Here is a 1153433-nt window from a genome sequence, read left to right on the forward strand (position 1 = left end):
CTGAAAATAGAGAAAAATGTTTCCTTTTCTTTACTGTGCGCCTGTGACAGCACTGCATGCATAGTCAGTTTCCCTTCTTATGTGGGTGGGTCATTCACACAAACCTGAGGAACAAAAACATTGCTTGTTTTAAATAGGAAGTATGTGACTGGTAAAACCACAAACATTGAAACGGGGACTCAGAAAGGTGTGGTACCTGAAACAGTTGTGAAAAGGATATGGTCTACTTGAAATCCCTTCAGGTTAAAAAAAGAAAGTTAAAAGTAGTTTAACTTTCTACACCTGCCACTGAATAGCCCTGACAATGTGCAGAAGATTCTACCACCTTGATTTAGAAAGTGTTTTCTTTTTTCTCCATCAAAGGGATCAACCTTTCATGTGCTTCTGGACCACTGCCTTATGGGTTTGACCCTCAGTTTTCACTGTGTGAGTAATTACTTTGGTATGCCCTGGGACATTAGTAAAGGAGCACCTGAATTATTGTAACAGATACAGAGCCCCGTGCTATACATAGGTCAATTTATTCTGGTCTGAATTCCCAGGGATTCTCACATCTAATTCTCTTGCAGCATCCCCTGGCATAGTTGCATACGCCATAAAAATAATCTTCCCAACCTCCTTGGGATTCATTCTATCTTTTTAATAAGTTTGCATAATATTTTCACCCTTATTTATCAGGTATAAAAATTACATAATGTAAATGTCCTGTATGCTTCATTACTTTATATGGTCTCTGCCAGTTTACCTCACCTTATTTTTGCTACTGGGAAGCTCTTGGCTTGCACTTAATTTCCCTGGTGTCCTATCCTGCAATACCACACCTCCTGGTTTCTCTGGGCTAGTGTTAGATCTTCTTTGCCAACTCAATAAGCTGAACAAGTTTCTAATATCCAGAATATACATTTTTACTGTGAGGCTCTGGCTCTGCTAGTATCGCACTTATCAATTTTTTTCTTAATAATATCTAAGGAATCTCATGGGGTGACAGCAATATAATAATTCAAAAAAGGTGAATACGTGCATGCCTGAGCTACTGTTGAATATTGAAAAAAAGAAAGGTTGAGTGATTTGTCTAAGGTCACATGTAACGTAATTGGGAGTGCTAGCAATAAAACCCATTCTGACGACTCTTGTGCAAACTTTTATAACAAGAGTTCAAAAACAAGTGACACTTAATTTCATTACAATCTACAGTAATCATGCCTGTCTTCTTAGACTGCTGACCAAAATCCTGATTCTAAACCTTCTGAAATCAAAAGGAAGATTTCCATTAGCCTCAGATGACTAGGGATCAGAACTCAAGATTCCCAAACTTTTCTGGAAACCTGCACCGAGCTCTGAGTAAACTTTGGCTGATTTATTATTTTGGTTATAGATGAGACAAGACAGGATGATTTCTGCTGAGTTTTGCTTTGAGGTTTTTGAGTTCATTCAAATGCAAGGCAGAAATCAGGAAGTTGCAAACCTCCACTGACCAAAGTGAATTTTTTGCATTTATTCCAATAAATCAAAACCATAGAGATTTGCACATTTCTTACAAGGTCTAACCACTACCCGGTAAAGTCAATGCTATCTTTCCATCAACCTCTGTGGGATTTGGATCTGGGTCCCTCCTGATTTTCAATCACCTGCTGTAGCATCTAGCATATAGGAAGCAAGACCTATTTTTTTAAATTTAAGCACAGACTTTATATATATCACATCAATCTATAAATTTTGATCCAAATTCTTTGTTTATTTTTATTTTTATAAATAGGGACAAGAATTCTCATTTGGATTTATTACTCTGTTATCTGGAGAGTTTTATAGACAGAATGAATCTTATTAAAGAACATAAGTGCAGTGACATTATAGGAGAACAAAAAAAGCAGGTAATGTAGGATAAGATACCCTCAGAGGATTTTTATTTTAAAGTATTAGTTTGTTAGTAGTAACATATAGTTATTTGAAATTACATGATTTTTGACCGGTAAATTTCACAAATTTAAACGTTTTGAAGCTTGTGTGTCCCTTCAATACATTAATAAGACATAAAATAATAGAGTTGTAGGACTAGAAGGGACCGTGAGAGGTCTTCTAGTCCAGTCCCTGCACTCAAGGCAGGACCAAGCATTATCTAGACCATCCCTGACCAGTGTCTCTTGTCCTATCCTCAGAGGTTAAATAAACAATTTTTCTCCCTCATCCTTGTAATAACCTTTTATGTACTTGAAAATTGTCATCATGTCTCCTCTGTCTTCTCTTCTCCAAACTAAACAAACCCAAGTTTTTCAATCTTCCATCAGAGGTCATGTTTTCTAGACCTTTAATAATTTTTGTTGCTCTTCTCTGGACTGTCTCCAATTTGTCCACATCTTTCCTGAAACTAGACAACTAGAACTGGACACAAAACTCCAGTTGAGGCCTGATCAGCGTGGAGTAGAGCAGAAGAATTATTTCTCATGTCTTGCTTACAACACTCCTTCTAATACATCCCACAATGAGGTTTGCTTTTTTTGCACCAGTTACACTGTGTTAGACTGTTGACAGATATTTAGCTTGTGATCCACCATGACTGCCCAGATCCCTTTCTGCAATACTTCTTCCTAGGCAGTCATTTCCCATTTTGTATGTGTGCAACTACTTGTTCCTTCCTAGATGAAGTAGTTTGCATTTGTCCATATTAAATTTCATCCTATTTACTTCAGACCATTTCTCCAGTTTGTCCAGATCATGAATTTTAATCCTATCTTCCAAAGCACTCGCAATCCCTCCCAGCTTGGTATTACCTGCAAACTTTACAAGTCTGTTCTCTATGCCATTATCCAAATCATTGATGAAGATATTGAACAGAACCAGACCAGAACTGATCCTTGCAGGACCCCCACTCAATATGGCCTTTCAACTTGACTGTGAATCACAGATGACTACTCTCTGGGAATGCTTTTCAAACCAGTTATGCAGCCACCTTACAGTAGCTCCACCTAAGTTGTATCTCCTTGGTTGGTTTATAAGAAGGTCATGTGAGATTATATCAAAGCCTTGCTAAAGTCAAGATATACTACATCTACTGCTTTCCCCTATCCACAAAGCTTGTTACTCTATCAAAGAAAGCTATTAGATTGGTTTGATGTGTTTTATTCTTGAAAAATCCATGATGTCTGTTACTGGTCACCTTATTATCTTCTAGGTGTTTGCAAAATTATTGTTTAATTATTTGATCCATTATCTTTCCTGATACTGAAATTAAGCCAACTGGTCTGTAATTGCCCGGGTTGTCTTTATTCCCTTTGTGACCCGTCCATGCCTAGGGTAGACCACCTGAAAAAGCCAAGGTCAGGAAAGGCTGCAAAAGGAGAGCAGATTCTCCCAGCACTGGTGCGTGACACTGAAGTCAGACTTTCCAACCAACCACAAACAATGCTTTTGATTTCCCACACTGCTTATTAAGGAGCTAAAGCAAAATATACACAGATCGCTTTACTGCATTTCAGTCTCTGGCTTCCAATCAGCTACTAGGTCCAGTAAAGAGATAAGTTATTTAAAACTCTATGCTCTTTACCAAAACGGTTCTCCTGACCCCAAAGGGGTCAGCCACAGTACCAGATCAATATAAGTTTGGATCTTACTCAAAATACCATGCTGCCAGCCAACCCTTTAGTAACTAAAACTAAAGGTTTATTATAAAAGGAAAGAAACAAACTATAAGAGAAGTGTTAAATGAATACAAATGATTTGAAAGTCCATAAGTATCAGGTTTCCAGGAGAATTGTGGAGTTTGCAGGTTTGTACAGTCCCTTTGGTGTACATCCACTACCTGGATGGGTCTCAGTCCTTTGTTTCACAGCATCAGTTGTAGATGAGTTGATCCAGAGGTAGATGATGGCTGAAGACTTAAGCCTGACTGAAGACAAAATGGATGTGGTGGTGCAGGTACCTTTTATGTTCCTTTTCCATGCTGTTTGTGGAAATTTACAGAAATAAGATGGAGTCCGGGGTCACATGAATAAGTCCTGGTCGCTCATCAGGGGTAGCTCTGGCTTCTCCCCCTGGGCCCATTGTACCTGTGAGTTTCCTTAATGGGCCATTAAGGAGGCTATTGCTGCAGTCATTCTGCCTGGGGTGTTGACTAGAAATATAGCACAAGTGGAAATACAGATATGTCTTACATATTTATAACCTATATTACAAATATGACATATACACATAAACAATATCATCATACTTAGCAAATTATAACCTTTCTAATGAAACCTGACATGGCATATCTCATATCAATTATTGTAATTATGAAATATTGATGTTGAATAATATCATAAATGGTCACCCTAATCCAGCCAGCGTCACATGCCTTTTTATAGATTGGCACTATATTTGCTCTTTTCCAAACCTCTGTAATCTCTCCTTGTCATAAAATGTTTGGCAATTTGTTATTACAGTAAGCCATATGACAAGGATTATGCAAGCCTGCTAGGTTTTGCTGAGCACAACTTTTACTGCCCAATACCCAAAAATTTAGTTTATCCACATATTGGTAACATTTTATTAGCATTCTGGGGATTCCAATCAAGAGGCAGAAGTATGCAAAATGCTAATGAGTAGACTAAAAGTGTAATATTTTATTATTTTTCACTTGTTTACTTAGTTTGGTTACTTTTTCTTTGTGGAAGAAAGTAGGTGGACAGAGTTATAAAGAGCTCAGCAAACATGCACTGATTAATGCCTTTTGTCTAGTTGCTCATCTACTTCCACTTCCATCAGCCGACATTCTCAATTCCATACTCCTAGTCTCCTGCCTTTAGTTGAGGTGAAGTGTTTCACACGGCTCTATGTGTGATGGAGTGTTTTGCTTTGTTTCCTCAGTATTGTTACTGGAATAAAACAATAGAAAACATTCTGCATCAGAACCGTACACAAACAACTGAATTACCTACAGAAATATCATGCCAGGCTGTTGTCTTGTTTGATTTTTGTTTTTGTTTGTTTGTTTATAAACTAAGCAGGGTTTGACATAGTCAGTGGTGGCATAAGAGTCCTCCAGGGAAAACCCAGGTGCTCTGAATTAGGAGAGGAGGATTACTTAGGTGTCACTCTGGCAGTCAGTTCCCCACTGAAAATATGCCCCAGCTTTTTGCTAGGGAACACTGTACTTCTGAAAGTCACTGTCTTTTAGTTGACAAGATACAAAGGATAAGCATGTGGTTAATACACTACACTGGGACTCAGGAGATCTTGATTCAGTTCCTGAATCTGCAACAGATTTCACAGATTTGTGAGTTGGACAAATTACTCAGCCTCTCTTCCCCATTTCAGTTTCTCATATGAACAGTGAAGATAATGCTCCTTTTCTCCCAACCGTTGTCTCATCTATATGAGGTCTTGAACACAGTGACTGTCACTTATCATGTGCATGAACAGGATATGGAACACTCTTAGTTGGGTGAAGCTACTATAATACAAATAATTTTTTAAAATGTAAAGCTGAGACCCTTAACTCTTAGAATCAAAACCTAATGACATTCTTAGTAAGCATGGGATTGTTACTCTTGCTATCTTGCCTATCTCCAACTTGGGTATTGACAGTTTCTTGGCATGAATTCTTCCTTCAGTTTCATATGGATAAATTTTTTTTTGTTTCTTCTAAAATTGACTGTTGGTGTCACACTCGAGTATTTTTAAGGATAAGGACACTATGGGCTAGATTCTGCAACCCAGTAGCATCCGTGGGAAAAGAAGGAGAAATGAAGAATAATGTATACAGATGAAACTGCATGAATAATTTTGGCAGATCAAATGCAATTACTCAGATTTGAATTTGACCAGGATACCAGATCTGGAGTATGAAGTGGTGGTGTTTATATACTTGTTCCATTTACATTTGGGCTTGAGTTTCTAACATTGTCTGACTTTCTGATTACTATTTATTCTCAATCAGGGCTTCATGTAAACATTTTCTCAACATCTTGGAAGGTGCATTTTTTCCCTTTGCAGACTGGAAAACTGAACTGGAATTATTATTTTTATTTGAATTGTATTTTTTCTTGTTTTGGGGATAAGGCTATGATTCTCATAAGCAGAAGAATTTGAAGAGATTCATATTTCCACATCCCAAACAATCCTGCCAAATGAGGAACTAAGTGAGGCTAAATTTTGATTTATGAGCTGCCATTCTCCGTCTTCACCTTGATTGGTTCTCTCACATATTTGTTTCTTTCGCCTCTACACTGTCCCCACTCTGTTCTTTCATCTTACCTTTTCCCTTCCTCCTCCTCTTTTCTCTGTAAGAGCAACTTGATAGTCACAATTTGGAAAATCAGTCATGTGATGCTGATTGATTTAATGAAGCACTAAAGAGTGGGATAGTGGCTCTTCTTATGTTTCATTCATGTTTCCTTTAGATCATAGTTATAAGGAGGAGGGAAGTTAGAACAAGAGCTTTGTCAACATTTTCACCAAAACATGCCAGCTTCCACACAGCATGTCAGGAAGGTTTTGGGATCAGATAGATTTATTGTATAATGGGGTGGTTAGGGTGCCAGCCTGTGATGTGGGAGACTAGGATTCAATATCTTGCTCTGTCTAACATGGCATGGAAAAACTCTGCCCTGAATCAGGCAGAGCAGGACTTGAACCTGTGTCTCCAACACTTGCTTTTCATAAGAAAAAGGTTTTGTTTCTGTTCCAAACTGGATGAAAGCAAACTTTGTAACCTTGAAAGTTGCAACAAAACATAATTGTCCTCTGTTCTAGTTAGAACCTTTCATCCACTATAGTTAACTCCATTACAAATGTCCCTAAATAATACTACAAATGAATCTGGGAGGTGGAAGCCGTACACTACAAATATCAAAGGTGAACACAGAGTGCGAATTTGAACTAGAATTGATTAGGGGCTACATAAATTTACAAGTTGAAACAACATGTTCGTACCCATCTCATACACAAATGGAGAACAGTACAAAATAGATAAATCATTTGTCATCTTAAATATCATTTTCAGGAGCTGTTACTACTTTATTTAGATCTTTTTGCACAGAGATTTACACTAAAACTGCTACAAATCATAGAAATGTAGGGTTGGAAAGGGACATCAAAGTTATGTAGTCCAGCCCCTTGAGCTGAGGCAGGACCAAGTGAACCTAGTCACCCCTGAACGATGCTTGCGCAACCTGTTCTTAAACTTCCAATGATGGGGATTCCTTTGGAAGTGTATTGCATATTTTAAACACCCTGATAGTTAGATTTTCCTAATATCTAACCTAAATCTCCCTTGCTGCAGATTAAGCCCATTACTTCTTATCATACCTTCAGTGGACATAGAGAACAATTGATCCCCATCGTTTTTATAACAGCCCTTAACGTATGTGAATACTGTTATCAGGTCCCTCTTCTGTCATCTTTTCTCAAGACTAAACATGCCCAGTTCTTTTAACCTTTCCTCATAGGTTAGGTTTTCTAAACATTTATGATTTTTGTTGCTTTTCTCTGGACTCTCTCCAAATTGTCCATCTTTCCTAAAGCGTGTCTGGAGTTGGACATAGTACTCCAGCTGAGGCCTCACCAGTGCCTAGTAGACTGGGACATTTACATCCTCTGCTGTTAATATACTCTCAGAATGATATTAGCTTTTTTTGCAACCGCACAGAGTCATTTCAGTAATGTAGTCTCATATTAAAGATTAAATTAATCTCTATGTATAGGGAATGCTCTGCAGCAATTTTTAGGTAATCGTCCTTGTTCAAATAAATGACTTAATGTACAGAGCATAGTTGGCATGTTTAAAGGTTTGCTTACGCTTCCTGAAAGTTGGCTGAAAACCACAAAAGTCAAACTACTGTAGAAAATACCTCTACAAGCTGTGAACCACAAGGGAATATGCTTTAAGAAGTTTGGATTGTATCACTACACTTTTATCTGTGAAATCATATTATGTCTTCTACAAATCATTTTCCTTTTTTATTTGAACCCAGTGACAAACGTTTTCATTGTCATGTTCATTAAACATTTAGCACATATAAAGTGGCTTCAAAGGGGTGGAAAAACTACTAAAGTTGATGTTCTATCTTGAGTTGTATGGTAAACTTGCTATTATGAATTGTAGACATGATAAAGAATGCTAACATCAAGGTGTCTACTGGATAAGAGACCATTCTAGATTTAAAAGAATATATACCTGAGGTGTAATGACAGATGAATTTACACAATCCAGTGATTGAGGATTTTATGAGAGTTATTGGTTTTAATGAGTCTTCACTAGACTCTCTTGTATTTTTACCATTCTCTAAGCAAGAGAAATTTTCCTTTTCATTGTTTCCATCCACTGTAGTTATAATACTTTAATCATGTAGCCTAACCTTAAAATATTTTTTTAAAATATGTAACTACTAGTAATAAAATGGTACAGAGCTAAAATGCAGCACTGTCCACTCAGAAACTGAGATTAGGGACTAAGGATAGATCACATCAGTGGTGGTGAATAAGTATCTGACCTGTACTGCAGGTGGGGTGGAGAGGAGCAGTGTTTGAGACATTTTCTCCATACTTACGTAAGGAAAATAGCTTTGTCTCCTCCTCCAACCACTACTCATATAATAATTTATTTATCCTTTTCAGTCAGGGCTGCTTTGGCCACAGTAGAGAGTTCACTCTTCTTCAAGTTGCTAATAGCCTCCTCCTTTCTTCTGTTCAAATCTTTCTCCTTCCTCATTTTCCCTGACCTCGGTGCAGGGTAAGCATGAAAGAGGGTAATTTTTTTTTTTTTTTTTTTTTTTTTAAACAAATTTTCCAAGGTCCCAATTAGATTTTTAAGCTGAAATCTAACAACTAGGATTGCCAATTGGATAAATGTTAAATTCCATTCTATACAGGTTCTAATTAAGGCTATGATTCTCTCATGGAGGTGACAGATTCCGTGATTTGAAGAGATGTCCACCTGGTCAGGCTTCAATCCTGAGTGGCAGCACTCAGGCTTGGGCTTCGGCGGGCCACCCAGCTGGTGGGTCAGTGTCAACACTGGAATATTTTATTGTTGCGCTGTTACACATTTTTTGTTGCTGTGACCGTTCCCTAATTTTGTATGTTTTTACCATGACTGTTCTGTGAATTTTGCCTAATTTTACTGTGACAGAATCAAATCCATAATGATTAGGGTTGAACCTCAGCAGTTACACCAAGAAGAAATGCAAATCACCAAGATTTCTCATTACATTTACTTATCAATTCTTTAGTACCTACCCATTTATCACTCTTCTGCTATTTCTTCAAGGAGATAGGAGGTACTTGTGTTTAAGGCACTTTTGAGTATTTGAATGGATTGATCCAAAAGAAACAAGTTTAGAATATCAAAAAGCAATTGTTTAAACTTATGGTTGAAATAATAGGTCAATTTGCTTGGACCTATAAAGGAGTTAAAATCTAAAATGTGGTTACTTGATGTCTCACTAGAGAGTGTAGACTTAGTGAGAGAACCTTATATTTATTTTTATTCTTTCCACATGACTGGTCCAGGCAACAGATGCATTGGGTTCAATATCTTGTTGGGATTCCACATTGTGTATCAGTTCTTGTTGGGTATCAGTATCCGTTCTTATTGGGATCCCACATTGTGACCTCAGTTTCATATACCCTGATTTCAGGGCTCATTGGAGGGTAACATTTCCTGATTTTTATTGGACATGTGAACTGAGTGCTCAGATTTCAGCTCCCTGTTTCACTGCTGCTTCCATCTGTCTCCACAAGTGGATGACATTGGTAAATAACAAATGTATACAATGCTTTTCGTATTGGAGTCTTGTTTGTTTGTTTGTTTGATCCATTTCAAGAACTGTATTTCAATATTACCCCACATTATTAATTGGATTTTTCCCCCTTTTAAGCAAATTATTTTAAAAATCCAAAATTATACCATGATTTATACCTTTCAACATTCCATCTTCCTTGTGTCATACAATCCTATTGCTCTTTTGAGTTCACAATTAGTTCCAAATAAAACCAAAATCCCTCATTTTCCAGATTTGATGGATATAGTTCACACTGTTTTTTATTCTACGTAGGTATTTCCTGTTATTTAGGCTTACAACAAAACAAGAGATGCTATCCACAACGAGAGAGAGAACTGACTGACCAGGCAAGCAAATATGCAGCTTCTAATTTGGGGTGAAAGACTTACTGACAGGTCAAAATAGACTATCCATGATATATTGATTTACAAGGAAAACAAACGTGTTGTTTGTAAGTTAGGATGAAAACATGTGGCTTGGATATCTTGGGGGGGGGAAGGGAGAGCGGTAACAGGCAATTTGCCCTATTTGACTTTCAATTTCACAGCAAGTTATTTCTAGTTTGGTTAATTCACAGCTTTCCCCTCCCAGCCCTTGATGCAGTCAATGTGCAGTGGGCAACTTTGCATAGGAAAGCAGGGTATTATTCTTCTTGGTAACGGCTTGGAGTTCTTTCTAGTTAAGTTTGGAGGGAGAAAAGTTTTAACCATACGCAGAGATTCTTGCCTAGCTGATTAACAATAAACAGGTGAATAGCTTTTCTAATTTTTGAAGGCCAGGAAGAATTTATAGTTATTAATCATTCAAGGCATATCTGTCTTTCTAAACCCTATATAGCAGCCTTTTGCACCGTGGACTTCTCTCTCCATCTCCTGATAGCTATCTAGGAATCTCATTTCCTCCAGTTTTGGTTCCTTTTTTGACTATCAACCTGTTCTTACTATGTCTATGCTTCCATCTCTATATCAAGTTCCTTCCAAGATCGCTGGAGTCACTCAAGGTTTAAGATATGAAATGGTAATCAACCTACATACAGGGCTCAAGCCTCAACGTTTGGAAATAGTTCTGAACTTTCTCCGAATTGTGTCAGATTTCAAGGCTTGTTTTCAGACCGTTAGGGATAAGGTCTGTGCATGCACTAAATGCAGATCTAGATTAAAACAATATCCAACATTCAGGGATTGAGACTTTCAGAAACAACTAGAGGATTTAGCTGTGCAAATCCCATTGAAATTAATGTAAATCATGTCACTAAATCACCAAGTTGGTTTTGACAATCTCAGCTAGAGTGTTCCAATCAATCTTTTTGCTGTCATATGATTAATTTCTGTCCAATCTCTGCTGGTCTTGATTTGCTAAATTGTAACTTCGATTCAGATTTAATCAGTTAAATGTCTCAGAGACAGAAGTGGTTCTCTTGAGCAAGAGGAACATGCTCAGACACAAACTCCTCCTATTTCTCTTCAGGACTCAGGCCTTTACTGTCTACTACTTTGGTATTATCCTTGAACTTATTTTTTCTTGCCTCCTCTGTCCTATTCTGATAGTTTTGAGTCACCATCTACAGCTCTGCTGTGTATATCACTGCCCCATTTCATATCTTCTGAGCCATTTCTCTTCTTTTGACTATTGCAATTGCGATACTCCTCTATGTAGCCATACCCTGCTCTCCTGATTCCAGCAGAATTCTACTGCTTGCCTTGTTATACACATGGTCGCCTGACTTCTTCCTATATATTGTTCTCAGCAGTTCCACATTGACTTTAGGATCTTGACTAATTTTTAAAGTCTTTCATAGTATCCTTCCATCTGCAGCACCTCACAGACTTTCTCTTTCTCTACTCCTTTCCCTGCTTTTTTCTACTCATGTAGTACTGGTCTCTTTCCTTTCCTCTACCCTTTACAGTCTTGCAGTTTGCAGTATAAGAGACTTCTTCTCTGCATCTCTTGGCACATGGAACAACCTCCTTGTATCTCTCTACCTCATCAAATCTCCTCCTGTTTTCAAAGCTTATCTGAAAAGCTGTATCTCTTGAAGGGTTCTCTTTTTCTGACTCCAATGGTTATTTTAACATTGCAACTATATGATTTATTCCAAAGCATTTTGGGCTAGAGTTTGTAGGTTGTAAAAAAAAATAGTTTTACTGTACTTTATTAAGTGGTCACAGTTCTTTCACAGGTAACCATTATAAATGAAATCATAAGTAAGTTAGATTTAGCCTTCAAAGTGTCACTGCTCTGGTAATTGACAAAGTAAAGAATAGATAAATGTAAAAGAAAATTAATGACGGATTATTTAACTAAACCTTTCTCTATGATTTGAATGTCTATCATCTCGGATGCCTTGTTTGATTTTTAACTGCTATAAAATTATCCCCTTCTGCTTTTGGATCTGATATGGAATCAAAGCCGACAGTTAGGCCCTGGTTTACACTAGAGAGCTAGGTCAATACAAGGCAGCTTACATCAACCTAACGGTGTACGTATCTACACTAAAATGTCACTCCCACTTGCCCACTAAGTCAATTTAATAACTCCACCTCGGTGAAGGGCGTTTCGCTTAAGATGATGCAGTGTCAGTGTACACACTGCATTACTTACACTGACGTTAGTGGCCCCCAGGAGGTGTCCCACAATGTTCCATCGTGACCATTATGGTCACCATTTTGCACTCAGCTGCCCAGCAGCCAGATGCAGACCCCTCCCCTTTTAAAGCTACCTGAATTTTTGAAATTCTATTTCTTGGTTACTTGGTGTGGAGAGTTCAGCTAGCAACTCCCCAGCTGACCATGCCAGCTCTATGCTGCAGATGCGCTCTTGCCTGGAGTACACAGAAGATGATGGATCTCCTGGGTCTGCGGGAAGAAGAGGCTGTGCAGGCACAGCTCAGATACAGCCGTAGAAATGTTGATATCTATGAGCCGATTGCTTGGGTACTGGGGAGAAGACTACATGAGGGGCCTGCAGCAGTGCCACATGAATGTTAAGGAGCTGTGGCAGATGTACCAGAAGGCAAGAGAGGCTAATAGTCACTCTAATGTGGAGCCACAGACATGCCGCTTTTACAAAGAGCTGCATGTCATCGTCAGCAGCAACATCACTACCCCACCTATGGGCCCGTGGATACTTCAGAGGAGTCAGAGTCAATGGGCCCCAGAATGAACCCAGAGAATGAGATGTTGGATGAGGAAGAGAGGAGGAGGAGAATGGGGGACAGGCTGGGGGATCCAGTGGTGCAGCGAGCCAGGAGCTCTTTTTGATGACTGAGCAGCTGAGCCAGTCCCTACGGTCCAGCACGAGTGAGCCTGATGCATGGAAAGGAACCTCTGGAAGGTATGCAGTTTGCTCTGATATTGCAGGGACACGTGTTCATATGCTCTTTTTTAATTATGCTAGAAGAGATAGTGAAAAACAATAGAGGTAGAGTCTCTATCTGCTTTTCATTCTCCTGTACAGTTAGGCAAAGGAGGCCCTGCAGAACAGTTTGTTTATGAGCAATGGGATGTCCTGTGAATCCTCCATAGAGATCTTGAGGAAGCTTTCCTGAAAGTAGTCTGCAAACCACTGCTGAAGGTTTCTGGGGAAGGCTGCCTTGGAGGATCATCCTCTCAGACAGAATGGACAGGGATAGTGCAAAGAGAAGAAAAACATGGGAAAAAGAGAGTGATGTGCAGCAGGAGATGATAGAGCTTCTCACACAGCAAACAGATACACTGGAAGCTCTTGTTCATCTTTAGGTTCAACAGACCCATGCTCACCTCCCTCTGCAGCCCATAGAGAACTGTGTTCCAGGACCTCCCTACACCCCGCTCCCCCCACATTCCATGTGGTGTCTGGGGCCACTGCCCTATCCCTACTACTCTACCACAGAGAAGAGTACAGACAATCATAGCTGAGTATACACTGACCTGTGAGAGACACGGTTGGTGTATGTGTTTGTGAAATGAAAATAACTGTTCTTTCCCCTTCAAGGTTTCTTTTCCTTGTATTTACAAAGTTTCATTCAGTTAGAAATATGTCTGTTTGTATGGGTTTGGAATAAAATTCTATATATTGTGATAAAGTCAGGCCAGAGGGCCTCAAAAGAGCATATCAGGGCCAGTATGTAAGCCCAAGAATGCCAAAAGCCCTTTTTCCTGTAAGCAGAGGAGAGATGATTGCAGGGCAATTAGAGACACCTGGACCCAATGAAGGGCTAGTCCTGGTGTACTTAAACCCTGCCTTCCCTAAAGGAAGGTGGGGAAGCACAGGAGAAGAAATTTGCCAGAAGGTTTATGGCAGCTGGAAAAGCTTCCCCCAGGCTAGGAGACAGTGCCCCTCTGCAGCCAGAGGGGCAGAGAAGAAGACAACCCTTGGCCCCAGCTGGCAGGAAGGAGCCACAGTAAGGTACGTCCCCTGGCCCTGGGGGCACACTGAGGGGAAAGGACAAAAGATTTGTTCAACCTGGGAAGACGGGGTAACCGGTGACTCCCTGGCCCACTACAAGGGGTAGAAGTGTGAGACCCACGAGGGTGAAGCTGGCTATATGCCACAATATGGAAACTTAATCCATCTTTATTAGTTCACAGCATATGATGGTTGGGGCTGACCTCATTCACAGATAATAGCAATAGGTGCATTTGCAATGTTATACCACCACACACAGTACTCATTGCAAGGTTCATAACGGGATGCAAAAATACAGTGCCAGGCACACCACATTACAGCAATACACATTACTATGGCTCATTATTAAAATGGTCTTTCAAGCCTTCCTAAGCCATAGAGCTCCGCGTTGAGTTCTTCTTATAGCCCTGGTATCTGCCTACTCAAAATCAGCAGACACCCATTCCACCCCCACCATAGTGAAAACTTCTCCGCCTTGGTTTTACAGATATTATGAAGCACACAGCAGGCGGCTATAATCATAGGGATATTTTTTTCCATTGAGGTCGAATCTGTCATTCTACACCTGCTTAGCCTGTGGTTGATGTGCTCCTTGCTGCAGTTGAGGTGGCCAGTGTATGGCTTAATGAGCCACGGGAGTAAGGGGAACGCTGAGTCTCCCAGGATCACCATTGGCATTTTAGCAGTCCAGTGGTAATCCTCTGGTCTGGAAAGAAAGTCCCTGCTTGCAGCTTTCTGAACAGGCCTGTGTTCTTAATGATGTGTGCATCAGGCACCTTCACTGACCATCTCGCATTAAGTCAGTAAAATGTTCCCGGTAATCCACCAGCATTTGCAATACAATAGAAAAGTAACCCTTTCTGTTGATGTACTCTGTGTGTGGCAAGCTGGTCTGGTGCCAAAGTAGGATATGCATGCCATCTATTGGAGAAAACTGCATCCTAGAAGGTCGAAACCAAAGACCCCAGTCAACCCTGTGCAACTCATCGGTGCCCATGAGGCATTGCAACTCTTCTCAAAATACCCGGTGCTAGATGGTGGCAACTTGCACAGTGAGAGAGCTACCCACAGTGCACTGCTCTCTACGTCGATGCAAGCCCCACTAGTGAGGATGTGCACTGCTGACAGAAGGAGTGTAATGTGTGGACATGCAAAAGCAATTGAATTACTGTGGTGGCTGTATGTCAATGTAGCTTTGGTCAACTGAATTTTCTAGCGTAGACAGCCCCTAGAATTTATCCATCCAACTTTATACAAAAAGGTGTGGTAACCTCTAGCAGTTATTCTTTACAAAACATACTGGTTGGAGACTGCCACTGAACAGAGGGGCTAGGGTAGGAGTATATAATATTTGTTTACTAAGTATGTTTGTATATCTAAAAAAAAGCTTACACATTCTGCATAACTCAGACAATTTCTGTTGCTTAAGCTCACAAAAACCTCCATATAACTGTAGATTGAACAAATGCTCAAAGGATTTCCTAGTGCAAAGTGTGCAATGTAATCGGCATGTTCATTTTTACTTATGCACTGCCTTCCATTAGATGGAATGCCACCTCTGCTCACGCATGTAAGACTGAGTAGCCCACGTGAGACATTTTTATGTTGCTAATAGATCTTTTCCTTTAGCTCAGATAGTAGGCAAGAAAAGCATCTGTTTATGTTGACGTGCTATTAAAAAAAAACAAAAAAAAAACCTTGTCTCAAACAGATAAAGGAATGGGGCTGTGCGTGGGTGCATATCTTCTCACTGGGACAGTTTTCCTACATTTCAGCTAACTAGCTGCCATAACCCTCCCTATTTCTGTGACTAACTGTTATTTGAACCTATGTCATATAACTCTCTGGGGAGGAAAAGCTCACTGCAGTCCCTTGCACAACATAATCCTTGTAAACGTCCCGTCGGCTTCTGAGGATATTTTAAAAGCTGGTTATGTTTTTCAGTTTTTTATCAAAAGTAAGGTTTTGTCCAGCTTCTAAACTTTTATCTGTTGAACCATCTGTATCAATATCATGGTGGGGGAGGAACAAGAATGAAAATGTCATGATCAAACTGTTGTCCATCTCTCCACTACCGCCTCCTGAATTCTGGTTGGATAGATACAGTCAAATTGTACCGTAAGCTTAAATCCTAGATCAATCATTTTAAAAAGCTGTAGAATATGCATCTGCTTCAACTCATTCAGGATTTCATGATGTTTCTTTTTGATTCAAGTATCTGATCGAATTTTATCTGGTTCAGGAATGTTAAAGGCTAAACTAAATTACTTCTAATATTTTTTAAAGTAACTTAAAATAACTCAGTAGATAAGTTTATTTGTAATGACAATACCAAATTAAATTAAATTTTAGCCATGGAACCTCAGCAGGATTTAACTCATGGTGACACCTTTTGTTCGTGTGAGTCCAGTTTTAAATCAGAATAAATTACTATATTATCCTCTAATAAAACAAGCATTAAAAGGCCAAAATCTTCCATAATTTAGACCTTTGGCACATTGTTTTCAATGTCTGCTGTCTGTTACTGGGGGAAGAATTTGGTCCCTTGTACTAACAAGGCCCTCTAGATGCATTCTTATCATGCATTAGATAGAGGGCCAATCCTGCAAGGTGCTGAGCACCCTCAACACTTACTGAAGTCACTGGGACAGATCTTTGTCTGAGATTAATTGGAATAGCGCCTTTCATTTTAGTGGAACTATGTCAATTTATTCCATTTGAGGAACTGACTCAGTCAGAGGATAGAGAGCTCAGCATCTTACAGGATAAGGTCCAAAATGCAATTTATATCAATGTTGTCATATACATTATTTCCACATTCATGTCTCTTTCAAAGAATGAACCATAAAGAGAAAATTGGTAAATATGAACACACACTTATTGGGTTACAGAATTAACTGTACAGTAGATAGAAAACATTTTGCTGTTAAAGCGTACCATATTATATGATATAAATATCAAATTATGTTTTAGACAATATAGTGTCTAGCATTCAAAGCAACAAAAGCAAAGACTAGCATATTTAAGGATGACACTGCATCTCCTACCTTCGGCATAGAGTGATTATTATAGAACATAAAGTATGTAAAATCATTCACTCTTTGGAATCCTATTTTGTATCTATTTTCTGGTATTTGGGTTTCTTCACTTCAATATAATCTCTCCTAGACTGTTGAGAGAACCTCTTGTTCACCTCCTAAATATGTACTGTATTTAAGGCTACTAAAAACGTATTAAGGATTGGCTAAATGTGTAGTGAAGGATTTTAAAGGCATATAGCCAATTAAGCATATGTTTAGGTATGTGGTATTTTCACAATAGGCTGCAATGGCCTAAAAAGCTGCTCGGTTAATAATCCATACACTAGGAACTATTTCATTTGGAGACATTGCTTGTGCCGTTTATACACTTTTTCTGACCAAAATTTCAGAAAGGCATGTAAAAATAGCCTCTCTGAAGTATTGGAATGAGGTCTCATGATCTACAGTTCATGGCAGTGCTTATATAGTGGAAGGAAGCTTTACTTGGGGTGCCTTGGTATTAATGTTTACATGCAAGCTTAGGACTTGTGTACGCTGATCTCTCTCTCATGTAACATGTCAGGCTTGCAGGAAATCTGAGTCTTTTTGCAAGGAAATTCAAAAAGATTTTTTTAAATTATTGAAACACCAACTTGGGGGTAATCTTCCTGGACCAATGTATTGCAGTATCTAAAAGCCCTGAATAGACTAAATCCTAACATGCAGAAAATAGATTGTAAAAGCTTAAATATAAATGTCCTGACTGGGTATGCTGACAAAGAGAAGGATACTTCTGAATATGGGGGACACAATTCCATGTGATTAAGGCAGATGGAAATATTTTAATTATATATAGTGGGACCTACATATTTTTGATGTTCCTTCCTGAAGTGGTACCATGTGCAAAAGATAGTAATTTCAGAGATGGCGTGACAAATAAGCAGTTGGCTGATTATTAATATGACAAATCTTAGCTGCTCTGATCATAATGAGTAATAATCACTTGTCCTTACCTCTTTCCAAAAATCTGTCTCTGGCAATACGTTTTATTTTGATTCTTTGGCTTTCTATGTTTCTTTCACTAACTCAGAAGTTCTCACTCCAAGATGCAGAGCTCCATATGGAGTACCAAACTAGGTCAGGTGGGATGTAGGACAATGAGGAGCCACAAGGATATAGGATGGAGGAGAGGAACATTGGGTTGAGGGAGGATGGCTGTAGAATGCTTCAAGATGCTGAATCCACTCTGACTCCCTCCTGCAAATGTGTTGCTATAGGTGAATGATGGATACCTCTTCCACACTGCTAGGAGGGATCCCCATGTCCCTGATCCTAGTTTAAGCACATGAGTAAAGCTATGTATATGAGTGTGTATGTGTAGGATTGCAGCCTAATACAGTTGGCCACAGTTACAGCTCTGGCATAGGGGGCTTTAAGGCTCAGGAAGCAACTTTCTGGCCTAAGCTTTTTGTGCCTCTGCTCTAATATTCAATTCACTGCTTTCTAGTCTCTTTGGGAGAGTCTATAGGAGAGATGCTTTTCTTTATTTCCTTTCAAATAATCACATTCCCATCACAAATTGGACTTTTGTACACGAATGGAACAAAGGTGCTCTGTCACATTTTCCCTTTCTGCTGCCCTGTATTATTTACACCAACTTCTACGTTAGGGGAAAATCCATTTCCTACTCTTAGTCCTGAGAGTAACTTGACTAAATGCTTTGTGTTTCTGTGCTAAGGAATCCTCCCTACCAAGCAATGTTGTAGAAGCTGAGGTGCTAGTCAGGGGTAGCTCACCCCTAATGGACGGAGTAGCCTCTGTCTTTACACCTTCCCAGTGTGGTGGGGAAAGGCCAGAAGAATTCATGTAGTAATAAATCATCTGGTCCCAACACCAATCTATTCTCAACCTCCCCTCATATACTGTAGTACAGGGAAGACCCCAGAGTAGGGACTTTGCCTCACTGAGGGCATGCAGGTCTTTCTTTCTCTCCTCCATTGTACAGGGGAGCATCACTGATGCCACTTCCGAATCATCCTACAAACACCAAGGAAGAAGGAACAGGATTTTTTACTTAATGTAAGGCCTTCTAAGGTATGGCTCACAGCATCCTAAAATATGATCAGTGACTGCTCTGTTCTATCAATATAAGGATAAAGAATGTTTTTATTGCTGATAAACTTAAATAGCGAGTAATTTATCTTTATCTGTCATGGTAGATACAAGTAGAAGCCAGTATAATGGCTGTGTCCATCCATTTTTTAAAATGGATGGAAGTATATAAATATTGATGCCAATATAAGATATAGCCTCAGACATGTGACCTGGTGTCATCACAGCCCTCTTTGTTGTAAAGTCTGGACACCCATGTTTTAGTGACTCTCCCCTCATTTTCCTTTCCCTTTGATTCTTCTCTTCCCTGTAATACTTTGATTCAGTCTTTTGCTTATGCTATATTCTAAGAAAGTAGACAATGGTTGAACATGAAACATAGTAAGTGAGTAAGCCAGAAACTTACTGTGTTTCATGTTCAACCTCTTAATTTGTTGTCCCTTATGTTACAAGTGAAACAATAATAGTGGGAGACAGTTAACCACGATGGGGTGAACAGAGATGGGGTGAAATCCTTGGCCCACTGAAATCAATGGCAGAAATCTCAAAGGCCACGATGATAATAAATTTAAATAATAAAATTACACCAGCAGAGAACCTGGCCTAAAAACACCAACTTTGGAAAGAGAAAATAGACAAACAGCCTTTTGCTAATTTGGTTTAGTGCTTTTGGTTCATGTTGGGCTAAGTAAAAGCTCCTTGTCCATGTTGCAGTTAAGGAGATAAGCAGGTGAATTATACAGAACAACACTTTTTAAAGCAAAAATTCTCAAGAACTGCATTAAACCAAATAATTTTGTTTGCCTTTGGTGCCCAAAGTGGCTGAATTTTAGACTCAAAAATAAATTTAATTAGCTGTGATTCTCCACGGAGGGAATCAAAGGAATTTTGGATAGCGCATAAGGATATTAAGGTCTCATTCTTCAAAACCTTACTTCATTTTTATGCTGGTGCAAGTGCATCAAAATCAATGGGTCACATTCTCAGTTGATATAAATCAGTATAATTCCATTCATTTCTGTAGAGCTGTACCAATTCACCTATTCTAGTATTTAACCCAGAAGAGTTATTCTGTGCAACGCAGTAGAGAAATTGGACTGTCTGGAGAGAAATCATGGCCTTTGAGATTTCTGCCACTGATTTCAGTGGGGCAAGGATTTCACCCCATTTCTGTTCACCCCATCGTGGTTAACTGTTTCCCACTGTTATTGTTTCAGTTGTTGTATTTGTAGCTAAAGAAAGATTAATGAGGTGACTCAGGGATGAGGGAAGCTAACACTTCTAATAAAAATTTCATATATTCCCTGATGTATCCAGAGCTACACAAATCTCCAAGGGGAAAAAGTTATTGCTTCTGCAAGCCAAGTTTGACACTCTGGGTTTCTCCATCCATCATGTTCCTAGCAAAACTAGGAACATATGTTCTACATTATTCTATTACAGTGATCTTTTAGCTTTCCCAGACTTCCAGTAAAGGATCTTTGTCATAGAAGTGTAATGTATTCAGATGATGATCTATTTATTTCAGTGTTTGCAATAAGCTTGTTCTCTTTTCTTTTCTTTTTTTATTTCTACAAGGTATTTGAATGACTGCCCTTAATTGTACAGTAGAACCTCAGAGTTGCGAGCACTGAGGAATGGAGGTTGTTCATAATTCTGAAATGTTCGTAACTCTGAACAAAACATTATGGTTTGTTCTTCCAAAAGTTTGTAACTGAACATTGATTTAATGCAGCTTTGAAACTTTGCTATGAAGAAGAAAAATGCTGCTTTTAACCATCTTAATTTAAATGAAACAAGCACAGAAACAGTTTCCTTATCTTGTCAAGTCATTTTTTAAACTTTCCCTTTTTTAGCAGTTTGTTTAATACAGTATTGAACAGAGTCTGCTTCTTTTTTTGGTCTCTGCTGTCTGACTGTGTACTTCCAGTTCCAGATGGGGTGTGTGGTTGATCTGAGGTAACTCTGAGGTTCTACAGTACTATTAGAGTAATATTCATATTTAGGTTCACATAGAAATCTTTCTGTTTGTGTAGAAGCTCAACACTGGTGTGTGTACAGATAAATTTTGTAGGATATATTGAAGCCTCTTCATTGTATGATTAGCATTTGATTGCTGGGATGGTTATATAAGCATTTGCTGTCTTGTAGCATTGCTGCACTGACTTTTTTCCCAATGTTTAATAAAATGTGTGTTTGGAGGGGGATTGAAAATAACCAAAGACATTCCCTACATTTTCAGTTGAACTAATGGAGTGCAAATCTGCATTTCTAATAATTGAAATAGGATGCTCTAAATCACTCCACTTACTCCCTATTTTTCTGCTCAATGAATCTCCTAAAACATACAGTTGTTCTACCTTTAGAGTGAGTAGTGCTTTACTACATAAGTAGTCCCATTAGAAATCAGTGGGAATATGTATGTAGCAAAATACCATGTATTCAATGGGAGTAAAGTTCCAAAATTGTACCTCTAAATGGCCGGAGAGAATAATCAAACAATATCTCAGCATTTATGGATACAGCAATCAAATCACTTTCCAAAATATATGGTAGGCATGCAATACGTCTGGGTTTTCCCAGACATGATGGCTTTTTTAGTTCTCCACTCTCCTTCTGGGTGGATTTTTTTTTTAAATAAGAAGAGTTCAAGTACAGGAATTTTGCAGAGCAGAAGTTGCAGCTCAGAAAGAGCCTCAACTGGTGTACTTCTCAATTAGTCCCTCCCCTGCATCTGCATCTGATTGGTCCATTCCCCTTCAGCCCTGGCTCCCACCCATGGGAGGGGTCCTGCAGGGAGATGCTGACTGATGACTGGTGCTGGGTCCTAAGCTTGCACTAGCCACCCTATCACTAGGAGAGGGAGTGACACTGCTCCCCACCTCAAGTGAGTACCCCCACCACAGGTATCCCCTTCAGCATCCCCCAGGTACCCCTCCAGAACACCCCAAATACCCCCTGAAGCCTCCCCTACTGTACCTTCTCCATCTCCACCCTCATCTCCCCCCCATTCTCCTCCCTGGAGTCCTCTTTTTGGGACCCTGAAATAGCAGAACCCTATGGGTGAAATGAGTAACAATGCTGGTTAAGGATTGCTAATTTACTAGTAATCTTGCATATTTCATCTGTGATTTACAAATTTAACACGTTGGATTATATACTGTATATGGATCAGCCATCCCACCGCTGAACTCTGTCAGGAAGCATGTTAGTTAACAGATCACAGCAGCCCTACACAATAACTTACAACAGGAAATGAAGAACATACCTGAAATTGAAACAGAAGAGAGGATTTTGGTAGGCAAAATCTGATTTACTAAATCAGAAATTATAAAGGACACTAAAGCTAACACTTATTCTACTAAGAAAAATGACTTGAAATCGTTACAGTTGGGCTAGTAGCAACACCTATTAAGATTGCCCAACAATTTCTTTTATAAGCCCCTCTTTTCAATTGCTTATAGCTTTTGCAAAACTTTAACCATTTGGGCTGAAATTTTCCATGCCATGTGCCTGCTTCATGCTGATATTTTTGGAAATGTTCAGCTATTTGCAAGGACATGGCTAGAAGAAGAAAAAAACTTTTTTGTCCATGTTAAAAAAAATGCTTGTGATTTGCTGTAGTACCACTATGCTTTGGAACAGGGGCTTGAAATTTGACAAAGAAAGGAGTGGCTATTGTGTCAGATGTACGACTTGCCATCCCTGTGAAAATCCATCCAGATTTGACCAAGTTATAAGCCTGTGAAAAATCACCATTGGCACATGCTCAATAAAGACTTCCTCAATTTTAGCATCTAAAATCTCAAGGTCTGGCTGAAAAACCAGAGTGGGTCTAGGAACCAGTGACGGGGGGGCAGTGGGTGGGGGAGAAGAGATCTGGCTAGGAGCTGAGAGGAGGTGGAGGGAAGGGTTTGAACAAGGAACCAGGAAAGGAGGTGAGGGGGGGAGATGCCATTTGGATGAGGAGCCCAAGGAGGGAGACATTGAGGGTGCAGCTGGTGAGAGAGATGGATTGGATGAGGTGCTAGAAGGTAGAAATGGGACTGGCTGGACAAAGAAATAAAACATTGGTGTGGCAGGGTGAGACTGGGATTCGGTTTTGGGAGTGGCAGAGACTAGCAATCAGGGACAAGGTTGGGAAACAGACAGCAAGCCTGAAGGGGAAGACTAGGACTGGCTGGCCAAAGGGACTGGAATGAGAAGCCTGATGCGTAAAGACAGGGACTGGGGAGGCAAGGAGAATGTGATGGGATATGTGGCTGGGAGTGGAGGGGAAAAAAGGACGGGGGTAAGCTCAGTTGGGAAAGGATGGGGCACCAGGAGGCAAGCTTGGAGAAAGTGGGTAGAAGAGTCTGTGCCACTCAGTCATGTTTCCTTCCAGAACCTGGAATGAAATCCAGCTTTCTTGAGTCTCACCATTCCTCTGATGTTGTCAAATATGAGGTAAAACCAGCTGGAAAAGTATGTGTCCCTTTTAGTATTGCTTCATGTAGAGGATAACCACCAACTATTGCTATCAATCACTCCATTAGCTGAAGTGACCGAGGTCTGTTTGGTGGATCTAAAGGTTCCAACTTTGCTGGTCAACAAGAATTTTTTTTAATGTTTTTAAAGAACTTGGGACATATCTTTCAGTGCAGGAGTGTCAGAGACCTCCTATAGCCTAAATAAGGACAAATTCACCACCACAGATGCAGTGCGGTACTTTGAGTGTATTCTCAGGAGCTAGCAGGTTAGTACTGCCCACAAATAAGGAATCAGTCATTTATTTTCCAGGAATATTTTGGTCTTCATGTTTGTGCCCTTAATGAAAAAATGAGTCAGAGAATAAATATTTTTCAGAAACTGACTCTGATGTTTCCTTTAATAAAAAGTGTAGGTAAACAGATATTAGGACAATGACAGGTTTCATGTAGCTCTGATAAAACTGGGCTCAGAGCTGCTTCTTCATATGTGGTATGAGATAAAGTAAATGAAGGAAAACACATTGTGAATGGGTTGTGCCATCTTATGCTGTACCTTTAGCTAAGTGAAATGACACATCTGCAACTAGATGTAGCTAATTCAGTGACTATCCATCTTCCATAGTTAGATGGGAAGATAAGGGTTAAGCTCAGCTATACTAAGATCCTGTCTACACTTACCTCTGGGATTCGGCGGCAGTCCATGGGAGTTACGCAAGCTACACAAAAAACTTGCGTAACTCCCATCGACTTCTGGGCTCCTCTTCGGCGCGCCATCTTCACTGCATTGACTCAACGCAGCGCTACACCACTTGCAAAGGTGGTCTTTGTACGTCAATTTCTGGATTTCTGCACTCACCACTCAGTTGATCCAGAGAAATCGATCTGACGGCGGCGACTTTGCCGCCGTCAGTGTAGCCGTAGCCTCAGACAAAAGCCAGGAAGTTTCAATGAAGTGACAGAACTCAGTAAGTGGGAGTCATTATGCCTGAACACATTAAGAAAAGAAGATTTTAATAAACATCAACACAAGGAACTCTTTCATTTCTTCTCTTTGTTGGACCCAGCACCAATTCTTTAGGCCAAATTCCGTGAAAGGGTGAAAATGCTGTTGGCTTCAGTGGGAGTAATACCTGCTTACACCAGAGCTGAATTTCATCCCTGTACCTTTCACATAGAATCTTTATCTGTATGTTACGGAAGGCTGGGTGGGAATTTTAAAGGGAACTTAGGTGTCTGACTTCCATTGTAAATTAATGGGATTTGGGCACCTATCTCTAAAGGCCCCTTTGAATGTACTAGCCTAAGTGAACAGGATATTAAACACATGTATTATTTAATGAGTGCTTCCTTTGTGCTCAGTATTGCTGTAAAATATGTAGTCCCTGCCCCTAAGGCTTTATAGTTGGCTACACAGACAGTACAGGTAAAGGAGTCATCACTCTAATTATTCCAATTTAATATTGCTATGTTACTGTGTATTAATGTATAATAGGTTATATGTATAATAAGATAAAAGAGTATATGGCACGCTGGGAAGTCCTTGGGCTGAAACCTTCATTAGTTGATCTCTAAAAATATTGAGGCTGGTGCAATCTTCCTGAAATTTTTCATATTTGAGCTTAATTTGGTATACTTAGAGGTACATAGTGAAGTGCAATTACATCTGCTTGTAGATTCTGTGACACTAGACTCTGCCATTAGTCTCTCGCTTTCATAAATTATTTGCAACTGCATTTAAACTGCCATTAAGTTGCTTCTCTATTATGGCCCAATCCTGCTCCCATTGTAGTTAATAGCAAAATTACCATTTGATACTAATATTTCAGCCCATTTAATGCATTTCAGCCCATTTGAAAAAGAGGGGAGATTTCAAAGGAAGAGAGGAATTATGTATTCAATACCATTTCTAAATATAGCTCAGGATTTTCTAATTCTGAATGAACAATAAGATACACAATCCTTCTAAACTATTAGGAGTTGAAGGTCTTGCTGTATGCCCTTGGTAATATAATGTTCCTTATATTTCCAATTATAGATTTCACCTTACACCTTAATGTTGCATTAATTTGGGTGTTTTGAATGCATGGTCAGTCAGACTAGAACTGCTTAGATTATATGGGTATGTCTATACTAGAAATGTAAATTGATCTATATTAGGTCAGCCTATAGCTACTATAGTAATTACTTCAATAGTTCATGTCCACACTACTCTCCTCCTTGGATTGGTGGTGTGCATCCTCAGACAGGCAGTGTGGGAACCCAGCTGCCCCATGAACTATCAGGCTACTGGAAGTCTGCCCTCCCCCCTGGTTCTCCACGGGAGGTGGAGGAAATCACCAGGGCTTCTCCTCTCCCCTTTCTCCACTAGAAGCCAGAGGAAGCTGCCCATGATACTTTTTGCCCCCTGGCGAGCAGGGGCGTAGCTATGGATGGGCCTGGGTGGGCAATAGCAGGAATAGCAGGCAATAGCCCACCCACTTTGAAAGCAGGCCATCCCAAGCTCCACCTAAACTACCTTGTTCTCAGCTGCTGGCTTCCTGAATTTCCTGCTTCCGATCACGTGGCAAAAGAAGGAAGTTCAGGAAACCCTTGTTTTTCAGCAGGCCCACCCATGTCAGTAACAGGCCCTGCCAGAAAATCACTTCTGGCTATGCCCGTGCCGGAGAGCAGGGTCCAGCTGCCCAGGCTTCTCTCCCCCTCCCCTCCCCCTCCACTTACATTCAACAGCCAATGTAAGGGACTCTGTCTGTGTTGTCCTAACTACACTGACATAGTCTTTACGCCTCTCATTGAGGTGAAGTTATTATGTACATCAGTGGGAGGACGGCTGTAGTGTAGACACTGACATAATTAGGTCAACATAAGCTGCTTTATGTCAATCTAACTGTGTAGACCAGACCAGACCGAAGAATTGAAGGTCATGTGCATAGCAAAAGTAACTTCCTCTAGTTTTTCACTAAGGTCTCAGATTTGAAAGATGAACTTGCAGTCATAATCATTCAGACATTTTTAACATACTTGTTCCTCAGAGGGTTTCCTCCAGGGGTCTGTCATATGTGGAAAATACACCTAAATGTTAATCAAATATTTCAAACCTTAAAGTTACATTTCAGGTTTTAGACAAAGGTTCAGGTCAATTTTAAGTTCCTGCGCCTAGATACAGTAGAACCTCAGAGTTATGAACTGACCGGTCAACCACACACCTCATTTGGAATAGGAAGTATGCAATCAGGCATTAGAAACCAAAGAAAAACCGCAAATACTATACAACACAGAACTGTGTTAAATGTAAATTACTAAAAAATAAAGGGAAAGTTTTAAAATAAAAAAAGATTTGGCAAGGTAAGGAAACTTTCTGTGCTTGCTTCTTTTAAATTAAGATGGTTACAAACACCATTTTTCTTCTGCTTAGTAAAGTTTCAAAGCTGTATTATGTCAATATTCAGTTGTAAACTTTTGAAAGAACAACCACAACATTTTCTTCAGCGTTACAAACATTTCAGAGTTACAAATCTCCACTCCCAAGGAGTTTGTAAACTCTGAGGTTCTACTGTATTATGTTGATAACATTTGAAATATCTAAGACAGATAGGTAGGTAATTTGGGCCACATTCTCAGTGGTGTAAATTGGTATAGCTTCATTGAAGCCTACAGAGCTATCTTGAGTATCTGGCCCTTTGATCCAAGCCATTTCACCAATCCCTAGATTAAAATATCAGTTTTCCCACACTAATACTATACAAAAATTGTTATTCACACCTAGCCCCATCTAATAATGACTGTTTTCTGGATGGCGTGTTTAAGAATACAGAAGTAAAACACAACAATGTTGTACAAGAAAGTTATATTAATTTGGGTTTGCTATCAATTTTGTCTTAATTATGAACATTCTGAAAAGTTAGTATCACATATGGATCCATTTCTCAAAAAGGTCTGGGTGTATATTTCTTTGTCTCTTATATAATTGCCTTTGTCCAAGGTAGGGAACTAGCCTAGCACGGTATTTCAATCAAACTCTGAGAATACTCTAGAGAATACTTTCTCCTTTTACATACAACTCCATTCCGTTTTTGGTGAAGCCTGCCCAACTTTATAATGGTTCTGGGATGTACAACAAGATAGACTAAGAACCAAGCTAAGATTTGGTGCATCTCGGTGCATTTTAGATTACATCACAAACCATCTGTTCAGAAAGGTTTTCATCTGTCAATGAAAGGTACAGAAATCAAGAGAGGATTTTAATAGCCAGATGTTAAGCAGAACAGTGAAACCTTCAACTACTTTATTTCATAAATGACTGTATTAAACAGTCTATTATGTTTCTGGCAACTTATCCCCATTTCTTTTTTCTGGGGTAAATTGCTTTAATATGACAGGTGTGTGTTATGAATTCACTAACCTGGCTCTAAAGAAAATCTGGTCTGACTAGGTCATGGGGCAGTAAAATATATTGATTCTAATTTGCCAAAACTGTCTGTACTATTTTAAGCACCTGGCTTACTTGTCACTGGACTTCAATGTTGGTGTTTAACAAAGCATCTGTCAGTACCAGAGCTCTGGATTTTCTTTAAACCAATTACACAATGCCATTCCTGGAACTTAATACACAATGTTGCATCCATGAAGGCTCTACTATGTAAGCAAACAGGATTGATATGGAATAAATTATCCATAACAATATCTCTACAGACGGGCACACAAGCTTTTGATTTTTTTTCCAACCAATGCATAACACAGCACACTTCAAAGTGTGTGAGTGCTTTTCCCAACCAAATTCTCAGGAAGCAATCTTTCACATCTTAAATGTGGTTTACAAAACAATGGTCCAAATGTAGGATTATTAGAATTTAATGAGGCAGCATATAATTGCTATGTAATATTGAACATATTGTACTGCAGCTCTTAAGAACAAACAAGGAAGTAATAGATACAAATCTATTTCACCATTATTTAACCTCAGATATTCAGCTGGCCTAGATGTAACAAGCTATATACCCTTTTAAATTCAAAATTCTACTAAAGTGATGCATACTTGTTGCACATTCTGATCTGTGATATTCAGTTGCATATATCATTGCATATTTTGCTTAATCAGCTAATAATATATGTGTGTGCATGCGCAGCAGTGGCTTTTGAATATATGAGGGGTATACACCTAAAGATGTCCAAGAGTGCAAGTGGGAGGGAGAATTCAGAGGAATGCTCTCACACACCTTGGTGTTAACTTTATAGACACATTTATATTTTTAAAAATATGTTGGTGCATCTTCTTTTCTTGGTGCAGCAGGTTTGCTAAACTTCCCATCTCTGGTTGTGCTTTCTTGTCATCTACTGTGGGTTTGTCTCCTTCAGCTATGCTGGGAAGAATTTTCTTCTGGGCAGCAGGGCTGTATTTAGATTTATAAGGGAGGGAGACATGCCATTCCTTTGCTAATGTCACTCAAACATCCCTTCCCTTATTAGGAAGGTGGAAATTGTATTGCAATGTGGGATAAAAATCCTATCTATCCAATCAAGTCCATTCTGTAATATGCTGTATAAATATCTATTGGTAAGTAAAACTGTATTAACTTATGTATTTAAATTGAGGGTGTGTAAGAGCTTCACACCACCTATATTTAGATTGCGTAATACTTTCTGCTACAAAAGATTCTTGCACCTTGGCATATTGTTTTTTTTATTTTTGTATCTTTTGATGGAGGGTTAGAAGCTCTCACCTCCATTGTTTGCACAAGGCCTTTGAAATATAGCAGGAAAACTGCCCTTGGACTCAGGAACTGCCTTTCCTTTATCACATGAAATTCCATTCAGGTTTAGCTGAGATATAAAACATTTAAAAATTGCAACTTCCCTTCTTCCATTTGTATGTCTCAGAAAAAAATATGGCTTCCTGCATGTAAACATTCTTATACAGTCTTTTATTACATAACGTTATTTTTTCCACAGAACTACTGCTTTATTCAGAGCACAAATTGGACACAAGATATAAATGATAAATCTAGACTTTCTTAATATTTGGGTGTTTGACTTTACAAGCCAAATAAATTTCTTCAATGTTTGCAATATTTTAAAATCTATATAACTATATACACCATCTCTCTTTATTGTACAATTGATCCATGCAAGATGTATGAATAGAATGGGCATTAACATACTCATTTTAATTAGCTTTTTCGAAGACATTGTCAGTCATTATATTTTGGAGACCTTTACTTAAAAGTATTAGCAAAACATTGCAGGAAATGGCAGAAACAAGTTTATTTTTAATATCAAGGATTTCCTTCCACTTTGTTGGCATATCACTTGCTAAAATGACAGAACAGAACGTTTTCTGCTAGCTAACAACAGGTTTTTGAAGCTTGTTGCCATTCTCAGTGCAGTGCATGAATTGGTCCCTTTCTCCAGCTGTCAGTTTTTATTAGCAGTTTCAATTCACTTTGCTTGCTCTGGGTCTTTTTATTCCCCATTTTAGTTTTGATGCTGATCTGATGCTATTTTAAAATCACACCAAACTGTGAACTGTAGTTGCCAGTAACACGAGAAAGAAAAGATGTTAACTGTTCAGTGTGTGATACTGATTTATTACTTCAAAGGATTACAAATGGATGTATGTGGTTTTTCAAAACATGCCTTCTATTTTATGATGCACAGGCTTTCAGAAAAAGTTCTCTTAGCATTAATTTTACAATAAATTCCAGCTCACCTAAAATTAAAAAAAATAAAAGGCTATATCTACAGTAACGGTGGCGAATTTGCGAATCAAATCAATTTTTCCGGTTCAACTGAGAAGCAGTAAAGACATGCTCAGTTGATCCAGAAGTCGTTTTAATAAAACCACCTGCCCAAAAAGCATAGTGCTGCATAAATGGGTACGCATTTCCTGTTGGCACAGTGCAGTGGGGACAGCACGCTAAACAGCGGTTACAAAACCGACGGGAGTCGCACAAGCTATTCTGTGTAGCTTGTGTAGTTCCCGTTGACTGCCACTGAATTTCACCAGCAGTGTAGACCAGGCCAAAGGGAAGCAAATCACAAGGAAATATGTAATAGGTATAATAATGCTGGCAGGCAGCACTACAAAAAACAACTTTATTAGTGTTCTTTTAAATGTAGTAATAGGTGTCAGTTACACCTGTTTTAGGGGAAAATTGTTAACACTTGTTAATATAAACTTTTTCCAAATTCAAAAGCAGAAGGAATCTCTGATGGCAGAGGTTTCCTGTGTTTCATTTTTGCATTAGCAGCTATACTGAATAAGGCACGTGGTTTGACATATGTAACTAAAGTCTAACTAGGTACATCATTTAATTAAGTCTATCTCCCTTTTCTTACCTCTCTCCTAGAGGCAGCAACTTGCAACAGATCCCTGGATGCATAGATTTTCACAGCCATACCTATATTGCATGCTATAACCTCTCAGACTTCACACTCAGCAATGATAGAACTCCTGATGTTTCAGCTCCAAAATCACAGGCCCATACTGTGTTATAGTCTATTTCACACAGCTGAGGGGTTCTTATTCCAGCTAGAAGAGAGTAATCTGGTTTTGGCAGTAAGGCATTGGACTAGGACTTGAGAGAGTGGATTTCAGTTCTCAGAACTGCCACACACTTCCCATTGTCCTTGAGATAGTCAGTAAATCTCTCTGTGCCTCAGTTTCCCTTCTGTAAAATAAAAATTAAATGTTTCCTATCATCCACAGTTAGTTTGCCTTGTTTATTTAGATTGTAAATTCTTTAGGGCAGAGTTTGTCTCTTACTATGTATGTGTACAGCACCTTAGCATAATGGAACTTTGTTCTTGGTTGAGGCACTACTGTAATACAAATACTAATAATGCACACATTGGCCAGTACAGTAGAAGCTGATTCAGAAATCTTCAATGGCTTCTTCATTTGGAATCCGCTATTCATCTCCCTGCTAGTCTCCTACCTTGGATCATGCCCATACTTGTCATTTTGTTGCCTGTCTTATAACTGATGCTTTTCTTAAAGCTCCTGGAGATGTGATTATGAGAGAATCTCCACATTCATTTTAAAAAGTACGATTCTAGCCCTCATGGTTGTGAAGAAAAGGTTGAAAATAGGGCTGAGTGCACCCAAAAGGCTCAAACGCAAATGAAAATAAAAAGCACCCATAATGTATTTATTTTTTTAATATCTCATCATTTTCAAATAGCTTTCATGATTTGGGGGAGCAGGGCGGCGGTAGAACATTGTCATAACTTTTTTAAATGCTCAGGGTTAGCAACTGCTGACTTACCACTCCTGTATGATCAGATCTCTACTCCAGTGTGATCACTTGCTTTCTTTTAGTTACCCATCCCATCATTCTGAAGTATTGCCATAGAACAGCCACATTTGAAACATCTTTCTTGAATCTCTGCATTTGAATCCATGTTACAAGACCCATCTCCTTTCCCTGACCTGTAATTCTTAATTCACTCCTTAGTAAGACAATCAAAATGTACTCCTTAGGCTGCCCTGTTTCCAGGGGTTCAATTATTTTTTTCCAGATGTCTTCCTTAAACTTTACTTTTGTGTGACCATTTTACAGGGGCAGATCCAGTGTGGCAAATGTATGCACAACATGAAGTCCTCTGTGTGGAAGGGAAGATCTGAAAGGCAAATGGGAACTAGGTAAATAATGGAGCATAACCTTGATAGCTGGAAAGGCAAGGCAGCTGAAACAGGTGAGAAACTGCAACCCTTCTTGCATGCTGCAATCAGGCCAGAAAGTCTCCTCTTCACCTTTGTAGTGAGGGGGTGAGGCCTCCCTCCCAGACTGCCAGGGAGAACCAGACCGGGCTGGTGGGGGCGGAGCTAGAGCCTGCCTATCTACCAACACATAAGCGAGGAGGCGGGGCAGGAAGTACAAAGGAGAGGTCCAGGAGCTCAGTTGGGAGCTGGCTCCCGGAGGGGAAGGACATCCCTCTTGGCCCTCCAGGGCTGCTGGCGGCCTGGTACCCAGGTGAGCCGACCGAGACCAGATATCCAGGGAATCGGACCAGGGCCGGCGTCCAGGAGCAGGCGAAGGAGCAGCGCGAGGCCTGGGGCCCCGCGGTACCCCCGGATCCTCCCACCCTGGCGGACCAGGGGATTGTGAAGAGCGAGGACCTGGAGGAGTTGCCCGATGCTGAGATGGAGGAGGTGGCTCTACGGGGGCCAGACCTGGAGGAGCTGCCCCTGGAAGGGCAAGAGGCAATGGCGAGGCATAGGCCCTGCCTGGGCCCGACCTGGAGGAGCTACCCCCTGCTGACGTCCCCGAAGAGCTGCCCGACCTGCCACCCCCCAACGAGATCGAGGGGTTCTACAATCTGCCTCTGGGCACCAACCCCGACGAGGGTGACTGGACACCGGAACCCCAGGTACCTGAGGGACGGGGGGAAGGAAGTAGCCCAGGGGAGGAGCTACACGGTCTGGGAACCGGGGAGCTGGACGGCGACTCAGCGTGTTGCGGTTGGGACCCTGCTGACCCCGCGGCATACCCCGTGGAATACCCCTCCGCTACAGCTAGGGACCTGTGCTGGGATGCAGTGGAGTCAGGTGGGCCTGTGTCCCCCTCCCCCGACCACACCGGTGACCCTTACACTATTTTGCTGCCCCACCTGGGGCCTTTCAACAGTGTACTACCCTGCCTGGCGAGCCAGACTGCTTGCTGCCCCACTGGGGCCTTTGAACTGTGTGCTACCCGACCTGGGGAGCTAGACTGCTTGCCGCCTTGCCGGGGGCCTATAGACGGCTTACTGCCCCGCCAAGGGGCCTTGAACTTAGAAAAGACTTTTCCCCCAGCCCTCTGAGCTGGGACTACCCCTGCTGAGGAAGGGTAGTGAGGGGGTGAGGTCTCCCTCCCAGACTGCCAGGGAGAACCAGACCAGGCCAACCAAACCCTTTACAACTTTCATTGAAGGAGGACTTAAAGGACTCCTCGCACAGACACAGTCTAGGTCTGGATGCACATATAACCTGAAAACATTATTCTTTTCACCCAAAGTGGTTCCAGGGGAGGAGAGGAGATAAGCAAAGAAGGAAGCTGCTGTAACTAACTTCCAAACCACACAGTCCTCCTGCAGGCAGGAGGAGGATTTGCAGAAGCAACATGTCCTCCTCTTTAGCAGTCAGAAGCAAGGGGATTTGGCAGTGGCCCATGGGACAAAGGGAACTGGAGAGGTTTGGGAGTAGGGAGGAGTAGCATCAGCAACACAGCTTCAGAGAGGGAGGTGCTTTACATTCAAGAGACTAGCTTTGAAAGAATGCTCAACTTTATTTTACCCAGAGGCAGCGGATCTGGCTGGCAAATGCCAACCTCGTTACTTGTTCGACCTGCCAGAAAGGGGGAACAGCTGAGTAACTCAGAGGTGCTGGTGAAAATTATAACATCCCGGAATGGTGGTAGCTACAACTGGGAATCACTATATACAAACCTGCTAAGAACTTTTCAGGGCTTTTTGAAACTATCTTGTTTCTCTGAGGAGATGTTGGAACAAGAGATGCACATGCTCCCACTCATCCAGATATATGCTGTAGACTCCTACTCACCCAGGAACCTGCACTGAAAGTGTGACACACAGGAGTGCTGGGAAGAAATTTGTCTTTATGTCCAGGTTCCAGTCACTTAACATGGGCCAGTGTTACAAAATGATAAATCCCTGCCACACTGACCCAAGTGACAGTTCAGAATCCACATAAACACCTGTTTGTGTGCACACAGTACCTAACACACTGGGGTCCTGATCAATGACTGGGAGTCCCAGCCACTACCCAGCCACCCACGCATACTCGCTGTGTGTACCCATCCACCTAAACAGTCTTAAATTTTACTGACAATAAACAGGAAGAATATTGCACAACTTATCTATATATAAATGTAATAAATATAAATAAAATAGCAAATGGAGCAGTACAAGTCATGCCAATAACTTTTTGCTTTTTCATCAGAGGATGGATTCAACTTTCTTTCTTTTTAAGGAAAATACAGTGGCCAGGCTAGTGTAACCATACACATAACACAATGATCTGCTCAGTTATTTACATCTTTGTTTTAGATTTCTGCACTCTGACTAGATAATGGTCTGCCTAACCACTTTCTACCTTGTTCACTCTCTAAAGGGGTGAAAAGACAAGGAAAAACAGAACTCTTGTTGTGGTTAGAACAAGGTTCTGAAGTTTATTTTCATTTATAGTTTCCAAACCAATAAAACTAGTACTGGAGACTACTGAGTCAAGAGCTTTCAAGAGCAAAGAAATTAGTGCCTATTTCTTTCAAGAGTGAAACAACCAAAGAAATGCTGATTAGGCATGTTTCTGTGATGTATAGCAACAGTAGCACACAGTGACTGGTTATAGTGGTTCATTTATACATACAGGATATGTTCCCTAGGGGGTTCTGTTTCATAATGTGACCTTTTTCATAGTGAATTCGTTTCTGTGAACTGCAACTTCACAAGATTTAAATAAACTGAAGAGTAGCAATCACAGCCCTGTTAAGTAGCTATGTACGTAAGTGTGCTCAGGTTTCCACTTAAAATCTATTGCTATGCTTTAGCTGTGGAATGCAATGGAAAATTGTAATTAGTCATTCATGAGATGCAGACGCTTCAAGGTTTCTGGATAAACATTCGATAACTTTTGCATGTGTCCAACTCTTCTAAAATTGTGCAAATGGCTTTGGTTTGCACAACTGCAGTGCAAACCTCACAACAAACTTTTGAAACACTTTCAGTTCTATTTGGACCAAGAATACTGTTACAGTATAATGCCCTTCCTTGCTGTAGATTATCTCTTTCACTTCTATTTCCTGCCACAACCAGACAGTTCAGAGGTTTGTGAAAATGAAGGAAAAGGATAATCAAATCTTTTAGGAATCTTTTGGCAAAGGTCTCGCTACGTATTTTCTTTATCCAAATAGATTCTCCGATGCTAACTATGATGACAGTCCAGTCATATGTTATTTAATTCCCAATTCTAACCTCTGTTAGAAGTTGACATAATATATTCTTTAGGATTAGAAGGAATCCCAACTGAGTTCTTTCCCTGCTTTGGGTTAGAAGTTGTAGCCCACAATATTGTTCTCTAAATAATCATTTAACTATCTTAAAAACTATCCAGTTTTTATTTCCTTACTGCTGTAAAGGGGAAATCCTATATTCCTTATTTAGCCATTCCTTAGATCCCTTGTTGTTAATATTTGGTATTTGTATTATGTTACATGTTTGAGGCCTGATTGTGCTAGTTGTTTTAGAACTAACAGATTTAAAGACGTAAATACTTTTCCTGGAAAGTTGCAGTGTAACATTTTTTTATTTCTTAGAATTCACAATACACATGAACCCAAAGGGAGAGAGAAAAAACAGGCTGTTCCCTAAAAAAGAGGCACAACTTACCCCATCTTACTCTGTCTGGTTGTGCAGACTGACTCTGGGACTGACTATGCTTGATGCCAAATTTGGCAGCAGTCAACGGGAGATATGCAAGCTATGTAAAGTAGCTTGCGTATCTCCCATTGACTTCCTAACTTCTACTTACCTCAGTATCCTTAGTTCACTGCGCTAATGGGAAATACCCTCACGTCAACGCAGCATTACTCCACCTGGTGGAGGTGGATTAATAGCGTCGATTTCCGGGTCAATTGAGCGTGTCTCCACTTCCGCTCAATCAACCTGGATAAATCGATCTGACGGCAGTCAGTCTAGACATAGCCTTAGTCTGCTTGCAAGCTTTGCTACACAGCTTCCTACCCTGCAGGCAAACCCGTGAACCCACCACCTTTACAGCAATGGCTTGCAATTCTAATACAATCCTCAATAAACCACACTAGACCTATATGCATATAGTTTAAGGGTGATTTGATCAATTGGTGTAAGTACCTAATTAGGGAACAAATATTTAATAATGGGCTTGAAAAAGGTATAACATGATTCAATGAATGTAAGATTAAGGTAGATAAACTCATACTGAAAATACGGTATACATTTTTGAGAGGGTAATTAACCACTGGAACAATTAACCAATGATTATGATGGATTCAATGACCATTTTTAAATCAAGATTGGATATTTTTCTAAAAGGGAAAGTTCTATGGCCTGTGTTACAAAGGAGAGCAGGCTAAATGATCACAGTGGTCCTTTCTGGCCTTGGACTCTATGATTATAGGGTATATCTACCTGCAATGAAAGTTATGACTGCAGCATCTGTAGACTTATCTGAGCTAGCTTTGATCTAGCTACCTCAAATAACAAAGAAGCCACAACAGCACAGACTCTGCTACCCCACACAAGACTTTGAGTATGCACTTGAGAGGCTAGCGCATGCTGCCCCAGCTTCACTGCTATCATCTGAGCAAGATAGAGCTAAGCTAGCATGGGTACATCTCCACATGCTGCAGTCACACCTTTCATTACAGCGAGACAGTCCCTTCCCCAAAGAGCTTACAATCTAAATAGACAAGACAGACAAGGAATAGGAAGGGAAACAGAAGCACAGAGTGATGAAACAACTTGCCCATGGCCTTCTAGCAGATTAGTGAAAGAACTATTACCAGAATCCATGAATTCTGACTCCCCATCCAGCAGTGCATCCTTGCACCAGACCCCCTACTGCCTTCCCTAATGCTGCATCAGAAAAAGGCACCTTTCATGAGGAGGGAAGAATTGGGTCACCTTAGGAGACAGGTACACACTGAGAAGGGAAAATGAATCACCACAGTGAGGGGCAGCTGAGTAAGGATTGCAAGACTGTCTGTCACAGCCAGAGTTTCCAGTCTAAGGAAACGTTACTAGCATTGTGTCAAGGGCAAACCATGCTATCTTCAGGGCTCTGAATGGCTCCTTGGCAGTGGAGATTATACCATGCTATTCATATTAATTTTGTTGATTTCTTTTTTGTACAGTGCTGTCTGAATGCTTCTCAAAAAGATCAAGTAAATCAAGGTCACTGCTTTCCCCCATCAATTCTTTTTATTAGTTCCTCAAAAAAGTCCTTAAACACTTGTTAAATTACACTTTTGATCCTTCGTGTAACTTAACTTTCAAGCTTTTCCTCACATTTCATTGGATTTTCCCTATAAGCCTTCTTAAATAGATGTCACATCAGCTTTCTTTTAGTCCATCATTTATTTTGTTGTTTCCAGTAAGTTTTTAAACTTTAAAATGAGAGACAAAGATGTAATGCTAACCGGCAATTATTGCTTCAAACCACACTGACAAATGGTAATTCCATTTCTTATTCAACACAGCATGTTCGTGTTATTGGGGATATTTCCTTATTTTAATGAGGGGAGTTTTAACCATGTATCTCATTAGTGTTACGGTATGTGAGATATTTGTGCCGGAACTTCAACCCATCAAGTTGAGAATAAATGGGTGTCTGTTGTTGGGAAAACTGTAACAGTGAGTCTTTAAAATCTGAATCATTACATTGCTTTCACATTCCTATTTTCACTTAGTATTATTTGATTACTTTGTTTCAGATACAGAGATGTGCCAACTTAAAAAATACAACTCCTCCTTCAACACTGAATAATCAAATTCATGGTGAAGTCAAACATTGTTCCTCTCTCAGATTTCTCATAAAGTGAAAAGATCCCACACGGACAGTAGATAATCATTTCACCATGAAAACAGTGAAAATTCCCTGTGACATTCCCTGTAAATGCATGGAAATACACGCCTTTGCTCAGGAGGTGGAATTTCGCAACTCTTGCAGTGAATAACTGCTTTCTCTGACAGAAATGGCAAATGTTTCACCCTGGAGCAAATACACAAATGCCCATGAAAATAGCAGTTTTCACACTTGAATACTCTCAAAGTAAAAACTGGCAGATTAGCTTCAGAGAGTGCTAGTCCAATGATGAACTAAACTGAAGACATATATGGAAACTTAGTATGTTTTTTTATTGGGGGGGAGGAATCTTTTAAACCACATTATGTTTCCAACTCTCTGAACTGTAGATCAAGCATTGACTTAGAGTGAATAACATAATTTATCTGCAAGAGTCTTTGAATAATTCAGTACCTAGAGTGAATGATGCTAATTGTTTCCACTGTGCCTTGGCTAAAAGTACAGCTTTACATCTAAAGTTCCATTGTTGTTAAACATGCAGTTCAATTGCAGAAATGAAATCCCTGTGTTTCACTGACAGTCTGCACCTTTATACTGAACAATCAAAAGGGGAAAGGGGGAAAAAGAGAGAGCAATCTTTTTCTGTACGAAGTATTGTGCTGCAATGTTTCAATCTGGAAAATGTCTTCACCAAACCAGGAAAAAGATCTAGGAGTGAAATCCTGTCCTAACTGAAGTCACTAGGAGTTATGTTCAGTAGGCTAAGATTTTACATTGGGACCTTAGCCTATACCTATTGCTGAATGAAGAAAGGTAATTCCATTTAATGGAGAATTTAAGTATTTCAAAATTGGGTTTTATTCTGATTTGGAACAAAACCTAAACATTTTGACATCCTCTGCAAAAGGGAATGGAGACCTGGCTCTCCAGGGCAATTCACCTGGTGCGCTGCCCTGGAACTGCAGACTCTCAAAACCTGACTCCCTGCTCCAATGCAGTCTGCATGGCAAGCTGGCAGGAAACCATGCAGATTTCTGATGGAACCCTGGCTGGGTTCCATCTGAACTTGATTGAAATCGAACCATCTCTGCCAAATATTTGGAATTTTTTAAAAATCTTGTGTGACTGGAAACCATTTGATCAAGCAAGTCTTGTTCAGCTGGATGTTTTCTTTTACTCCGAAAACAAATATTCTCTAAAGAGTTTCATTTACTCTGATGTGCACAACCTTTCTGACTGATTCAATCACATGCACATGGACATCTACATGCATATAGCTGGCAAGATCAAGAGTGACAGTAGCTTCCTTAAAGGTTTTTTTCTGAGAGATGGATTAGCATTTTTAAAAAGCTATCTGGCTACTCAGAGGGCTATGTAGAGATGTACCAGTCCATGCCTACTATAGATTTAAACGTGTTTCTCTGTATTCCTTCTATTTTGTATTGACTTTCCCCTCTAAGAATCACAAGTGCTCTCCTTTCTTTCCTTGCATTGCTCACTGTAGATCAGATTCTTTTCTGAGAGCTTTTGTATAGATATATTACTCTGCTGGCCAAGGTTTTCTCTTCCCCAAAATGCCAATACCTAATTACCCACCACTATTCTCATGTGCTTCAAGTGTCTTTTTTTTTACATAAAGCATTTTAAAACCTTACTGTGCCTGTCCTCAACAGCAGTCATGTCATCAAGCAAAAGCTGTTGATTAAAAGTATCTTCAGAGCCCAATCCTACTGAAATTATTTTAAAATTACATTCACTACATTGTATAGGGTTGGTCTGAAAAATAAAATTGTGCATGTTTTTAGACTATCACAGTTTAGACTATCACAGGCTGAGAAAGCAAGTGCAGTTTTTATGAGGCTCCCAGTTACCAAGTCAAGATTTATTAAAGTATGATACTAGGGGGGAAAAAACATAGCAAGGGTAAAAATTATGGCTTTAACTTTGGTTTTCCAAAAGACTGGGCAAAAAACTATTGGATCGGATTCTCCTCTCGTTATTCTTATACTAGTGTGATTCCTTTGACTTCAGTAGAATTGCTCTTGATTTACATCAGTATTACTGAGTCAAGAACTCTACTTCCTGTCTGACAATACTGATACAGTACATGTTGTTATAATTATTGTTTATATTATGGTTGTGCCTTGAAGCTCCAGCCAAGATGGGTTCTGCTAGACATTGTATTTAATACAATCCTCACACTTGATAAATTTATAATCCAAATAGACAAGATTAAAATAAGAAAAAAGGGGGGGGGAGAATTATTACTATCCCCCTTTTTGCAGCTGTGGATCTGAGGCACAGAGATTAAGAGTTGGGCTCAAGATCACACAGCAACTGTGTGGCAGAGCTGAAAATGGAACTCAGATTTCCTAAATCTTTGTCCAGTGCCTCATCCATAATTCATCTTCCAACCATAATGTGTTCTCCTCCTGCAGAAAAGTATGTGGAGGGAGAGTGGGGAAAATCAGGAAACTCTGGGACAGTCCATAAGATTTCCTTGTAGGGGGAGGAGATGTTTACCTGATTGTAAGGGCAGCAGTAAGTCTGTTTCTGAAAATGCTAGAGAACAGACAAAAGCAACACCATCCCCCAGTTCCAATGTCTAGATGGTGCTTTCCCTAGGAAAGCCGCTGACTTCATTGCCTGGTACTCTGCATTGCCTTTCCAAGCGGGCAGCAGCTGAAGAGGGGGAATTGGTACAGCTTCTAGTAGCATTAGCTCAAGTATCTGGATTTTCACTGTAAATCTGCTACTGTTTATTTTATTTGAAGGGAGTATGTCTTGCAAAGCAGTTATTTCCTGACACCATCACCAAAAGCCCAGCCCATCTTCCCCCAAGCACACAAAGGCCTGTACAACCATTAAGAACAGGACACTCCTATGGAGTTGGGAGAAAGAGAAAGCATGCCAGTGACCTGCAAATCCCCTCCTCTTCTGTGGATTTCCAGGGATTCCTATCTATTCCTTACTCTTGACATTACATTCATGTCTGGTTTTGGGGTTTTTTTTTTTTTTTTTTTGGCCCCATAACATTCTCCATACAGTATCTAATGGAGATGCGATATCAGATGAACATAAAGCTGAAACAAAGTAGCTGATTTAAACTCAAGAGCCATTCCTAAGATGAAATCTAAAATCAAAGCTTCACTACTGATGGCTTATTTTGCCCCTTGAGCTCCTCATGTATATCTCTAATTTATTTTTATCAGAAAACATACTTAGGTCCAAGTAAATAAAGCCTTGTGTCCAAATACAATGCTTCTTGGTTCCTTTATATCGTTTGAATCCACTTTCTTCAAAGCCCTAACTTGGCCTGAACACTATCAGTTGGATTTTCTAAAGCACTCAGTATTGGCCTACGTTTGCTCAATGGTTAAACTCCCAGTGACTTCAGTGCTTCTGTGGGAGTAAAATTAGGCTAATACTCAATGTTTTAAAAAAAACCTCTCCCTGCTACACCATTCTAAAGGTAAAGCAAATCCTTATCTGGTGTCTTTATACTATAAGCACTGTGCTGATTTACACCTGCTGAAGAACTAGCCCTAAACCCTCCTGAAATCCATCTGTGAGATTCATAATAGAAAGGGTGACTTCTTTCCATTCCCATGTAAAAATGGTTTTTTTATGTTCATGAAAGGGATATGAAAGTTACACTTCCTATGCACATAAAGTGCAAAGTTTCTGGAAAAGAAGACATTGTTTGGCCAAGATGAAGGAATATGTACCATAATTACACTCTTTCCCTAGATTTTTTATTGTAAATCTAGTCAAAATGTAGGTGTTGTAGAAAAGCTAAAGAGATGAACAGGAGATCTGTATATAAAGCCCCACACAGATGTCAGGGCAAAGGTTACAAAACAAATAGTGATGGAAAACTTCAAATGGGCGCTATCTAGAGCAAGGGTGTCAATCACAGTCTGTGAAAAGGGCCACCTTATGATTCAACTCCCTCACCTGAGTTAAATCCTTTGAACTCGATTGGATTCAGTGAACCTATACATCAGCTGAGTATCTGGCTCAGTATTTTAAATTAGTGTATGCAGTGTTTGTGTTTGATCCCAGGATATTAGACTAGGTGGTGAGGTAATATCTTTTATTGAACTTTTGCTGGTTAGAGAATCAAGCTTTTGCACTCATACAGGTCTGAAGAAGAACTCTGTGTAAGCTCGAAAGCTTGTCCCTCTCACCAACAGAAGTCGGGCCAATAAAAATATATTATCTCACCCACCTTATGTGAGTGTCTCTCTCTTTTAAATTAGGGTATGTGGGCTAAATCTAGAAAGTTAGGACCACAGATGTCCTTCAAAACACAGTGGTATTTACACTAATAATCATGGGAGGCTAGCACAAAGGTGGATTGAGGGTAGAATATGACAGTTCTGTGTTTCTAAACTACATAGAGTAGGGAAGGCAGGAAAGCAGCCTGACATGTCTAATACAAATGTTATTTCTGGTCACTTGTGCATTGTTACTCTGTTTTTCACATAGATACAGTAATCTTATGCACAAATGAGGCATACAGTTGCACTCCAAAAGATATAGAAAAATCTGGTTCCTTAAACCTATGATCAATTATGACAGTTGTGATATATGAAGGGCAGAGGGCGACAGGAGAGTATGTATATTTGCGAACTAGGAAGGTGGGCGGGCGTCAGCCTGCCCACTGCTCAAGGCCCCTCCCCCAGCCTAAGGGGAGGAGCCACCGGACCTAGAAGCAACTGATTCCCTGGGACAACAAATGTAAAAACAGGAAAGGGCGTGAGGGTCAAAGGTATAAACGAAGGGAACCGGAAGGGGACACCGAGCAGAGAGCCCTGGACAGCGCCCACCGCTCCCGGAAGGTGTCAGGGTGCAGGGCCCCCCAAGAAGAAGGAGCAGGAGCTCCCCAACCACAGGAGAGTCAGCAAAGGGAGGTATATCAGCCCCCGGATGATCAGGGCTTTATTCCCTGCAGCCTAACTGGAGTCATGAGGGGGCAATTAGGAGCCAGCTGAGGCCAATTAGGGATCAGCCAGGTGCTCCATAAAAGGGCTCCACCCCAAACACACAGGGCACAAGTTGGAGAAAGCAGAGGTGTTCTGCTGTGTGGAGTAGCAGACTGAAGTAGTAAAGTGTGGGAGAGCGGGGGAACCCTGAAAGGAGGTACTGAGCCCAGCAAGGGGCAGCAAGAACATAGGGCCTGAGAGGCCAGCAGGACTGAGCGGGGAAAGTAGCCCAGGGGAAGAGGTTGCGGCTCCAAAATACAGAGCCAGCAGTCTGCAGCTGCTGTTCATAGGGCCCCTGGGCTGGGACCCGGAGGAGCGGGTGGGCCCGGGTCCCTCCCCCAGGGAAGACTGGGTGACGGGCACCTTCCTGGCCCCCAATAGGAGCTAAGCACAAGATCCACTAGAGGGAAGCCGGCCATCGGCCACACAGTTTAAACATCAGTTGAGATGGAATGGAAGGCAAGTCTCACCTCAGAGAGCAACTGTTTGTCTGCACGCTCCAGAAAGATGGTTCACCTTTGGAACGTTCTCTCTCTAACCCAAAAGACTTAAAATAAATAAATAACCTGTGCATGCTGCAGTCTGAAGGGTGGTCTACACAGTGTCTTAGTCCACACTAATTGCAAACTAACTGGCATGTGTGCCATCCTAGGGTGACCAGATAGTTAGTGTGAAAAATTGGGAGGGGGTGGGAGGATAATAGGCACTTATATCAGACAAAGCCACAAAATCCTATAAAATTGGGACATCTGGTCACACTAGTAGACCCTGCTGACACACACTAAGTTTCCTGTTGTCAGCTCTACCCACACATCGTCTCTAATGACATCATCACTGGTCCTAACCACATCAATCACACCATAAGAGGCTCATTCACCTGCATATCCACTAACGTTATATATACCATCATGTGCCAGCAATGCCATTCTGCCATGTACATTGGCCAAACTGGACTATCACTACGCACAAGGATAAATGGACACAAATCAGACATAAAAAATAACATCCATAAACCAATGGGAGAACACTTTAATTCCCCAGGGCATTCTGTCTCTGACCTGAAAGTTGCTGTACTTCTTCAAAAAAACTCCAAAAACAGACTTCAAATAGAAACTGCTGAGTTAGAAATGATCTGCAAACTTGACACATTCAAACTGGATTTAAACAGAGACTTGGAGTGGCTATCTCACTACAGAAGGTAAATTACTTTGCTCACCCATTCTCACCTCCTACTCAATGGTCCTCATTAGGTCTTAAGAACCGGACTCCATCTCCCCCATTGTTCTCAATGTACCTGGATATCTATAAGATGCCTCTGTGTTACCTATTTTCTGTATTACTGCATCTGAAGAAGAGAGCTGAAGTCTCTCGAAAGCTTATGTCTGCAAATATTGAATTTGTTAGTCTCTAAAGTGCCACAGAACTCTCGCTGTTTTTAAGTTTCCTAATGCATATTAATATAGTCCCGTTTGAAACAGTACAACATTAACATGGGCTAGGGAACATTTTAGTGGGTATTAGCAGAGTCCACCCAAGTCAATTAGAACTTACACTCCAGCTAGTATGAGCTAAAGCACCAAGTGGACAAGCCCTGAAGCTGTGCCAAATTAATACTTTAAGCTTTCCAGGTATGTGCTAATACCACCCTTAACACCTAGAGAGTATGTCTCTCTACATGGCAAGAACTTGAGTTGGCAACCTTTAGGAGTAACAGTTCAGATTCCATAAGTGTGCTACAAAAATTCCAGAAAAATGTATCAATACGCTTCACGTCAATATGATGGAATATTTTAAAAAATCCTCTCTTAGAATGGAGGAAAAACAACCTGGACAAATACAGGAGAAATGTACTTGGCATCATCCCTTAAAAAAGCACACCTCACTGAAGACCCAAATGGGGAAATAGTCCGTTAATCACTATCAAATGTGTGATGGAACTTTCCCGAATATTACATGTTTCGTCTTCATTCTGGTACGTGTGAGTGCATGGTTAAGCATGGTGACAGCTGGAGGGATTCTGAATAGGCCTAAGTGATTGCAACATCATTGTGCTCTCAGCTCATTATTCTGGCTTGTTTTGTTAGAATTATAGTGTTGGACAAAGGAATCACGAGCCTGTGTGCTGATGAAATAAATGTTTGTCATAAATCTGTAGAGAGATAGAAGGCACTATCTAGACATAAAATTGTTAGCCATAATGCCATATACATATCTGGCTTATTACAAGGATATTTATCTTTACAATTTAGCAGCTTGATTACAATTACAATTAAATCCTGTTTTGCTGGTTCACAGGGAGAAACAAGGTTGTGCACAAATGTTGTGCACAACCTTTTCTTCTCCCTCTGGATCAGCAGCACAGATTTTTGTGCAAGTGTGTAACAGAATATCTGAGCTATTGGTATACTGATGGAATCATGTCAGGGCTCTCAAGATTGATAGAAGATTAGGGTTGGAAGAGACCTCAGGAGGTCATCTAGTCTAACCCCCTGATGTGTTGGCAGACTTGTCTGTTTGATTTGCTAGGTTGTGTTAGGTGACCACAATGGGTTGACAGTAAAAGGGTATAGTGGGTCAAAGAAATGGCAAGCCTGTATTCTGCTTCAGTTGCAAGCCAGCACAATAGCAGCAAACATGTGGAAAAGAGAAGCAAATTCTGTAGTACTTTTCATTATGTAGCACTCTGTCCAGTGATGGCAGGATTTAGATCTTTTTTACCATCTACATGCTGTAGCATATGTGGGCACTGAATTGCTATTGCATTGATGTGCACAGTGTGCTAACATTTAGGTGTACAGGTCCCAGCTCAGCAAACGAGTCATATGCAGAACTTTAGGCACATAAGTCTATCCCTAATCAGGAAAGTACTCACACATGAGTTTAACTTTAAGCATAGGACTACAGGACTAGTGCTATTGAAGTCAATAGAACTAGTTACATTGAGGTCACTAGCAGGATTTGACCCCTGGAATACAAATAATTGTATTTGTCAGTAATACAGCTTGGAGTACTATGGTGGTTTTGACTTAGTGCATTGACCATTCAAGACTGTATCTATTGATTTGCTTGGTTTGCATTTACAGCTCCGTTTTATAAGTACCTTGACAGAAAGGAAATTATATTTTATAACAGAGAGGGAAAATACTGTCACAGTATTTAGACAAAGTCATCAGCTAAGGGGCGAGGCTGTGGGCCCATTCACTCAGTCCCACAGTTTTCTAACCATGTAGCAAGCATCATGTAATATATTATATATATTAATATATATATTAAAGAGACCAGAGTTAAAATTGAAGGAGACTGATTTAAATATACATAGCTAGATTTATGCTCTTCTCCTCTGGAAAAAGTGTGAAACAATGTAACTTATTTTTTGGTAAATTGACACTTGGAAGCAAGGAATGGCTGGGAATTCATTTAACTTCTGCTTTGAAACCACATATCTACAAAATAAGAAACCTGAAAAAAATCACTAATCAATGTTTCTGTAACTATAGTATAGTTAAAGTCTAAAAATTACTTTTTCTAACACACAGAGCTGCAATTTTTCATCCTGTTGACAATAAATCTGATAACTTTTTGTGTTGTAAATCATGTCAATTTTTTTAACATGAATGTAAGGTGTATGTTATACTCCATTTTGAACATACCATCTTAGGGAGTTTTCCTGATAGATACACTTAACTGTTTCTAACTTCAGTGGGAGAGAGAGATACATTCCCTATTCATGCAATTAATTTATTCAGGGTATATTTTACAACATATACATCTTATTAGCATTCCTTTGAGAGAGAGACTTCTTTTCAGCATTGAGCATTCCTTTGAGAGATTCTGTAAAAATAAATAATAGTTTTAATAGATTGGAGCACACAGTTTGTGGCCCTTTGCAAATTTATTCTTTGGGAATTAATTTAATTAATTAATTTAAATGGATTTTGCTATGGAGTTGGGTTTTTTCCTGCTCAGTCACTGCTTTATACATAATTTCTTCATAGTTTTTAGCTTCTGAATCCTTCTGCAGTAAGAATCATGATATGGGTAGTTAATGGGCTAAATATTTAGAAATTTTGATCAGATTTATATACGTTTAGCAAAAGAACTAAACTAGATGTATGCATGCTGGGAGTAATGGTATGATGTAGGTGTCTACTCAACTAGACCTAACAGGCTGTAAGTAATGGCACCATGTGGGTCTCCTCCCAACCCAGCACCCTGTAATCACCACTCTAATTGCAATGTTTGTCATACCATTAATGTACTTTGTGGTTTGTTCTGAATTTGAAAGGAAAAGCAAGCAAACAAATAGCCAAATAAAAGTGTAAGTTCAGAAGATTGCTTATCTTTTAGGCTCCCATAATGCCCTCCTATGCCCCCCATCTCCCTGTTTTCCCTCCTTTCCACCAACTCCAATATTTTTCATAATATTCCACATTTAAATACCATTTGAAAATCAAAATAGTTTCCCTCATAGATTTTAAGGCAAGACAGGATCATTCTAATCATCTAGTCTGACTTTCTGCATATCATACGTCACAATATTTCATCTAACTCATCCTTTTAATTTGAGTCTGCTCACTTTATTCTATAATGTCCAATGAATGTTTATGTAAGATTGATTGTGATTGGTTTTGAATTGCTGGTCCAGCATTCCAGGTAACTTGGTAGGAGGCAGGTGGGCAACTTTATAAATACAAATTCTGGGTGAGTACTCAGCACTTTCTGAAATTCAAGCCTTTTCCAGGCATCTGAAAATGGACACTTAAAAACTGAGGCTCCCAAAATCACTATTCATTTTCTGAAAATGTAGGACAATGTGGCCACTTGTAATCTAGCGTGCTACTCAAGATAAGTAAAAAACTTCAGATGCAGTATTGTTGAAGTCTCTCGAAAGCTTATGTCTGCAAATATTAAATTTGTTAGTCTTTGAAGTGCCACAGAACTCTCGTTGTTTTTGCTGTATACAGACTAACACGGCTACCCCTCTGGAACTATTCAAGATAAGTAAGGCTGTCAAAATCTGGTACATAAAAGAAGCCTGTCTTGTATTCTTTTGAATGTCTTAAAAACATTGTAAACTTTATGGAATCAATTTAAAATGTTTAATTTTCAATAGGAAGTCTCTAAATATAAATGACTGCTGTCTCCTACATGACATGTATCCTATATTTAAGCATCAGAGTCTCATAAAATTATTAAGGATTGTTTATGTTTATCCTAAACTTGGAATATTCATTGGGATGTGAGGTTGTTTTGTTTTTATTTTTTTAATCGCAAAGAAGACCCAGTGGCAAAGGCAAACATCTGTTGCAGAGCTCACTCTCAAAGGTGGCTTCCAGGCCAAAAATCTTACTATAACAAGTAATTTTGACAGCACAAGAGGGATATGTTTTATTTAATGATGATTCACCTCATGTTAATGACTTTTTTATGAAGAAAATGACTTCCAATTAAAAACCACTTTGATTTGATAAATATTGGTATGGCATATTGTTGAGAAGGAAATGTGCTACCACTCAAAGAAACATCCACTGTATGTAGGGGATACTTTCTGTATTGTATATTGGGCTAGACTGAGATTTGGACAACGTGCACCTTCAAGAAAATAAGAGGGAGAAACCTTATACCCTTTTTATCTCAACATCTTTATCTGGATTTTGAATACAGATATGTAGTGGCAAGTGATGCTACTCTGCAGCTTATGCCTTCCTTGGATCAAGTGGATGGATGATGAGTGGTGAAAGAATCCAGCTTTCCATAGTAACTGGTCAGAGTACTGGAGTAAATGTGTGGTGAGCCATATTTCACTGCTGGTAAGAGTCTAGCAGTAGATTACTTTCCTTCAAGAGCAAGGAAGAAGCAAAGGAAGGCATTTTTACTCAAAGGGGTGTCTCTGAAGATTTGTCTACTTGGCAGGGTTTAGTTTGTGCTAATTTAAGTTAGTGCACATTGAAAATGCCTGTACGTTCACATTGCAAACAATTAAAGTGGCTGACTCTCTATTTGCTGAGAATTCTGTATTCTATTTTCAACATGGATAAAATCACTTAAAATTGGGTTAGTGCAGATTCTTGTTCATGCACATGCAATGTTTCTGCATATTACTTTGGCAGTCCTCCAACTGCTATCCCATGCTGCTTTGAGAGTGTCTGTGACTGAACTGTTTACTGTGTGCCTGCCACTGTTCTGGGGTCAAATTGGCCAAATGTCCCCTCCCTGCACTTAAAAAAAAGGCATAGGGCCAGGATCGGTCTGTTTGTTCCTGAATTTGATATATCAGCATTACAGTGATGTTATTGCAGCAGCATTAGTTCATGCCTCATGCAGCTGCTTGGAGCTCTGCAGAGATCCTTGATCTCCTTACCATCGGGGGAGATGCAACAGTACAGCAATCTCTTGCAACCAGCCGCTGTGATAAGAAACATTTTGAGGACATTGCTGAGCAGGTTGCTGAGAAGGGTCACAGCCAAGACACAGTCCCATGTTGCATAAAGAGATCAGGTGAATTTACAAGAAAACCAGGGAAAGAAGAAACAAATCTGGTGGTGCCCATTTGTCCTGTCCACTCTACGAGAAACTGAACAGGATTTTTTGTGGCACATCACTACAGAACCCAACACCTTTGCAGAGAGTGCTTCTTCTGTTGCCACCAAGGAGACTGTGGTGATGTCCCAGTGATGTCCATAACTCATTGGAGTAGTAGGACAGTAAAGAGATCTTTGGGGAACTCAAGGTCCTGAAGGTTGTCATGTAAGGAGCCAACTTAATTAATGTAAGAATCTTAATAATTTTCTTATGCTTTACTGCTATGCTGACTTTTGTCTCAGGTGCCCAATGTCCATTCTATTTGGGAGGATGTGAGCCTTTCCAAGTCTCCAGACCCTGCTTGCCTCCCTCTCTTACTGAGTGCTGTCTGCCTTTGTTCCAACCTCTTGGACATGTTTTCAAAATGGTGACCAGGCTGAATAATCAGCCTCTGTCTTGTGCTCTGACCGCTGACTATGTACAAACCCATGCCACAGGGGGCACATATCCATCTACTTATTTCCTTTTCTACATCTCTCTTGCCTGCTGAACGCTGCCCCCCCACCCCTCCTTCCTGTTTTCGTGGTCAAAATGGCACCTGCGCGGCGCAGCCTTAGCCTCACCCTCCCACCCTTCATGCAGCAGATTCAAATAATGGAACTATTGTTGTTATGCAAAATTCATAAGTTTACTGAGGGAGTCATTACTGTGAAAGAAAAGTTGTGGTTTGTTTTCACGTTTTACCTGAGAAATATGTAGACATAAGCATGGCATACCTATGTATATAATAAGGGTAATGCTCCCAGCTGAAGCATATATACCTTGTAATAGTGTTGCAAACAGGGTTTCATACAGGAAAAGAAGATAAGGTTAGGGATTGCATAGTGGCAGAGATTTAAATTACTCGGTTTATGCATATCAACTATCATTTCATCATATTGCAGTCAGGTAGACAAAGGTGGCAGAATGCCTTTTCACAGTCTTACATATTTCACAGAAAAAGACTGGCAACCATTAAGGCTTCAAACAATCAGTGCAGACCCAATATATTTTTCTAGTCACTTTCTGCATGTCTGCAGGGCAGTTAAAGCAGAATCTAAGGCTCAGAAATTGCTCCATTTTGGTATGGACATTCAGTGGCCTGGCAGCATGCTAATTTCTTCTGGCATAGTTCATGGCTCCTTTCTATTCCTGCAGCACTTCTGAAGGGGAGAGAGGACACATTGGTGAATAACATCACAGCATATATTGCTAGTATGGCCTTTGCCCTTTTGAATAAGCCCCTTCTCAGACTTTGTCACCCATCTCAGTGTAACGTAATCAAGCTTCGAGACAGCCTAAAGGGGATGCTGAAGCCATTACTTTTCAGCCCCTAGGTAACCACCTGACTCATCTCAGCCCACCCCCACTTCCCAGTCAAGAACACCCTGCACCCATACAAGCACAGGGAAGGCACAGCATAAACTGCAACCCCCAGAGACCCCAGCATCCCAATCTAGCCCCCACGTGCACACCATGTACTATCTCTGAGATCTCCCAAGACTGGGGTGATTCTCAGGGGATGAAATTCAGAAATAGAGGATTAAAAATGCTATCATTGCTTCTATGGACACAGTGCTAATATGAACAATAACTCCTAGTTTTTTTTTTCTCTCCTCCCACAGTCACTGCACTTGTATTAGTCAGATCCTCAAGGAGGCAGCCTTTATCAGTGGTAGAATGGCTGGCCAACCTGCAGGGGAAGAAACAGAGATCCAAGGAAGGGATGTTTCAACCCCTGCTTACAGACTCACCCAAAAAAATGACAAACTGCAAAGCAAAAAAGGATGTTTTTGAAGTCCGAGTGGGGGAAAGATAAGCAGCTATGCAGAGACTGCATTGAACTGCTCCAGTACAATATTGCCATGACCAAAGACATGATGAAGAAAGACCGGAACTTGCAGAAGCAGCTCCTGGAGGCAATGAACAAGCAGAACTCTCTTCTGGAGTGCATGCTGCTGTTAGACCGGTAGTCAATGCAGCATGCTCAACCAGGATCCAACTATATTCCGCAGCCTCTGGATAATACAGGGAACTGAGGATACCCACAGATGCTCCCTGCTGTAACCCCACAGTTTTGCTCCCAGAGGCATTCCCCTCCGCAGCCCCAGCACAGGCATTGAGAACAATAGCACATGGGAACTGAGCATATTTGAACCCTCCAATGCACTTGGCAACTTTGAGCCCTGACTCCATTCCAGAAGGCAGACAGACAAGAAGCAGAGGCAAGATCTATACCCACCTGTGAACTGGAGACCTATCCCTCTCCTTTTTGAGTGCTGTCCTCTCCATCTCAATGTATGTGGATGTCTCACTTTTTCACTTTAAAGCTGTTTCATGTTTGTCACTTTAAGCAAAGTTTGTAATAGTTTCTAAGGGGTTTTTTTGGTTGTATAATTTGTGCAATAAAAATTGTCAATAAGCATCTGCAATGCATGGTACACACAAACCCTACTAATTTTCAACTTAACAGTAGTCTCACAGATTTTTATAAAGTTATACAATCACACGCAACATAACATAACAAGTACCCACAATACGTTATTCTAACATGCATAACATCAACTCCTGCATTCAAAAACCAATGTGCTCCATGGGATAGCAGCTTTATGTACAGCTGTACATTTTCAGGCAACAGCCTCAAAGTAAGAATAAAACCATGCCTGACAGTATTGCCCTGACAGTTTATGCATTGCAGTGGACACCTTGCTGACTGTTCATGTCACTGATCAAGTCCCTGCATCTTACCTCCTGTCTCCCAGTCATAGTTAAGACTTACTCCCTTACTAGGCTGCCCCAAGCTTTGAGGGAAAGGATGATAAATTGTAGGTGAGACCCTTTTTCTTTGATTGTTATGTACCTATGGTTGAATAAACAAGACATTTGTTTTGAAGAAGCTGTTTAGAAGCCTGTCAAGTTAATAATATCGAAGAATGGTTGAACCACAGAGTCCCATCTTGAGAGATAAAGATATCAAAATTTGTCATGGGACGGGTGTATTTGAGAGAGACTGAAAAGGGGTCCAAGATGCAGCTCTCCCTGTAACTGTGACACAGAACATATCATACATATTACTAACATATTTACATTGTTAAACAAATAAAAAGTCAGGAAATATGAAAATTAAGGTCAACTTTTATAGACCTGGGTTCCTAAAGTGAGACAATTAGAGTCATGTTCAGTCTACACAATTGACCATTCACTTCAATGGGAGCTGAAGGTGTTCAGGACCTCTGAAACCAGGTTATTTAAGTGCCTCGCTTCAGGCACACAAATTTTGAAAAATTCAGATTCAGGGTCCAACAGCAAATTGGCTGAATTGTACACTCTATCTTTTATTTATGTATATTTACAACATAATGTATGTGCCAGAAAAATAGCAACTGAAGAGATGACAACAGAATCTCAATTATCCAAAAGTCTTGTGGGACACTCAGACTCTTCAAATGATCAGAGGTTTGGATGCTCAGGGAAGCCAGCTCAGCAAACTTTGAAGTCTGCACTTCAGCTCTTCTGGTTCTGAATACAGATTTCAATCCTTCGCTGAGCCAGCTTCCCTGATTATAGACAGCTTGACAGGAGAGGTTCCCTTTAAAAATAGGTTCAGTTCCCTAAAGGAGATGATGGGAAAATATGGGTGGTGAACCAGCTTAACAAAAGTTAGCCACTTCAACAGGATTTCAGAGCTGATTGAATGGGGAAAAATTAAACCTGCTTTTAAAAAGAAGCCTCTATTTTGCTCAAGCAAGGGATGGAAAAACCCAGATCACGCCCAGTGTTAGGGTAGCTTGCTTTAACTTGCTAACACGCTTCCTTAAAGCTATCTTGTCTGAGGATGCTTCTAACATAGGGGAACCTTTAATGGCACAGTGGTTCCTGCACCCGCATTTCCATCATAGCTGATTTAGCCAGTGGATTGGCCAGGGTTCCTTTACAGCCTCATGATTCCTGGCTGCCAGAATAGCTCTTTCAGCCATGGGCAACCAATATAAATGGGCACAACTCTTAAGATTATAATTATATTTAATGGGGTTTGTTTATTTCATTATTTGCTTTGCTATTTTGGGAGGGGGAAATTGAGGAATTTTTGTGTGTATATACTTAGATTTAGCATAACAGAACATTTTTATTTGATACAAGGTGTTTCCAAGTGAATTTAGTTTGGTTTTCATCAGAAATGTAACATCTGATCTTCTGGTTGTACTGCAGACAGGACATCTGCTAGGCCAAATTTTGCTCTCAATCATAAATACAGCGTAGCTGCATTGACTGGAGTTACTGATCGTGTATTCCTGTGCTGCTGAGACCAAAATTTGACTCTGTTAATGCTTGCTCTTTACTTTGCATTGGGATTTCTATCATATTAATGTTATTTTTTTCTGTAACTACATTATACATATAGAGACAGAGAGAGCCTGTAGTGGTTATTTACAGTGGAGAACTGTACAGTGGGGAAAAAAAGACCCATGCTAGAAGCCAGGAGCATGTGAATCTTTGCTATCCTTGCACTTTGAAATATAGCATTGAAATTACATCTTTATCCACAGTGTCTAACATTCACAGCCATATACTTTATCTTCCCTCCTGTCTTTGTGGTGAAGATTAATATAAAAGATTACACGGACTTTAAGAAATTAGAAATAGTTACTTTTTAAAAATAAATTATTTCAAGAAGTATGACCTGCTTTTATTTGCTAGATTCTGAAGTGAAGGTTATATATTTTCCCTGAAAGAGTTGGTGCAAATATATTAGAAAAATACAAATATGTATGTATATATTTTCCTTTTTCTAAAGCAGAAATTTTAAAAAACTTGCTTGCAAACTATAGATCATTAAGAAGAAAAAAAGGAAGGATGGTATTGTGATTAAAGGCACTGGACTGTGACGCATGAGACTTGAGTTCAATTCTCAGCAGCGTGTCAGACTTCGTGGATGAGTAATTTAATCTTTTTGTTGCTCAGTTCCAATAATGAAAAATGAAGATGATGGCTATCCCTTTGTTCCATCCTTTATCTGTTGTGTCTGTTTAGATTGTAAACTCCTTGGGGTAGATTCTGTCTGTTGAATGCATGTGTGTATACAATGCCTAGCACAATGAGGTCCCAATCACTACAATAGTTGCTACTATAATACCAATACCAATGATAACTTTGTAGTTGGTTATTGTTGCTGTGCAATGCCACAGCAATTCCATGCAGCTTTGCCAAATGTGTTAAGATGATTTACTGCATAATTGAAGTTGAATGTATGATATAGCATGGGATGCTTTGGTAGATGCTCTTGACCAAAATCGAATGATTTTTGTTTCAAAATCTAAATGTATTTGAATTTATAAAAATCTACATTTTAGATTGCTTATGTGAGAATTTAAGAAATTATTTTTAAAGATTTGCTGTTCACCTTTTAAGCCTATTGGTGATATTATATAGTCACAACTGCAAGGTATGTATGGTTTATTTAGGCCATATCTACACCACCTCTTTTATCGGTATAACTTATGTCACTCAGGGGGTGTGAAAAAACAGATAAATTACACTGACAGAAGTGCTGGTGTGAACAGCACTATGTCAGTGGGAGAAACATAGCTACTGCCACTCGTGGAGGTGGTTTTATTACGCTGTCGTGAGAACTCTCCCATCAGCATAGAGCGGCTACATGACTGATTTTACAGTGGCTCAGATGCATCACTACAGCTATGCCATTGTAAGCTCTCTTGTAGACATGGCCTTAATGCTAAAATCCTTGCCCATTGCACATAAGTTATATCCATGGGGAATTACCACCAGAATGTGTGCTGATGTATTCAGAATAGATGCAGTTAGCGGAAACTGACATTATGCTGTGGGAAGATCCTCTCTGGATTCCTGATTAGGATTTTAGAATAACTGAAACATAGGCTGTCCACAAAGAATTCATCCCTACTTTTACAGTGGATTCATACTGTTGTAGCTGTGTTGGTTCCATGTCACGTGAGAGACCAGATGAGTGAAGGGAATATATTTTATTGGACCAACTTTTGTTTGCAAAAGAGACAAGCTTTTGAGCTACACAGAACTCTTCTTCAGATCTGGACAGGGTAATTAGAGTGTTACAGCTAAATACAAGATGGAACAGATTGTTAAGCATAAGGAGTTTATGTACATTGCAAGAAACTAATCAAAATGAAGTGGGCAATTAAAACCTCTGAAGTCAAAGGATAGTAAGTTGGTTTCAGATTGTTGTAATGAGACATGAAAATCAGTCTATATTGAGTCCATGATATTTGATGTCTAGTAGAGTTATGAACTTAAGTTCCCAGACTCATCTTTTGAAGGTGGTGTGCAAGTTTTCTTTGAGGGTGAGGACTGAGAGGCTGGATATGGAACAATGGTTTTGTGAAAAGGCTTTGCCTACAGGTGATAGGGTGTTTTTGTCTTTAATCATTTTTCTGCATGTGTTAATTTGAGAGCACAGTGATTATCTGGTTTCACCCACATAGATGTTTTTGGGCCACTTGGATGAGGTACACCATATGTTGTGATAGGCATCTAAAGGACCTTGAAAGGTGTGTTGAGTGGTATTGATCATGGTAGCTGTGGAGATATGGCTGTAAGTTTTGCATCTGTTGTTCTGGCAGTGTCTGGTGCCACTTGAGTAAGTGTGTCCTGATCTTTGAGGAGCTTCCTTCTGATGGTGAGCTTGGTGAGGTCTGGAGTTGTTTGAAGGCCAGAAGAGGGGGTTCATGAAAGCTTTATTTCAGGATGTAGTGGCCATTGAGTATAAATTCGAAGATAATGTGTATGGCTTCCAGCATGGGGTGGCAGGCAATAACTATACAGACAGTGTTTTCTATTTCTCTACTGAAGCAGATTCTCTTGGGGAATTAGGATGGCCTGTTCCATGATGTGATCTCCTTTTCTGGTGGAGTGTCCTTGTTTGGTGAAGGTGGTTTTAAATCTGTTTAAGGTGTGTATCCTGGACTTTGTCTTCAGAGCATATTCTATGGTATTTGAGAACCTGGCTGTAGATTACAGATTTCTTGGTGTGTCTGGAGTAGATACTGGATCTGTGGAGGTAACGGTGGTGATCCATGTGTTTCTTGTATAGTTGGCTGTAGGGTTCCATTGTTGAAGATGATCATGGTGTCTAGGAAGTTGATGCTGGTTTGGAAGTATTCTAGAGAGAGTTTGATGGATGTGTGAAAGTTTCTGAAGTTCATCTGTTCAGAGGATGAAAATACCTTCTCCAGAATATAATCAGTTTCATGTCCAGAAACTTTTCCTTGAGGTGGTCTATGAAGTGTTTGGCATATTGAGGAACCAGTCTAGCTGATAAATGTTGATTAAGGAGCAACAAAAGTGTTTAGGGGTATGGAACAGTTTCCATATGAGGAGAGATTAAAAGATTGGGACTGTTCACCTTGGAAAAGAGATGACTGAGGGAGGATGTGATAGAGTTCTATAAAAGCATGAATAGTACGGAGAAAGTAAATAAGGAAGTGTTATTTTACTCCTTCACATAACACAAGAACCAGTAGTCACCCAATGAAATTAATAGGTGACAGCTTTAAAACTGACATAAGAAAGTACTTCTTCACATAGCGCACAGTCAACCTGTGAAATCCAGAATATGCTGAAAAGGTCAAAAGTGTAACTGGCTTCAAAAAAGAATTAGATAGATTCAGGGAGGATAGGTTCCATCAATGACTATTAGCCAAGATGGTCAGATCACCCCATGCTCTGGGTGTCCCTAAACCTCTGACTGCTAGAAGCTGGACCTGGACAACAGGGTTGGATCACTTGATAAATTGCCCTGTTCTGGTCATTCCCTCTGAAATGTCTGGTACCGGACACTGTCAGAAGACAGGATACGGGGCAAGATGGATCATAGGTCTGACCCAGTGTGGCTATTCTTATGAATTTACCCATGGTTGTTCCCAAGGTTTGGGCAAATGTTGTTGTTGAATGTAAACCTGTTATGGAGTCAGGATGAGTTTGGTGATGTGTTTGAGGTGAATATCTAAGTGTTGTCCATTACCTTTTAGATATTTGAGGCAGGCAGTCCTGCAGTTACTGAGGGGAATTGATGTATAGGGAGGTCACCTCTATGGTGGTACGTATAGTGTTTTGATGGAGGTTGTTGATGTTATAGAGTTTCTGGAGAAAGTTGTTTGTGACCTGGAAAAACTTGCCCTTAGTGTGGAGAGTGGTTTGAGGATGGTTTCTATGAGTCCTAATATTTCTTCAGTAAGATTGCTGTAGCCAGCTATAATGGGCCTGCTGTGTGCCCTTGTTTGTGTAGCTTCAGATGCATGTAGGTTTCTGGGGTTAGGATTAGGGATGAGGTTGTAGAGAAATGCAAACAATAGGACTGACATTTGCTTACTGTAATATTGAATCTTAATTAAAATATCTCAGATATCTAGGGCATTATTCCATCTTCAAATCTTTGGGGTGGGGAAGCAGATGTGCAGATTGACTTCAAATTGTTTTACACTGGCTGAGGAATCTGCCCCTGAAGTTTTTAATGGAAACGCTTATAAATATTGTTGTCCTCTTCCTCCTTCCCACCACAGGTTTTAATATGTATTATTTGTATTGCAGTAGTACCTTAAAGGCCCCAATGAAGTATCAGGGACCCCAATGGGGGTGTATAGACAAATAACAGGAAGGAAATCCCTACCCCCAAAGACTTTGCAGCTTAGTTTTATGAAAGGATGCAGTAAGTGGCTGAGCTAGACATTTCTGGGTGAAGGAGAGTAAGGTGACAGTAAAATATAAGCACTTTTTCATAGTAGGTGGTATAGAGATAGGAGGAGATTTACACAGGCCAGTTAGTTAATCAACTCCCTTCAAAACTCAGTTAAAGTTGGTCACTTTTGTAAATCTCCCCTATAGACATTAGGTGGGTAGCCATCTAACTGAAATCTTGCCAGAACCCTTCCTGTCAACAGCCCCTCAACATTCTTTGTGACCTAGCAAGTACTTTTGAATATCACAAAGAGGCCTCTCTTGGTGTCTGTAAATTGAGGTTTTAACTGTGTGTTTCATATCCCATGTCACCCTAGGAGGTTTAAGAACCCATTGGATTTGTAGGACTCTAGAACTACTAATATTTGGGTTTATTTTTCACAGAGTCACATAAATTGATAAGTAATAAGTTCCCTTGCATGCTAGCTCGATTAAGCTTCTATTGCTTCATATGCCTACAGATATGAAAAGATACACTTCCTCATGTGATAGGCAGAGAGAAGCTAAAATTCCTGTCAGCTGTGTCACGCATTCATTGTTGAATGATAGTGATTTCTGTGGCAAAGAAAACTGTTGGAATCTGTTCCTGTGATGGCTCAGGGACAAGTGACACTGTGATCTGTCCTTCAGTCTCTCCCATGGGCATTCTTTCCATGCAATAGACCTCTGCCTGCACTTACCCCAGGGTGGATCTCCATGCTTCAACCCACTTTAGACTGGATCACCAGGTACAACATTATCCATTCCTGCCACAGTTACATGATGATGAATATTTTGTACCATTTGCAATGCCTCAGGAGTGCACCCCTCAGGTGTCAGATTTTGCTATCTCCACCTTTTTCTGGGTAAAATGCCATGATTCTGTTGCTCTTAGACTGAATCCCAGGGTGGCAGCTTTTCTGTTTCACTCTGTGTTTACTCAACAGGACCAAATGTAATTGGAATCTGTAAGATGCTCCTCTCTGGAAGGGGCTGATCTCTCATAGATATATTGTTCATTCACACAAAAGTACACAGCAAGCAGAGAAAGGGTTAAGGTCACAAAAGTTTGCCTCCCTGTGTCTTGCCTAAAACTTACCACCTCTCTCAAAGTTTAAGCAAGCCCAGCGGCCTCAGATACATCCTGCAGAGCTTCTACTTCAGCTCCACAGCTCTGCAACATTCTCTGACAGCATCTCCCCCTTGAACAGCTGCTGTCCACCCACTTCCCCTTCCTCTCTCAGGCAGAGATTTTTCAAAAATCACTCTCTGTTTGATCTGTGCTCCCCCCACCCTCCTGGCTCCCTCATTGGTCTGTCTGCCCTGACAAGCAGGCTGACCTGAGTTGGCCTCTCTCCACTGGCCCTGGGGCTGTGTCTGTTTCAGGGTCCTGTTTCCCCCAGAGATGGCCAACCAAAAAGACCCACTAAGTTTCAGTAAGGGGCTATTTGACCCCTTACACATGCATCATTTCAAATATAGGTAAATTAAGGCAAAACACGTTGCCCACAGCCACATTGTAAATCAGTGGCTGAGCTGGCTTGATTTCTCACAAATTCTTGGCTTCTAATCTGTAGTTCACTGGAATACACTGGTAAAATAAAATTATTGAATTAATGGTAAGAAAAAATCAATACCATTTAAGATTTCTGCAGGGGCCTAGGCAAAATGAACTGATTATATCAATCCTGTTATTATTGAATTGTTATCTACATGACAAAAATCAGCAGCACAGTTTGGTGTGAACTGACACTTCTGCTGTCATTTTCTGCAAAGGAGCCAGTTCCTTCCTGAACAAGGATTAAGTTTAATTAGTGGAGCTGATGAGGATGTTTACACTCTGCCTCTACTGTTGTCAACCTGGAACTTTTCAAGAGCACTAAATACATTCTTAAATACTATTTCAGATTACACCATTGCTGCTCTCTCCCTCTCTATAATTTAGGGGTTTTTTTTCAACATATAAGATTATTTCTATTGGCTTCCTTTGTCACTGGTTTCTCTGTTGACTTGTAAGAAAGGTGGTGCTTAAGGTGGTGCTTCGAATGACCACCTAGCTATTTTTTGGGTGTGTGCATATCTCTCCTTTTCAATGGAACTTGCCAACCAAAATTGGTGAAAACGGTAGAGAAATTTTTCAGTTTTTGCACCTATTTGTGGGAAATGTTCCAGTTTGGGGGAATGAACCTAATTTAAAGTCAAATCCTAGGTTCTGTAGACTATGCAGTACAAAGCCTTCTAAAGTGGCACATCCTGCCCTGTATTTATATTGTGCTCATCACTGTACTAAGTAGCTGTGTACCATGAAGGTTCCCTCCTTGTAGAACCTGTTCCAACTCCTACTGCCATTTTGGACCTGATCTAACTCCAGCTGAAGTTTATATAATGAATTCCATTAACTTCAAACTGACATTTGGACTTGATCTAACTCCAACTGAAGTTCATGCAGTGAATTCCATTAATTTCAGTGGAAGTTGGGTTGAGGATCCTAATGATTACCTGACTGCTCAACTCTTAGAAATTCTGACATACTCATATGCTTTTGGGTGATTTCCTGGAGGAACTGAGCATGGAAAGTTCCCCTTGCTGAATTCCACAAGCCATTGACAAGAGGGATCTCCAGGCTGACATCTCTGAAATGGAGCTGTTGGCACAGAGCAAGACTCTGGGGCCCATTGGCATAAAAAAAATTCCTCCCATAGCAGTCTGGATAGGGGAGGTCACAGACCCACAACAAACCTACCCATCTACCTTCCAGCACGGGATGCTTTTAGATTTATTTTAATTGTGATAGTTGATCTCTGAATTACTGGAAAATCAATAACTTCTTCAGCTCTGCCAGAGAGACCAAGATCACCAGCACGTCACAGAAATGATCTTTCAAGCCTTCTCACATCTACGTAACTTGTTCCCATGTAGTAAGTGCAGATCCCCTCTGCTCTCTTTTTGCACGAGACGCAACTATCCCCAGAACCTTCTGTCCTCATGTTAAACCTGTTTTGTCAGCAGCATAGCATTCATGCATCCCTTACAGTTACACAAACAGGACCCAGGATTTTGCCCATAATGTGTAACAAGTTTTCTTTTAGACAATTTTATGCTTTAAAATTCTAAATTAGTCTATAATGGCATGGCCAACAGAAATCTGCTGAACATTTTGACAAATTCATGTGAGATTTTTTGCCCATACTCATTGGACTTCCTTAGGTCATTAACTTCACATCGCCTCTAGCTTTAAGACCACTGCTCTTTTCAAAGCTATGTTTCAGAGGTACAGAGCACGCAAATGACAGTAGGTGTAAAACACTGCAGATTTGTTGATCCATCTGTACTTAAACTAAATATTTCTGCAGTAACTCAAAGAATGCAACAATGTGCAGCCAGCAGAACTGGAAAAATTTAAATCTAGCCTCAGATTTCTTCTTGCCAGACTTGGAAGGGGTCTAGGCATACTCAAGGTGTATCTGTTGTGTCTTCAGGCCTTATCACGGCACTGTATCCTATGCCAGGTCATTTGTATAGTAACAAAAGACAGGAAACACTTATTCACGCTCAGTACTAGATATAAAACATCATACAGAAATTACTACAGGGGAGGGGAGATTAAGTAATAAAAAGAAATGACAAGGACTAAAAGAATGGGACAACCACAATTTCTGTTGAGTCTTGGAAGTATAGGAAGAGAGCATTGTTCTGGAAAACAGACTTCCTGGAAAAACTGGATGCAAAGTGACTCATAATACTAAATAATTTAAAATGTCTTGGCTCCAAATGAGTGGTTATTTCATAGACCTCCTTGCTTAGGGCCATCATCAAAATTCTCAATGCTTGGAAATATTTGAATTTTGGCTTAGGGCCTAATCCAAAACAAATTGCAGTCAATAGAAAGACTTACTTCCATTGATTGCATTGTGCTTTGGATCATCCCTTTTTGGGTGAGATTTTCAACAGTTGCTTTATGTCCGTCCCCTCACCCTAAGGAGTGTATTCATACTTCTGACAGAGAGTTCAGAACTCATAATGCTTTGGTTAGAGTTTGCATTTTAGTATGTGTTTTTGTGCTAGCTGTAGTACCCACCAAAGGAATAGTTGAGCATTCACTATTGACCCCACCCTGAAATCCTTATTGAGTTTTTTGGTAGGGCCAATCCTGCACCACCAAAATCAGTATCAAACATCTCTTTGACTTTGATGTTGCAGGACAGGGGCTTTAGTTCTTATCAAGGCACAACTCCCATTGATATAACTGAGGATTGTTATTGAGTAGACGTGTAGGATTTAGCCCAGAGAAGTTACTGGGAATTCTGTTTGGATAAAAACTGAGCAAGGCTACAAGATTTGACCCATATATAGTACTACATCTCTCTGATAGCAAATATTTTGCTTTGTTTTTTTCCATGAGAGCATCTTCTTTTGTAATTGTTAATATAGTTCTTGCTTGTTTGGGGGTTTTTTGCTAACATTATGATGCATTCCAATTAGCCATTATGAAGTATTCCAAGATAGACATTTGAACAGTATATGTGCATTGGCATGGCTTCAGTTGTGATTATAAATATTTAGTGGCAGCCCTGGCATTTACAAATAGACCTTGAATGAATTGAAATAAATGATGGCATGCTGGTTATCTAGGGACAATCAGCATATTTGCATGCTATAAAAGGATGGGTATATTTTACCCCATCAATTTAGCCATAGGATTGTTATTCAGTGTTTATTTCGTAGTGTGAGATAGCAGACATCTCTCCTACCTCTGAAATGAACTGTCACTCATTTTGCACCTGTACTAAACTGACATAATGCTAACTGGCAGTGTGCTAACATTCCAAATTGCCACCAAACTAGTTAGCTCAGCGGTGGAATTCTGACTCAGATTCTACTTGCAACGCTCACCAGCTGCTGCCTGGGAGCCTGACAATACAGCACAAGGTTATAATACTGAACAAGCTAGGATTTATAGTATGTTGGGGTATACAGTGCAAGCCACTTAGAAAAAAATAATTGGGCAAAGCTTAGTTTGTCTCCCATAACCCATGTCCAGTTGAAACACCCAGGATGGAGAGGGAAGTGGCAGCTGGGAGCTCTGAGGAATGGGATCAGTGGGGAACTAAGAATAAATGTCACATTGGAAAGGAATAGAATTATTCATACAAATTTGGATGTGGGGGTAAGTGGCATCTAAGAACAGAGAGATCAATTCAGGTTCTGAGGAATGCATTAACTGTAGCTAGGAGTGGGCCGTTAGGGAGCCATGTATATTACTGAGGTGGAGAGGAAAGTGGTGGCTAAGGGCGGACAAGGGACAGGAATATTGAGGAACCACTAAAATGTAATGTTCATGTTATTGATAGCACTAGTCAATTCAGTTGCAATGCTTTTTGTTTGTGAAACTAGCTTTTGTTTACAATAGCACATTGTCCACACTGTCAGAATCCAGTATGAAAGGAACTCATATAGTACATGTTTCCAAGAGATTCTTTCATGATAACTCAGAGTGATAGAACCATAAAGCTAAAACACTCTAGATTTCTGGGAACTGCTCACATCATCAGGTACTGTTGATTGTCATTGATTAAAAATAATTTCAATTGTAATTGAAGAGTTGGGCCAAAAGTGGAAATACAAATTTGAATCTCTTATAATTGTGTGTTTGTTGGATCTGAATCCTTGTATATGAAATTACCAGCGTTTGCTTCTGGGTTGGCTCTGCTAGTGAAGGGGATTATTGGGGAATCTATTAATCTGTTTACCAATTTTGGGTCAGATACGGTTCAATTTTGTTGATTATTATTGTTTTATTGTGTAATTAGGTGTATAATTGTCACACCCAACATGGAGACCATTTACAATCAACAGAGAGAAGACAAACAGCAACAGACAACCAAAATGCCTGAGGTAGGTTTCCTTTTCTTAAACATCAGCCTATTTAAAATAAATAAACAAACACTCTCCCCTTTTTATTTATCCCCTCTCCCATGGATGTTATCCTCTCCCTCTTTCTTCAAACCAAAATTTTGCCTATCCAGATTTTTTCCCCCAGGGGCCCATCCTCCACATTCCAGAGTCCATACACCACTTTCATAGTAAAAACATTCTAAGTGATGAAATCACAGGATTCTGAGCAATCCAAACCTGTGAAGATGTGCTGCCCTTGCTGTTGCCATGATTTTAGAGGTTTTTTGGTTCCCTTTGCAGAGGAACTTTAGGGCCTTTTTAAAGCTATTTCCCAGGAAGGTCCTGGGGTGGAGACAGGTCTTCTGCCCCCATAGTTGAAGGCATGGGGAAATCCTGCTGAGAAATACCTCAGGACAACTGGAGTCAAGGTCTCAGCCTTTATCTGATTACCTAAAAGATTCCTTAAATCTCCACAATGAAGATGGGTTGACAGTTCCCCTCTCAGGCACAATGGAATGTTTTACCATAAGGATGAAGTTCATCTGTGCAGGAGACAGAACTTTCTCAGGGACTGCTATGAGACTTTATGAACTCCCATGGCAATTAAGGGTCATCACAAACCTCCATAGTACAAACCCAACCTGCAGGTGCTAACACAGTGAAGATGCCCTGTTGTAATTGTCTTTAGTGTGTGCAATGTCACAGGCACAAACAGCTAATGACCTTAATTGATGAGGAAATGAATTCCTTACAAAGCGGTGTAGCCCCACAAGTGTGTACCAATGTTCCCTTTTGCATTTCCATCAGCTTTACAGGATGTGAAGATGTCATGCTTTGTCTGCCTGCTGTGCCAAGATATTTGCACATATGGGATCCTTGATTTCCCTTGCCTGCTGGGAACCAGGACCAGTGTGAATGTGGGTGGGATCTGGCTGCCTGTATAGAATTTATAAAACAAACATGTCCTGAGCCTACCTGGTCTGGAAACAGCTTCCTTTACCCTTACAGATGTTTTGCAGTGCAGCAGCTAATGATTACATGAACAACATTTGCCACACTAGCATCCAGATGTGTGTATAGGCAACACCAACAAGCTTTCAGCCTACCAAATGCTCACACCATAACATTCTGCAGCTACTTAGCTTGCAACTGAATTCCCTTTTTCCAGGGTCATTGATGATGTGGTATGTTTTCATGATTCAAGGCAAGAACAGGTATGTGTAGTTTCCCAGAATAACAGTGGGCACAGACACCATACAGAACCATAGAATTTCTGGGAAATAAAGTCCCTTTTTCCTACTTCAAGTACAATCCTGATCTCCTCACTGCCCTGGTATCTTGAATTTTCCCGTGTTTTCCCATCTTAGCATTCATAAATCTGCATCTGTGTTCCACTAATCCTTGCAGAATAAGTGAATAGTAACCTTTTCAGCTCTGTTACTCATCTTCCCTTTGGTGTGGGCAAAGTGATGGGTATAAGTGCCATCCAAGAGCCCCCATACAGTTTGGAAACCTGATGCCTCACAAACCTGCACAACCACCACCTTGACCACCACAGGGGTTTGCAATGTACCTATAGCTGTCTGGTGTAGCCATAGGCAATAGGACCCGATTTCTAAACCAATAAAGCTTCCCTGAATCAAGTATTCTGGCAGCAGAGGATTGGTGCAAGCTCATCAGACAGCTCCATGAAGGTCTGTTTTCTCACTAAGAAATTCTGAAGCCACTGCTGGTCTTCCCAGGTTTCCAAAATGATGTGATTTTACCATACTGAGCTGGTTCTCCTGCCCCAGAAGTGACAAAACATTAGTGTGCATACCATGGCAACACTGGCATTCACCATATCTCTCTCACGCAAGCTGAGTGAATTGTCATTGCCGCTCAAGGTCAGCCATCTTTGACAACTTACGTCCAAATTCCATTCACCATCTTGCCAAGAAGGCTAATAACATATTGGGCTGCATTAGTAGGAGCATTGCCAGCAGCTCGAGGGAAGTGATTATTCCCTTCTATTCGGCATTGGTGAGGCTGTGTTTGGAGTATTGTGTCTAGTTTGGGGTCCCCCACTACAAAAAGGATGTGGACAAGTTGGAGAGAGTCCAGCGGAGGGCAATAAAAAGGATTAGGGGCTTGGAGCACAAGACTTATGAGGAGAGGCTAAGGGAACTAGGCTTGTTTAGTTTGCAGAAGAGAAGACTGAGGGGGGGATTTGATAGCAGGTTTGAAGAAGGTTCCAGGGAGGATGGGGCTAGGTTGTTCTCAATGGTAGCAGATAACAGAACAAGGAGCAATGGTCTCTAGTTGCAGTGGGGAGGTCTAGATTGGATATTAGGAAAACGTTTTTCACTAGAAGGGTGGTGAAGCACTGGAATGGGTTACCTAGGGAGGTGGTGGAATCTCCATTTTTAGGGGTTTTTAAGCTGTGGCTTGACAAAGCCCTGGCTGGGATGATTTAGCTGAGGTTAGTCCTGCATTGAGCAGGGGGTTGGACTAGATGACCTCCTAAGGTCCCTTCCAAATCTGATTCTATCTTGCCATTTGCCTACTCCACTACATAAACAAGTGTCCTGTGATCTGGAGCAGAACCAGATGATCATCCAGTTGCTCCTTGTCTTCCACTCAGTTTTACAGGAACAGCAGTGAGGGACAGTGTGATCAGGACCTCCCATTGGCAAATGTGTAAAAGTGGCGGACAGTACCAACACAACACAAGTAAATGGTTCCTACTTTGTCTCACTTTGATGCACAGAACCCTGGTATGATAGCATTAATGTCACATACCTACAGTGGCAATGTGACCATAGGTATATGTGTGTGCACAGTGTTTACATGTATCCAGCGTAGCATATGTGGACTCTCAGGTACTGGTATGAGAAGCAGGAAAAAGCAGGAGCTTTTTCATGATCCAGTACTTGGGTATATGCACATGGGCAATATGAATTAATACAAAGTCAAGAGAAATAAATTATACTGTACCTAGCACAATGGCCACAACTCCAGGAGACAGGCGAACAGGTAGACCCAGCTACCAAATGAGTAGGAAGAAAGTACAAAACAAAACCCCACAGGTTCACATAATATCTATGAAAAGTTTGAATTTAAGGGATCCAATTTAACAAGCCTGGACTGGTTTTTATAAACTGATTTTAATGGTAATATTAATTATTTCAAAAGATAGGTAATTGAGAAGAATGTAGAGTTTGTAGTCATTTCACATCCTTAGACAAAACATTAACTTTCTACATATAGGGGCCTAATCTTCCCCCTGCTTAATGTCAATGGCAAAACCTTCATTGACTTCCCAGGAGACGGATCAAGCTCATATTGCTTGAAAAGCATACATTGTAAAAATTATGGGTGAAATCTTGGACCCAGTAAAGTCTATGACAAAACTCCCATTGATCTGCAGGATTTCACCCTAAATAATTTCTTTTACTGGAGATCCAGTGCCCATTGCTCAAATGCCTAATGTATACACTTTTATTCATGGACTAATGATTTCTTCTCATTTTCTTTCTAAATGCTTTCTCTTCATCATTATTTCCTACTTAACAATTGGCTAGGAATGTGAATATTCAGATTTCGCCAAGGCCAGAGTTAGCTCCACTCCACAGTGCTTTCTTACTAGGAAATAATTAAAAAGCACATCTTCATGATGTATCGTTTTTGCAACTTTCCTGAACTGTTATCAACCTAGGAATACCTATGCCAAGGCAGGTGTTAAACCTCAGTTGCCCTACATGAGTATAACAGACTACCAGACCTGTTAAATCTAATCTTAATATTTTATTTTAAACACTACTAAAATATACCATAGTGGAAAACAATCAAGCAAGACACTGCACAGTTGTGATGTTTCTTCTTATTTCCTATATTTATATACTGCATATAGATGAATAACAAATGTTACATATTTTATTTCTATTATGTCTGCCAGATTAACTTCTTGTATACATTTTATACACACAATCTAATAAATGGCTAAGGAAATTTTAGTGATGCATCAACACTAACAAACGAATGGGAGAAATAAAGTAAAAGATGGTATTCAAAGCAATATTTTAAAGAGAATTTTCTTGAAAATCTGGAATTAGTGATCGAGTGAAATAAATTTATCCTTTTGTCATTAACTCTTTAACTAGCTATGGCTACTTTAATCTATTCCTCGTGAGTGGATGTAAAGGACACATTGGTCTCAGCACTGGGCTAAACACTCTTCTGAAAGAGTAGATCAAAGAGCTGCATTAGTTTAAAGACAGAAACTTGACAGGCAGCATCTTGATAGACAGACCTTCACTTTGTTGTCTGGCTACCCTGTCTTCTGTCCATTTGTTGCAATTCTCTATTAATTTCATTTTCCTTTAGGGAAATCCTCTTAAATAACTACAACCCATCGTTACTAAAAATCAGAAATTAACAGTGTCAGAAAAATATTCTTTGCAGAACTCGGTTTATGGTCTTTCTATAGAATCCTCTATACAGGCGTCTCCACCTCCCTCATACACACAGAGACCCCTGCTCTCCCCCCCACACGTTTCTTCTAACATGCAGCAATACACCATGATCCTATTGGATTAATACACATGCAAGATAGTTTCAGGATCTGATTGGGAAAAAAATAGCTTGCCATACACCTCCCGAGGGGTTTGCCTGGATCATTTATTTATCTTGTGCGCATTAAGAAACCACCATTAGGCTGTGGTGGGAGGTGCTTTACTTTCTGAGTGCCAGCCTGCCTCTTTCGCACTGCAATAGGAATACACAATCGAACTGAAGCTGCATGCTTGGCAGGAACTGCCTGGTGCGTCCGAGTGTGTTTGCTGGATCTGTCTATCGATCTAGTCCTCTCGTGTTTTATATTATTTATTTATTCTTTGCTGGGGTTTTAGTTTATTTTTAATGACTATTTTATTTTTGAAATCCTTGCTTGAGTTTGATTGCAGCTTGGACTTAAGTGGTGCTGGGCTGCTGCTTGGAGAAGAAAGAGCGAACGAGGAAGCTCGGTCTCCTTTCCCACAGCCCTGCCTTCGGATTGGTCTCTCTCTTAAAGTGCTGTCCAAGGGTTGGCTGCAGGGCTGCTGAATAACAGGTGCGTTTTGCTGCTCCGTCGCCTCTCAAAGAAGCAGCCGAGGAATGCTGGTGCATCTGATCTGTGGATAAGAAGGAGCAAAGGGGGGGTGGGGTGGGAAGTCCTAACCCGACCCAGAAAGAGGAGAGGAGAGGAGAGGAGACAACCAGCCGTGTGTAGGAATGTGGCTCGTCGTTGCTGGATCCCGATGCTTGGTATAAAAAATGACAGGAAGCTGATTCTTGTGACTTGTTAAAAACAAAGGGGGATCTGAAGAAGAAGAAGAAAGGAAGGAAGGAAGGAAGTGGGGGAACAAAAGAGAGAAGGATGCTCCAACTGCTGCTGCTCCAGGCTGGAGCGAGCCGGGTGATTTAGCTGATTCAGCAGCCGCTTGAGGAGGTCGCCTGAGGAGCCGTGTGGGGCGGGGGGGGAGGGGCTGGGGACATGTCCCCTGACTGACTGACTGACAGAGCGGGAGACTGATCGCTTTCCCTTCCCCTCTCTCACCTGCCCCGCGGCATGCTGCGCTCCCCGGCAGCCGCTTCTCCCTGATGCCCGCTCTTCCCCCCGGGGGTGTGAAAGGCACCTAGGATGAGCGAAGGGGCTGCCTGCGCCTCCCCACCTGCTGCTGCTGCTGCTGAGGAGGGGGCGGCGGCGGCGGCTGGGGGCCCGGCCGGGGATGGGGCCCCCGACCCCCCCCGGGAGCTGCGATGTAGCGACTGCATCGTCTGGAACCGGCAGCAGACGTGGCTGTGCGTGGTGCCTCTCTTCATCGGCTTCATCGGCTTGGGGCTCAGCCTCATGCTGCTCAAGTGGATCGTGGTGGGCTCCGTCAAGGACTACGTCCCCACCGAGCTGATGGACTCCAAAGGGATGGGGCAGGACCCCTTCTTCCTCTCCAAGCCCACCAGCCCTCCCAAGAGCCTGGAGACCACCACCGCCACCGCCACGTCGCGGACGCCCAACCGGATAAGCACCCGCTTAACCACCATGACCCGGGCACCCACGCGCTTCCCGGGAACCCGGGGCCCCATCCGGGCGAGCCCCAGATCCACCACTGTGCGCCAAACAGCTGCTCCCCCCACCAGCCTCTCCGCCACTGCCCCCTTCAGCACCGCCATCCTGACCTCCCGCCCGCTGCCCGGCACCCCCGGGGCCCAGCCGGTGCCCATCTGGCCCACTGCGGCATACGCTACCTCCTCCTATAAGATCTATGTCCACGACTCGGCTCCGTCCTGGACCTTATCTCCCTTCCAGGAGTCCACCACCACCACACCAGAAACTAGCACTAGCCCCAAATTCTGTAAGTAAAGCTAACGCTTCCTTGCCTTTCGGCAGCCCCTTTCCACCGTCCCCCACACCTGGGTTATTCCTTGCATGGCTTTGAGAGCTAAGCCGCGGCTGGTCCTAGTTTGGATGCTAATGTCTGGTACCGTAGGCAGACGTGGGTTACATGTACTGAGATTACTGCCACCGCAGAAATGTTGGAAAGCAAGTTGCTGCCTCCCCACCACCTTTTAAGACCCCCCCCCCCCCCAGCAAGTTCCCTCTTTGTGTGATGGATGTTCACACAGAAGCAGCCATTTGAGGTGGGAGGAAAGCAGCAGTCTCTCTTTCCCCACACACACTGGTCCAGGGAAGGGATGTTGAGAAATCAGTGGTCAGGAGGAAGAAGTGATGAGCCAGAATTTGGTAGTGGCTCTCGAGAAAGGCGCTGATATTGAGTCTGTGGCTACTGGGCTGAAGTTAAAGGAGAGAATGCTGTTTGGAGCGCCTCACATAGGTTGTGCTAAGGTGTGGATGACAATGAGTGAGTTTCCTCCAGCCTGGCAGGCAATCGTTTTCATTTAAAAAAAAAATCTTTCAATATAAAATGTGATCCCAAACTCTCTGCCTTTCCCTGGGCTCCTGGCTGTTGAAAAATAACGTTAGCCAGTGCTATCTGACAGGGAAGTGAGACCACACCATGAATATGCATAAACACTCAAATATTATCCAGCCTCATCTGTTCCTACTATGCCATCCACCACCTCAGCAAATTCCTGCCATCAGTGCCTAGCTTTAGAAAGGGAGCTGTTTAATTTCCCTGAATGATGTTTGGTGGCTGACACTTCCCAGCCTCCAGGTCGCAAATCTAAGGATTCTGGTTTAATCTGAATTCATTTGGATCGGGTACCTCTCCCTGCCTCTTGTGAAGGTTATCTAGGACGAACGCAATCGCTGCCAACAGAACTTCTGTGCAAGGCCATTTAGTAAACCGATTAATTTACTGTATTATAGTCTTGTGTGTTTTCTTGGGTACAGTATAGGAAACGAGGAGCTGTGTGTGTGTGTCCCATTAGTGGCTTCTGCTAGGAGCGTCAATTCAATTGAATGGTACCATCTGAATCGCTTTTACAGCCTATGGCTCCCCTTTTTGCATGCTAATGTGTGGTAGTTCCGCTGGAGGATTTGGTTAGTTAGTCATTTAAACTTTTTTTTCATTACATCTATTTGCTGATAAGCCCCGGGATAAAGAATCCATATGCACAGCAAACTGATGCCGTGCATTGGCGAAACAGAAGAACGGGAAATGTGAAGGGAGGAGGGAGGGCGAACACAGCTGTCACTAAATCAGGATGGCAAACAAGGCAATAACTCGCTTCTCCAGCCTTTGGCCAAGGTAGTCGAGAGAGAACCTTCCCTTAAAGGTGCATCTGGCGAAAGGAAGAGCTCCAGAGCTGTTACTCGGTTTCTCATTTCTGTGTATGGAGCTGTATCTGAAATATACACATCTTTTTTTTTTTTTTTTTCTTCCAAGCGCCTGATTTTCATCCCATGCGCTGGTGTTCAAACCTTGTATAACGCAACAACGTTATGTGGCTTTTCAAACTGCATTGACTCCCGTGGGTCTGAAATGCTGCACGTTGGCTCAGGACTTGTTGGAAGGGATTCTGCCAATATTTAAATGCTATTGTGCCATCTTGCCGTCCATCTCCAGTCCCGTCTTTCAGTCTCATCTTTTTTGGGTCCTTAAAGACAAATTCACTGCAATTTTCCGCCCCTCCACACTGTCTCCCTTGTTTGTGCTAAAGAGAACACAAGCCTTTTTAATAAATCATGATCAGCTGGCAGGACCAGTCCAAATCAAGACAAAAAATAAACAACAAAAAAATCTTGAGATGGTATGAGCAATCACATCAATTTATAAGTAATATTTGTTTCCATAAATTGCTAATGCCAGATAGATCAGCGTGTTTCCCCTTATTAAATACCATTTCCATATAGGATGAAATGGAAGAAGTGCAAATCCAGCAGATATTGACCCTATTTGAGTACATTGATAGCAGAGATTATCATTAACAGAAGATTAAATAGATTACATAAAAAGGATTTGAATTTATAGGGCATGTGGATATTTTTAAGCCCTCAACTTCATATAATCTTTCTCTGAGGTTGCAATATCAACTGGAGAGACGGACATGTAATCTCTCCTTCATGAACTTTTGACATGGCATGACCTAATGACCCAATATTTGCATCTTCCACTTGCTTTGATTCTGATTAACAGGTCTTGAGAGAAAAGGAACTTTTTCTTTTTTTAAATTCAGTTTCTGTGTCCAGGTTGAGCTGCCTGTTCTTTTTCTGCCCATTGCCTCAGCTGCTATTAAAATGAAAGTCATAGGTCCTGTTGTATCATGAGAATGCAAATATGATATGACAGAGCTGGTGCGCGGCTTTCAAGACAAGTGCAGACCTTTGTTTGATCCTCTGCCTCGAAAAGGTACATGTATAGGTATGGGGGTCATAGATCATTTTGTATTTCACAGTTTATAAAACGTGCTTTATTCAAATTGCTCTATGTTGCATTTTATTAAATCATTTCAACATGTGATAACACTGGGCTTGAAATGTGACTGGAAAACAGAAGGCAAGTCTGGACTGGAGTTATTTGTTCAGAAAGCTGGATTTATATCCCTTTCATGTAAGTGTTGAGAGGATCTTTGGTGGAGGGGGGGGGCTGGGCGGTTCCTCTGCATATATATCAGGAAATCTCTCTGTTTTTGTGGTGTGTAAGATGAAAATCATTCTTGGTTGAGTTTTGCTCACAGACAAGTCATCTATTTGCTGTTCTGAAAGTTCTTGATGGAGCTCCTTCAGGTTCTGACCAAGCAAAAACTAGTTAATCAGTTAACAAAAAATAGCACTTTATTCAGTGTTCAAAATAAAATTCAGTCATTAATCTGGAATGGCCATCTAATTTGTGGATTAGAGGAACCTGCCTACAAACTGAAACATCTGTGAGGCTTCGTTTGTATTAAACTATTGGTTTCCCATCTAAAATATCATTCCCTGATTTTTTTTTCAACATGCATTTTTCTTGGTATTCTGGGTCCTTCAGTAATGTTATTACATAGAAATTAAGATGTTGTACTTGTAATTATTCATGCATGAATTCAGCTATGCAGTGACATGGTTCTTCATCTTGTAGTTATACATCAAGAACTCAGGTGAGGAAGCCCTGGCTCACATAATGAATAATAGCCAAGAAGAGAGATGTTACAGAACTCTTAATCAATACCTTTTGTGAAATCCAATTGAGAGCTTTTTTTTTTAATCAGTGCAGACTGAAACACAAGTATATTTTGATTTCCATAGATCTTAGTATAGGATTATAAGACTTTTTGCTTTAATCAGTTATATAAACGTTGTCTTTTATCTGCACAAAATGAGTTCAAGAAATAAGGCTGGCACCTCAACTACTCATATCACCTTTGGTTTTATTACACAATATATCAAATCTTTTTTCACATTAAGGATGGTATTTAATTAATGGCATGGGAGGGGTTTTACCAAACAAATGCCACATGAAAATCCTTTCAATGATATGTGTAGGAGGAGCCAAGCCCTCGTAAAATGTGATCAGCTCTTTCCAAGGCTCAGAAATCTTCTACCAACACATGACCTGATCCTGCAAACATCTGTGCACTTAACTTTATTACCATTGGTACCCCCTGAAATCAATTGGACTACCCATGATAGTAAAGTTAAGCAGGCTCACAAGAGTTTGCAGGATCAGGATCTTTAGTTTATTACCCAGTCTGCAATGCATTGAGAGCTGATGCACCATAAGGAGAAAAGAAAACAATCTGGAGCCTGAAATGCAGTTGCTTTCTCTATCTGTTTTACACACACACACACCAAACTTTTGTTTTCCCCCATCTGAAACAATCAGTAGAAAAAGGGTTACTGGGGAAATAAAATAATACTTTAAAAAATACTTAGCCACTAACTAATAAATGGAAGTAATTAAAATTTAATTTGATTTTTCACAAATTTATGAGGCTTTCTTGCTTTTTGTGTTTCAATCAACTTGGACACTGGTATTAGACTTGTTAATTTTGTTTTCTGTTTTAAGGCTATTTTCATTTCTGGTACTTATGAACTAGCACATTGTCACTGTGTTTGAGGTTCATTACTCTGCAGTGGAATGTTTAAATAAAAATATACACATACAAACGTATTCACTGATTTAAAAAAAAACTTTTAAAATTTTGATTTTAATGATACTCAAATTATGGTTTTACATTTAAACAAACACTTCAATTGAGAAGCTATATAGAACATTTGGTGTTAAAAATAAATATAAAACGGTTATCAATTAGAAAGCTTTTTTGGTTTTGCCATTGAATATCATCAGAACATACATTTATAATAACTTTCTTAAGTTTTACCCAATCAAATCTAATTTAACTGTGTATCATGGATAGTAAGTGAACATGCAGTTGTGTCCAAGTGGAGTAGTTTTAAATGGTTGTGAATTATACATATTTTCTACTATACTATACTATACATCCTTTTAGTTAAGCCTTTAACAAGGGTTGTTGGAATACCGAGATAGAGGAAGGATGCAATAACTATTGAGCAGTACATACATAATGGAAAACAGATGACTTATTTCCTGTAGAAATTGTGTAGATTCATAAGTCAAACTAAATGTTGATTCATTTGTTTTGTTCTGAATGAGTACAGTATATTTCAACCAGTTACCCTAATTATCGAAGGAAAGGGACCCTAATGTTTCAAATTATTATGCTGCCTTTTCATCTTGAAGGATGTTTTCTTTGGCTGCAAGGCTATTCATTACGGTGATCTACTCTGTAATCTTAAGTGAAGGTGAAGATTTCCTTGAGCATGTCTTCTCATTAGCAACTATACAAGGACTATATTTGATATATGGTGACAACAATATATTGTTATTAAAGTATTGACATATCACAGAATATTACCCTAAAATAATGAGAATAGTCTGTCCTAAATCCACAGAAAATACAAATTCAAAATTAAGGCCACCTTATTTCTACCCACCTTATTGTGCCTTGCTGTTGCAGCATGTATGTGAATATGAAGCATGTGACCCATGGTTCAGGGACCTACTGAAATATCGAGGGATTGTTATGATTTGGATTTAGTTTTACCTCTGAATTCTTTAGTATTTGTTGCTTTCAAGAAGTATTTAATGTTACTTTGACAGTTATGTGTTGTTTAATTTTGTTTGTTCATTTTACCGTTTATTTGGAAATATAATAAAGAATAAGAAAACATGTCAATGAAATTACATGAGACTATTAACAATCTGGAGACTCTTATGAATCACTCACATGAAAGATTTCACTGATTGCCCAATATAGGGCTGCTGAGTGAGCGCAGTGGCTGAATATATGGACAAGTATCTGCACTCTGTATGCCTCCTGCCATATTTTTTTTTTTAACTTTTCTTTTACCATAGTTTGAATATAGACTTTTAAGACATGATCTGTCTCACTCCAACTTACCCGCAACCACATACACCCAGATATACATAAATACACATTACATATCAGCAAAGGGTCTTCAGGGTTGTTCTGAATTCAGGGTCAGTCTATGTTAAGCAAGAAAACTGTTGCAAAAACATTGATTGTATGACATTGTTAGTTGTGTTGCTTGTCCTTATAATACAGCTGATGACAATCACCTGTGCTCTCCTGCTTACTAAAATAATCTGTGGTAGGTTTGCTGTAGCTGCAACTGCAATTGGAGGCCAAAATCATTTTACATCAAGACCCACTTTTACAGTTTGACAATGTATGTTTTGTCTCCATGTAAGGGATGTGTAAAGAAATTGCCCAGACACTGTTACTTTAGGTGTGCTGGTTAGTATAAAAATCAATATTTCATTACAAAGGACATGGCATATAGTCAGTAAGTGGGAAGTAGAAAACCAAACCAAGCGGTCTTATTATGCTAGTAAAACTGATCCTTTGAACAATCATGTGAGAGTGACAGATATCAAACTGCCTCCCTTAGTAGGAAGGCTAGTCTCTACAATGCTTTCTTGTTTAGAACTACATTTCCCAGAATGCTCTTCACCCAAGCCTTTCATACTTTTTCCAACCCCACCCACCCATTCCTAATACCCAGCCACTGAGTGGAGTGTCTGTTTCCTCAGAAGAGGAGTTCTCTTCCAGGATAAGCCCACCAAAGCAGTGAGTATGTTCACATCTAGAAATGAGAATGAACATGTAAATAGAATTCAAGGTAACAAATGCAGGAGTGCAAACACAAGTGGTAGGGCAATTGTTTTTGCACTGCTTGTTTACCAAACAGGCTCCTACTTTCCCCTGGTAAATTCTCAGGAAAAAGAGATAGGTAGCCCTCAAAGAAAAGGGATGGGAAAATGGTAAGGGGAAGCCTTTATTTATCATTCCTGCAAGACCATGCTTGACAAATGCTTAGTTGTATCATGTTTTTCCAGCCTAAGCTGGGCCTGGCAGGGAAGAATGCTTTTATTCATGTCATGTGTAGACATGTTCTCAGCTCCTCTACAAAGGCAGGGAGAGATTTAGCTACACTCTATGCCTACCTGTTTCCTGTGATTTCATCTGTTGCAAACCTAAGTCTGGCCCCCACAGATATGCAATCAAAATTGTGCTTAAATTAAAATTATATAAAGTCTAATAAACATGGAAATATTTGACCAAAGCTTTTTTTTTTTTTTTTTTTTTTTTTTTTTTTTTTAAAGAAAGCCTTCTGCCCTGAAAAGCCTAGTATTATGTATACTTTTAACAAGATATTTGGCAGCCACCATGACGATTTGAAATATTATCTTTATCATTTTTGTTTTAATGATTTTTGCTTCTGATTTTCTTTACAGTTTTTGTTTTTAAGTGCTAATTCATTGACTAGTTAGATCTTGCTCAAACTGTCCAAACCCAAATTGAGCATAATTTACCTGGTTGCACATTTCATAACACATGGAAACTCAGACAAACTAAAACTACAGTTTACAAAGCTTAAAATACCTGAGTTGATTTTGTGGTTCTTCATCAAAGTAACTAAAGTTTCTTATTTTGCATGAAAATAAAATTTAAACTTCAAAACAGAGATTAGACAGGATTGGGCACTGCAATGATGGGTGAAGAATGTGAACCTAAATAAATGAGAGACTAGGTAGATGGAGGTGAAGTCTAGTGTTGAAATAGATAGTCCCATGTAAATCCAGCAAGTTACCCACTTCTCTACTTCTGGCTTTGCTGATATTTTTGATGGTTCTTTGCTCCTTTACTTAATTTAAACTGCCTATCTTTGTAATGTGATCCTACCTACCTGCAGTTTGTATTTTGCACTGCACGATTGGTGCAGAAAATACATGAGTTGCACTTGAACCTTGATAATATGTGTGAAAAGGTAAGTGTTCCTAGTCTATAGAAAAATGAATTGACATTTAAAGCTCTTTTGAACAGACCTCTCATAGAAGCATTTTGTAACTTTGCAAACAATCGAGCTGGAAAAAATATATGCAGCCTATGATCTATGGAAATGTTGTGCTTATCTGGCAAAACTATGCTTAAAAGGACTTCAATATGCTGTCTTTAACACTGAGAGTAATATAGACCCCAAACCTGCAAACGTGTTTAATTTTAAGTATGTGAATAGTACCATACATTTTAAAGTTATGAATGTGTGTTTTCAGAATCATAATTTGTGTGTGCTTGTGTGATTGCCCATATCTGTGTGTATAGAGTATAGATACACATACACTTCAACTTACATATTGTGTGTGTGTATACACATTATAATGTTTGCATAAACACATTCCATTTTAAATGTGGGTTTTCTTACTTTGGTTGTTTTTATACAGTTGACAGCATTACTTAAATGTGGTTATTAGTATTCAGTTTTCATTTGCTGTTGTCTTCTTTTGTTCAGTACTATAATGAAAAAAAGACACCTACTCTTCACACAATCCCTCAAAAAAGTTTATAGTAAACTTTCATCTTTGTGTGGTGTAATTGTAGACCACCAAGAGTTGTCTCAATTGTGGATTTTTTTGCATATTGTTTTTAAATGATACCCTCAATTCCAAGCTTGGTTCTGTATTACAATGGTAAAATACAGGGTGCATGCTTTGGGTGTGTTCTTTATGTCTTTGTTATGTTTGCAGGCAGAAATATGTTAACACTGACTCCTTCCGAAAGCATTACACACATGAAATGTCTTTTGAAACTTTCAAGATGACTCATTCCCTCTATGTATTTTCAGATTTAAGTATTTGTTACAACAATATCATTAAACTAAATTCATGTTTGTTATTTCACAATATTTCGTTATTGTTATAAACCTCAGGATTTTAGTTCATTATGAGCTGAGACTTGATTGCTGGTTTTTACCAGATAGAGGGGCTGTAGCACTGTGTAACAGCAAACCATTAAATTAGTATTAATAGCAAAGAGCATTTCTTGTTCTGATCATTCTCACTGATGTCAGAATTTGTAAACCAAGCCATTGACATAAGATAGAGTTATTCTGTTGGAGTGTCTTCGTCAGTCTGTTTTAAAGGAAGACCAAGGTTATTTCTTATTATTTGGTTTGCAACTGATTAATGAAACATGCAAGGAAGCTTGGAACTGCTGTTTCTAAATATAATCAGGACCTTAATTAAATCAATTGTCATAATTTGTATCCAACAGCGTTATTAAGTTGCAAAATTACCTTGTGTTGTGCAACACTAACATTTTACTTTCCCATATATTCATGCAATAAAAAACAGCCGTGTGCATTTTATGATAAATAATGAAATGCTATTTCCTATAATGTACTGGAAATGGCTGACTGTTGTAAAGTGTGAGTATCTCCATTACGTCTGAGTGACTAGATAACACTCAAAATGTTACCCATAAATAAATAAATAAAATGAAACATCAGATGTGGTAGTATATAAATGGGCATAGAACTATAACTAAAATAGCAGTAAATTATTCCATTATTCCAGGTAATAGCTACTAAATCAATAGCTTCCAATGGATTTCTCAAACATTGCTTTTTTTCTCAGAGATTTTAGGGGTGTGTGGGTGTCTGTGGGAGAATTAATGCTCTCTTTAAATCTGTCAATGAGTGCAATAGAGAAACAGAATTTTTGTTTGAACCTCGTGGAGATAAGCTGCACCAAAATGGTATGGTAATTTTTTCTTCATTTAATAGTATCAGAGATAAAGACTTGGCAATGGCGGGGTTCAATAGGGCAAGAAACTTAACTGAGTGGATTATCCTGATGAAATTTCAGTGCTACTGATTTAGGCTGGAGGTGGTTTTATAATTATTCCTCTGAGTGGCTATTTCTCCAGGTTTCAGTTCTGAATAGCTTATTGCTTTTACAGAATACATTTACAAAGGGTTTAGTGAGTTTTAAAAGACCAATTGTTTGTTCATAAGTCTATAAATCTAAATAAATTATCCATCAATCAAAAAGACAGAAAAATGCATGCTCAAAACTCGTAGAAATTTGTAAATTTGCAGTGTTCTTTGACTTGGCAAGTTATTAAACTTGAAAGATGCACCTGAGTTTATAGTGTAACCTTTATAAGGTACATACTTTTATAATGATTTTTGTAGAAGAAAACAATCAGAGGGATGCAGCACTGACAGTGTTTTTTGTTGTTAAACACTGATGATGTGCTTTCATAATTTTTGCATAGTGTGTGTTGTCTCCCTCTAGTGGCCATATAGACATATTAGCCTACTGCTGCTATCAGATAAAGATGTTACACTTTGTAGCTCAAACAGTAACGTTCTGAGGTATAGAGGTAAGACCATGGATTCAGTCCTTCCCAGTGATTCATATTGGGGGTCATTATTTACCACATATGACATACATACAAAATACAGAGGACGTTCCATGTGTTTTCAATCTGAGGACTCATTCCATATTGGTTAAGATAGAAGTGCACTGCCCGAATAACCTGTCGTATCTGGTATCAATATGCGTTAGAAAAGGAATGATGACTCCTAGGTAATGGAAGTGAGTGGAAAGGCTGTGAAACATCTCTTAGTATTAATGAATAGTTGGAGCTTCTTATCCATAGGTCTGAAAGTACTTTACCATGGAGGTAAGTATCACTATCACCATTTTGCAGATAGGAAAACTGAATATTGTAGTGGTATTGCCAGAATATCCTCAGCACAGCTCCTGGAGGATGTTGTGGAGACATGGCTTCTGCCTGGCCCACCCAGCAACATTGTGTCCAACTTTCCCCCTTGTTTATGTAGGTACAAAGGAGGGGAAGGGTTCCTGGAACCTTCACCTCTAAAGCACCTCATAAAGGGAGACATGATTGAACTCTAAATTAATATAATTGCCTCATATGCACTAAAATAAACAATTTAAAAAAAAATTTTTAAGTGTGGTTCATTCTAAGAGCTTGCGATATTCTAAAGGGTTTAAGTTCTTTGCGTAGCTAGATTTAGGCCAAATATACAAGAGTGAGATTTAAGATCAGTTTATATTTAAAAAAGAAAATAAAAATATTATGATGGCATAATGATCATTACTCTTTCATAATTTTTTTTTTTCCAAATTAGAATCATCATGTTGTCATCCCCACTTTAACACTGCCTGTCATGAACTGTAAGCACTCATTGGTCACTTGCTAAAAGATTGCCTGTGTCTACTGAAATTTTAGTTACGGATATGCTATTGTTGCACGATAAACTTGGTGTTTATAAACCGTTTGTGAGCTATTATCCCTCACCTTGACTTATGTAAGGTTTTGGAGCCAGCTGCACCACAGTCATTGAGAAGTGCATATATAAATGTGAGAGTAATCCAGTTCCAGGAACTGTAGAGTAAAGGTTCCTGTACTCTCATTTCTGGCTTACTTACAATGTATGATTTGGAAGGATGAACAGAAATATATTCATTTCTGATGGTAGTTAAAATACACCTGCCTTGATTTTAGCAATGTTCTTGGCTGCTGAGTTGTTTTTTTAAATGATGTACTTGTAGGTAGGGGCCAAGGTCCAACAGCCTTATAATAAAGAGATTATTATAGGAGAGAGCCTTGCAATGAGGATAAAATGTACTGGATTACAAAAAGAATCAAATCCCTCTTGTGAAGTATTTAATTTACATGCTGTGAGGTTTTTGTCAGTGTAAAAGCAGTTGTGGATTTATTAGGGTGCTTATTTGTTTTTGTTTTTTAATGACAATCCCATAAAGAAGATACTGAAAGATTATATCTAGTTAATTAAAAACAAATTACATTTGAACTATTTAAGTAGAAATTATTTAATAACAATCTCTTAACAGTCTAGTGAACCCTTATTCTTTTTTCTGGTTTTTTTTTTTTCCTGGCATACAATCTTAGCCATTTTTTCTTCTGTTAAAAAATAGTCCAGTTTTATAATATTTTAGGTACGGTATCCTCTGAGATCTGTAGAATTAACATTATTTTAAAATGTCTTGGTATAGCAACTTAAATTTACCCAGCACTTTACACATCTAGAGACTAAGTTTCTGCCCCCAAAAGTTCACACTCTAAAGCAGACTAGATATACAACAGAGCAATGCACTGAAGGATGCATTAGGAGAATTTTTTGGCAAAGAGAATGAGGATCAGGATCCTTGAAAGAAGTTGGCTTAGAGAGAGGACAGGAAAGAGGGAAGACAGGAACTGCGGGGTTGCCATAAATACAGCAGGCTCCTGGAAAAATGTAAACATGTTTAACTTTACACACCATTTGAAGTTAAGCATGTGGGTACGTCTCTGCAGGATTGTGTCTGTGGAGGAGTGGGAAGAAGTACAAAGTGGGGAATGTGAGAGAGATCCTGTGTGTGTGATCTTGTGATATTCAGAACCTCTCCTGTCAAGTGTGCAGCAACATTCTGCTTTCAATGGGAGTTGCAGGATGCCTTGCAGGATTCCCTTAAGGAAGCAGTAGATCATAGTGTGTACTGAGAGTCTGTAGTGTGAGCAGAGAGATGCCAGACTCTGAGTGCTTTAGCAGAAAGTTAGAGAATGGCTTCCTACTCAGGAGTCCTCACAGAGTCCAGGACGTGATTAAGTTCCTCCTACAATGTATGGTAAATGGAGGGCCAAGGTCTTCACAAGTTCAAGCCAGCTCCACACAGAGTAAGAAGATTGTGATGAGCATAGGCAGAGAGTGGGATAAATAGAAAGAAACAAGATCAGAGGTGTTGTAGGTGTGCTCAGATAAAGCAGTTTCAGTAAATATAAGGACAGAGTGATGTGGCCAGTGCAGTGAGGATGGATAATGAATTGGTATAGAAGAAAGAGTTGAGAAGAAGGGGGAGAGACACATGATGACAAAACACAACTTGCTTCTCTTTCACTGTTGTTTCTTGTATATTCACAGTTTTCTGTAACATGAGCAAAAAAAAAAAAAAAAGTAGCACTCTCTAACCTACTGAAGATGTATGGGTTATGCATAGAACCGATAGAACTCTGTTGGGACAATGTAATCCTCAAACTTGAAAATGCTATAAATTGTGGTTTTACCTTTGGCCCCAAATCCTCTGCTGGTGTAAATGGGTGCAGCTCCACTGGCTTCAGTGTGATTTCTCCACCAGCAGAGGACGAATCATCCCTGAGGCTGCAGTGCTGTCATGAACGATTGTTAATCACCATCAAATAAACTTCACTTTATAAAAGGTTTTTAAAATGAAGCATGTATAGAAGAGTCTGGCTCCCAATAAGCCACTGCCGTGTGTTTTCAGTAAAAGAATTGATTTGTCTTTGCTGATATTCATTTAGGGAAAACAAAAAATGAAGGAAATGCAGTTTATGGTGCTGATTTTTAAACCATAAAGTATTTGAGGCTAAACATCTAATGTACAGTATAGTTAAATTTATATAATTGATTGTACTTTATCTTGTACTATTTCCTAATGGCCAGATCTATTAGACTGGGGAATAGCATCCCAAGGGAAGAGGGAAGCCCCATTGTTTGGCCCATTTAAAACTGGACTAGAAAAATCACTTGCAAATTCTGCTTTTGCACAGTGGTATGAACAAGACAACCCAGTAACCCTTTTTCTTCTAATTCCTGTGATACTTTGGTACCTTTGTAAAATTCTCCTGCAGTCAGTTAGATCAGGTTACAAGTGAGGGGCCAGACCATGGCAGCAGCTGCATGGATGCAAATCCAGTTGAAATCTCTCTTATCTTTATTTGGCATTCCATTGCCGATGGCAATGTAATAATTATTACCCTTAATATTGCCACCTTATATTTTGGAGCTACAATGTTAATATAGTCATACTTTGTTTTAACTAAGGAAAAAAACCCTTTGAGTAGTCTCCTTGTTTCCAAGGGGGCAGTAATGTAGGCAGTCATACAACAATTTATGGGCCTGATCCAAAGCCATTGGGATCAGTGAGAATCTATCCATTGAGCTTTGCGTCAGGCCCTACATGCATTAACTAATATTTTTAGTGGTGTTTACAATAATCAAACAGTTTGCTTGTACGTATTAATGAAGGGATTAACCCTGCTTGCCTTACTCCCATATGCTGGATTTGCCACAGTTATTTTTAATATGTCAAAGCTGTGTATTCCATGCCATAGCAAGTCTCTAAGAAAATTTCATTATGTATTCCAATAATAATAGAAAGCAATCCCATATGGCAGGAAGATGGAATAGATAATAAAACTGATCTCCTCTGCACTCTCCCATATACCTATCAGTTCTCTATGATTCCCTGGTTCCAAAGGCATTAAAAAGATGGTTACCAAAATGTCTTTTGAAACTGCAGGTATAAATGATTCAATGTATGGTTTAAAATGAATGAACCTGCAAAGATGGGAAAACTGTGTATTTTTTTTCAGAAATTGTAAGTAGGAGTAGGCAAACTGGTTTGGATTAAAAGTAGTATGGAACCTAACCTTCATTCAGAATTTCAAGTGACCCCTAGTTAATCTTTAAGGTTTTAAAAGAGTTTGATAACTATTGTCATTTTTGTTTATGTATGTATTTTACTTATTGCTTGTCTCCACTTCCTAATTGCATCTGAAATCAGAAATGTCCAATGTTCCAAAGAATACTGTGTTTCACCCAGCTAGAAATTAGAATTATTGAGTCTCCCTAGACTGTTCTCATGAAATATCCAAACCAATTTTGAATTCAAAGGGTTTTAATAATTCGGAAAAGATATAGTTGTTAGCTGTTCACATTGCAGTAGCATCTAGAGACCTGAGCCCCAAACCAAATTTTCCTATCTTGGAGGTTCACTCATCATTAATTAATTAATTTTTGAATCATTTCAGTTTCAAAAGATATTTCAGTAATCATATTTTTAACACCTTTATGCCAATATTTAATGATCTTTAAATGACATAATCTACAATTTGGAATGGAGAGCCAAGATTATTCTTGTTACAGATAGAATAATGAAATGAATTACAAACAAGAAGAAATAATAAATGAATGGAATTGTAGTTAACATTTTATTTTATTGCTGTTTAAGCATGATTGTGCTGAGCATTCAACAAAAGATAGAGGAAGATATAGGCATTCTCTGATGTGCTTGACATCTTTTACCAGTGAAGATCAAGAAATTGACCACAAATAGTAGGCCGTCTAGGGTCTGATCTAGCTCCCATTGAAGTCCGTGGCAAAACTCCCATCGACTGTAATGACAAATGATCAAGCCCCTACTCTTCCCAAGGCCCTCATCAGCTCCTAATGAAGTCAGTGGATGTTTGGCACTTGACTCCATTGAGAACATGATCAGGATGTAACACAGGTTTTTTCATATTCCAGACTCAGAACACAATCTAGCAAAATGTGATGCAAGACTGGAGTAGTACTGAATTATAGGCCCATGTGTATTAATACAGCTCTATGGAAAGTGTTCCCAGTGCTTTTATGTTATGCTTGACTCCAGGCAGTGCTATAAATCCTTTATTTTTACAAGTTGCATCATTAGCGTGTCACTTCAAAATAAAACTGCTAAAAATCAATGCAAAATTACAGAGGTAGGGAGTTTTATCTTCAAATACAGTACAACACTTAAATTCACCTCTGCTATATTTTCCCCTTTGGAACTCTATCAGTTGTATAATGATGTAATATAATACATTGCATTACATGCCTTTTGGGTTAGTGACATACACAGTACATGCATGCATTGTTTAATGTGTTGTTATTTACAAGATGACCAATTTATGCATCTTTCACACATTCTGTAAAGAAATAAAATCATGGATTTAATCAAATGGAAAAAATAATGTATTGAATATTTTAAATCAATGATTCATATGTACTATCTAGTGTCTCTGCTTTACTATTTAAATTTTAGTCCAAAATGATCATCAAGAATGATGGGCATATAAAACTAAAGTTTATTTTATTGTCTTCTCAGTCTACTGCCAAATACTCCAAAGATCTAGAGTAGAAAAACTCAGAAATCTGTATGCTGAAGAGTTAACACCCTCCTCGTCCCTGCCCCCCCAGAAGGATGATTCATAAGCAGAATTTTAAATGAACTTGTAAAGTTCGTAAGCTTTGCTAATGTAAGACTGAAAATAGTGCATTGATAAATTCCATAGTATAAACTGTGGTTATATGAAATTCCTCATAATTTTACTGTAGATATTTTCAGCATTTCATTAATAGAGTATGTAATATAAGTATATTGTGTATAATGTGTCTACTTGATTTATATGCCTTGATGTAAGATTTAGGAGTAAATTTGTCTCCTGCATGCATTCACTGCTCTGACTGATATAATTGGAAGTCCTATGTATCCAATGAAGGAGAAATTTAGCTTTTAGTAAACTAACAAAATTATGAAGTGTGTTAGACTAAATAGCTTAAATATCCAATACACTATTCCATGGGCCATATTCTGCAAAGTGCTTAATGATGATCATGGTATAAGAAACTAGTCACATTGTTCTGTATGTAAAATGCTGAAGTTGTAGTCTACGATTAGAATCTTTGTTAATAAAAGCTAATCTCCACAATACTGCTTCAATTCACTCTTTTTCCCTATAATTACAATTTGAGAGTAAAAATAATCAGTTAAAATTATAGAGTTCCCGGCAAACACGTTTACCCTTAGAGTATGGTAGGCCCTGTGCAGATTATAAATTCAAAACACATACAGTTCCATTGGTTCAAGCCTTATTTTCCAGAAAGTAAACAAGGATACAGAACCATCAATGTTCTTCCACTTATTAGTTTCTTTTTATTTATTATTTTGATTATTGTAGCACCAGAAGGGTTTTTAATATATAGTAAGGTGCAGCTCTTTCATTTTATGTACAGTCTTGGCCTCTGTGTCTTGAATCATCCAATTCTTCCATTTTCCAAACTTTGCAGTTCCAGAGTCCTCTTCAAACCCTGGATGTGTTTTCTTGATGTAAAAGGATTTGTTTCATAAAGCAAAGCTCCTTTATGGTATCATCTAACCACAGTGAGAGGGTCACAGAAACTTCACGGTCATTGTTGCAAAGTCAATGGGAGTTTTGCATAAAAAGTCATGCCAGAAAATGACCCCCTATATTATGTATTAAACTGTTCACAGAGAAAAATTTGCAGGTTTCTCTAAAGGCCCCATTGTTGCTTCCCAACACAAGATGAAAACTGTATCACAAGCCAGGCTTATCATAGGTTAGGACCGTAAATTGATAGAGTTTACTGATGTCCTCATCTCTTAATATATTTTAGAAATACTGCCTTATTTGCATAAGTTTGCAAACATGTCCAAGATGTGGGTGCAGGTCACTTACTAGGGGTATATCTTTCTTAATCATTTCCTTGCCATTTTGGGACGCCTCAGGCACTGGTGCACTGTGGTCCCTCCTATTGTCTGCCAGTGATATATAATAGTCTAGTCTTCTGTGGGCTGCAATACTCTGGTCTAACTTCAGCTGTTGAGTTCAGTGTGCAGGTGCTGGGTAACGTTGGTGGCCTATGATAAAGAGGTCAGAGAAGATCATCTGATGGTTCTTTCTGGCCTTAACTCTGATTCTAGGAATCCATGGATTTTTAAATAGGAAATCCATAAAATATCTGTAGTATTAACGTATGGATGTAGTGTATTATTGAGCAGGAAAACCCTTTCAACTAAGAGCGCATATTCTATAAATAGATTAATATTTATTGTAATGAGTTTTGGCTTAATTTTGTATTGTAATAAAAATAAAAATGTATTAAGTTAAACTTCTTTATTAGCTATGAACTCTGGTCCTCAGAATACACACTGCATCCTAATAATAACTGCAAAACTACAGTTCTCGCTTTCCTCTGCAGCATGGGGCACGGCTCACTTGCTGATGGATTTTCTGTACCTTAAAATCTTTAAACCATGATTTGAAGACTTTAAATAACTCAGTCATAGGTTAGGGGTCTATTACAGGAGTGGATGGGTGAGTTTCTGTGGCCTGCATTGTGCAGGAGGTCAGACTAAATGATCATATTGGTACCTTTTGACCTTAGAGTCTATAACTGCCAGGCGTCCATTTTCTAGCTGCCCCAGGTTTTACAATTCCACTCAAGCCACAATCCCGAGAACTGTGGCAGCATCAGTTTTTAAGGGCTGCAATTCTGGCCTTCCATCACTATAGCCTGGAGGCTGCTGCTCCCTCTTTCTCCCTCACTGTGCCATGGTGCTAGTTGGGGGAATGAAATTTCAGTGAGCTGGGAGACAAAGAACAGACCATCTCAATCCTCCACTACTTAGGGAGGAGAGGAAATGATGGGAGCTGCTTTGAGGTACTAGTGGAGAGGAAGAAGGATTACGCAGCACAGTCCTTGAGGCGAGAAGCTCCGGAAGATTCTAGAAGCAGAGCAGAATATTGCCCTCAAACAGCTGTGTGTAGGGGGATCCTATCAAGGAATGGTTTGGAGATGGTCGATAATTCTGTTATGACTTGGAGCCCGAACCTATAAGGTGCTGAGCACTTCCTGTAATATGCAATGCACTTTAAACTTCAAGTCAGTCTATTAGTGGGTTATAGTCTATGGGAATGAAGGCTAATCATCAGCACAAGGAAACACTCAGATCTTTCAGTGCTGGGTCTTTAACCAGTAATTCCTAGTTGTTTACATCTTAAGACTGCAATTGCATAGAAACAAACATATGAGTTCCAGGGAGGTAGCTGTGTTAGTCTGTTTTTAGCAAAACAGAGAGAGTCCTGTGGCACCCTAAAGACTAACATTTATTTGGCCATAAGCTTTCGTGGGCAGAAAACCACTTCGTCGGATGCATCTGACGAAGTAGTTTTCTGCCCATGAAAGCTTATGCCCAAACATTATATGGTCATCCAGTATTAGACATATTTCCTCTCATAATTAAAAAACCTTCCTACAGACAAAAGAGACTCAATTTCTTTGCAAACATCAGATGGAAGATTTACTTATTCTGTATTCTATTTAATTGGAGGAATCTATAAAGTCTGCTGGGTAAGTATGCAAATCATTTAATTTTACTCATGACAAGGGCATCTTAGGGTTTATTCCAGGTGACATACTACTTAGAATATGTGTAAACGATACCATCTAACAAAATCTTCATTTTCTCATTCTGTTTACATCCGCAATATCATTTTTGTTCTTATTGTAATTTATTTGGAAAGTTGTTAGACTAGAATAACAATGAGCAATCTATTCATACCATTCTATAATGAACATTGTTCCCAGTGCTCTGTGCTACTGCTTCCATTGTTATTGCTCAGTTATAAGTATCAATGGAAACAAGAATATAGACTTCTGGGTTCTTCTGTGTCTGTGAAAATGCCAGCTGAGAGGGAAATATCCTCAAAACCCCTCAGTTAATACTTTTTGTGGAAGAGTGGTCTGTCCCCTTTTAGTGCCCCTGGGGACTGGAGCCAACCAAACCTGTTTGAAAGCATGGCCCCTTTAAGTACAGGTAATTTAGGGAATGATCACCTGTCTGAGTCACGTGGTCACCTGTTGAGGATTAAAAAGGAATGAGAGGGGTCTTAGAGCTTGTCAGCATAGGAAATTGACCAGAATAGCTCTTGCCGAATAAACTGTTCAGCAGTAGCTATTCCTGAATAAAAATCAATTTATTCTGGAATAATTAGTGCAGGAGAAATTGTTGTGGAATAAAATAATTTATTCCAGAATAGTGTCCATGGTAGGTGTGAGGGAGGGGGGCATATCTACTGCTTTATAGCTCATCTCACAATATCTACTCTGGCCAATTTCCTCATGTAGACAAGCCCTTACAGTCAAGGGATACCAGAAGAAAGCTCTCCTGTATTGAATCAGGATGATGATGGGTTGGGGAAGCTTGCCTTGATTTAAGCACAGCCACAAAAGGAGGGATCTGGAGACCCTGCCTCAAGGGAAGAAAAAGAGTGAGTCCAACATCTGGGGTCTAAGAGGAGACTTGGGGGAAGGTCTCTACAGAAAGACCCCAGGGCTGGAGTGGGACTGGCAGACCTCCTTTGTTCAAAGGGAACTGGAGAGTCCTGAACCAAGAGAAATGGGAAACCCTAAGGAAGTAAAGTTATATGAAGAGTACCTGTATGTTCATGGATTTCTAGTCCAGTGGAATTAGCATACAAGCTTAATAGTGGCTTTACTTGACTGTTTTTCACCTCTGCCACTTTTTTCCCCCCAGTTTCCATATCGCTGCTCCTCTCTTATTGCACGTTCAAATTAAATGTATGGGCGATGGAAATTACAAAACCATTTCTCTGTGTGTGGTCACTACACAGATTTTAGGGAGCGGGTCAGGATGAGTGCTGATATTTTGGTTGTGAGGGAGGAGGATATAGTTTGGGGGCTCAATCTTCTGGTTTGTTGGTGAGGAGTTGCTTCTAGCTTTTTTCTATTTTTTTAAATTAGATTAATTAACTTTTGACAAAGACCCTTATAATTCAGAATAGCTTTTTCTGCATATATTTATTATAAATCAGATAACCTTAAATAATATTGTTCTAGCTCCTCCTTTTTTGACACCTCTATTTCTGAGAGTGCTTCATTACCTGGAAGAAGCAGGTCTGAAACAGATATCTCTCTAACTAACTCTGTCATGAAGAGCACCACAGAAACCATTTAGTTTCTTTGCAATATCCTTAATCAATTCTTTACTGCCTGATAGTCCAACAGACTGTCTGATTCTCTCAGTGTCTTCCTGCTTCTAATGCATTTAAATATGTTTTGTGTATTGTCGGTGGCTAATTGCTTTTTAAATTCTCTCTTAGAATCCTAATTTCCATTATGTATTTTACCTATGTAGGATGGGTGGCCGTCCCTCCCTGTCAGTTTCAGAGGGAAGCCACACCCACTCCCTACCCTGCTCCGGCAAGGGTTGGCCCAGCCCGGGGTAGGGAAACAGTCTCCGGGCTCGGGCCGGGCAGCCCAAAGGCACTAGCCCAAGTCCCAACGGGCAGCAAAATAGTCCAGCTCCCCAGGTGGGGCAGCAAAATAGTTCAGAGGCCCCACACTGTTCAGAGGCCCCAGGCGGGGTGGTCAGGGAAGGGGGAGGGGGACGCAGGCCCGCCTGACTCCACTGCATCCCAGTCCAGGTCTCTAGCCGTGGCAGAGGGGTATGCCATGGAGTCAGCGGGGTTCCAACATCAACACGCTGACTCACTGTCCAGTTCCCCAGTCCCCGGACTGGGTGGACCCTCCCCTGGGCTACTTCTGGCCCCCTTTCCCTTGCGTACCTGGTGTGCCACCGTCCAGTCGACCTTGTTGGCGTAGGCGCCTGGGGGCAGGTTGCAGAACCCCTCGATGTTGTTGGGAGGTGGTAGGTCGGGCAGCTCATTGGGAGGGTCGGCGGGGGCAATTCCTCCAGGTCCAGCCCTGTCAGAGCCCGTGACTCATCATCATCCTCTGGCAACTCCAAGGGCAACTTCTCCAAGTCTGGCCCCAGGATGGCTACCTCCTCCTCGTCTGCATCCGGCAGCTCCTCCAGGTCTTGGCCCCTCTGGATCACCGCTGCTCATTCTCTCGTGCCTGGACACAGGCCCTGGTCTGCTTATCTGGGTACCAGGCCCGGTCTTCTCGCCCGGGTACCTGGCCACAGGCAGTTCTGGAGGGTGGGGAGGGATATTCTTCCTGTCCGGGAGCTGGCCGCTGACTGAGTTCTCGACTGGACCTCTCTTTTATACTTCCTGTCCCGCCTCCTCACTTCCGGGAGGGTGGACAGGCAGTCTCTGGCTCCGCCCCCACAGGCCTGGCCTGTTTCTCCCGGTCAGTTTCAGAGGGAGGCCACACCCACTCACTACAACCTGCCATAATGCATGCTTCTTCCTATCTGATTTGCTTGGATATGAAAAGATACTAATTTGGCTCAAATAACTTCTTGTATTTAACCATTGTCATTTAACCTTGTCATTTAACCATATTCCTATCTCCCCCTTGTCATCTTGAGGATGCACGTATTTTCTGAGATTCAGTTACAATATCCTTAAATAGTTTATATTTAATTTAGTTTTTTTAATTTCCTAAATTTTCACTTGTCTTCTTTACTAGCTTCTTTCCCCTCCCTCCCTCCGCCCCCCACTTTTTATCTCCTTTTCTAAATTTCCATGTCATAATGATAGTTTCAGGCACAGTTCATTCTCTGAGGATGTTAACCTTAACTGTGTGTGGTCACTATACTACTTGACCCTACAGCCTTGTTGTAGTTAGGACTAAGTGAACACTGATCTCCCTTCTTGTGTGCTCTAGAACTAGGTATTCCAAGAAGCAATTGGTTAAGGATTGAAAAATTGCTGCTCCAAATCTTGGCCCAACATGACAAGGCAGTTTAGTTTTCCCATTATCATTAATGCTTTATTATGTTTTGTTGCCTCTTTGATCTCTCTTAGATTTGTGTAATCAATGGGCCAGGTTCTCTACTTTATCTGTATGCAGCCAACAAAGGATGCTGTTGGGGAGCTGGTCCCCGCCCCCCTGATTTTTTTGCCTGGCCCCAGCATATTAGAGAAGCCTGAAGGCTGCTCTTATCTACATCAGTGCTCTGACCACTCTTCCTTTCCTGAGATATCCCATGTGCTGCAGGAAGCGAGGCAGGAACAGGACCCAATGAGACTGAGAAGTCATGATCTGATGACTGGTAGTCTAGATTGCTTATATTCTTATGTTGTGGGATTTGTATCCAGACAGTGTCTAACCTATGTCTAGACTTGGCAGAATGCAATTTTTATTATTGTATAATTTTGACAGATAATATTGATTATTTAATTTTTAGGCATTCTTTAAATTTTTATTGATTTTAAATTTTCACAGTTACTGGCAATTATGGGGAGGGTCAGACAATTCAGTGACACATTAAGAATCAAAGTTGAAGCATTAAACTGTTAAAACGCAAGTTGTCTATACATCAAAATATACAAGGTAAACACTAAGCAACATTTTTCTTACCTTGCCTATCTGTAAATTTCAGTTGTTATAGGTGGAAATATTTTTGGTCAGTTTGTGTGTGGTGAAATTGACATTTACCAATTAAACAGCTAACCCTTCAATTCTACTATGTGTCTCTATTTAGAATTTTTATCTCTTTAGCGTCAATGGAAGCTTTTATTAACAGTGGTTTTCCCTAGCCTGTCTCTCCCTTCAGCTAATCTGTCCCTCCTGTTGTACAGTTTATACCTACTACTACAGTATTCCACTGGTTCTTATTATTTTTTTGTCACTGCCCTGTGTTTCAGAAATACTTATTATATCAAGGTGCTTTTCCTTTGACAGGAATCACAGGTGACCTATTCTTGATAGTATGCTTTCTTCCATTGGTATGTATTCATTGGTATGTATTCCATTTATAATTCTCTTATGTTTATTTAACTCTTTTGTTTGCATCACACACTGGCTCACGCCCCCAGTTCATCTTGATTACCACTTGGTTACATGGCAAGTATTCATACACTCTACACAGCCTAGTTTACTCCACAGCTTCCATCTTGAACAATGTGTTGCTCATCTTCTCCTTCCTTTGTGTATACTGGATTTTTTTACTTTGGAAATGAATACTAGTTGGACCCAAGTTTTCGCCTTAATTTGGAATGTAAAGTTTGTATATGTTACCTAATTAATTTATTGAATGGATTTTCTTTTTTTAGACCATTAGCAAGTAATTGAACCAAAACAATGTGAATTTCAAGTGGAGATGCAGTGAGTTACAAATGACAGCCTCATCCAAAACATTGTTTCCATTTCCTCCATGCTTTATATGTACACATTTACCACTTAGAGAAAATGGATTCTCTTCATTGTCTTGTCTTTTTTCCTTTTAGAGACTTAATGCTCTGTTTTCAAAGCATCTCCTTTCCTGTTTACTATCTTTCTGCAGCTTGTCTCTTGCTCTCCACTTCTGCTCTTATTTTTTCCCTGCTTTGTGGCAATAGGGTTTAAGCAAATGCTGCAATGATCTAATTCTCACTACTAATTCTCAGCTTTGGGATAAACATTGTGTGATACTTATTTGTAAGCATTTGGACAAATCAGAAACTTTGCTCTGTAAGTTTGCTAAAGCTGCAGTTTCTTTCTAAGCAGGTAGTTTTACTTTAATAATAGAAAATAGCATAATTGTAAAATTAAATACTATTTCTGTGCTATTTTAGTACCTGCAAAATTCAGGAGAAGTTAAAATGATATTAACCTATTTAAAGAGCATTGAAGAATTTCAAAGAATAAAGTATTTTTATTGACATCGACCTTGTCTTATTCCACTTAATGTGACACACAAGCTTTTTAATTGTTTTGCATAAGCGAACTTATAAAATGATATAATTAAATATATGCAATATATACAGTAAAACCTGCTAAGAGCGACCACTCATGGGAGTTAGCAAAAGTGGTCTTTTGTAAGAGGTGATCTCTCTTCAAAAGTTTGCTGCCTACAGAGCTGGGTGGCCAGAGAGCAGTGGCTGCTTGCCGGGCACCCAGCTCTGAAGGTCGTGTTGCTGCCAGCAGCAGCGGAGAAGTACAGTTACTATCACAGAGTAGCATCAAGATTCAACAATAGTCTTGCAAAATAAATTGCATGAAAGTTAGACTTCTAAAAGTGTCATCTCCTATTTGATTTAAGTACTAAGGCCATGTAGGATTAAAACCAATAAGCTTATAAATCCATATGTAGGCACCTTGGGGTATGTCTATGCTGAAGTTGTAGGTGTGGTTACAGCATAGGTATGTAGGCATCCGAAAGTTAGCTTTACTCTAGCTAGTTCAGGTTACTGGTAATAGAGAAACCTGGAAGCATAATTAAGCACCCAGGCTGCCGGCCAGACTACTACAACCTGTATTAAAGCCCATGCTGCCACAGCTTTATGCTATTGGTACCTGTTTAGCTAGCTTGGGTATGCTACGTGTGCTGCAGTCACCTGATTTGTAGTGTACACACACCCTTAGGCTTAGGGTCTGATTCTGATGCACTGCTGTAAAGCTAATGTAAATGAAACTCAATTACTTTTAGTGAAGTTACATCTAATTTACACCAGTGAAAGTGAGAGAAGCCCTTAGGTCATAGCAAGATAATGAAAATGCTTTACCAAATAATACTTTTCATCTGAGGCACTCAAAGCATTTACTGAATAATAATCAAACCACTGCCGCCTCTCATTCTATTCTGAACCTATTTACAGAGATGGCACATTGAGGAAATGTTGGAGTATGAACTGGAATGCTGGTGCTTGGGTTCCTGTTCCTTTCCCCCAAAGCACTCCCTTTTCTCTATTGTAATTAGTCTCTCCCTCTGTTCCTTACATTATACGATTGGTTGGTTGGTTTGTTTGTGGAAGTGCGGGGGAGAAGGATATGAAATTAGAAAATTAAGTTTGAATTTAAACTTCTTGGGGAAATGACAGATACCATTTGCTAGTTTCTGTCCTACCAACATGAAAATAAATAATAGTCTTAGGAGAAACTCAGATAATGTACATGTAAATCCTGCAAATATAATATGTTTTCATGCCACAGAGGAGGGGGGGAAAGGTCAGGCTTCATAATGTTGGATAGTGAAGGCATGGAAGTGATTTTTTTCATTTGTATAAAAGTTTTTATTCATATCCTTTGGTTACATGGGTGTTTGGCTGGAGAAAACTATAAAGGACAGAAAGGTTGAAATGGCTTGAGATATGCACTGCTCCAGATTCCCAGAAATACAAACCAGCCTTTTTTGTGTGTATGTAGGTCATCGCTAATTTTACAATGGGTCATTTTTGGACAGTTATCGTTTTGATGGCATATGAAGAAGATGTGGGTAGTAAATCTGCAAATGAAATTTTGGTGAATTTCCTGTATTAACAGGATTTTAAAGTTTTAGTTCCTTGTACGAGCTGCAATGGGTTATAGCTTGAATGTCTTTGAGATGTATTAAAGACCTCCGTTGATGGCTAGTTTAATGCTGTTTCCAACAGTAATTTGCACAGATTAGGATTTAAACTGAGATATCATTGGAGGATTAGCGATTGCTTTTTAAGACGTTCTGAGTTGACAGCTAATGGATGGCCTAAATTGATAGCTCTTTTGTAGTTGAGTGTAGCTGGATAAATCAATGAGAAAGTGAACTTAACTTTATCCATTAATTATGACTTTAACAGATGTGTCTGGATACCATAGTAACCTGCTTAATTTGTTGTCCCTGGTTATCATGATCTTGGTAACCTCAATTAACACATCAATTAGTACTTTAATTCTTTTCCAGTAGTTTTCCTTATAACTACACAACATGAATGACTCTCTTCATGGCATGCCCGAGAAGATTGAATCCATCTTCACATATCATCAGATAAACAGAATTTAATTGTAGAATGCTTACCCCTACCCCCCATTGTTCAAACTAGCCCAAACATTTACTACTTTTTACTAATGAGTAGAGTAATAAGCGATACTTCAAACTTTAATCGAACCTGCAGATTATAAAGCACTTTGCAAACATCTATACATTAATCCTCTCAAGTGACATGTGGTGTAAGTATTATTATCCCCATTTTTACAGATTGGTAAATTGAGGAACAAGCAGATTATATGATTTACTCAGAGTCACACAGCCACTAGTGGGGCAGAGCCTCTAATGAATCCTGGGATTTCAGCCTCCATATCATCAGTTCTAACCATTTGACAACACACTTTCTATTTCTTTATTTATTGTCCATCATAGCCATCAACTATTAATTGGGTCGCATTTTTCACAATAAAAGTAGTTACCAAAAAAAAATAAATAGTTCAATTAATTTATGGAAAATTTTCACCATTTCACAGTTTGTATCTTCATTCACATATTCAAAGTCAAAGCTTGTTCTGACATCTTGTAGGAGTATGCTGGCTTCCAATGGCAGGTGACAGCTCAGTTAGAATCATTCATTTTTCATCACCATCTTCTCTACCTCCTGCTGTTCTCTGGCAGAAATTGCTTTTATTCATCTTATTCCTTCCCTCCCTAGCAGCCAAGATTAAGGAGAATATGAATGGGAGGGAGGAGAGGAGTTGGGAGGGAAGTTCGTAAAGCTTCTAAACAGAAAGCCTTTAGAAGAGCAGTAATCAAAACTAGCATTCTAGAAAACAGTAATTGATACGTAAGGTAAATAGCATTTCAAAAGAGAGAACTCTGGAGAAAGTGATATAGACACCAATTTTATAAACTAGACAAATTAATGCACATGATAGTATCCAAAACTATGAAATAAACTATTTTACACTAAATAATAATCCATTTTACATTTTTTAGATTTTTACTTTAAGTAATAATGATGAACAGTCTTATTTTCTAACCCACCAAAAGCCTCCAGGCTGCTCCAGGAAACATTTTTCCTCTTATCATGCATGAGAATGAGCTACAGCATTTTATTAGTAATAATGTGTCACATGCTACATTTTGTTGGGGAGGGGAGAGAATAGTTGCTATTTGCCATTAATTTGATAGGTTTTCATTGAGTAGTTTCACTTGTACTTTAAGATTCCTTTATTCATACCACAGTGTACATACCATTTCTGTAGAGAATGCATGATGGTAAACTTGAACCAGTATTCATAAGATCTGCATAATACAGTGAAATTAATTTAAATCTACCTATTCTATTAGAATGTGTTGTCTTCCTTCTTGCTTATCAATAATTTTCCCTTCTAGTGCTAGTTTAGATTCTCACATGCTAGTACATATGTTCACTTCCAATTTTATTGGACGTTAGTTGTCTTAAACTGGTTATTGCTAAATGACAATTAGCTTAAACTTTTACTTATTTCTCAAAGTGAACTCAAATCATTCATGAGATTTGGTAATCTTTCCCTATCTATCACCACCTCATTGATATTACGACAGATAGCAGGCACTCTTTAAGTACTTGTTGACAGTAAGACACTTCATATCAGTTTTTCAGCCGTGGTGCTGGTGAACTACTGCTACAGTGATGCAAGCAATTCTAGAATAGGGTGATCCCCAATATAGGCTAAGTTTCATTGGTAGGCACAGCCTAGGAGGCAGAGTGGCTCTCTACAAGTTCACTGGCAGCAGAAGAATTTAGGCTGGGGTCCTCTTGCAGCAGTTTTCTTCAGATTTAGCAACACTCTGACCATCTCAAAGAACCAGAATCTCAGAGTGCATTATGCAGATATTCCTCACAGCACATCACAAGTGTTGTAGAAACCCCAGCTTACATCCAAGTAAAGGATGAGATGCTATGGTAAGGCCACTGCTGAGAAACTACTTGAGCTTACCAAGGAGCTGGAGTGGAGAGGTGGGGTGCAGGTTGAATAACTTCCTTTTGTAGGCCTCGATGTATTATTTAAAAGAGATGTATGATAGAGAGGATGAAAGGTAATGACTGTTGCTGCGTGTTGTAGGCTAGCTTCCAAGGTTGAGAGGAGTTTTGAATAAGCACCCAAATATAACCATACAATCAAGCGCACCCATCACTACTTAACAGCTCCCTAACTTTTGCAGTTATTGAAACACCTTGGCTGTACTCTGTCCTCGCAGCGAGCTCTAACAGAGCCACTATTATTTACATTCCTAAATAACTATGATCAGGCCCGACAGTTTGAACCCATCTTAATATTTCAAGGATCATTCAGATTTTGATAGTGTGCTTGTGTTCTGTAAGCCTACCCTTCACAGCATTAAAGTGTTCCCAAATAATTTTCAGGCCCTATGAAATGTTATGATTTTTACAATGTTGTGACATACCAGCATAAATCAAGTTTCCCCTAGTGGAAAACATTCAGAGATGACGCCTCTACATGTGACCATTTCAGAAAGCTCATATGAAGACCCATAGAGTTTAAGGCCGGAAGGGACCACTAGATCATCCATTCTGACTTGCTGTGTATTGCACCACCCAGCACGCACAAAAAATCCCAAACAATCAAAATGAGACCAAAGTATTACAACCCATTGGAAACTAGATTATTATATGCTACAGATTGAGAATAGGAGGCAATGAAGTGCACCAATGGCTGAGGCCCCCACAATGGCAAGGAAAAGATTAAATGAGAAATTCACTCTCTCACACGGCAGAGGAAGGCAAAAACTTACTCAGGTCACTGCCAATCTGATCAGGAAGAAAATTCCTTCCCGACCTCACATATTGAGATCAGTTAGACTCTGAGCACATGAGCAAGAACCAGCCAGCCAAGCACCTGAGAGAGAGAGAGAGAGAGAGAGGACACTTGGTGCCACCTCAGAGCTCTGGCCCTCCCCATCCAATGTCTTGTCTCCAAGCACGGCCATTCTCGATGCTTCAGAGGATGGAGATTAAAAAACCCCTCCTGCCAGAACATGTTGGGGAGAGAAAAAATTCATTCCTGACCTTTGCAGGTGGCCAGCTGCAACCTTGAAGCACAAGAACATAAGACATTAAGTAGAAGCGAGCCTTAGGGTTGCTGAGCCCTGCTTGCCTCTCACCCGCCTATGAGTGCAAGTGGTCCCACCAGATAGTTACCTCACAAATGAAGTTCACAAGCAAGATGATTTATTAATATTAGTGGGAAATGATATAAACACACAGAGAATTCCATCAACAAGAGGCCTGGTTTCTGTTTCATCGAATTCATGCCTTTTAACTTCCAACAATAGAGGGCCAGCAAGTTTTGAGTCTGACTTTCATATCCTTACCCAACTGCAGAAACCTGTTATAAGGTATATTTAAACAAACAGTCCGAAAATGTATATGATACAAAGTTTAAAGAAATGCACAATGCTGGTAAAGTGAACGTACACTCCTTTGCTGCAAGGAATTTACATAAGAATGGCCATAGTGCATCAGATCAATGGTCCATGTAGCCCAGTATCTTGTCTTCTGACAGTGGCTGGTGCCAGATGCTTCAATGGGAATTAACAGAATAAGGCTATTTATTAAGTGATCCATCCTCGGTTGCCCAGTCCCAGCTTCTGGCAGTCAGAGGTTTAGGGTTACCCAGAGCATGAGGTTGTGTCTCTGACTCTCCTGGCCTAATAGCCATTGATAGACCTATCCTCCATGAATATGTAGTTCTTTTTTGAACCCAGTTATACTTCTGGCCTTCACAGTTTTTCCCTGGCAATGAGTTCCACAGATTGACTGTGCATTGTGTGAAGAAGTAATTCTTTGTTAGTATTAAACCTTCTGCTTATTAATTTCATTGGGTGACCCCTGGTTTTTCTCTTACGTGAGTGGAGGGGTAAATAACACTAGCTTATTCACTTTCTCTGCACCACTGATGATTTTATAGGTTTCTATCATATCCCCCCCCTCAGTTGTCTCTTTTCTAAACTGAACAGTTCCAGTCTTTTTAATTTTTCCTCATATGAAAACTGTTCATACCCCTAATTGTTTTTTGTTGACCTTCTCTGTAATTTTTCCAATTCTACATTTTATTATTATTTTTAGATGGGGAGACCAGAACTGCATGCAGCATTCAAGGTGTGGGCATATAATGGATTTATATAGTGTCTGTGATGAGGTGCCCACCCCACCCAAGGCGGAGAAGGTTAAACCTGATAGTCTGCACCTGGGAGAGAGTCAGGGATTGAAAGGCTGATTGATGACAGAGCTCAGCTGAAAAGGAACAGGCAGGGCTTATATAAAGCCAGGAGGTTGGCAGCAGAAAGAGGTTTGAGGGGAAGTAGTCTGTAATCGCTCCCTGGGAGAAGGGAGGTGTGTTTAGGACTATGGAGTTAAGTAGTCCCTAATTATTCCCTGGAAAGAGGGTGAAGCCAGAAGATGTGGAAACGAGTCCTGGTAAGTAGCAACAGGGTCTGGGAGCAAGTAGGCCACAGTTGCCAGTCATAGGTTCCCTGGACAGGAACTCAGAGTACAGGATGGGTCTAAGTCCCCTTACCAGCCACTGGGGAAGTGACACAGTCTGGGCAGTGAAGGGAATCCTGCCATTTTGTATACAGACCTTGATACTCTCAAGGGGAAGACTATAGTGACCTGGCTGGAAGGCCAAGCCATGAAGAAGAGCATACCCTGAGCCACACACAGAGATAGAGAGAGAGGTGCCAGGGTGTGTGAACGAGCACCAAAAGAGAGTGTTGGACCTGGGAGGAGCTAATTCACAGAGCAACTAGTGGGAGGAGCCCTAACAGTGATCATAGCCACTACAGTGGCATTATTATATTTTTTGTCTTATTATCTATTGCTTTCCTAATGGTTCCTAACATTGTTAGCTTTTTTGGACTGCTGCTGTACTGTAGAGTGTATTACATTGTATAGCACCTGTTAGGTTTTTTTTCTACCTTCTGTACTATAATGGGTGACTTTTTTCTTTTTTTGCTTTGGTGTAATTCCATTGATTTAGCGTCTGTTTCTCAATCTGTTGTTTAATTTTGTAAATAAGTGCTCACTGCTAATAAATATTCTATCAGTCAATTACACATAAATATAAAATTCAGAAAGTGATCTTGAGCTTAATGTTTTTACTTTAAATTTACTTCATGAGCTCAATCTATTTTGCTCTCTCAGTTCCTGGGATCATTGGATGTTTGTATGAGTTTGTCCCAGTATAGTAATATGCTTCATGGTGAAATTCAAGACTGAGGAAGTTCAGTGGTGTATTAGATTTTGGTTTAAATCATCTCTAAGAAAAATATTTTTAACCAGACTTGAAGTTGTTAGAGTGAGGGGGGATTGCATTGTACATCAAAAATTTATACATTTATTCTGAGGTCCAGAAAAAGGTGAGAGGCAGACAAGTAGAAGGTCTCTGAGTGAAGATAAAAGGGGGGTGGGGAACAAAGTGATATCCTGGTATAGGGTCTATGATAAACCACAAAATCAGAAGAAGGTGGAGGATGAGGAATTTCTAGAACAGTTAACAGAAATATCCAAAACACAAGGCATGGCATTAATAAGCAACTTTAACTACCCAAATATCTGTTAGAAAAGTAATACAACAAGACACAAAATGTTTAATATGTTACTGGAATATGGTGGAAACAACTTCCTGTTTCAGAAGGTGGAGAAGGTAATTGGGAGGGCAGTCATTTTAAACTTGATTCTGACTAACAGGAAGAAATTGTTTGCACATCTGGAGATAGAAAGCAATTTTGGGTGAAAGTGATCATGAAATAATAGACTTCACGATTCTAAGGAAAGGGAGGAGTGAGAACAGCAGAATAAGGTCAATTAACTTAAAAAACAAAAAAACCCAGTCTTTAACAAACTCAGAGAACTGGTAGGTAAGATCCCTCTGGTAGGGAAGAAAACCTAAGGGAAAAGAGTTCATGATAGCTGGCAGTTTCTCAGAGACAATAGTAAAGTAACAGTAAACTATCCCAATGAAAAGGGACGATAGGAAGAACAGTAATAGGCCAATATGGGTGCATGAGGAGATGTTTAATGACCTAGGAATCCTACAAAATGGAAATATGGACAAATTGCTAAGGAAGAGTGCAAAAGTATAGACAAGCATTAAGGATAAAATCAGAAAGGCTATGGGACAAAATGTTACACCTAGAAAAGGTTCTATAAATGAATTGGGAGCAATAGAAAGATGAAGGAAAGTGTAGGTTCTCACTTAGCAGGGAAGGAGAGTGAAAAATGGAGAAAAACAAGATGGCTGAAGTGTTTAATGCCTATTTTGCTTCAGTCTTCTCTAAAAAAGTTAATTGTTGCTGGATGCTCAACAATTCCTAGTAACAAGAGGGAAGCCAGACTAGGGCAAGAACATGTTAAAAATTAGTTACGTGTAAGGTCTGATAAAATGCATCCTTCTTAAGAAGTAGCTGAATCACTCTCGGAACCATTAGTGATTATCTTTGATAATTCTTGGAAGATAGTGAGATCTCAGATTGGAAAAGGGCAAACATAGTACCTAAGGGAAACAGGCTATGTGTGGAATTAGAACAGTCAGCCTAACTTTCATACCTGGAAAGATACTGGAACAAATTGTTGAACCTACACAATAATAGGATGATAAATAATAGCCAATATAGATTTGTCAAAAATAAATCAAGCCAAACTAACCCAATTTCCTTCTTTGCTGGGGTTACTGGCCCAGTAGGTAGGAGGGAAGCTATAGATGTGATATCATGATTTTTGACACGGTCCCATGTGACATTCTCATAAGCCACCTAGGGAAATGTGGCCTAGATGAAATTAATATAAGGTGGGTGCACAACTGGCCAAAAAATCATACTCAAAGTAGTTTTCAGTGATTTGCTGTCAAACTGAGAGGCTCTGTCCTGGGTCCAGTTCTTTACATTAATGACTTGGATAATGGAATGGAAAGTAGTTTACAAAATTTTTGGATGTCTCCAAGCTGGGAGAGGATGCAAGCACTTTGGAGGACAAGATTAGCATTCAAGAGGAGCTTGTTAAATTGCAGAATTGGTCTGAGAGCAAAAAGATGAAATTCAATGAAGAAAAGTGCGAAGTACAATGCTTAAAAGGAAAAATTAAATGCACAAATACAAAATGTGGAATAACTGGCTAGGCAGTAGTATTGCTGAAAAGGATCTGGTGGTTATAATGGATCATCTGTTGAACTGAGCAACAATGTGGTGCCGTTGGGGGGGGGGAAACATCCATGGTGATGAAACCTGAGAGAGAATTGTCCCACTCCTCCTGGTACTTCAGCTGGAGTAAGATGTCCCATTTTGGGCACCACACCACAAATTGGAGTGAGTCCAGAGGAGAGCAACAGCCTGACCTATGAGGAAAGGTTTAAAAATCTGGGTATTTTAGTCTTCAGAAAAGAAGTCCAGGGGTGAAGGGAGAGGTCCCAATAAGTCTTCAAATATATGAAGGGCTGCTATAAAGAGGACTGTGATTAATTGTTCTCCATGTCCACCGATGGTAGGACAATTAGTGAGCAGCTTAATCTGTAACCAGGAAGATTTAGATTAGATATTAGGAAAAAAATTTAACTATGATGTTAAGGACTGGAATAGGCTACCAAGGGAAGCTGTGGAATCTCTGTCTTTGAAAGTTAAGAACAGATTGGACGAACAGCTGTCAGGGATAGTCTAGGTATATTGATCCTGTCTCAGCTCAGGAGGATGGACTATATGATGTCTCTGCATCTCTTCCAGCCCTACTTTTCTATGATTCTATGCAAAGTATTATCCATTGTGGTGCTGAATATTAGTAATCTACATTTCTAGTTTATCTTTTTTAGAACTGCATTATTATTCACAACACCGATCTATGTAACAGTAAGATTACATTAATTGACATAATCAGTATATCACAAAGTTATTTCTACACATAAGGGCTAGAGCTGTAAATTAATTGCTTACTTGTGTTACATTAGGTAATATTGGTTCTGTCTTTGGAAGTGAAGCTTAGGAGGTGCTCCCTGTAAACATTTGCAAAGCTGCCATGTTATCTTCCTTCAAAGCCCTGTTTAAAACTCTCCCCTGCCATGATGCCTACAAAAACTTGATAATGGTTAGGCTACTGGCGTGACGAGACCAGAAACGATCATGTTTTCCACTATTTGTCTCACTGTTTCCTTGTACACCTTGGTTGTTTATATCCAGCTGTTGTCTTGTGTTATACTTGGATTGTAAATTTTTTTTTGGACCATGGATTGTATTTTTGTTCTATTTGTACAGTACCTAGCATAGTGGCATCCTGGTCCTTGACTGCGACTCCTACATGCTATAGCAAGACACAGCAATCACACATATAGTTTCCTGGAATGTACAAGAAAGGAAATGGATTTATTCTCTGCTGCCTTGTACATTGCATGGTGTTTTACACCAGTGCAGAATGTGTGTAAATCACTATCAAGTCAAAATGGAAGTGGTTTACTTACTTTGCAGATGTAAATGACTACACAAAGGGGAAAGCAGTGGAGGATTAGACCCAGAATATTACTTTAGAAGAGTCAGTTTTCAAGTCACTGATATTCTTTGTATTTAATTAAAGGGTTTGTGCCACCTACCTGTCAAAGCTGTACAATTTTCCCCTTCCTATGGTGCACAATCTTCTCCATTTTCATGGAAGTCCATAATTTGGTGAGCCACTTACCATTATTAGAAATTGGATTTTCTCTTTCTCTGTGCCTTTGGTAATATAGCTAGCTAGGATCAATAAAGTAAAGGCTTACATCCTCCCCTCTCTTTCTTCCCTTCCCCTTCCCCCCCCCCCCTTTTTTTTTTTTTGGATAAATGCTTGTTTCTAATATTCTAATGCCACTTGTGGACATAGTTATTTAACATTTACATATTAATTAATATGTGAGAGTGCATTAAAGTATTTATTTTTCAAGTTTGCATTTAAACAAAACAGTCGTGTGGGACGATGCCATCGGATACAAGGAAACAAGCATCAAAAGTGATGCTGGTTAGTCCATTTTAAAATCATAATGATGCTGGAATAAATATTATCTATTATCTATCCGTGATGGAACTTTTAGAATGTTTTTCTTTCAGTAGCATTTATTTTGGATCTAGGCCATAATTCTCAGATGTTCCTCAGTTCAAGGGATGTCACTCAATTTAGTCTCAAATTATCAACATTCCAGACAAAGTCGATACCCACTTTTTTTTCCTGACAATTGTTTACATCAGAAGTAAATCATGAGCCTGAGATTATAGAGGTGGAAGTTATTTTCCATATAGGAAAGCCCATAACACTTTGAGTGTCTTATATGAATGATATTTTAGTTTGTTTCCCTTGTTTTGGGTGTGGTAACATGTTGTTTTGTACCATTTTGGGGCCTTGGCAGGTATGCTCTAGCCACTTCTGGAAACACTAAAAATGTACCGAATGCTCAGTATCCATAAATGAAAGTCTGATCTAATTTCTTTCAAATTGGTACCATATCTAAAAATTTAAGTCATCATCCAATTAGTCACAACAACACATAACAAAACCATCACATCTCCCTCAATCCTCTCCTTCAGAAAACCTAGAGAAAAAAATGAACCTTTAGGCCCAGGTTTGGTAGGCTTGATAATACTATTTTTGGAAACTGGTGGGGCAGAGGATGCTTAAAACCATTGTCCCAGCAGATACTTGTATGACAGCCCATGACTAATGATCCTAATTTTTGTTCCTCTTGATGCCATTTTCCTTTAGGTTGCTCAGTTTTAGCATTGATGATATAAATTCCAATGGGTGAAAGTTTTTGTTTACATACTGAAGTCCCTCAGTGTTGGTTATTCAGATCATTACCAGAAAGATAGTCAAACACCCACCACTGCTCCTCAAGTTTTCCATCACCTTGGCAAGATGAAAGACCCGGCTTGTCTTCTGCAGAATGGTATTTCTTGTGATCATGAATTTCTCCTTTTCCTCCGTCCTTGGCTACTGAATTGCCAACATTTCTCATGATTTATCTATCCACTTTGTCAGGCCTACATTATGGATTTTCAAGACAGATACAATTGTTTATATAAAAATATCTCACTTAGTATAAATATTTCATGCTACTATTTATATACTATTTATTTTATAATATCCATGTGTAAGTCAGACATTACCATGAAATGGTTTAAGTTGAATTTTTAATAGTGTGTGTCCTTTTAGACACATGATCCTGCAATTCATTACATATGTCAATATTTTAACTGTATTCTTTCAAGATCAGTGAGGTTATTCATATGACTAAAAAGTTACTCATATATACATGTGTTTGCAGGTTTAAAGCCTAACTCACTCTTCGTATGGTTTGTTTGTTTTGGGCGTGGGGAGACATAACTTCCTGTCATTTATTTTTCTACAGTAAAAGTTTCAAAAGTGCACAAATCCATTTTAAAAAATGATTTAATACATCCCATTTATTTTTTCAGTGTAAAGCCTTAAATTACCCATAATCTTTTTCCACAAAATAAATTTTTAAAATCAATTAGTAAAATCTAAAAAAAGTCTATATACATCAATCAGTTCATCCACCATGGAAATGCAGCCATTGCTGTTGGGAAATACAGCAACTGTTTAATTGTCACAATTGTTGATATTAAATAAACATAATTCTGAGATAGTTTTGTGATAATGAAGTTGGATTTTGGTGGACTACTGCTATATATGTGATCTGTGCATGTTCCTGTGGGAATCAGAGGTGACTTTTTAAGATGAACAAATCAACTCTCCTAGCATCAGAAGGACTGAGCAGGCAAAACCTTTGGAAGCCATATTGCTTTAAACAGCCTGATTTTTCCAAAAGGCAGTGCCCTTCCTCTCTTAACTGCTTTTGTCATCTTAGGTGCGGGGAGGTTAGATGGCCTGCAGAATGCCCGTTGTGTTTTCCATTCTGGAGTTTTCAGGAGGTATCTACCTCATCTCTCTTTGAAGGGGATGAGAAATGGTGCAAGGATCTCTCTTCTGCAGATGAAGGAGGAGATCTCATGCTATCACTATTAATATCCATGGAGTTCATTAGACACATAAAATAGAAAGAGAAATAATTTTCTAACACAACAAGTATTACAATCAGCTCAGGGTAATTCTGTCTTCAACCTCATTCTGACAGATAAAGTTAAATTGATCACTGAACAAAAAACTGATGGCTCTAGGCACAATTGGTCATGACATAATCTTATTTGTTATGTGAAAACAGAATATAATCCCAACCAGTAACACATTACTTTTACACTTATTCTCTCTTTCTCTTACTTGATGCATTAATAAGTCATGGTGGGGGAAAAATATCATCCCGGTTAAGGGGGAAGTAAAAAGCATCAATAAAAATAATTAAAAAAAGCAATTGGAGAAGCTGATTGATGATGAGTACAAATATGCAGTTAGGAAATGCAGACAATTGATAATAGGGGAAGTTAAAGATATGAGTGAAAAGATTGTGACCCATAGAGTTATGGACAAAAAGAAAGAATTGTTTAAATATATTGGGGACAAACTAAATTCTAGCAAAGATATTGGTCCAATGCTGCGTACGTATGTGACAGATCAGGAGGTGGGAGAGGAAATTTTTGGATGAATATTTATATTTGTGAGTCAAAAATGTTTTCCAAGTACCTGTAAATATGAGTACCATTGCATGTGAATTCTAATATCTTTACACATCTCTGGTGCTGATCCAGATCAACCTGCTTAGCTAATAGGATATGATAAAATCATAGTCTGCAACATGTAAGAATTTACAGTAATATTAGCTTTGACTTGAGCGGAAATAGGTTTGCAAGATTCCCAAAATACGCCTTTCTTCATAATTGGTGTTCTAAATGTATTACAATTATATGTATCTTGCTCACTGTATTCAATTGTCTTGTCACTATGTGATGAATCAGAAAGATGAGTAAAGTGTTAAGAGACACTTTTTGTATAATTCAACTAATACTTTATCATGCAGCTCCCTAATTTCCTACTTGATGATAATATTTTGCAATAGAATTATGAATTAAGACTATAATGACTATTAGTATTAAAATGGACAATTTAATGGCAATCTATTAATCTGACATTTTAAATGTGTGTAAGAGAGTGTTAAGTGATGTCAAAAGAATCTGGGTCAAATTTTTTAAATTGATTTAGGAGCATACATAGCATTGAAATTCAATAGGACTTATGAGCCTAAATCACACTGATACCTTTTTAAAATCCTGCCCTCTGGTAATAAAAGTAAAATAAAGATCCACATATGAAGCACTGTATTTTCTTTTGTTTAACTTGCGTAATAATTCACTAAGCATCTCTTTGCTTATTCCTTTCATCATAACGTACATTCTCCTTTTCCATTTAAATCACATTTTTATATATATACCATTTATATCTAAATTTTTGGATTTTCCGCTTAGTCATACTGCTGACCAAGTGGACTGAATTCAATCAATACCCCTACAAGTGAAAAGAGTTCAGTAATATCTCTAACACTTGCATCTTTTATTTTGCTTCATGTTGTAACTCTAAACTTGTTGCACTGTATCTGAATAAACACGTTATGCTTGTTGAACTCAGCTAAGAAAAGCTTTTTTCCCTGTGTAGATTGTTTTAACAGTGATACGTTGATAATGGGACAAGGGAGTGGTTGCTGTGTTTGACAGCTGGAAGCGTGGTCTGTGTACGTTAGATATGTCAGTCCCTTTCAGTTGTTACCATAGGAATACAAGATAAGACGATAATGCTACTTTATTGAACAAGGCCCCATTCAAATTGCTTCTGTAACTAAGTGATTAGTTCGACTTAAGGAAACATAAGATGTTCTCCCATGCTAACGTTTCCCTCTTGCATGCACCTTGCAGCTTAATTAAATCTTATTTTATTTTTATTTTTCCTTGAGTATATGACTGTTGAAACTTGAGAGCTTGCTAATCATTCCCTTTGAAATATAAAACTCCATATATAAAACAAGAAATTATGTAAACCAGTAATATTTTAAAATAATGCAATTGGTCCATTTGATCACAGGTACAGTGGGACCTTCCAGAAGGGACCAGCCCACAAGAATACCTAAAACTCTTTGTTATAGAAACATTATGCCTCTGTTAACCAGCTAGCTTTGAGCATGCCTCTGTCAGCTTTGCAATATAACTATATTTCTGACATTCCAGTAAAATTTCATAGTTGTTTTCTTGAATTGTACTGACAACTTTGAGTTCTTCCCGTCTCAATGAAGAAGCAGGATATGTCGGTTTCTAAGAAAACGATTCCCATTTATTAGATAGCTGAAAACTTAAGGAACTGGGGGGTTACAGTGGATAAGAAGCTGGATATGAGTCAGCAGTCTTGCCAAGAAGGCTAATAACATATTGGGCTGCATTAGTAGGAGTATTGCCAGCAGATCAAGGGAAATGATTATTCCCCTCTTTTCGGCATTGGTGAGGTTGCATTTGGAGTATTGTGTCCACTTTTGGGCCCCCCCACTACAAAAAGGATGTGGACAAGTTGGAGAGAGTCCAGTGAAGGGCAACAAAAATTATTAGGGGGCTGGAGCACAAGACTTATGAGGAGACGCTGAGGCTTGTTTAGTCTGCAAAAGAGAAGACGGGGGGGATTTGATAGCAGCCTTTAACTACCTGAAAGGGGGTTCCAGGAAGGACGGAGCTAGACTGTTCTCAATAGTAGTAGATAACAGAACAAGGAGCAATGGGCTCAAGTTGCAGTGTGGGAGATCTAGGTTGGATATTAGGAAAAAGTTTTTCCCTAGGAGGGTGGTGACGCACTGGAATGAGTTAGCTAGGGAGATGGTGGAATCTCCATCTTTAGAGGTTTTTAAGCTGTGACTTGACAAAGCCCTGGCTGGGATGATTTAGCTGAGTTTGGTCCTGCTTTGAGCAGGGGGTTGGACTAGATGACCTCATGAGGTCCCTTCCAACTCTATGATTCTATGAACTCTATAGGAATGCTAACAGATGGTTACTAGATTTGTTTTTCAAGTATTTAAAGAATAGAAGCTGCTGCAAAAAGTTGTCATCTGCTCCTTGATGTAATGAAAGGTATTCCACATTACATTGCCTCTCTCAGGAGGGGAAATTTGGCTCAGTATGTCAAACACCAACATATTTTTAAACCAGGAGCTGAATTCACAATCGTGTTACATCAATTTTACACCATGTATTTCCACTGATGTCAACAGAGTTACACTAGTGTAAAACTGGAGTAATGTGGTGATGAATCTGCCTCTATACTTGTATTTTATTCAATCCAGAAGTGTAATTTAGTCCCTGTATGTTGGGTATTCCACACATAAGGAAGAGTGTGTGGTTGGGTGTTTGTATGAGTAGATATACTGAGCATCTTTTATCTCTCTCTCTGCCATCACAATGTGTGTTACACTATATTTAATGAGATCAGTATTTTCATTGAGGCAGCATCCTAGGAAGAGTTTTTAAAATTCATGAAATTCATAGTAATGTCATGGGTCAAACTCAGCCCTTAAAATCTGTGGTGAACAGTGACATTACTTTGCACTGTCCTGACTGGATTCTGTTCCCCATCCTGATCAGGCACTGTGTATGGTCAGTAAGGGCAGGAAGCTCTGTGAAGCCAACACATCCAGCCTATGCAGAGGTGTGATGGAACAAAGATCAGGTAATTAGCACTGATGAGATCTAAAGGGAACCACTTTCATTCCTCTGCCAGAATAACAATGTATAACATTTGGGGTATTGAAGTTAAGGGTTTAAGTTAAAGATGGGGGCATTTGACTGATGCCTCAGCACCAGTAAATATGTGGGGGAACCGCTGAGGTTTATTTTTTTGTGTTCTAAGTATATACTGGCTACCTAGCATGTGACTTCTGAAGCCATATGATAGGCACTATAAAACGATTGGGCATCACATGTACACCTTTTTCTTATACTTTCCTTCACACAGTCTGCTATACCTCAGGAGGCTCAGAGAAATAAGATACAGTCCTAGTCTTCAAATCAACACTACTGATCTATCCTTAAGAGATTCTCTCTTCTTCTCTCACTTCTGAGCTCCAAATATTCAATTTTTATTATTCCTATTAACAACTGCAGTATTCCATCTGAGTTCTGTGAGTTACTTATACCCATTTCACAGATAAGTAAACTGAGCCATGGTTGAGTGCCTTTGTGAAAGGCCACACAGCTCATCAGTGGCATAGGTAAATTTGGAACCTAAAAGATCAGATACCAAGTTGTCTCTTTTATATGGTAGCCACAATATTGCCTCTGCACTCACCAAGCACCCAGACACACTAACCAAATTGCATATATGACAACAGTAACTTCCTGTTTACAGGTAATGAGTTCTGACTATTTCTTGTATTTATCTTTGTAGATTTTGTACTCCTCCCCTCCCCTCCAAAAAATCTGATTGTCCCATCTTCTTGGTTGTATGTTGCATTGTACTGTATTTGAAAGATTCAGGCCTTCATATCTGGCCAGCTTGCTTCAGACATATGACCTCAAAGTTGAGCAGGGATTAAAGATCAGTTGGATATCACTACTCCTTTGAGGAGCTGCCTCTACAAAAGAGTGAAGGATACACTGCAGTAACAATTACACTGGGGCATTCTTCAGGTTCAATATGTTTCAATAACCTAAATCAACTTTAGAAGCAACCTGGGAATAAATTAACAAAACTAGAGTGCTAGTTCTCAAAGTATCCAGTGTAATTTACAAAAGAGTCCTTGTAAGCAGTGAGCCCTAAACTTAGTTGCATTTCAAAAGTACCATTTAAGGAGCAGGAAGCTGGCTGAATATATTTTTTCAGCCAAATTTTATAGACTGAAGAACTTAGATAAACATCTAGGGTAAAATTCTGTTTCCATTGAAGTCAATTGTAAAACTTCCATTGACTTCAATGGAACCAGGATTTCACTCCTGAACCCTTAGATGCTTAATGTTACATTTGAACTTTCAGTTTCATCCATTGCTAATTACCACCCTGATTCAATACAAGAACCGTGTATGTTAACTATGTAAAATCAGTGGCTAAATCTGCAAGTATTGTAAAGCAGTATGTTCACTGATCAGGTATTGCAATTATGGCTGTTTCAATATATAACACAACTATCATCTTAATACAATCAGTCCAATAAACGCTTTGTTATAGAATGAAAATGGAAATATGTCTTGAACAATTTTGCAGAAAAAGAAAAGTTGTTCACAAATCACTTAATTCAGAGGGTCACAAACAGATAATCTGGGGTCCCAGCCTTTCAGATTCAGTTGGCAGGAGAGAGAAGGGGCAGCTACCTTCTGTGGCTAATACAAGAGGAGCTTGAACTGTGAGGGCCTATCCTTGGGCTACAGATGGCAAGTCAGGACAAGCTGTTCCTGTGTGGCTGGTCTCAGAGAATCCACACTGTGCACCCATTTCCAGAGTATGGATGGCAGTAGAGGACAGAAAGGGTTTTTGAGGGCCTTTTGATTCCCTGCAGCCAAATTAGAATACCCCATCTCCGGAGAGAGAAGACTGCGGTTTAGGTTCTGCACAATTGCTTGGATGTAGTCATTGGCAGACCCTGAACCAGCACATTGGTGCATTTTCTTGTTGCCAGCTCTAGTAATGCCTGCTATTCTTCTTAAAGCCCCAACTGCTAAAATTGAGAAATTGTATGAGATATTTGGCTTTCATTAAACAAAGTTTAGTAAGTTTCAGGAATGTGAAATGAGTGAACCCTATGGGTTCAGGTACCAAAAGGCAAATAAAAAGGACCTACAATTTATTATTTATTATTTATTATGTTTATTTTTTTAAAAATCTTGATTTTTAAATAGTTGGGGTTGGCACTGCTCCTCCTGGTAAGTCACATTGCATGTTTTCACATTCTCTGGATAATGTTGGCACTGGCCAAGGTCACTACAGTTGAGGTATTAAAAGGAGAAATTGAAGGATGCTTTATATTTCAAATTCAACAAATTTAATTAAAATATAAAATTTGTCAGTTTCAATTACCAACACATTAAAAGATCATGAGGAAGGAATGCTGTATTTGCAAATTGTATAAGATCCTGTCTATCAGAAGATGGGGGAGAATGTTTTTCACTAAATCTAGTCTGAAACTCTAAGTGGTTCTTAACTTTGTAATATTTTGGGTTGATTTACTGAAACTGTTACTTTTATTCATGAAACAATCTTTTTAATACTTCCAAGATATACCTTTTCACTTATACTTAATGGATTTTTTATTTACATGATCAAAATAAATTTCAGTAGATGTAGTAGCTGATAGATATCTTCACCAAATAGTCACTAAACTACCAATAGGTGATGCCATTTTAGATTTAGTGTTGATAAATAGTGAGATCATAGACGAACTAGTTGTAGAGGAGAGCTTTGGTTTGAGTGATTATAACCTTATTTGATTTAAACTAAATGGAAGGATAAACAAAAATAGGGTCCTTGATTTCAAAACGGCAAACTGTATTTAAAAAAAAAAATTAAGGAGATTAGTTAAGGACATGGACTGGACTGAAGAACTCAAGTATCTGAATGTAGCGGGGGCTTGGAATTAGCTTCTGCAATTTAGATTTAATGTATCTGAAGCTTGTATCCCAACTAAGGGGAAAAATTGTAGGGAAGGGTTGAACACCAAACTAGATAAGCAAGCATCTCAAACATGTTATTAAGAGAGAGCCTACAAGGAATAGAAGAGGGGATGTATCAGCAGGGAAAGCTGCTACTTGGTCAGAAAGTGTTGGAGGAAAAAGTGAGAACTGTGAAAAAGTCAAGAGGAGTTGTACCATGCAAAGGAAATTTAAACCAATAGTGAAAGATTCTATAACCATATAAACAAAAAGAAAACAAGGAAAGAAGTAGGGCTGCTAAATGCTGAGGATGGCATAGAGATTAATGATGATCTAGGCATGACCCAATACCTAAACAAATACTTTGCCTCAGTTTTTAATAAGGATAATGAGGAGTTTAGGGATAGTAGCAGGATGGCTAATGGAAATGAGGATATGGAAGTAGAAATTTCCACATCATTACCAGAGGTGGAAGTCAAAATAGAACATATTAATGAGACCAAATTGGTGGGGCCCAGATAATCTCTATTGAGAATATTAAAGGAACTGGCACATGAAATTGCAAGCCCAAATATAAAGATTTTTAATGAATCTGTAAACTCGGGGGTCATAGTATCCTATTACTGGAGAATTGCTAATACAGTTCCTATTTCTAAGAAAGGAGGTGGGAATGATTCAGAAAACCAGAGGCCTATTAGTTTGACCTCAATTGTCTGAATGGTCTTGGAACAAATTTTGAAAGACACAGTAGTTAAGGACATAGAGGTAAATGGTAATTGGGATTAAAATACATCATGGCTTTACAAAAAGTCGATCATGCCAGACCAACTTAATCGCCTTCTTTGACAAGATAACTGATTTTTTTTTTCAGACAAAATCAATCTCATCTACCTGGATTTAAGCAAGGCATTTGATACATTTCCAAATGAGAAATTACTAGTTAAATTGGAGAAGATGCGGGGATTAATACAAGAATTTAAAGGTTGATAAGAAACTGGTTAAAGGGGAGAGTATAACGGGTCATACTGAAAGGTGAACTGTCAGGCTGGAAAGAGTTCCTCAAGGATTGGTCTTGGGACCAATCTTATTTAACATTTTCTTTCATGACCTTGGCACAAAAAGTGGGGGTGTGCTAATAACATTTGTGGAGGACACCAAGTTGTGAGATATTGCCAATACATAAAAGGGCCAAAATATCATACAAGAACATCTGGAGGACTTTGAAAACTGGAGTAATAAAATGGGATGAAATTTAATAGGGCAAGGTCATGCATGTAGGGACTAACCACAAGAATTTTTGCCTTAAGGTGGTGAGGTATCAATTGGAAGTGACCAAATAGGAGAAAGACCTAGATGTATTGGTTGATCACAGGATGACGAAGCCATGAATGTAATGTGACTGTGAAAAGACTAACACAGTCAGGAGGCATCAGGTGAGGTATTTCCAGTAGAGATAGGAAAGTGTTATTACTATTGTACAAGGCACCAGTGATACCTGATCTGGAATACTGTGTGCAGTTCTGATCTCCGATGTTTAAGAAAGATGAATTCAAATTGGAACAGTTGCAGAGAAGGGCTATGAGGATGATCAGGGGAATGGGAAACTTACTTCACGAGAGGATACTTGAGGAGCTTGGCTTGTTGAGCCTAACAAAATGAAGACTGAGGAGAGATATGAATGCTCTCTATGAATACATCAGAGGGATAAAAACCAGGGAGGGAGAGGAGTTATTTAAGTTAAATGCCAACGATGGCACAAGAATAAATGAATATAAATGCCATCAAAAAGTTTAGGCTTGAAATTAGATGAAGGTTTCTAACCATCAGAGGAGTGAAGTTCTGAATCGGCTGTCCATGGGGAAAAGTGGCAGCAAAAAAACTGATTGGTTTCAAGGCTGAACTTGATAAGTGTATGGAGGAGATGGTATGATGAGATTGCCTACAATGATGAGATGGCCCAACTATGACTTTAGTAGCAAATATCCCCTTCTTCAGACAATCCCACACACTTTAATTGTTCTTACATGGAACATACCTTCTATCATTAAACACTAGAAATAATATATTGCATTATATAAGCATATTGAATTTCAGTGTCAGAAAGAACTGTACTACTGAAAAGTGGTTTGGATTCTACATCATATGTCAGAAAGAGGTGAGAATTTTAAGGAAACACTGAGAATGATGATAAAAAAAGATGTTGAATAATAAGATAAGCTCTATTGTAACAATGTTATCCTGGAAGACAAATGTATAGCTGTTACATCTGTAAACAAAATTGCCCTAGCCTTGCATTATTTCTCATATAGGAAAAACTAAAAGTAAAGTAGTTGGAATGCAATTAAAATTGTTTAGCTGATTTCAAGTTTTAATTAGGTACTGGGTTACTGTGATACTAATTAAATTTGATACTGGATGACAATACCTACATTAAATTGAAAAATGCATCATACAATTGGATTTAGGCATTATTTTACACAAGTATAAATGAAAGTAACAACATAATTGATCTCCTGGCTAAATCATAACTGATTTCCTGGCTAAAAGGTAATTTTGGCTTTACTTTTGTCTTTTCTGCAAAGGTCTTCAATAGACACATTAAAATGATTGGAGATGCTATTGGAAAGCTTCTCTCTCACCTAGCCTACAAAATCTTTGAGGCAGGATAACTCCATTATATATTTGTGCAGTATCTGGCGTAATGGGGCTCTGATCCTTAATTTGGGTTGCTAGGTGCTATAGTTATAAAAATTATAGTTTCAAAACAGAGAACAAGTATAGCATAGCCATGAAGACTGAAAATACCCTTTTTCCCCTTACCAGTGCTTAATTTGTACCAGGGCTGAGCCCAGCACCTGTGGGCTTGGCAGTTCATAACCCCGGCAAGTCTGGGCTTGCTGCAACAGTTATGAATGTAAAAGTATTGCTTGAGCCCCAACACCTCTTTTATTACAAATTAAGCACTGCCCCTTACAGTTGGTCCATCTAGACACGTTGACTGGACATTATTGTGAAGCTTGGGCTGTTGTTGCATGTCAAATAGTTATTCAATGGATAAACAAGGACTTCAGTTCCCTGATTTGCTAACCTGGCACCTTTCATAAACACTAATATTTTTCACTAGGAAAAGACTCACATTTTTAAACAAGCTTTAATAAACAAATAATTTGCATATGATTATTAACTTTGATATTCTAAAAATGATTCATTCAAATACCTAACTCTTCCAATTAATTTCATTTCGCTCATGTAGAAAAATACATTGGAATTAAAGATTAAATACACAGATAAATGACAGTGGACAGTGCAGTGTAAAAGCTATGATTGGCAGCTACACGGTCATTTTATGACCATCTGCCTTTCATGGGTTATACGTTTATTTCTTCAACACTCAAAAATAGAAAATGTATGTTACTTAAAGATGACAGTGGAGAGTGTATGTGTTTTTCACACATCAGACTTCTAGAAGTCTTTCCTTTTTTTCCTCCTTTTGGTCAAATCCAAATTACATTTAGTTATTTTTCATTTATCTATACAAAGCAGTTGGACAAAAAGATGTGTCTGGGAGCATTGCTTGATAGCCATAGTGTCTTTATGAAAGGCCAAAGATAATGAGAAATCCAGTCCTAAGCTTTTAACTGCAGGTGTCAACAGAACATGACACCTTAGGTACTGCTTTCAGATGTGTAATATGTGTATTGACTTTTATAGAGCTGTCGTTCTCCTGTTGGGTGAGGTTACACATTTCATTCTGTCTTCTCTGAAACTGGGCCCCAAAGTATATGAATTGCATTGTGTCAGTTATTCTCTAGCCTCAGCAAAGACTCATTCTTTCATAGGAACAAAACTGAAATCTTTTATCTGGTAGACTGCTGATCAACCCACACTGATTATTTTCAACATCTTTTTTTTAAGGCATAAATGGTCCACAAATTTTGAAGATCTCTCCAAAGCATGTGGTGTATTTGGAGATAAGAAAGAGTTATAATATTAAGAATACAAGTAATAGCATTCTCAACATAGTTATTGGTGGACAAATGCACATTTAAAAAAAACAGAGTAAGATATATAATTCTGTGTATGACACAAGAAATCAGGGGTCCACACTCAATACTTTTCTATCATTAGAACAATGAGTCTGGCCTCAGTTAAAAATAGCCCTCCATAGATTTGTAGATGTATTACAGATAAAATATTAAGTCTACAGAGCAGCAACATAAATAAGCATGGTCACAGAAGATTAGAAGTTAAGAAGGGAATGTTGTTGTGTAAGTAAATCTCCCTCCTCTAAAAGGTAGCACAAAATTCAGCTTTTTGTTTTGCCTGTGTGCCTCTGAATTTCCAGGGGATTTTGAGTTTTTGTGTTTTTTTAAATTCAAAACAGAAGCTATAAAGGAATGAAATTATTGTGCTCAATGTTGACAACTCTTGATTTTATCTTGGTTCTTGTGATATTTGATGCTTTTCTCAAAGTACCAGCTCCTGGAGTCTCTTACAGTGAGACTGTAAACTTTGTATGATTTTAAAGTAAGTTTCTAGCCCTCATGGCTGTGGAGAAAAGTTTGAAAATGTCCCCCTAAAAGCTCAAAAACTAGAAGGCAAATTAAAAGAACACAGAATATTTTGGTTTTTAAATGATGAGTTTGAAGTCAGTCTCACTTTTTTTTTTTTTTTTTTTTTTTTGCGAGGGCAGGGAACAGGTCTGACCCATGATTTTTGCATGCATGGAGTTGGCAATATTGTAAACTGCTCTCCTGATATTTCTGGCCCAACCAAAACCAGGAGCTATCTGAAAATTCATGAGAAAACATGATTGTCCTCACAGTATTTTTTACACAAAAGAGAGAAATTCAGAGAAGCATTGCATTACACACATTTGCTTCTCCAAATATCTGAGGCGATGGTCTCTTGTCACAAATAATCCCTGGGTGAACAAGCATTTCTCTAGATTGAGAGCTTTGGAAAACTATTAGTGAATAATGACTTTTTCGTTTTTCAGAATTTGTCCAATGTTGTAAATAAATTTAAATCTTATTCTCATCTGGTTTTACTTTGGTTTATCCAATTACCTAGGATTGCTTCACACACACTATCCCATTCTCTTCCTTAAAAAAGAATAGGAGGAGCAGCTATGTTTTTTCTGCTACTGAGCAAGAGAAAACGTTAATACTTTCCCCAGATGAGGTATATGCACCATAGCGTATTACTAATGTAACTATTACACTTTAGTAACAAGTAATGGTGCTGTTGTATAGGACCATCCTGCTTGAATTAGGGATGGACTAAATACTATTCCTAATAATGTCATGTACAAAATGGTGGTGGTGGGGAGGTATAGACCCTTCCCGGCATTGGCAGGGAGAATGGTCTCACCTAACTAAGTATTAGAAGGACAACCATTGCAGGTAGCCCCAGCATGGCAAGGGGGCAACTTTAGTGAAATAATTAATCTGACACATTCTTCCTTGCTGAGGCCAGAAATGTGCTTGTAAGTGTGTGTAAATTACAGATTGATAGATTTCAATTCACAAGGGACCAGTAGGATGTTCTAGCCTGACCTTCTGCTTAAAATGGGCCTGAAAAATTCACCCAGTCATTCCTGCATCAATCCTAAATTTTCTTGTTGGACCACAGTATATCTTTTTAGAAAGACATACAGGATGGGATTTGCAAAAGCTCTTAAATTGCTTCGGTGCACGAGCCCTGTTAACTTTCAGAGGAACTTTTGCTCTGGGAGGTATTTTTGAAAATCCCACCTAGTCTTTAAAGCAAGATTTTTTAAATGATGGAGAATCCATCATATCCCTTGGCGAGGTTGTGCCACTGAAAAAAATTTGCAGCTTGTGGCTTGTGACCTATAAAAGCCCTGTCTTTGATAATCTTAAACTTTGCTGCCTAAAGCAATTTTTTATTGTTTTTGTTTAACTGAAGTGAGAAGGAAGACTTTTTGAACTCTTAATGACCCTTACTATATTTTATTTCTATTTTGTTTTACCCAGGCTTTGAAAAAGCCCAATTATTATTTAAAAAAATGGTTATAAGTGAAGTTTTACTTGCACATTGCCCCATTTTAATTACATGAGAAAATGGATTGACCTTGTTTTGTGATAGCATATTAGAAATATTGCCAGTTGTTGCACTCTTGAGAATAGTGTTGTATTTTCAGATGGTATGCCTCAGACGTTTCTAAAACGATTTAAAATATTGAATCATCATTTTAAACTAATGATTTCCAAGCTCTAGTTTAGATTTTAATGTTTGTCTCTACATTTCATCTTACTGCCAGGCTACCCTGCTCCCACAGTATCTTCCATGTGTCACAGAAATATAAGAAACATTTGGTTTCATAAATATGGCAAAATCTCTTGAGTTATTATCCTAAGGTCGGGTTTATAGATTGGTTCCTTACACTGTGGATAGTTGCTTTAGATCAGTATTTCTCAACCTTTTAAGTAGCAGGTACCCCAACACCCAATTTTTCACTGGATTTTACATTTACAGACTAATGTGAGCCATATGTTGGAAGAAGGGCTGTGTATAGAAGGCCGTGATAGGACAGATGTCCGATCTAGTGTGGGTAGGGTTACCACCTTTACTTCAAGGGTGCACAACTCAAGTATGTACCTGGGCTAGAGGTGACGTTAACCAAAGCTAGGAGACTTTGAGCGGTATGCCAATGCTGGGGGATATAAAGCACCACGCCAAATTTTTTGCCATAGATTTGAGAGGAGGAAGGGGTGAGAGAGAGACAGGGAAGGAGGGCAATTGGTGAAATCTGGGGCTGTCATAGATGTCAATTTCACTGCTCAGCTACAGCAAAATTGTGATAGCAATTTAATGTGAAGTGTATAGACTTCGATTTAATCATTTTTAAATAGTGACTAGAACCAAACATTTTACAAGTAGTATCTTAACAGAGAAAATTAATATCTGCTCTCAAAACAAGTCTTTGTTTTCAAGGATAGCTTCCCCTCTCTGATGTTTGGGGAGCAGCAGGAAAGAAATCAATAAACCAAATCTGTTGCTTTTTTTCTCACAGATGCTTTTATTTTATTTATTTATTTTTTTTAATCCTCAATTTAGATATTGCCTGAACCTACAGTGAAGAAAACAGTGGGCCACATTGTTCCCTCATACATCAATGTATGAGTCCCTCTGGAGCCAGTGGGAGCTGCATATGTGTAGCAAAATCCATGCATATGTGTTTGTTTTATTTCCTGTAATGAGCATTTACACCTTAAACTCAGCTGCCATAGCAACTTGAGAGGGGTTTATTCAGCCAACCATCAAAATGATTGTGATCAGTTTAGCCACATCATTTTTCTTTTCTCTTGAGCTGAATCATTGCTACTCAGTCTTGTGTCTTCTAATGACCTGTGATGACCAAACCATTTAAATACAAGCTTCAGAGATGCAGCCTTTTAGAAACTCAAGGCTTGTTGCCTCTTCCTCTTCACATTTCAAACACACTTTTAGTCTAGGCAGTTTCTCCCCTCCCCTCTCCAAATTGTAGCTGGAGTGACTCTTCTTTGCCCTACTATCTCAGACAACACTGATTAAACCTCTGTCCCTCAAACTATGACTCTCATGCAGGCCCTGGTTCTGTCTCATCTTGATTACAGCAACTTTCCACTGTTTCTCTGTCAACTGAATTACTCACAGCCACCAAAACAAAATACTGCCAGTAATGTTGTCCGTCTTGCCCATTGATCTGACCATGTTGTTCTCACTTGGAAATTGCTACACACGCGCTCTCCTTCCTTGTTTGCATTTTACTTGTTTTAAAAAGTTTAAAAGTGACATCAGGTGTAAACAGGGTTGATAGGTTTTGCTTTAACTTCCTCTTCTGGACTGTTTCTCTCCATATGTTTTAGTGATCACCTAGTAGCAACTTCCACAGTTACTATTAGAATATATTGGGACTTTCATGACAACATTCACTTTTTCACTGTCATAACTTTTGTCAATAGTTTTTGTATAGAATATGATCAATAACCATGTATCTGTATTTGTGTGTGTATATGTATTATATTTGTATTGGGGTGCCTTGGAGCTCAAGTCAGGACCAGGACCCCAATGTGCTAGGCATTGTACAAAAACAGAACAAAGGGATGGTCCCTGCTCCAGAGAGCTTGCTGTGTGTGTTCACAAATAATGGCTCTTGACAAAAACTGACATTTTAATTATAGTCTCAGAAGTGAGGGTTTTAAAGTGCATATCACTAACATTTCAGCACCATTAAATACTTTAGTCACTTTTTAAAAATAACTCCACCAATGGTTTGCCCATCCTCCTGTGTAAGAAAAATCTGTCATCTATCACACTTTTGTTGATGGCTTTATAATTTAATATGCCACAAAGAGCTAGCAAGTTTCTATTCAAGAGCACCTGGGGGAGCCACCCCAGAAGCATGTAAAGCAAATCATATTTTAATACGAGGTTGTTGTCTAGCAATAAATTAAAAGAAGACCTATACTTTCCAGGCATTATTGTTCAACAGCTACGTTCCCATTTTGCATCTGAAAAACTGTTCTAAAAATCTATTTAAAAGAGATTAAGGGAATTATATGGGTACTTGGTGAAAACCCAGAATACTCTTGAAATACAATGCCTCATCACGTCAATTAAGGCCGCAATGCACTTTTTGACAGTTACAAGCTTGAACAATTCCCCTATGAGCTTACAGCCATTTGCTTAGCTCACTTTTGGTATCATGCAGACTTTTTTTATCCTCAATGAATAGCAGACCAAAAAGGATGAATGTAGAGGTAATGCTGAGCTGGAATCATGATTCAATGGAGTTTCTGAAAAGAAGGCAAAACATTCCAAATACGTTGGCATTGTGATTGGCATAATGCATTGGCATTGAGAATTGTATGTGTCATATCTTCAAATGTGTAATATCTGAGGATCAACACAAACCTTTCTTCACTCCCCCTTTCCTAAAAGCTGTAAAAAAGATTTGGAGAGAGAGAAAATGTAAATGGAGTGATAAATGTCGGTGCTAATGATGACCACATTTGGATGTTTCTGATTTGTCTTGCATTATTTTAACATTGACCTTAATTAAGCTCACACCAGGCTGTTCACGCCAGGCTCACACAATATAGCTGTTCAAAAACACCAGAATATTTGGGTGAAAATATTCTTGAAAAACTCATCTGTTTTTGTCAAATTTCATATTTTGAATATTTTCAACCAGGTCTACTCACAAATCAAGTGTACTTAAAGAATATGTTGGCTTCATTTTCCATCAGAGCTTTTTCCATCAGAGAATCGGATGGATAGAATAGTCAACCATTCTACAACAAGAACTCCACAGTCACTAGTTGAGATTGACCTTGCTGTGAGGATGTTCAGTTGTAATATTCAGTACAGAGGGTATTTTTTCCCCTTTCTAGCACCTCCTTCTCTAAGCACAAATCTCTCTCTTACTGTCACTCTTCCATCAATTCTTTCCTTGACCAAGTGCTGGAACATTCACTCCCACAATAGGCAGGTAAACTTGTGCTCCCTTTCCCTTCTTCCATCTGTTTTAATGACACTTCTGGTTTGGACTGAGCTCCCAAAATAATCCATCTCTTCTAGGTAGAAGGACTGATGATGAGCTATAGAGGGGGGAGTTTGGGCCTGGAAAACAGGAAAGGTTTTCTGCAGCTGGCTTCCAGGTTTGTGCTGGATTCTTAGGTTTGTTGGGACAAGACACCCATTAGAGACTGTCAATCCTTTTTCTTTTCTGAGCCTCTAAAGGCCCTAGTAATGACCCCATTCCATGATCTAATCCACTTGAAAATGATCTAGATTTTTAAAAAAGAGAGCTATAGCAAGCCAAACTGTGTAATGACCCATTTAATGGCTAGTGAGGACAACAGATATGGGCTAAATAGGGTGAAATGTGTCTGTAAGTAGAAATTTTGGCAGTGAAAAGAGAAGTGTTATGACTGAAGCACCTATCAATAAAGGGGAAACAAATATCACAGGCATTATTACAGAATTTGTTCAAGTCTAAACGGTCTTCCTATCATTTCTTCAAGTTGAGAAGGGGTGCTAAAGGAAAACTGGAAGTTTGACTTAGTCACAAGGCTGTTAAAATGGAAACATATTGTTAGGGACGTATAAAGGGACAGAAAATTTATTTTAGTTTTCCTATTTCATTTTGAACTGCAGACTACTAACATTGCGTGCCTTTGTTTGATTTTGTTATTTGGAGGGAGGTATTATTCCCCCTCCCCCCCAAAGTTAATAACACATTACCAGTTGATTTATTTCTGAGGGGTCCAGTCCCATCAATATCATCTCCCATGATGTGAAATTTGTGTCAAGGCAGATTTTGACAACCATTCAGGTTCTCATGGCTGTACTTGCTGGCCTGTGTAGATGGGCCAAACTCTGTTTAAAATGGGTTTTGGAGCAGATTTCTGATGTTTGATAGAATAACTATGCTAAAATGTGCACCAGTCCTATGTACATTAAAATGCTATATAGTATGGTCTTTTTCCCCCAGAAGTTAAGGAACCCAAAGCTTCTGTTGAAGTCAATGGTATTGCTGATGCTAAGCATTTCTTAGAATTAGATTCTTTTTGAACTTTACTAATGAAGTTACACATGGGTGTCCAATGTTTTAGTTAGCATTTTTCTTGTGATTATATGAAATACATTGCAACACACTTCTTTACAGATCTTTTTCCTTATATGAATATTGAGAGCACTGTGATTTGAACTGGTGAAACAGATTAGATTATTTTAAAATAAGAAATCTAGACTCCATTTTATTCCATATATTTATGGATATCCTGCATTGCCTGGTGTTCTTGTTTTATCTGGAGGTTGTTTTCTTTTATTCCTCAATATGCTCATACTGTGTTAACTGACAAGAGACTATTACTAAATGTTGTTCATATACTAATCTTCTGACAAAACTATAACATGAAATGTGCACCAAGAATTATTCATTCAGAAATCAGCACTGATCTTGTATTAATATAAGAGTAAAGTAGCCTTTTTTGTATGAAATTTATTGATGGGTGACTTTCAACAAATGACTGTCTTCACATCTCATTCCATATCAAAGTTCTGCTGGTTGTTTCAGGAAGAGGTTGGATGAAAAGCCAGGGAAGCAGCAATTTCAGTTATGATTAAAATGATTAAGACAGAGGGATTAAAATAGTTTAAATATTTATTAGTTTCATTATTGTCACGGTAGTTATTCATGATGATGAAAGCATTCTATTTATTGCTAAATATTTAAAGTACTGAGCAGAATTCTTTGATAAAGCACTTCAATGTTTTGAAATTATAATTGGAAGGGTTCTGGGACAGTTCAGGTAATATAAAGATCTTCAAATCTAGGTCATTGATTTGAATCCAGAAGATCAAGCGATGACTGATCCCAAGGGCACAAAGCCCATTGAAGACAATGCAAGTCTTTCTAGTGGGATTTAGATCAGCCATCCATTACATGCTTTGTCTCTTTGGATGTGTTGGTGATACCAGTCTGAATTCTAGTGGGAATGTGTCTGAATCACATTTGGCATTAGTTGATACAGAGAATAGAAACAAGGAATGCCAGGTGCTAAGGACTACACTACACACTCATCCAACACAAGTTCAAGATTAAGATATGTTAACAGGCCACTTTGGGGGAAGCAAGCATTGATCCTGTCTGTTCTAAATAAGCAGGCTTCATTCTCCACTGCTGCCAATACAGCAGCTTTCAGGGGCACTATATTCAATTTTTAAAAAGAGATGTTTTGTGGTTTGTTTGTTTGTTTTTTGGTTTTTTTGTTTTTTTTAAAGAAAAAAAGCATGTGTGCCAGAAATTAAATATCAACTGCTTGAGTTAACAAAAATTCCTCAGCCAGAAGTGTTATGTCTAATCTGGTATTACCTGCCAGAAATGTAGGTGGTAAACAGACGATCAATTCTTTCAATGGATATTTGTTATAAGGTGGTATGTGTGCTCATGTGCATGCATTTGCACACTTCTAGACTCTTTTTAGAAGTGTGGTTTTTTTAATTGAAAACCATTAATTTTACTGTACCTGGACTAACATATCCTCTTAAAGGCCCTGATTCAGGAAGCCTTAACTTCAATGGGACTTAAAATACTTTTATGAATAAAGTCTTAAGCATACGCTTAAGTTCTTTCCTGAATTGGGGACAAAAATCTCTTGATGGCTAAACACAGAGTTCCATATTCTCAACCGATGTGATGGATAATTGACTTTTTAAGGAGCTGTGCTGAATTACACTAGGTATCTATGGTTGAAGAGGATTCATCTCTCCAAAGATTTTCTAATTTTGTACAAAGATTCTTTGACATGCCGTGAAGAACACTGAAATCTAAAGTTTGCAACAAAGAAGGGTTATGTGTGTGTGATTCTTCCCTCCCCCTCTCAGCCCCCTCCCTCCCGCCCCATTCCTGGGAAAAAATAACAGTCAGAAGAATAAACTAAGAATGTGCTATGTTAAAACTGTATCACGATGTTGCACAAGAAAGTAACATTATCATTTGTGTCTGATGTATTCTGTGGGAGAACGTAATCTTTTAAAAAAAAAAAAAAAAAACAAAAAAAACGTATTTACTGTAGGGCTAAATATTGTCCTTGAGCTTCTCCTTAATATGGCTTCTTATGAAACATATGCTATTAAATGGATATGTGCATATAGTTTTTTCAAGACTTATAAAAATGCACAGTCATATACATTACTGGAGAATTAAAATGAATGCATAAACTTGAATCTTGTGGTTTTTTTAATTGTATTTTGACTGGCTATTCCACCTCTTTTTTGCAGATTGTAAACAGGAGAGACTAGGGATTGCCAACAAATCACTGAAAAGTCATAGCTGTAGTATTCATAACCCTCATTTGCAGAATATTAGTTATTAAAATTCTGATATTGGCTCAATGTGACAGTTTGTAACAAGAATGAAACAAGACATGGTTGTACTTATTTTTTGAGTAGTTTAGTACAAAAGGCATCAAATTTTGTTTGGTGGAACTTTGAGTAAAAATATTTGTAACTTTGTCATGCATTCTATCACTATTCCTAACCCTGTCAAACTTGCTTTATTTGCAGTATCAATGAAACCATTATTTTTGCATAGAAAAACATGAACATGTACATTTTAATATTTTCTTTGGTTCAAAACTGGGGCCCTTTTACTGTGGAGGCTGGTTAAACACCCATTTCCACACAAAGCCCAGGCATTTTCAGCATCTGACAAGAAGAAGAGTCAATTCATGCCAATTGTGACAGTGGTTTTATTTATTTTTAAGACTGTTTTCTTGGGAATGGACTGACATCAGCAACAAATTTCAGGTAGATTACCCAACATATCTCTTTAGCAACAAGATTTGGTTAGTAAAAGTGCGCCACAAAACTTTTTCAGAGGTCCCAAATCCAAGTGACCTTCATCTGGCTTTGTGTTCCTTTACAAACCTGACACTCCAGCAGGTTCAACAAAAGTTGAACCTGGGCAGAATTTCCAGTGAGGCTGGAATTATTTTTATGGCTTTGCTGAATGCTTTTACAAGATTCAGGGCCTGATTATCAACTGACTTTTTTGCACGTGTAAATGGCTACTACTGGTATGGAACAGGGTTGCACTCACTGCTCTTGTGCCTCCTGCTGGCTAGTCTGGGGAAATCAGCTCTGCAGGTCCAGCACCCCCACGTGGTTGTATCTGGGCCTCCATTACGTCTCTGCCTTAGGACCTATGTCTCTCCAAAGCCTGTGTCATTCATGTCCACTCAGTTCTTCTACTTCTCCAGCCAATTGCGAAATCAAACATTTGTTTACATTTATGGGAGATAATTCTGGAATGGTTGTCAAAGCATGAAGGGGCATACGAAAGTTTACCATATCTGGCACAAAAATACTTGCAACACTGGCTACAACAGTGGCTTGTGAACACCTCTTCTCACCTTCAAGTGACGTAAATAAGAAGTGGGCAGCGCTATCTGCCGTAAATGTAAAACAAACTTGTTTGACATAGCGATTGGCTGAACAAGAAGTAGAACTGAATGGACTTATAGGCTCTAAAGATTTACATTGTTCTGTTTCTGAGTGCAGTTATGTAACAAAAAAATAATAGTTCTACGTTTGTAAATTGCACTTTCATGATAGAGATTGCATGATAGTGTTTGTATGAGGTGAATTAGAAAAATACTGTTTCTTTTGTTTATCTTTTTACAGTGTAAATATTTGTAATAAATATAATATAAAGTGAGCACTGTACACCTCGTATTCTGTTGTAGTTGAAATTAATATATTAAAGTGTAGAAAACACCCAAAATATTGTTTTAATGATTTAACAGTGCAGTTAAAACTGTGATTAATCACAATTTTTTAATCTCTGGATTAACTGCGATTAATTTTTTTAATCTGACAACCCTAGAAAAACAGGTTAAAGAATGTTTAGATAAATGTAAGTTGGCAGGGCCCAATGAAATTCATCCTTGGGTACTTAAGGAAGTAGCTGAAGCAATCTTGGAACCATTACCAATTGCTGAAAACATATATCTCAATTCTCTCAGTAATGTTACTGATAAGAGAGTCACTTAAAATATATTTGTACATCATTAAACTAAACTTGAAACTAGTAAAATAAAATAATCGAGCAAGTACCTTGAAGAGTAGGCCAGCGGGTTAATGCAAATGTTAAAAGAAAGGTATCACTCTTCGTGATTCCTACATCCATAGTGAACAATTACTGGTTAGTGAAAAAGTCAGGTAAGTGGTATTCTACCCTACCTCTCTGTATGAATGAGTACTTCTTTAGATATAATGAGTGTTAAAGGTCGTGAAGGGCAAAATAATTATAGCCACAACAAGGTCTGCAATGCATTTCAACTAGAGAAGTGAATCAGGACCTCCGTGAAGCTTGGAAAAAAAAGAGGGGTTTTGTTTTTTTTACTTATTTCTATTATTTAATGAATCATGTCACCATAACCGGATGTATCAGCCCTCTAACTCTAATAATGTTTTCATTTCCATCCCAAGACCACAAGAATTTTTTTCCCTTTCTTTCTAACATGGTCTCTACCAACCGTGAACATTATTGCCTCATATGTACACCTAATTTTAAATAGTGCTTTGCTTTAAAATATCCAAAACTTAAATGAAGAGAATTTCTTTCTCAAGCAATGTATGTGCTGTGGAAAATGAAATGAGCTGTAGTTTGACTACTTGTCCTAATTTGTATTTGTAAATAGACATGCTGAACACAGTTGTTGAAATGAAACATCATTCTGAACAGGGAATGGCATGGTAGCATTCTCTGGTAGCCTCTGAAAAACTACTGACCTCTCCAAAGAGATGACTAATAACACTGCAATGACATTTAGCAACTTTGTGAAGGGACAATATTTCCTTGTTTTCCACCCCCAAGGTACTGAGGGAAATATTTTTTAAAAATTATTTAATTAGTGAAAAGAAACAATGATTGGTTGGGCTACTTATATTTGTATTGCATAACCGGAACCTAAGGGCAAATGTACAGCCTTGTTTATGCAGGCTAGTAGAAGAAAAAAGATCTAGCAAAGCTCTACAGTGTTTGCACAAATACAACAGAGAACAGGTGTATCAGAAACAAAATAAGTAGACATGAGACATGGGTCTATTTATCCTCACACTTCTGTAAATCTTGAGAAACTTTGTTGAAATCAATAAAGCCAGGTCAGTGCAAAAATGGTGTAAAAATCAGGCCAGTATGCGTAAGATATTCCTCCATTTGTATTGCCATGGATCTCTTGAGGTCTGTGCAGATAGCTATGCTAGCTTGTGTTTGTAAATTTGTTCCTAGCTGGTTCCTATAACTTTGAATCCAGGAACTACAATTGCCAGGATGCACCTGAGAGGTGGAGGGGAGAGAGGAGAAGGAAAGAAAGTATGTGAGCTCTGTGAGAAGAGTGAGAAGGAAAGAGAGAATGTGAGCCTCCAGAATCTTCCTGAAAGGGGTTTACAAAACAAACATGGCAACAAACATGAAAGAAACATAGCGATACTGAAACCAACAAATCTAACTTATCCAACTGCCTCATGATTCCTGATGCTGTTGCTTCACTGCTGCTGCTCCCAGGGAAACTCCACAAGGCCTGATGCATGGTGCTCTTTGCAACTGTAGTTTGCTGAGAAAAATTTAAAGGTGCAATTCCTGTTTTTTCATAATGCTTCTTTTTCCCAGCCAACACGTTCCTCTGCAGTTCTGAGTACTCCAGCTTGCTTCCACACTCATTATCATGACACAAGTTCTGCCTTTACCATTATTCATGTACATCCTAGGAGTCCCTTCACTCTTATGGGAATAATACTTGCTATAGAAACTTCTGTTCTCACTCCAGAAAAGCATGAAGCTTCACTGCTTCATTGCTTTGGTCCTGAAGGGCAACGATTCTTCAAGCATCTTCCTTCTGTTACTAATTTACCGCCAGATGCGACACCATATGATGTTGCTCTCTGAGTCCTTAATAATCATTTTTAATCCTCCCCTTAATGTTGTTGCTGAATGCTTCAAGTTCTGTTCCCATATACAGATGCTTCACGAGCCCATCAACCATAACATGAATTGAGTGCTACTTTTGAAAATGGCAAATTTACAGATGAAATGATCAGAGAGAAAATTGTCATGAAGATGACCAGTTCCAAGATTGGTGAACGACTCCTCATGATAAAGGCCTTACCTTGGAGAAAACCTTTGAAACTGCCCAACAAGTAGAAAGTGCCATTCGTTGTGCTGAGTCACTTTCCATAACACCAGATGTCTGCAGAGGTTAACACAGTCTGATACAAGACTGCAACCCACAAAGATCCTAAATCCACATCCTTTACCCGCCCATGCCACATTGCTACCAACACAACAGATGCAGTGACCCAGGCCACAAGCAGACTTTCAAGAGTGTCTTGCCAAGAAAATCTGCATGCAAGATGAGTAACAAAAAAGGTCCTTTTTGCTAAATTTGTAAGTCTGCCATAAATAGTGTATCTGGAGCTCTCCCAGATGGGAATGATGGCAAACGGAATCCCTATGGTCAGGGTGACAGGAGATGACCATGCCACTTCACACTGCCAAGTGTGACTCAATGGCCAGGAGATGAGGATGCTAGTAGATTCTGGTTTACCTTCAATTATAATTCCCAACCCCTTGATGCTGTGCTATTTGCCAGCTCCCAACTTGAGTTACCCACCAGGATATATGACTGGAGGATGCATGGTGGATCTCCCATCTCATTAATGGTTATTTTACAGCTGCCTTCAAGTACAAAGGTTCTAATGCCCTGGGGCGGGGGAATCTATGTATCCTGAAGGGCTGTTTCTATTTTAGGATGGAATCACCAAAGGGATCTTCAGATGATATTAGATCTGAATAGTACAGTTCCTGTCCTGCAAACTGAGGATACAAGTAGGATTTGTTTCTAACTTTTCAGAAGTTTTCATCAGTACTTCAGGTCTTGCACAAAAAAAAAAAAAAAAAAAAGTTCAAGCACAAGATCCAGCTAAAAACAATGTGTTACCTGTACAGCATAAAGCGTAAAATGTACCATAAAGCGTAAAATTGCACTGAGATAACTGCTTGAGGAGATTCTGAAACTATGCAAAGCAGAACGGGTTTCTTCTTTTGTTCTCACTGGGAAGCCTACTGGTGCTATCTGTATGTGTGTGGACTTGAGAGATCTAAACTCCAACATTGTTGTGGATTGTCATCCTCTACCTAACATCAATGAAATGCTACTCCTCTTGAAAGAGACAAGAGTCTTTTTATGACCCTTGATTTATTCTCCACTTCCCATCAGGAATAATTCTGCAAGTACATAGCTTTTATCAGTCCAGAAGGTCTGTTCCAAAATAAATGGATGCTGTTTGTGTTAGCCTCTTCAGCATCTGTATTACAGAGAATGAAGCATGGTATCTTTGGAGAGACAAGGTGTGTTTATGTATTTTCAAGATAAAATTCTAGTATATGGTAAAGATGAACATGTCATGCTAAAAAACATTCTAGAAAAACTTTGACATCATATATTTACCATCAGCAAGAAGAAATGTCAATTCTATACCGACTCAGTGACATATTTAGGGCATCGACCTCTCAAAAGAGCATACAACCAAAACCAGACACAATGAAAAGCATTGTTGACACACCAGAGCATGACAACAATAACAAACTTGAATCCTTCTTGGGATTGTGTGAACACTATTGAAAGTTTGTACAGCAATGTGCTATGAAAGTGTAGTTCCATTGTATGATCTCCTAAAAAGGATGCAAGGTTTGAATGGGATGAAGTTTGCAAGAACAAATACGTAAATTTGTAATTTCTACCAGCCTGGCTTTTAGCCCTTTTGATTCTGGGAAGCAAACAATTATCGCAATAGATTATTTTGTGTATGGTCTTGGTGCTGTCTTTACTCAGCTAAAAGTGAACTAGAAGTTGCTATTACATTTGTCTCCAGAGCCCTTAATCCAGAAAAAATCTTATTCTATCACTGAAAAAAGCTCTGGAATGTTGCTAGGCAATAAAACACTTGTGTGGTAAGAGATTTATTTTAAAATCTGACTGCAAACCTCTCTCATTTTTATTTGCCCTATGAGGTTTTGCACGAGAAACACCAAGAATTGCCAGATGTCATCAAACTAATGGATTCTGATTTTCCAGACTCTGTATCTTCCAGGTGCCAAGAACACCACCGCAGATTGTCTGTCTGTCTTCCTTGACTGCCCATACCATATCATGAGGGTGCAATAAAGAAGGTTGATGATGAGATTGTTGTTGCACAAATCTCGCTGCAATTCAGGGAATGATCAGTCTCACAGTGGGCAACAGCCATGAAAGAAGAAAAAGTACTTCAGGACTTAATGACTTACTTAGCCAATGGATGGCCTTACGAGCCGACAACAACACAACACATCAAATGAGTTATCCCTTGTAAATGAATGGATTTTGAGAAGTGACTGTCTTGTTGTACCTGCACTTCTGAGAGAATAATTATTCTGACCTGGCACATTAAGGACTTCTTGGGCTGAGTCTAACCAAAAGACTCTGAAAAGACTTCGGGTGGCTTGGGGTGGACAAACAGGTTGAGGAAATAATTAAGAATTGCATGGCTTGTACTAGTAGTTACAAGTCACAAAAAACCTTCACCAGTTGACTCATCCAAATGTCCATGGGCGAAACTGGCTTTTGATTTAATGGGACCATATAAATAATAGAATCATAGAAATGTAGGAGTGGAAGGGACCTTGATAGGCATCTAGTCCAGTTCCCCTGAACTGAGGCAGTACTAAATATTATTTAGACCATCCCTGACAGGTTTTTGTCTAACCTGTTCTTAAAAGCCTCCAATAACAGATTCCACAACTTTACCAGGTAATTTGTTCCAGTGCTTACCTACCTTTTCAGTTAGGAAGTTTTTCTTAATGTCTAACCTAAATCTCCCAGGCTGTAATTTAAACCCATTACTACTTGTCTTGTCCTCAGTGGTTAAGGAGAATAGTTTATCTGCCTCCTCTTTATAATAACCTTTTATATACTTGAAGACTGTTTATCACGTCCTCTCCCCTTCTCCCCAACCTGGTCGTCTTCTCCGACTAAACAAACCAATTTTTTCAATCTTTCCTTGTAAGTCATATTTTCTAGGCCTTCAATCATTTCTGTTGCTCTCCCTGGAGTTTCTTCAATTTGTCTGCATCTTTTCTGAAGTGTGGGACCCAGAACTGGACACACTACTCTAGCTGAGACCTTAGCAGTGCTGTGTAGAGTGGAAGAATTACTTCCTGTGTCTTGCTTACAGAGCTCCTGCTATTACATCCCTGAGTTATGTTTGCTTTTTTGCAACAGTTTTACATTCTCATATTTAGCTTGTAATCTACTATAACCCCCAGATCCTTTCCTGCAGTCATTTCCCATTTTGTATTTGTGCAATTAATTATTCCTTCCTAAATGTAGTACTTTGCAATTGACCTTATTGAATTTTATCCTTTTTAATTTGGTCCATTTCTCCAGTTGGTCAAGATGGCTTTGAATTTTAATCCTGTCCTCCAAAATGCTTACAACCTCATAGTTTGGTATTATCTGCAGACTTTATAGATGTACTCTCTCTATGTACTCCTGTCAGCTTTGGGGGTACATGGCTTCTCCTTCTCCACCTTTTGAGGAGATTCCTTATCTTGTTGCCAGGGCAGCATACTCTTTTTTAATCTCTATAGATTGGGGGGGGGGGGGAGCAGGGTTATATCTGCATGAAATAACCAGCAGCTATTTTCCTCCTCTCCTGGTGGTGCTACTGCAGTCCTCCTGGAGTTGGATTTCTTCCTTAGACTTGGAGGTCTGCATATACATATTTTAATTGAATTATTCATGTGCCTGGATGCTCCTCAGCCTAGCCGCCACCTTCTGTAGCTCTCCCACCTGCCTCCTGAGAGAGATTCTATCGGTAGGCACATCTTACACTGCAGGGTCCCATTCACCTCCCCTCCCAGCCTGGTTTTCTGTGATTGGGAACTGCAGGCCACAGTCCCTCTGCAAATCCACACCAGGATCTGGGGAGAGGCATTCATGGTCAGGTTCTTCTGTCTGGACACATGTGGAAGAGACAGGAGCAATGTTGGCATTGGCAACATGGCTTTTCTGAACCATGCTGATTTTTATTCTTTCTCCCTCCTACAGTCTCCCGCTCAAACTCCCCTGTTCACTAGTTCCCCTCAGTCTCTTCACATCTCCCTTTTAAGCCCTTCTCTCCTAAGTCAGCCCTGCCCATTGTTAACAGCATGCAAAGGTTTGCTAAAGCAATTGTAAACTATCATTTAAAGTGGACAGAAGTTACATTCACCAGAAAGGTTACCACTGAAATAGTGATTACATTCATATAATTTGTCTTCACTTAAAAAGGATTTTCCAAGGAATTGGTAACAGACAATGAAATGCAACTGGCCTATGCTGAAATGCTCAGTAGCAATGGCATCACACACAGAATGGTTTCTTTATAGCATCAGAGAGTTAATGGTCTAGTCGAGAGAATGAATAGACTAATGAAAGTTTGCAACTTACTAGTTTGCAAGTGAGGCCATGGAAAGAAGCCTTACGTGAAACATTGTTTACTTACAGGACCACTCCACACTTAACAGGAGTTGTTTGAACTACTAACAGGACACCAGGCCAATACACAACTTACTATCTGCCAAGGGCTTACACATTCTCCTTTTTCAACCAAAACTTCTGATGAAACTATTAGTGAATGTGTTAAAAACAAACTGAAGAAATACACACCATATGTAGATTGTAAGAAAGGTGCTAAATTGCACAAGTTTCAAATTGGAGATATTGTGCATGTCAAGCTGCTATAAAGAGTCAAAAAGGGATGGTCAAGATATTCAGATGCTATGCAGATAACAGAAATCTAAGGAGATTTTGCTGTATTAGTAGAGGGAAAGAAACGGAACATTTCAAGATTGACTGTAGCTCATCAGCCAGTAGCTGTAGAAGAGAGTGCTGATTTCCAAGTTGGATCAGAGTACATTGATGCCACTTATAGTGATGGACAGTGTATAGTAGAAGGAATTTTCACATTGCCTAGTCTCATTCCTGACTCTCTAGGTATTAGGAAATATGTGAGACGAAGGAGCCTAAATGATTGAAAGACTTCATTACCAGACTCAAGATGATTTGGAAGTGACTGTTTAAAGTTTTACAATGGATATTCTAAAGGGAAAGGATCTGTTGTGTCTAGTTAGGTGCAAATAGCTACCCCAGTTTGTGATTTAAGTTTGTTCCTAGGTGTTTCCTGTAGCTTTGAGTCCAGGTACTACAATTTCCCAGAATGCACTGGGGAGGCTGAGAGGGAAGAGAAGAAATAGGAGAAAGAAGGTAGAATGTGAGCTCTGTGAAAGAGTGGGGAGAATAAGCCTCACCTTCGCTGTTATCAAGCTCCTGAGTCTTCCTCAAAGAGATTCCTGTAGAAAACAGTCTTGGGGGATATGTATGTGTAATGGTCCAAGATTCCTGTCCCTAATGCAGAGGGTCTTTTTTGTATATTGTGATAGCTCATAGAAGACCAAATCACAAACCAACACCCCACTGTGTTACATATACAAACACAGAACTAAAAGACAGTCACCTTTTTGTCATATATACCTTTACAGAAATGCAGTAATACCACAGACATCCATACAGGGAAAAATAAGCTACAGTTTGTGAAATGTTTCCATGAAGCTTATCATTTTAATTCACTGCTGGAATTATCTAGATTCACTCAGACACTTTGTATTTGTATTCCTATGCCAGTTTCCAGTTCTTAATTCAAAAAAACTGCACAAGCTCTTTTCTTTTTTGAATACAAGGCATGAAATTTGAAACTCTCTTCCTCTCTAACCAATGGAAGGGGGAGGAAGGGGGAAGTGTTTTGCATTGTAGCAGCATCAGGGAAGCTTTAGTTCCTTTCCAAGCTGTATTTTGTAATCCAAATAGATAACAAATTTTGCCACTGATTATACCAATCAGCCATCAGTTGGTGCTCCCCATTTCCTACTGCTAATTAACATGTCAGGATTTGAAGAGTTTTTGAATGCTTGTTTTCACATTTTCTTTCTCCTCTTTCCATGGCATTGATTTGATTTTTTTTTGTTTGTTTGTATTAAACATATACCAAAATCTGTCCCAACATATTGAGAAACGTGTTAATTATTAAACAAGGTAATTGAAAATCAATCAATTAGCTTAATTATGGATTGCACCACTAAGGAACTTGACTGGACAATTTTGGAGCACTGTGTGTATATTGGACCAAATCATCCTGGGCATAACATCACTGAAGTCAGCTAAATTATATCAGGGTAAAGTTGACACGCTCTGTCTGAAGGAAACGTACCTATTTCATAATAAATATTAGCAGAAAATAGATTGAAAGGAAAAAATGAAAGGATAAATGGGATCCAGTTGGAAAGTAAAACATGTTTTCTAGACATTGAATCTGTCTATAGCATCTCAATCACAATCTGTTAGTAGTGGGTTAATCCTGCCAAATTCTACTGAATTATATGCGATGGTCCTCTGATATCATTTTTCAGCCTAATAAGAACAAGTCCTTCATTTTTTTTCTATTTGCAATTGAAGTTAGGCTTCAATTGTGATAGATCACTGACATTTCACTTCTGCTATCTGCTCTCCTTAAGTTTTCTGTGAAATGTTTCTTTAACATATTTTTGCTATTTATTGTTCTCTGAGCCTTTAAATTATATTCCAGTTAGTCAATGATTAAAGTTAAGCAGCCTTCTGTTAGTTCTTTTCTAGGAACAACACCATATTGTAAGAACATTGACATTCAAGTCATCCTAATTTCCCAAAATTCCAAACCTTCTAGGTCAGTATACATTATCTTCTTGAAATGAATCTTTCCCAGGAAAGTTCTTCCATTTTCACATTTGACTTCGAAGGGGCAAAACTCAGAATACCCTGGATATATTTTCATCATTGATTACCTTGGTTAATATGCCTGCTGTCCTCTCTGACCATGTTTGTCAAAGTATCTGACTTTCATATTCTAAAGTGAGTCTTGTGATGCCTTTTTTAAGCTTTCATTATTCGCTAAAACACAAAAGGAAATGCTTTAGATGAATAAAAGCTGGGCTCTTTTTGGGAAGCCTTGAAGGATATTTGTGGCTTGTAAATTTCTAAAAGTCCCCAAAGGGTTTAAAATGCTATCTTTACTTGTACAAATAAAGCAAGCCTCCAGCGCTTTTCAAAAGTTGAATTCCAGCTGAAATGAAAGAAAAGAGAGAGCTGCAGCTCTCTTTATTTTTTCCCTTTTATTTTTTTCCTTATGTCTGTATGACACAAACTGGCCATGAACAAGTTTTAGGCTTGAAATTCATTTAAGGTTTCTAGCCATCAGAGAAGTGAAGTTCTGGAATAGCCTTCCAAGGGGAGCAGTGGCTTGAAATTTGAGCTTGATACGTTTATGGAGGGGATGGTATGACGAGACTGCCTTTAATGGCATGTAGCTGTAAATAGTAGTAAATATCCCCAACAGCTGGTAATGGGATACTCCATGGAGAGGGCTCTGAGTTACTACAAAGAATTATTTCCCAAGTGTCTGGCTGTTGGGTCTTGCCAAAAGGCTCAGGGTCCAACTGACTGCCAAATTTGGGTTTGGGAAGGAATTTTCCCACAGGTTAGAGACTGTGGGGCTTTTTTGCCTTCCACTGCAGCATGGGGCATGGATCACGTGCAGATTTAAACTAGTGTAAATGGTGAATTGTTTGTTTGTAACTTGAAGCCTACATCATGATTTGAGGACTTCATTAACTCAGCCAGAGGTTATGGGTCTGTTACAGGAGTTAGTGGGCAAGGTTCTATGCCCTGCAATGTGCAGGAGGTCAGACTTGATGACTTTGATGGTCCTTTCTGGCCTTAAAGTCTGAGTCTATATAAACTCAGATGGGTGTTGCATGTAAAAGGAAATTAGGATCACATTTCATTACAATCCTGCAGGAAAATCTGATATTCTTTGTGCTGGAATTTTGGATTTCTGTGGTTTTATTCCTAATCTCCAATTTCAATTAGGATTAGACAAAATACCTATATTCCAGATAGGCTAGATCTTGCAGAAAAGAGAAAGCTTTGTGATATTCAAAGATGAGTCTCTGTGTCATATCTGATGTACAGTTGAAGACATTATTAATGTTTAAAGATTGCATCTGTAATACTGTCAAGGTTAGAGTGAGTTTGAGTTATCAGTCACATAAGTAAAAATTGTTCACTTTCAAGATGATGCTCAGGACGTCTGATTTTTTTTTAAAGTAAATTTTTTAATTCAAAGTATCGTGTTCATTTGATCTTAATCTCCCTTTTCTAATCTTTTTTTTTTTTTTTTTTTTTTTGCTGGCATTTTTTACTTGTGCAGCCACCTCTGTGTAGAGTAACATTCATGTGGTAATATTTTTACAGGCAAATTTTCCTTTCAAATCTGCAACTGTGGAATTCTGACATTTGTAATAGTATGTTTTAGAGGGTACATGTCTGGATTACTAAACTTTTCAGATCCAGTACTCAACTGTATTCCGAAAATTCCGGATCTCCATGCTCTCTGTTTTTTTGCTTATGGGTCTCCAAAAATATGGTGTAAAGTGAAAAAAACCACAGATTACTTATATTCTGGATCCTGAAGTCATCTGAGTATCAGAATAATTTACGTTCCTTCTGAAAAAGGAATGACATGCTTGTGGTCATGATTAAAATGTCCAGTAGGAAGCTGCCTGGTTACATGACTGTTTAGTCATATTTCAGTTAAAGTAAAGATCTGAATAGCGTTCATGCAGGGACCTCATGAGGATTTTTGACACATCCTGAAGTTTTTATTCATGTATCAGTGAAAGAATTACATTCACACATACACATTTCCAACAGCTTTTTTGGTTTTGTTTTTTTCCCTTCCCTTATGACAAAGTGAAAAAAATTGATGCTCATGTCTGAGGCTTAACTGAATAAATCTTGGCACAATGCAATGAATATGATCTGAATTGCTAACACTGAGATCACTTCCAAATCAAATGGTTCTGTGAGTGATTGTGGAGAGGGGAAACATTTGCCAGACTTAAAACTGAAACTTACTTTCTCAGGCAAGCCAGATTCCAGCCTCCCAGGAGTATGCATTTGGTTCTATTTAGGTCCTATTTAGGTTCTCAACAGCTGTTGTGGATTTTAGAAGGTTTGCAGCTGGGAGGCATGGAACAGAAGTTACCTTTTTAGAATATAGCTTAACAACTCTGCAAGATATCTTGTTCCCTGCCTCTCAATGAATAGAGAGTGGGGACAAATAAAATGAAATTCTATAGAAATTCTGAGACAAAATATATAATGGATTTTAAGGCTAGAAGGGATTATTATGATCTTCTAGTCTGACTACCTAGAAGTACAGAAAAGCACAATAAAAGTTCTCCAAACATTCTAATTCTGCCCCTAGAGTAATGTAATAGGGAACAAAACTCTGGAAACTTCAGGCAAATTAATGCAATTGTAACTTATTTAATCAGTAAACAAAAATCCTACCAGGCATTCCTCTTAGCTATACAGTGGTGATACTAGCTGTAGTCATCTTTATGGCCATAAGCAGGGCACAGATTATTATGTACTTTTATAAAATCCTGATTAGGCAAATAGAATACCAATAGCACTCATTTCCCTGGTTTTAATGGCCTGGTTTTACACCCTCACTCTATGGTACCTTACTTCATACCATGAAATCAATGAGTCTACTGTAGAGCAAGGTCTTAGTCATTGTAAATAAGGGGGGCAGAATCATATCCTAAGTATGCCATCAATCATACAAGAGTTATTAGCTAACATATCTGCATATGCCAGAGCTAGCATATCTACATATACAAATATCATAGGACCAGATGTCATGCACATGACAATTGAAAAGGATTGTATGATGAAAAGGATTGTATGATGTTGGATGATATTCTTATGAAATATATGTATATCAAACCTGAACACTATATTATAAATCTTTGATAATCCACCTCCAAACTGTACAATTACAATGTCTTTTTTCCATTTTTTCTGCATTCACAGCCATAGATTGTGAACTTCATAAACCCAAAACATAATGCATCTTACAAAGCACATATGAAGGGAAGAGAGAGAGCTGGCATTGCTACAGTGAGGATATTAAGCATGCATTTCCCCACTTTCAAATGTTTGGGTTTCTTTTAAGGTTCAATACAACTCTGAATTTCTTGGCTTTTAATGCTATTTTTTGTTAACTACAACATTCTTTTAAGCTTTTTACCCTGAAGTGACTGATGTCTATTCTCAACATGAATCACAGAAATGTAGGGCTGGAGGTCATCAAGTCCACCTAAAGCAAATATATCTACATCTTCCTGACAGGTGTGTCTCACCTGTTCTTAAACCACAATAACTTGGATTCTGCTGCCTCCCTTAACTATCCTTATACTTAGAAAGTTTTCCCTAGTATCTAAGCTAAATCTCCTTTGCTGCAGATCACTTTTTATCCAGCCTAGGGTTGACATGGAAAACAATTGATCACTGTCTTTTTTGTTACAACCCTTAACGTATTTGAAGACTTATCTAGTTCTCCCTCATTTTTCTTTCCTCAAGATTACATGGAACCAGTTTTTAAAACTTTCCTCATAGATCAGGTTTTCCTAACCTTTTATCTGTTTTTGCTGCTCTCCTCTGGACTCTCTCCATTTTATACACATCTTTCCTAATGTGTGATGCCCACAACTGGACACACTACTTTGCACCAGTGAGGCCTCAATTGGAGTAGAGTGGGACAATTACTTTCCATGTCTGACATATGAAACGCCAGCTAATATACCCCAGAATATTAGCCTTTTTTGCAAGTGCATGACATTGTTGACTCTATTCAGTTTGTGATCATTCTAACCCCCAGATCTTTTTCAGCAGTCCTACAATCTAGTCATTTATTCCCCATTTTGTAGTTGTCCATTTGATTTTTTTCCTTCCTTCCTTTCCTTCCTGTATTATTTTATACTTGTCTTTATTGAATTTAATTTTGTTGAATTCGGACACCAGTTCTCTAATTTGTTAAGGTCCTGTTGATTTTTAATCTTGTCCCCCAAAGTGCTTGCAACCCCTTCAGCTTGATGTTATCCACAAATTTTGTCAGCATACTCTCTACTCCTTTATCCAACTCATCAATGAAAATATAAATTACTATTGGGCCCAGGACAGACCTCTGCAGGACCCCACTAGATACATTCCCATAGCTGGTTAGTGAACCATAGTTGACTATAGTTTCAGTATGGTCTTTCAATCAGCTGAGAACCCACCTTCTAGTAAGTCTATCCAGACCACATTTCCCTAGTTTTTTGAGAATTTCATGTGGGACTGCATCTAAAGATTTACTAAAATCAAGATACATTTTACTGCTCCCTCCCCTACCCACCCTTATACTTGGTGCCAGTAACTCTGTCAAGAAGGAAATTAGGTTGGGACAACCTGAGTTGTTCTTGGCAATTCCATGTTAGTTATTACTTATCACTTTATTATTTTCCAGATGCTTACAAATTGTTTAATAATTTGTTCCAGTATCTTTGCAGGTATCAAAGTTAAACTGACTGTCCTCTATGTGTTCTCAAAGATAATCACTAATGGATCTGATATTGCTTCAGCTAGTTCCTTAAGTACCCTAAAGTGAATTTTGTCAGGCCCTGACAATTTGAATACATCTAATTTACTATAATAATGTTCTGCAATTAACAATATTTTTGTTAGAATGGATTATAGAATTCCAAAACACTTGTTTGATAATGTATACTACTTTTTTCATGAGTGACTGCTAATGTTCCCATAGTTTAGTGTTTTATTCTGCTCAGAAAGTTTGTGTCCATTCTTTGATTCCATATTCACCAAAGATCAGTTGTAAAGTATACATTTAATATTTCAGCAAAAATCTCTTTGTGGTATGTCCCACAGTTTATCTGGTATGGGTTTGTTTTTCTGTACTGCACTGTAGTCAGTAAATTCTATATACTCAGTAGGGGTAGCTGCCAGTTGACTCTGAGTACAGGACAATTTAATTACAGTGTAGACTTTTGGGCTCAAGTTGCAGCCCGGCCTCTGCAACCCGCCCACCACACAGGGACCTAGAGCCCAGGCTGCAGCCCAAGTCCAGAAGTCTACACTGAGTTAAATTGCTCTGCTCTGTCACTGTGAGCTCAAGAGTAGTAAAAAGGGAGCACTCCCAGTGCTTAGCCAAGCATAGGAGGCCTGATTGATCATTGTGGGGCACTTGCTGTAGCCACAGGAATTGCTGTCAGACCAGTGGTCCAACTATCCTGTCTGACAGTGACTGGCTACTTTAGAGGAAGAAAACTCTACCGTGGGCAGTTGTGGAATAACCTGCTCTGATACTTCTCGAGGATATCCAGGGTTATGAGGCACCTCGCTACCACCTGCCCTTAGCGAAGGGAAGCCTTGTCTGAGCCTGTTGTAGGTCAGTTCCCCAACACCACTAAACTCAGGCAACACAAGCACTGTCTTTCAGGCCTCCGCAGGCCTTACTCTTTCTTCACAGGTTAATGATAGATGCGCACCAACCCCCAAGTCCCCTGAGCATCCCCCTGGAGTGCCCAGCCCCTGGTCCGGGACCCTGGAGACACACAGGATTCCCACATCCTCTGCTCCCAGAGGTACAGTACACCACAGCTTACCAGTTACATCGCAGAACACAGCTCCACTTAATGGAAAACACTTAGATTGGCTTAAAGAGAAAGCAAGTATATGTTTATTTAACAAAGGACAGAGATTCTAATGCTAGCAAGCTGAAATATTGGAAATAAAGGATTATGTATAAAATAAAATCATAACATGTATATTAGAGCTTATACTTAACTATGTCGTGGAAAAGATCATGCAGCTTCTCCTTTAGGGTTGGATTGAGCAGAACTTTAATTGTGACAAACACACAGGAAGCTATAGCTATAGGGAAGCCCAGACAGCACGTCCCTGTGCTGATCTCTGGAACTTCACCTTGGTACAAAATACAGATGGCTTATATAGGTTTTTAAGATTCCTTTTTACATATAGATCATATAGTGGAGTTTCTGATACTTAACAGGTCATTTACTGCAAGTCACAGACCTTCAGAACATAATTGTCAAGTTGTGTGTCTATATACATAACTCTGTACATATTATCTATCCAGGCATTGTGCAATGATTATGAGGACTAGTCTGACACAAGCTTTCATTAGAGACCTTACATGACACTCTTTGGTGAACTGGTATGTAGCTAACAGACCTGGGGGACCCCTGTAACCTTCATGCATCCCTTCTCTTCTGCCAGTTGGCACCAAGACTCCCTGGGTCACACCAGGAATAGTTTCCTACTGATCCTCAATAGTTCGAGATTGGCTTATGCCTTGAAATAAGATGATCTACAATCCTGAAATTCCAAAAAGCATTTAAAAAAAATATTTGCTCTTATAATTCTGAATGTTGTTGCCATCTGTAAAAATGTCCACTCCTTTTCACAATACTGCTGCACTCTTGCTGTCAATGACATCTTGTGGCTAATTGTTCCACAGGCTAATTGTGGGCTGAGGAGAGTTTTAAAAAAATTGAAACACATTGGATTTGCCACCTTTCAATTTAATTCAATCAACACAGCTGCATTTTTTGCACATTGTGCATTTGCTTTGCTCGGATTTATAATGACTGCACAAGATGCAAAGTATCAGAATTGGGCCCAGGGTCTGCAATTTTGCCAGATCCTTAAGTGACCTATGAAATGAGGGTAGAGGCTCCTTTCACTCTGTCCTTTCCGTCCTATATGAACCAGGCAGAATTAGATAGATTAATATACCTAGGCTGTTTGTTTGGAGCTCTATATGCTTATGCAATGTGAGTGATTTTATGCATACTTTATTTTGAGTTCCTGTTACACAACCCAAACGCTATCTTTACTATATTTTGAAAAAAGAAATGGGTAGGCAGCAGTCACAAGAAATACTTAGCTGTCACTGTGAATCAGCCCTTAATGTAATGTAAGCATTTTTGCTGGGCTGCTTATAATTTAACATCTATCTTATTTATTGTTGAAAAGACTTGTACTCAGAGATGCCATGTTAGTTTAAAGTTGGAGGTGCAAGAACTCAAATTATTCATAGTTGGAGTGAGGACCTGCGTGACAGGTGACTTTGTCTATTTTTAAAATAGCCCAGCTTCAGCAGACAATAACTACACCCCTAGCAAAATCTAATCCTGGGACTTTGCCTGTGTCAATATGTATGCATGTCTTGAAGGACATCTTTAATGCTGCTATGTGGGTTGTATTCCCCGGTTACTAATATTTTGGCTGAAACTAAAACCAGACAAAGTTGATGCAATTGTGGCCTTAACACCATCCCATTGCAAGAGGGCAAGGTGCTCACTCATATCTGGCAGTGAATTTCAGCCAGCCTGACCAGTTTAGTGTACCCCAATTCACTAATATCATAAACTATATCTGATATCTGCCATGTAAGGTATCATTAGAAACTAACACACTGATCATTAATATTCTTTTGAGGTGTGTGTACGGTAAATGCCGAAGGGATCATACAAAAGTGAAGGAAATGTGAAACTGAAATGTGTTTACCAGACAAATCTGCAGAGCGGGTAAACAAGTATCTTCCAGACAAAGGACAAGCCAGTGCCTCCAGTCAGTTGTCTTCAGAGTCAATTGGCCACCTGACGTGATTGCCATTCATTTGCATTGGAGGGGCAGGAACAAATCAACTTGCATTTTAGTAAACACCAGCAGAGAAAGAAACCAGCAGAAAGAAAGAAAGAGAAACTTTCTTCACCACCAGACTCCTGTCTCCTTCCTCACAGCTTGAATTAACTTTACTTTTGAGGGATAATCTTTAGAAATATCCATTTAAAAAAATCACTGGACTATAAAAGAGGGGCAATGAACCCAAAGTTACCTTTCACCGAAGAAGACAAAGGAACTGAGCATTTTGGACTACATAGAAGATTCTGACAAAGATCAATCTTGCCGGAAACAAATGTGATAAGAATCTTACCTTGGACCAAGACTATAGTTTTGTTACTTTTAGTTGAAAGTAAATTAATATGAAACTAGTCTTTCTAATGACAATTTCAGACTTTACCTCTTACACTTGAACTCACTTAAAATTCTATCTCCTTTTTTTAATAAACTTGTTTTACTTTTAATCTAAACCAACACCATGCTGTGTTTGAATTGCAGGGATTTTTCATGCCAGTTAATCTGGCAAGCTGCTAGGTACTGACTATTTAAAGGAGCAAACAAACCGTATTATTCCTCTGAATGGTCCAGGAAAGGGCTGGGCATTGCAGAGCACATGATTTTGGGAAAATTCATAATTGTGTGTGTGTTAGGTCACTTGGCCTAGGTCATTAACCAAGGCTGACTGGGGTGTAACAAGCAGGCTGCTGGAATCTGAGTTGCCGAACCAGACCTGCTTAACACAGAGACAATAAGTTCATACTTGTCTGCTGGCTGCTGGTGCCCAGGCTGTGCGCCACAGCAGCAGAGCATAAAGGTACCCAGAGTTACAGGTCAGGTAGTGACATAACTCCTCACTGGTCTGGATTGGACAACAGAATGTGACAGTGATATTGGTGGGAATTGAAATACATTCTGAAAAACTGACTGGCACAGCGTTTCCCTGAACTAAGAATTCTATCCTGTACTCATCAGTCTGAGAATCGTCATGGACTTTTCCCTACTTCTGGATTCCCAAACAGCATTAGTATCTAGAAATGCTTTGTAACATGGGTGGTGGATTCTAAGACCCTGCTCATCGATGGAGAATCCTTCTGTTTACTTATGGAAATATCAGGTGCTAGGATGCTGCACTCCTGAGTGGTGTTTCTGCTGGCTCACCCTGACAGCCTGAACAAGGGCTTGTCTTCTGATGTTGGTGCCTCAGTTTTCTCATCTCAAAAACGTTTCCAGCTATGCAACTTGAGATGCTTTAGATAGCTGAGATTTTTTTTTTTTAAATATGAAAACACCTATTAAAGAATCTGCAAATTCTCATTCCCTAAACAGTCAAACAAACACAAAGAAAAGGCTTTATGCTGGGTCTCTGTGCCCCTTCAGCTGCTCAGCAAAGAAGGTCTGTAGGATAGGAAAGTAGGCTTTTTGAAACAGCACAGTGGTGGTTTGATGTGAAGAAGAGGTGGTATGCAAAATCAGTTTGCTGGTGCTCTGCATATGAAATTAAGGGTCATAAGAGGAAAAGAGAGCATTTGCAGTTGGGTAAAGTTGTATGCATTCCCTCTTCATACGCCATGGCTGAACATCGGTTATAGATATACACTGCCTTGCATGGCCTCAACTTTTAATGTTGTACCATAACATGTGACTTTATTTTCTTCGCAGCTTTTTGCCATGGCCAGGAAATTAATCCATATTGGTCAGTCAGTCTTACTTGCCTGCTGCTTCACTGGCTGCTCATCGTTGATAGGCCAGACCCCTGACATTTTCTGATCCACTCAAATTATCCAACGTCACTTTTTTTCTGCATTACAAATTGCACATTTCCCGCATAGCTTTTCAAACCTCTATATTTTCCTTATTGTATTGAATATGTAGGTATTGATGAATAATTATAATCAGTATGATTGCATGAAGTTGATGTTGACAATTAAAATTTCTAACTATTTGGTGTAGTTTACATGAATTTGTTGAGGACTATAGTTTTAGGCCTAAGGTTTTATGAAGGAGAGACAAACTTTATGCTTCACAACCATTTGATTTCAGGAGAAAAAAACCCTGACAATTCAGAACACAATATTTTGATTTTTCATTTTAAAACAACTTTTTGTTATGACTCTTTAAAAAATATTGTCATATTTTATATTAGAAAATAAAAAGTCAAAATCAAAATATTTTGACGTGAAACAAACAAACAACAAAAAAAGACTTTTCCTTCACTGAGAATTTTGAGATTTTCAAGTGTTTGTGTGGATTGAAAACAAAGCCAGAGTTTAAAATCTCGAAGCATTTGTGAAATGGAATTTGTCCTCTGCATCACTCTACTAGTTTCATTATTTACTTTAGAAGAGAATTTCAATTAAAGTTTTTTGTTTGTTTGTTTGTTTGTTTTTTGGAGGGGGGGAAATGGAGAGGGGGGGAGAGGAGGGGACTGTGAACATTTCCCTGTGTTGTAACCCCAAATGCAGCAGCAATGTACAATCCATGAAAGTCAGAAAGTAAAAATAAAAGTAATTATTAAACAAAACTGATGCAGATCAACCTGGTTTCACAATTCAAACTGAGATTAAATAATGAAAGTTAATAACAACATAGGGAAGGGACTATCTTTCCTGTCTCGGTATATGTATATTTACCAAGATCTTGGAGTTGATCGGGTATTTCATATGTAACTTGCATCCCTTTTATAATAATAAATAATAATACCTGTCTCTTATCGTGCTTTCCACTGTAAATCTCAAAGTACTTTACAGAGAATCATTAGCCCCATTTTCCAAATAGTGAAACAATCACAGCGATGTGAAATGACTTGCTTGATATCACACATTGGGACAGTGGCCGGAAGCAGAACCCTAGGCACCTGACTTACAGTTCACTACCCTATCAACTGGAGCCTACTGCAATAGCATCATTGCTTTTAACACAGTCAGAAGTAATACAGCTAGATAAACACTGTAGTTCCATGTACATCACTTTTTAAATGACATTCAGAATGTAGGCACAGTCCTTGCAACCTTCACTGCCAAATGCTGCCTTCTGCAAAGGTTTTGTGATCAAAAGAATATGCAGAACCAGAATAATTAAATATTTTATAATGCCCGAGAACAAAATATTCATTGAGCTTTTCATTTATTCATTAGTAAAAGAAACTTAACTTCATATATCCTTCAGAACATTTATTAAACAGTTATAATTTTAAAGATCAATACAATATAGATACTCAAAAAATGTAAAAAGGAGATTGCTTTTCAGCTTTCTGGGAGATTACCCTGGAATCAGGCAAAGGATCTATTTAACACACAACATTTCAAATCCTGAACGCAGTAGAACATGTCATAGCAGTTTAGGATTTCATTACGAGTTTCACAGTCAGCCCAGTAATTTGCGCTTTTTTAATTAAAACTCAGAGCCAGACAGTCAAACGGAAAAATAAACAAATGAGTTAATATACAGAACAAGAGCAGATAAATTAAAATAAAATAAGAATAGACACGTTCTGCAAGAAAAATATCTGATTATGCCTGAATAGATTACTAAACTTTGAGGAGTGGAAAAAGGGGAATTTATTTCCAAAGATTATTTTGATTGCTAAAGAAATTTTAACTGCTGGACTTTGGATCACACAGTATATTCATTTGATTAAAATATCCTCAAACATTGAAGTCTGGTTCTGGATCCAGCCTTTTTTTTGTCTTTCCCCTTTCTCTATGATGGGTAAACCAACACAACACATCTGACTACACTAAATCTCAGGTGTGGTTTTGGTATTTTTGATCCAGATCTGAATTATAAGGTTCAATTTATAATGGGGGGTAGAGATTAGAGCTGGATGGTAATTTATATATTTCAGTGGGTCTTTCTTCCTCCATAATTATTCTTTCCTATAAGCTATATCTATATATAAGACAATGGTTTCTCAGACTATCTGGAGTTCTGTGGACATAGAGGCGCCCTGGTTTGTTAAATAGAGACTAACACTGAGAATTCCTGAATAGGGTTACTTATTGGTCAAAGACCAGTGTTCTGGCCTTTAAATTCAACATACCTTTTGTTAAGTTTGAGGGGGTTTTGGTCTCTCTGCTACTTATGGGGTTTGGATCAACCCTTGGAAGTGGTGGAAGGTTTGTCTGTTTTGGGGAAATGTGACATGAGTGGCTCCTTCCTGTTTGTGTATAGATGGGTAGAATGAGCTCAGACTATCTCCATAGTCACATCCTACCCTGCTGCTGCCCCGGCTGCAAAAATTCTTTCATAATATATTTTTGAATGTATTCATGTATATGTGCGTTCAGGGATCACCAAGGCTCCTATATTCAGAGCCATATTGGGGGTGAGAAGAAAGTGACCCTCCCTATGGTGGCTGGAGGGAGAGATGAGTCATGCACAGGGCAGGAGCAGAGATACTGCCTCTGGGAATCTGTTGGGGAGGGGGTATGTGCTAACCAGCAACTGGTACTACACATTTAAGAAAGATGGATCTTGTGTGGCCATCAGTGCTCGTCTCTGAAGCTTTCTGTGAACATAGGACCATAGTCATGTCTCCATCTACCTATGTGCTTATGCTCCGGGGTGTTCAGCATTACTTGCAGTGCCTCACTTTTGCCCACATGTGGCACTGGCTGAAGAGTTTTGGCTGCCTCCTGCCTGCAAATGTTGTTACCCAGCCACCATGGAAGCAAGGTTAGAGGCAATGGATGTGGTTTCATTAGGCTGCAACTTCACTCATTTAAAATATCTAAGAGTACCCAGTGACATATTGCACAATGCAGATCATCATGCTTTCCTTAATCATTTCCCAATAATCCCCAACCAGCTGCCAGCTATCCCATTTCTGGCACGTCCCCTCATATGAGGTAAAAAGGGGCTATAAAAGGAAGGGGTCCAAACAGAGCCCCAAATCCCCTTCCTGTGCTCCCTTGGGGGGCCTACGAGAAGAAAGGGGATAAGCTCCCCTTGCATAAGGGATGCTTTCCTTAAAATCCTTTTCCAGTCTATTTTATCTGATAACCATATCCCTTCTATACAAAGTACCTGCACTGGACATTCATGACAAGGAGGCACTAGCAAAATGTTTGCCTGCCTGCCACCCCAACCTGCAGGACTGGATCAGGACACACTTGCCCAGAGAAGAAATTAACATGGCTCAATACATTTATTTTATAGTTTTATATACTTTCTATTGGGTATCATATAGGAGGTGAGACTTTAGGAAGCATATTAATAAAGGGTTCACTTGATAGATTGGAGTTAGGAGGGTATTCGGTGTGCACTGGATAGTATGCGGGGAAAAAAGCATTGAGATGGTTGTATGAAAAGAAGTGATGGATTGAAGTATTGAGGCTGATGACATTGTCAGAAAGGTGGGGGGAGATGTGATAGAAAACAAGGTCTGAACTGTAGGTAAGGGTGATTGTTAGAACTGAATGGGTAGGGCAAGACAGGGTGAGCTAAGACACGACATTTAATGAGGGAAGTGACGTGGTCAGATCAGCAGTGAAGAAGATCAAATTAGCTGCAGTTTGGATGAACTTGAAGAATTTTCGTAAGGCCAGAGTCCAGTGATAACATTTATATTTTTCTTAGGACTTTGCAAGTGCCTTTGTGTAATATAGTTATGAGTAAATAATCTTTACAACCAAATGGGAAGTGATAGTCCCTTGGAAAGGTGTGTTCTAGTAATTGATATTCACCACAGACTTCAGTCAAAGAACAAAGCTGAGTATTTGACAAGTTTATCTCTTTTGTTTCTGCTCAGTTTCAAAGCACAGAAAATTCTTGGTCTGTAGGGAGCAAAAGATAATATTACAGTGCAGACATTTCCTGTAAGTACTCTTTACACGGTAATTTTAATCATTTAATTACATGGCAAGTATAATGTAAAAAAGAAATGTATAGTAAATACCATATAAATTGGTGCCAGAATATACAAGAGACTTGTGCAGCCTTAGAAGAGGCTATATCTCAGACAATGTTTGTTTTTTTGTTTTCTTTATCTGCCGTGACTGCTGCTATTTTGAACATTTCTGGGCATTTTGCAGACAATAAAAAGGAGAAAGGTGGTTGTTTTCTGTAGAATGTGCAGTTCTGATGCTGTTTGTGAAGGCTTCTTAATGGGAAGAGATGTCTATTTTCAATGTACAAAGTGAGATGTTAATTTGCATAGAGTTTAAGGCCAGGAGGGGCTATCAGATCATCTACTCTAAACTCCAGTATTTCACAGACCATTACATTTCACCTAGCTACTCCTGTATTGTACCAAATAACTTGTTTCACTAAAGTATACCTTGCAGACTTTAACATAAGGCATCCAGAGTATATTTCAAGACATCAAGTGATGGAGAATCTACCACTTCCCAGAAGTTATCCAGCCAGCTCTCTTTCTGTACTGAAAATAAGGAGCAGAGAAATATGCTTATGAGTAAGTTTTAAAAAATATAGGTACATACAATTTATTTAGAAAATAACATTACAAGAGCCTGCTCGAAAATCTATTGAAGTCAATGGGGGTCTTTCCTTTGAGTTCTATGAGCATTGGGTCAGGCCTTAGGTAAACTGCAATGAGATGCAAAGGGTTTGGTAAAAGGAAATATAGGCTATATATCAGGAATATGTCCATCACGATAGTCTGTATTCTGTCATCAGTTTTTTACAGAGCTTCCCATTGATTTTTTTGAAGGTTTTGATGCAAAGGGGTAGCATGGCCCAGTGAGCTCTATTAGGCTGGGGAATGTTTTCCCAAGGGAAACTGTGAAAACTCCATTGCTTTACCCATTTAAAACCTAGACTGAACAAAGCACTTGAAAAATATGCTGTTGGGAACTATGTCCCATTCACACTTAGGTGAACAGGATGTATTAACAGATCTTTTTCCATTGTTAATTACTGTATACAAGTGCATGAATTATACTAGCTTTGGTTCATGGTTTTTTTACTATATTATTGGAAAGCAAATAAATATGTGTGTATTTATTTGGGGCTCCCTACCTTCCATGTTCTCTCATAATGCTTTTTATGCTATCAAAATACAATTTACAAAAACTTAATACTGTTCTCCATCTTATCAATATAAACCTGTTATAGAATAAGCAATGATAACTTACATTCTCTAATAGCTTTACAGGATGAATTTGAGGTGGAATCTGTTTCTAGATATATTGGCAATAATCTTAGTAACTATAGATACAGAGAGGTGAATTTTCCATATCTCATTTGGTGGGTTTAAGATGTGCATCTAATGGCCTGTGCACTGGATTATCAAGATATGCTTGGTGTGCTTTAGAGATCCATTTAGAAGTTTGTCTAGATGCAAGACCCTGTTACTTTATGCTCATGCTATATGAGGAACATAAAATTCCATAGCACTAGATTATGCTCAGCCTCTGTGTTCATAGGCAAGGAACAAGGCAAAACATTGCTTAGTCAAGAATGGCCATGACTGCAGCCATTGCGGACCTCTGAGTGTAAAGTTCTGCTGACTACCATGCCTGGTTGGAAAGAGGAGATGCCGTGCCTATTCTTCACCACTAGATTGACTGGGGAACAGACCAGCCATGGCAGAAGTGTTTGTTGTAACCACTCAAGCAGTGACACAGTGGCCACCTAAATGCTTAGAAACTCTGGGAGTCATTGTCTGCTTTAGATACAATGTGTCCGATACTGAGCTGTGATTCAATGACACACTTTAATCCCATGATGCATATTGCTGCATAAAGCTTGGTCTGCATTTTGAGTGTATTCATCCCTTTAGAACCTGGACACAGGACAAAGCTCCAGTGAAATCAATGGATCTTAGCAGAGCAGTCTTTGTTGTAGCCTAGAGATGGAGGTAACTGGGCCAAAGGGAACTACTAAAGCTTAGAAGGAAAGTTTACGCTGTAGGTAAGACCTATACTTAGTGACTTTGTATTGTTTTAACCATTGGCTCCACGTGCTATATACCTTTGGGTGAATGAGGAATGCTTTATTTTCAAGAAGCTATTTCACTTTAGTCAGTCCCGTCACAGGCTTCTGGAGGAAAAAGGCTTGCAGGTGCAAAACACACTTGGGATTCCAAGAGAGATACCAGCCCAGAGATCTAGTCTGAGGCCCTACGTAGAGATCTAGTCTGAGGCCCTCTAGTCTGAGGGCCTACACAGGTCTATGCTTACCTGGTGATTCAGCGGCAGTCAACGGGAGCCTGCGTAACTCCCGTTGACTGCTGTGCTTCTCTTCTGTGCAGTATCTTCACTACACTGCGCTGCAACGCAGTGCTATACCACTTGAGGGGGGGTGGTTTTACTGCATCGACTTCTGGATCGATTTGAGTGGGTCTTCACTGACCGCTCAATTGATCCAGATAGGTCGAAAGTCACCGCCGTCAGTGTAGATGTACGCTGAATGGTAGGTGTATGTGGTTCCACCCAGAGAGTGGTGAAGGTAGAAAATCCTGTCCACAAGGGTGCACTCAGAAAGACTAAAAGGGTCTAAAAATTCTGTTTGCTCTGTAACTGTGGCAAATGCTGTGAAATAGTCTGTCCTCAGCAGGGAGCCTGAACCATATGAAGGATTTTCCATTTGATTGGAGCAATTGGAATAGGATATCTCAGAAGCAGCACACACTGTTCTGTACCCTCTTGTTGGTGTCTTAAAAATTGTATAATTATAAGTGTAAAATTATAAGGCTAAAAAGAAATAATTTACATACCAGAATTTATATAGCAGTGAGACCTACCCCATATTTCAAAGATGAGTTCTTATAATGACTAAAAATCCCATAAACTTGTGATATTTAGAGGCAAACAAACCTATGACTTAAAGATCACTGAGTTCAAATTTTATATTCTAAAACAGAAATGAATGTAAGCACATATGCTATGTTGTTCTACAATAACTTGTCACATAGCTCAAATGACAGAGCATTGTAATACATTATTCTTTAAATATGAGAGAGACCTGAGACACAACGTTCAGGGATGGGAATATTTAGACCCAGAGTTCCAATTTGAGACCCATCTGTGTTTTAGATTATACAACATGAGACTATTCCTTTAGAGTATTGCAGGTAGCTTGGCAAATACTTTGTTGATTTTGTGGTGGTAGTGAACAGTGACCAATGTATTCCAGAAAAGGGAAATAAACGTCAACTTAGAGAAGTGGAAATGCACTGTATTAATACAATTTGAACCCTGTTTATTCAGCCCCTGATAATTGAAACTCCCTTCTGAAAAAAAAAATTGCATTGTTTGAAGCTGATGTCAGGTAGCTCATTCTTCTGTAATCTTTTCTTTATAATATTTGTGAAACTGCTGTTTTCCTTCTAATTCACCTCCGTCCCACTAGAGTAAAGGCAATATTTTGCACCAGTCACGTATAATTACATATTTAGCACATACAGTCATGCTCGCTCACTCACATATTCTGTGCAAATACAGTGACAATATACAAAAGAGAATCAGTAATAGATAATTCTATTTTAACAACAGAATTATGTTTACAAATCTGTGTTCAGTTTTTCCTTAAATCTAGGGGAAAATGATGACTAAAATAATGTAACAATAGCATTAAAAATGCCTTTTCCAATGTGCTGATGGACCTAGCTACTCTTATATTGTTCCATTTAATGGTTTTACTGAAGGAAAGAATGCAAAATACATTACATAAATACATTTATTTTTCATTGTTTTCTGGTTCTACTATTTTTGTCATTTTATATTTCAATGCTTTGTAATCAAATTAGGTGGTGCCCGGTATATGCATTATGTAGGCAATTCTTGATTTAGTCCTCAGTGGAACTCAGGATTTGTTCCAGGAGGTATAGCTGAACCATTCAGTAATAGCAACCATAAGGTAATTAAATTTAGCATTCTTGTAGGGGGAAAAATGCCAAGGAAACCCACCACTGTTGCCCTTTTTGAAGTTAAATGTTATTACACAAAAGTGAGGAAGCTGATTAAATGGAAATTGAAAGGAATAGTCACAAGAGTGAAATGCCGCAAGCTGAATGGAGATTATTTAAAAACGCCATAATAGAGGCTCGAACAATGGGTACACCCCAACTAAGTAAGAGGTAAGAGGACCAAAAATATGTCACCATGGCTAAACAGCAGAGTGAAAGAGGCAGTTACAGACAAAAAGACATCCTTCAAAAATTTGAAGTCAAATCCTACTGAGGAAAATAGCAAGGATCAGAAACTCTGGCAAGTCATGTGTTAAAGTATAATAAGGCAGGCCCAGAAACAAGTTGAAGAGCAACTAGCAAAAAGAGACAAAAACTAACAGCAATTTTTTTTTCAATACAGCACAGGCAGGAACTATGCTAAACAGTCAGTGGCTCTCCTGGACAATCAAAGTTTCTAAAGGATTTCCAGTAAGACAAGTCCATTCAGTGAAGCTAAGCGAATTCTTTGCATTGGTCTTCATTGTAGAAGATATGGGGGAGATCCCCACACTTGAGTCATACTTTAAGTGACAAATCTGTTCCAGACTGAGATCTCACTGAAGATGGTTTTGGAGCATATTGATATATTAAACAGTAATAAGTCTCCAGGATCAGATAGTATTCACCCAAGAGTTCTGAAGGAACTCAAATATGAAATTGCAGAGCTACTGAATATGGTATGTAACCTATCACTTAAATCAGCCTCTATACCAGGTGACTGAAGAGTAGCTAATATAACATCTTATTATGAGATGCATAGATAAACACAATCTGCTGGAGAAGAGTTAACAGAGCTTTTGTAAAGGGAAATCATGCCTCACCAATCTATTAGAATTGTTTGAGGGAGTCAACAAGCATGTGGAGAAAGGTGATCCACTGGATATTGTGTACTTGGACTTTCAGAAAGCCTTTCACAAGGTACTTAACCAAAGGTTTTTAAGCAAAGTAAGCAGTCCTGGTATAAGAGGGAAGGTCCTGTCATGGATCAGTAATGGTTAAAAGACAGAAAACAAAGGGTAGGAATAAATGGTCCATTTTCAGAATGGAGAAGGGGTATATAGTGGGGTTCCCCAAGGATCTGCCCTGGGACCTGAACTGTTCAACATTTTCATAAGTGATCTGGAAAAAGGGGTAAACAGGGAACTTGCAAAATTTGCAGATGATACACAACTCAAGATAGTTCAATCCAAAGCTGTCTGTAAAGAACTACAAGGAGAGCTCACTAAACTTGGTGACAAAATGGCAAATGAAATTCAATACTGATAAATGCAAAGTAATGCACATTGAAAAACATAATCCCAATTCTACACACAAAATGATTGAGTCTAAATTAGCTCTTACCACTCAAGAAAGAGATCTTGGAGTCATCGTAGATATTTCTCTGAAAACATCTGCTCTATGTTCAGCAGCAGCCAAAAAAGCTAACAAATGTTAGGAAACATTAAGAAAGGGACAGATAATATGATAGAAAATATAATTACACTATATAAATCCATGTTTTTGCTCACACCTTGCATAATGAGTGAAATTCTGGTCATCCATCTTAAAAAAGATATAAGAAAGGAGTTGGAAAAGGTGTGGAGAAGAGCAATAAAAATGATTGGCGTATGGAACAACTTCTATATGGCAGAGATTAAAAAGACTAGGACTGTTCCGTTTGGCAAAGTGATGACTAAGGGAAGATATGATAGCGGCCTATAAAATCATGCATGTTGCAGATAAAGTGAATAGGGAAAGGTTTTACCCCTTCACATAATACAAGAAACACGGATCACCTGATGAAATTAATAGGCAGCAAATTTAAAAGAAACACAAGGAAGTATTTCTTCATACAATGCACAACCTGTGGAACTCATTGTCATGGGATGTTGTGACAGCCAAAAGTGTAACTGGGTTCAAAGAGAATTTAGATAAGTTCATGGAGGATAGGCCCATCAATGGCTATTAGCCAAGATGGTCAGGGATGCAACCTCATGCTCTGGGTGTTTCTAAACCTTTAACTGTCCAAAGCTGGAACTGGACGACAAGGGATGGATCACTCAGAAGTTCTGTTCATCCTTCTGAAGCTTCTGGCTTTGGCCACTGTCAGAAACAGAATACTGGGCTAGATGGACAATTGATTGATCCAGTATGGTTGCTCTTATGTTTTAGGGTATCTCATTCACTTTGAGAGAGCTTGGCTTTATAGTCCAATAGCTCAGAACCAGAACTGCCTATCAGACAGACTGTGAAAAAATAAAAACCAAACCCAAAAGAGGTGCCACTTGGGGTTCCTTGATCACATATTATATTGCATTTAATCATTTTTCACTATAACAAATACATGCTAATCAACGTGTAAATTTTTGCTATTAATGAGACTCTCAGAGGGCCCAAATTTTCTTCTCATTCCCATAAAATACAGTGTAAAAGCCAAATCCTGTTATTTTTACAGGACTAATCCTGTTGCTTTCAGTGTGAATTCTTGCTTGAGTAAGACCAGCAGGATTTGATTCCGAAAGCAACATCACAGTTAGCACATAAGTATAATCTAATAGTAAATGTACTCCATTCAAATCACATTCTTTTGCTTTCAAGTGGTCCTCAAGCATGTCTTCCTTGGCTTCACCTTGTCACATAGGGCAAAAAAGACAGCTTTAAAATGAGTAGGAGGATTACTTGATCAGTATTGATCAGGGATATTTGTGTGTTGGGACACAGCCCCCTCTTTCTCTGCTTGAGAAATGCCCCTCATTTGCCAGGCTATAATGAAGTATGTGTACTATGCTTGAGTGAAATGTTGGCACAATATCTAATATTCAGCATTTGGGGCCATTTCCTGGCCATTGCTCTGTCCACTTTGCATATCTCCAGTGACACAAGAGAGTACTAAATCCGTCAAATCCATCCGCTGAAGATTCACGCTCTAGAGAAAGTTTTAGGTGGCTTAGAGCTTTTGCAAGCATTTCCTAGTCCATCTCTTCTACTGGCAGTATACGCGGCAATAGAAGAGTCTTGCTGGGGAAAAGGAAACTCCTAGCACCCCAGCAATCACTATTTAAGAGGGAGACTATTCCCTTACAGGTAGTAAGGACTAGTGGTTAATCAACACCGGTTCAGTGGTATCTTCCTTAAGTCGTGGGACCTTTGGAGCAGATGAAGACCTAGGGAAGGCAAAGCTAGGTGTTCAGAGAGAGGAAGATGGTCACAGAGGAATAGTTTAGGCTTGGGGGGGGACCAGGCTATTTTTTTAAGGGCCTGGGCCCATGAGCCTTATAAAGTGTGTGAGACATGACTGCCTTCCCTCGCAGCCAATTGGGACAAGCTCTGAGGAGAGGCTGTATATATTTTTGTCTCCCTCTCTGTTCTGATGGAAGAGACACATCAGGGTAAGTTTAGCTACCTGTGAACTTCTGTCAGCCCAGAGGGGTAAGGCAAAGAATAATAGAAATCTACTCAAAGAGTTCCTGAAAGAAGCTGATGAGAACCCAGAAAGAGAGGCCCAAGAAGGAGGGCTGTACAACACCCTGAAATCAAAGGAAGATAGTGTAGGCCAAAGAGACTTTATTTCAAGTCTGTTTGCACAGAGTAAAGTAGAACCCAGCAGGGACATTTTTTTAAACCTTTGTACAATGTGCTGTTATCAAGGGGTCCTGCATGAAAGGAAACTGAGATGAGGAGGTGAAGAGACCCATGGTTGGTCAGCAGGAGGGACTACAGCCTGGCTTCCCCAGAGGTCCCTTGATGTTAGACATCAGTTAAAGCAACCCTGAAGCTGGAATCAGGTAGTAATCATGCACCCTGGAACTTCCCTCTCTAGAAAGTCAGTCCCATCTCCCTCATATGTATGTGGAGCTATGACTGACTTACTCTCTGCATTAACAGAACCCAATTAACATTTCCAGCAAGGTCAGTTCCTGAGGCCAGGGTGAGGTGTTCAGACTGTCTCTGATAGGCTATAGCAGTTTGTGCAATTTAACAACCACAACATACTAAAGTATATTGAGAATGAAGTGCAATAAGCATTCATGGTTTCTACAGATTCTTTTGCATGTCACTGAACTAGGTATTGTCTAAATTGGCATTTTTATATATTACATATATTTTAATAAACTTCATCACAGTATTTGAAAGTATGTTCATTCATGAGATAGCTGAACTTCATTCCTTACTTGTATGTTCTAACACTTATGTTAGTCCTCAACAGTTGTAGCATCTATCCTATTTCTAATATCTATAGATTAGATATATTGTATCTATTTCTAATATCTATAAGGTAGATAAGCTCAACAAACCATGTTGAAACTCTTAGGGCATAAGAGGGAAGGTGCACACATCTTGCAAATATGAAAAATCTGAAGAGAGCCTTTTATTTTAGTTGTATACATTTCATCCTCTTAAAAAACCCTAACTACAATGCCATGATTTATAGTAATTTTTCAGCATCATACGGACCATAACAAATGTTTCTAAATTTTTAAAGACCTATCTGGAGTAAACCTTGAGAAATTCTCAAATGCATCTGAAATACATTTTACAGTGGTTTGGGATGGGGGGCATCCCTTAGGAACCACACCTCAAAGCTTTTAATGTATTTTAGTGCTGAAAGCTTTCAGAAGAGATGTGGGATTCCCAGATAATGGATTAGTTCCATCCACAGTAATAATACATAATGGGTTAAAAGGTCAGCTATTTTTGTTACTTGATATTTGTGGTTTTTACCTTATTATGCAACTCCCCCAAAGAAAGTGGTTGAGAAAATTGCATTAGAAATATAATTTTTGGGGAAAAATTAACAGGGTTCCTTTAGGGAAGAAGAGAACACTTTTTTTAATTTATTCCTAGTGTATACTGAGATATTTTGGCGATTGAAATTAACATTAAACATAATTGTATTTACAGTATATGCATTCTATCCAATATGATGGATTAGATAATGCTGAGATCGCTAATGATTATTTTCAGAAACCTTTTGATAAACAATTATGTCAGAGTGCAATGTGTGTTCAGAATTGGTGACAGGACTTCAGGGGAGATGGGCTTCCGCTCTCCATCGGCTGTGTAAAACTCCCATGATAGGAGGGACTCTGAGAAGGTCTCCTAGTGAAATTCCCCCAAGTCATTCTATGGAACAAACGGGTTCATTCTCTCTCTCCCCCCCCCTCATCCTCCCAAAAAAAAACCCCAAAAAACCAAAAACCTGCCTACACCAACATCTGTAGGAAGCCCGAGTGGGGAAGGCCTGTGTCTCTGCCCTCATTTGTAATTCTCTTCTGTACCATACCCCCAGCTCCTTAAGCACTGTCTAGGTAGTAATAACAACCATGTCCAAGTATATTCTCACACTGTTGTATATCAGGAGTAAATCTATTAAAGTCAGTGGAGCTATACCAGTGTATTTGAAAAGAGACTTGGATCTTCAGTTTCTGTGCACTGTTTCTTTTATATATACTGCTTTATCTATAACAATAATTTGGAGTAGGTCCTTGAGCAATGTTTTCCTTGTGCCATGCTTTTCCTCAACTATTTTATTCTAACCAAGATACTGCTAATGAGAAGATTTCCCTTTCTGTCATTGCCTTTATCCTCTGAAGTATTTAGTAAGCACGGTTTGGGAATGGTTGACACAGACATGTTTGCACTATCCACCAGAATTGCTCTTCATCTTAATATTAGTCACATATGCTGGGGGTTGGGAGCAAGTGGAAAAACACAAATTGTTTGTGCTGCATGGAAGACATCTGTCTGGTTTTGGTTTTTGTCTGTAGCTTTTTTTTGTACTGGTGGCATGTAGGCTTTGTGTAAGAAGAGTATATCAAATCGTGTCTTGCACTAACTGGTATTTTTAGTCTCACTACACAATGTTATTCAAGTTTTGTCTGCTATCATTTCTTGGTCAATCTCCTACATGGTTTTCACTTTGAGTTTACTGTCTTTTACAGCTCTGATAAATTCAGCATACATACTGGTTATCATATCATCTACTCCTCTGTTCCTTTCTAAACTTTGTTCTTAGGAAAAGCTTGTTGAGCTGTGAGGTCAAAAACCACTTGAAATGTTTTGAAGATCAGAAAACTGGTTTGAGTTTGGAAAATTCATTTACAGTAATTTATATCCCACAGTATTTTCCTTCCCATGAGTTTAAATTTTTGTAAGAAAAAAAAAATCTAGCTTTGCTACATGTTAGGGATAGGGAAAAAGTTTGGGGTGGAGTGGGGGATTGCCTAATGTGTACTGTAATGTATCTCCTTTTTTCATTATAATTTTTCTTTCCTCTGCTCCTTGTGTTCAAACTCATCGTATTTTTTGCACTATGATTACTATTTCATTTTTTTCAACTGTATTTTTCATTGTTTTTCCTTTTCTCTTACACATTTTCCCCTATGTGACTGTGCAACCAGTTTAATTTCAAACTTGCTATGTTCAAGTGGGTTTGAAATACAGCTGGTCAAAAAACAGAAATTCCATTCCAGGTGAAATTCCAAAATTCAGTGGGGGGAGGAGGGGAAGTCTTTTGTTTCAAAACAAAAAGTAGAAATTTCAAAATTTCCGACACGACGGAAAATCTTAAAAAAAAAAAAAAAAAAAATTGAAATCATCAAAACATTTTATTTTGAAACTTTTGAAACAAACTTTTAGGCTACTTGCTTAACCATGGCTCCCAGTCAGCCTTAGCCTGGAAACCCTGGGGTCCCGGAACTTGGGCAGTCTACACAGTGGGGCGTCTATAAAACCACAGATCTTAGAATCCCAGGTTCCTTTGCATCCTACCAGGTGAACTGGCAAGAAAGTAGCAGGGTTCCAGAATCCTCTCTGTTTCGTGGGAAGTGCATCGAATCTGGGACATTTTTGCCAAACATTTGTCTTGATGAATCAGCGTTTTCCAGTGGAAACCTGTTTTGTTGTAAAATTCCCAATTAACTCTAATTTGCAATTAGGCAAAAGTAACACCACCACATAACATTTTATATACTTGCAACACTTCCAGTTTTTCCATCTTGGTTACTAGTCCTAATGGAAGTAGCTTAAAAAACTGGTTCTACATCAGCCAGTAACTTGTATTGCATTTGCAGGGTTGGCCTGATGGTGCTGTCTTTATATAGGTTCATATTCTAATTTCTTTGAATGCTCTGTTTAACTTGAGTCCTTGGAAGGACTCAATACTCAATTGTGTATTTCAACACAATTTGCTTTATTGTCTGGGTGACTTTTTGTTTGAGGGAAGTTTCTACAGCAACTATTTGGTCATATATTTTACATCCATCTACTTCTACTATATTTGCGTTTGTCCAAAGGCAACAAATGGGTGGGAGCCAGGACACTTAGGTATGTCAAACCACAGCTAGGAGCGTGCCTCCTAGCCCAGCTAGACACTCATCCAAATTTGCTAAAAATAATAGTGTGGATGTTGTGGTATGGGTGGCAGTCTACCTAGCCATCTTGGACATAGGGGTTAGTTGGCTATCCCAAACCACCACCCAGGCTGCAATGTCCACACTGCTATTTTTAGCACACTAGCTTGAGCAGACCAAGTGTCAGTCTGTCAACCCCAGTTGAGAGGTATGCTCCCAGCTGCAGTGTAGACATACCCTTGGGGTGAAATTCAGGCCCCACTGAAGTCAATGTTAAAACTTCCATTAATTTCAGCGAAGCCAGGATTCCCTCCCTCTTTTTCTGTCCACCCCACCCCCATATACTATTCCATGGTATACTATGAATGTTTTAAAATTAGGACAATTTGCCATTAGTCCATATTGCACATGTGGAAGCATAAACACAGATACATTTATCCAATTAGTGTTTCCTCCCCAAAATGAAGTATTTGTAATTGTGTTAATTAACGATAATGGAATCCAGCATATATGTGATTATCCAGCTTATTTCTCGAACAAAGAGCCTTACGGAAACTTTGGAGAGTATCTTAACTGAAGTGAATCTTATTGTTAGTTCATACATAGGCCAGGGAAGTGATGAATAGAAGTTGTTTTAGAACTGGGTTGAGCTTTTCAAAACTGACTTAGGAGTTTTGACATATCCAGCTCCCATAGAAATGTAGAAATGTCCAAAATTCGAACAGGTCAGGAATTTTTCAAAGAACTTTTTGTGGGATCCCATCTTTTTGTGGGATCATATGTTTCTATGAAAGTTTTGTCAAGAAAGGCTTCTCAGAGCCAGGATGGAATTTCTTATCAAAACAAGAGAGAAAGGGAGAGATCTCATTTCAGAATAGCCAGTAGCACAGTGGATAGGGCACTCACCTGGGATGTGAGACCAAGGTTCATGTTCTGTATCTTTCTGATTCAGAGCAGGGACTGGAACTTGGTGTGTGCTCTCGCTTGCTTGCTTGCTCTCGTATTGTGTGCATGCACACACACACACAGCTAAATGTCTGAGCTCCATCCTGGTGTAGAACAGGAAAATATTTGAGAAAACAAACATTTTCATGAGATGACAAACCAGTTTCTGCTCAGCCCTAGTTGAGTTGGCTTTGGAAAGCTCAACCCTGGTGATTATTTAACAGAGAGCTCTCGCTCGTATTGACCATATTTTATCTCTTCTTTTCATATTGATAAGCTCAGGCACTATATCTTCTATACTACTGCTTAAGTTTTCAGAAATGACAAGTGATTTTGGGTGCCCCCCATTTTTCAATATCCAGCTTGAGATGTCTTAAACGGGCATTTTTTTCATTGTTGTGCACTCTCTTCTGAAAGTGAAGTCCCTTTAAAGTGTCTCAAGATGGGTATCAAAACTTGAAGAATCCAAAATCACTATTCACTTTTGAAAATATAGACATAGTTTAATACTTTATGATATAGTGTAGCACTTAATTGAGCTTATTTGTGGTGTGATATCAGGCCCTAAATACTTCAGAACAGCCATACTGGGTAAGACCAATGATACATCCAGCCCAGCTTCCTGTCTTTCGAAAGCGGCCAGTGCCAAGTGCTTCAGAAGGAATGAACAGAACAGATAATCATCAAGTGATCCATCCCCTGTTGCCCATTCTGAAGAATGGGCTGGTGTTTTATGCAGTGTTTATTGCAATGCATTAATTTCTTGTACAAAGTTGTGGTAATTTAAATATTTTTATAAACTTTTGGTTCTTTTCATTTTACTTATTTGCCCATACTTACTGGAATGCACTAAAGACTGAAGTGACAAAATCACGTTATTTTATGAATTAAAAAATACTCTTTTAAGTAGGCATCCATTTAAAGACATAATGTTGTGGGTGGCACTGAAGTCTTGGAGTGCCAGGAGTCAATAACAATGCATTATCACTAAAACCTTATCTTCCTTCCTGCTTGTGTGTGTGTGTGTGTGTGTGTGTGTGTGTGTGTGTGTGTGTGTGTGTGTGTGTGTGTGTGTGTGTGTGTGTGTGTGTGTGTGTGTGTGTGTGTGTGTAATAGCACACACATTATATGTACCAAAAATACAAAGTGCTTTTATATAGTGTCCTTTGCAAAAGCATTCTAATGTATTTATATACCATTTCAAATGTTATTAGAATCAACATTAAACAAGTGTATTCATTATGGATTTTATAATAGGAAATGATCCAGTGTTTCAAATTTTTATCAAGAGCTGGCTACAGAGTTTTGGAGAGCCATGTTCTTAAAAAGTTCTGGTTCTGAGGGATTTAAACATGTCCTTATGTCAAAAATCAAGAATATATGATAACTACATGCTCTAAAAATGTAAGGTGCCCACGCAGGTGAGTAAAATCTTGCTTATGTGGGCTACCTAGCCATTGGGTCCTGAGGGTGCTGTGTACCTGCTTGTTTTCTACCCTAAAGTAGGTGGTCAGGAAACCCATTTGCATAATATTTGAATCTCTTGGCTTCAGTGAGACAACTTATCCGAGTGAGGGCAACATGGGTGAGGAAGAGTTACAATAACAGGCCCACCTGAATTCAAATCAGATGCTCAAGTTTGAAATTTAGCTGCCTTTATGTATTGTATATGTGTACATTCAAAACAGCACACATGGTGAAGTTGAGCATCAGTTTTTAAAAAAAGTTTATCGGACAAGTCATCATTATGATATAAACTAATCTTGGATCCTTAGAATTGAAAAACATCTATGCAATTAAAGCTTTACATGGTTTATCTGTCTGTGGCTTGTAATGTAGGCAGAATATGTAGACTAGAATTTGATAATGAAGACATTCATGCATATGCTAGTCTTTATAGTACCATAATGCCTGCAGCAAGCAACAATATATGAAGCTTTGTCTAAGTTATTTATTTCTTTACTATCACTGCAAGAAGTTCTTTCCCTACTTTCACAATAAAAAAAAAACCTCTAATAAAAATCAACGTTTCACTGCTAACTTCTAGATGATCATAAGAGATGAAAGATCATTTTTCTCGAAGTCATCCTTAGGCTGTAATGATGAACCATTTTCTAGCTCAAAAAGTAGGTGCCATTCTTTTTTCCAATGAAAAAGGGTTTTCACTGTGTTAAAACTGATCTAGAGCCATAACTCTCTTTATACCTCTTCCTATGAAGTAATTTACCAATGTATCTTTGTCAAGCATGAATGAAATGTGCAAAAGTAAAGCAGAGACAGTTACAGATTAGTGTATCTGGACAAACAGTGGACTTCAACTATTGTTGCTAATGGTAGCACAATATAGTTGAAGATATCAAATATAATATTTTCTAGGATCTGTTCTCGCATCAGAGTCTAATGATAACTTCCATTTACATTCATGTTTTAGGCACACATCAAAAGAACACATTCCTTGGGGTCTTATTGTTTTCTCAGTCTACTATATGCATAGCATTCCATTGACATCATATGAAAAGTTCTGGCAAAATACCCTGATCAAAATAAGACAAATAGAAAAGACAAATGTTGGATATTAACCCTGCACAAACTGAAGTGTTGCTTTTGGCAAGGCAGTAATTTAGAGACTAATTTGAAATCTGTAGATATTTTGTTCATGGATTGCAGTTATTGGTGTAAAATCACAGTAAAGATAAGTAAAACTATCAGGAATGATGTAACCCAGTGTGAATTCAGAGAAGCATATCTATTGCCACTGAGGGGAGCGTGATCACTGTGTCAGCCTTTGCTACACTTGAAGGTGTAGACACCTAGTGTGAGTTCCTCCAGTATAGCCCTCCTGGTGCTGGCTGGCAAGATGGCCAAAACACTGCGGATTGAACCAGGGACCTCCCAGATATAAAAGCAGGAGCTGGTACTGCTTGAGCTAAATCTCTATAGCTGGAAAAGAAACAATTGAATCTGCTGCTTGTTGGACAAGGGGGGAAACCTGTAATGCACCCTCAAAATTTGGTTAGACTACTCTATAGGAGGGTACGGGGAGAAACTGTGACCCATTCCACTCACACATCCGCCATGTGGTAGTATGTGCTGCTGTCCCCAACCTTGAGTATGGGGAGTGCAGGCACCCTCCTATGTATGTATGTTTACTGGTTGAGAGAAGAGCATAACAGTTATGGACAGCTATACATTAATTTGTCCCAGAGTCTCCACTCTGCAATTTTACATTGAGCTTTACTACTTTCTCCTCTGGATAATTTCCTACACTTCATGATCCTGACTGGAAATGAATAGAGTTCTAAGTCTTTATTTATCATAGCACACGCTATCTTCTAATGCTGTCTTTAGGTGTCAACAATAACTGACCTTTTCTTACTGGAGAGACATGTCAAGAATTTGGTCCCTGGACAGCTGTGTGTTGCTGATACCACAAAGTTGAACCATCCACTTAAAAATGTGTACAGCATACAGATGGGAGAGCTGTCAGTGTATACTTAAGAGCTGGGGAATATATATACGAAAAGTAATGTTAGCTTTATATGTCTTCCTTATAACAGTGACATTCAGTAGAAAAGGTGAAACACAATGACACATATTGTGTTACATTATTTAATATTTTTCTCTCTGTTCACATGCATTACAATACTATTTGTGTTTTGTTTTAATGTGCTCACTAATGTGTGATGTGAATGTTCTGCTTTTACTATCTTAATGCAAAACATGTAATGTTAAATTATGTCTCACCTTAGGGCCAGATTCTGCCATCCTTACTCACCCTGAGCAGTACCTTACTTTAGATAGTTCCATTCACTCCAAGGTATTTCTCAATATAAGTAAAGGTGGCAAAATCTGGTTTTAGTTCCCATCGTGATAAGTAGGACAGTTCTTTCATTTCTGCCATTGTAACTAATCAAAGGATTTGGTCCATTTTGTTAACTGTCAGATGAATTATGCATTTGAAGAAGTATCTGTAGCAGCTGTCCTACTTAATATACAAGCTTCATAATATCATCATAGTTCTCTTGGTCTCATAAAGAAAGGGAATGATTCTGATTGTTGAATCTACTTTAGAACTCCATGTAGCAGCAATATTGGTGGTCAGCTGTATGCAGTGAATAAATTGAATGTATAAGGTTGATATTGAGTGTAGTAAGTTTTGGTTTTCATAAAAAATAAGCTCAATGATAGAAATTTCTTGACTTGCTTGTAAATGTTGAATTTAAAGATACTGAAAGCTTTCCTTTGAATTATAGTGAGCCGTCAGTCAACACACCTTTTCTGACTTTGTAAAAATACTGATTTGAACAAGAAATGTCAGTGCACCTTACATTACATACTTACTGACTGAACAAAGAAAACCTGCTATGGTCCATAATTAATTGCTCTAAGGTCCCACTCCTGCAAACAAGTAACACACATATGTAACCATGCTCATGTGAATTAACACACTGGGTGAAAACCTGGAGTCTTTTCGCTGGTTTTGGTGCAGCTAATATTTCATCCAGTGATTTAAAAGGGACTCCTCATATGCCTAAAGTTAGACATGTACATAATTAGTTGTTGAACAGAATCTAATCCTGAAGGTTTTTCCATGAGTGATTCTCTGAGCCTCGTTGAAATCTGGGGGATGAAGGGAAGGGACGCAGGCACGGGGGTCTACCTGCATAAGGATCAGGGCCCTAGTGTAGAGGCTTTAGTTTATAAAGCAAGGTTTTGAGCATCCTGAACTCTCATTAAAGTTCACATGAGAGCTCAGCACATTGCCGAAGTGAGAGCCAACTGAATGGGTCGGTCAAAATAGCCTATTTCTCCTCCTTACAGGACAGTTTTCAAGTCTCTTGAATGAACAGCAAAATGTACAATCAAGCATTAAACATTCCTTATTCTCAAAATAGATATACTAAATTGCTATTATAAATTTGACTAAAGCACAATAACCAAGTATTTTTGAATTTATTAAAGAAATCTTGAACATGAGCAAAATATATTATTGGCTTCTCTAGATAACTTAAAGCAGTTTCACCTCAAAGGGTTAAAAAGGGGAAGCTGTGTAACCAAAACGATTATCATTGATTTATGCTTGTTTCCTTCATCTAAATATTACCTTTCACTAAAATGTTAATAACATACATATACAGTATTCCTAGATACAGATCTCTGTCACTGACAGAGCATAGCTGTACTTAGACAGCAAGGTTTTTATGGAATTTACTCTTCTACTCAACCCAACTTCTTTGTTTTCTGAATCCAATAGATTATTATTCAAAATCATCCTCAAATTTGTACAGAAAAGCCATCTTTTTCACATATGCTGCTTTACTTGGAGCAGGCCTATATTTTTAAATTTGTCAATTACTTTATTGGAATCATTCTCCACCTTTCCCCACATAATAACTGTAGGAGCTGTAACTTGCTAATCAGCATTAAATCTGTCAGAAAATTAGGGCTGAATCCTGCCCTGAGTATATGGTACAACATTTTTGAAGTTATCCATTCATCATGCTAGGAAGACTACCTAGTAAAACATACCAAGACACACACATCACAAAGAGGGCACCCAATTCATCACGTGGGAGTTGCGCATAATTCTATCTGGAGGGGAAGCTAAGTTTACCCCAAAGCGCCACCTTGTAGGAAACCTGTCAATAAGATTCCTTTGGAAGAAGATGCACCAGAAAGCAACTATGTTCCCCTTTGCTCAAACTAGAGCTAGAATTTACCTATATTTAGGTTTGCATGCCTTAAAACCCAGGGGTGAAATATTGGTTTCGTAGACATCAATGCAAAACTCCTGTTGAATTCAGTGGGGCCAGAGTTTCACCCTCGGCATTCATACTCATCCCCATGTTCAGGGAATTATTATTTACGCAAGTCTCACAAGAAGACCATCCCTTTATGTTTGATCTTTGAGTGTAGAATCCGGTCATGTGTGTACTGGCCTAGTGAAATCTTAACCCTGTTGAAGTCAATAGGAATTTTGCCACTGACTTCAATAAGGCCATCATTTCATTCCAAATGTTTATATATACTAGGAAAACGATCATAATTAAACTTCATTTTGATATACAAGTGATTTCAATAGAATTTGAGCAGATGTACAGTACACAGTGCATATGCTCTTTCTATGTAGCCAAAGAACATGTTTATTTTACTGATTCTCCTTTTTTGTCTCGAATACTCCTTTGGGACTGTGTACTCTCTGAGCCTTTATTCTTTACATTTTCATTGGTTTAGTTATAACATTGAATTCCCACTTAAATTTGAATTCCTCCATCAAGCTGCGCAAAACAAAATCAAAACTCCAACACTTTATCTCCCTCAAAGGCTCAAAATTGAGCGCTCACATTAGACAGTCCATGTGTTTAGTTCCTCAGAAAACAAGTGAATGGATTTTATTCCACAAAACTGCTTATAATAAAGCTGGTTATGGTAAATGTTACAGTTAGGGCTCAGTAATGCCAAACCTAAATGTTCAAAAATCATGCAACTGGTTTAAATGCCATGAGATTTAAAATCAAATAATGTTGGGCTCCTTTTATTTGTCTTCTGATTTTTTTAACCTTTCTTTGTAACAAAGAGGGCTAGGAACAAAAAAAACAAACAAAAATAGCAGTTGATATTCTCACATAGTTACATGATTCTGTATACACCGGCTTAGTTGTGGTGGCTGATATACTCAGGGAATAGAGTCTCATCTATCACTGCCCATTCCCTGACTTATGGACAGGGGAATAAATGACCGAACAGCATGTTTTACCATTGCATGGCTGGACCTAGGTTTCAGGTGGCCCATGCAGCTGTTCCACTGCACTACACAGGCATGCAAATTGTGTCTACCCCTTATTCTCTGTGCAGTCCCAAACACATTGCAGCAATCAAATAATAATTTGTATTTTGCCATCTATGTTCTTTCATTTTACTTTTGGCATTTCAACCAGCTGGGAAGATGACACTCGACTGGTCAGTTTCAGTTCACTGGAGTTTCTAATTAATTTCAGTCTCTTCCTGTGACATGCTACTGACCCAGTGCTATTTAAATGATAAAAGACAAGTTTATCATTAACTTTAACTGGGAAAGCATTTCCATGCATAGTTCCCCCATTATAATTATTATGCAGTAATAGAACCGATAATGGATTAAGCGATCTGATCAGCAGTTTAAGGGACACTAGGAAGGAATCTGGCCAGCTTTTTCAATGTGCTGCTTCTGTCTATTCTGTTACTATTAAATAATTACTGTCTCTTGCATTAAACCTCCAATTAACTGGAAAATTTTAAATACCTCTAATATGATTTGAGTAGCTAAGAATAGTTTTACTCCATTACCCTGAGAATGAATGAATGTATATCTAATATAATAATTTGTTGATGTTGACTTACATTTTTTAAGCAAATAAGTGTGTCTATTTCATAGTTCTCATACCTGTAACATTTTGGCCCTGACTGCACTGGATTTTAAACCGAGTCTCGAATTCTGTTTACACTTGATTCTAGATAATACTGTTTATTTATTTATTAGATTAATGCCCAAAGGGTACCACTGAGATCAAGGGCAATTGTATTAGCACTGTACATACACATAGTAAATTGAACTGGTGGACATTGTTCTAATTATTTTTTATGAAAAATTAAAAAATGGAAAAGCCTGAAACATTCTGACAAAAAAATCATAGATTTTTTTTATTTTTTCAACCAGCTATAGTTTCTCAAAATTTTTTGAGTTTTGAAAAATCATTGACACTTTTGAAAATGCAAACAAATAAAAAAAATTGCAATTCTTTTTAACAGGGTTGGGGTTTTTTTGGTCTCTTTTTCTATCAGTTCTAATAGTTTACAATTTTAAATAGGCCAGACAGGTGAATGGTGGGAGAAAGGAGTTATTTTCATTTTATAGATGGGGGGAACTGAGGCACTAGGTACAGAGGTAATCAATTACTTGTCTAAGGTTACACAGGAAGTGTGTGGCAGAGCTTTCTTGGAGCCATAGGCAGCTACTCCTGGCTGTGGTTCCTGATAAAAATTAATAAATCCCAGGTTGTAATGAATTCCTTGAAGATTCTCGATAGTTGGGTGACACAGGTCCATTAAGTACGGAACCCTATTCCCATTCCATTGTCTCTGAACATCTATTCCACCAGTCCTTCTCTCCCTTCAATTTAGTGTCATGATTCTTCTTCTTTTCAACTTTACCCTCAGAATCATCCACTGCTTCTCTGTCTTCAGCTGGCATTGTTTAATAATCAAAACATCTACATGTAAGCACAGTATGATCAGTCCTTCTGTCAGTTTCTCAAATATCAATAACTAAAAATAAATAAATTTGGGATAATATATGCTGGCTATAACCAGCTATTACATTCTTTTTATAGTGCCAACATATTTCAATCTGAACTTTTACCCTCCTTTTTTAATTTAAAACCAATAATATCCATAAGACCATTCATTTCATATAGTATTTGACTCGTTCTTGCTTTCATTCTGGGATGACAGTTACACTAAAAAAATAGACAAGAATAGGTCCCAACTCATCCTAATTCTATCCGCACACTATTTTTATCCATGTTGTCATTTATAGCAGTTGGCAGTACAATATGGTCTCTACTCTTCTAAAAATGGATCTTCTATCTGGGTAATAGTCATTCCATTGTCTCTTTTTCATTAACTAATTTAAAAGGTCATAGACGTGTGGGAGTATTAACACATGTGCGGATCATTTGTATTTCATAACCCAAAGGATGAATTTGTTATAATCTCATTACTTTCCAGAACCTCATTTTCAAACCAGTGATTCCAGTAAATCACTTTACTTGCTGTCTGTTCTGTGAGTTATTTCATAATGGAGCAATTCTGGGGGAGGGAATAAATAATGAATATCTTCTTTCTTTCTGAAAATATACATAATTTATCCAAGAATTGTTTAGACTTTTTCAGAGAAAACACATAATTGAGCATACCCTTCCCACCGCTAACACTCCCAAAAGACCACCTATTCTCCTAAGCAGGTCTCTAAAAGCATAAATGCATTCTTAACACTATGCTAAAATAAAGACACTATGATATGTTTATCAAAATCTGGGATTGTCCACTGTGTCTTTAGTACATTTACCAATGGCAGGACCCTAATCCAAAACCCACTGATGTCAATTGATTTCAGTGAGCTTTGGATCTGACTTCAAGTTGTTTTTCCTAAATAAAAGTAGAAATTGCTTTAATTAAATAGGCAAGGCACCAAGGCATATACATACACAAATGACTTTTGTATAACTAGCTTACTGATTCTAATGCTTACCAAACCACAAACACAATTCTTCATTGTGGAGAAAATTATTTTAAAACACGTCTTCAAGTGACTTGTGTGTAAATGTAACAATCTTTACTAAATACTTGGAAAAATACGTATATATTTAAGCCGTGGATGCTTTCATTTCTTTCTTTTACTAAAAAGAGCCCCTGGTGCCTTTCATCGACCTTTTACTGTAACAAAACATCCTTTTTTTGAAGGGAACACACATTACAGTTGTCTTTGGCTACAGCAATGAGGTGTATATCAACACATGGTCATTGCACTTATAAAGATTCTTTCAAGAATTCAGTTCAGTAAATGACTTCTTGAATTTCTGAAACTTTTATAAATTAATCCTGGCCCTGGACAATCTCGGTTACATCTGAAAATTAGGTAAAACAGCACAGCAATTTCTGCTCCTTTTCTGGAGTCTAACGTATTGATGATAGTAAATGTGACTTGAAAAAATGGACAGCACCTGAGTTTACATGACCTTTAGCCTTTCTGTAAATTGTGACATTTCTGGAAACTATCTGGGATAATACATCATACAACAATCTTTCCGATTTTCTGTTGTGATGCTGCTCTTCCAGCATATAGATGACGATAAAGCAATTCCCAGCTGGGATGATATCCACATCCATTCAAATTAAAGAGGAACAAAGCATGTGAACCATCCTAAAAAGTTCTGGCAGTAAATGTTGTTATACAATGAATACTGGCCATATGTTTGAACAGGCCCATCTGGAAGCTGGATCTTCACAAGGAGATCAGGGTGGATTTAGATGGATGATTTCCACAGCCTCATTTGGAGGTTAAAGAGACCCAGACAATTGGGAGGACTACCCATGTCTTTCACAAGTAGTAGAATTTAGCTGTTATAGTTGCAATTGAATGGACATTGTAACATAAAGAAATAATTTCTGTTAGTCTGACAGTGCAATTATAGATGTAGATCATAAAAAGTAGGGTGATAAAATAACTTACCACAGTAATGTGAGTCTGTACACACATTGCATTGCATGCAAGATTAATTCTGTGCCATCAAATAAGGGCTCTCATCTAAGCAGCTTTAGTTAGTTTTGTGTTCCAAAAGAATTGACTACAAATCCTCACACATGTCCAATCATTATGTCAGAGATTGGGTAATCAAGATCTGCAAGCTCTGAAACAATTAAATCCTTTTAAAAAAATAAGTAACAGCTTTTTTCCTCCTGACTAGTATAAATAAATAAATTTGCATTTGTATGGATACCCAGTTCCACTAGTTCCAATGAGAATTATGTAAACTAATGATGGGGTTTTTCATAATGTGCAATGTTTACTCAGGAAAGAGGGCATTTATTCACATGAGCACAATTGGGCTAAAGCTGTCTATAAGAAAGATGTTTAAAAAAGTTGCTAAAGAAGGTTTGATTATGCAGCCATTTTGCACAATGGAGTTCCTTTTGAAATCGGTGGTAACTTTCTACATAGATTATGGCAAGTTTAGTCTGATTTCCAGAGCACCTTTAATACTATATGGTACTGATAGAACTGAACTGAAGAAATACACTACACATGAAAAAATATTTTAGAATAAAACTGTTTGATTTATTTTCTTTTAGAAGCTTATATCATAGCTGTCCTTGTAAATACCAATATTATAAAGAGGGTTTTGATACAAATTATTTTGTTGAAATGATGGCTGCGGTAAAATCCCAAGCAACACTTTGAAAATAGACCATAAGGGCTGTATTGTTCTACACTGGCCCCAACTTAAACCCATCTCCATATTACTCAATATGGCCCACAGTAAATATTCTGAATAGCACCATGTGTTCCTGTGCAGTGGGAGATCCAGATTTTGGAGCTAAGGTCAGCCTTATCCACAAGATCAGTAGGGCTTCAGGCAATGCCTGTATCTTCTGTTGAAGGTGAGGCAATTTACAGCATTCCTCAGAAAGAATGAACATTACTATGATGTCAAGCACTACTTATGGGGTAAGTCAAATGAATAAGCAGTGGAAGTCTTGGGGCTCCCTTGGGGGCTAGGAAGACTCAAAATTATGAGAGAAATTGGGGCCTGTTTTTAAAGCCCGATGTAATTAATGGAAAGGCTCCCATTGACTTGGGATCAGGCTCCACATTCCACTTAAGAGTACACCTGACAAGTGATGTAGGAAAAAAAAAAAAAAGGTACCCTACCAAAATGCGTATCTCAGAAAGGGCCCTCTTAAGTAAATATACCTGGCTGAGACTGGGCATTTTAGGAAATTTCTGCCACCTTAATGCTCTGGGTTTTCTTGACAAATCTAATGTTATTGGTGATATCATTTGCTGTCAATCAAGATTCATTCCTTCTACTGAATATTTTACTATCACTGAAATCTAATGATGTCCGATAAATATCTTGCTCCTCATTTTGACATTTAACCCACATAGAGGTGGTTGAAAAAATTTGAATTTTTTTAGTAAAACAAGGGACACATTTGTCATGCAAAACTTTCATTTTTTTCCAACCATGGAAATGGTTGCATGGAAATGGAGCATGTTCCTACATCAACATACAGTGCTACTAGATATCTCCTTTCAAATGTAAATGTAATGTGAATGCAGGCTAGTGTGTTGTACACTATCAGATAATTGTATAGTTTTATTACATATATGTTTTTATTCCTTTTAAAATCAGGTAAAGTTGTATAGTCCAATTCACCAGTAATACTTCTGAAAATATTTTGGCAGATTTGTGCATGGTTTTATACATTAGTCATAATTTCATGATGCTAAAATAGAAATTGTTGGGGTAAAAATGCTGTGCATAGACCCTGTATCACTGTATTTCTACTTCTGGAAAGACAGAAGTGAATACAGCCCATGAAAGCACAGGATCCGTGAGATAGTGTTACAAATTTACTTATTTTTAAAGGATTGTATTGATTAAGTTTTACTTCTGTCAAGTCAAATGTCACTTTCCAGCTTTGGTAATTAAACATTTCACTTAAAGATGATCATTGTTCTTAAAAGGACATTACTGATTTCAGAAACATATTTCTGTCTGAAATGTTTATTCCTTTTTAGCCATTATGGTTGCAAGTAACACCTGAAGATAATTATTACCAAAAGAGAATGGGAGGATAATAATAAATAAATAAATAAATAAATAAATATATATATATATATATATATATATATATATATATATATTTATTTCAGTTTATCTTTATCCATTTGACAACAATTTATGTCCAGTAATTGTCAGTGTGTTCCCTTAGATAATTAGTCAGTTTCCCCTTTTTATGTGAGTCTCCCATGGAGCAAAGGTGAGAGAAATATTTAACTAGTAAAATGTGGTTTTTAAAATAAAAAACTGCATTTTTAATATGCAGTTCTGAACATGTTTTCATGTGTGGTTTTTTTTTGGGTGAGAGGTCAAATTCCCCCACCCCCAAATGAAACAACTGACTGTAAGAATGACCTACACACTGAAAAATAACGTTGGGCGTGACACATTATGGTTCCTGTTTTTACATGTTTATCATTATACTGTAAACTATCTGAATGTATTAATATAGTGTGAGATATGAAAAGTTAGTCATTCTATGCTGAATATATAAGGAAAAATGTTATTTTCATGCTTCATTATTATTGTGCATTTGAAATATTGAAAAATAACACAAAGTGTAAGCTTAAAAACAAAACAAAAACCCATCATCCCTACTGGTTTATAGAACCCATCATCCCTACTGGTTCTTTTCATTATGCTAACGTCCATCTATTAAAAAAGAATTTCCTTCAAAGTTCAGATGTGGTTAATTAACCTCTTCTCTTGAAATCTTCCATTACCTCTTATTTCATTCCAATGATTTTGTCAGCAAATAATGATAATGTATTACCATTGCAGGAATGTATGTGAATGCAAATCAACAACTCTTATTGATTTAAATACTTTTTGCTATACTGCCATAGATGATGAATGTCTTTCTACTAGTTTGACAGTGTATATATTTTAAATTATGGGAGGAATAAAAATACTCACTGCTGCATAAACTTGTGATGCCAATTTTTGTCAGACTTCAGGTCATATTCTCTGATATTCTTTGGTGAGAGAATAATTCTCATTTTTGGATGGCAGAGAAAGCCACTGTAAATGCTGTTCTAAATTTTTTCAGAACTAGGTTTCCCACTGTTTGAAATGCAGTGCTTTATTAGTGTCCTGCCACATGTTGCTTTTTGTGCGGGCACTTCAAGTGCCTTGAAGGCAGACACTGAAGAAGCTGGTAGAGTTTTGAAAGTGAAAGGGGAGGGAACAAGGTGGTAGTGAGAGAATTCCACCAAGTGGAGGAGGGGAGAAGGCTAATAGGGAAATTGTCAGCTAACTGTATTTTAGACTTTAGCTCAATAACAAAATTTTGCTTAAAAAAATATCCTAGGGTCGTCATTAGACCATTATTAACAGAATGCAATTACGAAGTAAAGGCTTAAGAACATAAAGGACTTAGACATTAATATCAGATCAAAGATTAGTTTTCCCGTCTGTGTTTTAAATGGCTTTTCCAACTATAGACAAGAAAAGTGTTGGAGGCACAAAGACGGTCCAGAAATTACTTTTGATCCATATTTTGGTCCATATTACATTTAACTCAAATTTGAATTAAAGAGCTCTTTAATTTGCAAAGAAGATAGCTTTTATTGGTATGTCCATGACTCTGGACTTCAGGATTATCTGAACCTCGGTAAGGAACCATGCAGTAATATTACTATTCCTGTTAGAAGATTAACATCTGCAGTTTTATAGGCAATGGTCTGGCAAGATTTTGGGCCTTTCTTCAGCAAGGTTCTTAAGCACATTTCTAATGTCCAGCATGGGTGTAATTCCACTGACATCTCAAAAACCATGGGACTACTCTCATATTTAAGTACCTTGAGGCCTTAATGATTAAACCATGGAGCTGTATTTGTCTTTCATCTACAGGCAATATAGGTTTATCATGTGCTTGCTCTCGGAAATCTCACTAGTGGTCTCTAGTATCTTGATTATGTGATCAGGAAGTTCCTTCCTTGGTGAAGGATAGTTGCCTGGTTAGAAGGTTGCAGGTGATTTCATATATACTGAGGCAGGTGGGGAGATCTTGTGTGTTCATTTCTTATGAATGGATGGGCACTGCTCCTGTTGTGTAGAGGCAGGAATGCTCCGGTGTCAGTCACTTGAATACAATTACTATTCTCCTCATTATATTTTTAATTCTAGTCCGGCTGATCCTTCTGTGTGTGTGTGTGGGTTTTGCTTGGCCGTGTTTTGTTTGCATCACGTTTTTTTCTTTGGCTTTGTTGCTAAGGGATAAACATTTTTTTAAGATAACTTGAAATAAAGTATTGCCAAAATCAGCACTATTTTCCCTGATATTATTTTGGTACAAAGATATTAACTATTTAATGCCTGTGTGTAAAAAGCCATTGCTATTACCACACAGTGGTGGTGTGAAACTGAACTGACATTACATTAAGTAAGGTAGATTGGCATCATGCTACGTAACTCCCAAAGCTAAAAATAATTACATTATAATTTATGGGACAAATTGTGGTTCTCTTAGTACAGGCAGCATCAAGTTATAAGGGAATGCATGGAGCCCTATAACACCTTTGTGCCAGCCACCTGTATTGTGGATAGCAGTGCATAAGTGGATGCAGGCTCCACAGACATGCAACTTCACCCTGGTGCAGGTAGCAGTGAGAGCATGGGGCATGGCCAGAGCTCTTCCTCTCCCACAAGCACATAGCAATAATGCAGCAGTATAGACCCAGTGCAATTTATTCCTTCTCTGGAGCAGTTAGGGAGCTGGGAAGGAGATTGTGACTTTCCCTCCCAGGCCGACCCTTTATTTAGGGCAGACTATTGCTTCACAATCTAGTCTGATGTGAATTCATTGCACTTGTAAATTGTTTTTAAAATGACTGTTGCTACAATAGCCAAGAATCACAATAAACATTGACCTCTAGGCCAGAATTCCATCCTAGACCTGTATAATGAATGGACTTTTTTTTGCTAAGAGTAGTAAATTAGGGGCTCTTCATTCCGCAAAACATTTGAAAAGAGGATGAGCTTCTTTTTGCCCTTATTGTTTGTCAGTTAATTCTCTAGACCACAGCTGATTCAGTCTACAATATGAGAACAGTTGAGGTGAGGGGTGATTTGTCATTGGGAATATAGTTTTTCAGATTAGATTTAAATCCAAGACTCTGACTACATTGTGATCCATTGAAGGCCTGATTCTACAAGATACTAATCACCTTTGATTCCTCTGAGGCCCTGACTCTGAAGCTATACCATCACTTCCAAAAAAGTTTGTGTTTAACATAAGATAAGCAGTGTGAGTTAGCTTTCTGGCTATAAATTCTTAGTTGAGACAGGATACAGGTAGCTTTTATCGTCAAGTAATTAGGCAAGGTCAACTGTGGGTGGGGGTATTAAGTTCACCTCACCTAGATATATTACCATAAAAACTACCTTTGCCTTGTCTTCATTAGGATTCTATGGCAAGACAGAGAACTCACATTGGTTATCTTGCTGTTTAAAAAAAAAAAACACACACACACACAGTTTTGGCAGTGAATACACCCTGAGAAATGCTGAGCAACTGTCATTCCCATTACTTTATTAGGAATGGCAGGTTACCAATGCCTTCCTACAATATATAGGTCCAGTGACACTTGGCTATGATTTTAGAAGGTATTTCCTATTCTGTTTGTTCATATACTTCTATTTTTATCAATAACACTGAATCAGTAACACCATAACACACAATTGATGTCATCTCATTAAAGTGAACAGATGTAACTAGCTCAGTAACAAGTGTTTCAATTACTTAAATAATTTAGAAAAATATCTGAGAGTTGACTATTCTATTTGCATGTTAAAAAATTGAAGGCTTATTCCTGTGCAATGTCATTTCAAATTAGTTGCATTATCTAAGACTGATGGTGTCAGTTACTGAAATCAGCAGTGAAAAGGTTAAGGTAATTTAACACATGATAATTGTGTTTCAGTGTTAATAACCTATTGAAATGAATGGAGTAGGACTGGGTGGGAAACAGTTTTTTCCCATCTACAAGAATTTTGAAATATCAAAAAATTTTCTTGACCCAAATCTGGATGAAAAGTCAAAATCTCAAAAGTGTATGCAAACTGATGGGTGGGGTGGGAACTAATTGGGTCAATCCAAAACATTTTGTTTCAATAGCTTGAAATGTTTCATTTAGATTTTGATCTTTTTTTTTTAATTTAGTTTACATTTTTATTATACATTAATTTCATTTATAAATGAAAAGTAATTTTGAATTAAAAGCCCTCAATTCTTCATTTTGAAAATGTCAAAACATCGTCTCATCTTCAAAACGGGTCATTTATCTAAACCAACCCTTTGCCAACAATTTTGGTATCAATGAATTGGCTTTTTCTGACCACCCCCACCGTACCCCAACCAAAAACTGAAAAATTCCCAACCAGTTCTAGAGTGGGGGAACGTCACATTTTTCTCAGAATTCGTTATCACTCTTTGTTGGTGGATGTTGTTTTATTCCCAACGAAAAGGCCAGTCAGGATCCCAAAGTGGTTTACAAATGTTGATGAATTAAGCATTGCAACATTGCTGTGATACAAGGAGCTCTCACTATCCTCATTTTACAGATGAGGAAACTGAAGCTTAGATAGGGTAAGACATTCTCAATGCCAAAACAAGAAGTGTGTGACAAAGTCAAGAATGCTCTTTCCAAGTAATTTTTCAGTTTGGTCCAGTCAGAGCAAACAGGTCTTCCACAGACCTGCGCTGTGATACAACTGTCAAATTCTCAATTAGTGCAAGCTAGGATTTTTCCTGTATATTTCCAAGCGTCTCATTTTGGTACACACTGCAAATTTGATCATGAGTGAATCATCAGAACCAAAGAAACAACTGGAACAGAAAAATATGAAGTAATGAAGTTTTTTTTTTCTTCCATCTATGAAAAAAATGAGGAAACTAAAGGAATCCTAAACTGGACTACAACTTGCAGAAAATTTAAATCTGGGAGAATGGATGTTTCACCGTTGTGATAGATGCAGCTTTGTGGACCACCTCATAACACTGCACAGGGGCCTCAGTTTGAGAACCACTACAGTGAATTAAGAATGTGAAGCCACCTGTGTGTTCAACGTGTCTTATGTTTTATTTATTGAATTTTTTGATATAGTGTAACAAGCATAAAAAAGTGAAAGTGTCCTCACCAGACCAAATCCGGTATACATTGCTACCTCAATAGTGTGCAATTTCTTACACACTTGTATCCCAGTAGACTGGGAGCTTCTTCCATGATAGTCTTTCATCTCTACTGCTTCTGATTTAGGTTTTTCTGGGTGAACCTTAACAAAACTAAGGATAAAAAATGAATGCTAGGATTGAGTCAATGCTAGGGATTTATGATGATTTTTTTGCAGTAATCTTATGTACGTCAGGTTTCTGCAACCCAAATGCTTTTGTCAGACTCTCTTGCGACTTTCTTGAGTTACTTAGCTGATCTACTACTTACAGAACACCAAGCACCGTAGTATTATCGTTACCCTTAAAGAAATATATTTTGTTTGCCTTTGATATAACTAGATGATGTTACCTCAGTATTTACAACATTCCCTAAATATTCCTTGTTCCAAGTACAGGTACTGCAGATACTAAGATTAATTATCTGAGGCAAAATTATAATGCAGCTACTTTGAGGCTCTAAAGTACCCAAATCATATGTATCAAGTAGAACTAAGCCATCGTGTGGTAAAGGAGGAGCAAGTCAATGCCCAGGCTTGCTAATAGAACTAGTGTAGACTTGTGATATCACTCTCAGAGACGGTGTATGTATCCAACATTCATTTACTTCATCGATTATCCTACACAATGTACAGATCATTACTGGTGTGTATTCACTGTGGTTTTTCCTCCTACCCGGGAGCAGTTTCCTGACATATGAGAAGGCAATCAATATTCCTTTTCCTTCCTCCCCTAACACACTTGAAAAGCAGCAGTAGCCATATTAATTGTGGTAACCCAGCATTTCAAGGCCATGTCTGTGGATATTCTTCAGTAGTTTTAGAATTTCATGTCTTCTCCATTTTTAGTGGAGAAAATGGAGGTGTGTGATGTGGCCAAAAATAGTTGTATTTTTCCAGAAATTTAAATTGTTTCCTATGGCTTCTACGGTGCTCCCTAACTGTGCAATGTATTGAGGAGAAAAGCATGAAAAACAGATGTAGAGTAAATAGGTGGCTGTATAGAGAACTCCCCCTTTCTGTATAGTTGCTTTCATTCTCTCTGCAAATATTCTGAGCTGTCAGATATTAGTATGGATTATGCAAGTGAGGTGAGGGATGAGGAAACTGAGATGCTTTGTCTGGCATGGTCTTTCTCCTGTGTGGAGGTAACGGTCGTATGCCCGCATACACAAATTAAAAAGTAATCCATGCTACTCAAAGTAGTATTCATTATCATGGTGCATTCTTTTAGCCCCATCAGAGGCATTGTAATAGGCAGCTGCTGACTGCCAACTGACTTGCTGAGGGTAGATTTAAAACCCTTCTACAAAGCCAAGTGTTGGAGCCAAGGATCCCCAGGTATGTCTGTCATTTACTGACTTTCCCCTATGCATAATGTTACCACCATTAGTCCTTCATGGAGAAGGACATGCTGGACTCCTCCAAACTAGCGCATCATTGGAGTATGTGCTCCCTTCCTCTGCTGATTTTATATTCATTAGAGATCTGATGACAAGTCCATTGAAGTAAATAGGAAAATTCCCTTTGACTTCACTGGGCTCTGGATTGGGTTCTAGGAGAATATAGGTACATATGCTATTTTTTTTGAGGAAAACCCAAAAAGATGAATGTGAAACCAATTTATATAGTCACCCAAATAGTGCTCACATGAACACATTTCTGTTGGCAATGTGAAAACATTTGTTTAGGTCAGGGCAAATTTGCACCAGATCATGTGTAGTACATTTGCTTCCTTTGTGGAAAGATATAATCCAGCCCATAAGTCTCTCAGATGTGTAGGCTATGTGCTCTATGTTGCCAATAAGAGCTTTTACTCATCTCTTTGTTAAATCTGAGATCTAAATGCAAAAATCCATCACTGAAGGACACGTGGATTTGTAACACTCTGCAGAGGACTTCAGGTACAGAAATCAATGAAAGGATTACACTTCATAAATGCAGGTTTTTTTCATCTCTGACAAATATTATATTGATCTTCTTACTTAACTTTGAGAGAATACAAATTACTTCCACAATATGAGAGTGAGGAGTGCACCATTTCATGGCACAATGAAAGTATCAGCTTGCTATATACCTGAATTTCACTAACAAGCATACCCCAGAAGCATCACTGCAAAACATTGCAATAGTTGTATTGGTGTGTTTTAGATCAGCATTGGGGTTTGTCAGAGTCGAGCTAAAACTATAAATGGAAGTGGTTTTTATGCATTATATGCTGTCTATTGGTCACACATATATTGTCTGAATTCATTTTTTTATCTGAGGATTGTTTAATTTTATCACATTAAACCAATTCCAGTTACTATCAGGTGTGGTAATGATCTTTTGGAATGATCATGTGGAAGAGGTAAAAAAAAATATACACAGGTGACTAAAAGAGGGAAGTTATGCTCGGTTACATCCATGAAGCTTTATTGGCTTCATTGTGATTCTACAGCTGAAAATGAGAACATTTTTTCCCCCAAGGTACATAAGTACTGTACAGGCAAATAAATGGGTTGATTTCTGACCATATTTTACAAAAGCATAGAAACCCCACCCACAGCCAGAGCCACAAACACAGATCCATGAAAATTAAAGACTGAGGCCCAATCATGTAAAGACTGTTCCTGTTCCTTTGTTTAATATGAGTAATCATGTAAGTAAAGCTAAGCACATGTGTAAGTTTCTGTACTATTGAAGCCTAACATATCTTATAAATGCTACTGCCCTGGATATGTGAAAAGAGACATGGAAATCTGCTTTAAAAATAAAAATATTGGTCTGTAGTAAGCATTAATTTATTATTAATAATTATCAAGTTCATTTGATTTAATTCATTTAACTGGTAATAATTATCAACACGTTTGCTACTGTGTAATCTAGTAGTACCTGTAAATAAAATTGCTAATTGTTCCTGTGTTTGTGCATATGCAACTTCAGATCTTGTTCACAATTATTTTCAACCTATTATGCATTGAACAAGCAATCAATTTCAGTGCACAGAGCAGAGTCAGTACTTCATCTATTTTATCTCTTTTGGTTTTTAGCATCTTAGAACACAGATCTATTGGCCTTTGAAGTCTTGAGCCATTTTCAACATTTAAAGGTGACCTTCTGAAGAATTTTATAGGAGCGTATCCATGCTTGTTATCATTAATTGAAGCTGTATACTTTTAAACTGCACAACACTATGAAAAGGTGGAAGTTAGTGTTAACAAATAAATTTGATAAATACTTTGCCATCCTCTAGACAATTCAAGGGTATTTGCTTGGGTTGCTTCAGGAAGGTTACAGAAATCCAATACAACTGGCAGGAACAATGCAGATTATTTGCAATCATCTATTGAAAGACACAAATTGGCATTTTCTAAATGACCATATTACTTCCTGTAGTGAAGGATGTAAGGACATTAATGAAATCGCCTTTGTATTTGCACAATCTAATCTGAACTTTTGGTCGTATAGTTTTCTAATCAATTTTGGTGTGCAGTGTGTGGAACAAAAACTCTGATTAAGTTTCACAGTATGATAAGCAAAAACGCCTTTTGGCTGAAGCTAAATGCAGTTGTTTTTTATCATTGTCATTATTTACAAAGAGATTCAAAACTGGTGCTGGAGTTTTATGTGTTTGTTGCCAACAAACAAGCTGCTGTATGAAAACAGCCCCAAGACATGAAGAAAAAGTTGAATTGAATTTTCTATAGTAAATGTATTCATTTCTTCTCAGGAAAAGAAAACAGCTAATGATAGTGCAGCATTCAATTTAGCTATATAATTCTGAAAACTAAAAAGAAGCTACCATCAGAAAGACCCATGTTTCTGTATATGCCTTGATCACCTCAAAACAAAGGGGAAAAAGAAAAAAACCAAACAAACATACACACCAAATCATTAACTCATAAACATGAGACAGACCATTCAAAACCCTGAAGTGGGGCTTGGTCATAGTTTCTCCACAGCACAGTTTCTTGACAGAATGATGGAACATCTTTGTGGGGAGGCAGAAGGAGCAAAGAGTTCCCTCAGGAATTCAATGGAAGCAAGCAGGATAATCATACCCAGTTTCCCAACAGCCTATATAAAAAGTACAGTGTTTTTGGAAGAGGGCTGCTGCTCTGAGGAGAAAATTGGTCTCCTCTCCCTGGTAGAGATTTCTAGATGTGACAGTGATGAGGGCCATGTAAGAACCTGAATATAATAGAATGGATGTAGGTATCCTACTCTGCTGATTTTATGTTGAGAACTTACTTTTGATAAGCACCTTGAGGACCTTAGGGATACTGAAAAGCTTTTTTGGAATTCAAACAAAAAAACAAAATACCCACATTACTGGGTTTGTCAAATCAGAAACTAATTTTGGGTTCATATTTTTAAGATCAAGATCATTATCCATTTATTTCCATATCCTAATATTATATAAAAGACTAAAATGTTTCATGGACAGTCATGAAAGTTTCACTGTGATTTGGGGTTTCGTAATTTTGGAATAGTTACAAATAACCCATTAACACAAACTCTGTGTGTTGTGTTTGGGACTGAGGTGTATTTGATGAAATTTTTATATTGATTCTAATGTTAACAGTCATTTTAAAAACAAACAATGTCTTATCTTCTATCCAGGTTGCCTTTACCTTCTGGCTTTTCCCATAGTTGTTCACTATTTCATTTTTCTCCAGTATTAAATCTGAAATCATTGCTCAGCGTAGCAATTTCCACTTCATATTGTTTGTTGTGTGATTCATGCTGATATAATTATAGAGGAGGGAAAAGGCCCTCTAATGATTTAAAGTAGTACCTTCCTTCAGCTGTGCTGCTGAAATCACAGCATGAAGACAATAGGGACAAATGGATGTATTCCTGTTATTTCTGTGGGGAACTCGGAGGCATTGCATTAGAAAACAATATTGTTCTTGTGAAACCTGGACATCTTGTTACATCCTAATAAATCAGGTCTTATTTCATTTATCTACTAACCAGACTAAAAGCTCCTATCTGAATGCTATTCAAAGAAACAACAAATTATTCTATTTCAGATTTGACCTCTCTGCAATAATTAAGAAATGTAATGATTAGGTCTGTTTCCCTGGGTATGTTTACAACAGGCTTGGCAATTCCCAATTTGCAAGCAGCTCTAAATCTGTGAAAGTATGTTGATTGCTGAGCTGTTTCCTGGGATATATACAATCTCCAACAGTTCCTATAAGATTTCCTTCCTGGTAGTTAAAGGTGACCTACAAAGAATTTCCCCTCCTAACAATGTGTGTGTGTAGATTTCTGACATAATCTAGTCTTAATTCTCTCAGTAGTTTTACAGTCAGATAGCAATATCACTAGGAAATGTAATAGTTTATTTATAATCAGAGCTCCTACTATCTTCATAAATCCCTCAACTCCTCTCTTCATTGTGCTGAAGGTTGGGGAACAAATAAACAAAGTAGAAAAGAGAGAAACCCAGCCATACTCCCCAGTTGAGCTTCACTACCCTCTTCACCTGCTACGCTTTGTGGAAAGAAGGCACATCAGCCCAAGAGAGGGTCTGAACTCTTATCTAGATCCCTAATGGGTGGCTCTTACCCACTCTCCCTAGAGTCACTCCTTAATGGTCCCTGAGCCTTGTTGGCCCAACTCTTCTGCTGTTGTGAATTGTAAAGAAGGGATTGAGAAGCTTCCCCAACTCCCCGACAGGCGGAGTCATTGCTGCTGCTGTCTGCATCCAGGCAGGGAGAGAGACACACACACAAACCAAAATACTGATACCTCCTCCACTCTTGTTTCCCAGAACATCTGCTCCCCTAAATTGATACGTTTCAATGTGCAATGCACCTGTAGTGATTGATGCATGGTTCCCCCTCCCCCATCTGTGCTCCTGTAATTGGAGATATGAACATTTGTCTCTAGTCTCTGATTTGCCTCCTCTGACAATTCCAGTGTTCTCCTATACAAGGGAGCTTGATTGTCCCTGGAGACTCTTATAAGTCTATACATGTATGAGAACACATAATGGGTTCAGAGTATCATCAACAGACAACCACCTCAGCACTAGCCCAAATAACAGATCAACAAGTACAGCACAGCTGTAGACTTGCGCCCCAGCTGTGGCTTACCATCTTCACTGCTGTTAAAATCAGTGTAATTTAAGTGAGACCAGTGAGATTGGGAAATGCTAGAGCTGATGATGGATTCCTGGGAAGTGCTGTTCTAGTGATGATTTGTTTTGAAGCATTTTCTGCTGATGCTGCTCATGTTCGCTCACGGTCTGTTTCTGTTTAAGCCAGTTCAGTGTTTTTCCACTTCCCTACCGACTCAGCACTTCTGCATAAGAACATAAGAATGGCCCCAATGGGTCAAACCAGTGGACTCATTTAGCTCAGGATCCTGTCTTCGGCAGTGGCCAGTGGCAGATGCTTCAGGGGGAATGAATGGAACAGGGCAATTATTGAATGATCCACCCCATGTTGTCCAGCCCCAGCTTCTGGCAATTGGAGGTTTTAGGGACACCCGGAGTGTGGGATTGCATAGCTCACCTTTACAAGAGTTACTATCATGCCTAGGGAACCACTGATTGCAAGGTTCACTTCTTCAAAAAGATCCATGTCCTTAGAAAGTTGGAAGTTTTACACGATAGGTTAATGTGGGTTTGCTGTCATGTGGGGTTGAGGCTGTCAGATTCCTGAGCTAAGATTCAATGTACATAACACACCCATTTGCCTGTGTAGCTGCTTGCCCTTTGAACTTTGAACAAAGTTGTAGTGGTTTTGTGGCAGATGGGGCATGACTCTGTGAAGTGGAGAACATTATATTTACTATGAAGAGCTCCCTTTTAGCACATCAACCTTTGGATTTTCTGTAACCCGTACATTATGTATGCACAAGCTTCAATTACCCAGCTTCTGTGTTTTTCCTGCTGGTTTTGCAGTTTATGGACCATGTTGTTTTTGTGTCACCCTGCCCTGGGTTTTCCTAGAAAAAGGTTTTTGATTTTTTTAATCATTATGTGTCTGTGTATCTTCTGCTTACATTTTCCAGCACAACATTACCACTGTTCTGTCAGCAATAATATTTTAAGCAGTTTAGCAATTCTATATAAAAGAAGAATTGATGAAACCACACACAGAGCAGCAAAGACTTAGGCTAAGTATTACCTCATCTGCACTCATTCACTATACATAATTAAAAATACAGCTTCAAAGCTCTTAATTGTATCATTTAGCAATCCTTCATTTTATATTTCAATGTTATAAGTCGAAATACATTGTTCTCTACTATTCCCTATTTAAAAGGGGAGGGGGAGTTATGGGAAACATGATGGTTCTTTAATGTCAGCATTACTTATCTTCTTTAAACATCTTTTTTTCATTCAAAGCCCAGTTTTATTTTTTAATCATTACAAAGAAACGTCATTACAGATTTTCTTATTAATTCATTTTGAGGGTTGTCTCAATTTTAGGGCCTTGATATTTCGTTGTTTTAGATGGTACTCCAACAATATGACTTTGTGTGAAATTGCTAATAGATTATGCATTTCAAAATCCAGTAACTTTGCTTTCAAACTAGTTTAATAAACATTTAAAATAAACTGATTGTTCTAGAGCCAGTGTTTCATTATGGAAAAACAAAGGATTACGGGGTCCTACATACATGGAACTTGCTATATGGATGACATGCTCACAGCCACCTTTCTTGTCTGTGTATTTATGTCACAATCTTAGAGCCTGATCTGCAAAGCAATCTCGGCTCAATTTGCCAGGAAAGGGGACATTTACTTGACAGTAATGAGGATGCGTAAATGCATCAAGTCTCAAAACACAGAATGGTGACCTAAAAGTTTAGCTGGCCCTGTCCTATTCATCGTAAGCATTCTGGGAGGTGGAAAAGGCTGCCCAGTTATCAAGGGGTCATCCTTTAAAAGAATATGCTATACCAAGTATGGGGTAAGTTTAAGTCCAATTGTATCATTTCTTTTGGATCAAGATATTAATCAGTCTCGGTAAAGATATAGGCAAAATACATATTTCCATTTTATTTCATTTTTGTATCTTATTTCACTTTTGTGGTTTTTTTCTGTAATTTTCATCATATTGTCCAAATGCCATAATCTTCTACAGGGATTTCATAAAGCACAGAGATGCAGAAACAAAAGAATCACTTGATAAAGCTATACAATAACTTTAAAATGAAAAGACATTCACTCTCATAAATGATTAACAAAATTTATGGCAATGAATGCATACTCCAAATATTGTAGCCTGCTGTTGAAGATTGCAGCTATGGATATATCGTATCAAATATCTTTTTTTGTTTTTTCATTATGTTGAGGCTTGTAGTAAATTATCTAATATTTGGGAGTGCATAAATGAGTTTTACAGGAACCAACTTTTCCTTGTAACCAATTAGTTGCAGTAGAGTCATTGTTGGGGACAGGACTTTGTGCTTTTCAATAATAAATGAATGCATCCATTCTTAAAATTAATTAATTTGTAACAATGACCTGGGTTGTCTTTTCAGTATCCTCTCTGATTATCGACCCAAGTGAGTGAACTTTAGTAGGTATATAGAAATAAAGAGATTCTATTGTTCTGTACACCTCTTAAATGTACTGCTTCACTTTGGTTGTTAAGGACTTGTGTGGTGCTACTGCTATGGAGGTTTTGATTCAGGTAATGAGATGGCCTACTCTTTCATCTAGTAAAAGAAAAATCCCATCAATGCAATAGGTGTTTTGTTGAGATTAGCTTTATGAGTCAGAGTTGATCATTGTGGAGAATAGGCCTTTCACTTTATGCCTTAAAATGTCAAAAGAAGAGGCTCATAGTGGGATGGAAACCTGTATTTGAAAATAAGCACATTTGGTATCATTTGCATGAATGGGACAATGAGTATTGTCAACAGGCTCAAATCAATATGACGACTGAATTAAACCATCTCATCAAGAGGCAAAACTCCTTTAACACTGCACTGAGGCAGTTTATGAACTAAGTGATCTGAGACACTAATGTGAGGTGTAGTATAATAAGTAATAGGACACAGTCCTTTGGACAAACATCTTAGCTAAACACTATTAATTTGGAATAATGTTACTTTTTCCCCCCTCCAAATTTAAGGTTTTTTTTTTTTTTTTTTTTAAGTGATAGTACATTGATTATGAAAATGGAGGATCTCTTTCTTCCCCCAACACAGTCAGAGGAGAATAGGATTGCTTTTATTGCTCTCAACATGCTTTTTGACACTGCATTAAGACAATAATATATAATCAAATCTCATGCCTCATGCCTTTAGCTGGTCACTTCAAGTGTCAGGAAGGAATTTTGTTCCTCAATGCACAATTGGCCAGATGTATTTTGATGTGTTTCTTTTCTTTTTGTTTTTTTTTTTTTATTCCCCTTCCTCTGAAGTGTCAGAGATTGGCCATAGCAGTAGACAGGACATCAGACATGGTTGACCAGTTCTCTAAGGTGGTGCGGAGACTCCCGCTTTGTTTGCCAGGCATGCTCGGGGACAAACTGATTACTAGATTTGGGGTCAGGAAGGAATTTTCCCTCAGGTCAGAATGGCAGGGACCTTTCACCTTCCTCTTCCATGTAGGGCATTGTCACAGCTGGCTTCAGCTTTGCCTGTGACTTAGCAGCAATCCCTCAGCAACTTAGTGATAAATAGCGAGCTCAGATGAATGTGATAGAGACTTAATTATGTTGTCCTACTCCAGCCGTGGGGAATCAGAAAGAGAGGACTAGTTAAGTAGAAGTATGAATTCAGCTTGTTCTCTGTCTGAGGCACACAACACTTGGGTTCCCTCTCTGGGAAAGGCCTGGAGAAGTCAAGCTGGAAGAGACCCTCAGCAAGCAGGTTAGGATCCTGTGGGGGAAGCCTTGAGACAGGGCTTGTAAGGGGCACCGAGATCCCTGATGTAAACTACCAGTGTTTTGGAGATGGAGGACAATGAGGAAATCCTGCCAAGGAAAAAAACAGCATGGGAGGAGGAGGGGCAAAAGCAGGAGCCCTTACAGTAGCCCAAGGGGGCCAATTAGAGACATATTTGCACTTATAGTTGGATGTCTAGCACCTCTGATGTGGCCAGAGGGCTAGACCATAGAACACCGAGTCAGAGACTCAGGAGAAGGCATTGGCTGGGAAAGGCCATTCTAGGGCTCAGGAAGAGGCCACCAGAGATGAGGATCCCTTGCAATGCCACCTCTAGTCACAAGTCACTATAACAGTAAGAGCAAACTTACAGGCATGGACTGATGGTGGTATGTCTCACTTAATCAATTTCCTGCCATTATGGGGGCCAATGCATTGGTGGCACCTCATACTCCCCTGTTTTCTACCTTTGGCACAGAACAGTTTAGTCTATTGAGGACTGAAATGTTTTAGTGTAACTAAAGTCCTTGGGCTCAATATAGGGATATTTGGATGAAATCTAATGGCCTGTAATATGAAGGAGGCCAGACTAGATGATCTGATGGTTCCTTCTGGCCTTAAACTCTATGAAATCATTGGCATTTTTAACCTCATGATTTAAAGGCACTTTAAAAATGAAATATGATTATATTTTCAATGAATAAACCCCCAGTATATCAGCACAAGACCTCTCTTCTTAGCTATGTCACAGGCCCCTATCACTGTTGTATTTAAGCACTGACTATAAGATACACGGGGGTTACTTATGTGAGCAAATGCTCACTGACTCTGCTATTGGCTCCATTAACTCTTCAGTTCAGGGAAGGGCCATCTATTCTAATGCTGCTAGTGGCTAATTGTACCACCAACACATTTTTGTGATAATTTCCCTCTCCTGCAGGCCCCGTTTATCCTCTGTTCCCACTGCTTTACTGTAGCTTCTGTCTTACCTCTTACTAGCTCCTTGCTGCTTTCACCTTTTTCTATGCTGTCCCAGTCATGTAATCTTTCTGTCATTCTTTCGTTGCCCCTAGCACATTTCCAGCATTAGCTGTGTCTTTACTTCAGCCTTGTATGTTTCCTTTAGTCACTAAAGTGGCTAGAATCTGGCATTTTTTAACCATTTACAAACAAAACTGATTGTTAAACTAGCATTTTTTTAGAGAAAAATATTATTTTACACATTTTTTTATATTTTAACATTTTAAGCTTAATATTTCATAATTATTTTGATTTTGTTTTTGGCAAATTGTTAGTCATGCACAATTTTCAGCACTGACTTATGTGTGAACTATTCAAAATCAAAATGCAATACTGTTGTCATATGGTGGTAACACTCACTCCATTCCACTAGTTTCTCTGGAGAATGTCAAACAGAAGCTACTAAAATTCGACATTTTAAAATCAGCAGTCCATATACCTTGCATCCAAGAGTTTTGAAGAGCTGGCTGAGGAGCTTGTTGGATCATTAATGTTGGTTTTTAATTAGTCTTGGAGCACTGGGGGGAAGCTCCAGAAGGCTGGAAGAAAGCTAATATTGTGCCACTGTTTAAAAGGGCAAAGGGGATAACCCAGGTAATTACAGGCCTGTCAGCCTGATATAAATCCTGGGCAAGATAAAGGGAGGCTGTTACAGGACTCTCTTAATAATGAACTAAAAGACACTTAGGTAATTAATGAAAATCAACTTGCGTTTATGGGAAATAGATCCTGTCAAGCTAACAAGATATCTTTTTTTGATGAGATTACAAGTTTAGCTGATAAAGGGTAATAGTGTTGACTAAATAGACCTATGCAAGGTGTTTGAATTGATACTGCATAACACTGAACAATATAAAATATAGAACAATATCAAATTAATATGGCACACATTAAATGGAGTATAAAGTGGTTAACTTAGGTCTCAAAATATAACTGTAAAAGGGGAATCGTTATCGAGAGGTTCTGTTCTGATGGGATCCTGCAGGTATTGTTTTTTGGTTTTATACTATTTAACATATTTATCAATGACCTGGAAGAAAACACAAAATCATCACTGATAAAGTTTCCAGATGACACACAAATTGGGGGAGTGATAAATAATGAAGATAAATAAATCAGGCCATGGAGTCAGAGCAATCTAGATTGCTTGTACCCAGTTTACCAAGCAAACAAAATATGTGGTTTTAATATGGCTAAATCTATACATTTATATCTAAGCGCAAAGAATATAGGCCATACTTACAGAATGGGGGAAGCAGTGACTCTGAAAAATATTTTGCCAGGGGGGATGGATAATCAACTGAACGTGAGCTCCCAAAGAACTAATGTGATCCTGGAATGCATCAACAGGGGAATCTTAAGTAGGAGTAGAGAGGTTATTTTACTGCTACATTTGGCACTGGTGTGACATCTACTGGAATACTGTGTCTAGTTCTGGTGCCTACAATTCAAGAAGGATGTTGATAAATTGGAAAGGGGTTCACAGAGAGCCACAAGAATTGTTAAAGGATTAGAAAACATGTCTTCTAGTGATATACTCAAGGAACTCAATCAATTTAGCTTACAAAGAGAAGGTTAAGGGGTGATTCTGTAAGTATCTACACATGGAACAAATATTTCATCATGGGTTCTTCAATCTAGCAGAGGAAGGTATAACATGATCCAGTGGCTGGAATTTGAAGCTAGACACATTCAGATTTCAAATAAGGTGTAAATTATTAACAGTGAGAGTAATTAATCATTGGAACAGCTCACTAAGGGTCATGGCGGATTCTTCATCATTGGCAATTTTTAAATCAAGATAGGATGTTTTTCTAAAATATCTGCTTTAGGAATTATTTTGGGGGAGTTCTATGGACTGTGTTATATGATGGTCTAGACTAGATAATCACAGTGGTCCCTTCTGGCTGGAGGGATTCATAGTTTTGTAGATTCTGTTCCTTAAAGGGCACCTTTTCAGAATAAATGGCTAAGGCCCTAATCCTGAAGTGATCAGTTCTCTAAATCACAGGTGACTATCTGTCTGATATGGCCATCCATTGTCACAAGGGGAAAGAGTGAGTATGCACATTTTCCTTGTGCATACTGTGTAAAGATTTTTTAATTAGAAGCCCCTGTGCTCAAGAAATGCACGGACTGCTGTTGAACTGCTCCCATCAGGGATCTATGAGGAACGATAGTTTGACCTTACCACGCCCGGGGCAGCTGGGAGTGTGCAGCTGGAGGGGGGCAGGAACAGAATATGCAGCAATCATTAAAGGGCTGTCCCTTCCCTCTACACAACAGGAGATCTCTGGAGGCATTGTGTTTCTTTGATGCTGAATGTGTTTGAGGATCTGCTGTGGCAATGAAACTGAGGCCAATGCCGCCATTTAGCCACCTATGGTTAATCGTGAGAAGGATTTAAGGTATTTTCACTCTGTCCTAGAAAGTTTCAATCCCCAGGGAGTGAATAGTAAAATATCACAATATCCCCATCAGCCCATCTTGTTGCAGATAAACTCTGTGGATTGAGAAGCTGCTTGTAATGTCACCCTGTGAAAAGTATTTCTTCTTATGTAAATGAATACTGTAATCATTCTGTATTGCTTAATAACAAACAGCTTAAAATAACCAGCATTTGACTGTATTGTTAGTGAAATAGCCAGATATGATGAAAGAGAAAATAATATTTCTACTTCCCTTTGCTGTGTTAGTGAATAGTCAGCAAAAAAACCCAAACAACATAACAAGGTGGGAGGAATCAATTGAAGGTTATTAATCTTAGCAGCAAACTTTGTAAAAGGGTAATTTATTACAGGAGTTCCTTGATTAATTTATTTTTCCATAAATTATACATTAAAAATCACTGTTATGTCTTGTAACTGTTGGGTAATGGGAACTGGTCTACTCATTCACAGAATGATTGTTGTTCCCTGTAAGACAATACTAATCAAAAGAGCTGTACCATGCTGACTAGTGTCCTTTCTTGGTTTCGTGAATGTCCAATCAATAACTTCAAATTTAATATACCACGCAGACAAATGCTGTCTCAATAATATACCAGTGAAAATCCTGGTTATTTTTAAAACTTATGTCATAACAAATGCATTCTGCAATCCCCGTCATCTGCCAAAAATCTATATCCTAAAAGGTACATTATAAACACTTTTTTTACTGACCTTTTAGAGAGGTAATATAAACTATAAACATTGTCCAGCTCAAATCTGAAGGGTATTTCTTATGCGCTCTATAGTAAATTGCCTTATAGCAAGCCAGTCTATTCATTTGTTCTGTAAATTGCAATTTTCTATTGAATATGGGCTCCCATGAAATGACCAATCTCTATTAAACCATATATTAGCTTCCCCAATCAATCCATCCCCAATCAATATCTTGTTCTATTTATAGAACATTATAATTATGTGTTTGAATGAAGGCTGCCAAGGTAACCAAATTATGCATCCCAAGCAGTCTGAACAAAGGGAAGTTCAGACATTGGACCAGATGCTCTCCTCGGTTAACACTAGGATGGCCAGATGTCCTGATTTTATAAGGACAACCCCAATATTTGGGGCTTTGACTTAGATAGGTGCCTATTACCCCCCACACTCTGTCCTGATTTTTCACACTGGTCACCCTAATTAACACAAATGGTAGAAAGCACACATCACGGACTTCGCCCAAAAAGGCCCTGCCAGTGTGGAGACTACCAGTACTGAGACACGATCCTTCTGACAGCACAGAGGTTCCCCTTTGTGGACTCTGTCATTAGGGAGGGAGACATACTGAGCATACTGTGCTGCATTCTACCATTTCTCAGACCCAAGGGTCCCATCAGTGTGGCTAATGATGACTGCATGGATAGGGCTGTCAACTGGTTAACAGTGTGAAATCCTGAATTCAAATTCAAATTTAATCGCCATTAAAATAAAAGTAGTAACCAAGAGCGTTTACTATAAATTACTGTGTCCTTCCTGAGAGCACAGGGACAGTATCTAGCAATGAACGAGTGATGTTTTGTCCTATACCAACACCTTCATGTGTCATAAGTCCTGCCATTCTGTAGTAGCTCAGTCACCGTGAAAATACTTTAAGATGCTAGGGATATGTCTGATTCAGCAGTCCTGGTTAGCAAACCACTCAGATTAACAGTAGTCCTAGTAACGATAGCAAGGGAAGAAACTGATTTTCTCTAGTGTTACTAAAGCTGGCATTTCTGCACAACTGTTCTACAGCACATTATTTTAAATATAGCTTTCTCACTCCAGTGCGCACCTTTATTAGTGTTAAATCATATAGGAGAAGGAAGCATAGTTGTTCTCCACCCAGTGTTAGATGGACAGGAAATTTTAATTGAATATCTGTATGACTGTATAGCGGGTACTCTCCCGAAAGCACTTATCAAGGTTAATATTGTACAACTTGGCCTTGCTTCTGTCAACTCTTAATTATTCTCACATTACAAAGCATTAGAAACTTCTCAGTTGCTGCTGTTTGGCAATAGACTGTACTAAAAAGAATTGTCTTTTTTGGCCAGCTATTTTAATCTATCTCTGCTTCTCAGGCTAAAATGAAATTTTGACATAGTAGTATTTTTCTTTACCATTTCCATTTGCTTATCTAAATGAAAGAGTACATTTCAATCAAGATAATTCTTTATTAAGCATTCATTTACCTGGTTTGGATAGATGTTTATGTGATTAGTATGGCTGTACATGTTTTTGTTAAGAATGTGTTCTAATTTCATGTGTGTATTAATTTCAAACTTATCTAGGGAATTTAGCAATAGGTATTGTATATATATATTGAGTAATGTATAATGGATTGCTATCAGACTGTCAAACATTAGATACAAGGTATTTGAGAAAGAAATGTTGTTAGAGAACTGTTAAATTTTTTCCATGTTCTTCTGCACCATCAGCTTGTGCTTCATATGTGTGATCTATTGTAGTGTGATTATGTGGGTGTTATTAAAGGGGGTACAAGTGGTACAGTTCATTAGATTTTACATAGGCCCCAATCTAGGAAAGCATTTAAGCACATGTTCAACTTTAAGCATGTGAACAATGCCATAAATTTCAAGTTAAGCATGTGCTTGTGTTTTGCTGGATGAGAGGCAAGTGAGAGAGCTACTTTACAGACATTTAAGAAAAGTTCATGGGAATTAGAGCTACTTACAGAAAGTACCAGTATCTTATGGATGAGACTTGCAGGACACCTAGGTTATTTGCACATTGAATTCCCATTAATTTCAGGGAACTAGGTGTCCAAATCTCATAGGCAAGACTAGATGTTTAATGATCTGCATGTTCTGATGATATTGTTATTGCCTTCGGTTTAGGTAGCTAGACATCTATATTCTATGGACTGTGCTTGTACAAACTATGGGAAAAAATCTTTGGTTCTCTACCCTTAATCAAGTCAATCGCTCCGTCACCTCATCCTTCCTGGATAAATTTAATATCCATTAAAGTGAATGGGAGTTTTGCTTGCATATTCAATGATGGCATATGATTTCTCCTCCTATCTAGGCCTCTTTGCTAGTTATATTATCTCTTGAATCCTCTAATGCTGTGTGATCCTAAGTTTTTTTTTTTTTAAAGATAATTTATTTTCCAAAACTAAAGCCTATTGGATCTGAAGAGCAGACCCAAATCATGCAATTTAATACTTGTGGAAAAGTTCTAACTATTTTTACATGCATAACAATATTCCGGCGCAAGTGCTGTTGATACAAGAGAGATAATTAGTGTGCCAAAACAGCAGTGACAAGTGAGAGGGTGCAGTGAAACGTTCCAACTTCCATTACAAAATAATGACCTTCTTGGCTGAGTAAAATTTTTTTAATTAAATACCAACAATTCTTAGTAATCAGTGAACCTATTAGCCATGAAATTTGATTCCCTTATCATGGACTGTTCACTTATCAAATGCAGGCAGAAATGAATGTGCATATCGTTTGCAGTCTAATGTTGTGTACAGTTTTAAAATACTATTGCAGTATTTGTGTAGCTCGGAGAAAGTGTAGCATTTATTTTTTTACAAGAGTTGCTAAATTACTAATAAGAAGAGGTAGCTAATACTTCTGTTCCTTTTTGCCAACATTCAGATGCTTCAATGAAAAAAAGGATTGACACTGGACTTCATTACAAGTCATGTCAGCTGATCATCACTAGCAATGTACTTTCTTTCCCTGCAGTAGGATTCCTTTAATCTCCTACTGATGTTGTTAACAACAGGAAAACTAAAGATTCAGAGAATGCAGTCTAGAAAAATATTTCCAAATGCAGACATCATTTGCTGAATTGCAGTAAAATCTTGTTAACAATACTTTGAAAGCCATTCATAATCGGTTGTTCTGCTTTATTAGCAAATGGAAATACAGTAATATGGCTTTTCATTGAGCCAGAATGGTAATAAGAAAATACGTTGTTGGTTTATACAATTGCAGCTTACATACTAATATTTCTATTTTATTTTTTTCTTTCTGCAAATCCAACAGGGCTATTAGTAAGGGAAGCATATCTTCTAGTCATCCTCAGAATCATACAAGATTTAATTGATAGACAACTCTCATGGCAAAGTTAAACTCATTCAAACCACAAGATTCCATTTTAAATCTCTGAATTTCTGCTGTGATGTTTTTACATGATTCTTAAGCGTTTCAGACATGAAACAGAGGAGTCTAGTGCATTAGTTGGTTGTCATAAAGCCCTTCCACTGGTTAGTAAAGAAGTATGGCCTGAGGCACATCTATGGTTGAGCAACTTTGGACCTAATCCTATTCCCATTCCAGTCAATGGAAAATTTGACATTCACATAGATGAGAGAAAGATGAGGTCCTTTGGACATGGAGCATATGAATTATTTCGCTTGCCTCTACAGTCATAGGGCAGGTATCAGGCGAAGCTGCAAGTGTATCCTGTACCTATATCGGTGATGTCACTCCAGCTTCTGGTATTGGAACCTTCAATTTGTAGTGACCCTCTCCCCCATCTGACTAACCTCTTTGTCCGTATGTTTTCTTACTGCTTGTTGTTCTGCACAAGAGACTTGTTTTATCACTTCCTTGGTTTTCTTCATAATTAATTTTGCTAGCTGTTTGGTTCTCACTTGGATTTGTTCTAGCCAGGCAGAGAATTTACTCCTTATTTAATTTGCTGTTCTGAACTATTTATTAACTCTATGCTTTTCTTACCCCCTTGTCTAGCCACTATGCAAACCATGCTTATCCTCTGCTTTCTTTTATTCTACCTCCATGCATTATTTCCGTTTACTTTCTCTTCTCCTTCCTCCACTTCATCATCTCTTCCCCCTCTTACTCTTCTTGATCCGGTCCACACCCTGCCTCCACATTCTTCTTTGCCATCTCCTCCAGGCCTCTGGTGACATTTCTCTCAATCCTGGCAGTCCTTCACATTCTTCGTCAGCACCAACCACACCTTTCCCTCCCACCAATCCCATCCCTTTCATTCCAGAAATTGAGATTGAGTTCAAATTTGACTCTCCTCTCAGGACAATTCTGCTTGTCCTGCTTCTTCTGTTGTGCCCATACTATTTTGATAAAGCCCATCACTGTCCCAATATGTTCAACTCCTTTTCCTGGCACTCTTAGAACCCTGAATCTCCCTGTCTCACACAGCCTCTGCAACTGTGCAATATTGTGGTGGCTTTTCATTATTACACATGCCACACCTTAAGAGACCATGGTGAGACACTGAACTCTTTCTCTCTCATTACTTACTCCCAGACACCCTATTCTCCAAAAAGCTTCCTTTCCACCGTAAACTTTCCCTTGACCTCTGCAACTATTGCCCCACTCTGCTGTTCTCTTTAACTCTAAACTCAGTAAATGTGACAATTAACTGTTGCCTCAAGTACTCTCCTCCAAAATGGTTTCCACACTCTCTCCAGACCACTGAACCACTTTTGCTAATGCTTCTGTTGACCTTTTCTTGGCCATATCCTAATGATGTACTCCTTATCTCTACAGTATCTGTTTCTCTTTAGATGATGAACTCCTTAAGATGAGTATATAGCTCCTTTTCTCATTAGAAAACACCCGAGCACATTGTGGGCACAACTGGAAATAAATAATAATTTTCTCATTTATTTGGTTGCAGTGTATTCTGCAATGCAGAGCAGAGTCATGTATATTTATAATAAGATATTTTTTTGCAGAAAACTACAGCATGCAACAAAAACCAACCAACCAACAAACAAAAAAGTATCTCTCCAATCATCCCATACCAAGCACTACTCCTGGCATAGGGGATGAGCTGTATACTGTACTCCCATTTTTTCCAGCCATTTTAGCCAGAACATGAGTTAGAGCCTCAAAACTGCTCTAACTTTTCCCAAAGTCCAGGCAGCCTGAAAATATTAGAAAGCCAAAGGTGCTTAAATCTACACATTGTGAGCTCTGTGGTGGAATCCAACTTTTCTCCTTGCTTCTTTTTGTTAAAGAGCTTTTGGGTTGGGCAAATTCCTCTAGCCTCACGATTTTCACATTCTTCTTTGAATTGCCCCTGGCTTCAGAGACTCCTACGTGATTTGTAGCACTTGCATCACATGTAGCACCTGCTTGCTTAGAGAAAGGGGGCTTGATCTAGAGATGCAGCACCATTAGTTCAAACATGGTAGTATGCTGTTCTGGCTGGCAAAGAAAAAAAAACATACTACAACTTGGTATCTAAGTGCAAGACAAGAATTTCTTAACTAGAGCACTGTTTGCATGGGGAATGTAGCCTCCCTTCTTCTGGGTGAATGACTTTAATTTTGTTTTTCATGGCTAGCTTATTAGAGTAATTAAGGAGGGGCCTTGAGAACTAGACATCTCTTCTGATTTTTCATCTTTGCTTTGTTTTGAGTATCAAGGGAGAAAGGATTCTAGGTCAAAACAATATGCTGAATAAAATTACAGACAAGAAAAAAACATCTTGTATGGTAATTACTTTAATGAATGCCCACTGATGCCTAATGGCAGCCAATGAAAAACATTCTATTTGGAGTCAGTTCTGCAGTATATAAGGTATATGTTATGTGATCCTTTCTTACCTTCTGACTGTTTTATTATTCTATATTAAATTTAATTAACAAGATCTTTAAGAATGCAGCTATTCCCTTGGTCCTTAGCTTTGTTCATTATGGATTAAATTAACCTGCTGTGAAGTCACAATATGAGATTATACTCACTATATAAGACCCATATAGGGACTATGTGACGGTGATGTCCAATAGCTATGCTGCTTCCTGGGGTGTTTGTACTACAGAAAAAGTCTTTGTGTTATCATCTTTTTGGCACTAGCTCTTGGTTGAGCTAGATGATGCATCTGAGGTTCATGTTAATACAGTTCTAGAGACCCCATCACTCTGTGCAATGGCCATGGGGGGCCATGCAGCAGTCCCAGCCCTGAGTTGGATTTCATCTCTACACCAGTTTTGTGTGTGCACTTCACTCCATATGGCCTGATCCAAAGCCCATTGAAGGCAATGGTTGTCTTTCCATTGAATTAAGTGAGCTTTTGGTCGCATCCAGAAAGCCTAAATACATGAGCTTTCTGGGGGTGGAGTGGATTTCACATGCCAGAATCCCTAATTGGACCAAAGTATCCATTGGACTGGGTAGAGGAATCACTGATCACTGCAAAAGATGCCTATCATGCGGAGAAAGGCGAGGGGACTCTATCGAACCAACAGGATACTTGAAATTGTACCTTGCTCCATTCCATGGACTAACTACTCAGAGAAGAAATGAAGAAGAATGATGACATTGAGTAAGCCAAGCCTAAGGTGTAACTGAAAGAGAGGTATAGATCAAAGCCCGATTGCACACCAAAGCACAGATCACATCTTACCGACAAAGATACCAGTAAATATCAACTATGACTCTAAGACAGGACATGAGTTAGAGACTTTAAAGAGAAGGTGTGAAGACCCTTCTGTAGAACAATCTGAAGATGTGTGAACCATTCCAACATCCACTAGGAAATGAGTGTGTGTGTGTCTGTCTGTCTCTCTCTCTCTCTCTTTCTCTTTGTGTTACTAACTGTTCCCCAAAATAAACACTAAACCCTTAAGTCTGTTATTGAAACGGTGAGCAATCCCTGGATTAAATCAATGTTCTGAAGCTGTTTTAAGTCTGGAATTTTAGAAATCATTTTGTTTATTTGTCGGAAAACTATAGGTATTATTTAACATGGGGAGGGAAATATATTAGACAAACCAAGCTTAGTATCATCTTTGTGAACAATGAAGCTTAATGGGAGAAGCTACCAGGAAATCAAGCTTACTGCCGAAAGGAAGCTACCAGGAAATCATTTTGAGAGTACTACTTGCTTACAATCAAGATGAAGTAAAACCTGCTGCTTTCAGCAGACTTTGAATTAAATTAATCAAGTTAAAGGAAAATCGATTCAATCTGTCTGTAAAACCATAAGAAGGATTGTTTTTCTTAACTTACTCAGTATGATTTAATTACTAATTGTAGTAAGTGGCTAGCCAGATAAATCAAACCATTGACTTACTCATTGTATTCCAGCTATAATATCAATTTGACCATTATAATGTATTTCCTGTAAATAAAGTCAGGAGAACTAAATTCACCTAGCTGGTGGCATAATTCATTTAAACTTATTTGTTGTATATCTACCCACTTAATCTTTTTAATACATGTATAAAAAAAACCCACATGGAACTGGTTTGTTTTCCAAATCTTTAAAACAAAGTAATCTACATACAAGAAAAAGGTAAAATCCTTAACAGTAATTTCTGGTCCTAGTCTATATTTCAATAATTTACAGGTTCGCCCTATTATTCCTAAAAATCCATTCAGCACAAGAAAAGACTGCAGAGTACTAGAGATATTAGAAACATTGTCTAACTTAACAAAATGAGAGTCAACTTTAAAAATTGCAAACTGAGACATCTGGGGGAATATAATCTGAAACATACATACTCCATGACGGGGGAAACACAGGAAGCTGTATAGTTGAATGATACAATTGGAGAGCATATTAAACATGAGTCTGCAGTGCAAAAAGGCAGCATAAAAAGGCCAATATAATTTGGGTCTGCACCATTCCAGAGCAAGGAGATTATAGTCCTGCTGCATGCAACTCCGTTAACTACACCTGGAACTTTGTGTTATTGTCCGGGCACTACACCAACAGGAAGATGTTGATAATTTGGAAGGCATTAAGAGAAAAGTAACAGAAGTACAGAAGGACTGGCTTATGATGACAACCAAAAACAAATCTATATAATATGAGAGAAGTTTTAAACTGTTTGGGGCAGGACATATCTATTTGTTGTGTGTTTAAACAAAATTTAACATAACAAGCTCCTGGTCCTAGACTAGGGTTGCTAGATTCTATTGCAGTTTAAATAATGAGAGCATAATGACAAAGAAACAACTAAGGTATGAGATTTTTAGAGGAAGGATCGAGCACCATAACATTCTACGAACAGTGGAAGGGTTTAATGCCAAGTGAGTATTTTATATGGAGGTGTAACTAAGAGTAATGTGACGAAGTTAAGAGAGGAAGAATCTAGGCTAAATATCAAGAAATGCTTCCAGAGACGAAGGTGTGGTAGGTTGTTGGATATTCTCCCGAGGACAGTGATGTATTTCCCATGATCTCTTAAAACACTTAAGATACAAAACATTTTGTATAGGGGATAATCATGCATATATATACAGAGATGGCCTGTATTATTTAATGACTTTTCCTGCCCAAACATTTATGATGATATGATAAGCAAAATCATTACCGCTATTTGTCCTCCTATACCATATGTCCTGTCTTCCTCTCCTCCATCATGTGTGGTAGTAGAGAAAAATGGTACCTGTACTGATTTCATAGTGCTCTGAGACACCTACCACTGTGCTATCTCCAATACACGTTTCACCTAATTCATTAAGAAAAATGTTAATTATAGGTGAATACTGACATCTGAAAAGATTTTAGGAGAGCACAGTTAGAAAACCCAAGATCAAAGAAGCAGTTATTGCATTCTCAGCTTTCAGAAATGCTGTACACATGTGTGTGAAAGTGACAAAATGACATGACACAAAACAGAATAGTAAAATATTCGTGTTCTCCTTTTTATTTAGTACAATATATATTTTTTAAAGTATAACCAAGAAAAACAGAAGAACTATAACACTTGTCTGTAAAATAAGTCTTCCAGATTTGGGGAGGAGGGAGAGGGGGGAATCACCTTATTGTCTGGATAGAACGATAATTACCTTTCAACATTCAGCCCGACCCTTTAAGGCCGCAAACATCATCCTGAGAGGCAATTCATCAATGGGAGAATTGATTTAAACTTTTTGGATTTTTTTTAAAAGGATTTTCTGACGTGTCTCTTCTTTCATGTTGCTTGAAAATATTCCAAAGAGGGATCTGGTGTTCAGCCAGCAAATCACTTGAGGTCTCTGCTTTAAACCAAGGACATACTGTTGGTGGCAATAGATCAGAACTGTTGGAATTGAATTAAAATTTCATTTAATACAATGTGATGCAGAGGACTATTAGAAAGTTAGATTTCTTATTTTAAGTCTGCCAACATTCAATGCTTGTGATTTTCTTTGACTATCACTTTGTGAATTTTTCTTGACATATGGCAAGGGGTTTAGGGAGCTAGGTTTACTACAAACAGGCAGTATTGATATGCAAAATAAAAGGAAAATCAAATTTCCATTCGAGATCATTGTAGTGAATTTGTTTAACATTAACTTTATCACAGCAGGCAAGTAAGTCAATTCCCCTTTAATGTCTGTTTCACTTTTCTGACAGATGACTTGAAGCACATTGACATGGTTAAAAAGAGCATTAATTTTATTTTGTGTGTTATGCCTTTTGGGGATGGCATAAAGAGTCCAAACCATGTTGCATGTCCCTACCTGTCTAGTATAGTCTGCATTAATTGGATCAATACACAAATCCATCCTTTGGGGTTTGCTTTTTTCTAAATAATTGAATATACAAAACACTTGATTTTATTTTTTAATTTGCACATCCTTTTACTGTGATTTTTTTCCATCAGTCATTTTATAGGACACATGATTTCTATCTTTACAAACCATAACAGGCCAAATCCAGCTCTCATTTGTGTACCAACATTGATCCAGATCCACTGAAGTCTAAAGAGAAGCAGTCTAACTGGGAGCAAAATTAGTCCCTCTACCAACTGAGATACAATAATAATATACAGAAAATTCTGGATACATTTATTTTTCCAAAAATGTCACTTTTTTCTTAAAACTCACCACTGGATTGACAGTCTGTTAAAGGGAACATGCCATTGACTTCTTAGTTCCCTATCTTTGAAGTGTATGGTAATTCTGAGCTCTGTATGAGTAAAAAATCCATTCTGATTATTTTTTTTAAATTTTGAACTTAAAACAAAAGAGGTGTAGAACTGAGGTGTGTGTCACAAGGTTTAGACTGGAGTATACTGCAAAGTGTTATACTTGTAAAAAAACAAAACAAAAAAAAAACCCAGGAGGTTCATAATAGCAGCTTTTCACCGCCTCAGTCAAGCAGCACAAATAGACCACTATCTAAAGGATATTATTGTACCACCCCTCTAATTATATTAAATATTATTGTAATTACCCTCACTGAAACGCCCCCAGATCTGATCCTTCTCTTCTTTACACCAGTTTTGCACTGTTTTAGCTCCTCTGACTTCAGGTGCGGTTACTCTAGACTTGTAGTGTTGTAAGTGAGAGGTGATTCAAGTCTTGTCTCTTTCTAACATAGAAAATGCTTGAGCCTGATTCTGGTTTCATTGCAATCCATAGAAATTTAGCTTCCAAAGAACTTAGAGGCTGCAGCAATTTACAGGGTATAATTGACCTAGTTATTTAGACTCTTCTTAGTTGTTGGGAATAATGCAACATTTTAGCTTTCCATTTGACCACCCCAGGCCGTCTACAGTGAGTGTGCAGAAGTCACATCCCCCCATGAGAAATCTGCTTTCAACTATTTTTTTTGGAGGGAAAGGTGAGAAAGGAGGAGAATGGTGGAGAAGGATCCCCACATTTTTCTTTTCATTCTGCAGCTTGAGTAAAATGTTGAGTTAATCTGTTGTTTCTTCTGAGGAAAGTCAGAAGCAGATTTCTTCATATTGTGAAGGCCCCTCCTCCTCACTCTGACCAAATAGATCAATTCTGTTCCAAGCCCCAGGAACCTAGACTGACCACTAGCTGATTGAACTATACTTAAAACTGTCACTTAGTACAGATTTTGACATGAGTCTTCAGCATTGTATTTCAAAAGAGAGGAAAGTGAGTGACAGAGTAACAACTAAAGGTTCCTTGTATCACTTATGTGCTCTAATTAGAAAGCCAGGATCCAAAATTAAAGGCTGATTTGCTGTTCCTGACAATCTGATCAAAGCCCAGCCTTTTTGTTTGAATAGAGTAAGTCCTCTATCTAGAGCTGTCTCTGTCTTGCAACCTGATGAATTCTGTGTTCAGACTATTACATCTGTAAGCCTTTCAGTGTCTGAATATCATCCATTTTGGATGGAGGCAGTCTTGTGTGATGGATCAAATTGAGCTTTGGATGAATCAGCCTGTCTGTCTGAACAGGCCCATATGGAGCATTCCCCTCAAAAGTTAATTTCCAGCTCTATGCTTGGGGGTCGCCAATACTGGAAATTTCTAGAAATACAAATAGAAAAAGAATCCTTCCAAGAAATAAATGGTAGTTTAAGGTAATATTTCTCATACACTGCAAACCATAAATTGTAAAGGGAAATAACCAGGTGAACCCTACCTGGAAAACAAGAAGGAACTTGCACGACTTATCATACAATATTTGATATTATGGAAAAAAAGCAGCTTTTATATTCATAAATTTGTCAATATTCTGAAAAATGAGCTGGTAGTTGGGAAGCTTTTTTTCATTAGTCAAGTGCATATTTTTGATTAAGTGACCACCTGGTTAGATCCTCATTATCAGCATAAACACTGAATCTTGAATTTTGCATATTTTGTGTATGTGCCAAGTAAAATGTTGATAAAATTTGTGACTGGGAAAACCCAGTGAACAGTAATTGGGCCTTAGACCTTTCAAGTCTACTACACGGAACTTGAACATTTTTTTCCTCTCATAGCGGTGTAGCTCAGGCGTAATTCCATCCGAAGTCCAGAGTTGCACGTGTACAATTGGCATAAATGAAGTAGGACTGTATTTGGATCGGTGGATATATTAGAGATACATTGATTTCTGCCAACACAGATCATCACGGTGGTTTCTGCTGTGGCTCTACGCTGTGTCATTTCAATGGCCTCAAAGATATTTTAAGAGTGTGGTATTGTTCTGCAAGCATGGTGAAAGCATAGCAATGTGAGAACTTTATATATATATATATATATATATATATATATATATATATATATATATATATATATATATATGAGACCTCTTTATATATATATATATATATAAGAAACTGGATTTCCTTTTGTCTCAATCCTTAAGTTAGGGTGACCAGATATTGGGGTGGGTGGGTGGAATAGGCACCTATATAAGGAAAAGCCTGGAATATTATTCTGGACTGTCCCTGTAAAATTGGGACATCTGGTTATCCTACCCGGAGTAAACTGGACACAGCTGTGGAGGAGGTAAGAAGCAGCTTTCCAATTCTGGAGCAAGCTGGGGACTGATTTGAGCCCTGTCATTATTTAGAGCAGTTTTAAGGCTGTTCTAAAATATGTCCCACTGGCTATAGCCTTCTTGAAAGTGTACATCAGCTAGAGATTGCTGAAGTATTGTAGTGCTGCAATCATGCTGCCTTGCTCCGAGGACATATTTCTTATATCAGTGGAATGGGAATTGGCTATGCTGGCTGCATGCAACCCACCAAGAAAATCCCCAGCTAGAGAGAGTGGCCAGTTTTCTGGATAGCTTCAGGGCTCAACATCGAGCCCCTTGTATTTTGTATCCAGATTAGATTTCTTAAATTCAAGTAATGTACCTCTCCTGTGATGACAATTCCTATGCATAGGGCCTGCAGCTGTAACATTCCCTCTAATGTAACTTTCTTCCTTTCATCCTCTGGACCGGATCTGTACATGCCACACAGGTATCTGTCTTATTAATATAAGCCGAACCTTGTGTGTGCTCTTTGATCACTCATTTTAAAAGGCAAAAAGAAGTCTTAACAAGTGAGCAGTTATGACTTACATATAAATGTTTAGTGCAATGTGCATTTAACCTCTATAGCTTTGACTAGTCAGGAAGCCAGTTATCTGAGAAACCACCTCTCATTATCTACTGCATAGATAGACAGCCTTGTAAAATTGTTGTCATGAAAATTTACCAGCTGAGTCATAATGCCTATTCGCTGCCCATTACCATGATTGATGTAGGGCATTCTCAGTAGAGAGAGCCTTAATTTACTGCAGGGCTAGATTCCCATGGGCCTAAGAGCAATCACTAGATACTGACATAACATGAGCAGGTACTCTGAAAGTTTCTCCTCATAGCTCTGCTATATCAACTCAGTTCTGGCCTGAACTAGTCTTACATTGCCACAGCAGACATAACCAACTGCATGCTGAGTTGTTGTATAAAAGTGTGTGTTGATTTGAGGATATGGACCGGTGCCTATCAAGACATAGATGCAGTCACAATACTTATTTTTACTTGTGACCACCAATCAGGACTGAACAAGACTACCAAAAATGAAAACTTACCTATTAGTAGAATAGATACTCTTCTAAATCAAGTAATTGTAGTGCCACTTTTTCTATTCACCATATATCACATCCTTCTCTGTACCTTAATTTTGCATGCCCTAGGAGTGAGTGATAAAGTGCTGGGTACTTTATAACTCCATCTTCTTTTCCATGACATTAAGTATGGCTGGTACAGCAACTCTTATTTGACGGTTATGGAGGAAAAACTCAGTAAGGAGAAATCTGTTTTTTGTTTTGTTTTTAATACAGAAAACATCGGTGTACTGAATATGAAATAACCCGAAGAGGAAAGTGCAAATTCTTAATTATTCCTCTTTTAAATTATAACAAAGCTAAAGTTTCATGGTGTTGATATTCCTTAGTAAATACTGTGCAGTGGAGACTATATTTTGATGAAATATGCTGGAAAGAGTTTTTTACAGCTGTTTTAATACCTAGCCCCCATTTAAAATGAAAAGAGAAGATGCTGTCATGTGACGTCTCTTAACAAATATTTTAACCTCTCTGAGAAAGGGCATAGAAATAATACATTCTTTATATTTATCATTGTTGGAAATCCTGTTGATGTTGTCATATAGGGTAGCTTCACCGGTTTATAAGCTCTATCATCTTTCAAAGTAGAAGCCAAAGGTGAGTTTTCCTGACGTTTTTTAATTTAATTTTATTTCATTGTAGTTCTTGTACTATAATTTTATTTTAAGTGTATGGAATCCTTCATGGGTTTAATTCAACATAGCTCTATTGACTTCTGTGAAGCTATGCTTGTTTACATGCTCTGAGGATCTGGCCTGTTCTATTTTTGCCTTGATCCCTTATAGAAATTTTGCTGCATTGAAAACACCACAGAATCTACATGCCAAAGTGTATTGTTTGGTGTAATCAGACAGACAACAACGAAAGTATCTAACAGGAAGTTTGGTACGCTTCTAGTGCAGTGCATGCACGCATAGTGAATGTACAGTTACAGGTTGGTTTGAGTACACTTTATTCATAATGAAGAACACTGTATTCATAATGCAGAGCACTCTATTCAGCAATGCGTGCAAATTCAGCATTGAAGTGTTGATGGCACTTTTTTACACATGGTGTCTCAAAAAAAATTATGACATGCACATCTGTATCAATATCTATGTATAGATATATGTATGTTCACTAATTTAGTACAGGGAAAAAACTTTTTAAAGCTGTCATCTGACCTATAGCATGGGGAGTCATGACAAGAGTGGTGAGGTGATGGTATGTGTTAAAGGAACAGCAGGAGGCACCAATCAGTCTGCCAGTCTCAGGCCATTATTTTCCAGTTGAGACATTTCACCCCATTTGACCCAAAGGACCACTTCAGTTGGTTATTTGGCTTGTGGACAACTACCTTCTTACTAGAGCTGTTTGGGAAACTTCCATTACAATAATTATCTGATGGAAAATGCAGTTTCTGCCAAATCAATTTTTTTTTTGTGGGAAAACATCAGTTTTTCCATTTTTGTGGAAATCAAAATTAAATATTTTGCCTTGAGTCCCTTCAATCTGGATCACAATATTTTGTTTTATTAAATTGACCTGAAATATTCAGTTTCAAATCAGTTAAAAAAACCCATTAAACTCAATTTTTTTAGTCCATTGCTTTATGGGAGTTGTCATTCAGGCCTCTGCTATATTGTGTAGGCCAGGATCTCTTGATACACCATGCAGCTTGGGTTTACATTGCATTGTGGGTGTTATAAAGGAATAATGAAATCCGTTGGTTGGAATATTAAGCTAGACAAATTCAGATGAGGAATAAGGGGCAATTTTTTCAGTGAAGTAGTGCCATCGCTTTCAATTTCTAAAATTAAGACTAGCTATTGCTCTAAGAGATGTGCAGTTCCTCAAGTGGAGGCTCTGGGTATGAGGCAGAGATTGCTAGGTGAAATTCTTTGGTCTGTGGTATGCTGTGGTATGTAGGTCAGACTAGATGATCATAATAATCCCTTCTGGCCTTAAAATCTATGAACCAGTCAAATAAATAAATAATGAGAGTGAGGGATACCTCCACGATCTAGCAACGGACACTATGTACTTAACATTTCTTTTAAAAAATCCATTTTGAAAATGTTAGTGCTTATGAATAGAATATTTAGATTTCAAAAGCTCATAAAGTGGCAAGGCAATCTGGCTGGTGAAGAGGCTTTTCAGTCCAAATGCATACAGTTTTTGAGATAATTGCATAGGTGGAAAATCACTTCATCTCCATTCATCCAAGCAGTTTTATAAACATAAAACTGTTTTCCCCAAACAGTGTAACATTCAGAAAATATTCCCATAGAGTTGGATACCACAAATATTTGTAACTGAGATGGGGAGGTTTATCCATTCTTCATTCAGCTGAGAATAAGTTAGAAGTGGCATTACATAGTCAAGATGAGTAATGCAGTAAAGTACAGTTCATGTAATAAATCATTACCCACATATGCAATATAGGATGGGTGAATTATGTTACAAACAATTCACAATGCATCAAATTGTAAGAGAATGAAAACTACTGATGGTAAAGTTCTTTTACTTTAATAAGATTCAAGATCTATTCATAAATATCATTCAGAGAATTTAATGTCAATAACATTTCAATTAAAAATGGTGTAATGATTGAAGGTGCATTCTCATTTTTGTTAGGATTGGCAATTCTAAGTACTGGCAATCAAATCCAGATGATGATTATTTGTATTTAAGAGTTTATTTAATTTATGAAAATAGCACATAATACAATAACGTTTGATTGCCTAAGTATGCATCATAAATCAGTGTAAAGATACAAAGATAAAATATAAAGTAGTCACCGAAATAAATATCAATTAAAATAATAGTTTATATGCACCAACATTCAATTAAAGCAGAAAAGTCAGATCACACTAAGTGAAAATTTTAAATTAATTTTTGTTACACATTTGTTGTGCACAGCAATAGTATGTATACCTAGAAGAAGACAGGACACAATCATACAGAAAATGGTGTAAAAAAAAAAACAACCCAAAAAAACCCAAAACTCAGCAACAAAAAAGCACACAAATTCTGCCGGTTTATTTTAAAAAGTTAGGTAACTCGCTGATGATTGTGAATGAAGTTTTACAACCAGAGGAATTTATGATCTCTCATTTGACCAAGAAGGAAGAAAGGCTTTAACCTAACTAAACTGGAAACTGGCAACCCAAGATCCCCTGTGCAGTATTAGGAGCATAGGCCGTCTATTCCAGGTGCTGTTCTATCTCCATGAAGAGTTAGCACTAAACCGCAGGCACACTCTACCAGTGTGTTTCAAAACATCTCATGGCTTGGGATATTATTCCTCACTTCCCAGTAAGGCTGGTTGGGAAACCTAGAACACTTCTTTTAAGTCATCCACAAAATAAGTGCAATAATTTTGTTATCCGCTTAAATCTACCACTTAACCCTTCATTGAAATAAACAAGCTGTGACAAAAGGTTCATGCACATGACAAGAACCAGATCCAGAAAGAAATATTTTACCTCTGACAATATGATGATCAGTCATTCCTATAACTGAAAAACAGAATGGTTAATGCAACAATATGCAATATAGGTGTCAATAGTGCAAACACAGCAGCAAACTGTATTTTCCTCATTAACACTGCACCGTTGTCTATTTTGGCTGAGGGAGTGAGAAGGCTTCCTAACAAGGAGGCAGATAAGATGACCCTGTCTCATGCAATTCTGTCTATGTAAGGAGTTAGAGCTAAGCTAAATTTGGAATTTCTGCCCAAAATTTGGATATTTTAACATTGGTTTTCCTTCCAAAACAGGACCAAAATTTGAAATTAAACAAACAAACAAAAACAAAAAATCAATAAAAATTCCTAAAAATTTCAATCCTGAAATGTTTAAACATTTTTATTTCCACATTATCCATCAAAACATTTAGACATTCCTGAAATTGAAATGTTTAGTTTTGTTTGACCTGAACTATTTTCTTAGTCACATCAATAGTAAACTGCATTTTCTTTTGCCTTATGGGAGCTTTGGTTTATTATTTCCTGTGGACCGAGTTCCCTGGAGGACTACCTCTTCCACAGTGCAATGCAGACCTAGTGAATGAACTGTGTGATGTGTCAGAAAAGTCATTATCACTGACGATATGAATATATTAACTTGCTTCTTCCGAGATATAGAACAGAATAGTTCTTGATGACTGCTCCCTTTTCTATTGTCTGATTGATCATTTTACCGGTTGGTGATCCTTTACCCATTTGAGAGCCTGCATATCATGTTCTATAGATGTTGACCTTTCTTCTTCAAATTCCTAGTAAATAAAAACAAGTTTATGTAATTAGAAAACAACTGCATCAAAGTAGATCTATTTTTTTCCCTGCAGCTCTTTTTAGGAACAGAAAAGTGTGATGATAATTTCCCTAGGAGAAAACAAACAAACACACACATCTTTAATATATGTGTAAATATAACCATTTAAGGTTACATATTTCATTTAAGAAATGTGTATGACACGATTCTGCATAGATCCACAATTTTAAGCATATAAGTACTACATAGATACTTAAATTAAGCATACATGTACGTCTTTTTATAGGGTCCAGGCTGTATGATCAGATTCTTCATTGCACTGCATCTTGTGTACAGTGGGCATAGAATATTTCCAAATCAGAATGATGATCTTTGTAGCAGTCATCCTGAAAAAACATTTTTTTTCTCAAGAAGTTTTCACAATAATGAGAAATGTAATTTCCTTAAAATTGTTCTGGTTTCTATTAAGAAAACAAACAAAAACACAACAACAAAATGGCATTTTTGGAGGGCTTTCATGAACATTTTTGAGGAAAGTGAACATTTTCTGTTAATTTTCGCTTTTATGAAAGAAAACTTTCAAATCGTTTTAGTGTTTTGCATCTGCTCTGCATAGGTGTACATGACTACACAAGATGCATGGCAAGGAAGAATTGCACCCTTAATTTGTTGAGGAGTTAAACCATTTTCCCACCCCAGTAGGTATCCTTGAAGACACCGGAGTCCATTGAAATTCTGTCATGCTGAGGGTAGTGATCAGAGTGGATACTCTCCAGGCATTTCATTGTATTTATTTATTCATTCATTCATTCATTCATTTTTGAGGCACCACATGCACCCGTCAACACATTACATTCTTTTATGAACTCTGAGAAGCAATCTGATAACACATTCAATCAAACTGAATCTTGTATCAACTTCCCCGCTAATCCCCATTCAGCACTGTGCAAAGGGTATACAATTGCAATACTTTAGCATTATGCCTCAATTCCCCTCTTACAAGGGTGAGGGGAGGAAAAGACTTGTGGAGTCCTGCTGCTGCATCAGTTAGGCCAAATTCCAATGACGAGGTGATTGGATGATGTAATCCCTGGCCTAATTCTGAGCTGCTTATGTCATGTCCAGATCTGTAGAAATTAGTGAGATTGCATGGGTGTCAGAGAGGAGAGAATCATTGTGCTGTACAAGATCTCCCTGGGATTCCCCTGGGTCACAAGTACATTATGAATATAAACTATGCTACAAAGATATTAGACTAAAAATATAGTAGTATAAATAATATACTTTGTGAGAGAAGGGACTGCATAACTGACCTGGGGCTTCCTGGGTCACAAGTTGTGGTCTTTCAACTCACCGAAGAAATACAACTTATGTGCTTGTCTCCACTGGAATGCTTTGGCAGTGAATGTACCTTTTAGCCATCCTTCATGAAAAGGCTTTTTTTTTTTTCTTTTTTCCTAAACATAGTGTATTCTGTTTGTGCCAGATAATATATTTTTTATCTCGTACAGTTCTTTAAAATTCAGTTTTATTACCAGGCTTTCTAACAGTAGGTCTGTGAAAAAACTCATCAGTGTAATGATTAGAGAGTGGGAAAATATCAGCTGCAGTTGCCTTCAATAAACAATGCTCACATACAAGGAGCTTTGAATTTAGCTTGTTATAACAATCAACGGAATGTTAAAAATAACGAAGTCGGAGATGAGTGGGGTTTCCAAGGGAAAGGTCTCCGAATGTGAATACTTTCCAGCAAATATTTTCTTTGGCTTCCTGTAGGCAGTTAAAGTTGAATACTTTTTTATGATTCTTCAAACACAGATTCTGAAGTGGAGACAAGCTAACCTTTTTTTTATAAATATCAAATCTCTAGATAGTTGATGTTTGAAATGACAAAAATAAGAGCCCAATTCAATAAAAAGATGTCCAATCTTCCTCACTGCAAAGCCCATGTAAGAAAGGAAAAGGAAATTGATTTCTTGTATATGTGGCTGCTTTACCTAGGTTTCTCAAGCATGGAAGCAGGACATACTTTTTTATTGATTTGGCTCTGAACTTCTCTAATCCTTGATAAACACCAAATTGAAAGAGCCACCAGAATAGTGGTTCTAAAGATAGAAAGGAAACTGCATGGTACAGTTGCATTTATGAGACTCTTTTTTGTTCCCTGATACTATGAGTTATCCATTAGATCACAAACACAGTAATTAGAACAAGATTCAGATATTCCTGCATGACGTACAGTGAAAGGGTTGTGTCTTGGGTGGCTGATCTCTGCAGTATAGTGAAAATAGAGGAAGAAGGGGTTAATCATTTAATTGCAGAGCAAGGTTGACAGGAGTGAAGCCTTTAACAGTATTGGCAGTGTATCCAGGGAATGTGGTGTTACTGTAGAAGAATATATGGAAAAAAACTTCAGAGGGTGGGAGAGGGAACAAACCTTTTGGCATCATTTGGTTTTCATTTTAAGTCACATTAAGTTAGATTTACAAAGGAACTCTGTACACAGCAACTCTTGTTCTGAATGGGAGCAGTTTGGGCGTTGAGGGCTTTTGAAAATTGGGACACTTCCCTGAGCTGCTTATATGGGAGCTGAGCGCTTCTAGTGCTGATTGGTTGATATTCCAGGTTTGGAACTTCAGCTCGAGGAGGTGCTAAGACCCTCATTTCACAGTTCTCATTGACACTAGCAGGCACTGAGGGTGCACCACACCTTGCAGCAGTAGAAGTTAAATCTTTTGTAGGAAATTATTATAATTTTCTGCTTGCATTTTCACAGTCAAATAAACATAGGGCCCACTTCTCTCAGTTGTATCAGCTGCACACCAGTCTCATTCATTTGGATTCAGTGGAGTTGCTCCTGATTTACCTTGGTGTGTAAGTGAGAGAATAGGGCCCATCAGATATGTTTTCCAACTTTTTTGCTTAGAGGAGGAGGATGCTACGGTATGTTTTTCAATAAAGATAATATCTGAAATAAGATGCCGTGTCATTCCCCAAACCACATTCTCCAGGAACACTACTATTCTCTTTGCATACGCTAGCAGATAAGTTGGACTTATTATTTCAACTTTATCATAAACTGGATTTACTCGTTGGTTGGAAGCAGATCTAAATCACATTGTCAGCATGCTGTTTTGTACTATTGTACTTACAAAATCTTTATAGCTTTGCTGTACCCAGCCGAAGGCAGAGGTAACATTGAGCCATTTCTAGAATCTGTGTCATTTAAAAATCAGCAGAGAATATTTCCTGTGCAGGAATCAATAAAGTATGAATATAAACCTGTCAGGTGATGAGAATATGATGGATCAGTGAGTTGTCCTTTTATTATGAGGGACCTGGGTTCAAACCCAGACACAACAGCTCAGAAATATTATTATGCTCCAGAGGCTTCAGTAGTCTCAAGGGAAATAAGATAATATTGATAAAAGACCTGTCCAGCTGGGTAACGTTAAATATTGCACTAATTTCTTGTTTTTCTTTGGTAAAATAATCTTTGTGAGAGAGAAGCTCAGCATTCTAAAAGGCAAAGCCCTGCTTGTTGATCCACTTACACACACTCCGTCCTGTCAAAGTGAAGACCACTCTATAGTAAAGCTAATATCATTTTAGCAATTTCAAAATTTTGCTCTCTTTGCATGTGCTCACAATGTAGTGTTTTACTATTCGATTCAGTGCCAGGCAGGATTTAGTCATATGCGTTAGTAATGAAGTGAACAAGGTCAGAGCAACCATTTGCTGGAAATGAGGAGGGGGAAATAGTGTGACTGATTCCCATTTATTAGGAAAGGAGATCAACCAACACCTTTCTCTTCAGTCTATGCCAGAGCTGGTTGCTATGGGAACCCTCCTGGAAGTGACCTCCTTTAGTGCTTAAATAAACAAGCTGAAAATCTGTGCTTTAAAAAAAATGTATACTTGTCTTTAAGATGAACTGGCTACAAATTAATACAATATTTTATCAATTCAACTTTCAGAAAAGATATTAAATAATAAAAATAAATGCTGGGTGCATTTAAATATGCCATTTTACCACTTTAAAGAGGTGCATCAGAGGATAGGGCAAGGCCTTGGTATCCTAGCTACCTCACAGTTTTAATTACATCTCTGAAAAGTTATGGATTAGTTTATGAAACATCAGTTAATATCTTAAATGTTAGCTTTAATAAATACAAGTGAATTGGAAACTCTTAAGGAGTTGTTGTGTTTCACCTGAAAGATTTCTGCATTTCACTGGTGGGTAAAATGATTCTCATGCATAAATTGTACGTGTGTTTGGGAATATATCCAATCTATCATATTTCTACAATACATGGGTGCCATGATAGTCTTTGTGGAGGACAATGTAAGATCAATGTTGCCAGGACAGTATTTAAAAGAGAAATTAAAACAATACCAGATTTACAATTTGTATCTCTGAAAGTATGGTTTCTCTTTGGTAGCCGTAAAAAATGAAGCATCGCTACTGCTTGTCAATCAAAACTGACTTACTCCTATATATATTTTTCTCAGTTCCACCTTATGTCATGACAAAACTTCACTTCACTTGCTCACAGTTAGAGCTAGAGGTCTTCGGGGAGAAGGATCAGAAAATATTCTTACTCCAGAAGTAGGTCTGCAACTCCCAGCTTGGTCAGCTTGGGAAATCCTGGTGAAAGGGAGCGGGGGAAGGGAAGCCTGCTTGGGGTTGGGGGGGAAGCATTGTTTGTGTGTAAGCCCATCTCTGCCAAAGTCTCTCTTAGTAGCCTCTGTCTTGACAGATAAGGACATTTAAGAACTTCACTGAGTATTTTAGTGCTTGAGAATATAACATCAGCCTTAGGCGTGAGGCTGATCACTAGCTGAGGTCAAGAAGAAATCCCTCTCCCTCCTGGTATAGTGTTGGACATAATGGGGAGGAGGGGTTATTTCTGACATCCTCTGCAGTATCTATTATCAGCCCCTATTGAAGGCAGTATAAGTGGCTAGGGCCATCGGTGTGTTCCGGAATAGTAAGCCCTGTGTCTTTGTATGAAAATTCTGACATGAGGTCAGAATGAGGCAGTGTCTACAACATTCCAAGTCTTAATAAAGCAATTCTGGCCATGATAGACATTTCATGTCCAGTCGAGTTTTTTTGTTTTTGAGATTTACACACAAAAGAAATAGGAATCCAGTAAAACTTCAGTAATGCTGACATTGACATAAGGATGAACACTTAGTACAGCAAAGTGACTGAGAATGCATAATTTCTCCCCCAAACAACTGAGCTGAAATAGCCATTTTTTATGAAAAACTGAGCATTTTCTCTGTGCTTTTTAATATTGCAATTTTGATGTATGATGCTCATCTAGTACCATTCAGTACCAAAGATAATGTAGGAGAAGCAATTTATGCTGTAACAGGCTAATTCCAAAATATAATTTTATACCAGTAATAAGCTATTGAACAAAATGTGTAAGGGACAAAATATTTCCAAAATGTAGTTGACATGATAGTTTTACATCACATTCTCTTCCCATAGTTAAGTAACTTGTCAGAGCTTTTCAAAAATATTGAAAATTCTGTGTCTGTTTTCAAAAGATCTACAAATTGGAATCTTGGGATTAGAAAGGATGATGTGCTTTTTATAAGATTTGTGATGTTTCTGTTATACTTAATTATTTGCTTCTTTCTCCACCTGAAAGGGAAGCGTGTATTGAATGTTCATAATTCTTTTACCCAAAAAGCTGCCATAGCTCTATGTCTGAAACCAGGGGAAACAATTATTCTACCTACATCACAGTTGAAGCATTTGTTCTAGTTTTGTTCATTAGTAAATTTAAAAATGTAATGAAAAGCATGCACTGTTAAATCAAGCCTCCAGGCAGCTCTGTAGTTGTGGTCCCACTACAGAAGACAGATACAGGATGTTGGATTCTTGCTCACAGAGTTCATGCTCAGGGATGCTGGGGAGGATAGGAAAATAGGAAATGCCATACTGGATTGGACCCAAAGTCTGCCTAGTCCAGTATCTTATCTCCAATAATGAGTGCAGCAGAGCAAGGTGAAATAAATGCCACAATAAGCAATGGTAGATAATCTACCTCCCCCAGGCTCCTTCTGATGGTCTCTAATTCATAATAGGTAGAGATTGATTTAAGATCTGATGTGTGAGATTTTATATGCCTTGCAAAACTCTTTTGTTTTAATAGGCGCTGATATGAAGCTATGTGCCACAGGGACCTATTCGAACCTGGTACATGATGGTCCATTATTGGACGAGATATCATACTTGCTCTGTATTCAGTTATAACTTCCTTGCTGTCTGGTGGCAAGTGTGACATATTGGAAAGAAAACTTGTCTTACCCGGTTTCATGTTTTGTTACAAAATCCAAATTCAAAGGGGGTTAATCTTTACACATGTAGAACTACACAGCTGACCAGTACCCTGTATTGAGTGAACCAAGGCTGTTTTATGGATTTGCATTGAAACCATGAGAAATTGCATCATACTTCTATTGGCAGCAACAGCCTGAGCAGGAATTAGAGAACAATTTCAGTCACAAAGATGTTTGTAGGATGAAGTCCTGATGCTGATGATCAACTAGGTGGAGCAGGTCTAATAGCAGGTTGTGATAAGAAACTCTTGTCACGTCATTACCAGAGTGGGGAGGAAGAGGAAAAAGAGCAGAAGAAGGACTGACCAAAGGAGAAATTGGATTGAGACCTTTTAATTTTTGGAAACTGTCCCTTGCTCCATCATTGTGAAGAAAGATCATGCCAGCTGCTTGCCTTTTTAAGGCTGTTTGGGAATTGGAAAAATGAAATCAGATCAGAATATATTGTAACTTTTACATAAATATTGTTCAACAAGTGATGGTCTGAACTGGTGTACCGACCTGCTTGGTGTAGAAGCTTTATATTTATCCTACCATATAGCTACATAAAGTAGTTGAAAGCCTGTCTGGCCCATCAGATCACATCTTGTATCCAAATCCAATTAACGCCCTGTGTTGTAGTGTTTCGTTTTGTTTCATTACTGGGGTTTTCCTCCTGATACCCTGACTCCTGTCTGTGAAAGTGGTGGCAGTTCCTTTTAGGTTTGGGGATAATTTTGGATTTTCTGTGCTCTAAATAAATTGTATATGCAATATAAATATTTGTTTATATTCATTTCCTCTACCCACTACACCACACACACCTTTTATTCATATCAAGTAGCAATGTATTCTGCTATTAGTTACTTGGACTTCAAATCATTATTCAACCTGTCTAAGGGTGAAAAATCTGACCTATAGCTTGCATAACTCGCTAGGATGTTTTGCAGTTGGATAAAATAAGAATTTATTCATCTAATTCTGTTCTTCCGTTCTTTAACTTAACTGCACCAAGTGGAAACACCATAACTGTATTATGGTTAAACAATTAAATAGGCCTCTATCTTTCTGATTTGATAGGCTTTCTTATGTTTTCTTTTGAATTTTATGGGAAAAGTTGTTCTCTCCCTTCTCTCTCTCTTCTCTCTCTCTCTCTCTCTCTGAAAAACCAGGAGCTCCAAAAGGATATATAATATAAGTGTCAGTATTTGGGCTTCCAAGTTTTATAGGGTTATATGTTTATATGTAGTCGATAATTTAGTTAAATTCCACAGGAGCATGTTTAAACTACAAACTTAAAGTAATTTAGTGAAAATGGTTAGGAACTATTCACATTGTGTTTGCCAGTTGATAATTTGCTGATTCCATTTCTGGAAGCTCTGCTTAATTTAGAAAAGTAACAGAATTTGCAGCCACCTGCTTCTGAGTAATTGCTACCTATGCCAACTTGGTCAGATGATTCTGACTATAAGCTTGAAGGGCAGAGTCTCTCTTTTTTTATTCTTAGCATGTAAAAGGAGCCGCATCTTATAAGGTCTGTTTTTGCTTTGTGGAACAAGGTATCTCATTAGATGTAGACAAGAACTGGAGCAAGTACTTGATAGGTCAAAATGTAAAAATATTAACCCTCACATCTCGCAAAATAATATAAGGAATGTGTATTAGAGGGAGGGAAATAAAAAAGATTTAAGTAACCTCAATGACCGATGCATTAATCTAATTTGAATTAAAAATGAGAAATTAAGGGCCAGGTTTTCAAAGTGAAGCATGTACAATTGTGCACATCTTTTTGTGTGCACCTAAAATTTATATGTATGAATACCAAATTAGGTACTGGTGTATATTTGTGCATGACTGTGGGTGTCTGCATGCATAAATTGTACGTGTGATTTTCAGTGCTTAATGTTAGGAAAAAACATATCTCATGCTTTTTTTTTTCTTCTTTGCAGAAGAATGAGTTAATGGTTATACTTGGGTCTAGATTTTCAAAACAGTTACTTTTTGTTTTCAAAGCAATCTAGCGCCATCCGATAGGCCAAGTTATGAAAATGATGCAACACTTACAAAAGGGAGTAGTGCCCAAGCAGGAACATTGTGAGGAGTTCTGCCTTGGGCAGGCAGAAAACCTTCTGAAGCTTCTAGGTGCACAGCTTTGTTTGTCTGCTAGTATAACCTCCAGCGGTATGCAGCTGTCTCCTTCCCTCATAGCTGTCTGATTTCACTGGCCAGTACATAGAGATGGGAGTCATGGTCCCGCCTCTTCTTTCCTTTAATATGCCATGATTCCTAGGGGAAGAAGGACAGTCCCTAGGCTTCATGGGAAACAGGGACTAAAATTCTATCCAGCTGCTTCTTGTGAGAAGGTCCTTCGGCTGTCCCTTTATTAAGCACTCATATGAGGGCCAGACATGTTCTGGGCCATGATGAATACTTAGTTAAAAGTTGCTTTGCAGTTATAATTGTATTGTTTTGCTAGTTTTTTGTATGGCTTTATTGAATTTTGGTGGTGTTGAAAAATGGAAAATGATGCCGCTGGGTATGTGTGCCTTGCTGACAGGGGTGAGGTCTTTAGAAAGAGGATTGGAAGGTAAGAGAGGGGAATGAAATCCAGGAGAGAATAGAAGTATCAGACACATTAATTCCTGGTTTACTGCTGTTCCCCAAGACACCCTCTGGTATTTTGGAAGAAGTTAAATGGCTGTGCTGCTACTCTTCTTATCGGTGAACCAGTAGGTGATGACTATAGATTTGGAAACTGATTTATTACCTTGTGAAATGAACATGCTTTTCCATTTCCAGCTGAGTACCTGCCATATATAGACTTTATAAATATTGATGTTCCATACAACCAGCTGGAGATTTTAACAGGGGCATGTTTCTGTTGCAATAAGGCCAGTGTGCAAAGTTTTCAGGTCTTTCACATACAGCACCAACCTCTTGCAGAGCTTGAACACCATATTCTATTATTTTTCTTCGTTGTTTTGGCACACAAAGTGGCCAATTATATTAAATATGTTGTTTTTACAGTGCAACAGAACCTTGTTTGGGGTCTTTAGGCACTTCTGCTGTTGAAATAATAAAGTACATGGTGAATCCATAAGTGGTGAGTATCTCCCAGGGATTCAGCCTGACTTATCAATTAACTTTACTTGTAATATCAATGGATCTCTTATTGGAGCAGCTGAGAATCTACCCATCCCACGCAGACAAATAATAATTTATATATTTAAAAAAAAAAAACCAGAGTGAAACTAAAGAAAATGACCCCTGCCTCATCTAAAATTCTAATTGCTGCTGATTTGTAAAGTCAGCCAGAGTTGAACTGTCAATTATTTTCTTGATTACTTTGTGTTTCATATCCCCTTATCTTCCTGGTTACTTTCCTGGAAGCACTGAAACACTGGAAGAAGACTTGTTCTTATTGTATTTCTGGGCTGACTACAATCAGAAATACTAATTCATGTGTCAAAAGAGCCTGTCTTCATGACATTATCAGCCCAATATTAGTCCCAGGTAACTAAGACAAGAACTGCATAAACATCCCAAAGGAACCGGGAGCTCTTGTCATCACTGATGCAGTCATCACTGATAAACACCCACTTTGCTGTCCATAGATACCCCTTGGATTCCAAGGAGATGTCTGAAAGGCAGAAGTGCTATGTCTTCGCTTGCTGCTTTAACTATCAGAAAGAAAGAAAAATTGCACTGAGCAACAATAAGATAACAAGTATTGTAAGCATTATCATCAGGCAGAACTCGCTTCCCCCTTCAACAAGATGTGCACAACAAATGCTGTCAATATTCCAGAAAAATCCATGTGCTCTATCCAAAATAATGTACAAGTTGGCATGAAAAGACCAGCCTGCTAAGACTGAAACATGGCAAGGCAGGAAACCAAGAAAACCATAGATTATGGATAATTTTCCTTTGTGGAGGACCAGACTTTGTTCTTATAATAATACCTATGCCTTTTTTTAAATCGTATTTATAACCTACAAAAATGGTTGAAAAGCAATTGAGACTATTGCCTCTTTTCAAGGTTTACTCTTTATTTGGAAGTCAAGTTATATATATATATATATATATATAATGTGTGTATATATATACAATCTTTTTCTCCCCACTACCTCAACATGTGAGAATGTTCAAGTTTCAGAAAACCTCCATATCTTCAGATTCTTCCTATTGTCCAGTCATAGCTTTTTTTCTTTGGACTTGAAGCTTTTCTGAAACCCTTTTACTCAAGTGTAAAATCTATTGAAGCAAGACTCATGCTTTAACTTTACATCCATTCCTCAGAGGAGAAGAGAGTAAGGGAGATATGTAATAAACCCAGTTAGAAATAAAACCATAAATAGCCATTTCCAGCTGTGGGTTCAAAGTTGAATTAACCCATGTGTGGAGTCAGGTTTTAATTCAGCTGCGCTAAGGTCTTGAAGTTTCCTTTTCCACTTTCTTGAATTCCTAGTGGACACCACTAATAATAAACAGCCTGAGCCCAATTTAGCATTGCCCTGTTGATCTTTTGCACCAGCTAATTGTAGCTAAACTGTTCTGTAACCCAGATTTTTCCAAGGGTGTGGGGACCTTTGGGGTGAGCACAAAAGATTAGTTGAGGAGTTGGCGGGAGGGTTTGGAGGAGTATGGATGTGCGTCCTAGTTCTTGTGTCAGCTTTTGTTTAAAAACATACATGGTTGTGAAGAAAAAATATGAAAACATAACCAAACATAACTAATGTAGCAGCGTCTTCCTACGTTTGCAGAGAGCATGTGAAACCAGAACTTGGAGGTGTGATCTGCTCCGTTCACTTCATTAAATGCTAACCATTGAAAAACCTGACAATTTTCAGTGGTTTTGGCTGAAAATTCTATTAAGAAAAGTCCAAATTGTTCACCTAGCTCTGATGCCAACTCACATGATGTCAGTGATGATACTTTAAATTGACTTTTACCTATTTCACTTATTACACATCTATTACATTATTCTATTACATCAGTCTTTAAGGGAGGAATCTTTTTTTTTTTCTCCGAAGGGGGAGTGCTGGTTTATCCCATTTTGTGGATAAATAGAAGACTCCTTCAACATTGTCATCAGACACTTCTCAAGAATATTTAAATACATAGACACACTTGCCTCTACTATATGCTGATTACTTCACAAATGCACAATTATTTCTTTAAATCTGTTTTAATCTGATGTAATGAAGCTGGAAATCATCTCCAGCATAAAGTTTGAGTTTTTAAAGCTTTTGGGCTGGGGGGGGGGGGGGGCCTAGACAGGGAAGAATACATTTTATTTTATTTTGATTGTGAAAAATAAGAGCTTTCTTTGTAAAGTTTTCAAAGTCTTCCAGATGTCATAAATTTTGTTCCAGGCTGAAACCCAGCATGGTTTTCAGTCCAGGCCTCATCTTTTTGCTTTTGGGGTTTTGTTTTGGTTTTTTCGCACTGGGGGAGAGGGGGCAGAGGTAATCAGATTTTGGAAGAAAGTCTTTTTTTTGTCACTTAAAAGTTATATACCTTTAAACTGACAAAGTTTCACCATGCATAAAGACATATTTGCATGAGATTAAATAACATGCATGCTTATCCAGAATAGGTGGTAGAGATTAATAGATTCCAAGGCCAGAACAGACCATTGGCTTTTGATGCAGTGTCTCATGATTTTCTCATAAACAAACTAGGGAAATATTGCCTAAATGGAGCTACTATAAGGTGAGTGCACAACTGATTGGAAACCATTCCAAGAGAGTAGTTCTCAGTGATTCACATTCAAGCTGGAAGGGCATATTGAGTGGGGTCCCTCAAAGATCAGTCCTGGGTCCAGTTCTGTTCAATATCTTCATCAGTGATTTAGGGCTGGTTCACACTGTGGACTTATGTCGATTTAAAGTCCCCTATATCGATTTCAGTACTCCAACGTTCACACTGTCACCACTGTTAAGCCGACTTAAGGTGGCAGTAAAATCAATTTAATAAGACCACCTCTGCAAGTGGTATAGCGCCTAAATCGACTTTGTAAATTTGAATTAGTGTTTGTGTGAATGTAATGGAGCTTAATTCGAATTAATTAACCTCTGGAATGTATCCCATTATGCTCCATTTTCACCTCTCTGGCCAATCAATCTGTGGTGCTCTGTGGTCACAATAGCAGGTAAAGTCCCCTCCCCTCAAGCCCCGGGAAGATTTGATTTTCCTGTTTGTTTGGGAGGGGGAAAGGCATGCTGGGGAAGGGACATCTGGTGAGTTCTCTTTCTTCAGTTCCATTCTCTGTGTGTGTGTTGAATGCAACCAGAGAAAGCAGCCCCCCCACACACCCCACCCAGATCCTGTCAGTGTGTGTGTGTGTGTGTGTGTTGAATGCAAACAGAGAAAGCAACCCCCCCACACACTCCTCCCATCCTGATCCTATATGTGTGTGTTGAATGCAAGAAGACAAATCCAACTCCCCCACAACCCCCATTTTTCCTATCTGTGTGTGTTTGGAATACAAGCTGAGAAATCAACCCCCCTTCCCCCACCCTAATCAGTTCCCAATAGCTCTCTGTTTTTCTTTGGACTGATCTGGTCTCTGTGTGTTTGTGATGGCAGCCGATAACCCCCCAGCCCTCCACGCGGTCTGCAATAGAAAGTCACTTGCTACATTGTATAAAATCATAATTATGACAACTGAAACATATGTCTCTTCTTACTCTTCAATACACAAACTAGAGGCAACATTGTGTCACACCATCATTGCTGAAATTGATCAATAGATACATTCTTTCTAACTTTAAAAACGGTGTCTACGTTGTATCCAAGCATCATTAGTTCAAAATCTTACATATGTATATTGTTCTTCACTAATTCGGCTGTGGCTATCTTGGTTTTTTTTTTCATTCTGAAGACACCTCGCCAGTGGCCCAACCACACAGGCTGTCCCAGATTAGGAAAAGGAAGAAACTAAACACCCTATCCTACCCCTGGAGAGAGTGAAGGAACCCTTTGCCCCACCCCTTCACCCAAGACATAACTGTCAAAAAATAAAATGTTGCATCTTTTCAAAACGATTCTTTATTAAAGAAAATCTTGTTCATGAGGGATTTGCCAGGCACAGATCTGGCAAGCAACAAATGGGGGGAGAGGAAGGTGCTGGGTGGATGAGAACAGGCAAGCAATATATGGGGTGGTGCTGGGTGGATGAGAAAAGGCAAGCAACGGGGGGGGGGTGCATGAAAAAAGGCAAGCAACACATGGGGGAGTGCTGGGTGGATGAGAAAAGGCAAGCAAAATACAGAGGGGATGCATGAGAAAAGGCTAGCAACATACAGGAACAGAAATCACGAATGCATCACTCATTCATTGCCTGCAGCAACTGGGAATTGTTCTGCTGGATGTCTTGAAGCAGGGCAGCCACGGCTGCTTCACCTTCTTACTCTTTTTCTCAAGTACCACATGCTAAGCCGCAAAAAACAATGGCAAAATCAGGGAGCAAAAAAACCAGCTCAAAAATCCTTTTCCTGTTTGTTTGGGAGGGGGAAAGGGTGGGGGAAGCAGCGATGCATCCTGGGACAATGCCACAGCCTCTGTCTGTAGTTGCACTGTGGGATAGCTACCCAGATTGCACTGCTTTCTAATTCAAATTAAGGCTGGAATGTGTGAATGCAAGAGACCAGCTCAAATAGCATAGTGAGAACAGTCTGCTGCTATTTCTTTAAATCGGCTGCTGAAAGTCGATTTAAGCTCATTCGAATTAGCGCTTCACTGTGAACATAGCCTTAGATAATGGCAAAGAGAGTACACTTTTAAAGTTTGTGGATGATACTGACCTGGGAGGGGTTGCAAGTGTTTTGGAGGATAAGGTTAAAATCCAAATGATCTGGACAAACTGGAGAAATGGTCTGAAGTAAATCAGATGAAATTCAATAAGGACAAATGCAAGTACTCCACTTAGGAAGTAACAATCAATTACACCCATAAAAAAATAGGAAAATGACTGTGTACAAAGGAGTACCGCACAAGGGATCTAAGGTTTATAGTGGATCTCCAGCCAAATATGAGTCAACAGTGTAACTCCGTTGCAAAAAAAAAAAAAAAAAAAAAAGCAAACTTCATTCTGGGATATATTAGCAGGAGTGTTGTAAGCAAGACACAAGAAATAATTCTTCCACTCTACTCAGCACTGAACCAGTCCTTATTGTGTCCAAGTCTGGGCACCACATTTCAAGAAAGATGTGGACAAATTGGAGAAAGTCCAAAGGAGAGCAACAAAAACGATTAAAGATCTAGGACTTATAAGGAAAGATTGAAAAACTTGGATTTGTTTAGTCTGGAGAAGAGAAGACTGAGGTGTGAATGATAAATTTTCAAGTACATAAAAGGTTGTTACAGGGAGGAGGGTGAAAAATTGTTCTTCTTAATGTTTGAGGATAGTACAAGAAGCAATGGTCTTAAAGTTCAGCAAAGTAGATTTAGGTTGAACATTAGGAAAAACTTCAAGTATCTTCATTCATATTGAAGTAACTTCATTATCAAGTATTTGTTCACTATATAGAGAATAATATAAACATCTGTTAATATTTTTGAGAGACAAGGTGTATAAGGTAGTATCTTTCATTGGACCAACTTCTGTTGGTGAGAAAGACAAGCTTTCAAGCTTATACTGTATATAGCAATATATTTAACACTGTCCACTTTCAAAACACTTTGCAACCATTAGGTAACTAATCTTCACAAAAGAAACTTTGCAAATAATGGATTTTGATTTGCTAGCAGTTCCAACCAAAAAAAAAAAAAAAAAAAAAAAAAAAAAAAGTTTTCATGTCAACCCAAAAAGCAAAACTTGAAGAATTTTTGGCAAATCAAAAAGTTAAAATAATTTGCTTAGATTTTGAATATTATTTTGTTTTCATTTGTAATTAAATTGAATGGCATTTCTAAACAATGTAATTTCAACCCCAAAAAATCAGAACATTTCATTTTGAAAATATTGAAGCAAAATATTTCAACTTCTTCAGATTGGGAGAGGGGTGAGGAGGGGTTGGCTGAAACAATTCAGCAAAACTCATACAGATTTGCAAAACATTTTGATGTTGCTAAATCTGCAATTTTGCTGGAAAAATATCATCCAACTCTATTCACAGCCCCCTCCCCACTCCAATCCTGCATTTATTGTGTACCCAAATCTTCCACTGAGCTCCCATTGTATAGATGAGGCAACTGCAATGAAAAATTAGAGTCGAGATTAGAATTTAGGCGTCCGTGGCTCTTAGTTCTGCCCATTGAAGACAATGGAAAGACTTCCATAAACTTCCCTGGACATTGGTTCAGGCCTTTTCCTATTTTCATTAGCTATTTGTTTGGTTTTTTAAACTCAGAAGACTTTCAAAAAGTATGAGCCATTCTGGGTCCCAATTTGAGACTTTTCAGAAATTATCAGAAATTGCTGATCTACCAGCCCTCTGAAAATCAGGACCTTTCAAGGTGTCCCCAGTTGGGCACCCAAAATCGCTAATCAGCTTAGAAAATATTGGCTGATGTATAATATTTATTGATTGAAAACGTGTCTGATCTGGAATATATATTGACATTTATGTGCTCTTCTGGTTTACTAGATAAATAATCTGTGCTGTATATCCTTCAATGAGAGGTTTTTACTTTTATGTGTTTTTTAAACAATGTTACATCCAGGAAAACTTTCTACTAGATTTACTATTTTAAGTAAAATATGGTTGGTTACCTGCAGTAATCACCCACAGATAATAAAAATGGTTGTCAATTTGAATGCCAGGTAATTGTATAGAATAACTACCAACATTATCCAGGTATTATAGATGAGTTACTATGAGTCATAAAATTTGAATAATCACTAGCCACTTGTCCTAATATCAAACTTGATGTCTGAATTATCACTAACTAACCACCCTCTAGACTTCTAATTTCAAGCTAAAAGCTGTTCAGGCTGTTTTCCTTTTTAGGTAAAATTTTTTAGTCGCACACAATTTCAACAGTTATAGCTGTCTCTTTTCTTTAGGAAACAGTACTTTTTTGCTTTTAAAATGTGTGACAGGTAACAATACCTGTTGCCATGATCAATGCTTATTTTTTACAAGTATCTGAGCATTTATTTTCTCCAAATAATAAGCAATTATTACACAACAAAACAGCTATTTACAAATATCTTTATTCCATTAACTAAATTGAAAGTATTTACTCCTTTTGTTTCTCACAGGATTGACACATTTGGTACCCAAGAATTATTTTGAAGTAATCCCAAGATTTTAACAGTTTACAATCAGCAAGTTTGTCTCTCTGTCACTAGATTTTATTACCCATCTCTGGTTATTTCAGAAAAGGTAATTGCAGATCATTCTGCAATGAATTGACATGTGAATTCCCTTATTATTTCCAAATAATCCCTCAGTGTTGTTCCAAAATGATAGGCACTGACTTTAAAAGTGAATTCTGTGAGTTTGGAAAATTTGATATGAGGAAGGACTCCTTTTTTCCCCAAAAAAAGAATGAACAATAACAAATTTTAATTATTGTATTTATTTTTGTGGCAATCTGTTTCAAAGCCTGGATTCAAAAGTTGTCCCAAAGCATCACAAGAGTGTTTATTTACAAGCCTGTCGGTAAGTTTTACAAAGTCCTCGAACTGAATTGTTCACTTGGCCATTACCACTAAAATGGCATATACTCTTGAGATTTTTTTTGTTAGATGTACAAACTAAATCATCAACACAATACCATCTTGATCTTCCTGGCCTCCCAATTCCGATCTCTTTCTTTCTTCCATCTCCAGGTGGTTGCTGACAGTATTCACAACCTCCACAGTGTTGGAACATACTGTGTCATCATTCCACTCTGCTCTGTAGCACACAGTGTTGCTTTCTGTTCTCATATCAGCCACACTCAGAGAACTCCTAATTTTGCTCAGTACTCCTCTCAGATAATTAAATTCCTTTCCTAGTGGTTTAGCACCTTCTAGCCAGGTTTTGCCATGGCATTTTAATGTATTCCATCCTTTTTACCCTCTATCACTCAGATCTTAAAGGAGAAATGGTAGGGTGCACTCCCCATTTCCTCAGTCAATGTCAATTCTTCCTTTATATTTAGAGTCCAATCCAGATCTTCTGCTCCTACAGTCCTATCTCTGTTCACAGAATAGGTTCAGTACAGGTCAATCAGCTGTGAATATAAAGACAAATCAAGCTTTCCCAGACTGTGTTGCGAGTTCTGTTTTGGACAGTTTAATGCTAGGTCTGAAAAGATAATTCAGTTTCCATGTTTATTCAGTGCTTGATCGCTCTGCTAAGATTGCCAACGAGGATGTCTTCCACAGGCAATTGTAATAGCTTTCAATAAATAAAATCGGTAATGTTATGACCCAAAGTGCAAGTAGCCAGCTTTTTGAAAAGTAAGACTGACAGATTGTTATTTTCATACAACACAGTTTAGGGATGACGTGCCAGCTTTAACTTCAAATATGTGGCCTTTTATTGATTTTTGTTACCATCTTCACACTATAGTTAAGTGTTTTTCCCCCACATGAATTAGTTTGGTTTACTTGCTCAAAATGAAAGAACACATTTGCCTTCCTCCTTCAAGCCATTTAAGTCTCCCCATTAAATTTCTTCTCTCGGAGTTATGTTGGGGGTTAGTCCAGAAGTAAATATATCTTTTTAAAAAGTGATATTTCTTTCCTTCTTTAACTATAACAGTTGCTGGAATTCAAATTGATTGAGGAAACAGTTAAAGAGTTGGGCGTGATTCTTTGTTTATAGAATTAGATTGTGTATATTTTGCATATTTTCTATTCAGCTAACAATTCAGAAAATAACATGACATTTTGAATTGCACCTTTGTTTTTTGGCTTAGCATCATAACTGATATCAGCCCAGCACTTGAAGTAGTACATTACTTAACAGGTACTGCACATGAGCAAAATGCCATTGATGGAGGAAACAAAGAAAAGATTTTTTAAGCCATTGTTTTGTGTAGATGCCACACAAACACTTGCTGTTTAATAACAATTACTATTTGAGGCATTTATTCACTTTTTAAAGATAGATATTTAGAATGTACATTAGGTTATAACAATTTTGAGACAGATTATTTGTTGTGGCTGTATTGCTTGACAAACAAGCATGCTTTGAGATCATGAGGTTAAAGGCACTCTGAGTGCAGAAATATTATAAAGTAGTTAGTGCATTGTCCAGTAAATAATAATAACCTAAGTGTCAAAGGCAGTAGATACTAAATCAGTCTTTATTGGGTAATAGACTTAGTACACAGTTATTGTTCCCAAGACAAGTGATATTGTTTGCTTTCATACCTGGTGGTAGGAAGGCTATGTACTTGTCCAACTGCCAAACATCATAATAGTCAACAAAGGACTGAATTACCGTGTTCAATAGGCGAATCAGTGATCCAATTTAAATGTGTACTTGGGTAAGTGTATGAACAGCTATGACAAGTGGGTTATACGCTTAAGCAGGGTGTACTGTAAGTGGCCACAAACCAAAACATCTTCTTTGTTGCTTTGAACGCAGTTGGTTTTATAGACACCATTTTACTCTGAGCATTCACATTATGCTCGTTAGTTCATCACTTCACAGCTTAATGGCCTTTTTTGTTTATTAAACAATTTGACATGATGGAATATAAAAATACTGGGAACTTAAAAGAAATGCTTTGTCCTTTTGTATGAGAAGTATGGCTTCCTAATACATGTTATATATTGTTCCATGAGGCGGCTTTTTGTCATTGCAAGGGTGAGCCCTGTGTATTCTGATTGCTTTTTAAAAAAATTCTTGGAAGTCACTCCAACACTGCAATGATGGGGGCCCTGTAATTAGCTAGCTAGTTAGATATAGGAGAGTTAATGTAAAGGCTGGATTTCCATTAATATTTCTGTTGTATCCTTCAGTAACAGTAGTTCGGACTTGAAAAATATGCTTGATGTTTAAAGGGCCTGATTCTGCCAGCCTTACTCAACATGAGTAGTACTTTACTCAAGTGAGCATTCCCATGAACTGCAATCGGGGCTACTTATGTGAGAAAGGTACTCCTCATCATTGCCAATGGCTCTAAATTGGGACCCAATTACTAGCTGTACTTCTACAGGGCTAGATCATCACAAGCCGGTGTGGCCAGGCAAGAGAGTAAGCGGGGGGTAAGACACCCATTAACACTCTTGAGCAGGCTACCTATACCCCAGGTTACAGAATGTGATGGGAGACAGAACTGCTACTTCCCCCTTGTGCAGGCTGAGCAGAGCCTTGGTGCCACCTACTCCCGTGTGCTGGCAAGCCTGTGATTCATTGGGTATAAACCGGGTGCAAATTACCTTGTCTCCAGACCAGGCAGGAGACTAGTAGGCAGATTGCAACTCTCCAATGTGCATTCTTCTTTTTGGGCTGTTCCTAGAGCAGCACAACAACATGCTGCCCCTTGCTCAGGACTGATCATGAATGATCTAGCTTCCATTGGGGTGCCTGCTCAGCAAAGCATTGAGGCACGTGCTTACCCTTAAGCATATGAGTAATTCATCTTGTTCAGTGAAGCCTTTAATGCTTAATGAAGTATCACCCTCTTTTTGACATCACCATGCACATTCTCCTTGCTCCGTCTCACAGGCAGAGGGTATGTTTACACTGCAAAGAAAACCCTGCGCCAGCGAGTCTCAGAGCCCAGGTCAACTGACTTGAGCTTGTGAGGCTCACACAATGGGGCTAAAAATAGTACTGTGGACGTTCCCATTCAGCCTTGAGCTGGGGCTCTGAGACCTGTCGAAAGGGGAGGGTCTTAGTAGCGTGAACCCCCACAAGGCAGAGTCAGTTGACCCAGGATCTGAGGCTTGTTCCCACAAGGTTGTGCTGCTTTTTAAGCATAAACATTCCCTCGGAATCTACAGCTTGGCAGTTGCTAATAGGATAAATTGCATGAAATGATTGTAAATGGTTCATTAAAACACACATGGTACGTTCCTCCAGAAATGGCTGCCCTAGCATTAGCAAAAGGAGTAAACTTTGCTTGTGGAAAAACTGCAAGTCACACTTTTTTAGTGTTCTTGCCTGTTATTTTGCTATTATGTAGCAATATTTCACAGATTTTGACCTTTTTTGTTTCTTATAAACTTACATTTTTAAACGTATTGTTTTGTTTTTTATTGACTATTATGATTATTACGTCTTATCTTACTTTTGTTTCTGGATGACTCCCTTGGAGGATTAAAGAATTGGAGTGGGTGTTTTCTTAGCCCTTTTGTGAAAGGGCAGGGATGTCTGAAGTGGTTTCCATTATATGCAGCGTTTACAGCTTGGTTCAATGGCTCTCAGCACCCTTACTACTATACACATTGTTCCAGCACGTCTGCATACAGGATCTCACCTTTTGGTACTCTATTTTTGAAGGACCATTTGGTGCACCTCAAATCTCAGCAAGTACTTTATATTATAATAATAATAATAAGTAATAGTCAGATCCACCTTCCAATTACTAAAAAGATTCACTTTCTGGAATCTTGAAAATGTTCCTGTGACACAATTAGAAAACTTTCTTTTAAAGTCAGGCTAGTTATTGGCTTGTTAAGTGCAATGTTTTCACTTCCTTGAAGTTTTCTATGATAGGCAGCTGACCTTTTAAACTTTTTTCTTCTTTTTAGTTAATACATTGTCACCTCTCCAGCATTTATACCTCATAATACTTTAATTGGCCTAAACCGAGGAAGAATTCTGAGTGGGCAGAAGATTCCAGAAATAAAATGTTTTCTGTTCCTGAGAGATGTGCAAAATTTCCTACAGAGTGCTTGCTTGCTAGTTGCTAGACATAGGCCTAGTCTCAAACTGTGGATCTGGACAGCCCAAACTTTGAGGCTTTTCAAAATCTTGATCTGAATTTTCTTTAAGGGCTGAATCCTAATTAAAAGCTCTAAATTTTAGGATATGAATAATCTAAATTTTGTTCCTTGACTATCTCTCTATTGGCAATTTGGTGGAGGAACTGCTCGCTCTTAGAAAAAATCAAGAACTAAACCAAACCTTTTGTGTGCAAAAGACAGCTCCAGAATTTCCTTAGATCATTCTTATGGAAGTGGGAGGGATTGTCGATTTGGAATGAACAAGTGTTTAGACTCTCAGAACTAGCAGATCTTCCAGAATTTGCCAGAAGCCAAGACTATGTATACGGAGAGACCCTTTAGACCAACACTGTTTTTTAACAGCATGGCTCCATTGGCACCATCTCCTGTTGGTGGCTTTCTGTGGTATCTCTCCCAAAGGGGGTTTATGAAGTGGAGAGAGAAGGAATTCAAGATACACAATCACTTGAATTATTTTCTATTAACTAATGTATATAATTTTAAATAAGGGTTTTTTTGATACAGCCTTCTTACTTCCCCTACCAGTTACCTATACTGTAGGTAGCAACATGGAGGGGAGAGGAGCCTCTCTGGGGCTGCTGCATGCCTCTGTCCCATGCGTGTGTAGGTGGGGAGTGAATGGGAAAGGGCAGGGGGTGAGTTGGGACTTGGCTATACCCTGGCAACATGCCAGCCAGCATTGCTGTATTGGTGCACTGGGGAACACAAACTGCATCAGGGGTGATGCAGGGTATGCCCCCTCCTGGAACAGGGGGAATCTAGGAGGCAGATTATGGGGTTAAATCACAATCTGCTTCCTAGGATTCTCCGTGGGCTATGCAGCAATACACAGGGCTTGAGGCAAAGTCACAAATGACTTACACATGAATAATGCATTTTAAGGTCCTATTGGACGTTTATACGCTTTCACTGCTTCAGAGATCCTTTTCTGCTGTATCTTGAATTCTTGAGTGTGGATACTTATATTGCTGCTGTTTCCTGGAGCTAATGATTTACCATGGAAACCTAGATTTTATCTTCATCTTATCATGAGTTTTGAAATTTTAATGATGCTACAAATGACTCATCTTCAAGAAACAATTGTAAAAATTAATTGATTATAGGGGAATTAAAAAGGAGAATGCACTAGTTTCTCTGACGGAGAGTGCCCATTGTGCACAAGGGACTATGATAGCCACACTATTCTTTTTGAGCTTTGCTTGTTCTCTTGTTTCCTAAAGGGCTAACTGTTCCCCAAATGTGCAGCTCAGATAAACAAAGGGGCTGAGGAAGTGGGGTAAGGAATCCTCCCCAAGGACATATAGTGACACTAAGTCTAATCCACAGCTGCTGAAGCCATCCTGAGATTCCTGTAGTTTCCTTGATTCCTGTGGCCTCCTCTTCAGAGGGAGATTTTCTGGTGGAACCATGTAGTGAGTTATCATGGATCAGGGTTCCAAGGCATACAGATCCTTTTCCCCTTACAGGCTTTAACTCAAACTGCTAAGCACATTGCTGTTTCTGCACTACTATTCTAACCCGAGTTAGCTAATGTGGGTTAGCTCACCTGATTAAGAACACACTTTTTTGCAACATTTTGCAGCATACCCTAGGAACCTCCATCCTACGTGGAGTAGGAGCTGAGAAATTTCATAGTGGAGACAGTCCTTATTCATATAGCATGACGACAAACTGACATATGTCTATATAGTGGTATCCAGACATTAAAAAAATGCTAGTTTTCTAAGGGAGCTCTGTTGTTTCATTGCTGGTTTTGAACACAGTTATAAGCTTTCATTTTACACAGGACTGTTTATATGTGATAGTTATTTGCAGACACAAAGATGATAAAAACATTAGATACAAGTAAGTCATGTTACTGAGCCTGTTTTCCTAGTGTTTACAAATAGAGACTGTCAAGAACATTTTAAAATTAAAATGCAGATGTGAAGTTCTTCAGCTTTCACCTTTTAAATGAAATTTCATATTCTGACACTAAAAATTTGATTCACATGCTCCTAATCAAATCCACATAATTCATGATATGGCGTTGGGTTTATTGGCAGCTGGGGAGATTAAGAATCTCTCCAGTAATGTTAAAGAAAGTGGTGAAATGACTGTCCAGACTTCCTTTGTGTCTTTTGGTAGAATATGGAATGAAGAAAAGAACCCAATCCCATGGAAGAGAAGCCTCATTGTAAAATTGCCAAAGAAGTGTGACCTTACCATATAACTGGTGAGGAATCACATTACTCTCAATGCCTGGGAAAATTGTGTGCAACATCATCCTGGAAAGTATCAAGAAACAAATAGACCTTCAACTTAAAGAGAAACAAGCAGGATTTTAGACCACTGAGATCATGTGCTGACCATCTTGTTGTCCGGCTATGCTGGAAGAAGGACAGGAGACACTGGATGTGGCTTAATTAGACCGCAATTTTTTTTCTTAAATGTCTGGGAGTACCACTCTATGACCCTCATGAAAGTACAAAAATGACCATGTGAACCTCACCCGGATTAGAGATATTGGGACCCACCCCTGGAGCCAGACTTGGGGGCAATGTTAGGCAAGTGTCTGGTGGCTGGGCTACCCATGTAATCTGGCCAGGCTCAGCCCAAAAAGGTGACATGGACCTACTTCATGGGCCCATCACCTGTGAGGTGAAGAGTGAGGGCTAGGTGTGATGCCAGAATGGCAGCAGGGGAGGGATGAGTCAGGAAGGACTGGCCTTCTTCAATGGAAACTGGCTCTAGTGACATGGAACATCACTTCGTTGGCGGGGAAAGAGCCAGAGCTGGTGGAAGAGGTGGAAAGATACTGGCTAGATATAGTTGGCCTCACCTCCACATGTACCCAGGGGTCTGGAAACAAATTTATTTACAGAGGGTGGCCTTTTTTCTACTCTGTAGTGGCCCCATATAAGAGGCCCCAGGTGGATGTAGGGATACTCACAAGTCCCAGGCTGGGTGCTGCACAGTTGGAGTTTGTCCCGGTAGATGAGAGGGAGGAAAACCCAAACTACTGTGTTTACACACCTAACAGCAGTTCAGAGTACTTGGCCTTTTTGGACACTGGGATTGATGCTCGATAGAGCGCCACCTACCAATGTTGTTGTTCTACTGGGAGACTTCAATAGCCACATGGGGAATGATGAAGATTCCTGGAGGGGAGTGATTGGGAGGAACAACCTTCCTGATCTGGATCCAAAAGGTGAGCTGTTATTGGACTTCTGTGCTAGTCATGGATTGTCCATAACAAACACCATGTTCAAACACAAAGTTGTTCATAAAGTTGTACCAGAGCACCTTGGGCCAAAGATCGATGATTCACTTTATAGTCGTTTCATTGGACCTGTATATTCTGTACACCCAGGTTAAGAGAGGAGTAGAGCTGTGAACTGATTACCACTTGATGGTGAGTTGCATCTGAAGCATAGGATGCTGGCTGGATAGACACGGGAGGCCCAAATTATCAATGCAGGTCACCTGGGTACATCTGGTGGAGGACCCTGTTAGGAAAGACTTCAATTCTCAGTTCTGGAAGAATTTCTCCTGCATTCCAGGTGAGGTTGTGGGCATTGAGTCCAAGTGGGCCATGTTTGGGGCCTCAATCATTAAGGCAGCCAGGAAAAGCTGTGGCCTGAAGGCAATTGGTGCCTGACATGGTGGCAACCCTATGACCCACTGGTGGACACCAGTTGTGAGGGAAGCTGTCAAGCCTTTTAGGAAATGCTTGTTAATTGGACACCTGATATGACTGAGAGGTACTGGTGAGCTAGGAGGGCTGTGGCTGTGGTCATTGAAGCGAAAACCCAGGCCTGGGAAGAGTTTGGAAAGACCATGGAGAATGACTATTGGAGAGCTCAAAAGTGTTCAGGCAAACCATTCATTGGCTTAGGAGAGTTTGACGGGATGTTGCCCAGGCTGTTCTCACCAAGGGTGATGAATCTCTGACCCAGACTGAGAAGATTGTTGAGAGGTGAAAGGAGAGCTTTGAGGAAAATACTTTAATTCCTATGACTTCAAAATGTTTGACTGTATTTGTGAGTATGCTGACCATAACCCTTAATCTGCCTCAGAATATCAATTGAAAGCATTAACTGTGTTTACATAAATGTCACTGGAGAATGTATGGCACACAGAATCAAAATGTAAATGAGAGATGGATATTATTAACCTGCAAGTCATTTTCCTCCATTTACTGTTGGCAAGGATTTCCTTGCATCATTTATTTTGTGTTTTCTTGTGTGCCTTAATAACGTGCTAGTAAATGTGGTTAATTCCTTTTAAACAGCAGTGTATCCATACATAACTAAGATGAACTTTTCCTTACTTTGCTTTTTCAAATAGTGTCAATTTTATGTAAATAGTTTTATTTATTTTTTCCTCAGATCAGAGATATTCTGACCTCAAATTTGGAAATATATCTGTGATTTTCTTTCCAGGTTATTAATACAGTTGGAATCAATAAAAAAGCATTTAGACCAGCAGGTATATGAGATAATGATATTTTTCATATATTTGAAAAAGAAAATATGGTGGCTCAACAATTGAGTTTATAAATAATTATATTGAGTTTTAAATGGTGCTTTCTTTGTTTTAGAAAAGGGCCTACTGCTTCATTTTGGGGGACAGAAGTGTGGGTAAAAAAACTAGCTCATGCTGAAGTACAGCATAAGCTACTTGGTTGTTTTTCCCCTTATGTTCTATATAGAGATTATATGCATATCATTACTGTATGAGTCAAATACAGCTTTAGCTTTAGTATTTTTATGGAAATATTGACAAATATGTTTTGAGATGCCTAGTTGTGTTTACAGTATCCAAAACAATGAAAATACATTGGCTGAAGTCCCCCCAATCAGTAGACTTAAAATTTGATTTCTCAGGAAACAAAACATCCATTTCATGTATTATTGCATTTTCAGCAGGACCTTTTTGTATCCAAATATTAATTTACATTTTAAATTGCTCAGAAGTCATTAATTTACTGAACTAAAATGAGAAAGTATAGTTGAAAAGAGCTGTTTGGTTTATAAGTGATGCTATCAAGTTTCTGTGTAGTGCTGTTTAATGGCATTATAATATACCGAAGACTAATTTCCTTGCATGCTTTGTAACTGATTATATTAGAAATGTTAAGTCTGTAGGACTTTTTGGAGCATTAATTATAGTATACTTGATAAATGTGGATTGGCAGTGTAAATAATAATGATCATGAACCACATCAACCCAGTTCAAAATTATTCACCCAGGATTATCTGACAATACAGTGAACCAACCCAATGTTAATACAGCTAGCTCATTATGATGTATATAGTTATAGATATAAACTAATTGTAAATATCATATATATATATAAACTGTTTGCAAAAGTGAAATTAATAAAGCCCGTATTTGTTGTGTCATTACGTCTATGATTCCTAATGTAAAGACGTTAGATGCATTTTTTAAATTTAATTTTCTGGAACTCTATTGCGACTTCATTAAATTAGGATATTCAAATAAGTTAACCCCCAAATAATAATCATAACCTGCCCATCTAGTCATATTTTCTATGACTTGAATAGTCATTCGTTCCTTCTTGTTTTACATACCTCTCTCCAACCTCTGTGCTTAGTGTGTATAATAAGAATTTAATTACTTGTGGTTGGGCCAAATAACTTGTTCGATGGGTGAGCAGAGTATCAATGATAGTATATTTTTAATTATTATGGTAAAGAGCAGAAGAGTAGAGGTGAAATCCTGGTCCCATTGCAGCCCATGACAGAATTTCCATGGGGCCAGGATTTCACCCTAAATATTTTTGCCTGAGTTTATAGGTCTTTGAGAGTTTACCAAATCTACTAAGTACTTTGACCACTAAAGCCACCAAGTTCATTGCATCTTCACTTATCACTAATCTAGTTCTCAGACTATCCTTTAACCTTTTGTAGGGAGTGAGTATGGTCTGCTGATCAAAATGGGATCAGGAGTTCTAAGTTCTGCCCCTGGCTATCCCACAAACATCCTCTGTGACCTTGGGCAAATAACATAACCTCTCAGTCTCTTCACAGTTCTCCACATCATCGGGAAGTTGTGAGGATTAATTCATTAGCATTTGTAATACTTTAAGATCCTTGGATGAAAAGTCAAAGGCAAAGTATTGGTATTATTTTAAATAACAAGTGACAATAACAGTGTTGCATTAATTTATTAGAATAAATGTTTCCTTTAATAATTTCTCATTATTTATTTATTTATTTATTTATTTGTATTATCATAGCACCTTAGGAGCTCAGGTCATGGACCAGGACTATGCGGGGTGTTGTTCAAACACAGAACAAAAAAGACAGTTCTTGCCCTAGGGAGCTTACAATCTATGGCTATGTACAGCTACATCTTATGTCGGTATAAGTTACATCACTTGGGAGTGTGAATAAGCCACTCCCTGAGACACATAAGTTACACCAAGCTAAACACCAGAGTGGACTATGCTTTGTTTGCGGGAGAGCTACCATTGCTTGTGGGGGCTGGAGTATTTAAACAGACTGCATCAATGCAGCTGTGACACTGAAAGCTCTGTAGGGTAGTCATAGCTCATATATAACATAAGAGACCACAGATGAATTCAGACTGAGGGGTACAAGGAAACAATGAACTAATATTATTTAAACAGACAATTGAGACACGAGGTGAGAAAAGGGATGTAACACACAAGCGGAGTGAACAATGTGATGGTGGCAAACATCATGTTAGTTCCACCATTATTTTGGCTGGTGGAGGGGAAGTGGTGATTAGGTTTACTTAGTAGGTGATCAGCTAAAGGGAAAGAATGGAGAGGACGGGGTTAACAATATTATTCCCTTTTATTTCTAATGTGGTTTCAAGTCTCTCTTGTGGCTCTTGATAATGGGGTAAAATGGCTAGAAATCTTCCAGTGACTGTTTCCTAAATTCTTTGTTTAGTTTCAGGTATTGTTTATATAAAGTTGTTGAATAGAAGTGCTAATCTAATCCACATGCACATTCAAGAGACAAACTCAGGAGATATACAAGCTAAAACATAAATGTAAGGATCCTCATTACCCTAAAGTTATTGTTACTGTTACTAGTTTTGCAGGAAACCATTGTGTAGGTAATTTCTTATTTAGTTGAAGATTTAATTTGTTTTGTGTAATGGGAAGAATGTCTGTGCATGTCTCAAAAGATGTCTGAACGGTGGGGGAAAGATCTCATAGCAGCAGACAGCACATAAAATAAAGAGAAAGCATTCAGTATTGATAATGCTTCCTGCACGACTAATTAAAAGCGCTGAGATCACATATAGAGCTTACAAATGCTAAATGTTTTAGGGACATTGTATTTGATTCACATTCTTTTGAGGCTTCATAAATAGATTTATTCTCCCAAATCACATTATTAAGAAATTTGTTTCAAGTTAAAATTGTCTGTCATTTCTATATTTTTGTGCCAAAGATGGAAAGTCAGACATCTGATGTCCATTAAGTCCATGAAGACATATATTTTAATGAGTGTATTCCTGGCAATATGTAGAGTATTGGCATATCTCATTTCTGTCACACAGATTCACTATGATTTCCCTAGATATGTATGTATGCATAGCACTTCAGAAGTTAGAAATAGGGATTCTGATTTTGAAGATGTGGAATGATGTTAGGATTTTGTTACAATGCTAAAGGCAATTGGGAATACAATCTGTATTTTAAATGATATATCTATGAATTTTTATGTATATCTATCAATTTTAGATGTTTTTCTAGATATATTTGAAGGAAATATTGCTTCTTCGATCAGCCAAAGAACTAACACTCAGGCTCAAGGAATTCTTTCATCACTATTGCTTGTCACCTAAAAGTAGAACAAAAAAGTATGGCTTTTTGTCTGAAGCTTTAGTATCACTGAGACATAGAAAACAAAAAGAGAACATTTTATTCTTCGGATCCATACTCATCATGAGAGAGTTTGAAGGATAAAATGAGTGAGTGATTTTTGTTCGTGAATAGTCCAAGGATTCCCCCAACTGAGCACTATTCTCACCTTACCTTGCCAAATCTGTGCCCAGACATTAAGGAAATGTCTGCGGGAAGTGGAAGTGAATCTTGTAAGATGCCCTGAAGATGGCTGTCTTCACCATATTAGGGTATATGTGTAAAAGTCATATTGAGTTTTTTCTGCCCCTTTTTTTCCTGACTGCTTTTTGCACTGGTTGGGGCCATGTGATTGATGGAATACTATACTGTTTACTAAAATATTTTTAAAACCCATTCACTTTTACCACTTCTTTTTAAGTTTGTTACAATGTAAGAGCCTTTTAATTATTCTTCCTGCGTGTTTCTGATTGGCAGCCATATGAGCATCGCCAAATCTATCTGTTCGAGAAAGTTGATAACTGAATATGGGCACAAGGCTAATTCTTTAATCAGCTATCAAAGTGCACATCAGAGCAACATAGCAAGTTTGGTGTCTGTCTATATGCTTTACCTTTGGAATGTACGATTGCCCCATTGACTTATATAGAGTTTGTCACATGATTAAAGTTAAGCATGCACGTCAGTGCTTGGCAGGATTGGGGGTCTATGTAGGCCTGTGGATTTGGATCTCAAGCTGGTTGTACACACTTGTGTCTGAATGCACCATTAAGATGACCTCATTGCTGCATCATTGTGACTTTTACAAATTAACAATGTGTTTGACTACTTGAGTCTCTGCCATAATAGAACATCTATCTAGATTGTCAGTTTATCATCTCTAATTATTAGAAACAAAGATAGTAGCATGGTAAAAAGTGCCTTATTCCCCTTACATAGGTTAAGCATCCTGACCATAATCAGTGTGTTCCTACTGGCTAGGAAGGAACACTATGACATATCCCCCTACAATGAAGCCTCTGTATTATTCACCCACAGGTATGAGAAACCTATAAGGTAATCTAGAGAAGTTTTCTCTGGATCTTTGTTTCATGTAGCACACCTTTGGTTTGGATAGCTCCTTCTCTTTGAGGAGTTATTTGTATGGCTGCTAAAAAATTTAACAATATTCCTATAAGCCTCTGAAATCAGCCACAATCAGTGATGAACAACAAGTTCTCTTATGGCTCCATACCCAATGAGAGAAGACCAGATAACAATGTTTTCATATAAACAACTGTTTCTTTATTTTTCAATTAATGAGGATAAGTAGAACTGAGCAGAACAATATACACCTACCTCATACACACTGTCTTTCCTACCTAGCTCTTTATCATGGGACTGTCAGGCCCAGGTATGTTCTAAAGATCTACAAATGGGGAGAGACGCTGATGTCTCATTTTCTTCAGTTAAAGCTCTAATATGTAGATTTCTTTGGTCAAACAGTATCTGCATCTTGTAAATTCTGAAGGATCATCTTAGCTTGTCAGAATTAAGGTACTTAAGGTACTTCACAATGAAAGCATTTTTCCCCCTAGAGAGAGATTATTTCCATGGTGGATAGATTACTCTTCATAGCATCCAGCTGTTCCACCAGCCTGTTAAAAAGTTTGAACATGTGTATATAGGGCTTACATCATGTTTCACAGCTTTCATTTTACATAAATGAGGTTTATATCTTTATTATTGTCACCTTATGTGCTTTATACCACCAGTCTTCTCCAACAGGCTAATGCCACATTAGGATCTTTTCAAAATTCTGGAGATCTCAGCTGTGAAGTTCTAAGGACCAGCAGCTGCTAAGGAGAAACACTTTTCAATACAGTACTTGTGGTTGTTGCTGGGTGCAATGAAGGCTATCACTGGCTTTGCCAACTGTGTTGTCAGTATAATGAAGGAAAAAAATTGCAGGTAATGTTCTGAATACAGACAGGGAGCAGATCTATTGAGTTAAGATGGTGCCATTTTTACAAAGGCCTTTCTATGGCCGTAACCATACTTTCCTTAAAACGTTTTTTGAAGGAATAATGTAAACAATTTTAGGAGGGTGGTAAGAGAATTTACAGTAGCAGTGAGTTTAATGGGTAATCCTAGAATTCAGTGAACCCATGGAGTGAATAAACGTTTTAGACGTGTTTTATGAGACTTGTAAAGCCAAATCACTGTATATTACTGTTTTTTTCTGTTTAGTCCCATTCTTTACACACAAATGGTCTCGTAAAAGTTAATGAAACTGTTCATATTTGAAAAGGCTATGGAATCAAATCTATAACTTAAGGTCTAGCTTGACTTAAAGTACGGCCTGGAGCAGGGTGCTATGCGAACATCACCAACCCAGTAGTAGACCTGTAAAGAATTCTGACTACGAAATACTCTTTCCCTGCTTCCTTTATGCCATGCGTGGGGTGGAGGGGTGGGTAGGGAAAGAGAGGGATATGGTAATTTGCTGGTGGACTAGACTCACAACAAATTATCTCCTGCCAGCTCAATTATGCTGACCCAGAAGTAAGAAAGCCAAAGCTGTGCCCATTCCCCACCCACATATTATAAAGGTGAATGAGTAGGCAGACAGGTAGAGCCTGATTACTCCTTCCTACATACTTGGACTCAAGATCTGGGTAATCCTGCACAGAGGTGTAAGAAGTGTTCTTCCTACTTCAATATATAATCCAAGTCACAGGTTAGTTTATTAAATGCAGTGTTCTCCAGTTCAAGACCCCTAAGGTTGGAACATGGAGTCTCAAGGATCAAACAAGGACACACTGCATGAATTGAAAAATGTGGATTATTTATCTAAAATTTAGAGTTCTTAAGCAATTTAAGCTTGCAAAATGCAATCACTGGATGAATTTAATCTTTCTGTCAGTTTCTATGAATCCTCAAAACCAGTTAATATTTTTGCATATTTTTAAGCAATGCACAAAAATAAAATCCCTCCTGGAGAGTGAAGATAATATCCTAATAAATGTCTCTAATATCCTGCTTTGTTCACAATATATCACTGTAATTATTAAATAGACAGAAGTGAATGCCATAAGAAACCATCTACCATGCCCCACGCTTCACTACATCTCATAAGCCTGTCTTGTAAACTCTAATTAAAAATATATTGCAATAAAGAGAGACATGACTCAGTGCTAATATGTACCTGTTAATTTTACTTCTTGTTTATGATGGAACTGCTTGAATCAGAATCTAATGTAATGTCTCAATTGTTAAACATATCCAGCAGGAGGCATCCATGATTTTTAGTGGTTCCCAATCTTTTTGCGTGAAAACCCCACTAATTAACACTAGGTAAAACATGCGACCCCCGCCCCAAGTCCTCGGCTCACCGGCCACGAACACATGTAACCTCTATAAACACATAATGATAATAATAACACCACTAAATTACTTAAATAATAATAATAGTAAATTACTCTTACTTGAGTAAGAAGCTAAGCCTTTCCTGGCGCAGCCGCTCCTGCTCGCCCTTTGTGGCCCTGCCTCTTCCCGTCCATAATGGACTGAGTGTAATGGAGGTGGATCCTGGTGGGTTGGCTGGGGCTGCTCCAGGCCCTCACTGGAGTGGGACTGCTCCTCGCTGGCTGGGCACCCCACCGGGGCAGGTCTAGGGGGGTTGCTCTTCCATTCCGGCTGGAGTCGAACTCGGGGCTGCTGCTCCCTCAAGGGGGGCTGCTCCAGCCGGCATGGAGCTTGGGGGGCTGCACACTGTGTGGAGCTCATGGGGCTAAATGACCTCAATATTACTGAAGCCTCATGAATCCCCTGTAATCTTTGGCACCCCTCCAAGGGGGTCCCACGCCCCAGGTTGGGAGCCATTGGATTAGAGGTCTGAGAAATAAGCAGTTAACTCACATATTTGCATATGCAGTGTTATTGAGAATGGATAGCAGACAAGTTGATTTTCTTCTTTTCACGCAATATGAATGGGTACATGTAGATCCAAACATGGAGGACTGAATTATCAACACTGATATATTTTGGTGCCTGAGATGTTTATTTTGAAGTGTTCATGTACTGAGTCTATTCTAAGGTGGTGATTCAGGTTAAAGAGAAACCTTGAGATTATTTACTCATATGAGTGAAAATTGGGTGAACCGCTTTGGTGACATATTTGAGACTCAGGGATATGGAGTCTGTTGGTCATACCAACTATTTAGTTTTTCTCAAATCAAATTTGGCTAAATTTGGTTAGTTATAATGAAACTGCACCTTCAAATGCTATAAAAATGAGATTAGCATTTCTGGTACTGGATATTCAGTGGTCTTTGGGCAATTGTAATCCATAGAACTTCTGAGTAGAGAGAGTCAACATTTGCACACTAAAAAAGGACCCCTACCTTTTTTCATCAAAACCTTTTGAAACTTACATTTTGTGACCAGCTCTACTTCTAAGTACACATTTTTATGTTGTTTCCCAGGTTTTACATATGCTATCACGTTTTGTATTCCTTTCTGCTTCCTGTGGGGCTTCTGATTTTTTCCTTGATGGGGCTGTGTATTTTTTCTTTTGAATGTTAGCTGAGTCCCTCCTGTTTCCTTCATTTGGTCCATTACGACAGCTGATTTTTAAAAGAAATGCTGCCCAGTTATTTATTTGTCTCCAGCAAATGCTCTCTTTTTTCTTGATATCCTTTCAGAGTAGCCTCCAGAATTGTCATGTCAGGACTAGAGATGGGTGAACTAGCTGTTAAAAAAAACCAAACCAGTCCAAATCTCAGCACGTTATGTGAATCAAAGTGAACCTGAAACTTTTATAATGTTCAAATCAGTTCAACTTCACACTCTCACAGCTCCATTTCATTGACCTTCAAAAATCCCTCTCTAACCTCCAGCATGATTCTCACCTCCCTTTCTCCTATTGACTGTCTTGAACTTTGTTCTCTATGACCTGCCTGAATAACTGGTACTGTCCCAGTTGAAACCCTTGACATAAAATGGCTAGCCCATTGTGGTCGGTGCTGTACATATGCATACAAAGATGCAGTTTCTGTCTCAAAGAGCTTATGAGCTAAGAAAAATAGTTTTCTCTTTATCCATTTCTCCTGTGTCTATAGATCTGTAGTTGTAATGTTTTTGCCTTTTGTATTTACTTATTTATGAGAAAACTTCAAAACCCTGAATCTTCATTGGGCAACTGATTAAAAGACACCAATTAAAATAATAATTGTCATAGTGTATTCTATATACTAAAATATGACAGTATTATTTCCTCCAAAATTGAGAAATATTTAAAGTGAAATCATGGAATAGTTCCACATACAGAGCCATTTGAAAAATGTAAATACGTTTGATATGAATAATGTCTTATTTATGCTCTATACTATCATTTTCAATGCACTGTGTTCAGAAAAAATATACTTATAACTGAACAATTTGTACCTTCATGATGAAAAATCCTCCCACAGCCTCATTCAAAAACTCTGACATAATTAGTTTTTTGCAATCTTCCTGTACCTACATCCTGTTTGCTACTGTATTGTTTTATTTTGATTTAATTGAATCTCCACATTGGAATCTGCACATTTGAATCTGTTTGCACCATCAGGACCAGAGTTTGTAAGCTCATCCATGCATATTTTGTCCAAGCATACAGAGATGGAGGTTATATGAATAATTATGGTGTTAAGAAATTGTTTATATATTTTAAAATGTTAATGTATCAAATATAGAGACAAATGCTTATAACATAGACTAACAAAAATCGTGGTGACAAAAGAGGAAGGATGATCTTGCCTTGATATAGGCTCTGTCTCTCACTTTGAGCAAGTTCTTTAAACTCTGTGATCCTGTTTCTTCCCTTTGTGTAGAATAGGGATAACAATATCTACCTGATTTGGGGGAAGGGGGTATTCTGCTGTTTAATTTATTAATGACTGTACAATTTTTTGAGATTCACTGTTGAAGTTCAAAGTTAATATTTTTTCATGGATTACAGTCATGTAATTATACATATTTTGAAGTTATTGCATGGTAGAAATGGGACAGCACCAAAATTTTGGCTCTGAACACCACTGTGCAGTTCAGTCTGCACACCGATACAGATTGCGACCATTTCTATTAAATAGCAAAGGTGAAATCTTGGCTCCATTCAAATCAACAAGAGTGTTTCCATTGGCTTCATTAGATTGTAAGCTCTTTGGTGGAGGGGCTGTCTTTTGTTCTGGGTTTGTACATAGCACGATGGGGCTCTTGTCTGTGACTCTGGTTCCTAGCTACTACTGTAATACAAACAAACAAAAATAATCATAATAATCATAGAAATCATATAGGGCCAGGATTTCATCATAAATATTTAAAATGGGAATTTGTTGGAGTATCCTGTTGTTGCTAGCAATATTCTTTCATTAGCTATTGCAGTCATAGTTGAAATGCCAGCAGAATCAAGCTGTGTTGTGTTTCCATGACTTTCTGTGAGAGCTCCAGTGATGACAAAGATAATTACAGGGACTGCAGCGGACTACTCAACAGTGTTTGTTACATTTATATTCCATTACATTTCAGTCTACGTCTACCCTACAAGCCTGGGGTGTGATCCCCTGTTTGTGTACACATATCCACATTAACTCTCATCGAGGGAGCATGAGCATAAATAGCAGTGCAGCCACAGTATCATGGGTAGTGGCAGTGGCAGTATGGCTCAGCCATGCTGAGTGCAAACCCACCCAAAACTAGTGGGTATATACTTGGCACTACCCATGGTTACACTTATATTCGTGTTAGCTCGATGAATGCTATTGCGAGTATATGTACACAGATAGGGGAGTCACACACCTGGCTTGTAGTGTAGACATAGCCTTAGATGAAAAGGTGGCAAGGATCTAGCTTCAGAAGTTAAGTAAATGCTGCAAACACTGTACTTCTGCTTACGACTTGAATCAAGGTCATTAGCATTCTGCATGGGGAATGTATTCTGAACTTCGAAGTGCAGCTGCCTAGCATATCCAGGTAGCCATGGCAACAGTTGAAATCTATCCTTCTTGAAATGTTTCTTTAATTTTGTTTTTTGGTCACTATAACTGTAGTAATTGTTGCCTGAGATCTTTGATGATCTGCAGTTCATTTTGTGACAGTCCAGTGTTTTTCTGGAAAATACATTAACTTATTATTAGTCTATTCAGTTAATTCCCAATAAGCATTTTTAGAATTAGCAGATAAAAGCATATATGGAATAAGAAATTTTCTTATTCCTGTATGCCACATGATAATGTACTGATGGTGAGTTGTCAAAAGCTGAGGTCAAATGTAACCCATGAGCCATCTGATTAATAGCCATATTGAGCTAGGACTAAGCACATTGTTTTTGGATAGAAGAGCCTAATTTAATAGAAGTTAGAGTTTTCTAAGTGAAAGTCAGAAATTGCTGACTTGTTAAGAAATATAAACGAATTGTATTTCATCCACATTTCACTTGTCTTTCCACCAAGTTTACACCAAAAGGCAAAGTATTATGTTAAATGTAGATACATTCTGACTTTGTGTGTTTCTTGAATGTTATTCAGGATTATATAAGAGGAACATCTAAGACCTTTATGTCTACTTATATACATTTATACTTTGGCTGACATTCTTTTTAGAAAGCTAAATAAGGGAGAACTGTGCCAAACAAGTTCTTTGTCCATAAAAACTTGTTATTTTAGACCCAATCCCATGTCTAATTTTATGCAGCACTAAGTGTGTGAAGTCAGGGAGATGACTCACAGTGGGCAAAGTTATGAAGGTGTTAAAAAAACAAGCATTTGCGCAATTGAGGCTTTAGTCCACAATCTAATATGGTATAGGACAGTATACATTTGAGATGGAGAGGAGGTTGGAATGTGTCCTGGAAAAGAGATGCTTTAAATAGTTTTTGAAGAGGAGAGGTTGGAGTCTGGGGGGCGGGGGAGGAGGCTGTTCCATCAATAGGGGGCAGCATGGTAGAAGTTTATGTAGAAGTAGAGAAAAAGTCGGTGTGGGGATTCAAGAAAGAGGTGAAATCTGGCTAGACTGATGGGAGAGTAGGATGATGCCATACATTTGAATGGATTGGAGGGATCAGAGTAACAACAGAAGGAGGATGGTGGGTAGGAGACTGCCATAGGATAACTACGGAATGGATTAATGTTTTTAGCAATAAAGATTGAGAAGGAGAGATGAATTTGGAGATACTGTAAAAGAGGGGACCGCAAGGTCTGGTGAATACTAGGATGCGTGCAGGAAAGAAAACAGAAGCTGATCTTTAGGTGATGAGAGGACGGAAGCTTACAAGCCTGGGTAATGAAGGGATGAAACTGACAGTAAAGGAGGAGCAGGAATAGATGAGAGGATAAGAAGCTTGTATTTAGAAAGTGTTGACTTTAGACATGAAGGGCTAATTTTTGTGTTAACTTGCACCCTATAAAAAAGTAAATCAAAGGGGTTGCAGGAGGGTAAGTGAGCACAGAATATCCCTTGTTGAGTATGAAATGATGACAAAACATCAAAAAGAAATTATGAGAGATGAAAACAAAAATGTGGTACTGGACAGAAGGTGAGAGGCTGGGAACATGGAGAAAGGTTTGGAAGTCATTAGCAAAGAGGTGGAATACTCGTGGCCCTTACAAACTTGCCAATTTTATCTAAGAAGAATAGATACAGTTACCCCAGTGCTTTCAGTATTCTCCATGAGTGATGCAGATACTGATGCTGTCTAACATCAAATACAAATTTAGTTCTCTAAGGCAATTGGCAAGCGTTTAGGAGCCCTGCTGCAGCAGAAGGCATGAGAATGAATGAGCACACATAACAAGTGATAAGGCTGACCCCTGCTGGCATGCTCATCTGTTGGGATAGTGTTAGATTACAGCCAGTATTAGGAAATAGACCACACCTATCAGGAGGAAAACAAAGCCTGATGACCGTTTTAAAAACACATATCTTTTCTTCATATATTTGTTAGAATTCTTGTTTCGTATCATGTTCGTAAGCAGAGAGGCCAAAGGATTGGAGGGATTGCAAAGATACCTTTGCATCCCTGCAATTCCTCCCTCCCGATTCCTTCCAGAGATGCCAGGATCTCGCACTTTCTTTATAATGTGGTTCATTTAATGTGGTATTAGTGCTGACACAGATTGTGAGGAAGTCATTGATATATAAAAGTAAATCAATCTGTACTTTATAAAGGTCACGTAGGTAAGTAAGCATAAAATTCTGCCTCGTCTTTATGTGAGGAGGGTCTCCCCTCTCTTTCCTGATCTCCATAAGGGTCTGGTAGAATTGTAGTCCTATGTTCTGGGGACTGCTAGAAACTGCTCCTTCCCTATTCCTTTGTGCACCAGAACTGCTCTACCACCTGGGGCTGTGAATAGAAGAGGGGGTGGGAAAAGACTCTAATGCACTGCCTGTGCTTGGTTGTTCCCATTTGGGGGTGTCAGAAGCTTGTGAGAGTAACAGTCTTTGAGCTCCAGAGAAAAAAGAGACCACCATTGTGGCCTACTGCTGGATTTGGTGTAAGGGTGTCTCTGTGTGAGGGTAAGGGTTTTCTTGTCCTTCCCACTTTGGGCAGAACTGCTGGGTATGAGCTGACTTTGAGTGACCATCTTTCTTTTTTCTGTCTCTTCTCTATGTTCAGGTATTACTATCATTAAATAAGATAGAGTACGTATTTTTAGGATATTCCTCTTCTGAAGGACTCAGGTTCCAAAAAGCCTGCTGCCACAACTGTGATGCTTCTGCATTGAAAACATATGGAAGGAACATATATACAGTTGTTGTGAACGTAAAAACTGCCACTTTCTGGCGAATATGTAGAATTTAAAATGGTAGTTGCTATTTCTTTAAAATCAAACCATGGCATGAACATAAATAATTATTGTTTACTATTAAAATTAGTTTGTTCAGGGTTTAAATTTGTGATTTTTATATTTGGGTTCTCTATTTTTCCTGTATTTTTAAATGCATGTGTTAATGTTAAGATTAGTCATTACTACATGCAAAGCACTAGGTAAATATGTGGTGGCTGAATGTGTGTTCTAACAGGATGATACTCATTAGCATTAAGCTCAATAATCTTGAGGGGTTGTTTGAAATACTAAAATAGAGTGGATCTATATTGGTACTATGCGTTTTGGAAGACACTTAGAATTAGTAGCTTCAGAAATGCATTGAGTGGCTGTACAGACTTATTGATTACCATTTGCTTCAACACAGAAAAAGAAGGAAGTTCAAGCATAACACTAATTCTCTGGAATTCTAGAAAGGATTTATGAGTTTCAGAGAGCTGCTTGTGTACTTTATGACAACGGTTAGTGTTGGTAAACTAGATAAGTACTTTGAACACAGAATTGCTGATTGTGAGTCCCAATATCCCACACTGTGCAACATACATTAGAGATAAATAATAGATGAGAAACCTAGAGAGAAGATATGTGGTACATAAGATGAAACATTGAGTAGCAGACAGCAGAAGGTTTACAATAGACAGAAGGAAGAGAGAAGAAAGATATGGTCATATATACTAGTGTTGACAAGGAAAACAATCATCTGAGTTGTGAGAATTTGCTCTGTAGATAGAATAAGACTGGTGGATGAAATTATATCTACTTTATTGTAACCTGGGGCATATTAATAGAAATAAAGAAATTAAGCAGCACATTGGCTTACAGCTGGTCAGAGACATCTCAAGTTCCTGCAGCCTGGTTCTTAGGGACTCAACAATGAAATCAGGCCTAAAGTAGATAAGGTTTCCATGACCTCATGAGGGTGCAAGAATTTTTGTTTGATGTATGCATGGGGACCTGTATGACCTCGGGTCAGCTTTTATTTTTCTTGCATTTTTTAATATATCGCCTTAAAAAAAAAAAAAAAAAAATCAGGAAGGAATTAATTTTGTTTCATTTCTAAAACCATCTCTCTATCTTAGTAACTTATATTGCCCCCATTGCCATAGTATCTGAGCGCCTCCCAATTTTAATGTATTTATCATTTGATGTAGGAAAGTGCTCTTAGCTTCGTTTTAGAGATGAGAAAATGAGGTGAAGGGAAATAGTGACTTGTCAATGGTCACACAGGAAGCCTGTGTCAGAGCAAGCTACTGAACTTGGGTCTTGTGAGTCCACAGCTAGCACCTTGACATCTGGACCATGATTGAAGAGATGAGGCAGTTGACTATAGTGTAGTTTAATTTTCAATTAGAATTAAAATGAGACCAGAAACTATGTTTAGGAAAGCCTTTACAAATATCCTTACTTCTGTGGGGATCTGATTGTTTTTATTTTATAGCAGCAAAACTATATTGTCCCAAGACCTTTCTCTAGGAATAACAAAAATCTAGGGTTAATGGCAATGTGCTAATATCTTGGGTCATCAACTCCCTCATCCAGTCATTAATCACCAACGAAGGCCCAGTGTCTCCATAATTATTGCTTAATGAGTGTATACCCAAGAATTATGCATGTAACCTAACAATAAGCACACTGGAAGCTATACAATCCAAGGCTTGGTAACTAAGGAAGTACAAAATGTTGGGTTTAAAAAAAAAAAAAATGAAATGCCAACAAGATGAAAGAATAGCTAAAAATCCATAACAGAGAATGAAAGGGAGGACTGCAGAAATTAAATTAAAGACACCAAATGTAAAATTTGAGTACCATTCTATTTAGTAATAGGTTTTTCTTCTTCCCGTATTCTGTGCTGGAACCGGTTGAATAATGAACAAACAGATGTGTAGATAAATTACTTAATTCAATTTGCCTTTGTGGTGGGATCTTAATATTTATTATTTTTGAATTATTATAATGCAGTTCTCTCTCTCGTCTATACTCACTATCTCTGAGTGGTGGAAGAAAAGGAACGTAATTAAACACTACAGTTACAATTTAGTGTCACAAAAATATAGACATCCAAACAGTGGCCAATCAAACAGCTAAAAGCAACAAATTACAAATCTCTGGCTGTGTGATGGACCCAACACTGGTTCAAATGGGTTAAAAGGCAATACTGGGCCCAAGTAGCCTTGCCCCTCTGGGCCTGCTGAGTATGCTTCCTCTATTGGGAATTTGGGGATGCGCCCACCCACATCTGAAGGTCTTGCACATTTAGACTTTCTGTGAAGCTATTGATTGTTGAACTACAGGGACCATACCCCAAGCTGTAGGTGCACAGAGGTACAAAGTAGCCCAGGGCGGAAGACTTAGCCTTCTATGAGCAGGAATCTGCTGGTGTTACTTACCACAGCACCTGATCTGGGACCTGATGGAGAGGGAGGGCCTGGGTGGGGGGACCAGATCCCCTGTAAGGGCCAAGGCCCAGATGAGAGGGAAGGCCAAAACACTCCCCACCTGGGGTCAGGAACAAGACACTTCTACTACACCCCGACATAGAGGTGAGGGGCCAGAGGTCAGTGTGCTAATCACTAGGCTACCTGGCCCTCCAAACACCCTATCACAGCATGTTTTGGCTTCTGCTTTCTTTAATTGATTAAAAACACCTTACTTGCTATGACACTGAAGGATCTGAAACTGTTTTTCAAAGAACAGCACTTACCCATGTAGTGGTAATTGGAACATGGGGAAGTATTCTCAGTGTTCAGTCCATCATACAACAATGGGCCATAACCTATCTTACTCATAAGATTAGCACCAGTGATTTCCTGAGACTACCCTATGGGCAAGGCAACAGGATATGTTTCAGTATAAACAGAAATTCTCTTTTTATCAAATAGTTTAGGTCTTGATGCTATTTCAATAGAGGAAATTTTAATTATCCAATTGACTGTGGTCGCTGCTCTTTTGCAATGTTTGGCCATTGGTTGATTTGCTTTTTCAATAATTATAGCTGACTTTGAACTTGTGTATGGAAAGTATCTATTCGAGCTTTAAGATTCTGTAGGCAAGAATGTGCCAATCACAGCTGATCAGTACGGTTAATACTGGATTACAAATTATTTAGGAATGAAGAGTACATCTAACACTTGCTTAAAATGCTAGGTGTTATTTTTTTAACTGAAAAATTATATTTATTCTAACTAATATGGAATGTTGAAGATAAAAAGCATTGATTTGTGTTACACAGATCAATCCTCACTTCAGCTGACTTCTGAAATTATTTGTTAGCTTAAAGTTTGGAACAAATAAACAAGACTGGTTCAGTAGCTAGAATATTATACATAATGCAACAGTACTTGTAAATTTACACTGAAAGCAAAGGAAATCTGAAATTTTCCATTTTCCCTATATGATTATTGTATATTTAATAAGGTCATATATTTTATTCTCAAGTGTTCTTAATAATTATAACTGATTAATGCCTACCTCCTTTAATGTACTTCTTTATTAAGAGGATGTAGAAAGCAGGCAGTTTAATCATTTTGATTCATAAATTCCCATTGCTCTGCAATTGCAAGAGAGTTACTTCCCATAAATTATGACTATTTGGGACGATGGTAGAAGGAAGTGAACTGAAAGGACACGCTGTGTTCTTATGGCACTGCCTTATTACCGATACCCCTCTGGTGCCTTCTACTCAAGGTTTTGGTAGCATTACATGCTGTGGTAGAGAGGAAGTCAGGAAAAGCTGGAAAAGAGACACTATACAAGGTTTGTGCTCATTTGAAATAAATGAATGTTATGTGGCTCACTGCTGCATAAATTAATGCTTCTACCTGTGGTGTTAATTCTGCTTTCTGTGATCTAACAACAATCACAGAATTAAAGGGGCCTCTCCTGCTGAAGGAACCAATAGCAGCATTAAAGTTGATCCAGATATACCTTTGTAGCTGGCCTGGGGGTACAGGTAAGGAATGTGCTATGATCTAATGTGCTGAGGTTAGTTAAATTTGACCTAGATACTTCTCTCCCGACTCCCCATGTATTCTGAGACAGTCTCCCTCCCATTACATAATGACATCAACCTTTAACTTTTGAGAGTAAAAAGTGACTCAGTGTGGACTACCTGGCAATTGCACCATTTTTGAGTCAAGATGCTCACCTTCTGTGGCTTTTGGTGATACATATTTTAAAAAGATATAATGAACTGACTAGTTTTGTGCACCACTGCTCCCTATTGGTCAGAATCTGAAGTGTGCAACTGTGTCATAAATTCTCCTTTAACTCAAGTGGTAGAGTCTTGTTTTTTTGGAGCAGAAAGATTTCAGTCCACACAACAATGCAAACACTAAAACACAACAATGCACTTGAACTTCCATAACTTTAAGTTAACAGAGTTTTTGTGAAGGATTTGCCCATGGGAAGCAAACAGTAATTCATGTATGTGAACATGGGGGCTAAGGATGCAGGGTTAAAGATGGGCTGAGGGACTGCAAAGTGGGACTACAAAGAAATAACCATAGCTTCTCTATTTAATACTTTGCACACCTGGTGGAGAAAAAGGAAGCTGGAGCATTGGAAGCTATCTGTTGCTCAAAGCTTATCACATGAAGAGGCTGGCAGTCTAAAAAAAAAAACAGTGCTGGACCGAGGAAGCTTGGGTTTTAATTATATTTCCTCCTAATACACAAAGCTTTAACTTTCACTGGCTCCCCAGTTTTCTTTGCCCTGTACCGTGGCCAGCTGCACTAAGGAAACCTTGAGGCAGTATTCACCTCCTGCATCTTTTGCCTCCAATTCACTGTGCCTGGACCATTGCCCTTTCTAGTTTTCTTCCTGCAACTACAAATGCTTAATTCACAACCATTTCTGAAGACTTGCAATATTTTGACTCCCCAACTGTGTTTTACTGTTTTTATTCACTCAGATTAAATGAAACAATTCTGAGGTGATAACTTATTATTATTATTTCAGAGAAGTGGAAAACTTGTGTCTGTAACTTGATTTGTTTACCTGATCCTTCATTGTTTACTTGGGCAAAGAGTGCAGGGTTGGGTTGATATGTTGTAATGGGGAAAAAAATTCTAGTTGAAACTAATCTGATATAGCCTGTAAAATTGTGGGTTGCTGCATTAACATTTTAAAACCATTTTGTAGATTAATATTAGTTACAGCAGTGAACCCACTGACTCTGCAGTTTTGAAAGAGTAATATGATGTGTAACACCATCACAAGCATCATCCAGGTACACAGATGCAGAGTTTCCCTGAAGTATCTCATTATTGACCTCTGAAACCAAAGAAATCTGTAGTTGTCTCTTGCCATGTCCACCTCCCATAACAGACCTTTTGAAAGGCACTAAACAGGAATTGGAGGATTGTGATTAACCCCTCATTTCATGGGCAGGATGCAAAGCTGCAAAACGGTCTCTCTGCACCAGTCATGGCAGCCCGTGGAGTAAAACAGCAGTCATTGTAACTCTGCATGTTTTACATGAAATGTTAGGGTCACTGAATCAATATAGTAACAGTTCCTAAGGATTCTCCCTCCTGCCCACCTTTGTCTACTTGACAATCTTCTATTTGGGGCTGGTGCAGAAACCCATTCTCCAGAATGTAAGGGTGAAAAGTTCTCCTGGCATGACTTGTGGCTCCCATATGCTACTTCACTATAGAACTTAAATGGTTTGAAAGGCCTTGTTGAATTCCTTTGTAGCACAGGAGAATTTCATCCATAATCATTTATGTAAGAACAGATTAAAGACTATTTAGGTAATTTAGACATATTCTAGTTGGCAGACCTGATTAAATTTACTCTAGGTACTTAAGGAACAAGTTGAAGCCATCTTGGAACCATTACATCTTTGAGAACTCATGAAGGATGAGTGAGCTCCCAGAGGCCTGAAGAAGGGCAAACATAGTACCCATCTTTAAAAAGGGAAACAAAGCAGACCCTGGGAATTATAGATCAGTGAGCCTAACTTTAACTGGAAAGTCTGGAACAAAGTATCAAACGCTCAGTTTTAAGCATCTAGAGGATAATAGGGCTATAAGGAATAGAGAACATAGATTTGTCAAGAACGATTCTTGCCAAACAATCTTAAGTTCCTTGCTTGACAGGGTTACTGGTCTAGTGGAGGGGGGAAGCTGTAGACATGATATATCTTGATTTTAATAAGACTTTTGGCACAGTTTTATGCAACATTTTCATAAGCAAACTAAGGATATGTGGTCTAGATGAAATTGCTATAAGGTGGGTGCACAACTGCTTGAAAGACCATATTAAGAGTAATTATCTCTAGTTCACTGTCAAATTGTGGGGATGTATCTAGTAGGGTCCCACTGGGATCTGTCATAGACCCAGTAATAGTCAATATTTTAATTATTGACATGGATAGTAGAATGAAGAGTGTGCTTAAAAATTTGCGACAGGCATCAAGTTAGAAGAGGTTGCTAGCACTTTGGAAGACAGGACTAGAGTTCAAAATGACCTTGACAAATTGGAGAATTGGTCTGAATTCAACAAGATGAAAATCAACAAAGACAGATGCAAAGTACTACACTTAAGAAGGAAAAATAAAATGGATAACTGCAAAATGAGGAATAATTGGCTAGGCGGTAGTACTGCTGAAAAAGATATGTGGGTTATAGCAGATCACACACTGAATATGAGTGTACAATATGATGCAGTTGTGAAAAAGGCTAATATTATTCTAGGGTGTATTAACTGGAATATCATATGCAAGACATGGGATGTAATTGTTCCACTCTACTTGCATTGGTTAGGCCTCAGATGGAGTATTGTGTCCAGTTCTGGGTGCCATACTTTAAGAAAGATGTAAACAAATTGAAGAGAGTCCAGAGGAGAACAGCAAAAATGATAAACCTCGCCTATGAGTTATGGTTTAGTAAACTAGGCATCCACAGTCGTGAGAAAAGAAGACTGAGGAAGGAACTGCAATCTTCAAATACGTTCTGGGCTGTTATAACGTATGGTGATGGTGATGATTTCTCCATGTCCACCAAGGGCAGGACAAGAAGTAATCACCTTAATCTGGCAGCATAGGAGATTTAGGTTAGATATTAGGAAAAGCTTTCTAACTATAAGGATAGTTAAACACTGAAACGGGCTTCCAAGAGTTGTGGAATCCCCATCAGTGGAGATTTTGTAAGAACCAGTGAGTCAAACACCTCTCAGGGATGGTCTAGGTATACTTGGTCCTGCCTCAACACAGGGCTGGACTAAATAACCTCTCAATGGACTTTCCAGTCCATCATATCTATGAATCTGTATAAGGATGAAAGGCAATATCTTTGTAAACCTATTGCAGCAAAAATGTCTTTAAATAAATATTACAATCCTTTCAAAATACTATTTTTGTTTTTATGAGGTAGAAACAAGTGCAAATTATAGCTACAGCCCAAGGTTGCCAATACATTTCAAACCTGCTCAGTGGATTGAGCTGCTGTTCCAATATGGAATCTTCCAAAACAAAGATTAGTTGTGCCAAAAAACTAGTTACTGGTGGAACTTGTTGGTTTTCATCTGAATAAATGTTAGAGTACATATTGGAATATCCCCACTGTTTTAGTGTTTGTTCCAAATGTTGTTGTTTTCAAAGTTTTGTTCCACAATGAGTTTCTGCAGTCTGATTAAGCCTGGTGGTTGATAGGAATCACAGACTGAAACTGGAGAGATTATGTAAGGTAACAGGAAGTTTCTCTCTCAAACACATGTAAACTCTCACTTTGCTTCCACATTATCTTAATGAGAAATAGTCCATATGTCCTTTATGACTTAGACTATGACAAGGATGCAGGTTATTCTGACCAAAATATGTCATGCAGCCTTAGTGCTGTAGTGAATGTCTTGAGTAAGCTATAGTGAGGTGATGCTAGAGTAATCCACATCTGGAACCCTTTCCAGAAAGCCTAAACTTCACAAGCCTAGAGATGCATACTACGATCAAAGCGTGTCTCAGTGGTGCTACTGCTGCAGCACGAGGATACACTCTACTGCTTAGGCAAAATAATAATTTTTCTGTTTAAAAGTATCCCTTCAAATTATGCTTTTAACAAGAGAGGAAGGATGGTCTTGTGGTTCAGGTGCAGGACTGCGACTCAGGCAGACTTTCCATCTGACCCTGGGCATGTCATTTAATTTCTTTGCACCTCAATTACCAACTGTAAAATGGGGATAATGAAATGTCTTTCCTCCCACCTTTTGTCCATAGTATCATATTTAGACACTACCTTCCCTGAAGAGATTACAAGCCATTATATATATATATATATTTATATATATATATACATGTTTAAAGCCTGGTGTAATGAGCCCCTGATTTTGGCTATGGCCTATTGGCATTATTATCAGACAATCGGCCAGACTTGTTTGAAGAAGTTGGCTGGTTAAGGTCAGCTGTGTTCTGGAGCCTGGTGAACGTCTGCTTCATGTGTATAGAAAATTATCAGCCAAATGACTGCTTATATTCTTTTTATTTGTTTAACTTATTTGAGGGAAGAAATAATAAGTCATTATATACTATTCTATTATGATCCCAATAACCCAGGCTGAACTGTCACATTTTTCACTTTTCTACTCAAGTGATCATTAAAGTGTGTACAGTAAGCGGAACAAGTACATTTTAATTCCTACTTGGTCCCTCCAACTCACCCTTGCTCTGTTAAACTTCTTACTAAACATAGGTGTCTTTCCTTCTATCTGACCACCACTAACAGGACTTAAACTTGCAGGCTTTTGAATAACAGGATTCATATATTGTAGTTCTGGTTTACTGAGACATCTTACAGCCATGAACCCTTCAGCATTTAATGTTTCTGCTGTTAACAGTCTGATAGCATCAGCACTATATGGTTAGAACTTGAGTACTGTTGCTGATCACATTATATGTGCTTACAGCCTAGACAAAGAAAAAAATGTAAAGCCCTGTAGGAGAAATGTTAAACCTGGGACTGTCTACAGACATCTGAAAATCAGTGGGACTATACAAGATAGACAAGCTCTTACTAGACAGAAAGTGTTGTTTTGTGATCCTCAGATTAATTTCTCTTTGACAGTCAGTACTTTTTCCTGTACCCTTAAATATAATTTAACCACCACAGATGGATGTATACTCTGGTAGAAAAGCCCAAAGAATGGATTGACTCACAAAACAGTGGAACACGTTTCTGAAAGCAGACACATCTGGCCACAACTTCTCGCTCTTACCATTGTTTGTACTATCTACATAAAGAGCTAAATCTGCCTCTGATAAATATGCCCATTCCCAAGTGAGCATGAAGGGCCAAACTTTGGCCTGACAAAGGCAACAAATTGGTAGTAGTCACTACCAACTTATTTTCAAGAGTGATGGGAAGGAAGGAGAAAAAAATGTTTTGATGATTTTTTTCAGTCTATTGCACTTTTCTGAAACTTGTTCATATATCAGGCTTTGTTGATGGAGAGAAGATTGTTATACTTCCAAAAAAAAATATGGAGGAAAACTGGCATAATTCCACTGTGTGAGAGCTGCACTATAGACAGCTGAATGCAGGGACCTAGTACTTTATTAGGACTATTAAATTAAAGTATTAAACAGGCTTTAGCCCTACTAGCATTTGGGCTTATCTCTCTCCCAGTCTCACAAACAATTTATATCATTGCCTAGTATGTCAAGCACCACTAAACTTTTATTGCTTCACAAACCCAATGATTAGTGAATATATAGCAGAAATAAGACCCCTGAAGATTCTACACACCATTTTTAATACCACAGTATATAACTGAGAATTCACTTTGCACTCAAGTTGTAAAGCATGTGATTCTTTTTGCTTAAAATGGAGCTTACTTTTGTCTGATGCTGAATCCAAGAGCTTAAAAATCCCAAGACACCTGAAAAAATCAAAGATACTAAAAAAGCTAATGTACGTGAAGCTTATACCTAGACGCTCAGATAATACATATATATTTTTAAAATGATTTTGTTAAACAGGAAAAAAGCATTATCTAGTGATAAATCTGTTTAGCATATTTTTCTCTTCATTCAAGGTGTTAGTAAAAAGATAGCTGGATCTTGTCTGCATCATAGTTAGGTCATACAGTCTTTGTGCTTTTGTTAAGATGTGTGTGCATATAATGGCACATTTTCGATGAACAGTAATAAAATGCAATCCCTTTTGGAAAGTTGGATGAAATAGGGGTTGATGGCACTTAGTGCCCAGCTCTCTTGCAGACTCAGCCTCATGTGATTGATAGAACTCAATGAGGGTCAATAAAATTATTACTTATGCTTGCTCTTTTGGATCCTAATTTTAGTGGGTAATCTGCAGCAATTCATATTTACTTCTTTTGTCCTTTAAAAGTTTATTCCCAGCTAAATCCCACAACTTTCTATTAATTTTCACTCAGTTTTACCACCTTCCTTGGCGTCTTCTCTTTTTTCTTGGTGGGGAAACAAACAAAAAAACCCTAGTTTGTTCAGGTTGAATCGTAAATTCAAATGCAGACATAGTTATAGCCAAAAAGCACATCACATAGACCCTATAGTGCTTGAAATATGACAGTTACCTGGGGTGAAATCCTGGCTTCATCAGAGTCAATGGCAAAGTCCCATTTACTTCATTGGGGCCAGGATTTCACCCTTAGTTAGATAAAATGGCATACTATTCCAGAGGACATGCTAAGAGTTATTTTGTATTCTGAATCAAAATAGTGCAATTCAATGCATTAATTATTTTATAATCAGACAGTACAGTTATTTCTGACATTTGGTTGCTTACTCTGTAAGAGAGAACTTTATATAGAAAAGTATAGTTTGCCAGTCAGCATGACTCAGGCATACTAGAAACCTAAAGAAATAAACTTAGCTATCTCATGTTCCAGGTGCCTTTCACACATTCAAAAGCACAGGATTTAACTACATTAAATCTGCTTTGGACAAGCCTACAGACCTTCTCGGACCCAGCACCATGTCTCAGATTATAGCAACATCCCTGGTATGACACAAGGAGAGGTAGTCTGGGACCAAACCACCTTTATGTATTGCTTTATAATTCTACATCCTGAATTTCACTGTTGGGGGAAATGTTACTTAATGGGTACACCTTTGTATCTCATAGTATCTGCAATTTGCAAAGAGTTTCAATGTGTAAACCAACATAGCAGAGACAGGCTAGATGTCTATATCGCAATGTAAAGGATGGAACCTTCTTGCTAAAAGCCGATAAGGACAGCACTTAATAGCCTCTGAGCTTCTGGAAGCAGACAAGAATTTAGCAGGGCTTGTAGATCATAAACCTTAGACACTAACAAGCCAACCCCATCAGTCAGGGCTATGGATAGAATTCTGACATTTTTCTCTGGTTGTCTTCCCTCTGTATGCATTATCTTGATCTCTTTCGGATTGAGTCTCAGCCAGCTAGCTCATAGAATCATAGAATATTAGAGTTGGAAGGGACCTCAGGAGGTCATCTAGTCCAACCCCCTGCTCAAAGCAGGACTAACCTCAACTATATCATCCCAACCAGGGCTTTGTCAAGCCTCAGCTTAAAAACCTCTAAGGACGGAGATTCTACCACCTCCCTAGGTAACCCATTCCAGTGCTTCACCACCCTCCTAGTAAAAAACTTTTTCCTAATGTCCAACCTAGACCTCCCGCCCTGCAACTTGAGACCATTGCTCCTTGTTCTGTCATCTTCCACCACCGAGAACAGCCTAGCCCCATCCTCTGTGGAACCCCCTTTCAGTTAGTTAAAGGCTGCTATCAAATCCCCCCTCACTCTTCTCTTTTGCAGACTAAACAAGCCCAGTTCCCTCAGCCTCTCCTCATAAGTCCTGTGCTCCAGCCCCCTAATCATTTTTGTTGCCCTCCGCTGGACTCTCTCCAATTTGTCCACATCCTTTTTGTAGTGGGGGGCCCAAAACTGGACACAATATTCTAAATGCGGCCTCACCAACGCCGAAAAGAGGGGAATAATCACTTCCCGTGACCTGCTGGCAATGCCCCTCCTAATGCAGCCCAATATGCTATTAGCCTTCTTGACAACCAGGGCACACTGCTGACTCATATCCAGCTTTTTATCCACTGTTACCCCCAGGTCCTTTTCTGCAGAGCTGCTGCCAGCTTGTCGGTCCCCAGTCTATAGCTGTGCATGGGATTCTTCCTTCCTAAGTGGAAGACTCTGCACTTTTCTCACTCATCCCCTAACCTCTGGTAAATACTGGATAAGTTGCACAGTGGCAACAGTTGGAAAACATTGGACCAAGGATTATTTTAGTTAAAAAAATAATCTTAATGAACTGGCAAATGATCCTAAAACAAGAAAGACAATGAAAGGACTACTGTATATATACATATACGTTATAAAATGGTTTAACGAGAGCCATGGTTTCTAGTCCCAGATCCTCCAGTGACCTGCTGTGTAACCTTTAGTAAGTCACGTCGCCTCTCTGTGCCTCTGTTTCACTTTCTACCTTTTTTCTGCCTTGTCTATTTAGATTGTAAATTCTTTGGGGCAGGGCCTGTCTCATACTGTTGTGTTTACAATAAGTAGCATAAAACAGAATCAATCATAGTTGGGGCCTCTAGGTGGTCCCATAATATACATAAATAGTAACAATAATAGCTGTATTCAAATAGTGGGAAACATGGACTCTGGAGTCATCGGTGTACAGAGTAACTGCAAGATGGTGGATTTCAAACCCAGTTCCAGAATATGGCTATGTTTGTAGAGTGAAAGAGACTCCTTCTGGAATCTGGTTTTATTAACAAAGAGGTAATTATAAAATAATACTAGCCGAACTCCAGCATCAACCTTTTTCTCCCTGTGCTTGATAGTGGCAGGGTTTCTTCCCTTGGAAGACGTTTCTTTGTCCCAGGGGATGTTTGAGAAGAACAGTGATTAATGTTTCTCAGTGTCTTGCAGAATAAGAGATGAGCCATGCCACAGAGAGAGGTAGCTCCACCTGTGCTGCTCCCTCACAGCATGCTGACCCTCACTCTTGTGACTTAAGATAGAGAAGCTGTGGCAAGTTCAGGTTGAGTTGGGAACGTGTAGCAGAGCCACTTCTCCATCTTTCCATTCCTAGCCTATTTTTCTAGCTCTCTGATCCTCTACTTACTCTACTGAAGGGGACAAGATTGGCCTATATTAAGATGCACATAAATATTTCTCTACCAACACTGAGTTATTTTTACTTCCTAAATACTAGTAGCATTATCTGCCTTTTAAAAATCCTTTCAATCCATCCTCATCCTAACTGCTAGGATATGTGAATTTTTTAAAAGATACATTGAAGTCACTTTATTCCCCCTCCTCCATCCATTAATTATTTTAGGGCGCAGCATTCAGACTGGCAATGTTTATTATGGAATATACGATCTAAGATCCCATGAAATCTTCCTTTAAGAGCAGTTAATGAAATTAAACTCTTTGAACTAGTATTGTCAAAGTAAATAAACCTAAATACTTTCAATTAGTCTCTTTTGAAGTTTGTCAAGGAATGTTTGATGTGAATGAATCACAAGTAAAATGATTTGATTGATATTGAGTCAGAGGGAGCAGCAAAATTCTTGTGTTTGGTGTTGGAGTGCAATAGTGGAGCTAGCTAGCAACTGGCATAGCCTGAAATTGAGGGACACTACAAAGGGAACTGGATAAGAGTTTGACATTGAGGGAAGTAGGTTGCTATCTTATTAGTTTTTGGAATGAAATGTCAGAAATGCAAAATTTCCCATTGAATGAAAATTTTTGAAAAATTATATTTTGGGAGAACCAAAGTGAAATGTCTGGAAAATGTCCAGGCTGGCAAGCTAGCCAGCCCTGGTCAGACAGACTGGGGGAGTCTGGGAAACTTGGAGGGTTCAGAGGCCTGTTCTATTAATTAGATGGACTATATGGGCCAAAGCTTTTAACATATCATGATCACTGTCTGACATGAAACAGTGTTAAAGTCTGGGGTTTGGCATACAGAAACCTCAGCCTGCTTAATATCTTGGTAAGCACACCCTTTATTAAAGATATAGAAAAGAAGGAAAAACAGTTAATGCATTTGAAATGTAAAGTATTAAATACAGCTTTCACTTTAAGAACATTGCTTGTTCCCTTTCCCTTTATCTGCAGAGAGATTTTAGAAGGAAAGAAAAACCTTGTTTGACAGTCTCTTCAATGGTAACTGTTTATCCTTTTGGGAAAAGAGAAGTTAGTTGAGATGGGCCGGAGTTGTTATTGTTAAAGTTCAATCTTGTTTCATCTCAGATGGTAATCAGGTTTCAGCAAGAACCAGTAGAGGTCACTTCATCTGGTCCCTCTCTCTGGCCAAGTCTTGTCAGGACATCTCTCAAGATCAGGATAGCAAAGGTCCCAGGAGATGGTGTGAGGGGCAGCCATGATGGGAAAGCATACTGCGGTGGCTATTTTTTTTTCACAAAGACTCTTTCTTTAAAAACCCACAAAGATTTCTTTAAAAACTCACAAAGGTAAGAGGAATTATATAAGAAAAAGCCCCCAATATCGGGACTGTCCCTATAAAATAGGGACATCTGGTCACCCTAAGCGGAATACCCCTACCTCTCATTATTTTGTTCACCAATTAGGCCTCATTTCTGACACAACAATTTTGGTTCCCTGATTTCTGGTTCCATACTTTTCTTATTTACTAAGCATAATCTTAACACCACCTTTGAGTTATATCATTAGGCCTTTTTTGTTTGGATCTAATTCAGGCTTTCTGTCTCCCTTTCATATCTTTTCTCATCAACATTTGTTATTATAAGTTACTGTGACATCTTATGAACTTACACTTAATTTTTACAGTTGACCTCACAGTTAGGGTACAGTTGTAGGCCCAATTATAACAGCTGGCCTGTTTTCCTGGTTTCCATCAAGATCATTTTGATTCCACTGAATCAGCATTTTCAGATGGAAAACTGTTGGAAAATTTTCAACCAGCTCTACCAGTAACAAGTCGCACAGGAAAGTTCTAGTTGAGTGTTTAATTAGGGTCAGAGCAACAGCAGATGAATCAAATTGGGAACAACCAGTTTACTACAGAATGTTTGAGTACTGGCCATGTAATGTATGTTTGCATCCAGAACAAGTAGTTCAGGGCTGCAGGAGCCCATTTTCAGCATCTTAAGACCAGTGTTCCTAACTCCAGGAGCAGAGAGACACAGAATTATTTACAGAGGCAGCAAATAGGAACATTTTAGAGCCGGTCCACTGCCTATACCAGATTTGCCATCCAAGAAGCTGGTTTCATAATGGGGGTGAACCAGGATATCGATTTTGGGGTTTCCATGTTCTTTACATTTTCCTTCAAAATGCTGCTTGCATTAATGTATTTTGTCAAAATAAATAAATCTGATTGTAAGTCTCTGCAGCACCTGCTAAGACAAAATAAGTGTGAATAATTCTCTGCTGGAAGATATATCTTTACTTTTCCTAAAAGCATTTTGTAACTGAGAATTTGTAGAATTGGTTTAGTGAAGTCATTTAAAAAATAAAAACGAAGATGGCTGTGGGGCTGGCAAAATTGTTTTTAGGTGGAGTTTTTTCTGATTGACTATTGATAATATTCAACAGAAGGGAAACATATCAATTTTCCTTAATACCATGTACACAGCATGTGCTAGACTGATGAAACAAACACATGTCAGAGTAATTCTTTTCTAACAATGTTATGAAATATACATATTTAAAAAAGAGAGAGAGAGATCAGGGAAACAATAGACCTGTAGGGTCTGGCACTAGTTCTTTCACGTTTCTTTTACATACAGACATGGATTTTCTCCTAATATACTTTAACTGCTGACAGCAAAATGCATGCTGCTGGATTTGCTTCTCCATGGAACTTTCTAGTTCTTCATGCTTTGTGTCTGTGTAACTCATGCTAAAAAAATGCGGGGCTTTGTCTCCCTCTAGTTAATGAGTTAATAAGACTGCGGCACCTAACAGCTGAAGCAATAGGGTCAATAGTTGTTCTTTTTCTGCTTCAAAGGTGGCAGGTTCAAAGCTTACTATTGACTGGTGGATTGTTATATATAGTAGACCCATGTGGTCATGAAGAGCAGCTAATTTATATATGTACGTAGAAGAATGGTTTTCATATGTGCACCAAAAATATGCAACACAACAATTGCAAACAGAAAAAGTAGGAAAGTTGTAGCTTTTCGTTTTCTTACCTTGATAGGTATTATCTTGTGGAAATTTGAACTTGTGGTTTGGTGTTTGCTGTTTTTTATCAAAGACCATTCTTTTTCCTTTTCATAAATGGTGTACCAATAATTATTCTATGCATACTTACAGCAGAGGATTCCAATAGCATTTTTGCTTAGAAGTTTTAGCAGCATTTGGCTCTGTGTCTTGGAGTTGAATACAAAGTAGTAGATGTTTACTGTGAGTGTACTCTGTAAACTGGTTTATTATTGTACATCTACTTAACTCCACATTTAAAATTTGATTCTAGGCTGTGATGCAGCCTTGCTACTGACCATTTAACATATCTGTACTTCAATTTCCTCATCTGTGTAAAAAAAAAAAAAAGGGGGGGGGGGGGAAATAAATAAATTTATGTATTTCCCAAAGATCTTTATAGTCCAAATTCAATAATGTGTATAAAATAAAATGAGATCCTATGGTGAGAGATATGAACATGTAAATTACTATATTGTTATCAGCAGTTCCTGAGAAGAATGACTGTGCCTTTGGGCATAAAAGCAAAACTTGTACAACAGAACATGCGTAATGCTGCTGCCCCTGAGAGGGTAGGTCTCCCTATTAATGAGGCTCTTCTAGAACCAACAAAGAGCTTCTGGCATATGCCGGCTTCTCTTGCCCCTACAGCTAAGTGCATGGACATACATTATCATGTACCTATGCAAGTCTTTGAGTGTTTTTATTCTCATCTCACCCCAAACACTTTAATAGTGATAACTGCCAAAGCTATAGAGATCATATCAGGGGAGATTTAAATCAACTCTCAATGAAAAAGAGCCTAGGAGACTTGATTTGTTGGGGAGAAAATGTATTCCATGTCTTTTCTTCAAATGTGCTTAGTGAACCAGCCGATGCTGTTAACTAAATGTGACAGTAAACCTGGATGCAGTGTCCAAATTTAATGATGATGCACTCCAACAAGATGAAAGGGAAAAGTTTAGGGCTTTCCTGGCAGACGCTCTCTTGGTGGCCAAGAAGTCGCTTCAGTATGCATTTGATTCAGCAAACATAGAATGATGGCCTGTGCAACAAGAGTGAGGAGACCTTCATAGGGAATTCATGATGTAACTCAAGGACTGTTAAGATCATGCTTAGTAAACAAGAAAAGTGTGGAAACAGAAATTGGTGAACCAAAATTGGTGTGTCAGAAACTAGGCTTCACTGGTGACAAAATAATAGAAGCATGGTCTATTCTGCCCAACATTCCCTTTGTGCGTCCTTAAAGGCCTGGGAAGAAAAATTGACTATTGGAGTGAGATCTTAACCATCATGGGTACCATGTCCACCATCTTGTAGGACACTGAGCCTCCATAATTCTGTTCCTGAGATGTCCTGAATCCACCAGGCCAGAGAGAGGGACCCAGATGACATCACCACCTCTCCTGGCTCAAGTTGAATCCCAAAGAGCACCTGGCTTGAAAAGGGATAAGACTTTAACAACAGCAGCAGTAACAACAATAGCTGCAGCCCATCTCAGCTAACTACTACTTCTCCTTCCCCAAACGGACGGTTATTGCCATCTTGATACCATCAAAGAGACTGTCCCACAAGGGGTTTTGTCCTTCTAAAACCTCTTTCGAGCTAAAGGGAAAGGGAAAAAGGGAAGTTGTTAAAAATGAAAGCCTTTTTCATATTTTAACTGTTTTTCTTTCCTGTATCTTTAATAAAAGATTTTAATTGGTTTGTTTGCCATGGTACTAAGCATGCTCAGGTCTCTGTATTCCAAATCCCAAACCATGTTTCCAACTTTTTAAAGTTGGACAGTGACTGGGTTATATTAACACTTTTGGCCAATATATTCCCTTTAAATTAATACAACAGCATTCCACTTATTTCATTCATCTCACAGGTTATTCTCAAATTGAAGCAAGATTATGCCAAGATAACTCTTATTGTGCCAGTGCTGGTTTTCAGATCTTCACATTCTCTCTATTCAGCTCTGTGGCCTCTGCCTTCTTGTCTAGTGTCTGATGTCCAAGCAGCATGGATGAATATGTCACTCAGATCCTAAGAGTCTACACCTCACGTCCTAGCTGTTGAGTAGTTAGATCATGTGAAGATGGGCTGCTCACTGGTTCAAAAATATTATTTAATAGTAGAAAGTAGACCTAGTGGACTGTTTAATTAGCAAAGGAGAAGCATTTTTCAATCTGGTCCACTAATCAGAGAATGCAGCCAGCAGAGGCTGAGATTCAGGATACTTTAGTGCACTTGTTGCACATTAAATCCTCAGGTCTTTTTCTATGTTCCCTAAAAGTCCACCTAGCAGTGATCTCAGCTATCCATCCTTCCATCCAAAGGATGCTGGGATTTTTTTTGTTCCCTTCCCTTCTCCCCAAGACCCATGGTTGCTAGACTTTTTTTAAAAAAGTATTGTTTAGCTTTTTCCTCCTGTTAAAGCTATGGTACCAGTTTGAGACTTTAACATTGTATTAGCAGCTTTGGTAAGTCCTTCATTTGACCTTTTGACAACTTTGTCTTGGCCTCCCCTCTGTCAAAAAGACATGGTTTTTCATCCCCCTTGCATCAGCCCAGAAGTTGGGAGGAGCTTCAGCTTCTGATGACAGGACAGCGGTATATGTTGCTTTCAGAGATAAAATTGCCTGGAGGCCACATTCAATATGTGTAGAAGGTGACGCTGGATTTTCAATTTTAGCAACTTTATTGAGAAGTACTACATCTTCAGTAGATAACACATCCCTAGATATCAATGTAGTCCATGGTGGGAGAGAGCTAAAAAAATATTTTTAAAGAGTTCATCAGATCAAAACGTAATAATATTTACCATATAAGTACACACTCTTTTTAAGAAATGTAATGCATGAAACCATCAGCCATGATACTTCCTGCAAGGTTTAGGCATATTTATAACAATTTGATCTCTATACAGCTATAACCCTTTGATGCAGAGAAAAGTGAAAGACACAGAGCCTTATTCGGCTCTCACACTAGTTTCCAGCTGGAGGTAATGTCATTGATTTCTATAGAGTTTCTTCTGATTTACATACATTTGAGTGCAGCGACAAACTGACAGTGTTCATGGACAGCTTAAGTTGAAAACAATATTCTGATATAGAATTAACATCTCCAAGTTGCCTGCACTATATTTCATTTTGATTGCTTGCTACTGTATGTGCTGTACTCAGCAGTTCAGCTCAGACTAGTAAGAAAAGTCTCTTTCTGAGCTCTTTTTGTTAAACTGTCTGCCAGATATGTCAATATATGCTGGCTTTATTCACTAGCGTAAATTTGGCTGCAAGCAAAAAATTGATTTTCTTCCAGACCACCATTCCTTGAAGCATAGCAGTAGGTGTAACCTGAAGAGGTGATCTGTACAGAACTTTAATGTAATATGCCAAATAAAAGCAGCACTAAATATTTTAAGTCTTAAAATTATAGACCAGAAGCTGATAAAGAGGATTTCCTGTGTTCTGTTGCATCTAAAGTTGGAGGAATGTTTAATCACCTACTGAGGGGCATGATTTACTAAGACACATTTTTTTCTGTGCATGTGATGTCTTCTTTTTGTTGTTGCTGTTGCTTCCTTTTGAGGTGAATCCACCTCACTCCTCTTGCAGGAAAAAAGAATCCTGGATAATTTTAGGTTAAATTACATAAAAACAGCATGGTGGTAGTGGTGCAGGAACAATTTTTATATTGGGGGTGCTGAGAGCCATTGAACCAAATTGTAAGCCCAATATATGATGGAAACCACTTCAAGCCAGGGAATGCAGCAGCACCCTCGTACCCAGCACACACCTATGCACAGTGGTGGTTTTAAGAAACCAGATGGATTCTAAAGTAGAACTTAAATAAAGACCATGGGCCAGATATTTTGGAGCAGTGCCATTGCTTTGTGCCACTCTGCTGCCGTAAACTAGCCCAAAGGAGATCACCCTGAGATATCATGGGTGATGAAGAAGTTGTGTCTGTTCATTATGGATTTTGATTTGCAACTGTAATTCACTGCTTTTATCACCTCCAGATTATACTATAACAGTGTGGTCTATATGGGGCTGCATTTTAAATCTATTCCAAAACTGAAGATGGTGTGGAATTGAGTGTGATAGGGTATATCCTGGTGTGAGCATATTATATCAGTGCTATTGGATCTTTACTGGCTACCTATTAACTACCAGGTAGAATTTAAGGTGTTGGTTTTGATGTATACATTTCTAAATGGCCTGGGATGTTTTTACCTTAGAGACCAAGGGTGAAATCCTGCCCCTGCTGAAGTCAGTGGAGTTAGGCCATTGACTTCAGTGAGTTAAGGATTTTATCCCAACTCTCTCATACCATTTTGCTTCTCATGAACAGAGGGGCACCTGAACTGGAGCTGCATATAAGAGTGGGACCAGCTGGCAGGGTGTTCTCAGTGGTCTCCTTAGGTTTGGAATTCACCCTTCCCACTTTCCAAACAATACTAGTACTAGTCTATTGATATTCTTCACAGCATGTTATAAGGCCCACTGGCTTTCCCTAGCTTCCAAGGAATAGGAAGATTCTGGCAGGAGAGACTTAAGTTCTTTCTTTGTTGTTGTTGCTGGGTTATTGTTATAGATGAATTGAATAGTGGTTGTAGGGCTGTTACAGGAATATTCAGTTTCATGGTTGTGTATTTAAGAGTTGTCAAGTAGCATCTAGAGCAAGGGAAGGTACTTTTAATTCATGTGTATATAATTCTAAATAGTCTCTAGCCTCTTTCCTCAGCCTGCTGCAGCCTCTGTACAGGACTGAGTTAAAGACTGGATACAGAAAAATAAAACAGAAAAACGGTACCTCCTTTAACTCAGAAATTTGGACATAGGCAACCCAGCAGTGTGGAATTGTATCCATGACAAACCAATGAGTTAATGTGTGTCTCTGTGAGCCAAATGCCAAGCTGATCTATTAAACCTCACTCTAAAAATAAGAAAAAAGGAATAGCAAATGGTTCAAAGTAACAATATTCCCACTAGCTTGAACTAGTTAGATATAGGCAAATTTGAGAAAAAAAAACTAATTCCAATAAAATGATCACTTGTGCTCCATTATTTCTCTATGAAATGGGAGATAAATGTGAGCTAGGTGGTCCAAGTGGAATAGGACTTTATTCAAAGCCCACTGAAGTTAATGTGAATCTTTCTGTTGATTTTTGCTAGGCTTTGGCTCTGGATTGTAAAGCTTGAGCATCCAGCTCAAACACCCATTGACTTCAGTGGGGCCAAGAATTCACTGCCTTACTTCACATTACCATTTAAAGGCATTATTGCTCCTATTGCTTATTGATCTGATTTTGTGAAAACCAGGCTTTTTTTCCTGTTAACATATATTATTTGTTTGTATTCCAGTAGTATGTACTGTGTTTAGATATTCTTCAAACATTTATGAAGAGACAGGCTCTGCCCCCAAAGAACTTCCGTTGTATGAAAGAATTTGCCATCTTAAAAGGAGTTTTACTGAATGCATCTTTTTTCATAACTGGCTTGGAACTCATAAAGTAAAAATAAAATTACCAGGCTGCTTTATTCTAATCCAGGTACAGCAGCAAAAAGTACTTGACACCAATTTTTTTTTTTTTTTTTTTTTTTTTTGCCTGTCCCAGCGGAAAGGCCAAAGAACTGAAGAGTTCTGTGTATTTTTATTGTGACTTCCATTTTTTAAAACACAGCTATAGAGCTGGGCAGCCATCCTTATGTGAAAATCCTCTCAAACCTGAAGGCAGCTTCGCAGTTAGGGTTAATAGGACAGTGTAATGAGAACAGTGGTGTGGATTTAGGAAGAAACAAATGAGAACCTTCCATATTATATGGTTGTCAACCAAGCACAAAACACAAGCACTAAAAATTACATTGAAATTAAAAAAAAAAAAATAGCTGGGGACTCTGTACTCAAAACAAAACAAAACATTAAACATAACATAAACCTTTGTATACATATTTTCCACCCTTCTCACCAGTTCTATTTCTATACTACTTGCCTGAGTTGGTTAGTCACTTTCTTATACTCAAAAGGGAAATACAGTGCTGCAAAAAAAAAAAAAAAAAAAGAGACATTCCATGATTTAGTAATAACTGCCCTAATCTCTTCCAGGTTGGATTACATAGCAACTCTATCACCACAGAATGAAAAATTAATCTGATGTATTAGTCATCTTGTTGAATAATTAATAAGATTAATTTGTTTAAATGCCTTCTCAATGCACAGAACAATGGAATACCCTGAGACAGAAAATCAGCTGTAAAAATATACATGGAATTTGCCTTTAAAGTGGATAGTAAGATTCTCCTAATTCTCATTTTTCATTGATGTTGCCTTTAAGACTGTAATTTATCATCTAGGCATAGCATAGTTTTATGACTGAAGGCTGAAAACAAATCAGTTAATCTCAGCAGATAAATGAAAAAGTAGCAGCATTGTTAACAAGGATTATTTATATTACAGTAGGGCCACTGGCCCTAATCAGACTAGGGATTTGTTGTGCTAGCCATTCTACAAGCATAGAAGTAGACATGATTCTTGCCCCAAGGAGATGACTGTCTGAGGCCTGATCTTTAGTTAAATGGGACTGTTCATGATTTTAACGGAATGCATGCGCATACATCTTTGTGGGGTCGGGACCGAAGGAAATAGTTCATGATTTATAATTAATGCCCCAAGTAAAGTGAGTGTAAGTTTTGAATTCTATTTCTAACGGAATTAGAAAAAATGATGGGAATTAATACTAAAACAGTGCATTAAACTGGCAAAATAGGTAGGTTGTAGGTAGAGCTATTCAAATAGTTTTGAATTATGACATTAAACATTTGGGAAAAAATGACATATGAACATTTTCCTTTATTTTTTGACCAATTCTGCATGTGGGTTTTTCTGTCATCCCTAATTAAAGTTCTTATCACTCTGGTACCAACCACCATGATATGTCATGGGGGGTACCTTCTGCTATTATGTTCCAATAGTATGAACTATGTCACTGCTTATGGTATATTTGTGATGCTCATAAGGCCTGATGTCAGTCTCATTTACAGTTACTCCATTGGGTTCTGTGGAGATACTCCTGATTTACATAGCTGTAAGGGTCTGAGACTACAAAGTGCAAAATACCTTCTGTGAGGTTCTCATGACTTCACACATAGTTGGAGTGTAGGGTGGTCTGGGTGCAGAGCCAATTTAGTTGGCCATAGGAATAGAGTGACCTTTTCAAAATTAAAAAATGGGATATATGCAGGAGCCCTGTCCTACTCTGTGGCCCTGCTGCCTGGCCAGGCTGGAAACCAGAGCCAGGCAGTGATAAGTTCAGCCCAAGGGGCCTGGGCTGCTGTGGAGAGCCCCAGAACCTCCACCTGCCCTGGGCAGGGGGTGGGATGACCAAAAGCAGCCCCTGGTCTGTGTCCCTGGCCCCCAGGGCACGCCGTCCAAGGCAAATGGAGGGTCTGGTGCTCCACACAGTGGTCTGGGCTCTCTGGATAGTTCTTACTACTTACTACTTCTGGCTTCTGGCCTGGCCAGGGGTGGGACTGCGGGGGAAAGAGGAGGATCAGGGAGCGGGGCCTCATCATGAGGGAGGACTAATGCCCCCCCCACCGGGAAGAGGCTGGCACCACCACTGAGCCTCGGGCAGGTGCAGAGCGGGAATCCACAGGGAATCCTGGACAAATGTTGTTCCAGAGTCATTCAGCCCTTGTACATTTTAGGACTGTCCTGCCTAGGTGGGGATGGGTAGTCACCCTACATAGGAAGATCTCACAGTGTGGATTATCTGGTAGTATAAGGATTGCATAATTTATCCTACACTACCACCTCCGTGGAAAATGGAGGCGTAAGCTAGGATGGCCCTGCAGCCCACTGATCTGTACTGATATGTTGGTAGATAGAGTACTTCAGATATGTCTGCACTGCAGTCAGGGTATTTAGCTTTAATCTAATGATCTCACCTACTGATAGTATTGAAGCTGCAGCAGCAGAGACTTCAGTAGAGGTCCGGGGAAGGTTTGTACGGTCTGTGCTAGTGCGACTTCACTGCTCTCAGTATGTGAAATTGCTCGAGCTAGCTCCAGTATGTCTAGAAGTGCAGGAGGTGTGTGCACGCACACACACATGAAGTGAAGTGGAGATATACCCTTAGTGCAGCTGTGTTTTCAGCTTTCCGTGCTCTTCGTGACCCAGGATGGAGAAGGTACAAGGGAAAGCATTATGCCACTGATCCTCAAGTGGGCTACATAGTCCTTCATTTTAGCTGAGGATCGGCCACTTGCTATCTAAATCTAAGGATCTGTGAACCCCCATGGGGAGAAGAAAAGACTTAATGAACCTAAAAAACCCCCTCTTTGTTTTTCTTTTCAAATGCACATGTCTCAGGGTATGTCTACAATGACCGCAGCAGATTTGCTGATGTCAGACTGATCTATCCAGATCGATTGAGCAGAAGTGAAGATCCGCTCAATCGATCCGGATGTCAACCTATTAAAACCACCTCCAAAAAAAGCATAGTGCTGCGTCGACAGACACACATTTCCTGTCGGCGTAGCGCCATAGAGACGGCGCACTAAAGGGGAGTTGTGAAGTTGATGGGAGTTACAGAAGCTACTCTGTGTAGCTTGGGTAACTTTAGTTGACTGCGGCCGAATTTCACCGGCAGTATAGACCATGCCTCAGATATCCTTGTCCTTCAAGAAATGCATAATACTTATGAATAGAGCAGATCAGAATACACCAGTTTGAGCATAACTCTTGGTTTTGATTGATGGTACCATACATTTTGCTTAAACAATTCTGCAAACACTGCAGGATATCTCAAGCTTTTGCAGTTAGTGTATTTTGAGATAATGGGTTGGATTTTAATATACAAGTCATGCAAGGGTTATATATCTCAGAATAGTTGAGGCATAATAGCAAATGTTAATTATGGAGGAAAAAATAATCCCTTTTAGTCTTTGTAATGCAAGCCTAGAGCTTTTTAAAAAAAAATAGTGGAGGATTAGTTACCTATAACTTGATAATTGATAGGTAATCTTTTAAAGAAAACAATGTAAAAATAACTTTCTGCAACAAAAGGAGAATTAGGTTATGTTTTGTTTTGTTTTGTTTTGTTTTGTTTTAAAGATGTGATATGGAAAGAAAGGAGATTTATAACCACTGATGTGTTGTCAAAATGAGGAACAGGAATGCTATGACAGGATACGGTTATCTTGACCAAAGCCATGAGAAAAAACAGTGATGAATTACAATTTCAAAAGAGCTTGTAAGATAATTAATTCAGTGTTCACAGTCATTAATAGGAGAACTGAGAAATTCAGTACAAGTAAAATATTAAGGACCTAAGTTTTAGCCATCTTATGAGGTCAGTTTCTGATTTGGAGCTCAGTGCAATTAGTGATGAATGATAATTCTACTAAGTCAAAGTCTTTTTTTATGTTTTTTCTTCTATGTGGCCATCCTTCTACACAAATGTATCTACATCCCAGTTGCACAAGGTTCCAGTGTCCTGATAGATGCTGATCAGCTGTAGCTCCCAATAGTTTCATTATGAACTATGGGTGTGCTTGACACCTCTCAAGATCAAACACTTAACCTCACAACTCAGGCTATCTTTAGAAGGCATTGTATGGCTGGCTACCTCCCGTTCAGGTTCAGTATTTTGTAAATATAGATGCACTTTTATTAAGATCTTCTAATTCTTTTGTTCAGAACTCAAATGGCTTGTCTTTCTTACAGCAGTAGAGACCTAATACTGAGTTGTTAGCACATGGTAATGGCAGAGGGCCAGCACAATGACTATACCCACTTAAATCGTGCTTAAGCCTTATTGTAAGGATTTAAAAGGCACTTAATTAGCGCATAGGTCTTCTGCATAGGCCTGAATTTCATCAACTCTTAGGAGGAGGGGGGAAATTCAGCATATACCCTAATTTCATAAGGCTCATTCTACAGCCATTCACATTATTCACATCAGAAGCACTGATCCCAGGAATTAAAATGGTCAATAGAGCACATAGGGCAAGTGATTTAGAGATAATTTGATCCAAAGTCTTGTAGCTGCAGCTCCATGGATTGAAAAGGACAAAATAACTTCTCATAACAAACACTTGAATTGGTTTATAAATGCTTTTTTTTTTTTAAGTTATTTTCTTGATCAGTTGATAATAGTAAGTTAAGCCTGGGTGTCAACAGGAATAAAACTTATTTCCCTGCCTCACAGGAAGTGTGTAAGAATTAATTTTCAATTTATAAACAAGTATGAAGATAAAAAGTGCGAAGCATTATTATTGTGGAAGTATTGTTTCTACTTAAAAGATGGATTGTCAAATTATTTTCTTTGTATTTGTTAAAGTGTATCTGGTATTTACACTTTAGCATCACTGAAATATTTATGTAATCCTCTATATACTGTAATTACATTTCAAAGAAACAGGTTCTAGTAGACTGAATGGAAGTCATTGTGTCCATCTCATTGAGTTCAATATTTCTCAGTTAAATTTTAATGCAGTAACTAGAAAGAGAATGATTTTGAAAAAAGGTTTTGAAATTTGTTCCCATTTCACACTAGGACAAAAATGAGACCTTTATGGGGGAGGAAAGAGAGTGATTCCATCACCAATAGCTCAGCGTTTAAGGGCACTCACCTGTGATGTGCGAGATCCAGGTTTCAAGCTCTGGATCTGTCTGATTCAGAACAGGGGCTTGAATCTGGGTCTTCCAAATGACTACCCTCATCTGCGGGTTAGAGACTTCACAATATATGGGCGTATTGGTTAGTTCATTCCAATAATCAGTCACAGAGAAAAGGGCTCAAAATTTGAAGAATCAGATTAGTATGGAAAAATAGATATAGATAATGTTTAGTTTGAATTTGACTTCATTAAACAGACATTATAAATATTAAGATAAAATAAGCTGTTTTGCCAACTGACACAGATGTCAAATTAATATTAGCTGAATTGTCATAGACTCCTAGACAAACAAATCCACCTCACAGATCTCCCTGTCACTGCTGGATTGTTTTCTGTTGTACATTATTGAGGGCCATGTTTAGTCTACTTTTGAATACAATTTGATAAATTTGTGTCTATTACAGTATTTTAAAACCAGAGTACTAGAACTGAGTTAGTCCAGATTTATAATAGTGTTACAGAAATTAGAATTTGCTCTAATGACTCCAGGGACAGAATTTCCAACATTTCTGTTGGATGACTACTGAATAGTCAAATCAGACATTTAGTTGACATTTTTCTCTCCCCACACACCATTAGAATAGCCAGTAAGACAATTGTTATCAAATTTTGACTTTTAACAGCTTGAACTCTGTTATGCAAGAGGTCAAACTAGATTATCATAATTCTCCCTTCTGGCCTTAAAAACAGTGGAACTAGATTCAGAATTTACGCTTCTTAAAAAGTCAATGTAAGGCATTTTCTATTGTTAGAATGTTCTTGTGTTTCATGTTAAATAATGCTATAGAAGTTGAATTTCAGACATTTTGCACACACAAAAGAAATGATCTGTAACAAGACATTTGCATAGAATAGCTAAACCATCTAACCTTTCACTCCTTGTTCGAGGGAAAGAAAAAGCCACGGCACGTCATGCCTCATAACAATTTAATAAATATCACTAAAATGTGGCAGTTGCCACAATGGCTCATTAGCAATCTGCCAGTGTAATTTAAGGAAATCTGAAATTGTTTTGGGGTATCAGCTGGTAGATATAACACACAATAATCTCTGAAGAAGGCAAGAAACATATGGTGTGCTCTCATCAGCTAACCCCAGGGGACTGCACCAAAATCTCTTGTCTTACAGCTACATGACATTGAAAGGAGAGATGGGAGGAAAGATTTTTGTGATCACAAAAAACAAGCAAGGAATAGATGGAACAGCAAGGTGAAGACCGCGAAGTTAAAATGGTTAGAGAAGGTGTACATTACAGTCTGACCTACTAAAAGACCACTAGTACAATTTCTTCCCCTGCGTATGTAACCCATTAACTTTCTAAGGTGCTTGTAAATATTTGTAGTTCTCCTTGCTGATTTCCCAAAACAAATGTCCTACACTTATAAAAAATCAAACACAATTGACACTCTTTTAGTATCAATAAAATACAGCCGTCCACAATTTTCATTAATTTTTTCGGAAGATTCCCACTGTATTTTGATTTCTTATTAAAACCAGTTAAACCATTTACTCACATTAGTTCATTATTTAACCCTCATCAAGTGTTGTCTTTGGATAAATCCTGGAGCATTTGAGCAGATGCATAGCTATAGTGTCTGCACGTATACAACATAATCTCTCCAATATTGCATTAATAATTTCTTGTGTCCTGAGGACAAATCTATCTATCTATCTATCTATGTATATAGTGCAATCTGTGCATACATTCTTCAGTTTCCCAACTGATGGGCCAAAGTAAATAAACCAATATAAATTAAAATAAGTAATAAAAACAAATCATTCCATTGGTACAGAAAGAAAGAAATCTGTAGTAACGTAGTGCAGAATACTTATGTGTTGCCTTCTCTAAACATGAGGTGACTTGTATCTCAAGTGTTTGAATTTAATGAGCACAAGCATCATTTTGAAATGTAAACAAGTGAGTTAATCAGCCTTTTATTCCAGGTTCAATCAATGTTTGATCATGTGAATCAAGTGCAGTTGTTTCTAGGGTTAGTCTTCGGTATTGCATTGACTATTTGAGTGGTACATTTCCTATGAAAATTAGTGGGCATTGTGTATTGAACAGTCCATGTATTTCAACAGAGCGGTGCAGGACTTCACAGCTGAACCCTAAATAAGTGAAGCTTACCTAGTTTAGGGGATTGTAACAAAGCTGAAATGTGAACTAGATACGTCAAACTTGAGATACGTCAAACACTAGATACGTCAAACACTGATTTCAGTCTTTTGCACAAGTGTAAGTGAGAGGAGAATCAGGGTCTGTAATTTTGGACCAAAGGTGGCATGATGCTCACTTTGCATTTTACCCTCCTGAACTGGCTCTGTGGTGGTCCAGCCTGCTGGAATAAGTTAAAGTAAAATGAAGGCTTTGAGCAGGGGGTTGGACTAGATGACCTCCTGAGGTCCCTTCCAACTCTAATATTCTATGATTCTATAAGTTACCTTGCTTACCAACAGCTCCAAGGGGCTAATAAAACCTGTGGAAATTGGCAGAGTATATGGAGACAGTATATATATGGAGAGTATATGCCCCATACATTGGCAGCAGGGAGAATGATAATGTAGGAGCCACTATGCCAGTTTTGCCCCACATATAAATCTTGCTTGGCTCAGTGTGACCTCTGTATAGCCAAATTTCACCAGCTGTTGGGGCAAGGAGCTGCACTATGCCCAACTCATAGTTCCTTATTATTGTGTTTCCTTTGACACTAAAAAAATAAAAATAAAATCCTTCTTGGGGCTTCACGAAATTAGTTTAATTTTTTTATAATTTATTTTTCAGGAATTTTGTATTTCATTTTATCCATGCAGAGGGGAGGGTGGAGAGTCAGGTCCTGTCCCCAGAGGAGGGAAGGAAAAGACTCTGGGGTGTGTATCAGGTCTTGCCTTGTGGGGGGGGGACCAATGGGAAAAGGGCAGGTTGCAGAGAGCCCGCACTGGTGATCCTGTGGTGCTGGGCCCAGCTTCCTGCTCTTGGCATAATGACAGTGTGGCATAATGACATAATATGTGTGTGTGAGTGGTGCTGTGACCCCATGCACCAGGTCTCAATTCCTGAAGCAAGGTACTTGTGTTCAGCCCCGCAGGACAGGAGAGGCAGGAGCCAATATACTGGGGTAAATTTTTTGTTTTATTTTCTGTTAATTGTATTTGCAAAAAAGACAGGACTCTAACTACGTTCTGTGAGGTAAGGGTATTTGTGATAAATAGGTACTCCATATAAAAGTAACCAGAGTGATCAATAATATTTAGAGAGGTACTGATGCTGCTTGGAAATCTTAAAAAACCAGCTCATTTAGAAACAATTTGCTTTCTACATCATATTTCCTTTGTTTTCTCTTCCCTTATTGATTTGCTTGAAACACGATCCTTATTTCTTTAAAAGTTAATCTGCTCCTGTGTTTTTGTTCCCTTGTAGAAATCCTAAACCCATGTATGTGAGTTTAAAATCCTTTCTGACACTGAATTTTATGCAGCACAGCTGGTGATGGGGTAACCTCAGATGGTTTGGCTAAGCAGTCAAAAGTTGGGATATTTTGATCTGAATCTCCCAGGTGCCCACCATGGCTCTCTGGTTCCTATCTCCTTTTATACTCTCCCTGGTGCAGAGTGAGGATAGGGGGAGGTAGAAGTTGGCAGTTTATAAGCTTGTTCTCATGCTCTTTTTATAAGGTGGCTTGCCAGCCCTGATTGCAGTAGGAGTCACACCTGGGTTAAATCAAGTGATCCCAATATAAAAAGCAGCAGACAAGTGGGTGTAGGGTTGCGACTGAGAGAGGAGCGGAGATTGCTAGAGATAGGAAGCCTGGTGGTAAGCTGCAGAAGCCCAGGAAATGGCAGCTAGGTCTGTAGACGCTACAGGGAGCAAGAAGGTTCCTGCAGGGCCATGAGTCTGCAGGGGAAAAGTGCAAGCAGTATTAGTGAGTGAATGAAGAGAGCTTGTTCAGGCAGGGAGGCCTGGGGGAGACCCTGCCCAAGTAATGGGAGACACCACAAAGGCCTATGTGGAAAGGCCTGTAGAGAAGGATAAACTCCATTATGCCAGGTACTGGGGAGCAGACAGACCTTCAGGGAGGGGAGGGGGCTGTGCCCATCTGAAACTGGGGTGAGGATGGTGATAGTTTGTGTTCTGTTTTGCAATACTGTTTTTTTGGACTGCTGGGGAAGAGAGAGACTGAACTGGGGTTTGGAGCCCACATGGCCAGTGTGTACCTAGAGGACTACATGAATGGGATGCCTGGTGGGGGTCTTTTGAACTCCCCTTGAACTGAGAGTTCTTCAAAGTGGGGAGGGTTGACACAAAGGTAGGGTGCTGCATAGTGACCTCTAGCCATGAGGGGTGCTCAGACAGTGGCTGTATGGTTTTGCAATTCTGTATAATTGAATGGCTCATTCACAAATTCAGGAGTCCCATTGTCTCTTCAAGGCCTGCTCCCAGTGATATAGAGGGGAAGATTCATGTTATGGAAGCAGTTAGGTAGCCCAATTCCCCAGTCTGATACAGTGGAACCTTCTAGCCTCTACTACTCCTACTACTGAATTCCCACTTGAAAATTTAAGCCAATCTGGAGTTTGTGGCCCATATTCCACTGCCAAGTTGTGAGACGGCTTGTGAGATTAATAGCTCTTGTGGAGCGTGAGGTGAGCATATATGTATGTCAGGATATTGTAGCACAGCCATCCACACCTGGAGGAAAATTCCAGACTGCCTTTCAAATTTTAATGTGGTAGTACATAGACCCAAAAGAGGGAATATCTGAAGTCTATTGCATTGTAGAGCAGGAGCAGACTGTTCATCTGCCTGCAAAGATTTTTCTTGATTTGATAGCAGGAGAGGTTCATTTGGCCCTTGAAGGAGACAGAAAATGTAAATCAAAATTTTGAACTGAGAAGAATGCTTAGAGGTAAGAGTTAGAGATATATTGTGACTTGATGTTTCATATGGGAAGAGAGTTACAGACTGAATGGGAGTGTGTGGATATAAGAACAGAGAGGATATAGCAGGTCCATGCAGGAGTCTGGAAATCAAGGGCTTGATCCTCAGCTCCTTAATGTCAATGGCAGAACTACCACTGAATTCAGTGGTGCAGGATCAGGCCCCAGGAGAGCAATTTTGAATTGAGAGGAAGGAAATAAATCTTTTACCATAAAGAGCATTGAAAAATTGATCATGAACTTAATTTACAGAAAGGGACTTGTTTCTTAATAAACTTGTCAAGACAAAAACAGGTTCCCAGTCTGGTGCAAATTGCATTCTCACAATGTACACATGCATGTTTGCATCTGCGTTCAATTGTAAATTAGCATCATTAATTCAGTTTTGTGTACACAAAGTCATGGACCCATTTTACAGGCAGGGATGCTGGGCCCCTCAAAAAAACCCAAAGGAAAAATCTAGTTCTTAGTTTTGAAAACATCTGTTGCCTCTAGGAAATTACTAAAAGACACTTAATTTAGAAGCTATTCTCTGTTCATAATTAATTTATCCAGTTAAGCAAGTGGGCGTTGCTAGTCCTGTAAAAACATGTAGCCAATCAGATGGCATGATACCAGCATGCTGTGTTACCACATGGGGAATGTAGGATATTGTAGAAGGGAATGTATTCAGCCTTGTGGTATGGAAGACTGTGTACTGCATCACTAGGTGATATCTGATTCAATAATTCATGATGCAGGACTAATTCTGACTCTAGAGGAAATTGCTTTCTCACAGTGCCCATAATTGAAGTGTGAGACACCATCAGAGAATAAACTTAAAGAAGGGAGGTGGGGGAGATGCAATTAGACTGACAAGCACATTTAAAATATTATGCAACCAAATAAATACTGAATTAGGAGTTGATTATTCTGTAAGATATCACCTAGCCATTTAGCCTGTTTAAAGTATGGTCACTTATAGTCTTGCTGGGTTATGATATCTTTCATTATAATAGTGCAAACTAGGCTTGCTACAACTCTTCTCATTTTCAACAGTTTTATTATGCAATGTCACACATATATATGGACACCAAATGTACATCTGTTTCAGTGATCTGCTTACACTACAAGAATCTTTCCTGAATTGTTATGAAAAATGAAACCTAGAATTCCCAATCACGCGTATCAGGGATCAGAACATCACTTACAATCAGTGATTGGGAAACCTTTGGGTATCAAAAGATATGTAACGAGTACTATCTGCAGGCAAACTGTGACAATAGTGCAATAATACACAATGGCACTGAGACACGAACTAAACCATAAGGATGCAACTCAAATTCCCAGGAACAAACTGTGTACTAAGGGTTTGTCTACGTGGTGCTGTAGTCCACATGAAAGGAGTGTAAATTTTAGTCCACCTTAGCAGGTTGCACACTAAGTGGCCCATGTGGACACTTCTGGTGTGCATTAAAAGTTCACTAGTGCACATTAACATGGTACTATTCAGTGCTGTTAACCTCAAAGCTTGAGTTTTTTTGCCGATCACATGTGAAAAGTAGCCTCAAAATTGCCAAGATTGGAAACAGTGCAACTGCAGCAACCACCAGGCTTGGCTCCTCTGTAGGCCCTGAACACACAATGGGCTCTCAGCACAGCAGAGCACACCCCTCTCACCCCATATTGGCTGCTCAGCCTCTACCCTCACCATCCCTGCGCTTGTTCTCCACATAGGTTAGGTCTACACTTGGAGCTACGGAAGAGATTCCTCACTTATAGAGATGTATGTGTGCTAGCTGTCAAGCACACGAAACAGCATGGAGCTCTGGCAGTGCTAACCGCCCTGAATATGTACTGTCAGAGACCCTAGGTATGTACTCACGGCAGCTAGCTCATCCTGTAGCTTGTGTGGCCATGGCTACATTCTGTTTTTAGTGTATAAGCATATTTCCTCAAGGTGGGAATCACACCCCAGCTCCAAGTGTAGGGATACACAGGATCTTGGGATCTTGCCCAAGTTAGCTGCTGCCATTGCAAGACACCTAGGTAGGAGATCAGTGCTTAATGTGTGCCAAAATTTGCCAGGCCTACGTCCTGGCACCTCTAGGCTTGGCAGGTCATAGCCCTGGCACCTTTGGGCTGGCTGCATCAGATATGAATGTAAAAAAAAATAGCTTGACCTCTGGCACCTCTTTCATTACAAATGAAGCACTACAGGAGAGGAAGGAGGCATAAGGTATTCCCCTCCTCCTACTGTGTGGGCTATATGCCCTGTGTTCAAAGCTAAGAGAGAGCAACCTCCTCAGGGCCATTGCAGCTGGGCAGGAGTTGGAGAAGCCTCAACTCTGTCCCTTCCTTATAACCTGCCAGCCAGCACAGCATGGAGGGGGAAGTAGATTTCTACTTGTATAAGCCAGTGAAAGGTTACTTTCCCTCTGGAGTAAAGAGCAAACCAATAAATAAATTGAGATGCTCCCAGCTAGTGCCCTGACAAGAAGTGCCACAGCTTTCCTGAATAAACCCCTGCTCTTGTAGGCTTTAGAGGCTAGTTCTGCAATGTGGAGAGATTGGACTAAAAAAACCAAATCTTTGAGTGGTTGTGGAATCCAAAATCAACCTCCAAACCTCTCGAGCTTTGTCCATAACGATTATAAACTGCTTCACTTGTAAGTTCTCTTTGAAGATGCTCAAGTGAATTGTTTTGGCCTTTGAGAGAAAATTAGTTTTGGTTTTGATTATAAATCATAAGATAGTCCTTTTCTCTTGATTAATGAGTTGAGCTGCATGAACGACCATCTAATTTAGAGTGATCTATTTTTAAGATTTAGAGAACTGCTTTCCAAGCATTGGTGAGTAAATTTGTTCCCAGTATGAGGTATTTATAATTACAGGAATATGCTCTAGAGCTGCTGCACTGTGGTTAAGTACCATTGCTAACTTTAAATTACAATCTCAGAGCAATTCTACCTATAGTTTTCCAAGGTCACAGACTATTCATAACTATTATGAAGAAAGACTTTTGAAATTACTGGGGTGTCAACCATGTATACTAGAAATAATAGCTATATCAAGTATTTATTCTTCTATACCAAAAAAATTTGAGTTTTGGACTGAAAATTTGCAGTATACATTGTCTGTCCCCTTTGCTCCACTAGCCAATGTGAATGATTGCAGATTCTGTTCCCAAATTAGCAAGTTAATTGCTGTAAAGATGAATGACAAAAAATAAAGCATAGTATATGTATTTGGGCACCCAATATAGAGAAAGTGGAGGGAATGGGATTTTAGTATATGAATATATTCAATATTCTTGAATGGTGTGAAAACCCCATACATATTAGAGTAGATGTGGAAAAAGGGAAACTGAATAATAGTTGTCAAATGTACAAAGATATTAATATTCCTATTTTAACTTGCTGAAGAGTTTTATGGTATGATAATTAGCAGTTAGTTGCAGTAGTAGATTCATGAGGGTCATGTCAAATATATTAAACTTTCATATATTTAAATTGTTGTATTTTGTCCTGTTCCGGGGCCAGATCTTGGGCCCAGCAGATCTGCACAGAACAGTTAGGGTTGAAGGAAGGTGCATAAGTGCCATAAAGCTCATCTGTGTGTGGTCTGGGCCATTCCCTAGTGTCCTGTGTCCATGACAAAACTTGGAGCAACCTAAAAACTGCTGTAGCTAAGCCTGGCTACTCATGGCACCGAAGGACTGGAAACCAGTTAAGGATTGGCATAATTTCCCACTGCTCATGATTCCTCTGTGGACAGCAGGGGCTTGCGATGGTCATTGGAACCTCGACACCATCAGAGGAAACCCCTTTAATCCTTTCCAGGTCCAGTTCCACTGGCGCCATATGCAGGTTTGGTTGTTGGTGTGGCACAAGGCATCTGCACTCTTCTGTAGCATCTAGGCTCTCATCTCCCTGTTCTTTTTCCTTTTAAAATAAGTCCAGCCTAAACTCTGTTCTGGGATATCAGATCACAGATTGTCACACTGTCACAGATTGGTAAGGGGAATTTGGTTCAGCCTTGCCTGTGACCTACCAGTTAACTCACAGCTGATCCTGACTCAGTTACAATTAGTGATCCCAGCTGTGGAAGGGTCAGTGAAAATTACATGGAGAGGGAAGAGAACTCAGTGAGTGGGGAAACCCTCTCTCTGGTAAGGACAAACTGGAGAAAACCACAGGGTTTAGCTTAGCATCCTGTGGGGTGCCCTGAGATTCAGCCTATTAGACCAGGGCACAGCCAGAATTTTCCTAAGGAGGGGGCCCAGATTACCTGCCAACTTGGCCCCTGCTATCAAGCTGTGGCCTCCATCTCTCTGTCCCTTCATACTATAGATACAAGAGCCTTCTCCTCCTCAGCTCCTTTGGGGATGGGGCTTCAGTTAACTCTCCATCTCTCACCTGAGAGCAGCTCCCCAGCCCTGCTTCACTGCAGGCCACTCTCTCTCCCCTCGGAAGGTCTCTCACTGAGGAGTGCTCAGAGGGTGTGCTCTGCAGGCACAATGGGACAGAGCCCTACTGCACAGGACACCTCACTCCCACCATGAACTTCACGCATACCCTGGGACCAAGGTTGGTCCCTTCCTCAGTGCCCCCCTGATGGGGGGTAGGGGTGTGAGGGGTATCATTGCTACACAGGACTGAGAACCTGCCTCCGCATCCCACTATGGAGCATTGGGAATGGTGTGAGCCCTGGCCAGACAGATTGGCAATCAGGGCCTTTCTATGGGACAATGGCCTCCTTCCCCCAGCTCCATACTATGCACCCCCACACAATCTAACAGCAGAGCCCTAGGCCCCTACAGCCTCAGCCTATAAGATGCCCCCTGACTTTTGATGTTCTGGGCCCCTGCCCTGTGGAGATAGAGCCAGGACACATGCTGTCCCTGAGGATAGTGATCTTGGCACGTGTGAATTTGTAGTAGCATCAAAAAAGGATGCTGGGCCTCCTGTTTCCTTCCTCCCCCTCCACTTTCATTGTGCCACTGCCATAAGAAGCAGGGAGGTTCCTGAAAGAAGCTGCCAGAATCTCTGGAGAGGCAGAAACTAGGAAGGAAGGACATGGGAGAAAGTCTTGGGAGGCAGTGCTCTGCTGAAGGAGCAAAGAAAGGACTCTGCAATTCCCAGAAGGAATAATGGAGAGCAGGAAATTTCAGCATAGTACAAGGAGGGGCAGAAGGATTTTTTGTTTTGATGTTGGTGTCCAGTCTTTAGTTGGACTTTTGTTACCTTGGAAGATGACAGAACTGGAAAAAGGTGACTGTCAGGCCACAGAAGATGTAGACAGACAGGTCATCGCAGTGCCAAATAAGTGGTTGTCAGGAGATGCTGGAGATGAAGACCCCTACAACACCACACTCTGTCACCAGAGGATGCCATGTTGTTGTATGGAGCTACTTGCACTTACCTAATTACCTCTCCCAATCTGAATAACTGTACCAATAAGTGATCTGCAGCTCTCATCTCTCTGTGTGAGAGATGGGCCATGGTGATTTATGGGATAATAGATGATAGAGACTTACTAGATCTCCTTGTGCAAACTTTTGCCAGTGCCAGAATATCCCTTCTAATGTACCTCATCCTGCTCCATTTGAAGCAAATGGGAGATATATCATCAACTTCAATGGGTGCAGGATCACACACTGTATCTCAAGTGCTTTTTTCCAATCCCATTTTATATTACTCGAATTATGAAATTTCCACTGTTTTTATGTGAAATAAACCACATTCTTAGCCCATGTATCTAATATCCACTTTAAGTTTTGCTTTGCTTAATTTAATTTAATTATTTCTATTTACACCTCATAGTGCCTGTTCCTCTTAAGCATTACTATGTGTTCTTGGAGATGGCTATCATAGTCTTTGTCATTTGGCCAAATGATGTGTGTGTTCTTTTAATATCCCCCCACCCAATAAATATTTTGTCTGAATTCCTTGTGGTTTGCTGACCTTTCTGTTGAGGTGTCTGTAAATGGATGCCATGGTCTAGGTCCAGTCCTAAATTTAGTACAAAGAGCTTCCCTGATCTATGGTATGTTGTGGCCAGTTTGCACAGCCTAAAATCATACTGAATTTTTTTGCTCCCTAATTACATTCCATAGCTCATATTCAATTTACTGTTTTGTACTAATATATATATATATATATATATATATATATATTTTTTTTTTTTTGCCAACGCTATCTGAATAACTTTACCTTCCTCTCTTCAGATATTTTTCCCCCTGATGTTTCTCATTTTCTTTTTTTCCCTCCCTGAGGCTTAAACTTTTGTTTCCTGCCTCCATTTCTTACCTCTGTAAGTTATGTCTCTGTTCATCTCTGTTACAGGCATTTGTTTTTGTGCAGGTAAATATGTAATTGGAAAGATATTGTCAATTCTATTTTCTTTTTATCGTACCTCTAAAAGTCTGAGAATGTCTTTACTTGTTTACTGGGAGCAGCTCCTGGCTATTGTGTCTCACAAAATGCAGGTTGTTTACATAACATCTTCAATGGGACTACTCACACACATTCAAGAAAGATGATGAATTCAGATTGGAACAGGTGCAGAAAAGAGCTGCTCAGATGATTGGGGAATGAAGGAATTAAGAGAGGACACCAGATGAGCGTGGCTTTTGTAGCCTGACAAAATGATTGCTGAGAGGGGTTATGACTGCTCTCTGTAAATACAACAGGGGCTCAACACTGGAGTGGGTAAAAAGCTCTTTAGGCTGAAGAACAATGTTGGAAGAAGAACAAATGGATATAAATTGGCTATGAACAAATTCAGGCTGGAAGTTTGAAAACTTCTAATCATTAGGGGGTGATCAACAGGAGTTTTGAGGTAAAACAATTTAAATAGTTTAAAAGAGAGAGCTAGACAAACTTATGAGTGGGATTGTATGACGGTTGTTTGTGACATTGGGGGAGCAGGGCTCAGCAGCCTTGGGGGTCTCTTCCATTTTCTCTTACGTTCCTAAAATCTCATGCTTCAGGGCTTCAGCTAGTCACCTGTGGGGGTCAGGAAGGGATTTCTCTACCCTCCTCCCCCCCCCAGAGTGGACATTCCATCTTGAGCTGGAACATGGCTCTCGAGCCCAAGAGGTCATGTAGGCTTGAGAGACTGATCCAGAATGTCCACACTTTTATTTTTAGCATGCTAGCTTGAGCCCTACTAACTCCCATCTGTCCACCTAGGCTGGGAGGCTTGAAAATTTTGGCCAATATTTTTAATATGCTCTTTGTTTCTAGGCTTTATTCTTAACTTCACATTTAGGATAATACATGGATTGGTGAGGGCCCTGAATCACTTTGAATGCCCTAAACTTTGAAAAGAAATCTGCTGCCTTTTAATGACATCAGAAATGTCATGGAAGTTGCCAGTCTTTGTTGCCCATATTTGGATAGTTATGACCTTGTAAGGCTGCACGTCTGGGAGTGATGCCAGCCAAGATGCTGGCATCCATCGTCTTGATAACAGGCTGTGTAGGCAGAAGACACGTTATGTCAGATCTTCTAATATTACCACGGGCACAGAGATCCCATTCAAGCAGGAATTAATTTTGCTCATGTCTCCTCCACATTTTAGCCTCTCATGAGCTATTGGGGCTAAGTAATATTTAGATTAATATTCAATCTGACTTAATATTTGTACACTGGACAAATCATCGGGTAATCATTGCTTTCAGTTTATAAGTCAGTTGGGTTTTTTAGTTGGCATTTAATTTGATTGAAATTACTCTACTACCATTGCCAAAAAAATCTTGGCAGAAAGTAGGGGGTGGGGAGAAATAATTAGATCTTTAAATGTAAGAGTCAAAATACTGCAGCTCCATCGATGCATTCCATGTATTTTTGTTGGTGTTTGCCTCCCTTCTCTTTGTCATTCAACAAATTGCAATGGCTGTATCATCAATGTTGTTTACACCTCAAAAATAATCAGTAAAATGCAGCTGTCTTGCTTCTCCTAATGCATCATTTGAATTCAAATGTCCTTTAATTATATGTTCCCACCCCTGCAGAGCAACAGCCAGGCACACTAATAAGAAAAATTCACTATGTGAACAGAGCAGTAAGTGCTTGGAGTTGCCCACCTGGTGAGCAAGCACACTATTTTATTTAATACGAAACCTCAAAAGCCCAGAATGTGCTTAATTAAAGTCTATGGAGGAATAAAAGTGAGATAAAAATTAGAATGAAAAGGGAAAGTTTAAAAAAAAAAAAAAAAAGAGAGAGAGGGAAAAAAAAAGAAAAGCCACCAGAGAAAAGAGATGTAAGGAAAGCAGTGAAAAGTGTGTGTTGTGGACTCTTTTTGAACAGACTCACTTTTTAAAAAAATATGCCATGTGACACATTTTGTGTGTGTGGGAGCATGTCAGCAGCTAAGCAAATATCACCTTTCTTGTGCCTGATTCTCTTGCTCAGCAGATCTATTTGCATAAACTCTTTCTTTATTTACACCTGAATAAAATATGTTTCTGTGTTCTGCATTTTCAAACCTGGGTGTCTAAAGTTTGCCTCCTAAATTCAGAGGGAGGCACTTCAGAAAAATCCGACTGCTTTTATTTAAGTGCAGTATACCTGCAAATCTGAAGTCAATGGGAGGTCAGTGTTTTTGAAAATCAGTTCACTTTATATTTCGATGCCCCAAGTTGGGTGAACTACTGGGATAATATGGAACCCCACTGAAGTCCATAAAGCTCTGTGTAAGTGCAGCAGTCTTCCAATGAGCAATGAATTGTGGGATTTGGGCTTAAATATGGATTTAGGAGGGAAGGAGACAAAACCATACCACACAGGAAAACGAGAGCCAGTACAATGGGCCAAAAAAAAAACAAAAAAAAAAAACCCCAAACAAACAAAAAAAACCCCCAACCAAAATATAGAGGCTTGTTTAAAGATAAAATATGTATCTAGCTGTCATACCAAGAAATATACTAGTGATGATGCCTATCTTTTTCTAATAATCTGAGGATGCAAAGTGTTGATTTTCAATTTTTTGCTGTGTTAAATTTTTAAATTGGTTCAATATGCTGGAATTGCTCCTTGACTCCCTTTTAAACTGAAGTAGCTATGAAAAAATATGAAACTTCTCAGTTATTTTAAATTATTCTACACTGCCCACAGCATTTGTAAAATGATTGGAGTGCTTCATGTTTTTATAAATTCTTGACTTGTAAGTGATTGGTGTTATGGATATCTGCAGTGGTAAAGTGACTTAAGTTATTGGAGCACTCCTAGATTTTATAGGTGCTGCTTGGATTTGATGCTTAGAGTTCTGAACTGAATGGAGAAGAGGATGAGTAGTAACGGAAAGCTTTTACGCAGTGAGAGGGACTGGATTACAGAACAGGTTTGAGGAGTTAAATGAATCTGGAAGGCTTTGGACACCAGTTAGTCCTCAATCATGCTCAGAAACACTGAAGTGGTCTGCTAGAAATATTTTGCCAAACCTAAGGTTTGGATGGTCTGTGTTCTCTGCCAATGACGATCCCCTTTTTGTTTGGTGTTTTTTTTTCCCTTCTTGGAGGAATGTTTATGAGAAAGAGAGAGGCCAAAGTGTGAATTTATATTTGTTCTCTGAATTTTGCTGAAGTATTTTACAATATTCTCATTAAAAGCAATCAAAATGGCTGAATTTCTTCGCCCTATGAAGCTCCCTGTTGGAGTTTAACCACTCTGTTTCATGTTTATTCCATAAACAAGGAATAATACGCCCCTGGGAGGCTGTTGAGCAAAATAATTTACTACTATTAGTACAGTGCTTTGAAGATCAACATTATTATTCGGCCAAATCCTGAAATCAGTGCATGGAATAGATGTTTTTACTTGAATATAGAGTGAATTAGAGGCTCAAGATTTAGCCTATTTGATTATATTTGTCACAATTGAAAGACTCATCCACTGGATGTATGGTTAGGTAGTGGTCATTTCTCATTTCATTGACTTGGAAACCTCCAGACTGAAATGGATCCACTCAATACCTTTGAGTGATGGTACATGTCAGTCACCTCTTTTGGAGATGTGTGCGGGAGGGGGATTCAAGCAGAGGTATGTGGTGTGCAGCTATCTGCAGACATCTTTGGGAGCATAAAAGTATTCTCGCACAATCAACATTGCGGGAAATCCTGTGATACTACAGACAAAACTCCCATTGAAGTTATCAAGGGCTTCGGGGTTCATTAAGCTCTAAGTAAAACTAGCAGGATTTAACTATGTGAGTAGAGGCCATTGCTATCTTCACAAAAAACATATGTGGTGTTGATGGGGTGGGGGTGGTGATTGTTTTGGTTCATCTGAGGCCTTGTGGAACTCAGGTCAAAAATGACCTATCAATGAGGACAAAAAAAGACTGATTGCAGCATCAATTTAATATGAAAAAAGTACATATCAAGTTGTGGGGAGGAAGGATTGGGGCACTGGCCTGGAACCTGAGACCCAGGTTCAATTCCTTGCTCTGCCACAGACTGCCTCAGCAGTCACTTAAGTTTAGTCTACACTTACCCGGCAATTCAGCGGCAGTCAACGGGAGTTACGCAAGCTACTCCCGTCAACTGCTGTACTTCTGTTCTGTGGCTGTCTTCACTGTGTTCCTGTCGACGCAGCACTACGCCACTTGAGGAGGTGGTTTTAGTACGTCGACTTCCTTGTTCATTGAGCGGGTCTACACTGACTGCTAAGTCTATCCCTCAGTCTCTGTGCCGCAGTTCCCCATCTGTAAAATGGAGAAAATGGTTCCCTACCTCACAGCGGTCCCAGAGAGGAGACAAGCATCCCATGTGAAAAAGGATCCCAATGAAACAACATGGAATGACATCCCTATGTCCAAGTTAGTCATGGGATACATAGACATATTATATTGTGAGGTTTCTTTGGTGTTTGGTCATCAATCTGAATCCCTGACCACACAGACTCACAGACCCAGAAATGCTAAAAGGGGAAAATCTCGCTCATTCAGGCCATTCATACTAGGTACAGCGCATCCTACTAGGGATGGAAAAACTCACTTTATCTTTCATGGGGGACCTACCTCAACTTTGTAAGTTTGAAAATGTGACTCAAGTTTTAACATCAGTAGGCATCTTGTTTGGAAGACACAGACGGGGGAAGAGGAGGGACAAATTAAAAGTACAATGGAAAATCAGGATTAAAAAGTTAATTTTTTCCACTTTCTATCTTCTAAGGTAATCTAGAGTATTAAAATAATTCCAGAGAAATATGTGTGTGTTTAGGAGTGGGGTGGCTGGACAAGAGTGGGAAGAGAGACACAGCTCTAATGGAAGGAGAAAATATAGCATATATACCAGATTGGGGCGCACACTCATGCCAGCCTAATCTTTGATCAGCCATCCCTAATGCCTATTACTACAGGCTTCCCTTTGGCTTGGACAAAGTTTATTTTAAACTGAATTAACTTTAATGGTCAAATATGGGATTAGATTAGAGAAGGGAAAGTGTATCTATTTGAATTCATTTTGCAACCACTTGCAATACAAAATGGTACTAAATTGCAAAATTCCCAAAACATCAAACTCTGAGATTCATCCATTCATGCGCACATGTGTGTGTAAAGTGCTTCATTAAGTCTAGTAAGAGTTACCTGGTAAAAAACAGATCCTGAAGAACCTGAAGTTTGCGAACAAACTGCATTATATAGAGAGATCTACTTTGCAGACATTTTTTAGGGCTGCTGCATTGCAGAGGTATTAAAAGCCCATATCTGACTTGTGTATATCCTTGAAATTTGTAGTGGATAAATATAAATTCTTTAAAGAGCCTTTAACGAATTTCTTTAATGCGTTGTCTGGTATTATCTATACTAAAATCTCAAAGTAGTGTAATCTTTATTTCCTCAGCATTAAGTAGAAATGTGTTGTGACATATTCTATTAATTTCATTGCCTGGTAAGACTCAAACACCAACCTTCCTTCTGCATCATTTTGTGCATTTGCAGTTGTTTTTGTAAATTTACATATGACTAGGGGCCATTCGGGTGAACATAATTAAAGATCTAAGCCAAAATTTCCCAACTTGGTGGTCAAAAATTAGACCTCTAACTCTATTTTAGACTTAATGAGAGATCTAATTTTTTAAGTGCTGAGCACCTGCAACTCCCATTGAAGTCAATGAGAGGTAATGGTGTTCAACCTTCAGAAAGCAGTCTTTCTTTTGTATTTGGATACTGAAATATAGGCTTAGGTGCTTATCTTTAGGATCTTGTGTTTGAAAAATCACAAGCCTGGGGACATGGATTTGAAATATGTAGGTTGTCTTTTGACTTCCACAGGGTAAAATCCTGGCTCCACTAAAGGGAATAGCGAAGATTTCACCCATGGAGTAAAATAATTATTTCTTCCTCAGACTCGTCGTTTCTTTTGCCCATGATGTTGTAAGCAGAGCTGTGGTAATAATGGATTGTTCTGGCTCACTGGCAAATCTGAAAAATGGAATTGAACCAAAACAATTTTGCAGAAAATTTCATCAAATCAAAAAGTTGCAAAAGAAGAAAATAATTTTGGGTGCAATGGAATATTCCATTTCCACAAAATTGAAACTTTGTTTTGCTTTTGACAACTTTTGATTTTTAAAATAAAATTAAAAGTAGTCATTTTGAATGTTTGTATTTTGAAATGCTGAACTGAAATGTTTTGATTTTTCTAGGGGATTTTAATGCTGCATACCCTGCTGCTTTATACTGCAATATCCGCAGCAAACCAGTTTACCTAATAGCTAGCACCAGTGCATTGCTTTCTCTTCCAGGCAATGAACAGTGTATTGCCAGCAGTTACTAGTAACTGCACAGCTCTCTCAGCAGTATGTTTATTAGACTTAAACCATTACATGGAAAAAACCCACATATAAAATCTGAGAGAGATTCTACTTGCTTACTTACAGCTTTTCAGAGATCACCCCAACTCCAAAATAGGGCTCTGGTAGGTGTCAATCATTCCAACTCTTAAGTGGGGCAGGGGTGGAGGGGGGTGACCTGGCACTCAAGGTCCTGTCAGTTTGTTGAATCAAAAGGAAGGCCACAGATCAATTAAAACTCAGGTTTTTAATATGAAAAGTCCTTTCTTGTTTCTTAGTCTCTGCGGAAAAAATCAGCCTGAATGAATGTATGCAAACCACCCAAGGAGATGGTGGTCTTCAGTGGTGTTTATAATCTCTAGGGTAATCAACCCCTAGTGTTATAGGTCCTGTAGGAGCTGTGTTACCCCTCCCCCATGGAGTAGAACACAGTCATACATAAACCATTCATAAATTTAATATAATGCTTCCCCCCACCCTCAAAGATACTACGTGGGGTGGCAATATCTGCCACAAGTCTAGTCTGAAAAATTTTGCTCAGCTGTAGTTGTAAATTCAATCACAATCTAGCCATATGAGGCTTGCAGTTACATTAATTGCATTAACAGTCAGATTCTGTTACATTGAGTACCACCTCACCCAGCAGAATCTGCTGCAAATAAGGAGAGATGTCTATCTAAGAGATGAAGATACACAAAGACAATGATATTGAAATAGTTTGGTTTTACAGACAGTTACTTGATTTTTTTTTAAGTTTTTTATTTTACTTATTGGCTGAGACTGTGTCTCTTAGTAAACTGCTTGCTATGATGCCAGTGATTATTTACAGTTGTTCTTGCAATCTTTGCTCAGTCTGTAGTGCTAGCTAACTACATTAAGTAACTATCATTATTTAAGATAAATAGTTGACACTAATCTCCTCTAGTCCCTTTAAGAAAATGAGGTGTATATTTCTATTGGTACTAAAAAATAGTGTTATGTACTGAAAGGTTTCTAGAAACATCTGTGGAAAATATCTGAATTGCAAGTAAGTTTACTTTCATCATGCAAAGGTTTGAAATAAATATTAAAAGTTAGAAAGGATTCTAGAGAAGATAAAGAACTTTTCTAGGTTATCTAAGGTATTTCTCCAATAATGTTATTTCTTAGAGTACATATAATAGTATTTGGTTCAGTCGAGATTTAAATGTATCATTCAATGGAGTTTCCACCTCTACCACTGGCTAGTAGCCAAAGTTGTCAGAAGATGTTTCTGATATTCTGGTTAAATGTTCCCATTTTTAATTCCATCCCCTATTTGTATACCATCTCTTCCAATAACAATCCCCTCTGTCTTTGGTTGCTATTACATACCTTTTTAGCTAAACATACTTCTGAAGCTTTCTTTGGAAGTTACCCTGCACCGCTTAATTGTTATAGTAAGCTCCCTCTGGTTTGTTTTGTCAATACCTTTCTATGTTTAGATGTCCAGACTAGAATGGAATATTCCTGAAGCAAACTACACTAGGAACCACATACTTCCCTCTACTAGGAAGATAGGTCTTTACCTATGTAGCTGAAAATTGTACTGGCCTTTTTCATTGCTATATCACATGACAAACATATCTACTATATGCCCTAGCCTTACCAATAGGTCTCTTCAGGATTCCTTCTTCCTAGATTTCTATCTCCCATTGAGTATACCTGTTTTGATTTACTTTCTCCAGATACATTAACTTAAATTTTTTGCCAAGATAAATCTCATTGTACTCTCTGTTTCTAGTCGCTAAATATATTTTCTATTTGCTTCACCTCACTAATGTTGGCAACTCTTTTCAATTAGGGCAGGCTGGAAATTTTTCAGCTAAACTTTTTTTGGTCAGAAAATGCGATTTGTCAAAAACCCCAAAACTTTGAAAGGGTTGGTTTTGACAAAAATTGCAATGGGAAGATTTCTGGTCAAAGCAGTGGGTGGTTGGGACACTCATGGGATGTGAGAGATCAAAGTACACGTTCCTGTTTTGCTTGATTCACGGACTTGAACTGAGGTGTGTGTGTGGGGAGGGTGTTGAGTCTTGAAAATTAATGGGATAGAAGAACAGTTTCCCATTGAGCTCTACTCCCAATTTTGTATCGTCTGTGAAATTCATTAACAGTTTATGACTCTTCTAGATCACTAATGAAGATAGGTTTGGACCTAATACAGTCCCCAATCCCTTATACTCCTATGAAGTGGTGTGGCATAATTGCTGCCTCTAAACTATCTGCAGTACAGTGATTATTTCCCCATGCACCCACAGGCAGGGTGACAGGGAGACGGCTGAATTTACCCACCATTGGCCTCTTGGCAAAAATACTTCTATTAACCGATCCACATCCGGTTCCCACTGCATGGATGTTCCTTAGTTATCCTTTTCTATCCAGGTCAGTTAATGACTGCTTCTGGTGCACGTACACTACCCTATTAACCCCTTTGTGTCTGCCGCTCTGGGCTCTCCACAGCCCCTCTTTTGGCTGGTTTTCCTCCATCTGGGCACTCACTGCATCGCCCCCAAACTTGTAGTACGTCTTAAGGTGGTTGCTGAGCAAGCCCTGTAGGCAGAGCAGAAGGGGGGACACAGGATATTGGAAGTGGAGCAAGGCTGGGCAGGCCCCCCAGATATACCTTGATGCAGGAGCTAGCTCCACAGCAGCAGTGAGGAGGAGCAGTGCTGGCTTGTTATGACAGAGTGGAGGCAGGGCAAAATCTGAATGACTTGGTGTGACTCCCCCCCCCCCCCAAAAAAAAAAAAAAAAGCTGGGGGGCCGGGGCCTGTCACTTAAAGGGGTGTGTTGGGGAACTGGGAAAGGTTCTCAGAAGAGGCAGCCTACCCAGGGACCATGACAATGGGCACTACCAGAATACAAATAATAAATACTACAAACCTATTCTAAGTAATAGTACAGTAAGGCTAATATATTTCTATAGCAATAAGAGGAGTGATGCAGAGAAACTTACTGTGAATTGACAGTCACAGATTCACACCTGAGAATTCTTGTGAATAAGTTTGTAGAGAATACGTGTTCTAAACTGACTGCAGGGGTTACAAATATCCACTGGTTAGTTACTGAAATGAATTGTTCTATATCTGTTTTTCCAGCACTCATCCCATTCTAGTGGGCATGCACTTTATTAGTGGTTTGATCAATATATTTTTTACTGTAGTTGCAAACTTAACCCAAGGTAAAGTTTGTTACCCACTGTGATCAAACCGTGTGTGTGTGTGTGTGGTGGGGGGGGAGAGGGAGGATAGCCCAAATCAGAGTGTGTTTTTTTGATTTGAGTGGTTTTGGAGTATTGATAAAGTTAATTGTGTAGATAGTTTTCCACTATGAAATGTCAAGTTTTGTCAACATCCCAGGTTTAGGGGTTTTTTTTGTTTGTTTTTTGTTGGCTGTTAATATGCAATTTTCCCCATTATGTGCGTGTAAACAACAAAAATGAGCCACCCCCAAAATGTGCTGATAAACCTTTTATATCACACACCTGCTATTGTGTTCTGTAGATGCCACATATTCTGAAGGGAACAAATACAAAATATTTTTCATTATCAGAAACAGTGATGTGATGTAACATAGTAGAAGTGAAGTGTGAAATATATGATGGTGTGTTGTGATGTAGAGCATGATGGTGTTGTAGCCCAAGGTCCAGTGTGCTGCTGCAGCAGCTGTTGGGGCCATGATGTGTTATAGTATAAAGGTTTAATTGGCACAGGTTTGGAGACAAAAGTGAGTTGGGTACATCCTCCTAAATGAATACTGATAAAATCTGATATAAGTGTTACGGAAGTGCAAAGTGATTATTGGTCATCACTTCTTACTCATTTTAAAGCTCTTGAACATTTTTCCATCACATTTATTGTTTAAAATTAGATCATTTAGAAGTAACAAACATACAGACTATTGAAGGCTAACTGAAAACTCCAGCAGGGAAAAACCATAAACAGATGGAGAGGAAGAAATTGGATTGAATTAAAGGATAAGTATAATGTTTAAATCAAGGTAGGGATATTTCAAATGGAAAGAGCTAGTCAATATGTCTAATTTCTGGAAAGAAAACATGAGACAGATATATTTTATATTCTGTATGTACTTTGAAATTAATACAAAATGAAAATAAATGTAAAATAAAAAGGAAAAGATAACAGTCAAAACCTCAGTCAAAAATGAGCTGACAAAGCAAATTGAAGATTTATGTTAACTTCTTAAATTCAGTTCTTGATTTACAGGCAGAGTGCAAGATGTCCTAATGTTGATGGGCTACATGTGAAGTAAAATAGTACACATCATGGGTTAGGGTATCTGAATTAGATTCACAGAGACATTATGTACCTGGAACCATGGTCTAGAAGCTACAGAACCCTTAAATCTCTTAAGCACTGGTGAAATGTGGCTGAAAATATTTCAGCTTGGTTTTGCGATAGTTGCTGTTGCTACTACTTATAGACACCTAACACACAGCCCTTCTTAAGCTCACATATTATTATTGAAGGATCTTATAATTATTATTTTTGGGGATTCAAAAATAACCAAACCCAAACTGAAATGAACCCCTGTGTAAACAGAGCTTGGAAAATGATAAATCATGTGAGATCATGTTTTCAAACAACTGAGATGGTGGAAGAGTAAATAGACCCTGCCAGCAAGACTAGCATTTATCAAATTGGGGAAAAGTTTGAGATGGAGGAAGTCATGAGTCCACTAGAAAACTAGTTGTTTGACAAGATAGGGTATAAACCAACTGAACAGATATCTATGTATAGCAGTGAATTTATTGGAGTGTTGGAGCCAGATTACAACTGGCAGGATATGCAAGAGAGAAGGACCTCAGTAGGCTTTCCTCTCTCTCTCTCTCTCTCTCTCTCTCTCTCTCTCTCTCTCTCTCTCTCTATATATATATATATATTGTGATATGGTGAAGGCAGAAGGCAGTAGAAGAGTGCTGGATGGGAGATATGTGAGCCCCAGAATGCTCCGGGCTTTGTTCCCTGCTGACTCACTCAGAACCACTGGGGGCAATTAGGAGCAGCTGAGGCTGATTAGTGATCAGCCAGGTGCTCCATAAAAGGGCTCCGCCCCAAACACACAGTGCACGAGCTGGAGGAAGTAGGAGTGCTGTGGTGAGGTGAGAGGAGTGCTGTGCTGTGGTGAGGTGAGAGGAGTGCTGAGCGGTGGTGATAGGAGTACGGAGCTGTGCCGAGGAACGAGCTGGTGAGCAGAGCGCTGTGGTGGAGCAGTGAGGAGGAAGGTACCAGCTCCAGAAGCCAGAAAGACTGAAGGAGGGGGAAAATTAGCCCAGGGGAAGAGTGTGCCGTCTGGAAAGCAGTACCAGCAGCACATAGCTGCTTCTTATAGGGCCCCTGGGCTGGGACCCGGAGGAGCGGGTGGGCCCGGGTCCCTACCCCCTCCCTGTGGGAAGACGGGGTGACGGGCAACTTCCTGGCCCACTACAAGCAGGAAGGTGCGAGACCCACTGAGAAAAGCCGGCCATCAGCCACAATATATATATGAAGTATTATAAATGTGCATAAGAGAAACTAATAATTTAAAGACTCAAGAAGCACCATGGTCCCTTAAAAACTTTTAATTTGCCTGAGGTACCTATAACACTGTTCTCTCATTTATTATTACAGTAGCGTCTAGAAGCCCCAGTCAGTTCCCATTATGCTGGGTATTTGCACAGACACATGATAAAAGACACAGGTTGCCCCCAAAAGCTTACAATCTAAGCCCTGATCCTGCAACTGACTACATGTTGGAAATACCCCTGCACCCATGTGGCTCCCCATTGACTCGAATGAAGGTGTGAGCATATAGTGATCTGCCTGTGTGGCTCACTTTGCAGAATCATAGCCCAACTCAATATTTGAAGGTTTACCCTAAACAAAGTGTAGAGGCGTGGCACTGTCAATACTTAGTTAATCTAAGGCATACCTGGAAATTTTAAAGGCTCACCACTGTAGTTAATATGATAAAGCAGTTGTAATGGGGAAAAAAACTGCTGATCAATGTAAATATTACCTAAGTCATAGTGAACCACAGCTAAATCAAAAGAAGTAATTCTCAAGAGATTTTTCCTTGAACAATAAGGCTTCCCTGTGTGCTTTAGATTATGGATAATGATGAGTTGAGCAATAAAAAAGATAGTTGAAGAAAGATGATTGACATAAGAATGAAAGCTGATGTGTACACCTCAACAAGGTATAAAATATTATGAAGTGCCTGATAGGTATGAAAAGGAAGATAGTCAATTGATGTGCTCATCTAGATAGTTATAAAACAGAAAATGATGCAGGTTAAATTAATGTACTCATCTGGTGATGGTGCAGAGGAGCATAGGCAAGAGGGTTGACTTAGCAGATGATAAGAGTGGGAGGGAGGACGATGGAAGCATCCTGAGTGCAATGCCAGTATGGATTTAGTGACATCATTCAGATCAAAATGGCCTTTTTGTAAAGAAGAGTTTCCTTATACTGAGGGCAGGGGGGATGTAAGAGATTTTGTTAAAGGACTGGGCTGGTGACACAAATTGCACAGATATAGGCTTTCACTCAAAGAAGTAAAAGATTAATTCTAATTAATTATCTAGTTGTAGATAGTATTAGTTTAAGAGTAAATGCTGTCCAGATTTCCAGGGCCCTGGAATTGAAGTGGTTCTGATAGACAGTGGTGGGGCCTGGGTATGGGTGAATGTAATGTCTAGTCCTGCTATGGAAAAGTGCAGGGGTGGGCGAAGATAGTAAATGGATAATGGAGGGACATGGTCACAGAACTTGTGGCTATATTGGTCTTCCTGTGCTTTCGCTGCAGACAGCCATAAGGAACCCAAAATGTAAGAGCAACACTCTCTTCAAATCCTCTGAGGTGTTATGTTGATAATTCTTTAAAATGTATATGAAGGTTATGTGTAAAGATAAGCACCCGAATAAAGGTTTGCAGGGCTGGGGCTAGTAATTTTTTTTCTTGAAAAATATAATCAGCTGTTAGTAATTATCAGTTGGCTGGCAAATTTCTTTTGTTAATGGTTAATGCCTTTGCAATAAAAGTGTGATTGTCTTTTTTTTTTTTTTTTTTTTTTTTTTAAGTCCTTATGGACCAAACCCCAAAGTGCATACATAGGCAAGACTGTCCTGGAACCTAATGAGCAAGGGAAGCCACATCTGACCTTTTGCTGGTTAGACTTTGCTCAAAAGACATTGGTGAAAGACTTGGGGCAAAATATCAGCCTTGCTGCCAATTTTAAGCGCTATGAAGTAATGCTAAACTATCAAGGTTAAAAATAAGGGACCAGACGCTCAGCTGGTGCAAATTGACAACATTTTATTGACTTGGATTTACACTAGCTGATTTTCCTTTGTTCTTTGTATGTTTTTGTTTTGTATTGTGAAGTGGGTGGCATTGTTTCACTCATTATATAGCTGCACTAAAGCCTTCTTTTATTTGTTTTTTTTTTTTCTCCCCAGATTTCTGAATCATAGAGCCTCAGTTTTATTTCACCTTGTAGAGCCAACAGAGTAGTGTCACAGTAAACATGATTTACTTAGTTAATATATTGGAAGCATAATGCAAATAATCAGTGCTCTTTAAAGGTTTATGATTTTATTTAAATAGTCTTATTTTAAAGCCAAACTGTTACCAAGAGGGTACAACAATTTCATAAGCAAATGGGCATTAATATTTACAAATAGTTAGATTATTTCCAAATTAAAAGTCACAAAAAGTCACAAAAGCCACCCAACTGTAGCTACCTGCTTTATCTGTCCAGTTGCAGGTGTAATAGAAGTACAGATATTTTCCTCATGTGATCATTGTACCCACTTTGACAATAGGGTTTGTCACTGGGTAGTTGGTTCCTGTGGACAGACTAAGCCCAGTGCACCTGGGCCAGAGCAGATGAGCCCAATCAAGCCAGTTAAAGAGGACAGGAATACACCTGGACCTATAAAGGGCTGCCAGTAGGCAGCTGGGAAAAAGGCTGAGGAAGGAAAGCCACACTAGAGTGGAGAGGAACTAGCTCCTGTGGTGGGTCCCTGAAGCAAGGGGCCAGAGGCTCAGGGAAGCAGCTGGGCCTGGTGCTCCAGGAAGAGAGCAGAATTGGCTGAAACTGGAAGCTGCCAGGAACAGGAGTGTCAGATACCCCTGGGTGGCCTCAGACTAAGGAATGAGTTAAGACTGGTTTTCTGTTTGGAAATAAACCTCCTTGCAAAAACTGGAGGTATTTGGAGCTGGGATGATGCTCGGCCCAGAGACAGGCTTTTATGCCTTTCTCTTTTGCAAATTATTGTGCACTGGTTAACTGTCTTTCCTTTGCACTATACTAATGTCACCATAGTTTCTGTCAATATATTTTACACTGGTATGATAACTTCCATACAGCATAGCATGCCTGAAACATTTTAAAATCCGTATTCTTGCATACACATGCAATTAATTAGCTGGAGGATACACATGATTTGTTGCAAATTCCTCTGCATAAATAGCATAAATACTTTGAATTTTTTTTCTCTTTTCCTACTCATAAATAGTAAGAGATGTCCAAGTCTGAAATCTGGAGCACATTACTGTGTTTAACTCAGACCATTCTTAAGCAAGCTTCCATTGAATTCTTTGGGAGTTTGTGAGTAAATCATAAGACCTTATGTGCGTGTGATGCATAGGGGCCTGCCTCCTTCAAGCCAGGCTTCAGAGTGCAGGAGCACATATGTTGTATGCCTGTGAATGAAGTAGCTCCAGGGCCCCTGTGCCAGAACAGGTGCTCCTATTTAAAAGAGTGGGGCAGCACATAGGGGCTTTAAAGAGTCAAGGAGAGACCTGGTGAGAATGGAGTCATAGTGAGTGAGAGCAGACTGGTTTCCTGAGCAGGAAGGGTAGGTGAGAGCTGCCTGGGACCACGGGACTGGAGAAGTCCTGGAAGAAAGCAGAAAGTATTGGTTGCGTGAGGGCTGAAGGCAGAAGGAGCAGCAACAGGAGTTGCCTGACTGTAAGCTGATGGAAAGCTGGATCTGAGGGGGCTGAAAGTAGGGGAAGGATTTTAACTGCTGATATCTGTAGGGACTGAAAGCTGGACTAAAAGGAAACGTGAGTGAGAGATGCTCCCCTGGCAAGGATGCTCCCAGCAAAAAGACTCTGGGGGCTCATGCTGGGAAGAGCAGGGTAATACTCCAGTTGGAAGGGCTGGGGTGGCTGTCCTGGTATAAAGACAAAAGAGGACTGACAGAGTCCAGGCATGGCTGAAGGCACTGGTGTGTGGTATGTGGGACACTGAGGGATAAGGTGTCTTGAATTTTAATGACTACTTGCCCTGGAGTGGGGCACGGCCTATGGTTGGTCCATTTTGTTATGGACTGATTTGCACTTTAGTTTTAATAACAAATTGCCCCCAAGGCTAGGGAGCTGTAACGAAATTACTGGGTTACCTGAGAGGGGAAACTAAGACAGGGTCATACCATGGCTTACCACACGGGGCTTGCTGTGACAGGACTACCCTATGACGCTGTATCCTGCATGAAGTCATGTACAGGGGCACATGCCTGCTACTACATCAGGTAGTTCAGGGCTAAATTCCTTCTAGCGCTCCTTCAGCACTCAGTTCAGCCACTCTGACCTCAAGAACTTGTACGTGATGAGCTGCTTTCATGAAATGCACGTGTGCCACCTGCCTCCACACACCTGCTCACAAGGCAGGTTGTCGTACATGATGAATTCAGTCCAATAAACTGGATAACCCTCCACCCTGCTGATGGACTTCTGCCTACAATCCTTTTACTCTTGTAACATTTTGGTTTTTGTGGGACGGAAGCAGGAGGGTGTCTGGCCTAAGTTTTTGGAGAATATTAGGTCTTTCTGACACTCTTGCTCCATCTCTAAACTCCCCGGTTTGGTGCTCTTCTTTCCTAGCCCCTTTTAGGAGCAGGAATTTTTAAACCCCTGTTCTCCTTGAGTAGCCCCGCACCCTGGTTAAGGGCTCCTAAAGTGATTAGGCATCAGTAAGAATCTCTCAGCTTGCCTAGCAGGCCTCTAGACTCAGCACACTGCCCCCCCCTCAAACAGACCATTCTAAAAAAGTCAAACAGGCACTCAGCAAGCACACAACAAATTCACTCACCCCAAGGGTCACGTAGTCGCTTCGCCTTCACCTGGAGAACTCCCTTGCAAAATTCCTGCTCTGTAAAGACTCAAAAACCTGAAGGCAAATAAAAAGAATCCAAATTATTATTTTTAAATGATTTTGGGGGCCTCACTCTTGACTGAATGTTTGGGTTTGGCCATCCTAATGTATGCAGGAATTGCGCTGAGAGGATGGTTCTAGAAAAGGAACTTCTTCATAATACAGAGTAGTGTCTTTAAACACAAAAAGCTTACATGTTTTCATTAAAAGTTTGTTATATATGTGATTGTTGCAGCTTAGTCCATCATTGTATGTATGCAACAACAGGAAAAACTTTTGTGGTTACATTTTACACTCGGTTTTACTACTCTATAGATTTCTGGATTGTTCAGGAATAGTAGTTTAATGATGTTATCAGATTTTAATAATGGTTTATGTTAGCACATGCTTAAATTCAAAAATAATCACTTGAAGTATCAGCGTTCATTCTCTTCACACAGTTACTGCGATTTCTTTAATTAAACTTTCAAAGCTTTCATTGGCAATTAGGCCTGAATTCACATATGATTACTCATTGTGGAAAATAGCATCTCCCATGTTGGCAATCCCAAGAGCTATCCAAATGAAGAGAGGATTTCTTTTTTGGGGGTTTTAAAATTGTTTGCTTCTTCTACAATTATTTTAAAATATCTTGGTTTAAATATGTAAAGATCAGAGCTCGTTGTATTGCATCATGTTTACTGTGATTGAAAACAATTTTACTGTATTGCATCTCAGTAGTACAGAAATAGCAACAAAGTCACGGCAGTTCTTTAGATGGAGGATATGATTTGCTAAAAATCTTTTTATGAACGCCCTTGATGAATCAATCTGCCTGTCTACCATGCTATCTGAAATTACGAAATGTCATTTGATATCTCAAGTTAAATCCTAATATGCAGTGGTCAGAAGCTATGAAAAGGTCTCTACATTGCAACTGCCACTCTACTTCAGTCCTGATCAGCCTTCAGTTTTAGCAGAAGGAGCTTCTTGCACAGAATGCCAGTCCTGCCATATTTTGTATTGTGAACAGATGTCCACTGGGGATTATGTTTGCAGTGCTAAACTCATTTCATTTGTCACCTGCAGCATGCCACACTTCATTCCAGGTCACCAAATGCCAACTGCTAATGTGCTAAAGCCCTGCCTCACCACATCTCTGTGCATGGGTCTGCCTGTGCGGCTGCTTTAACATCACCTTTTTCAGACATATTTTATGTGCTGTGCTTAGAAGTTGGACTCAATAAGGTGACCACTGTGAATCCAAACGACACCAGAAGCAAAATATAAAGACAGAAGAAGTGGGGTGTGGGAAACCTGTGTTGCCCTTCCTGAAATTGAAAGGTAACAGAGAGAAACATGGATGCACAGTCTAAGCACAGTACCCCAAATATCTGACAGCATGAAATACACAGTGTGTTGCCTCGTCAGTATTCAACATAACTGCCATGGCTTGAAGATTTAAAAAGAAAAAAAGAAAAAATAAACCAGCAACAACAAAAAACAAACTGCTCGCTCTACATGGCCAGAAATAAGCATGAGATGAAGTTAAGAACACAATGAATGGGGAAATACACTAACTTGTAGGGGATGCTTAGCCATGTCTGATATAGTTCAGGATACTTCAGGGCTTTTATTATAATCACCAGCTTTCATTTGCATTTTTTTCATCTTTATTTTTTTAATCCCTTGGAGATGAAATTTTGAAGCCTTCGGCAAAGAGCATTTCGAAGCACAGTGGTGGTTTTTCTTTCTCTTTGGGTGTGGGATGTGAGAGGGAAGAGTAGATGAGGTAGAGAAATTTGAACAATTTTGTAGCTATTACTGAGTTATGCCATTTCGAGATAGTTTGTGCTCACAAAACTGAAATAAGTGAAATTGCGAAGAACGGCATTTAAGTATAGACGCATTGCTTATTTGTAAAAAACAAATGAATAACTGAGGTCTAGGCATGTAGAAACTGAATTTTCATACATGCACCATTAGGAACCAGAGTTGGTGAACTGTTTGTGACAAATATGTATTTGGTATCTTTGTTTTTCTGTGCACAAACTTTGTTTTTTTCCTGTATGCATTATGTCATTTGTTATGGTTCTTTAAAGGGGCTATACAGATATATTTCTGCCTATGGGGTGTACATGAACTGTTCATTTCACTATTGCTTTCTAACTGTGTGACCAATCATTTTAGTCATATGGTATTCTTTCTGATTGGATGAGCATAACTGTAACAAATGGGGGAGGGGGTAATAATCAGCTTACTGCATCTTTGTTTCTGCCAGTCCCAGGAGACAATGAGCAGTTTGTGGAGTTAGAGCAGTGGTTCCCAACCTTTTTGGAGTAAGGGCCACAGTTATAATTTTTACAGACCGCCAGTCTCTGCCAGTCTCTACCCTTTTTCACATGTAGGAATTGATTCTCCCTGAAAGTAGTTTGACATAAGTGCAGGCAACATCACACTCACTGCAAGTACTTGAATTCTTATTACATTGCAGTTACTTTCCTTTTTCATGAAACAAACAGCTATGAGAGCAAAATAGGATGTCTTTGGGGTGGCTTATTGGATTTGCCATATTACATCCCACTTTGATATCAGGTAGTCTTTAGGAATTTAAGAAAGTAGGTTTTTGCTTAGGTTTGTTTTGAGGGTTTTTTTTTTTTGCATTTGCTTGTTTGACACTTTTTTGATCGAGAAGATGGAAGTTGCTCAAGGAAAAGCAATAGAATGCATTTCAAATAAACCAGATGAAATTATGACTTTAAATCACTGTAAAAACAATTATGAAGTTGATGCTGTTCTCTTTTTAAACATGTCTGTGCATTTAAAGAAAACACCAGTTAACTAGCTTGCACTTAAATCTGCCATTCATCAGGAATCTTTAAGTGTTTTACAAAAAATCCCTATGCTCCTTGTCTGACTAGAAGTACAATGTATACAACATGTATAAGCTCAGATTCTGCAAGGTGACTTATGCATGTTCATAACTTTAAATAGGTTTGTCCATCTAAAAATGCTTTAGGTGATTGTTCCTTCTGTGACCCTCTGCAGTTGTTTTCATCTACTTATACAAGATGTCATTCCAATCAAAATGAATACTGTAGTCTAATTTAACTAAAATTATAGTTATTCGATAACCTGTAATTTCATTTCTAAGAGTATTGACATTGAGTCTGTGTTATCCTGCCACCCAATCTAGGCTAGAGTGAGAACTTTCTAACAAACAGCCTTTCATTTGATTTCTTTTACTGGAAATCTGTCCATGCAATCTATCTGAGTTCAAAGCAATCACATACGGTGCAATACATGGGCATCCTATTTTCTTTTCAATTAATTTTTCTGGCATGAAAATCACTGAGTATCATAAATTTGTACCAATTCTAGTTTTCTTAATTATGGCTATTTTTCTCAGTGATCAAAATTTATAATCATTAATAATTTATTATGTATCTAATGCCAGCAGTCTGCTAGACACTGAATAGCGTGGTAAGAAGGCACAACAGGAAGAAAAATAAACCAGCAAAACAGAATCAAATAGAGATATGTAAAGAAATACAGATGTAGGGCCCCATCCAGTTAGCTCTCCATCAATGGAACTCTCCCTTTTGAATCATTGGGGGTCTTACACATAGTGAATTTTGGAGGGTGAAATCCTGGCCCCATTGAAGTCAGTGGCAAAACTCCCATAGATGTTGATAAAGCTAGTGCTTCACTTATAAAATTGGGCCAAAAAACAGGTGAATGAAACAAGGCAAATAAAAAATAAAAGAAGAGAGAGCAGGTCCCCATTTCACCTTGAGTTCATTGAGACTCAGTAGGGAAAGTGCTTACAGATAGGTATGTGCTTAAGCACAATACTGAACTGGAACCACAAAGAACATCCCATATACAAAGAAAATGGTAAATATCCCTAGAAAATTCATTCATTTATTTCAAATGTATAATCAACTTAAACAAAAAGGGAAGGCAACCAATTATTCATAATATTGAATTACAATAATTGCAACAACCGCACCCAGAATACTGGACAATAGTACTCAGTTCAAACAATGCTATGTTTCTTAATCCCACATGTTGCCATGTTAGAAACAGTCAAGGTAGAATCATATTTACTACATGTATAGATTCATGAAGGCACAAAAGAAAATACTATAACATTAAAATAGCATTCTGCATTAAATTCTCCTCTGACTCTATTAAATCATTCACATCTTCTCCACCTAACTTTTCCAGTTCTTTCCTGCAGGCATTCAAAAATTGCTTTGCATCACCGTAACCATAAAATAAAAAAATGTAGACTTTTTGGAGAGAATATGAAGTTTTCCCAGAAGCAATACAGATATTCAGTTTAAAATCTACATAATCTATTTTGGAAGAAATAAATCTCTTCTTATGAGTTTGGGTGGCTGTAGCAGTGTCTGGATTGCTAAACGCATGGCTAGGCTGTTGCAAAAGCCTTTCGTTTTCATTTCCACAACCTAAGGTTTTATTTCTTTCTAATATCAATCAAACTAATTATTGCTTATCAAAACATGTCTGTAGAATGATCCAATTTAGGTGAGATGGGTTTGAACAAAGCCGTAAATTTTGTTTAGGACTTTGATATCAATTTGCACCTAGAACAGTTTTATGTTGGGTTGATTTTGATCACTCTAAACTAGCATAAACTCCCATGGAGTTATACTAGTTTAAAACCAATAAGAGTGAGGAGAATGCAGCCTTCCTGCATCTTAGTTCAGAGTGTGTTGCAGATTTTGAACCGGCAAGTGTGGATGGGATTATTCAGATCTGTGATTTTGGTTCTGCCTGTTCTAAATTTATGGGGGCAAATTCTGTTGTAAATTACACAGGTGTAAATCACTTTCTTGTAATTACCTTAGACAAGGTCAGCAGAACTAATCTCATGAAAGTTTGGATCTGAAATTGAGATCTCAAATTTGGGTTTGGGGACCTTTCTAATTCAGACTACTGAACTGGAAGTGGCTCTTCTTTTCACCATCTTTCCATATCTACCTTTTCCTCCAGTTTAAATATGCGAGGAGAGTTGGGATCCATGTTTGCCTTTAGTGCCTGAGTGCATGTAAAATATTCAGAAGAAGCTTCAACATCCCTAGAATTCATTAATTAATTAATGCATTTCCCGTGATTCATAGGCATTTACAGTTGCTGCCATGTTGTCATAAATACTAAGCTTCTGGCATTATGAGGTGAGATGCAGATTTAGGCCCCGAACCTGCAGACACTTAGACTTAAGTTTAATGTAACTCACATGAATGGTTCCATTGCCTTGGGATTATCCATATCAGTTAAATTAAGCATGTGCCTGAGAAGCGTTTGCAGGATCAGAGCCTTAGTCTCCTCTTCCCATTTTCCAATCTTTACAGGCTGCAATTACAGAGATTTAAATAAGATTAAATACAGCGAAAATTAATTTTATTCTTATCTCTAGGGTAGTTTTTGGAAACATTTGGTTTTCAGTAGAGAAGAAAGGAGAAAAAAAGACCCTTACAAGTGACATTGTAAGCAGTTAGCCTAATTTTATTTTGAATTTCATCTTCCTACTTTATTATTGTGATAAACCATTGTCATGACAGAGACAGCCCTATAACACAAAGCCAATAGACAAAAATTGTTCAGAATGCATGCTGCCAGAACCTCACAGGTATACGGCTTCTGCTGATGTTTGTGATTTTACTCTTCTTCCATCTTCTGCCTTGGAGCTGAGGAACAGGTGGCTCCAGGAAAAGAAGCAGCTCAGGGAATGTGGACTTTAAGCACCTGTAAGCAGTATTAGGGGCCGGATCGCAAGTTGCTCCAGCAGAAACTGCAGCAACAAACTAAGCTCACTTTTATATTTAAAATCTCTGGGGACTGCTGATTCATTCATTTTTCCATAAGCTCTATGAGTATTTTCTCTGTACCAAGTAGTGTTCTTCAATTCAGGTTTCCTTATTTTGTCTGAGAATCACTAAAATCTCTCAGGGATTTTGGCTTTTTGACAGTCCCCACAGCAATTATCGTTAGTGTCAAGAAAAAATTCTCTAATAGTCCCAATACTCCATCATTTAATTGTTACTCAGGCCAAGCTGCCAAGGAGGTCAGTGCGATTTGCCTCATGCATTTAAAACTAATCATATGCTTAAATATCTCAAAATGGGATCCACCATGCAAATTGCGGCTTTCCCTCAGGTCCCATGGCTACCTCACCTCTGGCAGAGTTGGGCCCTCAAGGACTGAGCACATGGTTACAAATTCAGATCTTTATTTTAAAAGATTCAGATACTGTACTTGTCTACATATTATCCAAATTTGTTAGACTAAGAAATCAGACTGAAAATGTTGCAAAAAGCAGATTTCTGTCTGGATTTCTAGTAGTTTCTTGCTTCACTTAGGTTGGAAATTCAGATAGTAGGTTAGTTCATAGTATTCATGGTTTTGGTTGTGGCCCAAGCCGATTTCAAAAGTAAATATACTCTAAAACTTGTTTGGGGAGTCCTCTCTCTTACACCCCTCTCCCGGCCCACACTTCCCCCCCCAAAATACTGAATTCAGCTCAAGTGTTAGGTGAAAGCAGCTTGGGGTTGGTTTTTGTTTTTTCTGTAGTGGTTCCCTCTTTATTAGTTGTCATTCTTAAAACACTAGTAAATCAGTGTACCCTTCTGAGATTTGTTCCATAGAGAGCCTCTTTCTTTTTCAAAACTTGGGTTAATTTGACCTTTAAACCCTCCCTCTGTGTACATAACAGTGAATGTCTGAATTGTTCTCATTCAGTTAACTGTTATCTAGCTGCGCAAATTAAAATCGCTTCAAAATTGCTATTGATATCCAACTCCTTAAACATCATAGTAAGCTTCAGTTCAGGAAGACAGAGTACTATGTATGGTACATATAAATAATGAGCTTCATTCAAATCCCATACATACTGATCTGACATTCAGGTATTATTCACTATTAATTTGAGAGGGATATTTCTTAAGTATTTTGGAATAAATTGCTGTGAACACTTGAGGTTAGATTATTGCACCTAGTGTGTATGAACAGTAGTTAATTTTTTAGTAGATTGGGATATGCTAGAATCATACTTGTAGTGTTGTATTAATGGTTCATTATACACTCTATTAGTGTTATACCCAGAGAGAGAAGATATTGAAGAGGAGATTTCACAGTTATTGTACATATTAAATTTATGCCTTCTGCTTGAATCATTTAGTCAATTACAGCAGTATATAATACTGCATAATCTGTATAAAAAATTCTGTGTGCTCAAAGTAATACATCAAATTTTAGTTGTTGGGATACTGTTTAAAGTAAATGGGGAGTCATGAACCAATAACCTTCATTCAGATATGAAAATCTGGGGGTGAAGTTCCTTGCTGCTTATTATAAATTTATTAAAGAAGAGTATCATTCATTATACAGAATAAAAAGGTAAGATTATGTAGAAAAGCATCTAAATATTCCAAGAGAAAAATAGTTTGTTTGGAATTAGGTAAACTGGTTGTGGCACTTCTAGTTGATATGATTTAAGATCGGAGAAGCGACTGGCTTGAAGGAATGAAGACCTCATCTCAAACCTCTGCATAGTCTTGTGTTATGGATGTTTTCTGGAAAGGCTATATGAAAACAGGACTTGTAGGAAGTGTCTTATGACAACACATGAATGTCCAGTGTATTAATATAAGAGTGAAAATGTGGAATCAGGGTTATTGTGAAGAGGATTTCAAGGATTTAATTTCCCTTTCCCTTACTTCAAAGCACAGCACACCTTCAATTCTACATCCAGAGAAGTGGAATATTGTAAAAAATGTGTCTATACAGCTTATTTAAAATAGTATTTCTTATTTATTATTACTTATTTCTGGAGACACGACAATTGTGTGTCTAATGACAAAAGATGCAGTGGCTCCATCCAAGTCTGCTATTTTATGGATTATTCTGATGGGCAATTTTTGCAGATTATGGCTTGAAGTCACCAAAGCACTTGAATTTGTGCTTAATTTGCATTCACTTCTGCTGGATGAAGCACATGCTTAAAATTTGCTGAATCATTGTCCTTACTTCTCTGTACATATAGCTCTTCAGTGTAACTTAATTAAATCAAAAGATACAAGTATGCCTCCGGTAAAAAAAAAAAAAAAAATATATATATATATATATATATGGATCAACTGTTAACATGGAGGAGTTGTTAATAACTTGTTTTCTGGAGTTCCTTAATCTGAGTAGCATACATAATTGTATGTATTTTATGATTTGAATACATTAATTGTTCTATGAGCAAATGATTATACAATCTGTGTCTAACTTTTATTTTAATTCTTTCTGTCTAGCACAGAAATCATGTCTGATAATGTGCTGCTTTCAAAAGAGGATTGTTCATAACATATTTTTGAAAAAAACATAACTGAACAGTTTGCTTTTCTTAAATTGTTTATATTAATTATTTAAACTAGGGTTAGAATTATACCAACCAAGATGGTTGATAGATTCATTTTGGTAATTTGGATTACACTTCTAAAGTACAATCATTACCAAAGACGAGGTGGTCAAATCATGACACTCTGCTTATTCTATAGTACCTATCCATCTAGCATAATATCCAGTTGGTAATGTTACCTTCGTTCTTTTTAAAAAAAAAAAACAAACTTTCTTGGAGAAAATTTGAAAGATTATTTCAGCAGACAGTATATTTTGCTGACACTGAATGCCGCTGCCTGTCTGGGCAATCTATATAAAAGCTAGTGCCCAGGCCACAAAACTAAATTTCTGTATAGTTTGACCTGTCACTTAAACCAGAGATGGAACCAAAGGGGGAGAGAGTGATTTCCCCAAGCTCCAACAAAAATGATGAATTTCTGCTAACTTACTGGGGAGAGCTACATTTTGTCCAGAATCGAACAAAAATGTTTGTGGAAAATATTGTTCCCACTGTATGAAGAAAAAAATGGTAGTTCTTGATTGGCTCTAGCCTTGTCTTGCCACTGTGAAGCCCTAACAAGACACTTAAGCACAAAACTAATTTTACGCACATGAGTAGTCTGATGGGATTATTAACTGCTTAGAGGTTAAGCATGTGCATGAAGTGCTTTGCTGGATAAGAATCCATTAGCCTGTGTGCTCAGGTGCCTATCCAGTTAGAGAAAACATCACTCAGAATGGACAAGTAGGGGACATGCACTCTGCAGCATACTTGGGAAAAGGGAAATACTGCAGCAAATGTTGCTGCTTGGGCTATTGGAATGCCTTCTACTTCAGACCTGAGAATTTATAAACTTCAGTTTTTATCTGATTATACAAGTTGCATGTAATTTATGGGCCTGGCAATATTAAAGACATCTATTTTTCATATTTAGTTTTTATCAAAACTGATAGGGTTATGCATTTTTTAAAAAGCTAATTAAACATTTTTTATAATTTGTCTAGAAAAATGCATTATGCTACGTGTCATAGCTTTTATATGTGTGTATGTATATATTATACAATATAAAATATGGCACAGCATTCACCCTGTTGTATTGGGCTACGTTATTGGTTGGCTGGCCCCTTTTAAGTGAATTGGGTCCAGCTAACCTTATGAGAAGGTAGGTGCGCCCAAATTGGGCCTAATGAGGGGTGAGACGACACCTGAGTTAGAATGTAGAACGAGAGCTGTAGAGAAGCATCTCACTGGGAAGGAAGCTGCAGAAGAGTTGGGAGAGGAACCTCAGGGAAGGCCCTGAGGAGAGCTGAAGTAGGGGAGTGAGCTAATGTAGTGATTGCTCTGGGATGGAGGCCAGAAATAGTGTCTGGGAAGCAGCTTCAAGCCCTTTGGAAAGAAGGTAGGCCCACGGAGGGCAGATGTGGAATATGAAATGACTGTGATTAATTTGGGACAGGAGGGGCGTATCGTTTTGACTGTTTTATTTATGAAAGAATGATGAGGGCTTGTGTGTAGGAAAAGGGCACTGAGTACCTGAAGAACCTGACACAGAGAAGAAAGGATTGACTGAGGACTTTAAAATGGGACATTGTCTGTTGTAAGAGACAGACAGAGTTATTGGGCAGAGTTATATGAAATATTAGAAAATATACCAACAACAGGGATGCTTTCTAGCTTGAAAGGGTTTGGTGAAATAATTGCTGAGACCGGCAAAGAGAGGGCTAATTGTGGCCATCGCCTACTGGCCCACACTCGGGCAGCCCAGGGCACTTGGAGACACATATATATATATATATATATAATGATTGTAGTATATAATGTACACACACTTGTCACTTCTGATGTTAAATAGCATGTAGATACCAAGTTTATAGCTGAGGAAATAGAAAAATGAGCAGGCACACTGAAACACTTCACAGTACAGTATTATGTCTGCATCAATGAGAGCTCAAGTTAACCTGAGTCCTCGCAGCTCTACTATGACCAAAGGCAATTAGCTCCAAGGAAATTTATATGTTTGGCTTCTCAGTGTCAAATGTATAATTTGTAGACAAAGAATACTTACATACATTAATGAAAAATAATACAAGCCATTTAACATCACTTGAGGAATATAGTTTATCTGAAAATTATGGCTGTGATGACTGATAATTATTCAACAGGAGGTTTTTACTAAGGAAAAAGTATATTTAAGATATAAGTAGATTAGGCAACACATACCGGTTAATTTCTTTCTTTGAGTTAAGTTGTATTACACAATATTAACCCAGAAAACAGGCCCAAGGGTCAATCCACTAACCCCTACTTGAAGATAAGACTACTTAGTGTGAATATACTTGTGAGAGAGTGTTGCATGATCAGACCATATCTTGATAAGTAGTTGTAGTTGTACGTCTATGGTACTTTGATATGTATTATATAAACACGCATTCTTGGCTAGTGTTTGTTTTTTAATCTGTATAGAAATGTAGACACCAAATCTTAAAAACATCCAGAAGTCATTGAACTTTACAACCTGTGAGTTATTCCATTGAAGTCAATGAGGCCACCCACAATATGTAAAGTTGCATGACTTTACTTGTATGCATAGTCTCGTTGAAAGTCAATGAAATTACTCACATGAGTGAAATTCTGCACAAGATTAAAGTTACACATATATTTAAGTGTTTATGGGATCAAAACCTTAGATTATAAACTCTTTAGGGTGAAACTGGCATTTATAATGCAATTTTACTAGCACAACAGCGTCCCCATTCTGAGTGAATCCTCCAGACAGTACAATGGTTCAAATAATTATTGGTATACCTTGAGTTTTTTGTCTGAAATCTTAAATTCTGTCTTTTTCAAAAGAATACTGATGTATTTTATCCTAGACTCTTTGAAAAACTAAGATGTTCAAATTTTTGTCATTGTTTCCCTTAATTAGACTATTAAAAAAACAAAGTTACTAAACTCTTGCATTCCATGGTTTTCATCTCCGGTCATTTTTCACATGCATAACTATACTCTATTTTTTATTGAAATAAGTTATGCATAACACAAAGATTTGATCCAGTACTTCCAATGTTCTTCAAAACTTGACTTGTGTTTTCTTTTCCCTACACAATCAGACTTCCTCATGGAAGGAAAATGACTATGGTGATGTTAACCTTTCAATTTTGTGATGCAGGGATTTTTTGTTTGTTTGTTTGTTTTAAAGAATGGGACTTTAACAATCTGATTTACTCCAGTTTCTCAAGTTCCCTTTTTTTCTCTGTACACACTGTAAGTCATCACCCTTCATTTCACATTGTCATTCACTCCCCAGGGGTGCAATTCCAAAAGGTTGAACTCAGCTGTAATATAATGGAACCATTTGTTTCATATGTATTCAGTGGAGGGGGACAACTTGGAAAAAGAGAATCAGTGTTTTACTATAGACTAGACTAACAATTCCATATTTGTACTTGCTGTTGACTTATACTAAGTTTACCTACCCATTTTCTCAAGCTTTAACTGAAAATATATTATAACAGTTGCACCACAGTAGCTGCAAGTAAGTCAATATTTACTAACAAATTCCCTTACATTGGTATCAATTAAAGAAAGTTGTTTTTGTAGTTAATGTTTCCTGTGCCACTTTTTGGAAACGGATATATTTAATGGTAATCACTTTATATACTTCACTTTTTGCTGGGGTTGATGTTTTGGATACTGCCTTATAGCTGCATTTGCTACATCATGACAATGTCTGCAGGAGGGACACAGGTGAACAGACCGCTTCACATATTTGAAGAATGAAAATGAGAAGCATTTTTGTGGGATTGTCAGCAAAAGTGCTGAGAGCTGCCATCTTAGTGAAATCCATAAAGATGTAAAGCACTATTGTTGATCTAGAATTTCAAAGGTTGCAGAAAATGCCTGTGTGCGCTTTCACATTCTCAATGTGTTTCATGAGGCAGAAACAAAAACATATGTTTAAATCTAGCACATAAAAATCCATTTGAATATTTGGGGGGTGAGGAAGGGCCGAATTCATTATTTCAGAAATATCATCAAGGTTGAGTTTGTACCTGTACTGTAGGGGTACATTCACTGTAAACAAATCAAGTTAACCATCTAAAATAGATTGTTTTAATGGATTCACTGCTGTCTCATTTGCTCTAATTACTGTAATTTCAGTGATGATTGGAGGGGATTAATAATTAACTACTGCAGAAATTCATGTTTCATTTTATTTCTCAGATTAAAGATTTATATAGTTAGCAACGTGCAATCTGTAGATTACCATAAATTAATTAACCCTTACATGATTATTAAAATAGACTTTTATATGTTATATACAATTCTCTGTATTTGTTCCTTAGATTGAGAGAAATCATGGAAACCAGTTACATAGAGGTGGGCAGAGAGTGTGATAGAGAGTGAGCGAGTGCTGTTAATCGGCCCATAGGTTTATTCTTTGCCAATACTGGCAATTTCTGGCCAAGATTTTAAAATAAACAAACACCACCACACTCTATTAATCCATCATAGATTTTATACTGGGCCCAGAGCATGCTGAGAGAGAGAGCTTTAGAGTCCATTTACTTATTCATTTAAATACATGTTAAAGAACACCAGTCCCTGGCTGTAGGCACCCTCACAATCAATACAGTGCTATCAATACAAAAATATTTTTCAAAAACCCTAATAGCCAAACATTTTTCTCTTCTCCAGCACTTATGACAGGAGAGCATCTCTTTATATCACCTTTTCCAGTAGCACACCTTTCCTAACAGAAGTGTGTAATCTGTCTGTGTTTTTTCAGTAGAGTCTTTCACATAGAGATCAAGTTTGAACTAGTGGTTAAACTTCAGTTTAGGATAATCTTTTCAATTTTTGTAAGATGAGTTTTAAACTCAGGCTTTCTTAATACAATATACTTCATTGTATACTTTATATAACAGCCTTCCTGTACAGTCTTACAAATAAGACTTTAATGAAAAAAATTGCTCATAAACTAAGAGAAAACTAAGGTTTGCAGTGAGATTGAAACAGGGATGCAGGGAAGAGTGGAGCCCTAGTAAGTGTGGCCATTCAGCTCTGGAGAGTTGTAAGGCAAGGGCAGAGAGAAGGCTAGCATTGATGGAGTGGAGTTGAATGAGTGGAGCAATAGCGGTCTAAAAGGGCAGAGAGTTGACATCAAGCTAGCCCATATATGGCAACACTAATAACATGAGAAGCTGTTTCTTGGAACAGAAAGGTGGTTTTGTAGTTCAGGTCCTAGTCTGTGCCTCAGAACCTCAATTCTTGGCTCTGCCACAAACTTGGGGTTGTTTGCATAGGACAGCAAAGTATGCGTCAGAGGGGTATGATTTATAAGGGGCACTAATGTGTTGTGCTCTAACTGCCCTGCTGGCATGCTCAGAAAGGTCCCTAGTTTGCATTGCTGTAGTCCCATTTCCAACAGGGCTATGTTAATGCATACTAGGTATGTTTGAGTGTGCCAGCAGTGTCTACATGGGGCAGTTAGGCTATGTCTACAATTACAAGCTTACAGCCGCACAGCTATACTGATACAATTATGCCACTATAAGAGTGCTCATGTAGCTGCGTTACCCGTCAACACAATAAAACTAGCTCAACGAGCAGCGGTAGCTATGTCGACAAGAAAGCGACTTAGCACTGTGCACATGAGTACTTATGCCAACAAAATTTACATCACTCGGGTGTGTTTTTTCACATCTCTGAATGACAAAAGATTTGCAGACATAAGTGCTAATGTAGACATGGCCTTAGAGTGTAACACATTAGAGCACTCTACAAATCACACGACTCCATGTGTTCCCCCCCCCCCCCCTTAAATGCATGGTTGTGGACTTTTTAGATACTGAGAAGCAGCTATTTATTTGACATTGAACTATGCATATAATAGTTTATAAAACAATAATTGAAAGAGCAAGCATATTTGGGGAATAATAATTCTCTGTTGATATTTACCCTCTAAAATGTGAAATTGTTACTAAAGGACACCCATTATGGCATGAAATCTATGTTGGGTACAGCTGCTAAGGAATACTGAAACTCAAATTTATAAACTTTGGTTGCATTTAGAAAATGTGAACCATAAGTCAGCACCTGAGGTAGTTCCATTGGATTAATACAAATTTATGCTATCCAACAGCGTGGCTCTTAAATGTAATGCAAAGTAAGTGAAATGGTGTAAAATAGAGTATGATGTTCCAATTAGAATTTAATCTGTGTGTGTGCTGTTACAACATACTTAACTGGTCAAGAGGAGCACAATTTGTCCTATGGTTTCAATTTCTAAGGGATAGTCTCTAATTTTGCAATCTATGCTTTATAAATTGAGGTAACTGTCCCACTCTAGGAGCAGAATGGGTCAAAATTTATTCTACAGAGGTACAATTGTTCTCTGTTGGCTCTGTAAATTGTTTCACACCTTCTAAATGAGCAGTTAATTCTGTTCTGTGTGCCTAGCCACCTAGTCTTGCCATTAAATGGGGGCAATGGACTAGAGCTCCTTCCATTCTTTTCCCATCTCTCCATGCCCCTCTCTGTCCATTTCTCATAGCGAGTATTGGGTGAGAAGCTCCAGCTATTTTCATCACAGCTGGAGTTGGAATCTAAACAAGGCCAATCAGGGAAGCCTTACTTCATCTTACTTTTACTATTACTGCTATTGATTGTTATATATTCATCTTACAGTAGTGTCTGGATGTGTCTCATTGTGCTAGATGCTGTATAAAAAAAAGTGAGTGATGTCCCATTGTGCTAGGTGCTGTATAAAAAAAAGTGAGTGATTGTCAGGGGCTGACAATCTCATTAAATTACCTAGATGAGGGAGAAGGGGGAGCAGAGGAGTCCACATCCCTTAGATGGCTTTGAAAATACTAGCCTTGATTTTTAAGGAGATCTGTTTTAGAGGAAACCCCTTTATTTCAGTAAGGCCTGAGCCCCCAGTGAGGAATTTCTGTCTGTTGTTTTCAGGTTTAAAAATCCACCCAGCCATGTTCGTAATCCATGTAATTGGTATGTTTTCCAATGGAAAATTATTTCTTTTACCTCTACAAATTGAGAAGTGGCATAATAGATTTTGACTAACTTAAAAAAAAAAAAAAAAAAAAAAAAGTATGCACACAAATCACTTTTTGGGCAGAGACAAAGCCAAAAAAATTCTGCCCAGAAGGCAATTTTCAGAACCATTTAAACCATGTGATCATAGCTTTATAAATGAAACAGCTTTGCCACCTTGTTGATATGATTGTTCAAATCTAACTATGTAATTATTTTTAAATGTTGTCACAGTGGTCATCTACAGTTGTGCACACATGCTGTGAACATGGATAAGTTGAATATGAGGGTGAGAAGTGGAGGAATCTTGTTTGGGGAAGTGAAAACTAGGGTTGAACAAATGTTGTCTTAAATGTTTTTTAATTTGAACAAATGTCCAGTCATTTGGCGATTTTATTCAAAAGCCATGGAAGCCAATTGAAAGGCATTCATTTATTTGAACCTTATTTAAATCTTTCATGTGAACATAATTATGTAAACCCCAAATATGGGGCATAGTGTTTACTTTCTTGTGTAAGTATGTGTCAAGTGAGCCATTTATCTGGAAATCTCATGCTTCTCGTTCATGCTGAAAATGAAAAATAATCGATCATTTCAGAATATCATTAAGATTTGGTTCTAAAAATTGTTGACAGTTTAGCGTGGCAGGAGAAGGAGATGAGTTCTTATTTTACCTATAGATTTGAACATCCCTAATGAAAACCAACATTTAATTTCAATATATAAATGTATGCTTATCAGAATCACAAAATAACATACTTCAACACACTGAGAAACCACAAAAATCCATTTGTGCTTGAAAGGGATAGTCTATTGATTCCAGTGAGGGAAATCCTTAGTATACAAAATCAGACCAACCTTGGGTTCTCTAATCGTTCCACAATGAACGTATTTCACTGAGATTTTCAGATTGATTGAGAATAGTTTTGCAACATCATTTTTGGCTTCCTCTCCACACAAGTTATGAGAGACATGGATGGAAATCAGCCTTTCTGGAAGTTAAAAAAATAAATAACGAAAAAGTCTCAGATGTAAACCTAAACCTATGCTATCCGTTCTGATGTCAGTAAAAGAAAGGGTGATGTGGATTTGTTTCTCATATACTTTCACATTGCAATAATTGGAACAGGCATATCATACAAATGCTTGTATGGATTAAAGATGAAGGCAAAGATAGACACTTAACGTTTTAAAGCCACAAACTCCTTGTGTTTTCCCTCATCTCACTGGCATTATCTTATTTTTATGCTTATTCTTGACCTTAAAATCAAGGCCAGTCTGCCAGTTTTACTATCTTTTCCAGTAGTCTACTCCCCCTCTCCCCCATCTTTTTGGGGGAAACTAAATCAAAATACTGACCTTTATTTTTCAGGTGTCAGGCTGTGGCTCAATAAAGGGAGACTTCAAGAGAAATTAGATTAATTTCAAGAAATAAGTGCAGCACTAAAATCTTCTCAGAAATAATCTTTTGTTGCTAACTTCTCATAATTCAGATTCTTTAGATGCTTTTTGAAGACACAAGTCTAATGCTTCTCATTGCCTGTCTAAATTTAACAGTTTATGCATAGTTACATTCTACTACCTTTTTGGTCAGAGGATTTTATCAAGCATATAAATTGCACCGTATTTGCAAAATATTTTTCTACAATTTGATGGTATTTTCTTTATTTCCTATAGGACCCACTCAATTGTGTGTCATTTACCATTGTTCTTCTTCCTCTTCATCTGTGAAAGGCTTCCAATGGTTTTAATCTAATTGTAATCAGGGTCTGAATGGACTCTCTTGCCAAGCTAGTAGTTGCATGAGCACACCCTCCTTACTTAGGCGCTCAGCATGATGGGACTTCTTTGCCCAAATGATCCCTTTCGACTGGGATTGAGTTACAAATCACTTTAGTGTTAAATACAGGGGTAACAAAACTGTTGTTCCCCTTATTGTATAAGCAAAGGGCAGCAGAACTGTGCTTAGCCTGTTCTGATTGAAGGGTCACTATCAACAGAACCAAACTGGCTAAACAAGGGGCTCGGATGCCAGAACCCTGTGAAGGTTGATAGGGGTGGGGACAGGTATTCCAGTGTGAAAGTGTGGGCTCTGCCTAACAACCCCAGGCATGGTTTAACCTTCCCCTCCCAAGATCAAAGATAGAGCTAGTTAAGATTCCATTACAAGTCTTTTGTTCGTTAATTACTCGCTAAAGCTGAATTCATCTACTGTGGGACAGCCCTCCTGCCCAGCTTCAGCACTGAAGTTCACCCACTAAGAGCTGACAGTCACTAAGAATTGAAATCACTGAGAGCTGAGAATCAAAGAGCTCGGTGCAATCTAAAGAGACCAACCCCTAGACTTCATGTGGAGAAGCAGGTGGTAGCAGAAGGTGATGGTGTGCTGCAGAATGGCTGGCAGATCAGCTAGCGTGGGACTGGCAGAGTGGCCTGGGGGAGCAATGAGCAGCTGGCAGGGTGGCTGGTGGGGGGGCCGTTAGGGAGGCTAGAACATAGTGGCCTGATAACAGAGCAAGCAAGGTGTCTTCTTTCCCCCTTCCCCCAACCAGCATGGGAGATTATCTCCATAGCTGCACCTCTAGACTCTGGGTCTGCCCTGACTAAGGACCACATCTATGAGTGAGGTGCTGTGAAGGTAGGGGCACATGAAAGCAACTTCTTGTTGCTGGACTTAAGAACCTGAGGCAAAAGGAAACTGCCCAAAGTATTCCGGGATGGGTGTTTTGTTCACAGTTTTGTGTGTGTGAATCCTGCTTGCGGCATTTTCCCAAGTTAATGCCGGGTTACTTTTTCCCTTTTTATTAAAAGTCTCTCTTCTACGCTCAGTCTCTGAGCTTGCGAGAGGGGAAGTATTGCCTCCAGGTGTGCCCAAGGGGTGGTGTGCAATTGTCCCAGGTTACTCGGTGAGGGCTTGAGCCCGTTGTGTGTTGTATTGTTGAAAGGAATCCCTAGATATTGAACCCTTCCCTTGATGCTGCCGACTTCGAGTGGCAGAAGGGTTACGTAATGTTGATATCTCCTAATGTTGTGTCCTTTTCTTTGCTCCAGATGGAAGGTGGCAAGATATTCTCAATAAACAGAAATTTACAATTTCTAGTCCTACCACACAGATAGAAAGTAATCAAGTTCCCTTCTGGAAGAGGAAAACAAATCACAACTTATTTTCTGTAGCACAGTGGGTCTAATTCTTCTCTTACTTACACCAGCTTTATACCTGTACAACTCCATTCGTTGCCTTTAGGCTGTTTTTTTTTTTTTTTTTTTTTAAAGGTTGTTTTTGTTAGCAATGAGTTTTTATTGCATAGATAATTTAACAAAGCTCTATGGCTTCATGAATGACAAATAATTTAGTTCCAATCGATGGAAAATACAATAAAATATTAGAGTAGTACTGATCATTCAACAATAAGGTTACATGTATTCCTGTTACTTTGTAATGAAACTGCAGTCAAAAACACAACAGCAAGACTGGAGATTTCTATGAAGGCTCATAAACCCAATTGTATTAATGTAGCAGAACACACCAGTTATTACTCAACAGCAGAAGTGAAGAGCTTGGGGCTAAGTAGAACTCATATAATTATTTTTAGATTTTTATGGGCTTAAAGTTTATATATAGCTTTTTGGTTTCCTGATGTGCACAGATTCTGTCCTTGGTGTCACATGTATGCAGCTCCTGTTGGGCTTCCATGAGAGTTGAACATGCCTAGGTAAAGACAAGATTTTACTCAGTTTTCATAAATTCATTTGTCCAGATAGTTATATCGCTATTATTTTATTTTATAGCTATATTTCTGGAAAATACACCAAAGAGAGGTCCCTATCCTAAAGACCCTACTGTTTGATTGGTGGATGTAATAAGTGAGAATATTCCTTTCACCAGGAAGGAGAGAGATGAGGCAGACTGTTGCTTATAAATTTAGCCATGCAGTTATCGAGTTTAGAATTTTGGAGGCTCAGTTTTTTTATTCCGGAAGTGTACAGTGTCCTCAGTTTTCTAGGTGATGCTGAAGAAGTGAGTTCTTGGCAAATGGAAATGGAGACTTGAATACATTTTGTAATGTTCCAAGCTTAAGGGGAACACAGAAGGAAATAGTGAGAGAAAGAGATGAATAGGATATAGAGGCTGTTGAAACAGTAAGAGGGGAAATGTGGAAGGAGGCCTGGTCAAAACTATACTCGGGGTCTGTATAGTACAGAGCCATGAAAGCAAGAAGAAGAAATTTGAATTTTTGAATCTCAGCATAATGTGAATTTGGTAAAACAGTGTAGCCCCCAACTCAGCAAGGTAGGCAAACATAGGCAACTTTAAAGACATTGAGTAATCCAATTGAAGCGAAGGTGTCACAATCTCCTTGAGCCTTAAGAGGGGAAAGTGACAGAGGTTGATTTTATGCAGCAGTATTTTGGATTAATTGGTGGGTGATGGAAGTTAGTATGTTGCAGACAGTTTGCCATAATCAAGGGGGAAGATGAGATGTGAAATGTAAAATTTCACTAAAACACAGAATGCCCCATACATAGAAATAATCACCATAAAATATTTCATTTAATCCCAAGGAACCATGGAGGGACAATCATGTTTGCTGTGAAACTGGGTCTACTTCCATAAGAAAATGTATGTCCTAATTCAGGACAATATCACTATTCAAGAAAGATACTTCAACACATCCTCAAGTGCTTTCCTGAAACTAAACATATATGCTCAGTAGCAACAATGATAAAGGAAATATGCTTTATAAAAGCCAAATTCTGAGACATGCTGAACACCTGCAACTCTAATTGATATTAATGGAAGTAACAGGCTTTCAGTACTTCTCAGGATTGACCACTGGGGTATGTCAGTAAAGACCTGCTCAATCGATCAGGAAGTCGAACCTACTAAAACCACCTCTTCAAGTGGCGTAGCACTGCGTTGACGGGAACACAGTTCCCGTCAGCACAGTGTAGTGAACACACCATGCAGAACGGAAGTACAGCAGTTGACAGGAGTTATGCAAGATACTCTGCTATGTTGTACTCTACACTATTTTGTATTGAGAGTATCGGAGGCCTATAACCAAATTATAGATTTGGTTATGTAGTTAATATATTGAATGGGAATTCTAAATACAAAAGGACCATAAACTCAAGTGTAATTTCACATAGCATACAATATGGAACTTTGAAATTCAGCAGAAGGCTTGCGGGGTGAAAGATTGAGATCCTACATTGTCCAGCTAAATTGAAAGTACAGGAGACACTTGATATGGATTTAATCAGGCTGCACCTTTGTTATTAGAAGTCTGGGACTGCCTGGCAGATAAGTGTACAATACAGGGAACTCTATGTTCATTCAAATAACTACCCAAGGCTTCCATCAGCCCCCTTTCATTTTCCATCCAGGTCCCCTAGCTAACCCATGGCTTGGACTTTATCATCCCACCCCCTTCATAGAAGGGTTAAGGGGGGGGGGGATTGCCTCCCAGCTGTACCAATCATAGAAGCCCTGAACCTCTGCTCCGTGTTCTGTTCCTTTAACCAGCACCTCCTTTTCAAGTCTTTTACCAGGCCATTTATCTGATCCCTGGATGCCTCCCCTGTGGAGTACCTGCAGTAGACATCCACCCCACACATACAAAATAAGTTGCAACATATAGACTAACTCCTTTTCCTTCTCACTATAATAGGTCCTCCCGATACCTGTGGGGAAGGTAAAAAAAAAACCCACTCCACCACAGCCAATCTGGTGCTGAAGGAAAAATTCCTTCCCAGCTCCCCTGAAAAAGGAGCGACTAGCACAGTGCCCATGGCAGGTCCTAACCCAACCTGATATTTGCACCTGGAGGGGAAGGAGGGTGGGTGCTGCCTTGCCTGCTGTGTGGAGAAAGGGCTTCTAACATCAGGGCTTGCACCTTACAAAGACTTCCGCCCTTACGTTCCCAGAGGATCAGTTGGTGTTGCCAAGCTGACCACCACCCACTTTTTTGCAGCAGTTTCTGACCTCCTTTTCCCCCTCCCCACCATAAAGCATTGCTACCTTCCTCCGGCAAGCCTGGACAACGTTCCCCATGCTTTCAATGTGGTGCAGTCTTTTATATACACTGGAGAATTTACAGAATCCACTTCCCCTCCTCTCCCACCCCCAATAATGCCTTTTGCCCTAGTATCTAAGCTCTGAGCAGGACTTGATCTCTGCAAAGTTGTGCCAAAGGATATTTCAAAAAAGCAGTATTGTATTGTACTGCAAAGCATATGCTTCTTAGAACATGGCTAGACATGAGGGGATGGGCTGAGGATGTGGCTTCAGCGTTTACATTAATATCCTTGATATCCTTTTTCCTGGATTGAAGTCGGAACCATATTTTTATTTGAGGACCGATGTATTTTGCCTCCCCTGTGTCTCCTCCTAGTTGTTATTGCAGAACTTGGTTGCTTCTGATTTTGAGTCCCTTGTACCAGTAGCACTGTGGTGCATACAAGTTTGGATGCATCATATAGCCTGTGTCAATATGGTAAAGAGAGAAGGTGAATTGAGAAAATAGCTTTCATAGCTATAATAAAAAGATCTGGCTTTTTGTTTAAAAAAAAAACAAAAAACATTTCCTTAAATTTTAGTGTTCACAGCATCAGGTTCTGTGCTTGTACACAATTCATATTTCCTTAGATAGGTGAAATTGGTAGGAGGAAATTGCTTTTACAACCTAGAATGGTTTGGGGACTTACAGAATTTTTCTGACAGCTCAAAACTCTTTGAATACCAATGGAAGTAGAGTAGTACTTCCCCTCCCCCCCCCCCTTTAAAAGGGTTTTCTTTTCTTTCTCACGTAAGCACTATTTTCCAAAACTACATGCATATTTAAATATGGTTTTTAAAAGAATCCATATTATATTATGGTGTGTATATATATCTCTTTAGAGAGGTGATTAAAGACTGTGAACAGGTGCACTGGTCATGCATCTCTAAAAATCATGATTGTGTTTTTTTTTTTAAATTCCTCCTACTTTTCATTTAAATTAAATATCACTTTTTTGAGATTTGCACATGCAGTTTTAAAAGAATGTGTTAAATATTTTTAGATTAGAAGCCTACATGGTAAATGATGTATGTCTCTAGGCCAGTTGAGGTTCCTCTTTGCATTCCGGCAGCAGTCTTCCAGTACTTTACTTATAGTGCTTTAAGATCCATATCAAGTGTTATGGAGCCCAGAAGAGGAACTTTCATGGTATAAGAGCCTCCATTTGTACAAGTGCTAATGGCATCATAATGGCTGAATCAAAAGCGCACAAGCAAATGAGAGAAAATAAGCTTTTGTTGTTTGTCAATGTATGAATGTTTAAAGAAAATAGCTGAGTATTGAAGCATATGACTGAATCTATCCTGTGCAATTGAGGGGTTCACAAAAAAAGACAAAAGGACATGATCTCTCAAAAAACCTGTAAGGATCTAATTCTGAAAGATGCCGTGTGTCTGTAAGATACACTCAGTGCCATTAACTCCTATTATTAACACTGTAATGGCCACCTGTTGGAAGCATTCAGCAGTACACCTTGAAGGATCATGCTGTAAGCAACCAGTGGTGAGGTCTGCTCACCAGGGAATACTAGATTTACTGTTCCAGCTCAGGGAATGTCCCACTTGCCTCCCTCAGGGAATACTTGTATGACAAGTAGATGTTCTATGATGCCTAATCCAAAGACAGTGGAAGTACTTTACCTGACGTATGTGGGGGTTTAGATCAGGCTTTATATGGATCTGATTCCCCTTCTATGCTGGTTAAGTCAGGAATTCTGGAAAATAGAAGCTCCTCAAATCTTAAATTTTAGGAAATTCAATTAGATTAAATTTTACTGTGTGAAAGGGACAGAAAACAAAATTGCCATTTTAAATCTTAGATATCTTAAATTAGTCATGTCCTGAGAACCACCTTAAACAACTATTTCTGCCATCTCGTTATAGTTTCTGGGAGAAATAATTGAGTAGTGGTTAGAGCAGTGACTAAGTGCCGTAACTCAAACTCATGGGAGTTAGGCACCTACCATGCACAGACTTTCAGAGGCAACTGGACACCTAAATTCCATACGTTCCTTTGAAAATCTACCTCTGCCTTTGTTTAATCATCTGTACCATGAGTGTACCTATCTATTTACCCCATATAAGATGTTGTTGTTTGAGATTCTGTGTTTACAATATATGATTTGTGTGTGACATGAACGCTGTGTATTTTTACCAAGCTGAAAATCTTTCCTTTGAAAATCTACCTCTGCCTTTGTTTAATCATCTGTACCATGAGTGTACCTATCTATTTACCCCATATAAAATGTTGTTATTTGAGATTCTGTGTTTACAATATATGATTTCTGTGTGACATGAACTCTATGTATTTTTACCAAGCTGAAAACTCCATTTCGAATGTGGAGGCTAGCTGCCTTCTCTGTGATCTCTTTACCTCGATGGTGGGCTGAAATTCCAAGGTATAGCAATAAAGGTATGACAATAGAGGCTTATTGGCTTAAGTGATCTCCCATTGAAATGAAATTCGCTTTAAATGAAAGGAGAATTGTTTTATCAGGGAGAGATTGCCTACTAGTAATGAAGACACCTGATAAGGATCTAGGACTACTTGAGGAAGCAATCCAGGAGTCTTCTGATGAAGCGACTTAGAAGGTTATAAAAGGACTCGCAGGGGAAAGACTAAGGGGGAGAGACAGGACATTTGGGCAAGAGGAAAGAAGGGAATGGTCTGGGCAAAACCAGAGTAGGTAAGGTGGGCAGAAGGCTACATGTTTCAGCACAATCAGCACTGCAACAAGAAGGATGCTGGATAGCCCCAGTCCTGATCCCAGTCTTAACAATGCTCCGTTGAGGAAACTGAAGCAGAGATGTGGGTGAGTAGGGTTTATTTTTATATAGATCGGTGTATTTCTCTTGTGATTAAAAAAAGAGTAATTGTTAGAATTCTGTGCAGTGTCTGTTATAATAAGCGCATGCCCTGCAGTATCCTAGAAGGCTCACACCTTTGGTGGGATTATGGGAGAGGGTGTGTTTAAACTATGGGGGGAAGGGAAGTCTGCAGGATCAGCACTGGTTCTAGGGACCCCAAAACCATGAAATTACCTGGGCTGTGTTCAGAACCCAGAGACTTAAAACACATGGGAATCCAGCAATTGGCAGTCTGGGTGGCCAAGATTGGATGCTTGACTGGACCTGTGAAACCACGCTGTTGTGAAAATCAAGTATCACTGTGTATAGTTTAGGTGACAAGTGCAATGTGTGCACGTGTGGAGGGTTTGTTTAAATTTTAAATATTCCTCTGCAGTATTTGCAACCCAAACATTGCACTGTTGTGCAACGGCACAAAACCTGCAAGAAGAAGCTGACTAGAAATAACAATTTAGTGGTAATGGCTAGTCAGTTCTCAGTATCCAAGTGGCTGAAGTGCAGAAAGTAAACAAACAGTGTAAATGGTGTATGTCCATTTTAGTGTGTGTAAATCTCTTTTAGGTCCTTAAGTAGCAGCTGAACATTAATACAGATTTTACTGTGTATTTGTCTTTTTAAAAAGGTCTATTTTTCAGTTAAAACTGTAAAAGTTCATGTGAAGAAAACTTCTGATATTTGTTTGAACACTGTGCTAGGAAAACGAAGGTATTCTCACTGCAAGAGATCACTGAGGCCAAAAGCTTAGTAGGATTCAAAATGGAACACGCCATTTATATGCATAAGGACATTCATGTTTACATTACATACATCTTACCTATACTGCAATATTTGGGGCCTTGCATGGTTGTTCCATTAGAAAGAGAGATTGATGATAGGAGTTGGATGTTTCTTTCCTGTAGTCCTGTTTGTTTACAAAGAATGCACTCTGAACACAATAGAAACAAACAAATAGGAGTCAGTTTCCTTGTTCAGAAATCCAAGTCTGCCTTTTCAGCAAATACTCTGACCAAAAGGAAGCTTGGCCTCTTGGTTTCTTCCCAGGGTGATGTACACTGCTTCCCTCTCTCTCTGCTGGCTTTCTTCTGGCTTTCTGGTTCCCTTCTCTCATGCACACAGACATCCATGACTGCTTCCAGTCAATGCCTCAGCTCCTGCATTTGCAATCAGTCTCCAAAGAAATCCCTTTGGCCACATTGCTTAGTTTCTGCAAGGGCCTCTTCATACTGGACCACATGCCTTGGGTGATGGCATCTATTTTTTCAGCTATAACTAAACAAAGGTATATTTAATTGCTCCCTCATTTCACCTTAATTAAAGGTGTTTAGTAAATCCATTCACTTTTACCAGGTCTGTGGTTGATGGCTGCTATTAACACACTGTTTCAGTATAACAATATAAGAGTTTATGTCTGGTCTAAAATAATCTATGTAATGGAGGCATTAAATTTTAGTCAAGATATGAACCCTTATGCTTAATGGGAATAAGCCAACCGCTAATTAAAGGGAATAAGGAAAAAGCTTCCTGTAAATGTTAGCTGTTCCATAATTATCCACTAGAGGATTTATTTATTATGCTTTCATCTGAAACATTTAGGAATGTCCAATGTCTGAAACAGGATCCTGAATTAATAGGATCACTGATGTGATGTAATATGGCAATTCCTGTTTCTATATTTTTGTGTACTCAGTGAGCATTGGAGAGGTTGCAGTATGTTATGAATCTTGCGTGTGTGTGTGTGTGTGAGTGTGTGTGAGAGAGAGAATATGGAGTACACATGTTCAAACCCTAAACTTATGCTATAACTGCAGTTTTCTGTTTGGTAATCTCTGTGCTTGCTTACGTGTATAAATACTTGTTTTATCTGAAGGCACTTTCTTGTCTATCTACTGCAGTACCTATGGTGTACCGTTTTTGTGGATAAATAGAGGACTTCAATTACTCTGCCCTGAAATCTGTCACCTTTCAACAGCACTAAAATTTTCTAAAATAAGAGACAAGTAACCTTGTTTTCTGCAGTGTATTGCCATAGTTTTCTCATCACAGCAATAACAGTAGATTTAAGATTTCTGCCCCATAAAAATGAAGGTCATATATTGCTGGAGGTTTTGTTTTTGTTTTTTTAGCTACATTCCAAGCATGTTGGCAGGATATTGATGCAGTATGATGACTACTTCTATTATCGACTTCTGTAGATCTGTATATCAGGTTGTTATAAATTCCACTATTTCACAGTATCGATTTGATTTTTAAAGTAATTTGCCTTCAGAAAAGCACAGTGCATATTTTTGCTGTTACGATGCAGACAACTGGGATTGATGACAACCAGATTTGATGCAACTCTAACTCTCAATTTATGGAGATTAAGTAGTCGTCGGAGAAATACCACCGGAGGCTTAAGGAATATTTTTCTGGAAGCAATGTGACGAGAAGACTAATAGACAGTTCTCGTTGTAGTTCCTTTAATGGTACACACTACCATATTAAATGAATATGAACTTCGCAACAGTCCAGATTGTTTTTATGCCGTACAATGATGTTGTTTAGCAGATGTTTTTAAGTGGCATATTGTTTCTCTGGATAATGTTAAGGTGATAACCTCGATTAGCAAACTGATTGGTTTGTTCTCCAATTGCATTCCTGTACTTTTCCATCCATCTTTTGAAACTGATGAATTCTAATTTCTACATCTTGACCTCTCTAAATAAGAAATAAGAAATATGAAAGTATTTTCATTGTTAATACCAGTATTCTATGCTCTAGGGAATGCTGGTAAAATACTGTAGAAATAGAGGAAGAAGGGTTCAGTGCTTAGAGCATTAGCTTGGACTTTGGAGATCTGTATTAAAGCCCTTGCTCTACCACAGACTTCATGTGAGACCTTTGGCAAGTCACTTAGCCTCTCTGTGTCTGTTCCCCATCTGTACAATGGGGATAATACCACTTGCCTATCCGACAGGTTTGCTGTGAGGATAAATACATTAAAAGACTGTGAGGCTCTCATTTATTATGGAGAAGAGGGTGTGATGCTAGCAAAGCAGGTGCCAACTCATGCCAAGGCCCGGGGCCTTGCTGAACACTGACAAATGCATAGCTGGAAATCCATCTGGCTTGCCTGTGCGTTAGTGTTCTTAAAATATATATTAGTGTTATACGAATGACTTTAGTGTTTAGACTTTATGGAATGCTTCTAGGATGCTGCATGTATTAATCCTACATATAATATCTGTATCCCACGGTATAAAGTTACATTGAGTGTTTACATTGTAAACCTTTGTACCTGTGTGACTCACCAGAAAGGAAAAGCATTAATTAAAAGCGCTCATCCTGCACACAACATGGCCCACTGAAGGCAAATGAAGCATTGTGTATCATGAAAAGACAGATATCTTGTTAATTGCGTTCCTCACTTCTTCCAGCAAGGGGAGGCCGGAGCATAAACTCATCCGATCAGCTTGGCTTCTGAGGTGAAGGGGATGAAAAAATCACCCACAAGGAGAAACTTGGTCTTTTCATGTTTTCTGGACTCTGAAGGACAACAAATCCTAAACATAAGCAAGAGATCTCCATGTTGCTTGGCATGGATCGGCCCTAATGGTGCTGCTTATTATAGAAGCTTATATTATCGTTTTACATCTAGAACTGTAACTCACATGTGTGCGTTTCCTGATTGGACCTTGTAAATAACTCTTTTTTCTTTCCTTAGTCAATCTTTAGCTGGCTTATTACAGGACTGGCTACAGTGTTGTCTTTGGTTTGAGATCCTAAGTAAAATTGACTTCGGATTTGGGACTGGGAATAACCTGAATATTACTGTGATTTTTTTTTTTTTTGGGGTGTGTGTAAATGACTGTGTTGCATGGATAGCAAGATAGACTGAAACACCCAAGTGGACTATGACTCCATGAGAAGACTGTTGTAATGCATTAGGAGTTCAGACTTGTTACTGGGTGGGTGAAATCTAATTCTAGAATGTATAACTAGTTTGGGGATTTCTGCCCTGATTTTTTGACAGTCTACCATGAGGTTAACACTAAGGGTCGTGAGCCCCTCCAGACAGCCTGACGGGGCCATAAAAATACTCAAGATAAGTTGAAATATAATGTATTTGCATTTTCAGACTCTCGGGGTTTGGTTAATGTATAATTTTCAGTAAACTGGCATATAGATTGAGTTTGATTCCATAGAGCTCTCTTTTAATATTCCTTCTAGCTAAGACTTGACTGGGGGAAATTGCTACATATTGTGATTTTTACAGTACTTAACACCGTGGGCATTGTGCTTTTGTTGTGGAGATTGACTGCACAGTAGCGGACATTAGGAGTGTGATAGGAGGTAGAGGATGTGAAGTGCTTCTTCCTAGGTCAAGGTTTGAAAGATCACAGAACCAGGAAGTTCAGCTGCTTCTGCTGAGTTTGTTCTGGGCGGAGCAGGAGTGGTCCCACTTTACTTTCTGCTGGAATGGAGACAGTTACTTTGTCGGTCACTTACTTCTCATTGGTTGAAGCAGATTATCTGGCTTTTAAAGTGTTGTAGTCATTTATGAAGTCATCTGTTTGTGGAAGCTGCTTCTGTAGAGAGGAGTAGAGAAATGACAATGCAAAGCAGCCCTGTAGGCTCTCATTCAGGTGTGATTTGCCATTCTGTTGCTGCAAGTAAGGAAGGAAGAGAGAAATGATCCTTGTTTATTGGTTAAAGTACAGGACTGCAAGTTGGAAGATATGGGTATCATTCACATCTTTGACGCAGCCTTGTTATAGGCAACTGTGAAGATAATATATTTTCTCCCTAACTCAGTTATCCCATCCCTAGGATGAAGATAATAATAATACACTATCTCACAAGGTTAGTTAGTTCATTGATGTTTGTAAAATATTTTGCACTTCTTTAACACCTTTCTATTGAAGGGATCTCATACTATCATTATTTCTAAATCAGGAGGGAGAATATCCATGTCAGTATGTCCAATTATTCTTTAGACTCTAAATAGCACTCTCAGCAGGCCTCTGGCATCATACAATTTACCTGCTATTGCAGAGCTACAAAGGCATCTGCAAGAAACGCACACTAATCAATATCAAGTAAAATGCTGCCAGTTTCACTACACTGTAACTGAGCAATATATTATTTGTTACATTAAACAGACCCATATATATGATATGATATACGAAGTCCCCACTTTAAAGTTCTATTCAGATTATCTTGGTTTTGAACAGCCAAGGGAGATGGGGTAATGGTTGGCACATGTATCTCCTCTAAAATTCCTCCTTTATCAGATACAAAACTTTGAGGATTCTGAGGAATTTGCTTACTACATCTGGAGGTGACAGTCCCTTGAGTCAAGAGAAATTCAGAATTTTCAACTCTCAGGCAATTTCAACATTTTAACATTGATTTTTCTGTCATTGGGATGAAAAATTGAAATATTTTAATATTTCACAGAATGAAAATTCTAAACACTATAATTTGGAAATGTCAAAACACTTGTTTCAACATGTTTGATCAAAGTGAAACGTCAACATTTCTGAAATCAAATTGGGTTTTTTGGTTTATTAAACTAATCTGAAATGCATCATTGTGCCTCCTGGGGGTTTTCATTCAGCAGCCTGATGTCCCAATTCTCCTCTGAGCAAGGATCTACACTCCCATACCATAATGCACCTAGTCATGTGACTCCCATTATGCACCAGCTCAGTCGGAAAACCTGCATTACTTTATGGGAAAATGTAGTTGTCCCTAGAGCCTCGCAAATAGGAGAAAATGTGGACCCGAATTACAAATCTCATAAGGCAATGATAGGAAAATGCATTTTCATGTCTTGTTGAAACGATTCGAAACAAAGTAGTTTGGGTCAGTTCAAAAAACCAAACATTGCAATTTAGGTCAAATATACTTTATTTTGCGTTTCCCAATGGAAAATCAAAACATTCTGGCAAAATCAAAATTTTTGAAAAATAATTACATAAGAACAATAAGTATGGATGGAAAAATCCTGACCAGTGCTTCAGGTAGCCTTATGTAGTAAATGAGCTGAATCTGGTGAAGAAAGGGGGTGATCAGAAATTGTTTTCCTTGTTAGGAATTATGTAGTCAGTAATGTCTGGGAAGTCCCTTTTTCCACAGCTGCATGATCCAGAGAGTTGATCTCAGATGAATAAGGACCCTGACATTTTATAATGCATCTCGAGTAAGGAAATCAGTGCCAGCACCTTGCACCAAATGTGTAGCATAGAAATACAAATATTCATACAAAGATTTTTGTCAACATACAGCCTCTTGTAAACATCCTTTATATGAAACTGAGAAATATAGGAATAAAATACATTTTCTTTCCCTCATGAGCTCCAAATATTTGTCTGATGGCTTTTCCTCTTCTAATCACTTAAAAAAAACCCAAACCCCAGAAACTTTCATGTTAAAAAAATAAGTTAAAAGTATATCAATCAAATGGAAAAATACATAAAAGGACCCTTTCTTATTTAAATCAACAGTGTGTAAAAGATTGAAAAGAATTAGTTAATTAAAATGCACTTGTGGGTTTTTTTTGTTTCTGGAAGCTGGAAGAAGTTGATTTAAGTTCTAATTAACACTAAGATTTTTCTACTCCGTTATAAAACTAACACTTTTTACACTGAAAGACAAAAAAGATCTAGTAGTTCATACACATAGTAGTATGTTCACACACGTAGTTCACACACATACATATCAAGCTGGGTTGACAAGTGGAAATGTACATTGGCAAATCTGACTTTTGAGCACGGTGAAACTGATACATTGGAATATCATTCTGTCTTTGTTTTATACTTAGATGGTAAGCTCTTTGGAGCCAGGCATTGTATTTTGTTTTGGTTTTGCACAGTGCCTAGCACAATGGCGTCCTAGTCAATGATTAGGGTGCGTAAGTGCTGTAATAATACAAGTAGTAATAGACTCTGTGCAGATGAGTTTTTTGTTTGTTTGTTTTTGTTTTTTTAAACACAAATTTACAATAACCTATTCACTTTTTTAAAGTTTTAGAATTTTTCAGAACTCTCGGCTACTTAAACCTGGAGTGAAATTGTGGCCTCATTGAAGTCAATGGGTGTTTTTGCTCCAAGACTTCTGCCATGATTAAGTACATTTAAACAATTCTTTGATACTAATCAAGTGGAAAGTTGCTGCGCCTTTTACTGATTCTAATGTTGCTGCTGCTGCTTAGTCAACAAGGTCATATGAGGTATGGTTTGAAAGATAACAAACGTATCAGTCTTTGTGTGCAACCGTTGAGCCAGATCTTCCGAAATGCAAGTCCTAGGCTCCAAAAATTACCCATGGTGTGTAAAAATTTGGATTATGCCAGTGGTCTCTCTAGTTCAGTGTCCTGTGTCTGACAGTGACCAGTACCATGTGCTTGAGAAGAAAATACAAAAAAACATGAAGTGAAAAACTATGGAATGATCTCTGTATAAGGGAAATGCCTCCCTACCTCATTCTAGATTAGTGTTTCTCAACCTGGTGGTTTAGAGGGGTCGCAAGTGCAGAGCTGGTATTGGGGGTGGCAAGAAAGGCAATTGCCTGGAGCCACAGGGGCGACATGAAACTAAGTTACATGCCTCAGCCCCATGGGGGTGGGACTCAGGCTTCAGGGGTACAGTAGTTTGGAAAGGTTAAGAACCACTGTTCTAGATAGTGGTTGGCATATGTCCCAAAATGAGAGGGTTTATATATAATCTATGTTTTATTTTATATGATTTAATTTGCAGACATTTTCATTATTCAGAAATGTCTGATTCTTCTTTGAATCTTAGTAAGCTCTTGAATCAATGTTATACAGTGGCATGAATTCTACATGCTAATTATGCATTGCATAAAATTTTCTTTTATCAGTTTTGAAAATATTGACTTCTAATTTCATTGAATGTGACCCATTTTTCTTATATTATGAACCAGCTTAGTCCTATTCCTCCCACCCCCCTTTCCTGTGGGCAGTGGCTGCGAAGCTAGTAGTTACTGGGTCTTCACGTCTGCTATGGGCACTAGAAAATAGCTTAGTAGGGCAGGGATGGCATTTTCTAACCCTACTTATTGGTCTGAGCAGAATGGGATTTCTGCCTTCTTCATGACAACTTGGAGGCCTCATTGTGGGTTTCTCATTCCATAGTTTGTCACAATTTTGCTGAAACCCAGAGTGGACATAAGCCCAGGAGGCAGTTTCTCTATAGGATTGCGCAGGGTAGGATGTCACAGTGGGGATGGGAGACAAAGATGCAAGCCCTTGATAATCATGATTACAATACATATGTCATTAAAGAAGACAGAAGAAATGGACTGATATGAAGAACCATCACTTTTGTTAGGTCAGCTTCTTGCTAAAGCTGTTTTATAACTCTCCTAACTCTGCTATTCAGTACCACATCAATGTGTAATACACCTACAGATGAACAAGGAAAGACTTTAGACATGGTAATCAATGTATAGTCCAAAGCATCTGTAGAATGTTCACTCACCATGAAAATAATTTCATACCCACTCATGACATGATGTTTTTTTTTCTTTGACATCATCAGTGCATTAAAGGAGATGCTGACTGAGAATTAAGTGATGGAGCGAGATTGTTCACTTATTGTTTGTCAGTGTGTTGATTCTATGCATTACTCATTTAGACTTAATACAGGATTCTTCATATGTAAGCCATCAACAAGTGTGTTTTTGCTGACCAAGTTAAGAAGTCAGCTATATTCAAAATCCTCAGTGAATCTTTTTGGTTTCAAAGTGGCTGTGTAAATATTCATAACACTTCATTAGAGCTCTGTATGCATTCTGTGGTCATCACTAATAAGTCGACCTTTGCTAATCACTACCACACAGTTACCACATCTATCTGATAATGTAATTAATGTTTTTGTACTTAAAAACCTTTTAATTGTCTCAGATATCTATGATTTGCAGTTAGCTAGTTTCAATACTTAATGTATTTTCTATACCAAAGTATTGTGAAGCACAAGGGAACATTACATACTCTGAGTGTCCATTTGTTAGATAAATTGGGAAAATATTCACAAGTATTGAGAGAAACTGGCATGTATCAGATCACTTGGGAGATGCTAATTTTTATAATGGCAATTGCTCTAAGTGACTAATGCTGATTTCTCTCTGTATGGGTTTGCAATTAGAGTTTTGGTTTTGCATGGGAACTGATGGTCACAACAAAGTACAGGTAAAATTGCTGTGTTTCATCTGATTTTTATGTCAAAAGCTTGTGAAAGTCCAGGTTTCATCTAATTTCAGTGTGATTCAAGATCACACCAAACCAGGTCCATCCTATCATAAAAAGTTTGATATCTTCTATGACCCTTTCGACAAATCCAGGATGAGTTTTGTGGTTTATAATTAAAAGAAGAACTTAGCTGAGTTTCATGTTCTTGTGATTTCATAAATTTTATAGCCAACATAGCAGCTGGGTATTACACAATGATATATATCTAGTCTCTAACTTCTGTGACCTATATTCTACTCTCAGTAAACATATTTTCCACGAATTAATAGGTATTGCTACTGGGCATCTTTCCCTGCTTTTACAACATCCTGCTGTACTCATTCTTCTTGGCAAAATTTCCCCACCCCAGCACTGGCAATTCTCGCTTTTATAGGTGGGGAGCTGAGTTGAAAAACTGAAGTGGCTCATGCAAAACCATTCAATGCATCAGTGGCAGATCCTGTATTTGAACTCGTAATTTCCTGACCCTCTAATTCCTCCAGATTACATTGCTTTACAGTTTAGGCTGCTCATTCCTGGGTCTGTCTGTCTGAGACTGCATTTTGTGACAGTATTTTATCTGACGTGGCCATCTACCCACTAGAAGCTGGACTGAAAACATCAACTCATTGAATTTCACCATTTTTGTGTCTGTTCAGTCAGTGAATTAGATGTGGGTCAGATGTAAGTTGGTGACCTAGAGATTCAAGATTGTGTCTATTACCAATCCTAAGAATTATCGAGCCCTTATGATATGGCATTTTCTGGTAAACAAAAAATTTCCAGAAATTTTGTTTTAATTAATCCAAAGTCAGGGCAAGTGTTATCTAGCCTAATTGTGGCTGAAGCTTAACTAATAGGATTTTTTCTTTTTAATTTTAGAAATGATATAAAATTTCCAATTATACTGCTTATTAACAGAGGGGCTCTGTTTGTGTGATAAGGTTGAGAAGCAAAGGCTCTTGGGAAACTATACTGCAATGAGAATACCAGTAAAAATCTCTGTTTTCAGAGTTCTTATAATATAAAAGGGTGACTATTATTAGATAACGAGGAATGGGACTTAGACTTATCTGCCATATGCCTCTTTTGATTCCCTAAACGCGTCTCCTGTTCTTGAAAAGAGAAAAGTTTTTACTGTGCCCAAGGTGATTTTTGTTGAAACATTTCACTATCACTGACCAAATATTCTAATTACAAATTGGATACAGTTATTTTAGCCATTGGTATTTGTTAATGCCAGCAGCTGATTGCTTTGCTGCGTAAAGAGATCACAGTGGAGTGGCACATGCTGCCACATCGACTGTGGCCAACTGTGAGCCAGTCATTCCAGTTAATGGCAGACCAGTGATTGTAACATTTAACGGAATGGTGTGATATCTCTCAGATTTAACTGATTATTTGTTGTTGTTAGAAAAGCTGCCTACTAAACCAGGTACACTCTTAGGGTGATATGCAGTGTACATTACCTATATAACAAGAGACAAAAATATCAGTATGACCAGGAGTCTGTTGATTTTGTGAACTCCATTAGTCAGATTAATTAGGATTGAACAGAATGTAGACTAAAGTGCATTTTAAATGGAATTCAGATCACCTCCATAAGGCCATACAAGCACAAAAAATAAATGATCCTGTGGACAACATGTTTATTTTTATGTAGTATTCTTTTCATAATATCAGCTTAATCTTCCTCATCAAAAATAATTCTGATTTATATATTAAATAATTTGGACCTAATAGACATAGAGGGCCAGCTTTTTGCTCGGCTGCTGTAAAGAAGCATAGCTCTCTGAACCAGTTTTTCAATGCCACTCTAAACAATTGGGCCCTGCCCATAGCATTGCTCCTTGTTGCATATGCAATGCACTGTATCTTTGCACTTCCAAATGGGATAGGTACACATGTAAAGGGTACTCACACATGCAGTTACTGATTTGTGTACAGGACTATGTCCACACTGCAGGTGTTTATGCATTATGCATTTTGTAATAAGAGTGTGAAATTTCTGGTAGAACACTAAATCATTCTTTCTTTCATATGTAAACTGCTATTTTTAGCCAGTAAGCTTTGCTTTGTTATCCATTTTAGCTTAAATTAATTTTGCCTAAATGCAGGGAGGGGAAGAAAACTCAAAAAACCAAAGAGCAAACAAAGTAGGGGTGGGAATGAAGATTATCTTGTAGTATTAAGAGAGACTGCAACAAGGGAGAATAAATAAATTACTTCTAAATGACTCTGCAGATCAGATTCTAAAGTTTATCAACCCAGTTGAGCTGACCTGAATGAACTCAAAACTCATATTTGCCAGATGGAGAGAATGGGAATGGTGTATTCAAACCAAAGTATTTCCATCATCTCTTTTCCTACTTAACAAGGAAAATTGGTGGATGATCTGCATTGTAGGTCTCAAACATTAGTCAATTTGAGCTGAGAGACTTTTTTTTTTTCCCCAGACGGTGTACTCCACACAACCTGTTTGCCTGCTGTTCTGAGCAGTCAAAGATATGAGCACTCAGTTGTATTTCTACTTTAATAGCAATGGTGCCTACTACATATTTTCTTTTCTGCCTTTGCCTAGAGTCCTCTGGAAGATGAAGCAAGACAGTGCCTCTCTGATTCTTAATAATTACCACTTTGAAAGCCAGAATAACTAATCTTTCTCAGATCACCTCCTCTAGGATTGGGGAATTGTCTGATGTAAATTATGAAGGAGAAACTTGAAGTGGTTCAGTAATAAAATGCATCTTTTACCTCTCCAACATCTTCTTAAAAACTGATAGGGAGCGATATAATTATTTCTAGACTAGAATGTGTAACTTTAGTCTGATCTCTGAGACTACTACTACCAAGTTTGTGCTTCTGATAGTTCTCTGAAGGGGCTGTAAAGGTTTGTCATCTATGTTGGAAGTAGAAGAGAAGAGATGGAATCACAAGCGGCTCAAGACAGAGAGGAAAACTCCTCATCATGATATATTGGTGTGCCAAGGGCCAATGACCAAGCAACCCACAGGGTTTTAGGATCCTCACTTGAACCCTTCCAAATCCATCGACTCCACTGGAACCTGCCAAAGCTGCTACAATTGTAATTTAACCCTTAACCTACATGCCAAGTGGAAGGTCAAAAAAATTAACTCAGCAGTTTGTCATTTTTGTCAAAATCCCTTCCAGACCCCCGCCTAGGATGATCAGCCTAGCACTCAGGACTGTAAGAAAATAAGGGTGGGGTTGGGAATCCCCTCCCTCCCTCACCACCACCACCAGTGGATATGAACCTGTCACCCAACCCCATACTACTTCCAGAGGTCAATGACGGTGCTGGTGGGCAGGACAAGCCTCAGAGCCTGGACCTAAATGCAGCATGCAACATCCCATCAGCTCCCCCATTCATGTCCATCTTGAGGAAAGGGAAAATGGAAAGCAAAGAATCAGCCCCCTGCCATCTTTTGTGGGGGATGCTGGGGAGAAAGGAAGGGACATATGGTACTCTGCCTCAGCTGTTCCAAGCTGACATTCCCCTCTGCCCCAATGGTGTCTTTACTACTTTTGAGGGTGGGAGGAATCTTCTGTTCAGCAATAACTAGCTAATTCTGTGTGGCACATAGGTCATTATATACAGTAAGTGCTAAGAAGCATTTTTATAACAATACAAGTATTGCTTATTCATGACCTCTAGTTTCGCCTTCCTTCAGAATTGCTTTGAATAGGTACAATTTATGTGGAATTACCTTGTTTTGGTTTTGCTTTTGCTTTTTTTGATCTGGATAAATATCAGTTAATGACACAGCAAGCCATAATAATCTATATTCTTGATGTATCCCTAATTCAATTTTAGCAACTCTCTTGAAGCTGCTTTTTTCATTGATGTTCAATCTCTATTTTGTCCTTTTCTGAGCTCTTCAGAGTGCGCGGTCCCTGTTTCATGAATTCCTTTGTGAAGAATACAAATTCATCTGTCTGTCTATATTCCTTATCAATTAAAGAAAATGAAAACAAAGCTCCTTCTTCTCTGCCTGCAGGAGTAGCTTAAAAAGTAGTTTCCCCACAGTAGCTCTTTATACACCTAGGCCAGGGAAAGATTGTTCAATCAAATACATTAATTTAGCTATTAGTTCTGAAAGTCATGAGGCCTGTGGTAATTCTTGTCTCTCTTGAATATAAATTGTATAATCTAGATCCAGAACCTCATGAACATTTGGTCCCTGCTACGCACAGGTCTCCGTCTATTGGATGTCTGTCTCATAGTTATGGTGCAGTGCATCTGTTGCTGGAGATTATGGTTGTAGATGGAGAAATTCAGTGGAGACCTAGCATCAACAGAGGAACTGAGGTGATGTGTTCAGGGTGATCCATGTTGCTCAGCAGACAGGCTGCTGCATTTTATACCAGTTGAATCTTTTTATTTGTTGGTGGTGGGGGGAGGGAGAGGGTTGTTTGCTTTTTTTGTGGGTTTTGTTTTGTTTTGATGCAGTTTTGGCTTCATTCCCAGATAAAGAGAGAGTTGCAGTACTAGAGTTTGGAGGTCATGTGTGCATGAATCACTGGCCAGATCTTTGTCAGAAAGTGTTTTGTCTAGCAGTTGGCCAGAGTGCGTCATTCGTTGCAGCTGTGGCACTTGGAGCATTCCAAAGTATTGAGGAGTTCAAAAAGAATCCAAGTCTGTACAGAGAATTTACCGTTGGTAGGTGCATGTCTTTGATCAATGCAAATGTTGAGATGAGCTTCTTACAGGGCCTCCTTCTTCCTACTGGCATCGCTTATTTCTTTCCTGAGTTCCATTTCTGCCTGATGTTCTCCAGACATGTGTTAATCTTCATTGGAAAAGCTGGGAGATGGGAATAAATTGTTACCACCTGCTTATTGATGACTTATTGATGAGCTTGGAATAAATTCTCTTTGAAATGACAAAGTGTGACAGTTTCCATAACCCTACATCTTAAACATCTGGTACAGCTTCTTATTGTGCTTCCCTGCAGGAGCCCCAGAAGCAAGCTGTAGTATTTTCAATGTGGTCTAAAATAATTCCTTTAAGGTCCAGCTTTTACTTCTTTTTGTCCCATTCCTCTGTGTTAAGTGCCTCCTGTGCACCCTCAACTCCCATTAGTCAATAAGAGTTGAAAGTACTCATAGTAGGAGTGAACTGTGGGGTTTGAGGCTGTTATAACACATTCCTAGGGTCTTAGTGTGCTCTCAGTTGATTCCCATTGGCATCAACCATGCAGCAGCAAACCTTCACCTAGTGATGTGGCATTTATCCATTGAAATGCCCATTAGAAATAATTTGTATTCATTTTATCTCATGTAATATAAACTTTGTTTTCCTAACGTCCACATATAAGTAGAGCATAAGTTGATTTCCAATTCTAATTCTACTCTTTCTAGTTTATTATCTCTACATAATATATCATATAAAATTATGCCAGTTGTCAAGTTGAAATCTCACCATCTATTTGTACATCTCTTCTGATTTGTTTTATTCACATATTTATATATTTCAGTGTTTTCTTCTCCCTTCTCCCTAATTCTGTATGCATATGACTATTTGTGGCACTTGTCATTACTTCTCATTCATCTTGTGAAACTGCATATATATTGTCACACTCTGTAACCAATTTACTGTAGATGTATGCAATTTGGGAAAAGACTCTTTTCCTCTGTTTCTTTAATAACTCTGAGCACACTGACAATGTTAAATCCATAATGGTCTAGATCAAGGAAGATCCAGTTTCCCATGGCATCGGATGACCACAGATTAATGTTATCAGTGAATTTACGTGCTTTTTCTGTTTCCTCTTCCAGGCCATTGATTCAGTGTATGACTAACAAATAAAGCTTGTTAAAAACCAGAACTTTCCATTTGGTAGGACATTCTGATAATTCAGTATTTGCTTTTGACCCAAATCATGACAAAATGCTGAAATATTGAACTTTCTCATGCACAGTAAGTTGCACCAAAAAAAAAAAAAAAATCAGTGCATCATGGGATATGAATTCCAGTCAGGGAACCTGGCTAGTAGGGAAGAATGGGGGCATGAGATACCTGAACTACAACTCCCTTGAGACGGACTGGCATGTTAGGCAGGCAGATTAATGTTGAACTAACCCAAATTTTTTTATTTGGCACAGGAAACTGAAATATTTTGATTTTTAGATCACTGACTTGAAATAAAATATTTCATTTAGATTTTCCTAATGGAAAACTGGAGGGGGGAAAAAAAGCAATATTTGAAATTTTCCCATGAAACATTTTGATTTTCACAGAAACTGCAATTTACATTTAAAAAACAGAACCTTCAACAGAAAATTCCCAACCAGCTTTCTTAAGGCAAATTTCAGAAACCTTTATTTTTAATTCCTCTCTTTCCATGCTCTTTAGCTTATAATATGCTGTGCTTGGTCAAAAGAAACCCTCTTTTTTTTTTTTTTTTTTTGAATTCCAAGAAAGAATGCCCTGCTGCCTTTTCAGCCCTGATTGTCATTTGAAGAAATTAATCAGGTTTATTAAGCTTGATTTCCCCTTTATTAATCTGTGTTTACTGTCTGGGACCAATCTTTTGTCTAAGTGAATCTGATTTGGTCCCTCATCAATAATCAGAATCTTTCACAAGGCTTAGACTTGATTTTTAAATTTGTAGTGTCATTCAATCACGTCTTAAATGTGTCTTTTGCATGATTCTACTTTCAGTCACAAGTACCTCTTCAGCTGTTAATGAGATGTTAAAAATCTCCATAACTCTACTTATTTTTCTCTTAACTTCGTTATAAATATAAACAAATATTGTTGAAGAGATGCTCCTTCACAAACTACCAGAGATTATTGTGGGTGCATGCAGATTCATAGATTTGTTTATTTACCATACTGTGCATTGGGTAGCTGTTATTTCTTCTTGCTTACATTTTGTTTATTATAAAAATAAGAATAGTAGATAGACATCTATGTCCATACTGATTGCAGGTGCTCTCCTGAATAATTTACACAATGACTTCAACAGAACTACACTGATAGATCAACTGAAGATCTAGCCAATGAATCATAAATCCCATTTGGGTAATAGCAAGAGTATACAACTTGCAGCTATGCTATATTCTGTATTGTTGAACAGAATCAGAATGCTTATTTATGGCCTGATTTTACACATCTTACTCATACTGAATAGTGATTATGTGAGTATGTAACTCTTAACATAAGGATTGCAGAACTGACATAGGGCCCAATCTAGCAAAGCTTTTAAACGTGTGTTTAATTTTAAGCGCACAAATAAACCCATTGACTTCAACAGAACTACTCACATACTTATGGCATATGCAAACATGCGATCAGCATGGTAGACTGTCAGGTCTTTGGAAAAGAGACATTGCTTTCTTACAGGTCTGCAAAATGTCTAGCACTATGCTAGCTTGCATGGTAAACATAGTAATGAATGATTTAATATTGATTATAAATATATATGCAGTAATGAAATAGTCTTGTATAGGCTTAATTATCTGGGTCAATTCTTTTCTTTTATGCTGCACAGTACAGGGCATATTTTCTCCTCCTTCCCGCCTTTAACTTTTTTTCCCACAACAGTACCAGTGAAATCATCAGCACATATGAAAGAAATCAAAGCTATACACTGAAAACAGCAAAATATAAACAGTTACATAGGATGATCTGTTTCTTGAAAGACTAGGGCCAAGTGGCTGATCTGATCTGCCATGTACTCTGAAATACCTAAGCACAAAGGGATGAGCAAATACTATGTAAGAATGAACCTCTTTATCCAGAAGACATTTGCTTTTGCGCATTTGTATGCCAACTTTAAAAAATGTATTGGACTAATTATTTTTAAAACTTTTGGTTGAAGATTGATACGCCAATCACTCCTCCATACCCTGTACATAAACTCAGTTGGGAATACGTATAATATAAAGAAAACCTCTTTGGTTTAATGCATTGTTGTATACAAAAAGGCAAATAACAATTACTTAGCAAAAACAGGTTCTAACTTGCACTTCTAGCACTAGATATCGTGAATTGTCCCCAAATATTTCTATTTGTCCATAAAGACATCCAACTAATGGTGAATCAAAGTCAATCTTTCTCCAGTGCCAAAGGTGTTGGGTTCCCTGAGACCTCTTCCACACAGTTCCCCAAAAACTCAGTTAGGTTATGTCTACTCTAGCACTTCTGTCAGTAAAACTTTTGTTGGTCTGGGGTGTGAAAAAATGCACCCCTGACCAACATAAGTTTTGCCGACAGATGCACCGACGTGGTCAGCACTATGTCAGCCGCTTGTTGGAGGTGGTTTAATTATGCCGGCGGGAGAGTTCTCTCACATCAGCATAGAGTGGCTACATGGGAGACTTTATACCAGCACAGCTGCCAGCGATACAGTTGTGCCGCTGTAAGGTCTTTAGTGTAGACATAGACAAGACTTCAGTCTCTTTGCTCAGATTCCTTTATTTGGCATACAATAAAGCTAGGCTGAGTTGACCAGGCTCAAGAGTAGTAGGCAGCTATAGGGCATACCACACATCCAAAGTTACACAGCAAACCTTTTCCTTTATATACATTTACACATTACATTGCTTCTCACATTTTGGGATTGTGTTGGTCACTTTGTAGGAACCAATCCCTATACAGCACGTACTGTCATGGATGACTTATACTTAGTCACCTTTATGTTCCAGGTTTATCTTGTCCATTGTAACTGGTTCCCTGGGAAGTACCATAGTTCGTATAGACATTATGTTTCTAGCTTGCTGATCCTCATTTACTTCCCTGATCCTGTCTCCCAACAATTCAGGCCTCACCCATGTTTAATTGAAACAGTACTACAAAAGGGCACTCTTCCCCCCTTGAAAACTGGCCTCTGCAGCGCCTAATCTCCTTTATGAATTTTGTGTCTGAGGAAGAATTGGTTCTGCAATATACTATTTGCTTTACAAGCAGGGGAAAAATGGGTTGAGAAAAGGCTTCTTTCTGTTCCTTGGGAACTTACCCACTAAATAAGACCACATTTGTTGTGCCATAGGGCAGGCGAGCCTGTGCAATATTTTAAATGTTCAGAGCAGCATGAAAAGAAAGACTTGAAAAGGCCAAGGGTTTTATCACTGATCCTAGTGCTTTTGATTCCATGTTTCCCAATTCAATCCATACTGTTTTGCTTCATTTAGCAAAGCACATCGAGGTTCTACACAATCAAAACACCTAACAGTACCTTTGAAGCAGCACAACATTGATCTTATAATGGTTTCAAAGGAGTGGTTATGGAGTGTAATGATCCATGGCTGCATACATACACATACAACACTGTCAGCCAACTGCGTTCTGCCAGTATGGGGAATAGAACTAATGCCATTCAGGTCTCTACACAGTGAGCTAAAGGAACTTCTCCACTACTCCAGGCAGTAGGAAAATGAGCTGCTTTGACATAATACATCCAGGAAAGGGCAATTGTACATTTATAAACTGCACATAAACCGGTCCATCAGAATAGTGTTAGGACTATTCAACATGTACATAGCACTTCTAACCCATACATTTTAAAGCAGTTAACAAAGTTGGGACTAGCAATGCCAACCCATTTTACAGATTGGTGAAACTGAGTCAGTGAGGTTAAATGAAGGGTCCAGTACAGATCTGGAAGTAAAAACCAGGTCTTCTCATTCCTAGTCCATTGGGAAAAGTTGTCTCCACTATGTAAGAATGGTATATCATATTAAGGTGCACTGTGGCATTAACAGGAGATCTTTGTCTGAATGCCAAATTAAGATGTTATAATTATGCTTTGCTTTAAGCACATGCTCAATTTCTTTGTTAGATAGAGATGAACTGACGCACTGGCCTGAAAGTTGAGCACACACTTAAGTGCTTTGCTGAAACAAGATCTAGGATATAAAAGGCTATTTACAAATAACTCCACAGACATGCACATTATAAAAGAGCAGTTTTCCTGTATTTTTTTCCCCCCACAATAAAAGTGTTCTAAAGATTTGGTCTGGGATTTGCAAAAGCTCTCTGTGTGGACATAATACCACTCCTGTTGAAATCAGTTCAGTTTATTTCCATTGAAGTCAATGGTAAAAGTTTGGCCAATGCTGAGTGCTTTTTAAAATCTTCCCCTTGTGGGTTGGCTGACATAGAAACACTAACATTACATATGGTGGGACTGTCTGCTTTAAAGAATACATCTGTTCTGATCTGAGAGTTCACTTCTGCTCTTCATGAAATAGGTCTTGTTTCCAAATCACAGATGCTCGTGCTTAGCTAATGTAAGGGGAAAAAAACCAAATATTTTTCTTGCAATTATGCACGCAATCAAAATCTCAAATCACTTCTAAAATCCATGAGGGCAACCTGTGAAGTCAAGCAGCTTTGTATCAATTTACATGATGCTGTACAATAATGAAACAATAGTATAATGCTATTTTATATTTTTTAATCTAGGATTTTGAGTAGAACTGAAGAAAATAGGAATGAAATTTGAAGTCCCAGAAAAGTGATTTAAAAATCATATTAGCACATATAATATATGGCATTTTGGTGATGGTATTATCATAAATCAGTAATATATACTGAATATCACTCATCTGTAGATGTGTGGTTCCATTTATGACCAGTGTAGATTGTCGTGCATGTCATTTATACTCAGTTGATACCTATTTAATTATATGTTTATAGGATAACTTAACTTCTGGAACTGTGGGTTAAAGAAAAGATGAGTAAATGCTATCATTTGCCTTTTATTTAAGAAGCCAATAGTCCCAGCTGTTTTCTTCTAGTGATGGTTGAAGATATGAGAGAGCTATTTGTTTAATAAGAATTGAAGGTAAGCCCAGCTGTTTAGACTGACAATCATCTCTCTCACTCTTCAATTCCATTACCATACAAGTGTTCCTAGCACTAAAATATGTTGCAGACTTTAAACTGCAGTTACGGGTGCCTATATATTGAAGCACACAGAAGTTATATATTCCATTTGGAAACACAGTATGTTGTATACCACACTGCTATGCACGCTCTCAACAGTACCACTTTGAGAAGACCGTTTAAACTGTCAACAGTATTAAAGCATATATATGCAAGGTTGCTATTTCGGTAGTTTAGGAGCAATTAAGACTGTGTATCTGCTGGGTTCCTGGAAGCCAAGGGTATATCATTTTCATTTGCTGAAATTAAACCTTTTATTATGCCCACTGCTGCCTATTTCCCCCAAATACATTGAGCTCAGGTTACTCTGAGCATATTTCCATTTAACATTGCAAACAAAAACAAACAAACCACAAGTTAAGACAACAGTCATTCCCCAAATGATAGCAATACCGAGACATTACTCCTCTGCCACCATAATATTCAACTACATCAACACACTAATCATCTCTCTAACAGACTCTCATTCTCAATGCAGCCATATAAATGTAAAGAAATAAATCAAAGAACTATGGATCACACTGCAACACACATCCTTAACTCGATCACTGTAAACTGTGACATTAAGAGGCAGCATGGTCTAGTAAATAACATAGTGGGCTAAGAGTCAGGAGACTTGAGTTCCATTCCTAGCATTGCCACTGTGTGGCTTCAGACATGTCCTTGCCCCCTCCATGGCTTCTTCTCCTCTCACCCTTTGTCTGTTGTCTAATTATACTGGAAACACTTTGTGGGAGTGGCTATTCTTTAACAATGTGTTCGTACAGTCCTTAAAACAAAAGGCCCTTAATCTCGGTTGGAGCCTCTAGGCCACACCAAGATACAAATAAGAATAATAATAATTAAAAAAAGAACAGGTATAGCATCTCCACATAGCCAACAAGGAAAGGGGATAAATGCTAAGAGACACAATCAGCTCCTGCACAATCTCCAGGCCCAACTGGCACACATTGATCCATTAAGAGGTTACCTCAGCCTGTGTGGAAAGAAAAGCAATTTCAACACCAAACCCTGTGGATCTGGGTCAAGGATCCTCTTTGTGAAGGTTATATGAATCCACGCTAGCTCAGGGCATCTCCCAAATAGCATTTGCTAGGGCTGCAGCCTTCTGACCTTACAAAGTAGAAATAACTCGCATCTATTTTCGTTTGTTTTGAGGAATTGCAAGTCACCTCAATGAAGCTGTGATAGAACAATCCAGTAAACGGCACAGCCTAAGGCATGCCTATCCCTGCAGTCCCTTAGCAAACCAAAATTCAAAGGAGAACAGCAGATTAGATGAATCATTGTTCACTACACTATACTAGGCACTATACAGATGTGCTGGCTTAGAATGAAATATAAATGAAATATGTTTTTAAAATTAAAAAAAGCATGGTGGCTAATATTTTCAAACTTGGAGAGTTCAAGCAAAACATCCAAATCTGTAATTAGGCACCTAAATAATTAGCCTGATTTTTCAGAGGTACTGAGCACCTACAGCTCCTTTGGACGTCACCGGAATTGTGGATGCCCAGTTCTTGAAAATCAGGCCAATTAGGAGCCTGAATATGGATTTAAGACCTGGATTTTAAGCACTCAAGTTTGAAAATACTGACATTATTTTATAAAAGGACCTGCAGCTCGGTATATATATTTGTGGATATTGCTTTTATTAAGAGAGACATTTTCTATGGGTTCCAGTGTAAAAGAAATCCACCATTTACTCTAGTTTAAGCCAGCAAATGACCCATGCCCCATGATACAGAGGAAGGCAAAAAAAACAAAACAAAACCCAGGGTCTCTGCCGATCTGACCTGGGGGGAAATCCTTTCCCAACCCCAAATATGGACCCTGAGTGTATCAGCAAGGCCTACCAGCCAGGTACCTGGGAAATAATTATCTGTAGTAAGTAAGAGTCTTCCCAGTCCAGTACCCCATCTCCAGCTATTGGGGATATTTCCTGCTAGCAGTCGCAGATTTCATTCAATGGTATGTGGCCCATCTCATCATACCATCATCTCCATAAACTTATCAAGCTCAGTCTTAAAGCTAGCTGAGTTGTTTGAGCCCATTGCTTCCTCCCTGGTATACCGTCCTTTACCTGATGCATCCTAGGATTGCATTAGCCTTTTTCATGGCCGCATCAGTCCGCATCACTTTGGTGGAGCATAGTTATGGAACCATAGGGTTAGACGGGACCAGAAGGGTCATCTAGTTTAACCCCTTGCGAAGATGTAGATTTGTTCTGTCTAAACCATCCAAGACAGAGGGCTGTCCAGCCTCTTTTTGAAAACCTCCAGTGAAGGAGATTCCACAACTTTCCTAGGCAGTTTTTTCCATTGTCCTACTGTTCTTACTGTTAGGAAGTTTTTCTTGAGATTTAGTCATCTTGTGATGAACCAGTACAGTCAGATCTTTCTCCTCCTCTGTCACTTCCAACTGATACTCTAACACTAACTGGAGCGGCTAATGACCATGAGTGTCTACCTCAGGGCAGACTGTCAAAAACAGGACAGACACCCCGAACTGATGGTATGATCTATAATTAGATTGCACTAAGCCAGTGACATGTGAACTAATGGATCACTGTGACTGTCTTACCATGGAGTCACAGACAGTCCCCTTAGTCTCTCCAGTCTATCTTGCCAGTTAGGCAAGTTGAACGTAATGATAAATGGTCTCTTACACCAAAAATCACTAAATATTCAAGTTGTGTCCAGTCCCAAGAGGCCAGTCACTTATAGGTACCCCACCATATTACACCAAAGACAATGTCTGTAGCCAATCCTATAATAAACTCTCTGGAGGTTTATTAGCTAGGAAAAAGTAATAACTTATTTACAGGTTAAAGCCAGCAGACATACACACAAATTAGTTGAAATCTAAATCCTCAGAGTGACAGTGTTGTGGTGATCTGTCAATTCAAAATGTCTTTCAGGGCAGAAACAGGAGTCACCCTTGGGATCTCTGGCTTCACGTTAGTCTCTGGCATAGTGAGAGTTCAAAACAGCCTCAATGAACAATTTTCCTGTCTGTTTTATTTCCTTCATTCATCCTCCAAGTCCATTGCACATAACAGGCAATAATAATAATGCATTCACCAATCCTTTGATTTGCAATGTTCCTTGCTGCCCATCTGATGCTGATAGTTCTTCTGTACTGGGGTGAAGTGGAACACTTTTTTCCTCATCTGAGTTCACAAGTTTAGGGCAAACATTCTCAAAGTTATAATGCAAAACTTACATACTTCCTCATAGCGTGGCGTACAGACATTACAGATAAAATTAATACATGCAGCAACTTACAAACATTCTATAGGGTCTAAAACTAAATACATTCTTATAAGACTAATATGTATTTTGAGAAACACTAACACATAAATGAACAGGTCTGGTCTTCAGCTATAGGTTTGTCAGGTCTTAGCTAATTCCTACAGCCTTGATCAGAGCTGGCATTTGGTTTACCAGTGCCACAGATACGTCCTCAGCTTATAGCAAAAATTCTTGGTATTAGTCCCTAAGTGTATGATTTTGCAGTCTAAAATGTCATCTCATTTCTAATACTCCTGTTTTCAAGGTCCCCCAAATCATCTTGTATGATATTCCGGTTCTCCTCTGTATTGGCAATGCCTCCCATATTTAACTGATGGCAGACAACTGACTGAAAAAGGATGACTATGCTGCATTGCTTTTCTGTCAAAATTTCACAAAAGTAGGAGTTATTTGGAACTCAAAAATGACTCTCTGTAACACTTTGGAGCCTAGAATGGAATATACATTCCCTAAGTTTTCTGATTTTCCTGGCAGTGATGGGGGTAGTGTGTGAGGAAGACTACAGCGGGAAGCATTTTTGTAAGTGCCAATGAGGTTATTCACTTCTGGTTATAGTAGGATGTGTGAGTATAAATATGAATTGATTACTGCAACCACTTGTATTGGTAGATGAAGGTCTGTAACTACACACTTTGAACTTTAAACCTGTGAGTAGTCCCATGGAAGTCAAAGGGACTTTGCATGCAGAAAACAATTTGTAGGCTTAGTAAAGACTAATAAAGACCCAGGATTTGACCCACATGATCAATAGTTAATTACTTTTTGTTTCTCATTCCCATTCCTGAATGCTTTGAATTAAGGAGCTCCTAAATAACCTGTGACACACACAACAAATCAAAATAAAAAGAAGTCTCATATTTATTTTAATTCCACACAGTATGGATCTGGGAGGAAGGGGAAGAAATGTGTTTACTAATTGGAACCATAGGAAATGGCACCTAGCTTATTTGTGTGTGTATGTGTAACTTTACAAATTTCATTGCCAAACATGACGAACTATACTACTTATATATATAATTATAATAATCTAATAATTATAACCAACCTGAATCACGCTAAACAATTTTAAAAGGATAAAAAAGTGGATTATAATTTACGCTGTTGACTATTTCAGAGACTTCAAATATGTTACTTAGTTAGAATAGACTGATCTGCTTCTCAAAAAGCAGTCTATATTAGCTAGCAGTGATATGTGGTAGGTGAGAGATTATTTGTACTAGTGAAAAGCATAAGTAAGCTTAAAAATACTTGACAATGTGCCTCTTAAGAGATACTGGCTGCTTGTCCTGTACTCAGAATTCTGACTTGGGTTCATCCCGTAAACAAGCATTCTCTGCTCCTTTCAGTACCCCCATGGATGTGGCTAGAATGCGTGATCAGCAGAGCGGTTCGCTGATCTGAACAACATGACTGTAAGCTGTTATGCTTGCCAACGTGGTAATTTATAGGTTCTGCCTGAGAGATAACTCCACTAGAACTTAAACAGAGTAACAGAAATATTGAATACACTAGAGAGGATAGTGTTACTTTTTTATATCCAAAATCTAAGATCCATAAACTCCAAAGATTCCTAGGGAGAATGCTCCACAATAGATGCATATTTAAAAATTGATAGCCCCCCACAATTATGCTTATTTGTCTCATGCATATATCCCTTTTTGTAAAAAGCTTTCCGCAAGATGGAAAATATTTTTTTCTTGTGAACAAAATACAGCAAGAACTTTTCCTCTCTCTGGGGAGAAAAAAAGAAAAGGGGGAAAATGCATACCTCATAGTAGGAAAATTCATTCAAATATTGTTACAGAATGAGCTGTTTTACTGGAAACCAACTATGTACACGTGAAATAATGAATCTTAAATAAAAAATTAAGCCCAAATCATTCTGGACTCTGCTGTAGCTCTAGTAATCATTATTTCAGCTTGTCAATTTGCTATTTCCTTCTAGTATGAGCATCTGGAAAGTCTTCCACAGACAGAACAATGTTGTTAGTTATGTTAATTTGATAATGTGGTTTTTCCAAATGCCATAGAGATAAACTTCTGTATTTTGTCTTCAATTCTATCTCTGAAAACAATAGTGTGGTAAATGCATCTCTTGTATGCATAATTTAACCTTAGAACCTTAACCTATCTCAACTACAAAGCCAACTGATACCTGGAGGCATGTAATTTGCGTGTGGATTTCATGCCATCTACTGCCTTTTGTCCCTAGAGTGCTTAATGCTTTCCCTTTTCCTCATTTTCCACATAGACGAGTGAAGTATTATAAAAGGATAATAGGTACAGTACCACATAACTATATAATATCAGGTACAGAAATACATATGTTCATCAGCTGACTTAATGACTGGGTCCTTGGGGAAGTTGTATTTATGTTTGCAATGGGTGACTTTACATCCAACTATGGATCTGTTTGAAGGTCAAATTTCAAATGGGATGTCCCTTCAGGATACTTTATTTTATCTTTGTATTTAGTGCTGTTGTGATTGCTGCTGGAATACTGTGTCCAGATCTGATGTCCACAATCCAAGAAGGATGCTGATAAATTGGAGAGGGTTCAGAGAAGAGTCCCAAGAATGACTAAAGGATTAGAAAACATACCTTATAGTGAGAGACTTGAGGAGCTCAGTCTGTTTAGCTTAACAAAGAGAAGGTTAAAGGGTGATTAGTCATTAGTTATATACAAGGGGAACAAATATTTAATAATGGGCTGTTCAGTCTAGCAGAGAAAGCTATAGCATGATCCAATGTCTGGAAGTTGAAGCTAGACAAATTGATTGGAAATCATACACAAGTTCAATGGTGACAGTAATTAATCATTGGAACAATTTACCAATGGTTGTGGTGGATTCTCCATCTCTGATAACTGTAAAATCAAGATTGGATTTGTTTCTAAAAATATTTTGGGAAGTTCTATGGCCTATGTTTCACAAGAAGTCAGACTAGGTGATCATAATGGTCCCTTCAGGCCTTTGAATCTTTGAAACAATGAAAGATATTGGAGACCTCTTTAATCAAAATACTTAAATGGGATTCTAGTTAAAATCACATTTCAATGTTTTGTTGAATTGGCATTAGCTGGATCTATATTGGGCTTCAGGAGATCTGGGTTCAGATACGTACTCTGCCACAGACTCTCTGTGTGACCTTGAGCGAGTCAGTTAATTTCTCAGTTACTTATCTATATTTTTTTTAAAGTTATACATTCTCCCACCCTTTCAGTTATTTTTATTTATATTACTGGCAATGTGTTGGAACAGTCTGTTTATTTTATGTACATCCAGTGCCTAGGAGAATGGAGCCCAATCCAGCTGGGAACTCTAGGCGGGACTGGAATATAAATAATAAAAATAGTGGTGACTCCAAGTGACACACTTACATTCTATGTTAATTGTCTGCCAATGACTTCCAAATCCAATTTACAAGTAAAAAGAATGTTTATCCCCTCCTAATTATTGATGCTGCAAACTCAAATATAGGGTTTAAAAGTCAAGCTGTGTGTTTGTTTTTTCCCCCAGATCATGCATCAGCTCCAGAATTACAAGGGCTTTTTTCATCCAGAAGGAACTATTCTGTTGATGCTGCAGAATAAAGAATTCAGCTCCCTGATGTCAGATTAAACAATAGCATACATTTATTTGAAGGCTTAACCTAGAAAACAGAGAGAAGGTAGAGGGAAAATCTTTGAAAGAAACTCTGCAAGTTGAAACAAACATCCCCCTTGGACTGATGGGATTTGTTGATCTACAGAGTGCGCAGAGAGTATAGCTCTCCAATCCCCCTCATGTTTCAGGATTCACAGTGAAATTGGCCGGTTCTTGCCTCCACAAGCTGCATATTACTGGGTATTGAGAATCCAGAGTAGGAATCCATGTAAAAAGATATGGTTAGTACTTTCGCACACAGGAAAATCCTCATGGATTTGGAGGGAGATGGTAATGTGGAGAACAGTTCTACCTGTATAAAATAATGGAGTAAAAAATGCAAACTGTCCATCCAGCAGGTTTTACACAGGATCAAAGGGACAGGGGAGAGCTGCTGCTTCATCTCTAATCTCCAGCCATGAAATCTAGACCAATGGAATGGATGTTTTAACTTCTTCCATCCGCTTCTTAGAAGGAACTATTGTAAAGAGAACAAATGTGAGTCAGGAATGGTGATGGGAAAAATCTCTTTGGCAAAGAAGTTGTGTTTTTTACATAGTTACTTATGTCATAAGTAACTCTGCATGTATATTTTATTTTGGCTATTAATATTAGTGTAGTGTGCAGCAGGTTTCTCCTATGTGATTAAGCAATGAGAACAGTATTAAGTACAAAGATTTACAATGAGGGGTTAACCTGTCATGGCCCAATTGGACTGGGAACAAAGGACTAATGTTCTAATTCTAGCTTTCACCTTGACACACTTTTTTTTTTGGTGCAATTCTGTTAGCCTTTCACCTTGGTTTCTCTGTCCCTGAAATAGTACTAGCAATCAGTGGTATTCTGATCTCCTCTAAATGTTGTTGCAAAAACAAATGAATGTCTTACTACAAGTGAAACAACTTAAAGACGAAAAATACTGTAAAGGTGCCCAGAATATTTATTTATTAATTAAACAGCTTTGCAGAGGTTGGGAATAGTATGCTTAGATCACTACATTTGTAATATTGGCACATTTTTTGTTTGTTTCCCAGAGGATGTTGTGAATACTGGGCGGATGCATGTGTGTGTGGGGGGGGGGGAGGGGGAATCATCCACCTACTGGAGTGTATTTTTATCAAGCTGTAATAAGGGCTAAGTTCTGTTGTTGGATTTAAGGTTCTGACTATGGATGTTAGCATGTGAACATGTCTGCAGAAATAATTCTGAATTTTTTGCCTAGTAAACCGTGCACTGAAGATTTACGTGTGGGTGGACTATGATAGAGGTCTCTAGATTCACACTATTCAAAAATATTTCTTGAGATCAACCAACAGTTCCTCCTCCCATATCTGAGCATAGAATTAAGTATTAGTGGTTGGTTTAAGGTGCTCTGTTCTATTAGCCAAACAGCAGTCTATGTGTTTATGGTACAAAGTGAATGTAAACTGAATATACTTCTAATAGGTACCAATGGCACCTGAAGCACATTTGTGGCTGTTCGTGAAGCTCTAGGTCACAACAGCTAAACCTGAAGAATGTTTTATGATAGATTGTCCCAGACAAATGGTTCTCAAAATGTCATATTTCATTAAAAAGACTAAAGATCTTTAAGTACTGTGCTTGAATGCCTTGTCAAACCATATTTACTGTTACAGGGTTAGGCTCCAGAATAATGAAGTAGATTTTTGTTCTATTTTGTGGTATATAAATGTGAGGAAGTGAGCAGAATTTTTTTGAAACACTAAGATTAGTAGATGTATGCCGTATATGCTATTCCTCCATCTGAAAACATCAATTGTATTTTTTCACCTGAACCAACCTTAAATCCAGTTTAGCTATGCACTATCCTAAAAATTCCTACACATCCCTCTGCTTGGGGCTTCCTTAACTACAGAATGAAAATGATGAGATGGAGCATAAAATATGGTCTGAAGCATGGAATAATCTTTTGGATTTTCTGTTGTTATTTTCAGCTTTTCCCTCCCCCACACCCTAAACACTTAGGAAAGGTGTTTATCGGAGATCTGCCTCGAGAATCTGATCCTCACTGTGGTTATTTATTAGCAAACAAGCATGTGTGAGAGTGACTAAAATGATTAAAAATCATGTAGATGCTGGCCTTGATTATCAGATTTATAACCTTAGTTTATCAAATCTAAATCCTGCAAATGGCTGTCAGCTGTCAAAAGGCATAACTAATAGCACCTACCTGGTACCACTAGCAATCAAGTACAGACAAGATCATGCACCTGTCTAAATTTTGGCAACACTTAGCATTTCAAACATGTGACACGTCATGTCAGCTCGACTGAGTCCCTGGCACAGTGGGTCATAATGAGATTTCACTGACCCAAAATCTCATTCTGGTTGTGATATTTAGATTGTGTGTGTGGGTGAATGAATCCTCAGGTTAGGCTCCAAACTATGCCAAGGATGGAAGATGGATCAAGGGCAGGGGCAAAAGGAGAACCCTGGCTTATTCAAATTTTTACTCTTTCAGTTTTGGTTTGGATCCCATGAAAATATGCTTGTTCATTGGCAATCCCTTTTCAAAGTCTGTGGTCTAAACATCTTTTTATATATTTTTCTTGTAATCCATCTCTCTCTCATTTCTTTTTCTTAAAAAAACCGCTAGTGAAACTGATGGCCCACGGAATTTGATTATGCAGTATGAAACCTTTTATAATGTCCTCAAAAAACCCTTTCCTTACTTCTGACCAGAACGTTGGGATGGTTTGTAGGTCGGTATTCTTTGGTCTCCTAATTTTCAGTGTATGCAGAGACAGGACTGTGAAACTTGCTCGGTACTACTGGGGTGCTGCCAGCCCACCTTGGATGTACTTAAAATCACTGATTTTTCTTCGTTACTGGTAATTGAAAAAAATTGGGATTCACTGACATCACACTTTTTCACCTCTAGGCTACAAGTTCAGATTTGGCCAAGGTCAGTGTGAGCCCTGGCCTACACTGGCAATGGAGGTTGATGTAATGCTGCTTACATCGACCCCCTAAAATCTGCGTCTCCACTCACATGTAAATTCCGTCGATTTAAAGTACAGTAAAAGTCGACCTAATAAAACCACCTCTGGAAGTGGTGTAGCACTGAATTCAAATTCCATGGGTCAAATTTGCATCAGTGTAGGCAGAGCACAATGTAAATCAACGCCATTGCCCTCTGGGAGGTATCCCATAATGCCCCATTGTGGCCGCTCTGAACAGTCATGCTCTGCTGTAATGTGGCCACTTACACAGGAAATAACTCCTCCCCTCAAGTCCCATGAAATTTTGAATTTCCATTTCCGGTCAGACAGTGTGGAGAGAGCTCTGTAGCTGAACTTCTTGTGACAACTGCATGCCCCAAATGCGCTTCAGCTTGGAGTCGACCAGAGGTCTTGGATCTCATCGGTCTGTGGGGCAAAGCACCTGTTCTGGCTCAGCTCCGAGCCAGCAAAAGAAATGTAAATATATACGAGAAGATATCTTGCAGCATGTTGGAGAAGGGACACAACAGGGATGAGCAGCAGTGCTGCATTAAGATCAAATAGCTGAGGCAGGCTTATCAGAAAACTGGGGAAGCTAACAGCCGTTCTGCCTCCTTGTCCAAAACATGCCACTTTTATGAGGAGCTGCATGCAGTTCTTGGCAGGAACCCCACCACTGTGCCACCACGCTACATCGATACCGCCGCAGAATCCCAGTCCAGAACGAATGAGTAGGATTCTATGTTGAGGAGGATGAGGACAGCAGGGTGCAGGAAAGTGGGGTATCCAGTCTCCCTGGGAGCCAGGACCTGTTCGTTACCCCAGAGCACTCCAGCCACACACAAGACAGCGAGGCTGATCGAGATGCTGGGGAAGGCACATCTGGTGAGTGTGTGTGGCAAATCTTAGTTTTGTGGTTATGTCCCCAGTCCAGCTTCTTAAAAGGAGTTTGTGTTTTTGAGGGGAGGGTCTTACTGGGTGGTGTCAAACTTCAGTGGAGGGTTACTCCCGGAGCAGATTATTTATGTGCAGAGGTATGCTCCGAGAATCCTCTGTGAATATCTCAAGGAAACTTTCATGTAGATAATCTGTTAACCTTTGCAGAGGGCAGCCTTATTTCTTCCGCCACAGTAGGAGACTTTTCCCTGCCATTCTGCTATTAAATGAGTAGGCATCATCGCAGAACACAGCATAGCAGCATAAGGGCCAGGCCCGATGCTTGCAGCAAATCTTCCCTTTCCACCTGCGTTACCCTCAGGAGACTGATATCACACACGGTCACCTAGGGAAGATGGTGCAAGTTTAAAGTACTCAACCAATACAATCACTCCGTTTTATTCCTCTGCTGTGGATGGGGTCCCTGGGTCCTTCCCCAAGACTATTCTCAGTCCTAGTACTGTTGCAATTGGCATTATGGGTCGGGACACTGGTTGCCCTATGTTTTCTGCCGCTACAGTTCACCCGCAGTGTCCTCTATCTGTTCTGGCCACCTCCTCCCAAACCAGTCTTTGGCATGTTACAGAGGAGCCCGGTGATCCCTCTCCTTGCTCAAGTGTGGATTGTGGATTTTAGTGCCAATGAAGCCTCTCTATAACCAATGCAAGGGCTTCTTGCTTGCCATGTCTGTAACGCCAGTCCGACCCTTCCACGATGTACAGAACGGAATGTGAGTCTGGCTTAGCCTTGTGAATACTTTTTACATTGTAACATTTCCTTTACTACTTTGGGTAAGCTAACAATGGCAACTTGTGCTTTGCTTGTCTTACAGTCGACACCTCAGCCTTTGGCCCCCCTTGCACAGACACTTTACAATGTTAAGTTATCCTCCTTTCCCCCCATTAAAACGGGTCACAAATAAAACTTCGTAGCATTAAAAAACATCTGTCTTTATTCATTCATAACTTGGGTGGGAAGAGAAGGGGAGGGGCCTGCTGGAGCGAGGGTGGGGGATGGGAAATAAAGGCACAGCACAGACATACATTAGTGTAGTTCATTCTTGAAGCAGAAGGGCTCCGCAGTTGGCTCTGAGTGTTGCGCTCGAATCTGGCTGCTCAAAATTTGCAGCCAGCCTATCAGCCTCTACAGCCCAACACTCGGGAAACTTTTCCCCCTTCGTTTCACACAAATTATGGAGCATGCAGATGTAGCTGATGGGATGTTCTTTTCACTGATGTCAGGCCTAGTAAGTAGACCTCTCCACTTGCTTCTCCACCGTCAGAGCTGGTCTCAAGCGAGTATTCACACGTTCAGGGCTGGGGACAGCTCCGCGCAAAGTTAAAAGAAAGTGGCCTTTCGCATACGAAAGTTCTGCAGCCATGGTTCATCATCCCACACCTTCATAATGATGCGATCCCACCAATCTGTGCTTGCTTCCCGAGACCAGAACCAGTGCTCCATGGACTGAAAATGGTGTGTGACAGCCTGCAGCAAACGGGAATTGTTCCACTCTCTGGCTTGTAGCAGAGCGGTCTTAGTAACATCGCTATTTTCTGTGCTGTGGCTCCTCTCTCACCTTTGAAAATACTGCAGGATAAGCTGTGAGGTATTTGTGATGCTCACAATGATAGTGCAGAGACCAAGAGGAGGTCTATGTCTCTCTGGCAACGGCGTGTGTGCGGCATAGAAAAACAGCGCGAAAAAGCGTATGCAGTTTATTCGGGACAAGAAGAGAGGGGGAGGGAGCACTTCACATCATGGGAGGACAACAAGCTTCCCAAAAGCCTCTGCCACTAGTTGCACTGTGGGATAGCTACCCACGGTGCACTGCTTTGAACATCGACTGAAGTGTGGCGAGTGGGGACGCAAGAGTCTCGCGCAAGGAGCGTGGTATGATCACGCTCCTGTAACTTCTAAAATTTGGTGGGTGAAAGTCAATTTAAAGTAAATCAACTTCAGTTTGCAGTGTAGACATACCCTGCCTGAAAGCCATTATCATCTATTTGCTTCTTGGTGGCTTGTTTGAAATGTGTTAATATTTTCAGTCCAGTTCCTAGTGATGTCTGTGCATCTCTCAGACCCACACAGGCTTGGCACCAATTGATAGCCTTTCTGATGGTCTTAGCGAAGTAGTCAAGGATTGTGTGGGCAGGGAGGCTTATCTGTCTCCTCACACATACAAACTGATCTTCCAAAATTGGGCTCAGTCACATTGACAGGGAGGTTTGCACAGACACTTACCTGTTCTGTGGCTGAATAGTTACTTGCTGTCATGTTGCTATCTTGCAAAAACATCATGTGCAGTTTGAGTGCAGAGGGAAAGAAATTGAATAAAAAGGAAAACCACCAATGCTTTTGCTTTGCTTTTGAAAACTTAGTTATCCAGTAGAAAGAACACACATCATTTAACACAACCCATTGTTGGAAATGTTTGTTCACAATGTGATAAACAATCAGATAAAATAGTAAACAGACCAGAGACATGCGCTGCCCTGGAAACACAGGGAGAAAATGTAGTGACTGGCAAATAGAAAGGGACAAGATACTTGGGAATGAACATTTTCAGGCTTCTAAGAAGGCATAATTAATGAAATACAGTATAATTAAAAACAAAACTCCCCACACCTGTCCCATTAACTTGGATTGATTTTCAGTTTTTCAGAATCAGCTTCCAAAAAAATATTGGGCCAGATATACTGCTCTCAGTGCAAATCCAAAAGGGTGTGCAGTGATTGCATTCATTCCACTCTTGTGCCTCTTCAATCTTGGGACCAGCTGAGAGCTGCTTTATCTTATGCTGGCTGCCAGTGGCCATTTCATCAGCTAAGGATCAGCCAGGCAGAAGGGAGCCCTGACTGTACACTATCACCAACATCAAGGGCTCAGGGCGTGGCACTGAAGCAGCTAAGCCGACTGTGTGCGAATGGAGGAATCGCGGTTGTGAGAAAGATCCAGTGCTGGCTAATTAAGCTGGGTGTGCTACTAAAGCCAGTAAGACCCACTTTACTCAGGAGCTGAGGAAGTTAAATAAACTTGGTCGCTAGGCATCCCCCCCCCTCATGTTTTCCTAGTTCTGCTAAGGCTTTAATTAAGCCCGAACTATCAAACCATCTACTAAATGTTGCTGACCCATGTTATCTGGATGTAGTCCCAGTTTAATCATTGCCAAACAGAAGCTGAACACTAATTCACACTAACACAAATATAAATCACCCACAATTCTGCTTGAATTAAGAGGAATGGCACTAACGTTAAACAAAATTACCTCCTTTTATCTTGTTTCCTGGCATTACCGTGGCTTGGGAGCTGCCATGGTTAACCAAAATAAAGTGTGACTGCCTTAAATCTCTAAGGGATCCATTATCATCTTTGTACCAGCTTGCGTTTCCTCAGTCTCATTGAAGTGTGCTTACACCTCATCTTGGTGGGTGAGGGGTGATAGCTGATGTTTAACAAATGTCTCGGTGACTTTATTCTCTTCTTTAGTTTTGCCAAAATGGGGGCATAATGCATGGCAAGTTATTTCTGAAATATAGAGCAAATGGAGATTTAAGGGATGAACAATTTAAGCGTTTATAAAACTCAAACACACACACACACTCTCTCCCTTTCTCTCTAAGTCTGTACATCTATTGCAAAATTTCACCAAAGTCAATGAAAATGAATATGCGGTTTTATAGGCTTTGGACAATATAAACTATAACTCTAGTAGATAAGATGTAGCTTTAACAAGGACTTTTGTCTTTCTTAAGCTTCAAGTGTTCCTTTCCAGAAATGAACAATCTTACCTGCTTTCCTGAATAGCACACTTTCTTTGGCAATGGTGCATCTCTGCCATTTCTCTACTAGCTTAGCTGCTATATCTCATACCTTTTCTGACTGAAATGATTTCCAAAACTAGTATCACCAAGCTCCCTCCAAAGGTATGGTGCCATAAACATGCAGAACTGTCACCTTTTTTTTCCCCCTTGTGTTCCTCTCTCTCCCCAGTTGCTGCTTCATATATACATGTTCTGACACAAATAGGTCAATAGTTGGCTTGGAAAGGTGTTCAGTGGGAAGTCAGGATAGTCAGCTTGTAAAGTAAATGTCTTGGATGGTACTAGTGGAAAGCTTGAAAAGGGAATGCATATCAATAGGAGTAGACATTTGTCTTGGGTCATTACATAGCAGTGGGGGAACATCAACCTACATGATAAATTAGTAAAAGGGCCCACTGCTTATTCAAATGTCTCAGACATTATAATTTATGTGTGAGAACTAACTTTCATGCTCTGTTGCAGCCTCTTAATATTGTCATGCTGTGTCAGACCCTAATTATCAGATAACGTTGCCGGGAAACAATGAACAGAAGTTAGTAATTTTCTGAGGGGTGTGGAGAGTACAATAATGTAGCAAAGCACAATTTGTAATACCTACGTGGATGGCACTACTATATTCCACAGACTTATAATGGGATTGTCACTGAGTGTGCCTGCCCTGTAGCCACTCCTGCTGAACTCACATGGCACTGATAGTGTCCCCTGCCTTAGTTTCCTTCCCCAAAGAGGGTCTCCTCACAGAAAGATCTGTGCTGGAGATGTGACTTAACCCTCCAGCCAAGTCACAAACAAAACGCTAATCCCTACCGTGATAGCTAGAGTCCAACTAAAAAGTCCCAACAAACAAAAAGCTCCTTTGGGGCTTCTTTTCAGCCCACCCTCTTGGCCTTGTTCCCAACCATTTACCATGCTACCTTGGAGTGTTTTCTGGACATGGGATAGAGCACCTGGCCCCCAGGATGATACCCCTGCTAGTCTCTGTCCTGGCATCTTTCTCTGCTCCAGTATACTTCACTGAGCCCCCACGCTGATTCTCTGGAGCACATAGCCTTTTACAAACCCTGGTTCAGGGCCTTCCACAGGACCCTAACTACTTGTGTGTCTGCTCCAGACAGATCTCTCAGGCCTTTTATAAGGTCTGGCTGTCCATTAACTATCACTTGACGCTCCTGAGTCCTGCCCCTCAGGCTGGGAAGCAGCTAATTAATTATGCTGTAGGTGGTGCTGCCCTAACACTCCTTAAAAGGGCCAGTCAGATTGTGACTGGGACATTATTGGGGGGAATTCAAAAGCAAAAAGCCCCCATTAATTCCTGTCAGTCAATATGAACCTCTTTTGGAACCAGCTCTAATTCAAAGTTCACTGGTTCCTTCATAGCACCAAACCTAGCAGATGTTTTCTCTGTGGGGATAACCCCAGAATTTTTTTTGCTACTGGCAAAAATCCTCAGGCACAGACTCACTAGCTGAGTCATAGTCTAATGACACGACAAGGTCCATGACAATTGCAGCAGTGTTATGTTGGCAAGCCTTTGGGCAATTTTGTGATTAAGAATTGCCTATTTCTTATAAAGTCCCACTAATGGACAACCTTACATAATAGGTGATGGTAGGATATTACCTTTGTCCTCTCTGTGTCGGAAGTGGAGAAAAGAAATTATAACTGATGCAAGAGAAAGCAGTTTGTGAGCTGTGCAGTGTATGTCTATGTACATTGCTTACATTAAAAGTATTTTTAGTAGTAATGTCTTTGTCAGGGTTTTAACAATTCACAGGTACACTTAAAAAAAAGTATTAATGATGCATTTTCTGTTTCTATTTTCTGTTGCTACTCTATAAAAGGCCATCACTTGCAATTTCATTGGATGTGATTATCAGAATTTTGGGTTCTGTGCGTTATATCTGTCTCTAGTGATCTGTCACCCTCGTATCAAATTGTTCTGTTTGTGGTTCATCGTACCGTTTAAGGATTTTTATGTGTAAGATGAAACAGCTCTGACAATGGTGGTGCTCAGTATTATCTGCTAGAAATTTTCCATTACTAATGTCTATGATTTTATGAATGTTAGTCATGTTATACTTTTGTAAGTTAAAAAAGTAAATATACTTCCTTTGGAAATGTACTTTTTCTCTCTTTCATCGATCTCCGTAATTAGTATCCTAAATCCTGTCATCTTGTATCTGAGTGTAGTGTTTCCCCTCCTCCCTTGCCTATTATTTGGATGACAAGAAGTGGAATCAGGCTGTTAGTGCTATATCCCAAATACCTCCTGCCCCTTATTTTATGTACATCACATGCCAGATTTACTGATTTGTTGAACCTTAAGATATTTTGTCCAGCACTAGAAACAAGTATCGGCACAGCGAGATGCAAGGTGTATATGATAGACTGAATTTCTCATGAGTAAAAGTAGGAGATTTCATTTTTATTTTAATTACAGTACAAAATAATCTAAACAAGAATGTGGGGCTGGATTAACATGATTCATAGTCTGGGTTGATTTGGAAATGTGGCAACTATTAAGAAAAAGAGGTTTGCTTGCCACTTATGAAAGTGCTGATATTGCTGGGCTCACATCAATCAAATGCCAGTACATGTTAAAAGGGCGGGGGGAGAGGGGGAGGGGCGTGAATGTAGTGTTACTCTTACAGGAGGAAAAACCACAAGAGACACTGGTGTGAGAACTTGAAGTTGAACAGCTCAAGCTATTGAAACTAGCGTACTTACAGACTAAAAGAGAGCAGTTGCAGGGATTCCATTCCCCTTACTTCCAGGAAGAAATTTATAATAACTAATGATTTTGCCAAAACATAAGAAGAAAAGCAATTGGCTGGTGTTTACAAAAAGAGCAAATATGCATGAATTAATTTTAATGTCACTGGCATTTTATACTAGTTGATGGCTTTAGAGAGCCTATTAATCTACTGAAAGTTGTTGTTTATGTCCAGAATTTTATGGGTTTCTTTTTTCTTTCACTCTCTTCTTAATTCAGTGGTATTACTGGGTTGAATTAAAAAAAAAAAAAATTGAAAAGGTTAATGAGCTATGCGAGCAATGGCCTTATACTGTTATCCCTTCTCAATAACACAGGTGTGATGAAGAGTGACTGATAAAAATTACTGGGGACTAAAGACTTGTGTGTTTCCAGAGGCTGATCAAATCGAAAGGATGGGGATGGTGGGATTGACTTTTCACTTTATGGGGTTTTTTTAAGTTTTAGAGTACCTCTCCCTTTTTCTAGACTAGAATCATTAAACTGCTCTCCTGAAGGGCACCAAAATGTTGACAGAGGTATTTTTAATAAGGTTTTTTTTTTTTTTAGAAAAGCATCCATTCCAAAGAGAGAAATACTCAAGCTAATTTTGTATTCATCAGTAACTGATTTAGTCTTGAAGGCCTTATGGTTCACTAAGATTTTTAAGCAGTAGTTCTCATTAACTATAATTCTTAAGGGGATTTTTTTTCATTAACTATAATTGTGGTAAATAATTACTTGGATACTGTTAATTAAGATTTTTACAATTATTTTATTCACGGGTCACACTGTTAAGAGGCAGACTGGGCCATATAAAAACAAAAAATCTTAGCTCACATAAAGAAAGTTCATGTAAGTTTCAAAAGCTAGTAGAGAATATTAGTGAATAATATTATATTTGCCATGTACAGAATACTGTAGTGTCAGTATTTTGGGCCAATTCAAAGCACACTGAAGTCAATGGAAAGACTGCAGTGGATTAATTCCAGGATGAATAGCGAACATGAATATTTAATAACCTCACAAGATGTGATGACAGCAAGAAGGGTTGCCAGAGTGTGGAAAGGATGGTTGGGTGAGAGATGTGAGTTCTGTATCCACTGTAGTTGCTGCTGGGCTTCTGCTATAGAAACTCCCCAGGCATGCAGCATACATTTTTGACAGGAAGCTTCATGCCAGTTTAATCGTGTTGCTGGTGTTCATCATGATTTACTTGCAGTACTTTTGAATGGCTATCTGGCATCAGTTTGAGAGCTGAAAGAATACAATTTAATAATAATAATACTTGGAACTTTATATCTTCAAAGTTGGATAGGACTTTCTTCCAAAGTGGTCCCATTAGTTACTCATGGAGTAAGGTATGATCAATGTATTTCTTACGCAAGGTACTATTTATCTATCAAGTCTTTTAGAACTGCTAAATACAATTGTTTGGCCTCTCTAACCTCTGGTGATTTTAGAAATGTCCAGGGTTTTTTCATTTTTCTGTAGTTCTTTCCATGATATATTCATTGTTTAAAAGTCATGGGGAATTGGAAATCCAAGATTTGGGAAATGCATCTAGAAATCACCTTTGAAGAGTAGTAACTAAGAATATAAATATTTTTACACTAAAATATATGTTATTTTTGGGGGAAAGGAAGAGATTCTGCCTAGGGAAACATGCAGTGCAGATCTAGACTGTCAACAGAAGTAAGCTTTGAAAATGGTTGACTGGTTTCATATCAAAACTGTTGAATGTTGTGACTCTTTTCCATAAGGAAATAATTGTATAAGGATATTATTTATTTTAGTATCTATTTGCATTTAAATTACTCACAAATAATTCAGAGTGCCTGCTGTGAAAGTGTAAAACATGGATCATTGAGCAGGGATCATCTGTTGGGCTCAGGTAGGTCAATTTCCTGTGATTACAGAGCATTGCAGGCATTGCTGGAGCTGAGTTCCTGCCTGTCTTATATTTCTTTCTAAATGTATGTTTGTTTTTGGCTATGTGAATCAATGTGTTAATGGAAGGCAATGGTGAGGCAAAGCTATATGGCAAGATGTACATGGAAGGGCATGAAGACAAACATTTAATGGGGAAAAATTACATTTATTAGATACCTTCCATTGTTGTTTACAGTTTTGTAGCCTTATTGGTCCTAGAATATTAGAGAGACAAGGTGGGTGAGCAGGGCCAGACTTCCAATTAGGCACAGTAGTCACATGCCTATGGGCGCCGGCATTGTGGGGGCACTTAAACAGTGGCAGATTACTCCACAGGCCAATGGGGCCTGTGCCCAGGAGCCCCGGCTAATTTGAGGGCCTTGCATGAGTGCTGGAACTCTGCCCCCGCCCCTGCTGCTGCTCCTCTCCCCTGGGGCCATGCTGCCCTGTTCCTCCTATTCCCCCTGAGGCCCCTTCCCCTGGATCCCAGGGGTGAGCATGATCCCCCTGCCCAGAACTGGCTGAGCTGGTCACCCCGCCCCTTCCTCTCTCCGTCCTCCCCCGCCTGGAGCTGGCCTGGCCAACCCCTCTTCCACATCACCTCCCCGTGCAGAAAACACGAAAGTCAGCTGTAGGTGGGGGGGGCGATGAAGATGTTGTGCCTAGGGGGCGTATAAAGTCTAAATCCAGCCCTGTGGGTCACATAATATCTTTTATTGGACTAACTTCTGTTGGTGAAAGAGACAAACTTTTAAACTCTTCTTCAGTTCTGGGAGAGGCATTCAGAGTGTCTCAGCTAAATACAAGTTTGAACAAATTGTTTATCGTAAGTATTTAACACTTATTCTGAGAGACCAATTAAGCTGAAGAATACATTAGCATCGCTGCAACCACGGAACAAAAAAAAAGGGGCGGGGTTAGTGGGTTATAGATTGTTGTACTAAACCACAAATGCAGTGTCTTTATTAAGAACATGATTTTTAGTGTCTAGCAAAGTAATGAGCTTAAACTCGCAGGCTCATCTTTTGAAGGTGTGTGCAGATTTCCTTTGAGGACCAGGACAGAGAGGTCAGATATGGAATGATCATTTTGTGAAAAATGTTCGCTGTTATGATGTTTTTATCTAAGTATTAGTATGTATGTATAAAATTATTAAATGGAACATAAATGCTGGAGTACAATGTTCTGGTTTTTTGCTGTAAACAAAGAGGGATGAACATAGCAATAGAAATTATTAGAGCTGTTTGATGTAGGCATTAGTTGCTTGTCAGCGGAGTTGTATATAGTGGACTGAACGGTCTATAAATAATTATTCTGAAGCAGAAATCATAGAGATTTTGTCAATAATGTAAGGAACATCTGGCAAAGTGCACTGTAAGCTTTTCTTCCCATATCTTCAATATTTTTACATCTTTTTACTTGCCTTGAGAAAAACAATACTTTTAAAAGATGCATGCAATATGCTTCAGTAACAGACAGCATGGGGTAGTATGTTGTGGTTCGTTAAGTTTTTCCCCCCAACTATTATTTTCTATACAATGTTGAAAATTATACTGATATTTTTAGATGACAAGTTTCTTTTAGATGCCTATTTCTATTTACATACGTGAATAATACATTTTAAGTGTGTAGATGAACCATTGTGCACTGAGTAGAAAAAAAATCAATATTTCTTAAAAAAAAAAAAAAAAAAAAAAAAAAAAGTCTTACTAGAATCCTTTATTCTCCTGACAATCTGAATGTATGTATCAAGATATAGATGCTTTTGTTCTTTAGTTTTCTTATGTATATGATATATTACATTTTTATATTGTTTACTAGTATCTGGAACTTTTGCATACAGTATATGAAAGTAATTCAATGATTGTTGACAATTCATTTTATTCAGAGTGAAGTTTGATTTGTTAACTATGCTAATAATGATAAGGATCCAACTGGATTTTAACTGTAGATGGGCTCAAACTGGAATGTCTTATCCAAAACTCTTCCAATTATTATTATTTAATTTTTGCCAGGTGGTAGGATGGATCTGGATTTGAATCCCAGTGTTTAAACCTACCCCTATGAGTTTGATTGAGTAGGATCCATAACCAGAAGCGACTTATGTAAGTGAATCCAATTTGAATGTGATCCAAAGGCAGAAATCTTGTGGAAATGGCGAAGATGATGATATTTCTATTATTTAAACTACGAATCTTCCAAGATAATCAACTTTTGCCAGTAGGGATCAATATCTCCTGAGAACATCTTGCCAGATGTCTGAACCCAGACTTCAGTCCTTTTTCAGATAGGCCATACATTCAGAAACAAGGTACCTGACACCTATTCAAATCCAAATCTGAATATTGTTGCCCTGGCTCATCTCTAATGAAGTCTAACAGCATTATCCCAGGTTGAGTCTCAAGAGGAGGATGTTAGGGAGATAAAGTATAGAGTCTGTTATGCTAGAGAAAATTGAATTTATTGTTGTGTGCTGGCAGTAAGGCCAATACAGTTAACAGCAGTGAATGTCTGATAGCACCATGCTGGTTAGTGGCGGAAGGAGAAATGTCCTCATAACCAATGCATGTTACAAGGACAGAAATAAACATTAACAGAGCAGTAGAGTGGCGGCAGGGGTCGGGGGGGGGGGGGGGAAGGGGCGGGGAGTTGAGGGAGCTGTGATAGTAATGTTTTAGACCCTCTCTGTTTTGGGGATACTGAAGTAAAAGATCCAAACAGCCAGTAAGAAGATTAAAGGAGAGAAAATTAGATTTAAAAAATAAAATAAAATGAATGATATATGGATCTCTTTATGTGAAGGGATTCTGAGAATAATATAAATGTTTCAGAGCTTGATTGTATATCCCCTGACCATGAGAGTGTCAAAATGATAGATGTGAGAGTGAATAATAACTTTTAGATTGTCTGCCTTGGAAGCATGTACCAGTTTAGGGTTAAAATTACATTATTTATTTTCTGCATTTTTATTCAGGACTTTCTAGCTCTTTGGAACAACAGTATAACACTGCCAATGAGAGAAACCAGCAACAGCCCTTTGACAATGAGTATCTCTACTTGTAACATATTGCCTCTTTGGTGTTAGATTGTATATATAGCTTTCTTATTTCCCATCTTATAGTGTCTTTTACCCACATAATTTTGTTCCAGCCATGCAGAAAGAAAGACAAGATGCAAGGGATGTGGTTTAATTAGGCCACAAGTCTGTTAACTCATCTGGGAATGATCTGGCAAAAACTCATACAGTGCAGGTCATTGCTCCTTCCTTAATCATTTTCACTTATTGGAGGGCTGTTGTCTTCCCTCCAAACCTGGTCCAGGCATCTGCTGGGATCCTACTGCCCTCCCTTTGTCAGAGGGTTTGGGGGGCTGGGGAAATGGGATTGTCTCCTCACTGTACTAGACATTAGGAGCCCCAACTCTACTTCTCAGTTTCTTTAGAGGGATTTCTTCCTCTAAGTCTGCTTCCAACTTTGGTTTATCAGGGAATCATGCCGCTCATGGAATGAGTACCTGCACTGAACATCTGTTATCTGCCAAGTTGACAGCTTGAACCTCAACTGTGACTAGCTCAACTGGATCACTGAGCTATTGTGGGGAAGAAAGACCAAAAAAAATCCCGCAACAACCCATCCTGGCTTACCTGGCTGTTGGAGAAAATTCTTTCCGAGTCCCCAAGCAGGCAACTAGAACAATGCCCACAGCAGACCATAAAACCATGTCCTACCTAAATCCATTGGGATAGAGCTATTGATCTAGGTAAGAAGAAAGAGCTCTGTCTGGAGGAATGAAGTATATATACTCTCCTCCAGGTAAGCAGATCCGATGGCTCATTTTAGCCGTTTGTAGTCAGCCCCAAGCTCAACTGATGCCACTTCTCCTCATGGAAATGTGTGTGTGCACACGGCGGGGAACCCTTAAAGAAACCGCAACCTCTTTCTTCCCGCTGACCAGAAAAATCTCCCTGTATTCAAGATTGAAGAATAATTTGTCCAGTAAGACACTAAAATGTATAACTTAATCATTTCATTCTCACCCCCCACATAAATTAAGGAATTTTATTGTATTTAGCAATTGGTCCTTAATTATAAATCACAAGACGGTTTTTATATTTGTTTCCACTTGAAGTTTCTTATGAGACAATATTTGCAACTTTGCAAAGATAGATTATTCTAGTTGCGTGACTGAGATAAGTTGTCTTGCTAGTAGGTCTGTCAGCTACCACTGAAGATAAACCCATGGTTTGCATCACATTTCAAATTTCCTTCCACAAAAATAGGCTGATTAAACTAAAGTAGATAAGCCCCTGGAGCCTCTGGAGATTACACTGGACTGATTTTTGTGCTGAATGTTTTCCAGCAATGATTTGTGGTTACAATTCTTGGAAGCTATTTTTCTTGAGTCCAGGGAGATCCTAATGCAAGTCTTTTTTTAAGATCATAGCATACAAACCTCTGGAGTAATATCCAGTCATTTCTGGAATGCCAGATCTTAGTTGGACTGAAAATATTGGAATTTGTTTTATGAGAAAAAACTAATTGCAGTCTTACATAGCTTACATTTTACAGAAGGGGGAGAGGGCCCGAACCAAACTTCAATGATGTTTGTTATTTGTAATGGTCTGAGCCCTTTATTTTTCTTGAAGAAGTAGTCTAACCAGATTTAAGCATTGTCAATGTTAAGGCTAAGTTATATACATGTAGGTCATCTCTACAGTTAGTCTTCCTAATGTTTCGTAACCCATAAAATGGCTTGTTCCTCAACTGTAATTTCTTAGGAAAATAATTAATTCCTCAGACAAACATGGAAACCTGGTTATATGATAATTTTCTAAGTGACTTGAAATGCTCTCTATGGGTAAAGGAGATTTACTATATTGGACCTCAGGTCCCAGACTGTTTTCAAGCTAAGAGAGTTCATCCTACCACAATAGTATGCTAACTCATCGTGATAGTCCATAAATACACTATTCTCTATTGCTCAGCTAGCTGCCATTCATAATACAAATGCTGTGGAAGAACAAAAGCATTGGAGATGCTTGAGCAGTCCAAAGAAGCATTATGAGTGACTGTCTGCTCAGGTATTCATCAGTATTAGTTTAACAAAAAGCATTTCTTCTGAAGAAATTAAACCAAACTAAGTAGGGGAGGGTTAACGTTGTGAAATCTAGTTGGTGCTGGAAGCTAAAAGTATCTTTGGACCACATAAATTAAGAGTTTTGGGAGGCAAAAAATACAGAAACGATTGTTTTGTGAAAGCAATATTCACTTTTATGCCCATTGCAGATACAAGGATTCCTCACCATCAGTTGTATTCTCTGATGCAAATACAGCACTGGCTTCACTTCAGAGCAGAAATAATACTTGTGAAATGGATGATATACTTTTCACAGTGGGCCTGGTTATCATCAGGCACCTGGAGAACCACAATTCCAGCTGAAATGAATGGAGTTGTGGGTTTTTGGTACCTCTTTAAATCGAATACTAAATCCAGGCCCACTCCTAGAACTCGTATGCACCAGGCTCCTGTGCCTCTGTGGAGCCCTGCTGTCTCCAGTGGTGCTGTGCACAGGCTCAGCAGTCCACACAGCTGTCATGTCAAGGCCTAGTTACCTATCCTTATAATGCTGCAATCTCCCTGATAGGCTGGTGCATAGGGGGCATCAGGGCCATGGCCTTGCCTTCTTTTTGATTGCCTTTTTTTTTTTTTTTGGAGGGGGGTGGCTGAAAGGACGTACATTCACTGATCACTGACAGGGAGATTCCTTCACTCTCCTGAGTATAGGGTCTGTAACCGTGCCATGTCCATTTAAGGATATGAAATACAGGCTTCTTTAACCTTTTGCACCCTGTGCATCTTGCAGGGACAGTGTATAATATAGTCTTAAATGTTTACCAAATTGTACAGCATGTGCAACATGATCTTAAAAACCTACTAAATGCACTGTATGTGAATTAATTCTCAAGATATAGTTCCATTTTATTTAATAGCCATCTGGAGGAGATGTCAGTAAAAAAGAACTTGAGGGCAGATCTTCTGAGGTCTAAGAGCACATTAAGATAATTTACACCATCTTTCTATTTATGACCATTTACAGCATCTGCGGATTTGCCTCCCCATTTTTTGTGGGGCTTTTTAGGAATTAGCAGTTTCTATTCAGCACTTGCTAAGCCATTGTCAAATGGCAAAATGTTTTTTGCAGACAACATTGCAGAGGTGAGTTTGAAGGAGCAATTTTGAAGAAGCATAAGGTGGTAAAACATTTTTAAAAAGAAAAATATTCAGATAAAAATGTTTCTCCAGTTTTTGAGCACAATCCTGGCTTTATGATCTCCATCCCTAAGGTGATAATGGAAATTCAGCCTAATTTGGCTCCCTGGAATGTCAACCCAAAACAAATCCTGAAGGTATAAAGCAAGTTACTGCTGCTGGGCTTCCTACAGGAGTAGCACCTTCCTTGCCTCAGGTCCTCTCAGCTGCTGATCTTCCTAAAATTAAATTAACATCAGCTGGAAGGAATGGCCCAGATCTAATGACAACATTTGTGAAGGAATGAGCAACTGCTTCACAGATCTAGACACCTTGTACATCAAACTGAGAAGAGATAATCAGCGGTCATTTTTCCTCAGGTAAAATAGCCTTTAAATAGGAAATGACAAATGAAGAAATGGGGGCAAGGTGAGAGATGGATTTGTCTTTGGTATCTTTTTTTTTTTTTTTTTTTGCGGGTGGGGTGGAGGGCTGTAGAGACAGAAAAAGGAAGAAAGAGGATAGTTCATATTGCATTTATCTCTCTTTCCATTGACTTCAGAATGCTTTCCATCTGGCCTGTGTTCCCCATAGTATGTTCTAAGAACAGGAATGATTCATAAATGATTGGAGTGTGCTCAGAATAATGGAAGGTGGAAGGAGGCAAAATCCTGCCTTCCCTCAGCTGGAGCTTGGCTCTTGAAGAGTAAGAAATCTAAGTTTTTGCTAAGTGCATTCTCTGAATAGCCTTTTACTTTCAGCTACGTGGGTTAAAATAGGGGTATTGTAGGGAAAATAAAAAATACTTAAAAGGGATTGGGTTTGGGATTACTGAGTTTTACCTAACAGAAATGACATTAAAGAGAGAAATTAACAAGGTCAAAACCAAAAGGTTGTAGGCTAACCTTAACTCTGGGGAGGGGAGTTGGATGTTAACAAAGGGTAATTAGCAGCTGATGACAGCAAAATAAGAGAGAGGACAAACACTCATCTAAAACCTGGTTATAGCTAGCCTGGTAATATAGTATTGTGGTACATATGCTAAGAATACTTTAAATATTATCAAGGCTTTATTGGTATTTGAGCCTAAATAGATCATTTTTTTATTTTTAATCTCAGTCACATAGATGGACTTAGGTTACTGCAAAATACGGCTTGGATCTATAACTACACCTTATTCAGCATAGTAACTGTAAACAATTTTTATTGTAAATAGTGTCATACACCCACAGATAATTACAAGTGCTACATTCATAATAAAATATAAGGAATGTTAATATTGATATGGAAATATGGCCGCAATCCAGTTATACCACTTATACGAAATGTTAATGGTAAAGGGTTATAAAATATTAATTTTGTTTCTTGGAAAAGCAAAATTCCAAGAAGCACACTCCATTATTTGTAATAGATGATCACAGATTTTAAAGCTGCATTTCTGCTGCTTCCACGAAGAAGGTAAAATGAACAAGTAACAAGATGACTTACACTGGATACCATAAAGAAAAGCATGTATCTATATTTTCATTCATGGTGTATTGAGATCAGATTATTCCATCTATATAGGCATGACTGCCATATTTTCAAGAGTTAAATTCCACTCTTAGCTATGTATGCACAAGTCCCACTGATTTCAATGGGTATTATGGAAGCATAACAGCCAGCAGAATTTGGCCCCAAGTATCTAAATCAGACCCAGATCTCGCAAATAGATACTTATGGGCAGACTTGCTGCTAGCTTTGGAACTTCCTCCAGCACTAGGGGAGGAATTATATGTTTCAAAATTTAGACCCTGATTCTACAATAAGTTGTGTGTGGTCAGTCCCTTGCACTCTCACACAGCACTAATAAATTGAATGGAATTCCACATGCATGCAAGGGTTTGCTGCACAGTTCTGATTGCAGAAGTAGCCATATTTGGCCTAGTTTTAGTGTTGGGTGAATAAAATGTTAAAAATATTGAGTCTGTCTACTGTTGGGGTTTTTTGGTTTCGTTTTCTTGGGGGGTTTTTTGGAAGCAAATCAGGTATAAACTGATGTGTAAAAATGACTTTTAAATACAGACTCCTAAAATTTTCATTAAACAAATCAGTTTATATAGAATATTCGCTGTTTAAATACTTCATTTCAGGAGCACAAAATCTTTATCTGCTTTCTTTTTAAAGTTCCCTTGTTCCAATAACTCTTCTAAGCATTATTTGTTTTGTGACAGATTGCCATTTTATTTACTCAATAGAGAAAAACTTCTAATGAAGTTTCTCCTCTCTCCACAGAATTGGGTACGAAGCTCTCTTCCGCTATGGGCCAGGGGTTAAGGGAGGAATGATGGGGGAGAGGATGAGAGAGAAACAAATCCAATCCCTTTCTGAAACAATGTTTTTGCCAACATAGTACCATTCATAGCACTTTCATTCACCTTTTCCACGCTGTAACCCCATGTTACAATGGGGTTGGGGGCAGAGGGGGAAATTTTTGGACTTCTCCCTCCCATCTAGTCATGAAGAGACGGCCCTCTTAGGCCTATTTGTGACCGCTTGAGGAACACAGCCTCAAGGTTGACAACCCACCTAGGCTATGTTCATCCTAAACTGGAAAAGGTGAGAATTTCATTTGCATCTTTAGGTCAGATATATGTGTGAAAGTACAACTTCTGTAGTTTTACTAAATTACATATTATGAAATGTATATTGAAAAAGGAACTGTCCATTATAATTCACATAGAATCAGTGCTTGGTCTGCTAGGTATTATGCCCAGAGAAATTGCTCTTACAAGACCTAGACATGAGCTCCTTCAATTTCTTTATGGCTTGTGCTAACAAATGGGTAGCACTTGGGAGAACACATACCTCTCCAATTGATGATGATTAGTTAATCTAGGGAGGCAACTGAAGAATGAGATGATAAAGTATGTGCTATAGATTATAAAAGTAAAATAGCACAGCATTTTGTTGTGTTAACATTTCTCACCTTTTGGGGGGGCGGGGTGAGAGAGAGATAGCAACCCCTAGCTCAAACATGCTTTATTTTTTAAGGCACTGTCGAGGTTTTCCAAGGACTGATGTATGGGATATGAAGAAATACATGGCAGCTTACTCTGTTGCTCACCATCTCTTTTCTGTTGCTGTATAGGTTTGCACAAATCAGGCCATGCCCTTACACTGTTATTTCTTTTATTATTATACCATGTATAATAAGCTCTGCTACTTCTCATGTAGGCTATACAGTAGAGCCTTTAGTACTTGTAATACTCTAGCTCTCTGTATTTTGATTTAATAGCAATACATATTTTTTAGCTCATTTTACTTTCCCTTTTTAAGTGTATTAAATCCAGCACATAAGGATGTGAAACAGTCCTAAAGAAGATCATATCACAATCCCATTTCATTACTTTAACAGGATCCTAGTGCAACTCTGCCATAACCTCACTATATACCGTGAGCATATTAAATTACTAGAGTGATGGAATGGTAAAATAAACAAGCCTGAGACAGACTACTTTTAAGGAGATCAAATCAATTTCTTTACCTTTAAACTTCTTTGGGTCCTGATCCAAAGCTCGGTGAAGTCAACAGGTATTTTCCAATATTTGGTTGACACTGATACCAAGATTAGTACAAAGTATGAAAAATGAAGGAAGATTTTTTTTTCTGACCATGACAACTTTCTTGATGACTTTTGTGTGTTTCTATGTAGCTTTTTTTATTAAGCCCAGGTCTTAGATCATAACAGTTGTTGGTCCAACAACTAAATGAGTAAAGTTTTTCTTTTTTTCCATCAATGGGATTGTCTTTTTCCTTAAAGGACCAACTCCTTCTTTCCTTACTCTTGCAAGTAATCCCACAAAATCAGTTAGATGACTTACTTGTGTAAGACAAGTAGGTCCTTAAGGCCCTGACTCAGCAAAACACTGATATTAATGGTACTATCCATGTGCTTAGAGTTAACATGTGTTTCTGTAATTTGCTGATTCAAGGCCTAAATTTAAGTTGTTGTAAAGTTGGGCCCCAATTCTGCAAAAATTTAAATAGACTGAGGGCTTGTCTACACCTACAGAGCTGCAGTGGCACAGCTGCAGTGTTGTAGAGTTTAGTGAAGATGTTCTCTAAGCAGATGGGAGAGCTTCACTGGGAGTTCAGTCGACATAACTAAGTCACTTAGGGGTGTGGAAAATCCATGCTCCTGAGCGTTGAAGTTATGCTGATATGAATTCATAGTGTAGGCCAGGGCTCTTGTTCCGCACACTGTGAGTAGTCCTATTGACTTCAGGGGGACTACTCACAGAACATTATTAGCCACACGTGTGAACATTTACACAACCAGAGCCTTAGTCATGTATCCAATTGAACCTGCCCTTCAAAAATCAGTACTGTTTCAAGATATGCCGCAGTACCAGCACACTCACATATTTTGCCTCACTCTGATGAAGAGGAACTACAGAACTTCTAGAAGGATGAGAATTTAATAATGGTGTGTATGTGTGGGGGGTGTTCCTGCACAGGATGAAAACATACTAAAGCATTATCACAAAGAATTGTAAACTCAGCAGGTCTCCCTCTTGCAAAATGATGCTACCTTGTGCAAAGGAAGAATAGGATGCAAGAGAGTTTGATTTTGTGGTGTTCATCTTAACTTTCCCAAGGATTTGCCTGCATTTCTTTGTCCATCATTTCATCTGCTAAATATAGATTCTGATCCTGCAAACACTGACATACATGCTTACTTGAAGCAAGTCAGTAGTCCTACAGAAGTGAAGTTAAACGTGTGCAGACCAGGGCTTACCCTTTGGATTGATTTTTCAGGAGTTCTGAGTATCTTTGGCTTTTGCTGAAGCCAGCACTTTTGAACATCACAGCACATTGGAGGCCTTACATCTGCAGAACAGATACTCACTCAGATAATTGTATTGAAGTCAATGGGAGTACTTCTGTGAGAAAATATTCATCAATAGGAGCAAATGGTTCACGACCCGTCCTTTTAATTAAGAACCTAAATATGGATTTCAGAACTTGATGTAGTAATTTATTTGTAAACATTTTGGCTAAAACCTTCTTCAGTCAGTACTAAAATTTATAAGCAATAGACATACACAAAAATGTGCAGAACCAGTATTCACTTAAATTACAAGTATGTTTACTGCTGGTCATTACTTTTCTGCAACTCATTTGGTAGAGCCTGTTGGGAATTATTGGACAAAACTTTTTTTTATGTTAGAACAGAAACTTTTCATGGAATATTCCATTTTTGACAACATTTTTATCAGGAAGTTTTCTCGGGTCCTGGATGGAATTTTGAGAGAGCAAAAACAGCCAATAGCGCAGTAGTTAGTGCTCTGAGTCAGGGAGAGAAGGGACTTGAACTTGGATCTCCCTCATCTCAGGTGAGTGCTGTTAGCTGTTGGCTATTCTGAAGTGTGTATGTCTCTCTTTTTGGAACAAAAACAAATTGGAAAAACCTTTAAATTATTCATAAGACCACATTTTTGTTTTTCCAGCTAACCCTAGTCAGTAGTTCACATAGTGAGGCAAAAGCAAATGCAGTATCTTTAAATTTAGAATCGATGCATATAAACATAATTAGTCATCTAATTCTTAAATATAACCTATGAAAAGCATCTAACAATTTTCTTGAAACACTTGAAGGTACTGCCAATTTTAAAAAGTGTTCTTGAATTAGAGGCAGGCAAATTCAGACATGTTTAGGGAATTCCTCTTGCCTAGTTATTTTGAAGTTAATGACAAATAATTTTTCCCCTGTACTTGCCTGTTCTTCAATATTTCCCACTTTTGGAGCTCTGGCTTAAACACAAAAAGGACGTATTTTGTCTTCATTGTCTTTATTAATTGCTGTGTGGTATGCTTGAATATAACATGGAGGGCCCAGTGAAGTCAATGGTTACATTTAACATTTACTTCAACTGGGGTAGGAAGCTTTTAGATTTATTTATTCCACACACTTACTTCCACCCCCAAATTGATGATATCAATAAAAGCTGTAAAGAGTCAGAACTTGGAATTCTCTGATTTTCCACACAAAGTCTTTAGAATAATAATGAAATTGTTAGGACAAAGTTTAAAGTATTTTATGCCGTGGAAATATCACATGTATCTATTTTGGGTTTCTTTGAGGTGTTGGAAAAAGATTCCAAGTGTGGTTCGTTACCCTGCACCGATAAGAGACCCACACAGGATTTCAGGCTGGACAGTCTCCAAAAGAGTTTTTTCTGCAGAAGGTCAATTCCCAAGCCCACAAGTGGACAGTGGAAAAAGACCCCGAACAAAGGATTGCAGACGGTTTTATACCTTATTGCTACTTAAACGTTCATGACAAGACCATACATATCCCCCTTACAAGGGCACAAACCTATTTTTTTTATAACTATTGGTCTATATTATTTGGCATACATTATTTATAAAATACTTTTACAGATGTTTTGCAGCTAACTACAAATTCAAATTATCTATCAAGGTTGCATAGCTTGCTGAATTCAGCCGAGGCTTATTTCCTCTGCATTCCTAAGAACTTTCCATGATCTGTGCACAGAGTGGAACGGCCTTGCCTTATAAACAAAGAAGCTGCAAAAATGGAGTAACTATAGTCAAGCAACTAAAAATCAGCTTACAAAGGACAAGTGAGATTTGCTACTGATGATGATAAAAAAAAGAAAGGGGGGGAGAGAGAATGTTCAAAGCATTAAACGATATCAACCTTATTCACTAGCACACTCTTACGAACGTGCTCTTCCGTAAAGGCAATCTGAATTTAAATAGAAGCTTAAATGTAACGAGAAAAATCATTTTGAAAAGTATCCTTCAATATTTGCCTCATTAACCTCTCTTTCTGTATCATGTGGATAAGCAAATAAAATTGTTTTATGTTACTGGCATTAATAATTTACATAGCTTTAAGATAAGAAGTTGGGATAAGAATGCTGGCTTAGGCGCCTGCAGCCATTAAAGAATGATATTCCTTTTCTGTACACTTTTTTTAATCTTACTTTTGTTTTTCACATTCAGAAAAACCTTTTTGAAAACTTCAAGCATTGCAATGCTAATAAAATGTCTGTGTCAATTCTTTGCAGATTTTTTCCTTAGTTCATCGTTGTGTTATGTGCATGTTAGCAATCCCACAGATATCAACTAATACAGACTATTATATATTATATTCCTCAGAAATCAAACCTGTAAAATGGATTTTGAAAGTACTCATCTTACCTTGTCAGCTAACATTGAAGTTCACAAAAATTAAATAACTTAATTAAAAATCAGACATAAGGTCCTCTGTTAGTCACAGGTCAGACATACTGAATTTCTAGTCAGAAATGTATTGTAGAAGGGGAGCCAAAATAGGTTTATAATAGAAGCTGAGTTCTTCAATAGCTTCCATTCCAGCAAAGTATTTAAACACACATGTGTATCTCCAATTGCCCTCTGGGAGGGAGTGTGAATAGAGCACTGGACTGGGACTTCCTGGACTATGGGTCTGTTCAGGCTCTGCCACTAACATGAAAGTCACTTCACCAATCAGTGCCTCAGTTTCCTCATCTGTAAAATCAGATATCTCTCTTTTTTATGTGCTTTGAAATACACTGATAGAAAAAAAATCTATATACATATTTTGTAATGGTAACTACATTATAGTATTACAAACCTTGTAAATGAGTTTTCAATATGCTTAATTATTTTATGAGAAACCATGTGACCATGAAACTAAAAACTGTATAACACTGCAAAAGAATGTTGCGAATCGTGTGAATTTCACTGGAGTTATTCTTTATTTACACTCATGTAAGCGAGAAGAGACTTGGACTCTCTGCGTGTATGAAAACAGATAACTAAAATGTGTCTATATTGTATACTTACTCATTTTTGTTAAATCAACACGATATACATGGCCATTTTATTTAGATGTGAGGCAACTTGTTTAGATATTGAAAAAGTAGTTCTTATAATAGAAAAAGCCTAACTGCATTGTGACAGGCACATACAGCCAATGTTAAAACCAGCAGCTGTAATGGTTACTGAACAAATTGATTGCTGTGAGATTCAGTAAAATCCTTCAACTCTCACAACAGCTATTTGACTCAGTTTCCTACAGAGCATTTAAAAATTCAATTATCAGTTTCTCCCATAGCAGAAGAGTACAGGCCGTCTGTTCTTAAGTAGCTGTGCAGGTACTGCCAAGGACAGATTGTTTTTCTTAAATATTTTTTTCATACCTTTCTTCTGGACTGTTTATAAATATGATTATAAAAAACATTTAGTTTTACAAAGTGGATGCTCCTATAGCAGTAGGCAACAAACATACATTGGCAGACCATCCTGCACTTTCAAGTACATTTTAGGCCTGATTTTCAGAAGAGCTCAGGGCAAGTTTTTCAAGTTGTCAGCCCTAACAGGGCCAGGTTTTCAAGAACTTAGATCCATGTAGCCACCTAATAAAAGGCTGATTGTCAGAAGTACTCAGCACCCAGCAGCTCCCATTGTGACTCCCATGGCTGGATTTTCAAAACAATGTGGCACATTGGACGCTCAGAGCTTCTGCAGTTTTGACCCCTTATTTTGGTACTTTCATCTAAAACTCTGAACCTAGTTATGGGTGCTGAACTCTTTAGATGGTCTGGTCACGTGTGTCCATTGGGGGCCTTTCCCTAACTAACTCCTGCCCATGAAACTTCTGTTGGCATCGTTGGGAGTTCTGTGCAAAGATAAAGGCAAGAACATGGCCTACTATGCTTAATTTTATACTCTTAAAATAAATATACCATTGAGAAGTTGCTGTATCTATATATCCTATGCCGTAACATATTCTGAAGTGAAAACCCCATTTTATTTCTAACTGCTTGACATTTCCATGTTGAGAGCTGATGTTTTGAATAGAAATTTTTATGTATTGACTTGTTTTTCAAAATAGGAGAACAGCATTTGGAAGGCCCATGCCTAGTCCAGGAATGTGTAAGTGGGCCTGTAATTTAGTCTATGGCAATCTGTTCTCTCACTGCATGTGGTAGTTTGCAAAAAAAAAAAAAAAAAAAAAAAGAGAGCGAGAGAGGAAATAGAACTGGCTTGAGACTCTATTAATTTATTTCATTGATTTGAATCACTATTCTCTACTCACATATTGTGATGATAAATTGGAAAACTTCATCAACATCTTTCTCTCTCTTTTCTGGAACAAGGTCACATTCTATTATATTTGATTCTGGCATCAGACTCAGGAGGAGGGCACAGGAAGGAGAGTGGGCTGATTTAAAGAGATGATTCCAATTTATCAACATGACTGGATCTCTCTCTGATTTCCTGCAAACAATGCAGTAGCCATTGCTTCCAGACAACATTATATAAATGGTGATATGGTGATTCTGTGCTCTGAAAATGAGAGAAATGTATTCTGCTCAAGCATTGTTGTGACTGTGATTGTTCCTTCATTTTCTGTATTTCAGTATGATTGTGTTGAGTAATGATAATATCATGTGAGCCTTCTTATCATATCAGACAAAATTCAAGAGCATAACTCATACATTCTCTCCCACTGTAAAAAATATTTTTAAATACCCCACAAAATCTGGGGGTCATCACAGTAGTGTGGACACGGGGTACATTCTGAAGAACATGTTATTGGTTCTGTGCATCATAGCATGGTAGGCCCTGGGGACAGACTCTCAGGTAGCTGTGACCAGATCTAATTAGAACTTTAAAATCAGCTGAGAGACCTTGAACTGAATTCTTTATTCAAAAGCTAGCCAATGTAGAGAGCTGAGCACTGGGGCAATGTGTTCCTGGTGACCTGTGTTTCTGAGCAGGCAGGCTGCTTTGTTTAAGATGGAGCTTTTTCAGGGCATTTGGACTTCATAGTGATACAGAAAATTGCAATAACAAAGTTTATGTGTTACAGAAACACAGATCATTCTGGTCAGATGCGAGTCCTAGCGAGTCAGGGTCTGATGAAATCTTCTGAATAGCCGCAGATGAAAGTGAATTATTTTTTGCCACCACAGCTATTTAAGCATCCAAGTGCAATGCAGAGCCCAAGAGAATTCCCAAGACCACAGATTAATTTAACAATTTGAGGTGAGATGCCTTGGATAGCTAGGGTTTCTGTGAAGGAACAGAATTTTAAAACTTCTGTTCCCATTGGCATAATTTTAGTCTTGCCCAGGGACAATACACCTAATTCTAGAATGATGTAAAGGTAAACATAATGTTTAATACATACACTGATTTTTAGCTGCTGTATTTCTATGTACTCCGCTATGAAGCGCGCTCTCTCTCTTGCTCTCTCTCTCTCTCTCTCTATATATATATAAAGACGCATGGATCTGTGTGATTACAAATATTATTACTAGTCTCCATCAGACACACACTATTTGATGCTTGATTTTTTTTTTTTTTTTTAAATGAAGATATGTCTGTTTAATGACCATTAGAGAAAAATCAATTCAAGGTACAAGTGGAATATAGAAGTTATCTCATATTAGCATGATAGTCTTCAGCAGGTACAGTATGTTACAATAATTCTATCAGCCATACAAGCCAGGCATTTTAATCATTCCCAGGAAAGTTTCATGGCATATCTGAATTTAATAGAGTTTAATAGTATTAATTTAAAGTATGATCATTTGTCTGAGAAAGCATGTGGGATGCGTGTTGAAATCTCCAACTTTCATGGTTTGATTGCTAGCTAATACATTGCTGCCTTTCTGGATAAACATTTTTTTTAATATTGTTATTATAGTAGGAATTATTTTTGCATTTTTGAGACATATTAGGAAATTTAGCTCAAAGAAGCTAATTAAACAAAATAAAACTCTTAACTGTTTTCTAGCAGAAGCTTAATTTGTAGAATTCTGTGTTTAGCTTTTATCTTTAATTTATCACTGCAGCTTTGGGGGATTTTTTTTTTTTTTTTTTTAGTTAGTTAACATTGCTGTTTTTCACTGCTAATGCCACCAACAGAATGTGTTGCCAAAGAGACAATCTCTCAATTTCATGGCTTTTTTTCCCTCTGGCCTATGGTACTTGCATCAAAAACCACTTTGTTTTGAATATTTTTCTTCATAATAACTGATTATTTATTCAATATGGGCTCACCCTCATTCAGTAGAATGAGACTAAATCTTAACAAAAGAAAAAAAAAAAACTATATCAGGGGCTTGGTGTCTTTTTTTCTAGAATACTTCTATAATAGCCAGATCAGAGCTTTCATACCTTTTATTTAACACATGGAGCATGTGAATAAACAGAATAATATATACATTCTTGTATTTATCTTGTATGCCCGAGTCCACTCACTTGGAGATGATTAAAGGATTGAGATAATTAGCATGCAACCCCCCAAAAAAGTACATGATCATAAAAGTTCTGGGTGAAATCCTGGTTCTCCTACACCATTGGCTTCAGTGAGCTCAGGATTTAACCCAGTTTTGATTTTTGTGTTTTCTAGTGGTTTCACATTAATTACAGTATGTTTGTTTGGCAGTCTTCATGTTTCACTACTAATTTTCTCATTTTAAAGTTGTGTTTGAGAAACTTCCAAGCTTCCTATTGGGAGTTCTTTTGGGGAAAATATGTTGGTTTTAGGATTGTCAACATTATTTTTGCTCTCCTTGTGTTCTCTACTTTTCTACTGTCGTCATTAAATACTTGGTCATATTTTACTTACAGTATTTTACAAAGTTCCCAAATGTGCTTAGTGCAGCAAACATACTGTAGCAGCTGAGCAGATGCTGCAAAACACATTGCTGAACACTTTATAATGCTAGTTTGCAGGTGGATGTGTTTTAAGTCAGAGGTTTGGGAGACTAGATTTTAAAGTGTTTTTTTGATTGTGAGGTTTGCTGCCTGTCACTGATTCGCGGCTGTGTTAGGGCTGAGGCTGCATTAAAAAGTTGACTGGATTATTTGACAGTGTGGACTGCCTCATTCCTTTGGGTACTCCAAATACTACAGTGTTTTAAAAATGTGCAGTAATGCAATGATCAGTTATTTTTCTACTTACTACTTTTCACTGGCTAATCTAAAGATTTCACATACGGGTGATTGGAGATTTGACATAAGGTATTTTTATCACTTGATAGGTAACGATGAGAGGGGTTAGTTATTTACAACAGTGTTACTGGAACAAGTATCTTTGCAAAGATAGTGGCATAAAGCTAACTTACAAACAGAAGTGTTAACAAGCACTCCTGTGTCTTTATGCTGCAAGAGGAGGGGAAGGGTGCATTCACTACAGCATGTATGGCTTTTAATTCAGTACTTTGGGAGTAATCTGTATTGATTTTGAATTTTAAAATATAGGCAACCTACCAGACATGTATCTTAGAAATTGCAATCACAATATAAACAAGGAAGCTTGCATAAATGCAGCCACTTCAGACCATGGCCTTCTCAGCAGTCTTAGAGAACAGAGGAAAAACATAGGGTTTGCAGTGTGTCTGGAAGGTTAGCAAATCTGCGCTATGTCAAGCAAAAGGACGAGGAGTGACTTTCAGAACGGTTACGTTGTATCAGTGGAATACAAGGATTCCTAGAATACTGTTTTTTTGGTTTTTTATTTTTTTTAATTCACCTATAACTAAAACAGTCTTTCTGGTGGATTAGTCTCCCATAAATCTCCACTGTTGGAGTTGAGCCCAATATATATTTCCCATTTCTGAGAAAACAAAACAATTGATCTACCTTCCAGAACAGATATGTAGACATGTAAGCACATGCATTTAGAACGTCAGCTGTCTATCAGTGCTCCATTTTTCCATTGGTATTGTGAATCTCAACATCTGTTTTGCATCAGTCTATCTGCACAGTCACAGCTACATTACTACCAACGCACAAATGAGCAAATTGGAAATGCTGAGCGTAGAACCTGGGGAATATTTAGTGTACTCACATTCTGTCCATGGCAAAAAGCAGCCACTATCTTTGAGGAACATTCAAGAAATAAGCTGTCAGGAACCATCCTGTGCTGTCAGGTGGCAGAGGAGATGATTGAATAATTCATGCTTTATGAGAGAGAGAAGATAAAATAAGGGGAATAAAATAAAAGTACCTTCAGACCCAAACACTAGGCAGAAATACTACAATTAAAAAAAAACCTACTAAAAGTTTTTCATTTTTAAATTTCCAAACAACTTAAGTTTTGAACTAAGGCCTGGTCTACACTTACCTCAGAATTCGGCCGCAGTCAATGGGAGTTATGCAAGCTACACAGGGTAGTTTGCGTTACTCCCATTGACTTCTTAACTTCCAGTGTGCACGGCGTCTTCACTGTACTGCGCCGACGGGAACGCTATGCCACTTGAGGGGGGGGTTTTACTGCATCGACTTCCTGATCTGTTGAGCGGGTCTTTACTGACCGCTCAATCGATCGAGAAAGATCGATCTGACAACCGTGAATTTGCCACCGTCAGTGAAGACGTACTCTAAGATCTTAAGATCCAAACTGAAGATGAAGAATCTGAAACTCTGTCCATGAAACTTAAACCAAATTCAGGTTCTCTTTCTAAATCAATGACCTCTGAAAACAGGAAATGGGTCATCCGAGCTGGGACCAGTAGAATCATGCATGCTCATTGACTTGCATTGCAGAGAATATGAGACAATAGAAGAAAGGGAGAAAAAAACCTAGAAATTTTGCCTCCTAATTTAGCAGGAAAGATTCCAACCGAAATCCATGATCCCTGGCACTTGGCAATCCCCTGGGCATTTGGCATTCTCTGAAGAAAATAGTTCAGTTGGAGAGTGACTCTAATTTCATGGGGTTTGTTCAAAAATCCACATGCTGGACTTAGCACTATGAGCTCTTCCTACCTGCCAAAAGATTATTTTATTTTATACTTAATATAAAGTAGCACTTGAATTAACTTCAAAGGAAATAGAAAGATGGAGCTTTAGAGAGGAATAACTACATTTACTAGTCTTATCAGCAACTAAGGGGGATGGCAGCTCAGCAAAAGAGAGGAACTGAAGCATGGGTTATTGGCATTTTATATATCCTTTGTCTGAGAACATCTTGGCCCGCATGAGAACCTTTCACCCTCAACAGATAAACGTTTGAATGGTTCTGTCCTGTCAGCCACACACAGGAACTTGAGCTAAACCAAGAGTAGAGGACTGCAGAGGCAATTCATGCAGGGGAAGTGAACTTCAGTTAATAAATACATAATAAAAAAATTATAAAACTAAAAACCTACATTGATTTCCACAGGGAAGTTGCAATAGTTGCATTGATTAGATATGTAGTAGCATTTTGGACTAACAGAAAAGACAGAAGGGTCTATCAACTTTAAACAAAAATTTTTTGCTAAAATTGAAATTACAGAAAATTTTACTAATGAGAAATTCAACTTTAACTGCTAATGTATTTCCCCAATTTGAAATTCTCCAGGGAAAGTCCCATTTTTAAAGCCTTAATTTAGAAAATTGACAGGCAAACAAAATAGCCATATTTAGATTTATTTGCCTCACATTCTCACTGCATTTTAATTATTTGGATTATTTTGGTCAACCCAATGTCAGTGAAACCAACGATTCAAAGGTCTTTAATGCAGTTGTTAATGGTATCCTGCATCTTTATGGTAGTCTAATGGCATTTCTCTCCCTATGTTTTCTCTACAGATACCACAACATACTCTACTGAGCGATCTGAGCACTTTAAGCCATGCAAAGACAAGGATCTTGCATACTGTCTCAATGATGGGGAATGTTTTGTGATTGAAACCTTAACAGGATCACACAAACACTGCCGGTAAGTCACTGCACCAAGTGTTTTGACAAAAAAGTGCAAAAAGATTTGGTAATATCCACGGATACAACATTCACAGAAAAAATATACTGATATAGAAATCATGTTTACATGTAAAAATTAGTGGAAACTACAGATGATTGGATCTGTCTTGTTTTATTTTTTTAATCCATAGTGTTGTTTTTGTAGGAATAAAGGGGGGGGGGGGCAAAGCAATGCTTTGATTGGCTGCATTGATGAGAATAACTCTTACTATGCTATGTCATTTCCAAAATGACAATCCAGTGGAGATACATAAATTTATTTTTATTGCTACAGTTTTAAGTAATTACCTTAACTTGTTGTTCAAATTATCAATTTCCATTTATTTTGCATAGTCAGATCAGCAATTTGATGATAGTGTTCAACTAGGAAAAAATAAGCTCTATTCATGGATCCAAAGGATTAACAGTTGTAACATTTAACTGTGCATTGGAGAAAAGGGCTGTGTATCTTCCATGAAGCTTATGTGCATTTTGACTCCTTTACACTTGTCAGTTAATTTCGATATAACACCTTAAAAGTATGCAGTTTTTGAAGTAGGAAGCAATTTTAAAGATTGCTGGAAAAGTGATCCAGCATGCTAAATATTGCCAGAAGTACTGGCTGATACAAGTGGGGTGGGGGGAAGAGAAGGAATGTTTTGTTAACTCTAGTTAACTTTAGTTACTCAAAATGAATAAATAATGCGGACAGCTGCATTTGTTTGTCTGTTTTGCTTTAAAATATTAAAAATATTTTAAAACAGAACTTTTCTGAAACAGGATCAGATAGAACAATCAAATCCTCCTTTTTGGACACTTTAAGTGGCATGCAGTATAGGGATGTAAAATGGGTACTTACCAGCATAAATGTCAAACTGAGCATCCATATGAGAGAGAGAAATCTGTGGTAAAATTTTGAAATGCACCTACATTACTTGGGAGACTAAGGCTCAGATTTTAAAGGTATTTAGGCATTGCTGCGCTTAGCATTGTAACACCTAGCTAATTTAGGAGCCTAAATATAATTTAGGCACTTAGGACCATAACTCCCACTGACTTTCAATGAGACTGAGGCTTGGTCTACACTTACCTCGGCGATTTGGCAGCAGTCAATGGGAGTTGCGCAAAAAACTTGCGTAACTCCCGTCAACTTCTGTGCTTCTCCTCTGTGCACCGTCTTCACTGCACTGCGCCGATGGGAACTGTGTTCCTGTTGACGTAGTGCTACGCCAGTTGAGGTGATTTTAGAATGTCGACTTCTGGATCGACTGAGCAGGTCTTCACTGACCAGATAAGTCGATCTGACGGTGGCGACTTTGCCAGTGTAGACATAGCCTTAGTCTTCGAAGGTCCTAAATCATCTAGGTGTGTTTGAAAATTTTAACTTTCTTCTTTGAGTGTCCATGTTTGAAAGTTGGGCTGTTAAAGGTTAATGCACCAATCAAATTATCATCAGAAAAATATCTCTCAAATCTTTTTATGTTTAGTGTGGCACTGGTAATTTATTTTTCTTTTCAAATATATATGCTTCAGTGATCATTGATCTCTCTCCATTATTTACTCTTCTCATATGACACACTTATTAAATTAATTATTCTAAATCATGAAGCATGGAAAATGATGACATCTCCTCACCAAACCATCATAAAATTTTATAACTATGTTTTTAAATTATTTTATTAAGGCAAGTCAGCGATATGTACCCTTCATTTGGAAACTATAAAAATTACAGTGTAGGTAAATAAGCAAGTGGAAGTTCATACCGTCATTGTTAGCCAGGTCATAAGATTTGTTTCTATCAGCAGATATTTGGCATAGTCTGTATTCATAATTGTATATGGATTATATTAATTAAATACAATCAAATATGAATGGCTGTTTTCTTTGTTCCACTTTTAAGATCTTTCACTTTGCTTGTCCTCCCCACGTTCCTGTTTAATCACTGTGACCATAATGTCACTTAAATGGTCGTTCTCTCAGAATAATGATATGGCATTGGTACTGCAGCTTTCCTGATACTGATATACCACTACATAAAACCACTATTTCCTGTTGCTATTTCTCACAGAAATTACAATCATTGGTGGTTCCATTCAGGCTTCTGGCCATGACATATGAGAGACAGAATATTGAGTTATCCATCATTCTGTGGGTAGGATGTCTTTTCTCTCCTGCACTGCTTTTCCTACAGGAAAAGGTGTGTCACACATTTTATAAGACTCAAAGCAAGTGCAGTAACAAGGTTCTATAGAATTTACCCTAAAACTTACAAAATTTAATAAAGAACAAGATCCTTTATATACATGCTTGGACCGTCTAAAGAATTCTGTAGCATGAGTGGAATTCTTCATGACAGTCTATAAAAGATGATTAAAAAAAACAACAGAGAGTTAGCATGCTCTGTTAGATTCTGTAGGAGTGCCCAAAGTATATAAAGAGGCATCTCTTATTGAATCTCTGTTAAGATACCAACATCTTTGCCCCGAATAAACTGTGAATTTTTAATTATAACATGATATCAGATATTGACTCCCTATTTGTAAGGGGCAATAATTACTTTGACCTCTAAATTTTGAAGTTAGGATTCAGGTTTCCCACATGGACTACCCTAGGAAAATCTGTACCTCTTTTCCCAGCACCCATGCAACCAATGGTTCAAACACTAGTATGGATGGGGCGCAGACATTTCCCCTGCTGTGTCATATAATTCTGCTCCCAGACAGTAGTAAAAAACAAACAGCTTTATTAAAGCTTATGCTGTTCGTAACATTAGCTCAGCTGACCGATGTGGAAAAATAGGTAGCAATTTTCCTGGTGTATACGAAGATTATGTGATTCCCATCGATGTTAGTCATACAGCTATATCACCATACAACATTTGGAAGATTTAGAGATAAAATTAATGTATATACTATATTCTCATGGATGTTGCATCTGATCCATGAGTAGACTTCAACAGGAGTTTGGCAAGCAAAACGTTTGAAGATTGCAGACCTTGATGTCAACACAATTGTTGGGTCAACATGCTTAGGTCTTAAACGCATTAGTTAATGAAATATTTCATGTGATGATGATAAATCTTTGGGAGAGTGTATATCCTATAGGAGTGCTGTTTCTGTATAAACAAATTTTAATAGCTCTGTCAGCATTTATTAAAGATTTTGAGCAAGATGCTTGACCATCCAAGCTCTCCCTATATGTCACTGGCAGCACAAAGGGAGTTTAAAGCTTTCCTACGTGGGCAGCTGCGGATTCCACCTGCATGGGGAATCCATAAGTTGAGAAAAGCCATCATAACTGCCTCTATACTACCCCTGGCAACCCTTACTGGATTGCAAGCTGGAGCAAGAGGGTGCATGGTTAGAGAATGCTACACTCTGGCAACCCCTGCTGACATAACCATCTCTTAGGGATCTGCTGCAAATTGACAAACTTAAAGCAGCATTCAGGCTGTTCTACAGGAATTGATCTGAACTCCCAGAAATGGGGTAGAAAGGTGGCTGAAAGCCGCTGTTGCTGTGGTGCACCTGAGAAACTGGACGCCAAACTGCATCATAATGGTCTGTGTATCTTATACTTATAGAGTGATCTCTAACGGAAAAAACCCTAACCCTGTTTGGCATCCCCAAGGTATGCATGTGTTTGGACTTATTCCTAGATACATAATACTACAGGGATGCTTTTAGCTTACTCTTCAACTAAAACAAAGAATGGTAGAAAACCGAGTGAATTTGAAAGCTATCTTTGGTTGAAATTCTCACTTCTGTCAATACTTATAGACAAAAGTTTGTATAAAGAGAAGAACCACCAGGTTTCTCTTGGATTCTCGCCTTCATTGAACAAAGATGCACTTTGTGCTGTTTTTGCTTTCTGTTTTAAAATGTTTGTGTGGTTAGTGTTCAGAAGTATTAAGGGATGATAGCCTTAACCTGTCCATGAATAGTGTAGACTGGTACTAATAAAAACTTCTCAGACATAGCTATTCCATGGGCTGAAGTGTTCTTACTGAATAGGGAAGCTTTTTAAAATAAACTCAAGTCTTAAGGTAGCACAAACATATAATGTCTGGGTTTTTTTAATAACTAATTTCTGCAACGTGCTTCATTTGCTGAATCTCTGATGAGGTTATCTGTGTATCTGTTTTCACAATGAGTCAATTGTTGAACAATGAATATGCCAGTATCTGACTGTATACTTGCCAAGTTAAATGTAGACTGTGGTATCTGAAATAACATTTTGTTTTCCTTTACATAAGGTTTTATTTCAGATAATATTGGTAGCTCTCAAGCCCTTATTTTCTTGGTTGAGTTATTTTTTCTGTCCTTTCTTTTGCCCAACTCTTAGTAAGGACTGGAAAATGGAAAGGTTCTGGTTATTCCCTCCCATCGAAATAAACACAAGGTGGGGAAGAACCCCCCAAATGCAGCACTGCACAGCTGATACATTTATTTCAAAGGCAAAAGTTTGACACTTTATAGAATGGGCAGCGGTTGTAGGCTAGAACCCTTCTAGAAACTGAGCTCTACAATGATGGAATTCTCTCCCCATGCATCCCCAAAGCATTCTGGAAGAGATGCAGTCTTTGTGCACTGTCTCCTTCCCAAGCTGTCTTTTGAATCACTCTCCAGATTGGCACACTGCCCCTTTTAAATGGGGAAGAAGCAGCAGAACAGGAATGAATGCTAGTCAAATCAATATTATCTCCAATATTCCGGTATCATGGTGGTGTGTATTTGTAAAAATATAAACCTAGGTAGTCTCCAAAATCTGCCATGTCCTCAGGTGTGTATGCCACCCAGTGACTGCTCCTCATCTTGATTATACAGCAGTCATTATCACGTGCCAACGTTAGGATAAATTTGTTCTGTGGTGAGTACAGAGGCTGTCTGGATTTGGTGAATGCATTGTACTGCATATTAATTTTGAATGTGTGTGCATTAATATTTCAATTGTGTGCTTTAACATTCTTATTTTCAAGTTGAGTCCCTGTGTTTTGAAGAATATGTGTGTGTGGGGAAGCAACATTTGATATGACAAGTAGCTTAAGTGCAAATATTCTAAATATAATATAAAGCTAGACTTGGAGGAAAATATTCATCAATGCATAGTGATGGAATGGGGTAGCAACTGCATTAGCCATATGGAATTAAATGGAGGCAAAATAATACTGTAGAACTAAATTCAATCTTTCAAAAGTCCATCTTCATCACTATTAAAGCCCAGGAGAGGATTTACAAGCCCCTAAAATAATGTTTTTTTGTAAGCCTTATAATGTGCAGCTGTGTTATATTTGACAAACACTGATCATTTTGGAAATAAACTGGGATTTAGGCTATTGTGAAACTGCATCTTAGAAAGACTTTTTTAAAAGTGAGATAGACTATGTTCAATCCAGAAAAAAAATTGGTGTGTTGTACATGTGAAGGTACGGACAGAAAATACTGCAAAATGCAAGGGGGTCAGTTTGTTTTACCCACGCAGTCTTTTTTCTAGCCACTACTAACTTTGATTGTGTGAGGATTTTCAAGGCAGATTAACACGAGCGCTATAGCCCTGATGCATGGAATCAGAGTTAGAAGTTATGTAGCATAGGTAAGAAGCATGGTCATTTTTCTCTTCACGGCAATTTTATGAAAATTATTTGGTTTTGAACCAGGTGGTCTCTCACACCCCTCTTCAATTTAGATTGTGAGTTTCAGGTTCCATTTCATTCATAATCTCCAGGAATTTCCATCTAAACTACATGTCTTACATGGTTTTGATGTAAAACAATCTTTAGCATGTGTTAACTCAAACGTGAGCCCAGGGTTGCCCAAAGGTTCACCTGAAAGGTTTGAAACGTATAGTAAAGGTGATGGTCTTAAATTCCAGTTTGAAACAACTCAGAACCAGGTGAATGTTTCATGTATTAAGATTCACTGTGATTTTTTTTGCATAGCTGCAATTGTGATCCAGCTATATTATTTGCTATTGATGAGTTAGCAGAAAAAAGATCCAAAAGACAATACTTCAAACAAGTACTGAGCATGAACCATGACAACTGTACTTCAGTATGAATTGAAAAACTACAAGGATAAAGAGAACTGTGCAGAAAAACTGTTTCTCGGTTTCTGTTAAATAGCTTGTCATTTGATCTAGGATTTTACAGTCTAACTCAATGTTTTTTTACAATATATGCTATCCTCTTTTGTACGTTTCCCATCATATATTATACACCATAAAACTATACTAGATTTTTCCAACATATAAGTAAAGTGAAATCTGAAAATACATTATTGAATAGCATTGAGTAAACAAATATTTCATTGGTGTCACAAAATTGCAAGGTTAGTTTGATTCAACCAAAATGCATTATATCAAGTCAACAACCTTAAATAAAACTACAAGGATTTAGAAAAGAAAGCAAGCTGTGCTATGAAAATCATTGGTTTATGAAAATAGCTGAACATATTGCTTAAATGTAAGTAGCTGCAAACACCATCAGCTTTCAATGTTTACTTTAGAAAAACTCATGTGGATCTGAAATATCACATTGTTTGTCCAGAGTATTGTTATGCCACTTGTAATATGGGTATTATGTCACATCATTGTGATCCCCATTCAGCAAAGCTCTTCATCATGTGCTTAATTTTAAAAATAAAAATGAAAATTGACTTCAGTGAAGCCACTTATGTACTTAAAGGTAAACATGACCCTAAATGCTTTTGCTGAATTGGGGCCTATCAGAGCCAGATTCTATCCAGAACTTCATAGGTGCATACAACTCAGACTGAAATCATGAGAGCTGTGAGTGCATATCCAAGGCAGAATTGTTTTTGAAATGATATCTCCAAGACTGTCAGTAAAACAAAACAAAACAAAACAAAAAAACTGATAAAAAGCATGTAAACAGATTATGTTCAGAACCCCACAACTTGGCTTACTTGTCAATTTTTTTTTAATTGGTTTGCAAAATGCATGTAATTCTGTGGGTTTGTTGGTTTACAAATGTTTTATTTAGAATTGGGCTTGAACCAGAATCTCAAATCCAGAATGCTCACTTCAGTCCTTTCCCCAGCCTCTTTCCCTTGAATTTTGGATTAGGAGTTACACAGCTTTAACTCGTACAGTTTTTGGTTCATTGTAGATATGAAATGAGAAGGGATCTGATTTCTAGACCCAGTTATAATGAAACTCAAGAGGATGGAAATCTCCCAACACTCAACCTTGGGAGTTATCTGTTGTTCAATTAGTGGAAATAACTTCTGCTATCATCAAATCTTACAAGATTCTTGGCATTTGGGGTAGAAATGTCACAAGATCAGCATGTGAGATTTGGAGCTCATTAGAAGAGAACCATAGGCCCAGTTTAGCTTTGGAACCAAATTCTGTACCCAATCCTAAATTTGACCTGGGTAATAACACTGTCTCTTGAGCATCCTCTGTTTTCAATATCCTTTCCCTAGTATTAAATTAAAACAAAATAAACAAAGCCAGCAGACTAATGCTTGTGAATAACCCTACAATACCAAGTCAACAAATAGATGTTGTAGGGGAAAAAAAAAAAGTTTAATTTCAGACTTAAATGTGTGTGTGTTATAAACAAGAAAATTGATTGAAATTATAAAGTTGTGTTGACTATCTTTTTTTACACATTAATGCAGACATGCATTTTGCATATATTTAAGCAGCATCATGGGTAAATTGCACTCAATTTATGCTGTTATGTTTGCTATCTTAATTTAGCATGATCTTAATATAGAGACACCAGAGAACTCCTTATCAAATGTGTATAATCTTAACAATCCTTCATCCTGGAGGAATTCCTCCATTAATTATTCCATTTACATGGTATTTGGTTCCTTCGGTATCTACTGTAAAATATTTCTCCATTTGAAAAAGATGTATCAGAGCTGAAGAAGAGTCATGAAATTTGGAATCATATTCAAATTCCCCACAGAAGTCCACGGTTAAATTCAGGACAATATGTATGCATCTCTATGCTCCAGTTCAGAAAGCAATTGGGGGAAAATATTCAGAGAGAGAAATGGGAGTTAAGTGCCTATCTGGTTTCTTTTGCATTTTGAAAAACTCACCCTTCAGCACCTGCTTAAGACCCATTCACCGTAATGGGACTTATGCTTAACTTTAACCACATTCTTGTGCATAAGCGGTTTCCTGAATCATGGTGGTGATTAATCTCTCTCTCACCCCTCCCCCGTTACGTCTTCAGTGAGATGATGGCACCATAGAAATCAGTGGCAAAATGCCCAGTGACTTCAGTAGGGACAGAATTTTGTCCAACATTAATATTGTTTGAAAGGGAAAATCTGACTCTCACAGTCTGTTAGTATTTTGGGGCGGGAGAAACGATTTTCACTTTAGAAAGAGCAACAAAACCATTGCCTTCTACTAAAAGATATTTCCTTCCCCTCAGGTATTACACTCAGTATTCATAGTGTCTAGCTCTTTATGTAATGGAGTAATTTTACTTTCCACTGAGCACCTTCAGCGGATCAGATTTTGTTAATGATTTCCCTTTGGACAACTTTGTTTACTAAACTGTTTAATTTTCTGAATCTCTTCCTATTTTGGTAAGCGCTGAAGCTTGTACACAAGGTTCAGCTTATGAATCACCAATGAAGTTGCGATTTTGCCATCAAAGAATTATTTTAAAGGCACAGCATTGTACAAATAAAATGGATGTCTGCATATTTTAATTCCAGGTATAACTCCTTTGGATAGTTCAGTTTAATTAAACAGTGCCTCAGAGAGAGGGGAAATAAAAGTCAAAGTCCACTCGTTGTTTGAAATATTCAGCTTAATATTCCCGAAAGGTCTGATGAACATAGAGATGAGGAAATAAATGCAGTATACACATAAAACTCTAAAGTTATTTTTGGGATCCAGGGAAGATATGATTATAAATTTGTGCCAACATACATGAATGGAGAGAGACAGTGATATGAGGCGGTAAGAAAACAATATTAAAATTCGCTCATCCCACTTTGCCAGGGACTATATGTTGCTGATATAATCAGTCTCTGACCTTGTTATCCCCACACCTGCAGGGACTGGAGAGATTTCTCAAGTCATCTGCCAATAATCCAAGTCTGAGCATTGGTTAAAGCTATGGTGTTTGCCCACTGATAGAGATGAATCAAGCCCATACTATAGAACACATGGATTTTTCTTCCTGAAATGCTGACTGGATCCAGTTTGTTTATGAAAGAAACTAACTGCCTCACAACTGCAATCCTTCCCTCAAACTTAAAGGAAAATACAGTTATAAACCCACAAAAAGAAAGAAGAGATTACTGTTCTAAAGATGCTGTCTGTAACATGAATGGAAAATTAAGAGGTGGAGACCTGGGATTACCAGGATACAAACAAATGACACAAAAAGGACTCCCAAAGACCTTATTTCCCTGACAAAGATTACCAGAACACTTCAGAAGAGCTCCCTTCTTTACAGGCATTTACAGGTAAATAAGACAAAGCACCAAGTATAGACTCCTTTATATACAAAAAATAAACATGTTTTTAGAAATAAAAACCTGAACAAATCACAGCTGCAAATGTCAAACACAAATACTAAGGACACGTTTTATTAAACAAGAAACAAATCACACTGCAACTATGTTCAACCCAACACATCCAAATGATCAATCAGTAACACATTAATAAAACCTCACTTTCATATCTCCATTAGGCAATGAAGGAATTTGCAATGTGTGTCAATCAGACATTTTGAAATCTCTCTTTTAAATTCTATCTTCACCAGCATTTTAAGCATGTTAAAACCAGTAGCATTGCCAAATCCAGTCATTGTTCCACAGACTTTGTCCCAGAAACATTAAAGGTGAAAAGTTAGTAGCAGATGAAATCTAGCTCTCTGGCCAATCAAACTGACTAATTAAAAAACAAAAAAAAACAACCAATACTAACTACACGGATCAACCAATAGAAAATGCATCTGAATCAGTCACATTCTAAAATTAATTTGGAAGTGAAAACATAACATTTTGACACTCCATTTAAAAATAAGGAAAATGTGGCACAAATGGGTGCAGTGACTTCCCATTGTCACACAGACAGAGCTCTGGTCTTGCCCAGTCCAATGATCTAACTGCTCAGCTGTTTCCTGTGTGTATATATATAATCACTGCACATCAGGCAGTGAATAATTTCATATATAACGATGCTATATTGTGTAAATAAAAAAGACAGATTATCAGCTGATATAAACTGACATAGCTCAGTGTTAGCCAATGATTACATGTGGATTCTTGAACACTCTGTTCAAGTTCAATATCAGGTTCTTATACATCACTGCGGTATAGGAGTGCCTAATCTGTTGTTGCATGTCATAATAAAATCCTGAAAAACGTATGTAGTGTTGAGCAAGCATTGTGGAGGCCTGTAACTTGAAGAGACTTGGTAGAGGTACCACAGAGAAGATATAGTTGAGGTTCAGGCAGAGTGATTACAGAACAATTGCAAAATAGTCTTTTTATGTTTCAACCTCTTTGCCTGTCTCTACTGTTGCTTGTCCCTTTGTCCAATAGCAAATCAGGGACATTATAAGTATACTGCATTTCTCAAATGTTAATATCAAAAGTTTTCCATAATGAGACTTGCCTGCTAGTCACATGAGATGGTTGTGTAAGGTTCAGAATGTAGTTACTCAAGGTAGACATTATAATGAACCGCAATGTTGGTCCAATATTGTTAGTTACATTATTAAAACATAAATCAGATATGATACTAGATGCAGAAGACAGCAAGTGATATCTGTGCAATTATTCTCAGAAGACCAGCCTATTTGATGTAATGGAGAAAAAGATGTATAGATACTTTAGCTTGAATTCCTATACTTCCAAAAACATTTTATTGTACCTTTTTTATGGCCTGGAGTGTTATGGCAGTCAGATGGTTATCTTCAGCAGACAGTTTGAGAAAAGGTGTGTGTGTGTGTATTTACAAACTGCATTCCTTTTAGATCCCCCCAGGTTACAAGAGGTTGACCCAACAGTATGAACATTTCCAGGTTTTTGAAGCAAACACCTGAGTCACTTGAAAACCTTAATAAGGAAAGGGAATAGATGTTGATCCTAATCAGAATGGATGGCAGTATCTCAAAACGCTCTCTTTTTTGCTGTTTCAAGTTTTGTTTTACCTTGTAGTTTAGACTTGTAATGTCACTTAGCTGAACTACTTTTGGGGAGAACTACGGGGTCTCTGGGAATTGTAAGATTTATGCTGAAATATCATTATTTAAATGCATTTCAGCAAAGAAGATAAAAATATGTTGTCCTTTTGCCTCCCCTCCTTAGCCCAATCCCTGGTGATAGTCTATATTTTGAAAACTCTGGCAGATTCAATCCACAGTAGTCAATTTCCATACAGTAAGTACATTATGGTAATCTATTCCTTACTTCAGAAACTCTTCATTTATTTCTCTCCTGAATGTATTGCTCAATACCATCGAGGACAGAGTCATGTTAAAATGCATCTTTTTCAAGCTCTGCTTTTTTTTTTTTTTTTTTTAATAAAAAGACGAAGGTAAAAAGATTACTTGAAATATCTAAACGTTTGCAACTTTCCTCGTTATGAGATGCTAAACCATTCCATTCTTTTTGAAATCATATTCTTAAATATATTTAACTGTAGAACAGCTGAGAAAAATCTAGAGTTCAGGTTTAAAGTACATTCAATGTGCACTTTCAATATAAAAAAGAGTTTGAAAAAGCTAAAATATAATATTTCATTGTAAAATCTTGTTTGAAATAAATTAAACAGAAATCTCACTGAGTTAGGAATTGATTGGTTGCAGAATAATGCTTACTTCCATGAATCCATCCCAGTGTACTTATTATCAAATTGAGAAGAGCTATTTTCAGGGTCCTACATGTATAACAGGCAAAGTAGGGTCAGGCTGAGTTTGCGTTTGAGTATGAGAAATACTGTGAAAACCTAGACTACTGCAGAAAGTGGTGATGGTATTTCAGCACATGGCACCTAGTGTGATGCTAGGGAGTACTAGGCTGTTGAATGGAAAGGACACATTTCCTGCCTCAGATGGGCTATACACTTTTGTAACTTATTGCATTGCATTGGTTTTACACTGAAGAGAGATCTGAATCAGGCTCAGTCTTCTAGAACAGAGATAAAACTGAGATCCTGGCCATTTCTGGTTGTTAAACCTCCTTCTTGCAAGGATATGTTTATCAGTTGCATCCCAGTGTAATTTCAATATGAGTAGTAGAGTTGAGTGAAAATCAGAATTTCCATCCCATGGGAAATCCCCATATTTCAATATTTTGTTTTCATCCCGATTTGGGACAAAAAATGCAATAACATATTTTTTCAAGGAATGTAAAGTTCAGATTTATTTCAGTTTGGAAATGGTGAATTTTTTGATATTTTTAACTGGGGGGCGGGAGGTTTTTCTATTCCTGAATCAAAATGTTTCTTTTCAAATCAGTTCAATGTTTAATCTGAATCTACCTAAAATACTGTGATACCTCATGGGGATTGTAGTTTAGCTTCCTCATGCCCTCGTAACCCATTATGGTCCAAGCTCCTTGACTAGACTACTCCTAATGTAAAATCGTTGGATTGGAAAATTCCCAACTAGCTTTAATAAGTATCTATTCTGCAAATGTCAGTTCCTGCTGCAGTAATAATTGTATATGGTATTCTTGTCAGTTGATGGAAGTAAGCAAGCAGCAGGATTTAAATGCATCCTTTATTCAAGTGCACTCATAAAAGGTATGCACACACCATCATCTTACCTTGTTTCCACTCCTTCCTTGAACTGCTCCTACTATTCTCAATTATGTGTTGCATCTATGTACTTAGCATTACAGACAACAGGTGTTTTTCACTTTTTGCCAAAGAAAATAGTTCTATTGGAGCTACAGTAAGCAAAATGGATAGGCAGGAATGGATCAAAAGTGATCTTTTTTTTCTATATAATGCTCTCTCTAGCTCCCCCAATTCCTCAGATTAGCAAGAGGAAGAAGGGACTGAGTTGTCATCCCTCCTTTCACAAATCTCTTTCAAGAAGTGTCTAGATGATTCAATATTCTACATCCAGGTTTCAGCTGAGGGACCCCAAGGGTAAGGGAAGGGACTAGTACTTTTTTTCTGTAATGCTTCCTCTTCTCATAGCATGCCTGTTCCTTCAGTTATAGGGAGCAGGAGCAGGCATCCCAGGTCTAATGTGCTTTTAATTATACCATACATGTTAGCTACCCGATTCTGGCAGCAGTAACTTCCATTAGATTACTTTGCTTTTCTCTTCATTCTCCCTACTTCCCTCTCTTATGCTATCTTTCGCCAGAGAATTGGTGGGTTGTGGGGCATTGAAAAGCAGAGTTGTTATTCCTGTTCAGGTGAGCAATTCTTGTAGGACTTCAAAGAAGGAGCTATCTTTTAAATGAAAAGTGAGGCTGTTGGCTTCTTTGCCCATGTCTACATGGGGACACTCAGGAAAGTTAAGATAAATCAGCAATACATATTAAATCCAGGAGCATAAATTAAAGTACATTAACATCTGTGTGGATGCTTCCATTCAGCAGTAAAGATTCCTTAGTTCACTGTATCTTAATCTGCCAAGACCACTTTCCTCCTGAGGGAAATCATCCATACAGAGGTTTAATGTGTATTGACTTCTTACCTTTAGTCATTTTGCTTAGCTTTCCTGAGAGTCCCTGTGTAAAAAAGCCCTTTGAAATCCCCCTTTTATTCCCAGCCCAGTTGTCTTGAAAGACAAGTAGGGGAAGGGAACAAGAAAAGAAAAGAAAAGAAAAGAAGGTTGTGCAGAACTGGGCAGAGCCCCAGATTGGGATATAGTATTGTGATCTGGTTGATAAAGAGGATTTATGTTCATTGGGAGATAATTGCATGGGTTCTAAGTAGAGCTGGGCCCAAATTAAAATTCCTGGCTTTGAATGCCTTCCAAACATTGGGAGGGTTCAAAATCCAGACCTGAATTCTAGAAATAGCTCCTATCTTTAAAACAGGCCAAACTAAAACAAGTATATGCATCCCTGAGTCTCAGTTTTGTGGCATGGTCCCATTTTTTTTTTTGAAATCTTCTTCAGCAAAGATGAATGCATCTTTCATTTAGACTATTTTATAATCATATTGAAAACTTATACATTGTTTTTTCTATTTACTAAATTCCATTTAAATTTGATTCCGATATATGCACATTGATGCTAACATATATTGCACATGTATGTAATGCTACAGCAGAGCTAATGGTAGAAGAACTCCAGAAAATTCACCAATAACAATTACTATGATAGGCAGTTCTCTTAAGTATCCCTGGCATTAATACTGTATCTGCAGTTAAAAAGGAGGATGTCATGTTATTAGAATTGCTTTTGTGTGTTAATAACAATAATTTGATGATATGCATAAAACAAAATATACAGAAAACGGTGAAGGGAATTTTGTTTTGCATTGTTAATTTGCTGTGGTGCTTTTTATTGCTGCTTCCAATCTATTACCTTTAGTTGGATCTTATTCCTTTTTTTTTTTTTTTTTTTTTTTTTTTTTACAGTTATGTTATCTCCTGTAGTAATGAATGGATGAAAGGGAAAACTCCTGATACTTATTAATGGATTTTAAAGTCAGGAAGGACCACTATGATCATCTAGTCTAACTTGCTGCATAACACGGGCCATAGAATTTCACCCAGTGAGTGAAATGCTGAGACCCTACTGTTCTGCTGTGCTTTGCTTGAAAGCTTTGGTTTATGATATTATTTAAGTTATGAAACATTGCTTCTTGCAGTGGCATCGTTTCTGCTGTGTATATGTGCTGCATGGTGTGTATAATTCCAGCGTACCTTTGTAAAGTGTTCACTTTCAGCCAAGCTTAGGTATGGAAATAGAAAGTTGTCTCCATCTGATGGATATTCAGTGGTCTATGTTGAATGAGTTTAGTTGTCAATTGGCAGGTCAAGGTATCCATACCACAATATCAACACGGCAGTTTGCGCCATTAATTGGCGATCTCAGCAAAGAGGCCAAGGACTAAATGGGATTGGAAAATCAATTAGCTTTCCATGCATTTAGTGGTGGTCTTCCTAGGCACATTTTGTTTTTTAAAAATGAAATAGTTTGTCTGAAAACTGATTTTTTTTGTTTTCAGTTTTCCCCCTGAAAATCTTCAGGTTTTGCTGAAATTTTCAGAAAATGGGAGGGGGGGAACCAGTTTTCAGTTTGACTGAAATGTAGAAATTTTCTGCAAGAGGAAAGAAATATTCTAATAGAAGCTATTATAATTTCTACATAAAGCACCTTTGTGCTTTCTCCCAAACTGCCTCACATTGGGAAGCATTCCCTATAAACATCTGCACAGCTACCTCCTTATTCCACCTTCTACCTGCTGTGATGCCTACTGAGCAGTTAAGCAGTTACTGTGCAGAAACCACTGCCTATGCTGACCAATATTATCTCATTATTCACTTGTACTTCCCCATCTGTCTATATCCTTTTGTCTGATAGTGTAAGCTTTTTGGTGCAGGGACCATCTTTTTGTTCTGTGTTTTTACAATGCCTAGCACAAACGGGGTCTTGGACCATGATTGGGGCTCCTTAGGTGCTACAATAAAAAAATATTAAATGTTAGGAAACATTATGGAAGTCATAAGGCAGAGAAAGTGAAACACATTTTTGCACGTCTTTCAAAATGTGTCTTTTGGTGGTGATATCCTGATACTTTAAAATTCCATTTCTCCTGATGAACGGGTTATCCTGCTGTGCATTTCTCCAAAATAACATTAGCAAATAACTAAAACACTTCATTTTCCTCAGGAGAAGTGAAAATGTTAAGACTCCAGGTCTGTTTGCATAAACTAAAATAAAATCTGCCACAACTAGATGGAAGGAAAGCAAGCAGGGAAGGAAATGTCTTCTCTTCTTAACTTCCCCTTAACCTTTTAGTGGTACATCAATATTTGATCCCCTCTCACTGTTCACTGCAATTTGTTTGGTGCTCCTTCCAAAGGTATTTTACATGTAAGAGCAGGTAGATTAATCTACAAAGATTTTTAGAAAGTGACAGATGCAACATGTATATCCCACATGTACAGTTTCCTAAAAAGAGGGTCCATGAAACAGAACATATCACCTTTTACTTTTGTTTTAAATCTGGACATGAGATGGAGTGAATGCCAAAACGTTTCCTGAACTGAAATCTGAACTCTTAAGATTACAAAAGAAGACTGCAAGTAAATAGCCATATGTGGTGTTTTACAGCACACAGTATATTGTAGGCATGCAGTTATAGGTATCATGGACCGTATCTTTATTTTCATGTAAAACAACCATTGAGATAAAAGAAAAAATCTGCAAGTGGATTGATGGCAAGATTAGCTGTAGCCCTTAAAATTTAAAGCATGTCAAAAAATTCCTATACTACAAAGCTAAAAATGATTCTTTTGTTCAAATGGGGGTAGTACGGAAAAGGTAAACTTTGAGTTGGTTTCATCAATCTGTCCTTTTAGGACTACTGTCAAGATATTTTCTGGTGTGTGTTTTTAAAGCTCTGAAAAATATCACAATCAAGATGATTTAAATTATTTCCTCTTGATGGGGAGCATTGTCCGGGCTTCCTCGAGGAAGGTAGCAGTACTTTATGGCTAGGGTGGGGGGAAGAAGGTCAGATACTGCTGCAGAAAGATGGGTGAGGATCAGTTTGGCGATACTGACTCATCCCCTGGGAACGTAAGGGCATAAGGCTTTAAAAGGTTCAAGCCAGGGTGTTAGAAGCCCTTTCTCCATGCAGCAGGCAAGGCAGCACCCACCCTTCCCTGGAGGTGCGAATATTATGTTGGCTTAGGACTTGCTGTGGGCATTGCGCTAGTCTTTCCTTTTTAGGGGGGCTGGGAAGGAATTTTTCTCTTACCACCATATTGGCTTAGGTGTGATGGGGTTTTTTCACCTTCCCCATGGCAGGTGTCAGGTGGACCTATCTATAATGGTAAGGAGAAAAAGGGGTTAGTGCTAGATGTCACAACTTATTTTGTAAGTGTGGGGCAAATGTCCAGTGCAGAAAAATGGCCTGGAAAAGGACTTAAAAAGGAGGAGCTGGTTAAAGGAACGGAATGGTGGGGGGAGGGCTTTCAGGGCTCCTATGATTGGTATGGCAGGGAGCCAACCCCCCCTTTCTTATAGCCCACCTTAACCTTCCTACAAGGGGAATGGATGGTAAGATCCAAGCCATGGGTTGGCTGGGGGACCTGCATGTAAAACGAAGAGGGGCTGGTGGAAGCCCCATGTAGTTATTTGAATGAACGTAGAGTTCCCTGCACTGTACGCTTTTATCTGCTGGGTAGTTCCAGACATCTAATAATAAAGTTGCGGCCTGATTAAATATATATCAAGTGTCTCCTGTCCTCTTTTCGGCATAGCTGGACAACAGGGTATCTCTTTTTAAAAGCTAGATTTCAAAGTGCAGCTCTTTAAAATCTCATAAGCTCTTACTGAATATATTATCATTAAATATCTATTGCTTATTAATGATACTCATATTACAGAAGAAGCGTTGAAACCATTGGGTATTAAATACAATACATAGTCCCAAATTGATTATTAAACTTCAAATTAATCTCACATTCTGCTACAAAGAGAAATAAATATGAACAAGTCTCAGGAATAAGATATAGACTTGATATTCAGTCTAGAACCCACTTTTATTTCATACTTTCATTTCTACAACCACTATCGTTATTATTATCCAGGGGAGAAAAAGACTAAGGACTCAATTCTTCAATTGGATCTGTGGGGACAAAATTTTATTCCTGCAGTGTATCCCCTTGAAATCAGTGGGGATCTTTTCAAATACAAAGAACTACCTATGCAGCTCTGATTACAGGATTAGTATAGAATTGTTAGTTGTGCAGACTACAGACAGTCTAATATTACTTTTAGCCTAGGTCTTAATAAGGGATTATTCCCCTGACATGCATCTGGTGAATCCATCTAAATTACTTTAGGAATTTCCATATTTCCATCACTGTAGCATGTAAATGCAGGACAGATACGGTATGAAAGATAAGAACCTCAGAATTTTTTTGCAGTTTGCATGGCTAAGGTAAGTCACAAGTCTAGGTGATGCAAATTTCAGAACGTAATGCCTTTTGTAATAATAATAAAGGCAATCACAAATGGTTCAGAGATTTCATCAAACTCAGCTCCCAAAAGTTCAAATGCTTCTAGAACTTCTTGGTTTTGGAATAAAAGAGCTACACAACCTGTGAAAACACAGTGTTTTCCAGAAACCCTATTTCCTGCTTCCGGTTGTCTTACAACAGAACTCTTGTGGAGAGATAGGGCATACATATGCACAAAAAAGCATGTCTCTAAAATTAAAACATAATAATGTGAAAAGCATTCCTCTTTTTAAAAACTCATGAAAATAATTTCTCTTCAGGTTTCATTTAGACTCCAAAGAATTCTGATTTTTTTTTAACCAGTTCATCTACCCCAACAGGAAAACTAGTGTAATAGTAGTACTTTTCACTCTAATATCCTCTGAGAGGCATGATATGAGCTCTTACAAAGGTAAGTACTTACATGGTGTAAAGTGAACTTAAAACAGCCAGAGATTGCTCCTTGAGAATTCTCTGCTCTGACTTCCTGCAGCTTTAGCATAGACTAGCGTCAGGTAGCTGAGAACCAGGGAGCACCATTGCAGCCCTCCGCATTCTATCCAAGCAAAGCAGTGGAAAATAGAGCCCTGAGGCTCAGCAATGTTAAATGCTTCGCACAAGGTCACACAGCATGTTTGATAGGAGAAGGGATTTATTTAAATTTCACAGGAATGTGTTCCCTTTACTACAAATGAATATCACTTTGTGACCATTGTCTAGTGTATCTGGGGATGCACATTTTCTAATTGGCCTTTTTTCATCCCATCCAAGATGTTGAAATGGCAGAATAAAGGGAAAAGTACATACTTCTGAAGATGCACAGTTGATGTGTGTTGAAACCAGATACTCACAAGGCCAAAATATTAGATTACTGCTGATAACAGGCCTGAAAGTTTTACATTTAGACCTGGTGAAACTTTAGTGTGTACTCTAAATCTGAAATGACCTTTTGGAATATGCTCTTCATGTTTGTGAGTGGCGTAGAGAACAATTATTGAAGAGAAGGTGTAGAAAAAAAATCAGGTTTCACAGCTCACTTCCAATTCCCAAAAGCTAGCTGAAAACACTACTCATGTTTTGATGTGGAAACCAAATGGTCTTTTTAATTTTATTTCCCTCCAGTCTGAATAAATAGTTATAAACCAAAAGTCACCACTTTGGTCTTATTTGCTACTAGACAAATTACTGGTTTGAAGAATGGTTGGTTTTTTTTTTTTTTTTAATTATCTGCATTATTCTAATATCAGAATCATATGTCCAGTCTAAAACTTGATTGGAAATCTAAGGAAAGGGTATCATGGGTATAAACTGGGCATTGTTAGGCTATAGGTTCTAGGCAGTCAGACCAGGCCAGGTCATTGGAATGGTGGTCGAGAACAGATACCAAGGGTCGAATTTGGACGCACAGTCAGGACCAGTCCAAGGGCAGCATGAAACCAGGATCTGAGGGTCAGAACTGTGGTCAGTCCATAGACAAGTCAAATCAGGGTTGTAGTCAGAGTCTGGAAGCATGTCAAAGGTCAAAGCTAGATTAGAGGTAGCCCAAGAGCCTGGGGGTCAGAGTGTAGGTTTGGAGTGGGTCAGGAACAGGGCTGGAGCAGAGTGAGACTAGAACATGGGCAAGGCTGCAGTGGACTGGATCAAGGCTTGGGAAAGGCTGGGGCAGGATCGAGGGCATGCTAGAAGCTAGAGGGTTTGTAACACTGTGACACAGCTGGAGGTTTTGTAGCTGAATGGTACTGTTGCAAAAACTGGCTTGTGGATCTGGTGGGGTCAGTGAAATATCCTGTTTTTGGGGGTCCTCTGACCCAGGCCCTGCCCCGCGTTAGCCTCTGCAGTGTGCCTGAAAGATGAGTCATGCAGGCTGTGCTGGAAGAGTGAGTCATAGCTGAATGAGCAGCCCTGGTCTAGATGCGAGTTTGCCTAACAGGTATGAATACATTCGGGCTGGAAATAAAGGAAGGTTTCTAACCATGAAAGGAGTGTGTTTTTGAAACAGCCTCGCAATAGGAGCACTGGGGGCAAACAGCCTAACTAGTTTTAAGGTGGAATTTGATATATCCATGACAGAGATCGTGTGATGGGGTTGCCTGTGATAGTGGAGACTGGACTCAGTAACCCAGGAGGTCCCCACCAGGCCTATGTTTCTATGAAAGTTACTTGATGGTACATTTGTACAGTGCTCCCTATACCCAGCAAGTTGGAGATCAATGGTCACTATTGCAGTACAAATAATTAATAATGATAATACAACTCTTTTCTTTCCTAATATTCTACAGGGAATTCCAACCTAATGATGATTCATGCATCCAGAATGGCAAAATTATTGTGACATTCAGGGCATACTGTAGGTTAGATGATGGATATAGAAGAAATAATTTTTGAAGCACAGTACATGATTTTCAATTCCTAATGCTAGTCTAGTTATTGTCAAGCTCTTCAAGGTTATTCAAGTCCAGTCTGAGATATTAGTGAAAATCAATAAGAAGTTTACTTCTGCAATGATGTGTCAAATTAATTTTTATTCTGAAGAGTTAGGAGGAATTCATTCAGAATTAGTGAGTTATGAGACTGGTCCTGCAAGGCCTCTGCACATATTACTCCAATTTACTCCAGTGGAAGTTTTATGTATGGTATGAAATCCATTCCTGTACAGAGGAAGCCTATGCTTTACTTAAATCCCATTTATGCCTTGGTTTGAAAACTTAAATGGAACCTTAATGGTTTTTACTGGTCTTATGTTTACACTCTATATGGGATGGAATATTTGACCTATGTCATTCTTGCAGGTACAAGAATTTCTCTATATCCAGTTCTTCATTTTGAAAGATGTTTGCAAACTCCATGGATACATTAAGGCAGATACCTTTGATCTAGAAAAGGGCCTATGATTTGGTATTGCAGCTTTCTTAGACGTTTTGCCTGTATAGAAAATAATAATTGATAAGTTTATACATATATATATAAATAATATGGCATTAACCTTTTGAGGGGGGAGAAACAAAGAAAGAATATGTGCATTTATATACAAAGGAAAATTCACAGAAAAGGGGGTAAGAAAGAAAAAGAGGAGTATCAACCTAGCCATTGTTAGGGAATTATATGTCCAACAAAAATTGCTGGGAATTACTGCATTCTGCAGTTTGATTAGATGTTGGTAGTATAAAGATTAATTTAGAGGTCAAAATGGTGTAAGCTAGAATCACTAGTTAGGATAATGTTGGAAGTGCAACACTGGCACAGGGAGCTGGAGATTTGATGTTGTCTAGCTGCTTTGTATTTTTGTGTGTGCGCGTATGTGGGAAGTGGCCATTTTCTCAGTTACCAACACTAATACAGGATGTTTCCTTAACAACAAAGGATAGTCCTGTCTCCAAGACTTTTTCCTCTCAAAAGACATCTGAAGTTCTCAGCTCTCTTAGTAATAGTAAACAAACTACAAATAGTAGCAATATCATCTGGCAAAATGATAGTGGTCTTGGAATGAAAGGATACTGAATTTCCAGCTGATGTTGTATGAAAAAGATACGTTGCTAGACACTGTGTTGAAAGATTGATTTACTGCAATGAAAATAGACAAGCAACGGAGCATTTTACAAGATAATTTATGTGAAATCTGACGTATGAACTGGGTAGCTTTTCCAGGTCTTGTGGGATTTTTGTGTCTGTTTTAATTGAGTATGACTTAAATCATGTATTTGTTACATATTAAAGATCTTGTGGATGAAATCCTCTCTGTTATGAACTAAGCAAAGTATATTTAGTCATGGAATCACTGTTAAGGTTACTCTGTAAACTACAGTTAAAGGAATAATATCCTTCTATTTCACATTGTTGATTTGAATTTAGTCTCCAAATTTTCAATTACTTTTTTTTTTTTTTTGGTAAAATATTATTTTACTAGCTTGTGGAGAGAAAATGTCTCACTTTTATTAGAATCCTCTAACTAAATAAGCACAATCCCTTTAGTGTCTGAACCAAATACTCATAATACTTCAGATACAAACCCCTTTCCAATTTTAATAGGTAGCTAAGAAACACTGATGGGGAGCAACTGATGGATCTTTTGAAGTCCCAGTTCTCAGACAACGGGGCAGCTTAGTGTAGTGGAGTTCAAAGCTTTGATTGTCTGACAACTTGGGTTTCAACTCTGTCTCTCCTTGTTCCATCATAACCAGTCCCAGTCCTGTTGATAAAAAGGGATATGGAAGAGATCAGAAGCTGGGATGGGGGAGGGGGAAGTCTAAATTTTCAGGGGGCCCAGAACTTGCAGCTCTGCTTTAAGCCAGCAACCCCGCTGAGGAGAACCTGGTTTGTTAGAACTCAGGTTCAACCTGAGAGATATGATTAAATCTGTCCAGTCAGAATTGAGGGATGAGGTAGGGAGGGGATATGGCCAAGGGAAGAGGCATGTGGGACTAGGGAGCAGAGCTGGAGAATTGGGGCAACCAATATCACTGAACAGACCTGGTCTTGCCCACATGGATATGCGTAATGGCTTGTGCCATACTCCTGTAACCCCATTCCCAATAGAAAATCATATTGCCATAAAACCAAACATTAAAAAGGGGGAAAACCAGTTTGGTGTGTTGGTTAGTGGAAAGGATGAAAAAGGAGGCCCTGTGCATGGCCTCAGTGGTCAGGGAATTGGGGTGTTCAGTGGGGCTGGGATCAAGGAGTCAGTTGGGACCTCTGCTTCAAAGCCTTCTCCCCAGACGGTCTTGTCTCCCTTTGTCCATGCTCCTCTTATTAATTCCCCCTGTATCCATACATCTTCTATACAACCGCCCCCCCCCCATACTTATGTACAGAGACTAGTCCCAGTCTGACAGAGGCTTTGCACCAGACTGTCACTTCCCTTCTGTGAATCACTGGTGAAGCTGTCTCTGGAGCAGAGTTGGTAGCTGCAATTCCTGAGACATCTTCAGCAGCAAGTCCTCCCCTTCCCATCCACCTTGTCTCCTCTCACCATGTTTCAGCCCCTATTACTGGCAGATGGGAGGAAGAAGGAAATCTTGCAACTCAAATGCCTATGTAGCAGACCCACCGTCTTCATAGTGGAGACAGCTTCCTCCTCTCACAAGCCTTCTGTAATTTAATCATTAGTCACTGAAACATATAGACATATGCTTATAGGTGGTTGGAGATGAAGAGTGCTTTTTGCACAGAGAGCGGGGAAAGGAGGAAGCAGTTGTGGCTGAGAAAGGAGTTTGAGTGGTGTACTGAGGAGCTGTTGAACTTTCTACCATTTACATTTTTGTGCCATGCAGTCTATTAACCTTAACTCTAAGTTAGCAAATTTCTTTGTGTGGAGTTATAATGGTTTCCAGTGATGAAATATGAAATGCCATTAGATTTCATTTTCAGTTCACTTTTTTAGACAAATGGGGGATATATTTTTGAATTATTATATCAATTCTTTGAAAACCAAATAAAAATTTAAATATATGAACAATAGTCAGATTTTGAGATATAAAAATATTGTGTTTCTCACGTCAAGTGAGCTCAAACCTGTCAGGATTAATTGTGACGGATGGGTGATTTTATTTTTTGCATGAGTACAACAGCATAAATATAGAGAAAGTATATGCTATCTGGTGATTCTTATGAAGATTTTTTCTGAAAAAATCTTTTATGTGAAAAAAGTAGTGTGTAGCCATGTGTGGCAGGTTGAATTAGTGGTAGATACAGCTAGAATTTTTGGCTTTTTATAGCATTTAATTATCAAATGAATGTTGCAGATTTTCCAGGGGAAAAAAAGTTACCCAGCCACCATGTCATGGTGAAATCTTAGCACAGATTGCACATCTTTCCTGTGTACATATATGAATATTTACACAATTACTATAAAGCCATCTATTGCATTGGGTAAGTAGTATGAAACACTGTTCTCTTCTTGCCCCTCCACCACCCAAAAGTCTTTCTCAAGACAGGCATTTGAATGCTGATGTCTGCCAGAAGATGGTGTCTTATGTCTTGGGAGAGAAGAACAGTGTTTAAACTTCAATACGGGGGAAAAAAACCCTTCTGTGATAAATAAAAATCTATTTTAGATATTTTTATATCACCATTATCATAATATCTGAGCATGTTACAATCTTTAATGGAGTTATTTTCACAGCATCCCTGAGGTACATTTAACAGGTGCACAAAGATTAAAACCAGACTATCAAGTGTCCACTAGTTTTGGGTGCCTATCTTGTGACACTTAGGGCCTGATTTTTCAGAGTCCTTAGGATTTTTATAGCAATGTATCTGTTCAAAGCACAGCTCCAGTCAACATCAGTTGCAGCTGGTCAACGCTTATGCAAATCTGACCCTAAGTATCTCATATCTAGGAGCACGTAATTAGTGGGGGCTGTCTTCACTGCAAAGTTGACTCAGTGTGTAATTCAAGTGTTTCCTCTAACTCAAGTCCTGTCCACATAATAAAAAAAACAAAAAACAAAACCCCACCACCACCATCCTTAATGCGCGTGTGGCAGTGCTTTTAACTCATGTCAGCTGATATAGTTAGCGCAACTTGTCAGCTGCTCTGTAGTGTGGATGCAGGCTAGCTTCACTCAAGTTCCACTGGTCCTCCCATGCTTTTCCACAATTTCCCCAAGCAAGGACAGACAAGTACTCCTGCAATTCACTGAGAAAACATGAATAGCATGGCTCAGCATACTCCAGTGCAAAGTACCTTGGGATATGCCCCCAGAAGTCTTAGCACCACAGACAATTGAGTATAGCATCAGGGAGGGTTCTACAGTTTGAGCGTTACTACTTAATGTAATTGTTCTCACTCAAGCTAGGATAACCCATTTCTAATTGTAGGTTGAAGGGCAGGCTTAGGCGAATGGTCTGTTTTTACAATTGCCTCTTTTTAAGTATATGAAGGAAAACCTAGAGCAAAGGTCCGAGGTTCCTTTTAGTTGAATGAGTTTACAAATTAACATAAGTTTAGAACATAATGATTTACTAAGCCAATAAATATGTGAACACGTGACTGAAGTATCTAGAATACCTAAATGGTAAACTTTTGGTATATCGACACAGTCAAAAATCATTGTGCAGTTAAGGAAATTATGTGTAAGGGAATGTTGGACATAAATTGCTGCTGCTACTTTTGTGCTAAATTGCTTATGTATCCACATGAATTGCTAGTCAGAAAATAGTGCAAAAAGCATTAAAACTTTGCCTAACTGTATTTCCCAGGGTCCATATAATTTTTAACTAGTTTAGGACAATGGCCCATTTATTTTATAAATCACTGTGTTTGTTGCAATAGCTTTCAAGCTAAGAGCACTAAATCAGTTGATGTTACTGAACAGTGAAAGAATGTAACATTACAGCTGTGCTGGCAGAACATGTATCAATGAGATATCGATCTACCGATGATAAAGAAAAGTCAGACTGAATGGACTCAAAGCTAAAAGTGTTATCTCCATACTGCAGTGTTTGTTCAAGTAATATCAATTCATGGAAAATAGTAGTATGCCTTTTTTTCTTTCTGTTTTTAAATAGTCTTTTTGACAGTACTGTCCATTGTACGCATCTGATGTGATGGCTACTTGAGGACTTTTAAGACAGCCAAGAAAAAAAAAAAACCTTTGTGAGCCTGCCCACCTAGATAAAATGGCCTAAAGATCAGATAAAATTAAAATACTTCATTATATATCTTTGACAGTGCAGAATTCAGCCTTGTGTATTATAGCCTTTGAATTACAGCTGTAAAATCCTGGCCCCATTGAAGTCAATAGCAAAACTCCCATTAACTTTAATAGGATTTCACTCAGTATCTGCAGGGACATCTATTTTTTCACATCCCTGTTGTAACAAATACCCATGAAAATGAGATTCAAAATTATGGCGATTCCTGTTGTGTAGCCACAGTGTGATGTTTTGGTTGCCTTTGCTAAAACACAGAAGACCTAGTAGAATGTTGTATCAAATTTGCTGTGAAGGCAGTAGGAAAGTCAAAATAGGTATGGGATTGTACGTTTACTTCATTTGGCTAGTTCCCTTGTAAATATACAGTAGTATCTGTTCTTCCAGCTCCCCCGTCACGATGTCTGTGACAGTGTTTGTGTGACATGATTGCACAGTGGTTGAAGAAACCCCCTCAGATGAAAACCAAATCATGGAAGGAGGCACAATGTAGACACTTACTAATCTATAGACACTGACAAAAGATTGGCTTTGTAAAACCATACAATATTTTGTAGGTCACTGTTTTTAGAGTGGAAGCCTGGGGACAAGAAGAATGATAGGAATAAATGGCTCTTGTAAAAGATGTTATATGTAAATTTATGATATACAAATGTTCACTTAAACTGGGGAGGACAACTAATCTGTTAAAAAATACCATACATTAATATGTAATTACTGAGAAAAGAAAACCAGTAAATAGAATGTTATGCATAAGAATAAATCTCTATTCTCTTGAAATGTAGGGAGTATGATTAACTCTGTGCTGTTCTTTTAAATAGCGAACATTTCCTCTCGAAGTGTGTTGCTGATGTAGCTGACAAACTGCCTTTCAGACATTTAATGAGAACCACCTTGCTTTAAAGAGTAAAAGGCAAATATCAGCCACCATCTAATAGAGGTGAACTAAAAGGCCAAGTGAAGCCACCTCCTGCCAATTTTTAAAGAATGTGTTGTTATACTAAATGGAGAAGGGCATCCTTGAGAGCATTGTATTTATAATCAGATGAGCTAAATTATACATTGCAAGGCATCACTGCCTTGTTTTTCTTTGTTTCTAAAACAGCAAAGTTATTCAGCTCTCTTCATGGCTGCTGAAGTGTAATTAACACTTCACAGCTCTTACTGAACTTGTCAGCTAGCACACTGAATGGACCTTCATAATTGGTAACTGATAGTTTATTGATTTTTTTATTAGTAGGAAAAGTCAATATTGAGTATTTTCTGGGATATCTATCAAAAATGCATTCCTGTGATTAATCTCCTAGCAGGCCAGCCGATAGATTCAGTGATGTTTGAATTGAGAGAAATGCTTTTGTCAGGAGGCAAAAATAGTGACCAAAAGGAGGCAGAACATCTCCAGTTCGGAACTCTGTCACACTTGTCTGATGTCTCAGAAAAAGGGATATTCTTAAGATTGTTAAGGAGATTTCTCCTGGTTCTTGATTTCAACATATGTCCTGGAGTATTCTGCTTGCTATCCAATAAAATCGACGGGACCTCAACATTAGGAAATGGATTAGGAAATAGGGTGAGGATTGGAATAGCCAAATACATTTATGAAAAAACCTGGCTATACCAATCCTCACCCCTAATTATTTCCATGTGTTTCTGCCACTTCCAGGGTCCAATCAGAGCCAGAATCATTGTGTAATGTTAGGCAAGTCACTTGGGAGACATTTTCAAAAGGCATAAAAGAGAACTTGAGAAATGTTTTGGATGTCTAACTCATTTGTACATTTGAAAATCTTACCTTAATCTCTCTCTATCTTAGCTTCCCCATCTGTAAAGTAGGTCAATAATACTTGACCTGCTTGGTAGATCACTTTAAGATCCACAGATAAAAATCACCCTAAAGGATAAATAAATGTAAATAAATATTTATATTTCAATGGATTTTAAATTATATGGTGAAAATGAGAAAGTAAGCAATTTTTCAATAATAGTGTGCTATGACACTTCTGTATTTTTATGTCTGGTTTTGTAAGAATATAGTTTTTAAGTGATGTGAAACTTGGGGGTATGCAAGATGAATCAGACTCCTGTTCTAGGGCTACAATAATAAAATAAATTGCAAGTTGTAATTCAGTTTTTTCTTCTTGATTTAAGGTTTCTTCTTGATTTAGGGTTAAGGGTCAGATTTTTGAAGATATTTAAGCACCTCATTCTCTTTGAATAAATGGGTTTTAGGTGCCTATATACTTTTGAAAATCCCACATGAGTGACTAGTATCTTTGTATCTTATGTGTATAGTATGATGGAAAGTTAATCTGATTCTGCACTTGTTTCCAACTGTAAGATCTGAGTGTCTGGGTGGCCCTCCTCTTGCTCAGTCAGCTGAAATAATAATGTCTTATAAAAAATTGCCAACTGTCCTGTACTCTTTTTCCCTGAGACTTGCTGCCCATGGGATCTGACCTACCAATTCTCTGATTTTGCTAAAGATTGCCTTCTTGAAATCCAATGTCTTTATTATGCTGTTTTCCCTCCTACTATTTCTTAGAACCATGAACTCTATCGTATCATGATCACATTGACCCAACCTGCCTTCCACCATCAGATTCTCAACTAGTTCTTCCCTGTTTGTCAGAATCAAGTCCAGAATAGCCTCTCCCCTGGTTACTTTCTCCACCCTTTGTAATAACAAGTTGTCGCTAATGCACTCTAAGAACTTGTTGGATAATCTGTGCCCTGCTGCTGAATTATTTTTCCAAGAGATGTTTGAGTAGTTGTGGTCCCCATCAACACCAACTCCTGTGTTTGGTTGATTTTGTTAGTTGTTTATAAAAAGTCTCATTCACCTTGTCTTCCTGGTTAGGTGATCCATGGTAGACCCCTACCACGACATCACCCTTGTTTTTTGCCCCTTTTATCCTTACCTAGAGACTTTCAACAGGTCTGCCTCCCACTTCTATTTAAACTTCAGTGCAAGTGTAAACATTTTTGATATACAAAGCAACACCTCCTTCCTTTTTTTCCCAGCCTGTCCTTCCTGAATGAGTGGTAACCTTCTATACCAGTTTTCCAGTCATGTGAATTATCCCACAAGTTTCTATGATACCAATTATGCCATAATTGTGAATATTCACTAGTATTTCTAGATCTTTTTCCCCATACTTCTTGCATTAGTATGCATACATCTACAATGCTTTAGATTTCCCCTCTATATTATCTGTTGTTTCCACTCAAGAAATTGTTTGCAGATGTACAAAATTCTAAGGATAGTACACTTTGCTAGTGATCTTTTGTTGTACTTTCTCCCTAACTGAAAATGTAGACAAAATACATCCCATGGATTTGTAATTGTCGAAGAATGGAACAGTGTAAATCTAAAAATCCCTTTTGTACAGCAATGACAACTACAGCTTCTTTATGACTCAAATTTATGTAGCTACAGCCAGAAAAAGAGCATCATAAAAGCAAACAGAAAATTGTCATGCAGTGTGATTGAGAAATGCTGAAGGTAGTGGCGTTCAAGTACTCAATCCTCCAAAATGCTGAGTACTCCTGCCTTTGACTCTCAGTGGCTTTGGATTGTAGTTGAGGATACTCAGCACTTTGGGGGATCAAGCTCTCTGTATATACTGAACCACCTGGTCTCTGAAGTTAGTGCATAGTGGAATGTTCCTGAATGAGAAAAAATGTCTGAGATAGCAGTGATGTATGCAACATATTCCTTTAAACCAGACTTCATGAATTTTAAATAAAGTGCAGAGTTAAAGCCCTTCATTCCTCATGCATGATGGATAACTATGTAAAATCAGCAACGATAAAATTGCCAATAAATCTTATTATAAGCTGAATTTTAGTCAGCAAGGTATTCATATTCTTCTCTGGAGCGACCTTGTTCCATTTTCTTTCCTTGCTTTGCTTATTTTTGTCAAAACATATCTGAAAAAAATATGCTGTATTTTGAGAAAATACTATTCCTGAATGTTTCAGGGCACAGCTGTAGAACTGTCCCAAATTCTGCTGTTTGTGAACTTAACAAGTAAAAGAACCCCATGGTTTCATAGCTACCTTAAGGTGGTGGTGGATTGCTATCATGATGGAAAGTTAATCTGATTCTGCATTTGTTTCCAACTGTAAGGTCTGAGTGTCTGGGTGGCCCTCCTCTTGCTCAGTCAGCTGAAAAAGGGGGCACTTTCTTTGCATGGGCTCTGTATCTGCATAAGCCCACTTTGGTGCTGAGCAGTATAATGGGAAATGGTCAGTTTTGGCTGGTATTGGGTTACAAATCACTGGAGTGTTAAGTGCCAGAGTAATGAAATGTCTTCCTGTTGTATGAACAAATGGCAGCAGAACTGATGAAAAAATCACTCTCATCTAAACATAGCTCAACAAGGGTGGTAGACGGATGCTCCAGCATTGTAAAGGCAGCAGGGAGGGGTTGAGGAGTCTCCTGCTGAGATTGCACTATCCCTCAGTTATGGATTGACTATCTCCTCCCATTGTTAAAAGGTAGAATTAATTATTCCTCTTGGAATCTTTTGTTTTGTTAAAAGCAGGGACCTAGCTCCTGTGTCAATAGGTTTTCCCATGAGCTGCAATCACTAGAGGAACTGGGAAACCTTGACTGACAGCCAGCAGAGAGGAGCCAGCAGCGGTTGGCACCTGCAGATGGCGGGAGTCAGCAGCGGGGACTCGGTGAGGCCCACAGACAGTGGGAGCCAGCAGCGGTTGGCACCTGCAGATGGCGAGAGACAGTAGCGGAGGTTACTGGTCAGGCCTGCGTCTGGCAGGAGCCAGCAGAGGGGACTCGCTGAGCCCACAACAGAGAGGTGCACAGTGTAACTACAACGGTCAGTAGGGCAGGGGAAGGCGAGAAGGGAAAGGCGAAGGACACACCCCACACACTCGGGGGTGGGGTGGGTTTGGCTCATTGTGTTCATGAATTCTGTTTGCACTGTTTTCCCAAACCAGTGCTGTGTTATTTCCTTCCTTTTATTAAAAGGTTTACTTTCTACACTCAGACTCTGTGCTTGCAGGAGGGGAAGTATTGCATTTTGGGGGAACCCAGGGGATAGGGTGTGATTTCCCAGGTGACTGGGTGGGGGCTTGAGCTGGTTTGGTGTTGCATCATTGACAGAAACCCCTAGATATAGAACCTGGCCCTTTGCTGCTGCAGGCTCTGCCTGACAGAAGGGTTACACAAGGAAGCTTTAATTGTTCCCAATATTTTTAGAATTTAAGGATATGTGTTGAAGAATGAAGGCATTGGGTTTTTTAGACAACTGAGAGAGAAAATACACATAAAAACCTGGCTAATTTCTTGCCCTGTTGGCTATGCGTTTTTATTGAAAAATAATAATATTCAGTGCTATTCCTAGGGACTGACCCAAAGCCTATTGAGATCACTGAGAGTTTTTCCATTGAGTTCAGTGGGCTTTGGATCAGACCTATTGAAAACAAAATGATTTATGTAATCTGGGTTCCGCGCATACTTTGACCTATCTTATTTACTATTGGATGGTAGTATTTTTTATATATATATATATATATATATATATATATATATATATATATATATTTACATTGAGATAAGCAATTTATTAAACAAATATTTAAGAAAGTATAGTGTTTATGGAAGGGATATTAAAACTCAAGTTTAAGGACTTATCCTGATCAGTAATAGTTAGAGATTAGTTTGAGACCTTTGTGACAGGGGCTACCGGAAGGTAGTAGAAGGATGCTATGTTAGCCTAAGAATGACCAAGGCCCTGTTTCCCTATCAGCTGCCCAAGGTTTCCTTCAGGCTGATTAGGGCCAGCTGAGACCAGGATCAGCTGAGACAAATTAAGGGCTGCCTGGGAGCAGATAAAAGCTCCCTGCCAGTCAGGCAGGTGGCTCCTGGAGTCTGGAGTTTTGGAGAACGAGAACTGCAAGTGGCAGGAGCCAGAGGAAAGCAGGGGTTTGCCCGTTGGAGTGGCCACTTAGCCCCGACAAAAACCAGGGTAGGGAAGCAGCCCAGAGAGAAGACTTACATAGTGCCTTATAGCAGCAGCCAGCCACTGCTGTCAGCCAGGGTCTCTGGGCTGGTGTCCGAAGAAGAGGGTGGGCTCGGACACTCCCTACCCCGACCACCCCTGGACCAACCAGATAGCCTCTCCCTAACATGGAGAAGAGGTTTTTCCCTTCTCCCCGCCTTAGAACCTAAGGTCCTGAGGGCACTGCTCAGCCTGCTAAGGCCTGAAGGAAGACTGGGTAGAAGCGAGATGGCCGCCATCTTAAGACTGGTGAGAGCCTTGGGCGGCCATTTTGTGCCCACCGCACTGAAAAAGCGCCCGGCCCACGGGAGCATGAAGGCCACCTTACCACACTTCGTTGGGGCTCATGACATTACCTTCGCCTATTGCGGGGCTTTTGTATTGCCTTCTGAAGCATATGGTCTGGCAATTGCCAGAGGTTGTTTTTTTTTTTTTTTGCCTCAAATCCTGCTCTTGCCCTCAATTATTTGCAGTTCCTCTGTGCCTAGGCACTGGCAGCCAGGGTGAAATGCACCACTTTCAAGAGAGTCAGCAAAAACCTATGCATCATTTTTAATGATACTTTAATGAACCAATACAGGGCTTAAATTGGATTAAGTTAGTATATTTAGGGTAAAATTCACCCCCAGAGAAGAGTTTCTTATAGGTATTTGTATCTTCATACTTTGGATAGATTTCACAGCTAAATGCCAGATTTCCATTAGCTGGTTATCCTTCCAGCAAAGTTTCCTCTCACCAAGTATTTTACCTAGTCATTTTGCAAACAAATGAAAATTCTTTGTGTTACCTAGACTATACTGTTTTCAACAGACTGGATGCTACTCATGCCCTGAGCCTGAACAGTGCATGTATTCACTCTTTATTTTGGATGCTGAAAATCTCTGAGAACGTATCTCCCCAACTCCTTTATTTTAAACAGAATACAAAACTCTCTCTCCTGTTTTTAAAATGTGGTGAAGAGATTGATGTGGATTGCAGTGCATCTCTGTTTAGGCTTGCTGCCACTGAAGTAAGTGGTAAAACTTCCACTGATTTCTGTAGGAGCAGCACTGAACTTTGTACTTATTTCAAGAATAGATATATAAATTTTAGTTGAATTATATTATTAAAAGCCTCCATTGTTAGTTTAATTTTGAAGACTGAATTCAGATATCTATATTCTATAATGTAAAATTCCAGGGAAGTAACAAGATCAAACTGACAGAAACCAATGTCCTACTCTTCATTTTTTTGGGGGGAGTCTATGAGACAAATGATTCTGGCTTTATACAATGAAATCTGTTTCATTTGAAAAGTTGTATTATGACATCTTAAATTATTTCGGCGTACAATAATCTGTTTGTTTCTGGAACTACTCTAGGTATTTGATCAGGCAGCATTTTGGAAATTCACAACTATATTATTTTCATCATTTCTCTTCTGTTTCCATCATTTTACCCACTTTATCTCCTTAAATTCATAGAATAGTCTACAGTATTTGAAATTGTCTGGCTACATCAAATCTGCAGGCATAATGCATGCAAATCACTTCATTGACATAAATCCTCCTATGGGAAGCCAGCCTTCTATACATCATCTATCCTATAAAGAGAGACAATTTGTATTACTTTCACTTACAATGTAAAAATTGATAGTTTTGCTTGAAAGGTATCCTTGCTTTTTTGTTTATTTGCTTAAAAATGTTTTGGTTCTCTCAAGAAATCTGGTTCTCTTGGTTCTCTCAAGAAATCTGAAACCAGATTGCTGTTCACTTTTACATTTCTGTAGTCATAAAGAATTAAAGATTGTCTTCGAGTACAGTTATTTTCACTTGTAGAACCATGAAGCAACCTAGTTTTGGGAATCTGTTTCCCTTCAAAGGGATTGGCACTTCAGCAATCTTTGCTAGGTGCACATGGAATTTAATTTCTATAACTTGAACTTCGAAGGGGAACACAAACTTCCTTTTTCCCTGCTTCCCTCTTCTTCAGAAGCCCAATGACATGCCCATTTATGTTTATCTTCAAACATGAGGGGCAGTGGCTTAAATCCCCATCGTGTTTTCTCCCGATGTCAGTTTCCTCTTGCATCAGACAAGACATTGGGTAGCTGCTGGAGAGTCTTCAGGGAGTCACCAAGTACAGTGTCTCAAATCCCTACAAAAGTAGCTCACAATCTCCTAACCTCCAGTGGTGGCAGAGTGGAAACATTCCCTCTGCCATTTCATTACCCAGCTGTATTGAACTGGTGGCTGATAATGCCCCATAGACTAGGGTATCCTCAATGAATTATTATAGTACTTTTGAATTTTCTTGTTAACAAGCCAGTCTGACTTAGGAACTACAACTGAATTTCTTCCCTTCATCTCTTCTGTTTCCAGTGACTTGATACAATTAGATGGGATATCTTAAGATTTCCCATTCTGTGATCATGATGTCTTTCATTATCTTTTCTCTTAGGACCTTATTCTTCCTTTGATAAGGTGATCCTGCCTATTTCTTGCATATGGTCTCAATCTTTCTTTCTTTCTGGGTGAACCCCCTCTTACTGACATTTCAGATGCTTTGTGCATTCATACATTTACTATATCTGCCTCATGGCAGCAAAATTCTCTTTGCATATGACCAATAAAGATGATTAGCAGTAGCATCTCTTCTGTGTGGTGTAATAGTCACAGAACAATCTTCTCTACCTTATTCAGATGCTATTTGCCATGGTAAAAAAGCTATTGCATGCTCTATTGCTGGCTGTAAAATAGAATTTGCCCAAAGGTCTCTGCCCTGAGAAACTTACTTTTTAAATTAGACAAATGACCTAAAAAGATGAGACTGCTGATGATGGTGGAGAGAGAATAGTGAAGACAGCAGAAAACAAGCAAAAGAACTGCTCTTGGGAGAGCATTATTAACAAAAACATTATTTACAAAGATTCAGTTTTCAGTTAATTTTGTTTTCCTTGTTCTTTCACATCAGGCTCTAGAGAGAGACCAGATGGACCCAGATCGTATAAATATGCAAATTTTGTGGCAACAGTGCATTTAGATCAGGGATCCTTGATATATAGTTTTTTTTTCCACAAGCACCTTCAAAGTTTTATCATATGTCACTTGGTCTAATACCTTATATATGCCTGTATTTTCATGGTATTAACTTTAAACTATGTATTGAATTGATTGTAGTGAAAGAGTCTTAAGAAATAGGTAGCTTGTCTTCCTATGAATTTTGGTCTGATAAACTTAAAAAATGCTATGTTAAAATGTTTGTTGTTTTAATTGTGATCTTGATATGGATAGCCTGACAATATAGTAAGTGGTAAATGCTAAAAAGGATAGTTATTATCTAAAGGCATTTATACTGGATAAACATGGGTATCCTAGAGTAATTTTACTATTTTATGGCTTTGTTCATTAGCTAGAGCCCTCAGTTGTTGTTTATATCAATTGGGTTAGCCAGCCAAGCTCAAGTCCACCCAACCACTTAGGAATGAGCTTGGGTGGCTAGTCAGAGTCTCCACTGGAGCCGAAATGTCCACATTGCTATTTTTAGCATGCTATCTTGAGCCCCTCTCTAGTATGAGTCAGTCTGCCTAGGCAGGGAGTCTCACTCCCAGCATAATGTTGCCTCAGGTATTAGGCTAGAAGGAGTCAAGATGAATATGTGGATTAAACAGGTGGACAGGGAGTCAGGAGTCCCCTTCCCTTGGCTTTATTGCCATCTCTGAATTTTCCTGTATAAAACATACAAGGGCTAATCATGTAACCCATTTAAATGAAACGTGTTTCAATACCGCCAAATGTCAAGTTATCTAGGAACATGGAATGCAAGCTATAGCTTCAGAATGCAGGCTTGTATCCTGAGAAGCAGTGACTCTGAAAAGGATCTAGGGACAAACACAACATGAGCTCTAGTGTGATGCTGTGGGAAAAGAGGCTAATGTGATCCTTGGATGAATACGTAGGGGTGTAGTGAACAGGAGAGAGGTGATTTTACCTCTACATACGGCATTGATGAGACTGATACTGGAATATTGCATGCAATTCTGGTGTCCATGTTTTTTAAAAGGATGATGGAAAAATTGGAGAAGGTGCAGAAGAGTGCCACAAAAATGATTCAAGGGCTGAAAAAGGGCTTTTAGCTCAAAAAGAAAACTGAGAGGTGACTTGATTACAGTGTATAAATACCTTTGTAGGGAGGAAATACTAGGTATTAAAAAGCTCTTTAGTCTGGTGGAGAAAGACATAACAAGTACCAATGTCTGGAAGCTGAAGCCAGATACATTCAAATTTAGAAATAAGGCACACATTTTTAACAGTGAGGGTAATTAACCACTGTCACAAACTACCAAGGGCAATGGTGGATTCTCCACCTTTTGATGTCCTCAAGACTGGATGACTCTCTGGAAATTATGCTTTAGCCAAGCACAAGTTATTGGACTCAATACCAGGATAAATGGCTAATATAAATGGATGATGTGATATACAGGAGGGTAGATTAGATGTTTTAATGGTCCCTTCAGGCTTTAAATTCTATAAATCTGTGAATTAACTTGTTTTGTCTTGTTTTGTTTCCTTATGTGTTACGGGATAATACTACTTCCTTACCTCTAGCAGTGCTGTGTGACTGTAGAATAGTAGTGCCATAGTTTCTATTGATTGCTATTTTACCCCTACAAGCACATGGGTATATATAACTTGGGGACTGGGGAGGGATTTTGCCCTGCCACCCCCAAATAGGAATTAAATTAATAAATACAGAAAACCCTGAGTTTGGAAGAGATAATTTATGTCACTTGATTAAAACTGGACTGATTTAGTCATGATACATAGCCACTCATTAAAGTAATGTTGTCCACAGCTAATTTATTTTTAGCTCTAACCTCCCCAACTTTAAAAAAAAAAAAAAAAGTTGTCTATACCCCTGAAGCATTTAAATATCTATTTGCTTGGAAGAACATTTCATATTTTTTCCTAGGTGTCTGAACATCACTTTGTTCATAGTCAACAAGGCTGGATTGATACAGGTATATATGTTTCAAAATACTATAAGTTTGCATTTATAAACGCAGAGGGATCTGTTGTTTCCATCTGCTATATCTGTCACACTTACTTTGATCCTTTCCTTAAAAAGAACAAAAATATTCTACAGGGAACCAATAGTGAAGACAAAGTGTGACTGTATTGAAGAGATCTATGAAGTTACTAAGAATTAATGATGAAACATCTAGCAAATACCCAGCACTGCATTTGGGTATAATTCACCACTATGCAGAGGACCAGCACAAGTATATGTGCTATGTAAGCCCTTAAAATAGGGCATAGGTGGAAGTTAGGTGGTGCAAAGTCCTTTTTCTGGCCCCCTGCACAGGGGTGAACATCATCCTTTATGAATAACACAAGTGCACTCCTGTATTATGAAACTAGTCTATTCCTGGTTCTCTTTCTTTTGATAGAGAGTTTCCAGCTTGGTGAATACTCTATAAACCCTTATGTGTTGCATGAAATCTTACTATACAGGCTGTCTGTGCCTAGCGTTGTTTAGAAACAGCCAGCTAATCATAACTTTCTCTGTTTAGGTAGGATATTCATGTTCATGTATTCAGTCATCACAATTGTTTTGAGAAACAGATTAACAAAATCAGCAGAGATTTCCGCTGCTGTTGATGCCTAAAGTGCAGTTTTGGCACCTGTGAGCATGGTGAGAACACGGCAGCACCTACGCCACGTGTGTGTGCAGGGAAACACCTTTAAGTGTCCTTCTTTCCAAAAGTGTCTGGCTAATGCACATGCTGCCTAATAATTCATGTTCAGCATATTTCTGGCTGTGTCCTTCCCTTGATCATGTCTTCAGCAATCTCAGAGGTCACTGGGTATTGTGCATTAAAATCACACACAGCATATGGCCCACAGCACAGATTATATGTAACCTCATTTTCACTTTATAGTCAGCATGAGTGAGAATTACTTGTTTACTTTAGCACACTACAGAATGTAATTTGATAGTTTATAAATCTTTTCACTTTTGATGAGACTCTCAAACAATATGGAGAGAGGCATTTACTGCTACTAAGAAGGCACCATTGATAAAGGTAGAATTATTGTCTTGTAGAGTATTGGTTTGTCTAAAAACATATATCCACAGCATTCTTGGGCTATTTCTTGTCATAAAAAAAGACCTTTTTAGTCTCCTCATCTCTCAGCAGCAAGTTCTCCTAGACAGGTCTCTAGAATTCCCTTTTTAGAGCACTAGTAATGGCCAGAAAAATAACTAAAGCTTCTATCCATTATAACCAATGAGAGAGATCCAGTGTAGTAGGGATTTCTGAGTCTGGTTTCATTGGCTGCCTCACTTTCTCTTGGTGTTACACTTAAGTTTCCTCTCAGATGGTCAGCCACTAGGTTCTAATACTTTTAGGTCAATGACTTAGGCTTATCCCTCTGGCGTGCCGGCACTCTCTCACATGACAGCGTAGAGGGAACCCACACATACCTTCCATTACAGGTTTCCATCTCTGGCACCTTAACAAATGAACACACACTCTGTCTTGCATCCTAGTCTGCCCTGGGACTCTCCCTATTTTCTTCCCAGAGTCTCTTCCTGTATGGCTGGCGTAGGCCTCATCGCTGGCTTTTCCTGATTGGTCTCACATTCTTTAATAGAGGCATTCTCCCTGGTGTCTCCTTGTGACTCGTGCCCCAGTAGGCCTGCTTCTTAGTCACATCGTCCCAATCACATAAGTCTTTTATTCATTCTCTTCATGTGCAGAGATGGGCTAAACCTGGAACAGGAGAGGCTGAGCACCATCCCCCTTCAATGGCCAGCTAGCTCATTTGTAACATATTGCTATTGAATTAATTATTGGGCCTGAGAAGCCGGCAGTTTTATATCTAGCTATTACATACCAATTACTTGTAAGACCAATAATGAGCTTCTTGGCACCCAAGTGAAATTAGAGAATGTTCATTTCTTAATTTATCAGGGATTCTGTGTTAGCCCCACTTTGACCCCTTTGCGCTGCTCCAGCAATGCAAAGGAGCCATATAGCTGGTTTAAACAGCCAACTGGGAATTCTCCGCAAAGTTGCACAGGGTCTTAATGGTCCTTATGGTGCCATCTGTCAGCCAGGGATTGCTAGAGCATGGCACTCCCTTCCTAGCCCCATGTGTCGGGGTGTGTGGCAAGACCATGCTGAATTCTGGCAATCCCTTGTTGGCAGATAGTCCTTTTGGCAGCTGTTCTAGCCAGTCATAGTTGGGACTGGGACTGGCCATCAGTTGCCCCAAGGATTGGGGGAGCAGCCATGACCTCTCCCACCCCTGCTTGCCCCAGTGGGGTTGGACACAGCAGAGGATTGAACAATCACTACCTCAGCATGGAACTTGGAACCCCATACTGCATGCCATCCGTCTGGGCCTGTGCAATGATCAGATCATAAAATGATAACATAAATCCCCTTTTACGTCTGGCATACTGCAGTGCATTTCCACTTCCTATGGCTAACTTTCTTGAAAATCTCTGCCTCCCACTAATTACAATGTATCACTGAGCTTGGAAACATTTAGGCGCTTTAATTGATATGTGATGCGGTTTCTTAACTAAATTGGGAAAAGTGTGGAAACTTGTGACTAAGATCAGCAATTGTCAATATTAAATAGCTTATAGAAATACAGGGACAGATTCTTATTATGCCATGAGGAGAATTCAGCACATGCTTCCAGGTGTTTTACTCTGAATTCTCATGTTGAATTTCTTCCCTCGCATTGTTTGCCTGTTATCGTTTCATTGTCTGTCTGTGATGAAAGAAAAACATTCAGTTGTATGATTATTGGGTATTGACAAAGGAGAATATGAAGAGTTTCAAATTATCACTGCAAATATGTCATAGCGCTTACACTTGAGGAGGAGGTATCCAATTGGCAAGCGTATGCAGCTGTGCAGAAGTTAGTTATAATTGCTCCTAGAGTGAATTCTTCGTAAGCATCAAACTCCCAAAATGCCTGTAAGCAACAAGCAAGTTTAAAAGCTGGATGTAAGATGCTACCAGCTTTCCTGCTTAGCTCTATCTGTTGAGACTTCTGAAGTGGAAATAAATGTTCAGCACCTCAGCTGTTTAATGTCACTGCATAAACCACTGGAAGAAAGGGAATAAGCAATATAAAACTTCTGGTTTAACAGTCAGTTCACAAATTGCATTTGATTTTTCAGCAGGATGTACTGAAGCTTGCTTTTAGCAACAAGAATCACTAAAACCTCTTAGGATGGTGAAGGGGAAAGACGGGTAAAGGAAAAGGAGTTAAACACAATTCAAGAAAATATTTGTTAGATATTATGCTAGGCTGGTATGTGTTATATATATTTGATTTCAGAATGTGCAAGATGAGATGGTAAATGATATAGTTAATTCAGTTACCACAGTCTTGTGCATCTCAACCTGCTACCAATTCAGAAAGTCATAATATGTGACATCTATTCTCTTAGAGTAGAAATAGATATGGCTGTTAATCTAATTAATCTAAAACCATAAGTATACAGGCATTTGTTTCATAGATATAAAATTTTCTTCTCATATCTGATATCTTGCAAAATACTCCATACAGCAATGTGATGCATATCTTACAAATATTACACATTTATCAGATACAGGCTAGAGCAGGGGATTGGAGTCCAGACATACAAAATGTCTTTCTGACTCTTCTGGTAAGACATGTGGTTGTGGGCAAGGTACTTATAGATCCCAGCCCTGTGAGGTGAGGTTGTTTGTTGCAGGGAAGAGCTTGGCACAGCTCAGAATCAGGCTAAGTTGGCAGTTTGTGCCTCAGTTTCCCCATCTGTAAAGCAATTAAAATGTAGCTGCATCACAGGTGTGACTATAATTTGTTTAAAGTCTTTGAAATCCAAAGACCAGAGGTGCTGTATACATGCACAGTGTTATATAAAAACTGTTGTTAAGGGCTTTTATTTTTCACTGAGAGCATTACTCATAGGATAGGGTTTAGGGCCCCAATTCAGCAAGTATGTCATTGTGTATGTAACTGTAGGCTGGCAAATATGCCCAGTGGGGGTGTCGCAGACGTTCCTCAAACCCAGGCTCTGAGGAAGGCCACAGCGTCTTGCTACATGGGGAAAGTTAGTGGGTTTGGCCCCGGCCCCCAGGCGGTATCCTCTTGGGCTTCAGGCCCAGAAGAGACATGCACTCCCGGTGTGGCTGGGGGGACTCTGGCCTAACTGACTCCACTGCATCCCAGCCCAAGGCCCTATCAGTGGCAAGGGGTTCTGTCACTGGGTCAGTGGGGCTCCAGCTGCAACACGCTGATACTGGTGCAAGCACAAGCTCAGCCGGACTATAGTCGGCTGCCCCTGGGCTACTTCCTCCTACCCTGAACCTGGGTACCTGGAGCCAGGGGTCTTCCTCAGATTCTCCATGGTAGATGGCTGGAGGGAGTCCCACCAGTCCTTCACCAGCGGCTGGCTGCAGGTCCGGGAACTCCTCGGGGCCGTCAGCGGACGGCAGCTCCTCCAGGTCACAGGGTCCCGGTAGGTCCTCCAGCACACAGAACTCAGACAACTCCGGCACGTCCCAGGCGATAGGCAACTCCTCTAGGTTGTGTCTGGCCTCGGGGGTGTCCCTCCCAGTCAACAGTCTCCGCTAGTTTTTCCCAGTCGCTAGGGTCCAGTAGCCCCGGCAGGAACTTGAGGTTCCGGTCAGTGGAGGGCTCGTGCTACCCCGCTGTGGGGTCTGGGTCGGGTTTAGACCGCAGCCTCGGGGAAGGAACATCCTTCTCCGGCAGCAACTTCCCCCTGACTGAGCAGCTAGGCTGGCCTTTTCTACTTTCCCTTCCCTTCTTGGCCCCACCCCACTGCTCCTGGGGTCTGAGGCCTGCAATGCCCTGATGGGTCCAGCAGGGTTGTCACGGACCTTCCTCGGACCCAGGCTCCGAGGAAGGCCACAGCACCTTAGTACAGTAACGTTAAGCATGTGAGTTATATGATTAAAGTTGGGAACCTACTTGGATTTATTAGGATCCGATCAAACATTTTGTTGTATTTGTTTTAATTTGGAAGACTAGGTAGTTGACTTAATATGATGGGTATCTTTTTGCTCATCCAGTGTCCTATGGTTGATCCAAAGCCCATTAAAATAATTAGAAAGACTTGCATTGACTCCCCTCAATGGGTTTTTAATAAGCCCTTAGTGAGGTATAAATCCAGCACTCAGAGTGAATAGCCAAGACAGGTACTTGGGGGGTGATTGAGGAAAGTTAGAGGAGAAATATTCTCTCTTTCCCAGTCTATGGAATGGCCCCAGAGCACTTCCACAGAGACTAATGCAGCTGTAAGGCTGAAATAGCCTATGCAGTATACTTACACCCTTACCATGGTTGGAGTTGAGAGCTCTGTACTGCCATGTAGGGGACTTGAATAGCTCAGGGCCCTGTGCTTGCAAAGCGCAGTGCTCTTTCTGTGTGGCCTACCCACGTCCTCTGTGGAACCATACCAATTCCACTGGCGAAAATCTTTCCAAAGCTGTGGAGCAGAGGCCTGGATTTTCCAACATATTACTAAAATTCCTAATGTCTGAATTTTTTTTTATGCTGGTACAAGGCTGCAGAGAAGGTTGTGAAGATTTCCTTTGGAAAGTATTTGTTTTGGGGGGTTTGTTTGTTGTGATGCAGAATTTGTGGATTTTTAATTCAGTTTGCAGTTCCTGGAAGTAAACACCTAGAAACGTCAAACTATGACCATGTGTTTTAAAAAACAAATATACCTCCTTTGGATTGTGACTTGAGACATAGCCAAGATCCCTGGATGTTATATGCACCATCCAAGGAGTAGCCCTAGAAGACACTGTGACTCAGAATCACAATTCCGTCTCATGCTTTCTCCTTGCTCCAAGTGAGTAGTAATGCACTATTAGTATATGCACTGGCTCAACCACCTTTTAGCTATTGAGTAGTACCAAAGCTCTATCTGTTCTCTTCCCACTGACCACCCTCTTTGTTTCAGGGAAGTAATAAACACATAGGTTACACAGACCTAGCATACTTGTGTGGGAGGGGATAAAGTAGGGTAGTTCTTATTCACTGGAAGGATGTGAAGTCCAAGTCAGAACCTAGTGCTAAGTCCTCACAAACTTAGTTTTACAGTTCTGCACTAATTCCCTTTCAAGATAATATCTGGAATTTACGGGGAGCATGAAAAAGAGAGACACATTAATTGTAAGTTTCAGAATTATGACAGACCTTCCAAAGAATTGGAGGAACTCTTTGCATGAGAAAATTATCAGTGGAATATTAAGGGAGTTCTCTGATTTATTGTAACAACCTGTCATAGTTTCTTAGCCGCTGATTATATTGTTTAATCATATACTGAGAGTATTGTGAGCTCTAGCATAAATGAAGGTGAGCTATCGTTCTTTCTCTACCACATCCAGAAAATTTAAGCCCTGTAAAAAATTAATCAGAGACCAAACACTGGAGGAGAGGGAATTGCGAACCATATAGGAAAAGTATTTTCTCTCAGACACAACACGTTAATGTATATATGTGTACAAAAAGGGTCAACCTCAGCATTCAGCTATGAGTGGCACATAAGAGATGGTTACTGATTATTTATGGAATGTATATGCTCATCATTTGTTGTAATCAATGGAATTACTTGTGTGAGTAAGGTTACTCACGTGCCTAGATCTTTGCAGGATGAGATTATTGGTTTTAGATATCAATCTTTGCCTGAGAGAAGCGTCTCTGAATGGCACTTTATCACTCATAACTCTTATTTTCAGAACCTATGGAAGAGTATTCCCTTCCCCCCCAACATATGCGTTCTCTCTTTCCTTTGTTCACAAATTCCCCTCTAAAATTATAGCTGAACTAACTAAAGGAGCTCAGAGTGTTGAAGCATCACAGAGAAAATTAGAAAGGCAACTAGTCTGCAGTCAACTGCATGTGGCATGTGTTTTCAACAGTGTGTAAATGTTTGTTTGGATTTTTCTGCATAAATAATTCACTAATTTAGTTTGATGTATTTCTGTTTCTCTTCAAGCTAGTTATAAATGAAGAATCAATACAATTATAAATATTTTTAAGTTGTCATCAATTTAGTGTTTTTAAACAAATATAGTAGTTGACCTTAACATATTTAACTCTTTTTTTTTTTTACTTCAGTCTTGAGAACTTGATTACATTACTTCAGTATTTACTTCATTTCACATAATATTTAGAGAACTGCAATACTAACATAGCATTCAGTTATCTTAGACACTGAAAAGTTTTTAAAGGGGACCACTCTAGAGGTGGTAGGAGTAGAACATGCTTTTCTTAAGTAATTTAGTCTAATTTAGCCATCCTTTTTTTTAAGTGATGGGTTTAGTGTTGTGGCCAATGGAGGGTAACTATGCAAATTTTTTGTTATTATCCAAAGTAGATGAATTTAAAATGAGGTAAAGTGTATACCCTCTGTGTCTCACATTGAGACTGATAGTTGAATTAATTAAGATGTATTTAATTTCATGATAATGGATTTTAAGAACATATGATATTCTAAAAAGCAATTCAGTGCACATCCAAATCTGACCAAGGTTATGGATGAAATTAGTGTGACAGCCTTGGCAAAACAAACTAAAGATTTTCACATGAAGCCAACACAGTGTTCTACCAATATTATGCAGAAATCAGTGCCAAATCTGAGAGAGTTCAAATTGGAATAACCCTTTTCTTCACCTGAGAAGACATCAATTGCTTGGTGAGAACACACACTATTAATTTGCAGATCTCCACCTGCTTGCTTGAACATACAGGCAAAAATTCTGCTCTGTTACACTGATGCAAATCTGGAATAATCTTACTGAAGCCTATAGTTACTATGGATTTATACTGCTGTAGTTGAGAGCAGAATTTGCACCATACATTTCAAATGCTGTGCTGCATTGTCCTATTGATCTCAAAATTAAATATTGCGAAAACAGTCAGGAAATGACCTATAAGTATAAGAAGACTATACTGTTCTTTGTTCTGTGGAGGTGGAAATTAGCAATTTTTAGCTTTGCTAAAACCAGCACAACCTTAATTTCAATCAGAAAAATAATATTTACAAGCTAATAATTAATATGATACACTTCTAAAGGATCTTTTTTCTGACCCCCTGAAAGTGCTTGAAATCATAGGTTACCAAAAGTGCAGGGATAACAACAATAACGAAAAGCAGGTGGGAAAAGCTGGCTATTCTTGGACTTAAAAGTGCATTGTAAGAGACCAATAATGTACAATGATTTGAGGGTTACAAACCGCATAGCAGAAATGTCAGATAAAACCAACCAATTATAGTAACACTGGAAGCCCAGGCCTTTACTGCTTGTATTATCTCCATACATTTTATTAGAACTTGTTTTCCTGTCCATTAGTGGGCAGTTGTGCACATACATCTATCTAATATTACAAGTGGTTCTGGAGCTTGAGAAGTTCCTGAGTAGAACAAAAACAAAAATAGCCCATTATATATGTTTTTCCTTTTTTTTTTCCCCTTAATGTGGTGACATGTCAGAAGATAGACAAGAAATGCTCAAGGAAGAGACATGGTTTCTTGTCTTTGAACATCAAAACAAAGAGCAGTGACATCTATAATGCATATATCAAATGAATAGAAGCAGTTTGGCATTAGGAGAGATCCATGCTCGAATGAATCTTCAATCAGTCTATTTGGAAGATTACATTAGGCTTCGGAGCTCTCTGTTGTTGCATTACTGTTAGAAAGATGTAAACAGGGAAACAGCATTCCTAGGCCTCTTCACCCCATGAAAGACAATCTGATAGCATCTCTGTGAATGCATTCTTTCTCTCAGTACTTACACTGGCTCAATTATATCAGCGATGGAGAGGAAGAGGGGTGCTGAAAATATTGTACTTTAGATTCATCCTGTGTCTCCTTTGGCACAAATCTTAGTTCGTGTTATATTGCTTTGTATAGCATAACTGTAGCAACATTATATTTTAATGATCTACCATAAAGCCCCCAGTAAAACAGTTTCCCTCCTTGATTTGTATTCAGCTGGACATAGAGAAAGGACAGTTACGCAGGCAGGAGATGTACAATGATGCTGCATAAAATTATTAGGCAATTTAAAGCATTGTTAGTGGAAACTGTCCGTCATCCATTACCACAGACTGATGTACCAGATTTATTACAAAAGTGACTGTGGACAGAATATAAAATTAATCTCTCCACCTCAATTATTCAGGTAGATTTGTTTTTGAAAAAGCATCTCTTCAATTACTATAATCTCTGCAGTTGGTAACAAGGTATGTATATGTAATTTTATTCAGTACCAAGAGCTTATTTCTCTGATTTTGTTGTTAATACATATAAATGTCATTAAGAATAATAGGACAGTAATAATTTTCTAGTTCTCTAAAATAGAAATATACTCATTTGTGATCTGCCACATCACCTCTCCAAAATGGAGACCCAAACCCATGTAACAGGCCCCGATCAGCAACAACCAGGTCAACATGGATCTTGATAAGATGCATTTAAAAAGCAAACAAAGGATATGATAAAGTAATAAAAAAACTATCTTCAGGGCACACAGTAGTTTAAAACAATTCTGAGTAAAAACAAGTACAAATATTTGTTTGTTTATTGTTCTCAGCCATTGGCTTTTGGGCTGTATGCAGGGACTCCTTATTCCCTTTGGACAATCAGGGCTGTGGCAAACATTTTGTTTACCTCCTCCTGGCACCCCAGATACAAGGCTGTGCTTGGATGGAGGGTTATGCTGATGTGACTGCTCCTGGCTCCCAGCCACTGCTGCTGGATGAGGAAAGGAGCCCTGAAGAGATTGCACCTAGAAGCTGGTGCGGGGTGGGCGAGCAGGCCAGGGGTGCCATTTAAAAACTGGTATTGTAAGTGTTTACCTACATGGTCCGTGCCTAAGACTGGCCCTTGTAGCCAATATGCCTGGGAGTTTCACACGTGTCTGAGAAAGTTAGGTCCCAGATCCTGCTGAAATTCAGTGGGCATTGTGCACCTAATGTCTTTAAGGCTTTGAAAATCCCAGCCCATTTTGCTGGTAGTGTCCTCTTTGTATATCCATTCATACACAAACACATTAGCATTCACAAGAGCATCACTAGAGCTGAGGCCTGTATTTTAATTTATCTATTTGTAGCAGAAAACTATTGCTGTGGGGATTTAAACTCTCAGAGTCTGTGTCTCAGCAATCAACAGTATAGAATTTCCTTTTTTCTCTGAAGGATGGAGTCATTGTCATCCTGCTCTATATGAGAAATAGCTTTTAACCCTCTAGTACTGATTAACTGGGAGACATTCATAGGTGCATGTCTGCCATGACTCAGATTGCTGGAATGACTGCACATGCACTGAGCACAAAAGACTAAGCTTTGAGCCTCTTACTATGGCATTTCTGTTTTCAGCAGCTGCTGCACTCTTGCGCTAGAAAAGAAATAGCCACAGTCAATTTTGAATGCTCTTTCTCCTTTCTGAGGAAATGTGAGGAAATGGGACACAAATGGTGTGGCCTAATGGTGCAAGCAGGAGTTGAAGTCAAAAGTCAAGCCAAAGGTCACAGTCAGAGTCTGAATCGGCTGTCTGACCACAGGGCAGAGTTGGAATCAGTCAGGAGTTGAGCCAAGCATCAGAAGTGATGAGCAGGGGGAGGAACCAGAGGTGAGGCAAGGATCAGGCCTGGACCAGGAGTATTGCAGGTGCTGGGAGTGAGGCAGGAATCAGGAATATGATAGGAGTGGAGCAGGAATCAGGAACAGGGTTGGATGCCTGTCGGGGGAGACAGGCAAGGAGAAGGGTCTGATATGGCAGCAACAGGGAATCTGTGCAGTTGCTCAGACAACACACCCAGATCACTTCCTAGCTAAGTAATGGGTTCAAGTCAGTCAGGCACCACATACTTTGGATGTCCTGATAGGACTTTTTGTTGGGCCTGTCCTTCCAGGATCAGTGATCTGGTGCTTTAATTGTCTTGCTTGGTGGCAATGAGGGAGTGTAAGAGACCTAGGGCCCCCACAGCCTAGACAGTTCAAGACCCTCTGAAACCAAGGACACTCACTGTCAGATCCTTACAGGAATATATGTGTTGCTGTGAAGGTTACTAAAGAAGTCAAGGAGATAGTAACCTTGAGCAGACTTTCAGTTAGAGAATTGGTATTTAATGCAGCTTTTTGAGGCTGAACCTCATAAGCTTCAAAATATCCTGGGGCTAATTATAGAAAGTCTAATTCTTTTCTCAGAAGCACACTGTTTAACACTATTAAGGGTTTAATCAGTTTTTCTCACTGAAGTAACACACTGATCCTTTGTCTTTGTTTAAGAGTTGACAGCCATTTAAGAAAAGTGTTGGACATTTCGACCTCCTCCTTTTAAGGAGAATGGACAAGTTGGCTCTGAACATTTTGGTTACGTATAGATTCAGAACATGAAATATGTTTGGCTAACAGGGCCAGTTCTAGAGGTTGGCAAAGAAGGCAGTTTCCCTGAGTGCCAACTTCTAGGAAGCACCATACCACTGTGACACACAGTTTTTCTTCCCCCCTGGCCTGGCTAACAAAATACTTATGGGTATGTCTACACTGATGGTGGCAAAGTCACTGCCATCAGATCGACTTATCTGGATCAACTGAGTGGTCAGTGTAGACCCGCTCAATCGATCAGGAAGTCGGCGTACTAAAACCACCTTCTCAAGTGGCGTGGTGCAGTGAAGACACCACGCAGAACAGAAGTACAGCAGTCGACGGGAGTTACGCAAGCTACTCTCTGTAGCTTTCGTAACTCCTGTCAACTGCCGCCGAATTGCCGGGTAAGTGTAGACCAAGCCTAGGTCTGTTCCCGTTGACCAATTGTCCTCATGATATACTTCAGTGACTTTACAAGTAATTCTATTTTATTATAAAGGGTTCATTTTAATCAAACTTGAAGCCTCTAGTTGGTTTGGTAGAATGTCCATCAACGTACATTTCTGCAGATCAATTTATCACACTGAACATTTTTTTCATACACTTCTTGTATGCAGTGGTGTTGTAGCCGTTCCAGGATACTAGAGAGACAAGGTGGGTGAGATAATCTTTTATTGAATCAATGTTGTTGGTGACAGTCAAGTTTTTGAACATATACAGAGCATATGTAGATAAACCATTTAAGGGACCACTCAAGATGAAGTGGCTCATTAACACCCCTCCAGTCCTAGAGAGAAAAGAAAGGAGGGGAAAGTTGTGGAGGTTTGTTAGTGGGTTATAGATTGTTGTAATAAATGATATATCCAGTGTCTCTAGTCAGTTTCCTCAAAGGAAACCTGCACAATACTTTCAAAAGATGAGTCCAGGCGTTTAAATTCATACCTTTGCTAGATGTTAAAAATTATAGACTGACTAGAGACATCCCTATGACTAGAGGGGTTGTTAACAGGCCACTTCACCTTGAGTGGTCCCTTCAAATGTGTTTGCTACATAAGCTAAACCATCTGTTCTACCTTGTATTTAGCAGTGACACTCTGAGTTAGTTTCCCAGACCTAAAGAAGAGCTCTGTGTAAGTTCGAAAGCTCATCTCTTTCACCAACAGAAGATGATCCAATAAAAGATATTACCTCACTACCTGGTCTCTATTACATTTCTCTCCTTTTAAGCAGCCACCTGGCAAGAAAACCAGATTAATTCAGAATTTGCAAGAAATTGAGTATATGTTGATCACCCACATACATAAGTAAATTATTTGTCTTGCTTAGATTTTTCTGGAACAATTTCCCTATAATATCCAGCATCAGAACTATGAATTTGAAAGGAAAAGACATCTGCCTAACACCAGTTTAGAGCCTACCAGGGTAACGGTTTATAAATCTAAATGGAGGAAAGATTTTTCAAGCCAAGAATGAAAGGTTGAAATATTTTAGGAAAAATTCCAGCTACAATTTAGTACATTATATGTGATGGAAATTCTCTGTCATGACTCTCACGCCTTCCATCTAAATGACAGAGGATACCTGGACCAAAATCAATTGTGGGATGTGGATGTGCACTTTAGAGTTAATTGTAAAGGACTATCACAAGGATTTTAATCCATTTCTGATCCATCTCAATTTCATAAGTAATATCATCAAGCTGTAAAAGGAGAGAACTTTTATTTTTTAGATCAAGATCCTTTTTCTCTTGATGCAATCTACTTCTTGTGAATTTCAGATCTGAAAGACAGGATTCTAATATGAAAAAAAGCTATTCACACAGAGATTGATCATCATCAGGGTCATATCCCCACAAGATGTGCTGTATTCCATACATCTGTAGGAAACTGATTTTGTTCTTGTCATGTCTCTGACATTTTTGTGATATGTCAGGTTTTCTCTGTTTTTAGTTACCCGGTGTTTTTTGTGACCTAACAAGCTCTAAATAAATATTTTTAATTTGGAAGTTGGGGCTAAGATTTTGAATTTCCCAATTAGCGTGTTCCCAACTGGAGATATCTTTAAAAAGGGTTTGTTTTTCAGAGAGTGGTTGGTCAGCACTTTCTGAATCAATAGTGGTTTGTTTGTTTTTTTAAACAGGAGAAGCAGAGAGAATGTTGGCTTAAGTGTTCATTTAATAAAAGGAGAACATCACACCTGGCCAGCCTTAATTTCTGCTTTCAAAAGCATTTTCTGGTCTTTCATTTGGACCAAGGAAGGCAGTTCTTCTGACACTTAAAGCTGATGCTTCAGAGGAATGTCGTTTTTTTCCTTTTAAAATGATATACCAAATGTTTGTTATTTCTAAAATACACTTATAATGAGGGGTTGTATTGTATATTTCTAACATAACAAGAACAATTTTCTAGTTTAACAAGAGTGAATTCTGTATGGTTGTGTGATATCGTTTTTGCAACATACAGCAACAGCAGAAAAGTTTTCTAGCATAACTTATATATTCCTTCTACATAACTCCTGCTTTCCAGGAGACCAAATCTGCACACTGGTAATTTGACTTGCAGATACCCAAGCTGAGACAGTGCAGAATTGGCACTCTTGCCAGAAACGTATCCTTTCTTTCTCATCCTTGGTCTCTGTCCCTTTGCTTTTAGCCCACTCTCTAGTCTTCTAGACTGCCTGTGGTTATATTTTCACCTGAGATACTCCTTAGCCCAAAGTCTCTAGCCTTTGGCCGCATAAATTTCATGTTCTGAAAATTAGGTAACGCAAACTAGATTTGAACTCCGTTTACCCATACTGACTCTATTGTAAAATATACTGATTAGTAAATCGTGATGCCCCAAAGACATGGGCACATATGGCTTTCCAATAAATGCTTGCATTTTATTTACCTATGTTGTTGAAACTGGATTTTCAAGTATCATTTGGACTTGATTAAAGATTTATAAACATTAGGAATAAACCCTTTGAATTAAATGTAATTAAAAATGGGATTGTAGACATGTTTTGGTCTGACTTTTGTTTTTACACCAATGTAACCACAGTGATGTCAGGTAGGAGGGTTACTTGACATTAACACTGGTCAGAAATGAGTTTAGATCTTTTAGATTTTTCTAAATAGTTCTTTAGTAGATACCTTTAAAATCTGTTGTTTTTTTGTGTGTTTCTCTCCTGCTAATAAGTGAAATATTCCTTATGTGATTGGCAGAATAAACAAGAGAGGCATGAGTGTGAGCCAATCAATAGACCACTGGACTAGGGGAAATAACAATTGTATTTTAATTCAAGGTTGGTCACTGACTTGCTGTGTGACATTTGACAAGTCACTTCACCTATCTTTGCCTCTTTTTTTCTCCCATTCCTTATCTTTCTTGTCTATTTAGAGTGTAAGACTTTTGGAGGCAAGGATTGTCTCTTACTAGGTGTAGCCCTGATCCCAGCTGGGGCTTGTAGGTCCTCAGATAATGCAAATAACAATAAAATAATGTCATGTTTCAAGGGCTAGCTACAACTTTGATTGCTGTCTGATCTCTCAAAGTGCTCCCATACAGATGACAGACCATGCACCTTCACTTTTCTCAGGGTGGAATTCTACAGTTCTTCCATTCTTAAACTGGGTCCCTGGGCTACAGCACTCTGTGTACCAATTGTGTTTGCCTACGAGGTCTGACTGGGTTAACTTCTCCACAAGTTCTCTTCCAGAGTTGACCAATGGTGAATCAAATGAATTAAAAAAAAAAAAAAAAAGTATTCTTTAATGACAAAACTAGGTACAAAGCATAACAAGAAAAAAGCGTTTAACACAACAAAAGGTATACACAGATATTCATTTTACCAATAGGCAAGATGGACAATGTATATCAGGCACCTCAACCTCTGGGGACTGGGAGTTCATTCTGCTCCACAGCTGTCAGTCTCACTCTCCCCTGTTAAGAACATAAGAATGGTCATATTGAGTCAGATCAGTGGTCCATCTAGCCCAGTATCCTGTCTTCTGACAGTGGCCAGTAGTAGATGCTTCTGAGTGAATAAACAGAACAGGGAATTTATGAGTGATCCATCACCTGTCATCCATTCCCAGCTTGTGACATTTGGAGGTTCAGGGACATCTGGAGCATAGGGTTGCATCTCTGATCATTGATAGACCTATCCTCCATGAACTTACCTAATTCTTTTGTGAAACCAGTCTCAACAACCAACAACAGCAATGAGTTCCACAGGTTGACTGTGCGTTATGTGAAGAAGTACTTCCCTTTGTTTTAAACCTGCTGCCTATTAATTTAATTGAGTGACCCCTAGCTCTTATGTTATGTGAAACAGTAAATAACACTTCCTTATTCACTTTCTCCGTATAATTCATGATTTTATACACCTCTGTGGTGGGGCGTCTGCCCCACACTGGCACTGAAGGGGTTAAAAGAGGCCTAGGGAAGCTGTGTGGGAATCAGCTAATAGGAGAGGGGCTGGGAGGAACAGCCAATCAGGGCCCAGCAGGCCCATATAAAAGAACTGCAGGGAAGAGCAGAGTAATCACTTCCTGGAACTCAGTGAGGGAAGTCTGTGTCTCTAGCAGGCTGAGGGACCTGAAGCACCTAGGAGAGAGCTACTGTTGCAAGAGGAGCTCCTGGATGGCTGCTGAGGGTAGATAGTTGCAGGCCCTGAGGATGGGCGAAGAAGGTGCTAGGGCTGTGGGGAACTGGCCCAGGGAGAGAGCAGTGGGGTGTGAGGGGTGGGATTTGAGGCACAACAAGAGGCTGTGATCCCAGGGTCCCTGGGTTGGGACCCAGAGGAGTGGGCAGGCCCAGGTCACCTCCACTTGTCACTGGGGAAGTGACAGGACAAGTTACTGCACTCGCCACTGGGGAAGTAGCTGGACTACTGAGGAGGCAAACTTCCCCTGGAAGTGGGGAACATGGACAATGACACAGCCAGAGATTCCGAGCCATGAAGAGGCTGCTGTGGTTCCTGACATCTGTGAGAAGGGCTAAAGGTGAACTGCAGAGAAAGAGTGATGGTGTGCAGACTGTGAATGTGGGTGTCAGTCTTGAGGTAACCCCCAGATGACCAGCAGGAGGTGCTGTCCGGCGGTGAGTGGTGTGAACCATTACAATCTCTATCATATTCTCCCTTAGTCGTTTCTCTTCTAAGCTGAACAGTACCAGTCTTTTGAACCTCTCCTCATATGAAAATTGTTCCATATCCCTAATCATTTTTGTTGCCCTTCTCTGTACCTTTTGAATTCTAATATGCCTTTTTTGAGATGGGGTGATCAGAACTTCACTCATTGTTCAAAGTGTGGGAGTACCATAGATTTATATAGTGACATTATTTTTTGTCTTCTTATCTATCCCTTTCTTAATAGTTTCTAACATTGTTAGCTTTTTTGATTGCTGCTGCACTTTGGGCAGATGTTTTCAGAGAACCATCCACAATGAATTCAAGATCTTCCTTGAGTGGTAATAGCTAATTTATACCCCATTATTTTGTATGTGTAGATGGGATTATTTTTCCCCATGTGCATCACTCTGCATTTATCAACATTGAATGTCATCTACAATTTTGTTGCCCAATCACCCAGTTTAGTGAGATTCCTTTATAATTCTTCACAGTCCTCTTTCAACTTAACTGCTCTCCTGAGTAATTTTGTATCATTGGCAGATTTTGCCAGTTCACTGTTTGCCCCCTTTTCCAGATCAGTTATGAATATGTTGAACAGCACGTGTCCCAGTACAGATCCTTGGGGGACCCAGCTATTTATCCTTCTCTATTGTGAAAACTGACCATTCATTCCTATCTTATGTTTCCTAACTTTTAACCATTACTGATCCATGAAAGTAACTTCCTTCTTCTCCCATGACTGCTTACTCTGCTTAAGAGCCTTTGGTGAGGGACCTTGTCAAAGGCTTTCAGAAAAAGCCAAAGTACACTATATCCACTGAATCACCCTTGTCTACATGCTTGTTCACACCTTCAAATAATTCTAATAGATTGAACTGGCATGATTTTCATTTAGAAAATCCCCATTGACTCTTCCCCAACATATCATGTGTATCTATGTGTCTGATAGTTCTGTTTTTTGCTATCTTTTTAAGCAGTTTGCCTAGTACTGAAGTTAGACTTACTGGCCTGCAATTGCCAGGATCACTTCTGGAGCTTTTTTAAAAAAAATGGATGTTACATTAGTTATCCTCCAGTCATCTGGTACAGAGGTTGTTTTAAGCAATAGGTTACGTACCACAATCAGTAGTTCTGTAATTTCATGAGATCCTTTAGAGCTCTTGGATGAATGCTATACTGGCCCTGGTGACTTATTACTGTTTAATAAATTTGTTCCAAAACCTGCTCCATTGGCACCTCAATCTGGAACAATTCCTCAGATTGATTGCCTAAAAAGAATGATTCAGGTATGGGGAGCATCCTCGCATCCTCTGCAGTGAAGACTGATCCAAAGAATTCTTTAGCTTCTCTGAAAGGGCCCTGTCTTCCTTTAATGCTCCTCTAGCATCTTGATCATCCAGCCGCCCGCCTGATTATTGGGTAGGCTTCCTGCTTCTCATTTACTAAAAAAAATGCTGTTGGTTTCTGTGTCTTTGGCTAGTTGCGTTTCAAATTCTTATTATATTTTTACACTTGACATGCCAGAGTTTACGCTCCTTTCTTCAAAGGCTTTTCCTTTATCCACCCAAAAGTGTTTTGTTCCAGTTTTCTGCCTGGATCCCCTACTCTGTGGTTATAAGCCAGATTGTTGAACTCAGCTGGTTCAGAGGTAAAAGTTCAAATTGATTTACACCTGCATTGTCCTTTAAATATCTGTAAATGGGGGTTATCTGAAGTGTCCCTGTGTACATGCCATCAGCTTCTGCTGGAATTTAACCCCCTGAACTTATATCACAAACAACACAATAACTGTCAGGCAAACAGAACATACAGTATTCATAGAAATATTACAGGCAGCTCCCACAACCTTCAAAATAAAATGTATTCGTTCCTGTCAATTCTCTGCTATTCCACTTGTGTATGCCAGGATTTGGTCACAAAAACCGACAGAAGTGAAAAATGGAGAAATGCTTACTTGCCTCTGTTTTTAAGATTATAAAATAGAGTAAGGGAATGCACATAATAACAGTGTTTGCCCAACCACTGAAAGATTCATTGAGCTCATAGTTCTTTACCATTTTAATTAGCTATGTTCATTCCATGATCAAATGCCTTCCTAACGCTGAGTGAATTTGCAACACATGAGTTCATATTATTCCCAGATAAATAATACTGAGAACTTTCTTGTTTTATCTGCAAAGTCACATTCATTTAAATCCCACTTGGCCTTTATATACCAAGCAATAAAATATTTTCTCAGTCTTAACCACAAGAGCCTTGACTTGGATTTTAAAATTCCATTGTTTGCAGAAATTGGCTGATAGATCAGTTAGTCAATAAGGCTCATTTCCTCTTCCGAAGAGGAAGCCCAGTCAAATTGAACGGAGTGGGCGAAACAGGTCATCTGAAGTAACGGTTCTTGAAGTCTGATTTTATTTCCAGTGGAAATTATTTCCCCTCATTTATATAGGGAAGGTGTTCAGTCAGATTCATTAAAGAAAGTTGTGGCTGACATCTCCATTCCCACTTTTAAATGTGTATTTTGGTAGTACTTAATAAATGACATTTCCATTTGTTCAAATCTGAAAATAGATAAGTAATGAATGGTTCTAGTGGTAATTAGTAAATTTTGGCATTTATAGAAAATCAGCCACATTTGTAGATAACAGCATAGATTAATATAATGAAGTAATGATTTCCTACAATTATCAAAATTTGATCATCATCACTAGAACTACTCATTACTTGCACATTTTTGTTTTTTAAATAATATGGTCTTTTTATTTTCTATTGTAATTCAAACTCAGAAAATCTCTCTATCTTCTGCATGAGAAATCCATTTAGGTTAGTGAACCTATTTCCTTTGTCAGAGTCCATCTTTTCCCTTGCCTTATCCCTACACAATATCCTGGATAAAGCAGAGGAAAAGAAGGGCTGACTGATGGAGGAAACAGATTGCAAAGGAGAATACAAATTCTCCCTCCTCCGATTCAATATTGCTGAACTCACTGCTCAAATTTTAAATGTGGATCCCTCTGTTAGGGGGCCCAATTCCAAATCAGCATACTCAAATCAGTGCTTAGGTACTGTTTATTTTAAGTACCTGTTTTAGGTGCTTAAATACCAGTTTGAGCACCTATATACCGAACTTGGTTGCCCTACCTGACAAGCCTGTGTTGAAAAATTATCCCCAATACCTGGAAACACAAAGGTATATTCTGTAGAATAACTCACCCCAAAGCCTGGATTCATCCCCACTTGTGCTGGAGGGTATACATTGCATCTGTGTGCTACCTGGGGCCACTGAGCCTCAGAAAGAGGGCAGGGGATTAATCCCAGAGGGGAAGACAGCTGGCATTTGAATTGTTGGCCTCCTGTCTGGGTTCTGATGTCAGATAGCAACTTTAAGCTGTGGCTGGAGCACCTGAATCTGTGCTTGGCCGTCCCCTCCCTAGACGAAAACACCCACCTTTTGGTTGGCATTGGTTTGGCGAGAGTCCTGTTGAGAGAGGACCAGATTGAAAGCATAAATTGTGTTTTTACTTAAAGACAAGCCACAGAGAATTGGGGGCTCCCACTTTGGAGAGTAAATCTGTAAAAAAACATTGTTTTTGTCATCTGTGCCCAAGTGCAGGCCAAAAGATATCTAACAGGCAAATTATCAGAACTCACAATATTGACTGTTTCACCTTGAAATTATCATACTCAAAAAACTTTGCTAATTGCTAATAAGACACAGTCAACTAATGTCATTATGCATTTTCCAGTGTCAGTTGACTACATCAGTTATTGATAGCTGGAATCCTTTCACCTTCAGGGAATTAAAGAGAAATTCAATCATCACTATTTTTATTTCAGAGGGGTAGCCGTGTTAGTCTGAATACAGCAATACTGTATATAGTATGCATCTGACAAAGTGGGTTGCAGCGCACGAAAGCTTATGCTTGCAGAAATTTGTTAGTCTTTAAGTTGCTACAGGACTCTCGTTGTTTTTACTATTTTTATTAGCTATAATACTATGATCAGTCATAGAACCATAGTATTAGAAGGGACTGCAAGGGTCATCTAGTCTAAGACCCTGCCAAGGTGCAGGATTTGTTGTGTCTAAACCATCCAAGACAGAGGGCTATCCAGCCTCTTTTTAAAAACTTCCAGTAAAGGCCCTTCCACAACCTCCCTACTCAGGTTGTACAGTATATTTCCGTTAATGTTTCAGCGTTCATTTTTAATTAATACTTTAATATTCACCTTTTATAAATTGTGTCTGTGTAGACATTTTAAACAGACCAGACTTGAGTCTTTTAAATACGAGTCCATTATTCTTCTCATTATGCAATCCCACTTTTAATGGATAGGCTTTGTGACATACCCAGCGTACAATCTACACTGAGCAGTTGTCATCCCTCCCCTCTAACCTAGGGTGCCTCTTATACTGCTTTGCTGCTGTCACCTCCAGTCTGGACTGCTCACAATCAATGTCCAGCCTGCAAGTTGCTCCAAGCTATGTCTGTGTGTGCTGCAGCCAGCCAGCCACGCTTTGGCTCTTAACAGGGTAAACCCCAATACATCCCCAGTCCTAGATTTCCCCCCTGAAATGTATGTTCTTTGCTGCCAAGCTCTCTCCTGGACAATACAAGCTTATAAAAAGTCTTATTATATTAAGGGAAATGCTATGTATGCATCTAGTTACCCCAAATGGAGTTTCCCAAACACTTTAATTCAAACACACTGGATTAGATAAAACAATAAAAAAAAAAATTAACTGGGAGAAAAATAAAGATAAAATGCAACTGATGCCTAATTTAACAAGTTATGTTAAATTGTAAGCAAGGTTTTCTTACCACATGGTTTCAGTAATCTTACTGACCAAACTTCTTAGGTCAGTGCCCCTTCTCCAGTTCTATGGCGGCTTCCTTTGTTCCTCTGGTACAAGTGAATCGATGGGCAGAGAGAGAGAGAGAGAGAGCAAAGATTTTGCTAAACAAAAAATTTCTTAACAATTTTGATTTTGTGTGTGTGTGTGTGTGTGTGTGAGAGAGAGAGAGAGAGAGAAGTTGTGAAGGCTCATGGGATGGTTCATTGTCACAAACATATAACTGAAACTTGTAAAATTATGTTGTCTTTCCTCTCTCAATGTCCTTTCTTAATTTGAAGAGTGTTGCTGAAGAGTGTTTTAACTTTCAATCCTGAAACCCAGATCTGTAGAGCTGATGTGTTAAGGTTTTGTCACTTTCTCTGTTCTCAGCTTTTTATCCAACCCATCCAGTTTTCATTTATTTGCAAATAAAACCATATTAAATATATTGGATATGATGATGTTCGTCAGTCTGGTTGGGTACAAATATGATCATTTACTAGCAATATACTTGATGCTTCAGATAAATTAGTAATACAGTTGGTCAAAAATTGGAATTGCCATCTCAGGGAAACAATTGATGTTATGTAATTTTTCATCACAAATTAGGATGAAAATGGAACATTTAAAAAAATCATTTGAATATATTGCAGAATTTTGTTTCAGCTTGCTTCAACATTGTCCCTCTGAATTGCTGTGGTGACTCACGGGACTTGTATTTAGGGTATTGCATGTTCCTGTTTTCCTCTAAGGGCCAAGCTCTCTGGCCGGACAATATCTCCCATCGGCCAGACTAAGGAGTAAATTATAGTTTTTTAGATACTATAGTGATGAGGCCATATAAATACCTAAATGGATTTGCTTTTATGATTGGTGCATTTGAGAGACACACATCTGTTTTTTTGGGGGTTCTTTTGGTTGGTTTGGTTGGGGTTTTTTTTCAGTTGGGTCCTAGGTCCGGATACAGTGTCCTTTGAAATCAATGGGAGTATTTTCATTGATGTCATCAAACTCGTAATGCATAAGCTGTGTACAAGCACTCGTTTACTAAACATTGGCTCCTTTGGCAGTCTTGAATAAGAATCTAGAGTTACAATGTAACTGTGGCTTACCTTTTCAGTGTGGTATCAACAGTGACTGAGTTGCTCTTGGCACATGTATTTAATTTTTTGGAAATGAGTTGATAGAAAATATTTATCAGGAAAAAATATAGATTGAACCATATAAAGTATGCAGTGCTCACAACTGTTCTAAGCTTACCAGAGCTAATAATTGGGGTTTTAATTATTTTAGACTTAAATACCCTGGTATAGCAAAACATTTTAGTGTTTACTAATTTTTACCTTATGCTGCATTAGATTTGAAAAACCAAATGAATCATGAACGCTATAATTCAAGATGCTGAGTGCTGATTGTATAATATATAATCTTGTGTTATGGATCACCATCCTGTGCTCAGTACTCCACTAAATAACCTACTTCTCCTTGGAAAGTGGCACAGTCAAAAATCCTGCTAGCTATTTGAGTGGGAGAAAGATCATACGGTGTTAGTGTGGGTCACATATGGGTCAAATTGAGAACTCCGTCTTCCACATGTGAAAGCAGAGTAAAGGCACTCAGCTACAGAATCACAGGACGGCAATCATTGCTTCTCATCCCTAACTCCCACAAAAAGTGTAGTGAGCATTCTTACCTCTGTGGCCAGAGCTCTAAAGGGTCGGGGCTTGATTTCAAGGGAAATGGCCATCACACCTCCTTCCTGAACTTGACAACAGGTATATCTTATGGGAGGAGTGGTCATCTAGTGGAGTCACAAGCAACCTAGCCATTGACTCACTAGCAATGTTGTTTTATCAGCAAAACCAAGCTCTCCTCTGAGGAACGCTTGAATTTGTCCCCATGTATACTGGATGGAAATTCAGCCTATTTGCTACTATCTGCAAATGTAAAAGACAATAAATAAATAAATACACCTGCTTCTTGAGAGCTAGTCCACCTCTTAACACTCCATAAATTCTTACCCTGATATACATCACCATATTTTTGCTTTTTGCCAATCAGCAAAGAATTATTTGATTGCCAGATGGCAAATGGAAAGAATCTAAGAAATGCAGGCAATTTTTTGAGTTAAACATATGTTCACAGAGAACTTAACTTGTGTTTCATACCTGCTGTTCATACCTGTATCTGTGACTTTTAAATTAGGTGAAAATATCTGAAACAAATAAATGACAAACAACTAAAATGATCAAGGACTATATCCATCCATGTTCTTTTTTTTTGTTTTTGTTTTTGTTTGCCATTTATTTGCCTGGGAGATTTTATATATGTATGTGTAAATTTTCTTTTGGTAGTTATAGAATGAATTTTGGAGGACAATGGAGATGTTAGGAATGTCACTGGACAAAGCAGAGGGAGAAGGTGTAAGGAAAAAGCAGTGAAGTTAATTTGATGTCAGGAAGAAGGTAAAGGACCAGAGAAACTGGAATTTAAATTTCTTAGAGCTGATTCCTAACCTTGGAGTTTTATCAGAGGTGATATGTGTGAGGAGCATGTGGGGTCACATGCCCACACAGATTTCTGCCAGATTTATATGGCCTGTGTTGATCCCTGCTGCATAGCACCAAACCTTTAAATTGTGCCTCACCCACTACCAACACTTGTGTCCTCTCTCACTATGAATGAGAGTATTGTCCACAGGATTCTAAGGACTTTTCATTTTGTTGATCAGGTGTTACCAGTTTTTAGTTGTTGTTGCTGTTTGTTCTTATGAGGTCACTGTGAACTATAAACTGAAAAATTATCACACATCTTGTATCTCATCTTTGAGAACTAAACATTCTAGACAGTGGTTAAATTACTGCAGATTAAGAGACTTTTTAACTGCCTTAATTGTTAACACAGAGCAATTTAATAACTATTGGCAGTTTATTCCTTTAAAAAACACACTGGGGAGAATATCAAAACCTTACCTCAACAACAAATTAAATTTGTCACTTTTTCATTCCTTTACTCTACTTGTTGGAGGGCTTTTAGAATGATTTTCAGACAAAGAAATGAAGTATCATTATTTTGCAAAGAAGTCAATGTTTAAATTATTCAGACAAACTAAAAAATCATTGTGTGTGGGAAACATGAACTTCATGGACACTAGACTTCTAAAATGTTCAGCTGAAATGATACCATCCTCTATCATGTTATTAAATTATGTCTGTTTCAGAATGCTGTTCTGTTTGGAATATAAAAGAAGTCTGTTTGTCCATTGTTCAAATCAAGAGGTGTTTCTGGTGTGAATAACTATCATCCTTCAAAGTTTTAGTGGTTTAAAAGCTGTTAGGTTTTATTGTCTATAATTGATATTTACAACTCAACAGTTCTAGTGACTAAAAAAATACTGTTTTCCAACAATCATTCTATAACGATACGTTTCATTTCCAAAGTTGTAATTCTAAACATAACAAAATAATGATGCTGATACTATCCTTTATGGATCTTCACACTCCTTATGTGGTACTCTCATGGATCAGTAACTGGTTAAAAGATAGGAAACAAAATGTAGGAATAAATAGAAAGTTTTTTTCACAAAAGAGAGAGGTAAATAACAGCTCCCCCCCGGGTTTGTATTGGGACCTGTGCTGTTCAAGACATTCATAAATGATCTGGAAGAGGGGATGAATGAGGTGACAAAACTTGGAGAGAATAAAAAATTACTTGAGATAGTTGACAGCTATTTGCTAAGTGTTACAAAGGGATCTCACTAAACTGGTTTACTGGGCAACAAAATGGCAGATGAAATACAATGTTGGTAAGTGGAAAAAACTGCAAAGTACTAGTCATACATACAAAATGATGGGTTTTATATTAGCTGTTACCACTCAAGAAAGAGATCGTGGAGTAATTGTGGATAGTTATATAAAAACATCTGCTCGATGTGCAGTGACAGTCAAAAAAGCTAGAATGTTAGGACCTATTAGGAAAGGGATAGATAATAAAACAGAAAATATCATAATCTCACTATACTTAATCTCTTGAATACTCAGTGAAGTTCTGATCGTCCCACATCAAAAAAAGATATACTAGAATTGGAAAAGGTACAATGAAGAGCAACAAAAATGACTAGGGATATGGAGCAGCTTCTATACAAGGAGAGATTTAAAAGACTGGTCTTGTTCATCTTAGAAAAGAGATGACTAATGGACAAAATGGACTTGTTAACCTGCTAGTAGACTTGATCCTTTTGGCTATGTTTCCCATGCACAATTGGGTCAGTGAGCTCCACGTCATAGTAAGTGTCTGAACTTGTTGATCCTTTTACCATATCTGGTGTTGTAATTGCTGTTTTTCTTAAATTCGCCATTTAGTGATTATACATGAGAACCTCAGCTTTTTTCTTTTAATTAATTTTCTAGTCTTTGTCATTGTGGAGCAAAGCTTGAAAGTGTAACTCTTAAAGTCTTAGAAACCAGAAAGCAAATAAAAATAATCCACTACTTATTTTTAAAATCGCATGATTTATTTTAGAATGTTTAGGATTAACCATGCTGCTTAAAATAATTAAAAAGTGCAGTAAACAGCAATATGTGGTATACTTGATATGCAGGATTAACTTTAAAATACAATGTGGAGTTTTTTTGTTCTTTTTGGTTTTTTTAAAGATTCCATGAATTTAGAAATAGTTCATCTTCAGTCATTTTAGCTCCCTAAGTATTGTTCCTTATGGAAGAAATTTGCTTTAGATTGGTTTAGAGTTATTAAAAGATACACATGAATTTTATTAAGAAATTGTTACTGGTTCAACTTGCATGACTTAACGTACAAGAAAAAAATTTTGATTTAAAAAAAGGTGATGACTTGTAATATATGAAGCAATAAATATTGACTTTGGTATGGAAGAAACACTGAAGCAAAGCTTAGATGTGAAATCAATCTAAAATGTTATTTATTGTATTTATGATATAGAGAAACAAATTATTGTTGTGAATGCCATTGTTGCACAATCTGTTCTCCATTGAACTGTGGGATGAAAATGCTGTGATCCTCATTTATCAGATTTTCTTCTGGCACTATACAGACCATGGAATAAATGGGTAATTTAGTTAATTACTTCTTACTAGTTCAATTACTGGGAAATGGAATTACATAACAGTACATGACTGTTTAAAAATGGCTCTTCAAAGTAAATAACTGATTGAATATGTGACCTGGTGTGTAATTGTGTGATTGGCCAATTATTGCACTGATAAGGATATAGATGCTTGTGAGGTGGTGGTTGATTTTTCTTGGGTTCTGAACTGCTGGGATTTTGCCTGTATGTAACATGCAAGAAAACAGTCAAGCACAACAAATGTCTGTTCTCTGTTACTTACAGTGTTACCCGATTTATACAAAGGTTTCAAATTTACCCTGATTACTGAGTTTGAGATCATGAATGTAGCTGGTTGGGCATCTTACAAAAGATTGTGTTCCAGTGCTTGAACCCCGGATCATCATGTTTGCAAGTTGCATGCCACTGACTTCAACTCAGGCTGTACTCCCCATCCTTCTCCCTAGACGAGAGCACAGAGTGGGAATATTTGATTAGCACAGAAAGGCTGTACTCTGGGTCCCTTACACTTAAAAGAGCTATGTGTAGCTCAAAAGCTTGTCTCTTTCACTAACAGAAGTTCTAGCATTCTGGGATGAGCACATGCCAACTCTCGTGAATTGATCACAAAAATGCTATTTCTAAGTAAAATTAAGCCTCATTCATGATATTGTGAAGTGTGAATTCTATTTTAGGATTTTTTTCCCTACTAGCATAAATCACATGAAACTTCTCATAAGCTGACCAGAAGAAATCTTGTGCAGCTTCCCTGTGTGCGGCAGACACAATCTGGCATGTGAGCAGTTAAGGCTCCTAGTGTCTTGGTTGAGTAAGAGGCATGCGTATGCTCATCTTTTGCTTTGAACTCAGTGGGATCCCAACTATTGAGCTCCTTTTTTGTGTCCCAGTAGCAGGGGCTGGGGCTGGGCAGGGCCACCCTTGGGGGTAGGTGTCATAGGTGACAGCCTAGAGTAATGTGATCACGTGGGTGCCAACTGAGTGCCGCCAGCTGGCTGGTCTGAGCTTCTGTACTGGGAGTGAGTGTGGGTGAGCCTGGGGCACCAGCTAGGCAAGGGGTGGGCAATGCTGCTCAGAGCTGGCAGGGAGGCGCAGGCAGCAGAGATCAATCCTGTGGAGGCAGGATGCCAGCCCCTGGGTCCTCCCTTTCCATGGGCATGGTGGTTGGAGGTGCATGGCCGTGGGAACCCCCAGGCTCAGAAACTCCTCCCTGTGCAGCTGGCCTGGGTGGCTAGAGAGTGGTGGCCGCCCAGCTCTGAGGGCAGTACCGCTGCCAGTAACAGCACAGACGGGAGGGTGGCAATACTATACCATGCCACCCTTCCTTGTGTGCTGCTGCTGGGGGTTGCACTGCCTTCAGAGCTGGGCACCTGGCCCACAGCCGCTGCTCTCTGGCTGTCCAGGGGCACCATGGTCATGAGGCAAAGAGTGGGTCAGGCCAGGGGTATGAGGTCATGAAAGGGAGCTCGGAGCAATAGGGAAGGAGAGGCAGTGGGGCTCATGAGCAATGAGTGGGATGGGGAGCCTAGGGGAGGCAGCGGGGCCCTGCAGTGATGGATGGGGACGGTGAGGAGTGAGAAGAATGAGAATAAACTGATGTGGTAATGGGGACTTCATAGTTGCACAGAGCAGTCATGCCAAAATTGTAGCACTGAGATGATGATGATGTCTTTCTATCAAGTGCTTACGCGTGTTGGTCTCTTTCTGCTATCCTCTTTGTGTCATGTGTTCTGAATAGATTTGTCTTAGAATTATTTTGCCATCATGATTCACGGGTAACTTGGAATGTAGAGGTGCCTTAGTATTGTAGCAGTAACTCAAAAGATGTGAATTGACATGGTCATGAGACGTTCTAATCATTGTATATCATCTAACTTCAAGGGGAAAAGTCAAAATACAAATGTAAGGCATGTTTTTTAGAATTTAGTAATGGAAAACTTTAGATCACAGTTTTTAGATCCAGTGATCTTGGTCAGTTGGAGATGAGGAAGAAGTATATTAAACATATCAGTTTGATGTATTTAACTAGATCTACTATGATATGTGCAAGTTTTAATGTTTAAAAAGTGTTAATGTAGTTTTTATGGAGGTGAGAATCCACCTGTATGGTTTCATTTAATTTCACTACACTCCTGCTATACTAGTCCTCATCTGTTCTGAGCAAAGGCCACCATCTGTAGCCAACCATGAGGAAACTTATAGTGGTTTCTGGACAAATTTGGTTTAGTTTAGTTCTCTTTCAAAGTGAACTAAATTAGCCCGAATTAAGGCCACTTTAATTCTGAATAAGAGTGTTCACACAGAGATTTAATGTAGTTGAACCTAATCCACTTCAAATTCACACCTTTAGTTAATTTGGATTAATTTTCCTGGCTGTCCTTGTGCAGACAAGCCCAAAGAATTTATTTTGGACAATTCTCTTCAGATAAATTCAGTGCATGCTCTTTCCAATCAATAATTAGTCAGATGATGGCTGGAAATAAATAACTGTGGTGTACAAAGGAATAAGTGATGTCCTTTTTGTTTCCAAATATGTAAAGTAATGAGGCCTGAATTACAAAATAGAGGATAGATGCGTTTAGGAATGTGCACTATGTGCTTAAAACCTCAGCTAAAACTAAATGTATTGAATAGAGACAAAGATTGTAAATAAAATATAATATAAAGACTAAAATATAGTTTAAGAGCCAGGGTCTCTTTGGGTTATACCTATCTGAATCTGGTGTAAATTCACATTGTGAGATTTTTGGGTAGGATAGGTCGTCTCTCTAGTTTCCCTGACAATACAATTGGGATAATAACACTTACGGACTTCACAGGTTGTTGTAAAGTTTGATGGAGTAATGTTTGGGAGATGTGAGGTGGGAGCAATGTAGGGTAACTAAATATTTTGAGACCAAGTGGAAAGTGTTATATACATGTGCAAATTTTGTGATTAGTGAGAATGATTTGTGATTTAGGGTTTACCTACACATGAAAATCATTTTTGGATTAAGGTAGCGCGTATTTAAAGAAGAACCCCCATGTTGGAATAACTCCACGTGTAGACAAGCTCTAAAAGTGTCAATGCTCCTTTATTTTAAGGCTTGTTTATAGTTCTTTGAATATGAAAGTTTAAACAAAGCTGGTTGATGAAACCACAAGCACAATTAGAGATGATTTTATGATCACTGCATATCCCAAAAGTCTTTGGTTTTATTATATGCCATAAACTTTAAGGCAAAATTTGCAGAAAGTGATGCAGTGGAATATTGCCAATTAAAAATAATTGTAACATTTGTGTTAAAAATAGCAGAAATCTTGCTGAATGATCATATTTTTAAATACCTTCTCTTTTTACTAGTTTTGTAATTTTTAGCATGTTTAAATACACTTCAAGACCAAAAATTGCACCCAAACAACAAAGAAAGAAGCTATTACACAGAATTGTTATTGTTCATAGAAGTGCTAGAAGGGATATTGCTGTAACCGGCAATCATGCAGGTAGTCTTTGAGCTGTGGGTAGGCCCAATGAGGAGGGGAATGTATCAATAACAATATCCAGTTGTGTGGGAGCAATCATATTTTCTGACAATACTTCAGTATACTTATTTGTGGGACTGTTCCAAAGTCTATTAAAGACAATGGAGGAGGATCCCCTTTGGATCTGGCCATGGTTTTTTTCATTTTTTACACGAGGGGTCAAACCTAGCCCTAGTAAAGTCCTGGCCTGTTGACTTCACTGGAGTGAATGTGTGTCTGCAAGAGAGAGAGAGAGAGAGAGAGAGAGAGAGACTAACCAGCTTTCTCCTAGAAGAGGGTCCTACTCTTCTTCAGAAGTGGCAAGATCATTTTCAGTGTCAGTTTTGCATGAGTTGAATAACAGTGTGATTCCACAAGAAAGAAAAAATACCTGGAGCCTATGTTTCTAAATAAGATAGGATGTAAAATGAAGTATTTGTTTCAAATTGTTTGACTGCGGTTTTTTGCAGGGGTTGGTTTTGTTTGTGTTTGTTTCTCTTAAGGAGTCATTTGCATTTCTTTTTTTGGTAGGGGACAATAAAAACAAAACAAAACATTTTCCTCAGGAGAAGCCTAAATAAGAGAGCACTCTTGTGTTTGGTTTTTATGAGCCTTGTGAATTGACTAACCACAAATAGTGTTTTTGGGACATCCCAGACAAAGTAAAACTCTTGATCAGCAATTTACTTCTTCAAAATATTGGAAGTATTCCATAAAGGTCACTATCATAAAACACATTAGTAATTTTCCATGCGACAATTCCAGCAAGTACCAGCAATAGTCTTTAAAGCATTTCAGTATATAGTCACCTGCTTCTAGCTATGAATTGCATGCTTAAAAGCATTGCAAGGTTGAACTCCTTGCTTTACATCACTTATGTTTAATTGACTTTTCTAGCATTCTCTGATTGCATCAGCACCAGGAATTCGGCATTTCCTGGGATAAGGTACATTTTTCTTCACATTGGCTATGCTGTATTAAAGCTTTGTTCTGAAGTAGGTTTTAGTGCTACCAGATTCACGTCAACTTCAATTTCTAGGTAGTTTTAAAAAAATTAGAATTTTAAAATATCAATAGAGACCATATCATACTTTCCTTCTATTGCAATTAATTCTTCAGTTCACTTACTTGTCCATAATGCTGTACTTACTGGGCCAGATCATGAGCTGATGTAAATGAGGGCAGCTCCATTAATGTCTGAAAGTATGCCCCAACATGGCACAGAGCAACATAATATAATAAAATGATGTAACTTCTGTATGTCACATACCCAAGATATGCATAATAAAGCTAAAATCATCTTGAACAGAAAAATGGATTCCTTGCTTTGCTATCAATGTTAATCACAGAGTAATATTGGCAATCACACTTCACCAGTGATCCAAAGAGCAAGAAATTAGAGATTGTCACTTTTCCACTAAATTCTTAACACCTTACAGCTCATATCAGAGGATGACATTTACTCTCTTGTCATTTTCCACATCCAAGAAATTAAATCAGGATTCAGTTCCACTTAATTTGTCCCCATCAAAATGAATAATTCATGTCTAACGTACATATAACATACTTGCACATGTAGCTGATACAAGTAGATCTATGATCAGTTGATGATGTATCATTTGGATTAAAACTAATATTTTATGGGGCATCTTTTTAAGCATTTTATAAACGTGTGAATGTTTATTTTATATTTTTAATGTGTATAGTGAATTCCCACATGAATCAAGAAAGAAGGTTTTATACATAGGGAAAGCTTATCCAAAGCAGCCTTTGTCACCCTTGAGCAGATTATTTGCTCTTCACTGACGTGTTGAATCACCACTATCCAAGTGGTATCCTTTGATTGTCAGAGTAATTCCTATGATCCAGGTTATTTATGTTTTAGTGATGTGACATCTTATTAACAATCTCATTAATAATTGAATACCTAATCCTGAAGAAAGCCTTGGTGCATTTTCTTCCCTGCTTTAAACTTTTTAGTCAGATGGCAGATGCTTATTTTACAGCCTGTCACCTTTTCATATGATATCTAAAGATGCTAGAACAGATTTTGAGACATCATCATTTATTAACATTACGGTAGTTGTGTTTTGTTCTATAATACCTTCCTCTTGGTATTAAATAGAAAAAGAAACAATTATTGTATCTGTAATATTTGTGGTTTAAGAACACAGCTGGAATCTATATAATGTTGCAGTATTAATTGGAATTAGGGACATTCCAGATATACTATAAAACATTTCTTGCTTACATATTCAGGTTTTGTGTGAATGTAAGAGACAGACAATAACTTTAAAAGGTTTGTTATTTTATTCTTGTTCTTTCAAGTCCAAAATCAATATAAGGCTTAAAAGAATCAAAGCCTTGTCAATTATCAACCTATCAAAGCACACTTCTGTAGCACTTTTCATGCCATGACCAGTATTTCAGGGGGACGACAGGAGAGGGTTGGAGCAAAATTAGCAGCTCCGGTAATTATGCTTATTTCAGATCAAATAAATAAGCTGTGAGTCTAGAGCTGAAAGCTAAAAGTTTGTCAGCCAAGTTGTAAAAATTGTAGATCTGACATACACAACAGCTTAAAAGCTCAAAACCCAGAGTTCTTACCCCAATAGGAAAATCCACTAAAATCAGCTTTGTTAAATGTATGACTGAACCAGGTTACAAAGCAGATAAAAAAGACAAATTTAACTTGATATTTAAAGATCCTTTATAGATTAAAAAAGCGAAATGTACAAGATTTAATCAGGAACTAATTTTCTGGCAAAAAAAAAAAAGGGGGTGTGGAGGGATGAAAAGTGTTGGAAATGACTGTTGTTTGGAATGACCTTGGTGTTAATGCTCAACACAAGCTGTAAAATAAATGCAAAGGCCAAAGAGCCATCAGGAAGTCAATAAAATAAAGCACTTCAGTAGTCCAATATAGAAGTGCAGAGCATAAATTGTTGCTTTAATGTTCAATCAATACAGTGAACAGATATCCCTTGAGTGGTAAAACATGATTCGAACACAGATGTTCAGGACAAAGCTGAGTTGAGTGTTCCACATAATTCCCTAATAACAGTTTCAAACCTCAAAGGTTTGTTTGTTATATGTTAGCTGTACATCATAATGAGTGACAACGGTCCAGGTACCTTTAGAACCTAGATTCCCAGATAAGAAGAAACTTTCTTCAAAACATCAGGTTTTAGAGAGTTCTGTTCCAGTGCTACAGCTGACCAGTTGGGAAATTTCTTAGGAGACGGTACAGGTCAGATCAGCACCCAGTACATTTGTCAATGTACTCCTAAGTATCCTGTCCATGATGCCAGGAAAAAGATGTCTAAAAGACAATAGAGATTCCATCTACAGGAACTTAGATGGCTCAGGAGTTTTTCGTCTCAGGTCAAAAGTTTAAATGCATTCTATGCTGGGTAGTTACCAAAAGTCATTACTATATGATGGATTTTAAATGGCCTGTTTGAATGTGATGGGTGGTCTCAGACCAGGTCTGAAAAAAATATCACCATAACAACTCGTTCTGTTTGTCATTCTTAGCATGGAAGTGAATGAGTTTGAAAATCCAACCCAATGAAGTGATTCCTCCAAGTTAGCTTTGAGGCCCATTGTTGGATAGCACGGGGAAACTCTCACTCCTGCTGCTGCCCCTATTTACAGCAGTTCAGTGAATAGATGGATGCTCCTCTGAATAGTCAAAAGGCACCTCTGGGTACTAAATATATTGTTGTTTTTTGGGTTTTTTTAAATTGAAGTAACAGCGAAGGGACAAGGACACAGCCACAGAGAATTGTAAATAAGAGGGATTTTTGTAGAGTTCATTCTATAAATTGAAACTGGAAGTGAATCAAATTATTCCACAGTATCTGACAATCTCATCTGTTTGTTTTTTAATTATCTGTTGACTCACATGGTAACTAGCCACTGCTACATGCAAGGCATGGTAAACCCATAGGAAAATATAATTGCAGCCATTCTTAATTGTTAACATAGGGCTTGTCTACACAGCGGGATAATGTGCTTTATGGGGGGGGGTGATTTCTAAAGTGCACTAATATGTACATTAATTGGTTCCTGTAGACTCTGTTGGTATACACTAAAGGTTCCCTAGTGCAGCATTTCTCAAACTCGGGGGTCCTGACCCAAAAGGGGGGTCGCAAGATCAGGGCCATAAGCAGGGCAGGACAAGCAAGGCAGTCGTCCAGGGTGCAAAGCCAGAGGGATGGAAAAATGGGGCTGAGAAATGCTGAAAAATTGTAGCGAATGGAGCCTTGCAACAGCACAGAATGGGTGGCAATTCCATAGTAATTTGCTCTCACGTTCAGGGGGCTGATGGTGTCGCTGCCTGAAATATTTTTAAAGGGGGGCCCAGCAAAAAAAAGTTTGGAAACCTCTGCCCTAGTGCACTGTAACATAAAGCTGTTTCAAAAAGCACCCTATTAAAGCTTCCCAGCTGGGTCTAAATGGACCAGTTAATGTGCAAGACATTAGTGCACTTTTGAAGTTACACCCCTTTAGAGCACATTTTCCCCTTGTGTAGACAAGCCCAAGTCCATAACAACCAGAATGGTACAGGAAATACAAAAAGACCATGTTGGGAGGACTATAGCACTTAATTTTGTGCTGCAATAGTTTAAGTTCATTGATTGTGGTATGGCAACCTTTTTTCCTAATAAGTTCATGTAAGAATATCTTTTAGAACTTAAAGGAAAATCTCCCCACAAGCAATTCAGTATATTAAACCTGGACTTTAATAGTAGTACAATTGTAATTTGTTCACTTTGGATCAGATCAGCATTTGCTGGCATATAATCAGCTCCTCAGGTTGATTTTACTCCTGACACACACACAAGACCACTCCCTATGTTTTAGGAAAAGATCAGTTGCTCCATACCCGAAGCAAAATCAGGATGCAGCCCAACCCCTGCTGACAATGTTCCAATCTTTATAAGGGTTTCTTCAGTTCTTTTTATAAACTCTGTCTGTGTATACAATCTTTGAATTTAAAAATAGTTTTAAACTCAAACTATGGATGATTTATAACATCAGTTATCGCTACTGCTGATTCTGGTAGGCCTCTTAAATTATCTTAAGTATCTGGTGACTGCCTTCCGTTTATGCAGAAGAAACTCTCTAATTGACTTGTAATTTTGTTGTACATTCAAATTGTGGATGAAATGATAAGTGGCAGCCTTAGAAGAACACAGAGGATGTAATGTTAATGCAACTCTTTCACTGTGTATTGTGAATCCATTCTGGTTTTGTCCACTGCACAGACAGAGACAGCTTTAAGGATTAAGGGTCAGATACTCTCCTGTGCCTAGATCTGCACAACCTGGGACAGAAGGGAAGGGCTCCCTGATTCTCTGATTTGGGCACGCCTCCTCCAGCATTGGATAGAGCAATCTAACAGCTGATGTAATCTAGAGTGATGCACAGTGGTCTGCAAGGGACCATCCATCAGCTGAGAACTGGCAAAGCATACCAGCATTTCAGCCATGCCATCTTCCATCCCTGACACTCCCCTCCTCCATGCAAGTTGGGAACACATTACATAGAAGCTGGCTACACTAGCTTTTCTCAGTGCTCTTCCTCCCCATTGGGGAATCTTCAGCTGGCCAGCTATGGCCAGTATCTGGCCATTTTGTGCTGCATTTGGGATAGATCATGGGAGAGAATCTAGCCTTAACATTGTGCAATTATCTGACAGAAGCAGATTTTTCACTGCCCATATTTGAAATGAACTATACACCTATACATACTATGCAATTGCCAGTATGGAGATAAAAACAATTAGAATACTTGTTCATGAAGAGCATATAGAGAGTGGCACATGCACTTATTTGGGTACTTGGAGACATGCAGGGGAAGATGGAAATATAGAAGACACAAGTAATAACCAGAAGAGCTGAAGAGAGAGATCAGGGAAAGCTGTGTTTTTGTTTTGTTTTTTGGTTCTGCTCATAAAACAGGAGGCTTGGCTAACACACATGTGCCTGACTTAATTTAATCTCAATCTACAGAAAAGTTACTAAAACATTTCTGTGCATGGGTTACTGGTATAAATTAGGGGTGAAATCAATAAATGGCTCAGACCATCTACTATCAAGAGTGCACAACCTGGAGACTTGCTTGACCTTCACCAGGCTGAGAATTGTACAGACAAAATAGATTTAAATTTCAGTATGCTAGACAGAGACTGGTGATTGTTGTGGTTTTGTTTGTTTTGTTAGCACCCAAAACTAGGCTCTGTTTAAACAGGTGGTTAAAAGAATTGCAGTCTAATTTTAGACCAAACACAAGCAAATGCAAAAACAATAAGGGAGAAGCAAGAGGTGGAAAGAGGAATGTAACAATATTAAGAGCATGTGTTCACATAGGCTAGCTATGAGCATGACTCCAATTTCCTTTGTTAATACCATTATGAAGGAAAACTAGCTGCTTCATAACCAATTTAATATTGAAGAGAACCAGCTCAGAAGATACAAAATTAAGGTTGAGTCCAGTGCAGAATTTCCATCACGCAAGACATTCTGACATTTCAGTATTTGTTTTCATTCTGAGGCAGGACAAAAAGTTGAAACTTTGGAGTTTTCTCCATCATGGAAATTTCAAATAAAACTTTGATTTGGAATTGCAGAAATATTTCATTTCAACATTATCAATTGAAACAAAACCTTTTAACATTCCTCAATCAAAATGTTCCATATGGGTTTAAGGATATGACTTGTAACTCTTCCTTTCAAGACATTACAACATTAAACTGCATTTCCCTATGGCACATTGCCTTATGGGAGTTTTTGTTACAGCTCCTTTTCTCTCCTATGGACCAGGCTTTCTGGCCAGACTCTATACCCCTAATGCATGCAGAGCCATTTTACACCTCTGATGTACCACACAGAGGAGGATCAACATTGCTTAGGCATGAGTTTAGGGGCTTAGCCATGAGCTTGGTGCCTGGGCAGTTAGAATGAGGTAGCTGTGCACATGCTTACTGGCAGAAACATGGGTGCTTAGGGGACTTCAGTGGTGGAAATTCAGGTGCCTAGAGGGTTAGGGGGCAGCTGAGCAGGGGTTTTGAATCTCAGATTTAGGTGCCTAAAAAGAGTGTTAAATGCCAAAATCCTTTTGTGGATCAAGAGCCAAAGTGACTTGCCCAAGGTCACACGGAAAGTCTGTGGCAAGGACACAAACCCAGGTGTCCAAATCCTGGACTGTTGTCCTAACTACTGAACCATTCTGCTGACACATAATTTTCATGATCAAAACCTGGGAAGGAGATTGATTTTTCTGCTCTTAATTCAGTTTGTATTCTACCTCCTCAAAAACTGGGTACTGCAATAAAAGTTAAAATAATACTAAGTAGGAAAAATCTATTAACATGATTGATTTGTCTGTTGGAGCTTTATTGTATTGGACTTCTCATACCAAAGTAAAGAAGACTAAAGTAAATATTTCAGTATAATTTTGCCCTTCTCTGGTGAAACTTACTTGCCTAATGACGATTGATTAGGAAACTGTTATTGTTTCTTACTTGACCCTGCTTTTCAAAATGTAGAAGAAAATATAAGAGACATTAGTTATTAAAGCAGATGTTAGAGAGCTTCATTGTAGCAAATGGTTAGCAGTATCACACTGGCTGTGTTAATACATTGCCTTGATAACTTTCAACATTGGGTTATTACTAATCATATTTATTATGGTAGTGTCTAAGAATCAACAAAGAACAGGGCCCCATTGTGCTAGGCACTGTACAAACACAGAGTAGCAGACAATCATTGCTCCGGGGAGCTTACAATCTGAATAGACAAGATTGGGAAAGGTGTATGACACAGAAGTAGAGCAAACAACGAGTTGGCAGCAAATGTCCTGTTAGTTCCATTTTTTTTTTTTTTGGGGGGGGGGGTATTTTTAGTGGGGGAATCAGCTAAATGGGGGAGGGGGGGAAGTAAAGGCAAGGGGTTTGAGGAGTCGGCAGGGGAGAATGTGATAAGATGGGTTAGGTATGGAATGAAGGTGAAGAAGTATGGAATGGAGGTGAAAAGCTTGAAGGAGAGGGTTGGAGAAAACAGATGCTTTTCAATCAGCATATGGCAGAGGAAGTGTAGTCAAAACTAAAAAGTTCTTTAAATTTCTAAAACAATGGTTCCCAACCTGGGGTGCACAACCCCCTTGGGGGGGGATGCCAAAGGTTACAGGGGGTCCATTAGGCTTCAGTATTTGAGGTCATTTAGCCCTCTGCACTCTGCGCTGGGCTTAGCATCCTTGAGCTCCACACTGGCCAGAGTGGAGAAGTAGGGCCTCCCCCAGAGTCCCACGCCAGCTGGGACAGCTCCTCCCTATGAGCTCAGTGTCAGCCGGGCACCCAGCTGGAGCAAAGAAGCAGCAGGCCCCCCCGGCGCCCACCCCTCCGCAGGGAGCAGCAGCCCAGAGCTCCACTCTGGCCGGAGAGGAACAGCCCCGCACCAGAGGGGGCCTGGAGCAGCCCCAGTCAACCTACCAGCACACATCTTCATTATCTTCAGTCCATAAAGAAGCGGGGCCATGCCAGGGAAGTCTTAGCTTCTTACTCAGGAAAGAGTAATTTATTATTATTATTATTAATGGAATTTAGTGTTGTGATTATCGTATGTGTTCATAGGGGTTATATCTGTTTATGGCCGGTGAGGGGGTAGATCGGGGGGGGAGGGTTGCATGTTTTACCTGGTATCAACTAGTGGGGCTTTTACTCAAAACGGTTGGGAACCACTGAAGTCTCTACTTTGGCTGTTTCAGCGGCTGCCCTTATCAGCTGGACTCTCTCTGGCTGGTTCCTCCCTGCTTTGCTTTCCAGAAGTACAGATGATCTGAACCCGTATGTTCACTAGAAAAATATTTGGCCCTAACTAGCACATTACTTACTACAAAATAACCAGTTATTTATCTTTTTAGGAATAAAAAGAAATATGCTCTCCCACCTCCACTTACAAGATTGTAATATTTGGAATGTGTGGGGGAAGGGTGGACAAACCAGTTTGAATATATTAAGAATCATCTGCTCTCACTTCCACTACAACTCACATTGAAGCTTTTTTGAGTGAGAAAACTTGGTTTATCTTTTTGTTTTATTAGTTGCCATTGTCACGCTTCCACAACTTTGGGAGCCGAGGAAAAAATACCATAGCATGAAAAGACACTCTTCTTGGGAAATTTCTTACCAGATTGGAAATAAAATCTGGACTGGAAATTTAACTACAGAAATCCTGTTCTATGGAGATCTAAGTATCTAGAGTGAAATCCTGGCTTCATTTAAGTCAGTGGCAAAGGAACCAGGATTTCATCCCTAATCTTTTGCAAGCTTTTTAGCTCAAGAGCTTCAGAGGATCATTAGGTTATTTTCAACTTTTGTATTTTGGGAAACAGGAAAGACAAGAAAGCAATGAAGTTGTTGTTTTTCAATAAACAACTAGTATAAACCTGCTGCTTCCTCTTTTGATTTTTGTTCTAAAACTGTTCCTCTTCTGTAAATAGGGTCCTCTTTGCAGTGTTGACTTCACATTTGGACCTCACTTTTTGTCCCTTGCCTTGCCAACCTGATTTCCATAATTCAGAAGTTGTTCTGCAGTGTTTACTGCCTTCTCTTCAAATTGAAATAAACTTTAATTGACCCAATCCAGGTTCTCCAAGACATCAACCATCAAGCTTCTTCCTACAGTATTTCCAGGATGTATTTGTGCATACATCAAAATTCTACACTTTTGCTTTGTTCAATCATGAGCTATGATGTGAAAGTCACATCTGGCTAAACTGGACTCAGCTGAGTAATCTTGGTAGGGTGTTTTACTAGATCAAAATAGCACAGATACAAGATCAGAAAAGCAGTATTCATTTTGAAATAATGTTTTATTTGCTATAAAAGTCCCCAAATCCTGGTTCAATTTAGGATCAATCCTGCAAAATACTGAGGGACCTGAGCTACAAATGACCTCATATCAGGATATGATCTCAAAGGGAATTGGGAGGGCACAGAGCCTTGAAAGATCAGACCCTTATGAAGCTGTGAGTTTCCTTATTTTATCCCACAGTATCTTCTTAGTTTGCCTGCAAGTGGAAAAAAAAGCAGGTTTTTTTTATAGTAAGTGCAAAGTAACTGAGATACATAAATTACATTGTCACAGCTGTTTAATGTGCAGTTCTTGGATCAATGAATTGAGATGGCATGGAGGAATGATTAGAGAAAAATGATTTAAGCTACTAACTATTCAGCAAAATCTGGAATACATTATGAAAATTCAAACCAAGAACAGGTGAAGGAATTTTATCAAAGAAGAAGGCAAAAGTATAGAAAATAAATGTGACCTGCTGATTTTTTTTGTGAAGTGTTACATTTAGTGATGATAGCGTTATAGGCTAATATTAATGAATTAAAGATATATATTGGAATACAGCGGCCTCCCTAACAATCTCTAAAATATGTGGGGAAAAGAGCTACCTGAAAAAAAATAGGACCGTTCCCTGTCACCTTCCTGATTCATCTTTTCAATTAGTAATATCTAAGGAGTCCTCTAGTAAAGCTAGTTGGAATTTTTGGGAAAATGCCAAATAATCAAAAAATGATTTATCAGAACTAGGATGGAACTTCTGGTTAAAACAAGAGAGAGAGAGAGAGACAGACCCCAGAATAGTAAATAGCCCAGTTGTTAGGGTTAAAGTGCAATGATCTTTTCATGTTGAGATGTATGAGTTTCTGTCTGGGGCAGGAGGAACGGCGGGGAGGGGAGGCTTCATTCTATGAAATTGCAAGGACAACAGAAGAATACTTAAAAGATAAAGAAATGTGATAAAGATGGACTAACATGGTGTCTGACTTACTAAATAGCTTAATTATTTTTTTCAAATATTGTAATCTACTTGTATTTGGTACCATGTAAAGGCACCAATCTTGACTGGGGCCCCATTACACCAAAAGCTGTACAGAAGCAAACAGGAAGAGTCGATTCCAACCCCAAGTTGTTAACAAACTAAAACGAAGGAAGATTCAACAAGTCAAAGTCACAAGCAATGTTGTCTTTTGGATTATGATAACAATAGAAATAGGAAAAAATGTATAGTTGCAGAATATATACTAATATTTATTATTATTATTATATAATTATTTGTATTACATAGATTTGTTTTGAATATAATGGTCAAAATGGGCAAAATTATTTCCCCATTTGGACATTTCCCTCGGTCTTTGCAGTGTATCTCGCTTTTGTAATATCCCTAGGCTAAATCCTGCAGTTCTTCCTCAGGCGAATCACTTATTGGCTTTAATAGGAATGTTGCTAGAGTAAGTACTTGTGGATTTTATCCCATAACAATATATTTTAATTCTATATTTCCTTATGTTAAATTTTATGCCTATAAATTCAGAAACTAATATGTAATATTATATGTTGCCTGTGTGTGTATTATGTCCATATGTAATATAGAAACACACACACTTCACAGGCAATGTATAGTATACAGTTCACACTTCACAAGCTATATGGGGGAATGATAATATATAGAATAGTACTAGTAGTGGAAGGGCAGCTGAACGATGGTTTCCACCCAGGACATTCATGCTGTGGTCAGGTTGCAAACTTAATTCAGTACTCAAGAAAATGGATGGCTCTTGCTGGTCAATATCTATAGAAATGACTAGGGGTTCATTTATGTAAATGATCTTTTTATGATAACCCCTGATCGTGACTGCTATTTTGGAATAAAAATCAATGATTCTGTTCTCAAAGCTGGATATATAGTTATATGTAAGATATCTTGTATTATCAACTCTCTTTTTGCTGCATTGTGTCCTAATATACTGCCATCAGGCTACTCTAGCATGGATAAACCGAGACAAATGTCATAATGTCATGGGCTATCAAACACTGTACATTTTTACTTTGGATAAAGGCAAAATTATTTGTCATGCTTTTTTTTTTAATGGTCATGCCCTGATATGTCTATGCTCGCTGGTCTTCCAGCTCCTGTTGGCCTGATAATGTGTTCTGGTATAATGTGCCTGCAAGGACACTGGATGTCTTGTCTCCCACTTAAATATGTTTTTATAAACACACTCAAGGAAAATTATCCTTTCATTTCCATGTGGCGAATTTCAACTCTGATTATTCTCACTGGGCCATGTTCTGCATGTAGGGAGAACAGAGAATGGGAGTCAAAAAACACTGTGGATCTGAACACAGAATTGTGCTCTTTACAATGTTTTAGAAGATGGAAGTCTTCTGGGCATCAACCCAGCATATTGCTGTATCTAACAAAAGAAAAATACAAAATAATGTGAATGGTTCGTTCAATAAATATAGATAATTTGCTGAGGTTTTGTGAATGCCTTCAAATCTTGTGAGGTTTGCTTTCTTCTTTTGTTCAACCTCCTTGAGATTTGCTTAGCTTCATTCCCATAGGTGCTCCTGAGTTTCTTTTTTGACCCTTCCATATCCCATTAGACTGTTGGGTCACTACATCCTATATCCATGCACATCTTGATTAATCTTGTTCCTGCCACACTGCTAGTAACAGGACTCCCCATTCTAAGTGAGTGTGAGGTTTATAAATGGAAATATAAGATGATATATACTTTCCAGTCTTTTGTTTAGTTTTGTTTAGTCTCTTTCTCTCTGTTAGATTGTTCATGAATAGCAAAATGGGCTGGATAGTTTAAATTTCTGGTGCAGAATGTACAAATATATGGGGAAAACAACAAAATATTTAAGAATTTTTCCATAATAATAATGGTCTACCTTAGCCCTGATTCAATCAGACTTAGTTTATGGTACAAATAGCCTGACTCAGCTTTATACTTTTTAAGACAGCTGAGATTGGAATTAAGTCAGAGCACATCCTCAGGGTATGTTCGTACTTGGCCATAGACTAAAAAGCAGTGGTAATCCAAAACATGCAGACAAATAATGTATAAATAAAAAGGGATCTGATTATAGTGTGTTGAAACAACTAAATTGCTTTAATGAAGTTTGAAGAACCACATTTTCATTGACAACTAAAACAAACAAGCCAGGAAATGTATCTATATAAGATAAAAAATATTAACCTCGGGACCAATGTGGTTTCTGTCCCGGACATGGAACAATGGATCAGCTCTTTGCTCTCTCACAGATACTCGAGGCTTCATGGGAGTTTGTTAATCAGTCTACCTTTGTTCTGTAGATCTGGAGAATATAGATCTGAGATATTCTATGGGAAGTGCTGCAGGAACATGAGGTGCCGGTGCCACTGCCGGGTGCTATCCGATCCCTCATTTCTCAGATTGAGAGTTGTGTTTACATTCTTCGCATTAAGTCAAATTCCTTCAAAGTGGGCATTCGACTCTGCCAAGGGTACATCTTGTCCCCACTCCTGTTCGTCATCTTCATGGACAGGATATCAAGGCGCAGCCATGTTGGGGAGTGTATCTGGTATGAGGACTTGGAGGTGGCATCTTTGTTGTTTGCAGATGATGACGTCCTCCTGGTTTCTTCAGACTGATCTCTGACGCACACTTGTATGCTTCATTGCTGAGTGTGAAGGGGCTTGGATGACAATCAGCACCTCCAAATTGGAGGTTGTGGTTCTTTCTTCCTGGAGGAAAGTTGAGTGTTCTCTCGAGGTGAAGGAGGAGCAACTGCACTTAGTGGAAGAGATGCATGTGATTTCATTTTGAATATTTCGTAAAATTCTACTATATTGGGATCATGGGGTACATAGCAAACCCCTCTCCTCCTTCAGAAAAAAAAAACATCGTTGGGGGATCTTCATATGCTCATTTTTTCAAAAAGACTGTATACATTTCTGCATAGCAGAACCAATCTTCTTTTTTTATGTGGTAAGAACTGACTTCTCCCAGGGCACGTAGTGTGATAATCCTCCCATACAATTTATCTTGATGATTTCCCTCCCCCTGTAACTTTCCTAGTAAGTTTTCTGGATATCATTTCTGAATATGGTGCTTGCAAAGGCAAAGTGAAAAACAAATAATGGCTAATGTAATGAATCCAAAACAGAAAAAGAAAATTTGCAAATCATAAAATGTGCTACAATTTTCAGTCTGGCGTTGAAGTGGCTATTGGTAGCAAACTAGAAAAGAAAATGAAGGGACAATTTTTGTGGGCTTTCTTTACTTTGGTTATTATGGGGGTAATTTTCAATACATCAAGGACTCAATCCAACTTTCATTGCAGTAAATGTGGGTCTTTTCACTGATTTCAGTGAGATTTGGATTGGGCCTTTAATGAATGATTTGTCTATTTGTATGTAGATTGCTTCAGTTTGTATGGTCATGATGAGTACAGCCTATTTTAAAATGGAAGAACACGCTTGTTTTTGAATGCAAGATATTATTTCCCTTTCAGTGTGCTGAAAAAAAGTTTTTTTCTCCTAGAAAAAAAGAAAAAATATCTTTCATGTATTGTTAGAACATCTTCAAAGTATATGAGACTTATATAATATTTTGCAAAACACAAACATGTTAAATCTTTATTTGAATAGGGAAATAAGTAACTTGTAAATGTAATTTATATTAAATATATTGTAATTTTAAATAGAAATGAGTAACATCTGTGCTGCACCTACAGTAAGTAGCTCAAAACTGTTTGTGTATGAAACGGTGTATGCTGTAGTGAATTGTTGTTGCTTGGAGTTACCGTTTCACTTAGGGAAAATCAGACTTCTAAACGTTGTATATGTAAAACACACACCCAGTAATCTCTCTTGGTAGGTGGTTGGAACAGATTTTTCTTTTGTTTCAAGCTACAAGAGTGCATGTACAGCTTTGAATTTAGTGTTCAAAGTCTGACTTCCATGTGGATTAAGGTTGAATTTCTGCTTTATTTTGATACAAAAGGGTAAGGGGTCACTAGAGGGACACATGAACCTTAGCAAACTTTTTGACTATATGGTCTGGGTTTCAGCTGAGTCACCTGTGGTTTACCATTTTGTTGCAAACACTATGCACTGTCACATCAGGCCTTAAGACTTATGCCAGCATAGTTATGTCTACTAGGAATGTGAAAAAAATGACACCCCTTAGCAACATAAGTATGCGAAGAAAATCCTCAGTGTAGATACAACTGAAGAGGGCTTTTGTTGGCATCGCTAACTTCATTTGGGGAGGTGGTGTCTACTGCACTAGCAGAACTTCTGCACTCATGGACTATGATGACATAGTGCAGCCCTACATGGAGCAAACATCAAGGGGCAAATTTTCAGTCCTGTTGTAGCTCCACTGACCTCAGTGGAGTTTCACCTGCTTGCATTAGAGCTGAGGTTGGTACTCTTTCTCAAATGAGAGGACAGCCACCTATTTGCTGTTATTTTTCTCTCTTAATAAATGTTCTTCCATGTCAGAGACCATTTAATAAATATATATATTTTCCTTCAGGGAGGCATGTCCCAATAATACATATTTTTGGTTGCCTACTATATAGATAAGGACAACCTCAAGGAAGATGTTTAGATTTCTCCATTAAAAGGTTACTCAATGTGATACGCAGGCATGCTTTTATAAACTCACAACATCACTTCCCTCCCTATTCTCCCTCTCAGAGCCTAAGAACTTCTATGATTTCATTTCTTTGTTTCAAGTACTTGCCATCCATTCTGTCTGGAATTTTAAAACAAGTTACAATAACGATGAAATAATTAAGTCGTCCAGTAAAGCTTATAAACATAAGGGTCTTTCTGGGTTATACTGTCCATGACTCTACCCCTATGGATAAACATTTCCCTTCTATGTTTAAATTTATTTAAGGACCTGGGCAGGTTTGTTCTGAACAGTACTATAAAGTTTTCAATCTAATTATACTTAATCTAGTTCTCATTCAATTTCTACAGAATTGTTTATGCAAAAAAGAAGCGAATAAAGGGAAAATATCTTTGTCCCACTTCTGTATAAATGTCACAGTTTTGTTCAATAGATAAAGTGCACAGTATGTACTTCTGCATTTAACTAATAAATAATGCTACTTGGTTGTAAACTTTCTCTTTTCTCTTGCTTTCTCTTTACTCTTATAAGCACAGACCTCCTGGAAGCATGTTGTTTAGTGCAATCCGCTCTCTACCCCTCACACCCCATCCTGGATCTGGGGATGGGGAGGAAGCAGTAGCAAATTAAATCATAAGAATAGTCTATGTATACCACTTTCAGCTACATAGATGTTTGACTGTCTGGAAATGTTCCTCACATACAGCCTGTTGTTACTACTCAAGCGGAATCTAAATAAAGACTAACTGCTCTAATACACTAATTTGCCATCAGATATAATCACATGGATGCATACCTTCCTTATCTTTTTCAAGATAGTTGCATATCCATAATCTGTAATGTAATATACAATTCACAATACAAATAAAAGTAACTAAAAAAAAGTGTGGCATAAATGATATGCTTCCTTATAATAATGCTAAAGATATGCTAGGCAAAATGGGGATGTCTGAGTGAACATAGGTATCTATGGCTCAGGTTTTCAAAAGTAACTAGTGATGTTGGGCGCCTCAATGTTTGTGTGCCCAACTGGAGACACCTTGAAAGGGACTGATCTTTGGAAGGTGGAGTGCTCAGCGCTTTCTGAAAATCAAGCCCTATTAAGATGTCACAAGTTGAAAACCCAGAAGCTGAGGCCCCAAAACTCTCTCGCCACTTTTGAAAATGTTTGGATCGCTCTCATTTTTACAGAGGTCAAATGGGAGCAATTTGGCAGTAAAATTTAGGTGGAAGTGGTTATTACTCACATTTTATCAATATAGATAGATTTTTCATTGTGTTGTCACTACAGTTCTCAATCTGTAAAGATTCTGGGCCAACGGATGCGCTAACTCTGTCTGACATAAGGGTCAGTGTGTTGTATTCTAAGCCTGATGAACAGCTGTTGGTGGCCAGGTTGGTCAATCCAGCATCTATTATTAATTAAAATAAATATATGTATAAATTATGGTAAATATTTTGAGATTTTGGGATTAATAATAGTTGTCAACAGCCAGGTGTAAGAACTGTACCTTTTAATCCCTTTTCTTGGTCATTGATCTTCATTGAAGTGGCGGCCTTTGGGTTACATTGAACCAGCGTGTTCTTTTGCAGGATGTTTTTGGCATCTAGGTGAGTGACATCAGGCAGCCTTCATTTCCTTTCATTTCATTGCAACTGATATGAGTGCCTCATGGAATAAATTATTATTTCATTAGATTGTTGCCTTAATATGCAAATGAGGAAACTTGAATGGTTGAAATCAGATTACAATTGACTGATTAACTTTGGTGACCTATGGTGGAAAGATGAAATTTTGTATTTGAGATTTTTTTTCTATAGTCACTGGTTTTTAATAAACAACGGCACCAACTTTTAAACTTGTAGCTAAGCAAGAACATGGAAATTAATTGTATGTCAGTGACCTGTTATAGATATAAAAGGTGTTTGTATAAGTAAATATGAGCAAAGGAGTTCAGTGGAAAAATAAGAACCCTAAGACTCATTGCCCACAATTTTCACAGAATTCAAGGGGAAGCGTTTTTATAGTTCTGAAATATTCATATGTTTTTTTTCTCTCCATAAAAGCATCTGGAAACTGGTATTTCTAGTTGTGAGGAGAAATATGTGAAATCTCATGATTCTTTCCTCATGAGCATTCCAGACTAATACTGCAAACTAATGAGGTTTTGTTAAGTTGAAATTTGTATGCTTGTCCGAACTGTAAATTTACTTGACTGTGTGATAAGTAAGCTTTTTCTGTGTATTCATTCGAGGAAAGACATTTAATATTGAAAATCAGATCGACAGTGCTATATATTAGTGCTATATATATTAGTCCTGGTTGTCCAGAAAATAAGTTTAAGGACTTTTAAACTTATCCTCTAATGTCTTTTTATAGTTTGTACTAGTGTCAACCAAGAAATAATTAAAAACAATGGACAAGCACTGTCTAATCTCTTTGTCATTTTTTTATGTCGAGAATAATTGATTAGCTGAAGAGGATTAGTTTCAATATTCAAACTGCTCACATTGACGACAGCTTTTGAAACTCTACCTTTATTATCACTCTAGACTTTTTTTTATCTGTTTTTTAATTAATTTCACCCTTTCTAAAGAGGAATTGTGGTGCTTTTGAGATTCTTTTTTTCCAGTGCACAATGTAAGAAGAATCATGGTGCAGAGTTGACAGTTATTCCATTTTAGTTCCGTAGATGAATGACCTAGCAAAACTGCTTTTGAAGTTAATGTAACCTAGATAACTGAGACAAAAGTAGAACTTTTTTTTTTTACTAGCATGGTACAGTGAAATTTGAGAAGTCAATGATTTCAAGGCTTGGTTAAGACTTTAATATAATTAAGACTCTGGCTATCAGAGTTTGCACATACTTTTGTGAGTATGCATCAGTAGATGAGATATATTCAAGTCTTCATCAGTTGTCTCTTCTGGATGAACTTTTATTAAAAATATTTTTTAGTGCCTAATACAGAGGTTTCTGTTTCTGGAGCCAAATACAGTTAGTTATCTCTTTTATGTACTGGGATTGATTCAGAACTTCTTTTTTGGGGGGGTCTGTAATCTGATGGTGCAGGATGCTGAACATCTCCTGTAAGTTCTGAGCACAGTCAACACATACTGAGTTGAAGGCGCTCATCTGACAAATCAGAATCTATGTCAGTCCCTTTACAAACTCTGCAAACTTTTGCCATTTAAAATTACCCCTAGGAAGCATTTGTTTTTCTCTTCCTATGACAGTTTTTTTCTTTCTCAGAATGTTTGAAGAAATCAGTTTTTACAACCACACTTTGTTTTTTCAGCTAACCATTTTTTGCTTCCCTTGTCAGCCCAAAAGAAAAGAAAAAATGCACCCTCATCTTGGTGATTTCTGTTCCACATTGCTATACAAAGTTATGGGGGAACAAAAAAAGTTTACAAAACCAGCAGTTATTACTAGTTCTCCTATCCCTTCCTAGTACATTTTTGAGGGCTATACCAATGGGTTAAATCTATTTAAAAATAATATATTTTAAGTATGGAGAACTGGCCCTTTAAATGGATTAATATGTTCAAGTAGCTTCAGAAATCACAGGAGAAGAAATATCTATTCAGCTAGCCCTTGTGCTACATTAATGATCAACCTGAATTTCGAGGAAGAGACAGGTGGCTGATATAGCTTTTTGGGGAGTTTCCCATCTGCCTGTCCATCTTTCTGTGCTTTGCCAAGTGTGTGCCATTTTATGTTTAAAGAAAGTCAAAGGACTATGATGATGTACTGTTCTCTACTATATCAGTGTTAGACAGTAGTGCATAGATCTTTCTGTTGCTCATTTGTGCAAAGACAAACATCTATGCACATATACACTAGAGGCATTTATTTTGTTATAAGCAACAAGTATGCCTTTCTGAGAAAAAGTATATGTATATGTTACATATTCATTCTTTAAATCTGTGTTGAGGTTTGTTTACACAGTAGCACTCAGGAAAATTAATCTGAATTAACTAAATATGTTAATTTAATGTGGATTTGTTAAACAGCATTGCACTTCTATGCGGACACTTTTGTTCAGAATTGAAGTGAACTTAATTCAATGTAGTTTAATTCACTTTGGAAGTTTCAAGGAAATGTCTTTCTCTCCCACTACCCTAATTTAGAAGAGTCAGACATCTGTTTCAGAAGAATCTGGAGTTTTGGAGCACACAGTAGCCCTGTTCGCTTACTTCCAAAGATGAAGGGAGCAGCCACTCTGAGCCCCTGATGGGGCTTTATCACCAAAGAGTTAGCAGGGGGAGGGGAGGGAAGAAGGCCACTGACCTCGCTCCTCCAAAAGACAGCAACTCTAATTGGAGAACACCAAATCGTCTTTTTCAGGAAGTTGGGTGGCTCGAGACAGGAAGAGAGTTGTGCGGCAGTTGTGTGTGCCATTATATGATTGCGTCAATGGATCTTAAACTCTAAGCAATCTGCTGGGGTAGCTTTGCTTCCAACTTTGAGTGCACCAAAAAGTGTGTCATTTGAGATCTCCCAATAACAGGGACAAACACTTTTTATTTTACCATTTTTGTTTCTAGTTGGAACAAGGCAGGTGAGAAGCATCTTACAATTAAAATATAAACATAGTTGTAAAGTTGTGTTTTAAACCCTCACAAATGTTTGATTTATCTGCTACAAATTTTGGACAAATATCCAAGCTCATTCTTTCTTTATCTCAGCCATATCTACACCAGACATGCAAAAAAGCTTAGCTGTGACTTTGAGACATGGGGCATTACTCTTTTGGGAGAGTATACTGGGTTTCATCTTGTATATGGCAGTGAATCAGGTAAGCAGCTCAGAATGACAATGAGAATTGCCCAGGTGTTCTTTATAATACTTAAATGTAAAGGCCAATTCTTGTAATGAAGGAATTAAATTTTAGTACTCAGCATGAGGCAGTGAATGAGCCATTCAGATATGCCTGAATATTTGAAGATTTCAGTTTGCCCTGTACCCAAAAGAGTGGGAGCTAGAAGTTGGAAGTAACCCTATTAACAGTGGGTGGGAGCATGGTGAAACTTCTCTGAAATTAAACAAGAGGGAGGATTAATTAAGCTTCATAAAAGTAGGTAAATAAAGATGCAGACAGAGGTGTAGAGAAACGCACACAATCTAGAGCGTTTGCGCACCGAAAATACACATTTTTCACTGTCATTAAAACCAATACTGTACTATACGTATCTACCTACTACGTGCATGACCCTCATTATCAAGGGGTCTGAATGCCTGTGATTTTCACCATTTTTATTTATATCAGCAATATCCCCATCTCTCGCTCTCTCAAAAGAGTCAGTAAACAGTATATGAACTAAAAATAGATTACACTCGTGAGTGGAAAATGTGGGATAGTTTTGATGAGGGTTGAACATCTGTTTTTACACCTCTGTTACTGTGCTCAGCACAATGACTTTTCCATATTTTTTTTATATATATATATATATCCCACAAATGCAGCATCAGCATTAAATTTTAGTGGAATATTTATGGAATGGGAGTGAGTCTTAATTTTCAAATAATGAGCAGATTTTTGAGTAAAATAGATGAACACAGCCATACATTTGTGAGTACACAGTAACCAGGGAGTAAGATTTAATGCATATGTGCATGTCACGGGGAATTAGATTTCACACACATTCCTCCAACCTCTGTCTTCAGTCTCAGAAATTCCAATGAAGGTAGAAGCTAATGAGATGAAAAGTTCCCCTTGGATTAAACTTTTGCCCTACAGCAAAAATAGATTTTGCACTCCTTTTCAACTGGATGGGTGATGAAAAAGCCACTGAATATGCATGTATAAAAACAATCTTTTTGCTTTATCTTTTAGATCTTGGATTTTAAAAATCTGTTGTAAATTAATGTTTTCATGCAGACAGTGAAGTATAGATGCCTCCACCAAAGGATTGGGGCATCTGTCACCAGAGTCAAAGTTGGTCTGATGTCAGGAATGCACACCTTCTGTATACAGACTGCCAGACGCTTTTGAACGAAATCTTTTTATTTACTACTTATCGTTGTTGCTGCTGGTTTTTTTATTATTTTGTCTGGAGCCTGGACCTTCACCAAGAAATCTGGGCCTTGACAAAAAGTAATTGACAACTGCTGATCTCAGTAATCATAGGCACCCTTACCACGTGCTATGTGGCAAGAGAGCATTCTGGTGTGGATTGGTTGACAACCCACTGCCAAAAAACAAAAAGTGACGTTAAAATCTACTCTGTTCTATAGCCTAGTTTAATATCTCCTCTCCTTTTACTTCAGAACTAATCAGGGCCGTATGTGTCTTTCAATAGGCATTTTCCCATACTAGTTAGATAGATAAATTCCCATGGTACTGTCCAAACAATGATCCAGCAAGAGGGCCAGTTTACAGCTCTGCCTGTAGTGGTACAAAGGTACATGCATACATGAACTTCAAGGTTCCTACTTCTGCTGCTTCAACTGCACCTAATAATAGCAATTAGTAATCAATACTACTTCAAGCTTCTACAATACCTTTCATGGAAGGTGCTTGAAGTGTAGGCTAACTCCATACTGTACAGCTGCATGGGAAATAGACTTCTGTTGCCTGAGCCGAATAAAATATGTGTTAGCTAGTGGTGCTTATATACTTTGCAGTCATGTCTTCATAAGAGCAGTGTTTCTCTAAGTATGGTCAAGGGTCAAGGGTGCCTGGTGGAGCAGCTGCTCTCATGATGCTGACTCTCTCTTTCTTGTTTCCATCTGCTAAATTACATTAAAAGAAGCTAAAGATACAAATGATTTCCTAATATTAATTCTTCAAATGAATACAATTAACTGCCACCACATGCACAAAATAAATCACCAATCACAGTTGTCTGCAGAGCTTGAACAAAAGATTTTCAGTTCCAAAAACACTGGCCTTTACCAGAGGAGCCTAAGGAGCATGTGTTCAGCCCTGAACTAGGTTGCTGTATAACTGGCGCATGTAACCAAGAGAGGGAGACATGCCCACATGCATTATGCCAATGCATTATTTAAGCAATTACTTGAGTTGCCACAGGGATGTCTGTGCTCAGAAATGGGTGGGGATGTGGTCCAGGCCTTCACAAATGAGACAATATTTCTATTCAGATGTGTTTCTGTTAAGATATTTGAAGCCCTGTATTAGAGAGCAAGGCCCTTACAAATTGAGCACTTGCACAGATCTTGTAATCCGTCAAGTTAGAGGGCGATAGTAAGAATGGCCGTTTCACATCCAAGAGCACAGTAAAGAGGACTTGCCACAGAAGTATTTGAATTAATCAGTCTCAAGGGTCATTAAGAATGAATGGGTTATTTGATGGAAGCATATCTTGCAATCATATTGCGAAATCCTGCAACACAAACATGAACTACTTTAAAAACTGCCTTGAAATTAATGCAAAATGAGAGTCTCATGCCAAATGATTTAGTCTTGTCAGGCCTGTTCTTTCATTTAAGAGTTGCTGCCCAATGGCACTGCCTTAGTGTTTTAAGTTTTTAACGGCCCACAGAGGCAAACTTCTGAGCCCCTCCAGCTTTCTCTGCACGAGTATCTGTGATGTGTAAATAATGTCTCTTATTACCAATGGAATGCAACAAGGGAAGAAAATGCATCCATTTGGTATTTTTTTCCTCTGAAGTGGAAATCAAATGTTTTTTATTTTGCTAGTGAAATGACCGTTATTTAAAAACCTCTCCCTCCTCAGTATAGTAGGGATTGGATCACTAAGAGTTTTCAGTGCAACTTTTATAGCAAGTATTAGTCATATAATCTTGTGCTATAGTAGAATCTTTTTCTTTCAGTTTTCTCAGCCCTGCTAAAACTGAATGAAGAAATTGCAGTCAATGAATTGTCCTCACTATGCCATCACTATGGTTTAATTTCTAGATAATTATTTTCCCATAAGTGGAGCTCTTTTCTCTCTTTACTTTGGGTTAAAAAATATTTTTTTCTGTGAGCTGCAGGGCCAAATTCCCTACTGGAGCAATTCCGTTGCCAGCAGAGAATTTTGCCCTTAATATTTAAAGCACCTTCAGAAACAAACATTGGTAAGAAAAAAAAATAAAATGGATTTGGCTATATTATAAATACTAGGATGCTTTAGGCTGATTTGAGTTAATGTGTTTTCTCTTTCAGCATAGATCCTCAGCTGCTGTAAATTGGCTAAAGGAATATGTTTTCCCTTTCAACTTTAAAATATAATGAGCATATTTTACTCCATGATCACTAGATTCTGATAGATGCACTAGATAAGGACACAATATATCTATTTGTAAGTGTTGCCCTTTAACAATTTATGACAATAGCGAAAATCTGCCCCCAATTTAAGATAATGGGAAAACTCATGTTGACTTCAGTGGGCAGGATTTCATCTTCTGTATTCAATCCTGCAAACTCTTACTCTCATGAGTAGTCATGTGATTAAGTCTGTTGTCTTCAATGTAGCCAGTAACTTCTGTGTATCTCATCCAATGTTCAAAAATAATGAGTCAGTCCCCCCCCCCCCCAAAAAAAAAAAGTGCTTTAAAATCTTGACATTTAAAATAATAATAATTAATATTGAGTTCTCTGTATTTGCCTTGTAGCTTCTGAGCCTTTAACAATGCATGTAGGTCACATTTTGCAACCCTGAGAGCTGGAAATGCTCTTTTTAATGAAATAGAGATTCTGGTGTAGGCCATAGAGCTTATCCCATAGAGCTGGGACTTCCAATAAAACAAAATCAAATGTTGTGATAGTTGCAATAAAAGCATGAGCTAGCAACATTGCTTTTCATCATTAATAAAATTCTGTATCTAAATATGGATACCACATGCTTCAGTAATGCCATACAGCTGTTGAATTTGAGTCTCCTGAGGATGTTAGCCATATACCCACATTCCATTCTGAGTATACCAAGAGAATGACATTTCACCTTATTCAGGGTTTTTTGATATCTCTGATTTGCTACCAGGTCTTCCACTGTACCTTCATGAAGGTTCCTTCACAAAGCTCCAGAAAAATAAAGAAATGAGAACATGATATGTGCAGCCAGTTTGCCCACATGCCAGTTTTTCAGTGAGGAGCAAGTTGACAGCAGTAGGGCTTTGAACTTTGAAAACTAAAAGGAAAGGAAGTCATAAGTAGGAAAGACATATTAGTAGGCAATCAATATTTAGCTTATTGAACATCTTTTGGACACTTGCACTTTTGTGCATCTTGAAGTAAAGTGATTTTATAAATTATTGATGCAACAAAAGCCTTGCTATCCACCTTCATTACTGTCAGACACGGATTATTTCTTATAGGAAATTTGGCATTCATTGAGGGTGAAGAAGTAGGAAAGAGATAGAAAAAGGGAAGTATATTTTGGAACTATGTAACGAGGAATTAACTTTTATCAAATCTCTAAAATGCTATTATTAATTCCTCTGTATAACATAATCTGCATACTCAATACCAGCAGAGCCCTTAATATCAGGGAACCAAAATCTAGAGTAACCTGCAATTAACTATTATACAAAATCACTGACTCTGCTGATGTTTCCTGCTCTAAAGCTGCTGCAAACAACAATCCACTTACAAAGCAGGGGTCAGGTGAAACGTCAAATAAATACCACAGGAAACGTTAACTATGAAAACTGATACGCTGTTTCAGACAGTGTTGTGGCAAATTTTACGTTGTTGTTGACCACATTTTATTCCTCAAATAATTTTTCCTTAAATTGCTACTCCCATGGTGCCTCCTATCTGTCACCCCTGGCTGAGATAATTTAAACACATAGCAGAGTATCATCAGTATGCTGGTAATATACACATGTTTGTCTCTTGACCCATAGAATCCTCCAAGTTTGAACTCTGCTCTTAAGGAGTTTCTTGATGGTATTACCAGCTGGGTGTGTCAGAGCTATGACATACAGTGTTAGGTTTTTTAAACAGGCTCCATGGGCTTCTGGGTTTTTTTTTTTTTTTTTTATAAACTATTTCATCCTTTCTTAGTGATATTGGGATAAAAATCTCTATGTGCACATAAACTGTTCCACCTACAACTACAACATTTTGGATCAGATGTTTAGGACTGAAATCTCAATTTTGTGGAAGTAGGTGGAATAGGAGAGGAGGGGGTAGAAATCTTAAACTTCCTCAAGTCCTCAGCTATTTACTACATAAACGTAACAAAGGTGGGGGGGGGGGGGTGTCTGTGTCTTGCAAAGCCAATCCCTCGGTAGTTAGGACATGCCTTAACCTCTGACTTCTGTGTATGTGCATTCTGATACCATCTTTATATGATCATATATTATTTTTTCCACAGGACCCCTGCTTCAGTTTTCTGAATGGATAGTGATTCATTATTTCCTTTTATCTTCCCCATTTAATATGTGGCTCGAAGGCACACCATCCAAACCTCACACTAAATGCAATATTAATTTACTCCTGAGCATTTCTATAGTATTTTCACCATAGTATCTTAGTGCTTCACGAACATTATTAACCTTGACAACACCCCTGTGGGAATACATGTTGGGATTATCTCCATGTTACAGCTGGAGAATTGAGGCACAGAGAAATTAAGACCAAACTCGTCAATGTTCACTAGTTTTGGGTTTCTAACTTATGACACTTGGGACATAATTTTTCTGAGTATATACATTTTTATAGCATTTTATATGTTCAAAGCACAACTCCACAGGAGTGGCAGTTGTCATAGAATATTAGGATTGGACGGGACCTCAGAAGGTCATCTAGTCCAATCCCCTGCTCCAAGCAGGACCACCCACAACTAAATCACAGCATTTCTAAAAAGCTGACTCCAGGTGTCACACAGTGGGCACTCAGAAAATGAGGAACACACAATTAGTGGCCAACTGTGAACATTTTGGTTTAAATTTGTTGTCCAATATCACATAGGAACTCTGTCACAGAGGCAGTTATAGAATCCAGTTGCCCAGTGGCATTCTCTTTTTGTAATCCCCTGCTTCATTTACTAGGCATCTTCCAACTTCTGTGATGAATGAGGCAGGATTCCTACAGACAATAGTGTCATTCTGTACACAGCTCTGATTCATCCCCAGATTATTGTCCGTCCTGTGTACTGAATGAAGCTAGGATCCTTTGAAAATTATAATATCTAGCTCTTACATAGCACTTTTCATCTGTAGATCTCAAAGTGTTTTCAAAAGGATGTCACTATCATTATAGCCATTTTAAAGATAGGGAAACTGAGGAACAAGGAGGTGAAGTGAATTGCCCAAATTAAGGTTGCATTGAATTCTGGCTGTTTCTGTATAGGCTATAATTACACAATGGGGGAATCTATCTTGGGAAGCAGTGACTCTCAAAAAGATTTGGAAGTTGTGGTGGATAATCAGCTGAACGTGAGCTCCTAGTACGACACTGATCAAAATGCAATACTGGGATGCATAAACAAGGGAATCTTGAATAGGTATAGAGAAGTTAATTTACCTCTGTATTTGACACTGGTCTGACTGCTGCTGGTATCTGTGTCCACAGTTTGAGAAAGATTTTGATAAATTGGAGCAGGTTCAGAAATGAGTCACGAAAATGACTAAAGGATTAGAAAACATGCCTTATATTAATACTCAAAGAGGTTAGTCTATTTAGCATAACAAAGAGTGGGTTAAGGAGTGACTTAATCAGTATCTACATGGGGAACAAATACGTGCTCTTGGGTCTAGCAGAGAAAGGTATAACATGATTCAGCGTCTAGAAGTTGAAGCAAGACAAATTCATATTAGACAAATTCATTCATGTTACTAAGGTGTACATTTTTAACCATGAGAGTAATTGGCTAATGGAATAATTTATCAAGTGTCATGGTGGATTCTCCATTACTGACAGTTTTATTTTTCATGTTGTATTTTTTTATAAAATGTATGCTCTAGGAATTATTTTGGGGAAGTTTTATGAGCTGTGTGATATAGCAGGTTATACTAGGTGATCACAATGGTTCCTTTTGGCCTTGGTATATGTGAATCTATCTTTTGAGTCCTTGACTTTAGCAAAAAATAAATTTAAAAAATCACCAAGAAAATGTCACTGGTACATTTTCACTGGCTGGACACTTAAGTGATTCTCTAAATATTCATGTGGTTTATGTGCCCCCCACCCCCTCCTCCAATTACGTGGAACTAAAAATTATTGCACTGAGAGTGTTTTTGCTCATCTGCCTTTTCACTGAAAATAGCAAAAGTATTTGACTGTGAAGTCAATTGGTTCCACATTATAATTTTTGGTTGATATTCCATCACAAAGACATTTTTTCATGTGAGTTAAATTTCGCGTTCACACTTGTGGTCATGAAATGAAAATAAAACAATATTTTCTGTTAGATCTGTATTGTTTACATAAATATTCTCCCTAGAAAAACAAATTTCTTGTATCATAGTTTTTGCAGTAGTAAATTGCATGCCATAGAGCAGGAGTATTCTACTATATCAAAAGAATAAAACTGGAGTGTGTGAAGTGTTCCAGTTTCAATGTAAATGGTACTGGCATGAGACCATCAGGATAGAATGATAAAATGAAATCTCAAGGAACCTAAAAAATGATTTTTTTTAATGTATTAGAACAGATCCACAACTATGACAATTTATATACATCAAGGATCTGTTCCTTTTGCTCTTCTTTTTATTTTTTAATAAATCTTCATATATATGCGCTTAATACTTTATTACTTAAACCAAGTAATATAGGGGCAAATGAATGAATTTGTTGAACAAGAAAAAAAAATCCTTAATTTATCCTAGTAAGGTTTTTCCTAAATTTTCTTCAGTGCAATCACAAGGAAACCAAAAAATCCACATGACCAGTATCAAGCATCCCAAGCAAAGCAGGTTAAAAGAAAATTGGTCACATGAGTCTCCAAATATTTTTTTTGTTAAATAGTAAAATACATAGTGAATTTTTTAAGTGAATAATTCAAGCAAAGAACATGAAAAACTATCAAGTCTCAATACAATGGAAATTTATTACCTATGACTTTTCTACACTGCTTCTTTCAGCATAAATAACAGCAGGGAGCTATATATCCCAAATATCTGTCATATGAGTTACTTGTCAGACTAGCCTTCCCAGGTTTTGATAAACTATCTGTCCATTGTGAGAATTCTAGTCAGTCAATCTTCTGTCAATAGCACTGATGATCCCAACAACCAATAATAAACATATAATAGTTTATTTGGACTAAAGCCCATGGAAACCTGACTAATAACACATAGTGATGCGTGTTTAATATTGTGTAATAGTGCCTTGCAACTAAAAGATTTTTACTTCTTAGATAGTTACTCTCTGTCTATAAATACAAAATATGGATATTAGAGCTCAATTTCCCTGGTCTTTCAAAAATAAATGTGATACTTAGTAAGCCTTTGGTTACCACAGATTGATTATGTTTAAGAAAATAATTTACAAAGGACCAAATATTTTAGGACTATGGATTCTGAGTTTATATTGATGGGAGAGGAGAGTTGCATTAAATGTGCATGTTAGATGCTCTTCTACTGTACTTTAATATCTATTGATGAACTGATATCAACGTATGTAAAAATGTTATATACCATATAAGGCAATCTCTCACAAGGCCCAGTTTTCAGACATTTTTAGGGCCCAGATCCAGAAAAGCACAATGGTCAATGGAAGCTAATTTGGAATCTAAGGATTAAATTCTGGACCCACAGAAGTCAATGGGAATTTCGCTATTGACTTCAAAGGGAGCCATTTCACCCTAAGTGTCCAATTGACAAATTGAATACCCAAGTTAGAGGGTGCTTGCTGCCTAGTAACCTAGTAGACTTGCCCATTCTGTGTACAACTTCTATCCCTCTATACTTGGATAAACTATTGTGAATGATTGACCTCGAAATTTCCCTTTCTTGGTGGTGTTTTGATATGGTGATTGTTCCCCCAGACTGCTAATTTAACAATATTTATTAAATGGGAAGCAGTATGTTTGCTGACTAATCTGAATTTAAATTAAAAAGGGCAATTTAGTAAGGAAACGATGTCACTGCAATGACAGTTTTGACTCTACTATAAATAAATGATGAGAAGTATCTCGGAATATCATATAGAACTCGTCAAATGGATTTAAAATTTTATTTTGTATTGTCCCGAGTTACATTATATTACATGTTTCTGTCAGATTTTGATTGCAGCCACTTAGGTTTTGATAATTAGAGACTGAAAAATTACTACTGTATTCTGAACAGTGTATGTTTCAGAACACTTACCATTTAAGTATAATGATATAGCTCCTGGTCTGTTGTACTGAGCATACATTGAATCAATAGAAAATAATAAGAGTTAATTAAAATTGTATGAGTCCATTTAACTTTGCCCAATGGGAGCAGGAGACATGATTATAAGCTTATTTTTGGTTCTGTAATGAGCAGTAAGTATCCCTAGATACAGAGCAGAGCCGTTACAGATCACTGTCATTTTGCTAAAGATTATTTTTGAATCACAAGGTACTTCAAAACTTTGAAAAGACTAAGTGCAAACAACAAATGATAATGTATCAGTTTGGTAACTGTATTGGACATAGCAACAGACTAATTTATTCAAGGTCATGCTCAGTACTGTGTGTCATAGTCTTGCTATCCTATTGCTTCTAGATTAATTTTAGCAAGAACTCATAAAATCTCTGTTGAGAATTCTCTTTATCACAGCATTACGTTGTTTTTTTGTATTTGCTTTTCTCTTTCTTTTCATTAGATGCAATTAGACACAGATAGCTATACTGTGTGACTCCACTAGCCAGAGAATGGGTGTCATTTAACCCCAGAAATATTCTTTTCCACACATTATACTTTCTAGTTCACTGAAGATTTCCAGAAGGCAACATCATACATCTCAGAAGGCTGGTTGCCATCCATGAGAGTCATGTCGTCACAGAAAAGTTGCATTCTGGAATATCTTTACTGAATCAAGAAATAATAAGGGATTTCACAGAGTAGAATGATTTTTTAAATTTATTTTTTAAGGTAAGTAAAATGTACATCTAGAAATGGGCTCCCATATCTGAATGTAGAACTCACTCAGGAGTGGACTAAAAACTCAAGGGTGTTCAGTTCCAGAGTTCTGGTTCAGCCCATTGTGGAAAGCTGTGAAATTTGGATACAAATGCAGATTTAGCTTCTGACCCCCAGCCTCTCACCAAAGTTCAGATCAAAGTTTTAGGTTAAGTTTGGGCCTGTTTCTGCTTGTGTGTTTCATTCTCACATTCACTTCTATACCTGAGATAGGTGGGGGCATTCAGCATAGAAATGTGTGCCTTAACTCCATGCTCATGTTTACTTTACATCTCACCTTGAAGTCTGAAGAACAAGTGTGATCAAATGCCATTCATTTGGCTGGGAATCCTACATGTTTAAGCAAGGTCAGGATGTTTCCCAAATTGTCTACTACAAAAGGAGTTGAATAATCTATTTAAAAATAAAATTGCAGAATTAGGTATTAGTAGTAATTCAACAATTAATTTGCAAGGGGAAAAGAATCATTTTCCAATCAGCTATAATAAAAAACAAAACTCTGAATCTGTTTAGGAGATAGTGCACTTCAGAAAGTCAGTTGGATATTTTTATGAAATCGTGATGGGTCCATTTTACCATAGATCTATGGATGGCCGTTAAGGGTAGTGTTTATTAATGAGTTGCGTGCACACACAACAAATAGAGTGCAATGCTGATGGCTTAAGGCTGCTTACCATACTTGGCCAGGACACAAGTTTACCTAGGTTACCCAATAGAACTGACTTTGGGATTCATCCTGGTAGCTGGCCAGTGTTGGCATCCCTGCCATGAAGATAACTGAGAACCAGACAAGTTGGAAGGTCAGGTTCTATATTAATCCTAGAGCCAACTGCCTGCGGCCTCCCAGTTTGAATGATCCATGGGGTGGGTGAGAGTCAAATGACCAGTTTAAGCCAGGAACGTGCTCATGCTAGTCATATAAAAGGCAACACATGTTTAGTGATTACAGTTGGGGACTCAAGAAGACAGGTTCATTTGTTTGGAGACAGAAGCAGACTCATTAGACACTAGAGGGGGACAAAGTTTTCACTGTTAGCTTACATAGCATGCTTCCCCTGGCTCAAGAAGCTCATCCATAGCATCACAGTTCTACAACAGTTCAAGTCCATTATTGGAACTATTCGTAATAACACCCCAGGATTGGTCATCTTGGACCTCCAGATCTAAGACCATGCACCTACAGTGATTGAGTTAAAGGGACAAGTCCATTAGCTTGAGCAGATGTTGACTCAAACTTTCATATGTGGCCTCTAAAGAGGGACAAAGAGCCACCCACTGTTATGGAAATGCACTGTTATGGAAACCACATACTGGTTATGGAAATGCAAAGTATTCTTATTGCAATGGTCCATTCCAACTGATGATTAGAGAATTCCTTTTTTTTTTTTTTTTTTTTTAAGTATAAAAGCATGCAGATAGTAGCATCAGGTATTGCAGTATTCTCTTGTACTTCTCTATACTTAACATAAAAAATTACTTGAATGCTCCAAATACTGAGGATGACTAACTGCAAATCATATTCACTTACCTACAAAAATTGGCAAGGTTTTAAGTATAACCAACATAGTTTAAAACTTTTTCACAGACTTTGTATGCTTTCCATCTTGTAAGAGTGACACTCTGCTGTACAGTTTTGTGCCATTTTCCTGTGCATCCATGTAATATTGCTGTAGAGAAATGTGTCTCTTCTTGCCCAGCAGATAGCCATTGCAGATAGAACTAGATTCACAGGAAGATATGCTAGGTTAGGTGACTTCCATTTTCTGCCACACATGCTGTGGGAGTTAAAGAGGAAATCATACACCAGAAACTAGTCTCACTCCTCAAAGGATGGGGAATGCATTTTGAGACCAAGATATGTTGTCAGCCAGCTGATCTGACACAGTAATTAACAATGCCTAGAAGAGATGTCAAGGTTTGTATCCCTTTCACTTTTCAAACCTAGTGCTAGCAGAGGCAGAAGTCAATCATCTTCAGTGCTGGATTTAAGCTGCAGTTTCAGTTCTTTATATGAACCAAGAACTTTATTGGATCTTACAAATTTCTTGAAGTCTGCCAAGATGAGCTGGAAGAAATTTGAGAGAACAAGCAATCTCATAAGATTCCTGCTATCTCCTATTTGCAATCAAGCCATAAATACTTCTAGGAACAACATGTTTCACAGCATTTTGGCATCTCTGCTTCTGATACAATCTAGATTCCAATTCTGTGTAAGGGTATGAATTGGTTCTTCTTAACCGCTTAATTTCATCCAAATAAAATAGGGAATAGGGAGGACTTAACTTAAATTCCTACAGTTACACACATTAGCTGCTAACTTAAATATTTTAAGTTTAGATATTTTTCCATCACAATAAACACACATTAACCAACATGCTACTATTGCAACTTATGTTTCTCGATGTGCTCCCAATATGGTATTACACTGTTAGATTTCCATTTTTCTTTATGCTTCACATTGTCCATTAATTACATACTAACCTTTTAGCTGCCACCTGTTACAGCAATTCATTCTGTAATATGTTAGAACTCAGGCTTTGGTATGTTAGTTTTGGTTGAAATTGAACATGTCCCAGAGATAACTGACTAGTCCGTTAAGGAGAGCACATTCATCTGCTGAAACCAGCAAATCTGATTGACCTTTGATTTAGTTTCAGACAACATTAGGTCATCCTGCACTGGTAAGAACTGATTAGTTGTGACCTGCCTACCTTGAGGCTTTTAGTTTCATAGCTTCGGCCATGACAATCACTATGGTGATTTTTATTTTATTTTTTGAATAAAAAAATGCTCAGTTTGTTGCAAAACTTCACCATTGGTTGAGTTGGTTACAGGGAGAAAAATTAGGCCACACAGAGGAACATTAATTCGTAGTAGACAAATAATTAGAAATGAGTTTAAAAATTCCATTATAATGTGTAGCAGGATTTCAAACAAGTATTCTAAAGTATTTTTCAGCTATTGTTTAATGAAGCCTCAGGGCACCCTAGTAAGCAAATATGAACATTTTCCTGAAGGATAATTTGAGGCATGGAGACCAGGAATGATTGTCAAGGTTTCAAAGCAAGTTAGTGGCAGGGCCTAAAAAAGAATCCAGAGGCTAGGTTGCCTTTCTTAGAGAAATCTAGAAGAGTGAAGCAGAAGGGCCATTTAAAAAAATGCAGATTGTCCTGGTGATTTTCTCGTTTTGGGGTGTGTGGCCTGCCAATTCTGAAGAGACTTGTGACCTTGGGAAAATCAACAATCACAAAGGCAGAGATCATAGAAGAGCCATGAGGGAAGTCTGATGGAGATGGGCAGCCTTAACTTCTGATGAAATATCAGCTGATTAGCTGGTGATAATGCCATGAAAAATAGCTAGTTGCTGGATTTGACTTTTCGTACTCCCACCCCACCTGCAAAAAAAATAGTAGAGTGCAATGCCACAGTGCAGCCATAGGGATGAGCTTCCACAAAATGGAAGGGAGAACAATGCAACAGAGGTGCTACCCTCCATTCCATGTCTCCTATAATCTGTATTGACCTGATGTCCATCACTCTGTACACCTTTTTGGGCAGTGTCTGTCCTCTGTTCTATTCTTCCCTAATATCCTTAAAAGGATTAAAATCTCCAGGCGCTTTAGCTCTGTATCCATCTTATTTCCTATATTGCAATTGAGAGAGTACTCTATCCAGTATGTACTTACACCCTGCTGATTTTATTACAACATCCATTAATAATGATAGAATAGAGGAATATGTCTGTGAGCCCAGCTATGAAGAAGTTAAACAAAGATGTCCAGCAGACTTATTCAGATATTTTCAATAAGAGCCCGTGGGTTTCTTTACCATGGTGGTTTGCCAGCTTGTCAAAGAGCCCTTTTTTAAGTATTCCACACAAAATGATAAACAATTCTATCTGGAATTATGTAGACTGGGGAGGGAGCATTGTGTTCATAAATTGCATTCTCTATATGAAATACTGAGATATAGCTCAGCTAGCGGTTTTTATGTAAAATTGTCTCCAGACTCCCAGAAAATAATTAGTCAATGAACTATTCATTTTCATCTACAGTAGTCACAGAAACTCAAGTTGCATTGTAAAGAAGGATCTGTGTTTGTTTACCAATAGTGAACATCAGAAAGCTGTCATTTACTGTAAATTAACAAAAATACACAAATAGATTTCTGATTTCAATAATGTCTGAGATTGACTCATTACTAAACTCACATTTGTGTTTTATTAACGCTTACCAAAACATTCTTCTCCTTAACATATTACCTCAGGAAAACTTCTCATCTTAGTTTTCTGAGTAGCAATGCAACTTTCTAGTCTGAGATTTTTAGCAACCATGAACCTTGATTGTTAAAAACCTTGGACGTGCCATGTAAAGGAGATTAAGAACATTCTGGATTCTTCTTGATCAATGCCCTGACATTTGCTGGCATTCAGATCAATTAATCTCCACATATTTGAGCCTATACATCTTCGTAGTATAAGTTTCTGTTTTTCTCAAGGCTTGGGTTGAGGTAGTCTGAGTGGCTCATAAGAAGAGTAGTTTTAATTCTGCATCACTTAGTGTACTAACATTTGGATTTTTTTTTATTTAACATTATTCAAAGGTAATATGTGCTCAAACCCCTTATGAGCATCTGTTGCATTGACTTTACTTTAAGGAAGACTTTTTTTTTCCCCAGAAATATTTATATTTTGGAAACCTTATAGACCATAAGCCAGATCCTCAGCCTAGCTCCATTCAATTAAATAAAAATGTCCCAATTTTACACAAGTTCAGGATAAGGCCTTGCTTTTTGACATTTAAACTCCATATTAAACCTTAGACCCAAAATAACATATATACCTGCCCTCACAGAATGGAGGGTGGGAGTGAAAGAGAAGGTTTTGACTGTTCCTTCAGTTTTATTTATTTATTTTTGTCTAACACTTGCATTCACTTAACTATTCCTCTTCTCATGACCATGAATTTTATGATGCATAATCATTCCTTTCTTCCACCAGTGGATAGCAGGCAAATCTTTTTTTAATCTGGTGCATTTCTCTTTCTCTATTGTGCTTTTATACAGACAATGCCTGTTTAGACTTTATACTTCTGTCAGTTTTAGTGTATTCTGCTAACAAGTGGGCAATATTAGAGCAGCAGTCACTTTGATTGACCAAAATTTAAAGATCTGGTGAGAGATTTTAAAACAAGAGTGATAACTTGCCAGTGGATGGACTGTCTATAAAAAGAGGAAAGGTTTAATACTAACTGACCTTTGGTTTGCCATTGTCAGTCATATTGTGTACACACACTGCCATGTGAGAAGTGCTCTTTTATCTGGTTCCCAGTTAGATGGGAAATATGAACTCATACAGGATCAGACAATACTTTAATTCCAATCCAGACCTTTGAAGAAATAGCAGCCCCACCACCCCCATCTCCATGGGGTTTTATAATGATGTTAAGATACATAAAATTGTCTAACACAGCAAAAATATAAAACAAAGCTTATCTGAACATGTAAGCTCAGTGAAGTTCTGGACCCTTATAGCTTTGAGGGTTAAACATTATCCAGGACTGTCAAAGACTCTAATCAGCCTGAGGTAAAATATATCTTATTTGTAAACTCCCTGGGTAGATGCTGATATCTTAGGGTTTTTTAAGGCTTGATGCCTTACCTCTGAATATTTCAAGCCTCTTTTGACCCACATTTCTAGCAACATCTCTGCACATTTCTATCTGCAGTTCAAAGACTGAGCTGTCAATCACATTTTTGCTGACATAGAGAGTCAGTTAGCAGATATTTCAGTGCCGGGAATGGGGCTTTAACAATTCATATTGAATCTTGTTTCCATAATATATATTTCTTTTACTTTTACTTTTTTCATGTATTAATTTCTGAAAGGTCTACTTTGCAGGATAGAGATTGACAGTGTATAAACTACAAAGTGTAGGGCCTCATCCTGTGTGCTGTGCTCCCATTAAAGCCAGTGGCAGGTCTTATGGAAATGTGTCCACATATGTTAGAAATGTTTTGTTTATTAAACAGGTTGCATGTGTGTTTGTATTTGAAACCATGTTACTTTTGAACAGATTGGAAACAATGAAAAAGCTGTCTCCTACCTTTTGGAGGAGTTTCAACTTTAATTGTCATTAAAGCATGAAGGTGAGTGAATGTAAAATTAAAATGAAGGGCTGTATAAGGGATGTTACAGAAATCTTTTCAAGCCTCAAAACGTTTTAGTTTTCCTTTAGGCAAAGGTTTTGGATCATTTTTCCCTTACCAAAGCCAAGTTTGCCCATCTCTATCATAATTTAATCACCTGTGGCTATTGTTATGTGCGGCAAATCTAAGATTTGCAACTGGAATTTTATGATTATTATAATTGGTATGTCATAACAATGCTTATGGCATGATTATAGATAAGGCCATTGTGATAGGCACTGTACATATGGATAGTAAGAGATGGCCTCTGCCCCAGAGAGCTCACAATCGAAATAGAAAAGATACACAAAGGGAGAAAGAAAGTGTGGTTTTATTACTGCTATTTTGCAGATGAGAAACTGAGGCACAGTAAAACGAAGTGTCCAAGTTCACACAGGAAGCTTGTGGAAGAGCTGGGAATTGAACTAAATCCCATTGCACTGCCACCCTAACCATAATGCAATCCTTCCCCTCCATTAATTATTTAATTTATTTTTGTTATTTAATAGTCTTCCTAAAATTTATTTTAAAAATAACTTCAGAATTGCATCTAGGTATGTATTTTTCTTTAAAAATAAGTCAAAAATGAAATCTCTGTGGATGGATAGTGTGTCTACTGAACAGAGTAGTGTATGCATATATGAATGTGTGTATTTATATCTCTGAGTATGTACTGAGTAAGAGACATTGTCTTCAGAAATAACAAAAGAATCTCGTCTTTGTAACATTCACCATATCAAGGTCTTTTATTTCTGTGGTTTTAATGCTTGTTAATTTAGGAACGGGGACAAGGGTCATTCTCATTTTGTGTCTCTTAACATCCCTTCATGAAGATTCAATGCTGTTCATGACGTGCTTAACACATCACTTAATCATAGTAAAATAGGCCAGTACTGTGTTCAAACAAAACATTATGGGATGCTTAACACATAGTAAAAATAACACCGTTCACCTAGGATCTATGGACTTGCTTCATTTTTAACCATGCAAATATCAGCTGGTATTTGATGCAGAATAGACGTAAATTAAGTTGTGTTGTGGAACTAAATTCTCTCATCACATAAACTTGCTCCCATTGTGTTTTGACTGGAAGCTACATTTGTAGAAGTTACAGTCCATGTATGAAATAGCTGAAAATGTCTAAACCAGTCTGAATCAGCTTCGGAAGACAAGGAGACTTTTAGAAGACAGTAAGACTGAAGAATAGCATGACTAGCCTATAGCAGAAAGAATGGCAATTTTAATCTTTTTTTTTTTTTTTTTTGGACTTGTATAGACAGAGTAGTACAGGATGTAATTTATTCAGTTACACTCCTTCCCCATGATGTATTCTGAGAAAAGTTATTCAAACATTTAACAGCTGCTCAGTTAAGTGTTTATATATGTATTTATAAAGCTAGAAAAGGAAAATCTTCCTTTAGATTTCACAAATTTCAGTTCACCTCAATACATTAATACACTACAGCATTTTATTTAGGATTACCTAAGCATTACAGTTAATGGACTAGTCAAGAATAGTCGTATGACTATAAAAATTCATTACAGTGAGAGACTGTGCTAAATTTTGCCTTCATATTTACCTCCACAACTACCAATTAGGAATTAATGGAAACTCTGTGTGTATATCCAAGAATGGATTTTGGCGCTCATACATTAAAGGCTCAGTAAGGAGGTATACAAACTATTTAAAATGGATGACAGAAGTCTTAGAGGCCATGCTATCCCATTCCAGGGACAGGGAAAACAGCCATTGAAAGAGAGGAAGTAGTCTACTTCCTCTAGTACAGCGGAGACTGTAAGGGAAGAAGCAAACAGAGCCCAATTGTTCTGAGAAGTCAGGGCCTGAAAATGAAGCGTTTAGACAAGCTGAGCAAAGGCTCCCCTTTTCTTTTGGCTTTGAAGGAATGCTGGGCTGCAAGAGTATGATCTCCAGTAATCCACAGGACTATAATCATAACAACCAAAAGGACATCTCAGTAATACCAGGACTTTGATTGGTTTCAACATCATGCCTCTTTAGCATGGGATTTTCATAGATTCATAGTTTGTTTGTTTTTTAAAGTCCAGAACAGATCATTGTAATCATCTAGTCTGACCTCCGGTATAACACAGGCCATAGGACTTTCCTGTATTAATTCCTGCTTCAGATCCAATGGCTATGCTTGAACTACAGCACATCTTTTAGAAAAACATCCAGTCATGATTTGAAAATTGTCAGTGATGGGGATTCCATGACAACCCATAGTAAATAGTTCCAATGATTAATTTCCTTCACTTTTAAAAATGTGCACCTTATTTCTAGTCTGTATTTATCTAGCTTCAACTTGCAGCCATGTATGTAATAGACAAAGCATAATACAGTCCCATGACTCAGTTGAAGATTTAGTTGTACTTATTTCTCTGCAAACACAATACAATTTCCAATGTTTCTAATTGTGCCATACTTCATATGGTTATATAGACTAGTATCCTCCAGGCGTGGCCTGAGAGAGCAGCGTATTTGTTTTACTTAAGATCTCAGGTTCAGCAAGCAGTGTTTGGAGTGAGAAGCTATGGCTTTCTACACTAACCTATACAACCACTCCTGGAGTGGTGTGTGTAGGTTGAGCAGATGTGGAAGTCTTTTAGATGTTATGCTTTCCTACATTGACATGCATTCTTTATTTTACATTACCTTGAATAGGTCAAATATTGTAGATAAGCTGAGAAAGAGATAGGAGCAAGACAGTGCTTCTGAATTGCTGTGAAAATTGATGTTATATTATAAAGTGCCCTAACAATATATATATACATAGCTCTCAGAAAGAAGATTAATCTTTCAAAGGACTATCTCCTCTTATTTATTTGCAATGTTATTTTGTTTTCATTGTGATGCAGATAGTAACATATGCAATTTGGAAGTAAAAAATAAGACATACGAAGAATAAATAATTTGAATTTTTAAAAATAACAATGGGAAAACCATTGTTCCAGTTACATGGTCCAAAATCTGCTTATTTTCTACCATTCAGCTGAAAAGTGCTCCTTCTTCCTCTTGTTCTGCTTCTCTCATCATACCATATGCGGATTGGATTGTGGCATAGCATGCTGTTTTAGAGTTTCTTTTAGAGCTGAAGTACTGACAGAACTATAATATTTTTGATGTAACAGTTAATTTTTGTTCAGTGACCCGTGCAATTGGGGTGAATAAGCACTTCATGGAAAATCCATGTCCTTGTCAGGTCTGCCATAACATTCACTTATCCCCACTTTCAACCACACAAGAAGTTTGAAAGGGAACTAATAGCAAGTTTATCCATGGATGACCTAAAAGAGATTATGTAAAGAGGATGAGGTCAGCATAAATCTGTTTCTGAAGTCCTGATAACTTCTCATGCATCTTCCCAGGGATAAGGATTTGGAAATATCAGTATCGATCTAAACAGGATCTTCAAAAGTCAGGTCAATATCTTTTCATAGTTGGACTCTATTTCCATAATGAACCAAACCTAAATGTGAGGTCTATCTTGTTTCTGAATATTTGCATGCTAGAAAGTGGATATTAATCTTGCAGCATAATATGTCTCTCATCACAGCCATAGAAAGGCTATACTTATGTTTCGCAATGAAATCTGGAGTGAAATGGTGAAACTACTTCTGACTTCAATCGGCCCAGGATTTCAATCGGCCCTGGTATTTAAATATGAATGGTGATAGGTAGGGTTATGAGGAATAAGAGAGAGAAAGAGAAGAAAACTTCCTTCCAGAAATTCAACCAATCTGGGGGAAAAGAAACTCTCTGGAGTTTTTTGTTTAAATTCTTCAGAACCTGAATTTCTGTCCACTCATGCACATGACAAGAAATAATTAGGCTTTACGTGGACTAACTACAGAGTGAGTCGGGAAGGGAAATCCACACCTGCACCCCAGAGCAAGCACTATACCACCTCTCCTAGGCATTTGTGAATTTCATGAAACACGAATCCCATGGATTGTTCTCTGGCTGGTACTATCCCATCTTTCTCCTTAGCTATCATCTCTGACTGACTTAGGGTATGTCTGTGCTGCAGTTAGACACCCGCAGTTGGCCCGTTCCAGTTGATTCAGGTTTGGGCTAAATGGCTTTTTGGTTGCAGTGTAGCTGTTCGTGATTAGTCTGGAGCCGGGACTCTAGGCCTCTACGAGGTAGGAGGGTCCCAGACCTCGGGCTGCAGCCCAAGCCTGAACATCTACACTGAATAAATAGCCCCTTAGCCCGATCCTGAATCAGTTAGCGTGGCCCATCCACAGGTATCTAATTGCAATGTAGATATACCCACAGAGACCATGATGCAAAGGGGCCGTAGAGAATTGCCATTCATGTTGCCCCAGCATGAGACTTAAGTTGTGAAGCAGGCCTTGTGCTGACCCTTCATGCTAGAGCAAATTTTAACCAAATTATTATTGTCCTTTCTACATCTCACTCAAAATAGCAAGGAAGTTTAGTAGTGGTCCCCTCCCTGAAGTTGCTTACGAAAGGACACTTTAATACCATGTTTTGTAACTATGTGAAAAAGGGCAGTGTCTTTCTTTTTCTTTTTCTTTTCTTTTCTTTCTTTCCTTTTTTTTTTTTTTTTTTTTTAATTAATTTTAGCTACTATAAGATTTAAGAGCAGAATATTGCATTTTTCAGGTTCATTTGTTATGGTTGTGCCTACCAAAGCAATTACATCAAACCATGTCTTACTTTCCTATAAGATAATAAAAATGATAATTAGCAATCTGCTACTTTATTCCTCCCCTATCCTGTCTTTTGACCTTAATTTAGTATTTTAGAGCTCATCATTTTCTTTATGATTTTTAGAAAGTTATCTGTTTCTTTTTTAATTATTCAGCCATTTTTATGATCTTTTTTATTTTATTTCATTTTATTTAAATATCATTTGTACACTCTTCATATATGTAGGGTCAGATTCTAGACTGCTGTGAATTATTCTGAATCGAGCTTGGCTGATTTACAGCAGCCAAGTATCTTCCTTATAGAATTCAAGGTGCTCTCAGGATTTGTGAGCACATACTGCTTTTTGAGAGGGAAAACATTATTTGAGGTGATCCAAGTTGTAAAAATAGAAGCAATTGAATGAAACCGAATAAAGGAAAATGTAGTTTCAATAACAGGAAAAATTTCCTAATGGTGAAATTAATTAATCTGTGGAAGAGTCAGTCTCCCAATGGATGCTTTGAGAGGCCCAAAGTTTGAGACATTTTAAACCAGAGTGGGCAAAGCACTGGCCTATACAGCCAAGAACTATTTCTTCATTCGTAGGCAGATGTGCTAGTTAACCCAATAAGTCTTCTAGATTTCTAAATTCTAGGCTCTGAGGCTATGGATTGATCTTTATTTGAATGTATTTACTGTAATCTAGTACTCTTTTCAACACTGCTTAGCTCAGTAACATAAGCAAAGGTGCTACGGTGCCATAGTCTCAATATCAGAAATTGCTCTGCTTTTGTAGTGAGTACTCTCTGGTGTAACAATGTGAAGCTTCATCAAACTAAATGCTAAAATCTCTTTTCTGCTGATTAACTTCAAGAAAACCTAATGAATACAAGAAGCAATGTTTCCTGCATTCCAACATGTGGTGATGGAGCACTGTGCTAAAATTATCTACTGCATTAACTTCTGCCTCAATTCTTCTGCTTCAGAAATGCTAGTTGTGTGATTTAGAGATCAATTTCTGCACATGAATGGAAATTATCCAATGGTATATTATTAGGTATTGATTAAAAACTTGTATTAAGAGAAAACGGGGTCCTGAAAGAGTAAAAATAATTTGATTCAGAAAGATCATCTAAGCTGTTAACATAACCTGCTTTCCACAGTTTAAAATCTGAATTCTAAGCCCCAATTAACAGGTTATCACTCAAGGGGTTCAGGAGATGACTCTGGCATACTGTGTGTATGTTTTAATGTGTTTTTCCAAATTCTTAGAAAGCATCTCAGCACATATGGGTTAATGTGGTATTGTTTAAATAAGTATATTTAGAATCACTTAACTCTCTTTTAGATCTTTTAATCATGTAGGTTGATATTGTAGGTTCTGAAATAGGCTAATGTATAGCAAATCCTAATGCTACAACAGTCCAGCTTTGATACCTTTGCGATACAAAGATTTCAGTCTTTTTCTGGTGACCCTTGGTGTTCAATACCCCAGACAAGGCCTACCCTTCCACAACTATGGTAATGCTGAGGCAGGTCCTGAGAGGAGAGAAATGGAAGGTTTTTTTTACCCTTTTTTTCCAGCTTCTGAATGTATTGTAGATATGGTAGCAATATTTCTCTGCTCTCCTCCTTCCCGCCCCCGCCTTCCCTCTCACAACCTGACTAGTGAGGTAGCTCACTCTAAGCACCGAAGTTTGGTGAAAATGTAGGGTAAAAATTTTCAAGTGCCTAAAGTGACCTAGAAGCTTAAGTCTCATTGAAAGTTAGAGGCTTCAAAGTACCTACAGTTTCTCTTCAGAATAGGACTTAGGCTCCTAAGTCACATAGGCACCTTAGCATTAATCTTTCACTGACAAATCTCAGTTGTTTTTGTTCTTAGAGCTCACAGAAGTCTAAAGGCCTTGAAAAATATTGTTCAGCTTTCTTTATATTAAAAAGCATTGTGAAAGCAGTGTTTTCAAAAATAAAAAATCAAAGCCAGAGTCTGCTGGCTTTGGTACTAATTATGTGTCAGTGCTTGAATAAGATTTTGTGATGGGAATCTTTCTGCAACTGTATATTAATTGGTTTAGTCTACCTGATGTTTTAGAGCATGAGTCTAATTATGATGCCAGTTAAGCAGAACAGCAGGCAAACTTTTCCAAAGAATGAATAAAATGTGGTGGTAAATATGTTCTGTTAGGAATGGCATGTGCTTTCCCATTGCAAATAGATTTATTGAGTTAATTGGGAGAGGAAAGAAAAAGAAATCCTTATGTATTATCAGCTTTTGGATGCAGGCTCTCTTTTAATGTATGTTTTTGTCTCAACTTCTAAACTGCATACTGTATGTCAAGTACCATAATATAATTATGAATAAGCCCATTTAGTAGATTATAATAGCAAATAAAGGATGAAGGCAGACATCACCTGAGGGTTATTTTCTTCAGTCACTGGTTAGTAAGGGCTTGTTTTTTACATGCAAATTACTGTGGAAGACTATAGAATATAAAATGTGTTGCTATCTTCTGGCCAGATTTGAAAATATAATGCTGATTTTTACATTAGTATAATTCCATTTGGATGCTTTGTGTATAATAGTTTTGGACTGGATATACATGACTATTAAATTATGTGTGGATTTAAATGCTCGTAGCTCTATGTAAGTGACAATGCTGTCATTTAGCAGAGCTGTAGCCTCAAAGTATTTCTGGGAATGGACCAGATAATATGTACTCTCTTGATTCCAAAATAATGTCTGCTTTAGCAAATAATTAGAGGTTTAGAAAAAGCACTGGAAATTTAAAGATATTTATTGGACGCTTATTTAAACTCTCACATTGAAGACCACAGTAGACACAGATCTTGCTCACACACCCACTCGTTATATTTGGGCCTTGTTTTTAAGGTTGTCCAACATTTCCCATCATAAATCCCGGTTTTCAGTTGTTTATAGCTTTGCCCAACTTTAATTGTTTTGGCTGACATTTTCCATGTCAAGTGCCTACCCCAAGCTGATTTTTTTTTCCTTTTTATTTTTCTTGTTAATTCCAGCTGGAAGGGTTGGACTTCAAAGGATGATTTGTGGAGAGGAAACTGGAACAAGAAAGCCAGGCAAGGGGAGTGTGGAGATTGGGGGCTGGAGGAAAAAGGAAAACTAGCACTGAGAGTTGAGTGGAGACTGGGCGTGGGAGCCATGGGGATGGGAGGTGGAGGAATTTGTTACTGTTTGGGCAAGGAGACGGGACTGAGAGCCAGGAGCAAAATAGGTGGGGGATTTGGAGCCAATGGGTGGAGCCATTTTGAGATTAGATGAGGAGCCAAGGGGGAAAACTAGTATTAGCTGGGAACGGAGACTGGGAACCAATGGGGATGGGGAAGTAGATGGAGACGGGGGAGACAGATCTGATGAGGCATCAAAGTGCAGGAGGAAAACAGGAATTGGCTAGGCCAAGAGATTGGAACAAGATGATGGGGGAACACAGTGAGATTGGACAAGGAGACTGGGGCAGAAGACAGAGATGAAGTCAGAGGAGATGGGGAGTGTGGGCCTGGAGGAAAGGCAAATGAAACAAGGAGCTAGGAGGGGGAAATTTAAACTGGCTGGGCAATTCCATCAGGACTGGTGGTGGGACAGGGAGACTGGAAGGGTAGACTAGGACTGCTGGGAAAGAAGACTAGGAATGGGGTGAGAAGCCTGAGACTTGAACTAGCTAAGTGAGGACAAAGGACCTGGAATGAGGAGCCCACGGATAGGAAAGACAGACTGGAAACAGGGAAAAGTTGGAGGGGGTGGAGAAAAAGGGTCTAGTGTGGGGGAAGTGGGCAGAAAAGTCTGTGCCCACGAGAGCCGCCTCCAGATCTTGTAATGGTTTATTCTACCATTTGTTTGCTGTCAGCAAATATACTTGAAACCTCCCTGGCAAAGTGTGTATCTCATCCTCCTCTACTGATTGTCACTAGTACTTTGTTGTTTGTTAACATCTAGGAAATTACACACACACACACACTCCATGTGAAAAGAACATAATTAATGTTGCAAAGTCAAGCCTTTGCAAAATGAAGGTTGCCTATGCAACCTGTATTTGACCTCCTTGTATGTACTCATTATGGCAGTCTTTAATTACATGATCACATACTGTTTTTTTTTTCTCCCAGACCCCTGTCTCATTCAATGCATTGGCTGGATGGCTCACTTACTGAACAGCTATTCAATATTTTCTTTTTTCCTCACTAGACAGTGTGGGGCCCTATTCCTTATTTACTATTCAAACTCTGCTTTAAAATAGAATTATTAATTTCCTCACAGGCTTTTTCTTATGGCCCTTATCATTAGAATACCCAAGTGCTTCTCAAATATTAATGAAGTTATTTTGAATGAAAATATTGAATAGCTGCTCATTAAATGAGCCATCCTGTGCACTGACTGAGGCAGGAGTCCTATGGGGTGGAGAAAAGTGTATGATTATAGAATTAAAGACTCTATCATAATACGTATGCACAAGGGGGTGAATTAAGGTTGCTCAGGCAACCTTCATTTTGACATTTCCTAACTTTGGAGTGCTTCACTTTTCAGTGTTAATAATGTTCTTTTAACCTAGCGTTTTTGTATGTATTATATATTATATTGTATTTAAACTAAGGTTCTAGACTGTCTTTCTGTCTTCTAGAAAATCACATTTTAAAGAGGAGATTTGATTTTCTTACACAATCTACCTCTCATCAGAACAGCAATTTAGTTGGTTTAGTTTGGTTGGGAAGTAGGGGGTGGTTTGGGAGGGAAGATCTTTTCTCTCCTGGGCCCCTGACCTGGTATATTTCAGCTTTCAGTACTGTCAACTCCCTCTTTCCCTTCTCATCAGTAACATCTTCATTGATGGAGCAGCAGTGTCAAACATCACTGGCAAACACTCTGTTGGGGCTCGCTGTAACTGGATTCAGATTTCACATGTGGTGAGGCTTGATTCCTCAGAGGACATTTTGTGTGTAAGAGCATGAGAGATTTAGGTTAAGTGCCCTTTTACCACAGCATGATTAGATATAAGGAATTCTGTTTAATGCTTTGATTGGAAAATGAAGTCTACGGACATAAGTGAAATGAGGGGTTAAGTATCAGTAGTCTGAAATATTACGGCTGGCAGCTAAGCAGGATACTGCATAGCTGTCTGATGGGGCTCCTCCTTAGGTCACTTCCATTTTAATTAGCATGTGGGTATATAGCAGATAACCTAGCAGAACTTGAAAGCAACGCAAGATTGACACTTCACCTAAAAGCACCCCAATATGAGTTGGGGCCACTGTTGTCATGATATTACCAAAAGGTGGCATATAATATATCATTGGAAAACTAATAATTCACTGATTATTAATATTCTTGCATGATGTATGCATGTAAATCCACAAAGGACTTCATAGATTTTGTGCCAGAGATATAGTCTTGAAATGTATTTGACAATTAGTGCTGAAGCCACTCCTCTTCCAGATGAGAAATGCCTGCTTGAATGTATTGTGATATAAATTAAGCAAGATGTGAGCAAACACAAAGCCCATTTCCATGCAAAGTAAACAAAACCATCAGAAGAGCAAGTACACTTAATTTGTATGGGGGGGTGGGATGCAGACTGCACCCTCAGGAGGTCTTCCTGCCTCTTGAACCAGGGTCTGTGAACTTTGGGAAGATATATGTAGAGAGAAAAAAGCCATTTTGGCATCCTTTACTGAGAAGACAAAAGAACTGAGCATTTTGAGATCTGTGAAGGCCTGACAGTTTGGTCAGCTATGCTGGAAAAGAGATTTGATGAGAAACATTTCTCTGATCAAGAGACACAGTTTGTTAAACTAGATTTTAGTCTTAGAAGCATGTTTTTTTTATTTTGCTTGGTTGTAACCCTTTCTGTCTTTATTCCTTATACTTGGTATCACTTAAAACTATGACTTTTTGTTTAATGAACTTATTTTAATTTTACTATAAATCAGGTCTGTGCTTTGATTAAAATAGTATGTTTGTTTATCCCAGTTAAAGTACTAAGCTGCTGGGTACTGTCTCTCTGTGAGAAAAGTGAACTTAATAACCTCTGTGAGTGTTCAGTGGGGAGGCTGGATATTACATAGAAACATCTCTGAGGAACTCGGGAGTTGGGGTTCACTGATGGATATCTGTTAGCAAGGTTTGGACTGGCAGAGCAGACAAGCTGGAGTGTCAGGAAGTTGATACAAAGTTTAGCAGCAACAAAACTCTGAACGGCTCAGGCTGAGAGGGCTGAAACGATTTTGAGAACTCTAGCAAATTGTCACAATCTCCTATTAAGAAATGAATTGTTTGAGTCCAAAGGAAGTCTTAAAGCGACTGTATACACTCTCCTGATGTAGAAAATAAAGCAGTGCTTAGCCTGAATGTCAGAATTCAAGATTTTCCTGCACAGAAGATTGTGCCAACTCTGTTACATCTACCAGCTCCAAAAGGCTCCCATGACATTGAGAAGAAACACCTAAGATATAACACCATGACTGAAGGCTTTGTGATCAGGGGCAAACTGAAAATAAGAATGTGGGGTGATAAGAAAAGTCTTCCTTAAACTTGAGAAGGAGGAACATTAAAATATATTTTCCTGCAGGTATTTTTTTTCTCTGAAAGAACAGCGACACTAAGTGGAATGTCAAAATCTGTTTTTAAATTAAGATACTTTGTTTGAGAAAGTATGGAATGGAGATGCTTTAAAAGTTTAGTGAAGTGGTAATTTTTTTCATATGCATAGTGCAAAATTATGATCATGCAAGACATCCAGAGATGCATTTTAAAATTATCATTAGATGTGCCTTGATTGATGTTTATAATAAATTAGGTGGGACTGGTCAATAAGAAGGAGTGCTCGGATGGAAAGTTCAGTGAAGCATAGATTCTGTAGGCAAACAAATACTATTATTCTTATTTTTTTCATAGCTATGCCCAAGATGAAGCTAAACATGTTTTCTTAAGAAATTATGATGTCTCTTGCATCTGTCTGAGTACAAAATAATTAAAAGAATCCCACCCTAATTATATTTTTTCACTAGATAAATATAAAAGAATCATTAATTTATCCTTTAGTGACCTTTGTTTCTGTAATAGACTGGCTGTATGACATGGTATGTATGGAACATATGTCATATTTCCAATTTTGCTAAATTAAATATCAGTTTTATTTGTTTTTCTAATACAAAATAAATACATTTTGGACATTTTGTAGATTATAAGGCAAGATGGGACCATTGTTGTTATCTACTCCAAATTCCACCTGGTGAGTCCACACAACCTTAGTTTAAAGACTTCAAGTATTTGAATAACCACCTTCTCCTTTAGTATCCTGTTCCAATTGGTAATTATTCTTGCTGTTCAAAATGAGGGCCTTATTTTCAGTTTGAATTTATTTCACCTCAACATGTAACCATGGGATTTTGCTATGATTTAATCTGCTAGGTTAAATAGCCTTCTGCTTTTAGGTGTCCTCTCCCCATATGATTACTTGGACCTTGACCAAGTCAACTTTTAACCTTCTGTCTAATTATAGGCAGAGCTGGTAGCACTGTCTATTATTAGGATTAACTGACACTTCCCTTTGCAAGATGCTAATTTCAATTGCTTTGACAAAATGTAACCATTTGGGTTGAAATTTTGCTGTGTATCTGCACCAGACTGATTTTTGTTTGTCATCCAAAATGGTTATGCTACTTCCAAGAATAGAGCTAGGGAAATATGTTATTTTGCCCATCTAAAAAAATGTGGCAACCTTTTATATGAAATGTTCTAGTTGCCCTCATGCTTTGTGGGAGGTTCTTGAATTTGTCATCCTCATAAGATCATAATTTGACCAATAATCAACCTTTGAAAATTCACAGTTGACACATGCTCTTTAGAGATTTGATAGAGCTTAAAAGCTAAAATTTCCTCTAGAGCAGGCTCAAGGGTCTTGCAAATAGTGCTGACCAGACTCCACATGTGGCATTCCCATAGAGCAACTGAGCATACTCCAGTCCAGAGCTATGGAGCTCAGAAGGACTTTCCCTGTAATGGCTTTTCCTCATTTCTGTGCGGTAGGGCCAGGCTGGGCACAAGAACTGAGAGTAGACATTGTCTCTCTGGTGCGGTCAATGACACCTGACAGGAACCCAGGCATTGTGGAGGAGAGAGCCATCTGAGCTGAAACAAAAGCCAGACCAGCGTGTGGGGGAGAAAAACAAACAGATTTGGACAAGGAGTCTGATGAAAGAGTAAGTGCGTAAGGGGAGAGACATTGACTACAAGTTAGAGAGGGGAGACTGGAATTAGATGAGCAAGGAGAATGAGACTGGGAACCACTGGGGGAAGAACGCTGGAACTGGTTGGATAGGGAAGGAAGCTAGGACTAGGAGCAGTGATGGAGACAAGAGTAGGAGCCAGTAAGGGGGAGCAGGAAATGAACTGGTTGCCAGTTGGCTGCGGGAGGACATTAAGATGGGTTAAGGAGCATGGGCTCTGGCAGGGACAGGGTCTGGCTGGATAAGGAGACTGGAACTAGGAACAAGTAGTGCAGACTGACCAAGTCTCCTGGAACATCAGGGAGAAACCAAAAAACCTTCCTATTGAATAATGTTATCTCCTGCATAAAAACTGCGTCACACAGAATCATGTGTCAACCAGGCATGGGCAGCAGCCCCTCTCTCTCTCTCTCTGAGTTAGTGAGAGAGACTGATGTGCATGGGGTGGCTGATGCACAAGACTCTGGAAATGTAGTTGACTTCTGCTCTTCTTCTGATCTTGCCACTGGGAGCATGCAAGGCTGGGCATCCAATGGCTGGGCAGAGGAGGTAGATTTAAAGTGTGGCTACTGTGTAGAGCCCGGGCAGCATGAGGCGGAGGGAGGGAGAGTGGACCTTGTCAGTGTGCCAGGGAGGGGATCATGCCTTGTTCTCCCTAGGCCTTCGGGTAAGGGGAGTCGAGGAGAGGGTAACACCGCTCCTTTCCCAGGACTCAGTGCAGTAGGCATGGGGCAGGCCCACATTTTTCTGTTCTGCTGCAAACACCCTGTTGAGAGTGAACGTCTGTCTTCATTTCTCTGAACACTGCCTATGGCCAAGTTTATTATAGCTCTGCCAGGTTAGAGCCTTGCACTGGGGTTGAGCTGCAACTCTGCTGGCCTCACTCTTTTTTCTCTGGAGTGCAAAACATGGGGGCAGGGAGACCAATAGGGGTAATAGTTGGTGGGTAAAGGAATGGCAGTGGGGATGTTGGTGGAGCTGGGGCAGGGGGATGAGATGCCGACAGCAGCTGGTGGTAAGGAGGACTCAGGCAAGAGGCAAAGAGGGTGAGTGAAGGAAAGACTGAGACTGGATGAGGAGCAGAGACCTGTAGACTGTGATATAGGAGGGGTCTCAACCATAGAATCATAGAATCATAGAATATTAGAGTTGGAAGGGACCTCAGGAGGTCATCTAGTCCAACCCCCTGCTCAAAGCAGGACTAACCTCAGCTATATCATCCCAACCAGGGTTTTGTCAAGCCTCAGCTTAAAAACCTGTAAGGATGGAGATTCCACCACCTCCCTAGGTAACCCATTCCAATGCTTCACCACCCTCCTAGTAAAAAACTTTTTCCTAATGTCCAACCTAGACCTCCCCCTGCAACTTGAGACCGTTGCTCCTTGTTCTGTCATCTGCCACCACCGAGAACAGCCTAGCCCCATCCTCCCTAGAACCCCCTTTCAGGTAGTTAAAAGCCGCTATCAAATCCCCCCTCACTCTTCTCTTTTGCAGACTAAACAAGCCCAGTTCCCTCAGCCTCTCCTCATAAGTCCTGTGCTCCAGCCCCCTAATCATTTTGGTTGCCCTCCGCTGCACTCTCTCCAAATTGTCCACATCTTTTTTGTAGTGGGGGGCCCAAAACTGGACACAGTATTCTAAATGCGGCCTCACCAATGCCGAATAGAGGGGAATAATCACTTCCCGTGACCTGCTGGCAATGCCCCTCCTAATGCAGCCCAATATTCCATTAGCCTTCTTGACAACCAGGGCACACTGCTGACTCATATCCAGCTTTTTATCCACCGTTACCCCCAGGTCCTTTTCTGCAGAGCTGCTGCCAGCTCGTCGGTCCCCAGTCTATAGCTGTGCATGGGATTCTTCCTTCCTAAGTGGAGGACTCTGCACTTATCTTTGTTGAACCTCATGAGACCTTCCATGAGAACCATGAGACCTTCCATTCTCTTCCTGCAATCCCTGCCTTGTAAACTACACGCTTTCCAACTTCTGCAGCAATTGAGGCAGGGGCCTTATAGACAACAACCTCCTTTGCTACACAACCCTGGTTCATAGCCCCAAGCAGGTCAAGCCTGAGCACTGTGTGAGGCAGGGATCCTTTTGAAAAAATAGTATGTGATCATGTAATTAAAGGTGTATTGTAATGTATACACAAAACGGGGACACATGAAGGTTGTACAGTTAATCTTAATTCAGGCATTTTCTAACTTTTGCGTTCTTGAAATTGCAGCCTTCGTAACGTTATCTTAATGTGTGTGTAAAATAAGCTAAATAGGCTGAGCTCTCAAACATGTTTTCCAGTCCCCAAAGTATTCATGTTCTTCTCTGCAATCTGTCTAATTTTTCAAAATTCTATTCTGGTTCAGAAGAGTCTACAAGTACAAAAAACACTTGTATATGTATCTTTAAGGTAACTTTGTATGGCTACTTTGCTTTTTATTAAGCATTAATAACACAAACACCTAAATAAGAGACCAATATGCTTCTAGAGGAATGTTTTTTGTTTAGAATGGGTATATTCATGGCACAGAAGAAAATATTTTAGACATAATGAAGAGGATACAAAGAGTAGATCCACTTTTAAAACAGGATACACTTTTATTGGTCACTGTAGAAACCTTGTTAACTACTCATTGTTAATTACTCAATCAAAAGAGATCTTTACATTAATGAAATATAAATTTCTGTAGGAACTTGACAAAATGACTTAAAGGAGCCCATTTTGTTAGGCTAATATATTAATTTTCATACAGATAGAGGTTTTGTTTTTTTAAGGTTCTAAATCGAATCTGCTAGAAGCAGAAATGATTGGACTGGCAGATACTTTCAGTGAATCATCACATGGCAGAGTCCTCAAAATTAGTGATGGAAGAGACGTATTAGCTCTATATATCCTACAGTGAGTTGGACCTACATTGTTTGGCACAATTCCCTTGTTTGGCAGCCTAGAAATTCTGCACCAGCTTGAGAGTGTGTTGTTGTTTTTTAAAGGTTTGTACTGAATTAAATATGAAAATTAATTCATTCCAATGGAGTTCATCATGTTACTGAATTTTAGGCTAGATTGTCAGACCACGATCCAGACCACATTAATGGGCAGCATGGTGTTTCCTGACCCTGGAGAATCCCAGGAAAGGGAGATTGTGACTTAGAGTGCTAGTCTACCTCTGCTCTGGGGAGGGAGTTTCTTGTGACTCATCACATTGTATGCTTGCCAACAGACTGGTATCACTTGTGATTTTGGTGCATTGGTGAGGTGGAGTCAAGGTTCTGTCCACTCCCTGCCCTCTGCTAGCCACCTGCATGAGGGGGAGGCAAAGTAGTTCTGTGAAGCCCACTTCCCACTGTGTGAGGGAAGGAGGAATACAAGGCCTCTGTGCAAGTGAGTAAAGGGGTGCCTAAAGCTCTGTCTGCTCCCTTGTTCAGGCCTGCAGTATAAACTGCAGTCTGGCCTTTAGATATTAAATTCAGGTGATGTTACGCTGTCACCAATTTTCAAAGTTTTCCAGATATTGTTATTGGAAACATGTGGCTTCGGTGACCTATTTTTTTTAATGTTCATGAGCAGCGTTACTGGAATACATTGATGGAAAGCCTTTCATCCAGAAGGATCCCTAAACACATCAATAGATGATTCACAAACTTCTAGGAATCATTAAACCCTTCCTTATTAAAATGTAGCTGAAATAGGCCAGCTGTTAGAGCCCGGACATTAACCTGTAAAATATGGGAACTGATGGCCAGAATAGAGTATTTCTATAACTGTGCATAACTAACTCTTTTAATTGCATTGTTTGTGTTAGTGTATATAAATCTATTTAATAAATGCTTGATATTGATTTTCCTACATGTACTAGTCAGACTTTTAAACTCCCCGTTCTTTTAATGTCTACATCAACTTTCAAAAAAGCACAATACAATAGAAAAAGTAAAATGAGTTAGAGCATTTATAACTGAATTAAAACAGTCATGGCAGTGTCGTTACTGGTCTATCAGCATGGGACACTCAATGAGATGTGTTCACTTCCTGTTTTTTTGTACATCCATAGTCATAACTGACCTTTTTTCAATTGAGGGTATATGAGTACAATTCCTTTCTCCTTTCTTATCTGGCAACGTTGTAGGTGTTCCAAAACCCAAACCAGAAGCTTTGTACATATTCTTTTGAAGTGAATGTGCCTCTTATTTCGTTTCTACTTCATGCCATATATTATTAATTTAGTCATCAAATGAAGAGGTAATAGAAATTTGCATGTGTTCCTTTTCTTTCTACATTATTATCGTACAATAGCAGACTATAGTAGTCAGCTTCATTTTCTCCAGATGGCCTCCCATTTCATCAGTTCAGACCACATTTTGGTCTTGCCAGAATAACAGATTATATAGATTCTTCTTATAGCACAATCTCAGACTATTCTGATTGACAGTAAACAAAGTTTCAAATTTTTTGGTTCATCAGCCATACTATTTTTATTTGCATCTCTGTAGGATATACAAAACAAGCCAGACAGAAGAAAGAACTATTTTCAAAATCCTATATGAACATTTCAATGATCCAGGGTGGTAGAGAGAGTAGCCTGTTATCTCGGTCTTAGAAAACAACCTGTACAAACCACAGCCCTTTCCTTGAGAAAAATCAAAATCCCCCTCACTGAGATACAACTGAGTATTCTGACAAATAAAAATTAAAAATATATACATAAAATGTGGAGGTAGAATCTACCTTAATTCATGTTTTGAATAATTTAACTATTTTAACTGACTTTTAATCATGTTTTATCACATGCAATAAGAGCCTCTGAGGATGTTTTATTCTTATTAGTGTAGATTCAAACTGTGGTTTCATCCTAAATTCATCAAACGCCTCCTACCTTGCAGTTTCTGCTAACTCTTGAGGTTTGGGTGATTTTGTCTGCTTTCTGTTCTTAGGTCTCCATGGCATTTTTTTTTTTTAAATAGACACCATCTGTCCTAATGGTGTTCTAACAGCTTTTGTTAAACAACACATCTTTCTCTCTATTTTGTGTCTTTTTAACAGAGTTATTGCCTGTTTATTCTTTGGGAATGAAGTATGACATAGTTCAGAAAATGAGTGCTCTTTTATAAATGTTCTTAACATTTCTAATACTTGCCCTGTTTCCAAGTGAAGTATGAAGACCATGCTGCATTAATTATTGGATACAAACCTATTCCTATGCATTTATGTAGTTTACATATCTATAAAATGGTCACTAAAAAACCACAGATGACTGATATGAAAAACACAGTTGCTATATATTCTCAATAAACATAATATCTAATTTCACTAATGTTCTTTATTATCCTTCAGAAAGAACCCCCAAAAGCATAATATTCCACTAAATAGAAATTGTAAATCAAAGGACATCTTTTGTGAGAAAATTATTGTTCATCTGTTCATCTGTTCTTCAGTCAGTTAAATTAATTTGTCAATTGTACTGAAGACAATTGTTAATGCACGTAAATGTCTGTTAAATATATTAATGGCAGTCTGGAGGAGGTTGGACTCTGGTACACAGGATCCAAAGAGAGTCTGCTTTTATTTTTCAACTAAAAATACAAACACATAACTCTGTCCTATGGGAACACATTACATGTATTTCTGTAGTTACCTTGATAGTAGTAGTTGTCTCTTTTGTCTCTAAATTAAAAGTTATCTTCAGTAGTTAAACACATTTTCCAAAAAAAGAGCTGCTGCCACTTTCTAGTATTTTAAATTGCAAACTAATATTCTGTTAGAGGGGAAAAGTGCCCATAGTCTGGGCCTATAGTAGAAAATTCCCAGGATCTCTGCAGATGATGGCATTGTAGGCACTTCGGCCTCACATTTCCCCTTTCCCTCCCAGCCTCCACCCACACACCCACCCACCCACACACACACACACACACCCAATACAGATGGCTCAGTGCTAGAGTATGCCTTCCATCCTGGCCAAGAATCCAGTGATGAGATGGGCCCTAGCAAATCCATCCCTAGGGTACGGCAAATCGGGGCGACCACCCTAGGCTCCGTGCTTTGGGGGTCTCTGCGCTGTGACATCATGGTGTCAGTCTTTCTTGTCAATTTCACGGATCTGTGGGAGCTGAGAAATTGACAAGAAAGCCGGGGGGACTGGGCGGCTGCTGCCCACTGCCAGTGCTAGGACCAGGACAGAAGATGGATGGCTGCAGCCCGCCTGCTGGCTGCATGTTGGGACTCAGCGAGAGGCAGGTGGCTGCAGCCCAGCAGCCGCCTATTACCTTTTGCCACCTAATTGCTTAGTTTGCCTATGACTAAGGCCAGGGCTGGAGATAGAGACAAATGGAGAAAATATTATGATGGGTGAGGTTTTTTAAAAAAATATTTGAATCTTATCATAATTATACGTAAGATTGAAAGTACAATATAACATAACTACATTGTAATTATAGATCTGGGCGCTATCAATATTTAACCTGCAGGCTACAGCTGCCCTTGACGTGCACAGATGGTAGAATCTTAATAGGATATATAAAATTATTATTATATCAAAGTCATAGTCAAGGTTTTTGTTTGTTGGGAGGGGGTTGAGTGGGAATTGAGGATGGATTAAAGAAAGCCTTAGATATTGAGAGATGCATTACTTTTGGAACTGGATTCCTGTTATCCATTTAAATAATAGGCATTCAATCCAAAATACACAAAGCACATTTTAGTGGAGCATATGATAGGTAATATTGTGGTTCGCTGCCTTTTCAAATTAGATTTGCATGTCCCTTGTGTCTAGATACAATAAATATATGAGACAAACAGGAGCTTTAGTTTGGGTAAATGGATGTCATAATCAAAATTCATAATAAGGGCCCTGGGACTCTGGAACTTGTTCGCCCTCCACAAACTCTTAACCTCCACATTTTCTCCCCTTAGTCTGAAATAGGCCAAACTTAATGACTTCTGTAGCATTCCCAGAAAGCTGTTTATTTTATATCATTTGAGGAAGATTGAAGATGTGTTCCAGGAGTCAGTGGGGATGGAAAGGAGCTTTCCTGTGACTTTGATGTATTGACTGGTTGTGTTAATTTATTATTACTTATGATTGTTTAATGCACTTGGCAGGCTTAGTTTCTATGTGTTATCCATGTATAATTTTGTAATGCTGCTGGGTGGTCATTATTATGTTTTGAAAAAACGTATGGTCAGATCATCTAGAGATTTCTGTATGGGCATTAATGATAATGCTATTAATGATAATTGCTTGCCAAATTTAGTTGTAGTACCAACGGCTAATCCATGTTCAAAGGCATCTGAATCTTTGTGGAAGTACTGTAACATCTCTTTTTTTCTCATACAGTTTGTATCTTATAAGGAACAGGATACACTGTGTTTTTCCTTATATGAATACAATCCAATTTACTCTTTTGCTGTGGAGGCAACCATTTGCCTTTTTGGAAAAACGTAAGTTAAGTCCAGACTGTTTGCTTTTGCACTACTGTCTTGTCCTTTACCTTGTTTTAACATTATCATTTTTAATGGGTAAAAATATTACTCTTGTTAGCAGTAACCCCCTGTGACATACAGTTTAGAAAAATAAATGCAATGAACTGGTTTAAAAAACGAGCTAAGATTTTCTTGTGAGGTATTCCTTTTCTTTTTTTCCTCCTACTTTTCTTCCACTAGCTTCTGCTTTTTATTCAACATCATTCTGCTTTCATCAGCTTGAAGAAAAGCAAATTTTGAGGATATCTGTTTTGGTTCTGTTTGTCGGACTATCCACATAGGTCGTCATTGTTTTATAGGTCTGGTGTACATCTGCATGTTTTATAATGGCTCAGCGTAGTGAAGTTGTCTGCTATCTTTGTGTTCTTCATTCTTTTGCTTCTGTTTATAGAGTGGTGGTACGAAGATAGCTGGCTTTCCTCATGTTGAATAACACAACTATAAAAAACCTCACTGTGTCAATAAGGCACTGATACATAAAACGGGAACTCTATTGCATAGTACAAGAAAAATTAATGCAAATCATTATGGCTTCAGAAGCAAGTGCTATATTTGGGGCGCAAACATGACTTACAACTTTACAAATGGTAATAATTTTTTATTAGATAAATTAATGGAATAGCTGATACACCTCTTCATTTCCTCCCTGGCTTAATTGTCAAAGCTAGTCATGCAAGAGTCTTTTGCCCTTTTTAATAGGGGGAAAATGTTTTCTGCATTGGGGCCTCAGACCCTTATACTGTGACCTGACATAGTATCATGACTATAGCACCTGTTTGGGACTTCATTGTGCTGTTTAGATATAGTCCGTAGTAGAATGCCTCTTGGTGTTAAGCTCCATTGTTGTTTAGTCTCTCCATTTAGCCAGCCGCACCATAAGCCAGTATATATCGGGGCAGGGCGAGCATTGGAGGTATGACTCTGCTTTGTCCCTGACCTATGCCTGTCCCCTTTGGGGTTTCATGTACTCTCAAAGGGGTAGGGAGAGAACAATCCCTGAGGAATAGGGGGAAATGAGGGCAATCTGCTGTAACTAGATTATCAGGGGACACCCTAAAACAGTATTTGTAGGTGTGCTGAGGAGGTTTATGAGCTGTACTGCAGCTTCTGTCCCAGAGTTGTTAGCTAGCACCAGTGTTGGGAGATATGGATTACATGTCCCAATTGCTGCATCTCCAGGTATCATTCAGCTCGAGTGATCCTGCCTCCTGTGCAGGGAAATTTGGAGTGCCATTGCTCCTCTCCCATTGTTACTCCCCAATGGCTCATGCTACCAGAGCTGGAAACATGTCACCATTTTTATCCACATTTCTATTTTCCCTGATGAGGGAGCCCTACTGCCCTCCAGCCCCACTGTGACTGTAACTTTTCTCTCTCTCTCTCTCTTTTTCTCATCCTGTATCCTTGCCCATTGACCTATTTCTTCCTTAGCTCCTTCCTCCTTATCTTTGATTCTGCTGTGCTACCATGAGAGCATTTGTGGCAAAAAAGGAAATGTGTTAACACAGCAGAATCAGTAGGAGGAGGTAGCAAAATCAATAGGAGGAGGTTGTAAAGGGAGAGGGGCTGGATGATGGGTTGCATGCTGGACCCAGCTTCAGTAATAATTAGGGAGAGAATTAGATGGAGAGCTGCAATGACAGAGCAAGAGCTAGAAAGAGTGGGCAATGTGCAAGAGTGGGAAAGACAGAATATCCTCCTGATTAGTTTAAATAAAATATGGACAGCCTTCCCTCTCCCCCTACCTTTTCAGCACAAGTAGCCTGGACACTGAGGCTGTCCCTCCACACCAAGACAATCCTAGTCAAATGGGACATATGATTGCCTAGCAATACCATGATCATGCATTGTCACTACAGGTAGCTAAATCTCTGTGGGAAAACGAATATGAAAATAGCAACATTCATTGACACTAATCGTTCTTTTGGAGAGTGATTACTTAATGTACGCTCTAATGAAAAGGTTAAACACTTTCCATTCAGTGTGCCTGTATTTGACCAAACTTCTGAAGGCCTTATCCACAACTTGATGGCATTTCTGTGTCTGTCTGTATGTCATAAGTTAACTTTTGATCTCCATCTGATGAAATCCAAAATTTACAGGAGTGGTGTAGGCATCAATGACCAAACCCTATTGGTTTTAGGGAAAACAAAATGGGGACATAGGAGTCCCTTTCATCTGCTTAGTGCAGTCACAGCTTCAAACACTTCTGCAGTTGTTTATAGCTCAAACAACTGGCTGATATTGGCCTTCCAGCATAATAATAGCTCTGCTCATCTTCCCAATAGTGTACCATGTTGACACACTGAATGACTTCTCTTCCAATCCAGACAATTAATAATGGTGAAAAGAATGGGTGGGCATGGGGAGAAAGGGGATAATGGGGGTATGCATACAGCCCCAAAAACAAGGGGATCGTAGGGTGGGCATACGGAACACTAGCATGGGAGAAATTGTGGTATGGGGAGAGGGGATACATGGAGGCCCTAGCATGGGGGAAGGGAGAAATGAAAAGGAGGCAGAGCCCCGGGAAAGGGGGGAAAAGAGTGAAGGGGGTGCACACAAAATTCCTGGCAGAGCAGTGGGGAATGGGGGCACCCCCGGAGCCCTTGCTGGGGTGGAGATTGAGGGATCTTGGTATGGGGGGCCTAGGAGAAAGAGAAGAATGGGAGTGCACACAGAGCCCCTGTCATGGGGGAGAATGAAGGATCATGAAATGGGGGGAGGGGAAAAAGGGGACACACACAATCTCCTGTGGGGGAATATGAGGGAGCCTAGAATAGAGTATGGGGGGTACATAGAGTCCCTGGCGTGGGGGGAGGGATGAATAGGAATGCAGGTGTGAATGGGGACCTTTGTTTGTCAGGAAAGGAAACTGGGAGTGGGGGTGCACAGAACCTCTGACAGGAAGGAAATTACAGAGGGTTGCAGGGAGTCCCTGAATTAGAGGGGGGAAACGAGGATGGCACACAGAGAGTTCATGGGATGAAATGGAGCCCCTGGTGTGTGCAATAAGCTTGGGCTATACAAACCATGAAGTGCTTCACCATGTATTTGTAGCATGCACTCCATGAAATTTGTAAAGGTTTTCCTATACAGAGGTCCATATTTATCTTCATGATGGGGTCCTTCCTACCAGTCCTATTGGAGAGGAGAGAGCCATTATTAGACTAATTGTACTCTTCAAGGACCTGATCCTAAGATTGCTGATAACCTTAAGGTGGGGGAAAGCCATGATGTAAAATGTAGGGAATAGCAAGATGGCCTCTGTGGAGGTTGCAAAAACCTATCATGAACCATATCCTGTTGGTTTGAGCAAGGCTATGCAGTTTGTCCCTGAGATGAGTGGCCTTAACCAGCATGCTTCATAATAAATAGCTGAGTCATCTTTACATATTCTCACCGAGCCAATGAAAATTCAAATATTGTATGAGATAGTGTAACACTAATGAAATAAAGTCTAATTTTGTTAAAGGTACAATTTATTTAGAGATACACACCATCATAATATCTAACTTGTATCTTTTTTCTCCCCTCCCTTCTCTGTACACATTATTTTTAGAGGAGTCCCCCCCCTAAAAATAAACTGATTAATAAATCAGATGTTGGCTCTCTATTTAGCCAGCCAAACACACCTACTACTCTCCAAAATGTGTCATATTATTCATATTATGTCATCAGTTTGGCTCGGATATTCATAAACTGCTTCTGAATTCCCAGAAAAATGAAATGCTAAGTATCACCCAGTCTTAATTAATGTAGTTTTAATGAATGATGTTAAAAATTGAAGTAGGCAAATGTTACACTGCTGTATTTTCACCTTTAATCTCCTGCTTATGAAGTTTTCTATTGAGGATATCCGGTCCAATCAAGTGTCTTAAGGGAGGTCCACACTGGGGAGAGGGGGAGGTTAGCCCCCAGTTTCACACAGTGGCTAAAATGGATACAGCTGCAGTGATGGAAGTGTTTGTGCAGGCGACCACCAGCATTTTATTGCTGTGAGTAGTGTAATAAAAGTCTGAGATACCGTATTTAAATATCCCTGTGACTTTGTCCAGCAGACTGCAGTCTCCTTCATGCTGCCATTGGAACATATGGTAGGTGTCTGGGCCTGCTTCATGTAGCATGTGGAGGATTTGGTACACTCTGGTTTCTCTCCAATGCCACTTACTTCCAGGGTGATGGGGAAGTGCTGCAGTGACCTCCCCCAATTTTCTTCCAGGTACCCTTCTGTACCAAACCGTGCGGCTGGTGTTCTTTCTCCATTTTTGTGGGAAACATAGTTTAATTCTGATACCATTTAATAAGGGTCTGGTGCACAGGAGCACCCATAGGAGAATGTTTTCTATGTGCTGGCCCTAGTCAGGCGATCTAGGTCCAGGTTATAAAGGTGAATACCTCTGTCACCAATGCCTCCCGTGGCTACTTTCAAACAGGTATAGAAGACATGGTGCTTAAAATGCTGTCTGGTTTCCTGTTGCAACTGCTGGAGAGAAATTTTAGAAAGATAAGTCTAATGTAGGCAAGGTCTACGTAATGATAGCATCACCCCCCCCCCCATGCTAAAAGTGAATCTACATCAAGTGGGATGACAATTATACTGCTTGCATCAGGGAACTGAAAATCTTACCGTTACCGAATTACGCTTTTCCTCTTCTAAACTAATTTTATTCTGGTACGTATTTCCTTCTCCCGCCCCATCATGTCATCAGGATTGCAATGGTGTCTTTTTTTTTTTCTTTCTTTTTTCAATAACAACAACATTTGCACTGAGAGTACAGTTGTGCCATGTAATGCACAAATGCACAAGAGGAGAATGAGCAGAGTGAGCCTTCCCCTGCCATTGCACCTCATGTCCATCTTTGCACTTCCCTGTGCAGAAGGGCGGCTCCTTGCGGTGTCTTTCTCAGATCTAGCCTTGTGGTGGATTCTACAGCAAGTCGTAGGGGGCATGGTGGTTGTACTCTCCTTCAGTCTAGCAGGCATACGGCAGCCTAAGGCAGAGTGCCTCAAGGATTTCCTGCTGGGCTAATGCAGCTCCTTTCCATTACTAGCGTAGGCGCTCTTCTAATGCAAAGAAAATGAATCCTATACATTTTTGTATGCTTTGTAATAGAAACATTCATCATATTTGATTTTGTTAAGTAGCTTTGCTGCCATGATTATGTCTAGCATTGTCCCTTTATAATCCCACAGTAATCTCATTTACTCCTGTCCTGAAAGGGTGCCTTTAGGAATGTGATGTGGCTGAAGCAGTAAATCAAGGCTTTGACAAAGTGATTCATGTATCAAAAGAAGGTGATTTGGAATTCTGATCTGACAGGCAAGCCAGAAATTGATGGATGTGTAAAGTCAATGAAGGTGGTAGGCTGTTTTTTTAATAGGTCTGCCCCTCAAAAACCTTGCACCAGCTGAGACAGCAAAAGGATTCCTTTAGCAAGCAGAATTACTGAAGTGCCTGCATAGAGGCTTGAGGATACCAAGGCATGCCATCAACATACTTCACTTTGGAGAAAAATTTATTTAATGCAAAACCTCTAGTGTCATAGATTTTGAAAATGCAAAAATAGCTTATGATTTACAGCATTTTAGTAAACTGAACAGAAAGTATGTTCCTTCCATAGCAACATTCTCCCTTCCTTCATTCCCTCACCCAAAATGGATACTAGACATCACAGAAGAAAACCTGTTGTTCTTAGCATTGACAGGCTCAATCTATTTTGCTTTATTCCTGTGAAAAATAAATCTTGACAGTCCAAATAACTTTTAAAAAGGCCATTTATTTTTGCTGTGAAAACAAGTAAGATGAGACGCATTGAAATTAGAAATAGCCTTTGCCAGGGGAAAGAGCGTTGTTATTTGATGAGGCTGAGCTGCTTTGTTGAGACTGGTACCCAGCTTTTCCGCTTAAAACCTAGCTATGTTTTTCTTTCTGGATCCCTGGATTTGCAAAATAAAGAAGTTGTTTGCCATCTATACAATCTGTACAGATATTGTCTGTAGATATTGTCTAGCCAGTCTCAGATAAACAGGCGAACAATCTTCAGGAGTGGCAGACCGATAAGCATTGGGAACAAATCACACCAAAATCCAAGTGAATCAAATATGGTGAGAGCAATGGCCAGATGTTGCTTAGACAAATTAAAGAACTATTTCATTTTTGCTATTCTCCCCCACCAGTGAATCTTGCAGCTAACATAACAATTATAAAATTGTTCAACCTATCCGTCTGTCTAACAAAAAGAGAGCATAGACATCATAAAGAAGTAAACTCTAAGATGAGTATTCTGTAATGCAGAAAGAAATACATGTTTTATTGACTTTTTTACTGAGAAAATAGGAGAAACAGTATCACTAGTTGATAATAAATAACCCTGAAAATCTGAAGGTAGAAATGCTGCCACTATTGCAGAAAATCTACGTAAAAAATTATTATTCAGCAAAGAAAAATCTACCTTTTGGAGCCTCACAAGGGAGATTGCATTAGGGCCTACATTAGGCTAATATAAACCTGGAGACTCACCCGTGGACTGTCCTGGTGAAATTCTTAAAATACTCAATTAATTTATGAAAAGCCAACCAAGTATGTAAAATTATATTAGAATAAAACCAGGATTCATTTTATTAAGACTTCAGGGGAAAATATTTGAGCAGATGCCAGCACTGTAGAGATATGAAACATAAACACTTTCAATAAAACATAACATCAATTGATCAAAGAGAATTAGAGGCTTCTGAATGTTTTGCTTCCCTTAAAAGATAAGGGGCCAAATTTGTCATTGATGTAATTCTTCTAGGTTTTCAAGGCTGAATTTGGTCCAATAACATTTTATAGTCTCAAGGCATATGCTATTTCAGAGGTGGGAGTTTACATCTGCTTGCCATCGTTTTACAAGTCTTTGTCCCCACAACCATCGGGTTCTTGATTTTAACATTCCATCAGCAAATTTGGTCAAAATGTTCTCTGTGAGGGTTTGACAATGTGTGAATTTTTGTAATATTTTGATGATTTCCTATATGTTGTATTTGTTATCTGGGGGGAAGGAATTAAGTTTGCTTTCAATGTAGACAACTACATAGTGGGTGTCACCCCCCTGTTGGGGTGGAATGAAGAGATATTAAGGAACTGGTTGAAACTGATGCAGATCAGTAAGGGGGCCAGAGAGACAATGTAAGCTCCAATAAATCATGGACTTTCCCCACCTCTCATTAAGGAAGCTGAGCGGAGACTCCAGCTTGAAAACAAAAGAGTGAGGTGAGGGGATAAGTGCTGGACTCTGGAGGAGCTGGGAGCTCTCTCACCTGTGACCTGACCAAGGAGGTCAGATTGAGATAGAGAGACTGAAAATGGAGCTTAGATGGCTTAGCTGACCAGAATGGGGCTATGCTTTAACTTTCATTTCTCTATGCTAAGCTAAGTGCTGTGTTGCAGTTGACTAATATATCCTACTGCTTTGACAGCGCCCACCCACTACTTCAGGCATTATGCAAAGTTCATTTTCAGGACATTATGATCCTTCTATGCAGTTTTGCTGTGGTTCTCTTCTATTTCTAAATAACGAATCAAACAATTGCATACAAATGTCTTCTTGTGCTCCATAATCACTTTTTGGTAAACGTAATCAAAGAGTGCAATAGGGACCTCTAAGAACTTGACTATTTTAGTTACTGAAATATTTAGTGTTGGTCTTGACTCTCTTGTTCCTCATTTGGAACAAGCATTATACAACTGATTTGCTGTATAGACATTAGTGGTAGTAATATACTATGATTTTATTTATGGCACTTACATTTTTATATAGCAGCAGTATGTGGCCAAAGTTTAGGCGAACTCCATTTATTTACTCCTGTGAACCAAGTCTGAATTTAAAATATACTCAAGGAAATGCAGCTAGTACTATAGTTCTGGGTTTATTTTGAATGTGATCCCACATAGTAGCCATCTCAGCTTGAAGCCGAGTAATGCTATAGAGCTACTTATGTTCATCATGCTGTAGGGTTTGGTAGGAGGGCACTCTATCTTGCCTGTCTGAGCTGGTGAGCATGTGACAATGCAGACTAAACTACCTCTCCCCAGCCATCTTCACTATCATAGCTTAGTTGACTGAGGCTGTTGTTTTTATTAGTGGTGCTCAGAGACCGAACTTTAGGCTTGTTGTTGCTAACCCAATGACTGTGTCTCTGGTTTCAGGTCAGTATTTTGCATTTGTCTTCTGTCATGCTGACAAAATGGGTATTTTTTAAAATAAATTTGAAACAGAGGTTTAGCGGAGCAATGCTTATGTAAGGTTGTCATTTAAATAAACTTTTATTCATGCTACAGCCGTTTCTTCACTTGGCACCTTGATTGGCAGATCAGCATCTGCCTCACTGCCTTGAAGAAGATAAATTACAGGTCATGTCAGGGAAACTAGGAGATGTTATTGAAACCTATGAGACTCTTATCTTCCCTCTAAAATGATACATATTTATGTTTCTCTGGTGCAAGGCCCATTAGGTGTGAAATAAAGGACAAATGTTAACCCTCTTCTAGCTAAGTTTTATATGGAACATTAATTGAATTACCTTCCATTTACTAGCCTTGGTAGTAAATTCATGGGAGTATGATCTGTTTGGTGTATATTGTGTTCAATTTTTACTTTTAAGAATAGCATTACAGTGGTGTTATTGAGTCATGTGAAACGTACAAGAAGATACTAGAATATTAATGTTACATACTTTAATCCCCAAAATTGAAAGTGTTTTGCCAGCTATCACATATGTGACTTACTTGCACCACCAAAGTTCACAGTCCTCCAGCATTCAACACTTAAACAGGGTTTGACAGCATAGCATGAATCGTAGAATAGGAAGAGGAGAACATTATGGGGTAGAGATTAAGCTGACAGAATGTAATTAGTGCCTGGCGTACAGCTGGCATGATTTAAATGATCAGTTCTAATAATTTATCACCTGTGGAATTTAAGTGCATCATCCCACCTGCAAAAATTGTCATAACTCTTTACAGTCTTTGTTCAACCTGTATCATAGTTTCATAGATTTTAGGGCCAGAAGGAACATTAGATCTTCTAATCTGATTTCCTTTAGAACACAGGGTATAGAATTTCACCCCCTTATCCCTGAATACAGCCAAATAAATTGTTTGCATAAAACATATTTTCCAGAAAGGCATCCAAACTTGATCTGAAGACTTGAAAATGGAGACTCCACCATCTCCCTTGGTAGTTTGTCTCAAGACTTTATCACCTTCACTACTTAAATAAAAAAAAAAAAAAGTGTGCCTTATTTCTAATTTGAATTTCTCTGGCTTTAACTTCCAGCCACTGGTTCTTGTTTGGCCTTTCTCTGCTAGATTAAAGATCAATTGGCCCTTTCCCCTGCTTTCACAGGACAACACTCTGTCTCATTCTCAGACAGAGGGGGAACAACCAAGAAAAAAAAATTCCCAAAAGTTCCTGCAGGCCTGCTCTCAGCCAGCTCCCCAGTTCCAGCAGTAGACAAGGTGATGTCTGCATGCCAATAATGTAGAAAAATGCCTGAACTTTACTCTGACAATTGAGGCCTAGATTGCCAGTTTCCTGGTAACATATATAAGTGACTCATGGGTTATTTTACTTCTCTATAAAATCTCCCTTTTATGGAGGATACTAACTATAGATGTTTTCCAGGTGCAGATATCCCCATAGTCTACAATGTCAGGGGGACAGTTACCTATTTAGAAGTAGTGCCTGCCCCTCAGTAGCTGTTGGTGCTCCAGGTTCTTCCCCCACCCCCGCTATTTATAAATAGTGGGCTGGGGAGGGGGAATAATGTTGATCAGAACATACATAAAAGCCTCATTTCACTAGCATCACATTCACTTTCCATGGTAAGGCCCAGCCCTACAAATACAAATGAATGTGCTTAACTTGGTAAATGTGAATAGTCCCATTGAAGTCAAACTGGCTACTCATGTTCATAAAGTTAAGTATGTTTATACATCTTTGTAGGATCAGAGCCTAATTGTATTTATTTTTTGGTTTTGTTTTTAAAGAAGCTTCTTTGGAAACTGTCCTATTCCTAATTCAGGTTGTTTATTACAGAAATCTAACACTGAAACTAACCACGGGAAAAGTGTTTTTGACCTTAACACCTGGGAAAGAACTTCGCTGTCCATGCTGCTGCCTCTCTCTGGTCTCATTGTTCTAGTTGTTGAATATCATATGTAAATCTGAACTGCAATCTGTTATCATCAAAGACCATTTTGGATCAGACCAATGGTCCATCTAGCCCAGTATCTTGTCTTCCGACAGTGGCCAATGGCAGGTGAATTAACAGAACAAGCAGTTGTCGAGTGATCCATGCCCTGTCCTCCACTCCCAGCTTCTGGCAATCAGAGACTAGTGATACCCAAAGCATTGGGTTGCATACCTGACCATCTTGGCTAATAACCATTGATGGACCTAACCTCTATGAATTTCTTTAATTCTTTTTTGAACCTGGTTATAGTTTTGGCCTTCACAGCATCGCCTGGCAATGACTTCCACAGACTGACACTGCGTTGTATGAAGTAGTACTTCTCTTTGTTTGTTTTAAAACTGCTGCCTATTATTTTCATTGAGTGGCCCCTAGTTCCTCTGTTATGTGAGGAGTAAATAACGCTTCCTTATTCACTTTTCCCCACATCATTCATGATCTCTATCATATCCCCTCTGAGTCGCCCCTTTTCTAAATTGGAAAATCCCAGTCTTTTTAATCTCTTCTCATGTGAAAGCTGCTCCATACCCTTAATTGTTTTTGTTGCCCTTTTCTGTAACTTTTCCAATTCTAATATTTCTTTTTAGAGATGGGGCAACCAAAACTGCACACAGTATTCAAGATGTGGGTGTACCATGGATTCATATATGGCATTATGATATTTTCTGTCTTCTTATCTATCCCTCTTCTAATGGTTTTTAACATTCTGTTAGTTTTTTTAACTGCTTCTGCACATTGAGCAGATGTTTTCACACAACTATCTGCAATGACTTACTTGAGTAGTAACAGCTAAATTAGATCCCATCAATTTATGTATATAGTTGGGATTATGTTTTCCAATATGCATTAGTTAGCATTTATCAACATTGAATATCATCTGCTATTTTCTTGCCCAGTCACCCAGTTTAGTGAGAATCCTTTCTAACTCTTTGCCATCCTTTTCCAGATCATTTATGAGTATATTGAACTGTGGTACTCCAAGTATAGCTCCCTAGAGGACACCACTATTTACCTCTCTACATTCTGAAAACTGGATTCTCCATCACTGGCAATTTTAAAACCAAGATTGGATGTTTTTCTAAAAGATGTGCTATAGGAATATTTTTGGGGAGAAGTTCTATGGTCTTTGTTATACAGGAGGTCAGAGTAGAAATCACAGTGCTTCCTTCTGGCCTTGGAAGCTATGAATCTATAATTGTTTCCAACTGACATTTTCTAAAAGATTCTCAAAATATCAGGGAAGCCTTCTTGAAAGATGGTGGTGAGGAAGGAGGTAGGTACAATTAGATCCATGCATAGTTTCAAAGAGTTTTAGCTTTTAACTACATAAGCCCAATTCAGTGGCTGTTGAAGTCAAAGGGAGTCTTTCCAGCAATTTCAATGGGCATTGGATCAAACCCTAAAGGCCACATAAATAAACAAGTTTGCAGTTGCTCTTAAATAGCTCCAAGATTACTTTCCCTATTCTAAATTCATTATCATAACCCTATAGATTTCAGTGAAGTAATACCAGAGGTGATTTTAGACCCATGTTTCACTGCTGTTTGTTTATATGAGAAACAAATAATGGTGAGACCAGTCAAACAGACAAAAATTCTGAGTCCAGAATCCAAGTATCACATTCAAGTCATTTTGATTTTTTCTTAGAAACAACTCAATTTATAGTAATGATTTTGTTCTATAGTTTATAAACTTGGAGAGCTCTAGAAGAAGAGAGAGAAAGAGAGCACTAAACCACATGGTTCTTTGTTCAAACTGCTTTATTTAACATCCTCTAAATGCACAGGTACAAAATAGTAAATGGGCTGTTTCTTCCCTGAACTCAAAACAAGATATTTAAAGAACAACCCTAAATGTCTGAGATTATCAAATCCAGTTAGGCAGCCCCACCATCTGCTGTTTGGTATATAGGCAGTAATGTTAATGATACTACAAGCATGTAAAATTATGTTGACTTGGAAAGTTTCCTACCCAGCCTTAACAGATTGCTTCAGTGGCTTTACCATAGCAAGATTTAAAAAGAAAAAAAGATTGTTGAAGGACTGGGAATGAATGTGGCTTCCAAAAAGATTTTCCTACATTTTCATGCATCCTACCACTATTTAGCATTTGACTTTTTATGGTATTTTGTGGTGTATACTGATATTGAGGTTCTCCCGGATCTCATTTGCACTGTTGCAAATCAGGAATAATTTCAATGAAGTCAATAGAGTTACACAAGTACAAAACCGCAGTGAGATTAGAATCAGGTCATAAACCTTTACTTCAATGTCACCTATTAAGAAGAACCTTGATAATATTTAGTATTTATCCAATCATTGATGTCAGTTCAAGAATTACAGTTTATTTTATCCCTCCATTCATTTTTTTGCACTCTCCCCCATTTTCCCTCACTAAGGGGAACATTTTTTCTTTCTAAAAGTTGAAATAAACCAACACTCAGTTCTGATTTTTGTCATCCCCACTCCCTCTTGCTTACCCCATTTCCCCTAATTTTCAGCCCAGCAACTAGGGAAATGAATTGAAACCCCGCCTCTCTTGTGTACTTCAGGCTATACACACTAATTCCTGCTGACAGACAGTTGACAAAAATACTTTGGTTAAAACGGAATCAAATTTCAAAGCTGCTTCTTGGAACAGTAGTTCAGGCATATCATTAAATCAAAGTTATTTGTGGGAAGATATGGGAATGGTGGGAGGGAATTGCTGAGAAGAACAGAAAGGCTTGCAGGAAGATAAATTCAGTACAAGATTGGAAATAAATTATTTTTGTATTATCTTCCTCTGGAAGAAAACGAAGCGATTCAACAGAGAATTCAAACAAGCTACCAGGTCAGAAACTGTAGAAATAAATGGACTACTTATTTGAGAAGATAGCCCTTCCAGTAAAGTGTCCACTCATAAAGAATATCAATATCACTGGCAGTGAGTTTTAACACTAGGTCTATTCAGAGTTTAGCTAAATATTCCGTGAGTTAACGATACCTCTCTTTTTCTAGGCATTGCAGAGTGGAATGCACAAGGCAGTATTCCTGGGATCACTTTGAATCACAAACTATAGCTAATAACTTATGATGCATTTCTTTTAACTAAAGGAATGTGATAGAACTTCAGTACTGGCTGCATTAATATGCAGAGGCAGCCCCGGGAGTACTGGAATCCTTGCTAAAGGGAGAGAAGAATAGAAGTGGATCAATATGAAATCGGGTTTGCCATAGATTTTCTTTACAGGGGAGGAGAAAAACAATGAAGGGGTTATTATACATATTACTAAAAATGAAAGTTGACCCTTAAAGGAAGAGAAATGGAATGGAAAGAGAGAAAATTATTATGAATGGTGATTGTGCCTTTAAGGACAGTCCTGCAATAAGAATATGTATAAATTGAACTCCCCCATATGGCTTTGTATCTCAGGCACATTGCTTCCTTTCCTGCTTCTCTCTTGCTCCTGGGGGTAGTAATTTGCTGCTGATCTTATAATGATCACCAGTTATGTAATACATTGTATCATCTCTAAATGATATTGGCTGTGCCCCTGTCCACGAGTTCCAGGAGTGAATAACCAGCATGCAGTGCCCACTTACTACTGCATGCCCAGGCCTCAGGTACAAGATGGTTGGGTTATGATCCAGCTCTAAAAGAACAAGTCCAACAGAAATGTTGACCCTATTCATACCTAAACAGATGTCCCATGGAGCCGCCTGATCCCAGCTATGACCCTCCCCATTCCAAGAATTTTGGATCCATTCAGTCCAGTAAGTGTGTGGGGGGGGGAGTGGGGGAGGAAATGAGGGGGAAGGTGACAATGCTACAAAGGTAGCTGACCCCTACCTACCACACAGGCAGGTGCAACTCTGTGCACAGATGCAAGAAGCACAATCTGTCCCACAGCTATTCCTATGCCCGGCAGTCTCCTAATAGATCTTAAAACATACAAAATAATATTTATTATTTCAGCTGTTTAATAGCTTAGGGACTGATCCTCATCAAACCAATGCAACATTTGCCATTGTCTTCAGTCGGAGCAGTATTGGATTGTGCTGTGTGTGTGTGTGTGTGTGTGTGTGGTAAATACATATATATTACAGAATGTTAGCATCATTTTACAATGAAAGATGTTATCTGTTTTATCATAGAAGTTTGGTAGAATATTGTCTTAAAACTTTATAAATATCAGGAAACATATTTAGCTTGTGTTTACAGCAGAGGGATAGCTGGTTATTTAAGCTGTTTGAGTAGTGCAAAATCAATGTTGGCAGACATATGTTCTAATTCTGAATAGTTATTTAATTTGACCGTGTGTTCATGCCCCTTATTATTTGCTATTCACAAGCATTCACACACTTTTTTTTCACATGCATGAATGTTTGGGGAATGGCTATGCACTGAAAATCTGTATTCTTTTACATGTGAGAGGGTTTGTATATGAGCAAGAGAATTTACTGGCATTGTTCCATCCATCCCGTCATCCAGTCTAGTCCCAGAATGTGGCAGTCAGAGGTTTAGGGACACCCAAACCTGACCACCTTGACTAACAACATTGATGGACCTATCTTCTGTGAACTTATCTAACTTTTTTTTTTGAGCCCAGTTATACTTTTGGATTTCTCAACACCTCCTGGCAACAAGTTCCACAAGTTTGGTGAAGAAGTACTTCCTTTTGTTTTAAACCTGATACCTATTAACTTCATGACCCCACATAAAAACTATTATTCATTATTCACTGTTTTTGTTTGACTGGTTAATCAGCTGTGGTTCTTTTCTTCATACCATTTCGCTTTCATCAAGAAGTAGATATGACAACATGTGATTTAATACACACCACAAATAATGAATAGTCAAAATAAACAGCTTGCCAGCACCCTGTGGGTTAAAATTAGTTCACTTTAGTTATTGGGCAGATGCTTGTGATTAACAAATGCATTTGCAGGTCTGGCGGTTGGTCATAAACACTTTGCTAATAGGAAAAGAGGCTAAATTTGTGGGATAATTTATTCCAGACAAATAATTTGACCCACTCTAGTAATCATCCAGTAATTTAGCAACATAAAATATCACAATCCAGCTCCCCAGATGTCAAGGAACAGTCTGCATGCAGTGCCTGAAAAAATAATTTGTCTTGTCCATTCTAGTAGCCTAATGGAATGAAACCTCCATTTATGAAAACGAGGCTTATTGAGCTCTTCACACTCAATAAACATCATTAAGAATGTTCATCTAAAGTAGAAGTGTGCAACAGCTAATCAATTACTAATCAGAGTAAGTAACTTAAGAAACTCTTTTTGTCACAGCTTTCTTGTTTAATAAAAGAGAGTAAAATGTATCATGGTTACACTGAACTATGCAAAATAATCTGAGTGGCTGATTGGTGGACTAGAGCATCTTCTAGTGTATGTATTGTGGCTGTCAAGTAGATTTCTACCATTCCTCAGATCACTTGGCATTAAAGAAAACTGCTACTGCTTATCTCACATAAACATAACAATGATGTTGATGTCGATAACATATTGTATTATATTCTGTCATCTTTTATATCATTGTATCGTAGTTTAATACCATATAGCTTTGTTGGTTTAATGTGCAAAGTGCTTTGAGCATGGCAAGTACAATATAAGTGCTTAGCATTATTATTTATTAAGTAATGCTGTCTCTCAGTTGCATATCATGCAAATGTTTTAAGCCATCTAACTACTATTAACAAAACAAAACAAAGTGGAAGAAGGCAATGCTTGTCTCTATTAAGAATATTTAGGACTGGTGATTCTTGGCTATCCTACCTTACTGCCTTGAGTTAGGGCAACAATACTGAACATATGGTCTTACTAATCAGGAGTGTTAGGAGAAAAATAATCTTGGGTGGGAGGTGATGATCATCAAAGAGGAAAAGATCAATGCAAATCATGATCTAAGCAAATGGAATATTGTCACCTCACCAAAATTAAGATTCATTCTTCTAAAAGCTGGTTTCCCAGGGAGAATAACCCTTTGTATGAAAACTTTTTTCTTTTCTTTTCTAATATTTCCTGATTTGGAAAGAATATGAATACATGTGTCTTGTTTGATCTTTCTGCGCTTTTGAAGTGGAGTGTGTGTGTGAACTCACATGTGCACAAGTAAAATGGAGTTCTGGATGTGAGCCTGCAAACAAAGTATGGAAATAAACATTAAGGATATACAGGTGATTAAGGAGAGTAGATAAAAGAGATGCCTTTCTGTTAGCACAAACAGTTCATGAGGCTATTTTTAATTTAACTGCTGCTAAGCCTTCCAGATGATCTCACTTGCTATTCTGCTGTATGTATCAGGAATTTCATCAATTTCAATGGACTGTTAATAGAATGATAGTGGCAGAGCAGATGACACGAAGAGCCACTGTCCAAGGATTAGGAGTGGAAGAGGCAGACCAGCACCTAGATTCATATGTTTCAATTAGGCAGTAGTAGAAATAAAGCATGTTGTCTTACTGAATTATTGAGAGCCAGGTGGGCAGCAGCTAACTCTCCAGTCTTCTCAGCAACAACAAGCAATCTCTTGTAGTCCAACTGCATCAACTAAATTACTTCCCCTCCATGTTTTAGACTGCACACATTAGAAAAAAACTCACAAATCATATCATTAGGTAGCAATTTTGGCAGGTTCTGACTAAGGGGCATCTTATAGGTTGGGTGAGCCTATGTAAAAGTCAGTCCCAACATTTTCTTGATTTCCGAAAGCTCGTAGAGCATCAGAAAATGAATGCTCTTATATAGCGCTTTTCAGCAGTACATCTCCAAGTGCTTTACAAAATCAATGTCATTATCCTCGTCAAAATATTGAATAGACATAGTAATCATTCTTAGGCATGCACAGACATTCCTGATAAGAATAGACTAGTGTTCATCAGAAATTAATCAGAATGGAGAAAATACCCTTTTATTTAAATAAAATGATAAATGTTAACATGGTCATGAAAAAGCATCAGTGTATTTCGATGTAAAGAACACACATTGCTATACTCAGTCGCATTCCACTTACAGGCATCTGACAGGGGGAAACCCCTATTTTCTTCTATTCCTGCCTTCACTTTCCCCTTCTATGACTGTCAAGTTTTACCATTCTCATTTTCCAACAACTTTAAAAGAAAGTTCTCAGATTGGTCATAGAGGAAGGAGTGCCCATAGATGGTTCCACTTACATGGTGATGCAGTGGTGTTTGGGTTTAACGGTATTAGCTGTTACTAGAACCATTTTTGGTTTTGTTTTCATACTGTTATAAAATATTAAAGTTATTTGGGTTTTGTGTAAAGGGATCTTTCAGTGGCCTGTTTTACCATAGGAACAACACCACAGTAACAGTTTTAAACATTTACTAGGTGCACAAGAAGAAAATTGTAAAAGGAAAAAAAATTAGAATTCAAAAGTTAAGTGGCTGTTCTGGCAAAGTTTCCCTTCTCTCTTTTGCATGCAGTAAAGTCCTTGCGGGCATGGAAGAGATTTAAAAGTCTCTTGGTACTAAAAGCCTTTCTTGGAGGAAAAAGAGTCAACCCACTGTTGAATTTTGGCTCAAGAGTTAATTTTTAAGATTATTTCTGCTCTTTAGACATATATGAGAAATATACACAAGCTGGGAAGAGGGGGGATAGTAAAGAAAAGAAGATGTTTGTCTCGCCAATGCTTGCTTCATTGCTGATCTGTAGTCCTATATGAATAAGTCTGTCATGACCCTGAGCTTTAGACTCTGGACCTTTGCTCGTTCCCCTCTTTGGGAACTTATATGGCTGCCATGTTCTGGTTTAAATCCTAGAAGATTCTTCGCAACAAATACACAGCTCTGCTTTAACATTCAAAGGGGATCCCTTCCATACATTGAGAACTAGGAAAGTTGGTATTACCTTATTTATGTGAGCACAGAGGTGTATCTCACCTGCCCAACTCCTACCCACTCATTACCAACCCAACCAGTTCCTACTCTCCCTCTCTTTGCCATTCCCAGAGGAAATGGAGGATGCTTTCACAGAGGCAGCTAAACCTGCTACCAGGTGGAAGTGGGAAAGATCTAGGTGAAGGTTGAGAGAGAAGGAAGGCAGAGTGGCTCAGATGTTGAGATCCCTAATGAGTTTGATTTTAATGGTAAAATGCCTAAATAAAGAATGATTTGGCCCAAGAATACTTAATATGTTTTGTGAAGGTTAAGAGCACAGAGTCCTATAGCAACTGGTGGACAAGTCTGTCTGGTAACTGGGACAGACTCTTGTTTTGTGAAATCCTCCAAGTCATAAACTGCATTTTGCTTCTGCTGTCTAATGCCTCTTTTAAATATGTGTTCACAGAAGTACATTGATACAATATCTTGTGTCCATTCCTGGAGTCCAGGAACAGTTCTTGACTGTTTGTAAGACATTATATATATATAATATTTAAAAAGCTGAATGAAAAAGATAGCATTTGAATTTCTAAACTGAGTTTCTATGAATTTAGTGTGGTGCACAACTCTCTGCCTGATCATTCAACAGAAGGAATACATTGCTGTATGTTGCAGTTTATTTCTGGATGCTAGGATGTAGCTGTGCACATGATCCGGATGAATGAATTAATCTTCCCAGCTTTACAAAAGTGAAATTCACGAACAGTTTCTTGTTCTTTATTGCTTTTTACAATATAACTTCCCATTAAAATAAAAGAGATGTAAATTGGACATTTGATCAGCTTATCTTTTAAGTATTTTTATTTTTGTAAAGATGAACAGCATTCACAGTTAATTCCAGTTCAGTACATCTGTTAGCTCCTGTTCCTTCTGTCCCTTCTCCACCCCCCAATTCTAATTAACTGGATTGTCACTTGGAATGTGATGTGACTATAGAATGTACTTGGTAGAAATGGAATATGCAAAATAAGCCGGTATATGTTGTGTGTATATACAAGATGAGTGTGTGTGTGTGAGAGAGAGAAATTGTTGAGTTTTGATAAATGTCACTTGCTGTACACTTTTGACAACTTCACTTGATCTCTGTCCACCAAGCCATCTCCTTCAGGGCTTGTGTTGGTAAAACCTCTGCAGAGCTTCATATTCTCTAAATATTTTACAAAGTTTTAATACAATGTTATTTGAACTATTTTTCATATTCCTTCCTCTTGTAAAACCAGGCCCCATTAGAATCCAATCATATGGGCTTCAGAGGGAGAGGGTAAAATAGAGGTTTCTAAAATATTAGTTCTAAAAATTTCTATAAATAGCCTTTTCATACATATTAATGAGTCAGTGTTATAGTCTGACCTATATGGTTTAGAAACAAGTGCCTTGTCCTTTTGTAAAAAGCAATATTCCTGGTTTTCTAGTGGCATAAAGATATCAGACCTTAAAAAATGGTTTTCTGAAGCTGCTCAAAGGTTTGGAATATTAGAAAATGACTGAGTGGACAGAGTGCAGGGGAAGCAGTCAAAGGTGAATGACAAATGCCACTTTCCACAAGGCCCTTTAATGTGTCATGTGGTGATCAGCACCAATATATATGTATATATTATTTGTTTATAGTATGTAGCCTGCTAATATGAAGTCAGGAAAGACGAGCTATGTTGGAATTCAGTAATAAAAATAATTTGCAATATATTTCCTTTCTGGACAGTTTAGATACGGTAAATAAACTACAGGTGAGTACATTTATTTGATCAGCTATGCAGAAATGAAACATTATACAGAGAAATTTGATCTTTATGGAAAAGCAGTTCTGAAAGAGCACTGGAGCTCCATATGGAAGTGATTAAAGCAACCCTGCAAAATACAATTTCTTTTTGTTAGGCAAAGTTAAATTCTGCAACGTACTGGAGCTCCCATTTCCAACATGCACATGGGCTTCCTGAATGCCACATGATTTTTCAGAGGAGAGAGGGAGAATGTTAACCATAAGGAGGAAATCCTGATTTCCGCACTTACCCTGAATAGCTGGGTTTACACGAGGTTGCCCCATCAGGATGCTTCCATGCAGAATGCATCCCTACAACAACTACTGCAGTGTGAGGCTGTAGTACCTGGTGAGCCTTCACCTGACCTGTTCTCCCGGCCCATCTCCTGACTTGTTCCTGCTAACTTCCTCCTGCCACTATAGACTCTGGTTTTTTTCCATCCAGAAGGACTATACTGGTTCTGCTTCCAAGCGAGTCTCCATAACTAAAGAACATGCAGGATTTGTCCCAATCTTTCTCCGAGAGATTGAAATACAATGTGCTACAGAGGTGGCAAAGTATTATTTATTGCTACCCTGGACCAAATTATGCTATCAGTTGCACCTAGGAAAACCCTTTGTGGTAAATAAAATTCTCTTCTAATTTGAGCAGATGTATAGATGTCAGTGGATTCCAAATCTGAACTTGGACCAGGGACTTTAGTGGGCTATAAGCCATCTTCATTTAGCCCATTAAGAACTAGGAGCTGCATGTAGAAAATTTTCTTTTTCTTTCTTTCACTTGCTCACACACACACACAAGTGATGGGCAAAACTGAAATATTCAGCAGTTTGATTATTTATCCAAATACCTTATTAGACTATCTTTGACCTAGAAATCTCCTGAGAACAGTTTCTCTTGAAAATCCGTTCCTGCACAGTGTGTATATGATCATTTCAGTCTTCACTGGAATAATAAATCTACATGAGGGAAGAATATGTTATACATTTGCCTCTCTCTGCAGCATTGTTCAGGATAATGTTCTGAGCCTCTACAAGGCTACTGGGGACCCTGGTGTTCCCCTACTCTGTCTTTGACAGTGTTGCACCACTGCAAACCTTTGAGGGAACACATTTTGTAAGTGCAGAGCATCTTTATTATTATTAGTGTTTTCTAGTCATGAAGCATCGTATAAACATGGGTTCACTAAGCCTCAAAATGCTCCTGTGAGGTAGATAATGATAGACATAAACATTTTACAAATGGGGAAAGTGAATCCTGGAGAGGTTAAGGCACTGGACTGAAGTCATGTAGTATGTCAGTGGAAGTAAACTGTAGTAGGAGTAGGAGGAAATAGGAGTAGACTGCCTGCGCCTGACTCCCAACCCACTTGCTCTATATAGGTTCACTGTCTCTCTAGTGACAATCAGCCTCCAGAAACACAAAATGTCACCCCAGTGCAATTTTACAATCCTCTGTTCAAAACCAGTTTTATTTTCATCCCAACATTGCATAATATTGTCTTTTTGCTGGTGTTATTCAGCATTTGTCTGGAAGAAAATGTTTTGGTGTTCGCTCAGATTTCATCTCTCTGTACACGTGTGTGTGTGTCTATGGTCTTTCCATTACCAACCTGAGCAAATGGTTTGACTTGGTAGTTCATTTAGCTGTCAGGCACAGTGATGATCTTTCCACTCTCTTTTTTTTTTTTTTTTTTTTAAAATATACTTACCATGTTTCCCCAGCATCCTGGGACTGTTATTGTGAAATTACTTTTGAATCCCAATTTAGTGTTCATTATTCTGGGCTATTGAACCCTGGGATTTACAGGGTGCCAGTTTTCAAGGGCTTCTCAATAGTGCAGGATTTAAATTGGTTGTAGCTTTCATAATCCTAGGGAGACTATGCTAAGGCCTTATGCTTGCAAAAATTACTCAGAGTCTGGAACTAGAACAATCCTCCAGCTGCAGTAGATTTTTGGGCACTGAATTTTCTTAATTAGTTTTACCCTTGTTTTCTGGTCTGGGTTCAACTGTGTTCTGGGTCTTATGCAATGCTTTTCTTATGGCAGTTTGTTTTAGCATTTTCTGGATTTCTCACACTATTTTCTTCCAGGCTATGAAGCAAAACTGGATTTATGAAAACTAATGATTCATCCAAACAGATTTCTTGTGTCCTAATACCTAACCGTTTCTAATAAAATATTAAACACTTCTCTGGGAAAAATAAAATATCTGAAGGGACTATTTATTCTTTCCACATTTCATTTGCTCCAGTTTGTTTTTCTTAGCTTTCCTCCTCCTCCCTTTTAAACATTTTATTGCTATTAATATTATAGATCCTTAGAAAAATATATGAAAGATAAAAGAAAATCCAAAAGGTAATTTAAGAAAAGAATCTCAAGATCAGAATAGTAAAACATACTGGCAGAGCTTACTTAAAAGTCACAAGTCTGAGGGAATGGAAATGAAGGAAGAACATTTCAGCATGAATTATTCAACAAAATATGACTGCCAGCTTCATTCCTGAGTCATTTTTAATTTTATGTGTATGATTTTTTTATTATCTGGCATTAGAAACAATGGAAAGGTGAAGCTTTTCCAATGAGTCGGTTGAGAAGGTAGGTCAACAATTATTTGACCAGATGAGCAGCTGTCATCTTTGCATTAAGGAATATAACAAATATATGTGTGTGAAAGGAAAACAGAAAATGTGAATATACCAGGTAATGGAATAATGTGTCTTATTTCCACTAATGCGAAAATGACCCTTTTAACTCACATCTACAAGTGGATTGTAGTTATACCACCCATTCCTGTGCATTCATTAAAAACATGTATTACATTTAAAATGTTGCTTTATATCTTCTATTACAAGCATTGTTAAAGTTCACATCTGGCTCACAGATGACAAGGTCGTTGTGATTGAAAGTAGAACAATCCTTGCTATTGTGCTGCACGAGTTATTTAATTTTAATGTTTAATCAACTTTTAGTGCTGATTTGACATCCTTGGAGATTTTACTCTTCCATTTACATACAGAATGAAACAAGTTTCTTGCACACTGCCCCAGCATGGTATCTCAGATCTTTCTGAAGAGACCACTTTATGTAGGGAGATGATCATTCATTGTCTCTGCCCATGCACTTCTCGGAACCTTTGCTGAAATTTCCAACAAAACCACCAAGTGTAGTTTGAGTGATGAGCAAAAGTTAAGATGCTCATCCAAAGTAATCAAATTTAGAAGACCTCAGTTAAGAAACTCCCCTTCTGATCTTTTATCTTGCATCAGGCCACTGCTCCTTTTACTTGCTTTGCTTTCTTGAAGGGGAAGTATCTGATAGAACACTTTACGTGAATATGGCCATAGGAGACATGGGGATGGGGATGCTCCTTTCAAATCCTACTTTAGTTCTCATTCTCAATATTACCAAACCCAAATATTCAAAAATCATGAGATTTGGTTCAAAACCATGAATTTTTAATTTTAACCCCTTCTTCTGGTCTTCAAACAGCCCTCCAGCCTGACCAAACTCACAATCAGAAGCAAGTTCCCCACAGACCAGGACACACCAACCCAAAGTGGTGCCAGACTCTGCCAGAAAAACCTGCAAAACCTGCAGACATATTTCCATTTCTACAATGATCAATACATGACACAATACACTTTTTCAAGATTCATGGGTCATACACATGCTTATCACATGTGGTGTATCTCATCCAGTGCATCATATGCCCCAATAAAAACTACATGGGTGAAACATGAGAATCACTAGACTTTCAGATGATCTCTCACAGAAAAATGGTAAAAGACAAAAAAAAAAAAAATCACCTGTGGGCACTTTTCATATAATGATCATCCCATATATGATATTTCAGTACTTGTCCTCAAGGGAAACCTTCAAAAGGGGAGCTTGGGAACTTAGATGTGTAACTCTGCTAGATGTCAAAAACCAGGTATTTAACAGGGACACTGGTTTTATGGCTCATTATGACCATTTTTAACAAACCTCACTGCATGCTATCCTTAATTGCCCATTTCAAACCTTTTATATATAACAATCTAATCCCCAGTTGTCCACTTCATTTCAAGTGACTGCCTCTCACATGTTACCCTTGCTGCTTAACTATTTGTTCCAACTTGTATTTAGCTCAGATATGCTGCTTCCTTCAGACCTAAAGAAGTCTGTGTAGCTCAAAAGCTTGTACCTTCCACCAACTGAAGTTGATTCAATGAAAGATATCTCCTCACCTACCTTGTGTCTCTTACAACCTGGGAACAACATGGTTACAACAATTCAGCAAGCAAGCATGACATTAAAAAAAATATACATGCTGGATTCTTATTTGTTTTTCGGTATTGGAACATTTAGGGTTGCAGTTTCAAGCTTTTCTTTGCAACAGTAAGGGCTAGAAACTTACTTTTAAAAAAAAGTCAATATTTTTAGGTAATAACCTGATCCAAGGAGTTGCATTTTAAGAAAAAAACAAAAATTGAGAGATACATGATAACACCACGAGAGTTACATACACTGATAAATGCCTGGACTGATTTATATTTAGCTGTTATATAGCACTTATCCACATAGCTCAAAACACTGTTCAAAAGTGGGTAAATATGATTATTCTCAGTTTATGGATCCAGAAATTAAACCATATCGAGGCAAAATAATTTGGCCAAGGGTACACAGCCAAAAAACAATCCTAGAACCTAGGATCCTGTTAGTTCTCTCTAATGTAGTGAATTTAATGCAGACTAAACATTTGCCTGACTGTCTTTAAATATGAGGGGAGGGAAAAATAATTGTTTCCTTTCTTCCAGAACATTTAGAGTTAAATTATGGAGCTGGGACTGAGAAGTGGGAATGAGATTGCTATTATGTCTAAATTCTTCCTAGGGTGCAGAAAACATGGGGCGGTGGCCATGTCCACGGTCAATCCAGACATATACCACTAGCCACTCCGACCCCTTTGGGTTCAGGATGTGCTGGCATCTGCATGCCAGCTGTGCTGGCTCCTTTCTTTCTGCACAAGGGTCCAGAGTGATGGGGGGAAGGGTTCTCCCTCACATGCCCTGGGTGAAGAGAAGGATGCACAGGTCAGAGATTGTAATATGGAATTTTTGTTTCCCTTCCTCCCCTATTTCAGTTCTGAATTGCTGCCCCTAGGAATTTTTGAGTTTGCTTTAAACTATTAGCATTATTCTTACATTGGGCCTGATCCTGCAACATGCTGAATGTCCTCAACTCCTATTGTCATCAAATCTGGTTTCACTATTTGTTGGGGGTTTTTTTCTATGAGATAAGTTTGGTTGATGGAAGGACTAACAGCTGGATGTTAAAGCCAGAAAATTCAAATTAGAAATAAGATTCAAATTGTAACAGTGAGGATGATTAACCAATGGAACAAACTACCCAGGGACGTGGTGGGTTCTTCAGATCTAGATTGGATGCCCTTGTAGAAGATATGTTTTTGTCAAACACGAGCTGTTGGACTCAATACAGGGGTAACTGGGTTAAATGTAAAATACTTGCAATACACAGGATGTGAGACTAGATGATCTAATGGTCTCTTCTGGCCTTAGAATCTATGAATCTAGAAATGTTCAGAGCTCCCAGGAGGCATTGGTCACCTTACAAGGATCGAGTTCATTGTGAAAGTATCATAAGTTTGTTTGGTTATTCATTGTTCATTTTTAGTGATACCCCGTATAAATGAAAAATAAAATAAAATAAAATGTACTGCCTAGCAGCACAGTTAGACGATGTTGACATCCTGGGTAGTTCGCTGTATTTTTTAGGGTCATGTGAAGTATTTCCTTCTGATTTTAGATAAGTCACCTGGCCATTTTGGTCAGTCCAGACCTTTCAGCAGCTTTTGACATTCTTTACCATGGACTCTTACTAGCAAAATTGCTTTTTTGTGCCCTTTCTAGCTATATTTAGAAAAGAGGAGTCAACTGGATAAACAGAACAATTGCTTATTAAAATCAAGGGATTTGATGTGAGGGGTCTTTCGTTGATCTCTCCTTTTCCTATTGTTCAATCTGTATATAAGGCCTCTTTAGAAGCATATGTGTAGACCCTGCACAGATACGAACATTTGGATCCGCATCCGATCTGCATCTGCGATAATTAAATTGTATCTGACCCGCGATACGCACTTCACCTTTTATATGTATGTACACTAGCAGCCTCTAGAGTTGGGATTCTCAGCTGAGTACCGGTGGCCCCCTTGAGGCTGCAAACTGGTGTCAGGGGGTCTGCGGGACAGAAACCCAGAGCCCCTGTGCCCCGGTGCTCCTCCCCCTCTTCCGCCCCCCAATCCCCCCGTTTTTAGCCCTGTCAGGGGGAGCTCTGGGGCTCATGGTTTGGGCTTCAATCCTGCGGGCAGACCCCCTAAAGCTGCAACCCCTCAGGGGGCTGTGGCCCCCCATTACAAGCTGCTGCTGAGCTAGAGCCATGTGTGGCTAAAAAATTTGGATCCTCATCCAATTGGCAAAGATGATAAACAATATGACAGCATCAGCATCCATGGTCACAGATGTCCATGAATATAAAGGTATCATCTACATGCTGATTGTCAATATTATATGTCTGTTGTCCTGAGGACTTTGCTCATGCTGGAGAATACTTGGGTAGTATCTGACAATTGGTTAAAACAGAACTACCTCATCCTCCCTGCCTTAAAATACAGAAGGGCTGGTGATTTGGAGAGGTAGGCCTGCATAAGGATGCTTTCTCATCCCTTGTGTTCCAGCTCACAAAGGGAACTCAGAAATAGTGGGTAAAGATAGAAATCATGATATCACTTCTGACTGTGCTCTTTCTATGAGAGCCACGTCATATATAATGCAAAAGTATTTGTGTATGCATGTGTTTTAGTCATGCATTTTGTGTTGGTTTTGTTTTTATTTATCACGAGATGGCCTTGCAGCTGTAATGCTGACCATGTGGCTTGATCATTGCAGTTCCTTCTAGAGAGGGCTTTGAGCGGTCCACTCCGGTCCCTTGTTCAGAATGCTTGCTCACTGAATTGAACAACAATGCTTACATTAAGCTTGCCCTGCTTTCTCTGCGTTGGCTGCTAATAAAAATGTAGATAGATTGTAAATGTACATTGTTGGATTTTAAAGCCTAAATAAGGAGATGATCTACTGGAATCTTTTCCTGATTGATTACTGTATTCTGACACCACCACTCTTAAGAGATTCCACCACTTAGAAGAGATCTTAAGAGAGTTAGTGGTAAGTTTGAAACTAATTCTCCCTTGCTATCCATTTTAGTTCCTTACTCTTCACTTTCAAATAACACATTGGCCATGATTTTCAGAAGTGATAGTGATGTTATATGCTTCCATTTTTAGGTATCCAACTGGAGACATTTTGAAAGAGACCTGATTTTCAGAGTGTAGGTGCTCAGCAATTTCTGAAAATCAGTTCTCTATAACCTGGCTCTAGTTGGTCCATAAGAATATGGGTGCCCAAAATCACTAGTTACTTGAAAATATTTGTTTTGTTTTTTTATTTCCAAAATGTTTTTTATGACTCCTTATATGGCTCCTCCCTCCACCTCCTTTTATATTTTGGGGCACCTTATCAACAAAATTGTTGTTTATTAATGTGGTGAGTTAAACATGAAACTTTTTTTAGAAGTATTAAAAGGGCTAGTACTCTGGATAATCATGACTAGACACCATATGCACAGTGACAGTCAGGTACAGTTGGGGGGGGAAAAAGCATTCTCACCAAACGAGCATTTAATATTTCCACTGTCGAAGGCCCTGATCTTGCAAAGATTTATACATGCTTATCTTTGGGACCACTCATCGTGCATCTTCACTTCCTGCAAAACTACTCACAGTGTGTGAGGTTGAGCATGTGTGTAAATCTTTGTGAAATCAGAGACATAAATAGGACAAGAACAGCCATTTTAAACACCTTATGACAATGTTGATCAAAACACAGAAACTAACACTTGTTTTTATAAGTGCAGCATAATTTTTCTTATGAATTATAAAGATGTAGAGGTTACTAAATCACACAGGATTAAGAGATACAGTTGAATTTATGGGAGAGGCAAAAACATTTTTTTAACTCAGTTTTAGTGAACACACAAGGAGTTTTTGCAGGGAGAGACTTCATTTCACCCCAAAAAAGTTTTTTTGGATTTTTTTTGAAGAAACAAAGTTATCTTGAGCCAAATGAGCAGCTACATATGGAAATATCATCTTTTGCATGCAAATCTTGTATTTTCAAAGTAATAATTGAAAGCTTCCCACAGCCGTTTACATATGAAAGCATCATTTGGTTCTTTCCAAACAACCTGAGTCCTGCAAACAAAACCATGAAAGCACAAGAAAAAGTTGACTAAAGAACATGATGAAGTACAAATGGTTTGTGGTTTTCTAAGGGAAGAATACATAGATCAACAGTAAACATAGCCAGAACAGGGTTGTCAGTGTGGGTCAGTCTTGCATTATAGCATTCAGTTTGTTTTGATATCCACAGTGATAAGCTGGTTGTTCTTGTTGTACATGGTTTGTATTTTCATATCTGACTTTATAATTCCCTGATCTAAAGTTAGTAGGTATTTCGTGTCTAACATTTCACTTTCCATCTTGCTTTTTGACAGTCTGGAGAAGGGGCATGTTGCCCTTCAGTTTATCATACATTCTTCTCCCCGACTGGGTGCTCTCTGCATGCTGGAGCTGAGTCCGTGGTATAAATCTAGTTCTACCCCTGCTGCTTGTTCTCATCAGCTACCATCACAAAGAATGGCTTTCCCCTGTCTCTGTCCACACTACTCATGTCTCATCCTCATTTCCCTACCCCCAGTAGAGACAGGAAAAAGGGAAATTACAAGAGTTTCTGAAGCACTGGGAGTATCCATAAACCAGTCCTGCTCACAGAGGCTCTTATCCAAAACCCTTTGAATTTAATAGAGAGATTCTAACTGACTTTAATTAGCTCTGGTTTGGGCCCCGAGAGAATCATATTTGGGGGAAATAGAACTCATTGAATTGCTAGGGTTGTCGGGAAACCTTACTGCTTGGCTCAGTGATAGGCGGTGGGGGTGGAGGGTTCTAAGCATATCTCAGTGATAAAGATATCAGGAAGATTAAGAAGAAATGGAGTGACTAATCAATCAAATGATCTCCCACAGTGTGTGGCTCATTGTAGGAATCAGCATCTCAGCTTGTCATTTACATATGGGATCTATATTCCGTATCATTATGATTGAAGTTATGAAGGCGAAATCCCTCATACAGAAAATTAAACTTGCCTCTTATGGGGTATAAATGTTATAGTGCTGAATCTGATGCTCTTGTTCACAATGACTATGAATAGTCTCATTAACAAGTAGTCCCTTGTCAAGTGAGGTGTAACTAAACCAGGGTAACAGTATCAGACACTCGCCCACTATGTTTTAGGTTGTCGGTCACAGGGAGGTGCCATATGGGAACTGATGGAAACTTCTGAGACATTAAGAATTCTCACAAAATTTTCTTACTCAACAAAATACCCCAAAATAGTCAATATACTTACTCATAAAATTGTGATGAAATAAAGAAATCAATGCTCTGGATTGTGGGAATAGAGCAACCAGGAAGACTGCTTTGGCCTCAAACCTCTTCAGCACCTTGAGGCCATCATTGATTTCCTTTTAAGTCTGATATGGTATATAATCTCTTCAGGATGTAGGAACTGTGTTGTGCAAAGTTATGGTGCTCTATAAATATTTAATAATAGTAAATAAATAATAGATTTCTAAAAGTCTAGCACTGAGAGATCTTTAGTTGGAAGTCTGTGGAATATATGGTATGTTTAGTTGTCCAGAGCCCCATTCTTACCTTTCAGGTCAGTAAATACAGACCTTCTTTGCTGAATTAGCTTGTTAGTTTCAGCTCAGTGTTTGTAGTCCTCCTGACAGAGCAATGCATTTGACCTTAAGGACTATTCTCTTTGATCTCAACAGATGTTCAAAATTAAATAACTATTTAAAGAGGAGATCTTCCCGTTTAGGATTAAGGTGAAAATATGCCAGGAATGTTATAACATTTAATAATTACAGTAGCTGTCAGAAAAATAATATTAGGAAAGTGTTTTGGTTTTCAATGTAATAATCTGTCCTTTTTGAAAAAGTGAATCACACTGTTTACCTCTATTCTCCATTTCACCTCCCCTCCTGTTGATTCTCTTCCCACCAGCAACTACTATGCATTTTGGGAATCAGTGGATTAAATTTTGAAATATAGCTATTTGAAATGCAGAGGAAAAATGGAAAGGGGAGCAACAGAGCTATTTCCACCCAATTTTCTATATACTCAGAAATATTTTATTATTTAATATTTTACCCCCTTTTGGAAATAAATGCATAAATGAACCAGAATGAAGCAATCCATCTGACATGAAGTATTCCATTTGGCCTTTTTTTTTTTTTAAATGAAATTTCATTTGGAGTTTGAACTTGTCAAAAAATGTTACAGCAAATATCACAGTTCAGACAAATTCATCATTTATCATGCCATATTTAGAAATAGAAAGTGTCCATTGGTGAAGGCAGTAAGAATGTTAGAAGATCTATTTTATTATTATTAATTATTAATTACAGTAATATCTAGAGGCTATAGTTTAAATTGAGGTTGAATTGTGATTGGTGGTGTGTACACACAAATTGGTCCCTACACTGAACGGGCTGAGGAGCATAGTTGAGTAGAGAAATAGAAATGTCTGCAACTACAATTAAACACAAAAAGTCCAGTGCCTACACTTCAAAGTAAAGAAATGCCAGGTACAATAATGAATTTAAGTAAAATATTGTAGAGAGAGAGCACTAAACTTTTGGAATATTCTATCAAGAGCATCAGTAGAAGGAAAGAGCCCAGCCATCTTTACTAAGAACTAAACATATTCTTAACGTGCATGAACATGCATGTTAACACAGATGCTATTGCTGAAGAGATCCCCAAAAAGACTGCCCACAAACTAGAAAAAGTTTACAGCACAAAGGCCACAACTTGATTAAGTAACCAAACAACAAGAGCTTACACAAAAGGAGGAGGGCAATGAACATAGGTTTTGCAACAAACATGCCCTTAGCTGTTCTCACAAGCACCAGCCACCCTTTGTCCCAAAAGGCAGATCCCCAAATGGTAAATGGTTACCTAGACAGTGATGCCATACAGATCACAACACATACATGACTTGGAATACAAACCCTGCACCCCTTAATCCCCATAAAGAGTGGCACAGCCATCAGTGAGATAAACTCCAGACAGTCTCTGACAGTGAATCTCTGTGTCCCAGATACATACATACTGAATCTCACAATTCTAAGACATAATATATATCCCAGTGTACTGTTCTGCCACAAATGGTGGAATAAATTTGCCCTTTTGTAACAAATACATTCACCCCCAAATTGTGACCTAATATACTGGAATATGGCCCATACAGAAGAGAGCACATTATGGTCTGTCAACACAACAACATACAAATTGCAATTAAACTCCACAAATAAGGACTGACCACTTCCCCAAAGCCCAGCCCCTCAGTACTGGTGAACTAAAGAGCAAGAGTACATAGTATGATGAACTTATTTAGAAAACAATTCTTATCACATTACATTCAGCTAAAACTATGGAGACATTTTATTAATATTACTTCTCCGTATAAGCAAGCATGAAGGGAGGAGGTGGTCCACACATTGGCAAATGGGAGGAGCGGTGGCTTATTACATAATCTTCTATTAACACGTGGGTCATAATGCCTGTTCCACTGTATGTTCCCATAATTTAGACACATGCCAAGTCTCACAGCAGAAAAACTATATCCCAGAATATATTTTTGGCAGAAACACATCGGTAATCATCTCATAACACAAATGGCTTGAGAATATGGTTCTCTCATTCCTGCTACACTGGAGATAATAGTCAGTAAATCTTGTCATTGTCTTGTTTATTCCTCTTCTGTTGTTATGTGAACTGCATTCAAACAACCAAATACTATAGCATTTTTTCTCCATGATCAGCAACTGATCCAATTGTCTTAGGGGACCAAGCTTACACTTCTCTTCTTACACTTCTCTTTTATGAAGAAGCTTAACAAACTACTTTACCACATTATCATCAGCTTATTGCTGTTCGAGAGGTTTAAGCATTTTAATGTTAAATTTGCCACCAAATCTTTGTCAGATAGAGTACAAACCTGTTAAAGTTGGCTTTCAAGTCATGTATGTGCAGACTACACTTTCAAAGGGCCTTCAGATGTGGAAATTCAGTAGAACATTCACTAATGCGTTGAACCACAAAGAACGGACTACCGTTATCTGGGGCACTTACTAGAGATTTCACTATAAAATTGAAGACAGGCATTTTATGGTATGGTATGGAGTCTCCTATCGATGTCGATGAACGAGTTGTATCAGCAAGCCTTTGTGACTATGTTTATTTATGTGTGCATTTGTGCGAAATAAAGCCAATCCTTGATCTGCAGATGTGACCACAGATACTGCAGGTAAAACTTGCAGTTGATGGAGTTACTGAGATGGCCTTTCTCTTTTCTCTCTTTTTCTCCCTCATATTTGTTTGTTTGATTTCTCAGTTTTAATAGCTAAATGACACTACTGTCTCCAGTTGGCCCCATCCAAGGCCAAATCATTCAATTGTTGGTATTGACCAGGCATTTTATACCAATTAACAAACACCATCTCAGAATATAATACATTTCTAAAAGCTTCTATGGGGGGGAATCATTTTTCATTCAACTAAATTTAACTGTCTTGTCATTGGTATTCTGCTCAAGTCACACCAGAGAAGGAACAATAGAGACATTCCTAAAATATTCAAAATATGTATTATTTTGCTTGTAACTGCCGCAGTGGTATCCTGCTGAATAGTTATTCCCAGTCGTACTTCAAAAGAGTATGTATTTAGTATATATTTAAAATATTTATGCAGTCTCTGATTTTAATATAAAATATATGCTCACCCCTATAAATTCTTCCTTTCTGATGTGAGTCAGATGTACTGTAATAAAGGTTTATCATGCTACTCCTATTTGCTCTCTTTGGAACCCTTGTGTGTGTGGGGGGACGGGGGACCGGGGCGAGTTGCATATCTCTCAAGCTATCCTTCATTGACTTTGGTATCCCTAGTGTAGACACTGTTACATCAACATCGTTCAGAGAGGTGGTGTTCATACACCAATAGAAAAACCTCTTCCATCAGTATGGGCTGCATCTATATTAAAGGGTTATGCTGGCATAACTATGCTGGTATAGTCTCCGTAGTGCAGAGACAGCCTCAGTGCCATTTGTGGTATATTGCGTTGCAATCAAGCAGGAAAGACTTGTGTTAAAAGTCCCATCTGAAGAGCTGCACAATAGGAAGACATTTGCAGTGCACAATAATAACTTTCTTTTGGTCCTACTAAATCTTTGAACAATGCTGCATGTTCCTCAGTGCCATCTAGTGGCACATTATCTTTTAACTATTTGTTATCTATGTGCAATCTCTTCTTTTTGAGCACCCTCATAACAACTTAACCTTTATTCAGATGGTAGCTGTTGAGAAACTTAGGGATCTTTCAAGTACAGGAATTTAAAGAGTCACTTATTGAAGATTCCTTCAGAAAGTGAAGATTGAATTCAGTTTACAGCAAATTAGTACAGATTTTTGTTCTTGGATCTGTAACGTGGGGCCTCTCTTATAGACTTTGTCCTTGATCCCTGCACAAAACTTTTTGACATCAAATGCAAATTCCCATGCAGTCTCCAGCTGTTAAAAACTTTATGTGGATTTGCAAGAGTACAGTGAGAAGTTTGGTTCTCTAAAAATGATTTTGGCAGTTTTTGACAGACACAATCCTGCTCTCATGCTGTATGTCTCATGCTATTGACAGGGAAACTGTCCTTTTTTCTCAGTGCTGCAGTTTGAAATTTAAAAAGATAAGAGTTACATCTCAACAAGCATAAATTCAGAAATGTCCAAAAAATTAACTTGACATCATCTTTTGAAAATTTAAACTTCAGGGATGAACCAGATGGAAACAGTCATCTGTTAACTGTTTTATCTCACCAGGTGTGAGAAAATATAGCAGAACAGAAATTGTGGGTCAGTTTTTCATTTCCAGTCTGACCCTATTTGAGCTGCCAGGCAGTGCAAAAGTGCTAGAATCTATCTATACCTGGGCAGCCGATTATTCCTCTGAGTGGTGGTGGGAAGTTCTCACTGGGCATAAAGCTGGAGAAGCCACCCTTCTGTGCTGCCTTCTTCACCCCTTCTTCCCATTCCAGCACTTGGGGGCATATTATTGGCACCAATGGCTCTGCTCTGCCCTTTCTCAAATGGCATGTGGTCCCTTCCTTAAGACCATATTACAGCAGTGACTGACTCTGGGGCTGACATAGATTAGTTTTCAGAATCAGCAAGCCAGTCCTGCAACCCCTCACTTTCTCGGCTCTCTCTCATATGTCCCTGTGTCTCTAGAAAGTGAGGAAGTTTGCATCTTTTTATGGTATACAGCATATTTCTTATTGCAATTAGAGGGTTGTCACACACTGGCTTCTTGGCTACTTTTCACTTAACAGCCATATGCTTTAAAAATGTTTCAATTCGGCTGCGTGAATGGGAAGTGATAACGATGACAGTAAATATGTTTGATGCAGAGAGTTCAGCAGAGGAGTTCATATATTTGATTTATGAAACTGTGTATAATAATAATAATCCATATTATCTATTAGGACTCTGATCTTTCAGCACAAATCATAAATACGCTTTAAGTAAAAAGATGATTGATTCCCTGGATCTTTTAGCCTGTGCAATTCTTTCCCAAGGTCACTGGTGGGCTTCTCATCACTTGGAACATAGAAACTCAGGAATAGATTTCAGATGCAAAGTGTACACCAGGACCTAGATTAGCTGGGAAAATTAGGAAAAGTTCATTTAACTAATTTAGTCACTTTTTCTCCTCTTGAATTATCTATAAACAGACTTAGATATGTACAAATGTATTCATTTGCCGGAAACTATTTGCAGGTTGTTTACAAAAATATTCACAAGAACTGCTGTTTTGAGTATTCAGTGTTTGCTGTTTGTGCTGTGTGATTGATTTGCTCTCTAAGTCACTGGATGCTGCTTCTGCTACCCAACTGGATGATAAGCATACCGATGAAAAGATTTCAAAATGGCCACACAGACAATACTGGTGTGGTTGCGCCTGTAAATGTTTGCAACATTTTCTATTTCTTCAAACATTATGGCAAACAGAACTTTGGATCACCTAAATATTTGCAGAAAGTGAATAGAAAGGGTTGAGAATACAATTAGAGTGAATATGTGGTAGAGGAAGGAGGGAACATTTGATTGAACATTTGATTGATTGATTGTAAATGATTAGTTACAATATAAACCCATTTCCAATCCAGATCCATGCATCCTCAAACTTTAGGATGGTTTTGGATTTGAGGCTTTTGTTTGGGAATGAATGAAAAAAAACTCTTTAATGCTTGTCAGCCAAACACCTTCATTGAAAAAAAAAAAACAAAAAACATTGAAGATGTAACTTCATTTGCAAAACTAGCAATGACTGAATGAGGGACTAATGTTGTACCCCTTAATCCTGTGAGTAATTCTTTCTCATGTGAGTAGTTCCATTGAGATCAAATGGGCTACTTACAAGAATAGGAGTTTGCAAGATTTGATGTTTTGTGTTCTAAGCATTTGTGATGCGGATGGAATCTGATAAGCTATCACATGAATTGATCTATCAGCAATCCCAGGGTAAGGTGCTGATCTCCCAGATGATAAAATTCTTCCTGAAGAGGTCAGTAAGGATGCTTAAGTCAAATAAACTTCATAAGTATGTGTTTCACTCTGGTCTCATGATCCAGGCTTCTCCTTCTAGAAACCACGGCCACTGAGAAGAAGTTTCCCACATATCAAAATTCACTGCTAAAAGGTGTTCCTATTTTAACTTCTACTGAATAATGATCAGATCACAGAAAGTAGCCTTACCAAACAGACTGTAAAAGCCAACAAATATTTTGTTATATGCAAATGATAGTTCAGCACATCAACCTTCTTTTTAGTACTGTTGACTAGGCATAGACATAATAAAGGAACAGCTTCAAAGGGAAAAGGAAATGGATCACTTCATTACGTTGCCAAGGTCTGTTAGGAATATAAGTAAGAACTGTCATGTGAAGGCATGTGGGATTGTTCCTTGAAATAGTAGCTTTTGAATTGGAGTCTCCATTGATGAATCAATGAGTATTTTTGATGAGATAATTATACATCAGAAATGTCATCTATTACCTCTGTTACACTGTTACACTGCTTTACTCCACTGAGGCACCCAGGAAAGAAAAGTCTGCCTTATAAAGCTTGCTTAACAGAAATAGCCCAAAATAGACAAGGAAAACATGGACTTCAGTTGAAGCAGTTAAGCTAGTAGATTGATGGCAATAGAAAACATGAACAACGCTCATGTGATGTAGGGGATAAACAATTACTGTGTGTGTGAGATGCCATGTGTGTTTATATGGCTGAACATTAGCTTTACCTGCATTATGTGTAGATAAAAGGAAAAGCACAGGTTAGCTGCTGTTTTCCTTAGTAGATTTTATTAGCACATAGGTATTCATCTGAATACGAGAGCTGCGACTACTGATCTGTTGGTAGAGAATATTTGGATTACAAAATACAGCTTTCATTTGATCAAGGCATACCTAGCAGCCTTTTGGGCAGGGCAGCTACTGCCTATGGGACCCCTCTTGGTACAGCACCAGGAATGCTGTATTGCAGGGAGCATTTCTCTGTGTGGGCATGCCAGCTCCATCCTCCTGCTGATCCCCTCACATCTGTAGGTCTTGGAGCTGACCCTGAGGCTCCTTCCCGGGGATGCAACTGCTGTCCCCCACTGCTGCAAGGTAGGAACTCAGAGTCTAATAGGCTCCTTTACACCAAGCGTTACATTTGTACTCAGTTTAGTATCTCATAGCCAGAACCACACAGGGTACCCCATTTTCCTTTTGCCTCATTCACTGGGATTGCCTCTCTTTCATAGAGTAAAAAATTTGCTGTCTCATTTTTCCTAATGTTACTGCTAATGCATAACCCCAACCAGCCCTCAAATTGAAGTTACAAGTAAGATGGTATATTTCTGGATGATCTTGTATGGGTAGGATTTGGCAAGATGGGAAAAATGCTAGATAAATAGATGCTACTATTGGCAGTTTTCAATTCACAATGTTTTTCAATTCACAAACCTGTCTAAAAAGCAACAGTATATCTTTGTATGTATCAGTATGTCGACACTGCCTATAGAGGTGCCATACAGCACCTGTAAACCCAAGCAAGCTTTGATCTAGTTAGCTTGAATAACAGTAGCAGTAAAACCATGGCAGCAAGGGATGACTGCTCAGGTACATAGCCAGGGTCTCAAGTGGAGTTATACAGCCCATGCTGTTATCCTTATTTGAGCTAGTTAGAACAAAGCAGGCTTAAGTACGTTTACATGTTGCAGTCACATCTGATTGCAGTGTAGACACAGTCTTAGAAAAGTTATTTTCTTCCTAAACACCTAAGAGGACAGATTGCCAAAATAATGATCATGTTATTTATATACCAAATTTGCAAAAGATCAATCTACTATTTTGTATTTATACAGTGCCTAGCACAGTGGGCCAACCTTCTTGGAAGTATTGTAATAAACAAGATTCATAACAATAATGTATGTTCAAACCTTTTGCATTTTTTTAAACTCATGCCTGTGGAGCTGATATTTTAGGTATATTATAGATTTTTATATTCAGCATATAGTTTTCAATATATCATAATTTAATCTATCCATTGTCTTCCATTGCTAAATTGGGAAGATCTTGGGGTGAGGGAGGGATAGGGTGAATCAGACAGTTTATGATTACTACATTTATAATCAATTAAAGAGTTGCACTGAAACAATGTAAAGAAATGATCATCTTAACTAGTTAACATTCCACAGAACATTATCGCTACATCCACTATAACTCTCAGATAATACAGACAGAACACATAATTTACTGGAAAATGTAATACACAATAATTGTCTTTAAACAGAGCCATTTAATAGCGAATGTTAGGGCTTCAAGGAAAATGTGTCAGTATTCAGCTGCACGTGATAAAACCATGAATAATCCTAATGATTCATGTAAATGGAAGAGGATTTCTCAATAATTTTATGGAAGACAAGCTGTTCTGCCTTGAAAACAAAAGCCAATATATAGTACCTTTTATGGAACAGTCAGCTGAACTTAGTCAAGATGCAACTTTGGGACATGGATCTAAATTAATGTGGAAAGGTTAAATACCGTGGGGTTGATTTGGTTAGTGTATAAATCACATTTGCTGATCTGCTTTTGCAGTGTGTTATAAGAAACTAAGATGTTGCCTAGTCTTTGTAGGACAGAGTCCTATAGAGTAAATATGAGTCTAAATTGATGGACGTCTGTCATAGGGCCAAATTCTGACACATTGAGCAATATTGTATTTCTCCAGGAACACAGGAGAGGGTGGTGGTGGAGGAAAGGACTTTTCATAATAAGGCTTTACTCTCCTTGAGTAAGAGGGAAGAGGGTGGCAGCATGTGGCATATATAAAGACACAACTGGGAGGCTCATCACACAAAGCTGAATTGACTAGAGGTATAAACCCTTTGTGAAATATCTTTGGCTACTGAATTTTTTGCCATAACTGTGTGAGGATTACAGAGCGGCCCTCTTACTTTCACGCATTTAGCTGGTATAACACAAGGCAGCATGAAAAATGTAATGCAATATGCATGTGGAACTTACTTTTAATAGACAAGTGAAGTTAGATCCCACAGCTTCCCTAACAGTGACTTCAGGGACGCTTTAGTCACACCTTAATGTAGTTTGGAATGGTAAGTACCTTCTCATTCCTTTTTTGTTTCCAACATATATATATGTAGGAAACAAAAAATAAATATATATATATATATATAAAGCTAGGAATGGTGCTAACCAAAATATCATGTGTTTGACTTGACCTTTTCTCACTCATTTAGCACTCAAAACGAAGACTGTCTGTACTTGACACAGACAGATCGAAGGTTTGCTGACACTCTTACTCTAAAAAGAAATGGGCATTTCTCTCTTCATTATTGGTATTTTAGGAGGAAACAGACCACTTAAAAACTGACAGTATGACAGTGGAATTAAGATGAGTATTATTACATCATTCATTGATAATAAAAGTTTGGGAACTCCATACCAGAATCCCGCTTCTGAATCTGAGCAGATCAGCAGGAGGCTGGAAGAAGGGGACCTTAAAAAGTTGTTTGGTGGGCCAGGGTGGTAAAGATGGATGCGCTCACAACTGCATGGTTCAGATGGGGCTACCAGGACATTTGTATTTTCTACCTTTGTCATAGAAGTCTGGCCATTGACTTTATTTTTCTTTAGCTCAGGCTCTTAGTTTTGAACCTTCTTTACCTTGCAACTTCACTGCTCCCAAAACAATCTTTCACTCCTCCTCTGTGCTATTAAAAGCTATTTGCTTTAATCTGCTGCAGTGACCTTACAATGCAAAATATAACACATATACCTAGATGACAAGACATGATTTACAAGCTCTTGCAGGATTGAAATGTGAATCTCAAAAAGTTATGCTGTGTCTTTATGGCTTTCTGAGTTTTTATTATTGCATGAAAAGCAGCTCTCCTGAAATTATTTAAATATATCATTATTATAGGAGGCCCGAGAGACTAGGCAGCATGAATTTGTTGAATTTTTACTCAAAATTCAAGATCATTCTTTAAAAGTTGCTACTGTATTAAGGTAGCCACTCAACACTCCATTTATTTCTTTTTTCCAGAAGACAAATAGGTACAGGCCTGCCGTGAGGATATCAATGCAAATTTCTGTGTGCTGAAATAAAATTACTTCCAGTGAATATTACAGCAGTGAAAAATGTTTAGGAATTGTATTCCTTAAATAGAATCTCGCGCGTGTGGTGCAGTGATGGGTTTGCATGTACATTAATACATATAATGTGTGAGTCTTTCTGTATGTGCTGGGTGTTGGAATCTGTGAATAACATCCTCTGAACTCCATATCTTTCTCTTTCAAAAGTCATAAGAGCTTTGAGGAAACGTCTTTCCTCTCCCACTGTCTCTTTGTCAATGATGGAGAAAGGGCCATGTGGTGGATTTCCTGTCATAGAGGTTCTGTTCTGTATAGGTTTTTATACTGCCCTCGGTACTGTAGAATATGAATGCCTTCCAGAAGTCCATTAAGAGATGGGACTAACATGTGTCATGTGTGGCTCATTCTGTGTCTCGTCCTCTCTCCAGGTGGGAAACTGTGCATGCAGTGCAATGTTTTGTGTTCGTAGGATTGTTAGGGGTTTCTTTGTTTTGGTTTTTAAATGTTCAGATTGCTGTGTATTTTTATGAGTAAGGACAAGGTCAGAGAAAGGGGCTGAGGTCACTGTTGGACTGGAGGAACCTACCAAGTTCAAGTCCTGAATTCTCATCCTATTGTCTGCAAAGCATTACAATTTTTGAGCACGACTCTTTGGTTGATTTTTTTTTTAACAAGGTAATAAGGGATCTATTTCACAACCTGAGATGTGACTGGTTGGAAGGAACATGCTCTCATTGGGTAGCCTAAATATCAAGGTGAATTACTGATATTTGGAGACAAATTCATGGCTGGTATAAGTAGGCACAACTCCATTGACATCAGTGGAGTTTTGCCTGCAGGTGTCAGTGGTGAATTCAGTCCTATGTCTTCAAATGCAGTGCATTCAAATCCCAGGACCTTCTGACTTTGCATGATGAAACGCTGAAAATCTGAAAGATTTCATTTAGATAGAGGTCTTAATGGGAGAGCTACAGCTACATTACATGACTAAAAAGGGCAAGGCATTTATTAGTAGTAATTATTCATTTGTATTATGTTTTGTGCCTATAACCTCCAAATGATATCAGAGCCCCACTGTGCACTGTAGAAATCTATAGTAAGAGACAGTCCCTGTCCCAAAAATCTTATACTGTAAATGGACAAAGGGAAAGGAGGAGAAACCAGCACAGGGGAGTGAAGCCCAAGGTTGCACAGCAGGCCAGTTGGAGACTCAAGAATAGAACCGAGGTCTCCAGAATCTCAGGCCTTGTCTAAATGACAAGTGAGTGCCCAGCAAGGCAGGCTGTAAACCTATAGCTCACTAGTGCTCTGTTCACTGACTGTGCAGACTCTGTTTTCATAGACTAAAAGTTCCCCAGTGCACATAGACCTACTCACTAGGGAACTTTTAGTGCACAGCAGCAGGGTCTGCACAGACAGTTAGCGTGTGACATGCATCGTAGATTTACACCTCACCATGCTGCATGGTAACTTACCATTTAGCCAAGCCCCCAGTCAGTACCATTGGACAAAGCTGCTGTACTAAAATCTTGGATAAGGGCCAACTTGGAGGTTATATCCAAATTCCTTCACCCAAAAACAAAAACAAACCTTCCTGTTTTATTTTTTATGTCCTAGATATTTCATTTCTGCTCTGGTTTACTGTATGTTTTGAATTTGTAGAGTTCTCTAAAATATGTGGTCCACTTTAAACCAATGACAGTCAAAATATCCATAATTATAACTACTTTAGTTGCTGTAATAATACTTTATACATGTATTATCTTTCATCCAAGGATCTCTAGGACTGTAGTAAGACGGTTAGTTGACTCTATCAGCATCTTTGTAAGACAGGGATGTTTTGTAAATGGGTAAACTGTGGAGGCCTAGACAATTCCTGTTTTATTATGCATATAGTGTGTGTGTGTATATATAATTTTATAATCATCAATAATTCTCATAATCCCAATATGATATTTATAACCATTTAAATTACTACCAAAGAATTGATTAATGAGGCGGGGGGTTAAAACCTAGTTTTAATGATGATCACTGGGTTAAACCAGATCACTCTGCTGCTTAAAACCAAATATCATGCCTTTTAAAAAAAAAAAAAGAGAGAGAGAGAGAGAGAAATTAATGGATCAGGTTTCTTCTTCATGACAATGTCATGACTGAATCTTGTTTTCTTTATCTTTAAAATGCCTAGAAAGTGTTTTAAGTTTGCATGTCATGGCATGTTTTACAAAGAGACAGAATACACATCCATGTAATATTCACTATGACTTGTTCCATGATTAGGAAGGAAGAAATTGTGTTTCCACATGGTCAATATCTATTGTTTGCAGGACGGAAGTGTGGATTTAAACTATTAAAATATCCATTACAAAGGAATGGACAACATTAAACTACAAAACTATAAATTGGCTTTAAAAAAACCAATAGTTAAAACTATAATCAACATAATTTAATGTGTTTTGTCTGGAGGGAGGTAATTTGGTGGAAAAAATGCATAGATTTTTAACAATTTTGAACTTTGGTGAGTTGAATTTAAAAATGATGTGGGATAGGCAAGATTAATTGCAAAACAAAACCAAAAGTTCTTGGTTCTTTAAGTCTGATATAGACCATTGGAGCTCATAATTAAGGATCCTTTATGTTTCAGTACACCTGTACTAGTTACATCAGAATTTGGAAATCTGTGAGTCCAGATGTCATGGATTTGAAGATGGTGCTAAATATTCCAGTGCCGCCTTAAAGATTTTGTTAATTACCTATCACATAAAAGTCCTAATTGATTAATTTATTATTCATTGTTCTTGCTGGTGGAGCTGTTTTACTCTGTCTAAATTGGACTAGTGAATTCAGAAATGCATCTGGAGGAACTCTGAAAAGCTAATACAGTACCTGCATGTTATGAGCATGATTAGAAATTCCATTTTAGTTAATTATATGGCCCCTATTACTGTAGTGTCTGAGTGCCCAACAGTGTTAATATATTTATCCTCACAATACCTCTGTATTGTAGGCAAGTGCTATTATCTGATCTTACAAATGGGAAAACAGAGACACAGAGAACTAAAAGCCAGATTTTCAAAGTTATTTAGGCACCTAAAGATGTAGGTGTGTGTCTAGAGAGATTTTTGAAAGTGCTTAAGTAGGTTAGGCACTTATATGAATCTTTAAATGCCTATATACCTTTGAAAATATGTCCCAAAGTGACTTGTGCATAGTCACACAGGAAGTCTGTGATGGATCAGGGATTAATCTTGAATATCCTGAGTCCTGGGCAAGACCATCTTTCCTCTTGTGTGCTTGGAGAACAAATGGTCATCCAAATCTATCTCTGTGCTTGAAGGCTGTGATACTACTCTTCTAAATAGCCATAACTAGTTATGGCCTCAATTCTGCAAACTGATCCATGCGGGTGAACCTCTGTGCCAATATAAAGTGCTGCTGCTTCAATCCATCTTAAGGCTTGAGGGATCAGGGCTCATACACTTGCCTCAATCTTATCCATATTGTGTATGAACTGAGTCATTTATCCTTAACTAGAACCTAAATTATTGTGATTTTAAAAAAAAATTAATATAGCAAAAGCAGCATTGGCTTCATGACATTTGAAGTCTTGCACATAACACAAGTATTTGCACAGGGATCTGTCGTATGTAGGTTTATAGTTCTGTAAGTGGGATAGTGTGGGCACTTTCCTGGCTATGATTTACTTAACTCTATTGTTATTATTTCTGTATATATTAGTTGTAATATCTTCAAGGGGCCACAATGGGTGAGCGGGGTCAAATTGTGCTAGACATGGTACAAACATATAAATCAAAGATGTGCCAAAGAGCTTACAATCTAGGTAGTTGTTTATGACAGCAGGGGTTGACGACTAAACGCTTCTTGCTTTACAAGACTTGAAGGAAGGCTCCCTTCCTCCCCCACCCCTTCTGCTAAGGTCTCAATTCAGAAACCTGTTTAAGCTTATGCTTAACATTAAGCAGTGAGTAGTTCCATGAAAGACAATGCAGCTATTAACATGACTAAAATTAGACACATAGTTAAGTACCTAACTGAACTGGGACGTAAGGTCCTGATCCAAACACTCACACACAAGTGTAACTTTACTCACATGAGCAATATAACTAAATTCCATGGGACTGCCCCGGTGAGTAAATTTACTCACAGATTAAAGTATTTGGAGGAAGATAGGCTATATTTAGAGATGTAAAAATAAACACATTGTACAGTGCTATACCTGCTTTTGTCTTACCTTGTGTAACTATGGATGTTCTTATCCATATAATAGCCTTTTGAATTCTATTAAATTCTTGGCCTCAGTGATATCTTGTGGCAATGAGTTCCACCATTTAATTACATCCTGTATTAAACAAAAAGAAAAGAAGGATCTATTGATTTTAAACGTGTTACTTTTCAATCTCTTTGAATGTTCCCTTGTTATTGTATTATGAGAAAAGGTAAGAGGAGTATTCCTTCATTACTGTTACTTCCAAATGATATGGCTAAAATGGATTTTGAACCATAAGAAATTTGATTCTCCAAGGATGACCTCCTTGCTATAAATTTACAGGGGTGATCTCTTTGTTATGAATTAGAGACCTTCATAAAAGTCATATTTGTAATTAGAAAGTAAGATTATGCCTCTGTAATTTGCAATAGTGTAATTAAAGAATGCCTTAGGGAAACAAACAGATCAACATGCTGCAAAATCACATTCCTGGCATATTTAAACTTCACTTGCCTTCTATTACTTCTCTGGATTTGTATCAGCCTAAGGTAATTGTAGTCCTCTGTTTATTACAATAGAGTATTTCCATTACAACATATATATATATATATATATACACACACACACATATATAATGATTAATAAAAATGAAGGCAGGTACATTTTCTTTATACCATGAGTAGCCATATAATTTGAGCAGAAGTCCCTTTTTATTTTTGACTAAGGGGCAACAACAACCACAACCAAAAGGAATAAAAGAAAAATCTTAAGAAAAATCTAGAGGAAACACAGTCTGTGTGTTCCTCCAGGCTGCTGCAACTCTGCTTCTCAAAATAGTTGCCTGTTTCTGCATTTCACCAGTCCAACGGTATAAAAGGTATCTAGTTGATGTACATACATCACAAAAACCTATGCAGAACCAAACACAGTATTAGTACTTTAATTTATGGAAAGGCAGAATAAAGGAAGCAACCTTTGCTGATGATGGGGGAAGGGGGATGGTGTGATGGGGACTAGTCCACTCACCACTCGGCAGCGCCTCCTTGTGGCTCATCTGGGGAATTAGCTCTGCCACCTGGTCTGATGTCCTTTCCTGCGGTTATTCAGTCCATTGTTCTCCTCAGTTATTCTGTGGCCTCTTACGTGCCCGGAGCAGCAGCACTATCCTCTTCATAGCTCAACTCTCCAGTTAAGTCACATTAAAGTTCTTTCCCCCCGCCCAGAGTATCATCAAAGTCTACTTCCAGCCACCCCCAGTGGGCTATCCCTAGTTTGTCACTTCAGCAGTGACTTATAGGGGAACTCGGGCCTGCTGTCTACACTGAGTTCCAGACCAGGGCCCTCAACCCAGCAGCCCTAGACTTTTACTCTTCCAGCCCTTACAGCACCTTCCGTGGACTGTTTCCTACTCTGTCCTTGCAGCTTCCTGCTCTTCCCCCTTGTATCAGGGAGTATGACTGCAGGTTTCTCCCTTGCAGCCTACCAACTTCCTCTTTTTTATCGATTCCACCCAGCTCCTCCCCTAGGTGGTATTCATCAGCAAGTAGGCCCTAGCACTCCCTAGGTTTCTTCCAGGTGCAGCCTAAGGTTAATTGGAGTAATTTACCCCTTCAGGCCTTGTGCAGGATGGACACCCCATCACAAATGGACTGTGTGTGTATGTACTGGGTTATACAATAAAGCGTATGCATTACTGTGAAGAGATGGTAAGAATGAGGCAACTAATGTAAACAGTAACCACCAGATATTCAAAGAACTGCAGACTTAATTTAGGCACACTCCAGTGGGCATGTGTGAGTTGGGTTCATACCTTTGTATGTGATGTGGTGTTTGTGTGCCTAACTCAGGTATCTACAGAAGTGTATCTGCACCTCTTTGAAAATTAGTGTCTGGATGACTCACTCATGTGCAATACCTGTAGAAGAGCCTTATAACTAAGGTCTCAGAATTAGAGCTGATTAGTAAATTTTGTTGGTAATGTTTTTTCCTGTGATAAATTTCAACTGTTCATCAAAAAACTTAAAACGTTCAGCCAAAAACTGCGGAAGACTGCAAAATGTTTGCTTTTCCAAAAGAAAATAAAAACATGTCAAGGAAAACGGAAACTTCCTGCAACAAAATTTGTTTGAAAGAATATCATGGAAGCTCCTTCACAGAAGGTTTTTCAAAAAGAGGCTGGATAGCCATCTGTCTTGGATGGTTTAGACACAACAAATACTGCATGTTGGCAGTGGGTTAGACTAGATGACCCCTGTGGATCCTTCTAAACCCTATGATTCTATGATTCCACTGAAAACAAATTGCAATATAAAATATTTGACCATCCCCATTCAGAATGTGTATATTTGAGACACTGAGGGACTTGGAGAAAAACAAATTATTTGTTTGTATAGTATGATTATTTTCCATTTATACCATGCCACAACTTTACATGGTGTTTTATAGATAAGATCCCTGCCCTCACAAGTTCAGAATATAAATTAAAGAGAAAAGGAAGATAACAGACAAGGGAGAAGGTAGGGCTAGCAGGGATGGAGAAGTATGAGCAATAAAGATAATGGGAGTTATTGTGAATTAATGTTAAGTACCGATCTTTTTTTTTTAATGTGGGCTGGGGGGAATAAATACACAAGGTGCAGGAAACGCAGGAATGAGGGTAATTGGTAGTAAGTTAAACATAAAAAGTGGGATTTGAAGAATGGTCTGAAAGAGCCAATGAAGATTCATAGGAAGATAGACATGTGTCCAGGCATAAGATTCAATTTGAAAAAGTGTGTGAAGGTGAGAGCAGGAGGTGGAGCATAGTGAGAAATAGGGTGACATGAATGGACAGAATAGAGGGAGAACTGAGGAGCACTAGGAGATAAGATGCAGATCCTGAAAAATGAGGATGGGGAATTTGAACTTCACATGAAAATAGGCAGGGATGGAACTGAGGAAGGGGGTGACAATGTTAAAGATCAACCCAGGAAGCTTATTGTAGTATGTAAATATAAGTGAGGGCAGGAGAGAACAGGTTACAATAGGCAGTGAAATGGTAGAGGTTACAGTAGTCAGGGAATGAGAACCATTGCATGAATCTGGATTTTGACAATGGAAATTATGGGTGAAATCCTAGCCCCACTGAGGTCAATTGGAATTTTGCTATTGACTTCAATAGGGTCAGGATTTCACCCCATAATATCTGGATGTGCGGAGACAAGGACTTGGAGGAGTCAGAGATTACCCCAAAGACGCGATCTTGAGTGCTTGGGAGAAGAATGAGTTGTCAAGGGTTATTGAGAAAGGGGGAGAAGAGAGATGGTGTAGAAGGAAAGACAAGAATTAAAATTGATGATACCAGAGCAACAGGAATTGATGCAAAACTGGACATAGGGCAGGAAGGCAAGGGTGGAAAGTTAAATTTGAATTGCTGGCATACAAGGTATAAGAGGCCAGAGGAGCCAGTAAAGTTATCTTCAGTAGGTGAGTGTAGGATGGGGAAATAAAAGGACCAAGGATGGATCTTTAGGAACACCAGTAGATAGTGGGAGAAGAAGGGATATACACACAGTAACTCTAAACTTCTAGGGAAGGTATACAATTTTTTCATCATTCATTACACTTCTTGTGCAACTACTGTTGATTTGGATTGGCTCCCCTCTCCTAAAATGGGAGTGTAAAATTGAAGCATAATGGGAAGGTTATTGACCAGACAGAAAAATTACCATTGTTTTAATTCTTATATTCACATGACTTTGTAAGCTTAGCTTTAAAAAAAAAGAATAAAAGTACTGAAACAAAATATTAAATGAAGAATAAAAATATATTTAAAACCAATTCCCTTTGACACTATAATAGCACTTAATTGACATTTAATAGCTCCTTAGGTGCCATTTTGAAAATGAGGTGAATGCAAATGTATGAAACACTTCCATTGTATTGGATCAACATCTCCTACAGACAATATTGTATCAGTGGAACCGTTAAGAGCCATACTTTTGAAAGGGAATGTATGTTTAGGAATAGTGCCAGGCTGCCAGCTCTGAAGACTGATGTCCCCTCTATCCACAGAACTGGAGCATCGTCAGCAGAATCTGTTGCTATGCCAGTGATGCTGAAATGGTTTCCTCTGGAAAGAGTTCTTCTCAGCATTCTGTCATCTGGCCTGTTTTTCTGATGCCCCAAGACAGTAATTGATCCACATTTTCTTAGCAGAGATAAAGATCCCTTACCTAGACCCTTCAGCTCTAGGGTCAGGTGGAGAACAGCACAGAGGATTGTCAAATCCCCATATGCTAAGCCCCCAAACCATGAAGAGGTCACTTGGACAAAGTGAACATAGAGGAAAGAAAAGTAGCCTCTAAGGATCTGAAACAAGCCTCCTGTGATCCATCAGTATCCCTTTAATGTGCACCGCACCAAATGAGTGCCCATATAGGAAATTCCCTGTAATTGGAGCATAACTCACATTGTCTGTGCTTTTGTTTTCAAGAAAAAGCACAGTTCTGCACCCTATATTCTATAATTATCTAGGGAATGCTGGAGCCTGCATGACATCAACAGGCTTCAGAAGCTTTCATACTTACTGATGTATAGTTTTCTGAACTCTTGTACTTATGCCTTCAGTCAAATGACTCAGTTGCAAGTATGCAACAGAATGCACGTGAGAGAGGAAAAGGACCAGACAGGTGGAGAGAGGATTTTCTCAGTAGCTCAAGTCAACCTGAGATATAGTAGCACCAACATGGAACAGAATTATATTTGAGGTCTCCTTAATTCAGAGTCATTGCAGAGACCGCCAGGCACTACATGACGTTGTTAAACATGTTCCTGTGTATGGTCCTCTGTCTAGATTTTCCATAATTTGTTCACTAATAGGCTAGGGCATGTGATACAACAGATTAAGGTATTAGATATGCTAATTCTGGCAAGGTATTTCCCATCTAACAAGTAGATTAAGCCATACCCTTCTATTGATCAGCATAATGGGAAGCAGTTCTCTTGTTTGTACTCTGTACATTTTGGATGCTTATTGAATTTATGTATGATACTTAATTGAAAGAGAGAGAATTTTAATATAAGACACATGTCACATATCCCACTGTCCAAGTAGGATACCGTATCAACAAATACTAGATTTCATTTGATTTCTCCACATTAAATAATTAATGGATAATTAGGAACACTTCCTGTAACAAAAATGTTCAGATATTAAAGCAGTGCTCCTTGCAGTCAAACAACAGCATTGTGTTTATATTTTTGGCACACTTTCTGCTGCAGATGCACATAGTATTTTGGAAAGAAAAAATATTCCGTCAATAGCAGATGGAGAGTTTCTTTACCTACACTTTCATATAACGCAGAAGTTCTCTATCTTTAAAATACACTTAAAATACAAGTTGTATTATGTAATACAATCCTTATTTTAATAAATGTCTTCCTGAAGAAAATAGGAGATGCAGATGATGAGCATCTTTAAAAACACAAGCCACTTTTATCAGGGTGCCTAAATATGGGATGTAAGGCTGGAATTTTCAAAGAAGCCTAAATCCTGAAATTCTGTGGCATTTAGGCACCTAATTCTCCCAGGCTCCTTTGAAAATCCCAGCCTAGGAACCTAATTTTAAGTACCCATGTCTGAAAACTGTCAATTTTCTTTGAAAATAAAGCAATGATTTTTCTTGCTTGATTTGTGACAAGAAAATCATTTTATACATTCACCTGATTGTGTGTGTGTGCGCGCGCGTGCATTTTTCTATTACATCAAAAGACAGCGTTTTTGTAGGTGAAAACTGCTTTTCGTTTTAGTTAAAGGGACCTTTCTTTTCTTTTTGTACAAATTCAAAAACCGAGTGCCTCTGATGTAGTGATGGTGAGGTGGGGCATCGTGCTGAAATGTCACCTCATGTTCTAATGGGAGCAAGCGTCTCCATGTTCATTGCTGCTCTAGGACTGCTTGTAGAAAGGTTGTCTTGAGTCTTTATCAGTGTTATCATGGCCATGACATTTTCAGTATATATTTATTGGGCTTTCATAAACTGAACTAATTTTAATACATACACTTTAGAAGTTATTTCCTCACCATCAGTTTTTCTCTTAATTTCACAGTAATTACCTCATAGCCCTGTTTTGACGGATGTAAGTATTAACATGTTTAGTGGGGATCCTACATGTTTATTGACTGTTGGTCCATCTCTTGAGTCAAAAATAATGTGAAATGGGAGTTGTACTATAGTAAGAAATGGACTATAGAGTTTGGCAAGGGCACCAGGACTTGGAAATCAATTGCCACCATTATGTTAGCTTTCAATGCATGTTAGGTTTTGGCTTCCCATATAAGAAAAGTATAGTGGAATCGCAGTATGAAACCAACATAGTGGTTGGATAAATGTAGTGCCCTTGAGAAGAACCTATAAATAAAATACAAAGCTCTTTAGGCTAGACAACACAATGAGAAATTGGTATATTTCAGGTACTATGGGATTCATTTCCTTCTGAAAACGATTTTGCTTAAGCAGTTAACGACACTTTGCAGAGAAGAAAAAAATCCAGACTGTTAATCCAGCATAAATGCTTCTAGCACTAATTTACACATTTTTTGTAAAAATGAAAACCTTTTCTCAAAGAGTTTGAATAGACCAATCTAGCTATTTGCTTAGCCAACCTGACCTGTGTAAGATTTTTTAGCCCAGAAGGCTGTTAACGACATTGGTAGCAGAGATCTCATGATAAATAGCAATGCAACTAGTCAATTGAAAGTGTCATGGTGAGCAACGTTAGAGACTTAGTCATTATAGTAACAGATTTATGGAACAAAGGATGAAAGTATTTCAGAAGGAGAATATTTATCTTCAGCCCTAAGCACCAGCAGTTCATGTTCATAATGATTGGGCTTTATGTCATGAAAGGTTTGAGCCTTATAAACTTGCAAACCACATAAAAGCTCTAGTCACAGTCTTCAATTTGCAGGACACAGAGACTTATCAGTTTTCTTCAGAGCACCAAATAGCCATTTAGATATTTGTAGAAGGGAGAGTAAGTTGTGTGTGTGTGTGTTTGTGTTTGAATCCGTCTTTTTTCTATATACTAAGCTGGAGCTAGTATTATAGGCTGTTGGAAAACATTTCTAAAATTTGACCCCATAAAATACTTACTTTGATACTCCACAGCATCCATTAGCTAGAATGACTGGGAGCAGCATCAGGCAACTCATTTAGGTAACTGAATAAAGATTTAAATTAACTTGGCCTGGCTGCCTAGAGTTAGGCATCTGAAATCCATAATGGCGTCATTGGGACCTATTAGTGCTCAGTATTTATGAAAAGCAGATACTTTTTATGTGGGTGGCTAAAAAAGAATTTAGATGCTCAACTTTAGGTGCTCACCTCGGAAACCTTTGGCAAAGACATCAGCCTTGTTCTGTAAAAGAACTGTAAGTAACCATGGCAAAGATATTGTATGAAGAAGGAATACATTAGCAATAGATATAAAAATGCACCCTTGCATCTTTCCCGATTTGAATCCACCAGTCCTAAGTAATCACCAGGTAAAAGTGAATTTTAAGATGATAAAGAACCATGAAAACAGCTGCTGTTGAAAGCTGCTGTTTTGAGATGAAGCTGCATACACTTAGAAGTATGCTTTCAGAAGGCTAATCTGTCCACATTAAACACACTTTTAGCAGGTGCACCATTCAGCTAACATCAAAGTGTAGCACACCAAAGGATGTAAGGGTTTTCTTTAAATTTCTACAATACTCATTTTGGCTCAGCCACTAGTTTGCTCAGTTACCTTGGGCAAGTCATTTCACCTCGCTCTCTGCCTTCTGTCCCCATCTTTAAAATGAAGATAGTGATTCTTGGTCTGCTTTGAGATCTAAGAGCTAGGTTTTATTATTTTTATTTGTAATCTAGTTATCTCAAAACAGGAAAATCTGAAGTGTGTTCCAAGAAGACCAGTGACCTAACTAAAAAATACTTTGGCATCATACTTAATTTAGTTATATCTTCTATGTTACAAACTGTGGTGGGCCTTAATTTTGATTATTCATCATATGGAACTCATAAAATAGCCACTTGTATTTTGTTATTGTCTAAGGGTTTGGTTTACACTTACCATGCGATTCGGCAGCAGTCGACGGGAGTTATGCAAACTACGCAGAATCGTTCATGTTTATCATCGCCCGTTAGTGGAGGGAAAACATGATCAGCCCAAATCCAGAAATAACTCAAGTCCCTTATACTATTGAGATATCACCCGGCTCTATGCAATGCAAAGTTAGTTTTGCTTCCAGCATGCCTCATCTCTTCTACCTCAGAGGACACAGGTATAAGAGGAGTGAGTTTCTAATGAGGAAGAAGTATTGCAAGGACAGAAGAGATGGTATCAAGCACCGGCCACAAGACTGGTCAGAGAACTGAATGTTGTACAGAGGGATGCAGAGAAAAAAGAAGTGAGATTAGGGTCTACACTGAGAAGAGGATTTGGGGATGGGGGGTAAAGAAAAGGAGAAGCAAGTGGAAAAAAGATTTTAATAGATATCCAGCTTTTGGAGCTTATTCAAAGAGAATTATATCTGAGATTTTCAAAGGAGCCTGAGTGTTAGGAATCCAAATCCCACTACATTTCAGTTAGAGTTGGGCACCTAACTCTCTTATGTTCCTTCAAAATGCCCAAATTGTGTGAGGGTTATTCATCACTATTAACGGCTAACATTATTTGGGCATGCAGTTTGTGCACTTGGTCAGGCATTGTGGCCTGTGTTCCACCAGTTTGTTACTATACTTTGATTAGAGAAGAAATTACATTACAAAGTAATGCAATTTGGATGCCTAACACTCTCAGGCATCTTTGAAAAATCTCAGCCATGATTTTCTTTGGATAAGCTCCAAAAGCTGGATTTCTAATTCTGAGCCATCGCTAGAAGCATCTATATTTCAGGGATTTTTGGATCCCCACCAAAATGTTTTGCGTTTAGTGATGACACAAACTATCATATTTTTGGTGGTCAATGGTTTCTCTGGGGCAATGGACAGAGGTTAATTATCCTGGCTGGTGTTGCGAGAACTTTCAGCAGCTTCACGAGTGCTTCTGAACTGGCTGTGGGCTTTGACAGACATGGACAAAATATCTTTAGAGTGGCTCTTGAGTTCCTAGTTAGCAAGAGTAGCCAGAAATAGCATCAGTCAGCTAAAATTGTCCGAGAGATTGGGTTCTGCCCTCTTAAATGGGGATCTTGCCACAGTCGCTTTTGTCAAATCTGTTTCCTCAAGGCTGGACTAATGGAATGTTCTCTGCCTGAGGCTAACCGTGAGGTCCCCTGAGAAGGTTCAGCTAGTGAAACATAGATTTCCTCACTATCTGCGAACAGCAGACCAGGAGTATTACACCTGTGTTCCAGTCTCCGCACTGGCTGCCTATTCACTTCAAGTGATATTCAAGTTTTCTATTGCCAGCTATAAAATCCTAAGTAGGCTAGTCCAACATTATCTTGCAGACACCATCTCCTTCAGTGTCCTTTTCATGATAGCTGTGTTTGACAAGAATGTTACTGTTTAGATGTAGGGGTCCCAGCAATAGGGCATAATCTGTAGGGAGCCTTCATCTCTGGAATTTCTTACTCAGATCCAGATGTATTCCTAGTAGGATGTCACATCATTTTGTCCAGGCCTCCTCATAACTGCAAATTGTGTATCCCCATCATGTGATTGATGGACCAGATCTTCAGCTGGTGTAAACTGGCATAGCTTTCTTCATATTTAGCAATGATTTTCATCATTTCTCCAAGGATTTTGTTGTATCTAATCTACGAAAGAGTTCCCAGAAGCTAAGGCAAAGCGCTCCTCATAAAGGCTTGTAATAAGATAAATAATAAATTGGAAATAATTGTTCATTTTTATTAAATCATTATATGAATATACATTAAGTTTTCATATCCTTTAATGCTTAAAAAGTCCCTGCATACGATCTTGTGAAAACTTTATTATGAGCTATCTCTGTAATATAGTTAAGCAGCATTAAGGCTTACTATAATCAAGGCCAATAGGTTTAATGCTATACTACTCTCACTGTAGGTTTTGGTCTACATGGCTGGCTCTGTTACATTTCCAAATGTGCAACAACACCATGACCCCAATGCACAGCTGCAGTTTAAAGGTTGTTTTCCTAGAGGATGGGAGAATATTGTAATTAGATGGAAAGTAAATTAAAGTTTTATGTAGCTTTCAGTTAGCAAGCAGATGTTTGTTAACTTAGTTAAAAGTGTCCTCCTGTTACGAGCAGTTAATAAAGAATTGTTCCAATTCATCCATGCTGGTCTGGGAATGGAAATGTGTTTCAGGGTGAAGTATTCATAAAGTAATTAGGTGAAACACTATCCTAGCTTTGAAGGAGATCTTGCCAAATAATTGGAATCTAAATTTCCACAGATTAAGCTGTTTGGTAAGGAGTATTATTAGCTAGCAATTTTGAATAGAAAACGAGCAAGCTTATTAAATTGCTTGCCTATATTATCATTGCCGGTTCTAGGTAAACCTACATTTAACCTACCCTCACTCATGCTGGATCCTGCTTTGCCATCATTAAATGAAGGGTAACTGTATTGAATGATTAATCTTAAATACCAGAATAACATGCACAAAAAGGAGAGATAACTAAAATAAAGTGTCTCATAACCATATCTAAGGGCAGCACTCAGAAAAATTCATCTGAATTAACTAAGGATATGAATTAAAGTAGGTTAGGTAAACCACATTAATACTTGTGTGGATGTTCTCATTCAAAATTAAAGTGTTCTTAATTCTGTCCTTCTTAATTCCAAAGTGGATTAAGCTAAATCAAATTAAAATCACTTTAATTCTGAATGAGTGTGTCCACTCAGAGTTTTAATGTGATTTAACTAATACATTTAAAAAGTTAATTTAGATTAATTTTCCTGAGTGTCCCGCTGTAGACATACCTTAAGGAAGAAAGGTAACATCCGCCTGCAAAGAAATAAATCCAACCCTGAAAACACTTGCCACGGTGTTTAACTTCACACAGTAGAATAATCCTATCAGTTTATAAACTTGGGTATGTGTTTGCAGGCTCAAGGTATCAAAGTGTATTATTGAATATATCTGTGATAATAACAGTGTTCAAAAGGAATAATTTGCGGAGGGTTAGAGTGTGGTTGAAACACTTGTTGAGGCTATACCCTTTCCTGGGAAATTATTTTGATAATAATAATGGCCTTTATCGGGTATTTTCCTATATATCCAATGCATTTGGCTGTTACATAACGGCATGCCCTCTTATGTTTTTCTGTAGATAGCTAGCCTGTATATGTATATACCTGTTGATTAGATTGGCTTATTGCAGTGTACTCTCCTGAGCAGCCCTTGGAGATCACTCAAGAATGTTGTTGGAACGTACAACATCTCTCTCAAGTAACTGCACTACATTCCTAATTATGTGTGAGTGCAATTCAAGGTGATGAGCTTGATCTGTAAAGCTCTGTATGATTTAGGTCTTGTCTACAAAACAGACTTATTCTCTCTTTGTGCAATTGAGTCACTTTTGTTAGCAGCCTGTAGATTCAAACACCTAAGGACTAGAAGAAGGGTTTTTGGAGAGCCATCAATTCTGGAACTTACTTCTCCATCAGTGCTAGATTTTATTAACCTTCACGATATGGCATAAGGCTTGTCCATTCATGCTGGTTTTTTGCCTCGTGAGATGGGGATACAGCATATAAAGGGAGCTATTTGGGGGAGGCTCCATTTAGCATGATACAGTTAATGAGTTTATTCTTTCATGACTATTTTACAAGTGCTTAGAACTGATCAGATAAGCACATTTTATAAGATGAAAAAGAATTTCACAGTCATGGAAAATTATTAATCCACTGCATAGATAAATGAGGGCACATCTCCACCAATACCTGTAACAGGAGTGAGAGAAGTCTGAAAAAAATGGCATCTCTGAGAGTAAAGAATTGTTGCTGTCACCAGCACACAATATAACTTGAGCCAATGTACAATGAAACATTTGTCATCCTCTACACTTGTGTTTGAGCATTACAAAATATAGTCCCTGTGAAGGAAAGTCTTTGGCCATTTGACCTCCTGAAGCACAGCCTGGTAAATTGTCTAGTTCTTGCAAGCAGCAGATTTCTATTGCCTAAAGGACTAGACTGCTTCAGACTCTGAAGCCATGGGCAGTTGACTGTATGCTGTCAAATCTTAGGGAAAGACCGGCTTATTTCTCTCTCTCAAAATATAATGACATACAGAATTACAACCTAGCTCCCCCTCCTCCCAAAACCTCTCTGGTCCTCCAAAATAATCTATTGCTAAATTAATAATAGTGTCCTAATAAGTGAACTCTTGAAACTATAGGGGTTTCTCAACAATATTGACAGAACAGTGCTGGGGAGGGGATGGGGAGAGGTAGAAAATCAACTACATTGCACTCCAATTACACCAACTCACTCAATCATGTAAAATTAGATGTAAATGTTCGAGAAAATAGCTCTGACACCCACAAATGTAATTATTTAAATAGAGATCCATGCACTGAGATTATTGTGAATAATAACGATCAATGTGTGTTATCCATCTATGCACACTTGTCTGTTGGTATGCCCAGTAATGTGTTTCAAGCTTCTGATTTATTGTCTGTCTTATAGCAGGCCTGTAAACCCCCCCAATCTCCCATCAAAGGAGTGTTAAGAATTTAGACTATAGAAAAAATATAAATAAAATTTTACAAATCCCCAAACACTGGACACTAACATGATACATATTTATTTTAACAATGCACAGGCACTTTGCTTTTGTTGCATCCTTTTTTAACATCCTTCATCCAGAGATTCCCTATCTAGATGGAGATCTTTTGGGGGCAAGGACCACGTCTTTGCATTCTATATAGCATCGATCACATTTTTGGAACAATAAAGATAAGTGTAACAGTTTACAGAACTGTCTCGATCATCTTTTTAATTATTTTTCATTCATCCTATTAATCTTTTTGCAATGGCATTATTAAAAAATGGTTTGCTTGCGTCTGATTTAATATTCTACCTCCAAGCAGCTGGTTTTGTTTTTAGCTGAATGTATAAGCTTCTGTACCCATAGTACCAAATAAAAATGTGCACTGCCAATCGGTTGATTTAACTTTCTTATTTAGACTGAGGGAATTCTTAATCAGTGACTGCTGTTCGCATTCTAAAACCAATCACCTACACCAGACCAGAGCAGTTACTCTTCAGAATGAATTAAAGAGGAACTGGTGAGGAAAGAATCCCAAACCAAAAGCAGCTAAGCAGAACAAAGCAAAGCTGTCTTCCATTATCTGCCTTTCTTCTACAATAATAATTTCTACAGGCGTCCTTACGTTATTGCAAAGGTGCAATTGTGCATTGCAGTGTTCCAGAATGCAATGTGTAGTAGGTGTTGTATGTGTGATAAATAATTGAACACTGGGTGCCACTGTTGAGTTTCATATCACCAGTCTAGGCAGAGTTTCTGTGGCAGCAAAAATGTGTAGCTGGAAAGACCTGTGCATGTAGTAGTTACACAACAGAAATAAATTATTTCTGAAGTTTTAGGGTTTGGGAAATAGAACCACAAACAACACTTTCCTCTCTGTGTTTCACCAGATATTATCATATATGACAGTACATCATTGTGACAGGTTCAACTTGCCTCTCTTCTTCATGTCCTGGCTGGCAGCACACAACAGAGACTATGCTAAATGAGAAAGGATTATAAACTCATTTTATTATTGTGAAGTATTTTATCTTTTATTGCAAGCTCTTTGGCAAATACAGCTTGTCTGCCTGCAAGTTTTTTCTAACATAAAACATTTGCTTATTAGAGTTTATGCTGAGACATGAGACCCCCATGGAATGGCCTCAGATGTCTCTTTTTCTCAGCCACCAGAATTTAAATATAGTTTGGATATGGCTTACCTAGGCTTGGAGGGATAGAACAAGAAGGGTGAAGGTCACTCACTGCATGATTTGCTTATAAAGAGGAAATATTTCAAATGGTTTACTCTGGGGAAAAATTGCAAACCTTTTCCAAAGCATCCACATTTTATAGGTATGAAAATTAGGCAGTAAATCTCATGAAATGATACTCTCATCAGATTTCCTGTGTTCCTCGGTTTTCTCCAGGATGGAAATATTGTTAGACCTGTTTTCCTTGCAGTATTTTTATATTTATCCAAAACAAGGAAAAACAATTTAAAAAAAAGTAGTTAACTACATTTTTTTTATAGCTTAAGATTTGAGTATATTTTGAATTTTGGGGCAAGCATTCAGGTTTTAGGCCCCGTTCAATATGTATTATGACAGCTTTCTGTGGTGAAGTGATAAGCAATAGTGGCCTAGAAACCAGTTTTAAAATATTCTAACATATTTCTGTCTATGTCCTTTTCATTAATCTATTTAGTTATAACACAGTTATACTGATCTTCATTTCTTACTTGAATAGACAATTTTTGAAGCAGGTCATATTTTTAAGTTAATTATATTAGACTACAAGGGTTATCTGGCATATGTTCTAATGAATTTGTGGTACTTGAAAATATGCATTTGTGACAGGTTTAGATAAAAATCAATCAGTAAATTGGAAAAAAGGGGAAATCCATGAAATAAATTCTTTACCAGCACGTTATGCTATTATGAAATAAAAATGGAACAAAAAAAGAACATTTCACCCTACATGATACAAACGAGAACGCATTCATCAATGGAAGTCAATGGAAAGACTCCCGTTGACCTGAATGGGCATTAGATCAGACCTATAAGGATCTACGTATTTCATAAATATATATGAAATGCTGTATTACAAGCATGTAAATAAAGGGTTCACTGTCATGCTTAGAGCTAGGAGTCTGGATTCTTGCGTTTATTCCCATTCTTCTCCCTGGCCTGGTGTGACTTTGGACAAATCATTTAAACTCTGTGATACAAGTTTCTGCTGAAATAAGTGGATGCAATCCCCAATGAAGTTCCTAAGCCAAATTTAGGGCACTTATAAGTCGCATGACTACTGTTAGTCACAGAATGAGTGCAAGTGGCAAAGAAAAACACTCTTTATTTGGCATTCAGTTTTCTCCACAGCAGACCTGATAATATTGACTTCAAAGGACTTACTCTTGATTTATGTTGCTGTTAGTGAAAGTCAAATCAGATACAACAGGGTTAACTAGCTAAGGAACATAATAAGGATCAGAAATGTCAAAGAAAGGTTAATATAAAGCAGGCTCCATATTTAGCTACAGTGTTGCGTACATCTATGTGCTCTAACATACATAGATACAGATTCTACTGACTTCTCTGGGACTTGTATCACAAGAGCTGAATTTGGTATCCAGGGAACATTGAATCACTGTACTGTAATGACACTCTTTTACACACCACCTGAATGGCAAATTAGTGCACATTTTTCTGCTTTGCTTCTTATTCTGCATCTATGTATATACCCCTTTTCTGACTGATGTACGTTGAACATATAATTTACACTCCATATACGTTACATCTAAATTTGTTCCTCTGACACCAATCAAATTACTTCAGATTTACATGAGGATAGCTTGGATCAGAATCTCTGTCCAGGCATAAAACATCTCAGCATGAGTAATTAATAAATATTTGTGAAGTTCTGTGACATCCTTAAATTAAAGTTATATATGGTTGAAGTGCTATTTATTAACACACTAAGGATAGAAGCAGTTCACTAGTACAGAAAATCAACATAAGGAAAATCATTGTATTCCTTTCACAGATGTTTTTGTCCAGATCTCCTAGTGATGGTGTTTTGGCTGAATATTGCTGGTTGTGCTTTGTTTAGAAGCTAGCCAGTTCTTGCATCATTTTATCTTCCAGTCAAATGCACTTCTTAGACATCAATACCAATCTATCCTGTTCACTAAACTTTCAAATTAAATGTTAATCAGAATAATATGGTTTTACCAAAAGCATTCCTTCGTGTTAATGAGTTCATCATCATCAACTGGAATTAAATAAATTAGTTGACTAGTTTCTCTTTCTACCTATTTACAAATTGCCCATTAAATACTGTTTTAATGATGTATTTGAAATTATTTGCTGTGGTCTAGACTGAAGCGTTAGGCTCAGCTCTGAATTTGTGTGTAACTGCTCTGTTTTAGGAGAAATGGAGTCACAATTATAGGAAATTAATTTTTCCATATTTTTGGTTGAGACTCAACACAAAACAGATTTGTGATGTGTTGGTTGTCATTCAGAACACAGTTGTGTTCCTGTGCTCTCGTTTTGTGGCAGGATCTGAATGGGTTAAAGAATATTGTATACTTCATGGTATTTACTACTATTCTATTATTACTGTTATAAGCTGTAACAAATGCTTTCCTGGATGTTAAATACATAGTTATGTTGTCTTTTGTTTACATTTAGTTAATGACGTCCCACCACTTGGCTATTTTTATGCCTAAACCTGTTGTGGTCTATCTTATTTATTCATGGCATCATGCAAAGTTAAATGATGACTGTAACAGATCCTTATCCCAGACTATCAGTACAGTATTATATTCTCAGTGCTCATTCATAGGGTGCATCATGAAGCTCTAAAGGACACCCAAAGATGCACTGATTGTACTGGCCTGGCCTGTCTTGGAATGAGTCAAGAGTTTTGTTATGCTTTGTACTTCTTTTTCTGTTTCAAATACTCCCCCGTGTGTCTCTCTTTTGAGAGTAGATAGCTCTTCCCACAAGGTAGCAGTACGGACCCACTCTGTATACTCACTTACATCCCTTGTTAACCCAACTTTACACTGCACCAACACAAGGCAACAAAAATAGAAATGAAATATAAAGTAACCAGCTGAGCTGTAACTGTCTAGAGCTGAAAACCTGTGTTGTGAGACAGTTAATCCTAATAAAAATGATAAACGTAAGTGTTTTGATGGCTTTGCCTTTACCTTTGTGTCTCACACTCTGACAGGCATCACTATCAGCTTGTGAAAGTGAATATGCCCTTCTCTTTCTCATTGTACCCCTTCACCCCCAGGAAACATAATGAATTCCCCCCTCCCTCCCCCATGATCTTTTTTAGGGGACAAATCTGGGATCCTCAAATTACCTAAATTTTAGTCTTTCTGTTTAATCATTGGAGCACTGAAATTCATAGACTCTGAATGTCTCAAGGGCGATTCTAATAGGTTCATTTACAATGGGTCATACAAGATGAGATGGCAAGAACCTGAATTTCACTTTGTGCCTGGTTTTATACCAGCTAGGCAAAAATACCAAATCTGAGCCTCTACTGAGCTCAAATTCCTTTTGTTGGTAAATTACAGTTTTCTCCTCCTTGAGGTTACCAGGGCCATTGAGGTCATATTCCTTCAAACCAATATACAAAATTGTTTTATGAACAGTTAATGAAAATCTTCAAATGCATTTTTATCATGTTTAATTCTCCTATTGAAGGCTGTAGAGAAAATATTAAAGAAAAAATCACAGGGATACTCTTGTACGCATGCACATACACACTAATGCACAGTATGCGGCCTATTGGTTAGTATCACTTACAAGAACACTGTTTGTAGCAATGAAAATGGTTCTTATCACTAGTATCCGCTGGCCGCTGCTGTTTTGTACTGCAAGGAAAAATGCAGATAACACTGCACTATTTATCTTAATTTTTCCACTGGCATAAGAATGGCTCTTTCCTGCTTGTCTCAATTTCTGGACCTGATTGCAGATTTTAGTCTGCCTCTTTTGAAATATTTGTTGTTTGTGATGGCTGAAATTGGAAAAAATGAGTATAAGTGGACGTTTAATTCCCAAAGAGCTTCTATGAGATAAATGGGAACACAGTCAGTCTTTTGAGAGGTATCCTTTTTAAAGGAGTGTTCCTTAAATAGGTGTGTTACAGGGCAGGGCTTCTCCTCAACTCCAAACATATGTGGCCATGCCCAGTCTCCTGTAAGATGGTTTATTGTACAAACATAAGCAGTCCCTTAATCCTGGAGTTTCACAGCCACCCCTCCCACTCTCGGGTGATCCTGCTTCTTGCAGCTTTCCAGTCTGTCATCTCTGCTTCTTTTCTGGAATACTAGACCCAGGTTAACCACTTTGGACACCTGGCCTCTGCCCCGGTTCACCCATGACAGGAGTTAGCTCCAATCCTCTGTGGCTTCTCTCCCCCACGCACACTCTATCCTAATAACTTCTCGTCTTTCTCCACTCTGAAAGGTCTTTATAGCCCCAGGTGTAGTCCTCTATAATTGGCTCAAGTGGGCCCCCCTTCTGACATGGGAGCTGGGCCTGGTCTACTCATAGTGCTTTTTAATGTAAATGGAGCAGTGCGAATTGGTCTCTGATGTAATCGTGGTCTAAATTCTGCTCTGAGTTACAGCTGTTTAAATCAGAGTAACTCCCGTGAATTGAATACCGTTACTTTGATAAACACTGGAGTAAATGAGACCTGACGCTGGCCCAAGTATATTCAATCCAACTATACAAATTACAGAAAGTGCATGTCAAATGTTGGTTTTTATTATAGACAGATGCTGGTTAACCAAACCATATTTAAAAAAAAAAACATGTACGTTTGGGTATTTAAAGATTCATAGCTTTGACCTAACAAAATAAGATGTGTTGAAGCCTCATCAACTCTAAGAACTATATTTTCTATCTGATGTGCAGGGCATTACCCACACAACTCCCATGGTGAGGTTTGTGGTTAATTCCCCTATGCAATATAATAAAAATGTGCCCTTAAAGTCAATAAGTGAAAAGAACAAAACAAACTGGCAGCATGATACTTTTTAGCATTACTGAGCTGATGTTTTTGAATTTTACATATTACCTTTTTTTTCAAAATAATACCATGTTGTATTAAAATGCAGCCTTTAAAAATATGCTTTGATGAAAGAATACAAAGAGAGAACAAGAGAGGATGAATGATATGGAGGCTGATCATGGTTTATCACATTCAACATGATCAAACTCTGTTCCTTTGAAAACTATCAAAGCAAAACACCAAGGTTTGGGATTGTTTCTCATGTGACCACAGTCACTTTTTTCACTTTTTTTCCCCACTGGTTGTTTATTATTAATAAGGATATATGAATTTCAACCAAAGGATGTTTAGATTCAAGGTAAACCATTCACAGCATCTTCTAGGAAGAACCTAGAATATAAACATTATTGGACAGACGATAACATTTAAATAAAGTGGTTTTATTTGTTTTTAAATAATAATATCTTTCTGGAGATCAAGGCACTAATCAGTTTTCCTTACACTGCAGAGACTATGAAGGATTTGAGATGCTGTTGAATCAATGAGATTTTGCTGCACAACTGGGAGAAAGTTAGAGGGTCAAGATTCCTGAAATTCCTGGCTCATGTACAGGGTCCACCCCAGCTCCAAGGGGGAATCACATGTGACCATTCTCAAAAGTATTTCACAAATACATAGGTTCAGAGATTATAAAGCCAGAAGGGACCACTGTGATAATCTAGTCTGATCTCCTATATATTTGGAGGATGGAACCAATAGATCTGCTGGTATAAAGATCAATCTACTCTTGCACCATGTGCTGAAGTCACAGGCGCAGTGAGGGCTACTGGAGCCTGAGGCCTTCAATTAGTAGTTGCAGAGTGACTCCATTGCTGTTTCATAGCCTGGAGAAGAGAATGACTTTCCTAATTTTCACAGAACTCTGTCTGACCTCTTTAATCAGGGCTGGTGCAGGACACAGGATTTGAGCATGTGAAAGCACATTTACATCTCTTTAATGAACAGTGTCTTGTCCATGCTTCCTACCTCTCCCCCTGAAAACAAAAACTTATTTAAAGGTGGGGCATCCTTGGTATTTAGTCATCAACTACTATTATTGTTTACTATTATGGACACCCAAAAGTGTACATGTTCTTCATGCAAGCATGAAAGACAGAATATATCCCCCAAAAGTGGTTAATAGGTTTGACAGGCAGAAGGGACCATTATAATCTTGTCTGACCTTCTGTATGACACAGGCTATAGACTTTGACCCAGTAATTCCTGGATAGAGCCCGTATCTTGTAGCTGAACTAGAGCATTAATTTTTGAAAGACATCTATTGCCAATTTAAAGGCTTGAGTTGATAGAGAATCCACCATAATCTTTGATAAATTGCTCCAATGATTAATCACCCTTACTTTGGGGGGGGGAAAGGGAGGGGTTTTATTTCTATCTTACTATCATTTCTATCTAGCTCCAGCTTCCAACCATTAGACCCTTGCTATACCTTTGTCTGCTAGACGAAAAATCTACCACCAAAAACCTTCTTGCCATGAAGATACTCATAGAACATGGTCAAGCTGATTCTTAGACCCCTCTTTTGAAGAGAGTAAGATGAGATTTTCAAAGGAACCTAAGGAAGTTGGGTACTGAAATCCCCAATAAAATTCAGGGTATGTCTTCACTGATGGCAGCAAATTCGCCGCCATCAGATCGATTCTTCGGAATCGATTGAACAGAAGTGGAGACCCGCTAAATCGACTTCCTAAATTCATCCCCGGAAAAAGAGTAATGCTGCATTGATGGGAGGGCATTTCCCATTGGCGCAGCATAGTGGGGTCACTGCGTGCATTGGAATTTCGGAAGTCGACGGGAGATACGCAAGCTACTCTGCGTAGCTTGCGTATCCCGTCGACTACCGCCAAATTTTGTGGTAAGTGTAGACCAGGCCCCAGTCAGATTTGGATGCCTAATACCCTTATGCTCCTTGGAAAATCCCAGCCTTACAGTGTAATGCTGATATGACACCACAAGTGAGGGTTATAAACTAAAAAGGGAGAGAGTAGAAGCAAGAGTTACAATAATAAGATCCTATAGTTTCTCAGTAAGATATGCACTTATCTTAATGACTACTCCATTCAATTTTTAACAGCTAATATTATCTCACTTGCTGTAGATTTTTAGAACAGTTTCTGTTCCTCACCATGGCATAGCATTAATGTTTTGAAATTTTTGCACTGACACAGAAGCTACTTTAATGCTCTTAAACATGCTGGCCACATTCTCATTTATATCAAGACCCCTTTACTGTCAGAGCATTTTAAAAGGGCTCTAATGTATATGAGAAACAGGCTTATGTATAATACACACATTGTATCCTTTCATGCCTACGATTATGAACATTGTGTAGACTCAAAAATCACATTGTACAAGGTGTATACCACTCTAAATCTGCAAGATCATTAAACAAGAAGAATGGAATATCATGACCTTATTTTAGCTTTATATTCATAGTCACTCTCGCAATTATGTTACTCAATGAAAATGTAGTGTAGAACATATGTACATCTGACACGAATTTTAGAAAAAGACAAAATAAGAGACATTTTGGAAATTGAATCTTAGGAGCACTAACTAAACAGTTATGGGACATAAAATAACCCATCTTGAATATTTTTCCAGTATCACTTACCAACCCTGATTAATTAATGGATCTTTCTAACTCAATTCAAAACAGGTCCTAGAAAGAAGTGGTTAACAAGGTTTTATGATTCCTAAATTTAATTTAGCCCACCTTCTCAATTACTTTTTAATTTACCTCCAAATTCCAGAGCACCCTAGTAATTTGTAGTGGTGTTATTACCAGGTGGCTGCCAGCAGGCAAATTCCAAGCCATAAAAACTGTTGCCTTTGACAGAAACAGCCCCACAGGGACTTATTCATCAGAAACTTGAAAGCAGATTTAGAAGCTTGAAACATATGGTCTGTTGCTTTTGCCTGAACCCAGTTGACAAAAGGGGGGACTTTTCTAATTAAAGAGTTACTCTTTTTTTCTGTATTCACTTTGTCTCAGTGTGTTAAGATTATTTTCCTTTGTCACTCAGATTGAAAGAGGTCAAGGTTGAAGTTCTGACTATATCTCACAGTGAGCATGAATCACTAATTTGTTTTGTTTAGTTGATGGTGGCAGTAAATCACGTGGAATTATATCTGAGGTCATGAATCAGTCAGAATCTGGCCAAATCAGGAGCATATTTTCCTCTATTGTTTTTTTTTGTTTTGTTTTGTTTTGGTTTGGTTTGGTTTTTTTTTGGGGGGGGGGAAAGATATTTGGAACCAAGCTTAACTTTTGAGTAGAATGTTATTGGAGTTGAACATTATTTTTTTCAGATACAGTATACAACAAATATTTAATGAAGAATTATTTCTGAGTGAAATTCAACACTATGCAGAGGGCTATCAAAAAAGCCTGTGTCCCACTGAATTCGTGTTTTGAAGCCACAAGTGGGATTTAAGTGATGCATAACCAAATGTTGACCTTCTGCACAGAGTTGAATTTTATCCTCACTGCCCTCTATTGTCTGATCATCTTTATTTTTGAGGCAATCCATCTGGAAACATAATAGTTCTCTTCAGTTAACTGTGCAGCTAACAGAATGGTGTGATCATGAAAATAATTTCAAAATGTTATGTTATTCTAGTAAATGTTGCCATAACTGCATGCATTTCAGTAAAAAGGAGCATTGGCTCTTATTTTCAATAGTATTTATGCTATGATAGGACTCTCAGCACTGAATAGTCCCTAAAGGAAAAAAATAAAATATCCCCCCCACCTCCTCTTTTGGATACATTGATTAGGATACATTGTTAGGATCAAAGATAATGAAGTAGCTGAACTGAGGCAAAAAATCATCAGTGGGGCTAAAAAGATAAGGTTTCCATTTTTGTCAGCAGGGTTGCATTAAAGGAAATAAATAGACCTGGGTAATGACCCAAACCAACACAAGTCTCAAAATTCAGAGTTAAAGCTGATCCTCTCATACTTACAGTCGTGGGGGATGTCGCAAAAATGGGGAAGATCATCTTAACCAAGGGAAGCATCAGACAAACAAAACTGATCTATATTTCATAAGATTTCTCACCATTGACTTAAACCAGAGAGCGAGCTGGCTATGGTTTCCTGACCCCTGCTGCAGCTTGATTTAGCATAGCTTCTGGGCTACTCTAAATCGTGCCACTGGAGTAGGGCTCTTAATGATCAGAGGAGGTTTGGCTCAACCCCACAAAGACCCTGCCCATCCTTTGTCTATCCCTCCTCTCTTTCTCCCACGATGCACCCCCTACACCGTGCCCTCATGTCAAGTTACAGTTGCAGGACCTGATTATTGTACACTGGCACTATCAGGGTGTTGTGCTCTGATAAGTGAACTCTCTGCAAAACATTTATGTCCAGATTATATTCCCTTTGACCCACCTGCTTGGTGCACCAGGGATGTAACACAGTAGAACAGGAGGCCCAGAACTTTATAAAGTGGCACTACTATAATTAGATATTAGTCATTCTTGTTATTTGAATTCACCAGCTACCACTAAATCTGGCTATCTGTCCTTGTTTTTTTAACAATTCAACCAGAAAGTAATTGGTAGCAGACACCAATAGTTACTAAAGTAAAAATATTCACATCAACACCAAGCAGATTGTATGTGTCACTGTCCCACATGACGCCAGTAAATGTCAGCCTGACAAGTGGAGCATAGATGTGCTGTACTGTAAGTTTTTGGTTAAATAATATATGAGCAGTTTTATTTAAGGAATATTTTCTTCCTTAAATATTGTAGTTTCTATGGAAAAAAGAAGAAAGCAGTAGCTTATATACAAAACTAACAGCAAACAAAAAGTCAACACACCCATTAGATTAGAGTCATTTGTAGTTTAGCAAGATTGCCCACTGGTCGAAAAACTCATTGGCCCTGAGTCACAATTGGGTTATTCCAGTTTTGTGCTACTCCATTGAAATGAATAGAACATATCAGTGGTGAATGAGGCTCATGAGTTGTTAAATGTGGCCAAACATACTTGGAACATATGAAATTACAAGAAAATTTAGATTCATGATTTGGATTAAGGAAAATGCAAATTATTTAAAGGGTATTAAAAATGCCCTTTTAGCTCTCCTGGCAATAAACTTCGCAGCCTGTAGTATCTCACACTCCACCATCAATTTCCTTTCTCTTTCAAATATACTCCTCATTTTTGTATTGGGACACCTGAACTGTCTGACACTTTGATTTTGTTTGTATGGGGAAAGGGTGATCTGAGGAGCAAGGCTTCCCATCTTCTTTGAGGAGAATCATTGATAAAAGAGGCTCTCATCGGAACTTTAGATAATAAAGGCTCAAGACTTCTGTTATACATTGTGAAATGCTACTGTTCTCTAGGGAACTCTCAGGGTAGTGTAATAAACAGAAGAGTTTATATAAAGTTGTTATCATCTACTTGTTAACACAACCCAAACTATTTTATTCTAGGGGAGACACTTCCAAAACTACCAAACATCAAGGAAACATATTTATTCAGATTATTAATAATAGCATTAAGAAAACACATCAGAATGCATTGGCTTAGAAAGAAAAAAAAACAACAATCACAATGTGGCTAAACAAATGACACTGTGATAGACAATATTTGGTAATCTGCAGAATGAACTTGAGTGAATTAAGTATAGCATTTTTAGGAATTTTCACTGTATTAAAAATTCAGTGAGAAAGTACAATTATGAGATGGTATGGAATTTCTTTAGTAGGAGGACAAGATTAATGCAATCTTTGAAAGGCATTAGAAACCTCAAAACGCTTTTTGGAACAATATGTGTGATGTGCATTTCCTAGGAAGTACCTTGAGGGGAAGGGAATGCAAATTCTCCCCTCTATCTCCAACATTTTGAAGATATGCCCTAGGGAGAGAGATCCATTGTATACTAATTACCTGCTTCTGGAAACTCCAGATCAAAGACCTCTGATGTATATAAAAGGTTGGACTAAATTTGCTTGTTCTGAGCTGAAGTTATGATGAAGTGGTAACCACAAGGACTCCATTTGGGTCCGGGATTGAAGATTTGATCCTGCCAGAATCCATGTTTCTTATTTCATGTTTAAAAGATTAGGGTTCCTGGTAAGCTTATTAGCATGTGTTTAGGTTCCTTTATCATTTTCAATATTTTTCTCTGTAGTGCTTTTTATCTTAATAATAAAGTAGGCTTGCTTAGAAAACTCTGTGTTGTACTTATATCTGTTGACCATCACTTTATCATCAGTTTCTGAAGAGAAAGCAAGCAGGTGTCCTTGGGCAACCTGTCTCTGCTGTGAAATACACAATGAACGCAGGGAACTACACAGTGAAGGCAGTGCAGCTTGGGAATATCCCAGTCAGAAGGGGGAGCGATGCGGATCTTCACCCATAAAGGCAATGGCTGGAGAGTTGGAAACCGAGAGTTGGTGCCCTTGCTGGACCACTGAATGGAAATACAGGTTCAGTTGCCCTGAACTGTGACAAACACATTTCAAAATAAAGTTACTATTCACTTACAAATGAAATGGGTGCAACAGCTGCAACCTCGTGAGTGATAGACCAAAACCCATCTAGTTAGCTGCTCGGTCAAGGAGAGTGTCATGCATGGCTGATATTGCTGAAGATCAGCCTACTTACTAGTGTTTTGCTCTGTAAAAGAGAGCAAATTGCTCAAGCCGTGACAGCCTGGCAGAATGGAAGTTCTCATTCACAGTGATCCCCATTCCTTCACGGATCAGTGTGAATGGATGCAGTTTAATGCCTAGATCAATGTCAGGCCCCAGTGCATCAAGGTCCTTAGGCACCTGTGTAAACTTAACCATCAAGAAGTCCCATCAATTTCAGGATCTGGGCCAATGACTTAAGCTGTTGGGTTTTTTCAATATAATTTCATAACAGTTGGGAAGGATTTATGCTTAACTAAAAAAAAGGCACTCTTTTACTGGAATAAGAGCGTCCACCTAGGGGGTTATATTAGTATAAGTGGTAAAACTTCCCCAAGGCCAGATAGCAGCAATAAGAGACCATACTACTTCTTTATTTTGAAAATCTAAGTCCTGTATGTGCAATGGGAGGAAAAGAGTACTTGCTGAAATAGGAATTGCTCACTGTGTATTTGAAACCCCATTCCATGCCCTAATTGCCCCCGGTGTATGTCATATGTGTATGACAAAACCTAAAAATAAAAAAAAATAAGAGCTGGGGACTCTAGAACTCCACTAAGAAGTTGGCTACTGCTAATGTATTCAGCCTCAAAAGTGTTTATATGCTATGGTGATGGAAGAATGTAGGAACCCTAAGGGCATGTCTGCATTTAGAAAACGTGCTCTGGAGTAACTACATCCATGTAGATAATCTCCATTGGTACAAAATGAGGCTTACATCAGTATAGGTTAATTCAGATTAATGTGAACCGGTGTAAATCCTCTACATTAGGAATTTGCAACTGTGTAACTACTTGTTACATCGTGCAAGATTCCTCATTGTAGACAACCCCTTAAATTCAATACAGCCAGAAGAGTGTGTGTTTTGTTTTGTTTTTTACCTATGTCTCATAACATTTGAAAATTCCTTCTTCTCATCTATTTAATGTGTCTTTTCCAAAGGGGGGGGAGAGGAGGCGTTCTTCGTTCTTTTTCTTTTAGTTATGTTTTCAGTCCCTTGAACTTCCTCCTTCATGCTTTTCTCCAGTGTTTAATTTGTAATGAAAGAGGTGCCAAGGCTCAAGCAATTAGGTGCTGAGTCTCAAGCAGTTCTTTTACATTCATAACTGATGCAGCAAGCCCAGAGGTGCTGAGCCTATCAACTGCCAAGCCTAAAGGTGCCGGGGTTCAGCCATTCACAAACTTCAGTGAACCTTCTGATCTCAACTTCCCTCCATTTGTTAAAAGATCATAACCCAAGAAATCCTACTTGTTTTTGTTTGTTTTTATTTTTGTTTTTTAAGTAAAAGTCACATGCCCATTGAGACACCTTAATGGGAACATTAACCCCTTTATATCCTTGTGAGTTCTAACAAGCTGTACTTCACTGAAATTATATACAAAATATCTCAGTCTGAGGATGTTTGAGTATATAATGCTGTGTAACATTTTTGTTCATTAATGTGTTGCTTGGATTTATATTCCTCTTTGAAAACAATTCACGTTGTAGATCTGGGGCTGCTTTTATGACATTTAAATATGTTTTCAGATTTCCAAGGCTTTCAGGATCAGTCATGGTTGACTTTGAACAATGGCTTTTGTTTTCTTATAGTTTGATTTAATTTGTGCGATGTTTGGCTCACACATCTAAAAACAAAACACAAATTTCCATTTATCCTGTTTTAATCCATTTCTGTTTTGTTTATGGGTTTTCTATGTTCTGGAATTAACTGTTTTTAAAGGTAGCTAGTGATGGATTTTGTTTCTTTCGTAATTTTCATTTAAAGGAAAACCTATTCACTAAGAAGAACTTGAACCTTAAATACAATTTCCTTGTTCTTGTTTTACAACTTTTCCTTGATGTTCTCTGGTAATTATCAGTTTTTTTGTGTTTCCCTCTATAATCCTACAGTGAAGTCATAATCCTAATTTACCTACGTCTTGTAACATTTGAAAATTCCTTCTTCCCATCTATTTAGTGTGTCTTTTCCTAATTTGGCAGATCTGTCACTTTCATAGTATCAGACTATAATTTTGGAAATACTGTTTTTTGACATCACTAAAGGATCAAGCAAAAGGAGAAATTAGGTTGTGAAGAATGATGATCTTATTTAATCATTTGGGCTAGCATTTCCAAAAGTGTGGCGCATGCTCCCACAAAGGGAAGGGCAAAAAGAACTACCCAAGGGGCACAGAGAATATATTAGTTAAGATGAATACCCTTTAATAACATATGGTGGTGTGCAAGGCAGGTGAAATCAGTTTCATTTCCTGAAGGAAAAAAATGTTTGGGAAATGCTGATTTAGGCCTTAATCCAATAAAACACATGATCACAGGTTTATCTTTAAACTCTCAAATAATCCCATTACTCAAGTGTTTAATGTTAAACATGTGCTTATGTGCTTTGCTGGATAGCGACTTTATTTATTTGTTTAAAATTTCAATAGTAAAAAAGAAACCTATCCAAGAAATTGGATACCTGTCTGATCCAATTTAAAACCAATAAGAGATTCAACTTGAATTGTATTGCCTGTCGATTTATATGCATATATTCAGGAATAGTAGGATGATCTAGAAAATTGTGAACCAAGATTCTGACAACTCCCACAAAGTATTATGCAACTTCCAGTGTATTGACTGGGAATCTGGAATGCTCAGTATATGGAAGGATCAGAGCCAAATGTATTATTAATTATTCTATTTTATTTTATTTTAAATGCATTAGTAGGTCACACTTTATATTAATGTTTCTTTTATGAAGTGTTAATAAGATGAATAGATGTTTTAATACATGCGTAACAAGCTGTGGTAAATTATTATAGAGTCCAACAGGTCAACAGTTTTGTTATATCCATCTTTTACACCTTCAGTGTTACATTGTTCCTGTGTCCCATTTTAAAATAAAAGCTTTATGATCAAGACAAATATTTTCCCATTGTGTATACACATAAGAATTTTTTTTTTAAAAAACTCGCTCTTGTTGTAGTTTTTTTGTATTCATTTTGTTTTCCTCATCTGCTGAAATTTAAAGTTTCTTCACTTTGTTTGCTAATTGCTAACTTTGTAGTCAAAGTGGTTTGTATGCTCATCTCCGTGGGGTTTATTTACCCTCATTCCCACTAAGATTATTTGGGAATTTATACATAGATACTCTCTTCCTGCTGCAAAACGAAAATGTTGTCTATAATGATAGGAGAATCCTTTAGGCTAGAGATAAACTTGATCATATATATGTCTTTTAAATATTCAGCTGGTTCTAAACACTACTTGTTTGATAGTAGGAGACAATAGATTATTTTGGACACTAATCAATGTCAGAAGATAGTAATTCTGGCCTGCAACTTTTACAGGAGTTCCTTGGAGTATTGATTAGTGCAATGAGGAGATTAGCGCAAGATATTGGGGGCCAGGACTGATAGCTCCAATTTTTTTTTACCTCTGATTGACTTTCCATGTAATTTTAGACAGTCACTTAATTCTCACTCTGGCTCAACTGTTCCCACCAACAAAAGGATTTCATGATATTTTCCTTTCTAAAAGGGGCTTTGAGAGGATTGATTAATTAGAGCCAAATCCTATTCTCTATGTCATACTGGAATTCACAGAAGAAAGGCCCACAGAGTTTGGAGAGGAGGAAGAATCCTACACATCCATCCACAGAGTGGCAGTTGCTCTCTCCTTCACTCCCCCCACCCCCCAATTGGAGGAATATGCTATAGATCTGCATATATGTGATCCACCCGCCTTGCCCAGGCTCCCTGCCCAATCCCAGCCCCTTTCTGCAATAATACAGAGAAGTCCTCACCCCCTGGCATCATCACCTAATATACAGCTTTGTTAGATTATAATGTATTATTTTTACTGTGAGAAAAGTTCACCAATTGCCTTCTCCCCCAGATGGGCTCTCAAAATATGGGGCTCTAACCCACAGATATTTATGCACCTGAGTAATTTTGCTCATGTCATTAAAGTCAAAGCGTAAGGACTGAATTCTCATTTACACTAAGACCACTTTACACTGTTCCAGCAGAATAAAGGGGCATTAAAGTGGGATATTTACTTCACTTTAGGCTCCATTGCACTGCTAGAGTAGGATAAAGTGACCTCTATGTATGTGAGAAGCCGGCCCGAAGCCCTTACAATACCATTCTTATGGTTAATATTCATGCTAATTGAATTTTTTTTTAATTCACCCACTCCTACCAATTAATGACAATTGTGGAGGGTTTTGAAATATGCATACCTGTCCCAGCCACGAATTAGACTAAGGGCAGGTCTACACTAGAAGCGCTACATTGGCACAGCTGCCCTTATGTGGCTATGCTGCTGTCCCGTCTGCATAATTACTCCACTGCCACAAGAGGCAGAAGTTATGTGGGCAGCAGAGTGTCTCCCGCCAACATAGTGCCAGTGTGAAGAGCTGCTGAGGTTGCTGTAACTTGTGTTGCTCACGGGCCGGGGGTGTCTTTTTCACACTCCTGAGCAATGTAAGTTAGTTCAACTTAAGCAGTAGTATAGACCTGCTCTAAAACTGCTAGCTCCTTTCACACAGTCACCAGACAGCCATCAACTATTAACATAGTTTTGGTCATTGCTATCCTAAATGACATTCTGACTGGCAACCAAAGCAACGTCTACACTTACGGAGGCATGTAGAAGCATTACCCATGTAACTACATGCTGCAGTGAAAGGCAGGCTGCATCCACACTTCTCACTGTGGTGTGTAGCTGCATGCAGCAGTGAAAGGCTCTGGTAGCTCCCTGCTGCTGGAGCCTTTCACTGTGGTTGTATATAACTATGGCAGTGGGACACTACACTGCTAAAAATAGCTGTGTAGACATAAGAGGCATTTCTTGGTGTGTCGAGACTCACATAGACTCTCTTGGGGATTCAGGCATTTAGAGCACTCCATTCTACTCATTTAAGCCACGCCTCACCATCTATGCTGCTGTTTATACCCTTGCTAGCTGGACATGCAGTGTCTGTGCTCCTCACAATATCCCAAGTGTAGACATACCCCAAGAGGTAAAACGTGCTAGATTTTGTTTGTTTATGGCATTGGTTTTTGGGTTCTTGATCTGGTTTTTGTTTTTTCCCCTCTCTGACTATTTTCTATATTGTATGAGATGACTGCATATAGCAGGAGGCAGCAACTGTTCTGAGCGCAAGGTGCAGCTGTTTAAAATTCACCACTCATGGTGTCAGTCCACATATTTAGAAGTTGCATGTTTATTTGCTTGATTTGTTATTGCTGTTCTTGCCTATTGAGCATTGCTGAAAATGCATAGCCCATAGGCAACTGCTTTGAGTTCAGAACACCGCCAAATTTAATCCATATGCAAGCAAATAAGATATTTCTGTGAATATGTGCATTAATATTTACATAAATTGTTCCTGTCTTCAGTGTTTATAAGATTAGGTTAGAGATTTCACCAAACAATAAAAAGGCATTAACTTGACACTGGCTGATAATGCTATTATGTTTAGATGCAATGATATGGTTTATTAAATGCAAGAACATATATGAAAGTGTGTGAGGTGAGAAAAATCCCAACCCTTCAAAAGTAATTGATAATGCAATCTAGATCTCCTACCAAGAGAATATATTTCAAACTCTGTGTTCTGACTGAATAGGTTTGTCCCAGAATTCTCATTCTGGTACAATAATCATGAAGATATGCTAGTTGTAAGATACTTTGAGAATATTGATATGATAGAAGAAAAGGCAAATATATCCAGACTTGAGGTTTTCACCAAGCATCTTTCCCATCCCTAAGTATAGTCAAAAACATTTTAAAAGTAATCTTAGATTCTTTATGTGATACCCTTTCTGACCCAATAAGGACATCATGGTATTTAATTGTTGAAAGCTCTGGTGGAGCCAGGCTTCCAGAGAATCCAGGATAGGTGGCTGCCCCTAAAACTCCCCACGAAATGAAGTTCCACCATGCAGAGCCCTGGTCTGTTTTACTTTTTGTATGGATTCGCTGTTGGTCTTGAGCTGGGTAATGCATATCAACCCGCCACCCTCTTTCCTATGCAAGGAAAGGCCTCTGTGGCTGAGAGGGAGAATGGTGCCACAGAGGTGGTTGTGTCCTCATTTTTAACTGAAAAGGTAGACAGAAAATTTTCTCTCCCACTGATGGATCCTGGCTGAAAATTCCAAGCAATTATTATAGCATTAAGTATTAGAAGATATTTTACAACATACTATATGTGTTTCTAAGAATGAAGAAAAGTCAACCTGTATTATTCAAAGAACAGTATGTCACAACTTTAAAGGTTGTATTGTAGCTAGCACAGAGATGGGAGTCAATTTAAGGTTGTGCATGGTTCAGGATTGAATTCTCACTGATGAAAGAAAAGAGGCCATGGAATTTTAATCCTTCACATTCTTGAGCACATTCATTCACAATATTTGTTTTGTTTAAAAAAAGAATAAAATATGCATGTCAAGTTAAGGCTGACATTCTGTCGGACTAATATGAAAAAATTAAATGCAAACAGATGAAATGCTCTTTGTGTATTTAATTAGCTCCATACAATCATCACCTTCATATGTTGTAACACATGTTATGACTGAGTTTTCCATAAACTGAATTAATTTGTTAGCTATTTTTGTCACACTAAAACTCCCGGAGTTTAACAATGGGCATCAGAAGTAAGAGTTTGCTGGTTCTTGTAAATGACATATCGATGGAAATTGCTAACAGCAGCAAAGAGAAAACAATCAAATATTTACATTACTAGCTTTTTAAAAAGTGCCTATTTATTTCAGATCTCAAAAAACAGCATAAATCATGGGGGTTTTTTTTCTTTTATTGAGGACTAAACAATTACTCCAAAACCACTGTTGCATTTTATCAGCTTCACTTTGCAAAAACACTAAAATCTAATCAATAAACCTGGCAGTTCTTTATGCATAACCATATCATCCACACAGACTTATGCTTCTGGCAGCTGATGGTCAATAATCTCTTAAATCTTCTGGGAAACGTAAACATAAATAAGCAAGCAGCAAAGGGACTGGGAGGTGATTCCCTAGGGTGACACGGCAGTCACAGTTGTTTGCCAGCAAGCATGAGTAACTGCTTCCTATCAGGGAGATATGAGCACATTCAATTTAACACACCTGCTGACAAACCCAAACATTTCATCTCCTCAGCAAGTAAACCATGATCAACTCTCAGTCAGCTGCCTTAGACAAATCAATAAGTGTGGTCCTGTGAAGGCGTCTATCTCATGGCACCATTATTAACAGCCTTCCTGTTAACTTTTAAATAGAGTTTTAAAACATCGTTGTTTTAATGTGTTATATTGTAATATTTCCTTGTGAAATATTTTCTGAAAAAGTCTATTCAAAACAAAAATTATGCAGGGAGTAGTAATCTTTTATATAATATAACTGATGAAGATGATACGGTAAAATTTCCCAATCAGCGTATTTCCCTTTTGTTCACTGTGTGTGTGGAATTTGCTCCTATTCAATAGGCCAGCACAACTACTTAATGAACTACTTAAATTTTACTTTGAGTTTTAAGCACCAGATATGTTTTATAGTGATTCTTTGCACAAGGGATAATTTCACTCTATATCCCTTGATGTCCATAATTAAATAACAACAAGTGGTTGAAAGTTTCACTTGGAAATTTTGATGAAAAGATTATCATTCTCACCACAGGAAAATGCATCTGTCCAATTTTAACTGTTCAGCATTACCATAGGTCCTTATTGATGAGCCCCTATAGATTAATTGTTTTCTCTGAGTCTAGAGTTGATTTTCAATCTTCTAACTGACACATTTATGATTTGTCCATGGATTAGTGCATACATGCACTACAACCATGGCATAATTCTCATCATAATCCTGCATTTTAGAGCCTGATCCAAAGCCCACTGAAGTCAATGGGTGTCTTTCCGTTGACTTTGGTGTGGTTTGGATTTGACCCTAGAAGTATATTATTTAAAATGCCTTCTCATCCCACTAATAGGATGTCATTTCTATTTTGATTTGTACTTAACCTTGTCTTTTGTCAGTAAAACATGGTGCATCTCTGCTTGCAATCCATTTCTGGGTATGGATGATGGGAAAAGAAATTTGGCCAAACACGTTATTCTTATTTTCCTTTCCTAAGGTACAATTTATCACTTGAAAATAAGATGCCTATCTTACAAATGCTCAGAGCCAAGTCAAATCTAAATATATATTCCTGCCCCGGGTCTCCTATTAGTGTTGTTAATTTACAATCTGTTGGGCATACATCATGTAAATGGAGTTCAAAATACACATTCTTCCTAATACCTGCAAATTTGCAGTAATAAAACTAGAAATGAAGTGGATGTAAAGGACCCATGCGCTACAGTGAAACATTAGTATCATTTTAATAAGGAACTTGCCATCGATTGTCTAACAATGTTCATTCATATCGGGAGAGCTGGAATTTTGCACAGCAATTTGGAGAAGATCAGAGCTGATTTGAGCCAAAAACAACCACCAAAATCACAGGAAAACTATTTCTGAAAAAAATGTAAACATTGAGTATCTGGTGAAGTTACTGCCAAATAAATGCCCATTGATGTAGTCTTTATCCTCAGTGGACAATGGATCAGGCCCTGTTCATGATTAAAATACGTGACTGAGTCAAAAGATCTGCTCTCTGTTCCTGACTCTGCTGCTGGTTTATTTGGGCAATTTACTTAGGGCTAGATTGTGGACATATACCCATTGTTTGCACTGGAGTAAAGTGCAGAGAGCATGTACTACATCCAGGTGCTACTCTGGCTCTGGAGTATCCAACTCAAAGCCAACCCCACAGTAAATGTCCTCTCCACCCCCTGTCTCCCCTCCAAACTCACACAGTAAAGCAATGCATCTTGGATGATTTCGTTCTAGCTCTGTTGCTCACCCACATAAATTCCATGAATGATTTTTTAAAATCATAACAAAATATATTTACTTATTAATGGTAGAAAGAGAATTTTTACACTGACAAAAGCTTTGTTCAAATCTCTTGTCTTGTCATAGACAACCTGTGGACCTCATTGGTATGGGATGTTGTAAAGGCCAAAAGTATAAATGGGTTGAAAGAAGAACTAGATAAGTTCATGGAGGATAACTCCATCAATAGCTATTAGCCAAGATGGTCAGGGATGCAACCCCATGCTCTAGTTGTCCCTAAAACTCCAATTGCCAGAAGCATCTGGCACTGGCCGCTGTCAGAGACAGGCTACTGAGCTAGAAGGAACATTAGTCTGACCCAGTATGGTTGTCCTTATGTTCTTAAGGATAACTGCCTTAAGTGGAGATGGGATGAAATGGGAATTTCAGATCTATAACAGGTGGGTTTTTTTTGAAAAAGTGATAATTTCAGGGGTATATTTTATCTATTGACAAAGTAGTTTTTTTACCCTCTGCCATAACAGCATATAACACTTCAATATAAGTATTTTTCAGGTTACATATTCAGGGCAGTGTCCTCCAAATTAAGACTAGACATACTAGTAGATGTGTGTGGGAAAGCTTGCCATACTGCAGCTCACACTGTTCCAGTCCTGTGAATTATCATGGGACTTTGTTTCCCCGGATTGGCTCCTATAAGGGCATGGAATGAACTTTAAAACAATTAGTAATATGGAAGATAAATGACATCCACATATGAGATGAAAGCCACTAGAGAGAAAAATCATGCTAGATAAGAAGAAGGTTTCCCACATTCCACATGTGCACAAATAACCCTCTTTCATGCCTATCTAAGCTATCACAGAGATTTCTCCCTTGTAATTCAAAGTTAATGAAAGAACAGTAAGTATTTTAGTATCATGAAAAACCAAGCAGCCAGACAAAAAATCCCTCTGCAGTCATTATTTTTTTTCATTTTTTTTATTTTAAGAATCACAACTGCATTTTTTTATATAACTGAAAAATAAATAACTGAAAATAAATGAATAATAAAAAACCCCTAAATAATAATAAGAAATAAATAACTGAAAATAAATTTGTGGAATGGTTGGGTAACAGTTTGCAATCAGGTGAATTAACAAGGTGGCCACCCAGAACAGATCCAGATGGTCCTTTCTCTGCATACAGAAAGGAGAACTCCACCCTGCTTCAGGCGTTTTTAGATATGATTTTTCTGTAAGAATAACAGTGTTATTATTCAACCAACTCTGCAAAGCTTCTCAAATTGTACCTAAAGTGATGCTACAAGCTTTCACCATAGATTATGTCTGCTACCTGGGATTTCCATGATTAACATTCAGTACAATACATCTCTTCACACTCCTGTGTTGGGCAGGGTCTGACACAAGTGCAATTGGATACTGACATAAACACGAATCTTGCATCAGGATTCGCTAATATTGTTCTTTGAACCTATGCAATGTCCCATTGACTTAGTGATTGGCATAGGAGTCCATGCTAATAGAACCCAATACATGATCAGAGCCGTAAATTGCCAGCATATGAAACTTAATATTACAAGTACCAAGCCCAAAAATGGAGTTTTGTAAACAAGCTTCTATAAAGACCACTGTCAACAAAAGAAATTCCATGGAACTTTTCTTTTAACTCTACCAGTGAATGGAAGTCTATTTTAAAAGCATACTATCAATTTTTCCTGCAGTTTAAACTGAAATAACTCAACATATTCCTAGGCCCTGTCTTGATGTGTGCTTTTTCAGTCATGTTGGTTTAACCTGATTTAAAAGCTCCATCAAGGTGCAGACTAACTGTAAATTAGAACTGTGTTAGCTGACCATGTTTAGCCTAAGGAAGGTCCTCAGTCAAAGCACTGTCTGATTACATGGTTTCATGAAGTGTGTTAGCTTGCATCTGGACAGAACTTTTCAATTGTGTTGAGCTAACATGATTGAAAAACTCCCTCCTTTTATGTCCATCAAGAAAGAGCCTTAATGTGAGAGAACCAGAAAGCAAAACTGGTTAGTCTATAAACAAGAAATAAGACTCCTGTTTCAATTGTCTAAGCTAAATGAAATGCTAAAAACAAGCAAATACTAGAAATGGTGAAAAGTATGTTAGCATTTAGTGCTATTTCCCTTTTACTTGTGTAGAAAGAAAGGCCAGCATTTAAGACTTAAATGTAACAAAAATGGTAATGTGGACTTAATGGAACTTAAGTGGTAACATAGGCATTGTGATAGCCCTCTGAACCAGGGGACAGATCCTCAGTTAGTGTAAATTGTTACAGTTCCAGTGCAGACAATGGAACTATTACAATTTACACCAGTTGAGCACCTACTCCCAGTTACAAGAGGTGAGTTTCATAATTCCATAATTTGTTGTTTGTTGAGCTATTCAAAGCTTTTCAAAATTCCTGAGTTAAAATCCAGGTTGTGCCACTGACTCCTATAGATGTGAGTGAGTTGTGTCATCTCTCTGTCTCAGATTCCCCAGTTGTAAAGTGAAGTTAATAATGCTTACCCATATGTCACAAAGGTGTTGTGTGGATTAACTAGTTAATGTCTGTACAGTGCTTCAAACATCTCAACTGCAACATAAATGGTCAGTAGTGTTGTTACATATTTTATTTATTAGTAATCACTGGCACTTTTGCAAAACTAACCACTTCATTTAGGTGCCTGAATAGAAAAAAAGTTGTTTTGAAAATCTAAGAATGTCCAAAACAGCTGAGTAAATTTTGTTCAAGCTTTACAAAATATTTGCTTTTGGGCAGAATCCAAATATGTTAAAAAAAAATTCAGCCTCAAAAAAATTTGTCTAATAAATTATGGTCAACTGATAGCTGGTAGCCAGTTTAATCATGGTTGTATTCAGAAAGCCTTGGCTAGGGACAGCTGTGTTCATGAACTCCAGATCAAGGAATTTAGAATCTGTGCAACCATAATAGGTTCTGAGTTATGAGACTACAATTCCATCTTCCAATTTTTTTCTTTGTGGTTACTGAAAATATATTGAAATTCAGCTTTAAAGTTCAGTAATCAAGTACTCAAAAGTCAGACATTTCCTAAAGTTAAATACTCAACCTTATCTCTTCCTTGCTCTTTACTGTCTTCAAAACATTATCTCTTTACAAATATTATCTGTTAATACAATGTAGAATGTAAAATATTTACAAACTTTAATATAGAGCCTCCTATTTTGGATGCCTCAATTTTTGCATGCTCAGCCTTAGACACCTGGTAGAAATCCTGTTCCCACTGAAGTCAGTGGGAGCTTTGCCATTGATTTCAATAGGGCCAGGATTTCACCCTTAGAAACTTATTTTGAATGGGGTTAGTATTGCAAAGTCTTGAGCGTTCTGGCCTTTGATCCAGTGAGGCACTTAAGCATGTGCTTATCTTTTTTAGGCACATGTGTAGGCTAATACAAGGCAGTGCAACCACACACATATACTTGAAATTAAGCGTGTGCTTAAGTTCTCTGCTGGATCATGGTCAGTGTGCTCAGCACGTAGCAGAATTGATTGATGCTAAGTACCAGCAACTCCTATTGACTATTGTTGGAGTTTGAAGTGCTCAACCTATGAAAATTCACATACATATTTAGGTACCTAATCTGAATCTTGGTGCCTAGAGGTGAACTAGAGAGTGGGGATTTTTCTGAATGTTTCAGAAAAGTCTGCATGTGACACTAGTTTACAGTCTTTGCAATGTTGCAAAGTCTGACACGTGTTCAGAGTTTTGAAATAGTTTGAACAAACAATTGTCCTCTTCTGGAAGAGTAATCATGCATGTATTAAAATGCCACAGGATCTGTGTTTACAAACATAGGTGTATAAAAGTGAAGTAAAATTGTAGACAGCGGAGTAATCTCTATTTTTATTTACATATATGAAATATATGTTTACTAAGATCTAAAATAAGATCATAAGAAAAAAACAACCAAAAAATCCAAACACAGCTACTAAAAACAAAACAACACAACAACAAAATGACAAAAAGACAAACACGTCTTTCACTTTCCTCTATTGTTCTAATTATTTCTCTTAGGCTTCCTATCCTGCTTGCCGAGGGCTACTATTTATGTGAAATAAGGAGAAAGATGTGATGTATCCTGCAAACACATAAGCAATCTGTTTGTAATTGAATAGATCCAACTGTGTTGGGCACTGGGGACGTCTGCAGGGAAAAGGGGGAAGGAATTTGACTCGAGAGTGGGTCTGGTTAATCGATCCTAGTGGTTGGAAAAATCTTTGTGGCTTTAATATTCCCATCTGAGAATGGGTGGGAAAGGGGACTTGAGGCTTTGCATATAGAATCTGTTTGATTGCACCTTTGCTCCTCTCCCCCTTCTGCCCCAATCCCACCTGTGTGTGGCTACGTATGAAGGCCATACAGAACCGTGCTGTCATGCTCATAGAGTCCTGGCCTCCTTCCATGAGCAGTGGAACTGCACTATTTGTACTGCCACATAGTCTTGGACGTACGTGGAGGAGGGAGCAGGGAGCAGGATTTGCCCCAGTGAGAAGAATAGGAACAGACCATGTTGTAAGTGTTGATCTTTATTTCATCAGTAGAGTCTCATCTATTTAATTGTAGGCTTTTTAAGAGCAATAGAATAGTCTTGGCTTGCCACAGAGTCAGCCCTAAAGGAGACTGTGGGCTAAATTCAGCCTACATTATGATGTTTCTTTGCCTCTGGTTGATAGCAAATATTTAGAAAAAGATTGTTAGACTATTTGGCATGGATTCTCCAAGTGTGCACCTCTAGCTTCTTTCAAGATGCAGCCCACTCCCAAGTACAAGCAGCTCAGTCTTGCAGATTTTCCTCTGCGTGCAGAAAGGGAATTTCTAACATCTTACCAGATGGTCAGAAGTCTTGAAATACTGATTTAATTAACTGAAATTCTACCACCAGATGGCAACTTTTGTGGAATGTCAATTCTGTCATAGGGGCAATACTATCCTTTGAAAATGGAATTTAATAAGCGTCATCCCTATTATTTAAATATATGTGATGAGCTAGGCTGGGAGAAGAAAAAGACACTAAAAAGGACAAGTGCAATTAAATTCAGAAAGTCATCAATAAGTGATTCATATGAACCTTGTAGCGATTGCTGCAACTGTGCTACATGATGTAATATCAATTTAAGCTTTCATAGGGTCAATGTGTAGTTTGAAGGAATTTTCAGAGAGCATTGCAAAGAGTTGGGTATGGGTGAGAAAACGGGCTGTGTTTAATGCAATGCAGAGGGCTTGCAGAGAGTATTTGTGTGACATGTTAACACTCAAGCGTTACATAACTTTTATTTTAACCAGAATGAACAGTAATTATTCAAATGGTTTTTCAATCTCAATTTGAAGTTTTCCTTCCTTGCTCATTAGCCACGACTAAGGTGTCTAAGATATCAGAATAACATATATGCCCATGTCATCCTTCTCCCACTGGCCCCTCCACCTGCTTACGATGGTCCATGTATGGCGGGGACCCATCACACAGATAACTCCCTTCCATGCAGAAGGAGAGGTCAGTCATTTCTGCAGCATTGACTCCTTCTATTATGTAGATCCAGGGTCTGCCCAGAGAGAGGGCGTGTGGAGACAAAGGTGGCTGGAAAGAGTAGTGAGGGGAGGTTGGGAAATAAGTATAATTCTCCTTCCAATCCCAGGTGAATAAGATGGTGCTGGAGGAATGTCATTAGAGGTCAAGCTAGTGCAGAAGCTCAGGGCCTCTGTGGGATCTGCCAGGTTTGGGGGCAAGCCCTGAGGCCAATTCTACAAGGGGCCAACCCCTTTCCTGCTTTGAAATTATAAAGAAACTGCAAGACAATCCACATGGAAATTTTCTCCCCCAGACTCTCTCCACCCTCTCATTTTCCCCCAGCCTTTGACTTGACAGCTTCTGGGCACCCGTGGGGTAGTGGTAGAAAAGTTAATAAAATCTGGGTCTGTATTCTGCCAGCTGCAGGGGGTAGTGTTCAAGTGAAAAATGAATTTGATCTCAGCCTAGACCCTAGTGGATGTTTATCTCCAGTGCAACACCGCTGCCAAATTTTATATAATGCGTGCTGTCTTCTCAAGAGAGGTTTAGGACTCAAATACCAAGAGTGTTGCAAGCCTGGATTGAAATGTATGAGAACAGATGTTTGCGATGAAGTATGCAAATTTCCCTGCTCTACTCTCTCTTCTAGCTAGTGTTGCTTCACTTCTATGATTTCTTTAAGTCTCCCAACCCCTTTTCTTGTACTGAAGCTAACGAATGCATATCCTGAGCCAGCTGGGAGATGCAAAAGAAGTTATGGCCATATATTTATTTTTTTAAAGAAAAATTCTCTTGTTTGATGAATAAAATTACACTAAGCTTTTGACAGAGATTGTTGGAAAGCAGAAGCCAATATAAGGTTTTAGAAATCCTAGTATTGTAATGAAATTATTTTCTGTAGGTGCCTTCTGATAGTCTAATTAGTATAACGTCAGCCACGCTTGAGAACAGTTTCTTTTTTATAACCATCTGTTTTGTTGTAAAGTTCTTTTTTCGAGCCATATGCATTTCTAACATTTCTCCTTTGTCTCTGATTTCTCCTTTGTTTCCACTTTTTCATCTTTCCATGGTATGATTAACCGTAGCAATCAAACTAGGATAAAAGGGTCAACAATCCCCAAATGCTATCACACAGAAGTGGGGGCGTGGAGGAAATTTTCTGTGGAATAATTGATAGGTTGAAAACTTACTAGCAGAGATAAAGCAATCAAACATTTCTAGAACCCCAACAGCCCAGAAATGACATTTTGTTTTAAACTCCTCCCTGCTGAAAACACCCTGTAGCCTCAATAATCAAGTGTATTCACAACTGAGAACTGTTCTGAATGTCATGCATAGTCAGCAAGAATCCCATACAAATGGCCTAGCATTCAGCTGTCAAAGGAAAACATTTTGTAATGCATCCTATTTTTTTTAAACCCTAGTCCTGTATATTTTAATAATTTCTCCTTGATCATCACTTAGGAACTGATGGTGAATTGCTGCTGTTGCCGGTGGTGGTTCTTTACATTTTCAGTAGCCCCAATTGCAATGGCTCCAGTTGAGACTAAGGCCCAGTTGTGTTAGACACTGTACAAACCCATGTTTAGGTCTTGATGGTTGTGGTTTTTAATCTGTTTGCTCCATGGAGTTAGCAAAACATGACTAAAAAATCCTTGGCAAGACAAAGCTAATACATTTGAAAACATGTTAGCTGGTTGTAATGGGCCTCTGTCCCAAAGAGTTTATAATCTAAGCAACCAAGACAGTAAAAGGGTAGGAGAAAAGGAACCGTTGTTGTTATAATCCCCAGCTGGGGAACCGAGGAACAGAAAGATGATGAGGTGATAGGCATAACGAAGACTGTGGCAGAAGCAAGAGTTGAACTCGGATGTCCTGTATCAGTGCAATTTGTTAATCATCCCACCTGTTGTGGGTTTTGTGCAGCAATAAAGTCACTAAAAAGGTTAGACCCCATTAGGTTAGCCAATGGGGAAAATGAAAGCACTTCCAAGGTCTCTGGAAATGTCTCTTATCCCAAATACATACAAAAATTTAAATAGAATAGGATTGGCAAACACTACCTCTTTCTTTAAATATTCTCAAACTACAGTTTGGACGACCTGTTACCGTTGTTTTCTGTCTGCATACCTGTTGTGGTATTAGTGTAATGAAAAAAGTCACTTAAAATATATTAGGGTCAGTTAGACCCCAAATTAATGATGCAGGTATTCAAGCATCAGACTGTTTTTTATTTTGAAGCAGCAGTTATGATGTGGTTATATGAATCTTTCAGCATTGTTTTTATCATCATAGTTGCAGTGGTTTTTGGTTTTTTTAAACAAAGAGTTGGGGTGGAGGGTCTATTAGACCCCAGATAACATTTGCCTGATGTATTATCATAATTGTCCAACAAATTGAGTTTCTTTGAATATAACACTGTCAAATTGATTTTCTGGGAATCCTACACTAGTAAGAATTTCTGGGGAAGCTGCAGTTGTCAGATACCTTTTATGGCAAGTCTACACTTGACAGATACTGTTGCTGGAGCAGACTTGTTGTTGCTGGGGAAAATAAATATGCAAAGTGTAACAATGTTGTATGTCCCTAATATGGGTCATCTATGCGCTCCACTTTGTTCAGAGTAGTAGACCATTTACTGCCACTTTGATATGTTTGTGCCTTTTATATTGTTGCTGTTGCTATCTATTTCCGTTGTGTAACCATGGAGTCAGTTAGACACCGACACCTGTGTAGCATGCAGCTTTTTAAAAAATGTGTTTGATCAGGGGGTGGGCTAAACCCCAACACAAGTACTGCATCGTGTGATTTTGGATCTAGGAAAGTTTTAACTTCTTCATAGTTTTATAGTTCACTGGTTACAATAAAGGCCATTTTCAATGCATTCCATGTGGGGGTTTCCCCCAATTTTGACATACAAGGGTCTCCAAGACCCAGATGAGTGATTTTTGGTCCAACAGGAGAGTAAGCACTGAATGTTCTTCCTGCTATTTTATTTCTTAAATTATTATTTTATTATTGATTAAATGTTTCAACAGGCTCTGAATGCTCACAAAACTGAGGCCTGTTTTGATAAAATCTTTTTTTTAAAATTTGTTCTCAATTTTGTTGTTGTTTGAAGTTTGGGTAAGAGCTGAAGTAATATATTGTTTCTACTGGATATGGCCTATTTCCCCCCATGCCTTATCAATAATTATTGTAAAACTGTTATGCTGTGAAGAAGTTGTGCTGTGTGTTCTTGAGGAGAAAAATATCAGAGCTGTCTGGGTCAATATAAAAAAATAAGCGAACTGCTGCTTCTGAAGTGCTTAGCCTGGCCCACCCCCACTGATGTCACCTACATGGTTGATTTAGGTTTAAATTTTAATATTTGTCTCCTAGGCCGTTGCTCTTTGAGAATGTTATCCATAAATGAAAGAGCTTAGATTGAATGTCCTAGCATTTATCAGCCTCTGTAATTGTTGAAGGCCATTTTTTGGGGATCCTGAAGGCCCCATCCCTGGAGACCTCATCATTGTGATTTAGAACTGAGGGACCTAACCTTTTTGGTGTGTGCTGTATAGCGTTTTAGGCAAGGTAGGTCTCCTTCAAAACATAGGGGACAAAGCTGAAATTCAAGCTGTGTGGAAGCCTGCTTATTTGTATTTCTAGATTATAGTTCTTTTCTTTAGTAAATACCTCTTTTTATGATGGACTGTGATTTAATATATCATGGCATGTCTGAGCCTTTTTTTTTTTGTTTTTGTTTTTTGTTTTTGAAAGGAAGGAATAGTGTTCTTGAGAACCAAGATGTTTCTGTGGGGGTACTATTCCCCTCTCTGTTTTATTAGGCTGGTGATCCATTAAATGTTGGCATTGACAATAGACTTAGATTTTTGTTCTTAATTTTTCCTGGATGAATTTTTATGCTTTGTTCCAAATAAGCATAAATCGTCTGAAATGTTGAGGCAATAGCTACAGCTAGATACATTTGTGCTTTGTGAAGTTAGTGGAGGTGATCAGGACTCTCAGAGGTTGTATTAACTTTTGAGGCTCTTTATCCCACTTCTGCAGGTCCAGTCTATCTGCTAGTTTGACTTCTTTGGCATGCAGTGAGGAAGTTATTACATTAAACATCATGTAAAAAACAGGACTAGAAATTGGACATTATTTTCCCTAAGATTTTAAGACTTCTATGGAACAGATTAGGGATGAGGGGGAATCAATCTGCCAAACTAAAGGAAAAGGAGCCAATCCACCTGGAACTAAATAGTTCCAAGGTATTGCCCAATATATTGGTGTAGGTATTGGAGACTCTGGAGAATAGTCCAGGGCCTCCAAGATGCAAGTAATGAACTTTAAAGTAGGACACAATTATTAGAAGAACTGTTGAGTGTGAAATTTGACTCCTATATTGTCAAACAAAGGGCATTTTAATTGTCTCCCTCTCATGTAATATGAGCCAAGAGAGTGCTAAACTGCAAGAGATGTGCAGAACTTTTTAACATTACTTTTAACTTTCTCTGTGACTCCGATAGAATTTTCAAAATAGAATTAAAAAGAATTACATATCAGGATTTATGGGTTTAATTTTTTCCTGATATGGCTCAAGAGACAAACACATAGATTAAGGTTTAAATCTCTTACAGCTGAGTTTGTTAAAATAAAAGCACAATTTGATATTTTTCATCCAGCAAAACTTTACATTATACCTAAGACCAAGAAATACATTTTCTTAGATTATGATGAGGTTTGCAATTTTGTACTTTTAAAAACTGAGCCTATGCAATTACCATCAAGGTTTAGACACTTGAAAAATCTATTGATTTCAAGTGTACAAAAAGGCTTACCTTCCTGACTTTTAAATTAGCCAAGCCTAGATATAAAGTTTATTAGGTAGTATAATTTTTCAAGAGAGTAGATCCTACATGCTTTGGAATATGTCATAAAGGCATCACTATACTGACATTTTGACTAGATAAATATTATGATTTTCATTATTTTTATAGTTTATTTATTAGGAATAAGATTTTCAAACGTGCTTAACTTATAGTTAGACACCTAAATGGAGTGGTCATAATTTTCAACAGAACCATGACAGCTGTTGGGTGCTGAGCAATTTTGAAAATGCCTGAATACAGAGTTAGGCACCCATTTTTTAAATTTTGGCCTTGAGATTTTATAATAGTAATTTAGTCTTTGTTGGATCAGGGTATAAAATTCCCTATGTAAATATTTTGTGTCTTTTAAAAAAATACCACAGAATCAGAGATCATCCAGTCCTGTTCCCTGCACTTATGGTAGGACTAAGTATTCTCTAGACCACGATAAAAGAGAAATTTCCATTAAAAAGTTGGGTTTTATCTAACTGCTTTATTCTAACTCCAAAATAAGTTTAGAGCAGAGTAAGTTAGTGAGATACATGCATTCATTTAAAATGTTGATTGTATAATCTGTGACCAGTTCATTAAGCCCATAAAGGGGGGAAACACTGTCTTGGGAATATTTGCATAGTATTATATTTGAATACGTTAACTAACGGGTTAATTCTAAGTGCTAACTTCTGAGAGGGTTAACTGCTATTTTGATTTCTATCATGTATTGTGGTAACTTGTGTATCAAGTCAAACTTATCCATTTTATGAAGGAATCCCAAGTGAGTGTTTAATGGCTATTCAGTAAAAGTAGAGGAGCACCAGATCTCAAGTACAAGTGATTTTTTTGGTATACAAATCCTGATCAATCCCAACTCTCAATTAAGTAAATAAAAAAGTTAGTTTACAGAAAACTACATTTATTTCCTCCGCCCCATTACATTTTATTTTATTTACTTTTTCAGCTTCCTTAAAGCAACTGTCAGGTGTCAGCTATTTTTCCCACTACAACTGTTGGGGATACTGGGACAAAATCTCCCCCTTCCCCCCGATCAGTTAAACTTTCCTATAGGACATATGGGGGGCTGACGGACTATTAATTCTGCCTCCTCATGTGGACAAGATGACACATTGTGTTATCATATCTTATTCCCTTCCCTGGCTTTCTCTACAGAACAGTGTAACACAGTGCTAAAAATCAGTTTGAATTATTCTTTCTCTCCCATTACAACCATAATTCTGGCTTTGTATTTGAAATATATAAGGACAAGTTGGAAAAACACCTATCAGGAATAGTTTAGATATACTTGGTCCTGCCACGGTGCAGGGGGTGAACTAGATAACCTCTCAAGGTCTCTACCAGCCCTTCATTTCTATGATTCTTATGCCAGGAAGATTAAATAAACTATTAAATAAGCACATAAATAAACACAAATTTTCCAAAGGCTATCTTCAATTAAAAAAAATAGAATTATATCCTTTCAATAGCATGTTTGGCTGGTGAAAGTCTTGTTTGTGGAAATCACTGTCAATAAACTTTTGCAAAGAGGGGTGGGGGAACAAAAGAGTGAAGGTAATAGTTGTTATATAAAAGACAACAAAAACAAGCTGTAAATTACTATTTACAAGAGCAAACCAGGAGACAAGCTGCGTTTACTGATCTCTTTACTGATGTTTAGGGGAATTCATGAATTATTTCACAGTGATATAATTAGCAAAGTTGGCATAGGGCTATCTAGGTTTAGAACAACAATGAATCTTTAGAATAATGAATGCTGACATGGTGCAGTTGATATACGGCGAGATTTATATTCCATTTACAGATGCATGGACTCATAGACTTTAAGGCCATCAGGGATCATCATGATCATCTAGTCTGACCTCGTGCATTTTACAGGCCACCAAACCTCACCCATCCAATTATGTAACAGACCCATAACCTCTGCCTGAGTTACTGAAGTCTTCATATCATGATTTACAGGCTTCATGTTACAGCGAATCTATCATTTACTCTAGTTTAAACCTGCAAGTGACCTGACCCCATGCTGCAAAGGAAGGTGAAAATCCCGCAGGGTTTATGCCAATCTGACCTGAAGGAAAATTCCTTCCCAGTCCCAAATATGGCAGCCAGTTGGACCCTGAGCATGTCGGCAAGATCCACCAGATGGACACCTGGGAGAGAATTCTCTGTAGTAACTCAGAGCCCTCCTCATCTAGTGTCCCATTTTCGGCTGTTGGAGACATTTGCTACTAGCAGTCATAGGTGGGTTACATGCTATTGTAGGCAGCCTTGTCATACCACTCCTTCCATAAACTTATCAAGCTCAGTTTTGAAGCCAGTCAGGTTTCTTGCCCCCACTAGTCCCCTTGGAAGGCTGTTGCAGAACTTCACTCCTCTGATGGATAGAAACCTCCATCTAATTTCAAGCCTAAACTTGTTGATGCCACTTTATATATTTGTTCTTGTGTCAACATTGGCACTTAAGTAACTCTTTCCCTTCCTCCCTGGTATTTATCCCTCTGATGTATTTAAGTTTTACTATAGTACTGTTCTAATGTCTTGAACAGTCAATTTATCTGAAAAAGAAGGTGTCTTGTGGGGTGACAGGATAAATGTCTGAAGATACTGATAGGATGAAAGACAAAATATTTAGGAAAGCCCTAATATGACTCCTGAACAGAGGCAATAGAATGAAATTTTAGCAGCTTATCAGGACAGACTTCCTGACAATGCAAGATAATTGTGAAATTACCTTCCAAGGTTTGGCCACCATCTGTGTCTAGCTTAAAGAGACGATAAGTGCCCTACTAGTAAGTGAGAGCTCCTTTAGCTTCCAGGTGGCAAAGGCTTGCATATTTTGAGCCAATGGAACTGTGGGGAAGGTTGCATGTATATGGTTTATTTGATCGCCAGTGTTCGTTAGATGGGTTTATTCCAAATGACCTGAGCAGTCTTCTCAGTTGCTAATTACTCTAACGCTTTGAACTATGCAGAGGCTTCCCATCACTGAACAAGCACAGATAAATGTATTTTTCTGCTTCTGTGGAATTCATGCCTTAATTAAAGTGGGCGGAAATGTAGATCTTTGCTTTATCATATAAAGTTGGTAAAATTTAGAAAGTTGTGTTTTTTTTTAAAAAGAAGAGGTTAGTGGAAACATGCTAACCTTCCTTTCTTTCCCTAGATGGCCTAGATATTTTCACATAATGAAAAAAGGGAAGAAAAGTACCCCTGTTTTTTTTCCATCCGTGCTGAATGAACTGTGATGTGCTTTGCCTTTCTTCAAGAAAAGTGTGTGTGAGTGTGTCTGTGTATTTTAGTTATTTATGTACCTTAGATACTTATATTGTCCCCATTATAGTAATATCTGAACACCTCTTGCATTCATGTGCATCCTACAGTAACAATCCCAGAACACCAAAAAAAAAAAAAAAAACAAACAAACCGAAAGCGAGACTTGCAGATAAGTTGTCAATCAAAATGTGTAATAACCATGAACCGGTTAAATCAGCAACTGTCTGAGCAAAGCATAAAACAGTCCAAAAGTCAGATATGTAGCAGCTATGCACAAACCATGATATATACACACAGAAAGAGGAACTGGAACACTGAGTTCAGGGAGCAGGAACCAGTAAACAAAAAAGAACAGGAAGGCACATACACCAGACATCACAGACCTTCACACTCTTTAATGTATTTATCCTCAGAACATTCCTATGGCAGTAAAGTATTATTATCTCTATTTTACAGGTGGGAAATTGAGGCACACAGAGATTAAGTGACTTGTCCAGAGTCTCACAGGAAGTCTGTGACAGAAAAGAGACTTGAACCCAGGTGCCCCAAGTCCTAAGCACTGGACTGTCCTTTCTTCTGTATAACCTTCCTCCAATGTATTTGTCCTTTCTAAGCATGGGTGGCACTAGGGGGAGCTTGCACGGGCTATAGTCACCCCAAAATTTGCCTTAGCCTTCCCGTAGCAGCTTCTCCTGTCCAGCTCTGTAGGCAAAGCAGAAAGAGTGGCTGCTGCTGGCCAGGTGCCCAGCTCCACCAGCAGCATCCGAGTAAGCCTGGGTGGGGAGCAGGGGGCACCAAGAGCAGCCCCCGGCCTATGTCCCTGCCCACCAGGACACGCCGCTTAGGGCAGGTGGAGGGTGTAGGGCTCCCAACAGCGGCCCAGACTGGTCGTTGCTCCTGAGTGCTGTGAGGGCTCTGCTGGCCTTGGAACTGGGTCCCCTGCCTTCACAGCTCTTACCGCCTGTGAGCAGCTTGTGTCACGCACTGGCCTGCTCCGGCTTCCAGCCTCTGACCTAGACAGGAGGCAAGGCTTTTTTTTTTTTTGGGGGGGGGGGGGCGGTGGAACATCATGGTGAGGTGGGGCTAAGGCCCAGCTCAGCCTCCACACTGGGAAGAGGCTAGCACTGCTTCTTCTTCTAAGGCAGAACTTTACCCTGTGGCAGACAGTAATTATTTTGTTTTTGAGGGGTAGCTGTGTTAGTCTGTATACAGCAAAAACACGAGAGTCCTGGACCACTTTAAAGACGAACAAATTTAATTTCTGCAGGCATAAGCTTTCGTGGGCTGTAACCCACTTTGTCAGATGCAAGGAATAGAAATCACATAGGAGGTATATATATACATATCCAAGGGTAAGGAACAACAATGGGGAAGGTAGATATAAGCAAAGTCCATTCAGTTAGAGTAGTTGAGGCCTATTCACAACCATTGATTAGGAGGTGAGAATGTGTGAACAGTGATAATTACTTCTTGTAATGAGATAACCATTCCAAGTCCCCGTTTAGACCCAGTTTGATTGTGTCAAGTTTGCAGATGATTTCTAGCTCTGCAGTTTCTCACTCAAGCCTTGGGAGGCAGACCTATCCTTGCTTACATACAGCCCCCCAACCTGAAGAAAATATTCACCAGCAACAGTACACCATACAAGAACACTAACCCAGGAACCTATCCCTGCAACAAACCCCGTTGCCAGCTCTGCCCGCACATCAACTCTAGTGTCACCATCACAGGTCCTAAGCACATCAGCCACACCATAAGGAGCTCATTCACCTGTACATCTACTAATGTAATATATGCCATCATGTGCCAGCAATGCCCCTCTGCCATGTACATTGGCCAAACCGGACTGTCACTACGCAGTTGTCACTATGCAGTTGTCATGCAGGGTGAATTCCACTGAATAATATTGAATTTCTAAAATAATAATAATAATTAATAATTAATCCCTTCCTGCAAAAGGGATTTTAAGGCTTGCTGTCCTAACCTAGCAATGTAATTTGAGTTTTATCTAAGAGACCTCACTAAATCAATTTTGACATAAAAGTGGTGTACATAGCTATAATTCAGTTTTCTGTGTACTGCAACTTTAAATGTGAGTCACCTATCTGGTTGCCAGGGGGCAGAGTTGAGCAAGAGAAATACTGTGCTTTCTCTCCATGAAGGTTTTATGTTTAGTCTTTCTTTGTTGTTTTCTTTAAACTAAAAACCAGTGAGACTGGAAGTACCTGTGTTGATTTTTGTGCAGATGCCACAACAGGAATCAATATCACTAGCTAGAAGTGCAATCTGTGTGGCTTTTCTTTAGCCTGAACTTCATAAACAGAGACTATCAGATACCCTTAGCTGAGTTTAGTGGATTAGTAATAGAAACTCAGGTGAAACTAACACATTTATTTCTCTTAGGCCTCAATGCTAATCTACAGATTTATCTTAAATGTAAGGCAAATGCTTTTTTTCTGATGATCACACTCAGCCCCCATTATTTTACAAGTGAAATCAATCAAGAATCTATATCCGTAGAAGTGGCATTATATAACAATACTCAGATCTAATCAGTGATAGTTGTAATGTTATGAATCTTGTTACACTTCTCTATGTAGGTCAATTTTTTGATGAAATACTGGTTATTGCAGCTGCCTTCAGTATAAAAACAGAGCAGGCAAAGGATGCATTTTGTCAGTCAGCAAAGCCAGACCGTGGGATGTCATGTATGGATAGAACTTTTGTATTTCTCCATCTAGCACTCAGTCCTACAACTTGCTGTATACTTTGGCCCCAATCCAGCATAGAATGTAAGCGTGTGGTTAACTTTAAAAGCATGAGTAGTCCTAATGAAGTCAATGTTTAATGTTAAGTATGTTCTTAGGCTCTTTGATGGATCTAGACCAGACAGCTCAGCACATTACAGAATTGAGTCTCTAGGAAGAATTCATCCCTGCATTCCTTGATGCAGGCAGTAAGCGGAATTGGCTTTTACTTTCCCAATTCTGGGGCTTCTGGAGGCAACTTGGGCCCCTGGTGCAGGCTTAGGCTGCTCTTAGTTGTGCGTCGGTTGGTATGGCCCCTTATGGGCCTTTGAGGCTCGGGAGGAAAGCCAGAGAACAAGAGTGACTGAATTATGCTTCCTCCCATCCCCATTTAAACACAGAATACCTTCCATGGGGTCTTGCACTGGTAGTGCCTAACAGCAGAGAGAATTTTGCACCTCTCAGAGATGGCCCATGCACTGGGGAGTATTTCTTATGATGTGGAATCTTTGAGTTGTGCTGGCTACATGTCAACAAAGAATTGGGTCCCTTGTCTCCACATGTTGAATCACTAAATCCCACTTTGATTCCTTCAAATGCTTACATAGTGTATGTTAAAGACAGTTTTAGATGTAACGGAACCAAATATATATATGTGGTACTTTCTACTTTTCTATACACATTTGAAAACCTCAATCTTTCTACATATATTAGCCACAATTATCTTTAACAAGAATGTTTTTCATTACTGAATAATAATTTAGATTTGTAAGTGAATGAATAAATACACACACTACTTCAAAATACGACTGATATTCTCAGCTGGTGCAAATCAGAATGGTTCCATTGGCTTTTATGGAGTTATTTGATTTAGACTTGTGGAGAAACGGGACTATTATTTGTAAACGCAGGCTAAACAAATGTTATCTTGGTCACAAAAGTTTTGGTCTTTGAGAATGGGTCAGTTCTTTGCTCAGAGAGAAATAAATATGTAGAAATCATGCAAATTATACACAGCATAGATAATACATGTAACTTGAATGTTTTATCCTCTAGAAATATGGTAGCGCATTGAAAACTGATATCCAGTGGGGAAGTGTCTAATATGTTAACAAGAGATTTATTAATAATAATAATCTTGAATGTATTTGCAAAAAAATAGTTTGAATTCAGGTCAGTCCCTGACTTGATATCAGAATTGTGTTATTCACTATCTGCAATTCAATATTTCGCATTCCTTATTCTCCTGTTGAAAAGTTTCATTCTTCCAATCAGTGAACAAAAACAATACCATGAGTCTAATGCACTAGGAACAGCCAAAACTGATCCACTCACAAACAGTAAAAACCGATAAGTAGAGACTCAAAAAATATCAGTGAATCTATAGGGACAATGCTGTTTACATTATTCTAATAAAAGTATTTGTTCAGTACTAGAATAAAATCACTCTTTTGCCTCTGACGTGTTAATTCTGCTTCAGTCAATTACTTTTCCTGGTAATTTATTGTGTATGGGTTGCATGTATTTGCAGGAGCTGTCTCACAATGTCATGATGAGGTTGAAGTGGTAACTTGCTCCTGCAGCCACAACCAGCTGCTGCTCCTGCACTGCTCTTGGTGCTCCTTTCACTATTGAAGTAGCTCTTCTAGCCCCATTCCTTTGCAGAGAAAACTCTTCACCCCAAAATTTAATAGAAAAGAGCAAATCAAAAAAATAAAATGGTGAACATTGTGCCCAAAACATCACTGCATTATTCCAGCTTTTTGCTGGGGTAATTCAATTAACTTCAATTAACTGGAGCAATGCAGGGGTTATTCCAACTCTTTGCATCCAGCTGAAATTGAGCACTTTAGCCTCCAACTAATTGATTTGCAGCACCACAGGACTAGCTAGTAAGGCCATTTATCCACAAGATTTCTCTAGGCAGACTTAATGAAGACCCTCTAGAGCCACTCTTAAAGTAGATCCATGCTTGCATGAGAGACTGCTTTTGACACATACCATCCATACAGTTGTGTCTTTCTATGAAGTAATTCTATCCAGGATCCCTTATTTCCTGGTTCTTCCTTTATTGAGTCTGGTAACTTTAAAGAACGTTTAGCCATTGGGTCTAAATACCTGAAATTAATGGCTTGCTCTGATTTTAACCCCCGCATGTTCTATGTTCTAAATTGTATTTTATATGCTAAGTGAATTTTATTTTGAAAATGTATCTCTAATTGGTCTTTGCAATTACTTTGCATGTAAAGTTATTCTTATATAAAAAGTGAGATGTGTGCTAATTGTGTAAAATATAGTAGTAGAGACATTTTTTATTTCCTGCTATAAAGAGACAGGGCATCATTTGTATCAGACCATCTGTCAGTTGTAAATGTTATTTTAAGTGGAATGACTAGAGCTCTTTTGATTATTCTTTCCAAATGAGGCACCAATTCTTTTTAGAAATCAAGTTAATGAGAAGGGACATCTGGGGTGACACTGTGGCTCCGGAGGTTGGTAAAGGGACCTCCCTGGCTAACTGGCTAACTAATTGAAATCCAGCTTAGGTCAGTAGAAACACTGCTGTTGTCGGATAACTATCTGGAGGCCTATGTGAAATGAGTTAATGGTGACAGCTGAGTTTCTACTAGGTAAGTGCTCATGCTACAGTGAGCACAAAGAGGCTAATCCAATTCCCCTAAAATCAATGGGACTCTTTTTCGACTGGCTTCAATGAGAGGAGGACTAGCCCCTAAGTGACCTTTCTGCTGGCAGTCTCAGCAGGCTAAGGGTTGAATGGAAATGCAGAATGAACTAACCATTGGGTGCTCAGGCCAAGATTTTTTTTTTAAAATGGGTGACTAAAGTTGTATTCCTAACTCCATATTTCAGCATTCAAATCTGTGGGTCATTTTCAAAAGTGATGATCACTCCTTCACATCACAGCAGCATTCTATTTACAATACTTTATCTCCTTATATAAAATCATCCCATTTTGTGTAGAAGAAATAGTAATTGAAGACTACATATCATAATGCATATGCATAAGGGGAAAGAATTAAGTTTGTGCAGGCAACTTTGATTCTGGCCATTCTGAACCTTTGGGTGCTTGATTTTTACAACCTTAACATTCTTATAACCTACAATTTGTGTTTGAATGTTTGCATGCAATTTATTATTTATATTGTGGTAGCACCCAAAATGTGCTAGGTACTTTTAGAAACAGAGGAGGACACAATCCCTTCTCTGAGTTGCTCAGAAGCTTGAGTCTTTCTTGGAGCTTTATATGGATGAGTACTGAATGAATGCAGTACTGAGGCACCTCAAGATTTGGGTGAATATCTGCGATGTTCTTTCTTTAAATACCATGGAGCCAGCAAATCCAAATTAAGGCATATGGCAGCTATATGGAAAGGGTTGGGCAAATATTATACACATCCAGTTCCAGTTATATAATACTCACAGAATCTAGTTATTCTACTTGTTCTGTGATAAAGTTTTGCATCTCTGTCTTTCATCTATGTGTGTTTTAGGGCTGGTTCATTTATTATCATAATTTCTAACTTTAACAAATGGCCACTTGAAGATCAGGGAGGTTGTCTCACAATGTCATGATGAGGTTGAAGTGGTAACACTACATATCTGAACACTACATATCTGACTTCATTTAGCCCTTTCTCAATTAATTTTCAGACATTTTCCTTCAAAGTCCAGTGCCTGAAAGATATTTTCAATGAGAGTTCTGAAGAGCTTTTATAGAGATGGTAATCTTGAGTAGACATAATATAAAGCAAAGGTCTCATTTTCATTTCTGTTTTTCAAGTTCTGAATGTTGCTTTCATCTATGCCCTAGCCATATGAGGCTTTTAATATGAAATCATATTCCATTAAGTCAAAAGCTTTCTCATAGCTGATGAATGCCATACATAATGAAAGACTATATTCATTTATCATCCATAGTAAATCATTTATTACACAGCAGAAGTATATTGTAGAAAAAAACTAATAAAAGATTTTCAGTTCTTCTGGTTGGTTAAAATCCAGCCTAACAGGGAGATGATTGCTCAGTAACTAGGTTAAAACTTTTAGACACAGAAATTGGGTTTATTAGATGATACTCAAGTAGAGGTGGTGCCTTAATATTACTATGATTAGTACATTCGAATTGATGGACTATTGTGTTATTGTTTGGATTTTTAAAATCTTTTTTGTGTAACAATTCCACAAACCTGCCGTGTAAACAATGGAAGTTTCTCTGGGCTTTTCTGTCTAATTAAATTTCAAAGCTGCAAGACTTTGGTTTTGATTAGAGATGAGCAAACTCTTGGTAGTGACCAATACATTCATTGCGACTCTATAAGGTGAAGTGAGCTTAGTGGCATAGAGAGCAGGAACTTGCAATTTGCTACTGGTATAGATCAGCAGTAAATTACTGTCTCCTGCAGCAAAGAAGAAGCAGAGCGGGAATTGTCTCTGAGGATTGCACACCATGCCTTGCTCAAAGCTACTCAAATTCGTGTAGCTTTTGATCACTCTGAGAATATCTAAATCATGGTAAATATTTTTTAGAGTTGAATTTTGTGCAGTGTGCTCTGTAATTTTCATCAGATGTGCCTATTCCTTTTCTGGCACTAACATACTTACAGCCAAATCCCAACTCAGCTTTTATCTAATCTTTATTCTGATTTCACTTGATGTTTGCCTGAATGAGGACCTCAGGATTTGGCTCTTAGTAAGTTATATACTGTAGATCTCATAGTGGAGAGCAAGCTCTTCACCTTGGTTTTGGTGCAAACCTTTCATACTTACAAATAAGCTTTCTGATAGAAAGTCACAGCTTAATTTATGGTCTGTGGCAATAATTGTGGCTGTGTCTTGACTGGCACTGAATCAGGCTTTAATTCTCAACAAGCTGTATTGGATTTTCCATGTTTTATATGCCCACCATCAGACTAAGTAAGTAGATAAGGCACGGGATGATTCATCCAAAGTTCCTCATACCTACAATCCTCCTGCCCAAAAGAATGAGAAGGTAGAGGAGAGTTACTTATTCTGCTTGCCTAATCCTATTAACGAATACAAAGGTTTACCTAAAGAGAACTACTTTTTAGAGCTCGTTGAGACAAGAAAACTGTTCCCTTTGAGAATTTTCAAAATTGGGTCAATTGAAACATTTCATTCTGATAATTTTGAAACATTTTGTTTCAATGTCAATCTTTTTCATTTATATTTTTTACATTTTTTACTTTAACTTATTTCTAAATAAAGTTGTTCTACATGAATAAATGATTTTTTTCTTTGAAAAATATCAAAAATTTCAAAACTTTAAACATTGTTTTAAAATTGGAAATATATTGAAACTGACCCTTCCCTGCGAACTGTTTTGGTTTTGACAAATCAACCAAAGAGAGAAATTTTTCATTAAAAAATTCCCAACCATCTCTAACAGATAGTTCTCCTTAGTTTGACTGTGAAACAGAATAATCAACTCTCAGAATAGTGCAAATGAAATCAGCAGCACACTATGCATTACCTATTTGCATAAATAATACTACTCCGTGCCTATCTTCTGTACAACATTTTATCACACTAGAATTTAGCCATAAAGAATTGAATTACCTAACATGATGCTATCCATGACTTTGCAGTGAATGTAGTCAAGGTCAAGCCATATTCAATATCATGTCAGCTAGTCATGGTTAAAACCTACTGGGACCAGGAGTTATCCATGAGTAGCTGACATAATGCTGAATATGACTTGTCCTTGTCTACACTTCCTGCAAAGTCATGGTTAACACTATAAGTTAATTACACTTTTTACAGTCATGATGTGATGCAGTTTTGTAGTCAGTTAGGTGCTTTCTTTATGGATAAGGTGTTCACAGTCCCGGTTTATTAGCCATCTATTTCTATCATTTCCCTTTCAATATCTAGCTTTTATTTCAGAATGATGTGTTGGAGTGTTGCCCTTTTTAATCTATTTATCCATTGAGATGTGTGGTGAGCTAATATCTGATCTTCTAGAAGTTTGCCAGTTTGTTCACACAGCTCTTACAACATCTTCTGCAGATGACTTATTGTTGACATTTTAAATACTATCCAGTCTTGGCATATACTTCCCCATCTCATTTAATTTTTATGATGACTTGCCAAATGCCCAGTTCTGTCTGTGGGACTTTAAATTTTCATTTTTTCAGTCATGTTGTTGTAGCAGATAAATTCAGTTCTATCCATTTTGAATTCTTCTATTTGACAGCACTCTAAATTACCACTCTCTAATTGTTCAACTCCTTTTCTTTTCATCTTCACCTCACTACTGCAATTACTATACATCCCAGCTAATTTATGTCACATCTATTTTCTAATAATTTTATCTGCTATGATTTCTGCATTAATAGTGCTTAATGCTTTCTTTCCGGAAAGAGCAGAGCGAAAGGAGGGGGCTGTTTGTTGGTTGGTTTTGTTTTTGAATAAACCAAAACAGCAGCATCCTTTTCTTGTTGTTTTAATAGAACTTTTTTCCCCACAAATGTTCAAATTATGTAGATCCTGAGATATAACCTATCAACAGTTGCATTTTAGAGCTGAAAGATGAATCGTTATATATGCTGTTGTTTACTGCAACCGTGGCATTAATGGTGTGTTTCAACTCATTGAGTTCCAGGATCAGAATATAAAAAATATTTTGGTTTAAACTTTCAGGGATGGCCTTTTTTTCTGGCTGCAGTTCTCAACCAGCAAATACTTACCCCCACAATTCTGTGTACAAAATGGTACAGGTGCAGAGAGTAGCAGAAGGGTACCTTTTTTTGCAGGGACAATTGATAGATGTGCATTTGTTTTATTGGCCTTATCCCAAACCACTGAAATCAATGGGAGTTTTTAAAATGATTTTAATAGGTATTGGATCAGGCCTCGTGTGGAGTTTCCCAGGAGCACACTAGTTATTGTTGGATATCTAATACTAACCTCTCAGTCCTACAAAAAAAGCTATACATTGTGGATTGTATAGTATACAGATGTACCCTCAGATATTCTCAAAGGTGATTCTCCTATTGATTTGTTTATTGTTAATAATTACAATAATAACAGTAGATGTAATTTCTTAATTATTGCTTTTCTTAAATTAAACCATATAATTTTATCCCCAACCTGACTAAAAATAGAAGCATCTGAACTGATCTAGTAAATGGTCTCTAAATCTAGACTAATTCCAATGTTGGAATTTGGCATCAGTGACCATTTGCTGATGTTCAGCATCTACTTTTGCAGAAGCTAAAGTCCTTTTGTCAATTTTAACACATTCATAAGCAGATTCTGTTGCAATCTTTTAAAACCAGATTGTGCTGCTGCTGCTGTTCACATTGGAGTAGCATGTTTAAATCATTGTGGCACTTCAGTAGTAGGCCTAATGTGACTGTAAGGGTGACAAAATATGCCATGATATTGGGCTTTTTAGAAAAAACAGGATCTAGAACATCAATTATACAATTAAATCATAGTAAGCAAAATAAAGTTTCATTCTGCTGGGAACAAGCAACTACTCTAGGGACTGTTCATAATCAGAGCTTATCCAACTTTTTTTTTTTTTTTTTTTTTTTAAATCTAAACAAAACAAATCAGTATTGTTCCCATCAGAACAAAATTATGTAAGAATCTTACTGTCTCATCTTTATTTCTTAATATTTTAGGAAAATATAGTTACTTCATTTTTGTATGTGTGATGATACTCTGCCAAAACATTTAAGATAAGATCTCGAGTTATTAATTAGCTAAAATGTGGCCACTGTGACGTTTTGGGGATCACCCAGACCAATAAGGAGGTCTGTCACCATCTGCCCTATAACCTTAGGAGCCTTCATGCTCTGCAGCTATGGGTCAGATGTCTGATGCCAGCAGCCAGCCCGTAACTATAAAGTCTCCCCAGCTGGGTTACTCCTTGCAGGGTGACATCATCGTCCCCTTTAGTCCTGAGTATCCCCAAATCTGTCCTCCCTGAGTTCTTAGCTACCAGATACTTGAACCGTTTCCCTGTTGTTTGTCACCCCTGAAGGCATCAAACCAGCGCCCCAGCTATAAGTTCACTTTGGTGTACAGACTCTACACATATCAGAAGCCTGCATATCAGAGGCCTGCTTGGGATAAAAATAAAGAAAAAGTTTATTTAATGGAAAAAACACAGATTCAAAGATGCAATAGTCAGGGGATAGCTAACGTGTACAAATTATACAGTAAATAAACATAAAGACACAACCTCAGGCTTTACACTTGGCTAATTAAACAAATCCCTTTTCCAATTCAAGTTGCCTATTTCATTTGACCAGTTTCCCAGCATACCCATTAGTTATATGGGGGATCCACCACATCCAGGCAGCTTCCCACCTGGAGGCTGTCCCTCTGTTTCTGGATGAAAATCACAGTTTCAAGCCTCTTTTTTTTAAAGGCCTCTCCACCCCCACTTCTTGGTATGGTAACTCATGGCTAGTTAGATTGGGGAAATTCCCTGTTGATTTGATAATTGGGATGTTCATTTAATGAACTTTAATGGTTCACCATTGTCCTTTCCTGGGCTGGACAACGGATTGGCACTTGAAAGTTGGTTTTGGGTAGACTACTGATTTGGGAGGTGCCCCTACCTGCCTGATTGCTCACTGCCCTGCTGTAAAGTGGAGCTGAAGTTTATGAGCACTGTTTTCGCTATGCACAAATGCATACATACATTCATAACCATAGTCTGTGTACATATTTCATAGTGTCTGTCAAGTTCAAAAAATTACAAACTTTCATAAAAGACCCTCCTCAATACACTTTCATGCAATCAGATGGTTCAAATGCTCATTTTGGGGGTTAAACCGTCTGGTTCTCCCTTGGGATGTCTGGACCCTGATTATCACAACCACAAGTCCATTTATTTAAAATATGTATATCCTATCTTCAAGGCGAACATGCAAATATTTTTATATAAAAACACATACAAAAAAAAAAATCAAATTGGGCTCCTACATAATAAAGCTATTCCCTCCGATTTAGTACTACAGAGAAAGATCTCCACGCACTCATTTCACCTCACTTCTTTCCACTCTATTATCTCAGAGGAAGGCTGGAATGTAGATAAGCTTGGCAGAATGCCTTGAAAGTTGTCAAAATTGTGCTATGTCAAGTCAAGGAGTTAAGTGAGTTCTTGGGTCATCTGCCTTGTTTGCCTCCTGTTTAACACCAGCAGCTGTTAGTTTCAATGCCGCAAGCAACCTTAGCTGTCGTCATGTAGCCGGATCCAAAGCCACTTTGAGCTTTATGTGGTGAAATGTCCATTTAGTTAGAGCTTTCCTGTGAAGAAGAAATGCTGGGGGAGGAGTGATCTAGCCCGCTGTTGAGATGTTGACATCCAGCCACCAAGTAATGATTGTGATCTTGAACAACAGAAAGGTGGGAAGGCTCCCTCAATCAAGGCGGCTGATCTCAACTCCATTTTCTTCAATTGCTTCCCCAAAATTACTTCAGTTTTGTCTGACTTGAGCTTTATCCAGCTGGCTGTCATCCAAGCCACAATCTCCATTAGATACTGAAAGAGCCAGTCAACCACACTGGCTGAGTCTGAATAAATAGAGACATAGAGCTGCGTGTCATCCACAGGCTGGATGTACTGCAGTCCACATCAGTTCACTATCTCCCCATACAGCCTCATTATAATTTGAACCAGAGGGGTGACAAAAGAGTACCCCACATAAAAGAATTCTCAGGGCATCTGAGCAATCATCCAATAACATCCTCTCAGGCCTCAAAGAAACAAAAAAGGAATGTTAAAGGCATTATTGGAAATATAATAGATTCACTTACTAGATTCATAACCTTTAGACTAATGTATTTTAGCCTGTGTAGATGTTAGCTAGCCTAGGGTCCAGAGCCTCACCTGGTGTATATCAGTGGAGCTCAGCTGATGGAAATGGAGCTATGCTGACTTACGCTAGCTGAGGATTTGGCCCTCAGTGTCCAAAGGAAGACCTAAAGGAAGATGAACCCTTCAAAAACACAGCAACTGGAATCCTACAAATAAAATATATATTTAGAAAATCTGACTGAATTCCAATGGGCTGTTAACATCGCGTTCTCCTCTCTCATTTCGGGTACAAATGTAGCAGCTGCATACAACATTCATACAAAACTTCAACAAGGTCAGCAATGTTTCTGTACCCAAATCCAGAAAGCAAAGTAAATCACAATTTTCCTCTTCCCTCTCACCCCACCCCAACCCCAAATCAATAGCAATAGGAAAACACCCGTGCATACACACGTGCGTGCACACACACTGCACTTATTTAAGATATGTAATAAAATCAAGCAAAACAGCATTGTGTCCACATTCAGAAGATAAAAAGAATAAGAATATCTCTGATATAGCACTTTTCATCAGTAGGTCTCAAAGCACATTACCATAGAGGTCACTATCATCCTCCTTTTAGACATGGAAAAACTGAGGCAGGGAGAAGTGAAATGACATGCCGAAGGTTATCCAGCAGGCCAGTGGCAGGGCTGGGAATAGTATCCTGAATCCCAGGCATGTGTTCAGTTCACTATACCACACTGTTTTGCTTGGGAAGGGCTTGTCTACATGAAGGAAATTACCAGCATACGACACTCTTATTTTGGTATCAGTGTTTCTACACAGGGAGTTATACCGGAATATCTAGAGCAGTAGAATTATACTGCTATAGTTATGCTGGTAAACTCTCCTGTATATAGAAAATCTCTAAAACACTAAAGCCTCTTCAAACAAAACCATATCAAGTAACCCTTCTTTGCAACTTTATCTGTTCTTCTCTGCAGCTGTAGGGTCATAGTTTGCACCATGATGTGGCCATTTTGTGCTACCCTACAGGTGATGTAACTGGCCACAAGAGGCTCATCCCAGAGGCTTTCCAGTGGTGTAGAGGCACTGTAACAACTCCTGTGCCTATCACCAGATTAGGGGGAATAGCTGTGGGAAAAGTGACCTTTCCCTCCATTTTGCTGGATGCAAAGTAGTCTGCCTATGCTGGTCACCTACTGAATAACTTCCATCAGCAAGTCTGGAAGGGCTGGTGTCCCAAAGCATTGTCTCTTCACCGATCTCCCTACGGAGCTCTTTTGTTCCTTTCAAATGTGTCATTTTCATGTGATTTTTCTTTGCGCACCACCAAGTTTATAGTAACTAACTTTAGAATTTGTTTGTCTGCCCAAATGCCAAGAGACTGACATTGATAAAAAAAAAAAAAAAACCAAACATGTTTAACCTGCAGACTGTGTGGTGGGGAATTCCCTGGACCATCCACAATGAGGCACTTGTGGAAGGGGTTGACCCTGGGGAAAGCTTTGAGAGATCTTTTGTCAATAATCAGAAACTCTAGAAGAGGTAAAAGTTCAAAACAAATAAAATGCTATTGCCTATAGCAGGTTTTTTCCTGTTGTAATTTGGTTCATTGGCCTGATTGACTAAGCTTTGAGTACTGTTTATAAATCATAGCTAGGTATGTTTCTGAAAATTGGTTACGTGAACAATGACAATTCTGAATGTTAGCAAAGTAACAAATCCATCAAGTTTGTGGAGACCCTGACACTAACATATTTTGCTACATAGGAAGCCAATTGACGGTGGTTCTATTGATTGGAGTTATTTACTCTTGTTGATATGTGGGGCTTCTTTTTGTTTTTCTTGATGCTAACTAAGGTAACGATTCAAGCCATGTTAGCCCAGTTGTATTTAAATATGAGTCTTATGATCAAGGTTTTATCCTGGGCCCAGATTCACAGGTGCACGCTGGCTTCTTCGTATTGTTCTAGTGATCCCATAGCACCATTTAGCTAACTGTTTAGCCTGAGTTTATGGCTGTTTTGGATTGTTGGTGTAGTAGAAAGCTGCTGAGTCTTACAGGTTAATCTGGCCCTCTGGCAAGTGTAAAAAGGATCTAACTGTGATAAACTGATTCCTCAAATTGTGCTATCAACTGGAGTCTTGATTCACCCCCTTCGTGAAAAGTGTACAGTTTGCACAGCTGACATCTGTAGGAATAGTATCACAAGGGAGTTATTCACTGTTGGAGAAAGGTAGCATTGCTATTGTAAAGGACAGCTTTAGTTTGTCTGAGGCCATGGAACCTCCTCGGTGCATTAAATTAGCATATCGCTTGGGCACTCTGAACCCTTTACCTCTCTGCCAAAACTGCTCATTTTTCTGACATTATCTGGCTCTGTGTTCCCATGATGGAGTGGGTGTTGCAGGTGAATTTGCCATTCCTCCCCATTTGCTGGTGAATTTATGGCAACTGGTGGCCTGCAACCTTGGTTTAGCTGGAGACAGTGAATTAAATGCTATGTCTCACTTAGCTATAGCACATGTTTTAAGCTGATTTATAAAACAGTTAAGCCCTATCTACGCTGGCCAGGGAAGCATGATGTCTCCATGCTACCAAGAAACATATTTACAAATGTGGTTCCAGCTAGTGTGGTTGGACAGTAATGCTGCAGACGTGGCCCATGTGCAACAGCAGAGCCTCCTGTGAAAACTGATGGGTTTTTTTTGTAACTTCTCTTTATAGTCCAGTGTTCCCGCTCAGGAAGAGAATAAGACATACTCCTTGTCTGTGTTCAGTTATATATACTGTGGTCTGATAGTAACATCAAGAGAGAGGATTAGCCCAGGTCAGCCTCCTCCATTGCTATGGCACACTCTCATTACTGTTGTTGTTTAAGTGCTGTCACCCTTCCTCCTACTTCTTTTCATTTCTTGCTTTCTGCCATACATACATAGTGAGAACAGACTGCCTGCTATCTGAGCTCCCACAGCCCCACACGCACGTTCATTCCCACAATTAAGAAAAACAATACATTTTTTCTTTAACAATTTGCTTGTTAAGTTTAGTTACACGCACCCCTTTATAAAAGAGTATTGTTAATTCTCTAAGACTGGAGTGAGCATCTGCATTGCCATGCTGAGATGTTTCTGCATCTCACAAAAGGAAATATGCCATTTCCATCCACCCTGCTTGATATACAGTTTGTGATCAGACCCCTATAATTTCTGGCAAGCCAGCTATAATAATTATCTGATTTGGAGTTTAAATAGTATATTTATGTTGTAAGTCTGTAAGGATGGTCGTAGGTGTAAACCTAATTTTATGAGTGCTAACTCCTTCACAGATTTTGACATAACCTAGCATTGCTCATACAAATCACTCATGATACAATACTATCATTTCAGAAAAAGCCACCCACAGCCAAAAATACGGGTATGCGGTATGTTTTCATGAGTCAAATTCTTATGGCACTCTTCCAGTCCTAACTGGTTTAGAAACCCTTTCTTCTTATATCATGAGTGAAATCTTGGCCCCACTGAAATCAGTGGCAAAATCCAGGGCCATTTCTTTAAGTAGTAGCAACAGAGGATTCTAGCTCAGACTATGTGTAAAACAGGACATTATTCTTTCTGTTTATGTCCTAACTCGGGTTAGATTTCTTTGGCACAACCCAAGACCTGCATAGAATTGTTGTTCACTGCACCTTATTTATTCTATTCAATACATGTTCTCTCAAGCCAGAGTTGAGAGAGTCTGCGTGGTGAAAAAAATATTGATTAAACCTTATAGGCCACCAGGACATTTCCTCACCTACATCTGTGATTCCTCGCTTTGAGAATAAATAAATATCCCATTATAACTACTACTGTTTAGGTTTCCATAATGTAATGGCTGTAAATGGTGTCATGTGAAATTAATTTGATGTACTTTAACCAGCAGAAATTTGAACATGAGTCTTTTCTCATTGAGACCACTGCTGGGAGTGTTGTTTTTGATACTTTTGTAGGAATGAGGAAGATTACACTGGCTTGATTATCCTAGGTATATCCAGACTTTGCTTTTCACTAGGAACTATTAATTCACTCTTTCACATTAGGATCTTTCCAGCTTATGAGGTAATAACTCTGTCATGGGCTTATAAACATCCAATCCTTTGGCAGTGCCTTTTAGAGAGTCCAACTAACACTCATAGGTATGCCTTTGGCTCAAGATATGGCTACTACTGCATTAAGAGGGAGCATACTTAAATTGTTGTTATACAGAAATGTGTGTTATGCTCTCTGCGTTCTCACTGGCTGCTATAATTTACTGTGCTTTGACTGATTACTATTTTCAGAATACTCCTTTCATAGGCTTAAAACAAATATGGCTGCCTCAACTTCTAACTCCTTCCCTACATCTCTTACACCCATTCTTCAAAAAATCTTTCCCCGTTCCTCTTTGCTTTTTTAGGAAAGCTTAGGTGTGCATCTTACCCCCACTTATGGATAATTCTTTTTAAAAAATTACATTGTATTCAGTTCCTTGGGTTAGGTGGGGATAAGGTCAGAAATCAGCTTAAGGTAGACATGTGTGATGTAGTCATATAGATGGGAATTTCTGAGGGCAGTAGCTGATTAAAGAGTGGCATTTTCAGAATATACTTTCACTTTGATTGTGTAATAATACCTGTCATTCTGAGTTCTAGGGATCTGCATACTGTATCATTACTAAGAAATAAATATAGTTATATTAGTAAATGAAGCCCTCTCAGCCAATCAGAGTAGAAGGAGTAATATCTATAACAAATTCCTGTGCTAACAATGAGTGAAATATATATTTCAGTATCATTTAATATTAATTATAGATTAAATGGGGAAGGTTGTCTAAGTAAGTAGAATAAAAAGGGGTGTCCTTTTCATCCTATAACATATATGCATATGTGGTGGGTGCGTACAGAGAGAATACAGAGGAAAACAAACTGGTACACATACCATGGTGGGAAATATATTTTAGTTGTAAAGGATTTGCAATAGAAATTTTGGCAACCTTTTAGCTCTTGTATTTTCACACAGTGGATATCTTATGTGACATCTACAGCAATATAATGTAGAACAATGTAGTCACTTCAGGGATCTGGAGGATATGACCTTAGGGAAAGCTGACCGCCAATAGAAAAGTGCAAAAGTTAAACTGCTGAATCTTGGCTGTATTAAACAAAATTATGCTTATTTTAAAAGATGAAGAGGGATAGTATTTGCAAGATTTTCAGTATTTTGATGGATAGTTTTACTTGTCAATCTCTTTTCATAATATTCTGAATGTATTAGAAAGTATAAAGATCATTCCATTTTCTTTTTTTGTTTTGTTTGTTTTTTTTCCCTTCTAATTTCTAAGCATACACAATTACTTTGGATGCAATTCAGAATGCACAAATAGACAAATTCATTTCCTTAGTTTACTTTAGGGAACAAAAGACACAAACCAAATTAGGTGTTATTTAGTAAGGTCCTAATTCACCGAAGCACTTAAGCATTTGCTTAAGTCCGTTCATATACTGCAAAGCTCTTTAGACTACACATAAGTGATTTGCTGAATAGGGATGGAGTTTAGCATGTGTTCTAAGTGCTCTGTTGAACTGAGTCTTACATACAGATCAGTGCTTTTAGTTCACTGCAATCAATTTCTTCTGCCACCTCCATTTTTTTTTATAAAGGCATGCTTAACAAACCCTGGCTTGTTACATAATAATACAGTCACCATTGGAACAGTCTATTTCATTTAAGCATTTTCAAGATTTCTCTCCTCAATCAGAGCTTTCAAATACAGCCATAAATATAATTTTGATCAGTTCCACCACTGATATTCAGCCAGCTCATTTGGATTTATTTGAACTTATTAATGTGACATATGTGTGATTTTTTTAAATGGAGCCTTTCATTTGTCACTTTCTTAAAGGCATACTGCCAATTAAAAGTGTTCCATGCAGGCATAGCAGAGATGATGGGCACAAGTACCAATTTAGAAGCACAGTAGCTGTTTTAGCATGGATTAGAGTGCCACAACATCATCAAGTTTATTATATTTGACGACTATAACTTCAAATGAGAGTATAAGGTGGTTCCACAAATGGATATTACTTTTTCTGCCATCCCACGAGACTTTCAAGTTTGGTGTGATATTCATAATAGATATGCAATATGCATAATAGCTTGCAATATGACAAATCTTACATTAAGCACTTTAAATAATTTGTAAGACATAAGCTATATCTAACAATTCCTTCTTAAGTATTTTATTTTCTGCAAGGCGGTTTTTATGTGTGTTGAATAAACCAGTATATTTTCACTGTGCTATGCCAATCAACAGTATTTTTTAATGATGAAAGTACTGAAAATATATTCATAATGTTATATGTTATATCAACCTGTGCAAGCAGGTGAAAATGTAATGGCTAATTCTATAGGCTAATTCATATTAATTCAATCAAGTTGAATGTGTTGCACTACCCTGTTCCTCAGAGCCCAATGGAGTTGCAAATGATGCTGACACAGAAACAATGAAAAATGTACACTATAGAATAATTAAACGTAGAAGCTGCCCCTTGATTAAAATACTTATCCAGTGGGGAACCCCACCACCACCGCCTTCTCAAACTACCCAGTATTGCTGTTCCAGTGTGGATTTTAATTGGGCACCAATGGTGCTGGATTCTACAAACCTGAGGATAGGTATGGGGGCAATGACCCATCTCAGCATCCTCAGGCCTGGCCAGGGTCCCAACCCATTCCTCTCATCTCTCCTACTTCCTGCATATACGAGACGAGATGAGCCACACTCTGCATGAGACATGGAGACATACCATTGTGCCATAATGTTGTGCTCTGGGCCCGTGCCCAAAAAAGCCACACAGCAGACTGCCAATTTTGCAATATCGGAAAAATCCTTTCCAGACCCCAAATGAAAAGTTGGAGATCAGCCTTGCCCCAGAATCACAGGAAGACCAGAATATGTGATAAGACTGGGAAAGGGTTGCTCTGGAACAGAGATCCCAATCAGCTATCTGCCTCAACAGATGTGGATGGAGGGAAGAAGAAAGAAGGAGCACCTTCCCCCTCTCCCTTACACCTGCACACATCCATCAAGAGGGGACAGGGAGAAGGAATCAGTGGGAATACATATAGCATTTGCTCCAGCTGCTCCCGACTGACATTTCCTTCTCTGTCCTGCTGGGAGCAGTGGTGTCTCCATTGCTCTTGGCCTCATCACAGACACGCCCTAGCTAGTGAGGTGAGCATTTGTAGAATATGACCGTGCTAAATATAATTTTGTAACTTTCAGGGAACGGATTTTCTGTGTAGTAAACTGTTGTATTACCATGTAAAATGATTGTATATTTATTGTCATAGAATGACAGTAAGAGTGATTTTCAAAGAATGTGCTGCCACCAGTACAAAAACAGCATCACTTCTATGGTTTATATTGGTACTTGCATATGAGAAGTACTTGCATATGAGAAGTGCCAGACAATCAAGTTCAGGCGTTCAAGTTAAAGGTGTTAGAGTCTGCTGTTCGCTTACATGAGTCACTTTTTGGTCCCTCAGAATTGGAGATTAAAAAAAAAATACTCTGAGTCTTCTCTCTTCTGTTCTTATGAATAGCGGTCATTATTCAATTATTTGTGAGTCAGCAAAAGCATTCCACATTACAAAATTTTACCAGGTTTGAACACAGTTGTGAAGAATGCAGGTAATTGACCCAATGAATAGATTCTTAGATTTGGAAGTCAGAATGGATCATTGTGATTGTCTAATATCACTTCCTATGTAACACTGGCCGTAGGACAGTATTGATTGACATTGGGGTAAATGGAGAGCAAGAAAAATTGTATTCAGCATCATGTCAGTTCACTGGGATTAAACCCTGGTCCCAGTAGGGAATGATTTGTTCTGCTTCAATTGATTGCAAAGTTGAGTCATCTAACGCCATTCTTCACAGCCATCCTTAGGCGTGGTAATATATAGTAATTTTATAATGTGGACAAGTCCAAGGAGTTCTCAAGGTATCTCAGAAAGAGATAGAGGCTTTGAAATAAAAACATCCATAGCTTTGACTTTCTTTTGGTATCTCTAAATTCGTACTGAATTTGAATCTGATATGAATGTTTACAGCACAGATGTACATATTTACATATTCTGTAAATATTCCCCAGATCTTAGGTGGTACCCTGCTCACTAAAGCATAAATTTATTAACCGAAAAGCAGCATTTTAGATGCCACTTCAAATTTTAAAAATCAATTCCTTAAAGAGTCACGAGTATAAACATTATATTGTGAAGGAGCCAAGGCTGCTTCTGTCCTGAACACTGTCACATGAGTCAAGATGCCGTTTTCTTACCCTTAATAAAGGTGCCAATACTGAGATGAGCGTATTGTATACAGCACATCAAAATGCTTTGGTAATGTAGAGGCTTCACTGCTATCATTTATAATTTAAGTCCTTGCCACTTCTTTCCCCAACAAATAAATAAATCAAAGGCAGGAGTCTGATATCTTTATTAACATTAAATAGTATCCGATTCCACAAATAGTCACATTGAAGTCAATGGGATTAATGTAGAGTAAGGAGATATTCAGTGTGAATAACAGTATTATACTCTGACCATAAAATAAATAAAAGTGTGTTTAGGCAGCAGGCATTTTGGTTTGCATGCTCCAGATTGTTGAGATATAAATATTACCCAAAGACATACTACCCTTTAGGCATGGCAAGAAAGGACCTTAAAATTAATGGCAAGATAAATATTCACTCTTTAGTAGGACAACCAAAGACTGAGAAGTTGTAAATGTGTATAGGACCAAAGCTCTATAAACCTGTAAAAACTGTTATAATAATTTATTTTACTGCACATAATGACTATTTTACTGGAGTTAAAAAAATCATGCTTAAATACTGTTTCTTTTGGTAGTCGGTAAAATAGTCAAGAACTATTCAGGGGAAACTTTTTTGAAATACAGACTTTTATATTACCCTATTTATTTACAGCAATAAGCTGCTTCTGTAATGATTCAAATTATTAGAAACATGCTACAATGCCAACAATGTTTCCTGTTAATGTGATGTCTTGAAATTCACCTTTTACGACCGCATGTGTATGTTTGTCATTTATCCCCTTTCTCTCAGGTGCAAAGAGGGCTACCAAGGAGTCCGCTGTGACCAATTTTTGCCGAAAACCGACTCAATCTTGTCAGATCCAAGTATGTCAAATGTTTTTCTACTATCTTTATCACATGCTGGAGGCAACTCTTGCAATGAGAGATGACCCTTTGCCTATTGTTGGAAATTCTATTACAGCCCATTTCAATTGCTTTTAAAGAATGGTATCCCTTTAGTATAAGACTTATAAATCTCATTGATCGGGTAATTTTTGGTGGACAAAAGTACATAACCCTATAAGTGATTTTAAAAAGAAAAGGGGGATCTATAGCAATAAAACATTGGATCAAAGCCTCAGCTGGTTTTAAATCGCCATAGGTCCATTTATTTTGGTGGAATTGTGCCTAAATTAACCAGCTGAGGACACTAACCATTATTTTTATATCCTTTTGTTTTGTGCTACTATTAAAATGATATGATTCCAAAGGAACAAAAAGCATCAACTGAAAAGTAGTCCCTCTACAAAATGTTATATTCCTTAAAGTGCAACATTAAACATTTAACAAAAATATGGTCTCTGTATTTCTTCTAATCACTCTGGACCAGAATCTGTCCCTATGGTCACATGAAGTTGTACTTTACTTGTGGAGTAAGGCTCTACCTCCCATGTGCAAAGTGGACAGAATGTAGTTCTATATTACAATTCTTCTTGTATGTAAAAGCATCCTATGGGCACATGTTAATTTTTTTGTTTTGTTATTGATTTTCATTCTGTTTAGATAAGAATGTGTGTAAAACATCTTAGCAGAACAAAGGCACATTTCCTAAAAGGGATCCCATTTAAGAAATAGCAACAAATAATTAATTTAATTTTCTTAACTGCCTCATTTTTCTTTAAGAAAAATAAAAAAGGCAAAAAACAAAGGGTCATGTCCAATCTCTTATTACTTTCTTATACCTGGAAACAGTAATATATTTCTAGTGTGTGTGTGTTTTTTTTTTTTAATAATGCTTTTTTCTCTATATATTTGTGGTTGCTGGTTATTTTTGTTGTTTTCTTCCTTTGCTAGGTGTCGAAAAGGCTATTTGGATGACTGCTGCCAGAGATACCTGTTGCTCTGCAGTATTGTATGTCTGATGGCTCACATTATAGATTGCTTTGTTGTTGGTCTAGCTTTTCTTTTAGCCTGCCCTTTAATTGTGGTCATATAGTCCGCAATGAATAGACTGATTCTAGCTTGCTAAATTGTGTGCATTAGAGTTACCAGTTGTCAAGCAGACAGGTTCCAGGGATTTTAAAAGCAAGGAGAAGAAATATCAATCAGTAACATCAAGACAATGTGATACTTATTTGGCTAGATATTTAACTGTCAGGAGACTGTAGTCTAGTATTTCTGAGCAAGCAATGAGATATTCCAATAAAATCCAGTCAAGGCCTGATTCAAATACAGTAAATGGAAAGACTCTCATTAAGATGGAGTTAAGCCAGAAACCCTACAGAATTTATATTTTGAATGCTTCCAACGTTTCCTCTGCTCTTTAAGCATGTTTTCCTATTGGTTTTTGACATTGTGTTGATTGCTCATACTTATTTCCATTAACTTGGGAGACACTGTTATTCCGGTTGGCTTATATTAGTACTGACTACAGATAATTATGCAGCCAACAGAGCCTGTCCTGTGTTTTAAATCTCATCTGAAATCTTCTTGTCAAACTCCTTGATCATGAAGGATAATTTAATTGTGATCAACATCAGTTGTGTTTTGAAATCTATTACTGTGTTGGCTTAAAAGCAAAGGGCTAGATCCTCAGCTGATATAAATTGGCATAGCTCCACTGAAGTCAGTGAATAGCTCAAGAATCTTCTCACTCACAAAGTAAAATTGTGGTAGGTTGACCACTAGTCAAGGATTTTTTCAGACAGTCTTGGAGTTAAATATATATGTAGTCCTTATCTGCGTTCAACAGAGGCAAATGTTTTGTGTTGGGGGATGTTTACGCATACTGGTATAGTTGAGGGACGATGCATGTGACCATATCTGTGTTTGTTCTAAATATTATAAGACTGTATTATGGATTATGTTAACTCCTTGCTATTCACTGGTAGACCATGATAAAATATTATTTTAGCTAATAAGAAGTAAATTCTGTGGTTTTGCTTCTATTTCTCTTCCCTGTGGTTAGGACTAATGATCAACACAAGTTTATTATTATTAATTAGTAGCAGTAATGTTTGTTATTTATATAGCTCCAAGAGTGTGCTAAGTACTTGACATTATTTCTTAACAAGCACATCTTCTTAGCCCTTTGAAGATCTGGCACATCCCCAGCTTTGTGAAATTTTGGTTGTGTGGCTGAGCAGCTGAGTTGTCGGTTTTTGAAATATAAGCATTGATTTTGAAAAGGCTTCTATCCCTAGTTGTGAGGTTTTGTATCATCACCAACGCTGATCAGATCAGGACTGAGGATCCAATCCTGATTGACTTCAGTGAGACTACACTGGGTTGGAAGCACAATACTCGGTAGTCAGTATGACCATGATTGGGCCCTATGATTGCTCTTTCTATGACCACTAAAAATAGGTATGTTACTGGAAGCCTATAAGAAAGGTCGAAATAACATGACACTAATTCTTCCTTTGCCTCTGATAGCCCAGATTAGCATTTTCAGAACATAGTGGTTACCCTATTTGTCATTAAATAATAAGAAGAAACAAGGATGGAACAAAAATCCTTAGACTGTAAATGTCTGCCCACTAACAGAATAGCAATGAAGTTGCCTTAAAATCTTTGAAGATCTATTTCCATTTTAGGAGACTCGAAGCTTTGTTCTGATGATTTTTTAAAACAAAGAACAAACCCCACTTGCGCTGTGTTTTCAGTGGCCTGGATGAGAGTGGGTGTGAATGCCATTCCCTCCCTTTACTCTCAGGCCTGTCCAGTCACTGGAAGTCAGAACCTAAGCCTGCTCCCTTCTCCCATGCTAGAGATAGCAGAGATGAAAGGAAGAGATTTACAAGCTGTGCAAATCAACCCCTCCCCTGCCAAAATCATGCATTGCTGGACTCATTCAGGACCAATAGCTGAGTGTCACCCTGGGTTACAGGATCTCACAATGGATCTTTTCTAACTCTCCAACCATAATGGAACCTGCCAAAATTGTCACAATTGTAATTTCCAAGCTCATATCCAGGCCTCAGTTATGCTAGCTGGAAAGTGGTGATGGTGGAGGGGAGAGCCCACACAGCAGTATGGCAATTTTTAAAAATAAATCCTTTCCAGACCTGAAAACTCACAATCAGCCTAGCCCCCAGCATCATCACAGATACAGCAAGTTAGATTGAGAGTGGGGAAAATAGTACTGAAGCAAAGAACCTAGGCAGCAAACTATATCAATCTCCTCACACTCCACCACCACCAAACAGAGCCAATCATGTAATAACTATACAAATACAACAGTCCAGAAACATGGAGAAGGTAATTTTACTTATTATGAATAGTCTAAATGCTCAGTTCTAATGTGACTAATGTAAGGTGGTAACTGTGTTACATTTCAATTCAAATAGTTAACACAATTAGTAATTTAAAAGTCTATTTTTAAACAACAAAATACAATAGTGAGATACATTATCACAGCAAATTCAAGTCATAAAAGAAAATGCCATACAATAGGTTTGATAAAATTACACAAAATAAACCAAATTCTGACCTGCCATATGTTCCTGTTTAGGAGGGGAAAGGAGGAAGACACAACTAAATGGAGTGAATATTCAGAAACATAGTCCAGTGGAAATTGTCTATTCCAGGTAGTGGGCAAAACTTATGTCAGTGTTTTGTGATTCCTTGTATTCAGGACTGCAAAAGGTTTCAACCTCAGAAAAAAAATAGGTGTGTTAATGTATTCGGTAGCTGATTGCATGGAATAAAGACTTAAGACTTCATAACACAATGTATTTCAGCTACAACCTGAGATAGGATGGTTCAAGGTACGTCCCTGTTGTCTTGCTCTCAGCCCGAAACTCCCACCATGGCAGGTTTATCAGTAGGGAGAGAAGGCAGGTGAAAGTAGTGTTGATTGGAATTAATTAATAATTTGACCTGCTCAAGAACATTGTTGGGTTATAAATTAACTGTAACTACTCAGGAAAGTTGTACCACTACCCCCAGACACCTACGCTTCCACATAAAGCCAGAAAGTTTGGAGCTTTCTGTTAGTAACTTCACAAAAGACTGGGTCTTCACAACAGCACAGGGAGCTCTGTTTGCTGAAATAGTGAGCCCACAATAGAATAAGCACATCAAGATAAAGTTGCTGAACCAGACACCCATTCTTTGATATTAGACCAGGAAGCTAGAGGCCAAGTTGTTGGCATTCACAACATTTTCTAAGTTTTGTGAAATTCGGTGTTTTGGTTTGATTTTCTTTCTTTCTTTCTTTTTTTTTTTTAAATTCGCTCATGGACTCCTGCTTTCTTATTCAATGTGGCCACCATCTTCCACTACCAATAGTGGAACTGAAACCTCAGATTGCCATTTTCCTGCAGCTTGTGCAAGTGATAATGAGGTTGCCACAAGAAAAGATAGCTGTTATCTCCTGTTATTTCCAGTGTGATTGAAACCAAGCTTCCCCCTGAGCTCTATGGCTAAAATCTGGATAGGAAACTATGAAAATGAATATGGGATGCAGAAAGTGGCAGTGAGTGTGTAGAAGTATGTTTGGAGCAGGAGTGAAACTAAGACAATTCCAGGGCTATATGGGGAGCAGATTGGAGAATGTAAGTAGGAGACTGGGAGAGGAAAGTGAAGGGATGTATGGGGAATGTAAGATGTGGGACAGGAAACTGGGAGGGTGAGAGTACAAGGTAAATATAGGGGAAGAGGAGCGGAGAGAGATGGGTATCAGAATTCCATGCTGGCACCTAGTTCTGAAATGGGCTGAACAAAACCTTGGACAAAATCTTCTGTTTGAGATCTGCACCCAGAGGTGAATTTTGTAGCTTGGGGCCATCTCTGAAGGGAAGAGTTTTAATCCCTTCTGCAGTAATTATATTATAGAAAAAATGCCATCTGTTTATAGGATCAGAGCCTTACTTTACACAAAATGAGCCCTCAGAACAGCTGCATGCAATGTTTATCTGGAGTTAGTCATTTTCTTTGGTCAAATCAATGTCATTTTCAAGACTAATGCCACCCCATATATAAGATCATAAAATAAAAGTCTCAGTGGTCACTGAGGTGAAATGGTCTAACCATAAAAAATGTGTGATCAAACGTTTGTGTCCCAGAGGCCAGTAGAAGCAGAAGTAGGAGCTGCACTGACCCAAAATGATCAGGTGGAGTCTTTGAAATGACAGGACAAGATTAGATTTGTTGATGTGGGGCAAGTGGGCCTGACATTTCTGCTAGCAATAAGTTGTAGGGTTATATAAACAGAGTGCCCCTGAGGTACATGACAGACATCACAAATCAGCCTAGAAAAGCAGTGAGAGGGCCCTAGGGGCAAGCTGTGTGTATTAAAAAAGAAATCCTGCTTGGGTATGTGAAAAAAAAAAAGTAGAATCACTTTACAAATTTTCCTGAATTTGACAACAGGCAGGAAAAGGCACATTACATGGAAGTGCACATACAGCGTTGGGTTGCCATTCTCTGCATAGACTTAGGAGTACTATCCCCTGTTCTCATCATCTGGTTCCATGTAAAACTCCATCTAAAGATAGTGTTCTCCTTTTTCCTCCATTTTTAAAGGTACTGAAGCACAAGATGAGGAGAAAGTTGTGCATATTTTTTTGTTTTTTAGGGAGGAGGTGGAAAGAGAGGAAATCTGAAAGGAGAGTGGAGGAATACCTTTTTTTGCTCTTCATTTATTCTTCATGATAAAATTCCCATGATGTATGTAGTTATAGACAAGGGCCCATATGTTAAAGGTATTTAGGCATTCCTGTGCTTAGTGTCACAATGCCTAACTGACTTTTTAACCTAAATCTCATTTTCAAAAGGGATTTAGGCACTTTGGTGTCTAAATTCCATCAACAGACCACAGCAATGCCTACACACTTATAAAAATCTGGGTCAAGGTGTTTCAAAGAGGGGCTGGCCTGGAACTTTGCAGTTTCACCTTCCTTGTAGGAAGGGAGACTCTTTTTAGACAGGAACTCAATGGACTTTATTCTGCAAAACAGGAGCTTTGTTGAAGAGGTTGAATTGTAAGGCTCCAGAACTCTATTAATACAAGAACAAGCCTTTAAACCGATGATGTGCCTGCAGTGTGTTGAAGCACTACAACCTGGTTATGACAAAACATACTGAGAAACCAAGGCCCAAGAGAGGCAGGGAAAATCATAAATATGCTGCCTTCTCAGGAGAGGAGAAAGGAATCCATCATCAGTAGTCTTTCAGCTAGGGTAGCCAAATTGCTTCTCAGTAGCTTTAAGTGAAACTAAAATACAAAGAGACTACAATTGGACCTTATCGTTTTACATTTTTGGAGGTAAGCTAATTTTGACAGTAACAGGGGCTCTAATAACACCTGGCTCTTTTATAGCACTGAAGGCAGCATAGCTGACAGTGCATGAATAAGCGTCATTTAGTGATTTTTCTGTCAGCACCATCAAGCAAAAAACAAGGTTATGGTGATGTGCACTAACTAAAGTACAGGGGTAAAAACTTTTAAATTACTAACATGCTTCTCAAGTCTCAAAGTGAAAAACCTAATGAGAGAACAGTTTCCAAATACTAGAGTATTAAGATCAAGCCTCTTTTATTATTTTTGTGTAAAACTGCAGAACTTTTCTCCCATTTTCATCATCAAGTTCCCAAACCATAGATGGAGAGTTAGACTGTCTGGCTTCATCTTTGTGCCAAATATTTCCTTTGGCTTTGAATCACAGGGGTTTACATCTGCTCTTCATTTTGAGTTTCAGGTTTGAACAAACCTAAGGCTCAGCTGAGAAACACCTGAAACTATAATTCATGCCAGGTTCACATGAAAGGATAGAAAATGTCAGAAAATCTTTCAATAGATCTGGCACAAGTTTTAGATTTGTAGCAAATGTTTTGCACAATGTAGGGTGACCAGAGGTCCTGATTTTATATGGACAGTCCCGATATTCGGGGCTCTGTCTTATATAGGCACCTATTACCTCCAACCCCCGTCCCGATTTTCACACTTGCTATCTGGTCACCTTAGCACAGTGAAGCTGCATGGAATATGTATGGGACTGGATAAAAGTATTGATTGAATCAAGCATGTTGGATTTTATCTAAAAGTTCTTATGCATCACAGGTTAAATTGTACATTCAGGCATATCCCTTAGTCAAGAGTTGTACCAACCTGAGGAAACACAAGCGGGCAGAATGGCTCTTGGAGCATCTAGGTGTAGAGAGAGTGTGCACCTGCTACAACACCTGTTTGTGAAGTTCAGCTTACGCCCCCACCATGTAGCTGGTCATTTTGGCTGTCGATGTATGGGAGATGCCATGCTCCTCTTCACCCCTGCACCTCTGAGGGACTAGGGAAGGAGCTGTCTGTAGATGGCAGGTTGCAATTTTTCAGGTCCTTATACAAGCCATGGACATAAAGAGGAAGCTACCTTAAGCTCGTCCCCACATTTTGCATCTACAAGACCTAGGCAGAATCTAAATTAATTGACTAATGTAACCAAAATGTGTGACTATAACAAAGAATTCATTTAGAAAAGCCAGCAATAAGGCAAAAGGCTTTTCTATAATTCTCTCTCTTTCCTTCAAAAGTCCCCATTGTGATGATGATGGTGGTTTTGAATTACATGTTCAGTGATCAGCCTCAAGAAAGTCAATGGAGCAAAATGAAATTCTTCCATAGCCACAGGAGCACATTACAGTGCGTTTAAATAGTTACTCTGTTGATCCAAGGAGACTGAAGGACCCAGTCCAGACTGAAACCGGTAGAGCTACCACCAGCTCACACCGAGTTGCAATTTGACTTGACGTGTTTTAAAAACTTTGAAAGGATTTTTTCTCCCCCTTTTTCCATCACCACCTCTATCCTGGAAGCCTGGACAGTGTGAAGCTTGGTACTCCAAGAGTTGTTTTGTATTTTCTTTTCACTTTGAGAGAGTCATATATAAGTAAAAGGAGATATTTGTCCAGTTCTCCCTCTTCCCCCACAGCACAGGCATTCTGTCGAACGTGCTGCTAATGAAGACTGGATGTCACTAGAAGACCGTGGTGACAGAAGACTTGGGGGTGGGAAGATACTTTTGGGGAGCAGAGAGAAATCTGCTTCTCCAGCTTTTCTTTTTAAAATCGACTATGCAAGAGAGAGGCCAGCCTGAACAAGGACAACAGTGGCAGTAAGGAGCTTTGAGACCTTTAGTTCTATATAAATCCCTGTGAGCAAGCAGAATGGAGAAATCAAACTGTACAAATTCCAACCAGCAAGTGAAGAGAAACTTTAATCAATAAATCTTATAAGCCACAGACAATGGAAGGCAGGAGGGGGGAAGTTTGGCATTTGTAAAGGGATTTGGGATTTGCATCTAGATAAAGAATCTCTGGAACTTTATATTTCTTTCCTTGTTGTGTATCTTTATTTAAAGGAACGTTTCCTGTGATGGCAGGAGACATGGTTACTGCTTATTATACAATGATCAGAACAGATGGCTGTGAATAAATAGATGGTGCAATATTACATAAGGAAGCCAGTTGGGAAACTCTTACTCACACTGGTGAGCATTTACTCCCACGAGTACTCCTGTGATTTCAGTGTGCTCAAAAAGGTGGTTCAGTACAGTGTTCTGGTAAATAGAAAGACCTTTAGAAGTACTGAGGTTTTGTAACACTGCTTTTCCTCCAGGAAGTTTTGATAAACAAATTCATGATTTATCTAATTCTATTTTTGTCCACGCCAAGTCTTCCATTTCTGAGAGAGAGTGTGACTTTAAATCATAGCTGGAAACATAACTTCTGTGAAATTTGGGAACCAGTTATTGTGGTGTAGCGGTCCCTTCTGGTACTGTAACATCCGATCATACAGGAACATATAACAGGGTATCTTACTATCAATGTCACTCTCCTGGTCACTTCCACTGTTTCTAGTAAACTCTTCTCTGATTCTGCTTGGCTAGACAAAGTGAAATTGTTTCTGTAACTTGTCAGATCACATTTACAGGCCTCAAAACAGGAGAATTCAGCTCTGCGGCAGCCATAATTCTTGATGCTCAGGGAAACCGATGAGCAAATGGGTCAGCTGAAGATGGTATTTTGGGATAATGCAAAAAGCACATTGTCCAAAGTGATTAAGCTGAAGAGTGTTATCCACATTTGTTACAACAGCTTCAGTCTTAATCTAAAGATTAGCCACTCAGCTGCCTGAATAATGCTGCCATTTTGCTTTATTTCTATGATCTATACTAGCAGTTCCCAATCTTTTCTAAGATGCGGACCCCTTTTAAACCTCCAAACATTTTGCGTTCCCCCATATGCTGCTAGTTATAAAATAAATTACAGTAGTAGGTTTTTAGAAAAATATAAAATGATTTTTATTTGAAATTGTACATTTCCTTTGTGAGGATGTTATTTTTTTTCCGTGAACCCCCTGGTGGACCACCAGGGGTCCGCAGACCACAGATGGGAAGCACTGATCTATACATGTGTTTCAGATAGTGAAGGATTCAGTATTGGCTGAGATGGCATTGATTTCACAAAGCTGTTGTGATGTTACAGCATCTTAGCCACTGAAAGCATGACTACGTGGAAGAAAACCTAGAAGTCTCTCTTATTTCTGATACCGGATATTGGAATGCAGCCCCACTGAATTTAGACATCAAACAGAATATGTTGTCTTCTTTTGATTCCAGTTACTTGCTAAAAGCTATGCCAGTACTAACCCAATAAAGTCTAGTGACCCAGTAGTCAGTTGTTAATGAATAGGTGCTAGATCTGTACAGTAGGGGTAGTCTCTTACCCTTCTGGACTGGTGGCAGATTTAGGGTCTTGTTTTGGTTTTAGGTTGTATTTGACGATACTGACAAGGAATCAGTGACAAATCTGGATCTGCAAATTCATCTGCAGTACTTAGAACAGTCACTGGGTGCAGTCTTTTAGAAAAATCCAAGAAAGAAATTCAGAGAAGAAACTTTGGTGATAGTGCTTGACCTTTTGGAGCATACAGTTAGCTGCAATAAAAATGATGATATTGATAGAACTATTCTGTGTACTGAGTCACTGCTCTGCCTTCACAGACATTGCATTAAAATGGCTCAGGGAAAACCAGCATGTTCCACTTTCTTGTCATGTGCTTTCATAATGAGCCTCAGTATTGAGCACAGGGAGGGACTGTTTTCATTTTCTCAGGAAGCATCAATTTACAATCACTGTCTGGCACCTTGTGCAATTATGTTGGGATAACAATGGCCAACAGACAGCCATTAATGACTGAAATTTTAGTCGATCTTTCTGGAAATTTCAAGAAATCCTTTAGCCACCTGGCAAGAAAAAGCCAAATTAACTGACATTTTGATTCACAGTGACAGCGTTGTGCAGGAAGGATGGTGATAACTATGTCATCCATGAATGAATACAAACCTCTGGATGATTATGACAAGGCTTGTGGTACTAGCATAGAGAGTGCCACGTGGATGATGAAACTCTCTGATATTTCACAAACAGGTAAAGTGATAATACTACTCCTGGAAGTAGCCTATAAGGAGGTATAAAAATTACTGATCCTTGAAAGTCAACCTAGAAAATTCTCTCAGCCTATTCTGGCCATGCTAGTACTGTTTCCACTATAGTCTTGCTCTGTTGCCACAGGCTTGATCTTGCTCCAGCTGGTTTCAGCGGTGAAACACAGGCCCAAGCACCATGTGTCTTTGGAATCAGTAGTTCACTTCACAGATGGCACATTGGCCATTTGGAATCACTTTAATCCGATCTGTGTTGAGCTATATAATATAATGTATGTTCTGTGGGGAAATGCCTGATGTTCCTTGGAAGATAAGTGTCAGTTCTGCTAATGAATGGTAGGTAGCATAGCAGACTTGGACTAAAATAGAAATAGCACTGAGGAGAAGAGGAATTCCTTATACTTTGCTTTGATCTTGTCAAAGCTATACAGCATCCACTTTTACCAGGAAAACTAGCATCAAGCACTGTAAACTTCTTCCATCAGTATTTTGCACACAATCAGAGAAGAGTTTAATAAGAAGGATAAGGTTAGAAGTCAAGCAGAGGGAAACATTTTATGGGATGCAACACTGATTAGTTGCTAGACTGAAGTCTTGGGACTCAGGAAATCAAACCTTGTGGAAATCCTGATCCCACTGAAATCAATGGAGTTTTGACTTCAGTTAAGTCAGGATTTTCATGGGCCACATTTGTAAAAATATTTAGACACCTATTGAGAAGCACTAGATATCTATTACCAATTGATTTCAAAGAGTATTACGTGCCTAGATGCTTTTGAAAATCCATTAAGGCACCTAAATAACTTTTAAAATCTGGTCCTATATACCTTTGTTTTCCCATCTATAAACCTAGAATGTTAATGCCTCTGTACTTCAGATAGGTACTTTGAGGCTTAATTCATCAATGTCCGTAGCACCTTGATATCTTCAGATGGAAATTGCTGTAGGAGTGTAAAGGTATAATTAATAATTATTTATCATTATTGAGCGTGTTTGTTCAATTTGACCAGCAAATAAAAATCTAGGAGCCAGGGAACAAATTCTCCATTCTTTCAATCGTTGCTTATTCATTCTATTGTTTAGAATCTACACCACTTAGATCTCTGTTGACACCACCACCAGCTCCAAAAGGGATCACCACAACCATTTGCTATTGTCAGTTGATGAAATTGAGGCAAGTGATACATTGCATGGACAACTTTCTCCTTCCCTAGAAACAACACCCCAGAAGCAACAGAGAGCTAACACTCCATGTACTGGTATGTTTTCTGAAACAATAACAACATGGAAAAGAAGACAAAGCATCTGTTATTACACCAGATCCTGAGCCTGCAGAAGTCAATAGCAAAGAGTCTATTTACTTCAGTGGTGGAGGATCAGATCCATTATGAGAATAACTAAGAGAGACTCTGTGAATGATTTCTGGTGTCATTGATTAAAATTAAATTCTCACTGGAGGAAATTAGTATTGCTGCTCTTCATTTGCAGTTGTAGATAGTTACTTAACAGAACTGTAGACTGACATGAAGGATAATTCTTTGGCCAATGGGAATTTGAAGAAAAGCATTTAGTCAACAGTTTTTAGTTATGGCCATTTCTTATCTTGGGTGGCCCACCTTTATGTATTCAGTGCCAAAAATCCTATATTGATTTGCTGAATTTAATTACGTTGTGGGAAAAGTGGACATAAAGATAAGCACATGCTTACATACCTCATTGAATCAGGACCTAAGAAAGGCTTATTCATGAAAGAAATTGATTCTGGCTAAGACTACATTGTAATGCTTCGGATATTTTCCAGATATTTTTCATTCTGAGTTTATTTTTAGCAAGACTGATGATCAGGCCTTCTAACCAGCCAGCTTCCTGAGAAGCCTTAGATGTTAGCATTTCTCTAAATGAAACTGTAGTGAGTCAGCTATAAAAATGATTTGGACTCTGATATCGACACCACTGCAAGCAGTGCAGTATTCCCTAATCCAAGTCTTTAGAAAAGAAGATTCTGAAAGTTTTAGTGGCATTGACCTTTCCCTATAAAAACACTTCAGCTACTTAAAGTTACCTAAATGGAATGTTTGGAAATGGGGAGTGTATGTGGATATGAAGCCTGTAGGGTTATGCATTGTATTTATCTGTTTTTGTATGGAATGTTATTAAGGTGCCTTTGATTGCTTTTTCATCTAACAAATTAGGAGTAGAAAACTAAAGTAAATTAGAGTGGTTGAACTTCTTTCTTTACTGCTACTTAGAAATCAAATAATATTGGCCAAAGCATTCATTGCACTGATTGGGGCAATGCTCAAGCATTCAAAGACTGGTAATAAATACCCCACTGCAGTGGTGACAGTTGTATCATTATATATCACTGTTTGTTTCTGAACCATGCTAGTATCCACATCAATCCATCTGGTATGCAGATGTGACACATTATCAGACTGTCCCACTCAGTCACCAGAGCTGTGTATTTTGAATGACTAAAAGATAGGTTTCTCGACTCCAGGTGCTATGGATCACCCTTAATAAGTTTATTAAATTTATTTACTTACTTGGTAAAAAGGGCAGACATCTGTTTTCCATTTACATTTTCAAAGCACTTTAATAAGACAATCCTCAGAGGTTTATGTAGATTAATTGGATATTTGCCTATTTAAATATGTAAAGGAGGAAAACTATGGAAAAAAGGTAGTAGGTATGGTCAAGTCAAAATAGTCAGAGGAGAAACAGACTAGTCGGAGAGAAATGCATAAATACATAAAGATGTTTTTTCAGGATAGACTTGGGCCAGATTCCATTATCACAGATTATTTTTACAGCGGATTGAAAAAATGGAAAAAAAAATCATTAAAACTTTTTCATTTAAATGTTTGCTAAAATAACTGGTGCCAAACATTTACATGACATATTTCACCTAAACATTTTTATTTTGTTTTTCCTGCCTTTTCTGACCCTTTTCTGATTTTGCCCCAATAAAAGAAAAAAAAATGGGGGAGTGGAATGGGGCAAAGACAGAGGTAATTGGAAAAGGAAAAACTGAAAACTTAACACTTCCTTTTTCTAAAAAAATAAACATTTTGGAAAAGGAAAATTTCTTGTAAAATTTTTATTTTTTGAATAAAGGTCATGGGGGGGGGGGGGATGTTTGAAATTTTTCAACCAAGTCTAGTCACCTTGCATTGCCAGAGAAATGCAAAGTGACTTTAAAGTTGGCCTAATAGGATCCTCATAATGGAAAATACTATTTTGTTCATGTAGAAAGTTTTCTTCTTATCCCCAAGGAATTACTGGTTGGTTTACACACTGCAGAATGAGATTTTAGAACCCCTCTAACCTTATCTATATATTTTCTAAAAGTAACTATGGATATTCTCAATATCCATATAAATACCTGATCTTTTCTGAATCCTACTAAGCTCTTGTGTTCAATAATATCCTGTGGCAATGAGTTTAATAGATTAATTGTGTTTTGTAAATATATATTTTCTTTCAATTGTATTGAAATTCTCCTTGTTTTCTTTAAATTATGAAAAGGTTAATAGGATTACCCAGTTTACTTTCTCCAAACCATTCATCATTTTTATAAACCTCTATCATGTCTCATTGGTCTCTTCTTAAAACTAAATGGTCTGTCTTTTCAACCTATTAAAATTCTTTCCAAGCCTTCAGTTGCATTTGTTACTCATCTCCAAAACCCTTTAATTTCCACTTTATCTTCTCTTGATAGAGGGCAACCCAGAAACAAACACACTAGGTCAGATGAGGGCATACCATTTTTTTACACAGTGGCATAACATTTTCATTATTATGTTCTATCCCCATGTGTGTATTCTAACATTTTGCATGCCTTTTCAACAGCCGCGCTGCATATTGAACTGAGGTTTTCATTGATCTGTCTACAGTGATGCCTAGGTCTTTTTTTTTTTTCCTGGGTGGTTACAATTAATTTAGAACTCAGCTTTGTGCATGAATAGTTCAAATTTTCTAAACAGAGTATCTCCATAGAGTCAAGCAATTAGCAAATAGAAACAGCGATGATAACACTTGTAATTTATTTATGATTCAGATTGTGAATAGGATTCTTTCATCACATCATCCACTAGAAACATCATAAAAAAGAGAAATTGAACAAATATATAACTAAAAAATTGTAGATTGCCATTAGGCATGTTCTTAATTGTTGGTTTGTGGTTGTTCATTGTTCATTGTTTATGGGGGTACATTGCTGTCTGCATTGCAGCTGGAGCTGTCAGGGAACTCCGACTTCACCCAAACAGGAGGGGGATAAAGTAATGGGAGGTGAACACAGTTCCTCCTTTTCCTCTGGTAAAAGCAGAGGGAGAGCTCCCCCTATTCTCCCTGCATTCAGTAAGCAGCACTCCTCTACAGCTTCTCCTTCTCTTTGGGGTAGAGAGTTCCCTCTCCTATTTCATCTATGGCAATGGTAGTTCCACCACCCTTTGAGATGATGGGTTATTCTGCTTGTTCCTTGGTCAGCCAGCTGTGCTGGCCAGTGTGAAGGAGGGCCAGAGCCATGGTACAGTCTTCTGCCTGCTTCTCCTTACCTATTTTTAGGCAGCTAGTCAGGAGTAAGAACTACACACTCCCTAAGAAGATAATTGCCAGCCTCAGCACAAGTGGCAGGAAGTTTCTTGCACCATGCTCCATTTGTACATCTGGTCAAAATCTGGCATTTCAGTGTGTCTCCTTTAAAGGTTACCTACAAAGCTTTGGAAAATTCTCTCCACTTAAACAGTACGTGCTGGAAGCCCCCAATAACCACCTTACAGTGGGGGTAGTGATGAAGGCTGGGAGGCCACTGAGTAGCCAGGGAAAGGATGAGTCAACAGCCAACCAGCTTCCTAGCTAAGGAGCAAGAATCATAGAATCATAGAATATTAGAGTTGGAAGGGACCTCAGGAGATCATCTAGTCCAATCCCCCTGCTCAAAGCAGGACTTAACCTCAGCTAAATCATCCCAGCCAGGGCTTTTTCAAGCCGGAGTTTAAAAACCTCTAAAGATGGAGATTCCACCACCTTCCTAGGTAACCCATTCCAGTACTTTACCACCCTCCTAGTGAAATATTTTTTCCTAATATCCAACCTAGACCCCCCCACTGCAACTGGAGACCATTGCTCCTTGTTCTGTCATCTACTACCATTGAGAACAGCCTAGCTTCATCCTCCCTGGAATCTTCTTTCATGCAGTTAAAGGCTGCAATCAAATCCCCCTCCGTCCCCGTTCTTCTCTTTTGCAGACTAAACAAACTTAGTTCCCTCAGCCTCTCCTCATAAGTCTTATGCTCCAGCCCCCTAATCATTTTTGTTGCCCTCCGTTGGACTCTCTTCAACGTGTCCACATCCTTTTTGTAACGAGGGGCCCAAAACTGGACACAATACTCCAAATGCAGCCTCACCAATGCTGAATAGAAGGGAATAATCACTTCCCTCGATCTGTTGGCAATGCTCCTACTAATGCAGACCAATATGTTATTAGCCTTCTTGGCCACCAGGGCACACTGCTGACTCATATCCAGCTTCTTATCCACTGTAACACCCAGGTCCTTTTCTGCAGAACTATTGCCCGTCGGTCCCCAGTCTGTAGCTGTGCATGGGATTCTTCCATCCTAAGTGGAGGATTCTGCACTTGTGCTTGTTGAACCTCATCAGATTTCTTTTGGCCCAATCCTCCAATTTGTCTAGGTCACTCTGTATCCTATCCCTACCTTCCAGGGTATCTACTACTCCCCCTAGCTTAGTGTCATCTGCAAACTTGCTGAGGGTGCAATCTACCCCATTCTCCAGATCGTTAATTAAGACGTTGAACAAAACCGGCCCGAGGTCCGACCCCTGGGGCACTCTGCTTGTGACTGGCTGGAGCCCTTGATCACTACCTGTTGAGCCCGATGATCTAGCCAGATCTCTATCCATTTTGTAGTCCATTCATCCAACCCATACTTCAATCACAGTAATAAAGGGCAACTAAGATCATTTTAAGAACTCAACTGGAACAGCAAAGATTTGACTGTCTGGCTAGAAAAACTCAGCAAAAGCCCAAGAGCCAAATTGTCCTCCCAGTTACACCAGCACATTCCCATTGACCTCAGTGGGACTGCACTGGAGTAAGTGAACGTCAAGTTTGGACCTAAGGCTCGAACCAAAATGGGGAGAGTTAAGGAAGTCCAGTCTCACTTGTCCCTTGTCAAAGGCTGGGTAATTTTTCAGATATTTTTAAGTCTTGTGTTTGTAGGAAGAGTTAAAAGTCTTCAGACAAACTAGGAAGATGCAGGGCTGGAAGTTCTTTTGTCCTGCTCTTTATGCAGTCACTTCCACTAGTCCAATGTGGGGGTGTAGCAGTGCTGCCTACCCAATATGGCTTCAGGCTAGTTACTGCTGGCTTCCCTCATTCAGGTTCAATATCCAACCTTCTTGGGAAGGACTCAGTGCCACGTCCAAGTCTCCTTCCAGGCACAGTTTTACTCTTCATACATAAAACTTAGGCAAAAAACACATACCCACACACAAAAATGCAGTTCCTCTGCTCAGGTTGGGCTGCAGATCCCAGAGGCTTTTTCCCCTTGCCTCTCTTAGTGCTAAAATGAGGACATATCTTTCCCTGAAATACATCTGCTTTAGGGACTACTGCAGCAACTTTAACTGAACTCTCTCAGTCCTTTTTAGGGAACAGCTGACCCCTTCGCAGCTGAAGAGGGCTAACTGGCCCTTGTTCTCCTGGTCCTTAAAGGAGCTGGCCATCCTATACAGAGTGCAGTGCACTACTAAATCTGAATGATAGCATTTTATACCCACTCTGCTCTGATGTACATGACTACACAAGGCACATGACAAAGGTGGAGATTCAGACACACAATAAGTATTGCTTTGTTATCAAACCTTAAGTCAGCTGCCCGAGCAGGAGAGGCAAAATGCTCTCCAAATTTCACACAAAATCCTACGAGCATCTCACTGCATCAGAGCTAGAACATTTTACAAGTCAGTGCACCTCCAACGTAAGCTTTACCCTTCATTTTAAGCCCATTTGCTGCTACAAATTTGCTTATTAAGGGAATTTATGTTATTAGACTGCTTTCTTCACATGAGACTTATGTCAGATGTTCATTCAGTTCATCTGACTAACTTTTGTTCATTAAGTAAATCCTGGAATAAGTGCATAATACAATTTTAATATAATAAGCGCTCTTTACTATTATGAATACACAGTATTTTAGGTTCACTATATACATTGCTCCAGCTTTCTAGGATGATGATAATCTTACTGAAAACATTAGCTATCAACAGTTTTATGAAAATTGATTGCCTCATTGATGTAATTAGTTGTTTGTAAAGGGAGACAAAAAAGTTCTAAGCCTCCTTAAGGCATTTTCAGACTTTATATGCTCCAGGTGTTTATAATGACGGAAATGTACATATGACAGAAATCAACCATGTTCAAAATGCCTCTCCAGTAGCCATTTACAAAATATTTCTCCATGCATCCAGAAGATCACAAGTGAGTTCCTGGCCTTAGTGACCTCAATGGGAGATTTGTTATTGATTTCTTTGGTGTCACTGCATGAATTTAAAGCTTTTTTTTTTTTTAGAAATGCTTTAGATTTGTGGGCCGATGCTCAAGGGTTAGATGGTAGGAGTAAGAGACAGCATATAGCTGCATTGTCCCAGGAGCAGACCAAAGAACAAATTATGACACAGAAACAACCCGTTCCTCCCCAAGTCCCCCATTGCTTTGGAGGGAGGAGTAAATTACATCATCCTTTTCCATGGAGCAGCTTACTCCTACATGAGCTATGAGTGGAATGGGAGGCATCCAGGCATCACCCCCACCTCCTTGCTTTCAGTAGGGGAAATTCAGCAGGTAGTCCCCACTCTTCCTACTGCAGCCAAAATCACAATCTGAGTAGGAGAGTAAGGAGAGTCCAAGCTCCCCTGCATGGTCCTTTAAGAGCTGTGACTGTCTAACCCTGGGTGGTTTGTTTAATAGATTTATATGAAAAGAAATGTAACCTATTAATCATACTGGCCAAACTTTCTTTTTTTAATGTAGCTCACTCCTTTCTTTAGTTTCCTCCCCATCGCTCAGCACTTTTTATGTTGGCACCATAGCTCCATCAGGCCAAGCCTGTTTCATGCTCTGTTGTTTTGATAGCAACTCTTTCCCTTTCTCTCTCTCCATTGTATAGTTTACTTCATTTTCCCCCTCTCAGTTAATTTCCATATTTACATCTACTTGGACCCTCCCTGATCCAGAGAGTTGTCTTCTCTTGCCTCCTCCTTCCCCTGAATTATTTTCCCATTGCCTTTTTTCCTTCTCTTCTGAGATCTCTCCACTCACCCTTTGGCATTGTTCCCCACCCTGAGATTTCCCCCTTTACCATGGTTTCTTCCACATTCTATCCTATCTGTGGGTTTCCCTCCTCTCCTTTCTCATGCTCCTCACACCTGGTCTGTCCTCGGTGTCCTTTCTGCCTCCCTTTCTACTCCCCTGCCTTTCTGACTGTGATTGAGCTTTTGCCACGTAATATCAGAATAAATACGGTTTTGTCTGGAAATGTTTGATGCATAATAATATATCAGTGGCCATACTGGTCCATCTAGCCCAGTATCATGTCTTCTGACAGTGGTCAATGCCAGATGCTTCCCAGGGAATGAACAGAACAGAGCAATTATTAAATGATCCATCTTCTGCTGTCCAAACCCAACTTCTGACAATTGAGGTTTAGGGCTGCCTAGGGTATGGGATTGCATTCCTGACCATCTTGGCTAATAGCCACGGATGGACCTATCCTTCATAAATTTATCTAATTCTTTTTTTAACTCAGTTATACTTCTGACTTGACAATATCCACTGGCAATGAATTCCACAGATTGACTGTACACTATGTGAAGAAGTATTTCCTTATGTTTGTTTTAAACCTGCTGCCTATTAATTTAATTGGGTGACCCCCTGGTTCCTGTGTCATGTGAAGGGGTAAATAACACTTCCTTATTCACTTTCTCTGTGCCATTCATGATTTTATAGACCTCTGTCAGAACCCCCTTAGTCATCGCTTTTCTAAGGTGAACAGTAACAGTCTTTTTAATCTCTCCTCACATGGCAGCTGTTCTATACCCCTAATAATTTTTGTTGCCCTTCTCTGTCCTTTTTCCAATTCTAATACATCTTTTTTGAGAAGGGGAGAGCAGAACTGCATGCAGTATTCAAGGAGTGGGTGTATCATGGATTTATATAGGGACATTACGATATGTTCTGTTTTATTATCTATGCATTTCCTAAGTGTTCCTAACTTTCTGTTAACTCTTTTGACTGCCACTGAACATTGAGGAGATGTTTTCAGGGAACTATCCACAATGACAAAGATCTCTTTCTTCAGTGGTGACAGCTAATTTAGAACCCATGCTTGAGGTTATGTTTTCCAATGCGCATTACTTTGCCTTTATCAACATTGAATTTCATCTGCCATTTCATTGCCCAGTCACCCAGTTTTGTAACTCTTCACAGTCAGCTTTCAATTTATCTTGATTAATTTAGTATTATGTGCAAACTTTGTCACCTCATTGATCTGGAAAAGGGTGTAAACATTTGGAATGTGTTGAACAGTGCATGTCCCGCTACAGATCATTGGGTCTCTGCTATTTACCTCTTTCCACTGTGAAAACTTGCTATTTATTCCTACTCTTTATTTTCTATATTTTAACCAGTTACTGATACAAGAGAGGACCATCCCTTTTGTTGCATGACTGCTTACTTTGCTTAACAGTCTCTGGTATGGGATCTTGTCAAAAACTTTCTGCAGTTCCAAGTATACTATGTAAACTAGGTCACCCTTGTCCACATGCTTGTTGACATCCTCAAAGAATTCTAATAGATTGATGAGGCACAATTTCCCTTAATAAAAGCCACGTTGATTCGTCCCCACCATATTGAGTTCATCTATGTGACTGATAATTCTATTATTTACTATAGTTTCTACCAATTTGCCAGGCACCAAAGTTAGGCTTATTTGCCTGTAATTGCCAGGACCACTTCTGGAACCTTTTTTTAAAAATTGGCATTACATCAGCTATCTTCCAGTTATTTGGTACAGAGGCTGATTTAAGCGATAGGTTACATACCAGAGTTAGTTCTGCAATTTCATATTTGAGTTCCTTCTGAACTCTTGGGTGAATACCAGCTGGTTCTGTTGACTTATTACTGTTTAATTTATCAATTTGTTTCAAAATAGGCTCTAATGACACCTCATTCTGGGGACAGTTCCTCACATTTGTCAGCTAAAAAGATTGGCGCATGTGTGGGAATCTCCCTCACATCCACTACAGTGAAGACCAAGGAAAAGAATTCATTTAAGATCTCCGCAACAGGCTTGTCTTTCTTGAGGGCTCCTTTAGCACCTTCATTATCCAGTTGCCCAACTGACTGTTTGGCCGGCTTCCTGCTTCTGATGTAGTTAATAGCTTCTTTCATTTTTGTCTTTTGCTAGCTGCTCTTCAAATTCTTTTTTCGCCTGCCTTTTTATATTTTTACACTTGACTTGCCAGAGTTTATGCTCCTTTTTATTTTCCTCAGTAGGATTTGACTTCCATTTTTTAAATAATGTCTCTTTGCCTCTAAGCACCTCTTTAATTCTGCTGATTAACAAGGCAGGCATTTTTCTTTTTTGGTCCACTTACTTTGATTTTTATCATCATTTGGGGGTATACATTTATTTTGACGCTCCGTTATGGTTTTTTAATTAGTTTCCATGCAGCTTGCAGGCATTTCACTCTTGTGACTGTTCTTTTTAATTTTCAGTTAACTAACTTCCTCATTTTGTGTAGCTCCCCTTTTTGAAGTTAAAAGCTACTGTGGTGGGTTTCTTTGGTGTTCTACCTGCCCTTCCACCCCGCAAATATGTTAAATTTAATTACATCATTGTTGCTATTACCAAGCAGTTCAGCTATATTCACCTCTTGGACCAGACCCTGTTCTGCACTTAGGACTAAATCAAAAATTCTCTCTCCCCTTGTGGGTTCCAAGACTAGCTGCTCTAAGTAGTCATTAATGAGAGAATTTTCTCTCTGCTTCCTCTCCTAAGGTGACATGTACCCCAGTAACTATGCAGATAATTGAAATCCCCTATTATTACCAGGTTTACTGTCTCTGTAGCCTCTCTAAATCTCCCTTATCATTTCACAATCACCATCACCATCCTGGTCAGGTGCTTGGGAGTATATTCAAACTGTTATACTCTTATTATTCAAACATGGAGTAACTATTCATAGAGATTCTATGGTATAGTTTGATACATTTAAAATGTTGATTGCAGTTGACTCTATGCTTTCTTTCACCAATATTGCCACTCCCCGACCAGCATAATGCTCTCTTTCATTCCTATATATTTTGTACCCTACTATTACTGTGTCCTACTGATTATCATCATTCCACCAAATGTCTGTTATGCCTATTATATCAATATCCTCAAGTTTACCCAACTTAGTATTTACACTTCTAGCATTTATATACTAGCACTTACAAAATTTAGTCTCAGTGCCATTCATATTTGGAGAAGGTGTCATTGGCCATATATTAGTATGACACTGGTTTGGGTCTTGATTCTGCATTGGCTACTAATTGCTACTATTCAATAGAAGTACTCACGTGAATAAAATTAAGCAAATGCATGAGTCTTTACTACACTGGGGCCTTAAATAATAGTTTACAGACCTAATGAGCAATGTTAGATTAACCCCAGAACTAGTAATTCAATCAATCAATTCAATAATCAGGATGAAAAGGTAAGTGTTAATTAATTTTTGTCATCGTAACGGGGATGCTTGAAGAAAAACTGTGAAACTGAACATTTCTAATGTAGGAATTAAATTTCTATGGCTAAAATAGCTCTTTTCCATCCCACAGACATCAATCTGCTGCTGCTGATATAGTGTGCTGTAGGAAAAGGAACATACCTTTTGAAAGAGCTTATTGGATTTAGAGATTGACATTTGTATTCAGAAATAAAACAGCATATAATTTATTTTACAAAGACATTAAAAATGAAGGTCATCTTATTGTTGTAAAAGCTAAAAAAAAAAAAAAAAAAAAGGCCACTTGAGTAAACTGCAATGCAGAAAGCAATCTTAATTTGAGTTTTTGTAACATTTCCCCTGCTTTTCTCTCCCTATCTCAAAAATTGTAGTGATTGGGAAAACCAAAATTGAGTTCAGTAAAATATGGTCTCAGTTCAATAGTACTGCTGCCACTGACATGTTAATAGATATTTTGTGACAAAAGTATTTTCACATATACCTGGAATCAGATCTTGCAAAATGTGCACTAACTCCCCTTGTTTAAATTAGTATCATTTGTATTACATTGCAGCTAGACATCCTGGCTCTATTAAGAGACACTCCCTGCCCTGGACAGTTTGCTATCTAAATAGATTTGAGAGGGAAAGGTTAGGAGAAGGGAAATATTATTTTATGGAAGGGAACTGAAGCACAGAAAAATTAGGTGACTTGCTGCAGGTCACACAAAAATTCTGTGGCAGAGCCAGCAGTTTAATTCAGATTCTCTTCATCTCAATCCAGTGTTCTAAACCACAAGACCTTCCTTTTCCTACATTTTTAAGCTATGGAATATCTCTGGAACTAGAAGCATCTTTCAAACAGAACTAATCAAGTGTGTTTATTATATATGTATAGTAGAACCACAATCCTAGAAAGACCAATCATACCAACGACTAGTTATAGGAAACTTTTTTTCATGACAGAAGAAAGCTCACATAACAAAAGTGATGTACAATAGATGAAAAACTAATTGATATTCCTTCACATTCCAGTGCCTGCAATGTGCTGGAATTCACTTTGCAATGGTTTGACGGACAAAACGACAGTGATGCAGTTCACCATACTGCAACTTATGCACTGTATCGTGATTTTTGAGATGCTAAATTTTATAAACTTTTTCATTTTATGAACTCTGAATTACCCAATTTCTTATGTAAAATAGGGCTCCACTGTGATTGTAAAATAGGGCTCCACTTAGAGTTCACTTGGAGGTTACCTAAAGATGTTGATTATTAAACCCAACTTGGAGATTTAGCCACACAACTGCCATTAATTTCAATGAGAGTTATGACTAAATCCTTTACTCATCTTTGAAATCTGTCTTTTTGCTCATACTAATTGTTTTGTCATCTCTTAATTATCATCACAGGAAGTTTGGTCTCTGTGGTTAAGGCATTGGACCGGCATCCACCAGTGATAAATTTTGTTCCTGGTTCTGCCACTGGTTTATTACAGAACCTTGGGCAAGTCATTTAACCTCTTTATGTCTGTGTTTATCCATTTGTAAAAGAGACATGATACTTATGAATTTCACAGGATGATTGTGAAGTTTAATTAATTCATATGTATAAAATGGTTGGAGATATTGGGAGAGGGATGTGTCCTAATGGTTTGAGTCAGGAGCCTGGAACTGGGGCTAAGGTCAGATTCAGGTGCCAAGCCAAAGATCAAAGCTGGAAACAGAGTCAGGAGTCAAGCCGGGAGTTGAAGCTGAGTCAACATAAGGGATAGGGTGTAGGAGCAGGGACCTGGAGTGAGGCAGGAAATCAGCAACTGGAAAGAGACAGCAGTCTGGGATAAGGAGAACAGGAACCAGGAACAGGCTGGAAGGCAGGGCTCAGGAGTCGGGCAAGGAGGCAGGGTCCATAGTAGCAATTACCCAAGGATTCACCTACTTGTTCACACAACTTCCTGTGCCTCGTTCTGGTTTAAGTAGAGCTTCTCAGCCAAAATTGCTGGGGCTGGACATTTCCCCTAATCAGGAGCTTTTTAGCTGGGGACCTTTGCAAGCTAGCGTTTTGCTGGCTCCCTTTTCTATTGGTTCAGGTGATCTGTTGTATGGTGGCCATAGCCTGAGCTCATGCAATCCGTCATGGGGAGATCCACGAATGAGACGTGCTATATAGAAATGCATTATAACACATTAAAAAACTCATTGTTCATTTCCTATTCATAACAAGTAAATCCTCCTCCAGCTGCAAAGGCCAAGGAAGTGGATGGTGACTTACTTGAAATTGGTTTGTGGGTGGTCTCATTCCAGTACCTTATATATGTCTCTAATTCAACAAGAAAGCAGGAAAGCATGGTGGTCTAAACAGTTAAGGCATAGACAGTATAAATTCATAGATCTAAAGTCCAGAAGGACTATTACGGTTATTTTGTCTGACCTCTGCCATAACCCCCGCCAAAGAATCTCACCAATAATTTCTGCATCAAGCCCATAATTTCCGTTTGAGCTTTTAAAAAGAGATCTAGTCTTAATTTAGACAGTAAGGACCCTTCTGATAGCCTTGCTCATGATGACTACTGCCTTAATGTATTCTATGGGGCTACTTACAAAATAAGTATGAGCCATCATGGGCCAGGTTGTCACAATTTGGCTCTTGGTCTTAGATTTAATCCCTCAGGTCATGATCAGTGAAGCGGAAGAAGCTTGCACTGCCACTGCCCATGCTGTAGCAGTTTTGGTGGATTAGTACAGGAGTCCAAATTGTGCATGTCGACCAATAACTGCCTTAGATGCAAACATTTGTTTTTGTGTTTTGAATTTTGTGATGTGGATTGCTGTTCAAAAGTTACTGAAGTAAGGCCATCCAACTCATTTCATTTGTTACTTGAAGTGAACAGTGAAATGCACATTTGTTAAACTGACAAAAAAATAAAATCAGATGGGCAATACACTAATTGCTGAATGGATGAAAACAAGATTTTTTATAGGCCAGTGATTTTGACCTACCATATGTGTTTAGTACCCTGAAATAAGAGAAATTGATGAGTCATCAATGTTTGTTTATAGTTCTGGAGTTTGTTCTCATTAGTAACTTTAAATTTGGTTCTTAATCAGATGAGTGGTGCAGGTTTTTTTGTTTAATAAAAGCCTAATCTGCTATTTTTTTCCAATGTTTATTCCTTAAAGGACAAAGGTGCTGCCACTTGGAAGAATGAAGCTTTTAACTGAGCACATCACTAGGTCATGCCTCCTGAAGGGTTACTGTTGTAGAATTTGTACTCTAGTGTGGGTATGCTATTGTACTGGTGTCTGATGTTTGTAGAGATACCTTTCTGAGCATTACTTAATGAAAGGTAGGAGAATCAAAAAATAAATCTACAATAGAAGCTGAATGTCAGTTACATTCTAAGGGTAAGAGACCATGGTATAACAGGGATTTGTGGGTACGTAGTGAGAAAACAGCAAGATAGGGAAGGAGAGGGCTCAGGCTTGTAGCAAACACCAGAGAGCAAGAAGAGACATCTGAAAAATACACAAAGCAATTATGGTTCCAGAGGTGTAGAAAGACAAAATCCCTGGGATTGTAAGAGGTCAGTTATTTCTTTTACAGAAGAAGAGGACCAGAAGTGAGTTGGATTTCAACAAAGAACATTAATCCCTGTGCAAAGCATTAAACCTTCTTTTGAGGAAATTCCCATTTTCTCTCCTTTCTGTATGAGGGCTGTGAATTTGCATGTATCATACCCAAGTTCTTCAAATCTTCTCTATCAAAATTTTCTCAAGTTCCTGAGTGTCCCATCATATCAGACAGATGAGGCAAATATTGATGTTATATCCATGGCCTGCTGTTTCTGTACCTAAGGATGAAGCAGGCTGGAATGTGAGACTAAATAATTTCCCGAAATCTTCATGTATCCAGTGTGGTACAGAGACTGAGAAGGAGACCATAGTTTGTATTCCATGAGGGGTAATTCAGACAGTGAAGATCAGTTCCCATTCTCCTCTGATTACTTCAAGTTTGACCTCATCCCAGCTGATGAGTGGATCTCAAACATTTGGAAGTTTGGTTTGAATCCAGAAATTTGATATCTGATGTTCATCCAAACTGTGGAGGACTTCACTTGCCTCTCTAAGCATCCCTTTGTATCCAGGGATAGTGCTACTACTCTCTTCAGTTCCCTGCAGGCTGTCTGTTGGTCTCCCTGGGGTCTTCTGTGGCTCAGCCATCGACTGGATCACACAGTCCAAAACCCCTTCTGGGATATAACAAACTCAAAATAGAAGTAGTTGCCCTTCAGGGCTAATTATAAACAAAATTGTTTCTCACCCATCTGGGACAAATTCCTTCCCTGGATTTAAATCAACAAGTGTGTTCCTTCTTGAATTTCTGCCCCTGAATGTGGCCAGTAATGGGCCCTGGCCTGGCTTCATTCCTGTAGTTTAGGGATAGTCACTCCTCTGGCTCCAGCCAAGAACTGCCTTCCTAAAGCAGGCAGCTCCTTTTATTTTGGCCTGCTGGTCCTTAGCCCTTCTAGCTGCTGGAGGACCAACGGTCACTGGTTCCCAAAATGGTTGCTCTTTTTATTTGGAGAAGAGCTCTGTGTAGTTCAAAAGTTTGTCCTCTTTCACCAACAGAAGTTGGACAAATCAAAGATACTACCTCACCCTCCTTGATCTTTTTCTCACAGAGATCTGTTAGCTGGGTCAGGGTGCAGCAGAGCTGCAAGGCCTCCAGTAGGAGGCAGTGAAGGCTTGGTACACCTTCCATCCCAAACCTCTTGAGGCTGAGTTTCAGCCGGTTGAAAAATGGGCAGGAAATTTCACAAAACGTGTGCTCTCATGAGATTACTGGTACTTTCCACTTCGGTCAGTCTAAAAATACTATGGGAATAGTCTGTTTCAAGATAATTCTCTACTTTCAGGAAGTGCAGGGACACAGTAAAATGTCTGATAATTTGGTTTTTAAAAGTTAACCTTGTATGTTTAGGTGGTGATTTGCATTGGGTCTTATTTGATCTGAACCAGTTTGCTTATCCCTAATCCCACTGGTAACTGTGATAAATTATGCGCCTTAATTTGAGAGAGACAAGTAAAGCACAGTCAATATCCAGAATGTAATGCAGCTGGTGTAGCACAGGAAAGGTCTCCTACATTGATTACTACCTTCCTTTTCTCAACAAAGGTTTTTCATACTGCTGGAGGATACCTTATCTCTTTTTTCACTTCCATCCAATTTCTGGAATAGATTCCATCTGGCTCTGAAATGTTATCAGACTTTGCACATTTCTGTGGCACTTTTGTGCTGATGTTAAGTATGGGTTCCTTTCAGTGTTTACTTTCCCTATACTCTTGAAAAAAATGCATCAGTTTCTGGTATCTAATTTCCATCCCTTTGTATTTATTTATTTAATTATTGATCTATTCAGTGGGCTTCTCCTGTCCCCCATTCTAGTCTTAGATAAGTGCATAAAGCACCATTGTAACAAGGAGGGTTGGGGGAGGAGCGTGTTTTGTAATGGCAGTATCCTTTATCAATGTTACCCATTTCAGTGGTGCCATTGTCTCATTGTCTTCCCACTGACATCTTTCATTTGTTTATGTACTTCACAAAGCCCCTATTTTCAAAGTAGTAGAATGTGGCTTTCCAACCAGAGCCCTTGGAAGTGGATGATATGGAGCCATGCTGCCCAAGGAGAGCACTAGAGAGATGTGCCTCAGAGATGCATGACCTCTACCAGTACGGTTCCTTTCACATGGGTGTTGTGCAATCAACACAATCAGAATGGAGTAGATTGTTCTCCTCCCACTCCTCCACACACCACAACACACAACCACTGCTCTATCCAGTGGTAAGGCCGAGCTCCTGCACCTCCTTACTTCCTTTTCAGCAGCCATGCCCCCAAATCACAGGGCTGCTCTTGTGAGAGGCCCCACAAAATATGGGAGAGAAATTTCTCACTTGCTCCTGCATAGCTTCACAGAGGCAGGGCACCATTTACAGTCTGATCTTGAATCTTTGGTGGGATGCTGAGTCAGTGCCAAAGGGCCTATGCTTTGTGTCCAGACCTGTCTGAGGCAGTCCCAGATATGCTCTGGCCCTGTAGCAGTGGCCTAACTGACTATCTCTTTTCACTGGGCACATGCAGGGAAATATTATCAATATCCATATGAGAGATGGTTCTCAGATGCTAAGGTTGGGCCCAGATTTTGAATGGCACAGCCTCAGGGTGTTGAGATCTGAAGGCTTGCTTTGGTTAGTCGGAGAGGAGGCCAGCTACAAAATGTACATCTTTTTGAATTCTGACCTCTCCTCCAACGGTTAATGGAGCATTAGGTTTGGGGACTTAGCCCGAGACAATCTCTAATTCCTGTCTTCCATGTAAAAATGACCATCTCTTGAAGCCTGCTCAACTAGTGTGATGTATTAATAAATACATCAAACTCAGCAGAAAGGACTGCACTGTCATAAAAGTTGTCCAGTCAAGTGGGATCTTTTCCCATACACTCAGAACAAATAAGGGTATAGCTAGGTAGTAAGTTCAAATCTCAGCATGCTCAGAGCTATTTTGGGTGAGGGCTTTGGAAGAAAAAGTTCTGTTTTATGAGCATCTCTATCAAAATGATTTGGAAAAGCCTGTCAAGAGCAAGTACTTATCAAAAAAGCACCACACAGCAACACCAAAGCCTGCTGACAGCCAGAGGGACTCTTGCTGCTGTTCTTTAACACAGTACAGAGAAAAAATACAGGACCATCATTTGTAGAGATGGGAAAGTCAGAGAATAGGGCGAGAAAGAGAGAGAAGATGTGTCAGCCAAGGAGTAAGAGGCTAGAATCTCCCTGTGAATCTCATTCATTCAGAGTTGGGCCAGCTGTGCAGATAATTACTGTTTTTCTTTCATTTCAAAATTATTTTCATGCATTTTATGTAAATTTTACCTTTTTCTTACAGATACAAGTCATATAGCGTGGTTTGTCTGGCAACATTATTTTCCTAGGGACTCTGTGTTGTGTGCTGACAGTAATAAGACCCATGCTCCCTGCTGCTTAGTGTACTGTAGTAACTTCTCTTGGTTGCAGTTATAAAAGGCAATAAGTGAGTTTTAAGCTTCAATGGTGACATAAGTCAGGCTGGTTGGTGACGCCTGCTGAAGCTGTGTGCTGTTGCATTAATGGAAGCTGTGTGCTTCCTGCATTGGACACTACTTCCAGCAGTTACATTTTCATTTATTTACGATAGTGGTGACTTTTTTTTTCTTTGAACTTAACCTTTTTTTAAAAAAACTGATCTAGTTTCATGTACATACAGGAAAATTCTGCTAGTTTAACTGTGCATTATCCTACCAAAGACATTCTCTTCCTCCTTCTCTTCTTTCTCTTCCTCTTTTTGCCTCTATTTTTCTTTCCCTACCCTACTTCTGTGTTTGCTCCCATTCACTTTCACAAACTAGTTCCTGTAGCTACAGGGCATTCTGTATGCCTTATGAATGCAATATTGCCAAAAACAACCATTCAAAAATCATGGTTGTAAAAATAATAAATGTGAATTCTTTTTATTGCCTTCTGGTTTGTGAGACTTTAGAAGTCAGATTTTAAAATGTTCTACCCTTTTTAAAAATGAAAGCTGAGATTCTTACGTAATCACAGAATGAGGCCAAGATCTGGGTTGTAAGAGTCGCACCAAATGTGAGACTTACGGTTAATCTATGAGAACTGGCGATACTGTTTGACAGATCCCTAGGTTGCTGCAGCCCACCTGCCCCGGTCAGATTGCAAGAGTCAGCTCTTATTTACCCAGTTTAAATGTAACGGTCCTGACTTGCCAGTCTGATGCTGAAGTAACTCTAATAGAATCATTTAACCAAATGTAAAAATAAAGGCAGAATGATCAAAATAAAAGTTTGATTAGTTTAGGAAACCCCATATCTGAAAGACCTCTGAGCTCCATACCCATGTATAATAACCATGCATATCTCTTAAATATATATGTACCTGTCCAGAGATATAGATATAATGGGGGACAGACTCTTTGCTTTGTTACACTCCTTTTGCCTTATTCAGATGGCACAAAGGAAATGGAAACAAACTACTCCCAGTACATGGGAATTCCTTTTTCATGGGGAAGTCCCAAACAAGTGCAGAACCAGAATAGTCGACTACATCACTCCTCTTCTTGGTGCAGGGAGAGGCTGCACTTTTGCGGTCCTTAGTGGGTGAATGGTCTGAGGAGGACTGTTGCCATCTGGGGTATGTCACAGCAGCCTGTAGGTGCTATAACCTGTGCTCAGAGCCAGGCAGAGATCTAGGAAGCTGTAACTTAACTCCCTGATAGCCCTCAAATTGAGCACAGCAGAGAATCTGACTCACATCTATCTATATTTATATATCTGTTGTAGTATAACACTGATGGAGCAGAGAAATGTCACAGCAACAGAAAAAGGGTTAAAGAGAACCTATGGGCCCAGCTAGACCTACCCCACTATTTCTGCAGCCACTGCCAGGCCTGGAGGGGGAAAGAAAAGGAGAGAACCTGGCTCAGTTCAGGGCTGACAAGTGAAGAGGCAGGGGGTAGCTCTGATGCTCTACACGAGGGGAGTGTCACTACAAACCTGACAGCTGCTGGGGGAGCAGCATTGCGTCTCTGACTGAGGGGCTGCTAAGGAGACTGGCGAGTACCCAGCAGTAAGTGAACTTTACTATCCTTACATCCGCCCCTTACATACGACCTTACATCCGCCCCTGCCCAGAAAGACCTGAGACTGCAGCAGGATGCTTCAAAAGGTCCACAAGGGTGCGCTACTCCAGAGGAGACACTACAAACTGTTTGGACTATAGGGTCTACACCCCAAACTGAAGGGATATAGGTTGCGAGTAGGTTAGGGCAGTGGACTTAGGCTCTCTGCTGGGAGGACCCTTCCAGTGTTGCTTCATACAGGGCTCTGGGTTGGGCCCCATGGGGAGGAAGGCCCCAGGTCCTATTACCACGCCCCATTAAAGGCTGGGTCACAGGTGCAAGTGGAGGCCAGAAGATTCCTGGCCCAAGGTGAAGAACCAAGCACCTCTGCCACCAGCAAGGGACTGGACATCAGGAACACTAACCACTAGGTCACTCAGCCCTCTGAGCACTCTATCACAAGCACCAATTCATCACTGTATTACTCCATAGTAAAACTGGAATAATGAGTAGTAAATCAGGTCCATAACTATCATCTGTCTCTGTCTATATTTTAACAAGTAAAGAATGTTTCCTGACAATTGTCAGGTGCTCAGACATGGGTGTTCTATAAGCAAACACTTGCCATTAGTTTATTATTGTTCCTTTAGTCGTTCATTTTAATTTACTAGGATGATTTTCTTATTACAGTATGTACATTTAAATTTGGCTTCTTTGACTCATAACTGATCAATTCAGTGTTCCAGAGAAACCTCACAAACATTTATTTAATATGTAAATATCTTTCCTAGTTTATTTGATCTGGTGTCACATGATCCTTATTAAAAATAGCTAATTTGTTAACAGGGTGTGCATTCGTTGCCATGCCATTTTTCATGGCCTGAATGTATAATATGTACATCAATAAATAATGAAATTAATGCTAATCCTAATAACTGTTACCTTGTTTCACCACATGTGTAGGGTCCTCCTGCTTTCTGTCCAAAATTTCCTATCTGATGTTCATAATCCACTTTGGCAAAGTATTTGAAGGTCTGTGATAAGTTTATCGTATGTTCCATATGAGTTTGGTTTGTGAGTGTTGAACACATGGAACTTAAATCTAATATTTTTATTCAAAGAGTGCAATAATACAAAAAAAAAAAAAAATCCAATGAGAATATCAATTTTGTCCAGCTTCAACTCTCATGGGTCATTTCTCCTATACAATGTACTAGTGTTATCCATTGCATGGTTTTCTTTTTCTAATTTAATGTCTTTCCCAAGTTGATCAGACAGAGGGCTCAGTGGTATTCCAGCTATCAGGCGGTACCCCAGGGGTTCTGCATACCATCACACCCACTTCATCCAGCTTCTTCACAATATCTTTTTTCTAACATGCATACTACATCATTGGAAACACAGATAGCACAATCACTGTGAGTGCTGCACGAGCTACCACTGTAAGAAGTCCAGTGTTACGTAATCTGTGCCAATCACTTTATATGATCAATGCAATCCAATTCATTACAACACTTCTATATGAAGCATGTAAAACCGATGAACCGTACAATTGCACAGATTCACTGTATCTGAGTTTTTGCTCTATTTGTTTAGTTGGGAAAACATGAACAAAAATTAATTTACAAAGTATTTTTACTGACAGACAAGTGGCAGTAAAACAACAAGAGTCCTGCAGCACCTTAAAGATGAACAAATTTCTGTGGGCATAAGCTTTCATGGGCTGCAACCCACTTTGTCAGATGCATGAAGTGGAAATCATAGATAGGAAGTATGTGTGTGTATATATATATATATACACACATACACACACACATCCAAGGGTAAGAAACAACAAAAGAACTTCAAAAACAGACTTCAGCGAGAAACTGCAGAGCTGGAACTCATATGCAAACTTGACACAATCAGACTGGGTCTGAATAGGGACTTGGAATGGTTATCTCATTACAAGAAGTAATTGTCACTTTTCACACATTCTCACCCTCTAATCAATGGTTGTGAATAGGCCTCATCTACTCTAACTGAATTGACTTTGTTAGCACTTGCCCGCCCCATTGTTGTTTCTTACCCTTGGATGTAAGTGGGTTGCAGCCCACGAAAGCTTATGCCCGCAGAAATTTGTTAGTCTTTAAGATGCTACAGGACTCTCGTTGTTTTTGCTGTATACAGACAAACATGGCTACCCTTCTGGAACAAGTGGCAGTGTTTCACTGCAGAAACCAGCAAGAAATACTAAGATAATTGAAGTGGTCAGCCTTTCTTTTGCTAGGACAAAGATGCACTAAAATAAACAGCTCAACATAAATTGCAATGCAAAATACTTCATAGCTTTAACTTTGCCATCCGCTATCACAGGAGAATTCTTTCCATCAACGTTACAAGAGAATCAAAGTAAAGGACCAGCACCTGCAGTTAGCATTCATTGGATGTGTTCATTATACAGCCTGACAAGACTGACCCTAGACCAAATGGTGCCCCAGGCGAGGAACGTTTTCGGTGCACCCCCTTCATTCTTGTCAAATATTTTACAACAAAAACAGAACACTTTGTCAGTTGATTTTGAGTAAACTAGCCAATGCATATTCAGTTTCTCACCATTCTTGAGCACTCTTTTGCAGTGTGACTTTGAGAAATGTTTCTTCTGCTCATTTACTGGAAACAACATATCCTCAGTTTTGCCTAGCCCGTCCAAAATTGTACAATCAATATCAGCAGAGTTTATGATCGCCGGCCATAAAGCAGGATCTGATGTATTGATTTGTGGTGTGCAGTTATTCTCAGTGCTGTTTCTGTCATCATGCAAGGCTGATTCTTCTTGATCATTTCTCTCCTTTTCATGTAAACCAAATTTTTCTTTGTCATTACTTTCCTTTTCATGTGAGCTACATTCTTCTTTATCATCACTCTCCTTTATGCTGCAAGGAAAATTGGATGATTCTCCATCACTTTCCTCATATTTCCATTCTTCATCTTTAGGTACATCTGCTAATTCCTTAGTAATAGGACTTCCATCATTTATGCTTCACTCCTCAATTTCTTCTGCACTGGGACAAATGCTACTGCCTAAAGCCTGGTCTGTGTTGTTCTGTTTCACATATTTTCTCCTCAGATTTGCCTCTTGCTGCAAACTAGATGGCAAATGAGCTTTTCATTTCCTATACTGAGCTCCTGAAGGCTTCTTTTGGGGCATCTTTTACTTTCTATGGGGGAAAACAGACAGTATTAGGGAGAGCAAAAGTCTACATTACGCAGTCTTAGAAAGTCATTAAACATTACCTGTTAAGCATGGCAAAAGAAGCAACAGTATTTATTTTATATTGTTGCATAGATAGGGGTTCAATAGATATCTTTGGTGTCTCATTACATATGTCTTTTATCAGTTGCTATTTACACTCTTCAAGTCTTAAAACACAAGAACACTTTCACAATTACACAATAAAACAAGGTTCACAATATTGCAGCTGGGCTCTCATTTCAGTTCATTCTTATATCTCACTGATCAACTGGCGATGCCCCACCCCTTATTTACCCACAAAGGCATAGCTGACAATATTCGAGGTCTGAGGAAAATGTTCTCAGAAAGTCTGGAAGGTTCCACAAGATTCTACAAAGGTCCAGAACATTCTAGAAGCTTAGAGAAAAATAAATGAATACATGAAACAATTATTTCAAACTTCGTATTTTCCCTTTTGTTGCTAACAACACCCCAAGTCTGGCACCCCCCCCCCCCCCAAGTCCAGCACCCCAGGCAGTCGCTTGGATCACCTGCCCCTACGTTCGGTCCTACTGCCTACCAAGTGCTTCACGCCAGGTGCTGAGCATCCTCACAAATTTCATTGGCCTTAATGAGAGTTGAGAGCACTCAGTTCTTCACAGGATCATTCATACTGATTATTTTGTCTGCTCTTGTGTTTAGTTCTGTTACTATTCCCATTAGTGTCTGTGACATTCTCAAGGGTACAATCGGGATTGTTGAACAGCGGTATTCCCTTAACTGTCTAGCCTGGGGTGCTTTTTACACTGCTTTACAGGCAGAACAGCAACCCTGGCCTGCTCATGTAGCCTTCAGCATGTAAATTCACACACAGCTAAATGCATGAGCACTCTGACCAGTCACCAGTCATGAATTACATACAGGGCAACACCCGCAAATTCCTAGTCCCAACCTTGTTCCCCCAGAAATGTGTGTCTTGTAACACTACTGAACAATGCAAGCTCATAGAAAGTCTGCCTTTTCATCAAAGGAAAATGATAATACACCAGCCTTGTTATCGCAAATGGCGTTTCCCAAACACTTTAAGCCAAACACACTCTGGTTAGATAAAACAATAAGATAAGATTATTAACTATGGAAGGATAGATTTTAAGTGATTACAGGTGATAATGCATAAAAATCAGGATTGATTACAAAAGAAAATAAAAGAGTAATATGCAAGCTAATACCTAACTTCACAAGCTAAGTGAACTCAAAAGCAAAGGTTCTGTCTCACCATACGCTGTTGTTCATTTCACAGGCTGGGTGTCCTTCCAACCTGGGACCATCCCTTCCCCCCTTAGTTCAGTTCTTTGAGAGTTGTTGATGTCATGAGGAGACTGAAAGAGGAGAGGTGAAGTCAAGTGTTTTCTTCCCTCTTTGTAACTTAATTTCTTGTGCTAGAAACATCCTTTTGAGTCATGGTGGCATGTAGTTCATTGTTGATGTGAGGTTTGAAAAGTTCCTGTGATGTAATATAAAGTTCTCGTTTGCACCTTCCCTTTCCTGAAGAATGGCTGCTTAAGCCAGTGAACTGTTTTAACACCAGTTTGGGGTACTAGTACGTCTTTGTCTCTGAAAAACTGATTTGGACCTGCTTGTCTTAACCTGGGAGCATGTTATAACAAGGATACATAATATAATTGAATAACTTCTCATACAACGTTGATACACACATTTTACTAGGACAACAATATTCAGCAGATTATGAGTTTTCAAATGATATCTCACAAGGCATACCTTGTACAAATTTTATCATAGTCTTGTAAAAGTGAAGACCATAATTGTATACTTTAGACTGTCCCAGTGTCCCAGTTTGATCATTGATAAGGACTTGTTTTAGAACAGAATAGTACATCCTGGCACTGAAACAAGAGACTGTTACAGAATCCTAAGCCAGCACAATTTTTTTTCAACTGAAATAATTCAGTGAATTCAACTCAAATTTGATAAACGTTTTGGTCAATCCAAATCTGCATTTTTCAGCCAAAAAAGGTTTTGGCAGAAAAACTTTGCCCAGCTGTAGAAGCAAAGTACTTTTCTTGTTAGTTTTTTGGTAGATTAGACCACCTATTTGCCCTCTATTAGCAAAGGTTGCATAGTACTAGAAGAGGGATGTCTTCCAATTCTCCTCAACTTAAGAAATTGCACTGTCACTGATGTCATCACCTTCAAAGAAAATAAATTTTAAAGGAATGGAGCAAGAACTGAATTGAATATTTTCTAATTTACACAAGAGATGCATAGAAGCTGTTATTTCTTTCAGTTGCAGAATTGTGATTTCTAATTCAAATGTTTGTAAACGGGATACTTTTTTTATTTACTCTGCCCTGAAATGTATTTGGTGTTATTAAAACAAGTCAACATAAATGATTGCAAGAAGATAGAGTCTTTCAAATGTACAGCAGCTAGTGAGACTCAATCATAATGTATAATAATGCTGATTTAGATCAGATCAGATCAGGGTTGCACATACAAAATTCTCTTTCTATTAGTGTATAAGGGGGTTAGATGTTTAGGATACGGTGGTGTTGATCTGTTCTGTGGTGTTGACTTTTCAATGGCAATTGCCTCTGTTGTAATAACTTAGCGTTGTTGTGTGAAGCCTCCAGTCCCATGAGTTTCTTTCTAATCTGTCGAAAATGCCTGTCAAATATTTTTATTGGCATCCACCATACATTCTGAACACCTTTCAAGAGTAATGTGTACCTAGTGGGTATCATCCTGCCCCTCCCCGAAGAACCAGTTCAATATTCAGTATACCTGTCTTAGTGTTCTTTTGGGGGAAAAACTATGGTCTGTGGTATACAAGAGATCAAACTAGATCATCACAATGGTCCCTTCTGGCCTTGTAATCTATGAATTGGGAGTCAGTGAACCAGTTATGAAAGTTATGGATCACCTTAATTGCCTGTCTGTGCATGTAGGCAGATGGACTTCCATATCCCCCTTCACTCTAGCTGCTGTATATCATCCTCCTAATAAGTAATTTATTTCTCTCTCGTGTAATTCATAGTACATTTGGAGTATAGTTACAAATATTTCTTCAAGTTCTATGGTGATTCACAGACACCAGTATTTTACATCCCTTTCTGTCTATTTGCTACTGTACCTATTGAACTTCAATTGGTTTACATCTGCTTGAACAGCACTGTTCATAGAGATGAGAATAAGTCAATAATATTGCATTATTATTAATTTGTTAAAACATTCTGTGTACCATCCAGAAAAAACCAACACCCTCAACACACTGTATATTATTATTACTCTGATCATCCTGATATCTACTAGTGTATGGTATCTTTACAAAAGAAAAATAGGGAAAAGCAGAGCATATATTTGTGTATACATAATAATGTGTAATGTAACTAAATATATCATAATGTGATCATTTCAATTATCTTAAATAGATGAGCTTTTTAAAACAAAGTTTTTTACATATATCTTGTATTTTATTTTAAAGACAGCAGAATTTTCTCATGAAAATTGCTCCTGTATACTAGATTTTGTTTAAAAAATGAGTAAATACACTTGAAATGGTTTAGATTTAATTCTTTTGAAAAGTCAGATGAATTTGATGTAAGATGTGTGTAGTTTCAAGAGAGTTTCATTTAAACTGTAAATTAGCCCTCGGGGGGACACTTTCAGTGCTAATGCACCATTAAATAAATCCTAAAATAACTTTAATAAAAAGCAAACAAATTTGGATATCTTTATCTGAAGCAGGGGGGGAATCAAAAGAAGAAATCAAATTTTGGTGGCACCATCAGGGAAATCATTCTTCTGTCACATATTTTATGTGCATATTCACTAGTCAAAGTATTGAGCAATAAAAAGAGTTAAAAATGTAACCAGAAAAAATATTAATGGGAAGTTTAACTTTATAATAAAATAGTCATCTCAGTTTAATAATTTAGACAAAATCCCATTCACTGGCACTTGAAATTCTTCTTAGCCAATTTGGATATAAGGAATATCCTTCAGATTTTCTTTAACCACATCAGAAATGGTGCGAGTAGTCATTGATGAGAGCATAGTATATAGACCACATACTGGACTGAAATTGTGCATTTAGGCACAGCCTTGAGCAACAGGAGGTATGTAATATGCATCTCCCTTGGAGTATGCCTCCGATACACCTCTCTGAGGCAGAGTTCTCTACCTGTTTTTCTCTTGCTCCAGAGGGTATTAATTTCCCTCTGGCCTATAGTTGCAGTAATTTACAACCCCTACTCCATCCACAGGGATTAAGACCCGGTCTACACTTACCTCCAGGATTCGGCGGGAGTCAACAGGAGTTATGCAAGCTACGCAAAAAACTTGTGTAACTCCTGAAAACTTCTGGGCTCCTCTTCTGCGCGCTGTCTTCACTGCACTGTGCCGATGGGAACTGCATTCCCGTCGATGCAGCGCTACGTCATTTGCGAAGGTGGTCTTAGTAAGTCGATTTCTGGATCGACTGAGCAGGTCTTCACTGACCGCTTAGTCAATCCAGAGAAATCGATCTGATGGTGGCGACTTTGCTGCCATCAGTGTATCTGTAGCCTTAGATATATTGGCCAGTGTACAGGGAGGCAGAAGAAATTTTCTGCCCATTCCTTTCCCCATCCACCTGCTCCAGATGCAATAGGTTATAGGTCAGGTCCAACCAAGGCGGATAATGTGGGTTCTACCTTCCTCTGACTCCCCTGTTTGGATTCTGCTGTTTCGATTCCAAGTCACAGTATGGCCCATTGCAGTTATGTTTCTCATCATGCGGAGCTGCTTTAGGTTTCCAATCAAACACAAATGGTCGGTTAAATGTGCCTGTTTCTGATATTACTAGATTCACTGAAAAAGGCAAGATAGTTGTTGCAAATTAATGAACTTTCAATAATAGTCAGTGGAGCTCTGCTGATTTACACCATCTGAAAATCTCACCCATATTTTAACAATGTGCAACGTCCCAAGATGTGTATCTATTTCTTATTGCTAGCAAAAAGATGGAACATTTCCTTTAATCTTTTCAGGGGCTTTTTTTAGACTATATGTCTGAGTGGAAAATTATATATTTTATAATTTTTTCTGTCCCTTTCCTCCTTCAGGACTAGAAAGTGGCATCCTTTCAGTCTGAACAAAGAATTCTGTTCTTCTTTTTTCATATATTTATTTCCACTCAGTTTACAGAAATATGTGCCCATTTTTAAATATTAAAAGATTGCAGTTATCTTAATCCTGAACGGAACTTATGTTCATTCATCACCAGCTACAAGCTTAGGATAACAACTTAGCACTGTCCACTTGACATGTCCCTGGAGCCTGTGATATTTTATGGAAGTGTTATTGCTTTGGCGTATGTCGTACATCTATTGCCATGCCAGCAATGTTAATTGGTAGATTCTGTGATGCTGCTTTGGAAATTACAGCCTTACTGAACGATGGTTTGGAAATTATGTCAGACTGCAGTGAGACGCTGCATGTTCCCAATCACTTGTGGCTTACAGGATAGTTAATACACTACAGGCAAAATGTGTGGCTGACATAAATGGTATGATGGTACAAGTGACATTGATTCAAATACTTTAAATTATGATTTGAAAGTCATTGAGGGTGTAAGTGAGCCAGACTCACTGCCAGGGAGTGCCTCATGGGGAATTCACTCCGTGGGTGAGGGTGATCACTAGCAAGCTGCTTTATGTTGTGTCAGGCTGCATGGAACCCCTATAGGGTTGTAGAAGAAATGTTTTGAATCAGAGCTTTCTATTAGTATAAATGTTTGATCTGACTAAGAGGCAGCATTTTCAAACTTCCTAAGTAACTAAAGTCCCCTATTCAAACATAACTTCAGTCCAGATTTATATCAGTATTTAGGTGTCTAAAAATGCAGATAGATGCATTGAAATCAATGGAAGTTAGGCCCCTAGGTGTGCTTGAAAATCTCAGTATGTGCCTAACTGCATCAAACTACCTTTGAAAAGCTGTCCATAAGAGACTTTTGCAAATGGAATTGGGCCCCTAAGTCACTTACGTATTTTGAAAATTTTACCCCGTATCTAGCACTGCATTATGTAAACTAACAAAGACAAATTCAGCCAACCGTTATGTCCATTTAGCCTCACTGGTGTAACTGAGGGCAACATTTGGATCACTGTTGTCCTATTATTCTTATTCTACTATGAATCCCAAGTAAATTATTTATATGGAAGTATATGCAATATTTATTCACATTCACATACATGTATACATTTCCAACAGTGACCGGTTTTTTTCATTGCCCAACCTGAGACAACTTAAAACGGTCTGATTTTTAGAAGGAATTTAGAATCCATTCTGTCAGAAAATCAGATCTCTTTAAGGTGCCTCAAGTTGGGCACTCAAAATTAATAGTCAGTTTTGAAAATTTAAACATATATCATCTATATCTGTATGTCTCTACATATCTCTCAAAACGAGCTGCCAAGCCTGTTAAGAGTAAACAAGGAAGGGCCTTAACAACAGAAAAAGAAGAGAATAATGGGCAGAGCACTTCCAAGAGCACATGAAAAACCATTGCTTTGACAAAGAATTTAAACCAGAGCTTCAAATCTCACATCAAAAACAAGTAAAAGATGCAATACAAAAATTTAAAACCTAGGAAAGCTGCAAGTCACAACGGAAATGTTGAAAGCCTGTGGTGATGAGACCATCCATAAAATCACCAAACTTTTCAGCAAAGTATGGGACCAGAAAAACCTCCAGTAAAATGGAAAAATGGCTTTATAATCAAAATACTGAAGAAAGGTGACCTAACCGACTGCAATAATGGCTGAGGTGTTACACTCCTTTGAGCGACAAGCAAAGTCTTCTGTAGCACCATCTTAAGAAGAATGAAGAAAGTTGTTGAGACAAGGGGAGAGCAAGCTGGATTTCAACCTGGGAAGATCATGTGTCAACTACATTTTTACTTGAACAATAATAATCCAAGAGACATCAATTGGCAAAAACCACTCATCACAAATTTCATAGATTTTAAGAAAGCATTTGACAGCCTCCATCACAATTCAATATGGCACATCTTGGAAGTGTTATGGTATGCCATTAAAATAATTAACATTCTCAAGGCTTTAGATCAAGGTGCAGCTTGCACAATGTTCAAGTAAACCTAGACGTGAGTGACTGGTTTAACATAGACAACGGTGTCAAACACGAATTCTCTTTCTCACCTCTCCTGTTTGACATTGTCATTGACTTCATTATGCTAAAAAGTGTAGGCAGATACAATACCAGAATCAATTGGCTTAATAACAGAACAGTAGAAGATTTAGATTTTGCAGACAGTATAGCTCTTCTAAGTGGCAATACAACTAACAATGCAAGTAAAGACCAAAAGACTGCCCAGCATCGCAAAAAACATGGAGTCATCAAAAATTTACAACTTAAAGACAAAAGTACACATTTCAACTCTGTTATTTTCATCTTAACTTATGGATGTCAAAGCTGGAACTCCACAAAAGTTACAGACAAACATTAAATGCCTTTGAAAATACTAGGTGTTAAATAGAACCGATTTATAACAAATACCGAGATTTATCAGAGTTCAATGGCCTCTTATCTAAAATTAGCCAGAAAAGAAGATGGAAATATTTGAGACATGTTAAGAATGAAGCCAGAGCATCAGCTGTGGCAGATGGAAGAACCTCAGAAAGGGACCAACCAAAATAATCGCTTTGTCAAACAGTACTTAGAGGGAAAACTTATGGGCTTTAACAACTTGGAGGACTTGCGAAGAGCAGCCCAGGATAGACAGGGATGGCAGAGCCTTGTTTGTATCCTAAGTGAGGTTTGATGATGCAGAAAAGATTCAGATTTTATATAAAAAATACACACAATCACTTTTGATATTGGGTAAAAAATGGCAGTGTTGAAGACTTTGTGGCAAATAACATGACTATTAAATGAAAGCTGAAAAACCAAAGGATGAAGAGGTATCTTCCATACACAGAGAGAATAATCACAGCTTCAGTTTAATGAGCACAATTAGAATGTGTCAAAAATGCTGTGTTAGTCCCCTGTGATATTTCTGTCACCTGTATTTAACTATGAGTGACCCCTCTCTATACGAACTCATTCAAGCTAAAACTATCATAATCCCATCATATGTGAGTAAAAAAAAGCCTTGATGAATCCTTCATGGCACATACATATGGCAAACAAAAATATAGAGACAGATGCTTCTGTAGCTTAAAATATTTTCAGTGGTTGATTATGTATAGTGCACAGCTGCAGAAAGAAAGAAGAGGACTACAAATTTGCCATGGTCACCCTTTGAGGAAAAGAACAATATTTCTGCAGATGACAGTATTCACTGGTGCTGAAGCACAGATGTTAAACACATTTCAGAAACCTAGCCAGAGGCCTGCTGATCATACTGCTAGGGGCTTTAAAGACTCCATAGTAGCACATATGCTGAGAACTGGAAACACTGAACTTTACTTTTGTTTTAGAACACAAGTCCTGGGTCAGAAGACACAGCTGTGGACACAACTTGACTATTGTTAAAAGCTGATTTGTTTTATCTTCAGATTGAAATTGAATAGTGTTTATATACTCCTACTCTCTGTTGAAACTAGTGTTGGGAGGCTGATCATCAACTGTAGCAAACCATCATAGCTCCCCTGATGTCAGTGGAGCTATGCCAGTTTACATCAACTGAGGATCTGGTCCCTGTGAATTTAGTTACATCACCAATAAAAAGGAAATATAAGTTGGACTCTTTTGTTCAACAAGATGAAACTTGGATCTACTAAAATTCTGAGTGCTTAGGTTTGAATCAGCTTTTGGCAGGAAAGCAATCAGAGAGTACACATTATGTGTAGCATTTGTTGCAGAGTAACATGCAATTAAATGTTACAAGTATGTGTCTGTTGTAGGGGAGACAGATACAATTATGATAGTGCTTTTACAGCCTGGTACTAACTTCCTACATATTGTATATTAATGTGAAGGATGGAAGCTATTTCCACTTGTTTGTTTTTCATAAAAAATGCTAATGAGTATATTATGCATAAATTCCTTGTGCTTGATGATGATGGGATGATTGCCATTGACATGCCAAACCACACTTGGTTAGTTCACTGTTTTATGTTTTCTAATCTTCTGTTGGAATAGATATACTGTAAACACAGGGGAAATTAGCACCAAACTTTCTGTTTAAAAGCTTCTCTGTTTTTTATTGGCTTTTACTTTTTATACCTCATACTTAAGGTGATCAGCTGTTCCAATTTTATAGTGACAGTCCCAATATTCGGGGCTTTTTCTTATATATGCACCTATTACCCCCCAACCCCCTGTGCCGATTTTTCACATTTGCTGTCTGGTAACCCTACTCATGCTTAACTCTTTTCATTTAGTTTAAAAGTAACCTTTAACATTTAAAGTGAAGATTTAATTTTGCCAACTTCTTGAACCAAATCAATCGGGCTACTCCTGTTATTAAAGAGGTCAAGATTTGGCCCATTCTATTTTTTAGATGCTTTCTGTGACCTGAAAGAATGTTGCATCAGTAAGAAAATTAAATTTCTTGTCAGTCCTTTGGAATAATGCAACACTGGGGTGAAATTCATTCCAGAGCAGAGCATTTCTACTAGGCCCCCTGTCTTATTTACTACTTTAATATGAAACTTAAACAGGACATAATGACTTTAGCAGGCCCACTGCACTGGGGTGAATTTGATCTTTCAAGAATATTGTAAGAGTTTGCACTTACATAGAGATGGTTATCTTTAAACCATTTTACAAACTTCTTTTAAAAAAATAATCCTCACAAGGCCTTGGTGGGGGAATTAAGTAAATACTATCATCTTCATTTTATGGATGGTGAAACTGAGGCAGTTGTGGGCCTGATCCTATTTTATTAAACTCAGAGGCTCTGATCCTGGAGTCTGGCCAAGCTGTGTACCCATTTCTCCTCAAAACTAATTTTGGACACTGGTACAAGTCAGAGCATCCGAAGACTGGATGAATTTTACCCCAGCTAACCCAGGGCTGTTTTAACTTGAGAAGGTTCATCACTTTCAGAGCTGAGATATAATCTCAAGCATTACTGGCCCCTCACATCACTAGAACATGGCTTTTACACAAATAATTGCCCAAAATTACACTCCTTTGAATATAATCATACTTTAAAACTTCAGGAATCTTAGTTGCTGAATGCTTGATGATAGAGGTTTATCTCATTACGTATAGAATCCTCTACATTTATAGAATTTGCATTACTGTAGATGTGAGAACTTTAATAATTGTTTGTACGTTTCTGAGCAGAACCTTAGCTGTGATTTATTGTTTAATTCATTCCCTCATCCCCCATTGTTCCACTGGTACAGACCACTAGCAGATTCCTTCCATTACTGTTCCAGCTCAGTTCTGCTGACCAGTGCACCACCCATTCTTCTTCCTTGTCTGGCCACTCCTGGATGCTTGCATCGGAGGAAGAGTAACAGCCCTAGGGAAGTTGCTGTCTATTCCCCAATCACACTGTGACCTATAGACACCTTACACCTGCTTGCTTCCTTGCATGTGTGTGAAGGGCAGGGACAAATTTTGCCCTAAGCATAATATAGAAAATGTTTTGCAGAAATATGTTCAAACCCATGAATAGTTATTTGCAAGAAAAACTGACACACAAAATTCATCCTTCAGACAAAACCGGTGAAGGCAATAGGATAAGGAAGAGAAACAAATCCAAACTTGTAGTAATTTTTTCAGAGTGCGGTCTCATGGCCCTCTTGGACTGCAGTATCTCGGATGGAAACAGAAAAGCATTAACATTCTGCAAATATAAGATTACAAGGAATAGATTTAGTAAACAGTTAATATTACAGATGAAAAATTATCCCTAGGTAAATTAATCTGAGCAAATGTGATTCCATTTTTTGATAATTGAAGTGTGGGTATAAGGTAGATGCCTGAGCTGAGGGGCTGCCAGGCAGGAGGAGCTTTGGACTGTAAAGAAACTATTCATGGATAATTTACTGTCGCCACAAACTCCAGCTTTTGTGTGACTTCACCAGGAATATTTTAGTCAGCTGGTTCCTTCTAAGCCATCTATTGTAAATCCTTATCCTCATGTTTGGATAGACAACTGTATCTCACAGCTCTTCTCTATGTCGTATTTTCACAGTTAGGAGTATAATGACCCACTTGACCTAGTTCTTATTTGGATTATTATCCCACCCTCTTCTTCCCTTTAGTTTATAAGGATTTGAAGACTAGCTCTTGAAAAGGAGGTAACCTAGTTTGTTTGTTTTTTTCCCCAAAGAGCAGGATGGGATTTGACATGAAGTAATGATCACGTTAGTGCTTTGACAAACGTGTGTCTGGGAAACACTGTCTCACTATCCTGTTCAAAACTATTGATCCCCGACAACATTATTGATGGAGATGTAATATTTTTAATCCTTTCCCCATCCCCCTACTGACATTCTTTTCATCTGAATTTGTGCCGCTAGACAGTGTAGTAGATGGCCTACTAATCCAAAGGGGTCCAACCTTCTCAGCCTGAGCATTGAACATGCTATTTCAGGTTAATAGGAGCAAAGCCCCAACAGGCATAGAGCTGACATAGCTGGCTCCTATGCTTCCCTTCTGCAGCTCCCTGTTGTTTCGGTGGTTGTGGTTAAAAGGTGTGGCTGGAGCATGCTGTATTCCAACTATTCCCAACAAGCAAATGGTCCTTTTGGGGCATGTTAAAGCAGCATCCAGTCTGTTTTTATGGCTCTGGGACAGAAAATCAGAGAGCTGTAACTGGTTGTTGGTTCTCAGCTTTTCCTCCTCCCTCCCTCTTATAGGTCTGCTTGAGTGGCTGGACCAGCCTTTGCTAGGCACTTCCCTGAGCTCAGGCAGTGCCAGTCAAGCTCCGACTCTGCCCTCTCTTAGGCTTCCAGAGCCTGGCAGGGAAAGAGGCAGTGGAGCTGCCATTGCTACTCACAGGTCCGTTGATAATTAGTGTAAGGTGTATAATACTAATTACCTTATAATTAAAGGCAATGGGCTTCCAACTGATTATGATAGATGTTGATAATTACGTAACAAACTATGGCTACATATCTACAGACATCACGGTCATCAGCATGATTTGAACCCAAGACCACCAACAGCAAAAAGGACATGTCTCAGCAACTGGAGCTGGGTGTTAGTAGTCGGCTTTATCCTCAATGGGACGAGCCATAAGAGCGGTGCCGTGATCACATGAGCTAAGCCAATATGTTATACATTCATGTGTGTCTGTCTTTAAATTATATTTTAATTGGATAAAAATGACCTATTTCTGCTGTTTAAAATATACTGACATTAGCAGATGTAATCTTTTATTTCTCGTTAGCAAAATACAGGTGTTAAGTTGCTACAGAGTTGAATAACTAGTCAATATTGGTGATTCCTTTCAGCATGAAATAACATTAATAGCAAGACAAATAAAGCATAAAAGGGTGATGTAATATTTGCCTGTGCAATGTGACCTAGATCAAGGCCCAGAAGCATAAAAAGAGGTAAGTGTGGCAGATGAATGTTGACTGAAGCATTATCCCTTTTTCACTTCTGATATTTTTCATCATTTAAATGTCAGTACTTTCTTTCTTCAACCTCAGCTGGACAGTCCTTTACTCAGGCTACCAATATGTTGAAACCCCTGATTGTTATAGTAAATACACTGATACAGTGAAATCAACACATGATCAAATATGTTTTTAGGAAGTACATTGCCCCTATCACGTCTTTTTTTCTCTAACGAGAGTAAAATTTTCAAAGGCACCTATGTACCATTTTCAAAAATGAATTAAACACCTAGAAGACTTCATCTTGCTGAAAGTAAATGAGACTTTGACTCTGACATGGAGACTGAGATTCCCAAAAGAAGGAATTTTTCTGTATGCTATTTGACTGCCTCTGTTCAGGATTAGTATGTATGCATAAATAAAAGTACTTAGATTATACCCAGACTCCCTCTCACTAATTTCTTCTCCACCTGGAAGCATATCTCCAAAGCCCTGGACATCTATTACTGTTCAGTAGAGGGGTGACACTGGTGTAATAACAGGACTCTGGTGTTAGAAGAAATTATAGCACTATCTTCAACACAGTCAGTTCTGGGTAAAATAGTGGGGAAAATTGACACAATATTCAATTATAAAAATTAAAGGATAGCAATATAATTAGTGCCAGTCAACATGGTTTTATAGGAAAGAAGTCATGTCAAACAAACCTGATTTTATTCTTGAGAAGATTACAAGTTTGATTGATGAAGGTGACTATATAGACTTAATCTTTTGTAAGGTGTTTGACTTAGCAATGCATGACATTCTAACTTAAAAAATTAGCACTATACAATATCAATAATACACGTTAAATGCATTAAGAACTAGGTAACTGGCAATCTCAAAAAAGTAGCCATCAGTGGGGAATCACCTTCAAATGGGGGTGTTTCTAATGGTACTAGGCCTGCTCCTATTCAAGATTTTTATCACTGCTGATAAAATTTAAGGATGACATGAGTATTGGTGTAATGGTAAATAACAATGAAGACAGAACATTCATACAGAGCGATTTGGTACACCAAGCCCATTTAAACAAAATGTATATGGTCAGATTTAAAGTTATACATCTAGGGAAAGGAACACAGAATATACCAACAGAATGGTGGATTGTATCCTGGAAGGCAGTGACTCTGAAAAGGATTTAGGGATTAGTGACTAGCAACTCAACGTGAGCTCCCAGTATGATGAGTGGGCCAAACAAGGCCAATACAATCTTTGGATGTATAAACAGAGGCATAATGAGTAAGGGTAGAGAGATTATTTTACCTTTGTACATGGCATTATTAAGTCCGATACTGGAATATTGCATAAATTCTGGTATCCTCATTTTAAAAAGGATGTTTTTAAAAATTGGAGAATGTGCAGAAAAAAACCTCAAAAATAATTTAGGGTCTGGAGAAAATGTCTTACAGTGAGAGACTCGGAGCTTTATCTGTTTAGCTTATCAAAAAGATGGAGAGGCAACTCGAATACAATCTATAAGTAGCTTCATGGGGAGAAAATACTGGGTACCAAAGGCTCTGTAATCTAACAGTGAAAGGCATAACAAGAAATAACGGCTTGAAATTGAAACCAAACAAATTCACATTAGAAATAATGCGCAATTTTTGAACCACTAGAACAAACTACCAAGGTAAGTGGTGGATTCTCCATCTCTTGATGTCTTCAGATTAGGACTAGATGCCTTTCTGGAAGAAGTGCTTTAGCCAAAACACAAGTTAAATTTTAGTCAAACACAAGTTATTAGACTCAATAAAAGGGTATCTGGATGAAATTTAATGACTTGTGATATACAGAAGGTTAGACAAGATTATCTAAGGTCCTTTATGGCCTTAAAATCTATAACTCTGTGAAGCTCTTGCATAATTAGTGATTTTTTTTCTGTACTCAACCTGTTGAGTTGAAATAGTTTATTACAAATATTGAATCAACTCAGTCCTTTCCAAGGCAAAACTGAAATCTTAGTCTACTACTTTCACATCAAATTTTCATAAAAATTTCACATCAAATTTTCATATCTCTTTAGAAGATACTAAACAGATGGAGAATTCATTCTGCCACTATACAGCAGGAGAGTTAAAAGACAGCCTCCTGGGGAGTGACCAACGGTCTCATCCAAAGCTCACAAGTAAAGGAAAGGAAAAGAAAAGAAAAGGAAAAACTCCCATTTACTTCAATGTACACTGGATCAGACCCAAAGCCAATACAGAAAGGATATATTATATAAGAAACTTTGTGGTATCTAAAATTGTGGGTACAATTACAATTTTATGTTTTTTCTGTCTAAATTTGTTTCAGACATACTAATCTGCAACAGCTTTACTAGGTGATAAATTATCATTATCTAAATTCATTTAAAGTTAGTTTCTCAAAAATGCTGTAATGAAAAAAAAAATGTGCTTATTTTGCAAACCTTGGTAAAAAAATGTACGTCATCAGTTTAGCAAACTCTCCTGAAGAAGAGCTCTGTGTGAGCTCAAAAGTTTCTCTTTCTTCAAGATATTAGCTTAGCCACTGTGTCCCTCTAATATGCACGTTAAGAGTTTTTAAATTACCTTTTAATGTAGTTTTCAGAAGATATTATTTATAATGCCTGTCCGTTGAAATGACACTTCAATTATTAAATATTTTATGATGTCATGAAGACTGTATTTTTTTCACATTCAAACTCGTTGAAATGAATAGAAACATTCTGCTCATTTATTCCTAAGAACTTTTAGACATTAAACATTTGACTGGCAATGTTTGTTTCTTAAAAAGATAATTAGCCTTCTGGTAGCTAATAAAAAAAAATGCACATTTTTTGTACCCAGGATTTGAGCTGTGGAGTGGGTGTGGAATTTTATTACCCATCCATTTCTGATGATTAGGTCAAAATGATACTGTATGTGAGGAAATGAAGAATGGGAGGGATTTCTTTGTGTAACTGCCAAAAAGAGGTGGTAGGAGATTGATAGAAAAGAATATATGTGAAATGACAGTCAAAGGTGAAATATAAATCAAAATAAAATTAGCATATTTATCTAAAAAAACATAGACTCAGGTTCTCACAAGGAGTGCAGCTTCTGTGATTTGCTGGTGAATATTAGACTTGATAGTATAGTCAGCTATGAGAGGACTGGTGCAGTGTGGGGAACATACCTGGGACTTTTCTGTGTCCCATTGGTTCCACAGAAGCCACAGTGCCCCTTTGGGAACTGAAACAAGACAGAGGGGTCCCTCAAGCTGCTCTAATAATAGTTGATCATGTATGAAAGGCAGAGCAGCTGCCTGTAAATTTTTTATTATTGTGTTGAAGGTTATTGTGTTGCTTGCTAAAGGGGAACTAGAGGTTAAGTCAATCTTAATCTGCTGGAACCAAAGTTTTGCCTGCACCAGACTCTGATCAACAGGCTGACTGGTAACTTCAAGGGGAGATGCAAGCAGGGAAAATGAAATGAACAGCTTTGGAGAGGTTAAAAACTTAAACTCTGAAGCTGAGAGAGAGAAGGAGGCAGTGACTGCTGGGGAGCAGACTGGCCCACCACTTCCAGAGCCTGGGGTTTCTGGTATAAGTTAGGTACTTAAGCTTTTGGGTAAGATAAATGCATGTAGGCTGTTTGTTGGTTTAACTCTTTTCTCTGATTGTTGTGTTCCTCTGGATGTAAATAAATACTCTGTTTTGGAGTCACTGTTCTGAGTCACTGTATCACCCAGCGGTCATAGATCCCAAATCTATGCAGCTGCCCAAACACAGTTGAGCCTGTGGAGTTTCATGGTTGGTACACAGAGGTGCTGTAGCCCAAAGATCTGGTCAAAAAGTTGGATGAATTGCAGGGATTCCACTCAGAGAAGTGAAGGTGCGGGCCCTATAAGTTGGAAAAGGTGCCCCCGGAGGGAGGCCACAGGAACAGCTAGTCCTGAATTGTGACACTGTTTATGTTATGGTGGTAGGGGTGGGCTTCGGAATGTTCTGGGCTTTCTGAAAAATGAGACACAACAGAAGGTTTTCAGCCCCAGTCTAATCTGTAGCCCTTGGCTGAAGCAACCAGGCCAGGTGCTGCGGCTAATCGTGGAAACAGCCTACCCAAGGCAATGCACGCTCCTGCCCATGGGGGATGAGAGATTTGGGCAGTGGCAGATTCCTAGCCCCTCCTTTCTTCAGTGCACCGATGTATATTGTTCAAGTGTGCCATGGGTCTGATCCCCTGTTAAACAATTTACTTCCCAAAAAAGTGAAGTTAGGGTTTTGTTTCAGATTTCAAATTTATTTCTGTGGGATCTTTCTCCCTCGGAATGCAATGAATGCAAAGCTCATGCTAGATCCTGCATTGGGATGTAGCCACTTTTCACTACCAGGAAAGGGCCATGAAGCCTAACTGGCCCAGTGAGTATCCTCCCCCACTGAAAGCGTGATCCTCACATGATTTAGCGGATGCCACTTCCTAATGCTGCTGCCAGCATAACAGGAAAGGCAGCGTGTGGCAGGAGGACAGGGATGTGACTGACCATCTCTCATGCCAGATCAGCCCTGTGAGGCTATTTCTACATGCATGGATACATTAGAACAGTTCATAGCTTGCTCTGCTTTAGCATGGGGCACTCTCGCTGTTGATTGACTACAGCAAGGTCACAGTCCTGATATAAAGCCTGCTGAAGTCAGTGGGAGTCTTTCAAGTTTATTTCAGTGAGGTTTGGATCAGGCCCTGGGAGAGTGCACTGTTGAGCTTCGTTACTTTTTCACCACTCCTCCCCTTGCTTGTTCTGTGGGGTTTTTGCGGTAGCCGAAGTTCTGGTCCTTGTATGAGCCACATAAGGGTGCCCCGGACATTTTTCATGTGGTATGCACAATGCACTGTGTTTGGGCTTCTAATCCAAAACTCCTGACCAGAGCAAGGAAACAAAATGGAATCACCCAGCAAGAGTGACAGCCGTCAAACCCACCACACGGGGAAGCTGGAGAAATCCCAGGCATCACCGCCAAACCCGGGGGAGCCATTGCTTCTGCAGCTGCTGGCCCCTTGTCCAATGATCTGTGCCATGCTCAGCCCCCACCTTCCAGCCTGGCCCATCCAGGTGCAATGTCATTCTCAGCCTGCAACCACTGAGCATTGCCCAGGGGCAGCTAAAAGTTGCTTCCCTCCTTAGCTCTGCCTTGCCAATAACATGCACCGTATGTATCATGCATAGGGCTGCAGACACCACCGAACACAAGTACAGCAATGTTGATAGTCAGAACAAAGGTGTATTTTCCACCATTCCTAATCTTTCCCACCTGTTTTTTTTTTCCTGTTTGTTTCACACATTTTACACCAGCATGTCACTTTAATAACTATCTGCTCCATGAGATTGCCACTGTGGAGAACTGAATTTTCCATTCCGGCTTGCAGCACAATAGCTACAGTATTGCTCTTTGAGGTCCTCTCTGCCAATTTATGTCTCAGTGTTAAGCAGAGTGTGAGGAAAGAGAGTTAACAAAACACGGGTCCATTTGAAAATCCATAGCTTTTCCCAAAGTATGTTTTAATATAATTGTGTTTTTAACGTGATTGGTAGGGAACTGCTGGTTTCAAAAGGGCAGTGGCGGGTGAGTAAAAATACAAGAAAAATACAAGTTGCTTTTGGCAACTAATCTAGGAGTTAGGCACCTACTTATGAGGACAGCGAGACTCTTTGGAGGAGGAAGAGGGCAGAGGACTGCTGAACTGGAAAGGATGGTTGTTGTTGCCATTAGCCCCAGAGTGGGAAGAAGATTTGGACTTGAGGGACCAACAAGGAGGTTTTTGTACTCTATAAAAAGAGTTAATAAATGAGACACACAACGGGAGTATCTTGTTCTCAGTAGCGGGGTCTCAATTGCAAGCATCAAGAGGGAGCTGAGTGTTGTGTACCTGCAGGACCACAAGGGATGTCTTAAGAATGATGCCCTGTCACAAGAAGAGATAAATATAGCAGCAAAAGCAAAGCACAGGAGGCTGTAAGTAGATCTAGGTATACCCTCTAAGCCTTCACTTTACTAGGCTTAACAAGGTAGTGCTACTATCCACTCTATACTCCTTCTGCATTGGTGTAAATAGGCACCAGAGAATTAGGGCCTTGATTATATATTTAGTTTGATTTGTGGTCTAAATACATTTTTTGAACCCAGGTTTTGAGAAAGAAAAGAGATCATCGAGCACCACTTCAGCCTTAGCTAAAACATTTCTTTTTGTTTTCTGCCTTTCAGCAGAAAGGGAATCAAGCTTAGCCCCTGGAAACAAAACAGAAAGGGAAAATGAGATGCCTGTCACTCATATGACCAAGGAGTAAGAAAAGAATGATTGCCTCTTAGGTGAAAATACTGTATCCCAGCAGAAAAATTGTCTATCTTATTTCAGCAAGCTCACCCCCTTTTTAACAAGCTGTAATGTCAGTGGCACATCTGACCCACAGAGAAGGTGGTGATTTAAAATTACAGCAGAAATAAATAATACATCCAACTCTATTGCAGGAAAAAAAGGTAAACAATCCTATTACCTATCGGTAATAGGTAATATGTTGGTCAGTGCTGTGAAAAATCCACATCCCTGAGTGATGTAGCTATGCTGACCTGACCTCCAAATTAGGTGCAGCTATGTCAATGGAATAATGCTTCCACTGATGTAGCTACCGATGTTCAGAGAGATGGTGGTGTTACAGGGACGGAAAAATTCCTACTGTTGGTCTTGGCAGCATCTATATTACCACCAGCTGGTTATACCAGCAATGCAGCTATGCCACTGTAGTCTTCATAGTGTAAACATACCCTTAGTCCCAGCTTTTGACTCCACTGCAATCCACAAAACCCTTGCTTGGATGCCACAAAACCCTGTAGGTGTCTAAACTCAATGCCTAAGTTTTTCAGGGTAAAAGTTCCCTGGGCACCTAAGTTTGAGTCTCTGGGTATGTGCACTGGTGCCCCACTCTAGACATCTGGGAACCAATCATCCACCGAATCATCCACCAAATTGCGTGATCACCCCAATCACTCACCGAAGCCCCAGTGTGATCCAAGAACGGCAGAAGATACGAGCTCTCCACCTATCTTGCTGTGGTGCCTGATTGCATGTCTACAGGATCAGGCCCCATTCAAAATCTGTCCAGCGTTCATGCCATCTACCTTATAACTTTTAGTCCAGTGGTTAGAGCATTCATCTTGGATGTGGGGGACACACATTCAATTCCCCCTCTATGCCTGAAGATGAGAAAGGATTTGAACCAGGGCTTCCTTCCCCTCAGGCAAGTGCCCTAACCGCTGAACTAGATTAGATGATCATAATGGCCCCCTCTGATCTTATAGTCTAGTCTATGAGAACTACGGTTATGCTTGGCAGGATTAGACTTTTATCTATAAATGTCAATTTTACCACACGTGCACAAACAAACGAACAAATATTTCCATGGGTAATAATTAAAATAGACAGATAGACTCAGTAAGAAAAACGCTGCTTTAGAACTTATTAGAGTTTGATTTCAGGATATTTTACTTCATATATTTTGACATGCAATGTAGACAATTTGTGTTTTAACTGTTACAAAGCTTTAACTTTTTTAACCTCAACATCTACGGTCATTAGATCATTATTGCCTGACCATCCCTATTTCCTATCACTGTGAAAAACTTAGATCAAAAATTAAAAAATGCTTAAAATTAGCATTGATTTTATCTGGCAAAATTATTTTAAAAAATAAATAAAAATTGAATTCTGCCAAGCCTCACTATGGGATATTGTGATGTGCGACTTCTTCTGTCTCTCTTGTAGAAGCTGTTCCACTGTGAATAAAGTCCTTGAAGAAGGGTGGACCCATGGTCTCCCACCTCCCCTGTGGGCACCCTATCCACAAGACTACAGAGTCATTCTCAGTGTCTCTCTGGTGCAATGACTTATTACATATACAAAGCAGTTTCAAAAGGAGAAACTGAGGGAGCCCAACATCACAATATCCCATAACTCCGTGATTTTACAGTTCTCCTGAGAGGTGGGAGACCCCTGTTCAAATATGTTCTCCCTTCTCAGGCAGAGGGGGTGGGAAATGAATTTGGGTCTACCCCATCCCAGGAGAATGCTCTATCCACTGGGTTAGAATTTATAAGATCCCTCTCACCACCTTCTCCTCCAGCTCTGGCCATCTTGGGTAAAACAAGGCAGTTGCCTATCTTATTCTCACAAGAAATTATTTAGGTGCCTAAACTGCCTGAGTCCAGGGAGAGGTTTCTATCTGTAGAGCATAAGAAGAGAGCCTGGCTTTAGGTAACTATCTCTGTGAGTGGGGCGGGTCTTAGGATACATCCCTCTTGTTGGCATCTCCCCTTGGCTAGCTTAGGTGGCTCTCTTCCTAATGTGCTGGCTTTCATGGATTGAATTGTAAGGCATAATCCAAATAGTCCATAACAAAAGTCCCAAACATGTAGTCCACTTCTCACGCTAGTGCAAATAGTTGTCAGAACAGAAGACATCTTGTCTCTTGATGGCCCCATACCACACACCAGCACTTTTGACCACACCTGTGTGCAGTCAGTCCTCTCCTATCCTTCTACCAGGACGGCCACCCAGACCTTCCATCTGGAGTGCACCCCCACTCTTCCCAGCAGGAACCCTACAGCCTCTCTGCTGGGAGCATCTTTGCCAGGGGAATAACCCTCACTCCTCCTGGCATTCGCATGGTCTCTCTGCCTGAAGATGTCAGAGGATAAAACTCATCTGCTGCTCCTCCTGCCTTCAACTCTCTCCAGCCCTGGCTCTCTGGCTTGGGGACATCAGCCAGCAAACCCCTCTTCCTGATTTCCTGCCTTCAGCCTCCTTCCAAGAACATCCACTGCCCTGTGGTCTCTGGCAGCTCTCACATGTCCCTCCTGACTAAACCAGTCTGCTCTGATTCACTGGGACACCTATTCACTGCATCTCTCCTGATCTGTTATAGCCCCCCGGTGCTGCCTCAACATCTTAACTGACCAAATGGGAGTATCTACTCTGGTACAGGGGAGCTGAACCTACCTGATGTAGTGGGGCCAGCCATTCTACAAAAGACCCCATTCTTCATTACATTATACAGGTTTTAGAATAATATTTATACCTTCCTATAGGTTTTATTTCTATCGTATTCTATACCATTTTTCCAGAAGGGTGGAATGCAACTGAGTGGTAGGCACTGTTTTCTGCTTAGGGTAGAGCAGGGGACTGCACACTGGGACTCTGGTTCCATTACTGATTCTGCCACTGACTTGCTGTGTCACCAAACTTGAAATGGGTGTATCCCCCGGTGACAGGGCACACTTGCCCCACACTGGGTTCACCAAGGGTTAACTCTACCCTCTGAGCTGAGGAGGCCACACCTCCTCAACCCTGCTGGGCATCCTCCGGCTGGAGACTGGGTATAAGAGGGAGCCTAGCACCTCAGTCGGGGATGACTGCTGATGGGGAAGGATGCAGACTGCTGCCTCTCTCCAGGGAGCTGCTGCAGGCTCCAAACCCACACAGAGCCCCAGGTGGATTCCAGACTGTCGGACAAACCCAGAGAAGGGACTGAGATGCCAGAAGTTGCAGGGCTGAAGACCCTGAAATCTCCAGGGAATCATGGATCATTGCCAGAGAAGACAGTGTAGGAAGCAGCTCAGGGGGACTTAAACATTGCTACTGTGGGAGAACTGGGCAATTGGTCAACATATTTTGGGAGGTTTCTCGATGGCGAGTACTTCTGCCACTGCCTGGGGCTCGGAGGAGCACGGAGGGCCCAAATCCCCCTACGCTGGGTGCCACACACCCCTTGGTGGCGTCCCACTTCTCTAACGTGCCAATAAGCCACCTTATCCCACAGAAGTGGGTGACTTTATTGACTCCGGATAAGACTACACTGCCCTGACTGAAAAGGGCCCTTTGCTGACTCTGGTCACTAGGCCTTCCTACCCAGCACAGCAGGGCCATCACACTGACTCCAGCCATTAGGCCGTCCGACCTGGTACACCAGGGCCAAAATATTGCCTCGGGCTATTGGGGCACACCATCCTGAGGGAAGGAGCAGCCATATTGACTCTGTCCATTAGGCCATTCAGAGAGAGAACAGCCACATTGACTTTGGCCAATAATCTGTAGCCCCCTGTGGCTCAGGGGATTGAGACACAAAGCTGTGGGGCTATAGTGATCCTTGCACGTCCCAAACGGGGGATGGGCATGCTTGCCACACGACACCCCCACAGGTCCCAATTCAGGACAGCATTTGAGCATCTGTTTCTTATTAAGCACATGATTATATCCCATTGAACTCAACATACGCTTAAAAGTTAAACCTGTGTTTAAGTGCTGTTCTAAATGGGGATGATTTCTTGATCATGTCCATAGAGAAGTGTTGTGAGAGAGAGAGAGAGCATAAATTCTTTGAGAACCTTGGATTAAACTGCTATGGGAAAGCAAGATGAAGAGAAAGTAGTGCAGCTTTGAGACATTGTAAACAAAAGCTTAATGAGGTTTCATAGAAAGCAGGACACAAAGCCATTCTTAATCTGTCAGCTGACTTTTGGTTTCCTTTTGCTTCTGAACTCTCTTGACAAATTACCTTCAATTGCCCAAATATATTTGCTTTGCTTTTAAATAAAGGAGTAAGGTTTATGAAAGTTGTGGAAAGAATTCTCTTCCTTTTTAATATACTGATTTCCCCCAGGTTATTTGTTGAAGTAAATGGTAATTTGGCATGGAGCTGTCATGCAAAATGTCAATGCTGCAGATATCAGTATGTGGGTACCCTTTGATTTGCTTCAGTTTGTATCTGAATCTGTGCACGAGCAAATCACTTGCAGCTCTTCAATTCACTTACTTTTATATTTCCATGTGAGGTTTTTTGGCACAGTCCTCACATTAGATTCATAAATGTTAATTGCAGCACATGGGGGGAATTTAGGGCAAACATCAGCTTTTTGTTGTGGTTCCAGATTGTGACTTCTGCATGTGATTTTGTTTCAGTTCACTCTCATTACTCTCTCTGTCTACTGCAAGATGATAGGGACTAGAGATTTTTTTTTATCTGTAGCCACTGAACTTGTTTAGACTGTCTACTCCTGGAGGAATTCTGCACCAAAAAAAGTAAAAATTCTGTGCCTCAAAAGTCTGTGCACATTTTACAATTCTGCAAAATTCTGCCTATTTTATTTGTCAAAATAACACAATATAATCATGCCAGTTTCAATTATTTCGGTAATTTATTTAAAAGTACCTGTCAGCAAGTATGTCTTTAACTGTACAGGCAACAAGAAAGATTCAGGAAATGTTTTTTTGACAAATAGATTCCTTACTAGACATAGTAATACAGAACTTTGAGTAATAATTCATTTAAACTACAATCCAGAAACATATTTCCTGCACTCCTCAGAAGCAGTGCAAAGGCTTGGGGGAAACAGGGGTAAATGGAGGAGCTCACGGAGAGGGAAGTAATTGCTGGGAAGGAGCCTGGGAGTTAATATGGAGCGTTGTTGGGTGTGGGTGTGAGACATATGGAACAGGTTTTTTGGTAGGGAGGGTGTGATAGGAAGTTGGGGAGCCTCCCCCATACAGACTCTGGCTGACCCCTAGCCTCTCCCATTCAGTCAGACACATCTGCCCTTGTCCCCATGTGTCCCTGCACCTCTACTCACTCACCCACCCACCTCCTTCCTGTCCCCATGTGGCCCTGGACCCCCCACCACATCCCAATAGGTCCTTGCACCCCAACCCCCATTCATTCCCCTGACTCAATGCTGTCACCCCACTAGCTTCTGTACCCCCACCCAAGTCTGTTCTCACAAGAGCCCTTCTGAACCCCAATGTGTGTGATCCCCCAGCAGTCCCATGAGCCCCTCCCCCCCATCCCATGCCTCCTCACCTGACCTCGTGGGCAAGGCGCTATGAGGAAGGCAGCCTCTCCCACTCCCACCTGCAGCTGACTAAGCTGACTGCCCTCTCTTCTGGCATCACAGCAGCCCCTGATGGGCGAAAGGTATAATTGCAGCACCATCCTGGCAGAATGTATTTTTTGCTGGGGACATGAATTCTGCGCATGTGCAGTGGTGCAGATTTCACCTAGGAGTATTTAGCGTCTCAGATCAGTGTGATCCTAGTTATCCTAGGCCATAAAGGTTACTAGAAACTTCCTTTTTTTTTACAGCCAAATATAATTATTCATTTTGCTCAATCACTATATAACAATTTTTTGCAAAAGGTTTTGGGTATTTTGAATGATGACAGTGAAATTACAGGATGGCAATGATTCTTACTATTATTATGTATTATTAATCATGTTGATTATTACAGTGCCCAAGAGCCAACCATTCTGCTAGGCATTGTACAAACACCGAGTAGTACACAGTCCCTTCTGTGAAGAGCTTTCAGTCTGATGTGATGGCAGCAAACATCATGTTTGTTCCACTATTTTATTTATTGGTGCGTTTGCTGAGGAGAGGCTAATCGAAAAGTAAAGAGGGTGAGAGGAGCAGTCATGGAATGAAGTAGCATTTTATTTAAAACTCTCCCTCCATTTCTCATTACTTCATTAATTAATATTAGAAATTTTGAAGGAAGAGTATTCATTATCTAAATGCAATTTGAAATGTTTTTAAGGGTTACCACCATAGAGCTCAGTAGAGCACTCTAAGTTCTATCTGTGCATCCAATGTTACAGTTACTCCATTCAGTTTTTATACTGATTTTCCTGAGATGATGAAGTCTGCTTAGCTTACATTAAAGGGTATTTCTTTGTGATCCATATTATTACCATTTTTAGCTGTTTGCTGACATCTTCTGATGTTGCAACATTACTTAAAAGTTGAATAGGACTCCATTCTCTTTTAAATATTTTTGAGGAGCATTAGGCATAGGTGAGTTTGACAAAAACCCCATTATTTTATTTACATATAACATACATGACTTCATGGTGCATGAAATTATCTAATACCATGGACATTGGGGTTCCTTTGGATTCCAGACCCTAAAGACTGCTAGTATGGTGCAGGAGCAAGGACAGCAGGCATGCATACCAGATGCCCCTACCAAGATTTGAAGTTCTGACAGTTAAATTTGAGTTCCAATTTTTTTTCACCTCTAGATATGATGCACATATGATGATAGGATGAACCACATCAAATAATAGGTGCCAAACCCCGTATCTTTCATTGCTTACACAAATAACAACTCTTAACCCAGTCAAAGATCCTTTCTGTGGCCAAAAAAATTGCAAGATTCACCAGGATCATACTGAGAACACTGGATCATTGTGCTTTTCAATGTGCTTCTTTAAAATACACACCTTAGCTAATGTTGACTAGCTTGGGCAAAATAGCTTCCATATGATGAGAGGATTTTTAATTCAGAAAATAACAGTGCAGTTGAGCTCCTATCTATTTTAAGTGATTTCTTTGTTTTTAATGGGTCTGGAAAATTTCTATGAGAATTCCTGGGAATTCCTTTGCAAGCCATATGCTGATACTGTATTTGTGATAATACATTTTCATTATAACTGTTTATACAGTGTACCAAATGCAGGGTTTGAGGGATTGATAATTCTTTACTTGTTTTTTTCCTCAGTCATTTAAAGTGTGTGTGTGTGTCTTGTATGGTACTGTGGTAATGCTCTTATACTGTACATGGAACCAATCATGCAAGGTGCAGAGCTATTCCTGTGAGTTTGAGCAACCATATAGCCCTCAATACACTAAATCATTTAAGGGCATGCTTAAGTGACTAAGTACTACTCACCTGCTTAAGCATGTTCTTAACTTTAAGTGTTTTGTTGGATCAGGTCCTTGGTTTGCAAAGGAATTCCCAGGAGTTCTCTTAGAAATTTTCCAGATCCATTAAAAACAAGCAAATGCCGCCTGCCACGCCAACAAGACTGCACTGCACCCTATCAGTTTCTACAGTAACCTGTTGACTTCTGTGTAGGCTTTTACCCTGCAAATATTTGCACATGCTTAATATTACACGTGTGAGAAATCCCAATGACTTCCATGCATAAAGTTAAGCATGCACTTAAGAGCTTGCAGGCCATCATGCATTAGTTGGCCATTCAGATAGTTCCTTTATTTTTAAACAACACATTGAATAGTAGAATAGGTACAGAGAGAATTAGCATTGCAATAGCACAGATAGATTGGAATTCTGAATCAAATCACTTACAACACATTCTTCAGTACTTCAGCCAAGAGTACTGGAGTATCTTTGTGAAATGATCATGAGGGAATATACTATTTTGGTGATTGTTCACAAGATCATATAAACTGTTCCAGCTATTGAATGAATATTATCATTTCTTACTGAGTCCAAGACAGTGATAAATCTTCAAGGCTTTCTGGCTTATGGCTCTGTGAAGTTTTAACAAACAAATGAGGCCATTCTTCTTCTTTCCTATCAAATGGAAAAATTCTTTCCTACAAAGGGGATGCTCTTCTCTCTTTCTAAGAAGAGCTAAAATCCTTTCAGGGAGCTCTGTTACAAACTTGAAGGTTATCCCATTGCAATAGGCTTTGAAGTGTGCGAGTTTTATGTAAGTGCGGATCTCAAACTGAAACACAACCGAAGTCTGATTAATGTATCTTCAAATAATTCTGTCTCCACATAAGATATACAACATCTAACATTATATGGTTTTTACTAATAACTTCAATGCAACAAATATGACCAAAAGTTTCAAAATTGTGGTCCTAAATCTAATCTCCTAAATTCACAATTGGGCAGATAAAGAAGTGGCCTGATTTTCCAAAAGAGCTGAGTACTCAGCGACCCCAGAAGTTGAAGAAAGTAATTATGTTTTGTGATGTTGATAAAAACCTACCCAATTTCCTGTGCCCTTGCAGAACAGCAAATATGATTCCATCTGAACATTTTTGTGTTGTAGGCAAGAAAAGGACTGCTTAATGAGCTGTGAAAGGTGTAAAGTAACATTTAGCATGAAAAATGTTCATTAAATGGCATATGTTTATAATATGGGGAACTATTAGTGATCTCTTCAGTGTTTCTATGGAAGCTGATTATATTTTACCCAGCCATGTTGTCAAAAGCTCATTCAAAAATTACAGTGCAAAAGCCCCTATAGATATTTTGAAGATGCTCACAGGCTTGCTCTGTCTTAAAAGATATTTTGTGTTACTCCCCCCTCCCACCACTGGAAATACTGCAGTCCAGTTGAATTTTTCTGCCTGTGACAAGATAAATAATCTAATTCATGCATGCTTCCAACAACTTTCCAGGCAGTGTTTTGTTAAAATGACTGTATGTTACTTTAGGGTATGTATTACAACTTTTACTAGTTTCTTGATAACTCATGTAGGTTGCCTCTCCGCACTGCAAACCCCAATCTAATCTTAGGAGACATCACTATAGTATACTAGAAAAAAGACAAATTTCTGTAACCTTAAGGCTGGAATTTTCTAAGGAGCTAAGGGAGTTAGATAACCAAATACCTTTGAAATTCAGTGGGAATTAGGTATCTAATTCCCTTAGTCACATTTGAAAAGCTCAACCAAATAAATAAATAAAAGCAAATCCAGCCACCAGTGTCCATGTATGTAGAGGCTGACCAGGTTGCAGACCCAGTGTGGTTTCACTACGTAAATGGGGGCTAGACCTGAAGAGCTGCACAAGGGCCTTGCCCAGAGCAGACCTCAGTTTTGTGGGAGCCCTTAGAGTGGAAGGATGGAAGAAGCTGAAAGAGGTACAGAATGGACCAATCCCTCTGTCGGCTCCCCAGCAGTTACAGTGCCATTAAGCACTTTTGATAACTTTGAGCATAGTCTCATAGACTATGGTCAGAAGGGACTATCATGATCATCTAGTAGTCTGACCTCCTGCACATTGCAGGCCACAGAACCTCACCCACTCACTCCTGTAAAAAAACACTCACCTCTGGCTGAGTTACTGAATTCCTCAAAACATTATTTAAAGATTTCAAGTTACAGAGAATCTACCAATTACACTTTGCCTCCTTTCCTATCTGTCCCATGTACTTCAAATAATTGATAGAAAGGGTATATAGTCTGAAGATCAGACAACAGGCTTGAGCATTGGGTCCCTATCTCTGATTCATATCACAAGTCACTTTACTGTATCTTAATTCCTCCATTTGTAAAACAATGTAATTATACTTGCGTACTTCACAAAATGTCAGGGCTTATTTGAAGTGCTTTGTGATCATCAGATAAATCAATGACTAATTTGGGCCAATATAATGCTATATGATTCAATGAGCTGTAGCTGATGGACGGAGTCAATTCAGTAGTGCGGTCTGTTTTTGTTTGTTTGTTTGTTTGTTTTTGGTTTTTTTTAAATGATGAGGGAAAAAAGGCAAGTGATCATCCTTACCGTTGTTGTAATATGTTGAAAAGTAAATAGGAACTAAGCCAAAATACATTTTACTGTATCACATTTATCAACTTATGCAACTGCTACAGAATTTATATTTATGAAGGAGTGGTGAAAGGCCTCCTACAGTTCTCTGCTCTTTATATGTCACTTACCATCTAAATACAAGTTTGTTAAAAAAGGAAAATTACTGGATACAAATACTTAAAATTATTTGACATTGGCTTTAGCTTAGTGAACTATTTGCATTCTGTAATCTAATTCACATGTATCAATGGGAAAATCCACATATCATCTATAGAACATATTTGATTTTAACTGTAAGATGATGATTTTACTTGGTCCATCTTAACTAGATTCTGCAATTCTCCCTACTTGACACAGACACACCTTTTATCTAGGTTTCTATTCTTCCTATAATCAATTACACTGCTCCCTGAATGGCTTAGAATTTAGCTAGCTATTTAGCTAGCTATGGACCATATGCTCAGCTGGTGTCAATCAGAATAGTACCATTGGCTTCATTGGAGCTGCTGTGACTTATTCCAGCTGATGGTCTGGACCTCTAGTTTTAAAATATAGCCTGCTGTTTAAACAAGACACTGTACATTTGAGTTTTGTGAAATTGACTACATTTTTAAAAAATCAAGTTTTCTGACAGAACATCCTTTAAATAATATGTCCTGATTTTTTTTTTTTTTTGCTGTCTTCCTGATGCTCTTGTGAGGGCTTTTTGACAGGGGTAAAGCTGACTGACTTAGATCCCATCCCTGGAGATATTTTTTATCTGTGGTTAATTTTCTGCAAGTGAGTTGCCCTATTGAGTTTAAAGGGGCTACTTATGTGCATAACGTTACACACATGGATGCTTGTAGTATGAGGTCCTAATTGAATACACAGGGAACATTGAAACTGGCTACGTCCAAAGTGCTGTCAAATTATTATTATTTATATGTACTGCCGTAGCCTGGGGGCCCTAGTCATGACCAGGACCTCGTTGTGCTAAGTGCAGTACAAACATGGAACAAAAAGACAGTTCATGCCCCAAAGAGTTTACAATCCAAAAATAAGACAAGAGACAACAGATGCATACAGACAGACGGGAATACAAGAAAACAACGAGCCAGTATTGGTCAGCATAACAGATAGTGGTCTCAGCACGCTACCAGCCTAATTGCTGTCAAGTTTTTTGTAGGCATCATGAAAAAGAGAAGATTGAAAGAGGGATTTAGAAGGATAATGCATTAACATTGCAGATGTTTAGGGGAGCTCCTCTCAAGAGTGGGGGGAAGCATGGCAGAAAGCAAGAAGGTGCTTGTTTGAAAATGCAGTAAGTGGGAGACAAAGGCTGGCATCACTGGCCAGCCAGAGGCGGGAGATGACAGTGATGATTATGTTATATCAGAAGATTATTTGGCTGTGATTTTATTAGGTGAGGTTAAGCAGGCTATTTGTTGGACAAGTGGGAAAAGCCTAGAAACAGATGGGTCACTGTTCAGTTGCATTAGCTATTGGTATATCTAATTCTTGATTGTAAGGTCTTTGGGTTAGGAACTGTCTTTTTGTTATATGTGTCTACAGTTCCTACCACAATGGGGTGCTGGTCCATGACTGGAGCCCTTGATGCTAATGCAAGAGAAATAATAATTGAGTAGTTGTTGCAAATGCTGAATGAAGCCAAAAACCAAGAAGACATACCAGAAATAATGAGTGGATTCAGTAATGATACTGAAGAAGGAAGGAAGTTTGCATTCATTCTGCCAATTATAAACCTCTATAGTTGATATGCCGAATCTCAGGGATTATGCAAAATCTCAGGGAAAATCTTGGCATCCCAGTAAGAAAAATGTCTGCTTTATTAGATGCTTATTGATGAGTGGGGTTTCATTTGCAAGAGGCTTTCGGCAAAGGCTATTGAATTCTATTCATCAAGCTAGTAAACTAGATGTACTATATGCAACATACTCAGATGCAAAAGAGGGATCCAATCACATAAAGTGGTCAGATTTTTTAAAAATTTTTGATAGATATATTTGGAAAGAGCTTCAATATATGTGTAAATTTTGTTTAAAATGAACCTCATGCAGTGATACAGGACACTATGCGGATAGCTTCAGTTTCAAATAATGCACTTGCCAGTTTCTTCACTCTTATCCAATTCTATTTGTGTAAACTGAAACTATTAGCAATCAAAATTCAAGAGCATCTTTAAACTGTGTGGATTCAGACGAAGCATGGCATGGGGCCAAATCTTGACGTTCTTGCTCAGTCCTTACTCACGTGGACAAGTTTGACCATTTCTGGATGTCAGATATGAAATGCATCAGATGTAATATGTTTTCATGGTCTCTTCTCACCCAGTGTCCAGAAAAAATGATGTATCATTGCATTTGGTTGACACCTATTCTTAAGGATTTTGGCCTTGTAAGTTGCTAGGAAGATCTTAAGCACATGCTTAGCTTCTAACGTGTGAAAAGCTCCATTGACTAACTTTAATGGGACTATATACATATTAAATGTTAAGTACATGCACAAGTGCTGTGCTAAATCAAGAACTATTATACAACATCTAGAGTGATTTATTTGATTTTGGGGGAGAGTGTACGCACACACACACAAATAGTTAATAGCATAGGGCCAAATTCTGTACTTACTTGCAATCCTAAACACTTCAGTGAGGATTTCTTGGGTGTAAGTCAAGGACATATATGGCTATTAAAGGTCAATACAGCACCCACAAATAAATTACTTATTAACCTTGCTACCTGTAGAGGTAACATACTGGTATTAAATGTAGATGATTTATTTAAGGAATCCTCATAGGATGGGGGAAAGGCACGGTTATCCTGGTTGTAATTGTAGGTTCCAGATGGTGCAGTTGTTTGTATTTCTATCTTACATAATTTTCTGAAGAGTGGAACATTATTATTTATTTTCAGAAGTCAGCGATAATCTTTCAGTTCTGTTGGTGGACCAAAGCAGTGCCACAAACAAGTTGTGCTTTGTCATCCAAAAAGAGAGAAAATCAATAGTTTATTCCATTCTCCAGCACTGTATATTATTTATACCTCATAAGAACAGTTTTTGTTGGATGTTTGTCAAACCTGAAGTGTTCCTTTGGTATGGGATCGATGGTGTTTTGGGGCTCCATCTTGCAGCTGTGCTAGGGTCAGCCCTTAGGGCACTACAAACAGCCTTGAAAAAGCAAATCCAGCTGATACTTTTTTCTCCTTCCCCCACTTTCTAACAAACGTGGGGAGGGGGGAAACCAGTTAACCTTTTGATGGTATCTTCAATCTAGTTTTGTGGTTTTGAGGATTGCTGCACGATCTAGAAAATAGAATCCTTAGATGTAGGATTGGAAGGGATCGAAGGAGGTTACTGAGGCCAGCTCCCCACCCCCATGCTGAGTCAGGCTCAAGTATATCTAGGCCATCCCTGACAGGTGTTTGTCTAACCTGTTCTGAAAAACCTTCAATGACAGGGATTCTACAATTCCCTTGGCAACCCACCTAATACTTAATTATCTTTAAAGTTTTTCCTAACATCTAACCTAAAATCTCCCTTGCTGCATATTAGGTCATTCACTTCTTGTCCTACCTTCAGTGGACATTTTAAAAAAAAAAAGAAAAGCGCATCTGGGATGCAACAGATGTGATCACTAGTGACTGTGCAAAAAAACTGAAATGAATTACAGCATTTTCAAATTTCAGTGAAAATGGTGCAGTCTGTTTTGTCCAAATTTAGGCTCTTAAAAAAATGGCCTGATTTTCAAAAGTGTGCTGAGTTCACCCAGCCACTGCCACTGATTCAACAGAAACCACTTGAAAAATCAGTCAATTTACATAGCAGCCTAAATGTGCATTTAGGACCCTAACTTTAGGAACTTATTTTTGGGAAAATTTTGTATTATGAAATTAGGATTGAAAGTAAAAATAGTACTACCCCATTACCCACTTAAGGTTTTTTTAAGCAATCAGATTTCAAAACATCTTTCAGTGGTTTATACTGAGAGCACACCAGATTTTGAATGGTTTGATATGAAATGACTAAATTTGATGAATAATGAAAAATTTGTTTTACCAAATGACCAAGCACAGCAGGAAGGATACTTGCCTGTACATTCTTTTGCTCACTTTTATATGGATTGAATGACATATGGGAAACAGGTGAGCTAGCTTGCTGATGTACATAGCGTACTTTGAGAGCAGTCTGGAAGTGGTGGTGTATGAATTGGTTACATGTCATGTGGCGTTTCCCCTTTTGCCAGAGAAATCTGCAGCTGGGGAGATCGTGATGGTATCCCACCCCCTTCATCCACCTGAGCGATACAAAGGTGTCAGGTAACAAAAGGGAATCTGGCTCAATATCTTTATGTTCAGAGAACCATATAAGTACAGAAAGAATAAAATCTAACAGATAGTCTTGTATTCACTTCTAAGCCATTGTACAATTATTCTTTATGGTATTTCTTGTTCTTTGTCCTGTCCAGTTATAAAAACAAATTAAAAATTTCTCTAAAAATTTAAGTGGGCCTTCCAAGTGACCTGGATACAAGAAACAAATGAGCATGTATTGGGGATGTAAAAAGGCTAGTGTATGTTCTTGCTGACTGGGGAGAGGGCGGATGGGATGGCAAACAAAACAAATTAAAACCTTTAAAAATGGCTGAGTAGCTTAATGGGTTGATCCTGGTAACTCTCTGTAGATTTTTGGGCGGAGAAGCTTGGACAATGAGACTCCCTATTGAAATGGAAAAATAGCCCTGTTCCAAAATATGCTGGGCTCCCATTTAATCAACAGACACCAATCTGGGTTCAAAAAGCCATTAGCTTTGGTATAGATATATACCATGACATATTGCTAAGCATCATTAAATATTCTAAGAGGGTGAGCACTATCTAGTATCAACCATCATAAACTGTAATGGAAAAAGAAATAGAAATTACTCTTGTAAATTGCTAGGAGAAGATGCTATTCTTATCTAAGCATCTGTGAATTCTTACTCACTTGAGTCTGAGCCAGGTCGAATTGGGACTATACCTTTAACATAAACTTTACCTTCTTCCCTCCTGCCACATATTGCTAGAGCATTTCAGCTGCCCCAGTGTAATGTATAGAGATCACATTTTCTCTGCCTAAGACAATTTAACCAATCCTAAGAGTTAGTCAGTGAGATTCATTTGGAGAGAGGAAAGTACTCTGCTCTAGCTGAAAGTTGGCTCCTCTTTGCTGAAGTCAGCCGAACCTTAGAATAGAGTATAATGGGCACAGCAGCTCCTAGAGAGTGTTTTCTATTCTAGCTCTGTTTTTGATTGGTTAGTGCTATTTAGAGATTGACTTTATATTCTCATTTACTTGGTGTCTTGGGGCAGCAGGGACAATAAACCCTCTCTTTTGAATTGGGAAAATATCAAAAAAGCTCCACAACTCAGACATAGTGCCACATTTTCTGTTTAAGATAGTAATAAATTACTCTTCGGCTCACTAATGGATTAGCCTCTATTATACTCATTATCAGGTATTCCCAGGTGCCTATGTATTTATAAAGTGTAAATTAAAGTGACTTTAAGATTAGCAACAAATACATACAGTGCAAGGACCATAAGGCACAGCATTTTTTCCCACATCAGCAACTATTTAAAAAGGTACATGTAACATTAAATATTAAAACGAATAACCTCCCCATTTTAGTAATTTGTTCGGTCTTCAGAACAGAATGATAAAGAAAAAAAGGGAAGAAATCACAATAATAAATTACGATGCAGTTACATTATTTAGTCAATGACCCACTCTTGGACTTTAGCAATATAATAGCTGTTATATACATTTTTTGTTGAATTAACTTCTTAAAGTAACTATATTATTTGATAGTGAATTACAACATTCCTGTGGATGCCTCTAGATTTATACCAATCTATGTTAGCATCAGATTGGGTGGAAAAAATGTTATGAATCTTGAGGGTTTCATGCACTGCAAACCAACAAAGTATAAGGAATTCAAAGTTGAGTCTGACACCTCCCCTTAATTTATATCTAAAAGTGGGTAAGTATAAATATTTCAAACAGTATTGAGACTCTTTTCTTTAATTTTTCACACATTTGTTCCTGAAATTTTTAGCCTGCAATGTGCTTGCATATAACATTCTACAAATAATGAACCGTTCCATGAACCACTTATTCTCATTGTGGATGGATAATCTGTGAATGACAAAATCCCTTGCAAATAGTCCACCCAGGTCTTCTCATGCCATTATGGGCAGAAATATCTAATTAATGTATTTTTAACCTGACATCATTCCATCATTTTACCTACTCTTTGATTCTTCCTTTTTTCCCCATCTTTCTCGTTTCACTTTTATTCCTTTCTCTCTAGAGCAAAATTATCTACATTATTCTAATGGAAGATAAACTCACTAGTATGTCTTTTATTAGTACTGAAACCAAAGAGCAAAGAATGAGGGAATAAGACACTGACATAAAGAACATTAAGAGACACTAACATAATGTGAAAATAAACAAAAATATAAACTTCTAAAATAACATAATAGGGATATGATCCAGCTCCTACTGAAATCAATAGAAAGATTCTCATTGACCTCACTGAGAGCCGGATCAGGGATGCAAATTCTAGACCAAAGTGCTGTGTTTTAAGTCCTTTCCTTGCATCCTCCCTTTCATTCACCTCACTGAATGCTGGTAACAATATAATATGCTACACCATTGACTTTCAAAAAACCATTGACAAAATATCTCATAAGAGGCTATTAAGGAAACTAAGTAGTCATGGAGAGGCAAAGTCCTGTCATGGATTAGAAACTGGATAAGAGACAGAAAACCAGCAAAATAATAAATGGTCAGTTTTCAACATGGCATGTCTTGAACTCAGTGTGACTACTTATGAGCTTGAAGTTAACTATGTGCCTAAGTGCTTTGCTGGAACAGAATCTAGGACCAGCATTGTTTAATATATTTATTAATGAAAGGAAGTGAGCAGTTAGGTGGGAAAATTTGCAGATGACACGCAATCATTCTAGGTGATTCAAGACTGGAAAAAGACAAGGCAATCCAGAGGGATCTAACAAAGCCAAGTGAACGGAGAGCATGATGATAAAATTCAGTGTTGATAAGTGTAAGGTAAAGGATAACATAAGAAAGAAGCTGAACTACTCATAAACATTGCTGGGTTCTAAGTCAAGTGTAACCGTTCAGGGAGAAGACCTCAGTATCTGGGTGGACTGTGCAATGAAAATGTGTATCTCACTCCCGGATATAACTTGCACATGGGGGACCTAAGGGATGAAATCTCTATGAAAAATCCCCTCACAGAGATGTTCCCACACTATTCTGGCTGGAGGAAGGGGATTGTGAAAAAGTCGGTGGCCTTCCCAGAGGATGCCTGCACCCAAAGCTGCATTATTGTAAATTGCCATTCCTCTCCCTTTCATGCCCTGTTTTCCCCCCTCCTTCAGAGTGAATCCTGGACTCTCAAAAAACACTCTGTAGGGCCCACAGGATGGGTGGGTGGTTTTGTACCCCCTTCCATGTGAGAGGGGAGAGAGCTGTGTAAAAAGGGGGGAGTTATCTGGGCCACTGAAATGAATAAAATGGTTAACATTTTCAAAAGCATCTGAGGGATTTAGGAGTCTAAGTGCTATTGAAAATCTATAAGATTTAAGCACTTCAAAAATAGGACTTAGGAACATCACATGGAGGCTTTGGAAAAATTTGAAAATTACCCAATGTCATTATAATACATATATGCCTTATCTGGAATACTGTGTTCATTTGTGGTCAATCTATCTCTAAAATGACATGGCACAGAACTAAAAAAAGAGTACAGGGACAGTTTGAAAAGAATGGGACATTTACTGCACCACAGTATTTACCATTTTCAATATTCCCTCTACTTAAAATGAGAGAAACCTACAATGTTGATGTATATTTAACCACTATGGGTGGTAAATGTCTGATAGCAAAGTAATAACACATTTCTGTTGTCCTGAGTACATGTAATCATTTTTGCAGCAGGTATTTCATAAGAAATATGTTTTCTTTCAGGCATTCTGAAAGTTCCTCAAAAGCAGGTCATTTTGGCATTAATTTAAATAAAATGACATTTCATAGAGCTAACAAGATTGTCCAAAAAAGGACCCACTCTGAGAGGAAATCACAGCATTCTCATCATTGCTTTTGAAAGCTGCTTTGGAGATTTTTGTAAAATTATGCTATAAATGCTTTGACTGGTGTAAGGAGAGAGAGTAATATGTAGATATGAATGCAGAGCCAGTATCATTTTAGTTGCAAATTTCTTTCTGTCATTATTATTTTGTAGGGAATGTCTGTGTTGCATTGCAGCTGAGGATTGATTTCAGTGTGTCAGCAGTTTCTCTCTGGGAGGCATATCTACTCACCAGATAAAACTGCTGACATGCTATATGTGCACATGCACGCATATGTGTACACATACTAAATTGTATCCATGATGTTGGTGTATCATACTACTTTCAGAAGACAGCTATTATATAAGACTTACCTTTTAGCTGACAATCAGATGATGTATGTTGTTTACAAAATGAACATGGTGGCTTTATCTTTACCCTTATGTTGACTTCTCAGTTGTCCAAAACTTGGCTTTTTTCTCTTGTTCCATGAATGCAGAGAATGAAGAATTTTCTGCAGAATATTATAATAGTTTAGAATTGTGCATTTGGTTATTTTGTGAGTGAAAGAGCAGTGACTTTAATCCTTTCTCGCCCTCCTCCTTCCCTCACCTTTCTGCATTGCCGTTTGTTGTGTGTTGTCTTTATTTTGAATGTAAGCTCTTTGGGGCCAAGACCGAGGGGCTGCTTCCCTACTTCCTCTCACCTTGTGATCCATTTACCACTATACAAAGTGGGTGAAGAATGCTTCCAAACAGAATAATAGCATTCCACCCTCTCCCCTTCCGCGTCCTTGTACACCTTGTAAAAGACCACAGAAGTAGTTAGGGCAGTGGAGAATGAGGTTCTGTGACTCCACTAGTTCTTATGATTTGGCCAGCACAATACGAGTTCTCCAAAATCATAAATACAATACTATTTACTCTCCAAGGGTTAGATTGGCCCTTGCCTATCATGGCCTCATAGGGAAAAGGAGGGAGTAAGGATTCCCACACATGTTGCATGTTCTGCGTTGGGATTGCTCCTCAAATGTTACTCCCTCTCAAAGGCACAAATGGGTGGGGAAAGGCAGGAAATAGGTGGAGTCATGGCTCCCCCTTCCATGCATCCACCAGCTGGCTGGCCATGTGGAAGAGAATATGCTTCACCCCATAGAGGGGGACTCACAAAATTTATCCTTCCTCAACACACACACGGAGTCTTTTGGGATAGTGCACCCCTTACTATGGGCTGTGTGGTAATAGCCTGCTTAGGTTGCCATTGTGACAGGGACTCTCAAGGTATAAGTTACAGCTCCTTGATTCTTTGCCCTGGCTACAGCACAAGTAAGAGCTGCATGGGGACTGCTCTAAACTGTGGGAGCTGATGATGGCCCCCAAAGGAACCATCTGGGGATTGCCAGAACTCATTATGTTCCAGCCGCTGCCTCCCTCAAGCCCCTCCGTCCCTCCACTATGCGCCATGATACAGGAAAGGAGGCATAACAGGTTGGTTACACTTCTCTACATATGCTGGGGACTCCCCCACACAAGGGGTATCCTCAGCAAATAATTCAAGGGAAGTTTCCACTTCCTTATATCATGTGACTCCAGTCCTATGTTTGCTAGAAGTTAGAAAATACAGTATATGGATTTTATTTCAGCAGAGTCAGTATGTGCCCTGAGCTTTCCAAAAGAGTTTTTTGTCCTCTCTTGTGTCTAGTCCAAACAAAGCCAACCTAGGAAACAATCGTTTTACCTTTTCTTTTTTTTGGTACTGGCAACTACAGCTCTTTTCTTTCCTCTAGAATGTAAAAATGCAACTGTGTGTGAACAGCGGGAATGATTGTTTACTGAATGACTGCTAACATTCCTGGACTCATAGCCATCTAGCATGTTATTTCATATCCGCAAAACCACAGATTGCACTTTCTAGTAAACACCACTGCTGCGTTTATATTAAGGAAATTAAGTCCTTAAAGTTAGCTTTTGGACGAGACTTTGTATATACAGTAGAACCTCAAAGTTATGAACTGACTGGTCAACCACACCTCATTTGGAACCGGAAGTATGCAATCAGGCAGCAGAGACCAACAAAAAAAAAAAAAGGCAAGCATATACTGTACAGTACAGTAACGTGTTAAAAGTGACTATTAAAAAATAAAGGGAAGTGTCAAATCCTTCTTTTAAATGTAAGGAAACTATTTTGTGCTTGTTTCATTTAAATTAAAATGGTTAAAAGCAGCATTTTTCTTCTCCATAGTAAAGTTACAAAGCTGCATTAAGTTGATGTTCAATTGTAAACTTTTGAAATAACACTCATGACATTTTGTTCAGAGTTGTAAGCGTTTGAGAGTTACAAACCACGACCATTCCCGCGGTGTTCATAACTCTGAGTTCTACTGTAGTCAAATTCTCGTAAAATGCGGTTTAGAGGGAAGAAGTGTGTGTGTGTTGTGAGGGTGGTGGGGAGCTGGTTATATTCAGACTAATGTAAATTGTAGGCGTGGTTCTCTTATCTGCTTGTGAAGACTTATAATGGACAAAGAAACCGTTCAAGACCCAGTAGATAGGATACTCTGATAATATTTACCAATTCACAAATATATGGCTGCTGCTGCTATTGCTATCAAAGGAGTTAGTAAATGGGGCTCCTTTAAATCATTAATTCAGAAATGTAAACAGAGTCATTATGTTAGCGTATTCAAGAAATATTCTTGAAATAGAGTCATTATGTTAAGAGTATTCAAGAAATATTCTTGAAAAAATTATTGCAAATGCTAAAATGTATGCCAATATGGGAAATCAATGTTTTCTAAAAGGAACACCTGATTTATAGACAGAAAAATATAAATAAAAATTGGTGCATTGCGGAAGCATTTCAGTATTGCTTCCATGATGTTTAGCAGCCTCCTAGGTCAATTCAAAACATGTGGTCCCTAGGGCTAAATGAGCTATTTTCTACAGCAGTTCTCACTTCAGGTAGCCCTTGGAATTAATCTGAGTATCAGCTAACCTGCCCTGAATGTCTTATCTTAGTAAATATCCAGACAATTCCAGTTCTCCCTGCTAATTTTACCCATTTGCAAAAAGTTGTAACAATGATTTTAAAGAGGCTATCAAGTAGCATAATAATAATCAAGTGGTATTCCAATGTGGGTAGAACATAATATGTGCATTGAGTCAGCAAGAGGTTTTTTTATTTTGTTTGTTCTTTGGGATTTTTTTAGTACTCAGATACCTTCCTCTAATTCTTTTAGAACTAGATATAATGATATCATTGGCAGCTGAGACATTGGTCTCTATCAGTAGTATATAATGTCAGTAGCTGATGTTGTTTCTTAGGCATATGGGATACATAAAAAACCATTACCTAACATTTCTCCACCTCTGTTTCCCACCCCTCACACACACCACTAAAAGTTAGTCCTTCAAACCAATACTCCATTTCACTGCATTTTAAAGTAACCTAAATAATTATAATAGCCTCCTACTAATATATAAAGAGCCTCTCATAATTTTAGAAAAATCTCTCTACCTCTTAAGGAAGGGTGGATACATTACATGCACTTTTAAAAAAAAAACATATCAGCAGACTCTTGAAGGAGACTGCAGATTCCTGATGAAAAACATTTTTTTATGCAATATGTTTGACCCAGTTTGGGAAAGAGAATTTTTTATCAGCTGTTCTGCATAGACTTAAAGACAATATGTCTTGATCTTTCTTTATAATATTCTTAGTCCCCTAGAGACTAGACTACAGAGTTTGATCTCCAATAGAGTTTTTTAAAGTAAGCAGACAATGGCTTTAGAAATATCTTGTTTTAATTTACAGTGTTTAAAGAAGAACATAAAATAAATATTGTATGATTTGCAGGCAAATAACATATGCAAATTCCATATGTACACCTGTAATGTCATATAATTAAAACTTAAATCTCCAGTGGAAACTAATCTTATTTCTATGCATATGATATGTGCTGAGATTATTATCCACTCTTGTAGTTTATGATTTCATATTCCTGCATACATTTGTACCTTTGCAAATGATATACCCCATCTATATGTGTGAATGTAAGTATATAGCATTATAAAATATAAGATGTGCATGTATGACCTATGTATTTCATGCCAATAATGAAAGAAAAAGTGTTTGGGATTATCCGCATAAATCATCTGTGGATTCACCAATCCTGAGTAATGCATCCATCCCAAACTCGTTCTGATAAGACTATATCACATGACACTATCCTGTGTTCTTCCTTTATAAAATGTATGTTGTGCATTTTGCATAACAACACTTGTTCAGTCTAGCAGATACCACAAAGAAGATGTGATCATACATTAAATCAGCAAACTGGAGTTTGACGCATTTTTCTAAAAGTGTAGCAAAACTAGCATTGTGTTGGATGATTGACTCCCATGTTTTTTAGTTGGCACTACATGATTTCACATCACATTCAAAGATATGAAATCTACAATTAGTGTGACAGAAACGTGGCTGATCTTGCTGTTTTTGTTTGTGGAAAAACTGTGCATGACTTCATTGTGCATAAATACTTCTAGATCAGATTCTTAGCAGTGCCCAATTGTCTTTGAGCTATTGCTATTTATTTTAGTTTAATGGGAAAGTTCAGTATATTCAGAACCTTTTAAAAGGTCTTGTAAAGTACCCTATTAAACATATTTAAGAGAGATTTGAAAGCCTATAGAATCCCCGGTATTTTTATTCATGATGTTCTGTACATTGCTGCTGTCGCTATGGATAGTATAGAAAGAAAACACAATGCCCGGGTAATTGGATTAAAGGCCAAGGCCACAACTTTTACTGAAGTTCAATAACTCATATTGCAGTGCTATCTGGCAGAAGCAGCCCCTGCAGTAGTAAGGAGTCATAGTCTGAGAGTATTCAGCATATGCTCTGAATCCAAGAAGATGTAATTTCCAAACCACAACTCCCAAGCCATAGATATCTAAATCCTGAGCCTATGAGCAAGTTTCAACCGGACTCATTGTAGAATTGCGAATGCAATTATTTTTAATTCCATTTTTCCTACATATTGTACTTGCTAAGCTACAAGCCTTGGTAAATCTCCAATGGGTCCCTCTGTATTAAAGTTATTTGCATATAAAATGAAAAGAAGCAGACTGCCGTTAAAATGCTATCCTTTCACATCTCCAGGAGAAGCATGGTGAGATGATTTTCCAACAGCATGTTGTCTCTCTGTGCATATTTATAGTACACTTTTGCCTAGGGATGGTCAAAATTTTTCCATCAAACTGTCTTTTGGTGGAAATTTGAGTTTTGAACTACATTGATTTTTATTTTCATGAAAAGTGTGTGCTTTCTGCAGAAAATTGCTAGTTGTCATGAAAATAAAACAAACCAACCAACCTGAAAACCCCCAAATCAAAATTGTTTGGGCCAAAATCTAAAAAATCTGGTTTTGGACAAATTTTCAGTTTTTGGTTTTTCAATGACAAATGGACATTTTCCACTAGGGGAAAAAAAAATCAGACAGTCTCTACCATAGGGAGTTGCAGGTGTGCAATAACTGAAAACCTTACCATCTTTTTCATCTTTCAAAAAAAATGAAGACTAAACATGGATTTTGGAGATTAACTTCTGATAACCAGTTTTGAAACTGTTGGCCATCACTTTATGGGTCTCATTTTCTGTTGCCATGCACGTTGTGGAGTAATTTATATTGACATAAAGTGAATATAAATTATTAGCAGGTCAGAATGGTAGCATTTTAAGCCTACTTTGTACGGATGTACATAATGGCATCAGGAACAGGGCAATAGAATATAAGGTTCTGCGCCATTTATGTAAAAAAAGCAGCACTAAAAAGGTTTGTATTAATCATTGCATCAGTATAATCCAGTATTTTTGTTTTTGTTATTTAGGTTTTTTTCCAGTTATGTTTCTTCAGGTAATTAATTAATTGCAATTAGGTGGCTAAAGAGGTAGCATATACATCTTCTATAGAATTCGTCAACTTTTCCAGTGTGAAAACATCCTCAGATTGTGCAATCCACCTGTCCAGTGATGGTGGGGATTGCCATTCAAGTGCTGTAACAATTTTAGGCATAGTATTATATGAGTCTTTTGCTACATCTAAACTTCAAGCCAGACATGTAATTCCTTTGCTCCCGCACATGTACTTAGGCTATATCTCTTTGAGCTAGCGGGATTATAAATAGCAGCGCAGCCACGGTAGCGCATGGCTTAGCTGTGCCGAGTACAAACCCACCTGAAAACCCTCAGCATGGCAAAGTCATCCCTCTCTGTGCTGCCTCGGCTATGCTGCTATTTATTCTCATGCCAATTCAAGGACCGCTAGCGCAAGTATGTGTACACAGGCAGGGGAATCCCACTCCTGGCTCATAGTGTAGGCGTAGCTTAAGTGTATGTCTACATTGCAATCACAGGGTGTGAGTGTAGATCCAGTAGACATACCCAAGCTATCTTTAATCCAGCTAGATCGGGTACCAAATCAGTGAAGCCATGGCAATATGGGTTCAGCAAGGGCTACCCCTCAAGTAATTACCCGGGGTTCTGGGTGGCCTTGTACAGCCTCCACTAAAGAATGTGTTATCATGGCTTCACTGCTGCCAGTACCCGAGCAAGCTGGATTAAGGCTAGCTCAGTTATGTCCACATGAGCTGCAGTCACACCCCATGTTTGCATTGTAGACATACCCCATGTCTAAGAAAGCATGTGTACCTATGAAGGGGACAACAGCAACTCTATTGCCACTTGGTCAGCCACTTGGGTTGAGAATTTCAAGACTGTGTAAAAGGTGCTAGGAGAACCAGGTCACAGGATTTGTGCTCCTTGTGCTTTTGAAAATCCCATCCTATATCCTTCCAAAAGTTGACGAGGTATTTTTGCAAAATATGAAGGAAACTAATGAACTAAACTGTGCCGGTTCTTCATCACATTCAGTTGCTTGTATGTTGTATCTCCATCTCTTTCTGGCTGTACACATCTGTCTTTAGAATGTAAGCCCTAATTGGCAGAGATTGTCTCTTTTCTGCATCTGAACAGCACCCAGAATAATGGGCTCCTGCTCCCATTTGGGGCACTAGGATGTTACCATAATCTAAACATTTAATGATGACGATTTGTTTGTTATTTGGGCTCAATTCTGACATTGTCCTGTCTTTCTTTGTTCTTCTTCTTTTACACGCCTTCCTCGGTATAGCAGACCACTTAGGAATTGAATTCATGGGTAAGTTGTCACTTTTCTTCCTTTAATTTATTACTGCTGATCTCTTGGGGCTGAGTTCACTGCCCGTTGAATCCAGTGGAAAGACTGCCATTGACTTCAGTAGGCTGGGAGTGGTCCCTGAGGGACAGATTTTTAAGCGCATTTATGTGCCTAGAATGATTTTCAAAAAGTATCTAGGAGCCTAACGCCCATCTTTTTGAAAATCTTTCGAACACCCACTGAAATCAATTCATGGACTTTCTCAGGATTTCCGTGTCCTGCTCTCCAAGTAGTGGGGGGATTAAAAATTCCCAGGTGCCATACTTTATTTCTGTTTACTGAGGCACAACAGCTCAATGTAGTATGCAAAATAATGTGCTGTATCATGGCAATTGAGAAGATAATACTGTATATAAGATTTTAGACATTGGAAAAGATGCAGTAGTAACATATCTGTCTTGGTGGGAAAAGTGCTGTAAATGTTAAAATGCTTTTAAACTTGATTTTTTTTTTTTAGAGTTAGTGTTGTAATACAATGGTAAAATTTAACTGCAACGGAAACAAGGTATTGATATTCCACAAAGATAGTCTGAAGAGAAACAACAAGTGAGCGATTTATTTTATTTCAGGACAAAGCCTTTATTCAAAGTAGGGGAAAATATTGAATCATGGAAGTCGCTACTCACAGGCTTAGAAACTGAAAGAAGTACATCTTTTTGACTCAGATGCTTAACCTGTAAGAGACCCCACAACCTGTGGGAGTGCTGAGTTTACCCAATCAAAACCTCACTTGAAAACTGGTGCTCAGCAGAGAGAGATACTTTCTTTAAGGATCTCAGGCTAATATTGAGCAGACTTAGAGAACAAACTCCTCATTTGTGAAGACATTTTGCCTAGACTAGTAAGTAAGGGTGCTAATATCTGAAATGCAAACTTTATACAAAATTCCTGTGACTTGCTCAGATTATGCAGCTATGCCCTCAGTATGTCTTGTGATACACTCATGTTAAAAGTGACATGAAACAAAATATTATTTTGAAATAATCATAAAGGAGCTTTATTTAAAAAAAACCCACACACACACAAAAACCCAGCCCAAATTCCAGTAAACCCAGGATTTGAAGTTTGGTGTTCAGAATGGCTTTAAGATAAAATTTGGCCACTGACATTTGCTTTAGCTTTGTCATGTAATTCTCTCATGATTTGGAATTTATATCAAGACACGTTCCTATTATTTAAATTCATTTAAGCAATGGCATGTGGCAAGTTTTTTAGAAGAACTTGTTTATATTTGTATATCTCCCTGTCAGTCGTTGATAAATTCCATATTGATAAATTGACCAAAGAAGGGCCCGGACCAGTAAATGCTATTTCAGGTGAGCAGCCTGGCTCATGTTAGTTGTGCTGTCGCTCTCACCTGAATAAAGGTTTGCAGGATCAGGTCACATAGGGGAACCTGTAACTATTTCAAGTCTTCGCAATTTTTTCAACTCTGTAAAACACCTTAACCAATTTAGAGCAAGACTCAAGCAAAAATAGCTAAACATTTAACCAGGTCACAGAAAGGCACAATGTAACCCTATAAAAATCAGAAAACTCAGAGTGCTGGATGAAAGTCAGGGCTCAGTTCCCTGCTGCACCTGAGCAGAAGTCAGGCACAGTAGAAAGTGGGATCTGACAGGAGGCCGATAACTGCCAGCCCAGTCCCAGTATAAACTAATCTTCAGGGAAGCGGAGGGTGCAGCTTTATCCACAGAAGATCTTCTGCCTGCAGAGAATCAAGTGTGGTGGAATCTTACTCTTCCCACACCTTCATCTGCTACCATCTCCTCACTAAAATACCCTCTCCACTTCCCCAAACCATCCCCTGCTTCCTCTCTCTGCCCGTGAAACACCTATCCTATTTCTTAATCAGGGTGTAGATCTCCAGCATGGGAGCTGGTGGTAGAGATGATGTAGGACATGAAGATTCACCTTCTCCAGCTTTCATAATGGTAATTCCAGGGGAAATCTCCAGCTGGTGTGGGTCCACTGTGCTTTGCCTAAGCAGTGCAAAGGGAACTAAGTGGACCAGAGAATCTAGCACTCTATTCTTAACTCATTCCCTGCCAGAGTAACAGATTCCTTGAGCCACGTAAGTATGAAACCTGAGTGAAACATTAAACAGACACACACACACACGATTATTAACCTGTAAAGGCCTAGTGGTTCAGTTCATTCAAAAATGTGGATGCTTCAGAGCCCAGTGGAATTAACGGAAGTATCTCCACTGAATTCAGTGGAGATACATAACTGGACATTGGTCCTTGAAGTGCATTGCACTTATCCCTTCCCATTCCAGGTCATCTTTGTGTATGTGAGTTCAGGCACGCTGGCTCCTTTAAAACCGCAGTTGGCGGGCACATGACTAGGAGCAAGCCAGTGGCCTACAAGAAGCAGGATTTGAAGCATCCTTCCTCATAGCAAGGGGCAGTAGGCAGGACACCCGAAGTGAAGCAAGCTCTAGTGTGGGTCTTTCCATAGTATGCATGAAAGGAGAACAGCATATCCTCTCTCTATGCATCTGGAAAAAGCTGGGAAAGACTTGCGTGGTTAAGATCCAGTATTTTGAATTTATTTGCTCTTGTTTTAGAAAATAAAGCCAGCCTTGAGGTCTTAGACTAAAGAGAAGTTGGAATATTTATTCTACCTTCCCATCTGGTGAGTTTGCTCACTGGCTTACATGGCATTGGAAAAGGCTCTAACTGTCTAAATCATCCAAATCTTATGCATCTAGACTGGAAATCTTATGAGGCAGGCTTTCTCATAAGACTTAACATGGTTCCAGTCAGCATAGAACCAGAAACTTCAAAGTGAATGCAAGAAAAGTAGAATATTTTTTTAAAAGGTGTCCATGTTTTTTATAGTTCTTTATTTAGGAAGTATAAACAATTTTACAGATCTTTATCATAATTATATACAATACAATATTAATAATTATAAAAATGAACTGCACTTTATTTGCAGAGACCTTATATGATGATATAATCAACAAGGGTAATATATTGACTCAGTCATTAAACATTTTTTGTGTGTGTTTAACTTTATTACTGGAAGAAGTCCCATTGAAACCAATGTAATCAGTAAAATTGCTTCCACCTGTAAAGTTGAACAGCTAGATAAGTCATTGCAGCTTTCAGGCTTCACTGTACAATCCCTCCTACATAATCCAAGACACATTGTCTCTGGGCATTCTTTGTGTGTGTGAGTTCAGGCACGTTAGGGATCTAGCTCTTTCATCTTCAACTCCATAGAAAGATTAATTTCTGAAGTTTCCTTGTATTTAATGGAAAATAATAGTATTTAGGGCTGTGTGAGCATTTTCACTGCTATAGCAAAGCTCTCACATTTGACCTTTTCACTGTGCTTTAGAAAAATTGGTGGGGAGTGGTAGTGGGAAAAGTTGTGATTTTGCTTTATTAGTGCCATGGCATGATAATTTAGTTGGGAAAGAATGAAAAAAGATCACAAAAATGATGCCACATAAAGGACATAGTGAAATTTCTCACTGTTACAGTTTTGAAAATGGTTTAATAGTTTAGCCACTAATTTGTCATAAAGTGAAATGTGGGATTTGTAAACGGTGTTAATAGTGGCCCTCTAAAACCAAAACAAACATAAAAGAGAGAAGCAACATATATGCAAAAACATCACAGGGAATGTTGTTTGCATGAGGGATAAAGATCGTTCTATTTTTGGTATCAGATATTCTCTCTTTTCTAGACGACATTGTCTATACAGATATGGTGAATGGATGGACTTCAACAGTGTTTCTGACTTCTATTTGCAGGGCTAATATCCTGAGGTATAATTTTAGAATCAAGAGAAATCTTTGTTTCAAAATTGTTAAAATGAAGAAAATTCTGTGTTTAACAACCTCAATATGTCCCCTTTACATTTTCACAATAGAAACAAAATTCTGCTCCTGCATGCATACACATGCAGCTTCTATTGTAATCAATGGAAGCCATTTGAGCACAAAAGAATAGAGGTTGGCTTTGAAAATGGGCACTTTCATACTGTGATCAGAAGTGCCAATTTTTGTGAAACTCCAAATTATGATGAAATGCTTTATATTCCTCTAATACCTAAAAAGCGGAAGGATGGTCTTGTGGTAGAGACACTGGACTAGGACTCAGGAGATCTAGATTCAGTTCACTGCTCTGCTCCAGATTTCTTGTATGGCCTTGGCCAAGTCACTTAATCTCTGTGCGCCACTGTTTCCCACATGTAAAGTTGGTTAATAATACTTCCTTTCTCTCACTTTTTCTCTGGCTTATCTATTTAGATTTCCAGCTCTTTGGGACAGGTGCTGTCTCTTACCATGTTTTGTAAAGTGTGTAGCACAATGGTGATCTGATCTCAGTTGGAGCCTCTGAAGATAATAAAACCATATAGTATTAATCTTCCATCTGAGATTCTCAGAGCAGTTTAGAAATGGTAATAAGTTTATTTTCTTAGCCCTTCTGGCAGATAGGCAAGCAAAAATTAACATGATGAAGAACAAACAAACGTGATCAAAATACAGTTTGCATGTGTAAATTACATTAAAGGGTTCATGTCGACGAATGGTGGGATTTTTTTGGTCAGTAGGAAATGAAGTGGTAGAGGAATGTGGGAGCTCAGAGAGCAGATATCATTTGCCTAATAACAGACCTTAGAGGTTCTTTATAGTACTGGGTAATGATGGAATATGGGTATATTAATCTTGTCATTGTCACATAATACAAATTTAAAATATAGAAGTGAACCAAAGATTCTCCTGCAGGAACAACAGGAGACTGACTGCTAATGGAAACAGACTCACACAGTTGTTTATTGCCACCATTGCTAATATAATAAGTAACACTGAGTTACAGAATCAAGATCTTCAGAAATAAACAACATACTGAGCCACAGCAATCTGCATTGGTGAATGTGATGTCTCATATAGGGATTAATAGGGGAGAGCCACACCAAGGTGTCCCTGCTCTTGATCATGTTGTACAGTGTGACAAAAGGAAACAGCGGTTAATTAAAGAGTCCCTGCAGAGGCCAAGAGAGAGCCAACCACTGCTGGAAGTGCTATATTATCACCATTATTAATATCCCATGGTACAGAGAAGAAAATATAAGGACAAAGGATGGAGTAATGGTTGGCCGGAGGACAGAATCAGATGTCACAATACTTGAAGAACCAATAACTCTTAAAAAGTAAGGCCTTAGCACCTAGTGAGAAGACCTGCGTGTCCAGACTCCTCAGCTCTTGTTATGCAACAGCAATACGCGATGGGATACGGAGGTAAAATAAAAAGCCTCATGCAGTGACAAGACGATATCCACTGAACAGCCGATGAAAACATAGTTGTTATGCAAGAAGAGTCCTCCTGCTAGGGCTTTTAGGAGTCAAACCGACATGAACTGTATAAACCAAAGCCAAAATGATGAAATAAAAACAGAAACCTACCCATGTGTAACTGCAAAAAAATATTGCAGCTGCAGAGGATTGTGCGGCAGTTTATATCTGCAAAACAAATTGGAAACTGGCATTTTTAGTATGTTGTGATTATTCCTGATTTACGCTGGTGTGAAATGTGAATCAGCCCTAAAGAAGAACATTTAATTAGGGCCTTGTCCAAAGTTATTGTTCTTCTTTAGGGCTGATTCTCATTTCACACCAGTGTAAATCAGGAGTAGCTTCATTTAAGTCAATGGAGATACACAATAATAAAACCAGAGTGAGATCTGAATCAGGCTCTTAATGAATCAGGCATATCAACTCACAGAAACAAGCTGAATAGAGCAACAAACTAAAACAGGTATAAAATACTGCTAAAATTATTCTTTGTGTACCTCCCTGTAATAAGGAATATGTGAAAAGAATTTCCATTGTTCATATTCCAAGTATTAAAAAATTTGTCCTTGTCAGAAAAGCTGGTGCTTTCATTTGGTTTCTTTAGCTGACATCTATGTTTTCAACTTTCCTAATTGTGACAGCGTGTGACCACTGTGGTCATGTGAGTAAGATTTAGGGAATATATGATGTGGTTAGCTTATCTGCTCTATGACCTTGAATTTTATCATCCACTGTGACAGACACATTTTGATTCACCAAGCGCCGCCCCCCCCCCCCCCCCCCCCCAAAAAAAAAAAAAAAAAAAAAAAGTTGTATTTGCTGATGGGCAATATCAGCAAAACTAAAAACTGAATATTTTTTGCTGTTTTGGGTAAATAAATAAAAGGCAAAGTTTACTAATTTCAGCACCATTCACAATCTCTACAGTTTGTTGGATGGGCTCCAAGACCTGCAGCAATGACTTAAAGAAGCAAAGAAACAAATAAAAATAAATACCTGTGATAGCATAGAAGGCCTTTGCTATCATTGAATATCATCACCCAGATTCTCAGCTGATGTAAATTGGCACAGCGTTATTGATTTCAATAGAGTTACATGGACTTACATCAGCTGAGAACCTAGCTATATGCATTCTCAAGGTAACATATGCCAAAAATAAAGTTCAGATTTTCCTGGATTCCAGTTTTTACAAATAAACATATAGATCCTTTTTTTACAGTAATCTCTTTAGGGCATGGACCATGTTTGCTTCTCTGTTTGTACAGTGTCTGTCACATCAGGGTCCTGATCCCGTTTGGTCTGCTGAGTGTTATTAAAACATAAATCTTTAATAATAATTTCATCCATAATTGCGAAGTATAACAATTCACACTTTTTATGATACAATTTTATTGTTATACTAAATTGCTGAAGAACTAGGAAATCAGAATTAGACATCACAGAACAAAGTACAAGTTCCAGGAGAAAGGAGAAATCCAGCCTTTAATTGAACAATACCTATTGTGACCATTGTGATGCTTTGGAGTTCAACCCAAACCAGTTAATGGGGTGTTTCACCTTCTGCCCTGCAAACTCTGGGTGCCTTAAATGCTATCCTGCTGTGGCTTACAGCCAGCACATAAACATGAAGGTCACAGCCTGGCTTCTGCTGCCCAGTTACATATGACCCAACACCACCTTCCACTCCCGAATTTCCTCTGAACTCTCTCCCCTGCAGTGTCCAGCCCTCACAGTGAACACTCACAGAAGTTAAATCTGCTGCTCTTTTAAAGAGTCAGTACACTACAAAGCTTAACTGAGGTAACTTAAATGGGGTAAACACACCCTTCCTTTCAAACACAGCACTGAGTTGGTTTATAGTGAAAATTAACAAAAGGGACATAGGTCAAGTAATACCAAGTTGAAGGAAAAAAGACAGAAATACAAACAAATAAAAAGAAAATATGCTTCTAAAACTAAAACTTAACTTAATCAGCTATCATCTTTTTCAAGATGATTTCCCTATTTACAACAACTTCTCCAGTGTTGACAGGCTGTTCCAGCCAGGATCCACCATGATAGCATCAAAATGCTGGTGTCTTTGATCACTCAAGTGATGGATACCTCCAAAGTCTTTCAGCAAATCCTTATATCCCCAAGGTTTATCTTTGACTTCAAAGTCGGGAAGTCCTTCTAAGGGTTCAGCTTGGCTCTTTGCTGTGTCCTTTAGAGAGCTGACACCACCTCAGTTTTGCAGTCTCCTGTGATTTTACAATGCAAATGATGGTCCTTTAATCTCTGATGCAAATGAGTAGTCCATTGTCCATGTCTCTGGTCACACCTCGCTTGGTTTATCAGTGAGCCAGAGATGTTTCCCTTCCATTTTGTCTGAGGGGAAAAAAACTCTATCTTCTTCTTCATCTGTTTAGTGTCCAAAAGATACTATCAGAGTGTACCATAATTTCACCTACAGCATTGTGACAGACATTTCACAGTGATATTAATAACCAATGTGGTGGTGTCTTTCAAATGATCAGATGACACCTTTTAAAATAAATATCATGACATCAGTGTGTGAGGTGTACTGAGCTGGTCAGGCCAACTGAGTTTTACTGTTACATACCAATGAGTCTTTTGTCATCTGGCATTGGGGTGCTCTGAGGTGCTCCTTAAGCCTTCTGCTTCCTCACTCAAACCCCCACTCTACTGTTTTGTAACCCTAATTCATTGTGTCTTTTCTAAAATTAGCTCATAATTCTTTGGTGTAGAGACTATGTCTTCCTATGTGCTTTCTGACATGCCCAGCGCTTTTATGGATACTTAAAAAATAATAACAAATAGTAGCATGCACGACTTTTGAATGTTAGCCAAAACGCTTTCCAAAACACCCATAAGGATGATGGGGTAAGACTGATGGCATTCTCTCCACAAAGCTTCATGCTGAACAAAATGGCCTCTTAGCACCTTGGGAGACCAGAGGAATGGGCATCCACAACTCAAGAAAGAATAAGATTTAAACAGTTGATGGCAGCAGAGATGTCCTCATGGACTGAGGGATGCTGAGGTTAGTATGTATGGGGATGAGGTGAAAGGGAAGCCCCTGTGGGCTGGATGATAAACAGCACAAATTGCATCAGGCTAGGTCTACAAAATGTTTAAACTGATGTTCAAGGCTGAAGCCTGAATTGGGAAGGATGTAGTCCTGTGTGAGCCTTTGTGAGCCTTTTGTTCAGAATTACTCTCTATACATGTCTCCATGTGTTGTTTTTCCAATTTGTTTCCATTTTCCCAACAAATTATCTTCAATTACCTTAAAGTGCTTGTGAAGAACAAGAAAGGGACTTGTGCTGTATTTAATGTAGGTGGATTATGATAATGTATAGCAATTTGTGACTATTTCCCCCATTAAAGCTGTCACTTTGTGGATTACATGGGCAAAATTATTCTAATATGTTTAATTTACCTTGATGATCTTCCTCTCCCCCTTCTGATGTGACAATAAATTCAGTTTTCTTCAGGAGAAAAACTTTGTGAAAGTGTGGTTTTTCCTTGCCCCTCTCCTTCCCCATATATGTTTTCAGTTTCTGGTAAAATTCCTGGAAATCTAGAAAGTGTGTGTGTATATGTATATGTATATATGTGTGTGTGTGTGTATATGTATATGTATATATGTGTGTGTATATGTATATATATATATATGTGTGTGTATATATATATATATATAGACAAATTAAAAAAAACAAAGTTTGTAAGTTTTGGTGTTTGTAAAAAGGGTATAGATACAAAAATGTATATCAACATGTCATCATTGATGCTGGATATAGCTCTTACTATTATATCACTTTCAATGGGCAAAATGAGTATGTGGTGTGTGGGGTGGGGTGGAGTGGAGAGAGGGAGGGAACATGGGATTCTGTATTAAGAACAATTTACTGTCAATGGATTAGGAAGGAATATTTTTGGGATTTAAAGAGCTGGACAATTCATACAAAGTTCCAGGTAAGTGTTTTCATGGTTCTTCTACTCCTAACCTCGCTGCTGCTGTGCCCAACACTGTGCATTGGAACAAGGAATGTGTACATCTGACACGAGATTGTGAGAAAAACACACAAGCAATAACGCATCACGCCTGATGTGTGTGCACAGTTTATGAGATTGATCAGGTAATTATGCACACAATATGTATGCATTTTGTGGATATTTTTTGTTTTGGGCTTAGAAATATCCCCCTTCAGCTTCTGCATGGCTGGTACTGCTCAGTCCTGAACACTGTCTCAAAATCCAGATAACTGGATTCCATGAAGAGCAAGAGTGCACAGTTGTACATTTAAGTGTGACCTTTCAGGCGCAGACAAGATGGATGAAGTAATACCCTGTACCTTCCATATTACTTCACCCACCTTGACTCCCTAATATCCTGGGACCAACACAGCTACAACAACCTTTAATACAGTGAGTTTCACAACCTGCACTTTGAATGGGATATTTAGGTAAATGGTTGATTTAACCTGAGAAATTACTGACACAGACAGACACCACATGATAATACTATTGCCTTCAAATGGCTTATTATCTGAAGGATCTACTCCAGGCTTTGTTTGGCTGTAGCTACCATCTCACCGCTTGCATACAGTATGTGGAAGGTAGGTAGCTCATACATTTTGTGCATCAGGGTAATATGGCTAGCAGGAAAGAGGTTGAATCCTCTTACTAAACATGATGGCATGTCAGAAGCAGATGTTTTAGGGTCAATGCCAAGCTGTTCTTATGTGAGACTGCCTGGCCTTTCTATTAATTGGTACCATGTGGCCTGTGATGCAGCCTTGGAGGTGTTCAGTACAGCACATTCCACATGCAAAATCCAGAGCTCATTCGTACTCTAGTGATTCGTTTCATTTTTTCTCTAGCTGTACATTTGCCCCTCTCCATGCATTGAAGTGTTTCCCACAGGAGTCATGATCCAACGTTTTGCCATATTTGCATAACTAGGAGGGAGCTGGTGCCACTTTGCCCCTTCTCCCAATCACAGGTGCCATACCGGTGGCAGTTACATCCAGCAGACCACACCAGCATGGTGGGTGATCAGGACCTGGAGTAGCTACCTACTGCATAATGGTAAGTATCACAATGAATGTTCCCATGACACTGATGCATTTGTAATATATGTAAAAATGTATAATACTACTGAAGTTTCTGAAAGGGAACTGAATCTTTCTATGTCCTCTATGCCTAGAATGAGTAAAGAGGCTGTTCCACCACTAGTTACTGGAAGAAGAAGAGAAGGGTAAGCAGTGTGCAAATATTGCCAATGCACTGTAGATTCCTTTGAAATATTATTTTTATTTACACGTTTTTCCTTTTTCAGGAGCTGCTGAATATGACAAGGTGGAAAAGCGCCAAATTGTCGCTGCTGCTGCTTGTTTTTAATAAAGTTATTTTCACATGTGTTCTGTAATTGTTTCATGATATCCTTCCCCAGTACCTTGAACGTATCTTTGTCTTTGTTTTGAAACTAATCTGATCTAGGCTGGAGGAAACTGTCATTCTGTAGCCAAGGAATGGTTTCATAATATCAGCCTTTGCCTCTGATTAGAAACAAGTGAGTGATGGTAGTACAATAGCCTGTGTAATATGCCAATTAGTCATGCTAAGTATCAGGCCAGGGAAAAAATATGATATATGCAGCATTCTTAGCCAAAGCTTTAATAACAATGTTGTCAGTATTCCAGTCTTCCTGCATGTTCAGATTATGGAAGTTTGTGTGTGCAATGTAAATCTTCTCATCTTTGGTATGTGCAGTTGATGGCATTTGGCAATCAGTAATTTCCCTCAAAAAGTATGGATACAACATTTTATAAGTATCATTTGATTATGTCTACATTCTTTGTTATTTGTGGCCATATTGTTTTAATGTTGCCTCCCAATATCTTCAAATAAAGTTATTTCTCTGCACCAGACATAAGGTGATGTACTTGACAGATTCTTTAGGTTTGCATATTTTGGTTAGCAGGTGAAGGCATTTTGTCTTTAGTTTTAATACAAATTATTAATAGTCTTGTTAGCGCTACTGGTGATTTCAAGTAAAGATAAAAATAATTGGGAGACAGAAAATAAAATCAATATTAAAGGCCCTTCTCCCCCTTCCTCCTGAGTTAATTGAATTATATATAAAATACTTGTAGCATCTGTGACAGTATGATACAATCAAAACCAGCTTTTAAGGTCAGAGACAGAGAGGTTATGAACAAAATCAATTAAAAAACAAAATCCACTGACAGGGGAGAAGAAAGGGGCTAAGAGAAAAAATGAAGGAGAAGAGGGTCACTTTGTAATTTACGGAAGCCTGTACTGTGAACACCATACAAATAGCATAGTAATTGAAGTAAAGACCTTTGTCTCCAAAATCACTTGCTTCTCAATGTTGAGTTATATAACACTGGGCCTGATCCAAAGTCCACAGATGTCAGTGGGAAACTTTTCACTGGACTTTAAAGGGTTTTGGATTTGTCCATTAGGGGCTGATCCATCTCTCATTGAAACCAATGGAAGACTTTCCATTGACTTTAATAGGCATTAGATCAAGCTCCACACCACTTAAAACTGGGAAACTGATAGATAGCAGAGTAGCTCTGATACATCTTCTCCTGTATAGGAGGCTAGTGGTAATGTACAAATGTGCACAAGCCAGGCTGCCACTTTCCTTCCTTATTTCTCTTCTATGGCCACCCTCTTTCCTTGTCTTTTCTAAATTCATATGTCTTTTCTTGCAGTTGTGGAAGTTTATTGATCAGGCGAGATAATTTTATTATTGAAATGATGCCTATGAATGTTAATAGAGTGACTGGGAATCGTTCCTAAATAACAAAACTTTTCTAGTTCTCTTTAATGTAGTGATAGAGACACACACATCTGGAAGTTTTGCTCATTTGCAGTTATAATGGCTTTTCTTGTCCCCACAAATGATACATTGTTTGAAAGTCTGGAGTTTCAATGTGATTTAGATTGCTGAGTTTTTAAAATACAGATCCTTGGAAAATGAATACTGCAGTGTTAACTGAGTTAATCAGCTTTAGAGAAACAACAGTACATTTTAGTTACTGTAAGATGCAGTGGCTTGGGATATTAATGAATTAATAACAGCTTCATCTTTATCTTTGTGCTGCCCTTTTATTTTCATTCAGCTAACTTCAGTTTTAAATATGATCTTGGAACAATGGAGGTTTGTTTCTGACCAAAGAAAATTAGACACATCTTTTTTTTATGCAGATGTAAGAGAAATAAATTTGTGTTTTCTTGAGTCTGTAGAAAGGATTCAGCCTTTCCATACACCACACGACGCCTCTGGTGTTGAGAATTTCTTTGCATGTTACAAAGACAATGTAAGGACGTGCTTGTCTATGTCCTGTTTCAGGGTCAAGGCTTATCCTTGTAAATACTTAGGGTGGAATTCTCTGGACAAGTCCACTACATGCTGCTCAAGCAGTGCAAAGGAGACATGAAGTGGCCAGAAATGACCAGGAGAAAATTACCCATCCACAGTTACTTCAGTTAATTGGGCATGCAGTCTCTAAGGGATCCTATTCCAGTGGTGTAAGTTAGAGTTGATCCTGAATATCTGTATCTAATGCCTGGGCCAGGCAGCATGGAGTTTTCACTTGGACATGGATAAAAATCTACCACTTAATTTGCAAATGCTGTTGATTTTATTTACAGGCAATTATTTTGTACCTGTTTCTGCTTCAAGTGGAGTCAATGGCAAAATTCCTGTTGATTTCATCAGGAGCCAGGACTAAGCGCCTTAAGATTGTATAAGTCTAAGGAAGAAGATACTGTACTTTTTATGTACTCTATGGTGATGAATATATTGCTGCCATCCAATAAATAAATAATACATTTAGAATGTTGGATGATGAATTTGTGCACACCTGTATTCATGTTGCTTATAGCATAGCATTATCTTGTGCACTACCTTTGCAATATGCAGAAAAATCCACTACCCAGGTAACATTGTCCATGTCAATGAAGTTAGTTGGACTCTATGCAGGCATAAGGATCTGTTTGTGTGCATCTCTTTGTAACCCTAGTGTTTTAATTCATCAATTAATTGGATTGTTCCCTCATTCTTGCCCTTTCTGTGAAAGTCTTTTGTGATGCAATCTGTTGTCCTCATGGCCAGGGCAGGAGTTAAGGAGACATTGTGGCAGCACAGGTGTGTTAGTGTTAGTGTGTGTGTGTGTGTGTGTGTGTGTGTGTTAGTGTGTTAGTGTTAGAGTCTATACTGATTGGAGCTATAGAAAAACCAAATAGTCACAGGTCCCTATCTTTACTCAGTTGCATCAATAAAGAATCCCCTCTTTACCACTCCTGCTGAGCCTTGTATTTCCACGACTGCAACAGATAAAGGGTGAAATCTTGCATCTATTGAGATCAATGGCAAAACTCCATTGATTTCAATAGGGACAAGATTTCACTGTACATCTTTGATATTTATATTTATTTTAAAGTGTGATGTCATATGGGCCTAATTGGTTACAGGTGCCTTCTCCACCTTCCAGCCTACTTTTTCAGGTGATTTCTGATGTTGTTTACCAGAAGGAGAGAAACTAGTTCTTTAATTTACCAGATTTTGTATTTTCTGATTTTGGTATCTTTTTAATCTGAATCCTTCTCACACCATCGCATATCGATTAGGCACATATAAGGCTCGGTCTTCCCTGTCTATCATGCTGTTTGCCGGGATGGCTATTTTGCTATGTTTCTATCGCTTAACTTTTTTACCAGAATAGGTTGTTGACCTATCACTCAGTTCCCAACCAGATAGCTGCTTTTTATCTGGTCCATGCACTTTGACCTGTCCAGCTTGGATGGTGCCATTGGAACTTAAAACTCCAACCAGCAGAGCTCTCAGGATCATTGGAACACATGAGCCTTTCCACCATGTCAAGATGAAGGCCCCAGGGAAAGTTGGGTATCTTGGGGCTACATTGATTTTTTTCTTTTCTTTTTGCTGTCCTGTGTATGTGTGTATACACATATATAAAATATATATGGTAACAAAAGCTGCTCCACAGTTAAAATGGAAGCTGTTTGTCCAATTTAATTGAAGTGATGTATGGGGTCCAAGGACCAAGCACAATGTTATCCATAGGTATCTTGTGAGTAAGTAACAGAGGGACAGAATACTGTGATGGTTTTCTGAATGAGGAATGTTCTATTTTGGATGTAATTCCTGATGTTTGTAAATTGCCCTAGGATCCATTGAGGACTAATGGGACAATCTGAAAAGGGGTATAATAATGTTATGGGAAAGGTGTTAACGACCTGCATATTATGAATTGCTATATGAAACACTCCATAGAGAGAATTAATTTGAGGAGAGAAAGGGACCATATGAGAAACAGCTAAAGCAATCACAACTAGGTGTTTTTAAGTGGGTTGTTTGGGTTAAATACTCTCTGTCATCTAAATGGAGAATAGTAGAGAAGCCAACTTCACTAGTCACTGGGTATAGGCAAAGTTGTCTAAATTACTTTCTGTTGCAAAGCAGCTGCACAAAAGGAGAGTTAGTACTAAGGCCTGTCTCAATTAGTCTGTTCAGTGTTTCAGAACCTCACTCTCTCCCCTCCTCCTGTCCCCCCTCACCCCCTGCCACAGCCCTAGGAGGAGCTCATTCTTCCCTTCCCCCAGCCCAGCAGGAGGTTGCTCTTCCTCACTCCCCAACACTCTTGGCTGGGCTTTGCTAGGCAGGAGCTCACCCCAGGGCTGGAGGAGTTCTATGCCCCCAATGATTAGTGTGGGGGAGGGGCATTCCTTATGCATGCCTCTGGTCCCAGATGAAAAGTACATGAGCAGGAGAGAAATACAGGGTGCTAAAAGCAAAGGGACAGAGACCAAGGATGAAACAGAAGAAAGCTGTTTCTGCAAACAGACCTGAAGAAGAGCTCTGTGTAATGCAAAAGCGTCTCTCTCTCTCTCTCTTTCTTTCTCACCAACAGAAAAGTTGGTCCAATAAAAGATATTACCTCACTCACTGTGTCCCTATAATATCCTGGGATTGACACGGCTACACCAACACTGCATACAACAGGGCTGTACTCAGTTTTTTCTTCACGGGGATATCCGCAAATGAAATTATCAAGATGCAGTTTCCTCTCCTCAGGGTAAGCAGGAACTGTTTGCGTTTTATAAAAATACCCTAAGTTGGGTTTGCCATTAATTTCTCTTCCAGTTGGAAACAACTGAAAATCTGCAAAATGGATACCACTTAGCAAAGAGCAACTAAACATATCGTTGTATTTGAATAAAATAAATATTTTCCCCATGTACAACTCATTCTAACTTTCACTTTTTTGGATCATTTTAAAGAACCCTTTTAAAAATATGATGTCCAGAGAAAAGGTTCCCTATAAATCAACAAAATTATATCCTGGAATAATATATGGTAGCCAGAAGATGGAGGTGGTCTAATATGGGGACTGTTGATTATAACCCAATGACATAACTGAATACAGAGAATGCACAGTACTCATACTATTGAGCAATGCTGAAAAAGACTATCTTGGCTTTTCCTGTATTTTTTTTGCCACTAAATCCAATCATTTATCTGTATATGGCAATAGATTGTAGCATTGACAATGGACATTTACTTGTCCCATATTATATATAGAGGTGCTTTGATATTATTCAATAATTTGGTATTAAAATATTTTGTGGTAGATCCTCAACTGAGAATCTGGCCCTTTGTTTAAAGACCTTGTGTTTAAAGTCTGTATAGCTACAGAATATAATAAAGCTGAAACTTAAAGTTAAGCAGGCTAGTGTGGGGACAAAATATTTAGCACTTTGCAGAATCACACCTGTGAGTAGCCCCTGCTCATGTGTACAGGGTTGGGGCCTTATTTTGCAACCATATTATAGACCCCTTTTAAAATATAAATGGTCTAAAAAGAGTTTTCCAACTGTTTTGTAAATTATAGGCTCTGGAATAGTTTATTCTCTCCCCCTCAAAATTAAGTATGTTAATAAAAATTCATGGAAATAGCAGCACGTGATTTCCTGTTGAATTCTCTTCTCGTAAATACATTCAATGACATGACATTACTAGGGTCTCTCATACTTCATTCTTTATGGCATTGGATGTACACCATCCATCAACTGCTTTATCCTTTTGTCATCTTTATTGCTTGCTCAATCTCATCTCTTTGATATTTTCATTTCCTCCGTCATTCTTTTCCTCCTGGTGATCCAAAAATATTGATGCGTGTGTTGATAGTCTAGATGTGCTGATAGAGTTACCTGTGAACTCTTCTGCTGTTCAAAGGATGTTATCTCTTGCTGTCATTACTCTTCTGTTATTGTTCTTGAGGGAACATCTTTTTAGATATTTACTTCCTGTATGGTTTTCCCATAATTTTTCATTGTTTTGCACAGCTCTGGGTATTCAGCCATTTTCTTATTCTTTGGTCACTTTCGTATCACCCTTGCTTTCCCTAGAAATGTCTTTTTATAATCTTACAAAAAATCCTACTACTTACATCCCTGCTTATTTTAAGTGCATGCGGTAGCACCTTGCATCTATTATTGAAACTTCCTTGTTTTATTTCTTTTATGTTAGAGCTCAGAACCTGTTATATAGTCCAATAATACGTTCTAGTCTTCAAGCATTTTTCAGCTTTATTTCTCCTGTTCTCTTGTTCATATATTTTTTCTGTCTCCAGCAGGATGACTAAACCCAATATACTATGGTCATTTCTGAGACTGAACTTCTTGAGATGAGTATATTGAGCTATGTACTTTATACAGGACTTGTTAGAATAAAGTCAAACTTGGGCTTTGTTTCCTCACTTTATTTTCTCTGTGTATATTTTAATTCCCTGTGAAAACTGTTTGGAGTGCTCTGTGGTCTATAGCACTGAGATTATTCTTTTGCAACATGCAAACCTCTTTCCTCTAATTTCTAACTCTTCATCCAAGAAGAGAACACTTTATTTTTCCTTTTAACGTGGATTGGCACTGTAGTTTCCAAAACAGCTTTCTTTTGTTTACACTAGTTGTTCTTTTAGTTTTTTCATTAAATGTTTCTTTCCATTTCTTCTCTGTGACTGTCTTAAATCTCGATCCTGCAAAGATATATGGATGTCAGCAATGAGTAGATGTCAGCAATGAGCCAGTTACTTAGAGGGGATTATGCATGTGCACAAGTGTTTGCAGGATTAGGGTAATTTGTATGGAAGTCTGAAATAACTGCAAATTATATACTTGTATTGTTTGTTATGTATTCTTAATCTATTATTTCTTGGAAAAAAAATATATATCCAAACTCAGACCTCTGCCTATCTATAGTGCTTTGACTGTTGATAGCTGAAAATGTGTTCACTTAATTTCTAAAGTCCTGTCATAACTGTACTAGGCCTGATTTATTTCTGGTGTTGTGTTGCAAACAGAGATTATGTGACATAGTATATTGCTAAAATAAAGTTCCCTTTGCAGTTTCCCTATATATCCAAAATCACAGTATGTTTTTTATAAACTTTAATCAAAAGTGGGTTTCTAAAACTAATGGACTATACTTTTTAGTTAGTTCATAACAGAAAAGTTAGAAAGCATCTCTGCTTCTGACATTATTTACGCAGTAACACTAATGAAGGGGATTTTCTCGCCGTTGCCTGATTTTATGCTAAGTGTTAAATTCTGCATTTAGATGCAGAACTCAGGAGGACCTGCAAACATTCCTCCAAGAGGAGAATTCGGCTCTTAGTGGGGAAAGTAAGACAGGGTTAAGATAAATATATAAATGAGCGCTATAATTGTCACCAATAGGTAAGGAAGTAAGTTTAACTGTCCTGATGGACAATTAACTGTATTCATGCATTTAACACCCAGTATAGGACAGCTAATAGATCTCATTCCTAGAAGTGCTGAAAATGATGGGATTAATAGGAAATTAATTGATCTTCAAGATGACTAGATCCAAGATCATGCAATATCTAAAAAACCTAAGAAGATAACTTTAAGGCTAATGTGTTATTGGATTAGAGGTGAAATTGTATAAAATAAATTGAGAAATATAATCTCTTGATTTTACCATTCAAAGATCCTTAGTGACAGTTCTAGACCATGTGGATCTTGTTTATCAAATAGGCTGTGAATTGACAAGGCACTTAAGTACATGCCTAGCTTTGAGTAGTCTCATGGGTGCGTAGAGTTAGTCATAGGCCTGTGTACTATGCTAAATCAGGGCCATAATCATGAAGATGGATAGACATTCAATAAAGAACTACAAAAATGTATCTGGGATCATATAAATGCAATGCATTCCAGTCCCAGCATTGCTAAGAGATAGTAGTGAAAATCTAGTTGACATTGGATGGTTCCCCCTCATAAACGGATACACTCATCTCTCTCTTTTGAACAGTCACTCAAATTAAAAGACCTACGTTGTCCAGGATATTCCAAATCCATGAAATCCGGTGAATTTTAGTAAATGCTTTAAGAAATGAGTAAAATGTCTACTTAGATAACACTGCTGTACTCACCATTCAAAGAGCTCCATTTATAAATTTACAAAACCAGTAATGTGCCCTGGTATTTCTGAGATTTATTTTGTTTAAGATGTTTTATGACATCATTCTTTTTAACTAAGGTGTATCTATTCCATTTGTATGGTGTCAAAGAACAAGCAACTCAATAAATCCAAGGGAAGTTAATAGACTATTCCTTTTCTTCTGCTGTTGCTATGACAACTTTATCAGCTAAAGGAAGAAAATACTAATAATCTCCTGTTAGGGACAATTTTTCCTTTTTCATTTTATAGATTGGTCAAACTTCTTTTTAAAACACTTTTATACAGTGATGCGCTTAATATGTATATTTAAGATGCAATGTGATGTATTATTAATTATGACTTTTATTATGCTTTTCAAACACAAAAGAGAGCATTGTCACTGTCCCAAAAAATGTACAATATGAAAAAACAAACAAACAAAATGATAGAGTAACGTAGTCAAGTTGGTAAAATAGTGAAGACAATAATTAGGCTTATTTTAACTTAGGATCTGGCCCACAATATTTAAAAAATACTGGGTTCCTGGTTATTTTGGTAAGCTGAATTCACTATCCTAGGTACCTACATTTTAGCATGAGTGGCTGGTTGGTGTCTAATGGATGTCATGGGTCATCAGGAAGGTTTTGAATACAGAAAGAGAGTAGTGGTTGAGACTAGCTCAGGAAAGCATGTTCTAGTCCTAGGGAGTGGCATAGAAGAAAGAATGGAGGAAGAACAAGGGGAAAGGCTGGCAGTACGATAAAAGACACGGGTTGATGTGTGGGGCACAATTGTAAAGGGACTTGAACTTGAGAAAAAGAACCTTGAACTTGATACGGTGTTAGGAGCAAGAGTCAAAAGAGGGATTCAAATATGAAAGTGAGATGGTAGGCAGCAAAGGGAGATGCTCTTGATGGTTGTTTTGAATGGACTGGAGGGAAGCATTATATGGGTTAATGAAGCAAGACTTGGAAAATGCAATAAAGATAATAAGAACATAGGCAAGAATGTGAACTACAGGAAAAGAGAGAGAAGGATAGATGTTGAAAATGACCTGAAGGAAGAAGCAGCAGGATTTAAATGTAGTTTGGGATAACTCCAGGTTATGGGCCTGGATGACAGAGAATGAGGAGATTGGCGAGAGTCTGGGAAAGCACATGTGATAGGTATGTTTGTAACAATGAATAAGATCTCTCTTAAGTTTGCACACAGTACAAAAGCAGGTATTTTAAAACTAAGAATAGCTTGCAACAGAACTCAGGATGATCTTTGCTCCTGAGGAAAAACTGCATTAAAAAAACTAAGTGCTTGAATAGGTTTATATTTACGTTATAAATTGAATTAATCAATACATTTGGATCATTTCCTCCCCAAAATGCTCACGAAAATCAGTGGGCAAGATGATCATCCACATCAGCTGCAGTCTTATTTGCATGACAATACAGTTTTTTTATTTTGGAATATGTAACAGACAATATGTGGGTAACTGGGCAGCTAATTGAATGGCTGGAAGGATAATACAACTCTCAGGGAATGATCAGAATTAATAAATAAGATTAAGGGAGGGTAAAACACAAACCTATAGGTGTGAAGTAAGCTTTAAGGTCACACTTTATACTAAGAGTACATTTATAAATATTTTTAAAGGATTAATCAATCAATAGATACTTTAATACATGGTTAATAAATTGTTAGATTGTTGATCAACAGGTCAATAGATTGCTTACAATCATCTAAAGCAACTTCTATTGGAGTGCTCATAATACATACCACTCATGTTTATAACATCCATTAATAATGGATTAACCACATACGCTATTGGTAAATGTATTCTTAACATAAAATGTGACTCAGTTGGGGTTACATTTTTTGGTGTTTTTGTCATTTTCTATAAGACCCTCTTTCCCTTCAACTGCCCCAACCCTATTTTAATTTGCTGAAAAAAATCTGAGGCAAATTCCTAGTAAAAATACACACCGTGGTTTTATATACACTGCATGATTCAGTTCATTAGTGTATTTACTCCAGAAACAATGACACATACATACGCATTGTCTGAAGTAAAATACTGCCAATTCTGTTAATAAACCAAAATCAGAATAACTGAACACATAAACTGCTACCAACTTCTTTGATTTTTCAGACAACCCCGCCAATTACAGAGTTTCTACTAAACAAATCCAACTGTGCTCAAAATAGATCTGATTGATCATGAGTTGCATGGAGAGGGGTGCAGGTCTTCTAAAAATGGACAGCATTTTGAAGTCACCTGTTACGTCTTCCTTGATTTTACTTCCAAAATTTTCCACCCATAATTTGTAAACACAAATTCGGAGTAGAAATCTGGATATTTGGTTTTAGATTCTAGAAGGAAAAGAAGGAACAGAGATGACATTTGTCAGCCATGCTACAGTCTCTTTTCCCTGTTCTGGGTTCAATGTATGACTTTTAAATTTGGGATCAGTCATATTAGCTAGGTAATGGATTGATTCTCTGAATATTTTTTTATTTTGTCCTTTTGGTGATTCCAGTTTTGTTGCTAATTAGTTCAAGTTCCTCTGAGACAACAACAATAGTGTCGCTGGCCTGTAATTTGCCATGTCCCTCCAAAACCTTTTTTCAAATGTAAGTGTACTGCTTCTCTGTAGAGTTCCTTGTTGTGCAACAGAAGTGCTATGTTCCGTACAAATTTCAATAGCACTTGTATGCAAATACAGAGACATGTTCAACCAATCTGGAGGCTGATAATGATGGGGGCGGGGTGTACTTTTTTTTTCTTTTTTCTGAAGTTCCATAATGTAATTTAGGATTGAATGGCTTTCCTTCTCACTAAGATTAAATAGTGTATTGAATACTCTTATGCCACAAGTTTATGATGGGTAAACCCGATCAGTTCTGTCACCAGCTTCCTTTTCCTTTTTGTTGCCACCGCAAAAGGATAAGACCTCTGTCATACTTTTCTCTGTATTTTTTGGACGGTACCTTCAGCAACTGCGACACAACATTCTGCCGTTTTTATGAACATCCCTGTGGCCTGCCTCCTGTCTAAAGGTGGACTCTGTGGGATTTTTGCTGGTGCTATAGAGTCAGCTGGTCCTCCCCTCTGCATTTAGTTGGGGGATCTTCATGGAGAAGACTCGCTGTGCAGATACTATTGACTAGATATTTATTATTTATTTTATTTTATTTGTTTACTTATTATACAGATATCTCTGTCAATGGATATACCAAAAGAACAGAGTCCTTGTCCCAGAAATCTTGCAGTCTAAAGGCATGATTGGATGTAATGGACACACCAATTTGGACTGATATCACATAACTAAACAAGAAGAGGGATGTGGTCACAGTAATATGAACGGCTTTTGGAAGAACTAGATTTTGAGAGGGATTTGAAGGAGGAGAGAGAGAAGGAACTTTATATATGGGGAATAGGAAGCTTTTTCAAGTATGTTTCAACTGTTCAAGATGAACAACTGGTGTGGATGGAACTTTAAAAGTATAAAGGATGCTATTAAGTAATCTTAATTTTTTTAAAAAAATGTACTTTTCCTTATCTATAAGAGTCACTTCACAGTATGAAAATAACACTTTTTTGGTCCCTATTTTGTCTTTTCCTATTTGGTAAGCATTGATATTTTTCCCCTCTGTCATTTGAGTGCAGTCTAAATTGACATGGTTATTTTTGTTTAGTGTTATCTTTGGCTTCTCCAACCTGTTATGCCATAAAACCTTTCCATGTGCAACATCATCAATTAGCATCATTGAAGTTATATATTTTTGATTTAGAGATTAACTGGGGTGCTGTCGATAAAGGGAGCATGAATGATTTGAGTTTGTGAAACTCAGAAAAGTAGTTCTTCATTTTTTACAGCTGTACATTGTGTAGAGATTTTTTTTAAAAACCCTGAGAATAAAGAAAACTTTTCCTTTCAGTTTATTATGACTGTTTTACAGTGGAGGTCATGTTTTGTCCCTTAAAGCCTAGAATACTCCTTTCAGAATATAATAGCCACAGATGTAGTGTATAAAAAGTCACCTTAGTCCACATGATATGGGACTGCAAAGGAATGACCCATGTATTGATGCTGTTTTAAGAAGGAATGAGCCCATATGATGAACATGGACAATGAAATAAATAGTAATTCTTATCACTCCCTGTACGAATTCATTGCAAACATTGATTCACTTGAGGAAGAGAGAAAATATAATGGCAGTAAAAAGACCTATTCTTATGAACTTGAAAAATAGAACCTCATGTATAGAATTTTGACGTAATGTGTTATTGCATATAAACCAATTTGAGAAGGTTTCCTGTGTGGAGAATGGCCAAATGAATTATTACAACCCCATTCTTTCATTTGGATAGTGAATCAATAGCGGATTGGATAGAGTCATTTCAGGTAACAGTCGGTAATGTCTGCTCTGGTTCTGCATGTGACTAAATTGTGTCTGGAATTAGTGATGAGCAGCCTTTTCTCTGCCCCATGCATTTTGTTTTGTTTTCTTTTCTAAACTCTCTTAATCAGTAAAAAAAATACCCAGACATCTTTAAACAAGTACAGTAAGTACAGATGTGATATTAATATACTTTACCATTACTTCCATGTAGATCATCTTCTGCTGATATCAAGGAAAACTGAAAATCATTTTGTATGATTGTGTATTTAAATTATTGTGAACATTTACTAACCTATTAATTATATATAACAAAAATATTAGATAAAAATAAGAATGAAGAAAATATAGTATATGGTGGAGTATACAAGAGGTGTTTGTACCAGAATCAGAAATTGTTATTATTTTAATATATAAATTCTATCAGATCAATAAAGGATGGAGCTTAACTGCTAAACTCTTATGTGTTGTATATCCTTGGCTGTGTAAACTACTGGCAGTGTTAGCTACAGTCTTGTCTCTCTTGACCTGGATAATCTGCTTTGTATTCTGCACGCATTAAAGCATCCATATAAGCATTTTCATTTTAAGTCACACTGTTTCCAAACATATTCTGCTTATGCTTCCCATGCACAGAAAAATCATTGAGTTGTAATTTCTAATCGGAACTGGTTAAAAGGGGAGCTTTCCTAATCTACCCAGACACAATTAGAGTAAGTCAGCAAAATGAATTGTCCTCTCTGGCAAGAAAAGCATTTGTAGTGAGGAGTCTATTCATAGATTTTATCAAAATTGGATGGTCTACTTCTGCTTTTGATGTTCTGTGAACCAGCAAAGGGTTACACTTCTATTGTAAGGACTGTATTGTTACTAGAAAAATAATTTCTTATTCATAAATCCAATATATTTATCTTTCAATGTTCATATTTTGTTACTCTACAAATATAATAGGCCGTTTAGCCTTCCTGTTAAAATAAAACATTATAAATAATTAAAATATAAATAGGCTTCCATTTATTCAAATAGTTCAGAACCAAGTGCTCCCCTTGTGGTAAAAGGTTTTGCAGTTCATTATTATTATCTCACTGCTGTGGAAGTCAGCAGAATGAGGAACTGGCTTTCCCGGGAGAGGGTAGGACAGAAGAGACTGTATTAATTAATGGTACAAATTAGGGAAAGATTAATTAATTTTTGTATGATTATAAAAACACAGGAGTTTCATGGGTTCCAAATTGGTCCACAGATTCAAGATTTTTCAGGCTCCAGGTCTAAGTTTGAAAAAAATATACAATTATTTCCTGACTGAAGGCTTGTATTTTACTTACTGGTCCTAAACGTAAATTCCATACTTTGGTGAAAATACATACACCTACCTGCAATTTTTTCCCTAAATGGTAAGTCTTTCCTATGTTATATTCTCCCTGCAAAGTCAATCCTCCCATTTCATTAACTGTTCCACTTCCACAACAGCGGGAGAACAAGAAGAGTGGTCACATGAATGTGTGTAACACTGAACTCTTTGAAAATGATCACATGGCTTCGCATTGTGGACGATCATACTCCCTGTGCCTCTTGCACATTTCTCCATTTGCTGTTCTGCTGTATGGTGGTCTAATTTGAAGCCCAGTGAAATTGACAGAAAGTTACCCATTGACTTCAGAGGACTTTGGAACAGGCCCTTATAGAACTGCTGCTAGCAGATTTTGAATCACTAAATAAAGGCACCTAATTGATCTTGGATGTGTCTGACTATTTTCCTTTCTCCCTCCCTAAGGCAAACTAAACATGCGCTCTGCCACCTGTGGTTTTCATCTGCACAGTGCTGCTGTCAGATTATACCTTTTCTATATCAAATAAGGGCTACTTTCATAACTTCAGAGAGTGTGAATGTGTTGCTCTATCTCTCCCTAAAACAATGCTTGTGCTGTGCGACCTGTCAGTCTGTCTGACCAACTGCTGCTCTGCCGTCTCTGTTTGCTGTTAGCGAGCTATGTTCAGTTGACAAGGGCATGCACTGCTTTTTTCAGGAGGTTCGGGAGGAGGAATGATGTTCTGTTATCCGAAAGACCACATTCTCTGTGCCTGACCTCCTCCTCTAAGATGTGATGCTGTTAAACATCTACTGCTAAGTCACTCGGTTAGAAAGGGCTACTATCACTGCTTTTTTAGGGAGGAGTAAAGTGGCTGCATAAGTACACTGGTACATGCTGCATTATTACTTTGCCGTGCTGTGTTCGCTCAGTGTGGATCATGATGAAGCAGTGGTGATAAAAAGCAGCAGCTCCTCCTGTTGACCTGTAAATTTGGGCCAAGTAAGTTCAGTAAGTGCCTGATTGTGGAAATGGTTGTGACAGGAAAGGTAATAGCTGTTAAAATCTCTACAACCAAGGAAAAGCCCAGCACCTGATTAGGATAATAAAAAGAAACCAGTTCTGTGGTGGATAGGAGGCATCGAGCACAAGTGAGTCAGACATCAAGTGGGATAGAAACCCATTCCACTCATGCTGTTGTAGATTAAAAAACGAGTGGCTGCTGCTACTACTGGTGGAAATGCTGGAAATGAAGATGGTATAGTGCGGGCATCTACTTTTGCTGATGACGCGTTTTCTAAGGATCACATCAGCAAGCACTGATGCAGAATCGGTTTCTGAAGCTTGAAAACGTTACAGGGGAAAAAACCAGTAACACCTGCTATTGCACTTGCTAAAAACAAAATTGTTAGCTACTATGATTGATTGATGCTAATATTGAGCAAAGAGGAATCTTAATTTATTAGCAATTCAAAATATTGGTGACTGTGTGGGGTAGAGTTACCTATGGATGAACCAAGCATCTTCTTTGGCCCAGGTTCTGAGATTCCTCCTGGCTGTTTTCAACACACATCAGGAGAAGAGGTGGCATTAAGCATCCCCAGTCATGTGACTAGCTGGCTCAATGCCCGTTCCTGGTGTAAAGTAAAACAGCCTCTACTTTGCCCCAAATGCCAAAAGCACCTTTGGCCCAGGATCTGGCCTATGAGTTCTACAAATGGCAGGATAACAATAAACATCTTGGTGCAGATGAAACAGTTAGGGCCGTCTCTGATAGCTGCCATAGGCCTTTTCCTTAAAGAAGCACACAGAAAAACTCTGGGTCAGAAATTATCATCTTAATTATCTTATCTTTTATGTGCTTGTACAGCACCAAGCACAATAGATCTGGAGTTTCTCAACACTGCTACAGTTCAAATAAGTTGTTATTTATTTAACAGAATAATTATGCGGAGCACCTATCAGACAGCATACTATTTGTTTGAATTACAGCAAATGAAATAGACTATGGCTGGCCAATTCTTAGGCATAACACAGGACCACTTCTAAGAGAAAATGTAATTTTGAATTTTATTCATTCCTTGTCTCATCTCTTCTTTGAAGAAAACAATTGCTGTTTATATAGAGAATTTTTGTATGCGTATCAATAGCTCAAACATCAAACACCAAACATCAAATGCTTAAGGGCTGACTCCAAACTACTTATCTAGAAAAAACTTCCAAACAGACAATGAATTCATTGGGAGTTTTGCATATATGAGGAGTATGGTACCACAGTGGTAGTTGTGGCAGAAAAATGAGGAACATTACAGAAAAATTATGTAGAGTTATTTCCACTTATTCACCATGCATTACTTGTATCATGAAAACACGCTATGTGAAGCATAAACTATGTACTTTACTTATAGCATGAAAGAATGAAAGAAGATCAAAACAAAGCCAAAAAGAGAAATACCTCTGTGAAGTGTTTTATGCTAAAAGATGCTGACTGATCAAATGAATGCTACAAAGCTTACCCATAAAGCTCGAAGTTACCATATACAGGGTTGGCAAAATTTGATTTTTTTTTTAATATCATTTCAATGGATCATATTGATGTTTGTTTTTAAGACTTTTGTTTTTCAATGTTTATCAATTTAAATTTTCACAGTTGTGCAAAATTATGGAGGGGTGAACATCACATATCAAAATAACAAAGTAAATATTCTGTAATCAAACTTTATCAGCTAAAGGAAGAAATACTAATGAACTCTAATAAGTTCTCAAGCAGCATTTTTCTTTGCCTATCAGTACATTTTAATTATTATTGATGGATATATTTTTTGTTGGTTTAGATGTGCATGGTTATACTGACCTTTACTGACATCTACCGATACAAACCTAATCCAAACACATATAGCCTGTGACTTGAATTAAAGAGAGAATTTTGGCATTGACATCAATGGAAGAAGGATTCGGCCCTAAATGTTAACTTTAATGTAGCTTTGTTGTTTTACACCAGATGAAGATCTGGCTCTGTAGCTTTAATTATATAAAATCAGAAAAACAGACAAAACCTGATCATGCAAAGGTCCTTTGGCCCTGTACCAGACAACATGGTCATTGCAGGTATCCAGTAGTAAAATGAAGTATGTGAATTTAGCTTTAATAGATGCAAGAGAGCAGATATGTTATGTAACCAGATTTTACTGTATAGCACACACTGAGAGGTAATATCATGGGAAGAGCATCTCAGATGCTTGTGAAGAGGCTTCAAGTGAAGCAGTTACAGCATTCATTTTCCCCATTTGTTGTCTGAGTAATAGCAGAAATGTTGTTAGTGAACAACATTTAATTAAACTGTTATCAACTTAACTTCAGAGTATTTCATAATCTTACCCTTGGCAATACTTCTTTATTAGGAAAAGGCTTAAGCGACTGTACAATGTAATGAAAAGCCAGGGGGAGATTTTTGCACATCATGAAGATGCCAATCTATCTGAGACCAACCTGTGAAACTTTCATTATTCAGAGATGTAATAAAACTGTGAAAGTGATCTGGAACCTTTACATTCTTTCCAATGTATCTGTTCTGTCCATGTGAATTTAAAATAGTATCTGTGAAAAGTACAGATATGCACGTAGTTGGAGTCAGCATGTATTAGATGGAACGGTGTTTTTCTTAATTGTTTTTAAATCTTTATAACTCTTTATTTGTATTGAGGGACTATGTAGGAGCACCAATCATGGTTCAGGGCCTTACTGTTATACACATTGTGCAAACACAAACAAAAAAAGAAAGTCTGTGCCCAATAATAATTTGTTAGGCTGTTTGCAAGTTGTTTTTATGTGGGAAAGTGCTTATCAGTTACAGCAAGAATCAGGATGTACAAGTTCAATTTCTGACTGAGCCATTGATTTATGGCTATGTCGACACATATGGTCACTGCCTGTGTAGACAAGGCCTGTATGTATCTGCATATTACTTAACCTCTCTGATCCTCATTTATCAATGTATAAAATGTGTGTCATAATAATACTTCCTGCCTTACAGGGGTTGCGCTAGATCTGTCTAATGTTTGTGAAGAGCTTTTGAGATCCACAGATGAAAGGCACAATATGAATGCAACATATTATTATTCATTTATTTTATTGTTCTTGCCCCTCTTCTTGACTTTGGGGTCGATTTGGAAAATATTTAAATCACCACAAGCCATCCTCCATCCCCTGAGATGCCAAAATAAAAAGCAATTCACAGTAGATTTTACAGTCTCATAATGTGATCATTCCTTTCTATTGTTGTGCATTTTGACCAGCAGTGACATAATGTAAGTGGAAACGTTATTGGTGATCAGAGATAGGCTTCACAGTTAGTGTCCTGTTTATAGGAATGGTTCAATTCACATCTCTTAGTTCTTTTGTTCTGAACTTTCGGCAGACTCAGGCAGCTATTACGGTAAATCCTCAGAGTTACGAACACTGCAGGAATGGAGGTTGTTCATAACTCTGAACAAAACCTTATAGCTGTTTTTTCAAAAGTTAAAATGCTGCTTTTAACCATCTTAATTTAAAAGCACAGAAACATTTTCCTTACCTTGTCAAATATTTAACTTTCCTTTTTTTAAAGTAGTTGATGTTTAACACAGTACTGTACATGTGTTTGCTTTATTTATTTTTTTGTCTCTGCTGCTGCTTGATTACATACTTCCAGTTCCAAATGATGTGTGTGGTTCACCGGACAGTTCATAACTGGTGTTCGCAATTCTGAGTTTCTGCTATACTACATTGGTCTATGTCTGGATTATATTTTGAAGGTCTTCTTTGCAGCGATCAGGCACACTTTAGTTTAAAATGGAAGCTTAAGTTCTGGGGCAGCCTTCAAAAATTGATCCCTGACTTGAATGTTTCTTCTTCTGTCTTTCTGCTGTTCTGTGGTAAATTCAATAAAGTGCTTGTATGGTAGTTTAGTTTATTCCTTACAACCACTTTATTGTAGTTTATTCTAGTGTTCCTTTCTTCTGTCATGCTTCTGCAGTTTTCAGTCACAGATGGGAATAAGTTAGTTTGCATGTTCTGAAAGCATATACTAAGCTTGGTTGCAATGATCATAATCAGAGCAGCTGTCACCCATCCTGAAACAAAAACAGCATTAGTTCCTAATGCTAAGGAAGAAAGATAAATAAAGCTAAGTGAAGTAATCTTTCTTGTCTTGAATTATTATGGCAAATGTGCCGGTGGCTGTTCTGCAAAAGAAAGAGAAGATGGGGCATATGTTTGTTCAGAAAAAAAAGGAAAACCATTTGTTAGAGATGTCTATAGCAACTGCAGTTTATACAAATAGATTTCTAGAATAAAAACAAATCATCAGATAGAAGCTCAAGCAAATTAATCTGCAAATGTAAAGCAGTTTATTATTTGCCAGGATAAAAGGTTTTTAAGTACCTACATATTTGGTCAAGAATCTCAAATATTGAAAGTCATTAATATTTATGGTTTTTTCTTTCTCCTTCCAATCTCAGACCCTAATTGTATTGTGAATTGTCATGTTCAAAGTGATAGATATGTTGTTTTGATAGGAACCTGCCTGACCTTAATTGTTATGACTTGTTGCTCAGGGCTGCTTGCACGCAATAGAGGAGAGAGCTTCAGAATAGCAGTTTATTTTTAATCGTTTGGAATCTTTTTTTTATCATCATCATTTCAGGTGGTGATGGTTGTGTGGTGGTGGGCGGGGGGAGTTTATAGCACTTCTGAATGTGAAATAGTTTGAAAGGAGCGTAGTGGAGAGCTCAGAGCTACCACCATTCACTTTATTTATTTATTTATTAGTGCAGTGAGGCACCTGATCCAAAGCCCACTGCAGGAAACAAGATGCCTGTGAAACTGCTCTTTGGCTTTGACCAGGTTGATCAGTGTCAGGCTGGTTTTATTGAGTCATACTTGTGAGTGCATTGTAGAGGAGTGTTTTTGTTGAGATTAGGGAGATATTAATCCAATGGTATTTCACTAGATTTCAATAAATGGATGGATGATTTTTTATAAATGCACTGCAGATGCTAGAGTGTTCTACTACTGAATAGAGCTACAATAGAGCTTAAATCTTGAAATGTACAGTCACACCTTACCTAGCGACTTAGCCAAGATTTGCAGTTTATACACTGAAAATTTCCATATCAGACACTTCAGCAGTATGTACATGAAAGCAAAATTTGGCTGTCTCTTCATTTATCGATGGAAAAGCAAGCAATGTAAAAGAGGAAATCTGTTAAATTTTCCAGTACTTACAATATTTTTGTGTTCAGCTACAATCTCAAGAAAAACGCAGCACACACAGACCCTTTACAATTCAGACAGATATGCCTGACACTCAGCTAGCATGGCATTAGCCACCTTAAGAATATATAATGTAGATATTAGTCTTGTACTAATGAGATTGTCCCTTTTCTGAGCTTATAACAAATGAGTCCTAAAGCAGATTTTGAACTGTCAGTGATAATTTGCAATAGAGAGTCAGACTGCATCATAATAGAGAATCTGAGTCAGTAACAAAGCTCCCATTGACTTCCTTGGTGCAGGATTAGGGCCAGAGAGCACATAGAATCATAGAGTGATAGAGATGTAGGGCTGGAAGGGACTTCGAGAAGACATCAAGGTCAGACCCTTGTGCTGATACAGGACCAAGTAAACTTAGACCATGCCCCATAAATTGGTTGGTTTCATGTTATATCTATTTGATCTATCCGTATAGATTGCTTCTTGTAGAAAAAAGCCCATCTTGGAGCATTTCTCATTCACAGTGATAAAATTCCATTGTAATAAAATGTTCTGTTTTGTCCTGCAGTCGGTGTTCTCCAATCAAAATCATTTATTAGAGAGAGAGGTTTTCTAAAGTACTACGTAAGAGCTTTGCAATAGGTGGACTAGCTGGTACATTGGGTTAATCTGTGATATTTTATTTATGGAAACGTTGATTCAGATTCTGGCACAGGTGAATTTGATGGTCTCCTGTATAGGCCTTATCTACAGTGGTGTTGTCATGTAGGATACTTGAGTGTGCTACATGCAGCAGTGAAAAGGAGGCCGCATCCACACTGTGGTGTGTCGCTATGTGTGGCAGGGAAAGGCTCCAACATTGCCCTGTGTACTGCTCCCTGCTGCCTCCCCACTGCCAGAGCCTCTCCCCACTGCAGGGAGCATCTGGAACCTTTCACTGCTGTGAGGAATGGCTCCGACACCCCCCTCCAGTGTGGAAAGGCTTCAACAATGGGGAGCTACTGGGGTGTTTCCCCACTGCCTCCTCCCTGTCAGAGCCTTTTCCAGTTTGCAGAGCTTTTCACTGAGACAGCAGGAAAGCTCCAGCAGGACACCACGCTTCTAAAAATAGCAGGGTAGACATGGGAGGCACTGCTTGGGCTTGTGGAGAGCTTGTAGGGTATATACCCTGAGGGTCTGATGTCTTTACTCACCGAAGCAGTGCCTCACCATTTACACCGCTGTTTATACCTGTGCTAGGGGGTCATGTGGTGTTTGTACTTGACACGCCACCTAGACATCTGTTGTGCACTTCAAAAACCTGATACATAGTTCTCGGTGCTAGTTGTTGGAGAGTAAAACAGCTAGGAAATTGCAGGTCTGACATAGGGGCATAGGAATGCCCATGTGCCTGCCTGGAGGGTTCAAGCCATTGCTGTTAGTCTCTTTATTGGTGAGTATAATTGCCATCGTACTCACTCACATTTTATTAAAATAGCAAAGAAAGCCTGAGAGTCATTCTAAGTTCCAGAAGCAATTGTGAAGGACCACTACGCTCCTTTCAAACTACTTCACTTGCCATTTCATCTTCACCCACTGAGCCAGTGTGCTCTATTGACAATATTAATAGAAACATTAGCGTATTAATAACTCTCACAGCACTATGCTAAGGTGAGTAATATCCACACTCTATAAAATGAGGGAAATAGGTAGAAATGTTTGTGGTTTGCCCCCCACGAGAGAACAGATCATTAGCAGAACTTAGATTACAAGTCAGGAGATCCTGACCTCATTGAAGTCAATGAGAGTTCCACTCCTTTTGTGTTAATGTCCACCTGCAAGCATTTGATTGCAGATTCAGGGCTTAACTGAATGAAGCTCACATATTTGGCATACTGGATAAGAGCTTCATTAATAATCACTATTGTTTTCAATATGTTCATAGTGACATAGTTTTGTGTTGTGAATATCTCTATTTGCCTTCAGTTGAAAACTGTATCTGTTACAGTCATGTCTGCTTACACTCTGAGTTAAGCAGGAACAATAATGATGCTTAAATGTGACAATCTGCAATGATAGGATGCTGAAGACTTGTTTATTGGCAAGGAAAACTAGGCTTTGCTTTAAGTAGAAAGATAACAACCTTTACAATATTTACTATCTGATGGATACATGACAAATACTTCTTAGGGGATGCCTACGCTTGCAGAGCCCAGGTTATAGGGCTGTAAAATTGCAGTGTGTATGTTTGGGCTCAGGCTGGAGCCGAAGCCCTGGGACCTCAAAAACAGGGACGTCCCAGAGCCAGGGCTGCAGCCCAAACCCTAACATCTACACCACAGTTTTGTGGCTCAAGTTCCATGAGCCTGAGTCATCGGACATGGGCCAGCCATGGGTGTTTAACTGTGGCATAGACATACCCTTAGAATATGTCTTCACGTTTGCTTTGAGAATTGTTTGGTGTAAATTCTTCCTACTGTACCCTACTAATTTCAGAAATATTGCAAATGGAAGACTTATTATATCAGACTCTTGTGGTTTTTCTGCCAGTGTTTTTAATTTTTGGTAGTAGATTAGTCTTTGTTTTTAACCTAGTCTAGCTGACTTAAATATAACTTCTGTGTTGTGACCTTGCATTATTAAAGAAGTAAGCATCTAAAGTAATATTATTTAAATTGGGAAGAAATTGTGTAAGTGTTGTGTCTGATTAATTGCACAAAAATGACATGTACTTTGTCATTTATATATAGTAATTGAAAACACCATGGATCTGAAAAACAGTTTGTGTCACATTTGCAAATACTAATATGAAAAATACATTTCTGTTTCAGATTAACATATTTTAACTCCCATTACATATCATTAGACTTGAAAATTTCAAAATTAGAAAAATTTCAACCAGCTCCACATTTGGTTGGGAAAAAAGGGGGATATTTTGGGGGTGATCATTTAGTCACATTTCTACTGATTATTTTAAATTTAAAAATATAATTGAAAAATTAAAATTATTATTATTTTATTACCAACTCTACATACAGTAACTGGCAAGTTCCATTGTAAGCATATTCAAATTATGATGTTCTATACATCTGAGATGCCTTTTTATTGCATATAATTGTGTAGTAATCAAGAAGCAGCATGTCTGGGTCCACTTAACCTAAAGAATGACCATAATACAGATTTTTTTTATCCTTCTAGATTTTTGTTTTAAAAGGCCTTGTCTACACTTAAAATTAAAAAACTTAAAATTTAAGTGGCCAAAACTACTGCAGTGAAGACACAGTTATACTACTGTAAAAGTGTGTAAGCCAGTATAGTTTATTCCAACATGGCAATGTGAAATAAAAAACTGTGTGCCATAACTGTGTTAGAAGAAAAATCACATCCTTTGCGAGCATAGTTATGCTGGTAAATCTTTTTAAGAGTAGACCAAGAGAATGAGTCTGCTTTTTTTCTATTTTAGAACCTAACCCAAACCTGTTGAAATCAGTGGGACTCATTCCATTGATTTCAATAGGCTTTGGATAGGACCCTAAGGCTATGATTTATAAAGGAACCTAAGGGAATTCAATTCCTAAGTCCTATTGAAATACATTAGGACCCTGGCACCTAAATCTCTTAGAAAATCACAGCTTTGGTATTGTACTGCATATACTTTTATTAGTCTTTTAGGCATATATTTCATTATAGTTGAAAATACTAGTTCTGAGGTTCTAATAGTAGTTTACCATTTATATTACATTTAAGATGAAGGCTGTTTCCTTTGCTGAAAAATTTAGTATCCCTGTGTTTGAACAGCACTAAAATCCATTGATTTGCACTGCTTACATAAATGTCAGTTCTATTTTTAACTCTTATTCCTGTCCCCTCCATCATAGCTTCCAAATGTTGTTGTCATTTTTATCAAACACATATTAATCATGAGAGTTAATGCTGATCCAACTAGTTGGAAGTTAATGGAAAGCACAAATAGACTGCAAGGAGTGTATGCTTTTCATTTATTATTTATCTGGCATTATTTCCCAATAATAAAGATACATATTTTAACATCTTTCTGCACTCAATTTAACAACCTTGGAGTTATTAGGATTGCTATCTACTAGGTACCACCAAATTGTTGATCACACTAACTAGAGCTGAGTGAATAATTTGTAGGAAGTACTATATCTTTTTGTTAAAAATCCTGTTTACTTTATGGACTGGGCATAAATAATCAGTAGCAAAAATTCAGTACTTGGCATTTGAAATCTAATTGGTTAGGTATGATTGATCACATAAATAATCTGATTTCTGTTCCTTAATTGGATAAGAACAACTTTTGTAAGGCCCCATGCGTCCCTGTGTGAGTGAAGGGAAGCCAACATCAGTAGAATGGGTAGCTCCTCCACTGCATATGCTCCACCATACTCTTTTCTTCCCCCAAGTCTGCATTGTTCCTTTTTGGAGGACTGCATAGTCATAGACACCAGGTAAGGGACATCTTAGCCACTTGTAAAGCCTCCTTCTCTGAAACCAAAACCCTCACCTCAAAACAGTGCTGGGGAATATGCACCCCCCTTCCTCTTTCTCTTTGTTTTGGGTGGGTGGGTAGATGTGATAGGGGAACCAATCGAAACTGTTCCTGCAGGAACTGTGTCTTAGGGGACAGTAGGAGTTGATGGAGTAGAGTAGTTTGGGTAATCGAAGGGGAATACTTGTCTAGTGAAGGCCCTTTTAGGTCTGGGGTTAGGGGAGCAGAAATCCAACTTCTACCACAGAGGGAGAAGGATGTCAAACCAGATTCCTACTCTTGACAGAAGCATCAGTTCCTTGGAAACCTTGCAAGGTATTATTCAGAGTTTCTCCTCCACTAGGGCAAGAATCACATGCCTTGCAGAGAGAGGGACCCATAATAGGAAGAGAGTTTGAGGAAGACACTGAAGTTTTACATGTGTGTCAAAAAAAGGTATCCGCATAAGGAAAGGCACCAGATATACTAGGATGTAGGGAATTTTCAAAAATGTTAAATTTTTTTTTCACCCACACAGGTCTTACCAAAAGCATCACTCCTCAAAAACTAGCCCTTTATGGAGTCATGCAAAATAATTTCATGATTACATTCAGTCCTATTTGCGAAGAATGTGGTCAGAGCTGTCAATGGCTTGTTCAATTACTTCTGAGTTTGTCAAAGGGATCCTTCAACGGTATTTTGAAACCTGGTCTCTGCAGTGCTCCATCAAATATCATATGAAATACACCACTTCCAGTGTGTGAAGCCACTTACATGAGAGTTTAAAATTCACTAACTTCAAAAACTTGCAAAAGCTGGAAATTCTCTTTCTGCGAGCATCCAAGCAAATTAAATTCACTTTGGTGTTTGAAAATACAAAAGTGGATGAGTACAGACAAAGTTAATTCTTTTTTTCAGTTCAATCAAATACTTAGAGATAATTTTCAGTATTCGTCCAACTCTCTTTTTGATTAAAAATAGCCTAATACAAATTTACATCCAACTTTGAAAGTGTATCTGTATTAAAATAAAATAGTAGAAGGGAAGTGCAGTTACCAATAAAAATAGAGCTCAAGAATTGTTGATTTAAACCAAATAAATGGGCATTTAATCATGAAATAGACCAATGGGAAGTGGCCTGAGTTATACAGGAGGTCAGACTAAATGATCACAATGATCTCTTCCTGCCTAATAACATATGAATCTGTGAAATGTGTCTGTATGTGCATTCAAAGTATTTTAGTACATTTCTCAGTAAGATGTATTCGTTTGATTTTTTACTCTTTTGTACTTTAATGTTAAATTACAATACAAAATATAAACTAGTTAAAGCAAAGCTCTCCTATATATTCCAAGTGATTAATACATTGCATTGTATAAGAAAGCAAATAAACTGGTAATCTACAGTTTCAAATTATCTTGTTTGTTGCTCATTAGTGGTGATTACTGCTCATTAGTGAAATAAATTGTAATCAATGTTTAAAGTGAAAAAACTAGAGTCTCTGGTGTGTTGTTAATCTAAAATTTTATTCCCTTGACAGCTAACTTAAACAGGTTCTTCGTCCCTGAAAAGTATCTATGTCTGGTAGTACGTGCTATAGTTAAGTTGCAAAATAGTTTCCTTTATACACTGTATTATTTCACATGCTCATAACTTTTTAAAACATTCAGTTCCAGGGCTGAAGTTGTCCATGTTTGTTTTCTGTAGACTAATCCTTTTGGAACATTTGAGAACCACCTGTCGTCCATAGAGCAAAGCTTGAGAACTTCCGTTTTAAAAAATATGATGGCCATTTAAAACTGCTCAGAGGTTTGGAATGTTATAGGAAGTCAAGCAAAGATGATTTAATAGAGTACATTAGGATCAATTTATTAAGATAGAATTTGTTCAGATGTTTTTCCATTCCTTCATCATAGCTTCTAGGAAGACCCGGCCGTCAGAGCTATTGCTGGCAGTGAGCTATTTGATTAAGATAAACTGTTTTTCCTTAGTTTCACAGCTGAGTATTTTTTACTATCAGAAGCTTTCATTTCATTCTGTTTTACAGAAAAGATTGATCATATTCGGGTCAGACTGATAAGGATGCATCTACTGAAGACCTTCCATAGCATTTGTGAATGGGGTATTGCTGAAACACCTCTGGATTATTACAGTGGTAGAAAGAGCTACTCTAAGATGGTACTGTTTGTTTATTTTGATGAGATTCCACAGGGTGATGGTGGATTGTTGTAATTTTGCCCTGAGGATTCTTCTTGTATGGCAAAAGAGATGGTTATGGGTTTGGAAGTAGTATTTTTAGTGGGGATATTGCTTTTATCTTTGAGTAAAACTCTTGCCAATTAGAGAGTAAACCAAGCAATCTGTAAAGTCATTAAGCAACGTCAAAATCATAAAATCCCTGATTTTAGTATGCCCATGATTTTCTAAGGCCCCGATTATGACAGAATGATGTAAATTTGTTTCAAAACAATGAAGAGTACCGAGACAAGTGTTTAGAATAGTATAGTGAACATAAAAGGAATCCTAAAAGGTTTGGAAATGAGTTCCTGCATTGGAATATGCCTTGACTGATCTTTAAAAACAGCATTAGGTGTTATATTTCAAATACGTTTTCAGCCAGGAAGGTTGATAGAATATTACAGAATCATAGTAGTTGGTTCAGGAAAGACATCTGGGTGCAAATATGAAATGAACTTAATACAATTTTATACTGGGATTTTCAAAAGTGCCTGGTTGCCTTACCTGTTTAACTTCCTTTTGAAATCACTGGCTGTTGGGCACCTAACTGGCATAGGCATTTCTGAAAATCTCACTACTGGTGCCTATTTTGGCCATCTCTGTGTATTGGCGTATGATCTGGATAGTGTGTGGCTGGAATTTTGGTATTTGGTGGGTTGCCTTCTTATCGTTGTTGCACAGCCTGAAAACTAGATGGGCAGCTGTTTGTTTAATCTGAGTAACTAAAAATCTGGACTGTTTGTCCTGAAACATTCTAATGTGGTTGTGTGGTTTAGGTTATAGGGAGCTGCAAGGGACAAGCATTTGATAAATGGAAATAAATAAGTACTATATTTTTAGCAGTGGCATTTTCTCAATGCTGTTTACTCATTGGGACTTTATTGATCAGGTCAGCAACAAGAGCCAAGGGAAAACAATGCTGTAATGGTCTGAGGAACCAGCCAAAAAGAATCTATAAAGATCTATGACAAACAATTTCATCGTATGTGATTTTTCCTCTCATTTATATACAGGTTATAAAACTGAACCACAAATATCTGTGTTGTCTGATTTTAATTTTATGTATTTATTTTGTTTTACAACAAAAAGGGAAAGAGTGCCTGTCTATCCCTATTAGCATTATTTACAAGCAAACTATTCTATTCAGTTTCTTATACAGCCTACTTCAACACAGTATTTGAATGCCTTGTACAGGAACATTAAGCTATATGACCAGCATCCCTTACATGGTGTTCTTTCTCTTTTTCCCTATCCCAGGATAAATTGTAGAGGGCTTTTTAATTTTTTTTTAAATAATTGAAGGTGTGTACGCTGCAGTATGTTTTTATTTTAGTAAAAGCAAAGATGAAGTACATGTTATACTTGCAATGGAAAGCAGCTGTGGTTCTTGGGGGAGTTCATTCCTAACTCTTGAAATGACCTTTAAGAAATGTCTGTCTCCTTCAAAGACAAGCTTTACCCCTTACTATGGACAGTTCCATTTTCCCTGAGGAGCAGAGTTGTCATCTGGTTCCAGATGCATTAGGTGCTATTTTCAGTATCCTGGGCCAAAACCATTGAGAGCTTTGAAAATCAGGACCAAGACCTTGAGTTTGAGATGGTGTTCTCTGGGGAGGTACTGTAAGGTTTGATGTTCTTTTCATAGCCCATCTTTTTGAGGAGATGGGCTGCAGTGTTCTCTAAGACTGGAATTTCCTCAGGGCTGATCTCTTCATGCATTGCAGTAGTCCAGCCAGTAAGTAACAAAAGTATATATAACTGAGGCCAGATCTTCATCCACCAGGCTAGGACACAGTCTCCTAGCCCACTGGAGATGGTTAAAGTGTTACACACAGATTTGACTATATGAGAGCTTAGCGTCAACGAAGAATCCAGTAGCATTTCTTAAAATGCAGACTGAACTGACCCATTATGGTATATCTTCAGCCAACAGAGACTGCAAGATGGCTGAAAACTCCTCTAAAGGCTTTTCTCTGTGAATCAGTAAAATCCCATCTAACTGAGGGTCAGTTTCATCCAACTGTGCTTCAACTGTGATCAGATTGAATCAAAATCCTTGGCCAGCTTAATTACAATAGTTTTGTTATATGTTGTGAAGGAATAGTATAATTACAGTATATAACACTCCTTACCCTGAAAGACAAGCCCTTACTTGTATCCCTCCCATTTTAAAACCTTGATAAAGAAGTTAACTTTAATATGTTTGCAATTTACACTATATATATTTTAAGCTAAGTGAGAATTGTCAAAATTCTGAATAGGAATAGAAAACAATGTAGAAGCTCTAATTGGGATTTTTTTTTCCCTAAGGCAATGTGATGCATTTTTCTTCTGAAACATATGTGATTTGTGATTTTCATTTTGGTTCTGGGTATCAGGAAAAAATGCCTTATGATTTTTGAATACCAATACTTCTTGTGATGTCTTGGTTCATATTTAAAGACTGAGAAATATGTATCTAAAATGACAACTGTTGACATCAGTTCATTAACTTGGACTGAAATCCTGGCCGCACTGAAAATCAACGGGAGTTTGAATGCAATGCTCTCTGAAATAATTTTGGCAGACCTTCATGAGCCAGGGGAGTAGAAACAAAAGGGGACAAGAGAGACTCGGGGAAGGTAAGGCCAGGGTTAGAAGGTCCTGTAACCACTAGAGTTCACTCCTGTGAAGCACCTGGAGTTGAACCCATTATTCCTTTGTCTCAACATACTTTTGCCAATGGGTTTCACAGCTATTTGTTAGACAGCAAAGTGTCTCTCTCCATTTTCCTTGTACTGGCAAGTCAACAAGTCTCCTACTGCTTCCTGTTACTGTGTTAGCTCAAGGGGTGGGTGCTCTGTGCCGTGGAGCTAAGTATCCCAACCTTACTGATGACCCATGTGGAGTACCAATAAAGTTCCACGTGATGAAACTTTGTTTATTTTTAATAAAACTTTGGAAATTACATAAATAATGTGTTAAAGGACCATAATTAAAGTTGCAAAGTCAAGCACTCAAAAGATAAATGCCAGAATTCAGTTTGCTCAGGCAACCTTCATTTGCCCCTTTGGTGCATTTGCATTTGAATACAGTACAGTATTTAATTACGAGATCACTTACATTTTTTCCACAGGACCCCATTCACTGAACTAAATCTGCCATTTCTTAAACTTTGAGTACTTGACCTTGCAACATTAACATTCTGTTAACATAGGGTTCTTCGAGGGTTTTTTTTGTTTGTTTGTTTGTTTTTTTTTAATGTAACATGAAATAAATATATACACACACACACAAGTCCCACTGATATCAATGACATTTTGCCTGAGGTAAGGATTAAAGGATTCTATGTTGTGATGAGTGGTACAGACCTAAGACTTTGGAGGGAGCCTTCATGTTCTTGGTCTTCCTGCCTCAAATTCCTAGCTCAGTGATTCAACATTAAGGTAGAAGGGAAGGGGGAAGAGGGCTTAAACTCTTTCAGGTGCTCAAGTAGCAATAAGTGGCACCCAATTAGCAGTCTTACATAAGGTAGCCCATATGATATTAAAAACTACTGCTGCTGTTTTGGGAAGGTTCTGTTACGAACATGTATATAGTTTATTTTGCTTGTTTGGATTGTGGTCTCTGTGTGACTAATAGCCAAATGCTGATAACCTTGATTGAAGTGCATATTATGTTAGCTGGTTGATGAATAAATCAGCAGTCCTTTTTCTGAAAGGAGGTTTTTTCTTTGCCTTATAAAGTTTTCTTCTGTGAGAGGAACTGGTCTCTGCTATAAGTTGCTAATATGCTTCAAACTCAATTTTCACTACTGAACTTTTTATCACAAAATTTAAAAAGAAAAAGAAAAATCCAATGCCAACATGTTAATTGTGCTTTTCAGATAGTTTCTGGTTTTGTTGCTGATGATTTGGCCTGTGTTCCTGTAACTGGTTAAACACACGCATAACTTTATTTATGTCAGTATAGTTAATCATGGGCCTGATAGAAAGCCCATGCAACTCAATAGGAAGATTTCAGTGAGTTTTATATGAGGCCCCATGTTCATAACTACTTGTAGGATTATGGCCTGGGATTCTGTTTTAAATATTTATTAAAAACACCAACAACTCTGGATAGGTACTTTTTAGTTAGATGTACACATTTAAATAAGCAAAACAAATACATATTGTGTAGTAGAGTTGGTTGAAAAACAGGAAAACAATTTAATGGGAAAAAATTAAGTTGTTTCCATTCCACAGGATATTAACTGGCCTAAATTTCTATTTTTGGCAAAATTTTCTGAGATATTTGAATTAAAATTTTTATGAAAATTGTTTTTTAAACTTTACAGTTACTGAAAACTGTTTTCCATAAGAAAGAAAAACAAATGTTGAGTCCTTGGAACAGTCTAAGAGCTTGTGTATATGTGTATTTTAGCATGAGGGCTTGCCAAAACTATTTCAGAGAGCATTGCGTTCAAACTGAAAGGGATTGAGGAACAGATTAATTGACCTTAATTTTTGGCAAAGATTATCAAAATCATTGAGATTCAGAATTCAAACTAATCAAACTATCCAAATATTGTCCATAGGGTAAAATCACACTAACATTCACATTTATGCAAATAAAAATACCAAAGATAAGCAAACTGATAGTAGATCATAAATATATTGCAGGTACAAAATTTACCCATAAATCATTTCCTGATGATTGGCTTGTGAATTTGTTAAAGTAAAAATACACACTTTGGAGCATTCTCCTACTGAGGTTTATGTCTCGTAAATGACCTCAATGAGTCAATGAATTTGGAAACATCCATAAAATTTGATTGAGGTGTCACTTAGTTATGATTCCCTCTATAAATTTAAATAAGATAGGTCAGAAGTGACAGCAATGTCATGATACTCTACTGTAGGTTCCTTGACTGCATGGTGTGCAGTGGCATGATAAATTGGATGAGATTTTTAATGCACTTAAAACAAAACAAGATGTGAAATGCAAGCAGAAAAAATGTAATATCTTAATCAGTGAATTAATAAATCAGAATGTTGTTATAATAAGAGGATGCTGAGGATGAAGAGGAGCATGAACTACGATGAAGGCAGATAAGCACCAGGTTCAGGACACACAATGGTCCAACTTCCCAAAATGTTATGATGTAGAGTTCAAAGGTCTTTGTTAAGACAATATTTGATTTATTTAAAACACTGCAACTTCTTCTGTAAAAATATTCCTATTGGGAGGATATTTGATATCACTTAATAAGGGACATGATGAATGGAGTATTCACTTAATCAGGCCACCTAACTGGTAATTGATTTCCTGTGCTACATGTGATAAGGATAGACTTCTGCTTTATTGGAACCCTTCAGATTCCATGTGGCAGATAACAGGAACATCTAGGATAATCAGTACACAAAGAACTAGTTAATACAAAGTATCTGAGCAGAGCTCAAGAATGGATGATTGATCTTGCATGCTGTCCTGATTCTGATTTCTCATTGGTTTTACAGTGTAAATCTATAAATTTCAATGAAGTTCCTCTTACACTGTTACAAAGGAGACCAGAATCAATTTCACTGGCTCCATCTTATCTTGCTGTACTCTCCAAGTGGAATGAAGCTTCTACTGGTTTAGGAAATATGGGTCCTAGATTGACATGACTCAGCTGTAATTCTCATCATTTGGAATAAATTTCAGTCTCAAAAACTGAGATGGAGACAGTGAGTCTTAGAAGACAGAAAATCCTAACACAGTAAATACTCAAATGAAAACGCCAACTGGAAGGAGTAAGAATTAGTTGTCTTACCTGTTTGTTAGGCCCTTACTAATGGGACCAAGATCTTCACTGAGAGAAAAGGCAGAAGAGCTTGCCACACAGATGAAAAGAAAGCTGTTCACACAGATGGAGAACTGAATATCACAGAGGAAGTTGCACCATGTTGTGTGAAAAGGGGAACATGTTGAGAGGAAGGATGCTGACTCTCATGCTGGGCATAGTTGGTTATCAAAAGTGCTTTTTCAATATTGCTTGTTAAGGTTATGGGCCACATTTTGTCTGGATTAACTCAACTGAAATCAATGAAATCAAAACAGCAGAGAATTTGCCCTTATGTGTTTTGTTGCAAACCAGGCAAAAACAATCTGTTTTTTCATAGATTCCCAGAAACTGGTCATAATGGTTTGTTAAATTGATTAGAGGATAAACTCCTTGGACAGAGACCTTGTCTCTTACATGTTCTTTACAATACTGAGAATACTATTAGAGCTTAACTAGAACTTTTTAATCCTACCCATTTTATTACATAGTTGTTGATTTTGATGTTTTCTTGTTGTTTAGTAGGAAACTGATATTTCTACTTGCCCTTTCTCTACTTTTTGACTTGTCATGGTGAAAAATATAGAATGATTATGGTAAGTATCTTGGGATCTTGGACTAATACTGTAATTGGTCCTAGCTTTCTAGCATCATCAGTGTACCAGATATCTGTTTTGGTTTCCAAAGAGTATGATGATTCATAATTGTCAATTCCCTTGATGCAAAAAAAAAGTAATATGGAAGCCTCTACTGCAAAAACTCCTACAATTCAGGCTTTCAAAAAGACTGAAAACAACTCCATGCACTGATAAATATATCTAAGCTTTTAGATACCATCACTGCTGTTAAATAGCTGTAAGTTTGGAAGCTCATTGTGAGCCTAGCATGGAAATGAACTGGTTATACTGTCCAGAAATCAACTGGACAGCAATGATCACTGTTAAAAAAGGGGAAACGAAACTTGCTTTAAAAAGAAATCTGAGCCTATTTTATAGGTAACCATTGTGAAGAGGTTGATTCTGTAATGTGTTTTATTTGTCCCATTCATTCATTTTTCCTGGGAAATAATTCAGTGGTGAATAGGCCAAAGTTGGAACAGGAGAAAGACTCTCCCCTACATAGGACTATCCTCTTGATTTTAGAGATCTCTCTCTGGTGACATTAGCAACAGGAATAACTGACATATTGTTGGCACACAAGAAAAAATGTATTATAAGTATTATTAGACTGTGTATTTTCAGTGGCTCGTAAGAGAATAGTATCAGAGAGACTATATTGTTTGAACGGTTTACACTGTGTAGACTGCTGGAACCTGCAGAGCATACATTAGGTTTCAATGGAATAGATTATTTGTTCAGTTACTTGAACTATATCAACAGTTTGGACTCTGCTTCTGTCCATCATAAAGAACACTTTCACCATTGTGTGCTACAAGAAGTAAACAATTAAAAAAACCCAACTATTTGACATATTTCAATGTATATTCTGGCAATGTTTGGATGTGTGAAAGAGGTAGGTAATGCATTGTGGGCCTGATGCAAAGCCCACAGATGTCATTGGAAGCCTTTTAATTGACTTCAGTTGATTTGGATTAGACCCTGTTTAACTAAACATGATGCTAAAAATTTTAGAATGATTAAAACTCTCTTAAAAATGCTAGAGAAGGAGTGAGACCAACATCCATTTTCTCATTACATAGTTTCCAGTTCTGCAAAGTGGATTCTGCTTGAATAAAAATGAGCAGTTGGAAGGGATGGGAGAGGAATTAACCTTAAATATGCAAGGCTCTTGAAGGAAATATGAGGAGATATAACTGTGATCCAAAAGATCCACATTTAATAGATAAGACTAGTAAATTTCTAGCAACCATATGCAACAGGTCAATCAGAAAGGAAAACATTTTTAATGTTACATAAATGGCATTTCAGAATGTTTCTTCCCAACCTCCTTCAACTTTTCCTTTGCACTAAAATGGCTCATTGGGTGCTAAATAATTTGCAATGCCTGCCCTTCTCATTTCTTCTCACCTGTTTCCTTTGTACCATGGCTGTTGTAGCAGATGTCAACCACTGCCTATCTGTTCTGCTCTCCATTAACTATCTGGGTCTAGAGGCTTTTTAAAAAAATGAAACTTTTCAAAATTGGACCAGAGTGAGGTCAAAAAAGACTCATATAAACCAAGTTATTATTTCCTATTCAGCCTTCTTCTGGGTGAGTTGTTTTACTCCAGATTATTTGGCCTCTCCTAATCTGGTTAGTTTTGCAGTTAGCCATATCCATTAAAATGTACATTGCTGCAAAATGTACTAGTAATGTTTATCCAAAGCTCAGGTTATATGACCCTATGACAATGACTATACATCAGACTCTGCCATCATGGGAATATGTTTAAAAGGCAAGAACCAGAGACTTCATGCTCTATGAAGTGTTAATTGTAGCAAGTGGTACTTTTCTGTGACTGGTTAGGATAATCTCCTAGACTTATATAACATAAGAAGAGAAATAGCATGAAAATTAACTGTATCAAGGTCCAGCAAAGCACTTAAGCACATACTTAACTCTAAGCACATGAGGAGTCATGATGATTTCACTGCTCATGTGCTTAATGTTATGTACATGCACAGGTGCTTCGCTGGATCACATCCTTAATGTTTGTGAAGCAACCTGTATTAAAAATGTTGTGTAATATCAGATAAAACAAAACAAAATACCAAGCCACCCAAAGTGGCTATTAGAATTAATTTGATAGGCTTGAGCTTTAGTCACAGCTCAGGAGCTCATTATAAACCAGTAACGATTATATCAAGAGCTGAAAACGTAAAATGACTGATATTCAAAACCGCTGTGCTCAGTGGTTTTAACTGTTTGAACCATCATGGGGGAGTTCTTTCATTACCTCTCCAAGGAGGGTCCTGAGCATTTGCTGTGACTTTCACGATGGACCCAAAGTGTCAGCGTATAACAGATGAAAACAGAATAACCAATAAGAAAGGAGGGTGTTTGAAAGCCTCTCAAGAAGTGTCCTTAGTGAAAGGAAATCACCTTTCTAAATATTTTAAGAAGTGATACTTTTTAGAGAAAGTTGTCAATTATGAAGATCCCAGTGACAACCCGGGCTCAAGTGCTTCCTGGAGTCTGGGAAGGAGCTACCTCTGGGGCAGTGCAGTTCCACACTATCCCATAGTGAGAGCTGCTTCAATCCAGCATAGTGATGACTGCTTCTATCTGGCACAAGCTGGGCCCTTAATCTTCTTTTCTGTAGATCAATCACTTCAGCCCTCTAGCAGTTTCTGTTGATTTCTGTATGTCCTTGTCCTGTAATGTGATTCCTTTGTGTGTGGAGCCCAAAGAACATTTTAAGGGAGGTGTAATTCATTTATTTAAATTGTTTTGTTTCTGTAAAAGTGTATCTTGAGTGTGTCAGCATGGTATTAATAAGAATGAATGAAGGATCTCATACTCATGACATGTAAGTTACTAAAAAGGGTAAATGATCTGCTGATCACTGAAAATATTTGAGTCAGTATGTCCCCATTGTGATAAACCAAGAAATGTTTAACATTTAAAGTGGTTTCTTCAGCATCCATGAAGCATATTGAGTTAGATACCAATTTAGGTCTCAATCCTGCAAGTCACCCTACATGGGAAGACCCTAGGGTGACCAGATGTCCCAATTTATAGAGACAGTCCTGATATTCGGGGCTTTGTCTTATATAGACACCTATGACCCCACACCCCCGTCCCGATTTTTCACACTTGCTAATGGTTACCCTAGAAAACATTGAGCCAACATAAAGTTCCCTTGATTTATGGGGTTTTCCATGGGGCTAGGGGCCTATCCACACAGAGACCCCCCCCAATTCAGCAAAGCATGTACAGCAGATGCATTGACTTCAAATTGCTCAGTTTGTTTGGTTTATCAGATTGAGAGGCATCTTGATTACAGTGTCTAAATAGGTTCACAGGGAGAAAATAACCAGGTACTAATGGGCTCTTTAATCTAATGAGGAATGGCATAATAAGAACCAATGGCTGAAGCTGAAGCCAGCCAGATAAATTCAAATCAGGAAATAGGCACACATTATTTTAACAGTGAGGGTGATTAACCATTGGAGAAAACTACCAAGTGCACTGGTGGATTCTCCATCACTGGATGCCTTTAGAGAAACACAAGTTATTGGACTCAATACAGCTGTAACTGGGTGAAATTTCATGGCCTGTGATATACAGGAGATCACACTAGATGATCTAATGGTTCCTTCTGACCCTAAACTCTATGAAGCTGTGAAAATTGGACTTTAGCATATGCTGACATTAAGCACATACTTAAGTACTTTGCTGAATAAGGGCCAGAGTTGCTCACAGGGACAGGAGTTTAGATGTTGCAATGAATTCATATATCTTTGATTTTGAATGAATGGCATTTTTTCTGTATTTTTTTTTTTTAGTGTAAGGCTTTTGGGAGGACAGGGGGTTACTACAATTGACCTACCATTGCCCTTGTAATTTAGTAGGAGTTGCATGCAGTTTTGATCAAGCAAGTACATTTTTGGTTGGTTTTTTTTAGTTTATCTTCATGTTTTTTTCCCCCCAGAACTTTATGTGCTATTGTCCCTTTTGTGCAAGTCTCTGTATGTAGGCTGGCATTTAAAAAAATTATACTTAACATGTTAAAAGCCCAAATTCAAAAGAGCCCATAGCCATGTGCTTAAGCCTGTGCTTAAATCCCACTGACTTCAATGGACTAAAGAATGTGCTTAAAAGTTAAGAATATGCTTACTTGCCTGAACTGAGTAGGGATGCTGTCTCGAACTGGGATTTATACGAGGTGTTCAAAACCCACAATAATAGCTCCCAACTGACTGACTGATTACTGAACTTCGTGTTGCCTCATGGCACTTCAGTATTGTTGGACAAAGGGGAGGGGGATGGAGCCATTAAAGAGAGAGAAGTTAAAAGGAAAAAATAAGAAAAAAATATGGGGCATTTTCAACTTTCTCTCAGTCAGATCAGAACACTGGATTAAGATGCCCTTTTGGCCTCCTCCTATATGCCAATTTAAAAAAAAATGTATTCCCCCCCCCAAAGCACAGGAACTCTGATAAAGTACCGATTGCTGGTACCAGTAAGGTCTGTGCTGTAACTGACTCACCATGGTATGCGTACAGAAATTGACACTCAAGTAACTGTGTATGTGGCAGCTTGCAGTCTGTAGTCCCTGCCAAATGCTTTCAGTAGCTCTCCCAATGTGGTTGAATAGCGAGTGTCACAGGCTGGTCTTTCTCACAGGCCAAGGGCTTAATTGTATCTTAAAGCTACTGCCCATGTTTTACTACCCATAAACTCCTGGGTGCATTATCCCTCATGCAGGCACAATGCCTCCAGGGGTAAAGAAGTAACTTGGTTTGTAAGAGTTACCCTCTTAGCTTAAATATGCTCTCTGCCAATGTAGCATTGTTTCCGTTTGCCCATTTTCTAGTGGTTTATCCTGTCTAGATTTAAATATGCCAAGAAATGGAGTTTCCACCACTTTCCTTGAGATGTTATTCTAGAGCCTACTATGTACCACTGACATGAAGTTTTTCTCCTGATATCTGTCCCAGATTGTAACTAGCAAAGTGCAAAGGTGCGGGGGGAGCCCATGGACAATCACAGTCCCAGATACTGCTCTCTTTGTGTGCCTCAAAGGGGGCTGGGAGGAGGAAATGCTTCTGGTGCACTCTGCAGCCCTGAGAATCCAGTTGCACTGGCTCACAAAGTGAGCTGGCTCCACCAGGGGAGCAGGCTGTATGCACACCTGGGAATTTAGGGAGGGAGGTGACCTCTGGGGAAGTGCAATTCCAGGGTACTTTCTTTGCAGTGTGGTGCCTCTTTGGCACAATCTAGCATTTATCTTTCCTTGCAGCTCAGTCTTTTCAGCCCCAATCACATTTTTGGTTCCCATTCTAGGGAAGAGAAAGTCAGGTTAAGGGGTTGGGATTTGGAATAAGAAGAGAACAGATAATTAGACAAGACCTTCCTGTTGCATGTAGGGTCCGGTTTAGCACTAGCTGTGTCTAAATAATATAACTTTTGCTGTCTTACACTACAACAGTGCCCCTTAGGGACTGAAACAGAATGTGATGCAATAGAAATCTGCTTTGGAGGAATTAATCCCACTTTCTGTCTAATTGAGCAAGATCCTATTTTCCCTGAGACCATAAAAGGCATGCTCAGGTAGTGCAATATGCTCCTGGAAGAGGAGGAGGAGGAGGAGGAAAGGCAAAGTGAGTTAGGCATTTTTCACTGGTAGCACAGTCATCTTCACGGGTTGCCATCCAGTGCGAACACTGTGTTTCCAGGAATTATTTTGTTGAACAACTCAGGCATCCCAGGTATAATGGCCACAGTAGAACTACAGATAGCAGCAGGCGACTATTATAGCTTGTGTCGATAGGTCAGTGAGACCATAACCATCAGCAGTATTTGTTACATTTATTTTTGGTATCTTTCCTTCTGTTGGTGGTAATAGATTTGGGTGAACTGTTCCAATCTGTAGCAAATGGGCTAAGGAGGTGAGACTTCCGTAAGATCCATAGCACATTAATACAAACCTCGCCAATATAACAAATTGCAGTGGCTCAGCTTTGTGGATAACATGCATTGTATTAGAAATAAAATACCAACATGGCAACGGTATGCTGGATGTTAGCCAGTCTGACGCCTATCATGGGATTTACAATCATAAAACAAGCACCATCTACTAAGGCAACATTCAAATACCAAACCTCGTATGTCAAAATAAATAGAAGTATTTCAGAATACCTACACAATATTATCCTGATTATCCAAATGGCAAGCGGGACACAGATTTTATTTGAGTTTTCGGGAGTTTGGGTAATGGAGAGGGTAGTAGCCATTCAGCAGTGGGGAGGCCTCTGCCGCAGCAGGGGCTTAATCCTTCCTCCTCATCTTCACAGGACCAGTCAAAGATCTCTGCTCTGCTCTGCAGGACCACAGCCTCCTTCCCAGTCCTTGGACCTGCAGGGACTGGACAGCACTGGCCTTGCAGCAGCTCAGTGTTTGCTCTGCTGTCACAGCCCCGCTCACTCACACCCATGGCACCCATGGCACTCACACCCATCCACACATGGATCCCTGCACTGCCACCTTGCAATCCTGGCTGGGGTGGTCTCTGCTTTATTATCTGACCCTCCATGATCTCTGAAGCTTTTCCTTCCCCCCACTATGAGATATAAGAAAGGGACTTGGATAACGTGCAGGTTCAGATAAAAGGGTTTTGGATAAATGGGAGTGTATTGTAGTATCATTTCTATAACCAAGGTATTACAAAACACTTGTATACATGATTTTTAAAAATACTGATCATGTAATGATTGTGCACCTGATCCAAAGCCCATTGAAGGGCAATGAAAAGAGTACCGCTGACTTCAATGGGATTTGTATTAGCCCTTAAATAGGTAAATAAAACAATCCCAATATGTTCAGCAATAACACACACGGGAACTGAAGCACATCTGTCTGAGTCAGTAAAATGTATCTAAATGGCTTTCTCACTGCTTATTCCATATATCACCATTGCAGCAAAGCTGAGCCACCCAGGACCTAGATGAAGTTGCAGGCCCAGCTGAGCTTTTGTGAATAGAGTGTTCAGAGGGAAACTGATTAAACTAAATCTCAGTTAGATGTAGAACTAAAAATGAGTATTGCAAGTAAGTTTCTCTGTGGTACATCTTTATGTGCTGATCCTGACCAAAAAGATGGGAAAGAAAATTAAAAATGGAAGATTTTCAAAGGCACCAATAGTAGTTGGGTACCCAACTCCCTTTGTCTTTATGGCTGTTAGTCACCTGTCTGCAATTTGTGCCTTTGAACAGCTCTCCCAAAGAGGATTAGGGAAATGGCAGGAAGATAAAAGGGAAGTGAATGTGCAATAAAAAATCAGAAGAGCACAAAGAGGATAAAATAAAAATGAAAGAGGTAGGATGGAGAAGAGGATGGTGGGATAATTATTCTGATACATAATTGACCAGCGGGGAGGTAGGGAAAAACTGTTGAGAGACAGCCAAAAAATAAATAAATAAATAAAAAATAAAAAGGAAAGGGAAAGAAGGAAGGAAGAAAGGAAAGGGTTGATTGATTCGCAGTTCCAATGAAAGAGTAAAACCGCAGTTTTCCCACTTCAGCCCTATATATACCGCTTTTGACTTTACAACCTTCTGCTGAGAGAACCAAGGATAACTCTTTGTCTCTGAGGAAATCTAAGTTTTAAAGACTTGCAAGAACAGACAAATAGCATGTGTGTGTTTGTATAGGCTGTTGCCAACGACAGTCATTCAAAAAATCTTGAGTCAATCCTGCAAAAACCATGAAATGGACTTAAAATTATTAAACAAAAAAAAATGTGTTTTTGGATTCATTTTTATTTACCTTCTGGTTTTTGAGTCTTTATGGTTCATGTTTTCAAACTTTTCTTTATAACCATGAAGGCTAGAAACTTTACTTTTTTTTAAAAAAAAAAGGGAACTGAGATTGTGATATTATCACATGATTTCAGCAACTAGGGCTTTCAGAAAAAGAAATCACAAGAACTGGAATAACTTAATGAAAATTGATGTGTGTACGCATGAGTGTGCACGTGTGCATACACACAGAGTTGTTTGTGAAGAAAGCTTTCATGACCTAGTAGATCCTAATAGACCAAGCAGATCTTAATGAATGGGTATGGCTGAGGGAATCCTGTCAATTCCTTCTCTCAATGAGAGCTGTGGAAAAACCTTCAAAATTCACTCCGAGTGAATATTGTGGCAGTTTTTACCAAAACCTTTTCAGCTGTTTTCAAAGCCATGGGATAAAGGTGGTCAACAATGTATCACACAAAGGCAGCATGCATCCTGTTGAAACACTTGGCTGGCTGGTTTGACTTGTTGCATGCTGTGGAAACTGATTTAACATTGGAAGGTTCCTTCCATGTCATCTTCATTTTCTGTATCCTGTACAGTCTTTCACCCCACTACAGGCCCCACCGTCACTCAGAGCAGTCATGTGGTTCTCTGCAAGTCTCTCATGAAGTCAGACCTTTGCCTGTCAGTCACGGTTACATTTACTATGTTCAGCATTTGCCTCAGGCAGATGCTAGAGGGCATGTACCTGTGATAATAAACGTCTGTTTGTGGGCCTGATTCTGTCTTCTCATATCACTAAGGATGAGTGATTCAGGCCACGTGATAGTACACACTCCACAAAACACTTTTTCCTTTTCTACCCTGGCAGACACAGCAGTATGATATGGTGATCCCCTTTCATTATACCAGTTGGAGTTCTCGGGGATGGAACGTGTCCTCCTACTGTCCCACAGGGACTCTTTCTCATGCGTACGCCTGCCGATGACTTTACTGTTACTGGGGCATTGCCATCGTTCAGCCTGTGCCCGATGAATGATTTATTGCTCCTGGTGTTGCTGAGGGGCTTTTGGATATGCTAGGTTTTGCACATAGCCCAGGACCCAAATGATGCTGGCTGCCTAAGGGAGGTGTGAGAGAGATCAAGCCCTGTAGCCTTTCTGCTCCAACCTTTAACATTATCATCATCATCATTCCCTTTCATGCAATGTGAGTCCTTTGTGAGTGCTGAGAAGGGAAATAAGACATTAAAGTGGAAGCTTCCTATCACAACCACCAAGGGACAAGCCACCAAGGGACAAAATAATTTTGTACTTCATCTTAGCCACTGAGATTTTGATGTCCCTGTTCATCAGGGTCTATGACCTCCTCTTCCACTCCTTCCATATCCCCATCCCAGCCATTTTAGGCAAAAAGGATAAGGAAATCGTATTTCAAGAAAATGGCCATCAGGAGCATTCACTCTATGGGCCTGAGCCCTAGTCTCTAACTCTGATTTTTATCTTCCTGATCACTGATTAGAGAGGATAGTTTTGGTAAGCTAAACATGAACTTTTGGTCAGCATCCTTCTGCTGATGCATATGGTGAGAATTGGCAAATACTACCACATCTGTGCAGCCCCCGTTTCTGACGCCTCACATTCCAGTTACACTGCTGCCCCTTTGGGAGAAATACTTTGCTTCTTTGGGAATGTTGAGAACACCTCTAAGTCTGCTCACAGCACCTTGCCCTGTCTGAGGATGAAACTGAAATAAGGTATGATGTGACTATCCTGAGATGATGCTAATATAAAATAATCAGTTTCCAGGCAAAAATAGCAGGAATTCCAGAAGGTAGCACATGTTTTCCTGTGTAACATTGGTTCCTGTCCTTGATGGTGGCTGAGATATCATAAATTAAAATGCAGTTATTAGTGTCTCAGAGCAGACAAAAATATAGGTGATTTGCCAGGCCTGTTAGGTAACTCCTTAGCATGTCAGGTTTCTGGGGCTAGTCTAGCCCTCTTAACTCATTCAGATCACTGTGCACATTGGCTACAAAAGCTCTGTAGCTGCTGATAATGGTTAGCCTCTGCCAGCCATTTACCTTTCTTCCCACAAGCAAGCAGGCAGTATCCTGTTTGGAAGTTAGCTGGGCTTTTTTCTTCAGATTATTTTGTAACTCTCCTCACATTTATCAAAACCAAAATAAATTATGAAAATCAAAAGTAGGACCTGTATGTGTGGAAAATCACTCTCTCCCTCTCTCTCACACACACACACATAAATGTCACCTAAATATAATTCTTACTGTTGTAATTGCAGCTCAAGAAAGCCGTTTAATGGGCCAAGACCATTTGTATGGGTGATGGCAGGTATTTTCTGGTACATGGAATCTGCGTGACAGATGTTAAGATTGAATTTTTCATGGAGGAAAACAACAAAATAAAACAAGCCTGATGGGACTGAGATAATGAATTTCACTGATAAGCGAATGATATTATCACTGATAGCTAAAATGGAATGTGAATGGATAAGCCTGATAATAGTACCATGTTGTCTTAGTGATGGAATGTCAATACACGAAAACGCCTAATCAGTAATATCAGACATTTTTTGGTAAAGAACGAGTCACCCCTTGATCCCATTAACTGACTATGAAGCTATTTCAGATCTAAGATTTAATGAATTTATTATATTGAAACTACCTCATTAAGGCTTATAATGATGGTTAGATTTGAGTGCTGATTATAGCTGACACATATTCTTTACTTTCCCTGAGACCAAAGGAAATGATTAGTTCATAAGGAACCAAATTTAAAATCAATTTAGCTTCAGAATTACAACCTTAGTGTTTAAAAAAGGGTAAATCAAAATATCATGGTACAATAAGCAGCTGTTCTTGCCATTGTGGTGCTGTGGGGACTGTCAGCATTTCCACTCCTAACAGACCTCTATTTATGGAGATATATTACATTTGCCTCTTTTTCTTTCCTTTCAGATGTAGGAAGATAAAAATGGAAATTTTTTAGGGGAGGAGTTTGATAGAAATAATTTAGTAGAGGAGTACATTTTTGGTGCATCCGTGCACAGAATACAGTTTTACAGCTCACTAGTCTATATCAGAAATAGCTGAGACTTTAGGGTTTTAAAGAACATATGCATCCTTGCATTACTTTTCCATGATAATGACTTTCCACCATACTTATTTACTATTACATGCAAAAATTAGTTCTAATGCATTGTGAATTTGTGAAATTTTGCACTCAAAAACTAAGGCATTCCAAAAATAAATTTAAAACACTCCTTTTTTTGCCGCGTTCTACATTCACACACTTTTCTATTCTAGGTAGAGGCCAGTCTATCTAGAAATATGGTCTCACTAATATTATGAAGTTTGATTGTCAAATATCATATATGAGGACATTATCATGACATAATTATAATATACAGTGGACCAGATCTTGTTCACCTTACTAATTCAGGTTCAGACTGTGACATTTAAGGAATCCATTTTGAGGCATGTGGAAGAGAGGAAGGTGATCAGGAACAGTCAGCATGGATTCATCAAGGGCAAGGCATGCCTGACCAACCTGATTGCCTTCTATGATGAGATGACTGGCTCTGTGGATGTGGGGAAAGCAATGGACATGATATAGTTTGACTTTAGCAAGTTGACTCAGCAAGTTTGCAGATGACACTAAGCTGGGGGGAGTGATAGATATGCTGGAGGGTAGGGAGAGGATACAGAATGACCTAGACAAAGAAATCTGATGAGGTTCAACAAGCACAAGTGCATAGTCCTGCACTTAGCCAGAAGAATCCCATGCACTGCTACAGACTGGGGACTGACTGGCTAGGCAACAGTTCTACAGAAAGAGACCTGAGGGTTACAGTGGATAAGAAGATGGATATGAGTCAACAGTGTGCCCTTATTGCCAAGAAGGCTAACGGCATATTGGGTTGCAATTGTAGGAGCATTCCCAGCAGATTGAGGGAAATGATTATTCCCATATATTCAGCACTGGTGAAGTCACATTTGAAGTATTGTGTCCCCCCACTACAGAAAGGATCAGGACAAATTGGACAGTCCAGTGGAGGGCAACAAAAATTATTAGGGGGCTGGAGCACATGACTTATGAGTAGAGACTGAGGGAACTAGGCTTGTTTAGTCTGTAAAAGAGAAGAGTGAGAGGGGATTTGATAGCAGCCTTAAACTATCTGAAGGGGGATTCTAGGGAGGATGGATATGGCTGTTCTCAGTGGTGGCAGATGACAGAACAAGAAGCAATGGTCTCAAGTTGCAATGGAAGAGGTCTAGGTTGGATATTAGGAAAAAGTTTTTCACTAGGAGGGTAGTGAAGCACTGGAATGGGTTAGCTATGGAGGAAGTGGAATCTAGCCTTAGAGGTTTTTAAGGCCCGACTTGACAAAACCCTGCTTGGGATGATTTTGTTGGGTTTGGTCCTGCTTGGAGTAGGGTGTTGGACTAGATGACCTCTTGAGGTCCCTTCTAACCCCCATCTTCTATGAGTTAATGATTTACTCATTGGTCCATATTGAGGGTGATATGGAGCCTTCCTATTCCAGGGAGAGCACAGAGACAGTTTGTTCCATAGGAAGCACAGTACCTTCCACAGCTCTCCAGCACTAAACTGAGAGTGTGCAAGGGTTAATACGTTACCACATTCTCCCACTTGTGTCTTCAGGGACGTCTGCAGGTTGGTGCAGAGGAAGTGGGGGACCAAAGTCTATCCTTTTCATCCCCGCAGAAGCACACAGGTGGAACTGTCCCTGCACACTCCTTAGCACATGGCTTGCAATTATCTTTAGTGTTCACACAGAGGTGAGGAGGCAGGCTGTCTGCATCATGTCCCCCTCCCTATATACCCACAAAAGGAACAGAGAAAATCAGCCCACAATTTATTAGTACAATCTAGAATTCCTAATGAGCTATCCGCTATACCATGCTGCCTCTTCTATTCTGAGTCACAGTTCTTAGGAGTGAAGATAGAATTAGCTCTGAATTTCCTGGTATTTATGTGGTGAAGACTAAGCATAGAATTATTTTAATATACTTTGCTTTGGCATTTATATAAGAAAAAGCAATTGGGAAGCAAGGGCATCTCAGACATACCAATGAGAAGATATGGAGCTTCTAAGTTTTTCAAAATGTATTTTATAGCATGCAGTTATCTTCAGCAAACCAGAGCAGGATGGGAGTGAGGAAGATAACGGATTGCATATTATGATTTTGTTTTGTTTTTAGGAGAAATTACACTATAAACATAAATGTACATGTATTTAAACTTAAAAACCAAATCTTAAGTAAATACCACCTAACACATTATATTTTAAAATAATTAAATAAATTTAAATAAAATACCTTTATTTTTCAGTTTTTAGTTTATTAGTTAATTGCTCTGTTAGATGTTTGTGGGCCTATTTGATTTTGAGTTGATCTACACTGAAGTAGGGATTCAAGGGGAATAGTTTGATGAGTTATTGTTTCGCTATAATTTTATCAGGTCATCTGCACAATGTGGTTCTCCATAGTTTTGTGCAATGTTTTCCAAAGGTATTGCTGTAAGTTCCTAAACATGCAAGAGAGTAAAAGCATCTCACAGTCATGGGCAGCAATGTCCATATTGGTTTAATTATTTACAAATGCAACACAATCTGTTTTAATTAAATGAGTTACGCTATCTATTTTTCCCCTCAGTTACACTGGTTGTATCATATATGGTGTTCTCTAAGGCTTTGCAACAATGCTCTTCCTTTTAATTAAAAAGTATTGGTAGATGAAGGCCTAATTTGTCTCAATTACACATCAGAAACAATGTCTTTTGGAACTGACAATATTGAAAAAAATAGGTTGTCAGTCCTAGACCCTGATACTGCAATGACTTAAGCATGTACTCCATTTGCACACCTTCGGTAGCCTAAAAGAAATTAATGAGTCTACTTACAGAGCAAAAAGTTAAGTCCTTGCATAAGCTTTGATGGATCAGAATCAGTGGATTTAACGTAGCAGAAGAGACTCAGGAACAAGGCTATTTTCTGGGATGTCATATGCACTTTTTTCAGTACCAATTAGGAGGAAATGTAACTGCATAGTGTGAGTGAGTATTGGAAGAAGAGAGTTTACTTCTATGGATCACTGGCAATTATTTTCAGTTTGATGGCTATAGTAATATATGGGATAAGTTCAGAAAAGATCTGTCGTCTTGTTGTGAGCAATTTAAAGTCAGGTTGAGTAGGATGAGGTGACAGAGGGTGTGGGGAGAGACACATGTACACTGTGGAATTTAAAGGGCGAAAGAGTAGATAATATAAAAACAGAGAAATCAATTCAATATTGCATCTGATGAGCAGGAATTGGTCTCCAGGACCCAAATGCCTATTGGCCTCAGTGATTTTGTCTGGTTCTTAAATTTTAGGAAATTCCTTTTTTCAATGCTTTTTATTAAACAAAAGTCTCTAAATCACAATGCTTTCCTGTTTTGATTCTGCAAGAATGTATTTTCTTGGGTATTTTAGAATACTATTTGAATACTGTGTGAACTCTAAATGGACTTCTTATTGTAACTCTTTAGCAGTGATATCTATAGTGGTTGATATGCTGGTTTGCAGCTTATGAATCTTTTCTTGTTAATTAGATGATGTGGCATGTATCTAGAGTATTTCTTTTAAGAGTATAATTACGGTGATTTATTTAACAAAGTGTGTAAATATGGAGACGTGGAAGGAAGTGCCCTATTTTCAATCACACTTTAAACCGAGATGAATTATTAGGTTAAAGAGTGATAAATAAGAAATACCATGGTTGCCATCCATTTTGCATCCACAGATAAGCCAACCTCAGGATATATTTATTATTGTTTTATTAATGGTATATGGATCAAGCCTTACCTACATTAAAGACTGAATTTCAATCTATGAACTACCAGGAGAGCTGTGTTTCTCTGGGACAATGTAGATCACAAGCCCAGAAGGCAGCATGTCTGAGCTGGGGACAAAACAGTCTCAGGTAAGGGGATCAGCCTACGGAACAACCTTCCAAAGGGATCCAGAGTCCAACCATCTTTAGGAAATGTTGCAAAACCTTCCTTTATGAAAAGGCCTTTCCATTATAAGAATGGCATTCAAAGGGTGAACACATACCCTTCTCCCCAACCAACCTCAGACCCCTAAAAAGGTGAATTAAAAAAATTCAAACAATCATAATGAAAACCTGGAAGTTTCTACCCTGAACAGGGAGAAGTGTAGCAGAAACTCCATAAAATTCACTGAGAACTTAGCTATTGCTATAGATTTTACATGGATGGTGCTCCAATACTACAGTGGAGAGCAGTACTTTAAAAAAAATTTATATACATGTGTTTGTGTATGTGTCTGTATTTGTATTACAGTAGCACCTAAAATAGCAGTGTATTATACTAGCACCATGACTGGGGCCCCATTCTTTTAGACACTGTGCAAATACATAGCAAATAAAGCTGGTAAAAAAAATTGTGGTTTTTTCCATGAAAAGATTTTGTTTTCATTCAAAATTTTGTGTGAAAATTTTCATTTTTCTCACTTACAGAGAATGTTACCTTCTCTCACTTTTTTTTATTTCCCCCTGACTTTTCTAGTGGGAAAAAGATGAAATGAGGTTAAAAAGAGAAAGAGAGAAGAATCGTGCCACAATTTTGAAATGAAAAACTGTATGTTTCCCCATTTTTTTATTTCAATATTTTTGAAAGCAGAAAAAAGGATAAAACTCCATTTTTAATGGAAAAAATAATTATTGAAACTTTTTTTGATGAGGACAGAACTTATAACCTAACAAGACTCAGCAAGGGTAGGAAAGAAAATCAAGATGAGGTGACTTATCCAAGGTCACAGAGCAAGTCAATAATAGAGCTAGAACCACAAAGCTTTAATTTTCAATCAAGTTTCCTGTCCAATAGATCATGCTGCCTCTTAAATATTTTCAGTATTCCCTATTATTTCCTAAACTTACTATAGGAAATACTGAATACTGAAAATTCTGAAGAGAAGTACTTTAACTATCTGAGGCAATCAATAAAATCAACAAGGCCATCAAGGCTCACAAAGAAATCCTGATTAACCCTGTATCAATAAAAAGGGTGTTAAAAAGAAGGTGTATGATAGAGAATATAAAATTATTTAACTACATATTTTAAGACATCAGAGAAATGAGTTGAAGTGGCCCAGTATGTAAACCAAGATTTAACAAATGCACCGGAAAAAAAGTGGCTAAGAAAATGTAGTAGCATTCATTAATAAGTTCTATAAGTACATACTGTACAAAGCAAACAACAAAAAGAAAACACTGATCAGCATGAATAGGAATCCAGTGGCAAGAATTATGTTTACTATGCAAAGGTCTTAAACAGTAACTTAGTTATCTGAGCAAGATAATACTTCCCAGTCCCTGGAATGCATTTTCCTTAGAGAGGTGTTCTACACTGCCTTTGACAAGACAGTAATTCAGAACTGGTAATATACTATAGCCAGATGAAACATACTTTCTAAAACAGGTAGCAAAAGAAACAGGAAAGTTCTTGGTGAAGATTTAAAGTTTAGCCCATTAATGGCAAATGAGATTAGTACCACAGAACTGCAGAGTGCCCAGTGTTGTTGTGATTCCTGTATTTCAGAAAGGAACAAGGAAGAGGGCTAAAGAACTTGCATATTTGGGAGTGGTGTCTGGGTAAGCCATTAGAACCTAATGTTCAGTTCCACAGACCTCTAAGGGTTTGGATAAGCATTAAGTAGATACTTGGAAAACTGTTTGGTAAAAAGAAAAATAGAGCTGAGCCTTCACTCAAAATATAACTTAGATCTGACCCTGTGATAGCCATATCTGAAGGTATTATTTATAAAATTGCATTCAATTGTGAACTTATTGTGTAATAGGGTATGTCTATACAGCACATTCCTACACTACCTCCCCTAGCATGAGTATAAGTAGCTCTGTAGATGGTGAGGCAAGCTTAGGTGAGTAAAGATACTCCAGAACCCTGTGGGTATGTACCTTATAGAGCTTTTTACTAGCCAAAGCAGTGCCTCCCCTTCTACTTTTCCCTCCAATGGGGAAAGGCTCCTGCAGCTCCCTGCTGTAAGCGGCAGCTACCCACTGCCGAAGCCTTTCCTTGCAATGGGAAAAGGCTCCGGCAGCTCCCTGCTACAAAGAGCTTTTCCCCGTGTCGAAGAAAGGGTCTGGCAGCTCCCGCTGCAAGATCCTTTCATTGACACATATAGCTATACACTGCAGGGTGGATGCAGCCTGCTTTTCACTGGGTGTGTAGCTGCACATACCCTTCACACCACCGCAAGAGCTGTAGCCATAGTGTGTATGTGAACAAACTTTATTTCTGGTCTTAGGCAAAATCTACCAAAGCTGGTAACTACTCAAAAGATTGGAAGTCATGAAACTGGAAAACTCTGTAATGACTATACAGTAGAACCTCAGAATTAGGAACCTGTTGGGAATGTAGGTTGTTCGTAACTCTGAAATGTTCGTAGCTCTGTTCTTCCAAAAGTTTACTACTGAACATTGACTTAATCATCCATCTGGGCATAAAGGTCCACCTGCATGGATCCCTTTGCAGGATTAGACATAGGTATGCAACCATGGGAATGGGTAATAAACGAGAATCCTGCTTCAGTGTTCATGTATGTTTGCACCAGGAAAATACATAGTTTAGCTCAGCAACATCTAGTGGAGATCTGGAGTTTATCGAAGCCTGTTTGGAAATTGACCTTTAAAAAAAAAAAGGCGTGAGAACAGGATTCACTCCAATTTTCCAGTGTCTTCCTGTGTTGATTTCTTATGGAACTTTAGTGTTTCCAGGGAGAATAAAGGAGGAATAAAGGAGGTGCAAGTGTGTGTGTTTGTATAAAAATTACTGTTGCTTTCTGGATCTCAGATTTCAATGCAAGAGACGTCTGTGGGAGTTGTCGGTATCTGATAGGACTGGGCATTGAATCGCTTTACTAATTGTCCTTGAACAAGCAGTAGAATTAGTAGAAGAAAATAAACATTTGTATTTGTGATTATATTACAATATATTATGACTAGGAGATAAAGGACCCAGACAAAGACCTTTCAAGTGATAGATGGCCATGTTTACGGTTTCAGGTAGTTATTAATGGTACAACTGAGTTACCAAGAGGGGCGGGGAAGTGTTTAAATTCTTGCCCCTGAGTAACTAGCAATCAATACTTTATTGAAGACTGCTGTCCGTGTGCAGTCCTCAATATTTAGCAATGCTCTGCCAATATTACATACTATATCACTAAACAAATATTATGTACAACTCATGGATTTAGGATTTTACCTTTAGGTATGTAATATCTTGAAAGAGAATAACTTTTATGTTTTTTAAACTCCCATTCTCCCAATTCTGATAATCCTTTTATGGTTTAGTACTACCTTATTCAACACATGTAAAGGTTCCAGGATTGGGTCCAGTATTAGTAACTCACCCTGATGCACTGAAAGATTCTAAACCTAGACAGGAAAGCTGGGTTTGTCTATGAATCACACATTTCTTGTACCATGCCTTACTGAGCATCCATAACACCTACAGTTTCAACCAAAGGTATAAAAATGACAGGAGACTATTCTCCCAAGGCAAAATATAAGTAACTTTCATTGAAAACTGAAATTATTAAATGTGTCTATGGAGATAAGCTGGTCAGAATTTAAAAAAAAAATCTCTTGAAAAAAAATCAAAATGTCAAAAAGTTTCTATTTTGGAGTTTTAAAAAAGACGCGTTGAAAAGTTTATTGAAGTGTTTCATTTACCAAGAGTCAGGTTGTCTGTAAAGAAAAAAATTCTGTAACAATATGCTTAATGTTTTCAATCACAAACTTGATTAAAGTGTTGTGAAAAAGATTTATTTTTAAAAATCAACCACTTTAAAAAAAACAAATTATATTGTTTTAAAATATTTCCTTTTTTGATAAAAACAAAAGAAAACCCCTTTATGTTAACCAAATTTTAATCAGCTCTATTACAGAGATAATCAACCTCAACTGGTCTCACAAACTTGCATACATCACCTCTGTGTTCTCCCTACCCCCCCACCAGAAAACATATTTTGGCAATTAGATATTTCCATATTTTCCTGCAGTCTTGTGCCCTTATCTTCTGCTGTAATATGTGAAAGGATAATGACATGAACCAAGCTATTTGACACCTTGCCATCCTGGATGAGGAAAGTCAGGGGAAGGGGAGGCCTTACTTTTCAGGAGCTACTGATAAACCTCAATATGTGGAACTCCTGTTCTGCATTAACCAGCTGATGTTTCTTTTCATGTGTGTGGTTTTTTTCCCGTTTGTCTAGATTTTTTTTAATTCCATTCAATTTCTGCTTTCAAATTACTTAGAAGATGATGAAGTTTATCAAGGAAATTACATTAAGACTCTTCCATGAAAGAAATGTCCTGTGCAGTGTAGCCTAGCAGAGTCTTTGGATTTCATCCAACTCTATTGATTTAATGTTCTGTAAATCACTCAGTGTTTTATATTGTTTGTAAGCTTGGAATCCAGGGCATGACATGGGGAGCAAGAGATGATAGCACCACTTAGTCAAAACAAAAACTAAATTCATTTTTCAGTAAGGAAAATGCTTGAATTCTAGTGAGCCTTATGAAACTTAACAGGCTTTGCTCAGTCCTGGCTATGTCTTTAGGCCCAGGTTCCTTAACCTTTTGTTCCACTGAGATATCCAGAATGGTACCGGTCAAGACTGGAAATTACCACTTAGGCCAAAGATAAAATTAAATATCCTTGATCGTTTTAATTATATTTTTTGCAGTGTCTTTGAGAACCATTAGCAGGAAATCTCATGAGAGGCAATGTTACTGTGAGCCTTCTTAACTGTTTTCTAGACCAGAGTGACAGAAGAGCATCAAAACCGTTGAGTGCTTAGCTGAACCAGACTTCCAAAATCTCTCATATTTGTCTGTCATTTGTGAAAATATTGACTACCGTTTTTTCACAGATATTGTTTTTGATGCAATCATAATTCTCAATTTTACTCTCCACAGAGAGCGAAGAAGTATACCAACGCCAGGTGCTGTCTATTTCCTGTATCGTCTTTGGCATAGTCATAGTGGGCATTCTCTGTGCTGCGTTCTACTTCAAAACAAAGTAAGAGCCCAGGTCTAATGTGTTTGTTGTGTTGTCTGTCCTATTTCATGGCTTTCCAGCATATTGTAAACTGGTAACACCTTTAAAGAGAGTCTAGAACAGCAGGTTTATCCATGGTGATTTTGTCAGGCCCTGTACCCGCATCTACACACAAAAATAGGCGTTACAAGTGCTTCGTATTCTTTTTTCTGATATCAGCAAAGAATACACTCTGTCTCCCTTGAACTAGCAGGAAATTCTATCTTCCTTGAATTTCATTTGTGCCTCTCAGTATTAAGATGTTTATAGGCAGATCCTGATCTCAGTTACACCAATGTAAATCAAGTGCAATATTATAGTGCAATAATGTTTTTTCCTTTTGGGAAAAAAACAGAAAACAAAAGGTTAATCATATCTTCTCTTTTTGTGCTTCATTGCATCTCCCCTCCCCTCGCTCCCCTTCTGTTTCTGGAAACAGCTGGAAACAAGGAGCAGTGTTAGAACCACATATACAGCTACATCTCCACAGCCCCCAACAAGTGGTGATAGATCTCTCGCATTCTATGGACCATACTTTGTGATTAGTTGATCAAGCTTAATATAATAACAAGCAAGAAATATATGAAAGCAGCTATACAATGTCTATCCCTTGTGATAAAATGCTTTCCAAACAGCTGCATTCTCTTGCCATTGTTTAATTTTTTTCTCTCTTCCCTACCGATCATTATCTTTGAATATTATTTGTTGAGTTGTATTTAATTCTATGGAATTTAAGTTGTAAACACTGCAGCGAAGAGACCTGGATGCTTATCAAAACCTCTTGTGTTTGCAAAACTCAGTGGAAAATCTAATGAAAACTGCCTCCTTTATGATGTTTTGTCATTTCCATTTTCAGATGAAATCAGGAAGTGCGCAGGCATTGTATGAAAATAGGGAAAAATAATAGGAAAGGTTAATAAAGCTTTGTCAAACCTCAAGAAAGCTTTGGTTCGCATTTCAGGTGAATGCTGAGGTTAGTTCACATTTCATCGAAGCCCATTCACACTGATATGATACCTTAATTTTTCCAAAGTACTCTGAATGTAGGGTTCGGTCAGATACAGATATAGATATAGATAAAGAGATGGAACTTTTCTCTCCCTGCTCCTTTTTTTCCATGCACAACTTCTTCCTATTGAATATTATGAGTACAGCATGTAGCTTTGCCATAGAAAGCATGCTTTAGCTCATAGCTCAGATCTGCAAGGAGCTGCTGTCCCTCCAAGATGGGATTGGGAATTTAGCTAGATCATGGAAAGGATGCTGAGAGAAAGAGCAATTAAATGCTGAGTTGGAAGGACATACATACAGCCAATGGGAACAATGAGAGAAACATTCCTCTCTCCTCAAAAAAACAAACAAAAAACAAACAAAAAAAAAAACCAACCCAAAACAAAAGACAAAAACAGATGCTTAACTGTGTGCATTCCCCTTTGCACCACTGTGGAAGAATGGTGGGAATCTGGATCAGATTAGCACTCCATCCCATTACAGTGCCTGGGGAAGAGCAGGAAGGGCGACTGATGTGCAGGAACTGGGGTTGCTACAATTTGTTTACAGACTTGTGACTCTGAATCATTATTCAGGAGGGATTGGGAAGGGCTGAAGCTGGGATGGAGAAGGAACAGGTATCTGTGCCAGGATCTGGGAGCTGAAGCTTGAGAGAATTGGGGAGATCAAACAATACTGTCACTGCTGATTGCAGGTGAATGAACTTAATTCTTCCTTGGTATCCAGAGCAAATTGCTCTAGTGGCACCTTTATATTCCTTACATGGAATTTGTTGCTGGAATAAATCCTATGAAAATGGTGTGTCTGCCATCTGTCCCATTTCCTTGAGGCTTTACACACCATACAAACAAACCAAACCCACCAGCCAGAGTGCCATCCCTAACTCCCCAAAGGTAGCTTCATCTGACTCCAACACTACCGGACTGTATCAGATATTGAATTCCCTAACCTGCCTCCTCTTTTTGCTTCTTGGAAATCTGGGACCCACCTTAGCCTGCAGGAAAGGCATCGGAGACCATGTAGCCACACAAACAGGTGGTGGACTGGGTTTGTCACAGGTCTGAAGGAGGCAGGGAGTGATTGGAGGCACTATGGATGCATGGAAATGGCTGGACTAGGTCCGAGGTGGAGAAGAAGCTGGATGGAGCCCTATATGTTTTGCAGTCCTTGCAGAGTTTTGTCCAAACCCTTCTTTGATGGCTGGAAACACTATGGATTTGACTTCCTCCTCCTCCAAAACCAGCATATCTTGGAGGATCCACTATAGCCACCAGGCTATATGCATGGAAACAGTCACCAACCTGATTCTCCCCCACTCCTTCCCCCCGCCTTTGGACCTATTCTTGCTCCCTGACAGCCTGGCTACGTTGGTGTCATGCTCTCAGGTTCACCTCAGGTAACAATAACCCAAGGGATCCCTTCCTCTGGAAAGGTAGTTGCCAGTCACACCAGAGGGTCTGCATCTCTTCCTGGCTTTGCCCTTCCCACACATTCAGAGCCCCAGGCTCACACACACACATATATATATATATATATATATATATATAGGGCAATATTTATATTTAAATACAGCATGTCCAAAACATTTAAATGTCCCTAAAAGTCAGAGAATCTCTGATCTGACCTTAGAAGAGCTCTGTGAAGCTCAAAAGCTTGTGTCTTTCACCAATAGACGTTGCTCCTATAAAAGATATTACCTCCTTTGCCTTACTCTCAGAGAATCTCTGATAGTGTTAGGAAAAAAATAACATTTACTTTAATAAAATCTAGAGTGACTTAACCTGACAAATAATGTTCCTGCTGCAAGCCTCATTTGATACTTCTCCCTGTATTTTCAATATAGATATTAAAAAAACAATACCAAACCTTTAAAATATGTTACCAGAGGAAATAAAAGATTCATTTACAAATTTGTCCCTCCAAGTCTTCATTTGGGGGTAATCAGGGAAGTATTTTAAGGGTTAAACATAGAGGGAGAGTACTGCAAACAGAACCTGGACTATTCTATATGATTTTGATTTGTATGGACACTGATGACTTGAATCATCATTTCTTACTTAAGGGCAGCAGCCGTTATAACAGCAGTTTATAGCATCTGTTAGCAAAACATCTGTAAAATAGAATACAAGACCCATTTGTTCTGCAAATAAAAACTCAAAATAAATATTTTAATTGTCTAATGATTTTTAAATAGTAACCAGCCAAGACCAGCTGTTTTTGGCTTTTATAGTTTTTAGTACATCTTACAACTTGTTGCTGGAATTTAATATACACAAACCCATAATTTGTGTATATTAACACAAACACCAGGTTGCATATCCATCAAATAGGATGAAAATTCAAATGGTTGATCATTTTTTTATTGGTAAATAAACTTTTAGACTTCCAATTCGGTGTATTCCAAATGTTAAAAGTAACAAGAGCTTAGCTGAATGTGTGTTTCCTTAGATAACTTTGTAGGTGAAGAAGCATGGCCATCCAGAAAGAAAGCCCTACATTCTCTCTCTCACACACCCATAAAATATGAGGATTTTGTTGTTATAATAAAATTTTATCCAAAAATTTAATCATATTGTGCTACTTTTGGTAATCTGTTTGGCTATCATTATTTAGGTCACATTTTATACGACGGTTCTATTTATAAATAGTTTATAAAAGGTTAACAATTTATATAGATGTTTTAATAAATGGTTTATTGATTTTTATAGAATCCAACAGGTGCGTTGGTGACTTCTGACCTTGGCTTGTCAGAAATTGAAATGTTTTTCCATTGGAATATGCTGCTTCATCCAAATCAAAATAGTTTGCAGGAAAGGATTCATTTCCATGAAAGTTCTGTTTTGAAATATTTTTGCAAAAAAAAAAATTCAATATCATTGGAACATCCCATTTTGACATTTTCAAAATGAAAACTTCCATTTTCTGGGTCAAAATAACTTTGTTTAAAAAAATTAAGTTAATGTAGGGTAAAAAATAATTAGAATGGTGAAAATAGAAACAAAATATGTATAACTGATCAAAACAAAACATTTTGATTGACCTGATCTGAATTATTTTCAGATTTGCAGTTTGTAAAAAATTTTGAGATTTCAACTTTTCATCCCATTTGGGATGGCAAAAATTTAAGTCTCAAAAATTCTCACAGTATGGGAAAACCATTCCTCCTCCCCCCCCCCCGACTCTCTACCTCCTTCTCCTAATGAATTCAAACCACCTACAACTCATGTTTGTAGCATGTTTATAGTGTCTGTTAATCAATTTTTAACCCTTTGTACACTATTTAAAACTGGAACCTTAATGTAAAGTGTGACCATTATTTATATACCACCACATCCCTCCTAAAAAAATCTTACAATCTATGGCCCTGATTCAGTAAAGCATCTTTGTTCACAACAGCACTTAAACACATGCTTACCATTAAGAACATAAGAATGGCCATACTGGGTCAGACTAATGGTCCATCTAGCCCAGTATCCTGTCTTTTACAGTAGCCAATGACAGGTGCTTCAGAGCTAATGAACAGAACAGGTAATCATCAAGTGATCCATCCCGTTGCCAATGCCCAGCTTCTGGCAAAAGGCAGTCTCTGCCATCTGGCTAATAGCCATTGATGGACCTATCCTCCATGAACTTATTTAGTTCTTTCTTGAACACTGTTATAGTCTTGGCCTTAACAATATATTTTGGCAAGGAGTTCCACAGGTTGACTAAGAATTGTGCGAAGAAATATTTCCTTTTGTTTGTTTTAAACCTGCTGCCTATTAATTTCATCTGGTGACCCCTAGTTCTTATATTATGAGAATGAGTAAATAACACTTCCTTATGAGTCATGATTTTATAGAACACTAGCATATCCCCCTTTAATCATCTCTTTTCCAAGTTGAAAAGTCCCAGTCTTATTAATCTCTCCTCATATGGAAGCTTTTCCATGCCCCTAATTATTTTTGTTGCCATTTTCTGTACCTTTCCAATTCCAATATATCTTTTTGAGATGGGGTGATCAGATCTGCACACGGTATTCAAGATGTGGGCATACGATGGATTTATAAAGATTCAATATAATATTTTTGTGTTATTATCTAGCCCTTTCCTAATTTTTCCCAACATTCGGTTAGCTTTTTTGACTGCTGCTACACATTGAGAGGATGTTTTCGGAGAACTATAACAATGACTCCAAGATCTCTTTCAGGAGTGGTAACAACTAATTTAGACCCCATAATTTTATATATATAGTTGGGATTATGGTTTCCAATGTACATTACTTTACATTATTAACATTGAATTTAGTCGGCCATTTTGTTGCCCAGTCACCCAGTTTTGTAAGATCACTTTGTAACTCTTCACAGTCTGCTTTGGACTTAATTATCTTGAGTAGGTTTGTATCATTTGCAAATGTTGCCACCTCTCTATTTACCCCTTTTTCCAGATCATTTATGAATATGTTGAACAGTAATGTTTCCAGTACAAACCCCGGGGAACACCACTATTCACCTCTCTTCATTCTGAAAACTGACCATTTATTCCTACCCTTTGTTTCCTATCATTTAACCAGTTACTGATCCAGGAAAGGACCTTCCCTCTTATCCCATGACGGCTTATTTTGCTTAAGAGTCTTTGGTAAAGGACCTTGTCAAAGGCTTTCTGAAAATCTAAGTACACTATATCCACTGGATCACCCTTTTCCACATGTTTGTTGACCCCCCTCAAAGAATTCTAGTAGATTGGAGAGGCATGATTTCCCTTTACAAAAACCATGTTGACTCCTCCCCAACAAATCGTGTTCTTCTATGTGTCTGAAAACTCTGTTCTTTACTGTAGTTTCAACCAATTTGCTTAGTACTGAAGTTACTGGCCTATAGTTGACGGGATCACCTCTGGAGCCTTTTTAAAAAATACACATCACATTAGCTATCCTCCAGTCATCTGGTACAGAAGCTGATTTAAATGATAGGATATCACAGTTAGTAGATCTGCAATTTCACGTTTGAGTTCCTTCAGAACTCTTGGGTGGATACTATCTGGTCCTGACGACTTATTATTGTTTAATTTATCAATTTGTTCCAAAACCTTCTCTGATAACACCTCAATCAGGAATTGTTCATCAGATTTGTCACCTAAAAAAATGGCTCAGGTTTGGGAATCTGCCTCACATGCTCAGCCTCAAAGAATGATGCAAATAATTAACTTAGTTTCTCCGTAATAGCCTTTTCTTCCTTGAGTTCTCCTTTAGCATCTCAATCGTCCAGTGGTCCCACTGGTTGTTTGGCAGGCTTCCTGCTTCTGATGTACTTAATATTTTTTTTGTTCTTACTTTTTCTGAGTCTTGGCTAGCTGTTCTTCAAATTCTTTTTTGGCCTTCCTAATTATATTTTGACACTTCACTTGCAAGAGTCTATGCTTCTTTCTATTTTCCTTGATAGGATTTAACTTCCACTTTTTAAAGGAAGCCTTTTTGCCTCTAACTGCTTCTTTTACTTTGTTGTTTAGCCACAATGGCACTTTTTTGGGCCTCTTACTACGTTTCTGAATTTAGGGTATATATTTAAATTGAGCCTCTGTTACAGTGTTTTTTAAAAGTTTCCATGCAGCTTGCAGGGATTTCACTTTTGACACTTCTTCTTCTTCTTACAGCTTTTCCCGCACTAAGCAGGGTCACCAAAAAGGTTCATTATGGTCCTTCTCCATCTGATACGATCTTGTGTATCTTCTATCTTAAGTCCAACACTTTTCATGTCTCTTTTCAGCACATCTTTTCAACGGGGTCTTTGGCCTTCCTCTCTTCTGTGGTCCTGGGGGCTCCATTTCCAACACTCTTCTCGTCACATGGTCCTGTGGAAGAACCCAAACTCAGGGGTCCTTACTTACATGTCCGTTGACCAGCAGATGGTCCAAATTAAGCCAGACAGCAGTTTAGCAAAATCAAGAGTTTATTCCTTACGTAAAGAAGGTGGTCCCTATATGCTAGGGGCGACCTTAAACATTCATTTCTAAAAGCTTTTATAGCCTTACACAAACAAGTCTTTTTATGTCACAGTTTCCATGGCAATACATACTAAAAAAAACTGCTTATCTAGGAATTTTTGGCCCAGTATTTTCAACTGTCCCTATCTAAGTTGCAAGGTCTTCCTCCGCATTCCACCCCTGCCGGCACCTAGGTCCCATAACTATTTCATTACTGCTAAAATTTCTTAGACTAAATAGCTGCTAGAAAGACATTTTCCATCTCAGGCTTTTGCAGCCATTCCTATAGATCAGTTCTCATAAGAAACAGAGACTCCATCTTCTTTTCCCTCCACATTCCTCGCCTCGTTGCATTATATGTCCATACCATCTCAATCCCTTCTCCTTCAACTTTGTTGCTATCTCTATCACTTTCAGAGTCCCTCGAATGTACTCGTTCCTTATCTTATCCTTCTTTGTTACACCACAAATCCATCGCAACATCCTCATTTCATTCACATTCAGCCTAGTCTCCTCTTTTAACATTGTCGCCCACGTTTCTGCACCATATGTTAGTGCCAGTCGCACAACAGTTTTGTATATCTTCCCTTTCAGTTTAACGGGTATTTTCCTGTCGCAAAGCACACTTCTACATTTTGTCCAGTTGTTCCATGCTGATTGTACTCTTTGCTTTATTTCTGCACCCATACCACCATCCTCTTGTACCACAGATCCAAAGTACTTGAAGCTTTCTACCTGTTTGATTTCTCCTCCTTCAATTTTCACTGGTGCCTCCCATTCCCTATGAGTTCCACTAAATGTACAAATCAACAATTGTGTCTTTGTTCTGCTCATCCTCATTCCTCTGTCCTCTAGTATTTTTATCCAACGTTCTAGATTTTCCTCCATGTTTTCTTCTGAACCTCCACACAACACAATGTCATCAGCAAAAAGCATTGTTCCCGGGGGATCCTTTCTCACACCCTTGGTAACCACATCCATTACTATCAGAAATAGAAATGGACTCAAGGCAGATCCTTGGTGCAGTCCTACTTTTACCTCAAAGTTCTTCCCTCTTCCTGCTGAGCATCTTACTGAAGTCTTGGTTTCAGACATATCTTGAATCAATCTGATGTAGTTCTCAGGAACCCCTCGCTTTCTTGCACATCTCCACACTTCCTCTCTTGGCACCTGGTCATAGGCCTTTTCGATATCTATAAACATAATTCTCAAATCCCTTTGTCCTTCTCGGTGCTTCTCCATTTTCATCTTAGTGCAAAGATAGTATCCGTTGTGCTTTGGCCTGGCATAAATCCAAACTGACACCGATCAATTTCCACTTCATTTTGTAGCCTTTTGTCTATCACTCTCTCCCATATCTTAAATGTGTGAGGTAAAAGCTTGATTCCATGGTAGTTCTTACATTCCAGTCTATCTCCTTTTCCTTTATATATTGGTACTATATATATATATATATATGTGTCCTGGTTGTCAAGAAGGCTAATAGCATATTGGGCTGCATTAGGAGGAGCATTGCCAGCAGGTCACGGGAAGTGATTATTCCCCTCTATTTGGCATTGGTAAGGCCGCATTTAGAGTATTGTGACCGGTTTTGGGACCCCCACTAAAAAAAGGATGTAGACAAGTTGGAGAGAGTACAGCGGAGGGAAACAAAAATGATTAGGGGGCTGGAGCACAGGACTTATGAGGAGAGGCTAAGGAAACTGGGCTTGTTTAGTCTGCAAAAGAGAAGAATGGGAGGGATTTGATAGCAGCCTTTAACTACCTGAAAGGGAGTTCCAGGGAGGATGGGGCTAGGCTGTTCTCGGTGGTGGCAGATGACAGAACAAGGAGCAATGGTCTCAAGTTGCAGTGGGGGAGATCTAGGTTGGACATTAGGAAAACGTTTTTCACGAAGAGGGTGGTGAAGCACTGGAATGGGTTACCTAGGGAGGTGGTGGAATCTCCATCTTTAGAGGTTTTTAAGCTGAGGCTTGACAAAGCCCTGGCTGGGATGATATAGCTGAGGTTAGTCCTGCTTTGAGCAGGGGGTTGGACTAGATGATCTCCTGAGGTCCCTTCCAACTCTACTATTCCATGATTCTATGATTCTCTAAGATTAAGGCATTCTTTCAGTGACCATAATACTATTAAACACATGACACAGTACTTCAGCCCCATGTCACCAAGATACTTCCACACTTCGACTGGGATTTCATCTGTCCCAACAGCCTTATTATTCTTCATCTCTTGTATCACCCTCTTTACTTCTTCCATCTTGATACATTGTATTACATTTTGGCTTCGATCTGTTTCCTCAATCTCTACCCGTGGGTTCTCCTCATTCATAAGCCACTGGAAGTACTGTATCCATCTTTCTTTTATTTCTTCATCCTTCAACAGTGCCACTCCATTTTCATCTTTCACAATTCAGACTTTAGTAACATCCTTACTCGCTCTATCTCTGGCCGCAGCTCTCCTATAGATATCTTTCTGTCCTCCAGGCTGATCTAAGCTCTCATAAAATTCCTTCATTGCTCTTGCTCTTTGTTTTGCTACTACTCTCTTCGTTGCAACTTTCGATTTCTTGTACTCCTCCCTATCTGCCTCTGATCCTGATAGTTTCCATCTACGTAGTTTCTCCTTTTTCTCTTTGATGGCTCTGTCTGCTTCTTCGTTCCACCACCAGGTTTCTTTTCCAGTCTTACTCCTATCTGATGACCAACCACAGACCTCTTCCCCTACTCTTTTAATCTGATCTTCCAACTCTCTCCATTGTTTTTCTACATTTTCAGGTGTGAATACATCCATTTAGATTAATATGTCTTTCAACCTAGTCGCACATACCTCTCTAATAGCCGCATCTTTCAGTTTCCACCATCTTATTCGGCGCTCCTGCTTAACTCTTTGTCTTGATAATCATTTAGTTAGCCTTAGCTTCACTACAAGTACTCTTCACTTTTGGCTTTTGATTTCACTTTTGACACTATACCTTTTAATTTCTGTTTAACTAACATCCTCATTTTTGTGTAGTTCCCTTTTCTGAAATTAAATGCTACTGTGGTGGACTACTTTGGTCTCGTCCGTTCCTCTCCCACCTCCACATAGGGATGTTAAATTTTATTCTGATATGATCACTATTACCAAGAGGTTCAGCTATATTCTCTCTTGGCCCAGCTCCTGTGCTCAATTTAGGACTAAATCAAGAACTGCCTCTCCTCTTGTGGGTTTCAGAACTAGCTGCTCCAAGAAACAATCAGTTAAGTCATTAATCCCAATGGGTTTTTAAACAAGTTCTTAAATTAAGCTTGTGCTTAAATGCCTGTGTGAAGCAAGGCCTAGGGCTCCAGCCCTATTGTGATTTAAGCACAAGTACTCCTATTGGTAACTTTACATACTGGCTTAAAGTCTGCAGGGTCAGTACACAACATACAGATAAAATGGGTGAGTGAATTCCTTTTTCCAAGTTTCATGCTTATTTTTTGTTTATTTTTCATTTTGCCTGTTTTCCGTGGGTAGAACTTTTGCCATTACTGATTTTCTGTTGTAACTAAGGGTGAGCAAAGAGCAGGATATTATTTAAGATAAAATTTTGTGAAGTACTCACAATTTTTCCTTTCACCTGTTTTTCTTATAATTTAACTTCACTTCCCTTAATATCTGACCGAGCAATGTTTGAATATATCTGAAGTGTGGCTTTGATTGTGTGTCTGTAAGTGATGCTCTGATACAATTTAATACAACTATCTGACCCAATTTCTGTTTCTGAAATTCATACACAATTATCTGAGACCAAAATTGCCAGGGTTTACTTGAATACACCACTGTTATCTCAAATTGAGTCCAGCTCTGGTCACAGTTCACTTTCCCATTTTATTTTCCCAATTTCTTTTGTCTTTTTATATTTTTAACTCTGGCTTATTTTGTGGAAGAGGTCAAACATTGCCTATATTAAATTTTGTTCAAAATTTCTTTGTTTAAATTATAAATTTCAACAAAAAAGAATTATACTTTCAACAAAAAATATGTTTCATTGTTTGACCAGCATTATCATCTTTCCTTCCTTTTCCTTGCCACCTGCTTTCCTTTCCTTTCCTTTGGCAACTTATCCTTCTTCCAAATCTCCTCTTTTGACCCATTCAAGAGAGTCTTCTTCTCTTTACTCCTACATAGGGGCCTGATCCAAACCTCATTATCCGGCCCTTGCAGAACAAAATACAAGAGGCAATGGTTTTGGTTTCATTAGGTTGCAACTTTATTCACTTAAAATATCCAGGAGAACCCAGCAACAATTTTTCAGTGCAGGTCATCATCCTTTCCTTAATCATTTCCTCATGATCCTCAACCAGGTCCCAGCTATTCTGTTGCTGGGTTTTTTTCCCCCCTCCCCTTGCCTGATGTGAAAGGGGATTATAAAAGGTGGAGTGTCGACTCCCTCTTTTCTAGATATCTAAGCCCCCTAACCCTTCCTTAAAGAGGACTAGTTAAAGGAAGGGAGTGAGCTCCCCACTGTATGAGATGTAGACGCCCCAATGCTTACCTGCACTGGACATCATCCTCAAATTTTAAATACTAAATGGTAACATTCTAACCTAATTCCCCCTACTTCACTCCACAGGGTTCCAGACCCACTGTGGGGAAGGCAAAAAATCACCCCCACCTTCGCCAATCAAGCAGGGAAGATAAAATTCCTTCCAAGCTCCACCCAGGAAAATGGGCAACTAGAGTAGTGCCCACAATGGGTCAAGAGGGAGACTTGTCTGTCTGCCAAGTTCATGGGTGGGTGGCTGCTGCCAGACTGATCCTGGTAAAAGAGGGCAATGCCTGCCTCCCCCATGCTTCTGGTCAGCAGGAAGAGCAATGCAGTGACCTTCTCCAGACCTGGGCCCAACTGCTTTCTGCCATTCCTGTCCCCTCTTCCACCCTCTTGCCCAACTGTTGTATGGGTACCCTTAAATGGGCAATGCCTCCCCCCCTTTTTTTCCAGACAAAGACCTCCCTTCTTCCCCCCCCCCCCCCAATACGAAAGTTTACAGCAAGCACATTGAAATCAGTGAAAAGACTCCCCTTGGACTTTGGTCATACCCTAAATGAGCAGGTCAGCAATTAGTTCTGGCTTGGGATGTCAGCATGCTGTCAAGGCTGTTCAAACTTCTCTGGTCATCTAAGGCATGAACCTGAAAGGGGCTGTGAGTCCTTAATTCCCATTGCAGCTGTTGGCATCAGAGGGAAGTCAGCACTAGATTGGTGGAATATTTTCAAAATTTGGTGGAGTTTTTCACTGAAACATCAAATTTCAACACAAAAAAGGAAGAAAATTTTATTTCTTCCCTCCGGTTTTCCTATTTCAGTTCAGCATCTTATTGAAAATACTTAGCTCCTTCCAAATCTGGGCTGACAGTCAACAGCTGTCACAAATCTATTGGTGGTATGAAGGGTGGTTTTTGCGCTGAGACAGGCTTGGTCTATACTTCAACATTATGTCAACTTTGCTAGGGCTGTCAGGGATATGAAAAAAACATGGCCCTGGCTAGCATAGTTATGCTGACAAAACCCTAGTGCAGATGCAGCTCTGTTGATGGAGAAGGCTTCTGCTAACGTTGCTGGGGGAGGTGGTGTTCCTACACTGACAAAAAAACTCCTTCTGATGGTGTCAGCTGCGTCTGCACTAGGGACCTCTGCCAGCATAGCTATCTCAACATAGGCTTTATAAGAGCCACGCATGGAATGTGGCTGTGGCTGCAGATACTGTTTTCCATGGCAAAATAAATAAATGTAATTAGTTTTATGGGTTATTTAAAGTCTGATGGAGTCCATCACTGTGTAGATTTTCAAGACTGAATGAACTGTCAGAGAGATAAAAGGCCAAAGAATGTGTCCAGTTAATAATCATTGCTCAGCTGGGCTGTCTGCATTCAAAAGATAAAAGAAATGTTTAAAATACAGATTGTTGCATCCCATCCTCACTGATGGACTGACTCTCAGGACTTGGATTGATGGTACCATGTGGCACAAGACATAGAAATGCAGTAATAAAATCTGTAATGGTATGCTAAACATTGCTCGTCACTATGGCTAGTAACGTTCCCCCATCTCTAGCACATAGGATGGTAAGTTTAAGTCTCACCCAAGAGTTTGTCTCAAACCCACTGTTGTGAGTTGGTCTCATTCCCAGTCCTGTTCCTGCAGGTATAGGGAAAGCTGGACTGTTAAAGTAACTAAACCAATATCAAATCTAAAAGCTTTTCAGGTAAAAGTCAAAAATTCTGTGGCAGTTTTCATAATACATAGGCAATGACAATGGTCTCTTGGCCAAAAATCTCTACTACAAATGAAAATGTTCTTCAGTCATCCAAAGCTATTTGCGAACTATGTTGAATATGCAATGGATGCTCTATTTTCTCACAAAAATACTACAATACCGGTATCTAGTTAACTATTATAATGGAATATGAGTTATTTAAAATCAGGATCCCTTTTCTTCACTATTTTAAATGTCACTAGATAATATCTGCTGCATTGATATATAAGGAGACAATAGTAGATTAGCTACCAGATTGACATGGTTTGTTAATCCGGTAGGAGCTATGTGCTTAATTACCTAATATTCTTAGCATGACTGATGAAAGACAAGATGAGGCTGGGGGTGGGGCACAAATGTAAGAATATCATAGTTATTGTAATGGAGAAAACAAGTACATTCCTATCTGAACTGTATTTTTGCCTGCAGGAAACAAACTAAACAAATTCAGGAACAGCTGAAAGAGACAGAGAATGGGAAAACCTACAGCCTAAATGCTTCCAGCATGATGACAAAATCAGAAACCATGGCACAAAGCCGAGTCCAGCTGCAAAATGTAAGTAATTTTGCCAACTGCAATGCTTAATAGTCTGGCTGAGTTTGTGGTGTTGATAGCATTAGATAGCATGTTGCTATTACTCACATATAACCTTAATTCACACTGTGATTGGCAGAAGAATGAGGGAAAGATATTTCCCTTTACTTTCAACTTATTGTAAACTGTCCAATATAATCTATTAAGAATAAAAATGGTTCTGCATATGAAGTTTGTATGGATTTGTCATTTTAAACTCCAGCTTCTAAATAGTTCCAAAAGCTAGAACTAAATGTACGCATGTAGGCCAATATAAAAAAATAGAAGGACGATGCCCCAATGAAGAAACATCCTGCAGACTTGACTTAGATGAAAAAATATCAGACCACAACCAAAAGAGTTTAGTTGTCCATAAATAGCTTGGTACATACTCAGCTATGGTCTGAATCCAGTTACATGTTGTTTGACATGCAATCCCACAAACATCAGATATGTAGAAAAAACAAAGACTGAAACAAGGAAATTGTGTGGGGTAAATCCCACAGTATTTGTTATGTTCCTAGTCACTTTCCAAAGGATGTCTCTCCCCTCCCCACTTTCCCAAAGTAGGCACTGTTAGTACTCTCCACTTTTAATGAGCAAAGATATGTGAAGAAAGGAACAAAGACATTGGAACAAGAGAACAAAGTCCCAGAATTACAGCATAATAGGGAATTACACACGATGCACTAAAGCCTTTCCAAATGCTTAAATCTTTCTGAGTTTTTATTTTATTTGTGAATCTCAGAAATCATCACACAAAGTGCCATTTACATTGTGCTGAACAGATGTACTAAGACAATGAAATGTAGAGCCCATAAATGAGAATCCTGTCTTTTTCTCAAATGTTGTTAAGCTTCATTTTACCACAGTTGTAGATTTGTTTTTTTCTTTGTAATAGGTGAGAGAAACAATAGGTTTTCATCATGGATCACAATTCAGTATTCCATAAATTAAAAGTTACCCCTTAACCTCTCATCTTCCATACCAGTTCCAGCTGAGGGGTTGTCAGACCCTATAAAATTAGAGTGGTTTCTGTCTAGCCAGATTCCCTCCACCCCACACCCCCCCAAACTCAGATGCAGCAGGAAATGGAAAGAACATTTGTACCTCTGAGTCAATATTACAAATATTTCTTTAAACCCCTCTCCACAGGTGGCTAATTTCATACTGTAGCCTCATCCACACTTTTGCTGAAATTTATTTGCTGAACTGGTTTAAAGGTCTGATCCAAATCCCACTGAAGTCAATGGAAATCTTTTCAATGAACCCCCATGGACTTTGAATAAGGCCCTAAAATATGGGTCCACATTAATCGATAATATATATGCTTTTATGCTGCCTCAGTGATGCAGTCCACTTGTAAACTCAGTTCAACAGCCAGTTAAGCGAGAGTTACAGCTATTTTGTATCACTGGAGGAGCGCTAAGTGGCTGGCTCATAATTGTGAATATGGTGGTCATTTTTAACCAGTTCACACTAACTTACTTTAAATGTAGTTTAGCTGAGTAGAGTGGGTGGGGTCAACTTTGTTTAAACTTTGCCTGAAACGATGTAAAACTGTTTAGAACCAGTTTAGCAAATGCAGATTGAATACAAGTCTAGACAGAACCTCCTTTGTGGAAGGGAGGACTTTTGGATGATCATACGCTGGTCATTAAAGGTTTGCTTCTTTTTTTGTGAAGAGTAGCTTCAGTAAACTGACCTACTCCCAACTCATGTTACCTATTAAAATTCCTCCTGTTTTAGTTTCATCTGGTTCAGTTACTCTTTACTTTCTCCCTTTCTTCTTCTTCTCCTTGTGTTCTTGTCACAAAATAGATGTTTTTCCAGAACTGTGCACAAGCAATAGCTCTTTTCATCACTGCAGTGAGGTCCTTCTATGTACAGGTCTCCCCAAATAGTCAGCAAATGAGTAGGCGCTCCATGGTCTGCACCTCACCGCACTTGTATTTATTTGTGTCATTAGAGTAGCCTCTTTGGATCATATTAGGCTTTGTTCTGCTAGTTTGCATGCACAAATCGTTCAGGCAGTGCTGTACTGACCAGTCTGTATCGGCCCCTCCAGGAAGGTCCTTCTGGAGTTCCAGATCTATTTCAGTGCATCCAACTGCGCTTAGTCTTTCATTCCATAACTTCAGTCGTGCCTTGCCAGCAGTTGTATCCAAAGGCACTACACTGGTTATAATACTGTTTCACGATATAATAAATTTTATTACTCCTGTGTGACCATATAATTGATGTCTTTGATCTTCCATCTGCCATTATCTTTCCCTTTGGCTTGCTTCCTTCCTCCTGATATCAGGTGGTACAACGTCAACCGGTAAGTATAGGCTATCCTTTGTTGTTGGCTTTAGACATCCTGTTATTGCACGACAACTGTTGCTTAAAACAGGGTCTAATTTCTTCGCATGGGCAGATCATTTCCACACTGGATATGCATACCCTGCTATGGAGTGCCACAAGGCAATAGCAGTGCTTCACAAAGTAGCTGTATTGGCTCCCCACTTTGAGGTAACCAACTTTTGAAGGATGTTGTTACGGGCACTAACTTCCCGTTTCGTCTTCTCTACATGTGCATTGAAGGAAAGTGTTTGGTCCAATGTTACCCCCAGGTAGAAAGGGTCAGATGATTAGCAAGTGGGATTCCATCCCAGGTGATGTTTAGTTTCCGCTTGGCTTCTCGATGGCATAGGTGAAAGGTTGTTGCCTGTGTATTGGTAGGGTTGGCACAAAGCTGATTCTTCTTCTATCATTACAAAAATGGTTGTGGAGGATTGCTGATTCAGAATAACTATCTTCTATGTTTCCAGCACAATTGCAGGTGAAGTGAAGTCTGTCAAGTGCTTTTTTGTGATCCTTTGTTCTAATATATGCTGTATACACTAGGTCTCAAATATTGCTCTGTATCTTGTCTCTCTTTCCCTTTCATTTTAATTCAGTCAAATATATTTTACTCCAACGTTGTAAATAATTATTTAGTGTCTTTTGAGCATTTGACAAACGCACCATAAGCTTCACTGATGTCCTATTCTATTGTCGTCATAATAATGCTTATTATGTCCCTTATAATGGTCATGATGGCTAAAGGGGTAGTTTGTGGATTCCAGTTTTGAGGGATTTGAAATAATAAACAATAACAATGATTTTCAGCCAAAGTTTGCTTTCCAGCCTCTGCTGTTCAGAATGGTGATTACCAATTATGGTAATTAACACACAGTTTCCAGATCTTGTTGCTGTTGGCAGGGAGATGCTCTAGCCTTGCTTTTAATCTGTTTTCCCATTGGGAGCAAGGATACTGAGGAAGAAAAATAGAATGACCTTGCATGGTTAAGGGTGTAGTGCAATAGCACAGGGTAATAATGGTTTCTATTGTTGGAAAGACTTTAGTGCAGGAAGGAACTTCATTAAATATTCACAAACCATCACAGTTAAACAAACAAACAAACCAATCTACAAACAAAAAATCTTTCAAGCTAGTTCTAAAACATGGGAAAATGCATAGAAAAGGAAATATATCAACCCTTAGGGGGTAAATCCTGCTTCCTCTTCAAAAGCTGTAATGGGGTTCTTCTGTGAAAGGACAGAGGGCAGGATAGTGATGGGGAGGAAGACCATTCCCACGAAGAAATGGAGGTATGTTGGGGCCACACCGCACTACTTCAGTCCTGAGCTGTAGTAGCCTCCATGGAACTTTGCGTCAGCAGCTCACAATCTGTTGATGATGGGAAGGATTCCATACACAGTCTGGAAACTTCTCATTAGTACCCAGACCAGCTACTTAGGCAAGGCGTTGGGCTGAGAATTTGGCTCCCTCAGTGCGTATTGTTGTCTGGATCCTACTCTCATTGAAGTCAATGGCAAAATTCAAAGTGACTTCAATGGGAGTATGATCAAACCTGTGCCATGGTAAAAGATGGATGATGAAGACGCCACCCTCAAAAAATTAGAATTGCTTATATGGCAACCATGTCATTGGAAATATTTAGAAACTACTGAACCCTGATAATTGACAATGGGGGAAACCTCAGAAGGGTTGGATATTTGATTTTCATATCTACCCCAAAACTTTGCATGCTTCTATAAATCTTTGATGTCTTCTCCTTGCCCACCCGGTGATGTGGATCCTCCAAATCTCCCTCCCTCTTTCCTACCTCACAAGCTCTTTCTCGCTTCCCTCCCAGCAAATGCTCCCATATTTAACTCTTCCCTCTCCAAACTGGGTCTGGTGACTCCTCCAAATTTCATACCTGCCTTATTTTCTCTCCTGTTATCTGTAATAGTTGTGAAACTGGGTAAGGCAGACACTGTTTGTGTGAGGTTTATGACTTTAATAAAGTCAAAAGGCTGTGGTATTTCAGGCCACTTAAACATGTGCCGCATGCTAATCTAGAGGTTGGTACATTTTGTTGGTTGGTGAAGTGGAAGAGGTTGCATTCTGAGGGTACAGAGCACAATCAGTGGTATTCAGCTGACTATGCAAAGAGGCTGACTTTAAAGGAGCTTGACTAATTGCAGTGCAGGGCACCTCCTCTTCCCCTGCCCCCCTCCCCTTTTAACTAGATATCGGTAAATCAGATTTGTATGGTTTGTCGTTTGAAAGGCACTCAGGGTTTCTGTTAAGGAGAGGTACTATGTAAATGTAAAAAAATTACTATTGTAGATAAACCCTGTATTTCATTTTGAACCAAGCGTTCAAATGGATTATAAATTTTAATTTCACTCTAGTCTAACTCATTATATTTGCAGCTGTCATAGGAAAAAAAATGGATTAATAAAAATCAATGCTCGTGATAGCCCACCTTTGTGCCAATTAAAGCTTTCTTTACAACAGCTTGATTATGAAAATCACATACAAGGTTAAAAACTCTGGATGTTTGCTTTCAAAATACTTTCCATTTGTAATACAGTCTCTTGCTGCATCCTAAACTAAATGTTATCTGGTTGGAATTCTTGTTTCAAATTGCATGGTTTAACAAATGAATCTGAAGTGTGAGACGTTCCCTTAAATTCATTAAACATTCATATGGAAGGGTTGCTTCTTACAGTCATTTAACAAGATGTGAAATAAATGCTCAAGTTAAGCAACATGATATTCAGAAAGCAACAGAGATTGCTGATGATATGAAATGTAGAAACAATAGAATTCAGGTTGTTCACATCCTTTCTTTTTGTTTCTCCCTTCAGGAGAATATCCACAGCCAGGAAAAGAAGGCTGAGTGGTATTGCCTGTGCAGATCCACATTGTAGCAGGCATGTGAGCTACAGAACCTTTGGTATTAAATGTGTTGAGGGGGCTTATGCCACACTGAGATCCATATGTTCCAGAAATGGTCCCAGTCTCTACTCCTCCTCAATTTCTTACTGCTTGAAAGCATTCAAAGAATGTCTCTGGAGGAGAGAAGTAGGGAGAATGAGTGTGGATTTGCAAGCGCAATACACTTGGAGAGCTTCATTTACCAGTAGATTACATTCCTTTCTTCTTTATAAATTTCTTCTGCAGGTCCACCCTCCCCATCCCCCGTACCAGACTAACCAGCACTTCCATGCTCCACTGTAATAAGGGGGTAAAGTTTATACCTCTGCCACATTACAGACCTGCCACCCCTGATCAGGACTGAAGCATCACCTTTCCTAACTAAACTTCTATCCTAAGTCTTGAGTCAAGAGAGTGGCTTCATAAATTAGACTTTCAAGTAATGGCATATTTTAGGAATAGACACATTCTTAGCAAAGGGAGCTTTACTCCTCTCCTAGAACATACACTTTAACCAATGGGACACCCATGGATAATGTAATGGTTTACATTCAAAGCACAAACTATTTAGAAAGATCTAAGCAGAAAGGCTGTGGCCCTTGTCTTTGTTCCATAAATTATAAACAGTTTGGAATACTTATGAAGAGGATTAGTTCTTTCTAAATCCTAAATAAGTTGGCATTTAACCTAGAACATCTGCAACCTTACCTCCCTTGGCTGGTTATGAGGCTTAGGAAAAAACATCAGAAGAGCTGTAGATTTATGTGAAAATCTAGACATCTCCCCTTAACCTGGTATATTGCAAGGGATTATTATCCTTTGTTTAGAGTCTTTTAGCCATTTTGCAGTCCACACAACACAGATGGCCAAAAGCTTTCTGAAGCATCAAATACTTTACTACTTAAAATACAAATATGATACATCTACCATCATCCACTAATTTTGTAATTCTATAAAACAAAACAGCAATCTTGTTTGTTAGGGAAGAATTATTATTTATAAACTCCTACTGCTTATGGCTTGCAATTCTATTACCCTCCCCCCCAGGTGTTTACTAAGCTTTTTCTCTTAACATTGCTTCCATTATTTTGTTAGGGATATAGTTTGGACTAATATTATAGTAATGGTCAGGATTATTTTCTTGTTTGAACAGTGCTGCTCCATTTATTATTTCCTATTTCCTTCCCATTTGTCTGTTAAAAAAAAATAAATCTGGGGTGTCTCGGACATGGATCAAATGTTCTAATACTTTACCTGTTATTTATCAATAATTATTTTTACCTCTTTACTAGTTGTTCAAACTTCTTTTGTGATTTTTTTCTTGTTAAAGACATATTTAGTGCCATTATTGTTGAGTCATCATTGTTAAATTCCATCCTACGCTTGTCTAGTACTACCTCTTTTTCCACGATATATTTGCAAAATCCCTGTAACCCTTAGCATTCAATCATAAAGGGTCAGATTGTTTTTGTTCTTAATGCAGGTACTTTGGGGAGTAAGAGGGAATAAGTTCCCTCTGTCCCTGTGTGACCACATTAGCATTCCCTAAACTGTAGGGAGTAGAGATGATCACCTGCTATTCCTCCCCTTGCTCATGCAAGTGACAAAGACACTTGGAGATGTACAATGAGAATGATCCACCTTTCTTATCCTTGGAAGAAAAGGCAGGAAATTGAGACTCACTGTAGCTCTTCCTGGATGGGGGAAAGGAGGAACAACCATACTACAATGCTCAAGCTGACCCCAAGGTCGCATTTCAGTCATTTTGCTTTGTTATCTGTATCTAGGCTGCAAGTCTTTTTGTACTCAGCACGTTCTTGTTGGTCACTGCCTATTTCTTCCATTTCCACTAAAGGTTTCCTTTAACCCTCATAATTTTGAGTAGCCCCTTGTGAAACAAACTGGGCCAAATTCTTGTATTCCCCTTGATCAGGGAAACTGTGGGTTGTCAACCTAATTCAAGTGACTTTTAGGAATTCCAGGCCTCTTTTCAGTGGACTTTAAAACTTTTTTCCTCTGCACCTTACTCTGTAGATCTCTTAATTCCCCATCACCTTCTTTCCTGATGTCTAATACCCTTGTTCTGCTGCATTTTGTGGTCTCATTCTTCACCATGCTTGGTTCAAGTGCTTGTGGTCATTTATTCTAAACTTTCCTATTATTCTCATATTCCTTGCTATCAGGGATAAATCCCTTTTTCAATCTTGTCACTTTTTGCTGGTGTGTGAAAAAAAGTGAATTATTTTCTGGACTAGTCTATAGACACAGAGTAATTTGTTGCACAGCAAGATGGTGACATTTAGAGATGTTTTTAATTTTGGAGGGGAAGGAGAGCGAAATATGTTTTGACCAATGGGATGATCAGAACTATAAGCAAAGTTCAACTGCAAATTTCCCACTCCCATTTAACCCCCTTAATATTTTGGGACACACACTGTAGTTTCTGGCAGAGCTGTCAACATAGACAAGTCTGATTTAAATGAAGTATCACAGGAATGTTGGCAGTTTTATATTGACCAAACTGGACCAGCAGCAATGAGAAAGATACTGTAAGCAAGTTAGAAATTCCTGCACTTAAAGTAGGTTGTTCTAAATGTGGGGTTATTCAGGGAGGCTCCTGGGAAGAAATTAGGTTTCTGACTTGAGAACTTCATGTGGAAGCAGTTTACACCAACCTGTCTAATTAAAGAAGTCAAATTATAGGGTCAGCTGATGCTCTCTGACTTACATTGTAAGGCTCTGTCTGTGCTACAATCTGGGGGTGTGATTCCCTTGCTCATGCACATATACTCACAGTAGCTTGATGAGAGCTAGTGTGAGTATAAATAGTATTGTAGCCATGGCAGCATGGGCAGCAGCTGTGCTGAGTATGTACCCACTGGTTCCAGGCGGATGTGTGGCTGGCGTCCCCCTGCCCTCCCTTTCTGGCATTGCTGCTCCACAGGAGTAAATAGTTGCAAACTGTACTCCCTGTTTCTGCAAGTGGTGAAGCTGACCTCCTGTTTCACCTTCCTTTGAATGGTATAGTAGTAAAAGCAGCTCCCTGCTTTTTGTATAACCCCATAATAATAATGGGTAGCTGTTGTAGTTCACTTGTCATCCATAGATCTCAAAGCACTTTACAAAGGTTGGTATCATTATCCTAATTTTACAGGTAGGGAAATCCCTGCACAGAGAGGTGAAATGATTTGCCCAAAGTCACATCAGTGAGGTAGCAGAGCCATGAATAGAATGAAGCTTCCCAACTCCCAGGTCAGCATCCTACATACTAGACCATGCTGCCTCTTCAGATGTTAATAGCATATCTAGGAAAGGGGTGGAGTATTATGAGAAGCTGCAAAGACGGGTAATTGCATATGACAGTTGATTTTCTCCATGAAACTGTGAGTAATTGAAAATTTGCACAAAGGTTTATTTTTAAACTCCATCATTAATTTATTTAGTCACATGTATCAAAGCACTTTTCAGTAATTGCTCAAACAAGAAGCACAAATAGTCAACCAGGAGACGATAAAGACCTAAAAATAAATAGCACAAATAAATCTTCAGCTGATTTTTAAGTGTTTCCAAAGCTAGCTTGATTTTTCAGGACTGTTGAGTATCCACAACTCACTGCAGCCAGAAGGAGTTGTGGTAGCTCAGCACTTCTGAAAATCAGGCGATAAGTATGTATTGGAATGGAATCTGGGAGATGGAAAGAGAAGGGACATGGGAAGTATGGTTAATCTTAAGGAGGAATAAATACAGCAGTGAGTATAAATATATGACAAGGGGCATCAGTACAAATGAATTCCTACAGATAAAATGTCATTAAAATTCTCAAGACAAAAACCAAAAAAGTAAACCTGATTTTCAGTTACAAGGCAACCAGTGTAATTGCATAGAACTGTTTAGAGGCTTGTGAAAAGGGCTTACAAACTGGTATCAGATCCATCACAACTGGAATCCTTTGTGTTTTGCAACTGACTTCAAGAAGTGTGAGATCAGGCTACACGAGTCTATTGGTTTCTATGTGAATTAGCATCATGATTATGGACAAGTTGTAAGTTTAATAATGAAAAAATCAATCTGTCAATTAAACAACAACAAAAAACCCACTAACCTGCAGAGAGTGCCTTTTGGGGATTTTTTAAAATAGGCTAGTATTTTATCCAACCTTCTTGGGGACTTTGAAGGGATCCTGCTTTCTTCATGTGTGGGGAGAACAGATGCATTGTACCATCTTCTGCCCCAGTCCACAGCAAACTTTTCACACTAATCCATCAGAGGTCAGGACTGAGCCCTAACTGTTGTTTATGGTTCATGCAGACTATGACCATACAAGCCATTAGGACCTTCAATTTAATCTCATGTGCAAACCAGAAGAGACAGGAATAGCTTTCCTGAGTTAACAATTCATTCTTTCGTAGATCAAATTGTTTTATTCAGGTCAACAATCAAAGGCAGTTTCCTTTCTTCATCTGACAGAGAAACCATTAAAGTTTGAAACCTTTGGGAAAGCTGGTACCTTAAAAGTCATACTTCTGTCTGAAAATATTTTACCTACTATTGTTACAAGCGATAACTAAGATCACTATGATTGAAAGAGATAGGAACATAATACTTGTACTCTAGTTTCCTAGTGTGTTTAGTCTGTGCATTTAACAGCACTTTGTATATCGTCAGTTTCACTGTTAAGTCTCCCCCTACCTTAGAGTCATTTTACCCTGTTGTTTGTTGTGGATCTTTCACACAGCAAGCAGGGAGAGGAAAAACACAGGGGGAAAATGTGTTTGTTTAACCAGAGAAAATGGTGAATCAATCGTGGATGTAATAACTAAAACTATTTTTAATTCATGTTTTAAATTGACTAGATCTCAGATTTCCCTTTCTGATTTTGTTGACGGTAGTAGGTAGTAGGGTTGAGCCTGAGAAAAGGGATGTTTTAGGTTTTATGTGCGCTTAATGTAGGGCATTTTCTGTTAGGCAACAGAATAACTATGACAAAGAGAAGCATTGTGACAGAAATTGTACCAGTTCTTCACCATGGACAGTTTATATTGAATCACTGTTACCCATTTTTTTACTGTAATGGTTGTTTAATAATATCATCTGGGAATTTATAGGGAGCTTAAGTGATTTAGGAATCTTTGAGATAACTTGAATCATGTCATACCTTGCACAATACTTTCCTTTATTGCAAAGATAATGCAAATATTGGTGATATATAGCAACCCAAAGCTGGAAAACATAGAATTAACCAGGCTAACTTTAGGTAATTGTCAGGTAGCCAAAGAAAGCTGCCAACTGCACAACTTTTAACATCTATGTGAAAATGCAGGTCCATTTCTCATATCTCTGGAATATTACCGAATGAACACTACGAATGAGCAAACCGGTTCGATAAAATAAGAATAAGCCTATACATTCTCCATTCCTTGTTACCCAGGATTTTCAGAACTCAAATCAGTGGTAACTTAACTGTTTCTCTCCCGGAAGCGTCAGGAATAAATCAAAAGGGGGCACAGCTCATCCATCTGATAAATAATTTGCGCAAGCAGGAAAGCTTTCATCTAAAACTACTTTTTTTATTAGACCTCAAGCATACACACACACACACACACATGCTGTTGCAGTCGGTTCAGAGCATCTTCAACCTTTATATTTACCAGAGTTAAGATGGTTTAGACTAGAGGAATCAACAGCTAGTCTTCCGGGGGCTCTCTCCTTCAGTCTAGCTGCTGGGGCACTTAGGTGTCAGATCCTTGCCCAAAGGAAGCTTCCTCAAACTGCTGCAAAGCAAATTCTTTCGCCTAATCATTGATAGCGAACTCTAACAAAGCACCTAACCTATAGTGACTCCTAGCGGGTCAGCATAGTAACCTCAGCTGGGTCACCAATTTTCCTGATTTCAACAAACTGCTCAGTGTCTCCAACATTTCTAGTATTTCTAGTCATAACAACATTATGTCAGGGGCACTTAAAACCAAGGTTGCTATTCACTCGCTCTCTTCCATACTTACAATCTGTTCACTTTCTGTCCCATTGTGATTAGCAAACTGCAAGTATACAGCTATCTGGTCTTGTCTCACAAAGGCCTAAGATTATTCCTCACTATGTTTTTTTCCCCAGCTGGCAGTGGTTGAACATACAAAATGGCTGACTGCAGTACTGTCAAATTATGGGGTAACACACTCACATCAGACTGAAATGGAATTTATTTTGAGTTTTTAAAAATTGTATTATTTATTTATTAATATTTACTCATCTTTGCACTTTCTGGTTCCACTCAGGGCCAGATCAGAGAAGTTATAGTCACTGTATTTTCAGTCAAATCTAAAAGCAAGATGAACAAGCATGTCACTAGAAGAAAATCTGTTCTTGTTTCATTTCCATATCAAATGTATAGAGGTTCAGATGAAGATCAGTATTTACATAGAGAATACGATGCCTGTGGTACCACTGGAATGCCAATTACTTTCAGACTGTAAATGTAGACCTCAGAGCGGCTTGAGTCACAAATTGCAGATCTGGATGTAGACTTTCCCAAGAGGATGTTTGGATCCATTAATTTGATCTCAGTCCATTTCTTATTGAATTAATTAATTAGCTAAATTAATTAATTTTATTGGATGATTCCAAGAGTGGTTTTTTTTTTTCTTTTGGGTTTGTTAGTTCCATCCGTTAGTGATAGGAGACCACAGTTTAAGTGACAGTATCAAAGGACCCTGCCGTGTCCTGATGTTCCTCTGAGATATACCATATTGCAGGGGTAATTCTAAAATCAGGCATGTAACTAAAGGCATGTAACTAAAGGAATCAATATTATAGCATTCCCTAGTACTAAAAGTAGAGGTACCTGTAATACTGCAATTACACTAATTACTTTCAAATGGTAAATATCAACATTTTAACAATGAATCTGTAACAGTGCTTTCCAATATGCACAGGTTATTCAATTCATTCTTTTTCTCCCAGCATATATGAATTTCTGTGAAAATTTTCTCTTAAAAATCTTACTCTCCCTTCTTTTTCATCTCAGATAATGATAACATGCATGATGTATTATGCATGATGCTTTTAATGTATTAATTGCTTTTATTCTCTGTACCACAGTATTCAAAGACAGACAGGCATCCTGGGCCTGTGATGGGAAAAGTTATGGAGTCTAGTTTTTCAGGCACTCAATCTTTCCCCAAAGCCTTGTCTCCTGACAGAGGAAGTCAGCCTATCAAGCAACATAGGTAAGCAAATGGGTCTCAGACCAGAAAATTGACAGGCAGAGATGTCACTGATTTAGTGATACATATACAAGATTATTGTGCTTTGTGATTGGGGAGACAATCAAGACATATTGAGCCCCAGTCCAATCATTAAGCAGATATCCAAGCATTTCCTTAGCTGTAGACATAAAAAGGCATTAACACTGCTCACAGCTTATCGTAAAGAGCCTTTCGTAAAGAGCCTAGAGGAACCATTAAGAGACATCTTCAAAGCTGTAGACAGAGACTAGTGAATACAATTGCATTCTGAGAAACCATTGAAAAACAAGATTTTTCCTCTCCTGCCTTATCTCAGTTCATGAAGTTAATGATTCATGCTCCCCTAGGCAGGCTCTGTTGCAAACTTTCAGTCTTTCACAATATTTCTTGAAACAAATAGTACTCTAAATGAAAAATGACTGATTTATTTGTATATTCCTGAGTATGTAACAGCCAGCAGTGCTTTTGAAGACTAACCTTTTTAAAATACGTAATGCTTCCCAGGGGTGGAGGTGGGGGGGGGGGGGGGTGTCAATTTTTAACATTGATAGAGATGCTATTTTGGATCAGTTTTTTTAATGTCTTATTTCTCATATGACAAGTGTGCATGATGGGTTGAGAGATTAAGGGCCAAATTCATACCTGGTATGAACAGCTTTATTTAGCGTCATTGGAGTTGTGGTTGTAACTTCTTGCTCGAAGAATATGAACGATCTCCAAAACAATGGCAGAGAAAAATGTGGTCAGAATGATGTCCATCATGCAAGTTTAGAGGGAAAAAACTTAATGATAAAGAATAAGGTCTATTCTTTAAGACTATTATACTTAATAAAGTCTTCCTTTGCCGGCATTTACAGTAACTCATCTATTATTTGGTATAATCCCAAAAGGACATCTTCATTCTAGCCACCTCTGTCAGCCACAGTTTCTCCTCCTTTTCTTATATTCCGACTGATTGATTTTCTTAGACTTCCAGTCTAAGTGCACTGTTTCAGCCATTAATGGACAATTGGGTGCCATTACATTTGCCTTAGTTAAGCCTTTTAACTTGATGAAACATGCGAACTCTCATGTAAAATTCACTCACTGGAGCCCCAGTTTCACAAAATGTTTATGCACATGCTTTAAGTGCTTTACTGAATACAGATGGACTACTGAATTGGTGTCTAGAACATTTTCAGTTGAATGTTCCTAATCTCATTTTAATCAAATGAAGAAGCTATTTTATAACCCTTTAAAAGTAAAATATTTCAACTGAAAGAAATATCCATATTTATGATCTTGCTCTATGTATAAAATCATATTAAGTTTAATCAGGCAATGTCCCTTGATTCTTATTTATTTAGAAAACATATAATGAAATCACAAAAGCCCAAAATATTTTTAAAGCTCCCAAGGATTATCCTAAATTCTAAATGTTGTTTAAAATTAAAAAATCGAATAGAACTTTCAAACACATTCATTTTTCTTCCATAAGGAAGTCATTATATGAGCCACAATTAGTTAAAATCTGCTAGAATAGAAAAATTCCTATACATTAGACAATAAAGTATCCAATCCAATATTCTGCACTGCTAATGCTGCCTTCTTTGCTGAAAGAAAAGCAGTATCAAGCCCCTTATTTCCAAGGTGCCAGAATTAAACTATATTAATATTACTTGCTACAAAGATGTGTTTGCACTGATTGATGAGCTTGCCTTGATATATAAATAATTGCTTTCGTAATTTTATAATTTGCAATTTAATATATCAAGCCTTTGTTGTATAAAACATGCAATAGACTTCAGAATGTCAGTGACTTATATGCCTATCATTGATTTATGCATCATGCAACTGCTTCATAAATTACTCTGTCAGTGGTTTACAAGTACTGCCCCATTGATTGATTAATCATGTGTCTTTTTTTTTTTTAAAGTTTGGGCTCTTTCTTTATAAGCCTTACGTTACAGATTTCAACTAGCTATAATTAACTTTTGCATCTATATTTCACATGTGACCAGTTTAGGAAAGTAAATTTAATTACTAGTGCTGAGTTTTGCCCTAAATATTACTTGTGTCAAGCAGTTGAGGTCTTTGGGCCCAATTGAGCAGTGACATAGACCTCAAGTTAGCAGATCACTTAAGCATACGATGAATTTTACATACCAGCTGTTAGTAGATTCAAGCTAAGATTTTGCTCTAAGAGGAGCAGCCCAAGGGAAGATGGAGCAAAGGTGGGTTGACTTGACACCAACTTTATGCTCTCAGGACTTTGGGCTGGGGTTGAAATGGCCCCCAGAGTAAATTAGAGCAGCCTAATTTACAGCAGCTTCTCCAGGCCTGGCTAGGAGCTTCTCCACATTCTTCCACATGTATTGCTCAAGATCCGGTTTACATGGATGGAACAAATGACCGCTTTGCTGCTCATGAGGCTAGAGCAGCAGCTTGCTGTGCAGTTAATCCTACTGATTTCAGTTCATTGATTTGATTGGTATTAATTGAAGAGTATATTACTGCTAAATGCAAATTTGGGAGTCAGAATCCAGCCTAAAGTCATTTTATTTTCCTATGAAGGTGGTAAATAGTACCCTATTTAAGGATCTAACCCTGCCTGTGTTCTAACATTTTTTATTTATGTATTTATTTATATTAGAGCTGGAAAAAAAATCTGGCAAAAGTAAAGTCTTTCTTTCTAGGTTCAGGGAACATTTCATATACCTGGCCAGCAGAAGTTAGGATAGCAATTTCCCTTATCTGAAATCTTTATCCATCCATCCTGTGCATGTGTGTAGTGCCAGGTTCATAAGCATCACCTTAGTTATCATATTCAAATATCATGAGTTCCAGGGCTAGACAGCTGGACCTCTTGGATATAGGTTAGGTGGTGTTAAGCAGCTGCTATATATGCAAGAGGACGAGAGAAATGCATGGCCAGCTCTGGAAACTCTGGCTAGATTGCAGTCCCTTTGCATCATTCAGGTTGAGAATCTGGCTAGTAATGTTAGACAACAGTTCAAGAAATAAATGCGAGGGTAAAATCTCATCACCCATGCTTGGATTAGACACAGCCTTGCAATATTTTTGGTGCCCCAATACTACCTCTATCAAAACCACAGGGAAAAACTGTGTTCAGATGCTTAAAATATACCATGCTATAAATATTACAAAAACAGAATAGAAAGAAAAAACCTGCTAAATGCACATCTTCTATACCATGGGTCCTTGAAATACTAAATCTTATTATAAACACGCTATTCTTTTGATCACATACACAATTTTGTTCCCAAGGTCCCAAGGGATGCTCTTAATATTCTCTTAGTGGCAAATATTAAAAAGAACGTTATTATTATTGGCTATTTGATTTCTGTGGCAAGGCCATTACCAATATATAAAAAAATAAATCTGTCTGTGAATTAGAACAAGTGAGACATACAAATGCAAAACCAAGAGTTTAAAATTTTCATGTTTACCAACAGATTGGAGTATGTTTTCAATGTGGATCAAAGGGAAATAAGATCACAGCTCACATTATATTTACTTACTTAATCTGCTATATGACTGGGTGAAGATTTATCCAAGTCTCTTCTTTGGGGGACCTGTGTTTAGCATAGAGTAGTGTGAAGGCTGATTCATTCTGTATCATCGCATATTTATAAGCAGTCTGACAAAGGTCTTGATGTACAATATTACATCATCACACAATATTTATTCTGAAAGACACTCATGTTAGCAGATATAGCAGATCCTTAATTATTTAAATACTGAAAACTGACCAAAAGTGAATCCCATTGATCAGAATGAACATTAGCAGCAGATAGTCTAAACATACTAAGGCTAAAAATTGGCTGGCTCTTAAAAAATATCAGGAGACAATGTCTATCTGGCAACTGTCGCTGAGGAATACATTTGCTCCTGCTGTCAACAGGGCATAGGTGCTGGAATTAGGAGTCTGGGGCATGCTGCTGCACTCTCTGGCTTGAAGTGGCTTTCATCATTTACAGGATTTACAATTTGGTTGAATGGCTCTAAGCACCCCACTATAAAAATTGTTCCAGCACCCCTGCAACAGAGCAAGAAACTTGCCTTTCAGTCTTAGACAGCAATGTATGTATGTATCTTTTTGACAGTGCACAACATAGTCTAAATCCTGTAGCAGTACTCTGAACTATCATCTGCATAACATAAATAGATATGCGTAGCACCATGCAGCAAATTATGTAAAAATATAGAATTTTTGCAACTCATCTTCTGCAAATAGATAGACATATAAGGCTTACGGTTGTGTGGGCTTCTAATTTTTGGCACTTTAGTGTAGTGCTATTTAAATCGTTACCTTTTTTGCCTAATTAACGTTCCCTGTAGTGGTATAGGAAATACTTTTAATATTGGAGGAATGTCAGTTACTTGCAAAAAGCCATTGTTAAAGGTTTTATTTTGAGTTAGTCAAAAATGGAAAACAGTTTTTGCAAAAAAATTCAAAATAATTTTCATTCTGAAGGTTTAAAAATGAGCATTTTTTGTTTATTTGAAATTGTTCACAATGGTTGTAGAGAGAATTTTTAGGGTTTTGCCTTCGTCCCACCTGCTCTCTTTCTTTCTTTCTTTTCCCCCCCCCCCCCCCTTCCCTACTTTCTTTTTCCTATTTTGCCATGGGAAAAGGGGAAAAAAATGAAAACTAAAAAACCAAAAATATTTCTTTTTCAGGTTCAATAATCAAAAACATTTTTTCAATAAAAGACCATTTTTCAGCGACCAAAAATTGTCTTCAGAAAGTTTTGACCAGCTCTAATTTTAATGGTGGCCACTCTATTTGCATTTGAAAGTTGTTTTGTTCTGCAGAAATATACTTTTCTTTTTGCAGCAAAGAAGAGCAAACCAAGGCTCTGTTTCTGTAAAGCAGCACAGGTCAATTCTTGTCTCCGTGTGGAGTCTCTCTAAAGTCAGTGGATTCAGGCTTCTGTCTGAGCAGCTCTTCTTGCAGGTTTGGAGCCTAAGAGTTTCACAAACCTCTTAGAAGCAGTACTCTGCTCTGCTCTGTAGTACTGTCTTGCTGAGCTTCCAGTGTGGGTTTTACCCAGGCATGGAAGGCTAAAGTAACCAACCAGAGGAGGCAGCCTTCATACCAAAGAGCATAAGCAACAGGTCTCTGACTGCATCAGGAGTATTAGAGCAGAAGATTCACCTTTCTTGTACATACCTCACTCAGAGCCACTATGCGGAGCCTGGGAACTAGAGAAAGGGGTCTAGAGGGAAATGTGGAAGTGGAGGGATAAGTTGTTGGGGAAACTGGAAGAAAAGATGAGGCAGAGCAAAGGTAGGAGAAGACCAGTGGTGTGCAAAGAAAAGTAATGAGCACTGGTAGACCCAGGAAATCAAAGTAGATCCTGTGGGTGAGAGAGAAAAAAAATGGGAGATCAGGAGAAGAGAAGAAGAGATATTGGAGGATAAAGGATGTGGGGGAGGAAGAACAGAAAGGGGGACCAAGGAAGTGGATTGAGGGAAAGGGAAATAACATGGTAATGATACTGATAAAAAGGGGAATAGAAAATGAGACTGAGGAGACAGAAGAAAATGGCAAAGAATATTAATAAATTGAGTAAACAATAGTCCAGAAGAGGAAAATAAAGCGAAGGAGAGCAAAGTATTACAGAGAGATGGAAGGAGAGAAAGAGGGAGTAAAGAAATGAGGAAAGTAAACAAGGATGCCCTCCTTCTTTCACACACACACGTTATTTGTCTTGCTACATTTTGTTTGTGATGTGACAAAGAGAATGAAGAGATGGGGATTCCTGAGTTGTACAGGGGACAAGAGAAGGGAAAGTTATGATGGTACGTTGGATGAATCAGATACAAAACCTAGAGTCAGATTGTTTTTCTATGTGTATACACATCTAGCAGCTTATTGCCTTCTCAACACACATGCACAACTCCCAGCAGAGTTAAACGTCTGCATGAACTGAAAAATGCACTGCATAGAATTTACAATAATTTGAGAGGTGTGGGGGAGGGAATGTAGAGGGAAATTTGTCATAATCTGTTAAACAGTGTCTGAATTTGGTCCTGGAAGTGTATGAAGTATCCCTGTGCTACAGATTTTTTATCATATTATAAAGTGCTGTGGGATTCATTTCACTGATTGTGATTCTTTTCTGCACAGCTGTAATCAGGTTATCTGCTGAAAAAATCGGGATGTTGGAAGTTCTAATGCCTTCCTATGGATCTCTATAGCCAGATTGATGTTGCTGCATCTGAGCCCAGATAAATAGTTGGCAGTTTATGCCTGAGTCACGTTTGAGAAGCTTAACTGCCTATTGCAATAAAGTACCCTTTCATTTTATCTTAGGTTTTATCACTTAAATTGTGTTCCTCCTGTTAATGTTTTTTATGTTTCAGTTAACAAAGGTACTTCTGAATGTGCTAGTCCTTAATGAGATGTTTTGTTTGGTAACAAACTAACAAAAAAAAACAAACCCAAAAAAACAAAACAAAACAAAAAGAGCAAGATGCATCCCAGAATTATTGTAAATTCAATGCAGTGCATTTTCCACTTCATGCACATGTTTAACTCTGCTTGAAGCTGTGCGTATGTGTTGAGAAGGCAATAAGCCACCTGCTGAGTAGAGCTTTGGTTCCATTAAGTTGCTTAACCTGGAGAAAATTTCCACACAAAACAACTTGCAAAAATGCATTGGTAATTCATCCTTAAGGTGAGAGATCATTGAACTATTTCTTCTAAAAGATTTATTGATCAGGACTGTCTCTCTTTTTGACTTGTGAATTGTTCATGACCTAGGCATAATTATACATATTTGTTTATTAATCATAATTGTCTGATGAATAATGTTTTGTTTACTGACATTAGCTGTATCTTTGAATATTTGATAGTTTGCAATCAGTCCTTTCTATTGTTCACCTATGTCACCTAAGCATGTTTTTACTCCTCTGGATGACATAACTTTTATAAATAGGAACAGTGCCTGAAGAAATCTGGACAGCATTGACTGTCTCAGGGAGAAGAGCACTTTATAGGAGAAAGACAGCAGGAGATAGAGTCTTAGAAAAGTTTCCTGACTTATTTTGGACTAGATGGGACATTCAATCTAGCTACATACATTCAGATATTAAAATAACTGGATTCCCTCCTGTTTGAGGGAAAGACAGAAGACATAGGTCTGATTTATTATTAACTCCCTAGCAGATTTTACATTTCATTTTCTGTTGTCAAATTGTCACAAATAATTGTGTGAGTAGGTAGAATGGTCAGGTGAGCAATTTCTGTGCAAATGTACTTGTGGATGTGCAAATGTTTTTGTATATTCATAGTTGCTGTGTTCATAGAATAAAAGCTTCTCATGGTTATGTTAGCAGATTTTGTACTAGCACTATTGATGAAAAATAGTTTTGACCTATATAATTCTGTACAGTTTGAGCTTTGTGAACGTGCAAAATGTATTATATTGATGGAGCTTTTTTAGGACTGTTAGCAAGTTGCCACTGTCCCTATTGTCAGTACCTAAAGAAAGTAAATTGATGTACACATAAGTCTTCAACTTCTATCCTGAGCTGCAGCAACAACTGGGCAGCTAATGTAAATAATTTTAGGCAAATATTTGGTGGAATGTGTTAATGAATTTACTTTTGCTGTGTTCACATTTGTTTTGTGTGCACATCCCATAAAGATTTGATTTATTGACAAAAATGTTCTAGAAAAGAGAAATGCACATTTGAAAACATTACCAGAAACAAAATATTACATTTTGGTATGCAGTTCCTTATGTGGGAAATCCTGCATTCTCACCCAATCAGGGAAGAGAAAAAATACTATGTGACTTATCTGATCACTCACTACTAAGTGATACAGCTCCCATTTCAAATATCTGTGATCAGTTTGAAGAATAAAATATTCCACAAGGAGGAAAAAATAGGAATAACCAATTTGTGCACACTGTAATGTGCTTGTGAATATTCCACAAGTCCTAAAAGAAGCTGAGTTAATTATCCACTGTGTATTATTTTGTGGGGTTGTAAGGTGAATAGATTTTCACAAGGGAGGAGGCTGAGATCATAAAACTCATTTCTCACAGTCTTTAGAATCAAAAGTCTAGTACTTGAGCCTGCACAACACATTTTTTCAGTATTTCTGTAGAGTTCTTAACAGCTAAGGAAAAATAAGTTTCAAGAAGGTCATTGAAAACCCCTTACTTACTATCACTACAGGTTATTGATCTTTTCAGATAAAAAGCTTCAGGAAAGTTGAAAAGTGGCAGAGTCTGGGATGAAGAACAACATAGGAAGTAATGTGAGTGGAAGAATGGGGATAGGGTATTTGAAGAGAAAACAGGACAGATGACTTTAGGAGGAAATGTCTGTTTTACTTTAGGGAGAAAAAGTTGATTTTGATGGCAGAACATATGGCCCAGGTTGTCCGTCCAAGATACTTAGTTCAGGTCGAAATTTCTTAGGAAAGAAGCGTGGCCCTAGCAACAAATAAAGATAATATTTTGTACAAAATGAAGCTCGCTTTTAATGCAAGCACTGTAAAAGGAATAACGAACATATATCAGCAGTTGACTGGATTGCATCAGAGACTAGGTTTATGCATGAAATCAAAGGTAATCCTCCTTACAATTATATGCACACACAAAAATTATATTAAAGTATAGGAACATAAGAATAGCCGTGCTGGGTCAGACCAATAGTCCATCGAGCCCAGTATTCTGTCTTCCAACAGTGGGCCATGCCAGATGCTTCAGAGGAAATGAACTGCCCCTCTCATCCAGGCCCAGCTTCTGACAGTCAGAGGTTTAGGGGCACCCGGAGCAATGGCTAATAGCCATTGATGGACCTATCCTCCATGAACTTAAGTAATTATTTTTGAAACAATTATTTTTCAAATAACCAGTTATAATTTTGGCCTTCAAAACATCCCCTGACAATGAGGTTCCACAGGTTGACAGTGTGTTGTGTGAAGTAGTACTTCCTTCCGTTTATTTTAAACCTGTTGCCTATTCATTTAATTGGGTGACCTCTGGTTCTTGTGTTATGTGAAAGGGTGAATCACTCTTTCTTATGCACTTTCTTCACATCATATCCACTTTCATATGCACTTTCTCCACCTCTCTCATATCCCCCTTTAGCCTCTTTTCTAAGATGAACAGTCCCAGACTTTTTAATTTCTCCTCATATGGAAGCTGTTCGGTACTTCTAATCATTTTTCTTGGCCTTCTCTGTGCCTTTTCCAATTCTAATATACCTTTTTTGAGATGGGGTGACCAGAACTGCATGCAGTATTCAACATGTGGGCGTACTATGGTTTTATATAGTGGCATTATGATATTTTGTGACTTATTTTATATCCTTTCCTAATGGTTCCCAGCATTCAATTAGCTTTTTGACTGCTGCTGCACACTGAGCAGGTGTTTTCAGGAAACTATCCACGATGACTCCAAGATCTCTTTCTTGAGTGGTGACAGCTAATTTAGACTCCATCATTGTGCTTGTATAATAGGGATTATGTTTGCAAATGTGCATTACTTTGCATTTATCAGCATTGAATTTCATCTACCATTTTCTTGCCAAGTCACCCAAGTTTTGTGAGATTCCTTTGTAACTTTTCAAAGACATTTTTGGACTTAACTATCTTGAATAATTTTGTATCATCTGCAAACTTTGCCACCTCACTGTTTACCCCCTTTTTCCAGATCATTTATGAATATATTGAAAAGCAAAGGTTCCAGTACAAATCCTTTCAGGACCACTCTATTTATCTCTCTCCACTGTGAAAACTGACCATTTATTTCTACCCCTTGTTTCCTATTTTATAACCAGTTACTGATCCATGAGAGGACTTTCCTTCTTATCCCGTGACTGGTTACTTTGCATAAGAGCCTTTGGTGAGGGATCTTGTCAAAAACTTTCTGAAAGTCCAACTACACTATATCCACTGGATCACCCTTGTCCACGTGTTTGTTGACTACCTCAAAGAATTCTAATAGATTAGTGAGGCATCATTTCCCTTTATAAAAACCATGTTTACTCTTCCCCAACATATTGAATTCATGGACTGGTTCTGATGTTAGGTTTACTGATCTATAATTGCCTGGATCGCCTTTGGAGCTTTAAAAAAAATTAGTGTTACATTAACTATCCTCCAAACATCTGGTAGAGAGGCCAGATTACATACCACAGTCAGTAGTTCTGCAATTTCATATTTGAGTTCTTTCATAACTCTTGGACGAATAACATTTGATCTTGGTGACTTATGACTGTTTAATTTATCAATTTGTTCTAAGACCATGTTTAATGACACCTCAATTTGGGACAGTTCCTCAGATTTGTCACCTAAAAAGAATGGCTCAGGTGTGGGAAGTGAAGACGGATGCAAAGAATTCATGCAGTTTCTCCTTGTCTTCCTTAAATGTTCCTTTTGCACCTTGATTGTTCAATGGCCCCCAGATTGTTGGGTAGGCTTCCTGCTTCTGATGTATTTTTTTAAAATTGCTTTTGGTTTTTGTGTTTTTTGCTAGTTGCTCTTAAAATTCTTTTTTTGGCTTGCCTAATTATACTTTTACACTTGACTTTCCAGAGTTCATGCTCTTTTCTATTTTCCTCAATAGGTTTTGATGTCCAATTTTTAAAGGATGCTTTTTTGTCTCTAACCGTCTCTTTTACTCTTGTTTAGCCATGGTGGCATTTTTTTGGTCCTCTTGCTGTTTATTTTTATAATTATTATTATTTGGTGTGTATATTTAGTTTGAGCCTCTATTATAATGTTTTTAAAAGTTTCCATACAGCTTGCAAGCATTTCACTCTTCTGGCTGTTCATTTTAATTTCCATTTAACTAACGTCCGCATTTTTGTATAGTTCTCCTTTTTGAAGTTAATGTCATTGTGTTGGGTTTCTTTGGTATTTCCTCCCTACAAGGATGTAAAATTTAATTACATTACTGTTACTATTACCAAGTGAATTCAGCTACATTCACCTCTTGGACCAAAAATTGTGCATTACTTAGGACTAACCAACAATTGCCTTTCACCCCGTGGGTTCCAGGACTAGCTCATCCAAAAAGCAGTTATTAATGGTGTCTAGAAATTTTATCTCTGCATTCCGTCCTAAGGTGACATGCACCTAGTCAACATGGGGATAATTGAAATCTCCCATTATTATTGGGTTTTCTGTTTTTTTTAGCCTCTCCAATCTCCTTGAGCCTTTCACGATCACCATCACCATCCTGATCACCTGGTTGATGGTACATTCCTACTGCCATACTCTTATTATTCAAGCATGGAATTTCTATCAATAGAGATTCTATGGTACTGTTTGATTCATTTAATATTTTTGCTATATTTGACTCTATGCTTTATCATTAAAATTATGCCACAGACTAATAGGTAATGAAGGATATGCGCAGATGACATAGTACAAAATAAGAATAGCTGGAATACAAATAAGTCAGTGATGCTATGCATCATTGTGAGCAGCTAATGATAGAAATAGGTTATGATTCTGTCTTAATCAGCAGCAAGTAAAATAACTTCATGTGGATTCCAGATCCCTTATGATTCCTACAGTAAATGGAAACAATTCCTAGCTCCCTTAAAATATTATAAAAATAATTTTCAAAAGGTGGCAATTTTCTAAAACAGGTAAAACATATTTAAAAAGTACTCAAATTTAGTTCAATCTCACAAAAAAAATTACAACTGATTGTTACTAAAATGTACAGCGCAGGTTGATAAAGCATTGGTAGATATGCCTCAAATTTAAGGCCCAAATACTCAGCTGTTGATCTGACCCTAAGTACCAGGATTATGGGGGAAATAGACGGACATCGGACCAAATATAAGGGACTTTCTAATATACCAATCATTTATTTCTATTCCTGCAGGAGAACTGAAATTTAAATATGGAATAAACAGCCAAGTAAGAATTACAGTATTGTATTTCCATGGAGAACTACTGCTGACATCACAAAATACCACAGCAAAGTTTATAATACTGCAGTCCATTAATTCTGTAATCTTTACTCTCTACATTTTTATGTTGGGTCTCTGGTAGTTTTTACTGTACTCTTATTCTTATCCCAGAAGTCTCTCTTCATGCTGCAGCCCAGGACAAAGAAGTGGAATGCTACACAAGAATGCCTTTCGGAGGACTCCACCCTTACATCGGGGTAGGTTCAGTGGAATTACAGGACCAGCATATCAACAGCTAGAAGAGTCAAGGATCACAGATCAGGACACAATACCTTGTCAAGGGTAAGTAATAAAAACAACTGAAGCAAACAAATGCATCATCAGCTGCAAAATAAAATAAATAAAAATCCCTTACCTAGAAAATCTGCTGTGCTATTACAGTATTTGCCAGTTTTGAGACCATTATGCATTGGGTGCATAATGGTAAAAGCAAAAGTACATTTTCAACATATTGGCCTTTGAGGATATTATGTTTTTACTTGCATGGCTGCTTTTTATTTTAATCCCTTCAAAGTCTGAAGAAGAAATGATCGGCACAGACTGTAAATGATTGCCTGCTTGTCATCTTTTTACAGATATAGTTTTTCTCATTTACTGATACCATGATCTGTAATTCTAGTGAGTTGTATATATAGCATTGTCTCTACCACCATCACTAGACAAATAGGGGAAAAATATTCTGAAGCCTATGTTCTGTTTACAGTTACAAAACATGGCTCCTTAGAGTAGAATGACCTTGTCAGTTGCATTTGTCCTTGGGCTTGTGTTTGTTCTATAGTTTTGAAAGTCAGAAGCAACCATTGTGCCCATCTGCTCTGATTTCCTGTATAACACAGGCTCCAGGTGTTTATTAGAATCACTGTATATCTGTATTTTACATAGTGCTTTTCATCCCCCAAAAGATTCCTGAGCACTTGACAGACTGCATTCTGTATATGTAGGACAATGGACTTACCTTTGGGTTGGAGCTTAGTGGTATATGGTATACTTCACAACAGGAGGGGAAGGTACTATTTTAAACATGGACACTTGGGCAAGCTCCTACTTTAATAAAAAGCTGAATCCAATCTTTAATATCCATGCAGATGAGAGGGAAACCTATTCTGTGCCACGTTCAGGTAATTGTATCACTTGGGATCATTGAGAACAGTCAAACAGATTTATTTTAATTGTCTTTTGGGTTTTTTATTTTAATTTATTTTTTACCTATGTCATTACAATAATCCCTTTAAATTACTTAAGGGATTCATTGGCTAACAAATACAATATCCATTGTGAGACAGTTTTATTGTACTACTTTAAAGTATGGCATATTTAAGGAGAATCAGTTGCCATAGTTTATCGGGGCTTTTGACAAAATTCCTCACTAGAGTCTATCAAAGAAATTAAATAGTCATGGGGCAAAGTATTGTCATGGATCCAAAAAAAAAAAAAAAAAAGGTGTGTGGGAGCGGGGGGACGGGACGCCTGAGACAGGAAGCAAAGTGTAGGAATAAATGGTCAATTTTCATCATGCCAAAAGTTTAACAGCATGGTGCCACGAGGTTCCATACTAAGTCCAGTCATGTTTCATTAAATGTATTAGAGTTCTGGAAATGGGGATAAATAGTGAGGTAACTAAATTCAGAGCTGAAACCAAGTTATTTAGGTTAGTCAAGCACAGAGACAACTGAGGAACTTCAGAAGATCCTAGCCAAGCTAGGGCAACACAATGGCAGATAAAGTGCCGTGATGATAAATGCAAAGTAGTACACTTTGGAGGGATAAAATCTTCCAGGGATCTAAATGAGCTATGTCCACGCAGGAAGGGGACCATTGTGGACAACTCAATAAACACCTCTGCTCATTTTGCTACTTGCTAGACAAAAAAGCAAATATGATGTTAGAATACATAAGGAACAGGATGAAGAGTAATACAGAAAGTATTATAAAGACAATATATAAATCAATGGTTCGGCGTCATCAGGAATACGCTACACAGTACTGGGTCAACCCATCTCAAAATAATATTTCAAAATTAGAGGGGTTCAAAAGACATAAAATGAAATTGATTATGGATACAGAAAATCTCGCCACTGGAGAGAGACTGAAAAGACTGTGATTGTCTGCCTTAGAAAGGAAACAAACAAAGGGGGCATGATAGAAGTATGTAAAATAATGATAGTCTAGAGAAAATAGGTTGGAAGATTTTGCTCTCCCTGTCTCATTACACAAGAATGAGGGGACATTCAATAAAATTAAAAGGTGTCAAATTAAAAAATGATTTAAAAAATTTATAAAAGAAATACTTTTCAAATAATACATAATTACACTATGAAATTCATTGCCATAAAATGTGGATAAGGCCAAGAATTTAGCAAGATTCATAAAGGGATTGGATATTTAGATGTATAACATGGATATCTAGACTTATAATAGTTAATGCTAAGAAAACTTTGGATGGATGTAAAATCACATGGTCCATGGTGTAAGCCAACCTCTGATTATGAGGATGAGCTCTTCCTGGGGGCAGATAATCACACATCTTTCTACTGCAGGATATCCTACACCTTCTCTGAAGCAGTTTATGCTGGCCATTGCAGAGACATGATACTGAACTAGATGGCATGATACAGGCCATGCAGAGGCATGATACTGAAATAGTATGGCAATTCCTATGTTTCTATAAAAAATACAGAAATTGGAGATATGTGACTGTAGCGGGTTTTTGCTATATACTTTGATACTTTACTGTTTTCCATTGCTCCTGTTGCCTACTGTACGTGGGCTTGAGAAAGTCTATGGGGAGCATTAATTGACTTCAGTAGCCTTTGGTTCACACCATGTACCAATGGTCTCTTTCTTCCAGTTGTTGTTTGGTGATTATTGTTGTCAGTAAATAAAAACACACCCCAAAATAGCAAAACATGAATAGCCTCCCAATGTGCCTGTTGCAACTCTAGCGGTTAAGTGCATGCACATGTTAGAATGCTAAGAATGAAGCTTCCCGGATAAGCATAGCTGGACCCATAGTCAAGGTCACAGAGATTGTCTTAGCCAAACAATAGCCAGAATTTGTACTGGAAAATAACAGCAGGATGAAATAGTTTAATAGACAGACAATTCTGAAATCCTATGGTGCAAGTTTCAGAAGGTTCAGTTACTGAAGTTTTGTACAGCAAAGTCCCAGACCTAACGTTTCTCTTTTCTTGAGGTGATTTAATCCCAACTATATGAATATAAATTCCTCTATAGTAGCGAATCCCTAATAGTCACAAAAAGCATAGACTGACAGAGGCAGGTTGTTTGGATATCCTGCAGGGGTTAAGCAGTGACTCTGAGCACACTGGTCAGTTTATCAGGTATAGCAGGAAGTTGTGTGTACCTTTCACTGGGCTAAATACTTTCTTGAAGTAAATACAGACACACATGTTCAAAGTTAAGGCTCTCCTATTGGCAGAGATCCAGCAGCTGGCCAACACACAATCAAATTTCAAATAGTGCTGGGGTTTACAGGATATGGTGGCCTGAAAGGGACACTTAATTAAGGATGTTCATTGTGTGATGAGAACAAAGCCCTCCAAACACTCAGAACAGACATTTCTCTGTTGAGCTGCACTGTAGCATCTTTGAAAAGCAACATCCTATTGAATGGGCCTGCCCCATGCTAAACCTTAAATCAGAAACTGCCATTGGAGCAGGGCAAAGGCATAAAAAGGGGGCAGAGAGTCACAATGCACAGTCCCCACCTCAAATCAATAGATTCCTGAGATGGGTCAGTAGCAGGTGGAGGAGTCTCATTATAAATGTTTTTAAATAAGTTCTCTGAGCACACCAATTTTGTTACAAATGAATGAAAATCCATCACTAAATTATGGGAAATCCAACCCTCATTTGAGACAAATGTATATTCTGAATAGGGCAACAGGATCTAGGGAACCAAAAAAACAAGAGAGAAGGGGAGTTCAGTTCACCAGTAGAAGTCGTCATCTTATAAAGTTGTGCCATTTAAAATGGTTACTGTATATGAATTAGTCTGCCTTCCACCAAGTAAACAACTTGAGAGCTACCTAGCTGTGTTAATCACTATTTGAACCATGTAATACCTCAAACAAAAACCAGGTGAATCTGACCACATTTGATACCGGCAAATCCATCTCACCTCTATGTCTTGGCATCCTCAGGGAACAGAAGGAGCCTTTTCTTTATCTGAGTGGCTATCAACCAGAGACAAATAAGGAAATCCATAATCACACAGAAGTACATATGAATAACTGAAATACCAGTAAAGTAGCATTTAATGAACCATTCTCATACGAACATATTCAAAAGCTGTAACTAAGCACAAAGGCTTAATGGACTCCAAAGGGTGATCAATTTTCTGATTTGAGGAAGTACAAATAATAAATAGTATCAATGACAGTCCATCTCTTCTTGCCCAACATAAGAAGAATATAGCCTTATGTCCTTTGTGGTGTAGTGTTGGCAAGAATTGTCAATGCAATATGTTAAAAAAAGAAATCTAGCGCTGCATTAAAAATGTTTTCATTTCAAACACATTCATCTCAAGGCAGGTGTCCCTTCAACCTTGTAATCCCACTTGCCTGTGCCCAAAGCATATGGTACAGTCTAGTCTTAAAGTACCAAAACAGATAGAAATGTAGGTCTACTTTTGAAGCCCACTACTATTTCTTAGGTTGCTTCATTTAATAGGAGAATTTTCTGTGACCCTTTCTGAATTCCTACCACATTCTCGCTGATTAGTCCAAATGTAGGGCCAGATGCCAATCTCCCTTACATGGGTATAAATCTGGAGTAACTCAGTGAAAATAAACCAGATTTGCTCCATTCTAAATGTGATCAAAATCTGGCGCCGAGTAATTTCACCTTCTTTCTTTGCTCCCTGTTTTCATAGCCTCCAGTTCTTTTGTCTGAAGTGTGTGCAATCATGTTATGTAGCTAGCATCATGGTAGCTCTGGGGCAGTACTGCTTTTACTTTGTGTTCTTCGGGTGCATACATTTGGCAAAATGCTGAGATCTGGTGGCAATGCCTAAATTATAGATGGCTTTTCAGCAATACTGAATGTTACTTCTTCTGGTTTGTCCAGCTGAGCAGTCTGATTAATAGAACCGCTTTGCTGGACTCTCTTTTATATTTAGCTTATGGGATACATTCAGCCCTGAAGAAAGCAGACATTACTTCCATTGATGTCTCCGTATATCTGTTTTATTAACTTGTTCTGTTAGTTTGTGGTAGTTGTTTTTGGTTGATATTATATATTTGATCTCTTTTTTAAAGTGCCCACTGGAGCTGAAAATTGGAAAGGGTTCAGAAAAGTGCTGTAAGAATGACTTGAGATCTGGAAAATCAGCTTTCCAGTGAGACACTTAAGAAGATCAATCTATTTAGCTTATCAAAGAGAGGTTAAAAGATGACTTCATCAAAGTCTATAAGTACCTACATGGTGTGAAGATTTCTGACAGTTTGTTAGTGGGAGCCAATGTAGCAGCCAAAGGCATGACTACATCCATAGGCTGAAAACTGAAGTTAGAAAATCTCAAAGTGGAAATGAGGTGCAAACTTTTATTGGTGAGAGTAAATTAACCGTTGGAATACAGAAAATATCATTTCTGTCCTTTGGAAAATTCTGAGATGTTTTGATTTCTTTTTCTCCCAAATTGAGTCAAAAAGTCGAATTCGCAGGATTTTTCACAGCAGAAAATGTTCTGCAATAATTCATTCAGACCTTATGAAAACAGTTCATTCAGATAAACTCAAAACACTGTTTCAACTGTTTTGACATCATTGAAACAAAACATGTTGATAATTTTCACCAATATAATCAATATATTGTTGATAAACTTTTTGAATTTGTCAAATCAGCATTTTTCCAACAGAATAGTTTTCTGTCATTAAATGCTGATTTGACAAAACCAGAAAGTTTAGCAAAAACATATTGATCAATTCTCTATCATAACTACTTACCTAGGGGATGTGATGGATTCTCTGTCACTCTAATCAAGAGTGGATATCCTTCTAAAAGATATGCTATGGTCTACTTCATCCAGAAGTTCATGTGCTTGACACAAGAATTGTGAACTTCTATAGCCTTAGTTGTGTAGGAAGTCAGACTAGTTTATCAAAGATGGCCATTCTGGCCTTAACATCGAGTCAGTGGACAACTTCTTGGATATCTCACAGGCCATGGAGCTGAGAAGGCTACGTGGGCCATGTCCTGACCACTTTTGTCTGACTGGTGCTGTGACTGTCCACACCAGGTCGCAAACCCACTCACTCAAATTTGGCAGGACTACCTCTGTCATGACCCAGAGATGAGAGGAGAAGAGGACGGTCAGCAGTGGGGAGGCAAATCTATGCCTTCCTTCTTTAAATGGTGATCTGCAGCCCCTAGGGTTTCTGTCACATGTCTTTTGACTGGAACCAGGTAAGAAAGACTAGATTCTTACTAGCACTACTGTGTGTTACACTTTTATTATTTAAGGCAGAGTCAGTACATGTGTGTATCTATATACATGTACATATATATGTATATACATGTGTGGTTCAAGTGTTGAATTGTGTTATGACACCCAGATACCATAGGAGTAGTCCTTAAGAAATCCTCATAATGAATAATCAATTAATACCAGCCTGTACTGGTTTACATTTTAAGAAATGAAATCCTGTAATGTGCTGAGCAACTGGCCTCAATTGCGAAAAGCATGTGCATGCACAACCACACACACACATAAATTATGTGTGTGTTTGTATGTGCATGTGTTTATATATATGAATTTGAACGCTGTAAAGATATTAATCCCAGTCACTGGAATAATGTTTGTCATTCCCTGAATGTTCTGAAATGTATTGTTTTTGAAGGCAGTTTTACATTTTAATCTTGAATCTTGAAATTCTTAAAAGAGAGTCCTTAAAAAGGAATTATAATAATGGTTCAATGATAGGTATGACAATACATATAATTCCTTGATTTTCTTTTTATTATACTGTTTCATTTCTTAATTTGATTTTATTAAAATGAAGTCTTCAAAATAAATTGTACCAAGTCTTCTTTGCAAAGCATGATGCAATCTATTGAGGGATTGATCTGTTTGGTTGAAAAAAGTGTCTGTCTTATCCTTGGACCAACACAATACCAAAAAAAAAGATTTTTTGTGTGTGATGTGTTTTGATTTTTGTTTTGTTTTTAAATCTCTTGTTCTCTGGAGTTCCAGCTTGGATCAGACACAAAGATACCAACATACTGCCAGAAAACTGTTTCTGACCCAAAAACGAGATACCGGCCTGGCTATTCCCATGAGATTTCCAGGCCAATTGAGAAATCCTGTAGATCTCACAAGAAAGTCTATTCCTTCAAAAATGTTTGTTTAGCTTTTTTTTTTTTCCAGAGCCAAGTTTTCCAGATAAATAGCTGAACTTTTGATTGTATAGCCAAACCTGCAAAGTACTCTGCATCTTCTGGGGCTCCTTCATCAGCAGTTCAGTCTACAGGTTAGACAGATGGTACATTCATCTTTAGCAAAGAAGAGAGCTGTTCAGTTGATGAGCTTGTATAATTGCTTATACCTGGCTACACAAATGTACTCCATCTTTTGAATTTTCTTAATGATTAAGCATCATTAATATACATGTGGAATTCGTTAAAAGAATTCACTCCCTTCACTTTTAGGATGCAGCCCAGAAAATATATTTAAGGGCTGAATTATCAATACAAGTGATGAGACCACTCCAGCTATAGTAATTTGAAAGTAATATGATAAACAAATGCAAAGGAAACAAGAGTGGGCACAAGCCAACACGTCTGCTCCGTTTTCTTTTGTTTTCATTTATTTATTAAAACGTTCTCTCTACAGATGAATTTCTTTAATCGTTATTAAATATTGATTCTTTGGAATATGAACAGCAAGTGATTTTGATAAATGGACTTGGAAGATGTCTAATTTCAATCTGGCTTTTATGTGTTTATCATTTGCCCAAAAGTTGTTTTGAAACTTTTTTTAATACTTCCACTGTGAACTACAACAGATATTTCATCTCTTCAAGCATCATCAGAGTTAGGCCCTTCCTCCTACAATTCCCTGGGCATGTCAAAAGTATCTCAAAGATTTTCAAACTTTCCCAGAATGCACTGCTGCTTGGAGCAGGACTGAAACCTTTGGGATACAGACCAGAAAGCACTGCTGCTGCATCAACTGAGTGTGGTGTTAGTGAAGAGAAAGGATAAAATGGTTGAATCTGGGTCTTGTAGTGGAAACTCAGAAGCCTATTAAGGTTAAATTACATTAGGGCCAAATCTTGCTTTCTTCTTTCATGCATAAAGCAATAAGATTTTGCCTTGACTAGTGAAAATAAGGATGCGGGGCGTGGATCTCACTTATACTGATTTCACTTTAGTTACTCTTGATTTACGATACTGTAACTAAGCTCAGAATCAAACCTACAGTTCCTGATAACTATGGCTAATAGAAGTATTAACTTACTGTACAAGCAGAGTTGTATTAATGTTTCTTATTAAAAAGGGAACTGCTGAATTTTGGTGTGTCACTAAAGTGATTAAAAATGCACATATTTTCAGTGATGTTTTTCAAGTATTTGCTGCAACTCAGACTGCATTTACAATGCACACTATTAGTGGCGGTGTGTAGGGCATGCGTAGCTACACACTTCATTGAAAACAAGCTGCATCCACACTGTGGTGTGTAGCTATGTGGGTCAGTGAAAGGCTCTGGCCTGGCAGGGGGAAAGCGGTGGGGAGAGGCTGCAGGAGCAGAGATAGAGCAGGATGCTATGTTACTAAAAACAGCAGTGAAGATGGGGGAGGTAAACAGACAAGTAGGATACATGCCCTCATACACTCAGGGTTCAGATGCATCTTTTCTCACCTAAGCAGTATCTCACTGCTACACTGCTATTTGTACCCACACTAGGGGTGTGCACAGTGTACATACTCTGCATGCTGCCATAAGGTTTGTGCAGCATAGATGTACACTGAAACTCAGTTTTCATCAGCACAACTGTTCTGTGTTCAACTTTGAAACAAAATGGAAAATTTGGTGAAATTGCACAAAAATGACAGCAGAACTAATCCAATCCCATCAAAATTGACATTAATGGAGGACATAGGACTTCTCTTTTGTAACAGAGGAATATTTCGTGGTATAAAAATGGTGTGGTAGTTACAAAAGTTCGCAAAATTATCACAAATGGTCTTCATGAGGCAACAAAGTCAACACATTTCCCAGAGTCCAGTATGGTACCTCCAGCCTCATGCCATAAAAGACCAAAAAAAGGATCAACATTTAGGAGCTTGGCTGCTTGAATAAGAGATCTGATTTTCAGAAATACTGAGCACCTGCAACTCCCACTGTTGCAAATGAGAGTACGGATAGTAAAAACAGCTGGGTAAGGAGTGCAGGACTGGACTTATAATGTGTTTATGGAAGTTAATTTCTCTGCACATTTCAGAACACTACCAAATTCTAATTCATCCCAAAATAGCTACATGATTTAAAAAAACTGATGCTTGAGGATGGTAGGAATCTGCATACCAGATTAGGAATGTAATAATAAAACTACACATTTCATTGTAAGGAAATAATAATAAAACCAATAATATTTAGGTCTCAAAGCACTTTACAAAGGAGGTAAGTAACATTATCATTTTATACCTGGGGAAACTGAGGCAGATAGGGGAAGTAACTTGTTCAAAATCACCAAACAGGCCAGTGGCAGAGCTGGGTATAGAAAGCAGGTCTCCTAGTCCCAGTCTAGTTCTCTATCCACTAGACCACCCTGCTTGTGACTATTCCTAGTTTCAGAAAGAGGAATTTATCTGTACATTTTCAGCAGTTGTACCCATTGCTTCCATTGAGCTCTCAATTGTGTCCGGCTGTCTCATACAAAATGGAAAAGCTAATTTTTTTTTTATTGTTATTTTTAGGTATTCATCCACTGGTTTAAAAACGCCTCAGAATACTTCAATAAATATGCAACTGCCTTCACGAGAGACAACCCCTTATTTTAATAATGTGGATCAGAAGGACTTGGTTGGATATTCCGCATCAAGGGCCAGCTCAGTTCCCATCATCCCCTCAGTGGGCTTAGATGAAGCCTGCATGCAAATGCAAAATGTTTCTGAAATAACAGGCATCAAATGGTGCAAAAACTCTTATTCAGCTGAACTTATGAATGTCAGTGCCCCAATCAGCAATTGTCTTATAGCAGAACAACAGGAAGTGAAAATATTGCTAGAAACTGTCCAGGAGCAGATTCGAATTCTGACCGATGCAAGGAGGTCAGAGGACTATGAACTGACAAGCACAGAATCAGAGAGCAGTGCAAGTGAAAACACAGCTTTTCTGCCCATGAGTCCAATGGCAAAATCGGAACGGGAGGCAAAATTTGTCTTAAAAAGTGAAACCTACAGAGACTCAGCATTGACCAAGTGACTGATGGGAGTGGGGGTGGGGAAATAAAGGATCTGTGCATTCAATGCTTTGCTAAACAGGAAAGGAAGGAAATTAAATACAAATTATTTATATGCATTAATTTAAGAGCATCTACTTAGAAGAAACCAAATAGTCGATCGCCCTCATATCATAGTGTTTTTTAACAAAATATTTTTTTAAGGGAAAGAAAAGTTCCAGGAGGGATAAAGCTTACATCTAAACCTTTTTTTCTTTTGTTGGGTTTTTGTTTTGGGAATTTTTGTGTGCGTGTGGTTTTTTTTTCATCAGGATTACACATTCAGTTGCAGTTACAGTATGTTTTAAAACTGTCCTTTTTGGCTGTTAGAAAGCTTGGGCTATGCATATTTTTCAAAAAGACCAAATTCATTCTTAGACTCTTTGGTTTCAAGGTAGAGCTTCATTGATCTGTCCACTAGGGATTCATTCTGTGGTGAGCAAGTCCTTCTTGAGTAGCCTCAAATAATCCAGGTCCATAACTAGCCCTCCGTTCTACCAATAACTTGGTCCCAGATTCATAATTTTAAAACAAATGGACACACACAAAAAAATCAATCTTTCTTGTCTAAATTCTGAAGTATGGTTCCAAGCCATCTAAAATCTGGAGTGACATTAAAGTCCTGATTCAGCCAGATGCTTAAGCATGTGACTTACTTTAAGTACATGAGTAGTCTCACTGAAGTCAATGGGACAAACCCAACTTAACTAGCTTTAAGTTAGCATGTGATTAAGTATCTTGCTAAATCAGGGCATAAGAGCTGGAGATGCAATGATCCGGTGTTGCTCAGAACCACTGCACCGCCCCATCTCATTATGAACTGTGTTTATGAGGTTTGGATTTTCAGAGAGAAAAGGAAAGAAGAGGAAAGAGGTAGAGTGTGTGTGTGTGTGTGTGTTGTGAATTTTCTACCGATGGGAACTTATACCACCTTATTTTGTCACAAAAATCATGGTATTTTGCAAATGTTATACTTTTTTGAGCACTCCAAAGGAGAACTTTTAAAATATATTTTTTAGTATGGTTTGTTCAGAGAGCGTCATGGAGATGCAATATGATCATATTCTGCATATATTTGTTCATGCTGTCCTAATTTCCACTTTTAGTTTTGCCAGTCATTTTAATTAAGCATGACTTATGCATGTGAAGTGTAAGGCCCCTTTCTTGCAGCTGGTTTGTCACAGACAGACCCACACATTCACAAAGAGCTGTCTCAACTTTAATGGGGCTGCACAAGGGCACCTGGAGTTCACCAAACAGATCCATTTGGAGGATCAGGGTTTTAGAGAAGAAAGATCATTTGCTGGTTGCAGAGTCCCAAGCACTTGCATCTTTCTTACATTTTCTTTTCTGTTTTTTCTCCTATGTCATGTATTGTGGATATGCCACTAATATAGTGACCTTCATTCAGCGATGACATATGAACTACCATTTTTAAATACGTTTTAAGTTATTTGTTTAAAAATGAATGAACAATAGTAAATAATTACCAAATAGCCTTCCCTGTTCAATGCCAGAAGACTGATTGATCTGTTAACAAAATCTACAGCAGATACAAAATGTATTCAAATATGTACTCCTGTTGCAGGAAGGTAATTGCTGAAGTTATTAGATGTGCTCCAGACATTCCAGTTCACAAGTCTCAAGAGTGATTTTCTAAAACAGCACAATCGATCAGTCTAGTGCTGTTGTATGTTGAGTCAGAATAAAGCAATATTTTAACTTCTGTCTAGTGAACTGAAAAAAAAAAAGGCATATGCCATTTATGTTCCCTCAGTTAGGGCATTAAAGAAAAATTAGTATTCACATAAGACGTCTTTTTTTTTTTTAAAGCAAAGTTGATGGAATTGTCTCATTTGCACAACTTTCTATGGCTGTAATCTTTGCTGTGTGCTTTCATATATATATATGAAAGCACATTATGATCTATGCCTCTGGATGGAGCATCTTTGGTTGTGACTCCCTTCTTCAAGTGTCACTAGCTTGGATATGGCTGGATTTAAAGAGGACATTCCCTCAGGGGTGTGTATTATTGTTGATGAATGCTCCTATTTAAAGCTCCATTCCTGATATGTGTGGGTGGTGCCATGTTAATGTCAACGGGGCTCCATGTGGGTGCAGCAGGCTTCCTCCCCTCAATGAACTACAGGATCGGTGCCTAAAATGCATATTTCCCAATTAAACCTTTATAAAGTAACAGAGATTTGGCTTTTTTGGCCCCCCAAATCCAACTACATCTTGCAATCAGAAAATTCACCCTTTGAAATGTATTGGAAACACAATGCAGGATCAATGCCTTTCTTACAAGAAAGTGTTAGTTCAAAACCTTCAAAAGCAGAAACAGTGGAAGAGCAATGTATTAAAAACTGTCTGCTTGAATAATAGATACAGATCTAAAATGGTGAGAAATCTTCAGTTCATGTTAGAGCTGCTGTCTTGTACTCAGCAAAGGATGTGTGACTGTTATATGTTACCTGTTCTAATCAGTTTCAGCATGTTTGAATAGAGAGACATTAATACTAACCCTATGATAGACTAGTGTATTATTTGTTAAGAACATCATTTCAGCACTTATTGAAAGTTCCATTGTTTGAAGAGGAAAAAGGTAAAGAAGATCTAGACAGGTCGCCTTAATATGAATTATATGTTTCTCTAATGTCACTATTTTCCCACTGAACTCCTATATTTTAAGTGAATGGAACAAAATTTTCTCTTGAGTTTTGGCACTTTAATTATGTAGCTTGCACAAAAGACTTCATAAAGTTACAGTTACACTACCGAAATACTAGCTCAGATTTTTGTTCTGACTTGCACTCCATGCAATCCAGTTGAACGCAACATGCTTAAAAGTGGTGGAAGTCAGTGTAGACTGTAGTTCACTCTTATAAAATTATATCTGTTCCTCAGCTGGGAAACCAACTCATAATCCTCCATGGAAGATGTTCTAAACTCAGTGATGTACTCATAAAATAATTGAAATTTACAGCTGACCTGTAAAGATCAGATTTAGTTAGGTGTGAAAATTCACACGTATTGTTACACTTCACCAAACTGGGAGAATAACTAATTAAATGGTTTTAAATTGACCAAGGGAAATTGACATCTCTTAAGCATAATACTATTGAATAGAATGATAAAATATGCCCATTGTGTGTCCTAGATTTCTTGTTTCTGAATAGGTTTTCTTCCAAACAATCCAAGAACTCCCTTCCTGTCCCCAAAAAACAACTCTATTAGTAGAAGGCTCCCAGCAATCTGAAATGTGGTGAATATAGACACGTTTTCACATTGCTTAAAACTTATTAACCATTGAAAAACTCTTTATAATTCAATAGGGCTATACAGTGGTACCCTAATACATATGGAATATTCCTTTACTTCTTGAATAGTTCCATTTAGTCTATTCATGGATAAGGTGGTATTCAGAGTGAGTAAGGCTATCAGACTCTGGTACTCAATCAGGGAAAAAATCTTAGATTGGTGGCCAGATGTATATTCACCTAGCTCCATTGATGTCAGCAGAGTGATGTCAATTTACATCAGCTGAGAATAAGGGCTAAAAATCTCTTCTACAAAATTGAACTGTTCAGTACAGCACCCAAAAAAGTAATCTCTCACGTGATATAAAGAATTCTGCTTTGATTCATAAGTCTACACTTTTTTTTAATGTGGAAATCCTATTGATGTCAATGGGAGTTTTGTGCAAACATCATGAGTAGAATGTGGTTCTTAGTGGTTGACTGAATGGAATGATTAGATTATTGTACCCATCCCCTACAAGGGGTGGAGAGTCCCCAATAAAATTCAGTTCAGCAAAGCATTTACACGTGGGCTTAACTTTAAATTTTGAAGCCAATGATACTTAGGCATACGCTTACAGTCAAGCATGTACTTAGAGGCCTTGTTGAACCACAGCCTAAAAGGAGATCTACAGTCTCTATCCGACATGGAATCCAATTTTTCTCTGAATTAAACATGATAGTGTAAGTAAGAGTAAAATTTGACCCCATAAAGGGATACTATATTTCATCTTGCCACAAATTCAGGTTACTTGATTTTGAAGGTTACCTGTAATTTTTAAAGAAATGATAACAAATATGTACTAAGGGAGAGGTCTTTCAAAGTATTAATATTGTGATTCAGAATTCAAACTCTTAGGATCAAAGATGTAACAAAGGATTTCAATCTGTTCTAAAAATTGGCCAATACCAGGAACAGAGATGGTCTCATAGTAAAGCAGAATTTCCCCTTAAACACATATACCTGTTGGCAAAAGACTGAATAAATAAGTTTCTAAGTTTCTCTTCCTCTCCTTTGTTGCTTTTATTATTTTTGTACACGTTTAAATGTTTGCTTTGTTTTATACTTTGAAAATTAATTGCAGGCCCATCATTTTCAAAAACAGCTTCAAAAACGTAAGTGCTTTCATGTTTGTGGGTTTTTTTTAAATCCCTGGATTTCAATAAACTGTCAGGAACAATGATGCATAAGCTACTGCCCCAAATATGTGATCAATTTTATTCACAGGTAGAAGACTAAGAGCCTGATCCTGCCTGCTATTGCAGTCAACTGCAAAACTCTCATGATGTCAATGAGAGCAAGCTTGGGCCTCAATAAAAAAATACCAGTGTATGGAAAATCGAAGGTGGCTCCTCCCCCTGTCATCTCGTAGGAAGTTTTAGTTGCTTATAACTAGTGCTTTGTGTGTACTGTGACCAGGGCAAACTGGGAGTCAAATCCTGCTCAATTTATTGACGTGAGCATTCCCTTTGGATGCATTCAAGAATATAGCAGCTTTGGCTCTTGGTGTGCAGGATTTGGACTTGATATTTGCAAATTAACCACATCATGTATTCGTTTTCTGTATTTTAAATAACAGAGTTGAAAAGTTTGTTCATTGAAATGTTCATCAAATAGTACTGAGTTGTATCAAAGCTCTAAAGTACTGATTGGACAAATATTGAGGTCAATGAGGCCAATGAGTGACTTGAATTAGATTGGACATTGGATTGGGCCTTATACAGCATTATTTTCTAGTTCATAAACATCTAGCTAGACAGTGTATAACTGAAAGTGGGACATTATTAGTATGACCTTGAAACATAGAAATCCACACTGGATAAAAATAGTCTCTAGTACCTATATACTGCACACAGTTAAAATGGTGTAATCTTAACAAATGTATGAGCTATTAGAATTGTGTGTGCATTGAAACTGCCAAAACACAATCTACCTGAATTTATCAATAACTGAGTTTGTGAATCTTAAAGAGCGGTGAGTTAAAATTTTAAATCCCTTGTTTATTGATTGTTATTACGCTTATTGAATGTATTGGATTCACCAGTCTTTGCTTCTTCATTTCTTACTCAAACATCATTTCTGAAGTCCACAATCAGTTACAGAGATAGAGAGATAAAAGGACTGTTATCTTGGGGCATTTTGCTACTTCAACTTATTTTCTTCAAAGAACTTGAAGAGTAGGTCTCTGAATAAAGGTCCTGCAAAGGAGGAGATATTTCTAATGCTCCACATTGCTATTTTAGTGAAACTCTTTATTTTCAAATTAAGAATAATGTAATAGAAATCACAACAAACAAAATCTACATAATTTTTCTATAAAAGGGAATTATATTTTATATGTATAATTAATATTTTTACTGATGATTAAAGAGTATAAAGTAAGTATAAGACATACTGTACACATATGGTATGTATATTCTGTGTTTGTTGATATAGTCTTGAGCAATATATAATCTAATTGTATCAGAAAGAGACCTTTGTACCATTTACTTTCTCTATTTCCATCAGCACCAACTATAGTATGTATCATGTCACAATGGATGATCATGCCCTATATAAGCTTTATCTCATCCTCTTTCTTTCCCTTTCACTTTAAGGAGCCCGGGCCCAATTCTTCACTGATTTACATCCCACGTAACGTTACTGACGTTAATGGGGATGCAATGGCTATGGAACAACACAGAATTTAGACCACAGCTCCATATTCTGGCGCCCTTACTAATGCCGAATGTATATTACCCACATAAGAAAGAATGTCACTTAGGACCTGGCCTTATTCATAAGATGATTTAGATTTTAAGTCCAGAAACAAGTAAACCTAAGCCCCAGTCCTTCGAGAACTTAAGTGCTTAACTCTATGTACTGTGTATAGTCTAAATGGGGGGATCACAGGATCAGGATCAGGGCTTACGTGATTTTAAACGGTAGCAAATTCTTAGTATGTCTCATGTCATCCTTTCATGATTCCTTGAAGATTCTAACATTTCAGAAATCCTAGAGTCAAAATGTCTCCCACTATTTTTCTGTCTGATATTATGAAACCATAAGACCTGAGAGGTTTTATCTCTTATCTGTTTGAAACCCTATTATTTCTGTGCCAAGGATACCCAATATTTATGTCTACATGAAATAAAACTTGCAAGGCTGAAACCAGAATAGAACATGATGAACAATTGTGTTCCAGGCATATTAGATTATTTGCTTTTCTGAGCAAACAGAGCTGCTTTTGAGCTCTGATGATTACAAAATCTCTGGTCTTAATCTCATCCAGAGATTCTTTACTAGACTACAGTGTATAATTTTGTGTGTACTACTGCTGTCCCCAAAGTGTGAAATGTTCTCTGGAATATATACTTAAATTTAAAAAAAAAAAAGTCTGAATTCCAGCTAGTTTGAGGAGTGGAACAGAACTGCAAATACAGTCCAGTACTAATTGAGCTGCATATTTAACTGGACTACAGAACATTTTCTTGGAAAACTTGTCCTCCTGTGTCTTCTCCCCATAAATTAATGTATTGATTGCATGTATAATGTTACCTATGAAGGAATTAATTGTGTGATAGCAAGAAACCAGTGTTTATATTTGTTTGGAAATGATTAACAGTGAAAAACATTACCAGTAAGATAGCTTCCAACTTTTTCAGAAGACAAAAGACTAGTAGCCACCTCTGAAGTTACCTGAGTTATAATTTCAGCTATTGCTTTTTGCCTTCCATTAATGCTAAAGTTCCTCCAATGGTTAAGATTCCTAACATACACTGAATCAAATTATTTTATGAGGTTAATGCCAAAACACATGACGGAATTATCACAATAGATGTATTACAATTTTAAAGTAATTCTTACTTTGGAAGGCTAATAAACACTGTTTTACCTCAATCAGTGTCATGTATAGTTGGAAGCTACTTATGTCTGACATTTTAAAAACATAATTTAATGTGTTTAAGACAAAACAATTGATATCTATTGCTTCCCATAATAAATAGTGTCAGCAAAAGGTAATAAGGAACAAGTGGGGAAATGAGAAGATAACTTAATGTGGTCTTTTCTTATTTCTACTAGACAGTACTCCTTATTGAAAGCAGCATCTTGTACTTCCAGAATTACATGAGAATATACTGAGACAATGTTTCTCACATCAGGTTAAATTCAGTCCTGTGCAGAGTCAGCACAAGCCCTATGTACCTCTTAACATCCCAATAAATCCTTCAAAATAGTGCTTAAATGGGACACAAGTGTGGTGTAGATTTTGTGTTGGATCTCTGCATAAGGATGAATTTCATTCAATCGCAGAGAACTCTGATCTCGTTGAAGGTAGGATAAGTAAGGATGTTCAGAAAAAATAGTAAAGGAACTAGCTCTACTTTCTTTTTTTGAAATTAGTTTTTAAAATAAGGAATTACCAGAATCAGAGTCACATGTTAAATTGTGACTATCCTAGAGACAGATCTGAGTTTCCTAATTGAATATAACCAACCATAAAGAAACATTAGTGGAAACCCCTGAACAGCCACTTATTTTAAAATATACAGCGAGATTTCTCCTGTGTCCTTGTTATAAAAAAGTTTCCACAGGTGAGGCCAGAATGGATTGAAGGAATTCTGGGAAAAGTCTGAGAAATTATACATAACCTACTCCTTCATGGCCTCCCTGGCTTCAGTGATGCCTCCGGTGCTCTTAATTCCTTGCCATCAGAGATGGTTGAGATTTTTTGAATTGCAAAATTTCAAATTTTTGACATTTGATAAATTTTGAATTTCAGAGGGAGCAGAGGGTAATCTTAGGAAAAAACATTGTGACATCTCCTCCCTCAACCACCCTCCCCCCACCTCGCCAACCTTTTTCATCCACCTCTGCTTGCCATATATACTCTTTCTGTTAAACTACTGAAAAAAAAAACTTAGGAAAATAAAGTTTCACCCATATAAATATATTAGGACAATGATCAATTCTTTCTTTTGCCCTATTTTTCTAACCGAGATACCTGAGGCTATAAAAGCTCAATGCTATACATGCTATACACTTGCTATACATACAAAACTCCCATTTAAATCAATGGGAGATTTTTGTGTTGGTTGGTGCAGGTTTGGCCCTGAATGAAATTTTTTTAAAAATCTAACAGATGAAAGAAAGTTCTGTCCAGAACTCCTAGACCCAGGTCTGATCTGTTGTAAATAGAAGTACCTTCAGTGAAGTGAATGAAGATAGATCAGAATGGGGCTTCCAGGAAAAATGTTGCTGGCTTGTGGAAGTAAATCCTAGCTCAAGTGGACAACTCTCATTGGTTTCAATAAGGTCAGGATTTTCACCCCCAATGTTTAGATGCAGTTTAAGATACCATGAGCATGAGAATTCTCTTTTGTCCTTGTATGCTATGTTATTCACAGTGGCCCAAATTATTATCATTCCTCTTCTACTGCTAAAAACATGTTTCTAGTTCTTCTAACCCAGTTTTTGGAATGTTTTTCTCCCTGAAAATTTAGTAAAATATCTAAATTAGAAATATATAGGGCCAGATTCTCAGCTAGTGTAAACTGGCATTCGGACCTATGCCAGTTTACCCTGATGATCTGCTTCATAGTTTTAATTGACCTGTTATTTTATACAGCATTTTAAATACCTGGAATAATCCAAGTTGAAATATTTCTACATAAGGATGGTTTCTGCACTGTATGTAGCAGTATCATTCCAGCTACCCCCATCTTTTCTACTTAATGCCATATTCTCCCTGACCTTTATACAGCTTCTTCTACTGTCTGCAGCCCTGTTAAGTGGCCATTGTAGTTATGCAGTTAGCAGAATAACTGTTATCGATGAACTAATTTAGCTTCAGTTCTGCCTTTTGTATGAGGAGCACTTATTACCCTTATCTCAGAGCTGTGTTATCTCTCTCTCACACACACAAACATGCCTGTGTACACACAAAACGTAACATTCACTCTGTAGGAATCCTAGAAATTCAGACCCAGCATGTGGGATGTGTCTATTAGGTTGGTTTTCATACAGAGAGTTGTGTTTAATAAACACAAAAAAAGTATATTTTCCTATTTTTTTCTAAGTATCCGGTGTTGTATATAGTAACGGGCCAGTACCTTTTGATCCTTACATAATAAGGCTGGGTTTTCCAAGGAGCTGAAGGGTAGTGAGGTGCTAAACTCCCTTACACTTTTTTGAAATTTCCAGCACTAAAGGAAGCTGAAGGAAGACCTGCTACAAAAATAATGATAGTCTGGTGGGAGATAATTATTCTGAGCAACCTCTGTGTATGGCTTTTTTTTTTTCTTTTTCTTTTTGTTTTGTCAAAAAATTGGGTCTTATATGAACCAATCTACCTGAGCAATTCTTTCCACCATTATGTAATGACAGATCGGGGCATGGTCTGAAAATGGGCAGGAAGTTTAAAATTGGTTAGGGGCTCAGAGTCTTTCCCTGCAGGTCCCACCTTAGTGAAATTCACCTTTCCCACTCTGCCCTGCCTTAAAATTGGAGTACAGTTTGGCTCGGTTCAATGCCATGTTGGTGAGTACTGTCGCAGCAGTGCAAGGAGAATACTCACCATTTGTTGTGTGCCTGTGCATAAATGGGTGTGCAAAGGTGTCCAATCCTGGAAAGTCCTTGTAAGGTTGAGAGTGATCAACACCTCTACCCTAGGCCCAGAGTAGAGAAATATGCAGTGTTTCGCAGTAGATGCTCTCTCACGACCCCTGCACTGAAACGAGTACTGGGGTTGAGTTGAGCGTAGGTGCTTGCATGCAGGATTTTAAGTTACTCCTATTGCAAATGCAGGACTAGAAATTATTCATGGGTGCTTAAGAATAGAGCTGGTCAAAGCATTTTCAAAATAAAAGGTTTTGTTTGTTTATTTTTACTATGGCCTTTTTTCAAAAGAAAGTTTTGCAAAACAAGTGACCAAATTTTTTGATGAGTTTTTTCTTGACAATTTTGACTGCAATTTCATCTAAAAGGATACCAAGACTGTTATTGAAATGGGTATTGGCATTTTTAGTTTTTATGCAAACTCAATCCTCTGTAAATTTAACGTTTTGATAACCATTTTGATAATGTTTTCAAGAAACAAATTTCACATTTAAAAAAAAATAGGGGTCTAATTTGAACCCAAGAAATTAACATCAAAATATTAAAGCTTCTGCATTCCTCCTCATCCCCATTTTTTAACTATTTCTCCTTAAGTGCTGGAATCAGTAGATACTGAGACCACAAGAGCCAGTTGCTGACATAAACAAGTGCCAAGGTTCTAAGAAAAATACTATCTCTAGCAGTCAGCTGCTCAATATCTTGTGGCAGGTGCTGGGTCAACAGGGCTCTTATTGGACTTCCCTCCTGTAGTGCCTGCTCCTCTCCACTTACTTTATTGGATCACATGAGTAGCAAAACACAATGCTCAGCAGCCCAACTGCTGCGAAAGCTGCTTTCCCACAACCTTCTGCTGCACTCCTGAGAGACTGATCACTAGAAAATCACTTAGAATGGAATGAAGATTAGGAGTACATTGTTCCTTGACTGTGTATGTCCAGCTGGTATATGTGGGGAAAAAATGCCAGAGAGGAACTGACTTTGCACATGATGTGCCTAGTTTGTTGATTAAATAGGTTTTCAATACCCACCATTTAATCAACAGGGATATTAACACAGCCTAATAAAATCGGAATGACTTGTTCACTTGGCTACTGATATCTGTGCTAATATCACCCCATAGCTCAAATTTTTCTTTGCCATATTTATTTTTTTAATCACATGGAATGAATCAGGCTGCATTTCAAGCTGAATTCTCTTAAATATAGTCCTATACTTGATTTAATAGATTTTCCTTATCCATCATTGAAAATTTGCCATGTCACATCAGGCTATAAGAGCTAAGCTTACAAAAAATGTTCCATAAATATGCATGATATGGATATGGAAGTTTGAGCATTCATATTGCACAGAGAGCCTTGAACCATTGTTTACTTGTAGCTGAGTTATGGATAATAAACTATCCTACCAAATCACCTCTATTGTTAACAAGATTGGTATAGAACATTGAATTGAATTGGGGGCCTTTTATACCAATATATACATAAATGGATAAAGTAGTTTATTTGTAAAGAATTACATTAATATGAATGCTCCAATTTGAGGTTTAAGCACCTAAGATTCTAGAAAACTTTCTTGGTAATGGATATAAACACACAGTCTAAACACATTAAAGAAGGGAAAAAGATGTTTCTTTTTAACTGTCTTTGTTCTCCCATCTTCTTTTCCTGTATTTTTATTCTGAGGGGGGGAAAATAATTGCAGTGCCTATGACAAAGATTGTGTTTCAAGGAGCGTGCAATGTGTATCATCGTTTTAATCTTAAGGTTTTTTTTTTAATTGCAAATGGAATCCATTCTCACGCTGACAATGGCTAAAAGGAAACAACCTTGGAAAAAATGTCACTCGATGTTTCAGCAAATGTTCTGATTCATTATGTTTGGCCTCCACTTTTGTGGAGATGTGCATTCTTGTCCATGGTTTTAAAGGATAAAAGAATAAGAACTGATTTTAATTATCAATATGTATTTGACTCTTTTGTTTTTGGTTTTCAAGCATGTAAGATGGTTTTATTTATGGTAAAAATCTACAGATAACCTAAAGAAAGAGCATCATTTTTGTACTTGGTTTTAGAAAATCAGTTTTGTTTTGTAAATAATTGAATCCAGCCCTTCTTCCTTAAGTAGAGTTCTGATTGTGCTGTTTATAAGTGATCTCTATTCTTAAAGCAGGGATTTTCATTTGTTAAATAGGCCACAAAGAGGGGAAACAAATGTTACCTTTCTGAAAATGAAAATTTTGTTTATTCCAGCTGCGTTAGTGGAAGGATTAACCAGGATTTGTTTGAATATGAGAAAATAAGGTTCATGACTCTCAGGAATCACTACGTATACTGTAACATACAATGAAAGGACCCAGTCCCACTACTAATGAACTCAATCATCAAGTAATTCAGATTTTTTTAAGGTAATCTAGCCTATAAACCTTGGAATTTTCACCAACTCGTGGCCATTATCTGGAGTTATAAAAGTTCCATTTTGAAAGGCAGAAACAGACAAAACTGCACATTCACAGGTAAATCAATTGTGATTAAAAAGAAACACAACATGCATTCAAATATCAAAGTCAAAACGCAAAGGGCAGCAAAGGCCCTCTGTGAAATGTTCCTCCATTACAATGAAATGAAATATCATCCTATGTGGCATGAATAATACTTTATATAAAAACAAAAGTTAAAATATTAGTAATGTTTTACATGGTAACTTGCAGTGCAGGTTACCCATGTAGTCCTCTATTTATTTCTTATACCAGCCTTAATCATCAACAGTTGCAGTCTGTATGTTCTATCTAGCTTTACATCACGTACTAATTTTTTCCATTATTTGGCCATTGAGTTGCAGATACCATTATGATATAAAGGGTTCTAACTGTTTTTTCATGAACCCAAATTGCTACAATTATTTTCTCAAATAAAGCTCATTTTGATGAGAAAAACATGGAAATAACAGGGCAAGGGTGTAAGAACATAACATTTCTACGAGGCTTAATAAGAACCTGATGCACTTATTCACACAAATGGTCCTATTGACTTCAAGAGGCTTATTCCTGAGAATAAGAACTGCCTGACTGATTACGGAGCTACACAGCTGGGCCCAAAATAAACTTGTTGATTTTTTTTTTCCATTTAGAACCTGGAAAAGAAACCATTATTCAGCAAGCTTTTCCACTTGGCTGGAATGGAATTTTTAGTTTTCCATCCACTCTTCTCTGTTATGTAAAATCTTCTCTGTTGCTTTGTATTACAGTAGAAATTTAGCTATTGGTGCATCTAGGGCAGATGAATGTGGATATAAAGTAAAGTACATTTTAATCCAGCCAAACTTTGAGGTAATATAGATGTTACTTTAACAAAATAGTTTTCTGTTGAAGGACCATATAGTATGACTGCTCCAGAATATATGGTGTCCATCTGCACAATCTTAGCAGGGGCAGAACTCAATCAAACAACCAGGCCCCGTGGGAGAGAACTGAGGGGAAATTTCAAAACTGTCCTCATTTAATAAGTGCAAAGTTCATATTTCTGAACAGACTTTCAAAGTGGCCGCAACAACTGGAGCTTTGTGAATAAGTAGATTTTTTCCAGTTTGCTAGCAGTACCAAAAAAATGGATAAAAAAATCATTTGGTGTCAAATGAAAGTTATGTATAGAACAAAACATTTAATTCAACCATTTTATTGTTTTACACGGAGGGGAGATGTGGTTTTTTAAATTTTTTAAACTAAAATTGAAGTAAATTTCAAAACAAAAAGTCATTTCAAAGCTATAAGACATTTGTTTGGCTTTTGAGATCAAAAGAATTTGGTACAGTCTACCCAAATTAACAGAATGTTACGGTCAACCCCAATCTGCATTTTTTGGTGAAAAAAATATTTCAGGCAAAAAAAGGTCACCCAGCTCTAGCAGCAACCGAACTTAATTGATCTGCTTGGCAGCCACTGCACGGAGACTGTTACAGTGCCACACCTACAATGCCTGTCTAGCTGTCAGTGTCTAGCTAATGGCTTTCTACAATGCACATCACTATAGTATTTAAGTGTTCCACCTTGATTCATTGCCACTCTTGAAGTGACATTAGCTTGTATGCCTTTGAACAAATAGCTTGTATACTGGAGAGGGGATTCACACTGTCTGGACTGTTTCACAACCACGAGTGCCTACCTGAGGGCAGACTGTCAAAAATAGGACAGATACCCCAAACTGGCAGTATCTATAATTAGATTTCACCAACCCAATAACAAATGTGAACTCCTAGATCACTGTAACCATTGAGTAACAGACAGTCCCCTTGTGTTCTCCAATCTATCTTGACACTCAGGCAACCTGGCCCTGGGGGTTTTTTCGCCTTCATCTGTAGCCTGGGGCATGGGTCACTTGCTGGTAGAGTCTCTGTACCTTGAAGTCTTTAAACCATGATTTGAAGACTTCAGTAACGTGGTCATAGGTTAGGGGTCTATTACAGGAGTGGGTGGGTGATGTTCTGTGTCCTGCGTTGTGCTGGAGGTCAAACTAGATGATCACATTGGTTCCTTCTGACCTTAAAGTCTATGAGTCTATGAGACTTACTGATAAATGGTAAAAAAAATCACAAAATATTCAGGTTTCTTCCAGGCCCAAGAGACCAATCATTTACCCCAGATTAATTTGTGTCCTAGATCTCACACCAAAGACAACGCTGGAAGCCATTCTATAGTAAACTAATTAAGGATTTATTAACTGGGGAAAAGAAAGGAGAGTGTTATTTACAGATTAAAACATGCAACACCTATGCACAAATGAGTTTAAGCTACGGTTCCAAAAAGATCACAGAGAAGTGGTAATCTGTCATCACTGAATGGCTTTTCAAGGCTTAACCCAGGTTGACTCTGGGGATCTCCACTTGTTTGTCTTGTAGCTCCTGTCCTTGGAAGAGTCCAAACAGCAAAGAGATGAAAAAGTCTCTTGTGATCCTGTTCTACCTTTTACATTTATCCTTCCTGTCAGTGAGACGAGCTCCCTTGCACATAGCATTGCCAGGATATTATAGGACCATTCACTTTTTGGTTGTTGTCCATGTTGTTCCTTAAAAAAACGGTTTAATCTTGAAAGGCCGTATTAACGGGTGGCGAAGGTGGGGGGAAGGAACTCTTCCCGTGGCTGGGTTCACAAGTTCAGAGCAAATATTTTCAAAATTATAAAGCAGAACTAACATATTTCCTTAAAGCATGGAATACAGACATTATAAATGAGATTAATGCATGCAGAATTTACAGGCATTTTATAGAATCTAATCACTAAATACATTCTTAAAGACTAGCAAGTATTTTGAACACAACTAACATACAGATGAACTGCTTTGGTTTCCAACTCTGCTTTTGTCAGTTCTTAGCTAACACCTACAGCGTTGGCCAAAGTGGCACTTGGTTTACAGCATCACAGGCAGAATGAGCTGTTTTAAAACAAGTCTACAGAGCATAATATATTTCACAAGAACCTGGAATTTAGAAATATTAAAGGCTGAAATCTACCACACGATGAGTTTTTTCCCAAGGCTGAGAAAAGGATTTGGTGAAAGGTTAATGTTGCTTAAAGATGGTGCATCCACACAGAATGGGAAGAAAAATGGCCTGGGTACTTCCCAGAAACCGGTCCAAAAGAATAATGGTTTCCTCAGGCGCAAGCACACATGTCCAGATTTCGGTTCGGCAAGGTCATCTAAACTTTGCAGACAACAGAAAAAAACCCAAACATGCCTTCTTCAGTCTCACATCCTCATAATTTTATATTTCAGTCTTCTCAGTATTTGTGCATGTGCTTTCAAGGATCGTGTTCTAAAAACTGCATTTAAGAGGGTGAGGCAGTTCTTCGGGTATCTTATGTCCCAGTGTGGCTATGCCATAACTAGTTATGAAGTACTTTGAATGTTTTTTTGCTATACTATGATGGTATGTCACCTCTAAATCCATTTGGGCTATGTTTATAACTTTTTTATTTGTTTCTCTGCATAGTAACCAGGCTTAGTAGGGTGGACTGAGGAGGGGAGGAGACATAACAATATTGGAATAGCCTCAACCTAAGGCTTTCAACGTTTTCAGAGACTCGCCATAAAAGCACCAAGTTAGTGAAAGAATTTCACTTTCATTTCTGTGCGGTTCACACGGCGAACATTTTGCCTGTCACTTTCCAACTCAGAAATCTGATACTTATTTTGAGTGTGATTTAGTACACGACAGAAAGTTCCCTGAGTCAAACTATCCAAGAAAACAGTTGGCATGCTGAGAAGCTGTGCTAACATCAAAGGGGCTATTTAAATTTGAGGAAATAAGAATGTAACCAGAGTGGTTCATAAAATTCCTATTAAAAATCATGTTTGACACTTGGTGAAAATTTAGCTTGCTCATGGAATTATACTTGCCATTGTTAAAAACACATTAATTATTACTGTCTTCTGAAGCAAGACTAGAGTGTGTGTGGTATATGGCTTCAAAAACTTCCTGTGACAATTTGGAGCCTAATAATTCTAGCCACTTTTCTTGGACAATCAGCTGCAGTCACTGAAACTTTGCTTGGGCACTGAAAGCAATTTAGTGCCTTTAATAGCTAGAATTTGGGAACAGACTGCTAAGAAATACCAACAATTCCTTCTAAAAGTACCATTTAAAGCAATATTAGCCATAATAGGAAATATTGTGATTATTTGCTAGTAAAGGCTTGTGGGAATATCAGTGAGACTACAAACTACATCTGTACCTACTTATTTTCAATGCCATTTTTTGCTGAGAGAGCCAATGTGCGTGGTGGTGGAGGGTAACCAAAGTTTTTGATTACATTAAAAAAAAAATAGTAGTACAATTTGGAGGAGCTAAAATGAACACAAACTCACTGTAGGTCACTGCTGTTGCATTATTACTACCTTCCACTTCCATTTTTATGATTGTGCTGTATCTTTGTGTTCCCTGAGTATAGGATTTTATGTTTCTCAAAAAGAAATCTCCTCTTATTGCCTGCAGCCCCCATTGCTCCAGTTCCCCCAGGGCTCATTGCAGTTAGTTTTTCTGCTCTTGTTAGTCTGCTGCTACAATTCCACCAATATGATAAGCGAATGATTTACACTGAAGAGACAGCTAGTGAAGAAAGCCGTGACGTATTCATTCATGGGTCACCAAGGTGTGTTTGCTTGTCCAGGAACCCTAAAGGAAAGACTAGCATCTGCATCCCTGAAAAGTATTCTGCCATGGTGATAGAAGCAACACGGCAGAATTCCTGGAAATTTTCCACCGATCAGAGGTTGCAAATGTGTCTTTTAAAAATTTAAATCTTAGGCCAGACTTGTCCCCAACCTTTGTCCTCTGCACTGATGGCTTATGCCGGAGATACAGGTGGCCAGGGGAGAATTTCTTAAATGCAGGCACAGTGGCTACCTGTATAAGTGTATATAGTATAAGTGACTCTCTCTTGCCCTCTTTGCAAGCCCCATTTATGGGGTTTCTGGGCTGCGGTAGGTTAGGGCAGCTGGGGGCACTCTGCACACCAGGACTTTCAGTGCACATGGGACATTACTGCATGGCAAGCTGGTATGCTGTAGATTCACATCCTGGCTTGCCATGCAGTAACTTGGCGATAATTTATCTCCAAAAGCAACCCAGAATTCAGACAGTGCAAAAAGGGGCACATAATCTCCTTTCTTCCTTGGGCTGCACCTCCTATCTTGTACTTCCCAAATGCATAGCACAGAATCAGACCTCCTGGGCATTACTCTTTGATAAGAGGGTATAACCGATCATTTGTTAGCTGTGCAATGTGACTGAACCCACAATGAGAGAGCATTTTCCACTCCGGTGTTTTCTGAGGTTTGAATCCCATAGCATTAATGGCATTTTTGGCAATATATTTACTTTTTATTGTAAACTTAAATCAGAAAGCTCCATATATCTGTAATATTCCATTTCAAACTGAATAAGCCTTTCACTCTTACCTTAGCTGGTTGAATCAATACAGTTGAAATTCTCTAAAATAACCCCCCTCCGCCCTCCGTCCCCCATCCCATAAATTAAATAGATCCATCACCCTTAAAAGGCTGTTGCTAACTTTATTACCACAACTGGTCTATTAAGTCCTTTTCTCATGAAGTTGTTATTTCTATGTGGTTACAGTAGCCTCAAGTAATTTCAATTGCAGTATTACGTGAAGCCATTTGGTTTTGCACTCCATTGCCGAAGCTTACCACTGCTACTAATGTCTCCAAATACAACAAAGGAATAATATCTGAGATGAAGGATTTTTTAAAAATAAAAACCATCAAATAATAGTTCCAGGAATGCTAGAGATGGCAGTATTCATATCCGTTTGTCAGAACTGTGTGTTCATGTTTGAGAGATGGTTATTAAATATATTTTAACTTGGTTTTGAACACTAAAAATCATATTATCAAATCAGTAGATATTCCAAATTGCTAAATTCAGTCCTGACATGAGCTAATGCCTGTTGACTTCAATGAATACTAGTCTGGGCTCTCAATTCAAAACACAGTAGTTTTTAAAGTTTCTCCTTTTTATACTATAGTGGATGTAAAATGTAAAACTGATATTGTATGCAAGAAGAAAAGTCAGTTTTAATGACAATTTTCTAAGAACAGATGCACATCACAAAAGTGTCGCCTTTTGCCTGTCAATTAATTTCTCAAGATGACAAAAATCTACCTCATGCCATGCACTTGAAGTGGAAAATGGGGAGAGTTGATGTAGAAATTAGTCATTGGTGGCTTTTTTTGGCATTTACTAAAAGATGTCTTTCATGAAACAGGAGAGATTATCAGGAATTATTATGGATTAAATATCATTTTAATCAAGAAGCTGCTTTAAGTAGCCAATTTTAACATTGTCATCAACATCATCAGAATGATTGAACCCATCATTATTTTAGTAGTTGATTATCAAGAGGTGGAGGTGTTGCCGCTACTGGAGCTGTGCTTTAGGACAGTATCTGTGCTCTATCTGCAGTGTTTTTGTGTAGTTTCGTTGGGCCTTGTGTGCATGTATTTCTTAGGAAAGCTTTGTTCGGTGAAATCTCTGTGCAGGTAATTATTACGTTGCTCCAGGAGTGACTAAGTGCTTTTCCCAAGAAACTTCATTTATATTTAAAAGACCACATAAATCCATGTTTGTTTTGATTGTTATAGGTGTTTTTATTTTTTACTTGGTGAACACAAATCAAATCATTTAAAAACATAGCTTTTTTTTAAAAAATTCCCATTTTTAGTACAAAAAAAAGATATTCATATTCACATAAGGGCAAATTCATTGACACCAATAGAGTTATCAGTGTGTAAAATCAATGGAAGTGAAAGAGGAATAGGACATCTTACTGATTTGTTTGTTTGTTTGTTTGTTTTTCATTTTTACATATATTACTGTTCAAATAGATTGAATTATCGAGATCTGGATCAAGTGATTAAATTCTGGTTGAGAGCCAGTCATCAATCTGTGCAGGCTAGGGCACAGAAGAGGGCGGCTAGACGAGACCCCACCTCAACTGACAGAGGACCTGGGGAGACGCATGTTCCTGGCATGTGTAGATACCACTAATAAGGAATTCCAGAATAAACTGGCAATGGACCAAATTATAGATTCTCAGGTGGACTTGGACCTGCAGCTCTAGGCCAGTGAAGAGAGCCCAAAGACACTATGTAAGGCTGTGGAATTTGCCACTGAACTTGAATTTTTTCTTCCAGCAGCCCAGCAGAAAAGGATGCAGCTACCAGGGAGGAAGTTGGAAGCTGAATTCCATGAGCCCTGTAAGTACAGACTATGTTCAATATGCATGAAGGAAAAAGAGGATTCTAGTCAGATTCATGATATTTTTGAATGATTGAAAAAAAAATTGTTAAATTCAATTTGTATAGTAAGGGAAATTGGCAATAATGAAAAACATCAGGGAGGCACTTCAGTGAAATGCTCTTAGTGTGAAAAAGTTGGCCACAAAAGGATTGTTATAAATTTAAGGCAAGCCGGAACACAGCATCAGAAGTGCCTAGTGAAATCCCCTCACCCTGTTCAGGAAATGAGGGAACACCAAGCTGAAGGGACAATAGGACTTAGGCATCTCAGGACCAGCTCGATAAAGGGTCTTCAGAGCCAAAGCCCCAGATTTATGGGAGTACAATCCACAAGAGCCCTGCTTGGCTGCTGCCTAACTTTATAGGCATCTAAACTTACTTAGAGCCAAAATTTTCACTGTAAATTTCCCTAAGTGCCTACAATTTCTGCTTCTGGGTATGCCCTCTGCTGCCTCTCTCTGAGCATGCCCATTGGATCAGGCCTCATGCAATATCCAGCCAGAGAGTGTGAGAGTAACTTATATGGGAGCTGGGATACCTGGCTTCCAGTCCCCCTGCTCTAATAACTATTTAATTCAAAGTGGAACAACTTCAACAGGAGAGACCGAGAGAGCCCCCACGACAAAAGATTCCACAGCCCACTGGCTAGGGGCACTCTCCTTAAAAGTAGCAGACATCCTTTCTCCACCTCAGGCAGAGGGGAGAATTGACCCCTGCTTTCCACATCCACTGCCAACCACTGGGCTAAAAAGCTATCATGGTGGTGACACCACCAATCTCCTTTTCCAAGAATTACATTAGAATTACTCCAGGAGAAGGGCTCCTGGCTGTGGCTCACTAATAGCCTGTGCTTCCCAGCAGCCTGGAGTTTGATGCTGCGAGAAGGTTGGAGCTTAGGACACTCCTCTTGTTGCCATCTCCTGTTGGTTAGGTTAGGCAGCTCCTTGTCTAGCAAGCTGGTTTTTGTGGATTCCATTCTTAGATACGTATCCCTCCCTATTCACTGTGCAGGGAGCTCAGGAGCCTAACTCAGGCATTGTGGATCCCAGTCGTTTCCAAGGAGCCTAAAAGTTAGGCGTTTCAGTGCTCAGAATTGCAGTGCCTAAGTCCCTTTGTGGACCCAGGCCTAAATTGCCAAGGGCCAGATTTTTAAAGGTATTCAGGTGCTTAGTGGGAGTTTCAAAAGCATCTAGGAGCCTAACACCCATGGAAATCAAAGCATTTTAAGTGCTTTTGAAAATCCTCCTAGGCAACTAAATCTGGCCTTTAAGTCTATGTCTACACTTCCGGTGGTACAGCCGGCAGTGCTGGAACAATTTTGTAAGTTTGATTGGACGTCAGTAAATACTCACTCAAACAAACCCGGAAGCTGACTCTGTAAATCCACCCTGGCAAGTAGCGTAGCGCTGCGTCGCCGGGAGGGCATTTCCTGTTGGCACAGCCAGTGGAGACGCTGCGGTAAGTAGATGTTAGGAAATCGACAGGAGATACACAAGTTATTGTATGTAGTTTACATATCTCCCCTCAACTGCCACCAAAATCTGCGACCAGTGTAGACCAGACCTAAGTCTTGCAATATTGGGCAGAGCAATGCTTAAATACCTCTAAAAATCTGGACCTACATCATTTGCCCGAGGTTACCCAATGAGTCTGTGCCAGAGCCAGGAATTAAAACAACCATTTGCCTGTCATTACTGGGTGTGGTCTGCTGAATTAGATAAATGCTTTTGGGGATTTCACTGTACAAGACCCTCCTTCCTCTCTAACCTTCTGTAATCATCCAGATGAATTCCACAGTTCTCAAAGGCATGAAAAGAAATGCAGGCCAGACAAGGGCTTGTGCAATGAAAGTGATTTTCCTAGTTTCTGCCTGCTTTGAGGGCTCTAAAGATCGCTGAAGTCACAAAGTATCTCTGATACACCAAGCCCCATTGGTCCAAAATCTGCAGGGGAGCAGGCATGCAGATTGAGGTAACAGAGCTGTAAAATGATTCCCTAATCTTACTCCTTCAGGTAGGCTCCATGTCCTATTCTTTGTTTTGTAAAGCCTCTAGTAGACTTTTGGGGGCTTAATAAATAATAAATGATGTTGCGGTGAGATCTAGAGGCAGCCACTTTTTCCTTTCTTTCTGCAAGTGACCCTTTCTCATCCTGAGATTCCAAAAACAGATACCAATTCACAGATTAATTGGGGATCTCCTGAACGTTTTATTTTAACATTTAGCTACAGCACCCTCTCCCAAAAACTTCTAGATAGAAAGACACAGGGGAGATCACTTTTCAAACATGTGAGTCAAACATTAGACACAAAATCCCTATTTCACAGGAACATCTGTGATTAATAGACCCTGCCCAGGGTTAACATTCTGTCTTTCTGAGTATAGGAAAGGCTGGATCTGCATGACCTAATTAGTAGGCTTGTTGTCAGTGTAGTGGGGATGAGCCAGCTGTGATGAATTAAGTAAACCCCCAGCACAGTATAAAGAGGATGTCCTCAGAACAAGTCAGGTTTTCTGCCCTGGGGGAAAATGCTGTTGTAGTTGGGAAAGACTTTTGTTAGATAGTCAAACTGGGTTGGGCACAGCTGTCTCCTCCCACTGTTTGTTTAGAAAGGAGGGTGAAAGAAGCTTTTGGAATTTACTTCTAAAATCTGGCTGGGGAATTTAATTTCTTAGTTTGTTTTTAGCAATCTTCAAGAACACTAGGATGTTACATAGCTGGTTTTGGGGGCTCTAAGATAATGTTCCCCTTTCTAGCCTGTCCTATGGGCCTTCTCTATATATAGATACAAAAATCCTTGCATATTACAGGGGAAAGCCTTTTCAATATATTAGCTCACCCTGCGTTATAAAATTCCTCTGCATTACAAAAGGTTTGTTTGTGCATATTATTCACCAATTCAGATACAACCTGCCCCACTCCTCTCCTTCCCCCCCAGTGTTAGAGGGGATATGGGGGAAGAGTGTTTCCTTCAGCTGAGAGTCAAGCATTAGGTACAAGAACCTGGTATTGCATTGTGCCTTCAATGCTATAAGCAGTGCCCTCAGTAGTATCAGGGCATCTGCTTTGGATTATCTTTCTTTTTTATGAAATCCCTCAGTATTATGTTGTGCCCTCCTAGGCCTGTTCCAGCATTTAGTACAAATTCTCCCTCCATATTGCAGAGAGATCTTCCCAGCATTTAGTCTCAAAATCTTCCAGGGTCTTTCTGAACCTGGGTTTTCAGGACTGGATGTGAATTTCCCCATTAATACAGGGTCATTCCTAGATTTTAGATATAAAATCCTCCACAACATTGAAAGCCTCCTAATATTTAAGTAAAACAGCCCATATGACTGCAAAGGGTGTATTTGTACTGCCTTTCCGGACAGACATGGAAGATCCTGCAGTATTATGGGATGAGGGGAAAAATTCTTGTGATCCCAATATTGGATCTAAAATTGCCTAGTGTTTCAAGAGAGACCCACTGAAACTGTGATATAGAAGGATATTTTCCTAGTGCTCAGGGGGAGCTGTCATTATGCTGGAGTTATTTTTTCCAGTGTTCCTCAGTAATGTAAAGAAGGCAGAGGGACTCTTTCAGAACCATTGTAATGAGACAGAGAATTCCCTAGTGTTGTAACTCTACCATACTGGAGTTCTGCTGAGGCTCTTTCCAACATATAGACACCAATTGGTATGGTTCTAATCTGACACCATGTTCACACCAACATCATTCCATTGATGCCAGTAAAAATTATTCCTGCCTTACACTAGTAGAAGTGAAATAAGAATAAGGCCCATTATTTCCTCTATTACAGGACAATTCTAATGAAACTTTCATTCCAGCACTGAGGTAGAAAATATCAAGTGTCAAAGGGAACTTCCTGCTGCAGCTGCTTTTCCAGCATTCATGTAGAAAATGTCTCATTATTGCACCTTGTTGTTAGCACTGTCTTACACTGAAATACCTACTCTGAGGTTAGAAATTCAACCATTACATCCTCCACTCTATATTCTAATAGAAATTCCACCTGTTCCCTTAGGGACATATACTGTATAGATAAAGAATCAGTGAGTTTAACAGGGTTTCTGGTAATCTACAACATTTCCCCAAAATAGAGTTCTGGAATAGCAAGACATTTGGCAGGTATTGACAGATAGATGTCAAGCAGCAACACATGATTTTTCAGGAAAAAGTAAAAAATAGCTTTATCTTCAGCATGTGGTGGTAGTCCACTTCTGCATATCCTACATTTATTGCAGAGATTGAGGGAATGGTTCGAGTCGAGTGGGGTAGAGTGCTGTAAAAAAGGGGGGCCAATCTTTGCTTCCATGCAAAAGGACAACTGAAGCCTTCTCAATGTGGCAAATGGCATTACAGTAGGCTGAAAGTAAACACAACAAACAGTGCCAAAATCACAGCTGTGAAACACATCAAACTACTCCCAGTGGCTTGTCATTTGTTGGTAACCCTACAATGTATTTTGACAGTTGATCCCAGCTCTGATAGTGAGAGCTCTGCTAACATTGACACTGATTCTGCTTGCCCAGACAACTCAGAAACTGAATCTGTCCCAAAGAACACTGAAAATAAACCAAATCCTGAGTTGTATGAGTATGCTGTTTAAACTGGGGCAAACGTGAGGATGATATATGCCCAGGTAGTTCAGATCCCTTGTTAGCTGCCTCTGATCAATAATGATGCAAGATATTCCATAATTCATAATGGATCACAAGCAATGATTTTACACAATTCACTATGTTGAGCAGTCCAGTCCAGGGATTATGATTCAGAAAGCAAAAGGACAGTGCAGTCAGGGGTGTCATGTCTGTTATGTAAGAGAAAATGGAGTCACTGCTGTAACAGAATATGATACTTTAATTTGTATTAATCTGGTGTTTTGACACTAAATTCTCCTGAACCACTTCCTGCTGTAGTGTGCCTTCTTTTGCTTCAGTCAATCTAATTTTGATGGTCAGATTGATGGAAAAGGGATACAGTATTTCCCCCAGAATGTTCTGAAATGCATCAATCTAGTGAGTTTAGAGTATAACGGAAAATAATGCTAGAAATATAATCAAATAATAATGTCAGAAATATAATCAACTGCCCTCTTTAACTCTAGTGAGATGTCTGATTTTCTTGCACCTAGAATGTACTGGGAATATGGCAACCTCCCATAAGTATAGAAAAGATTCAGAAAACATGAAAATGTTATCTTGACCTACAAAACAATGTTTACAGAAGAAAGGTACAGATACTTCTGTAAATTGATGCAAAAAGAGTCAATTTATTTACAGCATGGAATATTTGTGCAGAAGATGCTGAGGTTTCTGTAAACCTCTGTTATGCTAAAAGCAAATCTAATTTTTGCTGCAGTATAAACAAATTCCATGAAAAATACAAGGAGTCCTAGAGGTACTTGAGCAGTTTTAAATTGATTTACAGCTGTTAGTCAAAGATTGTTGCTGTGCAGACAGCTATGAAACGGTGAGAGACGTTGTTATCTTTGATATTAACACTGCTCAAGTTAGGAGAATAAGCTTGTCAATGAAGGAGCTATATTTTTCCTAGGAAAAAAACAAAACAACGGATATAGTTGAGTATCACCAAAGAGTTCAATCACAACTCAAAGCAATGACTGCAGGAATACAAAGTATTCAAAAAGAAATTCATTCCAGAGGGTTAACTTATGCAAATAGGGGTCAAGTCTCCATAACTAAGTCAAAGGAACACAAAAGCAGATGATAACCCTACCAACTAACGGAGGCAGCAAGTTCATAGAGAAATGTTGTAGACTTTATGGAAGAAAGACATATTACTGATTAAGTCTGCACTACAAAAGCATTGTTCCATTGCAAAAATGTAATAAAATCATTACTTTGCAAAGGCCTGAATTAAACTGAGCCAAAAAACCCCCACAAATAAAGCAGTGGGTATTATTGGGCATCAGATGACAGAGAAAAAGGTTTCTGACAACAATAAGCTATTTATTAATTCTTAGTGTGACAGATATGGCAATTTCCTGGCAATGTCTTTGGGAACTATCACTGAATTAAATTTAAGTATCTTTGGAGTCCATTGTATTAAATTCAAAGGTTATGTGTTATTGTGGGGCTGCAAGATCAAAGGGCTATATTGAACAATGTGGCAGATAAGAATGATATTTTGGGACAATACATGTGAACTGTATTTTCTGGGAAATACCCTAAAGTGAGGTGAATGCAAATTTCCCCTTCTTCTTGGTTATGCAAAAACCCAGCTCTTTGAAATTATACCCTGAGAAGACAATGATTTTCTGTTGAGTACCTGTTTCCAGGGTCACACACTCAAAGGCCCAAACTGTATAAAGGGGTGACTCTCAGATTCATGGGGGTGATTGATCTGAGCTAAGAGCTGGTATGAACTTGTAACCACAGGTAATATCCTTGGTGGGATTTGAAGGACTGATTGCCTGCCAGAAGCCTGTTTGGAGTGGGGGTGATCTTCAGCAGGCTTAATAGCATGTACGTAAGTTGTTTTATTGTTTTAACATGGTTTCTCTGTGATGTTTTCACCTTAAGAATAAATATGCTTGCTTAGAAAGTGGTACCTTCTAGCTGAGGGCAATTACACGGTTTATGGCCTTTGGAGAAGAAAACAAAGCTAGCCTCTTTAAGCAGCCTGACTTGCTAAGGAACTCACAGTGTGGGCAGGGAACTGCACAGTCTGGAAAAACCTTGGTCGGGGAGAGACTCAGGTCTCTATCCAAGAGAGGTGACAGCTAGGAGCCAGAAGCCTGAGAATGGGTGCCCTTGATGGACCATGAGGGGAAAATACAGGTGCAGTTGCCCTGAAGTGGAACATCGTCAGCTCTGACAGTCAAAGATATAAACAGGTCATGCATATTCCAAGCATTTGCTGATATCCTGAATTTGGTGTGAATATTGTTAGGCCAGACTTGGAGAATGGATAAAACACTATATGCCAGAGTATATTTAGACTCCGAGGTGTATTATAGCACTGTAAAAAGTATCTTTCTGGCTAACGAAGTGAACAGCTTAATTAACTAGGTATATGTAAGCTAAAAAGCAGATCCAGAAAAACACCATTGGATGTATATGTTTTAGACATTGAGGACATGTTTCCATGGGGACACTCAGAAAAGTTGAGCCAAATTAATGAAAGGTGCTAATTTAATATGCATTAGTTAAAGCTCATTAAAACATTGTGAATGTTCTCATTTGGAAGTAGAATGGCTTCAGTTCTTTTCAGATTAATCCACTTTCTCTTTCCCATGAGTAGAGGTCACTACTCCATTAGTGCTATATGCAAGACCAAGCTATTGGGCAATTAAAATGACTGAACAATCATCATAACTAACCACTTTCCACTATGTTAGCCTACACCGATTCCTTCACCCACCTTTTAGCATAATCCCATGAGGAGATGAATTCCAATGCAAGATTACTTAGACAAACATCATGTCTTAGAATATACAGTTTACCCTGGAAAAGAAATACAGCAAATGTAAACCCAAGATCCCACCCAATGCAAACTAACCTTAGAGATAATTGGCAATGACAACAACAAAACCACTGTTGTTTATTATTTTATTATTATTATTTATTTATCTATTTGTCATATCATAGCACCTAGGAGCCCCAGTTATGGACCAGGACCTTATTGTGCTGGGAAACTGAGGAGATATATAGATATAGATTTTTTTTCTTTTAGGAAACTGTGTGTCTAAAACCTGGTATTTAATACCTACTGGGAAAATTATATGGACAGGTTTGAAGTAGCAAGAGAAATAAAAACTCAAGAGAATAAAAAGACATGGGGAAATATTTTCATAAATAAAATTCACACACACACACATACACATATTTTCTAAAATAATCAAATGATTGTAGCAATCGAACAGGTGAGAATTACTGGGTTGAATACTGTTTCCATTTGTGCTCGTAGTTTTTCCAAGGTGGGAAAAAAATCAGTGGATTTAAAAAATCGTTAGACAACGTTTTTCTTTTTGATTCAAAATCATCTCTCTGCTTCTAGGAGTGGTAGTAATGCATTAATAAATTCTTAATACATTCCACTTGCTTCTATTTCACTTGCAAAATTACTAATTTTTAAGCCTAATTTGCAATTCAAATCCACTTTACATGCTTAAGTGATCATTTGTGCATGTATCTTAAGTGGCTACCAGTAAAAACTGAGCTTAGTGGTTTGACAAGGTTATATCTTTAAGGAAAGCTACAAGAAACAAATTTCTTCCTCTTAACCAAGATCATTTGTGACGTATTCAGAAGCCAAGCTCAGGAGGGATCAGGTACATTCAGTGCTGATGGAAGAGTGAATTTTTAACATCTATGTTCTTGTCATGTACTAAGTACCACCAAGACAGAAGCCTTGAAGAACATTTTCCAACATCTCTCTCTTGGGAGCAGGATGGGACCTAAGGGAAAGGATTAATGCAGATGGTGTAAAAATTATTATGAATAATTATAACATGCTTCTTTTCCAGTCCAAAGATGGTGTGTGCAGTCTTTAATTAAACAGATCACTTTGAGAAGACCAGACATATAATCTAAGCTCATACAGAGTATGTGTTCTACCCCATTGGATATCTCCTTTTTTAGTGTTAGAAGACTTGCTTAATATGTGAGGAATTTTTTTTTTTTCCCCAAATGGGTTCTCTTGTCCCACAAAACCTGGAATAGAAACATTGTGTTTTCTTCTTCTACAGTGAAAGCTATAAGGAAAACCACATGTAGAGTATTAATAATTAGTTTTTGTACTCACAGTTGCTTGGTAAGTATCACTGGCTTTCATGTAAGGGGATGTTTTGTGTAAGGAGATGTTTCCTACAGTGATGTATTTGTGGGAGTGGGGCGGGGCGGGAAGTGGGGGAAGAGGAAATAACAGAGTGGGCATTGTTCACATTTCAGGTAGGGTAGAACAATGACAGCATGCCACATCAGTGCTGCATGCACTACAATGCAAGTTAGTTCTTTTTAGGAGCATTTCAAGGTATTGCTCATTAGCTTTAAAGCCCAGTTAATGTTGGGAATTGAGACATAACTGCTATTTCAAAAAGTGCAAACCTAAATCTCTTTAGCAAAAGGACAAACTCTGTTAGCAGTACAAGGCCAATGATAGTCTTGAGCAATGCTAAATCCAGCCAGCAGAGGGGAGTAGTACAGATTAACATTAGCCACTTCAACAGTAAACAGAAGAAAAGTGTGTGCGTAAAAATAGAGCATTAGAAGAGCATTTTAAAGCATTAAAAGCTATTTTATAAATGTTCACAAGATATAGAGCCACTACCTATAAAACATCATTCTCACTCAGATTGCAATTAGCATTGATTATCAGTGAGCAGAAAATCCATTTTGTTTAAGACTCCAAGAAAAATGTATTAAGGAAGGGATAAATTGGAGTAATACTCCGCTGAGAAAATACTCCGCTGATGTGCTGAGAAAAATAGATGAAGCTAGTTCCACCCACGTAACACAGCATTAAGGACTTTAATGCAGGCCAGTGTGAATGTTAACAATTTTTAAAAATGGAATGTATAAGGCAATATACTCACCAGAACTAAAATTTTCAGGCAGGAAGACAGATATGTTCAACCAGGGTTTCTAATCACTGCAGAAAGCTACAATTATAAAAAAAAAAAAGCTTTCTAAAAATGAAATAACTATTATTTCTGCTGTTTCCCTTCTCTGCGATCCTAAAAAATACTGGATGCCATTAATGTCCTAAATTCTGAGAAGCCTCCCAAAGGAGACAGATTCCTGCTAAAACATTGTGAATATTTCAGGGAGCAATTAACTTCCTGCTTAAGCTCTTTAATCACATGCAGGTTTTTTTTCTATGTAGTGTGCAGAACAAAACAAAAAATAACCTTAAAAAGGGAAACACCTTTTTATTGCTTATCTTTGAACCCAATATATTCATTTATCTAATATGACAAGAGTACAGTAGTTAAAATTCTTGGGTGACACATGAGAAACAGTCGTGGCCAGCTAAAATTATGCCTTGATGCCCTTGAAAATTTGAAATAAATGTTGGTTACCCCTACACATGCTGTAGCTCAACTAAAAGTTATGGGCTTGATGAAGATAACTTGATGAGATTCTGTGGCCTGTGTTACACAAGAAGTCAGACTACATTATCATCATGTTTCTTTCTGGTCTTAAAATCACATTGTGGAGAGGGAGGCCAATATGTTTGCCCACTGACTCCTCTTATTAACAGCATGGCATTTCCACCTTATCCAGCAAATTGTCCAAGTGCAATTTGACTGCAGTATATTTGTCTATGGAGGGAGTGTTCTTATATTTATCCTAAATATTTGCTTTGAAAAATAACTACCATCAGGAACCCTGTCGAATTTCAGTCAAACACTTACTATTCCAAATGTATCACACAAAATTATGTAGAACTTCCAAAAAGCATATCCCTCTTTGCCCCTGCAACCTTCTGTGAGATTTCATAAGGGAAGGCCATGAACACACAGAGAGAAAAATGCAAAAATCCATGTCCTCGTGTAAGCTTGTTTCGCAATGTAGCTTCAGTTGTGGAATTGTGACCAACGCCTCCATAATTAAACAAATGGCAACAACCACAACAATAATCACTAGACTTTGTTACCTGCTGGGGGAATCCAACATTTACAGCCAGATTTTCACACACTCAGTCATAATGACTAGTACCTCCAGCTACTTCATTAGTATCACTCATGATTTAAGGTACTATTCAACAAGAGTAATGGTAATTTGGCCACTGTATAATTCTCAGGATGTATGCAAAAGGAGGAACTCTAAGAGTGATAGGGTAGAGTCTGTCTGTCCACACCAAATAGTACGTCATGCTTGATATGAAAATTGAGTAAAATAAAATTCATTACAAATGTAGAAAGATGATGTTGTAGCCATGTTGGTCCCAGGATAGGAGAGAGACAAGGTAAATGGAGCTACCTCCTTCCCCAGACCTGAAGAAGAGCTCTGTGTAGCTCAGAAGCTTCTATCTTCCAGTAGAGAGAGGCAAATAGCCTAAAAAACCCAACTATGCACTTTCTTTATTAACAAATTAATTTAATAATAGGGTGACGTTATCAAGTGATTTATGACAAATGCAATTATCATGGAAGAGTGTGATAAGAAGGCATCAAAGCTACATTTGTAGTAGTCACAGCCTTTTGAATGTATATGGACGGAAGATTTTCACTGAACTCCTTTAAAAATCACTTTGATCTCATTTTTCTTTCTGAAGCTTCTAGCTGTGATATTTGCAGCTGGCTAAAAACAAAAACACCCCAGCAGTTTCTTTTTTCTTCCCCCCCTGCCCCCCCCCCCCCCCCGAAAAAAAATTGATGGCAGATGTGTTGAATTTATTTGTTTGTTTGTTTGTCTGTTTTATCCTTTCCTTTGGTTGAAAAAGAAGTCAGGAAAACAAAACAAAACACAAAAATGAGACAATCCAGTCTATTGAAGTAAAAACCTGTTAAACATAAATAGTGAATGTTACTGAATAGATAATTCTTTTTGATTCTTTTTTTTTGTTTTTAATTATTTATTTCTATCTTAACTGCAAATGGCACTGCTTAAATGAAGAAAAAATGTTCAACTTTACATTGTTGTGCTGAAAGAAGTATTATATTTATGTCAATAGACAAGCAGCTTTGAAAGGCACAGCATAATCTCTGAATGCAGGCTGTAAAGCCACCAAAGCAAACGTTCTCAAAAGGCATGAAGACGATTATTGTTAATACACAGCAAAGAGATGGAACATTACCAAGAATTATATTTTAATTGTCTTGTTCCTGCCTTGTGGTTTTGGAAAACAGAACATCATGTATTGAATTAGTCATTGCTTTGAGAAGTCTTCCAAAACTTCTTTAGCATGTACAGATAATGGATTCTGTAGATCATGTCAACCTAATATCAAGTGTTCCTGGTTAGTTCTTTGCACTTACAATATATATTCACCCCTTTGAAAATGACAGCAAGTATCACACTGTTAATGAGCTTCATCTGATGGACTGAGTGTTATTTGAAGCACAGGAAATAAAACACATGGATCGGATTTACTTGCACATCTTTTGCTATTGAGTTTACTTTACAGGCACAATTACTCAGCAGAAAACATGTATTGTGAAAAAAAAATAGCAGAATTTCATTAGAAGATGTGCTCAGTTTTAATTTTCAGAGCTGCAGATACCCAGCATCTTTCTCTGACTACTACCACCATTAGAGGAGATGGTCATGTTGTTTAAGGTAAAACACTGTGGGTTATGTCCCTGGGGGTCTGTCCTTGCAACTCTGGATGCTTTAAATGCTATGCTGCTGGGGTTTAAAGCCCTGACAGCAACAGTCAGCCTAAAATTCATACCCAGGCTTCCACTGCCCAGTTACATTTTGCAGGGTGACTCTGCTCAGTACCAAATTTCCCCAAAACTGTCTGCCCTGTAGTGTCCAGCCCTTTCCTGGAATACTCGCGGAAGCTATTAAGTTTGCTTTAAAGTGACAGTAAACATCAGCTCATTAATTAAACTGGGGTTTTATTTCAGTGAAAGCAATTGGCTTATAGTAAAAGTAAAACACATTTATTGACCAAGAGGCCATAGGTTTAAGTGATACCAAGACAAAGCATTAAGATAGAAATGGTTACAAACAAACACAGGTAAAGATATGCTTCTAAGACTAAAGCTCAATGGCAGCAAGTTACAATCTTTACCTCACCTATATTCAATTCCCTGAGAATTCAGCCCCCTTGGGTGAAGGATCCTACATTCTGTGGTTGCAAGAACTCTGGCCATTTTAATCTCTCAAGTGATGGATGCAAAAATGGCTTTCTGTCCTTGCTTATATCTTCCAGACTTCAGTGAACTTGCTTCAGGAGGCAGGAAGTCCTCCTGGGGGCTCAGCTTGCAGTATCCACCATGTTAATATTTGCAGGCGCCTACCCCTCTGCCTCCAGTCATGGTAGTTAAGAAGCTATCTTCCCCACTCGCTAGTGATGCCTGAATGTTGCTCACTCTCCTGTGATTAGCTAGCACTATTCCCTAACATCTGCATCATCATATAAAGAGCCACAGGTAGTGAGCAAACGCTTTTAAAAAGCACAAAAGTGTTTAACTGAACTTCACTGAGTTTGAGTAAAGCAACCGTCAACCTCAAGAATGTAATCATGTCATAGCTCAGCAACTGGGCGTCCTCCCCATTCCTTGGAAGGAGTTGTCAAGAAATTTTGTTAATTTTTGCTATAATGGTATTTTTGTTGTCTCTGGTTATGTCCAGAAAGTGTTGGTGCAGTCATTCATTCAGCCTGTGAGTTTGGTAGCGGAATCTTATTTTCACCCTAAACTGGAGTAATTAATGATGGGGTTCCTTGCTCTGGGGGATCTTTGATGAGAAAGAACTGGCAGATGAGAAGAGGACCAAATTTGGCCTGAGGTAAGCAAGTGCAACTCTCATAGACGTTAATGGGGTGGCTGGCTGGTGCCAACTGTATTGCAGATAATACCAACACCACACACAGATGGGTGAGAGACGTTCTTCACATCGGTGAGAGTTCTGTGCTTCAACGGCTATGTAGCTAATTAATTTAACAAAGTGGAACATAGACACATGATTTCATATTCTATCATTACTTTCCTATTGAGCGCTGTTGTGGACCTGTCAGAAAAGCAGAAAACATGTCATTGTAATCAGTTGAAATTATATTAGCTATGTAGAAAAAAAACTGATTCAGCTCCTAGATCTCTGTATACATTACTGTGTACAGCTGACAAATTCTGTGCTCAGAAGAGCAACAGGCTTATTTGACTTTTGCCTCCTTTAAAATTAAGGGGAATTCGCTGAGATTCCTGGTTGTGTCACGACAACTCAGTCTTGCCCTTTTATAAACAAAGCAAACATTGCCATGTATTTTGCAGTAGTTGCACAGTGATGTAGTTGATGGGATATGTGGCAAAGAGAATGAATAGCACCAGACAGGAGCTAATCTCCGTGCTGTAAGGCACAAACTGACCACTGACTACCGCATGTTAAAAAGAAACTTCTCCTTTGGGTATTTTATTACATTACATGAATTCTATGCTTTCTTTACACACATTGGTACTGGCCTCTATTCTATTTTTTCCCTATTTTATCATAAATGTGTTATATATCAGTACCTCTCCACTACACACACTATATATACACAGTCATCCCCACTCTTCTTTATGGATGAGAGACATGGATGACATATCGAAGCCATCTTAAGCGTCTGGAGTGGTACCAACAGCACTGCCTTAGGAAGATTCTCCATATCAGATGGGAATACCATCACTTCAATGCCAGCATTCTCTCTTCCGCTAACATCACCAGTGTTGGGGCAAAGATTATGAAACATCAGCTTCACTGGACTGGTCATTGTGTGCAGATAACTGATGATCATCTTCCAAAGCAAGTTGTCTTTTCTCAACTTAGTCATGGTAAGAGGACCCACGGGGGACAGAGGAAACGCTACAAGGACACCCTGAAAGTATATCTCAAGAAGGAAGACATTGATCCCATGGATTGGGAAGAGCTAGCTGGCAATAGACTGAATGGCTTTGCATTGTACATCACGCCTCAGTCTGCTTTGAAGAGAATTGTCTTGCTCAAGAAGCTGAGAAATGACAGAGGAGGAAGGAAAGTGTACAGCATCCCAAGCAGCAACATGACTCACATGTGGAAAAATCTGTAGAGCACAAATTGGTTTCCTCAGCCATTTTAAGTCATCTCAATGACTTTCTCTCAGCAGAAATCATCCTCGTATCCAGGGATAGCTGACAAAGATACACAGATGCAACTATTTCAGTCCAGATGCAGAGGGTTCTTTCTACAAAAATTCCTGGAGAGTTTCCAAACGGGAATTTTCTAAATGGGAATTCATCTTACGCAGCTTCCCACATCAATCTTGAATTTATAAAATAACATTAAAAAGTTATTAAATGACTGGATGGAAAGCCTAGGAACTCGGTCATGCAGTCCCTTTTGAACAGTGATGGTTTTATGATACTGCAGAACCTTCATTTCATTGGAAAAATGCATTAATTGATACCACTATGTTTAATGAAAGTGGATACAAGTTGGCATAGTGTATGTGTTACAGAGTGGACTCCACCGAATCATATTATAAAATCAGCAACAATGCGTTTTGCCTACTAGATCCATGGAGAGAGGACTCCTTCACTCTGGATAACGATCTCTCCCCTTGCATAGGAAGATGGGGCTCAGTTACCTTGGCAGCACTATGGGGGACACATCCAGCCATTCATCTTTTCCACAGGTCTGGACTCCAGGGTGGGGATTTCCTCCTCAAAAGGATAATACTGCTTTACTGGAGCCCATCTCCCAGGGATTGGCACGAAGCCTTTACACGGATCCACAAGATTTCTGAGTGGGAGTGGAGACTAGCCGATGGAGGGGCAAAACCTGCCCCCTGATGGAATGATGTGGAGGTACCTTTGCAAATGGGGGGTACTTGTGGATTTCCCTTCCTTGCCACAAACCACTGCCATGGGATTCACCAGGGAAGGATGATTTGGCCCATTGTAATTACAGTTGACAATCAGGTCATCTAATTCATTCCTTGGTTGGTCCCTGCCATACATTTGCAAGTGCTTTGCCCATGCTTGTTTTAAATGTTACAAGTAAACGTTATTATTCCAAGGGGGAAAAATGCATTTCAGACCATTCTAAATATATTTCAACGTTTACAGCCCCTTCTACTCAGTTGTTACATCAGGATGGTCAGGCCTCTTTGGGCCTGTAACTGCACCGGTGGAAAGCTTTCATGTGGGTGCACTGTACTGATGTAAATGGAGATCTGCATTGGTGCTTCAGTTTCCAAGCAAGGTAGCTGCGTCAATACCAGTCACTATTTGTTCTGGTGTATCGAGGTAGTTCCACCTGTGCAAAATCCCTCACTGTAGGCAGAACCCCTAACACCTGCTTGGCCCCACTCAGTCAGGGCCATGACTATATCTTTGCCTTTCCGCAATTGTGCCCCCTGATTGTAAAAAGATACAAAGGCTATTTAAGTTTTGAGCCCCGTACTTTTTTGTAATCAACTGCTCATTTGTTTAATAATTTGTTATTTTAATGGTATTTCATTGTTCAACTTATGGAAAAGATGAAAAACTGACTTTTTCACCCATAACAATTTCCCTTTTCTATGCTTCAATTCAGTGCTTCAATCTGCTGAAAAAAATGTATTTCCCCTCATTCCCTATGGGGGGGGGGGGGGGGTAAGCATGAGGTTGTCTTTTATTGGTCTGAAAATTTTATGCTGCTTATTGATGAAATCTTACCATCAGTCTGACCTCAGATCATGCAATTTTGGGCAAACCTGAGCAGTTGTGCTTGAGTTCAGTGTCTTCTGGTCAGGTCTAGTAAAAGGGATTATCCCAGAGAGGACAAGGCAAGATCTGTTCAGACTTGAACTTTACTGGAGGGTAAAGATAAAACTGTAGCTATACTGGAGGCAAAAGAAATCTCCTGATGGCTAGAGAAAGAGCAAGTTTCACAAATGAAAACCCTCTGAAAAGATTAAGCTGCCTGAAAATATATATGTGAATACTAAAGTTTAACTATTAATATAGAAAGACGCTTTCCCCATGGCTAACAACTGCCAACAGATAAAGACCAAAGTGATTAAATATCACTGAGACATACAGGAGAATGAAAGAGATTTCACTAATACCACTAATTACACAGTACCAAGTAAAGGTGGGGAAGAATAAGATGTCATTAATATGCTGTTGAGAGGGTCTTTACTATACAAGAATAGGCTATACATTGCAGCTAATGTACCTCAGGCTCGTCAGATCTAAGAAACTACAGACTTAGAGGGAAGAGAGCTGCCTACTAGATCACGAACACAACTTCTCAACAAGAGGGTTTTCCATGGAGGTCTCTCATTTAGCATTCACGCGGCCTTACTCTTCACAGTGTGAGAGAGCTGACAAGAAGACTCTCTGAAAGCTTGCTGTAACGTCCTGCTATTAATTTACAGTCCATAAACTGCTATTTTGTGTGAGAGATGTCTGTTTGCAATACAGCATGGCTGTAAGTAAAAGGTAATAATGAAAGAGATTGCTACTTAGCTTATTAGGGAAGTAGACTCTCACAAAAAATTAAATAAAGGATTGAATATGAATTGAAGAATTTAATAATCCACACATCAGTTCCTTCCAGAGTGCCTTTTATGTCACTTCTCAGGGAAGATTAGAGTTATCTTTGTTCAGATGTTTCCCGCTTATCAGACTTGCAAGATGAATGTCCAAGCACAGATGGAAAGTTCACTGAACTGCCAACGTGCATCTATGACTGGCCTTTTTGCCATATTCATTCAAAGAGATCTGCCAAAGGCCTCTAAACATCAGGGACAAGAGGCGAAAAGTAAATTGTGGAAAATTTTGAATGCCTGCTACTAAAGATGATGGAATTAAAATTCTTTGATCTCACTGTTGTTTTCTAAAAGGCTAGAAATTTTAAACTTGGACACCTAAAGTTAGGCACCTAAATACACACAGCCTGATTTCAAATGCACTAAGCCGCCCAAAATCTCCATTCAACTCCATGGAAGGTATAAGTGCTTAACACCTTTAAAAAGTAGACGACTTTATTTAGGAACCTAAATATGGATTGAGGAGCCTATCTTTCTAACTAACCTGAGACTAGCTAAGAATCAGTTTGATGACAGCCAAAAGAAAAGCTGATTTTTCTTTAGAAATGGCTGGACTGTACTTAGAAGAATCAGAGCTAGCTACATCTCTTGGCAGGCACAAGAAAGAATTCTATTTCAGAAGCCTGTAGGAAAAAGATTGTCTAGAGGTAAATATCAGTCTAGTTGGGGATGAATGCCCTGCCTATGAATTTCTACTTGAGCAACAATCTGTTACTTACTTATTGTTAATGTGGGATTAAGCTATTGCTTCTAAATCTTCACATGCCAATATCCAACCCCCCAACACACGCTACCACCACTTACATACATATAGACACTTGTTTGGCTGTGAGCACCATGTTGTTACTATGTATTTGCAAGATGTTTTGAGCTCTTTGTTTAAATCAGTCACCAATCACACCACTGTCTCTGTAAACTGTTTAAAGGGAGTTTAATACTTTGTGTGTATGTGGAGTTCCATTACTGTAATCTCATTTTGAGTCTGAAGGCTCATCCAGGACTGAAGCTCACAGCAGCAGGGAGTCAGGCGTCAATGTATTAAAGCAGAAAGCAATAATACATTCAGTTAGTAGGCTAGCTTAATTTCCATATAAATGCAGAGAATTACAGTAGATTATGCACCTTTCATGCATGTGAAAAGTTAATGGTCAAGTCATTTTTATGTCATCTTTTTCTTTTTTGATGTAGTTACTCAATTAATAGATTTCTTTCTGCAGTATCTAATATTCTAGCCTTTCACCTTGCTATACACATATTTGAACAATGATAATTTTTATTGCTGTAAGCAGTTGTGAATTTGTGGTGCTCACATGGGCCTTTGTTTGTTTAAGACAATTGAATCCAAATATCAGGCTACATGGGGAAAATCGGAAACTCTGGAAGCATCAGGGCTGAAAAAAGTCTAAAATAGCCAGTGTTGGGCATCGGTTTAAGAACATAGACAGACAGTTTATATGACTGTCCTGTCATATAAAAGACCCATGATTTCTTTGTGATTCCAGCTTGTGATTCTGTAGGCCAGCAAAAGATAGCATTATGTTCAGCCTGGAGCATAGGTAAAACCTTGTGCCAGACCCGGACCATGGGATTTTGCTTGTGGTGCTGCTATCAGACTTTACTTGTACTCACAATCCCTTGTTGAGTCTGTAAATGGTATGGGCTTGTTTCTAAATTCCTTTGGTATTTGTGGCTCCTAATTGTGCCTGCACCTATAGCAATATAGTCACTACACATCTCAGATCTAACAGCAAAGCACTTCTGGACTAGATTGGTATTCAGATGTGAGACCTTCATGGAAATGCAGGTGGTGCACAGAATAAGGCTGATTATTCAGTAAGTGACACACATACCTTTGAGACAGCATCACTGAACCCGGGCCCTAGTAGTACACAAGAGTTCACTGTGCTCTTGCCAGTGCTAACTCCAGTAGATAATCAGATTATTCCTGCCCCTGTAGTTTGAGTTGGATGCAATATTCTTCACTTTCTGGCCTGAAGCAGAAATGCTGCTGTGAGCTGTTAAACAGCTGGTTTGCTTCACCCCACAAGTGGCTACATATCAATGATGTGAAAGTGATCCGTCTCTTTGGGATTATTTGGCGCAAAAAGTGCTCTGTTAATGTTCAAGTAAGGGCTGTCACGTATATGGAATATTATTAAACTGCTTAAACTCACTGATTCAATTCTTCTGGAAGATCACAATTTTCCAAGCCTGAAGAGTTGCAATAGACCTTAATGACTGTGGGTTTAATTGCGTTACAAGTATATCTATACTAGCAAATCTTTTTAAATGGAGACAATCCCAAAGTCACTTTTATGTCTTGTCCTGGGGGTTTTGTGTTGCTTGGTTATTTTACAAGTCCTGTATTTGAGATGACCTTAGATTCATACATCCAAGATGAATGAGTCTGTTAGCTTGGTGGAGCTTTTATACAATTGCATTTAGGTTAATGTGCATGGCTGTCTTCAAATTACATTATCACAGCTTTTGTCTTTATGAACCAAGTGCTGTTGTCCTCCTATTTAAATGTAGGAGAGTTTTTATTATCCCTTTCATAGAAATGCTTAAATGCATTTACAACTCTAATTGAATTGCATGGAAGAATTCCTCCAAATACCACATAGCCCTATGCAATACTTGGAGTAAATGTATTTCCCTTTTGTGTTTCAATTGTTTGTCCAATATTTGTTCAGCTTTCTCAACATATGTTTCCTAAGTTCAGCCATCTTTTTCAAGGATATAATTTCATTTATCTTTCGAAGGTGGTTAAAAGAATGGCTTATGAATGGGACAATTTAAAATGGCTTGTTTTAATATGTTGCTTTGACACTTTAATATTCTCTCATTAGGATCGTTTTCACTTCCACTTTGATTTGGTGTTTTGACTTTTTGCCATATTGTATTTATTCCCCTCTGAATTTTTAGAACAGCTGTGGAATTGCCATAGTCACTTACCTCCTTAAACACAGTGTCTAGAATACCCTGAAGGGATAGCGTCTCCCACCGATGTTCATAATAGACGTTTAACCTATTTTTTCCTAATTACTGCTGTGTGGTTCTGATTAAAATGAGTGCTGAGCCACTTACAAGGCCAACCTAGCATGAGATCTTATCTTCTTATGGCATTCTCACCATCCAGGTACAAAAGTATTATACAAAGTCTTAGGTCTCATTTTATTTTAGCCCCATAAATTGCTTCCTGTGGCATTAAAAATGACTGTAAAAAACAGTTAACATAAATAGAAATAAACACAAGGGCTTAAAAGACAAATCAGTGAACATCTCTGGGGACAGAGAGAACTAGGGACTATGGAGTGGAAGAGATAAAAGAGAAAGATGGGAAATAGAGGGGTAAAATAAAGATAAAAGAAAGGTAGAAAAATGCAGACTAGATCAAGGGAGGAATTGATAAAATAAAACCAGAGAAGGATAGTATGGTAGACACAAAAGAGGGGTCTTGAGTTATACTTTTGAATGGTGACTCCAAAAAAAGTCATGGTTTCAACTGAATTTCACTTTGAGCTTTTCAGGCTCATTCAGATTCAGGGGATGTGAGCACATCTGAATGGCCATGTAAACAACATTTCTGCAAACCCCTATGAACCGAAACCACTGAGCATTTCAAAGCTCTGCTTCTCAGGTTTAATCCTTTTCTGTTTTTGATGCAGTGAGTCAAGGCAGAAATTGTCAGCACAGAAACTAAACCCAAACTTCACCGATACTGAATGAGCCAGGAAACCAAGCCTTATTTGAGGGGTGACCCTTCCACCAAAGGAATAGATGAGTATGGGTTAAAGTTGTGACCTTAGTGTATATCATCTCTGGAGTTCTATCTGGTGTTTCCACCTGGAAATCTCCAGGAAACAAAAGAGTATTGTTTAATGCCATTGCAGAATAAGTAAAACTCTGTAGATGACCAGACTGGATTACAACAACTGTTCCAATGGCATCACACAGCGTGGCACATTTATTCACTAGGGTATGGAGGTTTTAAATTGGGTCACAAATAAACCGTAAAGAAAACCACCCTTAGTGCAAAGCTCAGTAACTTACTCCGGGCATGTATACAGGATATAGCCAGAGAGTGAGGAGAAATTCAGACCTCAACTAACTAAGCAATGACCTTCATTCATTATAAGTGGATTCCTCTGTAGTGAATTTCTGACTTGCAAGCATAATGGAGCATCTGTGACTATCTCTAAAGAAAGTTCATGTAACATGCTTTAAAGAGGTTTAGTATTTAGGAAATGGTGGGTGATGCATTTAAAAGAACAATCATGAAGGGGATATCAGTCAATACGAACAGTTATGTTCCATGCAAAGCAGCGCTTTCTCAGTGTAACTGTTCTGGTACTCTGTGACAGGATTTGTTTAAGTCATAGTCCGCTTTAACAAATGATTTCCCAGTAAAGCTTTGCTTATTATCCTGTAAATGCTTTTCCTCTGTTACAGAGGCAAGCTGATTTTCCATAGATAATGGTGATATCAGTAAGGTATCTGATGATGGGAGCCTTCCATGCTCTGAATGCTCAAGCAATATTTCCTTTTCTTTGTGAGTGAAGAATGGGAACTTTATTGGACGCTGCTGCTGTGCTGCTATTGTGGCTTTTGTTATTCTGCAGTCCTGTTACAACCCTCCTTTTCAAGACTTGCTAGTAATCAGAGTGGATTTTTCCTTGTGCAATAAACGAGGTATTGCTGAAGATTATTAATTTGACCTGAATGGAACAGGAATTTAGATCAGTGTAATCTCTATAAAAACTGTAGGTAAATGCCCATAAAATCTGGTTAGTTAGCAAGTGCAAAATCAAACACCTGCATGCCATATATGCATAAGCTGAGGCCGAGAAACTACGATGATGGGTGCGCTAGAAAAGCACAGCAGATAAACTGACATTTGTTGTGGCTGGTAAATCTGCAGTACATACCACAGGACACTTACAGTGGAGTGGGATGGCACTCAGTTTGAAAGTGCTTACAGCACAAGTTATACCATTTTGTTGTTGTTTCTTCAAACTTAGATACTTTTTTCTTCCTGCCTTTCACCCAGAAAACACTGCTGCCACCACTAGTACTACATCTATAGGAGAGCTTCAGATCTTAAACGTGACTGACTCTACGTTAATTTATTGCTGCACAGATTAAAACAAGACCATAGTTGTTTGGTTTGGTTTTATACTCAGATTACATATTTAGTTGATGAAGTAACTAGAGTTATGAAAGGACTATGAATGGCGCTTCAAGGAATACCATTGGAATGGCTATAAAACCATTTAGATGCTTTTTAACTCCAGATGCCTTATGATTTGAAGATGTCTTGTGAGACAATTCTACACATTGACTACAGTCTCTATTACATAGTATTTCCTAATCTTTTCTTTTTAAACACCTTAATATCGCCCCTTCTCATCTTAATGGGCAATGTAAATAGGAAAGAGTGATTGGTTTTCACTATACAATTTTGAACATCTCAATTGGCAGCCCTTCTCCTTTCCAAAAAAAACAAGCCACATCTTTAATTGTATCATGTGCTTTATGTCCCATATACGTATAATCCACGGGTTACATGTGTGTTACATGTCCTCCTTGGTCGTTGATCCATAGAGGAGGTGGCTGTGTTACCACTCTCACTTTAAGAGCCTTGTCCTTTTGCTGAGACTGTAATGTGTCCTGCTTTCAGCTCTGGAAGTTTAGTCTAATCCCTGGTATGTCTGCCAATATGGCAGCTGTCACAGCTCATGCCATGTTTAGTGTCCTTTTCACACTCTGCAACAAATATGAGATGGGGTGGCACAATATTTGAGCTCAGTTCTGAACTCCACGCTTATCTAAACCCTAAAGTAGCTCCAAACTTCCTTTTCTGGTGAGAAATATTTAATTTATTTTATTTTAAATCAAAATAATCTAGAATAATTTCAAACTGGGACTACATCCAAAATCTGTTCTGAACCAGTTTGGGATGGACCGGAGAGGTCAAATTATCCACATGAACGTTGCTCTTCTAAAGCAGAGTACATCAGTTTCATTTTCTGCCTAGGAGTAACATCCATCATATTCTGTGCTTCATCATATTCTATGTTTCATTTACTAGTTTCCCCTTTCAGAGCCAGTAAAGGACTACTAGATCACAAAGGAAAGCTGTTCCTTTTCTTGATGGCAAAATGCCCCTTACATTCTATGAATCAATTCCCAAATAATGAGAAGTAGGCAGAAATCCTTATTTCTTGCTCTGCAAAAGAGTTAATGCACAAAACAGTTCAGCAATTCATGGGCCTGTGCCTTCTACTTTGAAGCCAGAACTCTGTGTCCCACTGTCAGTTCTCCAATGCCTAGTCATCCTGAGGGTTCTCCAGACAATGCATGACTACCTGAGAAACCACCAACCAATTCACAAGTCACTGCTGAATAAATGTTCTGTGCACTGGAGGGTATAGAATTGGCACCCACAAACCATGGAGTTCTTTTCTGCAGCCTCAGTGCTGTTGTTGCTCCATAGGCCTGTGTCCCTTATATGCTTGGATCCACTGACCCCATCATACCCCACTTATTCACCCAACGCTCTGTGCATGAAGGTGCATTGAGTCTGCCAGAGTTGTGCTTTGTAGAGCACAAAGGTACCACCAGTACATGCTTTCCATATCCTACCTCTCTTGTACAGCAGAACCCCTCTGGTCATGGTTCTTTTAGGGCCTTCCTTGGTCCTTTACTTGAGCTCCAGGATTCGCCCTTAGAGAATAAACCTGAATCAGTCACACCTCCAATTAACTCTGGAGAGTTGAACATGTTTCTGTTGCTAGACAGTAAGTTTTTTCCAAAGTGCTTGAAATAAAAAATGTAAATGCAGTTTAAAAATATAAAAAAGTAGGCAATTTAGTTGTTTTGATTGCAAGAGAATATTAAGTTCTTTAAAAAACAAACAAACTTTCTAGAACACACGCTTTTTTCCCCAATGCTTGGCATTTAATTTTGCATAGCTGGGAAATCTACTAAGGATCTGTAAGAGTTTAATATTTTTGACAGTTCCTAAGTTAGATGAAATTTCAGCCAGTACTGTGCAAACCTTGGTATCCTAAGTGAGGCCAATGGAAAATAAATGTGCTCATTATTCAGAAAAAAGAAAGGCAGTGCTCACAAAAATATAGGGGAACAATTATCGCTGCCACAAAAATGAGCACTGGGTGTCGAACTCGCAGGGGGAGATGGGCATTTAGCTCCTATTTGTGTAGTTGAAAATCACCCCCTAATGATATCAATGCATGTAAAAGATAATGAAGTGCTGATTCTAGGCAGTGGTGTTGAGCGCTTTGGGGTTTTATTTTTCAGTGTGCAGTTTGTTTCCTAAATGGTCATCACATGTTTTATTGCACGTTTTATTGTGAAACTGCAGTGAGTTGGAGTAGCTTTTGGACATTTTCAGTTTCTACTAATTTATTTTTCAACAAATATTCCATCATGAAAAGACTTTCAAAAGCTATTTATACATTATAACAACAAATTTGAGTTCATGGGAGGAATTTCTGTGGTCTGTCTCCTTTGAAAGTCAGCTAGTACAGGGTGCCTCTGTGCATCATCAAAACAGTATACATTGCTTATTCTAGGAATGTAGAGATGGGTAAGACTGAGGGTATATTGTGACAGACAGTCCCTGTAGGCCATTTATAGTGGGTAGGATGATGGTAAGTGAGGTCAACACAGACAGATGGGGAAGGACGAGAGCTGTGCAAAGACTTCCAATCTTATTCAAAACAGTTTTGCAATTTTTGTGTCACAGGTCCTGAAGATGAATGAATCCATTTTTCCCAAGGTCAGTTTTGCTGGGAATCAATAGTTAAGGCTCAGGTTCAATGGTTTTATGTATATTCACACCAGTTCATGCTGGGTTTGCACAGAGCTCACTAGAAATAGAAGTGGGACTAATGGCAATTCCAAGAGCCATAAATGAGTCATACTGGAAGGGATGGGTTAGCAATATCCAGGGAGAGGGATGAATCCCCCCAGATGTTTGCCCTGGACCACATTTTCAATTTAAACATGAAACAAAAGGCTCCTTCTTTCAGTCTCCCTATTTAGCAAGACATCGGCTTTTCTTACACCCATTTCTACAACCATTGCTCACATTGAGTAATACTTATTCATTCCCCTGGTTGCATGGAGGTCAATGTGGTTATTCATGTGAGTGAGTACTACCTCATGTGAATACAAGTTGCACTGTCAGACTCCTTGAAAATGACTTTCTAACATCTGTACACCTCATTTCCTGACTAGAAGTTCAGGATTTACTATTTTCAAATTTGATTTCTAACACATAAGAGCTGCCCATTCACTGATCATCCTTGAAAGTTTATATGCTCTTGGAGTTGAGGATGTGCTGATTAATGTTTCCCCTGCCTTTGACTATGAACTATTATCTGATGTCCTGATTTTTTTTCTTTTTTAAATCCCTACAGGTTGAGGAAATGTAGCCTGGCTTTCAGTTTACACATAAAATGCAAGCTTTGTCTTGAGGGGTGGGAAGGGGGAGAATTTTCCCTACATAGTTATTGATATATAGATAGAAAGATATTTCTGTAAAATGTGTTGCTGGAGTACGTATATACATGTTGTCTAAGGGTTTTTTAACTGTGCTGAAGAGGAGCAGGCTTGTCTTCTATTGTATTTGGACAACTTTTGCAAATAAATCTAAACATTTAATCTTGGATGCAGCGCGACAGTCCAAACTAGCTAGTGAAAGTTTTATCACACCATATTTTAAAGTTGTATTTTGAAAGCAGATAACCTCATAAAACATTTTAGAGGTCAAATACCCTTCAGCTGTGTACAGTAGGCAACTCAAGGGAGATTCAGGTTCAGCCTGTTGACAACGATGTTTGGAGAATTTGCAAACTCCCTGAAGTTTTGCCATCTCATCCCTTTGTCTGGGGATCAGTTACTGGAGTGAGAACGCTTTTGTGTCAGCCACTTGACCTAGCCTTCCCCCCCCCACCCCCAGAACTCAGGGGAATAAGTTCTCTAAGGACATGAGCAAAAAGCCCATTGTAGTTAATAAAAAGATTTCCACCAACAACAAGTTTTGGATCAGACTTAGAGTGCATTAGTCATCAATCCTAATTACATGGAAATAGTGCCTGATTCAGCACTCATTGAAGTCAATAGGTGTTCTTCAATAGGAAGTCCCTTAACTTCTAAGGAGACTATCCCAAAGTGGCATGTCTGTATGATTCCCATTTGGGGTGTGGGAGGTAATGTGTTCCGTTCTGTTCCTTGCCAATGCTTGTTTTTTTTGTGAAAACAAATGATGTTTTAACAGGCCACAGAGACGCGTTAAGCTTCCTTCTCCAGCCCAGTTAAATTGGATGGGATCCAAAAAGTGCAGCCTGCATCTGGGAGTAATCTCATGCAAAAAAACAAGAAAACTCATAGAAGTAGAATATCTTGGTGCCCAGTCTACTCCAGAAGCACTACATCGGTGTAGCTGCACTGCATCTGGTGAAGACGCTTTACAGAAGAGTGCTCTCCCATTGGCATAACAAACACACCTACACAAGAAGCAGTAGCTCTGTTGGTGGGAGAAGCTGTCCTGCTGACATAGCACTGTCCACACTGGCGATTAGGTCAGTGTAACTTACATCAATCAAGGGGGTGGCTTATTCAGGCTCCTAAGTGACGTAAGTTATACCAAAGTAAGTGGTAGTATAGACTTGGCCTAATAAATCAAGTAAAAATACAGGAGAGAGTGAGAGAAACTGGAAACACATTTAGAAGCAGAAGTTAAAGGGAAAATCTATGTAAATAAGACTTCCGCTCCCCCCCCAAAAGAAGTACAGTCAGCACTTCTAGAATGGGACCTCTGGTGTGGAAATTTTGCTACACTCATGTTTGTTTGTTTTAATTTCTGAGAGGACCCTTCATCCCTTTGTACACCTTTTACGATAACCTCTTTAACACCAATTCCCTGACTTTAAGGGAGTTGAACAGTTGATTTGGGCCCTGTATACAGGGGTCAGTTGTGTTGATAAAAACATGCTTAAGCCCAATTTATACTTGTTTATCACCAGGCAAGTTTCTAAAATGGTTTGGTAGGGCTACAGTGGATGTGAAAAAGCTGTGTTACAACTAGCATTGAAAAACCATGCAGGAGCATGTTTTTTAATATAGCTGAAAAGCCAGAGTAGATGGAGCTGTAGAGAAAAGAGACAAGATGATAGCTGAAGGACTACATGAGCAAAGGAAAGTGTTTTCCTCCTTCAAAATTAGGATATTTGCTATACCTAAGATAACTGATAAATTCTATGGCTGAGTCAAATCATAGTAAACATGGGTCCCTGCAGTACCACGCCGGTCTCCATCTACAATGCATTTGAAATGGAAAAGGAAGCTCTAAGCCTACCTCTGGAAACATACTTTCCTCTGTCTGCTTCTTACTGAGTCTGTTCTTGAAGAGGCTGTCTAAAGATACTCTATAATTATATCATACATGCTTTAGGCAGGTATTATGTAGAATATTCCTGAAGACATTGAATTAGCAGTCTTTTCTACGCTAATGCATGCTACCTGCCATATTCTTTCAGTGATGTGGCAAAGCAGATAAGCTGTTTGTCTTTTTTTCTGGGGAGAACAGCTTTTAATTTGATGCTGTTTCATCCTAAATATTGAGTGAGAAAACGTTACTGTAGAAGATATGGTTCTTAATTCTCTTCTGTGATTAATCTACACTTTCTTGAAATCTTTTGAACTAAACTTTGCAGATAGAACAGTGTTCAAAATAATATGTAAATCGGTGATCTATGTCACTGATGATGAATTGGGTATTTAATCAAAGACAGTCAAGCTTTTCTGTTTTGCTTTGTCTAGGCCTGCTTTTAGGCACCAGGCATGTGTAGCTGAATTTTCAGCCTCAAGTTAGGTACCCAGGTTCCCTATACAATGCATAGGGAAACTTAGGTGTCTTATTCATAGAAGTCAGCACACCTAAGTTTCCCTTCAAAATTCTTTTTAAGTTTTATAGAATAATAGATATCACAAAAGTTTCTAATGCAACATAGCAGGAAGGACGTATATCTCTAACATGTCATGTTCACTTTTCTTTCTAGTTGAATTCACAGTGCATTTAAAATGTACTTGCAAAGGTTTTTATTATTTTAATGCCACAAAATTCTTCAGTAATTCTAAGATTCCATATTTATAACTTTCAAAGCCTTATTTTGCGGGCAAATATTTCGTATCCCATATGGCCCATTTGTTCCAGCTATTTGTATAACTTAGCACTTTCCCTTAAAATAGAGTTCAGTTTGTTAGTAGAAGGGGAAAATTATAATTTTACAGAACACTGCATAAGAAATATATTTAATGAACATGAGCAATTTCAATATTCATTTAGGAACTAACAGTAAAATGTTTTATGGACAGCATAGGCAGTAAATTATTGATTGGCTAATCAAATTCTCTTCATACTCAATTACTGACTAACTGAATAATTGTCATTCCTTCAATAACCGATATTCTCAAAATGCTTTGTCATGGCTAAGCAACTTGCCCAGCATGCACTGCATTTCCCAACAAATTAAAATCTTCTTAATACTATTGCATGTCAGTCAAATTTACCATTTTCCAAGCATTGTGTGCATACTTTTGCTGTCAGTCTGAATCTCTTCTCTTTCTAGATTAATCCTACCATGCACAAGTTTGTCCACCTTGCCTTAAAATGTCCTGTTTGAACAAAGTTTTTGGTTAGGCAGTTTCGCTGTGTGCCACAACTGTAATTGGCAATCATTGATTTTTGTCATCCATTACTTAACAATAAAATGATTAGTGATGGGTGAACCTTGAAAGGTTCAGATATTCAGTTCAAATAAGTTCTCCCTGTCTAAAAAGTTCAGAAGTTTATCGGAGACATTTATCTATTGTAGAAATGAGGCTGGCAATCTCATGAAGACAGGTTGTTGTTCTGTTGTTTTGTTTTTCTAAGACTTCTGCTAATTCTTGGCATTAGTTTGGATACGGCAACACTATATAGCTGTAGCATCATGATTTAACTACCATTCCACGAAGCAAATAAGGGAGAAAAAAGTAGAAAAATAAATAACATTAACCTCTTTTGTAACCTTCAAAGAAAGATCGAATTCATTTCTACCTTGGTGAAGGCTCAGGCCATTTTCTATGGTCACTTTGACCAGTCTGCCAATTTTCAAATGAGCATCCTTACTTATAGGTGGTCATTTTAAGCAACAAATATGAAGATTAGGACCAGCTTTGGCATTTTCTACCAAACGGTGAATGTAGAGTACTTAGAATGCAGTACGCTCTCAAGGGCGAGGTGCTTGGCTCTTGTTCTGGAAGGTGCATTGTAATGCAACTGCAGTTTAAATAAAATATATAAAACTTGCATTCTGTAAGAGAAGGAACAGCTGGGGTATTTCTGTGCCTTTCACAAAGCAGCTCTTGAAAGTTGTATTAGAAACATACAGTAATAGGTCTGATGCTAAGATTATTTCCTTTGATACCTTTTCATGTGAAAAATATACATCAGTGGTTGTCAAATCACATTTACCGATCTGTTGCTAGCCATCATTTTGATTGAATTGTATTGATTTCACAGCAAACTCACTGATATTAATATTAGAGAGACCAGGTGGGTGAGGTAATATCTTTTATTGGACCAACCTCTGTTAGTGAAAGAGACAAGCTTTTGAGCTTACAACAGAGCTCTTGTAAGCTCGAAAGCTTGTCACTTTCCACCAACAGAGATTGGTCCAATAAAAGATATTACCTAACCTATCTTTTCTCTCTAATATCCTGGTACCCACACAGCCACAACAACGCTGCATACAAATAATATTAATATTGTCATCTTGAGATTCAATTAATCAATTTAAGACTTAATGTAAAAGTGGACTCGAGCTAAATTCTTCCCTGCATTTAGGAGGCCACTTGTCATGGTATAGATAGAAGTTAGATATGGGAAATACATATTTGATCATCCAGTCCATCCCTTCCTGCTCCAAGATTGTTCCCTACAGTATGGCCCATTTTTTAGTGATTTGTCCAGCCTAATTTTAAAGGTCTCATGTAATGAATGTTCCACCACTTGCCCTGGGAGACTGTTCCATGGCCTAATTCATCTAAATGTGGAAGTTTTTCTGATCATTTAAATTTTTGCTTCCTTAATTGTATCCAGTTTCTCCTCACAAATCTATACACCACCCTATAGAGCCACTTTAAGATTCTTGGTGTTAATACCCTATGATTACCAGTAGACTGTTATTCTGTTCCCTGTTAGTTGCTGGTTTTTTAGCTAATCTACATGTATTTAGCAATCTTAGGCTTAATTTTTTAGATGCTGACATACATCTGTGCAGGAGCCAGTAATTAGGGGTGCAATTTACTGCATATTTTTGTCTTAATTTAGGCTTTTAAGGCCCCAGTCCTGCAAAGACTTATGTGCTTAACTGTATGTATGGTAAGTCGTCCTGCTGACTTCAGTAGGACTACTATTCTGATGTGACACTGTTAAAGTGGATCGAGAATCAGGTCTAAGCAGTTTTACAACATACCTTATTATGTTCTCAAGGAGTTTTATTTTTTAATACTACAATGTCTCAATAAGCTAAGAGGAAAGTAACAGTTAATTCACCAGTATGAAGAGAGACATTAAATATTACCTCTTAAAATTACACGTGTGGTTTAGTTTAAACCAATACAAACACCAACAAAAGGCCAACTAGTGATAATTGTGTTGACTTTATTTCATTCTCTTATCAGACCTGTCCAATATCTATTTTGGCAGAAGTAACTCACTTGAATCCCAAAGATTCCTCTCATGATAGATTTAGCATCCCCTCACTTGTATTATTGCAAATTGTTCCCATCAGTAATAAAGAATCTCAAAACTGAGGTTATGAAGATAGTTATTTACAATTCAGAAATTTTAAATGTCCTGGAACAATCATTTCTTTGTGTTGCCAGGTTTGGACTGCTGTGGCCCATTGTCTCCCCATATTTGGATCTTGGCAGTTTGAGAGAAATGAGTTTTGATGAGACCAATAATAGAGACCTCTAAATATCAGAAGTCATAACTGATAAATGTCAAAATTGAGCTCTTAGTGAATTAAGAAAATAACACATAAAAAATTGCACTCACAATTTGGAATGAAACAATATTTACATTATAATCCAAGATTTTGGGGGGGCGGGGGAAATGGCAGGGGAAGAAGGCCAAAAATAGCCAGATCACAATATTTTCTTCTCTTTTCATTATATAACACTATCTATTCTTTTTTTCTCTAATAACCCTAACAATCATTTTTCTTTGCATAGCACTATTAGTAGTCTCTTGGCTAACAACTACCTGAAGCCTATTCATTTTGTGCCGCATGTATTATTCTGTCTGATCTCATTATGAAAAGAACAATTATCCATGGGTTTTATTGTTCCAAACAATTGGAATCTCTAATGAGAAACCTTCCTCTGGTGTAATGGATGTAAGGTTGTATGAGATACTTTGGGAGCACCACTCATGTTTACTGTCTTTCTGAACAGTACTTTGGAAATCTTTTGGAGCCATTGAAGTGCAAGCTGGCTACGGCCTATTATCATTATGTCATATATAATTATACAAATTAGAGCAACGTAATAGTTACTTGGTTGTTATTTCAGTTTCCTTTCCCTCTTTCCTCTGTTTACCGGGTATATAACGTGATCTAGTCAGGTCACAGCTGTTTTGGTATGACCTACAGAGACCAAGTCAGAGTGCAGCTGTTACCTTTACCAGTTTATAGCAGTTTAAGGGGTAGCAATAAACCCAGTCTTTCATACCTTTTGCGCATGTCTAAGATGGGGACCAGACATTTTGCATGCTATTGTGAAAGAACCAACATATACTCCATGTTGACAGCATTGTTCTTGTACATATTGATTTTCCCATGTTCCATGATTAAAAATAATAGGTCCTTTGTGTATTTCTATTTAAAAAAGTCCTGCTCACAGACATTCTCCCTTGAGTTTTCGGTCCTATTTCCTGCTTTCTTAATTTATAATATATAACTGGGAAGAACTAGAGAAGATTTGGGAGCTAATTTATGTACATGGTCTTGCAAATTAAGTTCGAAGGGTACCTGGGGACATATGTGTAAGAACTGGAATTTTATTACATATTTAAATTGGCTCTTATGGATTATTTATGGCTATGTGTTTTTAAGTAGGGCTTAAAATGAAGAAATAAAGTGATTAACAAACTTCTTCTGTCAGCATAATAAACACCTCAGAACAAAAAAGTCATTAGCTTTCTGTTAATGTGTTACTCAAGCGCACCTCTTACCAAGACATACAATAAAGAAACAAGGAAACAATTATTGTTATTTATTAATTTCTATTATAGTAGAACTCATGGGCCTCAAGCAAGATGTGATGGATCCTGCATAAGCACATTATGAGACACATTCTTGCCATTGAGAGCTTAAAATTCAAGGGTTCCATGCCTGAAATCTCCTCCCCATAGGAGGATCCCTCTCCACGCATGGAGCACTGGGGCTATAAGGAGGCACAGAGGGCTAGCCCATGTGCAGAGCAGCTTGTAGGATAAGGGTCTAAATCACAAATTAATTTAATTCTTCACAAACCATATGAGTGTAATACCTATGATGCATTATGTAGCTTGCCACTTAGAGTTTTCCATGAATGTTTTTTACAAAACTATCCCTGAATAACTGAAGCATATTACCATGAGCTGCTTAGATGTCTTACAAAGTTCCACTGTTTATTTTAAACTATGAGATATGGTAATGTTGAGTGTTATCTAAGCCATGGATATCCAAATAGTTAAGCCAAGAAAAAGAGAGAACTTCTTGGGTCTTGTAACATGAGTGGAATGACTATGAATCAAACCTGGTCCAGAAAGATGCTGACAGGCTGAGTCATAGATAAAAACAACAAACTCTGTTGCAACTGGATTTCAGAAAAGCTGAAGTCCTTAGAGAGAGTTCCTTCAAACACACACATTGGTTTCAGCCAGCATAACTTATTCCTTGGTAGAAGGGGTAGCTTTAACCCTGCAGAAAAAGTGCCCAGTTGTGGGGAAAATGGTATGAATACAAAAGTGCCAAAATGAATCGCTATCAGTCATGGCATTGTGACAAATATGGCGGTGCTCTTTGATGTGGGAGTGCAGATTTCACTCTTGGTGTCTGTCTGGGTAGCAGGAGGGATAAAAGGTCCTTTCTAATAGTCCTCGAACAGCTTATGCTTGAGAGACAAATGCCAGAATGAGTAGCGTTAATGGTTGTACCCCTCTCTCTGGGGAGTACCAAAACAGTCTGAATAAGGCAGGATACAGTGAGAGACGTTCAAAGTTTGTTATCATTGCAGTCTTAACCTAGGGTCTTTCTTTGATGTTGCCTCTAGCTCCCTGCTCCCCTCCCGTCCACAAACAAAAACCTCTCACAGGATTTGGTGGTAGTTTCAAGACAAGGATCTGCTTTCACTCAGGCTGTCAACCCACCCACTTTGCAGTGAGAGGGCAGGTTAAATTACTTGAGTGCTGATAGTTATTCCTCCAATATCTTCCAAAGATCCAGCTCCCCACATTCCCAGAAGGACAGACAACTTCCCCCATAATTCACTGGGAAAGAATCATGGAGTAGCTTATCTTACTGCCAAATAAATAACCATAGGATATGCCTCCAGAAGTCCTAGCAAGACACACAGATGAATGCAACACTAGGATTCACCAAGGGAAAGTCATGCCTGACCAACCTGATTGCCTTCTATGAAGAGGTGCCTGGCTCTGTGGATGTGGGGAAAGTGGTGGACGTGATATACCTTGACTTTAGCAAAGCTTTTTATACGGTTTCTCATAGTATTCTTATCAGCAAGTTAAGGAAGTATGGGTTGGATGAATGGACTATAAAATGGATAGAGAACTGGCTAGAGAATAGGGCTCAACGAGTAGTGATCAATGGCTCCATGTCTAGCTGGCAGCCGGTCACAAGCGGAGTGCTGCAGGGGTTGGTTCTGGGGCCGGTTTTGTTCAACATCTTCATCAATGATCTGGAGGATGGGGTAGATTGCTCCCTCAGCAAGTTTGCAGATGACACTAAGCTAGGGGGAGTGGTAGATACCCTGGAAGGTAGGGATAGGATACAGAAGGACCTAAACAAACTGGAGTATTGGGCTAGAAGAAACCTGATGAGGTTCAACAAGGACAAGTGCAGAGTCCTGCACCTAGGACGGAAGAATCCCATGCACAGCTACACACTGGGGACTGACGAGCTAGGCAGCAGTTCTGCAGAAAAGGACCTGGGGGTAACAGTGGATAAGAAGCTGGATATGAATCAGCAGTGTGCCCTGGTTGCCAAGAAGGCTAATAGCATATTGGGCTGCATTAGGAGGAGCATTGCCAGCAGGTCACAGGAAATGATCATTCCCTTCTATTCGGCATTGGTGAGGCCGCATTTGGAGTATTGTGTCCAGTTTTGGGGCCCCCACTACAATAAGGATGTGGAGAAGTTAGAGAGAGTCCAGTGGAGGGCAACAAAAATGATTAGGGGGCTGGAGCACAGGACTTATGAGGAGAGGCTAAGGAAACTGGGCTTGTTTAGTCTGCAAAAGAGAAGAATGGGAGGGATTTGATAGCAGCCTTTAACTACCTGAAAGGGAGTTCCAGGGAGGATGGGGCTAGGCTGTTCTCGGTGGTGGCAGATGACAGAACAAGGAGCAATGGTCTCAAGTTGCAGTGGGGGAGATCTAGGTTGGACATTAGGAAAACGTTTTTCACGAAGAGGGTGGTGAAGCACTGGAATGGGTTACCTAGGGAGGTGGTGGAATCTCCATCTTTAGAGGTTTTTAAGCTGAGGCTTGACAAAGCCCTGGCTGGGATGATATAGCTGAGGTTAGTCCTGCTTTGAGCAGGGGGTTGGACTAGATGATCTCCTGAGGTCCCTTCCAACTCTACTATTCCATGATTCTATGATTCTCTAAGATTAAGGCATTCTTTCAGTGACCATAATACTATTAAACACATGACACAGTACTTCAGCCCCATGTCACCAAGATACTTCCACACTTCGACTGGGATTTCATCTGTCCCAACAGCCTTATTATTCTTCATCTCTTGTACCACCCTCCGGAGGTCCCTTCCAACTCTATGATTCTATGAAGGACACAGTAACTTGGATAGGGCTTTGCAGTGAGGCTTCTCACTCTTAGGCTAGGCTAACCTCATATTCAGGCCCTGGTGTTGGTCACCCGGGTTAACTATGCAGTGAAGCCATATCTTCCGTGATGGATCTGATTGGCTAGGGGAAGGTAAGCTGGTTCTGATCTTTTCCTGAAACTTAAGAGGCAAGCTTATCTAACTAAGCTTGCAGTAAAGTGTAAGATTAGATGAGACTAACTATTCATGCAGGCAGTTTGTTGTTTTAAAATCTTGTTTTCTCGGATGCTTTATTTCACGTTCTAAAGAAAAACACTTTGCTTTAAGAAGGTTTTTGGCCAATATCATCTGAGGTTCCCAAACGTAGTGAACACACATGTCTGAAAGCCAATGGGAAGGGCAAGTTAATAAGTGTTTGGGACAGGTGGTGTGGTGGAACCAGGTCCCAGTGTAAGAGTAGAAGAATCATGAGATTCATTGTTAAGAGGTTTAAGGGCAGGAGGCCTAACACCTGAGAGGTGCACTCAGAGAAACCAGAAAGGGCACAGTGGTGCAGCTAGCCCCACTGCTATGACAGGTATACTATATAATATTTTTACAATGCATTCAAATAATTTTAATGTCATACAGCATATAAATTCATGCCTTTGAAAAAAGGCAGCTTAATAGTAAATTAGGGAGCAGATCCTCAGCTAGTTAAATCAGTAGGGCTATGTCAATTTATACCAGCTAAGAATCTTCCCCCCAAGATATCATTTTAGCTCTAGAAGAAATTGTCAGAGTAGCTGATCATGAAAACATAAATGCTTCTGGTACAAATGAAGATTTTTTTTTAACTATTTTCAAGTACCAGACTAGATTTAAACATAATAATCTTGATCTTAATAAACTTATATAAACTTAAATAATAATAAACTTAAATAATCTTAATAAACCTATGGCATATAGGTACTGTGCTTTCACTCAGAAGACATTTAAAATGCATTGACATTTTTGGTCAAAGTGCAGTGAATAATCTTGCAAGGAAGAAATTAGCCATGCCAAGCCTGATCATAGCAAAGGCACAACAGCACATGTTATTGCTTTTCCAATGATCTGAGTCAGCAGTAAAGAAGGCTGACTCGATCAAGCAAATCATCAATATATACCATGTGTTTCCAAAACTTAAAACATTTTTGTTAAATATTTATGTGGGTTAAACAATTACATAGTACAGTGAATCAATTGTCCCATTAAAAAGATGCCATGGGTTCAACAGCAGTGGTATAATACTGCAACATTAACCTGATAAGAGAAATGAGCAACATGATAAAGATTGCACTGTGGAGCAAAAACATCCTTCCCATACTCTTCTCTCTTAGTTCTGCTCACATGGAAGGTGCATTTTGTATAAGCGGCATCACACAAAATATGTGCTGATGGAGAATCAGTGTTACATAAACCAGGGCCCAGAAACCACATCTCAGAACTGTGACAGACTGCAGCAGCAGTAATAAAAGTATTCACATCAATTTATATACAGGGAGTTGCATTTTTCTATTTCTTCCAGAGGAGATTCCTCCTTCACATCACTTCCAATATAGTTAGGCCTATGAAGAAAGTTAAGATGGGCAAATTGCAGATAGTCAAGGAAATATATATACAAACTTCCTGCTACAGATTATATATACTGCAATATACATTGTAGGTGATGCAGGTAGTATAGGTTGCTTAATAGTTTCCATTAAAAGACCCTGTTTTCAGTTGCATGTGAGTTTGCCGAAATTAAACTCTTTTGACTGAAATTTTAAATTCTGGGTGTTTGAGGCCAAATAGCTGCACTCTCTTTTTTGAAACTTTTAGATAAAACAGTTAAATTAAGGAAAATAGCTATGTAAATTACAAGTGGTTCGATCCCTGCCTGCACAGCTATGTATCGTGTATTAGTACAAAGATACAAATTAATATAATGGTGATATATCAAATGCAACAGACCCCTAAACCCAATGCAGCAGATCCATAGCATGGAGACTATTAAATATGCCAGGCAAGGATGTTTTTGTCACTAGGACCACGTACATTCATGTTCACGCAAATGGTGTGACAACAAACGTGTGAATGTAGTCTGTTAAACAGCCAACATATCTAGCTTATATTTTTCTAGTTTGTTCAATCAGGCAGAATAATCATGTTATTTTAAAGTCTGGAGTACATGCACATTGCGAAATATAAAACACTTTCTTACGCAAAAGAAGACAGGAAAAGGATTTTAAAAAGTCCTTAGGCCTGTTTATTGCCTTCAATCTATTTTTCCATACAGTGTTCCTAAGAGAATGATTTCTTCAGGTACTGCTCCTGTTTATAAAGCTTAGGTCGACCCATAATGAAGTGCACACACAATGTCATGTCACTTACGGAAATAATCACACCGAACTATTAGTGAATCCTCAACACTGACAATAATCAATCCATAAATAATCCATCAGTTAAAATTTGATCACACATGTAATCATTAAACAATTATGAATAACAAATGGTTCTGTAAAAAAAAAATCACTTCCTGTCCTATCACAGTTTACAAAAAGTGCAGGGGACTAAATTTGCTGAATCTATCATTCAATGTTATTTGTTTTGCCGACTGTACTGGAGACCATCATGTTGCGGTGTGATTCCATATGATTCATTTAGATCTGTGATGTAATCTGAATGGGCCATATAACAAATTCAGTTCCATAAAATGAAGTTCATGAGCCCTTTAGTTTTAAAGTACAGAATGCTAAGTAAGTTTCCATCACAAAACACTAATGTCAGGTAAAGTTTAAATCTAAAGGCACAACGCAGATAAATGATTTAGACTGGGATTTACAGCAGAGCCTAAAGGAGTTCGGTGTCTTTATATGCCTAATTCCCTTAGGCAAAACTGAAAATCTGGGCCTCAGGCATTTTTCCCAACTGCAAAAAGCTGTGTCAAACAAGGAAGTCTACGGAGTTGCATTCTCCAGTCAGATATTCACAGGACATGAATGAACTTCCAAAAATGTTAGTACTTTATGGTACTATCAACTTATAACATTCAGAAAAATGTATTTGAATGAGTACTAAGCCTCTGTGCATGAGACAGTGTATATCTAATGGTTATGAGAGCGATAGACCACATTAAAAATAGTGGGCTAGTCTAAATGGATTGATGGATTGTTAAATCCAATAATGGATTGGTTATATGATCCCATCAACAACTCTATTTGCCATAGCTATGTCAAATGACTAAAATGTTTCAAAAGTATTTCAATATATGTGTGCAAAGCACAGGAGACATTCATATTTATAATGTTAACAGATGGTGCTGTTTTCTTAGAAAGAAATTGCTAAACTAAATTGTTACACCTTTCAGGAAATAGGAAATCCTAATGTAATGATCAAAATGAGGGGGAAAGAAGTACTGGTTGTAATTTTATATCCTCAGAGGAGTCAAATATCCATCCATCTGCAGATTTGGCAAAAAGTTTATTATCTCTTACATGTGAATTTGCTTTGGAATATTACAGCTGTCAAAAGAGAGAGAAACAGTGCAATATATTATATGGTTTATGATATTGCATGTGGAAATATTATAGTTTAGGGACCTATCTAGTGATCCAGCCAAAGAAATACCTTAACATGCATTTTACCAAATAGAACCTACATTCAGGTGATGCCCTTGAGATGACTGCATACAAGAGACAAACACATGAGGTATATATACAGGAAATAAAAGCAAATAGAATGTAAGAAGTGTTACAAGCAATGTAATACAATTACATACTCTTTATAAAATACACACACATTTCATTTAATTTGTTGTGAATTTGATACCCATGCAAGGATTTTTGGTGTTGAGAAAAGAAATCATTTTAAGGCAAGGATTGTTGTATTTAAAACAAAATGCTCCATTTGAATTATTTCATGTTGGTCAGTACATTATCAAGTGCTGCGGCATTCGCTTGTCTTTTCCATCTCTTATTTATGGGACTTGCTTATTACTAAGCAATAATAATGCTTAGTCCTGTCATAGGTGCAGGGGACTGGAATAGATGACCTTGCGAGGTCCCTTCCAGTCCTATGATTCTATGATTCTACATTGCTTAACCTCTATTGTGCTCCATTGGCTGTATGTTTTACTAAAATGATCAGAAATTACATACTTAAATCATGACATCCAAATTGACATCTGTCTGCAGAGACAGCAATCCGGAGATATGGATTCACATTCCTCAGAGCGTCTGTTTTGGGCCATCTGAGTGTAGACTCTCTATGATCTCATGGCACACCCTGTCAATGTGGATGTTAGTTTCCCAGGATGATGAGTTAAGGAGACTTCACTAGCCTAGTTAACTGTATCCCTGTCAGGTCCTTTATGAAGTCTTTGGGAATTTATAGCTGAGTAGAGAGTGCAGATTAGCTCAGGCTCTGCTTTCATATGTTAAATAAAGGAATTCAGTGGAGATCTTATTGCTTGTGATGCCTCTCTTGCCCTTGAGTTTAGATTGATGCTATGATGCATGACAGATGAATGCTGTGCTGTGAATGCTGTTCTGCCTGTGAACTTGTTCACTCTAGGCCTGTCATGGACTAAGGAACCTGAGAGTCGAGGTGGGTCACCAAAGGGCTTGTAGTGTATGTAACCAGGTCTCAGCAAGCAAGCTATCTGCATGTGCCAAACTGAAAGTTCAAGTTTAGAGACTGCATTAAACATAAGAGAGGATTTAAGAGAGAAGATAAAGATGCTGATTAGTTCTGGAGCAAAATTGGAAGTTTGTAAGATTGTGCTTGGGACAAAAATCATATGAAAATCAAAGAAAAAGAGCCTCCAATTAGATGTGTCAACATAAGAGCCCCAAAGGTAGGGGCAACAATTGGAGGACATTATCTCACAGCCCACTGTGATGCTTTCGGTATCCAAACACACTGAACTCCTGTTTCCTTCAGCTGCTGGACTTCTATCTCAGTCTTTAGTGCCCAACTCTCTTTGGCTTTTATAATCCAAGCCAGCTAGAGATCACCTATATATATGTGTGTGTATATATATATATATATATACACACACACACACCTTTTTCCCTTGTATTCTCTGCACTGTCCTTTAAACCTGCATTGCACAGTAGATATTCATCACATTTACACGCATTCATCCTTTCTTGGAAGTTAATTGAATATTCTATTAGTGTTGAGATGAGAATTTGCCTTAATTTATTTTGCTAGAATAACACATTGGAACAAGTCTCCCCAAGTGCAAATACATTTCCAAAAATTTTAAAGTTAGATCAATCATGAAGACCTCACCAATATCTTAGTTAAAATAATCATATTAAAAATAAGGATTTGATTCAACGTACAGTATGGGAGTAAAGATAATTGTAACTTGGTTTATAAATACCTAACAATGGGACAAATACTTGGATTACTTTATGATGAATTGCTAAGAAAAATTACTTTAGTCAGGTGTCTCTGAACTTCAGTGGCCTGTTCTGACACAAGTGTTACCTCTCTGTTGCATGGTATTGTATGTCTGAGGTCTTTCAGTGAAGGAGAAATCAGTGATGCAGAGTCTGAGTATACTGTAAGTGTATTTTGCTGTATTTATAAATATACACAAGTGCTTGCACAGTGCCTTCATTCTGTTTGTGATTGACTATCACCTCTTCCACAAATCTCAGCTGATGCAGTAACACCCAGTTCCAAGGAAGCCACTCTGTCCAAAGAACTGCCTCCAAATTTTGAGACAGAAGCAGATGACAATCTATCTGTCACAGCTTCACTCAAAGATCAATTACATATTTAAAATTTAAAACAACAAACATGTCTTCCAAAGACTGAATCTTTGTTCTCATGTTAAGAAAAAGTAATCGTAAATTCTGTGTAGCTATAAAATAACAGAATCATAGAAATGTAGGGCTGAAAGAGACTTTGAGAGATTATTGCACATTTTCTGATTTGCTGTATTACTTTTTCCAGTAAAAGCCTGGGTAGTTAAAGTCCCCCATTACCACCAGGTCTTGTGGTTTTGGATATTTCTGTTAATTGTTTTAGGAAATGCTACCTTCTGATTTGGTGGTCTATAGTAGATACCACTCCCACGACATTGCCCCTGTTTTTCCCCCTTTATCTTCACGCAAATACTTTCATCTTATTTCATTCTGGACCTCAGAACAAATGTAAATATTCTTGATATATAATACAACACCTCTTCCCATTTTTTGCCTTTTGTCCTTCCTCTCTATACCGATATTTCAGTCATGAGATTTATCCCACCAATTCTCAGTGATGTCCATTGATATAATCTAGCTAATGAACTAATACTTCCTGTTCTTCCTGTTTATTCCTCATACTCCTTGCATGTGTGTAGAGACATTTAAGATGTTGAGCGGCTTCCCCTACTGTTTTCCTTCTTGTTGCTCCTTTGACCCTATTGTAATTTTCCATCTCCCACTTCCCCACACCCAACATCTAGCCCTCTGTTATGATCACTTTTTTGATACCTACTTTTGGGCTTTTGTCACCTGTCCCCTTTGAACCTAGTTTAAAGCTCCCCTTACTAGGTTGGCAAATTAATTTCCAAAGATGTTCTTCCCTTTCTTGGTCAGGTGGAGCCCCTGTCTTCCCAGCAGTCGTTCTTCCCAGAACAGCTTCCCATGGTTGAGGAAGCCAAAGCTCCTCCCATCAACACCATCAGTGCAGTCATGCATTCATCTGCAGGATGTATATGTCCCTGCCTATGTGTAACAGAGACACATGATGACTCCTATCATAACATAATTCATTGAGAGAAGCATCATAAGTGGCACAATAGCAATATATGCTATTGGTTACAGTCCACCAGCATAGAAAACAATATCAAATGGAAAAAAAAGTTCACTTTGCATATGCATTTCCCATTTAGAAAATGATCTGTACAAAAATCTTAAGGCTTCAAAATAAATGGCAGATTCAAAATTACTTAACCAGACAGGAAGAGCTTTATTCTGAGTTGTGACAAACATTTGTTACAGAACACATTTTTATGCAACTGCAAATACCATGTAAATAATAAATATCAATTAGTAACAGCTTAGAGTTAGTTTATTTTCTCATGTAGTATTGATTTCCACTCATACAGTTCTGATATAGTACAGTATTGCTTTACATACATTGTGTTATTACATTTTCATATTATATTAACTTATATGCATTTATACTTTTGAATGTTTCACTACCAGTTTGTTCAAGAAGTTTGAGGGTTTCCACAACAGCCATTTGATTAAGCCATTCCCAAAGCTAACACTGAACACAATTGCTTAAGTTCTTATCTACTCTTTGCTTTACTTTTTGCTTTATTTTTAATTAAATCTGTTCTTCAGTTCTACAGTATTGGAAGGAATGATAGCTTTGTTGAAATAAAAGATGATTATGGGAAAATATAATGTACTATGCGGACACAGCATAACCCCATGATTGCAGCTGGAATTATATCACCAGAACTAGGACCATTGTCTACTATTTTTTGCATGAAGAACACATGATTGTGCAAAAAAGTTGTGGGAATAAATCACAAGTCTTGATCACGTGGTTTTAGTGATTTCAGTATCTTAGGCACACAGGAGAAATGACGATATTTTTTTCTCCCGAGACAATGCAGTTTACTACATAATGTGATCTTTAAGTATCCATCAGACAATCACTCCACAGTTTATAGCAAATCCATGTTCCTTTAAATTAAATCAGAATTTAATTAAATGGCATAGAAATAACTGTATTGGACAAATTTCTGCCTAGATCCCTGCAATAACATCAATGCAGCTTTGTTTACCACATTCCATTAAGAGGGAACCTCAATTTGCTAATACATCAGACTCCTAGGACATCTGTAATTGCATAAACAACATTTATGATTCCATCCATTTTCTCTATCTCTCTGCCTGTATTATAAGTATTTTTTAAATGGCCTACCTCTGTAGTATTCTAGCACAGTTTATTGATTACAGAAAATGCAGTAAGACTTTTTTGGAAGGGCAATCAGTTCTTTAACCTATTCTGGACTTAATCATGTGCTTAAGCATATTGTCATATTTTCCTTACTTTGGTTCCTTGGTATTATAGTGAAGATGTGTCTTTATAATGTGATCTGACAATGATGAAGATAAGACTCTTCCGGTACTCCTTTAAAGAATGTGTTCCATAGTCTTAGACTTCCTTTTGATAAGATGTTGTCTCCTGTTTCCTCGAATCTACAATTGAACTCTGTTAAATATTGTATATCAGATTATTTCAGTTACTGTGAAGAGTTTCAGATAGTAGGATCCTATTCAGTAGAGGGTTGTGTAAATCAGGAGCAGAAATTTGAAGTTGATCAAGTAATGAATAGGTAGCAAATAAAAGTGGTAGAGCATCAACATGTACTGAAGGTGTGTGTGTGTGTGTGTGTGTGTGTATTTTCTTTGTCTTAAGTTATTTAAGAGTCTTGCATTTCAGCATACTAAACAGCTGTACTACCTAGAATGTTTGTGTGAACTTACCCTTTTGTGTGCACATGTAGAGTTTTACTTTTTAGCATTGCGGGTGTCCCCTCCCCACAAAACACACACTTGTCCTGACAGGGTTAAGGCCAGAGGGGCAAATTAGCCTATTAGGTGGCAAATTGGGGGAATTAAGATGGCAAAAGAAACCTTAATTAGAAGAAGTTCACCTGTACAGGAACAGGTGGGGCTGATATATGCCAGAAAGCTGGCAACAGAAGGGGCTGCTGGGAAAGTCTGTAGTTATCCTGAGAGGAGGGACCAGTGAAACTGACAGACCCAGAGAAGGAAGGAAAAGCCAGAAGGTTAGGAAAGGGCTCAGGAAAAGGTAGCAAGGTACAGGGTGGAACAGACCTTGACTGCTGACTAGAGGGTCCCTGAGCTGGAACCTGAAGAAGAGGGCTGGCCTGGGTTCCCACCAGCCAGTGGTGACGTGGGATTGGTGGGCACTGCATAGGAAGACTGCCTGAGCCTGTGTGGAAAAAAAGACTCGCTCCTTCCCCCCAGCCTGTCCCCAGAAGAGGAAATCACAATAGTGACCCAGCTGGAGGGCCCGGTCACAAAGAGGAGGCTGCAGTTCCTGGTGTGAGCGGGGTGACCAGGTGAGACAGAATGGGTGAAGACGCTGCCAGAGGAGGGTGCAATGCCTCGTAGAGCTAATCATCAGGACAGCCAGGTGGAGACTCCACCAATGGTGAGTGGACCCTGTCACAAGCATGCTAAATGGATTACCTCTCAAATTAGATGGGCACAATTATGGCCTTTTGAAAAATTGGCCTTGAAAGTTCATAAGATGCTATAATACAGTAACTCTTGTGGTAGGTTTTCTAATTTTGATAATTCTATCAAAAGACCATTGCTTTCTATTTGCTCCAAACTCCCTAATTCAAGTGAACTTTCCTCATCTTTCAACCTTTATACTCTCTACATCAGAAAGCACAATTAGGTTTCCTAAAATATAGTATGTCAGGTTTCAATGACTCTGGCTGTCTTAGTCTGTATATTTATTTCTCTTCCAAATCGTTTTCTGTAACCTTCATTTCTTTTCCTTTACATTCGCCTCATGCTTAGAATATAGCCTTGGTTTTTCACTCATTTTGTGAAGTTTGTTGTGACATGTTCCCAGCAATTTGATCAGAAACAGCACAGGCCCACATTCTGTGTATCAACATAATTACCATGCAGCTTGTAAAGGTTTATACTGAATTCAAAGTGAGCCCAATATTGGCCATCACAATATTTGGTTTGCGTATGAGTGCTAGTAGGTCACTAACACTGGAAAAAGGAACAATAAGTTGTAATGCCTTAATCACTGGAAGATATTATTTGATCCTTCTTATTCAAACAATGCTTTCATGGTTATGGCATGAAAATAAATAAATTCATGATTTCTAGAAATTAACTATCTGAGGTTAGCTTGTCTAAGCTAATAGTTATATTGAAATAATTATTAAAGTGTGTCTCAAACTCTCATCTAAACGAACATCTTAATTTCTTAAATTTGGTGTTATATGAAACCTTTAGGAACAAATTCTGTTCTCATTAACACCTTTGTAGACCCTGCTGAAATTAATTGATTAGGGTTGAGAATAGGGCTGGTTGAAAATTTTCCCTTTAAATTGGTTAGGTTTTCAGCTACACAATTTTTTTCTCTCAAAATGTGTCTGCTTTCACAGAAAAGTTTGAGGTTTTTATATAAAAGTTCTCTATGGAAGAAAAAACTCATTTTCTGGCCAGCTCCAGTATTGAGGGATGAATAAAAGAAAATCTCCTTGTTAGTGAACAGAGATTAAATTTATTTGCATTCTGTGGAATGCAGTTGTGTGTAGGGGTTTTTGTTTTTCTTTTGTTTAAGGCTATATACGATTGTCATCATTAACAGATGGATACTGTGTAGTGTTGTTTACTTTGACATAGTATTTGAGAAATTCCACAATTGAAATAGTACAAATTTTATAGTACGTTTGATTATTGCAGGTGGAAATGCCTGTATTTTAATGGTGTCCACTGTGAATTTTATTAGGAGATAAACTCTCCGCAAAGAGATTTTTCAGTTTCTGAATAATACATGTAGAACAAGCAATTACAAGAGAATAATTTATAATGTAACAAACAGATCATCCTTGAATAAAAATGTTATAGGATCAAACCTAATTAGAATTCTCACATGTGAGATCAGTACATTTTGGTACGCAAAATGTCAGGAGGGTTACAAAACAAATCAACAGCAAAGTAAATCCAATTAAACTTCACATTGGGGTAATGTGGTTTGCCATATTCAGAAAATGTCTCTCAAAATGTGTTAATTGTTTTATTTCTTTGGTGTCAAAGGCCCATTGTGGGCAGATATGTTAAGAGAAATTGCCACAGCAGGAAATATGTGGTTCGAGTAACAAATCCAGGGATATTACAGATGGAAAAGACCTGTTAAGTGATCTAGCCCATCCCCGTCCAGTACAGGATTGCTCACTAGAGTATATTTTCTAGGGCTTTAATCAGTTCAGTTTTAAATGTTTCAAAAAATGTTGCCTCAACCCACTTCCCTTCAAAGACTAGGAAATATCATCTTATGCTGCAGAGATAAATTCTGACATGGCAAGAAAAATGTATTACAGCAATAATATCTTAGCCCAGGATTCTTCCCTAAAAAGAATGGCATAGAATTTAGGAAGTGTCACAACTCAAATCCTGTTACGTTAGTAGAACTGGGGAACTGATGATCTTTGTCATCTCCTTTTTCCAATACCAACGTAGAGTTGGGCTGATGTTATGAACAGATTTCATCCATGTCTGTTTTGAGCCACCATTTGACCCTGTTGGGTGCTGCTTGGATGTTTTATGTACCATGTTATACCCACTTTCTCCTTGGATGTCCATGGTCTCTCTTTCCTGCCAGTCTTCCACAGAGAATGATTTTAGACAGTCAGTATGGAGTCATTCTAGCAATAAGGCCAAAACACTGTAGTTGGCACCTTTTGTTGACTGTAGTTTGTTGACTGCACTTTCAGTCTTCAAACAATGGTGTCATTTTTAAGCTATCTAGCCTTGTCATGCCTAAGTGGAGGCAGTGGAAGCATCTCAGTTCAAATGTTTGCAGCGTTTGCTTCAAATGCTTTCTGAAACATGGCTTTGAACAACCACAAAGTAATGTGTGTACAATCTGCATCAGCTATAATCTAGTTTTAGCTGCCCTGGTCACCAGTGTAAGGTTCCAAAAGTTTTTATTCAGGCACACAAATGTTTTGCTGGCAGTAGTCCTCTACTTGTCACTCTTCTTCATAGTTGTTGTTATATAGTATGTGGACCCCAAATAGCAAAAACTGTCTATTTGTTCGATGTCTACATTGTTAATGACTAGGTAAGCCTGTTTCTTGATTTTTGATGTTACTGTTAGTTTGGTCTTTTGTTCATTCATTTTTAATCCCTGTTCTCTGGCTGTTGCGTATAAGTTAGTTGCTGCTCCATGGTTATATTCCTCCATAGCCATTTTCATGACAATGTTGTCTACAGAGTCATGATTCATGTTTTTCCCTGATATCATGCAGCTTCCTCAGTGTTACTAAAGAAATTGGACAAGCTGTTTTTTAAGTATAGAGCAAAAAGTATTGCACTGAGCATGCATCTATTTGACTCCAGTTTTCACTTCAAACCACTCTGTCAGCTGACCACTGACTCAGACTGCATGTTCTGCAGTATTCTAATCAACTTGATGATAAAGTCATACCACTTGAGAACCTTCCACAGACTACCTTTCTGTTAACAGAGTTGAACACTCTCTTAAAATCAATAAATATATAAAACGGGTTCATTGAACTCTTTATATCTCCTCAAGATTTGACAAAAACATCTCATCTATGGTGGAACTTCCAGATCTACAGCCAGCTTGTGACTCAGAAAGGATTTCAGCTGCTCTTCTTTTCATTCCGCCCAGAATAACTCTACAGTTATTCCTCCGTAGTTGTCACAATCTGTCAGGTCACTTTTCCTTAAGAAGTGGTACCATGATTGATCATTGCCACTCTTCAGGGACATCACCCTTCACCCAGATGAAGTTAAATAGTTTGCAAAGTAGCATGAATATGCCTCTTCCACCATGTTTTAACACTTCAGACAGTATAGCATCTGGACCAGGTTCCTTGCTGTTTATCAGGTACCTGATTGTGGCTTCAATTTCTGCTTCCACTCTTTGTTGCTGCCTTCACAGTTGACAGCTGGGTTACCTTGACTATATATGACCTTTTTAAATTTCCAGAATATACTTTTGGGAACTTTCTGAGATCTGAATTCTCCTTGTGTATCTGTGTTTTTGTATCAAGATTGCATCGTAGGTAAGTGAAGGGAGGTTTTCAATCTAAAAAAAAGTGGCGTTTTTATATGACATATTAGCCTGTCATTATGCATAATGCTCCTGTAGGCTGGTCTTGCAAAATGTTGAGGTGCTGAAGGTCCTCCAGTGATGTTAACTAAAGCTCTGGTCTAACCAAGACCTAACATGTGCCTAACTTAAAGCATTTGAATAGTCCTATTGAAGTTGATGGGACTGTTCATGTACTTGAAGTTAAAACGTGCATAACTGTTTGCAGGATTGGGGCCTTGTTCTATAATAGTTCTTTCTACTATGTTAGAGTTTTAGCATGCAGAGACATTTGTTCAACTTTAATGTCATTTTCTTAAAGATTAAGTTGTGATCTCTGCATTCATTTGCTAAGTGGAATATTTGTTACTTTCTAAAATTGAGAAGGCCACAATAAATTGGACATACATTTTTTGGAACTTTGTGAATACTATGAATATTTTGTTAAAAATGAAAATGCTACTCAAAAAGACACAGCTCAACAAGTTGTTTTTCCACTACATCTTGAAAGCATATTGGATGAATACAATCTCTATTTCAGACTGTTTGTTTTCTTTGTTTCACAGATGTTGATTCATTAATAATTCAGTGATTAAAACCAGTACTAAAATCAAACACCCTTGACACTGAAAGCTGGAGAAGACCAGCATGAAATGATTTCCTTCATTTTAATGACGATCAGTGAATGTGTAAACATCAATTAAATTGAAGAGTGTGCGCATGTACAGACACAAACAAAAAATCATTGGCAGGCAATTTGGACTATAGCATGTGCGTTCACTAAAGATCACTGTGGTAGAGTATTCAGCTTTCTGCTCATTTTATGAATAACGTTTTTGTAAATATCCATTTTAAATTAAATACAAGGGGGACAGATCCTCAGCTGGTGCAAACTTTTTAGCTTTGACTTCCCCTCTCCAGCCCAAACTTCCTGCATTTCTCTCTGAGCCTTTCCATGGTGAATCCTTTTATATCCTCCTGCCCAACATCTTTGTCTCGTTGTCCTGCTTGGGGAATTTTTTCTCCATTACCCTCCCCCACACACACTCCATTCAGACCATAGGAGGAAGTATCTTCTCCCAGCTCAACCCAAGTCCCAAAGTGCTTCACCCTGAATAGGTGGCTATTGAGTTCTAATGGCCCACCATTGTCCCTGATCTGGAAGAGATATGTTGAAAGAGAGAGAGAGAGGCATTCGTGATGTAGCAATCTTATAGAAATAACTTCATAATATCAACCAGAATTCATAAATCATGCATAGGTTCCCCAAATCATCACACCTCTTTCAGGAGTTTGGAAAGATCCAAATATCAGCAATTGTCACCTATTCTATGGCTCAGTGCCTTAATGGAATGGTCTTGGTAGCTTCTTCAGCTCATGAATATGCAATCTGCTAATGCATGTGCAGCAAGGTTGTAAATCTTCTTCAACCTGGTGATCCTATTTATTTTGTCTTCATGATGGGAAATTCTCAGAGCATCTTTAAAGTTACAGTCTGAACTCTTTTTTGGGGATCAGTTCAGTTTGACCTATGCATTTAGTTCCATTGGGGTTTAAAAAACTTTAAAAAAAAAATTAAACAGAAGTTCTGTTACTACTGGATTAAAAAAAGGCATTAGATGAAAAAATGCTACCAGGTTTGGAATGCACTGCTCTTCAAAGCAGCAATCCACAGCTGAATTTAAAACTGCTTAAAGACAGGATTTATAGTGGAAACGACCACAATTGATCCAATGCAAAAAGTAGTTTTGTTTAGCAAATGCATTTTAATTTTCACTCTTCCCCCCCAATACAAATCAATGTATTACATGCCCCATTTCTCACATGCAACTTCACTGTAAAAGGGAGCCATATCATTCCTTTCAATTTGAAAAGCACCATCTGTTCAGAGAGAGGTGAGGAAGGGGCAGGGTGATTTAATGTTAATTAATGCACAAATTATGATAAACCAATATATTTATAGAGTTAAGATTTAAAAAATCAAAATATCCATCCAAAATGGCCTGTGTGTGTATGTGTAAACTCTTTTTATCAAAGCTGGCACTTTCTCTCATCATAACTGTACAGTAATCCAACTTGGGGAATGTGGCATGATGGTTTACCCCCCAGGCTGGAGAGCCTCAGGCTCAGCCAACCCTGATTACAGGATGAGCCCTGACTGGGAGGAGTCATGAGATTTAGGTATAAAAGGAACAGGAAATTACAAAAAAACAGGGGGCTCAGGAACCTGTGGGAGTTTTTAGGGGGTGAGGAATGTTTTCCAGGCAGAGAGGTCGGGGAGAGACTCTGACCAAGAACAGGAGGGACTGCAAAGCTCTCCAGGGAGGGAGGCTTGGGAAAAACCCTGTCCAAGCAGGGGAGAGAGACTGCAAAAACCCTAGCCAGGAAGGCCTGGGGGGAGGAAGAGAAGCTCACACAATCCAAGTTTATGCATGGACTTTGTTTTTGGGGGTTTAAGTTTTATTTACAGTTTATTTTATATTAATAAACCTAGTCTCCAAGAAGGAGTATTTTCTGACTAATAAAAATGCCTGAAGTGAAGTTTATTTGAACAGTCTGAGAGGGAAACTGAGGCAGGTTGCCTCTCGTGTGATCCTAGGCCATGAGATGGCGCACAGGGGGTAGCCAGTCCAGTTACAGAGGACTAGAAAGAGACATTCTGTTATACAAGATATGAATTTTGATAAAGTCATCAGTCTTGGAATGAAGAGAATGTATTTTGAAGAGCAATTTTCATGAAAATGGAATGGAAGCTGGATATGAAGGTGTATAATCCATGCGTTATTAAAAGGTGGTGTTTGGACAAGGTTACTTTTTTCTATGTGTACCATGCTACAAAAAATCTGAAGACTGAGAATAAAAAAGGTTTTTAAAAAGCTTAATTGGCATAACTGGTTGAGCAGTGCTATACCATTTGGGTTAACACTTTTGATCAAAGTCTTTCATTGTGTTGTGTATGCATCCTTTTTCATATTTCAGTAAATTAGTTCTTTACGGAGTCTGTTAATTTGGCTCAATTAGTCAATGTTATGTACAATGCCTTACATTATATCCCAGATGAGCAAAGAGATTAAATGACATTTTCTTACAGTTTTATGTTACAGTATACGTAAGATAAACTTTATTGTAAATCCTACTTAATTTTAGAATCTGTCAATATTTTCAACATTTTTTCTGTTTGGCAAACAAACACCAACCTCACTAATGTCCAACAATTACAAAATGTTGAAACATCATTTACAGAATGGTGGGAGTGGGGGCAAGGGTGAAGGGGAATTCATGATAATCTATCATTTTAATTTTATGGTAAATTAGTGTAGACCTACCCGATTTAAAGAGCTTCTAAAAATCCCTGGCCAGAAAGTTTTAAGTTTTATACTGGTAAAACTGAATTTTATAACACACTGAATTCTAGGCACTGACCTTTCCTTACTTTCATACGTGCATTTCTATAACTGCCACTAAAGCCATGTAAAGAGCAAACTGGTTTGTCGTTCTGTGCATATAGCTCATTGAAGGCCCAATGGAAGAATTTAAAATATCTATTTGCTTACATGCTAAAATGGTGTAGGGCTCCCTAACTAACCCTAAATCATCCCGGTGTATGGGAATTTCCCTGTAGTCTAATCCAGCCCTTTTATACTGCTGGAGCAATGTGAAGAGTCCACAGCATCAGCCAGAATCTGGCCCAAAGATTTTTATCTTGAAGGAGACTAGAGAGTTGTAGCACATACTGAATTCAGGAAGAGGGGAAAAAAACTGTTTACCTGGACTTTAAGCCTGGAGACTCTTAGGCAATACAGTGCATGGAAGTGGTTTTTGTGCTGAGCGAGCCAAGGAAAACATTCATTGCTCAGCATGACATCCAGCTAAACTAATCTTCGTTTCGCAAAGGAAATGCTTTTTCAGCATTTTCCAAGAGTTAAAGGACTTGAGTGAAAACCATCCAAGTCTTGATCCAGATGTTAAGTGTTTCTCTACAATAAAATCCCTCTTGAAAATTTGTAAAGACTAGTTGGCTCATCATCTGTTCTAACGTGACAAGAAGAAAATTTGCCATATCAGAAAACTGATGTTATGCGGTGTGGTAAAGTCAGGCCAGATGGCCACAGAAGGGCATACCAGGGCCGGTATGTGAGCCCAAGAATGCTAAAAGCTCTTTTCCCTGGAGGCAAGGGAGAGATTGCTGCAAGGCATTAGAGACACCTGGACCCAATGAAGGGATACTCTAGGTGTACTTAAACCCTGCCTTTCCTAAAGGGAGGGGGGGGAGCAGAAGAGGAGGAAGCTACCAGAAGGCTTGTGGCAGCTGGAGGAGAAACTTCCCCTGAGCGAGGAGACAGTGTGTCTCTGCAGCCAGAGGAGCAGAGAAGGGGAAAAGCCCTTAGCCCCAGTCCCAGCCGGCAGGAGGGAGCCTGAGTAAGATACCTCCCTGGGGAGACAGGGTAACTGGTGACTCCCTGGCCCACTACAAGGGACGGAAGCGTGAGACTCACTAGGGTGAAGCTGGCTGTTTGCCACAGTGGTTACATTTATTTTGTTCACCTACTCTTTAAAATGTATTTAACTGTAATTGTTTTGAATAAGTAAAATATAGGTAAACATTACATTTTTTCCTAAAAGCCATCTAATAATATCGCCTTAATTCATTATTGTCATTAAAAAGTGTGTTCAAGTTTTATGCCAACCCTGTTCCCACTATGCTGAGAAGCTAAATGAGGCTAACTTTTAACTGGCTACTTTAATGCTAAACAGAATAAACAACAAAAGAATATCACATGTGCTCATTCCTTTAATTCTTTCTTTTAAATTTCTTTCATATACTAATTTAGCCCCTACTTGGAAACAAGACCCCAACATGGTCAACGAAGTGTTGATCTCTTTTTTTAAAAGAACAAAGCTTAGGGAAAGCTAAATGGAAATTTGGTGAATACTGCCAGTTAAATTGAAAGTATGTTCATTTCTTTTAATATAAATATATCCAGTCCTGGCGATCCCATTCTGGATGATCTTGGTAGCCATCTGTCTGGTCTAATTTACCTAGATTTAATGAACGAGAGTTAAACTATGGCAGGACCCCATTAGGCAGTAAATGAATTAAAATTTTGCCTGGCTTTTAAACATGATTTTTAGGATCTGTTGGACTTCTTGCCCAACCTGTTTCTCATTATCTCTTTCTCTCTGATCCTCCAATGGTGTTGGCTTCAATTTCCAGTTTGTCTCTGTTTTGATTCCCTACAGTCCTATAGGCACAGAATGCCCTTCTTGAGCTCTTCTGCAAGGGTATATCACTTCTCTTCATTCAAATCCTTCCTTAAGATTCACTTCTTCAATGCTTACAAGAAAGTAACTAACTAAAGGCTTGATTCAAAACCTCTTGAAGTCAAAGGGGGTGGGTGGGAGGTCTCTGAATTGTCTTCAATGGGCTTTGAATCAGATCCTATGTCATCACTTTTTATTTAAGTATAAAAAGAAAGGAAAAACATACATTGTGGTGTCTTGCCTCTGCCATTGAGTGTCTGCATTCTTAGGTGTCATTCCCATCCTCCTCCCGAGATCCCACTGCTTGCATCAACAATGTCCTATATTAGGACTCCTACTCCTCATGCACAGAACCTAGTTTTCATTACAGCATTTCAGTAGATCCAGTTCTGTACATTCAATTTGTTATTGACATTCTCCAATAATAGTAATCTTTTCTAACTCTTATACAGGAAGGGCATGTGCTTGCAGTTAGTACAGATTTAAACAGAGACATGGGTGGCTTTATCATTTCACACTTGCTTTCTCCTGGCAGATTCTATAACGTCTTGGAAAGATAACTAAGAATGAAGGGGAGGTTAGGGATTCAGCACTGACGGTCACTTTTGGTCTGTGCTATGATTGCTGACTTCTTGTGCATGGAGCTCTGGTTTTAAGAGGAATGAAGTCTTTCAGATCTTTATATCACTGATCCCACCTGCCGCCTGAATTAATCTGAATTTGCTATTTCACATTCTCCAGTTAAAGGACAGGGAGCCATTATGTGGTTCAGACTTCTAATCTCTAGGTGTTTGGCAGATGTATCTTTTGCAATGGCTAGGCAATGAACTCACCATTGTGCCAGTACTCATAGTACTGCCTGTTCTTCCCTTTGCTTCTCTAGCACTGCTGCATGCCCTCTTGCTTAACTAAGCTTCCTCCAGAGTCCTGGTAATGGTCAGTACAGGTCAGTGTACAGTACAGGTCACTGTAAAATGACACAAATTAAGTCCTCTGCAAACTAGGATCTGACCTCATTGCCCCAGAAAATGGCAGAAACACAGTCTGTGATCCTATAGATGGAGGCTAACAAAGAATCCCAGTGTAAATGCATCTACAGGGAAAAAAGGCAATTTATTTTGTCTACCGACAGGCCACTAGGAACTTAGACACTAGTATTTTGTTTCTCTTCACAAAGATTCTGTTCTTTATCATCAATGCTGGCTATGAAATATTCCCATAATCTGAGTGGACATTTACTGGAGTAATTTTTCTCTTCCTCTATCAGCTATTTATAGTGACAATTTTATTTACATATGCAAATAAAACACTGTATTCATTAATTTAAATATGTTTCTCATTGCATATGATACAAATCTAAAGAAAAGAGAATGTTAACAGGAAAAAGCAGTTTGGAAAGTATATTCTCTTGATTTTTCTTGTAAAGAATGAAAAGAGACTACATTTTAAGGGATTGTTTTCCTAGAGAGTAAATTTTGCTACATAGCACGTCTCTTTCATACCTGAAAAAGTTGGAATAATGCCTTTTTATAATGAGGATGGATGGTCTTGTTGATAAGGCATGGAATTGGGATGGGGAAGAGGTTGGTTCAGTTCTTGGCTCCACCCCTTTTTTGCAGAGGTTTGAAAAAGTTTGGCTAATTGTTGTTATTTTTCTTTGCTTTTTGCATAGTCCCCACCACACATCCTGGTTTTGGCCATCACCAGAAATGTGTAAATAGTGAAATGTCACAAAAAGCCTTTTCTTTTGGTATTTCTAATCATATCTTAAAGCAAAAATTACTAAAAAATCTTAAAACAGCTTGCACTCTACTCTCATTTTCACAGGATGTCATACAAATTTGCAGACCAAAGAGACTGTGACTGTTTGGTTCACTTTTGATAGAGTATCCCAATGTTAGTGCCATGGCCACATTTCCAGCAATAGCAAGTGATCAGAGCATGGCTTATTATAGAATTGGCTCCTTGTACCATTAGTCACTGAGCCTTACAGTATTTTGAAGGAGACAGCAGGCAAGAGAAGATTCAAGTATATAGCTTTCAATTTAGAAGAGTTCTGCCACTTCTCCAATGCTAATAACCCAGAATATATTAGCCGCAAATTACATCATTTCTTAATAATTAATTTTCAAATTATTGAAATCCAACACCAGAAATAATTTTTGCTATTTTCCATTTTCAGGGACTATGCAATTATAGTCACGTTTATATAATTTTTCAGCTCAGTAATCTATAATTTCAAGGTTGGAGTGCATTTATCTATCCACTGGGTCACAATTTGTTTCTTGGCTATCAAAGTACCTGGAATTTCATAATTGTTCACTTTAAACTGCTTTTACCACCATTTCCCAAAATGTAGAACTCTGAAGTCAGCTAAAAATTTTCATCTAAAAGACAGATGCTAAACTAAGATCCCTGTTTCTAAAACCCCTCCATCTTCTTACCATTTTACAAATAATGAACTAATGTTACAAGTTCATCTCCATACATTACATTTCTGGGGGCTTTGCTTACAAAAAGTTATGGATCAGAGAAGGTGAATAATGACTTTGGCCCTGACCCATGTGTGAGGATGAATCTCTGGACTTGTGAGGACAACTATTGAAGTCAATTGTTTGTAATTATGTTTGTATGTAATATACAAGGTGGAAATACGAACTTATGTAATTTTCTAGTTATATATGGACATTAATAGGGCCAAAATAATTTGCAGCAGATAAATTTTCTGCTCAGTTGCTACAGCAAAAGGTTTTAGATAAAAATGATTTTTAAGGATATGTTCCATGACTTGAACAAGGTTAATTCAAATTCTATCCAGTCTGTAAATGCATGTGTCCTAAAATGCTTATATACACAATGGGTTTTGGGGAGAAGGTGGGGAAATGAAAGCGCTGGCTATGGAGTAATGTGTTGGTAATTGTACAAAGCAGCAGCAGCAGACAGAAAATAAATTGGTTCACTCTTTTTGTTTCCTAGGTTTCCTATTCATCAAACTTACTTCTGATCTGCAGTATCCCTCCTGAAGATGATAAAGACAGCGGGGAATAAGTCACAGATGGAGATTCTGTTTAGTACGTGCAGCTATTAAGCTTTACATGTTTTGAAGTAGATTCATAGATTTTTGAGGCCAGAAGGGACCACTGTGATTATTTATACTGACCTCCTGTATTACACAGACCATATAATTTCACCAACTAATTCCTGCACCAAGACTCGAACTTCTGGTTAGACATCTTTCTAGAAGACATGTTCTAGCTCAATCTTGATTTACAGACTTCAAGTTAAACTCTAAGTAAGTTGTTCCAGTGGTTAATTACCCTTACTGTAAAAATTTGGACCATATTTCTAGTCTTCAGGTGTTTAGTCTCAACTTCCAGTTATGGGATCTTGTTATGCTTTTCTCTGCTGTTATACTATAGAGCCCTGTACTATCAGATATCTCTCCATGTGTACTGATAGATTAATCAAGTAATTTCTCTTCAACAAACAATCATAGAAGATGAGGGTTGGAAGGGACCTCAGGAGGTCATTTAATCCAATCCCCTGCTCAAAGCAGGACCAATCCCAACTAAACCATCCCAGCCAGGGCTTTGTCAAGCCGCATCTTAAAAACGTCTAAGGATGGAGATTCCACCACTGTCCTAGGTAACCCATTCCAGTGCTTCACCACTCCCCTAGTAGAAAAAGGTTTTCTTAATATCTAACTTAGACCTCCCACAACAAATGGCCTCGTTAATGGGTAGATATCAGATAAGGTAACCTGTTCCCCATCACGCTTTTTTCCGATTATAACTGAATAAGTGAGCCTCTTTATTTTGCCACAGTAAGGTAGGTTTTCCAGAGCTTGAATAATTGTTGTAGCACTTTTCTGAACTCCAATTTATCAATATCAATAGAAGACATGTACACAATATACTAATCAAGGTCTCACGAATGCCATACATCTGTAATATCACCTGTCTACCTTCACTCAATATTCCCCTGGATTTTCCTTTTATAGTAAACCCCTCATGCCCCATAAAACAAGGAGCAGAGAGCAAAAATTACAATGAAAAATAAGGTAGAAAAATACAGTAGAGAATGGGTTGATTAAAATGTAAATACAGGGTGTGACTATGGATCACAAAGGAGATGGAAAGAAACATTCTAATGGAAAAATAAACTGAGTAACCCAAATATATTGTTATGGTGGTGTCTGCCAGGACATATTGTTGCATAGTCTTACAGGTTATTTCTTTTAGCTGTAGTGTCTGAAGAAATCCTTGTAGTGTTGTTGCTTTTGCGGGGCACTTTCTTTTAAGGGAAGCTGTTGCAAACAGAAAGAGAGTTCACACACTCTTCTAATCTTTCTACCCTAAATTAATTTGGGAGGCATTTTTGCTTCCTGTGAATCCGGCACGGGGGTTTTGGCTGTGAGCTCTAAAAGAGGAGATTGCCTGCATGCTGTTTGACCCCCTCAGTTCAATGACTGGTGTGCACCGGGTAAATCAAATACGTCACAGTAAGAAAATATCTAGATTCCACATTTCTGATTTCTCCTCCATCAGAAAACTGACCTGAAAGGCCCTGAAATCTGCTACTTCTCAGCTGAAAGGTGACAATAGATATCTACTGTACAGCAGGAATCTACTTTGTGCTAATTTAGCTTTGGAAAATTATTCTCTCTCTAGTACAGTTCATAGCAGAGGCTTCCCTTTGAGGTGTTGTTGTCTGAAATATGAGATTCTGTTTTTGTAAACCTGATCTGTATAAATAATTTCCACTATTAATCTCCTTCAGTATCTTTGTGTAGAAGGTTTCCAGCCGATTCTGTATGCCTATGGTTTAATCTAAGGTTATTTGTAATATCAATGAACTGCCAGAATGTTAGCTGAAGTTTGGATTCTCTCTAAGAAATTCAGAGTATCAGTCCAGGGTCCCACTAATTACTTTGTTTATAGACCAAGGTGAACCGGAAAGAAAATGGAGTCACATCTTGCAGGCCTGATGCAAACATTGCTGTCTTTATTATTCAGAACACAACTTCCAGTTCTAGATCATCCATGTAGAATTTCTCCAAATTTTGCCATTATTCACAGAATAATAGTGAGCCCTTATAAACCACTATACTGAGCCCTGGTCTGGTTACTCTGATTGTTACCCACTTTCAAATATTCCTCAGTGATTTGACCCAGGGTAAGCAGATGAATGGCTCAGACACACCAGATAGGTTTAAATGCCCAGTGGTTAACTTTATCTATTATATCTCTGGGAGTGGCACTATACTGCCACTTCCCCTCTCTTATATAGCAGGCATTTAATTAGTCCAGTGACGGTTACAGGGCTTTAGCCACAAATCAAACAAACACAATGATCCTTCCCACTCTACTCACAAACTCAGCTTTGTTGTAAAACCGCACCCACCGCTCTGCCCCCAACAGAGGCCACAAGGCTGAGGAGGGAACCTCAGTCCAGAAAGACTTCAGACTCTTTCCCACCCCCATGAGTGCAAGTCCCGTTTACCTTTGGGAGCTGTCCCTTTTAACCTTTACTCACCCTGGACACTGGCCACAAGTTGCAACAAGTCAGTAATCATAACAGCATTATATTAACCTCCTGTCTCATTGATTCTGACACAACTGGGGCTCTGGGGAAGCTGTGGTAAAAGTGTGGGGGGAAAACATTGGTTCCCATCCCAGCTTGGCCCAATGGGAAAAATTCCTTCCTAATCCCTAAAAACAAGCAATGGGTCAGACCTGCAGCATCATAAGTGGCACAGCCCACATTCTACATGGGAGGGAGGCCAGAACAGCCAATCAGACAGTAAGAGGCTTTAGAAAAACTTTGGCTTAGTTGGGCAAGTGGAAGAGGACACTCAGCAGGCATCAGATCAGCTAGTCCCATCCCCCCTTGCCCAGCCAATGGCAAAGCAGAGGATTGAAGGCAGGGCAGAGTAGGTAGCTGCCTCCTTGCCATGCATGCATTTTCCTTTCTAATTCCGTACTGCCCGGTCAAAGACCCTCTCTCCCACTAAAGATGCTGAGATTCTCTTTAGCTTTCCCTTTTCCAGAAATCCTTCCATCAAGAGGGAAGTAATCAAAAGATACAGTAAGTATTTTATGTGCAGATGATGACACAGTTCACCATTATATGTGGAGAGCAGAACACTGACATCACACAGAAAGTTTGTGCCAGATCCAGGAATCAGAATCCAGGTCTCCTGAGTCCCAGTCTAGTACCTTAATCTCAAACCATCCTTCCTCTTTAGTCCTCAGCTTCTGAAGTATCTGATTTTTCAGAGGCATCCAAACTATGTTTTTAAAAGTCTCATACAAGCCATTTATACAGCTAGATGAGTAAAACTTTTTTCCAGATTTTCATAATACGTATGCAAATCAAACATCAAAATTCATCCAAATTCAGATTGGTTATCTGAAATTTGGATCAGTAGGAAATGGCAATGTATCCAAGAGCCAATCAATATTATCTTACTGTGTCTTTATTTCACTGCTTTCATGGGAGTTACCTTTTGCCTTGTAGTTACTCAGAATGAGACTCTTGGTTGACTTAAGTTGAGTTCTGATTTTCTTAAATACCACATCTATTTGGATGGGAAAATGTAACAAACCAATGTGTGGTGTGGGTACAGCTGGCAATTTCTTTAACCAATGTAGATTATTCTTTGCAAATGGACAATTGTCTCAAACTTGAACTTCATAGGAAGGCCCATTTTGTACCGTGCTAAAACATGTTAAGGAATGTGTTTTCAAAGCAGAATAAACACATGGCATAAAGTTAGCTCTCCTAAATTAGATTTACTGTGAGGTAATTGGAGTGTATTACAATCCTGAGATTTAGGAACATAATTATAAGCTGCAGTAGACAGTCAAGAATATAAATAAAAGGGAGAGAAAGAGAGGTCTATGATCCATAGATTTCCTTTCTATGTTAACTATCTGATATATAAAGGAAGCCACTAGCACAACTTTAGTACATTAAAGCAATGATAGCTTGCTTTTTCCATTGGATTTGTGGAGCAATGGAGATCATAATATTCCCAAAAGGCAATACCAAAAAGGAGTAGCTCTAAAGCAGTCCCTTTGCGAGCAATATAAAATGTACAATTTTATTACGGCACACACAGAATATTAATGAATTTTAAAAACAAATTGCCTCCTCAGAAAGAGCAACAGAAAACTATTTGTTTTTTGCTGGATGTCTCTTTACAATATATGTGCCAAATAAATGTGCTAAGTTGGACAAGAGATTTTTTTTCCCTCCATTTGTTCCAGTTTGTTTCAGCATAAATCGAACAATTTAGAATATACAACGTAATTCACCAACTCCCATTTTCTCTTCAACTAAGCAATCATCTGTTGTGCTCAATGTCAAGCTATGAAGGGTCATCCAACAATAAATGCAGTCAGTTGTGGGAGCTAGGAGTATGGAAGAGAGAAGCCATTTCCTGTCTGATGATAAAGTGCCATCAAACTGTTCTCAGACAAGAATGTGCTACTGAGCAGCCCATAGGAGACATGATTTAGAGCAGGTTTAGCTTAAGAACATTACTTTTATTTTGATCTTTATATTTTTCTTGATACTTAACTAGCTCAGAAAATCTTATTAATAGCTATATGTATTCAATTGCCAACCAAATCAAAGGTCCCATTATGCTAGACACTATACAAAGATACAAACAGTTCCTCTAGTAAGCAGGCAGGGGGCTTAACACCCCAAGATCAGTTTTCTCAGATCCTTAAGGAACATGTATTGCTCTCATGGCCCCATCCTTACTTGTCAGCAGGGGTCCTTCAGCAGCCGTATTCCCATGTGCTTCCTGCTGGCAGCTGCACCAGCCTATTCCCAGTGCAGAGTAGGATACAGGATACGGTACGGGTGACATGCTCAGCAATTTTTTTAAGCTGAATCATTGCCATGGTTTTGGGGGAGATGTTGCTGCTGAGGGAGTGCATATGCAAAACAGGTGAACACAGGTGGTGTGAATTGAAATTATATTTGAGACAATATCAGCAGAACATTTGTTAAGTCATTTGCTCAGCTCTGCTTAGGAACCAGATATAGGTAATATGGACTTGCTCCTGACATGTCTTGAGCACTCTGGCCCTCATCAAACAAAACGCTTTTCCATTGAAGTTGACCTTCTGTTGACTTCCTGATCCAAAGTCCATTGTCCTCAATGACGTGCTTATGAGTAGTAATGGTGATGTCACAATTTAGCACATTTTTAACTGCTTTGCTAGATCAGTTCATGGGTGTTCAGCTCTTTGCAGGATCAAACTACTATACCAGATACTGACAACATTCTCCAGTGCTGTTAAAACCAGTGCATGGGAAACGTCTGATACAGTGCAAATACCTTCATACAACTGGAAATAATTGCAATTCCTTATTGCAGATGACTCTCATCTGACTAAATAATTAACTTAAGAGACACAGGAGTTCCCCAAGGCACCTGTAAGCTGCACACAATAATAATCATAAATAGGAAAAGAAAAATATCTTTCAGGAGCTACAAGAGAGACATGAGGTAGTACAATGAGAGTAATGTAGTAACTGGTAAAGGACCCGCTGGACTCCTTCATATCTAGCTCTGCTCATTAACTCACCATCTGTGTTATCAGACAGCACAATATACTTTGATTGGTGATGCCTTCAGAAATGAATGGGAAGGAGAAAAGAGATGTGTAGAGCATATCACATTCTGTGCATTTAACCATAAGCTCTGCTAAAATGCTATGAATCTCAGTTTGCGGACTGGCTGTTCAAATACTAAAATTTCCAGGCACCGTGAGGTAAATTAAAACAAGCCTCCTAAAAGATATAGTTTCAGATATCAAAACAAAACCTTTATAGGATAAAAGAGCCTCTCCAAAACAAGTTTACTTACTATGAGAATAAACTTCCAATGCATCAAGGTTATGCATTGCCATAATTTCTTAAACACTTAGGCTTTGATTCAGCAAAACACCCTGGTAGGTGCTTATGTCCATCCTGATTCTGGAAAGCATTTTAGTACATCATTATATCCCATTGATTTCAATGCAATTTAAGCAAGGAAATAAAGTTAAACACAGACTGAAATGTTTAGCTGAATCAATACTAGCATGCACAATGTCTGACCTGGTTACCTACAGCCTGATCCAAGGCCCATTGACATCAGTGGACATTAATGGGTCACTATGGATTGCACGACACTCAGTATTGTATGCAGGATCAGGCCTTTTGTTATTGACACGAGAAAGTAAATTTGACAGCTCCACTAAGATTCAGCCACCAATTCTTTCACCTACATTACTTAATGGAACCCAGAGAAACTCTTTATCCTGGTCTGGCAGTATTTATTGATGGGCCAGAATGAAGACTAAATGAGTGAGCTCTGGTACGTACCCTTGGTTCAGCTGAGAGGAAGGTCAAGAATTAAGTGAATTTGTGAATATTTTTTTTAATGATGAAAACAAACCCTGTCAACCTGCAGAACCAGCCAGACTAGAGTAATAAACCATGAATGATAAATAACCAAAAGAGTTTATCCTTCATCGCTGGATAAGGAACAACAAATGTTGAAGAAAAGCCTTTTGCTTTGTGTTTGAAAAACCATGACACCAGCTCATTCAGATTATTTGAAAATTTGGATGAATAATTATTGTTTCTAACTTAAAGCTTCCCAAATTGACTGAGCGGTAAAGACATGTACATCATTTTCTTGTGCCTCAGCTCCACCTCCCCAGTAATCAGAATGCATTTTTCATAGTCATTGGGATCTGATGACATCACCCACATCAATCTATTTTATGATCTCTAAATAGCTTATTTCCTTCAATATCCTCTAATTTCTGATGAAGAGAAGCTCTTAATAATAAGCTGTGTTCTTTTCTTTACACCAATTACGGCAAAATAAACTTGTCTTCAATTCCTTTTTTATTAAATAATTCAAATAATCTGCATGTGTTGCATTAATTATTTTATCTTCTGTCTGTAAACGTCTCTTGGGAAATTATTGTGTTTGAGCATGATACCACCATTTCCTGTTCTAAGGTACTCAATATTAGAGACATCATACTGAAAGTCCTGAAAGTTAATCTTATTTCCTAATGGAATTTTACCTTTGACCTATGAGTCATTAGAACAAAGTAATTAGATAAATCATGACAGAGACCAAAAATTTTACGATGACATCATATGGAAAACAAAGGACATATCTCACATATATATAAAAAAAAGTGAAGTACTTCCTGTATAGACATAGGGATTTAAATATTCCATCAAAGGTACACTAGAATAGAAGCACTGAGTTCTATAAGTTCAAATCATATATAACAAAATAATGTACAGATACAAGTTTTCTAATAATCAATAAGAGCAGTCATCTTTATAGAGAATATTGAGCATAACCAGAATACTTTCAGAGTGTTGGGAAATGAGAAGTAAATAATTATTCCAGCAGCAACCCAGAAGTGATTACAAATCTTTATACATTACTAAAAGCTCTTTGAATACTTGAATATTATTTGCAGTAGTAAAAAGCAAAACATTGTTTAGAGATCACTACTGCTATTAGACATCTTAAACAAATTACTTGTTAATTGCTGGGAAATAATGGTTGCTGTGTGATTAATGCTTAATTATCAGCAAGGCTTTTTCTTGGTAAAACATGAGAGACTGGCTGTTCTGCTCTTCAAATATCCAAGGGAATCCCATTTAATTTCCCCAATATGTCATACATCCACAGTCTTAATGCTCTACTTTACTCTATGCATATTGAAGCCTTGTGGACTAGTGAGCTAAGGATGGGAGTAGGAACCAAGAATGCTGTGTTTAGTTTTAATGCTGTCTCTGCCACCAGCAAGCTGTCTTTACCCCTAGCCATTTAACCTCTATCTTGATTTTGCTATTTGAATAATGTTTAATGAAATATGCTAACAGGGATTATTTAAATTGATTGGTTAATGTCTGTAAAGTACTTGACAATTATTAATAATACTACTACTTGTAGAGGATCTCAGATGTGTCCTCAAGTGAATGGAAAGGATATAGGAATCCCTTCTCATTTGCCCCTACACAGAGACCAAGTCCAGTCACACCTGATTTTGTCCTACCCTAGTCCAAATGATACTTACATGTCCAAAGAGCCACCCAGTTGGCCATCTAAAATAGTGTTGAATAACTGTTAGGAAATAAACTAGAGTATTATAAACGTTGAATTCCTTGTGCAATGGGTGACACAAGTAAAACTTCATTAACAGAACCAGTTCTAAAACAGAAAATCTCTGTTCGCCTGAGCAATGCTCCCATGAAGTCAATGGGTGTTTTGCCACAGAGCACGTGAGCCCAGATGGCTGATTACTGTGAAACGTCCTCTGCTATCCTGGACAAAATACCCCATTTCTTCTGCTGGCTATGGGAAAGTTCACAGCATGTTTTGGCAAGAATGAAGGTACTGGCTTTCTCTCCCTGTGTTCAGAAAGTAATTCAAAGAGGTTTAAGATGACTCTCCTCTCCCATTAATGTACAGTATTGCTTCATTTCCACACCTTGCATCTAAGGTTTAATATCCCAGATCTTTCTCGTCTCTTTCCAGTCTTCTGCATCACCCAAGAAGCTAAGTTGAATACCGAAAAAGACATTGTAACTATCTTTGCTAACATCTGTAATAGGCCAATTTCAATGCTGTTGCAGTGTCCCTTATCATTCTATACGTCTGAGTTTGTATTAATATCTCCCAGGGAAGCAAATGCATTAATGAATATGCCTGAATTAAAGACTGTATGAGTAAGCATTTACATGAGAGGATGTGTATGATGTCAGTATGATTAGGTATTGGGGCCAGGTACTAGCCAGTATGAATCACCTTAAAGGGGCTTGTTTTTCAGAACTTTGCTGACCATTCACCTTGAGAAAATCAGATGCTTTTTGAGATGCTTCCAAAAATCACTGGTCACTTTGGAAAATTTAGGTTTATTAAGTATATATATGATGAGGTGCAACTGCTTTTGCAGCTCTGCAGCATCCTTTTGCTGTTTGTCTTTTCACCAGGTTTCCATCTACCTGACTCATTAACAAGTCCTTCATAAATGGGTGTGTATGGAGGTGTGATGTCTCTTCGAATATTACGCCAAGTGAGCAGGCAGATATTTTTATGAAGTACAGCTTTTGGACTAAGCTGTTAGTCAAGTTGTTCAGACTGTCCTAATTTAAACGATGATGCCCCTCAGAATGAATAGACGTGTATGTTGAATTTCAGATCCCGTTCCCAGATTAATGTTTTTTTGCCTACTAGCCACAGCTGGTGCAACTTGTCTATTTTCTCTCTGGTTAAGTGGCATGATTGGAATTAACACCTGCCAGTTATCGATCTGTGCTGATACTTCTTTGTCTTATCTGAATGTTGTTTGTTAAGAATGTGTACTCATCTTTTCTTACATCTCTCGCTTCCTCTAGTTTAGACACCTCTGCTTTTAAAATAACTAAGTTTGTGGGCCTAGTTTGTGAGCTTTTAGGACAGGGGGGGAAAAACTTAAGTTACTAGGTGGAGGAAAAATAAACATTTCTTAGCGCTCTTGGGAAGGCTGAGACCTGGAGACAGCTTGGTAGGATTAAATTATATGTATCAAAAGAAAGCGGGGAGCGTCTGGAGCATTCCTGCATGCCAGCAATTGCTGGCTGCTGGACCCCTTTCAAGCTGCTTTGATTTATGCCAGGGATTGTTCCAGATACCATATTTGGGGGGCATAATAAGGTATCTTAAAGCTCTTTTTCACTCCATTCTTCTGAGCTGGTCTCAGTGAAGCTTGCATGAAACTCAGCATGTGGCTCTGCTGTATGGCCAAGCAAAGAATGTCCACAGGACTGATGAACATTAAGAGCTGGCTTTAAGTAATCGAAATGGATACATATGCAATTCAGAAATAGTTGCAAGCAACTTGCTTCAGGTAACATGACAACATAAATAGACAAATGCTATTTCTGTGTGAATTGTAAGTTCAAGTAGTTGGTCTCTTCTCAGTCATGTAAATGATCAAAATTCTGAGAAGTGCAGTACAGACTAGAAACTTGTGTATTCTGAGCCATTTTTGTTGTTGTTGTTCAGATGTATCCTTTTGTTCCAGCTTTTGTTTGAATTGGACAACTATGTTTCCTTCCGCTGGATATAGGAACATAGTTAAGATCTTACTTTGCTTTAGGATATTGTTCTTCTATTATCCAAAGCATTCATTCAACAAAGTAGTGGTGATTCTCCAGCAAGATGGGGGAAAATAATACAAAACTAGCAATGAGCCATGTCTCTTAAACCCTCTGAAGTTAAAGTGATTATAAAACCCTGGGACAGGTTTAAAGATACGCCATATGAATATTGTTTTCATCAAAGCAATCGGTCTTTTGTGGGATGAAGTCATCCACTTTCTCTCTCTTGCCTTAGGACTGACTTTAAAAAGGCACACTATCAAGTGGAATTGGAATTCTTTTCCTCCAATTCCCTTAAAGTTCAATTGTTATCAGTTACTGCTTTTAGGCATTTTACAAAAATAAGAGTGCACACTTTTCTGAACATTTCTGCTGATGGATATTTTCCCCTTTCAGTTGGAGACTCAGAAATAGGCTGTCTTTGTATCTAAAATGCAGCACGAGGTTAAGACGAATTGTTCATTTCCAGTATGGAATATAAATTAGAACCATATACAAAATAACAACATGTAGTGGTTTGAAAGGCACACATGAACAAAGTACTGTGAATCCGGAACAGCTAGGAGAGTAGCCCCATGTGTTAAGGAGTCTGCTGAAATCGTTTGTGTTAGGGATAAAACTCTCTCCATCTTTTGTGGGTGTGGTTTTAAACTTGTCAGCGGAGCCAGTGTGGTTCCATTGCACAGAAGGGGAAGGCTTGATGAGGTAGATGACAATTGGGTTGGGATGGAGAATTAGCTGCACAGCTGCTGTGTAGCCTGGGGAAAGTGTGAGAATGTGAGAGGGGAAGGGTAGATATCTCTTCTCCTTGTATAAACTCTAAAGATACTCAGTCCACTATTCAAGCTGAACACTGGGTAAAATAATGTAGTAGCCGATTTCTCTGTTTGGATGCCAACGGGCCTCCCAGGTGCTCAGACGCTATGGTGACAGATACAGCATAAAAACCTAGAAAGTTTAGATAAATACATAGGTAGTTGATCTACAGGTTCCTGGAGTATACAGAGTAAAAAAAAAAGTCACTGGTTGTGAGTCAGTAAAGTCTAGGTAGTGGGTGAGGGAATTGAGGCTGTCTTCCTGTGCCGTGGACAGTCCACTCCAGAAAAATGCTGATGTTTCAAAGGCCATACATGAAACCATACAATACATGGACATTTTGTTATCATGGGCCTCCCTTCCAAAGACAATCTCAATGAACAAAATTGGGGTGAACTGGGAGCAGCCAGAATAATAACATCAACACCACCAAACTCTTTTAAATGCTTGATCTCAGTGCAAGCTTGATGTTTCTATTTAGTCAGGAGCAGCACCGCCTTACATACCTTCCCAGCTCAAATGCATCATTAAATGACTGAGAGCACACAGACCATTGCCTCCCAACCCAGTATCCCTTGCATACTGGGGCAGAGAGAAACCCATGTACACAGTTCCATGGTGCACAGGGTGTAGGGACCACTGCAAGGACTGCATCCTTCTTTCCATTGGACAGAAAACCTGCCATTGCCTATTGGGTCTTACATCTCTTCCCATATACCAGGAGTGGCCAAACTTACTGACCCCTTGAGACCCCCAACCCCACTGGGCAGAATCTCGTAGCCTCACTGCCTTGCTGAGCTCCCCACCACAGTCTGGTAGGCGGAGAATGGGGGAGACATAAGGGGCTCCGCATGCCGCACTTTAGCTGTAAAAGAGCAGTATGCAGATAATGAGCAATGGTTTGGCCACCCCATCATACACCATGGGGAGGGGTTAACTCCAGATGCTGGAGAGCTCCAAAATAATACTGTATTGTGTTGAGCTGAGGTAGGAAGGTAAGAAATTAAAAAACTAGGCAGTGAAGAATTGAGGCAGAATATACTTATATATATAGATACATAGAGTACAATATCACATACATGCAATAATGCATCTTCAGGAGCAAATATGATTTAGAACTAGTTTAATATTGGATTTAGGGCTCAAAAGTGGGCATGGCTATAGATTTTCTGGTCCCATTTCTGTCCATAATATCAGTGTTGTCATTCGCACCAATACGAAATGGGTGTGAAATTCTATTAAATCAGAATGGTGATGACTTATACACACTTTGCACTGCTAAATAACAGCACAAGGTGAAGATCAAAGGAGAATCTGACCCCTTGTGTTCCTAATATATATTTAATTTTAAGGACATAGTTTACGAGAAGAAATGTAGGTACTCAAAGTTAGACAGGTTAAGTCATTATGACAGCAGTTCATCTGGGACAGGTTTATTATCCATACAAATAGAATCAGTTCAGCAAATTCTACTCCATTCACTGTTACTTCAGTTTGCTGCCTGTTACACTGATCAGCTTAACAGCTTTCCTACTGGAAACAGCACTCTTAGTTTTTAGGAGGGGGGTGGGGGTTCTGTTAATCACCTTTCTCTTCCTTACCTAGCTTCCTTCAGTGATGCTGTCAGCAAGATGATGCCTAAGTCCCAATTAGAAATGTAATCAGTATTCACATAATGAGAGTGCCAGCAAAATCATGTCATTTAGTTCAAAGACACGGATATATTACCGTAGCTGTTCAGGACTCAAACAATTTAGGCGCCATGGTGAAAAAATAAGAGCTGAAAAGCTTAAAGCTAATTGTTACCATGGCAGCTTTCTAAACAAGCTTTAGATCCTCATCTTTATGAAATGTATTTAGAGACAGAACAGAACCATCAAGTATAAAAGCTGATTAAAGATTCAAAATAAGGGTGAAGTTTTAAAAACTATTCCCAATCCTTATATAGCTTCAGAAAGTCTGTCCAGTTCAATTTTGAACTCATTCTGAGTGCTAGAGCCTATCCTTATAGATATAGAACTGCACAGTGTTATATAGCAATGGTCTGATTTCCATTAAACCTCAGCTTTCACACATGCTTTTTTGCTTAGGTGATAGAACACGACTGAAAGCTTAGGCAAAGCTGTGTGCCCACAGGTAGAGGTCAATCACACCCCAGGGGTCTAAAGCAATACTGTTCCTCACAGTGTGAGTGCAGTTCTCAGTAAGCACCATCCCTTTCCCACCCAACAAACTCAGCATCCAAACTTTGTAAATTGGGTTAACTTCACAAACAGATTCTGAGCACCACTAAAATCTGGGGAAGTTTGGATTTGGATGTAAGCAGTGTTTGGGGCTCTTGCTGTATAATTTTATTTTATATACATTTAATGCCAGACCCAATGATTCCAGAAACAATCATGGCTCCATTCTCAGTTGGTCCATAGGCACTATGGTAATAAGAATAATAGAAGTGTGGCACATGGCTGCCACTTTGTGATCTCATTCTACTGAAAGACCCAGCTTCAGCAGCACTAAAGGGCACTTCAAGTAATTCTTATAAACTTTGAGCACACAGAAGAATATGTATTGTTACAAACAGCTTTATCAGTATATAGGGAGGAGACGTGCAAATCCTGTATATGGGGATCGGTGACAGTTCAGCTGGACTATAAATTCGCCAGACCTCAATCAAAACAGGTTTGAATCTCTTGAAGATTTGAATCAGTTCAGAAAATACAGCTATATTCCATCATAACCTCTCTATGTGAGATACATTTGCAGAGGCCCGTTAGATGCAACAGTGTCTCTATGGGAGCCATCACAGTAGTGGCAAGGCAGGCAGAAGTGACTTTGTAGCCCCACACCAGTACTCTTGGTAATGCACGGTGGGGTTATGTGTGCATCATGTCCTGCTCACATAATTTTTAAACTTGTGCTTTGTATACATGTTGTGCAGCATATAGCCCTAAAATATACTTTAAAAATTAGCTGAATTAGGTTCCTTTTTGGAAGAGCATAGGAAACTAAACTAGCCTTTCAGTTTCCATTTCATTCTGGCATTCATAAAACATGGTGGTGTTCCAAATCAGCATGTTCTGTTGTTGCAGGTGTATTGAGTTGTTCCAAATTCCAGCTGTTCATCACAAAAACAACCATGATTTTCATCTCCCCTTAATGCCCTTATGATGTCCCGCAGAGAGACTCGGGATTGAAATATGCTAAGAGACAAGAGCTGGTCGAGAATTTTTGGACAAAATATTTTTGGCAGAAAATGCCAATTAGTTGAAACTGAAACTTTTCAAGGGAAAGAGTGTCTGTTGCTTAAAAAAACAAAAACTTTTCTGGTTCAAAATGATTTTTGTTTTAGAATTTAAGCTAATCATAGTAAAAAAAAAAAAAATACAAAAAATGGTCAAAATTGAAATGAAACATTTTGAAATTATCAAAACAAAAAGCTTCAATAAAACCAAACTGATTCTTTTCTTATTTTTTGTTTCATGAACGTATTTGAGATTTTGACCTTTTTTCATGGTTCTAGATGGGATTTTTTTTTTTTTAAATCTCAAAAATATTTATGGGATGAGGAAACCATTTGCCACTGTGATGCTCCTTAGGGCTATCCAGGGTAGTGAGGCACCTCATCGCTACCTGCCCTTTGCATGAAGCACTCATGTCTGTTCCTGCTGTACCTCAGCTCCCTGAAGTCAACAGTCTCTAGGAACACAAGCATTGCCTCCTTAGACCTCACTCTCTGTCCAGCCCTTAACCACTGGATACTCAGAAACTACCAGGTTTGCTATCCACAAAGTGTATGCCAGTGGTTCTCACCCTGTTTATCATTGTGGGCCGTATATGCAGATCTCTGTGTGTTATGTGGGCCGCTTCCACACAATATACCGTGTGTACTACCTGTATGGCCCTGAGGATGTCACATGGGCCGCAGCTGTGTGCTGATTGGGCTGCAAGTGGCCTGCAGGCTGTGGGTTGAGACCCACTGGTATATGTACTAACTTGTTGGATTCAGCTGAGGATCAGCTCCTGTATACAATCACAGCAGTGAGATATAGTGAAAACAGCCATAAGTTTAATACCAAAGGCAAAGATTTAAGAACTAGGTAGTAAGGATAGTAATGGAAACAGAAATGATTATATATCAAACAAAAAGTATAACATGCTTTCTAGAGTCTAACTTAACTTTAACAGGTTAAACCATTGTCTAAAGTAGTTTACCTCACCTAAAGCAATCTCCCAGCATCTCCAGCCAAGGTGGCTAAAGAATGCTTTTTTAAATGAATACAAAAAGTGCTGTCCTATTTGCTTCCTTGGTGAAGGATGACAAAATGTTCTTTTGCCTTCTCCTTATGCTCAATTTACATGTGAAAGAGGCAAATGGATGAAAACACATCCCTTTGTCTGTTTTCATGACACTGTTTATGACCCGTGTGGTCCTGACTTTCATTCAAAATCTCACATGACGTTCTTTATGGATAAATAATGTGAAAGTGGTGTGCTAGGTGTAGTGAGTTTGTCAGGCTTGTTAGGACTTGCTGTTACAGAATGGTGAACCCTTTGCCAGTTGGCACGGAGAGATTCTTAGGTTTGCAGTCGCCCATCTGTAATGCAGACTGAATTATCCTCTCACATTTTAGAGGGTTGTGCAACAGGGGGAAAATTCATGAGCACTAAATTCACTAAGAGAGAAAAGAGAGAAAAACCACCATGCCTTGCAGAGGAAGAAGCAAGAGAGAACATGGTCTAGACAAAATGCTTTTTGTTAAATCAGCGAATCTATTATTTATTGCATTCAAAAACACTCCTTTTTATTTTTTCAGGTTACACAACCACTGCACTGTTCTATTCACACTATGGCACAGGATGGTATTTTCAAGGCTGCTGCAGGAATAATCAAACACTCTCTACAGTGCTATGCATATTCATATCAAAATACATTATGAAAAGGTACATAAAGGGAAATATGCAATTTAAATATAGACTGCAGCAGGAAATGGAGACATGAAACAGTAATTTAGATAGTGAAAATTACATATTATTTACATAGGTAAACTTACTGCATAATATATGTGGTCATTTATATTACTTGTTTTTAAAGGGGATTAATTTAACTGTCTTTTAAAATGTTTATTTTTAAAGATAAAAATGGAATAAAGAGGACCAGGTGCTGATAGAACCTTGAACCTTCATCAGCCAGCTTGTGTTGTGAGGTTCCAAAGCTAAATGGGATCAGCCTGGGTCCGTATTTGGATGGAAGGCTCCCACTGCTGCAAGAAATAGCTTTGGTGATTCAGTGGATGGCACTCTTTTCCATGGCTTCATCTGTTTAACTAACTCTATTTGGGCTAACAGTGGGTTGTGAACATTGGGAACTCAAATATGAGCATCTGTTGCTTGAACTAAATGTTTCAGCCATCCAGGTGGCAACTGTAGCAAACTCTTGAGCTTCTTATGAACAATAGCCAGTAGAAGAAAAGAAAGATGCTCTCCTGGTGGGGAACACAGTTACTAAAATCTCTGTAGCACATTTATTAAAATTTCCTTCTGTTGCTTGCAATGGTAGACGCGTGTCTCTGGGCTGGGGGCTCTTGGTCTAATCACTGGGTCATCCAACCCTGTTCAGCTCAGGTATAGTTAAAATACTAGCAGTAGCAGTGGTTCCCAAACTTTTACTAAGGTGACCCACCCAAGTGCATTTTGTCTGTTTTTGGGAACCACTCAGGATTCAAATTTGTAAGGGGGCCCCCAAAATCACAGCCAGAGTCATCATCCTATTCTGCCACCAAGGGGGCACTGACCACCCGAAGGAATGACCACACCACAACCATATTTCCAACCTGATAGGGAGAAGAGGCCATGGAGGGGACATGGGATGTAGGGATGGAGAATGAGCTCACACTGCACTCACCCCAGAACACTGGCTCCTGTCCTATGGGACTGGGCTCAGCTTCCTGGTCTGGGCATTACAACCAGGTGCACGGGGTCACAGTGCCACTCAAGTTTGGCCCGACCTCCCATCACATTACGGAGGGGCATCACTTTCTTTTCTATCATGGAAGGATGGTTGGGCCAAATGTGAGCATCACTGTGATCCCATACATCATATCACAATGCCCAGAATGCAGAGCTGAGCCCAGCCCCATGGGACAGGAGCCACTGCTCCAGGGTGAGTGCAAGGTGGACCTGCTTGCCAACCCACATATCAGTCCCGTGACCCGTTGAGTGGGAAAGACTGCTGTAGCATTCCCATCTTTGTTAGTGCAAATGAAGCTGTACTGATGGTAATGCAACAATGGGATATTAAAGGAAAATAATAGAGCAGGCAAGCTTCTGAGTCAGTGCTGAATTAATTCCACAGCATGGTATGAGGGGGCACTGTTCTGCAGTTGGCGCCACATTTGTATGAGATGGAAACTAAGGTTTTTAACTCCGTTGATGTGATTCCTGCACAAATAAATACGTTAATCCTGATGTCCTGGCCAAAATCCAGGTTGGGCAACTGCAGTTTGCCTCCCTTGGAAATTCCACCTCCAGTTTCAATTGTGTAAGATACTCTTATTCATCTCCTGTGTTAAACTGCTGAGAGGGGTCTCTGTGTCCCCCTCAGGATTTACCACATTTCACTCCATAGCTGGCTGCACTTTAGTTCTCATAGTAGGTTTTTGTTAGATTTGTAAAGTGCTTTCAGAACTTGTGGGCTGAAAGAGGTTGTGTTTTGAGATAAGAAATCATTGTTTGTTAGTCATTACTGCAGATATATTTGATTACTCCTTTTAATGATGGAAGCATTGTGTGATGTGAGAAAGAAATCAGACACGGGCTAAACTAAGAGGCTTGTGGCAAGTATGCACAATTCTATTGCAGCATTCATAACACAAAGAGATCCCAAAAAAACAACTAACTGCTGCTGCAGAGCATATATAACACAATTCTACAAGTATTTTGTAACAAAATGTCATGGAAAGAAGTGCCTGATTTAAATCACATGTGCAGTGAAAAGAGCCCTTGGATAGGGCAGCATTCTCATTGGAAAGAGAGGCACCATAAGTAGTTTTCATCCCTGTGTGCTAAATAATGCAGACACACATCACTTAAAGCACCGAGAGACAATACAATTGATGAAATGAAAGCAAGTGTACTCTCATCACAGGAAAGTAGACATTTTGCAAAACCAAGTGGAGCAGAAGAAAGAGTGGAGATCCATGACTGAAATGACCATGACAAGACAATACCTCAATAGGTCAGATGGATAAAATAACAGTGGATTTCTCTGATGTGGAAATCTGACTGAAACTCTGCAGTATCAGGATTCTGTGTTTCCCCTAGAAAATGGAAACTAATACAATAACTTTTCTAAACCTGTTATTGCACTCCCAAAAATCCTAAATATTTTTGGAAATGATGATGAAGAGAAGACTGGATTTGGTGGCCTTGATCTGAACCTGTTCTGTTGCTTTTACAGGTGTGTGAGTGTGAATTTGGGCTGAAACTTTACCAGTGTTTGTGGCATTTCAGTCCCATAGAAAAAGGCATGGCACCGCATCGCCAATTCCATCGCAGCCGCAGTGAGACACAGGGACAGAAATCTTTTGTTTCCAATTTACTCTCAAGTAGGAGCCTGCAAATAGAAGGTTGTAAGAGCTAAAGATCACCCCAGTCTTTCACTCACACATCTTTAATGTAAGAAGTCCTAAGTTCAGAGTGAAGCCTACCTTGCTGCCTCTTCCCAAAATCTGCAGGCTGGCCTTGTGTCTAGTGGTGTTGTAGGAGACTGGACTGGGTTATGTTTGTGGAGGAGCAGCAAAAAACTGTTTTGGAGGCCTCCCCCAAAATGCTGTGGCTGGTTCTGTGAATCATAAATGCCTGATGGACAAATGACTATTAGGTCATCAAGCCCATATTCTGGTGTTGCAGGCTAGTTCTAGAGAGGACATTTTCTATAAGGGACAGTTAGAAAAGTAACAACATGTAAGTTTTCCATGTCATGGGGAGGAATAAAGGTCTTGTGTCTCAGGTACTGGACTAAATCTCAGAAGCACTGGCTCTGCCACATACTTCCTGTGTGACCTTGACATTTTGTGACCATGCCACTTAGGACCAGATTTGTAAAGGTATTTAGGTGCCTAAAGATGCAGATAGGTACCTAGTATAAATTAGAGCCAGCTCCCCAACTAACTTGGCTGCTAGGCAACCAGTGAGCCCAGCTGCACCACTGTGGAACTGACACAATGGCCACAGGCCCTAATTGGCTGCAAGTTTAGCAACCCTGCCTATAAACCTGGCCCCCACAGCAGCTCACTTGCTGTTCAATGCCTATCGTGTCAGCAGCTGTGCTAGCCCTTGTTCCAATCCTTGCTTCAAGTCCCTGATCCTGCTTTGTTCCTGTCCTTGATCAGGTCTGTTCCAGCTTGCTTCCACCTTGCTCCAGCCCCTGCTCCCCTCTGATTTGGACTTCCAGCTTCAATCCCTGGCTCTGCCTCTGGTTTATGACTCTGGTTGAACCTTTGGTTTTGGTACTTGGCTTCTGTCTCTCTGTTGCTGCTCCTTCACTCTGTCTCTGGCACACAACTTCTGTTTACCCTCCTGCTCTGGCATTTGGCTTCTCTCCCTCTGGTATTGCCTCTTGGCTCATTTCCTGGATTCTGCTCACCCTGGATCTAGCTCTAACCGGTAAGTTGAAATCTTGCTTCCACCACTAGGCCTGTTTGCTCACAGCCTGGTCAGCTACACCTAGGGGAATTTTAAAATACATCAATGCATAAGGCCAGCCTTTAAAAATCTGGCCCTTAATCCTCAAACAAGAGGTAAGTACCTAACTACCTTTGGGGATCTGGGATAATACTTCCTTTCTCCCATCCTCTGTCTGTCTTTTTTATTTAGACTGTAAATTCTTCAAGGCAGGGACTCTCTTTTCGTATGTGTTTATATGGTGCCTGGCATAATGGGATCTGATCGCAGCTTTAGGTGCTACTCTAATACAAATGCTAATTCTCTATTCTCCATCTATTTCTGATTGTTCTCACTTTCTTAATGTATTCCATTTCCTTTCTGTCTGCTGATTTTTAAGAGTTTTCAAGCATTTTCTTTTAAAAGATCTTAGATAGCATGCTCGCCAGCTTGGATTTCCTAAACTCACAGGCTTCAAGTGCTGAGGAAATTTGCATACAGCAATAATTTTGGCATAAAGACTTAAGATCACTGATGTGGGCAATCAGTTTCTCTGCTTGCAGCCTAAAATAGTGCAATAAGTGCCAGGCCTCTCCCATAAATGTTAGTCCAGATGAAAAAATCAAGTTTTGCACTAGAGAACATGCAAAATATCATGATGAACTTTTGCGTACAGAAAAACAATATCTCTAGGTACTTGTGTACAACATTTGATTTATGTAAATGACATTTTGCAGGTAAATATACAGCCAGCTATTTCATTTCCTGTCATGAGGCATTTGTGCTAAACACAATGAAACCCCACTTAATGCAAAATGTCATGTTCTCATGTGCAGCTAGTACAAAGGTTATCACACACATCAGAAAGTAAATGAATTTAAATTGTTTACCAAATAATTAGCTCTACTCATTTTGAATCTAGACTTGCTGATACTGAACTAATTACTTTTAGGGACAGTGAGGACTATCAAAATATTGGGGTGCCTACCTTGAGACACCCTGGGCCTGATTTTTCAGAAAGTGCTGAACTTCGAATCTTTAATGAAAGCTATAAATGCTCAGTATCTCTGAAAATCAGGTCCAAGCTGGGTTGGCTTCTGCCACAGGATCTGCCTGGGTGTACCCTTGCTTGAAGTCAGTGCAGCTTTGCACATGTGCAAAGGGAAGCTTAGACTGATCTATTTTCCTGGATCTAGCCTTGCAACTCTGCACTTAAATAACTGAGTCACTCAAAGTTTCAGGTCACTTTTGAAACTTTGACTATTGGAAATTGGATTTCTTTCCATGGGAAGATAAGAGGAAATTACTTCTTCATTCAGAGTCGCTCTCTTCTATCACTTCCCCAGCAGAAGAAACAAGGAGTTCAGTTCAAAGAAATCTCAGCACTTCCAAGATCTGCTGGCGGTCAGGGATGTCCCTGTGCATCCAAATGGACACCAAGGACTTGTGTCCACTCTCCAACTACCTACAGTGTAGGAAAGGCCCTGCCTCATTTTCCCTTTCCTCAAGGAATTTCCCACAGTGTAGACCATGTAACACTTGGTATATCCCAAGGCTATATTATTCTTGTTGTTGATTCCACATGGCACTGGTGTATGTGTGAGGCAGTAGTGTTTATCTACCACCCCTACATCCTGCCCAGCTGTAGATTCCCTTCCTATGTAAACGGATCCTGAAGGTGTGATCTGGACCTCCATTACTGGGCAGACTTCTAGCCAGTTGTGCTAGTCAGATATAGAATTCAATTAATATTCAAAATTTCAATCATCTCATTTTCTGGGTGTTATAAAAAGTTAACAAAGGCTCAGTTGGCAGTGTTCCTCTTGCTAGGGAGCCCTGCAACATGTGTTTTTGAATACAGGCTTATCAGTGCCAGTCATATAGAAGGTATTGGATGATGTGATATATTCTAGAGTTCACAGAATAATTTTGTTTTCACTTCTAGACAGTTGAATGAGAAGCCAAAGAGTGACTTGTGTTCTCTCTCTCTGCTTAGTATGTTTCCTGACTGATTTTAGATGTGTAGATTTTGTTTTGTCAAATAAAAAGATATAGCCAAATATTGCAGCCTTCCAAATGAGCTATATCAACGAGCTCTCTCTTTTTCTTTCTCTTCCTCACAAAAACCTACTATCCACAATAAGGAAAAAAGAGGACCACAGTTTTCTTTGTCTCGGGAAATACACTATGTTCACTTACCAAGATTAGAAAGAACAAAGGGATTTTTCTTTTCATTTTTCCCTTTCTATATTTCGAACCTCTTATTTTAAAAATCACAACAAAAAGAATTTAAAGGAAACATAAAAAGGAAATGTTCTTTCATTTGAACATGACAATGAAATTGATTGCTCATTTCATTACAGGTAACATATTTCCATCCTACACAAATTGGTGATATGTATATCTGTCACAAACTCAGGAACGCTATACAAAGATACTATTGTCCAAAGCATAATACTTTATTTTTCCAGCTGTAGAGACCAACCAGCTCTTTCCAGTAACCCTTCCCTAATTCTTACCTATAGGTTAAATGCTGACATCTTTACTCATTTTCTTCTCATGCAAACTCCCACTGATGTCAGTGGCAGCTTGAGTAAGGACTGAATAAAAACAGAATAAGCACTTAAATGTACGGGTTATAAGAATATATCTTATAGTCTAACTGCATGAGAGATTTCTTTTGAGCCATGAGGTTATGGATCCCAGCCCCACACCAACACTTAGGCTCTTAAGGGCTCACCTGATAGCCAGAGAAGATTGCTATTCACTTTAATATGTGCTGAATCTGCCCCACATAAAGGCTGATATGCAGTAATCAGCAGAAGGTGAGGGGGAGGGTTGCATTGTGGTGTATGGATAAGCCTGGCCCAAGGTGGGGTGGGGCGGGGGGGGGGGGGAAGGAAGAACAAGGTTCTATTTTATAGATTTCTGAGGAGTTGTGGATCTTTCTGTTCTGTGGTGGTGAGTGTGTTGTATCTTTCCAAGTGTAGTGCTCTCAGTGTGCACTCAGCCAGAGTCCCCGGAGGAACGCAGACTAAGCCAGTCAGTCTCTCTGTAACATCACTCTGCACGAGCTGGACCACGGCAAAGGACATAAAAAGACAAAAGAAAGTTCAGTTTCTCTACTTAGTGGGGAAGGAAAGCTAATAACTGATGACATCAAGAAGGCTGAGGTGTTAAATGCCTATTTTTGCATCAGTCTTCAATAAAAAGGTTAATGGTGACCAGATACTTAACACATTTACTATTAACAGCAAGGGGCAAGGAAGTCAAAGCCAAAACAGGGAAAGAATGGGTTAGCTGTATTCAAGCCAGCAAAGCTTGATGAAATTCATCCTCTGTTATTTAGGAAACTAGTGAAGCAATCTCAGAACCATTAGGAATTATCTTTGAAAATTCATGGAGGATAGGTGAGAACCCAGATGACTGGAGAAACATAGTATCTGTCTGTCTTTAAAAAGAAGAATAGAGAGACCTGGGGAATTATAGACCAGTCAGCCTAGCTTCAGTACCTGGAAACATAATGGAACAAATTATTAAACAATCAATTTGTACAGGATTATAGGGTTATAAGGAATAGCCAGAGTGGATTTGTCAATAATAAATCATGCCAAACCAACCTAATTTCCTTCTTTGACAGGGCACTGGCCTAGTGGATGAGGGGAAGCAATAGACATGATATAGCTTGGTTTTAGTAAGCTTTTGACACAATCCCCCATGACAGTCTCATAAGCAAATAAGGGAAATGTAGTCTAAATGAATTTATTATAAGGTGGGTGCACAACTAGTTGAAACATTGTATTCAAAAAGTAGTTAGGACTGGTTTGCTGTTAAACTGGGAGGACGTATCTATTGGGGTCCCAGAGGGATCAGTCCTGAGTACTACTACTATTAAATATTTTCATTAATTATTTGGATAATGGAGTGGAAAGTATGCTTCTAAATATCTGCTGATGACACCAAACTTGGAGGGGTTGCAAGCATTTTGGAGAACAGGATTAGAATTCAAAATGATCTTGACAAATTGAAGAATTGATCTGAATTCAACCAGATGAAATTCAAGACAGATGAATACATGCAAAGTACTTCAGAAAGTACTTCCCTTGACAGAGGGAGGGACCTGATCATCTTCAAATATGTTAAGGGCTGTTATAGAGAACTGTGATCAATTGCTCTGAATGTCCACTGAAAGTTGGTCAAGAAGTAATCTGCTTAATCTGCACCAAGGGAGATTTAGTCAGGTATTGAGAGAGAACGTTCTAACCATAAGGGTAGTTAAGCTTTGGAATAGGTTTCCAAAGGAAGTTGTGGCGTCGCTGTCACTGGAGAATTGTGGTTTTTTTAAGAAGAATTTGGAAAAACACACATCAAAGATGATCTAGGTTTACTTGGTCCTGACTCAGCACAGGGGGCTGGACTTGATGAATTCTCAAGATCCATTCCAGCCCTATAATTCTATGGTTTTATGGCTTAAAATCAAAATCTGGCCCTATATTTCAAAAGGGATATTAAATTCAATTACTCCCTGTATACTAGAAACCAGTAAATAATAGACCTGATTAGAAAATGTTTTTGTTGCAATGAAACCTTTGGTGAAAATAAGTAAAAATTCATTTTAATTGACATTTTCCATGGAAAATTTTGATACTTTGGTGATTAATTGAAAAATGAAAATTTTTGTTAAAAGTTGGTGCTGAAAATTGAAAATGTAGATTTGGAAATGCCAAATGGAGCAAATAGCAAATCATGAGAAAGCAAGACAGAAAGTCTCCGTGAGGGAGATGCATCAATTCTACATCATTAAATGCTCAGTACGTAGAAAACAGATTTACATAGATAAACACGTACATGCACAAAACCCTCTTTAAAGGCATAATTAAAGCTATAGGCATAATCATCTTTTGACCTCTATGCTGAGGTAAGAACTAGAATGAGAACACCTATACTTTTTATTAGGCCATTGATTTACTATAATCTTTGGCTGGGATAATGTAAAGACTTAAGCATGTGCTTACTGTTATCCATTATGAGTGACACCAAGCGTTTTCAGGACTGGGGCCTAGGACTGGATCTGAAGAAATGACCAGGGTTGAAAGGCATTTTAACTCATTATTATCACCAATCCTTCTAGTTCATTACTTTGTAAAGGACTTGGGACTTTGGAAAGATAGGTATTATGTAATATTAAATTGTTTCTCTTTCATAATTAAAATATGAATGAGAACTTACAGGCTTTCCAGAAGAATTACCTTTACGCTGTCTGGTGAGTTGAACCACTCTCTATTTTAACAGGAAAGCTGGTAATTTTAACCTAACATTTAGGTGTGAAATCATTACCATGAATAATCGACTTGTTTTGTTTGTGCTTTTCCATTCACACTCTCCATTATCAAGGAAGACATAGTGAGTGGGTGCTGGGCGAACATTAAATACATGAGTTTGTAAACTAAAATATATATACTGAAGCATTGCTGAGAAGGAATTTATTTATTCTATTATTTATTTATTTATTTCTAGATTTAAATCATTGCAATTTTTGTTCTTAAAATTATGAAATACTTCCATAAAATATATTATAATACACAACTGATCTGTGGAAATCACTACCACAGAATATCAGAATGCCAAGAGTCTGGTAGGAGTCTACTACTGGTAATAGTACTACCAGTAGTCACATACTACTTTTTCCATTTATAGTCGTGAGTGCACACTTCTACAAATAAGGCCCCAGGTGTCTCATATTAGGCACCCAGAAAATGAAATATACAGTTAGTGGCCTTTCTCTTCCTGCAGTCCCCTGCCTCCTTCACTGCACAGCTTCCAACTTCCTCAACAAATGAGGCAGGAATCCTACACACAGTGGTTTACTTCATTACATGACCCTGATTCAGTCCCAGAATACAGTCTATCCCGTGAACTGATAAAGGCAGAGAACAAATGGGAAAAAAAACAGGATCTTATCATGTAATTAAAGATTGTACCAAAATGCATATATGGACGGGTTCAAAAGGTCATGTTTTGGTGGGTAGATTTTCAGACAGGAAAAGGCACCTCTCTAACCGCAGAATGAACCCCCAGTCTAATTTCAAGCTTGTACTCAAAATCATGGAGGTGTTTGAACGCCTCAGTGAAAGTGTTAAGAATTTAAGATGTTACAAACCATATAATTTTGGTCTAACCTCATTCTTTTAAATGGCTGAACTGTTTTTGCTGAAACTTTTAAAGTAAAACAAGCCCAAGGCGGACATCCAAAATAGAAAGTTTGTCTGGATGTTCAAAGTTGAGCAAAATAATAAGCAACTCAAAATGGAGGCTTACAACCTTAACTAAGAGTGCAGCTGAACAATTACTTATGATAAAAATGTGTAAAGGATGTAAACTCACTTGATTTAAGATTAAATCAACCACTAAGATGTGGTAAGAAAAAAACTTTCCCTAGGTATAAGTTATTCCTTAACTGTCTGGATGGAGATTCTTGCATCTTTTTACAGGATGCTGGACCGGAATGTCTTGGTCTCATGCTGTATGGCAATGTCTATTTTCCCACATGTTGGTCTGTGCAAAAATCTTGGTTTTTATTTTATTTTTCAATTGTCAATATCTTCACTGCTGAACATAGTTAAATGTTTATGGATGCTAAGTATTGTCCATGAATTTAGGTCAATATGAAGAAATGACTGGATTTTTTAATTTTTAAATATGATAATCAATTGACCTTTGGGTTAAAAAAAACCCTCAATGTTTGTTTAGCTAATTTCACAGAATTTCAGAGTGGCATTTGGCATGCTTAAAAAAAAGTGTATGAAAACAATATTACAGTAATAGCAGTTGGTTCAAAGTAATTAACAATCCTAATTTCCAGATCAACCATTCACTGGAAAAAAGACATTCAGAAACAGTTCAAGACAGCTCAATATAACACTCAGGTGAAAGCTAGTAAAATGTAAACCTACTCTTCCTCTTTTGTGTGTCTAAATGTATACTGGTATGTTTAAATGTATGTGCATATCTGTAGTTGAGCCGAGAACAACTTGATTGTCTTTAAAATATAGCCTTAGGGAATGGTCTAGAAAAGTGGCTGAGATTATAACTTAATGTTGAAGATTGTGAGATAATGTTATCAAAGTAACTTTTTTAAATTTAAAGCAATATCATAGAATGCTGCCCTAAAAAATAGTTATTGTTCTATTTATTGCATGTGTATGTCTTTTTATGTAATATAATATATATTAGGTAAAACTTATTATTTATATAGGATAATGAAATATAATCTTACTGAGAGTGTTCTCTGAAACAGGATATGTGTGCTCCATCATCAGGCACAGTGATTTTTTTTTTTTTTTTTTTTAAACAGCATTGTAAGCAGAACTTCCTTTCCTTGCTGCTGTGAAATCCCATAGATGGCTGAGCTAGTGCCTGCTTTTCCAGGGTGTCATACAAAATATGAAGTCATATATTTCAATCAGTTGGAACTGAGCAGAATGAGAGTATCATAATTGCTCTGTAATGTGTAATCATACTGGAAACAATATCCATCTTATGTATTTTCCCGTAACAGAATAGTTTGAGAAGAGTCTTATAGGATCACTGAATTACTTGAAGGCACAATATCTGATCTGAAATTCTACTTTAGTGAGTAAACATGGAGAATCTGGATTAATTACTGTATTACCAGCAATTTTGGGTTGTCCACTTAATTTCATTACTTTACTACGTAGACTAAAACAATCCCTTCTGGGGACCTCTATAATTAAATGTAGCCATTGTGAATAGTGTTCCTGGCCCTGATCCAGCACAAGCAGACATCTGCACAGAGCTCCATTAACATCAGTGGGGCTTCATACAGGCACAGGGTCAGCCAGTGTGTATGTGAATGCAAGATCAAAGAGATTCTTTTGTATAAATCTGGCTAGATGTAGCAAGAGTCTTTTTTGATACTTTGTCTAATTTATTTTAGTAAATAAAAGCTTTTATACTTGTTTTATCATCAGCACAAGTAGTTATATTTCTGTTTCTGTTTTATTTTTATTTTCCCAAGTAGAAAGGCCATTAAAAAACAAACCTATTTCACACACTCACCATGGTAAGATCAAAGTATCCTAGAGCTTGCTCAGACCGATATGAGACAAAAGAGAAGTAGAAGGTCATACTTGCATAAACATGTTATTGCATAAATTAACTGTGGTAAAAGTAAGATGAGCATGTGTGTAAACTGAATACACTGTGCAGAGAAGACAGAAGATGCTATTTTGTCAAGGTTAAATTTCTCTTTCGTGCAAGCTGGTGTAAGAGGAAATGCAGAAGTACTTTTGCCATTTCCTAATACAAGAAGTATAATCTAAAATAGAATTTATGAGTCTGCCATCGTGTTTCTTTCACAACAAAGGCAGAAAGAGCTTTATAGATTTCTTTTCATCCTACATCTAAAGAAGTCAAACAGAAATAATTTCTCTTCTTTCTGGTTCCAACACTAAAGACCTAAATTTGTTAGTACTCTTGGGGATCCAGTAAAGTTCAGCCATTTTTCAGGTATCCCACTTGCTGAAAAGGATGTTTGATGAGAAATCCTGAATTTCAGCTGTAGTGTATTTCTAAACCTGATGTTAAATAAACTTAGGGGGAAATTCAGGTTCTACCTAGTCTTCTTTGAAAGAGCTGTTTCCAGTTCGTGTGTGTGTGTGTATATATTTATAAATTGAATATTGTCTTTTAAGAAAAAAAAAGATTGAATTTAAATTTCTGTACTGTCTATAAATAATACAAAATATAAAAATTCTGACTTGGAAAATGGAACTTTGAAATATTCTAAGACTAAGTGTACAGTCAAAAGTTTTTTTAAGTTTCATATATTTTCTTGAAGGATTAAATTAAAATATTCCACTCTTATTTTTTATGTTATTTATTTGGAAGACTCTGGGAGAAAGAGACAGATTTCTGTTGTCTTGAAGTAACCATCAGTGGAATAGTGTCAATTTTTAAACTTGTGTAACTGGAAATAAGTGCAGTACATGGGCTCTGAAGTGAGCCATGTCTCACTATACAAATACTCTAATAAACCATTACTGAATTGGAATTACAATAGTGAAAAATTCCAACAGCTGTTTACCTCACTATAAATGTTTACCCCAAATTGGAACTATTCACTTGTTTTGGTTATCAAAGGTGTGTGTGTGTGTGTGTGTGTGTGTAAAAATAAATAAATTTTCCTGATGCTTTTACACTTCCAGGTCCTGTTGGAAGTGAAAATTGTGAAACACCAGAAAGAAGGAAAAAAAGAATTATTTCTTGGCATTGCCAGTTCCACTGGTGTGTATATATAGGACTAGAAAAATTGTGGTAAAGGATGTTCTGACAATGTTTCCATCCTGATTTAACCAGAAGATTTTGATAGTTATATACATTCTGGATTGAAAATCAAATTGAACAGAGCCTTCTGATATTTGAAGTGTGGTTATCACTGGGGTGAACCCCCTCCCCCACAAAAAAACCTCAGCTTCAGACAACTTTGAGGAAGTTTGGATGTTTATAATAAGGCCAACCAAAAACTAACGGGATCCAAAAGAACACTGAACATTGGAGAAATTGGGATTTGGAACACAGAGATATAGAACATAGGCCTGGAAGGGACATCCTAGGTCATCAGCTCTTATTCCCCTGCTACCACATCACATAATTCTCTTTAGAAATTTATTAAGCCCTATCTTAAAGTTAGTTAGGTTATTTGCTCCCCCTACTTCTATTGTGAGGCTATTAAAGAATGTCACTCAGATCAGAATGTTGCAGTTTAAGCTCTCCTTTAAGTATTAGTAACCAGTGTATAATTTGAGGTCCATTGTGTGTAATCATAACCTTCCATTCCTCTTCTTGTATGTGACTGGTATATGCTCGGAAGCTGTGAAACCATGAATTTCATTTTGTTTCTCTGGAAAACATGTCCATCTGTGCTGATTTCAAGGTTCACCTTTTTGATGCTACCATTCTACTCTGATATGATTTGGGTTTTTTGCTTTTGATAGGAGAGACCAATGCATTTCTTCTATCTGATAGCAATGCTCAATGTTCTCATTTGAGTTGATTGAATATTGCAAAAACAGTGTTAAACATCTGTGTGAATTCCAAATTACTAACGTTGTCCATGTTCCTGCCCATTAGCACAATTGAGCTTTTCTTCTCGGGAATTTTTGTGGAACGGTTATTTTTCATACCAATAGCCATACTCATATGAACAGAGGGCAAACCAAACAATCATTATTTATTGCTGATAATTTATTATGTGTTAATCTACAATTTAAAAAAGAGTCAATCATCCAATCAGGAAGCAGAAATTATTCTATATAATTTAGCTGATCACTTGCATACTATGAATATTGGATAACGAATAGTTAGTTGACAGGTCACAAACAACACAGATGACTAAAATTAATTTGTATCAATTATTTCAGCAATTACAAATGACAAAGATTTGTAAATATCTTAGTCTATTAATGAATGATTTGTGAAGATAAAAAGGGACCGACTGTTCTAGTGGGACAGAAGTGGTTAGGTCTTGTAGTCAGAGCAGTTCTGTTGAAACCTAATGGTCAGAGCAGGACCCAGGAGTTAGAGCCAGAAATCAATCCCAGGGTCAGACATGCAGTTAGTAGCCAGGGGTGGGGGAATAGAAGCATGGATCTGGAATCAGGAAGAGGACAGAAAGGCAGGAACCAGGCAGGGCTCAAGGAATCAGGCAAGAAGGCAGAATCCAATGTAGCAGCCAGACAGATTCACTTAGTTGCTCAGACAACTGTCTGTGCTGCCTCCTGGCTTAAATCACGAGTCTGAGTCAATTGAAGAGGCCAAGTATCTCTTCCAGTTGGGAACAGTAGGGGCAGTGCCAATGGTGGGTAGGTGTACACCAGCTCACACTGTCTGCTGATACCATGATAACAGTAAGCTGCCACAGGATTATCAAACTGTGTACACCTGTTTCAGTTCATGACTAAATTTGGAACTATCATCAAACATTAGGATTTGTAATTTATCTAAAATGCTCAGACTGCCACGTAAAATATTTTTCACTACATCATTTGCAATGTTGCTTTGTGTTGTTTCACTCTTTAACGTATATTTCCACTTGTACATAGTACATTTTGGTAGGAGATAAATTTACTAAATGTGTATATATATTTATTTCTATTGGTCCCTCTTGCACTATTTTATTAAATGCTTCTTGGCATTTTGATTATGTAGGTGCCATCATTAATCTGATCAAAGTATAGGGAGAAATGCATAATATGAAATTATACTGCAGCAGTGGAATGTACTTGAAACAATAAATCTATTTTAACAATGAATATAATCAAATTCTCATTTGTGTGTGGTTTTTTAAGCTTTTTAATTCCACTTGTCTCTAGTGCTTTAAAACTAGTAGTTCTTCCATTACTGATAAAATGAAACATCTACTAGTTCATGGGACACAGTTTCTGTTTCTTTAGTAATGATAAAGAGAAGACTAGATGAATCAGATTATTAGTAATGGGATACAAGTCTCTCTAGGTCACTGGTTTGAATCCAGCTTAAAATAAAGGGCATGATCATCTGTTAGCTGTCCTCTGTGAAATGAGCTGGAGGTCTCAGTCCAGTTTCTACTGCACAAGTATTGTCATTACAACACCACCACAATTGGCAGCATTGCTGGGGAGTCTCCGGAGGAAGCCAAGGACTGACCGAACATGAACTATGCTTTATCTCTAGAAGTGGCCAGGACAGGATTTTAGAATCCCAGCCGTCTACAAAATAGTAACATTTAGTGGCCAAAGGATCATATAACAAGCTCAACATTTTTTATCCATGTGCAGTAGCAGCTGGTTCTGTGGCCTCAAACACACATGAAGCCATCGGCAGTCACAAAAAATCCCACAGCCACTGGATGGCCAGCAGTGTCTCTAAGTGGTCCTCCTCCAGGTCAGCTCTTGTTTGGGATGCATGTGAGCTCAAATTAATGTCACTCATATTTCACCTTGTCCACAGATAAGCAGAGGGTTTCAGTTGCTAGGTCCCTCATAGCAACACTCACCATCATTAAATTCACTGAGTTAAAAAAGTGTAAATTAAAGAAAAATCAACCCACAAGGTCTGTGTTTCTGTTTTAGTTCATCCATACCTACGGCAGGGCTCCTGCACTGCACTTCGAAATTGGTAAGTAGATTCTGCCATATAATCTTAAGGGTAGTGTGATCTCATGGTTAGATCAGTGGGACTGGGAGCTAGGTCATCCAGGTTCTAGTCTTAATTCTGACACTGTTTTAGTATGTGGCAGTGTGTGGGGTCATTTAACATCTTTGGGCCTTGGCTTATGTATCTATAAAATGAGTATCATTATACTCAATCATGAGGTTTTGTAGGCTCTGTTTATCATTTAGATAGCACTTTGAGATTTTTTTTCTTAATGATAAGATGCTATAAGTACCATATATTTATATATCACAGAAATGTAAGACAGGAAGGACCTCAATAGGTCATTTAGTCCAGTCCTGAACTCAAGGTAGGACTAAATAATAACTAAACCATTCCTGACCATTGTTTCTCCAACCTGTTCTTAAAAACCTCCAAAGATGGGGATTCCACAACCTCCATAGGCAATTTGTTCGAGTGCTTAACTACCCTGACAGTTAAGAAGTTTTTCCTCATGTCCAACCTAAACCTCCCTGGCTGCAATTTAATTCCATTGCTTTTTGTCCTATTCTCAGAGGTTAACAGGTACAATTTTTCTTCCTCCTCCTTGTAACAACCTTTTATATACTTGAAAACTGTTATTATGTCCCCTCTCAATCCTCTCTTCTCAAGACTAAACAAACCCAGTTTTTTCAATCTTTCCTCATAGGTCATGTTTTCTAGACCTTTAAGCATTTTTGTTGCTCTTCCTTGGACTTTCTTCCATTTGTCCACATCTTTCCCTAAATGTGGCACCCAGAATGGACACAATACTCCAACTAAGCCCTTAACAGCACAGAGGGGAAGAATTACTTCTCATGTCTTGCTTACAAAACTCCTGCTAATACATTCCAGAGATTCTTGCTTTTTTGGCAACAATGTTATACTGTTGACCCATATTTATCTTATGATCCACTATAACCCCAGATCCCTTTCTGTAGTACTTCTTCCTAGGCAGTCATACCCCATTTTCTGTGTGTGCAATTGATTGTTCCTTCCTAAGTGGAGTACTTTGCATTTGTCCTTAATTAATTTCATCCTATTTACTCCAGACCACTTATTCAGTTTGTAATTTTAATCCTATCCTCCAAAGCACTTGCAACCCATGCCATCATGGTGTCGTTCACTAACTTTATAAGTGTACTCTCTATGCTTTTATCTAAATCAATGGTGAAGATGTTGAACAGAATTGGACCCCCGTGGGACCCCACTTGATATGCCTTTCTATCTTGACTGAGAACCATTGATGTCTACTGTCTAGGAACAGTTTTCCAACCAGTTATGAACCCATCTAAGGTAAATTTCCCAAGTTTGTTTGTGAGATGGTCATGCGAGACAGTATCAAAAGCCTAACTAAAGTGAAGACATGCAACATCCACCGCTTCCTTTCTATCCACAAGGCTTGTTATCCTGTTAAAGTAAGCTAGTAGGTTGATCTGATATGATTTGTTCTTGACAAATTCATGTTGACTGTTACTTATCACCTTATTATCGTCTGGGCATTTGCAAATTGATTGCTTGATTATTTGCTCCATTACCGTTCCAGGAATTGAAGTTAAGCTGACTGGTCTGTAATATCCCGGGGAGTCCTTATTTCCCTTTTTATAGATTGGCACTATATTTGCCCTTTTCCAGTCTTCTGGGATCTCTCCTGTCTTCTGAGTTTTCAAAGATAAGTGCTAATGTTTCGGACATCTCAGTCAGCTCCTTGAGTATTTTAGGACGTATTTCATCAGGACTTGAAGACATATAACTTGTCTGAGTAATTTTAACTTGTTCTTTCCCTATTTTAGCCTCAGATCCTCATTTTCACTGGCATTCACTATGTTAGATGTCCAATCGCTACTAACCTTGTTTTTTATCCTTACCCAGAGACTTTCAACAAGTCTGTCTCCTATTTCCATTTCAACCTCATTCCAAGTGTATACATCTTTGATATAAAAGGCAACAGCTCCTCCCTTTTTCCTGCCTATCCTTCCTGAGGAAGCTGTATCCTTCTATACCAATATTCCAGTCATGTATATTGTCCCACCAACTCTCAGCGATGCCAACTATGCCATAGTTGTGTTTATTCACTAGTATTTCTAGTTCTTCCTGTTTATTTCCCATACTTCTCGCATTAGTATACAGATATTTAAGTACTGATTTGATTTCCTCTCTATTTTCCCTCTTGTCTCTCCCTTACCTCTGCTATAATGGCTCATGCTCCCCCTTTCCCTCCCCCCCCCATGTTAACCTTTCTCCCAGATCTCCATGCTTTTTACTTGTAGACTTTTGTCTCATGCCCCTGTCAAACATAGTTTAAAGTCCTACTCACTAGGTTAGCCAGTCTGGATCCAAAGATACTCCTCTCCTTCTTTTTCTATAGGTGGACCCCATCTCCGCTCACAGGCTTCCTTCCTGGAACAGCATCCCAAGGTCAAGGAAGCCATATGTTTTTGTGTGTGTATTACATTCACCAGCAACAAAGGGGATAGTATTTCTCTAAGCTTTTCTGTCTTTTCCTACTAAATATTTTGTGATACTGAAACAATAGTTAGTGAAATATGGGTTACATGTCAATGACAATTAATATCAGTTAAACACAAAGATGTATAAATGTGCTTTTTCCTCCTTGACTTGATCTTCTCTGTATTAAGAAATACTTGTACGTACTCTATTTAATCTCTCCTGACGGGAAGCAAGTCAATGAAAAATTAGAACCTCTCTTAATCTCTCTGACACCTTAAGGAAGCATACAGGAAACAGTTCTGTCTGTCAGCTGCCATTAAGTGTCGCCACACTACCTTTAGCGCCAGCTAAGAGAATCCAGTGTGTGATTGTCATTCCAAAAAAAAAAAAAAAATCCATAAACAACCCCACAGGCTACCTTGTTGAAAGGCTGAGATGTGATACGGCAGCAGAGTAGCAAAGGGGAAGAGGACAGCAAACAAAAAATGCAGAGGATGACTAACAGATATGTTTGCTTAACCTGAATTCAAGTAGTTTCATTAAGCATCAAAAAATGAGCCTGTCTGGTAGTTCTAGTTAATGCACGTGTGAGATGACTAAAGTCACAAACCATCATTCAGCACTCAGCGTGCTCACTAAAGTGCAACTGCAGAGGCTCCACAGAGGGGTCGCTGTTTTCATTACATTTTAAATTGAGATTATTATTAATCATCCTTACTGTGGTAGTGTCTAGGGACTAACCACGAATGGGGCTGCATTGAACTAGGCACTGTATAAACTCAGAGCAGCAGACAGTCCCTGCTCCAAAGAGCTTACAATCTAAATAGACAAAGGGTGGGAGAAAGGGGTATGACATACTGACAGAATGAATATGGGGATGGCAAATGTCACTTGAATTCCACTATTTTCAGAGGTGTGGAATGGGGTTTAGTTAGGAAGGGATAAGCTAAATTGAAAGAAAAATTAAAAGAACAAGTGGGACTGGTCAGGGGAGAAGAAGATGAGAGGCAGCTGTTCATGACCACCCTGGAGAACAGGAACAAACAAACAACACAGAAATCACTCAGGGACGGTCAGAGCTAATGAGGGTTTTTTTTTCCCATCAGAAGCTAAAAGGAAGGTATTGTGAGGGACATCACCAACCTCTTGAGGAGGGTAGGCCCTATTGATACGGAATTTAGTAAGTAAAAATATAACGTTATCACAGATAGTAGAAATGTTTTGAAGTGCGATTATTGTTAGAAAAAGTGATTGTGTAAAAATGGTACTTTCTTATTCAGCAATAGAGCGCTTCAAAGTTTTTCAGATTTAACAAAAAGGGGAAAATAAAAAAAGTAATTTTTTTTCAGATTTGTCAACAAGCTCTATTGTTTATTTATTTGTGTTGTCTTAGTGTTAGGAGCCCCAGTTACAGATCAGGATCCCACTCTACTGTACAAACACTCAACAGAGCTTCTAGGTATAGGTAAACAAATAAGAAGAAATGATATTATAGGATTTAGCAGACCAGGTATACAACAGGAATAATAAATAATTAGTAGCAAAGAGGAGAAAACACAGAAGCTGCAAACAGTTGTTGAATCACCCATAGGCTGACAGCTGTTGAAACAGAGGGTTTGTTGAACAGTTTCAAATAACAAACAAATTGACAAAGATCAAAACCTGCTTAAAAATTAAAAAAAAAAAAAAAGATGTTGAATAGTTTGACCAGCTCTAAGCACAATACTCCTGTGCAAATGAATTTGTGGAGAGAGCTGGTGGAAAACATGGTTCTTATAAATGTGTGTCAAGAAAATTCCTATCACATCCAGTATAAAAAATGATTAATGTTCTGTGTATTATGAATCCAGGGGGTAGGAGTCTTTTGAAAAGCTATTGTGGGCAGTAGTCAGAAACAGTGGGTCCACATGGATCAAAAAAAGACTTTGGACCATATGCAGTGGAAGAAAAACATAATCTAGTTCAGAAATAGAAACTATATAATTGCTTGGTAGTTTCCCACATCCATGATGGAAATGAAGTCAATGAATCCAGAAGCACAGTAGGTTATTGCATTAATCTTTCACCACTGAAAAGCTGAGTTCTGATCCTATTTTAGATCAGAGTTTTACACTATTGTCCCAGTTCCTATTTTGCTCACATCACAACAATCCCTGTTTAGTGGGCTACTGCAGAAGCTGACTGACAGCCATTGCTCAGATGTGGATATCGGATGAGTTGTATAGCCAGAGCTGAGTGAGACCCTTGCCTATGGTAGGCCTGGCTGTAATCAGAGTTATCATTCCCTCACTGTCATGGAGAAATAGTCATTCATGTATTCAAACAAACTAACAGAAAGAGAAGCGATGTTGGAGGAATGTACAGCATTGAAGAGGCCTCTGTGAAGTGCATTTTATATGCTTCACTGGAAATCCCTTGCTCAGAATCCCAGCCTGAATTTCCCTTTTCCTTCCACTGAGATTGTAAAATGACTTTGCTTGGTATGTTCCATTTGCTTCTCAAGTACCAACCCTATCTATCTGAAGTATATATATATGCCCCTATTGCCCTAGGATCAATCTTTAATGTACTTTTTCTTACAACACCCCTGTGAGGTGGGGCAGTGCTATTATCCCCTTTTCATAGATGGGGAACTGAGGTGACCAAAAAAAAAAAAAAAAGTCACCAGGAAGTTTATGGCAGAGGTGGGAATTAAATGCAGGTCTCCTGTGTCTCTGGCTAAGCAAGGAAACATCCTTCCTCAAGTCAGTGCAATAACAAAAAGTTTTGCTAAGGGTACATTGTTAACAACATTAGTGAAATCCATATACCTAGTACTGTTCTAGTCCTAGCAACAGGGATGTGCCCCGGAAACTTCTCCCAGACTGAACAGTGGTACTAGAGCTGGCTCTGTGCCTGCTACAGCATGCTCAGAGCTTCAGTAGCCTTTATATTTCTTGCACACATGCTTTGGCAGATCCCTTTTCCCACCCATAAACTGTCTGTAGGTGACAGAGTGCAGCGAGCCTCCAGGGAGCATATAAGCAGTTTATATCGACTGTGTGGGATCCCAGCACCCTGCCCCCCACCCCAGCCCCCGTTCTAAGCAGTAAGCTCACAGGAGCTGTACTGCTGTCAGGACCTTTTGTGTCTCCAGAGCTGGGTGAGCAGGATTTTCCCTATTTGCAAGATCAGTGCTTCATTTTTAGATTGATGGGAACTTAATAGCATATATAATGCAGTGGTTTTGTGCAGTAAAAGCTACAAATGGAGTCTGACTCAAAGCTCAGTGGAAGATGTCTGTTACAACTCAAAGATAATTCAGGTCTAAGATTTGACTTATCTGGACATTTTGATAACATGCATGACAATACAGCCACTGAATTCTAATTCTTACTGTATAGCAATGTAATTGTTTATGACAGAGATATTTAAAAATACAGGCTTAAGTGTTCAAATGTAGGTTGCTAAACTTGAATATCAAGCCCCATTTGCAGCCTAAAATGTGGCCTAATGTACAGAAGCACTGACCATCTGCAGCTATCACTGAAGTCAATGGGAGCTGTGGATGCTGAGTATTTGAAATTCTGATCCAACTTTTATTAAGGTGTCCAAATGTGACTTGAAGGTCTTAAGTTTAGAATACCCAAGTCTGAAAATTCTGACCTTGATCAATGGCTCAATTCTTCAGGGCAGCATGAAAAAAGAATGTGTGTGGCCTCCACAGTGTGCTTACAAAATTTGCAGGTGGCACCAAGGTCGGAGGTGTTGCAAACACTTTGAAGAACAGAATTAGAATTCAAAATGACCTTGACAAATTGGAGAATTTGGCCTAAAAACAACTAAATTCAGTAAAGAGAAGTGTAAAGTACTACACTTAGGAAGGAAAAATCAAATACACAGCTACAAAATAGGGAATAACTGGCTATATCATCATGCTATTGACAAGGATCTGGGTGTTACAGTGGTTCATAAATTGAATATGAGTCAACAAATTGACACAGTAGCAAAAAAGGGTAATATCATTTTTGTGTGTATTAATATGTCATATGTAACAGTGTCATATGTAAGACAAAAGGTAATTGTACCACTGTCCTTGACACTGAGGCCCTAGCTGGAGAGCTGTGTCCAATTGTGCTTCAGGAAAGATGTGGTCTAATTGGAGAGGGTCCAGAGGAAAGCCATAAAAATCATAAAAGGTTTAGAAAATTTGACGTACAAGAAAAGTTTAAATAACTGGGTATGTTTAGTCTTAAGAAAACAAGACTGAGGGGGGACTTGCTAAAGTTTCACATATATTAAGGGCTATTGTAAAGGGGACTGTGATTAATTGTTTTCCATGTCCACTAAAGGTAGGACAAAAATCATGGGCTTAATCTGCACCAAGAGAGATTTAGGTTAGATATTAGGAAAAACTTTCTAACTATAAGGATAGTTAAACTCTGGAATAGATTTCCAAGGACATTTGTGGAATCCCTATGTCATGGGGTGTACCCCCCTGCTTGGTGGCCCCACGGTCCTACTATACCCTGCCCCAGGAAAGGAGCAGTGAAGGTGGGTCCTTCAGGCCTGCCTAGAGAGGCTGCACTGAAATAGCCAATCAGAGCCCAGCAGGTTCAGCTAAAAGGAGCTGAAAGGCCTTAACAGGTCAATTTCTGTCTGGGACCACAGGGACAATGATGCATTCTCCTTTCTGGCCAAGGGAGCTTGAAGAATAACCAGAGTTTGGTTCTGGCTGTGTTTTCTTAAGTTGAGCGAAAGAGAGAGTACCTGAGAACTTTAACCCTAAATCAAGGGGTGAAGATAAAAGGACCAGGCCGGAAAAGGCCCACGGAAGTAGCAGCAACAAATTGAAATGAGTGCTACGTGGCTGCTGTTTATAGGGTCCCTGGACTGGAGCCCATAGTAGTTGCAGGCCTGGTTTCCCCCGTCGGTCCCTAGTGAAGTGGTATAAACCTCAAGAAAATGGAGACAAGCCTATCTTAAGCCCCAAAAAGGGAACAGGGCTCATTTGGAAGCTAGCACAAAGGGATGAACTTAAAGGGACCAGAGCTGGGGCTGAAGACCTGGGAGAGGGCAGGCAGTTTTTTTTTTTTATTCTTTGCTACCCCAGAAAGGGCTCATTTTGACTGTGTGGCTTAGGGCCAACCCACTGAAAATCCACTAAGTGAGGTCAACCTGCAAGGAGTGCCAGGAACAGGAAAGGTTTGCAGGCCAGCACTCAGCAGCAGGAGTGACTCAGCTCAAGAGGTGAGTGTCTCCTATTCACCCGGTCATTGGAAGTTTTTAAGAACAGGTTAGACAAACACCTGTCAGGGATGGTCTAGGTTTATTTGGTACTTCCCCAGCACAGGAGATTGGATTCAATGACTCCCTTCCAGCCCTGCATTTCTATGACTCTTATGATTTGTATTACAGTAGCACCAAGAAACCCCAACAGAGATCGGTCATCATTTATGCTTGGTGCTGTAAATATATAAAGTATGAGACAATCCCTGCCCCAAAGAGCTTATTGTCTATGTAGATGGGCCAGACAAAGAGTAGGAAAGAGAACATTTTATTCGCTCCCTTTCACAGAGGGGAAGTGAGGTACAAAGCTATTAATGGACTTACCCAAGGTCACACAGGAAACCAGCAGCAAAGATGGAGACTAAACCATGGCACCTGAGACCAAGTTCAGTGCATTAACCATCCTTTCTCCCAGTGAAGAAATGGGTTGTGCATAGAGAAATACCTTGCAGGGGAAAGGAAAACATCTCTCCAGTCTGTGCTCTATAAGGCTGTTCCAGGCACCCCCAGATTGGGCTCCTGAAATCATGTTTCACCTAGCGTACTAAAAGCACATGGTTCTGCTGCTATCCTGACATGCCCTACCACAAGAAGAGGGACAAGATTTTCCCTGTAGAATGTTTGTTTGTCTGTGTAACCAATTGTGAATTTTAATAGTCATGGCATATCATAGTCATATCACTCTTTTCCTGTGTGGACCTCAAAGTTGGTTAAGTAGAGTTATTTCCATTTTACAGCAGGGAAACTGGGACATAGATCAATTAATTGACTTGGCCAAGGTCACACACTGAGTCAGTGGCAGAGCTCAGAATACAGCCTGACACCTTAAGCCACTGATTTCATGTGTCTATGTCTGGAGTCATTCTATAGCCTGAAATGTCTGTAAGCCTCAAATAAGCCTAACAAAATTGTAAGCTTTGTGCACCTTGTTTTAAACTGCATTCTGGCTATTGCATCAGAATGAGAGAAGCTTCTGTGAATCACAGTGGACAATAATGTATATTTCCTCCTCCTATTTCCTCCTCCTCATGAGAAAGGGCAAGTATAAAAGGGTTTCTTGAGAACAGATTTTGGTTTCTTTTTTTATTGTGACCAAGCAGGTAGCTGCATGGGGAATTGTGGGAGTCCAGAGATCAGGCTTTTTTTTTTTTTTGTTGGTGTTTTTTTTGTTTTTTTTTACTGTGCTGTGAACCAACAAAAAGAAATGAAAGCAGTATGGGGAGGACCAGCAGTAACTGTACCAAGCGCAGAAGCAGCTCTCATGAATCCATAGAAACCACAGAAAGCAAGTGATATCTGCCCACTGAAACACAATAAGGCAGTAATTGCTGTGTCTTTCTGAAGTTGGGTGTATTGTGGGGGAGGAGGGAGTGGATAAAGGTCCAGGGAGTGTCACAGGTGATGGAAACAGATCTGAGTAGAAACAAAGCTGAGTAGAAGCAGCACCAGAGAAGCAAGCCCCATCCCTGCATGAACAAACACAGTTTAAAAGCAAAGTGACTGGAAAGGGATGGGGCACAGAGATCTGCAGCTCCTACAGCTGTGCACAGGAGAGAGTAAAAATGTAGTTGGATTTAATCCCTGACCTCAAGGCGGGGGAGAGAGCTGCTAGCAAAGCCAAGGGCACTGAGTCGGCCTGAGGGGATGCACTGGCAAACTATGCTGTTCTTCCCCTTTCCCAACAAACGTGCCAACAAACTGTAACAAACTTGCCTGGAATTATAACATCTGCTTCTGCCTAGATAGGCATAATGCCTTCGGCTGCCAAGGTTCAGGCAGTGCATCTACTCACACCAGTGCTCCATGTGGCTTTAGCTCTAGGACCCAAGGCATCAAACTTGGGGGTGAACAAAATAGTTTCTGCACTTGAAATCTCTGAAAAACTTTCGAGGACCTAGTGCTATGTTTTTCTCTACACAGAGAGCGACCATATGCTCTCAGTTTAAATTATTTTTACTTTAGATCAAAGGAAACAAAGAAGAAAGAAAAACAGTTGTCTTCATAGGATGTGTGTGTGTGTGTGAGAGAGAGTGAGAGAGAGAGCAAAGTCATAACAGGCACAGGGCTACAAATATTGTACATAGAATGATATCTTTTGCTGTTGCTTAGTTTACAGCTACAGTTTAATGAGTCAATGTTCATGAGTTCTATGCTCCCCTGCTTGTTTTCCCTAACAGATTCAGTTACTTGCTTTTTATCTTTTCATTACCTCATTTTAACATCTTTTGGCCAAACTCATCAGAATCGACTTCCACTGACTCTAGAAATATTGTATGAGAGTTGAAAATGACTCTTCATATTTGTGTGCAGTTTTGTGCTAGAGGTTAGCAAGTATATCCACCCCGTTGCTCATTCGTGTCATTTTTCTCTTGTATTTACTTATTGACAAATTGGTTGTTTTGGCTTTTTAAAATGCATTTTGAAGACCTGATTTGGTTACCAATGAGCGTGCTTGCCCTAATATGACCTTGAAATATTATTTCATCATATGACAAGGTAAAATCAGAATTCTGTAAAGCACACACATTTAAAAGTTGACAGGAAGATCAGAGTTTTATTCTTAATCTTCCCAGAAACATAAACAAGCTCAGTTTAAAACTCGAAGTCTTCTGGCATTTACTGCCAGTGGAAAAAAATGTTAGCACATCTGTTGATTTTTGTATTACTACATGGGACAGATTGGCTCCAGATGGGCCAGAAACAGCTGATTAGCATCTAAGGATACTATCTATGTGGGGTATGCTGAAAAATGAGAAATACTTCTAGGATAGTACAGTGAAAACCCAATAGCACATCCAAATCAATGACATTATTTTGGAAAGTACAAATTTCATTGGGTCAAGGGTAATTATTGCAAGAATCATGTCAAAAGAATGGCAAGTTCAACTGTCTGTTCTGATGAAGTTGGGACCTGTGAAATGGTTAAATGGCCAGGAAAAGGTCAAGGTCTGCTTGCCTATCACGTGGCCTGGCAGGCTATTTAAGGGATGGGTGTTTCCTCCTTCCCTCAGAGAGGCAAGAAAAAAAACCTGTGGGGATTGCAGCCAAGGTTAGAAAAAGAAACTGCTTTGTTTTGATGTTATGCATGTCCTGTGTAAATAGCGTATTGTGCCTTGAAACAAGAGCCTGAAACAGACACATGTCACTGGTTCCCCCCTAAGCTGGTGAGAGAGAGCCCACCACATACGCAGCTTTATCTTCCTAGGTATCAAGCACAGTAAACTCTCACTGAAGCCAATGGTTATTGAAGATACTGAGCACCTAACAGGACTCAGCTTGATCCTGTTCTCACTGAATGAATTAAATGGTATAAGATCAGGCTATTGGCTAAGCATTTGAGGGTTTTATAATAGCCAAGGAAGTCAGAGAGATTCCTGTTGGCTTCAGTTGCCATTTAGTCATGCAGTAAATTATTTTGGAGAATATGTAATTATTTACAGTATATTTTTACAAAATTATTCATAGTGCATCTGGGAGAACAAAACTGTCCCAGATATCGCAGGGAGGAAGCAGATGAAGTGTATGCAATTCCCCCTTCTCCCCACCCTCAAAATGACTTCTCTTTATTTAAAAAGACTATAAAGGAAAAATAAAACAAACAAACTTTCCTTAAAGATTTCTCTGTCAGTTGCATCCCAAACAAGTTGGCAGCTCAGAATTCATGGCTAGAACTAAGATTCTGCCCTATGTTCCTTTAGCAATGCCTGAAGTCCACTGAAAGAAATAAATGGAACATAATTCTTTTTCAATTCCATTTATTGTATTGAAGGAATTTATCCTTGATCTGTCACCTGAATGAGCTAAAACTTTCAGCAGGTAACTCATCACCCCATCTGGGTACATATAAATGGTTCTTAAAATCATATTCTTTAATTGAACCAAAATTTTTTAAAAGGCACTGGGAACAAAACGGCCACCAGAAAAAGAATAAAACTGCATGTCTCATTTACATATGAATATTCCACACATACTGTAATGGCCTCTGTTTCCTGTTCCATGCAACTCTACCGTCCATAGTACAGACAATTACTGGACATGATAATTATAGTCTCTAAGTCCCACAGTGAGCTAACTAGATGTTCCCATGCCTCACAATTTCATTACATATTCTCTTAGCATAAAAGCCTAAAGATGGGCTCTTTTAATTTGTCAGGTGGTAGAGGATTTATTTTTTGTTTGTTTGTTTGTTTCCTAATATGCTGCTCCTTCAACTAAGTCTTCATAGTTTTGAATACAAAAGTAACATCTGGTTTGGTTTCAATAACATTTCATGCAGCAAATGCAAATAAAATGTTCTATTCCAACAAAAGAATCTCTGATTGTCATTCAAATGGAGGTCGATGCCTACATTCCAATAACCTTAATGTCATGGATTTACAAGATCTTTCTTTTGCTTGGAAAGAAACAGAAATCTGCTGAACATTCAGTCCAAAACTTATCCTCTAGGATGGCTGTCATTTTTAATACCACTGGCTAATCTGTAACTTTCAACTTTTTCCATTTATTGTATTTTTAACATTTCTAGGGAATATGTAAAATCTCTTTGCAAGTGTCCAATACTGATTCGATTCAATTCAGTAGTCCACTATTGAAAAAGTGACACCAGACATTCTAAGTTCACACACACACACACACACAATGCTCTGAAAAAAATGATGAGGAAAGGAATATTTACCATGGAATTGTTTGGATGATCTATAGTATTTCAGTGGTGGGTGTGTGTGGGTGGGTGTCTGCTGATAAGGGCAGAGGGTTCTTTCAAGCCTCACGTAATTGATTTGATTGCCTGGTAGGATATCCTCAAAAAGCAATTTCCACACAGTGAAACATATACTGTCAGTTCTTGTTGGATTTGCTACTTGAATTTGGAGATTTACTGTTTGAATTTATATATCTGTTATAGTCGCTGCTTTGTATATGGTAATTTAGTTGGCAATTTCTAATGCATTATTCCCTCCATCCTCCATTTCATATCAGTGTTATATTTCATTACCTTCCAAATGCACCCATAAAGAGATGTGAAAAGTGCTTCCATTCTGATTGGGAAGTATCCACAATACTCTAATTATCCATAAACATCTTTGGTGAACAACAAGGATGATGCATGCTGGCAAAGCAAAGTGAGGTTTTGTTTGGAAGAATATTTGTGAATACGTTTTTGCTGTATTTGCCCAGATCTGTTTTTTCTTTGTTGAGTGAGAATAATACTATTATTCATATATCACTTGCATCTTACAAAACAAAGTCTAACCTGACATGTACATGGAATTGCATCACACCTAACTGTTTAATCACAGCAAGATGCTTATTCTGTAAGTATAGAAAAAAGATCTGCCTACAAAGAAGAAAAAAAAAGAAAACAAAGTTTGTTCTTTACTCAAGTTAGCTAATTCAGGCTAAGAGAGCAAATTTCGCTGGCTGGGGAAACCTGGCATTGAATTCAAGTTGCTAACCTGAGTTGAAAACAGAGTTGCCATGTCTTCACTCCTATTCTAATACAGGTTAGCTAAGCCAAGTTAAGAACACACTTCCTTTTCAGTGTACATAACTTAAGTGATCTGGTAGCAATAGCATTTGTGTCCAGACTAATAATTGACTGGTAGCTTGGTTTGTTGTTTGTGACCTTTCCAGCTTATTACCCTATGTTTGAATTATTTTGAGCTGATTCTGTACTGTTCTCACTTACATTACAGGAAAATGTCTGAAAATCATTAATAAAACCAAATCCAGCCTTAGAGTGTGTGAAGTCGATACTTGACCCAGTCTGATATTGGCCTGTCTTATCTTATCCGTTTTAATTTTTTAAACTGGCCTTGTGTGCTTTATTAATTAGAAATCAGAATTACCTCCTCAATCCCTGTGAAGTACCCTCTGCTGTGCAGCGTATCTATGAAAGTGAGAAAGGGTTTCTATGGAATGGTCATCTTCAGATTGCCATGGCTAGAGTAATACTTGTAAATCAGGATTGGTTTTTAAATGCTCACTCTCAAATGGGTTGTAGTTTCTGCTTAGCATATCACCATTCTTCCCTCCCTTTATGCAAATATTAGTACTGTACTTCTCAACTTGCTCTTAAATCCATGGAATTCAAACATACTAAAGAGTGGCTAGTTTCTATGTAGAGAATACACAGCTAGCCTGTTCTTTGCAAAAGTCATGCTGTGATTTGTGCTCTCTAGTGCTGTCTGTCTGAGCACCAATTTGTACTTTCCTGGTGTTCGTTTTGTAAAGCTTCAAGGTCCATCTTCCCCTCATTGGTCGCATTTTTCCACAGCAATGGAAAAGCCCTGCTGCTGCTCTATTTGAAGGAAGCCCATTATAAATACAAACACAGCAGTACCACAAGGATGTATTCTAGTGGCCTAACGTGGTGCTCTGTCACAGATTACATGTGAATTAATTGAGTTTGCTGTTTTCTGTTTGGTTTGTGAGTGTTACAGTGAGAAATTGAGCACACTGTTGGGGATTTTTTTCTCTGAAAGCAAACTACCACAATATATCTTGTTCCTGGAGATAAGAGGCTAAAAATATTTTGTCCCCCATTGGCAAACTGTATTTTCACTGGAAATAGCTGCTCATCGTTTTGTGAAAATCCCTTGGCTTAGCTGAGTGCCACAAAGCATGAGCTTGCTTAAATTAAATAAAGTTGTTGAGATACTCAGTTCCTGAAGATCCCCCAGTGGCTTGGTCTCTCAAGAATCAGGCTAAAAAAAATTATTTGTTTCCCACTCAAAACTCATTTTATTGAAACACTTTGCAAAGCAGTTCCAGAGACCTGATCAGGGGTATGGCATGGCATGAGCGCATCTAAAAAGAGCCTCAATAATGCTTGAATTACATTTCTATCTCTGTTACAGCCCTGTGAATAACATTTACTGATTGAAGAAACAATTAACTGTGACCTTCAGCCCTCTGCATGGCTGAAGTCTTACACTTCAGAAGACTTCACCCCCAAATACAGAATTTCATCTTCAGTCTCTGTTTCTTGATATATAATATTCACTGGAGATAATTTTGAAACTGGCTGAAGGGAGGAGCATTGACATTGACAGTGGAAGACATGGAAATGAACAATCCTGAGGAAGCCTGTAGGAGTGAGCCATAGTACACAACAGAGGAATGAGTGTCCACTGTTGAAGAGAACAAAAATGTTCTGTCCTACCCTCTCCATATGGCAAAAACCCTCCATGGAGTTGCTCTCCAACTAGAGGCTCTTGGTGCACCTTTAGGGAAGGTGTAGTTTGCACTTTGCCCCACACAAGCTTCCTGGCACTTGTGGTATGAAGCTATGGACTTTCCCAAGTCCACTCAGAGATGTTCAGGTCAACACTGCTGGCACTGCAGTGTTAGCAATGCCTTTATCCTTTGCACTGGTGGCAGCTTTCAGTGTAAGCATGTTTCTGGCAGCAATGGGCAGGGGGAGAGGGGCACTTTCCAGGTAGGAAGGGCTGGTGCATTATCTCACTTTATCAGTTAGCCCCTTTCATTCCTTATTTTCCAAGACACTAAGCATTGTAGGGGGTCTGTGGCAGATGTTCTGTTTACCTCTCCTGTTTGATCACTATTTTTGGTTTGGTGAAAAGTATGTGTGAACCTCTCCACCTTTATGTTCAGCAGTTACCTTGCTCCCTTGGCACTTTGTTACACTTGAGCATCATTTGCCTCTCATCTATTCCTTTCTGAATCAGTTGTTGCCTGCCATTGTTCCCTTTCACTGGAACTAGAATGGCATTTCTTTGTTTTTCTTGCCCATCTGAAATGGCAAAGACAGAAGTTATTTTCCTTTTTTCAGCTCTGAGAGTTCTGGCTGATGGCTGTGAGCGTGCCTAAGGCTTATATAACTTGTGCCGTGTTTACATCATCCTCAGTCCTCTCCAGCATGAGACAGTGGATTGCAGTCTGGCTGCGCACATGAGAGTCCTTTTGAACTGTCTGACTCTTAGCATAGTTAAAGGCCAGGTCTACACCAGGACATTAGGTCAATAAAGCTATGTCGCTCAGACGTGAAAAATCCACACCTCTGAGCAACACAGCAAAATGGATTTAACCCAAGTGTAGACAGAGCTAAGTCAATGGGAGGATTCTTCAGTCAACATAGCTATTGTTTCAGTGTTTCAGTGTTTCAAACATAGACCTGCCCAAAGTCAGAGTTACAGCCTGCTCTATTTATTCATTTGCTAACTTTCCAAAGATAGATGTGACCCAAGATGTTTCTTTCTGAAGATGTCTCCAATTATGCTTGACTTCAACTACCAGCATAGCATCCTACTTTCTGATCCACATGACACGTGTAAAGGAAAATCCTAGGAAAATCCTGAAAAGAACCAGTATGTTTTCTACCTATATACTCAAAATATAAACAGAAATCAGCTGAAGCATCTGTTACTGGTCATTGTGAGACTTGGTCATTGGACTACATGTTCCACTGATGTTATCCAGTACGGCAATTCCTATGTTCCTATCAGGTTTTGGGGGGTTTTTTTAGTGTCACTCAGCATCTTTTAATCTAAGAAGAATTGCATTTTTAAATATGACTTGTCTCTGTATGAAAGATTTACAAAAGTTCTTCTCAAAGAGAGTACGGGGGTTAAATTCATCACCCTGTCGGTATGCAAGCACCTATTCTTTCTGCTTGTAAAGAGTGATAGGCAGGCCTAAATGAACACTGCAATGTTTATATATTAATAACTAATGTAATAAGTAATCAGTGAGTTGCTAAAAGTTGCTGCCACTACAAATTAACAATAGAAAATTTGCTGTGCTGAGTAGAAAACCTGACCATTCTTAAGGGCATATGAATAACAAATTATCATGAACTGTTTTCATTCTTTACTATAACAATGATTTTTTTCAATGACAAAAGAGTTTAGACATGCTGGTATTAATTCTTCGAAGACTACTTTCATTCCCAAAATTACACATAGCCTATGGAGAGAACTAATTGTGCTCAGTAAAATACTACAATTAACTTTGTCAGTTATACTTTTTTCACAAGAGTAATGTAGGATAAAGGCAATCACAACCAAGCCAACCGTACTCGTACACATATGAAAAATAAGGCATTTGTTCTGTATTCCTAATTTAGATGTAACCGCTTCTGTAATAATGCATTGGGGGAAAGGTAAAGTGGAAAGGGATACTAGTATCTAATAGTACAGTAAAAGTGTTCTCTGTTCTCCTATAATAAACCAACTCCTTGTAAAAGGACAGCTTGTTTACTTGTTCCAAGAGGACTTCTATAGAGATATCTCTAGGACTGACAATAAATATCAGAATTATTAAAACCGATGTTAAGAAACAGTCTCTCAATTTCTCCCCACTGCTGTCTGGATGGCCAGTTAGAGAGAATGAGTTTTCATTAAAAACAATTTGAAAGACTATGTTAAAAGAAATAGCACCTCTGTTTGAAGAAGCCTGCTCCTCTTTTACTCTCACTCCCCTCCAAACCCCTATTACCAGACATATACACGACCCAGTACATAATAGTAAGAGATGGCTTCATTCTTCTGATGCACTGAAGAAGGTTTTATTAGTTTTTCCACTGATAGGGCATTCCATGATATCCCAAACATCTCATGGTACTGAATAATCAAGAAAGTGGTTGCCATGACAGTTCAATCACAAAATTGATTGGTTTAGAGATGGGCAGAATGGTGAAGTATCACTAAGAAGATACATTGAGCAATCATCTATTACTTTTAATTGCTTTGTAAATTGCTGTTTCTTGAAGCTTCCATTGTGGTCTTCTGTTAAAATGAGATAGGATTTTTTTTTTAAATCTGCCTTCCCAGGAAGTTCCAAACTAAGTGGTAGTTCTGGACTGTGTTTTGATTATGCTAGAACTAACATGGTTCCTCTGTCAATGCACATTTCATGCACATTCTCATGACATGAAACTAAGATATGTAAGAGGGGTCAGGAGAAAAAAGGAGAGTAGGAAGAAGAGTATTTATAGAAGGATATTCTTATGATCAAAAGGCAAGTTTAGCTGTTTGAATAGCAAGTGGAATACGTTAAGCTCATTGAGCATAGTGATGAAAACATTGAAGATGAGGGTAAGCAGGAAATCTGCAGCTCATAAACAATTATATAGTTCACAAACGGCCAGTTGAAAGTGGAAATTGCTTTTCTGCACTGAACTCTGTACTTTATTCAATTCATGGCCATTATCTGAAGTTCTTGTTGGAGGAGAATAGCCACTAAATTCATAGGACAAAAATCAATAATCTGCTGTGGAATTGGCAGGCAGCATCACAACAGTGGATGCAGTACTCTTGCTGAATGCAAATTAGTGGCTTTGACATTTTAGGACACCTGGGACACAGTCTTAAGATTTTGAAGGAGACAAAACAGAATTTCAAGTGTGGAGTAGGATGGTAAATGCCAAGTGCCTCTTCTTTCTTTTAAAATTAATTATACCTAATCAGTCATGTGAGTATTCCTACACGCTAAAGATTATCATTTGGACTATGCTCACACTCCTGCACAAGCAGGATTGTAAGGTGGGTCCTTCTCCCATGAGTGGAAGTGGCACTGAACAGGTGGGAAGGGGTAAGTAATGGACAGACTTTTTGGCTTCAACTTCCCAACATGTCGGCTAGCACAGATGTGTTGGCATGGAGGGTATCCTAAATTACTATCCATCAGCAGCAAAAAAGGAGGGAACTGAGCTTCAGGGGGTTCTCTGGCAGAAGGACTCTGATTTGGAGCTATTCCTGAGGTGGTGAAATTTAGCCACCCTCTCTTGTTTAGGGCTGTGTGTCTCATCCCCCAATCCTTGTACCCTGTTTTGTCATTTGACCTCCCTCCTTCTGTTCACTGACCAGAGCCTGATAGCAACACAATTCACTAAGCTAGAACACCTTAGTGCAGGCCTCTTGATGGAGGATGAACTCTTTACCTGTCCTTGGAGGTTCTGGGTTTCTGTATCCTCCTTGAGAACATCTGCATGAAATTGCCCACACAACAGGAATCTTAGCAAAATGCGGCTTATTAAAAACAAAGAGAAAATGAAATTAAAAGAAAAACAGACTTTTAACCTCTCTAGATTTGTCTTACAATAGCTAAACTCAGTAAGGCATTTTCATCTTGTTACAGTGAGTAGCTTATATCCCTGAAAGCGATTGCCTCTCTCTGAGCACTTGGGTCATCCTGTCAGCTTCCGTTGCTGATTAGACACCAGCTCACTACTGTATCCAGGGATGTGTCTCACCAAGCCACTCCACCTAAGTCCCTTTACATTTCTAGACAAGCCTCCCCTGATCAGTATCCACCTCTGTTATCCACACCATTTTTTCCCCTAATAACCCATATACATAATAGCGGTTGGAGCTCTCTGCTTTCTCAAAAAGATGACCCATTGAGGGTATAAAGACCCTGATTAATAGCTGCTTTTCAAAGCCTTAATGGCCTAGCTTATGCACTGCACCTCACAGGCTGGCCTACGCTGGTCTGTCCCAGTCTGTTTTTGTATTATCTTTTCAAATAGGCAGCTTGGGATTTTCCTCAATGCCCATGTCCTTGCCCCCACTCAGTTTCTGTTTTTCTGAACTAGGAGTTACAAACAGAAGTACACACCTTTGGTCATAAGAAAACTAAACATGCAGAATTGTCATTATTGCTTGTAACCATAATCATTGGAGTCCATGGTTTTAGGTACTCATCATACAACAAGAGTATAGAGCTTTGTCTTCTGTCTCCACCCACTTGAACCCTTTGTGATAATTACGGGGCAGAAAGAGCACAGCATGACTTTTAAGCCCAGTTTACATCACTGGTCATTAGGAATTGTAAACTCTGGGTTTGGTCAATCTGACTACAGGACTCAAACCTACAAATGGTGCAGCTGAGGAAACGGCAAGTTTGCAACCAGCTTCCGTGGTGGCATCTTCTCTATCCACTGCCCCCCCGAGGAAACAGTGCAGCAAGAGGCAGCCACTTTGTCCCCAGAAATAGTAGAGGCTACACGGAAAAATAAAGTGACACCAAACTGCTTGCCTACTGTAGAAGCAGAGGCAATAAATGAATAAAACTGTGGCCATCAATTCTAGTAAAGAATCAGTTGATGCTACTGTCATATCTTTGCCGTTTAAGGATCCAAACTTGATTTGCTCTGGCACTGTTGGAGGAGCAGCTGCCAAGATGAACGGAACCTGGAGGAATCTTAAACAAAATTGTACACCTAGAAGGGCATTGCCATGGCAACTAAGTAATTTTAGTTACAATTAAATCACCTCTTCGCTTGCCTTTACATGTCAAGTTTTCCTGCAGTTATATAGATCCACAAAGCAAGCTGACTTTTTAAACCACTGAGGAAGTTGCTTACATTCAGATGCTTTCTCCAGATTTTCTTGCCCTTAGACAAGAACAGGGATTGGTTTACTAAGACCACTAAAACACTGAGGGATGACTAGTGACTGGAATGAAACACAGTATCTTGTCTGAAACTCAGAAGGTAGGATTGAAGTTCTGGTGATTTGAGACTGCTTTTGCAGCAAATTGATGTTAGTTACTGAACAATGGATATGAAAGAATGCTTGCTGGTTGTTGTTGATTGGTGTGTGTATTGTGGTAATGATTAGAAGCTCCAGTCATTGACCAGAGCTATATAAATCCAAAAAAGAGCTTACAATCTGCTGATTTACTTATTTAGGTCATTGGATGACTCTTAACCATTCTAGAATTTTCGGTATAATTACATTTAAATCTCATTTTGAAAGTTTTATACTGATAATAGCATCGGTGAGGATGGCAGCAATGTGAGCATAGCAGTGACATTCAAGAACTCCTGAGTTCTAACCCAAGTTCTGACACTAACTCCCTCTTGGTTAGATAAGTCACTTAGCTTCTCAACTGCAGTTCTCTGTATTTAAAATTGAGTTAACGTGGTATGTGTAAAATGCTTTGAAAATTAATGACACGGAGGTGCTAAACATTAGTATCATTCAATTATTAATGCATTGAGTGAATTTACTATGACAACCATTGGGAAAGGAAAAATATTTGGGGGAAGATTCTCCGCTTTGAAATGAATGGAGCTACACAAGCATAAAGCTGGTATAATAGTGAATCTGATCTTGACATTTTAATGGAGCCCCTTTTGCTCATTGTAACCTCACTTTAAAACTGAGTAAACTTAGCATTTACTCTCAGCCTCGGGAGTTACCACAATAACCAGAGAAAGAGCATTAGGGCTTAGCATAAGCAGGAACTAAAGAAACTTCTTACAATCACTCTAATTAGAAACTAACAACATCCCTTGCACATTCAGACTTGGATCTTTTGTGAGAAAAGTCAGCCATTTCCATGTCACTGAATTGTGCCAAGATATGTGGTGTTTTTTGCGATGTTATGAATAAAAATACACACACGTATTAAACTAAGAAAAACTATGACACTGAAATATCTTCAGTAACCATGTATGTAGATAAAATACCACAACAGGGCTTTTACTAACACTATAAACCAGGAGTGCTCAATCTATGGCCCACAGGCTGTACATGGCCCACCAGAACATTTCATAAGGCACATGGTCTTCGTCAACACAACATACTAATTAGCATTTTGTCATCATGTCTACATCGTTTTAGTTTACGGAAGTATATAAATAGATAATACGGTACGTAGAAACAAACTATCTAAATACATATGAAACAAGCTGAACTTAAATATAAATCAATATAGGTGACTTTAAATCTTATTAAAATATGTAGAATCTATTTGGCCCACACAAAGTTGTGCTTAGATTTATGTGGCCCTCCTGTGTAATAATGTTGAGCACCATTGCTATAAACCAAAGCAACCCTTCCATAACTTTGTACTAGAGTACCAGGAAAAGGCCAAGGTTTTCAAAAGTGACTAAAGATTTTTGTGGGTATCAATTTTTGGGTGTCAAACTTGACTCCTGGCTTTCAAAGGGAAAAAGCCAGACCCGTTTACAGTAGCTCAAGCTGGACACCCAACATCACTGATCCCTTTTTGAACATCATAGCTGACCTTTCTCTGTTCCTCAAGCCATCAATGTATTATTAAGTTCTAAAAGTTTCCCATTTAAGGATCTGACTGAAATGTGCAGCTGCCAAGAGGGGAGAGTCTTCAAAACATGTCCAAAAAAAGGAAGAGATGTGGAGCTTTGAATCTAATTTTCCTCCATCCATCAAATCCCCCCATTAGCCAGCAATGCATCTGGCAATGCATTTTGTCTCAGTGCTACCATACTGTTTCCATCCCTCTTTTCCCCTCAGTTTTGTGGCAGATTGTGTGATATAGAGATAGTTAAGGCCAGAAGAGACCATCAGGTCATCTACTCTGACCACCTGTATGTCACAGACCAATAAAACCCAACAATCAAAACTAGACCAAAGTATTACAGCCTACAGCAGATTAGACTATGTGCACCAGGCAGAGAATCAGAGGGACTGAGATGCACCAGTGCCTGAGGAAAATTCCTTCCTGATCCCACATATGGCAATCAGTTACACCCTGAGCTTGTGAACAAAAACCAGCCAGCCAAGCATTTGAGAGAATGCTTGATGCCACCTCAGAACCCTGGCCCACCCCATCTAATATCCTCTCTCTGGCAATGCCATCCTTGATGTTTCAGAGGAAAAAGAGACCTCCATCCCCCACCAAAAAAAAAAAAAAAAAAGAATATATTTTGGGGAGGAAGGGAAATCCCTTCCTGACCCCTGCAGGCATCTTTGGTGAAACCCTGATGCTTTTAGGAATGTGAGACAAACCAGAAGTGAGACCCACGGCTGCTGAGCTTAGTCCATTACCATCACAAGCAACACCGTCAAACAATCACACTCGTAAATTTGTCAAGCTCTCTCTTGAAACTAATTAAGTTGTTTGCTCTCACAACTCTACTGGGAGTCTGTTCCAGAACCTTACTCTATGATGGTTGAACACCTTCTTCTAATATCCAGTCTGAATTTGTTCCTGGCCAGTTTTATATCTATTTGTTCTTGTGCCAACATTGTCTTTGTCTTTTATCTTAAATAGCACTTCACCCTCCTCTGTGTTTACCACTTTGATGTATTTACGGAGAGTAGCTGTGTCCCCCCTCAGCCTTCTTTTTTGTAGACAAAACAAAACAAGATGTCCCCAGTAGTATTTAGTGCTCCATGCACTCAATTTTTTCATTTACTCTAAATGAAATATTGAAACCTCAGTGTTTCTTGCTAATGAATAACCTTGTTTTTTCTCCTTCTTTCATTTGAGGGGAGTGCTGTCTCTTCTATTAAACTGGACTTCAAATAAGTCTGAGGCTTCTTCCTGTTTTATCTGTCAGGAGATCACATCTTGAATGGTCTTGAAGCCTCGTGATCAGTTATTCATGTAATGTGCTTACCCCAGTCAGAAAATCTCCAAGGTCATTTCAATATTACAAAAGGCTAAGTCTCTCCCAATCCTCAGTGGAGCATTCGCCATCACTCCCTTCTTGGTGATTGGCTTTATTTGTAAGTCTAAACAACAACACAACATAAATCTCAGCCTAGGTTTCCTTCCTGCTCCTGACTCACACCAAGAGATTCCCCTCCAGAATTTCCCTTCTTGTTTCTTCACATCCAGGTTGAAGGTAATAAATCACACTTGCAAAAGGGTATCATCAGATCTTTAAGTAGGCTTCTAACACACATGAATGAGGAAAATTAACAGAAGAGCCCTGCAACCATATTACAGGTGTACCAACTTTTCTTTGGTGCTCTGAGAGAGCCTGTGTGTGGAAATATGTTACTTTGCTGAATATATACACTCTGTTCTATCTGTCACTGACCCCAGTGTAGGTGGGAGAATATCACGGTATTCGCTTCCATTGGTAGACAGCTTATGATAGTGATAAACTTTGGGATCATGGAAGTGGATGTGAAAAGACCCTCCACAGCCATGGAAATCACCACAGCAAGAAGTTGGTTTCACTTTCCTAGCTCTGGGTGTGGGTGTGGGTGTGTGTGTGATTTGAGATTTATACCTATTTCACATCTTGTAATACACAGACTTTATTTTAGTTTTTAATAAATATTTGGCGTGGAGGAATTTAAGAAACAATTATTTTCTTCCTATAAAAGTGACTGTAAGCCAACAGAAACCAAAAATGAAACCTTTTTATAATATAGCCATAAGACTCAACATTGTGTGGGCCTACATTGATATTTACAAATGTCATCAGCTGACAGGTGACTTAAACGTAAGGGAGTTTCTTTAAAATTTGAATTCTGAGTGTTCTCCGTGTAGCATATTCTTATAATCGGATCAAGTATCCACCATACTTTAATGCTGCTAAAATTACTCTTTGTGAGGGGAGAGGGGTAAGTTGAGGAGGGGGTTAAGTAATACATCTTTTGCCTAGGGTACCTCAAAGAAACTTGGTTAGAAAGGTATGAATGAAATTAACTGTCTATCAAAACAACAAGTTTCTGCTATCTTCACCAGTGATGGTGTTAAAGAGGTCTATTTCCCCTCAGTTTTTTCTGGAGTGGTGTTGGTTTTTTTAATGAGTCAAGCCAACAGTTTTCCCCGCTCTATTTTCTCCAAATTAACTTTAAGTTTCTATTTGTTTCTTGAGCCCACCAGGGAGCAACTGTCGTCTTTCTTCTCTAACAGAAGCAAATTTATTTCCTCCGTTTCCCCCCATCTTATTCTTTTCCTCCGTTACTGTGGGTCACTTAGCAACACCAGATGCCTGATTCTGTTGCTTTCCCTTGAATCTCCATTGGTCCAACATAGACCTCTGGTAAATACACTTTATCCGAGTAGCAGTATCTCTGAACAGATATAGTATGAGAGAGTCTGTACCTCATTGGTTTGAATCAATCATCTTCTGTTTCTGGGATTTAATGTAGCCTGCGGTACAGAAAAATAATAGGGATGGTTGGCTGCTTTTAGACGGGTCTGTGCTCCTAAATTGTTACTCTACTGTGTTTAATGTGTTGGGCAGGATATGGCAAGAGAAAAAACACATCATTTAATGAGACAGTGACAAGAGAGGCTTCTGATTTGAACAAACTTCCACCAGTACAATCCCAGATTTTTTCAATTAATGGAGACCATTCAGTGTGGCAGCAATTTTGCTCCACAGTAATCTTGTCTGTTTGTGATCTGCTTCAGATAATTGTCTCTTCCCCCACTGCCTCTGCACTGTCCCTTCCTCCCCCCAACACACCCACACACATAGCAAATGCAGCAGTGCTCTGCTCTACAACAACTAAAACATTAAAAATTGTGTACAATCACTGGAGCACAAGAAAAGAATGTATTGGCGTGCTTTTACTACTACTGGTAAAACTACTCAGTGATTCAAACTCCTAAGTATAATTGGAGATTGAGTTAGTCTCAGCTTCTATTTCTTAAGTAGATAGGCTTTAGAAAAGTCTCTATTTTTAACAGACGTGTCCAATTATTTGACATGAAAGACAAACATTTCTTAAATGTAGTACAATTCCACACCCATTCAGTGTGATTATTTTATAGAAGCCAAAATGATTCTGTTGTTTACACTAGCACTATCATATTGACCTCAGTAGGGTTGCACAAATTTGGCTCACTGCTAGAGCTCCATGTGTGTGTGTGGTTTGTCTTCTTGTAATGGCCTGTTGTCAGCTGAAAGGGATGATGAGAATTTACTCTGAACATTATGCATTTCTAAAATCCCCACATTCAAGAGCATATTGTTCTAATATCATCAGCTAGTGGCAATTAGCTGTGTGCTACATTCACTATGCTCTTCCTCCTTACCTCTTGTGTGTCTGTTCTTTCTTTCTCTCTCTCATTCACAGCAATCCATTTTTCCATGCATTTCACTTTTTCTGTAATACAAATATCCAGAAGGTCTTAAGTGTTTATGGTTCTGTATGCCATTTGGGGTAAATACTAAGGATCTATTATTACATTTGGAAATAATAAAAATTGATCCCAACCTCACATTGACCCTTTTTAAATTAAAATTCAGACTAATTTGGATTGCTTTTTACCTCAAAGATCTCTCCCAGAATAAAACTTTCATTTTCAAATGTTTGGGGGAAGAGAGTGTTGCCACTTATGTCTAAATTCACTTCAAAATGAACATGGTGAAGATTGAGGAGGCAAAGTGTACAATTTGGGCAACTCTGATTAGACATATTTAACATAAGCACCTAAGTCAAATATTTGGCCCCATTTATTCAGATAATCAATCTTTTTTCAGCTTCTGGGTGACAATCAAGCTCATAAATGGAAGGCAACTTTCTGTCATCTTTACTCATACTGGGCAATCCATTACTACATTAATTAATTAATTTTTAATTAATTATTTATTAATATCAATGGGATTTAATTGCAGAGTAGAGTATACATCAGAATATGGCCCAATAGCTGGGATGTTTAAATCTATAAAGAAAGAGAACAGTAACAGGTTGGAAAAAAGAGAGATTTCCTCTTACTTGATACTGCCATAGACCATGTTTGCCCTACTGAATTTTTCTAAAATATTCCTAACCCTAACCCTAGTGTTAGCAAAGTTGGGAGATGTAGGGAAGATGAATTGCCAGCTGCCGAAAGTGTCTTTAGCAGTGTTTCATCTATAGCTGCTCAAAGCAAGTCTAATCAATATGGTGTTAAAAATGGCTGGTACAATTGGCAACTCATCAAAGCAAAAGTACGCAACTTTGCTAGCTGTGATAGAGCTGTACTTTGTTAGCAATGAAGGTAAACTTTTAGGAAAGGTCCCTAATTTAGACAGGGCTATTGTTCAGTAACCTCTACTACTTCACTTAGGTCTTTGCTATCAAGGATTAATAAACAGTGGGGTATGTTGTAGCTCTGACTTCCATGTAGTTGATGTTAATAGACTATGACAATTTACACCAGCTGAGGATGTGTCCCAACATGTCTACCACTATCATCATCACGCAATTAAAGGGCATCTGATATGCATGTCTGTACAGGTAGTTATTACTGCATCAAAATCCCAGAGCTAAATACCTCCAAGTAATGGAGGATTTCAGATCTTGTTCCTTTCACTTTGCAGTCATTGGTCCAAATCTGGTACTGTCTTGTAGTGATCATATGATGGCCGTTTAGTAGCCTGTAGTAAGTATATTTGCTACTTATCTTTTATTGTACATGTACCCGAATCTAAAAAGTCACCCCCATTGCCATGAACCATTGCAATCGGAGCAGACATACCTGCACTAACTTTAATCTAGCTAAAATGGTTAAAAATAGCAATGAAGACATAGTAACATGGATCCCAGCATGGGCTATCAATGCAAGTACATACCCAACGTTCCAAGCAGGCTTGTGCAGCCTACGGTGAATCCCAACGCTATTACACCTATACTGTTATTTTAGCCACACTAGCTAGATTAAAATTAGTGTGTGTATGGCTACCAGAGCTGCAACTGCACCTCCAGCTGAGGTGTATATCCTCAGAGGAGCGAAGAATAGAATGTGTGTTAACACTGATTTATCTTGCCATTCTAGGACAGATTTGAGAAATATCTCCCCACCAATAGATGGGCATCTTGGATTGTTTCACCTGTGCTTCATAGTTCTGTGGATGAATGTAGGATTTCAGTTCCTAGGTCTGTCAATCAAGAGAGTTTCATGATTCCTACATTCACTCTATTTTTTTTTTCATTTGAAAGAGAAATGAGTATTGCTAAAATGTTAAGTTATTGTTCCAAATCTCCTGAGCTCTCTTAAGCACACAAACATATAACAATGCAATTATATTCCTTTGTTTTAGCCATCCATTTGATTTTCAGATATTGAGCACAGCAAATGATTTCATTTAATATGCAAGTTATTATATGGCTTTGTTTGATTCACTGTTTTTTATTCAAGGAGCAGTTATGTTACTTCATTGTATAGTGGTTTATAAAATTCTTACATTAAGCACTATATTTGCAACTATTGATCTGCAGGATAACATTTACAGGAAATTAATTCATACACTCAGCTATTTCACAGAATCCCATCTGGACCATTAGCATACAAGTCACATTCCCTTTGTATATTCACCCACAAAATCCTTTATAAATGGGAGAATGTCATTTTAATTTAATTTTCTTCATTTTTATGAGAGCTGCTGAGATTTATTTCGTCATCAGCATATGCAAAAGGTTCTCTGACCCTTGATAGGCAACCTTATATAAACCTAGATAGAAATCTAGGTAGATGAAGGTCTGGGCGCATTGGATAGTAATTTTGTCTTGCCATCTGCACTACTTAAGCTTGGACACTGTCAGGTTAAAATGTTTTAGAGCATGTTGGAATACATTCAAGGTTGGATTTGTTATTATCCCGTTTTAGTTTTCCAATGAGAGTGGTTAACTGGTTTATGGAAAAGACTGAATATACAACAAAGGTCTAGAAATGGCAACTCCATAACAATGATTCTGAAACAGATCCTGCTGTCATCAAAGTCCTTGGATTTATTGGGACTCTGAGCAGAAACTCTGTCTTCTTTCTTACCCTGTTTTGGTGATACATAATATATTGGTTAGAGGCATATTTCAAAAGGAAGATACTGATTCTAAATCCTCTCGTGGCATAGATCCATCACAACATAACTATTAGAATCATAGAAGTGTAGGACTGGAAAAGTCAAGAGATCTTCTAGTCTTGAGAGGTTTTCTAGTCCAGTCCCCTGCACTCAAGGCAGGACTCAGTATTATCTAGACCATACCTGGCAGGTGTTTCTCTAACCTGCCCTTAAAAATCTCCAGTTACAGAGATTCCACAACTTTCTTAGGCAATGCTTAACTACCCTGACAGTTAGGAAGTTTTTCTTAATGTCCAACCTAAACTGCCTTTGCAGCAATTTAAGCCATTTGCACCTTGTCCTATCCTCAGAGGTTAAATAGAACAATTTTTCTCCCTCCTCCTTGTAGCAACATTTTAGGTACTTGAAAACTGTTATCATGTCCCCCTCTGTCTTCTCTTCTCCATACCAAACAAACCTGATTTTTTTCAATCTTCCCTCATAGATCATGGTTTCTAGACCCTTAATCATTTTTGTTGCTATTGACAGATTCTGCCTGTACTTTTTATTCTTTGCTTTCACTGCTCACTTTAGAAAGGAAATAGCAATGTATGTCATTTTGCAGGCAGAGTCTAAGGCACATTCAGAGAGCTCTGGCAGTCAAATGACAAAGTCAGGTCTTCATTAGATAGTCTGAGATCGTGGCACTTGATGAGGTAGGCTGTGGAAAATTCTACAACTAGATTCTTGATAAGTTTCCCAGTGCAGTGTTAAAATGCAGCAGCAGCTCAGCAAGTCTACAAACACAAATGTGATAATGTTAATAGAGCTTTCTCTTCAGGGATTTGCAAGTGTTGAATTTTAATTCTTGCAGATTCATTTGGGTCACAAATGTCAATCATGTAGAGATACTGAGGAAAAAATCCAGCACTGAGTATTCTTAGTATTTTCATTACTTTCTATTTAGTATAATTGCTAATGTTTTCTTCATTGAAATATGAGCCTTATGTTTACTGATGTTGGAGGATTAACTTTCTTATTGATATTCTGCACATGAATTCATGCTTTTCACCCCTCATACAAATGGCTCCAAGTTTTCCTCCACCTTCTGCTTGAAACTATTCATCTCCTTTTACCTCTACAACACACAAATTTAAGAAGGACTTAAAGAATGGGATTTTGATTCTATATAACACTTTGGGCCCAAAAAGGCAATAGAAATTATTATTGTTTGTTTGTTTGTTTATTATTTATATTCCAGTAGCACATAGAGATCCCAACCAAGATATGGGGTTTCACTGTGTTATGTAACTGTACAAACAAACTGAAAGTATCCCTATCTGAAGAGCTAATAATCTAAAAGGCAAGCCAGACCAGATGTGGACAAAAGGAAAATATTCTTTCATGTAGGCCAGAGGGCAGAACCACACACTAGGGAAGATGAATAACAGTGTTGCCAGTGGCAGAGTTTTCAGCCCTTGACTCAAGGGTTCCTTGTATTGACTCCATAAACAGATTATTTCACACAAAAATAAGCCATTCAGAAGAGTGGGTTGCAACTGCCAGAGACAGACCGCTTCTCAGCTAGCTGAAAGGGAATATGACACACCCTTTCCTATAGGTAACCACCATCACAGCTATGCCCCCTCTTTCTTTCATATTCCCTACCCCCTGATTGAACATATGGTAGACAGAAGTCTGGGCTAAGCCCTCATGCACTGGGACTTGTGGAGTGCCTTTCTGCCTTGTCAGATCCCCATTTTACAGATGAAGAACTGTGGCACAGAATGAATAAGTGACCAGGTCACAAAGGAAATTTGTAGTAGAGATGGGACTTAAACCCAAATCTCCTGATACTCAGTTTAGTGGCTTAACTACAAGCCCAGACGTCTCCCTAAATAGTTTATTTAGGCTGGAAATTACTAATAAAGACAGGTCATTAAGAAGGTTTTTAAGAAGGAACGTGACATTTCAAAAAGAAGATTTACAAAAGAATAGAGAGATGTCAGAATAAAACAAAATTCTAGAGATAATAAATATCCCATCTTTTGACGCAGGATAAGCAATAAAATCTTAATCACTGTTGTGGGAAAAGAAGAGGATTCAATCAATTAAATCTCGGCACCGTAAGTAGCTAAAACAATACCAATTAGGTTTGTGTGCAGTCAATGGTTTAACAATGTGTGAATTATATTTGTATTCAGTTCATACTGGAATTGGGAGAGTCAGAAGATGTCAGATTTATCATGAATATCCTGCAGATTGGGGCATATAAATTGTCCTGTTTCACTAGTTTTTTTTTTAACTTCTGGTTCAAGGCAAATTGCCCAGAGCGGAAAATTTAATAATAATAATAAAAAAGTTTCCCTCTGTAATTCACAGAAAAATCAGCAGCCTGCGGCCATGCTGATTTATATGGTATGCTTCTGATCCTCTTTAGTGCCATCTGCCAACATGGCCTTGTCTCTTTTACACTAAGCCTTGAAACAATCTATATATAACACAAGATCCTAAAGCATATTCTCTCAATTTTACAAAATTACATGCAATATAGGTCAGAAAATATTATGAATAGCCCTGCTTTTGGCTTTTGTTTTAGCTCAATCCCAAATTTCTATCAATATTTAAATTGTCTTAAAAGATTAGTGGTCCCTTAAAGGGATATTTTAGTTTTAATTATGCAGTTTCTGAAGGAAACTATTACAATTATTTAGTAGTGTTTTCGTACTCTTAAATATCTTGGTGCTATCTTGCAGTTATTCTTAGACTCAGTGCTATAGTAGTGTACTACATCAAGATGACAGAACAGTGATAATAAACAGTGTATTGACTTACCATCCAGTAGGGCCCTATTGCAGGAAATGTAAGTGACTTCCAAAGTGAATCATCTATATTTACATGGGGCAATGTTGATTGTGTTCATTTTCACATAATGCTCTCCATAGGATTCTTTAAACTCTGACGGTTTTTAGTTGATGGGTGCATAATAACAAGTCTGATGATAAAGGGATGCTCCTAGCTAGCAAACATGAAATATGAGTAGACACATAAAACACTTCTGGAAGCTGGGAATGCAATTTTCTGCACCATCCAGGAAGCAGATTCACCAAAGGTGGTGCAAGGAGTTATTAATTATTGTTGCCACTACTACCGCCCTTCAGGGTTGTATATGACAGGATATTAGCATTATTACAACCCTAATGGCAAAGGCTACTAAAAGGGTGAGCTGAATTGAGAACACAGGCCCATAGGCCCAGATTTACACCAGCTGAGGATCTGAACCATAGAAATTCAGTGGGACCTAGTGATTCTTAACACCGTGCAACATTTCCCTGAGTGATCCTAACAGAGTGATTTATTTAGCAATTTAAATAAATAATTAACATGTACAACCGATGTCAACTAAAACCCACTCTTCTCCTTTCTCTGTCACTGACACACTCTGCTACCCTCCCTCTCATGGAAGCCCATAGTTTTTTACAGCTCCCCCCTTGCTTTTGCTCTGCACATCCAGGCTATGTCCAAATCCTGCTGTTTTTCTTCATGACATTTCTAAGATCTGCTTGTCTTTCTTTTTTCCAGACTACTGAGGCCTTCATCATCACCTGCCCTAATTATTGTAACCACCTTCTCTCCAGTCTCACTGACATACACAAAAAACCCATCAGTTCACGCAGAAGACGGCTAACACAATCTTCTTCAGCTGTCACTCTGACCACAATCACCCCTCTGCTGATCACTCCTGAATCAAGTTTTAGCTTCTTATCCTCAACTTCAAGGCCCCCAACAGCTCTGCACCTTCCAATTTACCTGCTCTTGTCTCTACCCCCTCCCGCAGCACACAAACCTCTTCTACTCCAGCAACAATGCCAGCCGTATCCACCCATTTGTCAGCTTTTCGCAAACAGGTATATCCATGACTTCTTCAACATTGCTGTTGTGTGTGTAATGCTCTCTTACAATTGATCGGTAAGGCCACTTCCATTTTCTCCTTCATATGTATCTCTCTCCAGTAGTGGCGTGCCTCTTAAGGTATCATAATAGAAATCAGAACAACTGAGTAGCAGTTGTGAATAATTGTCTCTCCCTTTTCTATTTATACTAACAACAACAAGCAATCCTCTCACACTCACCCATCCACCTGCCCACACAAAGGAAAGCAAATAACTGCCTAAGCCTCCTACTCATATGGTGTTTTTTCTTCTTAGACCCTGATCCTGCAATTAATAGCATGTGAGTGGATTGCTGTGCCAGAATAGAGACCTCACAACATTGACGGGGCTCCCTGGGGGCTGAGCCTTATGCCCACTCACAATCAGGATTGGGGCATTGTTTGTTTGTCTCTCATGATTTATTTACAATAGCACAATGACAATCAGATCCTGCTTGAGACCCCTAGATGCTCCTGCAGTTTGAATGTTGAATAATGATGATAATAAATTGATTATACAGAGAAAAAAGTTGCAGACAGAATCTTTGGACACACTAGATATTCTTACTAGTTCCTACCAAGATTGCATCTTTCCCATAGATTGACTTGCTCCCTGGACTAATTTAATATTTAGGGGCAGTACTCTAGACTTCTACACATTTCAAGAACATCTCAAGGACTTTTAGCACTTTCAGGAGATGGATCTTCCTACTCTTCAGAGTTCTCTACTACAATATCAATACATTATCTCTCTCTCTCTCTGGAAAAATGAGATAGGCCTCACAAATAATAACTTTAGCTCAACTTAGTTCCCTGTTTTTTGAAAGATTGAAAGCCAGGTGCAACAAATAGACAAGGCTTGTAGTAAGAATTTCACTTCATAGAGCCTAGGTATTGTATTTGAAAAATCACAACTTATATTATCAAAATAGATAAGTTTAGCTCACATAAGAGAAAAGAACCTACTGAGTAGAAAGTACAACGTAGTTGGGAGCATAATAATACACCATACAGGATCTATAATAAGCTACCAGTAGAATATCAAGACTACTAAAAGAGGCCTGGAAACAGGTGTAATAAAAGCCAGAGATTTGGTATGAGTCAGAACACAAGTAGCACCTTTTTGAAGCAAATATAGCCTCTAAATAACACAATCTGAGAGCCCTCCTGTAAGAGAATTCTAATAGTAATGTCTGTATTTAACAAAATATGGGGGGAAGGGGAAATCAGTGAAATCTTTAGTTTATTTCTTGTTTTTTTACTAGCCATACTTATAAGCTGTGTTTAAATGTAGTTAGTAGGTAGTTATTGAAGAAGTGCTTTCTGTTAGCTGTGGTGCAGGTTCTATTTTTCAACAGCTAAGCACATCACCTGTAAAAATTAGTTTTCTCTGACTAGAATCATTTGCAGGTACAGATCTGCTGCTTACAGGATATACCTTGGCAAGCAAACAAAATATATTACTGAAAATATTACACAATATCTGGCCAAATTCTGCTCTGAGTTATTCCTTTGCAACATCCTTGGCCCAAATGCAAGTCATGTTTACATATCTAAGTGCAGCACTGGGCTTTCAGAATCTAAAAGATTTGATAGAAACATAAAAGTAAGTGGGTGGCACTATAGGGAGAAGAAAAGCAGTGGATAATTAAGGGAATAATGGAAATAAAGGACTTTTCATTTCTTAGACACCATTTGCATATAGCCCAGGTTGGAAGTGTACAAAAGGTGTTGCTGTTAGAATCTCTTTTTGCCTAAATTCAAGTCTATTTGAGCACTGGGCTTTGAAAGTTCATCTCAAACATCAACATTGGTGTAGCTATTTCCTTGTAGAAGACAGTGTGAAAAAAGGGAAAAACGTTTAAAATACAGGTTATGTATTGTATACAGATCATCCAAATGCATCAGCCTAGCTATTGGAGGATGTCTTCTGTCCCTAAGACACAGCCAACACTTCCATTAGCTTGGAAAATTATCTAAAATTTGAATTTACAATGAGGAGAAAAGATGATTTGTGGCGATAGTGAAAAATACTCAGAGGCTCATAATCTAAAAATTATTTTAGGGTTTGTGGATCCTATAACTCCACGAAGTTCTGCCATTTCATCCCATCCCATTACACCAAAACAACACTCATAATGTCACCCCTTGACACTTTTACTGGCAGGCTAGGAGGACAAGCCAAGGACAGATTAGGATAGATGGCGGCTGAAGGCAGATCTTTTTTCCTCTTGGATTAAGGTCAAGGTTGAATGACAGTGAGTGGGCAGTGTGAAGTAAGCTTTCCCTGGTGCTGTGCATACTATGTTGTGCATACTATGCTGTGCATACTTTGTGGATAAATAGAAGACCCTGAGTTCCAAAACTCTGAATTCTTCAGCAGCCCTAAATTCACCATACCACACCACATTCACCCGACCACCCACCAAAGTCAATTCAAAATGGAAAAAGAGCAATAGGACCATTAACAGTAGCTGATCATATGGACAACTTAATATATTAAGGAAAATTGAGTCTTGTGGATGTGTGTGTAGAGCACTTACTTTAAATTTCCAATTGCTTTACAGACATTGACTAATGAAAAAGAAATACATTAATCTTTAGCTGTCCCAATGACAGATGTCACCAGACACACCAGTGACTATCAGTGAGTTTTTTTCCCTCTATTAGCTGAGTTTTAAATTCTCTTATTCTGCTTACATTGCATCACATAAGCCAGCTTGGGACAAGGAGATATCTAAAAGGAGATCTTTTCTTTCTGCTATCCAGTATCAATATGCATAAGAAGTGTTCAGTCATTATGGCTGTAAATTTTTAGTTGACTTGGGCAACAGGTAATTCCAATTATCCCAGGAATGCAGAAACCCATGAATATTTCATTTCCTGGTCACTTTGAATAAAAGAATACATTATGAATATTTCACAAATAACTTAAAGGGCAGCAGCAAGAAGTCATGTGGCATTTCACCTTGGAGAAAATACGGTTATGGGAAAACTGGGGGTCAAAAACTATTAGTGAAATGATTTGTCTGATAAAGATTCAATTAATTTTATTGACGTATTCACTATTGCTGCATTATACAATACTGATCTGCAAAGCTGCATTTGAACATGCAGCATACTATAGCAAATGGACATCTCCTGGTTAAAAAATCCCAAAATACCCCATGGGTTGCTATTGTTTTATCTACTAATGACAGCTTTTCAATGACTTGATAATTACTTGAATTACTTTTCAATTACTTGAATGGGTTGGTGAAAAATGCCTAAGTCCAGATGTTGATTTAGGTTTTCACCACAGGAATGTAAAATTATCTTTATTAATAAGTACTGTATGCAATGAAAATGAGACAAAATACGTGTAAAGAGGAATTAATATAGAATATCTCTGGTAAGTATACACAGCATTCTCAGCTGCTCTTGAAGGACCAGGTAATGAACCGTAAAGAGTTATTTATTGTCCTAACTGAGACAATACATACATTACAGGAGCTCTCTAAGAATTTAATTATTTAGATTGGATCCAATTATTATTCAGTGTCCATCTTGAACTGTCTCTAGATAGAGCGTGATTTTTTACAAATGTATTGAACATGTGATTTTTTCTGGTAGATGTTTGTGAACATATTTCAAGTTATGGATTGTTACCAAACTATATGTTGTGATCACTTATTTGGGTATTCAATATTTGGACTGCACTACTTGGGTGGCATGATTGGTCACATAAGTCAAATACTATGGTTTCTATTCTCTGATTGGATGTCCTTCGAACAGTGTGTGAGGGAATCAGATGCACACAGCAAATTAACTAAACTGGTGATGGAGCACTTTGGGGGTCAGAGAAATGGTGGGTAACTGGATTGAGGGGAATTTTAGGAGATTTAAAATAATTCCCAGTTGTATTTTGTACAAGAAAGAGGATTGCATTTGCCAATATGCATGAACCCCAAGTTTAGAAACATTTGGGTTTATTGGCTATTTGGCAGATTTTTGACTGAATATTCTCTTGTCACATGCACACAAATTAAACTGTTTGCATGAATATTCATAATGCTATTTGTGAAAGGAGTCATAATCTCTCATTGACCAAAAGTTTGAGTTCCAGTACTCCCATTAGGAGATAAGAGAAGCTGCTATATCATCCTCCATACCATTTGCAACATACCAGCTTGTATATCTGTTTTGAGCTTGGACCAAATTTGCAGCCAAAGCTTCAGCTAAGTAGAAGCAGTGGTGTTCATCTCAGCAGCCCCATTAGTAGAGGGAAAATCTAAGTTCTACTAGAAGTAGAAATATTAGTAGCACATTTTCCTGGAGTTGTTGCTGAGACAGTCTTTACTAAATTAGCCCAAGGTCTTGTAGTGGGAGGAACAAACAGGACATCATGTGGGAGAGTGCTGGCCAGAAGTGAGTTCATCACCAAAGAATGCAGGTTGTAGCTATCTGCCTTCGGTTGACAGTGGTCTTTACTCCAGGGCTCCAGGGCTCTTGCTGTACCTTCCAATCCAACCCCCGATAGGCGTACTCTGAAAGTTCCTTCTCTTTTCTGTCTAGAATACACTTCCACTCAGAGTGACAGCCACATCCACTTTGTGCACCACTTGCTGGTCATGCAGAGCAGCAGCAAGGACTATACACCACCACTTTGCAGCTTCTGTTCTTCACTTTGCTGTAGCCCACCTTTTAATTGGTGCCCCTTTCCTCCCTGACTTGAACTACTGCTGGCGATTGCCCTCATACCTCTCAAAATCTCAAAGGCAGGAGACCAACTGGCTTTAACCAGACCAATCTGGTTTAAGTGCATTTGTCTCTGACAGTCCACCATAAGGGACTTAACCAGTTGCAAGAAACTATACCAGAGAGACGTGGGTGAGGAGGTGTATTTTCAGATCCTTGCACTGGGTCATGTTATAGTAGGATTGGTTGAGCAATTGGGGGAACAAAAGAATAAACCTTACCATTGTAGGCTCAAATTCTGCCTTAATTACCCAGCTCCACTTATTTTAAGCCAATCTCCAATCATTTTGAGGTTCACCCATGGCTATATGACTCCCTGTAGAACAGGGACAGATAGGCCTGGCAATTTTTTAGTCTTGCTAATATAATTGCAGATGTATTGCATTCCCATTAAACTGTTAGATTAGCTCTGCCAACTACCATTTGGGAATGAAAGCTTCTTGCAACAAGGCTGATGTGCAGTTTTGTTAAAAGATTTCATTACTCCAGTCTAGACAGAAATAGCCTTTCATAAGGTAAAAAGACTGTAAAGTGATGTGAAACGTGGTGCAAGAAAACTATAAAGCCATATACAACAAAAGCTAGAGGACAAGGTTCTATTTAGACTAAGTTCTTTAAAGTAATTTCAAATGTATAGGAAATTTCAGCAAATGTAGGAATGGCCTTGCTTTCATATCACATCCTTTCAGATGCTGAATTAAATGACCTAGAAGTTACTTCATGATGAATTGAAAACACTGTCCCAATTGGTATGCATCAATGGTACCTAGCAGTTTCAGAATGAAAGACAGCAGCCACAAATCAAAGTCAATCTCTGAATGTTAACTTTAAAAGTCTGACATGCTTGTAAATGCATTTGATCTGCTGAAACTTAAGTAAAACCAGGTAAAAGGTTTTGCTACGACATCTGTCAAGGATGCAGCCAGTAAACTTCAGCACTCCACTGTGTTACCTTTCAGAACTAAATATACAGATAAAACATTTATATCAGGTTTTGTATATACATAGTATATATATAACGCTTATATAAACTGTGTGCAAACTTATCTTTTAATGCAGTGCCTTTTCCTCAAACTATATTTGTCTGGTAATGTACATTGATTGTAGTGTTGTCTACATCTTGTTTGAATGGTGTTCTTTACTGTGGTTTATTACATATTGTAAGGAATTCACAGAATTTTATAATGCAGAGAAAACAGCATTCATATTAACTAATGTATAAAACATTTCCTGGCACTCTGATAGGCTTAAAAAGGAAATGCTGTGTATACTTAACAAGAGCATCATGAAAAATGACACTATATGCAAGGGTATCTGCCAGTCTACAATTATCTAAAATACATATCTTTCTGTCTCACCTGCTCAAATGCAGCCCCTAATTTTACCTTCCAGTCATTCTCCTTGTTCATAAAGGAATTGTCTTTATAGTCACCAATGAAATTTTACACAGCAGCTAAGAAAATTTGAAATAATATGGTCAAAATAGATGAAAAGTCAGTTAAAATAGATGAAAGATAACCTGTATTCTGTTCATTTTAAAACAAGAATCCATAACAAAATGATCATCTCTTCATTTACAATTAAGAAATAATTTGTCTATTGTTTCCTTTCTTATAGTATCACTGTATATTTATATAACTAAAGTGTAATTGTGTGTATAGAATGTGATTTTTTAATCCATTCCGAGATGTTTGGGGCTCCTGAAAATACGCATTGAGACACTCATGGGTTCCTATTAAACACTATTCCAAATTCTTCTTACTATTTTACCAAAAATATATTTATGAATGTCATCAATGTTGATTACACTGTTTCCTTTTAAAAAAAATACTGCACCAGATCCTCAAATGATATACATTGGTATAATTCTTTTTAAGTCAATGTAGCCATGCCAATTTACACCAGCTGAGTATATGATCCATTGTGGGCTTGATTCAGGAAAGTACTTAAGCATTTGGTTACATCTATTCCTGTTCAGGAAAGCACTTAAGCACATATAGCTTGCATCATTATAAAATGTATTTATCTTCACCATAAAGTTGGGCAATCCCAGTTTTCTGGTTTTTGTTTTTGTTTTCTCCAGTCATTCAGTGTTCTGTATGCTGGACAAATTACAAGGGTTAAACCTGATATATCCTGGACAAAAACTGAGACAAATAGCTATTCTAGCATTTTGTAACTGGAATTAGAAGTTATTGATTGAATACAGAAAAACAGGAATGGAATTATATCTCCATACAGACAGGCAGGACTGGAATTTGCGATTCTAGACACCAAAGGCTTCATTGACAAAATAAAAAATACTTACAAAAGCCTTCTTCATACTTCGATTGGCTGACCATGATAAAGGGGTATAGAATACCACAGTTATTGCTGCATGACCACACTGGGAAAAATGCCTTTCCAGCCATTGTACAGTGGAAGCTAAATTTGCAAATGTTCCCATATAATTAAGGCTAACGTAGCATTATCATCATGCTTATTATTTTACGAGTGAATTCTTCAACTCTTGTATACTGTTGGTTTTTCTTTCTAATGGAACATATTATTCATGCTCTGGTAACATGTCACCCATTAGCACTGTCAGCAGAGGTACTGTACACCATTCAATATATTTGTGCCTTATCATTGGATAGTAGACAACAAACCAGGGAATGATAAACTAATAAGTTTTTTTTAATCCTTGGTATCCTTTCAAGCAATTTTATAAGCAATGTTATGTATGGGCAGGAATTAGTGCAGAAAGACCATGATGAAGACAGAAAGGGAGAGTTGCAGTTACAATGCCTGATCCTAACTCATAGCAGCTTTCACCAATAGTCCAATAACTTACTGATCTATACTCATTTTGAAACTCAGCTAAACATTAAGGAATTAATGGACATACACCGAGATCAGGACTAAAACCTTTTTCTATCTTGGACTTGAGTCACCTGAATGTCATTGACATATGTCCTCTCTCTCTCTCTCTCTTTTTTTAAATGTCATAGAGTATTCTACTCTTTTTCTAGTTATTTTTTTCTTATTTGTGTTTACAATTTAGAGGCCACCATGGCTGTCCAAGTAGGAACAATGCCAAAATACCCTGAAACACTGACCATCATGTAAGACGGCAGTGTTTGCTCACAAGATTGACCTCACAAAAATATTCTTCTCCATAAATGTGTGCAGTAGCAGTAAAGCATCATTGGTGTTACCTCTATTTATCAGCTTATGTCTTTTGTGTAGTCACGGCTTCACAGTATGAATTTCAGTGTATAGTCTTGCAGTAGTTAATCAGGTTTTCTCAAGATCTTCTTTGTGAAACAATCTCATTAATTCCCCTTGGCTTTCTGAAATCTGTTCTGGTTAATGCAAGATTGCTTTATAGAGTTGGTTGGAAAACAGAAACAACATTTCATGAACATTCTCTTAGTTTTCCTTTGTTTGTCAAAATGTCAAAAGTCTTTTGACCATATCGACATGATCACATCCTAGCTACCTCCAGCCTTAAGGAAAGGTAAATTCTGCACTACTAGCAGTCAAGCAATCTCCAAAAGTCATCATGTATTCCCAAAAGAGGTGGTTAAAATTCATGGTGCTGCAGGGCTATATGTTTCTGCTGCATCTGTTGAATTTAGAGTGAATGATCTTCTCAGGCGTTCCAGTGTTAATGTGTGATACGTAATTACACTATTTTATTTTCTTAGAAAACGACCTGAACTATGAGGCTAGGATCCAAATCTCAACTTTTACCAAATTCAGAATGGGGATTTTTGTAAGAGGCAATTGTAGAGAAAAGCCTAGGCTGCAAAGTTTGAATCTGGATTTGGATTCAGATTCATCTCTATTTTTTACACAGCAGCCTTTGTATTAACCATCAAAAAAGGATTTTACAATGAGAAGCAGACTAGAGAAATCATTTAACCCAGCTGGATAACCTACCTTCAAACCAGCAGATTGTTGAAGTGAATTACAAAGCTCGAGATGTTAAAAAGAAAGATGTGTGGGATATAAACATGATAGACATAGGGAAGAAAGTATTCCAGTACACTAATTATATGATATAAGAAGAGAAGAATATAGAGATGGGGGAAAAGAAGGTGATAGTAATAAAATGCTATTGTACACTTTAAAAGGTGAGAACTTCTCCACAGAAGAGAAGCTGCTATAGGTAGCTAATACCTGGTTAACATTACTAATAACAGTGTTCCTGTGATGAAACTGTGACCACAAAATTGTGCTGTTACAATACCTCATTTAAATTATAGGGCCATTGTAACTTTTATTAGCGGGACTTAGGCAAAAAATTGGGAGTTGTAGCTTTTAAGATGTACATTATCTTGGTCTGTGTCTTCTACCGATTCATAATCTGTTTGTAGAGAAATAGATAAGAAGTATAGTACTGGAGTTTGTGATCTATTTTATAAAGTGTTTTTTCTTTGAGATCATTGTAAATAAAAGTTTCCTTCATTCTAGTTGCATAGCACAGTCATATCATTGAAGTGAGGAGGAAGGCTGACACAGCAGCTCAGCTTGAAACTCCTGGGAGACAGTATTTTCTACATCACAGCAGCTCACAGTCACTAGCTGCCATTGCTACCTTGGGATATCTTCCACCCACAATAACCAAAAGGACAACAGGTATATAATTTATTCATTCTCTCATTCATCTACCTGTGAATGATGATGAAGTGCAAATTATTTTATTTCTATATTTATAAAAATATATTGAGATACTAGCTCAATCTGATATTTACAAAGTAGTAGATTTATATCAAGAAATGTAGTTATTGGAACTAACATTCTTTGCTAAAAATCCAAAATAGAGTGAGGAATTGGATGCTCAGGAGTGTGGTAAGGGAATATTGAGCCTTTCCCTTCTAGATTTCCAGTTCATATACCACCTGTGTGGTAGCGGTAATGACTAATTTCATTGCTTAGTAAGTGCCCAGGAGACAGGCTGGTGGGACATAAGACAGAGCAATTCTAGACTCATAAACTTTAAAGTCTATCATGATCATCTAGTGTCTGATCTCCTGCACATTACAGGCCACAGAACCTCACCCATCCACGCCTATAATGGACGTCTAGCCTCTGGCTGTGAGTTACTGAAGTCTTCAAATCATGGTTTAAAGACTTCAAGTTACAGAGAATCCACCATTTACATTAGTTGAAATCTGCACAAGCACTCAGCTCAGTCAGAATCAACTTCTTAGGCTATTTTACACTGGACTTAATAAGCTTATTAATATAGCCACTCTCATACTTACAACATGATACCTAGCCTTACACTTACCATCTTTGGCAGCCTATATGGAGTGAGCTTGAGGCAGTAGTGCACTTCTTAGTGGGTGGGTTTCAGCATCAAAACTGTCAAAGTCTTACAGAAGAGGCCAAAGATTTGCACAGAAACTAAGCTACCCTCCCTGTCCCCTCGACTAGTGTGTGTTCCCTTAGAATACATTGAGGCACGCTGGCAGGAACAGTGCAAGGAGAACTGTAGTGCTGCCTTTGTTTAAATTAAAAGAGCAATTTTCTTTCCAGCATGCTAAATTCACTTTTAATAATTCCAACATAAAAAAAAATAACTAACACTCCAGTCAAAACTCCCACAGTATTACAGAAAGGCACTCCTGATGACAGTGAAGGTAATTTGTGGTTCTGCTGTCAGTTGTATTCTGACTTTGATGCCATATTGGTCGTCTTTAAATTTCACCCACACAGCAGAAAGAGAGAAAAAAAATGTATTTAACCCAGTGGTACAATAACAAAGAGGTAGACATTCAGAAGAATGCCTTCAGAGGTATTCTAAAAGAGACCCACTTTCTATGGGGAACACTAATTGACAGTGCTGCTCAAAATTATTCCACCACTTTTTGTCCTTCCAATTTATTTTAAATACTTGTGAGGGGCCTGATGTTTAATTGCAAGGTAGGTGAAATATTTCATTACTTCTCACATGCTATTAAAAAATGAGAGAGATTTCTTTAACCTTTTACTGCCACTGGCTTGACTATTCATGCAGATGCCTGCAAACTGGGATTAGTTTTTTTTTTAATATTATTTATATTTCCCCAGTGGATTCCCTTTGCAGTATTCTGTAAAGCAGGAATTTTGAATGATGGAATCTATGTACTCAGCTGTTCTCTTCAACTTAATTTTAGAAGGTAGCACATATCTCTAGGAAACCAATTATCAGCTTTGCTCAATATAGTGTTTAACATTACCGCACACCCAGAAATTAGGATGGGAAGACAGTGAAATTGCTCTCCATCGCACTTTTAAATCTGAGGTTCTTCTTTGTTTGGAAGACATATTACACTTACAAATGTGTCTGTTTACAAAGCAGTGCAAACTTCCTAGGGCTATACACACTGGAGCGCACTGAAAAACAGAATGTTGATATAAACAAGAATGTACTTGTCCTGCTGCATTTCATTATTTCAACTATTATTTCTGCTTTATTTATTCGTTATTATAGTCAGATAAGCCCATGTGCTCCAGGTGAAATTCATACAAGTGTTGGACTTCCATAAGGTTTTCTGCACCACTTAAACCTCATGGGAAAGGGGAAAGGGCTTAGTTAGAGCAGATGGACAGGAAACCTCTACAGGGAGTGATCAGGGGAGGATGAGTCTGTTAGGTGTAGACTGGGGAAGGAGCCAGAGATTCTGTGCTTATGCAGATCCAATGCCTCAAAACACTAAAAAAGGCCTGCAGGTCAGTGGCGACAGCAAGATGTTCCCCCTCTCCTCCTGCTTCCAACTGGGAGAGAGCAGTTACAATTCTCTGCCTGGGGCAGAGGGTGAGAGAGAGAACGAACCACATATGTCCGATGTTACTCCCAACACTTAGTGCTCTTCTTGAGGGTGCTCAGATGCTGTGGTGATAAGGGTGATATAGGAACCAGGATAGAATGCATTAGATTCCATGCCATAAACTACCACAGCTGTTGAGGAGGGGGCTGTGATTCAGCCATGTTGCATGTCTGTAGGTTAGGGTTTGAATACAAAGTTTGTAATGTTAATGAGAACCCTGTTGGAGATGGATTAATGGGCAGAGTGCAGGGGAAGTGATTAAATTAATAATAAATGCAAGGTATCACATGAATACATCACTACACCATATGAAAGCTACAGTGTTACAAAATTTGGGGAAGTGTAAACTTAATCGCACTTACTATCTAAATAAATAGCAGGATACTGTCCTGTCTGGACTGAGCTGGTCTGAGGGATGGGTGAGAGGCATGGAGGGGTCTTGGCTCAATAATTTAGGTCTAACATACCACGTAGGATTCAGGGCCTTGTTCGTTGTTGAAATGCATGCTATGCAGCTGGCACAGAGCCATCGTCCAATGCAATGCTGAGTTAGCACTTTGGAAAGCCGTAATACCTCACAGCATTTTGGAGGAGCAAGGCTTTTTAAAGTATTGGTTTAGCACTCAGAAGGAAATACATCCTTCTAAGGAACTGTTTTTGACTTACACTCTGACTCAATAGCTGAAGAATTGTGGAAGTACTATACAAGAAGAACATGGAATATATTATTCTGTTTCATCTGTGATTTTTCCACCCCCACCTATTACCTGGGTATGTAAAAAGAGCCTATCTGATCCTTGCTGTATTTATTTATTTATTATTTTGCTATTACCTTTGTGTGTGTTTTAGGAAAGATTTATATATTTCACTGAGTACGTATGAATTAAACGAGTGACAGACTAGCATTTACCAAGGTTTGTTTGCTGGGTTTAGGACTTAAAGCCTCTATAAATTGCAGCTTTGTGTAGGGAAAAAATGATGCTGAAATGTCAGCAGCTCAGCTTGAAACTCCTGGGAGACAGGATTTACAATCCTGACCTGAATGCATGCAAACTCTCCAGATTCTGGATTATATAAATTCTGTGTTGTCAGTATAAAATAGCAGTGTTATATCAGCATGCCAACAGCAATAAAGATGTACTGCACATGTCTCACGCATACCAAATTCCCATGAAAAGTGAAGGTAGAGAAAGTTTCACACATATCTGTCACATTAGCCATTCCAGTAGCTATCTCTTGGCTCCATTTATAAACATTTCAATGTGTCCTGTTAATGTCCAAATTGTATTGAACAAATTAACATCCGAGAGGAAAGCTCACATCAGTTAACGTGATGTTGCATACAGACTTCTCATTGGTTGATCCTGAACTGACATAGGCAGAGATAATTGTGGAATCTGTGTGAGTGGCTGAGATCATCCAGAGAGAGGGTGCATAGAATGACAAGAGCAAAAGGCCAAGGACAGCGCCCTGCAGGACACTAGTGGAAGAGGAACCAATGAAATGGAGACTGACCAAATGTCCAGATAGGTTGGAGGAGCACAAGGAGAGGATGAATATTCAAGGGAAAACAAAGTGGGGAGAGTGTATGACCAGGGTGTCAAAAGCAAGGAAAAAGTTGAGGATGAAGCAGATGGAGGACAGGAGCTGAGATTTGGTCATTAGCAGCTTGGGAATAACAGTTTCAGTGGAGTTTAGTCATTTAAAAAAAAATCAAAACAGCTAATACCTGCAAGTTTAAAAATCATGAATTTGTAGTGCTTTCAAAAAGACACTATCAGACGAGCCTCTACTTCTAATTAATTTCTAGTCTGTTAGATTCTTACAGGGGTATCAGTAACCCTGGCTAATCACATAATTAGCTAATAAAACAGAAATGTTCTTTTCTATCAGGTACATACAGCAATAAGGATTTTAAAAAGCCCTGTCAAATCACATAATGCTAATTACCTAATCAAATGCCATAGCTACATAATATAGTGTTTAAAAATACTGGTATTACATCTTTAAAGAAGTGAAATGAGACATATTCTGGAAGATAGAGTGAATCATTCCAGAGTCCTATTGTCTCATTCCTATTGTCTCAAATCACCCATTTGGCTTTGTACAATCAAGTATCCCCTCAATTTGTTTTGAATAAGGTTAATTATTTTTGTATCTTAATTTTTTTTTTCTTTCTTTAAACCTCATTACTCTTAGAAGCTTCATTTTGGTGAATATCAGTGGTGATGCTTACATAAAGCATAGTCTACTAAAATGGCTGATTTGAAATTACAAAAACAAAGACTCCGGTCAAAGAAGCGGGGGGGGGGGGGGGGGGGGGGGGCGGTCCATCAAGTGCAAGGCTAAGGAGCCACAAGTAGTGGACACTGCAGGGCGAGGTGGAAATATATGATTTTGAGGGGCGCAACAGAGTTGAATGGCTGTAACAAATTCATCTTCAGGATGCACTGATGCTGCTGTTCCAGAATGGGGGGAGTGGAGAGAGGAGGAATATGTTTGTATAGCTTGGACCTGATTCTGAGTTACCCCAGTATAAACCAGAAGTAACTGAATTCAAGTCAGCAGAGTTACACTGATGTAAAAACAGTGTACATGAGATCACTTTTCTGCTCTTAAGGTGACATTTGCCTCTGTGCAGAGGGCCAGCAGATGGGTGTCCAGTGAGACTTAAGTGCTGCATAGGACCAATGCTGGGTGTAGAAGGGAGATTTTCATCCTGAGAGAGTTAAGTCTTCCTAGCGAACTAATGAGATTATTCTTTACTTACTGATGTGGATTAACAGGCCATGAGCATGGCTAAGGTAGGCTGAAGTGAAGTGTTGTGTTGTGTGGAACTTGGCTACAAATGTACCTTTAGTAAAGCTTTAGTTCGTGTGAGAGATCCCACCCTTGGAGCTTCACTTGAGTTCTGGGTTCATAAACCCTCAAGCTTTCAAAGAGAAACTTGCTCTAAACTACTAAGTAAGTTTCATTCTCTTTTCTTTAAAATCATGCAAAATCATGGAGTTTTTCACATGGCTCCTAAATCAGCCCAGGTTTGCTCAAAACTGATGCTAAGTCCATGAAACATACTGATCCTATAGTAGACTTTAAAAAAAAAAAAGAGAGACATTTATAAGGATAATGAGAGCATCCACAATCACATAAAATATTATAAAATATGTATTTTGAAAGGCAGTAGACCCTCATGCTTTAGAGCGTAAGTGAATCATTAACTGATGGGGGTTAGAAGAAACTTCACGTATGGGAAGTTTATTTCATAAATGTCCAGTATGGGATTCCTTCTACCTTCCTACGAAGCATCTGGCAGCAAGTACTATCAGATACAGAATACTGGACTAAATGGACTAGTCTGCTCTGGCATGGCAATTCTTGTGTTTCTATACTCCAGTATAAAGCTAGGCTTAAGTCTGATGGTTATATTCAGAAGCTTTTATCAGAGAACTACTGTGGAGAAAATCAGACACACACTAAGTAACAGTAGACAGTAAAGGTTCCATGTTGGATCCCTTCTGATCCATATTCTACTGCATTTGTGTAGAACTGAGCAAATTTAGCTTTGTCTGACGATTCTGCATGCCAGTAACACTATTGAGTAAATCTCAGGTGATATTATTCGAGCCAAACTTCACAAGTATTTTTATATCTTACATCTTAAACTTAATAAAGAACAAATGACTCCTGAATTCAGATAAACACACACTATACTTCTTGGTATAGCAAATGCATAAGGAAAGGATAAATTATCTATACAGATAGACCATTTAAATAAAAGCAAGTATAACCCTGAAAGGATCAAATTTTAATATACAAATTTCTAGACACATAGTGTCTAAGAGTTTCTCTGTAAATTCTAGACAAGGTCGTAGGGCATTAAAATAAATACAGAAAAATAAACCCATGGCATTTGGAGGAGGAAGGATGAAGATAATCAGATTTGTTAAATTAATGTGCCCTATGAAATTTCTTTCATGGCCATATTTTCTATACAGATTTTGTTATAAAAAACTAAATAGGTAAAAGCACCCTTGGACAGTACATTTAAATTATTCATCACTCTCAGACATATTCTTTCATTAAAACTCTTGTAAATTCAGTGTAGCTCCACTGATCTCCAATGTATTGCTTTAGACACCATGTTCTGATTTCTTTAAATGCATATGCCAGTTTTAACTTTGCATTAGTTTAGCATTTTGCATTTAATGAATACTTTTTGATTCTCCCTTGAGGGATTCCCAAGTGGCAGCTAGTCCATTAAATGCAGAGTGGTGCAAGATGTTAGTTTAGAATGAACACCTAAGCAGGATGTTAAGCACATGGAGTATTGTATTTCAGACTCACTGTACACCCAGCCTTCAATATTATAGACAAAGCTGGTAGCACCACCTAGAGTTAAGGTTGCCTGACACGTCCCATTATAAGACCCCGTTTTCAGTTGCTTATAGCTTTGTGAAAGTTTAACCATTTGGTCTGATAATTTCTATGATGGATGTCTGCCAAGCTTGATTTTTTGTGTTTGATTTGTATAGTGTGCTACTGGAGTTGAATTAAGGTTGTAAGGCTCATCTTGATTCGGACTCTCCTAACCTAACTTTGCAACTGTAAGATTCTTTTTAGCACAGGTTTTGTATGTAATAGTGCCTTCAGTAATAAGCACATATCCTGAAATCTAGCCCACTTCTCTCTTGCTTTCATTTCTGTTTCTGTCTACCCTTTCTGTTGCCCTTCTTATCTAAGCACTAGTATGAAATGACCAATAACATATAGGGATGAAGAAAGAGCGATGTTTTGCTTTTCCCAAAATCCTAATCCTAACCCTAACCTGTAATTCAACCACTATTCAAACCACCCCATAAATGCAAATCCTTTTTACTTAGTAAAACCCTGTTCCCTCATGTCTTCCTACATTTCTCCTCCATCAGCTTCCCTGGCCTCAACCACAAATTATTTCCTCTTTGATTCTATCTCCTCCATTTCCACATCCATGTTCAAAAGACCTGCCCCTGGTAAGAAACGAATCAAAGACATGTCATTTTTTTTTCCCACCCACATCTTCCCAGGGTTTGCCCTGTCCCAACTCCTGGGTAAAATAATACATCCTTACAACCCAGTGAATCCCACTCCAGTCTCCACCCCTCACTTCACTTATCCTAGGCCACATAGACGGGGAATAGTGGTGCAGAGGTGATTTGAGGTCTATACTGGAGAATCCTCTTGTGAAACTAGAAGAGACCATCTGGGCTTATAGTTAGCATCATTGCAACGTCATACAGTGTCTATATTAGGGCTCTTTGAAGAGCACTCCACTAGTATAGGAAAGCTGAATGTGATGTCACTTTAGGATTCAAAATGTAAGAGTTAATTTCAAGTGCTCCCAGAAATGGCTGAACCATCAAAAGCCCCCATGGGGAAGAAGCAATGATGTGTTAGCTCTCTGGGGATGAACAAATTATCAGTAAAAGGTGACTGTAAACCAGTTCCTTACCATTCTGATTTTTATGAGGAAGAGGAATAAGCAAGAACTATTATTTTCCAAAAGTCTGTATCTCCTGAAATTATTCTCTTCTGTTTTTTTGCTGGTAATAGGTTAGGTTATAGGTTGGTTCTACATGGGAAGAATTTGCTTGGATTTTTTCCCTCAGATATGATATGTAGTAAAAGTGGAAGACTCCAAGCATGGGTGTGTGCTGGAGAAATGACTCATGGCAGGTAATGGTATTCATCTCACCTTAATATATTATTTTAGTACAGTACATTAGGTGTGCTTTCTAGAGAGAAAAATACCAGATGGATGAAACTTCCTTATTCTTTATTTGATTCTTCATAGTGTCGAAACACAGCTAGTTAAGTCAGATTTTTGTGAAATTCTGCATGCCTGCAGAGATGATAGGAACTAGAGAATAAACATTTTAAACTCTGCAGCCCCTTTATAAACTACAAATTAATTTTTCTTTGTCGGTTTCCATTCATGGTGCAGAATGTATTTGTTTTTAAGGCTAATTTAACACCTGAAAATTCTTGGTGTCTACTAATTAAAGGCTTTGTGCAGTCTGAGGGAGATATTAACTGACATTGCTACTGAATCGAATGGGTTTTGCCCCTATGAAAGTTCAGTTTTCATTACAAGCATTCTTTCATTTGTATAAGCCTTTCACACAGCATGATGTGGATAAATATATTTTCCTCACTTAACTGATCTTTTTAAATGAAAAACAAAACACAGATGAAATATCCCATTCATGTTTTTAACCAGGCTAGAAAGAGAGAAGGAGTGGGACAGAGAAACACTATGGTACACACTACAGTATACAACACTACAGTTCCTGAGAAATCTGTCATGATTCCTGCTCTTTCTCAAATATGGCAACTTTAATCAGTTTTAATTCAGATCTAGTTTACATTAACAGCAAATGCAATAATATATGTTGATAGGATATGTTAGTTCTATAGCAATGTGGAATTTAGGCTGAGGTAGGAAGAAGGGTGGTCTTGTGGGTAGGACGCTGCATTTAGCCTTAGGAGATGTGAGCTCAATTTCTGACTTTGCCATAGACTTCCTGATGACTTCATTCTAGTCTCTCACTCATGATTCACTTGTTTCCCATCTGTAAAGGACAATAATGGTCTCTTTGTCTGTCTATTTAGATTGCAAACCTTGTGGGACAAGGACTCTTTCTTACTATGTGTATATACAGCATCAAACACAATGGATCCCTAGATAAAGCTAGCTGGGAAATGGTATTTTCCTCTTGCAGAAAATGTTGATTTTGAGGGTGGGGTGGGGAAGAGGGGACATTGTCCTGAATCAGAATGAAAAGTAATAAAAAATTAATGAAGGAAAAAATTCTGAAAAATTCTGTTTCAGGAGAACTGAAACGGATTTTTTTCCAGCTTCCTCTCAGCTGCCCAATTCCCCAGGCAGCTGCCTTCTGCGGCTTCCTGTTACTTAGGCTGCTGGAGGCCTGGGGAGTTGCACAGGTCTGGGAAGCAGCTGCCTGGGTTGTCAGGGGACCAGCTCCCAAATCATCTCTCTTTTCAAGCTGCCTGTGCTTGGAAAGCCGGGAAGCTAGGGGAACGCTTGCTGGCAGGAAACCAAGACTGTCTGGTTTCCATCAGAATTTTTGTTGGAATTGACATGTTCCTGCAGAATGTTTTGATTCTGTCGAATCGCCATTTTCCAGCAGAAAAGTGTACCGTCGGGAAATTTCCAGCCTCCTTTAGCCCCAACCTTAGCTAGGGTCTCTAGTTGCTGCTGTGTGATACATTATTTTTGCTTTCTTTTTTCTTTTCCTTTTAAGACATCTAAACACAGAGCCAAACCCTGCACACTTATATATGTGCAACGTTATCCATTTCATTAAACCAACCTGTGTCTAACTAGAAGCAGAATATGGCCCTTTGTATATGAAAGCTGATTTTCATAACACTTCTCCCGTACAGAGGGCTTGCTGTGAAGTGACGAATGCATTTCTTTGAACTTTGTTGCCCTTATATACATTTTTAATGTATCATAATTAATGAATGACTCTGGTACTGACAATGTCAACCTGTTTCTCTTCACTGTAACGTCTGAGTCCTCTCTAGTGGCTAATTAAACATCTGGAAAATCTTGTTACTTTTTGATCTAAAAATTTTGTCAGGCCTGGGGGTTAAATGTGTCTGAAGTGACTAGAAAATCATCTATAAATCCTATTCAAATCCTCCCCACTTTAAGACAAGCAGCTAGAGCTCCCTTTCTATTTCATAAAATCAGGCAATGGGACTTTGGGTATAAGAAAGCTCTTTGAAGGGAACCTTGCAGTCTTTTGCCTAGATAGTTCCATCTTAGGGACTGCTCCCTACTGTGTCCCCATATTGAATAACCAGGGGCTTCAGTCCTGAAATGGTAAATATCCAAGATAGCCAAAGTCCAAGCCTGCCACTCTGCTCCCTCCCGGCCCCATGTCTCATGAATTTCCCACATCAGCAAACCTGGCTGAGCTGTGCCAACAGGGCTTTCCCTGCTGGCTGTTGCCCAGATAATCCTTACTTATAACAGGGTTTCCCTAGTGAGGAGGGGCTTTGAAAACAGTCTGAGGCTGTAATACCTTTTCAGCAGATTTGCCATAAGTTGAAGAGACAATACACATAGCGCACAAGTTTTCCTCACCCTTCCCTGTGCATAGATCCCAAACCCCACAGAGGACAGATTCTGTATAGGTCTGGGGACAGAGGTGGATGGTACTAAAGGCAGGTTTCCTCCCTTTCCGTGCATGCTTCAGGAGCTCCGTTAATGAAAATACCCCTCTGAGTGTGGCTCTGCCTGGACATTCTAGCCCAAGGCCTTTGTGTAGGTTTTAAAATAATCGTTTAATTGGCTGCTGCTAATAATGGGGCTTTTGAGGATTGACATTGAAATCTGTTTGCCAGATTAACTTTCTCCTCCACTGGGCATACAGACTAGCTGGTTATTTGGGAGTAGTTCAGAAGGCCTGGGTTTGCAACCATTGATTTTTTGTTTGAGGGACAAAAAAACCTTTGAAGTATTCCCTGTCTGGAAAACCCCCAGTGCCCAAAGAAGAGTGATAGCTGATTTAAAACCTGTTAATAGCTACACCAAAAGTCAAGTAAGAAAAAGTAAGTGCTAGCCAGGAAAACAACCACATTACATTAAATATCCAGCTAATGTTTTTTCTTATTGGACTTTATTTTGTTCATGTTAAATGTGGTTTCGTTATTTGCCACTCTTTCAACTTCAGCCCAGTCCATTGGTAAGGTTAAAACAGGTAGATCTGGATGACACTGCAAGAGAGAATTGTTTGTTCACTATGGAAGTGGACATGTATGGTGTTATTGTGCCATCAGGAAGGCTGATTTTGCAGTGCAGCAGTTCCTTAAAGAAAGTGCCAGAGAAAGTTGGCAGAGAAACTGTGAGACGAATTAATCAATTAAGTGAGGTAGGCATTGTCATAGGCAAGTGAACTCTCAGTCCAGAGGTACAGGAGCAGTTTAGCAGCTGACAGCAGAATAAATACTGCCTACTACAGGAAAATGTGGGGGGAGAAAAGGAGCTGCCTTGCTGGCTGCCTTAAAAAATCTAGTTGGGAAAAAGCCATAGCTAAGTGTATCCGGAAGAGCGCAGGGGAGTGGGAAAGGGCACTATGGGGCGTATGCCTAAGAGGTCCAGGTTTGCTGATGAGGTGTAGACAGAAGTCTGTTGGGGGAAGAGGAAAGTTCTCCTAGTGGAGCAACACGGGCCAGAAGGAGTCTTTACCAGAGCTGGTGAAAAAAAATTCTAGAGCCCCATTTGTGACCATGATAGCTATGTTTGATAAGGGCTTTCCATTTAACACCTTTGTTTTCTCTTACATATAAGTTTCTTAGAAGCCTTCTCCTTGGCCCTATATTTTCTGTCACTGGTTTCAGCCCAGAAAGGGAGTGGGATTTTTTTGTTGTCTACTTCTTTGTCCTTACTCCTCCTTTCAATTTGCCTATTCATTGGGCCCAATGTCTTTATTTTCAAACAACTTGAAAACAACTAAATCATGTTAGGAAAACCTTTGCCTCTCATCCTTCATTCCCCTTGTTTTCCATCCTTAAAAATCAATTACAGTCTTAAAAGGAGATTGTAAAACCATTTTTTTTTTTAAAAGATGGGGCACAGTTGAGGAGATCACAATATCATGATGAAGAACTCTTATGCATTCCAAAATGTTATCAAAGTTTATACTTCCTGCATTTGCAAGCTGGTATTTTATACTCATAGGACACACAAAGGCTGACATCCAGCAGAATAAGCATAACATAGTTCCTGTTGATACAGATGAAATGGAGGTACCATTTTGGTTCACTGGAGCAATGGAAATAGTTCCCTGGTGTATTGTTGTTGTATGAGGTGTTAGGGATATCTGGTTTCAGCCTCAATCTTGTGAGAGAAAAGGACAGCAGTTCACCAATGGATACACAAGTTTTTACAGAGAAACTGGAAAATATTTCACTTGCATTTAGAAAGTCACTTATTGTTCCCATTTCAAGCGCTAGTAAAATGATAACAAATATTTTGTAAATATATGTTTAGCCAGAGCATTTTAATTTTTTTTTAAAAAATCTGTGTCTCCATAGAAGGGTCTTCTCTTCATTTATTTTCACATTTGGTTATAACTACTACTCTGTGAAACATTTGACTGCACATGCATTCAAAATCAGCCGTGCCTCTAGTTCAACCGATATTCACATAACAGCATGTTATTTATGTTGGCAAACATTTTCTCAAAGCTGGATGCGACTATTTTGGCTGTCTTTGGACTTCTGTTATCATAGTGAAGCTGCCACATTTCATGCTTTTCATGTATTTCAAGGTTGCATGGGCAAAATAGTACAAAATTTTCCAGTTTGGCTACTAGTCCCACTCTAGCTCCAGCAACCCCATTAAAATGGAATAGCAGTAAAAGTAGATTGTGAGGGCACAGAATTTCCTGCCCCTGATTAAAAACAGGGAACGTCTTCCCCTCTCTTGCTATCCATCCCCCAGACTGCTGTGAGATTTGCTCCCCGTCCCACTGCACTTGCTCCTACCTGTCGGAGGTTACTATTTTTCCTTCCAGGTGCCTCATTCTCCAGGTGTGAGATGAAGCTTCATGCAGCTAGGTTCAAGCAAGAGAAATAAACAGGAGTCTCTGCTGGTGCTTCCCATGTCCTAGTTTCGGCCTGTGCCAATCTGTCCCAGGATTTCCCCAAATCCTGCTCACGGACAAGCCTCCCTCCCCTCACTGTACATCTCACCATCCAGTCAAGCTGCTTATTTGGGTTGAGGGCTGGGTGCTTAAAGATGCAGACCCTGTACACTCCATTAGGCCAAATCATCAGCGTTCACTTATATCTAGCTGGCAGATGTCACTCCTACTCCTCACTCCCAGGTGAGTAATAGAGAGCATCAGTGGGAGGTGGAAAAGGAAGAAAGGAGAGTGGTGAATGAAATACGGTAGGAAGGAGTTAAGATGCAGTGCTTTTTTTTGATATCATCTGAAACAATGGTTTCAATGTGGGCACAGAAAGAAACTGGGAAGAGTTCAGTGACGTGAAACAATATTGAGCAAGGGGCTAGACGGATTCACTTACTAGGAAATATTTGTAAAGCTAAATATGTACAGCTTGGCTAAGAGACAACAACGAGAGGACATAACAGATGTAAAAACCAAGAAAGAAGAGGAATAGTTGAGGATGGAACCTGGGGTATAACTACCAATAGGATGAAATTAATACAATGTATTATCATATGAAATCTTGGCTCAATACCACGACAGCTACCAAAATCAGTGAGCAACCCCATCTGACTGGATCTGCTTTAACCATTGTGTGTGAACGCCATGCAAATCCACCCAAATGTCCATGCCCAACTAGAATACAAATCTTTTATAGGGAAAATTGAGTTCATTTGAACTCAAACATGTTCCATTTACAAGGCCTGCAAAAGCATTGTGACAAAAACAATTTGCAAACCTGTCTGAACCTATCTTGAAAGGGTTTTATATAACTCTAGTTTTAAACCATCCATTCCTCCTACTCCTAAGACTATTCACACATTGTGAACCTTCTTTTTTTGTTTATTGCTATAGAATTTCTGTGCTTCAACTTACTGAGATACACAGGCTTTGTTCTGTTTTTTCACTACTGAGAAGTGGCTAGATTGAAACGTAAATGCTCTATGGACAATAATTTATTTTTATAAAGTACTTCTCACCCTGTTATATATTCCTTCAGTAATGACTTTAGGAAAAAAGCAATACTTTAGCAATACTACCTTTTGAACACAACTTTAGAAGCGTGTCAGCTTTCATCAGATTTTGCTGTATTTGTCATTCCTATGCATTTCTTAGGACTAAGCAGAAAGTGGCATTGAAAATGGTCCACCTTTTCTATAACACTGTGCAATTTTTATTCCAGTCAGTAAATTCCTCCTTGGCCATGTTCTAACCCTCTGCCCTTGACCAGTCTAAGGATTTCCAAGTCTGGCTTTATTCTGACCTGGAGCTCTGCCGTAATTTCCTGTAATATTCCCAACTATGTATCTTTTACTTTAGTACAAACTGGCTGTGCTGTTGTAATCAGTCTGCATATTCCATTTTTTTTCTTCTGCCATCAGCTTCTCCTCCTCCAGTGTATTCATACATCCTTCCTTTCTATTGAAATCTGCCTTTTGTATAGTCTTTTTGTTCTGGAAGTTAAATAGTTCTATCTGATTAGACCAGCTCTCTCACTTTCCCCTTTACTTCACATTTCTTTCTAAATTCACATACTAGGATTCTTTCTTTCTTATTTATTATGTTCCTTGAATTCATAGTGTTCACCTATGAACCAGGCTTTTATAAGGCTTATGGCTCTCTTATGAACCAGAGTCTTGTAATCCTCAATGGTCATACTAAGATGGGAAAAATACAAGCTTGCTAAATTTTTTAAGGAAGATATACCAACATTTTAATATAGTGTCCTGCTCTTTTAACTGAGCAAGCAAGGTCTTAAATTGCAGACAGGAATATATATAAATATAAAGTAACAATAACAAAATAAGGAGTAATCAAACAGAAGTCCAATCATGTGCTTGAAAATTTATGAAATGTACCAGACAAATATTTTTATCCATAATGTGGAAAGAGGAACAAATGGGATTGTAAATAACCTAACTATAAGAATTAGCAAGGGAGAAGCAATTATCAGAACCAGACAACTGAAATCAGCCTGCCATATTTGTCAGCATCTGCAAGGTTTAGTTCAGTAGACTTGGTAACATATGTGCCTTTCTATTATGTGTCTCACTAATAATTAGTTGATAAATACCAATAAAGCTTGGGTACTTGAGATCTCTTTAATTACTAAGATCAAACATGAATTAGTAATAGAGAAAGAACAGAGGGTACATTGCTCAGGGGGTCATTCTATTTTAAATGATCATCCTTAATATCATATTTTGCATTGCTACCTGTGACCTCATTATTTCTTTCTGGTTCAATAACACTTATCCATCAGCAGCTTTTTTCCTGAATCTGTAGGCCTCCTTTTTATCCTTCTAAATCCCTTTTATTTTATTTCAGAATTCATTTGTATGGAATTAATTGTGAATAGCTGTTGTTTCCACTCTTCTTCTGTTAAGATAAAAAAACAACTTCCCTCTTGGTCTTTTGCTTCACATATCAAAAGGTCTAATGATATGTTTATGCATTATTTGAATATCCTTTAACAGACCCCTATCATTAGAGCTGTTACCACCCCACGGTGAAAACCCATTTTTCTGTAGCAAAATGGCCAGTTTTATAAACATACATTTTAATGGCCAGCATCAACCATACAGAGCTTTATAAGGTGCTAGAAACATTTCAGGATATAACTGGAGTGAGAAACAAAGAATTTCTACTCAGATGATATTTTACTGGAGTATCAAGGCTACACTGAAAAATGGCAAGAATCAAAAGATAATTTATGTTTAACGTGTCCAAAACCAACAGATTTCAATAAAAACCAACTTAAATTATGCTGGAACTACACCCCTGAAAAGTCTATTATTTTATGCACCAATGTTTATCATTGAACAATGCAACATACCAGGAAAAAGGTGTTTTAGCACTTGCAGTGTAGACTGACACACTAAAGCAAACGCTTTAGGTAAATGTGCAACCTGTGAGATGTTAGTAAGACCGAGAGAGATGCTAAGTTTCTTTCCAGCTAGTGGCGCAGAGAAAGGCTGGACTAGGACATCAGCTGATGAAAATTCTTCCTCCGCATTAGACAAAATTAATTTTCTTGTTTCTTTTGTTTTCAGTGAAACATGTTGCAGAAGAATTAATCTTTCTCTTCTTCCAGGTATGATGATTGCTAGCTTTAGTTTTATGATCAGCTGGAATATTCCACATAACTGTAACCATGGGCAAAACTATTTCCTACTCAAGGACCAGATTCTGACCCCTTTACTCATGCTGATCTCTTGACTCATATTACATCACAAGTAGTCGCCCTGAAAAAAAATAGCCCCAAGGGCCCATTATGTAGCCAGAGCTCACTAGTGAATATTGACATCTAGCTGTTCCTCCTCCCACCTCAAGCTTATCCCCATGCACCAGTGGCTATGCCATCTCCAAGTAGAGATTGCTGCATGCAGGGGGAATCCCCCCCATCATTGTTTAAGTGGTGCAAAGGGGCCAGAATGTGGACCACTATAAAGCACTTTGTATTTCCTCTTTCAGTGTCCTTGGATTAGATTCCACTCAGTGATCTTTACAAGTTGAGCAAGTCCATATAGATTTCCATTTGTGAAGGCCTCACTATTAGTAATGGCTGGTGTAATTACTCTGAATGTCCTAGGATCCACAGTCTAGCTGTCTAGATCTATTATTCCTTTCACTGTCATTCCTGGATAGGCTTTATCATTTTTTTTCATTACTCACCCCCCCCCCCCCTCTGTCTTTGGTGTTCCTTTCCATGAACAGAGCTCACCCTCAGGCATATCTACCAGTCATCTATTCTGATACCTACCATGTGCTGCACGTGGAGACTCTCACAGAGGGGGATGAGGGAGTCATAGTGGTGGTGACAGGGTTAGCGCTGCAAATTGCTTCTTCTATGCTCCCTCCACATGTACTCCTCAAATGCTTGCTTAGGAAATAAAAAAACTTGTAGTTTCTCCTAAAGACTCTTCTGATTGAGCAGTTATATGCGGAAGGAAAAAAAATCTAACAAAACTTCCTGAGCTTTTAGGAAAATTCATTGCAAATGCATCCCATTTGCAGAGCAAAGAGCACACTAACATGATATGGAGTGCAATAGAGTTTATGAAGTTCTCCCTTGGTATACCACCACAGGTCATGCAGATCTAAAAATTAACAGTCTGGGGTCCTACTATTTTATAGCCATTATTAGACAGCAGCATCTGTCTAATAAAATGCAATATATGGATGACAATCTGAGTGCTGATGTGCTCCCTGTCAGTTGTTTCAGAAGACTTCCCCTGCTCCCTAGCTTGATTTCTGCTAAAAGTGTTAAAAGCATGATAGCATAATCCATATATTGGCATGATGCCCTCTCATATGCATTCAGATCTGATTAAAATAATCTTACCTGCCATCCTGTTTGTATATTCATAAAGGTCAAATATATTATTAGGCTTAACTATTCAGCTGCAGGGTACAGAGGACTCTGTGCAGCAGTTGTAATGTAATAGACACAGAATGCATTGCTGCTTGCTAAATGCCACCTACTGATCTCAGAGGTGAAAGGCACTTTCTTTCTTTCTTACCTAGTTGACTGAAAGTTTAATGCTGATTCTAGCTAAGCTAGAGAAAAGAGTGCTGACCTTGACTGGAATTCTGGAGTATTACCTTGACAATACTAAGTACTGAAATGCAGTTTGTTTTGAGGAGCATTTTTCTTTTTTTTAAACCTTACTCTCACATCCCATGCAAAAACTTCATTTCAATAGTGCCCCATTAATGGGGAAATATATAACAAGGAGAGCTCTTGTTCTCCACCTGCTCCTTTTTTTTTCTTCTTCTTCTTTTTTTTTCCTGAAGAAGCACAATACACAATAAATCAAGTCTTATTGTCCTGATACTTTGCACACAGGATGAATCAGGGAGCAGTTTGTTTGGCCTTGTTCATTCGTGTCTTCAATATTTAGAGTGCAAATTTCCTCATAATTCTCTGTATATATCTGTATTTCTTGATGAATATCAGCTCCCAATGACAGCCAACATAGCACCTGGATGTAGAGTAATAGAAATATATTTAAGTAATTTTGCAAAATGCTTACTGTATTCCAAAAAAAGATCAGAAAGACTCATTTTATCTTTTGGAGAAAGGTACTAACACAAATACATAGTCTATCAATTTTATATGAAATTTACTTGCAGTAAAAAAAAAATAAGGTTGTGGAAAACCAACAAAAGATAGCATTTCTGAACAACTTTGACTATCTTTAATACATGCTTCTGTTTCTCTTGTGGGTATTGCAGGCATTCCAAGAACTGTGTTATTGATCCTGCAAGATCCAGAACACCTGAAGTAACAATGGACTCCAGGTTCCAGGCACTGAGCAGGAATTCAGGCAATCTAATAGTAGGTAATAAAATGTTGCTTTTGTTATAATCAGCAACAGCTTTCTTTATTCTAGCTTACATGAATATATCCACTGATGTTTTTAAAATCCATTACTCTGGCATGCATCAGAATAACTCTGTTGAAGTCAATAGAGAGATATGGGTGTAAGTGAAAGCAGAATCAGGCCCTTTTTATCTATTGCCACCATATCCCCTCTTAACCAAAGACCTTTGCAGCCAATGTCAGAAAAATTCAGTGTGTCAGCCTCACTTCTGTCCTCCCCACCAAAACTCATTAGAACTTTATATAGAAGTTTTCAAATTAAAATAAACTTTCTTGGTTGGACATTGGCTTAGATCTACTCTTGTCTTCATCCAGCACCCTTCACATCTTTCAGGTGTTATATCTCAGTGCTTTAAAAATGAATGAAATGAGAAAATTGAGTGGGATTCCATTCTTCGCCTCTCTTGGCAGATAATCTATTGCATGGCTGCACCAATAACAAACCATAAGACTGCTTTTTCACAGATGTGTGAGTTCCACCTCACACCTGGAGACAAAATGTGTTCTGCTTTCCCCTCCAAAGTCCTACAGATTTGCCTTCCCATAGGGCAATTCTTATGTTCCGAAGTACATACACTATTATAACAGTGTAAACCATATCAGGACCTGTGACTGAATCTCATCAAGGTGGCAGAAATATGGCTGAAATATTGGAAAGTGGGTGAGCCAGAGAAGTGAAAGGAGATGTACGCAGTGGTTCGGACAAATCAGTTAGCATCGAGCTGTAACTGTATGATGGGACCAAGGCAGCAGTTCTTTCCCGTCTTAAAAGATCAGGGTGGATATTTGTTTTGTAAATCAGAACAATTGTACACAATAGCCACTCTGATTCGTGAAAATATTTGCAGGTTGCATTTCTAAAAGAAAAATCAATCCATTCTGATCTCTTAAGAAGAGCGTTTCTTGGGGATCTCTCTTTCTGCCCAGCTATGCCAAAGTAATTCTCCTTTTCCAACCCTGAAAAGGTGAGGATATCTCCATGATGACAGCTCTCTTGCTAATCTACTTTTCAGCGTTTCAACTGTCTTCCTCTTTAAGGTATTGATCATTAACTTTGTGGGATTCAATCTCGCTACCTCAAGCCCCGTAAACACTAATAAATCATCATCCTCTGATTCCTAAAATCTTGTGGGCTGCATCTCCTGCAATTTTCAGGAGAAATTGTCACAGCCCACTTTTTTTTTTTTTTTAGCCTCATTCTCTTTGTTTATTTAGGGTTCTTTTCCCCCCTCTGTGTTCTGCACCGTGCAGGGGAACAGGTGCATGATAATCACAATCTGGCCAACAGTCAGTGAAGGGGCAAAGAGTGACTACGCTACATTCTGTCCCCTTTTCACAAGCTTCTCATCTTTACCCTCACGGCCCTTTGTGACTTGACCCTACTTTGCTGTTTTGTTATCCTGTCGGGAGACTAACTGCTGTCTTTGCTCCAACATCATTCTCAGCCTTTTTGGCCCACCAGTCTGCTTCTCTGTCTAGTTAACTGGTGCTCTCTCTCCTTGATACCCTCTGAGGCATGGAAAAAACTCCCTGAAAAATATTAGTAAAGTCACTGCCTTATCCTCCTTCAAACCCCACTTTAAAACTCGCTTCTGCCTCGATATCTACAAACATCTGCCAGAGGACCATAGTTAGGCAGGTCATCAGCTGTGCCTATCATTTATTGTGACAAACTTATTCATGTCACAGTTACCTTGTCTTCTTTCTTCTGTCCCCTTCATCTGTTTTATCCATCTGTTGCATTTTGTCATACACTTAGACCGGAAGCTTTTTGGAGCAAGGACTTTTGTTTCACTTCCTGACCATACAGGGCTAAGACCTGATACTTGATTGGAACCCTTAGGCATGACTATAATACCAAAAAAAGTAAATAACAACAACAAACAGAATTAAATGTTGATTGTTTTTATCCAGTTTTAATAAGAGTAATGCTGGTCAGGATTTTTTTCAATTTTTTTTTTAATTTATTTATGTTCCCCGTGGAAAATATTTGATGAAAGCAAAGATGTTTTCATCAACATTATTCTTCAAAAATGTTTGGGTTTTCCTCGAAAAAGCTGGAAAAAATATCAGCCCAAAACTGATTTTTGGCAGAAAGTTTTTGGGTTTCAGTTGCATCTAATCTATCTATGTATAATAGACCCATATCCTTAGTAGATTGGGCTCAGAGAGAAATGTGCAACACATACTGACTATGCTCTGTAGATGATGGGAGAAAAAGATAGAGTGACAGAAAGAAAAGTTGTAATGAATCAATAGAGAGAATATACCATACATAGAGGATTAGGTTTCTGTCAGCCTAACTTTGTGGTTGTCCTGCAATCATTAATACAGGCTTCCCTTCAGCTAGAAAGAAGTGTCGTGTTTTTAAAAAATGAATCTACTTTGAAAGAATAATAGATCTGAATCTCCTCTCAATAACATGGATTTTAAACTCCTGTTACTCCATAAGCTTCAATTACACCCAATCTACACAAGTCTGATGGCAAATCAAACCAAACCACTTTAAATTACAGGAAGAAAGAGTTTGTGAACTTGATTTACTTCTGAGAACCCCCAAAATATATTGAGAGGTTTGCAGAAGCTTGAGTTCCAACTGAAAATATAAATCTGGCTTAGGTAAGTTCATGTGAACAGAAAGATAATAATTAAAATGTCCAGTTTTTGATGGAGTCTCTTGATAAGCACCCTTATATCCCATTTTTTTCTTAATATATGTTCTGATAAGTGTGGGAAATGCCTGAACTTAACTATAACAAGAAGTCAAATACATTCAATACAATAGAATAATATGAACTCTGGTATTCTGCAACTGAATACAATTTTACTGTTTCTCTGGATAGTCAGTTTCCCAGAAATTCTGTGTATTGCAGTATGGTAAGCTAACCTATGTTATGTAATACGGGTTGTGTGTTCTCTGAAGAACTTGAGAGGTATCTGTCAGACTATAGAAACAGTGCCCTCTGCTGACAACAAAAATGCTTTGTAAATTGTTGAGGGTGTTATTCAAAAATGCAAATGAGGTATTTTGAACACTTTTATATTTATGACTTTATTACTTTGAGCCTGTTGGGAGTTTTAATTTTGTGGTTACCCCACCTGCTGTTTCTTTATTAAAACCGTAGGTCCAATTAATCAAAAATGTGTTCTGCAGTCAGATCACATAGGTTCTATAAAATGTGTATGCAGGAGTACAGTGTGGAGCTTGTGCATGACCAATATAGATATTTTTTTAATTCCTGATTTGTGTGTTTAATAGCCTTGTGTAAAAGCAACATGGCTAGTGGGAATGGGAAATGTTATACCTGGATTTAAGTTATGGAAATACTGAAATGAAGACTTCCCTTTCCTATAAGATCTCTCTCTCTCACTCACGCACACGCACACACACACATGTATGTATATGTACATATACACATATTCAGATATAGAACTCATGAGAGGTATTTTCTTGGGTACTTTGAGATATGACATACCAAAATATACAGGAGGTGAAATGTGGACTGTTTGTCCATCAAGAAAATAAGGGCAAGTTCAAATCTAGAATTCCATGGCTTACCAAGGCAGTGTATTTTTAAGGAAAATTATTTTTGTGTTAGTCACATTTTTACACACACTATGCATAATGGAAGTATTACTGAGTATTTAGATAGTACTTAGAGGCACAGGTAGGTTTGTTCACCTTTAACCTATTCCCAGCTGTAGTTGAAATTTTTTCTGTGGAATGTGTGATAGGAACCTTTCTCACTTGCAGTCAATATTTTCATAACATTCTTCATCCATTTCATGAAAAATGAGACTTGCATGCATTCATGTAATTTAGTGGTAGTTTAACTGTCTGTTTTACATGCACATTTTAGATTATAATCTCTTTGGATAAGGACTGTCTTTTTGTCCTGTGTTTGTACAGCGCCTAGCACAATAGGGTCCTGGTCCATGACTGGGGACTCCTAGGTGTTATTGCAATGACAAATGATAAATAATTCTAACAGAACCACAGTTTCAGTGTACCTGCATTTACAGATCACTGTAAATAACTGTTTTCTTAGGGTTAGACTGTTTATTCTGCAGTCTTCTTATGTAGACTCCATAGAAAAATTAGCTAAATGTGCATGAAAACAACTCATAGAAATTGTTCATGTGCACTCACAGGGAATGTAGCCTCATTCCTGTATTGGTTGCCAATTCATACTCATTTAATGAACTGGGGGGAAAAGGGTTCTAGTTCCAGAATCAGACACAACAGAATTAAAACTAACGTTCTATATCTTATAGGGAACCCTGGGGTGTATGGTAGAGACACTCACACTGAGGGCAAAGGAAAGCATTAGTCACTTTTAGAATTAGACAATTAGAATAGACAAGAAAGCTCTAAGGCACATAAACAAATAGCAGTAATATAGTAATAGGGGTATCTTTGCTATCATTCCTTGTGTATGCTCATATACTTATATATTCACATACTTCCTTGGGGATCTGGTGGCAAGAGACAAAGGAACAGCCCTGTCTCTGGCGGGTGAAATGAGTCTGATGGTCCAGACTCCAATGTCCGAAGTTCGGTGGTAGATAATGAAAATGAAGAGCTGAAGGGACAATGATGGAAAGCTTACCACATTGCTTACATGGTGGCTTGGCCTATTATAGGGTCTGGGGACCATCATGAATATTCAGTTAGATGCCAAGCCTACCATGTCCATCTAACTTCCTCACCCTCATAATATTCAGGTGCCTTGATCCTATAGATTAACATATTAATGCCTTTTAGTTTATTAACATATGTTAACTCTTGCTAAATCAAGTTTGTGGTTAAACATCTGCCAACGATTGTATCCTAAAATATCAAAGCCCAGGATCAGTTCAATATTCTTATGTACCAACTCCTTTCTTAAGCAAACTATTCCTATTTCCCCAAAATCTATGGTAATTGTTGGGTCATATTATCTGTGCTAAGGGTCATGAGCCCATGATTCACTTATGCTAACCTGCTTAAACTAATGGCTTACAGAATACAGGTCTATAGGTTCTTTGCATTAGTGCTAAGCAAAATAAAGGACTAAGTTAGCTCTAGGGACTACAGGGAATACTTTACAAAATGCTTGTTTAAGAGCATAATTTCCAATCAAGTGGAAAGAGTAACCTCTTACAGAAATAAAATGTCCGGCAGTCCAGACCTCGTTTTATCTTTATGGTTATGTATTATTAATCAGGTGTTGTTTGTACAGAGCTTTGACAATATAAAGCACTCTCTACGTGGGTAGATTGGAATTTTTTTAAAATTTATTACAGTGTTCAAGAAGTAAAAGTAAGAGAGAATAGAAGTGTGATGCATATGAAGTACATGGAGTTAAGTAAATATCAATGTATATATAAGGATGTTGTTGTTTTTTTAAATCAACTTATGATTTCAAGTTGTACAAACTGATCCTGCAAACACTAGCACAAATGAGTAGTCTTCACTCAAATGAGTAGTCTTTCTGACCTCAATGGGACTGGTCCTTTGAGTAAAGGTAAGCACATGGATGTTTGTAGGACTAGGCCCTCAGTTAGATCAGCCAGATCCAGCTTCTCCTGTAATGAGATGGTCTTGTCTATGCTAAGAAAAATTGGACATGTAATTCTCCAGTGGTACAGCTCCAGTAATGGAAGCCACAGTGTAGATAAGGGACAGGTTTAGGCGGTGGTCAAAACAACTGTACTCTGCCCACATTATATCTCCCACCATTGCTGCCACCAATGGAGAATTATGGGACCAAGATTCACCAGTGCAGATGCATCCCAAGCTCACTACACACTATGTTGTTACAATGCTATCTTTCGATAATTAGGTGTTCAAGTCTTGGTTTATCTCCTAATCCCATCAGTGAACCATATGAACTATTTTTATGGCAGCAGCTGAGGGTGAAAAAGGAAGAACTAAGGGTAATACTTATCGTGTTTATCCTGTGATTGGCTAAGATGTCTCCGATGTCAAAATCCCACTGCTGAACAATGAGCAATAATACATATAGAGCAACAGAATATGGCTTGAAGGGGGAGAAAAACAGAGGTCATACCATTGAATTTTGTCCTGGGTACTAGGCTGTTTTATATAACATGCATCACAATCTGTCAATCTCTCTTTCTTGCTAAAGTGACTGGTTTCTCAAGAGAAATTCTTATGAAGCAAAATTGAACACAGTCTGTTTCAGCCTTTGAAACTGAAATTCAGTCTCATCTCATCCAAACTGAATGTGATGAAAAGAAGATTGAGTCTGAAGCTTGTAGAAATAAGCTTTCGTATGAGACAACTTGGAAGGTTTTGATCTTTTAAAATGCACATTTTAAACAAAAAATCTAACTAATATAGATGTAGGACAGATCATTTCTGGGGAATCCGGGAATGATGTTGCCATATGGTATCTGTGCAGAAAGACGGGGGTGGTAATAGGCTGGGATAAAATTCTGGCTCCAGTTAAGTCATTTACTTCAATGGGGCTAGAATGTCACCTCAGGGCTGTTCATAAAGCATCTTTCCACTGAACAAAAGAGAAAAAGAGATAAAGGTAGGAAGTTGAACAGAAGAGATGATTTTAGACTTGTGTTTTAGTAGCCCCCACAGTGTTTCAGGCCTTGATCTTGCAATAAGTTACATTTGGCCAGTCCATGCACCATAACAGAGCCCTACTGAAGTCAGGAGTTAGGATCAGAGCCTCAAGATAGCCAACATCCCACACACAACCTTATGCCATTGATGGCGGCCAATGAATCTCTGTCAAAGGGACTGTAATAATCATTAATTATTATAGTCATAGGTTATTTTCATAGCAGTCATATGTCCATTTAGAATCCTCAAAACAGTCAAGCTCATTTTAGCATCCTTTCTGGCTTTGAAAAAGGTTCATTCATGCCTTCATTATTCTGAAAAATTTTCATTTGATGTCAAGTTATATAAAATGACCTGGAGAATTATAATAGTGAATTCTGCACAGGGTCACAGAGTACTTGGAATTGCCCATTGATATACAAGCATGCAGTAAGCATCAGAGCTTTCAGCTTCCATCATTTCAAAAATAATTATTTCAGACACTCTGTGCTCTTCTGTACCTTGCTATGGGATTTTTTAAAAAAAGGACAATGAATTGTGAAATGGCTTAGCTAGAAATAAAAATCCTTTAAAGGAAACACCTATTTTCTCATATTAAAAACAAAATACACATCCCTAGTGCCTTCCTAACAGATGAATTAGTTATCCTGCTCCTGTACCATGTCCCTTGGTTAAATAATTAATCATGGCCAGGTGCAGCTTGTTGGATTTGTTGTTCCCAAGAAATACAATAGCATAAAAAAGACAGAAAAGCTGGTTTGGGAAAATGTTATGGAAAAGCAGCTGACTACAAGGGCTGTTGATCTTTTGATTTCTCCTATGGCTGCTTAGTGTGACAGTCCGTAGAAGTTTCTAGCTTTACCAAGTGTGTTCCCTGTGGAGGAATTTCTCTTTAATTGATTCTCTGAGTCAATGCGTATATACCTGTCCTGAGAATAACTTAATGCCTGTGGTGATGGGTTCAGCCCTTTCTGAGGTAATGAAGAGGCAGGAATAAGGGGAAGAATGTGTTAATTTAAAAACCCAGGAATGTAATGACCCATTAGAGAACAAATTGGGATTTTCTGAAGAGAGACTGTTAAAACCCAAAATCCATTGGCCTCACTTGGTAGGACCATGCTTAAGTGTTCAAGGTGAAACAGTATCCTATATAACCTCCTCCCGTGGTATGCGTGACCATGAAGTCTGGTTAAGCAGCTGGTGTTGAGATTAAACAGAAAGTAGGCCTGATTTTCTGTCCTCAGACTGATGAAAACAGGAGTAATTCTATTGAAATCAGTGGAATTATACAGGAGTAGAACAGGTATAAGTGAGATCTTACTCAGGCTCCCATTGTTCGTCTTGAACTAGACAGTTTATGCCTGACGTTAGATACGTGGGCACTGTTCTAATTGAAGCGCAACTGAGAGTTGTCTGTATCTGAGGGCATGTCTACACCACTAAATTATGTCGACCTAAATTATGTCGATATACAACTGCCGCAGTAATTAAATTGCTTTTGCATGTCCACACTATGCTCCTTGTGGAGGTAGTGCGCATCCTCACCAGAAGCGCTTGTATCAACTGTGCTCTTACTGTGGGGCATCGTAGGACAGCTTCTGAAAGTCAGTAACAGTCAATGTAAGCAACTCAGTGTCTACACTGACACTGTGTCGACCTAACTTCATTGACCTAAATGCTGTGCCTCTCATGGAGGTGGAGTTATTAAGTCGGCATAGTGGGGCACTTACGTCGGCGGGAGTGAAATTTTAGTGCAGACAGTTACATAGTTAGATTGACGTAACCTGCCTTGCAACCTAATTCTGTAGTGTAGACCAGACCTCAGTGAAAAAGTGGGCCTTATGTATATACCTCTACAGTCTCCTTGGCTACAGGGTTTGTTTGCCCTAAGTTCCATGAAAGAGACAGATACTATTGTACATGGGGACATTGAAACTAATGTGCATCAGCAAACATGCAGCTACCATTGCTGCTAACTGAGCCATTCACATTCTGCACAGCAGGATAATACAAAAGTGGGATCATTCTCATAAATCCTAATGAAATTGAACCATACAGAAAATCTTTACAGCTGAGGAATTTCAGTAAAAACATTTGTTGCTGGGTTGTTGTTGTTTTTTTAAATAACCAAAACAAAAAGTATTAATAGAAATTGAAAGCCATATACAGATATGTTGACATCCAGGTCTTTGCTAGTTGAATGAACTCCATCTTGTTTGTGAAGATAATGCTTCATGCATGTTTTTACAAGATCTTGATGGCCTATCTAGAAACCATCATTTTGCTTTTTTTTGTATTCTCTGACTTTTCAATGTTTAAGGCTTTATGGCAGAAATGCTTTTTAAACAAGGATTGTATGAGTAGATTGTAGTCCAATGCCAGTTGAACCTGATTTTCCTCTCACTGAAATCAGCATAAATCAGAAGAAGTGCCACTGATTTCAATGATATTAAACATATATAGTTAGTATGAGAAAAGAAGCCGGCCCACAATTGGGAAGACTGTTCCAGCCATAATGGGCAAAGTAGAGATTGACATTTGGGTGTTTAGAAGAATAATTCTGCTAAGATTTTCTGTCCATAGGAAATAAGATGCCAATCTGCTTTTCTTACACATCCAAGAAGTTATAAAGTGCCTAATACAGCCTGGGTTAAACAATGAATTGGAGGGGGAGGGGCAAGAAATCAAGTTTCAGAAGAAAGCAGTGAACTAGTAACAGCTTTTTGAAAGCAATGTGAGAATAATCATATTCTGTACATTTCAAATTCAGCAGCTTGTGTCCACTTTTCCTCTGTCTAATTTTCCATTTATGGCTCAAGCCTTGATTTTTTGGAGCTAAAAGTTGCAGATTTCCAACAATGAATAGCTTCTATAGGGCATATAGTTTAGAAGAGCACTGATTTCCATGTACATTAGAGCCACTGCACACCTCTGACAGTGTAACAGTACCCTAAAGATAGCATCAATGTAATTTAAACTCATTTTAAGACCTCTTTACACTACTAGAATCATTCAAAGTGGGTTTGATATAAAGGAGAATCAGGAATTAGTTGTGCGAAATGCCACTATTTCGTGTAAATTTAATTTGCTTAAGCTTCTGTGGATTCACCTATCCTGTGTTTCTCTTTGTGTATTTGGTGAGTTTTTATATTTAAGTCTCACACGTTTTCTAGTTCCTTAGATCCACTGTGGTTCACAGTACCATGAGTAATCCTGGCCTAAAGACAGATATGGAATGAAACTGAAAGTTTTCCCTGCCTTTGAGAGTTGTTACCCAGGCTTTACCAACCACTAGTACACAGTGGGTAAAGCCCAGTTGATGGGGATTCCTAACCTGCTCTATATTTGTGAGACTTCTCCTTTTGCCATACCCTTTGCATAACATCTCATGACACTGGAAAGGGCGTGTGCTGGTCCCATACACAAAGTGACTATTGCTTCTGCTTACATTTGTTCCATGAGGACAAGTTCCACCTGGCCAAGGCAATGCTATCCTTTCAAAACTACAAGATCTCCCACTTCAGAAAGTTCCAGAGGGGTAGCCGTGTTAGTCTGTATACAGCAAAAACAAGGAGCGTTCTGTAGCACTTTAAAGACAGATTCTCTTGTGCCTCACAGCCGTACAATGTGACATCCAGTCCCTAAAGATAAAATCCACACCATTCCCCCCCCCCACACACAAACAACTCACTTCCCAAACCAAAGGTTACACACAGATTCAATGACAAAACACGTATTTGTATCAGTGTTTAGAATGTCATTTCAGATGGCATCTTCAATTAATCTGAAACACAAAAACTGATATACAATTGAAGTCACACAATTCTGTGGTTCAGGCTTCATTATTTTGGGGTAAATCTATCAGACAAAATGGCTGAATTTTGAAAAATAAAGTTTGTAGTTTGAGTTGCCTGTCTTTTAGATATGCAGAACATTACACATGTGTATTAATATTCTTAGCATGCAAAATCCAAAGTAATATGAATAACATGTCCTTCTTTGTTATGCACTTGGATTACAATACCTATTTCTTTAAAATATGCATGCAAAGGTCATGTCCATGTTATTGGCTTCATGCTGGCAAAAGCTTATTATTCAAAATTCAGCTATATTAGCCTCATAGGTTTGGATTAAAAGTATTTAAATATGAATTATTGTGTGAGCTCCCTAATTCATAAAATCCTTGGCCAGATGGATGTCATACCCTGCAGTGCCATGGGGGACATACAGGTTTGGTTCTGCTCTGAGTCTTTTGCTCCCCAGACTTGTCATGGGAGATGATACAGCTGGTGAGCTCCCCATACTGGACTCATATGCCTTGGGTCCCACGTGCCCTTGGCTTGTGGCGACTTGACTGAGTTTACATACTGGCTCTCTGGCTCTGGCCTCTAGGTGCACCCTCCAGGCGCAGAACCTGTGTCTAGACCCATCTAGGTAGTGGGGATGCCACGGTCTGATTGCCTAGGCCCTGTAACTAGCGCTGGCTCTTCCAAGCCTCCCCAGTAGCTGTTGAATGCTCTGAGTTCCACCAAAGCTGTGAACCCTCTGGTTCACTGATTCCTTTTCTGGGCCTAGGTCAAGAAGAGGAGATGGAGCCGGGGAGGGAAGGAGTGGATAATCCATATGCATGCATTTCACCCTCGGGCTGTATGACTTTTTCTACATATCCTCTTGGGTTGCCAGAGAAACACTGTGGCGTAGGGGAAATTCCTGTTGTTGTGGTTCCAGTGAAGCCATGTTGCCATGGAGCTTGAAGTAGAGGTGCATTTAGGGCCAAAGCCAGTCCAGAGGCACAGGATATCAGAGGATCTGCCAAGCCTGGGGCTTGATCCCACAGTCTTTTCTGTGAAGTGACGGGAAAGGAGGGACAAATCTCTTCTTCACCCCCTCCCCCAGGATGCTGTGGGACGTCTTCCATGAAGAAATCTTTGTAAGATTTCCACTCAAAATTCCCCCCTATCCCCTGACCTGTGGCTTTTACCACGGCTGTGGACAATCTGAACCAACAGATTTGTTGAAGGAACAAATTGTAATCATCAAATTGTTGTATGAAAGTCAACATTTGTTAGCTCTGTGTGGTTTACAGGAGAATCTGTTTAAAGTAGAGACATGTGTGAACAACAGATTTCTATACAGAATCTGATGTGACTATCTGATCCCAGAGTTCGGGGATGTTTGGAGCCAGGGTTCCAGTTCTGGCCCATTTATATTTTCTAAAAGTGTCCTCGAGAAAGAGAATCTACAGGGTTTTTAGTTGCAGCTCAATTAGGGAATAAAGAAAGCACATGTGAGTCATGGAGGGTAGACACAGTTTTGTGATTTCAGAGAAAAGGTAACATCTAAGAGAGAGAGCAGTGACACACATCAAACACATGGGACAGAATCAAACGAACAGGAGGAACAAACAGAAAGTGACTGCTGATTAAACTGTCATCAAATGAATAGAATAGGGAGGAAGCTTCACTATTTCACTATGGAATATGGTGAAGCTAGGAAGCAAGTGATACCTTGACAAAGATACTTTGACAAGTGAGACATGGTGAAAGAGAAGGGAGAAATAACAACATTAGGGCACATGGCCCTACATATTCCCACAAGGGATATGCAGCACAGTTGGAGGGATTCAGAAGAGAACAAAAAATAACATTGAAGGGTACTCCAGCCTGAAGAGCAAACTGCTTGCTTGCATGAAAAAATCTAATTATATCTTATGTCTAATATGTTAAAATGAGTAAGCATTTGTAAATGCAAGAGCCATTCCACTGTACCACAATGAATTGCCTTCTCCCATTGATCCTCATTTTTGTAATGATATTCTCGCCAACAACAACAAAAACTTTTACTTTTAAATAGTTGTAAAGAGGCAGGTGGAAATGTGGAGGATGGGATAAGGGGGAAATCACTATGGTTTGCCAGTAATGATAATTTAGCAACACAAAGGTGTTTTGTTTAATCATGTACATGCACTTAGTACTCAAAAAAGGGACTGAGGAAAGATTTCTACTAGTGAATCTCAATTATTATAGGGCACATTTAGATATAGAATGTTTAATGGAACATAAACATTAACAACTGTACAGTTGATCAAGATGATGGGACGAGTAATAAATTGAAACACTTTTTGCTATCAGGTGGGTCTGAAGAGTCACACAAAATACATTAAACAGGAATGAAGGGGAAAATAGACTATTGGACATGTAGGTTTGATCAGATTTGAGATTACAGTGTGTATTTGTTTTGGAAAGAGAGCAAAATCTTGATGTTCTGGTACTTTGTCAGTCTAACTCAAGTTCTAATCCATTAAAAACTGTTTTGAGAGTGATAAGGAGGGTGAGCTAACATCTCTTATTGGACCAATATCCGATGGTGGAAGGGACAAACTTTCAAGCTTTACAGAGCTCTTCTTCAAATCTGGAGAAGAAACTAGGGTGTTCAAGCTAAATAGAAGATGGGACAGATTGTTAAAACGTGTGAGCCCCTTATGTTTAGGAGACCACTAAAAATGAAGTGGCCAGTTAACACCTCTGTAGTCATAGGACAATGCAGGGTTAGTAGGCAGCAGGGTGTGTTTCAAGTTGTAATGGGCCATAAAACCAGCGTCTCTGTTAAATCCATGGTTTTTAAGTAATCAGCGGAGTTATGAATTTAAATTCCCAGGCTTATCTTTTGAAGGTGTTATGCAGATTTCCTTTGAGTGCAAGGACTGACTGGTCAGATATAGAGTGATTACTTTGTGAAAAGTGTCCTCTCATGGGTGATAGGTATTTTGCTCTTTTTATCATTTTTCTCTGGGAGTTCATCTGAGAGCATAGTAATTATCTGGTTTCACCCTCATAGTTGTTGTTGTTGGGGTATTTGATGCCCTGGCTGAGGCACGCCACATCTTATAAGAGTGTATAAGACCCATGGATCTTGAAAGGTGTGTTGTGTGAGATATTGCTCATCAGAGTAGTGGAGCTATAGCTCCAGGTTTTGCATCTGTTGTTCTGGCAGGGTCTGGTGCTGCTTTGAGTTGGTGTGTGCTGCCCTCTGGGTATCTTGCTTCTGATGAGTTTGGTGAGATTGTGGGGCTGTATGAAGGTGGCAAAGGGGGGAGAGGGATTGGGAAAGATTTCTTTCAGGCTGTGGTCCCTATCGAATATAGATTGTAATTAGATATGCCATTTGATAATTGTTTGATGGTAAAACACTTCAAACACTCACTGTTTTGGGATTTGATTAGAATGAGGGAGAAATCTCAAATTTCTATGGCTATATATAGGCACAGTATAGAAGCCTACAGAGAACAGGCGGTCACAAATTAATTTCTGATAGCTTCAGGTACTCCAAATCTTAGACATTTTTGAAGACAGACTCCCAATCCCTCCATAAAATCTCCTTGACTTATTTTCTCAAGTTTATCCTTGACTCTTGAGCATGCTTCAGCCACAATTCTTCTATGAGGCCCTTTGCTTTTGTTAGCAATGTTGTTGGATCCTTTATCTCCTCAAGCAAGACCTCCTGGGGATTCACAGCCTTCTCTCTATTGCCTGATGAGCTGTCTAAGGAGGAATGAAACTCTTTCCCCAGCCACCAATAACCTAAAAATATTTTGGTGGTTATGGACCACATTATCTTCTCTCACCTGGCCTAGAACCAGATCTAGGAGCTCCTACTCTGGTCCTATAGCTGCTCTTTTAAATTTTTTGGTATTCTTAGGTTTTCCCAGTTAATCATGCCCCAAAGTGCATATATTGAGGGTTTATGAGATTTGATTGGTTGCTGCCAGCTGTAAATTATCATACCACCACTGAAGTCAATGGAGCTATTACAATGTATACCAGCTGAGGATCTGCCCTGGGGGAAATAATTGGCTCATAACACAGATGTGTCCTTTTTCATACCAGATATTTTAAGAAGTGAGGAACATCCTAATTGTGAAAAGGAGGGAAATGAGAATTGAACCCTGTAGATTAGACAGATACTGCTAGTGATAATCTAAAACTCCAAGATAAGGAGCTAGCAGATATTTGGGGTAGATATTTTCCCTAGATTGTCATATTGATTATCTTCTGATATCAAGTAGGCTGATGCAGGATATATTTAGTTGTCTTCATCATCATCATCCTGTAGATTTATGGCCAGATCCTCAGCGGTATAAATTGATGCAGCTCCATTGACTTCAATGGACTTAGACAGATTCACACCAGCTGAAGATCTAGTCATTAAATGTTAAATAGAGATTACTAAACTGAAAGCCAGGCATTTGGGGGCCTTAAATATTCATTCATTGAAAGACAACATGATAGTAGAAGATATTCTAAATGAATTGCAATAATTATTTTAAGTTAATAAGATTTCTGTAGCAACAGAGGGCTTTGGGATGCTAAATAGTGTTTTGCTAAGAGAAAAAATATACTAGGAATAATGAAAGAAGAATTGCAAGGGAAAACACAAATGTTATAAAGCCAATAGAGCTGTATTATCAGGTTTCCCTGTCTCAGTATTCAGGAAATACTGAAACAGAATAAAAAGAAATACAAACTAAATAAAATATTACGGGTGGTGGGGAACAAGTACACACCACTTTTCTGACAACAGAATGATGATAACTCAGGAAATAAAGTGGTGAAGTTGTTAGCATGACAATTAAAAGACCTAAAAAGCTTTTAAACCTGTATTGAGCATACAAAGAGAAACAAGAGAATTTTTGCAGATCCCTCAAAGATTAAGATGTTTTTAAAAAAAATCTAAACAGAAATACCCCAGATAATGCAGACAGATAAATAGAAACTAGGTATGCACCGCTTAGTGGTCAAAGTAGCTCTACTCTGTTTTCTACTCAGAGTTGTGCCTAACATGCACAATCAAGCTCCTAGTAATTAGAATTGAGGGAATGATGAAGATAACATCTCTTTAATTTTGTAATGAATGAGTCAGCTTTGACTATGCTTGCATTCCTTCTGTGTTCATTTTCCTTGAGTATGTATTCAACAGTTCTATGGGCATGAAAGTGCACTCAATGAGTGTGTTCAAGTCACATGTGCAACTGAATTTTTAGATCTGGGCAAGTGTCTATGATGAAAATGTTTATGCACTCATCAAGGCAGAGAACAGAAATATTATTATGTGACTTCATTGATGATCTGCAACAAAGCTGAAACTGCAAATTAGCAAATACTGATACAATTGATGCAATCAATCCTTACAGTTAAAAGAATTTACAGACAAGTTGACTGTAGGAATCTTTTGTATAACAAATAAAACAGCAAATCATAATGACTAATATTCTATGAGCAGGAGAGGCTAAACGTTCTGGCATGATGCAACATATTACTGTGGGAAACTGGGCTGGGTAAACAGCACTTCTCTATTGACCTGGAGGAATATTGTCCTTCCCAAACAGGGCAGGGTTAATTGGTTGAAAAGCAGCTGCAGCTGGGCATTATTAGCATTCCAGGCCCAGCTGATAGGAATAAAAAGAGGAAGGGGGAAAGGTCTGGTCTTAGTGGATGGTAGTAGCTTTTAGTGTGCATTTTAAGATTCTAAAAAGGAGGAGACCTTTGATTTTTCTTGTTACTCTTAGTGCTGGGTAAGAAGAGATTGATGTGATAGTCAGATAAAATGCAGGTTATGAATTAGTCACTAAGCTGTAGTATAATTGCCTTACTTAGTGAAAACTTGGTCTGAGGACAACTACCACTGATAGTGAACAGAGCAAAGAACTTCATGCACAGAGGGGAAGGACACTACATAATAGTGCAGTTAGGATCCAATACTATACCTGAACACTAAAATAACTCCAGCTAGACTTGCATGCATGTATTTACCCACAATGAATTAGTTCTAGAGCATCTTAGTGAAAAAGAATTTTTAGGGGTTGGGAGAGTACAAAAAAAACCTGTTATCAGTATAGCTTTATCTCCAGCAATATAGTGGTTTTTAACTGTGACAGAAGCTTACCATTGCTATAGAATGATACATGACCTAGCTATAATCAGATCCCATTCATGGAGATAAAACATTACCACATTTTTCATACTTGGCTAATATAGGTGATTGGTGACCCAGCATGCTACAGTGATGTTAATGAAAGAGGATGCTAAAACTTGAGATCAAAGGACAGGGCAAAATACTGTGTGTGAGTGAGGTAGAATGAGGTGTTAAGGGGGAACAGTAAAGTAAGGGGTCTTTTCTTGGCCACTCGGCTTGGGGGGAGTGGGGGACAAAATCTGCAGTACTCCTTACTGCTGCTTCAAACAGGAGTAGCATGCACCCTCTATCCCTTCTGAACAGCTAATAGAAATGGTATTAAGAAGCCTGCAAAATGGTCATGTACCCCCCTTAATGGGGCTTTCTTACAGCAGCAGTAGTCCCCTATCCTTCTTTGCTGTTATGTAGGATTCCTACTGCTTCACTCCATGTTTGGCTCATGCAAGATGGGCCAGAACCCTGCCTGTAATCTGAAGCTACACTCCAGCCTCTGGTAAATTTTCCTTAGTCCTTTTGTGAGCAATGGGCTAACTTCTGCCTAGTTCACTGCTAACTTCAGAAAGGATCACACTAAGAGTTCAGGCAAGAAATTCAATTCCCATCTCCTTATCTACCTTCAGCATGTTTGTTCACAGGGGACTTCTGCTGGATGAGGTGATGTCTTGGCAATGTTGATATAGTGAATGATGAAAAAGAAAAACCTTTTAGAGAAGCAGTTGACAGCATTTTGGATTAGAGCTTGCAGATGGAAAACAAACTGGCCGATTGAAGCTGTCTATCAAAGGGTAGCTGGAGCAGCTGTTTTCACCTTGCTAAATTCTGCTACAAGCATGCCTTGTTTTTATGTGACCCACCCTTTAAATCTACAGGGCTGGGAAGAATTTGTAGCTTTCACCCTTTTTCCTTTAAATTTAGAAAGAGCAAGCACTTTAGCTATTGGTGGAAAGTTTACAGCTGACCCTGGTGAGGTGTAGCTTGAAATCTATTGTTGAAACAAGAAGTGCCGAGGTGAAGAGTGGCAGATTTCAGTTCCATATCCCTCTAGACTTGTCCTATCTGACAACACAAAAATATGAACACTGATGGTGTAAGAGAGAAACACAAATGAGGAATGAAGTGCCTGGCTTTAAGGGTTGAGTAAGTTTTTTATAAAAGCAATGCTGACCAATGACAAGCGAATTCCCATCATTGTTCTCATGTAGGTACCAATCATCCCTGAAGAAGTGCTTAGCAAGCAGCTCTCTGGATCAGTATAAGAAGGTTAGATCCTTCCCAAAATGGGATTACAGACCCTACCAGGCTTCTCTCTTCAGGTTTGGATACTGCCTCTTTAGTTAGTCAGAAGGGTTTTTAGATCTGCACGAGTGTCCATGATGAGAATGAACTGTGTGATTTACCTCCCTGCTCCCCCAGTGCTTCCCATCCAGGTAGCAATGGACTGAGCTATAATCTCCTTCCGACTTGTGCTTTTACCCTCCTTGTGGAGGTACATGGTGCTGCTGCTAGTCAGCCAGGTTACACCCAGAGAGTGGTTTTTTATTCGAACTTCTACTCCCCAGTAGTTGGAAGGTGCCTGGGAATTCCCAAATGAACCAGGCCCATCCTGACAACACTCCATCTTTCCATGACAATTGAATAGAGGGAAACAAGTATTTCCTCCCCATTAAACACTTTCTGATTCTTTCCTAACTGTATTGCCCCAAACAAAAATCAAAACCCATCAAATAGGATTTTTTTTTTTTTTAATTCTACAACAAACATGAGAGACCAGGGAAGGCCCTGCATGCTCTTTGCATAAAGGATTCCTATTTACCTCAGCAGGATTTCTGAACACAGTTTGGTTTCCTTCCAGAGCTTCCCATTTCCAGCCCTTCACCCCACATACTAATAATGCGAAGAGAAGAATGCTGCAGTCACTGTTTCTGTTCCACTGATACTAATTTAAGCTATTCCTTACCCTTTTAAAAGTAAATAAATAGAGGGATTTATAGCCCCTTTGCCTTTTACCTTATATCCTTTTATCCTATATTTTTTCATAAAACTTCTCTCTCCTTTATCCCTTTTGATGCTGGAATCGACTGCAGCCTTTTAGCAACTAAAGAATGCAACACCTTTCTCTCGATTTTATTGTTCCAGGGGAACAATGGCAATTGACAACTATTTATTTTTTAACATTTATATTGCAGTAGCACCTCCAGGCCTCCACCAGGTTACAGGCTCATTGAGTGAAATAAAAAAATAGCTAAAAAATAGCCTCTGCTCCTAAGAGTTTATAAAATATAATCATGCCGTTTTAGCTGGATAATGACAATATGTAGGAAGGCTGGAAGGAAGAAGGAAAGCAGTGGTACAGTGGATGGACTGTTCTATCTACTGCTGTTTTAAAGAGGAGGGAACCTATGGGGGAATGCTGCTTACCCACACCAGGAATAGGAGCGAGAGTTGTGGTTACCCTGTCCTCCATTATTTAATCCTTAGATGTGAGATGCCTTACTTTCCAAGGGTCTGTATCTGAAAAAAAATTAGCTGGGCATTTGAGTCAATTTAGCAAATCTTTTGTAAATGCTAGTGACACACTCAACTGGTTTGAGAATTGCATGTTAATTTGCTTCTGTCAGGTTCCAGGTCAGTGTCTCAAAAGCTGAATGGGTATTTTTTATCCCCCAATAATTACAAAATGTTCAGGAATTTATAAGATACTTTTTTCTTCATCATCAGAGATGAAGAAATTAAACACCGTATCATTCAGGGGGGTTTGTAAATCTGTTTACCATACTGTGAGTTGTAGCTTTTTCTTGCCAAACCTTTTGTCTACCAACCACTTCTACATCCTAAATTTTGTTAAATACTTTAGGCAATTCCTATGAAATATGACTGTAAACATAAATGAAAAGAAAATGCCATCAAAAATGGTAAGCTATATAACAATAAAACAACAATTTTATGTTTTTATGGTACCTTTTTAATCCCCAGAATCCCGAAACACTTTGAATGCTGTGTATACAGGAATCACTAAAATATAAAGATTTATTGTAATATTACACAGATGCTGTTATGACTTTGACTTTGAGTATCTTGGACTTTTGCAAAGGAATGAATTTTTAACAATTAACATACTGATTAGACTATAGGCTTATTTAAGTATTTCCAAGCCCCCTGTCCTGCATTGAGCTATGTGCTCATCGAGTTCCATTGTCATGGAAGGGGACTTTGCAACAGGGCAGTGACTGTGTGCATGGAGCTCATTGCTGGATGGGGAGCAGAGTCTGGCAGTTTCTGCTCAGTGCTGCACACCAGAAACACACCTTGTTTGTGTCTGTTGACAATAACATATAGCCTCGATTAGGACAGTGGGTGATAAGTAATTTTTTCTGTTCGCTCTGTTAATAGTGGAGCAAGTCACCACGGGCAGTCTGTCTTGCAGGCTTTCAGGTACCACCTGCGCTTAGAGTTGCCAGTGGCTAAATTAATGAATTCCAGTTCATGATTCAGGATTTGATCATTTGTTTGTGGGAGAAGAATATTGATTTGGCTCGTTTGGGAAATCACATGCTTTTTGTTTAAGGACCCATACTGAATAGGTATAAGAACCTATATAGAATAGAATAGAATTTATCAATATCACTTGCTGAAATAGTTCAAAAGGAAGTTTGGTTAGTGCTTTATACTGTGCAACATTCTGTTTATATGCATCAAAACAATAAGCCTGGGTCTATGGTTGCTGAGTGTGCGCGGAGGTCTCAGAACTTGCTGTTCCATTCATTATACTTTATTTAGCTTTTCTTGTTAAAAATAATCTATTTGTAGAAAAAGAGACTTTAGCTCCAGTGTCATTTGTGTTCCTTTTCTTATGCAACTACCTGAGGGAAGAGCAAAAATTAGTTTCCTATTAGATGTGGGTTGAGATTTTCAAAGGTAAAGGAACAAAGCAGATTCCCTGTGAGTTGAACTCCTAATAAGAAGGTTGTTTGAGTTTAAACCGGAGTGAGGTAGTCATTTTGTCTAATTCTACACTCACTCAGACATGGCGAGCTTGAAAGTTCAATTTGAATGTATATGATATTCGTTAACCCTCTGCTTACAGTTGGAGAAGCTTTGAGAAAGAAGCAGAGAGAGAAATTACCAGTACAAAAATTACGGGTCAAAATTTTCAAACTCTGGTTACCACAATACTGAGAGACTCTTGATTCTAGCTTCAGTATAGAAACCTATAAGTAGAAAAGACAGAACAAGAGTCCTGCAATGCTCTCCTCAAGGTTATCTATTATGTGTACTATGCCTCCTTTACTTTAGTGAATGGTGTCCAAAATGGTGAGCAAAAAACAAAAGAGAGGGGAAAAAACACGTCCCTACCACTACATCCTAGAAATCCCTGGAATTTCTTCCTATTAATAATAATAATATAAATAAATAAATAAATATTTTCTTAGAATGTATGTTCCTTGGGGCTGTTTTGTGTGTGTGTGTGTGTCTATACAATACCTATCACAAAGCAGCAGTGATCAATGACTGGGGCTTCTGAGAGCTATCACTGAGCAAATAGATAGTATGGTAGTAATATGGCCCCAAATGTGCTGGTGAGACCATGAGAGTGAGAATCTGTGCAATTAATTGTCTAACTGCATTTACAGTCATCACTGGATATGTAATAAAGAGAAATAACTCTCATAGGACCTGTATGGGACTGAACAACATCAGGCCTAGTAGATCTTTAAGGAAAAGGAGAGGAATCATGGTGAAACCTGACAGCAGATAGGCGAATTCAAAAGTTAGAGCTAAAATTTTCAGAAATGGCTGGGTCACTTTTGACAAATTACATTTTTATACTTCCTTCCAAGTTCTTCCAGTATAACTTTTTTTTAATATGGGTCATTTGGGTTTAGTTAGACTCTTCCCATATTTTTCTGGGGCATCTGCTTTCAATGGTTTAATAAAAAAAAACCTGAATGGACAAGAAGGGGGGGAAAGATTATATTGCTGGCAAGTACCTTCAGTTACTAACAAACACATTCTAGCTCAAAATGTTTTGGAGGGTGGTAATCTAGTTTGTTCAATTTATTTGATGTCTGTGGAAAGCCCTGAGGAACTTATGGCATTTGTTATACAAAAGCCAATTATGGGAATGGATTTCCTAGAAGAGTCTGAGGACTTTGGAATTTTTTTTTTTTTTTTTTTTGTGGATGGATGCTTGCTCAAACTCTTCCTAATTTTCAGCTACTGTTGTCCGAGAGAAGACATACAAACTATTTAAGAAACGGGAGGTGTTGAGACCACGCCACAAAACAAAAATACTTTGTCCTCTTTGTCATGGAACACAGAATAATATAGATGAAATTTATGTTAATGATGTTCCAAGATGGGCGTAAAAATTATTCAAACACCAAAGGACCTGATAATAGACCGACATAAACAGAAGCATCTGTCTTACTGAAGGGATGGCTGATTAAGAAAATGACTGTAAATGTTTAAGCTTTTATACTACCCATAGTCTGGGGGAGGGGGAAGGATGAGAGGCTTTGTATTGTTTGTAGATGGGAATTATTAATTTAGTCTTTCTAGAAACCATCCTAAGCAAGCATTTTAATTTACATTCTGTGTTCGGCATGAATATCTGTCACAGAAATGGAAGCCGAAGCTTAAAAGCTGCTGTAACTAGTGCTGTGTGGTTTTAGGGGTCATTACAATCTACCTACGCAAAGGAAGTTGCTCCAAGGGCCAGGTCCAAGGGGTTTTAGGATCACTTTGCACTGATGGAGCAGCCATGACATGGTGCAAGGTCGGAGTTTTCAAACAGCATGAGCTCCCCAAGGCAACCCACGTTGACTTCAGTGGAAAGTGCAGGTGCTCTGTTGTTCTGAAATTTTAATAAAGATACGTTACCCTTATACTTATAAGATACTTGTACCCTTTGGTGCAAGACAGTTCTTGCACCAAAATCTAACATTCTACTGACTGTTTTATAATGCATAAATCAAAAGAAGTTATATGACACGTGTAACCTTCACTTCTGTTTTCTGACCTTTGAGTGCTTACACATGATCGTGTGCATTTTTGGAGGGTTACATTTAATCCAAATATATCCTGTGGACCACTTAAGACTAAATCAAGAATTGCCTCTCCTCTTGTGCGCTCCAGGTAATTGTTGCTCTTAAAATACATAGGAAATCATTTTGACTTTTTGTGCACCTGGATTTACTTTCCACAAGACACAACCGTTCCCCCAGAAAAGTACACTGAATTCTCAAATGAAGACTGGAATTGAGCAAGCTAACCTTATTTAAAAATTCTTTTAAACACATTTTAGAAAGCCCACAAAAAAGTGGCAGTTCTCTGGAGCACATTATATTGAATAGAGAGAGATCCACTGGGGGGAAATCAATTTTTGTAAACTACACAGACCATCTATACCTAGAGTAGTGAACATTCTTCTGTTCCTTTAGGGCTTTATTTGCATTAAGATCAATTGAAATTGGATGACAACTGAACCCATGGGGAGACTCTTCTTAGACTGATCTACAAGACACAGAAAACGCCACTGTCACTTGTGGAAGGTTGTTTATGTTTAATTTTAACAGAATTTCCCTTTGCTCATTTTTTCCCCCGGTAATGACGGATAATTGGCTTTGGCTACAATATTTTAGGTAGATCAATTTAATCACGAGGCACTCAAGTACACGTGACGATTTGGAAAAAAGCCCTCAGTCAGTATTGTCACCTCTTTAGCTATTTAATGAAGCAGATTCTTCTCCCCTGCCAGTTTAATGGATTATTTTACAGCAAAATGAAATCCATCCACAAATAGCAGCGGATAGAACAATTACTGATAATTTCATCAAGCAAAATATTTTTCAACTCATTTTATCATTCTAGGGCGATGCCTGTGAAGTTAATAGAGAAGTATTTATTCAAGTATTTTAACTTAGAGAGACTTTATTCCTCCTTTAGCATTGATTTGGAAAATGGTGCCTTTCTAGTTGATATGTAAATAGCAACATCTGTTCATTTAAAAGGATGTTATTAAGGGTGAGACTGACCTTGCAGGCTCAGTCCTGAATAAGGTGCAGCAGGTAACTGTGCTGCTCTGGGGAGTGCAAGAGGAAAGACAGACTCTTAATTCCAGTCCTGTTCCCTTCTTGTGCTAGGGGACAAATAATTTACTGCAGCCCTTGGGATGGCTATAGTTTATTTTCTCCTATGCCCAACAACCTCTGCTGGCCAGCACATGAGAGGGAGCAGGCCTGACCCAGCCCTTTTCCCTTCTAATTGCACATGAGTGTGGGCAAAGTATCAAATGTGCATTCTCCGTTCTCCTGAATGCCATGCTTGGAACACAGCCCAGGAACTTTCTACGTGGCTATGTGAGGAATGTCTTACACAGTTGCATAGTCAACCAGGACCAGAGCACAATCTTGCTCTAAATTCAAGATGCCCAGTATTTGATTAACCACTTGCTCTTATTTGAAACAGTTAGTGTAATTATTTAACACAGTTTTTTACACATTTTTAAACTAATTTTTGTAGTTTTAGCAGCACATTCTCCTATTTTTAAAAAAAATATATATTTTTCTCAATTTTTGCTATTCAAAGACCATCTCAAACAAAATCAGAAACTGACAGTATAGAGGAAATAGTTAAACTAAATATACACATCTATCTCACATGTAGAAAAATATTTTTCCTCTAATCTTTATTTTATAGGTGTAACTTCAAGTTAGGATGTTTAGTAAGTGTTACAAGATTTAACGATAATAGTTAAATATTCAGATGGTGTGATTTTAAAGACCACAGTATCACTTTAATATGATACAGATGCAAATATATTAGTAACTAGACTGCTCAGACTGATGTTCAAACTTCTGAAAATTTGGAGGTCACGTTTGGTTATAAAAAGTACAAATACATATCCAAACATCTGTGGTTGGCAAAATTTGAGCTTGAAATTTCACAAGACCAGGGTTTCTTGCAACATTTCTGGCAGGAAACATCATGATAGCAAGCTTTCTGTGGGTATTTTTGTGCTTTTATTTCTAGCTGTCATTTTATATGGAATCACAATCCATCTTAAACCAGCGGTATTTATTATACAAAATGATTATGATAATTGATGTAAATGAAAACGATGCAAGCAAAAATCGGCTTCCGCAAACCTTGAGAACCAGATTTGTGTCCTTTGTTCACCAGGGATCACACCCCATCCGAAATGCTATAGACACAAAGGGACATCTAGGGGCTGAATAATATGCTGCATTTTAACACACATATTACTCTAGTTATAGTCAAGAAATGAAGAGACCTACAAAATAATAATGGGAAGAAACGCATTTAGTTTGAGCTCAGTTCAACTCTTAAATTAAGTTCAAGCTAGTTATTTTTCATCTAAACCAGTTGTCTGCATTTCTATGGAGGTTGGTTCTTGCTCCCCAACATGCATTATTTGTGTTCTGGTAGCACCTTGGTGTCGTATCATGGACCAGGACCCTTTATTGTGCTAGATGCTGTACAAACACATGACAAAAATGCAGTCTCTGCCCCAAAGAACTCACAATTTAATTAAATGTAGGGTCTGATTGATTGGATGTTTATGGGAGGGCTTGATTCTGATCTCAATTACTGCTGTGTATTGTAAATCAGGAGTAACTGTGCAGGAATCAGTAGAATTACACCACTGTGAAACTAGAATAAAATGAGATCAGCTGAATGCCTCAAAAGTGAAACCAATAAAGGCATGAGCAAGGCTCTGTTTGCCTATGCCTTCTAATGTACCTCCCTGTGCAGTTATTTTGTTGTCCAAATAGGCTAAGCATGTGCAGAATTGTGATTACTGTGACTGATGGGCTACAAATTGCGCACATGGCTAACCTATGTTAAAAAAAACTATCATTTTTAACCTCATCCTTCTACCCTTCCAATCTTGTCACCGCTAGTTTGTTTCATCCACTTGTCTTTTCTTGTACAATGTAAGATCTCTGGGGTCAGAGAGTGTCATTTTCTATATGTTTGTACCTACTGCCTAGCACAAGGAGACCCTGACCTGGATAAAGCTGCTAGATATTACTAGCAATAATGAATAACTCTGTAAGATGTTCTGAGTTACATTCGGTATGAAAGATGCTATAAAAATGAAGTTGTATTATATTATGTCATGAGGAGGGTAACCATAGTAATAAAAAGCCCATAAAGGACTCATTTCCTTATCTGGTATTCATTCCTTTATTACCATTTTCAATTGTACATGTTCCCCATATTCTGTTTCCTGCAGACACTGCTCCTCTTGCTGTGTAAACGGATTTCATCTCAGAGCGTTGCTCTTTTTGATAATCTTCTGTCACACCCTGCGCCTGAATAATCTTTGGTAGTTCTCGGCCAGGCATTCGCTGTCCAGGCACAGCCCACTCTGGCTGGGCCTGCCTCCACAGTGAACAACAGCTGGGCATGTTAGATTGAATTTCTGTTTTTCACACTTGCCCTGCTGCCAGACAGTAAACTTTCTCTAAAAACAAGACTTATCAAAGTTATCAACCTTTTCCTGCTGAGGTCCATGTGGCAAATTTACACAGGAAAATGAAACAGACAAGTCCTGGCATTACCCTCAGATCAAGACTTTAGTATTGCATCATCTCCTTCCATATTCGGATTTACAATCTCACTATATGTTTAGGAGTCCTGTTGTTCTTTCTCAGAGGCAGAATGGTTTTCTGGGTAGAGAACTGGACTGAAAGTCAGGAATCCTGGCCTCTATGTCCAACTTTGCCACTGGCCTTCTTTGTCACCTTGGGCAAGTCACTTCATCTTTCTGTGCTGCTTTTTTCACTTCCATCCTTTGTCTTGTATATTTAGACTGTAAACCCTTCAGGACAGGGACTGCCTCTTGTTATACATTTTGCACATTGCGTTGCACAATGTGGCCTTGATCTTGATTGGTGCCTCTAGGCACTACTGTAATATATAATAATAAACCAAGCTTAATTCATCATTTATTAGAGTTAACAGGCTTCTGTAAGGCAAATTTATTTATATCCATTTAACAGATGATTTTTTCTCAACTTTATTGACCCAAGATTTATTTCATAGATATTAAGGCCAAAATGGACCTCATCTAATCTCACCTCCTGGATTACACAAGAATCACACAGAGTGATTCTTGCAGTGGAGGGAATTATGCACATGAATGTTATCAAACCCAGTAACTTGTAGTTGAAATACACTGTGTTTTTTAGAAACACATCTTCTGTGTTGATTTGAGAGATGGCTGAAGTAAGCCATTAAATAGTATCCATTTTCATCCTAAAAATGAGAGACATTTGAAAATTACATTTTAGGATGTGTATGTATGTTAATATTTTAACTTCGTTAAGGTTGGAGGAGATTTTGGGGAAAGGAATGCATGGAGATACTGCAATGTAGGACCTCCTGCCTTTACGGCTTTAGTGAAAACCTTGGTTCAGCGTTTCCATATTTTATGCAACAAGTTTAGGATTGTAATGATGAACATTAGCAAGCTATTGCTTTCAGCTTGACTTGATCAGCAATGTGAGATCAGAAATGTTGGGAGGTAACTGATCCAGTGCCATTTATGCTAATCAAACAAATAAGAAATATATTTGCCAGCAATTGTGAACATAAAACAGTCTGGCCATGTTAGGAAGAGTTTTTTGTTGGATGCCTTGATCCATTCAATTAATGTTATGGGTAAACATTCTCCCACGGATTCTCTCATCGTCATTGTGATTTTCAACTTGAAATATGCTGCCTTGTGGATGTCATATAGACTCCATTGATACGGTAGCTGATGAAAAATAGTCTTTGTGAATTATAGTTTGTTCTGGATCTCAAGCTGTTGGCAATGTGTAGACTAGAGAGAAATCCAATGGACTAAAAATGAAAAACAGCCACAGTAGCTCTCTTACCTTTGTTCTATTGCTTATATTTTTCTTTCTCTCTCTTTTATGCCATCTCTCCTTTGTTTGTGTACTTGGACTTTTGACCATGGAATTATGTCCAAATCTTTTTCTTTTAGAATAGAGCACACGTCATTGATGTAAGCTAAACAAGATCACTATCTGGTCTGTTGTGCGTTTTGTCTGGCTGGGTTTTTGTTGTTTTGTTTTCTTCAATTAAGGGTAGACTTGTGAATTTAGGAAAATGAGGAAGCAGTCCAATGAGGGTCTCTTTTTTCTGTTGCTTCTGCTTAGTAATTCTACCTTGAAGGCAACTTAGCAGGTCTTCCGAGGCTCTGTATTTCTTCACAAAAGATAGATAATGGGACGTAGTATAACTAAATGACAAAACACTAACCTGTGCTGCAAATGTAATTTGATTTACATGGTCATTTTCATCTTGGAAAGCTGCCATTGTTACCTATATGGTTGTAATACTCTCTTGGATCTAAAATTGATATTGACTGGAACATGTATACTACACTGGTGATGACATACCTGTTGTGAGATCACACTGTGAATTATTTCAACTGGAAAGGTTGTCATATTGTTGCAATGACTTGTGGCACCATGCAACACACAGAGCCTGTGCCAAAGGCAGATCTGGTTCCAAAGAACTATTCAGTTAAACCAATAAAACCCACTGCCATAAACCTGAAGCAAAAGTTTGGCAACCGGTGTTGGGGGAAAAAAATGCACCAAACTCTACTGTAGCTACAGCAGCACCTAGATAGTCCAGATAATGACTAGTATACCTATGTGCTGGGCCCTAAAAAATTTAAAAAAACAAACCCCTCTCCACACACAGGGAGACACAATCCCTGTTCTGAAGACTTGTAGGGATGAGGTAGTGGCTTTTCCAGATATTGGGAATAACGTGGGGGAAAAGGGAAAAAAAAATAGCAAAAGGCAAAGCAAGGGTTCCAAGAAATTGAAAGACCTGTCAGAGCACTGTGCATGAAAGGAAGCATGCTAGAAGCACAGATGTAGGCATGGGCCAGCAATTTGTAAATCCTTGAAGTTAAGGACAAGCTGCAATGGTGCAAAAAGTTACTCCATGGCAACTGAACTTGATTTCAAAACTAGGTAAGCTACATGGTTACAGAACATCTACACAATGGGTTTACACTAGTGCAGGTATACAAGTATTTTTTGCACTGCCATAACTACACCACAGTATGGTCAAGAACATAGACAAAAAGCCATTAGCTGATGTGGTAAAGTCAGGCCAGATGGCCACAAAAGGGTATACCTATTTGCAAACTAGGAAGGTGCTCAAGGCCCCTCCCCCAGCCTAAGGGGAGGAGACACTGGACCTAGAAGGCAACTAATTCCGTGGGACAACAAATGTAAAAACAGGAAGGGCGTGAAGGTCAGAGGTGTAAACGAAGGGAACTGAAAAGGGACACAGAGCAGAGAGCCCCAGACAGTGCCCACCGCTCCCGGAAGGTGTCGACAGAGCCGGTGGACGCCACCCAGAAGAACTCTGCCCGGATATGTGAACGAATAAGGGAACGGAAATAGGCCCCACAATCGCAGGACACCTGCCCAGCCAACCTCCCCTCCCTGGTATTGAAGATGGCAACTTTGGCCAGGGCCAAGAGGAGGTTGACGAGGAGGTCCCGCGACTTTGTGGGGCCACGGACGGGGTGTGCATAAACAAACAAGTGCGGGGGAAAAGTGCAGCCAGAACCTCAGCAGGAGGTTCTGGAGGAGCCGGAAGAGGGGCTGCAACCTGGCGCACTCCAGGTATGTGTGCGCCAGGGTCTCCCTCGTGCCGCAGAAGGGGCAGGTGTCGGGGCGGGAGGTGAACCGCGCCAAGAACATGCCCATGCTCATGGATCCGTGAAGGAGCCACCGACTGATGTCCCCGGCGGGCCGTAGGGTCAAAGTGGAATACAGGCTGGCCCACCAGGGGTCCCTGCCCTCCGTAGGTGGCAGCAGGTCCCGCCATTTGGTGTCGGGGCGGGACGCGAGGGTGGGGAAGTGAAGGGTGTGGAGCATGAGCGTGTAAAGGTGGTCTCTCGGCACGGTTCGGAAAGGGACTGGCTGCAAATCGTGTAGCCGGCCACAAAAAAGTATACCAGGGCTAGTATGTGAGCCCAAGAATGCCAAAGGCCCTTTTCCCTGCAGGCAGAGGACAGGTTACTGCAGGGCAATTAGAGACACCTGGACCCAATGAAGGGCTACTCCAGGTGTACTTAAATCCTGCCTTCCCTAAGAAGGTAGTGGGGGAAGCAAAGGAGGAGGAAGCTGACAGAAGGTTTGTGGCAGCTAGAGGAGAAACTCCCTCTGGCCTAGGAGAGGGTGCTTCTCTGCAGTCGGAGGAGCAGAGAAGGAGAAAACTCTTAGACCCAGCCGGCAGGAGGGAGCCACTGCAACGTACCTCCTCGGCCCCGGGGACATGCTGAGGGGAAGGGACGAAAGACTTGTTCAGTGTGGGGGTGGAGTTACTGCAGGCCCCACTGATAGAAAAGATTGCTGTCAATAGGTGAGATGAAGGTGGCGGAGGGCACCACATCACACCGCAGTGCACTGAATGAGCTGAATGGGCAGAGATGAGAGGTAAGGAGGACAGAGGGAGTAGGTTACAGTACTGAAGAGAAATAGCAAAAGTAAATAGAACGGAAAGAGTGGCTTCTGAAACACTATAGTGGTAGAATTGACAGGTTTTGACAAAAGCCTAGAATGTGAGGGGAAGAATTTTAAAATGACCTGAAGGTTATACACTTGAGAGTATAGTGGAGGATAGTAGAGTGGAAAAGCGTAGCAGGGAAGAAAACAAGTTCTGTTGTAAACAAGTTTGGATTGAGAAAGCAATAGGACATCTCTGAGGAGATCTTTGTGAGAAAGGTAGTTGAATGACCCTGGACAGAGTGGGAAAGCTCCTGAAGGCTCCTGCATCCATAGAGGTTTCTAGCACTTGGAGTTCCCTGGAGTCAATACTGAGGTATATGAGCTGCTAAGAAATGGTCTAGGTAGTTTATTTGGTCTAGGGTTTATTTGAGGGCATGCATAATTTATGTGGGGAAGTGGAAGGTAAACCAGTCCCCCACTTCTCTCTTACCTCAGACAGCATGATCTGTAAGAAAAACTATGAGGTGAAACTAAAGAATTTTTGCTCTTCCCTAGCTGCCTCCCATTAGTTTTTTTGTCTATGGGAGAGGTGATTGGGCCCTAAGATCAGGTAGTCTAAACTGATATCAGTGAAAGCTTTACTGAATCCTTCAATATTTGAAATAACTGCCCACTGGGATCAAGAAAAATCTCCCTTCCATGCCCCCTTCTGCTTGATGTACCCTAAATCCAAGAACTAGTGGGAAAAAATTATAGGATATTGCCTTCTCTCTAGTATTAGGTATAGAACAATGCTATTGGCATACTACCAGACAAGGTGGACACGGGTCTGCTCTAATATAGTAACTCCTTATGTTTCTAAGTGAGTGCTTTGCTCCAAGAAATCCCACCTTCATTCACTTCCCAGACACACACAGACATTTAGCTCCACTAAATGCCAAATTCTGGTGTGTAGGGTTTTTTTTTTTTTTATACACATACATTAAATATCCTTAACCTGTCTAGTCAAGATAAAAAAGTACATTCTTCAAATAAAATTGCTCACTACTTCATCATTATACCTGAGCTGTAACAAGATTGAAAATGGAATGAGAACCCACAGTCTGCTTTCATTTTACAGCCTCAGGCTGTGAGGTGAGAGGTTCGGGCGAATTCGTAAACAGCAGCTTTAAAGTTCTTAGGCTGCTTAAGAATTGTATATACAGATATATCTGACTTATGTATTACAACTTTTAGATACCAAAAGAACTGAGAAAATAGCAGGGCTTCCATGGAAAATTTCAGCCCAAAAAATTTGGCAAAGCGATCAACAACTGAAAATATATCTTCTAATGAGAAGTGTGTGTGGCAACCTTACCAGCCCTGTCTATAATGCATTACTTTAAAAAAAATCATTTGAAATGCTTAATGGATGCTAATGGGCAAAATGCAGCCCCACCAAACATAAAAACCTAAACATTACAGTGCCCATGTTTACCTTGCCTTACTCACCACTGCCAGATTCTGCATCTCCATCCCTAATTCCCTTCCAGCTCCAATACATGAGAAAAGGCAATACAGGAAATACAGACATATATGCCACAATCCAGCTATGAAACCTTATCCCTATCCTCAACAACTGAAACAGAGATTTATGAAAGATCTACCCTGGTTAAATATCGCGTCTGTCATGTGTTCACAGGGTAAGTATGTTGTTGGAGGTTGTTCATGGTAGGGCGGACAGAACAAACAGCGCAAGAACAGGAAACTCTTGCCACTTCAAGCAGCACAACACAGAATACTAGTGCTCATCGTGGTAGTGCCTGGAGGGATTGAGCGGTGTTAGAACAGCTGAGACTCAGAAGTGGGGAAGGATCCTTCTTTCTGCTTGACTTTGTGCTGTCCATCCTCCTGTGTGAGAATGGGGCAGGACATAGTCACTAGATCCAGTCAAAAAAATTCATTTGTGACCTGGGTTTTCTATTTTTTATTTTTTTTCCACAAAAATTCTCACCGTTTTGACATAATCTGGTAGCCACTTTCTGCTGGCAGACCTGCATCTCCTCATGCATGACTAGATCATTCAAGGCAGCCAGTAGGAGAAGCCAGATGATCAGGAGCACTTCCACTGTACAATCTCTTAGCAATATGCAATTCAAGCAAGGAGCAGAGCAATGCCGAAGCCACAGACTGTTCACCATTCCCTGAGTAGGGCTGCTTACTGTGGAGGGAGACAATACAGGGTAGTATTATGTGGCAAACTGGAGTAGCAGGAAGTGCTGGAGAATTGCCAGGATAGGTGACACCAACAGAAGACCCACGTTACATAGTAATGTCCTCCTACAAATTGTCCGTAGAGCAGCATCACAGATAGCCTGTGATCTGCATGTCGTGAGAATGACAGATGGATACCCCTACCACCATAACCAGCACTGGCCTTGGTTAGGATGCTTGACCACGGTATTTTTATGTAAGCATCAAGAACTTTGCAATTTCTCTCCCTAAATACTGCATCCATGATTGGCCTTGCAGCCATGAGAAGTACTTGAACTCTCCCTATAGTTACCCTTCTCCACTGTCCCTTTTTGGGGATTTTATCCCCACTGCCATGCAATGTCCAAATCAATCCCCATGCCCAAGATCTTATCCAGCCTCTGGGGCCTGATGCATGAGCTGTGCTCTGTTTGCATGTGTATTGGGACACTGACCACCATTCTGAAAATGTCCCAGTTATTTCCAAGGTTTCCCTGAGTGCACGGACTTCATTAGCATATTCTAGATGTAATAAAATACTGTTGAGTGGAGGTTGCAGGCCTAGGTAATTTGCAAATCCTTTGCTTAAAATTCCCCTTCTCTGCTCCGAGCTGAGTGCCTCCAATGAGCCCTGGACACTCCAACAAGGAAGAAATCCTCTCTATCAATGGATGTCTTTACAAATTATCATAAGCATAAAATGTTAACTCTGTTAAATTAAAGACAATAGAGTTCATGAGTCAAGTGTCACAGGAACCTCAATCCCTGCAGCCCAGTACTTCCTGTTTCTCAAAACTGTACTAGAGTCTTTGGAATAGCACTCTAGATTGATAGAGGCAGCTGGTGGAAATATAAAGCCCTGGAAATTAACACAATGTTGGGTAGCATGCTCACTTTTTTTCCTAGAAATTAATAATTTTTCATAGCAAAATTGTAGTCTAAAGTGCATATTGTTATCTTGGGGTGCTACAGAGAGCTTATGGGCACCACAGCTCTCAGGCAGTTTTCCATTTTACAGCTGCATTCTGACAATACTGTCAAATGTCTGAGGTTCTTTGACGTTTCATCTTAACTCTGAATTTCCTGGTTTCCGATATTTGGGTTTTCTAAAACTATAATGTTATTGGAAGCTTGCTTGCGCTTAAATTACTGATATTTATACTCAACCTTAGTATTGCCATCCCAAACTTTCAAAAATCATGAGATATGTGCCCGAAAAAAATCATAACTTTTAAGTCATTTGTTTTGTTAGCACTTTTTTTTGTTTTGATTTTATTTTGCTTTCTGGTTTTTGAGCCCTTAGGATATACTGCCACCACATTTTCATGCTTCTCTCTGCAACTCTGAGGGTTAGAATTATTTTTTTTAAATGTAAACTGAGATTTTCATCTGTTTGCATGACTGTAAGAGCTACTGCCTTGAGGAAAAACATCAGTTATTGTGAGACTCACAAGAAAATCTTCAATTGGCCATATCACAACCTTAACTTCAGCTTAATTAGGTGTGTGGGACAGGGCACTAATGTCTCACATAAGTAATATGCTCTTAGTTATTTGTGAGGAAATGTATCTAACTACTTCATCTCAATTCAAATTGACCTGGAGAAGCAACAGGCACTGTGTTCTTGTTTGCAAATCATGGAAGCTTTTTGTGGGCTGTTCTATAATAAATAGTAAACTCTAATAAAAACATGTTTTTAGACATGAGAGAGAGAGAGAGGACAGAGAAGGGTTCAGGGTGGTGATATTTGAACATAAGAATGGCCATACTGGGTCAGACCAACGGTCCTTCCATCCCAGTATCCTGTCTTCTGACAGTGGCCAATGCCAGGTGCTTCAGAGAAAATGAATAGAACAGATAATCACCAAGTGACCCATCTTCTGTCATCCATTCCCAGCTTCTGGCAAAATGTATTTTTGACATCATGTATCCTTTCTTCCTCAAGTTCGATCTGTTCAGTCATCTAACTGCTATATGTCCTCTGCTGCATTATGAGTCTCTGGGTTTGAAATGTACCTGCAAGTTAAGGAGTGTTTTTAGGTTGCCTTGCCTATGTAATATTACACAGAATCATCCATCAATCCAGTGGTGGTGAAGACATTCCACAAATAGACAGAGCCCTTCCTGCTTTGGAGGATGAGTAAGCCATGTCCATGGCATCGTCCCACGTGCAGTACCATGGTACACAATGGGAACGCGGGTAAAATGGCGAAGCAGCTGCCACTTCATTCTGCCTGTGGGAGTCACAAGGGCAGTTTCTCGCATGAGTCAACCTGGCAGCATAGTTCCATTGGAGTCATGTTATCTAGGGTGGGCCTTAGAACTAGTGTGGACACAGAAGACTGCCTTATGATGATTCTAACCTCCAATGGATACTAGAAGAACTACAGGGCTTCAGTGGTACCCTTCTGCATTTTCCATAGGAGTGAGGGGGATCTTCACCCCTTCCTCTCCTTCACAGACACATGGGCTAACTCACACTCACTCATGCACACACAGAGGAGTTAAGAGGAAGCTCACCAAGTTTTCCTTGCCACTCTGTGTTTGAGCATGCACGAAGGCACTTATCATCAATCTGACTTATAGCTACTGCAAACAAGATGACTAAGGCTATGTCTACACTGCAGCACTAATTTGAATTAGCTTAATTCAAATTACAGAAAGCGATTTATAGAAAGTGTTGCAGACTGTCCACACTACAGTGTTTGTGCTGGTTTCTTGCATCCACACTGGCCAGCCTTAATTCGAATTAGAAAGCAGTGCAATGTGGGAAGTTATCCCACAGTGCAACTAACCATAGAGGCTGTTGAGATGAGTGTCATCATCCCAGAATGCAGCACTGCTTCCCCCACCCTCTTTCCCTACCCCCAAACAAACAGGAAAAGGATTTTCATGCTGTTTTTTTATACCCCGGATCGCCATTACTGCAGGCACATGGAGCCAGCTGAACTATGCTCTCATTTTGACCGTGACAAATATATCACATCTTATCCTGGATTACTTTAGAACTGTATGCTGTTTGCCTTTTATGCTCCCCCTACCACTCCCTGTATATTGATTGCCTTTGATTCTACAGGTGTCTGTAGAATGTAAGATAAATAACAAGTCAGTTAGTATATTAATACAGTGATACAAATGTTTCCATTTCACTGATGGAAAGCATGATATAATGTATCCACATGTAGAACTGTGAATAAACTCTTAAGAAAGGATCAATTTCCATGATTGGCCACTGAAACAATGTAACAAAGAATTTCCTCTCACTGCTTGCCTTTAAAATGCATTCACCACGCAGGAAGGGGTGTGGATGGTGAAATCTTTCAAAGGGACAAACTTTAAAGGGCTAAACTTTCAAAAGGACAAATCTTAAAGGGACAAACTGCAAAGGGCTTGCTGGGCAGTTAAAACGCATTCACCACACAGGGAGGGGGGTGGTGAAATATTTCAAACCCTTAAAGAGACAAACTGCAAAGGGCTTGTTGTGTGTGTGCGCGGGGGGGCGGGGTGATCGCAGCTTGGATTTTAAACCCATTCACCACAGGAAATGAAGATTTAAATCTTCCCACGGCTGCTTTGGGGGAGGGTACTGAAATGGGGCATCATGGGATACAGTCTGGAGGCCAATTAATTCGAATTAAGTCCGATTGTGTCCACACTCACACTAATGTGAATTAACTGATGCGCTTCAGGTGCTAATCCACTTGCAGAGGTGGTTTTATTTATTCTATTTTAAAGGCTCCTTAATTCGAATTAACAATGCGCAAGTGTAGACACGGGAGTAATTAATTCGAATTAAAGTCCCTTAATTAAGCCACCAGTGTAGACCAGGCCTAAGCAAAGAAACAAATGCTAACATGAAGCATTTCCCACCTTTTAAGTCCCTTATGTTTACATTGTAAATGGTTTATTGTTTCTCTTGCCTTTAATTCAGGAATTCATACACTAGAAGCTTTATATCTGGTAAGGATTAGATCAGTTAATGTCAGGTGGAAGGATCCACCTGGCTGATGCATGTGGGCATCCTTAAAGGGGCAGACAAAACTGGACAGATGGTTTATTTGGAAGAGCTACATTGGTGCAGAGGCAACTGGGCAGGGGGTGTTCAAGCATCCCTTGAGATTTAGCATCCTAAATAGCTGCTTATGTGGCCTGCACATAATGCTGGCTCTGTTTTTAACTCTTAAAATTTGCATTGCTGAAATATTAGAATATTAACTAGGAATGTGTTAAATGGAATGCATGAAAAATACTCTCTAAGAATTGTTTTGATATAAAAATATTACTGCCGCGGTCTAGATAAAGTCTGGGACAGTGCCTTAAAAATGCCTCTCTTTCTGCTTATAAACACTGTATCAATAATTCTATTTAATCCTGTAAAAGGGTGGGGTTTTGGTGGATATGTTGGTTGACTTTATGACTAATGGCCAATGTCCATACAAAAGGATAAACTGTGATCTATTTGACTGCTCATTCACCGCTCAAAAAATACTGACAGATAGCAACACAATAGCATCAGTTGCCAAACAAGAACAGACATCACTTTAATAAGCTGAGGGAGAGATCCATAATTCACATCCAACTTCTTATCTCATCTTGCCTCTTTCTCTAACAAGGTTTAGGAGTCCAGCTACCCCTCCTGAATATCAAGTACAGCTAGGCAGAGGGACAACTCAGCCCTTTTGCCTATGTTCAGATAATGTGCAATCTTGCTTGTCCAGATGAATTTACATGTAATGCTCTAATGACAAAGAAGAACTATCTGCTGGAGGTCAAATACCGGGCACAAACAAACATACAGTCAGGAAATAAATATAATCTCAGCACAAATTGCTACACTTAAATGCAATTTCTGAACAAATTGCTTCATTGGGCTGTGCATCACCAGTGAAGGTAAACAGTCAGAAACTCTCATGGAAAAATTCTGATAGAGTGTATTAGGGATGAAGCAACAAGGGCTCCATGGAAGTTATACTTAACAGTCTATGAAATTGAATAGTGAATGACATCCCTGCTATCAAATTCTATAGATCACTAAAAATTCTATAGAAAAAAAGTTACTATATTCTGTAAAATTCCTCAGGCCTCTTCCATAATGGAATGGTTATTTGGGTAACTATCTACCTCTCAGCACAAAGAGAGTACCAAGTGATCATAGTGGAGAAATCTCCATGCATTTCTCTGAGATTAGCTCCATCATCTAGCTTTTTGATTATATTTACATGAATTCTGTACTGTTTTTGGATAAATTAACACAAGGTAGGGTTACCTTTTATAAAGATGTATCAAGTACCCTGATTAGTTCTGAGTTGGGAATTCAGAGTCACAAGAATGTTTTTCCGTCATAAAGAACTAACACATTACTAGTGTACTTCTTGACTGTCATACTATAGAAGTTTCTCAAAATAAATGTATGGGGACAGAGAAGAAAACATTAGTGATTTTTTTTCTCTGTTTTCTTCTTTTTTCTTTGTTCACTGCCTCAGGAGCATTTCCCAATCTAGGTTAATGGATTGAAGTATAGTCAAGGATCAGTTTGTTCCAAAAATATTAATGACTGTATTTTTATGTTGGCTATGTTTTACCTATAGCCACCAATGTCTCTTTTGCTATTCTGTACCTTTTAATATACTCAAATACATATGAAATAATAATAAACTTGTGTGTCTGTCTGTCTACCTACCATACTGTCATCCCACCCTGAGCAGCAGCAGATTTTGGTGCCTTGGGGTCCATTTCCCATTGGAAGGGAAATCAGTCTTATAGCTGTAGACCTCCCTTGACCTGACTTATTTTTTGAGAGACAGGATTAGGGAGGTAAATGGATCATCAGGCTGGAAAACAGAAAGTCCATACTAGCTAAGATAAGGGGGGAACACCCAAGGAACCATTTACAATGGACAAAATAACAACGGACTAGTTAAATCATGAGTGTAAAGATAAGGTAAAGAGTAAGTTGTATATGGACTGTGTGTGGACAGAGCATGCTGTGCAGGGATTGGAAAATGTGTAATGCAATCTAATGTGTATATAAAGGAAGAAGTTTGCTGTGTAACTTTGGAAGTGTGGTAAGCCCTATACCTACCCACTAGGTTAGAGCCTGATCAACACAGCATAGCTTTGCTTTATGCCAAATAAAGGAACCTCAGTGATGAGACTGACTCTTCAGGGCACCAAGAGAACCCCAACAATTGCAGGTTTTCAAAACTAGTTCTGACACCCTAACTGCTGATCCAGCTCTTATTTCCATCTGTTTTCAGAGATGCCTCCAAACCCTGTTTTAGTTCCTTCTGAGAAGCCACTATATCCTCCTTTAGGTTCTTCTTCACATCTTGTTGCAATGCTTTCTGGGAAGTTTTTCGTGCTTCTTGGGCATATTTGATTTCTGCAAGAACCTCCTGCTTTTTTTTCTGTCTCAGTTCACAAGGATTCCAGCTCCTAATTTCTCTTCTTGGAAACTCTATGATATTCCCAATGCCAGCAAGAAAAGTTACCTCTTGGAGGTCAGAAACTGTAGGGGGAAAATGAGAATTGCCAAAAGCTAAGCAAAGTTAGACCTTGCAAAGGAAATTAAAATCAACAGTAAAAAGTTCTTTAGCCATATAACTAAAAGTAAAACAAGGAAAGAAGAAGTGTGACCTCTAAGCACTGAGGATGGGGTGGAGATTAAAAGTAGTCTAGGCATGGCCCAACACCTAAACAAACACTTTGCCTCAGTTTTTAATAAGAATAATGAGTATCTTAGGGGTGGTCGCAGGGTTGCTAATGGAAATAAGGATATGAAAGTAGAAATGGCCATATCCGAGGTGGAAGTCAAACTCAAACAACTTAAAGGGACCAAATTGATCCAAAGAATCTCCATCCAAAGAATATTAAAGGAACCGGCATGAGAAATTGCAAGCCAAATAGCACGGATTTTTAATGAATCAAAAAATTGAGGATCGTACTCCATGACTGGAGAACTGCTAATATGGTATCTATTTTTAAGAAAGGGGAAAAACAGTGATCCAGGAAACTACAGGCCTGTTAGTTTGACCTCAGTTGTATACAAGGTCTTGAAACAAATTTTGAAAGAGAAAGTAGTTAAGGACATAGAGGTAAATGGTAATTGGGATAAAACACAGCATAGTTTTAGAAAAGGTAGGTCCTACCAGACCAATGTGATCTCTTTCTTCGACAAGATAATTATTTTTTTTAAACAGAGAAAATGCAATAGATCTTACCTACCTGGATTTCAGTGAGGCATTTGATACAGTTCCACATGGGAAATTATTAGTTAAATTGGAGAAAATGAGGATTAATATGAGAATTAAAAGGTGGGTAAGGAACTGGTTAAGGAGGAGACTACAACGGTTTGTACTGAAAGGTGAACTGTCAGGTTAGAGGGAGGTTACTAGTGGAGTTCTACAGGGATTGGTCTTGGGACCAGTCTTATTTAGCACTTTCATTAATGACCTTGGCACGAAAGTGAGTGTGCGCTAATAAAATCTGTGGAGGACACAAAGTTGGGAGGTATTTCCAATACAGAGGAGGATCAGAATATCATACAAGAAGATTTGGATGACCTTGAAAACTGGAGTAATAGAAATAGGATGAAACTTAACGGTGAAAAGGGCAAGGTAATGAATTTAGGGACTAACAACAATATATATATATTTTTTTTTATAAACTGGGGTCATACCAGTTGGAAGTGACAGAGGAGGAAAAAGACCTGGGTGTCTTGGTTGATCACAGGATGGCTATGAGCCACCAATGTGATGTGGCTGTTAAAAAGCTAATGCAATCCCAGGATGCATCAGGTGAGGTATTTCCTGTACAGATAGGGAAGTGTTATACCATTATACAAGGCACTGGTGAAACCTCATCTGGAATACTGTGTGTAATTCTGCTCTCCCAAGTTTAAAATGAATTCAAACTGAAACAGGTGCAGAGAAGGGCTATTAGGATGATTAGAGGAATGGAAAATCTGCCTTACGAGAGGAGACTTAAGGAGCTTGGCTTGTTTAGCTTAACCAAATGAAGGCTGATAGCAAATATTGTTGCTCATCAGAGGAATAAACACCAGGGAAGGAGAGGAGTTACCTAAGGGTCAATGTGGACACCAGAAGAAATGCATACAAACTGACCATCAACAAGTTTAGGTTTGAAATTAGATGAAAGTTTCTAACCATAAGAGGAATGAAGTTCTGGAACAGCCTTAGAAGGGGAACAGTGGGGGCAAAACACAAAATTGGTTTCAACACTGAGCTTGATAAGTTTATGGAAGGGATGGTATGATGAGACTACCTACAATGGCATGTGGCCTACCTACAACTGTTAATAGCAAATATTTCCGACAGCCAAAAATGGGATCCTAGATGGGGAGTGGTCTGAGTTACCACAGTGAATTATTTTCTCAGTGTCTGGCTGGTGGGTCTCACAGACATGCTCGACATCTAACTGATCACCATATTTGTAGTTTGGAAGAAATTATCCTCTAGGTCAGATTGTGAGAGATCCTAGGGAGTTTTACCCTCCTCTTCAGCACAGGTCACAGCTCACTTGGTGGTTTTGAACTAGAGTAACTGGAGGATTCTCTGTAACTTGAAGTTTTAAATCATGAGTTGAGGACTTCATTAACTCAGCCAGAGGTTAAGGTCTATTAGAGGAGTAGGTGGGTGAGCTTCAGTGGCCTGCAATTTGCAGTTCATATTAAATGATCACAATGGCCCCTTCTGATCTTAAAGTCTATTAATCCATTGGTTCTGCCAAGTGGTTATAAATTTCAGGGTCTTGCAGATCAGCTTCCAGCTGGAGAAGAAATAAGTGATGTGGAATCTGGGTATTTTCTGAGTGTAACTTGTTTTATTGAACAGAGGTGGTCAAACAGCATGCAGATAATACTCCCCTTGAGGAATCTCAGCTGTAACACCACATGCCAGGTTCCCATGGAGCAATTCTGCCCCAAGAATTAACTTACAAGAGAAATAAGGTAGAGAGCAAACTCTCCTGTTCTCCAAAGAAATTGTGCCTCCAAACTACCAAACATACGACATTTCTTCCAAGACTGAACTGTGCTCAGACAGAAAAATAAAAGCTTGTTAAAATGTGTAACAGCACCAGCTGGTGACTCTTCCCCTAACAATATTAATCCCTGCAACATAATTGAGCGTTAAACTTCCTCAGAGAGTCAACGAAAATAAGCTTAATTTTGGAAAGTGCTAAGCATCTTCAATTCAGTTGACCTCATTAGGAGATAAGGGGACATATCATCACTCAGAATGGGACCCTAAGGTTATCACTCTGGTTAGAGAACAATAATAGTTCAGGTCCATCAGTCCTCCTTTTATGCCCAGGGTTATAAATTCAAACAGATGAATTCACTCTGGACTGAAATTCACCTCAGAAGGTCTCAGAAGAGATGTGTCGGAGAGACGCACGCCCTTATGCATCAGATTAATTGTTCCTAATATCAGGCCTGGGTTTTTGCACACCACACCTTGCTTTCTAAAGTCATTTTCCGATGTAGTTGCTGACCTTGGTGAGCAGAACTGGATTCCCATTTTTTCTGTACCCCACCTACATTTTCTCCTTCATTCTAAGGCACTATGACCTCTGCTCTGCTCAATCATCATGATTTTACATATTATTTGTCCTGACTGGAAGCATCAACCTGAATTTAACTCATTGTCTGCCTTTGAAGAGAAAGGTCTCAAGTTTTCTATGAATTTCCTGTGAATTTTATTTCTGCTTTGTATCAGATATTAGTTATTGACATAAAAGCTATTTTATGCACATACATGCAAAGAGACAAATATTTCTGTTAAAGTTCATTCTCACTGCTATTAACATCATAGGCTGCAACAGAAATGCCAGGGAAGGTTTTTGATTCTGTGAGGGTTTCATGCATTATAGCCAGGGTTAGCAATGTCTATATAATCAGAAGCAGTAAACGTGTGATTAAAGGTGTAGATTATAATGACCCAATGGAGGTGGGAAAAACAGGGCTTGAAGTTAAACAAAGGGCACTCAACCAGCAAACCATTGGTGTGCAATTAGGCAGAGCACCAAGCAAACAACTGTTTCCCTTAGTTTGCAAAATGTCACAGCCATTAGAACAAACATATAGGATTGAGGGCAACAATAATAATGAGTAAGATACACACATGCCAACACCTATGTATACACACAGAGCAGGTGGAAATGTTACCTTTAAACCTGTATTGATCAACTTCTAAAAAATGTTGTGAGCCAAAGCAAAAAATTGAAGCATTAAAAAGAGTGGCATATCACAACCCCTGTACAGATCATTAATAACAAACAGCTCATGAGGAAGCAAACCTTGATGTAGATACAAGGGCATAGCTATTGGTCTCAAAATCAAGGGAAGCTGCATACAGCAGATAATTCAAACCTATTTAAAATACTGAGTCCTCAAAAGATATCAGCTATGTCCAGTCTGAGGAGGAGAGTCTTATCAGTTTTCCTGTGCGTGTGTGTTCATGTGTGCTGAATAATTTTAGAAAGGTTTGGCACATTAAAACCCCTAGGTCTTGTGGGCGACAGGGGAAGGGACAAGTATGTACATTTGTGTTTTTCTTTTAATAAGAAGCCCGATAGTTAAGGTTGCTAAGGAGTTCCACGTTTGAATCACTTTTCCTCTTTCAGTCGATATAATTTTTTGCCCTATAATAATCAACATGAAAAGGGAAAAATGCAAGATCTTAAATGAATCCATCAATAAGGACAGCTGCATCAAAGTAAAATATTCTGCAATTAATTAGTCTTTGGAGATCATGCTGTAATTTTATTTATTTTTTATCAGAGAAAACATTTGAATCCTACCCACATTGCAGATGGCTGACAGAAGAAAAGAGATGAGCTTTCATTTTCATGGTCAGGCGAACAGTAATTGGACACAGTTTAAACCATTCTCATTTTTTTCTCCCTCCACGCTGGCAGTTTCAAATCAACAGATCACATTTTCTTTTCTTTTTTTAATTGACATAATTTGTTGTTTTATTTTCTTACAAAGAAATACATTTCTGACACTTCTAGTTACTGAGGATGACCTGAGTTCGTATTGCACACAAATGGTGGTAAAACAAAGCAGGAGAAGAAGTTGGAATATTGCTCTGAAAGTTATTTCTTGGAAGTTTATGTCTAAATGGAATTTGAACCATGACAATATTTATATTCTGTTAAGTTTAGGCTCTTTAAAGAAGTTATTTCAATGTCCCTTATTATAAGATATTTTTAGATTCATTGGTCTTTCTGTTAATTTAATCCTTTCTAAAATAGATCTTATAAAATTTTCTCCGTTCTATACAAGTCTGTTGGCATCTTACTCTTTATTTCCATGCATTACTAATATCTGGAAAATGCTCATGAATCTGATGTTATGCAAGTCCTTTAACTTAAAGGCTTATCTTGCTTTTTTATTAAGGTTTTTGTGTCATTATTTTTCATTGTATCCTTCATTTGGTGGCTTACTGTTGTTAATTTTGGCTGTTACCCTTGTTTTTAAAGCATAACTTATTTTTCAAAAATAGGAAATTATCAGTGTATAGAAAAATGTGTATGTGAAATTAGCATTCATCTATATTCCATGTTCCATTCTATGAGTTTACACCATGTAGTGAAAATTCAGTTACCTAATACTGGAATTCTTCACTGTCCAATGCTCATAGGAAGTCATATTAAAAGGAAGGATTTTTTGCACTCACCACTACTTAATTTGTTGCGAAAGTTACTGTGTAGATAAGAGAGAAGGAACCTAGACATGATGGGTTTCTCAGATATTGTGCCACCATTAATTAAAGAAGATTGAAACAAAAGAAGGAGCACTCACTGCACTGGAGAAGGAGGATGGGGAGCTGTAGAAGAGTACTGCTTACCTAAACCAAGTAAAAAGGAGGGGGTGTGTCCTTCTGCTTTCAACAAAGTAGGAGCTGTGCACTCCCTTACGATAAACCTGGTGTCATAATGATGGGTGTCCTTATAGGTCATGTCTACATAGACATGGCTACATAGCCAAAGGCTCTATGACCTGTGCTTGCAGACTAGGCGTTTCCAAGCCTGTGATTCTATCTACACTGAATTGGAAGCACAATCATGCTGGCATGGCCACACTGCGCTACACAGACCCAAATCAGAGCTTGAGCTTGTGTGGGCATATACCACTGCATCCTAGGTTCCTAGCACCTTTGCCAGCTGAAGCTGCTCTATGGTTTGAATCATAGTGGGTTGTGGGAGTTGATCGGAAGTGTTGTGAGTGGTTTTCTACCCCCAACACATTCAGCCATTTTTGTCCACACATTCCCAGCAGCCAGAGCCATTGATACGGGTCCTAGAACAAGAACTTTTCATGTTGTCATTCCTATTGCAAGAATCGGGTGGAACATCTGCAAAGGTGTACAGGTGGTCATTTGGCCACAGTTTTTCAATATTTTGGAGGCATATTTTGGAGGAGAATACTGACATGCCAGTTGCAAACCAGCTGATGCTGCTCATGCCTGTTGTTGCTTTAGCTGCAGATTCCTTCCTTCCCTCCCCACCCCATCCCCTTTGTAGTCCAGCATTTCTGGAGCAGGGCCACAAGCACAGATTGGTGGGATCACGTTGTCGTATGAACTTGATGATCAGCAGTGGGTCCAAAGCAGATGTTCTTGGAGGTTTGTGATCAGATTGCTCCTACCATCCAGTTTCAGGATACCCACATGAGGGATGCCAGAAGAGGGTTGCTATAGTCATCTGGAAGCTGTCTACCCCACACAGCTACACGTCCATGACTAACCAATTTGCAGTTGACAAATCAACTGCAGGGATTGTTGTGGTAGAAGTCTGTGAAACGATTGGGACTGTGATGTACTCATGTGTGGTGGGCCGTACACATATTCCTGAACTAATTTCTGGCTTGGAGAGAATGAGTTTTCCCAGCTGTGCCATGGCCATTGGTGGGACTCATGTTTCTATAGTTGCCCTCCACAAGGAGCACATGAGTACATAACTTCATCAATATGTGGACCCTGGTTGACCACAGGGGCATATTCATGGACACTAACGTGGGATGCACTGGCAGGGTGCATGATGCCAGGGTATTCTGGAGATCATGATTTTATCTTCATGTACGAACTGGGGTATTATTTCCACTGCACGACATTGTGATAAATGGAATCACTGTCCTCCACTGTGATTCTAGGGGACCCCACAGCCAGGTTTTTTGGAACTTAGTTTACGGGTAGTCCAGGACAGTGTGGGCATAGCCAATTTATAAGGTGTGCTGTATTAGATGGGAGGGGTACATGAGGCTATTAATTGTGGAGCCTCAATTTATACTTACAACAATTAGTGAGTGATTAATACAAATTTCATGATAATTGCTTCTTTAACTTTTTCCTCTTTTTGCAGTGTCCATTTTGAATCCCAGGTGGCATTGGGCTGGGGGAAGTGCATTTGGGGAAAGGCAGGGGTTCTCTCCTGAATAGAAGCACACCAAAACTCTGGCTTAATAGGGCCATGAACAAGAAAGCCCTCTTATCCATATATTAATAACAAGAAACATGGTAGCAGAAACTTAGCAGCTCCAGTTCTGGCTCCAGTACTTACTCTGATGCCAGTTCTGCAGCCAGCTGCTCCCTAGGGTCATCCCAAACAGTTCCTCTAAGGTTGTGCTGTAGCTGCTCCGGCAGCATAGCCTCTTCCGTTACCAGCCTCAGCACCAGAGTCACTTCTCGCTCTTCATCCTGTGGCTGGCTTTCCTCCAGAGGTGCCTGTGACTGGGAGGTTGTAAGGTGTCATCCCTGCTCAGCAGATTGTCTTGCACCATTGAGGGCTCAGTGCCAGTTCCCCGTACCCAGCTGAATTCTTCATAAAAGAGGCAAGACCGGGAGTTCCTAGAGGTGCCATTAGCATCTTTAGCTTTGTGGTAGTCTGTCTTCAGCCACTTGATTCACTCTCCTTATTGTTCTGCTGTCAGGTCACTTCCCAACATCACCAGTCACTTGGATATACTTGCAGACATGATCATTTCTTGTGCTCTTGCTGAAGCTGAATGCCTTGCTTGTCTCACAGCAGAGATTAACCAGAATCTGGCTGTTCTCTGGCCAGCTAGCAGCCCATTTGATGAAGGACTACTTATAGCTGGCTGTACTAATACACATGTAGGTTGACTGTGTTTCCTGATGAGCAGAGTGTGAGGAAATGAAATGCTACTAGCAATAGAGTGAGAATGTTCATTCCACCTCTAGCCCCTCCATTGCCTATCCTTTGTGGAGGCAACTGAATCCTCCTCCTACATAAGAAGGAGAGATCAATACACTGAGAAAAGAAGCATGATCAGGCATAGAGTTAAAGTTTCAGCACCGGCTTTAAGTGCACTCTTGAGCATATCATTCTTATGAATGTTAAGGTGTTTTATTCTAATTATCACATAACGCAGGGTATAGGAACACATTTTTGGTGATGTCAAAGGGGGGGATGGTCTGCTTTCTAGAGAGAATAAAGAAATCTCCATGTTAATAAATAATACTTTTTTGGGTAACTCAATATTGAATTAATATTCAGTTAAGTGTTGGAAAAATGGTAAGTAAATGAATCTTTTTTTATCCAGTAGATATTTTCTTAATAAACAATTACATATCTATTATCATTATATTATTATTTACTTTAATGGCATAAACCAAGATGAGAATTTCTGCAATTACAGGACAATCAGTAAAGTCAGTTCTGCTGTGAGTTTTCAGCAGTGGCACAATGCCAAGCACCAGCTTGTAGATCTATAGCACAGTCCTTTGTAGCCAGATGCAAACCACAAATAACCTTCTACATTGGCTGATATTTGAAAGGCAAACAATTGCTTTGGAATCTGATGCACCCCATCAGTTTCAGGTAATAAGTACACTGAGGTCTTGTCTTGGCAGATAATTTTACAATTAGATTTTCATGTGACTCAGAGGACCACTCTGAGCCACCTCGTCCACTGGGGTAAATTCATGTATCTTTATTGACTTCAATGGAGGTAGGTCAATATACACCATCTGGGAGTTTACACTGCTGTGAATGCTGAGAATTCATTGTTGCAGCATCCTGTTTTTTAAATACACTTTTTAATATGCTAATAGTTTGCCTTTAATTTAAAGAAAAGAGAAAGTTTAATAATTGTGAAGGATGCTGGATCAATAACCCTGAAGACCAAGTCAGATCCAGAATGGCAGTACCTATGTTCATCAAAATACCTTGCCAGTTTGTGTCTGCTCTGAATCTGGGAGATTAGGGGGGACCACTTTTAGATGTTGTTTAGATGTTTTTTTGTGATCTGGCCATTTTTCTAATAGGATCAAGACTGAGATCATCAATTCATTTCACAAAGGCAATTTGAGTAATCCTCAGATAATGACTTTTGGTCACCACTGACTTTTAAAGGCTTAGCATCCAATTTCTAATCCGCTGAGTGAGTCAGTTCCCAAGTACTACTGATTTTTTTTTTTTTTTTTTTTTTTTGTGTTTTTTATAGACTGTAATCAGGACTTTATTTCAAGGAATCACCTGCCTGTGCTTTCCCTGGTGTCAGTTCCTTTATTCAATAGATTGCCCAAAGTTTATGCCTTAAGCAGATTTAATATTTTACAAGTTTTCATTGATTTTTTGCATTTCTGCTACTAAAAATAAAATCTCCATCATTCAACAATGGAAATTGTACCCCTTTGTCTGAGTCAAAATGAAAAGTTAATATCTTCCTCTAGGCTGTTTTCTAATCAGAGTTGCCAAGTTCTTCCCAGATTGAATCTGATTTAACCTCTACTCAACCTTTCTTTGCATTTATCCGTGTGTCTGGGAGACACCTGTTAAATCTGGAGTTGAATGGGTTAGCTCAGGGGATATGCACAATTGAATGTGGCATCTTAATGTCATCACCATTCTGCTGTGGAACTGCAGATTTCCTATGTGACATGATTACACTGGGAAAACACAGCGGAATAAATGTTTTGGGTAGTGACAGTTCTGAAATGCTTCTGTCTTGAAGCTATAGGAGTGCAATATGCTGTGATGATTCAGCTATTGAATCATAGCTCACACCAGAGACTTGTCACCTTGGACTTCTCAAACAGTTAAACACTGGATCCTGGGGTGAGCCATTATGTCAATCCCTGACATTATCCCTATCTAATTATCACCTTGGTGAAGTGATTGGTAAAATTCTAAGTGACTTAATCCAACCAGAGTAGCTCTGTTTTTAATGTGATCAGCAGCTGTTTACACTCGCTTCTGTTCAGTTTCCATGCATTCCCCGGCTGATGAATAAACAGACCTCTCGAACTGTACCTAAAATGGAAGTTATTGTACATTTTTTTTATCATTCCTCCATTGTTTTTCACCCAGGGTTACCTTCCACCCTCCTAGCAAACTATCTGAAGTTCTCAAATTCAACAACTGAGCAGCCTCAACACAAAAGCACTGTTTCCAGAAGCAGATTTTCCTCTGCTTTTTAAGAGCAAAAATTAACAGTGGAAAAAGAAATCAAAGGCTATTGCAACAGCTCATGTTTTCCAACCTCACTTTCCCTGCCCCTCAGACCTAATAGTCTGTAAGGTTAAATATCTCATACTGTGATGAATGAACACCAATCTTATAATAAATTTGGAAGGTATCACATCTTTGGAATTAGGTTTATTTGACAAATTCAGGATTTAGCTTTCTTTCACGCTTATTCCAGCCAATCATAATCTCTTATCACACAAAGCTTATTCTCAACTGATTACATGATTTAAAATAATAACCTTTGTGATAAGAGGCCCAAAAGTGTCTAATTAGACTATTTGCCAGAAAAGTGTTCCATGGATAATTAATCATGTCAGCTTAATACAGTATGAGTGACTTACAGAGAGGACAGAAGGGACGTAAAGATGTTATCTCATGGGAAAATTCTTTATGAGACTGGTGACTGCACAGAGGGGAAAATGCAAATAAATCTCTCTTATAGTACAGTAAAATTCTTATGACCCATATTTTTGGTTTGCAGTAAAATCTTTAATTCACAATTCTGTGTTCTTCCATTCAATGTATTTTCCAGTTTACTACATTAGCAATCTTGACTCAATCAGCAATGTTCTGGTTTGTTCCAGCTACAGATTTTCAAGGTTGTCTTGCCATTGATTTGTTTCCCATGCCTGAATTCAGTTGCCTTTTATAAAATGCAGGCCACATTGATTTGAACTTGATGAATTTCCCTGAGACATGAGTTCACATTTGAAATGTGCTCCTGCAGCTGCTCTGGAGCTCCAATGTCACTTTCTCTCTCTCTTAGAGAAGTGAACTTCTGATGCACAGTAAAATGGGCTTTGGTCAGCTTCAGATCCTGCAAAAAAACCCAAAAAACCATCATTGCTATTTTCTAGAATTAGGGAAAGGTCAAAACGGGTCATGTGACTGAAAAGGGGAGTAAATCAAAAGGCTGAGCTTTCACCTTGCCATTCCCCAGGCCACCATTCCTAGAATGAGAGTCACTGCTAGGATTATGATTGATATTGCTGACAGTGTACTGAGGGGAAGCTCCAGTGCCAGCCATATGTACTGGGTCTTGTGCTTCCACAGATAGAGGGGTTACACTATTCAAGCAGTGAGGAAGGCGCCCTAGAGTCTGGTGGTGAAGGAGACTCCATGCTTTTCTCCCCTCCCCTCCCCACTTGTATTTGCTAAAATGCAAATTGTTTGGTTTCCTGCAATCTCCTCCCCCTGCAGTCTTTATGGTTCTGTTCACTATTTATAAGTACACTGAGGTAAACACACATTCCTTTGTTTTGGATAGGCCTTTTTAACAACTTTTACCTAGGCAGGGCTGTCTAGTTTTGAGCAATTAACTTAATTCAGGTAGAATTCATAACTTTACATAAAATGTTGCTGCACACATTTCACCATGACATTACTGATCAATGAGTTATTGTTTCCAGATGATACCTCACAGTGTACGTTTTATAGAAAGATTATTACATTGGTGTGTGGGGAGAGTGGAGAGGGAGGGTAAATATAGGATGCTTTGAGTCACAGGGCAGTAGACTATTTCCTAATGCACCACAATGGGTACTAATTGCCACTCTATCTGGCAGTCTCGACAGAAAGACTAAGGACTGAATAGACACCAAGGCTCAGCTACCCTCTCAGCCTTTGTGGTCACCTGATGAAGATTTAGGCACACTAGTTATGATTTCTGATGGAAGTTGGCGTGACAACTTTGACCACCCATATTGAGGTACAGAGCGCTTTGGTCTTAAGCACTGCCAATCTGGCCTCTTTTATTGCAACTAAATTCACTTTAAAATTTAACTGGCAAATATTCATAGCAAAGTTTAATTTTAAATATGAAATATAGCACATTTTAACTGTCAAAACTGCAAGTTTTATTTCTTTCATCTCTTTCTGCAGGTGCATGAACAAATTATTACTTCTTAAATGTTCCTTTCTGCCCGCCTCTGATCCCCTGCTTGAACTTATATAACTTTCTATTTGTGACATCAAAAGTAGTTGCCATGGAAATGATTGCAGCATTAGAAACAGAGGAAGGGTCAGGAAGCAGCAGCAGAAGCAGAGGATCTCTTTAAGGACGAAAGGATTCTGCACAGGCAGATGGGCTGGGTTGTAAAGAGCAGGCAAGGAAAGAAAATACCCAAAATCTCAGGTGTAAGGAGCAGAATAGTCTATTTACAGTGTTAATCTAGATTTTCCTTGGTACATCAGCTGCTACTTACATAATATCCTCAGTGATTTCCCAGTAGAGGCTGGCCCAGCTTGTGTCTAGATATCTACGTGGGATGCTGACCTGTGCTAATCATGCATGCCTCCCATGGCATTCATGGGGGCTAAATACCGTAATGGCTTTTGTTGTCAGAGAGGTGGTGAAGATAGCTGTAGTAGCTGAAGGGAGTACCCTGAGCCATGTGCATTTGTGAAGCAGAATAGCTCAGGGGCTTGAATTTACTGCTCGTTACTGCTGATCAAAAAAGTGCTACTCTGCCTGATGCATCAACTCATTATCCAGTGCATCAACTTCAGAGGAAAAGAAAGCATACACCGAACTGGAGGGTAGAAAGCCACCAGGAACATTGCCCACTGTTCTGTAGAAGGCTAAGCCATCAGTCTGTGATGCTCCTGAAGGTATGCATTGAGGTAAGAGAGATGGCCAGAAATAGTCTATCTGATGCTTCTTGCTCCCCAGTGCACCTAAGCAGGACAAACAAGGACTAAGACCTCCCTACTAGATAGGCTTTACGTATAGGCTATCTGATTTAAAGACACAGAGTGGCATAAGAACACTTTTCACTGACAATTAAGGATCGTAAGCTGTAGTGACAATCAGAGAAGAAGAAACTCTTACATTCTTTTCATCAAGTCCACTGAAAATGATTGTCTTTTCCAACATGAGCATAAGTTGGGAACACCAGATCTCCTACAAGGACATGTATACTGTGAAATTCCCTGCCCAGAAGTGCAGATTTAGGAACTTATTTTTGGTTGTCTTATAGTTTGTACAGTCTTGTATACCAGTGCAAAGTGTGAGATGAATCAGAATGAGATTGTTTTACACCCTTTTCGTGTTCATATAAAGAATAACACAGGGTGCAGAGCAAAGGAGAATCAGACTATCTAAATTAATGGTTCAGATAGTCAGACTGAATCTCTTCAATTTTTCAAGATTCATGCATCACTAATAAGAATTGCATATCATCTCTTTCATCGCAGAACAATATTGCCTTCACCTTTACTGCCCAGCAATACTCGACCAACAAACTGAACTCAGACTGATCAGGTGTAGGCCAATCCCTCCTAAATCTTATAGGACATTACTTAGAAGAATCAGATTTCTTTACCTTTCCAGTTTGCATTTCTTTGCTCAGGAAGGATCTGACTCAGTCATTTCATTTCATTTAGTAGGTTATAAGTCAAAAACAGCCCACCTTCATCATCTCGGTAAGAATAGGTGTTCAAAAAGAATTGTAGTAGAGACTGCTAGGCTCGGTCAGTATTAACTAGCACTGCTTTCTCACACTGATTTGAAGAAAAAAATTCTGTGAAGCCCAGCCTGGCCCCTGCCCTTTCAACTGGAATCCCCAGGTGTTCCTGCTGAGGGGTCTCCATAAATCTGGGGAGAGTGTAAAACCTGCAACATAGGTGGAACTCTCCCTTTCTATGAATGCAGAAACAGAGGGGAGCAGAGTGTCCATTATGATGGGGAGCTGGCTATCTCTAGATACACCTCAGTGTTCAGCAGTGGCTTCCAGGTGGAAAAATGTGCCATAGCTCAACTATTGGAAGATGAGTATTACAGTTCTTTTCTAAACTGTGCAAAATAAATTAATTTTATAGAAAACAAAGAGTAATTAGTGCTGCATTTCACGTGTGTCTTATTCCTCCCCACACAACCTGTGTCTTTGGAAATGAAGAGCTTGTTAACATATGCACATTGTTTCCCACATATTAAAAAAAAAAAGTCATAATAAACATTATCCAAATATTGAACAAATGTAAAAGAGGAAGCATTTCAATAGGTTCAGTATTATTTTATGCTGCTCATTTCTCTGTTTGAAAAATCAAATCATTCTAATGGATTCAATATACTGTGGTGATTGGGCTGTATTGGAAAGAGGAGATGAATTTTATAACTTCTGATCATAGTTCATGTTCACGTGGGCACGCTGAACTTTCAGCCAAGAAGCTTAGCCTCTACACTACTGCAGATATGGCTTTATTTCATTGCAGTCACAGATGGCTTATTCCACAAAGTTTGGGTCAGGATTCTGAGCACTTTACATTTGGGATTTTCAAATCCTGGAAATTTTGGTTCAGTCCAAAATGTAGAGCTGAAACTGTTTCAGATTTTGAACACCTCTAATGTTCGGTTAGACAATAAAGGTTTCGGCAATAAAGAACACACACTAGTTCAAATGACCACTTTGCTTCATGTAAAATAGTTCATGCAAGAAATCATGTTGAATATTGCATACTCTATCGCAAAATACACATTTTTACTGAAGAAAAAACAATGTGCAAGAGTTAAACCTGCATGATTATAACCAGGAAGGGGAGGCAAGTAGGAGCTGAAAATGGTCAACAAATGCAAAAGAGTATGTGTGTGTTTTTAAAAGATATTTTAAAAAGGTAGGGCAAAGTGAAAACTTCTAAATTCAGCAGGTCAGTGGAATATGAAGAAAGCCTAGAATAGCCCAAATTGATGAGCAGTTAGTGATGAGATCAGAGCTAGAATAGTATGTGACTGTAAAAAGGGCATTTTCATAAGGTATGGAAAATATCATTTGCCTTTGCTGAATGAGCAAACAATATTTGGCAAAGCTGACTTGTATAGTGTTTTACACCTTCCATTCACCACGTAAACAATAACTAGTGAATCTTTATAATAATTTTAATAGGGGAGAAAAAAATCACTTGGGCTTTTTGTCATCATCAAGAAAACAAATATGCAGGTAAATTTTGTGCATGGGCTGGTAGATTTTTTTCACAACTTTGCAAGGTTGATACAAGTGCTAAAGGGGTTGAACTTTTTAAGCGCTTTTCCTAAGCACCTAATATGGTGGTTAGGAGCATACAGATGTTCTTGTCCATAGACATTTTCAAAGTTATTTTAGACTTTTTAACAGATGTTAAACATATGGAGGATTAGTCATAGTGAACAGTTTGCAACAAGTCATAGGCTCCATTTCTGTTAGAAGACTAACTCCCTTAAGCAATCATTTTTGTATTGCTCCTCTGAGTGATCACTTATAATAAGTTTCACTGCATATTAATAAGCTGCATTGGTTAGGGCAAGACTCTGCAGCTAAGAGGACAAGAAAAGACCATTTTTTAAATTTCAGATGAATCACATTTTTCTCTGAGGTCAAATTTCTGCGATGCATTTGAGAGAAAATGAGAGAGAGAGTAATATCTAAACTAATAATTTTAAAGCATACCCAACTCCTTGCTTTGATAGTGGATTGTAGCAAGTGTTTACAATGACAGAAAATAACTACAGATAGTTGGAAAAATGGAGAGGGGAACACAATTTTTGTTGCTGTTCTTCAGTGAACTTTTCAATATTTTCTGACCAATTTTAAAAATAGTTTTGGTGAAACTCAAAGAAAACTTCTTGAAAGTTTTCTCCTTACCAGTCGTACAGCTCTACTACTGATGCATGTAACACATGCATGAAAAAGGCACCTTAAGTCTCCTAATTAAAGTGATTGCCTGAGAGAGTATTGTTGCCCCATTTGATCCCAGTAGATAGTCAACGTTTGGGGCCCTGGGATGTTCCCGTTGTCATCAGGTACTTCTTGGATTCAGTTTTGTTTATTTACAGAGAATGTACAACGTCCTGTGTCTCTGAATGCAATTTCTTAGCTTGCAACCCACAACCCTCTTTAGCTAACACCAGACCCAAAAGCTTGCAACCCCCAACCCTCTTTAGCTAACACCAGACTCTAGCTTTTTCTAGGGTCACATTGTGCTAACAGTCTCCCATTTGCCTTTTTCTTGCCTATATTCCTCTGCATTCTCTCTGTTCTGTCTGTGACCTAAGTATCTGGGTATTCCCTCACACTCCCACACACAAAAAATACTCCACCCAAAAGCTCCTGGGTAGGTTCTCACACATTTTTTGTGTTAGATGGGGTTTATGCTTACTATTATGCTAAGTGAAGGGTGAGTTTACACCTGTCAATCTCAAAGAGAGTTTAATCCAGCCCAGCTCACTATGCTGCACTAGCTTAATCCAGCTCACTAAACTGCACTAGGCTATGTCTGCACTGACCGCAGCAAATTTGCCCCATCAGTTCGATTTATCTGGTTCGATTGAGCAGAAGTGAAGACCTGCTCAGCTGATCCGGAAGGTGATCTAATAAAACCACCTCCACAAAAAGCGTAGCGCTCGTTGACGGTATGCATTTCCAGTCAGCGCAGCATAGTGGAGACAGCATGCAGAGCGGACTTTAGGAAAGACTGCCGCCAAATTTCCCGGTAAGTATAGACCAGGCCTGAGTCATAGTACACATTGGACCAAATTCTAATTTTGATTATACCTGTGCAGCCACGTGTAAGGAACTGTTGTGTAAGAAAAATGCAGGGTAGACCTACATTGCAAGAAGAGATCATCTGCCTATTTTATCTGCCTGCTTTAGTTTTTTCTGAGATACCTGTTATAGGGGTATCTAGGTGCTGGGTCTTGCTTCTGCTTTCACACTATATCACCACTGAATTTAATGGAGCTACTTCACTGTAAGTGGAAGCAGAATCAAGCCCACTGTGTTCAGAAACACAAGTTTTAGAATCCTGAGGGGATAATACCACAACTTTCCCCACCATGAAGTCCAGTTTACAATCTCTCTGACTAGGAAACCAGGACACTTTGATATCAGAGACACCATGTTCTCCAGATAGATATTGGTCAGCAATCATGGCCTCATAGAGTGGGTCCTGCAAGCAAAAGGGAACTAAGTAGGAAGTAAATAATGCAGGCCTGTTGTAGGAGGGGTTGCATACTTTGCTGTTGGGTGCTATACCTGTTACTCCAGTGCATGTGGATATTAATTACTACCCATGACAGGAGTATTTGTAAATAACACTGGGAGTGGAGCTGGTAGAAAAAATTCAAATTATTTGATGTAAAAAGGACACATTTTTTCAAAACTTTTTGTGAAAATTGTTCCCACTTTCCAACGATCTCTGCACTGGTGATACCATCATAGAGACTGTGGGCTTTTCATCATCACAAACTTCTGGGGTAACAAATCATTCAGGGTTCACCTCTCTGCTCACATCCAGGAATGAATCATTGTGCCAAGACCTCAAACTGTGTGAGAAAAATAAATGTATGGAAATAACCATAAATTAGACATGACGAGCCAAACTAACTGTTGTCAGTAAATAATAAGAGCATGTATCAACAACAAAATGTGGCACTTATCAGTCTGATGCAATTTATTAATGCAGCATGTACCCTACTGGATTCATGAATTATGCTGTGTGACTAAATAGTATCTAAAACAACAGCTGAAAGATATCTTGGAAAATATCTAGCTGTTGTAATGCATATCACAACAGTTGCATAGCTGAAGGTAGTATATCTTATTATATGCATTAACTACAGTAGCCTATACTTGTTTGCCCAATGGCCACGTGGGAAGGTACCTGTACTGTGCTAATAATCAAAATATCTGATTCTTGCAAGTTATCCAAAAAGCATTGCATGCCATCTGCTGTGCGGAACAGATGCAAACCAGACTTGTCCCAGACTTGTCTAGAAATGTTACTGTCGTAGGATGGGTATAACCACTGACTTTTCCAGTGTAAAGTGACTGAAACAACAGCAATAGCATCCAAAATACAGGCCCGTGTCCTAGGCCACTCAGGACTTTCAGCTATGTGGGCAAGGGCTCAGCTGATGATTATTTATGTGTGTATATGGTGGGGCAAGAAGTAGGAGAGACAGTACAAGAGAAGGATCACAGAAACAGAATAAGAAGCTTCTGACAGCCTGAAAAGTATAGTGTGTGGCCCTAATATCTTTTTGATAGAGCGCTGGGTGGGAAGACTGACTTAAAACAGTGAGCAAAGAACTGATTCCTGGTGTTTGATTCTTATCGTGCTCAGGGAAATGGGACCTTATCTTTGTAAATAAGATTGCATCAAAGAAAATACCTGACTCACCCATTTTTTGCCTGGAAACTGGAACCACCTACAAGACCCTGAATTTTGACATGAATAATCACTCAGGTCAAACGGGGTAACATTATTGTCTTGGATGCCTTCTCATGTACACAGTGAACTGCATGTTCCTACTAGCTGTAATCACCATGCCAAAAGTCCCAGATCCCAGTATGAGTGCCCTATAGTAACACCGTGTCTTTAATCAATAACATAACATGGCAGCTGCTCAGGAAAGGGTCTGTGCAATGTGGCACAGAACACATTACATCCTTGCCACACAGATGGTATCCCTCATTATCACAGAAACTTCTGGCTATACCCGTGCGTCAGCCTTTGTTGGCTGAGTATAAAACTGAGCAAATACCTCCAGAAAGTTTTTAATAGATAATCCCTGGATTAATAAAAAATAATTTGCTTCATCCAACTTTGTGCCATTTTTGTGTTTGCTTTCCATGAATATTCTACAGAGTGAGGAATGCCTACACAAACAGTGAATTTTATGCAAACATCAGAGAATATTTGCCAAAAATCACACTATGAATTCCTAAAAGTGAGTGTTTGCACAGGATGGAAGCCTGGATCCTGTACCCAATCAAGGGACCTCTGGATTGTGCCCATCCAAACTAATAACATAGTTTGTATATTGGCTGCTCAAAATGAAGGGTTCATGAACAATTTACAAAAAAGATTATTTCTTATTATGATTCTGAAAATAATTTTGATTAACAAATATGAGAAAATTGTAAACTGCTCAAGGACAACTTGTGAATAGAAAAGTATAATCAAAGAATAATTCACTAAGGATTATTTGATCAGATCTAGCTTTGAAGTATCACAGCATGTTTTCAGTTGTCAGTGTCCTAGGATACTTAGATTAGCTTGCAGTTAGTGGTTATGTATCTTTAGCACCCATGACTGTCATTTTGTAATGCACTTCTATCCGTCTCCTATGCACTGCTCCCCACTAGGTTTTGTGATCTTATTACATCCCTCTTTACTCATATTTTAAAAGCTTTCCCTTGACTAGAGTTCATTCATCTAAAAGCCCCTCAGTTCTCAGTTTTCAACTCTATACTCTGGTATCCATTACATACCGGCTGTTGGCTTTCCCCCTCCCGCCCATATGAAGTTGGAAGTGCTGTGTTAGCTTTGTGCCACTTCGTCAATTAAGTTTTTACTGTGTTTTTTCTTCCACCCATTGCTAGGAAGAGACACAGACAAACAGAAATTGCTGCTGATAATGTCAGCAAGTCAGAGAGAGATAGGATCATAATAGTTAGTGATGGGGGAAAAAACTATTAGATATCAGAGTGTCTTCTGGGCAAAAGAGAGCCCTTAATGAAGATTAAACTCTTCTGTTCTGGTTTAGATTGTGAGTCTGAACTATTCTATCCAATGATACTGAGTACGCAGTGCATGGTTAGATACAATAATGCCCTATTAGGAATACATATACTCTTCCAAAAATGGATTTCCCCATCTGTGTTGTAATTATATTTAGTGAGGTTTCAAGGGGATTGGGGGAGAAGGAAGGTTGCCCTCCATTGGGTTCGGTTATCCAAATCAGCCTTCAAAGCTTGCTGTTCTACATTAGATGTATCCAAATAAAATGATCTAAAAGATGCAAAAGCCATTTAGAAAAGAACAAAGCTGTTGATAGGACAAATGGTGATGCATTTTCTTCCCATGTTACCAGTGAGCCTTAAGGTGAGATGTCTGGAGTTCTAAAGCTCCTTCTAAGTATGGGTAACAATGAAGTGCAAATATGAAATGTTTCTATTTAAATCAACACTGTCATATAGTGGTAACCTTGTTTGTGGTGGCCAATGTTTGTGATCCATTTGCATCGTATGAGTAATCACAGCATACTAGCATTAAAGCTATGTCCAAGTTTGCCCATGTGGTACATATTAACTGGAATTTAGAGCTATAAAAGCTGTTTGTCAGTGATTCAGAATTGGGCCCAGAATGTCAGTCTTGCCTTCAAAGATTGTTCTTTGTTCCATCTTATAGGCTTGGGGCTTGAGCCTCATATTTTCAGCACAACTGAGGAAGGGAAAGGCAAAAGCGGCTCTAAGCTCCTTTTCCTCTGATAGTGGGGTTAGCTAGTGACTGAATTAGTCCCAGCAAAATGTACAGCTACAGGGCTATTGTAAATTACACCAACCTTTAGAGCTAGTCAATTGGTCCAGCATTATCAGAGCCCTGTGCTTTCTGGCATTGTCTCACCATTTCCAGTCCAGTCTCTATGCAGTTGTGTGTTAAATATGCCAACTTTATGCCACTGAGGAAATAACCTACCTCTGGGGAAATTTCTAGCTGTTCCTCTTGTGCCACTCACTTGGCTGTCCTTTGACATCACTGAGAGCTGCGTTATAACAGATCAGCAGGAAAAGCAGTGTGGTGAATCTGCTGAGGGTGAATGTTCCAGTAATCCTTTGATTCCTAAGTGAATGCTGATAGTTCAGCAGGAGGGGAAGGTCCTGTGACATGGGAAAGAGTGATTGACTGGAGACCCACTGGGACTGTGTCAAAGGCACTGTTTTTGTTGGTTGAACTGCAGTTTTCAGACTTGCTTGTGTGTGGGGCTGGGCTATCTTTAAGGGCGACAGGATTCATGTACGTTTTGCAAGAAATCAAATTGCACCATACTTGTCTCTATGATGTCAGTTCATCCAATGAGCGAAACTGCTGCAAGACCCCAAAACCAGCCATTTTTGGCCTAGGGACAAAATTGCCATGGAGGTGGGAAAAGGAGAAGTATCATATAAATCAGACCAAGAACACAAATCCTTTTCCCATTCATATATTCTAGTCTTTGCTAATTCCCAAAGTTGTTGATGTTGTTTTCCTCAAAATCCATCTGAGTTCCATTAGTTGATCCTGAAGGGGAGTTCTTTGTTCCAGCCATAATAGATTCCATGACAACAGAATGATGTTGTAAACCCACCATTATTACTTCATTCAAGGAGTAGGAAAGGGTGCAAAGGAGAAACAACCCCTTTCAAACCGTCTGTAAAAGAATAATGGGAATGCATAACCATACTTCGTACATTTCTCTTTGTATGAATGTGCTCTTCTCAAGGTTGATCCTAATGCTCCCTTTCAATATGATTTAAATGTGATTGTTTGTTTAATTTTCCAGAGTCTTTTTAATTTATTTTTTAAAGGGAAGGTAATAAAACATTATTAACCTCAATGATTTTTAAAAAATGTTTTGTATTCTATACCTGACAGACCACAGCGTGTTGTTATATATAAATTATTTTTAAAATTTCCACTATTTATCTGAAAGGCTCATTCTGAGCCATTCTAGTCACTTAAGTATTGTAAGTGTGCTCAGGCAGCTTTTTTAAAATGTAGATCCAGTTTCCTGCAGTTAAATCTCTTTTAAATACTTTATAACGTGATATTTTTAATACTCCCCTCCCCCCCCCAATATATATTTTGGGCTGCCTGCTGTGCCTAGAAATTGTATCATACATATCCCATCAATTCACAGAAACTTCCATCAGTGAACAGTAGCCGTTTTCCTCCATCTCAGCTAATTAATTTTTGTTATTACAATCAATCCACATTATGATTTAATAACTTACTTCATTTAAATCTCTTAAAATCAAAGTTAGTTTTTAGAGATAGAAACGGGAGGAAAATGAATAAAGATTTATTTGTTCTTTATGGCTGCCAATATTAAAAGAAAGTCTCATTCATTTAAGTATGTGGGATTTTTTAAGAGATCTATCTAAAACTGGAACTTGGCTTATTAAATTTCAATGAACAACAGTTTTTTATGGGCACATTTTAAAGCAATCCTGAAAGTGAAAACTGCCACATACCATTAGATTTACATATGCAAATATACCACTGTAGTATTCCACTTTTGAGGTTTCATTGTTTTAATCTTAATTATGATCCTCTTAAAAGCAGAGGATGTTGGCTTTCCAAGTGGGTGGTACCAAGCTCTCAGAGATTTCCTATACCATTCCTTCACAATATCAAAAGTCTGAGCATCTGAAGCCCTCTAATCCCAGTTTTACATTCTAGTATGCGAAACTTCAGCAGAAGCAATTTGGAGGGGTAGTAAAGCTTGTGTTGCTGTTACAAGCTTTGTGTCTATCTGGTTGATAATTGACAGGACAGTAGAGAACAGTGAACCAGGTCCACAGCTGGTGTAAATTGACATTGATTTCAATAAACAAATGAAACCATAGGTGATGCAGATTTACAGGAGAGTTTTGTACCTTGGGGGTTGAGTCTTAAATGCCGTTAAGCACTTAACCATTAGTAAGATGTCTTCTTGTGTTGGGAAGGAATGTCATGGCTTTCAACCCTGGCAGAGGAGGAGATATCCAGGTTGGAAAGTTATATGTTTTTCAATTTAAATGTATGTCTTTGTTTCACATCTTTAACATTTCTGTCACGATATAGTAAACTATGTTGGAATGTGAGATGAACTCAAACCAGACCGTTATCACTGAATCCAATTAAACCTGGAAGAAGTTTGCATCAACATCCAGATCTGATTTTAATGGCTTTATTCCCTAAACAGAAAGATCAAATCTCTGCTTTATTTGCTAAACAGAAAGATCAAATCTAAAACACATGCAAAATTTGGATTGTGATCCCACATTGGGTTTGGGGGCCCATCTAATTGAAACTGCTGTGAGGATATGACTTTCACAACCCCATGTTCTTATATTCCTTGCCAGGATAATGCCATGCTGTGCCATCCAAAAGGGATCTCATGGAGGTAGCCCTTCTTGGGGGAAAGCTCCTTGTAGCATAAAAGGTGTTGAGCTAAAATAGATGTTTCCAGAAACTGCCATGAGAAATGGTTATTTCTCTACCAGTGGAGCTTTGTTTTCCAGTTCAGCAAGGCATCCAGCTGCTATCTTCAACTTTTACAGACATGCACATTGTATAAACCTGTGAGCTTCCAAAAAGTTATTGGTTTTGTGACAGACAATATTTTGCTGTGTATTTGACACAGCATCTGGTTTTCATTCTTATAATCTTATTCACAGAAAATCCATTCTCTTCTCTCATTATTCTAGTGGTGCCTGAAAGCATGGCCATATTTAAGTGAGTCAGTATCCAGCGAGCAGCTATAATGAGTGCTCGGCTAGTATTTCCATTCCAAAGCCCAGTTGGAAAAGGATTATAATTTGACCTTTTTCATTTGTATCTTGGCAAACAAGGTCTTTGAAAACTGTAAACTTTGCTTTTTTGTTTTTATTCCTGAATATATTTGGTTCAGTAAGATGGGACTGCAAATTATAATTTTTACCAATGGGGTACTTTTATATTTCCAAGCCTCCCCTATGTTGAAAAGCACTTAGCTGTCTTCAGGATATTAGCTAGAGCTAACTGAATCCTGCGGCACTCAGTATATGTGGGTTACATTAATCTGACCAGCAGGGCCTATTCCCAGCAGTTGGCACCAGGATGATCACTGTAGGTTTTCTTGGAGGTTTGGCTACTATAGAAAGTCTGTCAATCTATGAGAAGCAAGCAAACCATTTGTTCTGACTGTAGGCAGAGACAGAATACATGACAGGGCACTGGCAACCAGTAAGGCTTATCCAGGGAGCTGGAGAACCCACAGAGGTTTCCTATCAATTTGTATGGGGTTGTTAGGGAGCTGCAGTTGGTTTTGTAGGTGCCAAAGTGAGCCTTATGAAGTGATACTGATATACTTGTTGGAGTCTTTTCCTTAAACATAGTGCCTCTGGGTAGGTGACCGGCAATTCCTACCTTCCTACTGAAGACAGCAGAAAGAATGTTGGAAGGGATCCTAGGTGAAGCGGTTTAGCAACCGGAAGAAGAACGGGATGACCCATGTTGTACCCATTTGAAATGACTTGCATGACTCACTTGTAGCACACTCCCCAGACTCATGTTCCCAGACATGCCCCAGACTCCTAACAACTGTTATGCGACTCCATCATGCAATCTGTGCATAAGAGAGCTGAATTTGCAAATGGAAGTGGACAATTTAGCCAGTGAATTTTGTCTCTTTCTCCGCTCATGGAATAACATGGGCAAATCATGATGGCCTAGAACGGCTTAATTATTTGAAAGAAATCAGTGAGGTTCCCCCTCCTCCCTCCCCGCACTGCTCCACCCTTGTTTTTAAATAAACTGTGTGGAGGGCTCACCACAACAGTTCTCTGTGAGTATTCAGTATTGTCTCTCTGTGTTGGCTAAATGTGATTCCTCACTTAAGTCACGTAGTATTGTTTCTGTTTCCAGATATAATAAGGGTTGGAGCACTTCCAGATTATACATTCAAATTTTATATATGGTTTCTTTAAATTCTTGTGTATTTGAAATTCTCTTTCCAGGAACATTCAAGCTGATAATATTCAATTACCCTGAGCTCCCTGGAAAGTGAACATAAAGGGACAATAGTTTGGCTGAAATTAATTCAATAAGAAATTTAAGTGAATATTTACAGAAATATTTTTGTAGCATTTTCTTAGCTGTAGCATAGATAGATGTAGTTCTCTAACATTTTGGATCCTGGCTCTTTATCCATCTATCCTACACAACCTAGATGCATTAAAAGGATATGGTTATTTTTACGATATATTTAAGGATTCATGACAAAAAGCACAAAAGTCACAAAAATAGAATAAAAAAAATCAACATTCACAGATACTGAAAAATACCCAAAGCAATCTTAATTCCAACCCTCCTTTTTTTCCCTTGAGTGTAGGGAGATTTTCACAGACACTTAAGGAATTACAACATCTGGAAAGTCCCTGGTTGTCATCTTTGTATCACTGCCGTTTTACTACTTAGTACCTGCTTCAATAGTGCTGTGACAATTTATGCCAGCTTGTAGACCTGCCCCTATTAGTAGCTGATGTTCAGCTTTCAGTTAAGCTTTACAATTGTTTAGCATCATAGGCAGCCACCCATTCATGCACAAAAATTCGCAAAGATCACAAGTCTTTGATAGTTAACAATAATAATTACACACACAAACCAAAATCCTTTGCATACACCATGTAATCCAGGGCTCCATGGCAGATGTGACAAAAAGCTGTTCACATGGAATTTTATTGAGGGACAGTAATTCAGGGCAAATTTGAACTTCTAAAACTGCTTTCTTTCTTTCTGTTCAAGGTAGAATATAGAGTTTATTTGTATTTAATGTTCCTTCACTTTGCCTACACTAGTTGGCATTGAGCACACATAAGAATAAGGCATTTTATAACCTGGATTCATGTTTTAAAAGTTTAATAAAATAAATAACTAGGGTTAATGAATTGAACAGAAAACAGTCATCCTTTGGGTACTTAAGCTATGTAATATTCCTATGAGGTAAAATTATGAGGAAGAGGCCAATGAACCAGTAATTCCGTTTCAGTTATCATACAGTAAATGTAGAAAATAGGAATGTGTTAAAAATTAAATACTTTCACTACCTATAAATATATGATGTAGCTCTGTTTCTATGTAGCTTTAAAAGAAAAATAAAATGAAGAGTAAAATCTCAAGAACTTAACATTTCAGTGGTTAGACATTAAAAGTACTTTCTTCCTATCAATCTGCTGGGGAAAACCCCAAAGAATTACCTCTTCATTTTAATAGTTCTTGGCAAGGGACATGGGAGGAAAGTTGTTCATAGCAGTGACTAAAAAAGGCTGGACAGAATATTATTGAAATTAAGGATTTGGGGTAAAATTTTCAAAAGAATGTAGGCTCCTAAGTCACTTTTGAAAATGGGATATTCTTGACTTCTGAATCCAAATGCCATTGACTTTCATTGGGAATTAGGAGCCTAAGTGCCTAAATTACTTTTGAAAATGGAACATAGACTCCTAAATCACTAGGGTAGCACTGAAAATTTTACATCGACAGAATACCCTAATGTGGAACCTTGCTTTGGTTCTCCTAGTGCCAGTGTCTGATTAACACTGAATGTCTGATCCTGCAAACTTTTCCATGTATGCAAAAATGTATGCCCAGTTAAATCAATGGGTGTTCACAAGAGGTCTAGAGGTCTTTCCTCATGGATGAGATGGCAGGATTGGGGCCCTTACATTATAAAATTCTTGGGGCAAGGACCATGTTTTCTTATTTATCTTGTACAGAAAAAAAACATGCTGTTAGTGTTTAACAAAATAATAAACAACGCTAATGTTAATTAGATATTCCATCTCTGGGGTTTTAGGTTATATGAGTAGAAAGATATCTGGAAATGGAACTGCTGTGTCCACCATGCAGAATTCCACCAGAATAACTGTTTTAAATGTAGTAGGATACAAGTAAGCAGGGATTTGGAAGGTGTTGTAACAATTGAACCTACAAATTTACCCCAGTTGTGGTAAAAAAGTTGATGAAGTATTACCATAACCTATAAATAAATAAATTAAATAAGTGTTGATGGGAAAAGGTACAAAAGGGAGACTAACTGAATTGGTCTTGACAACAAGGCCTACTGATATAATTCAAGGACAGATCATGTCTCAAAAATGAGAAGTGTAGGACTGGAAATCAATGATCCAGAATTGGTGTGTCAGAAATTAGGCCTAATTGATTAACAAAACAGCTATTCCACCCATCACTCCCTTTTGGTGTCTTTAAAAAGAGAGAGAGAGAGTTTGGGAGGAAAATTGATGACTGGACAAATGCAAATGCTGATTGATTTAAAGATAGGAGAACAGGAAAGAGCGAGTTTCCTCCTCATGGCTGGGACCCCAGGATCTACCTTAACACCTTTGGGCCTTTTTTGTCCTAATCCTGAGAGATATCCTGAGCAGACCAGGTCAGTGGGGGAGACCTAGATAACCATCACCACCTTCACCAGTTCTTGCTAAATCCCGAATACCAACTTTGATGTGAGACTTTCACATGGTCCCCTGGTGTGTCATTTCCTTCCACACCTTATTTCGTCTTTCTTATATCCCTCTTTTTGCCTTTTGTTTAATAAGAGTGTGGTTTAGCCAGCCAAGAGTGCATATTTGCAACACTGCTGTGAAACAGTGACCAGAAAGGCAGCTGATAGCCATATCCTAAATAGCCCGATGCTGGTACAAGCCTCCAAGTGGCTAATAAGACCATGTGCTGCAGCTGTGTTTCTCCAGCAGTGAGGTTGCAAGTGATAGTCAATTACAGGTATTCTTTTCTCATCCTTTCTCTGTGTGTTTGTTTGTCTTATTTTGTCTTAGAAAGTTAACACCAAAAGCTCCAGCCCATCATCTCAACTACCTTTTTCTCTTTTCCCTAAAAGAATGGTTATTACCATGTTTAATACCATCTAAAAGACTGTCAAACGGGGTTTTCCTTTTAAAATCTCTCTCCAGCTAATTGGAAAGGAAACAAGGGATGTTGTTTAAAGCGAAAGCCTTATATAAGACCTTACATTTCAAATGCTTTAGCTGTTTGGGGTGTGTGTGTGTGTTTTTGTTTTTTCTGTATCTTTAATAAAGGACTTAAAATATTTTTAGAATGTGTTTTTTGCCATAGTACTGAGCAGACTAAGCTTTTAGTCTACCAAACACTGAACCTTGTTTAACAGCATTTAAATGTTGGACTGTGTTGGATTCCTGTCACACCTTTGACTCCTTGGTCCCCTATATTCTATCTAAATTAATACAATGGGGGGAAGGAAAAGAATCCAAATTACACCAATTTCTTTTTTCATGTTAATTTTGTAGTTTGTTTGTTGATTTTTAGCAATAGCAGTAGCCTTGCAGGCTGAACCTCTCAATTCATCCACACCTCAGGCATTATGATTATGCAAGCTTCCCCGTGCTGCCCCACCAATGTGTCCTGAGCCCTAACCCAGACACCGACCACCTGTGGCAGTGAGCATGTAATTCAGTGTCCATTCCTATTCTGACCTTGGACTCCTGGAGGAGGCTGCCAGCGAGTATTTCAATTAGTGCCCATTGTGGTGTGGCTCTCTCTCTCTCTCTCTCTCTCTCTCTCTGTGTGTGTGTGTGTGTGTGTGTGTGCGTGTGTGTGCGCGCGTGCACTGAGTACCTGCCACTGGGAACTGAACTGAGATAATTTCACTTAAACCTCGAAAAAAAAGCCTTCAGCTGTTTAAAATCATTCCGTCAGACTCATTAGCAATCTGGGTTGAATTCGATCGAAGCACCTGGGTCCTTAATATTCTCAGCCATAACAAGCCCAAATGTCCTGGCATCTTGGTGCTCTCATTCAGCCTATCATAGATTTCCTATAGTGTTTTCAGGGGGGCAGTTACACCCTGAAATGTTCCTGTCAAAAATTAAGTTCCAAATTTATTCTACCTCTGTCACTTCCATATCAAATCTGCAGTGCTGGTACATAGAGAAATCATTCTGAGACTTGTAAACTCATACTCTCCGCCTTTTACATCAGCATTAATAAACATTCTGCAATCAGAACGTCTTGTGCCTAAAAATCCTGTTGATGATGCATGAGTCAGAATAGGATTCAGCTTAATATCTAATACATGTATTGCTCTACAGGTCTAACAGAAGGAAAAATCCATAGAGGACCATAAAGTACACTATTAAGATAGCTGAGGTGCAGAATATCCGTGACACTGTTTTGCTGCTGTGTATCACTAAATGAAATGTAATATGCTGAGGCCCAAATTTTGGCCATGTGAGCCATTAAAGAGCTGGAAGAGGAGTGAGGAGCAACTATAGCACCTGTACAGTACAGAGAGAGGAACTGAGTCAAATTCAGACACCTGGCCAGAACCTCAGTTATAGCAGAGGAGAACTCAGCACTGCTGTGAATGGGGATGTGAGGAAGCAAGGGGACAAAGTGATGCTTTTAAACATTTGTGTTTTCCCCCATCCTGGTCCCATCAGGGTGCTGCACTGACATCCAGCATCTCTAATTTGCCACAGCTGCCGTTTGTCCCCAAAGGTGTTTTCTACAGCAGTGGGTGGCCACAACCCTTACATTGGTGACCAGGATGGAGGTTGGTGTAGGAGCCGCTATGGTAATTTCTTGCCATGTGAGGGATTCCCATTCATGCTGAGGAGCTGGAAAAGGTTTAAAACGGTGTGAGTTAAAGTAGGGCAAAGGCTATATTAATTTAGGTCTTACACCTTCTTCCAGCCTCTCTGTGTGAAAGATTTATACTGATTTAGACTCTAGTGTAGGTGTAAGCAGCTCTAAGAAAGTAGAAGGGGTTGCCTATGGCTGAATTTACCCCTGTGAGTCTAAGGGTGTCTGTGTGACTCGAGAGAGGACTTAAATTGGGGGAACATACATTTATTTCCATTGCCTGCAAGGTGTATATTATACCAATTTAGGCTGTCTTTGGACTTCCTTAGCTTGCACGAGCCCTTAGGGGTGGCAGTGAGCAGGAGCACTTGCTATCCCTTTAAACAAATAATTAACCTCCATTCCCTAACCAAAGTCCTGCTGGAGGTTGATGGCACACAAAGAAGCGGACCCTGGCTATGTCATACCCTTGCACAAACACCCTTATCTAGTGAAATAAGTACTTGCAGCAGCCTTAGCCACTACCACTCCCCAGTTCTGCTTCCCAGCACTTGTAGCCAAATTATAGCTACATCCTGTATGAGAGAGAGAGATAGACAGGGGAACTCTCTGTGTCCTCTCTCCACAATGCACCTTCACAGAGCCAACCTAAAAATGGCCAACAGCCAGAAGATGGGCTTTGCGGGTTTAAGGGTTTGTTTGTTTTTTTTTTAACACAGTCACTTTTTTTAACCATAACCTACTATGCTTTGAAGGTGACTCATTTTAAATTTTCAAGGAGTTGGGGTAATCTTATTACTACTGTCAGTCCTGCTGGTACTTCCCATTATCAATGGAGACACTTGTGTTCCCTGGTTGACATCAGACACCAGTTCTATTTACCTTTACTTTGGTTGTCAGCTGAGATGTCCTAGTAATAATTTAAAAGAAGAAATTGTTTTTATACTCTCTCAATGTCCTCCTGTCCGTGTGTGTATAAGTACTTAGTCTAAATGTATTATGCACATAGATTACTTTATGGTAAAAAAAAACAAATGTTTGTGAAGAAAAATAAAAAATCCCAGCCTCACACATGATCGTTTAGGAAACTAATATAATTGTAACAACTTAATAAAAAGAAGCTACAGTCAAATGGGATCTGGGTTTTATGCAAATAAAACCATTATGCCCATTACCAGAGCATAATGAAGTAGAAAGACCTCTGCACTTAGGGATAATATGACAAGTGTTTTGTTTTATTGTAACTCTTAGAATTTGCTCTTAGCATTTTACAGACAGAATCATGCGGCCTCTGAAAGGCAGACTTTTACACTGCTAAGGAAGAAGAACTCTCCATATATTAATAACATGCTGAACAAATTAACTGTGTAGAAAGAATATTTTTCTGAGACTTTGTTTGTTTTTTGTCTCTTAGCTCTCTGGCAGTTCTGATGGCGTAAGTCTTGCACTTCAGTGGCGTAGGGATAAGACAATGTGAGCACAGAAGATGGGAAAGTTTTTTCAGTTTGCACGCAAGCCTTCCTAAACTTTTCCAACAGAGTTTGTCCAGAGCCAAGCTACAAAAATTCCCTGACATGTCACCATGGGTCCAGTCATGCAGTTCATTATTCATCCATTACTGTAGTGTTTTAGAATTCGATAGTATGCTTTGTGAGCCCTCTAGTGGCCCTCACTGTCTGTTTCTGAAGTCACAAGAGCCCTGCCAAAGCAGCAGTGTGTATATATTGCTAGGTATCTAAGTTACTTCTCTGGTCTCCATTATCTGAGCACCTCACAATTTTTAATGTATTTATTCTTACACCATCCCAGTGAGGTAGGAAGTACTTTTATTCCTATTTTACAGATGTGGAACTGAGGCATAGAGAGGTTAAGTGACTTGCCTAAGGTGACACAAGAAATCTGTAGCAGAGCAGGGATCTGATCCTAGGTCTCTCAAATCCTAGGTTAGAGCTCTAGTCACTGGACACTGGACACCCTTTCTCTCCTAGGAATTCAGACTTTGTGTGTTATCTACGTTGGTAAACACAGTTATTTGTGTGCCCATATGGTTCTTTCATATTACTTATGTTATGCAAAGAGCAAAAGTTGTTCACTGAATACTCATTGATTTTGCTGGGAATTTTGCCTGACTAAGCACTGCAGGACTAGAACCTTTGACAAAACTGATGATGACAAAAAAGACACTGCCTATCGAATAAAATTCACTTTTTGGTCACACACTACCCATAGTTAGTTTTAACACCAAAGGTTTGTGTTACAGAAAGTTATGAGCATGTGAAAACATGGGATTATAGTGGTCGATGTTCTGCAGTCCTTATAGCTTGATTGAGACTGAACTGCTACAACACATCACACAAAATAACATCCCTAACAAAATAATACGCACATCATGCTAGAGTGAAGCAATACGTGATATTTCGCTGTTAACTTTCTTAGGGCAAGGACTCTTTAATCTCTGCTTGCAGCACAGTGCACAGCTAGGGTGTTATGTATAAATATTATGTATTAATAACAATGTTAGGAAATCTAAGGTCCTGATTGTGCCCTTAGATTTGCTCAGGTGCAATTTTACACCTATCGGCAGCCCCTGAGAGGTCTATATGGCTCTGCATGGGCTCAGAGGACTTCCCATGTGGATCTGATTACAGGTAATGAGCCTAATTGTTCAGTCCATACCTCAAGACTAAAATCACCACACCAGCCTATTGCTCATTTCAACTGAATTTTGAAATTTCCACTCTTCAATCTTAACTTTCATTGGCGATCTGATTTAAGACAATCATTTTTGCTAATTCAGTATTAAGTGATTTAGCAAAACACCAATTACTGCAGGGAGTAAATGAAATAGCCCAGATTTGCATAGATAATGACATTTTAACATTAAAATCAGTTTCAAAGAGTGATCAGATCCTCCTAAACACTGCAATAGTATTATCTTCTCAGGAAAGATATCTAAAGTCCAATTAACAAGCTCATTAAAAACCCCATCTCCGTGACAACAAAGTTAAGTCTCTGAAACATATTACTTTCACCCATAATTAATAGTAAATAGTAGTCTTTCTGGAGTATGTTAGCTCTTTTGTCCTGGCAAAATTCCCGTTAGGCTGGCAGAATGCAATTATCCAATCAGCCCCCTTTCTGTGTCAATTTGGATATGTGTGATTCTGACTTCCTGGTCTGCATTGTTGAGCTGGTCAGTATCATGTCAGTGCTATCTAGAGGCGGATGCATTTCAGTGGTCATGGAAGTGATTCCGGTGTGTGTCTTAGATGTAAGCCACACCATACAAAATATTAACTGGTATCATGAAAAAGTAAAAAAAAATCCTTCTTGATTGCTGGGATTTTATACTACACCAGAGTGGGAGCCAGTGGTCACAGGATAAGTTCTGTTTGCTGCAAGATGTGTAACTCATACTAGCTAGAACCAGCTAAGGAAAGGAGCGAATGAGAATTGTGCAAACATCCTAACAGGAAAGTTGGAGAAATATTAAGCTGCATAGAAGTTATTGGGTTATCTTTGCTCCATGCCATACAGAAGGGAGAGTGGGGGATGTGTGATTGTGGTGGGGTAGTCACGTCTCAAACAGACATAGAAAATGTCAGAGGACCGTGTAGGAGTTGATTCAGTAGGGAGGAACCAGGAAAAAAACTTCCAGTCCGGCCCCAAGGCTGTATATTTTAATCAAAAATACTGCAAGAAGCAGATCAGCAGAGGCTAAACCTAAAAGTTTACCTATGTGAGACACTGATGCTGCTGCGTGGAGAAATCCTGAATGAAAATCTAAAGTGCAAAGGAAGGCACATTTTGTAACATGATATACATGCCTGTGAGGACAATATGAAATATGGGACACTTTTGCACTAAGATAGTGCCCTACAATGCAAAACCTGTCTTTGGAGTCAGGAATGAGAATTTATCTGGGACTGGCAGTACTTGACTCAAGCGTCAGCAGCAGCCCCAATCTCCATTCTACACTGAAAATTCCTGAGTAATTCTCTCAACTCTAGCCACTCTTGGCAGCTATTTGGGTAATAATAGCAGCAGGGGCTCCTGTGCATTTATTTGGAGGATGGCAAAGGCCTGTGGATCTGGTTATTGGAGGTTGACTGGACATTCCCCTGTTCCACCTTCACCAAGCAATTAAACCCAGACCTTGTGCACATCCACCTGTATGACAGTTCCATTCACAGAGAACTACAGTGTTTCTGCTGTTTGGGCTATCCATGCATCTGAAGGGTAGGGGATTCAGCATTTTACTGTAGAGCTATTCTTTAATTCTCCTGTGTACAGACTCAGAACTGCACCAGTTCACAGGCACAGCCACAGCTTCACAAACATAAAGCTAGAGGATAAATAGTTGCCTTACATTTAATCTTAAGCCTTGTCTACGCTCAGCAATATCTCTGATTCTTCAGTCAGTGTCCATCAATTGGCCCAGATGCACTGGTGCTGACCCATCAGTGTCGACAGGAAAAGGTCAGGATTTACTTTGATTTAACTAGTCAAGGATTATCCCTGCTTGCAATCAAAGTAATTCATGCTTAGCTCAATAAGTGCAAACCAAAGCTTATTCTCTGCACTTAGAGGTCAGTACTTTTGATTGTTGAATATCAAATGTTGAGTTGGGATTATTCCTAATTGTAGAGAAGGCCTTAGTTCAGCATTAAAAAAGAGGGTGCCCCAGGAAAGGTAATGTCATAGCACAGCGATGCTTTTTGGCGCTATCTTTCCCCTGTTTGGAATGCCTCATTAGAAGCCCACAGTTATTATGCAGACTGGAATGCAGTTTGCCTTCACTTTTATGTACAGCACATAATACGTGTATGTCAACCCTTGGAAGATGTTGTGCAGCATGTAGCTGACCGGAATTCTCTCCCCTTGTCCATGCTTATCAATGGGAGAGATTTGTCAGCACCGTCGTTACAAGCAGCTTGGAAAATCTAAATCTCTCCTCATTTTATTTATTGATGCTGACCTAAACATGTGGCGACTGCAGAAATTTGCAGAGAAGGCACTTTAAGAGGGACTGTCAGCAAACCACCATCCCTTATGTATGTGGTGTGTCATCATATAACCAATGGGTCTCATCAAATAGTCTTCATGCAAGTGAATATGTACCACTAATTGACCCTTGTAGATTCAGCATAAAGAGTTCCCTGGGAAAAAAAGATACTTTGTCAGTATCTATATTTACATTTATTACTAGTAAGCAGAAATCCTAATATTGTCTACAATTAAATGCAAACAACTACATTAGTGCAATTATAAGATTGCACCAATAAGTGCTCATGACTTGTGAGGCTTGACCTATTATTCCAGAAGGCCAATCCTAGGAGACAAGTCTGGCCACAGGACAACCACAGTGCTTGAATCCAGCAGTCTGGCTTCTGAACAAGAGGCTCTGAAAAAAAGGAAGGAACCATCATATCAGCCCCATTTTTATGTCTGAAACCTTTGGTCTAGCTCCAACTCCTTGAACAAATTTGGGCATATAAGTATATATAGTATGGTAAGTATATATAGTATACGTATATAGTATGTATATAGAAAAGTCCATCCAGCACACTTAGGGACAGCTGAAGTACTAAATAGTCAGGGTTGGTATTATTCTCTTTATACATTTGTATAAGCAAAACTAATGACTAATTGAGGAATAACCCACAGACCGTTTGCTTCAAGGAATCTTTTGGAACTGGGGAACAGTTGCTCAGTACATGAAAAAGAGGGAGGAAACCTTTCACCTTTAAGGTACCTGTCCAAACATAACCACTTCAGATTGCTCGATCACCGGAAGGCTGTATGAAAGGTGTTGCTTGTCTCTGTGCCACAACAGCCACTTTCACAACACTCAGCAGAGGCCAAAGATGTCATGTTAGTCAAAGAGACTGACCCACTTCCTCTCTCTGATTGCTTGCCAGGCCTGTGAGCAAATGAGTCCCTGCTGCTGCCAGTGCTGACCCACTCCTGTGGCCAAGGAGGGCAGTTCATTCTCCAAGTATGTCTACACTGCAATTAAACACCTGTGGCTGGCCCACGCCAGCTGATTCAGGCTCGCAGGGTCTTTGGCTGTGGGGATGTAAAACTGCAGTGTAGATGTCTGGGCTCGGGCTGGAGTTTTCCACTGCAGTTTTAGAGACCCGCGGCCTGAGCCTGAGTCAGATGTGGGTGTTTTATGTCTGTAATTTCAGCTCTAGCTTTCACGAGCAGTAAACCTGGGACAGAGTGGGGGTACAGACCCTCCAAACAGTCAGCAAACTGTTAAAAACTTTTCATCTGAAATTACTCTGTACAAGGTTATATGTATTAGGATCCCAGTATTGTCAGAATATAAAGAGTGAGTTTGATTGTTTGTTTTATGGACAACACAATTCTTAATGTAAAAAACATAAATTTGGGAACCATTATTGAATAATAATGATTTTTTCTGTGAAAATGTTAACATGTGAGACAGTCCTACAAATAAATTTTGAACCAGAAAATACCATGACCTAATTGGAGAAACAACTGAATTGTAAATATAAATCAGTGTTTTTTATGGAGTTTTTCAAAGCTACAAGAAATATATGAATTAGAATTATATTTAAAGATAAAATAACCACTGGCAATATCTACAGCTAAAAGATTAAATTCTTAACTAGTCCGGCCTGGGATAATATTCCTGGCAGCATTACTTATTTTGTCTGATAATACCATTACCAAAAACCTAATGATCAGCCTTGACAAAATGCAAATCCCTTCTGTCACCTATGTGTAAGGTTGCCTGACCACTTCTTCTTATAAGACTGTTTTCAGTTGGTTTCCCAAGTTTAAATTATTTAAACCGACATTTTCCCTGCTGGGTGTTTGCTTCAGTCTGAATTTTTTGAAAAAGTTTTTCAGGAAAAATGGTCTGGGCATTTCTAAGAAAGAAGTTAATGAAAAATACATGTTTGCCCATGATTAAATATATCTAACAACCATTTCACTGAGAAAAATCTTGTGCTTTGGAGCAGGGACTGCAAATTTGGCAGAAGGTTGCCCTGTTGATGAGGATGTGAGGAGGGACTGGGACTAGTTAGGCAAGGAGACTGTAAAGGTACTGTAGGAGAAGATTGGGACTGGCTAAACTAGGGCAGGGAACTTTTTTGGGAAGGCGCAAGGACTGAGACTTGGACTGGAACTAGACAGGGGTGGTGACTGGAAATGGATAGACAAGAGGACTGGAATTCAGATGAGAAGTTAAAAGTGGAGGAGAGACAGGACTGGGACAGGGACAGTTTGGAAGGGAGAAAGGAGCTATGATTACTAGATTACATTCTCCTCCAGAACGAATGGAATGAACTAATGGAATGAAACCCAAGTTTGCTGAGTCTCCTCATTCATCTGCTGTCAGCAAATGGCTGTGAAACCCACTAGGAAAGTGTGTGCCTCATCTCTGCTGCTCCACTTATGAGATAACAACTTACTACATCTATCCATTGCCCCATTAGATCAATGTCTGTGCTCTGAGTCTAAAAGTTCCAACCCGGCTTATGAACTCAGTGGGTGTCAATATAATTCCACATGATGGGATCTCCCATCTTTCAGTTTGCTTATTTAAAAACCTAGGAAATTATACACAAAACTCTGTTAAAAATGTTAAGGTTGCAAAGTCAAGCACTCAAAAGTTAGGATATGCCAGAATTAAGGTTACATGTGCAAACTTACTCATAGGTGCTGAAATTATGAGTGCTGGAGGTGCTCCCACACCCCCTGGTTTTAAGTGGTTTCCATTATATACAGGGTTTACAGTTTGGCTCTTAGCATCCCCACTATAAAAATTGTTCCAGCACTCTGACCTTAATTTGGTCCCCCTGTATGTATGCATTAGGATACAGTCTTTAATTGCATGATCACATGTTATTTTTTCCCTAGGACCTTTACCTCATCTATTGGAGTCATTCATACTTTGTGGCCAGATTATGATCTTACTCTAGTTTTAAACTGGTAAAACTTCATTGACATCAGAGACTAGCAGAAGCAGATTATTTATTTTTATTCTGTATATTGTACAATACAGAATGGATGTAAACAAACTTACAATAATACAGCCAATAGTTTTGTACGTTTTGACTATAGTAGTGCATCAGTCAGTGCAAGACTGATAACATGTAAATAACAATCTTCCTAAAGGATAGCAGTTACTTTGTGTAACAACAATTTAAACCTTTCCTCTCCCTCCTTTGAATAGATTTAATGTAATGTCTGTAATTAGCAGTTTCTTGAAATGGCTGTGCACATTTGCAATAAGCATGCATTAACCAACCAGCAGAGTTATTTTTATGTGTGCAATATTATAACTATGCCTGGGAAAAATTGATCAGAATATCTGACTCTTTTGCAAGGCCATAACTATGAGAATACTGTGTGAATGGTGTGCAGATTCTATAGTAGTGCCTGAGGTTTTGTTTGTTTTATAGGTTACTTTCTCCACAGAGAGAACTTCCCAGATATTTTGGAACCATTTAATTATTTTGGTGTAAAGGTAGAATTTCAAGCGACTATTTGTGCACATAAATACTAGGTAGACGTTATTAGAATGCTTGAGTGGCTGTGTGTATCCCCGGAGGAGCAAAGCATATGATCCTTAGTCAGTTTAACTAACTCATTGGGTTAAGTCCCACTGAAGAGCTGGGCTTGAAGTGTAAAGAGATGATCCATATCCAAATTTGGACCTGAGTTTTTTACCTGGGCCAGTCTCTAGTTTGGAGAAGTTGGATAGAGCAGAGCTGGCTTACTTGCTTATTGCCCAAAGTCGTGAGACAGACTTACTGTTGCAGTTCACCAATACACCACCGGGTCACTTTCCATAATGATGAGAAATTAACCTCCTGGCTTTGTTTCAGCTCTTTCTTCTGTTCCTAGCCTCACAGAGCTGTGGAATACTTTTTTTAAAAAAAGAATATGTCAGCAGGAACAGAATTGGGGGTCACTTTTTCAAACCCTCTTTAATGGTAACATTAGTTCACAAATGAACTCTGAAAGGCTTCTATTCCCAACCTATTCAGATGGGTGATTTGCTCAGTAATTGTTTTTCATGGCATCCATTTCATGCTATGCCTCTTGACTTGAACTAGCCCCTAGCTGTCACACAGCAGAAGACTGGTATTGCTTTTATATGTCCAATATCAGTGCTTTCACTTATGAGAGAGCTGCTGGATAGCGAGGGGAAGGGACAAATCGATCTTGATCTCCTTTGACTGAGAAGGAGTTATTGGACTATACCGGTTGTGCCTGCTGTTCCTCCTTATTATCCCTGGTTGTTTTGGCCACACATGCCTTTTAGTTTTGGAGTAACTGGAATAATTGTTTTCCCTTCAAGAAAATCTTTCCATATTAAAATTTCCAGGTTTTCACCATCTTCTCAACTGACACAGGCAAAAGATATTGCGAAACGTCTGCAGTATATTTGTGGGCTCAGTGTACCAAGCAGCTGCTGTGCTCTTTGGGGGTGGGCCGAAACTGGAAAAGGAGAGTGTAAGCAAACTGGAAATGAAAGGAGAGGTTCATGTATAGCAGACAGTGCCACCAATAACAGATTGGGTTTTGCCCACTTTCTTGTAAGAAAATATTTACTATCTTTGCTGCCACTCTTATGAGTAGGAGCAAAAGAAAAATAAATCGGTGTGAAGAATGAGGGAGTCGTGTGTAATATTTTTTTTAAAATATCATATACCCCTCAGGTTACCTGTGTGATGATAACTCAAAGAAGGCTGTAAGGGAAAAACCAACAGGAAATTAAACAATGTCCCAGATAAGTATCCTTGAGGAAACAAGAAGGAAGCTGTTTATTGGGAAATACACCTATATCTGGATCCAGCCAGGCTAATAAAAGCTTATTCTTTCCTATTAATTCTAGGATCAAAGGGGATCCTAAATCTTAAAGATGCTGGCCTGAGGAAGAGGGTAGAGGGGCTGTAAAGGCAGTGCCAGTGTGAAACAACTGGTATGCAAGGTGACACACAGAGACAGAGAGAGTGTGTTACAAGCAGGACAAGTCTGCTTCTCCCAGCCAGAGATGTGGGGTTAGCTAGGCTCCGGAGAATTTACAAATGCTTGCAAGGAAAGATTAAGGCGTAGGGAAGGGGAAATATATATACAGGACTCTTTGTTGGTTTAGCTCTTTGCTCTGCATGCTATGTACCTTAGGGTGAAGGACTAAATCCTGCTTTGTTTTAGAGAAGCTGGTTTTGAGTCACTTTAACCACCTCACTGGTCACAGATCCCAGGGTGACAGTACAGGTGCCAAGCCGAGTTAGGCCTATCTTGGGTACTGGACAAACGAGGTACTGGTTCAGTGGCTCAGGAGGATGAGATAGAGAGGCATATTACGAAGGGCATCCCATGAGACACAGACATCCCATACCCCTAGCGTAGGATCACTGCAGCCTGTGATATTGGAAGAGATTCCACAAATAGCAAACACTAAGTTTCTTTCTGTCTTTCTTTACTCAGTGTTAGGAGAATCTAGCTGGTTTTGCATCTGGAAGAAGGCAATTGAGCTTTAGAAGTTAATTGCCCAGTATAACTTTGACAATACGAACAGTATGCCTGTGATCGACACAAGACACACACCTTAATGTTAAGGATTCATGTTATGTGGAAAACCACAGCAACAAGTTACAAATGATGCATTAACTATATTGACAAAGTCCCTACACTCTGCAGTGCTGTGATCCGTCTTTTGCTAAAATATTCAGTTCATATGCAGCCATCAAAGCATATGAAGGTCAGGCACAAACACTGTTCAAGCATTTTTATTTCGTTTTCCTCTCTCTCTCTCTCTCTCTCTCTCTCTCTCTCTCTCTCTGCTGGTCTATCCCTTCTCCCACATATTTTAAGAGAATTATGTTATTTGGGGAGACAACCATTAATCATAGATAAACATAATCCCCCATCATCCCTCTTCTTCCCCCTCAGAAAAAACTTTCTTGTAAAATCCTTGTAAAACAGCTACTTGTTTTTGTAGTTTTTACATCTTTTGAATGAGTTGATTGATTGTTGGTGGTTTTGATCCTTTACAACTGTTGGGTTTGAGTGATTAGGGGCCAACATACTCAAGTCAAATACAGGCTCTCTGGACCAAGAAACATCTGTAACTTTCAGTAAAGGGACAAACGACTAGCTCCCTTTACAAGTGGCTACAGCCAAAATTTTCAAACGTGAGAAGTGCTTATTAGGTATCTTCATTTTTGGGTGCCCAGCTTGAGATACTTCAAGTAGGCCTGATTTTCAGGGGGAAGAATACTTAGCACTCTCATAAAATCAGAGCTTTTTAATGTGTCTCAAATTGAGCACCCAAAATGACTGATTCCTTTTGAAAATCTTTGCACATGTGACTATAGTAATTCAGATGTTGTTGTTATTTATTTAGGGTTTATATTGCATTAGAACCCAGAGACCCCAACCAGTTGTGTGGCCCTACAGTGCTGCATGCTGTACAAACACAAACCAAATCCATATTCTCTGCCCTAAAGAGATTACCTTCTAAGGGCCAAATTCTGATACCCTGACTCACATTGAATGTAACACCTTACTCTCCAAGGAGTCCCATTGATTTCAGAACCTGCCCATAAGAAGACAAAGCAAGTTACCTAGTTGAAAACCATTTTCAACTCAACGTTAAATTCCAGTCAGATATCAATTGTCTTTGTTCTCTATAATCCTAAGGCTTCTATGCTAAATATTAATATTCAGATTACGTTGCTTCAAGGTTGTAATAAGAATTTGGTTTCACATGTAGCCACTGTATATTGTAAAGATATTTCTAGCAAGAGTGAGTTTAAACCTGTGGGAGAAAAAACATTGATCCCAAAGTGAAATGCTGATCCCCATAAGCCTCCATATGTGAGTTTTCTGTAAACTTTTCATTCCTCTAAAACAGTTTGAATTCTAATGCTGCTTTTCTCACCTAGTGTGAAATTTGTATTGCTGAAATCAAATGACTTGGCTCACAATAAATACATTGAATAGCTTATGAGACTGAATGCATCACTGATGCCACCTATGTTTCTATTTAGGTTTTTCAAGCTCCAAGTGCTCTCTCTTTTAATAGACTGATTTCAATTAAAAGGGAGTATTGCTAGTTTAAATATTATAAGAACAAGTGCAAGACTTCAGTGCAGCTACAGAACTTTGATAAGCAGACTGGCCCACAATTTACCAAGTTGGTTGATTGATTGTATTAGCCTGCTTCTTTCTCATTTGGGTGGGAGCTCACCTGTTTTGCAAATATTGGGATTAAAAGAGAAAATTGTACTTTTATTTTGCCTGATGAAATTGACACATGGGAAGCTTCATTTCCATTGATGGGCACCATGTACCTTGCAAACTTTGTAAATGTTATATATACACATATATGAACTCATGAATCACCTGTCTTGTCTGCCCAAATCAGCAAGGAGATTTAAATCTCCCTTAATTCTCTGTTCAGGCTCCCCGTATTGTGGTTAGCAGCATACTGGAGACAGCTTCCTTCTATCCTGCACAGTTGGTTAGACAGAGAGGTGGAGCGTTGGCCTTTGTATTTGCATACAATACAATTTGATTGTATGCCATGAATGTAAACTGGCAAAAAGAAAGGAGTTAAACTTGAAACAATGTGACTCTTTGGGATGTCCTAAGTTGTAAGTACATGTCAAGCTTTAAAACGAAGCTTCCAAATGAGCGATCAAAGCAAATGCTTATACATAGTGCTTGATCACTGCACTCAACCTGTTCACATTTTGAAACTATTTCCTCACTGCCACTGAAAATATAGAGCTTTCGCAAGATAGTGCAATTGTAATTAATTTGTAGTTAATAAAACAAAATAATATCTGAGCTTCAAGAATTCATAAATGCCACTTTGACATGTTTTCCATGTTTGGATTGTTCACTTCATTGGGGGATGGTTTCTCAAAAAGAAGCACTTCAGGAATGTTGTAGGAAGGCAAGATTGAGATTACAACCAGCAATGAGTAAGAGAAAGCCCTATTTTTCTCTGCTGATAAAGCCTCACGCACACACACACACCTGTGGCATTATTATAGGTGGAGTTGGTAGTGTGGTCCTGTGAGGAAAAAAAATAGTATGTGATCATTTAACTAAAGACTGTATCATAATGCATGACGACAAGAAGTCTGAATGAAGGCTTCATAAGCATTTCCTAATATTTAAGTGCATGACTTTGCACCCTTAACATTTCTTTAACATAGTTTTTTGTGTGTAATCTAAATAATATAGTTGTGATAGCAACAAAATGGTTGTGAAGCATTAAAATCATGGATAATCTTAAAGCCTCGAGTATGCTGTGAGGTTTTTGTCTGTTTGTTTGAAGGGGGTTTTCTTCTTCTTTTATCTTTGTCCATGTCTAGTAGACAATGACAACATTCTCAGAATTCATAGTAAGAAGACTTCATTACAACATCTGAGTATCTGCAACTTCCTCTTTCTTCTTCTAACCCAAAGGGAACTGATCTTTTCAGATCCTGAAAGGTGGAAACATAGCACTTAGCTCCCTGGAAAGTAGTACTTCTAAACTTTAAATATTTGATGTCAAATAGGAGACTTTTGAGACAAATTATATGAATGGTTCGTGCAAACAATTTCAATAATTTTAAAAACATTTTCAGTTGAACTACTACTACGAATATGTGGATTCTACTTATAGTTGTATCTGAGTGGGCATTTTTCCCCCTGTTCTTTAAAGATAATTAAACTCCAATATGCTGTATTCAATTTTGTGAAGAGAAGCCAATTTTTATACTGTATTTACTTGGCTTGAGAAAAAATTCCAACCTTATTCATTTATTCCCACTTCCCCTAAGATCCCTAACCATTAATTTTAGAATCAGCATCATTTGACACTTCCCTGCCTTTAAGAAAGGAGATGATCAACAGTAAATTCCTCATCTCTTGAGTCCCTCCCTGCTACATCAAATATTTCTAAAATGTAAGCCAATGGGAGCCTTGTGGATTAACATTGCTCTTCCTCCAGGAACATATGTCAGAATTATTGAGATATAGGAAACCACGACCAAACTGCTGACCCAGCCAATTTATGATACACATCAATACTTTTATTTACATCAATACATTTATTTTTTCATGAAGTTTTCTCTTACAGTTTTGCAGAACTTCTTTGTTTTATTTTACATGAGCATTCAGTGATGGCACCTTTCACCCGTTACATGATGATGATATGACAGATTCTGAAGTCACTGCATTCCATCAGTGGTGGAAAGCACACTAAATCCACAAGCTGATTACAGACACAAAAGCCAAGACTGTAAGTAGAACTAGAATCTTCCAAACTGCTTTGTGAATACACCTGAGAACCTGTGCTGGAGGAACTATCTCTAGAGGGCTGTTCAGTTTAGGTACATATTCATTTACTGCTACTGGCCATGTCTCCTTACTTATTGAATTTAAATATTGGCACTCCATTCTTCTTCCATATTAAGTTCAAGCATCTGCTCTCCTTCAAAGTTTTCTCCAGCTCTATTCCAGTTTATACATATGATCTCATGGGTTTCTTCACTCCATCTCTCCATTTATGATATGTCCAGCTTCTATCTTCATGGTTGTCTTTGTTTCTTTTGTCCCTTCTGGAATCTAAGACTTATAGCATCCTACACCACATGCCTGAAGTAACCTCCCTATTGATTTTTGTCATCTTCTACATGAAATGTCTAAAAATCCAGCTGCTCCATGAATCATTCAGCCTGTAATGGCCACAACACACACACTGCATGTTTTATCTTGTTCTATACTGTTTTGACTTCAGAGTGTCACAACAGACACATGTTATCATCTGTTTGGTGCCAACTACTGTACAGGAATGGCATATGCTTATGAAACTACATGAATAACAGATAAATCAGTTCCTTAGCCCCTTTGTCAAGACTGCCAATAAAGTTTCCACTAGCCACCAGCTCTGACGTGGATTTTTTTCTAGTGGTAATTGGATTGCGATCACTACCCCACCTGTTTTTCATTTCCTCTAAGATATGAGTGAGCACAAAGATTTAGAGAACCTCTTGTCTATATATTTTTATCTTCTTTTAATCACCATATTCTTTAACTAGGCAGGGATCAGTTTTTGAGAGGGAAGCAACAGACCGTTAATTTGAGACCCTAAATGGTAGTGTGCATGGGAAGACTAAAGAATAATTAAGCTCAGCCATCATTTTACTGTTTATTTTCATAACCTAATTGTGCATTTCATAATGGCTGTAGGGAACATGATTAATATAAGATGTGAGAGCAATCAAGTTGAAAGAAAATGGGAAGGGACTAGATGAGGGCATTCTTCCTCTCTGTCCACTTGTTTTGTGGTGGTTTGAAAAGCTATTCAATTGAACTTTGGAATATACTGAAATTACCTTGATATCTAGCGGGTATATTAAGGTCAATTTATCACTAGGCATATTCCCATTGCTAGTATTGTTTAAAGCAATCTAATAGCTAAATGGATTTAGTTTTTCCCTCCTTTATAGTTCTCTACCATTCTTCAAACTAAATCACTTATGAAAACAATTGCTTTCCAGATGCAGGTCATGTCTCATTCTTCAAATGGTGAGGCCCCTTCACTGAAGACACTTTCTCTCACTTGCTTATTATTTCGGCTTTGCAGTGTCCTCCCGCCCCCATTCAGGATTCATTACTGTTCCTTTTGAAAGGGGGGAAATTATATAAAAGCCCTTTGCCATTGTGTTATTTCTTCTACTTCTTTAAGCCAATGCAATGCTTTTCTGTATATGAACAAGGTGAGGCTGATTGAATTAGAAATTCTTTCATGTAGTTGTCTGCATTAGACTTTTAAATTACAGGGCAGGATTAAACTAGATGTGCAGCGATGCTCTTATAAGATATTTCAAGTCCGGTTCTGCTGGCAACTGGCCTAGATAGTTACAGTATTAGATTGCCTCAGCAAATGAACTGGAAAAGCATGACCTTGGCATCTTTGCTTCTGTTAGTTTGAAATAAAGGTTGTACCAGTCACTTATAAGTGAGGGGAATACATTGCAAAGCTACAGGTGATTAACACCGAGGGAATTTTGGAGCCCAAATCTGTTTGCATGGGAACAGCTGAACGACATTCCTCTGAGGCGAAGACATTTACTCTGTTTTGAATTTAATATTTGTGAGCATAGTATACCTAGATCGTCAGCTTCCTACCAGTTGAAAGACATTTTGCATATTAGATTTAATTTTTAAATTATTTTCTTCCCCAAAATAAGCCAAAGGCTGTAGGCTATATAAGTAAGTGTATTTAGTGAGTTCAGCCAAAATTAAAAAGGGTTAATATCAATAGTCCAAATGCAGATGCAGGGACCCATATTATTATTATTTCCTTTTTTACACTAATGTAGTGTCTGGAGGTCACAGTCAGTATTGGGGGCCTCACTGCACTAAGTACTGAACAAACACAGGTATTAACCTAGTCACTGCCTCAAAGAGCTAATTAATAAATCCATGAATGTGTCCAGAAAGTCTTTTGGGCCATTTTTACAACTAACCCCAGTGCTAAATCTCTCATGCAGCAATGAGAGGATGTATCCCTTGATCTTTACACTATATACTAATAGACTCAAAACTGAATGCCTAAAAGATGTACATTACACTTGCATGCTTACATGGTCTGATATATTTATATATATTCACAAAAACATTAATGGTGGGTGAATTTGCACTAGTATAACTGTAAATCACAGATTAAAAATATGCCAAGATCCAGCCAGCAACTCTTACTAAGAGCATGCACCACCTTAGCCTTCCAAGAAAAGAGAATATCAAAACAGACATAACAGATGTGAATTTGAAAAGTCAATGAGAAGCAAATATTTTTCTGCTGGTTAGAGTCCTTGAAAATGTACCAGATCAGAAGGAACCAATTCTTGTACTCCTTACCCAAGCAAAACTCTCAGCAGAGTTCAGGAAATCCAATACACAAAATATAAAACAGAGGAGCGAAGTATGGATTGTTCATAAATAAGAAATTCCAATCAGAGACCGTATCTGTGCCTCCAGAGAAGCTAGTGCAACAGACTTGGGCTGGAGATTGATGTCAATGAGAGTTTTTTTTCTGAGTAAAGATTAGCCCAAGAATAGGGATTGGTGCATTTCTAATCACAGCTGATGTATAATCTAACAAGACAGTTACAGTGCTCTGGATGAGACAGCAAACCACACTGCAGACTACAGCAATGTGATTAATGAGATCCCTTCAAAACTTTCCTTTTTTTGAATACAATAATAAAATAATGTTTGTTACAGCGTGTTTCAGCCTGAAGATTCCCAGAGCATTTTACAAACTATCAACCAGATTCTCAGCCTCACTATGACCCCTTTCTGCTGCTCGTGGCATAAAAAGGCTGCACAACTGGGTTAATTCATCTCCTAAGGATTGCTTTTATGTAGATGACCCTGCACCAACCCCTATCCTGATCTCTGGCATATAGGACATATTAGGGGTGTGCCCAACAGAAGGTGGCATGGCCCGAATGCCCTGATTCCCACAATTTCCAGCTGAAATAACTATCCTTTGAGGATTGTTGCAATTTATGGAGTTTAGACAAGCCCTGAGGCTGCTCTAAATTGCATCAGGAGCTGAACTGGCCCCAGGCTTGAGATGTCAACAAAGGTTGCTTTCTCCCACCTCAGCTCAGTCAAAGTCTAGCATTGAGCTTGATGGGGTTTTTTGTTTTTGTTTGTTTTTTTGTTTTTTTAAAACAAAGTCAATATAAAGGCTACCATAGCTAGAGAATATCATAAATTTGAGGAACAAATAGAATTATATGAGCGTTTCCAAAAGAGAGGTTTCACCAAAGGAAAACTGGCCAAAGGTCACAAAAATATCCCTTCTTCCCCACCACCAATTACAAAAAGTTATGTAAAATAGTGAATTTCCCCATTTTTTTAATCTAAAAAAGCTGCATATGCTAGTGATAATCAATTCTTTAAAGAATTATCATGTAGACAACAAATCTTACTAGGTGAGAATGTGTATAATACAATTATCAAGAGCATCATCAAATATGGTTCAGCTTGGCGTACACTGCTTCTGATTTTTCAAGGGAACGTACTATACCTTATGCTGTATAGTTCTTTACCAACACTTCTAGATGGGTATATCTGCTCAGTTCTTCTCAGATGAATGAACAGATTGTTACAGTCACATAGTGCCTGTGCTATTACATATATGATACTTAGTACTCTATAATTAGTGGTATTGTATTCTAATTTTTACTAAGTAGCTACACACACATGCACAAACCTCTGCTATTAACCAAACTGGGCTGAATATGCACTATATCAGAGGAGTGAATGAAATATGCTTCTGAGGCAGCATTTGAGCACTCAACCCTACTAATTCCATCTCTACGTCAAGATGTGGCTTTTATTCTATATATAATCAGAAAGTGCACAAATGCAGGAGTGCTTTAAATGTAATGCTCACCTAGTAAAACCTCATTGCCTTTCAACTGCATAAAAGCTGAGAGCTCTGAATAGGGACCAAAGCCAAATTTCAAATGCTTCAAACACATTCCTCAACTCAGCTGTCACCCTCACTTTAACCCTCCTGTGTAAATTGTTTCTTTAAACGTATGTTGTTGGTTTTTAATGAATCAGGGTTGTTTTTTGTAACAATCCATATTTATCTTTCCTGCAATAAAAATTCAGGAGGAATCACAACAATTATCTATGTTCTCCTGGAAGGAGCTTCTTTTCCTTTGTAGTCAATAATAGAATGGATGGTGGATTCTCTGAACCTTGAAGTCTTTACATCATGGTTTGAGGACTTCACTAACTCAGCCAGAGATTAGGGGTCTATTACAGGAGTGGGTGAGTGAGTTTCTATGGCCTGCAATGTGAAGGAGGTGAGACTAGATGATCATGATGGTCCCTTCTGACCTTAAAGTCCTATGAATCTATGAGAGTGTTTGGTTGTCATGCTGCTCTGTCTGCCTGTCCTGTCCCCCCATCTCCCATCCAACCCTCACCTCTCCACACACACCCCTTGGTCCCTCTTTCACACTTACATAATGGCTCCTTTTCCCAGTCATTGTTTTTACAGAACAACATTTGAACCTTGGCTAAATTATACAGACCCAGAATTGAATACTCACTGACCAATAACAGCTTGTGTAGTAAAGCATTCTAAGATAAAAATAGTCCAATATCCAGCTCCAAGTCCTCATGCTCCAGGGCATAAAATGCTCACTACAGAAGTCAGGCAAGAGTCTTCCCCACACACTGCACAACTGGCTAAGTCAGGCCTTTTCTCCATCTTCTGAAGCATCAGAAAAATTAGCTGTCAGCTCAATATAGCTAACACCTCATCTTTTCCCACCCCCCTCTATTTTGTTCTCTGCTTGTACACCACATAGCAGAACGGCTCCTGTTCTCTGACTGGGACTCCTAGGTGCTATGATCACACAAATAATAATAATAGTAGTAGATAACCTCCATTATCCTGTTTTCTTCAGGACCTAAATTTTGGAGATATCCTTGACATCTCTTTCCTTTAACTTTTTCATATGGGCTGTTGCTTAATCCCACTTTGTTCTTCCTAATCTGTTTCTTTTCCTTTCCATCCCTACCATAAAATCATCAACCATGAACAATTTACAAAAGGGCAGAAGCATAGTAAATACATCTATAACCAGAAACTATTATAACAGAATGACTACATCTTATTAACCATCACTAAAGATGGGTCAAATCTGTGATTCAGTACTTCAGAGGAGCACCCATTAGAGAGCTCTTTAGTGTCAGAACATTCTGATACCACACTGTCCATATTGTTGGATAAGACTCCTTGCTGAGAAGTAATTAAAGCTTGTAACACATTTTCATGTGCTCAGTTTTTCTGACAAAAAAATGACCTTAAAAAACCCAGAACTTTTTTATGAAAAGTTGACATTTTTAAAAAAAAGTTTCCATGACTTTTTTTAATCAACAATTTAATCAACATTTTTATCCTAATTGTATTTGTAGTCATTCTCTAACTTTTTATGGTTTTCAATAAACAAATATGTTAGCTATTTTTGTTTACTGAAAAAGTTCAATAATTATTTTGAACAAGATACATTTTTTTATTTAAAAATATCATTACAAATGTTGTGAGAACTTTTTTTTTCTTTCCCAGAATGGATCCACTTTGAATCCTGCAAAATGTAAACAGGTTAGAAATTTCCTATAAAATTGTTTCTAACAGCTCTGAAGCTCTAACAGCTCCCTAATTCCACTCACTGCCTCACAGGGTATGATAATGCAGGCTTTTCGCTTTATGTTAAGTTTTTACTGCACCACATTTTTTTCCTCTGCTTAGCAGAGAAGTTTTCTATTCTAAAAAGTAAATCACCAGTAGCAGGCTGCTTTTCAGTTGATTGAAGTCAATGGAGCTATGCTGGTTTAGCCCACTCATGATCAGGCCTAACGGTTCATGATGATGATGATCTTGAGAGGAAATGCCTGTAAATAGCAGAACCCCAAACCTGAACATCTGTGAACTTTGAGGGTGGTTGAAATCCTTTGGGCGTATTTCTAGTAAATAAACATGCAGACAATTAGCAACATTCAGATAGTTTAATTCACCATGCACATCAAATGGGGAAAGATTCCATGAAAATGTATTGTTCTTCTGTTTTGCATGCACACACCCACATGTTCTCTACAAAGTAGCACCAGGGCCAGAAGACCCAATTCCTATCTGGAGTAGCTCTACTGACATCAAAAGGTGCTACTCCAGATTTACATCAGTGAAAATTGGATCAAAATTGGGACCAGAGTTTGCAGATTTCTAACCAGACTTATTGGCCACTGCTCAACAAACTTAACAGCTCCAGTTAGCCAATTATTTCTCCACCTTCTGCATCCTTAAATTACTGGGTTAGTAGTTCTGAATTGATAAATGAAGATTTTTATCTCATCCACTTTGTCTCTCTAATATCCTTGGAACTACATGGCTACAACAACACCGCATACAGATATTTTTGGCAGAGTGCTTATTTGCGGTGAAAGATCCTATTTCATCCCAGACAGTAGCTGAACTAATGGAAGTTACCCTAACAGACTGATTTTGTTTGTCTGAGTGTCACCATTCCTGTATTGGGTAATGTAGGATGCACTATTTTTCTGCTTAATCTGCGAACACTGAGAAAATGCTCCATGCAAGAATGGGCCATTGCACTTCAGTAAAATCATTGACTCTTCTGAACAGTTTGTAAGACAGCCTTTGAAAGTATAAATAGGAGAGTGCTGACTTTTTTTATGTTGTTTTTTTTTAAATGAGAGGAAATAGAAGCCTAACGTATTGCTCCAAAGACATTTTTAAGAGAAAATAATTCCTTGGTATTTATTTCCTCTGATTTCTAATCAGTTGTTTCTCTACATGATACAAAAATCTGCAAAACTGTGACATCAGTTCCTTTTATTTATGATTCCTCTCTCAAAAAGGTTTCTACTTCTTCCAATTCTGCCTCTGGCTGGACGTTTATGAAGGTAACAAGATTTCTTTAGAAATATTTTTCTCCCACCATCTTCTCACAGTAGGTCTCAGAATAGATTTAGAAAGGATCATGCAATCAGACTGAGTAAAAAACTTAATTAATATATGATGGAATTAGGTGAGTATAAGTACAACAATCTGACTTTCAAGCCTTGTGGCTGGAGAGATGCCAGCTGGTTTTTAGAATCTAAGGAAATTCAAACCCTCTTCACCTGATACAAAGTCACTGAATAGACTCCCAGTGGCTTTAATGGGCTTTGGATCAGGTCCTTAAAGTTTGACCCTACATGTCAATAGGCGTTCCTCACATGGTCTGTTATCAGGATCAGGCCCTCAAGAATGGGGGATAAAACAAACGACACTTACATTGAAGATGGGTGGTCCAGGAATACTTGCAGAGTAAGATATCACCTATTAGTTTAGTTGTAATTTTCTAAAAGCCCTAAGGAGCTGGTGTCCAACTTCCACTGATTTTTAAAATCCCAGCTATTGTGTGTACTTGCGCCCATTCCCTATAGTTGTTGTTCTACAAACTGTCATGGATCTTCTACTACTACCAGCCACAAGTCATTTCTCTTAGCTCAGATAGAAGCCAGAGCCTTTACAACCCTGGTTCTAGACCCTGATCTTCAAAGAGGTGTTTGGGGGGGGTGGATCATATTTATTTCGTAATTGTAGCTGTTGTGTGGTTGGTCTGATTTATCTGAACATTGTGGCTGTTGTCTACAGCAAATGGATTCATTATGAAGTGAAAGTTGTCTTACTTTATTCATTATCAGTCTTTGGCTAAACAGTTCTGCTTACTCCTGCTCTTCACCCCCCGTTAGCAGTTCAGAGTTCAAAACTCTTCAAACCACCTCATCGATATTCCCTGGCACTACATAAAATGACTCTAAACTGAATCTGGTTCTTGAGCTTGCACATCACATCTTTCAGAAGAGCAATTTTCCTTTTATGACTTCTAGTCTCTTCCAATAGGTATTTACATACGCAGCAGTTTATTTGCAGCTCACTGACCTCCTTTTACATTAAAGAAAAAAATGTACCAGCATTACATTCCCAACTGACAGTTTAACCAGCATCCCATTTCCTACTGGTACCTCTGAGCTGGACACTTGTAGCAATGGTTTCAAGCAGAAAGCAAGAATGAATGCTCTGGAATATTAGAGATGGCCCCTAGGACACTGTTATGACTTACTCTGGGAAAGGACAGTGGCATGACACGTCCCAGACCTTCTTTTGAAATGGAATATATATTTTCTGTGCATGTGGTCATGTGTGTCTAAGATTTTGTGTTCAGCCCAGCAAACACACGAGTCTTAAATCTCTGAAAGCCATCTTGTTCTGTAGAAAATGATACCAAGTTTTGTGTGATGCTTGGGATATTTGCTCACTGTGGGCCCAATCCCAAACACCCTTTTAGTTCAAGTAGTGCCGGGGAGGGGGGGGAGGGGCACAGGAATGATCAGCGCTTAAAGCACCTGGTCAATCAGGCCAGCTAATGTGTCTTTCAGTCTATATCACTGCAACAAGAGTTTGCTTTTCTAGACCGTATCCATTAAATATTCTGACAGGAAGTCTTAGAAACATAGCTGTAAGAATTATTGCTGCAAGTTTGTAATTTCCAAAGTTCTCTTTAGATTTCAGATGAGAAAATGAAACCGTGACAAACAACAACAAAAACAGTTGTCAGAACTCCACGTACCTGCCAGGCTTTTTGTTACATTTTATTTATTAAAATGCTCTGGATACAGATTAATTTTCTTTCCTCAATATTTATTGTTCCATTTGCTTTGAAACCAGAATTGCAAGCTCGTTGATAAATGGATGAAAAAGATGCCTGGTTTGGTTTCTGTATAGCTGCTTAAATACTACTACTTGCTTTGTAGCTTATGCAAGTACTCCCCAGGGAATCATAGCATTTTACTACATCATCTACGGCAGCAATATTCTGTTGGGGACCAATGCTCTTTGTTCCTCAAAAAGTGGAAGAATCAGATTAATGGTTAAGTAGAAATCTGGCCCTTTTTAATACCAGGAAATACTGCGTCTGAGCAGAATCCCTCCCCGGTCCCCACAGGGAAGTTTGCACAGGTAAAGGAGGTTCCTTGCCTGCTACTCCAGCCTGATGACTGGGACAGGTTTCCCAAATACATCCCTGTGCAATAAAACACTGGGAGTCTCTGGGGAAATAAACTCCATGCATAGGTGCTTACTGTCGTGTGTCTTCACTGATTCTGCCCCCTCCCTCCCTTTCATAGTGAAACCAGGGTGCCATTGCAAGAGGGTCTTTCACACCTGTGGAGGAGGAATGGGGTATAGCAGGGTCGTTGCACTTTAAAAGAACAGATCCAAAGTAATTTGAAATCAGTGGGAATCCTTCCATTAACATCTGTTGTTGTTGCTTCAGGCCTAAAACTCAGATTTTTTTTTTCAGTGAAATTCTCATTTATCTCCCCTATTAGAAATTCATATAACATATACTTTGTTATTGTGTAAAGATAATAGTTCCACGTGAACCTCAATTCTTCCAAAAGAGCTTATCCAACATGCAGTCAGGTACTTTACATGGAAACTACTCAGCTGTCAACTGATTTGAATAAAAGATATAAAGAAATTAATTTGGAGTGCCTAGTTACTTTAGCTGTGTCATAAAGAAATGCATGATTTAGTTGCATGGAAACCATTTCCCATATGGTTGCCCATCACCTTGTGTTGAATTTAATTATGACACAGAAGCCCCAGTATTGAAAGAAACCCCGACTCCATACCTGTATGCTGCAATTCTTTATGATATTACAGTTCTCAGCCTGTGAGTAGCATTGCAAATTTCAGCTCCGTTATCCAAAAATCGTGTGTGTGTGTGTGTGTGTGTGTATAAATTCTGGAAATGAAAGATTAAATAACACATTAGGGACAATGAATTTAAGTAGCAAAACAGGGTATTCATTTTTTAGTTGAATTCCAATCTGCTTTTATAGGAAAATCCATAGGCAAAACAAGCAAACCCAGAAGTGGAGGCACTGGAAATAGAAGTGTTAGGCTGTTACCCATTGAAATCTAGTTCTACTATGTAAAGTAACTGTTGAAATAGCACCTTTCTCTCTTTGGACCCGTTCCCTCTGTGTATTCAGAGTCCTGTCATCTGACTTTATTGACTAAATACATTTCTACTTTTGCTTGTTTCTCTTAGCTGTGAAGCACCAAGGCAGGTAAGAGGAAATGAGCTGAATTCTGGCTTTTGTGCATCATCAATAATGTTGTTTATTAGGAGCCAAAGAGTTGCAGCCATGCAAATATTGTAATGAAAAATGTTCATTTTGGTTATAAATTTCTACATGAATAATCCCACAGATTGTGTACTAGCACAAGTATAAAGAAAGTTTGAATGGGAGGATGCAACCACAAAAAAAGAGAATAATGAGTTTAAGTCTTAAAAGGAAACCACACAGAATCAGCTCTTCTGTTGGTGTAGCTCTACTGAAATCTGATTTACACCCACTCAGGACCGGTCCCATAAAGTAAATATGAAGAAGAGAGAGAAACCAGATTCTAGACAGTGCTGAGAATTGGTTGCATTTGCTTCTAAAAGCCTTGCCGTAATGCCCATCTGTAGGCATTGTACAGATGTAAATTACAGTAGACTGGGATAATTGAAAATCCCCCATCTGCTGGCCACTCAATTCCTGTCCTGGAGAAAAAAAGTCTGCCTCTTGGGTTCCGGTACAGTAGCTGCTCAGGGCTGTACTAGAATGGTTGCTACCTGGCCATCATCCCATGCAATGAACATAAAACTGACCCAGTCCCAGCTCCCTTAGATTCCAGTCAATTTTTACACTGCACACCTGACAGGAAGAGGGAGGAGAAAAACAAAGAAACAATATGGACTTGGAATTAACTATTTAGAAATCTAAATTGTTTGGTGTCCTGCTCCAGCTCGTGTTCTGTCAGCTCAGGATGGAACCAACAGCAGCACTGGTTGAATGCACTGCCTACATAATATGAAAACATTCTATCAAAATGCAAAAATCAGCAGAAACTGATTTCTTTTTTAAAACACACAGGTTCTCCTCCCACCTTTTCAAAACCATAAAGAAATGTGCATTGGATTGTCTTTTGCAGTAATTTCAGTATTCAGGTAAAAATGTAAATCAATAGATAGCAGCTGAAAGTTAAAGTGGCAGGTGGAGGGGAAGGAATAAAGCATCATATGCTTAACTAAAAACTATATGGCATGCATTAAACATGAGGCACCACAGCTGGCATATGCATTAGGAGGACTTTCTTACCTTCCAGTGTAACACCACCTAGATCAATATTGGGTTCACACCACATAGCTGTTTGATGCTGCACTGTATTATACATTGGTTAAGATTAGTAAATGTATATGCTAAACTTATGTAAGGGGCAGTGCATGGCTGACGTGCCTCAAGAGCAAGCCAAGGACTCCAAGTCACAGCAGAGTCCCTCAGTTCCCTTTGTTTCAGGAGTTGGGAACTAATCTGTGCCACCCCCGTCTATTTGACATGGATTATTTTCCTCTCTGCACTGATTGAGCTGCACGTGTTGAGAGGTGGTGCCAAGGCTCCTCCCACTCCTCGCTCACCTGCACAGGACAGGGAGCAGTGGACCCCTGGAGGCTGCTCTCCCTGCCTCTTTGCTACCTGCCATGGTAGCATGGGTAATCCATGCAGGGTAGTAACGGGCTCCTTACACAAAAAGAATCCCCTCTGGGTGCGTAGGGTCAGAGACAATCTCACCCAATGGCCGAATGTTACTGAGTGGAGAAAACTTTGCATCTTTGTATTTACTGGTCCATCAAGGAAATGTAGAGCTGGATGGGACGTCAAGAAGTATGTTTCCCAGACCTGAAGAAGACCTCTGTGTAAGCTTGAAAGCTTGTCTCTTTCACCAGCTGAAGTTGGTCCAGTAAAAGATATTATGTCACTCACCTTGTCATTCAGAAAGAGGAACAGACAGATTCTCAGCTTTGCTCTATGGGCTCTGAAGACAAGGAGCATGAAATACCCATTTCTGTCTCTCCTACCTAGAAACCAGTTGTACTTCAGCCCAGTCCCACATTCAGTCAGATATGACTGTGCCATGATCTATGCTGGGGGCAGGGAGAGATGATCTATAATGTAAATTAAAGAGTAGCTTCATGTTATTTTTCTGTGCTGCCCTTTTCTTAGAGGAGATGAAGAAGGATGCCCTTAAACGGTAATATTCTGCTCCCCTCTATTCCATTTTGACAGGAATTTTGGAAAATGCTGGTTAAACGTGATATGGTAAATAGCAACACTAGTGGTAAACATCAAATAAATGGTCTAAAGGGGGTGTGTGCATTATGTATTAGACAGCTCTTCTGGACAGAAATCCTGTCTGGCTGTGTGTTTCTAGCATGTAGCACTTCCAGTTCAGCCAGTGAGTTTTGAAAACAATCAGCATCTTACAGGAGCAATGCAAGTAATAACCTAAACCTAAAATAATCTTACTTGCCTGCTTTTTATAGTACTTTTTAGGTCAAAGGTTTACAAAATGCAAAATAGATTTAGAAACTTTTAGAGGTGGGCCCAAATAAATCCAGCAGTCAAACCCTACAAAACTTTTGAGAAAGTTCACATTTGGATCTGAACTTTGCAACTGGATCCCATACCTATATGCTAAATATATTGAGGTCATGCCACGTACCACTGAAACGCCTTTTTCTCCTTTGGGCTAGAACACAGCAGCTGTTTAATAGAGCACAACAATATGACACAAGTATTTAGGGAAAACAATGGAGAAAAATGTCGCAGTCACTTGGAAGCCAAGTACTAATCCAGCCTGACCCTGCTTATCTTGTGGCATCTGCCAGGATTGCAGCACAAGAAGCTAAGCCAAGCTACACTCTACTTTTAATATTATAACTTCTTAAAATGCTGATCTTACTAAGGGGCAATTATGTAACTCAAGGTAGGACACATTCTATGCATGGAAGATCTGCTTTAATTTTCAGAATACACAAATTTCTACAGTCACTTTTACATATTTGCATCTCTAAAGCAATGGCTGTTTTTGTGTGTTTCCCTCCACTCTCTCTCTCTCTCACAGATACATGGAACAGCAGCTAGTTAAACATTTATATAACAGTATTGCAAAATGTATGTCTACACAGGCTGCCTTTTTATCATGTAGGTATAATTAAATAGGCAGATGAGTACATGAAATATTTAAGTGCTCATTTACAAATTCTTAAAGGACTTCTTCCAAAAGCAATAAAGAAATGCTAGGACTGGAGACTCTTTACTTAAATAGTGTGAAGTAAAGGGCAAAATGCATTGACCTTATGAATAATGTGAAAGGGTTTTCATTTTGCACCTTACACATCCAGCAGGGTTGGAGTTCAAATGTGAAATGAGTTCCAACACTCCTTCATTTTTTTGATCTTCAGCAAATGGCTTGTAGAAACAATTTAAATTCACTAAGGTTTTTCACCTCGTCTTTTAGTTCATCACTGGACGTAGCTACCAGAAACTCGCAGTACAGTATAAATCACATCTTTTGATTCAGTCAGCATTTGTCTGTCCATCTCTTTTTGCAAACTAAAAGTTGGGAAGAAATTTTCCCATGCATAGCAACCATAGAAGAAGTGATTCTTGATGTTTTAACAGTGGCTGTGCTTTTACTGAGCACAAAGGGGGAAATTGGCACAGGGGATATCATCATATGCATCAGCCTTCATTTCTGAAGATAGTCAAACTACATATCATGTAGCTAACCTTACAATTGTATTAACTTCAGGATGCAGTTTCAGAATCAGGTACCACTTTTTCCTGATACTGTGAAAAATTTTCTCTTTAATTAAGTATAGCAAGGTTCACCATTAAGAGATGCTATATATTTAAACCCAGTTCAAAGTCTTAGTATAAAGCCAGTACATGTTAATCATGTGGCTTTTTGGCCTTAACATTTAAAATGATAGGTTGTGTATTTCCATAGTTAGAGGTCTTATGCCTGCCAAAACTTATATATATTCCTATATTTTAAGGTCAGAGGGGACCATTCTGATTATTTGCATAACACAAGCCATAGAATTTCACCCGTATTTCTTGCATTGAGCAAAATAACTTGTGGCAGAACCAGAGTACATCTTTTAGCAAGATATCCATTCTTGATTTAAAGACTTCACGTGGTGGAGAATCCTCCACATACTTTGGTGAATTGTTCCTGTGGTTAATTGCTTTCACTGTTTAATAAATTAATTAATTAATTAATCTCATTTCTATGCATTTTTCTAGTTTGGGTCCAGCCATTGGATCTTGTTATGCTTTTTTTTCTGCCAAATCAAAGGGGAATTCCTTTAGTGTCTGAGGCCATCTCCTCATGTAAGTGTTATACTTATAAAATAAATGGTAGGATTTTATTGCTATGTTTATTATGAATATAAAATTTTAAAAATCAATTGTTTATATATATATATATATGTGTATATATATAAAATTGTTTATATTCAGACACACACATATACATACATATATATATATATATACACACACACACATACATATAAATATATATATATAAACAATTGCTTTTTAAAATTTTATATGAAGTTTTATAAAGATGGAGTATAGTTATTAGCTTTGGGCCTACATAAGCACTTACAGACTGCGAACAACTCACCCCTTAACCTTCTTTTTCATATACTGAAGAGATCGAGTTCCATAAATCTGTAAGTGTCAAACGTGTTTCAAGCCATGGAATCTTTTTTTATGGTTCTCATTTGGGTCCTCAACATACCATTTACAGTGAGAAGACACCAGAACTGGACACAGTATTCCAGCAGCGATCACACCACCTCTCTGCTTTTACTAAATAGGTCCCTGTCTATATACCCAAAGATCTCATTTATTCTTTTAGCCACAACATCACAGTGGGAACTCACATTCCATACAGCCCCTCATCCCATATACATGACTTACATTCTTTTTTCCTACATGTATGCCCTTGGATCCGGCTTACCAAGTGATCCAGATCACTCTGTGTAAATGGCCTATCCCCATCACTGTTTGCCACCCAATCAATTGTCATGTAACTTGCAAAATTTATCATCCATGATTTCCATATTTTCTTCAAGTTCATTGACTAAAAAGTATTCAATAGTGTTCTGCTGGAAACCCCTATAGAAATACTCCAATTACAAAATTATTTTCCATTAACAATTAAACTTTGAGATCCGTTAGCTATCTTAATAAGTTTAATATCTGCCAAGTTAGTTTTGTATGTTGCTTTTTTTAGTCAAAACATCATGTGACAGTAGTCTTACAGAAATTAAATAATATTGTATCAATACAGTTCTTTTATCAATCAAAATTGAAATCTCATTAAAAATATATTGGATTGGTTTGTCAAGACCTATTTTCCATTAAGGTGATAGGCATTAATTATGTCTTCATCCTTTAATTCTTTATTGATTTAGTCCTGTATCAGCCATTCCATTCTTTTACCCAAGATTGATGTCAGGCTTAATGTTTATAGTTACCAACGTCAATTTGTTTGATCTTTTAAAATTGTGGTACAATATGGACTTTTCACAATATTATCCAAGATTTATTAAAAATTAACACAGTAAGCCAAATTGCTCCTTGGCCAACTGTTTTAATACTCCAAGGGAGTTTCTCTGGACCTGTTGTCTTTAAATTAGGTGTTTGTTTATATGCAGTTTACAGTCTCTTTAGTTACTGTTGCAGTGGCATGGCAAGTATTTTATTATCATTTTATAATATGAATACATCATCCAGCTTCTTTCCAGAAATTGAACATAAATATTTATTAAATGCTTTTACCTTATCACTCTCATTACGGCAATTTTACCACCTCCATCTAGTAATGGACTGATACACTGGTTAGAATTCTTTTTGATCAAGATATATTTAAGACATTCCTTCTTGTTTTCCAAAACCGGGCTGGCTATAGCTATTTCACTGGAACGTTTAGCTTCCCTTATCAATTGACAACTGAAAGCTTGAAAAAAATAGCATGTACTTCCCTATTTAAAGTACTGATAAATTCTGATTTTCCAAATGTCTTGAGCCATCTGAAAATTTGAATAATCAGAAGTTCAGATAAAATTATTTTTCATACAGATCCACACTTTGGTTAATCTCACATTTTGAATATTCAGGGTTTGAATATTCAGGCTTTTCCCTAAAGATCTTTTTAAATTTAGCAGAGAGAGCGCCAGATTAACCAGATGCATCACCACCACTCTGGTGGTTCAAAGCAGCTGTAAACCTTGCTTAATTGGACGGATAAGCTACTGGAGAAGCTCAAAGCAGCAGCAATGTACTAGTGAATCTATCTTCTTGTTTTTACAGTCTTTACCATACCCACAACCCAAAAGGCTTTATTCTTGAGCATTCTGAACTGCTTTAACACTTCACTGCAGCACAAAGACTCATACCGACAGAACAAGATGGGGACTATCTAATAGTTACATTGCAAAGTCTCTCCTTTCCCCACACTCCCTGCGGTTCTAAAAGAGGCTGAAAATTAACAGGGCTCTATTGACTTTTTGTTTCTGAATTGTATCATCATTTATGAGAATGAGGTTTCTTTGGTGCTTTAAGCCCTATATAAACTGTAACTATTTATTTTCTTGTTTACCTATTTGCTTTTTTTCATTAGATATTCCCTTTAAATACAGGTCCTATTGTTCTCTGTGAAGAGTAGTTTAATGGTCCAGTTTAGATCAGCCTTGTTCATCAGTTGTGTGCTTCCGTGGCTGGGGGAAGAAAATAAAATAATCCATAGGACTTCTGCAGCATATTAGGGTGACTATCTACTCTAATTCACTGAGGACCATTACCAGAAAAGTTACAAAATAGCTTTTCAGCAAATGTGCTTTTAAAAGTTACAATGTAACTAGACAACCACCTTTCCATCCTTTTTATTAAAGCGCTAGCACTTCCCAGTTCTAGGCAGGTGAAATAATAAATAATGAAGAGAAAAAAGTTTCTGTATATCCAGAGTATTTTAATAAATAAAAATAGTTTCTGAGACTAAGTGCAGATCTTATTGTTAGTCATGATAGTACATCTATTTTATTATTAATTTAGACAATACTTTATAACAGCCATAAAAGAAAATATGATATACAGTACATAAAATTAGTCATCTGCTGTGTTTTTACGTATAGGATCAGTTAAGAAGCTATGAATAACAACATTTAATAATGTCCTGCTGTCCACCACACAATGTCTATTGCGGTAAAAGGAGAGCAAGGAAGAGAGGCTAATTGTATGCTGGTTGCCCCTGTCCAGCAGGCTATAGATGGGGAGTCTCAAGCTAGGTGGCCTAGCCTTTTACAAAGGGCTGTTAAGCTATTGGACTGGGACTCAGGATATCTGGATTCAGTTCCTGGCTCATCACAGATCTTTTGTGTGATCTTGAGCAAGGCACTTAGCCTCTCTGCGCTTCATTTTCCCACCTGTAAAATGGACAAAATAATACTTCCTTTCTCCCATCTTTAATTCATTTTACTTAGAATATAAGCTATTATGCTCAGCAATTGTTTCTTACCTTATATATATACAACACCTAGCATAACGGGGCCCGGATCTCAACTGAGGCCTCAAGGTGCTACTCTCATAAATTAATAATAATAATAATAATAATAATTAATAATGCTGTGAGCAGGCTCTATTTCCTGAATGAAACCTCGCTTATTCTAGTGATGATTATCTCTAGATAAGGCACAAACAACAAATCAAAGCAACTCACCTTTGTCTGTACATAAAGAGCATAATAGTTTTCCAACCACTGATTCAAACTCATTCAAAAACCTCTATCTCTGTAACTCAAAGGTCAAATCATGGGACAAGCCTTATAGTTACTGTCAATTCTGTTTAGCAAATATTTATATGTGACTTGATTTGACTTTGAGAGATCTGAAATTAAATGTTATATTGTGAATTATGTTATGTATAATAAATATATTATAATGCACTTGAGAGCATTTGTGGAGTTATCACAAGTAAAACAAGAGAATATTTGTAATATTATTAAGTATTTTAAATGGTACCACTACTATGTCCCTTTCCCCCCACACCTCTACTGTGCCAAATGGATATTGAGCAGAACATAAAATGTCGGCCAGTATTTGAAGGCCTGAATACAAATGTTAGACAGATGGGTACTAGCGGTGATTCACAACATTTCTCTGGAGGCATGGCAAAGAAGGCCATGAGTCTCCATGAGTCAAACCAGAGTCTCTCTGGTTCTTTCCACAGACAAAGTTCTGTTACTGAATTCAGAGTGAGAAGTAGTAAACTTGAATCCTATTACTGGTCAAGAAGAGGTTGGGATGCATATATTTATATGTGATGGCTGAACCAGTCTGAATGTAGGACACTTTAGAAATGGAACATTCAAAATTATTTATTCTATCCATGAATATAGGCAGTCTATCATACCAAATATGGATCACTAAGATGCTTACTTCCATTTCCACAGTGGGTACCTCCCCAATTATACCTACCATTTGCTGTGGGTTTTTAGCATCTCCAATATCTTACAATGCAGTTTGGTCTGACTACATACACAAGAGCCTGTGCATAAATTATATTAGTAACAACATATACCTATAGACAGAAAGGATAGCAATAGTCCCATATGTGGATGATTAGCTAATTTAAGACTCATCACATACGGCAACATTAACATCAGTGTAAACTACTCAGAATTTATGGCTGGTGATTGATGAACAAAGTAAGATTTTTAACTCTGATTTAAGAGCTGGTGCTCCTGAATATTCATATTCAGTACAGCTGAAGGAAAAATCTTTCCATCTGCAGAGAAAGTGAGCAAAATAAAGCAAAAGTTTGATCTGCTGAGACAGATCAGATTATTTATTCTAAGAGAAATGGCAGTGCTCCTGGGTTCCCTCTGGCTTATCAACTAGAAGTAGTGCCCAGGTACAAGCTATTCTCCAGAACACTATTTCTGGCTTACAAAATTAAATTTTCCAAGACAATTCAGTTCCCTTCAAAGCTGGATGTCAACCAGCCTGGAGGAATGCAGTTAAGAGAGACAGAATAAATGTCCATCCCTCAGAATGAGGAGCCCCCTATACAACCAACTCATCTATGGCACCTGCCCAAGTGAGAAACACATGTTCATATGAACATAGCAGAGAGAGAAAGTAAAAAAGGTTCTAATCTGGTTGTACAGAAAAAATGTACAGGTCTAAGAACATAAGAATAGCAGTATCCTCTCTTCTGACAGTGGCTGGTGCCAGATACTCCAGAGGGAATGAACAGTACAGGGTAATTTATTGAATGACTCTGTCATCCAGTCCCAGCTTCTGGCAGTCAGAGGTTTAGGGACAGCCAGAGCATGGGCTTGCATCCCTGACCATCTTGGCTAATAGCCATTGATGGACCTATCCTCCAGGATGGGTTTATGCATGCTATATAGTTGCATTATAATATTTTCTGTCATGTTATCTATCCCTTTGCTAATATTCTGTTAGCTTTTTTGACTACCATTGCAATTTGAGCAAATGTTTTCAGAGAATTATCCACAATGACTCCAAGATTTCTTTCTTGAGTAGTGACAGCTAATTTAGACCCCATCATTTTGTATCCATAGTTGGGATTATGTGTTCCAAAGTGCATTATTCAACGTTTATCAACAATTTCATCTGCCATTTTGTTGCCCAGTTACCCAGTTTTGTGAGATCCCTTTGTAACTCTTCACAGTCAGCTTTGGATTTCACTATGTTGAATAATTTTGTACCATCTGCAAGCTTTGGCACCTCACTGTTTACCCTTTTGTTCAGAACATTTATGAATATGTTGAACAGCACTGGTCCAGTACAGATCCTTAAGGGACTCTGCTATTTACCTTTTTCCACTGTGAAAATTTACTATTTATTCCTATCCTTTGTTTCTTATCTTATAAACAGTTACTGATCCATAAGAGGACCTTCTTTCTTATCCCATGACTGCTCAGTTTGTTTAAGAGCCTTTTGTGTGGGACCTTCTCAAAGGCTCTTAAAGTCCAAGTACACTATATCAACTGCATCACTCTTGTTCATGTTTGTTGACCCTCCCCCCCTCAAAGAATTCTAATAGATTAGTAAAGCATGATTTCCCTTTACAAAAGTTCTATTAAATTTGGAGAATTCTGAGGTGGTATCTCTCTTAAACAAATAGGAAAAGATCCCTTATCAAAGGGATTGCCTTAAAGATTCTGCTTTGGACCAAAAAATAAAATCTTAATTTATGAACATCCTACTTTGCTGAAAAAAGCCAACCTGCTATCTGATGGACTCAGCAAACAGATGGTTCTGCATGGGTTATGGTCATTATAGTCTGTGTCCACTGTGACAACAGAATGCCAGACATGAAGGTGTTAAGATCTGAGATCACTTATTAACTCAAGGCACTTTGTTCCAGAGATCAAAATCCAGGAACAATGTTCACAGACATCTTCTCTGGTCCCTGGAATGATTTCCTGGGTTATGTCTTCCTTCTATTACAATCACTACACAAAGATCTCATAAAAGTGAGAGAGGCAAAGTTTGACCTGGGCAAAACCTTCCTCTGTGTTGAGTTAAAAGCACATTGAAACTGATGTCTGAATGCACCCTTAACTTAAGATAGCTGTAAGAAACAATTAACAGGCCGCTTCTAAAAGGAGGCCTAATAGATTCTGCCCAGAAATCAGCACCATGTGGGCATAAGGTTCAACTGGATATTGTGAACTGAAGGTAGGTGTAGGTGAGTGTGGGCAAGAAAAAAGAGGAGCTGAAAACTGAAAGTCTCTGAGGCAGGAAGAAACTCAAGCAGCAGCTTGGAAGTGTGGTCTGATGCTGGAAAAAGCTAGAGAGAGAGCTGGTGTTGGCAAGCAAGGCTTACGGTGTAAACTAAGAAATGACTCCTTTTGCTCTTGGCTCCACCTCTATTCAGAACAGCAGGTCTTTGTACATTTCTTGGAAATAAACAAGATTGCATGAAAAAAAAATACCAGACTCCATCAATTTTTACTTCCAACTGGAAAATCCCCAGGGCTCTGAAATTTAACGAGCCACTTGAGTCCAAAAGGGACAACAATACTCATCGTTCCAAACTGGCTGCATAGAGTTTGGTACTTTGACAGTGGAGGACCCAATATTTCTGCCATAAAGCCTTACCTTCAGAGTCCTGCCTTCAGCTAGAGCTCAGATGATAGCACTGTCAGAACAGTTGCTGATAGAACCACCTTAAGATGCATCCGTTGACACTTAACTTCAGTTATTTCTGGTGGTGGTAATGGTGTTACTATCAAGGCAACACTTGCAGGTCTAAGCACAGGACCCTATTGTGTTAGGCACTGTAAAAACACAGAGAAACAGATCTTACCCAGAGAGCTTACACTATAAATAGAGAAGACAGACAAAGTGTGGGAGGAAGTATTATTGTCCCCATTTTACAGATGGGGAACTGAATCACTGAGGGATTAAGTGAGTTGTGCAAGGTCACACAAGAAGCCTGGGAAAGACCCAGGAACTGAACCCAAATTTCCAGAGTATCAGTTCAATGCCTTTAAACACAATACCATCTTTTCCAAGTCAATCTGGGCTAGGTAACTTCCTTGAACTTCCAACAAAGTTTAGGTTATGATGTAAAAATAGGATAATTTAGAGAGCAAAACACTTTGATGCAAACATTCTTGAATTTCCTATATGGCTTATATAAAAGATGAACCATTGAATCTTCCACTATGAGCACTATTTAAGGCAAGAAAGGGATTTATTCTTGGATCACAAACTCTAGCTGCACGTTTTCTGGAGGATAGCTACATTAATTCATCTTCCTATTCGCAGTATTATTTCCACTTGTTCTTTTGAGCATTCTGGGGAGATCCTTTTGAATCTTTGCCAATATTTCCATGCACTTCCTATCACTTAATGTCTTAACCTTAGTGGCCATGTATGCCACAAGAGCATGGGAATAAGTAGGTTTTTTTCTTATTGTCTCTCTCTGGTTATTCATGAGGATTAAGTGATATTGAGAAAAGTACTATTGTTTCTCCCCAGGTCCCTGTCTGTTTTCCATGGTAATAAGTAGATATTGCTTTTTACATTTGGTCCCTCTCTTAAATCTGACTTAGATGGAATATGTCACTGACTGGATTTGAGCCCTCCTCTAAAGTTCTTTCCAGCTAAACTTGGCACAAATCATACTTATTTTACATGAAGAACTTAGGGGCTGTAGGGCCAAGACCACACTAGCAAAGTGGAAGAAGCGATATATTTCAAGAAGCTTAAATGCAGTTTAATCTGCCATTTTCCCTAGAAACCAAAGCTCATCCTAGCTGGGGCTTGTCACCCTCTTGGATTGAAGAAGAGAAAGCAGCTGCGAGACAATCATGATCCCCTCTTCCCTCCCAACACGCTCAGTAAAGACACCACAGATTGGCCACATTTGCTTCAGTTAGGAACTGTTTTTTTAACATTATTCCCCTGATATCCAATTTGGTATTTTCTAATGGAGAGATTATAACTTCTCTGTTCTGGACTGATATATTTCTGCTACAGAGAAACAATGCACAGTAGAACATCGGCAGCTCCTATTTGCACATCACCACCCACACACATGCCTCTTCTTCAGAAACATGCCTTCCCCTTCCACCACCCGTTAGAAGAGCAGTAGTTACTCTTCTTTCCAATTCGTTCCACTGCAGCATGGACCATTCCCCACCCCATCCTCTGCCAAAAACAAAACAAAAGATGCATTCACTGAATTAATCTAAAAAGAGAAAACGTAATGTTTCATGTTATTAAGAAGACCTTGAGCCGATTTGGTACAGGGATGGACTATTGTTTATGAGATGACACCTACCATTAACTGAGAGAAGTATAAGACCTATGGTTATTCAGTCAATATGAGACAAGGTTTTTAAGTGTTAGATTCTTCGATGCTTTTGGTTTTACTTAGTTAATTTCTATTCACTAATTCTATTGTTTTCTCTATGGCCCAGGGAGAGGATTTCAAACCTCACTTCCTAATTGTTTCATTAACATTACAATAACTAGATAGAGACCCAAGCTGCAACCATGAATCTGAATTTTTGGGGAGGTTTCCGAGTGCACACTTGACCCAACAGCTACAACCCCAACCTCTCATGTAGAAGATTTGGCTCCAGAGGAAACTAACAAAAAAAATGTCCTTAAAAATAAAAAATCAGTAGATACTGGGGAAAAAATACGACGTTCCCCCCTTAAATCAAAGAAAAACAGAAGTTGGAGAGTTTGAAGGAGGAAGTTTGTAGTGTGTCTTGTACTTTGCAGTGAAGGACATTTTCAGGGTTCCGCTAATTTATTTTTAAATGTGTCCCCCTTCAATTGAATGTAAAACAAAAGAATCGGAGGGATGTGGGATTGGGAGAAGTCTCGAATGTTAAAATTAAGACCTGGACCATGTCAAAACTCTGACTCCAAGCACCATCCCCAAGTTTGGATGTCAATGCCATTTAAAATTCAGATGCAATACCAGATTGGTACCCTCTTTAATTTAATCCTGATTTTTGTTTTGTTTTGTTTTGTTTTAAAGTGTAAATTTTAAAACATACAAATATACATATTTTGTGTCTGCAGGCCATTCCTTATTAGTTTGCAACAGGTACAAGGTAGATCAAATTTGGCATTTTAAACCATTTAATACTGTCCTAAAAAGGGCTATCCAGTGCCTACCCCACTTTCCCCCATCCCCATTCATGTTGCAGGTAAACCCAATACTCTCTGTGGGATCTCAGAAATTAGAGAGTTTTCATATTTTACACAAAATCCTTAAAAGAACTCATTTTTTTCAGTGCTGTCAAACATTATCACTAAAGCATCCCTATCTAATTAAGTGGCCGTTTAGTCACTCCAAAGGCAGCAATTTTTCATTTTAAAGGACCATCTCAGGCAAAGGCTAACTGATCCTTTAAGGCTGTGAGATGCCTTACCTTAGTGTGGTGCAGGGCCTTGTTACAGAAAACTCTGTGAAAGTGAAATTCCTAAACCTACTGATAGAGATCAAGCATTTTACCATAAGTCTAGGTAGAGTCTAATCTCTTCAAGGAAGGAATTCCACTGGAGGATGAATTCACCATTACACTGAATTTTTTAAAATGGCAACTTGGGGAGAGGAGAAGGGAAATGAGCTATATATCATGTTTGGAATGGAACTGGCTGAAGGTTTTGATATGAACCACAAATCTAGGTGCATGTTTGTGGAAAGAAGTGTCTATGGATCCTTCCCGTGCACATTTTATTAATTTGATGAAATCTGGAAGTATTGTAATGCAAAATCCTTTCCCCTAATGCCAAGTCTAAGAAGACAGGTTTGTTCTAGGGGGGTTGTGTAGAGTTTGGGGTAGTCTGGGTATGGAGTGGCAGCCTGTGGCTACTTCCTATTTCCCCATTCTGCGGGGGCAATGGGTAATGGATCTACATAGCAATGTGTCCTTTAGCTCTTCTGTACACACAGTAGAACTAGTATACACATGGAGATCAGATTAGCTGTGGAGGAGATGCCAGATTTGCTTCCAAGAAATTTTATACCCTTTCCTAATGCATCATGGTTTTCACAAATGACAAGCACCTAGGACATAGTCTTTTCATTGATTTCAGTGCGCTTTAGATCAGCTCTTAAATACATTTTAATCTTTCTGTGATTCTACCCATCTGTTGGTTCCAGATCCTCTCTTTCTTGATTTCCTTTCCTATTCCCTCATTCTGCTGCCTCCCTGTTCTTTATATCTACAGCTTCCTGAGTCCCTTGACACACACAATTTCTGTAGTCTAGCACATAATCTTTCCTGACATTCCATGTTCTTTAATCTGCTCTGCACATTTCCCTATACAAACTTTACCTTCATCTGACTGGCTCTCTTCTTTCCATTGCCTACATGTTGCAGACACACCAGTGAGCAGAAGGATTGTAAATGGGCATGGAGGTTTCATGTGGACCACACCCACAAACCTCAACAAAAGCAAATGGAGCAGCACTGCAACATTCCCTATTTGGGAAGGTGCCATATTTTTTGGCTGTCTGTTGATTGCTGGATTGATCATCAGAGAGGCATTACTCTACCTGTTGAAAAATATCAAAATGTCTCTGCAGCCCCATCCCACTTCTAACAATCAGGTCACCTATGTAAACACATGGTTTGAGACTAGGCAGCTGACAACTAGAATTTAAAGGTGAGCACCCAAAAATCAAGGCCCTCAAAACTAGTGGAGATTTTTAAAATGTAGACCTCAAAAAAAGCATTATATTAATGCAATAATACACTTCTGGAGTACGCAGTTCTACTAGGATGTATGGTCACACTGCCCGTGTAATAAAACTCAGGCCATTTCCAAGCATCAATGGAGCCTGTCAAAAATGCATAAATGTCTACTAAGTGGGACCCAAGAGTTCTGGATCTGCTGTGTTTGAATTGAATTCAGTTGCCAGAATTGTGTATGTGTGTTGAGAGGCTTGCTTACACTTCATCTGATAGTCCATCAGGTGAAGTACCTGCGGCAGCTACTTGAAATGCCAGGGCTTCTGGCCTAATTCTAGCACTTGACTGGACTTGTGATCTGAGAGCCTTTGAAACTCTAGGTCTCTAAACCACCATGACTAATGCGCCATGTGTCAATGCTCTGAACTGTCTAATCAAATAGGAACTGGAGAAAAATAATTGTCTCTCAAACAACCAGTTTGCTTGAAATCTCAGTCATATATCTTAACAGGGGGCAAATGAGGCACATTGTCTGGCAAGTAGCATTAACCTTGTATTTCATGTAAACAGAATGAAATGCCTTTCTTATGCCAGAAAATGAATGATAGCAACAATACTTATCGTATCACTCCATATGAATCATAAACATAAACGCTGCAATTTATGTGGATAATAAAGGATTTCTGAAAGTATTAAATCTGTAGGAAAGACATTAATCCCACTTTGACAAGTCCCTGCTATCTAATAGCATAACACTCCTTAAATATACCTATAGAGTAAAGAAGATTTGGCTTAAGCCATATAAGTGAATTGATGTCAGACGTACTTTGTGTATGAGCAACAGGATTAGGGGAGGAGAAATGGATGGAACTTAATGGGCCCCAATGGAATAAGAAGTCTGGGGATTTAACTTTTTTTACATTTTTTTCTGTATTAAAGTAGATTTAATGCCTGGGAAAAGATGCCGACCCTCGAAATTAAAGTCATCATTTTTTCTCTAGAACAGGTGCTCAGTGGGCAGCAATAGTGAAAAGCTCCTCAATATGTTTCCCCAATGTCTTTCTGTTTAAATAGAAGTGACAAGGTAGTTCACTACCAAGGTAGTTCACTCTCCATGTCTACTTGGCCTTTGGCTCCTTTGCTGAGACCACCAATATAGGACCCTACTGCAATTAAGATGTTGATGTTATGGTTACTGGGGACATGAAAGGAGTAATATAAAAACAAATTCACTACAATAAATACTAACACTCAAGTCATTCACCCTAAAAAAGAAAATGTGGATTAGCCTATGACAAAGCAATTCTGTTCTCCATCCTCTTTCATACAGCTTTTAAAAAGCATCTAGAATGCATTCTGATAACTCTGTGTATAAATTCTGTAAGTATATTCTATGTATATGTTGCTATGTTTCTCTGTGTCTGCTGGAGTTAGCTGCAATGCAGTGACTGAACTTCATGCCATGTAATGGAGGCAAAATTAATAATTATTTAAAAGTAATAGTATCATGGCTGGACATCTGACTCACTTGTGCTTCCTAATGATGTTTGTCTTCCGAATGATCCAGTTAGCTTAAATTTATATCATCTTGTGTCCGCCTTGCATTTTATAACTACGTGACAGGTGGTAAGTACAGGATTATTATATGCAGGTGGGAAAGGAAGTGTTTGGTATGATGTTGTTCTGCATAAAAATGCACACAGGTTGTTGTGGTGGCATCATTACATACAAGCTCATAAACAGCTATTTGGAGCAATGCTTTTTTGCAATGATATGTCAACAAGTTGTTGGCCTTGCATTTTTATAGAGAGGAAGGCACAAATTGTTGTTTCAGTACATGCAGGTGGTGAGGCTGTGTTTGCAAAGCACTCTGAATGCTAATACAATTACATATGCATGTATATCCCAGCAGTTAATAAGTTGCTTTGGTGTAGGTCTATTTATCAAAATGATATATTAAAGATGTTCTTAATGTTTCTTTTCCTTGCGTGCAGTGCTTATTTTGTAATGAAAGAGATGCTGAGGCACAAGCAATATTTTTACTTTCACAACTGACGTGTCAAGCCCTGAGGTGCCAGCGCTATGAACTGCTAAGAGTTGGGGTGCTGTGGCTCAGCCCTGGCATAAATTAAGCACTGCTTGTGTGAGACCTCAATTAATTGTGTGAGTCGGTAAGTCTGTCTGAATCTGTGGACAGTTCCAAAAAAGATGAGTGCCTCTCTGTGTCTGTAGCGTTTTCGCCTGTTTGGGCTTATGTTTTTGATGATGACTCAGGTGCAGAAGTGTGTATGTGGTATTCTTGCCAATGGGAGGAGGGGGGAGTATTTGGAGTTTTCTTCCATGGATCCCTGAAAATCTGCTTTCCATTTTAATTTCATTATGCCATGCCACCAGCTGGGAGAATAATTTATAACAAATCATTTAGTAGAAGAATTTTGCCTATGTATATGTTCACCAATTGTCTATAAACAGATTGTTTTTTCCTGAAAATTATTTATTAATCTAATTATTTGTCAAATCATTTCTTCATTTAATTCTTGGTTTGTAATTTGTTCATTGTGAGTATATTCAGTATTCAACTTCAAGCTGTTCCAGTTGGACACACAGGCCGCATGGTATGTTTATGTTATGACTGGATGAATGGTTACAATCAGGTTCCCAATGCTAATACTTGTGATTACAAATTCAGAATCTGCTTTCCATAAATAGTCTGCAATATTTGCTTAAAATTTGCCATTTCAGTGAACATGAAAGCCAGTTAACTCATTTGCTTTAATATTCATGGGAAGGGACATTAAAAGGGGCGGGAGCACAGCTGAAGAAAATTCTTTAAAAAAAAAAAAAGAAATATAATGACTACTTGTGGAAAAATTTTGGCCATGTGCACTCACTCTAGCCAGACGTCTCCATTCCAGCACAATTCACAGATGCACAGAGAATGGCATTTTGCCCTTCAGTTCTGCAGTTCATCTTCATGTTTGGGCCTGATTTACTGTGTGGGTTCCCATTCAGTTCTGTTAGTGAAATAATATATAAATATTTGCTCTTTTAAGCTTGTATGGTTGAGTGGGTTGTTCAAATGTTTTCAAGCCTAAAATATGGAAGGTCCGATCGATGTGATTCAGTTGATTTTGCTCCCATCTGGCTGTGGTCTTGTGGGAAATTTGAGACATGAAGTTTGGAGTGTCTAGATTACTTAGTAAATGGGAAAGAGAAGTCTTTGTATGTAATTTCTTTTTGATATATTTCCAGATAATTAAGGCATTTTTGATTCAGGCATTATATTACTCCGGATTTGTGTCTTGATCTTTGTGGTACTGATACAGGGATTTCAATGCAGTCACTGGAAGAGCTGCTTTTTAATACCCATCTAAGCTGGGTGTGTGGTACCTGATATCAGGTCCATTAGCTATTTTTGATGGGCTTAATTATAATAGTTAGAGAATCAAACTACGAGGCCAGAATTTTCAGAAGAGCTCAGCTCACATGTAAGTACCAAAATAAGTGGCCAGTTTTTTCAGTGTTGAGATCTTCTCAAAATCTGGCCCTACTTGTTGAGTATTGAAAATCTGGCAATGAGCTCTTTTGGAACTCTGGTCCCTAATATCCTGGGATCAACATGGCTATTCCAACACTGCATACATATATATCAGTATATACAGATGCATGCACACAGTGAATAGATTATATCCACCCTCTTTGGATGGTTTTGGCTATAAATACCAGTGCATGTAATGCACTCATTTACATTCAGTAATTATTTTGATTGAAATCTAATAAATAGAAGTGCTGGCCACAGACTATTTTAATTTTTCCAAACTTGAACCTCTCCCCCCACCAAATCTGCCTCATAGAAGAAATGAGTATTTGGAATTTGTGTCGTCCTTTTCATTGTGTTGCCCTCTCACTATCTAATTTTACCTCTGATGAAAGGATGACATTTCAGATTTTGGATTCTCCCATGCTCTGCCTCCCTGCCCTATATCAGCCCATAATGAATGAGCGTACCAAATTTCAAGAAGTCAAACTTAATGGGAATAAAGAAGTTAATTTTGTGTAATTTTGTTGCACAATCCAATAAGTCATTAGAGCTGTGCTAGTTCAAACCAGTGGAGAACTGGTCCACACATTCTAGTCCTGAAAGATGTTAGCCCTTAAACTTGCCATTGAACCAAAACTTTTAACATTTCTCTTTCTTGACACTGGGTCAGAGTAATTTTGGGGCAGATGGATTCCCATTTCGATATGATGGATATTGATTAGAGATATGGAATGTTAGTAATAATCCCAGAATAGATTAAACTACTGATAATTGCACTTAATGTATATCTTTAATCTTTGTAGATAAAGTACATGGGTCCTATAACAGGCACAAGCGTGTCTGTTTGGATTGATGATTCTAAGAATCACGCTCTAGACCCTTTCCCTCTTTCTATAACTCAAACACATTTTTTCTAGTATCTGAAATGTCTATTTAACATGATATCCATTATTTGCAGGCTTTGGGCTAAGACTGGAAGTATAAGAATGCCATTCTACAAGATAGGTTGTTTTTACATCACTTTCAGCTCAACCAGGAGAGGGAAGGTCTGAAAATCTTGTAAAAATGTGTTCTCATGTCATTTCTGGCCAAATTTTCCAATCCAGGCTAAAAACACAAACTTCAACCAGCACGAATCTAAAAGCCAGTTTGTACTTAGCACCTTGTATACTCTTCTGATGGGTTTTTTTCTCTAGAATACCAGTACATGTGGGCTGATCCATAACGTATGCAGAAAATTTGCTTTCTCATTTCTACAACTCCAGAATTTATTAATACCAACCTTTGGTTTATGACTCAGGGTTCAACAAGTTCTAAATAATATTGTCTGATGGATCAATTTTAGTGTCAGATGTGTGGTAGACTTACAATACAATACTTGAATCCTTATACTTCATTCTGTTTCAGATCTTATTGTGTATGCATAAGCACATTAGTTTGTCTGCTTTGCCATGCACTGATGACAAGAAGTAATTGTAAATGAATGAGGCTGAGCTTTTAGTTTTGGTTACAAATTCTAGAAATAATGGTATTTCTGGATTTTTAGAGGCTTTAACCCATGTCTATGGTATCATCTGTCTAAACCTGCTACTATTCCATGAAACTTTTCAAACCAGATTCTGCTCTCCAATACATCAGTGTAACTCTGGGGGTGACTCCCTTGACTATGACATTGCGGGAAAAATAAAGCTCATCTTTCTTTTTTAAAAAAAGATAGAGATATTTTTGCATTCAACTAGCTGGATTAAACAAGTAATGCTCTTTCTACTATATTTGGTATAATTTATTGCCATCAAATGCAGAGCAATCTCTAGCAGCCAGCTGAAATTTGCCAGTACCCAGGGCCTCCATAGAGGGAGGTCTTCAAAGTCTTCTGGCTTGCTCCCCTAATTTAAGATGCTGGATTCTGCCTTCTGAATTTGTCTCCTCTATCTTTTCTCTCTAAAACTGGCTCTCTATGTGTTGTACTGTACTTTCTTTAGGAAATATTATTGATCCTGTGTTTCTAATTTTCCTGCTGCGTGATGCTCTCTGTTCTCATTCAAACCAGTGTAAATTGCTTCATGCCAAGAGTTAGCAAAAAGATCCTTCAAACATACACTGATGCTTGTTAGTTCAATAAATGAAGATCCAGTCCCTGTCCAGACACAGAGAAAATGGTAGATTTCTGTAATAATCTTTTTTTTGTTTTGTTTTGTTTTAATTTGCTTTGTATTCCTTCAAGCCCACTGTAAAGCTTTACATGAAAGAGGTATGTGCAAAAGTTCAAAGCCTCTACTGTTTGATTGGTATTCCCAGCAGAAAGATGGATGCGAAAAGGTGGATTGCTAAAGTGTGACTGGAATCTTCTCAACATTTTAGCTGAAAAAAATTAGAGTTCTTTCTTTCTATTTCCACTTTTGGTCCCTTCTAAGTACAACACCACAGAACAGAGCTCTATTGAAAACAAAGCTCATGCTCTTGCTCTGATTCAGTATTGTCTTGGTATCTTCATTTTAGGTCTCTCCTCGAACATTTTTGTAATGGGAAAAAAAAATCTCCTCAAATGATGAGTAAGAGAATGCAGCAGTCATTGTTTTTCAGAAACTCACCAAAAGGTAACGGGTCCTGGTGTATCATCTGCATACAGAGGAAAATTTAGACCCTACCTCTCCTGGCAGTTGAACTGAAAAGAAGTGTTCCCCTCTATTTAGTGTGGAGTCCAGTTTTATTGGGGGAGGGGGGCGTGGGAATCTACACAGCAGCACCCACTGTTGCTCAGATCCCTCCCCTCTCCCCCCCCCCACACACCTTGTAGCATGTTGGTTGAAGAAGCTTTCAGGGAGAAACTCTACAGCTACTCTGTGGCCTGGAGGAAGATAATTCTCTGCTGGCCTACTAACTGTGTTACTCCGTGCACATCCTGCGGCTTAGGCCAGATCCTTATATTTGGGTGGAGTGCACATTCAGTGGCTCAGGTTCAGACTAGTTATGTCTGAAATTTTGGAAGTATTTTTGAGTTATTAATCACACCCCTGGAATATATTCATGATATAACAAAACAGCATATGGAATGGAATACAACTGCAATGGATTTGGTCAGTGACAGTATGATTTAAACTATACCCTTTGAAATTTCCATCAGCCTATCAGATTGGTTAAGGAGGCTGTTTGTAAGGTATGAAATTCCAGGCTGCAATCCAAACCAGTGAGGGGCTGTGTCACCCTTGCCCTGAACCTTTACTGCTGTAGTTCCCATCTGGGCTCCTCACAAACAGTATACAGATCACTCCCTAAATGTCTGTGTAAAGCCCTGGTCCAGCAACTCTGACCCCAGCAGCCTGTCAGCAAACCCCATTCGCACTTTGACTTCCAGCAGCCTTGATTACTATTTGCAGAGTGACCCCAACACACTTCTAGTCCTGAATTCACCCCCTTCCCCACAACATGCGTTCTGCACTGGTCAGCCTTCTCCTGGACAGTTCACATATTTTAGGTCCCTTGCCCCCTAGGGGGATCAATATACAACAATTTGCTATTTCAAAGGGAGTTACCTACATAATTCAGTTTAAACACTACACTGGGTTAGTTTTGATGAAAGAATAAAATAAGTTTATTTAACTATAAAGAGAGAGGTTTTAAGTGAATACACATATAAGGCATTAAAGTCAGAAATGGTTACAAGAGAAATAAAGATAAAATGCTTCCTAGTACTAAAACTTAAGAAACTAGACTTAATTCAAGGTGACATTCCTTACTACATCTTCCCAGTAATGTTGCTGACCAAATTATCAGGCCAGGATCTGCTCCTGAAGTCCAAAGGCTGTTTCTTTTTGTCTTCAGGTGAAAGAGAGAGAGAGAGAGCTGGATAAGGAGAGATACCTTGGGGTGTTCTTACTCCTTGCTTCGTAGTCCAGTCACCTTTTGAAATGCATTTTCCTGCGGGTTACCCCTAGATAAAGTTAATTCCTTCTGTGAGGTTGGAGTCACAGAGTCTCTGTGAAAGAGGTTTCATGCTGTTGTGTGCTAAGATGCAGATCCGTTTGTTCCTGCCCCACATCCTCGCCGCTTGATAGATGATTGTCCATCAGCTTTGATGACACCAGGCTAGAGGCACCAGCTTGTCCTTTATTTTTGTGAAACTGGTTTACCCAAATGTGTCTGGTAAACACATTTCAAACCTAGTTTCAGATTGTTTCTAACTTTACATATAAAGTTACTACATACATTTCCTCATGGTATTACTGACTAGCGAATTATTAGTTTTCAAATGATACCTCACAAGGCATATTTTGTACAAAGATCATTACAACAGTAATTTACCCTTCACAACTGAAATATCATTGTTTGTAGCATTGTAAATTCACTCCCAGAAATGCTATCCCATCTGCCTCCAATACTGCAAGGAATATGGCAGAACCCTAACTCCAGCACCTGCCACCAGTAGAACCAGGTAGGTAGAGGCTAATCACTGTTCCTGAGTTGAGATTGATGAACTGATTCAGATAAAGTGAGAATCTTCAGCTTTGTCTAAACTGAAACTGAATTTCAGTCTTTAGCCTGATATAAAGACAATTTTTTAAATTCCTATTTGGGCCTGAATTTCATGTGGTACAGAGGGGCTTCACTGAAAGCAGAGAGCTCTCCAGTATCTAGCAGCATCAGAGCCTATGTGAACCAAACTTCTTGTGGTTTGCCCATTGCTAGTCAATAGTATCTGCATGTTTGAGAGTTGGCAGGTACACCTGTGACAGCTCTACCTTTCTCTCTGAAGGCGATGAGTAAATTTTTCCTGACCATAGACTTTTCTTTGACTCTTGCTTAACTGTGGCATATGAATGCAGTTGGTTACAACTCTTCATGTCATTTGTGTTAATGTGACTACTGGAAACAGCGAAATAATGCAACCAAGATTTTTAAAAGTGACAGTGTTTTGGGATTCCTAAAACGTTTGGGTGCCCAACTAGGGACACCTTAAAAGGGACTAATTTTCAGAGTGGGGGTGCTCAACGCTTTTGTGAAAACCTGGCCCTATTAATGTCATAAGTTAGGCACCCAAAATCATTAGTCACCTTTGAAAATCTGGGCTGACACAGACTTGCGCTTGAGGATTCAGACTTTCAGCACTGAGGAATTGCATTCTGATTTGCCTCTTCTTTGAAATTTCATTACAGCAATGTTACAATACAACATTAGCATACTACATCATACACTACTTATTCTTTTCCAATTATACGGTCAAGTAGTTGTATGGGAAGGGCTTGTTTCCCACAGTGCCTTCATTCTGGGAGCCCAGAGAGGTTAAATAAAGGCTGCAGAACTGCAGTTATGTCCCACACTTCCCATAAACTACTGAAGCACAACTCAGCTGGGTGTTCATTTTACATATAATCCTGGCAGAAAAACATCCTCTTCAAGTAGGAGAATGCCAGCATGTGGTAAGCTTTGGAGGACTGGAGAACTGCATGTAGAAATAAAATGCATGCATGAAGAAGCAGCCTTCTGCCTTTAGACAAATCATTTTCAGATGACACATGTAAATCCTTAGCTTAATATTGTAAGCATCAAGACCCCCTTTTATTAGATTTCATAGACTCCTATAAACAGAGCTCCTCTGTTAAGTTCCTCTCTATTTCTTAGCTTATTTTTTTTTCACTCTTTAAAAACTTTAGCATATAGATATACAATGGGTTTGACGCATAAGAAAATGATGATAATTTTCTAAACAGTTTTATTTACTTATGTATTTATTTTAAAAAACCCAGTAGAGAATTCGTGTCCATAGAGCTGGACAGAGAGATAGCCCTGGAGATTGGCGTCCTCTGTTTATAGACTGGTATGGCATGTGCAGCACGACATCAGTGCATGCTTCCCCATGCTGGCCTGCCAATGTGCCTCAAACCTGTCCTGGAGGGACCTCTACCATGCTTTACACATCCTTTTCCCTTCCATTCAACTAACACTGTGGGCCCAGCACACCCAGGCATATGCTCAAGTGGCAGCAGCTTCCTTGTCACATATATTACCACCATCTGAGGCAGCCACTTGGTTGATCACCTCTGCCAATTCCACCTGAGGTGGCTAAGGCCCCTTTCCAAGCCCCATCAGGAAGCCTTGGATCCATTGTCTCCTGGTGGCCATCTCACCCTATGTGGAAGTAAACATGCGAGCATAAACAAGGGCTGTGGCAATTTGTCAGTCAAGGAGGGGGAGGTTGGATGGGGGGAATCTTTTGTGACTGATGTTCCTTGTTCACATTTCAGGGCAATGTTCCTCTATGTGGTGTCCACTGATTCCTTAGATTCTTCTGTGGAGCAGTGAGCACTGTCTGGGATTCTCTGCTCAGTGTTCCCTTCCAATGCCCTAATTTTGACCCTATGACCTACAGCTCCTTCTTGTTCATTTTGTATTGATCCCCATGTTTATTCTGGTCCTTCCTGTCTGCTCCGGGGGAGGTTCTTATGATTTTGTAGGCAAAGGGAGACCAAATCCCTTTGGACCATAAACAGAGGCCTCCTCCAATCCCCCAACCAGGTGGGGGTGGCAACAGGGAGAGGCAGATGTGTAGATCCAGCTGCAGCACACTTGCACCAGCAGATAATGTCACGATACCAAGTCAATTGTCTGCTGGGAATTTGAAAAACAGATTATGAGTCCGCCACACCACCTGAGTGAGGCAAAGGGGCTGCAACACACCAGAGAATTTTGCTTACAGTATGTTTTGAACCTACCACTGTATAAGAAAATTCACTAAGTATTATAGAAACAGAATAGTGTCTCCAAAATTAAGACTATCAGACAATCTCCATTCTAAGCCTGTCCTTCACCTCTCACACATCCCACTACCTTGTCAGAAAAAGCTTCTTTCAGTCGAAAATTCTTTTTAATAAATAATAAATAGCTGTTTAAAAAGGGATAATAAATAATAAAAATAATAAAAAGTTGTTCATAGGGAGCTATATTTTTTATCTTTTTTAGTTAAAAACTCGAGATCTGAGAGTTCAGCTAACCACAATCTCATTCGCCAGGAAACCAGGTGAGAAGAGCTCCTAGTGATTGCACCAGGGGTAAGTTTAGACAAATAGAAAATATTCCATGTTACTTGCCCTCCTGGATAGTGACTTCTCACTGTGGGCATGGCTCAAGCACAAAATGCAGCAACACGAATTCCCAAACAGGGCAAAAAAAAAAGTTCATAGCCATTATCTTCACATAAAGCTTGTGAAAATGAGGAGAAAAAACCTAGGAAAACTACCTACAGTTCACACTTACTCCAAAACATGTATGAACTTGAACGAAGGCTGATATTGAGTTGAAGGTTTCACATGGACTCGATAATCGTATATTTTGGGTTGATCTTTTTAAAAAGCCTTTCCTTTGCTGGTGATATTGTTTTGTTTGGTCATTGATATATATGAGAAATATACTCATGTTCTTCTCCTTAGACAGTATTTCTTCCCCACCTCCCCACCACCCACAGCTCAGATTTGCACATAAGTATTTTGCCAACTGGTGTTTGTATTGAAAGAAGTCAGAATGATGTCCCCTTTCTTTACCTATGTAACTGGCTTCTCATTAATGGGAGAATGACCTCGTGCTTAAATTGTCAAATTCCAGTCATTCAAACTATCAGGCTCTTCAGTGTGGACTTCTATGATTCCAGGCAACAATGGAGGGAACTGAGCTCACAAAACTTATACCATTCTAATAAGTCTTTCTTCATATTCTAGAAAAGTTAAGGATTTTTATTTGTGTAATTTTCTCATTACTCCATTATACAAGCTCTTCGTGGATTTATGCCACCCACTAACCAAAATGTGAAGATAATTAAGCATAAACTATTCAGAACCACCATTTCAGCAAGAGTAGTAGGCTGTCTATAACCAGTATGCACAAGGAGAGGGAAATCAGATTACAGTAACATTTTCCTACTGTTACTTTGACAGCATAGAGGAACATACTATACTAGTACACTTCTACCCTGCACCAATCGTAGCTTCATACATTAAACAGAATATAACCTATTTTAAATTTTGTGTTCATAATCTGCACTTCTATATCACCTTTCATCTAAGAATCTCAAAACACTTAAAATGGATAGCCATGAGGAAATGGAATATGATTTGTTTATAACAAAGAGCTAGACTAACGATCAAAATATCATGGCTCTCTTCCTGCAACAAACCTACCTCAGGACTTTCAGTGTCCTTGCCTGGTTCTTTGAACCTCCCCATTTTTAACCTTGCCTCTAGTATTATTTATACATTTAGGAGGGAATGTTAGGCCATCAATGTTTTCCCAGCTGTAGTATTATAGAATAAGTTAGCTTGCCCTCTGGTTGAGACAGCATAGCAAGAAAATGAGATCCCAGTGCTGTAAGATATGGTTCTGCCCCACGAGGAATTGAATCTGTGCAAAGTGGGTTTTTTTTACCCATAACATGCATGAGATATGTCTGTATTTCAGAAAAATACCATGTTGATAGTGGCTGGTAATTATTGATTATTTCTTTGCAGAGTGGGGCTCTATTGTACCAGGCACTGTACAAACAATGTTCAATATCTTCATGAGTGATTTAGAGAATGGCATAGAGAGTACACTTATAAAGTTTGCAGATGATACCATGTGAGAGGGGTTGCAAGTGCTTTGGAGGATAGGATTAAAATTCAAAATGATCTGGACAAACTGGAGAAATGGTCTGAAGCAAATAGGATGAAATTCAATGTGGAAAAATGATAATAACTCCTTTTAGGAAGGAACAATCTATTGCATACATAAAAATGGGAAATGACTGCCTAGGAAAGAGTATTGTAGAAAGGTATCTGGGTGCATAGTGGATCACAAGCTAAATCTGAGTCAACAGTGTAACATTGTTGCAAAAAAGCAAACATCATTTTGGGATGTATTAACAGGAGCAAGATATGAGAAGTAATTCTTCTGCTCTACTCTGAACAGATTAGGCCTCAACTGAAGTACTGTGTCCCGTTCTGGGCACTACATTTCAGGAAAAACGTGGACAAATTGGAGAAAGTCCAGAGGAGAGCAACAAAAATGATTAAAGATCTAGAAATCATGACCCATGAGGAAAGATTGAAAAAACTGGGTTTGTGTAATGTGAAGAAAAGAAGACTAATGGGTGATATGATAACAATTTTCAAGTACATAAAAGGTTGTTACAAGGAGGGAGAAAAAATGTTCTTCTTAACCTCTGAAGATAGGACTGTAAGAATGGGCTTAACTTGCAGCAAGGAAGATTTAGATTGGACATTGGGAAAAACTTCCAAACTGTCAAGACAGTTAAGCACTGGAATAAATTGCCTAGGGAGATTTTGGAATCTCCGTTATTGGAGGTTTTTAAGAGCAGATTAGTCAAACACCCGTCAGGGCTGGTCTAGATCAATGTTTCTCGATAACCAGCCCATGGACCAGCACTGGGTCCCTGAGAGCTCCCTGACACAGTTTAGGAAGGCAGCAATCCAGTCCCTGGCATCGAAAAAGTTGAGAAACACTGGTCTAGATATTACTTAGTCTTGCCTTGTGTGCAGGGGACTAGACTAGAAGACCTCTTGAGGTCCCCCTTCCACTACTCTGAGTCTAGGAAACAATTTGGGCTCACTGCCCTAGAGAGTTGATGAACTGGTGATACGTTGCATCACAAAGTGTGATTTTTATGCCACATTGCATCAAGAGATCAGGCACCACTGTTCCTACAGGAAACAGCAGTTGGAAGTATCAGCTGCTGAGCTACCATAAAAATATAGCTGCTTTATGTAGAAACACAGAACATAATGAGCAACACTAGCCTTGTATGGTTACCATGAAATAGCCAATTGCAAAAATGTAAATATCCTTCTATCTGAATCACAGCCTCTCACCACAACATACTTCTATTTTTTAAAAGAACACTAATAATTCAGGGACTAATTTAATTTTTCCATATCAAATTATTTGTCAATAAAACTAAAAGAATAATTACAGAAACTGATGCTTTGATGATTTGTTAATGAAACAGACTGCATAAAGGCAGAGGAGAATCATGGGACAGCGTGACAGTTTATGATGGGAAAGCATTTTCTCCTTTCATAAATCTCTCTCCTATAGGAGCAAGGCTGCAACCTAAAGTACTTGACTAGAATGACACTTTCTGCTTTCTCCACAACTGCACAGGAACAAGTATTAATCTAATTCATGAGATGTCTCACTGCAGTCACTTAGGTGATAACATGTGTGAGTTACACTAATCTCTAGGGAGCTGGGTTGCATATTGGGTTAAGTTCCAGAAGCCTGAGTTCAAATCCTAATTTAGATTAGACCTTCACACTCAGCTTCTCTTGTGATATGAGTCCTCATTTGCACACACCACAGCAAATCTACACAGTTTGGCACAATTAACTGTATCTATTAAACAGAAGCTTAGATTGAGGAAAGGAGATCTGATAATGATCAGGACTGAAGTATATGCTAGTTTAGCTGGTCGGGGACTATATTAAACCTGCTATTAGCATCTCTCTTTCACAGACATTAAATTCCCAAGTATAAAAGTAAAGTGAATTCATTTACCAGTGAACACAGATCAGGCAGTGGAAAAGGTCAAGCAGCAATATGGCAAATGGTTTTTAAAAGGTGGTCACACACCAGTAGAGAAGTGGAGTGTACTAACATGTCTCTCACATGTACTTCGTTTCAAGCAATGTCACAGGAATCCCAAAGTTATCTCCATTCCAGACAAATTTGGCATCACTCTTATTGTTGAAAATTGCTTACATTCGAAATAATCCTGAGACTGAGGCTACAGAATTAGCATTTTCACTGAAGGAATCAGTCCCCCTCACCCCATTGTAGATTTCCCACAGGAATAATTCTTTTGTCCCCCATATGCCGAGTCTTTCACACACATAGTGTGTCTCATGTTTGGATCTTGGCAGGTTGAAAGCTGTGTCCACTAATGGGAGCGTATTATCATTGTCCGATTATTCAATCCCACTCCCATGCCGCCTTCAGCCAAACATGCCAAAGTGGGGATTATGTATTTAATCATTTAAAGTGACACTTAGTCTTGTTTCTCCCCATGGTGCAATGGAGGCTCTGTAGTGATGGTATGGATTATACATTGGTGAAGGGCCGGTGTAATGTGCTATTTAATTTTGCACCTCTTGTATACTGGACTTGCCTCAACCTACATGAAATGTTAGAAACAATGGCACCCAGAAACTATCATTTCCCAGTGGCATGTGATTGCCTGGCCCCCAGAAATCCATGCTATTACACTAAAGGCAGAAGAGCTAGAGTAAAGCAATGATTATTTATTGCTGTGAAAAAGGATGGCAACTGCTGGAGAAAAACATTGTCATTCTAAATGTAAGCAGGGGTTATGTCAAATAGCTGGATGAAGTAATTTTTTGTCCTATTATATATGTTATGTATTGTATACATACACACATACATACACAATATATTGTGTAGGTATATATCTACAAAGTAAATAATTTTAACTGTGATTATATATGTAACTATAATATATTACATGATGGGGTGGCCTAATGGTTTTTTATCAATGTAATTGCAGTCCTCTTTGTCAAGGCCTGTTTTTGGGCCTCTGTCTTCAATATCTCTGCAGCATAAATTTCCCAGCAACGACAGCATAACCCAAAGATGACAGGTGATCTAATCTATGAACACTTAGTATAATTCTACTGTGCCAGCCCTGGACATAATGTCAGAGTCACCACCAGAGGAAATTTTCCAATCAAGCCAATAGCTTGCTATGCATCAATCAAACCCCAGGAGCCATATTGTGCCATGATTACAAGGGTCACCTCTGCTTACAAATTGATGACATGATATGGGCCCAAATTTTTGATAGCTCGGTCATGTAACCCTTTTTAAAATAAGCCATTTAAAACAAACAACCAGACAACCTCACCCATTCACAACCTCCCTGACGTAAGAGACTTTATACCAAAAAACCCCATTGAATTGTCAGCCTTATAAACTTTCAGTTATCTGCCATAGTAAAAGCTCACAGCAGTTAGCAACAGGCATTGCTTTGGGTGCTTATAACTACCACATCAATACAGGAAAAGCGAGTCTACCCACCCAAATGGGAAGGAAAGAAAGAAAAGCAAAAAGGGAATAACAGTGGGGACAAACAAATCAACTAACCAACCAACCAACCAAAGGGAAGGGGTAACAAATGACTCAATAGGACACAACAGGACTCACAACAGGAAGGGAATAGGAAGAGAAAAAGGAAAGGCAGCTGCCAGAGAATCTCCCTGACATCCTACCCTTCTCTTGCACTAGGCAGAACTCCGGCATAGTAGAGAACCAACTCCCAAATCTCTCAATGCCTTGTTTTTTCCTAGCTGGAATTAAGCCTCTCATCCTTTGTCTCTTTCCACAAGGTGAGAATATGAAAATATTTTGCACTGCAGCAAACTCAAAAGCACTATAAAAATCTCTTTTATTTTAAATACAGGGCATAAACCAAAGCAATTCACGTGATCCCTTACCATGGTAAGCACACAAGCAAACAAAAAAAAAAAAACCCAAGCAAACTAACACACACAATCTTGAAAGTGTGCAGGCATTTCCCTCTTCAATGCTTCCTGACTCTCTGTTGAAGACAAAGAACTCAATTTAAAGACTGAGTAAAGACTGCAAAGATGCCGCAGAGGTTTTTTTTTGGCCATATGTTAACCCAAAATATGAGCAGTAACTTGATCATTCTTTGTATCAGGTTCTCCTTTTTGGAAAGATTAAGGGATAGTGTGGGTGGTGGCAATCAGCAGCATTTTCCATAGATTATAAATAAGTGATATTTATATGTGGTATAGAGCTGGCTGACTGTATTCATTGTGAATAAACTTTGTGCTGACTATAGCTCTTCTTTCTGTCTGGGAACGATGCACAAATGGTTCATAATTTCCACTAATGTGTCCATTGTTTGTAAGTACTAGCTGAACAGTTTGGATAGACAATTTTCAGCCTATGGTTTGATGCTGAACTCTTATTTCAACTACTTGTTTCCCATTATCTTCGGTATGTGACTAACCTAAACCACGAGGTATAGTTTCTTTCTTGGGCTGGAATGCCAAATATGTGTAGATCAGGGTAATAGACAGTATGCTACAAACACCTGATACTTTTGTTTGCAGGTGACTAGTCTCATTGGCATCTGACCAATAGTATTTGTAGGAAGAACAGCCACTCCCCAAAAAGATTTTCAATAAAAACGGTTTTGTGCAAAAGAATGAGAATAGCACAGACATGGTCAAACCTAAAAGCTATTTGGAATTCAAATGAATGATCATGAACAAGCTCTTATTTTTTATTTATTTATTTTTAGTATTCCATCCAATATGGACCTTCCCCTTAATCTTGTGCCTATTTACTGCCCTTGGAAACTTCTGTTGTAAATTGGAATGGCTGAGTTGATTTGAGCTCCTGCTATCTTGAAATGTATGTCAGGGAAAAGCTTGCCACAGTCTAGCGCACTAAAAGCCTGCCACACGCTATACGAACAATCTAGCAAATTACTATATGCAGCTGCCCCAAGCAGTGTCATATTGTATTCACACAGCAAGTTAAATGTTTTCCCTTTTTACAGCTATGTCATAACTAACCCCACAGGACTCCATATTTAAACTTTTGAGTGTTTATGCAGATTGAGCCTTATGTACAAACTCTCAGAACTTCATCCATCACCATAATTTAGTAGGTAGCTTGTACTTTTAAATATCCATGTGACAAACTATGGATGGACAAAAGGTTTAAACACTGGAATTAAAATCAGGTACTCCTGACAGTGTGTGTGGCTCCCATGGAAAATTACTGAAGCTGTGTGTATATACATCAATGGGCAGAAATTGTCTCTTAAATGTGCAAGTTAATATAAACAATAGTGCAGGTGTATTTTGAGTGTTTATTTTCAGAAGAAATAGGCTGAAAACATTTTGCATATAAATTCTTAGGACTTGGAACCATGCTTCACTCTTACAGATCATTAGCCCTTGGAGAAATGTAGGGGGTGGGGGGAGGTAGGACGTAATTCTCACCACCAGCACTACTAGAGGTAAAATCATGTTGGGAGCATCAAGAAAAAACTTTCTTCATCTTTACTATTAATTTGTGCAAAGACTAAATGCAGTTTTCAAGACAGAAAACCGTAATTCTGCAAGCAGCTAATCTCCACGTGAAAATTGGTAGAGTTCAGAGAGCTCTAATTAGCTCATCAGGCTTGTTTTGCCAAATTGCATGAACAGGTATAAACTGTGCTCTCCAAAACTTGTTCTAAGAGATTCTACAGAACTTTGAAACACACACAAATGCTTGCAAAGATGGAGGATACATTTTAGTACAGCAAAATGAAGCACTTGGCAACTTCATAAAGGGAAAAATAGAAAAAGGAGAGAAAAGACGATCCAGTGGGAGGTGCAGGATAATTCAATAGTCAGAGCACTAGTCTAGATTTTGGAAGAGCTGGGTTTAATCCCTGCTTGGCCACAGACTTCCTGTACAGTATGATCTCTCTGTGCCTCCCTTCCCAATCTGTAAAAGTGGGGATAATACATTTATCTGCCTCACAGGGGGTTGTGAGGACAAATACATTAAAGATGTGAGGTGTTCAGATACTGTAGTAATTGGAGCCATGTAACATCCAAAGATAGGTAGAGAATAGAGAAAAATGACCTTGTGAAAAACACAAGAATGAATGATTCAGTTCCAGAGAGAGTCACAATCACAAATACTAACAAATACAAACCCTAACAAATACAAAAAACAGCAGTCAATAGAGCTGGGAAAATTCTACATCGTGAATAATATATTCAATATATGTAGTCCATTTTTCCATTGTGATTTATTCATGAGCTGACTTTGAATAGATTAATTACTGAAAGATGTATGGAAACATATTTCCAGCTATTGGTTGCTTGCAAACTATTTGCCAATGCTTGTACTTCAAGTCACTATATTGAGCACACTAGATCTATTTTTGTGGCCTGCATATTAAGATTGAGGAATACTCCAATTCTTTGCCTCTGCTTCATAACTGATATAATTCATTGCGAGGAGTTTCATCACACACAAACACACACTGTATGTGCATGAAATGCTGTTCAGACCAGTGTAAAGGTTGCTGCTGAAAGCCAGGGAGATGAAAAGAAACCTAGAAGAATGCTGACATGCTGATTCCTGGCTCCATACTATTAAAAAAACAAACTTCATTGTTCCAGTGGTGATATGGGTAACACAAAGCTCACCTGTCATCACAAGCTAAAAGTGCTTTTAATGATACATTTTCTCTTGTTGCCCTCAGCAGTTTTTACTCTCTGAGGTACTGTTTCCATTATTGATTAAATTGGAATTCAATGCCATTGGAGTTGCTCAATGCAAGGAAAAGGTTGGCTGGAGGGAACGGACCTGGTGTTTTCCTAAGAGTGTAATTGTCTGCCTATGAAGTTGCAGTAGCACACTTCCTAGGCTCCTAAAATATTTATTAAATGGATATCTAACACCCTTTGACCAGAAATATGCCAGCATAGCATGAAATTCTCAGAGATAAAACATCCTGGCCTAATGCTGTCCCTGGTGAAATATTAGAAGATGGAGTCAAGCAACATTTAAATAGTAAGCAAAACAAATACAAATGCACAGGGAGAAGTTTTAGTGGATTGTGCATTGGAGTAAATGAATGTTGCAGGCATTAATCCTTGGCCTTGGAAGTTAAGGGTCAATAATCTGTCTATTCAAATGATGTTTTCAGGACCTCAGAGCTGAAGAGTAATATGTCAAGTATCTTCTGGGATATCTTCTGCTATAGCCAAAGCTAATTCATGAGTGATGCTCTATGCCATGGTAATAAATGGACATTTCTTGCTAATCTTCCAAGTCTCTTGTGTCCTTAGATTTTAGACAACCTCTCCGTTTGATACCTTAAGTATCTCTAAATGTACATTACATTTATCAATTTGTTAGAGCCGGTCAGGTAATAACCATCATCAAATACTTTACTGGAAGAAGTTTGTGATTTAAAAAAATTAAATGCAATTTGAATATTTGCCCATTATCCACCCTACTCAACTATTTATTTTGCTTACTATGGTTATAAGAGCCCTGCTGTAGTGTCTAAGAAGAATTGCATAATAGACCAACAGTGATGTGACAGGAAGCAAATATTATGAGCTAGATTCATTCAGTGCAGGAGACAAAGGTAGCATCAGGCAAGGTAGCATCAGGCAACCTATTCTGGGTCCCTGACACTCAGGGCCAGCCACAGTGCAACTCTAATCTGCTTCCAGACAGCTGTGAATTCCATCACTGGGATTGGGTTATTAATAGACTCTACATCATCACAGGGCAAAGCTCTGCCCTGTCCTCTTCCTGCACCCTTCTGATATGCTGTCTCTCCACACCGACATGGTAGGAAGGAGGAGGCAGAAGTCTAGGGCCCAACAATGGTGAGGATGTGCCAGCAAGTGAGTTCCCTATGCCAGAGGAAATATCTGCTGGGCAATCTGGCCTTATATGTGGCCTATATGTGTCCCCTGTACCTACTGAGCCAACTACTCTGAAACAAGACAATGCCAAAGAGGAAACTATTTACTAAAGTATCCTAGGAGCAGCAGATAGTGGGCAGCCTGATATATTTAGTTTTGTTGTTGTTTTGTTTTGTTTTTTAAAGTCTATGCATACATCAGTGAGTTAAACCCACAGTCTGATAGGAACAACCATCCAACTCATCACATATCAAAATAAAGTAACTTACAACCATATTCCACGTGCCACCCACTCAAAATCCCCTACACGTCCCAAAAGCTCAAACAAATAGGTGTTTTTTGGCATGACATCCTAAAGGTCAGCAGAGCTCAGCTGTTCTGGACCAAGTATGTGTTAGGAGGAACAAATTAGCATTTGTTCTCTATGCTTGTATTTTTCAGTGTAAATAATCAACATTACACCTGTGTTCCTGATATGCCGCTGAGAATCATTGCCTCAGAATACAAAGGCATTAAAAAGCACCCTCTTCTCTCCTTAAAATACAAACCACTGGCTTCTGGCGACTGCTGTATCTCACAATCAAAGTTTTTCCTCCTAAAATGGTGTCTAATTAAAAAAAAATCCAGGTACAGGGAGCTGGATTCTGAACTCACTCACTGGTATACATATCAGAAACTCCAAAGAGGTCATTGGGATTTCAGCTGTGTAAAAACAATGTAGAGATCAGCCTGAAGCCTTTAACTGAACCTGGTGCTGCTTTCTTCTTTTCTTCTTGTAGCTGGAGGACTGTTTCATCTCCAGCTTTATGCTGCTCTGAAACAATAAGTCATAAGGAACCAGTTTTTTAGATGGAAGCCAGTCTTGATGCAGTCTTTCCAGGTTCAAGCTGCAATCTAGCCAGCTTCAGCCTCACCAGCCTAGCCAGCTGTTGCAACTTGTAATGTTTCTTTCCATTAAGTGTCCAACTCCTGTTTGAAAAGATTCACAGCTGCACCTTTATTGCTGCCTGTGATTGTCCTTTCCATACTCTAATTACCCTCCATATAAAGACATTTCTCCTGAGTTCTCTTACTGTTGAGTCGTTAGTTTAGCCAATGCCTCTTGTAGCCTCTTAATTGGTCTTGTGGGATCCCCCTTCTATCTAAACCATGGAATTTTATGTGCCCTGTTCCTCAATTGTACAGCTGTGCAAAAGTTTTGCATAACCAACTAAACTGGCACACTCATTAAAAAAGAGGGGAGAAGAGGCAAAGATTTTTTTTTTTTTTGGTCCAGTGAAGCATCACTGTACAGAAGAGCTTTCAAAGTGGGTGGATTTTCAAAAAACATACATATTATTGCTATTATAATTTATTTTTATCACAACTGAGATCAGTACCCAATTGCACTATATGCTTTACATGTACTTATTAAAAGAGAGTTCCTGTCCCAAAGAGCTTACTAGTAAAATAAACCAGACAGTCAAATGATGGGAAAACGGATGGGAAAACAGATTAAGATTAAGTGAGTTGCTCAAGGGCACCTAAGAAGTCTGTGACAAACCTGGAAATTGAACCCAGATTTTACAAGTTCCCGTGCAATGAAAGATATATTTACATGCCTAACTCCTCTAAGCTCCTGAGAAAATTCTAGTCTTATTTTTCCTGTGTGTTATTTCCCATCTGCGAGCCTATTTCCTTTCTTCCACACATTATCTATCTTGTCCATTTAGAATGTACGTTCTTTGTTGGGACTTCAAGGCACTCCCATAATTCAAATAATAATACTAAAAATAAATAACAAAACAAGAATTCCTGGGTTTCACAGAAAACCATAAACACTTTGTGCCACTTCTGCAAATTTCCTACGAATGTGTGAAGGCAGAATTTCCCCCAGATCTCATCAGAGTCAGTGGCAGCTCCCTGTCCTTGACTTCCTCAATGAGGTGCACGTTCAGCGATATCAGTGGGAGGTTAACAATTGCTCACCTGAATCAAAAAACTTTAAATTTCAAATGCAATCTAGAGTAACCTTTTCAAAAAGCTGCTGTGTCGATCAAGACGGCTGCAGGCAGTTTATCCCACAACTGGCCATTTTGGGCAGCACTGTCACTCTCCTTTTTCTTCTCCAGGCAGCTTTTGATCAAAAAGTGTATTTTGTGTCTTGCCTAACTGCCTAGGTTGCAATAGCAACAGAGCTTAGCTTGTTGCCATAGCAATAGAGTGAGACTATTAGGGGATAGCTCAGCCAGTCCTGGCTGGTTTTAGTGTTAGTTCAATAAAGACGTTCCCATTGTTGCATCTCTCTGTGTTCTTGTGCTGGTTTCTCTCTCTCTGAATACAAGCAATTAAAAGAATTTAACATAATACATCTACTTTAATGTGTTAAGCTTAAATTACAACCTATTTGTGTCCCTCAGCCTCGAACACATTACTCTGTCTTTTGTCTTAGCCCAACCCATCCTGCACAACATACACATACATCAGTGCGTGGGGCTGCCCACCCTGAATGTGCTCCAGGAGGTGACGGCAGCCTTGCCTCCTGCTTCTCTCGCTTTCCTCAAGCAGGTCCTGCAGCAGGATACTCCCCACTCACCCCTGGCCCTCTGGCACTAGTCACTGGGCTCCTGCCCTGTGAGCCTCCCTGGCTGCCCCCGACATGCCACCTAAGTCGGCTGGATGTCTTGGTCCGCCTCAAGCCATGCCAAGAAAACATCTGTACATGCTCATGCTTCATCCCATTCACTTCCTTACCCTCATATCCCATCCAGACACCAAGTGGAGGACTCCATTGCCACCTGTGAAGGGCAAGAACACCAATGGTTTAGTCTATACTCCATTCTGGTTCCACAGCCCACGTAGGCTAATAGTTAGTGACTCCTCCATGGCGCCGTGAGCATGAGCAAGTACCTGGCACAGTTCAGGAACTCCCCAGACAGGCTTTTGCAGTGAGAAGGGGACCCTGACTCACATCAACATCAGGTTGCTGTGAATCTTCCAGCTCCTCCCACATCTGTGCACTTTTCCTCACACCTCCTGGTTCTGGCACAGCCCATCTGTGGCCCCACAAAGTCACGGGACCTCCTCGTCAACCTCTTCCTGGCACTGGCCAAGATGGCCATCCATCACACCAGGAAGAGGAAAGCTGGAAGGGTAGGGGCTCTGTGTTTATAGGGCCTATTTCAGTTCCCTTGTTCACTCATGTCTCCAGGCAGAGTTCCTCTAGGCAGTGTCCACTGACTCCTTGGATGCTGCTGCAAAGCGTTGGGCACTGTCCGAGGTTGTCTGCTCAGTGTCCCCTTCTCGTTCCCTGACTGTCAACCTTTAATCTCACTTCCATCTTGTTTTCTCCTTTGATGTCCCCAGCAATCAATTTTACCCTGGATGTAGTGGTTCCTCACCCTTGAGGGGGTGGGGCTTCAGCTATTGGGTGGGCCTAGACCAACCTGAACCAGGGCTACAAATAGTGCACATACATACATATTTATTTGGAATCACATCTTTCAGTTCAGGTGGGGAGTCAGAATCTGGATTCAGAACTTCAGATTTTCTCCACCATCTTGTGGACAGCAGTTTTAACAGTGGTGCTCACAGGCATTCTGAGAAGACAAATAGCAGAAAAGCATGACTGTTTAAGAGTCCATTTCTGGTAGACACTTTGGTTCTTTTATAAATTATGAACCTGAATCTGAACCTGCTCCCACTGAAGTCAATGGGAATCTTGCTACCGATTTAAAAGGGAATAGGCCTTAAAACGGAAAAGGGCCTGCAAAAACCTGGGCACCCCCAAATCTCATTGAGTTCAGTGGGAATTAAGAATGCTCAGCCCCTCGCAGGAGGATGTCCGCTCCAGGCAGAATCTGCCCCTGCTGCAAATAAATTTGTGATTTTGACTTCTAAAGCCACATGCGACCATGAGGACCGACAAGTTTCAGCCCAATGCCATGGAAAACGGCAGATATTAAATTCTGAAAATCAGTATTTCCAGCTCTACTAGAACTATTCCTGCACTGATAGAAATAATTATTTATTAGAGTATTTCATAGTGGTAGTGTCACCCGTATGAGGCCCCTTACCAACATAAATCCCCATACAAGCCATGTTTCTTTGCATGTCAGACGGTCAAGATCAGTCTATTTTTCTTCCTTCTCCCTGTCTACCCTTCAGTGCAACAAAAAAGATATTTTAAAAGAAAGCAGCTATGCACTTCTGTCCACCCTGCCAGGTAAATAATTAGATTGGGGAGGAGCTGGCTACTAAGGGTGACATCATTTTTTAAGGCGATGGCTTACTGACAGACCAGCTTTTTGCTTCATTTCAAGGGCTCATTGAAGCCAGTTCATGATGATATTAAAAACGAGAGAGAGCAATTTCAGAATGTTTCCGAATGGCTAGTAAACGATAAAAGCACGTATTCCATCTATATTGGTGCATATGGACATGTACATTACCATTCTCATTATAAACAGGATAATATTGCAATATTGAGACAGCATTTAAAATATTATAACAATATGTAGATTAGACTTTCATTTTAAACTGCTAATTTTAAAGGCACTGCCTACAAAGGGCCAGATCTTGCCATCCTTACATTGAGCAAATGTTCAAATAGTCCCACTGATTTCAGAGGAGAACATGATGCCCACTGAGCAGGAGTAAAATTGATCCTAAGTGATGTGTTGTGAGTTATTTGTTTCTGGGGGGAGATTAGGTTTTGTTTTAGGGTTTTTGTTGGGGTTTTTTTGTCCTCTCTGTTTGTAATATCAATTGAAAACCTCTTCCCTTGTGCATTTGACAAATAGTATTTCTCCCCTGTATTCCCTGAACTTGAATAAACATAATTTTTTATTTTACTGCTTGTTTGTGCACCAGACTCCTTGGTAATGATAGTGCAGCATTGGAACAGTGGTCGCTGTCTATATAAGCTATCTAGTTTAAGTTTCTATCAGAGTGGAGTAACTAAATAAAGCATATTTTGGTGAGTATAACAAAACAGTGGTTATCTACGGCTTTTGTTTTATGTGCTTTGTTAAAGACTGTTGGAGGGAGAGAAAGAGAGATCTTTAGAATTTGGAGGACATTACCCACCGGATAATCAAGATCAAACAATGGGTCCAGTTTACAATTCCTGGAGACTTCCAATGCTTCCTGTCTTGCAAATGATATCCTGACTGGCAGAGTGAATTCCACTGAATAACAATGAAAATGACACTCCCTACTTGTAGAAAATGATGCTCCCTGCTTGTAGATAACTTCTGTTTCTGGTGGCTTTATAAAGCCCTAGTGTGGCTGAGTACAATCCTTGAAATAACAAAGAGCCATTGTTTACCATACTTACTCATCCTGAGTAATGTCTATTCTGTGATTAGCGCTATTGATTTCAAGTAGCCCTGTCGATTTTAATGAGGCTACTCAGAGTAAGGTGCTACTTTGTGTAAGTAAGGGCCACCAAATCTGGTCCATAGTGTATTCTCTTTCCTTTACCATTCCTCTGCTATCTGTTAAGTACCTACCAGATTTTGTCTTCATTTTTCCCCACAGGATGTAACCAGCAACAATTAATTACATTTAGATCCATTCCAAAATTTCCACCAACTTCCAACTTCTTTCCTCTAAAAACACTGTTGTCTTGACCACTCACCCTAAGGGTTCCTGCTAGGTGCATATTATTAACTGTTAGGTATCTAATTTAAATCATTAATCAACATCATAGAACAAGTCAACTGAATTCCTTCTAGTGAGGAAGGCTGCCTTTCTTATTTTATCGGTGATAATTGTCCTGATGTCATTATGTTGCCTCATGCTTCAGCTTTGATTTATAATGTTGCTATGATATGCTTCCTAGGTTGCATCTTTGAGAAGTGGATACAATTCTGTCTTTTACAAGCCTACAGGGAAGAGCTAATTCAACCAGGCTAGTCATGATATATAGCCCCTTATCCTAATAGGCTTCTCTGACAAGCCTGATGTTAGGAGGGTACCATTAGATACAGGAAGCAGACAAAAATGTGTTTTTGTTTATTGTTGTGGGATATACATGACATTACAATTCAGTGAGTGAAATCTTTGTACTTGAGCCAGTGAGGGGGTTGGGTGTTCAAATAACTAGGGAAGTGACTCTAAAGGTTCATAAAGAGAGCAAGGTGTGTGTACGGTTGGTCTGATCATATTAGTAATAATTCTGAGCACTCAAATGGAGTTTCACATTTTCAAAACTAAAAACTAAATAAACATCACAACACCCCTGTGAGGTAAATTGGTATTTATATACATGGAGAAACAGAGTTAGATAGATTAGATAGATAGGTTGGTACAAACTACACATCAGATAAATGGCAGAGCAGGAATTAGAAGTCAAGACTTCCTGCTGCCCAACCATATGCTACTTGCTATCGAACATACTCTTCTCTAACTGTCTTAGGTGAGCACTCAGTAGTTGTACCCTGGTTCCCAAAGTTCCTAGGAAGTATTTTAAAGAGATCTACCTTGTGTCTCCATAATGATTCAAGTACCTCCAAATTTGGGAGTATACCTGGCTTCCTGCAACTATGTACTGTGGGTATTTTCCTACTATCTACTCTCCAAGAGAGATGTAACCCTGGGTTTACAGTGGACAAGAAGCTGGATATGAGTCAACAGTGTGCCCTTATTGCCAGGAAGGCTAACGGCATATTGGGCTGCATTAGTAGGATCATTGCCAGCAGATCGAGGAAGTGCTTATTCCCCTCTATTTGGCACTGGTGATGCCTCATTTCGAGTATTGTGTCCAGTTTTGGGCCCCCCACTACAGAAGGGATGTGGACAAATTGGAAAGAGTCCAACGGAGGGCAATGAAAACAATTAGGGGCTGGAGCACATGACTTATGAGGAGAGGCTGAGGGAACTAGGCTTGTTTAGTCTGCAGAAGAGAAGACTGAGGGGGGATTTGATAGCAGCCTTTAACTACCTAAAAGGGGGGTTCCAGGGAGGATGGAACTAGGCTGTTCTCAGTGGTAATAGAAGACAGAACTAGGAGCAATGTCTCAAGTTGCAGTGGGGGAGATCTAAGTTGGATATTAGGAAAAACTTTTTCACTAGGAGGATGTTGAAGCACTGGAATGGGTTACCTACAGAGATGGTGGAATCTCCATCCTTAGAGGTTTTTAAGGTGCAGCTTGACAAAGCCCTGGCTGGGATGATTTAGATGGGGTTGGTCCTGCTTTTAGCAGGGAGTTGGACTAGATGACCTCCTGAGGTCCTTTCCAACCCTAATCTTCTATGATATGTTACCAGTAACTCTTACTGGATTGACTAGTCATGGAATGACATTTACACTGGAGCAAGCATTTACTTAATTTACTTAAGAGAGAGATGCAGATTCAGAGTATTTAAATACTTGCATATCTCTAATTAACTCAGGATCTTCTTTGACTGCAGTGTATGAGCCAAAGGCCAAATTTCAAGAATAACCCTAAGACAAGCCTCTCCCACAGCTTTAACATATTCATGCAGCCACTGCCACACATGTAGCTGCAGAATTAGTTTTTAATATTCACTACAGCAGGAAGCACCTTTTTGTTATAAAATGGGGTTAATGCCACAGGCCAAATGTCAAATTTGAGAAAGCAAAGAGGCTTTTGTCACCTTGAATTAAGGGATATGAAGAGGGTAAGGATTTTGGCAATATGATTATATCCTCAGGCCAACTACACTATGCTAGGTGTTCTTCAGACCTAGCTGGAATCTAATCTGGAGGTACCAAACTCAGTTTGAAAGGGTAATTCAATTGTAATCATTTATTAATTCTGAGCCCTTCATTACAAACCATGAGGAGCATTTGAATGTGAGATGAGGGTGCATCATGCACAAAGAACCTCAATAATGTGGGTGATGCTGGAGATTTGATTTTGAAGTTTAGAGTTGGATGGGCCTTTTGTGTAATGGAACATGAAAGTAGGCAAAACTCACCTGATTTCAGGTTATTCACAGGAAAGTCTGGTATCCTTTCAGAAAGCCTCAGCTTCCCCTCTTAATGCAATCTTCTGAAAAGGAGGCCAAGTACAGTATAAGTCTCTTCTCAGTGCCTTCTGGAGCTGCTGTCTGACTGCCTTCTGGCTCTTTAGGTTTGTTCCCCCTCCTGGACGTTTGGGGCACAGCCATATAAGATTGCTCCCCCCCAATGCATGGTTTCTGTAGGTGAAGGAGTCAGACCAAATGCTAATTTCTATAGCAGCAAGAATATAAATTCCTCTAAACTTGCTGTTGCAAGTGCTTCTCTGGCCCTTAGCTTAGTCTGAGACTGAGAGGGCACCTTAAAACGGCTTCCATTTTTCATGTTATTAAAACTTTTATTACTTGCAACTACCTTTAAAACTGCAGTAAACTTCCATTTAATCTGCCAAGAAAACTAGAAGTAGGTAAGGTCCTGTGGACAGATGAATTAAGAAGAAAAGGGAACAATAAAGTACATAAGGCTAGACTGAAACCAAAAGAGCTATGCAGATTTACACCAGCTAAGGATCTAGCCAACAGTATTCAAGGTACCACTAATCCATAGTGTCACGCTGACTGGATCAGGGGGGCCCTTGAGGTGTATTCAGGAGCTCTAATTACTCTCTTCTACACCAATCTCGCATTGGGGGTGTCACGCTGGTTGGCTTGGAGGGGAGGGGGCATTTAGTATATTGTTTGACATCAGTATGTCAAAATCATAATAATTCATGTGAGATATGCCATGTCAGGTACTGTTAGAAAGGCTATAATATGCTAAGTAAGATGATGATGTTTATGTTCATGTGTTATATGTGAGATGGAAGTTATGGATATGTTTGATATATCAGCATTTCAAATTGTGCTGTCTGGGTAACGACTCAGACAAGATGGCTGCAGAACAATAGCCTGGTTAATGGCCCATTAAGACATTCCCAGGTGCAAGGAGCCCAGAGGGAGAAGCCAGGGATATACCTGAGGAGTCACCAGGACTGACCCATGTGACTCTGGACTCCATCTTAGTTCCTGTGAAATTCCTCAAGCAGCATGGAAAGGTCCATAGGGTACATAAGGCAAAGGCCTGGGAATCCATTTTGTCTTTCAGTCAGGATTCAGCTTCAGCTACCAACCTATCTCTGGATAAATTCATCTACAACTGAACTGAAGCTGTGAAACAAAGGACTGAGACCCATCCAACTACTGGATGTATACCGGAGGAACTTTACAAGCATGTAAACTCCACAATTCTTCTAGAAACCTGATGTATACAGACTTTCAAATCATTTGTATGTATCTGATTGCTGTAATCCTTTAACATTTCTCTCATAGTTTGTTTCTTTTGTTTTATAATAAACCTTTAGTTTTAGTTACTAAAGGATTGGCTGGCAGTGTGGTATTTTGGGTAAGATCCAAACTTATATTGATCTGGTACTGTGGCTGACCCTTTGGGGTCAGGAGGAACCTTTTTAGTAAAGAGCATAGAGTTTAAATAACTGGTCTCTTTACTGGACTTAGTGGCTGATTGGCAGCCAGAGACTGGAATGCAGTAAAGGGGGCTGTGTATATTAGTGTACTTGCTTCTTGATAACTAGTTTGGGGGAATCAGAAGCACAGTTTGTGGCTGGCTAGGAAGTCTGGCTTCAGGTCTCTGCAGCCTGCCCTGGCCTTGGCATTTTCAGGTGGCTGGCTTAGGCACAGAAGGGTCACACATAGTAAAAGTGCTTAAACAGAAATAAAGGACCAATGTAATTGTTCCAGGTGCTTTTTAACAACTGGAAAATCAAAAAGAGGTTTACGTAAAAGATTGAAAAACAAAAGGAGGAAAATATAGGACAGGGGTGAGATATAGGAGAATGGTTTAGCATGAAATCAGACAGGCAATGTGAGAACTACAGGAAGGAGAAATAGTACTTCCTAATATCAGCACCCTTTCCTTTCTTTACATCTCCACTCTTATCCCATTCCACCATGGATTTTCTAGCATTGCTGCTGGTACTAGACTCCCCAAGTCTTTCCATACTGGAAACACTGGGATGCAGATTGTAGCTAGCCCCTGCTCAAGGGCTGAAGATAGAAAGAGATGAAATGTTCCTTCAATTGTCTCCCCACCACATCTGGGAGGAGATAGGGACAATTTACTTCCAAAATGTTGTTGGGTTTCAAGTATTATTCACTGTTATTATAAATTACCCAGACCTTCAATTAGTGTTACTTGGACTGGTCCCACTGACTTCAATGCAACTATGCTGATTTACTTCTGCTGCTGAGAGAGAGAGCAGCATACTTTTTTAGGGTAAAATTTGTAAGCTCATTTCCTTTTGTAACTCATCCAAATGATGGTGTAGATTGATTCCCTCATCCCCTTTCCTGCAGGATGGTAAATGTATACATAAAACAGCCACTTTATTCATTGGAGAAGGACTTGCTTCTCATACTTAAAAGGAGATTGGAATGTCTTTGTGCTTGTTCTAAGGACAGTGTCACCTTAGGGTCTATATGGTACATAGTTAAAACCTATTTTATTGGACTCAGAAGTGGTAAAACAGATGAGGTGAGCCAATTACTAAGTCTCCCTGGTCCCTTGAACAGGGGAGATTTCAAACAAGGAACAGCCCTGTGTTTCCATTTCTAGCTTTTGACAGCATGATTTTAGTTTCCCAATAGACTTTAATTTCTAGTTGATAGTTGATTCCATGCTTTGAGCAATGTTGGTGTCACAATGTAAAAAATGACCCCTATTAATATCAGTGGAAATGGTTGGTGTGATAGCTGTCTGTTTTGCACAATAGATTTTTTTGGTTTCAGGCATGCCGTGCTCAATGGCAATCCATCGGCATGCTCCAATGCTTTGCATTTTATGCATGCAGAATGCATGCCTTATTTCTCAAAACTGTATTTAATATGGAAAAATAGTGAGAATTAGTCTTTGGCAGCTGTGCACTTTAACCACTTTATTGGTGCAAATTTATTCCAATTAGACTTTTTGTATAAAACTTTCATGTAAATTTAGAAATAGATTTCTATCCTGCCTTGCTCATTCTTCTGCAAATAACTGTTGACTCATGGATTCCTGAACTATTTCATACCTTCTATGCCATATAAATTATAAATAAAAATTTCATATTGGTAGCCAGCTCATGTTTCTCCCTGATTGGAAACTTCCCTCTCCACAATTTTCTGTACCAAAGAGCTTCCTTTCACTGAAAGACAATAGAATGGATTGCCAAGGTCTGAGGACTGCCTTCACGGCAATCTACAGTCTCATGCCTATGCAGAATAAAAGAGGCATTAAAGGTTTGCAGGTGTTCAGAATATCAGATACAACCACAAAACACGCATCTGCAGTTCAACAGAAAATTAGAGAGAGCTCGGATTGCGAAATGTGGATCTGAATTTCTACCAGCCCAAAGTTCAGGAATATTCAGTGCCAAAATTCTGGTTTGGCCCATTCTAAAGAGAAGAATCATTCGCAACACGTGGTTACAGATCCATGTTTGGATTTCAGACACCCCTAGCATTCTGGGAGATTGAATTGAGTTTGTCTTGGACCCATTTCTATGTAAAATAATATTTTAAAATAATTAAACTAAAAATGAATAAACCAGTTGGCCTCAGGACTCCACTATCTTTTGAGGTTTGTTCAAAAGTCCGTTGAAATTAACGGAATGACTCTCTTGGGGCATGTCTATAAGGCAAGTTAGCGCATAGCTAGCTGGAGTATAAATCAATACCATGCCACCATGGTTCACGAACTGTCTGGGTGGCTCCTGATGCCGTGCAGTAACAGTTCCCTAGTGTGCTTTAACCTAGCATTATGCAAAGTGCACTTGGGAACTTGTAGGGCACAGCAACAGGGTCCACACGGACACTTAGTGTGTGGCATGCTGGCACACTATAGATTTACACCCCAGCTTGCTGCATATTAACTCGCCATATGGGCAAGCCCTGCGATTCTGTGGGGTTTGGTTCAGGCACTAGCTTTTCTTTGTAAATTTGCTATTGCTGTTTCTCTTATCATTTTTTGTTTTGTACTAGCTGTTTCAGAGCTTCAGGGCTCATTAAAATAAATGTGTTCCACCTGATGCAGCCCGTGACAGTGAACAAATTGAGCACAAGAGGATATCCTGTGGAAAGGATGAGCTTGAGGAACTGATGACAAAACCATAAAAGGTGTTACTGAACCTTTTTGTTCTTACCTGAAATTATTTTAGAAAGCAAATACAGAGGAAGCCTGGATAGAGCAAGGAAAGAACCTGATCCAACTAATACGAACTGGGCATATCCAAACCATTTTGACCATGCAGGGCCAGGTCATCAGCTGTTGTGAATCAGGGGAGCTCCAATTTACACCAAGTGGCATTCTGTCACACAAGTCCTAATTTTTAAAGTCAAAGCAGGCCATGACTGCACAAAAAGAGGCTGTAACCAAGGGCCTATAACCAGTGGCCTGTCTGGGCATGACTCACCCCACTGTAGGTGCCTGCATGTCTACCCTCAAATATTAGGGGTCATGGTGCCTTAGTGTTCCACCTCACTCAAGTCCTACCCCCTTCTGCGGTGTCAGAGTCCAAAACTAAAAGGAAACACAAATTTCAGAATCAGGGTCATCCATAGGTTTGTTAGGAGGCTCTTCCGCTCAGGACTTGTCTCTGAGGCTTGGTCTACGCTGCCGGTAGTGTCAACAGGAGATACGCAAGCTACATACTGAAACTTGCATATCTCCCGTCGACATACTAACATTCCCTTACCACGGTGTCTCCACTGCGCTGAGTCAACAGGAAACGCCCTTCAGTTGATGCAGCATTACTCTTTTCGGTAGGATGGATTTAATGCATTGCCGGAGAGCACTTCCGGGATCGACTGTGTGGGTCTCCACTGCCCGCTCAATTGATCCCGCTGCATCGATCCATGGAGCCCAGTGCAGCACCCGCAGTGTAGACATACCCTGAGAAGTTAGTCCCCTTCTGTCAGTTCTCCTGTACCTAGTCACCCCATCCACCAAACAGCTTGCCCAGATAGCAAACGACCTTAGGCTCTCATCAGGAGCCAAGCTTCCCTTGTCAAGGAGTGTAGCAGAGCTTTGTTTTCCTTCCTGGCCAGCCATGGACTAAGCTAGGTCTCCCTCTTTTATCTCCCCTTCCCAAGCCTGACATTTGCTACAGGTGTAGCAAAATGGGCTCAACTGAGTCAACAGGCTCTCCTTAATCCTCCCATGGCTAGTGGAGAGAATCTCATTCTCCTTACCCATCCCTCAATGCCAGTGTGAGGCAGAGAGGCCCTGTCAAATAGGCACACAATTGCACCCTGGCGGTATTGAAATGAATGGCAAAATTCCCAATTTCTCCTATTTTTTTCAAATACAAAGTAGATATTTTCATATGTGAATGACCAGTTAGATAACCAAAGTGCCCAGATACCTAGGTCGTGCACCCAAGTCACGATGCTCGCATCTTTATTCAAGACCGTTACCTCATGGAGCTTTGAAAATTGGGCCCATAAAATTTGCTATGTCACTCTGTACCTTTCTAAACACAGCCAAGGTCTCTAAATATTTAATCAGGCAGGTGGGAGCATCTCATTATCCTTTTTAATACCAATGATATCATTGGGGTGGAAAGATTTCCACTGACTTCAGTGATCTTTGGATCAGGCCTTAATAATCCACAGTCGGATACTTTGTTTCACTTCTGATCTTTAATAGCCTTCCCTATGGTCCAGGGTTTAAATCCACTTTTCAGTAAAGTTTGTTTGATTGTCTAACATCACATCCAGCCATCCAACCCTATGCAATAATCCCAAATTGTCAACAATCATGAATATTTAAAAAAAACAAAATAACATAACAAGTATGGCAAGATCAATTCCCATCACAGCCATGAGAAAAATGCAGCCTTATCCATTATGCATGAAATCATGCAAGTCTCTTTCTTCAGTATGTGGTGTTATGAACGCCTTGTTCAAGGAAAACCTGAATTTCTATTCCGCAGCTCTGGAATCAGTTCTTCCCAAGAGGTGTAAAACTTGCCACAAATGGAAAAAATATGTTTTCTTATGTAGGAAAAAAATTTGCTGGTGTCTCTTTTCTTTACTTACAAAATATATTTGTCCTACAGATGAATTAAACATTTTTACTGGAAAAACATATGTCAGTGTGATGGAATACCTTTTCCTGATCATAAAAAGAGTTACCACTGGAAATCAAAATAGTAGGCTAAGAGAACCAGAGTTTTATTCAGATATGTTGACTCCTTCTCCAGAATGGAGTTAGTGTTTAAAATAAACCAGAACAGGCAAAGAAATCTCTTGTACATTAATACAGCATAAAAGTGTTCTTTCAGTGGCAATTTTCTATGGTACCTTATTGTAGTTCACAGAAGGCCAAATCTTGAAGGGTGATTTCAGAGGAAGTTTGAGCATACTCATTACCTTGCAATATGTGGTCCTAATATAGAAAAATACTATGGGATTTGCTAATAGGATATATTTTAGTAATTAATTAGTAAAATGATACAGCTGGAGCATTGACAGTCAAATATAAGAGAGACCCTTTAGTGAAACTAGCTACACAGTAGATGTCCTAGTACTTCCTAGGCCACTTTTTTTTCTTCTTCTTTGTTTAGAGTGTGAATCTACTAAAAATGGCTCCACATTGATCATCTTTCAATGATTCCCAGTTCAAATCAGCTTATTCAGCCTAGAATCTGCCAGTCCAAGGGATTCTTGCTGCCTCAGGTTTTGTCAGCCATAAATATTCTGCAAGGTGAGCTAATTTTACACTCTGTTGATTTACAAATTGGAATAGAATCGAGTTTGTTTTCACCATTAAGATGCGTATATGAGTTTGACCTCGTTTTTCAGAATTGGTTTAGAGTTTGTTCAAGCAGGAAAGGCGTTGGATTTTAACTACATGGATTCCTTGTTGCGATATGTAGATGGAGGTTCTAAGGAGAGAAGTGAAGGTCAATGAGTTTCCCTACCCTTACCCCCTCAGAACAATCATTCTAATCCCTCAGAACTCCCCAATAGCACTATGCGTACTCTTAAGATCTTCCCATGTGAAGTCCGTTATGATCTGAACTGTTCCTTTACATGCAAGCAGGAGCCTTAGTCCTGGAAACAGACACACCTGTACAGACCCTTAACCCCACATGTACTTTCATTGCCTTCAGTGGGGTTCTACACTGACATCTGAGCCCACAGGGATGGATCCCTTTGTAGGAGAGGCACAGAGGATAATAAAAGGCATATAAAGGGAGACACACACAAAAGGAATGCAGCTTTACAAGACAAGCTCAAGTGCAATATTTATCTAACCCCGAGCAATGAGAACAAGGCTATCAGGAGCACAGAGGCCATTTTGCTATGGCTGCCAAACTAGAAAAGACAAACAATCCAAGCGAGACTTTTGACTCATATGAAAGAAAAGAGAGAGTCTCATAAAGAGGAGAAGAAGAAAAGATATTTCTTTTTGTTCTGTCCTTTTAGCACTGCAAAAATATAGCAAAATTTATGGATGCTCGACAGGTATTTTCTTCATAACCCTCAGCACACCAAATGTAATATCGGTTTTAATTAAAAATGTTCCTGTGTTCTATATGATATTTGACTGCATTAGTCTATTCCTTCCATTTCCAGAGACACAATTTTCTGTGGAAGATAACTTTATGTGTATTTAGCTGCTGTCTAATGATTTTTACTAGTAAAGAATTACGAACAGTTAAATTGTACAACCAAAATTAAATAGAAATGTATGGCAATATTTATTAATACATTAAGTAGAGCAAGTGTCTTCTTTCCAGAAGCCAGAAAATTGCCTAGTAGCTATAACATGCATCTCCTATGAAATAGCATGGAATATTGGGGCCGGGGAAGGAAACAAAGAGGCAGTCATGACTATACTCCAAGTGCAAGGTGTGATATTGGCAGGAATAAAACCAGCATTTACTCTAAATTAGTATTAATTCTGGAAATAAAATATAATATACCATCAAAGGGCATTAAAGGTTAAGCTGCTGAACAGATGAAAATCAATACCAGTGGAATTTGTCATATTTTCAGATACAGAGATAGTTTATTATTACTATTATTATTATATTTATTGTTTAATTTAACAATCCCAGCATAGGGAAAAATAAACAGAACAAACTTTTTTTTAATGTAACTTAACTGAGGAAGGAGCTGCTGTGAGCTATTAAATGCATTGAACTGTCTCATGTGCTGAGGTGTGGATTAGTATGCTTATTCAAAGGAAACAAGGTTACTGGGAGGAGTTTCTTGAATTCAGAAGTTCATTTCTCCTAATTAGCATGAATCATCCTTACACAAAGCATTGTTTCCTCACTTACAAATATTCAGGGCCACCATGTGTTCAAGATAATGTGACATGTATCAAACTTGGTATCTGAATATACTGAATCACTGGAGAGCAAATCTAAAGGAAAAACTTATTTCAAATATTTTGAAGAGGAAGAAATACAGAGTAAAAATAAAGAGGAAAAAAACCAGGACTGCTGAAGTATTATTATTGATAATGACAGATAAGATGCTGGCCATTTTATCCAGTTTTTCCTAATATCTAAGCAAATTCATCCTTGCTGCAAACTAAACCAATTACTTCTTGTCCTACCCTCAGTGGATATGGAGAACAATTGATCACTGTCCTGTTTCTGACAATTATTTACAAATTTGAAGATTGTTACCATGTCCCCTTTCAGCCTCTGCTTCCTCCGACTAAACATGCCCAGTTTTTTCAGCCTTTCCTCATAAGTCTTGTTTTCTAAACCTCTTTTGTTTACTGCTCGCCTCTGGACTCTCTCCAATTTGTTCCAATCTTTCTCTAAATTGGGCACAGTTCTCCAGCTGAGGCCTCACCAGTGCAGAATACAATGGAACAATTGCCTCCCGTGTCTTACATATGACGATAATTCTTATTATTTATGTAGATTATTGTAGCACTCAGTATGCTAAGTGCTTTCCAAACTCATAAGAAGACACAGCCCCTAACCCAAAGAGCTTGAAATCTGAGTGACAAACTATGGACAAGGTGAATTCTTCTTTCATACGTGTCACAAGTCGATGTGTAGATTGTTCAGCCATCTAACTGCCGCAAAAGGAAGGGCAAAAAGGTGTTGCAATCCACTCTGCAATCTTCTAATTGGGCACTACTGAACCACATATCTACTGCCTTCTTGTGGCATCCCCCAGGAGTAGCATAAAGCAAAATGACAGTAAACAAAATGCGGAACACAGGTTCACATTCTAAGCTGACAAAGGGACATGGATATACTGCACAAGCAAAATGGTTGACAAGGCTGCCAGATGTACTGGTTATTCCATATTATTATATTTTTGTTTGTTTGCATAACCTAACCCTAACTGACCTTCTGCTTAGCCATTATGAACTGGCTAATTTCTGGGGTTTTGTAGCTTCTGATACATATCACATTAATTTACTGGAAAGTCTCTATTATTGAAGCATACTGCAGCTGCAGTGGATCATTACATTTTCTTTCATATGTTGTTTTGCGGATTGGGGGGAGGAAATAATTGAAGCACATTGCCAATTAAATGATGATTCCATAGAGTGCAAGAATTATTGCTTATCAAATACTCTTCCCCTCAGTTTGCAGAGCTGAGACCATAACTATTTATGATAGCTACCTCAGTACCAGATGTACCCGCTGACACTTACATACACTGAAGTCAGAGAGCAGCTATCATTCACGGGATTATTGACATAAGTAAAGTCAAACAACTGTATAAGTATTTGCAGGACTGAGGCCATTGTTTGTGTCTAGGACATCTCTTTTATATAACGGATGTTGTCTTTCAGAGCCAAGGTCTTTTACTGAAATCAGTGATTTGACTTTCTCCATCTTTCAAGAAATTCATTGTTGTTGTTTTTAAAAGGACAGGATTTTTTTGATGCATTTTCCAACATGGAGTGCAATTGATTTATCATATAAAGGAAAGCAGCCTTGTGATACCATCTGTGATGGGCCATGAAGTAATTGTTTTCTAGTGCCTTTAATTCATGCAATTTCTGAAAATCGCATTGCTCTTCAAAAAGTGCATTTAGCTTTACCACTTTCAAGAACAATCATTTAGGGACAGAAAGCATTGTGGTCTCAGATACATACTAGACATTAAGCCTAAACAATAGATATACCTTATGATTCTGCAGACATTTTCCTTTTATTCCTCAAAATAAAAGGTGCCTGGTTTCCAAATTAGTATTATGTACTGCAAACCCAGACTTAGTTATAGTTCCTATGTGTTCCTATTCCCGTTTTTGTTCAAATATATAGCAAAGTATTAACACCTAGTATTTTTACTCTTTCAATTTTTAGTGATCACCCCATTCCAACTCTCTTGAATCATCATGGAGCCTTTGGCTACTTCTGGCCTATTTATTGTCTATATAATGTTCCTTTGCTTAAAGAAGTTTTAGGATATTGCTGAGGAAGGTGACAGAATCACCTGGTCCTAAGAAAGCAAAGATGAACAGTTTTTCAGTAGCACTCATTTTCTGACATGGTGAAAGAACAAATATCATCAGTGAAAAAGTGAAACATTCCAAAGATTGATCAATCTATTCTGCCTATCTATATATTTATAATTTGTATCCAGGTACTTACATCAACCTATTACCATAGCATCTAAATGCCTCCACTAGCATCTGAGCACTTGATGGAAACCTATACATTCCTACACTTGTTCCTAGAGACTTCTGATCAGTTTTGATCATTTATTACCAATATTTTCACAGTAAGTAATAGTTTGAGTAACTATTGTTATTGTGACTCTTTGAAATTTGTTTGTGGCAAGTCTTTTTCTTTTTGCACAGAATTTCTCCAGACTTCCACTACATTAGCTAATTAAGGTCCAAAGTCCTATAGTTCTTACTCAAACAAAATCCTCCTTTTACTATTAAGGTCCAATGGGTTTTACCTTGTGACTTTACCCGTAGCAGTCCTATTTTAGAATAACTTCTCCCCATTTCAATTTATTTTGTAATATAAGTGTACTAGAGGGTTAAAAGCAACTGAGCAGTGTTTAGAGGATAAAGACTCTGCAGGTGTGCAGCCGATAGAGTATTAATTGGGTGACAGGTGAATTAATAAGTGAATAAATAAGGGGGACCAAGGCGGGTTATTCTGAGTGGAAGAGCAATGGAAATACAGACCTCTATAATAATGACAAGCTGAACTTTATTTCTTTGTACTACAGTTTTTGTTGTGCCTATCATTAGTTCCTAAATATTCATAGCAGGAGAGTTGAGAGCTCTAATTAAACGAATTAAGTAATTATGCATGCATTGTACGTAATGTAATTACAATCCATTTAAGATTTTTTTCCTTGCTGTATTCTAAAGAGGTACAAAATGGCAACACCAGAAAGACTATTGTTCCTTTAAGAACTTTTTAATTGAAGCAAATGTTTGAAGTTGAATTCCCAGTGGGAATGTTCAAGCTGAATCCAAATGCTTCCTTTCCAGGGAGATTCCCCATGTCTTTATCTGGTTGCAACATAAATCTTTCTGGTATGGTCCAAGGAGTCCTCCAATGTGGCATGTGCCTGCTCTCTTCTTTAAGTCAGAGTCATGGGCTTCCAGAGATAACAGGTCATGACATGCAATGATCCATCTTGATTCACGCATGGATACATGAATTAAGATGGAGTATTGCATGCTAGGAACTGTACTTTCTGTAGGTTCCATTTCTATATTAAAAAAGAGGGTGACTATGCTTGGCAAAATTACATGCAAAGTAGATGTGACCTTCAGATACCTTGCAACTTGTAAATATGGCCCTCAGTTGGACAAAGTCCAGGCACGATAATTTAAGACAGCCCAAAATGCAGGATGGGAAAGGAAGATAGGACATGGGACTAATTAGTATGGGCATCTTCCCTCTGATGGAGGAAAGTTTTGACTCCATTCTGAGGCTAGATAGAATTGTTGATTCCATTTCCAATGTTTTATATGGGAGAAAGGCCCAATATTGGATTATTTACACTGTCAATGACCAATTTCAGCTATTCAGAAGACTGCAGGGCTTGCCAAGAAATGAGTCACAATTACCATGCTATCCCCCTGGCAGAGTAACATCTGATTAAAGGTTATTTTCCATTCTGCACCCAGATTTTGCTGACTGTAGGACTGAGAATGGAAAAGTTAAATTAGCATGTTCAGAGGAGGACATGTAACAATGTCAAGAATGTCTGGGTGACTGGTTTGTTCAGCACTTTAAGTGACATAAAAAACTGGACCATCTCGTTTAAATAGGCACAGCTACATTGGCTTCAGTGGATCATCATCTATTTACTAGAGTTAGTCAGAAAATAAATAAAATTGGTTGAAAAATAAGAAGGGTTTCAATAATGTTCTTGATTAAAAACTTCAATAAAATATTGATAAAAATAACACAAAATTAATTTTAAAAATCTACATTTTGATGCAAAAATCAAAGTTTTTCACAAACAAGACCATTTTTTGACAAACAAAACTTTTTCTTTAAATTTTTTTGACCAACTCTACTATTTAGACCAACTGAACATCTGGCTCAAAATATCTATCTATCACAATGATATCATTTTGCTGCTACACTGGGAAAGCAGTTCTCAGTCAGTCAGAACATGGAATAGAAGGAACTGCAGTAAGTCTTCAGGGAGTTTCAATCCAAAATGCCCCCTCATTCCTTGGTGGCTTCCTCCCTCCCTCCCCCATATCATTTATATTACAGTTACAATTGGCTTCACAGGACTGCATTATTTCAGTGAATTTCGCAGTTTTCTTTGGGTGAGAGAATCAAACACATACCGATCTGATTCCTAATCCTTTTCAATCTCATAAGAAAGAAGAGAATTCACTTTGGCTCATTAATGATTCCATTCAACAAAACTCATTTTAATGTGTGGCTCAGAGCCAAGGCATGAGAGCCCTTTCAGAGAGAAGCTGCTTGTGATGAAAGAGCCCCTCATAATCAGTGCAGACTCCTCTTTCATTCTTTTTCTGTCCTTTTTTTTGATACAGACTTATCAGTTTGTAACTAACCTGCCCACTCCACAGTCTCAGGGGATCCAGACTATTTTGTCTTCTGCCAATTTAAATTATTACATTTCTGAGGTAGTATTTAAGTCGGTTCTCTTGTTACATTCATTTTTATGGATCATAAGCACTAGGGTGGGACTCAGGTACCATGAATAACTAAAAATATTCTGAAAATTAACTTATTAAAACTGAATTCTCCAAGGGAGTGTTAACCACCTATCTGAATATGTATACAGGACTCTAGGTTCTGTAGTATGTTAATATGTTAATTTATGCCCCTAATTTAAGACGACCCAGGTTTGAAAATTTGGGGTCTAGCTTTTCATGTCTACAAGCATGGGTTGGGTCACAAAAACACCAAAGTGAATTCTGGTTTCATACTAACTTCTAAATGAATAGTAAGGCACGTCACATTAGCACTTCAATGGCTCAGTCAGAGAAACATTTGCTTCGCAGAGGACCAGAACTAAAGTAGCGAGGTGGCTGCAATTTAAAGATAAGGTACAGTGGGAGATCTGTGTGGTCAAAGGCATGGTGGACCATTTATGCTACTTTCTTTTTGAAAATGCTATTTTGATTTCTCTTTTATATAATAAGCAACTGCAGCTTTGATGGAATAATAATACTGGCCAAGGTTTTCAAAAAAGACACAGACAGGTCTCCTCTCCTGATGATCTTAGTCTAATAGTAAAAACAATGGACAATGGATATGGAACTTATTCATTTAACTAACACTTCATGATCAGCTTGAAGAACACTCCACAGAAGTGCCCCTTCCTCCATGAGTATTGAACGACTCATAAGGTTAAACATTATCTGTCTGAAGTACTTCTCTGGCTCTTATTACAATAGCATCTGAACACCTCATAATCTTTCTTTAATGCATTTATCCTCACAACACCCCTGTGATGTAGAGAAATATCATCCCTGTTTTACAGATAGTTTCTCTGTACCTCAGTTCCCCAAGTGGTTTACCCTAGGTCACAAGTAGTCTGTGGCAGAGTAGGGAATTGAACTCAGGCGTCCCAAGTCCCAGACTAGTGCCTCCGGAAACCCTTTCTGTCTATACACACAATTCTGAGTGTTACGGACGGTAGTGACCTATTGACCACAGTCCAGATTCTCAGCTGGTGTAAATTAGTGCAGCTCTGTTGAAGTCAGTTGAATATTTTTTAATTCCACTCTATTTCCTTATTTGTAATGGCATAAAGCAGATGTGGGCTTACTGATGGCCTCAAAAATATTATTCAGAAATTTCTTTCTGGAAACCCATCTAATTGTTTAAATGGGGGGACTGTTAATTAATTCTAAGGGACTAACAGCTTTTCTACTTGACCTATTAGTAGTGTATGATAGGTACTACACTGTCTACTGGAGATGTATTAGCTACTTAATGGAAAAGGTCAGTCAGCACTTATTAACATTAAAATCTCATTTAGTTTCCCTCGTCCCCCTGAGGGCAGTTTGACTTCTCACAGTGTAGTGAGTTTTATACTGCTTTACAACATCTGCCTTTGGAACTGAGGGTATTTCATCGCTCCATCTGAAAGTTAATAACAGTGTTAAAAGGTTGAGTTGGTGTCATGGTGCACATAGATCAGTGTTGCCACCATCTGAGCTACTGCCCCAGCTCACAAAGTGCTTGAGCGTGTATCTCTGTGGCCTGTCTCTAAGATTTTGTATTGTGTCCCCTGGTCCTCTCTTTTTCTCTTTCAATCAACTGTTGTGATTAGAGATAGATTAATGCTGTTTGTGTAGCGGAATGTGTTTGTGAACCATTTTGCTAAATCCAGCTTGCAATTCGAATCAACAATGCTCCTACCACTTTTCTATTGCTGTTTTGTGAATATTCAAGTGGCCAGTTTATTTGAATGAATGTTTGGACAGGAGCTTTTATTCCTGCAAATATGGCTATTTGTTGGTTGCTACAGTCCTTCATGATTTTTAGTATGTGCAAAATTCTCCCTCCCCTTATGAGCTGAGTATGCTGTTGGCATATTTTTCATATATAGTGCTAAATAATTTACCATAAATTACTGTGTAAAATAATTCTCTCTTTACCTGTCCTTGTAGAACTAGACTCTTAATTCAGTAGTGGCGGCTTGTGTTTTGCTCTGCTTAGGGTATAAATCCTCATCATTTAAGCAATCCAGTCTATTCTATATAGGTTCTTATACCACTCTTAACATAGTATCTGCTCCAGTAGTGTATTAAGCAATGTGATTACACATCTGTCATGTGTTTCATGGGAAAATTGTGTGTGCAATATAGAGGTTGGTTTTGGTGCTACCTGGTGGATTTTCCCATCTCCCACATCACTGATGTCCTGCACCATCAATTTCTCCAACACTGTAAGAGTCCACTTTTTGGTACAAAGCAACTCAGCCCACCAACCGGGTCACCAGTTACGTTTGCCCCATTCTGGGGTAACAGAGTCCAATAAAATATATACAGACCAGCTTCCCCGCAACAGAAAGGGTCATCTGCCCATCAGGCTCACCGTTTACTTGAAATTTATAATGTCTCTATCCTTACCAAATGGGGGAGAAAGAGGAGTGTGACGCTGTCTGGATTAGGGATGACCATTTATAATATTATTGATATCAATATTGCAAAATTACAGTAATTCATACGAGATATGCTGTGACCCGTCTGTGCCTAGGGTAGCCATCTGAAAATGCCAAGGGCAGGGCAGGCTGCAAAAGGAGAGCAGATTCTCCCAACACTGGTGGATGACACTGAAGTCAGACTTCCCAACCAGCCACAAACAGTGCTTCTGATCCCCCCACTGGTTATCAAGAAGCCAAAATAAAAATATACACAGCCCCCTTTACTGCATTTCAGTCTCTGGCTCCCAATCAGCCACTTGGTCCAGTAAAGAGATCAGTTATTTAAAACTCTATGCTCATTACTAAAAAGGCTCCCTCTGATCCCAAACAGTCAGCCACAGTACTAGAGCAATAAGAGTTTGGTTCTTACCCGAAATACCACACTGCCAGCCACTCCTTTAGTAACTAAAACTAAGGTTTATAATAAAAGGAAAGAAGAAAACTATAAGAGAAATGTTAAATGATTAAAGCAATCAGACACATACAATTGATTTGAAAGTCCATATATATCAGGTTTCTAAAAGAATTGTGAAGTTTGCAGGCTTGTATAGTCCCTCTGGTGTACATCCGGTACCTGGTTGGGTCTAAGTCCTTTGTTTCACAGCTTCAGTTCAGTTGTAGATGAGTTGAACCAGAGGTAGCTGAAGACTTGAAGACTGGTGACTAAAGACAAAATGGATGTGGTGCAGCTGCCTTTTATGTCCTTTGGCCTTTGCCATGCTGCTTGTGGAAATTTACAGGAATAAGATGCAGTCCAGGGTCACACGAGTGACTAGTGACTCATCAGGTATATCCCTGGCTTCTCCCTCAGGGCCCATTGTACCTGTGAATTTCCTTAATGGGTCATTAAGCAGGCTAGTGCTGCAGTCATCCTGTCTGGGGTGTCACCCAGAAACACAGTACAAACTGAAATATAGATACAAACATATCCATAACTTCCATTACACATATAATACATGAACATAAACATTATCATCTTACTTAGCACATGACAGCCTTTCTAACGGTACCTGACATAACATATCTCATATGAATAATTATGATTTTGACATACTGATGTTAAAGAACATAATAAATGCCCCCCCCCCCCCAATCCAACCAGCATGACATATGCCATATCAGGTACCATTAGAAAGGTTATAATCTGCTAAATATGATCATATTGTTTGTGTATGAATCATCTTTGCACTGTAAATTATGGATATGTCTGGAATATTTATATTTCAGCTTGTGCTGTGTTTCTGGGTGACACCCCAGACAGGATGGCAGCAACACTAAGCCTGCTTAATGGCCCACCAAAGGAACGCCAAGTTACAATGAATCCAGTGAAAGACCCTAGATGCTGCACCTTATGTCACCAGGGCATGTAAAAACATGCCGAGGGACAAGGGATTCTGAAGCTTTTCCATGCCATTTGCTGTGTGAAACAAGCCACATGGCAGACCAAAGACTATAAAGTGCAGCTTCATCATCTCCATCTTCATTCCAGTTTCCTGCATCTGGATCAACTCATCTATAATTGAAGCTGTGAAACAAAGGACTGAGACCCATCCAGGTCCTGGATGTACTCCAGAGGAACCGTACAAGCCTGCAAACTCCACAGCTCTGCTGGGAATCTGATATATATGGACTTTAAAGTCATTTGTATATATCTGATTGCTTTCACCATTTAACATCTCTCTTATTATTCATTTCTTTCCTTTATAATAAACCTTTACTTTGGTTACTAAAGGATTGGCTGGTAGAGTGGTGTTTTGGGTAGGATCCAAAGTTATATTAGTCTGGTGATGTGGCTGACTCTTTGGGGATCAGGAGAACATTTTTGGTAAAGCGAATAGAGTTTTAATAACTTATCTCTATACTGGACCTAGTTGCTAATTGGGGGCCAGAGACTGAAATGCAGAAAAAGGGATCTGTGTATCGTCTTGTTTTTAGCTTCTTGATAACCAGGGTGGGGGATCAGAAGCAGCAGTTGTGACTGGTGAATCTAACTGCAGTGTTAGCTGCCAGTTTGGGAGAATCTGTTCTCTTTTTGCAGCCTGCCCTGACCTTGGCATTTTCAGATGGGCTACCCTAGGCATGGACAGGTCCCAGGGGAAGAGGGGTTTTGGCCCTTGCCACAAGAAGGTTAGTTGGTGGGGGTCCTTGGGCCCTATGAAAGGCAGTGATGGCAAACACCCAGAAGTGCTTTGTGTTGCCTCCCTGGGCCACTTCCTGCCACTTGCAAAGTTCCTGGGTCGCATCCCTCATTCCTGAGGTATGTCACTCCTTCTACCCTGGGTTTAAGGCAGGGTGATATTCTTGATCAGCCCTCATCTCCAGTCAGGCTCCCAGCTCAGGACTCAGACTCTTCTCAACCCTCAGCTCAAGAGAGAGAGAGTCCCCAGCTACCTCTCAACTGGGTCTCCTCCCTGGCCCCTCTGTTAGGACCTGGGGTAGCTATTGCTTGTAGGCTCCTCTTTGCAGTGGACTCCTGTTGTGTCCTTGCTCAAGACCTGTCAAGATAGGGTCACTCTATTCTGTCTGGCTCCTTTTGAAGCACCCCCCTTCCCCCCCTCTGGAGCAGGCTCTGCAGTTGTGGTGGGACAGAGTAACCTAGGCCCACATCGGCTCCTTAAACCCTTCTGTCCTCGTGTGAGGTTTATACACCCCCCTCACAGGACCCATTTATAAATAGTGCAGAAGGTGTCAATAAATGATTAATAGATGTTAGAGACATATCTCAAGCATGAGCAGAATGTAATAGAGGGCTATAAGCACATCAGAAGAAGGTGCTGTAGCTTGTTATAAACTGAGGATATTGGCCAAGTTTGCAAGGCCCTACACTCAACTGGATGCCATTTCTCTATAGGTCTGCTTGTTACATGATAAGAAGACAGAGAATTAAGAATAATGAGGGGAATGGGGGGAAACAGAGCCAATGGAATCTGTGGGACACACAGAACACCAGCGTAGGGGGATGTGGGTGTTCCCCCTAGACCTCTTCCATTTTGTTCCCCAAGAATTCAGTTCAATGCCAATCTCATCACTCAGATTCCTTTATCTGGCATACAGCAGAGCTACACTGAATTCATCAGGATCAAGCAGAGTGGGTGGGTATAAGGCTTACTACATATCCTTAGTTACACAGCAAACTTCTTCCTTTATATACATTTACACACTACACTGAATTTACTATTCATTGGATCACATGTTTTGGGATTGGCTGGGTCACTTTGTAGGAACCAATCCCTGTACAGCATCCTCACATTATTCTTACCTCATCTTATGTTTCAGGCTTTTCTTATCCATTGTTATCTTGTCCATAGTAAATGGTTCCGTGGGTGTTCCCCCTTATCTTAGCTAGTACAGACATTCTGTTTTCATCCAGTTGATCCATTTACTTCCCTAATCCAGACTCCCAAGAAAGGAGCCTCACCCATGCCTAATTACCCATGTCAAGACAGGCCTACATACCAGTGCTTTTCTTTTTCTTTTTCTTTTTGTGTGTTAGCTTCTTTTTATTTGCCTCATAATCCTGTCCTTCTGTGCTTTCTTTTTTAAGTTCACTACTCAGCACCACATTCCAAAGAACATTTAATAAAACATATATTAATTATGTATTAACCCTTTATAAACTATTATTAAATGTACCCTTAATGTAAAGTGTGACCTAGATTTTACTCAGGCAAACTTCCATTGATGTCAAAAGGCAAATCCTGAGGGCCTTACAAAATTGTGGTGACCCTTGTGCAAGGTGAGGAAGATTGCAAGGGGCCTGCAACTCTCCTCTTTCCTCCCCTCATCCTTCCTCACCATGCAGGATCTAATCACCATGGCAGTCCCTGCTTCTCCTGAGAGCAGGAACAGCTTCATGCTAGTGCCACAGTCTGTTCTAATATATAGGTTCTTATACCATGTTCATCACTGTTGTATCTGAGCACCTTCCGGTCACGTATTAAGCAATGTGACTAACATCCATCCCATGTTTGTTCCCCCATCCTTTCCCCAGGGGGAGCAATGTGCTCAGTGGAGTGTCTTGCTTTGGAATTTCTTGTTAAATATATAGATAAACATGCTGCCATACATTTAGAAGGAAGGGAAAAAAAGTGCTTTGCACTTAGACTGGAAAGTGGTGAGGTTTGTTATGGTCCTTAGGCCCATTGAGAATTCACTCCACAGTCTTACGCCAGTCTTTGAAAAAGCCTCGTCTCCTGCACAGAGAAGCTTTACCCTCAGTGGAGAGATTTCCATTGTGCCCAAGGAGCAGTCTTGTCAACCACGCCCCATCCCAAATCCCTAGTTGATATTTTAGATATCCTGGGCTCAGGCCATTGAGCGCATTGAAGATTGATGTAATATTCTATGAGGAGCAGAGAACAGGCCTGTTATGTTAACAGTAGCCTGTGTTACTGAGGACATGTACTGCAGGGTTCTGTACCGGTTGGAGATTTCAGTTGGTCCAGTGGTGGACCAAGCCACTACAACAGAAAAGGTGATGAGGTGGGGACATAAGTACCTCGCCAGCTGTGCAGTCAGCTGCAAAATGGAGCACTGGGGGCAGCTCCCTAGGGGATGGTATAATTGTGCACTCTCCCAGCACACTTTGTGACTCACACAAAGCCCTTCCAAGATCCTCTAATATTTTCCACCACTCCAATAATAGGAGTTGAGTAAAAGTGAATAAACCCCCTTCATTCCCACTCCACCTGATCCATTCCTTTTTATTTTCGCTTGAGGGTGTTTTGTTTTGTTTTTTGCGGGGGGGGACGTTTAAATGATAATTTCCAGGATGAATCTGCTTGCTCTACTGGTATATGGTAATTCCTCGCTGGACTGCTCAAAATAACCACATATTTGGCTTTTTATTACTGACTTTGAAATCGTTGTTTGCTTGTTGTTTTTATAACACCACAGATCAATTTCATAATCACAATAAGACACTCCAGGATGTACTTTGTTGCCTCACAATTTACTCTTTGTGTGGCTAGAGGCCCTTCGGCATCACCTTTGTATCTCACTACCTAGTCCAGACATGTGACTGCAACAAAACCATGTGCATCTTATTGTTCCATTCATACATACCCTATTACCCTATTTCCGCAGGGTTATGTGGAAGCATCTGCAAACTTCATCACTGTGCAAAATCAGAATCAAATTATCGTTGTTGTACATTTCACATTAATCTGTAGCCCCCTCAAAATTCACAGTACAAATGAAAATTTAGACAACTCAGATTGATAAAGGATTAAGCTGTGTGGATTTTGAATAGCTTTCCTAACAAACACGACTACAATAAGCCAAGACTTGTTTCTTTCATGTGAATTAATGTGAAAATCACTGCAGGATGGTTTTGCTTTCTGAGCAATTCTATCCCTAATAAACATGTCTATCTCCAGAAATGAATATCTAGCCAAAATTGACAATTGGCCTAGCTGTCATCTGTCATATTTCTAGAATGCTGCCAGACCTGCTTGACTGGCTTTGTCAGTGATCTCACCAAGACCTTGGGGGCAATCTTAAAGAGAAATCTGATTTCCTTAAATTTCCTGCATATATTCGGGATTAATATTTTCTAAGGGCTAACCGAATTTATGCTCCCATCTGTTTGGGTTTTTTAATTCATGTAAGTTGGATTTCATCACTGTGCCAAAGTCTGTGCCTCACAACAGGAACAAAGTCAGCCGTCAGCGAATCAGTGGCCTTGTGAGTGAGTGACCTCAGCACAAGCGTGAATTTCAGCCATAGAATGCAGTTTTCAAATTTAGGCACCAGTCTATATTTTGCAACTCAATTGATCATGAAGGTGCCTAATGCTAGATTCTGGTTCAAAGTGACCTGGAACCACAGACACACAGACTTCAACTTAAATAAAATCTGAATGAGAACTGCTAAAATAATTATACTGAGTTTCCTATCTAACCCTCTCGGAAATGAATAAGAATCTTTCCCTTAATTTATGATTAGGACCTAAGACACTGGAGGTGTGAGACCTAGATAGTATGAATGGTGAATACTAGGTGTCCCTTCTGGTGAATACTAGGTGTGGGGGGAGGAGGAAGCCCATAAATATATGTTGCATTTTAGAATGAATTTGATTTGAATGTTTCTGTGCCGCTTTTGTGTTTTCTGCAAATATTCTAGTAAGTTAAGAATTTACTGAGATGAACAGAAGAGTCAATTCTTTCATAAATATTGCAGAATATCTGCAGAAAGTGAAATATGAATTCATATCCAAACACACTTAGGCAGAAGAACAAAAATGTCAGAAAGGTTCTTGCCTCTCTCCATCTCCTCAAATGTTAAAGGTGTATCTATGTATCTGAATTATGTATTATTTATCCATCTTTATACCTAGATAGCTGGACCCCTTTGTGTAAGGCACTGTACTAGTAAAAGCCAGAAAAAGCCCAGGAAATCTTACAAATGCAGACAAAAAAGTAATTCTAGTAATTGCATATAAAACTGATCATCATAGATGAAGTTCTATGGATAGGACAATTATTTTGCTAATTTAAATCTATATTTCTGTTTTCTCCTTTTGTTTTTGTCATTCTTTGATATACTGTCCCAAAAATGATAATGATATTATTATAATTATTATTTCTTTAATGGCAGCATCCACAATCAGCCAGATGCTTTTCCAGACAATTAAGGCACAGTCCGTGCCCTGAAGTGTTTGCAGTCTAAGGAAAGAAAGTCAACTAGACAGAGGTTAGGGGACAGGGAACAACAATCGTCTATCTAATCTGTGTCAATGGGGTATAATGCTAGGACTCCATTCTTGGTACTGCTTCCTTCTTACAGCACTGGCATTAATAAGATGGCATTGGTTTGATAAGCTGAAACCAGGGACTGAGGAGTTTGGGATGGGGTATAAATTTGGGAGCAGAGCAGAGAAGGACATTCCAATCCTGGCCCAGCTTTAATATGTTTAAACTGATAAATCTCTTTAATTGGTACAAATCAAGTTTGCCCTTTCTTCTGGCAGGAGACTTAAAAAAAAAAAAAAAAGAGGGAGATTTTCAATCAGTAAAACTGAATGAGTAGATTGAATTAAATCAGCAAATCTGACTAAACTCCTTGGACTGGAAGAACTAAGCTAAACTTCAGTTTCATCAATTTGCTTTGGAAAATGGAAACACTAATTATTTATAAGGTTGTGAGGCATATCATGACATGCAATTTCATTTCTGACAGATCACATAATGATATTACTAGAAATGGGCTTTATGAATCTACAGCACAAACCCAAGCCCCTTCATACCAATGCTTGGATGATTCATTAGTATGAACCTATGATCTTTCCTGTTCTGATCTCCTCACTCAACCTATTTTCTGGTGAATTACAGATCTCTCTTTCTCTCTCAAGATTGTGGAAGCTTCTGAGAGTGATGCTGTGTGTGTTACGTGCTGGGTGCACTAGCTGGGTTTCTGGTAGCCTATTTGCTTTTATTTTGTTACTTTACGGTTCTTTGTTTCAGGGTGTTGTTTTGATTTCCCCTCATGGTGGGACTTTCTCCGCGGGGGGGACACTTCAGATGGGTTTAGTAGTTTGATGCTCAAGCATGGGGCTCAGTTTGGGCCTCCTGTCTCCTGCACTGTGGAGGATGTCTACATTTCTGAGTATAGAGAAGGTTGTGTAAATATAAAATCTGCCTCTTGAATGAGTAAATTGCTAGTGATTTTCCTGGCCCAGGACCAGTTTGTGAATCATTTGGTACAGGAAGGATTTTGAATTAAGATTTTCCCTTGTTTACTCCTGCTACTAAAATAGTTTTTCCAGCTCCTCCAGGAGGAAACACATATTAGTACTTTTGTTTTTAATCTTTTTACTGCGTATGCCCCTATTCAGGGTAAATGTTCCTTTAGTAACCATGACCAAAAAAGCAGCTCTATGGCATATGTGTCAAGGTGCAGCATTATGCAACCCTCTCTGATCCAGTCTGGAGGATGCCTTTGTCCTTGCATGACTATGTCCCCAGTTCACAGGACATTGTACAAACTTTCTCTTCCTAAGCATTCCAGTGACTTGCAGTGAAGGGTCCTGCATACCATTGTAGCAAACAATTATTTTGTTCACCATATTACCCCTGAGGAGTCTGTAGTAGGCCCAAAAGCAGATTTCTAAAACCAAAAAGACACAAGCCTTAGAGACCTTTGCCTGTTATTTGTTTGGCCATGCCTGAAATATCATGTGTGTATCATTCTGAAGCTTGGTGTACTGGATATTGTTTGTTATATTTACATTTGTTTGGTAACATCCTGAGAGGCCCTTTGTTGAATGTGAATTGTCTAACTAATATTAAGAAGTGTTTGATGATGTAAGTGGAACCCATATTGATGGGAAACTCCACTATAGCATTTTCTTCTTTCTTTAAGAATGTATTCCCACAATTTTAAATTGTGTTTTAAGGTTATATAATCCTTTGGTTTTTTTTTTTTTTTTTTTTTTGAAGTAGAAGTTAGCAAGTTAGCTGGAGAATGAATGTGGTATGTATATGTGATAAGAAGGTGGAAAGGAGGAAACCCTAGATCTCCACTGCAACAAAGGGGAGTGAACATACTTTGTTTTAACCATGTTTTACGACCCAAATGGCCAAAGAATCCAAACAAGAGAGAGCCCCAGAATATGGGAGGACTCGCCCCAAGGACAGGAGCAAGGCAAAGTGTGAGAGACACCACACTTGCAACAACAGATGAGTGATTGACAATCACACCAGGATGCGAAAGCAGCATGACACTGCGAGACCCATAGATTTGTATGGGAATGGATCTCTATAAAAATGAGGTGAAGACATGGAGATTTTGGGTTCATTCTGCAAACATCTAGGGACATCGGATTCATGACCAACAGAGCCCAGCTCCATCCTCATGTTCAGCCCACCTGGCCAATGGGCTGGCTCAAGCAACTCATAGGCTGGTAATTATACGCTGGCTGCAGAATATTTGCGTGTGTGTTTAGGCAATTGCTTTTTGAAACGTCTGCATTCACAATAAACGCGACCTATTACCTTGTCCCCCGAATAAGCTCCTGCTGATTTTTTCTTTTATAAGTGTAACAAGTCCACCCAGGGCCACTTCTGCTAGGTTTCAGATGGTGTTTGATTTTTTTCCTACATTGCTCCTGAATGATTCCTCTTTGTTTTTTTGCAGCAGCTTTTCAGTGGTTTGGGATGGTTTTCTCCAAGCCCTGTTGTGGCATAACAGGGTGCAATCTAGACCAGTTAGAGACTGAGTCACCATTGTCCTGTAACCTCAGGTGCCTTGCAATGCCTTGCTTCTGTAGTCTCCAACTTGTTCTGTTCACAAACAGCCTTCCAGCATGCAAACCACTCCGGCAAGCCTACCAGTTACACACGGACTCTCACCAGTCTCAATTATCCTGCAGTGTGACCCCAACACACTCCCAGGTCCAGATTTTCCCCCAGCAATGTATGTCCTGTACTCCCAGTCCTCTCCTGGACCGTCCTTATATATTAAGTTGGTTACTCTTTTAAGGGAATAACACACAAGAGCTTATTACCTTAAATAGTTACGCAGACTTTAACTTGTTGGATTAGATAAAACAATAAAATAAGTTTAACTACAACAAGAGAGATTTTAAGTGAGTACAAGTAATGAGGCAAAAGTCAGAAATGGTTGCAAGAGAAATAAAGAGAAAATGCTTTCTGGTGCCTACTTTAAACTTTCAAGCAAAGTTTCTCATCACATGCTTCCAGCAGTCTTACTAACCAAACTCCCCCCGTGTCCAATGGCTGTTTCCTTTGTCTTCTCTGCTGCCAAGAATGAGGTGGGCAGGAAGAGAGGGGGGGAAAAGGAAGGGGTGTTTGCTTGGGTATTTTTATAGCCTCAGTCCTCCTCTTGAAAAACATTTACAGCTGGGAACCAGGAGACAAAGAGTCTGTGTGGAAGGATGTTCCCTGTTGGATTTTTTCACCTGTGTGGGCTTTCTTTGTTTTCTCCCTTCTCCCTTTCTGCTTGATAACTGTTTACTGCTTGAATGCAAATTAAGACAAGCATGCCTTCTTTTGTTCAAGCCAGGTCTGTTTGACCAATTTGGTGCTTTCTGAGTCTGAACACACATTTATATCATCATACAGGAGAAATGTATAACTTTCTGCATAAAGCTGCAACATACATTTTACTGCGAAGTTATTGATTTTCAAATGATACCTCACAAGGTATACCTCGTACAAAGATTTCATGCATTAGTGTGTACAGTGTGAATCCAGCAGTGTATTCCATCACACCTGTTTGTTCTCAGAGTGAGATACACTTCTCACATTTGGGTTGCTTCCTACCTGGATAACTTTTTGCTGAGTCAGGCAAAACTAGCCATATTGAAATCTTACCAAAACTGTCTGTCCAGGGTAAAGCTGTGTGATGTGGTAGGACTATTCTTCATGCTGATTGCAGCCTGGCTGTGGGTTAATTACATCTTTTACAAATTGACTTATAACCTAGACACTTTTCGGTTGTCTTGGTGTGTTAATCATGTTTTGAGTGAACTTGGTGTAGATGTGGTTTAGTGATCCAGGTTTAATGTTCTCTTAAGAGGCATTTTGCTTTATTTTATTCATATCTTTTCCTGTATATATTGTAATTTTATAACATTTTACTAGTTTTTAATGTGATTTGATGTGAATAAAGGTGTTTTTCATGTTGTGTATGTGTGTGTGAGAGAGAGAGAGAGAATCCCTATAGTATTTTCAGGGAAAGGACCACAAGGAAAATACTTGCATTCTTCCTTCAGCCATTTTCACTGAACCTTCACTTTGTCTTCATCATTCTTCATCATGGATTTTCCAGTGGAACAGAGCAGGAAGGCCCTATAATACACATTTTTGAAAAGTATTATCCAAAGAGGCAGCTATCTTCAGCAAGCCTCTTCTTTCTATTTTATGCAAAATGCTTAAAAGAATGAAGCTGTCCACAGCAGTAAAATAGGTTTTATATTTCATTCTTAAGGTAATCCAAATATCATGCAATCAGATGTAGCTCAGACACAAATTTTGACATAAAAGAACTTAAGAGTTGGCCAGATATTTAGTCAGTCTGTGGAACTGATATCTAGCGCTTAGAGCAAGAGCCCAGCAGACAGTATTCTTAAGGCTCCATTGAGAATTGCAGAGACACGAAATATCTCAAGTTTGTGTATTGTCTCTGTTTTCTGGTACAAAACCATGGCTGGCATGGTTTGAACTACTCTTTTAATATATTTGCATTAAGTATGAGCAGCCTTAACTTGTACAATATCTTGTCACTGGGTGTAAAAAAAATGTGCTATCTTTTTTAAAGGTCATGTATCTTATGATTAATGTGCTGCACTGAAAATAAATATCACTTAGCAATTATAATGTGAAAGCAACCAAAGTTTTTTAAAAAAATGCTTGTTTATTTGTTTTGTGGCACACTACCTATGACCATTTGGAAAATGAATCTCTCTCTTCAGATATCAGCACTACATTCACAAATCAATTTTTGTGAACTGAAGGAATAAAAAAAAAAATCACGAAGGCCTTGAGTTCTTGTATATGTCCAGGCTGCAACTTATGATTTCAACCAGATGTTTGTAGGCTGTTTTAGATGGGTGGCAATTCTGTGTTAGGCTTTTTTGCATTGTTAAATGCATGGTTAATAATGTGGAAGGTGGAGGGCATAGAGGAAAATTGCTAAGAGAATATGGGTGCAGACAGAGAGACCTTTGTGTCTTTGGTGACCATAAATACTTCCCTTTATTTGTTCTGTACTCTGAAAGTGTTGCTGTTTCAGAATGCCCTCAAATGCTAGCTGTCTGTCAATGTCATCTGTCAAGGGTAGATAAAGGATTCGCTCTGACAGATCTCTATTCTTAAAATAATGTACCTTAGATTTCATAACAGTGAATTAAGCACTTGCCATAGAGTGAGACTCTTCAGAACAACGTTGAATGTAAAATTAACTGCTGCTTTGCTTCCCACTTTCATTACAACTATATTGCTTTCTCTTTCTCTGTCTCTGTTTTATATATACAGTGGTGAAAAAATTAATTTAAGTGTTACATTGAGATCTTTTTCTGTTACAGTATCAAGTATGAGAGTGAGTTTCACACTAACACAATAGCTGCCTAATATAGCACATCATACTTATTGGTGTGAATGTTACTCATACCAATAGGGGACAGAGCACTGGGTCCTCACACTACTATTGACCTGCAGTGAATTTTTCCCTTCAGTGCCTTAGTTTTCCCCTCTGTAAAATGGGGATAGTGATATTTGCCCCCTTTGAAAAAACACTTTGAGATATCTTGATGAACAGCTCTATAGGAGAGTTAGGTATTATTATTTTCCAGTATTTACCCCATTAATATTGCAACAATTTTATTTAACATTTCCTTCATCATTTTATTGTATAGGTTGTATATTTAAATACAAGAGCAATGGGACACAGAGTTGGGCTGGAAGAGGGAATCTGCTTCACCTCTCTCAACAGTGCAGTTTGTGAAATGGGCTATAAATCGAATCTATACAAAAAGACCAAACTGTGAAGCACCATTTGCCTGCTTGTTATCAATGTCATTAAAACATCCCCACTTATCAGAAAGGCCCATCTGGGGGTTAACTGTTACCCTACATGTTCACCATTTTATGTCCATTTTAAAAACTATCCATTAACTTCACTCCAGAGAGAGAATCTATAAAAGCTCAATAGAAATTATTCAAATGGCATTTTATAGAGAGTAAAGTGGGCTGTGATTGATTTTTTTTATTCAGTACCTGTCAAACTATCTACAGATTTTCTAGCACATATTATCTATAGTTATAGTCAAACAGTCTCTATAAATGTTGCAAGGCTAAGATTTTACTTCTATATATTTTTTTAACACTTTCCATTGATAATGATCGTGTTAATCTATTTCTTTATGCTTCATAGGAAGGTCACCTAAAGGAGTTTACCCATGTGGATCCAATAGCAGAATCATGGCATATTTTGATATTGCATCCTTGACCTTACCCAGCTGTCAAATTCTCCTACCCCAGATAGACTATTTTACTTTGCACTGGGCCTCACAGAGGTAAGAGCTGTCCCACCAAGAAATGAAATACTGTTTCACAGAAAAGCCAAAAAGTCATTACCTTGGTAAAACCTCCAGTGGAAATTGTTTGGTCCCAGTTCTACTTTCAGTTCTTTCCTGGATATACCTATTTTCTGAGCTTCTAGAGTTGCCAATAAGAATTCAAACCTGGTGTATAAGAAACCCCCACTAATCCCCAAAATATTTAATTGAGTTTCATGTTATAAGTGGTGAGGAAGAAATTTCCTGTCTCCAAAGAACTTTCCTACTACAGCTGAGTTAAAAACAGCACAATTGTTTCATAATAGTACATGGTGGTAATGGATTTTTAAGAAGGTGTAACAGTCCCTCATAACAATGAAGATTTTGAATCTTTGGGGTTTTGCTTTAAGGTGTGGCAACAGTGTTAATGAAGTGACACACCTAGAGAGTTCCTATGACAGGGTGATTAGCATCCAATCAGGGGCAGGCAGAGAAGTGTTTAGCAGAGGAAAGACCACAGCTGTATGCTTTAATTACAGGGATTGGCAGCATAGCAGCTGTGGTGAGTTAAGAAATTGTCCCATAACACTCTAAGGGTCTGGTCTAAGGCAGTTGGGTTTGCTGGTGCTAAAATTCTGATCTTCGGGGTGGGGGAACATAGCTTGAAAAGTTCTTGTGCTTTCTCATACATAGTTCTAGAGTCCAACCATGACTAGCCATAGAATGCTGTATTTATACCCTGACCGTCTGACCAGAGATGTGGTAGTACCTTAAGAGAAGCTTTTTGAGCTATTAACTTAAATCCTGATTTAAATTCTGTGAGGGAAAGTTTATTGGTTATTATTTACTGGGTTCTTAGCCAAAAACCTTCTAGGATTTTCAAATTCCAGATGTTGGTACTGAATGTGTCCACAG

At 38.6% G+C, this 1153433-nt stretch overlaps 1 protein-coding gene across 1 annotated transcript; it reads left to right on the top strand.

Moving 5' to 3' along the window:
- Window positions 1–70114: 70114 nt before the first annotated feature.
- Window positions 70115–822903, top strand: NRG3 (neuregulin 3). Its single transcript, XM_067552466.1, is given in 11 exon segments — window positions 70115–70826; window positions 391321–391450; window positions 629168–629241; window positions 707729–707755; window positions 771528–771630; window positions 785330–785456; window positions 797827–797954; window positions 810039–810209; window positions 815442–815497; window positions 817642–817663; window positions 819867–822903. Coding segments are annotated over 11 exon segments (2058 nt in total). The 3' UTR covers window positions 820375–822903.
- The last annotated feature ends 330530 nt before the right edge of the window (window positions 822904–1153433 follow it).

Source organism: Emydura macquarii, unplaced genomic scaffold, assembly GCF_026122565.2.
Source record: "Emydura macquarii macquarii isolate MOO-44397 ecotype Brisbane River unplaced genomic scaffold, CSIRO-AGI_Emac_v2 contig_1390, whole genome shotgun sequence".
Lineage (NCBI taxonomy): Eukaryota > Metazoa > Chordata > Testudines > Chelidae > Emydura > Emydura macquarii.